The 1,153,433-nt window shown below is 46.8% G+C and overlaps 1 protein-coding gene across 3 annotated transcripts; it reads right to left on the reverse strand.

Annotated features, from left to right (window-relative positions):
• Positions 1–13,265: 13,265 nt before the first annotated feature.
• On the reverse strand, positions 13,266–871,593 carry DAAM2 (dishevelled associated activator of morphogenesis 2). 3 transcript variants are annotated; one of them, XM_069608748.1, is made up of 26 exons: positions 870,071–871,593; positions 698,940–699,142; positions 579,084–579,173; positions 466,503–466,577; positions 422,816–422,910; positions 338,337–338,670; positions 299,834–299,944; positions 289,721–289,824; positions 288,602–288,668; positions 278,630–278,747; positions 262,452–262,590; positions 258,738–258,796; positions 256,397–256,581; positions 252,338–252,658; positions 203,804–203,911; positions 193,970–193,999; positions 181,632–181,738; positions 147,852–147,936; positions 134,235–134,341; positions 133,518–133,606; positions 132,906–133,074; positions 119,314–119,421; positions 116,849–116,909; positions 89,448–89,579; positions 57,962–58,132; positions 13,266–26,147 (listed from the first exon to the last, which is right to left on the reverse strand). In XM_069608748.1, the coding sequence occupies exons 2-26, from the start codon at positions 699,114–699,116 to the stop codon at positions 25,932–25,934; spliced, it is 3,258 nt and encodes a 1,085-aa protein (XP_069464849.1). In that variant the 5' UTR covers positions 699,117–699,142; positions 870,071–871,593; the 3' UTR covers positions 13,266–25,931. The 3 variants fall into 3 exon arrangements, with proteins under 3 accessions (XP_069464849.1, XP_069464850.1, XP_069464851.1); XM_069608749.1 differs by lacking the exon at positions 193,970–193,999; XM_069608750.1 differs by lacking the exons at positions 698,940–699,142; positions 870,071–871,593 and adding an exon at positions 650,949–650,968.
• Between the last annotated feature and the right edge of the window lie 281,840 nt (positions 871,594–1,153,433).

Raw genomic sequence — 1,153,433 nt, forward strand, 5'->3', positions numbered from 1 at the left:
GGAGGGGTTGCCCGTCCAAGTTAGAAAAAGTGTGGGGTAAATGGGAGGGGCGGCCTGATGGAAATGTGTGGTGGTATCTGATGTTCCATGTAATTGTATACTGTTCTTATATGATGTACGCTCCTGATGTCTTCTTCTGTACTGCGGATGACTTCCTCTGGATCTGAAAGTCAAGCAATGGTATTTGTTGGGTTGCCATGTTTATTGTAAAAACCAATAGAAAGAGTTATAAAAAAAAAAGAAGCCCTTTGAAGTAAGAGTGATGGCAGGGGAATATAGGTCAGGATAGCGTCACCTGAGCGTGAAAGACTGTACCTTCCATACGATGACAATATAATTTATATGAGCCATTGACTGTCATTAGATGTCATTACTGGAGCATTGGAGGCTACTCTTGGTATATGGTGGCAGCACAGTGACATGTAAGGCTGTACCTCACACATGGTGACTCTGTCCTGTTTATGAAAAACGAACCATAGAACACTGGTGGGCAGCGTGCAGTGCCAACACGCTCACAATAAATGACCAGGTCAATTGCTTATGATAGCTTATGATGAACATGTTTTATGTGACAGCTACTAATACTAAAATAATGACAACAAAAAAAAAGGTTGTACTTAGCGTTCATAGATCTAAAACAGGCTTTCGATTGCATAAACCGGAACCTGTTGTGGCACAAACTGAAAAAATGGGGATGCCCAAACGAACTACTAGCCCCACTAGTGGCACTACATACAAAAACCAGTATCCGTGTGCGTCTAAATGCAGAAGGCGAACTAACCGATGAAATAACAACTACACAGGGTGTGAAGCAAGGATGCCCACTAGCAGCCACTCTGTTCAAACTTTTCATCTCAGATCTACCCGAAGCGTTTGCTCAAACGAGGTGCTTTCCTCCAAAAATCAATGGCACACATGTAACACACATAATCTATGCAGACGACATAGTGTTGCTTGATTGCACCGAAATAGGTCTACAACGATCACTAACAGCTTTGCAAACTTACCTAACAGAAAACCATCTAAGGATAAACGCAAACAAAACGCAAGTGATGGTTGTTGGATCAGAAAATAACCTAAAAAAAACGAGATTTAACTGGCACATCGAAAAAGAAATATTAGCAAGAATAGAAGCCATCAGATACCTGGGTGTTTCATTCAATAGATCAATCAGAGAGTGGAGCTGGACAAACGACATCACCCAGCGAATGAAAATGTTTGCTTTACAAGGTCGCAAACTACATTTAAACTACGGGAAATTTTCACTCCAACCCGTAATGACCTTTTACTTACAGAAAGTGATCCCAGCAATATGTTTTGGAAGTGAAACAGGGTGGAATATCAGAGCAAGCCTATGGGCACAAGTTGAAGGTTGTTTTTGGCGTAAAGTTCTTCAATTACCACAATGTGTCTCAATGGTGGCTGTGAGACACGAACTTGGCCTTGACTCCTTGCACTCTACCCTACAATGGAAATCCATACTACTGCTGAGAAAAATCAGAATGGTGCCGGTAGAAACTGCTTACACAATCTTGGCTAACAAAAAAATTGACGCACCTGCATCTATGCTAAAAAGCTGGGAAGAAAATCTATTAAGCATCCTGGAAGAAGCAAACATAAAAATGCCTTTGGTACTACGGATACCAAAACAGGCAAAAACAAAATTCATGCAATACAAGTGGATAAAAAATGCGGAAAGGCGTGTAGCACTATCCTCTGGACTAGATTTTGGACCGAGTGAACAGGAAAGAGGTAACCTATCGCAATATCTGTCCAAGTTTCCCTCGCAATACCATCGGAATCAATTTCTAAGGCTTCGTCTCAACTTGTCCAACACCAAGCTATATAAAAGAAGAATAAAAGATCCCATGACGTTCGACACAAACTGTCGCTTCTGTAAGCAGGAACCTGAATCAATCAAACATCTCATAATCGAATGCACACAAATTTCTGTACAGCGTACCCTCCATCTCGAACGCTTTTCCCCTAAAAACGGCAATATGGAAGAATGGTGGTCGTATCTGATAACGGGAAGAAATGCACAACTAACCTGTAACGTGATTAACTTTATGGACATGATACTGACATAAACTATTGTAAATCACTAGCTCGCTAAAAAAAAAAAAAACAGGGTTTAACCTTAGATGATCCACCATGCCCACGCTTGCCTAATCCAAGGGAAAACAGAATAACGGCATGACGTGGGCTGGGGAGTGCAAATGAATTGAATGTGACAAAAAAGTTTGTTTTTCTTTACAAAACTAAAGTCAATAATAAAAAAAAAAAAAAATAAATAAAAAAAAAATAATGACATGAATGTTTTAGGAGTTTTTAATGCCACAGTGAATTGATACATTGATGGATTTAGGCCTAAAATGTAAATAGCCAGGAAATCCAATGTGGCATTAACTGTCCTCGTTGTGGTCACATCAGTAGTGTGTTGTATTTGGTTTCTGTGCTCAATAATAATGAAATTAAAGGCTTCTATGAGCAAATGGGTGTGAATAAATTAAATATGTCCATTAATCAGTTCCTGGTGTTGCGTGTTGCAATGTCACCCTATGTGCCACTGACAGGCACAGATGCGAGTCTCGAACTTCTTTTTCGGAACATAATTGGGATTGCTGGGGTTTCAGGCAGAAGGGCTATGACCTAGAGATTCAGGACAGACCGACCCTTTTGGAGATGGGTCAATGCATAGTTGCATGCTTTATTTCCTCTCTGTAATGGTGCATCGGGCTATAAAAAGGGTAAAGGAAAGGTCATCCAGAACAATTGGCAATAGTATGGTTAACCACATCCTTTCTGTCCATCACTTGTTCATGCCGTAGGTATTCAATCTCCATCAATACCAATGGAGGAGTTTCCATCAAGTAAGATTGGCATATTTCTGTACTCATCTTTATCAAGCAATATCTTACATTCCAAGTTCAAGTTATGACAATGATGAGGGGTTGCTTAGAAAATATCCTGAGCTGATCCACGGCAAGGTCCATCTCAGAATATACTTGCATGATGTTCTTACTACTGTGAAGGAAGTTTAGGTTTGGACCTTGAAAGTGTTTTGAGAATGGTTTCGTGGAAACCATTGACTTCGGTGGAAAACTGTCATTCTCCACTTGAGCTTTCAGCATCACCATTCTGAGGTGGGTGGAGGGATGGCAGGGGAGCTGGTGTACTTTCTAGCTGAAAAAGTTCATAAATACTCTCCAAACTCCCTTCTATACTCATCCTTTGGGATCTCACTGCTGCTTTTAAACACCGTCGACCACTCCTCTCATCTCCTCACTCTCGAAGGCCTTAGGTTTTGCAAATCTACTCTCACATGGATTGTCTCCTACCTGGAAGGTCGCTGCTTTAAAACCTCCTGGAACTCTCAAACCACTGACTACACCCCTCTTCCTATCAGCCTCCCCCGAGGATCAGTACTTGTACCTCTGCTCTTTGTCATTTACACCACTGCCCTTTGAAGACGTTTCTCGCTGCTTGGCTTCCACCATCACCTCTTTAGTGATGGCACTCTATCATTCCCTTCTTTACAGCTTTTAACCCAGCCATCTCTGAAAGGATTGTCACCTGTGTCACTGCAATCCATCACTAGATGGCTCTCTGCTACCTCATGCTGAACTCTTAAAAGATGATTGTCATCTTCCTCACACATTTCAATGCCATCCCTGCCCTATCTCCTTCCTGCCTGGGCTTCTTGCTTCCTTGCCCAAGGCTTGCAATCGTGGTGTCCTCTTTCATAGCAACCTCCAACTAAAACCACCTATACTGCTTGTATTCACCATCTCAAAATTCAGAAAGATTGTCAATTTCTTACTCACCAATCTACAAAAACATGTTTGTGCTCAGCAAATCGTTTATGCTACTCTGGCTTCCCCTCTACTCCTTTCACCAGTCTAGGCAAAGTTCTCAACTTTGCTATGCACACTCTCTACACCTACCAGCTCCTCCCTCACTTCTACCTACTGAAACCATACTGGTTGGCTCTCCATGCACAAACACCCCCTTTTCAAGTTTCCTCTCCTTATCCACAGAGCTAGCAAAGGTGCTGCTCCTCAGCACCTGTCTGATTGTATTTCTGTATATTCACCAATTGGTTTTATGTTCTTTGATCGCTTTTTTTCTGAGTTTTGTGCTGCACATTTTTCAGCCAAAAAAAACTCATTGCGTTTTTTCTTTTATTTGTGGGGTTCCCCTCCCAAGCCCTCTTCCCTATTATCTAGCCTCCGTTCCCCACACCTGCCTATCCCTTATATCCTCTTACCCATCCACCCCACATATTTTCCGATGAGGTTTTTTTTCGCCCAAAAATGTTTAGCAAAAACTCGGTGGGAAAAAAAAGCATGGCGATGTAATATCGTCTTACCCACCGACTCATTCCCTCTGCTCCTCCTCTGACATCAGCTTCACTATCCCATGCCATGCCTCCTCTCGCTTCCGTTCTATCTTCCTTCTTGCCCTGCTCCATTTGAACCCACTGCCCATCACAATCAAAGACAGCGTGACTGTGGAAGCTCGGCTTAAACTTCACTTACATCCTGAACCCCACATCTCCCTTCATTGCTGCATAATAATATAATTTTTTTGGATAGGTACAGTACTTCTCTTTAGTTTGAAGCACTTGTTAATGTTATATTTGTATGTCACCTGTTTCTTGTATTTGCATTGTTTGTTTTGTTTTGGTCCCTGGTCTATGTCCTGTTTTGCTCACACTCTCAAACGGGCTAACCACTTCTTCTCATCTATGTGCTATTGTACTGGCACCCTTCTTGGAAATGCTTCTGCCATTATTAAATGTTTTCTTGTAAGCCATTGCTGATAAAACATACCATCATTGTTCTTCTAATGAATATAAATACTTTGTGTTTATTGCTTCTGCTTTGGAATGGTGGTCTCCTGCTGAAGATCATTTCTGATAGAGATTCTCAATACAGTTTGAAGTGCTATCTAAAAAACCTTGGAGCCTATTTTAAATGTACACATTATGGAATGCTACTGTCTAAAGCTTTTAAGCACTAGATTCCCATCAAGGCTCGGTTTCATTCATTCGTCTGGCGCAGGGCGGTGGGGGGGTGGGCGGGCGGATCGTAACTAAGGATTCCACTGGTCCTTCCTCTCCACCATACAATTACTACAGCATTTGTGCCGGCATGGATTTTCATGCCTGAGCAACTGCTACGGACTCCTATGCGTCCACCCGCTTTTTTTTATTTTTAATTGTTTATGGTTTTAAAAAAACCTTTACAAAAATATGGTAAACATAATTCAACATTTCCATAGTATTTTTCCATAATACACAGTTTGCATTTCACTATAAATATAACGAATGTTACATAATTTTCAAACATTGAATTAACTGACACTTGTAGAAAAAATATATAAAAACCAAGTATTATCAACAGCCATACAATTCACTTTCAATTGTTTAAAATATAGAGGTAGTGTTATTGACGATAAAAACAACCTAACATCTTATTTCATACGGTTAAAAGATTACAGTTCTGATGTTGAAAACTCATTTTCCATATGTATCAACAATCTCACCAGTGCGACTATTAACGGCCTGTGATTTCCCAACATCATTTTGTCCCAAAGGACAATAAAACAATCTTTGCAGTTGATGTTAACAAATTTCATAATTAAGCTTGGGCGTATTATTTTGAAATGAGGACACTCCAATACGAGATGTTTAAGCGTTTCTATCTTTTGATTACAAGAGGGGAATCGACATTTCAACTCCTTAAACGAATTGGGTGCCTGGTGCCAGTGAAATGTTCTTGTGTGATACTGGTTTAATTTAAACCTCATATAATGCCTACGATATATAGTATTAGGGAAAACCTCTAAGGAGTTACAACAAGGAGAACGTTTCCTTGCATAGTTAGCGTATTCGGTATACGAGGAATAGTACTTCAGTTCTGAGACAGTCTTCATCCAATCGTATTCAAACAATTTCTTTTTGATATAGGCAAATCAATTAGTTAGGTCAGATTCATTTAAGTCCAAAGTTGCCAGTGTTCTTAATAACCCCTCCAGAAATATTTTCCTAGATCACAGACAATTTTGTGATAGCGTGTCGTGGAACCCAGAGTACAAGGAATTCATTGGAGGGGCTAACATCTTAGCGTAATTAGAAAGATCCCGCCATTGTTTTTGCGACACGAGAGAGAGATAAACCCAAACTCGTGGCGGATTATGCAATTTGGAATTACCAGTGAGAGCTGTAACACAGATTTCAAGAAACACCCCTTTTTTCTATCCAAGATGTTATTCATGTTAAGAAGACATACATCGATAGTATATAAAATGACACTTTCAACCTTCAGGCTCACGAAGTCAAGAACTGGTATTAAAGAAAATGTACTATATTTAGCGCAAATTATCTTTGCTTAAGACAGAAGAGGTCTAAGTTTCTTGTTTGGTTTTTTTGGACCACATTTTGACAGAGGAGTTATTTGTAATACAGTAGCCAAGATAGGTGGTTTCTTGCAAGAGTGGAATGGGAGTGGCAACGATGGTCCATCTATAAGATTTACATTTCGCTTTCCTAGGAAATGTCATTATGCATGTTTTAGTAGCATTAGGTTGTGGATTTTAGCAAATAGTTCGAACAGGTTGAGCTTTAGTTGCAGGCCTGCTGGCGTGAGGTTGAACAAAATGACATCATCAGCAAAGGCTAACCATTGGATACGCATAGTGCCCAATTTTATAGAAAAAAGACTTTTATCATGCCACGACTTGTTCAAGTCCCTCATATACAGATTAAATAAGCAAGCTGCAAGATTGCAGCCTTGTTTCAATCCCATTTCAGTGTTAATGGCGTCAGTGGTATCTCCCTCACCATTAACCCTGCAAAAGCAGGGAGACTCTATAGGAATCCATTGTAAACACTACCTGCCTTGCGTACATGGCAGGCAGAATTGAATTAATGGTGGAGTGCAAAAGGGCAGCATACACGTTTGCCACCTTTTTACACTCCCCTTTTGTGCTTCGTTATACACTTGAGGAAAATTGCACTGTAGAGACCTTTCTGTGCTAAAGTGCAAGCCTAATTGTTCCTCACGTGTAATTATGGGGGCTTACAAAATGAGCCTCCTTGAGTTTGGAACTGTCCATCTTCTTGGGTTTTTATCCTTGAACTAATGGCCAGATGGAGAGGAATAATCAGTTATTTGAAATTGTGTTTGTTTGCCACACAGAGGCATTCTTCTCCAACAGAAACGGCTTTAAATGCCTTTTTGCATTCTGCTACAAGGCTGTCACCTTTGTTTCTGCATTTAATGCACTTTCATGTTTTTCTGGATGTAGTTCAACCACAACAGATGGCTCCCGCTTCCAGTTTTTTTTATATGAGTTACAGCACAATCATATTTTGGCAGTGGAAAACTTTAGAGAATCAAAGGAAGTTATAAAGAAAAACGCTAACATTTGTAGAAGTACTCTTCCAAATGATTCTGTGGGAGACAAGCTTTGGATGTGTTAATGTTTTCTCCCTGCTAATTCTTACCTCTAAAATTGTTTCCAAGTACTTCAGGGGCAGGATTATCCGTGCAGCGCGCCCAGGCTTGCTTAGAATCATGCAAAGCTTTTGTGCTCCATTAACTTAGAAAGATGTTGCAGCATTCAGGAAAAATACAAGACATCTGTGAGCAAGAAGGACGCGCCCCACGCTCTAACAAACAGACTGCAGCTGTACAGAAGTGCCTATTCTGAAGGAACATCTCCTGCCTGCTAAATGAGATTTAGTAAGAGTCAATAACACTGATACCCTCCCCCTTCTTCTGTGACAATCTGCAACTGCTCCCAGTTATGAGATATCCTCTGGAGGACCAAGTAAGTCCCTCTTCTAATTCCAAAGCAAACAGTGGGTGTGGGTGCTCTATGTGTTCCACTTTCCAGGTGGTGCAAATGCACAGGGCCTAATAGGTTGTGTAGGTGCTTTTATTTATTTATTTATTTATTTATTTATTTATTTATTTATTTATTTATTTCGCGCACCGAACCCATAGGTATCTAGGCACATTGTGATGCAAAGCATGGTATGGGAAATAGAAATTCCTTATTCACATGGTGCATGCCCCCAGCCAGGAGAGTGCACGCCCACAAAGTTAGGAGGTGTACATTTGGTGTAACCGAAAGGTGCCCTTTCAGTAATACCAGTAGGTGCCCCCTGCAGGGTAATTGCATTAAATTGCAGGCCGAGCAGAGGATGCATGTGAATGCGGCAGGAGGTGTTTCATGTGTCAAGTGATTTTTCAGTCGCAATCCCTCGGGCCACCTTCAACTTCTCTATACTCGACTTGAATTCCAAAAAAACCCTTAAAACCCATGTTTTGTCCTCTTGCTATCCTTTAACGTTCTGATCATTTCCTTGCTGTTCCCAATCCATTGTTTCCTTGATTTCATGAATACTCCCCGTTCTTCCATGGTTGCTTATGTGTTTATCATAATTGTATCCATCCGGTCTTCTTTGTTAATAATAGTATTGATTGTACGCTTTAAATGTGTATGGGCTTCCTTCCGCTGTTTTCAGTAACAAAAAGCAGGCGAATTCCATGGGAAATCATTGTAAACGCTGCCTGCCTTGCATAGAAGGAAGGCAGCGTTGACTCTATTTTCTCTGCTTCTGCCGTCTCTTTACACTTCTCATTGGCACTCCGCAGAGCAAATGACGAGAATTGCAGCGGAGGGGGCCTGTTTGCATGTAGGTGCACACGTATACTGTCCCCTATAGGCACTTCACTAACAGATGTTTCATTGTGCATTACTTGATTACTTGGGGTCATGATGCAGTTTCGAAGTTTCATAAAAACAAAAATAGAAACCCCTTGATCATGGCCCACTCTTCTGATCAGTGCCTGCGGACGGTCATGATGGGTTTAAGATTTTGGAAATGTCTGTTTCTCAAAGTTGTTTGGGTCATTTGCATATCCTGTTGGTAGTGGGCGTTGGGAAGCTGCTTTTGATTTCCAGTGTATTGTCTTCCCCGCCTAGATCATTGTCGATGTGGCAGTAAGCTAGGGGCTCAAGGTGAGAGGAGGCTGTATGTTCACATGGCAAAGTGTTGGTTACCGCGTGGTGATCCAATTCATAGGGATTGTTATGGTGATGCAGGGTGCCAGTATGAACATGGTGGCTTGCGGCATTGGGACTAGCCTGGCTGGTGGCATCTGGATCAGCGCATTGCCCCAGCGGCACGGTTCCTTTCTGCCTCCATTGGTTTGTATTGGTGAGCTTTAACTGGCCTGGGGGCTCAGTCAGGACTACAGCTTGTGGATTGTGGTAAAACAGGAAAGAAGACACTTTGTCCTTACATTTAAATATGTCTGCCGCAAACCATACTTTGAGATTATTTCAATATGGCTACCAGTGTACCATTTAGTATCCTTTTCCTATATCAACATGGTCGATCATTGTAGACACAATCTCTTATGATCACATAATTTGAGAGGAGTATATATTCTGCATGTACCATGATTGAGGCAAGTTGCAACATATTTGTTGCTGATTGTTGCAGCCTTACGTTCCATTTCTGTTGACTCCTGACCCTCAGTTGCACAGATTTCCAATCAGAATAATTTCAAAATTCAGCTATTAGCTCTCACTTTGGCTTACTCGCCACTGAGTAGCTGTGTTGCTCTCTGTCCCTTTCTCTGGACAACAAACTAGAAGGCGACCTCTGTGTGCCCAGGCCTTGATATGTTTGTAAACCATTTGTGAGTATATGAGAGAATGACTTAAGGAAAATCCGATTACCGTTTATGAACAATATTGATTTTTATTTGAAAAATATTGTAGTTATTGAGAAAATGATGTATTGGCTCATAGCTAGTGAGGTTCATAGGCTATGTGTATATGTACATTTGGGGTTAAATGACAGCCTCACATGACACGAACTGAAATGCCAAGTAGGCCTCTCCTGTGAGACATTACATCTAATGGCCAGGCACACTACATAAAATGACAGGCCTAAAACAAAAACGTAACACAGTGAAAGACCCTGCTGCATGAACCTATGTATCTTGCTGAAGATGACATAAGGAGCAGTGTGTGCCATTCTGCAGTTGAAATCAAGAGAATGCTTCAAAGCTTAATCAGAGTGCAGATAGGAAAGGCACATAACATTGCTGGCTGAGCGATAAAGGCAGCATTTTCACTGAAAGTGCCACACATTTAAAAGTGCCATACATTGGAAAGAAAGGGAAACTGGGCCTCGCATGTGAGAGTTAAAGCCAAGCAACATTTTCATTTAAAGAGACATAAGCCCCACCTTCCAATACAGAAGCCCCTCATTAACGTTTGCAACATTAATACAAATTGCTGTGTGTAAATCAAGGGACTGAAACGGAAATGTTCTGAAGTGTGTGTATTTTGCAAGTGGAAATGTACACGTGGAGAAAAGTGTTCAGCTACCAAATGAATATATTATAAGGAAGGCTTCATGCTTAAAGAAAGATATTGTGACAAGCAAAGCAGAGCATTCTGGTCAGTGGGGACTTCTACATGGGTATTCAAAACAAACGTCCCCTTATTTATTTATTTATTTATTTATTTATTTTTTAACATTTATTAAGCGCCCAAAGCGGCCCTGGGGCATCGTGGCGCTGTTTTACAAGGACAATAGACAAGAGCGCCTGTCTGTGGTTCTTGGTTACATTGAACCTAATGCTAGACAGGTGAAAGTTACATTGACACAGAAAACAGAAGAGTATGCAGAGTTACATGCTCAGAGGTTTAGGTAAAAACAGGACGTCCTTCAGATGTAAGAATACCTACCCCGTTAGGGAGGAGTGAGAGGGCAGTACGTACTGGGGTGAGCTAATTGAAGAGCTCAGTTTTGAGCGATTTCCGGAATGCTGGGTGAGCAGTTTCATTCCAAAGGGTTTTGAGGAGGACTTTCCAATGTTTGGGAGCAATGTAAGTGAAGCTGGCACCTCCTGTGTCAGCCCTTTTGAAGGTGGGGACTTTGAGCTGATTGGATTGATGTGACCTCCAGGGTCTAGAGGAGGTAGCTCTAATTACCTTTTCAGCAAGATATGGGGGGGGCTGTGAGTGAGAGGCATTTATGCGTTATGGCTAGTGTCTTGAAGAGTACCCATTCTTTGACCAGGAGCCAGTGAGCATCTTGTCTGGCGCAGGAGATGTGCTCTCGTTTGGGAATGCTGAGGGCCGCCCTAAGAGCATTATTCTTATTATTTGGCTCCAATGGTAGCTCTGACAATTGAGAGGCAGTTAGGCATGGAAAGGTAAGGTTTGACCGCATTGATTAGTTTGGTTGTGAATGCAGCTGATGAAGCAATGGCGCTAACTTGGCGTGTCACTGAGAGAGTGGAGTTAATGTACACCCCAAGTGTTCTGACAGCTGTTGAGGCAGGGAGTTGGGTGTTGTCTATGACAAATAAAAAGTTGTACAGTTTCTCGAGCCTGTTAAGTGTTTCCTTGGGACCTACAATGAGGATTTCAGTTTTATCTCTGTTGAGGCATGGACCATTAGCTGCCATCCAGGCTTGGATGGTGGCGTATGTTTTACATAATATTTCTGCATCGCTTTCATATGCGGCAGTGATAGGAAGGAGTACTTGTGTATCATCAGCATAGTTTGTGTAGGCTATGCTGAGATTGTCCAATTTATTGAGTCGGGTGAAGAGATTGTACAAAGTGGGAGAGGTGCAGTAACCCTGTGGTACTACTCAATGAATGGTGGTCGGAGCTGCGCAAGCCTGCTCTGAGAATACCTTCATGGCTCTCCCTTCAAGGAAGGAGGTAACCCAGGCAGTGGCTTCCGGGGAGAATTGGACTGAGTTAATGAGTTGTCTGCAGAGGGTCCTGTGGTCCACAAGATCAAAGGCGGCAGACAAGTCAAGAAGGAGGAGCAGCGCTGGCTTGCTTTCATCCATTATTTCACCTGGTTGGGTCTTTAGGTCCAGTAAGGCAGTTTCAGTCCTGTGCCCATGGAGGAAACCTAATTGCCTTTTTCCTAGGATGCTGTTTGTTTCCAGGAATTGTTTGATTTGGATGTATGCAGCTTTGTCTAGGATTTGTTACGGGGAGGGCATGGTGGTGATGGGTCTGTAGTTGTTTGGCAAAGGAGATTCTAAGGATGCTTTTTTCAGAGGTGGGCACACTCATGACTCCTTCAGGCAAGGTGGGACAATTCTGGAGGTGAAAGAAGCATTTATGAATGCTGTCAGGAATAAATGAATCACACAGGCCCGACGCAGGCCTTTAAGTGAAGGGGGGTCTGAAAACACTAAATTCCTAAATCATCCCCATTTTACTGTCCAACTTTGCCAACACTTGCCTTCAAGGGAGGGGGTCTGAAACACACACTTCTAAACTGTCCCCACTCCCTAGACCTGGCCTTTAAATAGAAGGGTGCTGCATGTCATTGATGCATGGGTTTTGGGCCTGGGTGGAGAAGTGCTTTGACAAAGTGAGACCTCATGTATCCATCATTGATCATGTGATGTATGTCTTGCTTTAAAATCACCCTATATTTATTTCGAAACAAAAGTTAGGGTGAAATAATAATTGCCATATGCATTTGTACACATCTGTAAACCAAACTGCTAGCCTTTTTAAGCGTGCAGGAAAATCGAAATTGCACAGCACTGCATATGTAAATTGATTGTGTTCATTAACCAATGTTAATTATTCTTTAAAAACTGAAATCTGCATGAAGTATTGTGATTTGTGTTCTCCAAACCACCTTGTGTGATTCATTTATGTCAAAAAAAAGTTTCATTGAGACCCAGAGAGAAGGTGGCTTGTGTAGTTTCGTTGTGATCTCCATTACCTATAGCTCAAATAAATATAAATATATTATGAGTACCCCGGCCTGGTTCTTGGCTTATTGTTGGCACAGGAGGAGGGATCCATGTGGCATGATATGAGTCTGAAATTGGGCTGAACAAAGAATCCATCAAACATTCTGTTGTGTGACACCTTATGAACTCCCCGTGTTGTGGGTCGCCTCTCAATAAATCGTTACATACATGATTGGCCTGTATGCCACTTCTGGATGTTAGCTCATGGTGAACATGAAAGCTTGGGAGTGGGTTTGACATGCTGAAGCACCAGATATCTGCCAATTGTTCCCTACACTGCCTAGTTGCCTGGATGCCAAAAGTGCTTTAAGGTGTACATATTATAAATCTTGGTCAACTTTTTCTTCATTCTCCAATTCATCTGAAGACACATATACAAAAAGGAGAAGAAAACACTGTCTGAATTTCAAACATAAAACTGAAGACAAACAGTTGGGTCAATATATATATTTTAATTTTTATTTTAGTATTACAGTATATTCTTATAAAAAAAAGGTGCAAAAAAGTAAACTACGTGTTTTGTACATTTAGTTCAATTTATAATTTTAAACTGACCAACAAATGAGGACATACCAAGGCATTGCACCACATCAGGGCTCCCAGCACAGACAACTGCGTGAAAGAGGGGAAGCGGCTAAAGCTGGGAGCCGACCAGGAGCAAGCGGAGTGAATGCAGTGATATGTGTTGCCGGCGTACCCCACTGCAGCACTCTGAAGAGCTACGCTGTGTGTCATTCTTTCCCTCCCGGTATGATTCGGGCTGCAAAGATTGTGATGCTGCATCATCGACAATAACCTGTTGGTACCCGGATGACCTTTCAATGCCCAGCTTCCCTGAGTCTGGGTAATAGTGCAGGGGTAATGGAGGGAGCCATTTTGTAGATCACAATCTTTTTCCCGAGCTGTGTACTCACTCCTGCCCTGTTCACAATAACACACCTCCTGCCCACCACCAAGGGAACTTGAAGTCTATGCTTTTGTCAGTTGTAGGGCCTTTGTGGGGCAAATATTTGTAACACATCATATTAGACGGAAATAATACTTACATGTGCTATATACACCAAGTCTCAAATAAAACGTGGGTACGTCTACTTGCACTAGAAGCCTATAACACCCACTATGTTATTTTCTTTTAGCATAGTAGTGCAAAAATGTATTTGTTTTGTCAATCACATGGGAAAAATACTAAGTGCACATCCAAAGGAGAACAGTGGCTAAGGGGCCCAGGGCAAAGCTATTTTCATTCCACCTATTCAACTGTGAAGAACTCAATAGAGAATGGAAGAAAGGTAACAAGTTGAGAACAGGGCTGCACCGGGGTCCGCCTTGTGGAACGCAAAATGACCAATAGCAGGGCAGTATCCTAGCCTTGACTGTTGCATGTGGTAGAGCGCATGATGTGCGGGAGACAGCAGTGAAGACAAGCGGGGCTGGCGTTCCAGCGGGCACACTGGAGGTGTTGCCAAGGATGGCAGTTGTACCTATTATCAGAATATGTCCTAGCTTCCATGCCCTCCCTCCTGCCAACAGCTAGGGAACGTGAGGCGAGCAGGCACTGGGGAACTCAAGCTTTTATGCCAGCTGTGCAAAGTCCTGAGTTGCTGAGTACCTGCCCACCCGGTGCACTCAGCCAGGCTCGTATTGAACACACATGCAGTCATGACTGGTTTGGGAAGGCATTGTGGCGCATGGGAGTTGGGCAAGGACAGTGCTAGGCACGCCAGCACTTTGAGAACTATGGCCACAAGGCTTTTGGGCCCCTCTTCCACGCAGACTTCTTCTTTAAGGCCCAGGGTTAATGCCCTGGCAGAGTCTCAATAGTCATTGCTTGCGATGCAGTGTATACCGTACGTAGCAAACTAAAATTAGGCAAAATAAATAAACTTATCGATTTACAGATTGCTTAGACATTACTAAAACTTAATTATTAAGACATTTCATTTTAAAAAACATGTTTAAAAACACAATTGCATACAACTTGTACATAACTGTACAATTTTTATAAGCGCCCCTTCCTCCCAGGTCATTCATGGGATGCATGTTAGGCTCTGTAAAGGAGGGGAAGCTTTCTGGGGTGAAAAAGGCGAAGGAGGGGGGCTCTCTCAACAAGGAGAGAAAAATCATGAACTCAGAATCTAGCAGGCTCCTTCTGGGGAGGGAATGATTTTTTTCAAATACTTTTTGTGCAGAGACGGTGGTCTTTATTGGTAGGCTCAGTGGTCTGTTAAGCTCTGTCAAAGCCAATAGATGTGGCTCTTATGCTGGCATTCCACAAGCATTTACAGTCCGCTTGCGCTGACTGCAGTACACTGGGAGCCAGTGCACTCTCAGATTTTATGAATCTTGGTCTGTCCTCTTTCTTTTTCTAGCAGCTCCATGACAACACTCGGGGTGCTCCACCCCTCACCTGCATCTTTCAGCGATAGATGGGCATGGCAACCAATCTCTACGCCTGCATGGCAACCATTCTCTCGCCCCACCCCATAGAGCGCACACTCGCAACTTTCCGTGCTCTGTGCGCTCTTTTGTATTTGACTAATTTGCACAAGAGAAATACACGCAGCAAGGATGGTTTGCAATGCAGCACTTGGTCCAGTCGATCACCCCAACCCTTTATCAAGTGCATGGCAACAATTGGCAAACGGATGGCTCTGCCACCTATCAGCTAAGTCTAAAAAACAATGGGGGCGTGGCTGGTTACTGACATCATAGCCATGCTTTCTCCTTCATAAAGAGTCTTTCTGTGCAAGGGCTCAACAGATAAAGGCTGCATCAGGGCCAACGTTGTCAATGATCAAAGGGGCCCTTGCCCCTGGCCCTCAGGCATCTCCAAACTAGAGGAGTGGGCCAGCAGGTGGAAGGAAGTCAGTCCTTGAGACATTGACAACATCCTAAGTAGGGACCAGAGAGCATTCCAGAAGGAAGGAGCGGAAGTTCCTGGTCTGATATACCAGGAATACCATCTAAGCTGCTTCCCAGGACTCCAGAAGAACAGCCAAAGCAACACAGGGGCACCTGCCTAGCCACCTAGGGGGCGGCTTCTAAAGTCTGTCGACGTGCATGTCTGAACGGAGCTGCTTATATCTCACAGTAAGTGGCCGCTCCCCAAGTCTTTGTGTGTAGGGTTGCTTGAGGAATATGGGATGGAGGGTGGAAGACCATTGAAAAAGCTAACATGCAAGTAACCTGGGGGTGGAGGGAGGGAAGGCTCTGCTCTGGGGACCAGGCCTTCCCTTGCTGTGAAAACGCAGGTTCCTCCCCTGCAACAGTCGGCATCCACTGGTTTCACCATGAGATTTTAAAAAGTGCTAAGTTTCTTTGAGTCGACCCTATGCATGTATATATAATTCATTATAATTGTTCTTTTATAACGTGCTGAATACCAACGAGTGGTTTCTAAGTGCGGCATGGGGATTCGAACCTGTGTTGCGCTGCATTGTCTTGCTTCCAAGACAAACGTGTTGCCTCAGAGCTATCCTTCCTCCCCATATGTTTATATATGGGGGATGGGGGTATGCAGAGGTGGCGTAAGAGGGGGCTGGGAGCAGGGTGCAGGAGAGGAGAGCATAGGGGCACATTTTCATAGCAATTTAAATATTTGAAAATGCCACAATACACCTGGCTCTACAAAACTTACCACGTTTAAACACATTGTGGTGAAAGCACGTAGAACTGTAGCAGTCACTGCTTATTGCATAACCGCATACAATGGGGCTTGACTTGTGAAGTTTATGCAAGAGCCCGCCATGTGATCATTGAAAATTTGGCACAAGCAATTAAGAGATCAAGCTTAGAGTGGGTCATTTAGGTAGGTTCCCTCCCAGTGCATTCTGGTTCCTGGTATTCACGTTAAATGTATTTTATTTATTTATTGGGTATTTATAATGCACCTATACACAAAGTGTTTAAGATTATGAGTACGTCAGAGGCCGGCCCTTAACTTCTCTTTCCAATATCAACCCATCTTAAAGACCATAGTTTCAGATTACGATGAAGTTTGCAACTCATAGTGATAGAGCTATCCAAGCATGTGGTTTCCGGGTGGATAGCTCTTGGGATAAGCACTCACCTCTGACATGGGGCAAGCCTGTACTTCGTAAGTTTGAATCCCAGCAGAACCGACTCAGCCCACTACCTGCCGAGGTAATGATATCAGGTATTTTTAGGGTGAAGTGAGGTGGGGGGGGTTCCGGCAGTAGCGTACATGTAGTCCAGCAATCACATCCGTCCCTCCAAACACACTTTCTGGTATCTGTTCAGAATGATTTCCTGCCTGGAACAAAAGAACCACCTCCCAAGGAGCCAGAACACGGGGCACCACGCTTCAAAACCAAGCGGGCACCTGAGCTTCTTTCTCTGCCGTCATACCTTACTGTGGTGCTACGGGACAGTCTGTTCCCTTTCCACATGACACATTGAGTGTACCGTTCATCCAGCCCACACAGCACCACAATTTGCATATTGCACACGAGTGCAATGATGCCCCGGCTCAACAAAAGTATGCAAGTCCCAGAGATGCATGGCAGTGACTCACAGCTCAGGAGGGAAATTAGTGATTTCCTCAACAAATAGACAACACACTCCAATGCCAACACTTGGCAGCCTCATGCTAAAAATATAGGACTCATGGTGTCCCGGTGCCATACCGTGCGGCTTAGCAAGAGTTCCATTCAGATGACAGCTTGGAAGGCATGCAATGTCTAAGGACTTTCCGTTTATGCAAAACTTGACATGCCCCGGGCCAAAGTAGAAGAAGCAACAAACAGATACATTATTTCAGCAACAATTAGGGATATGTAGGAAAAAGGATAGCGGTTGTATGCACCGCCCCGGCCTACATGCCTTGCTCTGACTTTCCAGATTGGCGTGTCTCATGCCTTGTCAAGACAAATACCTTGTCAGCATTTGGAGTCATGCTGCGAATTCCTCCCAGAGTTCTCTGTGTTGGCACACTATGCACACAAGCAGGATAGACTTTGAAAGTGCTGGATGACTTCAGCTTGCTCACAGTCCCAGGCTCTGCTGAAGCTGGCGGGGGTGGCAACATAATACTGCACGCCCACGGGCAACCTGCTGCTCCATGGAAGTCACACTGCGAATCTGCTCCTGACCCGGAAATGAATTGCCACTGTTCATTGAATTTAGTGGGCCGTTTTCAGCTCAAGTTCCTGAAAGTACGCAAAGTACAGTCAGTGTGTATCCAGGTATGCATGACGAAAATAACATGAAAGAGTATCCAGAACACGAGATATGCGCATGCGTGACTGCACATGCGCACTAAGTGCGAGCCGCTCGAAGACACTTCCTCCTGTAGAAGAGGACTGGTCTGGTGCTTCAAGGAGCGTGAGGGGCCTTTCTAAGGAGCAGCACCAGGAGGAGGCTCACCCTTTTCTTATTGTCCTAATATTTGTGAGAGTTGACAGGATGGGAGGTTTAGCAGACAAGCCCAAGAAATTACCCAAAAAATTAACTCGAGCGTAACAGCACTATTTTCGGGAAAGCACACAGACATGTGGTTTATACATGGGTTAACAATATACATTGATGTCTCATGGGGGTTATTGTGCATTTTAAAGCATTTTGGAAAAGATTGCAAAGGTGGTTCTCCTACTAGATTCCACATTGCTCTGTTGCATCTTCTAGATTCCACAGGTGCGTGTAGTAGATTGAACCTAGCAGATTGCATGGGTGTGTCCACTTTCAAACTGCACCGGTGCCTCTTCTTCTAGATTGCACAGGTGCCCCTTCTTCTAGACTGCACAGGTGCCTCTTCTTCTAGACTGCACAGGTGCCCCTTCTTCTAGACTGCACAGGTGCCTCTTCTAGATTGCACAGGTGCCTCTTCTTCTAGATTGCACAGGTGCCCCTTCTTCTAGACTGCACAGGTGCCTCTTCTTCTAGACTGCATAGGTGCCCCTTCTTCTAGACTGCACAGGTGCCTCTTCTAGATTGCACAGGTGCCTCTTCTTCTAGATTGCACAGGTGACCCTTCTTCTAGACTGCACAGGTGCCTCTTCTTCTAGACTGCACAGGTGCCCCTTCTTCTAGACTGCACAGGTGCCTCTTCTTCTAGACTGCACAGGTGCCTCTTCTAGATTGCACAGGTGCCTCTTCTTCTAGACTGCACAGGTGCCTCTTCTTCTAGACTGCACAGGTGCCTCTTCTTCTAGATTGCACAGGTGCATGTACTATTAGACTGCAGAGGTGGGTCTACTTCTACATTGTACAGGTGCCTCTTCTCCTATATTGCACAGAGGCATCGTCTTCTAGATTGCACAGGTGTGTTTAACACTAGATTCCACAGATTAATCAACTAGATTGCACAGGTGGGTCCGATTCTACATTGTGCAATCTTCTTCTAGATTGCACAGCTGTGTCTACTAGATTGCACAGGTGTGTCTTCATAAACATTGCCTCTTCTTGTAGATTGCAAGGGTGCACCATCTCCCAAATTGCACATGTGTGTCTTCTACTAAATTGCACAGGTGTGTCCACTAGATTGCACAGGTGTGTCGATTTCTAGACTGCATGTGTGACTTCTCCTCTAGTTTGCACAGGTGCATCTTCTAGATTGCATGTGTGCTCTTATACGGGTATTAAGGATATTCTGCATCAACTATGTTACTTCAAGCAGAGCAGTGGTCTCAGTAACATTGCAAAGCAGCGAAGAAGGCATGGATGCAGCGTTTAGAAATAATCATAACCACTGGATGCTGCTTTCCGATGCCTTTGCTTCGATCATTTTTAGCCAGTCTGTGACAATGCAGAAGTGGAAACGCCATAAGTACAGCAAACAAGGCTTTGCCTCAAAACACAAAGGGCAGTCCAGCCCCAACAACTAGATGCCACTTCTTCTACCTGTGACCAGAGTCCCCCCCAGAGATGTGTCTTTTTAAAGTAATGCTCATGTTTGTGTAGGTGTTCATACCAAACGGTTGAACACTATCACACTTTCTCTTCACCAGTTCACATTTCAGCAGCTGATTCTCAGTGATCACACTCCTGTCTATCACAAGACCTCATCAGCACACGACAACTGATGGACACATTCATGTGACCATTAGAAGAAGCGTCAACGTGTCTGTACCGACTCTCTCACCGAAGAGTCTTAGCAAGCGGACCAGGTTCACGTGAGAAGTCCAAGACCATGGGATCACTTGCCTGCAGACAGTGACTTGCCCAATGAGATGCTTCAGTGAGGTTATCAACCTCACACCCCACCTTCAAATGTGCAGGGCTGCAAAGCTCAAGCAGGCATCTTTCAGAATTTCTCAGGAGCAAATTACTAGTAGCATGAGTAACCACATTCCCCGGCCAAAGACACTAAGCTGGACTGCAAAGCTCAAGCAGGCATCTTTCAGAATCTATCAGGAGGATATGGCTAGTGGCATTAGTAACCACATTCCCAGCCAAAAGCAGTAAGCTGGACTGCAAAGCTCAAGGGGGCAGCTTTCTGAATTTCCCATGAGCAAATGACTAGTAGCATTAGTAACCTGTTGCTGGCCAAAGACACTAAGCTGGACTGCAAAGCTCAAGGGGGCATCTTTCAGAATTTCTCAGGGGAAAATGTCAAGTGGCATTAGTAACCACATTCCTGGCCAAAGACACTAAGCTGGGCTGCAAAGCTCAAGCAGGCATCTTTCAGAATCTATCAGGAGGATATGGCTAGTGGCATTAGTAACCTGTTGCTGGCCAAAGACACTAAGCTGGACTGCAAAGCTCAAGGGGGCATCTTTCAGAATTTCTCAGGGGAAAATGTCAAGTGGCATTAGTAACCACATTCCTGGCCAAAGACACTAAGCTGGGCTGCAAAGCTCAAGCAGGCATCTTTCACAATTTCTCAGGAGCAAATGTCAAGGGGCATTAGTAACCACATTCCTGGCCAAAGACACTAAGCTGGGCTGCAAAGCTCAAGCAGGCATCTTTCAGAATTTCTCAGGAGGATATGGCTAGTGGCATTAGTAACCACATTCCCTGCCAAAGACAGTAAGCTGCACTGCAAAGCTCAAGGGGGCATTTTTCAGAATTGCTCAGGAGAAAATGGCTAGTGGCATTAGTAACCACATTCCTGGCCAAAGACACTAAGCTGAACTGCAAAGCTCAAGGGGGCACCTTTCAGAATTTCTCAGGAGGAAATATCAAGTGGCATTAGTAACCACATTCCTGGCCAAAGACACTAAGCTAGTAGCCCAGCAAGAGAATATGCATCATCAGAGTCTATCAATACACAACTATATATTGGGCATTGACCATAGCATCAGAAATAACAGGAACAACATTTTTAGGATTGTTTCTGCGTTTGGAAAATTGAGATGTATGGATTAAACTTTGCCCTCTGATATATCAGGTGTGTTTCCTACGGCATAAGCCACTTTTCTTTTTATTTATGAGGTACACGCGATATGAGCTCCAATGAGCCCTCTCCTCTTCTAATGGTCTGGTCTGCGTGTTTCCTGTGCGGGGGTGAGATTCCTATGTGTGGAAACTGTTCCTGTCAGTTGAACCCCCCTTTCAATTTCACAGGCTCCACCACACAATGCCGGAATTGCTAAGTGAACATGAGCAAACTGCATGCGCCTAGATGTGTAGACATGGCCAACAATGTGGACGTTCACTTCCTTATATTGTCTACAAAAACATCCCACCTGAAGCAGCCAATAAGGTTAGCTCCATAACGACACTGGTATGGTCAGCGATCCTCACAGCTGTCAGGCTCTCTGCCGTCACTCTAGGTGCCTTGTGCTTCCCTCCTAGGTCTTCTTACTTACCTGGTTCCTCTACTCTCCCTCGTCTGCCTAAGCCTTCTTCAACTCTTTCGATATCCACTGGCCTCCCACGCCACAGAAACAAGAAAAGGACTAGGTACACATGGCAGCCAATCGCCACTTACTCGGCGGACATCTTAGAGTGTCTTTTTTTCCACCTTTCTATCCATAGCTCACCCACCTGTCCTGGAAGTACAGATAAGCAAGGTGACATCTAAGCATCGTGCCCAACAGCACGTTGCTAATAATATGATAGCTTTCCACCACTTGGGCAATACCAGAGGTTATGAGCCCTGAACCTCCCATTATGTGCTTTTTCCTTCTTGTTTGGGGCCTTAAGTCAGGCTTCTGGGCCAATAAGCCCCAGTATTAACTACAGTGAAAGCCAATAGCGCTAACGCGAAAGAGTCAAACACTGTGGAGTGGAAAAAAATACATATAGTGGGCTCGAATGTAATCAGCAGGGAGGAGTAGCATGGAGTGGAATAGGATGGCATAGAATAAAATAGAATTGCATTGAATTGGAGTTGACAATAGAATGAAATGAGAGTAGGACAGGATAGAATGTAATTAGACTAGAATAGAAAGAAATTAGCATATGATATATGGAATTAACATAGAGCAAAGTATAAGAGAATAGAACAAAACAGAGCAGAAGAGAATAGAACTTTGTTCCAGTTTAGATTTTTTGGAAAGACTAAATGAACGCAGGTGTGAGAGGCCTTTCTCTTTCTGGGGAATCAGCACATATGGAAGGCAGGCTTTCGTCCCCTCCCCATTCTTTCCCCTCCCCCCCCCGCCTCCCTTTATTCATCTCTCACTGGTGTTGATGCCTTCTATCCTTAAATAGATGGACAGGCTGCAAACCGCGCATGTGCATATTTACAACATGGACCCCACTGTTGGGGGTACACTAGCACTGTAAACATACACTACATTGGCCACACCCCAGTAGCACTTACTGTACAAGAACTCCTCAAAAGCAGTACATTTTCATGTCAGTTTAATGCAACAGGCTGCCTGGAATGCAGAGAGAGTTATGTTAAAAGCCCAGAGATGCATGATAGTATTGTGTACAATGGAATTATCACGAGAGAGAAGGAAGACATGCTCCATTGCTATTTGCAGCCACTGACCTAGATGTGGAATTTGAGCGTAGTGTCTGCAGTTTGCGGGAAGGGGTCACACATGAAACATTGGCATTTTGGGCAAGTAGCCAGATCCTCATCCAGATCCTTTCACTGCTGGACACAGTCACAGAATATCTTTACATGACTTAGTTATTGTTTCTACTAAAAGTGTGGCTCAGATGGCCCCTGTGAAATGCCAATGTGTCTAGCATTTATGCACAGAAAGGTCTTGGAGCCCCTCTACCGAGAACAAACACGGCCAAATAACCTGCTCTATGGGACTGTGCCCACTCGGGAGGGTCTTCAACCACGTTTAAGCTCACTGTCCCTTTCACAGAGGAGAAATATCCATTTTCAAAGCATTCTTTGTCCCACCCACAAGGGCAGTCCAGCACTGAAATGCTAGGTAATTCTCCTCTGAACAAGAGTACCAACAGCAACCCCAGACGTGTTTCGGCCTAGTCGGGCCTCATCAGGGAGGTCACAAAGACTGATATGCAAATGGATATTTCTCCTCTGTGACAGGTGCAATGAGATAAAATGTGGTTGTAGACCCTCCCGGGTGGGCACCTTCCCATAGAACTGGTTATTTGGCCGTGTTAGTTCTTGGTAGAGGGGCTCCTAGACCTTTTTGTGAAGTGTCTAGCATTAATGTTGTCTGACAGCTACGGAATCAACCAGGATGACTGACAGTACCAAATGACATCCCAACATACCACAGTGCCGCAGTGCTGAGTCGCTGACTCCAACACCCGTTCACTTTACACAGCAACAATCCACTGAGAAAATCAAAAAGTGAGAGAGACAATGTTTCAGCCAACACCTAGGTTTTACCCAGTGGGCATTCATCTGGCTAATATTCCATTTCCACATTTTTAGTTTGACTGTAACTTTACAGAGGTGAGCCTACATATCTAATAGGTCCTGCTGCCTACTCTCAGTTGAGTAGTCTCGATCAAACTGCTAGGTCATGTCTCGGCTGCCTAGCAACGCCAGATGCAAATCGGCCTTAGCGGGACTCGTTTGTCAGACGGAGGTTAAGTCTATAAGCACGGCTAATATATTGACCAACCTACTGCCTCTAAATAGAAATATTTCTTGCATTCCCATCACCCCCACATAAAAACAGATTTTTTAGGTAAGAGATGTACGTGGTTATGTTTTTTAAATGTTAATAACGTTTCAGTCTTAGAGAACCAACGGCACTGCGCTCATTGCGAGATGGGTTTTTGATTCAGTGAGAAACCGGCTAGAACACATCCCGTTGGGTCAATGACACCCACATGTTGTGCACATTGCAATGGGCTGGAGTAGTGCTGTATGACCTCTGGCATAATGTACCATGCTCCCATCTTCCAAATGTAAGTAACATTGTTTGCATAGGTCTCCATTTAACATCAAAAATATAATGGGAAGTCGGTGGGTAATGGCACAGCCCAACACTGACATTTATGGAGCTAGCATAGAAAGGTGATGAGCACAAGGTTGGCTTAAGGCAACCCTGCCAGAGCCAATTACAATAAAGGCCTAGAAAATTGTAGTTATTATATGTTCGAAAGTGCATAGTTGAGCAATTCATAGCCACCTTACCAAATACACCAACAAGCTACACAAAGGAGCAATCGCTGGTAAACCTTCTATGGTTCAGTCCTGGCCTCCTTGCCCTCATTGTCTACTTGTTCCCTGGTCCCATTTTTTCCTCCTTTGTCTTTTCCTGCGGCCGCCCTCCCCTGGTACGGTTTATTTTAAAAAGCAAGACTTGCTGCACGGTCCTGAACGTGCATAGATTTTTACAAAAATAAAGTAAGTTCTTTTTGGAACATGTTTTCTTGTTATTGAATAGTATCCCAAACGAAATATTTGCCTTGTCTGCAAAGATCTTTCCATTCTTCGGCTAACCTTCAGACCTAGAATATCCAAACAAGATACAAGAACCAGACTTTGAATAGATCAGCCTGATAGATTATAGACCATTCCCCCCCACCTGCCCAAGCAGCGGTCAACAGCGAACGAGCTCTGTGTCATTCGAGGCATAGCGAAACTGTTGCGCAACATAGCCACGCCGCGCTACAAGTAGCTACAAGTAGCATCCTATCCCCCACGGCTTCGAAGGTTGGCAGTCTGCCAATTATGCCATGAGCTAGTTGGGAAAGTGTCCTTCATCTCATTTTGGGGTTTATGCATGTCCGCTAGCATGTCAGTCAGCACACCCTCCTCGGGATCATTTGGTATACCTTCTTGCAATCACAAGTACTGTAGAAGTGAAACTGTGCATGTACATTTCATTTCATAGAAACCCATTGCCTCCTACAAAGAGAATGGTACAAATATGAATCCTGGCTACACCTCTAACAGTACATTTACTTTAGTTGTAAAAATAGAAGGCGAGAGGTGAACTCCATGAACCCCCAATATCTATGAATCCCCGATATCCTTTTAAAGGCCCCCGGCGGGAGTGCTTGTGTTAAAAATGATAATTGTCAGGAAAGTGCTTTGATATCAAGATCTTGTCAGCGGCTCCATGTCATTCAGAGGCAGTGATTCCTTTCAGGAATGAGTATCCAACGTCTCTCTAAACAGTGCTCAAGTTCTAGAATCCCTAAAGCAGTCCATGAGGCTTTGGGAGGTTCCCCCAAACAGCACGGGGGGAGCACACTGTGCTGGGGTCTCTCTTTGGTCTGGGATTGTCAAGATCTCAGGCCTCCAAGTCTTCATTTGCTGTCACAAGGGAATTTCTCCAGATACCAGTTTAAAAGGGAAACCAGGTGAAAAGCCTTTTCATTGATAATCCCAGCTCCAGCCTTTTGCATTTAAAGTCTAGCCTTAGAAGGCAACTGATGACCGAGTGGACTGCTGGGATCTCTACATTTGGGATTAGAGTCAAGGCCTACATATTCCTGCATGGTTTCCATGGCGGTTGGAAACATTTGGCACACACAAACACTGATTTCTCTGCAAACCCTCTTCCGAGGTTCACCAGTTTCACACCACGGCAAATGTCGTCCGAGTCAGTTTCGTTAGAAACAGGCGGGTGCCGTCCCATACAAATAGCCAAAGTTGCAATTTAGAAATGGCACTTGAGGAGGCACTTGTGCTTGGGTGAAACCAATCCATGGAAAAGGCGGGGCCTGAAATCCTTCCCGATGGAGCAGTCTCGGCGGCAAAATCTTCAGGTTCCGGTGATTTCACCTCATCTGCATTTTTTAATAATTTAGTTTAGTCACTGCCCGTTCTCTGCTTGTGTCCAACATTTGGTTTCCTGAGCGCTTGCGGTTGCGCTTGAGTTTGGATAAGTCCTTGTCAAAGACCTCGCCGGACCTCAGTGCCGAAACCAGGTCGTCAAACTCGCCGCTTTCTTCTGAGATGCTTCCTGGTTGGGATTTCTTGAGGTGCCTCTCTTTCTCACGCTGTTCTTTTAGCTGTTGAAAAAAAAACAGAACATAGACAATGAGACTCCAACCTTAAGTTCCAGAATCATTAAAGATATTGGTTAAACTGTGCAGATTTTAAGGTTTACACTTAAATAATATGTTTTCTTTTATGACCACAAGTGGGGCCTTGGAATCTCCTCAGGTGGATGAAAGTGGGAAATTTCATTGCCTTTTTAAAATTAAGCAAACGGGTTACATGCTGTAGCAACCCTTCCAATGAAATATTGTGACCCTCCGCCTCCGCCCTCCTCGGGTGTTTATCTGACCATATGGCTCTGGCACCGCCTTTGCTCAAATGTATACTATTATACAGTCCCCGAATGGTCTAACCAATCCATGGCCTTCACAGGAATGCCCCTCTTTCTGTACCTAGAGTATGTCCTATCTCAATATAAATCACGTTTTCCAAAATATGCCCCCTCCCCCTGTTGCCTGGGCTGCCCCCACCCCTTACTCTCTGACTGCACCAGCTATGGTGCTCTCTGTCTCCCCTATCTTCTCTAATTGCTATTCTATCGACTATCCTATCCCTCTCACTAGGTCTGGTCAGAAGAAGCTCAAAAAGGACATCCCGGTATCCAACCCAGGCCTCCCTATTGCTGATACCTACACCAGTGCTTCCTCCAATCAGACCCTCACTGACATCCTCTTTGTTGTTCCCTCTCCAAACCTATGGATCCCCATATGGTCTCTGTTCTGTCTCCTTTTTCCTCCTCTCCCATTAATGTTGGCACCCGGTGGGAGGCCCTTCTGGTCCACTTCCACTCCTCCAAGACCATCATTAATGGCTACTAAAATGACACCATCTTGGTCCAGGGCCCTCAGGCCAATCTCCTCCTTTTCAGTAGATGCTTCCTGCATTTTATCAACTTCCTTCCTTCTCCTACTCCCCCTACGTACCCCTCTCACGCCCCTCCGCCATCTCCCTCCTACATCACCTTTCTGGCACCCTCCTCTGCTTCTCTGGCCACTATGCCTTCTCCTTCCTCTTCCATCCTTTTCTTCACCTCTGACTACTCTGCCATCTCCTCCTTCCTCCTCTGCCCATTCTCAGGCACCTTTTACACTTCTGCAAGGAATATTTCATGCCTGTACCCCTCCACGGATGTCTTGCAAAGGTGCCAAACTACTCCACGTTGCTACTCTTAACTGTCGCTCCGCTGTAAAGCACTACTCAGACATCTGCTGTCTTCTCGAAGAGCTTATCTGGATGTTCTCGTTCTTTCTGAGACATGGTTCACAGCCAGCTCTGTCACAAGTTTTGCCACTCTCCTTCTTGATGGCTACAATATCCTTTCCGAACCCAGAACCAACCGTCCTCGAGGGGGAGTGGCCCTGATCTTCCCGCAGTGGATCTCTGCTTCTGTCATTCCTACGCAGGCCTACTCCTCCTTTGAATGCCTGGTTTGCAGGCTCTCTATCTCTCCTGGCTCTCACTGTAGCCACCATCGACCGGTCACCGGGCCAGGTTGCCCTCTTCCTATCTGAGTGGGCTGACCTCTCCTCCTCCCTCCTTGTCTCTATCTCTCAACTACTCCTCCTCAGAGACCTCAAAATCCACTTGGATGCTTCTTGCCCCTCTTCTGGGCTCTTTCGCACACTATGCGACTCTCTCTCTCTCTCTATTCTTCCCTCGGGCCCAACTCACTCTGCAGGACACACCTTGGATGTTCTGATCTCTTCAGACAAACCCATCTCCAACCCGCTGACCACTCCTCTCTCTTGGATTGACCACTTTCTTCTCTCCTCTTACCTGTCACTCTCTGCCCCTCAGGTTAAGCCGATCTCAGTACTGTCATCTGGCCCATGAATAGTGTCTCAGAAGAGGCTTTCGCCGCTACTTTCTCTCCTCCTCTTACACTTTCGGCTGACTCACACTCTGACACTGATCTTTCCAACCTTCATTTCTCAATCTCTAATACTCTGGATGTCCTTGCACCTGTCATGAGAATCCGTTTGAAACCCACATCCAAGTGCAACTCTTGGTACGCTTCCAACCTCGCCACCCTTAAGTGCAAGTGTGAGTGGTAAAGAGGAAATGGAGGGCATGAGGCTCATTCTCTGACAAACTGGCCTGCCGCCAGCTCCAAAGGCAATACAGACTCTCTACTCTTTCTAAGAACAGAGCCTACATCCAGGCACACCTCTCTGCGGCCTCTAACAACTTGTCCGAACTTTTCAAAATCTGCAAGTAGCTGGCCAATCCTGCTCTGGTCTCCACCTCTCATGTTTCCTTCCAGGCCCTTTGCACTGCTCTGACATCTCATTTCACCACTAAAACTCAGGACATCCTGTCTACTATCGCCTCTTCCTCTACCTCCTCTTCCTCTCTCCCTACCACTTCAGGCCCCTCTGCGGCCGTATCTCCTCTTTCTTTATCCTCCTTCTACCTGTTAACTCCCGTTTCTAGTTTCTAGACAAGTCCGGTCTATGAAAGTCTCGTCAAAGCAGGCGCTCCCCTGCTCCTCCAGAACTATTAATGACCAGATCGATATCCTTGCTCCAGCCTTGGCTGATTTCAGCAATCACTCTTTTGCCACTGGAACCTTCCCTACCCGCCTTAAGCACTCTCTTGTGCACACCCACCTAAAAAAGCCCTCTGCTGATCATTACTCTCTGGTAAACTACCACCCGATCTCCATCACTTCTTTCCTGGACAACTTCCTGGAAACGCTGTCCATATCGCAGCTTATTCTAAATACTGGATCTGTTGGTTATCTCCATGACCACCAGTCTGGCTTCAGAGTAACCAGAAGCACAGAAACTGTTCTCCTGAACACCCATGAAGACTTGCTCTATAATCTTGACTCTAACATTCCTTCTGTCGTCATTCTCTTTGATATATCCTCTGCTTTCGACACGGTCCACCACGCCATCCTGCTTAATCGTCTCTGTGACAACCTGGGTATCTCTGGTCAGGCCCTAGCCTGGTTGACCTCCTTTCTCTCAGATCGACCCAGGTCAAACTTAGGTGCTTCTTCTCTGCTATCCCTCTCTCTACATGTGGTGTTCCCCAGGGGACTAACCTCTTTCCTTGGCTTTTTACGCTCTTAAACCACTACCTGGCCCCTCTGGCCCACCGCATCTCTACCTTCTGTTCTAACTTCCAGTGTTATGCTCCACTCAGCCTCTTCTGCTCCTTCTCTCATACTTCACAGTTTGTCTGCAATTCATAAATGGTGTGCCTCCAACGTTCTCTGCCTTAATGCCAGTAAGACTGAGATCCTCCTCATTGGGGCACCTGCTCCTGTCTTCTCTCTCTCACTCTGGCCGCCCACCCTGGTCCCTCTACCGGCACACTCCTGAGAGGCTAAGAACCTTGGTGTCATCTTCGACTCCACCCTCTCCTCTTCCTCTCCTCACATCTCTGACGTCTCTAAAAAGTCACACTATGAGCTGCACCTCCTCAGAGGTATTCTTCCTTTTCTCACTTTCCCCCAGATGCTCACTCTCTCCATAGCCCTGGTTCTCTCTAGGCTGGACTGCTGCAACAGCCTCTTTCTAAATCTGCCTGCCTCTACTCTTCGCCCTCTAAAACTAATCCAGAACAGGACTGCAAGACTTGTCCTTGGCCTCAAGCCCAGAAATCGTATCTCTCCAGCCCTGAAATCTCTCCACTGGCTCCCAGTGACTGCAACGATCAAGTTCAAGACCCTCTGCATCACCCACAAGGCTTTCTGGGACCACTCTTCATCCAACTTTCTCTTCCTACCCATCTTTTTTCTCTAGCCCTCTGCTCATCAACCTCCAACTCTCTGAGGGTCAGATGCTTCTCCAGTCAGAGAGTGGGAAGTAGATCTCTGTCTTCGGCTAGGGCCAACCCCTGGAACAATCTCCTGCCTCTCTCAAACTTGAGCAGAACCACCTAAGGTTCCGGACGAAACTCAAGACCTTCCTTTTTCCACTTTCTCTCACCCTCTCCCTTGCTGATGCCCCTGTCTGCAGCGCATGCTGGTTACCTCGCCACCCACTGAACTTACGGGACTAGGCTCCTGCACAACCAGTTGCCCTTGCACTGCCCCCGGGCCTGCAACCACTTAGGGGCTGTAGCTGCAACCCTACAGTCCCCTGACTCCTTGCACTTATGAGCCACTTCCTCGCAGCACTTATGCATTCCTTTGCACTCTCCCCTCCCTCCCTGCCCCCCTGGCACTTCTCCCCCCCCCCACTTGCGTGATCTGAATGACACAAGCCCTAGTAAGATTGTTGTTTTGTCCTCCTTCGGTCTACCCTTCCTTTTCTTGTCGCACCTAGAAACAGTTCTGTACAGGAGCGCTATAAATGACTTATATCAAATCATATCATATATGCCGAATGCGCAGAAAATGTGCATTCAGCATTTTATTCCTGTTATTTTGGGGCAATACCGTTTTGAACTATGTATGCTGTGATCCATGACCATTGACTAGGCTGCCTAGAGCTGAGGAGTGTTGTGGTCTAAAACATCTGGAGAGCCACAGGCTGCGTAGCTGGTGTATAAGCATGGGGAGACTACTCAATACAGTGCCCAGCAGTGAGTACTCATTTCCTGTAACTAGGTGTGATCCCTTCTGCAAAGGGTCCCTGAATGCATCATGTGTAAGCCGCTTTGTTAGGCTTCTCGATGATAATGAATTATAAAATTTGTTGTGAATTTATTGGGCAATCAGGAAGTCATTTCTCTTAGAAATGGCCTAAATAGGAAGCAATACAGAATCACCAGAGGCACTCAGTGTTAAGGAGCTTTAACAAAAGGGGTGAATGAATTATTATTGAACATTGGACATATTCCAGGGACAAGGAGAACAGTCATAAATGAGGTATACAGTTTTTATAAATATGTACCATAGTAGTGGGGAGTCATGGCTTGGCTTTCAGAGATGGGCTCAGAACAGTTTGCGGTCTCTGCTTCAGAATGTTTGGGGGGCTTCTTCGTTGGCTAACAGCTGGCGTTTAAGTCTCATCTTAAATACTTCCACTGTTGGGCAAGCTTCTATAATGGTGGTATGAAATTCCAATGAAGAGCAGCAAGTACAGAGAATGAAGGCCATAGACGTTGTGGAGAGAGGAGGAACTGGGAGAATGAGAGAGTGTGTAGCGAGAGATGTAGTTAGTGAGAGAGGGAGTGTCTAAATTGTGGATAGATTTGTAGAAGAGGGGTATAAATTTGAAGCAAGAGCAGTTTTTCTTCGATAGACACCTTGCTCGGTGACCGTGTGGTATACAGAGGGAGGCTCTCGGTAGATTGTACAGGATGTAGGTAGCAAAGATGAGAACTTAAGATTAGAACAGGAGCAGAGGGGTGAGACCAAGAAATATGCTTGAGGACGAGGGAATAGATGAGGGCTTTGGCTGAGTGGTGGATAAAGTAGGGGCAGATTTTCCTTATATTAAGTAAGTTCATTTTGGTGCCTGTGGCAGTCGTTATAATGAATTGTTGCCATCTTAGATCGCTATCAAAGAGGACTCCAAGGTTCCGAGGCTTGGCTGATGGAGTGAGGAGGTCAGATGGGTGGGAGATGTGGGAAGTGAGAGTTGTGTTGACATAGGAGGCTAGTCGAAACATAATTTCCGGCCTGCGATAGATTAGAAATAGTAGTGGTGAAGGATGGAAAGGAGAAAAAGATTTGAGCATCAGCACTGAAAGCGTGTCAGTGAAAGCCAAAGGATAATTTGAGGAGTACTGGAGTACAATTTGGCGATCTGGTGTCTGGTTAGGTACTTGCTGGGATCCTCCCTATGACGGCTCTTACAGAAGCACAGACTGCTTTGGAAGCAACATGTGGGGTTTGTACGGTAGCCCAACTAACAGAGGTATCCCCAATTATAAGGGTACTCCTAATCACACTCACACCAGAGTAAATGCATACCTCTATGAAAGCAAGGTCAATAGTCTTATCTTGCAGGGAAAACAAGTTTATTCTTTACATAAATGAGGATGGAGGCAAATAACTCTTCTCCCTGAATGTTCTTCTGTCCCTCTTCCATTCCAAGCTCCTTCAGACTGATGCCAGGCAGGAGCTTTTATACTCATAACTTGCTGTAGTGGCATCTCTGGATATATGTATAGCTTTATTCCAACCTGTCCTGCTTCCATACAAAGGGATGCTCCAGTCTTCCTTACTTCATGGCTGGCGATGTCTGTTTTAGGGCATGCTACTTTACATTTTGCTAGCCTATGCAAAAACAGAGTACCGGAGTACAGTTTGGCAGTCTGCGGTCTGGTTGGGCGGCTGCTGGGATCCTTCCTTGTAATGGTTTTGGCAGATGCACAGACTGCTTTGGAAGCAACAGGTGGTCTTCTTTCAAAAACCCTATCTGGGTGCAAAGTGGCATGGAGTACTGTAGTATGATATGATATGATATGATATATGATATGATATGATATGATATGACATTTATAACACGCCTATACACAAGTGTTTCAAGGCGCGACGAGGCAGGGGGGGGAACAAGGGGAGACAGACAACGATCCTACTAGGCCAGGTGTCATTCAGATCACGCAAGTGCAGGGTGGGGGGAAGGGAAAAGTGCAAGGGGGAAAGGGAGAGGAGAAGTGCAGTACAGGTATAGTAGAAAAACTAAATAATAAGGGCCAGCTGGTGGCAAGTGCAAGATAAGTGCAGACAAGTGCTGGGAGGAGGGGCTGTAGGGATACAGAGACAGTCCCACAGTGCAGGGGTTGCCAGGTAGGCAGTGCAGGGGAGAGTGGCAGGGCCACAGACCAGCGTAGGTGAGTGGCCCTGATGCAGATTCAGTGCAGTTTCAGTAATATTAACAGGGGAGAGGGGGAGAGAAAGCGGAGGCAAAGAGGAAGGTTTTGAGGTGCTTCCGGAACCGGAGATGGTTCTCTTCAAGTTTCAGGGAGGCAGGAAGGCTGTTCCAGAGGGAGGCCCCTGCAGCGGAGAGAGATCTACCCCCAACTCGTTGCTTGGAGAAGCGGCTGACCCTGAGGGAGTTGGAGGTGGATGAGCGAAGAGCTCGAGAAGGAAGATATTTAGGAAGAGAGAGTTGAAGGTTTTTTGGCCCGAGGCCCCAGAAGGCCTTGTGGACAATGCAGAGGGTTTTGAACTTAATCCTCGCAGCCACTGGGAGCCAGTGTAGCGATTTCAGTCCTGGAGAGATACGGTCCCTGGGCTTGAGGCCAAGGACAATTCTTGCAGTCCTCTTCTGGATGAGTTGCAAAGGGCGGAGAGTAAAGGCAGGCAGATTGAGATAGAGGCTGTTACAGTAGTCCAGCTTTGAGAGAACCAGGGCTCTAGAGACAGTGAGCTTCTGGGGGAAAGAGAGGAAAGGAAGGATACCTCTGAGGAGGTGAAGCTGGTAGTGTGACTTCTTAGAGACGTCAGATATGTGATGAGAGAAAGAGAGCGTGGAGTCAAAGATGACCCCAAGGTTTTTAGCCTTGCAGGTAGGAGCAGGAAGAGGGCCAAGAGAGGCCAGCCAGAGAGCTGCAGGGAAGGAGGGATTGGGTGTGCCGATGAGTAGAATCTCAGTCTTACTGGCATTAAGGCAGAGGTCATTGGGGGCACACAATTCCTGGATAGCAAAAAGATAGTCAGAGATGAAGGAAGGAGGCGAGGAAACCGAGGGTAGCCTGAAAATGTGCTGGGTATCATCCGCATAGCACTGAAAATTGGGGCAGAGAGCGGCGATGCAGTGGGCAAGAAGTGCCAAATACTGGTTGAACAGCCAGGGAGAGAGGTTACATCCCTGGGGGACACCACAGGTAGAGAAAAAGATGTCAGAGAGGAAGGACCCCAGTTGGACCTGGGAGGGTCGATTCGAGAGGAAAGAGGGCAGCCACGCCAGAGCCTGACCAGTGATACCCAGGTTATCACGGAGACAGATCAGCAGGATGGTATGGTTGACAGTATCAAAGGCAGAAGAGAGATCGAGCAAAATGAGAACACAAGGAGTGTTTGAGTCAAGGTTCGAGAGCAGGTCCTCACGGATGTTCAGGAGAGCAGTTTCCGTGCTTCTGGCAGCTCTGAAGCCAGACTGATGTTCGTGCAGACTACCAACAGATTCAGCATGGAGATTAAGCTGGGAGATGGCCAGTTTCTGTAGGAGCTTGCCGAGGAAGGGAGTGATAGAGATTGGGCGATAGTTAGCCGGGCAGGAGGGGTCGGAGGAGGGTTTCTTAAGAAGGGGGTCACAAGGGAGTGCTTGAGGGGGGATGGGAAGACTCCAGAGGCAAAGGAGTGATTGCAGAAGTCAGCCAGGGCAGGAGCCAAGGAGTCAATGTGGTCCTTGATGGTTTTGGAGGAGCATGGGTGGACCTGTTTTGACGAGACTTTCATAGATCGGACTTGTCTCGAAAACTCGTCAGCAGAAAAAAGGGGAAAGGCAGAGAAGGACGGAGGAGGGGTGGCTGCAGAAGGGCCAGAGGAAGAGCAGGGAATAGAGGGTGGGAGGTGATAGGAGGAGAGTGAGGACAGGATGTCCTGAGTTTTTTAAATGAAGTGAGAGGCCAGTGCCGTGCAGAGGGCCTGGTATGGGACAGGAGCGTTAGAGACTGCAGCAGGGTTGGCCAGCTCCTTGCAGATTTTAAAGAGTTTGGCAGTTTAGCCAAGCAGGACGATTTGTTCACCATGCTGTTCAGACCCAAGTCGTCGAGACGGTTGAAGCAAGTGCTGGAGTCTGCAGAAAGCTGAGCTCAGAACATTCACAAGGGAAAGAGTACCACATGTATCTTCCCGCAACATCGGGTTCAACTGCCATTAAGCCTGCATAAACAATTAGACTAGACCATATACTGATTCTCTGATGGCTTATTTGACTACTTCCTTGGCACGGGTGGGTAAGCAATTGATCAGCTGAGATAAAACAGTGAAGTTCCATGAGGAGAATAGCAGTCCACTCCTAAATCTGAACGGGAAGAATGAAGGGGTCCAAGACCGTGTATAATCTCAGAAGAAGTTAGGAATAATGGTAAAGAGTCTTCACTTCTGCAAAAGGAATCACCAAATAAAAATCACTGCCTGCCCCCTTCTCCCCCCCCCCCAGAGAAACACTGTTGTATAGTGGAAGAGGGAGACCAACGGAACGGGACCTAGACGAGGAAGATCAGTCCGGCCGGCTAGTAAGCGCTTAACAACTGACATATCAGTCATTCACCTCTTGTCCATGACAAATACTACACTGATGGATGCCTTCATATGCCTTGAGAAAGAAATATCAATTTTTAAAATACTGTTAACAAAGTGAAGTGCCTCTCCTTGTTTGTTCATTTCAGACAACTTGCCGGATGAGCCTGAGACTATCTCCATTGAAAGGTACATTGGGAGTGAATCTGAAGGACCAGACTGATCACTGTGATTCCTCAGATTTTTCTACCTTCCCAGACGGCTCAACATTATGCATTACACGCGTATCTGCGTTAAACCTGGTCCTCCAAGCCCTAGTGTGCGTATATGGCAACATATGTGGGGAAGTAAAATCACATTCGGCACAGCTGACTGAGATTGTGTGTGGTATAAAAGCTCTGGAGCAGCAGTTCGAATCACAATCTTCAGTTAATATCAATCGGTATTCTGGCTCTCACCATATGGGCTGTGATCTTCTAGACTTGCCTGATCTTAACAGTCCTTCCATTCCTATCTACGCAGTTACTCAAACAGTAGACACAAGTTGGAGTAAGTTAAAGGAACAAAGGTCGTTCAAGCAAAAGATAAGATTGCTCCAGCTAAACAAAATCAACAAAATATGAAAAAATCAAAGAACCTAAAGAATTTTCTTCTCTGCCAGACAAACGGGATCAAGAAAATTCTTGCACAAAATTATGCAAATGACTCAGCCCGCTCCAAAGCAAGAATCGAGTTCTATGGAATGAACCCTCGACGTTTCAAGAACAGATTATAACTAGCAGACCAAGGGAAAAGTGTCCATCCCACAAGTTGTGCTATGCGACCCGGTGCCACTTAGCAAAAAGTGGAGGTACTCGAGGTGAGTGGTGACGTGTCGGCACAGATCACGTCTGAAAATAAGAAATCTAAGAAAAAGAAAACATCCAAACAAAGCCAAGATATAAGAGAGCTCTTTGCAACTAGTTTGGATAATAAGGGTGTAGAGGGAGAGGTTGAGGGTTCAAACTGTCAAGTTTTGAATGTACTTCCAACAATGGTGGTAGCAGGATGTGCCTCCAGTGATCACGTTTAGGAACCAACAGTTCATTCACTTAGGTTTGATCTTCCCGTAGCACTCTCCTCGATGACAGTCTATGTTCTAGCTCCTTGACGGGTCATTGTAACGGAGCAGGGTTGCCAGGACAAGAAGGCAATTCAGCCTTAAGGATAATGTTTGAGTCTCTCTTCAAGGATGATTGGGATATTCCATTGAACATATCTAGACTCCACACAATCTTCAGAGGCATTCCTGCACTCTCTGCTTTGTCCTTGGAGGATCTGAAATGGAGTGAATTGGACAAATGGGATTTGCCAAACAAAGCAATGGTGCATTTGTATTCCAAGTTGGCTTTCGATGTAATAAGAGATACCAGAGAGGACTTCTTTTAACGGGGTTATGATGTAAACATACCTAAGAATTTGGGGGATTTCAAACAAAGAAATATGCCTGGGGCGAACCAGTGGCTTAGAAACTAAGGATCGGTCTACAAAATGCCATGCCATAGGATGGTTGTTTCCTCTAGTGACAATGCTGATCCAAATATAAATTGGGCATGGCTTGCCACAATGATGCCCGTCCAACCAACTTTGCACCCAAGCTATCAACAATGCTGAATTAACCTTTTTAAGATGGAACTCCAGAGAATTCATAGTTTTTAAATGAGAATGTAAAGGATATTTTTCATCATTAGGATATTATTTTTTTGGAGGAACCTTGGTTACTAGGGGCTGTAATAATAAATGGGTTCAACAAAATTGTTCAGAGCGCAAAAAAAGGGTGTAAGGGGAGACCTTTTGGAGGTCTAATAATTGGTGTAAAGTTGGACCTAGGTGCCTCTTTGAAACTGCTACACTGCAAGACCCCTCAATGCTTGTATGTAGGTTGGGGAATGAGGCGGGAGGTACAAATAGGAACATGCTATTATTGAACCTGTATTGCAATCCGAAGGTTGAGGCGGCCATATTCGAGACGAGATAAGATAGTATTCTTCTTGAGTGGGCAACAAAAGGCAATTCTCCTTATGCACTTTTTACAAGGGATTTCAACTATAACTGGCCAGATTTGCAGATAAACTAGAGGGACAAGACCTCTACTCTATTATCCTCCCAGTTGAAATCGAGAGGGTAGTCTGGTCGGAATTTATGGAGAGGTGGAACATGATTCGGACTAATGGGGATTTATACGGGAATTGCCCAACTAGACCAGCCTGGGCTAGGCTATCCTCGTTCTAAACCGTTGATTTTGCCTGTCATCCTCAATGTTAGATCATGCTAGGTTATTGGAAGCGAAAAGTCCATTAAAAGTGATCAGGCAAAATGTGTTTTAAAAGTTAAACATAGCTTTAAAAATGTGAAACTTCAAAGCGATATGTGTTAATGTTGTAGTGAATGGCTCTGGTAATAGGCTGACCTGGACCTTTGGAAATAACTTTAAGATTAATGAACTTGTGGAATATCTATTGGGGAAGGGGGACAAGGATATTAGGAGGGAAAATTGCGTCCCAGGATTTTTCTAGCGACTAGCTCCTCCAGGCTGAAAAAGGGGGTTGCACCACGGAATGAAACCGCATTTAATTGGATAACAAGGGTTTGAAAAAGGGAGCTGCAACGATAGATAAGATGGGTGAAGGGCAACGGTTCTCCTGACTTCGAGGGAAGAGTTGCAAAAATCAGAAAATTTAAGTAGAACAATGAAAATTGGCTTAAAAGGTATATATTACATACAAAACTAATCTCTAGCTGGAACATGCTGGACTCTGTCTTCCAAAGGGATATAATAGGCTCATGGGCACTCTTAAATAATGATGGGGCATGCCAACTATTTAAGCAAGTAAATTGTATATCAGAATTGGCATGGTGTGATCACATTCAGAAGCTATATTTTACGTCCACGAATGAAGCTCCCTTTGCCTCACCTTATGGCTCATATTACTGGGAATTCTATTTATCTGGAAAACTTCCAGCAAGCCATACTAAAACTGAAAAATGTGATGGCCTCTGGTCTAGACGGGGTACCTAATACGGTATTAAAAGCCAATTTGGTTCTGTGGTCTGAAATATTGATGTCTCTATTCTCTCAGCTGACTCTTGAGGATGAGGTCCTGCAGTCATGGCAGAGCGCCATCATTGCACCAATCTATACAAGGGAAACAGAGACTCTCGGTTGAACTACAGACTGATTTCCTTGATAGACTTTGAGTAGGGTCCTAATGGCTTTCGCTGTTAAAGATCTTGCTCATTGGATTGAACAAACAGAAAGGCTAAGCACAGTTCAGACAGGCTTTCAAAAAAATATGCAGACATTGATAAATGGTCTGATCTATATCCTATGCCAGGCGAAGTCGCAAATGTTTCAAGAGAAAATCCTCTATTCAGCCAGCCTCGACATGGCAGCGGCTTTTGACAAGGTGGATTGGGATAGACTTTGGAGGAAATTGGTGTCTTGGAAGATTCCATTAGGATTGTTACACATTCTACTGCTTTTCTACACAGACAACAGCCTCCAAATACGGATTGACTCTGAATGTGCCCTTTCTAAAATGATACCAGAAAATTCAGGACTAAGACAGGGTGTGTTTTGGCCCCCTGCCGTTTTAATTTATATATGTCTGATATACAAGCAGTGCTCTCAAAATCCAACCTATTTCCTCCCACAATTGGTCTTCTAACCGTGGGATGGTTGGCCTACGTCGATGACGTAATGTTGTTGGATTCCACCCCAATTGGTCTGCAACGTAGTCTAGATTATTTAGGAGACTATTCCAGGGCCAATAACTTTGAAATCAACCCCTTAAAAACAAAGAATCATGAATTCCAAAACGGGGTAGGTGGGACAATACAAGTACTTTAAGTGGTACCTGTATGGAAGAATGATCGAGGTAGCTGATCAAATAATGTATTTAGGGTTGTGGTGGCCAATTGAAACGAGATGGGTCTTCTGAATGAAAGGTTAGGGGTAAAGATTGATGCCTTCCCCACACAAATGAAAATCATTATGTCCAAATGCTGCTGCTTCTCATTCCAACTTATTCTCAGACTCTAGCTCTATCAAACTAAGGTTACTCCCAGTGTGAGATATCTGAAAGTATCAAATGATCTTGGCTAGATATTTTGCAGGGTAGGTTATGGTGTTTGGTATTACGTCTGCCTCCCTCTGTGCCAATGGCAATGGTTCGCCTAGAGCTGGGTTTACGATCCTTGAGGTACACCATCAAATGGAATAAGATAAATGTGTTCTTAAAGCTGAAAGAGAATAATGATAAGAACATATGCTCAGCTATGGGGAAGGTTATCAACGAAGGCCAGAATCAAGATCTATTGGAATTCGCATTTAGTTGTGAGGAGATTTTGCTCGAACTGAACATCTCCCTAAGCACAGTGTAATTATTAAACCAGGAAACAATGAAAAAGAAACTTAAGGAATTGGTCAATATACAAGATAGGAAGCATCACACAAGGTTGACATTTTATAAGGAATAGATCATCTGCCTAAAGGGCCGAAGGTCACCCATCCCCAAGGCCTACATTCACAAAGTTCCTTCCTTTTCTTCTAGGTATTGGTTTTTAGAATTCAAATTCAACATCTTACACACCCTTGAAATAATTGGCCATCTATTAAAATTAGATAATATTCGATGTACCTGCATTTTTTGTAGGGATAATACCGTAGACACGCGCCTACACCGAGTGCTGCATTGGACGTCAGATGAATATTTTTCTTTGAAACATTTATTTATTCGGCAGAGCGGGCGCTGAATGGCATGCTTTGTCTTAGACTCGTGAATGAAATGCCACTGTCCCTGAACATTGCGTTAGTTGCCTTCCTAAAGAAACATTTTTGCTGCTGGAAGAAAAGCCAAAAGTAAATCAGAAAACTCCTAACAAAAATACAACAGCACTCGTCAGTTGAGATAATCACCAAAGTACAGGAAATTAAGGAATTCTCTGGAGTCTTCCTGTGCTGTTTATTTGTGGGTTTTATTGGCTTCGGCCTTTTATTGTTAGGCTGGGAAAAGTATCTTGTTTTATGTTAGAACTGGCATTTTAGGGTTGTCTGCTTGTTCTATGTTTTATGGTAGTTTGAGTTTTAATCATTGTAAATTAATTGCATGTGTAATGAGAATTGTGTTTAACTTCTGAGATATTTATGTACGGTTTTAATGTATATAAACCATATCACAATACATAAATACTAAGTTGAGGATGTTTAGAGGAGGGGGCTATTGGGTGAAGAGGAACAGGCCAATGTCTGGGCGTCGGGGGACCCCCACTGGGAGGGGTGTGGGTGAAAAGTGTCTGGTATTTTAGGGGATGGCTTAGTAACGTTTAGAGAGATAGGAGGCCACGCAGAGTGTGTGTGCCTCAAGATAATTAACCATATGGTTAAAGATGACTGCTCTAGGGTTTTTGAGTGGTGGAGAGGGGAGAGCGAGAGACCGGTTAACAGACAGGGGTTGTTAGGGTCTGCCGTGGGTTTCTTGATTACTGGAATGATGGCAGCCATTTATTTTGTAGCAGGCAAGGGAAAAGCTATGGGAGATGGAGTAACTGAAGAGGGATCAGAGCTAGGAGGGGGTGATTGGTGCGAGATGCTTAATAGTTTTTCCGAGCAAATGGATGGTTGCTGGCACAGGAAGGGTTGAGGAGGATGGGCAGAAGTTCAGCCTGGGAGGTGTGAGAGAAATGGGGGCATGAAAGAGGCTTGGGGTATTGGGTGGTGGAGAGAAAGCAAGGGGAAGGGAAAAGATGGAAGGATTAGGTGTCTTGTATGTTTTGTAATTTGGGAGGTAAAGTAGGATGCAACGTCATCTGCCCAGAGCGAGGAGAATGGAGAGTAATTTCCTGGGCACGTGATCATCCTTTAGGGTCATGTAGAGCTTGCAATATTGGGAGCAAAGAGAGAACAAAAGAGCAGTGGTGCAGGCTGAATTGGTGAGGACAATGAGAGAGTCTTCATAGGCAGCGAGAAGAGTTGGATGGCAATACCTGTGCCAGCGGCACAGGCGGGGATGCATGGCGGCTTTTAGTTGTTGGATTGCCGGCGAGAGCCAGGGTTGAGGGCGAAGGAGCAGAAGGCGCTGAACGCGCAAGCAGGATAGTGGCCGCTGAGAGAGTAGGCTGGAGAGGTGCTGAACGTTTTGCAGGCAAGCTCGATGGAGTCGGTTAGTGGAGGGTAGAGGGACCTGAATGGAGAATTAAACCTGGGGCAGGTATAAGCCGATAGACTCATGTTTGAATTTGCTTTCAGTGATGGGTGAAGATGGGGGCGTTGGAAGGGGTAGGGTGGCAGGGCTGCTGAAGAGGATGCTTGAGTGGGTAGAGGGAGAAGTGTCGATAGGGAGAGTAGATGAGGTCAGAGAGGAGGCTAGGGAATTGACCTGAGTGTCGGTAGGATGGTGGTATAGGTTGAGTAGTGAGTGGCGAGAGGGAGTGGCGCCAAGCTTTAGTTGGTCAGACTTGGTGAGGTTAGAGAGGTTAAAGTCATCCAAAATGACCAAGGGGGTTGTTGGCCGAGATGGATTCGGGTAACAGGTTATGCTCACAGAGGAAGAGAGGGTAGATCTCGAGAATGAAGAGTGGGGTTGGGTGGAAGCGACGAGATGGATTGAGATGTGTACAACGTATGAGGCGGTGACATCCGGGGTGACGAGGGGCCGCTGGTGTTTCTTTACTGATCAACAGACCAATCCCCATACCCTTTTCTCAGAGTCAAGGGGATAGGGAGAATTTAGTAAAGTCTGTGTGAAGGGCAGCTAGAGTGGACTTGACAAAGACTTTAGGGCTGGTGGGAGTCAAAGTGGTCGGTGGTGAATGAGGTCTTACTGTAGAGAACTTGGGGGTTCCAGAGGCCGAGAAAGAGGTCAGGGATTGGGGGTGTGTGACTGGGGGTAGGAGAGGAGGTAGTATAGGGACTGTGGGTGGGTAAATAAGGTTTAAATTGTTCATGGACAGTGGAGCAGTGTTGCTGGGTTGCCTTTTGGAGGAAGAGTGGAGAATTAGATGGCAGTGGTGGAAGAGAGCAAGGAGGTTAGTGGACACTATAGGCAACAGAGTGAGAAAGACAATGATTAGGGGAGGAGTAGGATGTGGAGGGAAGAGAGGAGAAAGATGTGGGTATGTGGTCAAGGGATGCCAGGAGAGGAGGGGACTCTGGTGTTCAATTTAAGTGGCATTGGCCGGTTGCGACCAGAGCGAAATTAACAGTTAGATGCAACAGGCCGGTAATGTCAGGCTATACATAGCGTGGAATGGTATTGAGCCCATAGATAGCTCAGGGGCGTTAGTGCTGTGGTGGGGGACAGGGGATAAGAGACCTGGGACCACCCAGGCCCAACCATCATCTGCCTTGCATCTCAGCAGCCCTCTGCTGAGACGCCCGGTGTGGAGACAACTAAGAGGTAGAACTTAAGTCAGTGGTCACGTGATGGGCGGGGCCATTCGAAGCCCGGCCTAGTCGTATACCATGCCGCAGTGAGCGGCAATCGGTCAGACAGCTGCTGGGAAATTCTTCCTGTTCCAGCCCCTGGGGGCAGGGGCAAACGCACAAGAGTAGGCAGAGACAAGATTAGCAGAAAGGGGGTACAGAGCAAACAGCAGTCCCCGGCTTTCCCTAAAACAAAGGTGAGTGGTCACGTGATGAAGGGGATCGATCGTGGTGCGGCCCGGTCCCAAGATTGGGACGTGAGTGACAAGAGCCTTGTAATGTTTGGAGGGGAGTTACACAAAGTGCTCAAACAAAATGCTATATCGCTCCGGTTTGTATTGGGGGTACAGAGGTTGTTTTAGTCCAGGGCACCTCAAATGAGCCTGCCGCTCGGCGCCAAAGAAAACCTTTTCCTCTATTAGGGTGCGGAGCAAGGCCACTGCTTCCTGCACGCTGGGCTTGTCTTCCTTGTCATTTTTCAATACATTCTGCAATTCCAAATGAATCGGGGCGATTAGTATGTTTTTGGATTTTGCCTTTTATTTTACCACATCGGGCACTAGGGGGCAATATTGAGCTTTGCTGGTGTTATCTGCACGGTGGCGGGAAGGACATTTTATTTCTCTGGCCTGTGCTATGTATGAGATGATTTCTTCATTTTTTGTTTGAATTAAGAGGAGAGGTTTTTGCGGATGTTGAGTGTGCAGATCCAGGAGGCTGAGTCTGAGAAGGCGGCCTTCACTACTTTGAACATGTTGCGTTTTTTTTCAATGCGTCACGTACTTAAGAAGAGTAGAATTCCTAACATGGCTTTGTGGTATAATGGCGCACGCTTATCCTGGGCCCTGCTGTCACAGGACTTTTTCTGAACCAATGTTTGGAGTTTGGAGTCGCAGGTGTGTACATGTGTCTTTTGGAGAAGCATACATATTTATAATAAAAATTAGTTATTGATAACGCACTTAATACCCAGAGGTTTCTAAGCGTGGACCTGCGGATCGAACCTGTGTTGCGCCGTGTGGTCTTGTTTTCAAGGCGAACCTGTTGCCCCTGAGCTATCCCCCCGAGAGCATGCTAACGTTATCCATTAAATTCGGGAGACGCTGGTCCAGTCCTGGTTTCAACGTTGTATTCGGGGACTTGTAGTCCTAGATTTCCTCCTTATAAATCCCGGATTACAAGTCACAGAATGCAAAGTTAAAACCAGGACAGGACTAGAGTCTCCCGGATAGAATGGACAATATTGGAATGTATGGAGAAAGGCACATGCCTCGAGGGGTCTGGTGATGGAGAAGGAGCTCTCAAGTCAGGGTCGGGCTGGGACAAGAGATAGGCCAGGTCACCCAAAAAAAGGTGGCCCACCCCTCACCTCAAAAAAGTGGCCCACCCCTCACCTCACGACCCTTGACCACTGATGACATCACCGGAAGTGATGTCATTTGAACCCACCCCAAAGAGACATCCTGGGAAGCGATGAAACACGACCTTTCACCCCTTGACAAAACAGGAAGTGGCATCAAATAGCATTGTTCCAAAGTACACTAAATTACTGTGAATCCAAGCAGACGTCCAATGCCAAATGATAATATGTTATTGTATAGCACTTATACTTAAGCTCTTTTTTATAAAACAAATATGCATACAATATCACCCTTCCTGTGTTGGTAACTCATTTATAGACCTAAGAAGGACGAATGGCGTTTTGAAGAAAAAAAAAATAATTAGAAAAAAAATATATATTTTGTTTTCAATTTTTTTTTTCATACCGGCCCAGACATGGCCAGAAACCGGCCTCCACTCCCCAGGGACGATTTTGGCCCGGCCGCGGGCCGAAAGGCAGAGGGGCCAATCCAGCTCTGTCTTCAGTTTCCGATGGCCGGACGTGAGAAGTCCACCCATTACTGTTTTTTTTTCCCATTGAATTCAGGGACTTGTCTTTTTTCATCCCAATTAGAAATTTAAGAAAACTACAATTGCCAGAATTCCAAGCAGAAACAGGACTGGGTAGCCTTCCCACAAATGACCATGGGAAACAGGAGAGCTCCGTGGCACGCAAGGGAAAGTCTGATATATGTAAGGCAACTATGAGGGGCAGAGAGGGCCAGTGCCAGGTGCTTTAGCCACGGTTATCTCTTTGGAGGAGCTGTAAGGGTTGGAATTGGGGGAGAGCTTGTGGGGGCTGGGGAGTCGCAAGGCGCATAGTAGTAGGTGGTTCCCGGACAAGATGACAGGGGGAGGTGGTTGAAGCCAAAGTGTTGGTAAGACTATCGCTGAAAAACACCAGGGTTCTTGCCCTATGCAGGTGCCTGGAAGTGCATTCTCTAGGGTCCTTGTAATGTATGTTTGCCTTACAGAGCCCTTGGGTGTATCGGCCATAGGGTGTTTCCAATGCAGGTACCATTATAGAGCTGGGTTTCCACCGTGTTAAGTTATGTTTATTTATACCGAGCACCACTAACACCACGGGGCAGTCTCCAGGCGCTCACGTGACTCTGCAAGAAGGAGGGTGGGGTGTGTTAGTGAGGTAGTTTGATGGGATAGGTCCAGAACCAGGAGGAACTGGTGTCTATGTGCCTTGTCTTGCGTGTGGGAGTAGGTTGAAAGGCTCCGCTTGTTGTAACTGTAAGGGCAGGACTCAGTGCTTAAATGGGTGTGTTCCCTCTAAGGTTATTTCCAGAGTCTCAGAGAGTTCGTTGAGTGCGAGAGTTAGATTAATTCGAGGTGTGTCTATGTGTAGTGTGGCTAGACCCTAGCTGTGTATAGTGGAGTTGGTTATGTTGGAGCAGCAGGAAGATGAGGACTTGGTTTGTATATCGGTTAGATTTCGACAGTGCCTCCGAAGAGTGTCTTCTGTTGCCGCTCAGTGTTACCTTCCAGTGTTCTTGATTGTGGCACGTCGGCCAGCCCCGCCTTAGCATGGAGGCTAATTTCCCCCACGGTTTTCCGAGGGTAGAGGGTTGGTTGTACCTAGTTTGTTCCTAATCACTTAGAGCAGTGGGGTTTTCGTCTGTTGTGCGGTTGGCTACTAAATGGATGCACGGCTAGTATTGCAAATACATTTGAGGAAGCGGTGCGCCACCGTGCTACCCTAGCTACGTAGGTGAGTCATGGTTAGTCTGATACTTTGATTTAATGCGTTACTTTGCTGGGCTTTCCTGAGAGCATAAACTGCGCGTGGGGTGCTTTTCCCTGAGTGTGTCTGCTGTTGGGAGTGCGACTCTTCGCCGATCTCTCTGATTGTGACGTCTGACTGGGGAGGGGGAATGTGGGCAGTGGTATATTCTGGCCCGCCTTGATTTCCCAGTCATCTGGGACTACTTCCCTTAGTGTGTTTCTTTTGCCCCTCAATGTTTTGCTGCCGTTGTCCTTTGTGCCTGTCATTATCTGTTGAAAAACCAGGCTTTTAGTTGTTTCCTGAAGGTGAGGGGGTCTGTGGTCCTAATTTCTTTGGGCATGGTGTTCCATAGGTAAGGCTTCCAGTTTTCCATTTATACTGATTTATACACACAAATACAGACGGAAATTAATCTTCTTTCTGTGTGTATTTATTTATAAAAATACAAAAACAGGTCTTTCTGGTTTTCTATGTATGTCACTCATACATCGCAGGCCAATCGCATTGCAGATTGGCAGCATGGAGAGTGTAAAAGTAGTATAAAAATAGCATTAACCTCAAATTGCTGACAGCATATTTCTTAATGCTGCAGCAGCCACAGGAGCAACCGTTTGTTGTTATGGAAAAATTGAGCTAGCATTTCTTTCCTATATGGCTGCATGTCTGCTTTAATAAATGTATTTTATTAGAATAACTGCATATAAATACTGGCTGGGAATTATCTTTTTATATGACAAAAAATAAATGTGGATAAATACAGAGAAAAAGGCCAAACAATAAATATGGATAGATACAGATGGAAATGGCAGAAAAATAAATACCATAAAACCGAGATACTTATCCATACGTTAGCAATTAGGCGTGAGAATGCTGTTCCTCTGGATGTCCTCTTTTCGTATTTATTTTGCCTCTATTTGTAGGTTGTGGCTTGATCGTAGGTCCCTTCTTGGCTGGTAGCTGCTGATCTTGGCTTGGAGGTATTTGGCTCCTTGTCTGTGTAGGGATTTCTGGGCAATGCGGAGGGCTTTGAATTTGATGCGTTTTTTCACTGGTAACGAATGGAGGCTTCTTTGAGCTGCAGTCATGTGGTCTCTTCTGTTCTCAGGAGAAGCCTGGCTGCAGTGTTTTGAACCCGTTGGAGTTTCCTGGTGAGTCTTTCTGGCATTCCTAGGTAGAGGCTATTTGCGTAGTCAATTCTTGTTAGTATCAGGGATATGATTGTAAGGGTTCCGTGCAGAAAGGGGAGGCATGGGAGCAACTCTCCAAGGAGTCTTATGAGATAAAAGCTCTTTCTGGTGATCGCGTTGATTCGTGGTTCCAGGGATAGTCTGTTGTCCATAAACATTCCTAGGTTATTTACCACGTTGAAAGTCTCTGGTTGTTTTCCCATGCCTGTCGGCCAGTTCAGTTCTGGATTGGTAGCGTTGCTTTCTGGGGGTGAGACCATTATTTCTGTTTTGGTTGGGTTCAATTGGAGGTTGTTCGTTGTCATTCAATTGTTGTTTGTTTCCTGGGTTGTGATCATCTTCACAATCAGTTGTGTGTCCATCTGCGAAGTTATAGGCGATCAGTCCGTGGGCTCGAAGATTTTCATCAGAGAGCACGTGTAGATACTGTAAATACAGTTACTTTGCGCAGTGAATTCCATGAATACACAGGGCGTTTATTTTTGAGTCTGCGCACAGGCTTACGCAGTGTGGTTATCGGGATGCGGCCCTTGTGGGATTTCTGCACACATTTTCATGAATCAGGCCCAAAAAACTCCAACTCAGGCCCAATTTTCACATTTGAAAAGTGGTGCAAACGGTGTGAGCTTGTTCGTGCACTACTTAAACAGCCTAGATAGTGAACAATCAGTCATTGTGCTCGATATTCCCCACCCCCTCTCCTCTCGGATGCATAACTTTATGTGAAAAGGACCATGCTAACATTAGAGCAAAATCCGTTTACAACATTTCCTTGTCACACAAGTATAACGGGTTGTGCAAAAAATATCTTTGCTCCCATTTTCCTCCAGTGCAAAATTTGCTCCGTAATATGCACTTTTTCTATCATGAATGCAGCAGAAAGGGTGCAAAACGCATTTGCTCCATACGTGATAGCGTCTTGTCATGTTTGTGCAGGAAGGGGCAGAAGAGATCTCTGACCCTATCTTCTCCCTGGTGGTGGGGACTAATGAAAACGTGGCTGTCCTCAGTCGCAAATTGCTTTTCAGTACACTTTGCCATAAACTATTTGAGAAGTAGCCAAAAGGACATTTGTGTTGGCAGTTATTTTAATACATATTGTGTCACCAATTGTGGCCAAGACCAAAAGCTGCACAGTCATTACCTGGAGGATAGCTCAGCGGCAACGTGCTCGCCTTGGAAACAAGACGACACGAAGCAACACAGGTTCAATCCCTGGGTCCGCGCTTAGAAACCTCTGGGTATTAAGCGCGTTAAAATGCGCAACTAAGAGACATATTTCTGTAACAGCGCCTTGATGCCCCTGGGTTGTGTGAGAGCTTTAAAAATGCAACTAAATGTAAAACGTAGCCCATACTGCCAGATTGGCTGGTCCTTGGTGTGTGTTTTGTGTTTCACTCCCTTGTTCCCTCCCCTCACCCTGTGGGCGCTTTGAAACACTATTTCACTTGCTGTATAAGCGCCTAGCAAGCAAACAATAAATAACCTTTTTGCCCTTTCAGGCTAGTCCGAGCCTGGTGGTTTCAGACTTCTGAGAGTGTCTGCCTGTACCAGCTAATGGTATTGGATGGGGTTATACTTTTACAGCACGATACATCCATCACAAGACACAGAAAATGGCCTTGTGGTTTCAACATCTAGAGACCGCGGGACAGAATGAGTGTGCTTCGGTGGAGGGAGTGACAAAGGTTGGGCCCTGGAGTCTTGGGAAAGTATGAAGCCAGTGCCGGGAGATTGGTTCCCATGAACCCCGGGCGATTCTTCAGGGAATTCAAGTAGCAGCAACTGTAACAACAGAAGCTGGTCGGCCTCAGCCCGTCTGCGCCTGCGCGGGCCTCAGGCGAGGCCACCCGGAAATGCACCGGACCCAGCAAACAGGTCAGTGAGCAGCAAAAGGGTGTGGGCGGACATGCGACATTCCGTGCAACGGGAGAATATAAATGATAAGAGCGAGAATAAGGGGGGAGCAAGAGAGAGAATAAAGATTAATTAGCAAGAGACAAAGACAGAATGAGTGAGAAGCGGAAGAGAGAAACGAGTCAGAGATTTAGAAGGGGGAGAGTACAGAGATAATCATAGATGCAGAGAGAGAATGAGAAACAGAAAAAAGAGCAAAAGAGGGATTGAAAGAGAGAGGCATCATTCTGAAAGGGGAGGTAATGCTTTGACTGACAGAAGATGACAAATGCAGCCAGTGCTTGCCAGTGCTTTAAGTGGGGTAAGAAATGGGACAGGGGCCCCTCATTTAGGGGTGTGGTTTGCACGATAGGCGTGGTCTAAGACTTGAGGGGCGTAGCCTAAAGACGAACATGTAAAAATGGCCTGGCCTATATAACTAAGTGCATATCACAACATAGTCTGCTTGGTACAAACTAAATAGATAAATCAGCATGTGGACCCGGCACACACTGCATAAATAAATAAACCGGGTCGTGAATGCAGGTGAGGCCTTAGGACCCAAGAACTGTTCCCGCTCAGTGCACTACCAGGTTTATTTATTTATGCATTGTTTGTCGGAGATACCTGCAAACACCTCCAACAATTCTTGCAAGTAGTTGCTCAGGTAGCCCAGCAAGAGCAATTATGTAGAACCTTGGAAGTGGGCCTCACTTACTGTATCAAAGGACCACAGTGGAGGTAAACTGGAGCCGGAGGCCATGGGGGGTGGCAGCATGGGCTTGATGACTGAGAATGGCTATGCTGTGTAACAACTCTCAATGTGTTGCTAGCAATCCCCCTGCCTGGGTGTTGCTCTGTGTCATGAATGCTATGCGCATCGGAAGAGAGCAATTGAGATGATAGGCTGTAGAGGAAATGTGTGGGACAAAACACTTCAGCCTATCAAAATACTAACAAGGTTTCAGGGACAATCAATATTCAAGGAAAACCAAAAAGAAACCGGCATGTATTAGTTTAGTGCCTGTGCAATGAGTCTGCCTGTGCGTGTATGAGGCCAGACTGCTGTTAGGTCATTTTACATTATTTCAATAAGTGTATTACGATGAGCATTTTGTCAGTTAAGTCTTCTCCAGGCTCCCTGTCATCCCTTTCTTCTTCCCTTTCCTTTTTCCTTGCTCTCATTGCGTCACTCCTCTGCTCCATTCTCATGTCTTTCCTCCCTTTTCAATCCTTCGCCCCTCTTCACCAGCCTCACCCCTTTATTTCCTCTTCCTTCTCTTCCATTCCTTCAATCCTGTCGTTCCTTTCCTCTCCTCTTTTCAATCCTTCGCCCCTCTTCACCAGTCTCATCCCTATATTTCCTCTCCTTCCATCTCTCCTTTCCACCTTCTCTTCCCCTTTTTCTCTATTCGCCCCATCTTTTCTTTCCTCTCCTCCTCTGCTCTCATTCCTTCACCCCTCTTCTCCATTCTAACCTTCGACTTTCCTCTCCTCCTTTTCTCTCACCGAATTTCTCTCATTCATTCTTCTGTAACATCATTTTCTGTCACTTTCTTGTGTTTCTTTCCTCCTTTCCATTCTCTTTCCATAGTTTTCTCCCCAATGTATGCACCCCTCGACTCTGTTGTGCCCCTATCCCCCCCTTATTTTCTCTCTCATGTAACCTTTTCTCTATTTCATTTGAATATTTTACCACTTTTATTTCTCACTCTCTTGTCCTCTTCTAGTTTTCCCTTCAGTCACTTAATTTCTCGCCCGCCCCCTCACATTACTTCATCCCCTTGTACCTTTCTCTGTTCTCGCACCTTTGGTTTCACTCCTTGAAAAGACCTGGTTTATTTATTTATTTATGCATTGTTTGTCGGATACACGTATCCGGCAAACAATACATAAATAGATAAATTAACTACGCCGTGCGCAGATCAGTAACAGACCACTACTGGGTTTATTTATTTATGCATTGTTTGTCGGATACACATATGTTCAATTGTGGGCTTGGTTCTCGAATCTACAATGCACAGCCACCAGGTTTGCCAAGAGTCAAAGATGCCTCAGTGACCTGGGGAGCGGGTCCAGGCATGATTCTGCCCACAGGCAACAAAGGAACTGTAACTTCGTATCCTGACCCCTCATGAGGGGTCAGGAGAGGAAGTTACAGGTTGGAGACGCTGCAGTGTGTTTCCTGCAGCCAGCTGTGACTGACAGAAGTGTCAGCCAGCCACAGCTGCCTGACTCAATCATGGTGGCGTGCTCATCTCCCGTGGCGGCTGCGGCTGTGTCGGTGTAATGACCACCCCCGCAAGCTTGCTGGTGCTTTATTGCCAGCTTTAGACACATTACCACAAGCACCCCCTAACACTGGGGAATAGAGCTAGTCTTGACCTGTGTCATACTCTTAAGAAACACCACAAAGTGAGAGTTATGTGATGTCCTGTAACTCTCATGTAATCCCAGAAAATAGTGTTTTACTCCATTGACCCACCCACCTTCTGCACCTTACAATTGTTATTACCAGTGGCATTTCTTAGCACCATTGATTTGTATGTCAGTACAGGAGATTCAGTACCGTATGCAGAAAATGTGGTGCATTATGAGGAAGATGCAGTACAGTATGTAGAAGATGCGGTACAACATGAGGAAGATACCATACAGTATGCAGAAGATGCAGTTCAGTATGCAGAAGATGCAGTACAGTATGCAGTAGATGTGGGGCAATATGAGGAAGATACATTTCAGTATGCAGAAGATGCAATTCAGTATTCAGAAGATGCGGTACAACATGAGGAAAATGCAGTACAGTGTTCAGAAGATGCAGTGCAGTATGCAGAAGATGTAGTACAGTATGAGGAACATGTAGTACAGTATGCAGTAGATGCGGTGCAATATGAGGAAGATGCAGCTCATTATACAGAAGATACAATACAGTGTGAAGAAGATGCGGTACAACATGAGGAAGATGCAGTACAGTATGCAGAAGATGCAGTACAGTATGCAGAAGATGATATACGATATGGCATTTATAACGCGCCTATACACAAGTGTTTCAAGGCGCGACGAGGCAAGGGAGGGGAAACAGTGTGAAGACAGACAACGATCCTACTAGGCCAGCTGTCATTCAGATCGCGCAAGTGCATGGGTAGGGAGAAACGGGAAAGTGCCTGGGGGAAGGTAGAGGGGAAAGTGCTGTCCATGGGATAGAAGAAAAAATAAGATAAATAAAAGCGGCCAGATGGTGGCAAGTGCAAGGTAAGAGCAAACATAAGTGCTGGTAGGGGAACTGTAGGGATACAGAAAACAGTCCCCAGGTGCGGGGTTGCCAGAGAGGCAGTGCAGGTGTGCAAAAGGCAGGGCCTGGGCCCGAGATCAGAAAGGGTGTCCAGGTAACCAGTGCAGTTTCAGCCAGGAATTTCAGCAGGGGAGAGAGGGAGAGAAAGCAGAAGCAAAGAGGAAGGTTTTGAAGTGTTTCGGGAACCGGAGATGGTTCTCCTCAGGTTTCAGGGAGGCAGGAAGGCTGTTCTAGAGGGATGCCCCTGCAGAAGAGAGAGATCGACCACCAACTCATTGCTTGGAGAAGCGTCTGACCCTCAGAGAGTTGGAGGTGGATGAGGAGAGAGCCCGAGAAGGAAGGTATTTGGGAAGAGAGAGTTGAAGGTATTGCGGCCCCAGAAGGGCTTGTGGAGAATGCAGAGGGTTTTGAACTTAATCCTTGCAGCCACTGGGAACCAGATGCAAGATGCAATACAGTGTGCAGAAGATGCAGCTCTCATTCACAGTTCTTGCATCTTGCATTCACAGAGCAGCTTGTAGGGCACATAGTTCTGCATGGCGTACACATTCAATGTTCCACAAGCCCCACACATTCACAGTTAAGCACGTGTATTTGCAGTTAGGCATTGCCACACATTTGCAGGCCAGCCGGCAAAACACATTCACAGTGCAACATGAAGCTCATATCCATAGTTCTAAATAATGCTCACACTCACTGTTTTGCAATCAGCAGTTTTTTTAGTTCAGCACACAGTGAAACATGCATTCACACGACAGGCGGCAATACACTTTCACAGACCAGCTTGCACCACACATTCACAGCTAAGCATTCAGCAGACAAAATTAGTTACACACTCATCACACATTAATTGATTAGCAAATAGCACACATTCATAGTTATACATGCTGCACACACTGCCAGTCCAGCATGCAGTGCAGATTCACAGTTTAGCATGCAGCATGCCTGCACAGTTCTGCTTGCACTGCTCATTGATTGTTCAGTGTGGAGGGCGTATTGAAGCTTCTGAAAGCATCATTTGTTCACAGTTAAACATGCATCTGATAGTCAGAGTTTAGAGTTCAACATTGAGCTCACAATCGCAGTTCAAGATGTAGCTCACATTCAAAGAAAGACATGCAGCTCACATTCACAATTCTGCATGCAGAACACATTTACAGTTCTGCATGCTTCTCATATTCATTCTGCAGTACACATTCACTGCTTGGCATGCAACCGTGATTTGCAGTTCAGCATGCACCACACCTTCACAGCGTAGCTTACAATGCGCATTTACAGTTCACCATGCAACCCACACTTACCGTTCACCATGTAGCAAACATTTACAGTTCACATGCACAGACCACCATGGCATGGTTCTACATGGAGCACTCATGCATAGTTCAGCATGAGAAGATCACATTGAATGCAAGTGTTATTAACAGCTGTGAGTATGAGTACATGCTCAAGAGTCACATACAGTTCAGCAAGCAGTTCACATTCACATTTCATCAAGCAGTGCACATGCACGGGCTAGAATATAGCCCACATTCTGAGCTACACAGAAATTGCACGTTCTATGTTTGCCATTCAGCTGCATTTCAGAGTGTGACATCCACCACACATACACGGCCTGCCATGCAACTCATATTCACAGATCCGCATTTTATTTGCATTCTCAGTTCAGCACCCAGCACGGATGCAGCTCACATTCACAGCCCGGCAACTTAAATTCACACTTCAACACCAGCTCAGATTCATAGTTCATCGGTCAGCGCACGCAACCAGTTCTGTATGCATTGATTAGTCCAAGTTTTGGAATGCAGTGTGCACATTCAAAGTTTGACATGCAGTGCACTTTCACAGTTCAGCATTCAGTGCACACACACAAACGCACTCCACACACTCACTTTAGCATGCAGCTCCCATTCATAGCTAAATATGTGTCACCCATTCAAAGTCTAGCATGGATGACATGTTTATGCATGCAGCACTCTTTTAGCATGGAGCTCACTTTCAAAGTTCTGTATGAAGTCCAAATTCACAGTTCAGCATGCAGCTCACATTCACACATTGGAATCTAAATTACACTGGCGGGGCTGCATGCTTTGCCCACTTACTGTTTGGTGTGCCACTCGTGTCGACATTTCTGCATGCAGCTCACATTGACGTTTCTTCACACAGTTCACAGTCACTGTTTGACATGCAGCTAGCATTCACATTTTTGCATGCAGCTCCGAGTCTCAGTTCTGTGTGCAGTGCATATTTACAGTTAGGTATGCAGTGCAAAATTACAGATATGCATGCCGTCTAAATTCACAGCTCCACATGCACCTCCCTGTGCAAAGTTCAGTATGCAGTTCATGTTTGCATTACACCATGCAGTGCTCATCCACAGTTCAACATGGACCACACACCCATTCACACATTTACAGTTCAGCATGCAATACACATCCACTGTTGGGCATGCGCTACACATTCATAGTTCTGCATGTGGCACACATTCAAAGTCTGGGATTCTGCTCACATAAACGGTGGGTGTGCAGGTCATGTTCACAGTTCTGCATGCAGCTAACCTTCATTTCTCACCAAGCAGCACAAGTTACCAGTTCTTCTCACATTTCGGATTCACTATTTGGCATTTAGCTCACAGAGTATGATGTACAGATCATGTTGACAGTCTGGTATGAAGCTCACATTCACAGTTATAGGTACTGCTTGCATTCAGTGTTCATCATGCAGCTAACAGTTTATCAGACAGTAACAGTACAGCAGAGAACTCACATTCACAGGGCAGCATGCAAATCTGAGCCACATCTGAGCAGACATCTTGCATGTTTAGCTTTGGACGATGTGCACATTCACAGCTAAACATGCATCTTGCATTCACATGTCTGCGTGCAGTGCACGTTTGCAGGTAAAATGCAGTGTAACTGTACAATTCACAGTTGTGCATGCAGCTCCCATTTTGAGGTAAACAGTGCATCATCGCAGTTCAACAGCCAGCAGACATGCACAGTTCAACCTGCAGCCTTCGTTCATAGCTAAACGTGAATGACTTACTCACAGTTCAGCACTGAGGTCCTTTGCATAGCTGTGCATGCAACCCTCTTTCACAGGGCATGCAGCTGACAATCACAGTTGGGCATGAAGTGCACATTCATAGCTTGGCAAGCAGCTCACATTCACTGTTTACATCCGGCTCACATGCAGGGTGCAGCATGCAGCTTGCATTTACAGATAAGCATGCATCCGACATTGAGAGTTCTCCATTCCCTTCATTTTAGTATGCACATATATAGAGTTCGGCATGCCGTGCACATCACATCAACAGTTTGGCATGTAGCTCATCTTCACAACTCTCCATGCATCTAACACGAACAGTTCCATTTGCAGCTCCTAGCCACACTTGTGGATGAAATTCACATTACCACATCCAGTGCAGATTGACAGTCCAACATGAACCACATACTCCCAGTTCAGCCTCCACCACATATTCCCAGTTGACCGTCCACCGCACATCTGCAGCTGAGCAAGCTCCACACATTCGCAGTTACGCTTGACAGACACATACGCATTTCCACTCCACTGCAGGCTCACTGTTTTGGCATGCAGCTCATATTCCCACTTCACTATGCATTGCGCATCCACAGTTGAGCATGCTGCTCACATTTAGAGTTCAGTATGTATTTCATCCTGGCAAAACACATGCCAATGTCGAGTGCAGTTTTAGACAGTACATTAACAACTACAGGCTTCCTACGTGTAAAGTGCAAATGCTCAGGATACAGTGCGGGCATCCCTTTTCCCTTGCCAATCAAATGCAAATCTAAAATGAAATGTTATACAATACTTCATAGGTTTAAAGTGCAAATGCTTAGGATAAAGTGCGATCATAGGTCTAGACTCTAGACCCACAGCCCCTACCACTTTCATTTTACTACATGGGCCCTCATTACGAGGTTGCCACCAACCCGTAACACCAAATCCAGCGCCTGACTTCCTGGTACCACCGGGACATTACAAGTCCCGGTGGTGTGGGAAGTAAGGCACCGGATTTTGTAACTCCACATTCCCACAGTGTCCCCTAGGACTCTGGGGGTGGGGAGATGGAAGCACTGGCACCGTTGCTTCCGTGACAAGTCTGTCTACCGGTGCCGCTGCACCCGGCAGGTCATTCCTGCCGGGCGCAACGGCTTCTGCAGGGAGACTCGTAGCGTGGTGGTTCGGAAACAAGGGTGCCAGTGTGCTTACCGGCACCTTTGTTTCCGGACCGCCACACTCGTAATGAAGCCCTATAGTTACAGAACTAAAGTGCATATTTACACAGTACTTAAAAACCAAGTCCTTCACAAATTTAAAGTGCAAATGCTATTTGGAATTCAGTGCACATTCACAGGTCAGCATGCAGCAACATTAACAGTCCGGCATGTAGCGGTCATTCACACCTAAGCATGCAGCTCACATTCACAGCTCTGCATGCAGTTAGCATTCAGAGACTAGCACGCAGGAGTGCATTTTAAGAAGGAGTTGCAGTGGAGAATTACAGCTCCCCACTATATGACCTTAGGTGAGACTTTTCACCTTACAGTACCTCAGGGTCTGTCCATGATCTTAGGTGAGACATGTCACCTTACAGTACCTCAGAGCCTGTCCATGACCTTAGGTGAGGCATTTCAACTTACAGTACCTAAGGGCCTGTCCATGACCTTAGGTGAGACCTTTCACCTTACAGTACCTAAGGGCCTGTCCATGACCTTAGGTGAGACCTTTCACCTTACAGTACCTAAGGGCCTGTCCATGACCTTAGGTGAGACCTTTCACCGTACAGTAGCTAAAGCCATCGCTAGTAGCCATCGCTTTCACCTTAAAGTACCTAAGGGCCTGTCCATTACCTTAGGTGAGACATTTCACCTTACAGTACCTCAGGGCCTGTCCATGACCTTAGGTGAGACCTTTCACCTTACAGTACCCAAGGGCCTGTCCAGGACCTTAGGTGAGACCTTTCACCGTACAGTACCTAAAGGCTTGTCCATGACCTTAGGTGAGACATTTCACCTTACAGTACCCAACGGCTGTCCATGACCTTAGGCGAGACCTTTCACCGTACAGTACCCAAGGGCCTGTCCATGACCTTAGGTGAGACCTTTCACCTTACAGTACCCAAGGGCCTGTCCATGACCTTAGGTGAGACCTTTCACCTTACAGTACCTCAGAGCCTGTCCATGACCTTAGGTGAGACCTGTCACCTTACAGTACCTCAGAGCCTGTCCATGACCTTAGGTGAGACATGTCACCTTACAGTACCTCAGGGCGTGTCCATTACCTTAGGTGAGACCTTTCACCTTACAAAACCTCAGGGCCTGTCCATGACCTTAGGTGAGACCTTTCACCTTACAGTACCTAAGGGCCTGTCCATGACCTTAGGTGAGACCTTTCACCTTACAGTACCTCAGGGCCTGTCCATGACCTTAGGTGAGACCTTTCACCTTACAGTACCTCAGGGCCTGTCCATGACCTTAGGTGAGACCTTTCGCCTTACAGTACCTCGGGGCCTTTCCATAGCTAGTACTTCTAGTAAGGAGGTGAGTGAACACTTTAAGGTGCATATTGCAATATAACCTCATACTTTTGAGTTTCCGTCACACCCCCTTCCTTGAGTTGTAAATCAAGAGCTTAGCTGCCATTAAATGCGAAGCATTTGTCCCCAAGGTAGGCACAGAAACCAGGACGGATAACCCTGAGTGTGATGGTGTGCCAGAGCCATTGCCCGCTACCCCTCCCTTATCGCCCACTCTCCACTTACCATCGCTTCCATGCGTGCCCGGCGCTCCTCCTCTTCCTTCCTTTTCCTCATGGCTTCCAAATCCAGCTTGGCCTCCGAGAAGGACTGCAGGAAGGTGTCGAAGATGCCAAAGAATTCATCCGGCTGCATCTTGCCCTCACTCTCGCCGAAGTGCTTGAGCGCCTTGGCAAACTATCCAAGGGAGCGGCAAGAGAAAGCACAAGAAAAGCGAGTCATGGCCAGGCTGACAACACCAATCCGACAACAAAACACGCACACAGAAAACAAGCGGCACAAAAAGAACTGGTGATAAAAACACACAAGGAACTGTTAACAAAATGTGACTCAGAATGGCCACAAATAGTCGTTCCTTCTACTGCCAGTGGAAACTTGCCTTGATGTACCTCTGGCAACTGAATATGTGCATTGTACAAAGAGCTCTGAACTATTGCTTCTTGCAATCCATCTGAATGTCCTCTGCTCCACAGCCCTCCCTTGTCTTGTGTGCCTCCCACTCGGAAACCGTCTTTAGAAGCTGCTATAGAACACGACTCCTACCAAACTTGCAGAACTATTGGGAGAGAGTCTGCCTGAAGCACTGAGTTATCGATGGACCAACAACGATTGTATGAGCCTCTTCCAGAGGCTATAGCTCGTATGCTATGGGCTATCTTCCCAGTGATGGGAGCTGTTTGAGTGACAGCAGGAAACACATTCTTTCTTGCATTGTGCAAGTCCTTTAAGTGAAAAGACGGAAGTGGAGGGAGACAAGCTAACAGCTCGTGCTTCCTTCAGGGCTGTGACCTTTCTGTTTGATGAGGATTATGGGCTGCAAAGGAGAACACATTACTTACCTTCCATAAAGGTCTTTCTGGTGAATCACTGCCTCCTATAGTTTCCTCATCTTTTAAGATGTGTACAGATGAAGGCTGGGATCCGGGGATCTTTGCACAGTCTACAGTGGGCATGGATGTGCCACCGTGGCCACCTCTGTAACAGGTGGGGGGCATGGATGTGCCACCGTGGCCAGCTCTGTAACAGGGGGTCGGGGGGCATTGATGTACCACCATGGCTAGTTCTGTAACAGGTGGGGGGCATGGATGTGCCACCATGACCAGCTCTGTAACAGGGGACGGGGGGCCTGGATGTGCCACCGTGGCCAGCTCTGTAATGGGTGGAGGAGGGGGTGTGGATGTGCCACGGTGGCCAGCTCTGTAACGGGGGCATGGATGTGCCACTGTGGCCAGCACTGTGACTGAGGGGTGGGACAGGGATGTGCCACCATGGTCAGCTCTGTAACGGGAGGGCACGGATGTGCCACTATGGCCAGCTCTGTAACAGGTGGGGGGCATGGATGTGCCACCATTGCGAGCTCTGTAACAGGCAGCAGGGGCCATGGATATGCCACTGTCGCCAGCTCTGTAACAGGTGGGAGGCATGGATGTGCCACTGTGACCAGCTCAGTAACAGGGGGCGGGGGTCATGGATGTGACCCCGTGGCCAGCTATGTAATGGGTGGAGGGGGGCCTGGATGTGCCACTGTGGCCAGCTCTGTAATGGGTGGAGGGGGGGCGTGGATGTGCCACTGTGGCCAGCTCTGTAATGGGTGGAGGGGGGGGAGTGGATGTGCCACTGTGGCCAGCACTGTAACAGGGGGGCATGGATGTGCCACTGTGGCCAGCTCTGTAACGGGGGGCATGGATGTGCCACCGTGGCCAGCTCTGTAACAGGGGGGCATGGATGTGCCACCGTGGCCAGCTCTGTAACTGGGGGGACATGGATGTGCCACCGTGGCCAGCTCTGTAACGGGTGGAGGGGGAGTGTGGATGTGCCACAGAGGCCAACTCTGTAACGGCACGAGGGGGCATGGATGTGCCACAGTGGCCAACTCTGTAACGGGTGGCTGAACATGACTGGTTCAAAGAGGCTTGAAAAATAAAACCCATTCAGCTGAAATGTGAAATGGATTATTCCAATTGAGACAAGTCACACATGCCACAGTGCCACCTAGCAGCCATCGCTGGAAGTTCGCGTCCAGTTCAGGGCTACGTCAGCAAGGCATTGTGGGTATGCAAACTAGCTCAAATGCAAGTATTCTGCTCCAGAAAATTGCCTTTGTCTTACAGGGTCTTGCTACTTTATATATAGCTTACTCAACCCCAAAGAGACATTACTCAAGACTGCTGACAACCGGGTTTCACCCTCTTTGGGGATCATCCATGTGGAGTAGGATCAGACGGTCTTGTGGGTGGAGCGTTGGGGCATGTTTAACAAACTCCAGCAAAGTGATGGTGGGTTAAAACAAGCTTGAAAAAGCCCTTTCACCTGAAATGTGAAATGGAATACATATATATAAGGGCTGAGTTACTAAGCTCAAATAATAGCTTTAGCAAGATTAAAATTACTAAACACAATTAAATTTCGTAAGTAGAATGTATGCCAACAAATTACAAGTTCTACTTATGGTATAGTGTAAGTTTTACTTACTCTATTTTTTAAGTCACTGAATCATCCCCATATATAAAAATATATATGGGGCTGATTTACTAAGATCTAAAAAGTAGTGTAAGTAAAACTAAAATTACTAAGCACAAAAATATCGCATAAGTAAAACATACGCAAAAAAATGACATACGTTCTACTTATGCTATGCTTTTGTATTTAGTCGTTTTAGTCTTACATGTGGCTCAACAGATACAAGCCACTATGCTATTACCAATTTACACAAAGATCAAAACCAACAGCAGAACTGCCATGAAAAAAGCACAACACAGGGTGTGAGTCATTAAAATATTTCTAATTGATGAGGGTCAGTGGGCAGGATGATGGCACATCCCTGAGATGACAGTCATAAGAATCAATAAGGATGATACCAATTGTAAGACATGACTTTTCTTAAAGGATACCTCCCTCCCACAGAATCTTCATCTTTTCAAAGACTTCATTGATCGCATCCAAAATCAGTACCAACATACAAGCTGTTGGGCAACAGATCATGAGTTACCGGACCCCCCAAAGCAAGTTTCCTCCACCGCCAAAGATTCCAGGTAGTAATGAGTCCTCCTTTTTCCCACCTGCATCTTTTGCATTCTTTTGTGCTCTCACAATGAAGGATCAAGTGAAGCCTGGTAATGGTCTTGGAAACTGGGGTGTGCTTCTAGGAATACACTACATAAACATTCCTGTGTCTTCATCATGAGGAGAACCATCTCTGGTTCTGGAAGCACCTCAGGACCTTCCCCTTCGCCTCTGCTTTTGCCCCTCTTCTCCCCTGCTGACCTGTTTTTCTCTCTCAGCACCGTGCACCTGGCCCCCCACTGTCCTTCGGACCCAGGTACCTGTTCACCCTGCCTCCCTCCTGCACTGCCTCCGGGCCACCCTTTGCTACTTGGATTTGTATCTGCATCCATACAGTCCCCCATTTTTCTCTGCACTTATCAGATATACCCTATCTGACTAATCATGCACTTGCCACTTGCTGGATGCACTACCACTTTTCACTGCCTTTTTTATTTATTTATTGCACTTATTATTATCTGTTTCTCTTCTTTGTTCCGCACTTTCCACCTCTCCACCTTCCACGCACTCTCCCCTTTTCCCTTTTTCCATGCACGTGCGCGTTCTTAATGTCACTGGGCCCAGTAAGATTGTTGTTTTTGTTTCTCCCATGTTCCTCTCCCTTTGCCTGGTTGCGCACTGAAACACTTGTGTATGAGCACAATAAAATAAAATATCATATCATATATCATATCTATGTTTGGGTTACAAGAGGGGCACAATTATTGTTGTGTTCTATAGCAGCAGTTGTTCTTGCAGAAGACCCCACTCATGACCACCATCCTTGCCTGGTATGAATTCAGTTCTGAGGCGGCCTAAGGATTGAATGTGTGTGGGTACTCTTTGTCCTCATGGGCAGCTTGTTCATGACTCTGCTATTTTGCTGCAGATGTGTGGAGGACTTTGAGGCCAACTTCAAGACTGCTGTCACCAGTCTCCACCAAATGACTGCCTGCAAGTATGCGTAAAAATATCAGGCTATAACTGGTAGATTCAGAGGAGATAGTGGCTCCCAGTATGGCCATGGCATTACATGGGATTGCATCTGGATGTTCCCATGACAAAACCCAAACTGGAATTATGGTTCCTTTGAGGGAACCTCAGTTAGAGGAAAGCACTTATGGCGTGGCTGTTCACATCTGCACTTGTTCTTTTCAACATGAGCAGCCTCTGAGGATCTCAGTATTTTCTCTCTCAAGTGTTCATTGCTGAGATCTCCAAGTGCTCAGAGGGACTATAAAGAAAATAAAAGGAATATTTTCCTTATTTAAAAGACCATTGGGGCCAGTGCTTGGGTTCCTAGTGAGCGGTGGTAAGTAACGCTTGCGTGCTCTGTGTGCTCCTCAGTAATTCAGTTGAGTGCACGAGGAGTCCAGTGTATGATTCGTCAGGCAGTGCTGGTTATGTTGGAAGTTTGGCATGTGACACCGACAAGCGGAATAAGACACGGATTCTGACCCCTTGCGTATGCGGGTTAGTGGCGGTGAAGGGCAAGAACAGTATTGTGGTGGTGTATTTATAGCATCAGTTTTTCTATCAGATTTTCTTCTTTGGGTTCCACTTACATAACATCTGTATTCCACTATGTGAAATGTGTCAGCAACCTTAGACAGCTGGCGAACCATCCATTCTCTGGGAACACTGGTTACACCCCGCAGCAATCCTACTTACGGGTGGGTGGAGGGAACAGATTGGGTGATGACCAACATGAAGCAGCTTGATTGCATTCCTTGGGGTATGACGGCTTGCGCATATACAGGTACCTGCCCTATGCTGGTACTGACAGTGGATCAGCTGATAAGGGTTCTGGGGGAGCACATTCTGAGAAAGCATTAAGGGGATCACAAGCATATTTTGAAAAGATGACAAATGACATCTTAGGAAGTTTCCAGGTGTTATCCAGGTGTCAACTTAAGGGAGAGCGCATTGACAATTATATTGCTGCGCCGCAAGGCCTCCTTGCAACATGCAAGCTTACTGGGGTTCCGGATGAGTACTTGAGGGACCAGCTAATGATCACACTTTCCCCACTTAGCTTCTGGATGCAAAAAACCCCACATTGCAGGAGGCCATGAACATTGACACATCCATGGAGTTATCCCGCTATGCTATGGAGACAAAGTTAATTGCAGAGGGTGTACATGCTGTAACCAGAAGTGACATCAGCAAAGGATCAAGGGTATCCAGGGACAGGGAAGGGCAAGATGTATAGAGCCAACACACACACATCTGGTAATGGGAACACAGTGGGTGAAGTGGGTTCAGGATGACACTGATGTAGATGTATGGGGCAGAGCAACAGCACCAAATAATACCTTGTCTTGCTCTCTAGCTGAGTGTGACTAATGTGGTGTGAAGACATGGTTTGCTTACACATGTAGAGAAGGTACAGGGGCGATGCTGAGTTTTGTAAAAGAGGCAAGTGACAGACTAGCTACCAAGGCATTGTGCTAGCTGCGAAGGATAACGTGAAGCCTAGGTCGTAGCCTGAAAATGGTGTTAATGTGTTTGAGATCAGCATGGTTCTAGATTCTGTCTCATCTCATCGAATAGTCCCCAAAGAAACATATCTTGTAAATCCCAAAGGCCATTTAATGGATCTCAACTAATACGACATGAGGCCAAAGGTATCGAAAAGAGTATTATTACTATGATCTGGTAAAGGTTTGTTCCAGTTAGGACATGGCTACCTAAAATGTCATCCCCTTCATCCACGGAACAAACATGAAAAGGGACCCCCAAACACCCATCGGCCGATAATTGGTGGGCAGGATATTATGTATGAAGTTCTCAGGAAGAGTTTGGCCCCTCTCTGGTGTTGGAGAGTGAAAAACGGAGAGAGAAGCTTAGAACTGAAGGCAGCAACTGAAGTGAGCTAGGCCGGAACAAGGTGAGAAAGCACAGTGGGCTTTGGAGACCGGACCCGTACAGAGTGACGAGGGAGGTAACGCAGGGTGCCTCAAAGAGGAATAGTAGTGGTGAGTGGGGATTGATTGGTGCGGTCTTGATTGGCGGGGGACCCTTTGAAGCTGTTAGGTAGACTCGTGGTGCTTATGGGGCCCGATCCCTTGGACTTGGTACCTCAGAGGCCCTGCCTGAGTAGGCACCCACCTACCCTGAGAACAAGGTCCAGAACCAGAAGAGGGGACAGAAAGGCCTCCTTGTAAACCGAGCGGAGACCGGGGTGTACTGAGAGTCACAACCGTACTGGCGGGGCCCGCCCCTACAGTTTCTGGCCCATTCCTGAGCCATATCCACAAACCTGAAAGTTGCAGGTCCCCAAAGCAAGAGGAGTGAAATCAACATAAAAAGAAGGTTGTGACAATGTGGGCCTAAGTGAGAGCCTCCCCCATCTGAGGTTTCCAGTCACACACAAAGGAAGAGACCAGGCCCCAAGCAATATTGGAAAGCACAGATCCCCCTCCTACCATAGGGGTAAATCACTGGTTTGGAATTTACTTACCCCAGGACTTGAAATCGAAATCAACTGGTAGTAGGAACGCCAGGAAGTGCAGTATATTGAACGAGGAATGCCGGTGGAGGAGAGCTTACACAGATAAAGTGTGCAAGCTTTTGACCGGACATTCAACCTTTCCTTCCCACCACCACACGCACAGGTGTTCAAGCATAAGTGTCCAGTAGCAAGACTGGCTGAACGTGAATTGCACCCAACCACACTGAATCACCTGTACGCTTTTGCCAGGTCTCACACAATAACGGAAGTGCCACAAAGTGACCCAAGCCAGAAAACAATGGGAGGAATGGACAAGGGTCTACCAAGGCGGACATCCAGCTGCTGCTCGGTGAGACTAAATTAATGAGGAGTGAGTTACAGATGTTGGTGGAAGAATGGGTATGCTCAAAGACAAAATGAGGGGCTTCAAATTCACCAGCTCTCAATGGAATTGGTAGTGTAGAGGACCAACCGGATGCATTCCCCATAGTCCACGCCTCTCACCCCCACCCTAGTGGAGTAACAGATGAGGAGCTACAATTGGGAGCCCATATACAAATGTATGCGACATGTCCATACCACGTCGACTGTATGAAAAAAGATATGTGCTCAGGCAGCCATTCAGAAGATACCCTCACATTGAAACAGTGTAAAAAACCTACCAAGAAGGATGTCCCTTGCTGAGTTGTCGAATAGCAGTCATGAATAAAATGGCGCGTGACATGGATGCACGTTAAACAAAGTCTTATAACAGTAAAAGAATGTCTGAAAGAAGATATATGTCCCTATGCTGAAACAATATGAAAATACTTAAGAATAACGATGTAACTGAAACAGTAAGAGAAACATGTACTCCATTATGCAGTATTTGCAAATACAAAGAAGAATGAAGTGACCCCCTGGTCAATAACTGTAAATACGCTGAAATGCAAAGAAGAAAGAATACATAGAAGCTTGCTTATGAGAGGTATATATTCAACCTTTAGGACTATCATCAGAACAAGATGGACGACAGCTCATGTCAATCAACCCAGTTACCTCAAAAACACGAGCCCAGGATCTTAAACCTGGAGAGACGATGCAGAAGTTGTTTTCCTTGCATAATAGGGAGTACATAGGGTTTGAACCAAGGATGCTATTTTGAGAGAGGAAGAAAAAGCACAAAGGGAGTCTACGAGCAGACCATGCAGAAGTACATATTTTCTAAAGATTAGGAGAAACATGAACATTTACTGATGCCAAATATTGGATGATTAAAAGGCCTAACCATTTAGAATAGCCTGCCAAGGACTTTTTCATACAATGTTGCAGATTATTAGTCCGCTGTCATATTTTCTGCTGTGACGATTGCCTTATACCATGTGACTAGAAGTAGCTCACTTTGTGTCTCACTGAGAAGAGACTACCAATGAGGCACCAACATGCATATTTTCTATATATACTGATGATCCCCTAATCCAATCCCACCCCTCGATAGGTGTTTGAAGTTTGCCACGTAGGATGACGCCGTAGATGATGCATCTAGCATTATATATACTATGCAAGACTGAAAAAACTGTGTGATCCTGCATGATTCGAATTGATGAGTGTGCATTCGCCTTGCTCTACTTCTTTAGATTAAAGCTGTATTTTACCATCTCCTTTGAGTCTGTCCAGTTATTGGGTCTGATGTATTTGTCATGGTAATTCCAGCTAGCACAACAAATGCTTCAAGGTGCTAAAGCACAGTAGGTAGGACAAGTGAGGTGAGATTTCAAGACTTGGAACCCAGGAAATCAGACCTAGCCATAAAAATTGATGACTTGGAGAACAGAGAAAGAATGTGCAGTCTGAGGATTATGGGATTAAATGAACCACAAGGTGAGCCAGCGATATCCCCAAAACAATCAGTCACGAAACTAATAACATCTTTATTTGAAGGGTCAGAACCTCCTGACATTACCTCTGATAGGATACATAGAGGTGGGGGTCCACCGCGTGGGCCACGCTCACTTCTGGCCAAATATCACTTTTTCAGACAGAAGATGGCGATTCTAACCAAGGTAACAATGAATGGTCCAATTGACCATGAAAGGATCGAAAATACATATATATCAAGACATTTTGGCTCTTAGGTTGACTAAATGAAAAGAGTGCCGTCAATTAACACAATGGGCCTCATTACGAGCTTGCCAGTCCGGATACAACGGGACCAGTAAGGTTGCCGGTACCGTTGTATCCGGACCGGCAAACTCCGAGTTGTGCTCGCGGGTGCCTTTCATTCTGCCAAGTCTGACCAGGCGGAATGAAAGGCACCCGTGAGCACACCATGCCTGGAGCACAGGCACCGCCATTAATTGTGCCGGTGGTACAGGCTTCCCCATTCCCATTGAGCCCTATGGGGCACAAATGGGAATGGGGTTCACCTGATTCTGCCACCCACGAAAGGGCAATTACCGAGTCCGGCGGGGTCAGAATACCCCAGTAATTGCCCATTTGCGGGTGCTGGACTTTCTTGCAAGGCTACCTCCAACTTCGTAATGAGGCCCAATTTCTCCAAGATCGTGAGATTCGCAGTAGAAGAGGGTTCACGTTCTCACCCAACTTTGAACACCAAAAAAAGAACTACCGCATAATGATGGCGTAGCAGAGGAGCGCTGGAAAACTTAAAGAACGGGATACAAGAAACGAGACCCACCAGAGAAGCAACATGGTCACAGCTAATAACGAGAGATCATCCATGTCAGCCGCAACAGAGATGGCGACAGGGGCCCAGAGAGTTCCTTAAGCTCAACACTCCTTGAGGGTAGTTGCTTGACACCGATATTGCCTTGGAATGTGAACCCAGAGTGCACCAGTCGCACACTGTGAGAACGAAACGGAGCAGGGTCACACGCAGCTGCTACACATAAGTCCCGACTGGAATGGATGATAATACATTTTACTGATACATTTTAACCAGGCCCAACACATTTGGGGGGGCCCATATTAGAGTTGTGTTCATAGTATTGTTGTTCCATGTGGGATAAAGGGGGCTGTGCAGGTTGCCGTAGTTCAATAGGGTTGTCTCCTATATGGCAAAGGGGAGTAAATCACAGGGAACAAGAGCAATCTGCAGCTGCAATTACATATAAAATTGACTTTGCCAACAAGTTTACCAGGATAACACGCCAATTGCCGCAAAAGGAGAGAAGGTTGTATGCAGGTGTGTATACTGAAACAAGTGACAAGCGAAAACATTTTTCAAGTGGGGTCCCTGAATGTTAAGGGACTAATTTCACCCCACAAACCGTCTATGCTAGGGAGGGAATTTCTACAATCATGGATGGACATATTATTTATTCAAGAAACCAAATAAAACGGAGAGGAATCCTCCATAAAGGGCAACAGGATAGGGACAACTGTGAAGTCGTCCAGACCGGATAGAAAAGCAGGAGAGGGTATCCTGATTAAGAAAGCGTTCTGTCTGCAAGATCTGCAGACCAAGGAGGATGAAGATGGGCGATTCCTAACGATTAAGGGAAAATTAATGGAACCAGAAGTGACACTTTGTACGCTGTAAGCGGCTAACCAGCGGCAGAACCAGTTTTGTGAAGAATCATTTAGTAAGATAGAAATATGGAAGAGAAGGCTATTGATCTGTGGAGGAAATTTTAATTCATTGGCAGACCCATCAAAAGACTGGCACTCATTGAGGGAGGAAGTGACACGGCCCACATGCGGACAAGGTGACACCCTTACAGCACTCTTGTGCAAATACCACATGACAGACACATTCAGGACGAGCCACCCAGACCATAGGGCATACACATTCTCCTGCAACACATGACCTAGACGAGACTATATTAGCTACCCCTAGAGTCAGAAAGAACATATGAGATAGCAGGCTAGGACGTTAGGGTAGTGGCCAGGTCTGACCACGACATGGCAACCACCGCTATTGACCTAGACCAACAGACCGAAACAGACGATGGACCTGTAATGATGCCCTATTCAGGGACAAGTTATTTTGAGAAACAGTCCAAGGGGAATTAAGAAACTTCTTTAAGACCAATGACACATGGGAAGTTTGGAGACGCGTGGTCTGGTAGCCGGAAAAAATGTGACTCTCCGAGGTGTCCTAATTTCAGAGGGAGCAGGGAAAAAAAAGGGTTAGAGTGCTAAGAGATAAGGAACTGCAACAACTAATAAGAACCTAAGAGGAATCCCTAAGGGAGATTCAAACCGACCAAGATGTAGAAAGGAAGGTAGTTGGAGAATTGAGGAAGGAATTGAAGGCCCTTTGGCGGGGAGCAGCCCTGTATCACCTTTGCTGCTTAAAACAAAGGTTCTTTGAAAAAAAGGACAATGCCCACACCCTGTTAGAGCTGGAGTTGGGAAACAGAGTGCTGTGAGATCAGTTAGCAAGGCCAGGAACCTATGGGACCTACGAACAGTCAGACTAACAACCCCAGAAGGTATATCGAAGACATTCTGTCAATGTTACGCTACCCAGTACACCAGTGAATCAAACACTGAATCTCCAAAGATAGCGACATTCATCCCCAGAAAACCTGCAGAAGACGTAGTACAAATGAATGCTTTGATTGAACCACAGGAAGTTCTCCAAGAAATCGCTAAACTAAAACCGCGCTCTGCTCCAGGCCCAGATGGCTATACAACAGCCTTTAAGATACATAGCCATAATGGGTCCATTCTTCAGTTCACTTATCTACGATATGAAGGATGGGAACCCGGACCCAGAATCCTTCACTCAGGCAAGACAAGTTGTCATCCCAAAGGAGGGAAAGGACACACTTGAGTGTGGGCCCTTTCACCCCATTTCCCTCCTAAATGTGGATGCAAAAATGTATGCCAGTGTCCTGGCTGAAAGGTTCGGCAGGTTATGCCCACCCTAGTACGTCAGGGCCAGGTGGGTTTCATTAGAGGGCGACAAGGATCAGACAATATACAGAAGACCCTAGATCTTATAGCCACCATTACACCCGCATAAAAAGACCCGCTATTGGTCTCATTGGATGCAGAAAAGGCCTTTCAAGGGGTCGAATGGTCTTTTCTCAAAGTGGTCCTCAGAAGGGTAAGTCTGGACTCTCGTTGGTATGAGGGAGTCAGGGCAGTGCATAAGAACCCTAATGCCCAGGTGACAGTAAATTTACTTTCCTCCGATCTGTTCCCTCTGCAAAGAGGCACCATGCAGGGCTGCCCACTCGCACCCCCTACGCTTTGCCCACACCCTGGACCCACTGCCAGAATGCATTCGCAAGAACGAGACAATTATAGGAATGACGCGACGTTGGAGGGACTACAATTAGGCCCTTTTTTTCCGATGACATATTAGCATACATCACATCCCAAGACACCTCTCTACCCAAACTAGTCACAACGGCAAAGGAATACGGCACCTACTCGGAGTTTAAATAAACTTTACAAAATTAGAAATACTCCCTCTGACAGAGCACAGAACAGACTTGATCAGATGAATAACTGAGGACGTTTTTCATACACAGACTGAGTGTTTCCCTGCAGAGAAACATGACAACATTATTTGACGTCAACTACTCTACCTTGTGGTCTGCCATCAAGTCAGAATTAACATAATGGCCAGGACTCATACATTCATGGACAGGCCGCTTAACGGCCCCAAAATCTAACACTCTCCCACACATATTTATTTGTATTCCAAGAACTGCCTGTTGCACCCCCCGAGACGTTTTTTGGTGAAATAAATAAATCCCTCTTAAGCTTTCTCTTGGACGAATAAAAGACTTGGGTGTCCTCTAGCACCTTGATACTACCAAGGGGTAAGGTGGGGGTGGGATTCCCAGATCTAGGGACTGTCACAGGGCAGCCCAGTGAAAAGTCCTCCTAGATCACTTTAGGGGTATCAAAGAAAAGCAGTGGGTTGATTGAGAAAATGACTTGATGTCTTCAGGTTACCATTGGAGAATGGATCTGGGTACCTAATAAACAACTCCCAATAGAGTTAGTAAAGCCCCTGTATTGGCCACATTGTGGGCCTTTTGGAGAAAAACCAGGACGCCAAAGAAAATAACCACCTGGCCGTCCCCGCTTAGCTGTTTATGGACTCCCCCATTAGAAACAAAATACATAAACCCCTCTGATTCCAATCTCATTATGAGAGAGGACGGATACGAGTTGGGCACCTATGAAGAGACGGAATGTTCACCCCCCAAAATGACTCTAGATGAGGAACTGGGTGGTGAACCGATGTCCAACTTCATGTATCTTCAAGCGAAGGGACTCTTAACAGACCACTCCTGGGCAGAATGCCTGAATCACCCATTGACGGCATTTTGGACAAATCCTGAACACACACACACACACACACATAAAGCTCTACTTGGTGTTAGTGGAAGCAAGTAATAAAATGCTGTGAGGTACCAAAAGTAAGGCTTGGACACAAATCTGGAATGGTTTTGGGTATAGACTTTTATTGATCAAACAAGATTGGGAAAAAGGCCCTCACTCCATAAACTAACAAAATGGTGCAAGGATGATCTCAGAAAATAAAACATAAATGTTCTCAGCAAGTAGGGCTTCCACAGCAGAGGTGTTGCTGCGGGGGAGGGGAGGTTGAAGAGTCTATAGCCCTTGGTCTCTTGGTTGTAGCCCCCGATAGAAGATACAACCAAAAGGCTAGCTAGCTCCGAGTCCTGACAGTGCCGACATTAGCATAGGCCCAGATCTTTTCCAGACCTAGCAACACCCCTGTTCCAAAGGATTCAAAAAAACAAAGTGCAAGAAATAATGTTCCAATATTTGGGGGCTGCTCCTTTCCCCTAGGCTTCAAAAAGGACTAATGTCTTTTCAGTCTCTCCTCATCAAACACAAAGTGGTCTTCCAAATAATACTACAAGATGTTTCTGAGTCTTAAGGTTGTTTAACTCCTTTGGTTCCAGCTTGCTATTTGGGTGTGAATACAAGACTTGTAATACTTGTGGGGTCTTGGGATACTCTCCTGCCAAGACCCAGTTATTTCATATATTCTCCTTCTTTCTCGTGTAGGTCTCCAGCCCCTTTTATTTCTGATTATATTTTGGGGCCCCAGACCCTTTAGTCTCTCTTTTGGGTGCGGGTCCCAGACTTGCAATGCAACTTTGGGCTTGTTTGATTTACTGTCCTGCCAAACGCAGCATTCCTTCTTTATATAACGTATTTACATGCAGAGTCCCTGACTCCCTTATGTGCTCTACTTCAATTGGTTGCGGGTCCCAGACTCACAATTGCAGTCCACAATACCCTAGTTTAATCTCCTGCCAAACTAACCTTCTGTTTATCTTGCGTTGACTTGCTATGCATTCATTTGCCCTATATAATCATTATTGGTTGGGGCAGCTACTCACCTGGTTTTCCGTATCTCTCTCATTGTATTATACCAAAATGTTCTCTAACCCTTATTCGGTCTGTTCTGTGCTTTTCTCAGCTTCCCTGGACCTCGTCATACTTCCCAACAGCCCACGTACCTTTGTTCTCGATTTGCATCCTCTGGGCTGTGGGATTCTGTCCTGAAGCTCTGGTGGCTTGACCTTGATTCGGTTTCTCGTTCCCGGCCTCCTGCGTCCTTCTTGTGGTCGGACCTCACCTCAGCATTGCTGTGGACACGGTAAGATGTTCTCGTGTCTATACGGTAATTGAGCTTCACTTTAGGTGGCTTCCAGGCTATGTTTCGGTCTCTTTCATTCCCCTGCAGACTGCGTCTTGTCTCTGTGTCAGTCTCACTTCCCAGTGCTCTGCTCTCCAGCTGACAGCTTCGTTTCTCCGGTCACAGCTACCGGAAGGATCTCTCTCTGCCTCTCAGCTGTAGCACATTTAAACTCCCGCTTTGGGAAAAGGAGTTCTTGTGAACCAATGATATTCTCAAAAGATCAAGACCGTTCACTTCGGTTTACCGGAGTGATCCTCATCCTCATAGTCCCCTTCCTCGTCTCAATACATGGTTTAAGAAATAATAAGTCAAAACCTGTTGGATTACAATAACACATATCAGTCACATCAGGGCAGATGGGAGGGGAACTTAATTACTGAAAAGTTAGTTAAAGGACTTTCAGCGGGGTTATACTGTGTCTTCTCAGGTGATCCTTCCACTGCGTACCACCCGAGGGGGATTATTGTACTGTGGATGCACTGCTCTAGCCCACTAGGAAAGGTCTCCCTCTGGAGGAGAAGGGCCGATACCCTCAGATGAGGGACATTTCCCCCTCCGACGATAGGGACGCCTGGCCGGCTATACACCGACAGCTAGCCAAAGTGGTGCCTTTATCTAAATGTTGGCCGCAGAGGCCCACAGCTGTGCTTCTGCCTAGTTACATGGAGCCTCTGATTTGGAGTGCCCCGGTCGCTTAGCAACCTGGGCTGGCTACACTGACCCTCCTTGAGCGCTATGACACCATCACGCTTCACGTGCCAGCACCCAAGCCAACGAGACAGGGAACCACCAAGCACCCAGCCCCGTTCCCATGGTTACCCCACGGCTTCCAGTCTATATCAGACTGCCGCTTCGAGTGCTTCGTTCCCCGATGCTGTATCTCAAGCCCTCCGGACCGCAGAGTTAGACTGCACCAGCTCAGTCCTCCGACGCACAATGTTACACCTTCTTCCTTAACACGACCCGTGCATGTTAATCTTTACCAGTGTCTATGTGCTCAGGAAGCCTCATGTACCCGACCTCAGTCTTGTGGGTGTTCTTCCCCCCTTTTTATTTTTTGTCTACCTGTCATGCATAGGTGACACAAGACATGCCAAACGCACTGAACGGATAGGATTCTGTCTTCAGTTTTGCATCCTAAACAATGACCTATTCAGGCTACCCTAAACTAGTGGGTGCCTTTCCTGCTAAATACACCATACAAGGTAAGAAATACATGCCGAAACAGGTCGAGACCAGCAGCCTGCTTTCCCACATGTTTTTCCACATAAACCTCATATTTCTATGTGTGCATTCATTGCTTCTGTCTCTTAAGTAGCCTGCACACATGCGTTTATTCCCACTGAATTATGATAATATTCCTGTCGTTTCCCCAATCATGGGTTGGTGGGAGGGGGGAGGGGACCAGGTGGGAGTGGGCGGAAAAAACATGGGTAGCGCGTTGAATTTTTCTTTGATAAATGTCATGAGGGTGCTTCGATGGCGGGAAAGCGAAAAAAGGAGCAACAGTTTGAATGTATTGCTTTTCCTGCTACGGACAGCGATAATGTACAAACAGCTATTACTCTTGTTACTCCTTAGCAAACTCAATAAAAAGACAAATGAAAGAAAGAAAAGATCACTTATTATTGGGCAGGAGCGGAAGCACGACTCTCTTTTCTTCCACTACTCTGAAGGGCTCCATGAAAGTATTTACAGATTGGCTTTTGTCAAACTGGTAAGTGTACTTGTTAAGATGTTGGAACATCAGCAGGCTGGTTTATAGAGCACGAGGATGATTCTTAAGAAATAGCAGCACTTGATACAGACTCGAGGCTGTACACGTAAAATGAACTTGATTTCATAAAGCCGGATTAATTGGTTTAAAGGTTTATCTATTATGTTGTGATTGGGTAGTTTGATTGAGGTCAACCTCTTAGGCCTTGCGCCCCAGGTAATGTGAAAATTGATCGTGTCGCGTCTCTGTGAAAGAGTTTTTCAGAGGAACCACTACCCCTCCTCCGAGGTTTTATACAAGTAGCTTTTTCTTTTGACACCTGTTTCGGCTCATTCTAGCCGACGCGCGGGATAAGGCAGTCGCTGCATTTTGCAGGTGGGATTCGAACCCAGGGACGAACGTACAGGATTATCATTTTCGTTCTACACTTGAACAATCATAGTGATATGATTCATGTACAAAAATATATGCCCTGTTTTCAGAAAGGCTCGGACTGAACCAAAACACATGTCAAAATAAAAAGGGCCTCCTACGGGAGACATGTGACATGCAATTGGTGTTAGCACATTATTTCAGTGGTTCAAACTTTTCAACATTTCTATAATATGGTGTGGCGCAGCCACAGTGTGAAGTTTTCAACAATTTATCTATTCTATAACCCTAAAATTGCCAATAATATTTTTTATTTTTTTTACAGATTGTAAAATTAGAGCACTCTATAGTATCAATAGTTAGCAACCCGAAGCTGCACATCGACAGAAAGCTTTGAAAGAGGAGCTGAGCTGTTGCAGACCTCAATGGGTGTGCGGCTGGCATTATTAACCCCGTTGAGTTTGAAGACATGTGGTGATATGATCGGTTATTTATAACACGCTTAATACCCAGAGGTTTCTAAGTGCGGACCCGGGGACGAGCACGTTGCCCCTGAGCTATCCTCCCAAGACCCTGAGATATCATCCTGAGACAATGCAAGGGCAATAGAAAAGAATGCGTGTTTGTCCAGTTGCATAACCTCATTGTCAGCATTTGAATAGACCGACATCCATTGCCAAAAGCAGTGGTGATGCTAAATACTGTGAAGCCCAACAGGTGTCTCACTATGTTAGACTTGTCCCGGCATACCACAAGATCAGCTTCAATGAGTCTTCTAGGCACCTTACATTTTTGGTAAAGGCGTGGGAGGTTTTAGCTATTGCTGTAGGCTCTCTTGTCTGGCCTCTATGCCTGCAGTTTTTGGAGACTCATGCAAGAATTGTTTAGTGGTAGGCCATGTGTTTATTACACCCAATATTAAATGTTAATGTTAAAGGATATTTGTACCGCGCACTATCACCACCGGAGTGGTCCCCTGGCGCACCCAAGATGACGCCAAGGTCACGGCAGCTCAGAAGAAGAACATGACGCTTGGTGTCATGGAGGGTTATTGTTAATCAAGAGCAAAGAGATGGTTTGTGTTGGGTCCTAGACATGGGGGACCTGCAAGAGTGGGCTATGTCATTGTATTGGGAGCCCGCTACTATATTGCCTGGACTTCCTTCTAGTTACAATGATGGTTAGGTCTGCATTTGTACGTATTTGAAAAATACAAACAGAATTAACACAAAAAAAAGAGCAAAGAGATGGCCATCTAGATACATATCAAATCACGGTGAACAGCATACATGATGTTGGCACACAATATGAGAGGGGGGAACTAAGCCTGAGAAGGGGTTAGTAGATGTTAGCCTCAGAGAACATGCACCCAAGCCCCGGCTGACTCTAAATCCATCTCTGGTAGCTTGGTGGTACCCGGTACCCTTGATTACTCCTGTGCACAGTACTGATGGCGGCCCCAGGGCTAGATTTATAAGGCGCCGCTATCACTTATCCAAGAGGGGATTTGACTTGCTCTGCTGATGTGACTATAGCAGTAAAGTTGTCTCAGTGGCAGTCGGGCCGGGCGATTGACGGTGTTTTGTACAGTAAACTTTGAAGGAAGCCTATTTCCGCACATCTTGGTCCAAGACACTACAAAAAAAACAGGAGCATTGTATGCATGTATGTAGATAAATAAATTCACCAAACAAATATTTTATTTATTTTATTTGGTCATTTATATAGCGGACCAAGCCTGGAGGCCTCTAGGCGCTTTTTCTTAAGATGATGGTTACAAAGGTTGTTTGCAGTGGTGATAGATTACGAACGTTGCATATATGCAAATATGGAAACGTGTTTTTTTAATGAAATTTATGAAAAGGCTATCTATATTGTGAGCCTTATTCTGGAGGCGTGGCGTGGACGAAACTCACAGAATGAACCCTCTGTGCTTTTTTCAACATCAACGCCTTTGCAGTGAAGAAACTTTGAGCCAACACTTTCCCGTGGGGTTTACCTTGCAGAAGATCTGCAAGCCCCTGTGCGGGATCAGTCGAGAGGGTGGGCTCCTCTGGACAGTGCCGGCGATGTTTGGCTTAAAAGCAGGTGCGATTTGTCAGGATCCACTGTAATGATAGCCGGCATGTTTTCCAGGGCGGTCACCATTGGTGATCCTCACAGTGGAGATCCATAAGGATTCCCTGCATCGCGCATTGATAGGCATGGGAACCCATTATCCACGTGGATTACCATGGCTACCGCCCCTAGATGCAGTGTGCAATGAGAATCCAACCAAGGCGGCCCGAACTACAGAAACAGTCAGGCTCTCTCTGCCCGAGTCACAGATTCCATTAGAAAGAGCCTCTCAGAAGGAACCACTGGGAGATCTCAGGTGACCCACCAGTGCACAGACAAAATCCGGATATGTCAGAAGGTCCCAGGCCTCCTTCCACTGCCTGAGGAGCAGCCTCACAGCCAGCAAAGACCCAATGCCCCCCCTTCTTTACAACTTATTTCCATCCAACTAGACTTTGTCATTTTTCCTCTTCACTTACTGGACAGAACTAAGGCCTCCTTATGAGGATGGCGGTGCGGGAAAAGTAGTGCCAGTAAGAGAATTACCGCCACTTTTGTCACTCCACCATACTACGAGGTTGGCCCTGGAGTGGGGTATTTACCTGCAGCATCACGTGGGAAAAAAACTGCAAAATTGCCGGAGTTACCGACCGGCAGTAATTCTGCTGAAATCCCCAATGGAGTCCTATGGACGCCAAATTAACGGGGACTAACACCGCCACCACCAATTGTAATCCAGCAGTAAATCAGCCAGACCAAGTGGCGGTAACAGTATTCCACAGGAGCGTATTCCAGTGGGTTTACTGCCAGAATACCACCCAACTCGTAAAGAGGCCCTTTACCTTTTCTCTAGTTCCACTGGTAAAATCCCCTGTGGTCGCATCTGGCTCTCCTTTTTCTTTCAAACACGTTTTTCTTTAAATCTTTAATTGTTCCCAATCTTCGTTCCAGTCAACATTTGTGTTGATGCCCTTGGGATTTTGCCCCCCCTCCCACCCCCATCAGTAGACATGCTCCATTGGTTGGAACTGCTTCCTTCATGACGCTCTCATGAAGACGACCCTGAGTTCTCAAACCCCTCTGGTAAATGGGGCGTTAGAATGGATGTTACCCTCTCCCCCATTGCGCCTGAACGCCACATGGAGTTGAAGGTGAGATGCGTCGACTTCATTTAATAGTAACAAACCTATTGGGCATTTAAACTATTATCCGGATTAACGATTTTCTCCTTGTCTTTTTTTAGACAGTGGATATAACGCTGATCCATCTCCAAGAAGCAGCTGAGTATTTTTAAGGGAACGCCATTTTTCTTTCCCGAATCACACGGCTTGTTCAGCCCAAGCCATGATTAGATTCCGGGTCCAGCTCCAAGGCCGGCCACCAGACCACACATCATTTCCTCCACGGAAGCCCAAAGAGTCTTGAAAAAAAGAAGAACGGTAGAAAGGAGTATATAGTCCAGCCCAGACCTTAAATGCCAGCGATGAACTAGTAAAATGTTTGTGAATGCTGTCAGAAAGAAGAGTCCTCACAGAGATCTTTAGAGACTTGAGTTCTATAAGAGCCGCCTAGACGCGGATTTCCAGAGAAGCCATTACACAAGGCGACGGAGAATCCAAAATCATACTGCACCGTCTCACGCCCCTTGCACTACCATTGAAAGCCCTACACTGACTCACCTTAAAGGAAAAGTCTCAATTCAAGAGTTTATGCCTGGTTCCTAAGTCCCACTACGGTCACATCCCGGCCCAACTCTCCAAACTGTTTCCCGAGGACCAACTGCCCAGGCACCGGGGACCTAGAAACTAGAACCTTCTAAGCATCCAGCCATGCAAGAGGCAGAATTTAGCAAGTGCTATGCTCCACCCTCTGGAACACACTCACATTACACCTTCAAGATAAGTCAAACTTCCTCAAATTCTGGCGGGTGAGCAGACTATACTATTTGACTCAGCATTTGGGGGCACCACCTCATTTGTGCCTTTTCCGTGTGTCTCAACATAAGACAGTTCCCACCTCATTACTGCCACCATCGTGTGAGGTGCATAAGGGCGGTTTCCACGCCAAGTTTTGACTTTACGTGGCATCCTTAGGGCTGTACTACAAATTGAGATGTACACTTTGAGGATACTCTTGGACCGTATACTGTCAACACAGATGTGCCGCAGGTCGTTGTCCTCCTCCCATGAGTACCCACTCCCAGTTAGCACGAAGAGGCTGCCTCAAGGTGGCAGGAAGGGTACTACAAATACCTAAATACCTAAAGAAAAGACTAATTCCCAAATTCTGATGGGCTAAATTACTATCTTTAATACTCCAATTATGTAAGTCCTTTCCCTCACTAAATCGGCTTTTACTACATATTGCACCTTTACATGACACAACTGCAGGAGCACTGGGCAACTGCAGGAGCACTGGGCAACTGCAGGAGCACTGGGCAACTGCAGGAGCAATGAGCAACTGCAGGAGCACTGGGCAAGCTGGGAGAAGAAGGCTGTAGGTTAATTGTGCAAATCACAAGTCCCACAATCCAAAGCGCTGTTGACTAAAGAGCTAGAACTGGCTGGAGGCGACTCTGTTGATATGGGCGCACCTGGCAGCCATACTTCTCTTCGACAGCTCTTAAGACCTATCTGTATTGAAATGACATTTCCAAACTGTTGTCATTCATCGACCTGTACTGTAGTCATGTTTTATGCCGTTAAGATGGCTCAGGGGGTTAAACGCTCATTGCTGTGATCTGTTATTGATCTGTAATTCCCGGCAGGGTCAACTAAACCTTTCATCCTTCTGAGGTCGATAAAGTGAGTACCAATTTTAATGGGGTAATAATATGTCCTATGTAGAGTGCTTTGGATAAAAGCGCTATAAAAAATAATTATTATTATATTTTCCTCAATATCTCTGTTCCATTCACACTCACTGAGATGTGTATATAGTTATTTAGTCATTTCCATAGGCCTGAACTTGATAGAACCATGCTTTGTCAATCTTTTGAGTAAATAAAAACAATAAATAAGGTAGCCTAGCAAGTCTATGCTCGGACACTTTGTGTAGGTATCATTTTCAGGAGTAGTGAGGCTCTCAGCTAGCTAACCCCTCATTGCCTGCACACACTGGTTGTTTCCCTGCAGCGTCACTGGTCGCTGACACTCTGCGGAGGGCAGGTGTCCTGCTCAAGCGCGTCACTTCCGAACAGCAGCTCTGCTTGGCCTGTGTTTTCCTTTCTTTGAAACTGAAATGGCATTCGGACTTCACCCCCACAGAACCTCACTCCCTTGTTCTTCCTATGCTCCTGGTAATCTACTGGTCCCATTGCCTACCACAGGGCAGAATTGCTTTTTCAGGCAGTCTTTTGGCAGGATCTAGATTGGTAAACTGTTGCAAGGCAGTTTCATTTTAGCCACCAGGGTTACTCGTTATGTGGTACGGCGTTGTTACATTGCCAGGATTTTTTTCGTTAAGTTTTTTGCCTAAAATGTTCAGACGAAAAAAACTCATTGAAAATATGGAGGAAGGGGCGGGTAAGGGGACATAACGGGTAGGGGGCGTTGGAATTTGTGACTAGATAATACGGAGGCCAGGTTGTGTACTGCAAAAATGACTATGCACTCACTTTGCCCTGCAAAAATACACTTTGCACAGTTCCATGAATCAGGGTTTGTGTCGGCAGTGCAATGTCACTTTTCAGCAGTGCAAAGTCACTTTGATCCGTGCATAAAATGCCATGAATCGGGCCCAAGGCACGCACACATGTACTTCTGTTGCATGTAACGTAAGACGTTTTGTATAGAGTGCCTTCTCCATTTTGGTGGGCGTGTTGCATGTGACTCTGGGGGTGTTTTTTACCCGTAGGGTAGATCTGAAGATCTATTAGATGGCCGTGCATGGACCCCAAGACACCTTCTGGGCCGGGGCGGGGGGCGAGTGTGTTAATAGAGCTTGCATGTACACCTTCAGAGGGACTGGCTTTTGCCACTGTCTGCTGGTGTCCTTCCCCCACATCTGCACACAGTGCCTTTTTGATGCACATAAAATGGTTCTTAGAAACATAAATATATATATAACCCCAATTACCGGTTGGCTCTGACACATACTGTGTGCCGCCAGGCCCTGGTGACCACCCAGGAATCTTTAAATAGGTCCCTCTTAATGGGACCCCCGGCGAGGTAATGGTTAAAACAGATAGGGAAGGAACGCTAAAGCAAATAATACACTTGCCACATTGCAGGGATAGAACATCATTCATAAAGGGGTGCAGGGGGGGCCCCAAGAACATTCTTCCAGAAGCAATATCCATCTCACATGTATCTATAGTGTACGGGCAGCACGAGCCTGCATAACACCGGCGGTTTCCATGGCAGAGGCCAAGCCCGTGCTCTCCAGGCAGGGGGCTCCTTCAGAAAGGAAGCTGTCTGACACTCTATGAACATCTGTTTTGCGTGAATGTTCAATTTTGAGGGAGCAAAAAGCAGAACATGAGGTATAGCTTTAATCTTGAGGGAAACAATCTTTTCCTCCAAATCTACAACAGAAGCTGGCACCCGTTTTTTTTGTTTTTTTTGTTAGATCATTCGGAAACTTTAAGGCCTGAGAATGACTATTGTATCCCCTTGGTCCCCTCCCGCCTTGAAGCGCTTTGAAGCACTTTACTTGTGTATAAGCGCTGTACAAATAAACAATTACAATTACAAGGACGTATGAAAGTCTCAGTTCCAGTTTGAAGGCACCATGTCTGTATAACCACAGCTCCTAGGAGTTCAAGGATGAGGAGGACCAAGCAATGACTTAAGAAGGAGAGGCCTCGTCTAGTCGATATAACAGTGGGCTTCAAGGAGCACAACAGATACGGTAGATTTGAGGGCGAACAGTTCAATCAGATTAATGAAGGAGATACGGTTCTCGCAGCTAGCCCCGAATCCCACCAGTCCCGACATTAGCTTAGCCCCTGATCTTTTCCAGACCTAGCAACACCCCTACAGTTCTGTGTCTTTGCATCAATGTTACTGACTGCGTGGATCTCTCATCGATGCCATCCATTATCTGCACCTTCCTCACCGACCCAGTTACTCAAAGTCAACCCCACTTTGACTCCCACCCCATCCCTGACACCCAGGAAGGGGGGTAGCCGCCCTTCATACCCCAACTCAACGTAAACCTCCCTAACCCGTAGCTTCCTTTGCTCCATACATATAGCGGTGCGTCCTCTTCTACTGGATGTTTGACGTCTCTGGACCCGCCCCCTGAAATGCCACTTTCCCTTCCAACTACCTTTTAATAATAATAATTCGTTTTTTATATAGCGCATATTTACATACATTATTATTATCTAAATTACTATTATTACCCAATTGAAATTGGTACTCATTTATCGACCTCGGAAGGATAAACGGCTGAGTTGGTTGTGCCGGAATTTGAACCTGCAGCCTGCAGATGAAACACAGATCACAGGAATAAGCCTTTAAACTGCTGAGCCATTTTACCGGCTTTAACTAGCCTGCACCTGACAAACACTCTCATCACACGTCACACGTCCCCCCTGGTGCGCGGCAATGGCATGCCTTTAGAAATACTTTAGTTTTAAAGGGTTACTAAAGGTTTTCCCTGCAAATGATTTGTTTACCTTTCCTTTGGACAATATCAATGCTGGATATATGATAGGTTATTTATAACGCGCTTAATACCCAGAGGTTTCTAAGCACGACCCGGGGATCGAACCTGTGTTGTTCTGTGTGGTCTTGCTGAGCTATCCTCCCGAGACCTAAGGCAGCAACAGTCTGTTGAAAGTAGCTGGTACGCTCCAAAGAGCCCACCAGACCCACATATAGTGACCAACCATTCCCATAGGTGTTCATACATACATACTGTGTTTACAAAACACTGCGCATGAACTGTGGTATGACTGTTAACTTTCCCAAACCTCACTTCTCACGAGGAAAGAAAAAGCACAAAGGTCCATAATTTATGTCCGGCTTTGTAGATTTTACTTTCTTCTATTAGAAAGTGAGTATAAATGTGTTTTGTAACATTAGTGACACTTCCTCAGGTCCATGAAATCATTCACCATTGTGCGTGGCTGTGTTTGGGCTCAGTTCTTTCGAGTGCCTCCATTTTATCTATCCACACTGGGCAGGACCAGCCTAACAGCCCTACAACTCCCTGACGCCAACAGGCAACTCCCCTCTTGAGACTCACCCCATAAATGGTAGCAGTCCGTACCTTGCGCTCAACACACCCATTTCCAAAATGGTGGCCAGCTCATAATTTTCAGCATCAGCAAAAACAACACAAGAAGCATGAGTGCAAATACTGAACACTAACTGGTCTTATTATTTTTCAGTTAGGAGCACAATGTCAGGAGGCTTAAAATACAAGTAAAGGAAAATCAGCATTCTATGTGTGCACTTACACAATTGTAACTCAAGGCCTTATGTACCAATATGCAACTTTAAAAATACTGCATATTCAATTTCTCCATCATATATTCTATTTGTCATCAATTTCAAAGCTTTGTATGACCGAAACACACTCTCAATTTTGTTCTCAGGTCCCCATCACCTTCATTTCCCTAAAGCACATTTATTGGCCACAGTAAAACATTGCTTTTAGTTGTTCTGTTGTTCAGAACGACGTTTTGGGAAACCATTGATTATTCATGGATCACTTAACCTCGTAAGTGCCAAGGACGAGTATGCTCGTCCTTTTTGCACAGACTTGCATAATAGCCTGGCACATTTTTGCAGTCAGACATGCCGGGATAGACATACTGAGAGTTTTAATCAACTTTGAAATGATTATAACAGAGCATCTGAATAATTTCCTTCACAGCCAATAAGGGGGTTATGATCTGCTTTGGAACAAAATGATAGGTTTCAGGCCAAGAAGAGACACAGGACTCTTTGAAATCACAATCCAAAAGCAAGTCTGACTTTCTGCCAATCAATCCCCAGAGATCTGCAGAAAGACAAGCCAAGTGGGCTCAGCTAACATGTGCAATATGCTGGCCTTCATTAGGCGCTGGACGAAATTTCCTCGAATTTGGCGCAATTTCCTCTGGTAATCCCCCAATCTCTTTTACTGTTACTCTGTTTTGGCTGCATTTCCACCATGTAATGAGCGGCAGGGAGTAAGTGTTTTTTCCCATTTAACTCCACAGGTGTGTGGGGAATTACAGCTGGTGGCAAATGGCACAGTGATCATTTCTGCCTCCATTTTATGGGAGAAAAATGTTCCTCCAAATTCCCAGCCAAGTTGGAATTTGATGGTACGGTACAAATGGTCAAATTCTGTTGCTACCTTTTTATCGCCGAATATATAAAAAGGGCCACTGGACCTGGGAGCACCCCTTGAATAGATTGAAATTATCTCGCCTGACACAGTCCTTTCATCTGCAGACATCAACACCATGTTAGCCCCAAAATCTCTCTGCCACGTGGCCAATACATGTGTGTGTGCGCTGTGTTTCGTTTACCAACTAGAGGTCGCTGTGTCATGCCTTGTCCCCAACCTGTGTAGGAGCACATACGTGCTCAGTTGCATGTCACAGATACAGCATTTGCACGCTTGCCGGAGGGAGCTGCCATGAGTGCTGTGTTTGAGCCACATCACTAATGCTCTGCTTTAACCTTTTACTTCAAGTATAGCCATTTACCAGATATAGAGCAAAGGTTCCTTTCTGTACACATTATTCACAACATTGGCAGTCCCAGGGACATGCTTGAGGTTATAGAATATTTGCACAATCGAATGGGATCAGCCGTGTTCAACACAGTACCTGGGTATTTGAAAGCTGAGGTGTTGATTCACCCGCAATGTTCAAAGTCTGGGGGAACTATCGAAAGCATTGGAAATAGTCATGCCCCCTTTCAAAGGATGGGCCCCATTATTTATTTATTTATTTATTTTAGCAGTTGTGTAGCGTACCGAACCCGGAGGCATCTGGGCACTTAAACATATGAAGGTTGGTTACATGTGTTACTTAGATAGGAGGTAGGTTACAGACTTTGGTTACATCGGTTGTTACCTATACAATAGGTTGCAGTGGTTACACATTGTATTCGGTTACAGTTGAGCCTATAGGCTAGTACCTAGTTATTACAGTTTGCCGGAGGTCAAGGTAGGAGGTAAGGACCTGGAGCAGGTAAGTATGATGTTGAGGAGTTTCTAATCCTCTTGGGAGAATAGACAGGTCTTGAGGCCTTTGCGGAAGGACCAAAGGGAGGGTTCTTGGATAAGATCAGATAAGGAAAGTTCTTGAACCCCTGTCAAACATTCTAATAGAAAAAGTCATTTCAACAAATATGGACTATATGGCATGTGCATAGCCAATTTTTGGAAAATACACCAGCAATCACCAGTATGCAGCGAGAATGCTCTGACAACCATCAGTGGCAGGGTGTTGATGAAACAGAAGTTAGAGTACTCACCTGGGAAGAGAGCATCTATGCGTGCTGTGGGTTTAATCCTCTTCACCAATGATCTCCTATTGTTAATATTAATGTTCCCTCAACCATTCATATAAATGTTTTTGTTTCTAATATAAAGGGTTCAGTGTTATACCCCATCCGTTTGAGGGTGCTCCTAGCAAAAATAGCCCCCTTTTGAGTGCCTCCTGGCAGTCTCAAATGGGCAGGATTATGTGTCAATCAGGGGGTTTCACCCCTCTCCGCCCTGAACCATTCATGCAATGCACCTTGGCATGTCTTATAAAGCTCTCCTTTTCACCCCACAACTGAACCCTTCATGTTACAGCCCCTATTCCAGGCCAATCCCTCTACTCTGATCACCCCTTGCCCCACAAACCACTTATCTCTTCCAGTCCCGCGGTGCACTCGGTGGCCCACTGGCCTTCCTCTTCCATTGCGGTTTTGTGTAGGGGGCGTTTTCTGGGTGGCCTCTTTTCAGGGCAACCCAGGAAATGCCATCCATGATCCAGAAGAGAGAGATCTTCACAAACAATAGCTTAATTTACAGCAGCCATCGCCTACCCTTCAGCACCCACGCCCATACTGTGTTCTTTGAACAATATCAATAATGAAGATTTTCTTTTTTAATAAGCCAAAATATATTTTTGGGACATAACTGGGCACGATCTTTCTTTACATTTTGGGGCTTGTAGTCCTGGATTTATAATGGGCAAATCATAAGTACTATCTATTGCTGGACAAGCATTTCCAAAATAGAATGTGGAGTGTTGGCATGTAAGTGACTGTGAGCTCAGCTGAAGCCTGATGGGGTGTTGTTTCTACTGGATCCAGTTCAGTAACTGCCAATCTCTTAATTAAGTTTCCTACCTTGCCTCACCATCTGCTCTGAATGGCTGCCTGACAGTGGTGTGACCAAACGCAGGTCTTGTGTGTCTCTGCCACATAACAACTATAACGGGTGCTTTGTGCTTGCGTTGCAGCCCAAGTTGACAGGAATATTTTAATCTTTGCCTTCACTGCTTTTTATCTTTGCATCCTTAACATTGCATTCACTGTAAAAGAAAATTAATTGCATTGTGGGTATTGCAGTCAATCAGAGGCCTGACCTATGGTGTAACGGGTGAAAAATCACGTGAGCTGGGTTTGATCCTCCCCCTGAATGTGCTTATGTCACGATAATAATAGCATTTTTTTACTACACCCATTAAGAGCGCTGGACACCATGCATACTGCAGCGGTGTGCAGTATACATCTGAGTAAAGTAACATAACATTCATTCGATCTTTTAAATTCTTTTGGTTTATAATTTTTAATGTTCGGTCTCTCTTTTCCTATTGATGCAGGAGACACACAGCAAGATCAGGGATATAAAACCTGAGGTGGTTGCTGGGGTACGATTTTAGTATCCTAGTGGAACTATCACAAGAAGTCCAAGTGTCCAACAACACCAAGCTCAGCCCCCAAAGATCAGCTTCTGCTTTTTTGAAATTGATTCGTTAATTTTGGGAAGGTCAGCCAATGGGTTGCGAGCCATGGACAAACAACTTCACTAACCTGTCTTCTGGGGCACACATCACCCGCAGATATAGAAATCTTGGACAATGACTGCCACTTGTCCACCAATGCATTCCTGTTTTGGATTTAATCTTCGTCAAAGTCACCATGATCCCCCGCTCTCTCTCATAGCAGAGGCACGCCCAGCAGGGGCGTTGCTAGAGGGGGGCTAAGGAGGCTATAGCCCCTGATCTTTTGGTTGTAGCCCCGGATAGACTCTCAGGAGCTACAGCCAAAAGACTAGCTAGCCCCCAGTCCCAACAGTTCCGACATCAGCATAGCCCCGGGTCTTTTCCAGACCTAGCAACTCCCCTGACGCCCAGCATTCAGCTGTGAAGCGATGAGCAAAGAACCCCACTTTACACACGACATCCTGGAGTCTGTGGGTCAGTCTGGAAGGTGCCATTCCACCTTCCACTGCGCCCTATTGTGTTAACCTCAAAGTGTTGCCATGCCTTTTGTAGGAGGCTATCGCATGACTCCATACCATTGGTGGGAGAGAGATCCAGGATATAATAGGAATATCAAGAGAACGTAAGAAAGACATCACCATAAAACCACACACTCCCGAGAGAACATTACACTGACCTAGCACACATGAAATGGTGTCTGGTCTTTTAAAAGCATGTTGAGGACCGGTGAAGAGGTTCAGCGCCAGTTGTGGTACCACTGCGACCCCCCCCAATGCAATATTTCATTCATGAAACATATTTACGGTCGACCATTTTCACGCTGCCCACCGCAGGGACAAAAATAAGTATAAATATAAGTTAATGGCCCAAAATGTCGCCCTCACAATTAGGGCGGCCGAAAATGCCGACTTTTATTTTTTTTGGACCCCCCGCTTTGCACCACATATATATGTGGGGGGTATATTATATAATATCAATATGGGGGACTGTATGAGGTCTCCCCCTGCATATATATGTGGTGTAAAGGGGGTTAAAAAAAAGTCGGCCTTTTTCTGCTGTCGTAATTATGACGGTCGCAGTGATCACATAGATAAAAGGTAGCCCCGGCAGACAAGTTTCAAACCCAGCTGAGAAGGCTGCTCTACTTTTAAAAAGTTGTGAGTCCAATCCTCTACACTATGAATGCTCTGGCTATGAAGAGCTATATATAAGCAGGTCCCTAGGCGCCAGGCAAGGCAGTAGACAATGTGACATTTTGGGCATGGCTAAAGCTTCCACATAGGCACTGCAGTTTTTGGGCAGCGCCACAATGTGGAGAGAATGGTGATATGCAGCACATTATGTTATGGAAAAAAATAAACAAATGTGTGGAATGTGGCACGGGATCACAAATATCCAGTACTTGTTACACAGCTTACAAAAGGAAACTTTAAGCTAATCAGAAGAAAAATGCAAACACATTGGGCCCGATTCATGCATTTCTTCCGCATTTGCTGCGCGCCGAGAACGAAATTGCGTGAGCCTGCGCGCAGAATAAAAAATCAGCGCAACACATATTCATGGAATTTACTGTGCAAAGTAACTGTATTCTCAAGTTGCGTCTGAACGCCCCTGAGACGCCCCCACGCAAATCCTAAACAGCCAGAACAGCAACATTAGCACGCTCATCATGGTGCGAATATACAAACCCTTCAAACAGTGTGTGGGGTCCCCCGCAAGCAGGCCTCCATCCCGGGGAACCTGCGCAGGGTCCACCATAACTGTTGCTGATACACCGACAACATGCGTATGACACTTCGTAACTCAGGTATAACGTGGAATATCTGGTGCGAACCCACGTAAACAGGCCCTGCAACCCATTACACTGTGTACGCGCACCCCAAGTCCAATCGGAACCCCGTCTGCATACACGCACCTCTAAATCCGACATGCAGACTCACCTCTGCGCTGCGAATCCTATGCGCAAGTGTACTTACGTCTGCCTTAGGGTGGTGGAGACGTCGAGGGATTTGTATGGGCATTTCACTAGCGAGAGGTTGCGCGTGTGACCCGTCACTCGTCCCTCTTTTTCCCTTGTTCTTCCTCATTTTCCGAATACTGCCCCCTACTGCGCCCTCTGCGCAGGCCTCGCCCGCACGCTGCGTGGAGTCTCGCGCAAGGCACTCGGACGCTCGCAGAGACTTGCCAAGCCTGCGTGAAATCCACGCAAGTCCTAGTAATACCTTGCGCATTTGATTCCCTGAATCGACTAATGGGATTTCATACACATTTTGGTGCACAAGTACACTATTTTTCGTGCAAATATTTCCATGAATCGGGTCCATAGTGTTGTCATTTTCATAAATGTGCTGATATAAGGTTCTTTTCTCTGAGGAATCTATGCGTGAAAAATACAGTAAGACCTGACATGAATAAAATAAAAAAGAAGAAAGGAGTGTATTTATGTTGAGCAGCTGTAAACAGCTCCAGCTGAAAGAAGGAAATTACCTTGTGGAAGGTTATAAATATGATCAATTGTTTTATTTTCTTCATTAAAGCTTAACCAAATGAAGGCATCTGAAAATGTACTGCCGCTGTGCAAAATTGGTAAAGTATGAAAGGTTGCAATTGAAGATTTATATAATTTAGAATGATTAGCGTTGTTTGTTTCTAAATGTTTTAAGCATGACTAATTATTTCAATGATTTATTTTGTGGGTGTTTAATTCTTTAAATTCAGATTCATGGAAACTGGGCCAAGGAACGTCCAAATGGCAGGCGCTGCAATGGATAAGCGTCCTTCTCCTATCGGTAGTGGGAGGAGCCCTAGCACGGTCTGCAGCGCAGCAGCGCAACGCTGAATGGTATCTAAGCCGATGGGCCCGCAGCTCCATCAGAGGTGGAACAGCGTAGCCTCAGCGTGGTGTGCCCGACATGCGTGGTTGACATCCTCTCTGCTCCGGAAGACACCGATATATATGATAACAAGCCATAGAGGGCAAGTCCATCCAGGGCGCACCTGTGATCATTTCTTGCAAATAAGGCAGATCAAAATAAGTTCATCTACTTTATTCGTATTCAGTAGCAGAGTTATTTTTTATACTCTTAATCTTGTCTCTTGCTTGTTTTAATTTACTCTGATTTGTCGCGTCACCTGCACTATCCATCACACAATTATTCCTCGGTTTGGCCAACCATGCATGAACATCCAGGCTCATGGCTAAATACAGTAGTACTTAAACTAGAAGACTCATCATAGGCCAGGAATTATTGGGGGTTGTGAGAAAAGCCTTCTAACAGAGAAATATGTGCCAGGCAGACCAACGTGCCCTACCTTGTCCTTGGCTTCGTTGAGCAGGTCCTCCAACTCTGAGAAGCTGAAGCTGGCGACTGTGATGAAATCGCTCATGACCGGGACAAACCGGTCGCCGCTTTCTCGCATCCGCCTTTTCTGGTAGTCCAGCTCCTAAAGAAAGACACAGAATGATGAGATATGATATGATATGGCATTTATAATGCACCTATACACAAGTGTTTCAAGAGAGTGAAAGAGAATATGTGTAGGTGAGAGAAGAACTTTGTGAAAATCAAATAGCATACCCCGTTTGGCTTAATGAGCACCTGGTGAGTGCCTGTTTTGACCATGCATGCTGGTGAACAAATTACAAAAATGAGTAGCCCTTGTAGGCAATACCAGCGATCGCTAAGGTACATTGATCATGCTACATCGTTCTAATCCTGAGATATCAATTTGTAATATCATTGTTGAAAAACGAGACGTTACCTGCACTAGAGAACTACTTCACTTAGCAAGCTCAAGTTGGCAGAGGATTTTCAGGCATAGAGTCTGAAAGCGCCAGCCAGGAGAACCTCCTCCATGGTGTCAACATAAGAAAAGTGCCCCCGAGTCATACATGTGGAGTGACATTCCTGCAACCTGTACGGTCCCTGATCTCAGTAACCGGACACACAAACTAACCATCAGGAGGAAGTTGTACAATGCAACGCATGATCCTCAAAGGAAGACCACTCTCTCAATCCACGTGAGAGTACTCCATACTGGCCAGAAGCTGTCCACAGCCTCAGACCCTTCTGCACAGGTGGCAAAGAACATGTCTTTAATGGAACCCAAAGACGCTCTTTTCAGATCTGTTCTGCCTGGACCTTCTCGCAAAGTCTCACCACCTCCCTAGCAGAGCCCATCAGTGCTTCATCCCAGATTACTGTGAGGCTATCCACTCACCTGCCCACTTCCTTTGACACAGTGTTCATGGACCTACCGCACAGAGCATGCGTGGAGGCTAATCTAGGGATGATGCGACAAACAGGGACAAGTGGATTGCCAGAAAAAAGGCAAATACGTATTTGTTGGCAGGGCCTGCCACTGACTAACACAGCAGTGAACACCAGGTCATGTAGGCACATGGCAGTGCACCGAGGCACATGGCCATGGTTCTATGTCATTGATATGATATGGTATGGCATTTAGTGTTTCATGGACCACCATTATTTCGAAATCCTCTGTTGACACTCCCGCTTTACTGACACCTATTTGTTAAATCATTCCATGTACTACTCTGACCACTTTTGTATAGTTACCCTGCATGTGCATCTATTTGGAACCCCCACCACCACCACCACCGCAGCACTGTCCCCACCTTCTTGGCCTCGCTTTTGATATCCCTTACCCATTGCGGCATCCTCCTGCACCATGCCTATCCACCATCCCTCCTGCACACCTTAGCTTGTCCCCCTTGCGTTATGCTTTGTATATGCCACTGTGCCGCAGATCCGCACTGCGTTGGCACTGCCCCTGCTGAGTTCCCGCCTCCCATTCTCTCGACCATGCCTTTGTGGCAGACTATTGCCATCCACACACGCCTGTACCCTGCCCCTGTCTGGAATGGCAGGATGCATCGGTCCCTTTGTTGGAGGGGAGACGTAAAACAAATGGCCACCTGTAGCAGGTGAACCCCCACAGTATGTGCTGGTGCAATGGTAGCCACCAAGGACCTTGCAGCGGCTGCACAATATGAAGCTGCAAAGTAATGTACACCAAAGACACCATTATTATTACTTTTGTATATTACACTTCATGCCAAAGTCCAGCTCCTAAGCAGGGGACTGGCTATCAAACCCATGCTACTCAGTGTTGTCTTGTTTCCAAGACAAGTTGTGTCCTCTAAGATATCCTCCCGGACGTATTAACTGGCAGTCACTGGAGAGGTGTTCCACTTTCCGGACCACCAGCTGGAGCTCTGCATGCAGTGGAAAGAGTAATAGGTACAAATAAGGGCAGTAGTCCATGATGCCTGTTGAGTGTTAGATGCCTGAGGTCATCTGATAATTGTCTAGGCCGGGTGGCAAAAAGGAGGAAGGCATAGCAGAGGATGCTGAAAAGATTGTGCTGCTGGATGGAAGGCGGTATGTTGGCATGAGTGGGATATTTGTAGACTGAGAGAGGGTAAAATTGTGTTTGGATGGTGGAGGATACGGCGTGGGATAATGGCACAGTTTTGGTATCAACAAGAAAGGATAGGTTGCTGTCAAAAGTGCAGTGTAGGGATTGGTGCGAGAAGTGCCATGTTCCTTTCAGTGGTACATGCAGCAAAGGCGTGACTTACACAAACACCCACACCTACACACACATATGGATTTCTGTTTGCATATTACTTGCAACAGCTGCTGAGCTTTGACAGCTAACTATTAGCGTGTAGCATGCCTGGATTGTCTAATGGCACCTGGGGCTGCAAGATGCCTATAGTTTGTTTTCTGGCACATATTCCAGGTGTGGTTGTTTGTAATTGTTCCTAGAATGTCCCTGCCCTTCTGCACGTGCTCCTCCATTTCATCAGAAACGTCTGGAAATGAAATCCAGAGTCAAGATTTCATTAACACTTGCCTGTACTATGTCACTGTGGCGGTCATGCCCAGTTCCAGGGGCTGGAACAGGGGATAATGGCCCGGTAGCCCAAGTTATCGGCCCTTGTTCCAGCAACTGGAACGGGGATGAAGGCCATTAGCTCCCCATGTGGCCAAAGTGGAAACACAGGGTGCTAAAAAAATATATTTTTACTCCTACAGTGGGACACGCGCTAAAGGACAGCGTCCCACTGTAGGAAGGAAAATCTTTTCACAAGATGGCCTTCATGGAAAGGGAAGAGGGGCTCCATACGGACCCCCTCTTCCCATTCCATAGCAGCCTTCGGGAGGCGAAGAGAAGGAGGAAGGTGGTGGCGGCACTCGCCGCCACCAAAAGAAGGTAAGTAAGGAGGTGAAAAGAAATGGGACGGAGGGTGGGGGAAGAAAAGCGACAGGGAGAGCCGGCCGTCAGCTGTCTTGGAACGCAGGCTTGTACCGGGGGTTCCAGCCTGCGTTCCTCGCCACCTGATTGGCTGGCAGCCTCGCCCAGGGTGCTAATGATGGTTGTTGTGTTTCCAGCGCAGCTATGTCTTCTGGCCGGATTCACTTTTGCTCTCTTAGGTGCAGTCAGGTCTAGCAGTGCCTGTCTTGCCTCACTGGTGCCGCTCTGCTAGTCGTGCCGATGATGTCACCTAGAACTGCCCAGCTGTGGGATAAGCGCAGGCCCCTCTGCTCCTTACTCCCCTAATCTGCTGCTCCATTTGGAATCCTGGAAAAATATGCTGCATATGTTTGCCTGCTGTTTTTGCAGATGTGTGGCAGGTGGTCGGTCTGGCCCCTATATCTGCAGTGACTCTGACAGCGGTTCAATCGTATTCATGTCCGTTTTTGGACCCGCCGGTAACTTTCCAAATCTATACAGTGACGAACGCAGCGCTGAGGTGCAAGGTGGCTGCACACCTTTTTTAGATTAAAAGATATAAGTTTAGATTTTAATTATAAACTTACAATAGTATCTGATGTAAGTTTATAATTAGAAAGTTACACTTAAATCTTTACCATCTGGTATTAACTGTGAAGCGTCTCCCTCTAGGCACTTTTTTCCTTCTTTCCATGAACACAGGGCCTGAGGTTGGACCCATAAAGCGTTACAACCACTGTTGAGAAGCCGGGGCAAAGAAAGTGTGTGGTTCTAAGGCACGAAAAGTGGTTACATGTGATTTTAACAAATCACAAAACAACAAATTAATTTTGAATGAACCAAAAATATCTATTAAAAAATTGTATAGTTTTTCTTTGTTTTTGGAGGGGGTCCTCACTCCCACCAAACCCCTTTTTATTCATACTTTTCCCCAACCCCCAAAACGACTGTTCCCATGGTATTTGTTACACGCATTAAGGGCAATGTCAACGGTAAGCACATATTTTCTTACTGTGGCATGGCATTTTGATGGTGTTAAGGGCAAAGCCAAAATGATAAGTGTTCTTGCATGGGGAGGTATTTGTGCAGCCAGCAAGAACATGTTTTCTTACTCTGGCATGGCATTTGTTTTACTGGCATTAAGGGCAAAGCCAATAGGGGAATACAGTTTCTTACGTGGGGCTACTGGCATATATTGTCATGTTTTCTTATAGTGGGAAAAAGAAAATTCTATGGGAAAAATGTGTACACCTTAATTGTATACAATTAATTAATATGTTTTCCAAAAGGAACTGTAATATAATATAATATGGTACAATGAAGAGACCACATTCATTCAATATTTTATTTATACTAACAATTGAGAAAGACAAGCAACGAGACCAAAAATTGCTACAAGCGAGCCAACGCGCATAACATATTTAAATGCTTACATATTGTACAAAATGTGTATCAAATATTCAAATAGAACGAATGGCGGGGATGTATAAGAAACAATAATGTATGGCGCAGCCTAGTATCGCCACTCACACGTCGACTAGCTGAGAATAACAGTTATATGCCTTCCAATGAGTCTGCCAGCTAATACATATTTTGAAGACTACTTTCGACAAATTTGGCTTAATCTATTTCCTGTTATTAATCTCACTATCCCCATCCACCTTGCACTGCCTCTCGCTCCTTCACCCTCCTTGCCCCCTTCCACTGCAACTCCCCCCGGTGTCAAGAAACTCAGCAACATTCCCTCATTTAAATTTGGCCTCAAACAGCATCTCCTCAACCTTGAATGTACACGTCCACTGACAGCTCTTTTTATAGCTGCTGCCAGTCGTCTTTCATCTCTCATCCTCCCTGTGCCCAACTGCACATAATTGATAATTTTACACATTTTTATCATTTTGTACCATCTGTCAATGTTGTAAATATATGTATTATCAGTATTCTAATTCCCTCTTTTTGTGTTCCAACTTGCGCCTCATCAACAGCTTGATGGTCCAACCACATTCAACTATTATTGTAAAGCACCTGGACACAGGAAGGCTTGGCTCACTGATGCTCCTTTTGTAAGCACTTTTGGCCCAAGAAAATGAAATATAAATTAAATAAATAAATACAACCCTGAGTTATTTTTGTATCCCTGGTCCTATTTATCACCTATTTCTGCTGCAGGGATGTTGGTCTTTCTGTAATAAGGAATATTGGTATTGAATGAGCGAGGAATGCCGGTATTAAATGGGAGAGGACTGCGGGAATTGAATGAGCAAGGAATGCTGGAATTAAATGAGCATGGAATGTGGTATTGAATGAGCAAGGAATGCTGGAACTGAATGAGCGAGGAATGCTGGAATTGAATGAGCGCAGAATGTCAGTATTGAATGAGCGAGGAATCTGGAATTGAATGAGCAAGGAATGCCAATATTGAATGAGCGATGAATGTTGTTATTGAATGAGCAAGGAATGCCGCCATTGAATGAGCGAGGAATGTTGGAACTGAATGACCGAGGAATGCCGGTATTGAATGAGCAAAGAATGCTGGAATTGAATGAGCGGGGAATGTCGGTATTGAATGAGCGAGGAATGCTGGAATTGAATGAGCAAGGAATGCCAATATTGAATGAGCGATGAATGTTGGTATTGAATGAGCAAGGGATGCCGCCATTGAATGAGCGAGGAATGTTGGAACTGAATGACCGAGGAATGCCGGTATTGAATGAGCAAAGAATGCTGAAATTGAATGAGTGAGGAATGTTGGTGTTGAATGAGCGAGGAAAGTCAGTATTGAATCAGCGAGGAATGCTGCAATTGAATGAGCGAGGAATGCTGGTATTGAATGAGCGAGTTGTCAGTATTGAATGAGTGAGGAATGTCGGTATTGAATGAGTGAGGAATGTCGGTGTTGAATGAGCGAGGAATGCCACCAATGAATGAGCGAGGAATGCTGGAATTGAATGAGCGAGGAATGTTGGTATTGAATGAGCGAGTTGTCAGTATTGAATGAATGAGGAATGCTGGAATTGAATGAGCAAGGAATTGTTGGTATCGAATGAGCAACGAATGCCACCATTGAATGAGCGAGGAATGATGGTATTGAATGAGCGAGGAATGTTGGTATTGAATGAGCGAGGAATGTTGGTATTGAATGAGCGAGGAATGCTGGAATTGAATGAGCAAGGCATGTTGGTATTGAATGAGCAAAGAATGCCACCATTGAATGAGCGAGGAATGCTGGTATTGAATGAGCGAAGAATGCCGGTATTGAATGAGCGAGGAATGATGGTATTGAATGAGCGAGGAATGTTGGTATTGAATGAGCGAGGAATGCTGGAACTGAATGAGTGAGGAATACTGGAATTGAATAAGCAAGGAATATCGGTATTGAATGAGCAACAAATGCCGGTATTGAATGAGCGTGGAATGTCGGTATTGAATGAGTGAGGAATGCTGCAATTGAATGAGCACGGAATGCTGGTATCAAATAAGAGAGGAATGTCGGTATTGAATGAGTGGGGAATGCTGGAATTGAATGAGTGAAGAATGCTGGTATCGAATGAGCGAGGAATGCTGGTATTGAATGAGCGAGGAATGCCGGTATTGAATGGGAGAGGAATGCGGGTATTGAATGGGAGAGGAATGTGGGAATTGAATGAGCAAGGAATGCTGGAAATAAATGAGCATGGAATGTGTTATTGAATGAGCGAGGAATGCTGGAACTGAATGAGCGAGGAATGCTGGAATTGAATGAGCGCAGAATGTCAGTATTGAATGAGCGAGGAATGCTGGAATTGAATGAGCAAAGAATGCCGATATTGAATGAGCGATGAATGTTGGTATTGAATGAGCGAGGAATGCCGCCATTGAATGAGTGAGGAATGTTGGAACTGAATGAGTGAGGAATGCCGGTATTGAATGAGCAAAGAATGCTGGAATTGAATGAGCGGGGAATATCGGTATTGAATGAGCGAGGAATGCCGGTATCGAATGAGTGAGGAATGCTGGAATTGAATGAGCAAGGAATGCCGATATTGAATGAGCGATGAATGTTTGTATTGAATGTGCGATGAACGCCAGTATTGAATAAGCGAGGAATGTTGGTATTGAATAAGCGATGAATGCCGCAATTGAATGAGCGAGGAATACCGGAATTGAATGAGCGAGGAAAGTCGGTATTGAATGAGCAAGGGATGCCGGTATTGAATGAGCGAAGAATGCTGGAATTGAATGAGCGAGGAAAGTCGGTTTTGAATGAGCGAGGAATGCTGCAATTGAATGAGCGAGGGATGTTGGTATTGAATGAGCGATGAATGCTGGTATTGACTGAGTGAGGAATGTTGGAAGTGAATGAGCGAGGAATGTCGGTATTGAATGAGTGAGGAATGTCAGTGTTGAATGAGCGAGGAATGCCACCAATGAATGAGCGAGGAATGCTGGAATTGAATGAGCGAGGAATGTTGGTATTGAATGAGCGAGGGATGCCGGTATTGAATGAGTGAGGAATGTCGGTATTGAATGAGTGAGGAATGTCGGTGTTGAATAAGCGAGGAATGCCACCAATGAATGAGCGAGGAATGCTGGAATTGAATGAGCAAGGCATGTTGGTATTGAATGAGCTAAGAATGCCACCATTGAATGAGCGAGGAATGCTGGTATTGAATGAGCGAAGAATGCCGGTATTGAATGAGCGAGGAATGCCGGTTTTGAATGAGCTTGGAATGTTGGTATTGAATGAGCAAGGAATGCCTGTAATGAATGAGCGAGGAATGCCACCATTGAATGAGCGAGGAATGCTGGAACTGAATGAGTGAGGAATACTGGAATTGAATAAGCAAAGAATATCGGTATTGAATGAGCAACGAATGCCGGTATTGAATGAGCATGGAATGTCGGTATTGAATGAGTGAGGAATGCTGCAATTGAATGAGCACGGAATGCTGGTATCGAATAAGAGAGGAATGTCGGTATTGAATGAGTGGGGAATGCTGGAATTGAATGAGTGAAGAATGTTGGTATCGAATGAGCGAGGAATGCTGGTATTGAATGAGCGAGGAATGCCGGTATTGAATGGGAGAGGAATGCGGGTATTGAATGGGAGAGGAATGCAGGAATTGAATGAGCAAGGAATGCTGGAATTAAATGAGCATGGAATGTGGTATTGAATGAGCGAGGAATGCTGGAACTGAATGAGCGAGGAATGCTGGAATTGAATGAGCGCAGAATGTCAGTATTGAATGAGCGAGGAATGCTGGAATTGAATGAGCAAAGAATGCCGATATTGAATAAGCGATGAATGTTGGTATTGAATGAGCGAGGAATGCCGCTATTGAATGAGTGAGGAATGTTGGAACTGAATGAGCGAGGAATGCCGGTATTGAATGAGCAAAGAATGCTGGAATTGAATGAGCGGGGAATATCGGTATTGAATGAGCGAGGAATGCCGGTATCGAATGAGTGAGGAATGCTGGAATTGAATGAGCAAGGAATGCCGATATTGAATGAGCGATGAATGTTTGTATTGAATGTGCGATGAACGCCAGTATTGAATAAGCGAGGAATGTTGGTATTGAATAAGCGATGAATGCCGCAATTGAATGAGCGAGGAATACCGGAATTGAATGAGCGAGGAAAGTCGGTATTGAATGAGCAAAGGATACCGGTATTGAATGAGCGAAGAATGCTGGAATTGAATGAGCGAGGAATACCAGAATTGAATGAGCGAGGAAAGTCGGTATTGAATGAGCAAGGGATACCGGTATTGAATGAGTGAAGAATGCTGGAATTGAATGAGCGAGGAAAGTCGGTATTGAATGAGCGAGGAATGCTGCAATTGAATGAGCGAGGGATGTTGGTATTGAATGAGTGATGAATGCTGGTATTGACTGAGCGAGGAATGTCGGTATTGAATGAGTGAGGAATGTTGGTGTTGAATGAGCGAGGAAAGTCGGTATTGAATGAGCGAGGAATGCTGCAATTGAATGAGCGAGGAATGTTGGTATTGAATGAGCGAGTTGTCAGTATTGAATGAGTGAGGAATGTCGGTATTGAATGAGTGAGGAATGTTGGTGTTGAATGAGGGAGGAATGCCACCATTGAATGAGATAGGAATGCTGGAATTGAATGAGCGAGCTGTCAGTATTGAATGAGTGAGGAATGCTGGAATTGAATGAGCAAGGCATGTTGGTATAGAATGAGCAACGAATGCCACCATTGAATGAGCGAGGAATGCTGGTATTGAATGAGCGAGGAATGTTGGTATTGAATGAGTGAGGAATGTTGGTATTGAATGAGCGAGGCATGTCGAAATTGAATGAGCAAGGCATGTCGGTATTGAATGAGCAAAGAATGCCACCATTGAATGAGCGAGGAATGCTGGTATTGAATGAGCGAAGAATGCCGGTATTGAATGAGCAAGGAATGCCGGTTTTGAATGAGCTTGGAATGTCGGTATTGAATGAGCGAGGAATGCCTGTAATTAATGGAATGAGCGAGGAATGCCACCATTGAATGAGCGAGGAATGCTGGAACTGAATGAGCGAGGAATACTGGAATTAAATAAGCAAGGAATATGGGTATTGAATGAGCAAAGAATGCCGGTATTGAATGAGCGAGGAATGTCGGTATTGAATGAGCGAGGAATGCTGCAATTGAATGAGCGAGGGATGTTGGTATTGAATGAGCGATGAATGCTGGTATTGACTGAGTGAGGAATGTTGGAAGTGAATGAGCGAGGAATGTTGGTATTGAATGAGTGAGGAATGTTGGTGTTGAATGAGCGAGGAAAGTCGGTATTGAATGAGCGAGGAATGCTGCAATTGAATGAGCGAGGAATGTTGGTGTTGAATGAGTGAGGAATGCCACCATTGAATGAGCAAGGAATGCTGGAATTGAATGAGCGAGGAGTGTTGGTATTGAACGAGCGAGTTGTCAGTATTGAATGAGTGAGGAATGTTGGAATTGAATGAGCAAGGCATGTTGGTATCGAATGAGCAACGAATGCCACCATTGAATGAGCGAGGAATGCTGGTATTGAATGAGCGAGGAATGTTGGTATTGAATGAGCGAGGAATGCTGGAATTGAATGAGCAAGGCATGTCGGTATTAAATGAGCAAAGAATGCCACCATTGAATGAGCGAGGAATGCTGGTATTGAATGAGTGAAGAATGCCGGTATTGAATGAGCGAGGAATGTCGGTATTGAATGAGCGAGGAATGCTGCAATTGAATGAGCAAGGGATGTTGGTATTGAATGAGCGATGAATGCTGGTATTGACTGAGTGAGGAATGTTGGAAGTGAATGAGCGAGGAATGTCGGTATTGAATGAGTGAGGAATGTTGGTGTTGAATGAGCGAGGAAAGTCGGTATTGAATGAGCGAGGAATGATGCAATTGAATGAGCGAGGAATGTTGGTATTGAATGAGCGAGTTGTCAGTATTGAATGAGTGAGGAATGTCGGTATTGAATGAGTGAGGAATGTTGGTGTTGAATGAGCGAGGAATGTTGGTGTTGAATGAGCGAGGAATGCCACCACTGAATGAGCGAGGAATGTTGGTATTGAATGAGCGAGTTGTCAGTATTGAATGAGCGAGGAATGCTGGAATAGAATGAGCAAGGCATGTCGGTATTGAATGAGCAAAGAATGCCACCATTGAATGAGCGAGGAATGCTGGTATTGAATGAGCGAAGAATGCCGGTATTGAATGAGCGAGGAATGCCGGTTTTGAATGAGCTTGGAATGTTGGTATTGAATGAGCGAGGAATGCTGGAACTGAATGAGTGAGGAATACTGGAATTGAATAAGCAAGGAATATCGGTATTGAATGAGCAAAGAATGCCAGTATTGAATGAGCGAGGAATGTCCGTATTGAATGAGTGAGGAGTGCTGCAATTGAATGAGCACGGAATGCTGGTATCGAATAAGAGAGGAATGTCGGTATTGAATGAGTGGGGAATGCTGGAATTGAATGAGTGAAGAATGCTGGTATCGAATGAGCGAGGAATGCTGGAATTGAATGAGCGAGGGATGTTGGTATTGAATGAGCGATGAATGCCGGTATTGAGTACCTGAGGAATGTTGGAACTGAATGAGCGAGGAATGTTGGTTTTGAATGAGCAAGGAATGTTGGTATTGAATTAGCAAAGAATGCCGGCATTGAATGAGCGAGGAATGTCTGTATTGAATGAGCATTGAATGCTACCATTGATTTAGCGAGGAATGCTGGTATTGAATGAGCAAGGAATGCCAGTAAGGAATGAGCGAGGAATGTCGGTATTGCATGAGCAAAGAACGCCACCATTGACTGAGCGAGGAATGCTGGTATTGAATGAGCAAGGAATGCCGGTAATGAATGAGCGAGGAATGTCGGTATTGCATGAGCAAAGAACGCCACCATTGACTGAGCGAGGAATGCCGGTATTGAATGAATGAGGAATGCCGGTATTGAATACCAGGTTCTTGGAATGCTTTAAAAGTTTCCATTTGAGGATGGGGTTGTTGTTACCACAATCTGCAGAGCAGAACCCCACTAACCCCAGAAATGAAATGACAAAGTGTATATGAAGGCTGATGTCACAACCAACAACTTCCAATATTGAGACCCAGATTTTATGCTAATTGTTTGATTACATTATTAGTGAAAAAATCATGGAAGTCGGGCAGATAGGTCTTCTACGTCATCATAAAGTCAAAGCTGGGGAAGCGGGCAGAGAACAGCAGGTCAGAGGCAGCAGAAACCATGCTGTTGGGTCAGTGGTAATGTGGCACTAGGCAGCAGGATTGTGGGACGTCAGCGCAGTACCAAATTTACTTCTGCAGGGGTCACTGTAGCTGGGGGCTCGTTGAAGTGAAAAACATAATTTTCATGCATGCGGGGGCCCATTATGAGTATGGTGCTTAAGAGAAAAAACAATCATTGATATGCCGTCTCCTTCAACCATCAAACTCAGTAGGAGTATTCAGGTATTTCCCCAATGCCATATTTTTCAATAACGCGCGTGGCAAGTTCTGCATGGCTACGCATTGACTCCATGAAAAGCAGAGCTTTCATCCTCACCCAAAAGATGGGACTATAGTAAGAGCTTGATCAACCGGAACAAATGAGAACACAATGATGCCGGAAAAACAAGGATGCCGGATAGGTTAATTTTGGTTGTCTGGGTTGAAGAGAGAATGAAAACAGAGCAAAAAAGACCAGTTAACAAGTCTTCCTGGCCTTTTGCTCTGTTTACCACCACTCTGCCATCTGGAACCTTCGTTATCCTTTCCTTAACTAGAACGGTCTTATTACTCGCAACGCAGGTGCTGGCTAATTGAGCTTTCTGGGTAATGTGGTGTTGGATAGATCCAAATCATTACCAAATATGGCTGGTGGAAGTAAGGTGCGGGCCTGCATCGCCTTTCCTGGCTTTGAGTAGCAAGCCGGCTCCCACCAGTGTAGTTATGTATCATTCGATGTATGTATCATTCCATCATAAAGCAAAAGGAATATCTGCTGGAATATGTTGTCGTACGAGGTCTCTTACACATATTCCCATATTTCCATGCATACACCGCAAACCAGTTTTGCATCTTCTTCCATGGTCCAAAGAAATCACTGAATTTATAAACAGGCCGCACCTGTACGACCAACAGTTGGCTCCTCCCACAGTGTACAGCAGCCTGCTCCGTGACTGCACCCGCTTCCTCTCGCTACCCCTGCTTGTGCAGTGCATTCATTGCGTCGCATGAAGCGCCAATGCAGCCTGAACAAAATGTCTACCCATTGTAACTTCCTTTGCCCCCTCTACTCGCAAATGGATGAGCGGGATACAAATAGTACCCCCATGAATTGGCTTAAACAAGTGGGGCCAAAACTAAAGCAATATGGTCAACATCGGAAAGTTCTCGAATCAAAGGTCATCACTCCAACAGGAATCAAGTCCTATGTTCAAGCACTGGCCATTGGTTCAATAGGTTTCCATGGCAAAATAAAACAGTTGTTTGAAACTATCTAGTAACTTAAGGTCCCCAACAGTTTGCATCGAAAACAGGGGATTTTCAAACCCACAGAAAAACATGTTTTTCAGATTTCTCATTTGATCACAATATAATAAAAGCACCTGAAATGAAAACACTTAAACCATCCATTGCTGGAAAGTAGAGCGTCTCATGCTCTTAGCCAAGCCAACTACCCAGAATCCTCTTCTGATTTGGGTGCACACTTTATTAAGGTTGCAACTAGCAAAAGGAGTGGGAAGGAACCCAGCAGAAGGTGCATGTGGTATGCAGATGTGGAACAAGGCTGTCAGCAACTTGTGCAATTAGCCAGCCCTGGCTGAGCCTGCCTGGCGGAACCGCCTAAGTTCTCTGCAGCTGTGATGTCACCAGTAGACAGAAGCAAGCGCTCCTACATTCTGCTTGGCTGCAGCGTGGCCTTACAAGACCACAGGGAGATGCTTATGGTTGGAAGTCTTGTTTAATTCTCTTAAAACGTACATTCCCCTCTGTGGGCCTTTGACACGGTAGCGCCGCCCAAGGCAAGGACCCGCGCCACCGCCATGGTCACCCGCTCCTACACGCACAGATGAAAAGCGAACAGCCTGTAAGTTTATTGTTCCATGTCATCCCGCCCCTGGCGATGGTTTTTGAGGCATGTTGAGCAATATTCACACTGGGACTCGCCTGCCCGCAGCGAAGGCCATAAAGCGGCTTCTCCAGGAACAAGGCTAGTATTTTTGCGTATTTCTCAAGTTTTAAAATATTTGGTTTCACACATTTGAAGAGCAGGTCTGCGGTCTCTTAGGAGGGAATTGGGGGGATCAAGAGGGCCCTTAGAAGGAAAAAAAGCCAAAAAGCCTTAGAAAATAATGGATAACCAGCCCAACCGGGGAAACCATGGGCCAAGCAGTCCGCCAAGGAGAGTGGAGGCACTGCACACGGATCAAAAAACAATCTTTAGGCTGAGCCTGACTTTCAGTATTGATATCTAAGGAACAGCACATTCACACCCTGCAAATCACACATTCACACTGCTCAGGTAATCCAGGTCACACGACTACCGCATGCATAGAAGTGTGGTTGCTTCCTCAGGGCGGCGAGGTGTGGAATAGTGTAATTATCGGATCTAGAAGGCAGCCCTATTGCTGGTTCAATCGGCAAGATAAATTGGGTAGGGCGAGCAACCTGATTCACTATTGCAGGTCCAACAGGTGAGATAGATTGTTCAAAGTGAGGGATCTTCCGCATTATAGTGGGTGCAATACATGAGATCGATTGGGTAGGGCGAGCAACCTGCTTCACTATTGCCGGTCCAATAGGTGCGATATATTGGGCAAAGTGAGGGATCTTCTGCATTATAGTGGGTGCAATACATGAGATCGATTGGGTAGGGCGAGCAACCTGCTTCACTATTGCCAGTCCAATAGGTGAGATAGATTGGTTAAAGTGAGGGATCTTCTGCATTATAGCGGGTGCAGTACATGAGATCGATTGGGTAGGGCGAGCAACCTGATTCACTATTGCCGGTCCAATAGGTGAGATAGATTGGTTAAAGTGAGGGATCTTCTGCATTATAGCGGGTGCAGTACATGAGATCGATTGGGTAGGGCGAGCAACCTGATTCACTATTGCTGGTCCAATAGGTGAGATAAATTGGGTAGGGCGAGCAACCTGATTCACTATCGACGGACCAATAGTTGAGAAAGATTGGTCAAGGTAAGGGATCTTCTGCATTATAGTGGGTGCAATACATGAGATCGATTGTGTAGGGTGAGCAGCCCTGCTTCATCAAAGCTAGTACAATACGCAACAATAGACTGAGTAGGATGAGGGACCGGCTGCACTACTGCTGGTCTAACGGGTGGATACATTGAGTTGGGTGGGTGACCTTGTGCACTATATTGGGTATAATATATGAGAAAGATTAAGATCAGTGAGCTGCAGTTCTATTGCTGGTCAAAAAAGCGTAAACTTAGCCTGCAGAGTGGCTAAGGTAAGGCACCTGCTGCACTATTGCTGGTCGAAAAGGCGAGGTAGGTCAGGTAAGGTGAGGGGTCTTACACACTATAGCTGGTGCAATACTTGAGATACATTGGGTAAGGTGAGGCGCCTGCTGCACTATTGCTGGTCGAAAAGGCGAGGTAGGTCAGGTAAGGTGAGGGGTCTTACACACTATAGCTGGTGCAATACATGAGATACATTGGGTAAGGTGAGGCGCCTGCTGCACTATTGCTGGTTGAAAAGGCGAGGTAGGTTAGGTAAGTGGCGTGATATGGCACACTATAAATCGTGCAATACAGGAGATAGATTGGGTAAAATGAGGCACCAGCTGCACCATTTCTGGTCAAAAAAAGACGTTGTAGGTCAGGTACGGTGAGGGTTCTGACTCACTATAGCTGGTGCAATACAGGAGATAGATTGGGCAAGATGAGGCACCAGCTGCACCATTTCTGGTAAAAAAAGACGTTGTAGGTCAGGTACGGTGAGGGATCTGACTCACTATAGCTGGTGGAATACATTAGATACATTGGGTAAGGTGAGGCGCCTGCTGCACTATTGCCTGTCCACTAGGTGTGATGGAGTGGGTTGGATATAGGACCCGCTGCATTATAGTTGGTTTAATAGGCGAGATGGGGCGGGCACGGCGAGTGACGGCCAGCACTGATGCCCATTGTCTGTTTGCTGAGCACGCTACATGTGCTCGGGTGGGGCTGAGCACAATGGGGAGAGCAGGGCAGCTTGGCGGGGATGATAGCTAGCCATGGTAGGAAGAAGCCAGGCGTTAATGAATGAGTTGGCCCGCTGGGATGGGACCTGATCGCAGATCTTCCTCTCATTTCCCTGTGAACCCCCAATTCCATCTGCCTGCTCCCAAGTTCTGCATTTCGAGGTCAGGGCCCACACATAACACTACCCCCTGAAAGGCTGGAGCAGGTGGGCCGCCTACAGGCAACACAGTGGATGCCTTTAACATGTGCTCTGGAGCTGCCACCCCTTTCCTTTTTCCATGTGAGAGTGATGTCTGAGTGCCTTCCACATTGCCAAATCAAACTGCAGTTTAGGTGTCAAGCAGTTCGTAATCCTTACACTTTTCCTCTGGGCTTTTCCCTTCAGTAAGCAGTCTTGAGCACATTTCATGTTGGAAGCTGAAATGTATCCATCTTTTATTTTCTCCAGTTTCCTTGACAGTTGAAACGTGTATATTTTGCCGGATCATTAACTTGCAATTAGTGGCAAGGCCTGGCCTGTCTGTCTCTGTTAGCGATGAGATGACTAGAACAGGCCTCCGCCATTTCCCCTCTCTGGCTGCAGCATGTGCGGGTCTGTTCAATCCATCTCTGTGCTAGCAGCCTTCCTGCAACAGATGTGCAGCAACAGCCAATCCAGCATTGCTTCTGGAGGAGCCCCGAGATGCAGAGGGAGGGGGCCTGCAACCAGGCTGAGACATGCGATTGGCTGATTGAGCAAAAGCCATTGACGTATCAACGTCAAGCTTTAAGGGGGAGGATAGAAAGATGAACTGAACATCACCTATCCAGTGCTTAATTTGTGGGGGTGCAGTAGTTTGTTCTTGGCTGCTCCCATTGGTGGCAAAACCAAAACTGCCTTGCATGTGATCAGTCCCATTCTGTAATAGAGCTAAAACATGGCGGCATGGAAGCTGCCCAAAACAATCCCTAATTGCTAAGATTAATTCAAAGCTGTCAATACATTACTTTTAAGGACTTGAGAGATGCTAAGCAAGCATTTCTCTATGTCTAGGGTGTGAACGGCTATACATAAAACCACAGAAGTACAAGAGCCATTATCACCCTAACATGTAGGCCTCAAACTACATATATTCATCCCGAGGCCAGAGGCCTTGTCTGCCTCCACCTCTCTTTCATGCAGAAGCCAGTGCTTTGTTTGTGGGGGTGTTTGCCGGGGCTGAGCCCTGGCACTTATTTCTGAGCCCCGGCACTTATTGTCTCAGAGTCTGATTGACTGTGAAGTGGTGATAGTCAGACCATCCATCAACGCCAATGAGCAGGTGTGAGCTGTAGTTTAACCCCAAATGTGCCGACACTGTGTGGAGCAACTGTGGGTGGTGGCAGCAATGGTGGGGCACTGCCCACCCGCATTCTCACAAGCGTGCGAGAAAATATTTGGGTCCTGCTCACGGAGTAGCACTTCTAGCATTAACAAGTACCGGTAAAGCCCAAAGGTCTGTGGTTTCAAATAGAGTCAGATGCTCCCGTGTAGCCCCTAGATTTGCAAAGCCACACATGTTGTTCTTGCCAATGTTTATTATAGTAGGTTTGCCCTTGGAGAGCATTCCCAATGCTTCCACTCCATAATGTCTGCCAGACTGCAGGCCTCCTTTGCATGCTCATGAATCTCTGTTTGGATCAGGCACTGTTGCTTGCCTCCTGCAAACCATGTTACATTGTCACTCTAGATCAGGGTTGTCCAACTCCAGGCCTCCAGGGCTGGAAACCTGGTGGGTTTTCAGGATATGCCTCATCAATATTCATGAGCAAAAATGTGCATACATTTAGAATCATTGTATGCAAATCTATATCAGGAATATTAATGAGGGATATCCAGAAAATCCGACATGGATCCGGCTCTAGAAGCCTGGTGATGGACAACGCTGCTTTAGGTGGACTTGGAAGGGTTAAGTGGAGGGATCTGAGTGACTGAAACATGTTGTGAGAATGAAAATGGTCACCCTATTTTGGCCATTTTTCAGAAATAGTGCTCTATATGCACATCAATTTGGTCAATTTACAAAAGATTCTTAGTACAATACACTGCCAAGAAATCTCACAAGTTTCTTTAGCAAATGCAGCGCACACCTCATTAGAATTCACATTTGGTATGTAGTTATCTGCAAGTTCAAAGTCTGCTTTTGCCAGTTTACAAAAAGCATGAGTGGTGGCACTGATGGGTGCTGGTGTGGGCCATTTTATGTTAAAGTCTGAGGGCAGCCCCTGGGCAAATTATATCAACCTGCCTCAGTGCAAGCCCTGATTCCTGAGCCTGTCCCCCTAGTAACAATTCTTTCAAGGCTGAGGGGATAGGAACATTTTTAAGAATAGTGTGTAAGGTGGAGAAGGACCTATACACAGGGTAGGCCCCTGCACTGTGTTCAGTGTCATTTTGGTAATGAAAATAAGAGCTCAGAATATGCTGTCTGCAGAAGATCACAGGGCTGTCTGCAATAATGCATTCACATTCCAGTGCTGATAGCTTCTATTCCAACATTTTATTGCCATAGAAAATCTCCAGACATGCTGCTTGTCTAGGATCCCAGGATCACATGGCTGCAATTTAATTATTCCTTCCAACCACAAAAACGACTGATCCACTGATTGCTTTCTTCCCCATCGCTTGTACACAATATCTGGGCATATACTGTTCGCCAAAGATCACAAGATCGCACTGCATTGAATACTTTCACTTTCATGCACTTTTCCATTTTAGTTCCTTCTCATGGAAAACATTACCTCTCAGTATTTTCTTTGCCCATGATCACACAGCTATACTGCAGTTAGTCTCCCAGTGTGCTATTTTTCCTTCCCACTGATGACAAAAGCTCTGAAAATACTTGTTGCCAAAAATCACACAAATGAACTGCAATAAGTATCTCTATCTCCCAGTACTGAATGATTTGCTTTCCTCCAACACACAAGCTAAATATCCACGGTGTATGCAAAGATTTCCTCTCCCTACATCTCCAAATTCAAGTGAGGATTGGTCTCTTTCCTCCCCATTTCCACAGAGGCTCTGAATACGTGATCTGCCCAAGGTCACAAGGCACAAATTGCTACACTTAAGAAGAACCCAACCTCTCTGACACCATCATATTGTAACGATTATCATAATATGCTTGAATGAAAATACCAAATTACACTTTCCGTGGTACAAGTACGTTTGTAGAATCTTAAGAGTAGTTTATCCTGTATAATGTACCCATTACTTGATCTGATTGTTTACATTTTTGGCTGGGGTTATTTGGGAGCAATTGTTCTGGGGCGCAATGGCTGAATGCAACAGTGCTTGTTCGTGAGCTGCTCTGGGCTGTCCTATATTCGGCAGGGAAATTTTCCATGGCAGGGGGCTGCCCTGATCTAGAGGCTGGGAGCAGTCTGGTGTTGCCACCTTCAACAAGGAACTGGCTTCAAATGGATCCCATGGCGTGTTCCGTGCAGAGAGCTGCGACGCCATTTTGAGAAGCTTGCTGCCCATCACATGCGTTGTGGCGCGTTATTGATTGATTGATATTTTATTTCTATCGTGCTCGTACACAAGCGTTTCAGAGCGCAACAAGGCAAGGGAGGGGAACAGGGGAGAACAAAACAGTGATCTTACTAGGCCCAATGACATTGAGAACGCACAAGTGCATAGGCGAGGGGGGGGTGGAAAGTGCATGGAAGGGGAGAGAAGTGGAAAGTGCAAAGCAGAGGGGAAACAGATAAATAACAATAAATAAATAATAAAGGCAACAAACAGTGGTAATGCAGCCAGCAATTTGCAAGTGCTAGGTTTAAGGCAGCAGACAGGGTAGGTCTGATAAGTGCAGGAAGAAAAGGGGGGGCTGTATGGGTACAGATACAGACCCCAGTGCAAGGGGTGACCCAGAGGCAGTGCGGAGGGTGGCAGGGTGAGCAGGTACCTGGGCCTGAAGGACAGAGGGTGGCCAGGTGCACAGTGTCAAGAGAGAACAGAGCTGCAGGGGAAAGGGGGAGCGTAGGCAGATGAAAAGAGGAAGGTCTTGGGGTGCTTCCGGAACCTGAGATGGTTCTCCTCAAGTTTTAGAGTGGCAGGGAGGCTGTTCCAGAGGGAGGCCCCAGCAGAAGACAGAGATCTTCCTCCAGCTTCTTTCTTTGAAAACGACTAACCCTGAGGGAGTTGGAGGTAGAGGAGCGAAGAGCTCGAGAGGGGAGGTATTTGCAGAGGGATAGCTGAAGGTATTTTGGACCCAGGCCCCAGAAATCCTTGTGGACAATGCAGAGGGTTTTGAATTTAATCCTTGCATCCACTGGGGGCCAGTGGAGAGATTTCAGAGCTGGAGAGATACGATCTCTCCATGAGTGTGGAATGTCATAACTCGGGGATCTGGGGTGCAATTTTAAAATACATTTGCATAGTTTTAAATTAGTTTTTATTTTATGAATGTTATTTTTGAAAGGCTGATTTTTTTCAGCTACATCAAAAGATTTTTTTTTTTAAATGAGTGATTTTTTTCAAGTGTGATGACACTGTGACAGACGTGAGTGAAATCAACAATAGGATGACACGTAAGTTACTTATTCAGTTGTTAGAGCCCAGATATTAATTCAATCATTGTTTGCTTGAGCCATTAAAAGCATTTACAGTTGCAGTGATGCTTGTTTGTGCCATTAAGCATCTACGGTTGCAGTGATGCTTTCTTGAGCCATTAAGCATCTACGGTTGCAGTGATTCTTGCTTGAGCCAATAAGCATCTACGGTTGCAGTGATGCTTGCTTGAGCCATTAAGCATCTACGGTTGCAGTGATTCTTGCTTGAGCCATTAAGCATCTACGGTTGCAGTGATGCATGCTTGCATCATTAAGCATCTATGATTGCAGTGATGCTTGCTTAAGCCATTAAGCATTTACTGTTGAAGTGAGGCTTGCTTGAGCTATTAAGCCTCTATGGTTGCAGTGATGCTTGCATGAGCCATTAACCATCTACGGTTGCAGTGATGCTTGCTTCAGTCAGCAAGCATCTACGGTTGCATTGATGCTTCCTTGAGCCATTAAGCATCGATATTGGCAGTGTTGCAGTGATGCTTGCTTGAGCCATTAAGCATCTACTGTCGCAGTGATGCTTGCTTGAGCCATTACGCATCTACAGTTGAAGTGATGCTTGTTTGAGCCATTACACATCTGCGGTTGCAGTGATGGTAGCTTGAGTCATTAAGCACATATGCTTGCTTGAGTCATTTGGCAATGGGACAGCGAGGGGGAACTCAGTAACCTGCCAAAGAAGGTCCTTTGGCATCTTAGGTTGATGTGTTGCTTGGTGGTCCTGCTAGTTTGATTGCTTCTGGTGGGGGTGACATGGGGAAGGGTTGACATGGTGGACTTTCAGCATGGAATGAATGGCGTGGTCGATTTGGGTTAGCGTAGACCTGGGAATGCCCGTATGGGTCTCTAATGGCGACCTTTCTATATGCCATTCCCTGCGAGTGGATGGCATTTCTTGTAATTGCACTGCATGCCAGCTTCGCCAGCCACAGGGTGCACAGTATGCCAAACACCTTGGGTTTCCAGAATAGCTGATGCGGTGCAAATATTCAGCAGCAACAGGAATTCTCTAGGAAACCTTCCTCTACGTATTCAGGGCGGATATCTCGAACGCTTGGCGGTATTGCTCTCTTCGGAGGGTAAACATGCGCGTGCCTTCCACGAAACCCCTCTTACAAAATGGACCCTGAACTTTGTTGACAAGCACAATGGCTTTACTTTTTAAATCATGCCAGGACTAGGCTTTTCCTGAGGTGATCATTTCTTTTTTATCTGCCTCCTGTTTAGACCCCATCCTTTAAATCCAAAAATCATTCACCACCACCAGTCCCAAGCCAGGGCCCAGACCTCATCTGCCCGCCCCCCCCCACCTCCGCGTCTGCCTTCCTCGTCACAGTCCTTACACAAAAAGGAGAATCATTTATCAAGGCAGGCTTATCGTGCCACCTTTTCCAGAATAAATTCCAAAACTTAATAAAAGCAAGCATTGGCAATGCCAAAAGTTTTAGATTCTGTGCAGACATGGGATGGGTAATTGCCATGCCCTGATGCAATGATACTAACTGGTCATTAATGGTCGCAGCTGCCCAAGGTTGCGAGTGCCTGGGCATATAATAGCAGTTCCTGGTAAATGCCTCTCTAATACCAAAAGGGTGGGCTTTGCCAATGCTTGTTTTTAAGACGAATTCGGTGAAGGACATGCTCACGGCTTAGAAATCTATGGCTCAAGGCCCACTTGGTTAAGACATTTGTATTACAGCAGATTCACACTTAGAGCTTCAATTAAGGCATTGGGCCTCATTACGACAGTGGTGGCCACAGTATGAAAGGTGCCGGTAAGGGACCGGCACCATTCATACCGGGCCGCCACATTACGCGTTCTGCAGCGGGTCCCACTCTGTACGCCTGGCCAGACCAGACGTGCAGAGCGGCACCCGCTAGCAGAACAGGATGCTAACAACGGACCCGTGATTAACGGGTCCGTTGTTAGCATCCTCCCCATTCCCATTGAGCCCTAGGGGGGCTCAAATGGTAATGTGGACGTAGCAGGTCTGGGTCCCGAAAATGGGATTTACAGGGCCCACAAATGTTGGAATGGCCCGGTAAATCCCATTTTTCGGGACCCGGACCCGCGTTTGGGGGCAGCCATGCCGCTGAAAACGGCATGGCTACCTCCAAACTCGTAATGAGGCCCATTGACTCTCAGAGGACTGCTTTAAAATAAATTGCAGGCACTTTGACCACGCAGTTTGATGATAATGCTTGATAAAGCAAGCTCAAAGAGATCCTAAGAGGATGTGTTTTGGGTAGGGCGGGGCAGGAGGTGAATGGGAATGGCTATCGCGATTAGCAGCACCATGGGCAGTCAATGGGTCGGCAAATAACCAAACAATACCTACATGCTTTGTGTACCTCCTTCGAAGTTACTCACTTCTAGATGTGATTGGCGGGGGTGGGGTACGAGGAGGGTTGCAGTAGTTACAGCATAGAAATGGCGCTTTTTCACTCCCTCTCTCCCGAGAATAACATATGATCTACTGCAACCACTTTGCGTGATCATATTTAAATGAAACAAACAACACCGACTTGTGGAATGGAATTTTTCGACTGTGACGAGGAAGACTACTCACCAGTAATCTGTTTAACTCCTTAATGAGCCGTAGGGAAATGAACTGTACATTTGAAACCGGATGTAAACCCGCCCCAGGTCACACGGCCAGGTTGTCTCCAGTCCAGGACATTGGGAAACACGGATTCGGTGAAATAAATGCGTGGGTCCAGCTTTTCACACGAGAAAATCAAGCGCATCTCCTCAAACAGGCGGTGAGTTGTCAGACTAGAAAAATCAGACAGAACGGCCCGTTCTGGGGACGTGCTCCTAGTCTGTGGTCACCCTCTGTAAACAGGGCGATTATTCTAATAGCACCGTGGCGCAGACCCGTCCACAGGCGCGTGCCAAGAACAGCGCCTGGTCCCAGGGTGCCACGAGCCAGGCTTTAGATTGTCAAAAGCCCGTGCCAGGCGCAGGAAAAACATTTACCTTGTACTCATGTCAAAGGCAACCTCGGGGCATTAGAAAGCTCCCGTGATGGCATCTGAGGTCAGACTTTATAGCAGAGGGACCCTTCCTTCTCCCAGCTGCTGGCAACATGACTTTTTCCTTTTCGTGGCGGTGAAGTGATTTTTACGGAATCCCAAGTTGTTGGGTGGAAAAAAATGGCGTTGGTAGCAACATTCGAAGAGGTCTGCTTCCTTGTTTTATGTGTACTGCAAACTATTTTTTATAATTGCTCACACACCAGCGAAGCATCGCCGATATTAAGCGTTTTCAGCAACGTGCCAAGCTGTTGCCACCCTACAATCTGGTAGTCATAAATTAGCAGGTGCAGCAGGGACGTCCTTTAGGGGTTAGCAAGGGTCGCAACTGCGACCAGTGGTGGACTGGCCTATAGGGAACTCTGGAGATTTCCCGGTGGGCCTAAGCACCCTGGGCCTCTTTTGTGTGGTATTTCCAAATTTTCTCAAAGAAAAAGCATTAAGCTTCTTGAAAATGTGTCATATGGGGCCACTTTGAACATTATTTCCAGGGCCTCTTTTGGTCCCCAGTAATTATTTCCAGGGCCTCTTTTAGTTCCCAGTCCACCCCTAACTGCGACCCCTGACGTCTCCCTTGCTACTCCTGTGGTCTCCCTTACTACCCCTAAAAAATGGAGGCTCCTGGGCTGTGTCCAGTAGCATGTGGCTTTGTTTTTGGAGTGGCTGCTTTTCTGGTAGCTATGGCCGGTACGATAGCTTGGTGGGTAGAGCGCTAACTGCTGCAATGTGTGTGTGATCTGCAGGTTCGACTCCCGGCAAGGCCAACTCAGCCTTTCTTCCTGCTGAGGTTGATAAATGAGTACCAACACAGGTTGAGTGATACTGTATGTATTTGTTCTATATGACACGCTTAAGCGTAAGTGCTATATAATAACACATCAGTAACGTTTTGCCTTGGACGTCTGCTTGCATTCATAGTAATTTGGTAATATGGGCCTATATGCACTGATTTTAACGATACATATGGTATTTACAGTGATACCGTAACCATATGTTTCATCGTGTACTTCGAAACAATGCCACTTCCTATTTTGGTGAAATGACGTCTCTGAGGTTCAGGGGTGCAGATGTTCGCTGATGATCGGCGGCCATTTTGTTGGTCGGGCTGAATGGCGTCTCTGAGGTGCAGGGATGCAGATGTTCGCTGAGGATCAGCGACCATTTTGTTGGTCGGGCTGAATGATGTCCCTGAGGTGCAGGGGTGCAGATGTTCGCTGTGGATCAGCAACCATTTTGTTGGTCAGGCTGAATGACGTCCCTGAGGTGCAGGGGTGCAGATGTTCGCTGAGGATCGGCGACCATTTTGTTGGTCAGGCTGAATGATGTCCTTGAGGTGCAGGGGTGCAGGTGTTCGCTGTGGATCAGCAGCCATTTTGTTGGTCAGGCTGAATGACGTCCCTGAGGTGCAGGGGTGCAGATGTTCGCTGTGGATCGGCAGCCATTTTGTTGGTCGGGCTGAATGGCGTCTCTGAGGTGCAGGGATGCAGATGTTCGCTGAGGATCGGCGACCATTTTGTTGGTCGGGCTGAATGATGTCCCTGAGGTGCAGGGATGCAGATGTTCGCTGTGGATCAGCAACCATTTTGTTGGTCAGGCTGAATGACGTCTCTGAGGTGCAGGGGTGCAGATGTTCGCTGTGGATCGGCACCCATTTTGTTGGTCAGGCTGATCTTCAGGGCATTGCAGTTAGTTAGGGCACCATACCGTTAAATCTGTGTTTTACACCAGAGAAGGGCACCGCACTCAAGCCACCTTCAATGTCATCTGCTTGGGACTCCTCAGTGCCGCGTGATTGGCGTGATCATGATGACGCAACAAGGTGGCCCTGATTCTGACTGGGGCTTTAGGCCACTGCACGTACCGAGCTAAACTGTCCGATCACATCACAGAGAAGCCATTATCATCTATGAGCAACCAGGGCAGCACATGCATAAGGGATAAACATGACTAGCCAGGAACCATATACATGGTTAACAGAAAACATGCATCGTGAAGCACGGGTCAACACCCGTGGAGAGGGTAGGAGGAGACAGAGGAATCACACACTGTTTCATAAGAAAGTAAACACTTTACTATTCAACACATAGGTGTAACTCTTACAGCCTACTATCTATGCTTGAATATGACTATCTTTGATGTAAAGGAACCTTACTGTTCCTAACCTTCTTGTGATGCACGATGTACTGTCTTCTTTGGGCCGTGATACCTCCGGGTCTAGGAGCTACCAACTAATACAATAAATACAATAAATACATTAAATAAATAAACACTGCAGCATGGGTGGTGGACGTCCCCGCAGTGTATCAAGGTTTTGCGCCCAGTCAACAAAGAAAATACCTTTTCCAGAGCACGGCTGCTCTGGGCCGCAACTTCTGCCCCGCTCCCAAAGTTGCACCAGATGGATTGCCTCTGATTTTTAAGGCGGGGCAGTATGTCATTGCACAGCCCATAGAGGGGCCTGAGAAGCTTCCAATTGACTCACTATTCCATCTTTTAAACAGCACCCTGGAGGTGTGTTGTGCATGCGCTATAATGCAAGTGTGCACCAGCAATAGCAGCCCCTGATTTGCATGCAATTTAGGGTAGGCAATCATTAGGAAGTGAAACAGACCACACCAACTAACTAGGGTCAAAAAAGTTTGGAAAGTTGCTGAAAAAGCAACATTTATTTATTTATTGTTTGCTTGTTAGATGCTTATACAATAAGAAAATACTGTTTCAACGTGCCCACAGGGCACGGAGGGAGGAAGGGTGGGAAAAGAAATTCAAAACACAATATTTAAGAGCAGTGGGGGGTAAAAGGTAGAAGGGACGCACCTGCTATGCCTTGTGAGTATTCAGAATGTGCAAGTGAAGCAAGACAGAGGGAAGAGGGGGTAAGTGCTGGGGAGTCCGAGCTCATGTGTGAGCCACAGATGAAGCGCTAGGAATGTTGAGTGCTACACGGATGGGGCCTCGGGAGGTGTAAGTACAAAACCTCCAGGGAGGAGGGTGTGTAGATGCAAGTGCTGTGGATAGACAGGAGCTGGGCAGAATTGGTGAGGGAGGTCAGGGCCATGAGGATGCATAAGGGCCGAGGACACCAATCACAGCAACTGTGAGATTAGCAGAGGAAAGAAGAAGCGAAGGAGGAGGTCAAGAGGAAGGTCTTGAAGAGCTTCTGGAATTTGACGAGATCCTGCTCAAGGCGCAGAGGGACGGGGAGGCTATTCCATAGGAGGGAGACCACTGAGGAAAGTGAACGACCACCTACTCTCTGTTTAGCAAAGCGCTTTACACACAGGGAGTTGGTGCCAGAGGAATGTGGTGGTCTAGTGGGAGAGTATCTAGTGAGATAAAGTTGAAGATAGTGAGGTTCCTGGGCCCAGACAGCCTTCTGGATGATGCAGAGGGATTTGAATTTAATCTGTGTAGCAACCGGGAGCCAGTGAAGACTTCTAGGGCAGGAGGGATGCGGTCCCCGGGCTTAGGGCCAAGAATAAGTCTCGCTGCCCTACTCTTGATTAGCTGGAGGAGTCGCAGAGTGGAAGATGGTAGATTCAGGAGGAAGCTATTGGAGTAGTCAAGCCTAGAGAGAACTAGGGCTTTTTAGCCCCTAAAATTTGCAGCAATGCTTCACTGGTGTGTGAGCAATTGTAAAGAAGTAGTGGTCACCCATTTCATATGACAGAAGAGGCCTATTGGAAGCTTGTGGCTCCTTCTGTCATTGCAAATGGGGCAGATGGCAAAATATATTGCGTGTGCAGGAAGAAAGCCATATAGGAATGAGGCCCCGGGTGACAACCCTACACCCTACAGAAGAGAACGAATAGCCAAGAGTAGTTGAGGCCGACATTGTGTGTTTCAAGCAGTGGGCTATCTCTCAAGTACTCCCACCCCTTTTCTAGCAGTCAAAATAAGAAGTGTATGGTAGTAAAAAAACACAGACCCTAACACCTGCTGATTGGGTGCCCACAATACCTGTACCGCAGCCGAGCGGCTTCCAAAACGCACCATACTTCGCCTTTGCCAGAGAGTGACCGCAGGTAAAATGAAAGCATGCATCTACACATCAGCAAATCACTTTCAATCTAGGAGGCATGATATATGATACGATGGCATGTCGAACAATAGGATTTGGTGAAATACTTACAGCTTCCACGGCCTTCAACCCGTTCTTTATGTTGTGGACTTCTTTCTCCAGCTCCACCAGGCTGCAAGGGACAAGCACAGGCAAGGCGGTTAGTACCAGGTAATGACGCTGTGCTACATATCTATTAGCTCTCCATCTTTCTAGCCCACATGAGAGTGGATTTGTGCTGCTTCTCCGTAGAAAGTCAGGCCAGAAAAGGAGTTAGAACCATTGGAACCCCATTGAGAAACCACAGAAGACTGTGACCTCATCTTGATGGCATGGCGATGGCAAACCACCAGACTTCAGGAGCTCCTCATGAAGGCACAGTTGGCCTGATTCATGGAAGCGTTTTATAATGGCACATCCCATAGGAAAACGTTATGTGAATCAGGCCCAGAGTGTTGGCGCGCCGTAACACAAAGTAAGGTTAGTAACAAGGTTAGTAACACAAGGGGGTTACTTAAAAAAAGAAACCACAAAACAGTATGAGCACCCCATTGAGAAAAAATGCAAAATTAGGAATACAAAAAAAACCTACAAAACATCATGACATGAAGTATGGTTAGAAACACAAAGCAAAATGAACAAAACAGAAACCAGAAAACAGTATGACCACGCCATGATGACATTGGACCTCATTACGGTGCGGTATTAACTTGTTGGTAATTAAGTATACTGGCATGGTACTGCACCAGTCAACTACGAGTTTGCCGGTGGCGTGTAGGAATTACCTCCAGCTAAGAGTTGGAGGCAATTCCTCCACCCGACCTGCAGAAATCGCCAGTATTACCGGCGTCAGTAATATCGGCACCTGTAATACCAACAAATGCCTCAAGGAGTCCAAGTGCCAGGGTTAACACGTCACCCTGGCACTTGGAATCCAACAGCGGTAATGGTATTACCATTTGCCGGTATCTCGGCAGATTTACCGTCAGGATAGCGGCAATGTTGTAACAAGGCCCATAGTTTAGCCTTAGAAACACAACGCAGAAACACAAAAGGGCCCTGGGTAGTCGATGAAAGGGTAAATAACCAAATAACACCCTGTAAACCTTGTGCCCTTCCTCATATCCCATCTCCCTACTAGCTCTGCTCTGATGTAATAATTTCAGCTTTTGGGTGGTGCTAAAGCATCACCTAATAGACAAAATTTAAAAACAGAACACTATGACCACCTCACCTTAAGTGCCAGACTATTATGCAAGTCTATACTCGTCCTTGGCACTTAGAAACACAATGAAAGAATAACAAAATAACATGGACTCATAATGCCGCTATAAAAGGCTAGTCATGCATTTAAAAGATGCTCTTAAATAATGAACCGCTCTAAAATTGTGTTTTCTAAATTGCAGATATGTGTATTTATTTATTTATTTATTTTCAGGTGCGATGATTCAATGTCAAAAGCTGCCTGAGTTATCGCTGCCGGGAGTCTTTCTTTCATCTCTGCAGTCAGCTAATGCACAAGGAAGTGGGCTGGGGTCTTAGATCTGGAGCGAACAAGCTTTGCTGGCCATGCAGGTTACTCGAGGTGTGGTCTTGAGAACCCTGTCCTGCTTTATGCGTCTGATGTAGACTGGATGTGATGGGTGTCCGTGACTGAGGCCACGCACAATGAGGAAGAGAAGCAAGCCGCATCCAAAATCAGGAAGACAAGATGAATACTAACAGACATGGAGAAGTGGAGAAGGAGTTACTCTTTGAAAGCCAAGGCAGAGACTCCTTGAACCATCACTCATCTCTGAGGAGCCCAAAGAATTAGTGAAGCAAGAGTCGACAAACTGGTGAGGTTCCCATGATGTCCATGGATGTACAACCCCGTCCAGGTAAGGAAGAGCGAGAAATGCCGAGTTGGGGAGGAAGAGGGATGGATGCCAATGAGTAAAGGTACAAGTTGCATTCAGAGAGAAAGACCCGGCGGACCAGGAATCTGGGTGCCGGAAAATGTTAGTCCCCATTCCCGTGTGGGTTCACAGAAGCACCAGCACCGTTGCTAACAGTGCCGTTGCTTTCGTCACAACTCTGCCTGTCAAAGCCAATGAACCTGGCAGGTCAGACCTGCCAGGTGCAGCAGCCCTGGCAGTCAGACTTGCAATGTGGTGGTTCGGAAACAAGTGTGCCGTAAGCTTACCGGCACCCTTGCTTCCAGACCACCACACTTGTATCAAGGCCCGCAAACTTCAAGTTGCTGATACTACTGATGTTTTTGGAGTAATGCGTTTACATTACACTGTAGTCATGGTGCAAATAGCGGCATGACTGCCACCATACTCGGAATGAGGCCCAATGGGTCCTTTTACAAACTTAGCTATACCAAAATTCGTTTGATAACTTGTAGGCAGCATTTGGAGCACCCATTTTGCGTAAAATATACTGCTGGTGTGACCAACGTTTGATAACAGGAGGTGCCCTGTTTGCGTAAGGGATTACTGTGCGGTGCTCACACATACGTACATACAGAACGTTTTGGCGCAAGGACTTACTTGACTTTGGCTGCATCCGGCAGGTGCTCCAGTTCAGTCTGAATGTTGAGGATGTCTGGGTACGTCTTCTCGAACAGCATAATCAAGTAGTGCAAAAGTGTGATGTTCCTGCAATCAGAGGGCAGCATGAGTAAGATGTGGTTCTATACAGCCTCAACAAAACCAATCACCCGGACATGCCAGTACCCGCAGCGCTATCAATCGAGTTTGCTCTGATTGTCAAAGATTAGATGTTTGGCTCAGGCTTAGGTTTAATTTTAGGAGAAGTTCACATTCTACTAAATGTAGACTGGAAAAACATATGGAAACTCTCTTATTGGCAGAAAAAAAAAGTAAATAAATGGCGATTTTTTCGACCGTTATGATCATAATTGGTTATTTATAATCCGCTTAATACCCAGTGGTTTCTAAGCGTGGAGCCTGGGTACAAGCCTGTGTTGCTCCGCGTCATCTTGTTTCCAAGGCGACCGCGTTGCCCCTGAGCTTTCCTCCTGAGTCCATGCAAAAGGAAATATACATAGGAAGCAGCACTGTAAAGGTTATGCTATTGAGAATATATCCTTATTTACACTTTTCAAAGCAGGTACACAACACTTACGGAAAATCCAACATCAAACAACATCCCCCAAAATATTGCAGCTGGCAGAATACAATGCTTACCCAAGCTCAGCTCTCTTTAAGAGGGGTCTGGGAAATGCTGGCGAGAGCAGAAAACCCAAAATGCAACATACGAGTGTCCTTCAGAAGTTATAACCACCCAGAAGGTAGTGCCCAAAAAACCTTAAATGAAGACACTTTCAAATATAATAGCCGCCACACATTGCGTCCAAGCCCAGGACCTCTAAGGACAACATGTCTCAAGCCCAGTTAGTAGATCTTGCACTTGTGCCCAACCCTCAGTCAATCGCCAGTGAAGGCCGAACATGTAGAGGTTGAGAGGCAGAGTGTCCTCAACACTGTCCTTAATGGCCAGCCTCCAAAGTACCAAGCAGCTGTTTTGCTCTCTCCAGGGTAAAAAAAAACCCCTAAGTATCTGTATTCTTCACCACCTTAACCTTTTCAGAGAGGAGGATCTTCCTTAATTCTACTAATCCAACCAAACATTCTCTTCTGTTGATTAGTCGCCTCCTCCACATCAGGGAAAATGAAAATGTTATTATCATGCAAGCACAACCTCTCTTTTCACACCCTCATCCTTTCAAAGATCTTACCTCTCGTCAGCCGACCTCTGAGATGAGCTATAATCAGAGGTGCGCCACATCCCACCCTTCCTCCACCCTTTACTGAAAAGCAGAAGCACCTAGTGATCCATTCTGGTAGGGTGCTCCCAGACAAGTCCTGGTCTTCCTGTAACCAGATTTAAAAAAAACCTTGAGGTCGGCCCCTTCAACTCCTTCTGGGAATCCTACAAAGTGCATCAATGATTCTCTTTGGCAATTCTCCACTCACTCAGCCATCATGTTAAGCATCATGTCTATCTTTGATAGTGTGGTAGTGAGGGTTGTTACCTGGGATGCTCCACTCTGTTCACCTTATGTTCCAGTTTCAGAACTTTTTTGTTGAGTTGTTGAGTATGATCCTCTCCTCTTTTATTCCTTGGACTAAAGAAATCTGACTTTTTGTTATCCTTGTAAGTGTGTCTGAGCAACATCTTATAGGAGGCGTAATGTCGCAAACCAGAACACATAAATCATCTCCGCAGAGAGATCCCACCCTCTAGAAACCTTGGACATTCAGGAAGCTCTCCAAGCCAGAGAAGCAACAACCACCAGATTCTTAAATCAGGTGAACAATGAGCCTGAGACCTTGTGGTCCTCGTCCATGTGTGGAGTCACAATCGAGGTCACCTTTTACGAAGGACAACATACTCCTCTCAGACCCCTTATAGCAGAGATTTTTCACCAGTCTCATTTCTGTTCATTACTGCAGGGGGCGAGTGCAGCAAAACAAAAGAGATGATGGCTGGAAGGTTTAGAATTAATCTTAACCTCTGGGATTGCTCTGGGCAACCCTCCCAGCCATCGTTCTTCACCCGCCAAGCCATTACAAAAGGTGAAAGCTCATATGCAAATCAGGCTTGGCCCCACCCCAAAAGGGGAAGTCCAGCTCAAACTGCTAGGTAATATCCCTTCTGCACAAGACCACAAGCATCTCCAAACGTGTTTCAGCCTTATTGGGCCTCATTGGTGAGGAGAAGCTGGGTCTGTTGGTCCAGCAGGCACGGGGGCCCACATCTGGGCATACCCGTCCTACTCGGGGTGACTCTAGCAAAACAAAAGAGGTGATGGCTGGAAGATTTAGAATTAATCTTAACCCCTGGCATTGCTCTGGGCATTGCACTGCAGGGGGTTCCTCTGCTCACTGTGTACACTGCTGTATTAAGCCTGATACTATACTGCTGCTGGGATCAAGTATATCGGGTTTACCCGAGGCCTGCTGGCTCACCACCAGCTGCCCACACTTCATTCCAGGACGTAGGCTCCCATGCTGAAAGACGCTCATGGCAATCTGCATCAAGCGCCACGTAGGGAGTCCCACACCAGAGTTTGAAAGTCAGCTGCTGCCCAGCAGCCAGCTCCACCACCCAGAGTTCCATTCCCAGTGGCAGCCAAGAACAATCAACCTCCGGTGAGCTCTGCAGGGAGCGCTATCTACAGAACAGGAGAGAGGGTAAGTGAAGGGACTCAGGCCTCCCATTCGTGGCAGTGGAGCACAGCAAGGGAATCCAAAGCAAATACATTGCAGCACCCGATGTTCTGACAACCAGGCCTGTGACGAATCATCTTCTGGGGCACCGGTGGTCCAGGGATGAATATGGGGTTCTAAACCATCAATCAACTCCACCCCTCTAGTACACCAGAAGGGATCCAAACAGATTGGAACACAAGTGAACTATAAGACCTCCTTCTCCAATTTTTGTGGACGGAACAGCAGGCTTATCTCCACAAGGTCATGGATCATTGGTTAGTTGCAACATAGCGAACATAAAATTATTACCCAATGATAAAAGGGACTGTCCAGTTAAGGTTGTTACAAAATATCTACTTTATTATTACTACAACAGACAGTTCTAGCACACTACAAATACAACCACCCTGTAAAGGAACACTGAGGACAGACAGTTTCATGAAGGAAAGGGATGCACTATGGATAGTGACAGGAGGGTAGTTAGTAAAGTAATCAGTCTTACTGTTCAAGGTTATTCAGTTCCAGCACCATTGGGGCAAAGGGTCGCAACCGTCTCTAGGGGCCTTCGGAGAAGGACCAGGGGAGCAGAACCACAATGTACCTGGAGCTGAGGAGGTTCTTGGTACTCAACTGCGATGAGGCGGTTCCAGGGTGCTTTGCAGCACTTGAGACAGAGTTAGTGGGGGGAGACAGCTGCAGGTACCAGGTGGCAGGTAGTTTGGCAAGCAAGGCTGGACGGACATCTGCAAGCTCTCTGGCGCGGGGCCAAGAATCGTTGTCTCTGTGCTGGTTGGCAAATCTGAAATGCTGGTCAAGGCGGCTCAGATGGCGCCTCTTGTGACTGCGGTGTGACAACAGTCAGCAGTGCGGCCGGATGCAGTTCGAGTACTCGACTGTCTCGAAAATGTCCTTAAAAGATGGAATGCTGGTTGATGCTTGTGTGGAGTTCCTAGCTTCTTCACTGGGGTCCAGGCCAAAGCCCAGGAGAGTGATTGCAGGCAATGGTCTTGTCCTTTGTCCAGAGACTCTCTGGCACTTCCTACCTAGGGAGCTTGCTGACAGAACCTAGCAGGGCACGCTATGTGCTGGCTGGATACTGGTTCTGGAGCTGCTGGATGGGTCCTCCGAGCCCAGTATCTCCCTCTGTTGCCTGAGAGATGTTTAGGGGAGGGATCTTGCTTCCCTCTTGGAGCACCTGGCCTTCCTTCACTGGCGCAAGATGTAAGGTAGACTGTACCTTCAGCCCTAAATGAGTCCTTCCTCTTACTACTTTTGAAGTCGTTGGATGACCTGTCAAGTAAGGGGTTCATCCCACTCTTAAAGCCAAATGGGCCCCAGTGATTGGTGCAGGCTAAGACTACCTTAATTAATGAATCTTGGGCACCCACCAACACTCTGAGGTCAGGACCAGAGTGCTCTGCAAGAGTTAAGACAAGGGGTGACAACACATACCTAAGTCCCACCCATCTTCCTGTCTGTTGTAGATCAAAATTTCTCTCTGGTTAACTGAGCACTCTGTGACTCTTGATTAAAGCGCAGGTCTCCCATGAAGTTTGTGATGGGAGCAGACTTCCTGTCTCTCCCACATCACATCCTTCGTCCCTCTACAGGGACACCTGTGGTAAATGCTGAACCCAGACAGGCCAGTCACTGCCTTTCATACAGAGAGGTTGGAACTAGCTTCAAGTTGACACAATGCATACCAAAGGGGCGTTAGTCACGCCTTTCCAGTTGTCTGTCCTGCAACCAAGCCCCTTCAAGCTTGCCTCAATTATCTTGTTAGTATGCACTGCCACCAGCCGGATTAGACAAACGGAAAGCAGATCCCTGGAGCCTTTGATATTTAAATTAGGCTGCTCATGGGTGGAGGAAAGCGTGCCTTCCCCCTTCTTGGGATGCTTTGATGTACCTGTGGCTGTCACATTCCAGCTGAATATGACCTGTAGGCTGTGTCTTCCCACAGTACACGTGACTATGCGTTTCGTGCAGGCAGCAGATGAAATGTGTGCGGAATGGCCATACACATTTCTCGGAGGCTGATCTCCCATCATTCATTTTTATTTATCAAAAAGCTTAGGGGAGTGCTCTCTCCCTGTGCGGATTGTCGAATTCCTCACAAGGTCTCAGAACATCTGATCATTAAGACCGTCAATGGACCTCTTGAGTGGGGCCTAATGCTTCGATAGATAAGAGATCTCAGGAGAAGCCACCGGTGTGATAGTTTTTTTGCCCTACCACTGTAGATTTTTCTAAATTTCCTGCAGATTTTAGAAATCACGCTCCAATTTTGAAGATGGTGGACATTTCCCACACATTTTCTCTTTACCTATGAAACGTCCTGCTATGCCTGAATTTCCCGAAAGAGAGAAATCCCCAGAATGAGAAAGGAAAATTGAATGGGTAGATTCTGAGAGGCGGGCCAGCAGCAAAGAAGGCACTCATTTAGACGGTTAAAAAAAATGAACACAGTGAGTGCAGTTTTTTTGTTATGTTAAGCAACACATTGACGAATAATCGCTTACATGTTTAGTATTGCTGCCTCGGATTTTCAAGAGTACCCACACATTTTACCTTTTGTCCCCACAGAAATGTAAAAAATGTGTCTGCATATTTACACATAGTTTTGTTCTGCACATTTCAGAAACTCCCTTGACGGTGCGCTCTGGACAACTTACATGTCCTTCTAGCCTTAAAAATAGACTGGCTGGTGGGCTGAAACGTCCACAACGCAAATGCAACAGATGTGCTAGGGGACACGAGCAGGATCACAGATACACTGCATTGCAAGAATGGTGGCAAGCCTGATAAAGGGCACGACTCCAGATCTTCACTGCTCACTAGATCATAGCGTGCCTTAAATCCTAATATGGAAAAACATCACAGAGCTGTAGAAATGTTTTCATAATTGTTTGTTTAAATATAGGTGGTGTTGTGGCCATGCAGACTTATTGAAGAAGTGTAATATGGAAGTAAGGAGATATTGGCCCTCATGATAGCCGGTAAGATAGCTCAGCGAGTTGAGCATTTGCTGTTGTGATCTGAGCGTGATCTGCAGGTCGTAGGTTTGAATGCCAGCAAGGCCAACTCAGCCTTTCATCCTTCCGAGGTCGATAAATGAGTACCAATTTCGGTTGGGTGATATTGTATGTAAATATGTACTCTTTAAAGTGCTTTGGATTAAGGCGCTATACAAATAACACATCATGATCATTATAAGGTTGCCGGTCTGGTAACAACGGTACCGGTAAGCTTGCTGCTACTGTTGTTACCTGACCAGCAAACTACGAGGTCTGCTCGCGGGTGCCTTTTAGTCCGCCAGGTCAGACCTGGCGGGCGGAACGGCACCCGCGAGCAGACCATGTCGGATGCACCAGCACCATTCACGAATGGTGCCGGTGCATCCGACCTCCCGATTCCCAATTGAGCCCTATGGGGCTCAAAAGGGAATGGGGAGTAATTAATACCGGCACCTGGCAATGGGCAATTACTGGGTCCGGTGGGGCTGGAATGCCCCGGTAATTGCCCATTGCCGGGTGCCGGTAAATTCATGACTCCAGCAGCAGCCATGCTGGTATTTACAGGCATGGCTACCGCCAGAGTCGGAATGAGGCCCATTTTGAGGGGGTGGTGGTGTGAGGGAGGAGGCAGCAAGCAAGGAAATGGTAAAGGAAGATGATGCAGGAGGAGGAAGAGGAGGAGCCTCGAGAGGAAGAGGAAGTTAGTTAAATAAAGTGAGAGTTTGAAAGAAGAGGTATCCTGTCCTCCTTTCTATTCATGAACGGTAAATCCTTCCTTATGATAGGTGGAGAATTATGAGGCCTACGGCTCCCCACAGCAGCAGCTTTAACATTTCTGTAGGGAACAAAGATAGACCCCAAGGCACGGGCAGTGTAGCACAGTGGCAACACACTCGTCTTGGAAGCAAAACGATGCAGAGCAACACAGGTTCGAATCCAGGGTTGCACTTAGGAACCTCTTAGGTATTAAGCGTATAATAAAATACATATAATAATAATTTCATTATGGATGCTCACGGGCTATCTGTCCAGCTTCAGTCTAAGGGGGGGGGGTGTATATTTATATATGTAGGATTCATTTTCCAATCTATTTATCAAGAGGTTTTTAAATTTCAGCAGTTCCTGCAAATTTGTACTCTGCAAATCGTGTACAGAACTTCAAGTCCACTATCCAAAAGCAATGTTCTCATGAAAGTGGAGGATGATTGCTGGGGCCTGAGCCCTCGTGATCTTATCAGGAGGTATTGGTCTTAAGCTGAAGGGTGGGGGCGGGGGTGTGTGATCGTATACGGTTAGTGCAATGATAGTTTACTGGCGTACAGGAACAACTAAGCATCTGTCATTAGGCAATTCTCCAATTCCATTGTGATTCTGCAGTTTCAATCCCCGCTCTTCCACAAAGATGCAGTCTTTCTTCCATTCCAATCTGTTTACTCCCGGCACGCTGCCGTAACTGAAGAGGAAGTACAGGAACAGCGACGCGCTACCACAGCAATCGAGGGAAATTCCTGAGTGACACCGGCGGACTGACCATGCTCGACACTCTCAATTCTTGAGATGGGGCTTTGATGTCTCAAGCTCCATCCACTCAATATTGCAGTTGAGCATAAGCCGAGCAAGCTATGTTAGGACACCCTTCCCAAATGAGAACAACCATCACCAGACCATCTAAGTGGGCAGATGAACTGGTAGCCATAGTGGGGCACCAAGCAATACACGTACTGTACAGTAGAGGCTACTTACGACCCGTGGTGACAATCTCTTGATGGATGATGCCAGCAGGTTTAAAGGTGCAGGCCTTCTTGGGCCATTGGGGTCCTGGGGATCTCTGGGCATCAGAGCCTGCAGAGGTCCCACTGAAGTCAAGAAAGCTTCAGGGTTCCACAATTCTGAAAGCAGCTAAAATGCTGAACTCTTTGCGCCTTCCAATGGGGAGGGCAGTGTGCCGGATCTCTTGAAAATGGGGCACTAGAAAACAACTAACAGTAACTGTACCATCTAGTAATGTAGGCATTCATTTAAAACCCAAGCAGATCCCAAGAATATATGGCCCTCAGTACGAGTATGGGTCAGAATTGGCGGTAATTCAACCTCTGCAGAAATACCAGTGCCGCTGTGGTGTGTAGTGGAATTTCCACTGCATCAAAACATGGCGGGCGCACACACACCATTGGCGGTAAGAGTAATTGCATCGGAATTACTGTCGAAAACCGAGCAAGCGTTGGTAATTCTGCCAATAATCAGAGAAATTAATGTTACTGTAGCTTAATCAGCAGCATTTCCATCAGCGGAAATTCCATCCATGGAATTTCCGCTGGCAGAATTAACGCCAATTTTCTGTGAGTCATTATTTGACGTTGTGGTAAAGTTGGTGGGAACGGAATTACCTCCAATTGTGCCACTTACCGCCATACCTGCAATGAGGGCCAACGTCTTTTTAAAATAAACCCAGAAACGCAAGCTAATTTTTCTATACCTCTCTTTCGTGGGATCATCACTCTTCAAGGGTTTCTTGTGGGCACTAGATCTGAGTTTTAATGGGCACGAATTTGATTATTCTAAATCTATGAATTCTAGCAGATCAAACTTCAAGATACCAGTTATATAGACCTGGTAGAGGCTGTCAGATCAGGGATGACCTACATACTTTGCAGGTTGAAAATGGAAGCAGAAAAGTGGATTAAGCACACACAGAATGTATGAGCTGCAGAGGTGTGAGCTTAAATGAATTGTAGCTCAAATTTACTGTGCTAGGCCCTTTGTTTTCTCTGGCCTTGACTTATTATCTCTCGGTAGCTCACTGCCAACTGAAACGCTGAAAGATCTTTCAGCACAAATGGCTGCTAAGCCAACCATAGCAAATACAGAGCGAGCGCTCAGAGTGAGGGATTAGGATTCGAACCCCGTAGAACAAGCAATTATCGGCACACAGGGGATACAGTTACCAAGCTCCTTTCCACTACCGCCCAACCACCTTCCTCTCAGGGTCAACGCTGATGCTGGTTCCAGAGGCCGAAATTGCTAGGAAGACATCATAAACGTGTAGGAAACACTAGTGTTCACTTGGCACTATGGGGGTAGCAGTCCGCTCCAATCCTCTGCCGGTTCCCGGTTCCACGCTCCCGCCAATGATTCATCTTTCAGGATCCGTCCGGCAAAGATTTCCGCTGCGCACGGAACAGCAGAAATCTTAACCTGAACATGGCGCTTATTTCTTGCAATCTCTTTCCAGCCCACTACGGTTCTAACCTCGGGAGGACCGCCTAAACCAACATTGACATCAATTTGAGGGTAGCTCCCAATCTGCGCTAGTCATCCTTGCATGTCAAGAGTTGGGCCAGCTCCGGCTTGTGAACTCACACCCATACTGTATTTTATCCTGCGGCTCTCAATAGTCTCAGAAATAGAGTCAAGGTCCCTGTGTTGGGGCCTGTGAGCCCATAATCACAGAGGATGCCAGAGGCTCAACTAGGAAATCCCAGTATTGCTTTTCATAAGCATCCCAAGCGACGGACATTTCGGTTTTCATGAACGTCCTATTAATAAAGGGAGCATTAGTGGCGACTCCTACTTGATTCAGTTATATTTTTATTTATTTGAAGATCAGGGAATCTGAAATGACTTACAGGTGGCACACGTTTTCCCAGGAAGGCTGTCTGTACAATGGCACAAAGATGAGAATAAGTGGTGAGCCAGTTTATGTGGGCATGCAAAAGCACAACATATACCACTGACAAAGCAAGTATACAAAAATAGAACAGCTTGTGGCTGATGATGTCTTGACTTCGGCTTCTGCACTCAGCTTCACACTGTTCATTCATTGGCTGCAAAACCTTTTGCAAAATGCTCATTTCCATTCAATAATGTCTGTGTTCTTTCTACAGGCCTTTAGCTTGTTATGACTCTCGCTTTCCATTTGTTGCCATTTTGCCTTTTTCCTTCTGCAATTGTGTCAATTTTTCTTTTGCTATTTGACATCAGGGACAAGATTATCAAAGATTTGCACTGGTGCAAAAAAGTGGAGCAAATTAATTTAGCACCAATTTTGCTGCTCTGATAATAGAGAATGGGGCAAACAGGTTTGGCCCCAATCGGTATCATCTAGAAATGTTTTCACTGCCGTAAATTGGAGCAGGCTGTTTTATTTGCCATGTTTGCTGTCTAACATGACAAGACATATAGTAGACGTCTTTTGATGCATTCTATGCAGCAAATAAAGGGCAAACAACAGCCTGATTAATTTTTGCCCATGTGAAAACTGTTATAGATCATATGGATTGGGACAAAATGTGTTGGCTCCATTTTGCATTTTCACTTTTTCGCACCAGGGCAAATCTTTGATAATCTTGCCCCTGGCACAATTCACCTAACCTGCTTGTGCCATTTTGCTACCTGGATGGCTCTGCATTACTCAAAAGTTTATCGGATGTATTGCTCCATCCGAACAGAAACTGGGGAAACGCTGAACATGAGCCAAACAGAATATAGGATGTACATAATGTTGAATTCTTTTTTATTTTTTTTTAAGTAGCATTTGTCCCGGGAGGATAGCTCAGTGGCAACGTGCGCGCCTTGGAAACAAGATGACACGGAGCAACACAGGTTCGATCCCTGGGTCCGCGCTTAGAAACCTCTGGGTGTTTAAGCGCGATATAAATGCTCAACTAAGAGAAAAACAAAAAAACAATTATGAACTAAAAAACAAACAATTCTGTAACAGCGCCTCCATGCCCGTGGGCTGTGTGAACACATTAAAAATGCAAAAATAAAATAAAAAATTTGCTTTAAAAAGCAAACCTTAAGCTTTTTAAGAAATTTTATAACAGAACAATCCTATTCAGAAACATTAAATAACAGAAAACAAAAAATTAATAAAATGAAAAAACAAGATATTGACATTTCAGTAGTTAATTAATTAAGTCCTTAAGTCATTAAGCTGTGGCACGAAAAAAAAACAGGAAAAAGAAAATGGGCTCAACTACTGCTTTTCTGATAGTAATTCAAATACTTCTTTTTAAAAAGCCAGCAGGGCGAGAGTCAAGGAGATTTGGGGGGACGACATAAGCCGCCCCCACCAGTCCTCCGGTCACAAAGTTATACATTTGCTGAGAAATGTTCCCAACTATTTAGTTCTGAAAGCAATGGCAAGTTAAGGTGAGGTGAAATAAAGTCTCTATTTTGTGGCCACAGAGCCTGCGTTGAAAGCTTTGTAGAGCAACTGACTTGCGCACCTCTGTGACTTTCTTTGTTGGACAAACATTCAGCCTAATGTGCACGCTTATATCTGCATGGAAATGTAACTGAGTATGGTGGCCGTGAGCCCCTTGCTCTAACGTCATTGAAGTTGTTTCCATAGAGTTTTGCTTTTGACCTCTGTTCCAATGCTTGGATCAAGTCTAGATCATCCAGTTTTCTCTTCACTCTCAGGGTTTGCGAGAAGCGTCTCATTGGTTTCTCCCAAATCCGTCAGAATTTCTTTACAGATTGTACCCCAAGATATTAGAAGCCCCTCCAATGGCTTTGTCATTGCTGACCCAATTGTGGCAAGACCTCCTCCCCCCTCCATCGCACAACATTTTCTGTAAAACGAGAGAGATTTCAACACTGTGGTTGAATATAAGGAGGCAAGACCCAATTCAGCCCTAATTACCTGAATTGGGACACAGTTCGGCAGATTCAGAACCTTCCTCCAGAACAGACCTTCGAGTTTTCCCTATATCATGGCTGATCGGGAGAAGGAAGCTGCCGCCCCATATGTCAGAATGGGTGCCACTTTTAAACGAAAGAACTCGATCACCGGCAGCAGGGAAAATGTACAATACCGCTTCTGGATTATACCAGCCTGGGCTGCTAAATTCTTGGTTTTACTCCTCAGATTTGCTTCTCTTTGCGAGTCCGACACACTCTCATTTAGACAGAATCCCAGGTAAGTAAGCGTTGACACTTCCATCATTTTTCCCCCTTTGATGTGCCATGCCCTACATGTGGAAATGTTCTTCTTTCTCGTTCGACCAAAGATTAAAATTCTCAATTTCTTGACGTTAATCTTTAGGCCATTTGACTCTACACATTTGTCCAAGGCGTCCAGCTGCCTCTGGAGGCCGACCTGGGTTTGGTCGAGGAGAATTAAATCATCCGCATAGAGTAATCTCTCAATTGGCACACCCGCCAGAGTCGGTGGAAGACTGCATTGAAGGCAGATTCAACATCTGAGATAAACAGATTGAAGACAGCGGGTGCCAGGGGGCATTCTTGCTTTGGGCCATTAAATGTTAAGATTGAGTCGCTCATAAACCCCTTTCTGTCCAGTCTCACTCGGAGAGATGTTTTATCATGTAACAGTTTTAAGATGTCTATAATATCCCAAGGACATCCCCAGGCCTCCAGTTTTGACCACAGACGTTGGCGGTCCATGGTGTCGAAGGCCTGTGCCAAGTCTATTGACGCTACATAGAGTTTGTGACCGTTCTTGGCCTTTGCCTTCATTTTGAAAACATTGATAATAAAGAGATTCACTGCTGCCCCCACTCCCCTTTGGATATAGAACAAGGAAAGCCAGAAGCCTGAAATAACCTTTTCAGTATTGTCCATTACCTTAGGTTTTCACCAAATTTGAAATTGTGGAACACGTCTGATAACAGTGTAGGGGAGGTGATACAGGCATTGGCAAATTATGTTTTTGTTTTAAAAAATAGAAACAGGATCCTGTGACCGTTTCCTTTAAAGAAGTTGTGGCAGAAAAGGAAGGAATGAGGGTTGGAGGAGAGGTGAAGAGGGTTCTTACTCTCTTTATAATTCAGGTTTCTGGACATTTTATGCATTTAATTAAATTTAGATTTACACTTTTTTGATTTTGTATTATTTCTAATGTACTGTAGAGTCTACATTTTCATATTCAACATTTGCTGCATTTTCCATTTTGCATTTCAATAATTTCAAATTCTGAATTGAGCATGTTCACAGAGAGTGGTCTCAACAGCCCAGTCTGTCAGCAGGAGACCCTAGTTCCATCTGTCGCGCTCCAGCCGGTTGATTCTACAAATCGCCATTTTCCCATTGCTGTGACATTGACATGCTTATAGCCCAACTAGGCAGCCTCTCATGAAACTTGAACGACACACACTGAATCAGTGCTTCTTTGAAGTGACTAGTAATGTAAACTCCAGGTGGCGGGTCATCTTACCACGACATTCATTTCATGGTTAGAATGCCACGATTATAAAAACAAAGTGGGTGGAGAGAAGGGCCTCCCCCATTTAGCAAGTGCTGAGGAATGAAATAGCAGGCAGAGGGGTAAGTTGCAAAAACAATTTTGTGTTAAAATGACCTTGATCCAATCAGGGCTCAAGTCGAACGGGAACATGTGGGTGGACTTTTTTCAGGAGTCTCCCATGTTTTTCAGAGGGCACCTTGATATGCTAATTTATGCTGACGCCTCATTCAATTGGTTTGTTAATGAGTCCCCCCCACTTTGTTTTTAGGACTTGAACCCTGGATCCACTGCAAGTATGTTTTGTAAATTACTCAGTGACTTGATGGCAAGAAGGTTAGAATGGGCACCTAGTGAAGATGTGAACGCTGTTTAAGCATAAAGTGGCACACTAGCGTGTGCATAGCTTATCTATTAATTGATGCAGGTCTGTATAGTGAGCCAAGCACATGTGAGCGGCAGGAAACAGTTCACAAATTGTCGAGGTCATCAAGTAAAAATACAAATTTACAAAAACAAACTGTGTAGGCTAGCAGGTAGAAATTGGTTGAAACACAATATACTCTCTTGTGTTCAGCAGGACATACTATAAAGGGTGTATAACCACAGTGTGATGCGTGTTGACCTTCAATCGTCAGTGCTATAGGTTGGTTCATGGTTGAGTTTACACAACATACCTGTCTATGCTGGATTTGGTGTCCGCAATTTTATTCAAGCTGGAGACCTTGAATCCAAAGGCGTTGCCCCGTTGCCCCTTGTTCATGTAATTTCCAAAGGCCAGGACAATCTCCAGCAGCTGCTTGAGCCGTTTACTCCGCGTCAACTCTCTGCAGGCCAGAAGAAGAGCTGAAACCAAGGAACCAAGGCGTTAAGAAGATAAGAATATGAACCTTCAGCCACAATTGTGGGACATCCAGTGCAGCATGCTGAGGAACATGGTACAAACATCCCTTCCAAGGTCATTGTATCATGTCCAGTGATTAAAGGAAGCACTGGGTAGGTTACCACAGGTTGGACGGAGGGAACTTAACCTTGCACATAGATGACTCAATATGAAGCTCTTTGATGTTTGAGTTTCTGCTTCTTGACGGGACGCTGGTCCTGCCCCGGCTGTCTGTGGTTGGAAACTGTCTGCATGTAGTATGTACACATATGCTTTGTGGCTTCTGAGACGCTTTGGACAGGGAGCAGAAATGGGAGAATGCCTGGAAGGTGACCACAAGGGCTTGGTCTCCACCCTGTCGAACCCGAGTAGCATTCGCCTCACTGACACTGTCTGAGAGACTTACCTTCCACTTTAGGCTTGGACTCGGCCAGGCGCTCGGGGAACTTCTTTTTGAAGAACAAGGCCTGCAGTCGATGTTGGTAGTGGTCTATCCTGAAAAGAAAACCATAAAGAGTGGTGAGGAGTGGTCATTCTTCTAACTGTCCTACTCAGACATGGGTGGAGGAAAATTTAAAACTGTACGATGTCCTGCTCCACATCAGTTCTCTGCATGCTGACGTCTGTGGTGGCGAACTTAGACAAATTACCTCTTTTCAACACGCCCTGCCACCACAGGCAGCACAATACACGTCATGCGATATCTGGGGGAGAAATGACCTCTTTCGCATTCTTCTTCTGTTCAACTCTCTTTCTCAACACACGCAACACATAAACACAGTTTTCACAGTTAAACACACTCATATTTCTTTTTAATGTTAATAGTGGGATTTATTGAACCTTCTGAGATACACCACTTATTCCAGCTTGAATGGATCCCAGCTAGATTGACAGCTGGGAACGGCCATTATTTAGACGATTGTCGCAACACCATACTCCTCGTTTACACTTTTTAGAGCTCAGGTTTTCCAGGAACTGGATCATATTGATATCATTCAATCTTTTAGAAAGTTTCTCACTCCTTCACATACGCCCACTAAGTTCCTTCAACGATCCCTCGATACAGCAGACGCTAGGCACATCCTTGGCGTGATAGGTATCGTTGGCATGCAGTCTATCCTACCTGCTCATTTCGTAGAGGAAGCGGTCCGCCCGTGCCATGCGGTCAATCTCATGCTTGTGCTCCTCTAGAAGGTCAATGTCGCTCTTCTCAGGAACAAACTTCAGAAGCTAAAAACACAGAAAAAGAGTCATAGTGAAAATCCCACACGTTGCAAATAGGGCTCAACAGTAAGTCAGCGAGTGGTGGATGCACAAGCACCACCAGATAGATGCAGCCATTCTTCCATTACCCGGTCACCATGACATCATTAAAACGCTAGGTAAGGAGGTCTCAACTGGAAGTCAGTGAGTGGCAGATCCATAGGCACCACGATTCCCCAGTCGCCATGACATCATTAACGTAGTAAATAGGAGGGCTCAACTGGAAACCAGGCAGAGGAGACGCACAGGCCCCACCAGATAGAACTGGTCTTCCCATTCCGCTGTCCGAGTGACACCATTCACATGCTAGGTAGGGAGGTTTCAACTATAAACCAGTGAGTAACGGCTGCACAGACGCCACCCAATGAAGCCCTCGTCCATTCCCCGGTCAACCATAGCAACATTAACGTACTAGGCAAGGAGAGCTCAGCTGGAAGCCACTGATTGGAAGATGCACAGGCAACCACCCGATGAAGCCCTCGTCTATTCCCCTGTCACCACAGCTTCATTAACATGGTTGGGAAGGAGGGCTGCGATGCAAGCCAGTGAGTGAGGGATGCAGAGGTACCACTAGATCCAGCTCGTCTTCCCATTCCCTAGAGCCATGGCATCATTAATGTTCTAGGTAAGGACGTCTCAACTGAGAGCTAGTCAGTCTGGAAGCACAAGCACAACCAGATGCAACCGTTCATCCCATTCTACTGTCTCTGTGGCATAAATAGCATGCTAGGTAAGGACGGCGCCACAGCAAGCCAGCGAGTGGAGATGCACACCCACCACCATATGCAAGCATTCCTCCCACTCCTCCATCCCCAGGACATCATTAACTTGCAAAATAAGTAGGGCTAAACTGCAAGTCAGTGAGTGGAGGGTGGAATGGAGACACCACCCGATCCAAGTCTTCTCCCTATTCCACTCTCCCTGTGACATCATTAACATGCTAGACAAGGTGGCCTAAACCAAAAGCCAATGAGTGGAGGACGCACAGACCCCACCTGATGCAAACATGATAGATAAGGAGGCCTAAACCAAAATCCATTGAGTGGAGGTTGCACAGACCCCACCTGATGCAAACATGCTAGATAAGGTGGCCTAAACCAAAATCCATTGAGTGGAGGTTGCACAGACCCCACCTGATGCAAACATGATAGATAAGGTGGCCTATACCAAAATCCATTGAGTGGAGATTGCACAGACACCACCTGGTGCAAGTCTCCTTATTCAGCTCTGCCTGTGACATCATTAGCATGCTAGATAAGGCGGCTCACCGCCAAGCCATTGAGTGGAGGACGCACAGACCCCACCTGATTCAAGTCTTCTCCCTATTCCTCTGCATCTCTGACATCATTGATATGCTAGATAAGGCAGGCTCAACAGTAAGCCTCCAAGTGGAGGACGCACAGACCCCACCTGATGCAAGTCTTCTTCCTATTCTGCTCTCCCTGTGACATTATTGACATGCTAGATAAGAGGGGCTCAACCAAAAGCCATTGAGTAGAGGACCCACAGACCCCACCTGATGCAAGTCTTCTTCCTATTCTGCTCTCCCTGTGACATCATTGACATGCTAGATAAGAGGTGCTCAACCAAAGGCCATTGAGTAGAAGACCCACAGACCCCACCTGATGCAAGTCTTCTTTCTATTCTGCTCTCCCTGTGATATCAGAACATGCTAGGTCTATTGTCGACTCCAGCTCCGCTCAGTCTTTCCACTGTGTTTGCTCTTGCCCCAGGCTCATCTATATTCAGTGAATAAACCAAGTCAAGGCCACTCCTTTTCATCGTGCGCAAGAGTCTTACGCGTCAATACTACCTGGGAACCTAATCGGAGGTTAGATTATGTTGATATTTATTCTAGGATGTAGCAAACCTTGTTTAAATAGTAATGCAGCACGTGCTAGCGACTTAACCCTAGGTACGCGGAAATTCATCATGTGACTTCTTACATAATGCCGACTCGCTCTTTTCTACCGCTGTACACAACAGTTGTGGCTAGTGCCCAATGTATTGGCATTCAATCTACTGACCTCGGAATGATGACATTCTAAGTTGGCACGGGTGGGATTTGAACTTTTCACCGCAGGATGGACACAGATCTCATGACAAGGGAATACACCACCCATCTATGTGACCGACTGGGTCGTGCAAGGTTCATTTCGCAGGTTTGTGCTGCAGTAGGTAGAGAATGAATATCGCCACCAAACAGAAATAATCCCATCGGGAGCAGTATGTCTATAAAAGGCGAATTTGGAGAGTGGTGAGAGCACCAGGAACATTTGATTACCGCGCTGAGCCCATCCTTGGATATCAGTGTTTGGTAACGGCAGCTGGTTGCAGAAATCCTTAGAATCGTGCTCTTGTGCCCCAAATGAGAATTGTGTGTGTTTGCGTAGAAGTCCAATACAAACACACACATGTCTATAAAAGGCAGATGCCACCTACAGGCGCTCTATACATGTGCCAAATGACATAGTGAAAGGACAGCCAATGAAAGGCCAGCAGAAAGAGAAGACAGCAAGCAGAAGAATCGGAAAAAGTTCCTGATTCACAGGAATCAGGAGGTGATATGATGGGTTATTTTTAACGCGCTTAATAACCAGACGATTATAAGTGCAGATCCGGGGATTGAACCTGTGTTGCTCTGTGTTGTCTTGTTTCCAAGCCGAGCAGGTTGCCCCTGAGCTATCCTACCGAGCCCGCAAGCAGGCGAAAGCCTGGAGCTGGCAGGATCATCTCGGAGATGCCCTTGAGCAAATCTTTGTGAATTGCATTTACACTTGAGCCTTTCAAAGATGCTCCAGGTTTAGATTCCAGGTGGAAGGAAGCAGGTGCAAATCACGGTCATCTCCTGACATGCTCCTTTGTAAATATTTGTAAATCATGCCCAGGTCCATTCTTGTTTGCTGCTTTTGGGAATGTTAGAATTTTTTATGTATTGCTTATAGCGCGAACCTTGATCAAGGCCAAGCGAGCCCTGCACAACAGGATAATGCAAGCGTTGGGCATGCCAATTTATACAGTAGCCAATACTGTAGGAGAGTGGGAATTTTGTTGAACGAGTCACATTTCGAGTGTTTTGCAGAACTGGAAGATGGTGGGGCCGTTTTGAGCCCCTGCTGGGACTGCGTTCCAGATGGTCGGGGTGTGGCAGGTGAAGGACTGCTTGTGAGTCTTTTCTTTGCGGGCTATCTTAGTCCCCAAACTTTTCATAGATTTGCTACGTGTTTAGCCGCCAAGTATGTCAGTGTTCCGTTTGAGACTGCTTTGTAGGTGATACCTGCCCTGTGGGTCAGCTTTGTGTGTGATATGAGAAGAGGGATTGCAGCGTGGCCGCTCCAGTTGAAGGGGAGGGGCTTAATCATGATACAAGCGGGAAGGAGGAGTAGACACTGTGGAGCGTGTGGCCTTGCTTATTTTGTATATTTTATATCGCACAGTAAATACACTGCTCTCACAGAGGAGATACGCCAACGGGAGACACGGCAACGGGAGATACGCCAACGTGTTGCTGTAATATTGAGCTGTAATGAGCCGACAATTGATTCGTCACACCTCCAGCTTTTTCGAATGCACGCCACCTTATAAGCAGACAGTATGAGGCTTATCCAATCATTTCAATCTTATCATTATATACGACGGTGGCATTATTTTTTCAGTCTGTCCCTGGAAGATCTTTGTCTTCCTGACACTGGTTGGTTTTGATGTCCCCACGCGTGCCTCTATTGTTTTGGCCATGTTGGGGGTTTCCCTGGGATCTGGGTTACTAAGGCCCGATTGATCTGGTCCTCATTGATTGGAAGAGAATGAGTCACATGTCCCTGGACCTCTGATCCTTTAAACCTGAGGCAACATGTTCACAATTTACATGGTGTTGCCAAACAAGGCAAATGTACTGTTTGCGGTTCCTTATGCTATCTGGTGCATCCATTGAAGGATACAAATCTCACTCAACATGGCTGAACTCATGCTCGCACCCTTCGATTCCCTCCAGAATCTACAGGCAGTGGATTAACCATCACGTCACCTGTTGCATATTGGGCGTTGTGGCATCACTGCTGATTGAACACCCACCCGGGCTTAACCCTTTACCTCAAAGGATAGCTCAGGGGTAACATGCTCACCTTGGAAGCAAGATGACACGGAACACAGGTTCGATCTCAGGGTCCGTGCTTAGAAACCTCTGGGTATTAAGTGCCTTATAAATTACCTATCATATCATATCCTATCAGATGACGTAGGAGGAGCCCGTGGCTGGCTGAGGCAAGGCCTTACAGTGCGGCATCGGCACCCTCCCAATTTGATATCTAAATAGCACAAAAAGGGCATCGATGGTGCAACAGTGTGTGCCCAGCTCACCCTTAAGACGGAAATTGATACCCTGAAAACAAGGCAGTCTACTGTTGAGACAGTCAGCGGCTTACCTCTGACTTGTACTGCAGTGTTTAAGAATACATAGGAAATGTTTGGCAATTGCGCACTGTGTGAGATTTGTGAAGGTTGTGTCTCTCATGGCTCGGCACCAGTCTGCTTCCACTAGTGGAGATAGGGGACAAATGAAACACAACACAACTCAACCAAGGTTAAGAAATGAATGGGCGCTACCCTTAGAAAGCTGAGCAATGACTTCTGCCCGCCCACTGCAAAGCTAACAAAAGCACATATTTGGCTGGCATCTAGTAGACCAGAGGTGCCATCCACTAAGCAAAGTAGCGTGAGGGTAAAACCCTAATGATGCACCTCAAATTCAATCTATACCTTACCAAGCCAGGCTTCAACACTACTTCCAGCAGTGAGGAAGCGACAGAGCTATGATACCCCCTTACTATGTTCAAAATACTTCCAAACTGTACCTCTGGACTCGCCGAGAGGCGGTATCGGGCAACTACAGGTCAACCTGGACAAATGTGTCTAAGCTGTTGACTGTTTCCTGGTTTTGGGATGGTGTGATCCCCTCAACCCCCATCTTCCCTGATTTTCATTCACCCCCATTTCAGAAGACCTTAAGATGAACCTGAGGTGCTAGCGATGATGTTCTGATCCATTTACACATGGAGCACTTCATATCAGAGAGACTCAATTTCTAACATCTACCATCCAGAAGCTATCATTCAAAACCTCTGACCACATAACAGAGTGGCCTTGCCATTTCCACTGAACAATAGAGCCACGTGACCCTTCTGCCATCACTGGCTGATTGCAGGGTCTCCGGCCTCCTGATGTAATGTAACTGGCTGGCCAGTTCTTCAAGCATTCTCGGCCTAAACCTCTCTTCTTAGGTGGATCCCACTTCTAGGACTGATGTATGCACATGTTCCCCCACTTCTGAACACACGTCCTGTCTATGCCACATCTAGGACTGATGTATGCACATGCTCCCCCACTTCTGAACACACGTCCTGTCTATGCCACATCTAGGACTGATGTATGCACATGCTCCCCCACTTCTGAACACTCGCCCTGCCTAGGACACAGCTCGGACTGATGTATGCACACGCTCCCCCACTTCCGGCCACACACCTCTCCTATGCCGCAGCTATGACTGATGTATGCACATGCTCCCACTTCGGAACACATGCCCTGCCTATGCCACTGCTAGGACTGTTGTATGCACACGCTCCCACTTCGGAACACATGCCCTGCCTATGCCACATCTCTGACTGATGTATGCACATTCTCCCCCACTTCTGAACACACATCTTGCCTATGCCGCAGCTATGACTGATGTATGCACATGCTCCCCCACTTCTGAACACACATCTTGCCTATGCCACAGCTATGACTGATGTATGCACATGCTCCCCCACTTCTGAACACACGCCCTGCCTATGCCACATCTCGGACTGATGTATACACATGTTCCCCCACTTCTGAACACACTCCCTGCCTAAGTCACAGCACGGACTGATGTATGCACATGTGCCCCCACTTCTGACCACACTCCCTTCCTATGTCAGTGCTATGACTGATGTATGCACATGTGCCCCCTATTCTGAAAACACGCCCTGCTTATGGCACTGCGAGGACTGATGTATGCACATATTGCCCGCTTCTGAACACACCTCTCCTATGCCACTTCTAGGACTGATGTGTGCACATGTTCCCCACTTCTGAACACACACCATGCCTATGCCACAGCTAGGACTGATATATGTACATGTTCCTGCACTTCAGATCACACACCTCTCTAATGCCACCGCTAGAACTGATGTATGCATACGTTCCCCCACTTCTGAACACACTCCCTCCCTATGCCACAGCTAGGACTGATGTATGCACATGTTCCCCACTTCTAACCACACTCCCTTCCTTTGCCACATTTAGCACTGATGCATTCACATGCACCCACTATTCTGAACACACGCCCTGCTTATGCCACATCTAGGACTGATGTATGCACATGCGCCCCCACTTCTGACCACACTCCCTTCCTATGCCACAGCTCGGACTGATGTATGCACATGTTCCACCACTTCTGACCACACTGCCTTCCTATGCCACAGCTGGGACTAATGCATTCACATGCGCCCACTATTCTGAACACACGCCCTGCTTATGCCACATCTAGGACTGATGTATGAACATGTGCCCCCACTTCTGACCACACTCCCTTCCTATGCCACAGCTAGGACTGATGCATTCACATGCGTCCACTATTCTGAACACACGCCCTGCTTATGCCACAGCTAGGACTGATGTATGTATATGCTCCACCACTTCTGACCACACTCCCTTCCTATGCCACAGCTAGGACTGATGTATGCACATGTGCCCCCACTTCTGACCACACTCCCTTCCTATGCCACAGCTAGGACTGATGCATTCACATGCGCCCACTATTCTGAACACACACCCTGCTTATGCCACATCTAGGACTGATGTATGCACATGTTCCCTCACTTCAGATCACACACCTCTCCTATGCCACATCTAGGACTGATGTATGCACATGCTCCCCCACTTCTGACCACACTCCCTTCCTATGCCACAGCTAGGACTGATGTATGCACATGCTCCCCCACTTTTGAACACACACCCTGCTTATGCCACAGCTAGGACTGATGCATTCAAATGCGCCCACTATTCGGAACACACGCTCTGCTTATGCCACATCTAGGACTGATGCATGCACTTGTTCCCCCACTTCAGATCACACACCTCTCCTATGCCACATCTAGGACTGATGTATGCACATGCTCCCCCACTTCAGATCACACACCTCTCCTATGCCACATCTAGGACTGATGTATGCACATGCTCCCCCACTTCTGACCACACTCCCTTCCTATGACACAGCTAGGACTGATGTATGCACATGCTCCCCCACTTTTGAACACACACCCTGCTTATGCCACAGCTAGGACTGATGCATTCAAATGCGCCCACTATTCGGAACACACGCTCTGCTTATGCCACATCTAGGACTGATGCATGCACTTGTTCCCCCACTTCAGATCACACACCTCTCCTATGCCACATCTAGGACTGATGTATGCACATGCTCCCCCACTTCAGATCACACACCTCTCCTATGCCACATCTAGGACTGATGTATGCACATGCTCCCCCACTTCTGACCACACTCCCTTCCTATGCCACATCTAGGACTGATGCATTCACATGCACCCACTGTTCTGAACACACACCCTGCCACATCTAGGACTGATGTATGCACATGTTCCCTCACTTCAGATCACACACCTCTCCTATGCCACATCTAGGACTGATGTATGCACATGCTCCCCCACTTCTGACCACACTCCCTTCCTATGCCACAGCTAGGACTGATGTATGCACATGCTCCCCCACTTTTGAACACACACCCTGCTTATGCCACAGCTAGGACTGATGCATTCACATGCGCCCACTATTCTGAACACACGCTCTGCTTATGCCACATCTAGGACTGATGCATGCACATGTTCCCCCACTTCAGATCACACACCTCTCCTATGCCACATCTAGGACTGATGTATGCACATGCTCCCCCACTTCAGATCACACACCTCTCCTATGCCACATCTAGGACTGATGCATTCACATGTTCCACCACTTCTGACCACACTCCCTTCCTATGCCACATCTAGGACTGATGCATTCACATGCGCCCACTGTTCTGAACACACGCCCTGCTTATGCCACATCTAGGACTGAAGCATGCACATGTTCCCCCAATTTGATCACACACCTCTCCTATGCCACATCTAGGACTGATGTATGCACATTCTCCCCCACTTTTGAACACACGCCCTGCTTATGCCACTGCTAGGACTGATGCATTCACATGCCCCCCCCCCACTTCTGATCACACACCTCTCCTATGCCACATCTAGGACTCATTTATGCACATTCACCCCACTTTTGAACACACGCCCTGCTTATGCCACATCTAGGACTGATGTATTCACATGCTCCCCCACTTCAGATCACACACCTCTCCTATGCCACATCTAGGACTGATGCATTCACATGTTCCACCACTTCTGACCACACTCCCTTCCTATGCCACATCTAGGACTGATGCATTCACATGCGCCCACTGTTCTGAACACACGCCCTGCTTATGCCACATCTAGGACTGAAGCATGCACATGTTCCCCCACTTCAGATCATACACCTCTCCTATGCCACATCTAGGACTGATGTATGCACATGATACACCACTTCAGATCACACACCTCTCCTATGGCACTGCTAGAACTGATGTATGCATACGTTCCCCCACTTCTGAACACACGCCCTCCCTATGCCACAGCTAGGACTGATGTATGCACGTGTTCCACCACTTCTGACCACACTCCCTTCCTATGCCACAGCTAGGACTGATGTATGCACGTGTTCCACCACTTCTGACCACACTCCCTTCCTATGCCACAGCTAGGACTGATGCATTCACATGCGCCCACTATTCTGAACACACGCCCTGCTTATGCCACAGCTAGGACTGATGTATGTATATGCTCCACCACTTCTGACCACACTCCCTTCCTATGCCACAGCTACGACTGATGTATGCACATGTGCCCCCACTTCTGACCACACTCCCTTCCTATGCCACAGCTAGGACTGATGTATGCACATGCTCCCCCACTTTTGAACACACACCCTGCTTATGCCACAGCTAGGACTGATGCATTCACATGCGCCCACTATTCTGAACACACGCCCTGCTTATGCCACATCTAGGAATGATGTATGCACATGCTCCCCCACTTCAGTACACACACCTCTCCTATGCCACATCTAGGACTGATGCATTCACATGTTCCACCACTTCTGACCACACTCCCTTCCTATGCCACATCTAGGACTGATGTATTCACATGCGCCCACTGTTCTGAACACACGCCCTGCTTATGCCACATCTAGGACTGAAGCATGCACATGTTCCCCCACTTCAGATCATACACCTCTCCTATGCCACATCTAGGACTGATGTATGCACATTCTCCCCCACTTTTGAACACACGCCCTGCTTATGCCACTGCTAGGACTGATGCATTCACATGCCCCCCCCCGCCCACTTCTGATCACACACCTCTCCTATGCCACATCTAGGACTGATGTATGCACATTCACCCCACTTTTGAACACACGCCCTGCTTATGCCACATCTAGGACTGATGTATGCACATGCTCCCCCTATTTTGAACACACGCCCTGCGCTTGTTTCTGTGCTAAGAACACTGACCCATAAGGGCTACTTCAGGCGACTCTTGGGGATCAGAGAAATAAATACTTGTGTCCTTGTGACCCGTCTTGAAAGGGTTAAACTCCAATTACTACTTGCACAACATTGACCAATAAATTACAGAATGGCACAAGACCACTGGCCTGTGTCCAGGGTCTGCTGAGCGGCCGCAGCCCCCCCGCTGAACATGTACCAAGTCCCTGCTTGCCCAAGTTTCACCCTGCCCACTAAACCATGGCCTACCCTTGGCAGGTGCCAGCATGGGCAGCACGTCCTGCCTCGCTTCTCTGCTGCAGCCCGGCCGGCGTGCATGGCAGTAGACGGGCATCTGTTGTGGGATGACTCGCCGATGGCATAACGGCTTCTTTGTCCAGGGAAGACATCATCCCGTTTATAGTACCGTTACTGTCCCGAAGTAGCCCTTCTTGACGTATCAAGCCCTTTGTGTGTGTGTGTGTTTGTGTCATTTTACTGAGAAACAATGGAAACAATGAAGGCCTTTGTATTCAGTGGAGAGACACACACACAGGCTGCTATTCACACTGGCCTCAGCCGCCTGCGCTGCCGCCGACACAGACCTTGGGCAGAAGGCGTGCTTTCGGGTGGGTGCACGTGACACCCTTCCTCTGCTGCAGAACTCCTACAGCCAGCCTGGGGTCCACGGTGCTGATTGGCTGGACAACATCTGGGAAGGCCTAGTGTTATGGCAAAGAAAACTTTGCAGCAAAAAGGTTGATGCTTAGTCGGTAGGTGCTCCCCTCAACCTAGGCCATTATGTCTTCTTGAAACATTAGTTTAAACTAAAGTAGCCTGCCTGTTGATTATAGAGCCGGGTGTTGTGTTTTTACCTATCCTGACTATGTGGCTATTCCCTGTATGTTTGTGTGCCTGAGTCTGGAATGTTTGGTATGGAGTGTTCTGGTTGGAATGTTTGGATGGGAGTCCCTGTGTTCCTTTATTGCCAATTGGAAACTTAAGCTTGGCACAGGGGGACCGGTGGGTGCTTCTACCCCATGAACTTATCCTGTGTTATTCCTAATGTACTTACCTTTGTTCCCACGAACCCACTAAAGTTATCTAAACTAAACAAGGCTCCGGAGTGCTTATTTAACGCCCTCACCCAATTTTAACATAACATAACCTGCTTGCTCAGACAATCATTTTAAAAAGCTGCCCAGGCCTCTTTCGGAAGATGGAAAACTCGATTCTATGTGATGTTACCCAAGTTATTTTTACCAAATCAACTATTACCGAAAAAAAAGAAATATCAATTTTTTTTATTGGGACCGCCACGTCCCAAAACGTTTCCCTACATTTCTAACCCCAATAGAACCCCCTTCTCAGTTTAACCCTCCCACCCCTTATATATTTATTTTTCGGTATTTTTTCAGTAAAAGTTATTTCAGTATTTATTTTTCGGTAACATCACTGGATACCGGGAAACTCTGATCCCAACACGCTAATGAAGCACGAGGCACGGTGCGAAGCTTCACTAACACACACACACACACACCAGAGATAATATACTCAAAGCCGAGAGGAAGTGGTGTGAGGGTAATCACACAGTGTGCAGGCAGGATTGATGGCAGAAGCCACTGGGGCACACCCCTCTCATCACATGCCCAGTGGCTCACTGGAAGTGCCAAGCAGACAACGAGAAACACTGATGAGATTTGCGTTAATGCTGTGCTGTGACTGAGTCCTGCAGGCTGCTCGTACCCATTTCCAGCTAGCTAGACCTAGACCCCATACCCTCCCTGTTGCTACAGTACTGAGTATGAGTTGCACAGGCAGCCCTGCCCTTGAACCCAACCATTCAGGAATTCTTTACTAATGGACTGCCAACCTGTTGGTGGCTTCATGGTTTTTCCTGGGCATCCCTGTTATTTCTCCATCTAACGTGACCGAGATTCCAGGTGAAAAAAGCAGTGGCACATTTAGCTGCATTTACAACCTCCTTTTTCAGGCACAGCACAGATATCTGCTCTTGGCACTGCCTCTTTTTCCAGTTGCCTAGGGGTAGCAAGGACAGGTCTAAGGACAGGTCTAGGGGTAGAAGAGGGGGGACAGGGTTTCGCAACTGCTACCCCTGGCTACCTTCAAATGACGTCCCTGCTTCCTGCCACTCTTTTTACTTCTCGTTTCCACTAACCAACTGCTGATAAGGTTTCTGATTCAATTTCACACTTCTTTGGTTTTGGAATTGTGGGTTAAAGTCCTTCTCCCTTAGGACCTCCCTTTCATGTGGGCAATAGCGTTTATTAACTTTGAAAACAGCAACTTTCTTCTTTTGACTTTGGTAATTATGGTTCTTTCTTAATTGCTTTGGTTTCTTTTGGCTTTGACCATGAGTGTTTGGGGCTGATTCATGGAATTTGTGCGCCGAAAAATTGGGATTTGTGCGCCAATCTGCCTGGAAATCCGCATTTGTTAAACAGGGATTTGCGGGCAGAATGGCACACGAATCCCTGTTTTTTCGGTGCAGAAATTCCATGAATCAGCCCCTTCATCTTCTCTAGCACAGATATTGCCCCCTTTTGCTGCTTGCTCTTTGTAGGCCCCACAAAGTCACAATCACAGACTTCTGATATGGCAATCAGATTCTTATGTTGCTATTTGGCCCCTTTTAAATCAGCTTGGTTGTTAATATAAGTTTCTCAGGATTTAAATTGGAAACAATTAAATACTCTTTTTCCTTATTTCCCTGGAATTCATAGGGGCTTTTATGTTTATAAATGTCAGTGATTTTAAGAGTTTTTTTCTGACTTTCAGAACATAACTATATGTGGTATCTTCATCTATATCCCGACAGTCAGTTTGGCAACGTAAAAACTCTCTCTGACAACAAGCCATTGTATATTCCAGCATTATACATATTCTCTTCCTTGAGAAAGACAAATACTGCGTCTCATCTCAGAAGTGCCCTCTTTTCCATGGGGCCCTTCTCTGGGGTCCTTCTCCTCCCAGGTGATCCTCCGGGTTAACACCACCCCCAGGGTTAGAATCAAGGTTGGGGTTGGGATCAAGAAGCATCTGCCTTTCTTTGGCCACCAGGGGGTTCTGTGTGTTAATATCCCCAGTTTAATATCGCCATACAAAAATATTGCCATATTTTTGCTGCAATATTAAGCCATGGAACCTCCAGGGGGCACCCCTGCAATCCCCAGATTCTGTTAAAGGGAGCAGTGGTCACCCCCACAACCCCAGTCTCGTTTACCCCATAAATGATCCCCAACAATAATATTGCCTATGGCCTTACCCCATGACCATATATATGGCGATATTATTGGTCGGGATAATATTACCTGATACCCACCAGGGGGGGTACACTAGGTAGGGCTTTTGTGAAGACTCTGTAGGATTCATCAGAGAACACAAACAGGAAAGTAAAGGAGACTGACATGGCGAAATAGAGAGTGAGGAGACAAACTGGAAACCGAAGGGGACCAGCACGGCAAAATAGAGAGTGATAACACAAACAGGAAACTGTTACCTCGGTCCGTTCCAGGTTTTTATAAATTGCATTAATTTAGATATGAGAAAAGAACCGGAGATGAGGGATAATTTGAGAAGAACAACACATATCATTAGAAAGCTAAAGAGGAGAGTCGACAAAAGTAAGCTGGCTGTTCAATTCCACATGCAAATAAGAAGAGAAAAGGAGTGGTCAGAGAGGCCCAACCTGCAGTGGTTGGCCAATCCAGAAATGTGTCAGTCCTAACCCAGCCCGAGGGCCACTGAGCCCACATGCAGCCCTATGCCGGCAGCCACCGTGGCGGCAGCTCTTACCTGCTCCAGCATGTCCTTGGCCAGGTCTTCTTGTTCATCCATTTCCAGGATTGCGTGCCTAATCTCTTCGTTGGACAGTTTTAACCTTTGGAAAGAGGATGTCAAGAGTTAAGATCAAGGCAATGATTCTTGAAAACAAAACATCAAATCAGAATTCAAGACAGGAGACCATTTGTTGTAGTGTATGAACATAGTTATCAGCTGAAGGAGTGTGTCAGATGATCCGGGCACTGCGCACATTTATTAATTTATTTATTTATTTTAGCATGTATAGCAGTGCACCAAGCCCTCGGGCAACTAGGTGCTAGTTACATAGGTAGGTACATATGCATAGGTAGGTAAAGTTCAAGCCAGTGCGAGAGGTTAATTAGTTAAACAAGTCAGTCTTTCGTTTTTTTCTGAAGTGTTGGTAGGACGTCTCAGAGCGTAAGTGTAGTGGGAGATTTTTAGCTATGACAATGGGGAAACTTGACATTAGATCAAAACACTGCACGTTCGTATTCATGGGATCCTCTGAAACTCTGGTTCTAATCATATTTTATTTTTCATACTGGGAGATGAGCGCGTTTCTCATGTGCTGTAGTTCATTCTGCATAGATAGTCCTGAGCCCTGGTATGTGCGCAGGCAGAGGGATGACTGCCAGGTAACAGTGCGACCTGTGACAAAGCTTCCAAAGTGGGAGGCCAAGAATGAATGGGGTTGATAGCTCAGGGGCAATGCGCTCGAATTGGGCACATGGGTTCAATCCCCAGACTGGTGCCTTGCAGCTGGAGGAGTCCAGCAGTGATCATGATATAAATCACCATCAACAATAACAGGACTGAGTCTAAGACTCTCCTCTGCATTGATACCCCCACCCCCATTCTTCTTTACCAACAGGGTAGATGGCATCACTGCAAGGCCAGAACTCTATGACAGGAAGGACAGGTGATGGTGGAAGAAGGAGGGCGATCTTTATATTAAAACCAGCGGGTATGTCTTATCAAACTGTGCTGCCTCGCTTGGGATTGAGAATCTTGGTCAGGATGACACATGTGAATTTCTGAAGAGTCCACTAGAGGGCGTGAACTTCCCGATCATGCATATCCACGAGACTCAGGGGTCTGCTGTGGATACCCAGAAGCTCTGGACTACAACGCCCATCAGCCCTAGCCAGCAGAGTCCACGGCAAGGGATCATGGGCCTCGCGGTTCAAAACATCTGGGGACCCGAAGGCTGCTGAACCACTAGTTTAGAGGGTGGGGATCCCACCTTCTATTTTGAGGTTGTTTTGCAAAACCATTTCAGGACAGGAAATACAATGCTGCACTGTACTGTAAACACAAAAGAAGGACTCGGGGTAAAAAATGCTATGACTGCAACTTGTGAACAGAAAAATACATAGTCTGAAATGGTTGCTTATTGTACACTAAATGCTTTTTGGAGGTTTTGTCTGCATTGTAAATTTGAGGTGTTCAAGAACAGACTAAATCAGTGACGCACCCCCTGCAGTGTGCCTGAAATAAACCTTTAATGAGTCTACCAATTATTGTATAGAATTCCAGAAAGACAAATTACTTATTATTCCTATTCTCTCTTATTTAGGGTCACTGCGTAAACTGTTACACTTGTAGAACCCCCTGTTTTTTTTAAGAGGCCTGAACATCAAAGCGAGCCACTCCAGAAATAAAGAGCCACATGGCCCTGGCCACATCCCAGAAGCTTCATTTTGTTTAGGAGCCGCAAAGGAGACCCCAGGGGTAGCAAGGGAGAACTCAGGGGTTGCAGGTGTGACCCCTTGCAACCCCAAATGACGCCCCTGGTGAGTGCAGTGGAATTTAATGAGTGCATTGTGGTGAGCAGGTACTGATGTTACGTTGAGTAGCTACTGCTGTAAAGTGCTAGCTTTAACTGGAAGCTAGGCCCACACCCCCTTCACCCCTTCACTCACCACCTGACCTGAGACTGGGTGATCTGCCCACCCCTGACCCCCACCCCATTCCTCCCCTGGCTGCTTGTAGCTCCCTTGGTGCCAAATTGCCCCGTCCCTTTCCCAATTGTTTGCACCCTGCTCTCTAGTATTTATCCCTTGCCATATCCTTCACTGGCCGGCTACTACTTCATCCTGTGATTGGTAAAGAGGTGAGTGCTTCCTGGAGCTAGAGCTACACTCAATTAACCTTAATAGTAATAATAATACTTTGAATGTGATGGGGTTATGATATGATAGGTTATTCATAACAGGCTACCCAGAGGTTTCTAAGCGTGGACCGGGGGATCGAGCCTGTGGTGCTTTGTGACGCCTTGCTTCCAAGGCGAGCACGTTGCCCCTGAGCTATCCTCCCGAGACTACTAGGTTCTGTGTAAGAGTACTGTAAACCCAGACAGGTACTCTGAAATCTGGTGGGCCATGGGTCACTAGAGGTGGGTGAAGAGTGAGTACCTTAGGCTACGGTACGAGTGCAGGGCGTTGCAGGGTGCATGTGACGTGGTGCAGTGTGAGTGTGGTCGGCTATCTACTTGCAGCCTGAGTGCTGTATGAATGCAATGCGGTAGTGCTCTAGGCTGAAGTGGGGATGCAGTATTAGTGCAGGAGGCATTATTGGTACTGAGAGTGTTATGGTGTGAATGCACTATGGTGCAGTATGGGTGCAGTGGCGCACATTTCATAAAGAGTGCAAGCAAAACGGGTAAGCAAAAAAGTAGTGGGGGCGCAATAGCCTGCTTTGTGAAAGAAGAAGAGGGCAGTGTTATTGATCTAGGGTCCAGTGTGAGTGCTGTTCGCTACAGTGTGGGTGAGTCCAGGGGAGTTCCATGGTCCACAAGGAGTTCTGCGAGGTTAGCGCTCGGTGTGATCAAACTGTACAACTGCCTGCATTTTGCCTTATTGACACTTCTAACTTCGAAGCCAAGAAGCAGAGGACGGAGCGCGCTGACCTCAACAGCAAAGACAGCATGCACAGCAATGCACACCTAAATACACATGCACAAAGTAACTGCTGGCAGATAAATGGTGTACCAGTAGGGTGGAAATCCCAAGCTTGGGCTCCATGGACTCAGCTAGAGAATAATAATATCTTGTTTTATATAGCGCCACAGACCCCACAGGTTTCTAAGCACTGAAATAACAGTTGATATTAGTATGGTACTGTGTGGTACTCTATTTACCAAGCACAGAAGGATGAAAGGATGAGCTGGCCCTGCTGGGATTGGATCCTGCATCAGCAGGCTGCGCACAGATGTCAGCACGAGCGCTCAGCTCGCTGTGCTATCTGACCAGCTAATGCTGTTTTTCAGGCCCTCAGCCCCCGCGAGTGATGGCTCCACCACGAGCCTGCCTCATTGTAACTCGTCTGACCTGCTGGCCATTTCTATCTGTCAGGGGCTCCCACTATGAAATAAAAGAGGCTTTTAATGACTTTCTGACCAAAGATCTATCCGTCTAGTCGAGCACCTGGGAGGAGAGCCGGGCCTTTATGGGAGTGTGGAAGGATTCCCTGCTGACCCCATCTCAGCTTTGATGTGTAGGGTCCATGCAAAGACGTGTGAATACCCTTCCGCTCCCCCTACCTGCGAAGTGCTATTTTGGGCCCTTCCTCCTTCAGAATGGGCTGAGATTTGACATCTTGAAGATTCATTTGGGGCCCCCATTCGGTCCCCTTGCTGGTGACGCCCTAGGCCGCTGCCTAGGGTTGCCTTTTCGTAGTACCGGCCCTGGTGACACATTCATTTAGTTTTACGGAAGTAAAACCTGCTCTGCGCGCTGCACTACTTTCTATTTGCACAGAGCACGCGGGAAGACGAGTCTCCCACAGAGGTCACCGATTGGGAATGATCAAAATGGCTTTTTTTCCTCCAATAGTCTAGCTCCAAGATATGCTCGGGTCAAAGTTGCGCTTTACAAATTCGGAAATAAAAAATAAATTAATAAAGTTGCTCCTGGGTGTATGTTCAACTTACGCCAGGAAAAAAAAGTTTTAACTTAGTCCAGCGTAACTGACACCTTATTCAGGAAGCGGCATGATATGATATGGCATTTATAACACGCCTATACACAAGTGTTGTGTGCATGCGCCACAGACTTTATTTTGTTTGTTTGTTTTGTTTGTTTATTATATTTCTATAGCGCTCCAGACCCGGGAGTATAGGGGCGCTTAGTACAAGTTACAAGGCACAGTAGATGGTAATAATCAGTAATAGTAGTGGAGCAACAAGTATACATGATATGTGTACATATATATATGCAGAATATACAGACAGTAGAGGTAATAGCAACCAATAATGACAGAAATGAGCCATGTGCAATATATACAGTTTATAGCTGAGGTCTAACGTGGAGGTTGACTTTTTGTCAGAAGCCACCCAATGGCCAGCTTCCTGAACGATTGGAAGGATTTGGACACCTTAATATTCAGAGGCAGGGTGTTCCAGAGTTGGGAGGCGAGGACAGTGAAGCTCGAATCTCCGGCTCTTTTAGAGATATATCTAGGTACTGTGAGACATAGGGTGTTGGAAGATCTCGTAGTTCTAGGGGAAGATTTCAGAGTAAATTTGTTAGTAAGGTAGGGAGGGGCTAGCTGGTTGAGTGATTTGTAGGTGAGGCAGGGGGTTTTTAGATCGATTTTATGTTGGATGGTGAGCCATTTGCATGATGTTCTGGTGGCAGAGATGTGCTCACGCCTGGGAATGTTTAGTGCTGCCCGTAGCGCATTATTTTGAAGGACTTGGAGTTTACTAATTATGGCTTGATTGGCACCTAGGTAGAGGCTATTACAGTAGTCTAACTTAGATTGTATAAGAGCTCTAGCTAGTGTGAGGCAACTGTTAGAGGAAAGAAATGGTCTACAAGCTCTAATTAATTTTCCTGTATAGGCCGTGGCTGAGGCGGTCAAGTTGACTTGTTTGGCGAGGTTGGTATTAGCATCGAGGTAAAAGCCAAGTGTTTTTACGTTTTTGGCAACCGGGATAGTGTTACCGTCGATTATGATGTTGGAATAGTTGGGACTTAGTTTTTGTAAGTTGTTGGGTGAACCAACAATGAGCAGTTCAGTCTTCTCGTCATTCAGGCAGAGGCCATGTGTGGCCATCCATGCCTGAATGACGGAGAAGATTTCATTGATCCTGGTTACATCAGATTTGTAGTTGCCCGAGATAGTGAGGAGTATCTGGGTGTCATCCGCGTAGTTTGTGTAGGTGACACCCAGACGGTCCAGTTTATGAAAGAGGGGCTTTGTGAAAATATTGTATAAGGTCGGTGAAACACATGAACCTTGAGGGACACCGCAAGTAATGGGGATAGGGTCTGCTGCTGCCACCGGAGAGAAGACTCTCATGGTTCTATTGGCCAGGAAGGACTGTATCCATGCAACAGCAGAGGGGGAGAAGTGGGCGGCAGAGGAGAGGTGATTACAGAGAATCTTATGGTCAACCAGGTCGAAGGTGGCTGAGAGATCTAAAAGGAGTAGGATGGCCGCCTTGCCCTTGTCTTTGATTTCGTCAATCTGGCTTTTAAGATCAACAAGGGCCGTTTCTGTTCCATGCTGAGGCCGGAAGCCAGACTGATGCAAACCGAGTAATTGGTTAGACTCTAGGTAGTGCTGAATTTGCAAGTAAGCAACTCTGTCAAGAATTTTTAACAGGAAGGGGACGGTTGTGATAGGCCTGTAATTAGTAGGGATGGCTGGGTCCAAGGTCTGTTTTTTTAGTAGCGGGAGGACCCATGACTGTTTCAAGTTATTGGGTACCGAGTTGGTGGAGAAAGACATGTTTATAAGCTTTGAAATAAAGGGGGCGAGATCTTTTCTGTCCCTACAAGAGCACATGGAGCGCCTGCCTCAGCGAATGATCTGCTACGTGCAGAATTTTACACCTGTGGATGTTAACTGGGGTGGGCGTGCCCATGACTCAAGGGTTTAGCCAGTTGAAAGGAAATGATGTGTAACTGGCATGATGTTAGATACAGTACTAGTAGCATAATTGCCAAGATGACCCGTTCCAATCTGTAGGTGCTTATCCAGTTCTGTTTCTTTCTTTGCATTCTGGGACTTGTAGTCAGAGTTTTACAATGAGAAAGGTGGAACTACAAGTCCCAGAAGGCAAACAAAAAAAAAACAGGACTGGATGCAGATTGGAATGGGTCATGTTGGAAAATATAGTCATAAAATGTATTGTCTGCAGTGTTAGTGACTCTGCAGCACGTCCCCCTGTCCTCGGGACGGGTAGGAGTGACATGTGGAGTCTCTGCCATCTATTGCTATTGTTCTATTCCTCTGTAAAGCGCTCGTTTGTGTATCTGTATTGGTGTGTACCTCTGTAAAGCGCTCTTTTGTGTATCTGTATTGGTGTATACCTCTGTAAAGCGCTCTTTTGTGTATCTGTATTGGTGTATACCTCTGTAAAGCGCTCTTTTGTGTATCTGTACTGGTGTATACCTCTGTAATGCGCTCTTTTGTGTATCTGTACTGGTGTATACCTCTGTAAAGCGCTCTTTTGTGCATCTGTATTGTTGTATACCTCTGTAAAGTGCTCTGTTATGCATCTGTACTGTTGTTTACCTCTGTAAAGCGCTCTGTTTTGCTTCTGTACTGTTGTATACCTCTGTAAAGTGTTCTGTTATGCATCTGTACTGTTGTTTACCTCTGTAAAGTGCTCTGTTTTGCTTCTGTACTGTTGTATACCTCTGTAAAGTGCTCTGTTATGCATCTGTACTGTTGTTTACCTCTGTAAAGCGCTCTGTTATGCATCTGTACTGTTGTTTACCTCTGTAAAGTGCTCTGTTATGTATCTGTACTGTTGTTTACCTCTGTAAAGTGCTCTGTTTTGCTTCTGTACTGTTGTATACCTCTGTAAAGTGCTCTGTTATGCATCTGTACTGTTGTTTACCTCTGTAAAGTGCTCTGTTTTGCTTCTGTACTGTTGTATACCTCTGTAAAGTGCTCTGTTATGCATCTGTACTGTTGTTTACCTCTGTAAAGCGCTCTTTTGTGTATCTGTATTGGTGTATACCTCTGTAAAGCGCTCTTTTGTGTATCTGTACTGGTGTATACCTCTGTAAAGCGCTCTGTTTTGCTTCTGTACTGTTGTATACCTCTGTAAAGTGCTCTGTTATGCATCTGTACTGTTGTTTACCTCTGTAAAGTGCTCTGTTTTGCTTCTGTACTGTTGTATACCTCTGTAAAGTGCTCTGTTATGCATCTGTACTGTTGTTTACCTCTGTAAAGCGCTCTGTTATGCATCTGTACTGTTGTTTACCTCTGTAAAGTGCTCTGTTATGCATCCGTACTGTTGTTTACCTCTGTAAAGTGCTCTGTTTTGCTTCTGTGCTGTTGTAGACCTCTGTAAAGTGCTCTGTTATGCATCTGTACTGTTGTTTACCTCTGTAAAGCGCTCTGTTATGCATCTGTACTGTTGTTTACCTCTGTAAAGTGCTCTGTTATGCATCCGTACTGTTGTTTACCTCTGTAAAGTGCTCTGTTATGCATCTGTACTGTTGTTTACCTCTGTAAAGTGCTCTGTTATGCATCTGTACTGTTGTTTACCTCTGTAAAGTGCTCTGTTTTGCTTCTGTACTGTTGTTTACCTCTGTAAGGTGCTCTGTTATGCATCTGTACTGTTGTTTACCTCTGTAAAGTGCTCTGTTATGCATCTGTACTGTTGTTTACCTCTGTAAAGTGCTCTGGTGGTTCTCGAAACTAAGTCTGCGCTCAATGAACACCATAATAATAATAATAACCTACAGGCTTGCTGACTCCACACTTACAAAAAACCTACACTAGGCATAACGTAGCATAACGTGACACCTGAAAATCGTGTTCTTAGTGAACGGGGGCTGCCCGTTTATGCAGTACCCTTTCGTAGACTTCCCCCAATATTCCTGACTGAACCCTAAAACTGAGCCATACGCCACGCCTGTACATTCCAACATTTTCACACAGCTCATATTCATGAATGAAACACACAAACATGACGAAGAAACAAGGAGAATTTCCAAAATAGCCCTGTCGTTACATGCTCCGGGTGGCAGACTTACATACATGTCCTAGCCACCAGGTTACCGCATGTGCAGATGGCATTCCTACATAGAGGTTTTCACACCCATTGCCTAGGGGTAGAGGTGGGGGGGATGCACTCATCATAGGGGCCACTTCCTAGAGACTACTGCTACTTCAAGGAAAGATCTTTTACTTATGTACTCTAAAGTCCAGGGGCATTACTATTAGGCGCTAATGGCCCACCCACGAAGGGCTTATTGCCATTAGTATTCTGTGATTTATAGCCCCAGGATACTAATGGTGTTGTTAAATTTTTCATTCAGCATTTGTTTTGCCATTTACTTTAACTTTACTTTATTAGATTTATATAGCGCAGCCATTGACCCTTGGGCCTAAGGGCGCAAAAAGAACAAGCACAACGAGTAACAAATAAGGATACAGAAGCCATTACGAGTGCGAGGCCCTAGAATTGCTGATGTCTTAAACTAGGCAAAGTTTGAAAAGGCAGCCGCTGCAGTACGCGTTAGTTCTAGAGAGACTAGAACGCGCGTACTGCTTTATTATTACGGATCAACAGGGCGCCATTTTGGGCCAAGTTGATCCATAGTAATGAATGGTGAGGTGAGTGAGGAGGCTTTGAGACCTGGCACGAGATGCTCGCCGATACGTACATCGGAGTATACTGTGGTAAGTCTCTCAATTGAGCCAATCCACGTTCAGTGTTTCCTGTACCATCAGTGCGCCGGGTACTAATGATTCATAGCTCTTTCATTGACTGGCCAGGAGCCTGCATTTAAGGAAGTAGCGTGAAGTTGGGAGAGGCAAGAACTAGATCCTGGTTGCAGGTGAGCATTGACAGGTCCGTATTAATGCACGGTGAACCAAAACACACCAGTGCATGGACATTAAAAGGGTCACTTAATTAAGGCGACCAGAGGAACCCATGCCTTCAGGAACAACAGGCTTCTGTCCTGTGCTTTTCTTTCTCCATGATTTCCTTTCTGGGATATGTAACACTTGTCTACATGAGCGTTATAAATGACTTATCTTATCATATCATATCATATAATGTAGTCTTGGGTCACATAAATTTAATACAATGAACTAAAAGCCAAAGTAAGACCAAGGCCCAGGACTGGAGTTGGGTGTTCACTGACACAGAGCCATCGGGTAATCTACATTTAAAGTGTTTTAAGTGAAACGGTTTCGATGACGACACATAAATTGCCACCGAATTAAGGAGCATTCTCTATTTGCAGATATTTTGATTGGGGAAAAGCAACAATACTTTGACTTCATTGGAAAAATACAACACATTTGGGTGCAGGACTGACATTAAAAGAATGCATAGATTTTCTAATTATGTTATGCTAATATGCTTTTATACTGAGCCAAATAACCACATAGTGGTATCAGAGAGCCAAGGGTTGTCCATGGAGTGGAGTATCGCGCCCCGGCCCATGGTATCCAGACCTTAGTCTGCTGGTAGAAAGAACATGAACACGGGAAGATAAGAGGATGGGAAAGCGGGAAATAGATGCAACAAACAGAGAGATACAGCAGCGGAAGAATGCTTTATAATTATAAATGGTTATTTATAACGCACTTAATACCCAGAGGTTTACAAGTGCAGACCCATGGATCGAACCTGTGTTGCTGTCATCTTGCTTCCAAGACGAATGCGTTGCCCCTTGAGCTATCATCCTGAGCTAACAGCATGGGTGCGTGTCACTCCTGTTAGGTGGAACATGGTTCTGCAAAAGGGAGGACAGGGATGTGTCCTAACGTGCTGTGATGATTGAGGCAGATTTGGAGAATGTTTGATGCGTGCACAATGTATGCAAGAGGGGCTTTAGAGAATGCACAGCCAGCCCTGGGTGTTTGGTACCTTATTTGCCCAGGTATCCCCCCTCCACTTTGCACCCCAGGTCATACACAAGAATGCTAATTCTGTGACTGCCAAGCCTGAGCCGCGGGTGGCAGTCATGAGTAGTATGTGTGTGAAGGTGAATGTCTTTGGTAACCGAAGGTAAGGGGAAGGAGCCTGTGAAATTAAAAAGGCCTGGCACCTTAATGCCACAGATTTTTTTTTGAAAGAGTGTTCCATGCCATCTGCTGCTAGACTTTATTTGAGCTCTCAGTGAGAAAGGTTGGGGCCATGCTTGCAAGTAGGCTATCAAAGTATAGTATTGCTTAGCCCTCTATAGGGAGAACATTTAGCCTGAGCGCTCTATTGAGGTTGCCTTGCAATAGGTTCAAGAGATGGGAAATGAAAATGATGTAAGTCATTCCAACGTTTGATTGCTCATTTTTTCAAATCAAACAGGCAGACTTGTTAACCTAACTGGGATGCAATATGGCAGATCAATATGAATGGATATGGTCAGTAATGATTTCCCAGAACAGCAGCAAAACACCTATAACATATGGAGCAATTATTATTTGTAATGCTCCGTGTACACTTAATATATTATTCTAGGAAATAACAGATATCCCAGAATTAGTTTACCCATTCATTATATAATGTATGTCCGCGATCAATAATTATTTATAGGAAATAACAGCAATACTCCTATTTGCAGTAGTGCAGGTTACTCTGCAATGCAGATACGCATTTGGTATATACGTCTGGGTAATAAAAGAAATACTGCCGTCACTGAACGTGCTGTTTGTTGAAGAATGCACATGGCCACTCAGTAAACTCATTTAGGAAGATGTCCTAACAAACCTCCAGTGGATACATGCATTACAGGCTGCACGTGCCACTCAGTAAAACATTCTAGAAGGTTTCCCCGATAGCCTTAAGATGAGGCAATGTATTATATAATGCACGTGTGCGCTCAGTAAATCATTCTAGGATGTTCCCCTAATATCCCACCAGTAGAACAATTCATTATATAATGTGCCTGGGTGCTCAGTAATAGGAGGTTCCCCTAATAGCCCACCCGTACAGCAACTCATTATTGAATGTACATGGGGGCTCAGTAATATGACATACCCTAATAGCCCTCCAGTAAAGCAAATCCTTATATAATATGCCTGGGTGCTCAGTACTAGGAAGTTCCCCTAATAGACTTCCAGTAGAGCAACTCATTATATGATGTGCCTGGGTGCTCAGTACTAGGAAGTTCCCCTAATAGACTTCCAGTAGAGCTACTCATTATATGATGTGCCTGGGTGCTCAGTACTAGGAAGTTCCCCTAATAGACTTCCAGTAGAGCAACTCATTATATGATGTGCCTGGGTGCTCAGTAGTAGGAAGTTCGCCTAATAGACTTCCAGTAGAGCAACTCATTATATGATGTGCCTGGGTGCTCAGTACTAGGAAGTTCCCCTAATAGACTTCCAGTAGAGCTACTCATTATATGATGTGCCTGGGTGCTCAGTACTAGGAAGTTCCCCTAATAGACTTCCAGTAGAGCAACTCATTATATGATGTGCCTGGGTGCTCAGTAGTAGGAAGTTCCCCTAATAGACTTCCAGTAGAGCAACTCATTATATGATGTGCCTGGGTGCTCAGTAGTAGGAAGTTCCCCTAATAGACTTCCAGTAGAGCAACTCATTATATGATGTGCCTGGGTGCTCAGTAGTAGGAAGTTCCCCTAATAGACTTCCAGTAGAGCAACTCATTATATGATGTGCCTGGGTGCTCAGTAGTAGGAAGTTCCCCTAATAGACTTCCAGTAGAGCAACTCATTATATGATGTGCCTGGGTGCTCAGTAGTAGGAAGTTCCCCTAATAGACTTCCAGTAGAGCAACTCATTATATGATGTGCCTGGGTGCTCAGTAGTAGGAAGTTCCCCTAATAGACTTCCAGTAGAGCAACTCATTATATGATGTGCCTGGGTGCTCAGTAGTAGGAAGTTCCCCTAGTAGACTTCCAGTAGAGCAACTCATTATATGATGTGCATGGGTGCTCAGTAGTAGGAAGTTCCCCTAGTAGACTTCCAGTAGAGCAACTCATTATATGATGTGCATGGGTGCTCAGTAGTAGGAAGTTCCCCTAGTAGACTTCCAGTAGAGCAACTCATTATATGATGTGCATGGGTGCTCAGTAGTAGGAAGTTCCCCTAATAGACTTCCAGTAGAGCAACTCATTATATGATGTGCATGGGTGCTCAGTAATAGGAAGTTCCCCTAATAGACTTCCAGTAGAGCAACTCATTATATGATGTGCATGGGTGCTCAGTAGTAGGGGGTTCCCCTAATAGACTTCCAGTAGAGCAACTCATTATATGATGTGCATGGGTGCTCAGTAGTAGGAAGTTCCCCTAATAGACTTCCAGTAGAGCAACTCATTATATGATGTGCATGGGTGCTCAGTTGTAGGAAGTTCCCCTAATAGACTTCCAGTAGACCAACTCATTATATGATGTGCATGGGTGCTCAGTAGTAGGAAGTTCCCCTAATAGACTTCCAGTAGACCAACTCATTATATGATGTGCATGGGTGCTCAGTAGTAGGAAGTTCCCCTAGTAGACTTCCAGTAGAGCAACTCATTATATGATGTGCATGGGTGCTCAGTAGTAGGTAGTTCCCCTAGTAGACTTCCAGTAGAGCAACTCATTATATGATGTGCATGGGTGCTCAGTAGTAGAAAGTTCCCCTAGTAGACTTCCAGTAGAGCAACTCATTATATGATGTGCATGGGTGCTCAGTAATAGGAAGTTCCCCTAGTAGACTTCCAGTAGAGCAACTCGTTATATGATGTGCCTGGGTGCTCAGTAGTAGGAAGTTCCCCTAATAGACTTCCAGTAGAGCAACTCGTTATATGATGTGCCTGGGTGCTCAGTAGTAGGAAGTTCCCCTAATAGACTTCCAGTAGAGCAACTCGTTATATGATGTGCCTGGGTGCTCAGTAGTAGGAAGTTCCCCTAGTAGACTTCCAGTAGAGCTACTCGTTATATGATGTGCCTGGGTGCTCAGTAGTAGGAAGTTCCCCTAGTAGACTTCCAGTAGAGCTACTCATTATATGATGTGCCTGGGTGCTCAGTAGTAGGAGGTTCCCCTAGTAGACTTCCAGTAGAGCAACTCATTATATGATGTGCCTGGGTGCTCAGTAGTAGGAAGTTCCCCTAGTAGACTTCCAGTAGAGCAACTCATTATATGATGTGCCTGGGTGCTCAGTAGTAGGAAGTTCCCCTAATAGACTTCCAGTAGAGCAACTCATTATATGATGTGCATGGGTGCTCAGTAGTAGGAAGTTCCCCTAATAGACTTCCAGTAGAGCAACTCATTATATGATGTGCATGGGTGCTCAGTAGTAGGAAGTTCCCCTAATAGACTTCCAGTAGAGCAACTCATTATATGATGTGCATGGGTGCTCAGTAGTAGGAAGTTCCCCTAATAGACTTCCAGTAGAGCAACTCATTATATGATGTGCATGGGTGCTCAGTAGTAGGATGTTTCCCTAATAGACTTCCAGTAGAGCAACTCATTATATGATGTGCATGGGTGCTCAGTAGTAGGGTGTTTCCCTAATAGACTTCAAGTAGAGCAACTCATTATATGATGTGCATGGGTGCTCAGTAGTAGGAAGTTCCCCTAATAGACTTCCAGTAGAGCAACTCATTATATGATGTGCATGGGTGCTCAGTAGTAGGATGTTTCCCTAATAGACTTCCAGTAGAGCAACTCATTATATGATGTGCATGGGTGCTCAGTAGTAGGATGTTTCCCTAATAGACTTCCAGTAGAGCAACTCATTATATGATGTGCATGGGTGCTCAGTAATAGGATCTTTCCCTAATAGCCCTCCAGTAGAGCAACTCATTATATGATGTGCATGGGTGCTCAGTAGTAGGAAGTTCCCCTAATAGACTTCCAGTAGAGCAACTCATTATATGATGTGCATGGGTGCTCAGTAGTAGGAAGTTCCCCTAATAGACTTCCAGTAGAGCAACTCATTATATGATGTGCATGGGTGCTCAGTAGTAGGAGGTTCCCCTAATAGACTTCCAGTAGAGCAACTCATTATATGATGTGCCTGGGTGCTCAGTAGTAGGAAGTTCCCCTAATAGACTTCCAGTAGAGCAACTCATTATATGATGTGCATGGGTGCTCAGTAGTAGGAAGTTCCCCTAATAGGCTTCCAGTAGAGCAACTCATTATATGATGTGCATGGGTGCTCAGTAGTAGGAGGTTCCCCTAATAGACTTCCAGTAGAGCAACTTATTATATGATGTGCCTGGGTGCTCAGTAGTAGGAAGTTCCCCTAATAGACTTCCAGTAGAGCAACTCATTATATGATGTGCATGGGTGCTCAGTAGTAGGATGTTTCCCTAATAGACTTCCAGTAGAGCAACTCATTATATGATGTGCATGGGTGCTCAGTAGTAGGATGTTTCCCTAATAGACTTCCAGTAGAGCAACTCATTATATGATGTGCATGGGTGCTCAGTAGTAGGAAGTTCCCCTAATAGACTTCCAGTAGAGCAACTCATTATATGATGTGCATGGGTGCTCAGTAGTAGGATGTTTCCCTAATAGACTTCCAGTAGAGCAACTCATTATATGATGTGCATGGGTGCTCAGTAGTAGGATGTTTCCCTAATAGACTTCCAGTAGAGCAACTCATTATATGATGTGCCTGGGTGCTCAGTAGTAGGAAGTTCCCCTAATAGACTTCCAGTAGAGCAACTCATTATATGATGTGCCTGGGTGCTCAGTAGTAGGAAGTTCCCCTAATAGACTTCCAGTAGAGCAACTCATTATATGATGCTCAGTAGTAGGAAGTTCCCCTAATAGACTTCCAGTAGAGCAACTCATTATATGATGTGCATGGGTGCTCAGTAGTAGGAGGTTCCCCTAATAGACTTCCAGTAGAGCAACTCATTATATGATGTGCCTGGGTGCTCAGTAGTAGGAAGTTCCCCTAATAGACTTCCAGTAGAGCAACTCATTATATGATGTGCATGGGTGCTCAGTAGTAGGAAGTTCCCCTAATAGACTTCCAGTAGAGCAACTCATTATATGATGTGCCTGGGTGCTCAGTAGTAGGATGTTTCCCTAATAGACTTCCAGTAGAGCAACTCATTATATGATGTGCATGGGTGCTCAGTAGTAGGATGTTTCCCTAATAGACTTCCAGTAGAGCAACCCATTATATGATGTGCATGGGTGCTCAGTAGTAGGAAGTTCCCCTAATAGACTTCCAGTAGAGCAACTCATTATATGATGTGCATGGGTGCTCAGTAGTAGGAAGTTCCCCTAATAGTCTTCCAGTAGAGCAACTCATTATATGATGTGCCTGGGTGCTCAGTAACAGGATGTTTCCCTAATAGACTTCCAGTAGAGCAACTCATTATATGATGTGCATGGGTGCTCAGTAGTAGGAAGTTCCCCTAGTAGACTTCCAATAGAGCAACTCATTATATGATGTGCATGGGTGCTCAGTAGAAGGAAGTTCCCCTAGTAGACTTCCAGTAGAGCAACTCATTATATGATGTGCATGGGTGCTCAGTAGTAGGAAGTTCCCCTAATAGACTTCCAGTAGAGCAGCTCATTATATGATGTGCATGGGTGCTCAGTAGTAGGAAGTTCCCCTTGTAGACTTCCAGTAGAGCAACTCATTATATGATGTGCATGGGTGCTCAGTAGTAGGAAGTTCCCCTAGTAGACTTCCAGTAGAGCAACTCAATATATGATGTGCATGGGTGCTCAGTTGTAGGAAGTTCCCCTAGTAGACTTCCAGTAGAGCAACTCATTATATGATGTGCATGGGTGCTCAGTAGTAGGAAGTTCCCCTAATAGACTTCCAGTAGAGCAACTCATTATATGATGTGCATGGGTGCTCAGTAGTAGGATGTTTCCCTAATAGACTTCCAGTAGAGCAACTCATTATATGATGTGCATGGGTGCTCAGTAGTAGGATCTTTCCCTAATAGCCCTCCAGTAGAGCAACTCATTATATGATGTGCATGGGTGCTCAGTAGTAGGAAGTTCCCCTAATAGACTTCCAGTAGAGCAACTCATTATATGATGTGCCTGGGTGCTCAGTAGTAGGAGGTTCCCCTAATAGACTTCCAGTAGAGCAACTCATTATATGATGTGCCTGGGTGCTCAGTAGTAGGAAGTTCCCCTAATAGACTTCCAGTAGAGCAACTCATTATATGATGTGCATGGGTGCTCAGTAGTAGGAAGTTCCCCTAATAGACTTCCAGTAGAGCAACTCATTATATGATGTGCATGGGTGCTCAGTAGTAGGAAGTTCCCCTAATAGACTTCCAGTAGAGCAACTCATTATATGATGTGCATGGGTGCTCAGTAGTAGGATGTTTCCCTAATAGACTTCCAGTAGAGCAACTCATTATATGATGTGCCTGGGTGCTCAGTAGTAGGATGTTTCCCTAATAGACTTCCAGTAGAGCAACTCATTATATGATGTGCATGGGTGCTCAGTAGTAGGATGTTTCCCTAATAGACTTCCAGTAGAGCAACTCGTTATATGATAATGGGTGCTCAGTAATAGGATCTTTCCCTAATAGCCCTCCAGTGGAGCAACTCATTATATGCTGTGCCTGGGTGCTCAGTAGTAGGAAGTTCCCCTAATAGACTTCCAGTAGAGCAACTCATTATATGATGTGCCTGGGTGCTCAGTAGTAGGAAGTTCCCCTAATAGACTTCCAGTAGAGCAACTCATTATATGATGCTCAGTAGTAGGAAGTTCCCCTAATAGACTTCCAGTAGAGCAACTCATTATATGATGTGCATGGGTGCTCAGTTGTAGGAAGTTCCCCTAATAGACTTCCAGTAGAGCAACTCATTATATGATGTGCATGGGTGCTCAGTAATAGGATGTTTCCCTAATAGACTTCCAGTAGAGCAACTCATTATATGATGTGCATGGGTGTAATAGGATGTTTCCCATCGGTGCTCAGTAATAGGATGTTTCCCTAATAGTCCTCCAGTGCAGCAACTGAATATGTAATGCCCATGGGAGCTTAGTAAACAATTCTAGGAAGTGTCCCTAATAGCCCTAAGGAAGATCTCTTCATTATATAATGCCCATGGGTACTCAGTAAACTGTTCTAGTGAATTACCCCAATAGCCTTCAGCTTGAGAAATTGTTTATGTAATGCACATTTGCGCTCAGTAAACCATTCAAGGATGTTTCCTTTATAGCCCCAAAGTACAGCAATTCATTATGGAATGCACATGGGTGCTCAGTAAACAATTCCAGGAAGTTCCCCAAATTATCCTCCGGTAGAGAAATCCATCATAGAATGCACATAGTCCCCTAGTAAACCATTCTAGGAAGTTACCCTGATAGCCCTCAGGGAGTGCAATTCATTATACGATGCTCAGTAAACCATTCTAGGGAGCTACTGCACTGGCCCTTAGGTTGAGCAATTGTTTGTATAATGCACCTGTGCGCTCAGTAAATCATTGTAGGAGGTTACCCGAATAGCCCTACAGTAGAGCAAGTCATTATGGACTGCACATGGGTGCTAAATAGACCATTCCAGCAAGTTCCCATAATTGCCCTCCAGTAGAGCAGTTCATTATGCAATCCATAAGGGTGCTCAGTAAACCATTCCAGGAAGTTCCCCTAATTGCCCTCGAGTAGACCTATCCATTATATATATATTGCATTTATGTGCCCAGTAAATCATTCCAGGAAGTTAGCCTGATAGCCCACCAGTAGAGCAATTCATTATATATTGCTCCCTAATGAACTCACAACCATATCTTGAGTTCACTATTGAATGTGCATAGGCACTCATAATTCTAGGAAGTAGCAGCAATGACTGCCACTATTTCACCCCACCCCAAAGTGACATTATGGGATGCGATCAAACACGACCTTTCACCCCTTGACAAAACAGGAAGTGGCATCTCATAGCATTGTTCCTAAGTACACTATGAAAAATATGGTTACACTATCACTAATATACATTTCATACAAGAATGGATCGCCATATGTATCATTAATATCAGTGTGTTTAGGCCCATATTACCAAATTACTGTCAATGCAAGCAGACGTCCAAAGCCAAATGATAGTGATGTGTTATTGTATAGCTCTTATGCTTACACATGCTTTATATAGAACAAATATACATACAATATCATCCAACCTGTGTTGGTACTCATTTATTAAGCTCAGAGGAATGAAAGGCTAAGTTGGCCTTGCCGGGATTCAAACCAGCAACCTGCAGATCACACACGAATTGCAGCAGCGAACCCACTGAGATATCTTACTGGCTATAGTAAAATGAGCAATTACATGTCTGAATGTTCCCAAAGTCAGAAAGCAAATTACGCTCTGTAGTGGATGGCATTAAACTGGTAACTGATATTTAACAGCAGGCCCATTCATCTGCAGGTTTGGTACAAAGTTGGTCACATGCCAAGCCTGCGTGGATCTACTTTTCAGGCTTCTGAGGTTGGCAAAATACATACCATTGGGAGGGTTCATAACTGTGTATTAATGAATTTAGAGTAGCGCAGGGAAAGCAGTGCACTCACACGGCATCCCGTACTCTGGGCACTTGTTACCTCATACATGCAAACAAACATCCTAAACCGCATGCCATGGAGATAGGAAAGATAGACACATAACAACAAAGCATTCATTGTGATACAATTAAATCAACGGCCACTTTATCTGCTATGCTCAAACATTTCTACTCTGTACACAAGGTTTTAGGCACAAGGATTTCGTCATGTGACCGAGGACACAGAGAAGGAACCTCTTGTGATGATCGTAACAGAGACAACATCAGAAAAAAACATGCTATAACTGCAACGTGTGAAAAGCTAAATACATAGTCCAAAATGGATGCCTATTCTACTCTAAATGCTTTTTGGACGTTTTTGTTTGCATTGTGAATTTTAGGTGTTTAAGAACAGACTGAATCAGTGACTCACTCCCTGCAGTGTGCCTGAAATAAACTTTTAATGAGTTTAGCAATTATTGTATAGAATTCCAGAAAGACACATTATTTGTTATTCCTATTCTTTCTTACTTAGTGTCACTGCTCAAAGTGTTACACTTGTGGAGCACCATATATTTTTAAGAGGTCTGAACAAGAAAGCCAGCTGCTCCAGAAACAAAGAGCCGCATGGAACTGGCCACACCCCAGGACCTTCCATTTCAAAAATAAAATAAAAGGTTTTCATTTTTTATTTAGGGGTAGCAAGGGAGACCACAGGAGTAGCAAGGGGGACCAAAGGGCTCGCAGGTACGACCCCTGGTGACCTCTAAATGACATCCCTGATCATCTTGCGATATTAGAGCTGGCAGAGGCACAGGCGAACTTAACGTAATGACGACTACCAGTAATTAATTGAACCAATCGCCACCAGAGCAGCTTGTTATGGAACGAGCATACACATTCAGTGAATAATTCTTGCAACTAACCGCATTAACTCTATTATTGGAGCTTTTGCTTTCAGGATACACATTCATATGTAGTAAGGAATTACATGAAAAACAGCAATAACATTGTCATCATTAATGCTGTTACCAAGGATTCAATGAAGAGTGTCGGCCGCCATCTTGTTCACCGTGAGAGTCACAATATATTGCTGCTGCTCCCAATACACAGGACCATAGCACAGCTCTTCCGCGGCTCGGCTCCAAGAGGAACCATCTGAACTCAACTCAGTGCGGTGTTGGTGCAACGAAAACATTAGAACAGCAAGAAACAGCTCATCTAGCGATTTCATTTCACCGGCGTGACTGCTTCACATAAACAAAGCAGGGATCAACCGCAAGGATCCATGCAAAGCTTCCATCAATTAGAAACAGCTGGTGAAAGCTAGGAAGGTAACCCGACCACTGGCATGTGAAGGCCCAATGGGATGATTATAGCGTTGACGCTGCCCCGATTGCTTTATTGCTAATGGCAGAGTTAAAGACATGTGTGTCCCTTGACGTTGTCAGGGGTTGCAGAAACAGTGGAAAAGGGATTATGATGGAAGGGAGCCCAAGGTGACCATTCATGGGAGCTGGATGTGAACTTGCTGGAGGGATATAGACGTATTTAATACAAAGCTTTTGGCTTTTGTATAGGAATGGGGTAGCCATTTTCTAGGCAATGATTACATGGAACTCTAGACATAAGATGGCAACAGCTGGCAAATGGTGTTAATACCAGGGCACATTGTGGCAGTGCCTATCAAATGCTCTTATAATACCTATACAAGAGCCTGCCAATTGTTTCAGCTTATGGGCAGCACTCAGAATGCCACCTAATAGCCAAAACTAATGGTAGTTGGTGGGGTAGAGTACATTGTTCCACAAGCAAGAAGAAATTCCCAGGAGTTCTGGCAAAGTCATTGTGATGCCTCTGCTTAAAGGAGAGGACCCGGAAGACACACTTAGAGCATCATTGAATTTAGTGCTGTGACATGTGGGGCAAGGCAGACTAGTCCTGATAGTGAAGCTGCACAGTCCTGTTTACGCTAGAGCTAACCACCAGGCCAGACACATAAGGAAATGGGCAATGGTGATACTGGAAAAAGTAGGGCGATGTGCCCTATCATGTGGATGGCCAGCATTTTTGGAACATCAGTTGACATCTGGCTACTTCACACGGAACCCTGTAGATTACTGGAGGATTTAGTCATTTGTACGTGGGCCCACCAGGTGTTCTGGACCATGACACCTATGATCTCTCACCATTGACTATGCTTGTTAGGACTGATTAGTTAGTTTAGTTAGTTTATTTATAGAGCGCGACCGAACCCTCGGGTAGCTGGGCGCATAATCATATGGACAACATAGTTACATATCGTTGCGCACAGAAGGAAAAAGTACATACATTCAATGGTGCAGACAGATGGTGAAATAAAAAATAAACAAAGAATACAATAGAAAATAGCGGATCGGGTTACATGGTGATCCGGTTCACGGTATAGTTAAGACCTAGGGTGCGTGAGTAAGTAGCACAGTGTTTAGGCAGAGAGCCATGATTTCACCATGGCTCTGAATGGCCATAATGAAGCTTCCGATCTGATTTAAAGAGGGAGGGTGTTCCAACATTGAGCTGCAAGAACCGGGAAACTGGAACCTCCTGCTGTTTTTAGATTGAATTTAGGGACCTTGAGTTGGTGCAAGTAGGGAGTTCTGGTGGGTCTAGAAGTGCTGTGTCTAGCGAATTTGTCGGATAGGTATCGCGGGGCAGTCAGTGAGAGAAACTTGTGTGTAATGACAAGAGTTCTTAGCTTGATTCTGTTTCGAATTGGGAGCCAGTGGACATCTTTGCTAGCCTTGGAGATGTGTGCCTTGCACGGGAGGTTAAGAGCGCATCTTAAGGCATTGTTTTGGAGGATCTGGAGTCTATCTAGATTTTTGGTGGTAGTACCTAGGAAGAGTGTGTTACAATAGTCTAATTTAGACAAAATCAATGCTCTGGATGAGGAGAGGCAGCTGGAGGATGATAGAAAAGGTCTACAGGCATTGATAAATTTGTTGGTGTATGTGGTAGATGAGATGGTGCCATTTATTTGTTTTTTCAATGATAGGGTGGAGTTGAGGTGCATGCCTAATGTTTTGACCTCTTTGGAGACTTTTATGATGTTGCCATCAATGGTGAAGGATTTGTACCTAGAATCTAGTTTATTGAGGCGAGGCTGGGAGCCTACGATGAGCAGTTCCGTCTTATCGGCATTAAGGCATAGACTGTGTGTGGCCATCCAGGCTTGGATTTCTAGGTAGATTTCGTTAAGCTTTGCAACATCTTCTTCATAACAGCCAGTGAGTGTGATGAGGACCTGTGTGTCATCTGCATAATTAGTGTAGCTGACACCCAGTTCGTCAAGATGGTCGAAGAGAAGCTTCGTGAAGATGTTGTAAAGTGTGGGGGAGATGCAGGAGCCTTGGGGAACTCCGTATTGATTGAGATAGGGTCAGCAGCCGCTGAAGGGGCGAAGACCCTAGTCGATTTGTCAGACAGAAATTACTGAATCCAATTGGTGGCATTCTGTGAGAATGCGGCAGCCGAGGAAAGGTGTTGTGTAAGGATCTGGTGGTCAACCAGGTCAAAGGCTGCAGAGAGATCCAAAGGGAGCAGGATGGTCAAGTTGCCCTTGTCTTTGGCTTCATCCATTTGGATTTTTAGATCCAGGCAGGCAGTTTCGGTCCCGTGCCTGGGTCTACAGCCAGATTGTCGCAGGCCTAAGAGGTTATTGTCTTCCAAATGTTGTTGTATTTGGAGGTACGCAAATCTGTCTAGTATTTTGAGGATGAAAGGGACCGTGGTGATGGGTCTGTAATTCGTAGGGGTGTTAGGGTCTACGTTGGGCTTTTTGAGGAGGGGGAGGACCCACGCTTCTTTGAGGTTATTAGGGACTACTGAGTTCTTGAAGGAAGAATTGATCAGTAAGGTGATGAGGGGAGCTAGATCTTTGGCTCCATCTTTGATGACAGAGGCGGGACATAAGTCACCTTTACAATTGGATGGTTTAAGGCTAGTGATTATCTTAACTACTTCCTCTTGAGTGACTGAGGAGAAATGGAAAGGGGGGCAGTTGGGAGTTGTGTGGTCATTTTTGCTATTGAGGGTATCTTTGGTGACCAAGTTGGCTTTTTTAGCTTCTATCTTTGCTTGAAGCAAGGCAATTTTGTTAGAGAGAGCTAGTTGGATATTATTGCACCATGCCTTGTCCTTAGTGCAGTCCTCTGAGGGTGGCAGTGGCGATTCAACTTCTCTTAGTATGGAGAATAATTCTTTCGTGCCAGATTTGGCGTTGTGTATTCTTGTGTTATAGATCTCTTTTTTGGCGTTGAAGATAGCAGATTTGTAGGTAGAGGCAGCTGTAGTGAGGTTGTCTTTAGTGGATGGAGAAGGGGCTTTTCTCCATCTGGCTTCCGCAGTTCTTTTAAGGTTGCAGAGATCTTTTAGTACTGCTGAGAACCATTTGTTAGTGTGGGCAATAGGTTTGGGTTTACGTTGTTTGAGTGGAGCTATCTGGTTGAGTGCTAGTTCCAATGTATTGTTGTAGAGATCTACCAGAGTGGACGGGTTGTCATTCTGAGTGGGAAGGTTGGCTTTAGAGATGGGCATGAGAAATGGTCTAAGGTTTTCCATAGTGATGTTATAGTTGTTTCTGGAGATGCTTTGAGACGTCCTGGGAGGTGGTGTTGTATAGGGTGTAGTCCTAGGTAGAGAGAAGGTGATGAGGTGATGGTCTGTCCAAGCACAGGGTGTGATGGATGTCAGTGATAGATTGCAGTTGGCATCTGCTAGCCAGTCTAAGGATCTTCCTTTAGTGTGAGTAGGTTTGTTAATGTGTTGGGTGAGGCCCAAGTGGGTGATGGTGTCATTAAGGGAAGTGGCATGATTGTCGTTGGGGTCATTGAGTCCCAAGTTGAAATCCCCCATGATGATGATTTGTGATTTGGGTTTGGTGAGTAAAAGAGAGATATCCTCTTCAAAGGTGGATAGGGCGCCTGGGGTCTGTATATAATGTGAAGGAGGATGGTTTGGGTGTCCAATAGTGGAAGTTTGATGGACAGCTGAGGGTAAGGTAGTGTTGGTTGCTTCTCTGATGTTGAGGTTAGATTTGGCAATAATTGCCACACCTCCTCCTATTCCGTTTTTTCTGTCAGCGCGGAAGATGTTGTAATTCTCAGGGATGGCTAAGGAGAGAGCAGGGCCAGCTGCTAGGTGGAGCCACGTCTCAGTGATAGCGATAAAGTCGAGGTGGTTAGCAGAGATGATGTCTGAAAACATCGGTGGTGTGCGATACCAAGGAGCGGGCGTTGATGAGAGCGCCTTTAATGGGTATGGGAGTAGGGTTGATTTTCATAAGTGGCGGTGTGTGAAGTGTTGTGGGTTTTTGGCTCACTATGGAGTCGCTATGCGGTGTCTGATGCATCTGGTTCTTAGTCAGGTGCTTTTTGTTCGGATGGATTTGTGACTAAGGGTGGTGCGGAAGCTAAGTCTAGCGTTTCTATGCATGATGGATGGAGCTGTATTCAGGATGGTGCTAGTGGGTGGAGAGAGGCGAGAGCCTAGTCATGTGTTTCTGAGGGGTGTAGGGCATGGTGTGAAGGTTGTGGGTGGGCAAGCAAATCTGTTGATCCATTCCATCGGGGATAGGAGGTCTGAGTAGAGTGGAGTGGTTGTACTGGTACTGTTCTGAGGTGCAACATTGTGGAGGAACGGGAGGAGCGTTGCCATAGTCAGGATGGCGCCTCTTATAGTGGCCATCATGGGAAGTTAGGCTCCCAGTAATAGTGGCAGAAGGTTGAGACAGCGGATTTGTGGGTTGACAGAGTGTGGGGCGTAAGCATTGGGTATATATTTTAGCACAGGCAACACTGGGCCGCTAAGGGCAGAGGCAAAAAAAGCAGTGTGGGCAAATAAATGACTAACACAGGCAGTGTGGGCAAATAAATGACTAACACAGGCAACACTGGGCTGCTAAGAGCAGAGGCAAAAAAGCAGTGTGGGCAAATAAATAACTAACACAGGCAACACTGGGCCGCTAAGGGCAGAGGCAAAAAGCAGTGTGGGCATTCAATAAATGACTAACGCAGGCAACACTGGGCCGCTAAGGGCAGAGGCAAAAAAGCAGTGTGGGCATTCAATAAATGACTAACACAGACAACACAGGGCCGCTAAGGGCAGAGGCAAAAAAAGCAGTGTGGGCAAATAAATGACTAACACAGGCAGTGTGGGCAAATAAATGACTAACACAGGCAACACTGGGCTGCTAAGGGCAGAGGCAAAAAAGCAGTGTGGGCAAATAAATAACTAACACAGGCAACACTGGGCCGCTAAGGGCAGAGGCAAAAAGCAGTGTGGGCATTCAATAAATGACTAACGCAGGCAACACTGGGCCGCTAAGGAATAGGCAAAAAGCAGTGTGGGCATTCAATAAATGACTAACACAGGCAGTGTGGGCAAATAAATGACTAACACAGGCAACACTGATGGGAGTTGTAGTCTAAAACATCCGGATAGCCAAATGTTGCAAATCCCTGAATGGGTGTAAAATATCACTGGGGGTGTGTGTGCCCTCAACGAGCCCTCATCCAACTCAGCCTTTCATTCTTCCAAGGTCGATAAATGAGTAGTCGATGAATGAGCTCGACCGGTTGGGTGATATTGTATGTTAGTATGCTCTATGTAAAGTGCTTTGGTAAAAGCGCTTTATAAATAACACATGATTATCATTATCTTGAACCCGATAAAGGATGCCAGGTGTAATGTTTTGATGCTTCCTGATTGGTCGCAATTCCTGGAAGCACTTGCACCTTGCTGCTGCTGCTTTGGTGACATTGTCTGATATAAAGAGCTTTTGAGATTTCCATGAGAGGTTGCTCTAAGAGTCTGATTTCTATCCATTTATAGGATACATTATCATGCCTTGTGGCTTAGTTTGGCGAGCTCTTAATGGCCCCAGAGAATTCTGATGGGACTTTTTGGGTCAATCCAGTGAGTTATTTGGATATTTAGTTTCATGTAAGGATCAAAATCCAAACATTAGCGTAGGAACCTTTGTAGAAATTTACATGGATCATGTTTCTGAATCCCTTCTGGGAGGCCGCACAGTCAGAAGTTATTTATCCTGCCTCTATTTTCACTGTCTTCACTGAATCTCTGTAATTTCTGATTTTTGATTTGCTTGATCATCTTCTCCATCACAGAATCTTTGGACTCCTGTAAAGAGATTTTTTGCTGAATGGCATCTAGCTTCCCTGTGGCTGTCCAATAGCAAATCTCCCAGCGACATGTGGTGTGGTAAGGCGTTGCCTTTTGGTTTTTTTGAGCTTGAGGAAATCGGATCCTATTCATGTACCTTTTCAGTCTTCTCTTGGATGCGAGGGTGCTGTGAGCCTTGAGATTATGTGAGGCTCAGTACTGGTTAGTTTGTGGAGCTAGTAGAGTTGTATGAGACCATCCAGGCCTCAAAGGGCGGCATATCTCAACTGCTGGGTGGTGCTCAGTAGTCACAAGCATGAGAGGCTGCAAGCAGATCCACAGAAGGATGTAGTTTATCTTTAGTATTTGATTTGATACATGTATATATAAGACTTTGTTTTTATTCTTACATGGTAACTCATCGCTGAAGTTCGCTGAATTCAAGATTATTGTTAAAAAGATTACCTAAGGGACACTTGTAGAGTTGGAAGCCTAAACCTCCTTTCTTGTGTTAAAAGCTGAGCGGCTGCTAACTAGAAAGAATAGGATTTTGTACATTGCGCTCACAATCACATCTGGTTCCTGGCCTTCTGTATAAATGTGTCGACTGTTTTGAAAGGCATTTGTCAGGTCAGCACGCAGAAGGAGGCACACTTAAGAGCTGTTGACAGCAAACCATGCTGGGCAGCATGATAAGGTGGCTGGCCTCCTGGCGAGTGTCCATCGTGGCTGTCCTGTAAAATGGTGCATTCCTCCCAAGGCACATACTGGATGCACCAACAGCTTAACAGCTCCTTCTATCCAAGGAGTGCTCCAATTTGCGCCAAACCACTCCAGATGAGCTGGTATGAGAGCAAAGGTCCTGTGGCAACAGACCTGAATGCGCCGGGTTGGCCTTTTCAGACCTTCGGCAGCTCAGTGCGGTAAGAGTATGTGGCCAACACTTGCAATGAATGAAAGATAGGGATGGATCCACCCCGGACAAGTTCTTTCTCTGCATGAGAGGGCCAATTGCTACAATGGGTGGAGAACAGCTACCCTCACTAATGCCGGTACTCTTTAGGGTTTTGTTCTTGCATCAGCTAGTCGGCCCACACACCTCATGGCCTCCACGGGAATACCTAGGTCTCCGAGGTGCCTCCAACGTTTCTTCCTTTTCAACTGTGAATACCTCGGATCAATGCATATCAAAGGTTTATGTTGGTAGTCGTCTTCTAACAGCCACAAGTATACAAGCCTAAAATTACATGAGATGTGAAAATTAACATTATAGTTAAAAGCAGAGCTTCAGCTCACGCCACCGTCTTCCTCTGTGTCTAAGCCACACATCTTCCAAGCAATAACCTAATTTCGATTGTAAGTGGCTCACAGGTTTCCTAACCCACATGCTAACATCTTAACACTAAACCAAGTAACTTCCAGCATTTAAATCACTGGCCACGGAGCAGTGTCATCAGGTGAATTTGTGAAATGGAGGGGTGTAACTATTTCTGCCAAATCTGAGAGAGTGTCCAAACATAGCGAGGGAGCCCTAACGAACCAAGTAGAGTTCGGTTGTTCTCCCACAGAGGACATTTCTTGAATGATGGCTTAAAATGGTGCATTATACAACAAACTATCTGTGAAAAATTGGATGAAAAATGCCAGGCAGCTTGCCATACCAGTTTTGTAGGGTAACTCATGAACGAATTCAACAGATGCAAGTCACCAATAGTGCATGGAAGCATTTCCTAATGCATTTTCTTGATACCTTCCCCACAATATATTCCAGTATAAAGCACATTTTCACACATAAGAGCATACGCATGTTTGCAGTATCCCCTCGTAAGAACATACTCCTGTTGCCTTTAGCATCAGAAATTCCATGGCAAAAGAAATAAGAAAATCACATTGGCTTCACCAATGTAGGCCAGTTTAGGTATGTTATAACTTCCCATGCATGCTTTATCATAAATGCCTAGAAGAAAGCTAGACTGGCTGCAGCAAAATATTCCAGCCTAGACACGTGATAACACTTAGATTCCAGAAAAGAATTCCATGCCCTAGTAAGAAAAGAGGTTGTTGCTGACTAGGTGAACTGCCTGCATTCAGCAAGAACACATTATCTTACCTTGGTATTGTCCTGCACCAATGCCCCTTTGAAGCAGCCTTCCACCACACACAGCTTCTCTGAACCATTCACACGGCACCCACCAGAACACTTACTCACATGCACAGGGAGTCAAACACCAACACAACTCCACTCAATAATTCACATAGCACCCACCAGAACACATACTCACGCAGATACACACATTGATAAACACATAAGCAGTCATGCACGCATACAACTTCTCTCAGTCATTCACACGGCACCCAACAGAACGCCTCACTCCTGCAGATACACTCTGGGCCCGATTCTCATCATGGCGCAGTGAACGTGCTAAATAGCACGATTCACTGCGCCATTTCGTGACGCCCAGGCACCACTGCTATTCTCATGTGGGCCTGGGCATCATCGCAAAGCACGACAGTGCTTTCGCTGTAATCCGCCTGTTTCGGATTGCAGAATCTCGGCAGCATTTTCGTTAAATAACGGAGGAATCGTTATTTAACGAAAATGCTGCCGATCCTATACACCAAAGTGAGCAGCTTCAACATTGCAGGATGTTGAAGCTGCTCGCTTTGGTGTTCATGAAAGTGTTCATATACAACACGGGTGTATATGAACACTTTGATTTACTTACACTGGTGGCACTCCTCAAGTTTAACGGCACCAAAAGGGTACAGTAAATGTGCGCTAGTTTAGCGCCCATATTAAACTGGAGGAGTGCCACAAGAATAGGCTCCCAAAAAGCCACTTTATGAATGTGGCGGTTGCTAGGTTGGTTTCCAACCCATCCTAGCAACCGCCACATGCACTTCGGAAGAATGTGCCACCTTCAGAATAGGTCTTAAGTACCGAAAAGGTTGTTAAGCATTTTGACGTCCTTTTCGGTTCTTAACACCTACATACGAATCGGGCCCTCTGTCACTTGCATGCGCACTTTAAAAATAAAATCTCTCTCTCACACACACACATACACTCACACAATTTCCTTTTTTATTTTTCAAAAAACGTACCTGGGCGGGGCTGCAGCGGTTATCTCTCTCATCACCCCAACTTCCTGCCTCTTGCTCTAGATGTCATCACATTGTAGCAAAAGGGTTGGGTTTCAGGACACGCCCCACATCCCTACTCCTGCCTATTCTTGGTTCAGACAGAAGGCCAGGCCTGAAACAGACCAGAAGAAGGAGGGTTGAAGCCGGCTTCAGTGTGCTTCACGCACAGGTTTTCCCAGTGCCCCCAAAGCAACCTGAATGGTGTGACGTCATCTGTGGTCTCCCCAATGCCTTGGCATGGGCCTTTTATTCGCTGGCCTTCAGCCATGTAAAGTGCTGTGCGGAAGGGACACGGCCAGTCTTTGCATTTGCAAAGAACGTAAATGTTTATAAATTCTTTGAAAATGCAGATACTTCATTCGCATTATTATGGATCACTCGCTCCATAATTCAAATGCATTTTATTTCATGTGAGGTTGGTTCTTCAGGGGATGAGGATGGCCCCAAAAATGAGGGGTCGGGCGGGGGTGGGGCACTGCCCTAGCGCCTCTTATGAGCAAGCCCCACTTCCCAGGAGCAACATTGGCCCTTTCCGGAATGGGCCCCAAATTAAGACCCAGCTCGCCACACCCACTTTGTGACGTTAGCATGGGCCCAATCAAGTACCCCAAAATATGGCCAGAAGACTCCCCCATACCCCTTTGATGATTATTGTTTGAATCTCTTTTCAACAAAACTATCGTTGTCACGCTCCACTGCCCTCCAATTAGTTCCGTATTAGATCACTCACGCACGCGCAGCTACAGCTGCGGCAGTGGAACCTTGAAAGGGGTTGCGCAATCGGACTCCGCCCACAGAGGCAAGCGGTTCCAGCCAGAGAGCGCCAGTTGTCAGCAGCTGCACGCATTCCAGAGGCGTAATTTACGTCTCTACTCCACACCAAACGGCGACGTCAAAACGGTTCCTCGACTTTTGTCTTGTTCACACAGCACTTAATGTGCTTTTTCCTCAAAGACCCACATGCATTTCATCAAGGAAATGCGTCCCCTCAGCTGGGCCGTAAATCTGAGCGCCCGAGGTCTGGTCATCCCTAAAACAACAAACGGGCTGAACGTCCAGTCCCCTGGTAAACTGCAGCGCAAGCGAGCTTATCTCCTACTCAGAAGTATGTGAACTGGCTGTCGAATGTCAGAAAAAGCCTTTTGCTCCTTGGCCTGGAACCACTCAAGTCAGTATGCAACTCGTTAACCTCTCAGACGTTTTTGGCGGGGGTTGTTTTAATGGGCAGCAAATCCTCCAGTATACTCACATAACCTCTAGTGCGCGTGCATAACCTCCAGTACACTTGTGCAACTTGTGGGTATCAATAGGAACTGGCATACCACTACCTATCAAATGAAGTGACAAAACTTTGGGCCTCATCAAGAGTTGGGCGGTATTCCCGCTGAGATACCGCCCCGTTAATAGCATTACCGCCAACGGGTCCGGTGCTATTAGCGTCAGATCACAGGTTTGGCGGAACGGGAATTCCCCATTCCCCATTGGGCCCATTCGGGAATTCTCCATTCCCCAATGGGCCCAAAGGAGAATTTTCAACATGACTACCGTCGGCAGTATTACTGCGTGGTAATTATGTCAAAAATCATTGAATTCGTGGCAGATTCACCCTCAGCACAGAGGTAAATCCTGCCAAACCCGTGATTTGGCGGACCATTAAATGCCATCTATGATAGATGTCCAGTAAAAAAATACCATCCCTGTCCTCTGGGCTCACAGCACCTCAGACGGAGAGCAGATTTTGGTAGGTGGGTAGGGGGATTGTGCAACAAAGGCATCTTTAAAATTTGATTGTTGTACAACCCCCCCACTCGCCAAAATCAGCTCCACAAACCAACACAAAACACACGCACACACACACCAATCATTCTAACATTCGCACGAGAACCCATCACCAAACACTGATTTATAACAGAAATAAAAAATCTTTTTATTTTGGTATTTTTTAAATTTCAGTCTGGGCTCTCGTGCCCCCCTCTGGAACAGTTTGAAGGCCACTGCATTAGATCTACCCACGACCCTTTCCTCAAGTGCCGCATTCAGTCTTTCCAGCAGAGAAGAACGGTGGCCTGTAACAGCCGTTCCCTCTCCTTATGTGAGTTTTTCAAACATAGTGGCGATAGAGGAAGGCAGGTGAAGGAGTAGGACCCCGCCCCACTCCACCACACCCTCACCCACCCAAGATTAAACTCAGGACCATCAACTCAACTTCCTGTCACGTGATCGGCCATGATCACCTGATGTCTGTATTGTCCGGAGCAGAGCGACAGACAATACAAGATCGCAACATGCAAAATACAACTCTATAAGGCGGAAATGCACCGAATCTGCCTCAACACAAGGCCAATGCAGAGAATGTAACAGAACATAAAATGACAATTCACAAGCTCCAAATCAACACAAGGGAGTTCATTTTGAATGAGCTCGCAATTTGGAGTCGGCGGCCTGTTACGTTAACACCTCAATGTAAACGTGTCACCGTCGCCAAACATTTATCATTTTCATGGCGTAGTGCACAAGGGGAGGGCAAAAGGAATTGTACAAGCATGTTCGCTGCCTTTTTCCCTTCGCCATGCAAGTAGAGTAAACACCACTTGCCATGTACGCATTGGCAGGCAGCATTTACAATAGATCCCTATGGAGCCCGCCGGCTTGTTGCTGGTGCAAAAAGCCGGCGGACTCCATAGAGTTCCCCAACATTTGTGACGGCCTGAAAATGCATGCTGGTGAAAATGCTGGAGTATTTGCGGAGGGGAAGAGTGCGGCGTAAACACAATTTGCGTTTCGTCTAGCGTCCCCGACATACAAATTAATGAAGATGAGCTGTAACGTGAATGGATGGCGTAAAAGTCCTTTTATGCCATCCATTTTTGTTACGCTCAAGAAAAACGATCTCCAAGATGCCCAGAAACATTATGCAATGCAGCAAAAGATATTAATAGGTGACAAGGCTATAAAAACACGTGAAATGCAACAAAGCACAGGGTAGAAAAGGAACAGCTAGATACAAGGTGAACAGCTCGTCAAGTGATGTAATGGTGAATACAATACTGCTGTTTCCATGGTCTCCTGGCACCTTTGCAACTTCTTAGCAAATGGGTTAGTTTTGGTTAGCAGACGCAGTGAAAGATTGCTTTGCTGTCGGGTTTATGTACACCAATTGTAAGTAAGCAGGCTCTGAGAGAGGCTACGCTTCTCTGGAGCTCATGTTCCAGAGAGGAGTAACGTAAATGGAAGGCGTAAAAGCCTTACGCAAGGCTTATATGCCACAGCTCATTTTGAATCATTTGCATGGAGAAGAGGGGCGGAACTTGTGTTTCTGCCGCCTCCCTTCGCTTCTGCCAAACATGGATTTTCATGGCAGGCGCAAATGCTGGAGATCACTATGGGATCCGCCAGCTTTATGCAACAGCATGGATCTGCCTAGCCACAAAGTGGGGACACAAGAAATAAAACTCAAAATGCGCCGCAATGCATGGAGCACAAATTGGTAAGAGATGGAACTGCAACTCCTCCCTGCAATATAATGCATGGAATGCCACTCATCAGAAGATGAAGAAGCATTGAATGCAACTGATCACAAAATGGTGAAATGTGGATTGCAACTCATCTCTGCATTGCAATGCATGCAATGCCACTCACAAAAAGATGAAGAATGGAATGCCACCGATCAATATACGGTGAATGGCGGATTGTAACTCATCTCTGCATTGCAATGCATGCAATGCCACTCACAACAGGATGAAGCATGGAATGCCACCGATCAATATACGGTGAATGGCGGATTGCAACTCATCTCTGCATTGCAATGCATGCAATGCCACTCACAACAAGATGAAGCATGGAATGCCACCGATCAATATACGGTGAATGGCGGATTGCAACTCATCTCCGCATTGCAATGCATGCAATGCCACTCACTACAAGATGAAGCATGGAATGCCACCGATCAATATACGGTGAATGGCGTATTGCAACTCATCTCCGTATTGCAATGCATGCAATGCCACTCACAACAGGATGAAGAATGGAATGCCGCCGATCAATATACGGTGAATGGCGGATTGCAACTCATCTCTGCATTGCAATGCATGCAATGCCACTCACAACAGGATGAAGCATGGAATGCCGCCGATCAATATACGGTGAATGGCGGATTGCAACTCATCTCTGCATTGCAATGCATGCAATGCCACTCACAATAGGATGAAGCATGGAATGCCGCCGATCAATATACGGTGAATGGCGGATTGCAACTCATCTCTGCATTGCAATGCATGCAATACCACTCACAACAAGATGGAGCATGGAATGCCGCCGATCAATATACGGTGAATGGCGGATTGCAACTCATCTCTGCATTGGAATGCATGCAATGCCACTCACAACAAGATGGAGCATGGAATGCCGCCGATCAATACACGGTAAATGGCAGATTGCAACTCATCACTGCATTGCAATGCATGCAATGCCACTCACAACAAGATGAAGCATGGAATGCCGCCGATCAATATATGGTGAATGCCACTCATCAAAAAAAGACAAAGGCCCTCATTCCAAGTATGGTGGTAGTCATGGTGCTATTTGCGCCATGACTGCCTCCCATACCGGTACCGACTCCGGTTTGGCTCAATGGGGATTTACCGGTCCATTCCGACCTTGGAGGGACCGGTAAATCCCCATTTGCCAAGCCATTCCCCATTCCCATTTGAGCCCCCATAGGGCTCAATGGGAATGGGGAGGGCGCAAATAATGGGCCAGCGTATGCCAAGCCCGTTATTTGCGCCCAGGTCCCTTAATGGGTCCCGTCCTTAACACCTGGCCAGACCAGGTGTTAAGGAAGGGACCCGCTAAGGGACCTCGTTGTAGGGCAGTAAGGGATTACTGGCACTGGTCTCCTTACCGGTGCCCGGTATCCCTTACCACCCTTACCACCCCACTCAGAATGACCCCCAAAGTATGGAATGGGCGACACATGGAACACAACAATGGCACCACATGAAATGCTACTCACGCGTGATTGTCCTGACATGTATGCCATACATCAGCGGACACCAAATACAGTCACTTACTTAGAGAGCAGGATGACGCAGTTCTGCGCTCGGCGCCCATCGATCACAGAGAGCTCTTTGACTTTCCGCGTGGACAGGTACAAGTCCTCCATCGATCCCATTTCTTTCTACAATAAACCCAAGAAGAGAATTATAGAACAAGATGCCTCACTTAAGAATATCAAAGCTTCACACTCCTCTGCAAAACTGCACCAACCATGCACCAATCAAAAGAGTCGCCACAGAAACTCCTATTTCTACTATTTGTGAGGCCTACATATGCCTGGCCTTGTCGCTTCGCCGAAAAGCAGAATCCAACCAGACTTTAGGGATATCCCACTTTAAAATATATGATAACAGTTAGCATATAATGAGTGTCTTTTGAGATTATTATCCGCATACGTTTTAGGTCGCTCTGAAAACCCGGCTGGATTGTCCATTCCGTGGGTGGATGGGATCAGCCTTCAATCTATAAACATGGCCCATATCCTTGCCCAAAACAGTCCCGGCATTTCCAGTTTGCCTCAACCCCAAAGAGAAACACAGATACAAGTGTGCATGTCAGGAGCAGGGTTGGGAGATTAAGATGTACATCAAACATTTGCAACTTTGATATTTAAAGGATTAGTTGCGTGTGCACTGCAAATTCTGACGAAATCCAAACAAAAGGACCATTCATGTCTGTGAGGGTGTGGCCTTTCCAGACCCTCAATCTTTAGTTGGTTCTAGCTGGGTCAAAAAGTCAATTTCAAAATGTTTGCAAGTGCAGGCCTGCTGGATGATAACATGTGTGTCATCCAGCCTAGGAGTGCAGGACCGAGGGCGGTAGTGCTAGCTCGTTGCCAAAGGGAGCCTATTCCAGGCACGATGGACAACACAGCCCACCAGGGTCGAGCGCTTTCACACTCAGTGATGGAGAGATGAGAGCTTGCACCACACAGCTTTGTACTTCTTCGCAGATGAGAGCACACTAGCATGGGAAGACTAGAAAAGCTCAGAAGCATGTCCGAAAGCATGGACTTTCCAAGCTTCCCAGATGCAGGGGAGGATGAAGGAAGATGGGGCGTGGCGCTGCACCGGTAGTTGGTGGTAACTAGAGGATTTGTTCCACCAGTCAGGGCGCCCTTGGCCCCACAGAGTCCTTTGCTTTGATGCCTTCAAACATGTGCCCACCAGCATGACTGATCAGGATTCATAGACAACAGGGACCATTGAGACCAAACACTCATTGTAATGCACAGAGCAGACATCAAAGTGCAAATCATGGACCTCAAGTATAGGGTAATTTGGGGTAAGATAGAAGATGAATAGCCCCCTCCCACTATGTCTGACTTGACAACCCCAGCGATTGCCCCTGTAACTCATGATTGTTTGGGAAGTTCTGAAATAACTATTTTTATTTCCAAAATGTTCCCTTGACAAGAGATGTCTTCCCCTTGAACATGTGTCCTCCAGTTACTTACAATACATCTTCCAACCCCCATAGCATTGTCCACTCACTATAGGGTTCTTATAGGGTTTTCTCAAGGCAGATATGGACAGGACGGATAGGTGAGCGTGGAGAACAAACTCGGTACAGTTTTATTGGGGTCCTACTCTTGGATCCAGCAGCCATTTTCCTCCCCAGCTGTGATGGCATGGAAGATAATGAGAGCTGGAGGCCACCCCCTAGAGGCCTCGAGGTATGCTCTATGCCGGTGCTACCATCGCCCCTTTATTGACTGGCTCCTCCCACAGGAGACTGACACGTAAGACCTTGCATCCTGATTCCCCATCACCATTGCTTCCGCCAGAAGTGGGTGAAGCAGAAATGCAAAGCATGTGCGGTCACTGCTTTTAGGTTCATATTTCTAATGCTATGTAAGCGATGCACATCTTAAGACATGTTCACACAGGCCAGAACATTTGGCTTCCAGCTAATGCTTTCCTGTGGTTTCCCTGGCATTAGTCTAAGTAAAGGCTCCAGCGATGGCAGAGGAAGAAATCCCAGGAGATCTTCACCCGAAACCAAAGTGAGATCGCTCTTATGAATGGGGGCAGGGGGAGGAATGAGAGCAGGGGTGGACTCCACTTCAAAATACATGCCATTGACCAAAGTGGCTGTCTAAGTATGATATGATATGATAGTCTATTTATATAGCGCCTTTACACAATGTGTTTCAAAGCCATGAACAGTAAGGATGTGAAATTATGTATCATACTCGGCCTGAGACATTTCAGATAGTGCAAGAGCTAAGACAAAGATAAGGATGGGAGGGGGAGAGTGGGAGGGAAATGGAAACAGACAGGTGACTACCGTACCAGGCCTGACAACATTTCTGGTAGAGCTAGGGAAAAAGTAAAGGTGAGGGAGAGGGGTGGCGACATTTCTGGTAGAGCCGGGGAAAAACAAAAGGTGAGGGAGAGGGGTGCAGAAAGGGAGGGCAAATGAATGAACAGCTTGGTAGCAGAGACTAGATCTTCTGGAGCGGCCATTGAAATTGTGGGTATGCTGTGAAGAATCCTCCAGACCCGTAGACAAAAACTAAAAGATAGAATCAGATTCTGCTGTAACAAATTTGCCGTGATCAAGAATGGCCAAGCTACTGCGCATGCCAGCGTTTGGAAAGTATGCGTTACTCTTGTCCGTCAGGAGCAGCAGAAGGCTTGGTCATCAGCAACTGCACGGATCAGAGGAACATACCTAGATCTCCAAGTTGGCCAATCGCCATGAAAATTATGATCTGAGGACAGTACGCCAGGTCATCGCGCAGTCACGACACGTAGACACACTTGCTGATCAGACTGACTTATGGGCTCGCGAGATGACGTTGTTACGAGGAACCCCATCTTATATATCCACCATGCGCGTTGACCAATGCAAATCAGTGGGATCAAGAATTCTAGTGAAACTGTGAAAACGGAACCAATGAAGGTCACCAACTAGATCCAATTAAAACAAAAGATTACTTGACATCAACCTTGAATGGAAGGTCATGTTATGAAAGAGCAAAGAGCCCAGATCCTCCTACACAAGATGCAGCAGCCAATCCAATGCAGCGCTGGCATGCCTGTGCCACTGAACTCCTGTGGATTGTGGAAGAATGCTTAGAGTTCAGTGGGCACCGTTAATTTCTATTGGATGTGGCATGCACTCCAAACTTGAAACAAGTCTCACATATTTCTTAGTCTACAACTCAGCATGGCCAAGTCTTTTGCTGATCTGGAGCCTCCTTCTCTCCGAGGGCATTGGCTAAAATGCGTTCTCTGGGATTTAGTCATTCCGGTTGGGCCCCTTTCCATCTGTTTCCCTTCCCCAGTTTTCCTTTTCAGCCATCGGACTTGTGGCGTTCCCCAGGGCTCTTCTCTTTCTCCTATTATTTTTAATGTCTATGTGAAACCCCTTGCTGCCTTCATTACTTCTCTTGGGATCACTTTCTACATGTCTCCGGATGACACCTAGCTCCTTGCCCGCATTGACAGGGTGCTGGGTGCCACCACCTGCCCCCACCTGTTTCAGTCTTGCATATTGGCCCCCTCACTTTGGATGGGCTTAAATTACTTAATGCTCAACTCAGGTAAAACTGAGGTAATCAAATACAATGCCCCCTCCCAGCCTGTGCTCCCTCCTAGCCTGTGCTCCCTCCTAGCCTGTGCTCCCTCCTAGCCTGTGCTCCCTCCCAGCCTGTGCTCCCTCCTAGCCGGTGGAGGCCAATGTTCCCCTCTTTGTATGGTCAAACACACCACACAAGTCACTGGTCAGCTTGGATACATCTTCCTCCTTTACTCCCCATATTAACCAGCTCTCTTCTTCCCTTTGGTACTTGTGTCATGGTCTCCTGGTCTCCTGGCGACTCGCTCACCCTTCCGGCGACGCGCTCAATGAAGACGCGGACGTCAGCCAGTTGACATACAACCTTCTTTATTAACATACACCATCCAACTGCCTGGTTCCCTGTGTCTCCAGTACCTCAATTCCCACCCCGCTCCCAAAGTCCCGCCCCTGCCCACAACTACAATGCTGCTACAATACTGGCTGAGCCTCTTGCATCAGATAGTTGCCTATCACCTGTCTCGAGCCACTGAAATTTTTGCCTCTTCGGCTCTCATCCAGTCCCAACTGGACTACCCTAATCCTGGGTCTCCCTGTCGTCTTTCTGAGATGCTTACAGATTGTGCCGAATGCACCACACACCTTATGTTAAAATGCACGCTCGTGTCTTCTTATCTACTCAACATTTATCATGGTGTGCAATTTCAGACCGCTTACGTTGGCTTCTGAGGCATCTCTGACACAGTCGTCCCTTACTCTCTTCCTAGAATCCTTTGCTCCTCGGGCCTTACGCGACACCTTTTAACATGGGAAAGGCCGGGCATTCTCCACGGTGGCCCGAGTTCTATGGAACTCTCTCCCTCTGGATATCCGTCACATTAGCCTTTATCGCAGTTTTAGATGTAAACTCAAAGCCTGGCTCTTCTTCAAGGCTACCACGTGCTAATTCCACACATCCTTCTTTTTTCTCCTAGACTCAACTCCAGGAAACCACTCTGTGCTACGCGTGAACTTTCCAAAACGAAATACTTTAAAAAAGAATCGGAAAATATCTTCTACTCGCAAACAATGGTTGCAGAACATAGAGGCCAGACACTACAAAACAAGGGATAACACGCCCAGGGCAAATGCCTTTTGAAGGAAAAGGGACAATGCAACTCTTGGCCACATGAGGGAGCCATAGAGCCCTCTCTGTATTCTCATGCTCTTCCACCAGGCAACCTGTGCTTTAAAGGCAGTACAATCCAATGATCTAAGTGAGCGGGAACGGTCGGGAGCGGTGTTCCACTACTCTTATTTCTTTCTGTTTACCATTCCTCTATTTTTTACGACCATATTCACCATTCCATATAGAGGTTTGTCCATTCATGTCCCTGTGCAAGGGTAAAATTGTAATAGGAGCCTTAGTTACTAGTCACTTAGACTATTGGACTGCCCCGGCTGCGACACTTGTCACATGGTCTGCTGTGCTTCCGCCTACCCTCTCCCCTGCCGAGACCACAGTTGCACTACTTTTTTCGGTACACCTCTACGACTGGCATAATCTCTACGGGAATACCGTCTCTTGAGCTGCACCGCTAAGGGCTACACTATTGAGAGGGTGGCAGCTCTGTTGCGTTTGCAAGCTAGTAGCACAATAGACTTGACCTGCGACTCCATTCGGAAAGCGCGATAGCCATTTGCCCACCTCCCGACATGGGTGGGATGGGCAGCCATAGCTCTAGTTCAGCCCATTGGGAATGCAGACATTGAAATCCAGCCCAACCAACCAGGCAGTCAGCAGTTGTTGGCCTGGCCTGGGAGGATTGATTCAGAGGACAGGGACAAAATACCCTCTATTGGACACTGATATTTGAAAATGGGCCGAACTTATAGCCATTGAAAGGTAATTACCGGCTCAGCGACTAGTTTCTATACTGCAGCCTTATTGGGTGTATCTCAGCATTTCCCACCGTCAATACACTCATCCATACGTGTACCCACAAGCTGACATAGTGGAGGAAAGTTACCAAGAATTATGCACTTTGTCAAGCTGTCGAAATGCAGCCATGAACAGAATGGATGTGCATTGAAACAAAGTCTGACGACAGCAAAATAATGTCATAAAGAAGATATAAGAACCTATGCTGAAACGATATGAAAGTACTTAAGAATGTAACTGAAGCACTAAGAAAAAGATGTAATGCATGACGCAGTACTTACGAACACAAAGAAGAATGAAGTGACCCACTGGTCAATAACTGTACATACGCAGAAATGCAAGGTAGAAAGAATATGCAGAAGGTTGCTTATAAGAAGTATATGTTCAAGGTTTAGGACGACCATTGAAAGACGATGGACGGTGGCTTATGACAATAAACCCAGCTACCTCAAAATATGAGCCCATGATCTTAAAGTGGAAAGATGATGAAGAACCTGTTTCCTCTTGCAAAATAGAGGAATATATTGGCTTGGAACCAAAGATGCTATTTCGAGAGGTGAAGGAAAAGCACAAGGGGAGTGTAACGAGCAGACCATGTGCATGGACATATTTCCCAAAGAATAGGAGGAACAAGAACATTTATGGATGCCAAATATTGGACAATTAAAAAGGCACAACGTTTATATGGGATAGAGTGAGCAAGTTTCTAAAGGCCAAGAGGAGCAAATGCACCCAGCATATTCGAATCAAATAGTGTTGAATTCAGTGTCGAAATTGACAATTTCGTGGCCTTGTAATGCATGATGAAGAGCTCGCAAACAAAGGCTATTCATTTGGGTTGAAGCTAAGATAATGGTGTGCTTACTCTCCCTCGAATGTCCTGAGTCAGTGCAGACTGGCAAGGTCAGCCTTCAAACAAAAGACCCTGGCATGAGGCCTACTGATGAGAAAGGGTAGACTAATCGGGAAAACAAAGGGAGAGCTGACGTATCTCCAAGCACCTGTGTTTCGTTTCAATGTATGTGCTGCTAGCAAGCCGAATGTCCAAGGTTGGATTTGGGTTGCCAACCAATGAGAAAAGCTTCCCTTGCACTTGTACATACAATGTTGCAAAGTATTATTCCAGTGCCATATTCTCTGCTATGCCAAGTATATTACACCGCGTGTATAGAAGTAGTTCAGGGTGTGTTTCACAGATAAGAGAGCTAACTAACACGGACATTTTCTATATGTATACATGTTCCCCTAATCCAATCTAACCCCTCAATAGGTTTTACAGTTTGCCACGTAGGGTGACGTCACAGATGATGCATCTAGCATTATATAAACTAAGTATAATCGAAAAGACATTGTGATCCTGCAATAATCGATTTGGTGAGTGTCATTCACCCTGCTTTACTTCTCTGAGATTAAAGCTGTATTTTACCATCTCCTTTGAGTCTGTCCGGTTATTTGGTTTGAGAGATTTTATTGGCAATTCCAGCTAGCACAAGAGATGCTTCAAGGTGCTAGAGCACAATGTGTAAGAGCCATGACCATATAACACGTGTACGAGGTAAGCCCATGTGTATGAGGTGGGCCACGTGAATGAGACGTGATACTGTGTATGAGCCATGACCATTTGTATGACCCATGGCCATGGAGAAGACCCAAGGTCATGTGAAGCAGCTGTACTCATATGTCTGAGACATGACTATGTGTAAGACATATACCCACGTGAAAGAGCTATAATTATGTGTAAGGGCCATGCCCATGTGTAGGAGGTAAGGCCATGTGAATGAGACATGATGAGGTGTATGAGCCATGACCATGTGTGAGAGCCGTGACCATGTGAAAGAGCTATGCCCATGTTTATGAGGTAAGACTAGATGTGTTTGAGCCATGACCATGTGTAAGAGCCATGACCTTATGAATGAGCCATGCCAATGTGGACAATGTATGAACATGAGCAAGAGGCATGACCATGTGTATGAGGTAAGGCCATGTGAATGAGACATGACCTTGTGTATGAGGTAAGGCCATGTGAATGAGACATGACCCTGTGTATGAGGTAAGGCCATGTGAATGAGCCATGACCCTGTGTATGAGGTTAGGCCATGTGAATGAGCCATGACCATGTGTATGAGGTAAGGCCATGTGAATGAGCCATGACCATGTGTATGAGGTAAGGCCATGTGAATGAGCCATGACCATGTGTATGAGGTAAGGCCATGTGAATGAGACATGACCCTGTGCATGAGCCATGAGCCATGTATAAGAGACATAACCTTATGAAAGAGCCATGCCCATGTGTACGAAACCTGACCTTTTCTAAGTGTCATGCCCATCCGTATGCGGTAAGGCAATGTGCATGAAACATGACCAAGTGTGTGAGGCATGACAATGTGGGAGAGCCATGACCATGTGATAGGGCTATGCCCATATGTCTCAGGTAAGTCCCCATGTGAATGAGACATGACCGTGTGTATGAGACATGACCGTGTGTATGAGACATGACCGTGTGTATGAGACATGTGAATGAGGAATGACTGTATGAATGCACCATGACAATGTGAAAGAGACAATGCCCAAATGTACGAGGCAAGGCCCTGGGAAGGAGACATGACCGTGCGTACATGCTATGACCATGTGAAAGAGCCATGCCCATGTGCAACAGCCATGCTCATGGGTACAAGATAAGGACATGTGAATGAGACATGACTGTATGAATGCACCATGACAATGTGAAAGAGACAATGCCCAAATGTGCGAGGCAAGGCCCTGGGAAGGAGACATGACCGTGCGTACATGCTATGACCAAGTGAAAGAGCCATGCCCATGTGCAACAGCCATGCTCATGGGTACAAGATAAGGACATGTGAATGAGACATGACTGTGCATATGAGCCATGCCCATGTGATATGAGTGTGTGTATAATCACTGACCCTGTGTATGGGTCTACGTGTAATGACCATACCCATATGGACGAGCCATGCCAGAGAGGCATGCCCACGTATGAACCACCATCTCTTTAGTATAATAGATTCTGAACTTAGCAAGATCGATGCTGTCTTCCAGCACAGCCAAGACACATCCAAAGGAAAAGACGGCAATCAGGCCACAAGAAAACATCTGCCCTAATTGCCAGGGCCGTTGACGTTGTTCCAATGGCCCGAGGCGCTGCGGCCCTTAAATGCAGCCATATTAAATAAGACTCACTGTTTGAAGTAAGGGCATGTTTAAGGAGAAGCACATGCGCCGTTCCAAGAAGAAGAGGCTGGATTTCTGTGGGACAGATGTGCAGTCCATAAAAGTGTTCAGCAGAGGAAATGTTCCACTAAGTGTTTACAGACACCTTTGCAACAGTAAAGCACCAGTCCAGTTCCCACGTCTCGCCAGTGGGAGATAGCTGGCCCTGGGCCCTCGCCGGAGCAGGCCATTGACCAGGCCTGCAACAAACACGCATTGGCAAAGCCAACAACTTGGGCTTTTGTGTAGGTATGGGATAGGCATTTGCTAGGCCCTGATAGGCCCTGACATAGTGTACTCCTTAGCCATGAGATTGCAACACCTGGAAAATGGAGCGATTACCTGGGCATATAATGTCAGTACCTTGCAAATGCGTCTGTAAAAGCGTTGGCTTTGTCATAGCTTGTTTTTAACAGGATTTCAGTGCATGGAAGTGATATAAATGAAATGGCTGAAGGCACACTCAGTTAATCAGGCAGATCACAAAACATGATCATAGATTGATCATGACACACACACAGCTAGTGAACCCTCTAGTAATAGATATCTTGACTAAAATGTATGACTAGTTATTGAGTACACTTTAGAGTAACAATTGGATGTGCTCTTGTCCACTATCATTTTAATTGCACCTGTTAATATATTTTCTCTTTGTTTCTTTGGTATTTATTGCGCAATGTAACAATTTCTTTGAATTGGTCCTTTATGTCAAAAGAATGTATTTTCTTTCTGTTTGAACAATTCATTGTTAAAACTTGTTTGTCCTACTTTTTGAATAGTTTCTTTTATCACTAATAAATGGCCACACTTTTCTTCAGCCATATCCTTGGTATTTCTTACCTGTGACTCTGCATATGAGCACAGAATATTTTTTGTTGAAGAAAAGCAAAATAAGGACAGTAAATTAGACTGATCTCAGTGTGGACCCCCCCCCTATTTGTGTTTATCTTAGGTACACTCAGTTATGACATTTTTACTATGCAAGTAGCCATTTACAGCTGTAATTAAGACATAGATTCATGGAATTATTTGCGCCGAAAAACAGGGATTTGTGCGCCATTCTGCCAGCAAATCCCTGTTTAACAAATGGGGATTTGCAGGCAGAATGGCGCACAAATCCCCGTTTTTCAGCCCAAATAATTCCATGAATCAGCCCCATTACCTCTCAGAAGACTGCTTAGAAAAAACACTGTCAGGCTAAAGTTTGATATTAATGCTTGAAAGAGCGAGCTCAAAGAGATCCCAGGATGATGGAAGAGTGACCCAGTGTAAGAGTGAGGGGGACTTAAATATGGCATAAACACTTGTACTGCCCTGGATCCACAGGCCCAGGATTGTCTCCCCCTACTGTGAAGGCTAAGCGGCTGCCACACGTCTGTACACTATGCATGTCCGTGTTTATCAGTGGTTGACGCGCACTGAGATGGCGCGCTCAGCAATTCCTTCAAGAATCTTTTTCTGTGAAATACGTTTTCTAAGCACAACATCAATGGTTGGCTTTACTTTATTTTTCTTGAATCACTTCCCCAAAAAATAAGCGTGTTGATGTAAGGATTCAGTCCTGCCGTTGGCCACAGAAGCAGAAGCCAACAGAACAGATCGGCCCTCCTGTTACGGTGTGGCTTGTGCCAAATAGAAGTGGTCAACTCAAAAGCAAAAGAAAACGGCCGATTTCTTTAGGTACAGGGCATCATTACTAATGGTTAGTGGACTTTTACAAAAAATATGGTTAAACAGAAAGAATTACTATGTGCAATGAAACATGCTTCCCCACCATGTCTCACAATAGACATAAAAACGTGTCTGCCCTTAGATTGGATTGGACCTCAAAACTTCTGCCTTCTTCGATTGCGATTACGGGTACCTAATCAGTGCTTAATTTGTGGGGGTGTTCGCCAGGGCAGAGCCCTGGCACTTATCTCTGATCCCCGGCACTTATTGTTTCAGAAATATTGATTACAAAGTGATGCTAGCCGAGAGCATCCATCAACACCAATGAGCAGATGCGAGCTGTAGTTTAACCCCAGATGTGCCGACACTGTGGGGAGCAGATGTGAGTGGTGGCAGCAACGGTGGGGCACTGCCCGCCCGCAGTGTCACAAGCGTGCTAGAAAATATCTGGCCTTGGGGCTTATTTTCTTAAAAATTAAGCATTGCACTTAATGACATGGGACTAAGAAGAACAAATCCCTCTGGGGAAGGCAGAGCAGTACTGAGCTTTGAGGGAACATTGGTTTCATTTGCTGAACACTCTCCCCCACCTCCCCCTCTTGGCAATGTCCCACAAAAAACAAGAACAAAAATAGATTCCAGGCCTTACATTATAAAGTATCATCCCCTGCGTAAGCCGGGTCTCGACTCCGGATAGAGGAATGACGCACTTGCCTCCTATTGGCCGGCTTCTTTTTTCTGATGAAGGCAGCCACAGACAAGTAGCCGGCAGACTTGGCAAAACATCATTAAACATTCATTCAACGGTGTGGGCTCCATACGCAATATCCAATGGTACCCAGATATTTACAAGAACCACGGAGCAGTAAACATGACGACGCGGCTTCACTCTAACAGTCAGATCTACGGAGCGAGTCGACGGACTAAAGCCAATGCTCTAGCGGTCAACCAGGAACGGATACGGGGCGGAGATGGGGTGAAGTAGATCAGTAACCCATCAGATTGAGAGGCGAACAAGCAGGATATCAAATCACAAAGGGGGTGTTTAGGGTTCCATCAAAAGAGAACATCCAGTAGGGTTTGACCCAGTGAGTGACCGGCCGAGGTTAGAGGAAACCCTGCCAATGGCATGAAGACCAATTTTGCTTCTAGGTCAGGAATCTACAACCTGTGGCTCTCCAGATGTTTTGATGTAGGACTCCCATTGTCCCTTACTAATAAAACAACTGGCTGGCACTGATCAGAGTTGCAGTCCAAAATATCTGGAGAACCAAAGTTTGCAGACCCCTGTTCAAGACATACTTTTTTTCTGGAAATCACAACATTGACACTTTTAAATGTATTTGACCTGCATGTCAGATGGAGCAGAGGAGTACCTTTTAGAAACCGATAACTATGTGTGGGTGCCATTCGCAGAACCAAGAACATTTATTTATTTATTTGAATTCTTGTATCTTGCGCCACATGCCCGCAGGCCTCAGGGCGCACAAAGAACAATACAAAACAAGCCAGAAAAGGGTAGAAACGGGTTAGTGGTCAGAGTCAGATGGGTCACTGAAGTCAAGAGGGTAATAATGGAAAACATTTAGTCAGATAAACTGATAAACTGTGTGATGAGCTAGAACTTCTAAGGTCAGCCTAGTGAGGGACTAGACACTGCAGAGTGATGACAGCACAGCAGGGACTGTACCTACAACATCTAAAAGACAGGCTTCTGCTAACAAATAGTGGCATGGTCTTATTGTACCTGTAAACATCTTGAGTCCTGCTTGCAAGCTGATTTGAAACTGCGATTCGAGTTACACGTTTCGATTACTGCTCACTTAGTGATTGTTAACTCTTACAATAGGTTTTTGAGGAAAAAACATGAATAAAGCAAAATAACAAATAGAGGTGTTTGTATAGCTAAAAAAGGCGAAAGGCGACCTTGCTTATCCCAAAGCGGAGGCCAACAAACATTTGTAAGCAAGTTGTGTACAGGATTCACACAAAGCCATGGCCACTTACCTGCTTCTGGGAAGTGTTAGTGAGCAGGTCCTATGCAGAGGCAGCCGCAGGTCAGAGAGAAGGAAACACGCCAGACATTAGACACAGAGATAAGGCACCAGAATCGCACAAGCAGCAGTCTGCAGCCATTCCCATTGAAGCGCTACACACCAGCTAGACTTTAGCTAGACATTAGCTAGACATTAGCTAGACATTAGCGGGCAGCGCAAGATCTCCTAGCACAAGTTCAGCACCCACGGCTGAGAACAGAGCATAGCAATTAGGGGGAAATACAACTGCACCCTGGTTAGTAGTACCTCGATAAGGCTCATGGCTCAAGGCGCATGTTACAAGTCTGTTGTAACATGTATGCAACATTTCTGACCTCATGATCCTTTCACTCTAAAATCCTACAACAGCGAGATTCAATTTGAGGCATACTCACCCTCTGTTCTGTATATTGCATAATTTTCAATTAGGATCTGGACGGCCTATAGGGAATGGTGGCTTGGGCTGCGAGCTTGGAACTGCCCGAGCCCTGGCAACCTTTGGATGCACTGCTCCCATTTCCCAATAGCCCAATTCTGGCTCTGTCCCCTTGCAAACTCCCACAACACATGTTCAGGGCTGGTTCCAGCAAAACAAAATGGTGATGACTGGAAGAGTTAGAATGAATCTTAACCTCTGGCATTGCGCTACGCAACCCGCCAGACCATCGTTCTTCACCGGCCAAGCCATTACAAAAGGGGAAAGACCATATGCAAATCAGGCTTGGTCCCACCCTAAAAAGGGGCAGTCCAGCCCGAACCGCTTGGTTGCATCCTTTCTGCACAATATTGCTGGGGGCTCTAGGCCCAGCAGGCACGAGACCCGAGACGGGGCATGCCCGTCCCACTAGGGGCGACTACAGCAAAACAAAAGAGGTCTTGGGGAAGGTTTAGAATTAATGATTCCAGAGCAAGACTATACTGGGCAGCTGTCTAGGGTGCGAACAGGAAGCCATAGCTAAATGACCCTACAATTTGCCTACTAGCAGCAAACATGCCCCAAATGGCAGGTAAACAAGATGGCAAACTATACCTACTCACAGGGCAGCAAATACCCTAGACCTGTTCCAACACATGCCAGTTCTTCGTCTTGGTAAAATGTTTTGGTGGGAGAAGCTAGTAAGAAAGTAATACATATAGTTGGTTAAATAATGTAATGTATGACAAGAGCTATGGAGTAACCTGGCCTGACATAGCACTGTGCCAGAGATGCCTCTTCTTTTACATATCTGTGCTTTACGAGACATGTCTTACTCGAGATGACCCAAAGTGGCATCTCCTTATGAGATTCAATGACGAAAAAGGAGAAGAACCTCTAGCGCATGACTACCATTAGCGCAGGACTGCCAGTAGCGTATGGCCACCAGTAGATCATGGCTGACAGTAGAGCACGACTGCCAGTAGCTTATGGCCACCAGTAGTGCACAGCTGCCATTAGTGCATGGCCACCAGTAGGGCATGGCTGCCAGAAGCGCATGACTGCCAGTAGCTTATGGCCGCCAGTAGTCGACAGCTGTCAGTAGTGCATGGCCGCCAGTAGGGCATGGATGCCAGTAGCGCATGATTGCCAGTAGCTTATGGCCACCAGCAGTGGACAGCTTTCAGTAGTGCATGGCCGCCAGTAGGGCATGGCTGACAGTAGCGCATGGCCACCAGTGCCTGCATTTGTGTGGCATTTGGCTCCATAAAACTGTCACACAAACATACATCCTTACCAATGATACATCTCAGCCATTTAATTGGGCACTCTTCTGTCTTGCTTGAGTCTCTACGAACGGGACATGTTTGCCCAGGAGTGGGTTCTGAGCATGCTGTGCTAAGAGACCCAAGTTACTTCACACTGATGATGCCCAATGAGGCTGAAACATGCCTACAAATTGCCTGTCTAGCCCATAGTCTCTTTTTTTTGTTTTTTTTGTTGTTGTTGTTACAAATTGCCTGTCGTCTTGTTAGGAGGGGATGTGATCTAGCAGTTCAGGTTGGACTGCCCCTTTTGGAGATGCACCAAGCCTGATTGCAATATGGTCTTTCCCCTTCTATAATATATTTATTCATAGCATTTTTGTAACACCCAAACCTTGAGGTATCACAGCGTTTGTACAGGAAAGCTATAGGGGGAAACAGTATAGTGTGTAAGTATACATTACTGAGAAGTCAGTGGCCAACATATGCAGTCTGATGCAATGGTATGCATCCGTTAGTGGGATCTGAGCAACAGTGCAGCTCGGCTGAGGTGGTTAGTTGTATCTGTCCAACAGCCACGTTTTTAGCAGATTCTTGGATGTTGCATAAGTTCCTGATGGTCGGTGGTAATGATCTCCAAAGGAAGGGTGCAGTGACATGGAAGCTCGCCCCACCTGCTCTGGCACATGTGGAGCATGGAGTAGACAAAGAAATGCTGTTAGAGGATCGAAGGAGTCACTTCTGTTGTTTCCTTGTAGTGGTGTCAATCAGGTAGAATGGGTCTTCGTTGTAGATACACCGGTGGGGGAACAAGAGGGTCTTAAAGTCAATCCAAGATTTGATGGGGAGCCAATGGGAGTCGTGGTGTGCTGCTGTGATGTGGTCTGAACGTCAGAGTCTCAGGGCTGCGGGCAGCGCTTTAGTTTGTAGGAGTTGGAGCTTGCATAGGTTGGATGTTGACGTACCTTTCAGGAGCACATTGCGGCAGTCGAGTTTACTGAGTATAAGGGTTCTTGACAGGGTGAGGCAATTGTTTGTGGAGAGAAACTTCCTGCTCAGAGATATGAGCTTGGATGTGTAGACTATTGAGGAGGCAGGGGCATTGATGTGCATTGTCATGGTGAACTCAGCGTCAAGGTAATACCTAAGGGATTTAACTTGTTTGTGGACCGGGATCGTGACCCATCAATGTGGAACAGAGAGTAGGAGGCGTCCAGGGACTGAATATACTTTGCTGAGCCAACAATTAGTAGCTCTGTTTTCTCATCATTGAGACAGAGGTTGTGTGTGGCCATCAAGTTTTGTATAACACTGTATACGTTGTTTATAGTGGTAGTGTCGGCCATTTAGTTGGCTGAGATGGGGATGAGGACTTCAGTATCATCAGCGAAGTTAGTGTATGTGATGCCAAGGGAAACAAGGATTTGAAAGCGTGGTTTGCTATAGGTATTGTACAGAGTGGGGGGAGAGACAGGTGCCTTGTGGGATGCCAAGGGGGACTGGGATGGTGTTGGCAGAAGCACTGTCAATAGAAACTCTTGAGGTGCGATCACTGAGAAAGGATATGATCCAAGTGACATCTACAGGGGATAAGTGGAAATGGGACCCGAGGTGCAGGCAGGGTGTGTTGTAATCAACCAAATCGAAGGCAGCCGAGAGGTCAAGGAGGAGGAGAAGAGCTAGCTTACCAGTATCTCGAATCCTGTCCAGCTGTATTTTAAGGTCAATTAGTGGAGTTTCAGTGCTGTGCTTACGTCGGAAGCCAGACCGTCTAACTCTGAGTAGGAGGTGATGCTCTAGGCATTGTTGTACTTGTGCATAAGCAATGCAGTCTAGTATCTTGAGTAGGAAGGGTACTGTAGTGATAGGAAAGCAGTTTGTGGGCAAGGACGGGTCCAGAGAAGGTTTTTTAGGAGTGGCGTGACCCAGACTAATTTGATACTTCTGGGGACAGTGCATGATTTGAAGGAGGCATTTACAAGGTCCGTGATGATAGGGGTCACAGGCAAGGCGTGGATTTTGATGATATGCGCGAGGCAACATCTCCCTTACAATTCGAGATTTTAGGGTTAGGATAGTCTCCAATATTGTGTTTTGGGTCACTGGGAAGTAGGAGAAGGGTGGCAAAGTGACTCTCATAATCGGGATAGCTGGGGCTGAACCTCCTTGGGTGGGTAGGGTGGTGGGCTTGGCTGCAATTTGAATTCTCTTTAGGTTGATTTTTTTGCATAGCAAGTCAATCTTATTGGCTAGAGCATCTTGAATGGAGGTGCACCAATGTTTGTACACTCTAGTGTGGGTACTGGGAAGAACAGGTGTCTCCAATTCTCTTAAAATGACAAAGAGTTCTTTAGTATTGGAGCTCGCGTCTGATATTCTGTTGTCATAGGAGGTGGCTTTGTTGGAGATAACTGCTTTCTTGTATGCTCTGGTGGCATTGCCAGGGTTTTGCAGACTCGCCCGGAGACAGGTGTCTCTTAGTGCGATGCTCTAGTGATCACTTGGTTCTCCGGAGGCAGATGAGCTCATCGGAGAACCAGATGTTAGTGGGTTTATGAGATTTGGGAGTTTTAAGTTTAAGTGGAGCATGAAGGTCGATGGTAAGGCATAGGCCCTGGTGGTTAGCTATGTCTTCTGTTCCACTGGGGCAGGGCAGGGTGTGGGTGAGTGTGGACAGTAACATGGGTTTAAGGATCTTGTGCGTTAGTTTCATAGTGTTTCTGGCCGTGATCTGGTAGTGCAGGGCTTTTGTTCAGTGGGACGTTTAGTGTGCAGGAGCTTGAATTCTATTAGGTGATGATCAGAATGGGGCAGAGGGTTAATAGCAGAGATTTTAATATTGAAATTGGTGGTGAGTATCCAATCAAGGATGCGGCCCTTGACATGCGTGGAGGCTGATACTAGGTGAGAGAAGCTCATGTCTTCAAGTGCCCATTCTAGTGCTGTGGCTTTAGGGTCGGTGGGGTCGCTGTAGCCCAGCTTGATGTCGCCTAATATTATACTTTGGTTAGGAGATTGAGTGAGGGGGTGATGAGCAGGGGAATGTTGGATTCCGGTAAATAAGGCGAGTTGGGTTGGGGGTAGGCTAGCGTAGGAGTGCATTGGCCTGGCAGCATGAAAACGAGTAGTCTGGAGATTTCCCCAGAGCAATAAAAAGATTGAGATTAATTCTAACACTTCTAGCCATCACTCTACTATTTTTCTTAAGTGTAGCAATGCCTTGTGGTCGTTCAGGCCATATTCATGTGTTACGATCATCGCTATAGAGACGGTGGTCTTTAAAGTCCATTCGTGTGTCGGCAAGTGATGCAAGACCCACTTGAACTCATTGTGGTCAAAGCGAAATGTGGCATCTAAGGAATCCAAATACACCCCACAGTAGCAACAGCGTGGTGGCAAGGGCAAGACTACCACCGCATGGGGGAAACCCACGCAAAATCCTTTGCATACTGTGGGAAGCAGAAATGTGACATCCCAACTCTAGGTGGCAGGCACAACATTTCCCAATGACCCACAAGCATTTTTGCTGAATACCAGAAGCTGTGTGAAATCAAACGTGCAAATATTGCTTAAGCAAGGAGAGTGCCCGGCTGAGCGAGGTTACAAAACACTTTTCCCGCCAAAAAGCAGAGAATTTGTCAACAATTGCGAAATTAGAAGAAATGTGTTATTTGCATCTATGCTTGGAGCTGGAAACCTTGGGTGAGTTAATCTGGGCACACCGGTGGTGCCGGCAATAAATGAGCATTTTAGTGGAGTGTGGCCCTTCTCTTGCCAAGCCTTTAACTACTGACAAAAGGTATCCAGGCATGCTAAAAGACTGCTTACAAGTTTGCTGTGTTGCAAACATGTTATTGAATGCAGTTGACATATATAAGCGTTTACATGAATGAAGCTAACTAGATCCTTTGTAAAGCCTTCAGTTGCATGATTTTGACGGGGTCCTCCTTACCGCTCAGCCGAATCACTTGGCGGGATTGGTGTCAGCCTGCTTGTTCTGGAGACTTGATGACGCTGGATGGATATTCAGCCATTGGTGTGTTGTTCTACTGGGTATATATATGTTGTCTCCCTCCTAGGCTCACAGTGGATTGTAAACAGTGTCTCAATGGGCCATTCGATTCATATATGCTTGGGCATCAGAGGCTGTGTTTGCACTGCTTAATGACACTTATGAACACTCATCTGGAAGCACATCCATTAGTTTACATGGTTCTATGTTCAATATTAGATTAGTCAAACATCTATACTGAGAGATTACTTTTCCCAACCAAAAGAGTGCTCACTGTGACTTAAGTATCCTTGACATTAAGTCACTTTGGAGAGCGCAGAAGACTGATTTGGTTTTATGTGATCTTTTTTTCTGTCCACAACGCTCAAGAAGAAGGGGTCTTTACCTCGAAACGCGTCAGCCAAAAGCGGACCTGAATACTGTATCTGTGAAATGTATTGTTATTAAATCTTATTTTTCTTGTGAAAATTGAATAGATGCTCTCCTGATTTACTACTGTTTGGATTGAATTGTGTAAGCATTGAATTGAGATAATGACTGTTTTTTACAGTACTTTAGAGTGTGCAGGGGACGGGGGGTTCCTAATATTGGATCTTTGTTGCTTTCTATGTTCATTCATCCCCAGATTTTTTGGAAAAAAATGTTTGCTGAAAATTTGTGGCCGAAAAATCTCATTGACTTTTTCTTTATATTTGGGTGGTATCCCCCAAAGCCCATTTACCTATTATTTATTCCATATTCCCCACCTTCTAGTATTATATGCCCTAACCCACCCACCCCAAATTTCTTTATTAGTATTTTTCAGCCAACATTTTGGCAAAAAACTAATTTAAAATATCCTAGCGATGAATGAACGTCATACCAGTTGATATTGCGCTGGTAGCTTCCTCCGTTAGCTCTGTAAATGCAAACTGCTTCTCATTAGAACTTTTTCCTTAGAGAAGAGTCTTGCAAATAAGACGGCAGCTCCTTTTCATCTGATCCGCACTAGATTCCTTGCATTTTAAAGACCCCTACTCATGGCGGGGGAAAGGCATATCCCATACTAAGGGCGTGGGACATTTAGGATCAGACTGCTCATACGGGATCCCTCTGGAATTCATTGCTATAGTTCCAAACACACCTCAATCGGTAATGGGTCTTCTAAAGCTCGCGCCTGCCTCTTCCTTAGGGATAAGCATGGATCATTACCCACCCCCCGCCCCTCCCCCCACGCAAGACTATGGAACCTCTTCCCTGTCAGCATCACACTCGCCCCCATGCTCCATAACTCAAGACCCACCACTTCAAGGAGTCTTTCTTCCTGAACACCTAGGCTGTCACGTTTCCCCCCAGGCCTCCTGACTCACTAGATGCCGTCAACCCTTCTGCCCCCTGTCACCAAGCACAGCTGTACCCCCTCCTCTGTACCCCCCGCTGTATATCTGTTCTGTTATTACCTCTGTAAAGTGTTCCGTTGAGCATCTGTAATGCTGTATACTCATTGCTTCTAGGAGCTTGGTCTGCACTCAATATATACAACAATAATAATAATAATAATAATAATAATAATAATAATAATAATATGACTAATAATATGAATAATAACAATAATCATATTATCATATAGGTTCTGATTTTCCAGCTTTTTTACATAGGTTCCTGCTTTGAAGGGCTGTAGCTGGAATAAAGCTGGGTGGTGAGCCTGGCATCTTGTCTAGTGGTTAAATTTGGTTCTAATAATAATAATAATAATAATAAGAAAATATTAATAATAATTAGTCTAGTTAAGGGGAGAGGCCCTAGATGTTCTGCTTAACCGAGCCTATCACCAGTTGTTTATCTACATGATTGGACAGTTCCTTTCTGAGTCCACTGAAGGCCGCAACTTCTTTGGTGATGGAGTAGGGGGTCTTGTGTTGAGGTGCACCTGAAGGATGTTAGATTTTCTGGCAATTGGCATGGCTTCGTGTCTCTACCGGGCACAAAAGGCCTAAAAAATCTCAAGGGCTGGATCTTTCCTGCACCAGTGGATACACCACCTAGCCAAAGTGAAGCCAGGCATAAGCTTGGCCGTGCAGACGGAGACTCCGTGCCATGAAGTCTGACCCAAGGGATGCGGGCGGAGAGTGTGTGGGGGAATCAGACTGACGCAAGTGGACCCCTGAATCGTGTTTGTGGCAGCCACTATGCACAATCATGCCAGCGATTTTCAGACTCCTGCCCGTGATAGAAATGTTCAGGATCTATACATGTTACAAGTTTCTACCTCCAGACTGGGGCAGGAAGGAAACAATGCCATTTGCCCTGGCCCATCACTGCAAATGTGCTTACTGGGCTCCATCGGGTAGGAGACTAAGCCAGCCACGCCCACATGGGACCATCGTGCCAATACATACTTAGGTGTTGTGATGTTCCCAACATTTGGGTATGCTTGAAGTGGCGATTATGGACCCCTTGCACAGCCCATCTTACACCTCGCAAACCCATGCTGTGAACCAGGGACTTGTGAGCAGAGAGATGTGAGGGGCAGCGTACTCCCCTTGCACTCGGTACACCAGCTCCTTTGTAAATTGGGAGCAACCCATAGGCACACGCCAGCTGGCAGTGAAGTAAGTCAGGACAACGTCATAGGCCCCTGCACACAGAATCTTTTTCAAAAAACAAAACGCAGGAGGTCTAGAAATTCGCTCACAGAGATGTTGCTCGCGCCAAATGAACAGATGACTGCTGTGTCGCCGACGCATCTGTGTGCGAGTGACGCACATTTAAATCGCCGATTTCCCCCAATGGAAATGATCCATGTGTAATAAGCAGTGTTACTGAAGTTAATCAGGCTCGATGCCCAAGTGCTGTTTGTGCGCTATACAAATGTAAAAATAACTAAGTCTCCCTTCATGTATGCATGTTGCAACACATACATAGCACTGCATCCTAGGGGTAGAAACATGGCTGCACATGCATGTTAAGAAAGGGTAACCTCATCACATTTTCGCTAAACATTATGAGTACAAAACAACTTTACATATGTACCATGTATGCGAAGAAATGATAAACACGCCTAGGAATAATAGTCAGTCCTATTTTCAGTGAGTCAGCAAGCAGTCTTGCTCAGATAGGACAGAGTGAAGTGCATTCCAATGTCTTTATGATCTAAAACAGGAGTCTTCAACCTTTGCCTCCCCTGTTGTTTTGGACTACAATCTCCATGCGCCCTGGCCAGCATTGCCAATGGTGAAGGACCATGGGGGCTGTAGTGAACAACCTCTGGAGAGCCACAGGTCTGGGTTTACTTAGAGGGCCCATCAATAGTCTAGACTTTGTAGCCTGCTTTAGGGCTTGGAGGTGTTGTTAGGCTTTCTTAAACGAGGCTCAATGGACCTTGCCCAGGGATCGAGACCCAATGTCCGAGCACTATAACCAAAGATCGCGATTGTCCCGGCCTCTCACCAGGTTGTTATGGGGTAATATTGGTTCAGGAAGGTGTCATGGGCCAAATCTGTTACCTCTTTCTGCCCCTGGGCGGAATGCAGGTCGATTCTGCGTTGGCGTTTACTGGTGGAAGGTTGGGTTTACTGCCCATACCATTACTGCCCGGCCGAAAATGTTGCATAGATCAAAGCAAATCTATGTGAAAATATAGAGGGTGCTAGGTTACGGTATTTATTAAAGTGGGGGAAGTGCGGGCACTGCGGGGCATCCCCAAAATTCACAGATTTGTTGTAACGGATGCAACATTTTCGGCTAAGCAGTAATGTATGCGGATTATTCACACAGATCAGTAGGTTGACAAGCTTCAAAGAGGATCAATGTTACCCTTACCATATCTTTATTTAGCGATACATGTTGCCGGTGAGATGCACGCTGCTTGGGCTGCCTGGTGTGCCAGCAGCATGGTACCTATCGCTAGTAGATCCTTTGGTGGTACGCAACAGCAAAGTCATAAGCAAGTGTAAAGTATGGGGCCGGTGACACAGGGCTCAGTGTTTATTTTGCCGCTAATACGGCCAATGGGATTTCACTGCTGAGCCCCACTACACACAAGATAGGAAGAAATCCCCTGATTGTTTTGGTTTTGGCCATTATGATAACGGGCAATCTATCGACTGGTAGGCTTCAAGTCATGCAACGTACCTGATGTCGCTGATAGGCTGAGAACATCTTCTCAAAATCGTCCAAGTCCAGCACCTTGAAGGCCCTGACATCGTCAATTTCGTTCCAGATCGTGCCATCGATCCTGTCCTAAAACCCAAGAAAACACACATCAACGGGGCGCAATGGCAGTTCAGACCTTTCCTTCACACACATTGACAGCTGTGCATTGTGGTACCAGCAGGACGCCTTGCTGTCCTCCGAGCAGCCAAAATACTCAAAACAATAAAGCAAACTACAAAGCAACCACAGCCATCGCGAATAACAGTGCTGCCACCCGGGATCAAAATGGCAGCCAACCACGGCTCGCCGACATTATCTGCACCGGTTATCGAAAAGTTGAAGAGCATGGAGGACCCTTTCTTTCATAACACATCATTCATAAGAAGTATCTTTGAAGGGGAAAACAGAGGAAGAGAGAGCACAAATTTTTAGGCAGACGATTAAAGGTGGCAAATGACTAAAGGTAGGTTAGTGGAATGTTTCCTGGTCCTTTTTAACTTCTGTTTCACATTTTAGCAATTTGCTAAGATAGCAATCCTTCAAACAGTGAGATTTGGGCTACTGTCACACAGTAACATGCCCAGATTCTTTTGACCGGGGTGGCCCAAGTGGAGCCCTGACTTATGCAGGTGTGGTATGAAGTGAAGTAGGAGCGCGGACACACACACACGCACGCACACGCTCTCTATCTCTCTATCTTAGAATAATGGGGTGGCAGCTGGGGTGACCAATCCGATTCCAGGGCTAGCACGTGCCATCCCAGGGCACTCCCTGGACATGCCTCTGCGCAGGGGAGTTGCTAGGTCTGGAAAAGACCCGGGGCTAAGCTGATGTCGGAACTGTTGGGACCGGGGGCTAGCTGGTTTTTTGGCTGTAGCTCCTGAGATTCTATCCGGGGCTACAACCAAAAGATCAGGGGCTATAGCCCCCTTAGCCCCCCCTAGCAACGCCCCTGCCTCTGCGGCTTCACAGACTTTGTGTGGGTAGGGCAGACTTACTGCCATGGAGCCCCTTACCATACCCCACATGGAACTAGTGTCAAATTAGCCACACATGGTGCAATTTAAAACCCATTGGGCCAGAGACATTGCCCAAAAACCTGGTATGATTTAAAACAAAACGCACATTTGTAATGCTACCTGCCTGCATCACAATGCTGTGGTTGTGATGTGATGTGTGGTTGGCTTTGTCAGTTGCTAAGTCAGTCTGAATACCCAGCTGCATTGGACCATAATCCCATTTAAGGCTTGGCGGGCATTACAATTGCAGTGCCTTCTTGGTGTCAGTGGGCTGTCAGAAGAGAGGTCCCGGGCAACTGACTGGAAACTATGGGCCCCTGAATGTGTGCCATGCCATAGTGTTACCTGATGTTGAATCACTGAGCCTAACATATCATACTATGGCATAACGAGGCATGAACGCTGGAGAAATAATGTTTTGCATGGATACACACAAATAACTGTGACCAAGTGCAATGCTTCCAAAGCGAAACACGTTGCCTACAGTTGTTATTGGGCAGTCTGTTCGGCAAGGTGTGGTAACAACAACCACCTCAAGTTGACAGCACATCTCGACACACACCTTCAACAGCAAAGCAGCACAGGTTGGAACATACACCAGCTGAAGACACATGTCTGCAGCACATTTCCCTCAATTAGACTTCCACGCAATTCTTCACACACCTTACACACCACCCCGAGAGACGCTGCAGACAACCCCACAAACACTTTGCATTAGTAACCTTTGAGTGCACATTAACCACTGCTCCAGACATCTGACTCAATATCTAAAGCTCACACACCACAGAGAATCCGATGTTTTCAGATGTGCACACATCATCGTTGCAGCAAAGCAAGCAGGCCCTGCTTCTAGGTTACTCCTCAACACCCCCTCTTGCAGATTCTGAAGCACCAACAATGCATGCAAATGGCAGAAGGCATGATATACACGGCTCAATAACCAAAAACAAAATACTTACTAAAATCTCTGGTAGACAGACTGGTTGGTGAGAATATGCGTATATGTTATGATATGTTATGTTATTTGGCATTTGTATAGCACCTTATGTATCATTGGTATGATCTCAAAGCGCTGGTACGTTGAACACCCTCGGGAACCGTAGTTCAAGTCAGTTGAGAGAGAGAGTCGTAAAGTACGTGGGCGCACCAGGTATGTGTGCAGCCGGTGTGCTTGTTGCATGATAGCTGCTTCTTAGCGGTAGGTGTGGTGCTGAGGAGATCAGTTGAATGTGTTCAGTCTGGAGGGTGGACACCCAGACTGAGTTCTGGCTGCGTTATGGCCTGAGGAGATGCCTAAGATAGCCGGTATGTGCTAGCTAGCTGTGTTTTATTAGGATGATGGGTAGTTTGATGGGTCATGTTAGCATGAGAACAGCTTTACCGAATGTGTCATAGTACTGCTGTGTTCTAATTGAATGGTGGTGTATAGGCGAGAGTAAGCGTAGTAGTGTGATATTGTGGTAATCAGTAAAGTGTATGCGACCAGGTACACTCAATGATGTTGGGAATACCTTCTAAATTCAACTTTTAACACAGTGACGCTATTATTATATATATTGGCATGTGATCAAGCAACGTATACGTTGCGAAACACGTTATACATCCGCTTCTATCATATTGTAATTGGTTATTCATAACACGCTTAATACCCAGAGGTTTCTAACCGCGGACCCGGGCATCGAACCTGTGTTGCTCCGCGTCGTCTTCGGCGAGCGCATTGCCCCTGAGCTATCCTCCCGAGTCAGTCCTCCGCATGGGTATCTTGTAATAAAGTACTCTGGTACCCACGAACCTGGATGTGTTTGCTCCTTCCATTGTGTAGGAAGTTGTGCAGTGCATTTGCAAGGTGCTCGGGTAGCTTTTTTGGAAATGGTCTATCTACATGGATATGTTAAAGTTAAATAGATGAGTCCTTCTAATACAAATATGGCCAATAATTAACTTTCTACTGAAAAGCACTAAGAAGAAAAGGTTTCCAAGACGGGCACATGTAATAAGTCTGGCAATACCTGGTGCATCGTATGCCGATCTAGGTCTCTCTTGCTCTCTCTGAGGTTATTTTCACCAGTCTCTTTCTGTTACACTATATAGTCCTAATTATAAGTTTGCTGGTATCCTGCTGGTATGACCGGCCAGATTTATTTATTTATTTACATTTTTAGTTTTGCACCAGATCGCCCTGAGGCCTCAGGGTGCACAGAAAACAAGACAGGACAGACAACCAAGAAGAGGATCAGAATGAGGGCAGCAACGGATCAAGGCTTAGAGAGGAGGACAGTGGGACAGTATCTGTGGGATACCGGCAAACTGCCCTTACCGTCTCTGCTGCCCGATATCCCGGTATTACCGTGGTATTACGGCGGTGGAATGCTAGTAAGTTCCCATTTCCCATGGATTCCAATAGGACTCCATGGGATGGGATTGCCTGAATCACTGGCACAGGTATTACCAGTGCTGGTGATTCAGGCATTTATTTGCTGTTAGGGGCCTGATCTACTGGAAGGCCAGTCCTGCTGGGCGATCCGTGGCCCCCATCAGCAAACTTGAAGTGTGCCGGTCCAGAACAAATGCCAGAGTCAGAATTACCGGCATTTTTTCCAGACCGGCACACTTGTAAGGAGGCCATGAGTCTGTCCCTCTCTCTGTCTCTCCTTCTCTGTGGGTGAGAGTTACTTTGTCAGGTGTGCATTTGCTAGAGCCACCCCAGCTGTTGTGGACGGCAAAGTGACCAGAGAAATACACAGATATCTTAAAGGGAGAGGGTTGCTTTTTATGGTACAAAGCAGAGTGTGAACAGCAGCAACAGAGGCATCCCCTGAGGTGGGAAACTACTTTTCATTTGAAGACCTGTACTGTTTTCCTGTGTGTAATACAGGGAAGTTGTCATCAAACTCAGGTCACATTGTCCATATGAAGGGGAGGCGATGGGGATGTGGATAGGCTCTGCTTGGAGGGTGCTGGTATTGTGACAGACCTTATGAAGGACCAGAGGCCCTGCCTGCAGGGTCAACAACTATGTTTGTTATTCTCTATTTTGTGTTCATTACTAGTGTTTATGCATACTGTAACAAAAGTACAAGTTAAGCAGGACTACAAACCAACCAGTGGTGAGCAAGAAAAATTAAACATTGCCCTAGCACTCAGAAAAATAAACAGATTACTGGATCCCATCTGAGCATGTCCCTTTCTAAGAAGGAAGGAAATTGCTCTTGGCAAAAGGAGCTATTAAAAGGTAAATTATGTTTTTATGCTAACATTGTATACTGCCTCTTTTTTCATTTCACAATGTTTATTTATAATAATAGCCCCTGTATATATTGCAGTAATAATACAATTATACATGAGTTAAAACCCTAGAATAACCATCTAAACCTTTTTTTTCTGATATAAAGTTATCATTCAAAAATAGACAGTGTGGGGACTTCAAGTGTACTTTTTTAACTAAACATTAAAGAAAAGGTAAGGGGACAAATAGCACTAATGAGGGTTTCTGGCTTCTTTGCATAAAGTTAGCATTTTGGTAACATAAGAATGACCTCCAATATATATATATATTTGACAAATATGCCTATGATAAAAGGATTGTATGCTTGAATCACCAAATGATGAACACTTGGCTTGAGCACATTCTATTTTTCACAAGAGTCGCTCTAAGATTGAAGATTTTTAAACTATGAACTATATATACTCCTTTGGCCAGCTTCATGACATGGAGCCAGGAATCATGGGATCTTTGGCTATTTCCCACATGCAAAGGAAGGTGAGGATTTATATAACTTGGCGAACTCCCAGTATGTAATATGCTTTGAGAAGCGTGCAGAATTGTGCCAACGTTTTCCAATGTTTCACCCATCCATGTACTCATTTGTAATCATGTTTGTGTTCCAGGGGTCATAAGCAGTACTGGCCCAGGTCAAGAATAAGGCAAGAAGGAAGGCTGCAGAAGAAAGTCATGCGCGGGAAACCAGTGAGCTTTGCACCAGGTAGAACCACACGTCTTGGGGGGAAGAGCTCTGGAGAAGGCACTCCAAGGCATGACTGCATGCCTCACCCGATGATACTCAGGGAAGGGGTTGCAGAAGAAACTGTGTTGAATTCTACGGACGGCAGCTCCAGTCTTGAGGACGCGTGGGGGTATTTCTGGTAGGAACACCCTTTCTGCCCATTGCTGTTACCGCATAGTAACCATTAGGACTTTACCACTAGTTGGGCAGGAAGGCCATGCCGAAAATGTGCTATTTCCAAAATATCACATGCAGTAATTCAGAAAAATACCAAATGTTCACTTTTATCAAAGAATGGATTCCCATGCCTGTATGAGGGACCACTAATGCATATGGCAGCACAGTGGTTCACATCGCCGCAGTCCAATGGAGAGCAAATGCACAGAAGGGCCAATAATGACCCCTCTGCACAAGGCACACCTCCAAGGACAAATGCAACGATCATTGTCTCGGGAGAATAGCTCAGGGCCAACGTGCTCACCTTGGAAGCAAGATGCCACGTAGCAACACAGGTTCCATCCCCGGCTCATATCATTGAGAGTCAGAGTTACTCGCCTTCTCATTGCACAGCATGTGTTTGCTCTGCAAATGGAGCAGATGTCATAGCGCATTGCTAGAGTAATGGAACAAAACGATTGGCCAGCAGGGTGCAAAAACATTATTTTACCTCCATCTTTTTGGCAGAGGTAAAATTTGGGGAAAATACCTTGGATTTTCAGGAGGTATTTCAACTCATAATCATGAGGTATCGACCTCACGTAGTGACTTAAAAATACAGCTTGAAGAAATAGCACATTATTCGTAATGTGCACGGTCAATACAAATAGTCGGGCATTGACATACTCCCTGAATGTATCCTTACCATGATAGTCATAATGAGTCATGTGTCTCCCATCTTTCATTCAAAAGGAGTTTAATGAAAACAGTTGCGAATTTGGTGGAAATACCTAGGCCCAAAGTCAGCAGGTGGACGACTCTAGATTTGAGCGCGCGGTCGGGCGGAGTGACCGATCCAATCCCAAAAGTAAGCGATTATTTCTCAATTTGATATCAAAGCACTCTTCCACTGTGGGGGGAGGGAGGTTCTGTGGGGGAAGGTCCATTTGCATGAAACATGAAGTACTGTAGGAACCCTAACAAACACATCATGGGGAACATGATCTCCAACTCTACGGCCTGCGCGTGTACGCGCCGTTGCCCTTTATAGCGTTCCTGGCTTTTTGGGCAAAGCCTGCTAGTAGTGCTCATTTACTGCAGGCTGGGGGTCCATTGCCAGGAATCTGGGAAGGCGGCAGGTGGCTAGCAGGCAGGGGGGTGCACGTACTGTTCCAGCGATCCACGATGAATCTGTAACAAGGCTCTAATGCAACTTTTCCCTTCTGAAAGTCACCCCGAGTCGGGAGTCTGTAATTTAGGCACCTGCTGCCTTCCTTAGATGTTTCTGCCATTTCTCAGGCTCCCTCTCTTGAATCAAACCCTGATTCCCCATTACCCGGACAGGTGTTGTGCACGTACTGTACCAACGACCCATGAGGAATCTGCAATAAGGCTCTAATGCAATTTTTCCCTACAGAAAGTTACGAAAACAGCAGAAAGTTGGAATTGATTGATAACGTTTATATGACTAACAAAATTATTTTTCGGATCCGCTTTCGGAATTCTGCTTCCTGCTCCAGTCACTGGAAAGGGAGCTCAAAATTGTACAGTGAGCAAAGGTTCCCTTCCGACTAACATTTAGGAAGAGGTCATCTCTGCGAAAGTGCTGCAAGGAAAAACAAATAGCACAAGAGAGAAGTATCATTTTCCACGCATGCTTCATCAAAATGTGTCTTCGCGGACTTCTGTTTTTTTTGTGCAGTGGCCATAATAGAGAAACATATGTATGGGAAGGCTTCAGACACCACTTCTAAGCCAATGGGAGCACATTCGCCTTGGGTAGCGTGTCCCTCATTAGTTTTGGCACAGAGGTGGTGATATTCCATAAAGTAGGTTCCCCTTCTGGTCTCAGTGAATGTCAAAAATGTAACAGCAGGGCCGTCTCAGGCACTCTGTGGGCTCAGATGTCCATAAAATCATTTTTCAAATTCTTGATTCCAACACTGGCTTTGTTGCAAGTTGGGTGGCGTGGTATAAATGTGGCGGTAATTCCGTTATCACCACTTCTTTTGCAGTTAAATAATAACTGATACTTTTACCGCATTGCCAAATTGCCAAATTCCAAAATTGGCGATGAAGTGGAGGGGAGGGGCAGGGAGGCCGTTCCAGAGGGAGGTTCCTGCTGACGAAAGAGATCTAACCACCACTATCTGTTTAGAGAAACGTCTGATCTGCAGAGAGTTTGAGCTAGATGACCGAAGGATTCTAGCAGGGAGGTATTTAGGGAGAGAAAGTTGGATGTAGCAGAGTCCCAGACCTTAGAAAGCCTTGCAGTTCATGCAGGCTCTAGGTGATTTCATCAAGGAGATTTGGTCGTATCCAAATCCAAATCCATTTTATTTTTTCTTTTAAGCCATTTGACTGAAAATATATGCATGGGAGACCTACCTATAGCACCTCCTTCCCGCACCTTCATTATTACCCTTACCCACATATATTTGTGGCCAAATTCAGCCAGAAGAATCAGATGGATTTGGATTTGACCGAATCTCCTATGATGAAACCTCCCTATCCCGATGTCCAAGCTGGGGTTATGGATTGGTCTAGACCTATCCCAGTACCTGTGAATGCTGTATATAGGACTGTGAACAGTCATAAGCAGGAGTGCCACAGGCAGGAATTGTTCCCATTATGATTAGGGGTGTACCAAAGTTCAGCTTCGAGTAAGTATTCGGACGAATTCCGGATGCAAATTAGATATTCGACTTCGGCAGAATACCTAATGGAATGCTTACTCGAAGCCCTCCTTGAAAGGCTCGAGATGTTTTCCATGAGTCTATCACAATGGGGCCTGAGGTAACTGACAGATTAAAAAACAAGGCCCCTTCCCAGATGCTGGGGACCCTGCCCTTCACAGCCCCCCGTTTTCTCTCGTCAGCTTGTGGGACTGAGAAACGAAAGCGCTGACATTGCGGGACAACTTCGTGGGTTAGAAAGGTGGGTAGGGGTGGGCGGTGAGGGGTCAAATGTAGTTGGGCAGCTTGTGAAATATACTTGTTTTGGGTTAAATGAAAATACAACCATGCACACAACAAACAAGCATGGGTGAGAAGTGCACAGCGGCAAGGTATGTGCCTTTCTCCCATGATGGAATCCTTGTATTTTTCGATCAACTGGAGCGTATATCTAGAATTCCAGCCACAGCATGGTGCCAAACATGACGGCCAGTGCTGTTTTTAGAGGTGTTTAACGTGTTCACATGTGTAATGGTTTAGAGAGTTTCTATTGTGAAGTAGTCGGTAGCATCCTTCGTACAATGTGCCTCCTGTGTGAAACGTGGTTTGGGGATATTCTGCACCCCGTTGTCCCCGCTGTGAAGGCAAGCAAGGACTTAAGATAAAAACAACCCATGTGATGTCTTTCGGTTGCCTGCCTATCTTCTTCAATGTACTTATTTAGAAATTATAGTGGAAAGCTTTATGCCTTCACCCTCATCTCTCCTCAATACAATGTGATTGTCCATAATGCATAGGTTTCTGGGCTGTTCGATTATGTGAAGTGGCTTCTAGACGTTTCCACATAAAGGTGGCATTGCTGCGTTTTTCTACACAGGCGGACATTTCTGTACAGTACACATAGCACAAGATGTCTCCACCTTTCTTAAGGAAGGGGCAGTGCTTAAAAGACTTGTCGCAGAGGTTTCTCGACGTTTTCTAAAACTGTCTTCTAGACTTGCCGGTGCTGAAAATACCAGCAAACCCCCTCAGGGAGTCATATGGGACCCCATGGAATGGGGATTTACAGCCGTTTCCGCCACCTGTAATATCCTGGTAAAACCAGGATCTCAGACGTTTGCCTGTAACCTGGCAGATTTTCCGCCAGGATATCGGCAAACCTATAATGAGGTCCAATGGCCTGAAATACCACTCATTTTCTACCCTGACTTTTTGACGTTAGTTGTCACAATATGTATTTTCAGGACTGCAACGGGAGACAAGACAAACGCGATAAATGTCTTGCATTTCATTTGCTTCCAAGAGTCTGAATTGCCATACCCAGGAGTGGGTTTGTTCACAGAAGGGGCTACAGACAAGGGTGGGCTGGCAATGGAAAGTGGCACCATGATGTTTTCAGACGGGGCCCCATATTACACTGTGCGAGAGAATGTAGTGAGAAAGACCATCCAAAGTAGAGTTTGAGGGGTTCTCCCCAGTGGCGTCGCTAGGGGGGCTTAGTGGGGCCAGTGCTGACCCCTCTGAAATCCTGTGCCCCCCCTTGTGCACGCCCTACATAAGGGCAGTGACTGTGGTCTCTGTTCGTGGTGTTATTTGTGACACTCACTGAGGCACATGTCTGCAAATCACATGGCAAATACTCTCCTTTTGTCTCAAAGCAAGTAGTGATCGAGCAGCTCGCAGCCCCTCCCATCAGAATGTAGCCATGAAAGTGCTAATGATGGGCCATTAGTCACTGAATGGTTTCATGCCTGCATTCTGATGGGAGTGGAGGTAGAGTGGGGTGTGGGTAGTTGGTGCGCACAAAATCCTCTCTGCAAGAGTGCTTGTGACGTCACACATTACCTTTTATAGCTGCCACCCCCCACTTTTGTCTGAGCCCCCCCTACTTTTGTCTTTGGCCCCCTCTGTGCCCCTCCTAAATTTGATTCCTGGCGACGCCACTGGTTCTCCCCCAAGAACATTTGGAAAAATTATTTGAATGTTGAATTTTAAAGAACATTTGTTCTTGTATGTATTTGGTTTCAAACTTAGTTAAAACTAGCAAACACAAAAACTATGACACATCACGTGTGAGGAATAACATGCCGAATGCTTGATAACAAATTATTTACTTCAGAGGGAAGTAGCGGGGGAGGGAGTGGATGGAAGGGGGGTTGAATCTGCGAGAGGGTCAAGGAGCAGAAAATCACACAAAGTGCTCTACTCTGAACCAACACAAAAGTGACACAAGGTGCAGAGGTCCTCTGGGACCAGAGGAGGAGTAAAGTTGCTGAAAACGTCAGGGAAGGAGGGGGCATGACATGACATCTAAAGGAAAGCCCTCCCTACCAAAAGAAGGGCCTGCTCATGGACGAGGAAATGGCCGAAGTTCGAGGTTGTTTTTGTATGGGTCTGGAGAGGTGCATGTTGCCAAGGACATGAAAGGGAGGGACGAGGAAGAGGGGAGCGAGTGGAGCTCGGCGTTGCGTACATGTACGTGAAAAGGAAGCTTAAAAATGAAGACCGTAACATGCTGTCCTGGTTGTTGCTGGGCCGGTCTTCCCTGCTCTCTCCCTGCCTCCCTCCTTCCCTCCTCTCCCTCCTTCGCCCCTCTCCTCCCGTTCTCTCGCTCCCCCTCCCTCCACCCCTGCTCTCTCCCTGTGTATAGACAGAATGTGTCTGTGTTGGCGTTGGGCGGCTGCCCAGAAATCCACGTTCTTGGGGATAAAGCTTGCACGGGGGCCCGCTCAAGCTTCTCGAAATGAGCGCCCTGGGAGCGTCGGAATGCGGCAAGAATTCGTCTCCTTTTTGTTGTAATTATTATTATTATTTGAAGAGAGTGAAAGTGAACTGTCTTGGCCGCGGGACAGCGGGGGCGGGCGCAGGCAGCCGCGTGGAGGTGACGAGGGAAGGGTGAGGCAGGCGGCCATATTGAATTTCCCTGCCCACACGGGAGCAGCAGGCTCTGAGGCACGGTAGCTCAGCTGATATCCAAACAGCCTCCCATTTCAAAGGGGAAGGAACGTCCCCGCATTAGCATTGCAATTTAATTTTCTAACTGACCTCGTGTCATCAGGAGCACGTTTATCCAGCCTTGACCTTTTAGTCGGCATCACTGTGTGTGTTGGGGCTTGTAGTTTCTATCATTACATCCCAGGCATTGCCCTACAACCCGGGCCGCCTTAGGGTAAGGGCAGGGCGGGTTGGGCAACCGCTCATGCGCCATTAGCCCCCGCCATGCCAGCTCGGGGGTATTTCAAGGGCACCCCCGAGCTGGTTTAGTGGGAGAAGGCACGGCAGGCACCCTATTGTTGGTAAATGCGGCCGCGGCCGCTTTTAATAAAAATAGGGAGCTAATGCAAAAGCATCAGCACCCTATTGCGAGGATTACCGCTACGCTCCGACATGGGAGCAAGGTGGTTTTCATTAGAATAGGGCGCTCATGCATTAGCATAAGCGCCCTATTCCAGTGATTAACTCCCTGCACAGGCGCCGGAGTGGGCAGTTAAAACAAAAATTGGGCACATTTTTCTTAAACCGCCTGGGGCGCTGCTGCTGTCTCAGAAGGATAGCTCAGGGGCAACATGCTCGCCTTGGAAACAAGACTACACGGAGCACCACAGGTTCGATCCCCGGGTACGCGCTTAGAACCCTCTGGGTATTAAGCACGTTATAAATAACCTATCATATCACTGCCTACAAGTCCCAGCGTGCAAATGTGCTGTTCACTACAAAGCCAGGGCTGCATGAATGCGCGCCTTGTGGACTGAGCTGGTTGGGAAACCCCTGTGTAACAGTCATCATTGCATCCCTGTCCTGGAAGTAAGGGGAGCAGGTAGTGGTCGACGTCATTTCGGCTGCTTGTACAGACAAACTGGAAGAGGTACGCCCAAAGACCATCCCCACTCTCTGGCGTGGGCTACCTATCGACCAAAATGACGGTATTAGAAAAGTAAAAATGATGGCAGCATGCCTTAGGCCTCGAGACTGCCTCCAGGTAGCATTCCATTCCACTGCTTTCTATTTCATCTGAGTCACGGCAGAGGACGACCAACCACATGCAATTCCCTCCTGAAGGTGGTTTTGGCCTTCCTACATTGAAGGTCTGAGGAAGAAGCTCTATCCGCACAGATTGGCCCCCCCAAGAAATGTCTCTCTGGATTCTCCCCGTTTTTGAACTTGGTTGCGAGGGCGGATAGATCAAGTGCAACACACTCACCTTGGGACTAGAATGGCGCCGTGAGTGTGCAACCTGGGTTCGAAACCCCGAATGAGCTGGCACAGCCCTTCTTCCTCCTGCAGTCGATAAATTGGGATCATACCAAAATACCTCAGCCCATAACTGAGAAGCCCAAAATACCTCAGCCCATAACTGAGAAGCCCAAAATACCTCAGCCCATAACTGAGAAGCCCAAAGTACCTCAGCCCATAACCGAGAAGCCCAAAGTACCTCAGCCCATAACTGAGAAGCCCAAAGTACCTCAGCCCATAACTGAGAAGCCCAAAGTACCTCAGCCCATAACCGAGAAGCCCAAAATACCTCAGCCCATAACTGAGAAGCCCAAAGTACCTCAGCCCATAACCGAGAAGCCCAAAATACCTCAGCCCATAACTGAGAAGCCCAAAGTACCTCAGCCCATAACCGAGAAGCCCAAAGTACCTCAGCCCATAACTGAGAAGCCCAAAATACCGTATTTCGAGATCTCCATTTCAGCGTGTATATATATATATATATATATATATATCTATATATATATATATATATGGGTGGGTGGTGGGGTAAGTTAATAAATAAGGTGGAGAGGTATTTGGGGAGAGTGCAGGGGTCTCCACCGCATATATATTTGGTAAAACGGTACAAAAAAAACAACAGTGTTTTGGGCCTCGAATTTTCTTTTTTTTCGAAATGTTCACATAGATCCGTGAATTTGAGTACCACGAGTAAGTAATAATGGAGACCCCCGCTTATTACAGCGCTTAGAAACTGGGAGAATTTGGTATGAAGCGCTATGTAAATCCTCAAAGTGTTGGTATAATTGTTATTGATGGCTTTTCCCCCCATACTGGTGTTCAGAGGGCAAGAAAGCCAATACGAGTAGCCTCTTCACGATCTCATTGGGCAGAGCTGCTGCCCAGTCCTGGCTGGGAGCGGGTCTTGCCATGCTATGGCACGGCTATTCTGTACTCCGGAGCATTAACCTTAGCTCATGGTGGCAGCTTAAATAAAGAGTCGGACTGTTAACAATATGGCCCGTGCCATTTTGCAACCCTCACACGGTGGAGTGAAACGTGCACCGGCATTTCGATGTAGACCACGTGTCGGTTGCGGCGTATCCATGTTATGTCAGTAGAAAAGTGACACCTGAATATTTTCAGGTCACCTTTGGGGGACAAACCAGCCACAGCAAACACCTCCAAGCACCCCAATACCCCCCTCTCATCATCACTGTACCCAACTGCATGTTACAACGTTCAGCACAAGAGCACAGGGAACATGAAGAACATGAGATTTGTCCCTCACTACAAGGGACTTCCAGGCATTATTGGTCAAGGGTTCCATGTGATAAGGATCTCGCTCACAGCACCCTCATTTTTTACCACTGGGTGAACCTCAAACCTTTCCAGATGACGCTCCACAAAACGATGACATTTTGCAGATCTCAAACCACCCAAAATGGTGGTAGTTCCAGTTATCCCCCAGCAAGCAGTCTGTTACATTCATTAAACATATTCAATGGCAATTATATATATATATATATATAAGTGGATCCAAACATGAACATATCCGTTCCGGGAATGGTGTCATGCGTAAAGTGCGATGGGCTGAAATGGGTTGTGCACCCACCATTCTGACGCAATTTTGCATTGAGATAGTGATGGGCGCCAACGTCACACCTGGCCCATGGAACTACCCCTCTAAAATGCATGGGTTTTGAGGCAATGGAAGAGGCTGCTTTTTTCCTCCCGAGCAACAGCAAACCCAAGCCACGGGCAGCGGCGAGGGCTCCTGCATTATTCTGGCCATACCTACTAATGGGCGCTAGTGGGGCATCTCATTTACTGAAGACACTCTTACTAACAGGCACCTGTGGGGCAGCGATGGAACACTTAGGAAATGTTGAAGGCCGGCTGACCCTCATCTGCTTTTTCTAACACATCTGGGCTCTTATTGGCTGATGAATAATTATTAGTATGGTATTTATTGAGCGCGGACCTGGCTTTGAGAAGCAACGGAGCGCTTTACAGAGGTATACAACCGTACGGAAGCATACAGGAGCGCTTACAGAGTTATATAACAATACAGATCCACAACGGAGCACTTTACAGAGGTATACAACCGTACGGAAGCATACAGGAGCGCTTACAGAGTTATACAACAATACAGATAGACAACGGAGCGCTTTACAGAGGTATACAACCGTACGGAAGCATACAGGAGCGCTTACAGAGTTATACAACAATACAGATCCACAACGGAGCGCTTTACAGAGGTATACAACCGTACGGAAGCATACAGGAGCGCTTACAGAGTTATACAACAATACAGATAGACAACGGAGCGCTTTACAGAGGTATACAACCGTACGGAAGCATACAGCAGCACTTACAGAGTTATACAACAATACAGATAGACAACGGAGCGCTTTACAGAGGTATACAACCGTACGGAAGCATACAGGAGCACTTACAGAGTTATACAACAATACAGATACACAACAGAGCGCTTTATAGAAGTATACAAAAGTACAGATGCGTAACAAAGCACTTTACGGAGGTATACAACAGTACAGATGCGTAACAGACCACTTTTCAGAACAGATATACAGCAGGGGTACGATACAGAGGGGCACAGAGGAGGGGTACAGCTATATAGGGTGGAGGGGAGGAGAGCGGCGGGCGGTGTCGAGTGAGTCAGGGGGTGCGGGCGGGGTGACATGAACACTCCCATTTCTCATTACCTGCATTTATCATACACCTGTTTCCTGCCCAGTCCGCCTGCCAGTTCTAACCCCACAGCTCAGTGGACTGGTGTCCCTGCAGAGGCTCTGTGCCCTCCTCGCTGCCTTATTTCAGGGAGCTGGGAGCCATGCAATTCAGCTATTCAGCTAGTCATTTTATCTTTGCGGTCCTTCTCACATGTGAGTGTAGGGAGCCCCATGAACTTCCTCAATGGAGCCCCCACTCTGGGACATCCTCAGATCCTCCAATCTCTGAAACTCATACTGCTTTGTACGGTCTCCAGGCACCTTCTCCTCAGAAGGGCAACGGTCAGTCCCAACTGTCAAAATCTGTCATTCTCTACTTTTAGTCATTGGTCCGGTCTCCTGTCACTCACGGTCTCCTAGCAAATAGATTCACTTCCCACCCCCTGTTACAGAATGAACTGGACATCCCACGGCGGGCCCCTATCGCAGAGACTATTGTGACATTCCAAAATGGCTGCCCGATATGATAGGCTATTTATAATGCGCTTAATACCCAGAGGGTTCTAAGCACGGACCCAGGGATCGAACCTGTGATGCTCTGTGTCGTCTTGCTTCCAAGGCGAGCACGTTGCCCTTCAGCTATCCTCCCGAGACTAAAAATCCTCCTGGGATGATGAAATTCCGATGTCATACTTAGACCCTGAAAGTCAGAAAAGTTATCTCACTCTTTTCCAGTACACAGCCACTCAAGGACGAAAACGGATAAAGGATGCAATAAGAACAAGCATTGGAAGGCCCCAAAATTAAAATGCGGTATAGATACAAATCTATACTTTTATTCCAGCCCCCAACATTGAATATGAATTGGGCTGTCTGGAAAGAGCAGCCATGTTTCTCTGTATTAACAATTCCTAAAAGCCAGAGTTTGGTTGTTTGTACCTTATGGACAAGACAGAGTTGGCTATCGTGCGAGCGGAAATAAATGGGGGTTGGGGGGTTTCGACATGTCTACTGGCAGGGAGAACGTAGCATTCCAGGGTCCCAGTCTTTGGTTCTGTCAAAAGACGTCTGGGGAACCAAATTCTTTACAGGGACAGAAAATGGGGTTTCAGATCCGGGGTGTCACCCTATAACTCCTCCTACAGGTCTTGGGGACCACCCTACTTATTATGCATTTATATTTCCATTTATAGAAGCACACAAAGCCCTTGGACATCAAGGCGCTGGTTACAGAAAGATGAGGCGGCAAGTAGATATAGCAGGAAAACACATGTCTAGGGTTAGTTGAACAGGTGTGTCTTTAGGCTTTTTCTGAAAAGGGTAGCTGGACTCCAAGGCTAAGCAATACTCTGATGTCTGGAAAACTTCTTAAAAGGCAAGTTAGAGTCTCCTATTTTAATTCAAGCTAGAGGGCTACACCTTCACACACCTGGTAGGCTGGTGCCTTTAGAAGCGCGTTGAGGCTACCTGTTGCCTTATTCCAAAATGGTCTCTTGCTTGTGGCACTACAGATTTCTTTCCAGGTCTTTTGAATGCAAGACATGTGTCAAGAAAGATCGGAAGCCCAAGGTCAAGCCTGAAGCCCCACAGAGTACACCCTGGCATCATCTGCTCCGGTGCCCAGGATTCAGACACACCAATGACTGCGTGCCTTGGAAACCAGGAAGACCACTCCCAGAACCGGAGAGGCATGTATACAAGCCACAGTGTTTGGAACAAAGTGGGTAGGGGGCAGCTGCACCGCTGTGTAGGTTCTCATCACGGCTTTTACCCCGTCTCTGCTTCCTGGCATCAAGAGTCTGAGTATTTCCTGAGTACTAAGCATTGCCTAATCCCAGACCCTCGAAGCCCGAATTTACGGGAATTCGATACGCTGCATTTCAAGGGATCCAATTAGGCCTGCTCAATGAGCAGATGCCGAGCATGCAAAATCTTCACTCCTTCAACTCTCGAGATGTTTTGGACTACAATTCCCATCAGCCCTACATGACACACTCAATGGAGAGGGATCATGGGAGTCTGAGTCTAAAATATGTGAAGAGGTGCAGCTTTCAGTCTACATTAGGACGTATTGATCGCCACAAGGATACCAGAGCGCTACTACTCACTGTGCATTCTTTACCTGCTGCCACCTGGGGCCACCGCCTGGTGAGCACTGCCACGCTCCTGAATCCATGCCAGCATAGAACCCGCTAGAAGACCACATCGTAGAATTAGAGTATAAAGAAAAGAACAACTTCGAGTACAAAATCCAAAAAATACAAAGACTCGAAATCCGGCACATCAACTCGAACTGAGACCAAACCAAAGGACTCAGAAACAACTCAGTTCTACTTAAATGACCAAATCCAAATAACTGTTGAAGGCCTGAATAAAAACATCAGAACAACTCAAAAGAATGACGTAGAAAATGGAAACTGGGCATGGTTAGCTGCAAACCTAAATAACAAAAACCATGATTAACGCTCAAGTCGGAGCTCACCTCAGTGCTTTAATTTTGGATCTTGGAACACACGGGGTTTTGTTCACCTATTCAACTCCCCTTGGATGTACAACTTAGACCTGATTTGTCTACAAGAAACTTGGCTGACAACCTGTCCGCTGTCGCCTGCCTTCGAGATAGTGGCAAATCCAGCCATTAAGCCACCCAAAGGTAGGCCAATGTCTGGCCTTTTGATAGCGGTCAAAATTGATCGCGGACTCAGAATAATCGAGACAGAAAATGTTTCATCGTATATACAAATTGCTAAAGTGGGTATTACCTCCCTCGACAAATCAGAGGCCATGTACATAATTAATCTCTATTGGAATCATACTACAACTGGTGCTGTCAAGTTTATAGACCAGGTGACCGCTATATTGGACAACCTAATGGAAAATTCAAGCAGAACATCGATTCTTCTATGCGGTGACCTCAACGTAGACTGCCTGAATTTGAATACTGCGTCAAAAATAAACTCCATGAATCACAAGGTCAACGAAAAAACGGGACAGCTTTGGATGAACGAAATGAACTTGAGAAACCTTACACTTTTGAATGGGAACACACCGGGTGACATCCCGGCACAGCCCACATGGAGACGAGAAAATCAATCTTCAATAATAGACTATCTCTTTGTGTCTGAAGACCTTGCAGCCAAAGTACATCGGCTCGAGATCACCAAAATGAAACACAGGGATCACGACATGCTAAAGATGTCGTTCAATGCCTATAGCCAGACATCCCAACAATTATGGCTCCATGACACCATGTACCGATCCGGAAGAATTCGCCTTAACTTTAAAACCAAAGATATAAACTCGGTAACATCTGCTTTGGAAGACACTCCAAGCGTGATTGAATTTCAACACCTGTTGATCCAATTTGTGGAACGCAAACAAGGCCTTACACAACAAAAAACACTGCACAAACATAAGTTTGATCTACAAGTATTGCAACAAAAACGAATTCTAAGTAAAGAAATAAGGATGTTACCTAGAAGTAACAAAGAATTATACGACGCGGCCAAAAAACGTATAACGCAAAAATACAGAAATTGGAGAAATAATTACTACGCTATAATCCTGCAGAATGACTCCGAAGAGATGATGCGCAAGCTCAAAAATAAAAACTCAGCTGAATTTTGGCGTGTAATAAACAATCTTGCCGCCCCACAAATAGCACTACAAGTATCTCCAATTTGGCAAGAAACTTGGGTTAAACACTATACGAACTTGTTTAACACACTTGAAGTGGAAAATAAAAGCACAACCGAGCATAAAATCCCGTGGACACTGGAGTTCGACATAAATGACATCACAAACTCAATTAAGAACTCCAACGCATCAAGAGCTCCAGGGCCGGATGGCCTCACGAACCACACAATGAAACAAAACCCGAAAGAATGGGCAAAGCTCTGTTTACTCCTCTTCGAAAGAATAAAAATAAAACGAGCTACCCCAAGATCTTGGAAAAATGCTATAATTGTGCCAATCTTCAAAAAGGGGAACAGACTGGACCCGAGAGACTATCGACCTATCGTCTTGCTAGATGTAATAGGAAAAATCTACGCAACTCAACTTCAACAAACCTTAAAATCGTGGGCACTTAAAAATCATCGTAATGACCCACGACAAGCGGGTTTTGTTAAAGGCGTTGGTTGCGGTCTTAACACCCTTTTGCTGAATCTCTTAAAAATGGAGTCAATACGAACTAACACTTCCATCTACGTCGCATCTATCGACTTTTCACACGCTTTCGATAGTGTTCACTGCCACATTCTGTGGGAAAAACCCAAAGCTTGGAAGTGTCCAGCGGATCTTATAGACGCAATAAAAGAGCTCCATTCTAACACCACTGTGCAAGTCAGACTCGACCAAGGAGGTTCCTTATCTCCTTTGATTCCAACTTATAAAGGAGTGAAACAAGGATGCCCCTTGGCTGCAATTGTGTTCAACCTCTTTATTTCCGACATCGGGGGCGCATTAAACGAGGTAACAGCTTTTCCACCTAAAATTCACGGCTCGCAGTTGGGTCACTTGTTGTATGCTGATGATCTATTAATCCTGGATGTCACACCGGTCGGCCTACAGCGAAAACTAGATGCCTTAGAAAGATACGTAATGGAAAACAAGCTCTGTCTAAATAAGAAGAAATGTGAAATCTTGATATTGCGCAACCTGTCAGCCTATAAAAAGAGATCAACCCAATTTGTGTGGTACCTGGAAAAAATACCGCTCAGGATCTCCACTCACATAAAATACTTGGGATCCATAATAAGTGCACACATAAATGACAATCCTTGGGTTGAGGCCACCAAAAGGAAATGTCAACAACTGGCGTGTCAGGCCGCGATCATAAACAAAAAATTTGGGAAATTTTCTATAAAACCGGTGATCAATTTCTACAGACAAAAAGCAATACCGGCCCTGATCTATGGTGCTGAAAATATGTTCGGTTGCTCATACGAGTTACGGAACACACTTGAAAACAACTTTTGGACCAGAGCATTACACATCTCTAAAGGATGTCCGACTAGCAACATAAGATTTGAACTGGACTGACCTCCATACAAGCGAGAGTTTGTTGGAATGCTTTAACTCTACACAGGAAGTCACAGCTCGCCAATGCAGCCCCTCCATTCAACATAATACATAAGCCGGACTCAGAGCCCGAATACACAATGCTTGCTAAATGGAATCGGCAATGCACTGAAATTCTGGACGCAAATGACATTACCATTACTACCTTACTTGAAAATCCTGAGAAGGCCAAACGTAAACTATGGAGCGCGGATTGGCATCAAACCTGTACTGACAGTTCTAGCTCTCGTCTCTTAAGAGAAGTTCCACCAGAAGCCAGAGAGCTAGACAAACTACAACCGTATCTGACGCAATTTCCTGATCAGAACTCAAGATTACTATATCTGCACTTCCGGCTCAATCTGTTTATGACAAAAGACCGTACAGGTACTTGGCTACGTAAGGAACCTGTCGACTTAATCTGTCGCTTTTGTAAACATTCGACAGAGACACTAAAACACTTGACGTTGTTCTGCCCTGAATTTCGCTCCTTGCGAACAAAGTTATTCGGACCGCTCTTTGAGGCACGAAGTACCTACACAGCTGATGATTGGTGGAAGGTTATGTTTGAAGGTGCTGACCGAAAAATTATGTTTGGTCTAGTTCAACTGTTGAAGGACTTGAAAATCTGGCTAAAAGAGCCGATCTAGATAGTAGGAGGAGCCGACTGACAAAGCGTCTAAACAACATATGATTGGTGAAAGAAGTAGGAAGAAGTGTATCTTGCTATCTGTTTTAAAGGTTTTTCTTGTAAACCATATAAAACTAATAAATAAAAAAAAAAAAAAAAAAGAATTAGAGTAAGCTGCAAATCTTCCAGAAACACACCTACTGCCTAAAACTGTCTTACCTGCTGCAGCTATTCCCATTTCGGACAGCCCACCACCGGTGTGTGAAATCCTGCCCTAACACCCCCTGCATGTGAGCTCCTGCAGCTCTTCTAAGACCCCTGGCATCTATGTCTATTGCACTCAGCCTTCGAGAAGCACACAAGCGACACCCTGTTTTCCCGCTTTTCCCTCACCTCCCATAGACATGAATGGGGACTGGCTGAGACACTGCTACACCGCAAATCCCATTAACATGGTTCCACGTGTTAATGTCCCCACCAAAATGACACCGTTTTTTACAGAGACATTATTACATTGAACATGCAGGGGACACCGCCGTAACCCGTCCCCATACATAATGTCACTATATATAATATCGCCAATGGCTTTTACCAGCGACATTAATTATGAATGGGGACATTAGGCATGGGGACATTATGCATGGGAACATTATATATGGGGACATTATGCATGGGAACATTATGCATGGGAACATTATGTATGGGGACATTATGTATGGGGACATTATGCATGGGAACATTATGCATGGGGACATTATGCATGGGAACATTATGCATGGGGACATTATTACCTGATATCCATAAACATTAGGTAGAAATTATAGAGCTATGGTTGTATCGGTACGCCGTTCATTCATCGCCCGTTTCATTTCTGCTGCATTTTCTGCCGAAAAATGTTTGCCCGAAAAAAAGAATAGAAAAATATTGGAGGGTAAGGGCATATGAGGGGTGGAGTGACGAATAGGGAATAAATAATAATGAAGGGGGACACCCCCCCAAATAAAATAAAATAAAATATTCAATGAATTTTTTCGGGCAAAAATGTGATGCCAGCAAATTATGAAGAAAGAAACTGGGGATGAATTAACGTAGAACCGGTTGTATCCACCTTCTCACATTCCTACTGCTTAATGAATGCCTATCTATTTTTTTTATATTTTTTAATACTCTGGTTTGCACCTCACTTTTTAATTAACCATATGTCGCAAGTGTGCCTCACGCCAGAATAGGAAATGTGCATTTTGTTCAGTGCAGCTTCTTTTGCTCTTACTTTAAAATCAAGCTGCTCGAATATATTTAAACATTTGTAATGCAATTGTATTAGAAATAGAAGAGGTTTTAAAGGTAACCCCGCTCAAAGAACATGTCGAACTATTTTCTTATGCAGATGGGTGCAAGGGCGGTTGCAGATTCAAGCAGCCGACACCCCACTCCCCACAGTGTGTTCATTTAGCTACTCACTGGGGAATTGTGGGATCTGTAGTCCATAAGTGTCGGGCGCCCATCGAGGGGCCTGGAAGCTGATCCAACTTGCGGGAAACCACAGCTCCCTTGCGGTACTCTAATCCACATATTCATGGCGGAAAAAAGAATATATTGAGGATGAAATGGCCCGGTGAGAGCTGAAGATGGAATGCGCTCCCCCTTTTTGGCTGTTATTGAATCACAAGGCACCATTTATCAGGCTTGCGTTGCGGCTTGCTGTAATTCCATCAGTCTTATAAATATCGGGGGCCCCCTCGCTCGATGACAGGGCAGGCCCAGCCAACTCATCCATAGCCAGAGACCATAAGAGGAAGGAGGGACTGCGCTGACAACAGCGGCAGAGTGCCAAAAGCAAGAGGGTCCCCCCGTCGCGCCAGGTCCTGCCGTCACCCAGAGATTTGGGTACTGCATAATCCTGGCTCCCCAAAAATGCCATGAGAGCCACATTGGACGTAATAAAGTGGAGTGTAAAACATGTCCCAGAAGTCTTGCCTCTATTATTGTCTCGGGAGGAAAGCTCAGCGGCAACGTGCTGACCTTAGAAGCAAGACGATGCAGAGCACCACAGGTTCGATCCCTGGGTCCGCGGTTAGAAACCTCTGGGTATTAAGCGCGCTATAAATAACCTATCATGTTATGAAGATGTAATATAATACACTTGGAGTTCATTGTCAACAGAAGTGCTTTATTTCTTCTATATGAGGACCGGTCAAATGGTGCGAAAATCCTTGCTTATGTTATAAACCGCACCTCGAGGCAAAATGGCAGCGGTGTGTGGTATGAATCAAATTAACAATACACTTCCGGCTGCTCTACGTACCATAAATGACCTCCTGAAATTTATGAAACAACAACTGCCTTGTTTGAATGATAATTCCTGGTTCTGGCTATGGCCTCTTCTCTTGCTGCGCCCTGATGCCTGCGGGCTCCGGCGCCATATATACCAGCGTTTTCATACTGTACCATTTACCACCGTAGTGGTTTTCCAGTGGCAATACCATGTCTAAGAAAGTGGCCCACTGTGCCACCACCTGGGGAAAAATACAGGCAGGGAGAAGCAGGAATAGGATGGGGAAACACAAAATTGGGATTGTGTTGGAGGGGATATGATTGTATAATTAGGGGTGCGGGTGAAATTGTAGGCAGTGGATCAGACAGAATGCTGATTTGGGAAAGTAAGAAAACTTGTGGTAACAAACATTTTCCAATGATGGCGTTTACTGGTACCATGTAAGAAGTCCTAGAATGATTGGAAGCGCGGGTGTGGGATCGACCCGTGATGTGCCCAGGACGGACTTCAAGTTGGCGGTCAGAACTGCCACATAGGAATTTTTAGGCGCCTTTTATAAATCTGAGGTATAGAATCTCGGAATGTCACGACAACCGTCTGAAGAAACGGAGCCAAGGATAGGTTGTGTAAATAAGTGAATGCAGGGACCCACAACTAGTGAAAGGGAACGGGGAAGAAAGAAATAAGGGCCACCCTACAGGATCCACACGTGCTTGGCCTACCCATGAGGGCGAATTCACTGACGCAAGCTCTGGGAGGTGTGGCGCTGATGAATTGGGATAACGTAACCACTGTGTAAACGCAACTCCACTACGTAGGTCGAATGCACGATGCAAACGAGTGCGCCACATAGAAATGATACTATCACAGCGGATATCCCAGGAGAAAGACGCGCCCCTGAGCCCAGACTATAAATAACGCATGAAAGACCACTGAGCGATGACGTCACACAGGTGATACATAATCAATGTTTGCGTCCACTTTGAATAACTATAGGCATATGGTAGGCTCAAGCGTGACATTCCATGGGAGCGCAGCCCACACCCAATAGACAAAGAAATGTCCATTTTGTGTACAGCAGGTGCATATCTTGACAGCAGGTATTCTGGGCAATTCCCAGCAGCTCCTTGGCTGGGTGCTAGGTCTTCTACCACACCTGACACGAGGTGAGTTTTTGAAGAATTTATTTCATATAAAATAAGAGGCCCTCCTGCTCCAAGAGCTCCACTAACGGCCACTCACATAGCATAGAGCCCTTCCATAGCCATGCACAGAACCTAGAATGTGAACAGGTTGCCCTGGAGACAGGATAAACAATCCATTACAAACCCAGCACAAGAGCCCTGAACCATCTGGACTGAATGTAAGCAGACTATGCTATGCATAACTATAAATACACCCACATCAGTTACATCCATGTTAAAATGTCAACAGCTAACCATCGGCTTCAGGGACACTGATGGCTATGACCTTTCATGGGGGCCAAGGATTTGAAACATGTTGCTGCCTCCACTGGCCTTCATTCCAGGTGTTTTGTTAATGGACATAATATGATAAAAGTGCCCTGACCCATGCAGAGGTCTGGCTGCAGCATGTTATGCCCGTTGGATGGGGAAGCCACAATTGTGTGAGGAATACCCACCCGCAACTGTTCTCCACTGACTAATGTGGATTCTGGCAGCACCTGTAGAACACTTTCTAAAGCACAGGGTATTTATTAGCATCCAGCTCAACAAGGAAGGCAGAACCTGATCTCACCAGGCGATTGCCATCCCTGCCCGAGAGCATCCCATGGTCCATTCGGAAATGTAGGGGCTAAATCCCAGACTCAAAAGCAAACTAGCAGGAGGCTCTAGCTTGTGCCTTTGGATTCCACTCCCTGCTACCATCAAAAATGAGCCTTCCTACCGTATGTTCAGAAAACGTGCGAGAACCTGGTTGGTTGACAAATGCAATTAGATTTGCCATCCTTTAATCATGTTTTCATACCTAATCCGTCTGGGCGCTGCACCAATGCAATAAATAACTAGGAATGCATATCATTGATCATTGCATTTAGACAGTCGCTATTATGGTTGAGTTTCAAGGTGCATCGATCACAAGAATGGTTTCTTATAATTAGATTCAAACTCCACCTTTACGCTTCCGGGCACTCAGGGCACCTCTCTGCAAGGCACTTCCTTAAAATTGTACCCACAAGTCTCTAGGAGATGCATAGACATTCCAGTACCCATTCCAGTACCCTCAAACAACCTAGTTGTCTATATATGTCATGAAGAACAAATAGGCTCTAGGTTCGGACCTAACTTGAAAGTGTCTTCAGGCTCACCGACTAATCTCTACTAGAGAATGGATCTTCTGTGCAGACCGTTGGGCACATGGGTGTTTACACTGTGGACTTGCGGCCTCAAGGATTCCCTCCCCTCCCGGTTCCTCAACGTCAGTGCTGTGTGGTCCTCAAACCGTGGCATATAGCCCTAGACAAGTAACACGCTTGTCATAAACCTATGAGGGTACCTATCCAGAGACCCTGAGCTGTGCAGTGAAAGCACTTTGAAACAGTATATTATCAAACTATTACACTGTTCCTTCCCACCGCGTCCGTCCCTCAATATGTGGCATTCTGAGGGACGACTCACAAACCTGACTTCTCTTCCCCTGTGTGTACACCTCATCTGCCTGTCTGTGCCCTGCCATGTCTATCAGTTGGCTGGACAATCCCAGACTTGTCTGTCAGGGGTCTGTCAGGTGCCATTAACACCTAACTGCCAAACAGGCCTCCACACTTCACCGGTCTGCTTGAGCATATCTCAAGCCAGCACAAAACCAAGCAATAACTTCAATCCTGCCCCATTAAGTACTAGAAGCTGCCTACATGTGTATATTTCCGTTCACAAGGGCAGTGAGTATGCGACTTCTCTCTGGTAAGAGCTGCGCTTTGATCTCGCTACGCTCACTCTACAGGCAAGCAAACGATTGCAATTACCAGGCACCCCCCTCATTCCCTTTCTCCCTTGTACACATCTTTCATGTGCATTATAACTTTCTTCCCTTTTACCCTCCTCTGATGCCATTTTTTATTCTCCCACAGACCAAGGTCTGGAGACCTCTGGTGGTGCGACGGGCGCAATACGTGGCTTTCAGTACAACCCTCTGCACTGTTAGACAACCCATGGTGGTGACTGATGAAGTATAGAAACTGTTCATATAACACTTATGTCCTAGTTGCAGCCAAATCCAACTCACAACTCCAACAGGAAACCGTTCAATGTGCTGCTTATCCTGCAAGGAAGAGTCCTTCCAGCGTGCCGGTCAGCCATTGACTTATGCTTAGAGGAGGCAGATGGTGTACAAGGCTAGGAGATCATCCAGTTGCAGATGGAACTGGAACAGCAAAAGGCCCCACTTGTCGTGGACTCCTCAATGTGGTGTTTAGTTTGCGATGTTCTTCAGTGCATGTGGTGGTGGTGAGAACTAGGAGGCATCCACCACAGGATTCTGCCAGGCACCTCATGTCAAGAAGAAGAAGAGACTTCAGGGGTGCACAGAGGTTGACTCTAGGCAAAAGGCACCAAGGATTCAGTTACTGCAGTCTGGCCAGTGTGGAACTGGGAGTTGACCGTGTAGGTGGTGTGCAGTAGCACCTTGGAGCGTATCTCATGCACAGAATGGAATTACCATATTAAATGACCTCAGACCCAAATACCCGGACAGACTCAAAGAATATAGCAAAGTACTACTTTATTGCCAGATCAAATAAAGTAGGGAAATCTGGTGACTACACGAAATGCAGCTCACTTACTCTCATCTAAGTTTTGATTACACAAGGGCTTTATACTTCGATGTACGTCAGCTATGACATCATCCTAAGTGGCAAACAGCAAAACCTATCGAGAGGAGGGATTGGTTAGGGGAACATATATACCTTTTGTATGTACAAGTGTTAATAACATAATTGGCTGCCCCTTATCTTGTAGGCGCACCTAGAACTATCTCCAAATAAGTATAATACTGATTATAGAAAAATAACAGCGGACTGGCATCTGTAACAGTGTAAAGCATGCCGCTACATGGCCACTCATGATTGCTTGGCATACTCTCCCAACCTTGGGCATTCGGCTCACTAGCAGCATGTGAACAGAACGAAACCCAGATGCAGAGAACGTCAGACCACTGCCCACTTTGGTCAATTAGCCTACCATCTCTCATCAGTCAGACCATGAGCCAAGGCTTCTCCTTTGTAGTGGACCTTGCTGACTGTTTTCTTCTCTGGGATTTCTAAGGGAGTCACGGTACACCACTATCTTCATCTGAAGCTTAATGAATAGACCTTGTTTCCGAGCCTTATGCCACGTGTCAGCAGACCACAAACTTTCCTATTTCAACCTGTTATTTACAGCTATTTGATTTAATTATGCTGGGTACTATCACTCCTCTTGGCCTCTGGAGACTTGGTTGCTCTGTCTTACATGTTAATGTTAAAGGGCACTTGTGCCGTGCACTATCACCACCGGAGTGGTCCCCTGGCGCTCTGGCGGATCTGAAAGGAGTGTGCAGGGTTAGTGGGATACAGCGGGAATAGGTAGAGTGAGAGTTGTGATGTCCTGTTGACAGCTTCAGTTTGGTTTGCACCATTCGCTGAGCTTGCATGCGATTTACGGGTCGGTACAATTCCCATGTGCTGTTGTGCATGGCTATGTGTTGTTTGTTGGTTGTTGCAGTGTGGTGAAGTGCATGTGGATTGCTATGCAGAGATGTGGTTGTGTATGTTTGCATTACAGTAGTGTATGCAGAAATTGAAGTTTTAGAGTTGGGTTAGTGGGGGTTTTCTTACTTCGTTGCTTTGGACTTCTGTGCTCATCATATCTGTCAGTCCAGTGTGTTGAACATTATGTAGCAGATTAATCGACAGGCAGTGCGCAGGGTGGTGGCTTTCCTTTGTAGTTTTCTAGCGGTTTGTGGGTATTGAGAAGTTGTGACAGTTTCCCCCCGGCCTGGGCTGGAAATGATTAAGTTAGGGGTTTATGGTGCCTCCCTGGGTTTCTTGTGCGGGGTCCCTACCCACAGGTGATTGTGTGCCCTAATGCCCCTTGGGTTGCCAGTGTTGGTTAATGCTCCCGCGTCAGTGCGGGGGTTCCCTTTTCCAGGGTATTGATTACAGAAGGGTAGTGTAGGGAGTGTTTCTTTCTTTGGCTTTCTCCCTGACTGGTTATTTCAATCCAGGTTTCTTTAGTTGTGCTCTGTTGTCCAGCAGAGTCTTTGTTTTTCCTAGTCGTTCCCTTCTGATTCTGATGTGAAGAGCTAAGTTTTAAGTAGTTTTCTGAATTTCAGGTAATCCTTTGTATTGCGTATGTTTTTTGGAAGGCAATTCCAAGTTTCTGCCACCAGGTGGGCAAATAACGACCCTCCGAGTTTTCTTTTATTGTATGGTTTTGGTTCTAGGTGAACACTGTAACTTCATCCCAGTGGACCTGTCGGAAGGTAAATGGTTATATTCTTCTGTAGGAATTCTGCTTCTTGGTCGTGGGTTGCTCTGTGTGTTATGCACATTGTTTTGAACCTAATTCGTTTTTGATTGGTAGCCAATGTACAATTTTTAATGCTGAGGTGATGTGAACCCTTCCTGGTAGTCTGGGCAGGAGTCTGACTGCTGCATTTTGCATACGTTGTAGTTTCTTTAGTAGGCGTCCCGGCATTCCAAGGTATGGGCTATTGGCATAGTCTATTTTGGACATGACGAGGGAGATGATGATGATTGTTTTATCGGTGAAGAAAAGGAACAGTAGGATCCTTTTTACTGTGTGCAAGAGGAAGACTTTTATTTGATTATTGTGTTTACTTGTTGGTCTAGTGTTAGTTTGTTGTCCATCAGAACTCCAATATTTTTTACTGTTGTCGCGGGCGTTGGTGCTGTACCTAGTTCTCTCAGTCATGGGATGTAGTGGTTGTTTTCCTTGTTTTTTGGTATAACCATAATTTCTGTTTTGCCAGGGATGAGTTTGAGGCTGTTTGTGTTCATCCAACTGTAGAGTTCTTGTAGACAGTCTTCCATCGGTGTGTTTTCTTCATGTGTGTCTTGTATTTTGTTGATGATGTGTGCGTCATCAGTGTAGTTGTAACTTGTAAAGCTGTGTGTTTTAATGAGCTTGTTAGTGGAGTCAGGTAGATGTTGAAGAGCAGTGGGGATAAGGATGATCCTTGTGGTACTCTACAAGTGTTTTCCCTGGGAGTGGAGTTAAATTGTTTAATCCAGATGGTTTCTGTTCTATCTGTTAGGATTGATTTAATCCAGAGTAGGGCTAGGTTGGTGATTCCTATTTCTTCCAGTCTCTTGATGAGGATGTCATGATTGATTGTGTCGAATGCTGCAGAGAGGTCCAGAAGTATAAGAGCTGAGCTTGTGTTGGAATCTGAATTTGTCTTTAGATTGTCCCAGATTGTGAGGTGTGCCGTTTCCGTTCCTCTCATCGGTCTGAAGACAACTTGTGCCTGGTCCAGCAGTTGGTGTTTTTCTATGTGTTCTTGTGCTACTCCATAGATGTAGGTTTCAAGTAGTTTTGCTGGTATGGGGATGTTGAGATGGGTCTGTAGTTTAAGAGGTCTTCTACGTTGCCGGCTATGTCCTTGAGGAGTGGTTTGTTGCAGCTCAATTAGAAAGAATGCAGTAGTTTCCCTGTTGAGAGTAATAAATAGAAGAGGTTTCTGTAGTATTCCATGTGCTTTCTCCAGCCGTTAATTCTCCAATACTTGGCACTTGCAGATGTTTTCACTTCTGCTTAATTTAAGAGAAATGTACCCTTCGTTCACAGCCTATCTTGCTTTACTACCTCTGTACTTTCCAATTATGTCTTGCTCTGTCATCCTTAGTCGCAGCAAAACATATATTCTTTGTTTCTTGAATGAAGCTGTGTTCTGCAGCGTTTCTGTTCTGCTGCCCTGGTTTGTCTATGAGGTAGTTTTGACACGATCCGACGTTCATCTTTCCATCATGGCCGCTTTCATCACGTTATAGTTTCTACTGCCGTTATAGTTTCTACTGCAGCAAGCTTCTTTTATCTCATATAACTTGTGTTTCTGCCGACTGATTACTTATCCTCTCTTTATATATGTGTTCTTCGTCTCTGCATACATGTTTCTCATGTTACTTCAGGTACATTATCCTTCTTTAATCATTCGCATATCGTTTCAGTACGTCTTAATATCTTCTCATCATGGTGTCACTTTATACTCTGGTCTGACTTCATTTACAGCTCTTCTATGTGCAATGGTATATGCCGATATCCTTCCACCACATCAGTGCAAGGGTACGTTCGATACGGTTGTCTGAGTACATAACGTCTCTCATATCTTCAGTGCAATATTGTGAAGATACCTGGTTTACTGCACAGAGTCTAACTGTTTTACTTATAGTATGACAGAGGTGAGGGGACTGGATCCTCAAATGAGGTCATCTACTCCTCTACAGTGGTGGTGTTGTGTGGAATAAGGGCTCTACATTTAAATGGTGCACAGTGGTTGAAGTGCGGATCAGAGGGTCTGCTGTGCAGGTAGTGCAGCATGGGGCAAGGTGTCCACCCTGCAGAATGAGCTTGAGTTTGCCATATGGTGTGATATGGAGCTCTTTGACTGCCATGCAGGTTGTGAAGTATAGAACTGGGAGTGTGCCATCCAAGAATGGGGAGCAGGGACTCGGCTATTCATGAGGCCCACTGGAACTGGTAGTCTATCAGGCAGGTGGAAATGGGGGAACTGTGAGTCTGTCATAGAGGTGGTGAAGTGTCAATCAGACCGTCTGCTGTGCAAGCAGTGCAGTGTGAGGCAGGGTGTCTACCATGCAGAATACTCAGTGTGAAGCTGGGGGTCGCGCGGGTGATGCAATGCGGAGCTCGTATACTGCCATGCAGGTTGTGAAGTGTGGAATTGAGAGTTTGCTATCCAATAATGTGGAGCCGGAAGCCTACAATTCCTGTTCCTCAATGGAAATGGCAGTCTATCGTGCAGGTGGAACTGGTAGTCTGCCATGCAGGTGGTACACAGTGTGAACCAAGGAGTCTTCAATGCAGGAGGTGCAGCACAGAGCTGAAAGTCTGGCATTTGGGGAGCATCATTGAACATGGATTTTGCTGTGCTGGTTGCTTGCTGTAAAGCCGGCTGTCCGTCAGATAGGATGTGTTCAGCTGGGAGTGTGCCCTGCAGGTGGTACCGTGTTGATCAGGCATAATGAAATGTGAGTTTTTGCAATGTGGAACTGGGAGGTAAGCATGCAGTTGTAGTAGCAATATGAAGTCTGACATACAGGTGGTCTGTTGTGGAACTGGTAGTGTGGAGCAGGGAGTCTGCCATGCTTCATGCCAGACCTCGACAGCATCTAATCTTGGATATGCAGTGTGCCACGCAGGTTTTGAAGGTGGCACAGGGAGTCTGCCATTCAGATGGTGCAGGTTGAGCTTGGAGTCTGCAATGCAGGTAGTACTGTGTCATGAAGGAATCATGCAATGCATGTTTCGCAGCATGAACTCGATGTGTGCTATGCACATAGAGCAGCAATATGAATCAGTGCACATGGTCCAGTCTGGACGTCTGTTATGCCGGGGATACAGTGTGAAGCAGGAAGTCTGACATGCAGGTGGCCATATGGTCAAGTCCCTAGTGTGTAGGGATGTCCTAATGATGCACAGTCCTCCTCCATGCCATATATTCAAGTCGCCGGTGTGTGGAATGATGCACAGTCCTTCTCCATGTCATATATTGAAGTCGCCGGTGTGGAATGATACACAGTCCTTCCCCATGTCATATAATCAAGTGGCCGGTGTGTGGAATGATGCACAGTCCTTCCCTGTGTCATATCTTCAAGTCGCCCGTGTGTGGAATGAGGCACAGTCCTGCCCCGTGTCATATATTCAAGTCGCTGGTGTGTGGAATGATGCACAGTACTTACCCGTGTCATATATTCAAGTAGCTGGTGTGTGGAACGATGCACAGTCCTTTCCCATTTCATATATTCAAGTCACTGGTGTGCGGAACGATGCACAGTTCTCCCCCATGTCATATATTCAAGTCCCTGGTGTGTGGAATGATTCACAGTTCTTCCCCGTGTCACGTATTCAAGTCGCTGGTGTGCGGAATGAGGCACAGTCCTACCGCGTGTCATATATTCAAGTCGCTGGTGTGTGGAACGAGGCACAGTCCTTCCTCGTGTTATATATTCAAGTCGCCGGTGTGTGGAACGATGCACAGTCCTTCCCTGTGTCATATATTCAAGTCGCTGGCGTGTAGAATGATGCACAGTCCTTCCACATGTCATATCTTCAAGTCACTGGTGTGTGGAGCGATGCACAGTCCTTCCCCATGTCATATCTTCAAGTCACTGGTGTGTGGAACGATGCACAGTCCTTCCCCATGTCATATGTTAGGGAGAATTCTTCAGAATGGCTAATTTCCCTTTCCTACTTAGTCCCTCAGCAGCTTTGCTGGATTTCTAGGATTTATTCTTTTCACCTGGTAAGAGTGTGAGCCTTTTTTTCCCGCTCTTACATGTGTTTTGCTGTGTGTGTTTAACATTCTTGTGTTCATGGACTGTGGAGCCTCACCTACTCCATAGGCATCATCTTTTTACTATGTGTTACACAGCACCTTCAGTGCAGTGACACAGGGTTGTCTTTTAGACTTCCCAAATCAGACTCCATTTTTTGGGACTGACTACTGTCTCCCAGAACATGACTTTATTAGTCTCTTTAAAAATCCACAGACCCAGTACAACCTATCTTACATAGAGTAATAGAAAGAGTTACTACTTATCCCTTTTTGTCTGTTCTCTTGGAGCATTGTCTCACTCCCTTTTCATCAAGACTTGGCTGGTGGCAGTGGTAACTACCCTATTTATCTGACCGTGGTTATCTTAAATAAATTTGATATTGTTTTAGGCTATCTTGGTAGCCTCAAACTTAAACCCGCTGGACCATATACATTTTTATATGGTTCTGGCTGGGTCTATTTGCCATTTCTTTTTGAAAATGTCTTTCTCCAGTTTGGTTCCTTTGTTCACCATCTTTTCGCTGGCTTCTCCACAGAAGCCCTCCTTGGGCGCCTGAAAGTCTGAGTAGGCAGGATGTGAGCGAGGGGTTTTAGGACCGCTGCCATGGGTTCACTTGGTAACCCAAGTCGCACTCCTGTTTGATTGGCTAGGTGACTGTCCTGCCAGAACAGCCACCCTGCTGTGTGATTGACAGCCAGGCTGTGTGAATGGGGAAAACTGCATAAAAAGCAGGTCTTTGGGTCTGGAAAGGCAGAGTCACCACTGGAACGAAAACCGACAAGGAGCTGACAGAAGTGGACCCCTACAACGACTGCACCACCCAGTGAAGCCCTGCTGCAGGTCCGAATCTTCAGACTCCAACGACAGAGAGCATCTACCAGGAATCTTCTTCCCCTGAGCTGGTGGGACCAACCAGTAGGCCCAAGCTGCAAGCCAGGACTCCCTCCTCTGGTCGAATTTGCTGTAAAGAGCTACAGTGAACCGGATAGCCAGGAAGGTCGGACCCTGCTTGGGTTTTAAGGAGCGCACCTTTTATTTGTTGCTTTGCTCTGCTGCTGGTTTCTTCCCTGGGCAGTGCAGGACCCTCCAGTCTTCCTACTTCGTGTCAGTCCGACAGTCGCATCAGGAACCGTGAGCCTGCAGGACCTGCCAGGAACGTCCGCCTCAGCTACAGCTTCTTCTCCATTTAAAGGTACTGTGCAAATCCGGTTGTTAGTTTCGTCCAGCCGCGGTGAAGGTGTGTGAAACCTTTCGACAAGCCGAGGGCTTGTCCTTCTCTACTCTTTAAACTAACTTTTCTGCCGACCAACTTCGTCCGGAACTCTGTGTGATCTTGAGCAAAAGACTTTTGTCCTATTGACTTTGCCCCAAAGCCTTTTTTGATTTGATTCCATCACTGTAGTTCCTATTTCTAGATTGCACGGCTTACTTACCTGTTCGTGCTGCTCAATTTTTGTATCTAACTTTGTCTTTCCCTCCCTTTTAAATTGTTGGAGTGCCATTTTGCTCACACTGCATTTTTTAGTTTAACTTGTTCAGAATCTATTGGGAGTGGTGTGGTGTATTAAGAGTGTGATTTTTCAACTGCTTTACTTTAGTGAGATGTTATACAACTGATGTGTAAATTAATGTATGTTCTTTTACTCAGAAACCTTGAGTCAGTGTTTGTTTGAACCATAGTAATTACTGTCCTTTGTGTAACTATTGATACTGCTCACTTGCTCTTGAGATAGGTCTGGCTGCTCAGCCATCACTACCACTTTACTGTGTAGTACAGGCTTGTACCAAAGGTGAATGTGTACTGTTACTTGTAGTCTTAATTGTGTGTGGTGTTCCCAAAGGGTACTGCATATAATTCTGCCTAACACCATATATTCAAGTCGCTGGTGTGTGGAATGATGCACAGTCCTTCCCCATGTCATATATTCAAGTCGCCGGTGTGTGGAATGATGCACAGTCCTTCCCCATGTCATATGTTCAAGTCGCCGGTGTGCGGAATGATGCACAGTCCTTCCCCATGTCATATATTCAAGTCGCCGGTGTGTGGAATGATGCACAGACCTTCCCCATGTCATATCTTCAAGTCGCCGGTGTGTGGAATGATGCACAGTCCTTCCCCATGTCATATATTCAAGTCGCCGGTGTGTGGAATGATGCACAGTCCTTCCCCATGTCATATCTTCAAGTCGCTGGTGTGTGGAATGATGCACAGTCCTTCCCCATGTCATATATTCACAGTCCTTCCCCATGTCATATATTCAAGTCGCCGGTGTGTGGAATATATTCAAATCTCCGGTGTGTAGAACGATGCATTGCCCTTCCCCATGCATTGGCCCATTAACTCTAAATGGGGACTCTAGGTCTATTTCAGAGTATTACAGACAGTGGTGACAGAGCCAAAGGGGTGCAGCATTTTGTATCTGACCCTTAGGGATAAAGGGATAAAGTTGCTTGAATAACCTTCCCGTCCTCATTTCGTGAACAGGGGGAGCCTTGGAAGGGCCTGCCCGCCAGTGGACCCACAAGTCATGCATGCTAATGTTCCAGGTCACTACTCACATGCCCTTGATCAGGATCACATGTCATGTTCTCTCTGTGCAAATGTACAGTTCAGAGGTTCGATACATTGAGCATCATTCAGCTGGTTAATATAACATGCATTATCACAGTGCTTATAAGAAGCTGGTAATTGATGCTATATCTAGAAAAGGATTTATTATTAATACCAGTTAGACCATGCTGAATTGTAAAAAGAATAATAAATAGACTAGTCAAAGGTGGATAGCTACACGAGTAAAGTGTTGGTCTCCGACAACAAGGCAACCCGCAATTTGCAAGTTCGAACCATGTGACAGGCCAGACTTACGATTTAATCCTTCTGAGGTCGTTAATGAAGTACCGTTCCAACAAATCGCACCTGTTGTTACATTTCTAATGCCGGTCAGATAGCACAATCCTGGTGCGGCCAACTCAGCCTTTCATCCTTCTGAAGTTGATAAATTGAGTATCACGCGGTGGGTAAGGATATCAACTGTTAATACAGCGCTATGATGCCCTAGGTTGAGCAAGCACTATACTACAACTGGTATTATTATGTTTAGAAGCTGGGGGAGCATGGCATGAAGCACTATATAAGAATAGAAAGCTGGGCAGCGTGCTAATTCTAGCTAAGCGGAGAGGATGGTGTGCTGGTCAACCTTCCCCGAAAGTGGTGTATGCACCCTGAAAGAATGTGATTGGTCCGTGCCAGAGAGCCAATCTTATTATGTCTCTATTTTTAATGTTGGCATGCTTTTTCACTTGGAGATCAGCCATCTTTGTTTTGCGTGCGTATATCCATAGGGTAGCATGCTGAGCAGGAAGCCTTTGTTTCCACTCTGCCCAGTCCACGTGCTGGTCCTGTGACTCCCACCCATAGCACCAGATTAGAGCAAAGTCCTGTTTTTGAGCTGATAGACCATGGGAACCTGCCTGAGCATGTCGAGCTTTGCCGCGGCCAGGCCTTCTTTCATTCAAAGGGCGATCATGGCAGCGCTGGACAGCAGGACAAGCTCTTTCAGCTTAGAAACAGCGGCACGCAGTGTGACTTGAACATTCTGAGACGCAGGAAAAGTGGGCCCACGGGCAATAGAAACTGCTAAACGCGAGTTCTGCTGTGTGTTCGGATATTACTGCTGCCATTAGGCCTACCGACAATAACGAAGCATATATTTTACTTATTTTCATATAGCTTGTACCTTTCAGTAAGTGAGGGCACAGATGAAATGTGTAACAATTAACTAATACTTTATAACACACTTAACAATGGAGACCAGTCTCTAAGCGCGGGACCGGGATTCAAACCTATGTTGCTCTGCGTTGTCTTGATTGCAACAAAAACGCTGTTGCCCTGAGCTATCCTCTGGCCCAGGAACAAAGGCATTGAAAGCTGCCTAGGTTCCACCCCAGTCATTATTGGTTCAATGTTTTTCATCCATCAGTCTTCAGTGTTTATAACGAGCCTCCTTAATTGGGAGGAGGCATATCCAGACGTGGGTCCCTTGCCCATTGTGCCTCGAGAATCAAGCTGCACCTCACTGATGACGCCAATGAGGGCTAAACATGTCTGGGGATGCTTGTGCCCCTGTGACGAGGTGATACGGTTTAGAGGTCTTCACGTGTTACACCCCCTGCGGAGCCATCCAGTTACTCTGCTGAAATGGGATATATCGCTTGCATCCCGCTGATGGGTTTAAATGCATCCATCTGGGATTGACTCCGGCCATGCTTACATAGTAGTCCGAAACACTGCCTGGGCCAGGCGTTTATGAAGCTATTAACCATTACCACGTCGCCCCTCGTCCATTTCACAATCCATATCATGTGGGGGTGAGTCATGTCTAGGAAAAAGGTAACCCCGCTAGCCCTAAAAATTCAACACACAAGCATGTTTGATCTCTTCCTTCTCTCCTGGGTATAACACGCCTGATCGATCTCACCTAATGCGGGTGGGTGCTGCTCCGTATGTGGTGTCTGCACGTATAGGATTTATAAAGCACAGCCCTCGCTGGGAAGCAACTGAACACTGTACATAGGGGACACAAGCATGAGGTTACAGGTGTGGGGCAGAGGTAACTGAAATAGGGAGGTGGTCGCTGGAGAGGGAGGGGACTGTGGGGGGTAGTAGGGTTAAGTGGAGCGAATGGCGAGATGTTCTTTGAAGAGTATGGTCTTTGCAGAAAGCTCCTTTTCTTAGCTTTGTCTTGAGTTAAAACAAAATGTGTTTGATACTTTATGGAGATTGCAGCCCCCTTCCCCACCAGAAGCCATGTCATTGTTCTATCTTGGAGGCCCAGACTACCATTACCTGTTCTGAATCAGTTAATGGTGTACCCAAGCAGTTTGCACCCAAAACCGTCCTAATTCTTCAGATCCATTCTGAAAAATGTATGACAAATCCGACAGAAATTGCTTGACAATATTAATGTATATTTTCCTTTGCAGCCAACATGTATTTCGGTCACTTCGAGGCCTTCTTCAGAGCTTTCAAAGTTTCAAATTGACTCCTTCACTCAAAGGTATTCAATTTTTCTCACACCCGAATTCAACTACCTTCATTCACAGACATCTTTCTCCTGATTAATGTCACCATGTGAACGTATGCTTCCAGGTGGTTTTCAATATTGATATTTGACACAGTTGCCTCAACTGGTGCCGCTATTAAAGATGATTTTGCTTTTGCAGAGGTTCATTAGTTCCCAGCTCCCCTTTTGGGTTTCTGGCAGCGTCCCGCGTGTTCTGACTCAGTCCTGTCTAGGGGCATTCCCCACTTGCGAAATATTAATGAACAAGGGCTGCCAATTTATGGCAATGGCGGAAGTAGGGTTTGGTGTCAGAGGAAAAGGACTGCTCATGTGGCACTGGCCAACATATCTCACTACTTTCCGTCCTTCCCCAACTGCAGCCCCTCAATTCCATTCTTGCCTTCTAATTGCCCACAAACAGCATCCTGGTCGGCAATCGTGCTACTGCCTCATCTATCCCCCTCGCGGACACTCCTAAACTCTTCCATTTGCCTCATACTCTTCCTCCATTCTACTATTGAGGTATGATGCAACGTCCAATCCCATTGCAAAGACCATTCTACCTCTCTGGCCTCTTGGACTGTTATAACCTCCAACGAGCAGTCATGGGCATGACAGAAACCCAGATTGCTCCCCTAGACAACGCCCTAATCAACCATTCTTTTACCTCTAACAGACCAGGACACAAAGTGGGCTTGCCATAGTGATCAACAAGCCAATTTACCCCCTGCCCCCTTCTGTCATCTGACAATCTCCCACCCTCGTTTCACCACACTCCTTGCGCATCCCCCCTCACTGTCCCCCTGAGCTGCAAGATGCCGTGACCTGCTTAGCTCTTCCTTCCCTGTCCTCGATATCATTTTCAACTCCCTCCCCACTTATGCCGCCATTGCTCTCATAGACAACTCCATCCTCCTGAAAATACCTTGCTCCCAACAACTTGAGCTTGAGTTTCTCCTGTTCCACCACTCTCTGGCCTCCCACTGCAATCTGCCTGCTCACGTGCAAGGCAGCTCCATGTGTCCTTCTTTCTTTACTATTGACCCTTCCCCATCTGACCACTCTCTCCTCCACTTCCTCACCTCGTTTCCTCCTCCTCTCGCTCTTTCCCTCACCTGCTCAGTGTCCAAAGAGAGCTTAAAATGGATTCCTCCTAAAGCTTCCTTATTGATCAGACCTTTAATGGCTTAAACCTGGCTCTCCCTGCCCATATCATGCCACCTTCTCCCTTTGCCAATATCCATTCCTCCTCACACCACACACACAAGCACGCGCGTGCCGTGCGCGCGCGCATACACACACACACACACACACACACACACACACAGCTCAATCAATAGCACTTGAACATCTCAATCCCCCACATTACTAGGTAACCTTACTCTAAGCAATTTTAGCCTTACATGTTGGATTTTCACATATGGATAACATATTCCCAAGGGTTTATAGTCATAATGTCGAAACCAATAATGTCGAAAGTCATTTTTTCGAGAAAAAAAATTTCGAGAAAAAAATGTCCATTTTTTTTTTAATGCATTTTTTTTCGAAATGGGGGGGTTCCCCCCAACCCCCCTTTTTGAATTTTTTTTTGTTTTACCCATTTTTTTAAATCCAGAACCCCAAAATAAATATATAATTTTAAAAAACGGAATTCGACATTTTTTTTTCGACATTTTTTTTTCGAAAAAAAATTGTCATTCGACATTATTTTTTCGAAAAAATGACCGACCACGATTCCCAAGTGCCTCTGCCAAACCCATAGAACCTTACCAGCACATGGGAGCCGGGCATTTCCGACTTGCTCCCATCAACACGCCAGGTTTCGCAGCTGCCTCTCTCGCTATCCCACTAATAAACCCCACCCCTATTTCCTTGCAGGTCCACATGTAGCGAGGCCATCATCATGCTGGAAGAGGGGCACTTTAAAAGACCACCTTACCACAGCTCATCTCAGCGGCATTTGTCAATAGCATCCACCACGATATTAGCTTGGTAGATAAAAATAATATTTCCACAAATTTCAGTTTTTGTCTCTGAAAAAGTAGCAGTCGTTTCAAGACTAGATCAGATGTGAGGTGGACAAGGAAGATCAGCCAATGCACAAGACATGTAATGCTGCTGGGTCTTGCATGGTGCTCGGGGCTGCAAGAGAGAGGCGGTGGGGTCAGTGTGGAGCAAGGGTAAAGGCTGGCTGTGAATCCTGGCCCCTGGGTGCATGCAGTCCAGACCTACTTGCTGTCTGTGTGCCAGTGGGAGTCTGGATATGTGGTAGTAGGTTGGGGTTAGGTTTACGTATATATTAAGCTGGGGAGATGCAGGGGGTCTCACCCTGTTCTTTCTGTGGTGAAATGTGTAAAAACAAAACGAGTAAATGGGCCTCGTACAAATATTCTCGCGCAAACACTGTAGAAGCAGGTATGCTTGGTTGAGACGCATGGGGTGTGTGTTGATTTATGGACCTCAGGTGCTGTGCTCTGTTGCATATTAAAGAGATGCACTGCATAGTTGTGGGTGTATTGTGGTGGAAGGATAGTGCACATGAAGAGTTGGGAGTGTGCTTCAGGGGGCTCTATCCTCTTCTGGATGGAGTATATAATGTGTAAGAGGGAGGTGCGGTGTGGCGAGGAGGGATTGGTCAGCGAGTGCAAAAAGTGGGTTATTTTGGCCCATGTCTGTGGTGGTTGATTCCTTGAGTCTGTTTAAAGTTCAGGAGCTTTCCAGTCCATCCCTATGGCTTGAAGTTACCATGAATTGATCTATCCGCTTAACACAGAGGCGGCTGTGCATTACACATTACTGTTGGTCCAGTTGAAGAGGCGGCACGAAGGCATTTGTGAAAGTTTACTGGAGTCCTTGGTTTTCCAGAGAGTCTTTTTGGTAAGTGGGTCATGGCACATGAGATGTCCAAAATTGGCTGCTATCCAAGGCACACAATGGTGAGTCTTGCTTCCCATTCTGGTAAATGGGCGGTGCCAATGTATGCAATACCTATTGTTCCTTTATGGCTCTCTGAATTTCCTCTTTTCATGACAGATGGGTGGTCCGTACCAGTGTCGTGGGGTTCATGTGTAATTTGATGGGTGGTATCCTAGTTACATCGTGGTGTGCATTGTTACCTAATCACTTGCAAATGCAGTAACCAAAATACATTCATGCTGGTCTATTTTGCATTTGAGGTTTGTTCTCACTGGGAAATAAACAAACATCTGGTTTGTGACTGGTTTAGGTGGGCTGTGTGGTGGAGCTATGGTTCAGTGTCTAGGTGTTTTCTTACTGATACATGTATTTTACAAGAGTTATTAATTGATTAATAAATGGAGTGTAAGCAGTATTGTGTCTGGGCGGGTATTTTTGCTGGAAATCTTCAATCAGAAGCCTTTTGTGACCCAGTAGGTGTGTTACAGAGATGTCGAGGAGTTTTGCATTGTGTGTAGACATGTTATCAAGGGTACGCGATGATGCTCGTCAGTTGCCATTTGCTCTGTCCACGCCGGGAGGGCGTGTCTGAGATTTCCGTCACTCTTAGTTTTCTTTAGTGCGGTTCTCGTCGTGTTATATTCCATATTATTGTTGAGAGAGGAACAGCGTGTTCAGCAGGACCTGAAAGGTCACGTGGTCCTCCTGCAGGCAAAGCCGCCTGGGCCTGGCGTTCTTCCGGCCAGTGACCATCACAGAGAAGGCAGCCCCTCCTTGCCAGTTCCTGCTGTGCCCAGGGACCACCACTAAGGCAGCCGCACTGGACTGCGTTGTCCTGCCCTGGACATAAGGAGCAATTGCTTTGATTATGGGCATCTGCAGTGGGCAACGCTAAACCATATATTCCTACACGCCCAGAACACCTAAAAAGTGACCATGGACTGCTTATCAGGTTAGTAGTAGAACCAGATGTCACCCCTACTTCTGAGTAGAGGCCCACGTCACAGGCGAAGAGCAGTAGGGCTGGGGCAGTTCACCTGAGTGTGGTAGGTGTCCCGAAGGGAACATGTGGGCACCATACAAGTTTGCATCATACATCCCCCAGGAGGAAAAGGGAGGCATTCACGTGTCAGGCCCATTCAGTCTTTGGCATCCCTGTTCAGACAGCCAGCAAGCACCAGTAAAGTGACATTAAAATCATGGAAGCCCAGCTTAGAAGTGTTGCTACTGTCTAGATACAAAGATGCACATTGTGGTTTCTAATATGAGTCTCAGAATCAATTGCCTAAAGCTACAGAATACTATAAAAAGAACTTGGAAGCCACCTAACACCTTTGGGGCCAATTCATGTGAGACACAGGCAAGTGGAAGAAACTCCTGCATTCTGTGGGTATTGTGATTCACAGAAGTTAGTCTGCACACACACATGGATTCAATATAGTGAAGCAGTGCAGCAGCAGATCGCGGGTATGGCTATGTAACAGTGGGGCGGCTTCCAGAAGTGTCTACCTGACTCCCAGAAGGACAGGCAGGCAAATTCACAGTGGCAGCGTTCATTCCCCTATGCCTGACCTCCCTTCCAGTGAACCAGGAGCAAGGGGATGTGCAATGCCCAAATATCTCTTGGCGGGCCTAATCAAGATCTAGGTCCCTTTGGGTTAGGGATCTCTGTCAAAACAGAAGAGACAATTACTGCCACTTTGAATTATAGAGTAGGACGCACTTGAAGGTTTGATGGGGTTTAGCGTACCCAATGAGAAAGTAAAACCCTACGCTACAGTTCATAGTTGCAGTAGGTGCCTCTTCTTCCCTACCTAAGCTGCCCATTGAGGAATCAATTGAGTGCTGCTTCCACTAACACGCTCAAATTCCACACACAATACACACGGCAACTGTTAAGATGGATTTCTAAGCTCTGACCTGGTGGGCAGAGGTTTAGGAGGCCACCCTGGTTTAGAGGAACAGGGGAACCTTCTGGACAAACCAGACCAATCACGGTAGCTTGACAGGCGGTCAAGACTGTCTCAGGAGGGGTGAGAGTGATCAGAAGCCCACAATGAGCACACACAGTAAAACGCCACAGAATACGCTTAGACAAGTGTATATAAAAAATACATATGCATTTTTTATAAGCCTTAATAATTAAACACGAATAAACCACGGCAATATAAAACAGTTAACACACACGCCTTTCACTATTTAACATATATACAGTTATGGTTTGCCTAATACGGTAAAGGGGGAAACACAGCCACAACCTGTAACAGAATGGTAGGTTAACACAAATATAGCATTAGGCAGTTTTTCAGCATCAATCCCTAACTTAAGCAGTCCAGCCCTACAAAGTGGGGAGCCTTATGCTCAAAAGTACACTGGTGCGTTGAAAACACTTGGTGTGCGTAATGAGAGAAAGCGGGTCCTCTTCCGGGAGGTGTATTAGTTCGGAAAGGGGCTTGAGGTGATGAAGAACAGTGTCCTACTATTTGAGGAGGGTTTACCCTTGCCAGTAGAGTGACATTCGGGTTTCAGGAATAGCTAGGGAGCGCAGGCTAGCCCAACTAAGGTGAGTATCTTTTAAGGATTCTCGGGCGTAAAGAACAATGGATGTGCCAGATGGCCACCAGTAAGTGATGCAAGTACTCACTGACCCTCGACACAGTCTGGGCCAAACTTTGCCAGTCTAGGCCTGGTCGCTTGTAGGTTTAAACCCTGCAGTTGCATGTCGCTCCTTTGGCGCTCCGCGGCTGCGGGATGGGACGATCGTCGGTGGCGGGACAGTAGCTCGTGGCATGGCGCACTCTCTTAAATCGCGACCCAGAGGAACTAGGACTCCGAAATTTAGCAGGATATTTCCCAGAACCACAAGCTGGCGATTGCTAAAGTCTCAAGTGTCAACTTGAGACTGCAGCGCTCCTAGGTAATACCCCGGGTTGGAGCTGGTCAGTTTGCTGTTTGGCCCAGGAACACTTCCAATGAGGCTCTTTGGGAGGGTAATCAGGAGGTGCCAAGAGTAGTTGTTCCCACTACTCCAAAGGGTCGAAGCATCCTTGCAGGCCTTCAGTCATTGATGCAAAAATAGGGGTCCGAGGGGACAACAGCAGGCTCAGGGTGCCAAACCTTCCAGAATGTCTCTGATGGTTCCACGGGTCTGCTTTAGTGCTTCAGGATACTTGGCTCCTTCTATAGTTCGCTGTGAACTTCAAGTGATCAACCTGGAATGGATGAAGAGCCCAATCTCTTATCCAAGATTCTTTTCGTGCTCAAATCTGGGATAACCAATTGAAGATCTGCTCTCCTGCATGCACACCAGACGTAGACCAATCACGGTCCACGGTGGTCCCCGTCATTCAGGCATATCAGACATACTGGCACCAGTAGTATGGATAGGGACCAGACAGACCCAGTCCTTTTCCTGGGCACTAGCATACGTGACATGGAGGAGCCCAGCGAAAGTTGCAGTTTCGGGGGAGGCTGCATGCCCAAATAAGGAATTCCCGGGTCGGCTCGACCTGGGGGAAGGCAAAGGGACAAAATGGCCAAAGGACAGAACAAAAGACTTTGTGGAATGGCCATTTTGTACAAACACCAACAAATCCTTAGAGTGTGTCTAGGGCCATAAAACAAGAGACCCCTTTGCGCGCTACTGTAAGGTACTTGGCACATAGATAAAAAGTTATCAAGAAATGGCAAAATCAAACAAAGAGTTAGGGAAACATAGTTTCCCAGTACTGACAGTCTGAAGGGCCTGTCAGTTCCCCATAACAGATAAGCAAAAGCCCAGAGGAGCACAGCTGAAGGTGGTGCTCCACTGGAAAAAGTCAGGTTAGGTTAGCCAAACAAAAGAAAAAGGTTTGGGGGGACTATAAATGGAGGGACAATTGCACCTAAGGGAAATCTTTCCTAACAGCAACTAAGTCACCCACGACTGGCAACTGAACATGCATCCTAGCTTACATCAAAGAGCAGAGCACTACATTTCTGAAGCCAACTTACAGAGCTCAGCATCAGCCAGTGCACCCTAGCTCCAAGGAGACATTCCAGTTGCTAAATCAACCAGAAAAGGGGGATTCTCTTTCTCCGTCCAAGCTCCCACAATGTGGAGCTCGATCCCGATTAGCATCCGCCACATAGAGGATCACCTTGCCTTCCTAAAGGCACTCAAGACCTGGCTCTTGCCCTCTGTATATTGACTGACATAGTCCACCTCCTGCTTAAACTATCGCGCCTAGAAAGGTAGGTGGGGGCCTCGACGAGCCACTTGAGGAGACAAGACGGCATCTAGCACACAGAAATGATTCCAGTCGATCTGTATGATATGATCTGCATAGTCTCTTCACACTAGATATCAGCTATGACTCTATGGTACGTTTGGCACTCCATCTCAATAGAACATAGCCATATTCCTCCCGGGGCATGGTCACCCACCCGCGAACATTTGCAATAATTCATTACTTGACCTCATAATACACATCACATCTGCCACTAGAATACAGCGGAGTCCCATGAAAAGATTTGGTCTAGCTGGGCACATAATCAGTCTACTAGACTCGCATACTCGCCCGACAGCCTATCACAGCACCCAACCACTAGTCAGATCTCTATGGGTCGCTAGTAGGGAGTGAGCAGTCCCTACCTACCTTTGTACTGGCTAAAATGCACACACGCATTCTTAAATCCTCTTCACAATTCTCATACCTCAGACTTTGGTCCTCCAATGGCATTCACCCACAGCGCTTTGAGGTCATACAAATGCAATATAACATACATATAATATAACACACAAGGCTTGCCTCCAGACATGAATGCCTCCATGCTCCCGATAACAACAGTTAGAAGGAGACCGGCATGCAGGGTTCAGGGGCTTCCGGTCTGTGAAAATCAATGCACCAGCAACGCTAGCTTGCATTTGCCATTTCTTCCTACTGACCTTCCCCACCCCCTGATCTTTCACATCTACCAGAGTACGAGTAGACAATGCAAATCCCAGTGAAGTGTGGTTTAAATGCCATTGACATAACATCTGTAATGTAATGCTGCTATGGATTTTCAGATCCCTTGCAGCATTTATGAGCCCTACATAGAAACACTAATAATTTGTGTGGGTGTTTGTTCATTGTTTACATTTGTACTTCTGAAATGGAAATACAAATTTAAAACGTGTCTTTGTAATGAAAGGCTCTTTAATATCCTTCACGGTAAATGCATGTACTGGTCACACACTGTGCAGTGGGGTCAGGGACGCCATTTGACCAAAATGCCAGGGGTAGCAGAAGTGACGCCACACAACCCTTGACCTCTGATGACATCACAGGAAGTGATGTTATTTGACCCCACAACCACGTGATATCATGGGAAGTGATGGCACACAACCTTTCACCCCGTGACAAAACAGGAAGTGGCATCACATAGCATTGTTCCTCAGTATGGTTACGATATCACTGTAATATGATATACATTTAATACAAGAATGGATCACCATATGTAGCGTTAATATCAGTGCATATAGGCCCACATTACCGAATTACTGTGAATGTGAGAAGACGTCCAACACAACAACCTGGACTATATTACATCACTCAGGCTAAGCTGTTAACAGGCAGAGCATCTCGAAGAGGCCTAAACCCCAAAGTACAGCCTTCCAGTGCGTTTCAACTATCTGGCCACAGACTAAAACAGCAACTGACCAACAGAGGTCCAACCAGAAGACAATCAGAGACTGTACCATTTCATGCTTTTACACTTGGACAATGCGCACAGGGATTTACCTGTCAATAGTGCACTTTGAACCATTGCAAAGCAACCCACTCCCGCCCGTCATTCAGGGCCTGAATATCCCCCAACAATATTCACCACGGGCACCCCACCATCCACTGCAAGTCGCTAGGGGCCCTCCCTCAACAGCTTTAAATGAGCGGTACCCACTCCTGCCTTCCAACTCCTTACACCCCCAATGCCTTGCTCCAACACCTTCATGTTTACACAGTGCCACCCTCCAGCAGCGTAAGTCTCCAGCATTCTCCAGCACCATCACCCTCAAGCAAACTAGCAACTCAAGTCTCCAGTACCCTCAATCAAAACGCCAACTACCCTCCTCCAACATTTTATATCTGCATTCAATGCATTTCAACTCTCTTTCAACACATTACTTCGCAAACACTCACCCCCAACATCTGTAAATCACCAGTACAACATTTTACATCTCCTGTACGAGCTTCTATAACAGTGAGTGAATGATTTGAAACCTTCCAGCCATAACCTTTCTGTTTTGCTTATTTGGTAAGTAACCCACCCTTTTCTTTGTTAGATGGGAGATAAAGGGGAAGGATGTGTTGCAGGTCACAGAAATTGCAGGTGTTATTTTTATTTTTACATTTAAACAGCATCAGCGGCTCTGTGACATCACCCCTAGAAAAGGCCAATTTTATTATTTCTTTGGTCTTTTATGCGTTGCTTAATGCCAACCTCTTCTAGCTTCTGAGCAATGGAACAGGAACTGAACCCATGTTGCACTGCATCCTTCTGTCCCCAAAGCAGGTGCAATGCCGCTGAGCTGTCCTTCCAAATATATATATATATGTTTTGCTTGAGGAAGTAACCCAGGGTTTGCTTCAAAGGCGGAGGGCAACTTCATGTACATTAATTATCTCACGTGGCATCTATCTACAGTGTACCAGTGATGCAGGTCTGGCAGACTTGGGTCAGGTCACACAGTGTCCTGGCAGGATTGATGGCAGAAGCCACTGTGGCACACCCCTCTCACCACAGGTCCAGTGGCTCAATGGATGTGCAAAGCAGTCAATGCAAAACACTGATGAGATGTGTGTTCATGGTGTGCTGTCACTGAGTATGCAGGCTGTTCTTACCCATTCCATACCTACACCCCATGCCCTTCTGTTGGTAGAGTACTGGGTATGAGCTGCACAGACAGCCTGCCTATGAACCCAACCATTAAGGCATTCTTCACTAATGGACTGCCAATCTGTTAGTGATGGTGCCTTTGTGGATTTTCCTGCATCCCTGTTATTTCTCCAGCTAACAGGATCTAGATTCCAGGTGAAAAAAACAGTGGCACATTTAGCTGCATTTACTACCGCCTTGTTCAGGTGCAACACAGATATCTACTGTTGGCACTGTCTCATTGGCCAGTGGGCCAGGGGTCGCACGGACAGGTCTAGGGGTAGCAGAGGGCGAGCCAGGGGTAGCAACTGCTACCCCTGGCAACCCCCAAATGACATCCCTGCGTGGGGTCAATCTGACAGTGCATGTATAGGTGTAGGGTGTGGCGAAGGTCTTCTGAACATGCAGCCAGCCCCTTCTACACCTCACAAGTTCCTATTCCAAATCTGGCCCTTATAAGGTGAGGTCTGTGACAGCAGAGATCTGAGGGTCAAAGTGCTGCGTTTCTTTGCAAATGTCCTCATTGCACTTTTACTGCAATCACATCCACCCCACCACACTCCTTAATGAAAATCAGGGGTAAAGGTGCATCTCCTTCACCTGTGCTCACTGCAGGCAGGGATGGCTGACGTATTTTTACACCGTGGGTTAGTGAGTACAAGGAGTGGACTGGCCTATAGGGAACTCTGGAGATTTCCTGCGGGGCCTCTGAACCCTGGGCCTCTTTTGCGTGATAACATATGTTATTTCCAAATGTTCTCATAGGAAAATGGTTGGCCTTGCTGAGCTTGTGTAATATGGGGGCCAGTTTGAAAATTATTTGAACAGCCTCTTTTGGTTCCCAGTGCACCCCCGGTGGGTAAAATGCAGTTCAGAGAAAGAGCATAAGAGAGGAAGGGTAGTATGAGAAGGGGGCAGTGGGGAGAAGCGGAGGCGGCCAGAGAAGCTCACAGAGGGATTTAGGTGGGACATTTTCTGGATGAATTGTTGAATAAACAGGCCCTTAAGCATAGTTGCCAACATGACCCCTTCCAATCTGTAGGTGATTATCCAGTCCTGGGTTATTGCTTTGCATTCTGGGACTTGTATTTCCACTTTGTGCATCATAAAACCTGGACTACAAGTCCCAGAATGCAAAGAAAACACCAGTACTGGATAGGCACCTACAGATTGGAATGGGTCATGTTAACAACTATGCTTAAGTGCCCCTCTATTTGAATGAACAGATAAAGTTCTACCAAACACACTATTCCCTTTAGATGTCAATCAGCATAGTATTTCCTCTATAATATCAGTGTAACCATCATTTATAAATTCTCTTTGATAACAATGTAAATGGCTAGACAGCCCCCAAAGACCCCCGAAGCACTTACCTCATTGAGTTTGGACCAGTTGAAGGACTTCAGTGGATGAGAGGGCTGGGGGATGGACTTCTTCCGCAAACTGGTGCCGCTGCTGAACGTAGCCAGGGTGGGCGGAGCAGGCGTGCCCATGCTGAAGAAAGGAGGTGCGCCTGGCGGTGGCGGGGGGGCTCCCGGCGGTGGGGGCGGTGGTGGCGGAGGGGGTGGGTAGCAGGTGAATGGAAGTGGAGGGGGTGGCGGAGGCATGAGGTCAGACATCAGGGAGGGCAAAGGGAAGGGGCCCCCAGGGGGCGGTGGGGGAGGTAGTTGAGCGTAGGAGATACTGTCCCCATTCTGAAAACAAATGAAGACACTATTAGTTTAATAGGCATGTGGTGAAGATAAAAGCATTACTAGATGGCAGTCCTCGCTGCCATCAGGGCATGCCAAGCCAACTATTGCACCTGGCCACGCATCTATTTCCAGCCCATCAGTCTCCTCGTGGCTGTTTACATTCCAGAGGTGTGCCTTGCCTATGTGTTCATTGAGTGGTAACCATTGCAAATATTCACTACAAAATAAAGACCACACAACTACAGAAGTAGAAATATCGAACAACACAAACGTTGAGGCAGGGCTCTCATTGGGTCCTAAGGGTGATTTGGTCACAATCATTTCATTTGCACACTCACATTTGCACACTCTAACATTAGCATCTTATATTGGCTGCTGCCTCACTCTATGAGTTGTTTGCCTGTGTTTAGTTGCTGCCCACATGTGGGAACTGTGCACCCTAAATTGGTGTTTCCACTATTGTATGTGTTGTCTGCCTTGGTTGATTTGTTGTCCCTGGTCTAGCTGGTGCCCACTGTATTTTGCTGTGTGGCATTCTGCATTGGCTAGTACCCCACTGTGTGAACTGAATGCCCGGCTTTGACTGTTGCCCCACTGTGTTTTGCTCCCAAGTACTGTGTGCGGTTGTTTGCTCCGGTTGAATTGTTTAACCTTAGTTTGGTTGTGTTTTGCTCCTTGTAATCCTAGTTGAGTCTTTGACCGTGGCATGAATTGTGTGCCTCAACACTATGTGCCCACCATCTATGCCACACACACACAAAGCAATTTGAAATCCTTCCCTACAGACATCAAATAACAGAAATCTACACCTCTACAAGCAACCTACATACCACCATCCCAGCCAACGGGACCTAGCACATTGGGCCTGCACATTGTACCTGGATCCATCCGCACCACACGTGTCAACACACCATGAAAGCTGTCTTGCATTCCCCCCCACCCTCCCCACTAACCAGGCCCACTCCCCTCTTTCAGAGCAGCGTTGGCAGTGCTACTATCATACAGTATACGGATGGTAACTTCTGACAAAGTGCTTCTAACTTTCATTGTGAGCTAAAGGACCTACACCTGTTTCACCCTTGTGGCGGCAATCATCAGAGCCTTTCATTTGCTTGCCAGGGTGTGGCAAAAGGAAGTGGTGTGCTTGTTGTAAGAAGGCGTGCTCTTCCATGTTTCAACAGCCAGGTCTCCTTGGCAATAAGGAAGGCCACGCCCACCCGAATAAAGCGGCAGCCCCCACATACCAGGCCCCCACAGCGGTTCCATTTTACCATAATCTAGTCTGAAAATCAAGCCGTGAAAATTAAGAGGTAAAAATAACGAAGTAAACAATAAAGACATTTATAATGAGGAATTTAACATTTTTTAAAATAACTATATGTATTATTTTACTTAATTTAAAAAACAATTCTGGTCAAACATGTATTTGTTTTAGAAATGTGTTTTTGACTTCTTAATCATTTAGCAGTACTATAGGAACCCCAGCTAAACCCATCCCCCAGTATTTGTACTTAACTATTTTGCAGTCTTGAAGTTAGGCTTTCGAAATGAGGGGGCGCGGGTGGGGGGCGGTGCCCTATGTCCCTCAAGCTCCATTCCAACCCTCGCCACGTGCTCTGAACCACGGTGATCCCAGCTGAGTTTGCGGGGCATTCTTTTGTTTTGATGTATTTCACGATTGTTTTTATTCAATATTTATTTATTTCTTTGGACATTTATATAGCGCACCGAACCCTGGGGTATCTTAGCGCTTTAAGCTTAAAAAGATTACATTCATGTTATTTTTTCTTTCTACATTTTTACCTTAGTTATTTTCAGTAAAAGTTGTTTTCACCTCTTCATTTTCCGTACTTTTCATTTATCCAGGGGCAACTCTTTGCTGGCTAGGATGGACCCAAAGCTATGGCAGATTCTCCACATTTGGATCTGGATTTATTTGGCATTTATTGAGCGCTTCACTCCAAGGCGCTTTACTCCAAAGCGCTATACATAAAAATGACAGTACAATCAAATGAACGCAAGGCGGCCACGCTGGCCTTCAGTTCTTTCCGCTGATCATTTAGGTGGGCCCTGAACCTAGACCCTGGTCCGACTCGACACAAAACCCCTTTCTCTGCGATTTCCATTTCTTGTGCACCCACCCAGACACTGCAAACCATCCATTCAACTCAATTACTGACAAACTAGTGACAAAAGTAGGTTGTCACTTGTCTTGAGGTGCATGGATTAGGGACCATTGTCAAAGGAAAGGCCACCACAGGCGTTAATTGCTGGTGGCGTTACTATCCATTACAGCCCTGCCTGAGACGCATACTGTTTGTACCCATTAGGGCTGGGGCACATGCGGTGGGCATAAAGTGGCCTCTGGTGTGTGGGCAAAACGTGTGCAACGTGTGAAAATGTCATTCAATTCCCTCATTTCTCCAGGCTGGGCGCAAATAAAATACTGGCAAAACTCAGGACCGGCGGGACTTTTTGGGACCAATCAGAGCAGCACGTGAAGAGGACGCAAACAAAAAATATCTAGTGTCTAAATAAATCATGATTTAAAAAAATGTTTTATAAATCATTCATACATATGTCGTTTTAAAATAATTATGAAGGATAAAAACATGCACAGTAACATATGCAGGTCATAACAATTCACTAATTCATTTTGCATGAAAAGGTCAAGTAATAACAGTTTTATTAAAAATAATATTCACTTCACATGATGGTAGTTCATATCAAGTGAGGTGATGAAAGGGAGTTTAGGCGATGGGTAAGTAGAGGCATGGGGTGGGTCACGCACCATTTTGAGGTTCTGTGGTATTGCGGTTTAAAGTGGTAGTTAGAAAAGGGGAGGCGAGGGATACCACTTTCATGAGGGGCTCGGGGTTTAGAACAAGGTTTAAAGGGGAAAATCGCAAAGGTGGTCATGTAAAAATACGAAATGGTTACCTTATGTTCGATGCAGGCCAACATTTGGACTCCATATACATTTATTTATGGTTCTTTTGGAAGAGTCACCCGTGGGCACAGTCGCTTCGTGGTGCCCTTTTCCTACCCGCATCTTTTCCTCTATTTTGCCGTAGGACTCTTTCAAGTTGAAGCCCTCTTACCCCAAGAGACTGATGAGTCAGGCTAGACACTCCTTGTCTGCAGTATGTTTTCTAGTTTCATTTATTTTGTAATGTGAGCATCCATTCAGTACTAAATGATCATGGGAGTTGTAGTCCAAAGCATCTGGAGGGCCACATAAAGAGTAACCAGGCCCAGGCTTCGGAAGGTGCTGGCGGGAGCCGAGGCACTGGAAATACTCAAGTAATTGGACACCCAATTTTTAGGCTGGAGATGTGGGGTAGTTAATAATATATTTACTGCGAACACAGGTGATCTGAGTGCCAATCCTGGTATTCTCACCTAACCGGGTTCTGTCATACTGGATAATGGGTCTATCTACTTGGGGGTTGACCCTTGAATCCCTAGAACGTGGTGTGGTCTGGCTGAAAGTCCTTGTGCCTTGCAATGCTCAAGCACCTGACTGTTACTGCATCCTTACAGGGACTCTACCACAGGTCATGACAGCAGATATGGGAACGGCTCCTTTATATAAAGGAACTGTGGACAATGCTTCGGCGTAAGCGACCAGCGACAGAGTGAATAACAGCATCTAGTCTTTTTCAACCATCCTGGTTCTGAGTGACGTACATACACATGTGCACGTGAATAGAGGAGGTAAAAAGGAAGACGCCCTACCGGCAGGTCATTCAGTTGGGCCATGAGTTCCGCCATCTGGTCACGGGCCTGGCGCAGCTCCAGGGACTCTCTCTGCAGTTTGTCCTTCATCTTGTTCAGCGCCTTCATCATGTCATCCTTCTCCTGCGTCTTCGTCTCACACTCCCGCTCCTTCCTCTCCAGTCGGGTGCTTAGTTCGGCATGCTCTATTGAGGCGAGGACACAGAGTCATTCCTGTTTAGCTGGGGGGCCATTTCCTCCCTGCTTATTCATTAAGAGATAGTGATGGAACTTAATGCAGAAACATCCCACAATCCCTTAAAACCCAAACAAGTCTAGATGTAAAGTTCTAGAACCTAAATTGGCTGCCAGGAAGAGAACTTCATGAGGGCATCAAACAGACGAGAGAACACTTTGAGGTGGATAGACACAAGGCTCCAAAGAAGCACCTGCCTTCAGATCTGGAACCACATGTAACAAGACCATAAATTCATAAAATGGTGGTTTAAATGGCTTTCAATTCTGTGCAGGCACTCAGTTTTCGAAGAAGGGATGTACTACTACAAGTCTTTCATGAAATCACATAATAAATGTTTATGCAAAGAATGATCGGGCAGGTGTAATCCCAGAATACCTTTCGTTGCTTCTCACTAGACACCGGGCCTCATTACGAGGACAGCGGTAATCCGCCGGTGGTACCGGCGAGTTTCTGCCGTCCTCATAACACTAAATCCGCTGCCTGACTTCCCGGTGCCACCGGGACATTACAAGTCCTCATTAACGGACTCCACGGGAATGGGTTCACGAAAGGCAACGGAGCCGGTGCTTTCGGGACAACGCTGCGGACGGGTGCCGTTGCGCCTGGCAGGTCAGACCTTCCGGGCCTAAACACCCCCGCTCGCAAAGTCGGAGTGTGGCGGTCTAGAAATAAGGGTGCCGGTAGCAACATACCGGCCCCCTTATTTCTAGACCGCCACACTCATAATGAGGCCCACTGATATGGTATCCAGTGGCACATGTTGCACAAGGTCATTCTACCTTTATCAAGCGTTGGACTTCAAACTAAAAACATCCACTTAGAACAAGGTTTCCACCTGCTTGCTCATCTGATGCAACATGTAAAAATAAAAGGCAATTATGAAATATTTTTAAAAAACACAGATACCTTGTGAGAAAGAGAATTCATTACTTTGTAGCCTTTTTAAAAGTGGCATGTCTTATTAAAATGCCTGACAAATTTCAGCCCAACAATTGGTAGCACCCATGATTCCAATTATTTCTTGAAATATGTGTTTTTGAGGATCTAGGGAAAACAGTGGGCTGTGTGATCCTAGCCCTGATTTACAAAACAAGTGGAGAAAACACCCTCCCAAAAAGCCCAGCTGTGCCAGAGGAGTGGCTGCCACAGGGCAAGGTGTACCCAGAGTAATGTTACGTTATTAATCATCTATACGGCACCAAAACCACACCACTGTAGTGGTCTTACAGTGCCAGTAACCTTGACCGAGAAATGGTGCATTGTGCGCTTCTGCCAGGCGAGACTATAACTGAGTCTGTGGGGAGGAAAAGGAAAAGGCACAGAGAGTGAGGGGGTGCAGGATTCCGAAAGGTGTGAGCAACACAAGCAAGTTGAATGGATTCGTGGAGGAGTGCTTACCCCAAGATGTGCTCAGGCAACACTTTGATTGTGGAGGCGCGAGATATATATTGGTGTGGTTTTTGGGAACCCCTGCATTTTCCCCGAGATATAATTTGGGACTGCCAGGCCAAATTGTCAGAAGTGGCAAAGCCACGGAGTGGCCGTCTAAAGAGAGAGGAACAGGCGAAAGAGAGTGCAATCCACCCTCTGAGAGCCACGCCAGCAAGGCCTCTCCATGATGGAACATTCACGATGTGTGTGTGTATGTGTGTATGTGTGTGTAGACTGCAGCAGCTCTTTTCCAATTCCCACCCTTGATCAGCAGGAGGACGGAAGCTGGTGCCGGTCTTCGAAGCGCAGTCAGAATGGTAGCAGAGAGACTGAAGATGTATGCCCACTTGTCCACAGGATGCATTTATTTCACATCGGTTTTTAGATCGAAATGTACCAATATTAGATGTTAACCAGTGAATTAGGAACTTAAAATTCAGAATTGTAATGGTCACCATTAAGATTTGACCAACAAAGGAAGACCCTGTTTTCTGCAAAATGTTTGTTTTCTTTCACATCATGAACCCACCCACATTTTTTTAAAATGTGAAATCCAGGTGTTTTACTCGGATAGAAAAATAAACAAAATACCCTGAGGATAGCAATGAGATCTCTGTGTATCTGCTGGTTGGAAACGCAGCGCGCGCGACACAGAACATAACTTATACCCACCTCTTCTAAACTTCTCCGCTTGTTCCCGCCACTGTTTCACTTCATTCTCGTTCACCAACCTGAAAACAGAAAATGGTTACCCATTAAAGTAATAGAACAGTGAACACGTGTTCTACTGAAGAGTAACAACTGTTCCTGTTCCAACATAGCTTCCATTCTGGTGCAACATTGCATTATTAACCACCCCTCCCCCCACTCCCCAAGTGGGCTTATCAGAATTGAGGCTCATCAGTTATTTGGAGGGCCAGGCAGACCAGAAAAGCACACAATGGAGGTGGGGGGTGGGAAGAGGGTTGACTATGGAGGAACCAAGCTAGCATAGGGGTAAGCATTAGCTGCCAGATCAGAGGTGAGGGCAGAGAGAGCTTCCCTTTGGTACGAAACGGCCACTGTTGTGGTGGAAGATTAAACTCACCTGCGGGTTATGTGTATTTTTTGGCTTCGAATGAGAATTTTATGCAGAGATCTCTAAATCCAGTCCCAAATATCCCCAAACACCAGGTTTTCAGGATGAACACTTCCCATGTAAAGAACTCCCATTTAGATCGACTGTATTCAAATATATTTTGGTGGCTATGCTGAAAACATGAGGTGGATTTTGCTTGCGGGATCTGGATTTGGAGACCACTGATTTAATGCAAATTTAGTGTGGCAGGCAGACTAGGGCAAATGTGGGTTTATTTTCATAAGATTCTGATGTTTTAAGAAGTGGGGAACACCTGTTGGTGTGATACTGGACTGGTGGTTCAGAGGTGAGCTGAAGACCTCCTAGCATGCACCCTGCCCTGGGAATGTCACCATGGGCGAGCTGCGCCTGGGTGGGAGGAGTTCAGGATACTCCTCTCACCCGCATATGGCCCATTAGGGTTTGCACGACTGCAATATCCTGTTTAGTGGTGTCCACAGAGAAAAGGCACAAGTGGATGCCTCATTTATGAAAAAGTATGTGCAGATGGTTTAAGCACAACCTATTTACAGTTACAGAAACATGGGTTCAGAGGGTACAGGAAATGATATCACACTGACCCATGTGATGCACCCCGTGAAACAGCTTCCACACCCACATATGGGTCTCCTTGTTTCCAAAACAATAACCTAAACACAAGATACAAAAACGTGGCCCCGGCCCCTATACATTCCATACCAGCCAGTTGCCTTTCCTCTTAATGAGGAATTGCATCATTAATCCCTTTCTTCTGATGCTGGCGTGCCTGTTTTCACGACATTAGACCTACGCAATGCAAAACCTGTGGTGGCCTGTTATGCGTCTCCACAGGTGGCAGGAGAGATCTACAGGGCTCCACCAAACAGCTGTCCCTGCTAGCACAACCAGTACCACCAGTAAAAAGACCAGCAAAATCCGGCATCTTTGCATAATATAGCACTGGGAGATATTACTGGGGCTGGCCCCGTGCGAGATCTAAACCCATGCCATTGGTAGCGGGAGACTGACGCGTCATGTACGAGAGCAGCAGCGGGGCGCTCCCTATTCCTTGCCCTTCCACCATGTGTATGGGACAGCGCAATAGACAAGAATTAGTACGCAACCACTGGCGATCCAACGCGACTCTCTAAGAAATCAGACCCCCATGTTATGAAACTGTATGCAAGACTTTATTTATTTCCAAAACGAACACATTTTTCATCACAGGACACAGGTGTGTCATGAAACACGGAAAACCTCACCCGGCCAGATTCTGTGGGTGGTGGTGCATGGCCGTTTTGAGTTGGTGGAGCGATTTGTCTGGTTAATTCCAATAGCGAACAAGACTCCTCCATGCTAACTAGTTACGCGAACCCCAGCAAAAAAATAAAAAACAATTTGTTGTATACTCTATTTACTTTTTCTTTTCTTTTTTTCGATTTTGGCATCATTGAGACCCTGAATCCTCACAGGGCTTATGTTACAATATATATACAGTTAACATAGATCTGTAAAAATATGTGATTAAATCCCCACTTAAGACAACATCTAAATAGCATAAGTTGTACTTACAATTTCGTACAAGGAACACCTTTTTGTGTACTCTGACATGAAAAGCCTCCATCTTTAAATCTCAATTGTACATATTTGTTATACTTTGATGAGCGTTTTCTTTAGTTAATTACTCACTGCTTCACCGCTGTATCAAATATTTCTTTGGTATTGCAAACATTCTCTATACATTTGAGGACATAGACATCTCAAATCCCAAACGTCTAGCAATATGAAACACATTGGGGCTCATAATGAGTTCCCCAGTATCTCGCTGGTAATTCCAGCGGGATACCGGGGTACTACCGTACCGTCTCCGCCACCCGATATCCCAGTGTTACTGGGATATTACAGGCATCAGAGACACCGGTAACTCCCTATTCTATGGAGTGTAATCGTAAGTAACAGTACTGGTGATTCGGGCATGTATCTGCCTTTTGCAGCCAAAAACTCTGAATGGCTGTGTACTAAAGGGCTCTGAAATATGCTACCCCTACTGTGAGGCCAAACATCGCCATTGCAACCCATTGTGTTCCAAACGTGAGCAGAGGTGCAGGGAACTTAGTGGAAAGTCACTGTGCGTGTCCTCATGGCAATGTCCTTTCTAGGCCACGGCCCGGCATACTAGCCGCAATGATGACTGCTACCCACCTCCATTTTCCTGTGACCACCATGCAGGACACCTTGAACCACATAGTCCTCTGGCCGCGTCCAGTGAAGTCCCCATCCCTGGACTGAAGCAAGTGGGCATCTTGAGCAGTCTTGTGCAAACAGCATGGCCTGGCTTATTATATTCACTACTGACACACACACTGTACCGTGTTGCCATGCTGTGCCACATTGTACGGCATGTGTGGAGACACTTGGGTAAGTCTCAGCACCACACAGCCCTGCTGCCTAAGGAGATAGACCCGACTATTGATTTCAGCTTAAACCCACTTCAGGACTTTAGTGAACAGGCAGACCGCCCTGAACTTAGCATAATATAGATGTCCCTGATACTTTGAGATAGCACTTTGACTGGTAGCCACCTTCACCCCTTTAATTCATCATGGCCACCTTGAGCTAGGGAGACCAGGCGTCCCGGTTTTCCCGGGACAGTCCGGGGAAATCACCCGCCGTCCCAGGAGTTTTTTAATATTATAAACGTCGTCCAGAGTTTTCAAATGTGGGTGGCTACGGTCCGGGTCCTGATTTCGAAATCCCGAAATCGGGTCCCGGCACAGATCTTCCTGTGCAAATGGGGGCGTGAAATGCTTTTCACGCCCCCATTTCCTCCCCATTGCCCTCCCCTGTGCTCTCCACCAATGAAATGAGTGTGCCTGTGAGCACACACTCTCCCCGCCCACCGAAACAGGTCAGCGACATAGAAGTAGGACTACAGTTGTATGTGAATTTACTGTAGTCCGGCTTCTATTTTTATGGCCTGTCCCGTTTTTTTAAACATTTTCTATATATGGTCACCCTACCTTGAGCCTCAAACTTGAGGAATTGGGGACTGTTTGCACCCAAGCAATTTAGCATTAGACTAGACATAGGAAAGCCAGCACCCATGCCAGATGAAACTGTCCCATTGGAGGACGATGCTTACATTCAGTGGTAGAGCAAGGGTGGGGGCAGAGGAGGTGGACGCCCCCCACCCGGGCACTCTCCTGGTGCCCATTGTGACTCCCAGCCACCCGCTGGCACCCTATGATCCGTGCCCCCTGGCAACCAAAACTGCCTCCGCCACAGCTTACATCTTGATGATGTTCTTGACGTTGAAGTTGTCCAGTGGCGCCACATCGGGGTCCTCCCCTCGCTCATCCTGCAGGACGATCTGTTGGAGTATCCGGTCAAAGAGTTGCCACTGCTGGAAGTTGCCCCCATTTCTCTTATCTGTATGGGATTAAAAAAAAATAGGTTCCACATATCACATCAATGTGCGCCATACAGGACGTTTTACATGGCAACACCTTAACATGCCCCGCTGCCTGTTCGACAGGCCATGCCATGAACATCACTGCCACCAATAGTCATGACTCATTGAATCTGTCCATTCCCTAGCCTGTCCTCACAAATATGTGGTTTGGTTTAACTACAGTCGATGATTGTGGTTTGATGTAATAGGGGTCGTGTCCATGGGCAGCCCACATTGATTTCATAGCCCTTTGATTACTAAACTCAAGACAGAGGCAGGAGGTGATAGGATTTTGTATTTATAAATAGTAGCAGATAGGTGCCTGTCTCCTGGCTAGGGTCACCCTAATAGTTGGAGGACTGAGATCAGTGAATAAAGTGAGCGGGAATGGTCAGGAACGGCATTCCACTACTTTTAATTTTTTTCTGTTTACCATTCCTCTCTATTTTACAACCATATTCACCATTCTATATAGAGGATTTGTCCATGAATGTCCCTATGCAAGTGTTAAGTGGTAATAGGGACCATAGTTACTAGTCACTTAGACTACTGGAATGCCATGACTGGGACTCCTAGTTACATGTTGCACTAGGCTTCCACCTAGCCTCTCCCCTGCAGAGACCACAGTAATGGTAAACCTTATCACCTCTACACAGGAAGCATGGGTCGATACTCTTCCCAGGTGTGATTCAGCGGCCTATGCCTCCAAACAACAATTGTAGGGTAGCGATGAAAATAAAAGAAGTGCCCAAGCAAGGGTCTATAAATTATGTACTTCACTTAAACACATACCACATAAAACCAAAAAACACCCCTCTTAGGTAACCACACAGATAATGCAGGCTAGATATATATATAGAGACTGTACACTCTGGATATTGTAACTCAAGAGGGGAAAAGGCAGGCATGAATAAATCAGTGAAAACACAACATTAAATTGGTCATATCAAAATGTTTTGGGGCAACTCTCTGGGGCCCCAGGTAAAGGTCAGGTGATCAGGTTACCCAAGATTACTAGGGAGAGAGGCCACCTAGTCCACAGGTCCACTGCCTTAGTCTCTTCAACAGAGTAACTGCCTCACACAGGCTTGTTGGTGCTTCTCTCTGCAGCACAAGCATGGGGCACGGATGGCAAAATAATCATTCATATATATTCATCACAATTAACACAATCAAAAGTGGAAACTAAAAACATATAAGCTCGTGCTTCACCTAAACAGTTAATAACACATGTCTGCATCCTTAAATAACATTAGTGCTTGTTAACTCATCATCGTCAATACTAACATTTACAGATATATAATTAAATTGTGTATATAGCCAGCTAATCATTCATTTTTAAACAAGGTTAACTGCAAATACAATTGTCTTAAAAAACAAGCATTTATCAATAGGTCTATATCAACAACCGAATTCTCAGACAAAACGCTAATAACAATCGGCATTCATACACCTTTTGAGTTCCTCCAACTATTTAACAATTACAAGTATCTTTCTACACAGAGCACCCGGTTAGAACTTTTAAGGTTTTCCGTGTCATTACTATTATTCCAACTATGCGCTTAGTTGTAAGTCTGACAGGAATCTTATTGTTGCAAGTCTCACCGATAAAAATGCTTACCCATAATTTGTCTGGGTCCATGATTTTAAAATCCATAAAATATTTTGCTCAGTAACTATTACGTTATGATACGTTATCAGATTATTATCATTGCAGAGTAGAGTGAAATCCAACCAGAAGATGCCCCTTTCATCTGACCAGCCAATGAGTGGAAAGCAAATTGCTTAGATAATATTTTGACAGAGCAAAATTCAAATTGGCTATAACTTCACTTCTCTTCATATTGCTCTGGCCATCTTTGTTAGGATAGTATTTTCTCTAAAGCTTGTCTCCAGTGTATAGTATCCCAGGATGCTGGCACCATACATGAGACATTTGAAAACATTATTGTGTTTTAAGATGAAAAACCGCTACCGGTTTTTCATCTTCATATTCAAAAAAGGTCAAAGTAATATTGGTCATAACTTTATTTCTGTGCATACTACAGGTTCATCCTTTTACGGCATATGACTAGCTCCATCCGTACTAGGTCACTTGGAACATTAGGGAATCTGGGTTCTTGGTCCTGAAGAAGGCAGTATTTTTATTTCCGCCGAAACGCAGTGTTGTGCATCGATCGTGTACTATTTTACAAATAAGCTGTGTTGATTTTAGAACACTTCAGGTAGACTGTCCTGTTAATATTAGAGTTCATTTGTGTGTCACTTTTGTCCTGTTTCTCTTCACATATGATTGTCCCTTGTTGTGTTAACACATTTTGTTTGATATTGTTAAAAACAATGTGATCGTGTTTTGTATAAAATAATATATATTAAAAAACTACTGAATTAAACATTATCAAAATGTTAAGTGTGTACTCAAAATAATGTGTGCGCTGTTTAAACCTCAAATAATAAGATTTGATTCAATATTTCAAAACAGATCCGGACAAAATAATTAAAATAATGTGGTATTTGTTATTTTGTGCCAGACAAAACGTGATGTGTAAGCTATTATGCTCTGCACATCATACCTTCCCTTATTTGATATTAGTACCCAGCGAGGGCGCAATCAGAAAGAGAGAGCAATTCTGATTGGCCCTCGCTGGGTACTAATTACCTGGCCGGGAATCCCTCGGCTGGGATTCCACTGGCATTTTTCCTGGTAGGTGGCGTGGCAGCCCCTCAGCCAATGAGGAGGCTCGAAGCGGGGCCATCCCTGCTCCGAGCCTCCACGGCTGAGAAACTGCCTTCGCTCCCCGCCAGGGACTCAGGTACGTTTTTTTTTTCTCCAAACCTTTCCCCCTCCCCACCCACTTACCTTTAGCCTGCTTTGTCACTGGTGGGTGACGATGGCAGCCTCCAGCCATGTGGAGACTCCGGAGTGGGGCCATCACCACTCCGAGCCTCCACACGGCTGGAGGATTACATCGTCCCCACAGGTACTTTTTTCTTTTTTTTCCCATTCCCCCACCCTCCCTTCCGCCCTCCCAACCCCAACGCCACTTACCTTGTCTTTTTTTTCAGGAGTGGACGCACTGGGAACAGAAGTATACCCAGTGCGTCCACTCCCGATGGCCGCTCCCGGCGACCATTTTCTTGGTCGATTTTTTTGTTTCTGTCCTGAAATGTTTTGGGACAGAAAAAAATGCTTTTAGTGCCCCGGTCATGCAGATCTTTCGGGCCATGTTTCTTAAATATTAGATTCAGATAGTAAGAGTTGTTGATAGATGTCTGTATGATATCAAGTTGTTCCCTTAGTGCCAAATGAGCTGACAAAATGAAACCTAACATGAAAAATATGTACATAGTGCACATTTAAAGAAACCTGATATGTGTGTGTTTCAAGTGGCAAATAGTGTGTTTGTAGAAAGTGCACCGTAGTGCTGCACCTGAACCCCCCATGAATTTCAGTTTCTATGTTCACTCTTCGACGGTTTTTTTTTCTGAACTTTTTGACGAAATTATTTTCCGAAAGAAATCATTGCATTTTTCATTTTATTTGAGGGTGTTCCCCCACCCCTCACCCCTATTATGTATCACTCTACACCACCCCACGCTACCCCTTATATGTCCTCTCCCCACAGGCCGCATATTTTTCGATGTTTTTTTATTAAAAGATATTCGGCAAAAAGTGCAGCGAAGAAAACACGGGGGTTGAATGAACGTCCTAACGAATTTCACTGACTATGTTACCTATTTACAGAGCTTAAAATCTGGTGTAATCGCTGCCACTCCTTTTTAGCAACAGAGAACACGTGGAAAGTGTGTCTGTTCAGCTGAGCAGAACATAATTTCCTGCGGAGAAACCACCTTTAACTTGCATAGAAAAAACAAAAAAGCTCAGTACAGAATAGCCTCACAGATGGCATTCTGTCACAGAAAGTGAGATAGAAAGGAGACAGGGATAGAGAGAGATGAAGGAAGAGTGAGAGGGGGCAGGCTCGGAGAAAGTGTAACGAGAAGAGGGAAATGGTTCAGATGAAGGACCAGTGTATGTGTGTAAGAGAGGAAAAAAGCAGGCAAGGGAGTGTGGATAGAAATTGAGAGACTGAAAGAAAAAAAGGGAGGCAGAGGAAACAGAAGACAGAACGGTGGAGATAGAACACGAGAATGCGCGAAAAGGAAGAGAAGAGGAAAAAGGAACTATGGGAGATGTAGAGAGGGAGATACTTTCAGACAAAGAAGGGGAGATGGAGCGAGAGCATGAGAGAAAGACAGAGAGAGAGCGATATTGCGAGCTAGTATAAGTATAATTAAGGAAAGGCGAAAAGGAAAGAGGGGAGAGAGAGAGAGAGAGAGAGAGAGAGAGAGAGAGAGAGAGAGAGAGAGAGAAAGAGAGAGAGAGAGAGCGAGAGAGAGCGAGAGAGAGAGAGAAAGATACTTGGCTCCAGGCAGAATACAGTGCAATTCTAACTGTGTATTTACTGAGAGGCTGGTTACCTCATGTCCACCAGTCATGTGTACTGGGAAGAAGAGGCTTACTTTGCAATTCTGACCCCTATTTCCTTTTCCTGCAATTGAGACATGGAGCTAGAAAAAGCCATTTCCCAGTGGAGAGGGCAAGAGAAACACTGAGATGCTTCGTGAGCGAGGCTGTGGATTCCCCGGATTACCATGCTTGCTCAAGGCCCTCTCGAGAATGAATCTGAAGACACATCCAAGGACACAAGCTTAAAGACTGCTCAGCCAATTATAGTGTAACCCAGATCCCCCACCCCCACAAAGCTGAGCAAACCCTGAGCTCCTTAAATGGCTACACGCCCACTTCTAGAGGTTTGTGTTTTCATCACCCAAAACCTATGCATTAAATAAAAAAGCCAAAAGTGTTCTAGAGCCTCTTTAGTAACTCGTCAATTTCTTACATTTGGACCAAAGCGTGAGTGAATGAGTGAGTGGTAACGCACACTCAAGGTGGAGAAAACCTTCTCAACCGTGCCTGATTTGCAGATGTCTGTCCAGTTTGGGATTCGTTACCACCAGATTTCGCAACTGAAGGACAACAGGATGGTGGTTGAAGCATGGGGTCAAGCAAGGCTTCAACGAAACCCAGTGGAAAGTGCGACCCGGCCAAAAACATCCATTCTCGTCAATGCTGAAATCCAGCAGCTTTTCCAATAGAATGGACAGTGGCCAAAATTACTACTGCGACTAGTCCATGAGCTGCAATGCTCTAGGAAACCCACAAATGAAGCTTTCATTCCCAGTGCATTGGTCATAAAGCATTCACTCATTGGCTTCTTCTTGATCACACAGCTGCGAGGAATGCCTAAAGCTATCCAGAGCTCGTGATTGCCCAAGGACCTGGATCCGATCCAGAGCGGGGATCTCGGCCAACAAGATTCATGGAGCTCCCGGTCCAGCCTGTGCATTATGTAAGAGTCCTGTTAACATCAAGATGATGGGAGCTGATCACTGAAGAGCATGGCTTCTCTCTTGGAAAGAAGAGTGGAAGCAAGAGAGATTGATTTATGCGGCTGTCAGACACAATGCTCAGCAGACACTGAGGAAAAGCTCCCATGACCACTACCTCATTACGGAAGAGCGCGTTAGCACAGGAAGTGGATGCATCATGTCATTACCTGCGCCCTTTTAGTTGAGGCAAACAGACAGCCTTCACAAAGGAATAATTGAGCCCAGCAACATTAAAATCACAGGGTGGTTGGTGCTAAAGGAAGCTTGGCAAGAGGGAGCTGGCCCTGAAGTCCAACCGAGAGGAACGAACCCTCGCAACAGTAGAAGCTATAGAAATGCAATGGATAATACGCTTCTTCCAAGAAAGATTTCTCTGGACAGTTCTAACACGCGCGTGGGCCTTGGATAAACCAGCGTGGGTGAGTCCTAGAAGAATGCTTCCCAGGGTAGTTGCATCCGCAACCCTGGAAGCCTATCCCCTTCTTAGGTTGACAACCTAATTTCTTAGGAAGTGTTCTTCCACGGTCAAGCACCAGATGCAGAAGTGGAGCTCCTAGCCCTTGCTCTGAGGCACGCCACCTGGTGAGAAAGACATTGCGAGGCTCTTGAAGACTGACAGTGGATGAACATATGAGGTCTGATTGGGCCCCCAAAGTCGGGGGAGATGAGCCAGTGAAAGACTGAATGACAATGAATGAAGGACACCAGCAATCAGTGGACCATTGCATCCCAGCAAATAACCCAGGAGAAAGAAACAGGCTGGCATCCTCCTCCCTGTACCTCGTCCACTGTAGGAGGTAAACAAAGTGCCCTTGGTGTGCCCTCTGGTCTATATAATCACCGTTGCATGTAAGTAGCCCCTAAGTAATTGAGTCCACACATGCGTGGTGTATTGCGGCGGCACAGTATAATGTCACTATTTCCTTTCCCATCTGAACGGACGGAATTACCCAATCTGATTGTTTGCATTTGGTCGTTAGGTCATTTTGACCTAATTATATGTGTTACTTTTGACCTATCATTTTGACCTATTTACCTGAACAGGAGGTGCACGGGCTGGGGGGTATCCCCCGCTCCTCAAGTACAGGTAAGTAGGTCAAAAGAGGGTTGCAGGGGTTCCCCCCGCATCCCTAACAATGGAGGCAGGGGACACAAATTGCCCGGGCCCACGTTTTCAATGAACGGTCAAAACAGGGACCTGAGCAGTTTTCATGCGGGCAGTTTGCCCGCAAACAAAACGTTTGCAGGCAGATCGTACACATCCGAACGGACAAGGCAGAGGGCACACCCTGGAGACACTGCTGGACTTAGAGACCTGCTCAGAAGTCGGAGGGGGGGTGGGGAGGGGTGGGGTGAGTCTCGGGGTGGGGTGTGGGTGGGGGCGTGTGGGTGGGTGTTTGTTTGTTTTTTTTTTTTTTTGAGGGTGGCAGGACTGAAGAAAACTGGAAAACAACCCGCTGGCTGCGCTAACTGGTGCCTCTCCCCAACCCCCCAAGTCACTGAGATGTCACACCAAATGACTGCTCGTCAAGATCAGGGAAACACTTACACGACGACTGTTGCAATGCTGTGGAGTGGAATTTCAAAAATGCTTTTCAATATTGAATTGAATTGTGCTTCTATGCTTGAGAATGCCTGCGTGCGGTCGCTCGAGTGCAGGGATAACACCGCGAGGCTGCTCGCGTGGCCCCTCGAGGCGGCGGGAAGTGGTGAGCTGGGCTTTTTGCCACAGCCGGGTTCAAGTTGCCCTCTGCGCTCCACTCACACTGGTGTGACGCCCCCTGCTCCATCGGTGGAGCGCTTAATGCTGTCCTCCTCAATTTAAGCACAACACTGCAGAGAGAAGCCATTGTGCTGTGTACGGGCGTCTTTAGGGGGTGGGGGGCGTTTCCACTGCTGATCAGTCTCTTGGAAGGGCGCGGCGTGAAAGGGGGAGGGGGGCAGTCTGCTTCATGGTCTCGTGGTTAAGTTGTCAGACTGTGAAACCAGGGAAAGTAGGCTCTTCGCCCCACCAACCCCCCCCTAACCTCCCCCCCCCGCTCTCCCACTTGACACTTGATCTTGGGTGTAAGCAAGTTATCGCCCTGTGGAATTATGGTGCCCAGGGCGGGTCATTTTACCGCAGCATTCGTTTTGTGGTTATTTTACCACAGGGAGAAGGGGGAACAGGGCCCAGGCAGCCCCCTCCCAGTGAAGGAAAAAACCCTCCAGACAATGGCAGAACAGCACACATGCAGGGGTGGGAGGAGGGGGTAAGGAGCAGAGGGAACAGCAGGGCAATGGGCAACCGAGGGTTAGAAGTAAGTTCCCCCGTTAATGTACTACACCTACTAGGGCAAGCTGATCACGTGGCCCTGACCTCACCCTGCAGGTCCCAGGGTTCAATCCCAGCAGGGCCAACGCAGCCATTCACTTTGATTCCTTATATACCCCCGAGTTAGGCAACACGTGTACCTATTATCAGTGTGACTAGAAGCTGGAGTATCTCAGTGTGAAGCGCTGTATTTAAACTTAACATTGTACATTTCACCCGTCTCTTCACTTTTGAGTGTAGTCCATGACATCGGTCGCTAAAGCTTTTCCTCTCATGCAGCAGGACAGAAGCCTCGTCATAAGGTCCCTTGCAGACGCTGTGTAGCGCTGCATTCTATGTTCTCCCCTCGGCGTCAAGGGGCGCAGGATCTGCAGGTAAGCAGCGAGGCACATCCTCATTTATAATGCAGAAGTACAAGCCCAGGAAAGGGGCGTCCAAGTCTGTGATTGTTAAGCAACTCCGGCCGATGTGGCCAGTGATACGGGATTTCTAGAGGGCAGTTCCTTGCCTACGGGGCAATGAGTAATCGCTTGGCGTAATGTGGGCGGGCATCCCGGAGGAACCCGCTACAAATCCATTGATGCAAGTCCTGCTTGCGCAGGGGGGTGTGGGAGGGTTCCAGGATTGCCCGAATCTATCAGGAGCAGCACGGGCCGTTTCCCTTGCAAGAGGGAAAGGGACGTGGGGGGCCGGATTTTGGAGGCGGACTAGGGGGGCAATGTGGGAACAGGTCCGAAAGGGCTCAAGGAATGGCAGATTTCAATTGATACAGTTCAATGTCCTGCACAAGGTGTATGTAACTCCTGTGAAATGACACGCAATGAATAACACTTTGAGTATCGACTGTCCGAGATGTGGGACTGGACCGGGGTTCGGAATGATTACCAGCTTCTGGCAACAGTAGTGTCGAGGATCAACAGGCTACTGTATTCCAGTTTTGAATGGAGCCCGAGAGTGTGTTTATGGGGATTGTTGCTGAGTGGGAAACGCCACAGAGTGCAGAAGCAATTAGCCCAATTCATGGCCATAGTAGCGAAAAGAAGGGGGGCCATAGCATGGAAGAAGCCCCAGGGCCTGTCCTTGGTGCAATGGTTGGAAGATATCCGTAGATGGGGGGATGGCAGAGTTAGATATCCTGCAACAAACCTCGGACCCGATGGTGGAAGATGGGGTGGTGGTGAATTGGAGCCAACTGTTAAACGAACTACACTCCTCAGAAGAGTTGAAGCCCCCTTAAACATTGAAGGTGGTGTTCATACGGTTCTAGGGGGGAGGCGTTGAAAGGGAGGGGTGGTGGAATGTTGATGGGTGAATGGGATATGACCAGGAAAGTCACGGAACCAAGGTATTGCTATAACCTGGCTGAATTGGTTTGAATTTTAAGTGCAGACTCCATGGAGAAATAGGCTGGCTGGTGTGTCGGGCATACATAACATGCGGGACACAGCAACCTATTGAGCGTGCACTTAGAGTGCAGCTCCATGTCCTGAGCTTCTACTGTTTGCTTATATACTGTCAACCAAAGCATTTTTATGTGCTTTGGTTGGCAATATATTTAAGTAAAACATAACTATCTCGACGCGCAAGTCCCTGCGTCCTGCTGCCTGCGGCCAACAGGGTGCGCCTAAAAGGAAACTGCGCCAAAATCTCGGTGCCGAAACGGCACGCGCCCAATGTGCTGCACCGGAACGCTCGGCTTCGCTCTGGAGCATCTTTATAATCAAGCTGCGATTTACAAAATTCAAAATAAAAACACGTAAACGATATAATCGTGATCTAGTGGTTGGGTTTTGAATCGCCTTGTGTTGTTAGCAAACGTTCTGGTGGTCGACTTTGTACATATCTGGCATAACTCACTATCATTTTGACATAAAGGGACTCTGTCGAGGACTGTGATCTTATACTGAACTCTTGCTTGGAAAAAAGAGTGCACCTCGGCTAAAAGTCCAATGCTCACCTTTTTGTGGCAGAACAGTGAAAATAAGCAGTATTTGAAAATACCACTTGTTTTTACCTCCAGCCTGATTATGGGCCTGATGGAATTGGTGCATAAGTGAGGCGATGCCTCATAAGGCAATTTCCGCCAGTAATTGTTGTTCCCCATCAATAAATCAAAAGAGGTTTTTCTAAGGGGACGTTCAAAGGGGGTACAGAAGTGGACACCTGGGATGTGATGTTATGATGATATACACCGCTCACATGGCTCTGTAAGGAAGTGGGTGGGGTTGGTTAGTGAGTGAAGAGGGATAGAATAGAGGTTGTGCTCTTCTGTTGATGCATGCAGAACCAGGAGGAACTGGCATCTGTGCGTATCAGCTTTCTGGGTCTGCTTTGTTATGATATGATATGATATGATGTGGCATTTATAACACGCCTGTACACACGTTTCTAGTTGCGACAAAACAAGGGCGGGGAAACAAGGGAGGACAAAATAACGATCTTACTATTCAGAGCGAGCAAGTGCAGGGAAGTGCACTGGGCTAGTTGTGTCCGGAGGGGTAGGGTCCAGTGTTTGGTTGGTTTGTTGTTTGCAACTGTTTTGTTCTGTGGTTCGGTTAGCCATGGGTGTGGGTTTGCATGTTTAATTGTGTGCAGTTTTGGGCATGTGTAGTACGTGGGAGGTATGTTGGTGTGGAGAAAATGAGTGGGGTATTCAGTTGGTTTGTGTTTGGCTTTGGGTGTGTGGTGGTTTCATTGATGGTTCTTCAAGCCATATTGTCCCCTGTTTGCTTTGGTCCTAGAGTATGGTTTGTGGGGGTATGCGTTTTTATGCTTGTCTCGGTGAGTTGAATAGCCAGGTTTTCAGTCGTTTTCTGAAAGTTAGCTGGTCTTCTGGCGTTCCTATTTCCTTTTGTACCCAGTTCCATCGTTTGGCTATCTATCAAGAGCGGATCCGCCGAATTTCCTTTCTCTCGGAGTGTTCCTTTTCTATTTGGATGCTGTTGTTCGATCGTAGGTTTCTTCCTGATTGGTAGCGGTTGATTTTTAGCTTGCAGAAATTCAGCTCCTTCTCCACGTAGTGATTTGTGGGCAAGCAGAGGGCTTTAAAGTTCATGCATTTTCTTACTGGTAGCCAGTGCAGGCTTCTCAGGGCGATGTGGTCCCTTCTATCAGGAGTATTCTTGTTGCTGTATTTTGGAGACGTTTTGACATTCCAGGGTAGAGTGTAGAGGCTGTTTGATTAGTCTTGTCTTGATAGTACCAAGGAGATGATTGTTTGTTTGTTTGTTTGTTTGTTTGTTTGTTTGTTTGTTTTTATTATTTATATTGTGCACCAGACCCAAGGGTATTCGGGCGCGATTGCATAAGAGGGTTGTTAATCTTAGGTTACAAATGTACAAGCTTAGGTTACAACGCTGTATAGATGACACGACAGACATCATAGACAGGCAAAAGGAGTGTGTGTGACATACATAAAAATGTTAGGCAGTTACAAGTGTACAAGGATAGATACAGCTGTGTTACAGTGCTGTGTAGCTGCCACAATGGGCAGGCAGAAAGAAAGTGTACAGTGTACAGAGTGTGGCATAGAGACACACCTAAATATAGTAAGGCAGTATGGTTACTTATATACAATGGGTGCAGGATGGATACATGTATAGTCTGGTCAGACGTCCTGTTCCTTTAGCCAGTGGATCAGGCTAGTTCAGAATTGTAGGTAGGGTTGATCTTCCCTTAATGCAGGGGGGAGGGAGTTCCAGTATTGAGCTGCTTTAACAGGGAAGCTGCTCCCACCGGACTTGGTTAGCCTAAATCTAGGTACTAGTAGGAGGTTGGAATTGACCTTTCTTAGTGGGCGGGAGGCTGTTTGTCTATTAAATCTGTCTGAGAGGTATTGTGGGGCTGTGCGGTTGAGGCATTTGTGTGTCAGGGATGCAGTTTTGGGGAGGATTTTGTCTTTAGTAGACAGCCAGTTGACTGATCACCTAAGGTCAGATATAGGGGCCTTTTAGGAAGACGTAGGGCCGCTCTTAAGGCATTGTTTTGGAGAGTTTGAATTTTGGAGATGATGTGACTATTGCTGCCAATATATAAGGCCTTGCAATAATCCAATTTAGATAATATTAAGGCTTGCGTTAGTGTGATACAGTTATTGGGCTTGCAAGTATAGGAGGTGGCTGAGGCCAAAGTAGTAACTTGTTTGCCAAAGGAAAGCGTGGAGTCTTGGTGGAAACCAAGTGTTTTGACTACCTTGGCCACAGTGATATTGTTGTTGTCAATTGCAAATAAGGCGTAGTTAGGGCCTAGTTTTTTAATGTTGGATGGTGTACCTACGATGAGGAGTTTTGTCATCATTCAGGCATAGACCGTGGGAGGCCATCCATGCCTGGATGATGAGGTAGACTCTGTTTACAAAGGCCAAATCCTTGTAATTATCTCCCGTCAAAGGGATGAGGATCTGTGTATCATCAGCATAATTAGTGTAGGTGATACCTAGATCATCTAGATAATCGAAAAGGGGCTTTGTGAAGATATTGTACAAAGTAGGGGAAACGCAGGAGCCTGGGGGTACACCGCATGAGATAGGTGTGGGATCAGCCGCTGCTATGGGCGAAAAGCCTCGCATTGTCCTGTTATCTAGGAAGGACTGGAGCCATGCGACTACTTCCTGGGAGAAGCAGGCTACGGAGACTAGATGGTTGCAAAGTATTGTATGGTCTACCAAGTCGAAAGCGACCGAAAGGTCTAGGAGTAGGTCAAGGAGTAGTAGAAGTGCTGTGCTGCCTTTGTCTCTTAGTGTATCTATTTGTGCCTTGAGGTCTAAGAGAGCAGTCTCAGTGCCATGCTGGGGTCTGAATCCAGACTGGCGAACACCTAGGAGGTGATTTTGTTCCAGGTGGTGCTGAATTTGTAAGTAGGCTACTTTATCCAGAATTTTGAGGAGGAATGGCACTGTGGTTATGGGACGGTAGTTACTAGGGATATTGGGGTCAAGAGTTTGTTTTTTGAGGAGGGGGAGGACCCAGGAGTGTTTAAAGTTGCAGGGTATGGTGCCTGAGGTGAATTAGGCATTTATGAGTTTGGTAATGAACGGGGAGAGTTCACGGGCAGCGTCTTTTATGAGTTGGGCTGGACATGGGTCACCATGGCAGTTGGATTGTTTGATGGAGAGAATAACTTTCTCCACTTCTTTGGTGGATTCTTTGCGAAAGTGAAAGCTGGAGGTAAGTAGAGTCGGTGGGGTGGGGGTGGGTTGCAGTGGAGATGTGGGGTTAGTGTCAGTCTTGGTAGTATTCGCATGGATGTTGGTCTTCGTAGTAGTAATGGTGTCTTTTTTATTATTAATTTTCACCTGGAGCATTTATATCTTGTTGGCCAGAGCATTCTGTATACTCGTGCACCAGTTTTTATCCTTCAAGCAGGAGTCAGGAGCTTGAATAGGGGATTCTACTTCTTTTAGGATGGCAAATAATTCTTTGGCGTTGGATTTGGCTTGGGAGATGCGGGTGTTGTAGGGGGTTTGTTTGACTAGGATAATTTCCTTCTTGAATAGGGTGGAGAGTTAGGTCAGGTTATTTTTGTTAAGGTCTGAAGGGTCTGATCGTCAGATTTTCTCAGTTAGGCGTTTTTCTTGTTTTATGGCTATCAGGTGGGGTGTGAACCACGAGTTTAGGTGTTGTCAAGGTTTGCTCTTTCTGACCTTCAATGGTGCAATGGTGTCAAGTGATGCAAGCATCACTTCATTGTACACTTGTACCATAGTAGCTGGGTCAGTCAGGTCTGGGATAGAATTTAGAGTAGGGAGGATAGGAGGATGGGGTTTTCTGGAGTAATATTTCTTTTCTTTCTAGTGGGTGCAGCTGGAGCTGTTTTACCAGTAATCGTGGGGAGTCTAGCTTCTAAGGTGAAGGAGATCAGGTAGTGGTCCGACTCGGGTCTTATGGAAGTGATGGATGTGTGGCAGTTGTGTTCAGCAAAAAAAGAGCGTTTTGTGTGGAAGATGAGGATCCTTCTGATTAGTAACAGGAGGTAGAAGATGTTTCTTCCTATTGCCTTGACTTGTTGTTCTAGAGAAAGTCTGTTGTCCATGAGGATTCCCAGGTTTGTTATCACTGTTTCTGGTTGGGTTCCCATGAAGGGTGGCCAGCTCAGGTGTTTCTGTGTTGCATTGTTTTCTGGTGGAGAGACCGTTATTTTTGTTTTGGTCAGATTCAGCTTGAGGTTGTTGCTTGTCATCCAGGTGCATAATGGCGGTGAGGCATTTGTTGAGGGTGTTGGAGGATATTTTGAAGATGAGTAGGTTGTCATCTGCGTATCATCTGCGTAGTTGTGGGCTGTCAAGCGTGGGTTTGAATCCAATTGGGAGCAGGACATGTAGATGTTGAAGAGGAGCAGGGAGAGGTTTGATGCTCGTGGCACGCCGAAGGTGATGTGTTCAGTGTTAGATGTAAATGGCAGGTGTTCCCTTCTGTTCGGTGAGGAAAGATTTCAGCCATTGTAGCGCAGAGTTTTTATGCCGCATTCTTCCAGTCTCTTTATTAGTGTTGTGTGTCTGATTGTGTAGAAGGCAGCGGATATTTCTAGTAGTAAGAGGGCTGACTGGGTGCTGTTGTCTGCATTTATTTTTAGGTCATCCCATGTGGAGCGAAGTGCTGATTCAGTTCCTTTCATTGGTGTGAAGTCGACATGAGATTGTTGAATTATCCGTTGCTTTCTCCGTGGTTGAGTTGTTCTCAAGGATTTTTGCTGGGTAGGGTAGATTCGATATTGGTCTGTAGCTGGCAGGGTCTTCCACAATTCCTGTTTTTTTTTTAGGAGGGGCTTGAAGTATTTATAACACGCTTAATACTGGGGACCAGCCTCTAAGCGCGAGACCGGGATTCAAACCTGTGTTACTGTGTGTTTTCTTGTGTCCTAGACAAGCACGTTGCTACTGGGCTATCCTTCTAGGCCATGTTTGCTGATTTGAAAGTTTTAGGTACGTTTATGTAAGTTTTAGGTAGATGCCCAGTGTCTCGCCACTTTTTGTAGATAATGTACATAATGATCAAAATTTAGCCTTTGTGCATTTAACAAAATTGTACATTCGAGTTATGGCCCGCTACAGTACACAATCACATTCCAGCCTTACAAAAAGGGTGTAAACTGATACAAAAATAACAAAATATTGCATACTGATTTCCAGAAATATGGCATGCAGTATTTCTGAAAATGATCATTGGTTCCTACCAACACAGCAGATTGTTCATAATCAGGTGGGTTGCCAGAAATACCACATGGGGTAACGTTATTTACCTCATGGGCTATTTCCATTGCGAAATCTGCCAAGCTCAAAATGAGGGCATTATGGGGAATGTGTGTTTACTGTAAAAAACACACAGTGCCGGTTTCTTTCTTATCTTGAATAGAGTTTGAGTAAAAACTTTGAATTAATCATAACAACTGAGAATTCCTTGAGGCAGCTCCCCTTCCAAAGTTGTTCAGCTCTTCTTGGCCCTTGGAGAAGGAGACCAATCATTTGCAAATTCAATCTTGGTCCTTCTACCAATGGGAGCAGTCCAGACTGACCTACTACGCCATGCCGCACCTCTCTGCATATTATTGGGCCTCATCATTGAGGCGCCTCTTCATTACAACAAATTAGCAGGAAGGGGACCTATTAGGTACGTAGACTTTAGGTCTGGACTGCTCCCATTGGTGACAAAACCAAAACTGCCTTGCTTGTGATTAGTCCCATTCTGCAATAGAGCAAAAACATGGTGGAAAGGAAGCTGCCCAAAGCAATCCTCAATTGCTAGGATTAATTCAAAGCTGTCAATACATTACTTTTAAGGACTTGAGAGATGTTAAGCAAGCATGTGTCTATGTCTAGGGTGCCAACGGCTACACATAAAACCACAGAAAGACAAGCGACATTATCACCCTAACATGTAGGCCTCAAACTACATATATTCATCACTCGTCCCAAGGCCTTGTCTGCCGCCAAAGTCTCTTTCAAGCAGAAGCCAGTGCTTTATTTGTAGGCGTGTTTGCCCTGCACTTATTGTCTCACACTTTGATTATGACCAACCCCAATGAGAAGGTGCAAGCTGTAGTTTAACCCCAAATGTGTTGACACTTTGTGGAACAGATGTGGGTGGTGGCAGCAATAGTGGGGAACTGCCCTCCTGCAGTGACACAAGCATGCTAGAAAATATTTGGACCATGGCACTTATTTTCTTACAAATTAAGCACCGAGAAGATTCTTCCCATAGTAGATTTTACGTGGAACGCAGGCCGGTGAAACAGCCGCGGGTGGTCGTACTCACACGGGATCTCCAAGCAGTGCTGCAGCACCGACAGCAGGTACGGGTAGGCTTCCGTGTGCTTCAGCTTCCTCTTGATGACCTCAAACATCTGCGACGCGCTCTTGGTGTCAATATGAACCTGCCATGAGGAAACCAGAGGGGAGCACAGTCAGTCCAGATCAGCAAGTTTCTGAGCAGTCGGCACGTACTTCCATATGTATATCAACTCTCGCCACACATATGCCACAAATGCACGCATACATGAGCCCTAGTGTACCCTTTTCAGATTGATGCCTGATGCTCTCTAATTAGCACCAAATACATTTAAAAATGTGTGGAATCATAATTTTAGTGGTATGTTTGGACGTATGTGATAACAAAACAAAAGCATCAAAGGCACACAACACCCACCTCTTAAATGTGCACTACTGAACGTACGCTCCCTGCCTGCACATGACCTCGAGATAAATGATCTACTATTCACACTTAATCTGGGTTTACTTTGCATCACCGAATCCTGGCTCAATGATGCCTCCTGCCCAGCCATCGCACTAGCCCTAACCACAGGCTACACCATCCTTAGGCAAGATAGATGTGATAAGATTGGAGGGGGAGTCGGTCTTATCCACAAAGACTCACTATCCATCAGATTAGCAGACCATAGTACATGGGGTGGTAATGCTGATATCCTATCAGCCAAGCTTACGCTCTCCCCCAATAATCTAATCAACATCCACATCCTATACAGACCTCCCGGACTCCCAGCTGACTTCCAAGAGCACCCCTCCCATCGACTCAGCAACAACATTAAAAAGTCCTCCAAAATCCTTCTATTAGGGGACTTAAATTTAGGATACAATGATCCTAAGGATAAATCCGCTGTAACCCTAACTAAAGAACTCGCAGACTTAGGTTTCTCCCAAAGAGTCCTCACCCCTACTCACTCGAAAGGCCGCACACACTTGGCTGGGTCATGGATCACAACTGTGCATCCAACATTACCTCAAACACTGCCCTTCCTTGGACGGACCACACATGCATCGAATTCCTCATCCCTACCAACCCTAAAGCTAACACTCTCACCCACGCACCACCTGCCACAATAAGACGTTCTAAAAAACTCAACGCAGACAACTTGGGTCCCCACCTTAAAAGCCCCTGCCTAGCACCACCTTTCGCTTAGGACCCAAATATACTATCAGCTATCTTCAATGATACTCTCACCAATGCCATAAACTCTATAGCCCCACTTGAAAGCAAGAAGGAAAAAAAAATAATTTCCCTGTAATTCTTGGTTCTCGGAAGAACTCCATACCCTCCGAGCTCAAAAGCGCCAGTCGGTAAAAAGTGGCAAACGGATCCGAGTGATCTAAATAAGAGCCTCTTCAAACAAATAGCCCTCCAATATAAAAAAAACATTTAAGCAGCACAATACAACTCCTTCAATGATAGGATCTCAAAGGCCAACTCCCAAGCTAAAGAACTATTCGCAATCTTTAATGAATTCGTCACTCCTCCGGTACGGCTGACAAGATAATTAAAGACAAAGCCTGGTGTGCCAGCATTCAGTCCGCCATGCTCAAAAAAATAAAATTCCTCCAGAACAAAATCCAAAACCACTGCAAAGCCCTCCCAAACCAAAAAGCCAACCGCCCTACACAAGACAAGCGTAGTAATCTCAATCGCGCTCAATTCTCCTTCAGAAACGTCACTGAACCTGAGGGCCTTAATCTCATCAAAAACCTCAAACCATCCCTCTGCAAAGCAGACATTTGCCCTCCCAAAATCATCAAGGAATGCACCAATGACCTAGCACCCCTGATTACTGCCTTCATTAACTCATCTTTCCAAACAGGCACTGTCCCAAAGAATCTCAAGGAAGCCTGGGTGCGGCCACTTCTAAAAAAGGCCACACTTGACCCAGCGCAACCCAACAACTACAGACCGATAACGACAGTCCCTTTCCTCCTAAAAATCCTGGACAAAGCAGCTCACATCCAGATCCAATCATACATAGAAGCTAACTCCATACTAGGCAAAAGACAATCTGGCTTCCGTGCCGGGCATGGAACAGAATCCGCCTTATTAGACCTAAAAAATCAAATCTCACAGATCATGGACAAAGGCAAATCTGCCTTGCTCCTCCTCCTCAATCTTCGAGCTGCTTTTGACCTGGTAGATCACCAAACACTCACCACCCACCTCACCCATGCAGCCCATTTCTCTAATCAAGCAGCATCCTGGATAATTTCCTTCCTTGAAGGAAGAGCATGAAGGTCTACTCCGACACAGCTAACGCAGATCCTACCGCTATAATCTGCGGTGTCCCCCAAGGATCTTGTACAGCCCCCACCCTCTATAACCTCTTCACAAAACCCCTCTTCGACCTACTTGACTCCATGGGTGTTGCATATACAAACTATGCAGACGACACTCAAGTACTTTTACCCCTATCTGGACTCTATCACCAAGACGCCATGGCCCTTCACAACATCTATGCCACTATCCAAGCTTGGATGGCAATCAATGGCCTCTGTCTTAACGGGGAGAAGACTGAAATTCTCATCCTGGGCCAGTCAAATACATTATCGAAACTAAGCACCCAATACAACAACTTCAACATAGGCAACTCAACCATCTCCGTATCATCCTCTGTCAAGACGCTAGGTGTTCACATTGATGCAAATCTATCAATGACCAAACAAGTCAGCGCCATAGCCTCTGAATCAGCGTTCAGCACCAAACTCATCAATGCCATTAAACCCTACTTATCCACCCCCAACCGCTTGGCCATAGCTAGAGCAACTATAGGAGCCAAACTCGATTATTGCAACGCCCTTCTAGCTGGCACCTCCGCCAAAAACATTCACAGACTGCAAACCACACAAAACAATGACCTCAGAGCCGCCATGAGCATCCCTAGAAGAGACCATATATCCCACGCCAGACGTGAAGCACGGTGACTCCAGGTCAAAGACCGTATTACTATGAAAATCCTCACCATCACTCACAGGTACATCAACAAAACCGCTCCAGCAATATCAAGGACCACATCCACTCGCCCCACCAGAGCTCAGTACACCAACCAGCTACACATACCACGCAAAAGAGAGCCACAGCGGCAGGTCTAGGCTTCTCCTATATTGCACCGAAACTCTGGAACTCACTCCCTGCCACCCTTAGAGCTGAAACTTCCATCTCTGTCTTCTGCAACAATCTCAAGACCACTCTCCTCAACTAGCAAGTGGAGGACTGCCTCCTCCACTTCTGCCATGTATATTGTAATATAACACAAATGTGATATAACTATATTGTAACCTGTGTATATACTGCTAATGACTATGTAACTATATTGCAACCTGTATATATACTGCTAATGACCATGTAACTAAGTAACTAAGCTTTGTACTGTAACAAGTGCCACGATGTCCTCGGGCTGTTGTGCGCTAGATAAATACGAATAGAACAAAACAAATAAAACAAACATTTGCTGTAACTGTTATAACGCTATGCAACCACCGCCGGAATGCTGCACCCGCAATCCTAGTGACTGCGGCGAGGAAGTGGCTGTCCATGTCCTTGGCATCAGAGAGTGCTTGCCAGGAGTACACAGGTGAACATTAATCATATACAGAGACACTGCCCTATGCCTCCTAGTGCAGAGCACGCGCTATATCTTTGGGACTTTTGCCACTGTGCACATTCCTTGCGGTGTCCTGGTCCGCGTGTCATTGACCCTGTTCTTGGGCATTAGTTAGACATTCGCACTCTGTAGCTGGGGAATCACTTGACACTGTCTACTTGCTGACTAGCAAAGTCAGTCCCGGGCTGCTGGCACGTGGCTGTTGACTTCTGCCCAATCAAGAGACAAGACACCTGGTTGACGCAGGCTTCCTTCTCAAGCTGCCCAGCTGCTCTGATACCCGACCAGCATGGGAGACGCGGCCGATTTCAGTAACACGGCGGGACTGAGTACACGGGTGACCCCGAGCCTGGGCCTCTTCCAGAAAAACAGGTCTGGGGCATGCCTCAGAGGCAGAGGTTTTCCCGATATTCACTTCCCAAAGCGTTTCCTCACCCTTTCGCTCATGCCTCATTTAATTAGCACAAACTACGGGGCAGGCCGTCTCTAGGGACTGGGGTGATATTCTTACCCCTGATATACTTATTGTCTGGACACCCCATGCACCATTGTGGACTTCCCCTCTCCCGTGCCAGAGGCCCCGGTATGCAGTGCGCCGGGGCCCGGTTGCCCCCCACACTCCATGAAAAGCCAATTGCGTGAAAGTCCCTTTATGTTGCAATGGGACTTTTTGCCGTCTGCCTTTACCAGCCCACACCAGGAAACCCAAAAGTCAATGCCCCTGTCACCTGCACCAATGCTATTCAGTCCTAAAGTACAGGCACCCACCCATGATATGATATGGTATTTCTAACGCACCTGTACACAAGTGAAATCAAAGTTGGCCACACTGGTGGTACAAGGGTTGGACTGGGAACCAAAAGAAGTCCTGGAATTTATTTTAAAAGTGTCCCCATATTACACATTTTCAGGAAGCCCAAGACTTTTCCTATGGGAACATTTGGAAATACCACACAAAAGAGGCCCAGGGTGCAGAGGCCTACCATGGAATCTCCAGAGTTCCCCATAGGCCAGTCCACCCCCGACTCTAGACGTGTGACCTGCAATCTTTTGAAGAGACAGAGAATGCTTGAGAAGCTTACTGTGTATATTAAATTAAATTGGTCTTTTATTTCGCGCTTCATGCTGGAGTCCAGCCTCTGCGCACGGGACCGGGTCTCGAACCCATGCTGCTCAGTGTTGTCTTGTTTTCTAGCCAAGCTCATTTTTGTATATCTGCAAAGGAAGGGTCGAGAGGGTGGTCGCCCTAGGAAAGGATGTGTGGGTTAAGGCAGCAAATATGTTAGTATGATACTAGGGCGGGAGTCTGTGAAGGAAGCAAGCCAGGCTTGCGTTTGTTTGTGAGCGTAGACCTGTCACATTAAATCAACCTTTTCCACATAGTAAATCCCGCCTGTGGTAATTGAGCCATGTCGCCCAACGGTCCCTTTAACCCAAAGCCAAAGGTCGATTACTGGAGCAAATGGTTTACACAGCCACGTGGGCAACACGCGGCATGGCTTTGGAAAGAGCCCTGCCTCTTTTCCGTCCAGCAACTCAATGAACCGGGCTCGTGCAAGGAGGCTGCTGCATCACTCTGTGCTGACTTCTCTTGGGGAGAGCTGCTATATTCGACCAGTGTTTCTGATTATAGGTTGGAGCAAAAGTGATGGAAGATATTTGGCAAGCGCCATTCACAAGATCCATGTCTTCCCTGTTGACTGCATCATGCGTTAAGCTGCTCGAATCAGAAACAGACCAAAGCATCACAAAACTGGGGCCATCCCCAAAAGCCCGTTGGTGGAGGAAGAGAGTTAACATTGTGTCCCAGGCGGGAAGCTCCGGCGCCATGCTTCAGCTGCGGCGGAGCGTACAGCCAAGATGATGAGGAAAATCAAATGCCATTGACAATCTATTAAGGATACTTATTTATTTCCGCATGCCTTCAGCCCATCTATATTTCGACAGTGAACCGCAATGCTGCGCCTTTATTCACTTTTCCATCACATCCACCCATGCACACCTACTCGACTGCCACAAGATGGGCCTCAGCCTTGGCTTAGGATCTAGTCCTCAATAAACTGTCCCGTCAGAACTGCTTATCCCCGGTTTTCACCAGTAACTGTTTCCAGGCCATGATTCTGCCGTTGCCGCGCTCGGGCGCGTGCTGCATAACCTAACCGGCACCTGATATGCCCAACTCCTGAAGGTGAACTCTCCTTCTCACCACTGAACTCCAACACTGACTTCAAATGATTGCTCAGGGCGCGCTGCTGCACCTTCGAGCGCCTCATTCTACATCCCCCGCCCACACCCTAACTTCCTTCTTTCTCTAATACAGTACTGTAAAAGTCCTTGCTTGCTGTATAATGCAACCATTAGCTCTTTGCTTCTACATCGACACCTATCCTTCAAGGAGGAAATAGCAAGGAAAAGGTTGGGTGCCAAATTTCCCTCCTGTAGACAACCAAGCCCTTCATCCGAGCAAACAACTTCCGATCTGCTGTACGAGCCTTGGTCCTCTCCTACCTGGATGGTGGCAATGCCTTTCTGGACGGCCTTCTGGCGACCACCCTGGCACCCCAGAGATGAGTCCTACATGTTGCAGCAGGACTGAAAGGTCACCCTGACCCTCATCGAGCTGAACTGGCTTCCTTGTTTCTCTTCTTTCCTCACTGTTGCCTTCCCCCAATGACTTGTAAAGGACTCCATTGCTTCAGCTAGGCCTGCACTCAATAAATATAAATATAATAATAATAATAATAATAATAATAATAATAATAATAATAATAATAATAATAATAATAATTTCCATTGGACACTTTATACCAAATATGTAATTACAAGTACATGGAAACCACCTTGATTATCCAGCGCCAGTATGTACCCAGATCATCTTACTAGGCCATCCATCTAAACAGGAGGTTATCCAAGGGTGGCAGAATGACATGAGCCTAGATGGAGTCCCACCCCCGTTGAGCCAATGTGCCATATCACTTGCGTTCATTATGGACAGCATCCTCTCTGTCAGGCGGCCTATCATCAAAAAAGAGCAACCCGCCTGCGATCCACGAGCACTCCTCTGGAAGATAAAACCCTTCCTCCAATCTGAGCCTTTCAGAATCATGGCCCAGGACCTGTCCATCTTTCGCCTAAATGGTTGGAACGCCCTCTTCACTGGCATCCCAGCCACACACCGGTCCTGTTTAGGGCCTTCCAGCATGCTGCTATATGCCTCATAACGAACAGAGGAATTTGACCACATCATCGCCCTTCTAAGAGAATTACACTGGCTACTCATCTCAGCCAGGACACTCTAAACAATTGCTTGCATCACATATGAGGCTAATACTGTCTCAACATCAGCCTACCTAACCACAAAGCCTGCGGGCGCATAAGGACACCGTCACCTACAAGCCAGACCATTGTGAGGCTCAAGACTAACCTGGCACGCAAAGAAAATAACAAGAAACAGGCCATCTCGTACTATGACCCAGCCTACTGCAACAGGATCATGGTCGCAGTCAGGACCACTCCAATACTCTCCCGCAGTTCAGCGAGAGCTCAAGACCCTACTCCTCATGGAATACCTACGGGTCACTTATTACCCGCTATCCCCAGGTATATGTCATCCCTTTAGTATGGGATTACCAAGATACTATAATCAGTAACTTACCATTACATTGACCTCGGTTAAACTTAAAGTACTTGTAAAGTGCTTTGGTGCTTCCTAGTTAAGTTCATGTTACACAAACCCATATCAAAATACAAATGGTGCCGGATAATCAAATATGCCAGATGTTGGAATGTCTGTATTCTGGAAGGCAGTTAGCCAGAAAACAGAGCAAAATTACAGATACAAGAGTTACCTGGCCTTAAATTCTGTTTTCCAACTCTCTTCTATCTGGTTACTTGATTAACTGGCCTCATGATATTGTTACCAGACATTTTATTAACCCAATGGGTATTATGACCAGCAATGAGAAGTGCCAGATAAGAGAGTGGACCTGTGAATAGTGACAGATATGATAGGATAAGTCATTTATAATGCACCTGTACACATGTGTTTCTAGGAACGACAAGACATGGGGGGTACGGAGGGAAGACAAGACAAACGAGCTTACTAGGCCTTGTGTCATTTAGATCATGCAAGTGCCGTAGCTCAAGGAGCAGGGAAATGGGTTGGGAGAAGTGCAAGGGAGACGGAAAGGGAAAGTGTGATCAGGGCACTTTGCTCTGAGTAAGTGCAGCCCGGGTAGCGCGGCTCTGAGTAAGTGCAAGAAGGTGGGGGACTGGTGAGGTTACAGTTACAGCCCTTAGCATGTGACAGGCCTGGAGGCAGTGCAGTGGAGACTGGTCAGAGGAGCCTGGTACCCAGTGGGACTCTGAGGCTATCCAAGCAACCAGTCAGCACAGCAGGCAGAAAGGTCAGCTGGGAAGGCAGAGAGAGAAAAGAGAGCAGAAAAGAAAAGTCTTGAGCTGCTTCCGGAACTTCAGGTGGTCTGGTTCAAGTTTGAGATGGGCAGGGAGGAAGTTCCAGAGACAGGTACCTGCAGAAGAAAGTGATCTGCCCCTACTCATTGCCTGGAGAAGCGTCTGACCCTCAGAGAGTTGGAGGCAGCAGGAAGGTATTTAGGAAGCAAGTGTTGGGTGTAATGCATGTCCTGGCTCCAGAAAGCCTTGTGGACGATGCAGAGGGTCTTGAACTTGATCCTTGCAGCCACTGGGAGCCAGTGGCGAGATTTCAGGGCTGGAGAGATATGGTCCCTGGCCTGGACTTGAGGCCGAGGATAAGTCTCACAGTCCTGTGGATGTTGGAGCCCTCGGGAACACCACATGTAGAGCGAGGTGGTAGAGAGAAAGGATCCAAGTTGGACTTGGGAGGGTCGGTCCAGGAGGGAAGAGGTCAGCCACTCCAGGGCCTGATACATGATGCCCAGGTTCTCACAGAGTTGTTTGATCAGCATGTTGTGCTTGACTTTGCCAAAAGCAGAGGAAAGTTCAAGGAGGAAGAGGACAGAAGGGATGCTGGAGTCGAGATTGGAGAGAAAAGCATCACCGATGTGCAGGAGAGCAGTTTCCATGCCTCTGGCTTCTCTGAAGCCAGACTGATGATCATGGAGACAACCAACAGTTTCAGTGTGAAGAGTACTATTGGCCAGTTTTTCCAGAAGATTGCCCAGGGAAGGAGTGCTAGAGATCGAGCGATAGTTAGCCATACAGGTAGGATCGGCAGAAGGCTTTTTTAGAACAGAGTGCACAAGGGAGCACTTGAGGAGAGAGGGGAGGTTGTCCTTGATGGTTCTATAGGAGCAAGGGAGCACCTGTTTGGACTACACTTTCATAGATCAGACTTATCTCGAAACATCGTCAGGTGTTATCAGAGAGAAAGAGGAGAAAGGAGGAGGAGAGGGAGAGGTGGCCAGAGGGGGGGCCGAGAGAGGTAGCGGGAGAGGAAGGGCATAACAAGGACAGGATGTCCGGAGATTTAGTAGTGAAGTGAGAAGCCAGGGGCGTACAGAGAGCCCGGGAGGGAACAGGAGAGGTGCAGAATGCAGAAGGATTGGCCAGCTCCTTGCAGATTTTAAAGAGTTTGGCTGTGTTGTTAGCGGCCGCAGAGACTAGGGCTTGGATGTGGACTCTCTTCTTGGACAGGACAGAGAGTCTGTATTGCCTTTGGAGCAGGCGGCAAGCCAGTCTGTCAGAGGATGCACCCAAAGCCCTCCACTTCCTCTCAGCCACCCTACATTTCCGTTTCAAGGCAAGGTCGGTGTCATACCAAGAGTTGCACTTGGAGGTAGACTTCAGATGGATTCTTATGGTGGGGCAAGATGTCCAGAGTGTTAGAAATAGCAAGATGCAGGTCAGAAAGGGCTGTGTTATGGTGTGAGTCAGCTGCAGGAGTAGGAGCAGAGAAAGTAGAGGCAAAGGCATCCACAGACACATACTTCAGGGGCCGAATGACCAAGAATGCAGGCAGTGGTGCCGAGGTGGGCTTTGCCTGGGGACAGAGAGTATCAGTTGAGAGGAAAGAAGAAAGTGGTCAGTCCAAGAGAGGGGAGTAGTGAGAGGGTTAGAGAGAGGGATGTCTGAGGAGATGAGAACATCCAGTGGTGTCTGGCAGTGTGTGTCGGACCAGAGGGTAGGAGAGAGAGATAGATAGTCTCTGAGGTTGCGTAAGAGCCCAGAGGAGGGATAGGAAGCATCCAGGTGGATGTTGAGGTCTCCGAGGAGAAGTTGAGAGGTAGAGAAAAGGGGAGATGTGGAGAGATGTGGAGAGATAACAAAGCTACTCTGTAAATGCAATTCAAGAAGAATAATTGCCTTGAGGTTTATTCACACTTACTTGTGCCAATGTAACCCCCACTTACCATATCAAACCGCTTGGCAAGTTCTAAGTCATCTTCATTTCTCACCATTTCAAAGAATTCTAAGTGCCTGGAAACAAAACAAATCCAGTGCTCGATTATTAACAGCTCAAAAAACCTAATTCATCAAACAATATAGGTTACGACAGTGAAATGGAATAGCCTATCAGAATCTCCAGAGAAGAAACCATAAACATATTACCCTCCAACCTAATTTGGATATCCCCGTCCTCCAAAAAGGGCAAATGTAATTAAGGAGTGCACCCTTAAAATATTGAGGTCTAATGCACTGTTATCCAGACCAGAGTGATTTTGTGCCAGCTTTGGTATGGCATGGACAGTCGTTCACGGGAATCACAGCACTGGTGCAAAGCAGGGGTCAGAGAAAGGGGTGAAAGGATACATTTCTTTTGGAATAGCCAAATCTTCAAGCCTTGTGGAAGGGGTGATGGTGAGAAATAGATTGGATGTAACAGGGAGGGTGTAACAAAGCCTTGGGGACCAGACATCAATTTAACACTGAAAAATGAATTGATGGCAAAAAGGCGGGAACATAGCAAAGGTGAGGAGGGGATGAGTGCATGGCCATAGAGGGGAGGGAAGGCACCAGGTTGTCCTTGAATAAGGGAGGACCACATCCGTGAGGTGCAGTATGTAGAGGAAGCGAGACACATGATCAAATCTCCGGGCTGAGGCGGGGAGACTCCCTAGGACGCCAATGCACATAATCGGGCAGGCAAATGGCTTGGAAACCAATGTGTTGCTATAGGAGGCGGGATAAGGGAACGGTACGAATGTTGATGAACACACGTAAGTTGCTTACTACCTAAGTGTTGATGACAGGATTGTTTACAAATGTGCAGCCCCGGTGGGCGGAAGGTCAAGTACGATGCTATCGCTGATAGGCAAATGAATATTCCCATTGGCTTGTGGACTTCCATTGGCTGAAGATTTCTATGTTAACACCCAACTACTCTAAACTCCAGTCCATGTCAACATGTTTAGCGAGCCACACGCCTTGCAAATCCGATCAAGAAGGGCCTGAGTGTCCCCATGTTAGATGGCCTAGCGGAGCAGTCATGAACACGGCAGAGGGCCACGCGACCGTCTTGCACGGCTCACCTGTCCAGTGTTGCGTTTTCATGCCCCCGCAGCTTGTCAATCACCGGCTGGATTCCCAACATCAGGAACTCGTACCGAAGGTGCAACCGGAACTCAAGGTTATCCTTAAAAGACAGACAAGGTCAAAAGGTCAGAGCGGTACCATAGCTTAGCGCCATGAACGAAGATGGGTAGACTGCACACAGCCAAGCTATCTTGAAGGTACGATACAAGTGGGGGGCCCTGCACTACCAACTTTGCAGCTTGATATCTGCCAGGGACTCATATGGTTTAGGTTATTCTGCAAGCTACTGTATGGGTCAGACATGTGTACTAAAAGTTTAAATCGTCAGTTTCCAGCACAGGCTTGTCTGTAATGACATATCCCTCTGACGTTGACTCGGAAGACACACTGGAGGCACCATCTACTTTTCTTGCCTGTTTACCACCTCTCCTCCCTCTTCCCTTTTCAGTGCCTCCTGTGTACCTGAGAGCATTTTACAGAACATTTGGGACTCAACACTACACGGATCCTTCCAGCAGCCCTTCCTTTCAGTGTCTCCATCCCAGCTACACAATGCCCATCCTCTGGGTCTGGCAACACAGGGGGAGGTCGGGGTGTTCTGCAGTGCCCAAGTCTTGAATGCAAAAACAAACTCGTAGACATTCTTAAATGTCCTGCAAAGATACTATTTACTACAAAATGCAACCGGTATTGTTTTATTTTGTTCTTAAAGTGAGGGAGGATGTATGATGCTTGGAAAGTTCTTCATCTTCAGGGCGCTCTCTTGTTTATTAAAAAGCAAGAAGAAAAACATTTAGAAAAAAGAAGACAATGGAAAAGTACCAAGGAAAAGGCAAGAATAGAGTGGCCCATATCATTCCACCCTTAATCAATACAGTGGGCAGGCAGGCAGAGTCTAGTGAGCATTGCACTTCTATAATTCAGGAGTCAAAGAGTACTTTCTAAGGGGCGACTGTTGTTTAGCCTCTTTGCAGCAAGCACTGTAAATGGCCATGCGGTCCAAGCACCCATTACCATGATGGGAATATAAAGAGTCGCAGCTCAAAGGAGAATGTATAGTAGGTCCCGTGCGACTCTGCCAAACACTCTCCCTAAATAGCATGCATTCAGTCTGCCAAACTGGCTCCAAACCCTATGGGAGGAACATGGAGTAAGTGCAGTGGCTTGGTCTGGCTAGCTGTAGCCCCCACAAAGATAGCCCACACTGGCCTGGCTCTTCAACCCCCCTCCCCAATGCATTATGGGGCTTTTAGTCTTGGGACTACAGGTGCATAACGTCCGGAATATCAGCCACAAAAGTGCAGGCCACTAGAAGGCTGGCTATTAACAATAACTATATCGTAATATGCGGTATTACAAATGTTCTTTCCCAAGACAAAAAGCCTACACCGATTTCACATTACTGTAAATATCCTTGAATTCAATGGCATAGAGTGCTCCGTTGCATTCAATGGCATAGAGTGATCCGTTGCATTCAATGGCATAGAGTGCTCCCTTGCATTCAATGGCAGAGTGCTCCGTTGCATTCAATGGCATAGAGTGATCTGTTGCATTCAATGGCATAGAGTGCTCCCTTGCATTCAATGGCAGAGTGCTCCATTGCATTCAATGGCATAGAGTGCTGCGTTGCATTCAATGGCATAGAGTGCTCCATTGCATTCAATGGCATAGAGTGATCAGTTGCATTCAATGGCAAAGTGCTCCATTGCATTCAATGGCATAGAGTGCTTGTTGCATTCAATGGCATAGAGTGCTCCGTTGCATTCAATGGCATAGAGTGATCTGTTGCGTTCAATGGCAGAGTGCTCAGTTGCATTCAATGACATGGAGGGCTCTGTTGCATTCAATGGCATAGAGTGCTCCGTTGCATTCAATGGCAGAGAGGCCTTCATTGCATTCAATGGCATAGTGTGCTACGTTGCATTCAATGGCATAGAGTGATCTGTTGCATTCAATGACAGCAGAGTGCTCCATTGCACTCAATGGCATGGAGTGCGCTGTTGCTTTCAATGGCATAGAGTGCTCCATTGCATTCAATGGCATAGAGGGCTTCGTTGCATTCAATGGCATAGAGTGCTCCGTTGCATTCAATGGCATAGAGTGCTCCATTGCATTCAATGGCAAAGAGGGCTTCGCTGCATTCAATGGCATAGAGTGCTCCGTTACATTCAATGGCATAGAGTGCTCCATTGCATTTAATGGCATAGAGGGCTTCGTTGCATTCAATTGCATAGAGTGCTCCATTGCATTCAATGGCGGGGTTCCCCATTGCATTCAATGGCATGGAGTGCTCCATTGCATTCAAAGGCATAGAGTGTGGCGTTGCTTCACAGCTTGGTTTGCACGAGAAAAAACCTGTACATACACAGACTCCATTACATGGTGACTTTATTTCATGGCTGAATCACTCCCTAAACATTAACGAAGTATAAACACTCCCCTAAAACATGTGACCGGCTGCTACTCATCTGTCCCCTCCTCCACACTATGTCCCCCCTTATTGACTTTTAAGGAGGGGGGCAGTGTTGAACAGCAGCCTCAGTGGCCTCAGTACAAGCTGCCGCTCTCCAGCCACGAAGGTCTCTTTGCATTTCAAGTTGCGGAGCGGCAAGTCATAGGCCCTCACGCATGCGCCCGTGCTACATTTGTGTTTGTGTTTGTATTTATTTCAAGAACAGGTATGTCAATTTCAATCAGAACTGGCTAACAAATACACATTTACGGGTGGCTGAGACCTTCCCCTGACCAATAGCACACATTGGAGAGCAGGTTTATGCGGGTGAGAACAAAGTGGGACATAGAGAACGGACAACAAATGATAACAGGCACATGTCACTTACAAAGGTAACATTAACCCAGCCCAGCAACTGCTGGTGGCCCGGAAGCTAGAACTCTTGGCAAAAGCCCCAAGAGCTCTGGGTTCGATCCTTACCAACACTGGTCTCATATTATTTACATATTTACCCACGCCTATGGCCCATGGTCATAGAGGCGCACATAAAACAATAAATATTAAAGACACAACCAATACAGCTAGATCTCGAACAACAAAAGCATGGCAGCAAACCCCAGCCATTATCACACCCCTGATACTATTTATGAAAGCGCTTTTAAATTAGTTTTAAATCCTAATTCCATGCCCTAAAATGTTTTTTACAAGCAAAGCCCAGATGCTTGTCATAGGGTGAACTGTATTTGTCATATGCATTGTTATGTTATTTTGTACACCCCAGCCCCTGAGCACCTACTATTTCACAACATGACTGTTATATTTTTGCTACAAACCACATATTTCATAACATCACTCACAATATGGTAATGTGGCATTGGTAGGCTATCAGAATCTGCCACAAAGAATGCTGCAGAGTGCCCTTCCATCGGTTCTGGTGAGTTGTTGTGGAGGAGGAGAGTGTGGCCTAACCAAAGCATCAAGGGGGAGGGGCCAGTACCACAGAGACAAATCGGTTCTGAAGGTGCTCAATAATGGCCCTGCATAATCAGCGCAACCGAACACAACTTAGGACGTAGTAACCTTGCACTGAAGAAAATAAAATAAAAAAGTAGAGCCCTGGTGCAGAGGTTCGAACCCAGCTCAACTGGCTGCTCCCCTTGTATTCAAAGTCTGTGTCGTCTTTCCATGGTCAAGATGTACAATGCTATTTTGTGCACGTGTTCATGTTATTTTTATTTTGTTTTAGTTGTAGGCAATTCATAGGCCAGTTGATGTCATAATAGTTCACATTTAAATTAAAAGAAGGTGAAGCGCTGTCTGAGAAGTTCAAACCCAGCTTACAAAGCTGAATCATTTTTCTAAGCAGTGTCCAATGTTCTACACTACTTCTGCTCTGGACAATAAACATATACAAATGTATATAAGCTTAAGCACAATACAGTACATCAGTATGTGTGAGCCGCACCTTGGGGGTGGCTTTGAGCATCTGCACTGCAGGAAAGCAGATAAATCATTGTTTGGAGAATAGCTCAAATCTGGCACATGTGTAAGGGGGTTTATATCTAGCACCACCATGTGGAAAGAGAGAAGTGGTGCAGTTACTTTATTTTTAGGCAGTTCAGTGATGTGGAAACAGAAATGCGGGGAAGGCGGCCTGCTTATGTGCGGTGTATCACATCCCTTTAAAGGGTACTTTGCACTAAAATGAGTCATTTTCGCCTTTTTATTTAAGTGCTGGCCATTATTCCTGGGATACTATCACTTACAGCCCAGTTTCCCTGGGTCCACAGTCGACAAAAGCATTTCCTAAACCACACCAGCTTCCGGAATACCCGGTCACTGCCAGATTGCTTCTCAAAGAGGTGGGGGCTTTGGAGAATGCTTTAATGACTGATAAATAAAGTCATTTAGGAACCTATTTATCAACTTGATTTAATTATTTTGTATTTTTCCTAAGTTTACCTGTTTTGTATTTAGCCAAACACCACGCTTTCCCCCACTTCAGAACACTGTGTGCAAATAAAGTGGCTGCACATCATTACATGTGATGCAGGTGGAGAGCAGACACATACAGAATGAATAAGATCACATTGATATATATAGCATTTACGGGTGAAAGTGCTTCAATAAAAGCCTCCCTCCAGCTTCTAAGCCCTTGAATAACAGGTGTTATTGTTACCCAATTTTATAGTACTCAGGGGGGCTTGCTGTCTGAGCTTCAAACCAGAGTGTTCGTTCGGACATGTGACAACAGCCTACCAATAAACTTCAAGATGGCGACATTTACAGGCACAACGTGCGGAATATACGTTTGGAGTTTTAGTTACTTAATTTAACTGTTTTTTTTTTATTTAGTGTTCCCCCTCCTGATGCCTGCTCCATAAAGATCACAAAAAACGGGGTGGGAAGAAGGGACTAACAGGAAATTGTAGCAGAATAGTAGAGTGCAAGAATCCCTGAGGAAGTTAGCCTCAAGTTAGTAAGTTACTAAAAACACTGTGATTGTAGAGAGACATTTTCAGGCCTTTGTTGTACTTTACAATGCAATCTATTAGGGGGACCATAGTGGGATATCCATTGTCGTACCATTGGAGTACCTTAAATATGAAGGGGTCTTCCCCAAAAATGTTTAGATCATACCAGCCGAATCATCTAGAAAATATTCGAGGATGGTCCTCTGTCGTTGTGTCGGGTGGACTTTGGACATTTGTCCACACAGACACCAGGAACTGGAATATTAAAAGTTTAACATCAGTGTTAACATATCTGTGTTTTATCAGCTGTAGTGGTATCCCAAATTCCTAAATAATGTATTTTACTGCTTATAGAGTGAACCTAGCTCAAGAGCCACAGAGCGTTTTACAACAGGATTGTGCCGGAATTGGACTTGGCATTTTATACAGTAGCACAGTACTGTTGGTGGAGGGAGAGCAGAATTTTAATTCCTCCGGCAGGTATTGTTGAAAGAGCCATGTTTTTAGCGTTTTGAGAAACTGAAGGATCTTTGAGGCATTTCGCGCCTCAACCGGGATTGAGGTGCTGATGGTCGCGGTGTGGCAAGGGAATGACTGCATGCACGTCTCATCTTTGCGGGCTAGCTTTGACTTCAACCTTTTGATCATTTTGCCACGTGAGGTGTGAGAGCCTCCAGAAGTGTGACATTTAGCCGCCGAGTATATTGGGGTTCCATTTGAGACTGCTTTGTAAGTGATGCATGCAGTTTTGAATATGATTCTGACGGGGAGGGTAAGCCAGTGAGGCGTGCGCAGTGTTGGGGAGATACGGTCGAATTTCATTTTTGTGGAGGTTCCTTTTTTTGATCAGGAGCCCCGTTTTATGCTCCGAATCATTTTTGGTCTGCTAAGAAATTAGCTACAAAGGCCACTAGAAGGCTGGTGTCGGAAATTGGAAGTCTAATCAATATTAGGGATAGCAAAAACTCCATGACACCGGGTGTACCATATTTCCAAGCCTGGCATTTCCTTCCACAAGCTACAGTAATCTGCCCCTTCCAGAACCAGGGGCAGGGGCTGGCAATGAAAAATGGCGCTTGAAATATTTTTCTAAGTGGCCCCACATTACACCGTGTGAGGAAATGTAGAGCGCAAGAACAAGCCGTGTAGGGTGAAAGGGGATCTCCCCCCAAGACAACTTTGAGAAATGGGTCCAAATGTGGAAGTTTGAAGAACATTTGCCCACATATGAAGATTAAAAATGATTTCAACTTAGAAAAGAATTGACATTGATGTGTAAAGTGTGATGAATAACATGCTTGCTGCTTTATTAAAAAATGATTTACTTCAAAGGGATGTGGTATGTGGGGAGGAGAAGGGTGGATGGATGGAAGGCAGGTTTGGATGGGGGTGAGAGGGTAAAACGAGCAGAAAAACACTCAAAGGTGGCCCACACTGACAGGAAAAAACACAAAAGTGGTCCATGGGGTAGAGGTGCACCAGAAAATCTCCAGAGTTCCCTATAGGTCAGTCCACTGCCGCCTTGCATATATTAGGGTGTTGAATGAAAGCCCAAGACAGTAATTTGTCCAGATAGTGATTTAAGTGGGATCAGAAAAGTGAGGGGAATTCCCAACGTGTCATAGAAGGAGTGTGGCCTAAGGAAGGAGGGAGCATGGCCATGTGTGGATATGCAGCATATTCTTAGTACATATCCCTGGTCATTCGACGGTGTGGCCTACGGAAGAAGGGAGTGTGGCCATGCGTGGATCCAGCTATGTGGCATATTCTTAGTCCATAACCCTGGTCATTCGACGGTATGTCCTAATGAAGGAGGGATCGTGGCTATGAGTGGATCCAGCAATGCGGCAAAGTCTTAGTACATAACCTTGGTCATTCAGCGGTGTACACTAAGGAAGGAGGGAGTGTGGCTATGAGTGGATACAGCTATGCAGCATAGTCTTAGTACATAACCTTGGTCATTCGATGGTGTACACTAAGGAAGGAGGGAGTGTGGCTATGAGTGGATACAGCTATGCGGCATAGTCTTAGTACATAACCTTGGTCATTCGATGGTGTGTCCTAAGGAAGGAAAGAGCATGGCTATGAGTGGATCCAGCTATGCGCCATAGTCTTAGTACATAACCTTGGTCATTCGATGGTGTATCCTAAGGAAGGAGGAAACGCGTGGCTATGAGTGGATCCAACTATGCAGCATATTCTTAGTACATAACCTTGGTCATTCGTTGGTGTGTCCTCCTAAGGAAGGAGAGAGCGTGGCTATGAGTGGATCCAGCTATGCGTCATAGTCTTAGTACATAACCTTGGTCATTCGATGGTGTGTCCTAAGGAAGGAGGGAGCGTGGCTATGAGTGAATCCAACTATGCAGCATATTCTGAGGACTTAACTATGGTCCTTCGATGGTGTCTACTAAGGAAGGAGGGAGAGTGGCTATGAGTGGATTCAGCTATGCGGCATAGTCTTAGTACATAACCTTGGTCATTCGACGGTGTACACTAAGGAAGGTGGGAGTGTGGCTATGAGTGGATACAGCTATGCGGCATAGTCTTAGTACATAACCTTGGTCATTCGATGGTGTGTCCTAAGGAAGGAAAGAGCGTGGCTATGAGTGGATCCAGCTATGCGGCATAGTCTTAGTACATAACCTTGGTCATTCGATGGTGTGTCCTAAGGAAGGAGAGCATGGCTATGAGTGGATCCAGCTATGCGGCATAGACTTAGTACATAACCTTGGTCATTCGATGGTGTGTCCTAAGGAAGGAGAGAGCGTGGCTATGAGTGGATCCAGCTATGCAGCATAGTCTTAGCACATAACCTTGGTCATTCGATGGTGTGTCCTAAGGAAGGAGGGAGCGTGGCTATGAGTGAATCCTACTATGCAGCATATTCTGAGTACGTAACCATGGTCCTTCGATGGTGTCTACTAAGGAAGGAGAGAGCGTGGCTATGAGTGGATCCAACTATGCGGCATAGTCTTAGCACATAACCTTGGTCATTCGATGGTGTGTCCTAAGGAAGGAGGGAGCGTGGCTATGGGTGGATCCAACTATGCAGCATATTCTGAGTACGTAACCATGGTCCTTCGCCATTCAGTATCCACAAATATTCTGGTACCAAACCTCATTCTGTGTAAGCAAGCCTGCAAGAAAGTGAGGCAGCTTTTGCTTTGCTCACCAGCTCAAACTCACTTGCTAAACATGTACAAGCAGAAGAACTACACCACGGTTTTATAGCAGTCACTGATTCACGCACTCCCACTTTTGCCAGCAAAATGGACAGAGGCGCAGAGAGGAAATTCACCAATGATCACGCAATTTTGGTGAGACAGGGAAGCCGGGATATACATTGAGACCTCTAGGTTCCAAACAAATCATACATCTTCTTCTACAAAGTCAGGTGGGAGAGGCAGATAGGTTGGCATGAGAGCGCAGCGGGGGAGGGGGCTGCTTGCCAATTGCTGCAAACCGAACTAAAGTGGGTACCGACCAGCTGATTTCAGTGCAGTTACAGTGGTAGCACTCAGATGAGCCATTTTTCATGATCATAGTTGTGTTCGCGTAGAGGGAGAGGGCGTAAATGTCGATTCCCAAAACTGCGAGCCCGAACATGGGTTTTTCCCCTGTTCATTTGCACCTTTTTTCGCACAGATAGAGGCTAAGTCCGGTAGGAATATTAATTAGGGGTGAGTGGGTTGCGGGGGTCTACACCGAATTTGACATAATTCTTGCGCAGTGATCCAAGAGATCCGATGTGGACCCCTCACCGCTAGATGGACTCTATTCCCGCCGATGCCAGCGGGCAGACAGCAGAAAGATCAGGGAACTGCTAAGAAGGCTTGAAAGGGGGAGGTCTGGGCTGAGCTTCGCCGCCATAGAACAGAGCACCCCCCATCATCTTTACTGGGACTAAGACCAGGAGGACCCGTCCCACTTATAACACTGAGACCGCATCACCAGAAAACAGTGTCCAAGAAAGATGGAATGTTCGAGAATCCCACTTACTACGATGCATGTAGACACATGTGCGTATACAGATGTGACCAAGGAATTCATGCAGGTTTTTCCCTACGTCATTCTATACTGAAGGCCACATGCGATACAATGGACGTTAATTCTGAGTCTAAATATTTGGGCTTATCGCCAACTGAGAATGTTCATATTTGCAAACTGGAGGGATTCAGAATATCTGGTAAGTGTCATTGTTTTTTGCTTGTTTTGCTACAGGCAGCCTTTTTCAACGGAGACTTGCGGCAGTGTGGCCGCAAGTACACAGTCGTGGAAATACCTTGGAGACAGGAGGAAGGTTGCATTCTGGAATAGCGCCTGGCAGGGGTAGGCCAGTCAGAGAGGCCCTGTGGCTTTACACAATACTCAGCAGAGCCGGCTTCCATTTTAAGGGCATTTTGTCTATTCCTGTTAGTGGCATATGCGATATCTCTCAGTGAGTGGACCGCATACTCCCTGTTCTGGAACCAGTCAAAGATGGCTGGCAAGAGGCCGGAGAAAATCAGCGACTCCACAAGCTCAGCTCTGCGAAACCGCAGAAGGTCCATGTGCACTCCTTCCTGCGGTCCGCTGCTTAATCCAGAGCTTTGTCGCGTCATGGCTCTTCAGCCTGAGAACTGCCAGGCCTGTAAGGAAACCCCACTCTTTCCTAAAGCAATCAGCTTTGGGCCAGTCATTTGCCAGATTCACGTTAAAATCTATTAGTCGCTTTCCTCATCAAACCGTTATTACATAGGAGGCGATTGGGCCCAAAGCCCTCATCAAGCAACGCACCTCATCCGTGCCGCAGTCAAATATCGCATTGATGAAGGATTGGCAGCCATTTTGGACAAAAGCGCTGGGGTAGAGAATCACCTCACCTGTACCATCATTGAGTGCAGCATGGATAAAAGACATTATTTATATTTTGGGCAGATGATCTTGACTAGGGACACTGACATTGAGGATTGCATTGATGAAGGACATGGCATCCATTTTGGTCAAATGCTCTTCCCCAGTGGCTCAACTCCCCAGGACCGGCATTGAGGAATTGAGGATTGCAGTGATGAAGGACATGGCAGCTATTTTGGACAAAAACTCTTCCCTAGTGACTCACCTCTCTGGCACCGGCATTGAGGATTGCATTGATGAAGGACATGGCAGCGATTTTGGACAAATGCTCTTCCCTAGTGACTCACCTCTCCAGCACCGGCATTGAGGATTGCATTGATGAAGGACATGATGGCCGTTTTGAGATTCACCTCATCCCGGTATTTTCCCAAACTTCGGTCCAACTCGTTCAGCAACGTCTACAATACAAATAGAGCATTGGGAATATGGTTAACATTGGTCGTGGTAGTTAATATTGTCAAAAGACAACAACAAGTAACATCACTGGAGGCCTACATGTGCCACAAGAAACACCGTGCGATCCCTGTTTTCTTCTATGTATATCGAGGGAGGTCACCAAACTTACAAGTAGCTACTACCAACATCAATAGACCTGCCTGAAAGGTAGGAGAGGCGATTGAGCAGCCTGAAAGCTGAGCTAGCACTAAAAAGTTGAGAAAGGCAAAGCAGATACCCCTTGACATGTGGAAACATTGAAATATCACTGGACCTCATTACGAGTTTGGAGGTAGCCATGCCCTTATTAAGGTCCGGGTTCCCTGAATGAGGAAATACCGGGCCATTCCGACCTTGGAGGGCCCAGTATTTCCCCATTCTGGGAACCCGGACCCGGTCCATTCCCATTCCCATTTGAGCCCCCATAGGGCTCAATGGGAATAGGGAGCATGCTAACAACGGGCCCGTTAATGACGGGCCTGTTGTTAGCATGCTGGGCCACTCACGGGACCCGGCGTCCTGAGCGGGGCCCGCGAGCGGACCTCGTGATGTGGAGGTAAGGGGTTAATGGCTTCGGCACCTTTACAGGCGCCGTTAACCCCTTACCGCCCTCCTCGTAATGAGGCCCACTGCCTCTCCAACTGCATCCAAATGTCCTGATTTCCAAGGCACCTGATCACCTTTTTGGTTCACTGATTACAGAAATCCGACTCAACAAGTCAACCGGGTAGGCAACACGTGCTTTTGGGAAGTGGTTGAGTTTGGAACATGTATGGAAGTTCACAGTCACAAGGGGCAATGGCCGGACTCATTGCCCGGACTCATCGCTGGACGTCCTATTGTCAGCAAAGGCTCTGAGTTGCAGTTCATCGAATTCCCCACATCTAGAAACATTTTACTGTGCTATTTTCCTGTTGCTCCAGTGGGTCTTTCCCATTCCACCATCCTGGCCATGCCATACCTTTGCCTCCTCATTGCCCACCCACTGAGGTGTCCTTTTAGCTCAAGACCATCGGATGCATGTACTGCTTTCCTAAACAAATGTTCACACTTCCGGGAAGGGCAATGGGGTCATGTGAACTGATTTTATTATGTTACAGCATGATAGCTTTTCACTGCAGTGTCCAAGTAGCCTCTTTGCTCCACAGCATGCCGTACTCTCAACAAATACTTAATGTGCATCTCAGGGCACCAACTGGGCACGACACTCCATTTGCGCAATTCACTTTACACTGCCCCCTGACCCTGCTGACTGGTATCCCTTCATTCCCCCAGAGGAACAAGGAGACAGAGATCCAGAGTAAGTTCTAATGCAGTCGATGCCAAATTTCAGGTTTGTAGTGTTGGGACAAACTCCCAGGTATGCCAGCGGGCCACTAGGAGTTTGTGGACTCTCGGAAGGCTCAACACCTTCCAGAGGACGACTCAGTCTACGGCAAGTTCAAACTACGGTTTACCACAAGCGAACCAACAGGGATCAGCACAGGGACAGAGGAAATCCCTGGACGTCTCAATTTATTCTGGCTCGATGGCCAGTTATGATACAAAATTACATCACTGATCCGCCACTACTTAGGCCTCTCTCCAAAAAACCTATCGATGTGTGGGATTTGGCCGTCAGGAGCCTAATAACCTATATGGTCACCTATATGTGTTATTCTACTGGCTCTCCCATGTCAGGTGGCTGGCCTGGTCCATCCCAAGTCACTATCTATAACAATGTTGCAGTGTGAGGGTCTTTCCATTGGTTCTTGTCCATTGCTACCCACCCCTGAGATACTGAACTGTGGTTGGCTAGAGCTGACTTCCCCAGTCCTGGGATCTGCAAAGGTTCTCAGCTCTTGGTGTACCTTTTCAAGGTAATAAGAAGGACCATGTCTCTGCATTGTAACTTGTGTGTACCTCCTTAGTCTATGAGAGTGCTCTTTCGATTGGTGCAACACTTGTCTCACGTTGTAGCGTCGTTGTTGCCGTCTTCGGTCTGATAGCTTGAGATCGGCTTCCTTTCTCAGCGCTGGTCACTGTCCATTGCCTGCGTCGGCCGAGTCACGTGTTCGGAGACCATGATTTTGAGCTGTGTAGCTCTGAATTATGAGGCATTATTAGTATTTACTGCAGCTGGGGCTTTTGTCATTCAGGGAATGGAATGTCATCCATATTTTATGGCCTTGTGTAAGGGATTTCAATCAAGCACACACCCAAGTCTCGCCTAGCATGTAGTGTGCAAATGAAACCCTTATTTTAATTTTTGTCTATAAGTTCAATATTCTGAATGATATACCACTCATATCACACACTTCTCAAAATACCCCCCAGGCCACACTGAACCGGGAACCAGGCTAGTTTGTTAAGGTAAATATTTATTTATTTATTTTAATATTCACTCACACATAGTCACCCAAAGGGTGACAATACAATTCAGAAAGATAAGCAAAGCAATTGAATTCACTTATAAGGAGGCAAAATAGAAAACGCTGGGAAAAAGAACAGTCTTGTTGTGCACACAGATAGCGTTTAGATTAATGTTCCCCCTGCAAAGTTTTGTTTAAATACGAAGGAGCAATCCTACACCAATGTGAGTAGTCAGCAGGTTTTCAGGAATGAAATACAATTTGGGCCTCATTACGACCCTGGCACTAATGGGTTAACGGCGCTGTAAAAGGCTGTGGCGCCGTTAACCCATTAGCGCCTTACTACGAGGTCCCTTTGCGGGACCCGACCTGAACGGCTGGTCTACACCAGCCGTTAAAGTAGGGACCCGCAAAGGGACCTTGGTGCTAAGTACGGTACCGCAATTTGCGGTACCGTACTTAGCACCTTCCCCAGTCCCATTGAGCCCTATGGGGCAAGAATGGGAATGGGGAAGGGCCAATGTTCAATGGGGAATTAAGGCCCAGCCAACCTTGGAATGGGGTGGTAATTCCCCATTGAACATTGGCGGACTCGTTACGATACCAGCACCAACCATGGTGCTAATAGCGCCATTGTTTAGCGGCAGTATCGTAATGAGGGCCAATGTCTAGAGTTATAGGCAATCCTCCCTCCCAAACCAGAGAGAAAACCTTATTTTTGGAAATGACACTTTGAAAATGACAGATGAAAAATGACTTTGTGAAATACTTCAAAAAGGTGCAAAAATGCTTAAATGGATAGAAATTCTAATAAAAGCAACACTAATCAGGTCCTAAAATACATGGGCTATAATATAAACAACAATACACAGTTGAGATTAGGATGGGATGGAAAAAGCACTTTGAAATGGGGAAATGAAACGTGTAAACTTGCGAATTTTGGAAATTCACCGCAAACTTTTATTATGCGATATTGAAGAAAAAGGGGTCAAATACACTGTTAGTTGTGGATGTAGCTAATTATGTTAGGCATCAATGAGAGTTGAAATTTCGTTTCTATCTTTAAAACTGAAGGAGTTATAGAGGTTTTAGTGAGAGGCGTTTTTGCAAAATAGGCACGAAAATGAAAACAGAAATGCGCTTTTGGAAATGACAGATGGGTTTGATTACACTATATTATGACTATGAAAAAGAGAATGCCACAAATGGATCTTACAGTCACGTGATCAGCGTAACCCATCCTGTTTTGGATACTCCACTTCTTCCTGGGATTTACGTTAGTTGTTCAAAATCACTAGGGAGTTATGGTTTTGGAACACAGGTGAATTAATCAGCGCAAGAAGGATTCTAATAATACTGAAGTTCTGAATTAAAGATGGGATGGGTTTGAGATATGGATAATACAATGTAGATATACTAAGGGTCACTGTTCTTTCTGTTAATACTTACAGAAGAAGTTATTAAATTGGACCGTCAGCTCTGCTCAATGAATTGGATCTGGTCTACCGGCAGCAAGACACATCTAGCAGCATTAGATCAGCAAGGCGGTTCTGGTCAACTGGACTGCACCTCAGCCTGGATTTGGAAGGACCCCTTCTGGTTACTGGACACGGTAGATAGCAGGATGCAAGTTTTCAGCAGGCCAGCCTTAATGGTAGCAGGCCAAGCTGAATCAGAATTAAATCCCTTCAGGTTTGGGATGTTTGCAATTGGGTCAGGCTGGCAATAATTTTGCTATGCTAGAGTCTGGATTCTGCAAAGAAATCTGGATCTTCCAAAGAATTCTGGAGTCAGCTACAAGTTGAAAGGTTCTGCAATAAGGTGCTGCACGGACATCTGGATGGGTTCTGGAATCAGTGTGTTCTGGAAGCAGTGCGTTTTTGTGTAGTGAAACTTCTATATTTATACATTACAAATGCCAACCCCCAGTTTATGGTGTGGGCAGAACTTCAAAACACACCCCCATGTCTGTGAGTGGCTACTGGCATGTGCTTTGTCCTGGTTGGCAGTCTAAACAGGATTTAGGAACACCCACCTGGATTTTTACCCAAAACATACTTTTTGCACAAATGTACATTTCTACCATTATGTACCCTCATAAAATTATACACATACTTTTTACTCGATTTTCTACATTTACATTCATTTCCCATCTTTGTGAGAGCTGTATTGGTCATTCTATGGGTTTTTATCAATTTTACCCATAACACTTTGGATTAATCATTTCTAATTTGATACATTCTGGCTGCTGATCAGGGATCATATACATACAATTTTAAGCTTGCAACATTTATAGTTTTGCCACAATCAGTGTTTTAGTGTATCTTTGGTTCCTTATGTAGTAAGAACTCCTACCACATCTTCAACTGTCTAGCATGAGTTCAGATTTATAAGTTTATATTTTTCACTTGTCAACTTATTTTGGCTGTCATGTTAAATGTCATAAAGTTCGGCGGCAAAAACAAGTAATTTCCATTCAAAATCCAGTCTGTTTTTTTTTCTTACTTCCAAAGTGAGCAAATGGCCAGTCCTTTGAAGTTCACTGAGAAACCTCCTCCACATCCAGCCCCTCCTTTCGGAAGATGGGTGTCCAAGCCTTCCTTTGTCCTTGGAGCCAGGAAACAAAGGTCTGAGGCTTCCTTTGTTTTCATTATGCGGGAACAATTAACATCACTGAAGCCTTCCTGTAGCAACCGAGTGTTAATGTAGCTGTCAGTCAGTAAGGCCTGGATTCCTCTGACTGCCTGGAGAATCCATGATTTCAGCACACTTTCCTTTCAATAATTCACTGGGAAAAATGACTGAATTTAGCGTCAAAACAGCACTTTGAAGATTGCCATTGATGAGAAAACTGTATTTAATGGCATTTTCGGTTAGCCCTTCTGTGGCCTTCTTTCAAGTGACAGTGACAGATGACAGATGACAGCAGCGATTTCTGTTTTTACACAAACTTTGCCTGTGTGTGTGTGGCAGGGTGTGCAGCTCTTTGGTGGTTTATGAACTCTGCACAATTTTGCAAATTTAGTGCGCACAGGGGTTATTGCCTCCATTTCTGACAGTTTTCTTTCCCCATTGGCAAAGGGATGCAGTGTGGCGCAGGGGCATGGATAAAAATACTCCACACTTGGTGGGGGTACTGTCTCACAAGTTTTGCTCTTTGTCCAGCCTGAATTCAGCTCAGCGCGGCTTTCGTTGAGAGGCCTGTGGCCTGCTGTAATTTTCCCAAACCTTTATAATGCAGCTTCTCCAGTGTTCGTGCTATACTATATTCTCCATAAGTTAGTTACACTTGTTTCTGTCAGGTCCCATAAGTGCTCTTGCAGTTCCATAAGGTTATTTGCATGAAAGCACATGCAAGCTTTGCTCAGGATCTCTTGCTCCTTGCGGTTTCTGCGTTGCTGAGTCTGGCTAATGGCAAACATAATAAAAGCAATGAAAGTATGTATATGTGTCTGTCCTCTAACTATAGAATGGTACGCTCATGTTCTTCATGTATTCGAGTGTGTGTTTGTGTCCCAGAGTGCGGATGGCACGTGTGCTTCATGTCTGATGCTGCTAAGTCGTAGTGTCTCTAGCGACGTCAGCAACATGGCTGCTTGGCGCTTTAATCAAGACTGTCGAATGCAGTGTCTTTAGTTGCAGCCTGGGGCTCCTCGTCCACTCTGGGTATGTTTGAATCACGCCTGGTCTGTAGAGCTGGCTGAGGGGGTACCTCTCGACATACTTGTCAACCATCGGTTCATTGGGAATTAGTCTGAAATAGAAATTGCGATGTCTCCTGGCCTTCTTCCGGGTCATGAATTTCAATAGAGGGGGAGGTGGGGGATAGACCTCCCCACCCCTCTTTCATAGCATGTTGTTAAGTATGCTGAATATTTCAAACAGACACACACACACATTGCACACCGCTTCAAAAAAGAAAACAACATTAGAAACATATATATTTCATACTTTTTACATTGTCTACATTATGGAACCTACCCACGTGCCAAATTTCAGGTGTGTAGCATGTTAGGAAGCATGTTGGACATTTCGAACAGACACACACATATCCACATATGCCCCCCAAAGGTATATTTATATTTATTTTTTTTACATTGCCTAGACCATGGAACCTACCCACATGCCAAATTTCACGTTTGTAGCATGTTGGGAATTATGCTGAACATTTCGCACAGACACACACACATATCCACAAATTTGAATTTTATATATTGCCGCCCTATAGTTAATGTGAGTAGGTCTCCTATAGGAACCCCTTAAAATTCTATTGTTAATAACTTTTGATTCGAGTAACAGATTTGACCGAAATTGTGAAAGTGATTAGGGACTCTTGGCCACCCCAGACTGCAAAGTTTCGTAAATACGAAAGCTATTAAGAAGAAAAAACATTTTTTTCCCAAAGTTGCGGCCTTCTTCCAATTCATTTTCACAAAGACAAACAAGGTACATTATAGCCAAAGTGCACAGCTCAACCACCGGACAGATTTGGACCAGGTCTGAAACTTGGGCACGAAGCGTTGACTCGCGATGCATGCATGTTTTGGGGTTATTCAGTGCAGTATTTATTTAAATTTTTGACAAAGAAGGGGGTGCCCCCTTCTCAACATAGATAGCTACATTTCTGGGATTTACCCAAAACTGGTGTTTGTAGAAATGAAACAGCTGCCATCTTGTTTTTTTCGCAATGCGAGCATTAACCGTGGATATGGGAAAATGAAACACAGGAAAAAAGCCATTTGCAGATCAAAAAACATCCAAATGCCATCATACTAGAGGTATGGGGGTGGCTAGAGGGCACAAAGTGAAATTTGGGAGTTGGAGGGGGTCTAGGGCCTGAGTTTGCAACACAAAGTTTTCTGTAGTCTCGTCTACAGCCGCAAATAGCCGTCATCTCAAAGCAGACTGTGTCACAGAAACAGCGTGTGTTGTGGGGGAAAGGGAGAGGGCAGGGGAGGTGAGGAGGCCATCTGGGGAGTGGGGGAAACTGGCACAGATGAGGGGGGCTCTTGGTGATGGCCTGGGGGAGCAGGAAAGCATTTTATTTTGTGGCTGTTTTTCTGATATTAGTGGCTCTATTCGGTGCTACAAAGTACTACGAATAGCCGCAGGTAAGAGTAGTTCCATGCCCGCAACTATACATTTTGGGGTGTCTGTGTTTTATTTATTTTTTAAACATATTTTTACAGGTATAGTGACAATGGGGGTGAAAAATAATTTGCTATGGCGGTCAGTGACAGGGTAGGTATTTGGGAGTCATATCTATTTTGGCTGTGTGTTTTCAGACTCTTACATGTGAGACTGTAGAGAAAGAAAGAACATTGTTTACAAAAATCAATACAAAATGGAGCCACCCTAGTCTAGTTTTAATTGCCCCATCCACTGGACTTTAGCCTGTGTATTCTCGCCCATGCTATTATATCTTGTGTAATTGTACCCATTACATATATCCATATATCCCCACCTAGTTAACTGTCATGTATAGTCTGCTTTCTTTATCATCATCTACCGTACATGAGCAGTCATTTACTATATTGCGCCCAGATGCCTGAGGGTTAGACACGCACTACAAATGTAAAAATAAATAAATAGATAAATATTGATCTTTTAACTTCCTTTGTATTACTAATGTCTCTTTCGTCATTCATATTCCATACTCAGATCTTTTCAAATGTTATAGCCACGGCTATAGAAAAGGGGAGCAATTGGTGTGTTGAGGATTGCGCATAGCAACAGCAAGGGCTGGTGTGTTTACCCGTGGCTACCCAGCACCCACCTGGTGCAGGGCATTGCTACCCGCGGATAAAAGTGTCACACTGTGCAGCCGTGGCTATCTACCGACACAATTTACATCGAGTGTTTGTGGACGTGTGATAGCAGCGGCTATGAGAGGTTTTAAAAACAATCTTAAACCGCGGCTGTACAAAAAAGGGAGTGATTGATATATTGATGAACGCGCCTAGCCACATCAGCGGCTGTCGTGTTTACCTGTGTCTGCCCAGCATCCAACTAGTGAGTGGCTTTGCTACCCGCGGGTTATAGTGGCCACCCTGTGCAGCCGCAGCTACACACTAGAAAATGGCATGACTAGTGTTTGTGGACGTGTCTTAGCCACAGGTATTAACAGTCGAACAGGCAAAGTTTCTCTATATCCACAGCAATAACAAGAACGTGCGTGGGCACATCAACACTTTTCACCATTTCATTGGTTGTTGTAGTAGGTGCGGCTATTATTATAGTAGTGTCTATTGTAGCTTAAATTGTCTGTGCAATAATCATATTTTTATGTGGATGATACAGCTCAGAATTGTATCTGTGTTTATTATTTTATGTGCTTGGGCAGTCTCTTGTCTTATTTGAAGTTTTGGAGGTTGGCTTAGTTTGATTATGAGTTTGTTGAAAATGTATGTGTAGCCGCAGCTACATAGCAAGATTTATAGCCGCATCGAATAGCTGTGATACTACGAGAGATCCTGGGCAGGGTTTTGTATGTGTTTCGGTGTTTATCATTGGCTGGTGTGAATGTTGTAAATGTGTACTTCATTTTTGATGAATTGCAGTAAATATGTGTTGGCCATTTTATTAGTTTCCTTACAATATAGTGCTCTTTTATTGCTTTTGATTTTGGAAAGTATAAAACCCACCATGTTGCCTACTTTTTTCATTTTGACTGCAGAACTCACATTGTCCTCATGGTGCAGTTCATGTTACCTGTGACAAAATAATATGTTTTAATTGTTTGTCTTTGTTGAAGGTTTTATTTGATAATATGTTGATAATGGGTCTTTGTGATTTTTTTGTATCTTACAGTATTTGTTAACAATTAAGTGGTACTGCTGTATATGTAGACAATGGGTGGGAACAATTGTTGGATGTTGTTTATTAGGAAAGAAAATGTATTTCAGTGAGATGCATGATATAGAATCACTAAGTATACTTCCTGTGCTCAAAAGAAAAGAATGATCACAGAGCAGTAGAAATTTGATTTTATTTACAATGCTTTAATAATCTGCATTAAAGAGTTTTTTGGGGTGATCTGAAAATGTGTCTGCTTTAAAATGATTGTTTTGTGCTGGAGTGTGCTACTGTGTGGTTATCTATAAGAGAAAGTAGATTTGTTTTTTGCTGTTTTGCGAACCTAGTGTTGGACTTCATAAATTATATGTTTGATTGGTTCTATTTTTAGAGATACACTCATGAAGAATATAGGAATGGTATTAGTTGTGCAAACTCCTATTATGTAAAAAAAGAAATAGACTGTTTATTCTGGTGCAAATTCCCCCAAGAAACACAGGCACACTATGGGCTTCAGCAATGCAATTTCAGTCCACAAATAGTATTTGAAGTATGGGTTTGTTATGCTTACTCTTTTCATGAGTTTTTTTTTTATTTTAATTTTTTTTAAAATAAGGGGATACAGAAAATTGACACTGAATAAAAATGATATACATTTGTAGTGGCAGCAATTGCTTTGGTGTTCTAAAATAGCTCTTCTGTAACCATGTAGGGTGCAATCTCACACCATGATGCAGTTATCATATTTCAAACATATTACTTTGCAGTCGTGCAGATTGGGTATAGGTAGGATGGGAAGAGGTTGGGTGGAAGTGGCTGGAACGGAGGAAATAACAGAAGTGGAAGAGAGTGAGACAGGCGTGCTTTTCTACAGCAGATACCTGTGCACAGATTATAGGCCATGGGTTTGTAAATTTTGATGGAAATTAGCCTTCCTATAGAGTTCCTCCACACTGTCGTAATGGAACCGGATGAGGTGCTGAATCCAATTAGAGGTTGCAGATGTTTGGGATGGTTTATTGGAAGCTTCCATCTGCAACAGCTTACAATAGAAAATACACTGAACTTCGGTAATGGCCTTTTTACTCCATTGCCACCTGACACAGTAATACTGCCAGCTGGAGTTAAGGCGAATATTTAGCATGCCCATGCACATCTTTATAACTTTCTTTCATTGCTTTTTCTTCTCTGTGCTGAGCAGGTTTCCTGTAAGGTCTGAGCAAGTGATTCACACATTCCCCAGGAAAGTGACAATGTCCAATGCAAGCTGTTTTGGGAAGATACTGTGACAGGGTTTTAAAATAAATTCTGAAGGCTATGGCCCGTGGTGACATCACTAATACTTGACAGAAACAACTGCAGCGTATCCGACGCGAAAGGTGGAAAGCGGAACTGAAGTAACAGGCACAGGGCATGCTGTCCTCTTGGCGTCAGCTGTTTCCTCTGTAGGTCCTTTGATTGCTTCTGCAGCTGGCTAAGCGGCCTCTGCCTATGCTAGTCATGGCAAACACCTGAGGGGCGAATAATCTTTTCAGTGAAGAGTGAGTCTTATGTAGGGAGGTGAAGGTATTCAGAAACTTAGATATATCCTTGGTGTTTATTTTATTCATATCTTGAAATATGTCAGCAGGATATGTAGTAGAAGCTTTTTAAGCTAGTGATTTATATAAAAGCGAAACAAAACAGAACATGTAACACATGTTTATTTGTTGCCACTGGTGTTTCTTAAACAGGGGACGGGCAAAGTCTGAAAGAATGAATAAAAATTAACATTTCTTTTAGGGGTTTCCTCGATGAAGGTGTTGCCAAATAATTTGCCCCTGGATGCTGCTGCCTCTGATGTTGCTAGCTCGCTCAGTTTAAGATATATTTTTAGTAGGATGGACCTTTTCCTTTCCACTGTGATTGAACTGTTGGCATTATACAGTAGGCATATGGCTTTCGGGGCCCACCTCCTCAAAACTGTAAGGTCTATGTTCCTCCCTTTCTCTTTCGCTTTCTCAGCCAGGTGGAGTATCTTTGTGATTGGTCCCAGCACATCCAGTTATTTATCTTGGCATGATTTCCAAGTTCCATCAAGCTGTGTCTGGAAAGCAGTCACAAAGCCTTGGAACATCAGTCATGATAAATCCTCCGGTGCTACTTCACTGGGTTGATGTGGATGATGCATGGATGAAATCACACGAGCACCAAAAATGAAAATGCATGCGCCGAAAATGAGCTCCACCATCTACCAGTGGGATTCCATCAACAGTCAATGAACCCTCAACTTCTCCGGCATTGTCAATTCCACCTGTTGCTATATTACCGGCTCCCAATTTAGCCCGTGGTGCAGACACGCGTTTTGGGAGGGTGGTGCTTCAAAATCTATTACTGTGATCTTTCAGCCAACTTCCATTGTTCCACTGCTTGGGGAGTTACTTACCGTAATGTTCTTTTTATTTATTCATTTTATTTGCAGTTTTAGTTTATCAATTAAACTTTTAGCAATAAACATCTGAATTCCCATTATTGTCCGTTTGCCATGGTGAGGCCATTTCATGAAGGCCAAACCATCTCATAGGAGTGGTTTCAAACAGTTCTAGAAATTGACCAAAATACAGAGTCCTGTCCTGGGTTAGGCAGGTGCAGCTAGGATAGAGGTGAGGTAGATTTTCCACTGCGCCTTAGTTTTGGCTAAATCTACAATTTCAGCTTTCCAGGCTCTGTCCCTCTCGGATTGATAGCACTTCCTTTGTGCTACACAGGTTCCGTTTTCTTCTCATGAATTGTGATCTGAAACAGGGGTCTGGGCATTTTTTCAAGTATTCCGGGATCTTGACATGGCTTCTCGTCTCATGTGCCAGGCTTTGGTACAGCTTATATTTGCTCGCTTCATCGCTGGTGGTGATCCAGTCTATTGTCCATAGCCTTTTCTTCACCTTATCTGGGTTGGTCACCAATACAGCGAGAACGACAAGCCCATCCCTGTTAGCATAGATCTACAATCGGCGTCCAATTTTACCAGGGCGTTGTTATACCCTCTTTCGAATTCTGTTTTTATAAGGGCCACTATTGCAAAAGCCTCTTCCCAAATACATTTCCCAAAAAAGGTCAGGGATTTCCACTCTTTCATATGCTTTCAGAGATGTTAAACCCAGTTATTTTGTAATAATTTGAATCGGGACTGATCTTGGGAGGCCAAGCATTTCTTTCCAGAATTGACCTTCCAACCTCACCGAGTTCTTTTGGGGCATCTTAAGTAGTTTATCTGCTCCATAGGTCAGTGAAGGCACCACCTTGGTTTTATAGAACTCGATTATAGGTAAAATCAAGTATTTGCAGAACTTTCCTTTTTTAGCTGGCAAAGGTAGAATTTTCAACTGTGCTTTTTGATATCTGTATCCCCAGGTACCTGAAAGCGCCAACTGAAGCAATTTCCAAAGTTCCCAATCACCATTTGAATACCTTTTTCCTTGGATTAGACCCTCTTTTTCAGTGTCATGATCTTCGTGTTGCACATTGCTTTCGTTGGCGTATTCAGCCTATCTATTCAACAGTCTTTGCAGTCAGGTTTGGTCTGCAATGATCATGTTTCGGTGTTGATCTTGATCAAAACGATCACCTTGTCCTCATTAAGGTCGAGCTACTCTTCTTGGATCCGTAATGGAGTGTAAGCCTCTCCCTGAGATTTACATGCCATACGGGACAAAGGACACAAACATACATGCTCTTTCCAACTTCAAAGTCATTTTCAATTTTTCAAAGCCAACCAGCCTACACCTTAATGAGAACATTGTAGATCTTTCCGATCAAGACCATATACACGTACTAATTAGAGACCAAATGGGAATACTGTGATCCCAGGAGATTTAAGGTACCTGACATCACTGGCTTAACATACATTGACTGTACTTACTCTTTTTTTAAATGCCAAATATAATTAATTTTGTTTTAAAAATGACCTGTTGCTATCAGGTTAAGCAGGGTCCTCTCTACCCCCTGGCGGAATACATGCTAGGCCTCTGCACGCACATTGTGAGCCATTGATGGACTGTGGTCCCAAATGTCTGAAGACACATCACTGAAACACAGTAGGCCATTGCCAGGTGCGTGCAGCCTAGCTTTCTCCTGGCTAATGTTAATCATTTAATTATTCGTCATTCTGAATGACAGCCACCTGACAGCAAGTGCTTCCCATGGCTTCCGGGTGCTATTCTCACTACTCACGTTTTGGAGGTTCCCTTGGCCTCATCATTTCAGTGAAGGTCCATCCGGAGAATAGGACAGATGGAGACGAGGCAGTTCTTCCTCTCGTCTTCTTCTTGCTGATAGATTTTTATCCATCAGCTGTGATTTTTGGATACCGAGGCTTGAGCCTCATTACTCCATCTTCTCGGGTTGAGTATGTAGTCGTGGGTTAGGATTTCTTCTTGGTCTGTGTGGTCTTGTCACAGTAGGGCTGGTTTCACAGGGTCTTTGCCGTGATGGGCCGCGGATAGCAGTGGTGGCAGTGACTCTTCTGATGAGAGGGTTCGGGTTCTGATCCAGTCCTTGGCAGATGTTCTTACTCAGCTTCGCTAGATGTTCGTCCAACATCTCGATGTCCAGGTCCCTGTGAAGGTCAGCTGTCCTTGTGAAGACTGGCGCTCCAGATGATATCTCCTGGTGCTGGGGCAGGAATATGTACCTCCCTTTCCATTAGGGAAGACTGATTCCATATATCTCTCTGGCAAAGGAGGATACCCGGCAGACCTTGGTATATTCTTATATTGGCATTTTGATCCGCATGACTTCATAAGGCATGGGTCACTGGAATGAGGCATAGTCCTTACAACAGCAGGGCTACCCAGGTAGGGTTGATGGACAGCGTTGTTACATTGCCAGGATTTGTTTTTGCAGAGGTTTTTCCCAAAAATGTTTGGCTGAAAAAAACTAATCAGGAAATATGGGGTGGGGGCGGGTATGGGGATATAAGGGGTAGAGTGTTTGCGGAATAACGACTAGATAATAGGGAAGTGGGGCTTTGAGGGGGCAACCCCCACATTTAAAGAAATTAATTTGATGAGTTTTTTCAGCCGATAAAAATCTGCAGATATGATCAGGCTGTACATACCCCATGCCCCAAACACACATCTTCACTCTTGCATCTACCTGGAAAAATCCATGGAATGCAAAGTACCCATCCATATGGAGTGGGAACTCTTTACTGTCATCCATGAAAGACTCCCACTGAAGGCCACGGAATCTCAAGCAATGACTCTAGTTCATGCATTATTTTGAACCTCACACACACTCTTTTATCTCATAACCCCATACAGTCACCTTTCCATGGAAGTTCTCGGAGCAGAGAGTTTGCAAGCACCTTCTTCACAGCACGGATCCCCATAGCTGGTACAGCAACCTCTGACCCCTTGAGACTCTTGGTTTACAGGTGAAGCATCTTCTGGGTATGCCGCACCCATGTGATCGGAGGAGATGTGGACGCTTTTGTGGACTGCCTCTTCTGATATATGCAAGAACACTGATAACGGATCTGTTTATTCGTGTTCTTTAATGGGGCATGACACAGCCACGCCTCTTGCTTCCTTCTTACCTTCGTCCACTGTAGTGTGACCTCACTTCCTGTCTCAAAGGCACTTCCACAAAGGAAGTAACCACACTATTTCCACCAATTACTTAGCTCAAAACATATATTGGAGTCCTTATTTTCTACTGGTCTATTTGGGCGATTGGTCATCCAGCGAGCCCTCCAATGGGGTATTTTCTATCAGTCTGTCTGGGCGATTGGTCATCCAGCAAGGCTGTGCTGGTGGACTGCCCCCCATGATATGATATGACATATTAGGTCATTTACAACGCGCTTAATACCCAGAGGTTTATAAGTGCGGACCCAGGGATCGAACCTGTGTTGCTCCGTGTCGTCTTACTTCCAAGGCGAGCATGTTGCCCCTGAGCTATCCTCCCGAGACTGGGGTATTTTCTATCAGTATGTCTGGACGATTGGTCATCGAGCGATGCTGGTGGGCGCCCTCCCAGAGGGTTAATAGCCCTTTCTATTTTAGTCTCACCTGGGATAAATACTGTTTGCCTGCATCCAATCCTACATTTTCTTCGGACCCCAACCCTGACGTATCCCTGCTATCTGGAAAACAGTGCAGGATTCTGAAATGTGATGCATTCCTTGCCAGGTCTGCGAGCAGTGGCCATGTTGCCTTTGACGTGTGTGAATTTGAATGGAATTGGATCAAATGATGTATCCTGCTCGTTGGCGTGTATTTGTTGCATCAACACTACGTCATCTACCCGAAGTGGGATACCCGTTCCCGTACTTCTACCATCCTGTCAAGATCAGTTTGTTTGACACTTGTAGGGGATGTCCCCCATTGTGGCCTTGGCAACACATTTCAAACTCACTGGTCCAGTCCTTGCATGAAGAATCACGGAATGGATGCATTCAGAGTCAATGGATACCGGTTAGATGGTGTGCGATAAAGGGTTCTGTGAGGAGCAGTCGTATGGATTATGCACCTTACTCGGCCTGTGAACATTTTTGAACTTGTAACCCCTTGAAAATGCAACGCTCACCTCTCCATTCTTGGTGGCAATTTTTGCTTTTGGATTCCCGTAGATCCGTGTCTTGCAACCTGGCTCTCCAGATGTTGTGGACTACAACTCTCACGATCTTGTACCATTGACTATGACGGTTGGGGCTGATGGGAGTTGTAGTCCAAAACATCTGGGAGAGCCAAAGGTTGCATACCCCTGCAGTAGATGATCACCAGAGCCTGCCAGTCTTTCACTATAATGAACTCCATCCCAAATGTAAATTGATAATGTCCTCCTACCCAAACCGTGGCCAGACTCTCTTTCTCAGTCTTTCGGGACGAGTCACAACTGTTTTCATGCTGACCAAAATCCCAACTGAACCCACTGGACTGGCGTGCACTGTGAGTTTCGCAGTTAGTGATCGGTCAAAATATTTCATGTGATCTGCCCTACCAAAGCAGTCTTTAATCGCTTCCAAGGCCCACGGGCAGTCCTCAGTCTACATGAGCGCCTGTCCTTGCTGTCCTTGCGGTACCAGAGGGGAGCACTGAGTGCCGTATAACCTGGAATGTTCCTTGCTCATTAGGAAGCCATTCCTAGGAATGTCTTAAGCGAGGAATCAGGATATTCATACAGAAGTCATTGTCAATACAAGAAAGTACAAACATACTAACATAAAACTACTACTCTAAAATTTTATGGAACAAGAACTCCAAAGGTATGTGTGTACTTTGGTGTGTTGACAATGATTTGTGCATGATTTGAATTGTCATTTATTTATGGTTACTCTGCAAATAGGCCCTGATCCTTGCCATTGCATTGTTTTCATTATGTAATTGATGTATTTCTTTGCACATGCACGAAATTAAAGTGCAACCATTTAATTGTTCAATATTGTGATTCATTCTGTGAATTGTTTTAACCAGGAATGGTACTTTAGAGGCTGTGGTAAATTTATATGTGATGTAAAACATGATTTTATTTGATCAATTTTGGTCTGCCTTATATATGGCAGAAACTATGGTTTACATTTGTGCTGCTTTTTATATCTGCAAAAGAGCAATATTAAACGACTAAATGCAGGGACATGATGATGCCGTGTATGGAAGAGGTTGATCTGGATTTTATATATGCTATGATAATGTAACATTTTTAATTGTAATTATAATATGAAATAACATGGAGATATTTTACACATATAGAATGAGTTTGTTATTTTTATTTATGCCATGTATTTTATGTTTATGTATTTTAATTCTATTGTAATATGATGTTATATAGTGTATAAGGTTTTAATTAACCAATTTGCACTTTAAATAAATATAAAATAAAAACAATTGTTCAATATTGTGATTCATTCTGTGAATTGGTTGTTCTTTGACACAGGGTTGCAGCCGTGTAACCTCTTGCAGGTGCACTTTGCTTTTAAGAATTGCTGTGCACATTTAATCACTGACAAATACATAATAATTCCCAGTGGCAGCAATGTTTGTGTTTCTGTTATATTTACTCCCCAGTTCCCAGTGGAGTTGGGGCTGCCCTCTAAGTGATGTGGTTGAAGGAGGACAGTGGCATGGCTTTCCTTTGATGAATTTTCAGCTTTGCGCATTTAAATCCGTGCATTTGCAGCTGTGCATTTCCGTCGATTTTGCTCATTTTTCAGGGAACCTACAGTAAGAGGATATAGAAAAAATGAAATGGGATGTGTGCTCGGGAGTCTGGCACCCATGGAAGACATACAGACATTAATCATCAAGGACATGTCTGGGGGTGCGGTCATCATCAGGACCATTGCTTTATCTGTGAACCATATCGTATATATTTGGGGCGACGATCCTTGTTGTCGGATAGACGCATTTTGACACAATCAAATAGCAGAGGTCTCCACCTGACCCTATGTTCCATAAGATTCATGGAACCAGCTCGCATTTCACACTGATTGTGCTAAAAAAAGATTTTGGGTAACTAGAATTTTAGGGGGTGGAGGAAAAGGGGTATCACTGAGGAGTGGTTTTGGACTAGGGAGCTTCTTTGAAGAAGTGCTAAAAAACAGTAACTACAATGGGCCTCATTACGAGTAGGGCGTTAAGGGATAATGGGCACCGGTAAGGAGATCGGTGCCGGTAATCCCTTACCGCCCTACTACGAGTTCCCCTTAGCGGGTCCCTCCTTCAATGCCTGGTCTGACCAGGCGTTATGGACGGGACCCGTTAAGGGAATTCAGAGCCAATAATGGTACCACAATTTGCGGTACCGTAATTAGCGCCTTCCCCATTTCCATTGAGCCCTATAGGGGCTCAAATGGGAATGGGGAATGGCTTTTTCAATGGGGACTTACCGGTCCCGCAAAGGTCGGACTACACTGGTAAGTCCCCATTGAACGAGACCGGTGCCGGACACGTTATTGGTGGCAGTCATGGCGCAAATAGCGCCATGACTACCACCAATCTCGTAATGAGGCCCTATATGTGTTTTCCTCCCAATCCTTAACACCCCTACATTTAATTATTATCCATGAAAAGGAAATGAGCAAAATCATGGACCAAAGGCTGTGGATCATGGACACTCCATGGTCACATGAAATCAAACACAATCAAGGCTGACTATGCATGACAATGGCAAGCTGTGGTTGCCTGTCCATGCATGCCTCTGTTACATGGACAGAGACCATGGACGCAGCGACCGTCATTCGTGGGCAGATCATTTGCAAAACTAAGCGACATGATTCATCGGCGGAAAAGAGAGGACCCACTTTATACATCAACATCTTTATTTATTCACGATATCATGGACAGGCATAGAGAGAATTGCCTTACAACCACTAACTTTCCCCCGGCGCCACCAGCCAATCACATTGAGCCTCATTACAAGGATGGCAATGTGGGATAAAAATGGGCGGTAACAGAATTACTGCCCCTTTTCCCGCACTGCCATACTATGAATATGGCCCTGGAGTGGGGGAATTACTTTCCGCCACAAATCAGCAATATCAGTGGAATTACTGCAGCGGTAATTCCAAGTACGGTAATTCTGGCAAAAATTCCCCATAGAGTCGAATGGACTCTATATAAATGCAGATTAACTCCTCCACCGCCACTTGTAATCCGGCGGTAATTCCTCTGGACCAAGTGGTGGTAAAGGTAATTCCGTTGGGCGGTATACTGGCAGTTTTACTGCTGGAAAACCAGCCAATTTGTAATGAGGCCATAGCGTCTATGAATTTTTAACAGAAGGAGAGGAGAAGTCAGGCAGCTGCTGTTGCTAAAGAAACTGGTGTTCCAGTGACCACGTATAAAGGTCAATATAGAGTTAATAAGTTGCTTCTGTCATACTCTGAAGCGCTCACGAGCTAAGCGCTCGCTTTGCTCAGAGGCGCCAACCTGCACTTTGTAACTTTGAATCCCGCGGCAAGCGCAGACTTAGCGTTTCACCCTTTCCAGGTTGATACATTCAGTATCAGTGCTTTGGGTAATAACACTTTATTAGAGCGCTTAGAAGCTGGAGGAATTTAGCAGGAGGCGCAATATAAGAATGCAAATTATGATGTGCAGATTTCATAAAGCATACAGAAAAGCTCAGAAAGTTGAAGGGAGTGTTAAAAAAATTACTTTTGTTACATTTTCCCAAATCTAGTCGGGCTGTCTTAAGCCAGTTTACCGCAGCTGTTCAGACATGGCATTCCGTTAATCCTCGCCAAGTAAGAGAGCCCAGCCAGCATAGGCCAAGCGCTCTTTAATTATTATTAAAACTAATACCGTTCAGCGTGAAACATTCTCTGTAGCCTTTGGCCAAGACGCTTATCTCTGGGGTGTTAATAAGTGCCGGATTAAAGGGCGGGATAGGGTTTCCATTCACCTGCCCTGGGCTCAGGGCCCGCTCCCCTCCCCGGTGCCAGCTGGGAGGATTTGCCCGACCCCATGGCCCTCCACCGAGCGCAATGGTTTCGCTTCCCGGTGCTCCCGTCTGCAGCTGTCACCTGACACCCGCCGCCTTGGTTCAAATTGGAAACAAGTGCAGGAGAGAGAGAGAGAGAGAGAGAAAGAGAGAGAGAGAGAGGGAGAGACGCCATGAACAGGCTGACTCAGCAATATGGGAGGGAAGTAATCACATCGAAGGGAACTGGCTCTTTCATGCATGTTTTGGAGATAATGAAATCAAACCATGTCTCAAAACCTTCCAGCCATCAACTTTTGGTTTTGTTTTAGTCACCTGAGTGGGATGGGTATGCCCAGACGTGGGTCCCGAGCTTGCTAGGCTTAGAGCAGGGCTTTAAGTGGGCTAAGGCCGGCCGGGGACTGCTCCAAAAACTCGTTTTGAGGCGGGGCCCTGCCGGGGACCACTAATCTCCCCAGGCAGCCCGGGCCCCTACACGAAAAGGCTTTTCTCGTGTGCGAGAGCTTCAGGCTTCAGAAAAAAATGCCTTTCAGTCATAACGGTGGCGCCGCACCTCTAAGGCATCCCTTTAAGCAAGAGATGCCCGTGTGCTGGCGCCACCATTATGGAGAGAAACATGAGGCTGGAGTTTCAGGATTTAGAAAACAAGGCCTCAGCTTCCAGCAGCTTCACCCATTCAGCCTTAATGGTGACACTGTCCGTCCCCAGCTGGCGAGGGGCAGAGCCACCATTAAGGCTGAACAGGCGAGGTGCTGTCCCCGGCCAGGCAAGCCTATAGAGGGTGCTGATCTCTACAAAAGGCTTCCTGGCAGGGGTGCCTGTAGCCATTTAGCTGAGGCTCGTCAAGCGGTGTGGCCTAATGAGCCAGCAGGTGACCCCCACATTAGGCCCCACCCCCTTGATGAGCCCCGGCTCATTTTGTAGTGCCACTTAAGGCACTGGCCTAGAGACACAAGCTACGCCTCACTAATGACACCCAACAAGGCTGAAACATGTCTGGGGATGCTTTTGGTCACATGCAGAAAAGATGTGACGTAGCAGTTTGGACTGGGCTTCCCTTTTTGGAGTGGGACCAAGCCTGATTTGCATATGGTCTTTCTCCTTTTGTAATGACTTGGCAGGATGAAGAACAATGGTCTGGAGGGTTGCCCAGAACCGTGCTGGTGGTTATGATTTATCCAGCCATCAACTTTTGGTTTTGTTCTAGACTGATATCAACCAAATTAAATTAAATGGGGCATGCTGGGATGTACGCCACCGACCTTTCAAAGGTTTTGTCCTGTTGTGAAATTTCCACAGGGGGCCCAAACTGCCATTGAGTCCTGATGTTTCTTTGCATTCTGGGGACTTGTAGTTCTACGTTTATAATGGGAAAGAAATACATCCAAGGCCAGAATTCAAATATTAAAACCAGTCTCAGATGAGCTACTCACATCTGACAGCTTGACTCGACCATCTCCACCTGCACAGAGATAAAGGTTGCGACCCTAACTTGTCTACATCAGTGAGTCATGTTCTACTCTGTTTAGTAATTAGAACAATTTCTGTGGCAGATCAAAGCATGTGACCCTCTGCTGGGTGATGCCACATAGAATACCTGGCTAAGCTCCAAGTTCACCAGTTACACATGATTTCTCCTAGATCCACTTGCAGGCATGCAGGGTTTATGGCACTTGTGTACAAGCGTGATAGAAATAAAATATCAATATACAATAAAATATCAATGCAGTGATTTGCCACAGTTTGCAGAGACGCAGGGAGGGAGGGAGAGGCTGAATATTATCAAAGGGCACGGTTATAGGCCTCTGCACGGCAGAACAAACACAGGACAGCCAGCGGGATAGCTTAGACCCTATATGACCACTTAAGGAAAGTTATTAAGATTGACACGACTCCCCCCAAGCTATGGAAGTCCATTGCTATTGAATAAAATGAAAGACCCCAATTCACAGATAAACCCCCTCCAGATGTTGTCGCAGAAAGGAACACTGCGTGACAGGTAAACCCCTGGGTTCTGCGTGTTTTTACTGCTGACATTTCACTGCTGTCATTTCCTGACACTTTAATTTCTTTTTGAGCTGCAAAATGCTGGTCAAGACTCCTGCCCTCCCACCCCCCACGAACCCTCTACCCAGCCTCAACCACCCTCCCCCGCAACACCCCAGTAGTTTGCAGCAAAACTTCAGTAAAATAAAATTAGGGCAAAAAAGAAATGTGTGGTTCAATTTCTTCGGTAAAATACTGGATTCCGTGACCCTGATGATATCACATGAAATGACATCACTGCCCCTCCCACAAGTTGCTGTGCCACAAAGTGCCTTGTCATCTTCTTTGGACTTGCGGGGGTGAGGGATCTGGTAAACAAAACTGCTGCATCTGAACTGTCGCAGGTGTTAGAGACCCAGGACACGACTTGTGTGTACGTTGCGAGTCATACGAGTGCAATGGTCGAAATTACCACCATTGGAACCACTTAAAGGTCAGCGGTCAAAGCTAGATGTGCACCTGAAGTAGGTCTCACGACAGGGATATGCAACTTTTGGCTCACCAGATCCAAAACGCTTATCAGCCTGATTCAGTAGAGTCAATGGTGAGGGATCATGGGAGTCGTAGTTCAAAACATCTAGAGAGCTGCATGTCCGCAACCCCTGGGGAGTCAGCTGAGTAAGGGGCTACTTCTCGTATCCCGAATATCACCATCTTCCCAAACTCTCACAGACTTCAAGGAGCAGCGACTCCTTGACATAGGCAGAGCCCCTGTCTAAGCTCATCTAGACCAGGCGAGAGCAGGTTTGTGGACACAGCTCTGTGCAGGCCATCATGTGTTTCCCGGCTCGCCTTGCACCACGCATGGCATGAAACACGAGAAACACGACGTTGGCTTCGTCTCCGTAAACATGACAATCAGCATACCAAAATTTCATGGAAAAGGCAAGACCTACTGAGAATTCTCATCCGGAACACACGATGTGTGCGTGCATGTGTGCGAATGTGTGTGTGTAGCGTGCCTACCTCGCCATCTGGACGAAAGAGTCCATATGGATCCATTGGATAAGCAACACGCAAACTGTGTCGCAACCCATAATCAGGGAGAAGTGGGAGAGCAATCCATCTCCTTTGTTCTTGGCCCAGGACTTTCTGGGCCAGAGCGTTTGGTGGGTAATTATTTTACATTCCACTCCTCTGTGGATAAGAGATTGAGTAGGACATTAAAACTGGAAGGACATCTGTTATGCCGCATACTTGACTCAACGGAAGGATCAGCACAGGAGCGGCTGTGCTAGAAAACAAACCCATTCATCATCGCGCGGCAAACAACCGGGGTCCCCCGTAGGCCACCACGTGCCCCGACCTACGCTAACAGTCGTTATAGACGGAATGAACGAGAGAGAAAGAGAGAGAGAGAAAGAGAGAGAGAGGACTCCTGTCCACAGCCCCAATTGGTGTGATGTGCAAGCCTCGAGGGCCGGGATCCTGATGGGTTTTCGGGATATCCCTCATTAATATTCATGAGGAACATTTTGCATACATTTAGAATCACTGCATGCACATTTATTTCATGAATATTAATCAGGGGTATCCTGAAAACCTGCCACGGATCCGCCCTCTCGAGACCTGGAGTTGGACAACCCTGCTAGCCAATTGAAATCTGCCTCTGAGAGCTTCTGCTGTGGAGTGGTCTTCACAACCCACCGTGAAAAGGAACAGTGCATAGGAAGAACATTAGGCAACAACAATTCATTTAATTGAGCTTATTGTAAAGTAAGGGGAGCAGTGGGAATTTGCTGCTGCCACTGCCCATAGTTAACAGCATCAGTGACCAGTCTAGCATGCGTACAGGAACCTCGTCGCCTCCGTAACAAAACAGGAGCAGATGAAGGAACTGATATTCACAGGCTTTGGAACCATTCAGATCAGTGTTTGATAAGCAATTAGTTGACCACCCCTCTCAACTACTCGATTCTCTCCCACCAGATCACCACCTCATCGTCATTGGTGACTTTAACCTCCCCTCTGTCTCACTCTCTCTGCTGCTACATCCACAGAATTTAGCATGTACCCTACCACCGGTGCCCGTCTAGTCGCATGTGTTATATAAATACATCAGCATCAGCCGCCGATGCACGGACCCACCTTGCGCCATTCTTAAGGTCAGTACCTTGACTGATCATGCTGAGGGATAAACTGACCATGCAAATCCCAAGGGCTCCCTACACTTTCCACAATACAACTTTGCGATCTGTACGACACTAATACCGTTTGCATGCCACGGTACGATCTGTACGAATAAATACAGATCGGCACAAAAAGCAAGGGGTGACGTAACTGGATTTTTCTGGCCTCAACAGCAAGCTTTCTAAATCATCCGTTATCGACTTATTTATCGACAGCAATGAGTGTGCGCAGGTCAGTCTACTTTGAACCGGGTCAGTTCTCCAGTTCTAGTGGTTGCCTTAGACCAATGCAGGCAACCTTCAACCCACTGAGGCGCAGCAATACCTTAAGCTGCAAAGAACCTGCCACCAACCTTCAAGCACAGAATTGAGAGTCTAGATAGGAGCTGTGGTCGGATAATGAAATGTGTTGTGTAGGGTCCCAGAGAGGATATAGCTCCTCAGTGACGGAGAGAAACCAAGTCTCTAGAGCTCTGACGGGCCAAAGACTAGACGAGAGGAATATCAGACATCCTGCCGTGGGAGGGGTCGCTAGGTGTGGATGATGCAGACATTATATAAGACTTCAGTTGATCTAAGGACTGTGGAACAGAGGGCCAGAAACTGTCAGAGACGTGGTTGTATGTAGGAGGCTCAGGAAACCAGACCCAGGGAATGGCGGTGAACGTCTTCCAGAAGAAGCTCTTTCTGGGCACAACCCCAGAAAGAGACCAGCACTGAGCTGATGAACATTGCCTGCAGCTTTTCAGTTCGCCTCGCCATCCCATTCCATAAAGGGGTCTGGTCCATTTTTTGTTTCTCCTTTCTGCAACCACAAACACTTAATTCACAATAAACCTTGCTTGTCTGACACTGTGGGTCTCATTACGAGGGTGGTGGTCTGCAAACAAGGGTGCCAGTAAGCTTTCCGGCACCCTTGTTTCTGGACCGCCACACTACGCATCTGCCTGCAGGGGCCGTTGCACCCAGCAGGTCTGCCCGTGCCGGGTGCAATGGCCCCTGCAGACAGACTCGTCACGGAAGCACTGGCACCGTCAGTGGCAGTCCTATGGGAATCCACGGGAATGGGGACTTACAAAATCTGCTGCCTGACTTCCTGCTCTGCCGGGACTTGTAGAGTCTTGGTGGCACCGGGAAGTCAGGAGGCGGATTCAGTTTTACGTGGTTGGCGGCAACTTGGCGGTGCTTACCGCCAACCTCGAAATGAGGCCTTGCATCTAATTTCAAGATCTTGGACTGACCCCCAAGAGTGTGATAGTCAGTGGAGCAACAGATGAGGCAGGCTCCTCGAACAAGGGATGCGTAGGAGCATAAGGAGCATAAGGAATGCAGGCATCAAGCAGGTGAAAGCATCCAAACGTTATGCAGATATTTGTTTACACTGCGCCAAATCGCAACGGTAGAGGTATCAGAGCTCCTAGCCATGCCTGTGGAGTGGCACTCTGTGCCGCCACCGTCAGGGGTATCAAGACTTTAGTCTGCTGGAAGAAAGCACATGGATGGAGAGGGACAGAACATCAACATGGGTAAAATAACAGAGGAGACATATTGCTGGACGGGCATAAATATTGAACGTTGCTGACCTGTGGTGACCAACAGTATGAAAAATGGTGGAAGTCATGATGTTAAGCAGGACATTAAAGCACTATAATCTCAGGCTACAATAACTCCGAACATGTATGTACATCTCATGATATGGAGAGACTTTCAAACCAACGCTTAAGTTCACATAGATGCGTCAGACGAGAAATGTGAACTTAGAATCATGCTATAAAGCGTTTAAGATACACACATGTAACGCAATGTAAGTGGCCTTCTGTAGCGCCAGCTGCCACTAGTGGTGGCCTCGCTGTGGGTGGCTCGGTAAGAAGAAAAGCGAGGGCCATTAGTGGGCAGTTAGAGAGGCAGATGCGAAAGCTTTGTAGATAATGTTTGATGGTCAGAAGTACTCGCGGTGTCCTGCATGCCAATTTGCTTTCTATGGGTTTGGGGGAGAAACATGGGAGTATGTTATCCATAGGGAAGAGCCCAAGATTAGATAGGCTACAGCGCTTTGGGTCTGGTCTGATGTGGAAGAGTGTGAGAGTCACGGTTTGGATATGTGATAGGTCTGTGGTGTCTGTCTGCGGGGGATTTGTGTGTGTAGTTTAAGGTAGTAGAACTTAGTGGTTGGTCGGGGGAAGAGGTAAGAAGGCATTATAAGGCAAACCAAGCTGCAACCCAGCACTCCTCCCATTTCTCTAGCTCACAATACCACTTGTAAATACCCTCTGTCTCTTGCTCTCACTCTCTCACGCCCTCTCTCTCTCTCTGTCTCTCTAATAGATACGTTGTATCCCACGAGGAACAAAAAAACAAGGATCTGTGAGTTGGCAGATGATGGAAAGCAACGACTGAAGATGGTATGCATTAAAAGAATATTACGACCTACTTATCGTCATAGCGTTAAAACTTATCACAGCCAATTGGAAGCTCTTTCGGTCCCTATCTTTTAGGGGATGGTGGAAAAACATCTGTAACATACAAAGAATGGAACTATGCATGGCAAAAAATCTAAACTCTATTTCTAATTACAATGCTAAATGGTGTTTTTGTATTCGCTATCTGGATTGTTTTAATGCATCTATGCGTGGCACATGAACTTCCACATGTATATTCTAATTTTCTTTTCCTGATGTATTGATGTATTTACTTATTTATATATTATGCCGGCTACCACACATATTGCATTCATGAAACTTTGATGATTTTATTACCTTCACATAACCTACCTCCCCTTCCCCTTTACCCCCTTTGTTTTCGTGTATGTCTCCTAGTTCGTCTCCATGTCTGTTTCCCCCATAGGCCAAATACCTTTGCATATTCCTTGGTTACAATTCTTTTCCTAGTTATGCAGTTCCATTTTTTCTTAGCTATGACCACATAGTCCATCAATCATATATTATGGATGTAATTTGGTCATGAAGAGCATCTCGATGTTCTTTCTTTAGTTTCGTTCTTTTCTCTGTAAATTCTCATGAACATCTGCATTGTGATATACGTTGTATTTTTGCTCAACAAACTCTAATAAAATGTATTAAAAAAAGAATATTATGGTTTCAGAATCTATTAAAACATGTCAAAAATGCAGCATTCTTTAATGAGTAATAAAACACAAGTCCAAATCCTCCCCCTATGTCCTCTGCTCCCCTTACCCATTCCAGCTCCACTGCTGCTCCTGGCCCCTACTTGCAACCCCCGGGGTGCTTCCCCTAACTGCAGCCCTCAATATCCTCCCAGTTAGGTTTGCGCTTTTTAACTCCCATACACACACATCCATCGCATACACCATTCGGCACAATCATGTTGTACATAAACCGTGACAGAGGCATATAGATAGTGAGAAAAGACTGATTTGATTTGATTAGGGATTTGTAATGCGCATATCCTTCCGGAACCAAGCAGTGACCTGCATCTAGGCGCAGATGTTAAAATCCTTTACTCACATCAGGGCACAACCACAGAACCTGTTGATCCTTGAAACAGATATGTTATCAGTTTCTTCCAAAAAAGAGCAATATATGATATATTCTGCAGTCCTGTTGGAAGCGCGTTCCTTAGGTAGGGACCTCTGATGGAAAAGCAGCGAGCCCCCCGATAGAGATAATGGGATGGGGGACATCCACCAGGTTTTTGCCAGAAGAAAGCAGAGTTTGAGATGGCTGATAGCTCTTTATTTTTAAAGTCAGGTAACTGGGTGCGGTGGCTTGAAAATACTTGTGAATCAGACATATCTGTCTAAAATCAATTATTTTCCAAACTGGCAGCCAGTGCCGTTTTCGTAGATACCTGGGGATGGGGGGGGGATCTTTTTGGTAGATTTACACCAATCTGACGGCAGCGTTCTGAGCTACGTGGAGTAATTGCAATTGACAATCTAGGGCTCAAAGAAGCAACGTGCTGCAGTAATCCAATCTGGAATTTACCATAGTTCCCACAACTACAGCACGCGCGGTCTGATTCAGAGACAAATGGCAGAAAGGATTCCAGAAGCCTAAATTGGAAATAGACAGATTTACCCACCTCTGAAACATGGGCATTACTGCACAGCGATGCTTGCCACATGCAGCCTGGGTTTTTAACCTTTCAAGAGAAAGATGTGGCTGCGTCAGACATGGCAGGCCAGACTCACCTGCACAGTTGAGTGAACACTGGGTGATGAAGTCTTACTTTGCTGTTCATTGAGCAAAAGATTAGAAAGGTCAGATTTAGGAACAGCGAATGCTTGATGTCAGTGTCAAGGAAAATGCCACCAAAAGAGTACCTAGTTTAGAGGATTCTTAAAAAAGGAATCCTGATACAGGGTGTAAGTCAATGGTAGGCCCATTGAAGTTCATGAATTCTAATTGGTAATGACTAAATATCGCCTCCTGGATGGAGCTTGCAGCTAGAGCCAGCAAATTCACGCCTTTACCAAGATGACGCAAAATGTGCAAAGAGCAGCAGCAATAGGTAGAATAGGGTGAAGGTTATAAAGAAAAATGTATTGGTTTCTTATATCGGGCTTCATGCCAAGAGACCAGCCTCTAAGCGCAGACCGGGTATGGAACCGGTACTGCTCAGCCTAGTCTTTGTTCCAAGACGAAGGTGTTGCCCCTGAGCTATCCTACTGGTTACAGAAGCTTTAATTAGCATGCTGGAACACAGGAATCACAGCGTTATCCACTGGCAGGGACTTCCGGGTAGTGCCTCCTTGTGCCTGTGCAGTTCTTTCCCATTGATTGTGGCGCGTCATCGCGACTGCGCAAAGGCGTTTATCGGATGCTGTTTGCATGCGGAAGGTGTCATGTTTTCTCCCAAACCCCAGCTCTATCGAAACTGGACTCAAAGCTTCCATGAGGACGGCAGCTGCATCACGTCAGAGAGCACATGAACCCATTTTCAGGTGGGGCGGAGCCTATTTTCACGTCACAGTATTGTGATCCTGACACTGGTGCACAGGTGCAGAGGAGGGTAAGTGATGTCAGGTGTAAGCGGAAGGTAGAAGGGGGTTGGAGAAATGGTTGTATGTACATAAAAAGAGGGATAGGTGAGGTACAGGATGTGGGTGGAAAACAGAAGAAAAGAAGGGGGCAATAAGGGGCCCACTCCCTGCAAAAAATAAAACTGGGTGAGAAGACATGATACAGATGGGTCACTGCGTAAAAAGCCAGGTGCAAACTGCATATGAAATGAGTCCACACAATTGTTATTCTCTGCGAAATGTGTCGGATATTTATGAACCAAACTCCAAGGGACAGAAAACAGGCTGACCCTGACAAGAGCCTAATGGGGCCTTTCAGTTACTGCCAGGCTATTATGCAAGTCTACGCAAAAAGGACCAGCAAACTCGTCCTTGGTACCTAAGGGGTTAAGGCTGGGAACTATCTGGGAACTTAGCCCATGTCACTTTTGCTTTGGGGGCCCGGAGATCATCTAAAACGCTTCTTACATGACTCAAGGCATGGAAACCCGGAGTCAAAAAAGGCTGGGTTCTCTTCGAAATAAGGGCTTTTCAAAACCTTGTGCTGGTCCTCTGGCTGCTATGAAAAGCGCTCCACCATCGCAGGCTACTCACCTGGCATTGTCAACAGGAAGTCAAGTGTGGTTACGAGCTCAGAAAGTGGTTGAGTTTTATGATCTGTTCTGCTGGGTTCAGACAGTCAACAAGTGGATTCAATGATGGAACCCGCAGTGCCCAGTGATCGGCTGTCACTCCATCGGTCTCCCCGTGAGTAACTTATCTTATTTATTTATTTATTTGGATATTTATTCAAGCGCACCTAACCCAGAGGCATCTAGGCGCTGGTTACATAAGATTGGCGGTTTTGTCTTCGGTTGCAGTCATTACACGTTATCAAACACAGCAGGTGTAGTTACCACAGAGGGTATGCGCAGAGGGTGGACCTGTAATAGCCACACAAGCACAGGTATTTAGACAAAGCTGTTTTTAAAAATTGGGTATACAGCATAAGATAGGCCCTTTAGTGAAAGACATCTCTGACTGCCCGCATAAGGCCGACATCTCCTCGTGCCTCAAAGGCCATCAGTGTAAGACAAGATCCACCTTGTAAGGTGACCCTTAAAAGCGGCGGTAATAGCGTTGCTGCCGCATTTAAAGGCTACCGCCCAACTCGTGATGAGTGTCCTAAGCTGTGCAAGTGGCAGCCCAAGGCTACAAACCAGCTGCTACAGACGTGGAGGCAATGGAGAGCTCTTCAGCTAACACAGTAACCTTCGGAAATGCACCGAATTTGCGAGAAAGTGACATGACCTCTCCGTTTTCCTAAAAGATACTGCATATCTGCGCGCATCTATAAATAGGTCTGTCTTTGTAGCGCTTCGGTTAAGAATTTTTTTAACGACTTCACCAACGAAAAAGCTCGACAATTACCAAGCATTGGCACCAGAGAATCAAAGATGTCCATAGTTTGAAGATTGTTTCAAATGTTAGTTTAGGTTGTGAAACTCCAAAGAATTATAAAACTTGCTGGTGATACGCTTATTTTCCTTCACCTTCCCAAACCGCACGCCTCCCCTCCTGCCCCCCTCTAACCTCCCCTCCTCCTCACTCTCTGTGGCCGAATGGGACTTTTACAAGATACTTTGGACCTTGTTATGTGTTTAAAAGTATTACCCGTGGTAATCCCTTCAAATCCGATTACTGTTACCACCAGTGGTAAATACTGATTACTGCATGATTTAGAGTTAGGGTACTCCCCATTTTTGCAGTCCTCTCAAACTCCAGTGGGGAGGTGCAGCATTACTGCATGTGGTAATGCCGCCGCCCGTTAACACCACAGTTACTGCCACAATTACCTCCACTACGAAGCAGACAATTTTACTAGGTTTGGGTTGTGAAATGCCAAATCAGGTTAAGCGTTAAGACAGGCGGTATTGCTAAATGCCACCTGTTTTGCCACTACTGGCGACTTTTAATGGGGCCCTCTGTCTAAGGTTTTCTTCTCAGACTTAAACAAACAGAGGGCAGAAGCACCAATCATATGACCTAACGATTGACCTTGGTTTCTTTGTCATAAAAGTAATTTACTCCCAAAGTATTAAGCTTGGATCTATTCGGACTACCAAAAGAAATGAAATGACCTCCATATTTTTAGGAATTGTGACTTCCTCACCCAAAGAGTTAACTGAAGCTCTGGTCTTGTAGCAACATGCCTATGTTTATGCAGAGACTAACTTCTGGCATTCAATCAAAACAGAAGGGAAATGCCATATGAAAAACCGAATACTGTTATTACAATTATTTGTCATGTTCATTGTATCTCTTATTCTTTGCACCATTGCTGCCTTCTAAACTGCTGCATTCTAAACTAGTTAATTAAGCAATAATCAACCGTTCCAAGGTTGATAATGCCCTGGGCCAGCGGTAAAGGCCTGAGCATAGCAAGGGCCTTTAACAAGGGTCCCTGGTGCCGCTATCACCCGTTCCAGCCCAAGGGTGACTGATTATTGCTAGTAGCACCCCGGATTTCAAATCCAGAAACCTGGGGTGCTAAGAACAAAGTATTTTCTTTCAATGAACGGGACACCTCACGTGGTGGGTGTGCGCTCGCCCAGGCTTTTTTGAATGTCTAAATAAAATTGAATAATGATAGATCAACCTCTGGAAAATATGTGGGGCTAATCCTGGCACATTTTCCAATGCTCACCGCACAACATACATATAGACCTGTGTGCTCTGGGTGGACACATTCCAGAGGCGCCACCCCCCCTGCCAAATTTAGTGGAAATATGACAGCCAAGAGTACATCAAGGCATCTCAGAAGGGGGAAGGCAAAACCTTCCTCCTGCCATGGCCAGCCTAATTAACCTGGATCCACCCTGCCCTTTGGTAGCTGCTGTGGCAGCTTTGCATACTGATCAGAATTAATTCAAGCACGCCCACAGGAGGCCTGGTCAAGGATTTACAAAAGACAGGAAAATCCCAACAAGCTTTGATATGCACTGTGTCAACCTGAAGCCAGCTCCTGCCTCTCAGTATCAAGGGCAGTGACCTGTCATGTCTGGGACAGGAGTCATCCCAGCAGGAGGACCCCATTCAGAAGGTACGAGTATGTGGTTTGGCGCAGACAAAAAGTCTGGTCTCGCCACAGCTTCAAGGTAGACCTGTCGCTTCAATCCAGAACCACATAGAGCTCAATTAACCAGAGATACCCCTTGATCCACAACAGATGGGAAGATGGGTGGGATTTAATATTACATGCTTTCACCCCTTTACCTTTTCTGCTGCAGAGCACTCTGGTTATGACCTCACAAATACAGGAGATTGTTGGTGGGGAGCCAGGATTTGTTCATTAAGGTAGACTTAGCCTACACCAATTACTTTGGTCCATTTGGCTTTAAAAGATGGCACAGCCCCTCTTTTGGCAAATCATCTGAAGACTTTGCATGGAGTAGCAAGAAGAACTCAGCATTGGCCCTGGCTGAAGGTACCATCTGCCTTACATCTTCGCCAGTGAAGGAAGGCCAGGACATCCAAGAGGGAAGCAAGACCCCTCCACGAAACATCTCCCAGGGAACAGAGGGAGATACTGAATCCAGAAGACCATCCAGCCGCTCCAGACCCAGTATCCAGCAGCACACAGCGTGCCCTGCTAAGCTCTGCAGCAAGCTTCCTAGGTTGGAAGTGCCAGAGAGTCTCTAAACTAAACCAAGGACAAGGCCGTTGCCTGCAACACTCCTCTCAGCTTTGGGCTTTTACGCCTTAAAGGATGACAGAAGCCCAGTGAAGAGGCTAGGAGGAGTGCATCGACAAGCATCAACCAGCATCCACCTTAAAGGACATTTTCGAGCCAGTCCAGCCCCTCGAGCTGCAACCGACTGCACTGCTGACTGTTTTTACACTGCCGCCGCTCACACCGTCCGAGGCACCTCGACCAGTGCTTCAGACCCACCGACAAGCACTGAGACAATAATTCCTGACCCTGAGTCGCCGTGTAGGGCAGCCTGCAGGCGTCCAGCCTCACTTGCTGAACTGCCTGCTGCCTGATACACGCAGCTTGAATTCTGTTGCAGAAGCTGAAAAGCATCATAAAACTGACTCTACACTGTCGAGCACAAAGAACTTCTACAAGCACAAGGTACATTGTGGTTCTGTCCCACTGGTCCTTCTACGAAGGCCCCTAGTGACACTTTATGACCCATTGCTCCCTTTGTGTTGAAACCCAGTATCCTTGAACTATTGCAATTAATTACTTTACCGACTACCCTCCAGTCAGTATCCAGAGTGCATCCCTTTTCCTTCTTGAAACTATATGTCCTCTGCATTCCTTTACAGGGTGGGTTGTATTTTGTAGTGTGCTAGAACTGTCTGTTGTGATAATAAGAAAGTAGATATTGGTATACTACCTTCACTGGACAGTCCCTTTTATCATTGGGTAATAATTGTATTTTCGTTATGTTGCAACTGATCAACGATCCACGACCTTGCAGAAATAAGCCTGCCGTTCCATCGGCATTACCAATATTGGACAAGGAGGTTTATAATTTACTTGTGTTTCCAATCTGTTTGGATCCCTTCTGGTGTCCTAGAGGTGCGGGGCTGATTGATGTTTAGAAACTGACACTAGGACCCTCAGTACCACAGGCCGGGATCGATATGCGATTTTGTTCTGACCACTAATTCCATGTATATAGCACCTGATAGGTATATTTGCATCACACCCGACGTGTATATCTGTATCTCGGTATGTAGTGAATATATGTATTATTGCAACTGTAACTGTATTGATGAAGTACACAATCTGTAACCAATCGCTTAAGTTCTAGCCCCTATATGCCTATGGGCTACGCGTGCTTTATAAATGTTCAAATAAATAAGATATGCATCCCTGGACCACTGGTGTCCCGGAAGTGCATTTGTCACAGCGGCCATTGAGCTGGAAGGCGGGGCTCCATATGGAGCCCCTCTTCCATTTCTATGGTGGACAGAAGCAGGGAGACAGCAAAGCTGCGGCAGTGGGCATCTCTGCAGTAAGCAGGTAAGTGGGTCTGGGGGGGAGGATTGGGGCCAAATTAGTATTAAAGAGAAGGGAGGATGGGGGTGGGAGGTGATGGGCGGGGGTGCAGCTGACAGGTTGCTTGGAACACGGGCTTGGATCGTGGGATTCAGCACACGATCCAAGCAACCTAATTGGTTGCAATCCCCTCCCCCGGGTACTCATGATATATAACATGCTGAAGAAATGCAAGGAACTGGTGCTATCTGAACATTGACAACGCAATGGGATCAGCCCAAAGACATCATGTATCTGCCCCCTAAGTGGTGGCAACCACACATTATTTCCGTTTTAGTTTTGCCCATAAGGTGGCGCTGAAATTGCTGCCTGGAAGCCGAAACTATTGTCATGGGAAGTTAAGATCAAAGAGAGAATAGATGTGAGGAAGGGCACACAGCATGTACGTGTGGTTTGGTTATTGACCCACCCACTGACTGCCAATGGCCATACTAGATCCTATAGACATTCCCACCCACTACCCACCCCACTCCATCCAAAACACATCCCTCTGGGATGTCTTTGACTCTTTTATTTCTAAGCACGGTTCTGCAAGGTAATGGCCTGATTGCAGCTATAGACCAGCGAAACCAGCTTCTGGTGTGATAAAACTGCCTTAACCAATTCTGTCTTCAGCCACTTGATATATAAGGAGTATGTGCATTCTTGCATCTGTTCCTTACACTGATTTCCTGTTAAAAACAAGCATTGGCAAAGCCAACAGTTTTAGATATGTTATAAACATTTGCTAGGCACTGTCATAATAATCCCATGTACTAGTGCCATTTTCCAGCTGTTGCCCTCTTGCGGCGAGACCGCACCATTATGTTCGTGCCTGAAAAGTACAGATCCCAAGTCTTCACAAAATATCAAAACTGTTGGCTTTGACAGTGCTCGTTTCCTGTCGAGTTTGAGTCTGCCCTCGAGTGAAGCAGGCCATACTTCACATGTGCACGCGTTCCCTTAATGAGCTCCTTTTCCCTGACCTCTCTCGGTGGTGCGGGTCCAGAACCCCTGCAGGTAACGCTCTTGGGCCTGTTTGTTGAAGGAGCGCACGAACAGAAGCCTCCCCTGTCCCTTGCCTGTCAGTCAGCAAGGCGAGCGCTCCCACGTCCACTGCGTGTAGCTGGCGGGGGACCGCGTGGGCCAGGAAAGAAATGCACGCGCGCTGACACCCACTGTGCGGGCAGCGGGTGGCCGGGCCGGGCCTAAACGATGGCAATTAGAAGCCGCTTCCAAGGTCACCCACCAGTAAGGAGGCACCGGATTAGCCACGAGTGCAGAACATGAGGGGTTACTGTCACAAGAGGTTAGGGGAAGGCCGTGGCAAAGAGAACTTCATCTGGAAGGGCATCGAACATTCTAGCACTGGCCCTGCTGATGAAGTCCACCATCTATCTACGTTTCATCCTGTGGTGCCCAGGATTGAGCTTTGTAGTGCTGCGAGTCTTTCTCCAAGCGCTTCAGGCAGCGGGCCTCCAGAAGCGTGGCGGAACCTCGGTGACCCCGCACAGGAGTTCTTCGTGAGGAGCTCTGGCCGTACACACAAAGGGAAGCGGTTTTAAACAAACAGCAATGAGGAGGGGGTGGGGGTGGGCATGTGAGCCCTGTGCAAAACATGTCTTTTTATTAATTTCCAGAAGTGGGCCAGATGTGCCGATGACCTGCAGCTGTTCGCTTTCTAGGCGCGTACGAAGCACGCTGAGAACAGCAACAGCCTTACCGAGTCACCACAATATTTTGAGAGGGATTCTGGCAAGCTCCCAGAAGTCCTATCTACTCGCTTTCCCGTCAGTCAAACTCCACTGACCAGCCGAAATATGTGGGCGGGGTCAGGCCGCAAGTATTTGCAACAAAACAGCTGCAGACTTAAAGGCCATTAGTATAGCGATTCAACTCCACGGACTACAAGACCCTACACCATGACTCTCTGGATGGCCCCCATCTATGTCTGTACAGTAGCACTGGTTTACGGTTGATTCAAAATCAGCATCGCCTATGGGGGCTAATCCCCGCTTCCCCCACCAAGCCTTTGAGCTTTGCTTTGCTATGTAATTCTCCGAACTCTATTTTCAATCTACACATTTTTCCATCGAATATTTTCTAACGAAAAAATGTTCATCTGATGCATTTTAGTTTTGTTTTTGGGGGGGGGGTGCCCCCTAACCCCCTGTTTAGGACTCTTAAAAACCCACCCCAAACATTTTGCAAACAAAATTAACCATTTACCCCACACAAAAATGCATTAGATGAACATTTTTTTCGTTAGAAAATATTTGATGGAAAATGTTTGGATGAAACATTTTTCAATTAAAAAACTGGATACCGTTTTCTTCTCTTTAGGCAATTAGAAAGTGTGGACTCCAGGCTCCGGCCATATTGGACTCTGTATTCTCAAAGCTACCAACTCTCTGGCCGATCAACAAGCTTGGAGTGAAGCCCCTGCCTATAAAAGCAGCATTCCAAGCACCCCTTTCTAATATGTACACACTGGCCACTGGTCAAGGAGACACGGACAAGCAATGCCACAGAAAACACCAGGTCAGGCGGCCATTTTTCCCCCTCCACAACCTCTAATACCGTTAGAGTCCTTAATGTAGGGAACAATTGTGTTCTAGGCGCCCGTCAAACTTGTAAGAGGCCTGTACCTTCGGCTCGGGACAACTAACTTGGGTGGCGGTCACTTACCCCACAAAAGAGTCCCTAATGCAGCATTTGTAACACTCTCTTGCAGAGACGACGTACTGTCAGAGTCCGCGTGGAACAAGGACAAAGCATTGAGGGAAGAGGACGCAGCGGCACAGCGGGGAAGGAAGAGGAACTGGGAGCAGGTATTCGGTAACCAAGACGGACAGGTGAGATACTAAGTTTCCTTTTAAACAGAAGTGGTTTGCTTCCTTTCAGAGATTCCCAAAGAACTGGAGCGTGAGCTGAAAAACGGCGCCTGCAAAGGGGGAGGATCAAGAAATCTTGGAACATCAAGACATGAAGATCTACCGGACCTTTGTGTGGGCACAATTTGAGGACCACCTGTTTGTTTAGGGGCAGGGTTCTTTGCTTTGTTTTAAACCTAAACGGTCACAGATATTTCATGAGACACGATTGGGAGTAAATGGCGGACGACTGAAGGCCTATGTTATTGGTCTAATGGTTGAGGATACCTCTGGAAGCCAAAGAACCTTCTTCCACCCCCACAAAAACACACTGTAGTCTGCTGTGGAGGTGGAAAAAATTCTAAATAAAGGCCTCAACCGCCACACACATGTCTAAGGACAACGGAAACCAAGAGAGAGATGGTACACCTTGCACACCTTGCTCAGGCACGCCACCTCAACATCTGAAGAGCGGGCCCTTCAAAATATTAAGATAAAGGCAACGTGAAAAAAAGTAGTACCACCTGGAGCTTGGCAATGGGGAAAAAAATTCTGATTACTGGTCAACAATAGCATAATTCCAACCTCGAGCCTTACAATACCACATATCAGAATCCACATAGGGGGCGATAAAAATGGCAAGCAGAGAATCCTTCTCTCGCCAACTCAATGAAGCATCCAGGAAATCACGGGGCGACTTCTAAGCCTTCTACCAAATAATAACCATCGAAATCTTGAAAAACGTTTAGAGCGGCACCTAACAAACTTGCCAAGATCCCCATAACATGTTTAGAATAATGAATCATGAAATTAGCTCTGCCTGTCAAACATGAGTCCCTCACCTACTTCAAGCCCATGGAAATGGAGGAGTTGGGGAAAAGAGCAAGTAAAATAAGCCAGCAGAAGGCGTCAGAGCCATAACCAGCATCATGCCCTAAGGATCTTCTCCTCAGACTGGCCCCACAAGCATGGCTACCTAAACATATCTCTCGTCAGGAGGAGGGTGCCCGCAAACATGAACAATGCAGCATGTCATTCTGCACCTGAAGAAGACATGAGCCACCCTCAAAATTCTAGTCAATTACAGTTTGATCCCACAACGAATGGAAACACTGCAGAGCGGCGTCACAGGACGACTTTAGGAATGTGTGGCGCAACACAACCTACTACTCCCTTAATACCAGTCGGATTCTGCTTCGAGCCTCTGAAGTTCAGGCACCGCATCGTGGGAAGATCATTCTTATATCTAGCACCCTACTGAGAGAAGAAACTCCCTGGTAGCATTAGGGACATTATGGACCATTTCCCATTCCACCCAGATCAAAACACCTAGTAAATTCAACTATAGCTTTCTGGTATGTTGTGTAAGGGCTTCAGGGCCAATTTGCCCGAAGCAGCAGACGTTGTTAAACATAGCAACATAGCCTAACAGTGACAGCAGCAAGTCGCACTGACCATAGCGCATCCGACAGAATGTTAGGACCGCTAGGGGCGAGGGGCTCTTCAGTAGATGTATGGTCACCTCTAATTTCAGGACTCTGCATGCCTTCAGGCTGGATCTCAGTGTAGTGTAGGGAACACAAATAATTTAGTCTTTATCGTGATCAAAGAGCTCATTGTGAATAAAAAAGGAAGAAAGACTATGATTCTTGTTCTTTACACTAGTCAGATGCTATGCTTTCCAAAACATTTCCGCAAGTCTTACCTGAAACCTCGTTCTTTCCGCTGCAAACACCTGATAGTGGAGCATGGCCTGAAGCACTTTCTTGTGCCCATCGGGCACGAGGCAGACGGCCCCCAGGATCTCCAGCACAGCGATCTTAGTCTTGATGTTCTCAGTGCGTAGGCTTTGGGAGATGATGTTGATGCTCTCGGGGTGAGCCAGGACATGCGCCCGCCCTTGGGAGTTGTTCATCAGGGCCTTGATGCACCCTATAACGGATGTGTGTATGCGGCTCTCTGACGTCTCGTAGTCCATGCTCTTCAGGAAGTTCAGCAGGCAGGTGAGGCCGTCGAGCTCGATGAACCTGGTCACAAACCTGGGGGAAGGCAAATGGGAAACGAGGTGATTAGCCACATGGAAACATTGAACACTGAAGGGCATTCAGCAGAATCTTATGCCAGTCTTGTGCACCCTGTTGACTTTATTGATTATATCTCACTGTGCCTTGTTGCACATTTGTGAACTGAAGAGACACACTTAATGATAGCTTCGAGGCTGCTACCGATAAGCACTAAGCTTAGTGCAACCTCCGCATATCATTATAACACCTTATCATCATACTAAGCCTTTTGTCTCTCACTTGTGTGGCCATGTGACAATGGTAGTCATTATGCAGCACGGGGATGCCCAGCTTGTTATTCTACTGAGAAAAGAGAGACCAGGAACTGTATTATAAGTATAACTGTTTCGAAAGGTCAGAAATAATTAATAAATGTATCAGCATTAGAGGAATGCAATGAGCCCATCAACACTAGCCACTTTAGGCTGGGGTCTTCAGAGCGGATATGATATAATATGGCATTAATAACGCACCTATACACAAGTGTTTCATATGTTAATAACTCCTTGCTTCTTCTTGGCAAAGCTACTAAGAAATGGTTATTAATAACCATGGAAAGTTCTAACTTTTGTTTGTGAATTATTTTAATGGGCACAGGTTGTTGAGAAAGAAGGACAGTTGGACGATATCAGAAGATGAGGGAGAGAAGAAAGCAGGAGAAACAGGACGTCATGAGTAGATGATGGAGAGAAGAATGCAGGAGAAGCAAGATGACATCAGAAGTTGATGGAGAGAAGAACGAAGGAGAAGCAGGAAGAGATCAGAAGATGATGCAGAGAAGAATGTAGAAGAAGCAGGAGGACATCAGAAGATGATGGAGAGAAGAACACAGAAGAAGCAGGATGACATCAGAAGATGAGGGAGAGAAGGACACAGGAGAAGTGAGGGATATCAGAAGATGATGTAGAGAAGTACACAGGAGAAGCAGGATGACATCAGAAGATGATGGAGAGAAGGACACAGGACAAGTGAGGGATATCAGAAGATGATGTAAAGAAGTACACAGGAGAAGCGAGTAACATCAGAAGATGGGGAGAGAATGACACAGGAGAAGTGGGACCACATCAGAAGATGAGGGAGAAAAGGACACAGGAGAAGCAAGTGGCATTAGAAGATGAGGGAGAGAAGGACACGGGAGGAGCAGGATGACAGAAGATGATGGAGAGAAGAATGCAGGAGAAGCAGGACCACATCAGAAGATGAGGGAGAAAAGGACACAGGAGAAGCGAGTGGCATCAGAAGATGAGGGAGAGAAGGACACAGGAGAAGCAGGATGACAGAAGATGATGGAGAGAAGAATGCAGGAGAAGCAGGACAACATCAGAAGATGATGGTTTGAAGAATGCAGGAGAAGCAGGACGACATCAGAAGATGATGGAGAGAAGGACAAAGGAGAAGCGAGTAACATCAGAAGATGGGGAGAGAATGACACACGAGAAGCAGGATGACATCAGAAAATGATGGAGAGAAGAACGCAGGAGAAGTGGGGCCACATGAGAAGATGATGGAGAGAAGAACGCAGGAGAAGCGGGACATCAGAAGATGATGGTGAGAAGAACGCAGGAGAAGTGGGACCACATCAGAAGATGAGGGAGAGAAGGACCCAGGAGAAGCGACACGACATCAGAGGATGAGGGAGAGAAGGACACAGGAGAATCAGGACATCAGAAGATGATGGATTGAAGTGCACAGGATAAGCAGGACCACATCGCAAGATGAGGGAGAGAAGGACACTGGAGAAGCAGGACATCAGAAGATGATGGACAGAAGAATGCAGGAGAAGCAGGACAGCATCAGAGGATGACTGAAAGAAGAACGCAGGAGAAGCAGGACGACATCATAAGATGATGAAGAGAAGAATGCAGGCGAAGCAGGACGACATCAGAAGATGAGGGAGAAAAGGACAGAGGAGAAGCGAGTAGCATCAGAAGATGATGTAGAGAAGTACACAGGAGAAGCAGGATGACATCAGAAGATGATGGAGAGAAGAATGCAGGAAAAGCAGGACGACATCAGAAGATGATGGAGAGAAGAACACAGGAGAAGCTGGACATCATAAGATGAGGGAGAGAAGGAAACAGGAGAAGCAGGACATCAGAAGATGATGGAGAGAAGTGCACAGGAGAAGGAGGACCCCATCGCAAGATGAGGGAGAGAAGGACACAGGAGACACAGGTGACATCAGAAGATAAGGGAGAGAAGGACACCGGAGAATCAGGACATCAGAAGATGATGGACAGAAGAATGCAGGAGAAGCAGGAGAACATCAGAGGATGATTGAAAGAAGAACGCAGGAGAAGCAGGACGACATCAGAAGATGATGGAGAGAATAATGCAGGTGAAGCAGAACAACATCAGAAGATGAGGGAGAAAAAGACACAGGAGAAGCGAGTGGCATCAGAAGATGAGGGAGAGAAGGACACTGGAGAAGCAGGATGACAGAAGGTGATGGAGAGAGGAATGCAGGAGAAGCAGGACAACATCAGAAGATGATGGATAGAAGAATGCATGAGAAGCTGGACGACATGAGAAGATGAGGGAGAAATGGACAAAGGAGAAGCGAGTAACATCAGAAGATGGGGAGAGAATCACACAGGAGAAGCAGGATAACATCAGAAAATGATGGAGAGAAGAACGCAGGAGAAGCGGGACCACATCAGAAGATGATGGAGAGAAGAACACAGGAGAAGCGGGACGACATCAGGAGATGATGGTGAGAAGAACGCAGGAGAAGCAGGATAACATCAGAAGATGAGGGAGAGCAGAACCCAGGAAAAGCAGGACAACATCAGAATATGAGGGAGAGACAGATACAGGAGAAGCAGGACGACATAACAAGATGATGGAGAGAAGAACGCACGAGAAGCGAGTGGCATCAGAAGGTGAGGGAGAGAAGAACACAGGAGAAGCAGGACATCATAAGATGAGGGAGAGAAGGACACAGGAGAAGCAGGACATCAGAAAATGATGGAGAGAAGTGCACAGGAGAAGCAGCACCACATCGCAAGATGAGGGAGAGTAGGACACAGGAGACGTGGGTGACATCAGAAGATGAGGGAGAGAAGGACACAGGAGAAGCAGGACATCAGAAGATGATGGACAGAAGAATGCAGGAGAAGCAGGACAACATCAGATGGGGATTGAAAGAAGAAAGCAGGAGAAGCGGGACGACATCAGAAGATGATGGAGAGAAGAATGCAGGCGATGCAGGACTGTCAAACTAGAAATTATATCGTGCCTCCTATTGCTATGAATATATGTATATTGGCCTACGCCAAGCTGCTAACAAGCTGCTTATAAACTACATGTGAATAAACTTGCATTGCAAGGTCCTGACCTTAGAAACCATGTAAACTGTCATTTTGGGTCAAGCCGCCATTTTAGGTTTTCTTGCTCTATAAAGTCACCATGTGAGCTAAAATGGTAGCCTATGTTATTCAGAACAGAACTTGATTGTCATGACCTCTGTACAGCTAATGTATAACTTGCCTGCAGCCCACTTGTTAGGGTCATGAGCTGAGACCTTGTCCTTCTGCTGACCTGTGTGCAATGGATTACCTGTATCACCGAAACTGATCTATAATTGAATGAGAACACCTGCTTAACTACATTGTATAAATTAAGTCCCGCATTGTAATGTTAGGCCTAGAGCATATATTATTACCATTTCTTCTTGTTAATGCATAAGCCTAAGATGAACTAGATTTGACCTGGCAAGGGACCCTAGAGCAGTAACTTATTTATGGAATGGTTAACCTGAAGAAAGGCTGGACAACAGGCTGGAGAAATGTATAAAAGCCTGACTGTTTCAATGAATATTTGCACTCACTGAGCACACCGAACCACGCCGGAGTTCGCTGTGTTGTACTGAGGGTCGATAGCTATCTGAATTTTGTTCTGTTCTTTTGTAACTGGATTAAAATAAAGTACTTTGTATGTTCCTTTGTAACCTGTGTTTGGTGTGTTTCCTTTTTGGTTACCCTGCCTCATATTATTTCCTTGTTTTCACAGTTGGCGCCCGAATAGGACCCTCAAGATTGATGCCGGATTATTGAAGGTTGACGCACGCTATCGGACCGGGATCGGACGGTGTGACATTACGGGCCCGACTGAACGAGACGCGACACCTCAACAGCGCTGCACGATCCGTTCCCTGGACGACAGGCGTGTGGTCTGAGACGGCATCTTGACGAGGGTCCATTTTGTGAGGCGGGCAGATTTGCCGAAATCACCATACACAAGGTAAAATTCGTTAGGTAAGTCCTTTGTAAACCGATCGGTCCTCCTTAGGTTTGGTCAGGTGAGTCGTTACCCGACTCTTAATTCAACCCTGACAATTTGAATTTGGCGCATTGTATCTGCAGACACAATTATTGACCAGGTAACACCGAGTATTTGAGAAATGCCTGGGAAATTGTCTAGCTGCTTTAGGGCATTATTCCGCAGCGATAGACAATCTTTGGAATTTAGCCATCCGGCACCACAGGAGGGGTCACCGGAATGTACTATGTACTGTAAGCATGGCATTGGAAGTGTAGTATTTAATAAAATTTGGCACAGACAAACCAGACATGCCTCCGAACTTCAGTGGCCAGTCAATGGTAGTTTTGAGATCCCTCGTATTGAATATTTAAAGTCATTCTTGTTAAAAAAGAAGACCAGACCTGCAGCATTTGATGTTTTGCAAAATTGGAAAAGAGAAGCGTTGCAGCAGCTTAAAAGTAGGGAAAAACACGTGTGCCGTCATAAAACAAATGCTGAAAAGGCGTTGTTATATGATCAGGACAAACAGTCTGAGTCGGTTAGGAATATGGACAGGGCTTTCTCACTCGGTATTCAGAAAATCTATCCTTCTAAAGATCTTCATGTTTCTGATGAGTTTATCGACAAATTGTTAAATGAACGAAGGCCTGGTGCCTCTGCAACACCTCCGTATGTTCCTCTTCCTCCTGCTGTACCTCTTCCTGCTGTTATTCCTGCTCTTCCTGCTCAACCTGTTGTTCCTATTCCTCCGGTTGTTGTTCCTCCACCTGCTCCTCTGCCTCTTCCCATTGCACCAGTAATAGTACCTCCATTGAATTTGCCTGCACCCTCACTCCCAAGTAGTTCTGTACCGCTTGTAGTTGATCAGAGTGCGGGGTCGAGGATTGTTACTCGTAATACTGTTCCTACAGAAAAGAAACAGGATTTGTTTGCATGGGCTAAGCATTGTATGGAGAGAGATGATCGAGCTAATGTTCTTGCCACACTTTCTAATATGGATAATTTTCCTGAGAAAAATGTATTCATTGAAGGTTTAGGGATTCATTTCTGTGTAATGTGGGGTAAATTGAATAATGCAGACCTCCCACAAGGGTTGAGGGACCTGAATACTTTAGTGTTTTCAAGAGACACTGTGGAGAAGGTACATGAGCATGTTGAGAGGATATTTGAGTATAGAAAGGAGTTGGAAAGGTTACGAAATGAGGATGACGAAGAAGAAAGTATGTATGTACAGAAACGATTTCTTCCGTGTCGTAAATCGACATCTGAGGAGGCGCGGATTTGTACAAAAGATGCGATTAGATGGATTTCAGACATATCGATAACTCCAGTTGAGGTATATGACACATACAGTCAATATACGCTAGAAATGTAGAGGAAAGTGATACAGGTAATGGTAGAGTACCTGCAGGATGAATGTTTAAAGAGAAAGGTTAGTTGTCCCACAGAGTTATTGAGCATTTATAAGAGAGCTTTTTCACTTGACACTTCTTCAACTGCTTTAGCGCTCGACTTAGCTCTGTTGCTTAGTAAGCGTTCGGAGTTGCCTACATCTCAGTTGCCTATGAGAGAGGTTCCTCCGACATTTGTCCCAAAAGTTGAGATTCCTGCTAATGCTGCAGCAGGTACACCTGCTGTGGACATTCCTGCACATTATGTATTGCAGTTTGTTCACGTCCCGTTTTCACGACAGGAAGTGAATACTATTAGACAAACTATTCCTGACATTAGGAAAAATCCGACAGGGTTCTATAAAGAGATAGAGTCCGTTTTGCAGTCCTCAGTGTTTACCCTAGGCGACATTGATTTGCTATTCCCTGTACTCCTGCCTGTAGATTTGTGGAAACAAGTTAGAACTATAGACGATGTACCAGGGTTGGGAGATACATGGGCTACCATAGTTAGGCTTGATGGGGAAAGTCCAGCTGGTGAGAGACCACCTCAGGTGATACTAACTTTGCCTGACAGAATCATTGCAAAACTGAAAACTATAATCCCTGAAAAGAGAATTATTTGGGACAAGCTTACGGCCTGTGTCCAAGGAAAATCTGAGGGTGCTACCGAGTTCTTTAATCGGTTCGAAACAGGTATTCTCGGATTTCAGTGGACAAGACTTAGGCACAGAGTCTGGGAAAAGATTATTTGTGGACAAATTTGTACGTGGATTGCTGCCTGACATCCAGTCACAAATTATGTTTTCTGAGAGACGCTTGGCAGGCTAAATCCCAATCAGAAATACTGCACATGGCTCAGTACTACGAGAACGGTGTCAATAATGAAAAAGATAGAGTCGAGAAGAGAAAAGGTGATTTGAAGACTAAAGTATTGTTACAGAAAATTGTTAGAGGCCACAGAGGGGGTAGTTCGCAGATTAGAGGTCAGTATGTTCCACAAGGGAATGTGCCCTTGGGTCCTGTGAATATTAACCAGTGTGCCTATTGTCGCCAGGAGGGTCATTGGCGTGCACAATGCCCCGTCCTTCGACAGAGGTCGAATAACACATTTGGAAATATGGGTAGACGATCCAAAGGTGCCCGGGTGTAGGGGGCCCTGGTAGAGGCCAGCTTTTGCAGGATCCCCAACAACCTTTTTCACAGGATAATCAGACTTCGTGTGTGGATACTAGAAACATATTTGATCATCCTTCTGCTGCATATCTATCTGAAGAGCTTCCTTTTGATGATATTTTTTTTTGTTAGGATTGCCCGAAGCAGGGTTTGGAACCTACACCTATTCCCGTTAACCAGAAAGGTCCCTACGTTGAAATGGTAGTGGGAAATAGGAAACATCAATTTTTGATAGACACTGGAGAACAGACGTGCTCCATTGATCATTCTCGGGTTCCAAACATTCCACTGTCAGGGCAAACCAATGTTTCTGTAGGGTTTTCTGGCACACCAGTTGTTTGTCCGGTTTCTTCACCGGTACCTATTTCTTTGGGTCCCTTTACGGACCGCTGTCCATTTCTCTTGACTTCGAATTGTGGAGAGAATTTACTGGGGTTGAATCTGTTGAAGGAATTAAATGCGGTAATTCATTGTTCTTCTGATGGAGTGTGTTTGATGATTTCACCACAGCAATGTTCTGTTTCGCAATTCTTGACTAGACCTTTGCCGCCAGAATTCAGTAATGTACCAGAGTGTTTGTGGGCAGTTGATGACAATGATGTCGGTGTTTTGCAAATTGAGCCTGTTAAAATAGTTTTGAAACATGGAATTAAGCTGCCCCGTATTCCACAGTATAAGATCTCAGTTGAAGGCGAGCGAGCTTTGAAGAGCATTGTTTCCGATTTTGTGCATCGTGGGGTGATTGAGGAGATTGCAGGAAGTTTGTGCAATAGTCCGATTTTACCTGTGTACAAAAAAGGTGATAATGCAATTCCATTTTGTTTTATAATTGATTTACGTGCCATTAATAAAGTTGTCGCTCCGCAATTTCCAATTGTGCCTGATGTGACGACAATATTAACCATGATTCCAGCTACGGCTACTCACTTCAGTGTTGTGGACCTAAAGAATGCTTTCTTCAGTATTCCTATACATGAGGATAGTTACTTTCAATGCGTACAACCCCTCAAACTAAGACTGGGCTCTCTCCATTTGAGGTGGTAATGGGGAGACCTGCCAATATCTGGGGTCTTCCGAAGCCTAGGGCATTGAGGAATGTAGAAAATGTATTGCTTACAGACTATTGTAGCCAGTTGACTAAAAACCTGTATTTCATTTATCACCAGGTACGAGACGCTTTACCCGTGCGATACGAGGGCCCAGGCCACAGTATACAACCTGGAAGTTGGGTTTTGGTCAAATCCTTTGACCAATCTTCCTGCCTTGCACCTCGGTGGCGGGGCCCGTTCCAGGTCCTCCTGGTCACCCAAACAGCGGTGCGTGTCGCAGGCCGGAAGCATTGGATCCACGCGACGCATGTCAAGAAACTTCCTCACCCAGTGCCACACGTTACAGAAGAAACAGAACCCCTCGCTAACACTGCAACCAATGATCCCAAAGCAGTGAGTAGCACTGAGAGTGCGTCGGAGAATCTTTCTGAGCCCGTGAGGCTTGGGGAAGCTGCCATTTTGTCTCCGCACTCTCCGAAAATTTTGCTCCCGGAAATTGCTGTTCCAACTTTACTTGCCTCTGATACGTTGCTTCCAACGGGAAGTGACGAAATCTTGTTCTCGGATCAAACAATACCAGGCACAACAAGACACAACTTACGGCCACGAAGATAGACATACGGCACGGTTTTGCTGTGCATCTGATAGACATACGGCACGGTTCGGCTGTGCAGTCAAGGAAGGAAAGGATCATCAAGGGCTTGCTTTTGCCCAAAAAGTTGAGGAAGGGGATTCTGTTGGCTAGGGGTTGTGGAAGGACTAAGAAGCCGCGCGACCGTAGTGTCGCCAGCAACGAAGATTGGGGTCGTCAATTGAAAATCTACAATGCCTGCTACCACCACCGCTGCTGCTCGTATTGGACTTATAAATAAGGGGGTGACCAACTCGGACAATGAACAATGTGCCTGGGCCCCGAAAACGTATTGCTGTGTTTTTATGATAATATTTGGTTTTATAATAGTCACTGTCTTAGGCCTTTGGTATTTCGAAGAAACTCATCATTTAGAGTCTTTGCTGCCGACTGAAATTGTACCCACTGTTCCTACAGCTTTTGTACATTTGCATACTCTGTCACCTAGGGACTCACAGCATAGACAGAAGTATCACAATAATACCTTGTTGCTTATAATGAATGCAACACATGCCATTTTTAATAAGACTAATTGTTGGATCTGCTCGCATTTACCGCAACATGGGGATAAGGGGCTAGGTTGGTATATTCACCCTTTACCTTTGACAACTGCTTGTTATGCTTCACTTAGAGCACTGTTCTTTGGCCAATGGAACGATAGCATCTCGGGGACCTTTGATGGCACTTATTTGAATAGTTTTGAGAAACGTGTTCTGACTCCCCTGGGATGCTCGCTTTTCGAAAATTGGAGTAAGCTCAATATTGCTTCTATTAGGCCTTCTGATAGACTGTCTCGTCCTTTCCAATCTTTCATTTCCTTTAAAATGGCTCCGATAGGCAATAAGGATGCTGTGCCTCCTTCTTATACTGTTAACCATAGCCCCAATTCAGTTTCTTTCTGCATCCAGAGGAATGGCACCCGGTCAATGGGAGATTTTAAAGGTTGTGCCAATGTTGCAAATTTGACTGGGGAAGACAGACCTTTGTATGTAGGCGAACCTATCTATTTGTTTGCGGTAATGTAGCATTTCCATGGTTGCCCAGGGATTGGCAGGGAACTTGTTATCTAGGAATCCTGTTACCTGGGGTGTTTATAGCAAGTACTGTAGAGGTTTCGAAGGCTCGTCCACGACGGGACGAGAATGGCGACACTCCAGCACAGGTTTTAGGATACGTAGCGAAATCATTCCTTCCATTCTTTGGGCAGATAGCGAATTCCGAGGATATCAGGAAGCTAGCGAGAGTACTGGAGAGAACCATCAACCGGACCACAGATATACTCTATAATATGACTTTAGAGCAGAAAGCAATCAGATTGGTAGCGCTTCAGAACCGGATGGCATTAGATGTCATTCTGGCTGAACGTGGTGGAGTATGTAAACTAGTGGGGTCCGCTTGCTGTGTTTTCGTACCGGATTCCTCCCTAACTATTTTTAAGGCAATGCAGAATCTGCACATTCTTAGTTCAGAAGTGCATGTTCCCGAGGGAATTTGGGATTTTAGCGCTTGGTTCTGGGACTTCTTGCGGCCTTGGGGTTGGAAAGTGCTTTCAGTCTTGCTGATTATTTTGGGAATCCTGCTATTTCTTTGTTGTTGTATCCAATGTCTACCAAGTATATGTTCAATGCTAGGGGGATGTTGCGCTCAGGCGATAGGTACAATAGGACATAAAGTGTATGCCCCGGATAAAACCTCTAAGGAGTATGTACTGAAAGAGATCTTAGGAAAAGATCTAATGGCGATAGATATTTCTGACTGCTATTCAGGGTGTATGGACGATGACACATGGAGTTATTTGCAGGGAGATGAGAAGTAGTTTAGCACTTGGCATAGGCCAAAAGGAGGGTTTGTCAAACTAGAAATTATATTGTGCCTCCTATTGCTATTAATATATGTATATTGGCCTACGCCAAGCTGCTAACAAGCTGCTTATAAACAACATGTGAATAAACTCGCATTGCAAGGTCCTGACCTTAGAAACCATGTAAACTGTCATTTTGGGTCAAGCCGCCATTTTAGGTTTTCTTGCTCTATAAAGTCACCATGTGAGCTAAAATGGTAGCCTATGTTATTCAGAACAGAACTTGATTGTCATTACCTCTGTACAGCTAATGTATAACTTGCCTGCAGGCCACTTGTTAGGGTCATGAGCTGAGACCTTGTCCTTCTGCTAACCTGTGTGCAATGGATTACCTGTATCACCGAAACTGATCTATAATTGAATGAGAACACCTGCTTAACTACATTGTATAACTTAAGACCCACATTGTAATGTTAGGCCTAGAGCATACATTATTACCATTTCTTCTTGTTAATGTATAAACCTAAGATGAACTAGATTTGACCTGGCAAGGGACCCTAGAGCAGTAACTTATTTATGGAATGGTTAACCTGAAGAAAGGCTGGACAACAGGCTGGAGAAATGTATATTTGCACTCACTGAGCACACCGAACCACGCCGGAGTTCGCTGTGTTGTACTGAGGGTCGATAGCTATCTGAATTTTGTTCTGTTCTTTTGTAACTGGATTCAGTATAAAATAAAGTACTTTGTATGTTCCTTTGTAACCTGTGTTTGGTGTGTTCCCTTTTTGGTTACCCTGCCTCATATTATTTCCTTGTTTTCACAGGACGACATCAGAAGATGAGGGAGAAAAGGACACAGGAGAAGCGAGTGGCATTAGAAGATGAGGGAGAGAAGGACACGGGAGGAGCAGGATGACAGAAGATGATGGAGAGAAGAATGCAGGAGAAGCAGGACAACATCAGAAGATGATGGATAGAAGAATGCAGGAGAGGCGGGACGACATCAGAAGATGAGGGAGAGAAGGACAAAGGAGAAGCGAGTAACATCTGAAGATGGGGAGAGAATGACACAGGAGAAGCAGGATATCATCAGAAAATGATGGAGAGAAGAACGCAGGAGAAGCGGGACCACATCAGAAGATGAGGGAGAAAAGGACACAGGAGAAGCGAGTGGCATTAGAAGATGAGGGAGAGAAGGACACGGGAGGAGCAGGATGACAGAAGATGATGGAGAGAAGAATGCAGGAGAAGCAGGACAACATCAGAAGATGATGGATAGAAGAATGCAGGAGAGGCGGGACAACATCAGAAGATGAGGGAGAGAAGGACAAAGGAGAAGCGAGTAACATCAGAATATGGGGAGAGAATGACACAGGAGAAGCAGGATGACGTCAGAAGATGATGGCGAGAAGGACACCGGAGAAGCAGGATGACATCAGAAGATGATGGCGAGAAGGACACAGGAGAAGCAGGATGACATCAGAAGATGATGGTGAGAAGGACACAGGAGAAGCAGGATGACATCAGAAAATGATGTCGAGAAGAACGCAGGAGAAGTGGGACCACATCAGAAGATGAGGGAGAGAAGGACCCAGGAAAACCAGGACGACATCCGAATATGAGGGAGAGAAGGATACAGGAGAAGCAACACGACATAAGAAGATGATGGAGAGAAGAACGCACGAGAAGCGGGGCAACAGCAGAAGCTGAGGGAGAGAAGGACACAGGAGAAGCAGGGCAACATCAGAAGATGATGAAGAGAAGAATGCAGGAGAAGATGGACGAGAAGGAGGAGAACGGAGATCAGAGGAGGTTGTAAAGGTGGTGTAGGTAAACTTAACAATGCAGGGGGACAAAAGGCGCATATCTAAGGAAGATGAGAGGAAAGAAAGGGATGCCAAGGGGGTCAGGCTGTGGAAGGTGGAGTGGGAGGAGAAAGCCGAGGAGGGGATGGCTGAGGAACAGACAGAGACGAGTGCAGCGTGGCAGCCAACAGAATGTGACTGCGGACCGTTTGGACACTAACATGCGTAATGAACCCAGTACCTGTCCATGTTTATGGATGTCTTTTACCCCTAAAACTATTTGCATTTATTGGCGGGAAGCACGTGCTACCTGCAACAGCAAAGGGGATGGAATGGTGGACGAGCCATCAGAATACGTGTTGTGGGAGGAGGAAGTAATTCACCAGGGAATGACCTCTGGTCGCTCCATTCCGCCCGTTCGGGAGTAGGAATGTCTTGTTGACAAACTCTGGTGTACATTTAGCAATCCCCCAAAGAGCCCCTTAGTGTGGGTGTTTCAGTGGGTTAAGTGCCCCACGTGCAGATGCGTTGCAGGGGGGGCTAAGGGGACTATAGCCCCTGATCTTTTGGTTGTAGCCCCGGATAGAATCTCAGGAGTTACAACCAAAAGGCTAGCCAGCCCTGAGTCCCGACAGGTCTGACATCAACGGAGCCCCGGGTCTTTTCCAGGCCTAGCAACACCCCTGCCCACGTGCCTGATATGCCCGGACCTGCATTGCCTTTGGTCCCCCACCAGCGAGCGCCTTGGTGAGTACAAGGTCAGTGCACCGCACGGGTGAGATGAATGGGTTAAAGTGGACCTTATATAATGCCATAAATTGCAAGGGCATGGGGGGTGCCGCCGCATTGTTGATGTGGCAACTGCTGTGCTCTGTTTAAAATATGTGTTCTGCACGGTATACTCGGGGCATTACCATACAGGCCAACCTTATAAGTTCCATTCCAAAGCCACTCTTCCAGTCCTGGTTTTAACTTTGCATATTTGGACTTGTAGCCCTGGGTTTATGATGGGGAAATCCAGAAGGACAAGACTCAGAATGAAAGTTAAAACCAGGACTGGATCAATGTCTCCCAAATGGTTGATGTTGTCAGCGAAAGTGCACAGCACTTTCTGAAATAAAACTTCGGCTCACAACAGAGTTTGCCCCACCCAAAATATCTCTGGCTGTGACCTCTGGTTAGTATTCTTTTCTCGCTAGAAGAGCTTCCAGGCCTTGCGGCCTACAATTTCGCCATATCGCGATTACGCGATACGAGGAGTCTACTCGAGCGGGAAATGTACTCCTCCTGGCAGCATGGATAGGGTGTTGGCAATGGCAAAACAAGAGTGCGTGCCAGGGCACACCTAACAGCCTGTACACACCCACCCACATGTGCCAGGTTTTAGGAGGCATCATGGTTTGTGAAAACAGTCCTTTTGCATGGCATGGTTAATCGAAGGGAAGCAGGGGTCTCTTACAGGTGGCATGGCCTAAAGGGGTGTGACCAGTCGTGGTAATGGAAAAAGAAAATGGAAGAGGGACCTCACAAGGGCCGGAGGCAGAGTTTGGAGGAGGGTGTGGATTTCCGAGGAGGCGGAGTTCAGAGGGGGGCGGGGCTGGCCGTTGAACTCTGATGAAAGGAAATGTTCGATATAATAGTTTTAAAATGGCGTAATTTCTTTCATGGCTTGACAAGTACTCAAACCACAGTAAGATACGCACACAAATATATAAATAGAAGGATTTATATATTTGTGTGCCTACCTTACTGTGGTTTGTGTAGTTTTCAAGCTGAGCAGAGCATGTACCATCCGTGTCAAAATGTATTTTGACATCCCCAAAACTACAAATACCAGAATTCATTCGGGAAAGGCAATGTTCATCGAGCCTGCGAAGCTGGGGGCTCGGTGATCATTGTGTTTTCCAAATGGATTCTGCTCTCTGCACACAGTGCGCTTTTAGATCTGTCACAGGGTCTTAGACCCTCGGCCAACTTGGGGGCTCACCTCGCTATTCTAATCTCCTCTTTGTGAGCGCACTATTGTAACTGTGCACTGGGCGTCCGGGTTCGCCGAGGGTCTGCCTTGGCTCCTACTGTGATATAGGCAGGGGGGCGGAGCCAGAAGAGTGCTCATGGCGCCAATGTGTGGTCTGCAGCTCCGTCCCCCACTCCATACCGTAGCTCGGCAAGCGCTTTTGGTTGTATGCCGGGGCTAAGGAAGAGGCAAGCCGTATCCCGAGATCCGGCTAGAAAGCCGATGTCGGATCTCGGATCCAGCGAGAGCCATCCCATTGGCCAGCGCTGGGCGTGACATAAGAGGCAGCATGTGGCCTAGGTAAGTGCTGCCTCCCGCCTCCCCTCTAGCTCCTTAATTGTGGTGCTGACCCCTGCCAGCCCTCCCTTCCTAGCGATTATATGATATGATACTTTATTTATATAGCGCCTATACACGATGTGTTTCAAAGCGCTTCAAGGCAAGGGAGGGAACAAGGGAAAAACACAATGACATTCTTACAGGCCCTGAACAACAAGAATGTGAAATAACTACCGTACTCGGCCTGGCGACATTTCAGATGGTGCAAGAGCTAAGACATAGATAGGAAGGAATGGGAACAGACAGCCTCTCACGCGGGGTACAAGGGTGATGATCCCTGTATCTCTCAGTTAAATGGATGCTTGGCAGTGGTAGGTGCCACAATTAAGGAAGAAAAGGCAAGGCCACTAGAAGCAAAGCCCTTTTGTACTAAAGCTTGAAGCTCGCGCTTATGTGGGCTAGGGCTAGTAGGGGATTTTAGGGAGCTCTGGCAGCGCCCCGCCTCAGAAACCCTTTTTCGAAGACTCCCTATTAGCCCAATCCCAGGATGTCCCCCCACAGTTGCCATTCAGCCTCTCTGGTCCACTGTCAGCGTTCTGGGAGGACCTGACAGCGGTGAAAAGGCTATAGAGCTAGCAACATAGCATACCACAACATCTATTGTAAGATATCTATCCAGATACAGCACAGCGTAACATATAGCACAGCAAAACATAGTTTAGAATTACATATCTCGGGAGGATAGCTCAGAGGCAACGTGCTCGCCTTGGAATCAAGACGATGCGGAGCAACACAGGTCCGATCCCCGGGTCTGCGCTTAGAAACCTCTGGGTATTAAGCACGTTATAAATAACCTATTATAATTATATAAAACGGCATAGCATAACGCAGCACGATATATACCATGAAAGATCACATGATAATAAATAACATAGCAGAACACATCAAAGAATACGATAATGCATAGCATTCGAAATATCATAGCATAGCAATTAACACAAAATAGCACATGTAACATAGCATGGATAACAAGCATATCAGCACTCTGAAAGAGCATATTGTAGCATAACATATAATATCACAGCATAAAATAACATAAAGCGTAACGCATAGCATTACATAAAACAAAACGCATATCATTGTATAACATGAGATTGCATCACATAGCATATGAAAGCATAGAAAAGCATAACATAGCACTGCGAAAACATAACCTATAATGTAACTTAGGATAAGATAACATATAACACAACATAAGAAAGTGTACAGAGAGAGCCAAAGAGCAGAGGCTGCCCTCTCACTAAGAGATTGGGCATTAATGCCTTGGCATCGAAGGCATGTATGCGAGGAGCCCCCGCTGGCATCACACACGTCCCAGACAGCACATGTTAAAATGTATAACACACCACATTACAGAAACATACAACATACGGGGCAATAGGGGGACTTTGAATTATCACCCTCGTTACTTCATGTTCAAAACAGGCATTAAACCGGCTGCTGATCGAGGTGGCAGCATGCCCCAGTAATGGGGGCCCGGAAGGCACTTGAGGTGCAGCGGGAACATTGAAATCACAGTGCCTGTGCTCTACCAAATGCGAAGGAAGGCCCACTTCCGTATATCTAGCGCCTAACACTGCTGCTTGCCAGTTTCTAAGCTCCTCTCGCAATTGTGGCGACATAACATGGGGCCACAGGCTGCTAGAATGAGCTGTCCCAGATCATGCAGTAGGGTCACGTGGGGGAGCGCGTGCAGCCTCCAGGTCTCACGCTTTCACGTATGTATCCACTGGGGGACCATTCTAAATTATACATTCCTAGGCCCCCAGAGGAGAAGTCCTTACCAGGGCCGGATAAAGAATTGCCGGAGCACGTGGGGGCCCATTTTGAAAGTATGTTTGGGGGTTCCCTTGCCTACCACTTTGAAAAACAGTCTGCGGCACCCTCGGGGTGCTTAGGTTATAATGGAGAGATAAAGAGACCACCTCGGTTAGAGGCTTTCATGCTGCCTTTAGTCAGAAACAACAGGAAAGCCGGACCCCCAGTCCTACTCCTGTTTCTGAATGCAGAGTCATCACGCAGCAGACAGACCTTTCACTCAAGGAGCCTGTGGTTTTTAAAGGGTTGCCTGCTGCGTCTGAGAGCTGGGGCGCACTGGTGTCACACATTTAGTGTGAACCAGCCCCACCTTTTCTTTGAAAGGGCCACAGCAAAGGTAATACAGCTCCCCTGCTTTCACCAGCCCCCCTTAGGCAGGGGGAGGGGCTGTCATTAGGGGCGTGTCCTAATTACACACGTACTTAGGCCACGCCACCTAACGAGAGTACCCTCACCCCGATTTAGCATCCTACTTAAAGCACTGGATTTATTGCACCCCAGAAGATGGTTCATTTTGCCCCCCTCCCCGCCTCACCTTCTCACAATGCGGCCAGATTGCATATTTTAAGGAGCAAAATGTTGCCTCCAGGTGTCCCGCTACTGGCGGCGCCCCCTCGTTTTTTGCAGCGTCAGTCCTGTAAGGAGCCAATGTGCATTTGCGCAACAGTGTGGAGCACAGCAGGTGACCATGAAGACTGCACCTGTATCTGCAGTGCATCTGCTTTGTTTCAGTGTGGAGCACAGCAGGAGACCATGAAGACTGCATCTGAATCTGCAGTGCATCTGCCTTGTTTCAGTGTGGAGCACAGCAGGAGACCATGAGGACTGCATCTGAATCTGCAGTGCATCTGCCTTGTTTCAGTGTGGAGCACAGCAGGAGACCATGAAGACTGCATCTGAATCTGCAGTGTATCTGCCTTGTTTCAGTGTGGAGCACAGCAGGAGACCATGGAAACTGCATCTGAATCTGCAGTGTATCTGCCTTGTTTCAGTGTGGAGCACAGCAGGAGACCATGAAGACTGCACCTGTATCGTGTGGAGCACAGCAGGAGACCATGGAGACTGCATCTGAATCTGCAGTGCATCTGCCTTGTTTCAGTGTGGAGCACAGCAGGAGACCATGAAGACTGCATCTGAATCTGCAGTGTATCTGCCTTGGTTTCAGTGTGGAGCACAGAAGGAGACCAAGGAGACTGCATCTGAATGTGCAGTGTATCTGCCTTGTTTCAGTGTGGAGCACAGCAGGAGACCATGGAGACTGCATCTGAATCTGCAGTGTATCTGCCTTGTTTCAGTGTGGAGCACAGGAGGAGACCACGAAGACTGCACCTGAATCTGCAGTGTATCTGCCTTGTTTCAGTGTGGAGCACAGCAGGAGACCACGAAGACTGCATCTGAATCTGCAGTGTATCTGCCTTGTTTCAGTGTGGAGCACAGCAGGAGACCACGGAGACTGCATCTGAATCTGCAGTGTATTTGCCTTGTTTCAGTGTGGAGCACAGCAGGAGACCACGGAGACTGCATCTGAATCTGCAGTGTATCTGCCTTGTTTCAGTGTGGAGCACAGCAGGAGACCATGAAGACTGACCATGAAGACTGCACCTTTATCTGCAGTGTATCTCCCTTGTTTATTTAAGGGATACAATTGATCTGTTGAGTCCTTGCGGGGGCGGGCGGTGGGGGAGGTCAATGAATAACAGCACTTGGAAAGATGTCTAGAGGAATGGCCACCTTAATCAAAGTTCATCTAATTCCATCTGGAGTCTTAGAACAGGGCCACTAGTGTGGTGAACGTGAAGACTCTGCAGCATCCCATGTGTAGTAACATTCAGCTTCCCAAAGTGAATAAACACACATATCGAAACCTCCCCTTAGAACTGAAGCAGGTGTATCACAGGGCAGAGGCCAAAGATGAAATATACATGGAAATGAAAGAATCCTGTTCTCGGCAAAATAGCTCCATGAGGACGGTAGTTGCACCGCAACCCGGCTCTCACACGCTTACAAATCAAAACTCTACTTGATCCTTCTAATTCGGTAACCACAGAGACTCGACTCCTCAAGTCCAACCCAGCCCCAGCTGCAATCACTCAACAATCATAAAAAGGGAAGAAAGACTAAACCCTGCCGTCCCTAAAAATGTTAACAGTGCAAGATTGTCTCCTCTTCCTCTACCAGCAGACTGTAACACTCGTAGTTTGGTGAACAAAGCCAACTTCAGATATCATGGCTCCTCCAATCTACATCTCCTCTCTCTCAACTAACCTACTCACCCTTCAACCTCTTTTCACTAGACGCATGAACGTGATGCCCTCTGCCTTCTGGCCCCACCTACCCACATCAGCCACAGGAGCCCTATTGTGCACTCTGCATGGCCTCCAACATCCTTGGCCCTACCCACACCACCACACACCTTCTCAAAGAACAGTGTCATCCTGGATTTCACAGGATTGGCCGCCTGCTAATCATTCTTGGGCTATCCCCGCTGGATAACTAGATCCCCCGAGTCAATGCCACAAACCACCTAGTATCATTGGGCACAGAGAGCTTGGCCTGCTCCACCCTGCACCCATCAACACCCCAGGTTCCCTCCCTGCCTCTCCCTCTCCCGCCACTTGCCTGCCTCTAGCCCAGAACCATGTACCAATCGCTGCCAAAATAGCACCAGTGCACTGCACAAGACCGCTCTACATTACACATATGGAACCTGTCCTGTACCTTTAAACTAGAGCATTGTGCTAGGACAGAACTGGACGATGTGCATGTCACCTGTCAGCAACTATGATTGGCTCTGGACTATGCCTGAGATGTCTGCTGCATCGGGCTAGGCCCCAGACCCCAACATTTACCCTAGGGGGTATCATACTCCCCAAATGTCATTATGGTTTGTAACGGAGCACGACTTGCCTCCTGTCCAATAGCACTCTACATCCAAAGGAACATTCTAGTTACCTTGCCTGGATATAAGGTCTGCACAGTCGCAGGAAGTTCTGACCTAATGATGAAGAAATCCTGAGTTTTGTGGCCGCTCTTACTGCCGTCGGACACCCCACTTCCACTACCTTCTTTCTGATGCTCCCTGACACAGGGGATTTCACTAATCCGCTCCAGGGAACACAACTGGTGAGGTGTCCGACTAGAACTGTGGTGTCACCTGTTAGGCTGCATAACCTTTCTGGTATTAGCAGGTTGCTTCACTCAGAGCTTCCCAAGAACCTCAGAAACTTCTGGGCCTTGCTATGGTGGCTCTGGATGGAGGCAGAGTGTGGCTAAACCGCTGCATGTGTGTATGTTTCCTCATTACCACATTGTAATATAAGGTAATGCAAGAATAAACATATGCCAGCTTTCTACCTATGCACTTATGGGCATATGCATGAAATGAATGTTATGGCGTGTAAACCTAGATGGGAAGCAATGAAGAACTTGACAACAAGGGGGTTCAGTAACAGGCCAAAACAACATGGAGGCGATTAGAAGGCCAGACTATTGGGGATATGGAGAGAGGGGACACAGAGGGCTAGAGTCAGGGGATGGAGGCTAAGGGGGAAAGGCAGACACAGCCTGAGTCAGGGAGGTTCTGAAGATTCCTAACCCATGTGCTGTTCATTAAAGACCCCTCACCAGAAAATGAAATGTTGTCCATGTAGATGTTCTAGGCGTTTCTCAGGCTTATGTGTCCTTAGTACAGGACTATGCATGCACTATAAATCTCAAACTGAGAGCAGATAATGAGTAATCCAGAGAATTGACTCAATGCATTTTGCCAGACATTACGGTTTATTTCTCTACTTGCGGGTTGGGGTACAGGAAAACCTACGTACGAGCAGTCTGGGATATAATCAATCGATAAGGCCAAAAAAGTAAACAGTGAAAGTCCGGCCAGTAAAGAGAGGTAGACAAAAACAGACAGACACCATGAAAGTGGCACACAGTGACAGAAAGATTAAGGGAGATGGACAATAATAGACAAACATGGACACAACAACAGACCGTTACAATTACTGACAAACATAAAAATAGGTATACTAAGACAGTCACACAATGGCAGACACAAAAAATGACGCATAGACAGATTAAGACAGATGGACAAATACATAAAGGCACAAGGAGAGACAGAAACCAGCAGACCAAATGGCAGACAGTTACAGGGTCGCAGGGTGGACAAAGGAGGATTAAGGAGGCAGCTTTTGCACTAGTCTAGCCTGGAGAGAACCAGAGCACGGGTAACATTTAGTCTCTAGGGGAAGATGAGGAAAGGTAGAGGTCCTTTGAGAAGGAAGAGCTGAAAGTGGGACTTCTTGACAATGTCCTGAATATGAGGGATGAAGGAAATGGATGAATCAAAGATGACTCTGAGATTCCTGGCTTCAGAGGAGGGGACAGGGGGGAGCCGATGGAGGAAGGTGAGAGTGAAGGGAAGAGGTAGGGTGCGGGGGACCCAATAGGGAGAATCTTGGTTTTGCTGGCATTGAGGCAGAGGTCATTAGCAGTGCACAAGGCCTAGATGGCACCGAGGCAGTCTGGGATGAAGGAAGGTGCAAGGGCATCAGTAGGAAGTTTGAAGAAGAGTTGTGTGTCATCAGCGTGGGATGAGAAAAGGACAATACGGGATGGGTTGCCTTATCATGCAGGCAGATTATATTTACCTATTCACTCACTAAGGGAAAAGGCGTTGCTCGGGTGTCGGCCAGGAATGAATATTGATGTTCAGACTTATGTCAAACAGTGTGACACATGTATGAGATCTAAGGCGGATCCCTTAGGCGTGCAGTGTTATTGCAACCTCTCCCTACCCCAAAGGAACCTTGGACTAATATATCCATGGACTTTGTAACAGATCTCCCTACGAATGGGAGATATGACACCATAATGGTGGTGGTGGATAACTTTTCTAAGCAGGCACATTTTATTCCTTGTGTGGGGGTAACTAATGAAGGGGTGTTGGCCAGATTGTTCCTTCAGCATGTAATGAGGTTGCATGGTCTGCCACGATCCATAGTATCGGACCAAGGATCACAGTTTACATCTAAGTTTTGGCGATCTTTTGTGCTATGTTGGGAATCTCTTGCGCTCCTTCCACCATTTACCACCGCCAGACGGATGGATAAACTGAAAGAGTTAACCAAACTAGGGAACAATTCTTGCACTGTTTTATTGCAGACAGATTAAGATCCTGGGTGCAGGCATTATGGTTAGCAGAATTCTGCTATAACAACCAATATGTGTTTATATGGCCAGGAGTTAAACATGTTACCTGAGGTGCTGTCTTAAAATAACACTATTCCTGCTGTGACAGAGTATACGCAAGAGCTTGTCAAAATCAGACAAAAGGCCGGCAACAGTTGGCTAAGGCGAAAGCATCATATAAGGAATATGTGGACGAAAAGAGGCGTGAGGGACCTAAGTATACTCAGTGGTCGAAGTGTACGAAAAGAAGTAGTGGAACTATGTTCCCTGCCGGCCTGCCCCCGCTCCACACAAACCCCATGACCCCATCACCACGCCCCCTCCCATGCACAATCCAAACCCCCAACAAAAACACCTGCTATTTAAGGGAATGTTCAGTGCAGTGCACTGAAGTACAAGCTTGAACTTCTTCCAACACTTTTATTTTAAAACTAAACCATTCCAGAATGGTTTCTTTTTAAACTAAAGGTATAGGAACAGTGAAACGTAAACATAAAAAGTATAGGAGCACCGCTCCCGACCACTCCCGCCCACTTCGATCTCTGAGTATGCAGTGAGAGACAAGGTGTGGTTGTCTATGCAACACATTCGTTTTGCAGGTTCTCAAAAGTTTCTGCCTCGATATAGTGGTCCCTATTTTGCTGTGAAATGTGTCTCTCGAACTGCAGTGAGATTAAGGCTTCCAGCAACTATGAAAATACATCCTGTTTTTCATGTCTATTTAGTGAAACCAGCATTGTTTACTGCCTGGATTCAGAAACCACTGGTGTTGCTAGAGGATAGTCAAGAAGAGTATGAGGTGCACCAAAATTTGGATTCTAGGAGGAGACACACACTTATGGTCTTGAGGGCAGTTTGTGGGAACTTACTGATGCGGAGCATGCCCCTAGATTGGTATAATTGTTTCATCATTTGCATCCAAATAAACCAAGATGCTTTGGGTGCTTTGAAACACAAATGACTTGATGTGTAAGTGCCTTACAAATGCATAATAAATAAATAAATAAATAAATACAGACCTGGAGGGGCCCTGAGGAAGAGGATAATGTAAGGATTGTTGGCCGTTGGACTACAAGTCCCATGGGAAAGTAGTCTGGGGCCGGTCACGCTACGTTGAATGTGCATGTGATGTTGATGGAGTTCTTCTTAAGCACCACCTCGGCCCGTGCCACTTGCTGGTGATTTTCAGAGGATGCAAGATGGGCCAAGGCTACTACAGGCAGTTCTACACACCTGGTGTGAGGCGTATATGGAGAGAAGATGTGGGTGAGGCAGCGTTGAGTGGAAGAAGCTTTGCGCTCCATTCTGCCCATAAGCGGGGACTTGCTAAGGCTATGTGTTGTTAGGAAGGTGGTAGGAACAGGTGGGCAGTTGGTAGCGACCATATGGCTTGGAATTCATATGTCCTTGATTAAAAAGGGCATTCTGAGTCAAGGTGTTTCAGAAAGACGCCATAGCATAATTGGAGGAACAAGGCTTGGGTCTGTCTATATATGTTCATATATTCAAGTTGGTATTATATACTATGTATTTTCCCTAAACTCCCCCTACCTATACATTCAAGTTCCATAACCCTCTTTCCTGTGTACCTAACTCCCCCTCCCTATCCACTTCTCCCTAACCCTCTTTCCCCACTGGCTGTCACGTGGTGACCTATTATTCTCAATCAGGAACCCGTGCCAACCAAGTTGGGAGGGTTGACATCCATTTGGCTTCTGTGGTCGGGAAGACGTTGTGTTACATTCCCAGTGGGCATGACAATGTGGGATGTAAATTACATGTTCCTAACTATTATGCTTTTTGTTAAAATGGCAGAAAATTGCCAAACGCCCGTGCTACATGGTGCGGATGTGGCTGTCATTTTATTGAATTCCCATGATCAGCTGATTTGGAAAATACATACATTATAGCAGTTACTAGTAAATCACAAAGTTTTCGACATATAACTACATTTTTGCCAAAAGGTGACATGAAAACGAATGGAATTGCCATACGTCTGCTCCAGACTCCTAAACCAATCCTTAGAGAGAGGCAGGACTTGCGGGTAGAGAAAAGGGCAACTCCCCACTCCTGGTTGAGAGAATTCTTCCAGGGCATCACCCAGTATTGAAATATTAATGGTGTCATCACTGGTATATAAAAGACGCACTATGAGAAAAGGGGAGAGCTGATGAAAATGACCATCTGAGGGATGCCTAAAATCTGATAGGTCCTAAGGTGAAGAGGACCTGGGGACCATCCTTGAGAGTGGAGTGACCAGACCCCTGCCCTGTTCTCCAAGAGTCAATTGAAACCAAATGTGGGGGAGTCTGCTTGCCTTAAATCCTTTCCCTTTACAGTGGGCGGGGAGGGGGGCAAAACTGTGTAGATCCTTAGCCTATTTAACTAAAATGATTAATTTAACTAATTCCCCTTGGCAGGACACCACAGAGTTATTTTGTTAAAATTCGAAATTAACAAAGCTCATTCCCAGTGTGCCGCTGAAGACTATAGACTGTAATTCAATTGGGAAATCCTGTGGGTCCAATTTCCCCAAAACGGCATTTAAGTGGAGGGGGGCTGAAAATCCCATATTCCTAAATCATCCCAATTTTTACTCTCCAACTTCCCCAACACAGACCTTTCAGTGAGGGGGGACTGAAAATAAAAACACTAAATGACCCTGTGTTTATTTTAAACCAAAAGTGTGGGTGAAATCATAATTGTCATATGCATTTGTATCAATATATAAATAAGGCTTCCATTCATCCACTTTTACTTATGTTTAAACATAAATACAGATGGAAATCAATCTGCTTTCTGTCTGCATTTATTTATAAAAATGGAAAAAACAGAAAAAGTCTTTCTGTCTGGTGATGTCACTGATACGTAGCAGGCCAATCACATTGCAGATTGGCAGCATGGAGAGCGTAAAAGTTGTATGAAAATAGCATTAAAGTTCTTCAAATTGCTAACAGCATATATCTTAAGGCTGCAGCAGTCACAGGAGCAACAGTTTGTTGTTATGTAAAAAATTGAGATAGCATTTATTTTCTATATGGCTGCATGTATGATTTAATAAATGCATGTTTTTATTAGAATAAATGCAGAAAAATACTGGCTGCAAATTATCTTTTCATACGACAGAAAATAAATGTGGGTGAATACAAAAAAAGGCCAAACAATAAATATGGATAAAAACAGGCGGAAATGGCAGAAAAATAAATATCATAAAACCGGAAGCCATATGGCATTTGAAACACAAGTGTTTCAAGGCGTGACGAGGCAAGGAAGGGGGAACAGAGGGAAGACAGAGACAACGATCTCGCTAGGCCAAGTGAAATTGAGATTGTGTAAGTGCAGGGGATGAGGGGAGGGAAAAGTGCCAGGGGAAAGGGGAGTGCGCAATGCTGTACATGGGAACAAAACAATAACAAGAAGTGTGGCCAGCAGGTGGCAGGTGCAAGGGTAAGTGCAGACAGCAGGTGTCCAAAAGTGCAGTTAAGGGGTCTGTGGGACTACAGATACAGACCCAAGTGCAAGGGTTGCCGGGAGGCAGGGCGGGTGTGCAACTGGGTGGGCAGGAACATGGGCCCGAAATCAGACCAGTTCAGTATCAGACAGGAAATCAGCAGGGGAGAGGACGAGAGAAGCCAGAAGCAAAGAGGAAGGTCTTGAGGTGCTTCCGGAACTGGAGATGATTCTGCTCAAATGTCAAAGACGCAGAGAGGCTGTTCCAAAAGGAGGCCCCAGCCAAAGAAAGAGATCTGCCACCAACTCGTTTCTTGTAGAAGTGACTGACCCTGAGGGAGTGGGAGGTGGAGGAGCAAAGAGCTCGAGTAGGAAGGTATTTATGAAGAGAGAGAGGTATTGAGGACCCAGGCCCCAGAAGACCTTGCGGACAATGCAGAGGGTCTTGAACTTAATCCATGCAGCCACTGGGAGCCAAAGCAGAGATTTCAGTGCTGGAGAAATACAATCCCTGGGCTTAAGGCCAAGGACAAGTCTCGCAGTCCTGTTCTGGATGAGTTGCAGAGGGCAGAGGATGGAGAGTAGAATCAGGCAGATTTATAAAGGGGCTGTTGCAGTAGTCCAGCCTAGAGAGAACCAGAGCTCTAGAGACAGTGAGCTACTGGGTGAAGTAGAGGAAAGGAGGTGCAGTTGGTAGTTTGACTTCTTAGAGACGTCAGAGATTTGAGGAGAAAAGGGCAGTGTGGAGTCGAAGATGATCCAAGGGTTCTTAGCTTCACAGGTGGGAGCAGGTAGACGGCCAAGGGAGGCCGGCCAGAGAGTGACAGGAAAGGATGGTGCAGGTGTGCCGATGAGGAGAATCTCAGTCTTACTGGCATTAAGGTAGAGATCGCTGGTGGCACACCACTCCTGGATAGCAGATAGACAGTCAGAGATGAGAGAAGGAGAAGAGGTGGCAGAGGGTAGCCTGAAAACGAGCTGAGTGTCATCCACATAGCACTGAAAGTTGTAGCACAGAGCGGCAATACGGTGGCCGAGAGGTGCCAGGTTTTGGTTGAACAGCCAGGGAGAGAGGTTAGACCCCTAGGGAACACCACAGGTAGAGAGTGAGCTAGAAAAAGGGAAGTTGGACCTAGGAGGGTCGATCACAGAGGAACAAGGTCAGCCAGGCCAGGGCCTAATCGGTGATACCCAGGTTATCACGGAGACGATTGAGCAGGGTGGCATGGTTGACCATGTCAAAGGCAGAAGAGAGATTGAGTAAGCTGAGGACAGAGGGGAGATTAGAATCAAGGTTAAAGAGTAGGTCTTCACGGATGTTCAGGAGAGCAGTTTCCATGCTTCTGGCTGCTCTGAAGCCAGACTGATGGTCATGGAGACACAACAGATTCAGTTGGTTGTCTATAAACCAAATTGCTAGCCTTTTAAGTGCACAGGGAAATCGAAATTTCACAGCACTACATATGTAAATAACTTTTATTCATTGACCAGTTTGATTATTTCTCAAAGTGAAATATGTATAAAGTAAATTATTGTGATTTGTGTTTTTCCCAACCAAGGTGCTTGATGTATTTGTGTAACCAGAAGTTTAATTGTGAGCCACAAAGAAGGTGGCATGTATCGTTTTAGTGTGATCTCTATTACCTATCTTCCAAATAAATATGAATATATTTCCTATACCTCGGGCCTGGTTCTTGGCTCTCTATGGGCACAGGGGGGGAGGGATTTGTGTGACTGTATATGAGTCTTCATTAAGGCTACTGCTAGAAACATAAGCACGTATTGCAGGGCTCCTTGATTGGGGTGGGAAGGAACTCCCCAAGTTAAGGGTGGTCCCAATAAAATGCAACAACCTTCCCATGTGGTGCAGGAGCAAGAGGGCTTTTGAGGTGTTCCCTGGGTGGGGATGCGCAGTATGGAGTTGACCAGACCGTGGCTGCATGCAAGAAAGATGTATTTTTTTATGCGTGAACAAATGAGTGAGTGTATGATGCATGTGTGGGTTCAGGGGGCGTGTCGAATGAGCATGTGTATGGGTGCATGAGTGAACGCTGTGTGAATGAGCAACTGAATGCTGTGTGAATGTGTATGGTGTGCACTTGTGTGTTTGTGCCAGTCTGGGCCTCTGATTTTGGGGGCTGGAGGGCTAAGGGAGGATACAATATCATGGCCATCTCATAAATTGCAGCATGATAAGTGTTGTTACATGGCTAGATTGGCATTTCTTACTGTGGCATGACATTGTTTAATGGGCTTCTTTGATAAAGCAAGCATGATAAGTGTTACTACTTGGCTAGACTGGTAATTTGGTGCAGTGAGACTGTCTATTTCCTTAGTATGGTCTTTTTACTATGTATGTATAATATAGCAAACATGATGTGTTATTATGTGTCTACACTGGCCTTTTGGTGCAGCCTTTTTGAGATGTTTTCATATTGTGACATGGAATTTCTAATGGAAAAGCAAACAGGAGTATGTTCTTCCGTGGGGATACTGCTGAATATTGGCAGAACCAGTGTGGACATTACTTATAGTATCATTACTGGCATTATGTATAAATCCAACCGAAGCATGTTCTTATTTTGGAGTACCAGCATATATTGGTGCAGCCAGCATGGAAATTTATGAGCACAGGCAGCGTGAATTTTTTTAATGCCAGCATTTATTTTGGTTAAATGCATCATGGAAATGCTCAGTGTTGGTGATTTGCACCTATTGAGTTACCCTACAAAATCAACTGCAAACAATCTGGCTTTTTACAAAATGTTTCACTTACAGTGTGCTGTCAAATGCACCATTTGAGCACATTATTCCGAAACATTTTCTATGGGGAAGAACCCTCAATAGGCCTTGTGTAGCATAAATCCTTTCTTGGCTATGCTTGTGCCTTGGGGGTCATGACCTGCAGTCTCGTCCCAACAGCCTTAGTCCTGCAAAGCCATGGGCGATACTTTGAGTGGGCAGGAGCCGTGTATTGGTCTCACTGTGCTCGAGACATCTGCCGAATAGGAGTGAAACCATCTTTGTGGAACTGTCTCCATTGTGGCACTGTCTCCAAACCGACAAATGGGGACCGCAGGATAGTCTAAAACGGCCCCACTAACAGAGACTGGCACGATGACCAACTGCCTCATCACAGCGCATGTCCCCCTCAAGGCCTGAAAATGCCCTCTGACCCACGCAGACAAACACACCCTCAGTGCCCAGAAGTGCAGAGCGCCATTTTACAAGAATAAATCAGGGCTCTAATTGCCGACTTTTCTCAATTAGAATTTGTTAAGGAAAATAGACTACGGCGGCAAGGAGAAGAAAATGGAGGCAATTATTTGGCCAAGTCAGACATGATTTCAGACTGACAGGATGGCATGGCCCGCAGGCAGGAAGCTGGCGTTCTCATAGACCGTCCCTTGACAGTGGCAGTGAAATATGCTTTCCTTAGCAGTGTGTTGATGAAAGGGCCTTTATTCAGGATAAAACACTATGTAGACTGCTCCGCACAAAATCCGAGTGTTCCTGCATCCCCGTGACCCCTGCAGGGGTGGACTGGCCTATAGGGAACTCTGGAGAGTTCCCAGTAGGCCTCTGCACCCTGGGCCTCTTTTGTGTGTTAAGGTATTTTATTTCCAAATGTTCTCAAAGGAAAAGAGTTAAGTTTGCTGAAAATGTGTAATGTGGAGGCACTGTGAAAAACATTTTGAGGGCCTCTTTTGGTCCCCAGTCCACCTCCGCCCACCCGTTATGATGACTGTGTCCGCTAGGACTAACGCCAGAGAAAGAGCACACGGGAACAGCGCTGCTGGGATTCCCAAACAGTGCTCGTCGGCAGATGTACATCCGGTTCCAGGAATTATGGGATTAACAGTGGCACAGCATGTTAACCAGAAAACAAATGAAACACTTTGGGATTTGCTGAACTGGATGGAAGTCAATAGTTTGAAGCTGCGGTTAACTGTAGGCTGAAGCAGCCTCGCCAAGAAAAGAAATTCAACAATTATTTTCAAACGTGTATTACTCTTTCCATGCCTTGCACGCAAAAAACGAGTTTGCAGACTACACACACTCTGGGCGAGGAAAGGGAGTGGGGGGTAAGGGAGCCTTCGCGTTCTTCTCAAATGTAAGGGAGCAAAATGCACACCTAAAAGTATTGCTAGCTGATCCCCTGCCATAACTAGCAGACCTCAACAGGTGAATATTCAGTGCGCACCCCAAGAACAGGCTTGGAATGGTCTATAGGGCAATAGGCCCATGGCCGAACCAAAAACACAAACTGTTGGTGTGGGCCAGTTTTGTTGGTCAAAGGGAGCCTCTTTGTATGCGGCTGGTAGTTTAGACCAGTGTTGCTGAATAAATATTCTTTAAAATGCGCAATTTGCATCACACTTTATACAAAATTCCACCTTGGGCTTGGGAAGCATTCAAACGGTGTCACAAAAGGAATGAATTGCCATTTGCGTCTGTGGGCCACGTTTTAATTGGTGCCCGAGACAGTTTTATGGCCCAGTCCGACCCTGCCCAAGAATCTCTTTCTCTTTGTGCGTGGTTTGGCAATACCAAGGTCCCCTAATTTGCAGGAAGTCATGTGTCCATGAACACGGGGAAACACCCACATTTCCACGAGGAAATAATATCCAGAATAACAACAGCTGGTTCCTCGGCCCAGGTAACTTAATCATTATCAATAATGCTCTTTTAAAAGTTAGTAGCCTGTAGCTTAAACTCGTTTAAGTCTCTGCTGGTCGAGTCTGGTTTTCTATCGCTGGTCATTAGCAAGCTGCAGGCCGGCGTTTGTGTGATGTCACGTCCGGTGATGTCACCTGGGTCAAATGGTGTGTGAAGGCACTTCTGCTACCTTTAGGATTTTGATGAAATGACACCACTTGCAACGGCATTTGTAGAGGTGTCTGCAAAATAACGTTGGGCACTAAAGCTTGAAAATGGCAGTGAGAGCGGAGTCCTGGGGTGCAACCTTTGACGGTGTGATGGTGAGTGATGGCTGGGCTGTTAGCAGAGCATTTCAGTGGTCTTGTGCAGTGACCATCGGTGGGAGTTCTACTCGGGCTGGGCTAATCGCAGAGTTTACACTTGCACTGATCTTTTATAGTCTCTTCTTCAGGAAAAGAATGACCAGTTTGACATCTGCTGTCACAGTTGTGTATTTATCAATGTCACTTACATATGGCATTGTGCACATTCTCCCAAAGGCCTGACATGCCCTCTTGAAGATGTTGGTCTGAACCTGTTTTTATGAGCATTGACTAATCAGGGTTGATCATAGTTTCTCCATCATCGACCAACCAGATGTCCATGACATCCACCAAGGTTTATCTGAGAAGGTCCACGCAGCACACAAGAAGCAAGGTTTACCAACCATGCTGCAAAGCCTCTTGGCGGCAGTAATGACTGCCACCCTTGGCTTTCTAACACATCTCACAGAGGCCAGGGTAACATGAAGTCTGCCAGAATCAAATGCATCGCTCCACCTGGGAAGTGCTGATGGACCTGGGTGGCACTTGTTCACTGAAAGGGCCTGTTGAAGGCCTGTAGGACTAGAGTGGTTGAATGCTCCCTCGGAATGTGCAAGACACTTCTTCCACATGACTTTCCTTTACTTGCTTGAATCAGTCTGACACTTGACTATACTATGACCTTACTGAATCAAACAATTTGTATGGTGCTATGTTTTTGTGCCTTGATGTAATGCCCCCTATACTTTGGTTTGCTATATTATGGAAAGTATTCCACACACGCCATGTACCATCTGCCCTTTCTACCAGACACAGAACATATAGCAGGAAGACAAGTTATAAATTATGGAATGGAAAGTACTTTGTTGAAGGATGGCAAGAAAGGGCCATTTTGGATGTGTGAGAGGAGGTGAAACATGTGTCGCCACAAACAATAGGGATGAAACAAAACTGGAGGTGGGCAGATCCGAAGGTCCATGGAGAGCGTAGGAGGTGGTCATCATACATAGCTACGTGTACAAAAGGCAGAGCTTTATACATTTATTTCACCCTGGTCCAAAATAGGAGCCAGTGAAGGATTCTCGGAAGGGAGCGGACCAGTTAAATTCTTATTCGGGCTCCAGTTGGCCAAACAATGACGTCATGGACTTTATGGAGCTGGTCCAGGGGGTCCCAGTATCGAGAGTAAAGGGGGCTTGCGTGATCAAGAGGATGAAGGCTCCCATCACAGTCGATCGTATGTCCGAAGGGATATAGGCAAGCAATGCATGAAAAGGTATGACCTGTAAGCAAAGTCAACCAGTCCCAAGTCATTTACCCGGGATTTATCCTTCGGTTGTGGATTTAATGCTTGAAGAAGCATGAATAGGAGTGGACTTTGCATGTCCAGATGCTGCTGTAAGACGAGTGTGTAGCAGTCAATGGAGTATCTTAAGCAAAGGGCGAGAGCATTTTACACATCGTCTTCTATGCATATGTTATTAGGAGACTGGCCTTATTCCATAGGCAATGGCTGTAAATGACAGTGCCTTATTCCTGTGGCTGATGCACTTGTTGGGCTCTTGGATTTTTCCTATGTCTGTAGAAGAATACGCTGGAAAGCAGGGCAGAATAACATTATTTGCCTGCCGTTAAGGTCGAGTTTTAATGGAAATGGAAGAGAGACTCCTCATAGGAAAAGATATGAATACCTGAACTAGCTGCAAATAGAGGAATGTTTCACCCTCTTACTTGTGTGCAGGTTCATGTTAATTTCCAAACTTTTACTAGCCATTTCAATTCTAAAGATGTACGTCCAGGCACATGTTGCCCCCGTATCTGCTTCGCAGGCCTTCTGCGGCAAGTATGAAATAGAAATTAACATTTTGTATACTTTTTCCAGTTGCCCATATTCAGGAGTGGACTGGCCTATAGGGTACTCAAGAGATTTCCCGGTAAGCCTCAGCACCCTGGACAGAGTGGACTGGCCTATAGGGAAATCTGGAGATTTCACAGTAGGCCTCAGCACCCTGGGAATGGAGGGACTGGCCTATCGGGAACTCTGAAGATTTCCCGGTAGGCCTCTGCACCCTGGGAAGGGATGGACTGGCCTATAGGGAACTCTGGAGATTTCCCGGCAGGCCTCAGCACCCTGGACAGAGTGGACTGGCCTATCGGGAACTCTGGACATTTCCCGGTAGGCCTCAGCACCCTGGACAAAGTGGACTGGCCTATCGGGAAATCTGGAGATTTCATGGTAGGCCCCAGCACCCTGGGAATGGAGGGACTGGCCTATCGAGAACTCTGAAGATTTCCCAGTAGGCCTCTGCACCCTGGGAAGGGGTGGACTGGCCTATAGGGAACTCTGGAGATTTCCCGGCAGGCCTCAGCACCCTGGACAGAGTGGACTGGCCTATCGGGAACTTGGGAGATTTCCTGGTAGGCCTCAGCACCCTGGGAAGGGGTGGACTGGCCTATAGGGAACTCTGGAGATTTCCCGGCAGGCCTCAGCACCCTGGACAGAGTGGACTGGCCTATCGGGAACTTGGGAGATTTCCTGGTAGGCCTCAGCACCCTGGGAAGGGGTGGACTGGCCTATAGGGAACTCTGGAGATTTCCCGGCAGGCCTCAGCACCCTGGACAGAGTTGACTGGCCTATCGGGAACTTGGGAGATTTCCTGGTAGGCCTCAGCACCCTGGGAAGGAGTGGACTGGCCTATAGGGAATTCTAGGGATTTCCTGGTAGGCCTCTGCACCCTGAGCAGGAGTGGACTGGCCTATAAGGAACTCTGGAGATTTCCTGGTAGGCCTCAGCGCCCTGGGCCTCTTTTGTGTGGTAACCTATTTAATGTCCACATTTGTTCATAGGAAAAGGGTGGGGCTTGCTGAAAATGTCTAATATGTGGTCAGTTTGAACATCATTTCAAGGGCCTCTTTTGGTCCTCAGTGCCCCTGTGTATATAATACAAATGCTGTAGGGCAATGCAGTGCATAAGGGAGATGAAACATGGCTACTATGCCTTTTTAATGGTTCTAAACGGTGTAGACTTCAGCCCCAAACTGTCCCTAGTTACGGCCCCTAATTAGCACTATGCTGCCCTGCCTAGGGATCTTAAAGATGAGAGCGCTCCTTCCAATTACCAACCACCCCATCGCGTGGCTTCCATTTCTGAAGCAGGGAATCGCCAGCGTCAAGGAATCCCTTCCGAGTCCGCATAGAAACCGCTATTCTATCTGTCATACGTGCTTGCTCACTTCAACATGGAAAAACAAGCTTTAGGGGTCCTTCTATCTAGCGACTGTTTGGGGCTAATAAAAAGTGGCGCTCTTCAATAGGAACATGCTTCGTGGTATGGTAAGGTAAAGTCTGCACAGATCACTTTGGGTCCCTGCTCATAACTCCGATTCAGAAATTCATTGGAGTGTTCAGAGCAAGCACAGCCAAAAAGTTTCCCGAAGATGCAGTCTGTAACTGCTGTTAACGGCCCCCTCTGTAATCTCTCTTCCCAACAGCACTCGCGCTTAGCCTTGGCAATCGGGGACGTCAATTCAACACAATACCAGGGGGAGTGGAAGTGACATGATACACCTGATGTAATCACAGGGAACATCACATGACCCGTGGCCTTAATATCATCACAGAGAGTGATGCTGAAAGGACCGTGGCACGTATTTTATCATAGGAATCGACATTACATGTGTTGAAAAAACACAACATTATTACTAATAAAAAGCATAGAAATAAAATGGGCACAGTCTGTGGCAGTTACCAGCCAGATACTCATTACAATGTTACCTCAATAAGCCGTGAGTACAGATATGTCAGGCGAATATCAAGCAGAACCAATATAGTCCAGGAACACCCCCTTCACATGTCAATACATTCTAAATTAATCAAAAAATAAGAAAGAACTTTGTATCAAAATGTGTTGGGTAAATTGAGTATGGTTTAATTTAATTTTTCAATACAGTGCTTGCTAACATTTCTTCCCACTTTGTAGCACTGTAAAGAATAAATATTCATGATATCCTTAATTCTTCTCAGTTTCTCAACATCAGTAGGATTAAGGCTAAGTCTGCACATCTGGGATTCAAAGTTGTGCAAGGCTGCAGGATGAATTCAGGTGCTGGAATCAAGCACTTAACTCACTGAGCCATCTCCACTCCTTAATCCACACACACTGTGAATCGCGCCCTAAGACAGTACACTCGAGTGTCAAAATCAGAGTGATTTATTTCAGGTGAACAGAGTTCTTTCAGCGAGCAATACATAACGTTATGAACTCCAATGTGGGAGGGCCAATGGGTAAGGGGTAGCTGAGCCAGTGCTAGGAATGCCAAGGGGATTGGCAGGTGTAGGTCTTGCCATGCCTGGTTACCCCTAAATCACGCACATGCTGGAAATGATCAGGCAAGTAACTGTTGACATGTGACAGGAGGAATAGAGCGCCTAGGAGGGAAAGGCGCCGCCTGCGTGGAGAGCGCTGTGCGAGCCTGTCAATAACGCCATTGTCACTTATTCTTGTATATGGCCTGTTCTGCGTCTCAAGCCCATACATCCAGTGAGGGACAATAACCAGAGTTATTGACCACCAAGTCTGTCAATAATGCTATATTCTACATGCCAATGCAATCCATATAAGGGTGTTTAATTAATAATTAAAGCAGCAGTATAGAACAGGGCTGCCGCGAGGCGTGGCCTGCCTAGGGCCCCACTCTTAAGTGGGCCCCACTCACCTCCAGGACTACCGGACCCCGGCACCTTGCTTTGAGGCCTTACAAATACCCTATCGCATTTTACAGTGCAGCTATTTACCAGCTGTGAATTGCAGCAAGTCTGATAACTGCTGAAGACACGTTTGCATCTGAAAGTCTCCACGCAGCTCCATTTGTCTACCAAAATCTGCTTCTTGCCTCCAAGTGATTAAGCACACGCGCAAAATAGCCCCTAGCCCCTTTTCATTCTGCCTAGTGCTATTTGGTTGTGTATTTGGTTACTTGCCTACTTCCGTTCAGCACAGGGAATAGGATTTACACATGTATCAGGTTGGTTTCCTACATATTTTTTTTTTTACCAACCAGAGATCAAAAGATCCAAGGTCAGTCAAGGGCATACATTGCCAATTGGGCTCAAATCCCAGCTTCTCCACCTAACTAAAGCTGTGTGGACGCGAGCAACGTACTTTTTCTTACTGTGCCTTGCCTGGCAAAACTTTGAGTCTGCCGAGATTTTTCGGTTTTTAGTGTACATTTTAAGAAAAGAAGGTAAAATCCTAGTTTGAATATATAGTGCTGCCCAATTTATAATAATAGCAACCATTCATTAACACATCATCAAGTTATTTATCTCGTTATTATAATGTGATTATGTGTTATTTACATAACGCCTTAATCCAAAGAGGATGAAAGGCTGGCCTTGCCAAGATTCGTACCTGCAACCTGCAGATCACCCTCATATCGCAGCAGCAAGTGCTGAACCCGCTGAGCTATCTGATTAATTTATCTTATTAAATTATTTTACCGCAAATTACCACGATGAAGTAGAATATCATGTCACTCCTTGTGATGCCATTTTTCGTTTTGTCAATGAAGACAATCTGAAAGAAATGTAGAAGAAGGGGCCGCAGTCTTTTGACCCACAGGGCTTCGTAAATCTTAAAAACCGGCCCTGCTGTGGAAAACCTTCACTCTGATTAATGTCCGTGCGGGCTCGGATTGCCAGCCATGCCTGTTCTCCAGCAAAGCTGTGGCAAGTCACCCTTGCTGACCCTTTCCTTGCCTCGCAGGCGGCTGCAGCGGGACTGTGGGAACGGCGTGTCACGTGAGGCGGCGGCGAGCCGGACGTTCCCACCCGCCACACGGCACGGGCAGCCTTTCCCAGGCCGCCAGCAGCAGCAAGCCCCGCACCCTCGCGGCACATGCTGCACAGGCCCAGCAAACGTTGGGCCTGGGCCCAGCTTTTAAGCACACAGCAGGATGCACTTATGCACTTAAACCGGAGCACCGCCCCGGGGCACAGGGCGAGGAGGTACGTATAGACCATGCCAATTTTCACTTCAACAGTACCACATTAATGGGCTAACGAGATGGGGTTGTTTGTAATTAAATGTGATTAACCCAGGCTCACAGGATTAACCCCTTATTGGGCCCTCTTGCATCCCGAAAACAAAATCAACAGTGTAGTCTGTGTGCAGCATTGAATGAATTATGCAAACCGAAAAGCTCCAAGGTGCTTCCTGATCGGATGAGCGAGTGTGTATCCAGAAAATGTTTTTACTAAAAAGCAGGGTGGTTGGTTTTGATGGAGGATGACCAAAGAGGGTGCGCTTCTCTAGCCATGGTCCTCTGACTCCCAGAAGCCACCCTCCTCTTGACCTGTATCACCACTGCAGGTTCTGAATAGAGCAGCGCCATGGCGTGCAGTGCAGACATTTGTCGCTCTAGTATATTTTGGCCTTCCAATGGATGTATTTGTGAGTGAGGCAGAGGGCCTTGAAGGTGATTCTGGTTCTGACAAAGGAAAAAAACTGAATTGCAAGCCAGAGAAAAACAAAAAGAACAGCAAGCGATTCTGGTAGCCATCGTGAAGGGCTGACCATTTACAATAACCCTCACAGAGGTATGGTGGACACTCCATGTTATGTTATCATGTCTTGTAAAGCGCACGGTCGCCCAAAGGCATCATGGCGCTGGGGAGAGCAAGAACAGAGGCTGTGAGGAATTTGACCATCCGCTCGTCTGAGTTTTTTTGAATTAAATTGAATGATGGTAGATCAACCTCCGGAAAATGTGTAGGGCTAATCTGCACCTATTTTCCTATGTTCACCGCACAACATATGCATAGACCTATCTACTCTGGGTGGATACAGCCTACAGGCGCAGTCCCCCCTGTCATATTTAGTTGTTGGGAAATGACAGGAGGAGTACACAATGCATCATCATAAGGGCATGACCATACCTTTCCCCTTTGCCATGGCCAGCCTAATTAACTAACAAAGGCTCCATGGATGGACTTGTCCTTTTGTTGGACCCGACAGCTGGTGACAGAGATTTGCATACCATTCACAGGGTAATTCAAACAGGTCCACATGGGGTCGGGCTGCAAAGGCTAACAAAGGAGAACGGAAACCCCAACAACCTTTCATATGCAACTGTGTCAACTTGAAGCCAGCACCCACCCTCAGTGTCAATTGACAGTGAACTGTCATGTCTGGGGTTGCTTGTTTACAGTAGTCCTACCCGCAGGGGGACCCCATTAATAAGGTACGAGAGTGTGGTTGGCCGGAGCCGTAAAGTCTGGTCTCGCTGCAGCTTCAAGAGAGACCTGCCGCTTTAATCAGGAACCACAGAGAGCTCCATAAATCAGAGAGACCCTTTGATCCACAACAGACTGGGTGGGATTTAGTATTGCATGTTTTCAACACTTTACCTTGTCTGTTGCAAAGCTCTCTGGTTATGACCTCACATATACAGGAGATGGTTGGTGGGGAGCCAGGATTTGTTCATTAAGGTAGACTTAGTCTACACCAATTCCTGTGGTCCATTTGGCTTTAATGAAGGCCAAGGCCCTCTTTTAGCAGATCATCTGAAGGCTTCACCAGAAGCAGAAAGTAGAACCTATCATTGGACTCTGGCTGAAAGGACGGTCTGCCTTATGATATGATATTTTATTTGTATCACGCTCATACACACATGTTTCAGAGAACGTGCCTTACATCGTCCATCAGTGAAAGAAGGCCAGGACCGCCAAGAGAGAAGCAAGATCCCTCTCCTAAACATCTCCCAGGGAACAGAGGGCGATGCTGAATCCAGAGGATCCTCCAGCAGCTCCAGAGCTGGTACCCAGCCAGCACACAGTGTACCATGCTGGGCTCTGCAGCAAGCTTCCTAGGTGAGAAGTGCCAGACAGTCGCTAAACCCTAAACTAAGAACAAGGCAGCAGCCTGCAAAACACTCCTTAGCTTTGGGTCGTCTGCCTTAAAGGACGACAGAAGCTCAGTGAAGAAGCTAATAGAAGTGCCTCGATGATCATTTACTGACATTCGCCTTAAAGGGCATTTTCGAGCCAGTCGAGTCCCTCGAGCTGCAACCGACTGCAACGCTGACCGTTGTTATGCCCCAGTCGCTTAAAGACTTCCAAGACACCTCGCCCAGTGCTTCAGAACCACCAACCAGCATTGAGACAATGATGCTTAACCCTGAGCACCATGCAGGCATCTAGAGACAGTTCATAACCCATTGCTCCCTTTGTGCTGAAACTAAGTATCCTTGAACTGTTGTGATTATTTAGTATACTGACTACCCTCCGGTCAGTATCCAGAGTGCATCCCTTTCCTTCGTGAAACTGTCTGTCCTCTGTGCTCCTTTACAGAGTGGTCATATTTGTTGAGTGCTAAAACTGTCTCTTGTAGCAATAATAAAGTAGATATTTTTATACAACCTTGACTGGACCGTCTGGTTTATCATTGGGTAATAATTGTATTTTCGCTGTGTTGCAACTAACCAACGATCCACGACCTTTCGGAGATAAGCCTGCGGTTCTGTCCACCTTACCAAAACTGGACAAGGAGGTTTATAATTTGCTTCCGTTTCCGATCTATTCGGATCCCTTCTGGTGTACTGGAGGGTGGGGTTGATTGATGGTTTAGAAATCGATATTCATCCCTGGACCACTAGTGCCCCGGGAGATGATTTGCCATAGGGCCTGTTCACATGGCCACGGCACACATTTGTGTCACCCTCCACTATGAGCTCATAGGTCCTGACTATAGCACTCTGTCCCCCAAAGGTGTCCTCACCTCTTCACATGGACGTCCTGCCCACGACTTTCGCAAGCAGCCATTTCACCATCAGTCACAGCACAGGCAGCAGTGCTCAAATCTCCTCAAACTACTGACTTGTCTCACAAATACAGCACATAGACGTTTTCCTCACAGTAGTCAGGTTAGGCTTGCGACCCCCGGCACATTAAGTCCAGGGTGAAAGTCTGGGCCCACCCTTCCGAATTCTCAAATAGAAAAGCAAAACAAGATGGCTGCCAACGCTTTTGCTACGAGCCATAGGTAATGTCGATAGGAAGCCTTCCCTTCCATATGATGTGCCCTCATCGATCTCATAAAAAAAGAGCACCTAGTACATATGAATCTTGATCCCATGGCCAGGTTGAAACATGTATTGGGTTGCTTGTATTTCCCCAAATGAAGACTCAAGTAGTGGGGCTTGCACCCGATATTCTTTTTTCCACCACACCGGTGTCATTCTCCCACTAGGGCCACTGGACCCTCACTCCACAGCTGGGGGCAGCATGGGGTACCCGCGCAATCATCCCTGTTGTGTCACATGGAGATACTATGTTCTTCATGGCAATCGCCAAATTGCAGCTACCCATGGGCGAGGTGTAGATGGGGGGGGGTAAGTAAAATGAGGCAGAGCTACCACAATATAGCCTGGTAGCTGGAAGGCGGTGGAGAGGTCAATGCTGTTAATGTTACCTGGAGAAGTGGAGGGTGCTAAGAAATCATCTTTATTTTCACGCGCGGCCTATATTTATTTATTTATTAACATTTTTTATATACTGCGTCACTTACCCGCAGGCCTCAGAGCGCGGACAGAGAGAACAAACAGGACTAACAGGACAGTGAAGGAGATCCAGAGTCAGAGGGCAGAAAAAAAGAACGGAGGCAGAAAATCAATCAGGTGGTAGGTTGAAGAGATACGTCTTAAATTCTGCGGTTGTTGGACTGGCTCTGAGGCTGTACGGAAGTGAGTTCCAGGCAGTTGGACTCTGCCCATCAAAGCTACGTCAGCCCGCTTTGACGAGTTTAAATCTAGTCTGAACAATATTGAATTGATTTTTAGACCTGAGAGTGCGCCAAGGAGTGGAATGCGAGAGTTGAACCGCAAGATATTTTGGAGCCAAGTTAAGAAGACATTTGTAGGTCAGCGTAAGTAGTTTGTGAGTAATTCTGAGCTTCACGGGCAACCAGTGAAGATCCCGCCTAGACACGGTTATAGGAGCTTGCCTAGAAAGACCAGATACAGCCTGAACTTCTCCATTCTGAGATACCTGGAGAGATGACAAATTGAGCTGAGAGCAACCACTCAGAAGGCTGTTGCAGCAGTCTAGGCAAGAATGAATATTCAGCACCCTGTCATTCTGAGCAGTAGTTCAAACCGATAGACCCCCAGGCGTGGAGTCTCACAGCCGACATAGGCTCAGGAATCAACTGCGCAAAGTGGCTAGCAAATCGTCTTGCCCACCAGACATATCTGCGGAAAAGGCGGATCGGGACTATCTGTCCGGTGCCTTAGCCTCTGGAATGCCTCTTATTTACCATTCGATGGGAGGATAGCTGTCCGGTGCCTTAGCCTCTGGAATGCCTCTTATTTACCATTCGATGGGAGGATAGCTGTCCGGTGCCTTAGCCTCTGGAATGCCTCTTATTTACCATTCGATGGGAGGATAGCTGTCCGGTGCCTTAGCCTCTGGAATGCCTCTTATTTACCATTCGATGGGAGGATAGCTGTCCGGTGCCTTAGCCTCTGGAATGCCTCTTATTTACCATTCGATGGGAGGATAGCTGTCCGGTGCCTTAGCCTCTGGAATGCCTCTTATTTACCATTCGATGGGAGGATAGCTGTCCGGTGCCTTAGCCTCTGGAATGCCTCTTATTTACCATTCGATGGGAGGATAGCTGTCCGGTGCCTTAGCCTCTGGAATGCCTCTTATTTACCATTCGATGGGAGGATAGCTGTCCGGTGCCTTAGCCTCTGGAATGCCTCTTATTTACCATTCGATGGGAGGATAGCTGTCCGGTGCCTTAGCCTCTGGAATGCCTCTTATTTACCATTCGATGGGAGGATAGCTGTCCGGTGCCTTAGCCTCTGGAATGCCTCTTATTTACCATTCGATGGGAGGATAGCTGTCCAGTGCGTTAGCCTCTGGAATGCCTCTTATTTACCATTCGATGGGAGGATAGCTGTCCGGTGCCTTAGCCTCTGGAATGCCTCTTATTTACCATTCGATGGGAGGATAGCTGTCCGGTGCCTTAGCCTCTGGAATGCCTCTTATTTACCATTCGATGGGAGGATAGCTGTCCGGTGCCTTAGCCTCTGGAATGCCTCTTATTTACCATTCGATGGGAGGATAGCTGTCCGGTGCCTTAGCCTCTGGAATGCCTCTTATTTACCATTCGATGGGAGGATAGCTGTCCGGTGCCTTAGCCTCTGGAATGCCTCTTATTTACCATTCGATGGGAGGATAGCTGTCCGGTGCCTTAGCCTCTGGAATGCCTCTTATTTACCATTCGATGGGAGGATAGCTGTCCGGTGCCTTAGCCTCTGGAATGCCTCTTATTTACCATTCGATGGGAGGATAGCTGTCCGGTGCCTTGGCCTCTGGAATGCCTCTTATTTACCATTCGATGGGAGGATAGCTGTCCGGTGCCTTGGCCTCTGGAATGCCTCTTATTTACCATTCGATGGGAGGATAGCTGGCTGGTGCCTTGGCCTCTGGAATGCCTCTTATTTACCATTCGATGGGAGGATAGCTGGCTGGTGCCTTGGCCTCTGGAATGCCTCTTATTTACCATTCGATGGGAGGATAGCTGGCCGGTGCCTTGGCCTCTGGAATGCCTCTTATTTACCATTCGATGGGAGGATAGCTGGCCGGTGCCTTAGCCTCTGGAATGCCTCTTATTTACCGTTCGATGGGAGGATAGCTGTCCGGTGCCTTAGCCTCTGGAATGCCTCTTATTTACCGTTCGATGGGAGGATAGCTGTCCGGTGCCTTAGCCTCTGGAATGCCTCTTATTTACCGTTCGATGGGAGGATAGCTGTCCGGTGCCTTAGCCTCTGGAATGCCTCTTATTTACCGTTCGATGGGAGGATAGCTGTCCGGTGCCTTAGCCTCTGGAATGCCTCTTATTTACCGTTCGATGGGAGGATAGCTGTCCGGTGCCTTAGCCTCTGGAATGCCTCTTATTTACCGTTCGATGGGAGGATAGCTGTCCGGTGCCTTAGCCTCTGGAATGCCTCTTATTTACCGTTCGATGGGAGGATAGCTGTCCGGTGCCTTAGCCTCTGGAATGCCTCTTATTTACCGTTCGATGGGAGGATAGCTGTCCGGTGCCTTAGCCTCTGGAATGCCTCTTATTTACCGTTCGATGGGAGGATAGCTGTCCGGTGCCTTAGCCTCTGGAATGCCTCTTATTTACCATTCGATGGGAGGATAGCTGTCCGGTGCCTTAGCCTCTGGAATGCCTCTTATTTACCATTCGATGGGAGGATAGCTGTCCGGTGCCTTAGCCTCTGGAATGCCTCTTATTTACCATTCGATGGGAGGATAGCTGTCCGGTGCCTTAGCCTCTGGAATGCCTCTTATTTACCATTCGATGGGAGGATAGCTGTCCGGTGCCTTAGCCTCTGGAATGCCTCTTATTTACCATTCGATGGGAGGATAGCTGGCTGGTGCCTTGGCCTCTGGAATGCCTCTTATTTACCATTCGATGGGAGGATAGCTGGCTGGTGCCTTGGCCTCTGGAATGCCTCTTATTTACCATTCGATGGGAGGATAGCTGGCCGGTGCCTTGGCCTCTGGAATGCCTCTTATTTACCATTCGATGGGAGGATAGCTGGCCGGTGCCTTGGCCTCTGGAATGCCTCTTATTTACCATTCGATGGGAGGATAGCTGGCCGGTGCCTTGGCCTCTGGAATGCCTCTTATTTACCATTCGATGGGAGGATAGCTGGCCGGTGCCTTGGCCTCTGGAATGCCTCTTATTTACCATTCGATGGGAGGATAGCTGGCTGGTGCCTTGGCCTCTGGAATGCCTCTTATTTACCATTCGATGGGAGGATAGCTGGCTGGTGCCTTGGCCTCTGGAATGCCTCTTATTTACCATTCGATGGGAGGATAGCTGGCTGGTGCCTTGGCCTCTGGAATGCCTCTTATTTACCATTCGATGGGAGGATAGCTGGCTGGTGCCTTGGCCTCTGGAATGCCTCTCCTTTACCATTCGATGGGAGGATAGCTGGCTGGTGCCTTGGCCTCTGGAATGCCTCTCATTTACCATTCGATGGGAGGATAGCTGGCTGGTGCCTTGGCCTCTGGAATGCCTCTCATTTACCATTCGATGGGAGGATAGCTGGCTGGTGCCTTGGCCTCTGGAATGCCTCTTATTTACCATTCGAGGGGAGGATAGCTGGCTGGTGCCTTGGCCTCTGGAATGCCTCTTATTTACCATTCGAGGGGAGGATAGCTGGCTGGTGCCTTGGCCTCTGGAATGCCTCTTATTTACCATTCGATGGGAGGATAGCTGGCCGGTGCCTTGGCCTCTGGAATGCCTCTTATTTACCATTCGATGGGAGGATAGCTGGCCGGTGCCTTGGCCTCTGGAATGCCTCTTATTTACCATTCGATGGGAGGATAGCTGGCCGGTGCCTTGGCCTCTGGAATGCCTCTTATTTACCATTCGATGGGAGGATAGCTGGCCGGTGCCTTGGCCTCTGGAATGCCTCTTATTTACCATTCGATGGGAGGATAGCTGGCCGGTGCCTTGGCCTCTGGAATGCCTCTTATTTACCATTCGATGGAAGGATAGCTGGCCGGTGCCTTGGCCTCTGGAATGCCTCTTATTTACCATTCGATGGGAGGATAGCTGGCCGGTGCCTTGGCCTCTGGAATGGCTCTTATTTACCATTCGATGGGAGGATAGCTGGCTGGTGCTTTAGCCTCTGGAATGCCTCTTATTTACCATTCGATGGGAGGATAGCTGGCTGGTGCCTTAGCCTCTGGAATGCCTCTTATTTACCATTCGATGGGAGGATAGCTGGCCGGTGCCTTAGCCTCTGGAATGCCTCTTATTTACCATTCGATGGGAGGATAGCTGGCCGGTGCCTTAGCCTCTGGAATGCCTCTTATTTACCATTCGATGGGAGGATAGCTGGCCGGTGCCTTAGCCTCTGGAATGCCTCTTATTTACCATTCGATGGGAGGATAGCTGGCCGGTGCCTTAGCCTCTGGAATGCCTCTTATTTACCATTCGATGGGAGGATAGCTGGCCGGTGCCTTAGCCTCTGGAATGCCTCTTATTTACCATTCGATGGGAGGATAGCTGGCCGGTGCCTTAGCCTCTGGAATGCCTCTTATTTACCATTCGATGGGAGGATAGCTGGCCGGTGCCTTAGCCTCTGGAATGCCTCTTCTTTACCATTCGATGGGAGGATAGCTGGCCGGTGCCTTAGCCTCTGGAATGCCTCTTCTTTACCATTCGATGGGAGGATAGCTGGCCGGTGCCTTAGCCTCTGGAATGCCTCTTCTTTACCATTCGATGGGAGGATAGCTGGCCGGTGCCTTAGCCTCTGGAATGCCTCTTATTTACCATTCGATGGGAGGATAGCTGTCCGGTGCCTTAGCCTCTGGAATGCCTCTTATTTACCATTCGATGGGAGGATAGCTGTCCGGTGCCTTAGCCTCTGGAATGCCTCTTATTTACCATTCGATGGGAGGATAGCTGTCCGGTGCCTTAGCCTCTGGAATGCCTCTTATTTACCATTCGATGGGAGGATAGCTGTCCGGTGCCTTAGCCTCTGGAATGCCTCTTATTTACCATTCGATGGGAGGATAGCTGTCCGGTGCCTTAGCCTCTGGAATGCCTCTTATTTACCATTCGATGGGAGGATAGCTGTCCGGTGCCTTAGCCTCTGGAATGCCTCTTATTTACCATTCGATGGGAGGATAGCTGTCCGGTGCCTTAGCCTCTGGAATGCCTCTTATTTACCATTCGATGGGAGGATAGCTGTCCGGTGCCTTAGCCTCTGGAATGCCTCTTATTTACCATTCGATGGGAGGATAGCTGTCCGGTGCCTTAGCCTCTGGAATGCCTCTTATTTACCATTCGATGGGAGGATAGCTGTCCGGTGCCTTAGCCTCTGGAATGCCTCTTATTTACCATTCGATGGGAGGATAGCTGTCCGGTGCCTTAGCCTCTGGAATGCCTCTTATTTACCATTCGATGGGAGGATAGCTGTCCGGTGCCTTAGCCTCTGGAATGCCTCTTATTTACCATTCGATGGGAGGATAGCTGTCCGGTGCCTTAGCCTCTGGAATGCCTCTTATTTACCATTCGATGGGAGGATAGCTGTCCGGTGCCTTAGCCTCTGGAATGCCTCTTATTTACCATTCGATGGGAGGATAGCTGTCCGGTGCCTTAGCCTCTGGAATGCCTCTTATTTACCATTCGATGGGAGGATAGCTGTCCGGTGCCTTAGCCTCTGGAATGCCTCTTATTTACCATTCGATGGGAGGATAGCTGTCCGGTGCCTTAGCCTCTGGAATGCCTCTTATTTACCATTCGATGGGAGGATAGCTGTCCGGTGCCTTAGCCTCTGGAATGCCTCTTATTTACCATTCGATGGGAGGATAGCTGTCCGGTGCCTTAGCCTCTGGAATGCCTCTTATTTACCATTCGATGGGAGGATAGCTGTCCGGTGCCTTAGCCTCTGGAATGCCTCTTATTTACCATTCGATGGGAGGATAGCTGTCCGGTGCCTTAGCCTCTGGAATGCCTCTTATTTACCATTCGATGGGAGGATAGCTGTCCGGTGCCTTAGCCTCTGGAATGCCTCTTATTTACCATTCGATGGGAGGATAGCTGTCCGGTGCCTTAGCCTCTGGAATGCCTCTTATTTACCATTCGATGGGAGGATAGCTGGCTGGTGCCTTAGCCTCTGGAATGCCTCTTATTTACCATTCGATGGGAGGATAGCTGGCTGGTGCCTTAGCCTCTGGAATGCCTCTTATTTACCATTCGATGGGAGGATAGCTGGCCGGTGCCTTAGCCTCTGGAATGCCTCTTATTTACCATTCGATGGGAGGATAGCTGGCCGGTGCCTTAGCCTCTGGAATGCCTCTTATTTACCATTCGATGGGAGGATAGCTGGCCGGTGCCTTAGCCTCTGGAATGCCTCTTATTTACCATTCGATGGGAGGATAGCTGTCCGGTGCCTTAGCCTCTGGAATGCCTCTTATTTACCATTCGATGGGAGGATAGCTGTCCGGTGCCTTAGCCTCTGGAATGCCTCTTATTTACCATTCGATGGGAGGATAGCTGTCCGGTGCCTTAGCCTCTGGAATGCCTCTTATTTACCATTCGATGGGAGGATAGCTGTCCGGTGCCTTAGCCTCTGGAATGCCTCTTATTTACCATTCGATGGGAGGATAGCTGTCCGGTGCCTTAGCCTCTGGAATGCCTCTTATTTACCATTCGATGGGAGGATAGCTGTCCGGTGCCTTAGCCTCTGGAATGCCTCTTATTTACCATTCGATGGGAGGATAGCTGTCCGGTGCCTTAGCCTCTGGAATGCCTCTTATTTACCATTCGATGGGAGGATAGCTGTCCGGTGCCTTAGCCTCTGGAATGCCTCTTATTTACCATTCGATGGGAGGATAGCTGTCCGGTGCCTTAGCCTCTGGAATGCCTCTTATTTACCATTCGATGGGAGGATAGCTGTCCGGTGCCTTAGCCTCTGGAATGCCTCTTATTTACCATTCGATGGGAGGATAGCTGTCCGGTGCCTTAGCCTCTGGAATGCCTCTTATTTACCATTCGATGGGAGGATAGCTGTCCGGTGCCTTAGCCTCTGGAATGCCTCTTATTTACCATTCGATGGGAGGATAGCTGTCCGGTGCCTTAGCCTCTGGAATGCCTCTTATTTACCATTCGATGGGAGGATAGCTGTCCGGTGCCTTAGCCTCTGGAATGCCTCTTATTTACCATTCGATGGGAGGATAGCTGTCCGGTGCCTTAGCCTCTGGAATGCCTCTTATTTACCATTCGATGGGAGGATAGCTGTCCGGTGCCTTAGCCTCTGGAATGCCTCTTATTTACCATTCGATGGGAGGATAGCTGTCCGGTGCCTTAGCCTCTGGAATGCCTCTTATTTACCATTCGATGGGAGGATAGCTGTCCGGTGCCTTAGCCTCTGGAATGCCTCTTATTTACCATTCGATGGGAGGATAGCTGTCCGGTGCCTTGGCCTCTGGAATGCCTCTTATTTACCATTCGATGGGAGGATAGCTGTCCGTTGCCTTGGCCTCTGGAATGCCTCTTATTTACCATTCGATGGGAGGATAGCTGTCCGGTGCCTTGGCCTCTGGAATGCCTCTTATTTACCATTCGATGGGAGGATAGCTGGCCGGTGCCTTGGCCTCTGGAATGCCTCTTATTTACCATTCGATGGGAGGATAGCTGGCCGGTGCCTTGGCCTCTGGAATGCCTCTTATTTACCATTCGATGGGAGGATAGCTGGCCGGTGCCTTGGCCTCTGGAATGCCTCTTATTTACCATTCGATGGGAGGATAGCTGGCCGGTGCCTTGGCCTCTGGAATGCCTCTTATTTACCATTCGATGGGAGGATAGCTGGCCGGTGCCTTGGCCTCTGGAATGCCTCTTATTTACCATTCGATGGGAGGATAGCTGGCTGGGCCTTGGCCTCTGGAATGCCTCTTATTTACCATTCGATGGGAGGATAGCTGGCTGGTGCCTTGGCCTCTGGAATGCCTCTTATTTACCATTCGATGGGAGGATAGCTGGCTGGTGCCTTGGCCTCTGGAATGCCTCTTATTTACCATTCGATGGGAGGATAGCTGGCTGGTGCCTTGGCCTCTGGAATGCCTCTCATTTACCATTCGATGGGAGGATAGCTGGCTGGTGCCTTAGCCTCTGGAATGCCTCTTATTTACCATTCGATGGGAGGATAGCTGGCCGGTGCCTTGGCCTCTGGAATGCCTCTTATTTACCATTCGATGGGAGGATAGCTGGCCGGTGCCTTGGCCTCTGGAATGCCTCTTGTTTACCATTCGATGGGAGGATAGCTGGCCGGTGCCTTGGCCTCTGGAATGCCTCTTGTTTACCATTCGATGGGAGGATAGCTGGCCGGTGCCTTGGCCTCTGGAATGCCTCTTGTTTACCATTCGATGGGAGGATAGCTGGCCGGTGCCTTGGCCTCTGGAATGCCTCTTGTTTACCATTCGATGGGAGGATAGCTGGCCGGTGCCTTGGCCTCTGGAATGCCTCTTGTTTACCATTCGATGGGAGGATAGCTGGCCGGTGCCTTGGCCTCTGGAATGGCTCTTATTTACCATTCGATGGGAGGATAGCTGGCCGGTGCCTTAGCCTCTGGAATGCCTCTTATTTACCATTCGATGGGAGGATAGCTGGCTGGTGCCTTAGCCTCTGGAATGCCTCTTATTTACCATTCGATGGGAGGATAGCTGGCCGGTGCCTTAGCCTCTGGAATGCCTCTTATTTACCATTCGATGGGAGGATAGCTGGCCGGTGCCTTAGCCTCTGGAATGCCTCTTATTTACCATTCGATGGGAGGATAGCTGGCCGGTGCCTTAGCCTCTGGAATGCCTCTTATTTACCATTCGATGGGAGGATAGCTGGCCGGTGCCTTAGCCTCTGGAATGCCTCTTATTTACCATTCGATGGGAGGATAGCTGGCCGGTGCCTTAGCCTCTGGAATGCCTCTTATTTACCATTCGATGGGAGGATAGCTGGCCGGTGCCTTAGCCTCTGGAATGCCTCTTATTTACCATTCGATGGGAGGATAGCTGGCCGGTGCCTTAGCCTCTGGAATGCCTCTTATTTACCATTCGATGGGAGGATAGCTGGCTGGTGCCTTAGCCTCTGGAATGCCTCTTATTTACCATTCGATGGGAGGATAGCTGGCTGGTGCCTTAGCCTCTGGAATGCCTCTTCTTTACCATTCGATGGGAGGATAGCTGGCTGGTGCCTTAGCCTCTGGAATGCCTCTTCTTTACCATTCGATGGGAGGATAGCTGGCTGGTGCCTTAGCCTCTGGAATGCCTCTTCTTTACCATTCGATGGGAGGATAGCTGGCCGGTGCCTTAGCCTCTGGAATGCCTCTTCTTTACCATTCGATGGGAGGATAGCTGGCCGGTGCCTTAGCCTCTGGAATGCCTCTTATTTACCATTCGATGGGAGGATAGCTGTCCGGTGCCTTGGCCTCTGGAATGCCTCTTATTTACCATTCGATGGGAGGATAGCTGGCCGGTGTCTTGGCCTCTGGAATGCCTCTTATTTACCATTCGATGGGAGGATAGCTGTCCGGTGCCTTAGCCTCTGGAATGCCTCTTATTTACCATTCGATGGGAGGATAGCTGGCTGGTGCCTTGGCCTCTGGAATGCCTCTTATTTACCATTCGATGGGAGGATAGCTGTCCGGTGCCTTGGCCTCTGGAATGCCTCTTATTTACCATTCGATGGGAGGATAGCTGGCCGGTGTCTTGGCCTCTGGAATGCCTCTTATTTACCATTCGATGGGAGGATAGCTGTCCGGTGCCTTAGCCTCTGGAATGCCTCTTATTTACCATTCGATGGGAGGATAGCTGGCTGGTGCCTTAGCCTCTGGAATGCCTCTTATTTACCATTCGATGGGAGGATAGCTGGCTGGTGCCTTAGCCTCTGGAATGCCTCTTATTTACCATTCGATGGGAGGATAGCTGGCTGGTGCCTTAGCCTCTGGAATGCCTCTTATTTACCATTCGATGGGAGGATAGCTGGCCGGTGCCTTAGCCGCTGGAATGCCTCTTATTTACCATTCGATGGGAGGATAGCTGTCCGGTGCCTTAGCCTCTGGAATGCCTCTTATTTACCATTCGATGGGAGGATAGCTGGCTGGTGCCTTAGCCTCTGGAATGCCTCTTATTTACCATTCGATGGGAGGATAGCTGGCTGGTGCCTTAGCCTCTGGAATGCCTCTTATTTACCATTCGATGGGAGGATAGCTGTCCGGTGCCTTAGCCTCTGGAATGCCTCTTATTTACCATTCGATGGGAGGATAGCTGTCCGGTGCCTTAGCCTCTGGAATGCCTCTTATTTACCATTCGATGGGAGGATAGCTGTCCGGTGCCTTAGCCTCTGGAATGCCTCTTATTTACCATTCGATGGGAGGATAGCTGTCCGGTGCCTTAGCCTCTGGAATGCCTCTTATTTACCATTCGATGGGAGGATAGCTGTCCGGTGCCTTAGCCTCTGGAATGCCTCTTATTTACCATTCGATGGGAGGATAGCTGGCTGGTGCCTTAGCCTCTGGAATGCCTCTTATTTACCATTCGATGGGAGGATAGCTGGCTGGTGCCTTAGCCTCTGGAATGCCTCTTATTTACCATTCGATGGGAGGATAGCTGGCCGGTGCCTTAGCCTCTGGAATGCCTCTTATTTACCATTCGATGGGAGGATAGCTGGCCGGTGCCTTAGCCTCTGGAATGCCTCTTATTTACCATTCGATGGGAGGATAGCTGGCCGGTGCCTTAGCCTCTGGAATGCCTCTTATTTACCATTCGATGGGAGGATAGCTGTCCGGTGCCTTAGCCTCTGGAATGCCTCTTATTTACCATTCGATGGGAGGATAGCTGTCCGGTGCCTTAGCCTCTGGAATGCCTCTTATTTACCATTCGATGGGAGGATAGCTGTCCGGTGCCTTAGCCTCTGGAATGCCTCTTATTTACCATTCGATGGGAGGATAGCTGTCCGGTGCCTTAGCCTCTGGAATGCCTCTTATTTACCATTCGATGGGAGGATAGCTGTCCGGTGCCTTAGCCTCTGGAATGCCTCTTATTTACCATTCGATGGGAGGATAGCTGTCCGGTGCCTTAGCCTCTGGAATGCCTCTTATTTACCATTCGATGGGAGGATAGCTGTCCGGTGCCTTAGCCTCTGGAATGCCGCTTATTTACCATTCGATGGGAGGATAGCTGTCCGGTGCCTTAGCCTCTGGAATGCCTCTTATTTACCATTCGATGGGAGGATAGCTGTCCGGTGCCTTAGCCTCTGGAATGCCTCTTATTTACCATTCGATGGGAGGATAGCTGTCCGGTGCCTTAGCCTCTGGAATGCCTCTTATTTACCATTCGATGGGAGGATAGCTGTCCGGTGCCTTAGCCTCTGGAATGCCTCTTATTTACCATTCGATGGGAGGATAGCTGTCCGGTGCCTTAGCCTCTGGAATGCCTCTTATTTACCATTCGATGGGAGGATAGCTGTCCGGTGCCTTAGCCTCTGGAATGCCTCTTATTTACCATTCGATGGGAGGATAGCTGTCCGGTGCCTTAGCCTCTGGAATGCCTCTTATTTACCATTCGATGGGAGGATAGCTGTCCGGTGCCTTAGCCTCTGGAATGCCTCTTATTTACCATTCGATGGGAGGATAGCTGTCCGGTGCCTTAGCCTCTGGAATGCCTCTTATTTACCATTCGATGGGAGGATAGCTGTCCAGTGCCTTAGCCTCTGGAATGCCTCTTATTTACCATTCGATGGGAGGATAGCTGTCCGGTGCCTTGGCCTCTGGAATGCCTCTTATTTACCATTCGATGGGAGGATAGCTGTCCGGTGCCTTGGCCTCTGGAATGCCTCTTATTTACCATTCGATGGGAGGATAGCTGGCTGGTGCCTTGGCCTCTGGAATGCCTCTCATTTACCATTCGATGGGAGGATAGCTGGCTGGTGCCTTGGCCTCTGGAATGCCTCTCATTTACCATTCGATGGGAGGATAGCTGGCTGGTGCCTTGGCCTCTGGAATGCCTCTCATTTACCATTCGATGGGAGGATAGCTGGCTGGTGCCTTGGCCTCTGGAATGCCTCTTATTTACCATTCGATGGGAGGATAGCTGGCTGGTGCCTTGGCCTCTGGAATGCCTCTTATTTACCATTCGATGGGAGGATAGCTGGCTGGTGCCTTGGCCTCTGGAATGCCGCTTATTTACCATTCGATGGGAGGATAGCTGGCCGGTGCCTTGGCCTCTGGAATGCCTCTTATTTACCATTCGATGGGAGGATAGCTGGCCGGTGCCTTGGCCTCTGGAATGCCTCTTATTTACCATTCGATGGGAGGATAGCTGGCCGGTGCCTTGGCCTCTGGAATGCCTCTTATTTACCATTCGATGGGAGGATAGCTGGCCGGTGCCTTGGCCTCTGGAATGCCTCTTATTTACCATTCGATGGGAGGATAGCTGGCCGGTGCCTTGGCCTCTGGAATGCCTCTTATTTACCATTCGATGGGAGGATAGCTGGCTGGTGCCTTGGCCTCTGGAATGCCTCTTATTTACCATTCGATGGGAGGATAGCTGGCTGGTGCCTTGGCCTCTGGAATGCCTCTTATTTACCATTCGATGGGAGGATAGCTGGCTGGTGCCTTAGCCTCTGGAATGCCTCTTATTTACCATTCGATGGGAGGATAGCTGGCTGGTGCCTTAGCCTCTGGAATGCCTCTTATTTACCATTCGATGGGAGGATAGCTGGCTGGTGCCTTAGCCTCTGGAATGCCTCTTATTTACCATTCGATGGGAGGATAGCTGGCCGGTGCCTTAGCCTCTGGAATGCCTCTTATTTACCATTCGATGGGAGGATAGCTGGCCGGTGCCTTAGCCTCTGGAATGCCTCTTATTTACCATTCGATGGGAGGATAGCTGGCCGGTGCCTTGGCCTCTGGAATGCCTCTTATTTACCATTCGATGGGAGGATAGCTGGCCGGTGCCTTGGCCTCTGGAATGCCTCTTATTTACCATTCGATGGGAGGATAGCTGGCCGGTGCCTTGGCCTCTGGAATGCCTCTTATTTACCATTCGATGGGAGGATAGCTGGCCGGTGCCTTGGCCTCTGGAATGCCTCTTATTTACCATTCGATGGGAGGATAGCTGGCCGGTGCCTTGGCCTCTGGAATGCCTCTTATTTACCATTCGATGGGAGGATAGCTGGCCGGTGCCTTGGCCTCTGGAATGCCTCTTATTTACCATTCGATGGGAGGATAGCTGGCCGGTGCCTTGGCCTCTGGAATGCCTCTTATTTACCATTCGATGGGAGGATAGCTGGCCGGTGCCTTGGCCTCTGGAATGCCTCTTATTTACCATTCGATGGGAGGATAGCTGGCCGGTGCCTTAGCCTCTGGAATGCCTCTTATTTACCATTCGATGGGAGGATAGCTGGCTGGTGCCTTAGCCTCTGGAATGCCTCTTATTTACCATTCTGGCTGGTTTACGAGTGATCCCAAAATCATGGTTTATCTTTTTATTTTTTTATTTTTGAAATATATTTTTATTGTGACCAAGAGTTACATCGGCTAACCTGCCTGCGAAAAAGAGCCAAGCAACAATCTTTACATGTCGACCAATGCGGTCACATGAAGAACATTTTCTGTTTTTCATATCTTTTTGATCGGAAATCAGTTCATTATGGGCTCTCTTCTATGGGTCGTTCATCATTCTGCATCTCTTCTGTTTAGTGCCTTGTAGGCAACATGATGGCATGCTGGCACTTTAAAAAAAATGTCTCTAGACGTTTTCTCACGTACTGATTGGCAAGGTCTATGTAAAGTTCCTCCTTGCTGAGGTGGCCGATGGCTCCACATCACCCAGAGACGGAGACCACCTTTCCAGTCCTGTCCTTTGCTTTTCGAAATCAGGTGTCCCCACTTCATTTAATTGCAGTGACTGACCCAGGACACCACACAGGAAAGCACCGGACAGGAAACAGTGTGCCATGGACAAGGCATCCTCTGGCCCCTATATTCCATGGCCAGTGACCTCAACAGACTGCAGTTTGTTCTGGTGGTCAGATGGCTCAGTGGGTTTAGTGCTAGCGGCTGAGATATGGGTTCAACATGTTTGTACATGGTCAAATCCTGTGAGGGCTGACTCAGTCGCACTTTATTTAATTGCCTAATAATAGCGTCTGCTATTGTACAGTGCTAAAAAACGGCAACACCTGCAATGTGATGTGTTATATAAGAAAAGAAGCTTGTTTTTATTAAATCTTGACTTACTGTAGCTGCGTGGCAGCCAGCTCTCTTCTCAAGAACCGTCTCATGCCAAATTACCCCAGATTCTATTAAATACTCCCCCGACAAACCTCATATCCTGGCAAACTCTACCCATCTAGCAGACAGGTTATGTTATGTTGATTTGGTTCTATGTCATATCATCGACAGGCATTTTTACGACGGGTGTTTTTTACAAATTCATTTTACCCAAAAAAGTCATTGAATATTTTTATTTCTGGGGGGTTCCCCCCAAGCTTCCCTCCTCCTCCTATTTTTAACTGTTTCCGGCCCCCCTTATCCCTTATCTGCCCCTTCCCACCCCATTTTTTTTGACAAAGTGTTTTCGTAAAAACACCTGCTGAAAAAAACGACTGTCGATGAAACAACGTCATACCATTGATTTATATCGTGCACCGCCACCACCCCAGGGCAGTCCCCGGGCATTGTGTTCAATGTCATGGAAGCTTACAAAGACACACCTCAAAAAAATACACATAACGCACGTCAAATGATAAAACAGACAACTAGTAATATACACACGTCAAATGATAAAACAGACAACTAGTAATATACACACGTCAAATGATAAAACGGACAACTAGTAATATACACACGTCAAATGATAAAACGGACAACTAGTAATATACACACGTCAAATGATAAAACAGACAACTAGTAATATACACACGTCAAATGATAAAACGGACAACTAGTAATATACACACGTCAAATGATAAAACGGACAACTAGTAATATACCATTTCTACATCGTCCTTCATACCTGTGTCCGATCACTTTTAAGCCATTTAATAGCGGGTGTGATTATAATCCAATGTAATGATGCTCTGCTTACCAGCCTCTGAAGGAGTCAGTCCTGCTAGGAGTCGGACCTGTGTCCTCCAGGGTAAGCGCAGACACTTGAGGTGAGCACTTAGCACGCTACGGTACTCTTCCCGAAATATATAAATATATAGCGTATAATGTAAAGACACAGTGCACACCCGACAAACCGACTGCCCTCTAAGATGTCCTACCACCTTGCACTACTCATACAAGCCCCCCACAGAAGGCCACCGCAGGCCTAGCTGTTAGCACTAACCAAGCCACGACTAAGCTCTCCTCTTTAGCCCGGATGCAATTTTCCACATCAGCGGCTAACCAGACCCAAGGCACTAGAGTCGATCACATCTTGGGCTCTTTCTGATGAATAACGTCATGATAATGATGTGTTTTTTATATAGCTCTTTTGCTAAAGCACTTTACTTTGACCATATTTACATACAATATCACCCAAACGAAGTTGGTGCTCATTTATTGACCTCAAAAGGATGAAAGGCTGAGTTGACCTTCCCAGGATTTGAACCTGGTCGCTGCAGCGAGTGCACAAACCGCTGAGCTATTTTACCGGCATACTCCCAAATCTCTCCACAAAACCAATAGAAAGCAGATTGGCAGCCAGAAACCAGGTATTTCCGACATTAGCCCATCGAAACTATAGATTTCACATCTAACTTTGTCAATGTTCCAGCAATGAATCGCACCTACCCCTTTTTTCTTACAGCGCCAAGTGCAGCGAGACCATCAATAGTGACAGATGGGCGCTATACAAGACCGCTTACATTATGTCACATAATAAACACGCAAAATCTAGAAAGTTTGCCTTTGTTGCTTGTTTTAACAGGACTTAAGTGCAAGGAGCTGATGCAAGAGCACACAACCCCCTTTTGCGCCGCAACCCATTGAATACAGCTGAGTCCCACGAAAAAGTCAGCCCAGTTGTCACATAGTGACTGACATAGCTGTTCTCTCTGTGCATGAATACAATGCTTGGCATGGCTTGTATGGTTCTATGGTGTTTTACTGACATGAGTTTTAAAAAAATGTTTTTTGCTGAATTTATTTTTTAAAAACTCATCTAATTATTTTGTTTTTATTTGAGGGTCCCCCCATGGTCCCTTCCCTATATTAATAATCCTAGCCCAACCCCCTCCCCACTACTACCCTATTCCCTCCCCCAAATATTTTGATTGTTTTTTTTCAAAGTAATTTTGTCGGAAAAAATTACTTTGATGCTGTCTTTTATAATGTCTTTAAACTTGTCATCTCTGCTAGCATCTCTCCTACGGTTTATAGTGATTGCATCGAATGCCTTAGCATCTAAAAAAAAGCAACAAAAAAAGCATTGAATGAATTTAAAAAAATATATATTTTATGGGGGGTTCCCCCCAACCCCTATTCTTTACCCCATTATAATTAAAAGAAAACCTTTACCTTTGAAAAAATGCATTCGATGCATTTTTTTGATGCTTTTGGCATTCAATGTTTGGTATTCGACGCAATGACTGGATACCGTCACCTAAATTCTAATTATTACTGTTAACAAGCAGTGTAATGCTCTTTATTTACGTGTTTCACAGATTATGGTCTTCCTCTGGGCCTTCCACTCCACAGCTCTTCAAAGCCATAACAATTGCAGTAGGCGCTATACAAATATCAAATAACAGAACATATAAGTGAGGACCTGGAATATATAAAGGTCTTCATTCACAGAAGCATTTTATAATGGCACAACCCCATAGGAATACGCTCTGTGAATTAGGCCCTGAATGGGGAAACTCTGGTATGGGGGACCATCGAGTAATATTGGCTGCTGATCACGGTGGCAAATTCAACAGCAAAAAATAGAAGTTGCCATCTCTTGGGCTTCATCAGGTCCTGTGCCAATGGCAGTGCCCAGACAGCAGCCACCCTTTGAATTACGTCCACTCAAAACGCACGCAATTGAATTATGTTTTAAAACCGAAAGACTGAGCGATCTCATGTCCTTCGCTGCATCCCCGGCTCGCAAAGTGCCTTTCCTAGTCAGAAGTGATAAAAGCGTTGGCATGCCAACCAAAGAACTATCATGCCGTCCTTCAGTGCCAGTCGAGAGCCCTCAGCGCTGGCTCTAATGTTCTTGGACATTGACCAACTCGAGACATCAACCCAGACAAAGGCCCGGATGAAAAAGGCGGCTCCTCTGAGCTATTAAAAGATGCCAGGCCTGGAACAGAGACATTGGCGCTGCCTGCCAGAGAATCAGCCTTTGCCAGGACTGTAACGGCAGGCGGCGAGAGGGGGGGGGGGCACCAACAGTAACATTAGCTGCAGCTTGATTCACTAGCAATACTGATTGGCCAGGCCAAATGACTCCTCAGGGCTCTACAATATTTATAGCAGCCCTGGTGGCAGGAACGAGGAAAGCCTTGCTGCCCTTGGCACTACTCATACATGCATGCCAAGGAATGACAGAGAATTATCACAATGCATGCCTGCTTTACCCTATACCACACCTAGTGTAGCGCCTACTTAGTCTCCAGCTTTCCACCGCTTGTCCTAAATCTCTTACCACTTTCGTGAATTATCGGCTTTTAGAATTTCGTTTTTATGTTTGTTGACTGCCAACCAGGTTTCCATATTCTGCATCTTAACAATTTGAATTGGTACAAAACCAGGAGGCATGCTGGGATCTCGTGATACTTGGAAACTTTCCACGTATCATGAGATCCCTGCATGCCCCAATACCCCCCACCCGATTGCTCAAAAAACAAGGACAAATGCCTATGGGGCAAGATATCACTTGACACCGGCCCATGGGACAAATGTTAACCATATGCCACGTGCCAACGAAGAGTCTGTTTCTATCTTCCTTACTTACAGCCACACGGTCTGCTCTAGGATGCACAGGCCAGGGGAGTCAAAAGATATGCCCGTAATTTGCATATGTATTGACATCACAGAAAGTTACATCTCAGAGACTGACATGAGTATCTGACACTCGAAGGGATCGTAACAATAAAAGAAATTGCCATGATTAAACCTAGAGACAAATAAAAGTTGTATCTTGGCCATTGTTGTTTTTATTATTTTTATTAATATTATTATATTATAAACATATCATGATTTTTGGGAGTAGCAGAGAGCGTGAACAGAATAACTTCTAGGGACTTCTAATTTTGGTACAAAAGGCACAGTGAAATAAAATGATTTGCTCAGGATCACACAGTTCAGTTAAGTGGTGAAGCTGGGAATTAAAAGCTGTCTGCAACTCAGGCCTATATCCTTCCAGCTGTAGTTGGTAGAAATAAGTGTTTGACTTTGAGCAAAACTCTTTTTCATAGAAGTTACTTAAAAAGGACACACATCATAATAAACCAGAATTAAATTCACTGGGAGGCTGAAATATGTGCTTTGTAAATTAACCTTAATGACGTGAAAACTAACAACAAAAGAAAAATGTTGCCAGGTTGCTTTTACTGTTTGACAAAAGCATGCTCCATATTTGATGCCAACAAAATGTGTCATTCCACACACACAATAATGCTTCTCGTGTGTCAAATAAGCAAATAAGGGAACACGTTTACATTTTTTTTTTGAGTGGCACATTTGAACTTTCATGAAATAAAGCACAGCTGTTAGTAGCTAACTGGTGCTCTGTATCGGCTTTCAGAAGACAAATGTCTCTATTGCATTTCTTATTTCTGCAACCTAAGGTCTTGGCTAAAACAATGGTTACTCAAACAAACCATCACTTAAAGACAAACATTTGTTATCCATGAAACGTCTTTTTGGAGCTTGCATCTGTTTAGAATTAAATACAATTCATATTCCACCATCTGATGGTTGGTCCAGAGTATTGCAAGTAGCGTACTTTAAAAGCAAAAATATGTTTTGACAAATGTGGCCCTGTCATACCTGCCCTATATACTACATGTGCACATACTCACTGTGCTTCCCATTTCAATGCTCTATCATAACAAATAAAGTGTTACGTGGTAAAGTGTTAGCAAGGTTCTAGTAGAACCTTCTGCGTCATGTCTGCTGAGGAACTGGGGAGGAAGGGTGATAGGAGTTGCATGTAGGTCCTTACAGAAAAGTGGGAAGTTGGAAGCATGGCCTCACCAGGGACAGGCAGGAAAAAGGGTGTCATGCATAGAAGCAATGGGGTGCAGGAGGGCAATGGAAGAGACTGCATGTCATGGGGTGCAACCTTGACAGCCCACAACCATTCACCTGTCTGAAAAAACTTTTCTCACTCAGTACTGGGCAAACAGCTGAACCCCGGGACCTGGGGCCCTTTAAGACGAGGTAGCAATACTTAAAGATGGATGGGGATGCAGAACGTACTCATAAATCAATAATCAAACCGACTTAGGAAGTTGGCAAAACTCAGTACCGTTTTATTAACAATTATCTAAAACAGGGAATTACAACAGACATCAACGGACGTTCGCTAGATTTCTCTCATAGCATCATATGAAAGAACATTCTTATACTAAAAATGTGTCACTACTGACACCATCCTACGTGGCAAACTAAGAAAACCCAGTAGGGGATGTGATAGGCTTAAAGGGAACATCTGGTATACGTTCCATACTGACAGGGGTTGTGATTGGGTCTCTAAGATCTGGTGGACAACTAAGCCCATCCCAAGTGCAAGTCATCTTCTGTGTCATACTAATACTCGACACGCTATTGGTTACACAAGCTATAGGGCTCTTTAATACGTGGCCCTCTATAATTGGTTGGCATGCTTGTACACTTCTGGAATATTCCACTTATTAGCAGCACGCAAGCTGGTTACCCCAGTTGCTGGGAGGGTTGGCCTGGTCATGCCTCCCCACCCAATTAGCCCAACATCTATCATCACTCCTGCAACTGTCATTCAATTATGCTTTTAACCTGGCCTTGTAGAGGCCCACTGTGCCTGAGAATAAAAGGGAGTATGGCATGGTCTTATCTTCTGGTTTTGGTGCAGCTCGACCCACAGTCTATTTCTATCTGACCATGTGACTGGAGACCACGTTTTCGAGCTTTTTGTTGCATAGAATACTACTAAATGATGAACTCTTGGCACCTTCAGTGTTTTTCCACTCCTCCTCAAACAGAAGTTTGTTTCTTTCTCATGTTCATGTAGCTTCTTTGACAGACAACCAGGCTCACGGTGGCCTCGACTCTTGGTGCTGGGCCAGCATGCCTTTCTTGAATTCTCCTTCCCCATCACCTATTTTCAACTGCGCCACACTTAAATCCCTTTCCATTCACGGGGTTCAAGTTTGCTAAAGTGCATTGTGGAACATACAGAGTCTATATATTCCTATGTATATACATTGGTGCTTCGCCGCACTCTATTCACTACGTAGCCAACCTCAGGATTACTTTGTCTACTTGCGTTACAGCATCTGTACTCTTGTAAAATGTCTTTGCATTTTCCTCAGTGTTTCTACACATGGGCAATCTTCATTTCAATCCAGAAATGTTGCTTTTCTTCGATACCTCATCCTCGGATCCTATAGAATGTCTTTATTCCTTCTTCCTTTGTGTCTTTTCTGGGTGCGTCAGTTCTGCTTCATGAGACGTCACCAGTCTTCTTTCTCATTCATTTTCTTACTTCTTCCAGGACTTTTTTCCAGAAGACCATTACTTCTTCGTGAATGTATATAGGGTTTTCTCAATGGATACCTTGTTTCAAGAATTCTTTTCGGTTTAGGCATCCTCGCTGGTACTGCACATGTCGCAAGTTCCGGTTCCCAACCTATAGTCAACATGGGGAGGAGCTTCTGGTAGGGGTATTTGTCTCTTCCTCTATACAATGATGTAGACAATGTAAAAAGTATAAGATACACATTTGTCTATTTTTTCTATATTTAAACGGTCTACAATGCTTACCATTGTCATGTAGATATGTGGTGTGCCTGTTCAAAATGTTTAGTATACTTCCCAACATGCTACAATCCTAAAATATGGCATGTGGGTAGGTTCCATGCTACAGGCAATGTATAAAGTATAAAGGATAAGCGCTCTACAAGGCTTACCCCTGCCATATGTTGATATGTGCGTCTGTGTGTGTGTGTCTGTTTGAAATGTTTAGCATACCTCTCAACACGCTACAAACCTGAAATGTGGAATGTGGGTAGGTTTCATGGTGTAAACAATGTAAAAAGTATAAAACCGAAAATCAATGTAAGTGTTCTGCAATGCTTACCCCAGCCATATGTGGATATGTGTGTGTGTGTCTGTTCGAAATGTTCAGCATATTTCCCAACATGCTACAAACCTGAAATATGGCAAGTGGGTAGGTTCCATTGAACCCCGGGACCTGGGGCCTTTTAAGACGAGGTAGCAATACTAAAAGATGCATGAGGATGCAGAACTTACTCATACATAAATAATCAAACCGACTCAGGAAGTTGGCAAAACTCAATACGGTTTTATTAACAATGATCTAAAACAGGGAGTTACAATGGACATCAACGGATGTTCGCTCGATTTCTTGCCCTCAAAGCATTTAATGAAAAATCAACATTATTATACTAAAAATGTGTCACTTCTGACGTCATCCTATGTGGCAAATAAGAAAAACCTACTAGTGAATGTGATAGGCATAAAGGGAACATCTAGGTATACATTCCATACTGACGGGGGTTGTGATTGGGTCTCTAAGATCAGATGGACAACTAAGCCCATCTTAAGAGCAAGTTATCTTCCGTGTCATAATAATAATCAACGCCTTATTGGTTACACAAACTATAGGGCTCTTTGGTATGTGGCCCTCCATAATTGGTTGGCATGCTTGTAACCTTCTGGAATATTCCACTTGTAAGCAGCACGCAAGCTGGTTACCCCAGGTGCTGGGAGGGATGGCCAGGTCATGCGTCCCCACCCAACTGGCCCAACATCTATCATCACTCCTGCTGTCTGTCATTCACTTAGCCTTTGAACCTGGCCTTGTAGACACTCACTGTGCCTGAGAATAAAAGGGAGTGTGTCATGGTCTTATCTTCTGGTTTCGGTGTAGCTCGACCCACAGTCTATTTCCATCTGACCATGTGACTGGAGACCACGTTTTCGAGTTTTTCGTTACATAAAATTCTATTAAATGAGGAACCTTTGGCACGTTCAGTGTATTTCCATTTCACCTCAAACAGAAGTTTGTTTCTTTCTCACATCCATGTAACTTCTTTGACAGACAACCAGGCTCACGGTGGCCTCGACTCTTGGTGCTGGGTCAGCCAGCCTTTCTTGAATTCTCCTTCCCCATCACCTATTTTCAACTGCGCCACACTTGTAGCCCTTTCCATTCATGGGGTTCAAGTTCGCTAAAGTGCATTGTGGAACATCCAGAGTCTATATATTCCTATGTATATACATTGGTGCATCGCCGCACTCTATTCCCTACGTAGCCAGCCTTAGGATTACTTTGTCTACTTGCGTTACAGCATCTGTACATTTTGTCTGCATTTTCTTCAGTGTTTCTTTGCATGAGCAATCTTCATTTCGATCCCGAAATGTTGCTTTTCTTCGATGCCTCATCCTCAGATCCTATCGAATGTCTATATTCCTTCTTCGTTTGTGTCTTTTCTGGGTGTGTCAATTCTGCTTCATGTGACGTCACCAGTCTTCTTTCCCATTCATTTTCATACTTCTTCCGGGACTTTTTCCAGAAGACCATTACTTCTTTGTGAATGCATGTAGGGTTTTCTCAATGGATAACTTGTCTCAAGAATTCTTTGCGGTATAGGCATCCTGACTGGTACTGGGCATTTCGCAATTTCCGGTTCCCAACATATAGGTAACATGGGGCGGGCCTTCTGATAGAGGTTTTTGGCTCCTCCTCTACACAGCTTCCAATTAAGGATGGGGGGGATGCAACATCCACATGAGTTTATTTGAATGAGCAATTGCAGATACTGCCAATCTCCAACAATGCTAGAAGTAGAGCTATTTCCCATGGGTGTCCACCTCTGGTGTGGGCATGCTGAGTGTGATGAGGGTAAGGCTTGGCAGGTGCCTAGCCAGGGCCGGAGTCATGCCTGTCATGGGCGAGGCTAATCAGGGGCATGCAGATGTATCTTGTAGAAAAATGGACCAAGATTTTGCCACGGTTTTGTGGCACCTCTTGCCATTTTACAATTGCTCACCAAAATGACAACGGTTGGCTTAAGCCCCAAACGTAAAAAAGTGTTAAACAATATTTGCAATTGTTTAAGGCTGCGCTTCCCTGCAATCGCGGGGTGCATGTGCAGGCGCTCTTTAAGTTATGCCTCCAGGTTCAGCAAATGTATAAGTTGTGGTGCTTCAAGTACTGGAATAAGTCTGTGTAAGGCAGGCCTATGAGGAAATAGGGAGAATTCCTGGCAGGTCTGTAGCTCTGATAGGCCAGTGTGGCTGTAAGCAGAAAAGGAGCGAGAACCTGCAAACAACCCTGGAAGCCCTCTGGGGAAGGCCCTGTGTCCCAAACCCCTCCATCACTGCCCACAATCTGAATACTCGCGCCCACCTTACCGACTCGTGATAGCAACATGGAAAGACCACAGAGAAGATTGTATTCCTTCCCCTCAAGAAAACCCATCATAGCCTCCTACCAACCCCATCCATCGCCTGCCAACCGCCCTGCCTCCAAATCAAGACCATGAGGATTGCTTGGCCAAGGAATCCCCACGCAAGGCACACAGCTGTCGGCCGCGTATCACCTCATCACCCCGTGCACTTAGCAAGACCTGTGGTGTGTTTTACTGACCTTGCAGTGTTCTGCAGGTAAGATTCTATATAAACCCATTCTATGTACACAATTCCTGGGCCCCACAAGAGCCAAGATCCAACACTGCAGGACTGGCAAACCCCTAATCAAGACTCTGAATTGGCCAAGGCAAGAACATGGAAATCTGCAGGACTACCCTGCAATTCCAACCCCCAGGTAAGATTCTGTCTTTCTCACACCCATGATTAAGCGAATATGCAAATGCATAGTTCTCCTCAGGCACAGTGGCAAAACCTGGTGAGAGCCCCATGTCTGGGCACATTCCCCCAGAGCAGGCCACGTTCATCATCAGTAGAGGGTGTCCCACATTTCGGGCACATTTTAACAGTTAATGTGGACATGCACCTCTTACTCTTTATTTTATTTATTTGCATTTTTAAAGCGCTCACACAGCCCAGGGGCATCGAGGCACTGTTACAGAATGTTTTTTTGTTGTCTTAGTTGCATATTTATAACGCGCTTAAAAACCCAGAGGTTTCTAAGCACGGACCCGGGGATCGAACCTGTGTTGCTTCGTGTCGTCTTGCTTCCAAGGCGAGCACGTTGCCACTGAGCTATCCCCCCAGGACAACTGTGCCTAGCGAGACAAAGCTTCACCTCACTAATAATGGCCAACAAGGTAGAGCCATTTGTCTGGGGTTGCTGTTGGTACTCTTGTTCCGAGGAGAATTGCCTGGCATTTCAGTTCTGGGCTGCCCTTGTTGGTGAGGTGAGGCTGATATATAAGTGGTTATTTCTCCTCTGGTAAGGCACAGTGGGCTGAAGCATGATTGTAGACCCTCTTACCTTGGAATGTTCCCATGGAACAGGCTATTCAAGCTGTGGTCATTCTCAGTGGGTGGAATCCCAAATTAAGGAGCCAACAACACTGATCCAAAGCCAGCTCTAATGATCACACAACCAACACCATTAAAGAAGCAGCCAAGCCCACTGGCCGTGCAGTCAGGTAACACAAGGTAGCCAATAGCCAGCACCATTTATCACACAGCCAGCATGTTTGATGGAACACTCTTCCTGGATAGACTGGATTTGGCAGTGAGCACGGGACAGTGTACTGTCAGGGACATAACCCTTTGCACTGCCCCACGAAGGAAAGGTCTACCATTCTGAGGCACCGGTTGGCTCTTCTTCGTAATAAATTACATACAGTCTCTATATGCGACCCAAAGCTGAAGACATCCACTACCAACAGAAACCCTAAGATCACCAGGCTTTATGCACCGGTGTCTTCCTCCTGTGGCTTTCCTAAGCTTGCAAAGGCCTCACCAGGGCTACAGGGAAAGAACTGCTGAGCGATAGCAAGTGTGAGGTCACCCTCCCTTTTGAGAAGTCATGACATACTCAGATAATGATTTGTGGTGGTTCACACTCAGTTTTGTGGCATTATTCTGGCACTCTGTTTGGGTAGGAGTAGACATGGCTTTCAGTGGACCAGGGCCAGCCCAGGCTTAGCGCTGGCAGGGTCGAAAAACTGCCCTTGAGCCGGGGTTCTGCAGGGGCTCCCCAATCTGATTTCCTTATACTAAAATAAACATGCATAACCTCACGCCTCGGCTAAGCCCTCAGGCCCCACGCAAGGGTATACTCATGCATTAGCTAATACTCCCCTACACATGGGTACCTTCACGCATCTACTGATCCTCACATATGCATTGAGTATCCTCAAACAACCACTAAAACTCGCCTACAGATGGGTATCCTCACGCATCTACTTATTCTCACATATGCATTGAATATCCTCACACACCCACTAATACTCACCTACACATGGGTATACTCACGCATCTACTCATCCTCACATATGCATTGAGTATCCTCACACACCCACTAATACTCACCTACACATGGGTATCCTCACGCATCTACTGATTCTCACATATGCATTGAGTATCCTCACACACCCACTAATACTCACCTACACATGGGTATACTCACGCATCTACTCATCCTCACATATGCATTGAGTATCCTCACACACCCGCTAATACTGCCCTACACATGGGTATCCTCACGCATCTACTCATCCTCACATATGCATTGAGTATCCTCACACACCCACTAATACTCATCTACACACGGGTATACTCACGCTTCTACTGATCCTCACATATGTATTACGTATCCTCACACACCCACTAATACTGCCCTACACATGGGTATCCTCACGCATCTACTTATCCTCACATATGCATTGAGTATCCTCACACACTCACTAATAATCACCTACACATGGGTATACTCACGCATCTACTCATCCTCACATATGCATTGAGTATCCTCACACACCCACTAATACTCATCTACACATGGGTATACTCACGCATCTACTCATCCTCACATATGCATTGAGTATCCTCACACACCCACTAATACTCACCTACACATGGGTATACTCACGCATCTACTCATCCTCACATATGCATTGAGTATCCTCACACACCCACTAATACTCACCTACACATGGGTATACTCACGCATCTACTCATCCTCACATATGCATTGAGTATCCTCACACACCCACTAATACTCACCTACACATGGGTATACTCACGCTTCTACTGATCCTCACATATGTATTGAGTATCCTCACACACCCACTAATACTGCCCTACACATGGGTATCCTCACGCATCTACTCATCCTCACATATGCATTGAGTATCCTCACACACCCACTAATACTCATCTACACACGGGTATACTCACGCTTCTACTGATCCTCGCATATGTATTAAGTATCCTCACACACCCACTAACACTGCCCTACACATGGGTATCCTCACGCATCTACTTATCCTCACATATGCATTGAGTATCCTCACACACCCACTAATACTCACCTACACATGGGTATACTCACGCATCTACTCATCCTCACATATGCATTGAGTATCCTCACACACCCACTAATACTCATCTACACATGGGTATACTCACACTTCTACTCATCCTCACATATGCATTGAGTATCCTCACACACCCACTAATACTCACCTACACATGGGTATCCTCACGCATCTACTCATCCTCACATATGCATTGAGTATCCCCACACACCCACTAATACTCACCTACACATGGGTATACTCACGCTTCTACTGATCCTCACATATGTATTAAGTATCCTCACACACCCACTAATACTGCCCTACACATGGGTATCCTCACGCATCTACTCATCCTCACATATGCATTGAGTATCCTCACACACCCACTAATACTCATCTACACACGGGTATACTCATGCCTCGACTGATCCTCCCAGATACATGGGTAGCCCCATGCCTCTACTAATCTTCCACTGCCCTTGGGTATCCTCCCACTTCTACAAAGAGGATGCCCTATATGCTAGCTTTGCAGGGGTTGGATAGATCACAACTCAATTGAAAAGATTATGTTCCAGTGCACAATTAAAACCTAGACAATTGATCACTTCCCGGCCAAACCAAATATCCAATTGACTCAAGCCCACAATTCACTCTGCCTTATTGATTGAACAGTGATGAGAAGCCTATGTCCAAAGCAGAAACTACAACAGCATATTCCAGCCAGAATTAAGCCTTCAAGTGGCTCTGAGAGCATAATGCTATTACTCAGTTATTGGCATCTGCAGGTGTCAGGGCTTATTCAGAGGTGATATGTCTTATGGAACTTCATACCAAAGCAATAATGCCAGACTCTGAAGGGGATTACCACGTGGTAATGGCCCTTGGTGCAAGTTAACCAGGGCCAAAGGACATCACTGCCTGCTAACGGCCCGTGCGGGTGGGCATTGTTACTATTAAACATTTTACCCAATGATAAAGGAGAAACTTTGGAACGTTGGGACGGAAGACTTATACCAGCTATTAGGACCCAGAGAGAGTCAATGAGCTTGCTACAAGCAAGCTCATTTTTCCTCACCCGGGCCTTACCTCGTCTAGAAGTCTCAGAGCACCACCGGTCCGGAGTTCTTTCTGTGAGTGGCCGCCATGGAAAGGGAGAAGGGACTACGTGTAGTCCCTTCGCCCCTTTCATGGTGGCCATTTTCTTTCTTTATTTTTTTTTTTTTACATTGATTCAGGCTTCTAACTACGGGCCAAGGGCATTACCCGACGGTAATGCCCCCATCCTCAGGTTATATTGCCTAAATATTGCCCTCTGCTACTGCGTTGTCTGTAACGGAAGGACCAGCATGTCAATGTAACCTGAAATGACCACGAAAAAAAGGACACCTCTAGAGGCGGAGGAGACTTCTTGTCCGTCTGCTCTCTCAATGGATGGGTCCTCCCAGAGTGATGGTATGCACGCAAATAAATATCCTCATTATTGAGGTCATTTTAGAGATTTGAGTGTTCTGCTAGGGGCAGAATAGGAGGGGAAAATCTGATTGATTAATTAATAATAATCATCTTTACCATGTACATGGCACACCCCACGTACTGAAGTATCACTTGCAACATGATCATCAGTACTATCATCACACACCTAATTGGTACTCAATTTATCAATCTCACAGAGATGAGTCAGCGCTTTAAAGAAAATATTTATGGAACCGGGAATAATCATTAAATATTTCTATTGAGTATTTTAGAGGTGAATCACAATTTCCATTGCAGCGGGAGAGCACCAGGAGAGTGGTGCAGAGTGACCTAGGGCTGTAGCCATTAACCACCGTCATATGGAGTCACTGGCACTCCCATGTAGGAGAGCACTGGGAGAGAGGTGCAGAGTGATCTAGGGCTGTAGCCATTAACCACTGTCATATGGAGTCACTGGCACTTCCATGTAGGAGAGCACCAGGAGAGAGGTGCAGGATGATCTAGGGCTGTTGCCATTATGCATTTATATGGAGGCATTGTCACTTTCATGTAGGAGAGCACCGGGAGAGGGGTGCAGAGTGATCTAGGGCTGTATCCATTATGCCATCATATGGAGTCACTGGCACTTCCATGTAGGAGAGCACCGGGAGAGAGGTGCAGAGTGATCTAGGGCTGTATCCATTATGCCATCATATGGAGTCACTGGCACTTCCATGTAGGAGAGCACCGGGAGAGGGGTGCAGAGTGATCTAGGGCTGTATCCATTATGCCATCATATGGAGTCACTGGCACTTCCATGTAGGAGAGCACCGGGAGAGAGGTGCAGAGTGATCTAGGGCTGTATCCATTATGCCATCATATGGAGTCACTGGCAATTCCATGTAGGAGAGCACCGGGAGAGAGGTGCAGAGTGATCTAGGGCTGTAGCCATTAACCACCGTCATATGGAGTCACTGGCACTTCCATGTAGGAGAGCACTGGGAGAGCAGTTCAGAGTGAACTAGGGCTGTAGCCATTAACCACCATCATATGAAGGCACTGGCACTCCCATGTAGGAGAGCACTGGGAGAGAGGTGCAGAGTGATCTAGGGCTGTAGCCATTATGCCATCATATGGAGGCACTGGTACTTCCATGTAGGGGAGCACTGGGAGAGCAGTGCAGAGTGAACTAGGGCTGTAGCCATTAACCACCATCATATGGAGGCACTGGCACTCCCATGTAGGAGAGCACTGGGAGAGAGGTGAAGAGTGATCTAGGGCTGTAGCCATTATGCCATCATATGGAGGCACTGGCACTTCCATGTAGGAGAGCACCGGCAGAAAGGTGCAGAGTGTAGCCATTAACCACAATCACATGGAGGCACTGTTAGTTCCATGTAGGAGAGCACTGGGAGAGGGGTGCAGAGTCATCTAGGGCTGTAACCATTAACCACCATCACATGGAGGCACTGGCACTCCCATGTAGGAGAGCACTGGGAGAGGGGTGCAGAGTGATCTAGGGCTGTAGCCATTAACCACCATCACATGGAGGCACTGGCACTCCCATGTAGGAGAGCACCGGGAGAGAGGTGCAGAGTGATCTAGGGCTGTATCTATTATGCCATCATATGGAGTCACTGGCACTTTCATGTAGGAGAGCGCCGGGAGAGAGGTGCAGAGTGATCTAGGGCTGTATCCATTATGCCATCATATGGAGTCACTGGCAATTCCATGTAGGAGAGCAACGGGAGAGAGGTGCAGAGTGATCTAGGGCTGTAGCCATTAACCACCGTCATATGGAGTCACTAGCACTTCCATGTAGGAGAGCACCGGGAGAGAGGTGCAGAGTGATCTAGGGCTGTATCCATTATGCCATCATATGGAGGCACTGGCACTCCCATGTAGGAGAGCACTGGGAGAGAGGTGCAGAGTGATCTAGGGCTGTAGCCATTATGCCATCATATGGAGGCACTGGCACTTCCATGTAGAAGAGCACCGGGAGAGAGGTGCAGAGTGTAGCCATTAACCACAATCACATGGAGGCACTGTTAGTTCCATGTAGCAGAGCACTGGGAGAGGGGTGCAGAGTGATCTAGGGCTGTAGCCATTAACCACCATCACATGGAGGCACTGGCACTCCCATGTAGGAGAGCACTGGGAGAGAGGTGCAGAGTGACCTAGGGCTATAGCCGTTAAGCCATTATATGGAGTCAATGGCACTTCTATTTGGGACAGCACCGGGAGAGAGGTGCCGAGCGATCTAGGGCTGTAGCCATCATGCCATCATATGGAGTCACTGGCACTTCCATGTAGGACAGCACCGGGAGATAGGTGCAGAGTGATCTAGGGCTGTAGCCATTAACCACCGTCATATGGAGTCACTGGCACTCCCATATAGGAGAGCACTGGGAGAGAGGTGCAGAGTGACCTAGGGCTGCAGCCATTAACCACCGTCATATGGAGTCACTGGCACTTCCACGAAGGACAGCCCCGGGAGAGGGGTGCAGAGTGATCTAGGGCTGTAGCCATTATGCCATCATATGGAGGCACTGGCACTTCCATGTAGGAGAGCACCGGCAGAGAGGTGCAGAGTGTAGCCATTAACCACCATCACATGGAGGCACTGTCAGTTCCAGGTAGGAGAGCACCGGGAGAAGGGTGCAGAGTGATCTAGGACTGTAGCCTTTAAGCCATTATATGGAGTAAATGGCACTTCTATTTAGGACAGCACCGGGAGAGAGGTGCCGAGCGATCTAGGGCTGTAGCCATCATGCCATCATTTGGAGTCACTGGCACTTCCACGTAGGACAGCACCGGGAGAGAGGTGCAGAGTGATGTGGGCTGTAGCCATTAACCACCGTCATATGGAGTCACTGGCACTCCCATATAGGCGAGCACTGGGAGAGAGGTGCAGAGTGACCTAGGGCTGTAGCCATTAACCACCGTCATATGGAGTCACTGGCACTTCCACGTAGGACTGCCCCGGGAGAGGGGTGCAGGGTGATCTAGGGCTGTAGCCATTATGCCATTATATGGAGGCACTGTCACTTTCATGTAGGAGAGCACTGGGAGAAAGGTGCAGAGTGATCTAGGGCTGTAGCCATTAACCACCGTCATATGGAGTCACTGGCACTCCCATGTAGGAGAGCATCGGGAGAGAGGTGCAGAGTGACCTAGGGCTGTAGTCATTAACCACCGTCATATGGAGTCACTGGCACTTCCATGTAGGAGAGCACCGGGAGAGAGATGCAGAGCGATCTAGGGCTGTAGCCATTAACCACCGTCATATGGAGTCACTGGCACTTCCATGTAGGAGAGCACTGAGAGAGAGGTGCAGAGTGATCTAGGGCTGTATGCATTATGCCATCATATGGAGTCACTGGCACTTCCATGTAGGAGAGCACCGGGAGAGCAGTGCAGAGTGAACTAGGGCTGTAGCCATTAACCACCATCATATGGAGACACTGGCACTCCCATGTTGAGAGCACTGGGAGAGAGGTGCAGAGTGATCTAGGGCTGTAGCCATTATGCCATCATATGGAAGCACTGGCACTTCCATGTAGGAGAGCGCCGGCAGAGAGGTGCAGAGTGTAGCCATTAACCACCATCACATGGAGGCACTGTCAGTTACATGTAGGAGAGCACCGGGAGAGGGGTGCAGAGTGATCTAGGGCTGTAGCCATTAAGCCATTATATGGAGTCACTGGCACTTCTATTTAGGACAGCACCGGGAGAGAGGTGCCGAGCGATCTAGGGCTGTAGCCATCATTTGGAGTCACTGGCACTTCCACGTAGGACAGCACCGGGAGAGAGGTGCAGTGTGACCTAGGGCTGTAGCCATTAACCACCATCACATGGAGTCACTGGCACTCCCACGTAGGAGAGCACTGGGAGAGCGGTGCAGAGTGATCTAGGGCTGTAGCCATTATGCCATCACATGGAGTCACTGGCACTCCCATGTAGGAGAGCACTGGGTGAGAGGTGCAGAGTGATCTAGGGCTGTAGCCATTATGCCATCATATGGAGGCACTGGCACTTCCACGTAGGACAGCACCGGGAGAGGGGTGCAGAGTGATCTGTGGCTGTAGCCATTATGCTATTATATGGAGGCACTGGCAGTTCCATGTAGGAGAGCACCGGGAGAGGGGTGCAGAGCGATCTGTGGCTGTAGCCATTATGCTATTATATGGAGGCACTGGCAGTTCCATGTAGGAGAGCACCGGGAGAGGGGTGCAGGGCGATCTAGGGCTGTAGCCATTATGCTATTATATGGAGGCACTGGCAGTTCCATGTAGGAGAGCACCGGGAGAGGGGTGCAGAGTGATCTTGGGCTGTAGCCATTAACCACCATCATATGGAGGCACTGGCATTTCCATGTAGGAGAGCACCGGGAGAGGGGTGCAGAGCGATCTAGGGCTGTAGCCATTATGCTATTATATGGAGGCACTGGCAGTTCCATGTAGGAGAGCACCGGGAGAGGGGTGCAGAGCGATCTAGGGCTGTAGCCATTATGCTATTATATGGAGGCACTGGCAGTTCCATGTAGGAGAGCACCGGGAGAGGGGTGCAGAGCGATCTAGGGCTGTAGCCATTATGCTATTATATGGAGGCACTGGCAGTTCCATGTAGGAGAGCACCGGGAGAGGAGTGCAGAGCGATCTAGGGCTGTAGCCATTATGCTATTATATGGAGGCACTGGCAGTTCCATGTAGGAGAGCACCGGGAGAGGGGTGCAGAGCGATCTAGGGCTGTAACCATTATGCTATTATATGGAGGCACTGGCAGTTCCATGTAGGAGAGCACCGGGAGAGGGGTGCAGAGCGATCTAGGGCTGTAGCCATTATGCTATTATATGGAGGCACTGGCAGTTCCATGTAGGAGAGCACCGGGAGAGGGGTGCAGAGCGATCTAGGGCTGTAGCCATTATGCTATTATATGGAGGCACTGGCAGTTCCATGTAGGAGAGCACCGGGAGAGGGGTGCAGATCGATCTAGGGCTGTAGCCATTATGCAGACCCTCCAGCTTATTGCGATTTTGCGATCCCGCAAAATGCCGCGAAAACGGCCGTTTTGCGCAAAATGCCGCAAAAATGGCCGTTTTGTGCAAAAACAGCATCTTTTAAAAAAAAAAACTTTTTTTTTTTTTTTTTTTTTTAAGTAATCTGCAAAAATTACTGTTTTGAAAAAAAGAATCCTCAGGGTGCCAGGTGCTCAACTTTTTTTTTTTGTTTTTATTTACACAAGAAATGAAATCACTTGCGCCCCAAAAATTGCAGCCCAATCCACAAGGGACACATGAATGGGCACATTTTATATGCGCGCCCATTCAGATGGCTTTTTCACCTCCTTGATCAAATAAAGTGGCGTTTCTGTCAATTTAAAAGCACATCCCGCATTTCCAAGCAAGATGCACTTTTAAATGTGCAGAAATTGTAGGCAACCCTACGCGCACGGGATGTGGGGCTGCCACTGCATGACAGGGTCTTTCCTGACCCTGTCATGCATTTCTTTTAAGGTATGAACCGCTGCTGAGTCGCTTGCATTTCTGTTACTCAAACAGGATAAAAATGCATTTTTTGGGTCACATTTTACAGCGGCAGGCACCTAGAGTGCCTGTCCCTGTGAAAGGCGCTGGGAGCTTGCAGAACACTGTCGGGAGAGCGATTCTATTCAAAGTACTCCCCATTTTGATGACAAAAATCTATCGAATGTTACAATTTGACCAATTACGTGCAGTTCTATTCGATCGATTTTTATAAATACTGAACATGTGTTGCGGGGGTGTCACCCGCTCCCCTTGTTTAGTATTTTTGGTCTAGGGTGGTTGCAGAAGTGTTTTCCCCTTTTTCCTCAAAATTGGAGGCGGGGACAGAAAAAAAAGGAAAATAACGAAAAAAGGACCCTGCAGAGTCGGATCCGACCCGCGTTAGAGGGACGGATCCGACCCGCGTTAGAGGGACGGATCTGGCACCGCAGGGTTGCAGGGGAAGCTGCAGCGACCAAGCGGTTAAGTAGGGGAGGGGGTCGGGTGGTGGTGAAAGGTACATTTTGGGTTGTTTGGCTGAAGTGCAAATCAATTTGCATCAAAATTGACTACGGTCAATTCCGCCGCAAATAATTACACTTCGTTCAAACAACCCAGAACACCATTCAAGGCAGCTGCCAGCGCACAATTTGCGCTACAGCTCAAGCCTGTGGAAATGCGCCGGTCACCTTTGAGAATAAGGTGACCTGCTCATTTCCAAAAATGGGTTGTCTAAAAATAGCATATCCTCCGTTCTTTTTTTAAATGCCCCCTCATTTGAGGAACTGGGACAAAATCTACATTTAAAAAAAAATAATAAAAATGGTTACACTATGAGAGAGAGGGAGAGTGATGGGTGAGATGTGAAGTGATGGGCAAGAAAGCAGAGGAAGAGCAGTGGGTCAGAGAAGGAAGTGCTGCACAAGAGAGCAGAGGAAGCAGTGATGCGGTGGGCAGGAAATCTGAGAGCGAGCAGAGGTACAGAAAGTAGAGGAAGAGGTTGGCCAGAAAGAGGCAGTGAGCTGCAGATTGGGAAAAAGGATGAGGGAAGAATGTGATAGAATGGGAGAAAAGATGCAAGATGCAGAAGCAGCACAAAAGAATGAAGGACTGTATATTGAGGGAGGAATTGTAGAGTGTAAGGTGTGAGTTGGGAGTATGATTTGGAGTGTGGCAGGGGCTGGGCAGTGCAGATTGTGACTTGTCAGTGTGACATAGCACGTGAGTATTTGTATGACAGAGTGAGAGGTTAAGGAATGTAAGTTATGATGGAGAGTTGGTGAGATGTTTGTGGGTGTTTGGGGGATTGGAGAACATAGAAGGGGAATATTTTCAGCATTACAATTGATAATGATCAATTTAGTTAATACTATTAAATAGGCATGAACATTAAACCAGAAATGTAGCCAAATCAAACACTGTTCTGCCAAGCCAGAGACATCTGGGACTCTTCCTATTAAATTAATACAAAAGACACATAATAATGATACCCTGGCTCTCTTCTAGCCTTGCACTCTACCTATTTCCTGCAATGTGGCAATCTTACACCCTCCAGTTAATACAAAATGTCCCGCAAAAATGCCGCAATAAATAAAGGTTTGTGCCGCAAAATTTGCCATTTCATGCCGCAAAATTTGCCATTTCATGCCGCAAAATCCTGGAAGGTCTGATTATGCTATTATATGGAGGCACTGGCAGTTCCATGTAGGAGAGCACCGGGAGAGGGGTGCAGAGTGATCTTGGGCTGTAGCCATTAACCACCATCATATGGAGGCACTGGCATTTCCATGTAGGAGAGCACCGGGAGAGGGGTGCAGAGCGATCTAGGGCTGTAGCCATTATGCTATTATATGGAGGCACTGGCAGTTCCATGTAGGAGAGCACCGGGAGAGGGGTGCAGAGCGATCTAGGGCTGTAGCCATTATGCTATTATATGGAGGCACTGGCAGTTCCATGTAGGAGAGCACCGGGAGAGGGGTGCAGAGCGATCTAGGGCTGTAGCCATTATGCTATTATAAGGAGGCACTGGCAGTTCCATGTAGGAGAGCACCGGGAGAGGGGTGCAGAGCGATCTAGGGCTGTAGCCATTATGCTATTATATGGAGGCACTGGCAGTTCCATGTAGGAGAGCACCGGGAGAGGGGTGCAGAGCGATCTTGGGCTGTAGCCATTATGCTATTATATGGAGGCACTGGCAGTTCCATGTAGGAGAGCACCGGGAGAGAGGTGCAGAGCGATCTAGGGCTGTAGCCATTATGCTATTATATGGAGGCACTGGCAGTTCCATGTAGGAGAGCACCGGGAGAGGGGTGCAGAGCGATCTAGGGCTGTAGCCATTATGCTACTATATGGAGGCACTGGCAGTTCCATGTAGGAGAGCACCGGGAGAGGGGTGCAGAGCGATCTAGGGCTGTAGCCATTATGCTACTATATGGAGGCACTGGCAGTTCCATGTAGGAGAGCACCGGGAGAGGGGTGCAGAGCGATCTAGGGCTGTAGCCATTATGCTACTATATGGAGGCACTGGCAGTTCCATGTAGGAGAGCACCGGGAGAGGGGTGCAGAGCGATCTAGGGCTGTAGCCATTATGCTATTATATGGAGGGACTGGCAGTTCCATGTAGGAGAGCACCGGGAGAGGGGTGCAGAGCGATCTAGGGCTGTAGCCATTATGCTATTATATGGAGGCACTGGCAGTTCCATGTAGGAGAGCACCGGGAGAGGGGTGCAGAGCGATCTAGGGCTGTAGCCATTATGCTATTATATGGAGGCACTGGCAGTTCCATGTAGGAGAGCACCGGGAGAGGGGTGCAGAGCGATCTAGGGCTGTAGCCATTATGCTATTATATGGAGGCACTGGCAGTTCCATGTAGGAGAGCACCGGGAGAGGGGTGCAGAGCGATCTAGGGCTGTAGCCATTATGCTATTATATGGAGGCACTGGCAGTTCCATGTAGGAGAGCACCGGGAGAGGGGTGCAGAGTGATCTTGGGCTGTAGCCATTAACCACCATCATATGGAGGCACTGGCATTTCCATGTAGGAGAGCACCGGGAGAGGGGTGCAGAGCGATCTAGGGCTGTAGCCATTATGCTATTATATGGAGTCACTGGCACTCCCATGTAGGAGAGCACCGGGAGAGGAGTGCAGAGCGATCTTGGGCTGTAGCCATTATGCTATTATATGGAGGCACTGGCAGTTCCATGTAGGAGAGCACCGGGAGAGCACCGGGAGAGGGAAGTAGAGCGATCTAGGGCTGTAGCCATTAACCACCATCATATGGAGGCACTGGCACTGCCATGTAGGAGAGCACTAAGAGAGAGGTGCAGAGTGATCTAGGGCTGTATCCATTATGCCATCATATGGAGGCACTGACACTTCCATGTAGTACAGCACCGGGAGAGGGGTGCAGAGTGAACTAGGGCTGTAGCCATTAACCACCATCATATGGAGGCACTGGCACTGCCATGTAGGAGAGCACTGAGAGAGAGGTGCAGAGTGATCTAGGGCTGTATCCATTATGCCATCATATGGAGGCACTGACACTTCCATGTAGGAGAGCACCGGCAGAGAGGTGCAGAGTGTAGCCATTAACCACCATCATATGGAGGCACTGGCACTGCCATGTAGGAGAGCACTGAGAGAGAGGTGCAGAGTGATCTAGGGCTGTATCCATTATGCCATCATATGGAGGCACTGACACTTCCATGTAGGACAGCACCGGGAGAGGGGTGCAGAGAGAACTAGGGCTGTAGCCATTAACCACCATCATATGGAGGCACTGGCACTGCCATGTAGGAGAGCACTGAGAGAGAGGTGCAGAGTGATCTAGGGCTGTATCCATTATGCCATCATATGGAGGCACTGACACTTCCATGTAGGAGAGCACCGGCAGAGAGGTGCAGAGTGTAGCCATTAACCACCATCATATGGAGGCACTGGCACTGCCATGTAGGAGAGCACTGAGAGAGAGGTGCAGAGTGATCTAGGGCTGTATCCATTATGCCATCATATGGAGGCACTGACACTTCCATGTAGGAGAGCACCGGCAGAGAGGTGCAGAGTGTAGCCATTAACCACCATCATATGGAGGCACTGGCACTGCCATGTAGGAGAGCACTGAGAGAGAGGTGCAGAGTGATCTAGGGCTGTATCCATTATGCCATCATATGGAGGCACTGACACTTCCATGTAGGACAGCACCGGGAGAGGGGTGCAGAGAGAACTAGGGCTGTAGCCATTAACCACCATCATATGGAGGCACTGGCACTGCCATGTAGGAGAGCACTGAGAGAGAGGTGCAGGGTGATCTAGGGCTGTATCCATTATGCCATCATATGGAGGCACTGACACTTCCATGTAGGATTGCGCAAAATGTTACTAACATGAAGCAGGGGATGACCTCCTGCAGCCCTCTTCTTGTGTGCACAGCAGTTCCCTGGTCCTTGCAATTTCTTGCAGTTTGAACACTTCCAAATGTTCCCGTCATTTCATCTAAAGAAGTGGAAATTCCTCGATGAGAACATTTGCTGAAAATACTCTCCGGAATCTTTGCATTCCTGAACTGGCCGATCCCAAGCCCAATTTAGCGTTAAGTTATTCACAGCTGGGATGCGTTACGGCATTTCCTGCGAACCGCACACATTTGGGAGGTCACTTGTGAGAATTCGGCATTGCCTGTGTAACACTGCAGGGCCTGCACTTCACAACAAGGAGGCCGTATACTGTTCAGATCACAGGCATAGCTCTCAAGGTTCCCCATTCCATGCATGAGAAAGTTACCCAGACCTGTTTTTCAATGAATTCTGGGAATTGTAGTTTTGTCTATTCCTTTTAAAATGCAGGACCACAAATCCCAGATAAACGGATCAGATTGGACCATACTTATTTGTCGACAACGGGCAGGTAGCAGACTGAAACCATCAGCAGCGCACTATACAATCACGATTTAATGTATTAATTATGTTTTGTCATAAGCATCTTTAAGGGATGACAAAAGGAATATATGCCCTGGCCCCCCACTTTGGGAGAGGCCCCCAAGTGGCTGACTGATTTAAAACAAGTCAGTGCCCATTTTTCTATAAAACATAAATTATTATAAAGTCTTGATATTGCGCTTTGAAATCATACGAATGTCAAAAGGCGCTTTACAAATGCCCCATAACATAACATATTGTATGATGCACTGCTGGCAGTCTGGGTCTGGTGCCCAGCTGTTGTTGACAAGTACGTTCTGTTCCGATCAATTAATCCTGTAATTACTGTTGTGTCATTATAGTGCATACAGTTTGTGCATGCACTACAGCACAAGTGTGGTGAATATATTGATCATGTACAAACATGAAAGTTGAAATGCATATTAAAAAATGAGAGTGCCACTGTGCTTCAGAAGATAGCTCAGCGTGTTAGGCACTTGTTGTGGAGATCAGTTTTCATATGCCCAATCACTGTACCGAATTCCAAATAGGCCGACTCAGCTCTGTCTGAGGTTGATCAACTTGACTTTATATACATACTTATGTGATAATAACACCTATTGTGCTATAAAATAACTGACCTGAAGGAGACAGCACTAGTCATAAAGACAAAATTGTCACCAGAATGGTACAGGCCAAGAGTTCGGTTACTCCAGTTGATGGTTGTAAAAACTGACAGCCTCCCCCAATGAAGAGCATAACGTGTTATTAGTTAGGCAACTGAATTCGGGACTGTGGATAAACCATCTTATTTAGTACTGTGCTGCCTTCTGTGAAAAGCTCTGCCCACCCCTATTTTTGTAATGGTTTAGCCCATTCCCTGGTCTTTCTTTCATGTTGATCATTTGTGCTCAAGGGCAGAGATGACCAGATGTGGCGAGCCTCCGATTAGCTCATTTTTAGGGCTGCTTATTTGGCACAAAAATAGTTTCCTTTTTTGTATGATTTGAAATGCTCTTCTGCACATCATGAATAACAATCAACAAGTGTGTGTGTGTTGGGTGAATTTAAGTCTTGAAAATACAGTCGTGAAAGCAGATGTGCTTTTTTAGGCCCACACCACACTTCTACCTGAATACCTCCCTGCATGATGGAGACGATGAAGAAAGAGTCATTCTCCTTATGCATAATTTCTTTGTTTACAGTATTTGTTTTATATCGTCTTGGTGGGATACTACGGGATTTAAGTCCTTTTCAATTCAAGTATATAAAACAGAGTCTAATTGTAGGTCATAAATGTCAAACATTCAAAATGAATTGCACCTAGCTGTAAGGCACGAATTAGAAAACAATGAGGTCCAGTGCACAGACATTGCCGACTGACCTCAAATCCTCCCTTCACCTGTTAATCAAAGTGTGTGATCCTGGGCAACTCATTTAATCTTGTGATGCCCAACCTGTCAACATTGAAGGTCCCTAAATATTTCAATATGTGCAGCCCCTAAGAGTGATTTAGTTCTCATGGTATTCTCTTCACAAAAGCCTCACTCACAGTCAACTGTCTATGGATATGCTGCATGTATAATAATTCTGGTCATTCATATATTGCACACCAGAAAGTAATTTTTCCATTGCTTCCTAATGGCAAAAGCACTTGAACACCATGGCCTTCTGCTGATCTCAGCCAATGTTCTGATACGAGCACCGGGTAGCTTTTAATCCGTAACCACTATCTACGCTATTTTATATGAACTTTTCTCATTGCTTTCAATCTGTCTCGTGTGTGAAAGCTTGAGAACTTTTTCATTCTATGAAGCTGTCAATATGAGTTCTGTTGTAATGCTGGGATCTGAGTGCCTTTTTCATACAGCTACTGATCTTTGCCCTAAATTTATACTACAAACCAAAAAACTGCTGTACGCTTGATTCTTTCATCCTGTTGAAAATCTGTATGTTTCCTTCTCATGCTCTGCTTGGTGCCTGGAGGGTAAAACAGTGGCACATAGTACTTAGCCTTCAATGTGCAATCGCCAACTCAACTTAATGACGCATGTTTCGGCATTATAATCAGCTACTTAGTAGAGGCCTTCATCAGCACGCTAACTTTGAAACCTACCAGAAACTGAAATGTCCTTTTTATGAACAGAGGTCAAAGGATAATTTAATAACTCTTTCTTTTTTCGCTTTGGAGCCATGATATAATCCTTTCTTTCTGTTAATGCTCAGGTTCCCAGAATGGACTGCATGAAGGGAACACTGCCCTCTTTTTCTCAGATTAACATGCTTCTCACGTCTGAGATTCCTCCTGAAATTACAGGGTATTAGCTGCACTCGGAAAATTGTACTGCTGAACGCAGTTTGCAGGGATTATTGGAGAAGTGAGAAGAAGGTCAGGGTGGGGGTTCCTCCTCGGACCCACATTGAATCGCAGAAGGAAAAAGTGTTCGACTTGAAGCACTTTGCATCACCCTGAACATTTGGTAAAGGGAACCTTTGCCACTCCACCCATACCACGTGTACAGTTTGTGCCGCTATCCTTCTGAGAATAAGATAACTGTTTTTACGTAATTATGTGTAATTGCCAAGGTGTGACAAGCTACACATTCTGGAGGTATTAGTGTGTAAGCACAGAATCCCATAGTTGAGCCGGCCATTAAAGGTGCCGGGTGGTGATTACCCGCCTTTAAGAACAAAATAGACTGTATACAACCGAGGACTAAGGGAGAACAGAGAGCCTTTGTAATTGTAAGTGGTTATTTATAACGCACTTAATACCCAGAGGTATCTAAGCATGGACCCGGGGATCAAACCTGTGTTGCTCCACGTCATTTTGCTTCCAAGGAGAGCACGTTGCCACTGAGCTATCCTCCCAAGACTTTAATGAATATAGAAGCCTGTAAAGAGTTCCAAGCCTGCTGAGTCATTTTCAAATGAATATTTCAGAATAGTAAAAAAGTTACTAAAATGCAGAATAAAGCAGGTATTGTGTGTCACACAGACTGTATAAATAGCAAAGAAATGTCATTCAGTATAGGGGCAGCGTACAAACTACACCATCGCACCAAAGTTAAGTGTGTCTTCTCGCATGTACTGCAAGAGCAGGGGCAGTCAACCTCTGACCTTCCACGTGTTTTGACCTCATCTCCCATCCGTCCTAGTCAGCATAGTCAGTGGTGAGGAATCATGGGAAGTGTAGGCCAAATATTTGGAATGTTATATAGGTTGGCTACCCTTGCTTACAGCATGGTGCGACAGTCACAGATGCCATGTCAAAGAAGCTACATCATAGCACTACAATCGTGGGATCGACACACACACAATCACCAGAGCACCATAACACATTATTTATAGATGTCCTCTGGCCCCTGGAACCAAACAGCGCACATCACACAGCAATCATATGTCTACTAAAATAAAAACTAGAGAATAACAATGATGTGATAGATACACACATTACATCACAGCAAAACTTTCATGGGATAACATTTAGAAATATCGGTGTAATATGTAACTGGAGAAAAGTGCATACGTTATCTTTTTTGATTTAAAAAAGTTATTAGACAGAGGAACAAAATAATAGAATCAGGGATAATGCATTCAAAAAAGATTAAAGGTGTTGACAACCAATAAAAGGTAAGTAGTAGGAAAGTAATTAGAAGGGTCGTTTCATCCATGAAGATAATGGTGAAAATTGCACTAATAAAAGAGCGGTACAAGGAACCCACCGTCCCCCAAAGATTTCACAGAAATAAATGCATTGTGATAGACATAAAATACCCAAACCCTGTTCCTTTTTTACAACAATGTTGTTGCAACTGAAAAGCATGCACTGAATGAGCCACAGGCGTCACGTGATTATAATTACGCACACTACACCAGAGCACTACATTTATAGCACAACAGCCACAGGTGTCAATACAGGCCCCAAAGTGTGCGCTCACCGCTAGCTTTTGGCTAGTGATTATTGACTCTTGGCGAGTAAGAAGTTGTAAGTGTCTACCCCTGCTTGACTACACGGTAGTAGAACCGTTCTAGGTGTCTCCGCGCACTCACTACAACATGGTGTCCAGTCAACTGGTCGACAACAAACTGGTCGACTGCAATTTGGTCGACACCATTTGGTCGAATGCCAAATGGTCGAATTTTTTTTTTTTTATATATATATATGTGTTTTGTGGGTTTTCGTGTGGGGAAAAAAAATAAAAAAGAAAAAAAAAGGGGGTTGGGGGGGATCCCCCCCAAAAAAAACAAAAAATGGGTTAAAAAAAAAAAAAAAATTCGACCATTTGGCATTCGACCAAATGGTGTCGACCAAATTGTCTGTCGACCAAATGTTTTCGACCATTTGACTGGTAACCCTACAACATAGTGCCACAGCCATAGGAATCCAGACAACAAACCACACCACAGCCCTACAACCACAGCCATCGGAATGCAGACAACAAACCACACCACAGCCCTACAACCACAGCCATCGGAATCCAGACAAAAAACCACACCACAGCCCTACAACCACAGCCATCGGAATCCAGACAACAAACCACACCACAGCCCTACAATTAGAGGTGTCCCTACACACAACATCCATAGTCACAGGGCTGCATGCACACTATCACACTACATTCAGTGTATCCACTCACACAACCTGCAGAATGGGCCAACAGATATGTGTGCTTCCACAGAGCACACCCTGCACAATTACTCAACAGCAACCAGTCACTGCACATTGCACGCACCAAAAGGCTTCAGTTTCGCTAGACACAAATAACAGCCAAACACAACCTTCGTAGGTTTCATTGCTCACAAACTGCACCGTAGTCACAGATATCGTTTGACATGCACACACACGCGCAAGCCAAAACACAACATTCATTAGTGTCATTGCATATTACAAAACAAAACAGCCATTGATGTCACAACATAACATTACACAAGCATAATTGGTATCAATGCACTCACATGAACTATTGCAACAAAATCCACATAGGTAGCCCCAGACAGGGCGTATAAAGGCTACAAAGTGAGCAGGATGGGGCGTCCCAATTGTGCCTTAAGTAGAAGAGGCATAGCCTGGCCTGACAGCACTTCATTGGGGCTCTGGCACTGGGCGAGACTAGTGCAGGAATATACACCCACTCTCTCCTCTGCACCAACAAAGAACCTAAGGGTCAGACATTCCATGACAATCTGGCAGTGAGATTTCAGATCTATATAACATGAGGTCACCCGCCCTCCCCCGTGACCCCCATACTGCAGATTCCTCTCCTCTAGAACTTTTGCACCCACTTCAGGATACTCCTGCAAAAGGCCTTCAATAGCCACTAAATTGCAACGTGCTCAAGCATTGGCCGACAATGGGCAGTGTGTTTCACTCTTCAAAGCTCTTCTCCAGTGATTTATAGTAATGGATGGTGAAGAAGCTGTTTGGGAGTCAAACGCTCTGCAGTGACTCCCAAAGCATTCTTTGATATTAGGGGAGCAGGTGACAAATCACATGTGTACATATGTTATCATGACTCGAAGAAACAGCAGATACCATCATATTGGCTTGCTTCCCGGGAGCAGCAGCAACTATGGTGCTTGTTTTGAGGAAAGGACCTTGTAGTGTATCTAGTGTGATGGACGGATGAACTGGGGCATGTTGAACCAGATGTATAAAGATCATCCCGCCCCTCAAGTCCAGCAAGGGCTCGGACCCAAGACTAACGACAAGTCAAAGGGCTTCAACTTTCAAGCATGAGCACAGAGATGTTAGACGTATACAGATTATCGTTCCAACACCACAGTGAGCCTCCATGGGGAAGTGGGGCTGCCATAGGTTCGTCGGAGTGTTGTCATCAATGTATATTTTGGCTGAACTCTTGGAGAGGAGTCATTATGCTCAAATATTGCCTCATTTTACTTTTCATGTTTACCTGTTGTATGTTTTGAGCTTAACGATGTCCGGTAAAGTAGACATCCAATAGAGTTCTGCATGCGCTCTGTCCTACCCTGGATCATGTTCTCATTGGAACCCAGGTGGGGCAGCGTATTCTGCGCTTTTAGCAAGCTTTAAATACATTATAGCAAAAACAGCTCTTTGCATCGATTGGGAACTGAAGGCCTTACCTCATAGGCTGAGTCCGCAGAGCGGTCTTCAAGTCTTCAACGACTTTATTCCTCATCTCTGTGTCTTCCTCATCAAAAGCATAAAGCGTCTGCATCTGTGGAGAAAGGCAGCGGAAACAACATGAGCCGAATGCAGCCGGTGGTTACTCCAAAGACACAAGTTGCCTAATTTCTAATGAAAAAACAATAATTTTTTAATGTTATGGTGTGTAAAGTGAAAAGAGAGATAACCAATCCACAAAAGAGTGCATGAAACAATCTATCTTGAAATGCATGCAAACCAGCCTTCACTGTGGGATTTCATCCCAATATCATAGCATACGAGGTCAACCATTGCCATAACAGAACCCCACTAAGTTATTGCTCCACCAAGTTTGGTTTGCCCTTCAGGAAGGGGCTATGTGTCAAAAGATCTCATATCAAAACGAAGAGTAGCAAAACATCCACCAAATAATGATGCCTGCACAAACATCGACCTCCAATCCAATGCAAGTACAGGAAACATATTAAGGTCTAATTAATACATACAAAACATATACAGATAAATAACGTTGCACATTTCCTACAAAGAATCCTAGGAATACACTGTAGATGTGGCATGAATGGGAGAAGGAATGACCCACCACACTCCCACTCCAGATATCCCTCTCTCAACCCCTAGATCCCTAAGAACTCAAATATTTTTTCAAGGGTGCAATTTTGTTATATGGCTCTCTTTGTTTGGACCTTGTTTAAATTGCACTCATTATTATAGTTCTAGCATTGATCAAGCCGCAGTGCCACCACCTTATTTCTGCGGCAAATGCTAGTCCATCCTTCACCAAGTCACAATTGGCACAACTGTGTTCTAACTGACCCCCGCAAGGACCTTTAACCATTAAGGGCTATTTACCTTATAATCATGGCACAGTCGCAGACGTTCTCCACCTGTACCTGTTTCTTTTTGTTTTTTACATTTTTATTCATGGTCCATGCCAATTTTGTTCACACCCTTGACCACCGGCTCGCCGCTTCTTCTCATCTTTCTGCTATTCGCGGGAGAGCTTGCATCATCTGTAAATGTGTTACTGCAAGTCATTTCTGACTGAAATTGACATCCCTGTTCTTCAAATAAATGCAAATAGAAATACCTCACTGATATATTTTAATATTAAGGGCAATTCCCTCCCTAGCCCAGTCACAAGCAGTGCACTGATCTTTAATCAGGACCCCATTAAGAGGCGATGAACCTCTTCAACCAACGTGACCAGTCATGGTGACGGAATAATTACCCGTCCAAGACCTGCCTCTTGGGGCTTTCACTTATGCACTCCGATAGGCCTATGTTCATGAAATGACATCAAAGCCGGTCTTCTTTGTTAAGCTTAGATGAAGATGGCCATTGGCCACCTGACCTTGTCACACGATGGCATGACAGCAGAGCTCACTCTTAGACTAACACGCGTGGTACTATTCTCTACACTGACACGGAAGTTCATCAGATGCAAAGCAAGGGTGCTTCTGCTGCTCACTGCCCACACAAGACTTGCCCTTGAAGTTGAATAAAATGCAATGATTCATCTTCGGGAAAGTCTTCTTTGTATGTTGCCAGGCAACAATGTAAACAAAGCAAAAGTACAGACGCATAGCCAGAAGATAACAAGGAACTTAACAGGCTGGTTGCCAGGAGAAGGATCTTTTCTTCCAAGTGCTCTAAAATGAAAGAAGCATATACGGAACTTTCATAGTTTTCATCATTTTCCAAAAACCGAATCAATTTCCATTTCGTTTAAATTCGGTATAAAACCATAAAGTAATCAATTTCCGAATAAATGGCTACTAAACCAATGACTCTCAAAGAGTTATATTGTGACGTCCGAGTATGTGTCTGTGCGTGTGGCGTTCGATACTCTGCCCGTGGACATAGTATGGGCCCGATTCATGGAATTATCTGCGTGGAAAATAGGAAACATGCGCGTGCAACTGCGCACAAATCTGCCTTCGTCGATTCATGGAATCAAATGTGCAGTACTTTTCCTGGACTTGCGTGGAGTTTGCGCAGGCTTGGCACGTCTGTGCGAGCCATCGAGGGCCTTGCGCAAGACTCCAGGCAGAGCGAGGGCGTGTCTTGCACAGAGGGCTGGGAAGGGTGCGGAAAACCAAAAATGGGGAAGAACTTACGAAAAAGTGGGTGTTCCGAGGTACGGCCTGCAGCCAGTCCCTCGCACGCCCACAATTGCGCGGCACAAGCCATATTCATGGATTCAATCGCACAACCTCTCTGTCGGGAAATGGCCACGCAAGTCCTTCATACCATCCGCCACCCAAAGGCAGGCATAAGTACACTTGCACGTAGGATTTGCAGCGCGGGGGTTGCATGTCAGATTTCGGGGTGCATGAACTCAATCGGAGTTCTGATGTAATTTAGGGGTGTACATAAACAGTGCAGCAGGGTGCAGGAACGGTTGACAGGGGTTTGCACACAGATTTTCCGAGTTTAAACCGAGTTACGATTTTTCAAACGCAGGTTGTCGGGGTGTCGGGAACAGTTCCGGGGAACCCTGCGCAGGGTCCCCAAGATGCAGGTCTGCTTGCGCAGGACCTCATGTACTGTTTGGAGGGTGCGCGTATTTGCATCCAGGGGAGCGCTCAAAGGTAGCTGATCTAGCTGTTTATCCTTTGCGTGTGGGCGTATTGCAGGCTTTCTGGGCACGATTTGCCAATACGGTTACTTTGTCAAACCATTACATGAATACCCGGGAATGCATTTTTTATTCTGCGCGCAGACTCGCACAGTGTCCTTCTAGGGGTGCTGCCCTTGCAGGTTTTCTGCGCAAATTTCCATGAATTGGGCTCTATGTGTGTATATTATGCTACTATGCATTTATACTGTGCCAAATCATCACTGTAACAGTGTCAGAGCCCCTAGGTTTGTCCGTGCAGTGGCACTCTGTGCCCCGTGTGTGTCTGGGTGTGCATAGGTGCAATATATGCGGGTGTGTGCATGAGATTCTGTGTGCAGTGCTCAGAGCTGGGTTTTTATTTTGTGATTTTGTTTTCAGCTGTGTGTGTAGAACTCTTTGATATTATTTTACCAGTGTGTGTGTGTGTGTGTGTTTTATATATCTTTCTGTGCAGTGTGTGTATGCAGAACTCTAGAATATTTTGTAAGCAGCGTCTGTGTGCATGTATGTAGTATGTGCTGTGTGCATTGGGTGTGCAAGGCTATGTGCCATTTTCTGAGTTTTGTGCGTGTACAATTTATTTAAATTCTGAGTCCAGTGTGTCTGTGTGCAGGGTGTGGGGGTGGTGGGGTTACGGTGGGTTTTCTGCGCGCAGTGTAGTGTGTGCACAGAGATGCAGAACATTCTGTGGGCAATCTCTGTGGTCTATGTGCATTTGTGTAGTACATGCTATATGCAGTGTGTGTGTGTGCGTGTGTTTGTGTGCGTGTGTGCTCAGCAGCGTTTAGTGACTTTTCCTAAACTTTACCAGAGTTTGGGGACAGTTTGCAGAAAAATAATTAATAAAAAAATTGCAAACATTTGCCAAAGAGAAAATTCTGCTCATCTTGCTTACTTTGTCATTATTTTGAAGTATTTAACAGGCTTTGCTTCCATTTCTATGCACCAATGGTGCATTTACAATTAGTGTAAGTTTTCAGTTCAGGAACTCCATTAGGTATCTGAAATATAAGTGATTGGAGCAGTTTTCACCTTTATGCCTTTTAAATACATTTCCCAGATTTTCTAAAGAGCGGTAAATGGGTGATACCTTCTCTTGTTCTCCTATTGGAGCTTTCTTGGGGTTCTAATCCTGGTGACCTGTGTCAGGTATACCTCTTATTAGAGTTTATCTATTTGAAGACCTTTGTCTAACATTGCTTGAAGTATTTCAAATACTCTTACCTCCATAGTATTCTTGAAGCGTTTCCATGGGACACCAGGACCGCAGTGATGAGGTTACCTGTGTTCCCTGTTCCGCTTTTATTTGGAAAATGGCGCTTGCAATTGGTGCCTGATGATGTCATCGACGAGATGATGTCATTGTGCGCCAGCTGCCATTTTTAAAGTAGTTCTGATAGCGAATGTGTCGTAGCAGGTAAAATTACTTATGGCAGACAGTACTGTGCCAAGATTTCTATCTTATGATGAGCGGTGTGTGTTTCGCTCATTGATACTTCTTGTATCCATCAATATTAACATTATTCTTTATGTTGCCATTTTCTCGAGCAAGTGTGTTTCATTGATAACAAATACATTTTCAGTCTGAAAACAGTACAAAAACAAAGTTTCACAGTTTCTGATGTACAGTAACTTCCCATATTGATATATTCTAAAACCATCGATATTCACATTATTAGTCATACAGTCTTTTATCATTGACCAGTACTAGCGTCATCATGTTGGCGACAATTTTTGCCAGTGGTCACTAATGCTATCATTTTTCAGGTGTATCAAAGTACTACATTGTACACATTTTCATGGGAATATTGTTGATACATGCATTACACTGCTTGAAATTATTCAAGTTACATGAGTTTCTTTCAATGTGTGCATATTGTGGTACGTCCGTACTGTTTTTCATTCACAGCATATTAGTGACATATTATTGTCGCTTATTAGTAAATGGATGGCATTACTAACATCTGTTTACCTTCGTGCCAGGTGTTAGTTACCCTTACATTTCTTTACTCATATTTACACAGAATTTACATTAGTATGCAGATGAGGGTCCCCATTTTGATGTCCCCTCAATGTTAGTTAATGGGGGGGGGATGTTGTGTTTTGTGGTAGAACGCATGCATGCTAAGTTCATTCTTGGTTGCTGATGAGTGGGTAGGACAGGGTACCTTATTCTGTAGTAGGGAGTCGTCTAGAGGAAACAAGCAAAATGACATTCCTCGTTCATACCTCCTAGACATAGCAAGTTAAATTTTTCTATCCAGAATGTTTCTTTTTGGTCTAGCAGTATTACATCCACTGTCTCTTTTCTCAATTGTCTCTAATATTTGAAATCTCATTTGTGAGATTTGGTGTTTTGCTTCCGTGAAGTGGCATGCTGCTGGAGATTTCTGGTTTCCTGTGCGGATGTTGGAGCGATGTTCATTCCACCGAAGCTTCGCTTTCCTGGATGATTGGGTGAGGAGGGACTGGTAGTGGGTGGGAAAGGCTATAGGGATTATTAAGGCCATGGGAAGTCAAGAAGTAAATAGCCAAACAACACCTCAGACTGTGTGCCACTCCTCCCATCCCATCTGCCTCCTGCTGGGGCCAATTTGGTCTTACATTAGGCTAGCTGGCATGGGGCAACCTTGTACTGGGGAGGTAATCAAGTCATGACCTATATCAACCGGGTCAGGTTATAGTTTGGAACACGTGGAACTAGAGAGCCAGGGGAGGCAACTAGATTGTGAGTACATTTCCTGGAGTAGGCAGTAATATTGACTTCTGCCATTTCTTGTACTGGGGAGGTAATCAAGTCATGACCTATATCAACCGGGTCAGGTTATAAATAGTTTGGAACACGTGGAACTAGAGAGCCAGGGGAGGCAACTAGATTGTGAGTACATTTCCTGGAGTAGGCAGTAATATTGACTTCTGCCATTTCTTGTACTGGGGAAGTAATCAAGTCATGACCTATATCAACCGGGTCAGGTTATAAATAGTTTGGAACACGTGGAACTAGAGAGCCAGGGGAGGCAACTAGATTGTGAGTACATTTCCTGGAGTAGGCAGTAATATTGACTTCTGCCATTTCTTTTGAGGAATAAGATTATATTATCTGCAAGTTGTTGGCACATAGAGAAATCAGATGCAAATTGAATTAAGAAAATCAGCTCGAATTGATTATACAGCGCTTCAAGCTGTGTAACAAAACATAATGCACATCTAATGTATGCATAGCTTAACAGGGTAACTTTAGCTAGGATCTTATAGGCCAGACCCAGCCCACAGCACATACGCTGGGTCACCCATCACACATGGCACAGCCATAAAATGTTTCTAGGCCCTGAGGGCCGCTCCAGCCACTGACCCACCAGGAAGTGGCTTTTTGTGTTTCGCCCCCCTCTCTTTCCTCCTCCCTCTAGCGGTTCTTTCTTTCTTCCAATTTCTTTTGCCCACTGGAATCTTTGCCCCGGCCCAGACCATTCTTGGGTAGGGGAGTTTGTTTTTTTACCTTTCTTTTTCTGAACATTCCATCCAGCCCCACGCGTTCAATACTCTTAAACACACACACACACACACTACATTAAGTAAAGTATTACATTTACAAACCCTGTGTCTTATTTCTAGGTTTCCCTTAGGGGACAAGCATGTAGCCGTATATAGCTGGGCCCTATTTGGGCCACATATATATAATGTATATCTTATGGAAAACAATTGCTGGCTGGTGGGCGCTCATTTGAAAGACAAGATCCTGCGACTCGTTGGCCCGACACAGGTGCTGGCTGTAAGCCGCGGTCGGTACATGTTGAAAAAATAAAAACAAAGACTGTCTAGCAGTCAAAATAACAGCTGCTCTCAGACAATACTTCCCATCGGTCTTCAATTTTTGGGAAGTACTGTTTGAGGGCGGCTGTTATCTCGACTGCTTGACAGTCTTTGTTTTTATTTAATGCATATTATATATGCATCTATATATCTTAAATAAAGAAGAGAGTTTGTTTGGGGTTGAAAAAGCTATGTATAAAGTAGCACTGTCCTATAAGACAAAGTACGAACTTTCTGGAGTGAAAGGCTTGCATTTGAGCTAAATTGTACACCCACAATGGCGCATTTAGCTTTGAACTGGAGCTGACCTTCCAGTGATGGCTGCTAGGCGGTGGGTGCTGTGGTACTGCGGCATGTGTGATTCAGCTGAAATGGCTTATTCTACTTTCACATTTAGGGTGGAAGGGTTTTTTCAAACTTTTATAAACCCACCATAACTTTGACAGTGTTTGCAAAACATACTCCAATGCTCCAACGACAGGGCAGTCCGCCTATCCCGCACAAGGGGGAAATGAGAATGGAGTTGTCTGCAGCCTTGCAAGCTGTCTGTCTTGGTTAGAAAAACACATGCATGAAATAGAACTGCCCTATCGGACAAAGGTTATTTTCTGAAGTAAAAGCTTGAATACCCACAATGCATTGCGCACGTGGCTCTGAATTAGAGGCAAACTTGCAGTGATGGCTACTGGCAGGGGTCAAGTCCTAAAAATTAAAGTGGGGGGACTCATCAACAAACACAATGGAATGTGACATCACCAGAAATTAACATATCAAGGTGAAATATGCACATTTCATTAAACTGACTTTGCATAACCACCCAAATTGCACACGACGAATGGCATTTGCCTTTCATAAAATCAACACACACACAAAACCAAGAGAGGATATTTTCTTCTAATAGTGCTTTTGAAATTGTTAAAAGTTGTGCATGTTTTAAACTCCAAGAACCAAAACAAATGTTTTTCCTGGGGCTTGCAGTACCGAAATGGGACATTTCACCTTTAGTTATTTGTTATTTTTCATCAGGTTACATGGTGCAGTGGAGAAGTGTCCGTCCTGCAAACCTGACAACTGTGTTTCGATCCCTGAGGTTGGCTTGAATTCATAAATTCAAATAGGACATTCAATGTTTTTCATTTTAGCTGGGGGGGACTCCGTCCCCCCGCGTGTACCCTCGACTTGAGTCCTGGCTACTGGGTGCTGCTGTGGCACGCAGGATTTAGCTGAAATGGCTTGTTCTACTTCAAGTGGACATTTTTTTTTTCTTCAGGTTTTTATAAACCTACCATAGGTTTTCTGGTTAAAGGTCATGGTGGGGTTAAAAAAGTAAGTAAAAACACTCACGCCTCCTAATTACAGTTGATTGCCAGCAGCATGGACCTCGCACATTTTCTTAGGCCCCAGGCAGTGGAAAGGTGAACTGTTGTTTTAGCATCTTCAGAAGACCCAGAATTTGCGTTCAGAATGGACATGAGTTTAGCCTGTCAAGGCAAAAAGCCGACCATGCGGTAGCAGGTCCAATATGGAGACAGAAGCTGCCCTGTTCCTGCCCGCAGCAGGGGGTACTGGCTGGCGGGCCGCACCCAATGCTGGTCCTCCTTCAGTTGGAATGGCGGTCAGATCTCATGTTCCAGCCACATAATGGCGCCCTGTTTCCCACAGCTGGGATGGGAGCGGGAGCTCGCTCCAGGGAGGGAGCAGGCCTCAAATATTCCCAGTTGAAGCAAAACTCGCTCCCGCCCGGCGCATGCGCGTTGCTGCCGATGGCTTTGGCTTGACACAGAGTGCAAGTGTTGGGAGGAAACACGACGTTTCATCGTTGGCCAAGACGTCCCCGTGCCAGCACGATAAACAGAGACGCGGAGAGCAGCCATTTCTGATGTTCTTTGAAGGAAGCACAAGTACACAACGAGAAACGCAAATAGTGAAACCAATAAATGGCCGAAAGCCCCACGGAGGACGTTGTGTGACAGATAAGATTCCTGCGGTGGTCGGCGCTTCCTGAGGGGAGGAGGGTCCGCCATGATGAACCCTGGGAACGTAGCATCTTTGCTTTCTCCTTAAAAGTGACTTCCTGGAGTGTTATTTTAGTCTGAACTGTTGAAAATCGCTTGCAAGTTGCAAAGACATTCTGTGGCTAAAATGTGTGCAGAGGGGCGAAACTGGACCAAAATTTCGTACAGAGCTAACTGGTGAGGGAGGAGCAAACTTTCTGGGGTTTGGGGGACATTCCCCACCAAAGAATGAGTGTCAACTTAGCAGCAAATGGTACAATCAAAAGCAAACTGGGCCACGGACACTGCCTGTAAACATGATAGGGCTATGATATGATATTTTATTTGTATCGCGCCTGTACACAAGTGTTTCAGAGCGTGACTAGGCAAGGGAGGGAAACAGGGGAGACACAAAAAAAAAGACAACAACTATCTTACTAGGCCCAGTGACATTGAGAACACGCAAGTGCATGGGAAGGGGAAAAAGGGAAAAGTGCAGGGAAGGGGGAGAGTGGAAAGTGCGGAGGAGGGGAGAGCAGATAATAAATTATAAATAAAAATAAATAAAAAATAGAGGCAATACACAGTGGTAGTGCAGCCAGCAAGGGGCAAGTGCTATGTTTATGGCAGCAGACTTGGTAAGTCTGATAAGTGCAGAAAAAAAAGAAAAAAAAGAAAAGGAGGGGCTGTATGGGTACAGATACAGTCCCCCAGTGCAAGGGGTGGTCATGAGGCAGAGCAGGTGGGCAGCAGGGTGAGCAGGTTCCTGGGCCCAGGGGAAAGTGGGTGGCCAGGTGCACAGTGCCAAGAGAGCCGGTCAGCAGGGTAGAGGGGGTGAGAAAGCAGAAGCAAAGAGGAAGGTCTTGAGGTGCTTCCGGAACCGGAGATGGTTCTCCTCAAATTTTAGAGTGGCAGGGAGGCTGTTCCAGAGGGAGGCCCCAGCTGAAGATAGAGATCTACCCCCAGCTTGTTTCTTTGAGAAACGATTGACCCGGAGGAAGTTAGAGGTAGAGGAGCTAGGGTTGAGGGAGAACATTCACATTTCTCTTGGTACTTGCTGGCCTGGTAATCCTGTGATTGGGATGTCGTGTGTGGTTGGCTTGGTCAGCTGCTAGTCATTTGTGCATGTTTCTCTTGGTACTTGCCGGCCTGGTAATGGTGTGGTAGGGATGTGGTGTGTGCTTGGCTTTGCCAGCTTTTAGTTCAATGTGCATGTTTGTATTGGTACTTGCCGGCCTGGTACTGTTGTCGTTGTGATGTGGTGTGTGTTTGGCTTTGTCAGATTTTAGTTCATCGTGCATGTTTCTCTTGGTTCTTGCCACCATTGCAATGCTGTGGTTGGGTTGGGATGTGGTGTGTGTTTGGCTTTGTCAGCTTCTAGTTCAATGTGCATGCTTCTCTTGGAACCTGCCGGCCTGTGGTTGTGATGTGATGTGTGGTTGGCTTGGTCAGCTGCTAGTTCATTGTGCATGTTTCCCATGGTACTTGCCAACATGGTAATGCTGTGTTTGGGATGTGGTGCCTGGTTGGTTTGGTCAGCTGATAGCTTATTGTGCATGTCTCTCTTGGTACTTGCTGACATGGTAATCCTAAGGTTGGGATGTGGTGTGTTTGGTTTGGTCAGATGCTAGTCAATTTTGCATGTTTCTCTTGGCACTTGTCAGCCTGGTAATGCTGTGGTTGTGATGTGGTGTGTATTTGGCTTTGTCAGCTGCTAGTTCATTGTGCATGTTTCTCTTGGTACTTGCCGGCCTGATAATCCTGGTATTGGGATGTGGTGCGTGGTTGGCTTGGTCAGCTGCTAATCAATTTTGCATGTTTCTCTTGGTACTTGCCAGCCTGGTAATCCTAGGGTTGGGATATGGTGTGTTTGGTTTGGTCAGATGCTAGTCAATTTTGCATGTTTCTCTTGGTACTTGTCAGCCTGGTAATGCTGTGGTTGTGATGTGGTGTGTGTTTGGCTTTGTCAGCTGCTAGTTCATTATGCATGTTTCTCTTGCTACTTGCCGGCCTGGTAATCCTGGGGTTGGGATGTGGTGTGTGTTTGGCTTTGTCAGCTGCTAGTTCATTGTGCATGTTTCTATTGATACTTGCCGGTCTGGTAATGCTGTGGTTGGGATGTGGTGACTGGTTGTCTTGGTCAGCTTCTAGTTAATTGTGCATGTTTCTCTTGGTACTTGCTGGCCTGTTAATGGTGTGGAAGGGATGTGGTGTGAGCTTGGCTTTGCCAGTTTCTATTTCAATGTGCATGTTTCTCTTGGTTCTTGCTGGCATGGCAATGCTGTGGTTGCGATGTGGTGTGTGTTTGGCTTTGTCAGCTTCTAGTTCAATATGCATGCTTCTCTTAGAACTTGCCGGACTGTGGTTGTGATGTAGTGCCTGGTTGTCTTAGTCAGCTGCTAGTTCATTGTGCATGTTTCTATTGGTACTTGCTGACATGCTAATGCTGTAGTTGGGATGTGGTGCCTGGTTGGCTTGGTCAGCTGCTAATCAATTTTGCATGTTTCTCTTGGTACTTGCCAGCCTGGTAATGCTGTGGTTGTGATGCGGTGTGTGTTTGGCTTTGTCAGCTGCTAGTTCATTGTGCATGTTTCTCTTGCTACTTGCCGGCCTGGTAATCCTGGGGTTGGGATGTGGTGTGTGTTTGGCTTTGTCAGCTGCTAGTTCATTGTGCATGTTTCTATTGATACTTTCCGGTCTGGTAATGCTGTGGTTGGGATGTGGTGACTGGTTGTCTTGGTCAGCTTCTAGTTAATTGTGCATGTTTCTCTTGGTAATTGCCGGCCTGGTAATGTGGTTGTGATGTGGTGTGTGTTTGGCATTGTCAGATTTTAGTTTATCGTGTATGTTGCTCTTGGTTCTTGCCGGCATGGCAATGCTTTGGTTGGGATGTGGTGTGTGTTTGGCTTTGTCAGCTTCTAGTTCAATGTGCATGCTTCTCTTGGAACTTGCCGGCCTATGGTTGTGATGTGATGTGTGGTTGGCTTGGTCAGCTGCTAGTTCATTGTGCATGTTTCCCTTGGTACTTGCAAACATGGTAATGCTGTGTTTGGGATGTGGTGCCTGGTTGGCTTGGTCAGCTGATAGTTTATTGTGCATGTCTCTCTTGGTATCTGCTGACATGATAATGCTGTGCTTTGGATGTGGTGCCTGGTTGGCTTGGTCAGCTTCTAGTTCATTGTACATGTTTCTCTTGGTACATGCTGGCGTGGTAATAATCTGTTTGGGATGTAGTGCCTGGTTGTCTTAGTCAGCTCCTAGTTCATTGTGCATGTTTCTCTTGGTACTTGCCGGCCTGGTAATGATGTGGTTGGGATGTGGTGCCTGCTTGTCTTGGTCAGCTGCTAATCAATTTTGCATGTTTCTCTTGGTACTTGCCAGCCTGGTAATGCTGTGGTTGTGATGTGGTGTGTGTTTGGCTTTGTCAGCTGCTAGTTCATTGTGCATGTTTCTCTTGGTACTTGCCAGTCTGGTAATCCTGTGGTTGTGATGTAGTGTGTGTTTGGCTTTGTCAGCTGCTAGTTCATTGTGCATGTTTCTCTTGATACTTGCCGGCCTGCTAATCCTGTGGTTGTGATGTAGTGTGTGTTTGGCTTTGCCAACTTCTAGTTCAATGTGCATGTTTCTCTTGGTACTTGCCGGCCTGGTAATGTTGTGGTTGTGATGTGGTGTGTGTTTGGCATTGTCAGAGTTTAGTTTATCGTGTATGTTTCTCTTGGTTCTTGCCGGCATGGCAATGCTTTGGTTGGGATGTGGTGTTTGTTTAGCTTTGTCAGCTTCTAGTTCAATGTGCAATTTTCTCTTGGTACTTGCCGGCCTGGTAATGTTGTGGTTGTGATGTGGTGTGTGTTTGGCGTTGTCAGATTTTAGTTCATCGTGCATGTTTCTCTTGGTTCTTGCCGGCATGGCAATGCTGTGGTTGGGATGTGGTGTATTTTTGGCTTTGTCAGCTTCTAGTTCAATGTGCATGCTTCTCTTGGAAATTGCCGGCCTGTGGTTGTGATGTGATGTGTGGTTGGCTTGGTCAGCTGGTAGTTCATTGTGCAAGTTTCCCTTGGTACTTGCCAACATGGTAATGCTGTGTTTGGAATGTGGTGCCTGGTTGGCTTGGTCAGCTTCTAGTTCATTGTACATGTTTCTCTTGGTACATGCTGGCGTGGTAATAATCTGTTCGGGATGTAGTGCCTGGTTGTCTTGGTCATCTTCTAGTTCATTGGGCATGTTTCCCTTGGTATTTGCTGGCATAGTAATGCTGTGGTTGGGATGTGGTGCCTGGATGGCGTGGTCAGCTGCTAGTTCATTGGGCATGTTTCTCTTGATACTTGCCGGCCAGCTAATCCTGTGGTTGTAATGTAGTGTGTATTTGGCTTTGTCAGCTGCTAGTTAATTGTGCATGTTACTCTTGCTACTTTCCGGCATGGCAATGCTGTGCTTGGGATGTGGTGACAGGTTGTATTGGTCAGCTGCTAGTTCATTGTGCATGTTTCTCTTGGTACTTGCCGGCCTGGCAATGGTGTGGTAGGGATGTGGTGTGTGCTTGGCTTTGCCAGCTTCTAGTTCAATGTGCAATTTTCTCTTGGTACTTGCCGGCCTGGTAATGTTGTGGTTGGGATGTGGTGTGTGTTTGGCTTTGTCAGCTTCTAGTTCAATGTGCATGCTTCTCTTGGAAATTGCAGGCCTGTGATTGTGATGTGATGTGTGGTTGGCTTGGTCAGCTGGTAGTTCATTGTGCATGTTTCCCTTGGTACATGCCAGCCTGGTAATGGTGTGGAAGGGATGTGGTGTGTGCTTGGCTTTGCCAGATTCTAGTTCAATGTGAATGTTTCTCTTGGTACTTGCAGGCCTGGTAATGTTGTGGTTGTGATGTGGTGTGTGTTTGGCATTGTCAGATTTTAGTGTATCATGTATGTTGCTCTTGGTTCTTGCTGGCATGGCAATGCTTTGGTTGGGATGTAGTGTGTGTTTGGCTTTGTCAGCTTCTAGTTCAATGTGCATGCTTCTCTTGGCACTTGCCGGCCTATGGTTGTGATGTGATGTGTGGTTGGCTTGGTCAGCTGCTAGTTCATTGTGCATGTTTCCCTTGGTACTTGCAAACATGGTAATGCTGTGTTTGGGATGTGGTGCCTGGTTGGCTTGGTCAGCTGATAGTTTATTGTGCATGTCTCTCTTGGTATCTGCTGACATGATAATGCTGTGCTTTGGATGTGGTGCCTGGTTGGCTTGGTCAGCTTCTAGTTCATTGTACATGTTTCTCTTGGTACATGCCGGCGTGGTAATAATCTGTTTGGGATGTAGTGCCTCGTTGTCTTAGTCAGCTCGTAGTTCATTGTGCATGTTTCTCTTGGTACTTGCCGGCCTGGTAATGATGTGGTTGGGATGTGGTGCCTGCTTGGCTTGGTCAGCTGCTAATCAATTTTGCATGTTTCTCTTGGTACTTGCCAGACTGGTAATGCTGTGGTTGTGATGTGGTGTGTGTTTGGCTTTGTCAGCTGCTATTTCATTGTGCATGTTTTACTTGGTACTTGCCAGTCTGGTAATCCTGTGGTTGTGATGTAGTGTGTGTTTGGCTTTGTCAGCTGCTAGTTCATTGTGCATGTTTCTCTTGATACTTGCCGGCCTGCTAATCCTGTGGTTGTGATGTAGTGTGTGTTTGGCTTTGCCAACTTCTAGTTCAATGTGCATGTTTCTCTTGGTACTTGCCGGCCTGGTAATGTTGTGGTTGTGATGTGGTGTGTGTTTGGCATTGTCAGATTTTAGTTTATCGTGTATGTTGCTCTTGGTTCTTGCCGGCATGGCAATGCTTTGGTTGGGATGTGGTGTGTGTTTGGCTTTGTCAGCTTCTAGTTCAATTTCCATTTTTTTCTAGGTACTTGCCGGCCTGGTAATGTTGTGGTTGTGATGTGGTGTGTGTTTGGCGTTGTCAGATTTTAGTTCATCGTTCATGTTTCTCTTGGTTCTTGCCGGCAAGGCAATGCTGTGGTTGGGATGTGGTGTATGTTTGGCTTTGTCAGCTTCTAGTTCAATGTGCATGCTTCTCTTGGAAATTGCCGGCCTGTGGTTGTGATGTGATGTGTGGTTGGCTTGGTCAGCTGGTAGTTCATTGTGCATGTTTCCCTTGGTACTTGCCAACATGGTAATGCTGTGTTTGGAATGTGGTGCCTGGTTGGCTTGGTCAGCTTCTAGTTCATTGTACATGTTTCTCTTGGTACATGCCGGCGTGGTAATAATCTGTTCGGGATGTAGTGCCTGGTTGTCTTGGTCATCTTCTAGTTCATTGGGCATGTTTCCCTTGGTATTTGCTGGCATAGTAATGCTGTGGTTGGGATGTGGTGCCTGGATGGCGTGGTCAGCTGCTAGTTCATTGGGCATGTTTCTCTTGATACTTGCCGGCCAGCTAATCCTGTGGTTGTGATGTGGTGTGTATTTGGCTTTGTCAGCTGCTAGCTAATTGTGCATTTTACTCTTGCTACTTTCCGGCATGGCAATGCTGTGCTTGGGATGTGGTGACTGGTTGTCTTGGTCAGCTGCTAGTTCATTGTGCATGTTTCTCTTGCTACTTGCCGGCCTGGTAATGGTGTGGTAGGGATGTGGTGTGTGCTTGGCTTTGCCAGCTTCTAGTTCAATGTGCAATTTTCTCTTGGTACTTGCCGGCCTGGTAATGTTGTGGTTGGGATGTGGTGTGTGTTTGGCTTTGTCAGCTTCTAGTTCAATGTGCATGCTTCTCTTGGAAATTGCTGGCCTGTGATTGTGATGTGATGTGTGGTTGGCTTGCTCAGCTGGTAGTTCATTGTGCATGTTTCCCTTGGTACTTGACAACATGGTAATGCTGTATTTGGAATGTGGTGCCTGGTTGGCTTGGTCAGCTGATAGTTTATTGGGCATGTCTCTCTTGGTACTTGCTGACATGGTAATGCTGTGGTTTGGATGTGGTGCCTGGTTGGCTTGGTCAGCTTCTAGTTAATTGTACATGTTTCTCTCGGTACATGCCAGCGTGGTAATAATCTGTTCGGGATGTAGTGCCTGGTTGTCTTAGTCATCTTCTAGTTCATTGGGCATGTTTCCCTTGGTATTTGCTGGCATAGTAATGCTGTGGTTGGGATTTGGTGCCTGGATGGCTTGATCAGCTGCTAGTTCATTGGGCATGTTTCTCCTGGTACTTGTCGGCCTGGAAATGGTGTGGTAGGAATGTGGTGTGTGGTTGGCTTTGCCAGCTTCTAGTTCAATGTGCATGTTTCTCTTACTACTTTCCAGCCTGGTAATGTTGTGGTTGTGATGTGGTGTGTGTTTGACTTTGTCAGCTTTTAGTTTATTGTGCATGTTTCTCTTGGTGCTTGCCGGCACGGCAATGCTTTAGTTGGGATATGGTGTCTGATTGGCTTGGTCAGCTACTAGTTCAATTTGAATGCTTCTCTTGGTACTTGCCAGCCTGTGGTTGTGATGTGGTGTGTGGTTGCCATTGTCTGATGCTAGTTCATGGTGTATGTTCCTCTTGGTACTTGCTGACATGGTAATGCTGCGGTTTGGATATGGTTGCTGGTTGGCTTGGTCAGTGTCTAGTTCATTGTGCATTTTTCTCTTGGTACTTGCCAGCCTAGTAATGCTATGTTTGGGAAGTAGTGCCGGGTTGTCTTGGTCTTCTGCTAGTTCATTGTGTACGATTCCCTTGGTATTTGCTGGCATGGTAGTGCTGTGGCTGGGATGTGGTGCCTGGTTGGCTTGGTCAGCTATTAGTTCATTGTGCATGTTTCTCTTGGTATTTGCCGGCCTGCAAATGTTGTGGTAGGTATGTGTTGTGTGCTTGGCTTTACCAGCTCCTAGTTCATTGTGCATGTCTCTCTTGGTACTTGCCGGTCTGGTAATGGTGTGGTGGGGATGTGGTGTGTGCTTGGCTTTCCTTTGTCAGCTTTTAGTTCACTGTGCATGTTTCTCTTGGGACTTGCCGGCCTGGTAATAATGTGGTTGTGATGTAGTGTGTGGTTGGCTTGGTCAGCTGCTAGTTTACTGTGCATGTCTCTTTTGGCACTTGCTGACATGGTAATGCTGTGTTTGGGATGCGGTGCCCGGTTGGCTTGGTCAGCTTCAAGTTCATTGTGCATATTTCTCTTGGCACTTGCCAACATGGTAATGCTGTGTTTGGGATGCGGTGCCCGGTTGGCTTGGTAAGCTTCAAGTTCAATGTGCATGTTTCTCTTGGTACTTGCCGTCCTAGTAATTCTGTGGTTGTGATGTGGTTTGTGCTTGGCTTTGCCATATCTTAGTTCATTGTGCATGTTTCTCTTGGTACTTGCCGGCACAGCAATGCTGTGGTTGGGATGTGGTGTGTGCTTGGCTTTCCCAGCTGTTAGTTCATTGTGCATGTTTCTCTTGGTACGTACCGGCACGGCAATGCTGTAGTTGGGTTGTGGTGTCCGAATGGCTTGGTCAGCTTCTAGTTCAGTGTGCATGTTTCTCTTGGTACTTGCCAGCCTGCCAATGCTGTGATTGTGATGTGGAGTGTGCTTGGCTTTGCCAGCTATTAGTTCATTGTGCATGTTTCTCTTGGTACTTGCCGGCACGACAATGCTGTGGTTGCGATGTGGTGTGTGCATGGCTTTGTCAGCTGCTAGTTCATTGTGCATGTTTCTCTTGGTACTTGCTGTGGTTGTGATGTGGTGTGTGGTTGGCTTTGTCAGCTGCTAGTTCATTGTCCATGTTTCTCTTGGTACTTTCTGGCCTGGTAATGCTATTGTTGTGATGTGGTGTGTGGTTGGCATTTGTCAGCTACTATTTCTTTGTGTACGTACAGTTGCATTGTAACATAACCCCATTTCATCTGGAGTCTCGCTATGGTTGGAGTGTCTTTCAGGTGTCAGAATCGCGTTCCCAGGCAACAGACTACAAATTGTAGGCCTTTCAGTTTTGCCACAACATACTGTAACTTGAAATGGCATGAGTTAGCCAAACATCACATAATATAGCATAACAAGGCCTAAAGACTGGAGAAATAATTTTTTGAATGTATATAAACACATGAATGCGACAAACTACAAGTCCAAGAATGCAAACTAAGAACTCCTCTGACATACAGGTGCTCCCATTCTGACTTCATGCTGTCAATAACACATTATATGGCTGTATCTGCTTCACGACTAAGGTGTGTTCCCTTTTGTTTAAAAATAGACTACCTGTGACGCACTTTGGTTGTCTTGCAAGCAAGCACTTTTTTCAGGTAATTGCAGCGGTGGGGGTTTCTTTCAGTTGGAAATGTCCCAGCAAGGTTTCAATTGACTGGCATATGAAGGCTTAAAGAAAACATTGCTACAAACAATACAATTGCAGATGTAACTGCCAAGCCTTTGTTGACAGGGTGTGCAGCCCAAGGTACCGTTTATCATGGGCGTCCTATCCTGCCCAGGACAGTTCTATGTGTGAACGAGGTCCAGACAGGAATTACAGGCAGTCAAAAGCCCCATTAGCCCAATTGGCGTTGTACTCCAGCATCTGCAGGACTTACTGATCATAGACTCATAGGTTATTGATAACAAATTGTCCATATGCTTACATGTCTTATACATTGGATTTGGCTATTGCTTACATTCCAAATGGTATGGCGTCATAGCGCTGTGCCCTACTGTGCATGGCTGCATGGATTTGAGTTTCTGTTAAGGGATGGCCAATTCACAGTATAATAACCAACACTGTATAACAAATACCAGTGCATACGTTTCCGAGATTCAGGAACAGCATTTAGAAAACCTTATATGTAATTATTGATTAACGTTGCATCAAGGCCTATCCAGTACATAGTAATGCTGCGGATATCAATGTTCAGGGTCACAGAGTGGAGTGGAGTGGTGACTATGGGCCTCATCACGAGTTGGACGATAGCCCTTAAATGCGGCAGTAACGCTATTACCGCCGTATTTAAGGGCTGGCCCTATTTGCGACAGATCCTGAGTAGCGGTAAGGCAGTAAGTTCCCATTTCCCATTGGATCCATTGGACCCAATGGGGATGGGGGGAGTTATTAGAGGCGGCTCAATTAGCATGGCGGAAAGCAGGATTTCTTCCTCCAGCAAAAAGCTTTGTGACAGTTAAAACAAAGTCTTGTGGTTATACCATTCATCATGTTTCTAGGCACCCTCAGGGCTTTAGTGCCCTTTGTGGGGTAAAAAAACAGCCCCTGAGTGACGGAGATGGAGAGGCCATGCTAGGCCCATATTGTGAGAGTGAAGCTGGCTAAGTGTGGAGTTCTATTTGAAATATAAAAGCCAGTACAAAACTATGATTTCAACACAAGGCCTAGTGAATGAGCGAGAATGGGCCTCCCTCCACTCTGTTAGAATATACAGGCACTCAACGGAAGAAAGTGCAACTTAGAGTTGGAATATTGTTAACTGTGTCAAATGGGTTCCAAAAGACACGGAGCACTTCAAATGCTGACTTTGTGTAAATGCCCACTTTGACAGATTCAAAACTGCAACAGTGCACATGGAAAGAAAAATACATTTGACATACTATGCATTTGCAAGCTAAAAAGTAGGAATGATGCCTTACATTTGAAAAGTAAAGTCGAATGACAAATTGCCTTCATGAGGAATAAAGAGACTTCATTTCAGCACATGAAATGACAACATTTATAAGGAAAGGCCTATTCCGTTTTTGCATAAATGAACAGTGGTTTCTTATGTAACTGTGTCATATTTTGTGACGAATAGCAAGAGTGAACTTATTTCTGTTTATACAGTATAAAAAGAAAGATTATATTGTGAACAACAGGCCCTGGTGCAGTATTGAAAGTTACATGTAAAGAGTGGGTAAATGTAATATGCTAGACTTTCAGAATTGTGAACCGCATCTTGTTTTTCTCTTTGAGCTGAAACTTTGACCCCAAGACCTTTGGGGCTGGGCCCACCTTTGGAAACAGGTTTGGTTGTCAATTTAAATGCTATGATGTCCAAAGAAGTAGATTGAAATTGTGGGATTTACAGAGAACATGACATACAGAAATGACCTTTAAGGTCAGGTTTCACATAAAATGTGCATTACCTCGGAAAAAAGACCCTTTGACGCTCAGCAGAAGAGGGTGGAATAAACATTCGTCCAAGCAGGTGGTTGGTCACATGCTTAAGGAGAAATAGAAACTTGGAGGAGAAATGAAACTACTTCTCATAGCATGCAAAGCCATTGTTTAAACATTGGACACATTTCCCTACATGAAAAGAGCATTGTGTTTCCTATCGAGCCCACTGGGATAAAAAGCCAGTTGGGGCCATGGAAATACAATATTTTTGTGGTGTACATAACTTAAGTTATGATCAATATTATGATTCTGGCATTTTCATAAATCTGAGGAATTGGAAATATTGATAGATTAATAGACGGTGAAAATAACATTGGAAGTATGTAGTGTCAGAGTTGTAACTATTTCTGCACAGTAGCAAACCGTAAAAAATGGTGGCTCTGCCCAGGAAGGGCGTGCCAAAATAAAATTAGTATTTTCCAACTCACAATAAAGTGTAGAATCCAAAACTATATATTTATGTAGTTGTCTGAATAATTAGCATAGCTGTCATGTTATGAGCTTTTCAGAACACAAAAAGGTTAAACCCACTTGTCATTTTGAGATGATTAATCTTTCTACTCCCTCATCCCATATCATACATATCTCTCAACTTCTGGTCCTATCAGCAGCCAGTGGGCGTCTTGGTGGGAGGTAAAGGGATTGTGCTAGCCAATCCATACCATGAGAATTATGACAGAGTTGGAGTATCATCAGCCCTATAATAGGTCATTGTTGCATCAGAACAGGGATTTTTTACTTTATTCCGAGAAATAGCCTGCTGACGGACGCTTGCTAGGAACATTTTATTTATTTATTTATTTACATAGCGGCAACCGCCCGCAGGTTTCGGGGCGCTTACAATTAGACATATACAAAGCTCAAGAAGGAGCCTGAGTGAGGCGACGGGACGGAGACATATATATACCAGATAAGTGAATCAGAGAGGCCAAGAATGGAGTTACTTGAAGAGCTCTGTCTTGAGTTTTTTGCGGAAGACCAGAAGATTGGGCTCCAATCTAAGGTGCTTTGGCAACTTGTTCTAATTGGAGGCTGCTCGGTTGGGGAAAGCTCTGCCCAAACCGAGTTCTTTCTTGAATTTCAGGGGTGTTATGAGTCCATTTGCTTCTTAATGCCCTGCGTGGGTGGTAAATCATAAGTTTGGAATTCAAGTAGGCTGGTGCCTTGCCATATAAGCACTTGTGAGTTAGGCACATACACTTCAATTGTATATGGTCTTCTATTCTCAGCCAATGAAGGTCTCGTCTAGCTTCACTAACGTGTTCACTTCTTGCTTTCTTTTTGACCATTCTGATTGCGTTGTTTTGGCCAGTTGGAATTTTTGGATGCTTTGCTTACTAGCTCCTACCAGGAGAGCGTTACCGTAGTCCAGGCGTAACATGACGGTCGTTCTTGCTATTGTGGCACAGTTTTTCTCACTCAATAGTGGTCTGATGGCTTTAAGTAACAGAATTGAGGGATGCTTCCAGCATCATTCCTAATGTTTTAACCTTGTCTGTCACTGGAATAAGGGTTTCTTTGATTTGGAAGGCCTGATATTCCGCGGAGAGTTTGGCACGGGCCTGGGTGGAGCCAAATACCATTAATTCGGTTTTGTTTCCGTTCAGGCACATCCAGTTATTGTCCATCCAGTCTTCGATGTTTTCGTAAAGTGTATTTAGAGTCATACTATCTTTAGCGTAATTCCCACTCAGTTCCAGGACCAGCTGCGCATCGTCAGCATAGTTGGTAAAGAATATCTGGAGTTGTTGTAGTAGCTTTCATAGGAACCGGATGTACAGATTGAAGAGCAAAGGGGAAAGACTAGCTCCCTGTGGTACCCCGCATAAGATATTAAATTCAGAGGAGAATTTGTCGTCCCAGTGTACTCTGGATATTCTGTTTTCTAAGAAGGATGCTAACCAGCTTATGGATTCCTTGGAACAATTAGCGACCTTCTCCAGTGCTTGTTGCAAGAGCTGGTGGTCAAGCAGGTCGAAGGCGGCGCTCAGATCTAACAAGATGAGTAAGCCAGCCTTTCCCTGGTCCATAATTTCCAGCATTTTGGACTGTAAGTCCAGCATGGCGGTTTCAGTGCTGTTGGCTGCTCTAAAGCCAGATTGTTGAGGATGTAAGATCTCATGGCTTTCCACATATTCTTGGAGTTGGGCTGTTGCTATTTTGTCTAGTACTTTGTAAAATTACAGTTTGTGATGGGTCTTAAGCTGTTGGGGTCGCGAGGGTCAAGGGTAGGTTTTTTTACCAGTGGTGTGACAGTAACCTTTTTATATTGTTAGGCACTACTTGGTCCCGAAATGAGGTGTTGACAATTTTAGTAAAGAGTGGCACGAAAATTTCTGGATATTGTAGGATGATCTTCGGAGGGAGTAAGATTTCAGCGCAGGAGGATGGTTTCATAGCTGCCAATGTTTTCACATAGTTTCTGAAAAAATGGATTGAAATTGAAACTTTTCCTTGCCCATTATTATTGGTTGTTCTGCAGGGAGGCTACGTTGAGGTTTATTAGCTTGTGCTAGTGCAATTCGTTCTCTATCTTTAGATATTTTGTTCGCAAATGCAGCCTGAGTATTTTCACATTCTGTTTGTGATGGAGTAAATTCCGTAGCCAACGCCTTAGGTTTATCTAAGGATTTAAAAATGTCGAATAGCTCACTGGCTGAATTAGATGATGCTTCGATTTGGCTGTTGAAATAGTTCTTTTTTGCCTCGTTGATCTTTGTTTTGTAGGATTTTTCTATTGACTTCCATCTTGTTTTGTGGTCCTCTGTTTGGTTATTAAGCCATTCAACTTCCCTATGTTTTTTTTCTTTCTTAAGAGAGATGAGCTCAGGTGTAAACATATTGTTGATGGTTAAGATTGGGCCTTACAGTTTTTTTCTCGATTGGGTGCTTTCTGATTGATTAACATGAGCATCTGCTGATCATATTTTTTGATAATGGTGTCACATGAATCTTTTTCATTAATGTTAGCTAAGACGCTATCGATGCAAAGTTGTAAATCTGCTCTTTCAATATTTTTAAAGTTTCTGGAAAAAACTTTACTTGCCTTATTAGCCGGTTTTACTGGGGAAGGTATGTGCATGGTAACATCTAGCAGAGAGGCCTCAATCCTTGCATTGGAGAAAGTGACAGGGAAATATAGAAGCTAGCTGGGACCCAATCAGAGGGGCAGAAGGAGTCTGGGAGCAGGAGAAAAACCTTGACTGAAAGCACTTGACCAGATCTGCCCTCAGAAGAGCCCTGCTGTTTTCCCTGACCAAAGCCTCCCATGTAAGTAGACCAATCCAAAATCCATCAATTTTGTGGGGAGCTACCTGACTTATCCCTTTCCATTAGTGGGTGGGGGGGGTGAAACTGGGTAGTCCCTTGGCACATTGTATTAAATCAGATTCAAATTAATTCCCCTATAGAAAATCACCATATCCATTTAAATTGTATTGTGTTGGGAACAGCCCGCCTTAATCCTTTCCAATAAATTGTGGGGTGGGGGGAGCTGTGTAGATCCTTAGCGCATTGAATTGAAGTTAAATAAATCAATTCCTATATAGAAAAGCACGAGATGAGTGTTGTTAGAATTCAAAACTAACGAAGTTCATGCCCAGTGTGTTAGAGCCAGCATATGCCATAAAGACTTGGGCGACAGTCCTTCTGAAACCCCTGGCTCCTGTCCCAAATGGAGGTGTCCATAATCCCAAAATAGGTAATCCTGAATGCTACCTTTCAAGGGAATGTAGAAGGTAAAAAACAAAACATCCCATTTATTCCCAGTGATTCCAAAGAGAGAATTACAAAGCCTTACATCTCATTTGTTTGTGTGCTGCAAACCAAAATTTGCAATGTATTCCCTTGTATCCCAAACCAGAATTACCAAGCATTGCTTCTCATTTGAATGTGTGTTGCAAATCGATGTTTCCATTGTATTGTGAATGTCTTCTATTGGTTAAATTGAAATTAAATCTGTTGTAAATTGTGACTGCATGTTTCACAATTTTACCTGTGTTGTTTTAATAAAGGAAAGTAATTTGGAGTTGTGATATTGGGTGTTGCCACAGCATTGGTGGTTGATGCTAGTCTTCTTTGTCAAGCCTTAAATAAATAAATAAATAAATAAATAAATAAATAAATAAATATTCTTACTATACACCAGCCTGGTTCTTAGTCCATTGGTGACACAGGGTATTTGTTGGGGTGGGCGGGAGACGGGTTGGAGGCATCACCAAGTGAATCTGTAATAGCGCTTTGGGGGTGCGTCACCTTGCTTGAGAGGTCAAACAAACTCACTGAGTTGAGTGTGACCACCTAATAAACTACAACACTATCACACTATTCCTTTAGGGATATCGGGCCCTGCTCACTTTCTCACTCTTTCACAGTCTCAGGGGTACAGTGCCCCACTCAATCTTTGGGGACAAAGAACCTGCTCAATTTCTCACTCTTTCACAGTCTCAGGGGAATAGTGCCCAACTCACTCTTTGGGGATATAGGGCACAGCTCACTTTCACACTCTTACACAGTCTCACGGGAGTAGTGCCCAACTCACTCTTTGGGGATAGAGGGCCCTGCTCACTTTCTCACTCTTTCAAAGGCTCAGGGGAATAGTGCCCAGCTCCCTGTTTGGGGATATAGGGCACAGCAGACTTCCAGGGTTAACGCTCCCATCTCTTTCCTTGACAGTCTCATGGATATATTGCTTGTCTATGTCTGTGACAGTTCCAGGGGTATATTGACCAGCTCAGTCTTTAGGGATAGGGCACCCAGCACACTACCAGAAATAAAATGCCCAGCTCTCTCCTTGGCAATCTCAGGGATATAGTGCCCAGAGGACTATGCCTTCAGGGATATAGCACCCTGTTTTCTGAGGATTCTCATGATCCTCCAGGTGAATTGTTTGGCTTCTTGCTGAGGTTTTTGTGTGGACATGGAGATCTCTCAGACATCTGGGAGGTCTCAAGTTTTCTACTGCAGCTTCCCTCTTTCTGCCTCCTCTGACCTCTGCTCTTGCAGGTAAATCAGCCGGCGCAGTTTGCAAGGATCAGTCCATGGGGTCAAGTGCTTTCTGTTCTTGTGCTTCTTGCTGAGGTTTTTCTTCTGGAAATTGATGTCCCTGGGTTTCCTGTGGACGTGGAGATCTCTGCGGCCTATGGTAGGTCTCAAGTTTTTTTCAGCAATTTCCCTCTTTCTGCCTCCTCTGACCTCTGTTCTTGTAGGTAAATCAGCCAGCGCAGTTTGCAAGGATCAGCCCACGAGGGTCAAGAGGTTTGTGGTCTTGTGCTTCTTGCTGAGATTTTTCCTCTGGAAACCCATGTCTCTGGGTTTCCTGTGGACAACTCTCAGACCTCTGGGAGGTCTCTAGGATTCTCTCGCAGTTTCCCTCTTTCCGGGCCTCCTTTGACCTTTGCTCTTGCAGGCAGATCAGCTGGTGCAGGTTGCAAGGATCAGCCCACGGGGTCAAGCGGATTCTGTTCTTATGCTTCTTGCTTGAAGTCTTTCCTCTGGAAACCCATGTCTCTGGGTTTCCTGTGGACATCTCTCAGGCCTCTGGGAGGTCTCTAGGTTTCTCCCGCAGTTTCTCTCTTTCCGTATCCTCTGACCTCTGCTCTTGCAGGTGGATCAGCCGGTGTAGGTTCCTAGGAACAGCCCGCGGGGTCCAGCAGTTTCCGTTCTTGTTCTTCTTTCTTTTCCTCTTCCTGGCTTCTTGCTCTCTTTGCTGACCTACCGAAACTAACAGCAATGGTCCTGTTTCATTGAGGCTTAATTGTAATCCATGTGTTCACAGTTCAATAACATTCACCCCATTCCAGTAAAGCATTATGAAAGTAGTCGAATTGGGTGACAATCTTTCATCTGTGAAGAGGTACATCGTGGCCAAGTTCACCTCTGTTTTCTCACTGATGGAAATATATTTGTGCTCAGAGCATGCAATATTTAGAAATCCATCAGCTGCCTACCATTGAAATAAAAGCATCGAGGTAAATGGCTGGGGTGCAAATACGCTTTTTGCCAGCCGTGGCAGGCCATGCTGGCCACTGAAGCCTTGAGACCAAGTTAAAGGCCAGAGCAAAAGTCAACATGATAAAACTTCCCCTACTGAAACACTTGTGTACGAGCGCGATAGAAATAAAATATGAATATCAATACTTGGTTGCGCAATCTGTTTTGTATTTCCTCAACTCGTTCTCTTCCCGGTGGCAGGCACGATCGTCAGACCCGACATTATTGATGACGCTGGGCCAAAGTTTGAAGCTGTGCTTCTCTCCAGCCAGATATCAACCCTCAAGGATAACTCATTGCTGGAATCCTGAAACAAGACCCCAGAGCAGAGTTTTTCAACTCTTGGACTAGAGGGCCAGAATCCTGACACATTTTCAGGATATCCCTCATTGATATTCATAAGAAGAAATGTGAGCACATTTAGAACCATTGTATGTAAATGTATCTCATGAATATTAATGAGGGGCATCCTGAAAATCCAACAAGTATCCAGCCCTTGAGGTCTAGAGTTGAACAACCCTGCCTGAGAGCACTCAAAGTCAATGGCAGTCTCTTCTTCCCTGTGACCTTTAACCTGTACCCAGATCCAGTGGTACAATAAGGCAACTCTAGGCAACTGCCGAGGCAGCCACCTGCAAAGGTTCGTCAAGGGCATCATTTTGACCCTGAACACATCATATCTGGCCAACCTGAAGGGAGGGTCGGGGTAATATAAATCCTTCCAGCTTGCCCATCTAGTGCCTGGAAAACATATTTCACATTATATCATGCCATACCATACATATCCATACCGAAATTAATGGCTTGACACAGGTTCTGCATAGTTTATACCCTCAATAACAAACATAACTATTGCTAAGAGCCAGATGATCCTTACCATACATGATGCAGATTCTATAAAGATATTTCTCACATTTTATCTTAAATGCTCTGCGCTTCCATGTATGGATGGATGTATGCATTATAAAGTGTAAGCCTAGCTGGGAGGAACGGAGCACTGATCAGACGGGACGCACTTAGGGGATTAAAAGTAAGCGTGCAGGGGTAGCAGAGTCAAACACTGTACACTGTTACTGCATTGCAGAGCTGCCATCCTCGGGGGCTGCACCGCCACCTCCCATACAGATACATTCTCAGCTGGACAAAAGAGCAATTGTCCTGCTCTGGACACTGAGCCCCATTCATAGGCACTGTCCTTGGTGCCAGGGTCTCCACCACCAGGACCCTCTGCTTCAGAGGTGTCACTAGTGGGTGGGGGGTCGAGGGGCTATAGGTTTGGTTGTAGCCCGTATAGAAGTGCAGGGATACAACCAAAAGGCTAGCTAGCCCTGATTCCCAACAGTGCCAACATTAGCTTTGCACCAGATTTTTTCCACACCTAGCAATACCTCCGCTGTGCTCAGTCATAACTGGCCTGCAACCCGTCTGTACACTTCAGATCCTTGATCCTGGTCCAACCATATAGAATCTTATCTTAAGCCTAGACTGAATACTATTCACAAAACAGTCTGTAACCGTTCCGGCATTAAAAATGCTTGCAGACTCTATATATCCATAGGGAAGCGTGTGAGTCAAACTCACACCTATCCTTCCCTCTCCGCTAGACGGGGCTCAGCAAGGGGCAGACATCCTTCAAAAGGCAGGTGCAATGGGCTAGTGACTGCAAGGTGTATTGCGTCCTCATGCTATGTTTGGGCTGCAAGCACTCAAAGATGTGGGCGGATAGCTCACAGGTTAAGCATTCACCTCTGGCATGGGGCCAACCTGCACTTCACCATATCGAATCCTGACTGGATCGTTTCAACTCTTCAGCCTTTTGTGGTTGATAAATTGAATATACTTAATTTGGATAGTAATAAAAGCTACTATTACAGCATCTTAATGCAGGAGGAATACATCATGAAATACAATATATGAATGTGATATTCTTGTTACGCGAGCCGAAGGTGAACAGGCTCAAGGATTTAACCTTCTCGAAATAGCTCCCTCCATTCTAGTTGGCGTGCTCCCTCCAATCATTATCCAGCTGCTGCCCATCCCAACAGCATTTCCCTGCATCCATCCTGCATCTTGCCTAGACTTCCCATCCATCCATCTTTACGTGGTGAAGTGGTTTCCCCTGCACGGGCCACGTAGGTGGTAGGGTAGGGTATGCTGAAAAGGTGTAGGTGTCTCTAGATACAGATAAGTGGCGTCCCAGCCACTTTTACTCCCTAAAAACAGGTACATGCTCCCAACGTAAAAAGGAAAGAGTAAATATACTCCAAACAAAAATTAGGTAACAAGGGACACAGAGAATGCAGCCCCCCGCTTTCACCCACACAGATCAGTGGCACCAGCAGAGGAGTGGCAACTGCTGCCTGATAGGAAGAACTTTAAGGTGAAAATGCATCTTTTAACGTACATGACCAGTCAGTTCAAAGAAGCCTAGACTACAAAAATAATTGTACACTGCTGTTTCATAGAGGTTGTAGGCGTGGACCTTAATTGTAGGTGTGGACCTTTAGCTCTGCCTCTTTACCCAAATTAGGCCCACCTCTAGAATTAGTAAGTGCGTCTTTTGTTCATAAAGCAAGTTTATTGTACAAACGGCCGGGAGAGGGCTTAGATAACAGTCACACTAACCCTGGTCTCTCAGAAACCACGCAAAGAACACATATCATATACAGTTTGCAACAGTTAATACACTGCCCCATATACCGTTACAAAGACATCCTCCCAACCATGATTGGTTGCCCTGTACAGCGCAATCTAAAACCCCTGCAGTTCACTGGACACAGCCATTCTAACACAATACCCTAAAAACCTATAATTACAAGGTTTACATTTTCAACACACCCCTTACCAAAAACCTCTCCATATTTGGTGGCAGCCTTTCCTCTTAGTTACATAATACTAGAATTCCTATTAATGACGCAAATGGACCTGCCCTAAAAATACCTAAGCACATGAAGATGAGACAAAGACACGTAGATTCCCTTTTGACCTATTCGTGTTTGCTAACCTCATTGCCCAAACCTGTCCAGTGTCCGATTTGTATGACCTTTTGACCTTTCCTGTTCACATGAGTTCCGCCCACTCTCTTACAACACAATAGCTGTCCTGAAATATATGATATGATAGGTTATTTATAACGTGCTTAATACCCAGAGGTTTCTAAGCGCGTACCCGAGGATCGAACCTTTGTTGCTGTGTGTCGACTTGCTTCCAAGGCAACACGTTGCCCCTGAGCTATCCTCAAGAGACTAAATGTATTAGTACTGATCTCCATAAGTGCCCTGGGAGAAGCCACCTTTCCCAAAAAAAACAGCGAGGTCACAAGATGCCTATCCCTTACAACAATGATCTCACCTGTTTACCAGAGATCATATCATCCCTTCGCCCTCCAGCACTTGAGCCATCTGCAAAATGACTGTAACCAGACCATTGGCCAACTTACGAAACATGTTCCCTGATTGCTGTCGTACCTTTACCATGCGCAAACACCCTTCTAATGAATCCACAATACAGAGACCCCTGATATACAGGGCAACCACACCTCACATAGTTAATATATTTTACTAAATTTGAAAACTACTTGCCATGCACGTATACCATTATGTGTGAATTCTATACCTCTTACGATCGCCTCTCTTGACCACCATTCATACAGCTAAACTCCACGAGCACATATTAATCGCCTGCTTCACCTAAGTGGGGAGGGGCCCACCGTGTGCCATTGTTTCATTGTTATGTTCTGTGCACATGCAAATCTACAAATATATCGCCTCTATACAAAATAACACAAAGTAACCTAAATGTAACACTTAGCCCATTTACCATAAATACTCTAATATGTGTAGCAATTTGCCAAAGTGGCAGAAATGACGATGATGACATGTCTACCTCCCAGTCAGTGGTATGGCGTGCAAAGTTCGAACGTTTCCAATTTCCCAGCAAGATAAATTACTTTGTGGTAATTTACTTCACTGGAAATTCCTTGCTGGCTGCGATAAAATATGTTAGTGTATGTTGAGGGACACAGGAATAGGGGCACAGGGGTGTGAAGAGGAAGGTAGGGGAGGGTGTGGGTACAGAGGCTATGGGGGCAACTCCGGAACCAAAAGGAAAAAAGATAATGCAGCAAGGTAATTCTAGCTAAGTCAATTACCAGTAAGTACTTTACTTAGATGAAACTACAACAAACCCAGAAAGGTACCTGTATAAAGTTCAAATGTAAACTCACCTTAAAAATACCCTTTTTGTCAATGGAAAGTATTTTACACCCTAAAAATCATTTAGAACCCAAAGTCATCTTTGGAATGCCCGGGATCTCCTTACCCAGCGTTTCCTGATGACACCAGTCTATTGTTACACTACATGTTCTATTATGAGGGTCCTGACTCCCTAAATAGATTGAGACTACTGGCCCTGCTAAACGAAATCCCTGCTCTGAGAATTATTACCTCGAAAGATATCATGTTCGTGGACTTCATGCACGCACATAGGTATGACTATATGAGTCTGGTCATACCGTCACGTTTGGTATATGATGCCCTTCTAAACAAAGTCAAAAATGTCCATAAATTGGGATATGAGCTTTTATCTTTTGACCTGGTGATCACTTATGGTAACAATAGCCAGGGATCGCAGAGGGTAGAGCTAGATCCTATTAAAAGAGACATTTCTTCTTGAGGGGACTCTGGTTCAGATACGACTCCTATTGAGAAGGGCAAACCTTAATGGCGATGGTTAGCCTTTTCCTCAACTTTAGCAATGTTAATGACTTATCTGTGATTTCTTAGAACACCAGGGTTTTTTTCTAATCTGTCTACTAGCCTGGACCTTTGTCGTTATCTGGGCTACTTTGCAATCATACTTTTACAAGAAACTTGGCTGATTGACTCCCCTGTTCAAGATGGGTATGATATACAGGTGGAAATAACCACGCAAGGTCAAAGGGGACGCCTGGTAGGAGGCCTTCTTACTTCTAATTTGAATTGTTGGGGATTAAGGGTGATAGAGCATTGAAATGTGACCAGGCAAATCTTCCCTGTGACTATTGAGGTGGAATCAATGTGACATCTTCGACGCATCTTATTAATAACATTTATTGGAATCCCTGGGATAATCTGGCAAACACAGTGAAAGATCTCAATTTGGTGTTGGAAGACTGGTTTGTCACGACCCCTGGTGGCCAGGTGATTATGGCTGGGGATTTATCTTGGATCTTCATTATCTCCAATATTGTCATTCTAGTCCTTTGGTCCCTTATGGTGTGGTACCTGCATCATGGAGGAAAAGGATCCATGGTCAAATATGGTATGAGTCACTTGTGAGTTGGGGTCTGTACCTGGTGAATTACTTTTATAAAGAGCAGACAGAAAACACCCCAACTTGGTACAATGGGAACTCTTTCTCTACAATCGACTACATTTTTGTATCAAAGAGGTTGTCTGATCTTGTAATTAACTTCAATGTATTGCCAACTGGTTTTAGCGATCATGTAATGCTAGGCATGGTATTTAGTTTGAGCGAAACTCATCAGGTTAGAAAAGTCTACCCTGTGCCTTTGATTGTTAATACCAAACATTCCCGCCTAGCATGGCATGACGGGAACATTTCAAAGCTCAACATAGTTTTGTGAAGAAATTTGACAATCTCCCCTTGGCGTCTAAACTAGCTAATTATGCACACAGCTTATTTGGTCCCTATTTGCAATCAGCGATATGTAATTTAGCTAAAGAGGCTGGGAAGCCTCGAATGAAGTATTCACACATACATAAGTATGACCCATTGGTGAAAGATATGAACTCGCAGACAGATTCACTTTTTTTAAATAAGATGCCATGGAGTAGGGGCTCAAAGCTAAGGGCTAGAGACTAATCAAACAATGGCCCAAACTAACCCCATCACCGAAGCGACTTGGCATCAACACTTTTCAGAGCTGTGTGTGCCGTAGGGGGCCACCTTTAGTGCTTTGGAAGGCCTCTGGTCACACACACGGGCTTCAAAATTCTCAATTGAGGATATTGCAAGGCTAATTACTAAGGCCAGCTCTTCTAGGGCCGGAGGTACTAACCAACTCACAAATGCGACCCTGAAAAACAACATTGACCTATGGTCTAAAGTTCAAGGGATAATGTTTGAGGATATTGTGATCTTTGTGTCCTTCCCAATCTCGTGGAAAACGTATGTCCTTCCCATTTATAAGAAAGGAGACAAGTTATCCCCTCTGAACTATCGACCTATTGCCTTGTTAGACGCGGACTCCAAAGTGTTTGCTTTCGTGATTCCTTGAGCATCTTGAAGAATGGTGGGCTGTGGCTGTATTTTATCTCCACTGCAGCTGGGCCTCAGAAAACACAGGGGCACAGATTGTGGTGGTCCTTTGCTGAGCTCATTGCAAATGTGTGCCTGATTAGATAATTCCCCCTCAATATACATTGCCTCAATGGATTCATCACTGGCATTTCATCTAGAGGATAGGAATATGTTATGGTCTAAACTGGACAAATTAGGTTTACCCCATGGATTATTGACCATACTGATACATCTCCATGATGGTTCCAAAATGAACGTCAGGCTGAATAATGATGGGTTATCGACCAAATCCTTTAATATCTGTAATGGCTTGCATCAAGGCTGCATATTAGTGCCCTGTTTAATCTGTATCTTTCAGATGTGGGCAACATTCTCTCCAAAGCTTCATTTGCTCCGCCAATTCCGCCAATATTGGGTGTGTACATACATCTTGGGTAGCCTTTGCCAGATGATTTTATATTGATTGATCACACACCCATCGGCCTACAAAGATTAATTGTGGGTTTTACCCAAGACATAAATGAAAATCACCTGAGGGTTAACCCACGTTATTTTAAGGCGGAGTACGCGGAAAATACCGATCAATTTTACGTGGTTTTTTCATCAAACAAAATTGATACTGAAATCCGGCATGAACTATTTGGGTTTTCCAATTATTTCTCCTACCAGGAAACATTTTCTCATGAGGAGGGGTTTGCATCTAATCTCCATTCTGAATGCAGAGGGAACTTCTCTGGAAACCCTTCTGCAAAATCCTCTTTAAGTCAAAAAGTTGAACCAAAGTTACGACTGGGCTCAAACGAATGATATCGTTTCAAGCCTGCATTTACACTCACAGATGATCTCCTCTCAAGAAGAACTAGGGCCTATTGAGCCTTACCTGAAACGATATCCGGATAAGAAGATGCGAAACAATTCTATCCGCTTCAGGTTGAATGCTTTGCCTACGAAGGAAATACTTGCCTACAAAAGGGGGTCGGCCTGATGCTTCACCCCACTGTCGATTTTGTCACCAATTCAAAATAAACCCTCCCACATTTGCTTTTAACTTGCCCTGTTCTTAGACCGGAGAGGATTGATTACTTTATGAAATTTGGGCTCACTTCCAATTGGATTTCTTTGAAGCATTCGTGGTGGGACATTCTGCACCGTAAATCTGTTCCTCAGAACATGGCAGTTTTAAGATTCTTAACTGATGTATGCAAACTTTTTAGCTGAATGCTTTGATAGTTTTTTCACTTGAAAGTGTTTTAGGAAACTTATGAATTATTTTATGTATTATTATCTCACTTTTGAATGCTGTATTTGATATATTGCTTTAATGTAGTTTTCTACTGTGTTTGTTTATATGAACTACTATGTACAAGAGTTTGTAATAAATATGTATTGCGTATTATAAAGGTTTGGAAAAACCAGCGCAAATAAGTAAATAAACAAAATACTTTCACTCCAAAATATTGTGCTATGGGCATCTTAACTCTCCTTTCGTGTCGTGGCCTCTCCGAGATCTTTCGTCCTGCTTGAAGCTATGCCGGGTTTCGTCTTTGGTTAAGCTTCATCTGCGTCCAGAATTGTGCCTAGATGCAGGTCTCCAGCAGGGTGGGCGCTGCAACCCTTTTTCATAATTGCCCCATAACTGCTCCGTTTTCTCATGATCTAATGGACTCTGCTTTGTGGACCAGACCCTGTACACTATGATCCATTCCTCTGCCTACTGCTTGCATACCGTGCCTTGGTTGTGCACAGTACTCTCGGCTCATGATTCAAGTCACATATCACAGGTATGTTTGCTGATTTTCTGGCTTCACAGCAGGTGTCAGCATTCCTCCCGTATATTTATTTATTTATTTATTTATTGTGCATTTGTTAGGCGCTTCTACAGCAAGTAAATTGTGTTTCAAAGCATTTGGAAAGTGATCTTAATTTTAGTGCAAATTAGTACTACATTTTGAGTGGTAGTTACTTTGAAGAAAATGTGGGTGGCGCCAATGTGCATTGCATTAGCAAAGAGAGTGTGTGTGTGCACGCGCATGAGCGAGCTGCACTAAATTGTTGAAGTGCAGATGCTTTCTGCACGCTTTTCTGTCTCTCTTTCTCTGTTGGTTTGTTCGGTTATATCTGTGGAACATCGCCTGGTCCATCTCCATATTCTACCCTTTGTCTTGTATTTTATTGGGACATCAGATTCGTGTTTCTTAAAGGCGGACCTTACGATAACAAGAACAAAGAATTTTTGCAGGGGATCCCTTTTTTGTGAGAAAACCCCCTCTTTAAATCTAGAATACCTGGTAACAATGTTATTTCATGTAGGGGGCACTACTCTTTCTTTTTATATTATGGGAATGCAAACTAGATTTAAGCTAGAAAAAGAGTCAATGGGCAGTCACTGGGTTCAGTGGCATTGACCAAAGACATGTGACATCTCAACCCTTTCCAGGTATCTGGGTGACCATGATGGACACTGTGAGTGTGCGGTGTCAGGTGTGCAGTGTTGAGGTCCTCGGGATGTTCCATTTGAAGGATAACGCAGTCACAGAGACAGAGTAACTCTGTCCACTCTCCACTTGCACTGATGCCTTGGAACCCCTCTGCACTGCGGGACTGTCTCTTTATCCCTACAGCCCCCCCCCCCTTTCCCAGCACTTTTTCTGCACCTACCTTGCACTTGCCACCAGCTGCCCCTATTTATTTATTACTTTACGCCACTTACCTTGTACTGCACTTCCCCCCCTCCCCTTCCCCTTGCACTTTTTCCCCCTCCCCCACCCCTGCACTTGCGCGATCTGAATGACACCTGGCCTAGTAGGATCGTTGTCTGTCTCCCCTTGTTCCTCCCCTCCCTGCCTCGTCGCGCCTTGAAACACCTGTGTATAGGCGCGTTACAAATGCCATATCATATCATATCATATCAGAGTGAGGCTCAGGCAGAATCCATAATGGACACCTGAGTATGACGGGTGTGTGGTGTCAAGCGAGCTGCTTTGTGGCCCTTTGGATGGCTAATTTAAATGATCACTCTTAGAGGTCCGGGTGAGGCCTGGACAGGAACCTCATTGGAGTCCGGAGACTCAATGTCAAGTGCATCCACATACCGTGTTCAGAACTTAGACCCTCAAACTCTTATTTTGGGTCAAGATGAAGTCTATTTCCTTTCGTAACCCAACCCCACTTTTGGTTATCCTCGAAAAAACGTTTTGTGGTGTATAAATGTATGGCCACACACCGTAGCAGGTGTAACCAGATGTATGGGTCCCACACGCTAAAAAGATGTCAAGAATGGCTCATTTGCAGAAAACCGTGTCCACAAATGAAGCGTGCAACTATGACACAAATATCAGCGACTGCAAATTTTTAATCCGGGGAGAAAATGTAGTAATCCAGTGGGGAAAGGCTACCCAAAGCAACACACAGTCAGACACAATACTGACATGCACATCCAAATCTCTATGGTTACAAGGAAAGCATGAACTGACGCGGAGGCACGAAGCTGCAGTTTGTGTAAGGCAGTAGGTAGGGTCCGTTCTACCGCAAGGCAGGGGTGGACTGGCCTATAGGGAACTCTAGAGATTTCCCAGTGGGCCTCTGCACCCTGGGCCTCTTTTCTGTGTTATTTCCAAATTTTCTCATAGGAAAAGCATTGGGCTTGCTGAAAATGTGTCATATGGGGCCTCTTTGAACTTTATTTCCAGGGCCTCTTTTGGTCCCCAGTAATTATTTCCAGGGCCTTTTTTAGTTCCCATTCCAGCCCTGCCGCAAGGGAATGCAAGGAGGCCATTTGGGGTGCCACCAGCACAGGCACAACTGATTGACCCTACGGGCATTATAAAATGCCCACTTATCTGCAAAGGCTATGATTGGATACAGCAAAATGTTGCTTTACCCTAAAGAAGTTCACCGACCTGGAAGAGCAAGACTGAGGGACTGCACATGCAGGGGCGTAGACTTTTGGGTTTCCAGTCCCATTGTAAGTACATGGACTTCCACGCATGTTTGACAATTTTCTAATAATCACCCTCCAGTGTCTTAAGGATAACGCCATTGCCTTACCATACATTGTTGCCAGGCACTCAAGGGTTAAGGAGTGCGGCCCCCGCCGTTGGGAAGGCGGAGCTATGTTATGGGGAGTGGGAGGAAGAAAGGGGAGTTCTGGGTAAGGCGCGAGAGCGCCAGTTTTTCCTGTTGTTACGAAGATTAAAGGTTGTGTTTGTCCTCCACTCCCTCCGTGTGCGCGTCCTCCTTTCGGACCCCCGTAAGGCACGCACCTGTGAGGGAGATTTCGTCAGGGAAATCGGAAGACCTATATTTTGCCATAGAAATGCATGGGGGCTAAATCGGGAGGTATGGGGTGTGTGCCTTACTGCTCCTGCACCAGTCACTGCGCGCCGCCAGCCTCCAGCTACACTGTTCAGAAATAGCCTGTGATCTATCTTACATTTTCCTTAACAGTCAACCAACACTAAGAAAATAAGTATATTTCTGTGAAATGGTCCCTTTGGAACCATGAGCTAATCGCTCTTTAATTCTCATTACTGGTGTATGCAGAGCAGCGTTCACCAAATTAATCTGCCGTAGAAAGGCTGTCTTTCCACACGTGCATAAAGCTCTGACGCCCCGCAGTCGCCTTCACAGATCTGGGCTCTGCTGCCTACTGTAAACGCCTCCATTTCCGGGACTCCCGGCATCCCTGGCTGCTACTCGTCATGCGCGTCGCCATGTTTCTGTCTTCGCGGTTCTGCTGCCAAACGTGGTGCCTGTGCGTGATCAGACACCGACGCTGCTTTTCTCTGCAACAAAGGGCCCATTTTTCGGTTGTATTTGGAAACACCTTTTTGAAAAACGTCGTTGTCATTAACACCTTCTGAATTTGGTAATTTATTTCTTCTATTTTTTTTACCCTTTCTTATTAATTTTGGCGGGTGGGGGTACCCCTGTACCCCCCCTGGCTTTTTCCTCTTACTTCCGAACCTTCCTTAATTTGTTTGAACCCTTTACTCTTTCTCAGCTTGTTTTTGGGTTCAGCATCATTAAGCTTTTACTGACAAAAGTGCTTTAGCGTCATTTTTTGTACTCGGTTAATTTTCTCTCTCTGGTTCTCTTCTTTGACTGCCATACCAAAAGTTGTCATTTGCCTTAGGCCTCTTCGTACTCAAGATATGGCAGAGGTGCTTTTGAAGGTCACTAAGGCAGCAACGCCACCCTTCTCCCGCTGGCCTGATCACGTCTAATGGGGTACTCCGTCCACCATGCTACGGGGATGGGGTCCAGTCTATGCCCACTGGGGCATCACTGGTGCTCTATGAGTCCTTCCAGTTGGAAGAGGTGTCGGACATTTCCCCTGCTGTACTGGTGCCACGGGCCATCTGGTACTAACACTGGCAAAGCACATCACTCCACCAGCCTCGGCCGGATAGTTTAGGGGCAACGTGCTCACCTTGGAAGCAAGACGACACAGAACAACAGAGGTTCGATCCCCGGGTCTGCGCTTAGAAACCTCTGGGTATTAAGCGTGTTATAAATAACCAATCATATCACATATATATCAGCCTCTCTGGGGTCTCTCCTACAGGATATGTGCACCTGGGAGAAAGAGCACCCTGGTGCCATCTCGTGCTCATATGCAGCCCGGCACCCAGTTCCAGCGTTTCCCCAGCAGGAGCCACGCGTCACAAGACATCCAGGCAAATGCGCCACAGCTGCTCCATCGTCTGCCAATTATGCATGGTGGAAGCTGAAGGACACTGAGCAAATCCGGCAGTGCCCACCCCAACCCTCCTTGCCTCACCGTGGTTCCCTTCACATAAACTAGAATCTGCTCGGTCAGGGCCTCACTCCTACGCCTCTCCACAGAGGAACTCTTCCTCCCTCAACCATCAAATGGAAAACAAGAAGGTTCCCAATTAAGAAATTGGCCTCAGTGGTGACTCCTGCAATTACTCCTGTGGTACTTCATCTTCCAGGAGTGGTACATTTACCACCTGCAGTGTGCATTATACCTTAGTGAGTAATTTCCCTTTGATGGTAATTGATCAGTAGCAATACCTATCAATCGAGAATCCGATCCGATTGAGGTTCACCGTCTCAGTAGCCAACAGGCAACCAGCATATGAGGATTTGCCACAAATTAGTCATATGACGGTGTTGGCATTTAGTAGAGAGTCACCCAAGTGTGGTCCAGATTACGAGAAAACATTTACACCACGACAGAGGGCATCATTATGAGTTTGGCGGTATCCCCTACAGGAACACCAAATGATTTGACGCAAAAGTATTTTGAGCAGTACGGCAGGATTATTTCTTTACTGCCGCTGGGCTCCAATCTTCCTATAATGCCTGATGTAGCCAAATCTGTACCAAAGAGTCCCAAATGTCTCAGACTGGCCATGCCAGCAGAGATTTTAATATCTGTTGTGCTGGATACAATTTGCCTGGCATGTCACCAACTCGAGCAATCGACATGCAGGATGCAGGCACTAGGCAGGACTGTGATTGCGTGCTTGGATACCTGACTTCATCCTTCCTGAGCAAACACAAGGAAGCTGTTTCAGAAGGGATTGCTACAGCGGTCCAGAGGTTTAGTGGTGCAGAAGCATGATGCAGTCACAGGAGTGGGGTCTTGCGCGGAGACCTGCGTGTTCTTGGGCGCTATGGTACTGTCATTGTTAAACAGGTGAGTCTTAAGTAGGGCCCTCAATTTGTAGAAGCGAGGCCTGTCTGATATAGAAGAGGACTCTGTTCCACCATCTTGGGCTAAAGGCCAAGAAGGCACATCTCCATTATCTTTTCCTTTTTATAGTTTTGAAGTTGTAATCCAGCGAGCAAAGCATGCTGAAATTAGGGGTATTCCCCCATGAAAAAGTAAGCAGTAAAAGTAAGGCCTAGCAAAATTGTACTTTTAGGAATAATATACATGTTTAATATTGGCTTCTTCTGAGCATATTTACATTATTTTATGTTATTATTATTATCAGGGTATTCATTGAGCGCGGACCGCGCTTTGGGAAGCAACAGAGCGCTTTACAAGTTCACCCAGAGACTGTGATGCACCCCTCTGCAATAACATTTTTATGAAACAGAGATAACATGGGGGTCATTCCGAGGTTGGAGGTAAGGGATTACCGGCGCCTGTAAGGGCACCGATGGCGGTAATCCCTTACTTCCGTATTCCGAGTTCCCTTTGTGGGTCCCTCTTTACCGCTTGCTTTTAGCAGGAGTAAATTACGGGACCCGCAAAGTGACCTTGGAGTAAATTACGGCACCGTAATTTACGGTGCCGTAATTACCTCCTTCCCCACTCCCATTGAGCCCTATGTGGGCAGAAATGGGGATGGGGAAGGGGAAGGGCTATGGTGAATGGGGAATTACCGGTCCATCCAACCTTGGAATGGACCGGAAATTACTCCATTCACCATGCCGGTATTCCATGGAGTAAATAGCTCCATGGTTGCCAACCATGGAGCTATTTACTCCATGGTGTAGTCCTAACTCGGAATGAGGGCCCATGTCTTGAAAAGTGTGACAAGACCGAAACACATGTCGGCTGTTGCAAAAATAACCAGATAATTGGAAAACTGGACAACATAATCAAAATAAACCTGTGTCGCCTAACACTTGTGGGAACTCAAGTTTACTATTTGAGTTAGGGTCCAATGCTCTGCAACTAATACTTTGTTACTGTGCTGAATTTCAGAAACACCTAAAGACATTTCTGTTTGACAGGGATATTCAGGTTGTTTTTCTTCTGTTTGCCTGCCTCGTGAACGCCCTGAGGTCTTTGGACGAGTGGCGCAATACAGAAATGTAAGTGTACTTTGATAAGAGATTGGCTACCGGTATTGAGATTGCAAAGGCGTATGTGCTTCTCGCAGAGTGGCTCCCAAACCCACAGGTCTTTACTGCCTCTCTTCCTAGCCGTAATATCTATGACAAATATATATATCTCTTTTCCAACTCTTTTTAACCACAAAAGCACAAGTTCTTTGGGCATAGAAGTGGTACGCCTGCTGGCAGCCTCGGCAAGGAGGCCACGGAGGATAAATGAAAGGCAGACATGTGGCTTAAAGAAGAGCCGACTATAACCAAACTTCTATGGCATTGATTCATTAGTTCCTGTTTTCCCCTCACTAGCCAATCAGGAAGTTTGGTTTGTGGGCACTAACCCCCAATAGAGGCCTGAACGCAATGCTGCTCTTTGGTGCTTTACAGGGCCATGGTACTTCTGTAAATGTTTACCTCGTGAACTTTTCTCGCTGTCTAGCCTGTATATCGTCGCTAGCCGTTTTGCTGCTTTCTTTTTTATTTACACTTTAACAAAAAGTCTCAAAACTAGACTGGCCTTGTGCTAATGTTGGCCTCAGTAGTGGCAGGTCGGCTCTATTTGGTAACCATCTAAAGTTGGTGTTAGGTTAGGGGTATATTTCTGCCGGAGGAGAACGGCCTAAGTCTGCCCTATTTTGTGTCCATTTTGTGTCTCACTTCGCCTGATTTTCCACTATTCCCAAGGGGTTGGATGAGGCACGGACCGGGGGCGCAGAGCACGGATGCCCAAATGTGGCACAGACTTTAGGTCCGGTGCTTCTCTTCCCGTTCTGGCAAGGAGAGGAAGAGGGGGAGGAAATGTGTGCCAGACCCCGTCACCTGATCTGGGTGACATTCTATTGTATATTTAATTAATTCTGATGGGCAACATTGAATGTTAGCCGTGGCTGAGCGCCCCTGCCACGGGCATGAAATGTCAGTCCTTTTTCTATAGTAAAAACTTGTGGCATCTCGTGACTCACCGGGGGCTGCGAAGAAGACAGAAGAGGGTGGGGGCGGGGGAGCGGGCATTGTCACGAATGAAATAGGAAGTAAGCCGTTCTCTTGAAATTAAATACATGTGAAAATAGTCAGACTATTTTGCTTGCCCCAAATACAACATGGCCCCACAGAGCTACATTTCCGCCACCCTATTTCATTTGGAGGGGGAATCTTTCTCTCAATTCTGATGCTTTTTTTCTGTTGTTTTTATTCCTGTAATGCTCGCACATGACCCCACCCCCACTCTCCAACGTTTGCCATCCTTAGTTGTGCACATTTGCAGATCACGGTGTGTTTCTCTCTCTCTCTCTCTCTCTCTGTTTCTCTCTCTCTCTCACTCACTAAGGGCCTAGTTCATAGACGCGTTTTATAATGGTAAAACCACATTGGAAAACGTTCTGTGAATTAGGCCCTAAATTGGTTCTGTCAGGAAATATGTAGTACAAAAAACTTTTCTGCCTTCTGCAACACCATGTATCATACTTAAGCCTTATCTGTGCGCCCTTGCATTATAAATAAGGCTCCCGGTTTTATGTTATTTTTTTTGCACCAATTCCGTCTGTTTTCCTTCATATTTATTTTTTTGGTCATTTATCTGTATTATACACATTTAGATTTTCTATGGAAAAATATAAGTTGTAATTAGCCTTTGTCCTCATTTATTTACATTAAAAAAACACATTAGCTCTTGGATGCCTATAATGGGAATTTCATAGATCTGTGTCGTTACACCGACCCCGCCCGTCCCACTAGCCATCCCAGCTTCTCTGTTACCCCTTCACCCTTTCTTGTAACCCTCTGGGTGCATCCAGTACGTACAGCCGGCCATTGCTCCGCAGTTAGGTATGGGAATTGTAAATCCCATACACACATACATAAATACTGCACATCCTCCAAATAATCCTTGTTGTCCCTATGACTGCCACAAATGACTTACAGTGTAACAGTTGTATGGAAGTGTGTCAGTGTACCAAACCAAAATGTACATTTTATCCCGGTTCTATCTTTGCACCCAGCAATAGGTGTCTATTGGGTTACGTGCACGAGGCGCTGATAAAAGATGGTTCTAAACCGGAGGAAGCTCAAGGTGTCTTTACCTGGTGAAGAACATAAAGAATTGGAAAGATTGTGCAACAAGGGCAGAATGGGTGCCTCCCTTAATGGTGGCCTGCAAGTCAAGTGGAGAAATCTGTGTATGCGAGGACCTTAGACAACTCGTGTAGTGGCTTGTGTGGCTTGTGTACTGTAGTTTCAAGATAACACCTTGATAACGGGTTCATTTCTGAAGGATCATCAACTAAGGGAAGCAGGGATGCTATTTAAGGGTCACCAAAGATACAGTTTGCTACCACTTCCAATCCCCTTGGTAGTCCAGGCTCTGCCTTTGAGACCCCTGGATCAGGAAGGACAGGGCCAGTGACAAACAAAAAGTAAGAGTGCTTACTTTCAGTAGTTCCCCGCCTGATCCCTCACCGATCACCTGAGAAGCTTTGTAACGGATGCTGAAGAGCTAGAGAAGGAAGAAGGGGTGGGAACCCCTTTTTCCGATCTTCGTGCATCAGCAGGACTTTTTGTACGCAGATCTCGCAGTAAATAAAAAATAATAGAGAAATGTAGTAGAGGCAAGGGTGCCATTGAAGCTGGAAGCCAAATCCAGTGACAAAGGCTTCTATACAGGTAAGTGCAGGGATGAGGTCGTTTTTTTTTTAGCAGCAGATGACAAGCTGTACCTTATGTACGGTGAAGGTGGGCGACGAGTAGATCCAGTTCCTATAAAACATTTCTTGTTATCGTTAAGAGTATTCAGATAATGCACTAAAGGACAATGGACTCAATTATCTAGTTGAGGAATGGAAATGGAATTAAATAAGTGTGGCGTGAAACATAAAGTAACCTCAATACACAATCCAGAGGCTACCAGTGCCATACAGCATGTGACTGGAGTTCTGGACAAGAAACACTTGTGTACAGGCGCATTATAAATGACCTATATCATATCATAATGGATCCCACGTTTGCAGCAAGACAATCCGGAGTGGAGCGTTCCCCCAGCTTCATCCACACTCAATAAACACCTTAATAAAAATAATTGTGAGGAAGTAATGCTGGAAAGGGGGGGGCGCTATCAGATTCCACTCACATAGCACTGCAGGATAAATTCGTTCTCCAGTCTTATTCAGGAAGAAACCGAACACATGGGTCTGTCCCACCTGGTTTCAAATGGCAAGGTCTGCTACATATGATGACCCAAAACATAGGCTCAGAGTCCCATGAAGCCGAAACGAAATACATGTCCTAGTACTCTTGAATACACCCATCTTTAAGTGAATTAGGACTCTTATTCATTGTAGCCCACTTTTAGCCCCGGTTTCCCTTCTTTTTTCTCCACATTCTGGCTACCCCGGGTGGGAGCAATATACAACGTTTTTTTCTGACAACCTATCAGTGCAGTAAGATCACTGCAGTGGTGACCGGCATCATGCAAGCTACATACAATAACATAGCAGAAATCAGAATCACAGCAATATCATGCATCATATCCCTTTTTCGGGAGGTGAACTGGGACAAAGTATCTACTTCGGCAAAAGCACCTGACCTCCATGATCACAGTTCAGGATTTTTTTATGGAATCTGCTTTGCACCTGGAAAAGTACTTTTGAGACAATGTACGGCAAATGGTGCCTTGAAAGCAAAAGTTGTCAAGAAATTGATCGAGCCTACCAGTTGCACAGTACACCAAGTCACCAAACTGGCCCACAAAACCGCCCTTTGTTTCCCTGTTGGGCAAGACCTTCGGGTATTTCTCTATCACCTGGTAGGTTGCGCTAAGTGGTATGAAGTCACTTGGTGCCTGGATCCAACTGCATATCGATGGAAACAGGGGTCAAATCCAAACCACAGTCACACTCCCTACAGTGGTAACATCTCTGGCCCCTTACAGCGAGCCTTGCGGGTAAAATCAACCTACACTTATATCAGTACGATAAAAAGGGAGATATCTGGCCGCGTCTCTTGCGATTGCCACCTCTACGGTGGACTGGGGTTCATAGTGTGCTGCAGAGTACTCACCGCAGCCATGGAGTTGATGCGGTCGATGTAATAGTCCGGCCAGCTGGTGGCAAGCCTGTTCGGGTCTTCTTGTTCCTAAAATTAAAAAAAGAAAAAGCTGTGTTTAATGCACTATGCTCAGTTAAAATTTGAAATGGCAGCGATGCATTGGCGACTGGGGCCCAGGGACACCCAAGAGCTATGTTTTTCCTGCTCTTTCGGGCATTGCTATGCAATTAAGGGTGGTTGTCCTTTGACAGTTTCTTGTTACTGATGGTGGGTGACGGACATTACCATTGATTCCAACCACTCAAGGCTTGGGTTCCATCTTATATCGCACTGTCGACCTTTTCATGTAAGTCTGTACTAAGCAAGTATTCTGTAACAGTGCCACAATGCCCCAGGGCCGGTCTGCGCTATATAAAATTAAACAAGTAAATAAAATAAATAAATATTTGCAAACAATGCATTTATGTTTTGTGGAAAATTACAGTATCTCTTTCCATAACATAACTTTTTCAAAAATTGTTAAATAATTGCAAGACATTATTTCCACATAATTTCACCAAGGAGAGATGCTGTTTGTATCTTTCGGCCCCTACAATTAGCCTTTCAAGACTGTGGAGCCATCGGCCATCCTTATTTGTGTGTGGGTTTCTTGACCCTGCAAATGCGCATGGCTTATGCATCAAGGACTCTGCTCTTGTTGGACCTCTGACCACAACTGCTTTAGGTAGCTGTGTTCCCCCTGGCAGAATGCCCAGACGCTGTTCAGTATGTGCACCGACTGTGAGAGCCATTTTTAGTATTTTCTGGAACCACTATAAAGGATCATGGCCTTTATTGACATACCTGAATCCTGTTCTAACTCTGCCGATCACACACATATGCTTTAGGAGTTGTTAACACTACAGCGTACTTTTATGTTATGTTTGACTGCATTGAAGTGTTCAACCAATGTGATTTAAGCTTTATTTATGTTTGTTTCACATTCAATTCACCATTACAGATTGTCTATGATTTTTTTGCATATTTTCTTGCAATTTTTACATTATATGAAGAAGAATTCTACAAAAATTGTCATAAAAAATTTAATAAAGAACGGTTACAGATTGAACCACAACCGAAAAGAAAACATGTGGATTGTAATATATGTGTGACACTTTGAGGGGAATACCAACACCTTTGGATTCCCTGTGTGTTGACCAGGTATTTCCAGGACTTTTTTTAAGGGTTCCTTGGAGGGGGATTTACTTTGGCCACGTCTTATTGAACTCAATACATACTGGACTAAGAGTATGTCATAAATGGATTAGTAGAAAGACTACACCCCACTGTTTCCTAGCTATACTCAGCCCTCATTCGTCTTTCCACGTAAGGGGGCTTCCGTTGTGTTGTCGGCCTTTATTGAGAGCCACCGAGGACAGGATGCAGATTGCTCGAGCAAAGCAATGCATTTGATTGGATCATTGTTCTCAAAAAGAGCACTCTATCAATCGCTTTGCTCAGGGGCACTCTTTTGCAACACTTAGATTCAACACCCAACTGCCCGCCTCTCCTTGAATCAATGCCTGTGCAGGTCATTCTTAGTCGGTTCCCTTTGCCCTTCGCACGAGTGTCAGTGCGTCTGTGTGAGTGTGTGTGTGGGCAGGGCCGGCGCTAGGCGTGTGCAGCATGTGCAGCTGCACTTGGCCCCGCGTTCATAGGGCCCCGCTCAGAGGGTGCCGTTGACTCCCTCTTCTTGCCGGCTGCAGCATGGGCCGTGTGCTCAGAGTCCCTCAGCTTGCTGCAGTCCACGCTGAGCGTGCGGGCGGCACACGCTGCAACATGCATGACAAAGGCGAAGCTTATCTTTTTCAAAAGCGGCTGTTATCCCTCGAGGTTTGGCTCCCTTTTGTTTCTTCTGGTGAGGCACCTTGCTGCCTGTCAACCTCCTGAGACAAATGCCCCCCCCCCCAGCGGCCCAATAGGCGCTGCTGGCCTCGTAAGCACTGCTGATCACTTACTTTCTTAAAGCAGAGCGTTTAAAGTGGGTGCGATTTACTAGTGATGGCCTATTTAAGAGACCATTCTCGGGGACAAAGCGTTCGTGACGTGTTCAGAACTGCAAAGGGGATTTTTTTTTATTTTGAAATCACATGCAAAGCAGCAGTTCGCTGCCTACAATCTGTGCCTTCCTACAGCACAATAAAACATATCGCACAAAACCGTTTTAGCTATTAACCTTGTTGCCACATGTTTATATTTAGCAAGCCAAAAAGCGTTTAAGTACAATGTAACATTTTCCTCACATTGTACATGATGCATGCAAATGGGCCATGAACATTTACCAAGGATGTGACAAGAGAGGATGTCATCCTGGAGACTGGAGGGGATATTTTCTCTGGTTCTGGCCCTTAACTGATTTTCAGGGCCCACGTCGATACATGAGGGTAGACAGCGTCCACCCACTTCTTTCAACGGATGGACGCAGCCCGTGTTGTGTGTTTTTGAGGCTAGCATTAAAAAAAAGTTTGCTTGCTCAAGTGTTCAGCTACTAGGATTTTACACCAGGTTTTCATGTTTCCAAAGCAGATGCTTGCCCACAAGAACACATAAAAGTCCCATTAAAGCGCACGTCTCATGTTTGGATTTTGTTTTCTTTGGAATATTTAATCATAAATTGTTGGGCTCCTTTTAAACTTTGCTAGTGTAGTTATTGGAAATTTTCCTCTCAGATTATATAAATATATTTTAAATTATACATTGTCTGAACACGATTTGTACATAACCTCAAAGACTAAATAAATCTGGCACAAGTTTAACAACTAAACAAGTGCCTACATGAAAGAAGCTAAGGAATAATTGTATTCTAAATAGATTAGAGACAGTTGCAAAACAAGAATGGCTTTATTTTATTTTATTTTATTCATATAAAATTAAGTGTGCGAGAAATGAAACTACACATTTTATCTCTCCTTTATGCACTAAGCACTTTATATACATTTTTTATAAAAGTGATCAAGTAGTTTCTCTGTTATATTTATTTATTCCTGAAAACACATGGAATATATGAAAAACTACGTAAATATGAATCGCACACAAAAGGTGATTTTGAAACTAGTGGTGAAATGAATATAAAACCTATTACAAAATGGGCGAATGCATTCACCAAAGGGAGCTATAGAACCTCATTTGGGTAGAAAGTGAAAATGGACAAACAAAACTTACAGAACCATAGAGTTTTGCATGTATCTGTATTTAAGGGCGTGGTGTAACAGTTGTCTACAAAAAGTGAATGCCATCATTAAGTGGAATTGGCACATTTTAGACTCTGGGGAGTGTCCGATCACCAGACCACTATGCGCGTTTAAGAGAGGTCCGAATATAAAAGATCTGGTTACTAGAAACGATATTTCGGTACAATTACCCCAGATGACCCTGACTGAGTCCTGGGGCATGCCAAAACCAACTGGACATACACCATGTGGCCATTGTAGTTGTTGTTCTAGCATCAAGCGCACAAAGGAAGTAGATTTGGGCCTAAAAAAACCTTGGCAGCAAAAACAGTTTACCGACTGTAACTCACAGATGGTAGTATATGTGATTTGGTGTCCTTGTCAAAAAATATACATTGGAATGACAGAAAGGAAAATAAGAAAAGGGATCACAGAACATAAAAGCTGCATTAGAAATAAGAACATAACAGCTCCCCTTGTGGGCCATTTTTTGGCCATGGATCATACACCGGAATCCCTAACATGGAGTGTCCTGTCACAAGTGGATCGAAAAGAAGACACAGCAATAAAAGATTATTTGATAAAGAACAAAGATTAATCTACCTTTGCAACTCTGTAGAGACAGGTTCAACGAACTTATCGATTGGAATAGATTGTGAAAGGAATCAGCCCCATTTCAAGGATGCATTCGAGTTTAGCAGTAAGTTTTCCTTGATATTTCCCTATATAAGTTACAATCCATGTGTAGAAGTCATACGAAATATAAGAGGTTATGTTCACCAATTAAGAGATTAGTGCATTTTTGCTTCACAAAGACAGCGAGTCTCAGCAGAACAAAGGTGTGTTAAGGATATATGCAATCAACACACCGTTGGTATAGGGTTCAGAGGACGGGTCATTCTGCTTCATTAACAATGCTGTAGGTAGAGTACAGTTGATATTGGACCCTATCCAAGATGGCCCCCACCAATACACGGACAATGAAGTTGTTTAGCATCATCAGTTTCTACACCCCGACTGCACGCTTCCGCATATACAACCTGACGCGATGTAACGTCAAACAGTTACGTGTTACTGATGCAGACGCGCGACTGAGAAGAGACCGAGATGAGTTCAGAAATGCGGCGATAAAAGCTAACATCGTAAGTACAGAAGCAACACACACGAGTGTTACTGTACGTTTGAATATACTGGATGCACTAAGATCTTGAGTCTGCCCAGGGCATTTTACTTTTTGTAAGAGCCAGCCTCTCTCCCAATTTTTGTTTTACCAGGCACAGCCAAGTACTTGCGAGGGAATAGCACGGCGGCAAAGAACCGACTCCGAACGCCCCGATATGGACATGGCTGCATGAGTATCCTACACTCGAGCCGCCAGTCAAACAAAGGGACCCTAACAAGAGGTCAGACTTTTTTAACATTAAATACAACCTGTTGACACAGTATAAACAACTTGTGTTGTTCACCTAGATAAGCTATTCAGCTCAAAGAACCGCTAGCAATTGACCTCGACGAGTCTGGGCCCACTTTTTGTCTCAAGATGTGCATATTTATATATTTTTTTACATAAAGAGTAGGGCTTTAGAGAGCCTGCATAGAAGCGAGATAGTGCAATATTTAAAGTTCAATGCACTTTTTACAGTTTGCCGCGAAAACAAGCAGAAAATAGGAGCTTGGCCTTCGCTGCTGCTGTTAACAACATTTTGACTCAAGCCCTAAAGTGTTACTGCATTCAAGAAAAAATATACCCTGTTATCTTCCAACAGTCACTGACTAGGTTTTTGCTACCTCACTTTTTTCCAGAGATCAGACCTTCCACACATGAAGCCTCTACCATTACCCCTGCTACTATTCATAAATTGGCAGTGAGCTAAGCCTTCAATTTGTTAATAGTTGAGAAGGTCAACAAATTACTATATTTAGTGTTTGTTCCTAAGATATCCAACTGATTCGTCTGGTTGTCTTTCTCCCCTTTGCTTAGGTTGGTACTCCACAATAAAAGAAGCCATCCTAAAAGAGCTACCCTCTCTCTTTTGCATCAAGTTGCACAGAATGTATACGTAATATCTCTAGTAATCGACATGCCAATTGTTGTTTACAAAATATCCCCTTGATGAATTTCTCGTTACCAACCCTTTTCAAGGATAATGGGAATGAAACATGTCGGGTTAATGTGTCTGTGAGAATGGTGCCACAGTTTCATTAAGGAATTAATAGCTGTTACGTACCAAGAACTATTGAAAGAATCTCAGTACTAACATAGGAGATTCCAGATTAGACATCAAACTTGTGGTTTTACCAAAGATGCTAATGATACATATCTTTTATGTCATGTGTTTTGTTCAGTGTACAATTGGATGTTTTGTTTTGTAATGTTGAAAGAAACCACAAAGCTAAACACTTTTTGCTTTTAGTGATTGTTTTTTTTTGTTTATTAATGGTGCAGGTTTCTAATTCACAAGTATATAGAACTTTTCAGGTCCTATCTTAGGACCCTCTTTTGTACCTGTTGTTTATTTTTTCCTATTTCAGTTTCTTTTTGTTCAGCATATTAGGATTTGATGTGGTTGAAATGTTGATTTTTATAAAAAATGTTTTATAATATATAAAAAAGAATTTTGTAATAAAACATAGAGATATATATATTTTTCCAATCAGAGTTGTGAGTGTCATTTGTTGCAATTGAGGATGTTAGTTCGTAAGGTTTCCAAACAGATCTGTTTGTATCCTTAAGGGTGAGTTTTTGAGAGGAGTTAGGACCCTTTTTGGAGACAATACGTGTTGCATCGGGCACCGTCCTAAGCCTCTGACTTTTAAAAAAAACCCAGTCCTCTGTAAGTTTTGTGGTGTAACAGTTGTTCATTTGTACGTGATCAAGCAGCGGAAGCGCTACAAAACGCGTTGTACCGTGGTTAATCTGTCTCATTGATGCCAAAATAAAACTGGATACTTGAATAAACTTGCCGTTATGTGATGGGCTGATTTCAACAAAATTGGAACTGGCATATGACTGCATCTTGGAGAGTGCCGTCCCTCTTTGGAAGAAGTGAAACTACTCCTTCTTAATTATGAAATATATATATATATATATATATATATATATATTCAGTTAAAAAATGTTGCTAAAAGGACGTTATGGTTACAAGCAAAATCAAAAAATAAAATGTAATTCGACAGTTATGGTAAGCTAAGCAACCATAACTCGCGCCACCTCCTTGCACTGCTAAGACTAACACCCAGGACATCAAAGTTGACATCACAAATATCATTGATATTCCCACCAATCTTTAGAAAACCATTTATATCCAAAATCCTTTTGCCAAATGTTGTGCAGATTCTTCAAATGACACCACATTTATATGCCGTTACAATATTTTGGGACCCCCCCTCTAATTTTGCCCCCTCTTGACAGAATCCCACAAAACTTTGTAAAACCATTCAGGATTAGGTCTAGAATAAAATTGCAAAATTGCATGCAGTTTCATTGAGTGGCGCAAAGCTCATAAGCCATCCAAAAACAGCTTTTCCCCAACCCTGTAATTCAGAAATAGGTACAGATGTCCTAACAGATGTCTTAGGACATCTGATGTGTCCACGAACACCACAGGACTGCCGTAGGACTTCTGGAGTGTTCGCGGACTTTCGGGGGTGAAACAACCCGTTTTTTGGTTCTTATAGCCATATCCAATCCAATCCTCACCCCCCCCACATCCTGAGAGATTGTTTGTTGAGTTTGGCAAGTGAAATGCTGTTTTTTTTTTATGTTTTCACCGCGCTGTTCACGGACCCCAAAAAAGTCAGTGAATACAAGATGGCGGGTGTTTCAGGAAAACAGACGCATTTCACATTTTTCCACCACCCAACCAGCAGCCGCGTCCCAATGTCCGCAGACCACACAAAAGTCAGTGAATTATTTGGCCAATCAGAGGCCAGTCTGCGGACAGTACAGCCAATCAGAGGCCAGTCCACGGACCGAACAGGGAAGTGAGTCCGCGGAACGGACATAGATATCACTAATTTTTTTGCCTTACGTTTTGGTCGTTAAAAAAAAAGTACTGGACGGATTTACACCAAATGAACAAAAGCAAGCTTTCAGGACCAAGCCGCCGCTTCTGCCGCAAATTTGGTGAAAATCCGTCCAGCAGTTTGGGCTGTAGGCGTGAGCAAAGTTTTTTCCCATTATGTCTATGGGAAAAAATAAATTTTGGGACCCCCCTATAACTTTGTCCCCCCCCTTGACCAAACCTCACCAAACTCAGAGTGGGCCATATACTTTTTTTGCAAAGTTTGGTGAGGATTCGTCCAGGGGGAGCAAAGTTATAAATGGCCCAAAAAGAGCTCTTCCTATGAGATGAGCAACTTATCCATAACTACATGGCCGCTACCGCAGGCCATGTAATATGTATATATATGTAGGAAAGTTCATTTGAGATATATATTTACTATGTTTTCGTTCATGCCTACACAGGTAGGGGTCATTATCTTGTGATGACACTTCCTGTGATGTCACTTCCTGTGATGTCATCAAATGCACATTAAGGGGCCCACACTTAATTTGCCGCACTTGGCCCCACAAATCCTAGGGCCAGCCCTGTGTGTGGGCATGGTTTGGGGGCAGGTTAGCAGGTTAATGAAAGCAAGTAAGAATTAATGTGTTTGTGTAAATGTTGGGGAATGGGTCAGGTGCATAAATGAATGTGATTGTTGGGAGGGAAGGATTCAGGTTCCCCATGATAAGAACAGCCAGTGATGGACCTGCAGAGGTGGTGGGGATGTGGAGCACACTAAACTGGTATGGCATTACCAGAAAAGCCAAATAGAGTATTTAACATGGGATACAGGCCTACTAGAATGAACACATGTTCTTACAGCAGCATGGCATTATTTACTGGCACTATGGCAAGGCCATCATGATTAATTTTCTTAAGTTGACCTATTGGTCTAAATTGGCATACCCAGTGTGGATATGTTTTCTTACAGTGGCATGAATACTAGCATTATGAGCTAAGCCAACATGACTGGTGTTCTTATGTGGGTATACTAGCCTACATAGCTGCCGCCGGTATGGACATGTTCTCTCACAGTGGAATGGCTTTTTTTTTACTGGCGAAAAGGCAAAGCCAATGTGAGTGCTCTTATGCTTGGTATCTTTTAGATTATTTCACAAATTACCCTACACAACCAATTGTAAACTGTGTGTCTTTTTACCAATGCTTTTACAGAAAGTATACTGTAAATTGTACTATTTTAACTCATCATTTAAAACAATTTCTCGGGCATATTTATGGGAAATGGTTACACCTCTCCAATTAAAGCGGGTTCTCTCGTATGAGCCACCAAGGTCTGCTTCCATCTACTGCAGTTTCTCCCTCGACGCTTACATGGTGTACAGGCTACAGAATTCCTCTTGGATCAGTAGCCTTTTCTAGTTGTTGCGGGTGTTGCCCACTACCACTCATCCCTGGCTGCCCAGCTGCATCCTTCGGGCACCATGGATGTGTGCATGACTAGTGGTAGACATATTGGTCCTTGCCAGTGTGGAGGTTGGTTTTCTGCAGACCCTCTGGTTGTTGTGGGTCATCTGGCATAGAATGGACAGAGCCTAGGGGCATGTATCTGAGGGTGATAAGAGAGATCTCCTAGGTGTGCATTCAGCGATCAATCAAATGCTGGTGGTGACTTAGGGACAGTGGCTGTGCTCTCCTTCGTGGGACGCTGCTTGCCATTAGCTGCACAGGTGGGGGTTATGGCATTGCATTATTAGTGGATTTAGGAGCAAAACCCAAGTGAGTCTTCTTATGTGGGACTACTGTCATTGGCACAGTCAGCATGGACATTTTGCTTTATGTGTCCTGGCATTATTAGTGTCATTAAGATCTAAGCCAAATGAGTGTTCTTACAGAGGGTTAATGGCCTACATGTGTACAGCCTGCACGCATGGCATTGAGGTTTTACTGGCACTGTGAGTAAAGCCATATTGAGTTTTCTTAAATGGGGATACTGGTATAATTGGCACAGCCGCCACAACCTGGACATGTTTTCTTGAGATAGCACAGCATTATTACTGTCATTATGAGCAAAGCCAATTCGAATGTTCGTATGTGATGATAGTGTCAGGGGTACAGCCATGATGGACATATTTTCTTGATCTGGCATGACATTATCCGTGGCATTAAGAGCACAGCTAAAACGAGTAAGGGCATAGCCAGCGTGGGGATGTTTTCTTGATGTGGCGTAGTGTTATTAGTGAAAAAAACACAACAATAACCCCATTCCACTCTACAGAACTTCCTGGCATATGATAACAAAATTCCAAAAGGTAAAATAATTCCTAGCAATAGTTTTTTCATTGCCATCATTCCATAATTGTTACATTTAATCAGACATCTTCTATATATATCTTAACTAATCACCATCTTGTCCTAGCCACTGTACGCTCATTACAAAGCTTCTTAGAAACAACTACATGCGACAAATCAATTCCCTACAATACATAAACAATAAGCAGTATATACAATAACACAAATCTAACCAGGTATCCTTAAAGTTAAAATAGAAATGGAAGGTGTCCTTGTGTTTCTTCCAGCAGAGACTACAATTCTGACGACATGTTTCCGGTCCAATTATTATAAACCTTCTTCAGGGGGATTAGAGTAACATGAAGGACAGTGACGCCGTGCCATCTGCATTCAGGAGTTTAAGTCAACAAATTGTGAAGAGAAGACTTTTGTCTTGTTGAGAACTCTTGGGGGGCTGTTGCTGGATCAATTTGGGCTCCTCTTCTCATGCACACATTTCATATGAATATTTATACTACATGATGAAGCTTGTTTCTCTAGAAATGTCACAGTGCTTATGGTTACCAATGTCACTGACTATATTGCATGTAGTTCTTTTTCCCGGATTGGCAAACTAAAGGCGCTCAGACGTCACTGAGACGCGACTTCCCTCCGACTCTCCGTCCCTAGGAAGCTGTACATTTCCTCGTGATCCTGGAAACACAAGTGTCGTACTTAGCAGTAGAAAAGGACTGGACGGAATGTGGCTGGCTGATAACCAATGAAAGGCCCATTTAATGGCGGGCTCTGTTGCGTGGTACAGTGCTGGAGAGAGTAAGAGTGGCAGAGGCAGTACTGACCAGTACCGACTTGTGGGCGAATGATACCCGATCAATGAAGCTAGAAACAGGGAGCGAAGGGGCTGATGTTGCACATGCTGCGCTGTGGCGTGCACCCGTGGCAGGGGCGATAAACCTGCACCACTAATGCATTTTCTTTCATTATCTAACATTTGTATTGCGCGCCAAACCCTGAGGCATCGGGACGCTAGTTACATGAATAGTACGTAGAAATGTATGGTGCTGCTCCACCTGCGAAAGGGACAGGCTGGCCACAGAAAGGTCATAGGGCCTCATTAAGGGCACCAGTGCCGGTAAACCCTTACCGCCTTACTACGATGTCCCTTTGCGGGACCCGACCTCAACGGCTGGTGTAGACCAGCCGTTAAAGTTGGGACACGCAAAGAGACCTTGGTGCTAATTACAGTACCGCAATTTGCGGTACCGTAATTAGCTCCTTCCCCATTCCCATTGAGCCCTATGGGGCAAAAATGAATATGGGGAAGGCCATGGACAAAGGGAAAATTACCGCCCCGCCAACCTTGGAATGGGGTGGTAATTCCCCTTTTCTCTATGGTGGTACCGGTATGGTACCGGCGGCAACCATGGTGCTAATAGCACCATGGTTTACCATGAGGCCCATAGAGTGCCTAGAAGCTGGATATCTATCTTGGTTCAAAATCTAGATCCTTGGAAAGGGGGACTCACCTAGAAAACATATACTTTTTGAGTAGCCAAACTGTTGGAATGACCCAGGCATCTGTAAAGAAAGTAAGACAACCAGAGGGAATTTACTGTGCAGATCTCTCCTTTTCACCACAGATCACCACTGTTCTCACGATCAGAGAGGTACCAATAACGACGCCCAGGAAAGTACATGGAGCATCTTCCAAAAATAATAAAGGTCACTCATCTGGTGTGTGCCTCATTGTCTGGGTGGGGTCAACGAGAAGAGGGAATTGACTCAGGATTAAGAATTCTGAACTGCACAGCCATGGGATTGAAATCCCTCCCCTAGCTTCAAGTGGAGCACCAGGGGTGCCAGCACCCCACTACAACCCAAACTGGCCCCTCGGGCCAAGTTCAACCTAAGCCATACGTTGATTAAGAACAAACCGAATACAGAGGGAAGTCAAGAAAAGCTTGAGGCGGATGGCTGTGGAACTCACTGGACTCCAAACCGGGCAGTAATGAACAGTAGCATTCCCCAAGAAGACTAAAGAGGGGCTTATACACGGAAACATTTCTAGTGAATAGGCTACTTATGGCCCAAATTATCCCCTAACAATGCTCCACACATGAGCTACATTTTCAGCATTGGATGGACCAGACGGCCTCAATGCTGCCGAACGGGGCCTGATATAGACCGTGTGGCTTGAGTCAATGGCACCATTTGTGGACCAATGAGGATCTAGCTACTCCATGGAACTTCTCCCATGTCATTAACAGGAACAATTAATCCCCTCTGCTCCTGCACTAGATGGGCCTAGTATTTCTAAGCTGGCATAAGGTGGCATGGTAGCATTGAACATCACATAAAATATAGCTAATTTTATGTGGCAGTTTTATTGTTCTCCAGTGCCACTGGTATGGCCTCAAAGCACTTTATAGAAATAATGTTGACTGCCACTGGTGTTGTGATTAGTGTGGCCCCGGAAGATGAGGTGAATGGCCCTCAAAGGAGAGTACTTAGATGACCATTTCAAAAGGTCCAGTGGCCAGTCTCTGAAACCCAACATAGGGCTGGAATATGAGGCCCCCGGGGACAGAAGGTCTGTCGATTGGAGGGGGATGGGCAGCAATGCCTACTGCTGAAGCAGTTATGAATACCCCTCTAGACCTGGCCTCATTTCAAGGTCTGCAGTGATCTAGGGCATACCAATATTGACTAACTCTGCCCACTCTACCTGAGACTGGATGATCTTACCCCCACGGTTTCCTCCCCTGGTTGCTTGCAGATCCATTGCTGACACATTGCCTGCCCTCCCCCTCCCCTGTTGTTAGCTCCCCACTCCCTTGTTTCTCTGATCCCCCGACCATGTTCTTCCCTCTATGACTATAAAGCACTCCGTTGATTCCGTAGCTAAATCCACACTCAATAAATTCCCTAAATATAATTAGAAGAACTCTCATTGGCAGCCATTTGCATGTAGATTACAGGGTAGCTGAGACACACGTATGCACTGGACTGCGATTCCAAGGCAGGGATGTTAATCCCTTACTTTCACCAAAGCTGATCTCAGAAAAGCGAGTAGGTCTTTGTGAAGGATCTCCATAACGATACCCGTGGATCTTATGCAATGGAACCTCTTGGTTCCTATAACTATTTTGCTCTAGTCGCATTTCCATAGAGTGTTTGTCCGCTGGTATTGATTGACATGTTATTCTAAAAGGGCATTTTAAATGTGCATGAATGATCAATTATGGCATCTAGTACTCTAATGAATAATATTTATAATCAAATATATTTCAAAACAAACTTTTTAGCCTGATCTCCTCTATGAGGAAGAGGCATGAGGGGGTTATGGTAGGATCAGGAATATTGAGGTTGGCAGAACAGGGTGGGGGAGGTGGCATGAAGGTCCCTCCCCCATTTTAAGGCCTGTGGTATATTGGGGCGAGCAATAGATTTGAGGGGGTGGGTTCCTCTCCTTAAAACATAATTAAGTGTTTTTTTGATTGATTGATTGATATTTTATTTCTATCGCGCTCGTACACATGTGTTTCAGAGTGCTTCAAGGCAAGGGAGGGGAATAGGGGAGAACAAAACAGCGATCTTACTAGGCCCAGTGACATTGAGAACGTGCAAGTGCATGAAAGAGGGGGGAGGGGAAAAGTGCATGGAAGGGGGGAGAAGTGGAAAGTGTGAAGCAGAGGAGAAAACAGATTAATAACAATAAATACATAATAAAGGCAACAAACAGTGGTAATGCAGCCAGCAATTTGCAAGTGCTAGGGGTGGCCCGGAGGCAGTGCGGGAAGGTGGCAGGGTGAGCAGGTACCTGGGCCCGAAGGACAGAGGGTGACCAGGTGCACGGTGCCAAGAGAGAACAGATCAGCAGGGGGCAGGGGGAGCGAAGGCAGAAGAAAAGAGGAAGGTCTGGAGGTGCTTCCGGAACCGGAGATGGTTCTCCTCAAGGTTTAGAGTGGCAGGGAGTCTGTTCCCGAGGGAGGCCCCAGCAGAAGACAGAGATCTACCCCCAGCTCGTTTCTTTGAAAAACGACTGACCCTGATGTGTGGTGTGAGAGCTTAGAAAAAATGGGTAACATATTGAAAATAAACAAAGAAAAACTTGGGACTCAGTTTTGCCAGAGGTATGGAGTCATTTTGTGATGCTAGAGCTCAGACTATCTCTAGTATCACAAAAGGTGAGGACTTCAGAGGTTTTTCTGAACTCTAGATATTTGCTCCACCTCTTTTCAAGATGGAGGTGCACTTGTGGTGCGACGGAGCAGGACTGATGTATGTTATACTTTTCTTGATGTCGGACTAAGATAATACCTGTTGAAAAGGGGAGTTGCACTGTCAGTCTGATGCCCTTTTATTTTCATTTTTCTTTCTTTCAATGTTACTGTTTATTACTAAAGAGTCTTTTTTCCTTGTCCATGTCTGCGCTCTTCACATTGGTGTAGTGCATTGTAGTTCATTAATCCATTTTCAATGCCTACACCAGTGCTTTAAATGGGACCGCCCTGCACTTCTTATTTTTGAGCATTTGAGTACCTGAACTTGTCAATGCCTGAAAGAGAGTACCAGTACTCAACTATGTTGCAAGATGAAAATTAAAGCTTTTCATTTCACTTTATCACAACTTAAAGGACTAAGCTTCTGCAGCCTTTGCTGGGTAAACCAGCGCCCTCTCCCTGCTCCTCTCCCCACCACCCATAGTGCCCATAATGTCTCCTTCAGGGCCCACCCTGCAGAACAAAAGGAGAGACAATCGTGCATCTACTGTGCTCTCAGCACACTGGGCGAGGACTGCTGAGTCACTAAGTGGGCTTCGCCTGTTACCATTGGTGTCCTATGATGGAGCCGGGATTGATTTGGAAAGTCTGGGAAATTACTTTTTTAAGATGTTTCTTTGTTATTCACAGTGCCTATTCTAATGTATAGATGTTTAAAACATTGTTGTGATGGAACGTTTCGACTGAAAACTTGGACATAGCTCCAGTTACCTACCAAATTGCTTATTAGGCAGGGAATCGAGCAATAATAACACTCCCCTTCTAAAGCCTAGTTTACAGCTGTGATATCTGCTAGCTCGATACGCAAAGAAAGTCTCACTGGGTATAGATATTCAAACTTTCTTAGCACAATGCATAACAACAAACTGGAAGTCTGTGTGAAAGGATCTCAGATACACTGCCTTACCAAAGTGTGTGATCCTTGGCACATAATCTCACTGGCCATTGCCTGCAAACAACAGGGTGTGCCTAAAAGGGACCTATGTCAAAGGTGCCATGCCGAAATGGTTGTCGACAAAAGTGCTATGCCAGAATGTCTGGCTTTGTAGCTTGGTGAGTACCTGCACTTCTTTTTTTCCATTTAATGCACTGGCTTATATAAACAGGTGTCTTTTCATTGTATCTTGCCTTGAGAAAGCACAGTGGAGGGCAAAACACCTTCCCTAACAACAACGCTCTTGGAGCATGGATCTGTGTGCACTCTCTGCATTCTTATTTACTAAGAAAATACCTGTTCCTATACAGGCAGACAAAGAAAACACCTGCTTCACCGCTTGGGCAGACAGCGCAGAAAGATTGCTTGTCCAAATATATACAAACAGAATGAAACAATATAATCCCCATATTATTACAGACCGCACAGAGAACCATTTCCTAAATATACCGGGCAAGAAATGGAAAACCTATTTTCCATTTTTACAACCATGACAGAAAAATAAAAAAAAATCACTTCTCAAGAAAAGGCACACAGTAAAGAAATCATTTTTCTAGACATAGGCAGACAGGACAGAGTACCCCGCGGACACATTTATTCCGCTTTGACATAAAAAGCCATTTTTCAAAATGTTTGCAGGACGAGGGTGAAGGGGAATTATTTTCCAGATTTGTATAGGACAGAGGAAGCCCCTGTGAGCAAAAGTGCTTCAGCAGGACTCAGAAAACCCTTTTCCAAACATTTGCAGGCTGGCCCGGAAAATCCTGTTTCCACATCCATGGAGACAGTACAGGGAGCCCTGGTGAACATCCCCAAAGATCCCAGATAATCAAAGATGCCAGATAACTGAAGGCCAGTTATCCAGGGGCCAGATAACCAGGAACCAGTGAGAGCACAATGGGCTGCATAGCTAAGCATCCTGGACTTTTTGTTCTGTGTTTGTATATTCTAGAATCTGGGGTTCCATGTAATAATGTCGCCACAAAAATATCTCCATGCAAAAATATCGCCGAAAAATGGTCGTTTTTTGTGGCGACATTATTGCATGGAACATGCGGGGGACACCCCTGCAACCCCCAATTTCTTTTTTGTTTTTTAATGTTTTTTTGCCCCTGTTGCCATATATATGGTCACCCAAATAATATCGCCACAACATTTTCCCGCCGATATTATTTACGGCGACCATATATGTGGCGATATTAATACCTGATACCGAATCTGGGCATGCGATTATCCGGCATGGAAACAATATTTTCTGGCATTTTTAAAAATAGATAGATGTTCACTGGAAACAAAAGATCTTGGATAACAAAATGGACGGTGTCCAGTGAAAATCACGTCAAGCAAAATGTTGTCAGGGGGCGACATTTCCCCAAATGTGCACCCTGATGAAAATTAAATACTTTCCCCAATTATTCTAGCACTGGAATTTAGAATAGTAAATGACACCCCTCCTAAAATATTTGGGAAAAGTCGTTTAGGGCTCAGGAAAAAAGAATCATCTCCCTGACGACATTTTGCAGGCGGGATATTCACACGGAACCAATGTACCCGTTAATTAAGTGCCAGATAACAGTCTTATGTCCCTGTAAGACTGTTGCGGGTTTTTGCGCTTATCGTGACAGTCTGGAAACGTATTGCTGCACTTCTTCCCACCGCTGCTTTTTCCCCATTTTAACTGCTGAGTTTGGCTCCTAAGTTCTGACACTTGTCTGTCCAGTTGGACACACCCCCCAAGGTGAAGTCCCAGCGCTGCTTTCACTCTCTGCTGCGTTTAAGGCAGGGTTGTCCAACTCCAGGCCTCGAGAGCCAGGATCCTGACAGGTTTTCAGGATATCCCTCATTAATATTCACAAAGAAAATGTGCATCCATTTAGAATCATTGTATGCACATGTATCTCATGAATATTAATGAGGGGTATCTGGAAAACTGAACATGGATCCGGTCCTCAAGACCTGGAGTTGGAGAACCCTGGTTTAAGGTAATGTAAACAGTTTTTTTATACTGCCACAGTATGCCCTACTAGTCTGCCAGCACCCAGGCTTGATCACAGGCTGCCAGATTGTGCCCCCGCCTGGGGCATGCAGAACAGAGCCTGAGGAGGAGAGGAAGAGGAAGGCTCAGGTTTGATGGCAAAGTGGACACGTCCATGGAAAATCTAAACGTGAATTATTTACCAGGCATATGGTCGGCAGAAAGGCTGGCACAACAGGTTCATAATGAAACTTCAAGGCACCCTTTCTTAGACACAGGTTAGACCAGGTTAGTACTGAGAACATATCTCTATGAAACATAGGACTTGGGGTATATGTTTGCTATTGATTTCTTTTATTCAAATTTGAGTTCAGTGCTGGCCCTACCCAAAAGGCCTCGGAGCGCCTTACAAGGTTCAAAGGTTAAATGTTTGTTGGTTAGATACTGATGAATTCTGGGAAAGGTTATCATCCAGATCAGAGACATTTCTGACAACCGAGGTGGTTCGGATTCTAAAAGACTTACATCTGGATGAGTAATAAGAAATGTGAAACCTGAACGATTGTAATTGATCATGTGTAATTTATGTTTTAACATGTTTTTACTTGTGTTAAAAGTCAATGTTTTGGCTAATGCTCAATAAAAACATTTTTTTTTAAAAAAGTTAAAAAGTTGGGCGGTGAAACAGAAGTAACAACATGTTTTCAGCATAGGATAGAAAGATTCGGATAGGCAAGTGGTAGCGTAGGAGATGAAGGGGCAGGGTTATATGTTGGGAAGCCGGTATGTTTTGAGGCTCTTCCTGAAAGTGGCGATGGATGGTGCAGTGCAGATGTGAAGGGGCAGGTGTGCCATGCCCTTGGTGCCCGTTGGGTAAAGGCTTGCTTTTGTGTGTATCTTACTTGGTCGGAGAAGTGTATGTATTATTTGTCTTTTAACTTTTTTAATAGATGAGGTTGAAAACAAACACATGAAAACATTATTTTCATGAGGATGTAAGGATGAATAGCTATCATTTGGGAATGCGTTTGCTGTATATTTCTGCTACGGGATACTGGATTTCTGGTCCATTGATACATTTCTGGAAGTCCCGGCCAGGTGACAAGTGGAGGACAATAGCTGTTTAAGAGGCAAAAGCCCCGGGAGGTCTCCCTCCGCAGGGTTCCAGATAAGATTTGTAATTGGGAGGATTATGCGGCCTATTTTTAGAAGTTGGGAGTACAATGATTCGTTAGGGAGTTAGAAAGACATTTGCATTCCCAAAGGCTGTTGTTATTTTTCAAATAAAATATATATTTAATTCTAAAAAGTATATCTTTTTTTGTAATCCGAACTTCTTTGCAAATTAAAGATGCATTTCCTGTCGGTCTGCTCATATACGGACCTAGCAGTAGAGCGTCTTTGCATGGAAGCAGTGAGCAGGTGTTTATATGTCTGGCCCCTGTGATGTTGCTGGCCTTATTTGCCAATTCTTAGGGAGTAAAAGTGTCTGGCAGGCATATTATCTGCAGGGCGGCCTCCGACTTTTGCAGAGTTCTCCATAGGTATAAAACGAGTCGAGTCTGTGTATAAGATTGGATGGTGTGTGTGTGCATGCGCGTCTGTGTGGGTGCGCATGTGTGTGGGTGCGTGTGTGTGTGGGTGCGCATGTGCGTGTGTGTGGACCGTGACGTGGGGCCCTTGAGGAGGAAGGTGGCAGGCTTTCCTTTTTTCTCCACCACAGAGCAAGCAAACAAAGTGAATGTCCGGCACTTGTTGATTGGTCATTAAGGCCAAACACATGTGGACACGTCATGCGCAGTTATTAGAAGCATTCCAAGCTTTTTTGGCTTCTCTGTGAGGGCCACCCGTCATCTCCTTAGGTCAGAAATTGTAGCGGTGCAGGGGAGACAGCGTGCTAGTTGGCAAGGTATATACATGAATACCTGTGTGATGTGGGATCGTATATGGAATGTGCGCTAGTGACCTGAGTATGTGATTGAGTGGCTTCACATTTTCTGGTACATTTCAAATCATTGTGTGATCATATTATTACATAAGAAAATTAGACTTCGATAGTCTAAGGTATAAATGAATACTTTTACAGGGTTTGTTATAACCATAATCACTTATCATATATGTATAATTTGTCTTCCCCTCCACCCCGAGCCCACCCGTTTCATCTTGTTTCGATGGTGTGACTCAAATATGGTATGTTTTTTAACCTTTTCTTATGTCCATCCAACCTTCGATTCATATTTGATACATGTACTTATGAATAATTCATATACGCTCTTTAATTTTTGGAACCAATGTATTGAAAACAAAATATTCTATTACTATGAAAAACAGCCTTGAAAACGACCAGGGATCGAAACACGTGTCGGCTGTACAGCATATTAAAAAGAATTTCTGGAACTTTTGGATTTTTTTCTCTTGAATGATTTTGGCAACATTGCCTTTTCCTTTGGACTTTGTTACTTATAGGGTTTGAGCGCGGGACTTGATAACCCTCCTATTCTTTCAACAAATTATATACATGAATAATACAACATTGGAGTATGAAAGGATGGGGTAATCAATCGTCGGCGTGTGCGACCAATAGATCACCAGTGCGGCCTTGCCCCAGAGCAGGTCTGCTGGCCTATGAACAGGTTACGCTCCAAACTAGGAAGTTAGGGAGGTCCAGAAGAGCTCATGGTGCCCTAGAGGCCTACTGAAGACCAGAAAGCTGGACAGGAATTCTCAGGGTTGGTGTCAGGGGGGAGGTTTGTCATTTCATGAGACGCTGTTTAGGGGCTGAGGAGGAACCCTTGCCGTTTCTATCCCTTAACTAATCTAGTCGTTTGACTTTTGGGAGTGGGCTAGAGGGAGACAAGGGATGCAGGTGAGCTTGCGCTGGTTGTGGTCGCCTTTTCACCGGATGTTGGTGTTCAGCACGCCTGAGCCCTTGCTGTGTCTGCATGTGTGTGATGGAAGGATGTGCGCATGATGTCATCACATTGTCATTAGGGGCCAGTGTGCAGCAGGCCATGGTGTGGCAGCTCGATCAGGTGGTAAAACGTTGGTGGCAAGTGCTGAGAGATGTACTAGGTGGGCGAGTGCGTGATTTGTGTGATGATAGTGAAATAGGTGATGTCATGGGGGGGTTGTGTAGGTGTTTGTTGGTGTACGAGGTTGAGAGTTAGATGTTATTCAATAAAGTTGGACACTCTGTACAATAGGGAATGTCTTGCTAGCATCACACCAAGCACCGCTCTAGGGCGAGTGGCCATGGACAGACGGCACGGTGGGAATTAGTGTTTGCGGTATAAACTGATGAGATCAAAAATGCTTTATTTTTGTATGAAAGTACTAGCTTCAAAATAAAGCCGCCTTTTCATAGAACACTGGTACGGCTGTGGGTCCTTTGGTGCCACTTGTTGCAATTGGGGCGAAGGTGGGAGGCTGACAAAGTGCTGGGCCCCGAGCCACCCTGCTGACAGCCCAGCACCTCTTCACTCCAACACCTTGCAATGTGTGCGGCTCCTGCAGGCTCAGCCCCAGAGCTACACTCCTTCCTGATAGCCATGACAGCTGTACTTTACGCCTGCTAATGTGATGACAAGGCTCTCTCCCCGACCCCTCCACGCGGGCAGCGTGCTCCACGTGACACAGAGCCACATGGACATCACAGCGCCAGGCCTCATAGGTGCTGAGACATTAGCTCACTACAGGGTTTGGGACAAGGGAGACTGGTAGATATATCACAGCTGTAAATTCCTATTTCTGGACTGAACACCAAGGTGGGAATTGTGGTTATGGCATAGGCACTGGTGGCCGGCTCTTCATCTTCTGTTTCTCCTTCTCTTCACACTTCTGAGTTCTGACCTCCTGCTCTGGGTCCTCTACCTACACAAGTTACTACTATGAAAAACGTGGGCTTTAAAATGTCTTCCCCTCTTTCTACCGAGGCTCAAGTTAGTTCCGTCTGCCAAGCTGGTCCCCTTCAAATGAAGATTCTTCGGAAAGTTTGCCGTTTCCGCCTTCCTCTCTCCGTGCCCCAAGCCGGTCACTTTCAATTGAAGATTCTTCGGAAGGTTTGCAGTTTCCGCCTCCTTCTCTCCATACCCCAAGCCGGTCACTTTCAATTGAAGATTCTTCGGAAGGTTTGCCGTTTCCGCCTTCCTCTCTCCGTGTCCCATTCATGGCTTCTTTAGTACTTAGCAAGATGACACGGAGCAACACAGGTTTGATCCCCGGGTCTGCGCTTAGAAACCGCTGGGTGTTAAGCGTGTTATAAATAACCTATCATATCGGCTGTGCCGCGCTTACGCGCTTACGGCTAAAAAGGACTGGTGGTCTGTCTTTTTCCACCGCAGCGTGGAAACTCTGGAACTCTTTACCAATTTCTCTTAGAGCTACGGAAGATCATTTCCCTTTTAGACGCTCTTTGAAGACCTTCCCCTTTTAGATATTCTGGTGCAGTTTTTCGCTGTAGCTGTTATGTTCTTAGCGCCAAGATGCCTCTGGGGGGATGCGTGCTTCATTAATACAGTCTCGGGTGGATAGCTCAGGGGCAACACGCCCGTCTTACAAGCAAGACGACACGAGCAACACAGGTCCGATCCCCGGGTCAGCGATTAGAAACCTCGGGTATTAAGCGCGTTATAAATAACCTATCATGACATAAGACATTGCCCATTTTATTTACGTCCTGCATAACAAGATGCATGCCGGTGTGAAATGACTGAGCTGCTTCCGCTGTTGCCTCACGTGCGATTTGCAATAATCGGCCAATCCTGGCTTTGAGGCTTGCATCATATTGCATTCTGATAGGCACCACTTTATAATGTGGCGCACTACAAATGTACCCGAATGCAAAACCACTGGCACCGGATATGGACCTACAGAACAGTACTTAAGAGCTTTGTTTCTGCATATTTTCTTTTGAATAAACACTGAGACCGAAATAAGTGACGGGGAAGAACATTGCGCAAGAGTTCATCTGCATTTCTAGAATTTGTTAAAAGGCTGATGGAAAGGGGCTCTCTGCGAATGTTTGTTTGGCTGCAGTAGCTCTTGGCCACAGCCTGTGGCACAGAGACAGAGCGAGAGCAGGCCAGGGAGACATGGCACACATGTTACTTTCCGATTAAAGGGATCACAGAAGGAAACCTGTATGTCTTTTCCTGAAACCAAACCTTTCATAAGACAGAAGGCCGCATCTTGGAGACTAAGTGGAGAGACTATGGGCCTGATTCACAGAGTGTTTTCCAGTGGGATTGCGCCATTATAAAATGCTTCTGTGAATCAGGCCCTATGCATTTTCAACCATATAGTGGTGTGTTCGACATTTCACGGATTCCTAGGCTGTGCTTATGAAGGGGAAAGGGTCAAATGAATGCCAGAAACACTGCGAGGGGATGCTTTACAAAAATTAGGACTGACATGGGTGCTTTAGTCTGAGAGTGGCACACTCGCTTGAAAACCGAGATCCCACCTCTCGCATGGTGGCAAGACAGTGCTCCGGGTAGTTTTCACTCACACCCTTTTCATGTTCAGTGCTGTAGTTTTCCCTTCCCTGTTATGGTCTTGCGCACATGCCAACAATTTGAGGTAAAGAGAGTCCGGGCCTTTTTTAACTATGCATTCTGGGACTCGTAGTGTTGTAGTTCTAACGGGGAAAGGCCAGGGGTATAGTCACAGAATCAACTTAAAGAGGTTGGAAGGCCGTCTCCGAATGGAATGGTTTGCGGGTGCGCATTTGAAAAAAATGCTTGGAGGTACCCTTACCCGCAGCTGAGAAGACCCGCCGTCACATGTTAGCGAAAATGCCTTTATCTGGACTAGTGTAAGGTTTCCAAACGCAAAAGGGCACATGTACAAGTAGTACATGCGTTTTTTGAGGTCACAGCAGTTTTGTGCACAGAGGATCACACAATCAATATAGTTGACCTTTTTGACATGTGGGCGGGGCATGTGGACAAAGCCTTGTGCAATTGGGCGGAGTCTTGTGCGGCTGTGGGCGGGGCATACATCTCAAGGTTTTTGATTTTCAAATGTAGGCAGGTATGCTGGTGGATCTTTTGAGGGTATGCGTTGTATTTAAACCTCATACCCAATTCCAGCTGCGTTTAAGACCTGATTTCAGTATATCTTAGCAAGAGGACATTGCTGGGAGCAAATGAGGAGGAGGAGCGGTGCTTATATTTCACAATGCTTTACAGCACACAGGTCTTGGCATCACGTAAAAGTAACCATTGGCAAAGGGAATGTGTCAAGCTTTGCAAAGGTAGAGGGTAACAGTTTTTTGTTGGGGACTTTCTTGGGAGGACGCCTCATTGTTTCCGGGTCTATGGTTAGCGGAAGGGACCAGAGTTGCATCCGGGTCAGGGCGGGTCAAGTTCCTCTGTGCCCTGCCACTGACCTGCCGTGCCCCGCGCGCTGTCAGTGACCGCGAGACTTGCCAGGCCTCTCGCCTCTGTAAGGGTGTAATCAGGACGAGAGCGAGCACGCGCCCGCCCCTCGTGACCTTGCAGTTCAAGCGTGCCGCAGATGAAGGGCCGTTATTCTTAGGCGCGGGCCTTATCTCAGCTGAGTGCTGGACTAGAGAGCCAGAGGGGCAGGCTGGGAGATAGTGGCAGGCCACTTAGCGCTATTTGGAGCCGATAACGCGTTCCCAGGATGGCTCGCGTGTTTGCACCATCAGCGCATCACCTTACAGCTGGGAGAAGGCGATGGGGGGGGGGATCAAGGGAGGCGTGCAACCTCACCCAGCACTTCTGCCAAGGCTGTGTCTCACGTAAGATGAACGGCATTCGTTTTATGATGCACCGTCGCGTTTGTGTTCTCAAACTTAAAAGTATGTGAAAGGTGAAATGTAGTAAAAAAAGGTAGAGGAGCACTGCTCCCGCTCACATCGACCCCCGCACGGCGATAATGACACAATATATTGATGTCACATGTAAAGATCCATATTTACAGATCATTCTCCTCACTTAAGGATTCAAGACGTTGTGAAGTGGACATATTTCTTAACAAATAAAAAGACATGCCTGGTAGCATGTATTATGGTCCAACAAGGCCCGATGGAGGTTCGGGTGACATTTACAAACCACTCGGTCTTTCATGCCCTTATTTATAAGGTTATCGAAACCACTCTGGGGCATTCTTCAGGCAATATTGGGACGGGAGGATAGCTCTGTGGCAACGCGTGGGTCTTGAAAGCAACACCATACTGAGCGAACGCAGGTTCGAATCCCAGACCCGCGCTTGAAATAAAAAGTGCGCTTAAAAAAAAAAACGTGCGCATTATAAATAACCTTCCCCAATGAAACTAGTGCCTAGAAACCTACAGGATTTGTTCATTGCAAATAAATGCTACAAATATTAACCAAGGCAACGGGACCTGCTTTCCTTATCAGAATGGACTGCTCCACCATCATAAAAGAAGAATTTTTTTGTACAATCAAATAAATGGCTTATAATATTATAATAAAATATTCTCATCAGTTAATCAAGCAATGCCAACAGTTTGGGCTTTTTTGTGGGCATGGGAAAGGCACTCTCCGGGCACGCCCGCAGTGATATTAACTAGCCATTGATAGTAGCAGGTGCAAAATGGTGTGAGTGCTTAATAGCAGTGCCTGGAAAATGCCTAGCACTCATACACAAGTGAAAACTGTCGGCTTTGCCCATGCTTGTTTTCGACAGGGCTTCATGATGGGCATGAGTAGTGCTTATACATCGAGTGGATGAAGGCAGACCTAATTTAGACATTTGTATTACACCATTACCTGTGTTCACAGGTAAAAATATGTCAATGACTCTCAGGAGGCGGCTTTGAAAAAACCCTGGCAGGACCTTGGAGTGCAAAGTTTGATGGCAATGCTTGATTAAAGCGAGCTGAAAGAGTGCCCAGGGCCAAGTGTTTTGGGCAGGGGAGAGACAGAAACTGGGTAGGAATGACCATAGAGATTAGCATGGCTATGGGAAGTCAATGGGTGGGAAAATAACAAACTACACCATCAAGCTTTGTTGTCCTCCTCCTATGCCATTGCTCCCTATTTGTACTCTAATGCAGTAGATTTGGCTTATAGGTGCCGCTAAAGCTCCCCTGAAAAGCCAAAACTTATGATGTTATTTGGTAAGAGAAAACAGAAACTAATTTGTTGATGGACTACCGTAGAACGGGGAACAGAGAGTAGCAGAAGAAATGTAACACGGAGCAGACAACCTAAAATGTCAGGCGTGAAAGCTCATTGAGGCAGGGAGGAGTGGGAACAGGAGTAACGGGGGTGAGGGCCAAGGGGCAATAACACCTTTTTGAGTACATGTACACTATCTACTGATGTGACCCAGAAAGCCTTTCCATACCACTGACAGGGATGGACATTGTTTTTTCTCTTTGTTTACGTTTCCACAGGCCATCATTGTAAAATGCGCTCCCCGTTCCGTGTGCATGCTATTAGTCGGAGCTTTAAGTGGGATTAGAAATGGAGGGGGATGCCTAATGTGAGCCCCCCCCGTACCTACAGATTAAGGGCGGGGTGGGTGGGCTGGTAAAAGAAGTGGAGCTGGCGTAGTGGGAGAATGCAGCACATTTATTAACAATGGGGTGCTGTTGTCGGCACCCTGCGGGTGCTCTTAATAGCAAAAGGCGCCATTAGCCCCCCACCACGCCAGCTCGGTGGAGTCTTTCAAGGGCTCCACCGAGCTGGCTTAGTGGCAGAAGACGTGGCGGTCGCCTCATTGTTATTAAATGCGCCTGCAGAGCGCATTTAATAACAATAGGGGGCTGATGCACCATATTCATATCCTTACCACCTCGCCGGAGCTAGGAGGTTAAAAAAAATAAAAATAAAAGTGGCACAGCTTGGACCTTCCCCCTCCGCCCCGCCCCTTGTTGACCAGGGGCGCACAGAGGAGAGTGTGCGGGCGGGGGACCAATTCGCCCATGGCGATGCTGCCCCTAAGGCAGTCCCTGGGAGCTGGGGCACACTGGCATTATTGCCTTTGATGCACCCAGCCCCTCCTTTTAAACAAAAGAAGGGGCTGGGGGCACCAAAGGGGTGACACCAGTGGGCCGCACGTCACACCGAGCATGCAGCCCTTTCATTATAGGAGCCGCATGGTAGTCAACGCTTTAACCTCGGGCTCCTTGAATGAAAGGTCTGCCTGCTGCTGGTGTCTCTGTACTCAGAAACAGGAGGAGGGCTGGACTGGCCAGCTCTCCTTTTGTCTCTGAGTGAATAGTCATCACCCAGCATGAAGCAAAGGGGCTTCCTGCTGGATGATGACTTTTTACTCGGAAACAAAAGGAGAGCTGGGCAGTCCAGTCCTCCTCTTGTTTGAGTACATAGACATCAGGCAGCCCACACTGCACGGTTACACGGGCTGCTTGCAGGCGTCAATACTTTGGTTTAGAAAAAATAAAAGGCTGTGCCTTTTTTGTTCTTCAAATCTGAAGTGCTGATGCCTGCAGGCAGCTCGTGTAACCTTGCAGCCTCTACATGGTCTGCCTGAGGTGTCAGCTGGCTGGGGCCAGTCGGGGGTGTGCTCCTGCATGGCCCTCGCTCGGTAGCCCTTTCTGGAGACTGCCGGGACACGGGCCTAGCTGGCCCCAGCCCACTTAAAGCCCTGCTAGCAGTCTATCATGCTTAGGGTTCAGTGAGAGCATGTGTGTCCTTTGCGCTGGTAGCGGCCGCTAAGCAATGCATATTTGTGTGGATAGAGGTTTAGTTGCATATAATTGAGGTGTAATAGTCATCCTATTTAGGGTGGTTCCTCTGGACTTGAATGTTCCTGTAAAAATAACCAGTTCACTCTGTCTTTTACTGCAAATTACTGGTGTTCACTTTATCTTTAACAGTTTACTCAGTGGACCCTCCCGGGGAGACATGGGGCAGACGCCAGAGCCGTGTTGGGATACTTAAGAAGGATTTCCAGTCATGTTTAAATCCTCCAAACCCATCAATCCCTTTCTACTTCTGACCATAGAAACAGATGCCAGCAGATAAAGATGGCTGCACACTTGGAAGAGGCCTACGTCGTTGGTCAATCATGGAATCAATGCTGGTCTCTGATTGGCGGAAAGCTACCTAGACATATCACCCCCTCGAGATAAGATGACCTATGGGTTCTTCTGGTCCTGCAGATGGGTTTACCCTGCGATTAGTAATGTCTTCTCTCAGAACTCAGTGTGAAGTAGTAAGACATTTCACAGCATGTGCCTGTATCCAAATTGTGCGATCCTGGGCAAATCGTCAGTGTTCTTTTTTCTTTTATGAAAAATGAGGAACATCTAGAAGTGAACATTACAGCGCCTAGAAGCGATTTATCTGGCAGTGTGGGATTTAAAACGGTGTTGCACTATATGAAATAAGAACATTTAGTGATTTAATGTGAACCCCCCCACCCACACCCCAAAATGGACACACCATGTTTTGAGGGTATCTTATAGTGTATAGATCACACCCCAAACGGAATTGTCTGACTCGGGTCTTGTAAACAACCACAGGACAAAGGCACAGACCACTCCTCGCTAAAACTGAAACCTGATATACTGGAGCGTGCAGAATAATGACACACTACCAAGAACTTTTGGGGTCAAAAACTGTGTTTGTTAACGTAAGACGGTTTTGTTAAAATTAGAAACATATCAAACAAAGGCAGTATTAGTCGAAGCACCTGGTTACACAGGCCACACATCTTAAACAAGCACTGGCAAAGCCAACAGCTTTTGTTTTTATGTCACCATGGTATAGGCATTTGACTGGCACTGTCATAATGGTAATACTACCTGGATGTAAGATGGCAACAGCTGCAATATGGTGTGAGTACCTAGGCATATGATGTCAGTGTGCTTGGCAAATGCCTATCAAATACATGTGCACAAGTCAAATGTACTGCATTCGACACTGCTTGTTTTTAACATGACTTCAGTGCACGGAACAGATGTGAGGACAGGCATATTACTTATAAATCAAGGGGCTGAGGGCACACTTGGTTAAGATATTGTTACTGCACCATGAGCTCATTTACAGTGGCAAACAATCCATTAACTCTCAGAAGGTTGATTAGAAATAACACTGGCATGTCCTATGCAGCCCGACGTTTGATGTTGCAGCATGTCAGAACTAGCTCAAAAGCATTCCAGCAGGATGTATTTCAGTTGGGAGAGTCAGATAGTGGGTGGGAATGGCCATAGGATTAGCATGGGTGGGTAAATAACCATAGAGAACCCGGAGGCTGCCCCTCCTCACATCCCATCTCTCTCCTATCTGTACTCCTTCAGGCCAAAAGGTGACGCTAAAAGGTCACCTAATAGCCACAACTAAAAAAAAAACTTTATTTAAACTCCTTATGCCATGCCCAGTACCACACAGGCCATGCCCAGTACCACACAGGCCACTCCCACAAACAAATATTGTTTTGTGACTTGTCAGGAATCGCAGCCCCTCTCCACCCAATTTCTCATTCAATTTAGCCATAGACACCCTTACAAACGCAGGTGATGAGAATCATAGTGCAGGGTCTTTACTGTGAGTACACTACACACGCAGGGTTAATAGAATTCCAGCCCTTGGGAACTCGTGAACACACCAGGTTTTCAGGATGACTGACTATGCATTCTGGGAATTGTAGTCTTGTGTCGGTTCAATTGAAATAAATGGTCTAAAGTAAAGGCCAAGCCCAGGACTGGAATAGAGTCCCACAGTGGCATGGAGTTATCTAGTGACCTTAGGTTGAAGGCATCTAATCTCTTGTAACAGAGCATCTGCAAGCACTGGGGTGACCCTGTGAAGGGTCTCGCTGTTGCCAGGGCCCATAAGACTGTCGAGTTGATTGGCCCACTTCTACATTCTGGCAAGTGGACAACTGTGTCCTTCGACCTCACTGCCGTCTGGCCGGAAGGCATCAAGACGCTTTATCACCGAGCTGCATAGAATGTGTCAGTGTGAAATGTCTGGTCTTTGAGGCACTATGAATGGTGAATGGGTGGAGATATAGCCCAGGGCCATGGGGGGGGGGCGGGAAGGGGGCTCTTTGTATGGACACAGCAGACTGCTTTTCTGACATTGAATATTCTGAGAATGACAGAATCCTGGGATAGGGGTCAGGGGCACGAGCCGGTTAGTGTGGCCCACTGTCCTGTATTTTGCAGAACTTTTCAGATTTCCGGGGCGGTGGCCTGCGTCCCACAGACTGCCCGAAAGCCCTGATTTGGCGCCTCTGCAGCCACACCTTGCGTTCTTCCACTCCTGAGGTCTTCCTTGCTGTCAACAAAGCATCAGACTAAAAGACTGCGATGATGCTCCAGACATAGCGTGCATGAAAAGAAAACTTTCCCTTGAAATGTCTGAATGGCGGGTCCTCATGAAACACGAGGGGCGCATAACCCATTCTGACCGGTAGATGGTAATAGGTTTTTTCATTTGTCCTTTTTCCGGAGTGCAATTCATGAGAAGGTCCTGAGGAAGGTGGCTAGACAACAGTGCCACCGAAACGTCGCAATATGAGCAGGCGCTGTATTTTTCCTGCTCATATAAATTAGGGATGATAACATCCCATTTCCATAGTCTCGGGAGGATAGCTCAGGGGAAGGCGCTCACCTGGTACCCGCAGCTGTCTCTCGCCATTAATTCTGTCTCACTGGCTGTGCAGGGCCATTGAACCGCTTTAACACTGTCGAGCACCAAGAACATGTTCAGCACCCGGTACATTGCGGTTCTGCCCCCCTGGCCCTTTTCCAAAGGCCCCTAGAGACAGTTATGACCTTTTGCCCTTTTGGTGTTGAAACCAAATAACCTTGAACTGTAAGACTGATTACTTTACCAACTACCCTCCTTTCAGTATCCAGACTGCATCCATTTCCTTCGTGAAACTGTCTGTCCTCTGTGTTCCTTTACAGGGTGGGTTGTCATTGTAGTGTGCTAGAACGGTTTGTTGTAGTAATAATAAAGTAGATATTTGTATACAACCTTGACTGGACAGTCCCGTTTATCATTGGGTAATAATTGTATTTTCGCTGTGTTAGAACTAATGAACGATCAACAACCTTGCAGGGATAAGCCTGCCGTTCCGTCCACATTACCAAAATTGGACAAGGAGGTCTTATAATTCACTTGTATTCCAATTTGTTCAGATCCCTTCTGGTGCACTAGAGGTGTGGGGATGATTGATGGTTTAGAAACCGATATTCATCCCTGGACTACTGGTGCCCCGGAAGTTGATTTTGTCACAGACCCCTCCTCCTCCAACACCCAACCTCTTCCTCCCAACCAGTCGCCTATCCCTTACCCCATAATTCCTTTCCCAAACACCACCCCTTCGTAAAGGAAGAACTCTTTTTTCTGGGAGTAGATTTGATTCAGGGCGAGTACGTGCACGAAACGTATACCCCCTCCCCCAATGACATGTAAAGTGCTATATTGCTTCCCAAAGCTAGGCTCGCCCTCAATACATAACCTAATAATATAATGAAAACTCTCAAAACCTCTAGTTATTGCCACAAGGATTTCCGTTGCCTCTTTCCTCAAATCTCACGTTGTGAGGACCCTCAAAGCAAGGGGCTCATTCCTTTGGTGGAGGACACCCGGAGAACGGCCCCATCGCTGTTGGGCTATTCCCGGGGGATTCTCCTCAGGAGCTGCTCCTTGGAGCTTCATAGTGAGGAGTTCATTATGGCATCACTTATAGCTTTTCTATAGGCTGGGGCCAAGCATGGGGTGCACATAATTTTTCATTGGAGTAACAGACATACACCTCGATTCTTATGTCAGCAGAATGATCATGTATGTCCAGAGCGCCGGATTCATAGGAAGTGTGGCCCCCGCACTCAGGAGAATCCGCAGACACAGAGGACAATGGGTGATACTCACCAGTGAGAGTGGGGGTGCAAGAATCCAGTCACGTGGCACTTTCTCTTGGGCTACTAGGAATCTTTAATGGGAAGAGCTACCATCCTATATGCACCCAAGGAGCCCTTGGCATGGGACTTGCTTCTGGTCCCAAAGAACACACCAACCGCCGGTGGCAACCATCACCACTCAAAGCCATGGGGCAATGACAAAGCATGCTTTTTTAAACTTCGAAAAACAAGCATTGGCAAAGCAAACAGTTTTGGGTTTTGTGTAGGCACGGGATAGGCATTTACTAGGCACTGCCATAGGGGCACTACCTGGGCATACGATGGCAACAGCTGTAAAATGGCATGATTACTTGGGCATATGGTAGAAGTCCCTCGCAAATGCCTTTCTAATACCTATTCACAAGCCAACACAATTGCCTTTGAAAATGCTGGTTTTTAACAGGACATCAGTGCAAGGAACACATGCGAGGACACAGATACTGTTTATAAAGCAAGCACACTTGGGTAAGGCATTTTTTATTCCACCAGTAGCATATTTAGAGCTGCAATTAAGGCATTAATGCAAGAACAGTGTGGGACGACCTCTTCTTCCCTGAGAAAAGTATCCACAATTGTATCAGGAGTCAAGCAAAAAGACTGAACGAACATTGGCAGGTTCGTGCAGAATGCGGCGTCAGCATCTTCTTCTGCAGAATAAATCCACTCGTCGCTATACCTGCCACAGTGACTGGCATTTCTATAATGCGCCCAGTCTCAGAACTCTATGTCAAGCACCCCACACATGCTGTGCCTGTATCCACCGGATCTCGTGTGGGACTGTTGTTTGGGCACCTGCTCAACAGGACATCCGAATAGAATGCAGATGAAGACCCTGAGACACTGAGTTTGGCCATAAACATCCAAGAATTGCTCACTTTATAAACCAGGGGTTTGTGCTACTTATGGAGACGTAGATTCATAGACAGGTGATTTTTCCCAAAATGTTGCTGTGATGCGGTGGGATCAATCCCATTTTTTTATTGGGTGGAATTTAACTTACAAAAGATGTTGTGGATTAGAAGTAAACTGGCCTGAGTTGCTGTGCAGAGGGCTTGAGCAGTGCAAACGGATAATCAATACATTTCGCTGCTATTTCCACAGCCCGAACCTTGCTGCATTTAGCATCGTTTTAAATCTGCTAGTGGCAGTGGTCGAAGTGGATGGGAACTTCACGCTAATACAAGCCTCTGAATGGTTCACTTAATGTATGTCATCTGAAGCACCGTTCCTGGACAGAAGCAAAGGGCACCTTTGTTGTCTGCATCGCCCCTACTGGGGATTCGAACTTGGGCCCCACCAGGGATGCTTTAGTGAAACATCCTGCAGGCACTGGCTTGCTTTTGCCTGCTTGGGACATAATGACCATTCCGGAGTCGCCACACAGCCCTCCACGCACTGAGCAGCCTTTCTCCTCTTCATTTAAGCACCATGAGCGTGACACTCATGCAGGCACAGCTGTGTGTGCAGGCACTGGGTGGGTGGGGTGGGTTTAGTCTTTGGCATGTCCTTTAAGTAGTGTGAATGGGGGGTGTTTGGAAAGGGGATGGTGTATGAAGCTGCATGCCGTGGGGGACAATGACTGAAAGCAATGGTGGCCATTTAAGATGCTGTTTCTTTCACTGTGTTTCTTTCAGTCTTGGAAGCACAGTTGTGAAACACTGTTTTGGGGGTTGGAGTGTAGGGGGAAGGAGAGTGAGGGAGGGTATGATGTCAGTGGGTGATGGACGGGTGTTGGGGATGGAGTAGATGGGTAGGTAGATAGTTCCACTACTTTATTTTATTAATGTACTAGCTTAAGTACCCGACTTCATCCGGGTTGTCCATTCTCAGATTTTTTTTCATATTCCACCGAAAAAGATGAATATTGTTGTTTGCCACAAAGGAAAACTGTGATACATCTTAATTTCACTAATTAATTGAGCATCAAATTTTCATTTAGCTCCGATTTAAATTCTCACATGAATATCATATGTGTATGCTTACTCTGAATATATGCAGTGTTGTTAGCCGTGTTGGCCATTTTCGCTGCTACACACACGCTGCAGATAATCCGAGTAAGCATACAAATATGATATTCATGTGAGAAATAAAATCAGAGGTAAATAAAAATGTGGTGTTCAATTAATTAGTGTAATTTACATGTATTGGGTTTATTGCAAAACAAAGCAATGAAAAGACACACAAACTCTTCTAAAAAAAAATTGAAAACAAAAAAAACACAAGACCCGTTCAGCACAAATTACATGTAGATGGCGTGCGGAACACCACAAATCAGAATGCTGAAAAAATAAAAAATGTATTATCTCGGGAACGGGATGACCTATCAAGCTAGAAACGATTCTATCAATCAAGGATTAATTAGGCAATGAAATCAAGAATATAACATGCAAACTTCATGATGCCAGACCTCACAGTTCATGAGGAGTTATTCCCCCAAGATCAATGCCACATACAAACCCACAAACAAACACGAATTTGGAATATATATATAGATTTAGCGGTAGAGAGAGGCCCTCAGGCATAATAGCACTAACAAGAAAAAATGACAAATAATATAAACCCAACCAGGTACCAGCAGCAGGGAGAGCAAAATAGGGAAATCAGTGAAACAAACATTTCTTCTACTTTAACCCCTGGCTGACAGGAGACAAAAGGAACACCCAACACGATGGCATGGAGCGTGGCCCACTCCTCCAATGTGTGCTGGCCTATCCGCTCTTATGCAGTGGCCCTTGCAGCTGTTTGTTTGGGACTGGATGTGCACGTTTTGCACTGGGTCTTAGCACCTGTTGCAAATGTGTGCATACATGTCCCTGCTGTGCACTCTTGTATGACTCCAGCAATTTTCAACAAAGAGTAGTTTTGCCAAGTTCGAGTTTGCCAGGGGATAAAATGGGGGAACATTTAAAAAGCCCAAAAAGTATATCACAACTTTAAAAAAGCACACTGTGTGCTTCTGACTGCATCATAAAATACCAATGTCACTGAGAGGCAGTGATCATAAAACTGGGAGTGAGGCCCCCAAAGATGGGCTGATAGAATGACTACTGGGTGGGTTGGTGCAAGGCTCTTTCAAAATGGGGGTTAGGTGGGACCCAGTACTTGGTGGAGCCTGCCAACATTCATTTTACTCAAGGAGGAGCTGGAGGGTCTCAACATTACAATACTTGGAAACCCTTGCTGTGAGGGAATATCTTTGCTTAAAAAAAGACCAGAAACAAGAAACTGTGCCCGGGCTGTGCGTGCTGCCCACCCCCCTCCACTTGCTCCACCGAGTTTTGAGGCTATGCACAATCAATAGCAGGAGGACACACATGTATGAAGGCGAAACCCTTTCCTAATGTTTTTTTTACACTGCCTTTAAACATAATAATAAAAGGTGACAAAAACATTTTTATATAGTGCTTCACGCTGTATTACTCCAACTTCTAAGAGCTTTAATAATAGGTGTGCTTGTAGACCACTGTAATGGTTCACAATTAATCGACCTCTGGAGGATGAAAGACTGAGTCAGACGTGCAGGGATTTGAACGTGTGCCCTGCAGGCTGAACTATCACTGAGGCGGCTGCTGCACTCATTGAGCTATCTTGCCCGGCACGTAGCAGGACTGTGCCCATGACAGCTCTGAATAAGGTTCTCCTGTACATGAGAAGCGAGGAGTGCTGCAACGCCCCCAAGAAAAACCCCAGAGCTCCTCTATTTGAAACGAGCTAGAACCCCCTGGAGGACCCTCAACCTCTCCCGGAGGGAAGCACGCATGCACCCCTGAGGTTTAGTGTTACTTGTGTTAAAAAAGCATATTAATGTCACTCCACAGCGCATGCCAAGGCGACACCCTTGGACGTCTGGCCATGCTGAGTTCCCTCTGCATTCTGGACACAGCTATAGAAGTTCGCTGCAGGCCGGGCCCTTTACCAGTGTTTTCGTCTTCCTCAAAGATGGCTGCTCGCGGCTGAACCACGAGAGCCTTGCGTCCCAGGAGAGCGTTTCCGCGGGATGAACTTTCCATTAAAATACCACAGAGCGTTGGACCCCCTCTACATACCTCCAAGTCACGGTCCCGCTCGCCCTGTGGATGGAAGAATGTCAAGTGTTTACCTAAACATCTTATATTTTTTCACAGTTGGTTGACAAAGAGGATCTCGTGTTGGCTGACGCCTCCAAAGGCGATCCGGGAGGAAGAAGCCGGCCTCTGTTCCGGAACCCAGGGCCCTCCGCGCAGTCACACAGGATCCTGTTCCCAGAACAGACCTGTTTATTTCCACAGAATTGCCACAGACAACTCCCTGTTTTAAACACTTGTATGTGTGGAAAAGAAAATTGCTGTGCTGGTCTATGGCAACATTTGCTGAGGAGGGGCCTTCCCTTTTGGTTGATCGCCTGGGAGGGATTTCTTTTCCACCTCACTGTCACGCAACCACATCAGGAACTCACACAAGACAAGAATACATCAGAGAAGGGGCAGCTCCATTGGTAAGTCCGAAAATCCGTAACACTATTTTGTTAGACATCCCCCTGCATATGCCTCAGTCATACACCCAAATGATTAAACTTGACCATGTAATTGTTGTCCTTCTTTCATGTTTATTGATTAAATACTTTCTACATGTGCAGCTTATTTACTGTTTGGTCAGGAATGGATGCACACAAATCTAACATCGACCTCACCTTGCTTAAAAAAGCCCCTCCTAGATCAAATGGAGCAACGGAGTTACACGCCAGTCTCTACTCACTGGTGGCCATCTTAGAAACGGTGTTACTGAATTCATTACAAGGCAGAGAGGATTTTGAAACCTGCCCAATCTGGCTTTCGTGTGGCCTGGGGCACCAGTACCGGTGGTGTGAATGTATCACACTGTTTGAATTTGACAACAGTGATATAGGGGCCCTGACTCTGTCGTACTTAAATACCTATCACCTATGGAGATCGGCTCTAGAGTACAGGTTGGTCAATGGATTGACTCTTTTTTTAACTGGTTGGTCTTAATCCATTGCTTATTCTATTTCCCAGTCGTAGTGGTGAGCTTCTACAACAACCTATCAGAGAATCCCCTACGTCTACTATGGAGATCGGCTCCAGCGTACAGGTCGGTCATTGGATTGACTCTTTTATTAACTGGTTGGTCTTAATCCATTGCTTATTCTATTTCACAGTCATAGTGGTGAGCTTCTACAACAACCTATCAGAGAATCCCCTACGTCTACTATGGAGATCGGCTCTAGCGTACAGGTCGGTCATTGGATTGACTCTTTTTTTAACTGGTTGGTCTTAATCCATTGATCGTCCTATTTCCCAGGCGCAGTGTTGAGCTTCTGCCCAGTGACATACTCCAGATTTCCCTGCTACCCCCTTTGTTATTTTTTATGTGGTATAATGTTTTATTGTTTTTAAAAACCTTAAACACTGTTCAAAAACAATTTACAAAAAAGAAAAGAAGATTCATAATCATTTAAAAACATCACCAAACATCACGCACGATATACACACGAGAAGAACAAACATACGAATTCACAATAAAAGTCAATAGACATTCATAATCCTAGTAAAACATTGATCGTTTTATCCCAGTAATCTAAAATCATCAATATTAAGTTGTTATGATTCCCTTCCATCACTTTTCTACAGCTTTCATTTAAAGGTCTACCTACTAGGTCACCAAAGCTCTGAGCTCTTCGGCCATCCAATGTTGTGCACTTAGTATATAGGTGTCTTGGAGCCCCAATGTTGGTCCCACCACAGAACCTGTATACTCTACGCACACAGGATATGTGTCTAAAGGCCTCACACTTCATGAGTATGCAGGTGATGCTCACAATTGCTGAGTCTGTCTAGTATAGCTGGCAATTGCTGAGACTGTCTAGTATAACTGGCAATAGCTGAGTCTGTCGAGTATAGCTGGCAATAGCTGAGTCTGTCTAGTATAGCTGGCAACCACTGAGTCTGTCTCACCACTTAGCAAGCCCCGCCCAACTGGTGCCTTCCTGCTTCCCACTCTTTTTCACCACTAAGCAAGTCCCGCACACCTGGTGCCTTCCTGCTTGCCGCTCTGTTTCCCTACTTAAGGAGCCCTCCAGCCTCTTTTCCTTTGCAGATGAGGAGCAGGTGCAAGTGGATCTAGGTCACCTGGCCTAAACCCCGCCCACCTGGTGCCTTCCTGCCTGCTGCTCTTTCTCACCACTCAGCAAGCCCTGCCCAACTGGTGCCTTCCTGCTTGCTGCTCTTTTTCACCACTTAGCAAGCCCCGCCCACCTGGTGCCTTCCTGCTTGCCGCTCATTTCCACCACTTAGCAAGCTCCGCCCACCTGGTGCCTTCCTACTTGCTGCTGTTTTTCACCACTTAGCAAGCCACGCCCACCTGGTACCGTCCTGCTTGCCGTTCTGTTTCCCTACTTAAGGAGCCCTCCAGCTTCTTTTCCTTTCCAGATGGGGAGCAGGTGCAAGTGGATCTAGGTCACCTGGCATAAGCCCTGCCCACCTGGTGCCTTCCTGCCTGCCGCTCTTTTCCACCACTTAGCAAGCCCCGCCCACCTGGTGCCTTCCTGCTTGCTGCTCTTTTCCACCACTTAGCAAGCCACGCCCACCTGGTACCGTCCTGCTTGCCGTTCTGTTTCCCTACTTAAGGAGCCCTCCAGCTTCTTTTCCTTTGCAGATGGGGAGCAGGTGCAAGTGGATCTAGGTCACCTGGCCTTAGCCCCGCCCACCTGGTGCCTTCCTGCCTGCTGCTTTTTTTCACCACTTAGCAAGCCCCGCCCACCTGGTGCCTTCCTTCACCATCACTGTCTTGTGACCAATGCTGGATTCGACTTTTATGGACTTAATTCACGGTGCGTCACTCTTTCTCAACTCTCATGCTGGACTTCCTTTGCATCTTGTACTCATGGTGGCCCTGAAGCATGCTGTTCCCATCTTCATCTTGTATCCTGGCTTGCAACATTATGTGTTACTACTGACTTCTGCAATTGTATTCGCTCTCCACCCTTGCTTCTCCACTCTTTTTGACTGCTTACTCTCTGTTCTCTCCTCCTTTCCCTTCTCCCTTTCCCTATCGCCTCCCCTTACTTTCTTCTATGCACTTACTCTATCAGAATTGTCCCTGGACCTAATATGATAGCAACCTTGTCTGTTTCCTCCACCCTCCCATTACTGTTTTTCTCCTCCCCACCACCCCTCAGGCTCTACCAGAAATGTCGTCAGGCCTAGTACGGTAGTCGCCTGTCTGTTTCCATTTCCTTCCCACTCTCCCCCTCCCTTCCTTATCTATGTTTTAGCTCTTGCACTATCTGAAATGTCGCCAGGCCGAGTAAGATAGTTAATTTCACATCCTTACTGTTCATGGCCTGTAAGAATGTGGTTGTGTTTTCTCTTGTTCCCTCCCTTGCCTTGAAGCGCTTTGAAACACATTGTGTATAGGCGCTAAATAAATAAACGATCATATCATATCATAGCTGGCAATTGCTGAGTCTGTCTAGTATAGCTGGCAATAGCTGAGTCTGTCTAGTATAGCTGGCAACCACCGAGTCTGTTTAGTATAGCTGGCAGTTGCTGAGTCTGCTAGTATAGCTGTAAACTGCTGAGTCTGCCTGGTATAGCTGGCAACCACTGAGTCTGTTCAGGATAGCTGTTAATTGCTGAGTCTGTCTAGTAAAGCTGGAAACTGCTGAGTCTGTCTAGTATAGCTGGCAATTGCTAAATCTGTCTAGTATAGCTGGCAATTGCTGAGTCTGTATAGTATAGCTGGCAATGGCTAAGTCTGTATAGAATATCTGGAAACTGCTGAGTCTGTCTAGTATAGCTGGCAATTGCTGAGTCTGTTTAGTATAGCTGGCAATTGCTAAGTTTGTCTAGTATAGCTGGAAACTTCTGAGTCTGTCTAGTATAGATGGCAATTGCTGAGTCTGTCTAGTATAGCTGGCAATTGCTAAGTCTGTCTAGTATAGCTGGAAACTGTCGAGTCTGTCTAGTATAGCTGGCAACGGCTGAATCTGTCTAGAATAAAGCTGGAAATTGCTAAATCTCTCTAGAATAGCTGGCAACTACTGAGACTGTCTAGAATAAAGCTGGCAATTGCTGAGTCTGTCTAGTATAGCTGGCAACTGCTGAGTCTGTCTAGAATAAAGTTGGCAATTGCTGAGTCCGTCTAGTATAGCTGGCAACGGCTGAGTCTGTGTAGAATAAAGCTGGCAATTGCTAAGTCTGTTTCGTATAGCTGGCAACTGCTGAGTCTGTCTAGAAAAAAGCTGGGAACTGCTGAGTCTGTCTATTATAGCTGGCAACTGCTGAGTCTGTCTATAATAAAGCTGACAATTGCTGAGTCGGTCTAGTATAGCTGGCAACGGCTGAGTCTGTGTAGAATAAAGCTGCCAATTGCTAAGTCTGTTTCGTATAGCTGGCAACTGCTGAGCCTGTCTAGAATAAAGCTGGGAACTGCTGAGTCTGTCTAGTATAGCTGGCAACTGCTGAGTCTGTCTATAATAAAGCTGACAATTGCTGAGTCTGTCTAGTATAGCTGGCAACTGATGAGCCTGTCTAGAATAAAGCTGGGAACTGCTGAGTCTGTTTAGTATAGCTGGTTCACAGTATTCCACATTGGCGAGCTTCCAAAAGGCCGCAGACACCTGGGCATTCACAACCAAATCTGGAGGAAAGCAACTGATGTTTAACCCCATAATCTTTGGCTCACTGCTATTTGGGGGCAGCGGGAAAAGGGGTCTTGTTCCGCCACATGTGCATGGGGCATCACAGAGGGATGGGTTGCTAGAATGCAGCTTTATCACTGATTATGGAGACCGGCGCGACGGAGAAGGCTAGCGTCTACCCCGGGAAACACAGAAGCGGAGCTCCCCTTATGCTGCCCTTTGCCCCATTTTGCTCCACATAGTGATAAAGACTGTGTAACAATCAAGGATTTATTCTATGATCAGGCCCAAACTCTCATGCTAGCGGCCAGCCTACTTCCCTCCATCCATGGGGGATGCAACCTGTTATCTTTGGCAAATTAAGGCACCCTTGGCCCCCATGTCGATGGTTAGGAATGACGCCCGGGACATGCAACACTGGTGCAGGCTATGGTCAATATGAGAATATCTGGGATCCGCAAATACAAGATGCAGAAGATCCGAGACGGTGCCTACGCTGGATTCCATTTGGTGTATCATAGCTTTGTGTATCCTCCCTTGACCACCAAACATGGTGGTTTGCCACCGCATTAGATATTAATGCAAAGACAAATTCAATCCATAGATGGATGAAGCAACTAAGGACAACCCATCTGAGCTAAAATGACCAAAATTCTATGTGTACCTGTTTAATGGCGTGGAGGTCAAAGTCTAGAAATCACAACACTATGCATATGAAGCTTGTTTTGCAATGCACCCGTCGTTAATGCACAGCGATGGAGTGCTGTAACATGTGAAACATATGAGCAGCATAAACGTAAGGTAGAGTTGAGGGCAACATGTGATATGAATACAATTACATGTTGGCTTGTAGTGTTGGCAATGTTGTGATACATGTGATGGATTTGTATGATGGAGTGTGCATAGATAATGTGTTTGAATGAAGGAAGGCTGTGATTGAATGTGTTGTGAGATGCATTCAAATCAGATCATGTATTTTATTATATGATTTGGAAGTGTTTGATCCTGGGTGTAGCCCCTGAAGAAGTTCCAAGAGTTGCTGTGTGTGGAACGAAACATGTAGGACTGATTTTTCAATCTGGGATCATGTCATTTATAGGTCTTGACAAAATGATAGTGTGTTGTGTCTAACGTAATGGGATTAGGATGCAATGTATTTGAATGTTTATGCTGGTGTGGGTCACATTATGCTATCACTAGGTGCATCTTTTCTTGCTACACAAATATATGAGTTTTATTTATTGTAACATGCTGATTAAATTATATTGTGTTGGCAATGAACGGGTTTGAGCACTTATGAGTGAGTTCGGAATTGGTCTCTTCAGGGTGAGGAATGGATGTAAATGTTCCTTTGTTTCCCTTCATGCACACTGACCTCTTAACGAGCAGCCCATACCCAGTGGTTCACTTCAGTGGATAGCCTAATGGGTCAGTAACAACTAGTCTTTGGCTCACCCACGGGCCTGGACCCCCTAGCACTTACCCCCCTCTTCCCGCTTCCTTCTTTACTGCACGTTCTGAATACTCACAAGGCATAGTGGGTTCGTCTCCCTCCCCTTTCCCGCCTCTGCTCTTAAAGTTTGTGCTGTTTTGCTGTAATGTATTTCTCCCCCTTCCTCGGTTCCTGCCCTGTGGGCGCTTTGAAACAGTATATTCTTATTGTATAAGCACCTACCAAGCAAAAAATAAATAAAAAATATAATATGCAAACAATAATATGACGCCCACAATTGTAAAGGGTTAAATGAGGTGTCATAAATGTAAACTTCATTAATTACAAAAGTACTGTTGTGGTGTAAATTCAGGGCAGAAGAGGCCTACAATGAGCCCTGATATCTCACCCATGTGTCTTTTCCTGTACATTGCGCTGGGTAGCTGCACGCTAAACATTTCCGCGCCTTGCTTTTCATGTACCCCGCTCTTGAGTACCTGCAGTGAACCTCAGAGTGCCTGCTTGTTCATCGAGGGTGAAGCGTCAGGGGCTGCTGGTTCTTACCCTATTAATTTGTCAGAGGAAACCCTCTCTGAATGAACAACATTGAGGATCTCCACTGGCTCAGGAGAACAAATCCTACTTGATTATAAAGTAGCAGGAGGGGTTGTGTACAACCTTTCTTTTCTTTGAGCTGTCTCTTTGCCCCCAATGCCTCCAAGCACTTTGTCCCATTTGCTACTGCCCAAATACAAGAGCTGTCTTCTCCACACATTCTTTTCTCTATTTGAATGCCACGACCCACCAGAGGATCACCGCGAGGCAAACTGGCTTTCACCCCTGAGGTAGACGCTAATAGAGCCCAAGTGATCACCTCTCTCCCTGGAGTCTTCTGGGCTCCCCAGGATCTCCATGGGGAACTCCAGATGCAACATTATCAAGCATTATTTTAGCCCTGACTTCAGATGCGCCAAACACATCCAATTAACCCAGGGATGCAATCTGACTACAAAATAGGGATTGGCTCAAGCGCGCAGAGCAACCACAGCAGACCCTGGGGCATGCAGGCAGCTACAAGCCCCTCTTAGCCCGTACTAGCCTTCATCTGGTAAACAAGGTACAAATGGGCAAATGCAGAGCGTGTTGCTACTCATTAGCTTTTAATTGGTACATGTACACTGCAGGGTTCGAAACTGAGATTCGATGAGCAGGAGGTAAAACCAGCTCCTGGCTGTTGGGCATCACCCTGTAGGCAGGATCTACCGCAGCGGAACCAGGAGCTGCCAGAGATACTCCTTTCACTTTTTGTCCATTTTGTATGAACCGTTGTGATTAAATGTGTATTAGATGTGTTCTAATTCTTCTTTATTAACATTCTCAAATACTCAAGGTTAATGTCACGTTTACATGTTTGCAATGGACTAGTTGGCCCTAGGAGCCAGAAGTAGCTCCTGGTAGCTGTTTGTTTCAAGCTAGCCAGGCTCTACTGTGCTAGAATCAGGGCTCAAGTCGAGGGTACACACGGGGGGATGGAGTCCACCCACTTTATTCAGAGGGTGAATTCACCCCCCTCCCCCAGCTAAAAGCGAAAGATTGGATGCCTTCTTTGAATGTATGAATTAAAGCCAACCTCAGGGATCAAACCAAAGTCGTCAGGGTTGTAGGCCGTACACTTCACCACTGCACTATATAACCTGACGATAAATAACAAACAACTAAAGGTGAAATGTCCCATTTCGGTACTGCAAGTTCCAGGGAAAACATTTGTATTGGTTCTTGGAGTTTAAAACAAGGACACCTTTTAACGTTTTCAAAAACATTATTACAAGAATATATCCTGTCTTGGTTTTGTGTTTGGGTTTATTTTCATGAAAGGCAAGTGCCATTCGTCTTTTGCAATTTGGGTGGTTATGCAAAGGGAATTTAACTAAATGTGCATATTTCACCTTCATATGGTCATTTCTGGCGACGTCACATCCCATTGCATTTGTTGATGAGTCCCCCCACTTTAATTTTTAGGACTTGAACCCTGGCTAGAAGCAGAAGATAAATAGCTCCCAGCTCGCCTCAATTTGGAACCCGGATACAGCTGCCCATATCATTTAGCATCATGGGTTAGCCTAACACATTTTGGTCCAAGAAAAACGTTCCTCTACTGAAGATGGCGAGAGGAGGTTCCTCTCTGTGAACATACAGACAACACTTTCAACATTGGTTGTTCAGGTTGAAAATGGCCCTTCAACCCCAAGTGCATTTCTTGATGAAAACGCTTGACACAGCCACTACGTTCAGCCTCAACCTACCAATAGAGTCACACAACTGAAAATCTTCAATTATACATCTCATTCAAAGTCTCACTTCCCATAACACCTTTCCCTGGATCATCTACCCTTTAAACCATAATAGGACGAGCATGCCCCTTGACTTGTGAAGTAGGGTTCCTCCTGGAAAAGCAGGCATTCTGTTGCGATATAAAGGATGAGTATTGAGTGCATGCCTTATTATATAGATAAAGAAGGGGTTATTTAACCTAGCTCTATGCTGGCACAATGCCATGCCTGCTTCCCAAGGACTTCGATCATTCTATGGCTCAAACGAGTGGTAAATTCACTGGGTGTTCCTGTATTGCCAGGTGTGTGAGATTCCTTGCACGTGCCATGCTCTGGGTGGCATTGGCACAGTTGAAGCAGTCAGCATGAACCATGTCTGCATATGTTGCCATAGCGCCAACATATGCCGATCTCGTACATGTCACGGTGAGAGCAGTATGCGTGTCCTCGCAGGTGTACCAGCGTCCACCTTCGCCACTATGAAAGCCATCAACCAGGGCGCATCACAAGGTGAAAGGGAATTTGATCACATCACCAGTGCTCGATTTGTGGGGGTGTTTGCCAGGGCAGAGCCATCGCACTTATTTGTGAGCGCCGGCACTTATTGTCTCTGACTCACTTTAATAATGAAGTGGTGATAGTCAGTGCATTCATCGACCACAGTGAGCAGGTGTGAGCTGCAGTGTAACCCCAAAGATGTCGACACTGAGGGGAGCAGCAGCAGTGGGGCCCACCCGCAGTGTCAAGGGAATGCTACAAAAAATGTGGGTCTTGGCACTTATTTGTTTTAAAAATTAAGCACTTCACTTCACCACCATTCATCATCTTCAAGGTAGGCTGCATCACCAACAAAGTTGTCGGGGGGGATTCTGCCGGGGTCGGCCGGGCCGTCCGCAGACCTCCGGGCAGGGAGGCCCCAACTCCTCCCGTGTATATCTCGGATCGAGACAGAGTATGAGGCACACACAAGGAGCAAGGCAACTTCTGTCGTTTATTATGCAAACGGCAGGGATGGGTCAAGGAGCGCACGCGTTCGTCCTGACACACACACAATAGTGGGGCTCGCAGGCCCTTTTTACTACATTATGACGCGCTACTTGCGTCATTCCAAAAAGTTACCAAAAGAACCTATCGCCACTCTTGATTGGTTGCTCGAGTGGTGGGGTTAGTATAGTACGCCTATAGAGAATGATATTAGTGGTTAAGGTGTAGTCAGGTGGTATATCTGGGTTGTCCCTACAATTAGATACATAAGAATTGTTACATGAAGACCCCTGAGGATTGGCTAACGTTACTGACGTCTGAGATAAGAACCTCATGTTCTGATTGGTGCATCCGTGAGCTCCCCAGCCTGGGACCACCGTTGTTCCCAGCACACGGTGCACCTGTGGTTGCAACAGTGTTTCAGTATGGGTACGTGCAGGCAATGTGAGGATTTATTCATAGGTGGGAGACTGACCGTTCCCACTGTAGCAGGTGTCCATTGAGCCTTTCAAGTATGTCGGCCTGCGTCTCGTAGCGAGGTACCCAGACGCCTTTTCTCTCCTGGGTTTTGGCATCTCGTCAGGTTCGGCTTGGTCACGTGGGGAGGGACCGTGTTTGAGGCATAATTCTGCACAATTAATATTGTTTTTCCACTGTATGTCTGGTTTAATTTGCAGATATGATTTTAACATTGGTACGTGGAGTGCGAGGTTGCAACATCGTGCCTTTGAAGATTTGTTTCTTGACTGTGGGTTTGCAACATTACGACCTTGGCTGGTTGCTCCACTGGGTTCTTTCTGCAGGCTCAGCAACCTGACTTTTGCTTTGTTAATGTCCACGGGAACTCTTGCTTGGGGCCTACTTGGGCCTGGTGCACGAGTAATCCATTTAGTGCATGGATGCTTTAGGTTATAGTGGCATACAGTTTCATGGCCAGTATCGTGTTTCCATTATATCTCTCATGATGGTAACGGGTTTCAAGAGAAGCGTGAGCAAGCGTTATAAATGAGCTCATGGTGCGTCTTGCGTTTCTGCATTCTGAAAGCCTATGTAAAAATAATAAAGATGCACGTCCGTGAATAAGCCTGTCGCCTACGTCAGAGCACTGAGTATGTTCTTCGTGTAGATTGGTGTGGAAATGTTCAGCGTGTATAATAGTTCAGCGGTGCTTCCCGTTATCTAGGTCGTCATGGCATCTCTAACGATGTGTAGATTTCAGTCTAGTTGGTCCGTGCCGCAGGTGTCGGCATGGCCAGTGCGGGCTGTTGGGCAGGCAGATGGACACATCCGTATGTTTCTGTACCAGGGTATTTGGTCATCTGGTAAATGGGCAAACTCTTCTCGTGGCGGGTGTCTGGGCCGCGACCCTCTAGGCCAAGCGCGAGAGGTGAAGGACGGGAGTCTGGTTTTCCATTCTCCCACTTCAGTCCCCCCTCTGGTCGACTTGTCGACCACAAACATATCCTTCTCGTTATCTCCTCTTACTCTCCATATCTTGGTTATCCCTCCGAGATGTCCATAATGGTTTACGTGATCTTCAAATGACCAATACATGTATTCGCATGTTCCTCCAGGAGTACAGTACACCCATCTTCCTATGTAGCTCCTAGGGTTCCTTGGGTTCTCGATCTTCACTGATGGTGGGTCTAGATGATTGGCAATGATTTGGGTGCGCAACTTCTCCCTTTCGTGTATTATCACACCTGTGTGCTGGCCGTCATCCGCTGGCATCAAGGGGTGCATTCCCACCATTTCCAGCAACTCATCAGTTGAGCGCGCCTTCCGGGCTTTCCAAAATCTAATTATTATCAGTGCAGCTCCAGCCAAAATAGCACATCCCACTATTATTTTCAGTCCATCTGACAGCCAAGATGGCATCCATGACCATAATAGTGAAAACCAGCTTTTATCCTTGTTTACGCCGTTACTTTCGTCCATCATTTTGGAGTGCATCTGGGCCAATTGTGAAACTGCTTCTGTTAGTGTACCATTGTCGGCATCGTTGGCAGGTATGAACGTGCAGCATGATTGTCCTATCTTTGCACAAACTCCTCCTTCCATTGCTGTGAGAAGGTCCAATACATATCTGTTCTGTAGTGCTACCATCCTTACAGCTCGCAGCTCCTCTTTAATTGCGTTAAACCCATTTACTGTCGAATTTATGGTCATCATTAGTTCCCATCTGGTTATTTGCAGCCATTTTGCGTTTGCGTATGCCTGCAGTCCCGGATGTATTATTGAGGAGAAGAACATTGCTGCTCTGCTGAATAGTCTGTGTTCTGGCGGTATTGAGGTTAGTTCCGTTTCCGACCTTCCCCACAGATAATTTCCTGTTAATGGCTCTCCTTGTCTTTTTCTCCTGTTTAGGACAGTATCATTGCTGTTGGTCCTGTTTTCTTGCTCCTTCTGGAGTGGTGCAGATCTCTTTCTTCTCCTGTCTCCTTCATCCATTTTCGGAAATTTCGCCACATCGACATGCTTCTTAGGTACCACTAGTGATGGTACATTGACGTGTACCATTGTGCACACACCACTCCACAGGGGAGGCAGTGTATGATATGCCTTTTCTCCGCAGGCCCAATAATGGTCCATTATTACTGCTGTTCCCGCTCCCCCCTCAGGTAACTCCATCACACTTGCACAATTGGTGTTATATCCCACGTCCACCTCTCCTTTATGCTGGTAACATACTTTGGGCGCAGTCAATGGTAATATAGTTATCGGGTCTTCATCTTCTTCTACCCACGTGAGCATTGGTACATACTTGATCCATGTCGTCCAACATCGATGATTGTGTGTCTCGATGGTTGAGATAGTTTCTTTTGTTACCATGTTGCTGCCAACCACTCCTATCTCCCAGCTGGTACCCAGGAACACCTTTCCTGTTATCGTCAGTAATGGCCTCTCCCAGCATCCTTGTTTACCCGGAACTTCCGTGGCGTACCAATCACATGGTAGATACTGCAGTGTTACCTTCTTTGTTTCTCCTTTTTCAGGGCCACTTGTTATGTATCTGAATGCTTCAGCATGTAAACTGGTCTTGTGATAACTCAGATAGGTCTTGAGGAAGTTGTTTTCATATGGGTATGAGTCTCGTGTTTTCCATGTCATGTGCACTACTGTTCCTTGGAATCTTCCTTTCGTTTGGAACAGGGCCAAATATATTATGCACTGTGCTGTTTTTTCATCTATTTCTGTGGCAACAAATGTTCGTGAAGCGCTCATGGCGTATGGTATTAATGAGCAAACGTAACAGCTATCCTCAGTTGTCTGCTTACCAATGCGGGTCATGTGCTGGTACCATATGTTGTTTGTGACGTGTGCTGAATCTTGTACATAATTATCAATACCTTTATTGTCTGAGTATGTGCTGCGTTTAACTTTATTTCGCTTTTGTTCATTGTTACTGTTACCACCTGACGTAACACCTGTTGCAGCAGGGAGGTGGGGTACATTAGGTTTGGGTGCAGCAAAAAAACTCATAGCATAGCTGTACTGCCATACAGAGGCAGCCAAAACTCCGGTGATCATAAAAATCCCTATTATTTTTATTACATATGCTAACCTCACCGACATTTTTGCTCTTACCTTGCTGCAGTCCTGGCAGCGTATTCTTGCGACGTTAAAGTTGCCCGCCTAAAAATTCTCAAAAGGTGCTTGTTATTAAATGTTAGTTTTGTTTCATTAAGCTCTCCCTATCAAATAGTCATTCAGTGCCCAGGTGAAGAGTTGCTCCCACGCTACTCTAAGTGATCGGTCTCTCAAGACCGGCAAGTATGGGCGGAGGTGGGGCATGTAATTTTCTATGGCCAGGAGGAAGGCCGTGTAGTATACACGTACCCTTTTCTTTTTTAAGTATGTTGGCCTTTTTATTTCGTATACAAATTGGTGTGACAATTCTTCTGGGTAACTATCGTCTGGCAGCACCATCTACGCCTGCACACTGAATTTGTTAGATAACTTTTCTTAACAATACAATATTACGCAGCTCCTGTATGTGCGAGAGAAAAAGAGAACATTCACGTGTTTACATGTGTATTGGTGCAAGCGAAGTCCTTAGTTTTTATTACAATTGTATTTAGTAGTCAATGGGGGGGGGGTTTGCTCAGATGGTGGGAGCAGTTTTACTCTTTGAACGTGTGACCATGGGGTGGGCAGTGTGGGGATCACCCCCTTCTTCGTCCGTTATTCTCTCCGAGGGGACAATTGGGTCGTTGTCTGTGGTTGTGTTTTCTTCCGCTGCCGGGGATGTTGTTGGCGTTTTTCCAATGGACCTGTCGTTGGCGCTGGGGCGGGTCTGCAGTTTGTAGATTTTTACATCATGCAGGTGGTTCCACGCACGCTTATCCTTTAGTTTTACTGCTCTTGTTGATACGTCCTCTACTAAATGGGGGCCAGTGAACCTCTGCTGGTTCCACCTTCTATTAAAATTTCGAAGTAGTACGTGGTCACCTTTGGCAAGTTGGCACAAGTTCTCCTTTTCCAATTCTGTATTTTCGTCTATTTCTTGGTTGCTGGTGGACCCGCCCCGTGTGCGCTCGAGCTGTTGAGACACAAACACAACGCTAGTAATCAAAGAAGACACATATTGATACATTTCATCACCTAACACATTCGCAGAACTTTCTTGGTCGGTGAATGCCCTTGACGTTGGTGTTAGGGGAAGGCGCATTTGGCGTCCAGTAACCACCTCGTGTGGGGTGAGGTGGTGGTCGGACCCTGGCCTGTTTCTAAGTTCGAACAGTGCTAACGGAAGGCAATACAACCAACTTTTCTTTGTTGTTTGCTGTATTTTAGCAATTGCCTCCTTCAATAGGCCATTCAGGCGTTCACATACACCATTGGCCTGTGGGTGGTACGCACATGCAAATTTGTGTTTAATGTTCAGTAGGGATGTGATATGCTGGAACATTTCATTTGCGAAATGGGGTCCGTTGTCTGATCTTAACACCTCGCACACTCCCCACCTGGGGAATACCTCCCTTACTATAAATTTGGCTGCTCTAAACGCATCAGGGTGTGAACAGGGCCCTGCTTCGATCCACCTAGAAAATGGGCATACTACTACTATCATGTATCTATTGCCTTGACAAATGTTGATCATATCAACATAGTCAATGTGGAGGTGCCGAAAAGGTCCTTCTGGTCGGGGTATGGTACCTCTTATCACCTTTAAAGTATGACCGGCCGTGAACTGTTGACATGTAAGGCAATTGCTGATAAAATTTGACACATGGGATGTTAACTCGGGACAGAACCAATCTTCTCTAATTCGTGCTGCTATTATTTCTTTGCCTGTATGGGCAGGGTGATGTAATTGGTTCAAGGCGGTATTTAACAATGCCAATGGTATTACAACTTTCCCAGTGCCACCCTGGCGCCATAGTGCGTCGGTTGGTGACATTGTGCATCCTCTTTTCACCCATACTTCTTTTTCGGCCATTGGTGCAGCCGCTTGTAACTCCATAATCTGGGTGGCTGGGAGATGGGTGTACCCTTCTTTTATTAACATCTCCCTCGCTATTCCCCTCCCTCTCCCTCTCTGTGAGTCTGTGGGGTTCCATATCTCACCAAAATATGCAGCATATTTTGCATGTGCGTCTGCTGCTGCATTTCCTTTTGATATATAGTCTTCTCCATTGGTGTGTGCTGTGCATTTTACTAGGGCTAGTTCTTGGGGATCGTTTATTACTTCAATTAGTTCAGCCAACAAGAGGGCATGTTGTACTGGAGTGCCGTCAGCTCTCCTAAACCCTCTTCTTCTCCACTTTGATAGCCCTGAGTGGACAGTGGATGTAACATATGCACTGTCGGAATATATAGTAACTTTTTTATTAAAACTTTCCTTTAGTGCCAATATGAGTGCAACCAGTTCCGCCGCTTGAGCAGAGTAATGCTGTGGTAATTGTACACACTTAATAGCCACACACACTGGCGCTTCCATCATTTGTACTACTGCTGCCCCAGTCCTCCTTATCCCGTCTCCTTGATCAATAGTTGATGACCCATCAATAAACAAAAGCTCACCTCCCTCTAGTGCGTTTTCTTCAACTTTCCTAGTACATGAGTACATCTCAGTTACTTGGGTGCAGTCGTGGGCGTAATCTCCCTCTTCAATTACTTCTGCTAGGAACCTTGCAGGGTTAACCGTGCTACATCTAACAATTGCCAGTTCAGCTTTGGACAAAATAATCTCATAACCTGTTGCCCTCTGTGTCGTCAGTGTGGACTTAGGTTTATTCAATATCGCAAATAGTGCATGTTCTACAAATAGTGTAGTTGGACACCCCATAGTTATTGATGATGCTTTTTCTACTGCAAATGCAGCTGCAGCAAGACCTTGTTCGCAAGAGAATTGTCCTAACATTATTGGATCTAAGTGACCGCTGTAAAATGCTACTGGTTTATAGCCCATGCTAGTCTTTTGGGCCAATACTGCTTTCATTACTGCTGAGTCGCAATGTGAAAATATAAAAAATCGTCGCTCATAGTCTGGGGATGCTAGTACTGGAGCAGTTGATATCGCTTCTTTTAATTCATCAAATGCCTCCTTCATTTCCATAGTCCATCCCAACTTTTTCTCCCCTTTATTTGCTTCCTTCAAACCCTCAAGCAGGGGTCCTATGTAAGAGCTGTAATCAAATACCCATGCTCTACAGTAGTTGCACAGTCCCAGAAATTGCTGCAGTTCTCTTACAGTCTGTGGCACGGGAGTGCCTGATATTGCCTGTGCTCTTTGTGGTGCAATCCTTCTTCCATATTGTGATATCAGTTGGCCAATGTAAAGTACCTGTTCCTGACAGTATTGTATCTTTTCCATGTCTACCTTGTACCCCTTTTCAGCCAATATCGTCAACATTTTTAATGAGTCCTCTCTACATTTATCTTCATTTGTACTGCAAATTATTATGTCATCCACATACTGTAACACTGTGCTTTCCAACTCAACGTTACCCAAATCCATCTGTATTACCCTATTGAAAATTGAAGGTGATTCACAATATCCCTGTGGTAATCTGGTATGTTTCCACTTCCTATTTCGGTAAGTGAAGCTTGTCAAGTCTTGTGAGTCTGGGTGTAATGGTATTGAGAAAAAAGCATTTTTAAGGTCAATCACTGTAAACCGTGATGCTTCTGCTGGAATGCCACACAAAATTGTGGCCGGGTTTGCTGTTACTGGATACTCTGCTTCTACTATGTTGTTCAACGGTCTGAGGTCCTGTATGAACCGCCAAGACCCTCCTTTAGCCTTGCGCACCGGGTACACAGCTGTGTTGCATGGGGATTCTGAGGGGACCAATATGCCATTGTTTATAAGGGCTGTTATGGTTTCGTATATGCCCTCATCTGCCTCTCTTGACAATGGGTATTGTTTCACTCTTGGTAGTATGGCACCCTTTTTTAATTTTATCTTTACACCCCCTATGCTTTTAATGCATCCTACATCATAAGGGCTAATAGTCCATAATGATTTTGGCACCTTTGACATATCTTCTTTAAAAAATGGGACTGGTGTGCCAGCGGGTGCCTCAAGTGCCATTACAATTTTCTGTGCCACTTGTTTGTGAGCCACTGTTAGCCACATTTCTACACTCATCATGAACACCATTTCATTTTCCTCCTTTTCTTCTGAAAACAACTCTTCATCTGACACCTGGGTCAGCCTACATCCTTCTGCTAGTGCTATCACCGCCCTCCATGCTCTCCCTTCTTTATCTTGGGCGTGCACAGCAACATAATCAGCTGTTGCAATAATGCTCTCAATGTCCACTGCAATGACCTTCCCTTCCAGTTCATTAGCTGGTGTTTCTGGTCGGAATAGATAGGCTGCTGGTCTCCTCCATATTTTCCCTCCTATCCCTGGCATCCATGCAAATGCCATGTCTGTTCCGTACTGGAATAGCTCGCCGTCTACCGGCTCCGCCCTGATCGCTATCTGTCCACAGTATGCTTGCAAAATCTGTCGTGCTGCAAGCATGTTAATCCCTGGAGTAGAGCAAATTATGCCATCCTCTGTAAAGGAGATCGTCATATTTAATCTGTTCATTATGTCCCTCCCCAGTATGTTTACTGGTGAGGCACTATAATACAAAAGTGGTACTGACAGATCGTAATCTCCAATAGATAGCGGAACGTTATCAGTAAATGGAACCAACCCTTTAGCCCCAGAAAACCCTTGTGTGTTCATGGCTTCGCCTGACATCTTAAACTTACCTTCCCTTATGCAAGACCGGGTTGCCCCGGTGTCAACAAGGAATGATAATTTTTTGTCACCTATCGTTACCTCTATGCGTGGCTCCTCCGCACTATTAGGTGTTACTGACAGGATGGGACACACCAAGGCCGTCTGTGGGCTGTCCTATTGGGGGTACAATGACTGGCCATTCCCTGTGTAAGGGTTGTGCCCCAACACCGTCACCCCACCCAATTGCGTTCGTTCAGGTTGTGGTGGTGGTTGTATTAACGCTGCACCAGTTACTTGTGGCAGGTATTGTTTTATTTGTTGTTGTGGTAGGGAATAGTGTTGGTCACTCCCTTGTGGTGACATCTGCTGTGGTTGTATGCCCTGCTGTTCTTGTGATGTCCTATGTTGTGCTTGTTCGTTCCATGCTGGTGTTCCTGGCCTGACCCTGCATGTACGTGACATGTGTCCTAATAGTCCGCAGCTCCAACACACGGGTGGTTCCCTGTTTTGCCATGGGAAGTTCCCTGTGTTGTCCTGGTATACTGGTTGCCCTGTCTGGTAGTTATTTCTGAGTCCCCCAGCCTGTTGTTGGGTATTATATCCGTATCCTCTTCCCCTCATAAACCCTCCTCTCCCTCTATTATAATTATAATACCCAGCTCCTTGCATTGGGTACCCTCCTCCCATGTTCTGTGCGTGTGATTGCAGAGGCAGCACTTGCTCTATTACCTCTTGTGGAGGCGCTATTTGAGCTGGATTTTGTGCAGCCACTACTTGCGTTGGGCTTTGGGCCATTGGTGTTGGCGCAGTTATTAGTGCCCCTTCCATGGTATATTTAGTAAGTTTTTTCTGTACTAATTTGGCCTCTTCTGTTTTCCTGTCCTCTTCCTTTTGTTTCATTTTTCCTTGCCATGTTCTACAGTGATGTACTATAGTCAGTTGTATTTCCGGCCATGGTTTTGCTTCCATCCCCACTACTTTCTTTAATTGTCTCTGAACTCCTTCTGGGAGCCCTTGTACTAGTATATGATAAAATATGGCTGGTGTTTTGTCCCATTGTTCTCTAGTTTCCATGCGCCACTTCTCTTGAATATCCTGGATATAATCAACAGGATCCTCGTTCTCACCCATCTTACGGGAAGTAATGGCTCCTATGTCTGATGTGTCTGGGTACTGCACTCTTAGTGCCTGCCATAGCGCATGTCTGCAGTTTGCAAATGGTGCCCCATCATGCGATGTGTTTGTTATTGTTACCCCATGGAATCCCGCTCTTTTCCAAATGTCATCCGCTCTATCCCCTAATATTGATATTAACAGGCCCTTAACATCTCCCACTGCTAGTTTCTGTCCTGCGGTGTGTTTTTCCATTTCATATATCCATTTACCCGCACCTCCACTTAATGATGGGAGCCTACATTTTATGTTTTCCTTATCCGTATGTTTCCAAGGTACATATTGTGGTCTAACCCCTCCTCTCTCCAGCAGTGGCATTACATTCTGTCTTGTGTCATCCTTTATGCTCCATGATGTTAACTCTTCACACCCCTCCTCTTCCCCCATTCCTTTTACTACTTCAAATCCTTCCTTACTACCTCTTCTCCTACCTCCCTCTTCTTCCTTTCCCCTTTTTTCATCCTTTCCTGTGTTCAATATTGGCACGTCTGTTTGCCTGTCTTGCCTGCGACTAGGGAGGTCCCTAAGCCGACATGCATAAGGTGTAACTTCGTCCATGAAGGGTGCGAGCTTTATTCTGTGCAGAGAGCGTGCAGTTGTTGAACATGTGGGGTGTGGCGTTAGAGAGCGTGATGGTGATGTGGGTGGCGTGTGTTGGTTGGTGAGCGTCGGTGGCGTGTGTTCGTTAGTTTGTGTTTCTCCCATTCTTTTCACTTCCTCCTTACTTCTCTCCAGCTCCTCCCATCTTCTACTCACCCATGGCGAATCTATGTTTGTTCTAGTGAGGTATAGCTTATCTAAGCTTTCCCTTTCACTCTTCCTTCCATCCTCACTACAAAAATCATTCATAAATTGCGCCCCCCACTCTGCCTTTTTTCCTTTTATTGTTACAGTTTTTAAGTCTATTAGGTCTCCCTCTTCCTTTCCGTAGTTACCACCTGTTCCCCTTAGTGCTGACGTTGTTGCTACCTCTCTATTTTTATATACTTCTCCCCATCTTTCACTCTCCCTCTTACTCTCTTCTCTCTCCCCTTCACTCCTCTCCTCCATCTCCCTACTATTTTCCTCTCTTTTCCTTTTTAATTCCTCCATTACTTCGTTGCTCATCTCTTCCAATATCCTTTCATCCTCTCTCCTCCTTTCCCATTTCACCCTTTCTCTTTCTACTATACTCTCTATTACCTTCCCCTCTTCATATTTTTTAGCTGTCTCTGATATTATCCTCCTCCTCCATATTTCCATTTCCTTTTCATTTTCTTCTTCTTCCTTCTTCTTCTCCCTCATCACTACTCTTGATACCCTTTCTGCTGCTGCTTTTACCCTTACAGCTTCCCTCTTTCTCTCCTCACTTTGCTCCCTTAATTTTTCCAATTCGTCCTTATCTTCTTTCCTTTTCCTCACTCTCTCTCTTTCCTCCCCCTCAAGTTGTTTTATCAGTTCATTCTGCTCATCCCTTAGTTTAGCTAATCTTTCCTCCAAAATCTCTTCCTTCTGCCGTAACAGCTCCTCTCCCCTCATTTCACTCTCTCTTTCACTATCCTCGTTTGTTCTCTTTACCGCCTCCCTTTCCTCTCCAGTTAGTGATCCTCGTAATTTCAACAATATCTGTGCAGCTACCCACTCATCGTTTCCTATCTCTACAGTCTGCTCTTCTCTCCTCCCGTCCCCCATTGGTATCTTTCCATGAGCCACATATGGTGGAGGGCTGTATGCCGGGTTTGAGTATCCTTCAGCCGCCCTTAACTGTCCTTTTATTTCTCCTAATTCTCTTAAAGGGTACAACCCTCCCCCCTCTGTTTTCACTCCCGGTGTTAAGGGTATCTCATTGCTCGGTTCCTGTTTTATGTCAGCTAATTTATCAACCTTTCCTCCACCCAATTTTTCATTCCCCATATTCTTTGTTCCTTCACTCTCCTTTTCCCCATCCGTTCCTTCTTTCTTAATCTCCTTTTCTTCCGGTGTTTCCCCCATAGTGAACATTCCATTTGGTCCTGGTCTAGACCCCTGGAACATCCTCCATAAGTTAAACACCTCCACATGGTTTGCCAACTTCTTCCCCTTGTATGTATTGTGCAGATGGTTTAATAGTGAATGTTGGGCATATGGGTCAAAGCTACCATTAGGCGGCCATGGTGTCAACATTTTGTTGTCCGTCCCCTGGGTCCACTCTATGCTGTACTTAATTAACTTCTCCCTATGTGGTGGCAGTGTGGTGCATATATGTTGTAGTGGGGTAGTGAGGGTATTCCCCCACCCTCCCAACCCTCTCCCGTATGACATACTAGCGCACCCTTTCTTACCCTTCCCCTTGCTACCAGTTTGCAACATACAACCTTTTATTGCTTACCTTGCCCCGCAAGTGTGGGGACTTACGACAATCCTTTGACAATTTATGCAATGATAATAATCACAAAAAAAAAAAAAAAATTATAAAACAAATATATTTATGATGTTATATTATATTCCTTCCCCTACGGCCCCCTGCGGCCGAAGCGCACGCAGCCCCCTGCAGCTGCGTACCCCTTACGACGATCTTACACAGTCGTCCTTTTTCCCCGTTCTCCTCCCACCTTTACACTTGCCGTGGCCGGCGTTCTCCGTGCGCAGCCACGCCCCCTTCCCCTTCTCCTCTTTGATCCACTCGTTTATCGTTTATCTCCGTGTCCGCTCCTTTATCATGTTTCTCTTCCCCACCAATGTCAAACCCAAAGCTTCTTGTGTTCACGATATCTTACTAAATCCCTACTGGTGACGTCACCTATTTCTTCGAACTACTGGTATATTCGTGTTATGTTCTTTAAATTCAAAATACACTTGCAATCTACCCCGCTAACCCTACAGCTGTCTTCCTGTCTCTCCTGGAACAAGGTAATCTCATCAATACTATAACCGGACTGCGCACGCTGCGTCGCCTCGCGTGTGATACGCCCCTCAACAGGAGGGCTTAACCAGCCAATTATCTTCCGTTTTGGGCAACTACGTAACTAGCCACCGCCCACAGGGAAACGTCATCTACCTATCGAGTTTCTTGCTCGAACAATAGGGAACCTCATCTACCTATCGAGTTTCTTGCTCGAACAATAGGGAACCTCATCTACTCATTGAATGATAAATGTCAAATCGTAGGAAACCACACACACCCACCCTCACACGTAGTCGCGATTTAGGCCAATCAGTGTCTTTCGAGCGGCTGCACGTGATGTTTTCGTGCCCCGCCCCCCTCTTTCGCGTAACGTTAGCTTTTTGTTGCGAGCGTCTGCACGTGTTGTTCTCGTGCCCTGCCCCCCTCTTTCGCGTAACGTTAGCCGCCTTCTCTCGCACTCAATTCACTACCATTCATTCCATTATCATCACTCAATTAAACCTTCACCCCACCTTTTTACAATACCTCCCTCCTCCCTTATTTACTTCCGCCCCCTCCCTCACAATTTCGCATTGCTTGTTGTGCGTGTCATGCTCACCAAGTTCCCTCGATGCAGGGCCGCTCGACTGCGTGCACCCCTCCAAGCGGCTCGCCACCTCCCCTCGTCTGGACCACGTCTGGACACTCGCCGACCGCGGGCGGGATACTTCTCAACCGGCTCCCGAGGGCCAATATCCGGATTGCGCTGTCCGGTCCTCTCGCAGCTCCGCGATGGTCCTGTAGTCCTCAGAAGGGGGCAACGGCAGAGGGGGCCGCGCCGCCGGGCCTCCCCGCAACGGGAGTGCCTGGAAAAATAAAAAATAAAAGTCGATCTTAAACAGATCTCAGCAGTGCCTCCAACTTGTCGGGGGGGATTCTGCCGGGGTCGGCCGGGCCGTCCGCAGACCTCCGGGCAGGGAGGCCCCAACTCCTCCCGTGTATATCTCGGATCGAGACAGAGTATGAGGCACACACAAGGAGCAAGGCAACTTCTGTCGTTTATTATGCAAACGGCAGGGATGGGTCAAGGAGCGCACGCGTTCGTCCTGACACACACACAATAGTGGGGCTCGCAGGCCCTTTTTACTACATTATGACGCGCTACTTGCGTCATTCCAAAAAGTTACCAAAAGAACCTATCGCCACTCTTGATTGGTTGCTCGAGTGGTGGGGTTAGTATAGTACGCCTATAGAGAATGATATTAGTGGTTAAGGTGTAGTCAGGTGGTATATCTGGGTTGTCCCTACAATTAGATACATAAGAATTGTTACATGAAGACCCCTGAGGATTGGCTAACGTTACTGACGTCTGAGATAAGAACCTCATGTTCTGATTGGTGCATCCGTGAGCTCCCCAGCCTGGGACCACCGTTGTTCCCAGCACACGGTGCACCTGTGGTTGCAACAGTGTTTCAGTATGGGTACGTGCAGGCAATGTGAGGATTTATTCATAGGTGGGAGACTGACCGTTCCCACTGTAGCAGGTGTCCATTGAGCCTTTCAAGTATGTCGGCCTGCGTCTCGTAGCGAGGTACCCAGACGCCTTTTCTCTCCTGGGTTTTGGCATCTCGTCAGGTTCGGCTTGGTCACGTGGGGAGGGACCGTGTTTGAGGCATAATTCTGCACAATTAATATTGTTTTTCCACTGTATGTCTGGTTTAATTTGCAGATATGATTTTAACATTGGTACGTGGAGTGCGAGGTTGCAACATCGTGCCTTTGAAGATTTGTTTCTTGACTGTGGGTTTGCAACATTACGACCTTGGCTGGTTGCTCCACTGGGTTCTTTCTGCAGGCTCAGCAACCTGACTTTTGCTTTGTTAATGTCCACGGGAACTCTTGCTTGGGGCCTACTTGGGCCTGGTGCACGAGTAATCCATTTAGTGCATGGATGCTTTAGGTTATAGTGGCATACAGTTTCATGGCCAGTATCGTGTTTCCATTATATCTCTCATGATGGTAACGGGTTTCAAGAGAAGCGTGAGCAAGCGTTATAAATGAGCTCATGGTGCGTCTTGCGTTTCTGCATTCTGAAAGCCTATGTAAAAATAATAAAGATGCACGTCCGTGAATAAGCCTGTCGCCTACGTCAGAGCACTGAGTATGTTCTTCGTGTAGATTGGTGTGGAAATGTTCAGCGTGTATAATAGTTCAGCGGTGCTTCCCGTTATCTAGGTCGTCATGGCATCTCTAACGATGTGTAGATTTCAGTCTAGTTGGTCCGTGCCGCAGGTGTCGGCATGGCCAGTGCGGGCTGTTGGGCAGGCAGATGGACACATCCGTATGTTTCTGTACCAGGGTATTTGGTCATCTGGTAAATGGGCAAACTCTTCTCGTGGCGGGTGTCTGGGCCGCGACCCTCTAGGCCAAGCGCGAGAGGTGAAGGACGGGAGTCTGGTTTTCCATTCTCCCACTTCAAAGTAGTGACACAGAAGGCAACCTCATAAGTGTCCGAAAAAGTCCCCGTCTCAGGAGGTCGATGCAATACAGGAAGCTACATCACCACCAGGAAGGAAACTAGGACATGCCAAGAGGAAAAAGCATGTTTACTCGCCCGACCCACCAATACCCTGCACAATCTGCTAACGCCTAACTCCACATCTCCCTCCCTCATGCATTTCAGGAAGGAAATTAATTCGCTGCCCTTCCAGGAACATCTGACCAGCACAGGTCATGTCTCCGCTTTCCACGTTACTCTACCTGCTTTTTATTGTAGACCCCTCACACTAATGTACAGTGCGTCCAGCTAGGCTTGCACTATATATACCCTCACCCACTCACACGCCTCTGGGGGTGCACAGTAGGATATTGCTATTTCTCATGCCCGAGGGAGGGATGCTCATGCACGGTGCTGCAGGAAGCAGGGAGAATTTGGATAGTATTATTGAATTTCGACTTCACAACTGAAGCAAAGGAGCTTATTGTGCGTTCGCGTTTCCTCACTCTGAAAGAAGTCAACACAGGGTTCTGCGTTGAAGTTTTCTACTTCCCCTAGATCCACACTACCATGTGCCCTCAGCCTGGGATTGGGCCAGGACGTTGGTGTTACACTTAAATCTTCCCACACATTCCATGGTTCCACCCACAATGGGAACAGAAACTCCCCAACCCACTCGGGCTTTGCTGCGCCTGAGTCATTCAATCCCACAGCTAAGCCTGAGATTGCAAATTCTGAAGCATTCAATTCTCCAACCCCACCATATTGTCCTCACACCCCCCCCCCCCCGGCCTGGATCCTCTCTGACTCCGGAGACCTTTCAATTCCTTGACCTATCTGATGCTCTGTAATTCTGGAAGCTACACTACGGACCCTGCCAAACTGCAGCGTGCACGACCAAACTAAAGCCCTGTGCTTGCCGCATAGTGCTGTGATCTGTCTGTTGGGCTTGCTAGGCACAAAGGAGTCACACTCTCAATGGATGGAGATCCAGCATGAGTGTGTCAAATGCGAACCACAGCACACACACAAATCTGAAGCACAAAAACATCTTTCCAGAAACAGGGCATTCCATGCCCAGTTAATAGCTTGCATAAAGTGGTTGGTATGTTTACAGTCACGTCCCACTAGACCAGGGGTGCACAACTGATTTTGACAGAGGGCCGAAAGTACCTTACATGAGGGCTATAGTGGGCCGAAAAGTAAATGTGGGCGGGCGGTAGGCGGGGCGTGGCAGGAGGCTTTTTAAACCCCCAATTTGTACTAAACACATGGAAAAAGAATGTTTTTGAGGGGTAACGATTTTTATTTGCATTTCAAACTTACATTTTGTACTACACATTTTCCATTGTTATAATTTATTTCTATTTAGTTATTGTATCTCGCCTGTTTAATTAACTTATATATATTTTATTGACCCTAGATACACTATGCCCCATGGCCCCCTCACCCCAACCAAACACTATGCCCCATGGCCCCCTCACCCCCAACCAAACACTATGCCCCATGTCCCTCACCCCCAACCAAACACTATGCCCCATGTCCCTCACCCCCAACCAAACACTATGCCCCATGGCCCCCTCACCCCCAACCAAACATTATGCCCCATGTCCCTCACCCCCAACCAAACACTATGCCCCATGGCACCCTCACCCCCAACCAAACACTATGCCCCATGGCCCCCTCACCCCCAACCAAACACTATGCCCCATGGCCCCCTCACCCCCAACCAAACATTATGCCCCATGGCCCCCTCACCCCCAACCAAACACTATGCCCCATGGCCCCCTCACCCCAACCAAACACTATGCCCCATGGCCCCCTCACCCCCAACCAAACACTATGCCCCATGGCCTCCTCACCCCCAACCAAACCCCCCAACTCAGCACACACACAAACATGCACCAATACAGACCCGAACCCCCAACCCCCAACTCAGCACACACACAAACATGCACCCATACAGACCCGAACCCCCCACCCCAGCACACAAACATGCACCCATACAGACCCGAACCCCCTACCCCCCAACTCCAAACCCCCACCCCCAACTCAGCACACACACACTCAAGCATGCACCCATACAGACCCGAACCCCCCACCCCCAACTCAGCACACAAAAAACATTCAAATCAAAACATTCATACACATCCGACACACATCCGACACCCCCCCAACCCCGCATCTCAACATACACACAAAATACATTCAAATACAAACATTCACACACCCCCCACATCTCAACATACACACAAAATACATTCAAATACAAACATTCATACACATCCGACACCCCCCCCCCACCCCCGCATCTGAATTTACACACAAAATACATTCAAACACAAACATTCATACACATCCGACGCACCCCCCCACCCCCGCATCTCAACTTACACACAAAATACATTCAAATACAAACATTCATACACATCCGACACCCCCCCCCACCCCCGCATCTCAACTTACACACAAAATACATTCAAATACAAACATTCATACACATCCGACACCCCCCCCACCCCCGCATCTCAACATACACACAAAATCAAACATTCATACACATCCGACACACCCGACACACACCCCACCCCCGCATCTCAACTTACACACAAAATACATTCAAACACAAACATTCATACACATCCGACACACCCGACACACACCCCACCCCCGCATCTCAACATACACACAAAATACATTCAAATACAAACATTCATACACATCCGACACACCCCCCCACCCCCGCATCTCAACATACACACAAAATACAAACATTCATACACATCCGACACACCCCCCCACCCCCGCATCTCAACATACACACAAAATACAAACATTCATACACATCCGACACACCCCCCCCACCCCTGCATCTCAACATACACACAAAATACAAACATTCATACACATCCGACACACCCCCCCACCCCCGCATCTCAACATACACACAAAATACAAACATTCATACACATCCAACACACCCCCCCACCCCCGGATCTCAACATACACACAAAATACAAGCATTCATACACATCCAACACACCCCCCCACCCACGCATCTCAACATACACACAAAATACAAGCATTCATACACATCCGACACACCCCCCCATCCCCGCATCTCAACATACACACAAAATACATTCAAACACAAACATTCATACACATCCGACACACCTCCCCACCCCCGCATCTCAACATACACACAAAATACAAACATTCATACACATCCGACACACCCGACACACAACCCTCCCCCGCATCTCAACTTACACACAAAATACATTCAAACACAAACATTCATACACATCCGACACACCCCCCCAACATACACACACAAACATAAAGCAAAACAAACCCGACACACAAACACAAACAGACCACTTACCGGAGACGTGCTGGAAGGCAGGCAGGTAAGCGGCAGGTAAGCTGGAACGCTGGAATCGCACTACGACTGGCGTGGCCCAAGGCTGAAATGCCTTCCGGCATCAAGCCTTATGGACCACGCCAGCCGTAGTGCTGGCCCTCCATTGGTGCAGCACACACGCATTACGTGGCTCGTAGGAGCGACGTGATGCGTGTGTGTGCTTAGCCAATGAGGGCCAGTGTTTTCACCGGCCCGGAAGACAACAAAGACTTTCCTAATGGAGGGTGGCCGCGGGCTGCCCTCCATTAGGAAAGTCTTTGTGCCTCGCGGGCCGGTCAAAAGGGCATGGCGGGCCGCAACTGGCCCGCGGGCCGTATGTTGTGCACCCATGCACTAGACGGTGCATGACTACGTCACTGGCCATATCCATCCATATTTTATTGCCTATGCTCCGCATTGCCATCCAAATACACATGCATTATCACCAGCATGCGATTTTCATTGGATTCCTATGGAATCTGCCTGCTTTTTACACCTGCGAAAATCAACCTGATTCCATAGTAATCCCTTGTACATGCTGCCTGCCATGAGTTTATTACAGGCGATATTTATACAATTTGCCCTGCAAAGTATAAGAAAAAAGCTTAAAGGCAATTCCGACTGCTTTTTATTCCTTATTTGTAAACATGAAATTGCAAATGGCAAACATGACATGCAGGGGATCAGTTTGAAAGTAAATGCAAACTTAACAGGCTGTCTCTGCAGTGGGGTAACTTTGCTGAAAATGTTGGTGGGGGGGACATGACATCTGAAGAAAAGGTGCCCCAGCCAAATGAATGGGGACAAAATGGTGTGCCTTGAAAGTTGGGGGGGGAGGGGACAAACACCCCCGAACCCCCTAAAATTACGCCGATGTGTCTCCGTGAAATTTACGAGAATCCGGAAACTGACCCCCTCATAGTGTTTTTGTGTCAGAACAGAACGTCCCACTGTACTTTCCCTAGAGTGAAAGTCCAAATCCTCTGACCTTTCTCAGTGAGGGTACTGCCCTACTTCCCGCCCCCCCACCCACCCCCACACCCTCAATGGCTGGTTGAAACACTTCTAGCAATCAAGGTTTCTGATGCATCTCACTGATATCTGCTTCCAAGCCCCCCATGACCCATGCCCTTTCCAAAATATTGACAAGTCTGTGTGTAGAGCTGGCACACACGGCTGGTAGTGGGAAGGGGGAAAACAAGGGCCAATCACTTCGAAAGGTCACTGTGTGTAAGAAATCATTGTTCTGCTGATGGGAAAAAGTGAGGGCCGTGTGGGGCAGCGTTAGAGTTTTCAACCACGCGGCGGGAATGATGTCAATTTCACACTCCATGGAGACAACTTGCCAAGTGGTACTCCAGGGAAGAATGGGGTCTTCCTTTCCCTCTTGAAGAGACATTAATGGCAGCTGGGGTTCTGCTTTCATCAGCTATGGCCTCAAAGTGCTCTCTCCACTGTGAAGGTCCCTTTACATGCCCTGCTTCATGTATAACACACAGAGCCGACTGGGAAACTGGCTCCCTACATTTGGATGCGACTGCCCCTGCTACCCCACTGCACAGATCTAATCACACATTGACATTGGGAGTTCGCCAAGTCCAGGCAATCTATAGGTTTCCAAGTAGAATCCGAACAAGGAGGCCTGTGTCCACTAGCAAAGTGGCTGCATGTGACGACACAAGTCCCGGTGAGGCCCCTTATGAACACATCGCTAGTTGGATCCTGCATAACAAAATGTAAAATTTTGGGCTGATTCCTTGCCCTAGAATTTTTTTTTCTCGCTTTGTTGCTCTTCGCCTAATCATAAAATACTTGGTATGGATTACCACCTGAAAGGGTATGAAAGACCTAGCTTTTCTGACTTGTATTCAAACAATGATGCAGACAATTCTGTTTATGAAAGGGGTGTCTGCTAATCAGACCCTGCTTTCAAAATGTTCCATGCCAAAATGAAAGCGCCAAAATTAAAGTGCACTCAGGGGCCTGGCTGTAACCAGTCTACTGACATGACAATGCCCGCTCTGTTGGCACACAGCAGGCTCGTAGGTCATCTTGCCATCCCTGACAGCTGCCGGGTCACAAGGTCACTGCAGGCAGAGGTAGAGTATATTTTCTTCATAGAATCTTGATGGGACATTCTTTTATTTTGGGTTATTGTGCTTAGGTTGTTTACATTGCTACTGCTATCGGCTCACACACCTCCTGATGATATAGCCTGCCCTTCACCTGCAGTAGCGCACAAGGCAAAGGAGGTCTACCTTTCGGGCTGTGCCTGTTTCACCTTGGTGATTGGGATCACTGGTGCTTTAGTAGTAGTGTGGGGCTGAGTAGGGAGCAGCAGTCATGTTGTCACAATACTAGCAAGAGTCAGCATTTGATAGAACAATACTTCAGAACGATAATGCAACATTGGTGGAAGGCATTGAAAGTGGTTGCAAGTGCATTAGGAGAGAATGACTTAAAACCTTCTAGAATCTTTTTTGGCAAGATGCATCTTGAGTCAGAAAGGTTCTTTGGTGGTCTGCATTTCATGCGCATTACTCTCGGTAGCTACGCACTAAATCTGACGGAATCTCGTTTGTGATGTGCACCACTCTTACGTGCCTTGGTCAGAGGCACCTTGAGTCAACGAGGCTCTTTGGTAACCGAGCAATACTCCAGAAAGACATGGTAGCAATGGGGGAAGGCATTGATAGTGGCGGTAAGCGTAGAGGGCATTGGCAGATAATGATCCAGAGTCTTTTTTGGCAAGATGCACCTTGAGTTTAAGAGGCCCTTTGGTATTCGATATTTCCGATACAGAAAGCCAGGCACTCGGACCAAGTAGTAGTAGTAGTAGTAGTAGATGTTGTCTTTTCCAATGAACTGCAAGCAGGATAAACTGCTTCTCTAGGAGTGAAATTTCAGGGGGGGGTTTGGGAGGAAGATGTGCGTGCACGCCTGCGCACACAAGGGGTCCTCGGGGTTCCGTTGGGTATCCAATGAAAGTCTCGCCAAGCCAAATGCCTCTGTGTCCTGCTGTGCCATCACCTGCTTTCCAGTGTCTGGTGCAGTGAGGAATTCGACAATCCACACGACAGGTGTGCACTCGACTGGGGTTTTTTGATGTTTTTTAAAGAAATTGAATGATGGGAGATCAACCTCGGAAAATGTGTGGGGCTAAACCGCACACATTTGCCTATGCTCCCTGCACAACAAAAACATAGGTCTGTGTACTCTGGGGGGACACAGCCTACAGGCGCAGTCCTCCCTGTTACATTTAGTTGGAATCTGACAGCCAGGAGTACATGAACGCATGAAGAGGAGAAGGGCAACACCTTCCTCCTGCCATGGACAGCCTAATTACATATCAAAGGCTCCATGGATCCGCCCTACCCATTGTCAGTCTGCTGCCGGCGGTGCATACTGATGAGAGTTAGTTGAAGCAGGCCTGCAGGAGGCCTGGTCGCAGAGCTGATAAAGGGGACAGGAAACCCAACAGCTTTTTGATATGCATCTGTGTCATAGTGAAGTCAACTCCCACCCATTAGTATGAAGGGCAATGAATGTCATGTCTGGGCCAACTGTAGGAGGACCCCCTTTTAAAAGGAAGAAGTATGTGATTTGATGGAGACAGGATGTCTGTTCTCATCACAAACTTCAAGGGAGCCCTGCGTTTTGATCAGGAGCTACAGAGAGCTCAATTAATCAGAGAGACCCTTTGATACACAACAGAAAGGAAGATGGGTAGGACTTCGTAGTACATGTTTTCAACCCTTTACCTTTCCTATTGCAAAGCATTCTGGTTATGACCTCACGCATAACAGAAGATTGTTGGTGAGGACCCATGATTGGTTCATTAAGGTATGCTTAGCCTGCACCAATCACTGGGGCCCATTTGGCTGTAAAAGAGAGCTGAGCCCTTCTCTTACAAGATCATCCAACGACTTCGAAAGGAGTAAGAAGGACTAATTTGGACCCTGGCTGAAGGTATAGTCTTTCTTACAGCTTCCACCAGTGAAGGAAGGCCAGTATTTCCAAGGGTGAAGCAATATCCCTCCCCGAAACTTCTCCCGGGGAACAGAGGGTGATACCGAACTCAAAGGACAATTCCTTCAGCTCCATAACAGGTACCCAGCCAGCACACAGCGTGCCCTGCTAGGTTCTGCCAGAGAGTCCATGAACAAAGGACAAGGCTGTTGCCTGCAAACACTCTCCTCAGCTTTGGACCGTCAGCCTTAAAGGACGACACAAGCCTAGCAAAGAGGCTAGGAGGAGCCTCAAGCATCAAACAGTGTCCACCTTTTATGGACATTTTTCGAGGCAGTCGAGCCCTCGAAAGATGACCGGCTACACAACTGACTGTTGTTACACTGCAGTCACTAAAGCCATCCGAGATGCCTCGACCAGCGTTCCAGATCCGCCAACCAACACAGAGACATAGATTCTTGAGCCTGAGCCACCATGTAGGCCAGCCTGCAGCCGTCCATCCAGCGTCGCTTGCCGAACTGCTTGCCGCCTGATACCCGCAGATGTCTCCCGTCTTAAACTCTGTCGCAGGAGCTGCAAAGCATCCTGGAACCGACTCGAACCTTTCGAGCACCAAGAAGTTCTACAAGCACAAGGTACATTGTGGTTCTGTCCCCCTGGTCCTTCTCCGAAGCCCCCTAGTGACATTGTATAACCCATTGCTCCCTTTGTGCTGAAACCAAGTATCCTTGAACATTGCGATTAATTACTTTACCGACTACCCTCCTGTCAGTATCCAGAGTGCATCCGCTTTCCTTTAAAACTGTCTGTCCTCTGCATTTCTTTATAGGGTGGATTGTATTGTGTAGTGTGCTAGAACTGTCTGTTGTGATAATAATAAAGAAGATATTTGTGTACAACCTTGACTGGACAGTGCCTTTTATCATTGGGTAATAATTGTATTTTTCGCTGTGTTGCAACTAATCAACGATCCACGACCTTGCTGAGATAGGCCTGCCATTCCATCCATGTTACCAAAATTGGACAAGGAGGTTTATAATTGACTTAAAGTCTCTGCAATAGCAATATGGAATTTAGAGTCATCAGCCAATGAAAATGTATCTGACTTCGGTTTACGGTGGCCCTTTGAGCACATAACACAGAAAATCCTCGGCCTTCCCCAGTAGCAATGTGGATTTGATGGTCATCAGTCAAATGGGCCGCCCCTGCTTTTACACTGAGAATCCTAAACTTTCTTTTCTAGCATTGTGGATTTTAGAGTCACTAGCCAATAGATATGTAGCCTACTGTGTCTTGTAATGGCCATTTCATTACACATTATAGAAAATCCTTAGTCTTCTTAAGTAGTAATGTGGATTTTATGGTCATCAGTCGACGACAATGCAGCTGTCCCTGCCTGCTCATGCAAATCTGAGCAGGCACATACCTCACCCTTATCCACACCCATCTCTAGTAGCTATGTGAATTTTAGGGTCATCAGTCAATGAAAATGTGGCTGAACCATAATTTATCAAGCAATACTGAAAATCCTCACCCTGCCCTAGAAGCAGTGCGTTTTAGGGTCATCAGCCAATGGCAATGTCTGCCTTCTCACAGCAATTGTCCTCTATCTTCTTTTGTAGCGATGCAGATTTGTGGGTCACCATCGAGCGGCAATGTGGTTGACGCTGCTTTCATACAGTGATTTCACCATGCAGTACAATTCTCTGGTAGAAATATGTTTTGGGGGCATCAGAATAGGATGGAATATAAATAATTGGCCTCAGTCTGAGTTTGTCGGTAGAGCCACCGGGATACCGGCAAATGTAGATACAATTTCCGGCACTCAATTCGTCATCATTGCTGCCAGATTCTGAGTGCCGAAGTTCCGGTTTAAATCCCCATTCATGGAGTCCCATATGACCGCATCAGATGATTTGCTGAATGCCTGTAATGAGGGCTTTTTTTGACGTAAGGGAGCCTGCCTTTAGCTGGAGGTAACGCAGGCACCGAACCGGCAAACCCATAGTCGGCCGGTCCGGTAAAGTGCTGGTATCCACGAATACTGGCACATTTTTACCGGTACAGCTGACTTATATTGAGGCCGAATGTATTAGGCGCACAAGAGCAAAACAAGTCAGCTTCATGGCACACAACATAAAACAAACAGGACAAATACATAGCACAACATCAGCCCCACACTCATTATCGCACAGCCCAAGTGAAATTCCTGAGTCAGCAAATCATGAAGGTCCTCTCAAAAAGAGGATACACCCATTTCAAATCGATGGGCTTTTTCTTATTTTAGGATCGTTTTGTGCGATGGCACCTGGCTTAACTCCGGCGGTAGAAAATTCCAAGCTGTTACTCCCCAGGTCTGGAGATATTTAGTGCCCCATCTTGCTGTGTGCATCTTAAGGGGTACTAGACTGTTGCTCGCTGTAGAGAAACAAAGTGGTCCTATAGGGAAATAGGATATTGCAGGGTTCCTTAAGCAAATTGGGCCCATAGCCTTAGAAACCTTCCAGAGGGAGTGCCTTAATCTTGAAGTGGTGTGCTACACAAAGCCAGCCTCCTTTGTTTTGTTGTGTTGGACATGTTGGTGCCTCCATAGCCCCATATAAGGCTGATGACTCTGTTTGGGACCATGTGTTGTATGTTGAGACTTTTCCTTGGAATGTAAATTCTGTTGTGCTAGTTTCATTTTAACCTGGACCAGAGTGGCCCAATGGACGGGCGGATCAGAGGGCATGTGTGGAAAATGCAGGAAAGATGATAATGGATGTTCCCAGAATTGGACTCCAGTGCCTCTGGAGGCGTTCGGCCAGTGGCAGTGTTGTACGGGTGACAAAATGAACACAATGAATGAATGATTTTAGCCTCATTGTGTAAGGTAGCCAAACTTTACATTTAGCCTAATTGTTTAAGGTAGCCATATTTTGCATTTAGCCTAATTGTGTAAGGTAGCCATACCTTGTTTTCAGCCCAACTGCTGCGGCTGAGAAATGCGTGGCACTAAGAGGGATTGGTCAAAGGTAAAAACCCATGCTGTACTTCGATTGAATGCCGGGGAGAGGGAATGTATATCCGCGGGATGAATTGCAGGTGGTGGCAAATGCATTGCACTATAATGAACGGTTGGGGAGTGGGAGAGATATCACATTTAAATCGCATGTTCAATGTAGGAAAATGATTGCCAGTAACCATACTAAAATTTCACCTTTCTGCATGCGCACCCGCAAACTCTGAACTAAACACAACCATACCTCTACCGCACCACAAACCACATGCACTTCACAATACCCGACATGAAAACAAACCATACACAATCACACCTCAACACCACATGACGGCTACCAACCGAAAATGTACCAATGCTCAGTGACCGGTTTCTCCAAACAGAACCTGCCAACAGCACATCAAAGCTCTCTTGCTCTTCTCCCTCTCGATCCCACTAACAAACCCTGCAACGCTCATTGCATTGCAGATCTGCCAGAGCGACAGGAGACCACACAAGCAGCGGCAGTGCGCAGTACAAGACACATTAACATTCTTAACAACAGCTCCGACCTGTGCTTCAAATGTGCGGTTGTTATCAAAGGGAACCCCCCAAATTGCAGGTAACTCCCACTGAATGCTGGAGAGGGCCCCCGAGCTCTGGGTTAGATGCAGGGGAGGACATCTGCTTCAGCGCCTTACCATAGCAGGAGACCTACAATATCCTGGCGCTAAGCCAATGTAAGCGGAACCACCCATCCACTCCTGGAACTGCAGCAGGTTCAATGCAATCCTTGTCATATCACCTATGCATGTATCAAGGTTGAATAGCAATATGGTGTCATCAGCGTACATCAGAAACCCTTTGTCATGCCCTGCGATCCGCCCCGCCAACATCTAAATCTAAATCCTTATAGAAAAATGTAAAGCTACAAGAACATCACTGCAGCTTTCTTTTTCACATCTTGGAAGAACATTTCATCATTGACATCATCACTGACATAAATGACACATGTCAGTTCTCTCCTGTCTATCTAGTAGACCTAAGGGGGATACACAAATCCTGAAAAGGGGACTTTATTCTATTCACTTTAACGGATTTGGATATTTGCATATTTTTTCTAGGCAACTTGTGTCGCTTGGAGTCTTTCAGTTGGAGAAGTCCCAGACACAGTGCCGGCTCCAGGTCTCCCAGCACCCTGTGCGTGATTTTTGGGTGCGCCCCCCACCATTCTGGTCCATGCACGCTCACACATTCAGATATATAAATATATGTATTATAGGGCCTGCTGTAGCGGCCCTGTAGTAATGGTTAAGTTGCTGAACTCATAGAAAGAGCACCTTTTGGGCGGTTTATAACTTTCAGACCCCCCTGGCCGAATCCTCACCAAATGTTGCAAGAAAAGTATATGGCCCCTTCGGAATGATTCTGTGAAGTTTGGTGCCATTTCGTCAAGTGGGAGGGGGGTGGCAAAATTTGTGGAAATCCTCATAGATGCAACGGAAAACAAAAATGTGTTCATGCGTACAGCCCAAACCGCTGGATGGATTTTCACCACATTTGTTGCAGGAGTGGCGTCTTGGTCCCGAAAGCGGGCTTTTGTAAATATGGTGTAAATCCATCCAGTAGTTTTTGTTTTAAAATGGCCAAAAGTAGGTAAAGAAAAATGTGTGATGTCTGGGTCCGGCCGCAGATTCACCTCCCTATTTGGTCCGCAGACACCCCTCTGGACCTATCCGGGGGGCGGCGTGATGTCTGCAGGCTTCAGACGCGCCCCCTGATTGGATAGTGAAAAGCATCAGGTGAGTCATATTTTTTTTAAACTTTTGCCATGTTGTATCCGTGGACATCGGCTGGTGTACTTGGTTAGCGCGGTGGGGAAAAAGTATGGAAAACACATTTGTGGTTATTTGGTGGCCAAAAGAGGGTCTGGAAAGGGTGGGTGGTGGAATAAAAATAATATGGAGCTGTTTTTATACGTGAAAAAAGAGCGTGCGCGGCCCAGGCTTTCCACGAACACCATGATGGTCCGCGGACAGCGCTGTGAATGAAGTTTGGAAAACACATTTGGGGTTATTTGATGGCTAAAAGAGGGCATGGTAGGGGAGTAAAATAAAGATGATATGGAGCTGTTTTTATAGGTGACAGAAGGTGTGAAAGTGCCGCCGAGTCCGCAGTCAAATTTGGTGTGCCCGTACATCATATGGGTGGCAGGAGGTTCTGGGTAAGTTTTGTTATTTGAAGGTGTATTGTAAGTACTTGTTACCTGGTTTAATTCTATTGTGGTGGCTGAGGCCTCTGGCAACACATAGGGCCTCATTACAAGTTTGGAGGTAGCCATGCCGCTTTTAGTGGCATAGCTATCCCCAAACCAGGTACCGGGTCCGGGTTCCAGGAATAGGGAATTACCAGGCCATTCTGACCTTGGAGGGCCCGGTAAATCCCTTTCCCGGGACCCGGATCCGGTACATCCCCATTCCCATTTGAGCTCCCATAGGCTCAATGGGAATGGGGAGGATGCTAACAATGGGCCTGTTAATGACGGGCCCGTTGTTAGCATCCTGGTCTGCTAGCGGGTCCCGCTAAGGACGCCTGGTCTGACCAGACCTCGTAATGAGGCGGCCCGAAATGAACGGTGCCGGTCCTTACGCCCCAGGGATTTATCCTATGATTGTGGCTCTTCCATAGCTATTTTGTTACTCTGGCTCTTGCTTTCTGATTTCCAGTGTTATGTTAATTACACACAGCTTTCCTTAAACTTCCCTGAACTAATTCCTTCTCCTCGTTTTATATCCATGATTGTATGACTGCCATCGAGGCATTGTGTGCGGAGACACAATGCTAGTAACAGAGATCTTTCTTATTGTGAAAACGGTGCCTTGTTTTTCTCCTACCCTCTGGTCACTGTCTTTGGGCCCTCTACTCTCACCGTTGTATGAGGCCAAACACCTTGAGGTCATCTTTAAGTCATCTCTCTGTTTTACTCCTTACATTTTCGAGTTTGTAAAGAAAGCCCATGATTTCAGCTTGACCTCCTTACAGGCATTGTACCATTCCTCAGCTTCCATAGAAGCTAAAGGTCTGTAGAGCCCTAGTCCTGTGTAGGCTGGACTACTGCAACAGACTCTTCCTTAACCTCCCCCTTTGTTGTTTATGCTCCTTTTGGCAAATCTAGAATAGCGCTGCAAGACTTATCCTTGGCCTGAAGCCTATGGATCATATAACTGCAGCCCTAAAATGTGTACATTGGCTACTGCTAATTGCATGGATGAAATTCGAGATCCTTTGTATGATTGACAAGGCTGTATGAGGCCTGCCACTACAATATGTCGATCTTTTGTTTCCTTAAATACTGCGCTGCTAGAGCTCTCCGCTGCTGTTAGTCCAATAGTCTGCTTGTCAAATGCTTTTTGAAACAGAGAGCAGGAGGCATGTCTCTCTCTTCGGCCGTTGCCTCTTGTTTGGAAAAGCCTCCCTGCTCCTCTTATACTTGAGCTGGACTTCCTTAGGTTTTGGGAACTTCTGATAACTCTGCTTTTGTGTTCCTGTTTTACTTAATCCCTTCCCTGCTAACCGATACCACTGCCACTAAGACTGGTGGCCTGGTCCCTCATGAACCTCCCAGGTTCCTGACCCTATATCTAGTCAACACCAGTTCACCCTCCCCCTTCAGAACTGCCCTTCCGGGTCTATCACCTGCCGGCTTTGTACCACACCCTTGGGACTCCTCTGCCACAGCAGGTAGCTGGTGTTGTCCCACCTTGGCATTTCTTGGCACTTTCCTTCTGGGCTCCTATCAGCTCTTGGTGATTCCTACTTCTCTTTCCATTCATGCACTTCTTTTACTGCACAATGCATATGTGCATATCTTTGTTATTATCGTATGCACAGTAATGATTGCGTTCCAGCTCTTCTCAACGTAAGTGTACGCCTTTGCCCACATTGCAATTGCTGCCCCTACCGCTGCCTTATATTGTTAGCCACTACCGACTGCCGTAAATGCCTACCGTGAGCTCTCATTTGTGCCCCTCTGTCATGTGATCGCCTTATGGAGTGAATTTATTCACTGGTGCTGTTACAAAAGCAACTGATCTATACCATAACGTGTAGGTTCAATTATCGCACACTAAAACATTGTTGTGTTACGTGCCTCATGATTGGTGAGGTGCAGCTGATGTCCTAGTGCTACATCCTGACCCTTGCCTCAACTATATAGCTGTAAATGCTTCACCTGATGCTCTGTCCCATTTTAAACTACAGGAGTCCCAGCAGTGGTTACCAGGGGCGGACCCAGCGATGCCACCCTTCCCCGAGATACTATGGGAACTGGGTGCCCGGAGTTAGCATCATTGATAGAGGTTACAAAAAAGACAAAAAGGGTATACGAAAGAGCATTTAAGGAATTCAGGGAATTTTGTGGGACTCAGGGTCTATATGGCATATTTCGTAGCGGTGCAATGATTAAATTCCTGGGTCAGCTGCGAGCAGAGGGAGTAACAGTGGGGGTGGTCAGAACAAAGATGGCTGCCATTTGGTTTTTGGAGGGTTGCCATGAAGGCTCCGCCATCAACCGATCTCGCCATAAAGAAGGCCTTAACTGTTTGGAAAAGGGCAGCAGTACCAGGGGAAGATAGTAGGAGGCCCCTAGAGCTGGAAAAACTGGCAGTAATGGTACGGGTGCTGGGGGATTTGCAGAGATGATTGGGAAGTGGCACTGTCATGGGCGGTTTTTGTGACGTCATTCTTTGGTGCATTCAGGATTTGGGAAGTAGTGGATGCATCTGCATTCGACCTGATGGGGTGGTTGTCAAGGGATGACCTTTCATTCGAAGGGAGTGCCCTGGCCCACATATGGTTTGAAAGTCAAAAACGGATCAAGAAGGGAAGGGTATCAGGGTGACAATGGGCCTCATTACGAGTTTGGAGGTAGCCATGGTGCTATTAGTGCCATGGCTGCCTCCATAATCGTGTCCGGGTCCTTGAATGAGGAATTACCGGGTCATTCCAACCTTGGAGGGCCCGGTAATTTCTCATTGAAAAAACCCATCGCCATTCCTAATAACGGGCCCGGGCCAGTTATTAGCTCCCTGGTCCTGCAAGGGAACCTTGTAATAGGGCAAATGGGTTTACCGACACTGGCACCATCACCAGTGCTGCTAAACCCATTCCGCCCACCCAGTAATGAGGCCCAATGACTGTCCATGCTGTGGCAGATATCTGCCAGTAGGGCGGCTTTGGGCATATTTGATGTACAGAGGGGTGCAGGGGGGGCCACTGTTTTTACACAGGGATGAGTCTTGCCTATCTGGGTACCAGTTTTGAAGATCATGGAAACATATCTGGGAAAAGTGGGGTAAGGGGGCCTGGATTCGCCCCACACTCTTTCAGAATTGGGGCAGTCACAATGGCCGCAGGGTATAAGTGCAAGGTAAGACAGATTAAAGCAATTGTCAGATGCCTGCAAGGGCTACACCCGGCCTCATCACCTGTGCTAAATGACAGTCTACTGGGGCAAAAAGGGAGTGGGGAGGGCGTGCGTTTTACACACAATTATAATGGTTCCAAAGTACCATGATATGACTCACAAACTATCCTTTTTTGTCGCTTGGAGCAGGAACATGGCAAAACCGCTGGTGTGGGTCGTCGGACACTTGTTCATAAGAAGGGTGGAACCGAGAGTGCAGGAGCACCCCGGGTTGCTGTCTGACAGAACAGAATTTGACATCCACTGGATTAGTTGTGGGGGTCTTCAAGTGTGCCAAGTGCCTTCATTGGTGGAAGGTCTGCCAAGCCCGGCATTAATGATGTTACACGTAGGGGGAAACAAGATGGTGAAATTGGGCAGGAAGGACCTGATCATACACTTGTTATCTTTGTTTACCTGGTTCGGACGAGCCTGCCTGGGGTGATGCACGCCTGGTCGTAGATCATTCCGAGACTGAACTGGGGGTGTCCTGAGCCGGCACGCCCATTGAACATGTCTGCACGTGAACTGAACAATGAACTGGCCTGGCTGGCTGCATGCCACGGGCGCCTACAATAGTTGGGAACGGCCTGCTGAGGGGCCAAGGGACTTGTCGCATCTATTCCAGCACGGAACTGAGCTATTGCTACAGAGCTATTTGGCTGTGATAGCAACATTGGTGCAGGTGGGGGTGGTACGCGGACCATCAGTCCACACCCCTGTGGCAGGTGGGAGAGGACCATGGGGACACTGAGATCCCTTTCGGGGGGACTCCGGAGGTGGATTGGGGCATGGCTACTGGAGGCTCCTGGCGGGGGTGAGGGGTGGCGGACCAGGGGGGGGGGCAGTTGGGCCCAGTGAAAAGAGGGCTGCCTCCCGGTAATGCCTCCTGATGAGGGCATGGTGGGGAAGGGACAGGGTCTCATCACCATGCGCCGCCCCTGGGGGGCAGGGAGACATGGTCCGGCTGGAGAAGTGTTAAAAAATGCGTAATGGTTGTTATTAATGATTGTGTTTTTAAGGAATGTCACATTTCTGTGTTGATTTATGTTTGCTGTGGTATTAAAAAATGTGCCTGGTATGGCATCCAAATTCAGAGTCACGTGTGCTCACTCTTTCCCTGGGTATGCCCCCCTGCTCAGCCCAATGCCGCCAGGTAAGAAAGACATGCAGTCATGGATCGCAAAAGCAATCTAACCCATATATGTTATTACACACTGGGCCGTCTTTAAGGGGCGATGCGGGGTGCTGATGCGCCCTTTAGTGCGCACCGCTCCATCGCGCCTTAAGCCGGCCCTGTTCGGTCATCAGGCATAAGAAAGGGTTTACAAAGAAAATGTTTTTGCAGGTCCTTAAGAGGTGTGTATCTCAGCCAGGCCATGACTTGGGAAATGGGGAGTACCTCTTTTTGTGACCCTTTAAACTAAAGGTAAGCACTTAAATGATGAACTGGTGTTAGGAGTAACAATGCTCTGTGTTACGCTTTCCAACTTCGCACATAGTATAGTGCAAACTAGCCCAAAATAGCCCAAAGGCCACAACACGCACACTCCTGTAATTTCCTGCACAAATTTGAGTAGCCCAATTGGGCGGAAAAAAAGCAAAATCTGGCAACCACGGCTGGGAGAGTGTAGTGCTTTGGGAAACTCCCCACGTGACATTTAACTTCTCAGAGAAATGCTCTCCTAGCCTTGCACTTTGCACCCTGCCAGCCAGCGATTTGAGAACACAATACCGAAAATCCTCACCCTTTCTAGAAGCAATCTTACTTTTAGGGCCATTTGTAGGGTGAGCGGCCAGCATCAGTGTATCAGGCCTTGCCTTCTTGAAGTGTTTGGGGGCTCATTACGAGTTGGGCGGTATTCCGGCTTTAAATCTGCCAGAATAGCGCCCAACAGAATTACCGTTATCGTCACTTAAGTGACGGAGGCAGAGTTAATCCCCATTTTTTGAGAGTCCATTGCACTCTATGGGGCATTTTTGGCAGAATTACCGCTGCAGTGATTCTGCTGATTTTGCCAATTTTCGGCAGACGGTGGGAGGATTTACCTCCAGCATGATGCTGGAGGAAATCCTCAACTCCAGCTCCATACTTGCATGGCGGAGCGAGAAAAATGGCAGTAATTCCATTACCGCTAATTCTTTCCTGCACTGCCATCCTCTTATGTCTACGGCTATGCTTGAGCACTGTTCGTTCATCCTTAAAGCAGCCTCAATGCAAGTGCTTTTCTTGCCTGTATGGATTCTGACAATTTTATTGATTAGATAAGTTAAGGAACATGTGATATCCTTATACAGTGTTGGACGGCACGTGTGTTGCAACGCTATGTGTCCGCAGGCAAGGAAAGAGGATCTCAGCTTGTGAATGCATCACTAAAAATGAGTGTAAATACAGCAAGAGAAGAGATGGAGGCCCAACCGGCATATATTTTATTTTTAAGGGGGAAAAGTGAGTTCTGCTTTTCCCCATTTAGACACATAGCGGTTAAAAACAGGTCCCGTCAACATTTAATTTAATGGGTTCATTACAGAAATAGAAAGTAGACACATTATAGAAATAGAAAGTGGACAAACTATAAAAATAGAAAGTGCACACATTAAGGCCATGGTCTGATGGTCACAAGTTCTTAACAACAGTGATTTAAGTTTTTCATCGAAGCAGGGTTGAAAAGATATGTTTGAGTTTTCACTTGATGGTGGTAACAAGTCTTCAAGAAATGTGCTAGGTAAATGGATTGGGTACATCAGCGCAGCCATTATTGTTTGCTTGTATCAGCTTGTTATGGGTTAGAGCACAGATATGGCAGAGTTGGGACATAAGACGCGAGAGCTGGAACAGAGAAAGGGAGAGTGGGGGCATAGGGTGGGGGAGCTGAAATGGAAGGTGGGAGAACTGGAACAGGAGCTGGGAGAGTTGGAACAGAGAGAGAGAGAGAGAGAGAGAGGGGGAGAGAGGGGGAACAAAAGGTTGGCCAGCTTGACATGAAGGTGGGAGAGCTAGAAAGGAAGATGGGAAAGTGGAACGGAAAGTGGGAGAGCTGGGATAGACAGCAAGAGAGATGAAACAGAAGGTGAGAGAGCAGGTGCAATTGGTAAAGCTGTGGTTAGGGACAAGGGGTCATGGCTCTCACTTGAAATGTGTTTTATACTAGAGAAAGGGCCATGAGGTTGGCAAGGGGTGGGAAACTGATCTCAGATGCACAATGTACGAGAACAAGTCCAGTGGGCTGTATTAATCATGGTAGAAAACCAAGCCAGCGCAAGACTTTGCGCTGCCCGAAGGAAGCCCTGCCCTTTCTAGTTACTGGGCTACATTTGATTCTTGTGAAGTAAACCTGGTGCCCCCTGCTGGTGGTGCTCTTCACAGCTGCCTAGTAATTCTTTGTCCAGAGAACAGCCGGGGTAGAAAACCTCAGCTGCGGTTATGCATTTGCGCCAGCTGCGGCCGCGCACACCATGTGGCCTATCAGGCACGGGATGAGAGAGCGGTTAAGCAGAGCAGGAGCCCAGAAAATGTACATACAAAGAAAATACATTTGTGAAGGGAATGTTGAAGGGGTCAAGGCTGTCAGCAAGTGCGCTGATTCTTAAACGGTATAATCGAAGATCAGATGTCAGAGGTAGCGGATATCCAATTAAAACAGAACGATTGTTGGCTTGGGTTCCAATGCGCAACTAGACCCAAGAATCTTTCCAGGAGATGGCGTCTGGGTTGGCACAACGACAGACTTGTGGACAACCCTTGTGAACCTTTCAACTCCTGAGAACCCCAGGAATCCAGAACAGGTCCAGGCTGTACATAGCATCCCCTGAGCTGAAGAAACTCCATCTGTACTGGCCAAAGAGCTGAATAGGCTTCTTAGACTTGGAGAGCCGGTGGGGCTCCCTGAGAGGATTCTGAAAAACTAGGACCTGGAGATGCTGGAAGATTGGATCCAAATACAGCACAATCGGCGGTGGCATGGAAAAGCTACTTTACGGAAGGAAGTCAGGCCGGAGAAAGGATGTAAGATCCGCAAACAGTAAATAAATAACTGCACTGAGGAAGGTATGAAAGAGCAACATGTACACACATTGCTACAGATGCTATCATTTCTGTAAATTGATACGAGTTTCATCTTGTATCAAAGTGTGTGTAGGGATAGGGAGACCAGCCATCCTTACAGGAAGGGGCAGATCCACCCTGTACCAAAGGGTGCTGAGGACTGGGGGCCCACGGCTCTCGATGGCGATGCAGCTACAGCACCCAGTCAATTGTGTCGAGAACTAGGAAGCCTAACCATGCTTTAGGGAAAAGCAACTACAACCAGCGATAAAAGTGTGTGAGGGACCAGGGTGTCCACCAATCCTGAGGAAGGACAGTTCCATCCTGATCCAATGGGTATGCAGGACCAGGGATGCCAGCCACCCCTAAGGGAAGAGCAACTCCAAACAGTGTCAAAGTGCGCAGAGGACCAGGAAGCCCAATCACCTTTGAGGGAGAAACACAGCTCCAAAGTGTGTGAGAAAGGAGGGTGTCTGCCAATCACGAGCAAGGACGGCTCCACCCTGATTCAAAGGGTGAAGAGATCTGGGGAGGTCTAACATCATTAAGGCGAAAGCAGGAACACTGTGCATGCATTAAAGCATGTCGTTGATTAGGAAGCATAATATGCTTTCCAGAAAAGCAACTACACCCAGCGCCCAAATGTACGAGGGATGAGGGTGCTCACCAATTATGAGGAAGGAGCGCTCCATCCTGTATCAAAGGTTGTGGGGGACCAGAGAAGTCAACCACCCTTAAGGGAAAAAGCAACTCCAACCAGTGTTAAAGTGTGTGGACGACTAGGAAGCCCAGCCAGCCTTGACGGAAAAGCAACACCCCTTCCAACGGATCCAAAATATGTGAAGTACCTGGGTGTCCACCACTCAAGAGAAAGGGGAGCTCCAGCTTGTTGTCAGGGGGTGTGAAGGACCAGGGAAGTCAACCATCCTTAAGGGGCAAGCAACGCCATACAATGTCAAAGTGTGTGGAGGACTAGGAAGTCCAACTAGCCTTGATGCATTGAAGCGTGATGAGGATCTCAATCCCTGAGGAAATGGCAGCTCCACCCTGCATCTAAGTGTGCATACCAAGGAGGCACAACCTGTCCTGCTGGAAAGGCCGTTCCACACTGCGTTGAAGGATGTGGAGGACTAAGTATCTCTATTGGCCTTGATGGAAACTGCAGCTCCACGCTGCATTGCAGCGTGATGAGGATCTCAATCCCTGAAGAAATGGCAGCTCCACCCTGCATCTAATGGTGTTGACCGAGGTGGCCCAAACTCTCCAGAGGTAAATGCAGCTCACGCTGCACTGAATTATGTGGAAGGCTATGGAGATCACGCAGCATTGAAGTGCTGAGGGACCCAACAACTTAAGAAATATCCTGTAACCCTCATCAAAGGTTGGAGAAGGCTGTGGAGCGCCATCGTCATTGCTGCATTGGAGCAAGTACGTGGGCTGTGTGTGCCACAATGTTTGAAAGAGGCACCTTTTCCCTAGAGATATACAGGCAAGGCTTTAGAGTCTGCAACACGTTTGTGAAAAGGTTTAAAAAAAGTGCATGGCCACCTTCTGGAGAAAGAGACATCTAGAGAACTTATGGGGGTCACCTATATAGGGAGCATTTATATAAAAGTGTTTGCCTTGCTCCTTGGCAGGAAAGATGTGGATTCAAATATTGGCGCTTGTTTTTTTATTTAATTGTAACCTTTTAAGTTGAATTGTTACTGGTGTGAGGGTATCTGTGTAAAACCCTTAGGGTCCAAGGCTTTTAAGTCTGTGCTAGTTGTGACTAGTGCACAGTCAAGTGAGAAAAGGACACACACTTTATTTGTGGGCAAATCAAATCAGAATGGGAAAATGCCTTTGTGTGTGCAGTTCTATGTCACATACAAAATGTGTATGCTAGGGTAGGCAGCGGGAGAGATAGTGTTGAAAAGAAGGAGGGGCCTGATTTTACTAAGAGTTAGGAGGTTGAGGCGTGCTGCTGTTCAGGTTTTGTGGATGAAAGTAGAGAACGTGTGAGGAGGGTCATAGATGTTGCCGAGGTTTCTAGCTGAAGAAGAGGTTCTAAGTGATTTGCCCACGGCTGAAACTACCGCGGCCGAAACGGTCGCATGAGAAAGGTGCGAACTACCAAAAGTGTGCACCTTTCTCATGCGAACACACATACATACTCACACCCACACACACAACACACCCTTAACAGCCCCCCCACCGACACCCTCAGCACACCCCCACCCACACCCACACCCCCAACATAAACAAACCCCACTCACCTTCATCTTCACGCTGGGTTCCTGCAGCACCAGTTCCCTTTCACTGCCATGATCGGGAACCGGCGCCACAGGGTTCTTTTCTTTTCTTTTTTGTTTTTAATGGAAGGCTGTGGGGGTGTGCCCCGCAGCCCCCGCTCACTATAGTGATATACCATATAGTGTAGTGAACGGGGTGATGCAGGGGACACCCCTGCAGCCCCGTTTATTTTTTTTATTTTTTTTCTTTAAACGGAAGGCTGCGGGGGTGTCTCCCGCAACCCCCGCTCACTATACCATGAAGTATATGGAGCGGGGCAATGTGGGGGACACCCCCGCAGCACCCATTTCTTTTTTTACAATGCTTCTACCAAATGTTCAAACTTTTGGTATTCGAACCTTTGGTGGTAGCATTTTTAGAACTTTTGGTCATTGCAACCATTTTATGTCGGTTAAATCGTCCTATACCGAAGAAGAGTAGGGGAGAGTGTCAGGTGGGAAGTGGATAGGCAGAGGAAGAGATGAGAGAGACCTTTTGGCAGGGAAGGAGAGTACCTCTGTTTTGGTAGAGTTTAACATCAGAGAGTGTGAAGCCGTCCAATATTTAATGGCAGAGAGACAGTTTGAAATTTTGATAGAGAGATCAGAAGAGAGTTCAGGAAAAGAGAAGACGATTTGGGTGTCATCTGCAAAGAGATGGTACGAGAACCTAAAGGAGGAGATTAGTTGTCCAAGAGCAGAGGTGTAGTATAAAGAGCAGCAGTCCCACGACAGAGCCTTGTGGAACACCAACCACTAGAGGAGTTGAGAGGTGTTGTTGCTCCAGGAGACAGAGAATTGGCAAGGTGCAAGGTAGGATTCAATCCAGGCAAGAGCTTGATCGCGAATCCCAAGAGGAAAGAGAGTATTAAGGAGATCAGAGTAATAAACTGAGTCAAAGGCCGCAGAAAGGTCACGGAAAATTAGGATAGAGGATAGGTTTGAGTGCTTAGCACAGGCCATGAAGTTGGACAGATCCATGAGAGCAGTTTCTGTGGAGTTACAAGAGCGGAAACCTGCTTGTAGGGGGCCTCGAAAGTTGTGGATGTCTATGAAATTGGTAAGACAGTTGAACACAACCTTTTCAAGCACTTAAGAGTAGCGCGGAAGGAGAGACAGGGGGCAAAGGTGTGAGAGTGGAGTTGATAGTCATACATTTAGGAGGAGTGGGTTTAGGGTGCCCTATAGTCTGCGAGGATCGTAGGAGTGAGTCAATGAGGCTTAGGTAGAGTTCCCCTTTTGCTCTATCAAGAGTGGACTTGAGAGAGTTCATGGCACAGAGGTAGGGTGGCAGGTCCTCATGCGAGTGAGTACGTCTCCATTTGTGCAGCAGCCGATCCAAGTCTGTGAGAGAGAGAGCGTATGAATGGGGTGACCCATGGCTGAGGATGCTGAGACTTAGGGGTGAAAGTAAGCAGTGGGAAGTGTGAGGCGAATGAGTCAGATAGTAGGGATTGGAAGCTGGAGAAGGCAGTGTTGGTGGAATAGGCCTCGGGTGTGAAGGAAGAGAGTGTGAACTGCTGGTCGGAGAGAAAGGACAGCCCCTGAACCCAGACACTTGGTAGCTGACTAGCACATGCTTGCACCAATATATCAGCACACTCACCTCGTCTCTAGCCATTTTCACACCAATTTTGCCAACCTTCAGCTTGCAGGACTCCACCCAAAATCAGAAGCTGTGTTTTACCATTTACATTATATAATATTACCTGTTAATGGGTGTGATGGGCAAGAGCTGTGGCAGTCCATTATCTGACAGCACCACAGCACACTGATGTTGCTCTAGAAAAGTGCCTTTGCACTAGTGGGTCCTCCAGCTGGGAGGGCCACAGAAACGAGGGAGAACACCCCAGGACCCTTACACAAGCAGATGGCCTCTCAGCTGACACTGAAGGTGGAGCTATTCCAATTGGTGCCAATATGTGGTGGCTTACGGCAGCGTGCCGAGGTGGACACCACTCACAGGCACTGGATTGAGACCAACACATGATTTTCACTTTGTCTGCTGGTCACTAATGCCTGTCACTACTGACCCAAAGGTCCTCTGCCACTGGTGACCTAGAGGTGAAATACTTTCTTGAAACCGCTCAAACATTTAAAAGGCATCTTGATAGTTGGGTGCAAAACCCTCATATTTAAGGCTATGCCAAGGCCTTGGCATTGGAGGGTGCCCAGGGCAGTCAAGAAACAATGGATGACAAAATAGACCAACAACAGCAACAAAATCCAGAGAAGCAGAAGTAAACAGACTCGGCCGCCCTCAGTTACATAAAGCACGAAAGGTAAGAGGCATCGCTTTCTGGGACTCTAATATGTATATTTGTTTTTTTTAAACTAATCAGCAACTGATCAAATGAACTATAGGCTTTAGTCCGTGTGTCTATTACTAGCCTGTGGGTCATTGTGTTCTGAACTTCCATAGAACTCGACTGACTGCCAGTCTTGGCATTGGAGTAACTTTGCGGAAAATGTTAGGGAGGGACATGACATCTAAACGAAAGGGGCCCTGGACAAATGAGGGGAACAGTGGTGTGCCACGAACGTTGGTGTGGGGGGACACCCTTGCCCACCCCTAAAATTAGACCCACGAGTCCTAGTGTTAAGACCCATAAGTGTTAAGAGCAGTGTGCTCGTCCTTTTTGCATAGGAATGTATAGATCAGCAGTTAAGGGTACGTGTAAGGTGGGGCAGCTGCTCCTGTCTGCTGCATGCTTGTGGTGGGTGACTTCACTCTTCACCTTCACGCTGTCTATATCTGACGGCTTAAGATGGACGCCCCAGAGAGGGTTCTTGTAGCGCTGGCTGCACTCCTTGGAGGCAGGCCAGGCTCCAGCAGGATGTGAGCCTGGAGATCAGCGATAAGAGACGGATGGCTATAGGCTGTTATGCATAGTTTGAGCTCCTGCTTCAGCTTACCTAGATCCTTGTCTGTAACTGCGCACTTCACACTGGCATGATCCATCCATGCAGGTTGCGGATGTGTTACGCACGGTCCTAGGTCGCCGGCCCTACCGAACATGGGCAAGTAAGCAATACATTTCTACAAGCACGTGTACAATTCATTTGAACCCACTCTCCTTCCCCCAGAAATACTTTAACACAGACATGTCCATGATGGTGAAGCCATGTGTGCCAACATCCACAAGGGCAAGGCAACCAGCTACATTGCCACCAGCAGTTAGCACGCAAGCCCATAGATAAAGGGTGCGCAAGGTCCTGCATAGGAGCATGCAAGGGAACATGTGTCCGACACACAGCCATCAACCACCAGCAAAGAGGGCATAAAGCCCCACCAATATAGCGCCTGGCACGCACCACCACAGATGTGGCTGCCATGATTGTGCCACCTTTGGGCCTGTCCATAAACGATACCCCTTCTGTGCCTTCCTGTGGGTGCACCGCCTTCTTCAACTGCCCATGACAGCACCACTTTCTATGTCTGCATAGTTTAGCACTATCATCTGTTGGTACCCATGGTAATACCACCCCCTGTAGCTTCCATGATAGGACAATCGTCTGTAGCTGCGTGCCGTGGCACCACGCTCTAGGTTTTCGCTTGTCAGTGGCTGCCCACGACAGCACCACTTTCTATGTCTGCATAGTTTAGCACTATCATCTGTTGGTACCCATGGTAATACCACCCCCTGTAGCTTCCATGAAAGGACAATCGTCTGTAGCTGCGTGCCGTGGCACCACGCTCTAGGTTGTCGCTTGTCAGTGGCTGCCCACGACAGCACCACTTTCTATGTCTGCATAGTTTAGCACTATCATCTGTTGGTACCCATGGTAATACCACTCCCTGTAGCTTCCATGATAGGACAGCTTCCATGATAGGACAATCGTCTGTAGCTGCGTGCCATGGCACCACGCTCTAGATTGTCGCTTGTCAGTGGCTGCCCATGACAGCACCACTTTCTATGTCTGCATATGTTGGCACTACCATCTGTTGGTACCCATGATAATACGACACCCTGCAGCTTCCGTGATAGGACAATCGTCTGTAGCTGCGTGTCGTGGCACAGCGCTCCAAGTTATCCTCTGGCTGCTATAATAATGTGTCCTTTTGTGTCTGTTATCCGAGAGCTAGGGTCTGTATATATACAGCGAGAAATCTTTGCAGTTAAGGTGTGGAGCACTACAGACAAAAGGTACCTGGTCCAAGAACCTCAGAAAATATCTTACAAGTCTCCCTAGATACGGCCTGCTCACCAAATCGAAGAAATGGACCTTTCTTATTGAAGTGTTTAATGTCTCACAAATATAACAACAGTAGAATTATTACATTCACAATATTGATGATTCAAAAATGTCTTTAATACATGTCAATAAAAAGAGCGAGGAGGAGGTGATGTGTACGAAGCCAATGCATTTTGGATCAGGATATTGATCCCCCAGAACTCGGCTCCATAGGAGATTGAATTTGTGTATCTAAGAAGACACATTTGAAAAAGGGAATCACAACCCAAAGTCCCTTCAGGCGGATCCCAATCCAAGGAAAGGTAGAGCGGAAACAAGTAGCATATCAATAAAATGAGATGATGCATATCTGTGTCAACTCTCACTGGGAACCAATTAAGAATCATCAAAACCAAAAAAAGAACTGGGACCAAGACCCACTGTATGATAAAAGTATATCATGGAAATATGACATGGAAGGGACATGCACTGGTCTTAGACACTAAAACAAATGCACTGTGTAGCTGTGATCCTTGTTCAAAATCAAGCAGTTGGAACATCTCACTGCTAACTGAACTAAAGAAATGCAAAAATAGAAAAGAATTGTGAAGACCAGTCTCCAAAAACTGTAATATAACCAGGTTGAAAGCACTCCAACCATGCGTGAACAGGAGGCTTAAGACATGTATGTGGCATCCGGAGATCCGGGATCCAGGCGGCGCTCAGCTCCAGATCGGGATTCTGCTCCAGCAATGTAATTCTCACATAGAAATGAAACCATGGAAACTGGGAGGTAAAAGAAGAAAACATAATAATGAAAAATACCAGAAATGCAAAAAAGAAGGTAAAAATAAAATTAAAAATCAAAAACAAAAATAAATAGGAGACCAATAGTGAAATGACGGAGCCAGTGCCTATTGGCATTGGAGTCAGGCAGGGATATCTGCTGGCTCCCCTTTTATTCATGCTATGCATTAATGTTATTGCCTCTGATTAACATGAAGTGGCCAAGGCTTGGGTTCTCCCAAATGGAGCTTAATTCTCTTCGCAGACGATGCTGTTCTTTTGTGTAAAACACTGGTGGGGCTCCAAAGTCAGCTCGATGTCTTTGGGAAATGGTGTGCTGCAAAAGGCCTCTGTATCAATCAGGCAAAAACGGAGACAATGGTTTGTGCCCCCTGTGGGCGTTATGCTCGCTTAGTAACTACATTTTATGTAAATAACCACATATTGGAGTTGGGGAATTCTTTTAATTATCTGGGTCTGCCCTTTTCTCACAAATTAAAATGGGCATCCCAGTCTGTGAGACGCGCGGGCGGACAGCAATGCGGTCTCATCACTAGTATGGTCTCCCGTTTGAGGGAAGAGGTAATTTAGAGAATCCAAAAATGATATTCGATCGAAGCAGTTCTGGCAATCTCCTATGGAGCCGAGTTCTGGGGGTGGGCTGACTGTGCATCCATTCAAGCGACCGAGAATACACATTTAAAAAAGGCTAGTGGGTTTGTCTATTAATGCACTCTGTGTACCAGCTGCCTGAGAAGTAGGGTGAGTCCAGATTAAATACATCATTGTGCTCTTGCCCGTGTTGTACTGGCCTAGGATTTGGGACTCAGAGGCTCTTGCACCATTTAGGGAAGGGCTGGAAGAGTTCTTTTCCATGGCTGGATGTAGAGCGCTGCCGTGGATTACGCACGTGCGAATTATGCTTACTAATATTGGACTTGCAGACCGATGGCCAAATCCCCCAAAACGGGGTCCTGTATATAAAAGCTGTGTTAAGACTTCTATTAATCACTAGGCATGGGGTAGGATGATTTATTTATTTATTTATTTATTCAGATTTGTAGAGCGCACGTCAGCCTAGGGGCATTGTGGCGCTTGTTACAGACAATGGGCCTCATTACGACCGTGGCGGTCCGGAAATAACGGTGGCGGTAAACCCGCCGCCACCGTTGTTTCCGGACCGCCTGATCCCGATCCCTGCAGGCGGGAGGTGATGTTCCCGCCAGGTCTGACCTGGCGGGTTTAACACCGCCCGCCTGCAGGCGGACGAGGAAACACCGGCAGCATTACAAGATGCTGCCGGTGTTTCCATGATCCCGATTCCCATTGAGTCCCATAGGACTCAATGGGAATGGGGATTTACACCATTCCGCCTCCGTGATTCCCGGAAAACCGGGGTTGTGATGCCCCGGTAATTCCGGGAATCACGGAGGCGGAATGGTAATACGAGTCCGGCGTTAACCAGGCGGTTTTACCGCCTCGGTTAACGCCGGACTCGTAATGAGGCCCAATGTCTTAGTTACATAGGTTACAATATTTGCAAACAAATGCAATATTTACAGTAGACATGTACACATTAGCAATGCATTAAATTTACAAGGATTTAAGAGAGTTGCCTATTATTTTGCACGGAATGCGGTTTTCAGTTTCCTGCGAAAAATAGGGAGGGAGTTTTCGGCTCTGATGTCTGCCGGAAGAGCATTCCAGGTCTTGGCTGCAATGTAGGGGAAACTAAGACCTCCGGCTTTGGCTTTTTTGATGCGTGGGATGCAGAGTAGGTTGGTGTATTGCGTCCTGATGGGACGGGAGGAGGATGGTTTGAGGATGGTTTCTGATAGATATGACGGGGCGGAGAGGGAGAGGCATTTGTGAGTGAGTGTGAGGATTTTGAGAGAGATACGATCTTTGACCGGGAGCCAGTGGGCTGAGTGTCTGACATGGGTGATATGGTCTCTTCTTGGGATACTAACAGCAGCCCGGAGAGCATTGTTCTGTGTGACTTGTAGTCTGTTTAGGTTTTTGGCTGATGTGCCTGCTAGGAGTGCATTACAATAGTCCAGTTTGGCTCCAATGGTGGCTCTCGCCATGGAGAGGCAGTTGGGTTTGGAAAGGTAAGGCTTGATGGTGTTTAGGAGTTTGGTGGAGTGCGCAGACGCGGAAGTGATTGCGTTAACTTGTCTGGTCATTGATAGAGAAGAGTCAAGGTATACTCCCAGTGTCTTTACGGCTGTGGATACGGGGATGATGGTGTTGTCAATGGAGAAGTTAGCGTACAGTTTGTCAAGTTTGTCTAGAGTGTTTTGTTGACCTAATATCATGATTTCAGTTTTGTCTCCATTGGGGCAAAGGCCATTAACTGCCATCCATGCCTTGATGATGGAGTAGATTGTATGGAGTGCCTTAGCGTCTTAGTTGTATGAACCTGAGAGGGGAAGAAGTATTTGTGTGTCGTCCGCGTAGTTCGTGTATGTGATGCCATATGAGTCGAGTTTGTCAAAGAGGGGCTTGGTGAACAAGTTCTATAGTTTGGGTGCAGTGCATGATCCTCGGGACCCCGCAGTGGATAGTCGTGGGAGAGGCGTTGGTGATGTCCGAGAAGACTTTCATGGCTCTTCCCTCTAGGAAGGAGGTGATCCAGAGAGCTGATTCTTTAGAGAAGTTGGCTGAGTGTGTGAGGTGTGATGTGAGAGTCTTATGATCAACTAGATCGAAGGTGGCTGAGAGATCTAGAAGGGGCAGAAGAGCAGGCTTGCCTTTGTCCATGATTTGGGTGATCTGACTCTTCAGATCCACTAGGGCTGTTTCTGTGCCATGTCCTTTAAGGAAGCCTGACTGCCTGGTCCCGAGGATGGAGTGAGTCTCCAGAAAATGTTGGATTTGGCAATGTGCGGCTTTGTCCAGTAATTTCAAGAGGAATGGCACTGTTGTTATTGGTCTGTAGTTGTTAGGTTGTAAGGGGTCAAGAGTAGGTTTCTTTAGGAGGGGCCGGACCCAAGCCTCTTTGAGGTTGACTGGGATGATGCCTGTTTTAAAGGACACATTGATGAATGCCGTAAAGAGTGGCGCAAAGCAGTCTGCGCTGTCTTTGATGAGTTTAGGTGGGCATATATCGCCTTTACAGGGGGAGGGTTTGAGATTTTTTAGTAGGTTGATAACTTCTGATTCAGTGACGTCTCTGAAGGAGAAGTCAGGTATGGTGGGCTTGGATGAGGTGGGTGGGGTGTTAGTGGGTTTGGTTCCTGTCTGTTGAGGAAGTGATTTGCAGTGGTCTTTGATTTTCTTTTGGAGAAGGTCAATTTTGTTTAGCATGGCAGGTTGAATGCTGGTACACCAGGCTTCATCTTTGATGATTTCGTCCGGAGTAATGGGGGGGGGAGATGAGCTCATTGATTGACTTTTGCCTAACGAGCAAGCGGGCAGCTAAATATCTTTCGATTAAAAAGATTTGGGGCATTGAGCAGTACTCGGAGCTCCATCTGAATGCAAAAGAGAAGAGTATCATTTCGAATTTTTGATTTGGTATTTTGCCGCTTGTATGCTACACTTGAAAATGGCGGGAGAATAAGTCCTCTGTGTGTCCCTGCTGTCTTGCCTCAGTTGAGGATGAAGAGCACTTTTTTTTGCTTCAGTCCTGCCTATGCAAGGGAGCGATGAAGCCTATCTGGGTGCGCCTAGATACAAGATCCTCTTATGTCGCGCTTGAATCATTGAAATGTGGCACTTCATTAGCAGAAATTAAAGCTACTGTAGCCTTTTATTATCATGTTTTTAGATGGCGGTTTTGTTTGCCCTAACATTTTTAAGCTATTTAATATATTTTGTATTTGTTTTAAGATTGTGTTATTCTTGTGTTTGTTTTGTGTGATCATTTATGGTGTGATAGCACTAAAATACTACTACTCAAAGAAAATAAATAGTGTATAAAAGCCACAGTGAGCGTTGATACAGAAAGATCCAGTCCGAGACGATCAAAGTGTGCCATGTGAAATGAAAAGATACAAATAAGTTAGAAGCACAAGCCAAAGGATTCAAGGTAGAGCATACAAGCAAATGTACCAAAACACAAGTCAAGCGATCATGCACACATAAATAGTAAATGGTTACATTTCAGGAACCAAAAAAAATGATAGATAAATACAAATCAAAAGACAGGCTAACACCAAAAAAGGTTAAATCAGATGGAAGAACCCAGAAGAAACGGGTTAAATGAGAATCTAGATGCTGCAAGAACCGAACATAAAAAGATAAAAATTAAAGATAGCAAGAAAAATTGCAGTCTTCATTCATCCCCCCTGGGGCCAATGATTCCAATTTGTCGATCCAGAAATGTTCTCTGTGATCAAGAATGTTGTGTAAATTGTCATGTAGTTTAGCTGGTATTACTCCACAACTTTCATTCCACTGATATTTAACTGGTCTGCTATATTGTCCTTCTGTTTGTGCCCATTAATAGCACCAACTTCTGCTCCTGGTATCTCCTCTTTCTAGGTCTGCCTCTGGCTGCTATGATAGTATCACCTTCAGTTGGTATCACCATCTTCTGCAGCAGCTCATGGCAGCCCCGCAACCTGCAACTGCCCATTATAGCTCCACCTTGGGCGGGTGGTCATGATAGCGCCACCTCCGTTGGTAGGGCATGATAGCGCCACCTTCTGGCGATGCCCGTAAATCGAACGAGACTGTCACATTCTGGTAAATCTGATCGGAAATAATCGTTTTAAAAAGCAACTCAAAGAGAAGCACCCGCGAGCTAAGATTAAGCGTCCCTGTCTGCTGACCCCAGTACTCAGCAATGTTTGAGGCGACATTTCATAGGGAGTGGGGCTGGAAAGGAAAATAAGGAGAGGTCGAATCAGGCCCATCCATCTCGCCTGCCCCTGTCCCTGCTGATGACGCGTAGGGGCGACAGCGAGGGGCAGGCACAGGTTAATGGATCGTTCTCAGCAGGCAGGAAACAACTAAAACAAATAAACATTTATTTTTAAACCCTAACAACTTTAACTGAACACTTCACTCGCGAGTGCCACCAATGCTTCACCCTGTCAGCCGAGCAGCAATTAAAGGGGAATTTTTTATGTTGTAAAAAGACAAACATGTCACTGCGAACTACAGTGTTTGGTGGTAAAAATAACGTGATATATCACAAGGCAGAAACAGCCAATCTGTTTATGATTTGGGAAGGTTCCAGTGCGCGCTATCTGGTGGAGTGGGGGGGGTGGGCCGGTGGGGGCGTAGTTTCCTGTGCACTGCGTTCTGAAAAAGCTCTGAAGAGATTAGCAATTGGACCACGTGATGATCGATAGACATATGAGGACAAATCAAAAACAGTAAATCACGCCTACAGGTCACGTGACGGTTCCTGGGAAACCTTAATTAGGAAAGAGGCCACTTGATGTTCTAGGACGCGATGGGCTGAACCAAGAACAGCACGTCGTGAGCCAACGCTATGGGAAAGGGCACAGGGCTCCCTAATTGGTAAATGGCTGCCTTGATAATCTAAGCCATGATAGGCACGGGTCAAGAATCTTACACAGCCATGCGCATCACGTGAACGCGCACGGAAAACCTCTGTTATGAAAATGGCCACGTGATACTGTAGGTAACCTGAGGCTGGAAGGAATGCAAATTGTGGGCCACACTAGGTGAAAGTGCGTGGGAATCGCAAATTAGGCAATGGTCCGCTTAATCTATATATATAAAAGTCAAAATGTGTTTGTTTGTGGCCTGATTCGTGGCGAAGCATTCTTCCTTATCTATTTCCACACTGTGTCACCAAAATCTGCACCAGATTTTGCATAATTGCCTATTCAGACCCTGCGGGACATTACTGGCTACATGACATTTGGACACCCCACTCTGTTCCTCCGATTTCAGCACAAGTCAACATTTGTTTGTGGGTTTGTGGCTTGGTAAAGCGCTGTTCCTTATACGATTCCACACTGTTTCACCAATCAGCATCAAATGTTGCATAGTTACCTGTTAGGACCCGTCGGACATTACTGGCTACATAACATTTGGACACCCAAACTCTTTCCCCGGATTTCAGCACAAGTCCAAATTTGCTTGTGACTTGGCGAAGCGTTGTTCCTTATACTCTACCCTCTACCCCCAACTCGTTGCTACTCCAAGCAACGAGTTGGGGGTAGATCTCTCTCCGCAGCAGGGGCCTCCCTCTGGAACAGCCTTCCTGCCTCCCTGAAACTTGAGGAGAACCATCTCCGGTTCCGGAAGCACCTCAAAACCTTCCTCTTTGCTTCTGCTTTCTCTCCCCCTCTCCCCTGCTAATTTACTGAAACTGTACTGAATCAGCAACTGGGCCACTCACCAATCTCGGCCCTTGGCCCAGCCACTCTCCCCTTCACTGCCTCCCTGGCAATCCCTGCACTGTGGAACTGTCTCTGTATCCCTACAGCCCCCCTTCCCAGCACTTGTCTGCACTTACCTTGCACTTTCCACCGGCTGGCCCTTATTATTTTATCTTGTATTCTACTAACCCTGTACTGCACTTCCCCTCTCCCTTCCCCCCTTGCACTTTTCCCTTCCCCCCTCCCCTGCACTTGCGCAATCTGAATGACATCTGGCCTAGTAGGATCGCTGTCTGTCTCCCCTTGTTACCCCCTCCCTGCCTCGTCGCGCCTTGAAACACTTGTGTATAGGCGCCGTTACAAATGCCATATCATATCATATCATACAATTCCACACTGTTTCACCAATCTGCACCAAATTTTACATAGTTACCTGTTAGGACCCTCCATACATTACCAGCTACATGACATTTGGACACCCCACCCCTTTCCCTGAATTTCAGCACACGTTGACATTTTTTTGTGGCTTGGCGAAGCGCTGTTCATTATACAAATCCACACTGTTTCACCAATCTACGTGACATTTGGACACCCCGCCCCTTTTCCTAGATTTCAGCACCTTCACACATGAGACGGTTGCCTGAAATTGCCTAAACATCAATGTCGTTGTAGAAGGACCAGTCCGACAAGAGGAACAATACTCGTGGTCCAGGCCCTAGGATACACGGTTCCCAAAAGTTTTGCACCGTAATGCACCGCAACGAACTGCAGCAGGCCAGGGTGAGGCGACAGGTGGGGAGAGCGCACGGAAGGTCCCCGTATGCAGAAGCACAATCAACTCTCGCCTACCCCCGAAGTCTGCTCCGGGGTATGCCAGCCAGCCACATGCGCCATCTTCAGTTCAGTTTACTTCAGTGTGCAAAGCACATCCAGTGATAAGGGAATCGGAACATCCACCTACAGGATCAGTGTTATCATGTCTGTCTATAGAACCCGTTCGGAGAACGGGTACTTCTGCTAGTAATCTACGAAATGATAGGCCGCATCAAGATCTGCATGTTGTCTGCTCATGTCATGTGACCATGCACAGGAATCCTTAATTAAGACGAGGCCAACATGATGATCTATGAACCGTTCATGAATTAACCACATCATGTGGCAGCTGCCGCTACTTAGGTGGGGTGCTTACTAACTTTGCGTTTCATGCTGTATTGATCTTTCTTACTTCACCGAAAATCATGCAGTTCAAATAACACTCTTGTATGAAAACATCTGTTCTTGAGTAGGTAATCAGTTTTCTAGAAGCGTTGTGGCACATTGTACCCAGTGGTCAAAGTGGGCGGAAGCGGTTGGGAGCTGAACTCCTCTACTTGCTTTTATTACGCTTTACTGTTCTATAATTCTATTTTAGAAAGAATGGTTCCAGAGTGATTTCATTTTTAAATAGAAGTGTAGAAAGAAATTGAAACTTTCACTTTCAGTGCACTGCACTGAACATTCCCTTAAACAGCAGGTGCATGTGTTGGTTTGTATTGTGTGTGGCAGGGGGGTGGTGATGGGGCTTGGTGGGAGAGGGGACTGTCCCGTAGGGAACATAGTTCCACTACTTCTTTTCATACACTTTGACCACTGATCGTGCCATGATCAAAACATCTACAGTGTTGACGATGGCACCCTAGTTGACATTCTCCTTGATAAAGGACTTACCTCCATACCTACGTGTGATGCTGGAAAAGCATCAGAGGGACAGGGCCTCCGAATCCTTGTCTTTTTTGCTTTTTATCATGTGTTCTGTCTTGTTTTCCACGCAGCAGTTCATGTGGGACTCCTGGTGGCGCGGCTCTTCCTGTATTAGGTTTGGTGAAGAGACCCTTGGGATACCCTTATGGCACCCATGGGTGGGAGTACGACCCTGTACTCCTAGTGTATGTTTTTGGGCACCTGTGCGTGGCCCACAGAGCAGGGTACAGGCTGGTGGCAGCTCTGTGCTGAATTGACAGGTGCCATGAGCGTCCTCCATTTTGGGATGCCCAGGCCCTGTCATTGGCATCCGTGGATTCCTCATAGGAAACAAGATGGCCCCTGTGGCCTCTTGCTTTCTATCTCCTGTTACCTTACTTTTCCCGAAGTCCCGGGAAGCCCTGACTCTGTCCCTTCCCCCTGACTGACTGTATGTTGTGGGTACGCCCATGAGGTGGGACCTGGGTGAATGGAGTGCATGACGACCTACCCGAAACTGGTATGATTGCAGTGTGGAGTGTTGAATGGCGCGATACTTGTCCGAATCCACATCCTGTGTTGTGAATGTCTGGATGGAGAAGAATGGCCTGAATGCACTGTGAGTCTGATTGGCTCCCTGGCTGCCTGAACGCCCTTCTGAATGATTGGTTGCCTGAGTGTGACCCAGCAGAGTGAATGGGAGATCAATAGTATGGGCCTCTCACTGCTAGAAATCGTTCAGAAGCTGATGTTGATACTTGATGCTTACTCTCGAAGCCGAGCCATAAGAAGAAGGTGATCCGCTGTTCCCTTTGTTGCAATCTGAAAGCTGCTGTGCCTTCAAGAACTGATCCAAGAGAGGACCTGGCTAGGAGACCTCTTCCGGAGTTACAAGGGACCATCATGCACCAGCTGACCTTTGCCAAAGCTCCCTGGTAGACAGACCTATGAAAGGCTGCCGACCAGAGAAGGGGACCGCCGAGGAGAATGAAGAGAACCACTGGAAAGCCGTCCACCGTTGCCGACCGCCGTCGCCCACCGGAGGCGCAGTGTTCCCTTTGCCTAACAACATTTTGATCCAAGGACTCCCTGGTTCTTCACTGTCGACCGTTTTTTCGTCCTGCCGGAGAAAGTCAAGGCCGCCAACGACCGAGGATAATCCGCTGGTGGGTTTCCCGCTACCCGAAGACCGCAGAGACGCTGATGACTCGACGCCCTTGCTGGGCCAAAGTTCTTCATTGGCTCCTTGCGGCAACAAACAGTCGTCGTCGAGGTGCACCGCATGCCTCAGCTTGCAGGATGTTTTCGACCGATTGTCAACGAGCACTGCAAGAACTGGAGTTGCTGCCGCAACAACAGTGTTCACCCTTTTTCCTCATGAGATCTGATGATCCATGGCTCCTGCCTTAAGGGGAGCCGCTCAAGAAGGATCTGTCGATGACCCGACACCCAACTCTGCTATTCCAGGTACATTGGGGTTGTAGAACTATTTAGAAGGCAATAAGACTCATTGAACAATATATGGACTGGCTTGTATCATATCCTTATTTACAGGTTGCCGAGGTGGGGGGAGTCTCATACAGAACTGTGCCTAGAGGTAGGGGCCCAGTATTCTGCCTATTGTTTTAACCAACCTGCTTTCCTCCTATATCTATTGTTTGTTCAATTCATTAACTGATTTGTGTGCCATTTGACCAAAGTACAGTTGATGCACTTTAATGAAATCTGATAGTAATTGTTATACCACGTAGAACTGTGTATATATTTGCCATTGTAGAGTAACTGAGCACAAAGTGAGTTATTGTGATAGTGTATATAACCTTGAACCTTAATTATATAAAGACTGTGTTTTCACTAATACAGCGTGTGGACATTCCTTTGTAGGTGCTTGGGGACTACACTGTACTTAAGAACCAGCCTGTATCACCTCCTGAGAGCTAAGCCTTGATTGCTCGCCCACGTTTACCAAATAGATAATCTTGGCTGGGGTCCTCTGTGCCTCTCCTCTGCCATATCGAGAGCAGGAGTACAGACACCCCCCTCCAGTCTTTACACTATAGAGGTTGGAGCACATTTTGGTGATGCATAATGTGTTTGTTGTCCATGGGGGGGGGTTGGGTCTCACGGATGATTTGAATAATTCCAGTGGTCGAGGGAAGGGTGCACAGCTCAAGCTCTCTGCCTGGTACCTCCAATGGGGAATGTCACCTCACCCGGAAATCAGAATGAATCGGGTACCTGCAGTAGGATCCAAGCTCCAAGAACCTCCGGGTCTTTCAATGGGGGTTTGGGCCATCATAGTCTAAAAGGATACATTCTCAAGGTAGGGACTACTCCAGACACTCAATGATACACTTGCCAAGGACATTTTTCCACAATGGGGATCAGAAGACGTCCAGAAGATACCTTCAATGACCCAGGATCAAGCCTTTTTTTCGCTCTGGGCCCGTTTGTCCCTACAGTCCAGATGATCTGCTGCCTGTCTTTCATATTCTTCTACGCAGGGGAATTTCCATCAGTACCTCAAAAATTAACTTTTCCACAATTATTTAGGATGGTAACTTCCAGAGTGTAACAGGGAGTTCCGGCCAGGGAGGTAAACACTGTAGCGCTAAACTCCTCTCTGATCATGCTGATTTGTTTGTCTAATTAATCCTCAGTGAGTCATATGCATAAACCTGAATAATCTGTTCATATCAACACAAAGGCCGCCTTGAGGGGCAATGCATGATGCTTGTCTCTATGATGCCCTAAATGCAATTCAACATGGTGCCCACGGTTATATAACATGATCGTTGAAGTAACGGTCAAGCATCCCACCATTCAGGCAGAAGTAAACTTGACTGCCTTTTATTTCCTCCAGCACTGTGAGGAATTGGACCATCTGCACAGTGGGTGTGCGCTTGCCAGGGCTTTTTTGAAATTTTAAATTGAATAAAGGTGGATCAACCTCTGGAAAATGTGTGGGGCTAATCTGCACACATTTTCCTATGCTTACTGCACGACATACACATAGACCTGTGTACTATGGGTGGACACAGCCTACAGACGCAGCCCCCCCCCCCCTTTCTTATTTAGCTTGGATATGACAGCCAGGAGTACACCATGTCATCTCAGAAGGGGATGGGCCAAACCTTCCCCCTGCCATGGCCAGCCTAATTAACTAATAAAAAAATTCCACAGATCTGCCTTGTACTTTTGATGAGCCCTGTAGCTGGTGGCAGCATTTGCATACTAATCAGTGTTTCATTTAAACAGGCCCACATGGGGCCTGGCTACAGAGGATAACAAAGGGCACAGGAAATGTCAACACCCTTTCATATGCACTGTTTCAACCTGAGGCCAGCTCCCGCCCTCGGCCTCAAGCCCAGGGACCGTATCTCTCCAGGACTGAAATCTCTACACTGGCTCCCAGTGGCTGCGAGGATAAAGTTCAAAACCCTCTGCATTGTCCACAAGGCCTTCTGGGGCCTGGGTCCTAAATACCTTCAACTCTCTCTTCCCAAATATCTTCCTTCCCGAGCCCTTCGCTCATCCGCCTCCAATTCCCTCAGGGTTAGCCGCTTCTCGAAGCATCGAGCTGGGGGTAGATCTCTCTCCGCGGCAGGGGCCTCCCTCTGGAACAGCCTTCCTGCCTCCCTGAAACTTGAGGAGAACCATCTCCGGTTCCGGAAGCACCTCAAAACCTTCCTCTTTGCTTCTGCTTTCTCTCTCCCTCTCCCCTGCTGAACAGCTAATTAATTGTTCACTGAAACTGCACTGATCCTGCAACTGGACCACTCTAAACGGCCTCGGTCCTGGGCCCAGCCACTCTCCACTTGCACTGATGCCCTGGAACCCCTTTGCACTGCGGGACTGTCTCTGTATCCCTACAGCCCCCCTTCCCCAGCACTTGCTCTGCACTTACCACCAGCTGGCCCTATTTATTTATTTATTACTTTACGCCACTTACCTTGTACTGCACTTCCCCCCCTCCCCTTCCCCTTGCACTTTTCCCCCTCCCCCACCCCTGCACTTGCGCGATCTGAATGACACCTGGCCTAGTAGGATCATTGTCTGTCTCCCCTTGTCCCTCCCCTCCCTGCCTCGTCGCGCCTTGAAACACCTGTGTATAGGCGCGTTACAAATACCATATCATATCATATCATATCATATCATGTCTTGGACTGCGTGTTTACAGTAGTTTTCCCCGCAGGGAGGACCTATTCAGTAGGTAGAAGTATGTGGATTGACTGAGAAAATAATTCTGGTCTCTTCACAGCTTCAAGGGACACCTGCCTTTTTAATCAGGAACCGCAGAGAGCTCCATTAACCAGAGAGACCCTTTGATCCACAACAGACAGGAAGATGGGTGGGGTTAGTATTACATGTTTTCACCCCTTTACCTTTTCTGTTGCCAAGCACTCTGGTTATAACCTCACACATATAGGAGATTGTTGGTGGGGACCCATGATTGGTTCAATGAGGTAGGCTTAGCCTACACCAATAACTGTGGCCCATTTGGCTTCAAAGGAGGGCTGTGCCCATCTTTTGGCAGATCATCTGAAGGCTTCACCAGAAGCAGAAGGAATAACTCATCATTGGACTCTGGCTGAAGGTGCAGTCTGCCTCACACCTTCTGCCAGTGAAGGAAAACCAGGTCATCCAAGAGGGAAGCAAGATCCACCCCCTAAACATCTCCCAGGAAACAGTGGGAGATATCAAATCCAGAGGACCCTCCAGCAGCTCCAGAACCAGTACCCAGCCAGCACACAGCGTGCCCTGCAGCAAGCTTGCTAGGTTGGAACTGCCAAAGAGTATCTGACCCAAACCAATGACAAGGCAGCCGCCTGCAACACTCTCCTCAACTTTGGGCTGTCCGCCTTAAAGGACGACACAAGCCCAGTGAAGAAGCTAGGAGGAGTGCACCGACAAGCATCTACCGACATCCACCTTAAAGGATATTTTTGAGTCAGTCGAGCTGAAACCGACTGCACCACTGACTGTTGTTGCGCTGCAGTCACTAGAGCCATCTGAGACGCCTTGACCGGTGCTTCAGAACTGCCAATCAGCACTGAGACTACGATTTCTGACCAAAAGACGCTGTGTATGCAAGCCTGCAGCCATCTGCCCAGCTTTCGCCTGCCGATCAGCCTGCCGCCTGATACCCGTAGCTGTCTCCTGTCTTGAACTCTGTTGCATATGCTGTAAAGTGCCCTGAAACTGACTCGACCCTGTCGAGCACCAAGATCTCCTACAGCACAAACTACATTGTGGTTCTTTCCCCTGGTCCATCTCCGAAGGCCCTGGTGAAAATTTTAAACCAATTGCTCACTTTGTGTTGAAACCAAATATCTTTGAACTGTTACAATTAATTACTATACCGACTACCCACATGTCCGTTTCCAGAGTGCATCCCTTTTCCTTCTTTGAAACTGTCTGTCCTCTACATTCCTTTACAGGGTGGGTTGTATTCTGTAGTGTTCTAGAACTATCTGTTGTGATAATAATAAAGTAGTTATTTGTATAAAACCTTGACAGAACAGTCCCTTTTATCATTGGATAATTATTGTATTTTTGCTGTGTTGAAACTAACCAATGATCCATGATCTTTCGGAGATAAGCCTGCCGTTCCATCCATGTTACCAAAAATTGGACAAGGAGGTTTTTAATTTGCTTGTGTTTCCAATCTGTTTTGATCCCTTCTGATGTACTAGAGGTGTGGGGCTGACTGATAGTTTAGAAACCGATATTCATCCCTGGACCACTGGTGCCCCGGAAGTTGATTTGTCACATTGGTGGCAGGCGGTTGGATCGAGATGGAGCCTTGCGCACAGCTTAATAACCCAATGATAAAAGTACTGTTGCAGGCAACGTTTAGACACTGCTAGGTATTGTTAAATAATCATGGATCTTGACATAAATAGGATGAAAGACATGAGCAAGAATGTCCTGCGCGTCTTATGTCAATAGAGGGGACTTCCTCACAGCACTTAGGTTAATAAACTTAAGTTGCTGACCAGCCTCCAAGCTTGGGTAGAAGCGAGTGAGGTTTGGTAGAAGACCCCACGGGACGGGTTAGACCACGTGTACCCCAATGAAAAAGACCCTCCGGGAGGGGTAGTGGAAGAGGACGAGGATGACAGCATGAGCAGCGTTTCTCGCCAACCATCCCACGGGTGGCAATGGTGGTTTCTCAGCACTCTAGAGTATCACAGAGGTCAGGGGCTAGTGCAGCATCACGCAGGTCCCAGGCATCGGCACAGTTTCTAAGTGTCCCAGTAATTTTCCCTCTGTTAATGATGTAGCGCTAGAAAGCTCCTGTTGGAGGAAAGGAGACTAGCGCTGGAGGAACAAATGCAGCGGGACAAGGTCGCAATGGAGCGGGTCAGGGCCGCCATAGAGCTGCGCAGAGTGGCACTTGATGAGGAGGCCAACAGATCCACCTCTAGCAAAGCAGTGGTAGTGACTCAAACCAGGGGGCCCGGGATAAACCCTGGCGCCACATCCCCAAAGACTTAGTGCAAGCCTATGAGGTGGGGAAGGATATTTGTGACTGGTTTGAAGCGCTCAAGCTTGCTTTTCAGCTACAGGAGATGGACGAGGTACTATGGGGTGCAGCCCTGATGAGTCGCTTACCGACACTAGGGACTGATGCAAATCCTCTGTTAACTCCTGAGGCAAGGCCTGTTTATGAGAGCATGAAGGCGGCCCTCCTCAGGTAGTTCGGAGTACAGCTACAATAAGATATCAAGCAATGGGTTGCGTCCAGGATGAGTGATGGGGGGGAGAAGCGACAGAGATTCTTGAATCCCTAATTTCTTTGCTTTTGGCCGCAATCCCAAATGTATCTTTGCTAAGGTCCTCCAGTGCCCATCCTGGAAAGAAGACTACACTGAGCAGCATAGGTTCAATTCCCAGTCCTGGCACCGCGCTTAGAGGCTGCAGTCTGGCATGAAGTTCAATATAAAAAACCCACTTATTTATTTATTTATTTATTTATTAATGATTGGGAATAAATAACTTGCATCAGAATGCATAGACTGTGCTCCTATTCCGGTGTGTACTAGCAACATGGTAAACAATGGCAGCCACAGTGTCCCACCGATTCAAGGTCCCATTATCGCCCAACATTGTATGTTCACAAGACCACACTCCCACCAGTCCGGGGGCCTGCCAATGAGTGAGATGTCTGGCAAGGTAAAATGTCGCTCTTGTCTTTTTTGAAACTGCCACTCAGTGGCCATCATACTGCTCTAGAGCACAGTGAGCCATTCTATCACTACAAAGGCCCATTTGAGAACATTGCAAGACTACGCGCACGCACACACGCCGGCTACAACTAATATCATGCATTGCCTGGTCTAGATATCACCATCGCAGTAAAACATTGGTCCTAAACCTCGCATAGCATTCCTAGTTGTTTCTCTCTTGCTTACTGATAACTAATCCCAGTTAAGAAACAAGCATTCCTACCACCACCACAACCATATTACCACCCAACCATCCCACGAATCCTGGCCCTTCTGTACTGGCTAACCCCACTTTGTTGTCTCCATCCCACCCCTAGCCCTCTTCTTTATTAAGTGCCAAGGACAAGTATGCTCGTCCTTTTTGCATAGACTTGCCTAATAGCCTGGCACTTAAGGGGTTAAAAAGGCTAAGGTCCCACAGTATTCTGCAAGTACACAATACACTTCCTCTTGATGGGTAATGGGTGCAGCATAATTACTCAATAACATAACCAACCATAACATAAATACTTAGCAAGCTTGGCTCTATTGTAGAGAAATTGCCATGGTCAGCACTGGTGGCACCCAGGGACGTCATTTGGGGGTAGCCAGGGGTCGCAACTGCGACCCCTCTGATTTCCCTTGCTACCCATGGGTTCTTCCTTGCAACTCCTAAAAGAAATGTTTACAAACAACGTTTTTGTAATGTAAGCTCCTGGCTCTTTGTTTATGGAGTGGCTGGCGTTCTTGTTTAGGCCTCTAAAAAACATGGTGTTGCACAAGTGTAAAACTTTGAGCAGGGGCCCTAAATAAGGAAGATTAGGAATAACAAACAATTTGTCTTTCTGGAATTCTATACCATAATTGCTAGACTCATTAAAGGTTTATTTCAGACACGCTTCAGGGGGTGAGTCACCGATTTAGTCTGTTCTTAAACACATCAACTCAGCCTTTCATCCTTCTGAGGTCGATAATTGAGTACCAACACAGGTTGGGTGATACTGTATGTATTTGTTCTATATGAAGCGCTTAAGCGTAAGTGCTGTATAATAACACATCATTATCATTTGGCCTTGGACGTCTGCTTGAATTTGCAATAATTTGGTAATAAGGGCCTATACACACTGATGTTAACGATACATATGGTGATCTTTCAATATAGTGATATCGTAACCATTTGCTATGTGATGCCCATTCCTGTTTTGTCAAGGGGTGAAAGGTCGTGTTCCATCGGTCCCTGTGATGTCACTTCAGGGTTTTGTCAAATGATGTCATTTCCTGTGATGTCATCAGAGGTCAAGTGTCGTGTGATGACGTCCCTGGTGGCACTAGCAGCAAAGACTAAACCCTGTCAATGGGAATCAGTGCCATGCTGGGAGGAGCCTTCCAGCACAAAGTTGGCATCCACGCTAAAAAAAACAAAGATACCAGGAAGTAGTGTCCAAACCTGCCAAAAAGCTAAGCCGCTGTGTCCTGAGCTTGGGTGAGACTGGGTGGTTCTCAGTTATCTGCCATCTGTATGCATGTCTATGTTCAATGCAGACCTCAGCAACTTTAACAACAGATGCAAAGATTTCAATTAATCATAGCCATTGGCATTGGTCTGGGCTGCTCCAGTGCCATTGTGTTTACCCCTCCTCCTGTGCAGTGTCTGTCGGTTAGGCCGAGCCGGTTCTCATTGCTGGCGAGAAAGGCTGATTTGCAAACGGTCAGTTGCTTTCTGTAATAGCAGTGGGGAACTAAAAAGCTATGGAATGCAAGTTGCACAGAACTTCCGGTTCTTCTATTATTAATGCTGAGCTCTTCGTCATCTGAACGAGCAATAGGAGTGTGCGTTAATGAGAACTGCTGCCCGTTTGCTTCACCATATTGCACGACATTTAAATCCAGGGACTCGGCTCTTTAAAGCGTCTTTCAGATCCGAAACAGCATTTTCACGTGTTCTGTTAATAGGTTTGCATGCTGCTCCAACCCACCACTTCAGCAGTTCCAGAGCTCCTAGGCCGGTCCGTGGAGAGGCGTCCTGTGCGCCGGCTTGTGATGGGGCCCTGTCCAGTCGCTCTCGAGCTGCAAAGGGCGCTGCGTCCCACGGAATAGTTGCGCCCACGCGCTGCGCAATGAGCGCAATGCGAAGGGCACAGGCACAGGGCTCCCGGGCTGCATATGCAAGAGGATTCATTCATTGCATATGCACATCGGATCTTCTGTTTTTGCCAAGGATAACATGTCTTGCTCGCTCCATCCGATGGCGCGGGACCCCCAGGGACCCAAAGCTCACCACTATCCACTAAACACTTTTGCGCTGCCATCACTAGGATTTATAATGCGCTTAAATTTGAAGATAGGAGTCTGGGTTGTGGAACTTTGTGGCTCATAGACATTACTCACACAAGCTTTAATAATAGCTAAATGGACGTCAAGACGCATATGTGGTTCCAGGAATTCATTTGGCGGGTTTGGGGTCTCATAACACAACGCTCAATACGCTTTTGGAGGCATATAGTATCAGGGGAACCCGGACAATAATTGTTGGATGGAGAAGTTTATTTTTTTTAGAATGGGGTGTTTCAGTGGTTTTGCACTGTACATTTAAAAAAAATTGAGGTGAACTCAAAACAAGTGGTGACAAGTAGATGCGAACATTAGTTGTGATGTGAATGTTAGTGAATAAAACAGCTGTGATAAGGAGAATTTTCTGAAAAGAGAGCGAGCGTTCTGCTTGTTGACTCTGTAGTTATCAGTCTCCTTTTTATGTCGGTGAAAACATGATTAGGGTAGCAGGGCTAGCCTAGTTAATTTAAATGACGGCGTTTTAACGGACTTTGCAGTTTTGGTAAAAATTGATGTTGTATATAGATGACTTTTGATTGTTTTGTAGGTGTGTATTTTTGCAAATTAAAGGGAAAGAAAGGGTTAGTATTTTAAAAAAAATGAAATAAACTAGTTTTAATTTCAAAGACTGATTTGTAGACTATTGATTTGGTATTAGTTACCGCAGGAATGGGATGTAATTATGTTAGATTGTTAAATAATGAATTTGTTCCATTTATCACAAGAGATATTTATATATATCTTTTTTTTTTCCTTGAGACGGTATCCCATGTGTATATCGCGTGATAGGGATTACTTCTTTCATTGGTATATAGAAATGGAATTACCACCACTTTTACCACAGTGCCAAATTTATTGAATCACAAGTGAAATGAGCTAAAAATCACCTGCTTTTTGTTTAAAGATATTTTTCTCCGCAAAATCCATAAAGGCATGCGATATTACTGCATGCACTAATTACTGCATGTGGTAAAATGCAATCCCGAATGGTATTTAATGGGACTCTAGAATTGGGAATAACTGAAGGTTCTGCATGACTGCATCACTTGGACTCCACCCTTACTGCACGCAGTAGCAGTGAAAGCGTTTGTTGGTATAAGCAGATGCAATACCACCAAACTCTTAAATGATGTCTATCATAAATAAAACTGTATGCATTATTTTTGCCTTAGTGAACATATTTGTAGATCATTTGGATGGGGGTAAATTTGTTTCCCCAACTCTGTATTGTATAAGCAGAAACATTGGTGCAGAGCTTTTTTTGGGAACCATTTTTATAATCTGACCTCTAGTTTACTGGATGGATGAAGATAAGAAAAACATACCAGCAGGATTGAAGGACCTTTCAAACAGTCTGGCCTTAAAAGCTCGGCAGGTGGTTAGGCAGAAGTAGTGCCGGTGTCCGGAGATGAGGTACCTCTAACCAAGAAAGAAGTTCCTTTTGTTGAGAATGGGGACTAATCCTGCTGTGGGGAGTAGGCACTAGAAGTGCAAGTAGTGATGACAGAATATAGGGAAAATGGACAAATATTAAACAGAGATTTGTGGACCCTGGTGAAAAGCTTGTTCATCCCTTGTCGGCCAATGGAGATTACTAAGCATGTGAGCGATGGGTTCACACGTGGCAGTGCCGGTAAAGTGGTCAATTGCATCCTTTCAAAGGTTTTGGGGCTAACCGTAACAGATGAAGGAGCTACTGCTGGGTAATTTAGCCACTATGAAGGAACGACAACTGCACAAGGAAGAGATGCCCTTGATTTGCCAGGTAAACACAGTATCAAAGTTCACTTGCTTCTCCTTGTGTCATTAAATAACATTGTGTTCATCTCATCAGAGTGCTGGTGCACTCATGAAAGGCTTTTGCCATTTGGCTGAATACATTATAGACATTATAGAATTTGACGGGACTTGTGATGAAGCCTTACGGACATAGGGCACACGTTCGTCACATGCTACTAGTTCTGTGGCAAAGGAGTGTACAGACAGGAAGCCCTAAACATTTGATGCCATCCCAACAAATGTTCGGTTTGGATCTGCTAGAACGTTGTTGAGATCTCTGTGGGGAACACTGCTTAACTACATGTGCCACATCCTCAAAGTACTCGTTCAAGGGCAATGACATGGCAGTGAGAGCAATTGGGTACATGCTCACCAGCAAGTACAGTGGCAGCGTGCCGGAGGCCGTGCCAATTCACGGGAGCCAGAGTCTCATCAGTGGCCTTCTCTCCCACCACCACAGGTGCTCCTTCATCCTTCTGTATTATGCAGCGCGAAAAGCAGTCAACTCAACTCTGAGGAGGCGGGGACTCGCATTTCACCACCCCACCAAGCAGGCTGTGACCTCAGGTAAGTGATGTGACTAGACCACCTTCAGACTAACTACTGGAAAAGGATAAAGAAGGGAGTGAGAAGTAAGGATCAGGGAGAAAGCTGGTGATCAGTATTATTAGAAATGCCTAGACAGGGCACCCGAAGAAGGCCATTAGGCAGTGCTGGAGACCCCAGGATTATAAGACCTGTGGGGGGCACACTATTTTCGCTCTTGTGCTTGGGCTGCATTTTCACAATATGGGCATGGGGGGATAGAGTTGCTGAAAAATGCCGGGACCAAGATCCAAAGGGGATTGGGGGGACAAAGCTAGAGTACAAGAGAAGAGTAGGTGCTTGAGAACCTCTGGGTACTGAGAAAACCTCATGGACATTATCAGGCAGGATTGAGGTGGTCAGGGAGACATTTAGGGAACATCAGTAAACAGCTGGACATATCTTCCAGAGAACCCGCTGTCAGGCTCCAGCAAGCATTGCATACTTCGCAAACACATTCAGTAGGAAAAGCAGAGGTTAGACAAAAGGATGCAAGATGCAACATATCCTCCAGATCACAGTCGTATCATTTAGTCGTGTGCACATTCTACAGTAAAAATGTTCCAAAGAACAGAGGAAAAGGAGAACGAATGCCCAGAAAGATGGAAGCGGTAGTGCAGTTTGTAAATTAATAAACAATGTGGAGGGAGATCAGGGGATGACCCTCTGCACCCAGGAATAAGGGTTGCCCTCACCTCATGAAAGCCATGAACGAAAATACGTGGGTGGGGGAGAGGTGTGTTCAGTTCTTGAAGCTCCTCCACTTGGATTTCATGTTTAAGGAGGTACTGATGGAGGGGGGAGGAGGCTCAGAAACTGCTAGGAATCACATGGAGATCAGATCTCCTTATGCATGTGGATGTCTCTTGTGAGAAAACGTAAGAGTATGGAAGCTGCAATATAATGTTGGTAGCTTGGCAAGTTGGAACCACAATGTACAGCTCCACGCTAAAAGGTCCAAGGACATCTCTGTAGTGTGGGGAAAATGCATATGAACTCCCAGCTGCGGTGTATTGTTAACTCCCGTCCCCCATGACAGTGGGGGTAGGACCTTCCAAGAAGCTCTCACTGTGGGTTTGGGCCACTTAACTCAACGCTGGCGAGGTGTTTCCATTTTCACTCTTGAATAAAGCATTCTAGTGGTTTTTAGAGGGTAGAACGTGTGTGGGATGGAAGGTTTAGACCACGTGTTAAACCATATTCGTATAATACTGTCTGATTATGAACATTGGCCTAAGCACATTCACATTGTACAGAAAACCGAATCTAAAATGTCCTGAATAGAATTGACTAAAGCCGCCATTTTAGAAACGTCTGCCATTTTGATTAGTTCTTGTTTTCTGTCTCAAACTGTACTGTATATTTTCCTGCCTCAGCAGAGCTAAACGAACTTTGGACTACGTCAACATGCTGAGGATGCCTAAGGCAGAATGTTTGTTCTGTGCAAAGAAACCTTGTAACCAAAATGAACTGCAATCTAAGTGTTGTCTGCACCCACAGCCCCATCCTCATTCAAACAAGGGAACAGAATGCTAATTCACTAAAACCGTGTGCTTTGGCAGAAACTCTTTGTGTTCATTATTGAAAATGGACTTACTCTAAGCTGGAGAACCAACATCGCCATTGAATCTTCATGGACAGGAAAACATGTTAAATGTGTTAAACAATATTGTCATATTTGTCATGTGAACTGGGCATGAACCCTTGTATGTAACTTATTAGTTTGGCGGAGGGCTGGACAATGACCGGGATGGTGTATAAATAGAGCATGCTTTGGGATGTCCAGCACTCACTCCCCTCACAGTGTCTGCTGGTACACACTGCAAGGTGTTGGGAGCCCAGATAGCTATCTGATTTTGCCTTTGAATCTGTACAGAAATAAAGATACTTGTATCTTTGAACCCGTGATTGGCGTATTTCATTTTGTGGTACTAAGCCTCAGTATTTCTTTGGTCTTTCACACGCTGCAGGGGAGAAAGTAGGTTATGCTTGTGAGGATGGCAGAGCAGATCTCAGCGGGGACCCCGTTTTGCGCGTGCGATGCCTCGGGTCATAAGTGACTTAGGAGATAGACATCACAATATAGGTGACAAACCCAGGTTCTGCTGCAAAGATCGATATTGTATCGGGAGGATAGCTCACGGGCAACACGCTTGCCTTGGAAGCAAGACGACACGGAGCACTACAGGTTCGATCCCAGATCCGTGCTTAGAAACCTCTGGGTATTGAGCGCGTTATAAATAACCTATCTTATCAAAAGCATAAAAATACACTTGGCTTAATCTGCCCTAAGGGTGTGCGAGTAGCTCTGGAAGACATTATCGCGCACCTTCCCTGGACCAGATGTTATTTAAGGAATCATGGGCTGACCCACAACATAGGCTAAGAACTTAATTCTCGTGCACCAAGACATTATTACATGGTAGATGAGTTGTGTCGTAATGAACAAATTATATATATTTTTTTAATAAAAATAGGTTCTATGCATTTTGCTCTATTCGTTCAGTCATCAGCTATTGTGTGTTTACAATATGTGCTATCCTCTTTTTTGGTAAGAATCGTAATGCACTCTAAGGGGACTGAATTGCACCATGGCAGGCTAAAAGCTATCGATTCCATATGTGAGGAGTAGAGTGTATCCTTATTAGGGTTTGTATGTAATGTACAACCATTAATGTTATGTTATGTTCTATTGATTTATACTGAGCACCGCTACCACACAGGGGCAGTCACCAGGCTCTCAAGTGGCTATGCAAGAAAGAGGACAGGGTTGGTTAGTAAGCATAGTGTGATAGGATAGATCCAGAACCAGGAGAAACTGCCATCTGTGTGTTCTGGAATGCAGATGGCCGATTGCGTGCACGCGCCTGTTGTATCCGTATGAGTAAGGCCAAAGGTCTACTGAGTTGTTTTTGATGTGATTGTTTTTTTGTTGTTGTTGGGGTTGTTGGGGTGTGTCTTTGTGTTTTATGTGCACATTGCCTGGGTTGTTTTCTATGAGAATGTTTGTTATATTGGGTGTGTGTTTATGTGTTTCTTGTGTAGATTGTCGGGGTATTTAAGGTTGTTGTTGTGCACACTGGATTGTTGTAGCCATATGGGTAAGGTCCAGTGTCAGGGAGTGTTTGTTGTGTGTGAGTCTTACTTATGTTGGGTGTGTGTTTGTGTATAATTTGGCTAGCCCAAGTGGGCTTGCACAGTACTTGCGTGGTGAGTTGGAGGGGAGCAGGAACAGGGTGGTTAGTACCTTGGCTACTCTCCAAGTTCAAATAATGCAAAGATATGTATGCAAAACTGCAAATTCATGTCCGCCCTGCACAAGAATGTAGCACCGCAAATGCACACATTTTGACTACACTGGTGACGTGTGCACAATTCTCATGTGTGTAGAACAGAATGCATGAGTTCTAACATCTTATGTGTGGCGTCCTGGATTGCTGATGAAATGTTCATGCCAAAGGAACACACTTCCCAGGATCGCCTACACACCACACTACATTTGGACTCCTTCGACAAAGTGTTCCCATCTAAGCCAAGCCAGCAGCAGAAAGTGGGGGCATTTGAATTCTCAATGAGTGACAGACACCAGATCTTCCATGATTCCAAGCAGAAGCTGAGAATACTGTCAATCTTAGAACGGTGGAGATTATCATCTTTTACTGGGGGAGGGAAGAGGGCACTACAAGTGAATGCCTACAACTGATTAAAGCTACACTTCCATGTACAGAGCAACTGCCTCGCTGTCTGGTGCCCCTTTCTATAGGCCATTAATCCTTTGAGCCGTCTTCAAACGGGGCTGCTATCAAAGGCCTTCTATTCATGATCTTCTAAATGTAACCAATGAAACACATAAATGGGACTGCCCAGGCCATTATTGTCCGGGATGCCCACAAGAAAACCCTGAAGTGCCGAAAACAGAGGTTGCACTGAACACTAGAAAACATAGGCAGGCTCTGCACATTTTCCACATATCAATATGACAACAGAACAGATGGCTCTAATAGGAAAGGAAGTCTTATACATTCTCCAAAAACTCAAGATCTAAAGCCCTTCAACAGTGAAGAAATTCATCCATTTCACTGTCCTTGGCAACGCTGGTGAAACAAGAACATGCAATGAGCTTGACAAGATCCACTCCGAGTAAAGATACAAAATACAGATGTCTGAATGGGTAGAATATGGTCAAACAGAATGTGACTCTTATATTTCCCAAATAACGCACGGCCTCATATTCCTCATATCCAAGCACTTTCTTCCTCTCCCTTCATTCTTGAAGACCAAGAATACAGGTGTTAGTCTACCTCTCTACATTTTGCAGCACCTAATGCACATTCCCTTTATTTCATTCTAAACCACCTCATACAAACTGCTCTCCTTAGCTCTGTGTCTTTCATTCTCTGTCTGCATTATTCAATACTCTTCAGACACACACAGACACAGACTCACACGCTCCCACACATACACTCCCACACTCTCTTTGTCTCTCTTTCTATTCAACTTTCTCTCTATTCGGCTCTGTCTTAGGTTCCCGTTTCCCTTCTCATTTTCTTTCCTTGCCCCTCAATCTGTATTTTTAATATTACTCATGTTTCACGTCTTCTGAAAGTGGGTTTATGATTGTTTTTCTTCAACATCTTTTATTTTGATATCTTTGACCAGGGGATACCTCTTAAGAGCAACGATACAAAGGCCTTATTTTTCCAGAAGGCCCCTTAAAAGTGGGGATATAAACACCCCAGATCACTGAATTGCTTCTTGTGGTGTGATGTAGTGAGAGGGATGCAGCACTTTAGCCCATAGAGAGGATTAACACCACCATTCAAAACACAGATGAGGCAACTGAGAGGTTTGCCCTATTACGGCCACAATTGAGATGCTTATTTGAAACACACATTTGGACTTGCCCATTAGTAACAACAAAGTAATTTTGGATAGTGCCCAGTCCTAATTCCATCGCTCCAAAGACCTTTTCCAATTAATCATGTTCAATGTATGATGAGAGAACATATGGTGCACTAGCCCAATAAGGCCCAACCTGTGGTTTGCAGAGAGTCCTATTGGCTGCAACATCCTCTCATCCTCTGTATTAGCGGAAGGGAGTCAACCTTTGTTAAAGATCCTAGGGGTGCAGGAAGATTTCCTTTCCTACCATCGCCTACCTCATCACCATGACAGACCCACAAGACTGCTCTGTTGTTAAGTTGGCAAGAGTGGTCCTTTCAGGGGAAAGGCCATCATAATGTAAGCAATCCCCAATGTCGGAATACCCTGTTCCCACCTACCCTGTAGGCATCTGGGCAATTACAGCTCAGACCTACTCCGAGCAGTCTTCATTTGTTCAGACTACTCTTCTTCTCATCTCCTTCCACTCTTTGTCTCAGTTTCTCCCCATTGCTTATAAAAATATGCATGACCAAATAAAAATAAATAATAATAAAAAAGAATCCTCATGCTTCATCCGTAAAGAAGGATGCTAATCAACTTCGATTTTTTTATTTTGAGGGGGTCCTCCCAGCCCCCACCTATTATCTATTCCCTGTACACCACGCCACTCTACCCATTATATGCCCCTTTCCCCCATATTTTTCGAAGATTGTTTTTGGAAAAAAAATGTTCGGCAAAAAGTGCTGCGGACAAAAAACATGCAATGAACGAACGTCGTACCCTAATCAACATCAGAACCTGTGTAATGTTTGGCTTATATCCTTAAATGTAATCAACATGTATGTTCACTATTGTAGTTTGGAACACTGCACACATATTCTAAAGTGACTCCTATTATAAACTCTCTTCAGATAGTCTCAACGCAACACCATTGAAATATGGGTCACCAGGGTGAGACAGAAATTGGCGCGTTCAATGTCTATACTAGTAGATTTCATATTGTTGCTTGACATATTTAGAACAGAAATACTTTATGACCATTCCTTGGTGCCAATTCCTGCCTGGAGGGGGATTAGGATCTGGCAACACTTAACAACCCGCCCACCACAAAGTCGGGTGCCCAGAAGATATTAAGCTTGTTCACCAATTGCTCGCGTTGGTGATCAGTTTGCCCAATACTTTGGTGATAAAAAAGGAAGTTGCAGAGGCCATCTCATTCTCATTTTCCCCAATTAATCTCCCATGGAAGTTCCTCTGAAAAATGTTTTTGGTCCCGGGAAGAAATGGAGCTTGGATGCTGGAAGCGATCTGCTCCAGGCTGCCGCCATGGAGGCCAACCTACAGTCCCGTTTACGGGGGCGGTCGAATGACATTCCTTGGAGCAGTACTCGGCCACATGCCCTCAACTTAACAGTACTCAACAGGGGAAAAATCAGGGTTTAGCGAGCAGTAACAAAATATTGACCCCGATACCAATCCACGCCCCTGCATAGGAACAGAGGGCGCTGCTGAGTTCTGATTGCATTCTTCTGGATCTCCAAGAGGATTGTGGGTGGCACGCGGACAGCAACGGGGTGGCCATCAAGAGCAGTTCAATAAACATTAGTAAAGTTACTTTCTGCTTCCCAGAGTCAAAACAAGTAAGGAAAGGGTACCCTGAAGCCACTTGGAGAAAACACTGAAATATGCTATGGCAAAATAACTATTGATTTATCCCATCTAATGGCACGCTAACGGGATAGGGCGGTTTCACCAATGCGACACAACAGAATCGTCCTTTATTTGTACTACAACACTCATTGTGAACCCCCTTGGAGTGATTGTGTTTGTGAATCTTTTTAAAGTTGGCATGAGAGCCTGGAAGCCCTAACTCTGCCTCCTTTGTGAACTCTTTAGAAGTTTGCAGAAGACGAGTGAGGTAAACGGTGAGAGGACCAGTGCTGCAATAGACCCGTCTCCATTTTGAGAAATGTAATAGTGTACCAGTGGTGCCCTCCCAGACATGCACTACTAACAGGCGGCACGCTACCTTTTTCTTGCTGCAGTAAATCTGCCACTTCTTTTCCAGAGGGAGGGCAAACATGGCATCCCTGTTCTTGTCGGTGAGATCCAGTTCATCCTGCATAGGGTGGGAGACAAGAAAACAAGTCAAAATGGCGGACAAGCAGAGTCCAACAAATGCTGAGCAGATCTCTAACAGACAAACGCAATCTGATTGGACTGTATTGGCCTCTACAGAAGAGCAGTTATGGCGTGCTCTACTGCAGCTACTCAATCATTGGTTGGGTGGATCAGGTGTGTAAAGGGCACTCACCAGTAAATAATCCAAAATATACACGCTATTTCCTTTTGCCGCCTCCACCCGTGCCTTCCTAACACATTTTCTAAAGTTTAGAAAGTGCGGGAACAGGTTTGCAAACATGAAGGGAAGAATAACCAACAGAATTGTGCTAAACAGGGATACCCTCTTTTGTCAAAGTGGGGGGTTCATTTGAGTGGTTAAAGTGGGAATATGAAGGGATTGTCAGACTGAATACACTGGCAAGACTACGGCTTTGTCTGATACCTTTCCAGTCTGGGGGCTTTCCCTTGATGCTGGCAATCACTTTCTAAAGTTTCCATCAGCTCCATCTTAAAAGATTATAGAACTAATGATAATAATATCTATCTAGAGAAGATAAAAGGTTGAGCGGACACTCTAGGGATTAGTTCCTGTGGCATGTGCGTCTCTGGCTGTCCCCTGATTGGCTTTGGTGGAGAAAGGCACTGGCTTCTGGCAAGTACGCAGCCCATTGCCTAGTTTTCATAATGGAAGGAAGGCATTGGTCTCTGGTAGGTGCTCAGCCAAAAGATTTGTTTTTTATGGGGAAGGCACTGGGTTTTGGCAGGTGCTCAGCCCACTGCTTGATTCTCATAACGGAAGGCATTGGTCTCCAGTAGGTGCTCAGTGAACTGCTTTTTATGGGGAAGGGACTGGATTTTGGCAAGTGCTCAGCCTACTGCTTGGATTTTGTGAAAGAAGGTATTTGACTCTAGAAGGTGCTCAGAGGTCGAATAGGGTATTCATGTAAAGACTGGAGGGTGATGTCTGTACTTCTGCTCTCTATATGGCAGAGTGGGAGCACAAAGTACCCCAGCCAAGATTCTTTATTTGGTATATGTGCCAAGCAATTAAGGCTTAAGCTCTCAGGAGGTGATGCAGGCTGGTTCTTAAGTACAGTGTAGTCCCCAAGCACCCACAAAGGAATGTCCACACCCTATGTTAGTGGAAACACAGTTCTTTATATAAATAGGCTCAAGTTATGTACACAATCACAATAAGACACTTTGTGGTCAAGTTAATCTAAAATGGTAAATATATACAGTTTCTATGTGGTACCACACTTTTTCTTTGATTCCATTAAAATGCACCAACTGTACTCAGTTCAAATGTCATACAAATCAGTTAATAGAGTAAACCAACAATAGACATAGGAGGAAAGCAGGTTGGTTAAAACAATAGGCAGAATACTGGCCCTGTTACCTAGACACAGTTCTGTGTGAGGATCCCCCCACCTCGGCAACCTGTAAATATAAATATAATGCAAGTATAGTTCATATATTGTTTCTGTGTGTCTTATTTTCTTCTAAAATAGTTCTACCACCCCAATGTACCTAGAACAGCAGAGTTTGATGTCGGGTCGTCGACGGATCCTTCTTGAGTGGCGCCTTTAAGGCCGGAACCACAGATCATCGAGATCCCTCGAAGAAATGATGAACAAAGGTGTTGAGACAGCAGCTTCGGTCCTGGTGGTGCTCGTCAACAATCAGTCGGGGATGTCCTGCGAAGATGAGGCATGCAGTGCACCTCGACGATGCCAGTTCATTGCCGCAAAGCGTTACTGAAGAACTTTGGCCCAGCAAGGATGTTGAGTCGTCAGCGTCTCTGCGGTCTCTGGGTGGCGGGAAACCCTCCGGCGGATGCTCCTCGGCGCATCAGCGGCCTGGACTTTCTCTGACGGGACAAAGTGGTCGCAATGCTGGAGAGAACGTCCGTGAATTCAAAGTGTCTTAATCAATGGAGCGTTGCGGCTCCGGTCGTCAGTGGCTCAGAGTCAATCAGTTCTCGCTTCTGGGAAACACAACTTCGACGGGCCTCCAGAGATGATAGCAAACCCGTGAACCCTGGTCGAAGACGGAGGACAACTGCCCGGTGCTTCTCTTCGTTCCCCCTCCCCCCCCCGGTCACCGTCTCCGGTTGACAGTCTTTCGAAGGCTAGCTTCCAGGGTGCTCCGGCGAAGGTTAGCTGTGCACGATGGTCCCTCGTAGCTCGGGAAGAGGTCTCCTAGCCAGGTTAGCCAGGTCCTCTCTCGGATCAGTCTCGACGTCACAGCGGCTTTCAGACTGCGGTGAAGGTAACAGCAGTCAACCTTCTTCTTCGGGCTCGACTTTGAGATTAAGCATCAGTTTCGACTTCAGCTTCTGAATGATTTCTAGCAGTGAGAGGCCCCCAGATATACTGTCCTGTCTCTCATTCACTCTGCTGGGTCACACTCGGGCAACCAATCACTCAGAAGGGAATTTGGCAGTCAGGCAGCCAATCAGGCTCACAGTGCATTCAGGCCATCCTCCTCCCTCTCAGACACTCACAACAAGGAATGTGTATTGGGACAAGTTCCCAGCCATTCAGCACTCCACACTGCATTCATAACAGATTCGGGCGGGGCTGTCTCAGTCTTTGTGTCACATACCAGAAACTGGAAACCCATAACAAGGATTGCATATTGGTCATACACTCCATTCACCTAAATCCCACCCCAAGGGCGTACCCACAACATACAGTCACTGGGAAGACTCCAGCTTGTCTGGCCTGGACTTCCCCACAATACCATATATGGCACTTCCACCCAACAGCCAGTCAGGTGGAAGGAACAGAGTCAGGGCTTCACAGGACTTTGGGAAAAACAAGGTAACAGGCAATAGAAAGCAAGAGGCCACAGGGGCCATCTTGTTTCCTACCAGGAATCAACTGATTCCAATGGCAGGGCCTGGGTATCTCAAAATGGAGGACATTCAGAGCACCTGTCAAATACAGCATGGAGCTGCCACCAGCCCATACCCTGCTCTGTGGGCCACACACAGTTGCCCAAAAACATACACTAGGGATACAGGGTTGTACCCCCACGCATGGGTGCCATACGGGTAACCCAGGGGTCTGAACACCAAACCAAAAAGAGGAAGAGCTGCACTGCCAGGAGTTCCACATGGACTCCTGTGCAGAAAATAAAACAGAACATACACGAAAATGGGACTACAGAACAAGGACAGGTGGCCCCAGTCCCTCCAATGCATTTCCAGCATCACAATTAGCCTCTGGCAGGTACTCTGCCCACTGTTTGAGTGTATGGAGGATGGCATTGGCCTCTCACAGGTTATCAGCCCACTGCTTGGTTTTCCTGGAGAAGGGGACTGGTCTCTGTCAGGTGCTCAGCCCACTGCTTGTTCTTGGTCAGGGAAAACACTGGATTTTGGCAGGTATTCCGCCCACTGCTTGGCTTTGGTGGAGGATGGAAATCGCCTCTGGCAGTTGCTCGCCCAACAATTGTATTTCGTGAAAGATGGTACTGCATGTGGCTGGTGCTCAGCCAATGACTTGGTCCAAAGCAGGTTTTGATTTTGGGAAGTCAGGAGAAAGAAGGATGTGGGTTTGTGAGGGTGGCACCCATGCCAGTGCTGAGTGAGAGTTCAAGTGGTCACACATCTGGAAGAGTAGTAGTACTGGGGCTACATGCTAAGGGACCACCGCAGACTCTAGAGGTAGTGAACAGATGTTTTAATCCTTTTGCTGAGGGGGCGGGGAGGGCTGACACAGAAAATGAAATTGTGTTTGGTTGTATTTTGTGCCATGCTGCTGAGGGTAAGGAAGTCCTGTTTAGAAGTCTTCTACACTTTGCTCCCATATCGGGATCAGTCTGTGTGTTAAGTTTATTGTTGATTGTCATCAAATCAACAGATACGTGTCTACTTTTCAGAATTAAGACCTTTTGATGGACGGAGTGCCACTTTTAGTGTTTTCTTTATTGATTTGGGAGCTGCGTCATGAAATGATGCAATAATGATAGTAGTAATAATAATAGTTATTATTACAGTGCTTAGAAGTGGGAGGAATCTGGCATGGAGAGTTATACAAGACATATGCTATTTTAATATATGTGGAGTGCTACATTCATGGTCTATTCATGCAGCTTTTGTACTTAATAGTTGGGAAGAAGGCAAGAGTTGGTTATTAGGAAACGATGTTCGGGATATGGGTGGGATAATCATGTATATTCATGCATTTCTGTGTAGCTTTGATGCTTGCCTTACAATCTTGGCCTTGCTACCCTCCCTTTACAGAGCTCTCTCTCCCTCTTTCACCAAGCCCCGCCTACATTACCATTTCCTGTCTCTCCTTCTGCTGTAACTATCATCGTGGCCACTAGGGGGCAGGCTGAAAGCACGACCATGAAGCCCACTTTAAGATGGCAGTATAGACCACCCTTGCCCCTGTGTCACATAATTATAATTGTTCTTTTATAACGCGCTTAATACCAGCGAGTGGTTGCTAAGCGCGGAATCGGGCTGCGAACCTGTGTTGCCCTGCGTTGTCTTGCTTCCAAGACAAATGTGTTGCTCCTGAGCTATCCTTCCTCACCAGATACTGTTTCCATTACTCCCAAGTAGGAAGCAATAAGAGATTTTTTTTTTTTTTACACAAGCAGAACTTTAGGTGGGCTAAGAAATCAAGGGGGGTGCTAAAAAACATGTATGGGGAGTGGCAGAATTAGTGTCTGGGGCAGTATATGAGTAGCAAGTAGCTAAAGAACGTTAAAGTAGGTGTGGATTATATAGATAAAGCACTGGCCTCAAAGGCACAGGCAAGGTTTTGTACCAATCATAAAAGGTAGCAAAATCTATTTGAAGCAGTGTGTTAAAAAAGATAATGAATAGGCAGCCAGAAAATCAATACAAATAAAAATATTAAAATATTGAAAGGAAACCAACATCAAACGAAGCCAGCGCAGGCTCCAATTCCTCAGTTCTTTTGGAGGAAATCCATGTTCCTCATACATTCATTTGTTATTCAAACACTTTTAAAGGTTTCGATATAATAATCTGCTGCAAACATCAAGTAAAGTATATATTTAACCTTCACAACATTATAAAATACACAAGCTAACTTCAAATATATAAAACTGATGATGGGATTGATATATATGGGGCGATACTGACATCTACTGATTAAGAGCAGTATTGTCACACTACTTCATTTCATTAATTTTTTGCACGTCAGAATACCGGGTCAGGGAGCCATTGCACGCCACAAGCTTGAGTGAAGTTTTTAGACACTGCTGAGGCTGTGTCCCAGTGAGCCCCAGCCCACTTGAAGCCCTGAAAACACATATTCAATTCCCTTAGAGCCGCTGTCTGACAATCGTTTCGTGTACTGTTCCTTGGAGGCCCCACCACCACATGGTACCTTCCTGACTTCTTTTGTCCTGCTCTACTAACCCCCCCCCCCCTCCCCGTGCAGTCCCCTATTCCCACCTGTTAGGCCTGGTTATCTGGAAAACAAGTTCAGCTTACTGGAAAAAGAACCTTCAAAACTCAAGTTTATGAAGATATTTGATGCTGTAACCAGCTAAACTCAATTAAATAGGAGTGCACTTAAGAGCATTTTTAGTATTCGGCTGCATATAAAATAGAAGGCCAAGTATTCAATTGAAGCTGTAACCAAATAATTGCTTTTTAATGAAGTTGCCAACAAGGTCAAACCACTTCAGAAATTAAAAGTAAATCTGTTTTAATAAAAAAAAGGATGACTCTTTTATAACGCGCTTAATACAGGAGACCAGCCTCTAAGCGCGGTACTGGGAAACAAACCTGTGTTGCTCTAACGTGTTGCCCCTCAGCTATCCTATCGGCCCTATCCACTTGCTTTCTTATTCTTCATATTGTCCTCTACAGATTGTGTTTGTTTAACGCACAGGAAGCATGTAAAGTAAAACATAGTTAGAAACAGACCCTTTGATGGCAGTGTAGTTTGCCTTCTTCTGCAACTATCCGTGTAGATAGAATGGGGCTGGTATGAGCTACTCTTGGGGTGGAAAATGATTGGCACTATTATTATTATTATTATTATTAGGTATTTATTCAGTGTGGACCTAGCGTCGAGAAGCAACGGAGTGCTTTAGAGAGGCATACACCAATACAGATACACAACGGAACGCTTTACAGAGGTGTACAACAGCACAGATGCATAACTGAGCACTTTTCAGAGGTCACAAAAGAACAGATCTACAACGGGGAGGGGGTAGGATACAGAGGGGCACAGATGTGCGATACAGCTGTACCAGGTGGTGGGGAGGAGAGGGACGGGCGGCGTATAGCGAGTCAGGTGGCGCTAGGGGCGACGCGATGGCCTATATCTTGAGGAGGAGAGACTCCTTGAAGAGGTGTTTCTTGAGTTCTTTTCTCAATTGTTGGAACGTGGGGGCGAGTCTAATGCCGATTGGGATGAGGTTCCATAGTCTTCGGAGGTAGTTTTCTGGTCCTTTTTCTTGTTGCAGCAGGGGATTTCAAGTCTGCGCATGTCCTGGCATCGGGTGGTGCACTGCCCGCCGGAGATGTTGAGTTTCTCTGCGAGGTAGCTTGGTGACATGAGGGCGACTGCCCTATGGATGATGCAGTAAGACTTGAAGGTGATTTGTAAATGTATTGGGAACCAGTGAAGGTCGATGAGGGCTGGGTGATGTGCTTTTATCTGCATAGACCCCTGATTAGGTGTGCTGCCACGTGTAGGACACTTAAGTGGAGCACGACAGGAAGCCTTTGAGGAGGGCATTGCCCCCATACAGGTGGGATAGGACCAGTGCTTGAAGGGGGGATCTGAAGCTGTCTGGAGGGAGGAAGGGCTTGACTTTCTGCAGAGGGAGAGCTGATCCCAAGCTGTCTAAGTTTTCTGAGCTATGCGTGTCTTGAAGGAGAGGTGTTTGTTTATGTGAACAAGGCATAAAATAAGCAGTATCGCATCGCAATTTGCGATACAATACCGCTGGTTTGCGTTTAAATGTAATATCATGTCACAGAAAATGCGATATGATTTATGGCACGAGCACAAAGTTTAAAAGGCACAGATTACTGTGCCTGTTTATTTAAACTCTGTGCTCGGTGCACTGACAGTGTGCAGGCAGCAGGCAGCAGCTCCAGGGCTGGGCTAAATACATTGTATCAATGTATGAGCCCAGCCCGGTAGTGGCGTCGAAGTCACGCGGAGAAGACTTGCACCCCAGCTCCACTCACAGACCCGGCTTCCATCCAAGGTAAGGAGTCATGCTGGGGTGCTTAGGGGAGGGTGGAAGAGGGGGAGCTCCTTGTTTGCGGGGCTGGGTGTTAGCAAGTGGCCACGAGAAATATTAATTCCAGCCACTTGCTAGTACCCAGCGCCACAGTAAAATGGTATGCTGGCAGACCGCCTTTCAAATATTCTTTCCTTCTCGTGATTCGCGAGAAGGAAGGAATATTTGAAATGCCCTCTACAAGCAGGCTATGTTATTACTGCAGGCCTGGGTGCTTAGAAAGTGGCTGGAAATAATATTTCTCCCGCCCCAACAGATTTTTTAATTAGCAAATTCTGCTAAACAATTTTTGAAAACTAATTTATGCCTTGTGTGAAACCCGAGGTACTAGGCGCAGCAGGTGAGCTTGGGTGTGAAGCCCTCAGAGTTCAAGATTGATAGCCAGGTCTTTATGTCTGGGTGTTCGGTGTTGTTAGTGAGGATTAGGAATTCGGTCTTAGAGGGGTTGAAATTCAGGTATGCACTGGACATCCAAGACTGGATCAGCGAGAGGCAGGGTTTGAGCCCGTGGATGTCCTTGATGGAGTCGATCTTGAGGTATAGCTCTGTGTAGTCGGCATATTGGTGGATCTGGATGTTGTGTGTGGCTAGGAGGGCTCCGAGCAGCTCCATGTATAGATTGAAGATCACTGTATAGAGGATGGAACCCTGCAGGACTCCACAGGTGACGATTAGCATTGGCGATCTAGCGGAGTCCATCTAAACAAACTTCCTGCGGTTGGCAAGGTAGGACTTGAACCAGCATAGGTCAAGGCTGTTGATCCCCCATGCGCCAATGTAGGGTGTCAGTAAGCACCTGGTGGTCTACTGTTTGGAAAGCGACCAAGAGGTCGAGTAGTACCAGGAGGCAGGGTTGGCCATCGTCAAGGATGTTGAGGGCGGCGCCGGCCAGCTGTATGGTTACTGGCTCTGTGCTGCATCTGGGTATGAATCCGGATTTGTAGGTTTGGAGGAGATTGTTGATGTCGATGTGTTGCCGCAGTTGTGGGGCTGCCGCTTTCTCTATGATCTTACCTAGGAAGGGAAGATGGGTGATGGAGCGATAGTTACCTAGGTTGTAGAAATCCAGTGTGAGTTTCTTTAGTAGAGGGAGGAGTTGTCCTCTTTTTAGGGTCTATGGGAAGGTGCTGGGAGGGTCTTGAGGATGGATGCGGGAAGCATGTCATCTGTATACGATGTGGCTTTAAGGGCTGCCAGAGTTTCTACCATGTCCTCTGTCGAGAGTGTCTTGAATGTTGTCCAGGGTGTGGAGATTTCACGAGGAGGGGAGTGAGGTGGGTCTGTGGATCTAGAGCTGATGTCTATGTGCTGGCGAATCTTGCTGATTTTGTTGATGAAGGAGGTGTTGATGGCGGTGGATTTTTCGATGAGTTTGGTATGGCAGGGTTGGGTAGCGGGTTGACGCAGTGCTTAAGAGGGCTCTGCTTTTGTTGTCGGCTTCGGCTATGGTGTTCTGATAGTAGGAGGCCTTGGCTGTGTTGATTAGTTGTCAGCAGGTTGCTCAGAGTTCCTTGAGGAGCAGGAGTCCTGGAGGGGCGCCAGGTTCTCTCTTCTTTCCCGATTTCTCTTTTGCTGAGGTTGAGCTCTTGTGTCTACCAGTGCAATGACCATTTCGGCTCGCATGTGTGTTGTTTTAGAGGCGCGTGTTGGTCGATGGAGGCTGAGGTGATTGGTGCTTCCAGAAGAGTCACAGTTTGTTTGGGGTGGGGGATGTCTCCCCTTGTCCTTTCAAATGTTTCTTTTGGATCTGCCCATATTTTGAGTTCTGGTTGTAGAAGGTCAGGCAAAGGCAGCGGACAGCGCCTCCCGCTGGCCACTGAAGTGCTACAGGCCCTTGCGATGCTAAAGAGTTTTATTGCGTATAGAAAGTTTTGTCTCTGTGTTAATTGATTTTTTTGTTTTCAATCACACAAAATGCAAGTTTTGCAACCTTTTATTGGAGTAACTGAAAATATCATGCAGCGATGGACCAATGCATTAGTTTTCGAAGTCTCATTGCCTTCTTCATCAGAGGGTGCAGAGGGAAATGAGAAAGGAGTTTAGAAACTCCCAAGCATCCTTGTACTCTTGCAGCATCTCACGCAACCTTGATAGGGATCTCTGCAGTAGACATGTTAACCCCCTCATTACCAGCCAGGGATTTGGACCCGTGGGATGCAGCTTACGCACAGCTCTAATAAATTAAAACACAGGATTAAAAGGCCATTCCTGGGGGGTTCCCCATAGGATTCCAACTCGCTTTTCACCCAAACTCTCCCGGCCCTGCAGACAGTCATGGCGACCCTGACAGCCACTATGCTTACTTTCTATAGCCATTTGAAAACAGTCTTTGTTTTTTTGCTTGGTGTGGTTGTGTTCAGCTTTTCCCGGAGGTAAAGTGATTTATTATTCAGGTATCTGGTCATTGCATCGAATGCAATAGCATTGAATGCCATACCAGAGAAACAAAAGCATTGAAACAAAAGCATTGAATGCAATAGCATTGAATGCCATACCAGAGAAACAAAAGCATCGCAACAAAAAGCATCGAATGCAATAGCATTGAATGCCATACCAGAGAAACAAAAGCATCGAAACAAAAAGCATTGAATGCAATAGCATTGAATGCCATACCAGAGAAACAAAAGCATCGAAACAAAAAGCATCGAATGCAATAGCATTGAATGCCATACCAGAGAAACAAAAGCATTGAAACAAAAAGCATCGAATGCAATAGCATTGAATGCCATACCAGAGAAATAAAAGCATCGAGAGAAAAAAGCATTGAATGGTAAAGGGTTTAGTTTAATTAAAATGGGTTTTAAAGGTAAAAAAATAGGGTTTGGGAAGGTGATTCCCAATTTAAAAAAAGAAAAAGAAAATGCATTTGAAGCAATGACTATAAACCATTATTCATCATCCAACGTCCAGCGAATATCCTATTGTTAATGGAATACAGCTGAAGATCTACCCAAAGCCACATTTTGATTCAGCCCCACTATTTAGCAGCTTCAAAAGATGGTCAACAGGTGTTCCTAAAAACACAGGCAGGTGTCCTTAACTTGAATCCTCTAGGCCTTTAATGGTAGGAATGGCGTGAAGGGCGACGTTCACTAATTAAAGGAAATGCGCATGACTAATTCTCACGACGTGAGAAGAGTCTCGGGCGGGAAATAAAGGGTGTCATCGCTCCCTTACTTTGTGACTAGCAGTACCTGTTTCAGGAGGGCGGGCCTTAGCAGCGGCAGCAAAACAAAAATGTGCAACTCCTCCCTCACCCCCGCACGCCCCTGATCATGTGCGGGGGTTCTACATTTTTAGAATCTACATTGATGCAAAAGCATCAGCGCCCTTTTGTTATTAAAAGCGCCCCGCTCCTGAGAGCAGGGCGCATTTAATTTCAATAGTGCGCCTGCTGCGCCTTCTCCCACCATGCCAGCTTGGAGGAGACCTTCATTACATTACACTTCAACCACCCTACCTGTCTAACCTCCGGATTTAGCCCGGAGACTCAGGGTTTTTACTCTCGTCTCCGGGGAAGAGAGTGGAGACTATGTATCTTCCGGCGGATCCTCAGAGTTGCTGCGACTCTTCCTATGCCTCCACCCATTGGCTAAGAAATACTGCTGCTGGTAGCCAATCGGGTGGATGCATGGGCGGGGCCAGTAGTGGCGCGAGGCACTGCTCTTCATCAGCAGTAGCAGAACGGCCAGGTGGAAAGGCACTGCACAGGGGTGTTGCTAGGTCTGGAAAACATCCGCGGCTACGCTAATGTTGGTGCTGTCAGGACTCGGGCTAGCTAGCATTTTGGTTGTTGACCGTGAGCTTCTATCTGGGGCTACAACCAAAAGACCGGGGGCTATAGACCCTTCAGCCTCACCCCTAGCAACACCTCTGGTGCTGCAGCAGCCGCCTGTGACCTGTGGGCTGAAGAGTGGTCTGGGCCCGGCGTGCCCGAGTCTGTTCGTCCCCAAATCTCCACACACCCTTTGTTACTGTTGTGAAGCGCAGGGCTGCCCTCCTGCTGCTTCCGATGACAGGAGCATCGGGCTTCGTGCATAGTGAGGTCGCGCACAGCTTGTACAGCTGAAAAGTGAGCGTTGGGGCAAAACGCGAAAAGGCACAGCATTCGGTCGTCAAGCAGTCTCCATCACATGGCTCAATTTCCCTTTTTGGTGGCCAGCAATCGACTCCTCTGTATGTAGGGTCACCCAGGGTATGTGCATATTGGCGGAGCAGTGTTCTCAAGGTTGTGGTTGTACCTCCTCCCAGTGAAACACGTGATCTCGGGTATGCCAAAGAATAAGCACGTTTTACTGAAAACCCTTTGCACAGGAAATGCCATATTTATGTTTTCTTTGAGACGGTTTGGAGTGATGGAGATGATCTCGTTGAATACTTAAAGACTGCGATGTTGAGTGTTTCCAGTGCTGGAAATGGACAGCATTTACTGTAGAAACCCACGCCGCCTTCACTTCTGTGGGATGGTGGAGAGCGGAGTCTATATCCAGGTCGAATCAAAACCTCTTAAACCTCATTTAGCAGATATTGTAACAAAAAAAATAATAATAAATAAACATAGGATTTATAGGCAGGTCTAAACACATTAATTCTCAGCAGCAGTCGTCAAACCTGCTCAGCTGTCTTTGCAGCGTTCAACTGTAGGCTCCCCTACTTTGACCATACCGTCAAACAGACATGGACTGCCTCCCTCCCTTAACTCCCCCCCACCGTCCCAAACATGGTACTTAGTGATAGAGTTAATAATAATAATATTTTTATGATTATGAATAATGTATTTCTTCTATAACGCTACACACTCATAGGTTTCAGAGCGCTCAAATAACAGAACACATTATAATCCCAGATAGTGGTACTCATTTTATTGACCTCAGAAAGATGAAAGGGTGAGTTGACCCTGCCGGGATTCGAACCTGCCACAGCAGGCTGCATGCAGATATCTGGGGCGAGTGCTTAGCTCCCAGTGCCATCTGACCAGGTCAGTTGCCTTTATTTGCTGTATTTCCCTTGACAGTATTCGCAACTGAGTTGACCTTGTTGACATGTGGGCGGGGCATGTGAGCCGAGTCTTGTGTGACTATGGGCGGAGCATACAGCTCAGGGTTTTTGATTTTGAAATGTAGGCAAGTATGTCAAACCGCTGCATGGGAGCGTGTGTTTTGGGGCAACCTTGTTCCCACAGACACACTGGATTACACATAAATAGCAGTCCCATTCATTCTCTCCGAACTGTCCGCTGAACGGGGAGCACATTCTCTGAAATATGTGGGTCTTGCACCCAGAACAAAGGTAGCCCGCCTCGGCTTCCTATATCACTGTGACACCATGCAGGCCACATGGGGCAGTAGTCCTTTAATCCTCCCCCAGTTCTAGCCCATTCGAGAGAAGTTAGCCTGGGAACTCGTGGAAAGAGTAGGTGCACTGCACTCTGAGGCTGGCAGGGCCGCTGACAGATTTAAAGGCCCGCAGAGTGCCGAGCCCCAGAGACGCACAAAAGAACCGCGGGCTGCCCGCCACAACACTGGGGTCACTGCCAACTGCATATGTGTGGGAGAAGAGGGAAGGCCATGTGGCAGCGTATACAGTTTCCAAACAAGAGAGCGGCCAAGCGAGGCGCTCGGGCCTTTAATCCACGTTACAGACCCCTGCAAGGATGTAGGTCACAGGTCACACGTAGAAGCAGGGCTCGAGCTTCTCTGTGCTCACATGTTTAGTAGAAAAAGAACGATTTCTTCAGCAGCGACCACGCAGAACATGAAATCCTTTAATTCCCCGCCCAGAGGCATCCACAGCAAGAGGCTGCAGAGGGCAGGGCGGGACCTCCCTGGTCCTTTTAGGGTGTGTGGAGGCCTCAGGCCTCCGCTTGCTACCCCAGCCTGACCTACTGAGCTACCCTGACTGTAATCCGGTTCTTTCCACCCGTAACAGACTGGTCTGTTTTCTTTTGATTGCATGTCCCTGGCATAGGTCTACGGCCCTTTAATTACCGGTGCATTTAAAGTTTCTTGTCCATTAATGGCGCACAGGGGTGTTGCTAGGTCTGGAAAAATTCCAGGGCTACACTTATGTTGGGACTGTCGGGACTCGGGGCTAGCTAGCATTTTTTTTCTAGCTCCTGAGCTTCTATCTGGGGCTAGAACCAAAACACCCAGGGCTTTAGCCCCCCCGCCCCCTCAGGCCTACCCCTAGCAACACCCTTGGCATTTTCTTGCGCGTTTTAAGGATATTTCAAGAAATGTATCAGGCTGAAGCACCCAGTATTTATTGCCTGTTAATTGATATTGCATCTGATGTGCATTACAAAAAAAAAATATTATGCCCCCCCCCTACCCCCCCTCCTGTCGCTGTGTTTTTTGCCTGGGCGTTTATATTACATCTGAACTGTGTGTAATCAAACCTAATCTAGCACCTGGGGCCTTGTAATATTGCTGTCATACTTAATTTGCATCCGACGTGCATTTAAATAAATGCATCTAATCTGCATATAATCTACATCTAATCTTCTTTTGGAAACTCAACCCTAACACTCTAGGGAAGAGCAACTCACTGAAATTGACACTAATCACCAGCATAGCCTTAAACAGTGTCATTGCATTAACATCCCTCCTGAAATGACCTCTTAAAAATGGACATGCACATTGTAAAAAGAAATGCCTCGGTTATAGCCCAGACACCGTTTACGCTGGCTGCTGTTGGGGCCACAATAAGAAAATATGGTCGTTTTTACTAATTGCCTACATCTCTGGCAGCTGACCCTAAAAACCTTTTTCCAGGGGAGTTGCTAGATCTGGAAAAGACCCGGGGCTAAGCTGATGTCGGAACTGTTGGGACTGGGGGCTAGCTAGTCTTTTGGCTGTAGCTCCTGAGATTCTATCCGGGGCTACAACCAAAAGATCAGGGGCTATAGCCCCCTTAGCCCCCCCCTAGCAACGCCCCTGCCTTTTTCAATGAGCTTTCTGAAACCGCCATAAATGCAGGACTACGCCGGGACATAACTATCCTACCATGCAAAACAGACAGACCGTCAACACATGTGATGAGGAACACATGACGCTCCAGGCTAAAAAGTGAACCTTAGTTGTGTGTGATGACAGACCACCTACACGTATCAGAACATTCAAGAATAGTAAAGAACTAGAGCTGATTCGTGGTCCAGAAAGCACGTTAGCCCTAAGCAACCTTAAAGTAGTAGGCGAGACAGAGACAGACAATGAATGACCAAAATGTCACTCACCCAATAATACAATCTGACTGTAAAATAATTGTCTCAAATAGAATTAATAAAAGAGATGAATCCCTCGTCTCCCCAGAGGGACTAAAGATATCCCAGACGGACACAACCCACAAAATGAGTGTGCAAATACCACATAAAAATAACACCTGCATGCCAGTAATTGTGGCCTGTCACCTCCCAGGTGCCAACCTCTCTCCTCTTCTTTAATTTTCACAACTACGGGCTAATATACAAGCCATCAGAAATGACAACTTTGTAATCCACATTTCATACTATTCAGCCAAACCAGGAATAGAAATATGAAAAGTGCCAATGGGACTAGATGGCACTGCCTTGGAGTGGATCACGAACGGACTCGATGATGGCACCATGAGGGTTAAATGGGAGACTTCAACGCACCAATTTCCCGATTACAGTGTGGTGTCCCCCAGGGTCCCAGCTCATCCCCATGGCTATTTAATGTTGACATTCAACCCTTAGCAGACATTAAAATCTTTCCAGTTGTACGCAGATGGTTCTCGGGTAACCTGGAGCCTGTTCACAACAATCACCATTAATGTAACTTCTCCAGCGACTCAAGGATTGGACAATAGACAATAGACAATAATCTCTGCGTTAACACCTCTAAAGCACAGATTATCTACTTTGGGGTCCCAACCACGGTAACACTTCCTTCCTTCCAAATGCCCCCCAACTCCCCTATGGTTAAGACACCCACCACGTCAGACGAGGCCAAAAATCTAGGTAGGATTTACAATTTCGAATTCTCACTACAACCACAACCATGCTTACAAGCACAAAAATCCCACTTCCAGCTCCACACCCTTAGGACAATTGCCCCCTACTTTGTAATGGCATCCAACATTAAAGGGCCCAGAGCCCTTGTCCTCTCCTCATTGTTCTGTTGTAATAGTCTCTATCTAGAACTAAACAAAAAAAACCACTCAACCAACTGCAACCTACCCAAAACAAAGCAGCTAGACTTATTTTGGCACTTACAAAACCTCAACTTTCTTCCTGCTACAAAGTTGATAACACACAAAATAAACTGAACTACTTTCCAAATCCCCCATCACATTACTCCCAAATGTCTCAACTCTTACATTAATAAACATTTAGCTACAAGACCGCTAAGATCACCACAGTTTAACACCCTAACAACACCCATGTTCAAAGAACTGAAACATACAGGACGATCCCTTCCAGTATTAGGTCTGAAATTCTGGAATAACCTCCTCACAACCCTGAAAACAGAATATATCTGCAAGAGGGTCATGAGAAATGTGAACATCTGGATCCTTGAACAGAAGATCTAGCTCAGATATGCCTGCATACCTTAACCAAATAATGTTCCCTCCACCAATGACTCCTATACTTGACTCTACCAGAGTTCTACCACATGATGAGAACTTGCGCCTCAAGGCCACATTTAACAATTACCTGATGGCCACAAATTTGACTGCCTGGGCCCTACACAAGGTTACTTGACTTGTTCCTACATCCAATTTGATTTATATTTGTTGTAATATGACTAACCTGTAAGGAACAATATTTCTGTGACCAACGGAGACTTAGCAAAAGCATCAACCACACTATGTAACCCAACTGTCAGCTCACAGATCGAATAACGACTGTATCGAAGCAGTATACTTGGGAGTGCACCCTCCTGGAAATTAAGTCAATACTTAATGCCCAAGTTTTTTCATTCCTTGTCCATTTCCATCCAGCAGTTTTTGCTGTCCACTGTGCATAAATTCAGATGTTTTCTCTATGAGTAAATGAATGGGAGTAGGCTGAAACCACCGTTTTTCCTGATGTCTTAATTTTTTCGTTCGTTAACGAATCATTCATACAATTATCAGTGTGGAGGAGGGGTCTAACAAACGTATCTTCATGCGAGTCAAAAGCCATTATAAATTCAATTTTCAGGTTTCCTATGGAACTTGATACCCAACTATAGTGCAGTTACTGCTGCACTATAATACATAGAATGAGAGCGATAGCGAGAGAGAGGAAGAGAGCGATAGCGAGAGAGAAGAAGAGGCGAGAAAGAGGGCAAGAGAGAGGACGAGAGAGGGACTTGTTTTAAAGTGCTTTCAAAGGCTGTAGGCCTCGACCTTCCCTCCCGACATAATCTCACAGCCGCAAAACGACCCCATTTTCTGCGTGACACGTTCAGCCATTCCTGGTTTTGCACAGTACATGCTGGGACTTGTTGGTCCATGTTTTCAATGGAATAACCTAAACTACAAGCCCCATCATGCAATGTGCTCATGCAGAACTGGCTGAAGGTGTCACAGATGACTTGAGGCCACGTGTCAGCTATGCAAGCTCTGCTCTGTCCTACACAGAACTGCACTCCTAGAACATTAACAGGAATGCTAAAGTCCCCCGCCCTCCCAGACTGCAGGATTAGAGGCTTTGCTTGTTTTAAATAATACATCAAGTTAGTGTGCGGTGCAACCAGCCATAATTTAAAAAAAAAGCACAGGTGCTACCTGTGAACTCCCCATGGTTGTTTATATTTCTTTACCCCTCCCCCACACCCTGTGAGGTTAAAACAACACTTGCACTTGCAATGCACTTCACCCAGGGGTCAAGTCCTGAAAATAAAGGTGTGGGGACTCATCAACATACCAATGGAATGTGACATCCCCATAATTAGCATATCAAGGTGGAATATGCAAATGTAATCAATTGGCTTTGCATAATCATACACACTTTACAGGACGAATGGAATTTGCCTTTCATAAAATAAACTCACACAATAATAGTGTTTTGAAAACGTTAAAAGGTGTGCATGTTTTAAACTCCAAGAACCAATGTCAATGTTTTCCCTGGAACATGCAGTCCCAAAACTTGGCATTTCACCTTTAGTCGTGTGTGGCATTTCGTCAGGTTATGTGGTGAAGTGGTGAAGTGCCTGGCCTGCGAAGTTCGAGTCCCGAGGTCGGTGTAAAAAAAGACAGTCAAAGTTCTCATTTTTCACTCGTCTCTAAAATACCTGGGGGGACTCCGTCCATCCTCTGAAAAAAGGGGGGGGGGGACTCCGTCCACCCACCTGTACTCTCGACTTGAGCCCTGACTTCACCCAAGTGCTTTGTCGCAGCACTTTTTAAACTAATCTAGGATGACACAAATATAAACCGCCCTGGTGAGTTTCCGCAGGCACAGATTTTCAATATTTAAAGAAAGAGTGTTCAGATACCCATTTACCAAAATTCAAGAGTTGCAAACAATAAGAATGCATATTTCCTTATACATGCATGCCACAATAACACATATCATTTGGAGATGATTTTTTTCTGCGCACTCTAGAACGTGTAGTCCTGGATGTATTAAAATAAAAACTGGGGAATAGATTTAAAAAAAAAAAAAAAAAAACTACAACTACCAGAAAGCTAATATACAAACAACCCTTGATGCACATCTTGTCAACAGCATGTTTTCTGTAGTCTTCACAGAATTGCGCCTCACACCTCCAAGTCGCCCTCAGAAACCCTGCTGCTGTGACCCAGGAAGTGGTGATACAGTTCCACGCATTGACGGAGCCCCACTGCAGACAGCCCTTTCCTACTCTGTAACTCATGTAATCCATGCAATGTGCCAAGGCGGCTGTCTATTTAACGGAGCTTGCTCTAGCGCTGATTGTAAAGGGCAAGCCCGGGTGGGAGACGTGGTGCCCTGATGCTTGAGCATCATGTGGTCACCCTATGCATCTTGGTGGACTTTGGAGTCAGGGGTCAGTGCTCTCTACTGTCGTTCCTGATAGCAAATGGAAGGAGATTGTCTCTTGCAGAAACACATTTATGTTTCGACTTTGCCTGCATTCACTTCACCACACATATACGTTGACACGTTTACCATACCTTTAGGTATCCTGTCTTTCACTTTGGCAAGCAGTCACTTTGTCATCACAGGCGGAGACTCGCTGTGCCCCCTTCTCTGATACGCCACCCCCCCCCCCCCCCTGTGACCCATTGACGTCAACCCTAACCATAAGCTAATCTTAACCACATCCATTGCCACCTTTACAATGTGAAGATGTAGACTAGGTAAATGCACGAAGAAGTAAAGGTAAGACACAGTCAATGTCTGGTGAAGTGCATGTAGACAAATTAAGTACAGACAACGTTTTCTGCGTGAATTAAAGCGGAGATCCCATTTCAACTAACTGCTAATAGCCTACTGGGGTACAACTCTAACAAACATAACCTTCTTTTTTTAGAATAAAAAAATTCAATGACAAACCTGATCACAAACTTAATTTTGGCCTGGAGAGGGCTTGACCAACCACCTTTGGTCATTTAAAGCCAAAACTTTAAGTCAACGAAAACAGAAATGATATAACTGGTAAGTTGTCATAAACAGATTTTGTTGAACTATCAGTAAAGTCATTCTCCCTCATTTAATTTGCTACAAAGATCATTTGACACCATGCACACATGCACAGCACTACTCATGTAGCAGTTGCTATTATTTCTTGTAAGAGTCACACAATATATCTATATATATATATATATATATATATATATATATATATATATATATATATATATTACAGGGCCTGCAATAGCACTCCTGTAAGTTATGGTTAAGTTGCTAAACTCAGAGCACAAATGGACCCTCCGAATGGTCGAGATGTTCTCGGACTATTGATTGGGGTTTTAAAAAAGAAATAAGAAATAAGAAATATCAATGGGAGAGTTTGGAATTTCAATAAAGTCATTATCTGGGGAGGACCATCTTTGGTATATGTTTTGTGATATTGATTGGGGTGAGTGCTGCTGGGCAAGGCGGACAGGTACAAGTAGGAGAGTGATAATCAACATTTTGTGATAAAATTATTTTTAACATAATAAGTTCTTTAAAGTTATTGAGACTGTTAATCCAATTTTGAAGACAAGATCATTTTTTCATTCTGTACAGTTGGGATTTGGGACTGTATTTTTGAGTGTTGGGATTCTGTATGATTAATCTGTGGTATAGTTTCTTCATGTAAAATATGTATTAAAAGAAAAGAAGAAATTATTATTTCAATGAGCTCTCCATAAATTATAATATTTGTTTATATTGAAAGAAGTATTGTTTACAATTAGAGATTTGATCTTCACTCATTTCTACTTTGGGAAAGTTTTCTTATAGCCACTGAAGTGTGTTTGCCATTTCTGTCAAAATAATAAATGGTGATATTTGTTTATGAGAAATGTTTATATAATGAATTGGTTGCTGAATTTATAGAAAGAGAACCTTTTTGCAGCTTATAATTTTGGTGTCCTTTGACGAATGGTCACCAAAGTTTGCAGAGAGGCGCATGCTGATTGGATGTTTGAAAATTTAAAGTGCGTCATAATATTAGAAATGGTCACCATATTGGATGGGCTGATCATGGCCTTTGTCCGTGGACAGCGCAGTGAGGAAAAGAAGTCTGGAAAATATATTTGGGGTTATTTTGTGGATGAAGGAGGGCCTGGAAATGGTGGGGCAGTGGAAAAAAGTAAAAGAAACTGTGCAGGTGCTGCCATGTCTGTTATTTATTTGTCCGCAGATGCTATTGGGATTGGGAGGTGGTTTGGGTGAGTCTTGTTATTTGAAGATGTATTGTACATGTTATATGGGGCCGTGCCCCCATGAATCTGACGACTGGCCACATACAGTATAGTAATATGTGTCTAGTTATTATAGGTACTATAAGGAGAGAATACCGTATTTGTAATTTGGTGGAATTATATAATTGAAGTGTATATGGTATTTATGATCATACTACAATTGAGGATAGTGCTCCTACATGTCTCCTCTACTGTTGACACGGTCAACCCTTCTATCCTCATTAAATGGTTACATGATAACTTTGCCATCACCGTACAGGCACTGGAGTTGCTGACCTGTTTTCCTTACTAACTGCCCTTCCCAGCTGCACCTGAGACATTTGTTCTGCATCACCTCAATCTCTACCTGCAGCGTACCCCAGGGTTTTATCCTATCGTTGTGGCTCTTCAATATCTTTCTCGTGCCTCTGGCTCACCTGATCGCCTTCTTCTCATCTAATTTCCATATTATGTTGATGACACACAGCTCTCCTTGAAACTTCCCTCTACTAATTTCTTCTCCCCGTTTTTTTATCCCTGATTGTCTGACTGCCATCCAGGCATTGTGTGCGGCTAACAACCTCTGTCTCAATGTCAGTAAGACAGCGATCCTTCTTATTGGGACACCTGTGGGTTGTTCTCCTCCTACCCTCTGGCCGCCCTCCTTGGGGCCTCTACTCTCACCATCCTGTAAGGCCAAAAATATTGGGGTCATCTTTGATTCCACTCTCTCCTTTACGCCTTACATTTTGGAGCTTGTAAAGAAGGCCCAGTTTCAGCTTTACCTCCTTTACAGGCATTGTACCATTCCTCACCTTCCCACAGAAACTCAACGTCTCTAGAGTCCTGGTCTTCTCTAGACTGGACTATTGCAAAAGCCTCTTCCTTAACCTCTCCCAATGTTGTCTACGCCCCTTCAGCTGATCCAGAAAAGGGCTGCAAGACTTTTCCTTGGCCTCTAGCCCAGGGATCGTATTGCTGCAGCCCTAAAATGTGTACATTGACCCCTGGTCACTGCAAGGATGAAAAACAAGATCATTGACCAGGCTTTCTCGGGCCTGGGACCACGCTATCTACAACTTTGTCTCCCAAAATAATCCCCTGCTCCTTCACTCATCTAACTCCAATTCTCTGCTTCTCAAATGCTTTTTGAAACAGAGAGCAGGAGGCATGTCTCTCTCTTCGGCCGGTGCCTCACTTTGTAAAAGCCTTCCTGCACCTCTCACACTTGAGCTGGACTTCCTTAAATTCTGTAAACTTCTCACAACTCAGATTTCTCTTCCTGTTTCCCGCAATCCTTTCCCTGCTAACTCATACCACTGTCACTGAGACTGGTGGCTTAGTCCCTCGTGAACCTCACAGGTTCCAGGCCCTATTTCTTGTCAACACCAGTACAGCCCCCAGCCCCTTCAGCACTGCCCTTGCGGGTCTACTGCATGGCGGATGTGTACCCCACCTATGCGACTTCTCTTCCCCAGCAGTTGGCCGGTGGCGTCCCACCTTGGCATCGCTTGGCACTTTCCTTCTGGGCTCCTATGAACATTTGGGAATCCCTACTTCCCTTCTGTTCATGTACTTCTCTTACTGCACAATGCATATGTGCATTTATAGCAGCAGTTTGTATAATTTCTTTGTATAAATAAGGGATATGCAGATGCAAAAGATTTCTAGAACATTGTTAAGTGACAGTTGGTGTGTGGCAATGTAACATGTTGATAGAGTTATATGTTGAGTTTTTAGAAGTGATTGTTAGATGGATCTGTGACTGTTCGAAAGCAGGCAATGAGGGAGCGTTACAAACATAAAAGTAAAAAGAATAGACGGGCTGTTCTGTGTGATGGTGTGCACGTGCAATATGGGTCTTTTAATGATGCATGGCCTGGAAAGGGGAGTAAAGAGACCGCGGATAGTCATGAAGGTCCATGGATTATGGTCCTTATTGTATACTAGAGAAAGGTATTTGGGACAGAAAATTGTTTCTGTGCTTTTTTCCTTTTCTCTTGTATATAATTGTCCATTATTCCCATTAGCATAGTACATAATGCTAATGGGAATGTTGGAGAATCTTATTGAGTCTAACTGTGAAAGGTGGTTCCAAAAGGAAGCTTTTTTTGGTGTTTTTTGATTTGTTAATTTTCATTTTTTGCAGGAGAGGCCAGGAAGTAAGGTGGTGGAGGGAAATGAGGGAAGGGACTTTGTTAAAGGGACGTTATGGTTACAAGTAAAACTGAAAACCCCCAGAAATTTGACAGTTATGGTAAGCTAAGCAACCACAACTCGCACCACCACAGTGCACTGCTAAGACTAACACCCAGGACACAAATGTCAATGATGATATCACTGATCACATTACATATCTAGGCCACTTGTATTTTTGCATTGACATGTCTAGGGCAGGTGCTTTTGTGAACTGACAGTCAGAATATGAACATTGAAAATGTGCTATATATGTAGACATAAAACATCTTCTATGTTCTTAAAGTACTTTCCTTAGGGTTTGCTCTCAACTCATGGCGCACATTTACAGGGCAATAAGCAGGCTTCAGACACTCTATACATTTGTATAGATGATGATGAACTTTAAAGTTATTGACATTTTCTAGTGATGTTGTTTCTTTCTCCCTTACTTTAGTTACCCTGTATGTGCCTCTGATTTGTATGCTTTAACATTTTTATTGCATTTGGTTTAATAAACCTTTTAGAAATTACATGCACAAAATCACAATTTAAATAAAATCCATTTCTGACCATGCACTTCACCTGCCTTTTTAACACATATAATTCCATTTAAAATGTTCATATAATATGTGTATGCATTGTGGGTCTTCATATGTATTGTGTGTACTAACACAAGTATGTACTAAATCTTAAATTATTAGGTCTTTATTCCATGCTTAGCATTACTCAAAACTTTGATAAGGTAGCATTAATTATTTTACAAGTCAAAATTACTAGATTGAAACTATTGTACTTCTATGGTGCATGCTGCAGCCATTGCCTATGTGTATGTATGATAAGTTCCAGTATTAACAATAACACTCCAATATAATATGTTGTTTAGATGAATACATTCTTTAATACATTATGTATTTCATGATAGGTCGACTGGTCACACCTGCCATCTTGTTACCACAACTGCTTGTAAGAACTTCTCATCCAAATTAAGTTCTAATGTGTGATGTCATCTTTGATGTCGTGGGTGTTAGTCTTAGCAGTGCACAGTGGTGGTGCGAGTTATGGTTGCTTAGCTTACCATAACTGGCAACTTTCTGGGGTTTTCAGTTTTACTTGTAACCAAAACGTCCCTTCAACAAAGTTTTTTCACTGAATATGCATATCATCAAAACGTGCTAAGAAGGAATTTGGTTATAGGGTGAGTGTTCCACATAAATGTATGAACATAAACATAAATGTCTGGGTACTCACATTATTGCCCAAACTTGATCACACCTCCAACTTTTACAACATAAGGTCACTTTACCATTCATCACGGAGCATGCACTCCACATCATTTGACGCTGCGTGTATGTGCAATACACTACATTCCACATGCAGCACAGAATATTTGCAATGCACTGCTTAGCCCAGCCAGTCGCCTGAGTCTTCTATAAGTAAATGACAAGAGGTGGCAACCGGCGGCTGAGGCACCAATTAGCAAAACTAAAAGCTATGACATGAAAGATAAGGGTTGGAAGGGGGTGGCCCGTTGACACGGAGGAATCAGGTTTGTGGCCACCGTACCTGTGTGGGGAGTGGCAGCTACAAGTGAAGGAATTTTATTGGCTTAAGGCATGGGTGCACAACATACGGCCCGCGGGCCAGTTGCGGCCCGCCATGCCCTTTTGACCGGCCCGCGAGGCACAAACACTTTCCTAATGGAGGGCGGCCCGCGCGGCCGCCCTCCATTAGGAAAGTCTTTGTTGTCTTCCGGGCCGGTGAAAACACTAGCCCTCATTGGCTCAGCACACACACGCATCACGTCGCTCCTACGAGCCACGTAATGCGTGTGTGCTGCACCAATGGAGGGCCAGCACTACGGCTGGCGTGGTCCATAAGGCTTGATGCCGGAAGGCATTTCAGCCTTGGACCATGCCAGCCGTAGTGCAATTCCAGCGACTTCCAGCTTACCTGCCTGCCTTCCAGCACGTCTCCGGTAAGTGGTCTGTTTGTGTTTGTGTGTCGGGTTTGTTTTGCTTTATGTTTGTGTGTATGAATGTTTGTGTTTGAATGTATTTGAGTGTATGTTGAGATGCGGGGGTGGGGGGGTGTGTCGGATGTGTATGAATGTTTGTGTTTGAATGTATTTTGAGTGTTTGAATGTATTTTGAGTGTATGTTGAGATGCGGGGGTGGGGGTGTGTGTCGGATGTGTATGAATGTTTGTGTTTGAATGTATTTTGAGTGTATGTTGAGATGCGGGAGTGGGGGGGTGTGTCGGATGTGTATGAATGTTTGTGTTTGAATGTATTTTGAGTGTATGTTGAAATGCGGGGGTGGGAGGGTGTGTCGGATGTGTATGAATGTTTGTGTTTGAATGTATTTTGTGTATATGTTGAGATGCGGGGGTGAGGGGGTGTGTCGGATGTGTATGAATGTTTGTGTTTGAATGTATTTTGAGTGTATGTTGAGATGCGGGGGTGGGGGGGTGTGTCGGATGTGTATGAATGTTTGTGTTAGAATGTATTTTGAGTGTATGTTGAGATGCGGGGGTGGGGGGGTGTGTCGGATGAGTATGAATGTTTGTGTTTGAATGTATTTTGAGTGTTTGAATTTATTTTGAGTGTATGTTGAGATGGTGGGGTGGGGGGGTGTCGGATGTGTATGAATGTTTGTGTTTGAATGTATTTTGAGTGTATGTTGAGATGCGGGGGTGGGGGGGTGTGTCGGATGAGTATGAATGTTTGTGTTTGAATGTATTTTGAGTGTTTGAATTTATTTTGAGTGTATGTTGAGATGGTGGGGTGGGGGTGTGTCGGATGTGTATGAATGTTTGTGTTTGAATGTATTTTGAGTGTATGTTGAGATGCGGGGGTGGGGGGGTGTGTCGGATGAGTATGAATGTTTGTGTTTGAATGTATTTTGAGTGTTTGAATTTATTTTGAGTGTATGTTGAGATGGTGGGGTGGGGGGGTGTCGGATGTGTATGAATGTTTTGATTTGAATGTTTTTTGTGTGCTGATTTGAGGGGGTGGGGGGTTTGGGACTGTATGGGTGCATGTTTGTGTGTGTGCTGAGTTGGGGGGTGAGGGGTTCGGGTCTGTGTGTGTGCTGAGTTGGGGGTGGGGGGTTCGGGTCTGTATGGGTGCATGTTTGAGAGTTTGCTGAGTTGGTGGGTGGGGGTTCGGGTCTGTATGGGTGCTTGTTTGAGAGCTTGCTGATTTGGGGGGGGTGGCGGGGTTGGGTCTGTATGGGTGCATGTTTGTGTGTGTGCTGAGTTGGGGGGTGGGGGTTCGGGTCTGTATGGGTGCTTGTTTGAGAGCTTGCTGATTTGGGGGGGTGGGGGGGTTGGGTCTGTATGGGTGCATGTTTGTGTGTGTGCTGAGTTGGGGGGTGGGGGTTTGGGTCTGTATGGGTGCATGCTTGAGTGTGTTTGGGGCATAGTGTTTGGTTGGGGGTGAGGGGGCCATGGGGCATAGTGTTTGGTTGGGGGTTAGGGGGGTGAGGGGGCCATGGGGCATAGTGTTTGGTTGGGGGTGAGGGGACCATGGGGCATAGAGTTTGGTTGGGGGTGAGGGACAGGGGGCATAGTGTTTGCTTGGGGGGTGAGGGACAGGGGGCATAGTGTTTGCTTGGGGGTGGGAGCCATGGGGCATAGTGTTTGGTTGGGGGTTAGGGGGGTGAGGGGGCCATGGGGCATAGTGTTTGGTTGGGGGTGAGGGGGCAATGGGGCATAGTGTTTGGTTGACGGTGAGGGACAGGGGGCATAGTGTTTGGTTGGGGGTGAGGGGGCCATGGGGCATAGTGTTTGGTTGTGGGTGACGGGGGCATGGGGCATAGTGTTTGGTTGGGGGTGAGGGGGCCATGGGGCATAGTGTTTGGTTGGGGATGGGAGCCATGGGGCAAAGTGTTTGGTTGGGGGTGAGGGGACCATGGGGCATAGTGTTTGCTTGGTGGGTGAGGGACAGGGGGCATAGTGTTTGCTTGGGGGGGTGAGGGACAGGGGGCATAGTGTTTGGTTGGGGGTGAGGGGGCCATGGGGCATAGTGTTTGGTTGGGGGTGAGGGGGCCATGGGGCATAGTGTTTGGTTGGGGGTGAGGGGGCCATGGGGCATAGTGTTTGTTTGGGGGTGAGGGGGCCATGGGGCATAGTGTTTGGTTGGGGATGGGAGCCATGGGGCATAGTGTTTGGTTGGGGATGGGAGCCATGGGGCATAGTGTTGCACTCCAAGAGTGAACTCAATAATAAAGCTAAAACAGGCACAGTTAGGAGATGTACATCCTTTGCTTTTTTGAGGAAACCTGACTCAACGAAGGCCATACTCCTCTTGGGTAACCCAAACTGCAAACTATAGCAGTCCAAAATAACGGAATGTCCAATCAAGGGTCAATAAAATATATATAATTTAATTAAACAGACGATATACAATAACTAAATCGAAATAAATGATAGCAATGGAAAATGTGTAGTACAAAATGTATGTTTGAAATGCAATAAAAATCGTTACCCCTCAAAAACATATATTTTTCCATGTGTTTAATACAAATTGGGGGTTGAAAAAGCCTCCTGACATGTCCCGCCTACCGCCCCGCCCACTTTTACTTTTCGGCCCACTATAGCCCTCATGTAAGGTACTTTCGGCCCTCTGTCAAAATCAGTTGTGCACCCCTGGCTTAAGGGGACACTTTAGGTCACCGTCTATTATACGGAATTGCTATTGACGGCCCCCCACCAATTGGGCCACCAAAACCTTCACAGGACTTAATTCAGCATGTGGGTCACCTATTCTATCAAATGTTGTTCTTCCAGCCTAACAATAACAATAATAACAATAATATAATAATTTGTTTTCTTGTGTGGAGTTTCATGCATGATTCTTCCCACTTCACCAATTTAATGGTACTCAATTTATCGACCTTAAAATGATTATGGGCTGGGTTTTCCCTTCTGCAGGATTCAAACATGCAAAGTTCATAATGTCCCCAAGCCTACTTGTGAACAGCTCACCTGGGATATCCAAAATGCTCACAGCATGTTTCATAAGGGGTGCGGGTTCTAAGAGCATTCATTTCCTGGGATCATTAGTGCTCTGGATCATTCTCAAGTCTGGTCATTAGGGAGCTTTTGCCTGCTCCTGTCAGTCATGTCCTGGAGTGTTTGCCTGCCGCGGTCATTATGGCCTAGGAGTGTCTGCCTTTTCCAGTCATTAAGTACAGGAGTGCCCGCCTGTGCCAGTCATTTGGGTTCAATTGCATCCACCTGCGCTAGTCATTAGGGCTAAGTCGCATACACCTGCTGTATTCATTAAGGCTCAGTCGCATCCACCTGCTCGAGTCATTAGGGCTCAGTCACATAGAACTACACCAGTCATTAGGGCTTAACCGCATCCACCTGCTCCAGTCATTAGGGCTCAATCGCATTGAAAGGGCCCAATACTGGAACATTGCTGATGGGTGACATAAACAGATGGAAAGGTAACCTTAAAGACAAGGAAGCAATAGCCTTGGAGAAAGAACTTAATTTTATTGGTTTCACCATCTCTAATAACGAGCCTACAACTGCCAAGGTAAATCAGCTTGACTGGGTAATTTCTTATAATATAGACATTACCAAACTAAGGACAATCCCTTTCATATGGTCAGACTATTATAAAATTGAGTTTGCCTTATCACCTAAAGACAATGTTAGGAGATTGGACAATGCACCAAAAATAGTGCAAAGCAGAAACTTTAAAAAGATTAGCCCACACATCCTAGATCAATGTATCACTAAGTTCATGACCATCACCTCAGACATGGATTCATGTGTCGAGATTGTTGCAATTTACAACAACCAAGTCCAACAATTGATTGATATACATGCACCCTTGAAATCCAAACAAGTTAGACCAAACCCTAACCATCAAAAAAAAAAGGAAAGTAACACCCTAAAAATGGAAAAGTGAAAGATGGAACGGAAATGGTTAAATGATCCATCAGAAACTAATAAGGCAAAATGGAGGGAACTGGAATAACAATACAAGGAAAAGATTGCTGAAGCAAAAACAAACTTCTTTAATGAACAAGTTTCCGCTGCCTCCAATTCCTCAGGTAAACTCTTCCAGATATTGAAATCAATTGAGAAACCCAAATCACAATCCCCACCATTCCAACCCTCAAGGGAAGACTGTGTGAAAGTCCAACTAGCATTTCACAACAAAAATCAAAAAGCACGAGAAACTAACAGTAATTGTCCTGTAGTATCCCAACTACCACCGTCCAGGGCAAATCATGACCCCAATATTAGAAGCAGGCATGCATTTAACTTTAAACCACTCTCACTTGAAGACCTGAAGACGCTACTCTCATCTATAAGGCCAACTACCTACCCAGAAAATATCTTGCCTCCTAAACTAATCTTAGACAATACGGACAATTTGCACCCTTTCTTCTTAGAATGGTTAATCCGTCTTTTAGAGACAATAAGGTCCCAGCAGCTATTAAAGCGGTTACTGTCATACCCCTGGTTAAAAAACTTGGACTCGATCAACATGATCCCTCCAATCTTCATCCAATTGCAAATTGCAATTTTCTATTAAAAACCTTAGATAAAGCAGCAACCAGGCAACTGTTTGCGGATGATAACAATCTTCTTCACACCCAACAATCTGGCTTCAGAGGAGCCCACAGTACAGAAATCGCACTGCTCGACCTACAAACCAAAATGCTCAACATCATGGACAAGGGTAAGACAGGTCTGCTGATACTTTTGGACTAATCAGCGGCCTTTGATTTGTTAGACCACCAGAAGCTTCAAGAGGCCTTAGAACACTCAGGTAACTGTTCACAGAATGCTATAGACTGGTTGACCTCGTTTCTCGCAGAGAGGAGCCCTAACATCTATTGGGGAAACCAGTCATCATCACCGTAAGCAGTTCTATGTGGAGTACCCCCGGGCCGAGTTTCTCCCCCCCCTACTGTTCAATCTATACATTCTGTGTCTCTGCATCCTTCTTACTAACCTAGGGGCATTTTTCACCAACTTTACCGACGACACACAACTGGTTGTTGAACTAACGGGGGGTTATATAACAGATAGCCTTAGAATTGCAAACATCTACAATACCATCAAGGCTTTGATGAAGTCAAATTGGCTCTGCCTAAATTGAAGCAAGACCAAACTCATGATCTTTGGCTTGCCTCACAGCTAGGGTTATACCTCCTTCACCATCAGAGATGCTTCAATACCAGTGTCTGACAAGGTCAAACCCATAGGTGTTTATCTTGAAGCCTCACTGGGAGTGGAATCTCACATGGTGTATTTGAAATAAATTATCAATACTATCAGGGACTTCTCAAATGTATTAGACCTGTCCTGAGCAAAAAGAATGGTGCCACAATAGCTAGGGTCGCAATCCTCTCGAGGCTGGATTATGGCAATGCCTTGTTAGCTGGTGCAAACAAAATCTGCATCAGGCAATGCCAAATTATCCAAAAGAACGCTGTGAGAACTATCAAAAAGAAAACAAGGAGGGAGCATATTTCAGAACATAGGAATTCATTCCATTGGCTAGCCCTGGAAGATCGTATTGCTTTCAAAGCCATGACCCTTGTACACCATTGCCTCTATGGCTCAACCCAAGTTTATTTGAAAGAGCAGATAATTCCCTATAAACCAGGCCGATCTCTGAGATCCGAAGCTCCTGGCCTGGTTGGTCGGACATGTGCCAAAAGAGCCAAAGGATTGGGCCAGTCATTCGCAGTTAAAGCTACTGAAAAATGGAACGAGCTGCCATGTTCTCTAAGATTGGAACATTACTATTCAAGTAAATGATCTCCTCTCCCTGTAGGTATTGACAGTCCCGTCTCTTCTGGTGTCCGTGTCTCAATGTACGCCCCCTGATGCCTGCGGGCTCCGGCACGATAGAAATAAACAAATAAAAATGTTTTAAAAATGTCCACCTGCTCCAATCATTGGGGCTCAATCACATCCACCCACTCCTGCATTAGCACTCAATCGCATCCACCTACTCCAGCATTAGGGCTCAGTCACATTCTCAAGCTCCAGTCATTAGGGCTCAGTCGCATCCATCTGCTCCAGTCATTAGGGTCCAGGAGCGTCCACCTGTACCATTTGGCTCAAGGGTGTCCCCCTGCTCCACTTAGGAGCTCAGGAGTGTCTGTCTGCTCCACTCATTGGGGCACAAAAGCGTTCGTCTGTTCTGGTTGGTATGGTATGTTGGAAGGTTCTGCCTCCTCTGTCGTTAGGGCCAAGGAACATTGTGCAGCTTCACTCACTATGACCCGGAAACGTCCACCAAGTCCCAGTTAATAGGGCTAAAAAGCACCTACCTGCTAAGATCATTAGGACCCTGGAGTATTCCGCTGTTACGGTCGTTACAGCCCAGGAGGGTGTTCCTGCTCCAGTCATTAGCCAGCAGGAGCATTCGCCTCCGCAGACCGGTATGTCCTAAGTTTGGCCAAGGCAACAGCGATTCCTGGAAAACAACCCTTGCTTAATGTCTCGAAGATTCCATCCATTGACTTGGAAATGAACATGCTTTAGCGTGCTATTTCTACAGTCATTCTTATTTAGCTCCTGTAAATAAGTTAGTGGTATTTTTCTGTCTGCATCTGTCTTGCTAATGCACATATCAATCTGCTTACTGGGCAATTTTCCCTTATTGTGAATTCAATTTATCTATATAGGATAATGTTAAAATTATATAGATTCCCTGGGGATCTTTAGACATTGTTTAAAGTGTAAGTGCTCCATTATTACCAGTGACACACCGCAAGTGTTTTTTTGCATACTGCAAAAGCATGCTTACGGAAATGCATACAGTGCAATGCGTATATCATTGAACAGAACATTTAAAAATAAGCAAGTCTTTCTTTTCATTTCTCCCATTTGGTGTAATGTGTTTGGTGGAAAGATCCATTGCAGGCAATTCCAGTAAATGAAAGATTAACTAGCCATTAAATAACACAGGTTAAATGAAACCCAACCCGTAAAAACTGTATTAAAAGTGCATTATGACCAATTTAAAAAACAAAAATGTCGGAGCTGACATTAAAACAGGGTTAACGGGTGAAATAATTGACGTAATGAATTCTAGAACGGGTTAGTGTATGAGCTACTGCCAAACGCGCAGCCAGGGTTTCTACAGTATTGTTTAAAGAAGACAATAACATGGTAAACATGGGAACTATCCAAAGCAATTTCATCTGGAGCCCACATGGGATATGTCATCAAACATTTTGGAGGCATTACTAATTTTCTGTCTACAATCTGCGTGGTGAATGATGCGTTCAGTCAGCTTCTGTTCACGTGGCGGACCAGCCCAAGATGACTGAGGTTTAATGATACGTGTTAACATTTGTGGATTTGTATCTGTCTCTGTCAACTATTTCCAGTTTTGCTTTCTAATACCGTAGTATTCAAAATGGCCGCCAAAGAGTTTTCAGGAAGAGTGTGAGTTTTCAGGAAAAAAAAGGTTCTTCGCAGGGCTGATGAGACTGCAGACAGGAAAGGGGCCCTATCCATGGCCTAGGTTCTATCAAAGAGGTACATCCATAGCACCGACTAGGGGTGTTGCTAGGTCAGGAAAAGATCTGGGGATATGTTAATGTCGGGACTGTCGGGACTCGGGGGTACCAAGACTTTGGTTTTAGCTCCTGACTTCATATCCGGGCTACAACCAAAAGATCCAGAGGTAGAGCCCCTATGCCCCCCCCAGTAACGCCTCTGGCATCAGCAGTACAAGTAGCTTTCAGCTCAACTCATTTTTGGGGGATTTGATAGCGGAGGGTGCTGCCAATAGCCAGCACATTGCCTTTTGATTTTTGATTCCCCTGTTTTAGAAACAGATGCGGAGAGTGACAAAAACCAGGATGAAATAGACACCAGAGGGAAGGAGGGAGACAGATACTCTGGGTCAGATGAAGAGAAGGTGCTCTGGTAGTGGTGAAGCAAAGGGGTAAAGGAAATAAGGTAGTAGTTGATGAGCAACGCCTGGGCAAGAAAAGGTTTTTGAAAACAGGTGCTAATAAAGGTCTATTTGATGGATTGAGAGTTTCAAGAGAGCTGTGAGTGTTAGGTATTATGATAGGTTTTGCATAAAAGTGGAAGCAGCAAACAAGGCCCCACACACAAGTGGTTCTCGATGGCAGAGGGCAGGGTGGGCCAGGCGACCGGCTGGAACGGCATGCCCCCCCAGGGTGCCTTTAGCCCCCTGCCACGCCAGCTCAGGGGGGTCTTTCACGGGCTACCCCGAGCTGGCATAGTGGGAGAAGCTGTAGCTGGCACCCTTTTGTTATTAAATGCCCCTGCTGCGGCAGGGCGCATTTAATAACAATAGGGTGCTGATGCACAGCAGAGCATCAGCGCCCTATTCCTATGATTACCTCCCCGCTCTGACACGGGAGCGAGGCAGTTTTAATTGGAATAGGGCGTTCATGCATTAGCATGCGCGTTCAATTCCAGTGATCAACTCCCTACCAAGTGCCGGAACGGGGAGTTAGAAAAAGAAGTGGTGCTTCTGCCCTTCACCCTGTTGACCAGGGGCACGCGCTGAAGGGGAGGGCACCAATTCTTTTTCAATCAGCTCAGGGTGCTGCTGCCGCTAAGGCCGGCCCTGATGGCTGGGGAAAACTGACAAGGTGAGAGGGCGGCAACAGCAGAGCATGGAACAGTCGAGGATGCAGGTGGCATTAACTACCATATAGATATCAGTGAGTGGAAGGAAAGCATCCGTTCTAAGGCAACATATCTTCAATCAGTGGGGGGCGGTCTTCAACGGATCTACGTCTATATAGCGTTAGTGAAAGGCCAGCATTGCGGAAGGCCGCCCTCCGCAAGGTTGTGCTTTCACCCCCCACTATTCGCCTTGAGCGGCCCGCAGTCCCCTCTCACACCATGCTTTTACCTGGTACCTCTACTTAGCTTTTCCAGCCCCCGCTCCATCTTCATTCCACTCTACGGGCTGCTTCGCCGAAGCGCAACATCCTGTGTGCCGGCTAACAACGGGACATCACGTTTTGAACATTGTGCTTTTGGGAAACCATCTGGAGACCACGGGTGGACTCCGACACTACCTGCATGAAATCCCATCAAAGGAGATTCGATGAAGACTTACCTTAATCCACTTACGACAATGGCTAGTTCTGATGGCCATAGGAGCAAGTTTGAAAAGTTGATCACTTTTGCGGCCAATGTGGACGGGTTCCTGATCCTTATCCTATTGGTATTCTTACGTACATTTATGACAGGAGGACAGAGGTGCAGATTTGCTCTTTGTTGCTAGACAGCGGTTTTTACATTGGCCAGATGTTTTAGCTTGCTTAATTAAAGGTAACTCAAGGTCTCCTATTCTTTCATCAAGTATATGTTTGTACATTTAACAAGCACTCTGTTGCTTTGCTTTGCAGCTAGGTGTGCGCCTTATAGATCATATACATAAATATATATGTGATGTCTGTTGTAGATTATAAATACCCTCCAACAAATAAAGAATCGAATCGAAATACACTCACCCACTTGAGCACGACACAGTGGGGCTGAGTTTTCCAAGCTGGTCCACAGATGTCCCCCTTTCAGCTATGAATGGCCATGCAGGGCTGTGCTGTTGGTAACCAGTCATTTCTAGGAAAGGACCATTTTAGCAAAGACCCACACTACAAATAGAATGTACTGGCTCCAGAGGAGGCCATCGCTAAGACGAGGTTCTGCAATGAGTGTTGGCTAGACGATGGTCACTGGGGAGGCTGACCATAGCATGATTCACCAGAGGACAATTATGGGAATCGCTGTAATTAAGATGCTGTTTACCACTAAACATAGCCTCCCAGATGGGGGGCGGGAAACATGTCCACTGGAATACTTTTTATTTTGTCGCACATTTCCCCGGGTCGCTCATCATCTCTTGTCCATCTGCAGACTTAACATACACAGGTTGTAGGTCAGGTTTCACGGTTATTGAGTGTAGATTGGGCTGCATGGAGGTGACCAGGGTATAGGGTTGAACACTGGAGCTGACTTGTAGTAAGGTGACCAGATTTCCAAAATAAAAAACAGTATAGACAATCACATAGAAGTAGGACTACAGTTTCAGGCCCAATAAACACAAAAGAAGGACTACAATACAAATGGGATGCTAATAAAATGGTAGCCCTACTTCTATATCGGTGGCCTGTCCCGGCATATAGGATAGTCCTACTTCTATATCAATAGGTTGTCCCGGCGAATGCGAGGCACAGAGGTGGAAAGAAGACATAGAAGAAGGGAGGAAGACATGGAGGAGGGGGTTCAAAGTGAATGGGGATAGCAGTAGCCGGCCTGATGTTAAGATTTTTCAATCCCTTTCACCAAAAAACGGGATGATATCCCCCCGATCCCCAAATCCCTGATGATATTTTTAAACTTTAAAACTTGTCAGGACACCGGGATGTGGGGTGAATACCAGGACGTCTGGTCACAATAGCCATTGTAAAGAAAGAGAACCCTTTGTAAGATGGGCAATAAGCAATACTGAATGGCTAGGTACAAAGAAAGGAACTTTAGGCAAGGCGCTGGTAGAGAACCGTGCCTGATACTTAAGGGCTGGGAATGTGATGGGTGTGATGGGCAGAGGAAGGATACTGAGCGTTGGCGAAGAGTACAGTGTTTCTGGGAACGCATAATTGAGAATCCGGTCAGTGTTCTGCGGGAGTGGAAAACTGAATGAGGTCCATTCCCGGAAGATGAATGAGGTAGTAGGATCCAGGGGTTGAGTGTCTGATTAAGCAGAAAAGCCATCCGGGTGGCACTTGAGGTCATAAGCCAGACCCCCAAACATATAAATGGAAGGGGTGTAGGTTTTCCAAAGGATCAAGGTCCGCAATGGTATGGGACCTGCAAGCAGACCAAGAGTGGTGCATGCCAAGGCAGGGGGGAAGAGTTTAGCACCTCCAGCTGTTAGGGGAAGCCTCCGGCGCTAGCAGAAGCGAGGCTAGGAGGCTACCAACTCACTCCCCATAAGTTTGAGTCCCATGTTTGGCACACAATTAAAGGTGGGCGCAATGTGCACAGATCTTGGAGTAGGACACAGACTCAGTAGAGAGGTCATTGCCAGTAAGCAGCTAGACGAAGGTAGATCGCTGGAAACCCTGCTGATGAACATGGCCTGAACACAAGTCCTGTTTGTTGACCAAAAACCTTTACTCAGCAGAAATAATGGAAAAAGTTTCTCCGGTCAATAGGCAAGCATGAGTATAGCAGAAAAGCACTCTCGATACTCCATCTTGGATGGGGATGAAAATGGCGGCTCTCATGATAGAAACGTGGTGGAGCAATTGTGTAAATGCCCATTTACTTTAACTAAAAGAGGTCATGAGGTCCATCCGGTTGACCTTCCTTTAAGCTTGTCAAAATACAAGGTCCAGGTTCCCCAAAACTATGTATCCATTTTTGAAATGCACAGTGTACATGTTATGGGCCCGATTGGTTGGGCTTGGATTAAGGTTTAGAGCTGCAGTTGCTGGTTGGTCTAAAAGATAGTCAGCCTCTTTACGAGCTGGGCCGGCCGTCGGCCATGAGTTAGGTGGAAGGTGGAGGAAAAACCTCCAGAAAGAAGCTGAAGGTAATTCCTCCACCTTACCACCACTAAACAGACACATCCACGATATTGCAGTTGGCGGAATTACTGCTGGTGGTAGTTCCAACGAAATCTCCCATGGAGTTCTATAGGCTCTAATGGGGTCTAACACCGCCTACCACCACTTATAATGCAGCTGTAATTCCGCCAGACCAAGTGGAACTAATGGTAATACCGTTTGTTATTATCCTCGCAGATTTGAGGGGGTTGTTTCCCTCCAAAGGCCTGCAAACAGAGGGATATACCATAGAAGCAGCAGGCCTTCAACAACCTAACTATATCAAGAAAGGACAAGTCCCACATGCCAGACACCAGGGAGTGAGGACTGACACAAACCAGCTCTTCCTTAAGAGGAAGATGGAGTGAGGAAGCAACGCCCAGTAGACCCTAAGGTCAATGGCCATGGTTGTGAGATGTTGGGTACACCGAGGATTGTATATGCACCAAGACAGTCTATTTTCACAGGGCTCAGGTTCCCACATTCGGAATACTAAAGTACATGCACACAAAGTAAACTCAGAGCAGGACCACTACCCAATCTGAATGTGCGATCCAGCATGAGTGGTTTATTCTCCACTCTGGGCATTGAGGGCCATGATCCTGGCGGATTTTCAGGATATCCCTCATTAATATTCATGAGGAAAACTGTGCATACATTTAGAATCATTGTATGCAAATTGATCTCATAAATATAAATGAGGGGTATTCTGAAAACCCGGCATGGATCCGGCTCTCCTGGCCTGGAGTTGGACAACCCGGGCCATGGTGTAGCACACCTGCTCCCCGCAACTAGACTTGCCACCTCATCTCTTGTCCAAGATTTCAGAATTATCATTGCATTTGCAGAAAACTGTGAGCGCAGAATTTCGCATACAGACATTTTAAAGGACCGGTCCTAGATACCATTCAAGTTCTGCACAACAGGTGGCATAGACTTGGAAAAAAATCTCTTTCCGCGTGGTGGCACCAGATGACTTGTAGACACACAATTCTGCAGCCAATGTGATTGGAGGGTGGTGAGGCAGGCCATGTGCCTCAGCCAGGATACACTGATGCATTCAGTTCCATTGACTTGTCATATGAGATGTGCCTGGAATACTGGTGTTTACGCTTAAAGATAACCTGCATTATTCAGCTGCTACATCGGCCAGCAGGGGTGCCATTATTCAGGGGAAGCATACATTTCTCTGTGGCATGCTTGGATGCCAGAATGTAGAAAAACAAGGGGTGCCTGGTGAATGCCTTGATCTCCCATGCTTCTATGCAAAAGTAACACAACAAATGATGACAGGGATTACCTTGGAACCAAAAGAGGCCCTGGAAATCATTTTCAAAGTGGCCCCAGATCACACCTTTTAAACAAGCCCAGCCGTCTTCCTATGTTAAACATTTGGAAATAAAATAGGTTATCACACAAAAGAGGCCCAGGGTGCAGAGGCCTAGCAGGAAATCTCCAGAGTTCCCTCTAGGCCAGTCCACCACTGCCCAGGGTGCAGAGGCCTAGCAGGAAATCTCCAGAGTTCCCTATAGGCCAGTCCTCCCCTGCCCAGGGTGCAGAGGCCTAGCAGGAAATCTCCAGAGTTCCCTATAGGCCAGTCCACCCCTGCCCAGGGTGCAGAGGCCTAGCAGGAAATCTCCAGAGTTCCCTATAGGCCAGTCCTCTCCTGCCCAGGGTGCAGAGGCCTAGCAGGAAATCTCCAGAGTTCCCTATAGGCCAGTCCACCCCTGCCCAGGGTGCAGAGGCCTAGCAGGAAATCTCCAGAGTTCCCTATAGGCCAGTCCTCCCCTGCCCAGGGTGCAGAGGCCTACCCAGTCCACTGCTGAATGTTCAGAGTGAAGCTTAGATAGACCCAAACATCTCTCAGCTGTTACAAACCCCACAAATTAAAAACACATACATTTTATTGACCAATGTTCATATGAAAACCACAATGATTTGCATAAAATGAAACTAACTATCACAAACATACAGGACAACTGCATTTTTGGAATATATCTGATTTTCTTCCATAGAGATCACATGAGTCCAAGCAGCATCACACCGGCAGCATCACGCCAGGTCAGACATGACGTCACATCACTAACAGTGCTGATGCAGCGCTAATCTACTCAGATGGCGCAGGCCTTAGGCAAAGCAAGATGTTCTGGGTAGGAGACGGGGGTCTGTCGAGGACACACCCACTTGCTGCCAAGCCCCTCTTGGAATCATGAAGGTAAGTGGGCATCTTGGGAGAAGGTCTGCATGAGACGGGGGCTAAAGTACTGAGGACTAGATACCCAACTGGAAATTGGGAGTGCTTTGAAGTGGGCTTGGCTAGTTCTGTAAATGCCTCGCTTAAGAGTACTGCTGGCGGCTAATGATATCTCTGACCTCTTAGGTTAGGTAAAGGAAACATGATTGTGCAACTGTTGGGGTCAGCATTATATCCAGGCCAGAGGGATTCACCTGATCAGGAGAAACTGCACCATGGATTAAAATGGCTGCCGCATGAGTATTCTAGCCGCTCTCATGTCCTAGTATCCCGGTCGCTTTTGCCCGGTCTCCTTTGTCTGCACTTGGCCTGTATTACTTCAGGCAGTCTACGGGTTTCTCTTCCACTCATCCCAGTCCTCCCCCACGACCCCTATGTGTCAGTCCTCCCCCCACCCCCTGTGTGTCAATGTGATGGTTGAGTTGCACACAGGGCCAACCTTAGAGGCAGCAGCGCCCTGGGCGAATTGGTGCCCGCCCCCTCCCCACGGGCCCCTGGTCAACAGGGGGAAGGACGGTTAGGGCCGGGGTCAGTAGCACCACATGTTTTGTCCCTCCCTGCTCCGGCACCTTGTGCGTCCTATTCCAATGAAAACCTCTTCGCTCCCGCGTTGGAGCAGGGAGGTAAACGTCATGTGAATAGGGTATTAAAAGCGCCCCGTCATTTAATAACATAAAGGCGCCTGCTGCGCCTTCTCCCACTACACCACTTCGGAGGAGCCCTTAAAAGACTCCCCCAAGCTGGCATGGCGGGGAGCTAATAGTGCCCTGGGGGGACAGGGCGGCCCGGGCGGTCGCCCGGCCCACTCTGCCCTAAGGCCGACTCTGGTTGGAAATTCCCTACAGTGGATCCACGTAGCAAAAGATGGTGGAGTGGTGCCTCGGTGCTTGGCGAGAATGGGACGTGACACATGTTTAAGTTTATTTATATTGCGCCATAGGTACATAGGCACAAACACAAACAATACAAACACACAACAGAGACAAAGTAAAAGGCACAGAGATAAAAAAAAACACCAATAAAAACAACATAACGTGCGTAATACAATAAAAACAGAAGATAAAAACAGATTAAAAAAATAAAAAGTTAAAAATAAAAAAGGTTAGAAGCAGATAGAACAAAGATAAAAACAGCGAGATAAAATCCAGCGAGATCTGGGCAGGTCAGAAAGCACCCACAAAATCCATTCAAGTGAAATAAAAGGTCTTAAGGTATTTCTTAAATGATGAAAGAGGAGTCCGATCTTATATGAGGAGACAATTCATTTCAAAGGAAGGGGGCAATGAAATGAAAAGAGCATTTACCCGCCATTTCCAGTTTTATGCATGGCAAGATGAGCAAATTACTCTGGTTAGATCTCAACGAGCGAATGCGTTGTTTGACATAGAGCCTGCGTTTCAGATATGCTGGATTTTTTCCAAATAGACATTTCTCAATAATGGTAAGGACCCTGAAATGTAAGCGCTCTTTAACCGCTAACCACTGCAACGCTGTAGGAGCAGAAGTAATGTGTGCTCTTCGATTAAGACGGGCCACGATCCTCACAGCACTAATCTGCAAAACCTGAAGTTTAGCGGTATTGCTCTGCGACGCGCCGGCGTGACGGCTGCCACAATAATACATTTTTGCACCGATTTATTGTATGGGGACTCAAATGGGGATGGGGTCCTGGAATGGGGAAATACCGGGCCCTCCAAGGTCGGAATGGCCCGGTATTTCCCCATTCCAGGAACCCAGACCCGGTACCCGGAATGTGGGTAGCCATGCCGCAAATAGCGGCATGGCTACCTCCAAGGTCGTAATGACCTCCAATGTATTCGTCCATTGACCATTTTTTGTTCTCCTCAAAAACCTGCCCAACCTGGAAACAGTAGAATAGGTAGAAGCAACTGATCCAATGGCTTCAAAGTCATTCCGTTCAAATGCTTTATGCCGCATGGCGGGATCCTATCAGCTATCCCTCAACGGCATATACTGGTAGTGGCACAACCTATGAACTGCACAAATACAGTGATGCCAGAATTCTGCTAGTCAACCAGCTGCCTGCTGAATAAATATTGCCAGCCTATCTTTCACACTCAAGCTACGGCCAGACAGGCGCTCAGAACCGGCTTGGGCATCACAGGGTTTTGTACAAACAGGTCCTCAGGTGTGATCTGGCCGATCATTAACCGGCACAAATGCAGGTTATGCGTAATGAATAAACATGTTATCATCGCCTATTTCCCCACCTGCCACCACGATGCTTTATCATAAATAGAACTTTATCAGCGAGATAATTCAGCGGCCAGGAAGCAGGAGGGAGGGCGGGGGGAGTTCTGGACGACTGCCAGGAGAACCGCTCTAACTGGTGAGGCCGCGTGCTAAGCATCTGATTGATATGGTGTGACATCTGCATTTTTATCATATTAGCAACAGCACAATGGAGCTGAGCTTATCTGCTTTCACTGGATCAACACTGCCTTGCAGAGCAGGAAGGGGGCTATACTGAGAATGTTCACGCGTGGCTCGTCTTCTGAATATTACTTCTTCATAAATGCACACGCGCTTGCACGCACATAGTGGAATCAAAACCTACCACTGCATGATCATCAATGACAAGTCATTCTGGATCATGGCATGGGTGAATGCCGCCGCTTGGCACGAGTGGAGATCAGCACCTTGTGCAAACTGTGAGGAAGGGATCGGGTTCGGTGGGTCCACCCTGCCAGAGGGTTGTGCCAGGTGCCTTGTATGATATGATATTTTATTTATAGCGCACCTACACACAAGTGCTTAAAGGCTCGACGAGGCAAGGGAGGGATACAAGGGAGGACAAGACAACAATCTTACTAGGCCCAGTGACATTGAGATCGCGCAAGTGCAGGGAAGAGGGATGGGGGAAAAGTGCAAGGGGCGGGGGAGGAGTGGAAAGTGCTGAACACTGGATCAAGACAACAACAAATAGTATAGCCAGCAGGTGGCACGTGCAAGACTTATGCGCAGACAACGGGTCTCTAAAAAGTGCAGGTAAGGGGACTGTAGGGTTGCAGTTACAGACCCCAGTGCAAGAGTTGCCAGGAGGCTGTGCGGGTATGCAGCTGGGTGAGCATGGACCTGGGCCCAGATTCAGAGTGTAGCCCGGTGCCCAGTTGCAGTAGCAGACAAGGTTCAGCAGGGAAGAGGAAGAGAGAAGGCAGAAGCAAAGAGGAAGGTCTTGAGGTGCTTCCCGAAACGAAGATGGTTCTCCTCCTGTTTCATAGAGGCAGGGAGGCTATTCCAGAGGGAGGCCCCAGCTGAAGAAAGAGATCTACCACCAACTCGTAACTTGGAGAAGCGACTGACCCTGAGGGAGTTGGAGATGGAGGAGCGCAGAGCTCAAATAGGAAGGTATTTTTGAAGGAAGAGTTGAAGGTATTGCGGACCCAGGCCCCAGAAGGCCCTGAGGACAATGCAGAGGGTCTTGAATTTAATCCTTGCAGCCTCTGAGAGAAAGTGAAGAGATTTAGGGGTGGAGAGATATGATCCCTTGAGCTAAGGACAAGTCTCACAGTCCTGTTCTGGATGAGTTGCAGAGAGTAGAAGGAGGCAGATTTAGAAAGAGGCTGTTGCAATAGTCCAGCCTAGAGAGAACCAGAGCTCTGGAGACAGTGAGCTTCTGGGGGAAGGAGAGGAAAGGAAGAATACCTCTGAGGAGATGCAGTTGGTAGTTTTATTTCTTAGTGACATCGTAGATGTGAGGAGAAAAGGAAAGTGTGGAGTCGAAGATGACTCCAAGGCTCTTAGCCTCATGGGTGGGAGCAGGAGGAGGGCCAACAGGAGACGAAGGTGCAGGTGTGCCGATGAGGAGGATTTCTGTCTTACTACCATTTAGGCAGAGGTCATTGGTGGCACACCACTCCTGGATTGCAGACAGACAGTCAGAGATGTGAGGGAGAGGACGTGCAGAGGGGAGTCTGAAAACAAGCTGAGTGTCATCCACATAGCACTGAAAGTTGGAACAGAGAGCAGCAATACGGTGGGTGAGGGGTGCCAGGTATTGGTTGAAATGCCAGGGAGAGAGGTTAGACCCCTGGGGAACACCACAGGTAGAGAGTGAGATAGAGGAAAGGAAGGACCCAAGTTGGACCTGGGAGGGTCGGTTGGAGAGGTCAGCCAGGCCAGGGCCTGGTCGGTGATACCCAGGTTATCACAGAGGCGGTTAAGCAGGATGGCATGGTTAACTGTGTCGAAGGCAGAAGAGAGATTGAGTAAGATGAGGACAGAGGGGAGATTAGAATCAAGGTTGGAGAGCAGGTCTTCATGGATGTTCAGGAGAGCAGTTTCTGTGCTCTTGCTGCTCTGAAGCTAGACTGATGATCATGGACACAACCAACAGAGTCAGTGTGGAGATTAAGCTGGGAGATGGCCAACAGCAGAAATACCACAAACCAGCTGAGTTTTAGAGATGAAATGAAGAGCCAGGGATGTGCAGAGGGCCTGGGAGGGGACAGGAGACAGAGACTGCAGAAGGATTGGCCAGCTCCTTGCAGATTTTAAAGAGTTCAGCCGAGTTGTTAGATGCTGCAGAGACATGGGCTTGGATGTGGGCTCTCTTCCTAGTGCGGACAGAGAGCCGACCTTGCCTTTGGAGCAGGACTTGAATCATCCACGATCTGAAAAGCCCATGGTTGTTAAAGAACTCTCTTGGTTCCTATCGCTCCAGTGCTATTCCCCGGGCCTGGGGCAATTAATTTGATGTCTTGAGGTCCCCTGAAGGAGAGACAAACTATTGACGGTGGGAGTAAATAACACTTGGAAGCCATCGTTCAAGAAAAGCGGGACCGCCATTTTGACAGATCTGCCGCGTAAGCACTCCATCAGCTGGACGGCCATACGTCATCATGAGAGGGAGGCAAGGGGTTGCAGCCCAAAACATTTAAACCAAGATATACCACCTGACCTTATGACATTCTCAAGCAACGGCTAAGCTACTATGTATCTCATCCAAGTCCTCAAACACCTGGAGAAGGAAGGTTGCTGGATGGCATGTGAGGGATTAGCAGGGATTTTGCTTTATTATTTTCACATGAGATTTTCACTTTCATAACTCTCTTGTGCATTGGGGCAGGGCTGACACATGACTCCATGTCATGACGAAGACCCTACTCCAATCCCGGGCTTTGCTTTCCTTCTCAGTTTGCCTTTGGTTCATTTTGGTCATTTGAAGGAACCCAACACTACAACACCCAGCAGGCAATTGGTGGCGAAGTGAAAGCCCAGAACTGGATCAGGATGTCTCTCAGGACATGGAGTTAGATGGTAACTTCAACAGGAAGTTATATGTGACGTCACAAGTGCCTGGGCCTGCTGGAGCCTTTGAAATCAAGAGGATGTTGGTGGCTGGCCCGATCTCAGGATATCCTTGAGTGCGGCTGAGTCTCTGGGAGGTACATTACTAGGAGTTCACTTCCTCCCTTGGCACCCTGTAAAACGCGACCCACTGCTTCTAAGGGGCTGGCGCGGGCTCCTTTTCAGTTTTCCTTTCCTGACTAAGGCAATGTTATTTATTTGTGCAGCAGATGTTGCCTAGCAACATTAAGCATACAAAATAAGTCGAGGAACGCGTGGTATGGAGCAAGGTGTGTTTGGTTACATTCACACCCCGAAATATGTCACTCGCTGGGGCTCAACGATCTCATGGTGGCTGCTGTTGCACCCAAAAAGAAAGCCCCTGCTGTTGCAATCTCATTCACTGGAGAGGTGTGAGGCACTGCAAAGTTCAGAGGTCGGCAGCACTGCTAATATAGTCTCGTGCACTTGCACTAGAGAAGCCAGGTCAACCGTACACCCCTTTTGCAGTGGCATGCACTATAAAGGCCAGAGGTCAGCCGCTCTGCTATTGAAGTGTGTGCAGAGCAGATGTCAGAATCTTTTTCTAGTGCAGTCTTGTGCACTGAAGACGTCAGGGATCAGCAGCTCTTCTAACATAATCTCAAGTAATGTCCAGGTGTGGTGGGGGGGTCAGAGGTGGAGGTCAGAGGACAGCAGGCTTGCTGTTGTAGTTACATGCACTGTACGGGTCAGGGAGGAGTCAGAGGAGAGCCGGCCAGTTATTGCAGTCTCATTCACTGTACATGGCAGAGGGGGGGGGGTCAGGAGAGAGAAGGGCTGCTATCAAAGTCTCAGGCACTGTACAGGTCCGAGGGAAGTCAGTGGACAGTAGGCTGGCTATTGCAGTCGCATGTCCTGTGCAGAGCAGAGAGGGGTCAGAGGACAGCAAGCCTACTGTCATAGTCTCAATCAATGTACAGGTCAGAGGAGAGTGGGAGGAGAGCAGGGCTGCTTCATAGTCTCATGCACTGTACAGTTCAGAGGAGAGTCAGAGGAGAGCAGAGCTGCTATCATAGCCTCATGCACTGTACAGGTCAGAGGAGAGTGGGAGGAGAGCAGGGCTGCTTCATAGTCTCCTGCAGTGTACAGGTCAGAGGAGAGTGGGAGGAGAGCAGGGCTGCTTCATAGTCTCATGCACTGTACAGGTCAGAGGAGAGTGGGAGGAGAACCGAGCTGCTATCATAGTCTCATGCACTGTACAGGTCAGAGGAGAGTCGGAGGAGAGCAGAGCTGCTTCATAGTCTCATGCGTTGTACAGGTCAGAGGAGAGTCGGAGGAGAGCTGGGCTGCTTCATAATATCATGCACTGTACAGGTCAGGGGGTAGTCCGAGGAGAGTAGGGCTGCTACATAGTCTCATGCACTGAACAGGTCAGAGGAGAGTCGGAGGAGAGCAGAGCTGCTGTCATAGTCTAATGCACTGTACAGGTCAGAGGAGAGTCAGAGGAGATCAGGGCTGCTATCATGGTCTCATGAACTGTTTAGGTCAGAGGAGAGTCGGGCTGCTTCATAGTCTCATGTGCTGTACAGGTCAGAGGAGAGTCAGAGGAAATCAGGGCTGCTATCATGGTCTCATGAACTGTGCAGGTCAGAGGAGAGTCGGAGGAGAGCAGGGCTGCTTCATAGTCTCATGCGCTGTACAGGTCAGAGGATAGTCAGAGGAGATCAGGGCTGCTATCATGGTCCCATGAACTGTACAGATCAGAGGAGAGTCGGAGGAGAGCAGGGCTGCTTCATAGTCTCATGCGCTGTCCAGGTCAGAGGATAGTCAGAGGAGATCAGGGCTGCTATCATGGTCCCATGAACTGTACAGGTCAGAGGAGAGTCGGAGGAGAGCAGGGCTGCTTCATAGTCTCATGCACTGTACAGGTCACAGGAGAGTCGGAGGAGAGCAGGGCTGCTATCATAGTTTCATGCACTTTACAGGTCAGAGGAGAGTCAGAGGAGATCAGGGCTGCTATCATGGTCTCATGAACTGTACAGGTCAGAGGAGAGTCGGAGGAAAGCAGGTCTGCTTCATAGTCTCATGCGCTGTACAGGTCACAGGAGAGTCGGAGGAGAGCAGGGCTGCTATCATAGTCTCATGCACTGTACAGGTCACAGGAGAGTCGGAGGAGAGCAGAGCTGCTTCATAGTTTCATGCGTTGTACAGGTCAGAGGAGAGTCGGAGGAGAGCTGGGCTGCTTCATAGTATCATGCACTGTACAGGTCAGAGGGTAGTCAGAGGAGACTAGGGCTGCTACATAGTCTCATGCACTGAACAGGTCAGAGGAGAGTCGGAGGACAGCAGAGCTGCTGTCATAGTCTAATGCACTGTACATGTCAGAGGAGAGTCAGAGGAGATCAGGGCTGCTATCATGGTCTCATGAACTGTACAGGTCAGAGGAGAGTCGGAGGAGAGCAGGGCTGCTTCATAGCCTCATGCGCTGTACAGGTCAGAGGATAGTCAGAGGAGATCAGGGCTGCTATCATGGTCCCATGAACTGTACAGGTCAGAGGAGAGTCGAAGGAGAGCACGGCTGCTTCATAGTCTCATGCGCTGTACAGGTCACAGGAGAGTCGGAGGAGAGCAGGTCTTCTATCATAGTTTCATGCACTTTACAGGTCAGAGGAGAGTCAGAGGGGATCAGGGCTGCTATCATGGTCTCAAGAACTGTACTGGTCAGAGGAGAGTCGGAGGAGAGCTGGGCTGCTTCATAGTCTCATGCACTGTACAGGTCAGAGGAGAGTCAGAGGAGAGCAGAGCTGCTGTCATAGTCTAATGCACTGTACAGGTCAGAGGAGAGTCAGAGGAGATCAGGGCTGCTATCATGGTCTCATGCGCTGTACAGGTCAGAGGATAGTCGGAGGAGAGCAGGGCTGCTTCATAGTCTCATGCGTTGTACAGGTCAGAGGAGAGTCGGAGGAGAGCAGGGCTGCTTCATAGTCTCATGCGTTGTACAGGTCAGAGGAGAGTCGGAGGAGAGCAGGGCTGCTTCATAGTCTCATGCGTTGTACAGGTCAGAGGAGAGTCAGAGGAGATCAGGGCTGCTATCATGGTCTCATGAACTGTATAGGTCAGAGGAGAGTCGGGCTGCTTCATAGTCTCATGCGCTGTACAGGTCAGAGGATAGTCAGAGGAGATCAGGGCTGCTATCATGGTCTCATGCACTGTACATGTCAGAGGAGAGTCGGAGGAGAGCAGGGCTGCTTCATAGTCTCATGCGTTGTACAGGTCAGAGGAGAGTCGGAGGAGAGCAGGGCTGCTTCATAGTCTCATGCGTTGTACAGGTCAGAGGAGAGTCAGAGGAGATCAGGGCTGCTATCATGGTCTCATGAACTGTATAGGTCAGAGGAGAGTCGGGCTGCTTCATAGTCTCATGCGCTGTACAGGTCAGAGGATAGTCAGAGGAGATCAGGGCTGCTATCATGGTCCCATGAATTGTATAGGTCAGAGGAGAGTCGGAGGAGAGTAGGGCGGCTTCATAGTCTCCTGCACTGTACCTGGGTAAGGGGAGTCAGTGGACAGCAGGCCTGCTATTGCAGTTGCATAAGCTGTACATGGCAGAGGGTGGTTAGGGTACAACACGCATGCTAGCATTGTCTCATGCACTCTACAGGTCACATGGGAGTCTCGGGACAGCAGGCCTGCTATTTACACATGTCAGGCGATGTTTGCAATGATTTCCTTGTGCAATCTGCCTATGTTTTCCAGCTGTAAGTGCAGAAGCGAGATGGAAGCCCAACTCCTGCTCTGCCCCTGGCTTCTGCCTTCAAAAAGAATGATGCTACTACGCCAGAGCGTGAAGGGGGAGTAAGGACAGGCGTAACACCTGCATTCTGTGTCTGCATTTACAATCCGCAGACCTGCAAACTGAGCTCCTTTGTATGTTGTAGACCTGCTAACCTGTGTAGCTGCTGGTTGATTCGATGTGTCTCAAAGCGATCTTTTTTCTTCTCTCGCTCAACTTGATCTAGTGATCTCATTGCGACTGTTTCTTCCATCCCTGTGTGTGGCAGTGGAAGCCGATTATAATCCCAGACCATTGATTGGATTTATAGCATGGGCCAGCAGAAGATGACACCGGATGGATCCGGATTGCGGCCCTGAAGCGTCGGGCTGTTTCGTCGCCAGCTCCAGAACATTGGTTTTTGGCGATTTTCTGTGAGACTAACTACATTTACAAGACACACCCACAGCAGGTCATCTGCAGCACAATATACTCCTTATTTCTGTATTTATGCTATGAAAAGCGCCAACCAAGAATGTTGCCACTTTGTAGCACCCCAAGCGGAAGGAAGAGGAAAAGGGAAGTGGAGGGGCCAGAGGTGGCTCTGATCATCCACAGCCTCGGAACATTCCAGATCAATTAAGTGCAAGGTCAAGGGCACACAACCAAGTACGGGAGGTGATAGCGGGGGCAAATGTAGGGTGGCAGGACAGGGCAGCGAACATAAAAGTAGGACAAACTCTTGAAATTTGCTGTCAAGGCACTACACTTCAGTAGCGGTTGGAGGAGAAGGAGGTTTAAGTGTCACTGGTGGGATAAACACATATTATAATGAATTTATCACAAACAACCACTATCTTAATGTTTAAAATGCAGCATTTCTTCTGTGTGAGGTGGGGCCCTTATACTGCAAGCCAGTGGCCTGGAGTAGAGCTGCAAGGGGTTTGTGAGTCCCAACAGCCAAACGCCCAGATCAATACTGATGCCCACATGTTGACCAGTAACATTTGCTCATGATGGGGGGGTCGGCTCTTGATTGCCATACTCTTTTTGAAGGGCCTTGACAAAAAGGTGCCATGATTTTAACAAACAAAAAACACCAGCGGAAATAAGAGGCATCTTTCTGTCAAAGCAGGGGGCAAGGTGTGCCCTCACTGGTGGTCGTGCTCTGGCTCTCGGCACAATTCTGGTGGTAAAACCATCTTTCTGGCCTGATTCGAAGGTGGGTATAGCCTGCGAGCCTGATTCCCAGAATAGTTTTATAATGGCGCAATCCCATAGGAAAATGTTCTGTTAATGAGGCCCTAAGTGTTTCCAGCGGCCCGCCTCGCTGGTCTCGTGCCGCCTGGGACACTACCCTGTTCTGTAGGGTTCCAGGGCTGGACGCCACTGTGTGGGAAAGATGAGGGGGGAAATTGCTTTCCCGGCTGCTCCTTTCTCTTTCCTTCTTTCAGACCGTTCTGTTTTTGTGTTGCTGGGGGAAAGCGCGTTTTCTTTGCAAAAGTCATTGACGGCTCGTGCCCTGCCAAAGCACACAGGCACCCGCGCCTCCCATGGCTTCCTGCTCAAACACGACTCCGTGGCGAACGTGTGGGCGGCTGAACCGTCTCTGCTCCGGAGATGCCTGCCTCCCAAGCTCATCACAAAGCCAGGGCCGCACAACACTGCGGGTCGCCTAGACCACCGCGCGCGGGTAAAGCTGCTGCAGGGGCACGCCACGCAGGTGAAAGATGGAATATGTGTTTTAGTCAAACTTGAAATCTTTTACCTAGTGTAGAAACAAAGGCGCTGTGCCTGGCCCAGGGAACCCAATTGGGCCTGCTACTCTGTGCGTGTTGAGTAATGTTATGCTCAGTAATAATCCTGGCTTAAGATAACATGTTCATGATGGCTCTGCCAACATATGCCAGTATCCCCATGCAAGTACAAACTCATGTTAATTGTGTCCTTATTGCTAGTAAAAGGCTCATATCAAAGGAAGAAGACATGTTTTTGCTGGCTGCACAAATGCTTCCCCCCACCACCATGTAAGAACGCTCTTCATGTTGACCTTTCCCTTGACGCCAGTAAAAAAATGCAAAGTCACAGAAAGGAATCAGCATCACCTTGCTGGCAGCACAAAGGCACCAACCCATGTAAGAACACCCATGTTGACTTTGCACTTAAAGCCAGTAAAAAAAGTCAATTGTCAGTAAGTAAACGCCATCTCCTTCCTAGCTACACAAATACCATGTAAGGTAACTCATCATGCCGACTTTTCCCTTGGCACCAGTAAACATGCAATGCCACAGTAAGAAAACACGACCCTGTAAGAACATCATTGAGCGTTCGGGGTGTCACTACTACAGACATGCCTCTTAAGCCACATGGCAACAACAGGAAAAGGGGGGTGACAAGGGAGGGTGCCCTCTCCTGCATGCCAAATCGACAATTTTGAAATCTTTAGGGACTGGCAGGCTTGGCAGTTTAGTACCTATGTGATTAGACGTTGTGCCCAGTGTTATACACTTAGGTGGGTAAGCTGGGATGTGCGCCCAGTCTGCAAACTCAGCATTTAATCAGGTTGTTTCCAAATTCTTGTCAAACAGCAGGGTGCAATTATTTGCGAATGGTTGACTTAAGTGAACTAGAAAGAATAACCTGTTTTGTAGACCTGACTTGGAAAGTACAGAAATCACAGGAGGATAGCTCAGGGACAACGTGCTCGGAGCAACGCAGGTTCGATCCCCGGGTCCGCGCTTAGAAACCTCTGGGTATTAAGTGCGTTAGAAATAACCTATCATATCATATCATGAAAGGAAGTCTACAGCAGACTACTCATTTATGTGAACCTAAAATACATCTTCTGGGGTTTATTACTGTTTAAAGATGTAAATTGATCCAACAAAATAAAGTGTGTTATAAGCCCAAATGCTTAACCCGTTTTTGACACATAGCTCCAAAGTATCATTAATGGTGTGAAGACTATTTGATATTGGAAAAAAAGAGACATTTGTTTTTGGGCCTCATTACGACCCTGGCGTTAACCAATGGCGCTATTAGCGCCGTGGTTAACATCGGTAATTTACCGGATCCGCCATGGTGACATGGGGAATTACCGCCCCATTCCAAGGTTGGCGGGGCGGTAATTCCCCATTTACCATTGGCCCTTCCCCATTCCCATTTTTGCCCCATAGGGCTCAATGGGAATGGGTAAGGTGGTAATTACGGTTCCGCAAAATGCAGTACCATAATCCCCTTCAAGGTCCCTTTGCGGGTCCTTACCTTAACAGCTGGTACAGACCAGCCGTTAAGGTCGGGACCCGCAAAGGGACCTCGTAATCAGGTGTTAAAGGATTACCGGTACCGGTACCCTTAACGGTACCGGTAATCCCTTACCGCCAGGGTCGTAATGAGGCCCTTTGTGTCAAATAAGCAGACCTGAAAATATGCCCGCCAGAGGCCTATAGGTGGTACCTGCTAGTTGTGGTACAGCCCAAGCCTTGCTGTGAAACAGAGCCCTGTACAAGAGGATACTGGAAGAGGGGTACAAGGGGATGCTGTGAGAAGGGTACAAGGGGATGCTGTAGGAAGGGTACAAGGGGATACTGTAAGAGGGGTGTAAGGGGATTCTGTAAGAAGGGTACAAGGGGATGCTGTGAGAAGGGTACACGGGGATGCTGTAAGAAGGGTACAAGGGGATACTGTAAGAGGGGTATAAGGGGATGCTGTAAGAGGGGTACAAGGGGATGCTGTAAGAAGGATACAAGGGGATGCTGTAGGAAGGGTACAAGGGGATACTGTAAGAGGGGTGTAAGGGGATTCTGTAAGAAGGGTACAAGGGGATGCTGTGAGAAGGGTACACGGGGATGCTGTAAGAAGGGTACAAGGGGATACTGTAAGAGGGGTATAAGGGGATGCTGTAAGAGGGGTACAAGGGGATGCTGTAAGAAGGATACAAGGGGATACTGTAAGAAGGGTATGAGGGGATGCTGTAAGAAGGGTACAAGGGGATGCTGTAAGAAGGGTACAAGGGGATACTGTAAGAGGGGTATAAGGGGATGCTGTAAAAAGGGTACAAGGGGATGCTGTAAAAAGGGTACAAGGGGATACTGTAAGAGGGATACAGGGGATGCTGTAAGAAGAGGAAATAATAGGAATATACTTCGAAGAACAGACTATTAAGGGTGCCTGGGAAGTTGAAATATCGAGGGCTACAGGCTGAGGATACAGGCTAGTGAACCAAAGGCCTGTTCTATTTAATCAGCTCTAACCTGCCTAGGCTGCCGCTTGCACCATACGGATGCAAAGTTAGTTTGTATAATTAGGGCATCCTGGCGCATTTACGCTGGCGCCTGGCAACGTAGGTGCTACTATCACCATACTTTATGCACTGAAGGGCATTGACCTTACGGAGAGGAAAGGCGCAATCTACCTTGTCAGCATCTGGAACTGTAATCTGGAATATGAACATAGATCTCTGCAACACGAGCTTGGAACACTGAGCTATCTTCCGAACCAGCGTGGCCCGCAAGATGATAAACATGCATTTCGCCTTTGGCCATTGCATGTGAACTATATCTTCCTCAATGAAAGGATGAATAAACGCCACAAGGGTTCACAAGCTGCATGCACCACAGGGAACACAGGTCGCATTCAAGGGTGGATTTGACAAATCAGACCAGCAGCCAGGTGGCAATCACACAGCCTCAGCAGCACACTATAGGATATCCAGACACGGGCTATATATGTATTCACTCCCTTCTAAGCATCGGGCAGCCAGGAGGAGGCCCTCTCGAGGCAGAGGCCTGGGCGCATCCTCCCATATAAAAGAGTGTTTATGATGAGAACATTGATTTTATACCAACCCATTGAGTGTATATATCCTTTTTAGTTATCTGCACATAATATGGATAACAGTAGCTATTGTTTCCATGGAAGGTAGAGGAGTGGTTTTACACCCATATCGTTTTGATTTTGTAGGGAGCATTTTTAAGTCCACTGAACTGACAATTTGATAGAAGAAATTCTAGGAAAGGATTACCCTGAGAGGAATGAACACAGCTGATTATGGCATTCAGAATCAGGGCAGAGAATAAGAATTATTGTAAGATAAAAGATGGTGATTAATACCAGAGTAACTGAAATTATGATTAATTATTTACTACAGATTGGAATTCAGAAATAAAGAAGTGAGGAGACAACTCCTGAAGAAGGGGCTGACTACACCCCGAAACGCGTAGAGAAACAAAACAAGGATTGAACACACTACAGGATATTGACTTGAATAGTTTAGTCAAGTGCAAGATCGTATCATATTCAATGCTTGAAATTGTCTTCTCGATTATGGTTATATATATATGTTTTGGTGACATTTTTTTTGTTTTGACTCAACCACAAATGAAGAATTCTGTATCAAAAAATGCAATCGATCATCCAATATTTGATGAAGCAAAAACATTTGATCTATTTTACAAAAAACTGCACTACGAATGATATTATTTAAATTCATTTTATTTTACTATTAACTAAACCAATTACTATTGATTGTGTATAGAATACAACACGGGTGTGCAGAGGAGGGGAGAGCTCCACAAGGTTGTGGACATATGTTAGTTTATATGATGGGAACATTGCCAGCTCTAGTGCTTGGTGCAGGAGGAATCCAGTGCTACACTATTGAGGGAGCGTGAGAATGATGGCCATGAAGGCCGCAAGCAAATAACTCAACATGAGAAGGGGGGTGACTCCAATAGTGGCACCCCACGGACACTTCAAGCACAACGTTCACATTTCTAAAAATAACATAAACCGGGTTCAGTGCTGAAAAGGGGTGCAGGAGAATCACTGTACAGTTGCAAAATGACCCCATACCAACAGGGTCACAAGTAGCCTTGTCTGGCCTTTGGCCAAAAAGCACTTTGTATACTGGGACTTGTAGGCCTATGCTTAAAATGGAACTAGCAGAACTACAGGTCCCAGCATGCAGCTGGGAAAATAGCTCAGGACTGGATAATGGTAACATAGGGTGAGTTGGTGAGTCTGAAAGTGAAACCCTACTGGCACTACCGCCAGTCACACAGCACTAACAGCCAAGATGAGTCTGCTGCTATTTTTCGTGACATCATTTCCTGACATCTTGCTAATAGGCTGGCCAACTGTCCCGTTTTTTGTGGCTGTACCGTGCATCCCACGTCCCGCACGCAGCCTCAAATCTCAAGTGATAGTTCAAAGCGTACGGAGGTACAGCTGCACTCCGTGAGGTTCTACTTTGTGTTAAAAAAATATAGAGGTTGATGGCCGAGGCGCCCGGGGAAGGACTTTTGTCCATTGAGCAGTGCAAATGATGGGTAATAACGCATGAGTGATATGATACGTTATTTATAACACGCTTAATAGGCAGAGGTTTCTAAGCGCGGACCCGGGGATCGACCCAGTTTTGCTCCGTATCGTCTTGCTTCCAAGGCGAGCACATTGCCCCTGAGCTATCCTCCCGGAACCATAACACTGCATGCTTTGTGAAATAATGGCTCATGCAGATGACTTCATATTGCAGGGCCTGCATCCTTTGGCTTTCCAGATGTTTTGGACTACAACACCCATCAGCCCTCTAGATACGATACTGAATGTTCCGAATTTCTGGGAGCTGTAGTCCAAAAGATCTGCAGAGCCACAGATTGCTGTCCATTTTTATTGTACTGAATACAGGTTTAAAATCCAAATGAGATGTGTTTATGGTCACATATCTTTACAGGCTGCTACTGTCATTGTCCTTTCAGGATGAGGGACATTATAACCGTACTCTCTTTGCTCAACATGAACTGAAGCTGATAAGATATGTGGTCAAGTGCTGAGTTCCCACACTGGACCCAAATCCCGGTTCCAGCCCTTAACCAAAGTGTGTGATCCTGGGCAAATGTTTTGTCTTGTGCCAAGACTGGGAGACCCTGGATTTGATTCAGTTGGCATCTTGTCTATTTAAAACAAAATCTGCTCACGTGGTTTTCTAGACTATGGAGATGCTAACTGTATAATAGTGACCATTCCTATACTGCACACAACCAAGTTCTTTGGCTCTTGGCTAAGGATGTCAGTGATCATTTCGAAGTCGGGAATTTCGAATTCGAAAAGAATGCATTCCAAATGCCCGACACGAAAGAATCACTAACAGCACCCCCGGCCGCAGCCCCCAACACCCAAAACGTACCTCTGGCGGGGCACTTACTTGATCTCCGTCCCCACAACTCTTCTCCTGCGATGTGAGTTCGTCCTCCCCATTGCGGGGCAGAACGTCTGCCGCAAAGTCCCTATTTTTCTTGTTTTTTTAAAATCTCTCTTCGCCCCACACCCCGCTTTCCTTTTTGTGTAAGCGTGGGACACCCCCGCAACCCCTGAATTCCCATAAGGTCGATCAAGGGGAGCAGGGACACCCACGCAACCCCCACCACCCTGACTTTACTTTTTTTCGTTGACGAATTTGCCATTTTCTCCCTTTCGTTTTTTTCTGATTTTTATTTATTTATATATTTATTATAATTTTTTCTGCAGCTACCTTTGGCTAACACGTGCAAATGTCCTTCAGTTTTACTACCAGTGATGCCCTAGACTAGAGTATGAAAGTCTAATCACCCTTCTTGTAATGTTATATTTTGTGATGTCATTTCTGATGATGTCACTACGTGCGCAAAGTATGGGGCCTGCAAATTTGCTGCACAGGTCCCCGGAAATTCCAAGACAGGCCCCGGAGAAAAATCTAACAGGTCAATGCCCTGTATGCATGACAGTCCTAAAGCCTTGTTAGTTTTCTTTTGTGTATTGTGAGCGTATAAATGCCTTTGCCACTAATGTGACCCTTAATCTAGTCCTCTCCTTCTCCGCTTTCTGACACTCACACTTTGTTGTCTTGTCTTGTTCGTTCTCTCTGCGCCCTGAGGCCTTTGGACGAGTTGGCGCGTTATTAAAAAATAAAATAAATAAATGGGGTGGAAAAGGGGTGCACATGGTGCTGTACAGAACCGTGCACACCAGAAACTGCTTCTAATGCTCCTCCATTCTGAAGTGTTCTGCCAAACCATTTGCAAAGTTGGCTACCTTAGTTGATAAACGAGCATTGGCAAAGCCAATAGTTTTGTCTTTTGTGTAGACATGGGAAAGGTATTTAACAGGCATTGCTGTAATGGTACTAAATGGACATTATTTGTAGCAGCTTGAAAAGCGTGCACGCACCTGGGCATATCATAGTAGTGCCTGGCCAATGCCTATCTAATACCGATGCACAGGCCAACACTGTTGGCCTTGCCAACGCTTGTTCTTAACAGGACTTCAGTGAGGGACACACACACTGCTTATAAACCAAATGGCTGAAGCAGAACTGGTTAAGACATTTCAATTACACCAGTAGCAGCGCGTTTACAGCACCAATTAAACCATTCGCTCTCAGAAGACTTCTTTAAACGTACCCCGGCAGCCACTTCGAGTATAAAGTTTGATTTTAAGGCTTGATAGCGTTAGCTCAAAAGAGATCCCAGGAGGGTGGGGTTTGGGCAGTGAGGGGCAGTAAGTGGGTGGTAGTAGCCACAGAGATTTGCATAGCTACTGACAGTCAATGCAAATGGTTGGGTAAATAACCAAACAACACCTACAAGCTGTGTGTCCCTCCTCGCATGCCCTTCTCCCTAGCTGTAGTCTAATGCAATAGTTTCTACTTATAGGTGGCGCCTTTGCGCCATCTAATAGCTAAAACTAAAAATGTGGATATTTGCTCTGAATAAAGAGTAGCAGTAGGCATTTGTGGTGGGACCAGTCGCCAGCGCCCCATTCTTTCTAGGCAGAGACCTATACAATGGTGAAGGGGTTTCCTACTGACAGCAGACTATACAAGTCCCAGCTATAGCCCAGTTTTTAGGACCTAAAATGAGAGCTGTGCCTCTCGAGTCACTAAATAGAAAAGTTCAGAGAGGTTTTCAGCTTGACCACACAATGTACAAGTCATTTCCACTAAATTAAGTGAATGTATATTTTTCGTAACATATATTGTTATGGCATCCTGAACACCCCCACTGCATTGCGCTACTTCCTGTGTGTTAATGTGTGCGCCCGGATGCCTGTGGGCTAGGGCGCAGTGTAAATAAATAAATAAATAAATAAATATACTTGGTGAGTCAGTGAAACTAGAAATGTAACATTTCTCTCTTATCCACCCCAATGGATTCCAATAAAAATAGAACCTGCCCCACTAAATGAACACTGATGTACAAAAGAAAAAATGTGTATTTACAAAAAATAAGAAATGTCCATTATAGGGCTGCGCGTGGTTTGTAATGTGGTGATCAAGGCGCAAAGCCAAAGGGCCACACTGCTCCAGTGAAGTGTTGGCCCTGACAGGTATGATGGGTATGCTAATGATAATGATGGGTTATTCATCTGGGGCTTTCGCCAGCGTGCTATACATAGAACATTTAGACACAATTATTACCACCCAACCAAAGTTGGTACTCATTTATCAGTCTCATTAAGGATGGAAGGCTGAGTTGGCCCTGCCGGGACTAGAACCTGCGACTTGCTGGTCAAACACAGATCTGCAGCAAGAGCTCAGCTATCTTACCTGCTTATTTAACTTTGAAACAGACTCATCTCTGATTGCTCCCAATCCTTCATGCTAGGGGGAGGATGGCATCTTGGAGCAGGGAGTAGTTTTCAATAACATTGGGCCTCATTACAAGTGTGCATGTCCGGTAACAACGGTGCCAGTAAGCCTACCGGATCAGCACACTACGAGTCACACTATGGGACTCTATGGGAATGGGGAACAACATTTTACCGGCGTATGACTTCCCAGACTGCCGGGGTTGTAATGCCCTGGTGTTTTCGGCAAGCCAGGCACCGGTAAAATTGACAAGTCCGGCGGGAACCTGCCGGTTGTACCTGCACGGTTACCGCTGACCTTCTAATGAGGCCCATTGTATTACTACTGCAGTAAAACACAGAATGACACCCTTTCAGCCCATTACAGCCCAGGCCGGCGTTGGGTCGATATTCCCGCATCCATAAATCCATTTGCACACTTCAATTGGTTTACTATATTCAGACTACATGAAGCAGTGGCGAAGCAGGAGTTCATGCCTCTGCCCCTCTTAGGAGAAGGGCCATGACACTTACCCACAAGACCACTTGAATGTCTCATCATGAGGTCTGTGAAACTGATTGTTAGGGACGGCTTGTAATCTGCAGGAAATATATAAACACAGCTTTTAGGTTTAAAATGTGTGCACCTTTTATACTCAGCCCACTGAGAGGCAAAGGCTTATGGTGGGGTGAGAACACCCTTCCCTAGATTGCCCCCTCACCCTCGTCACTGGTGCGATCCCACAGTAAACAACTTCCATTTCCAGCACTGACTACAGGCAGTCAGGATCTCACCCTGTGTGCTATTTCTAACGGATGGAGTGGGCACCAGGTGCATGGGGCGAACAGCCGGCTGTAGCTGCCCTCATTCAGTGCATTCACTTCCTGCTGCATGAGGAGAGGAGGTCCTGCTTTCGCAAACACAGTGTCCAGATGCTCTGTGACCAGAGACTTCATAAAGGCAAGCTCTTATACTCGATTGTAATAAGGACTCCATGGGAGATTCCAACTTAAAATTATAAAAGTCTTGTCTGCCTCGCCCTTTTACTTCCCCACTACTTGGGGGAAGAAGCAGGGGTGCAATGTAGGTCCATGGCTTAGTGAAGGGGTCTACAGCCTGTGGTTGTCCACTTTTTTTGAACTACAACTCCCATGATCCCTCACCATTGAATGTAATATGTAGTGCTGCTTGGAGTTGGAGTTCAGTGGGGCAAAGCTGGCAGGCTCCTTACTTCATGTTTACCATCCACAGAATGAAGTAGCCCTGGAGCCAGTGTATACCATGAAAAAGACCTATCACGAGTTACTGCTGCAGTGGGAGTTGAAAAGTGGTGAACCAGGGTTCAGGAAAGACAAATGGGAACTAGACCTGGAAGCTTGGCAGCAGAACCTGCACCAAAGTGGGTACCACAAGCTCTTTCACTCCTTAACTAACAGAGCATCTTCGAAATATCCTGCCCCCTTTTCAATGCCAAGGTAAATTGGTAACATGTAATATTAACAAGTAAAGGCATTGGGAACTCACTGCTTGTTTAAGTGAAAGCAGGAAGTGTGGTGAAGAGATTATGAAAATACAGACCCTTTTTTGTCATTGTCCATTCTGAATATCATTCATGATCTGTGTTCAAGATGTGGCCTCTTAGACTTCTTGGTGGCATAATATTTCCATTCCTCATGATACATTTCCCTTGGACTGTTATTTGTTCTGGAACTTTCTGAGACTGCGACAGGCCATGCAGTGGTTGTGAACCATCATATTGTTCTATTCCTCTCCCAGATCTCTAACAGTGGCAACAATGCACTCCTCATCGGGAGCATCTGTAAACTGGTAGAAAGACATACAATCAATCCGCCTGTTGATTCTTACATGCAGGAACATGGGTAACTTCAACAATGTATTCCTGTGATTTAGCTGCTAATCTGGCAAGCCGCAGTGTCCGAGGTTTAGCCCATCCTGATTGCACTATATGTTCAAGTGGTTTACGATCCATTAACAAGTGAACTTGTCTTCCTTATAGGTATTAATGGAAGTGTGGAATTATCCATGCGTAGGCTAGCATTTCATTCTAGCTCACCAAGTAGTTGCATTCAGACTTAGCTAGGGATTTCAATGCATAGCCCCCTACCTAGTCTTGCTGGCGTTCCTTCAGGCTCAGCATGGCTCCAATGCTGTACGTGCTGACATCTACAGTGATGTATGGGTCTATAGAATTATCCCAGTGTCTGATGGGATTCCTCACAGGCCGTGGACCAATTTTAGACAATGCCTTTCTTGAGCAGCTGTGTCATTGGTTTAGTGTAATTTGAGAGTTTGTCTACAAACCTTGAGTAGGATTGGGTTAACCACACAATTTCTCTGGGGTAAGTGCTTGCTCTATTGGCTGAAGCAGATTCTCGTGTGGTTTGATGCCTTCTTGGTTTGCCCTGTATCCCAGGTATCCCACCGCTGACACTCTGGAAGAGCATTTCTCTTGTTGCAGTGTTAGCCCATCCTTTTTCAGGTTCTCCGTCACTGTTTATAGTGCTGTGTTATCCTCTTCCCAGTGCCATCACATGAACCAGTTCATCATCTAAATAAGTAGATGGCATTGCTTACTTTTTGCAGTAACTCGTCCATCATTCGCTGCCAAATTGAGGCTGCTGCTGATAGACCAATGGCATTCTGGTGAATTGATGTACTCCGAGTGGTGTTATGAACGCCGTGAGGTGCCTCCCATTCTTGTGCAGTGGCATTTGGTGAAATGCTTTCCACGTGTCTAACTTGGAGAATATTGTGGTCTGCACCCGTAGCTGCATGAGCTGGTTAGGAGGTGCTTATTATCTGCCACAAACTATCTGTTCAGACTCCTCAAATCGATGCACATGCGCCTCCAGCCTGTTTCATTTTGTTTTGTATGAACCTATGGCTCAACCAAGTCATGGCTCCCACTGCTTTGATGGTTCCATCTTTCGGAACTGGATGTAACGTATGCTTTATGGGGTTTGTTGATTTATGGAGGAGAATGCAGTGGGTGCTTTACACGGCCAGTTTTAGGTTGGAGATTGCTTCATGGTTGTTAATTATATCCTTCATTCCTTGCTCCTGTCTGCAAAGATCTAGTTTTATTTCACCTTTCCTTTGCTCATGCCATCCTAGTATCTGGTCACATGCATGAGTGGCCTACACTCGTACTCGTGTTTGACTTCCTTTAACTTGCAGTTAGCATTTGGTGTACCCCGAGAGGGTGACCTTGTTTCCTCCATGGAATCCAGGTATGACCTCTGAAGGTTTGAGTTTCAGGTCAGTGAACCCTGTGCAGGTTATCAGTGTGTCCATGAGATCCAACTCTACCTTTGCTAGCAGGTGCAGGTTCTCAGCGCGTCTATCAGCAAGTTCATAAGATCCGACTCTACGTTTTCTAGCAAGTGCAGGTTCTCATTGTGTTTACCAGTAAGTTCATATGGTGTGACTCTACATTTGCATTGGGTCTATTACTTGGTAATAGACCCAATGAGGTGCAGGTTCTCATTGGGTCTATTACCAAGTTCATAAGAGTCGACTCTATGTTTGCTAGCAGGTGCAGGTTCTCATTGCGTCTATCAGTAAATTCGTAAGATCCGACTCTATGTTTGCTAGCAGGTGAAGGTTCTCAGCGCGTCTATCAGCAAGTTCATAAGATCCGACTCTACGTTTGCTAGCAGGTGCAGGTTCTCAGTGTGTCTATCAGTAAGTTCATATGGTGTGACTCTACGTTTGCTACCAGGTGCAGGTTCTCATTGGGTCTATTACCAAGTTCATAAGATCCGTCTCTACGTTTGCCAGCAGGTGCAGGTTCTCAGTGCATTTATCAGTAAGTTCATAAAATACGTCTCTACCTTTGCTAGCAGGTGCAGGTTCTCAGTGCATCTATCAGCAAGTTCATAAGATCCGTCTCTACGTTTGCTACCAGGTGCAGGTTCTCAGTGCATCTATCAGTAAGTTCATAAGATCCGTCTCTACGTTTGCTAGCAGGTGTAGGTTCTCAGTGCATCTATCAGTAAGTTCATAAGATCCGTCTCTACGTTTGCTAGCAGGTGCAGGTTCTCAGTGCGTCTATCAGTAAGTTCATAAGATCCGTCTCTACGTTTGCTAGCAGGTGCAGGTTCTCAGTGCGTCTATCAGTAAGTTCATAAGATCCCTCTCTACGTTTGCTAGCAGGTGCAGGTTCTCAGTGCGTCTATCAGCAAGTTCATAAGATCCGACTCTACGTTTGCTAGCAGGTGCTGGTTCTCAGTGTGTCTATCAGTAAGTTCATATGGTGTGACTCTACATTTGCTAACAGGTGCAGGTTCTCATTGGGTCTATTACCAAGTTCATAAGATCCGTCTCTACGTTTGCCAGCAGGTGCAGGTTCTCAGTGCATCTATCAGCAAGTTCATAAGATCCGTCTCTACGTTTGCTAGCAGGTGCAGGTTCTCAGTGCATCTATCAGTAAGTTCATAAGATCCGTCTCTACGTTTGCTAGCAGGTGCAGGTTCTCAGTGCATCTATCAGTAAGTTCATAAGATCCGTCTCTACCTTTGCTAGCAGGTGCAGGTTCTCAGTGCATCTATCAGCAAGTTCATAAAATCCGTCTCTACGTTTGCTAGCAGGTGCAGGTTCTCAGTGCATCTATCAGTAAGTTCATAAGATCCGTCTCTACGTTTGCTAGCAGGTGCAGGTTCTCAGTGCATCTATCAGTAAGTTCATAAGATCCGTCTCTACGTTTGCTAGCAGGTGCAGGTTCTCAGTGCATCTATCAGTAATTTCATATGGTCCGACTCTACGTTTGCTGGCAGGTGCAGGTTCGCAATGCGACTATCAGTAAGTTTATGAGATCCAACTCTACGTTCGCTAGCAGGTGCAGGTTCTCAGTGCATCTATCAGTAATTTCATATGGTCCGACTCTACGTTTGCTGGCAGGTGCAGGTTCTCAATGCGACTATCAGTAAGTTTATGAGATCCAACTCTACGTTCGCTAGCAGGTGCAGGTTCTCAGTGCATCTATCAGTAATTTCATATGGTCCGACTCTACGTTTGCTAGCAGGTGCAGGTTCTCAATACGACTATCAGTAAGTTTATGAGATCCAACTCTACGTTCGCTAGCAGGTGCAGGTTCTCAGTGCATCTATCAGTAAGTTCATAAGATCCGTCTCTATGTTTGCTAGCAGGTGCAGGTTCTCAGTGCATCTATCAGTAAGTTCATAAGATCCATCTCTACGTTTGCTAGCAGGTGTAGGTTCTCAGTGCATCTATCAGTAAGTTCATAAGATCCGTCTCTACGTTTGCTAGCAGGTGCAGGTTCTCAGTGCATCTATCAGTAAGTTCATAAGATCCGTCTCTACGTTTGCTAGCAGGTGCAGGTTCTCAGTGCATCTATCAGTAATTTCATATGGTCCGACTCTACGTTTGCTAGCAGGTGCAGGTTCTCAATGCGACTATCAGCAAGGTTATGAGATCCAACTCTACGTTCGCTAGCAGGTGCAGGTTCTAAGTGCATCTGTCAGTAATTTCATATGGTCCGACTCTACGTTTGCTAGCAGGTGCAGGTTCTCAATGAGACTATCAGCAAGGTTATGAGATCCAACTCTACGTTCGCTAGCAGGTGCAGGTTCTCAGTGCATCTATCAGTAATTTCATATGGTCCGTCTCTACGTTTGCTAGCATGTGCTTGTTCTCAGTGCATCTATCAGTAATTTCATATGGTCCGACTCTACGTTTGCTAGCACGTGCAGGTTCTCAATGCGACTATCAGTAAGTTTATGAGATCCAACTCTACGTTCGCTGGAAGGGTCACTTTTGGCTCATGTATGTTGGTCCTTCAGGGGACTCGGTCTCCATGGAAGACGCCACCACTGCAATCTCTTTGCACCTTTCCCTGAATGTGCAGTTCTTGGTGTGGAGTCCTTGTTCCTTGCCTTTGGAACACGTTGCTTCTCTTGCTGGGCATTTAGGATCATTTGCTAGATGTTGCTTCTCGGCACATCTGTAGCATCTGATGTGCTCACTGTTGTATGCCGGTGTTTCAGGGCAATCGTGTATATGTGTCTCCTCGGAGCTTGCCCCTTTCTCTGTGATAATGCTTACATTTCCACCTGTTCCTTGTCCTCTGTATGGCTGCACCTGGCTGCTCTTGCAGTAACCAGTGCCTCTTCTAGTGTAGGGTTCTTTGGAGTTAGCTTCTGATCCTGGATGTTATGGCCTCTTCAGTCAATTAATTAAATACAAGAGGAACAATGCTCTTTTGCTCGCCAAAGAACGTACAATAGAAACCAGATGTGATGGGAATCAGTGACATTTTTACAATGGGTTGAGTTTGAGGGACATTCTGACCAGGTTGTGGAGGGGAGTCAATGTAACAGTCACTGGGGACAATACATGGGGGACGTGCATAGATTAAGGACAACCAACATTGGACATTTTTAAGGCTCGGCGTGTGACCATGTTGGGTGATGGGCTAGCGTGGAGGCAGAGGAAGTGAGGGACAAAGGCAGGTTAGAGGCGAGGGGAAAATGTCAGCCAGCAGGCAGATGAGAGGTAGGTTAAGAGGGTAAACCCGAGGTGAGGAGGTAGGCTTTTAGTTTGGATTATTATCACGGCTTGAATGCTGCTATCACGGGTTGTTGCACAATCACACGGAATCACCATTTCTCAGAGAGTTCCAGTGTAATCACCCATCAGGTCGGATGTCACTTGTCTTCTGGTGTAAGTGCTTAGTCTCAGTAGCATTATGCTCCCAGGGCCTCTAGACTCCTGTGCATGTGTTGCTTGGCTTCAGTGAGCGATTCATAGCAGTGTCTGCCCATATGAGAGGCTGAAGGGGCAGAATCGGAAACCCCCTGTGCCCTTCCACACCACGATTGTCCAGCAGCATCGCTCTTTTCCTGGCATCTGAGTAACCTGTCCCATCTGGTGCGCCTACGTTGCCTGGAAATGTTGATGATTTCACTGACGTCGTCTCTTTAAGTTGAACCTCAGTGTTCTTTACTTTTGAGTTTGGAATAGGGCCCAGCGTCGTCGTCTTAGTGCTGCACTAGGCATCCCACGCTGCTTCGCCACAAAAGGCACAGATCAATGCACATAGGTGGTGGTTACTAGCAGTGGTGCCTTGGGCTGTGTATGCCTGCCTACAGAGGCTTCATCATTCGTTTTAAAGGTGTTGTTAATAGATGAAATCACGGAGCGGTTTGTGTCTCTCCGTTCTCCTCCCTGCTGGTGTGTAAGGGTGGGCGAAAATCTGAAGCCGTGTTACCGCACAGACTGTGCAACCCGCACTTCACCAAGCAGGCTGTTTTCGGAAGTCTCTGCAGCACTGCCAAGTCTACTAAAAGCCGTCCACTCATTGAAGCATGGGTTGCTCGTGCGTGTGATAGCTCAGCTTTAGGACAGGATACTCCGAGTGAGACCTGTCCTGAAGCCAAGTTTTCAAATGCACAAGCAATCCATGTTTCAACAAGCAGACGTTTTCAGGAGACTGGTCAGCACAGGAAATCGAATACAGAAACTACCAAAGCCTCGCATTTTTGAGGCAGCTGTCCAAACAGGTATATGTGTCCCTCAATGTACAGACATTTTATTCTTAGGGTGAGTAGTGTGAGCAATCAAAAATGTGAAGCCCAACTTCCATTATTTGCTCAAAGGGGTTTCTTACTGAATCACTATAAGACATGTTTAAAATCAAAAACTGGTGGACATTCTTATGCTCCCATAATGCTCTTTGCTTTCAGGCAAATCACCAGGATTGGGTTCTATGAAGAGATGCTGTATTGCTGACCTGGCCTGGTCTCACACCCCATGCCATGCCTCCACCTTCCCATGGCCCCGCCCCACCTCCCCACAGCCTCGCCCCGCCTCCCCACAGCCCCGCCCCCTCCTCCCCACAGCCCCACCCTTGAAAGCTGAAAGGATGAGAGGGTTCCGCCAGTACATTTTTCCATTTCCAGCATTGGGGAGGCGCTCGGTTTACTGACTTAAACATTGCATCCACCGTGGTCTCTTCTTTCAGTTGCCGCAGCCGCATGGTGAGTTTGAACCACAGTCAGTTTGAGGACTTTAGCCAAGCACGTGGGCATGTGGAGGACGCTTTTTATTCGCAGAGACCAAGGAGCTGCATCATGTTGTGTATTATAAGAATAAGCGAGGTGCGAGGGGGCAAGCTAAAATGGTGGTGATGGGTGGGGCGCAGGTTGTCGCCGAGACAGTCCCATTGAGCATGCATTCAAGCCACCAGTCGAGTTCGAGCAAAGATGGCATGTTGGCAAGGTCTGAAAAACATCCTCATAGCGGTTACACTCGGGGGACCTGCAGGGCTGGTCATCCTGGCATTGCGCTCTGAAACAGCATGTACGTGCTGTAAAAGCACCTAACAAGCCAACAATAAATAAATAAATAAATGTGGGAAGGGAGGGTATGGGAACGGGCAGCTTATGGCTATGAGCCCTGAGTCAGTGAGGCCAAGCTATCCTATGTACGCCCAAGATCATGTTCAGTTGAAGTCATTGTTTGCAAATTGGACTCCATGTATGTCTTACTTGTCAGAATTAGTGCCACCTCCGGCATGTCTGCACCCGCCATGGTTTGTAAATAAGGGCGAGGATGATGGCAGCCAATATGAAGGCAGCAGGTTTTAAGATGCTACTGGGGCTGTAGATTTCACCGTAGCAAGAACTGCAGCGAAGACAGAAGCAGAATTATCCACAACATATACTCCTGAACTGTGTCAATCTAAGTTCTTAAAAAATCCCAGGTGAACTTTCCATGTCCAAACATCATTCTGGAGGTACTCTATATTGCTGTGTAAGGTTGGCGGACTCAGTGGCTTGATTGCAAGCGGGTGCCACGCCTCCATTTCACGCAGATCATCCACTCGCTACCAAACTGTTCCAGGCTCAGCTCTAGACTCAACAATCGTGTGTTATTCTTCTTCGAGATCCCTCAGGCTAATGCCGGTGTCTGGAGACATGGAAACCACCACACATGGTGACCCTGTCAAAATGGAGGATTAGCGCTGCCAGATCCACGCTGATGGATATGGATTAACAGGCCAAGCACGAGGAAAGAAATATTGCAGAACATTTGGGGTGAGTCACACCCCAAGGATATTGACACAAATATTATGCTAAGTATCACCACTTCAAGAGTTACAAATATATCCCTGAGACTAAGGTCATGAGCCCCCACCCAGTAAGAACATGAAGCACCATTGGCTCAGGTGGAAAGAAAAGCCAACAAGGCTAAGTGGCTAGCAGCTCTTGCTATCATGAGTGACACCCATTAAATGTCCAAAATGGCCAAAACAACAACAGTCTCAAAGGTGGGTGCAACCTTTAACTTCAACACTTCCAAGATGTCCTCAGAGTGCAACACCAACCGCCCCCAAGAAGTCCTCAAACTTTAACATAAACGGCCTTCAAGATGGCCGCATGGCTTTAATGCTAACAAACGCCAAATGGCAACATGGGTTTAACACCAACAAAAGAGCTGCATGAGTTTTAACGCCAACAGATGGCCGCATGGTTGTAACACAAACAACTTCCAGGACTGCTGTATGGGTGTAAAGCTCTCCTCCCTATAACATATCGATTAGCTCTGCGGTCCTAACATCGACCAAAATATTGTGTCCTCATCTCAAAAGAAACCGGAATGTCTTAAATTTCCCACTTCCCAAAATTATATCAATTATACTTTTCTATTTCGAGTTGATGGAAACTGCAAATTGCTGGTTCAAAGCCTGCTCTGTGCGTGGATCGAGGAGTAAGATGTGCTGACTTGTTCAAAGGAGGGCATTTTCAGAAGGAGGGGGCAGATCGCTTCTAGGGCAATCACAAGTCCCATGGTAGTGAATTCCTCAGGGCAAAGGAGCAGCCTCTCCGGGAGGAGTCTCAGAATTTAGGGGTTGGAGTGTTTAGTTTGCACCTACCTACAGCTACCTCCACCAACAAGCTGCTGGCCATATTTCCATTTGTCTCCAGAGGAGAGTAGACTCCCATAATCCCATCAGCCTTCAAGAGAGCTGCGTGGCTATAGCGGCACAAGTCCTCCAACAGCACCGCAAGGCTAAGACTCCAATATCTTCCTCTATTGCTAACTACAAAGTAAGTTTTGAGTGTGAAGAAAATACATATTTTGCAGCATTCAAATATATTTTTATTTGCTTAAAAATATTCAATTTTGGAATGTGACCTATGTACATTACTTGCTAAAATCCTGTATCTTCTAATTTCCCAAAATAAAGGAGAACAATCATTGTACCTCAACTTCTTGCCTGGAGCCCTGACTATAATTTCACATGTCCCCATTAAGAACTTCCTTGATATTACCCCACAAATCCCCAACAGCGCTGCATGGCTATAAACCCAAACATTCTCCAATAGAGTAGCACGGCTATGGTGGCACACACCCCCTGTGAGAGCAGCATGTCAATGATCTTAAATATTCTCCATTGGATGTGCATGGCTACAACTCTACACAGTCTGAAAGGGAGCTGCATGGCTAAGCCCCAGGGATCCACTTAAACAGGAGAGCTGCATAGCTATAATCCCACAAATCATCTAGGAGATGTGCATGGTTATAACCCTACAAACCTTCAAGAGAGGTGCCTGTCTATGACTGCACATCTGCCAGGAGAGCTGCATAGCTATAATCCCACAAATCATCTAGGAGATCTGCAAACCTTCACGAGAGGTGCTTGTCTATGACTGCACATCCGTCAAGAGAGCTGCATGGCTATAACCCTGCAATGCCTACCATGAATGCTTATAAACCCATGCATTCCCCAGGAGAGCTGTGCAGCTATAACCCCACAAATCATCTAGGAGATCTGCATGGTTATAGCCCTACAAACCTTCAAGAGAGGTGCCTGTCCATGACTGCACATCCGGCAAGAGAGCTGCATGGCTTTAACTCCACCATGCCTCAAAAAGAACAGAATGCTTATACACCCATGCATTCCCCAGGAGAGCAGTGCAGCTATAACCCCACACATCGACACAGAGAACGGTGTGGATTCAACCCTAGCCAGCATTCAAGACCACTATGGCTCATCCTCTCCCATGGCTTCCTAGGTTATTCTTATGCAGATGGCACACACATTATTGTGAGGCTTGACCTTTCTCTGGATGAGACTGTGTCTAGGTTTAGAGACTGCCTGGTGGCCGTGGCTGAATGGATGTGCAATAATTGGCACAAGCTGAATGGCGACAAGACCGTAATGGTAGGCCCTCCCTCGGGCATGGTTCTTTGGACTCCACTTTTCTGGCCTTCATCGCTTGGCCCTTTTCCAATTCCTATACTGGCTGTGAAGGATCTGGGGGTAAGAATATCAGCTTCTCATTGTGCTGAAGACCAGATTAGCGCAGTGTGACAGAAAGGTTACTTCCAGCAAAAATGTCAGCGTAAGGTCCTTCCATTCATACCTGTCCAATGTAGGGCTCGGGTAGACGCTTCTCTTGTTCTGTCTTCACTGGACTATTGTAACTCGCTTTATATGCCTTTCTGATCCAGTGTCTACAGGTGCTGCAGAATTCCGCATTGCTCTGACGTCTAGTCGCTCTCACATTACTTCTGTACTCCGTTATCTGCACTGGCTCCCTGTGGCTAAGCGCATTCACTTTAAATGGCTGTGCCCGGTTCATTGTGCATTTTATGGTACTGGTGCAGAATATTTGCAAGCAAAATTCCACCCTTATATTCCTGATGGGGTTCTCCGCTCTGCTGAGCCCTGTCTGATCCCTATTCCACGCGTTAAATGCTCTCGTACTGGGGACAAGTGTTCTCTATAGCAGCTGCTTAACTTTGGAACCCTCTCCCATTGATACCTTGCACTATGGAGAAACACCTATTATTTAGGCGGTCTCTGAAGTCTTACCTTTTTTTATTTCTTTGGTTCTTCCTCTAGTTGCCATTCCTTCTGCCTGCCGTTAGCACCAAGATGCCGTTGGGCGCATGTTGCACTTTGCACATTTTCTCAACATAACATAATCGTTGCAGCTTCCAAGAGGCCTGCATGGCCATCAACTCATCAATGATAGTGGATAAATGGAGTACACCTGCACCCACCATGCAAGACAGCTGGATGGTGGCAAATCCATCAATCATCTAAGAGACCTGCATGGCCGTAAGTGCATCAATGAGCTAAAATAGCTGCACGACTGTAAATCCATCAATGATCCAAGAGACCTGCAGCAGTACAACTTCACCCATCCTCCAAGAGAGTTGCATGACTGTACACCCTTCACTGATCCAAGAGACCTGCAGGTGTACAACTTCACCCATCCTCCAAGGGAGCTGCATGACTGTACACCTTTCACTGATCCAAGAGACCTGCAGGTGTACAACTTCACCCATCCTCCAAGAGAGCTGCATGACTGTACACCCTTCACTGATCCAAGAGACCTGCATGTGTAGAAATTTACCCATCCTCCAAGAGAGCTGCATGACTGTAAACCCTTCACTGATCCAAGAGACCTGCAGAAGTACAACTTCACCCATCCTCCAAAAGAGGTGCACAACTGTAAACCCTTCAGTGATCCAAGAGACCTGCAGAAGTACAACTTCACCTGGTTATATGTGATTTTACCAATGGACATTACAGAGTGATACATTTCAGTGTGGTCAAAACACCGAAAAACTCTGAATTTTCCAGCCTTATAACGCCACCCCAACCCCATTCAGACCCGTTTTAACCCCTTACCCCACTACCATTTATATATTTATTTAATGTTTTCAGTGTTAATGTCTGCAGTGAAATGTACCACTCTGTAATGTTTTAGATAAATTGACTGGGTACCCTTTAGCCAACCTCCAAGATAGTTTCATGACTGTTAATCCACCACTGTTCTAAGAGACCTGCCTGGCTGTAAACCCATCAATGTGCAGGGGGAGCTGAATGACGGTAAACTCATTAATGATCCAAGAGGTCAACAGGAGGATAACTTCGCCCATCCTTCAAGAGATCTGCATGGCTACAAACACACTTGCCTCCTAGAGAGCTGCCTGGTAGAGCCACTCCCAGCCTCCATGGGCACGGCATGGAAGAACCACACCAAACCTCCATGACATGTGCATGGCGAGAACAGCAACCTGCCTCCATTAGTGCTGCAGAACTACCACCAGCATCCATGCGAGCTACATGGCAGAACCACACCAAGCCATCGACAAGGCGGCATGGCTGGAACCGCACACAGCGTCCAGGACAGTTGCCTGGAAGAACCCCACCCAGCCTTCAAGAGAGCTGCATGGCTAGACCACACCCATCCTCAGAGAGCTGAATGGCAGAACCACATACAGAACTAATGAAAGATGCATGGCTGGAACCATAGCCCGCCTCAATGGGAGCTGCCTAACTAGAACCTGAGCTAGCCGCAACGAGAGCTGCATGGCTAGAACCCTGCCCAGCCACCACGAGAGCTGCATGGCTAGTACCACACCCAGCCTCCAGGAGGTCTGCAGGAAAGTGGCATGGCTAGAACCACACCAAGCTGTCTCCATGACAGCGGCATGGCTAGACTCACAACCATCCTCCATGACAGCCGCATGGCTAGAATCCCACCCAACCTCCATGTGACCCACCCTCTATTTGCCCAATGCAGTAAATAGCCAATGTGGTGTGGGGGGGATAATAGGGTGCTAGCGGGAGGCTTAGGGCGCACTGGGCACTAGGGGAAAACCAGAGGGGGGCGCCCTCCTTGCTCCCTCCCTGGCTCCACCACTGATGCCAACACAATATTAGGTGACATTATAAAGATAGGAGTATTTAAAATACCACATACTTTTCCTAGTTCCACCATGCTCTTCCAGGTCCTAAATGCTGCGCCTTTTATAGCAGCATTTCAAAAATGTTGTGGCCGATTTCAAAATGAGAAATGTTGCATTTTTTATGCAAGCACAACATCGCTATAAACGGGGTGGTCTTTACTGTGCCCCCGGGAACTCCCCCGCCCCCACCTTGCATTTATTTTACAGGGCCCCATTACTCCCCAGTTAGGTTTCCTCTATAGAAAATCACATGCAAAATTCCAAGGTGGGGCTTGGAAAAAAGTGAAGGAGGAAGGGGACATGGTAAGGAAGGAGCGCATGATGGCGACAGAATTGCAAGGAAATGGGACGTGGGAGTGACAAAGTCAGGAGATCTGGGGGTGTCTGAAGAGACTTTGCAAGACTGAGAAGGACACACAGGGAACAGAGCTGAAGGGAGCCCGACTGTATCTGGGCAGCTTGGCTGCTCCACATCCTGAAGTCACTCATGACTGGTAAGACAACAAAGTCGCCTGGCATTAGCTGCTCACAGGACCTGTCGGGGACGTTCCCCCCACTACCAGGGTCAGCACCAGGAGCTGAAGTTCTCAGCGTATTACTGCCAGGGCACACGGTGCTCTCTCTGCATGCCTGGCCACGGAGCGTTCAACCGAGTCACTGCCAATCCCAGCCCAGGCGTCACACACAGGCCACTAGTTCAGTGGGGGAAGCTGGGCACTACACAAGTGCACATATTGAGAACACTGCAGTGTTACATGCTGTCTCATGCCTCTATGTGGTATTATTGTAACATTATTCTGGCTTACATAGTCTTGTCCTATTTATGTATTGACCTGGGGTTGTTTTATTCTTTATAATGCTTAGCGTCCATCGCACTCGTTTCAAGACATCCCCTTGGGCTGTTTTGTGCTGTGTTTTCAGGACTGATGAGAGACCCAAAGTTTTCTGATTCATGAGAGAAGGGAACAGACCAGGACTCTAAGGGGAATAAGAGAGATGGAAACATATTTGAAAAAAAAACTTGGAATGTTTCTTAGAGTTGCATGGCACTAATAAACACTTAGATTTTGCTGTTTTTTATCAAGTATGAATGGACGGAGGGATCATCGAATTTTGGGTCATGAAGGAATACGATGTTACCTTATTTGGACCAAAACCGGCCATTACATTCAGATCACCACTGGGAAACCGCCCACATTCGGATGACTGAATGGTTGAAATTGAAGCCTTTTGTATGTATCGTCAACTGCACTTACCAAGTAAGTTCCTGGTCAAGTCACTTCCTGCCCATCTAGGGTCACGCGTGTGCAAGCACACAGAACTGTTACCGATGTTACAAGCTAACATACACTGTGCCTTTAAGGCAGACCCACGTGGGAGGGAGACACGTGGGCCATAGGAGGAGGAGGAGGAGGAAGGGAGACCCACAGGGTTTCCTTCAGTTGTGTAGAGAATAAAGTTACAAGCAGTGCACCTGTGTCGTTATTCCTGAAGGAGGCGCTACTCCGGAGCAACAACAGGTAACGAGGCAGATGGACCCTAATCACCCCGACCCACTTCCGCCTACGTCCAGACGATGACACGTCCTGTCAGGAGAGCAGCGATCCCACTGTACGTGTGTACTGGAAGACCAGCGATCCCGCTGTCCTCGTGACTCAAGCAATCCCGCTGGATGCAAGTCGTTAGGGCGATTCCGCCTGCCTGCTGCTGTGCCGGCAATCCCCCGCTCCTTAGGCCGATCCCACCCGCCTGCTCCCATTCCGGCTATCCTGCTGCTGCTCTCCTTGCTCCTCGCAGCGCCTGAAGGCAGCGTACTTTTGACTGTTGCTGTGGGCGCGAGCTCTACCTGCGACCCCGCCCGCCTATTTCATACGAGCGATCCTGTCGTGGCAATTCCTCAATGCGCCAGGAGGCATGTGCTTCAGGATAATCAGTCAGCCTGCCCACCTGCTTAACACCGGCGATCCTGCAGTTGAGATTCCTCATTGCGCCAGGAATTGCATACTTTGACCTGCCTACAGTGATCCCGCCCACGCCCACACTGGGGTGACAATTTGAAACAAGTTCCCTGCAACGCCGCCTTCCTGTCTCTGAATGCTCACTCCTCCACAGATAGGGGAACCCAGCTGAAAATGTGGGATATGCCATTTGGGTCGCAAAGCAACCACAAACACAAAGGGAGTTACCCAGCCCAGGTTACGGAGATAGCAACACAAGCAGCAGCCATACACTATGAAGGAGCTGAGCTACCACTGTGTCGCCTATCCATTGCCAAGTAGCCCAGTAAAGACCAAAAGGGAGGGTTTGCCTCCACCACATCCACGGCCAGACCGCTTTTCAACACCAGGATGGATCCGGCGTGCAAGCTACAGAGACCCAACAAGCCATTGTGGTAGCCACGTCCAGAGTGGCCTTCCTATGGATGCCACTCCCTTTCACTCTTATTCTCCCAATCACAAGGGCCTGAGATTGTTGGAATGGTTTGAAGAGTGCCAGGATTTCGTCAACGCTGCAGGGGAAGACAAGTCACCCTCCCTCCCTGACATCTTCACCAACCTCGCAGGGAAAGAGAGCATGGCCATCATAAAAAAAATCCCGAAGGAGAAAGAGACAGATATGAAACCTAATCGGAGCACTGAACAAAAAGCTTGTCATTCATCACAACTGTGACTATGAAAGATATGTTTTCAACCAATGCACGCAGCAAGCACAAGAGACTTTGCCAAAAAGCAGTACACTTCCAATTCTCTCAGTTCTCCATGGATGAGGCAATCAGACGTCATGTAATTGAGGGATGCATCATCCCCAATTTTAGGAAACAATTATTAAAAAAACCTCTTCCCATTGACACGGTCATAGAGATGGCCAGGATCTATCGAAGAGTGGATGCCCACGCGGCGTCCATTGAGAACACCCCTACCAAGAAACAGGACAAAGGAGAACTGGTAGCAGCGCTGCAAACGCAGAAACCGGGTGACCGGACACCGCTCGCATTCCTTCCACCCTCCCGATATCCTAACATGATCCAGAGGCTCTGCTACAGATGCAGGCTAGCCTTCACTCAAATTGCAGCAGGGAGGGCCATTTCCAGATCGTCTGTGAGGCGGGCAGACCATTTACGACCCTGAGGACAGTCCCTGCTAACACATGGAGACAAGGGAACAGGGCACACCCGTACCCAAAAAGCAGGGGAAGGCCACAGCAAGGGTACACTCCAGGCCCTCGAAACTACATGAGGGCAGTCGAGGAGTCACCTGAAGAAGGATACACCGAAGGGCATGACCAACTCCCCCAACACACACGCTATGGAGATGAGTATGACGACCCACCATACCCATTTCACGGTCATGTCACAAATCCAGCAGACCAATACTTTGGATACCACTCCGACTTCGACCAAGAGTACCCGGGTGAGTATGTCAACTTGATATAGGATGGCCAGGAGGCAGAGGAAGCACTGAAGGTGGCTATCAGCATAGGGAAGAAAATACACCTTTTCCTGATCGATACAGGGGCAACTGTAAACATCATGGGGGAACAGGTATTTTTGCAAGTGGCTGACAGGAACACCTTGTCCAAGTCACGTGCACAGATTTTCCAGTGGGGTGCCTCTCACCCACTGCAATCAGTTGGCCAGTTCCAACAAACACTACTCCACTAAGGGCGATCGATGGAGGCCACCATTCGCACCATCCGTAGCCCCACGAAAGGAAGCTGTCTACTCAGTTACAAGAATGCAACATCAAGGTCTTATCAACATCCACTACCAGGACACTAATGTTGTCCAGTCATCCATGGCCCCACAGAACCCCAGAGACTCCAAATGCATGCTCACTACAACACCTCTGTCCAAAGATGCCATCCAGGCCAAGTTTCCACAGTTGTACCAGGGGCTGAGCAGGCTCAAAGGAAAGGTTGTCAAGTTACACAATGACGAAGCAGCTACACCCATGCCGCAACACCCACAGAGATTAGGGTTCCAACTCCAAGAAGCAGTATCCCAGGAACTCACTCAACTACTACAAAATGTCATAATTGAACGGGCCACAGGACCCATACCATGGATCTCCCCACTGGTGGCGATCCCAAAAGACGGCAGCAAGATAAGACTTCATATCGACCCGAGAGTCCCGATCACCGCCATCCAACGTGAGCATCACCCTAGCCCTATTATCGAGGACATGATTGTGCAGCTGAACAAAGCCACCCTGTTCTCCAAACTTGACCTCAACCAGGGGTATCACCAGTTGGAGCTACACCCTGACCCCAGAATCATCACCACCTTTTCAACACATGACGGCCTCTTTAGGTACAAGAGATTACATTTTAGTATCCCCTCCGCTACAGAGATATTTCAAGAGGCCCTTCATCAGGTGATGTTCCCCATCAAGTCAGCATTAAACTACATTGACGACATCCTGGTGTTCGGAACGTCTTAAGAACAGCACGACCAGGCACTGCTGGAAATGTATAAGGCCCTACAAGAGGCTAGTCTGACCCTCAACCTAACAAAATGTAACATCAACACGAGGAAACTCAGATTCTTCGGCCATATTTTCTCTGATGCTGGAATGGCCCCAGACCTGGATAAAGTTAGGACCACCACCAACCTGGCAGCCCCCATCCAGGTAGCAGAGGTCCACTCCTTTCTAGGCATGGCCAGATACTATGCCAGGTATCGTCTGCACTACGTGTCACAAACAAAACCGCTCCGGTGGCTCCTTCAGAAGGACACCAAATTCGATTGGACACAGGAATGCCAGAAAGTGTGTCTCGGCATTGAAACTGCACTGGTGGAAGCAAAGTGCCTGGCCTATTTCAATCCCAATTAGCACAGTGAGATCATTGTTGACGAAAGCCCCGTCGGATTGCGGGACATCCTCGCACAGACCAAAGACAAAGACGCACACCTCAAACACATTGTGGCATATGCAAGCAGGGCTCTGTCCTGCACGGAACAAGCACACTGACAGAGCGAGAAGGAGAGCCTGGCTGCGGTCTGGGCATGCAAACACTTTCACAACTTTGTAATTGGCAAGACATTCACGCTCATCACTGAGAATCAGGCGTTCCTCTTGGTGTTTGGAAACCCTTGCACCAAGATGCCTCTCAGGATTGAATGGTGGGGCATTCGCCTACAAGACTATGACTATACAGTGACCACAGGCCGGGGGGGACCAGAATCCAGCAGATTACATCTTACGCCACCCGGGTGGGGACCAGGCCTCACGGAAAGATGATCTGGAGTACATCAACTATATCACGGCCAATGCGCTACCACCTGCACTCACGCTGGAAATGGTAGCTCAGGAATTAGCAAAGGACCCGTCCATGGCTTTGGCCACCCAACTTACAAACGGAAACAAATGGAGTGATTATCGCCGGCAGCTCACTACGAACCCAGAGGCAAACAAGAATTGGCTGTAGTGAACGACACAATCCTGCTCAGAGGGGTGCCAACTCGTGATATCGCCGGTGTTGAGAAGATCAGTCATACATACAGCTCATGAGGGTCACAGAGGGGCCGAAAACACAAAGGAACAACTAAGACTTCATGTATGTTTTCCGTACATGGACACACTGATAGAGGACCTAGTGCAACAGTGCTTACCATGCCAGTGCACAGCTCGAGTCGATCCACCAATACCATTACAGCCTAGACAGATACCAGAAAGACCAGGGACAGAGTTACAGTTGATTTGTATGGGCCAATGGACACCGAGTAATACCTCTTAGTCTTCATTGGTGAGTTCTCACGGTTTCCCATCTTGAAAAGGACACTGTCAACAGCATTCCCGCAAGTGGCAGCACTCATCGACAAAGTGCTCAGTGAATGGGGGATCCCAAAGACCATCAACTCAGACAGTGGACCCCCGTTTAACAGCCATGACTTTACAACCTTCACCCGCCATCTGGGGTTTGTTCACCAGAAGATAACACTGCGATGGCCCAAGGCAAATGGGATGACTGAAAGATTCATGCCCTCCATCAAAAGGACCATTCAACGAGCATGCATTGAGGGAATATCCCCTCACCAAGCTCTTTGCAGCATTCTGAGAGACTATCGAAACACGCTGCATGAAGCCACGGGGGAAGTCACCATCAGAGATCATGATGGCATATCGAGTGAACACCAGGATCATTAACATACCACCAGATTGAGGCGACAAGGATGTTGAGATAATAAGACGAGACACTGCAGGAAGCAACAAGACAAAGAAGAAACTAATCGCAGGAGAAGGGTGAGGCCAAAGGAGCTGGCAGTAGGGGAAGAGGTCCTTGTGAGACAACAGGAACAAAGGAAAACTGACCCCTGATACCGGCCATGTCCACTCAGTATCACAGCAATAAAGGGGTCAATGATAACTGTGGGGAACGAAGATCAAGAGGTGACGAGAAATGCGTCCTAGTTCAAATGACTGGTTAAGGGCGATGAAAGCACCAGTGAGAGAACGGAATATGAAGTGGAAAGAGCAGAACCCGTAGACGAGCCATGGCAGCCTCCCCCTTCAGATGAAGAAAGCTCCCAAGTTCAGCCACTAGAACATCCACGGGAGACAGGCCATGATGGCGGGGGTCGCCCACTGCGGAGGATCAAGAGACCAAGGCGATTGGTAGAGGAATGCTGAGACCGACCAAATAACATTTGTGGGGGGTGATGTTACCAATGTTACAAGGGAAAATACACAGTGCCTTTAAGGCAGACCTACATGGGAGGTAGACACGTGGGCCGGAGGAGGAAGGGAGACACACAGGGTTTCCTTCAGTTGTGTAGAGAATAAAGTTACAAGCAGTCCACCTGCGTCCTGTGTCGTTATTCCAGAGGGAGGCCTTACAATCAGGCAACAGGTACCTTCCACCCTACAGGATCTGATTGTGCAATAGCCAGTCTGTGTGATAGCCACTGGCTCACACCTAGTAATTCAAACGACTGCTTACTCCAGCCCTTTCCAAACCCTGACTACATCTGGCACTCTGCGTATCACGGATATTAGGAACAGCTATTGCCATGGGGCAGCGGGGAACATTACAATTGTGCACGCCTTTTACAAGGTGGAAGGCCGCCATCTTTCTTTCAATCTACGGTTTAACCGCCTTCGTGCTCAGTGTAGCCAACCCTTGTTTATCGAGAGAGAAACAGGTTGTGTTGCCAGCACACCATTGCCTTAAGGTAGTGGAGTCAGTCTAAGAAAGGAGTGATTGTTCCATTAAAAATAGGCACAGCGATAAAATGGGCAAATTAAATGACCACTTCTTTTTCACATTGGCGGCTGGTGAATTTTTTAATTGGATGGGCGCTAATGTTTCCCACGAATATGCAGGGACGGCCGAGCATAGCAAGGGAACCTGAACAAACCACGAGGGAGTGCTACCCCAATAAAACTTTGAAAATAATGTGTTAAAATGGTGCATTTTACAGCCAACTTTCTGTAAAAAAAATGAGTAAAAAGCAACACAGTTCGCAATCGGTTTTGTGGGGTTACACGTGAAAAGATTCAATTGATACAAGTCCCCAACAGAGTACAGGACCATTTTCCAATGCATTGTCATGATATGTCCTCGATAAATGCCAGCATCACATTTTTTTCATGCTGGCTGTGCCCATACACGTCCATGCAGGCTGCACTAATAAATGCAAGAACATACCTTTGTTGGTTTATATGTCCAGACTGGCTGGACCAATGTTGGCCAGTATGGCCACGTGAGAACACTCATAATTATTACTTTACCTTTAATGCCATGCTACAATATATCCAGGCAAGCTACACCGATGCAGGGCCCTCTAGCAGTACCTCACCCCTGTACCCAAAATTGCTGAGGTCTCCTGTGAAGTGTTGTGCCAAATTAGAGGGCACAACCTGAGAAGAACAAGGATAGACACTGATCCCTCCCAAAGCAAGGCGCAACCAAACCCTTTGAAGTCACCATGTTTGTAGGCACTATGTTTGAACGTGCTCCTCTTAAGACGGAGGCAAACAAAATGTACCCAATGGGTGCAAGGCCAAATATACCAAAAAAGATAGAAACACTCGCATTTCTAAGGGGTAAACAAGTGCAATAGGGGGAATTTACAAGTGGAAGAGGTCATGAAGTGCGACTGTGTTTCATCAGAAGCAGCAAACAAATTCACACGTGCCTGGGTCAGATGGCAAAGAGCCACAGTAGTAAGGAGAATATTGTCGCAGAGTTTAAGACGCCTTAATCCAACGCTGATATACCAATAACACCATCTCCCCTAGAGAAAGTAGCTAATGAAAAGTTATGTCAAACATGTTTTCGGTTGACCGTACATTACAAGGTTTGGTGAATGAGTAACGCCAAACTGGCCAGATTCTAAGCACAGAGAACAAACAGCCAATGACTGGCCCCCCTCCCAGACTATGCTCACCTCTACTCTCACGATCATTTCCTCTGCCTTCCTCTCCTCTGATGGTCCCTTTTCTGTCCTATACTCAATCATAGCAACACATCCTATACTCCTTCCTGTTCCATCCAGTTTCCTGATCGCCATTGTTGTCGGTGCCACTCAGTGGGTTAAGTGGGATACGAAATCGAGAAGGGGCTCTGAAAAGGGAGTGTGGCCAAATTTAACTGAGGATGGCCTAAAGGAGGGTCAGTCGCCTTAGGCAAGGGCTGGCCGCCCGCCCCAAACAATACACCACAAGGCCCTGAAAACATGTATTGTGGCTCAGTATTGATTTTGGTTGTTTTGTTTGCATACTCTAAATTACTGTCTGTAGAGAAATCCTTGTCTCACTCCCTTTATAAGCAATACAATATGTGAGTAGGCCACCCTCATTCTGCAAAGAAATGACCTGTGCCCAATGTGCTTAAAAGCTTTTCTGAAGTGCTTACTCAGGGGTTCAGGACCCTTGCTGTTTGCCTGTCTCGTGATAACCTGTAGCTGTTAACCCTGTGACTCTGTTGGGTTGTATGGGAGGATGAAACAGTTTGAAGCCGCACAGAAGGACTGATAGTATGCACATATTCTCCAAGGAGTCACCAGTCTTCTCAGACTAAAGACTGTGTCACTTTAAATATGCTTGCTTTGCCAATACAGACCTCCTTTAAAAGGTGTTAACTTATCACTGACACGTTTCGCCCAGTTTTGAATTCTTTGGTGTGGGGCAGGGAGAATGCCTGGTGAATAATTAAGGGTAGGTGTTATGCTCCCTCAATGATAAACCCAGGGAAATCACCCATTATAGTTTGCATTAAGAAGCAACTCAATTATAATCTATGCACCACATGGCTGCCTGGGGAAAGGGCTGGGGGTGGCACCAAGAGAAAAAGAACACCCCTGAGCCTTCAGGTGACCCTGAAATCACCCTTCAGAGCACCTGTCTCGGTCTCTGGAGGATAGCTCAGTGACAATGCCTTGGAAGCAAAACAACATAGAGCACCACAAGTTCGATCCCAGGGTCCACGCTTAGAAACCTCTGGGTATTAAGCGCGTTATAAATAACCTATCATATCATATCTGTGTGAAAGCACCAGCATACGCTACATGCTGCTTTACAAAAAAAAACAAAGAGCATTTCCGTAACATAAGAACACACATTTTCAAAGATGGCATATCTATGACAGTGATTCAAGCCTGCAATACTTCTGGGCACATAATGGACACTGCTCTTCCTGCTTATGTCATCTATAGCAGCACCCTAAGAGTAAACTGACTTCACGCCACTGGCCACATATACTAATTTGCACCCACTTAGCCTGTTGGGATGCATGTCCAGATCGCTGCACCTCTCAAGCGATTCACATTGCGGAAAATACACTACAACACGGAGAAGGTGTAGGGGGGAGGAGGGAGCCTCATTGGTAGAAGTAACTGGCTAGGGTGGAGAGGTACATAAGGGACAATTAACCATTTGCTTTGTGTTAAGGTTGTGTAGAATATTTAACAGTAGTTTATGAAATATTGTAGAATCCACGAGTGGGCATGAATCCCCACAAAACATGTTACAAGGCTTCATTATTATGTTCCCAAGCGCAGCAAGAAACACGCACGCAAACCCACACATACATGTATCCAGTTAGGTCTTTGAACAATTAGGCAGGAATGGGCATAGCCAAACAGGTGAAGGGCTGTGGCCCCGGACGAAGGCCATACTCATAGGAGCCGGGGCAGAGGTCATGTGTTGCCAAAACATGAACTAACGATTTATAGCACTCGCACTACAATGGAGGTCACTCCATTTGAACTACCAGATATGTGGGAATACGAATCTTCAATCTGCCATGAGGTGGATCGATTAGTGGAACTCTTGGGAGGGAAACTGGTAAAGGGGGATCGGAGAAAAACATGAGCTGTGATTTGTGCCAGGGAGTGCCAAGAGAGATGCCCATATTTTGGCGCGGGCATGATGGGGGCGCTGACATGTCTGGGATGAGAAGAGGGCTGCTTTGTTCACAAGGACCAGACTGATCTTGAAGTTATCTGCCGAGTTCATGTTGATGACCAGGTGCATACCACGTCGCTAAGATTAAAGGTAGGCTGGTGCCAGTTGAATTTTAACCAATTGTTTTGCAGTGTTTCAAAATCGAAGAGACCGTTGCCCAATTGCGATGAAGACGGAAGAGAAGACAAAGAGACCAATTGGAGAATGGGCTATACGAAACTATTAGCGTATATATAGGTGGCAGCCAATGGGGTGGGGGATTAATACTGTATAGAGAGTGTGTCATGAATGATGATTATTATGATTATCTGAATCCTGTGTGTGGAGAACGAGAGAGTTCTATGGCAGTGGATTCATAATTCCCTATCGACTTTTCCTTTTCGTATAAAAAATAAATCTCTTGTTTGTCTCGAAAAAGGGTGAACCAAGCCTTTGTCCCTAGTGGGTTTTATTTTCCTGGTCTGATTGCCAGTGAGTTACCCTGCAAGCCTTTGAGAGTCAGGTGCTGGCTGTCCTACTTTAGCGAGCACATAGTCTATCCTTACCCAAAGTCAACTATGCAAATTTTCCGGTGCTGGGTGCTTACTCATAGGGTGAGAGCGGTGGTTTAAATGGGGAGGTACTTGCTGTTTCGGACTACATGCACTTCTTTTATTTGTAGGACAGAGTACCGTCTCTTCTCTGCAGGAAGCCAATTTATTTAATAGAGGAGTACCCGCACTTCTGAACAGTGAGCAGGTACTCTGGGATAGTGAGTACCAGCACGTGTGTATTTTCATTTCAAGCACTGACTAAGAGTGCCCTGGCTCACAGGTCGTTTTTGGTGACTGCATGGGCTCTGCTCCAACTTGCCCCATCCCAGTTAAAGCCCTGGTGTCAATTATCTGCTATTGGCCTACCCATTTTCAAATTTTTCCTAAATATCCTTGCTTGTTTTTTTGTATTTTGATGTATTTCATTGCTCTGTGTGCAAAAGTGCACTGACGTGGCCGGAACGCTACACTGAGGTGCTATACAAAATGACAAAATAAATAAGTAAATTGTCACGCAGATTCACCTCCGAAATGGGTTATTGAGCTGGATATCTGGAAAAACACCCTTGAAAGAGGTTCAATGTATTTATAATATAAAACAAATGTCAATGTTTTTTAAAATCAGTGTTTTTTCGTTTACTTAAAACAAAATAGATACACATTATGGGGAGAATCATGAATTCTCACTCTGGGATCACAATTTTGTTCTATTGTGTTTTAAAAAATGTTTTATTTCCGCTGCTCCCATTTTGTATTTGAGCATTCGCCACAAGCGTCGGTCAACATGCCCTGTTTCTGCCCATTCAAACATGAGACTAAAAGACCTGCAATTTCACATATAAAATGCACAAATATTTTCTAATTCCAAACAGGACATGTTTTTGCTGTACTTTCCGTTAGAAAATTAATATGAAACCTGAGACTGACCATATGTTTTGGACTATGCCTCCCATGATGCCTTCTCATTGACATAGCTGGGTAGGGTTGATGGGAATTGTGGTCCTAAACATCTGGCGAGCCAAAGGTTGCAGACCTCTGATGGAGTAATTGATTTAGTGTCAATGAGACAATCCTTGTGCTCTCGATGGACTTAGAGAGAACATATCACATCACATTGGAGGGCAGTCCAGTAGGTTGATGTCAAAAACCATGTTTTAATGGGCTGTCTTACTAGAAGGTGCTTTCCTGGATACTAGCTGGGTGTGTGTTCCAGCGGCGAGTGACTTGTACATAGTAGGATCATCATCCTTGGATTTTACAAAGCGTGACTCCCACTGTAGGTGGGTCATTGCGGAACACCGACATCACAACCGCACAGTCACTATAAGGATCGCCTCTTAGCTTTGTATACAGTACATATGGCTAGTACATATCGCCTTAATCGTCTTGCATTGCTGGCCTGCAAATCAATGCATCGACTCTGTCAGGGTTGAAGGGCTCAAATCTGGTCAGTTTCAAAGAGCATCTGGCGGCTGTCTTTTGTGGTTTTTGCGGTATGCGCACAAGCTATTCAGGGGTGGCTTGTCCATAATGGGCGAGGGGACGTTGACCTACTGGGTCTTGGCCGCCTCTCACCTTTTATGGAGGAGCCAGCCCAGTAAAATACGAGCACTCCCTCAGTTGGTTTTTTCAGCTGAGGGAGCGCTCTTAACTGTGAAAGGGAAACTTACACAGTTAAATTTCCCCAGCCGTGCCAGCTCAATGAGCCATTCAAGCCTGAGTGTGTTAACTTCCCCAGCCTCGCATGGCTCATAGGAAATGCTGGCTGGGGAACTGCACGTCTGTATGTGCAAGCAGGCGCTCCTGTGCCTCCTCGCACATACAGACAGAGCAGGCTGGAATGGGGCATCTACGGACCCACGCTCAAGCCCCTTTCGCGCATGTGCAGAAACCAGGAATCTTCCTGATTCTTGTTCATGCTTGCAGGGGGCTGGAGCATTGGAACCTCTGAACCTGCAGCAGAAGGTAAGTTTGTTTATGTTCCTTTCTTTAAAATGTATATGGTTACGTGCATGCTTGTGTTGTTAGGTGAATGTATAATGATGGATGCTGGTGTTAATGAGAGAGTGCTTTCTGTGTGTATGTTGTGTAAATGTGTGTGTTTGTATGTTCATATATTTAGTATTTTAAAATGTGTATGGATGAGTTTATGCATGTGTTATGATGAGTGAGTGCATGATGGATGCTGGTGTGAATGAAAGAGTGTTTGCAGTCTGTATGTTGTGAAAATGTGTGTGTTTGTATGTATTTAATTATGTGTATGGATGCGTGTATGCTTGTGTTATGAGTGATTGCATGATGGGTGCTCGAGAGAATGAGAGTGCTTGCTGTGTATATGTTGTGTAAATGTGCACGTTTGTATGTTTGTTCTTTAAATATGTGTATGGATGTGTGTATACTTGTGTTTTGTGTGAGTGCATGATGGATGTTCATGTGAATCAAAGAGTTATTGCTGTGTGTATGTTGTGTAAATGTGTGAGTACGTTTATTATTTATACCTGTATGGATGCGTGTATGCTTGTGTTCATAATGGGTGCTCGTGTGAATGAAAGAGTGCTTGCTGTATGTATGTTGTGTGTGTATGTTGTGTAAATATGTGGGTTTGTATGTTTATTATATAAATGTGTATGGATGCATGGATGCTTGTGTGTTGAGCGAGTGCATGATGGATGTTCATGTGAATGAAATAGAGTGCTTACTGTGTTTATGTTGTGTAAGTGTGCGTGTGTTTCTGCTGGTCCAAGATGATTTTGGTGAGTGGGGGTAGGAGGTTTGTACAACAAAGGCATTTAAAAAATACCCTTGTTGCACAACCCCGCAACAGTATGGGGATACTGCCATATATTTGCAGAACAGTATCATTACTGGCATTATGCACAGGCAAACATGAGTATCTTCTTATATGGGAATAATAGGGTATAATGTTGCAGTCAGCACGGAAATGCATGGGCTCAGCCAGTCTGAAAATGTTTTGTACTGGCAGATATTGTGGGAAAAGGCATCACGAAAATGTGTTGGAGAAATGCTCCTGTGAACTGGATTTTTTTCATGAGTTACTCTACAAAAGCCAATTGCAAACTGTTTGGCTTTTTACCCAATTTTTCTAAAACAAAAGTGTGCTCTAAAATGCACCATTTGCCTCCATTATTTAAAAGAAATTCTCGGGGGGCGATCCCCCCAATCCCTCAGACCCCCCTTGTGTGGTGTGGCATCCCTTGCTGCGCTCGGTCGCTCGGCCATATCAGGCACAAATATTTACGCCCTACCAGTTAAAAAATTCACCAGCGACCACTGGCTATTCTGGCATGACCAAGTAAGCAAGGTGCATTAAGAGCAAGCATGGCAAACGAGCAGAGGGAACGAGTCTGGACATCAAATTCTGTGTTTCTATACAGAGATACAAACAACTGGCGAAACAAAAGTGCAAACACTGTATCCCCTCAGGTTCCTGTGTGCAGGTAAGAACTCCAGATACTGTGCCCGGCTCATGCCTTTGACGAGCCGATCGTGTGTGCATGGTGGTACCAGTAAGCAACTGACGATGGTTGTGTTGGACTGGCTTGCCATTTCACTACCATTGCAGATTGGCGAGCTATGAAACCTAACCGGTCTTTGTGGAAACAAAATCCTTTCACTATGTCTTATTAATGTTCCACCTGGCAGGGTGGCCCTGTACGAGAATGGAAAAAAAGGTTCCAAAGCCTGCGGCTGTCACATGAATCTGTCTAATTATTAGTGCTGGTTGGCTTGGGCCTCAACTGTAGTCGGTTAAATTTTATATTAAAGATGCTGTCAACGCGCCCAGCCGCAGCAGCGCAGCGCAACCAACCATGAAACCCGACTGCTTTGGCAATGCGGAGGTGACAGTATATTCATTGGCTGGCAGACAGAAGGGTTTTTAGCATCAGTCAACTTTTTGTACCAGGCAATATTTAAAAACCTTGCCTTCCATACATGAGTTTCCACCCGCAGACCGCTATTATCTGCCGCTGTATCGTCCTTTGTGTGCAACTAGCACTGAATGGCCATCTTGATGGAAAATGGGAGCGCTATATAAATGCTGTAATGCAGTAAATAAAATTCAAGTGCTAAAAAAAATTGAAGTCGAAACATTTTTGGGGGAAATGGAAAAATGTGGGAATAAATCACTTCATTGTCATGACAATAACCGTCAATATCCAATTGGACCTCAATCTCCTTTTTCAAGTCTGAGAACAAAAAGGAAGGTGGAGCAGGCAGTCAGATTTTTTAGAGTGCCAATCTGGACAACTGGAAGGGAGGGTGCTACTCCGAGAGACGTTCAATGGGGGAGAAAACCGTCCAGTGGCTGGTTCCAGAAGACTTCTGGGGCTTCGGCTGGAAGAGATATGTTAAGCATACTCCAATTTATGGAAGCCTTTCCTTTTCTGGCTCTAGATTTGGATTTTGAACCTGTTTTGGGCCTTTTTGTGGTCTTCAAAATATCGAAAAAGTGGTTAACGTAAGCAGTGAGTGCAGGCCTTCCTTAGCCAGGCTGTGAGCGAGCCGTGTGTCACAGGAAGTCCCAAAGCTCTTTGTTTTTACATTAGTACCACTTATGGAAGGTTTGAGCTCGGTGTGTGTTCTACAGCGGAAGTAAAGGCCCGTGGCATAGTGTCATTTGCATTTATTTATTTATTTGATTAATTTATAAAGCGCACAAACAGCACAGGGACATCGAGGCGCTGTTACAAGAAGGTAACTTCGTTTTTCTTATGAGTTACCTGACAAAACCCCATTGCAAACTGTGTGGCTTTTTACCAAATTTTTCTAAAAAGTGTGCTCTAAAGTGCACCATCTTCCCAAATTATATAAAAAAAGATTCTCAGGGGGACAGCCCCCCAGTCCCTCCTTGCGTGGTGTGGGGTCCCTCGCTGTGCATTTCCTTTATAAGCCTGGGTGGAAAGTTTGATTCTGATCCAGTGGAGTTCCCAAACTCCCAGTGTGCTCAGGGTCTCTTTGGATACACATTTCAACCAGTCCACTGCAGAGATCAGTGGCAGGAAAAAATGAGGGTGGGATCTGGGTTGGTTGTCCCCCCCCCACCATGGTTCCTTCACATCCTGATGTGCTTCCACCCCCTGTCACCTACAAAGTAACACAATGGTATTGACATGAGTCCAATCTGGCACCATGGACACTATGTCTTCTCTGGCACCAAGTCTTGCCCCACCAATGAGAGAGACTTTGGGAAAAGATGGCCCTCTCCATAAGCTGCTGCTGGTTTCTTGACATTGTTCTGGGTTCCCCCGGGGTTCAGGCAGAAGCTGGCACATGCTTAGGGACCGCTTTTCCCCACAAAAGACGGTGGCATGACTGTTCAGGGGTTTGTTTTGGCAGTCATTCTTCCCTACAATCCCCATCAATCATGTATAATCCAGTTTTGGAGAGGATGTGGTGAACACCCAGGTTCTCGGGAACATCATCACCTGGCTCAGGTGAATGGCCGCATGGGGGTGCTTATTTTGCTGTATCAGTGGGGGGCGTGGTTGGAGGCGGCTGTGACCCTATTGGGAGCCCTTCTCTACAAGAGGGTGAGATATCAGAGACGATGGGAGTGGGTGTCAGAGGAAGGTGCTGGAGGGGGGACCTATGGACCATGAAAGGCCCAGGATTCTTTGCCCAGTTTAAGGCAGTTTGGCGGACCCATGGCTTCCGGGGACCACATAACCGTTATTTGGATGCTTCCATTTGCCGCTGCAGGCATCGCAGCAAAGGTATCAACAGTTGCATACTATTTTCTGGGACAGAGATGACAGTGTCTGTGTATTCTTGGGCACTACAGCCCTGATAAAGCACTGTGGTAGAAATATAAGTTTGTTCATATAAAAATAATTCTTGTAGAATGATTACAATTACCAGGAATGTACAAATATGAAATCAATACAGATGTAAAAAAAATCAAAATGAAAGATTTAAAAAAAAAAACAAAATGTCCAGTAATTTGTTTTTCATAGAACACAATTAATCCCCATCACAATAGGAACAAGTCCATTATTTCCTCCCTGCAGGCGTGGAGTTTTCCTGCTGGAGGAAGGGCATGGAAGTGATAGGCTGGAGACAGTGTTCTGTATCTAGCAATCGGGCGCTGAGGCCTAAGTGCGTGAGTCACTGGTTTGGGGAAAGACCCATAAGGGCCTATTTAGAATCTCTGAAGAGTAGGAGAAAGGATCTCAACCCTGTACCTTTTTTTAGAATGCCAACCCAGTCCAGTCAGATGAGGGCAGCAGGGCACACCTGGGACGGGAGAGCGTACGGAAGGGGGATACAGGCATGGTGATGCCTCTTAAGGTGGGACTTGCATGACGTTTTACTATTTTTCTAATATTTCTAGGTTCTCTTACCATGTAATCTCTGCCCCCCAAACAATGCAAATTAAATACAGTCCAAAAGGGTTTCATACCTGTGTCCTAAAATGCACCCTAAAATGATATCAAACGGTAGTATCCCAGTTCTGTCCATAGTTTACAGTGCCCCCACCAGAGGTGGAGGCACCCGATCCACGCTATAAGGGGCATACAGTGATGGGCAGTACTTTTGACACTGTGAAGCAAACAGAGTCTCTACTCAGGGGAAGCAACATGGAAGAAGGAGGGGAGAGCTGATGGGCGTTGGGTTTAATGCATTATCCTACCCCACATCGACAGGCACTGGGGTCTAATGTGTCACCCTACCCCACAACGACAGGCACTGGGGTCTAATGCGTCATCCTACCCCATATAGATGGGCACTGAGGTCTAATGCATCATCCTATCCCACATCGACGGGCAATGGGGTCTAATGCGTCATCCTATCCCACAACGACAGGCACTGGGGTCTAATGTGTAATCATACCCCATATAGATGAGCACTGGGGTCTAATGTGTCATCCTACCCCATATAGATGGGCACTGGGGTCTAATGCATCATCCTACCCCACATCATTGGGCACTGGGGTCAAATGTGTAATCATACCCCATATAGATGAGCACCGGGGTCTAATGCATCATCCTACCCCACAGCGACAGGCACTGGGGTCTCCTGTGTCATCCTACGCTTTATAGATGGGAACTGAGGTCTAATGCATCATCCTACCCCACATCGACAGGCACTGGGGTCTAATGCATCATCCTACCCTACAGTGACAGGCACTGGGGTCTAATGTGTCATCCTACCCCATAAAGATGGGCACTGGGGTCTAATGCATCATCCTACCCCACATCGACAGACACTGGGGTCTAATGTGTCATCCTACCCCATATCTACGGGCACTGGGGTCTAATGCATCATCCTACCCCACATCGACAGGCACTGGGGTCTACTGTGTCATCCTACCCTATATAGATGAGCACTGGGGTCTAATGCATCATCCTACCCCACAGCGACAGGCACTGGGGTCTCCTGTGTCATCCTACGCTATATAGATGGGCACTGAGGTTTAATGCATCATCCTACCCCACATCGACAGGCACTGGGGTCTAATGCATCATCCTACCCCACATCGACAGGCACTGGGGTCTAATATGTCATCCTACCCCATAAATATGGGCACTGGGGTCTAATGCATCATCCTACCCCACATCGACAGACACTGGGGTCTAATGTGTCATCCTACCCCATATCTACAGACATTGGGGTCTAATGCATCACCTATCCCACATCAAGGGGCACTGGGGTCTAATGTGTCATCCTATCCCACAACGACAGGCAATGGGGTCTAATGCGTCATCCTATCCCACAACGACAGGCACTGGGGTCTAATGTGTAATCATACCCCATATAGATGAGCACTGAGGTCTAATGTGTCATCCTACCCCATATAGATGGGCACTGGGGTCTAATGCATCATCCTACCCCACATCGACAGGCACTGGGGTCTAATGTGTCATCCTACCCCATATAGATGGCCAGTGGGGTCTAATTCATCATCCTACCCCACATCATTGGGCACTGGGGTCAAATGTGTAATCATACCCCATATAGATGAGCACCGGGGTCTAATGCATCATCCTACCCCACAGCGACAGGCACTGGGGTCTCCTGTGTCATCCTACGCTTTATAGATGGGAACTGAGGTCTAATGCATCATCCTACCCCACATCGACAGGCACTGGGGTCTAATGCATCATCCTACCCCACAGTGACAGGCACTGGGGTCTAATGTGTCATCCTACCCCATAAAGATTGGCACTGGGGTCTAATGCATCATCCTACCCCACATCGACAGACACTGGGGTCTAATGTGTCATCCTACCCCATATCTACGGGCACTGGGGTCTAATGCATCATCCTACCCCACATCGACAGGCACTGGGGTCTACTGTGTCATCCTACCCTATATAGATGAGCACTGGGGTCTAATGTTTCATCCTACCCCACAGCGACAGGCACTGGGGTCTCCTGTGTCATCCTACGCTATATAGATGGGCACTGAGGTTTAATGCATCATCCTACCCCACATCGACAGGCACTGGGGTCTAATGCATCATCCTACCCCACATCGACAGGCACTGGGGTCTAATGTGTCATCCTACCCCATAAAGATGGGCACTGGGGTCTAATGTGTCATCCTAACCCACATCAATGGGCACTGGGGTCTAATGCATCATCCTACCCCACATCGAAAGGCACTGGGGTGTACTGTGTCATCCTACCCTATATAGATGGGCACTGGAGTCTAATGCGTCATCCTACCCCACATCGAGAGGCACTGGGGTCTAATGTGTCATCCTACCCCATAAAGATGGGCACTGGGGTCTAATGCATCATCCTACCCCACATCGACAGGCACTGGGGTCTAATGTGTCATCCTACGCCATATAGATGGGCACTGGGGTCTAATGCATCATCCTACCCCACATTGACGGCACTGGGGTCTAATGCATCATCCTACCCCACATCGACAGCACTGGGGTCTAATGTGTCATCCTACCCCACATCGACGGCACTGGGGTCTAATGCATCATCCTACCCCACATCGACAGCACTGGGGTCTAATGTGTCATCCTACCCCACATCAACAGCACTGGGGTCTAATGTGTCATCCAACCCCACATCGACAGCACTGGGGTCTAATGCATCATCCTAGCCCACATCGACGGCACTGAGGTCTAATGCATCATCCTACCCCACATCGACAGCACTGGGGTCTAATGCATCATCCTACCCCACATCGACAGCACTGGGGTCTAATGCGTTATCCTACCCCATATAGACGGCACTGGGGTCTAATGTGTCATCCTACCCCACATTGACGGCACTGGGGTCTAATGCGTCCTCCTACCCCACAGCGACAGGCACTGGGGTCTAATGCGTCATCCTACTCCACATCGACGGCACTGGGGTCTAAAGCATCATCCTACCCCACAGTGACAGGCACTTGGGTCTAATGGGTCCTCCTACCGCATATAGAAGGGTACTGGGGTCTGATGCATCGTCCTACCCCACAGCGACAGGCACTGGGGTCTAATGCGTCATCCTACTCCACATCGACGGCACTGGGGTCTAAAGCATCATCCTACCCCACAGTGACAGGCACTTGGGTCTAATGGGTCCTCCTACCGCATATAGAAGGGTACTGGGGTCTGATGCATCATCCTACCCCACAGCGACAGGCACTGGGGTCTAATGCATCATCCTACCCCACATCGACAGCACTGGGGTCTAATGCATCATCCTACCCCACATCGACAGCACTGGGGTCTAATGTGTCATCCAACCCCACATCGACGGCACTGGGGTCTAATGCATCATCCTACCCCACATCGACAGCACTGGGGTCTAATGGGTCATCCAACCCCACATCGATGGCACTGGGGTCTAATGCATCATCCTACCCCACATCGACAGCACTGGGGTCTAATGTGTCATCCTACCCCATATAGACGGCACTGGGGTCTAATGCATCATCCTACCCCACATCGACAGCACTGGGGTCTAATGTGTCATCCTACCCCACATTGACGGCACTGGGGTCTAATGCATCATCCTACCCCACATCGACAGCACTGGGGTCTAATGCGTTATCCTACCCCATATAGACGGCACTGGGGTCTAATGCATCATCCTACCCCACATCGACAGCACTGGGGTCTAATGTGTCATCCTACCCCACATTGACGGCACTGGGGTCTAATGCATCATCCTACCCCACATCGACAGCACTGGGGTCTAATGCGGTATCCTACCCCATATAGACGGCACTGGGGTCTAATGCATCATCCTACCCCACATCGACAGCACTGGGGTCTAATGTGTCATCCTACCCCACATCGACGGCACTGGGGTCTAATGTGTCATCCTACCCCACATTGACGGCACTGGGGTCTAATGCGTCATCCTACTCCACATCGACAGGCACTGGGGTCTGATGCATCATCCTACCCCACAGCGACAGGCACTGGGGTCTAATGCGTCATCCTACCCCACATCGACGGCACTGGGGTCTAATGCATCATCCTACCCCACATCGACAGCACTGGGGTCTGATGCGTCATCCAACCCCACATCGACAGCACTGGGGTCTAATGCATCATCCTACCCCACATCGACAGCACTGGGGTCTGATGCGTCATCCAACCCCACATCGACAGCACTGGGGTCTAATGCATCATCCTACCCCACATCGACAGCACTGGGGTCTAATGTGTCATCCAACCCCACATCGACAGCACTGGGGTCTAATGCGTCATCCTACCCCACATCGACAGCACTGGGGTCTAATGCATCATCCTACCCCACATCGACAGCACTGGGGTCTAATGCGTCATCCTACCCCACATCGACGGCACTGGGGTCTAATGCGTCATCCTACCCCATATAGATGGGAACTGAGGTCTAATGCGTCATCCTAGCCCACATCGACGGCACTGGGGTCTAATGCATCATCCTAGCCCACATCGACGGCACTGGGGTTTAATGTGTCATCCTACCCCACATCGACGGCACTGGGGTCTAATGCATCATCCTAGCCCACATCGACGGCACTGGGGTCTAATGCATCATCCTAGCCCACATCTACAGCACTGGGGTTTAATGTGTCATCCTACCGCATATAGAAGGGTACTGGGGTCTGATGCATCATCCTACCCCACATCGACGGCACTGGGGTTTAATGTGTCATCCAACCCCACATCGACGGCACTGGGGTCTAATGCGTCATCCTACCACATATAGAAGGGTACTGGGGTCTGATGCATCATCCTACCCCGCAGCGACAGGCACTGGGGTCTAATGCGTCATCCTACCCCACATCGACGGCACTGGGGTCTAATGCGTTATCCTACCCCACAATGACAGGCACTGGGGTCTAATGCGTCATCCTACCCCACACCAGTTCGGCCCAAGACTGCCAGAATTTTCTAAACATCTTTTGTCTTGTGTTGGTACTCGTTGGAGAGGGGATGGAAATATCAGTCCAAATTGGTAGGTTGAGGCCAACTGTTATGTTAACTTTGGGTTCCCTTACTGGGATGCGCTGCTGACATGGCCATGGTCTCCAGGCCCTCTGGTAGCTCTGGTGGTTGGGTTAGTGGGGAGAGAGGGAAAATGCAACATCGCTATACTGCAGTGTTGACGCGTGCAGTCCGGACGTAGTGGGGTACTGTGTGTGGGTCTCTGCCGATGGCATACTTTCTTTTTACAAAAGGGGTATTAGTGCAATTGGTTTAACAATAAAAACCTTAGCACATATTCATTTAATACATATCTAGTGTCCATTTACAAATACATATCAATCTTGTCACAGCACATATCAGAGATAACATAAATACCATAGGCAAGTGGTAAAGGTTATATTTATCATCACATCACATTGATACAAATTATCAAAAGGATAAAAATACATAAAAACAATAATCAGTAGCGCAGCACCTAAAAGAACCACATATCTGACCAGCTTAATCTTGGCCAACAATTTTAGCAAATTCTTTCCGTATCAGAAAAGCGGCAGCAATTGGAGGGCTTCCAGAAAATGGAGGTCCCTGTAGTGTATGATGGCGGGCTTTCTGGGGCACAATGGCAGGACTTCTCGGGTATGATGGCAGGTGTTCTGACATATGATGGTGGGCCAGCGGGCTTTCTAGAGTACGATGGCAGGCCTTCTAGGTTATGAAGGCAGGTTTGCTGACATATGATGGTGGGCCAGCGGGCTTTCTGAACTACGATGGCCGGCCTTCTAGGGTACGATGGCAGGTTTACTGATATATGATGGTGGGCCTTCTATGGTACGAGGGCAGGCTTTCTGGAGTACGATGGCAGACCTTCTAGGGTATCATGGCAGGGTTGCTGACATATGATGTTGGGCCAGCGGCTTTCTGGAGTACAATGGAAGGCCTTCTAGGGTATGATGGCAGGTTTGCTGATATATGATGGTGGGCCAGCGGGCTTTCTGGACTACGATGGCGGGCCTTCTAGGGTATGATGGCAGGTTTGCTGACCTATGATGGCGGGTCTTCTATGGTACGACAGTGGTCTTTCTGGAGTATGATGGCGGGCCTTCTTATGATGGTAGGTTTGCTGACATATGATGGTGGGCCAGCAGGCTTTCTGGAGTACGATGGCGGGACTTCTAGGGTATGATGGCTGGTTTTCTGACATATGATGGTGGGCCAAGGGGTTTTCTGGAGTACGATGGCAGGCCTTCTAGGGTATGATGGCTGGCCTTCTAGGGTATGATGGCAGGTTTGCTGACATATGATGGCGGGCCTTCTATGGTACGACGGTGGGCTTTCTGGAGTATGATGGCTGGCCTTCTAGGGTATGATGGCAGGTTTGCTGACATATGATGGCGGGCCTTTTATGGTACGACGGAGGGCTTTCTGGAGTACAATGACAGGCCTTCTAGGGTATGATGGCAGGTTTGCTGACATATGATGGTGGGCCTTCTGTGGTACGACCGCATGCTTTCTGGAGTATGATGACGGGCCTTCTAGGGTATCATGGCAGGCTTTATAGGTACTATGGCGGCCTTCTAGGTTATGTTGAGGCCATACCCTAGAATGGCAGACCTTCTGTGGTACGATAGTGGGCTTTCAGGCTTAGGGTACTGATCCCCCATAAAATGGAATCCAAGTCTAACGACAACAAGAGGGAAGCTTACTATCTCTGCTTAGGCAGCAAGAGGGGTGCCTACTATCTCTGCTTAGGCAGCAAGAGGGGCGCCTACTGTCTCTGCTTATCCTGCAAGGGGGGCGCCTACTATCTCTGCTTAGGCAGCAAGGGGGGCACCTACTGTCTCTGCTTATCCTGCAAGAGGGGCGCCTACTGTCTTTGCTTAGGCAGCAAGAGGGGTGCCTACTGTCTCTGTTTATCCTGCAAGAGGGGCGCCTACTGCCTCTGCTTGTCCTGCAAGAGGGGCGCCTACTGTCTCTGCTTAGGCAGCAAGGGGGGTGCATACTGTCTCTGCTTATCCTGCAAGAGGGGCGCCTACTGTATTTGCCTAGGCAGCAAGAGGGGCGCCTACTGTCTCTGCTTATCCTGCAAGAGGGGCGCCTACTGCCTCTGCTTATCCTGCAAGAGGGGCGCCTACTGTCTCTGCTTAGGCAGCAAGGGGGTGCATACTGTCACTGCTTATCCTGCAAGAGGTGCGCCTACTGTCTCTGCTTAGCCAGCAAGAGGGGCGCCTACTGTCTCTGCTTATCCTGCAAGAGGGGCGCCTACTGCCTCTGCTTATCCTGCAAGAGGGGCGCCTACTGCCTCTGCTTATCCTGCAAGAGGGGCGCCTACCGTCTCTGCTTAGGCAGCAAGGGGGGCGCATACTGTCTCTGCTTATCCTGCAAGAGGGGCGCCTACTGTCTTTGCTTAGGCAGCAAGAGGGGCACCTACTGTCTCTGCTCATCCTGCAAGAGGGGCGCCTACTGTCTTTGCTTAGGCAGCAAGAGGGGTGCCTACTGTCTCTGTTTATCCTGCAAGAGGGGCGCCTACTGCCTCTGCTTGTCCTGCAAGAGGGGCGCCTACTGTCTCTGCTTAGGCAGCAAGGGGGGTGCATACTGTCTCTGCTTATCCTGCAAGAGGGGCGCCTACTGTATTTGCCTAGGCAGCAAGAGGGGCGCCTACTGTCTCTGCTTATCCTGCAAGAGGGGCGCCTACTGCCTCTGCTTATCCTGCAAGAGGGGTGCCTACTGTCTCTGCTTAGGCAGCAAGGGGGTGCATACTGTCACTGCTTATCCTGCAAGAGGTGCGCCTACTGTCTCTGCTTAGCCAGCAAGAGGGGCGCCTACTGTCTCTGCTTATCCTGCAAGAGGGGCGCCTACTGCCTCTGCTTATCCTGCAAGAGGGGCGCCTACTGCCTCTGCTTATCCTGCAAGAGGGGCGCCTACCGTCTCTGCTTAGGCAGCAAGGGGGGCGCATACTGTCTCTGCTTATCCTGCAAGAGGGGCGCCTACTGTCTTTGCTTAGGCAGCAAGAGGGGCACCTACTGTCTCTGCTCATCCTGCAAGAGGGGCGCCTACTGGCTATGAGGTGCCCATGTTGGCTTACACCCACCTCGAGTATGATCTACTTCGACTTTCTGCCTCTGTGAAACCTCTCCATGCCCGAGGGGCAGCCGAAAGAACCCGCAAATCGTGGAGATGATGTCATGCTGACAGGTAGCACCCTGGGAGTCTTTTCTAGGAAGCGGAGTGCGGCATCCTTGCTGCTACAATACCTCAAACAATGCCTGTTTCTGTTTTTTGTGAGGTGCCTTGTCTTCATGCGGCCTCTCCCGGATTGTAGTTTGTGCACTGTTCCTGCAGATGTATACACACTCTCTTTATTCTGCCTGGGGCTGTTTGCAAAAAGGAAACATGTGCTCTGAGCTGGCCTTGCCTGCCAGCAGGCACAGGACCAGATTGGCACTCGGCTCGGGACCACCGGCGTACATGCCAGTCTGGAGGTGAAAGAGAGAAGCGGACGAGCGGTGGAGCCATGAGGCGAGCCTGGCATGCATCATAGCCCGTCCAGATGCCCATGGGCAGTTGCTGTTGTGTCTACCACCAGCGCACATGGCGGAGGCAGCTATGGGTATGAACAGCCGGGTACATAATACATCCGCTCACTCCACATTAGGTGACAGGGTGCACAGACTTTCTACCACTGGATGCACGAGGAAGACATTGCACGGTTGTGCCGTCGAACTCATTGTCACTAACTGTGCATGCATAATGTCAGGGCTTTAGGTGGGGCAGGGTCAGACGCGGCCAAGTCCTGGCCGTCTCTAAGATGGACTCCCGAACCGGGGCCCTGCTGGGGCTCACCCCTACTAGCCCCAGCCACAGCAACCTCTCAGGCAGCCATGTAGCTGAGCACTGCCTTTTTTCTAATCCGAAATGCTGACACCTGAAGTCAGCCGTGTAACTTAGCAGTGCTTCGGCTAAACCTGCTCCATGATGTCTCTTTAGTCAGAAACAGGAAGAGGGCTGGGTTGGCCAGTCTCTCCTTTTGTTTCTGGGTAAAGAGCTAACATGCAGCAGGAAGCCCAATAACCGTGCTTGGTTAAAGGGCTTCCACTGCGTGTTAGCTCTTTGCTCAGAAACAAAAGGAGAGACTGGCCGGAATAAAGACACATCACTCTGCACGCAATCCTTTGCATTCAAGGAGCCGTGTGGTTAAAGGGTTGCCTGGGAGGGTTAGTGACACCCGCAGGTATTGTTTTAACCACGGCTCATGCAAGGGCTGGGGGGGGGGCTCTTGTTGAGGGGCATGGCCTAAGCACTCGAACTTAAGCCATGCCTCCCAGCGACAGCCCCCCCCCCCCTCCATTTTCCACCCCACTTAAAGCACCGAGGCATGTCTATGTGAACCAATATTATCTGTATGGGTCACAGTGAGACCCTAGCAAAGCAAAATGCAGTCAGCGGGGTATCCCTAGCATTGCAATGGATGCCGCATTCTCACCAAGCTCTGGCACGGCATGTTGCATGTGATCCGATTCTTACTTCACTTGTGCTTTCTCACCGCCTCCTGATATCCCCACTTTCTTTCATACAAGCACCCACTGACTCCCACTTCCTTTACCACTCTGCATCCTCATGTGCGCCTTTCACAGTGTGATTTGGTATATGAACCTGCCTCCCTTCGCCACAGTTAAGAGTGGGTATCACAGATACGTGCATAAGATGTGTTCATGTCTTGCGCCCTTATGCCTGCGGGCTCGGGTGCTGTAAAATCAAATAATCAAATAAAAGTCAACAACTGGCAAAGGGTGCTAGCAGCTGGGAATAGAAGTGGCAGGGCCTGGCAAATGGCACTATATGCCTATAGAAGAGCCAACAGTGTTGGCTTTGCCAATGCTTATTTTTAACAGAAATTAAGTGCAAGGCACATATGCAAGGATTCACATATTGCTTGTAAAACAAGTGGCTGATGGAACACTTGGTTAAGACAGTTTTATAACATCAAGCACTTGTTTATAGCCTCAATGAAGCCATTACTTTTCAGAAAGCACTGAGCTAGCCTAGAAGAGATCCCAGGGTGGTGGGTTTTGGGGAGGGAGGGCCAGGTATTGGGTGGGAAGGGCAATAAGGACCTGTATGGCAATAGGTGGTCAATTCGTGTGCAAATAGTCAACCGACACCGACAGTCTGTGTGTTCCTTCTCATATCCCATCTCCCCCATTCCTTCACATTCCAAACAATAGTTTTGGCTTATAGGCAGCGCTTTCAGCACCACCTGATAGTCAAAATGATAGACTTTCTGATCAAATGTTAGGTTATGTTATGCTCAGGCTCGGACTGGCTTATAGGGCAATAGGCCCATGACTGAACCAAAAATGCAAAATGCTTGTGTGGCCAGTTTTTTGGGTCAAAGTGGGGCAATTTTGTGGCAAGTGTGGGACATTTTGATGAGTTACTTCACTATGCAGCTAGTAATTTTGACCAGTGTTGCTGAATAAATATTCTCTAAAATGTACAATTTCATCACATTTTATCAGAAACCTCCCTTTTGGGTACTATTCAAACAGCGTCACAAAAGGAATGAATTCCCATTTGCAACTGTGGCCACTTTTTCGTTGGCGCCCGAGACAAGTTGATGCCCCAGCCCGACCGTGGTTATGCTACCCTGCCTTTGTACTGTGCTACCCACCACCTCAGTGGTAGCTTCAAAGTGCAGAATCCTCGTCCAAGGCGTATTGTGCTCTCGCCCAGGGTCACTGGGCTTCAGTCTGCTGGGAAGGATAGCACGAGCAAGGGGCAAGTAACAGGGAGGAAAAGGGGAAAGCAGTTTGCAGGCGCATACACAAGGTAATACTTATTTTGTACATCCATCATTTAAAGAAAGTAATTTCACACTCTCAGCCATCCTGCCTCCCGCTCCTTCACTTTCCCTCCCCCTCACTTTCCCTCCCCCCTCTATATCTCGCCCGCTCTCTATCCTGATCCTCTTATTTTCCCCTTCTGCGCTGTATCTCTCTCTCCCAATCTTTCTACCTCTCCCCCTTCTTTCTCTCTCAGTCTACCTCTCTCCCTTTTCCCTCTATCATTCTTTCTTTCTCCATCCATCCATACCGTCTCCATCTCTCCCTCTCTCTGCCCCTCTCTCTCCTAAAGTCCTGTCTCCCCTTCTACTCCTTCTCCCCTCCTTCTATCACTCCCGTATTCTCCATCTCACCTGCCCCTTTTCTCTCTGCCTCTTTCCAGTGGGTTAGATGTGTGTTTTGGGTGGCATGTTACAAACTTTATAACACTATCTAACCCTGGGTTACAAAACGTTTTTGATTCCTAGCAACCCCGCTTTACCTCCTGAGCCACTGTTCCCTTTCCGTTAAAATTCAAAGTGCTTAAAAAGCAGAACAGCAGAATTAAGCATTATTAAAAAGAGACCATTCTCTCCAGCTTGGAAGCACCTAGAAGTTTGTAGGTCTGGAGTGTTGTACTATACAAGTCTGTTAGTTTGTTCATACGCCAGTCACTTCCGGAGTGAAACAATTCCCTCATTTATGCCGAACGGACACAGCACCTTGCACAATTTAGGACCCCATCCCGGAAAGCCAGGAACATTCTCTAGCCCATGGGTCTGCAGCACGTGCCTCTCCGGATGTTGTGGACTACAACTCCCATGATCCCAAACAACTGACTGTGCTGGTTAGGGCTGAGGGGAATTCTAGTCCAGAACATCTCAGGTGTCAAGAATTGCAGATCTCGGCTCTAGTCTGTGACACACAGCACATAATGCTTCTCCATTTCCAGTATCTTAAGGTGATATAATATGATATGATATTTATAACGCGCCAATACACAAGTGTTTCGGGGCGCGATGAGGCAAGGGAGGGGGAACACAGGGAAGACAGGGACAACGATCTTACTAGGCCAGGTGTCATTCATATCGTGCAAGTGCAGGGGAAGGGGGAAGGGAAAAAAGTGCGGTGGGAGTGGGCGCGGACAGTGCAGCACATGGGATAGAGTAAATACAATAATAAATAAGAAGTACGGCCAGCGGGTGGCAAGTGCAAGGGTAAGTGCAGACATCTAGTGTCGAAAATCACATCTCGGCTCTTTGAATTTTCGACTCAATAATGGAGGCATTGCGGGCTAAATAAAGTAGGGAGACCAGATTTAGAAAAAATAAAAAACCGGGACAGGCCGTTGACATAGAAGAAGGACTACAGCTTCAGCAGTGAAACTGTAGTCCTACTTCTATGTGGTGGCCTGTCCTATGTCATGTTGCAGCGCCCGGGGTCCCGAGGCTATTTAAAGTTTTAAAAACCCGCTTGAGATTTGGGGACCGGTTGGATACCATCCCATTTTTTTGCCAAACTGGTGGAAAAATCATGATATCCGGCCAAAAACATGGATAGTATCCACCAGATCCCGAAATCCCAGGACAGGGCTTTTAAACTTAAAAAAGTCTCGGACCCCGGGACGGAGCTGCAAATACCCGGACCGTTCCAGCCAAACCGGGACGTCTGGTCACCCTAGGCTAAAGGGACTGGCCACTGATATGGCCCTTCAGTGAGGCCTCATAAGCGCTGCTTATGCCCTGCCAAAAAAAGTATTCAATTGCTACACAACTAGGGTAATGAAGCACAGGGGTGGCACAATTAGGCGTTTTTTAAACCCATTATCAATTGCTGCCTCTACCTCAAAAGCAGCGGTTCGGTCGTATAGTGCATTGTCCGTGCACCAATGCTGATCCTGCTGCATTGGTGCATTGTCCCTGCACCAATGCAGATCCTACTGCAGCAACGATGAACTGTCTAAGCGATATCTTCAAAAGCGTGGGTGTGCATGGGGGCAGAACTATCCACACTGAGCGAAGCCAGGGAGCCGAGTCCATCCCAGGGCCGAAAGAAACACATTTTACCGCACATGATTTTTTTTCAATGAATGCAAATAAAAACATTGACAAGGGTGTGTTTTTTTCATTTGTGTTAGTTTTAGAACTATGAAGTTCATTTTATTCTCAAAGGTGACCTGCACATTCCTTGGGAGCTGTTTGGCAGCGCAAAAGATGTGCTGGCCAGCCCCTGTGCATTAACTTGTTTTGGGAGCACGCCCCCGATAATGTATGGCAGGCACCCATCACCCATGCAGGGGCTGGGCATGCATTTCACAGTGACTGGTACTTCATGGGCGCATCAGTGAGAAATGTAAAGAATAAATATATATATAATTGCCATCCATAATTGAGGGATGGAAATGACAGTGTGATAGCTACAGCTGTCACACTTCAAGACAAGCATTGGCAATTCCAAGAGTTTGGGCTTTTGTGTGGGCATTGGAAAGGTGCTTGCCAGGCACTGCCATAGTGGCATTAAACAGCTACTGTTGGTAGCAGGTGCAAAATGGTTCGAATACCCGGGCATCTAATGGCAGTGCCTGGCAAATGCCTAATACTTGTGCACAAACCAAAACTGTTGCCTTTGCCAGTGCTTGTTTTTAACAGGTTTTCAGTGAAAGACATGCAGAGTGCCTATAAATTGAGTGGAGGACGGCAGACCTGGTTGACATTTTTATTACATCAGTAGCGGATTTACAACTCCAATTAGTCATTCACTCTAAGAAGACTGCTTTGAGAAAACACTGGTAGGTACTTTGAGGGCAATGTTAGATGGTAAGGCTTGACTAAATCGAGCTCAAAGAGGTCCCATGAGGAGGTCTTTTGGGCGTGGGGGGCAGGCACTGGGTGAGAATGGCCATAGGGGTTAGCATGGCCATAGCTAGTCCATGGGTGGGCAAATGACCAAACAACACCTACAAGCCGTGTGCCCCTCCTCATATGCCCTTTCTAATGCAACAGTTTCGGTTTATCGCCACCTAATAGCCTAAACTAAAAAAAGCATGTCCAGGTCATCAATGAAACTGTTTGGTTTGCCCCCACGCTCCCCCTGTGCCACATGTTCCCACAGGTGCAGGGGAAGGTGACTCATTTCTCCTCATTTAAAAGAGCACCCCATTTGTGAATTTGGGATGCGATTTTAAATGGACAGAAATGCTTCCTGATTTGCACAAATGAGCAAAAATGTGAAAAAGGGGCACCTGGATATGCACACATCCAGATGCCCTTTGTGAATTGGCTGCTCCTTTTAATGGCACACGTGTGCCAAAAAAGTCTGGAGAATCTGCCCATACAGTTTGCAGTAAGGGCTAAACATAACTTCTCAGCAACAGCCACCTAACCTGCTGAGCTATCTTTGTAGCATTCTGCTTTAGGTTCCCCTACTTCCTTCTACTACTCCCAGGGCTCACCCCATCAACCACCCTGCCTACCAAACAGCTTTGGCCTGCAGACCCCCTCCAATCAACGGTCAGGTGGTCCATTAATGAGACTCCAATTCTGAAGTGAGCAGGACTTGCTAATTTAGCAAGATGTGTGATAATACTTCACCAAGCCTGCACCCAGCAGGAGAAGAGCCAGAAGCCCTGCAGCGGCCAGTGATCTAAAAGAGCACAACACGTAATCAGATTTTTTTTTGTTTGTTTTCGGTTTTGACCTCCACGTGTAAATACTTGCAGAATCTCCACAGGGGCAAAAAGCCACTCCTGCCACCGTTGTGCAAGGGGAACAGGGGCAACGACCCCCTCCTGGAAGCAAGCTAGGTCACGCTTTGTATAGCCGGCGGAGAAACACGGCAGCTGAGGGGAGTGTGCACGGCTGGGTGTGTCATGGCACTGTGCAAGCAGAGGCCCCACCGTTGGCCGGAGATGGGATAGGCTGAGTAGTGTGGGTTCCCCCCCCTGCTCTTGACCCTGTTGTAATGTGCCCTGTCCCATAAATGATGACGCAATAGATCTGTTTGTGTGGAAAATTAAAAATGGCCGTAGGCCTTTATTATATACAAATAATGGCACTGTACACTGGTTATGACCGCTGTACAGTAATCAGCACTTTTTTGGGCACCTCGTGTCCAGGGGTTGGGATGCCCCCATTCCTTTGGCCTCCCTTTCGATGTCCTGTGGCATCCTTTCCTGGACACGTGCCGCCGCCTACGACTTTTTCTTCTTCTACCGTGTACCGTCAGAAGTACTCGGCGTTCCTGTTCCGGTTTTCTTCTTCCCTTTTTTGTAGGGTGGGTTGGGTGGAAAACGAATCCTTTACCGCCTTTAACCAGGGGCTGGGAGCTTACCCGAGTGAGGTGAGCTCCTAACCTGGTTGTGTCTTGCTCCTTCTTCTCTGGGGTATTTATCCCCCTTCCGCCTTTTGTTGTGGTGATTTTGGGCCGCAGTGTCCCTTCCTGTCCCCCCACCCCCCTGATACTTTCACACCTTGCTTTTCCCTCCTTGTGTCTCCTTTTGGTCGCTCCGTGGGTGGGGGCGCCGCTCTGTCTGCCCCTCCCTTCTGCTTTCCCGCCTGTTGGGATCCCCCCCACCCTGCGCCTAACCCCCCAGGCCCTCTATCGTGCCGCACTTCGTGCAGCACGGGGCCTGGGGCATAGGCTGAGTAGTGTGGGTTCCCCCCCCTGCTCTTGACCCTGTTGTAATGTGCCCTGTCCCATAAATGATGACGCAATAGATCTGTTTGTGTGGAAAATTAAAAATGGCCGTAGGCCTTTATTATATACAAATAATGGCACTGTACACTGGTTATGACCGCTGTACAGTAATCAGCACTTTTTTGGGCACCTCGTGTCCAGGGGTTGGGATGCCCCCATTCCTTTGGCCTCCCTTTCGATGTCCTGTGGCATCCTTTCCTGGACACGTGCCGCCACACCTGAGGGGTTGCTTGGCTAAACCGCTCAGGTCCCCCCAAAACAGTGACCCTGCTGCCCTACCTATTTGTAACCCTGTGCCGCTAGCGCTGAAAAAATGTTGTCCGCAAATCTGCCCCAGCCTTGATCTGCCCAACCCTTTGTTGGATAAGTGCACCCCGTCCTGATGGAACCACTCGGGGTCATTTTGAGACAGCCCCTGTTTTATGAAGTGTAACCCCGTGCTCCTACAATATTTCCCTACAGCTATGTTTAGCTTTTCCCGTGCCGTCTCAATGGCCTGCCGTCAGCGTGCCCCATACCAAGTTCTGCGGGTAATTATTTCGGACATGAAAATTTCGGTATTCCACCGACATTGGGCTATTGCCCTTAATGACTCGCCTATGCTGCGCGTCAGCCCGCCCCTATTGGAATCCGAACCTTGCTTTTCGCCTGGCTCTCCCCATCTATCGTGTTACGGGCCATTAGTTCCCCTGCCCTGAAAAAACCCCATGGTATGACTCGGCCCAGCTTTTCTTTCTCCCTTTGGCCAATGCCTCTTCCCAACATTCAACCCCTTTTTGCCGAAATTACGCCCGCCTCCTGTGCTCCTGTTTTCGCCACTGCATTTATTACCTGCTTCTCGTACTGCTTACCTGTTTTGTACATTAGGGCGTTCCTTGCTCGCTTGTTTATGACCCGTCCTGTATCCTCTTTCCCTTTTGAGTTAACCTTTGTAGTCAACCGTACTTTCCTTTCCAGGTTTTTAATGGACTTATTCTCTTTCCTTTTGGCCAATGCCTCTTCCAAACCTTCACACACTTTCTCTGCACTTATTTCCAGAGCTTTTCTTTGACATTTCCACTTTTCCTTTTCCTTTTGGCCAATGCCCTTACCAAGCCTTCACATTTTTTTTTTTTTTTTTTTTTTTTTTTCTTTTTGAGTTAACCTTTACAGTCAACCGTTCTTCCCTTTTCAGGGTTTTTGATGGGACCCATGCCTTCTTTGGCGTGGGCGTTTTTCTCCTTTCTGGTGCCCGGCCTTGGCTCCCTGCACCTCTCGCCACTGAAACTGCGCCAAGGTGACAGCTACAGTCTTACTACAGCTGGGCATGGTGCACCCCCTTTACTCGACCCGTGCACCACTGCCATGTTATCCGACTGCACCGCTATTTCTTTTTTATTCAGCACCCCTCCCGCTGCGCGTAATGCTACCCAGCTAGTGAACCATTCCCGCCGTATTTAGCTTTTCAGCTAATGCTTGCCGTTCTGTCACGGTGGCCTTGTTCCTCCCTTTTTGCAGACTGCCCCTTGCCGGACTGAACCTCCCCTCTATCCATCTGCCGTGGGCTGGCATGCCCCATATGTAGACATATCTCCCTGAAATATTCCTCCTCCTCTTGCATACCTAGCCATTTCTGTGCTTCCTTTTTCCTGATCAACTCTTCTTTTACTATGTTAAATATGTCAGGTTCAAAAAAGTCCTATCCCATATCCGGAAAGCAATCCATTTCTCCTCTAAACTCGTGCTCCTGCTTCATTCCATGCATCCCCCCCGCATGCCTTGTATACTTTTAACGCCCACTGCTGATATGCTACCAATGCTATCCCGCCCTCTGGGAGTTTCTGTAATATAATTGTCGGCTTTTGTCTGAAAGGCAGTCATCCAGCTGTCGAAGCTCTTTACGACTGTTGCCCTCCTCAGTACCCCTTCCTGCCACTGGTACTGCTGTTGCTCCTATGGGTCCTATTGGCTGTGGGTTGGTACCTTGCGGTACCCCTCCTGAGTTTGGCACTATTGGTGCCCCCTGAAGTGTTGGGGCCATGTGCATGTTGCAGTTTTCCTCATTCCAACCTAAATCTGGGAAGCAAACCATTTCTTTCTTAAATTCGTGGTCCTATTTTTCCATGCTTCCCCCCCTAAATGCTTTGTACCTTCAATACTCTCTGCTGGTATTTCCCCAACGGTACCCCGTCCTCTGGGTATTTTTGCAGTATAATAGTGGACATTATTTGAAAAACCGCCATCTATTTTTAAAAAACTCTTTGGTACCTTAATACGCCTTTCTCATCCTCCCCCTATTGATGCATTCTGTCCTCTCTTTTGGCATTCCAGCAGGGCAAGACTGATGTTCTACCGACTGAGCTATCCGGGCCCTTCAAAGAAATATCTATAAACACTTTTCTCCCTATTTTCTCCTTTACCTTCTCCCTAATGTGCCATGACTGTGCCTTCATGGACTGGCCTTGGGTGTCCTTCCCAAACGTGGGCCCACCATACTGGGTCACCCTCCTTTCCTGCTGTGCCAGTGAGTGGCCCTGCTGGGACTATGACTGTCCCTTGTGTTGGTACATGGGTGAACCCTGCGGGTGCCACTGGTAAGCTGGGGTTCACCTCCTAGTGCTGGCTCCGACCTCGCTGTCCCGTTACTCCCTTTACCACCCCCTTGTGCCGTCGGGGATATGTTGCTCTGCCGCCCTCTCTACTCCGAGAATTCTGCTCCCTTGATCTGTCATATGGAGTCTCGTATCTCCTGTTGTACCTATACTCGTTACCGTAATCATTCTGAACATATTGTTTCCTATAATAGCTATACCATGCTTTGTGCCTTTAAGGACCGACCCTGTGCATCCTTGCCTATCGTTGGCCTACTTAGCCATAACTGAGGTAGGCTCTGTTATTTCACTACGGGCGGCTCTGTCGTAGTTACTGCTTCAATGGCAGGTGACCCCTGGGGACCCGTATTTTGTGGAGGCCCTTGTGTTATTGGATCCCCGCTGTCTGTTGGCCCTTGACCTCCTGCCCCCTGACCTACCCCTGCCTTATCCGCTTTCTGTTTTTCTTTACTTATTACCCCTTTTGTTTCCCCCCATGCCTGCAGGTGATCCCTCTCTTCATCTTCGCTACTATTTGCCTCGGATGGCAGCCCCTGCCCTATTTTTGTACTCCTTCCTTCTCCCCTTGTTGGCTCTGGGCGACTTATCCTGAGCCGTGATACCTGCATTTAACACTTTCATCATTTTTGTTAATATTGTTATTCAATTTTACGATACCTTTCGTGGTTCCTTTCTTCCGTTTTATCCTCGGGGTCTTGTGGCTCCCTTGCGATCTCTCTTAACCTCTTTTGGCCTTGTGGTACTGCAGCTTCTTCGTCGCTGCCAGCGGATTCCCCAAGCAGCAGAGGCGACATTGCCCTAGCCCTTTCTTCCGACTGTACCACATTCATTACCCACTGCGCTCCATATTCCTTCTCCGCCTTTTTGGCCCATGCACTGAATTCCTGTGCTCTTCTTGCTCTTTCTTCATGTCGCTCCCTTGAGATCTCTCTTCACCTCTTTTGACCTTGTGGTACTGCAGCTTCTTCGTCGCTGCCAGCGGATTCCTCAAGCAGCCGAGGCGACATTGCCTTAGCCCTTTCTTCCGACCTTACTGCTCCTTTCCTCTGCCATTTTACGTTTCCGCCTTTTGCTTTTCCTTCCAGATTATTGCCTTTGGGTCTCTTCGATATATGTTGAGTTTGATGCTGCCGGGATTCGAACCTGAGCTCGACCGGCTCTGCGCAGGACTCTGTGTTCTGCTCCATGTGCTATCGGCACCAACCGAGAATGACTTGCCCCACGGGTCTCTCAGCTGTGCTTAATACTGTTGCTTAATTTTAAGATACCCTTGTTTTTCTGCTTCTTCCTGGGCCTCTCCGGTTCTTGCAGCTCTTCCCCTGTTCCTTTTGCCCTCTTTTGGCCTTGGGGTACCGCTGCTTCCTCCTCGCTGTCTGTGGAATCCTCCAGCAGCAGGGGCGACATTGCCCTAGCCCTTTCCTCCTTCTGTATCACATCCAAGACCCATTTAGCTCCATAATCTTTCTCTGCCTTTTTGGCCCATGCGCTGAACTCCTGCGCTTTTCTTAGCTTTTCCTCCATTCCTCTCCTTTTCTTGCTTCTGGTGAAAATTTTTGTAATCTTTTTGGAGCTGTATGATTTACTTTCAGGGCCAATCCTGCCACTTACTGCCCGTGTCACAGCAACTGGCTTGGCTAAAACAAATCAATAATGCCGTTGGTTGATGGGTGTTTTTCCTGATCCGGAAGGGTGGCGGGCTGAGATTGCCCCTGCCGGGCTTCGAACCTGTGTTCGCAGGCACTGCCGCTGATGTGCGACTCGCGCCTTCACTCCCTGTGCCACCTGCCCCTCGTTGCTCTTTCGAAATTCCAGGATCCACCCCTGATGGGACTCGAACCCACGATCTCTGGTTTAAGTAGGCCACTGCCTTATCCATCAGGCCACTGGGGCCGCTCTCGCTTGGTGGTGTGCTGCCCCTTTAAGGCCCCCTCCTGTATGCCTTTATGCCCGCCTCCGATGCGTGACGTCGTCCTCCGCACCTTCCGCGGTCGCTTGCTTCCTCCTCTTCGGTGCTCCTGTTCCGCGATGCGCTTTCCCGGCTTCTCCTGCTCCTCGGCTCTTCCGCGGGCACCTAATTCCTCTTTCCTGTCTCTCCTCGCCGGCGATGGCGGGACCGCTTCTCCCGGCTTCGCCTGCTCCCGACCTCCGCCTCCGATGCAGTCTCTCCGAACCGTCGATGGCGGGACCGCTTCTCACGGCTTCTCCTGCTTCCGACCGCCGCCTCTGCTGCAGACTCTCCTAGCCGGCGATGGCGTGACTGCTTCTCCCGGCTTCTCCTGCTTCCGACCGCCGCCTCTGCTGCAGACTCTCCTAGCCGGCGATGGTGTGACTGCTTCTCACGGCTTCTCCTGCTTCCGACCGCCGCCTCTGCTGCAGACTCTCCTAGCCGGCGATGGCGTGACTGCTTCTCCCGGCTTCTCCTGCTTCCGACCGCCGCCTCTGCTGCAGACTCTCCTAGCCGGCGATGGCGTGACTGCTTCTCCCGGCTTCTCCTGCTTCCGACCGCCGCCTCCGATGCACTGGGTTTCCGGTCTTCTTGCTTCGTGGTCCCGTTCTCCGACCCGACGAGGTGAGTCTTCCTTCCTTCTGCTCCACCGGCGGTCTCTTTCTCAATAAAGCCCGTAGAGGCAAAACCAAGAGGAAGAACCGACACCACGCCGCTTAAGCCCGCAGAGGCGAAAGCGACCAAACGAATCCTTTACCGCCTTTAACCAGGGGCTGGGAGCTTACCCGAGTGAGGTGAGCTCCTAACCTGGTTGTGTCTTGCTCCTTCTTCTCTGGGGTATTTATCCCCCTTCCGCCTTTTGTTGTGGTGATTTTGGGCCGCAGTGTCCCTTCCTGTCCCCCCACCCCCCTGATACTTTCACACCTTGCTTTTCCCTCCTTGTGTCTCCTTTTGGTCGCTCCGTGGGTGGGGGCGCCGCTCTGTCTGCCCCTCCCTTCTGCTTTCCCGCCTGTTGGGATCCCCCCCACCCTGCGCCTAACCCCCCAGGCCCTCTATCGTGCCGCACTTCGTGCAGCACGGGGCCTGGGGCATTACTCTTCCACTGTGATAAACGGGATGCCAGGGCGTATTGTTTCGCTTGGCAGAGTGAACTGCTAGCTGGCACCAAACTCCGAGTCAGGGCCCCGTGGCCTGGCTCCAACGTGGCTATAGCGAACGAGCCGCGGGTTTTATTGAAACCGAGTCACCCCTGTGGTCCTCTTCCCTGGCGGGCAGGCCCTACAGCGCGCCCGTGACACAGTTTCCTGGCCACGAGGCCCGGCGCCCTGCGTGGCGGACAGTAACTCGAGGGACGCCGCCATCGATTGCGGTCAGGAAGTTCCGGGTCACTCCTCTACGTTGGCGAATTTACAGAATGGGGAGGGTTTACTGATCCAATTAAAATCCCTGACAAGACTTGATACCATTAGAGCTTTCTGTGAGTGCGCATTGTCCCGCGGCTATAAAGGGTTGGGGAAGGGGGTGCACACCACCCAGTGCCTGCAGCCAAGCGACCCGTTGCCACATTCAAGCTGCAACAAGCCCAGCCTCTAGGGAGGCAGATGAGCCTTTCCTGACCTGCCCTGGACCCACAGGTCTCTGGAAGAGTAAACACGGGAGGGATGCTAGCAAACTCAGCTCATTCGCCTGTGAATCCCGGAATTACATGATGCACGCCCTCGCGTACAGGCAGCAAACGCCTGCTAGGGACGGCCCAGCTGCACCTCTGCCCTCACGCAGGGGCGGACTGGCCTACAGGGAACTGTGAGTTCCCGGTGGACCTCTGCACCAGGCAGTGGTGTCGCCCGGGGGGAAGGAGGTAGGGGGCCCCCCCTGTGCCTCCCCTTGTGCCCCCCTACCTAAAACGAGCAGTGACTATGCTCTCCCCTACATTTGTCTGTGTTCCCCCCTACTTTTGTCTTTGGCCCCCTCTGTGCCCCTCCTAAATTTGATTCCTGGCGACGCCACTGTCACCAGGGTCCTCCTTTTGTGGGTACACTGGTTTTCTGACCATCTTGCCCTGAGCCCTCACTCCCATGGACACGACTACCTTCCTCCCCACACCCCTTTGAAGTCAAGATTGTTTCATAATGCTTCTAGTATGTTCTTCCTCACTTGTAACCTATGTTATAGATCAGTTTTTAAAACACGGTTTCATACTTTTCTTTTTTGAATCCATTTATATAGGCAAGGGAGCTTTAAGATGAACTATTTGGAGTTATGTTTTCCAAATTGTCTTGTGTAAGGATTGGGGTAACCTTATATTGAGGGGTTGGGCTTGAAAATCCTTTCCGGCGCCATTTTTGGTTCCCAGTTCTCTCCGGCTCTGCATCAAGGCAGAGGTAATGAGATGAAATTGCCAAAGCACGGACTCGTGGCGTGTGTACTGCAGAACTCATGAGCGTTTCTAGCGCCTCCAAGTGCTCCACTCTAAAGCTGCTCATGAGTGTGACGGTCTTCCAATGTACGAAGCTCAATGGAAGTCTAAGGCATTATTGAGACTGCAAACAAGCATGACTGCATTCCAATACGTGAGCCTCAATGGAAGTCTCAGACCTCAGAAAGGCTGCACATGAGTGTAACTGCCTTCCAATGCTTGAGGCTGAATGGAAGTTTAAGGCACCATAGAGGCTGCACATGAGTGTGACTGCCTTCCAATGCACGAAACTCAATGGAAGTCTAAGGCACCTGAGAGGATGCGCACGAGTGTAGCTGCGTTCCAATACACGAAGCTTAATGGAAGTCTAAGGCACCATCGAGGCGTCCCATGAGTCTGACTGCCTTCCAATGCACGAGACTCAATGGAAGTCTAAGGCACCATCGAGGCGTCCCATGAGTCTGACTGCCTTCCAATGCACGAGACTCAATGGAAGTCTAAGGAAACATGGAGGCTGATCATGAGTGTGACTGCCTTCCAATGCACGAGACTCAATGGAAGTCTAAGGCACCATCGAGGCGTCCCATGAGTCTGACTGCCTTCCAATGCACGAGACTTCATGGAAGTCTAAGGAAACATGGAGGCTGATCATGAGTGTGACTGCCTTCCAATGCACGAGACTCAATGGAAGTCTAAGGCACCATCGAGGCGTCCCATGAGTCTGACTGCCTTCCAATGCACGAGACTTCATGGAAGTCTAAGGAAACATGGAGGCTGATCATGAGTGTGACTGCCTTCCAATGCACGAGACTCAATGGAAGTCTAAGGCACCATCGAGGCGTCCCATGAGTCTGACTGCCTTCCAATGCACGAGACTCAATGGAAGTCTAAGGAAACATGGAGGCTGATCATGAGTGTGACTGCCTTCCAATGCACGAGACTTCATGGAAGTCTAAGGAAACATGGAGGCTGATCATGAGTGTGACTGCCTTCCAATGCACGAGACTCAATGGAAGTCTAAGGCAACATGGAGGCTGATCATGAGTGTGACTGCCTTCCAATGCACGAGACTCAATGGAAGTCTAAGGAAACATGGAGGCTGATCATGAGTGTGACTGCCTTCCAATGCACGAGACTCAATGGAAGTCTAAGACTCCATTGAGGCTGCACATGAGTGTGACTGCCTTCCAATGCACGAGACTCAATGGAAGTCTAAGGCACCATCGAGGCGTCCCATGAGTCTGACTGCCTTCCAATGCACGAGACTCAATGGAAGTCTAAGGCAACATGGAGGCTGATCATGAGTGTGACTGCCTTCCAATGCACGAGACTCAATGGAAGTCTAAGGCACCATCGAGGCGTCCCATGAGTCTGACTGCCTTCCAATGCACGAGACTTCATGGAAGTCTAAGGAAACATGGAGGCTGATCATGAGTGTGACTGCCTTCCAATGCACGAGACTCAATGGAAGTCTAAGGCAACATGGAGGTTGATCATGAGTGTGACTGCCTTCCAATGCACGAGACTCAATGGAAGTCTAAGGCGCCATTGGGGCTGCACATGAGTGTGACTGCCTTCCAATGCACGAGACTCAATGGAAGTCTAAGGCGCCATTGGGGCTGCACATGAGTGTAACTGCCTTCCAATGCTTGAGGCTCAATGGACGTTTAAGGCACCATAGAGGCTGCACATGAGGGTGACCGACTTCCAATGCATGAGGCTCCACTGAGGCTTCACTTGAGTGCGACTGCCGTCCAATGCATGAGGTTTAATGGAAGTCTGAGCCTGCACATGAGGGTGAGAAGCTTTCGAATGCATGAGGCTCAATGGAATTCTAATGCACCACCGAGGGCGCATATGAGTGACTGCCTTCCAAAATCTGAGACTCAATGGACGTCTAAGAAACCATAGAGGCTGCACATGAGTGTAAATGCCTTCCAATGCATGAGGCTCCATCAAAATCTAAGGCACCATCGAGGATGATCATGAGTAACTGCCTTCAAATGCATGAGGCCCAATGGAAGTCTAAGGCAGCACTGAGGTGACTGCATGTGACTGCATTCCAATACCCGAGGCTCAATGAACATCTAAGACACGATAGTGGCTGCACATGAGTGCAACTGCCTTCCAATGCATGAGCCTCAATGGAAGCCTCAGGTCTCAGAGAGGACGCACATGAGTGTGACTACTTTCCAAAGTACGAGGCTCGATGGAAGTGTAAGGCACTGTGTAGACTGCATAAGAGCGTAACTGCCTTCCAATGGAAGAGGCTCGATGGAAGTGTAAGGCACTGTGTAGACTGCATAAGAGCGTAACTGCCTTCCAATGTACGAGGCTCGATGGAAGTGTAAGGCACTGTGTAGACTGCATAAGAGCGTAACTGCCTTCCAATGTACGAGGCTAAATGGAAGTCTAAGACACGACAGTGGCTGCACACAAGTGTAAGTGTCTTACAATGCCTGAGGCTCAATGAAAGTGTAAGGACCCAAGGAGGCTGCACATGAGTGTAACTGCTCTCCAATGCATGAGGCTCAAAGGAAGTCAAAGGCACCAAAGAGACTGCACATAAGTGTCACGTCCTTCCAATGGAAGAGGCTCTATGGAAATGTAAGGAACACCGAGGCTGCACATGTGTGTGACTTCCTTCTAAGCCATGCTCTTGAAGGAAAGTCTAAGGCGCCATTGACGCTGCACATGAGTGTGACTCCCTTCCAATGTAAGAGACTCAATGGAAGTGTAAGGCACCCGAGAGGACGGGCACTAGGACGGCTGCGTTCCAATGCACGAAGCTTAATGGAAGTCTAAGGCACCATCAAGGCGTCTCATGAGTCTGACTGCCTTCCAATGCATGAGACTCAATGGAAGTCTAAGGCAACCTGGAGGCTGATCATGAGTGTGACTGCCTTCCAATGCACGAGACTCAATGGAAGTCTAAGGCAACCTGGAGGCTGATCATGAGTGTGACTGCCTTCCAATGCACGAGACTCAATGGAAGTCTAAGGCAACCTGGAGGCTGATCATGAGTGTGACTGCCTTCCAATGCATGGGACTCAATGGAAGTCTAAGACTCCATTGAGGCTGCAAATGAGTGTGACTGCCTTCTAATGCATGAGACTCAATGGAAGTCTAAGACACGATTGAGGCTGCACATGAGTGTGACTGCCTTCCGTTGCATGAGGCTCTATGTCATTCTTTCTCACATTTATCCTGCCACGCAGTGTGACTCCATTGCAATGGGCAAAGCTCTATTGAAGTCTTCGGCACATGAACATGGCCCATGTGTGTGGCTGCCTTCAATAGTGCTATGAAAGTCTTCCACACCATTAAAGCTGCGAATCAGTGTGACTGCCATCCAATGGGTGACGTTCTATGAAAGTCTTAGGTACCATGAGGTGGCCCGTCAGTGTGACTACCTTGCACTGCGTGATATTCTGCTGGAGTGATAGGCACGGCGAGTCTGCTAATCAGTCTGACTGCCTTAAATTGCATGACATTGTATGGGAGACTTAGACCATCCAGACCACCCATGGCAGTGTTTCATTCCAGTGAGTGAAGAGCTACGGAAGTCTTAGGTTCTGTCCAGGCGGACATTCATGCGTGACGCTCAACTGAAGTATTAGACACTGCCAAGGCTGCCAGAGTGAGTGCCTTCCAATCGGTGACGCGCTATGGAAGTCCTAAGAAACATGCAGCTGCCAATCAGTGTGGTGGCCTTCCCATCTTCGAAGTTCTATGGAAGACAAAGGTACCATCAAGGTTGTCAATCAGCCCGACTCCTTTCCAATAGGTGATGCTCTATGGAAGTCTTAGGCATCACCAAAGCTGCCAATCAAAGTGACTGCCATCCAATGTGTGATGCTCTATGGAAGTCTGAGGCATCACCAAAGCTGTCAATCAAAGGGACTGCCATCCAATGCGTGATGCTCTATGGAAGTGTGAGGCATCACCAAAGCTGCCAATCAAAGGGACTGCCATCCAAAGCGTGATGCTCTATGGAAGTCTTAGGCATCACCAATGCTGTCAAACAAAGTGACTGCCATCCAATGCTTGATGCTCTATGGAAGTCTTGAGCACCATCGAGGCTGCCAACCAATGGGTAAAGCTATTTTTTTTAAATTAATTTTATTTAAATAGATTGTGTGGTTTCCTTATTTGAAACCTTTAACCTGAGCATGTCCGTTCTTTCATCATGATTCTTCGTTTGGTATACAGTATCTTAGTAGCAGTGCTTGGTAGCATCTTATTAGTCCTGGGTTATGTTGTTGATCTCCTCTGGTTTCTTAAGGATTAAAATCACTAATTTTATGAGTGCTAATGTCGTTTTCATTTTTTCTCCTTCTACAAGAGTCCTCCACCACTCATCGACATTCCTTGTCGTGTAGCTTCTAAGGATGTCCCCCAAGCACTGCTCTCGCTCTTTCCTTAAACCGGTACACTGTAGGGTAAAGCTATAGATGTTTTAGGTACCATTCAGGCAGCCAATAATTGTGACAGCCATTCAATGCACGAAGGTCTATAGAAGTCTTAAATCCCATCAAGACTGTCAATCATTGCGAAGGCCTTTGTTTGTGTAAAGCTCTTGAGTCTTACTAATTTCCAATTCATAAACCTCTATGGAAGTCTTGGGCACCATAGAGGCTGTTAATGAGTCTGACTGCCTCCCATAGTGTGAAGTTCTAGAGAAGTCTTAGGCACCATAGAGGGTCCCAAAGGGTGTGATTGCCTTCCAAGGTGTACCGCTCTATGGATGTCTTAGGCACCTAGAACATGGCCCAAGAGTGTGACTGCCTCCCATTGCGTGAAGTACTATAGAAATCTAAGGCACCATAGAGGGTCTCTAAGGGTGTTATTGCCTTCCAAGGTGTAAAGTTCTATGGAAGTCTTTAACACCTAGAACATGGCCCAAGAGTGTGACTGTCTCCCAATGTGTGAAGTTCTATGGAAGTCTTAGGCACCATAGAGGGTCCCTAAGGGTGTGATTGGCTTCCAAGGTGTAAATGTCTATGGAAGTCTTCGACACCTAGAACATGGCCCAAGAGTGTGACTGCCTCCCATAGTGTGAAGTTCTAGAGAAGTCTTAGGCACCATAGAGGGTCTCAAAGGGTGTGATTGCCTTCCAAGGTGTAATGCTCTATGGAAGTCTTAGGCACCAAGAACATGGCCCAAGAGTGCGACTGCCTCCCATAACGTGAAGTTCAATAGAAGTCTTAGGCACCATAGAGGGTCGGAACCGAGACCGCCCTACTCGACCTTAAAAACCAGATGGATGATGCAAGAGACCTAGGCAAACCCGTCCTGCTCCTTCTCCTCAATTTCTCCGCCGCGTTCGACCTTGTTGAACACGACGTCCTATGCCATCACCTGACCTCCACTGCAAATTTTTCAGCTCATGCTAGTGCCTGTATCACTTCATTCCTACAAGGAAGAACCATCCAGGTTTTCTCTGATCTAGCTACTGCCTCACCCACCATCATGCTATGTGGGGTTCCACAAGGCTCATGCCTCTCTGCCACCCTCTACAATATTTTCACCCGCCCCCTCTTCCTCAACCTTGACGCCATGGGGATCTCCTACACTAACTACGCGGACGACACGCAGATCCTCCTCACTCTGACAGGCAACTATGACACTGACTCCAAGACCCTTAAGTTCATCTACAACACCATCCAAACCTGGATGGCGGCTAACATTGTAGGCTCACCCGACACTCTCAAAAAACTTGACGCCCAGTTTAGTCACTTCATCATTGATTCCATCAAAATCCCAGTGTCTGAGGCAGTAAAAACCTTAGGCGTTTACCTGGATTCAGGTCTGTCCATGACCAGACAAGTGAATTCCATTGCCTCCTCAGCTCCCTACCATGCCAAACTCCTCAACGCAGTCAGACCCTACCTTTCCAATGACACCTGCACCAATATAGCAAGAGCTAATACTGGATCACGGTTGGACTACTGCAATATTCTCTTCCTAGGGACCTCCACAAAAAATCTTGAGAACTTGCAAGTTATTCAAAACAATGCCTTACGTGCAGCACAAGGCATTTCCAAAAGAGATCACATCACCACTGCCAGAAGAGCCTCCCACTGGCTGCCCATAAAACAGAAGAACATCTTCAAAGCCCTGACGCTCACCCACAAATGCATTCACCTCGCCGCACCAGCATACCTATCACAAAGGATCCACCCTGCCTCATCCTCAAGACCAACTAGGACCCCCTATGCTAACCTTCTCACCGTACCCATGGTAAAAAGAGCAAGAGCAGGTGGTGCCAGCTTCCCCTACCTAGTCGCCCTGCACTGGAATGCCTTCCCCACTGCCCTGCGAGCTGAACCCTCACTCACCGCCTTCCGCAAAACCTTGAAAACCACCTCGTTCGCCTGATCACCACACCCCTGCCATGATGGATTTGCTAACCATGCTCGTTTTTATGTATAACATGTGCTACATCTCTGCGCTCCAATGTTGTAATTTATGCATATGTAACTAAGTTTGCTGCAAGTAACAGCGCCATAATGCCCCTTGGCTGCCTGTGCGCTATATATATGTAAAAAATAAATAAAATAAATAGGGTCCTTAAGGGTGTGATTGCCTTCCAAAGTGTAAATGTCTATGGAAGTCTTTAATACCTAGAACATGGCCGAAGAGTGCGACTGTCTCCCAATGCGTGAAGTTCTATGGAAGTCTTAGGCACCCTAGAGGGTCCCTAAGGGTGTGATTGCCTTCCAAGGAGTATATGTCTATGGAAGTCTTCAACACCTAGAACATGGCCCAAGAGTGCGACTGTCTCCCAATGCGTGAAGTTCTATTGAAGTCTTCGACACCTAGAATATGGTCCAAGAGTGCGACTGTCTCCCAATGCGTGAAGTTCTATAGCCGTTTTAGGCACCATAGAGGGTCCCTAAGGGTGTGATTGCCTTCCAAGGTGTAATGCTCTATGGAAGTCTTAAGCACCAAGAACATGGCCCAAGCGTGCGACTGCCTCCCATAGTGTGAAGTTCTAGAGAAGTCTTAGGCACCATAGAGGGTCCCTAAGGGTGTGATTGCCTTCCAAGGTGTAATGCTCTATGGAAGTCTTAGGCACCAAGAACATGGCCCAAGAGTGCGACTGCCTCCCATAACTTGAAGTTCGATAGCCGTTTTAGGCACCATAGAGGGTCCCTAAGGGTGTGATTGCCTTCCAAGGTGTACATGTCTATGGAAGCCTTCGACACCTAGAACATGGCCCAAGAGTGCGACTGTCTCCCAATGCGTGAAGTTCTATTGAAGTCTTTGACACCTAGAATATGGTCCAAGAGTGCGACTGTCTCCCAATGCGTGAAGTTCTATAGCCGTTTTAGGCACCATAGAGGGTCCATAAGGGTATGATTGGCTTCCAAGGTGTAAATGTTTATGGAAGTCTTCCACACCTAGAACATGGCCTAAGAGTGTGACTGCTTCCCATAGTGTGAAGTTCTAGAGAAGTCTTAGGCACCATAGAGGGTCCTTAAGGGTGTGATTGCCTTCCAAAGTGTAAATGTCTATGGAAGTCTTTAATACCTAGAACACGGCCCAAGAGTGCGACTGTCTCCCAATGCGTGAAGTTCTATAGCCGTCTTAGGCACCATAGAGGGTCCCTAAGGGTGTGATTGCCTTCCATGGTGTAATGCTCTATGGAAGTCTTAGGCACCAAGAACATGGCCCAAGAGTGCGACTGCCTCCCATAACGTGAAGTTCTATAGCCGTTTTAGGCACCATAGAGGGTCCCTAAGGGTGTGATTGCCTTCCAAGGTGTACATGTCTATGGAAGTCTTCGACACCTAGAACATGGCCCAAGAGTGCGACTGCCTCCCATAGTGTGAAGTTCTAGAGAAGTCTTAGGCATCATAGAGGGTCCCAAAGGGTGTGATTGCCTTCCAAGGTGTAAATGTCTATGGAAGTCTTTAATACCTAGAACATGGCCGAAGAGTGCGACTGTCTCCCAATGCGTGAAGTTCTATGGAAGTCTTAGGCACCCTGGAGGGTCCCTAAGGGTGTGATTGCCTTCCAAGGTGTACATGTCTATGGAAGTCTTCGACACCTAGAACATGGCCCAAGAGTGTGACTGCCTCCCATAGTGTGAAGTTCTAGAGAAGTCTTAGGCACCATAGAGGGTCCCAAAGGGTGTGATTGCCTTCCACGGTGTAAATGTCTATGGAAGTCTTTAATACCTAGAACATGGCCGAAGAGTGCGACTGTCTCCCAATGCGTGAAGTTCTATGGAAGTCTTAGGCACCCTAGAGGGTCCCTAAGGGTGTGATGGCCTTCTACGGTGTATATGTCTATGGAAGTCTTAGGCACCAAGAACATGGCCCAAGAGTGCGACTGCCTCCCATAGTGTGAAGTTCTAGAGAAGTCTTAGGCACCATAGAGGGTCCCTAAGGGTGTGATTGCCTTCCAAGGTGTACCGCTCTATGAAAGTCTTAGGCACCTAGAACATGGCCCAAGATTGTGACTGTCTCCCAATGCGTGAAGTTCTATGGAAGTCTTAGGCCCCGTCAAGGCGACCGAATGCACCCTTGTGATTTTTCCTCTAATGGAAAAGGAAGATTTGGATTTGGTGTGTGGCTATTACTTATGTCTGAGCCTGTCGCTTATTCCATGGCACTATACGGATGCCAAAAATGTGCTAATTCATTAAACTTAAAATGAGAGGGTATACATAGAGAATATGTGTCCTGCAGGTTGTTCATGCCATCGGCTCTAGTTGGTCTCTGGCTTTACACTTTCTTTCTCCGCCCTTCTAATCTATACCCGAATCTTGTTAGCCCCCAAAATCGCATTTGAACATGGCTATTGTTTCGGTAACATTTCCTTTTAGAAGTTATCAGTAGCGCCCACTCAACAATGCAATTCTGCTGCCTTCTCTAATCCCATGTTGCTGCTAGTGCAAATTAAAAATGTCCCCGACGAAGCGCTGAAGGATAGAAACAGGTACAGACAATTCATATTAAATACAGTTGTTTTGCATGAAGCATGGACCTTTTCGGACACACAATACGATTCTGCATTGTTTTGATTTCCTAAGCACAATTGTTTCTTTCTGTACAAAAGTGACAGAGAGTAATACTCATAGATTCACACAGTAGTAAAATCCTGGAGATTTTCAGGCTATTCAGCTTGAATATTTATGATAAAAAACTGGAATGTAATGACTTCATCTAAATAATTTGCATGCATTTTGGTTATTTTGAAAATCCCAGCTGGAATTCGGCTAGCGGGTGTTTGATGAATTCGCCACTCATTTTAAAGTATAGTGCATGGTAGTATTCACAAAAGAAGCACTGCTTTTTTTGTGGGAAAAGATTATCATCAAATTTACATCAAAGACCTCTTCCAATAGCATCAGAGAACATTGCATTGCATTCATATTCCCTGCCTTCCTTCTCAAAAGTTGGAAAGGAGTTGAGACGCTCTTGAAATGTTCCACTTACCACCAGCTCGGCGAACCTGGCGTTGAGTTCTTCCGTGGGTGGAATGGGCAGCGAGAACTCAAGGAACTGGAGCGGGTTGTTGTCCCTGAGGTTGATCTCGGGGTGTTCACTGCCCCCGAAGCAGCAGAGGAACCCCAAGGCATGGCGACTCCTTTTACGGGGAGCCATGGTCGTCATCTGCCCTGCTACCTATAGACCATGATCTGCAGAGGAAACAGAGGGGGGACACCGTGAGCAAAGGAGACGAGTGACATACATAACACCGCTCATAACAAACCCTTGTCTAAAGGGACCAACCTTCAGCCTACCCACAATATCCAACAATAACCATTCTTTTCTGGTAAGTCACTCTATTGTCTCGGTGCAATTAAATGGCAAGAAACTTTCAAGTTGGACCACGATTTTCAGATCAAAGGCTTCGTGTTACAACGTTCATTAATTGACGGACATGTATCCTCTGGGGGTTGAAGTTCTGTTTACTGCTTTTTAATTTAGCAATTATTGTAAGGTTTGGGTCTGTTATGATATGATAGGTTATTTATACTGTGCTTAATACCAGAGATTTCTAAGCACAGACCCGGGGATCGAACCTGTGTTGCTCTGTGTATCGTTTTGCTTCCAAGGCCAGCACATTTCCCCTGAGCTATCCTCCCTAGACTTATTGATTTTGAGGTTGGTTGTTTCTCACCAGGGTGATATAGCAGAATTGTGTATATGTGTTTTAGAACCAATGTATGTCCACATCTCTTTCATACTGATTGTCTTTGGTATTTTGTGACCAATCACATAAGGGCAGTACCTGAAATGGCATATTTATCCATTTCCCGACATGCTCTCTCCTGGTGGAACACCCACATGGTAGCTTTGAACTTGTTGCATGATAGAAAACGTCATCAAGGGGCTTCCCGTCGGTGTTCACCAGGTTTGCAGAATGTCGCCTTGTTCTATACCTGGTTGGACTTTGAGACTTTGTGTGTCCTCGTTTACTGCATGCCTGTGAGACCGAAGGTTCACTCTTACTCTCCTGGCAACCGCCCTTGAGTATTTTGGAATGTCCCTATCCTGGGTGACAGGGCCCTTCCCGCCCGAAGATCAACACGTACAAATGAATCACCTGAGGTTCCGCAAGTCTCTCAGGGTCAGGCTGACTAAATTCCACACTCTCCTTAGACTGTTCTCCACCGTGTGAGCTCCTCTCAGTGGTGGAAGGCTTTGTATGATTTATGAGGGGTGCAGATAGTTACACCCCATAGGTATCTCAACCCGGAACCCGAGGATACATCCAGTACTAAGTCAAATGGCCAAACACTGTACCGAGATGAAAGTGAGTGGGATATGGATGTTGCCATATATGGTCATGGCTGCTGCCTGCCTTGAAGAGCCTGGCTGCAGCTGCCTCTTTGTGAATGATGCCTGGAGTCGAGCCTGAATCTACCTAAGAAAAAACCCAAGTAGGACCCTGCAGAAGTTGAATGGTGCAGGCTGCAGCCCAGTGTGATAAGGCGACTGCCAAAAGCTTAAATTAATGCAGGCCTTCGATTGAGAGCTGAGTTACCAGCTCAGCATCCAGTCTCTTCTTTAAGCCGAAGGATTGCATCCTTAAATCGCCAAACTCCTAAAGCATGAAAGTAGATGCCTACCAAAGCTCAGCTGCTCCATGCGCTCTTCCAGTAACTCCTGTAGGCCCCGGGCAAAGCTCAGCCTGCTTCCTACAGAAAGCCGATTTATAAGGACCAGAGAGGAGCCGCCTTTCACTCTCAAGGACCCGGCGAGCATAGGCAAGGCACGAGTTACCAAGCCTCTCCTGCTGCCCAGGGAGACTTGCTGTCCAATATGAGCACTAACCCAACACCAAGACGAAGAAGCAATGGAAGGCAAGAGCATTTGGACTACCATTAGCTGTGTCCATTGGAAGGGCGGGGGTCTGTGCACGTTGGCTTGCAATACCCATAACAGTACCAATTGGGTCACGGATTGGCAATGAGATACCCATAGAACGCCCAGGCAAGCACATGCCCTAGAGTGGAAAGGCTACCAGTTTACTCCATGTCACCCTGAGTGTACACCGAGCTTCATTTCTGGCATTTCTGTTGGGCATGATATCACAGGTTCAGGTGGTTTTGATTAAGGGATTCTTTATAATGGTAGAACACTGGGAGTCTGGCCCATTGTTCGTTGCCTGGGCACTTGACAAATCAAGCCGGAGGAAATTGCTGATTGGCTACAAGGGCTGCATCAGATGAGTGGCGGTTGAAGCTGGCGTGCTCTTCTTCTGTAGATATTGCACCAGGTGTATCCTGGGCCATAATGGCCCTCCATAAATGCCCCCCCCCCCCACCGTTGATCATGACACACAAATCCCCCAAGCCATGCCATCAACATGTCACTAATATCTGCAAGCCATTAGTATTAGCCAAACCTCAGACCACACCTCTTTATTCTGGAACAGGGTTAACTTACTAACTCTGGTCCCAGCACATGTGGGAGCACGTGCTTGTTGGTGGGGCTGGACACTTCCTTTCATGTCCATATCAGCCTTGTGTCGATGTTAAGTACATGTCCATATTATTGCTGGGGAGTGTTTTTGGTCGACATGATATGGGCAGATTTTTTTCAGGGATGTGCACCTGATTACTTTACCTTTTGTGATGTCTTATAGAAAATAAATATTTGTGAGTTAACTACAGGAGACTGCTCAATGCTCAATAATATACTGAAATACCCGCAGGTGCTGATGGACAATTAATTCAGCAGGACACTTCATTTTCTTTGGGACTGACAGCGCCTTTCTTTTGTCCCAAGAGCAGCCCTTTGTTGTGTTACATGTAAAAACACCACACTTAACATCGTCCACGAGAAAGCTGTTGTTTCTGCCACCATCCAGCACTCACCCCGCATATCCTAGGCCTGAGGTTTGTCTATAAAAGTATACTAGTGCTGCGATTTGTTGGGAAGGCTGTATAGTGAGAGAAAAAAAAACAGTGGGCCTGATTTTCCTATTGAAAAAAGCTTTTGTAAATCAGGCCAATTGTTGCTTCTGTAACTTGCATTATGTCAAATTCGGCTTTCCTGATAGAAAGTCCTCAAAAACTTCTTTAAAACATGTCTTCTTTAACATGTTGCACCAGACAGCTATCATTACGTTGAAAAATAAAAATAAATGCATATCATATCGTACACAATTGGCGTGTAACGACAGCTATGATAAATCCTCTAATTTAAAGTGTATAGCACACTGTCACCCACGTCTGCTTTGTTATGTTGCATGAAACAATTATTAATAACTGTGACGAATACTCAAAAGAAATTGACCTCGTCAATACAAATGAGCAACGTTGAATTTAAATGTACAACACGTGGCGAGTCTGGCCACTTCAGAAGGCTTGCATCGGAACTGCTGCTACCCAACAGACTTTGCTCTTTTTATATCGACTTTACAAGGGTGAAAAGGGCTGAGTCGGCTTTAGTGGAAACTGGACCCGTTTCTTTGAGGTGACAGAAACAATTCTGCAACAGACTATTCACACTTTGAACTATCTCGCCAGCGCTCATGAGTTTGCAGGGTTGCACAACACACCACCCTATACTCGATCAAATCAGCCTCAGTTGTCTCTTGCTACACTCAAAAGGGGGTAGAGGGGATCCAGAATCAGCGCAACGAGAGGAGATCAGGTGCAGGGCAGACACGGGCAGCGGGCCAATGCACAGGACATGGTCTATGTGTTCGTGTTGCCCAAATGCAAGCAGTGTGTGGAAGGGCCAACTCTGAGGGACCCAAAACACCATCCGCAGACGGCTTTGCACGTGCAGTTTGGTCTCTCAGAAAAAAAAAGCCCAAAGTGTACCCCTCCATGGCTCTTCCCTAGATGTCTGGCCGGGGCTATAGCAGACAGGGTGGTGGAGAGTGGTGAGTGCAGACAGTCCTCTACCTGCACTCTTTTGCCCACAATGGAAACGCTCATGCTCAGCATGAGAGTTTCAATTCTTCATTCACGTTTACTCTCCTAAAATATGGGGGGCAATGCAATAAATGGACTGCAAGTCACACAGGTCCTCAAGGCCCGTTCTTTGCAACCTGCACTGCCGAGAGTGGGCCCCAGCACGGCGCGCGCTCTTTGTTAGGACCTGACAGCACGACACTCAGATCTGCTGCTGGCGCGTCATCGTGAGTGAAATGACAACAATCAAATATGAAACTTTCGGCGATGGATCGATGGAGGGCTGCAGGGAAACGGTTTCCACCTTAACAGTGATAATGGCGAGGGCCGTTCTTAGGCTCTGGAATGACTAATCCGACTTCTTCTGAGAGCTGCCTCTGAGGCCCATTTTCAGGAGGAATTTGAAATTTCTGCCATTACAGTGGGCGGGGCTCATTAGAAGATTGTCGGTCTGGAAACAAGGTGCTGGTAACGTGTTATGCCTTTCCGGACCAGCAAACTCCAAGTCTGTCGTTAGGGACTGATATCTACCGGCAGATAATTACCCCAATAACGAGCTGCGATGGGCCGAGCCAGCCTATGGCTGGGGAGGGCTGAAGCCAGTGCTACAGATACGATTTGGAAGTGGGAGTGTTTTACTCCCTATTTTTAAAGGAGTAAAATGTTATATTAGGCAGTAAAAATGTAAGTCCAATTCCCAGTGAGAGTATTTTATAAGAAATACATATTACAAAAACATTTTGCTTTTTCATTTAAAACACATGTTTACCCATTTTAACTGAAAAACGGAAATGTTTTTGTAATATGTTTTTTCTGCACCCAGTTATTCATGCACATTAAAAGATACAGGTTTACTTCTTCCAATCAGGCACTTGAAATGGTAGTTTCTTCCTGTGGTACTACATGCGCTACTGATCCAAACACATCCAGGGAGCTGTGAGAGTGATAGTAAGGTGCAAGATTCTATATTTCTTTTTCCTGTTTTTGGTTGGGAGTATTTGTACTCCCTATTTTCATTTTTTGGGAGTATTCGCCAATTTTTATGGAGTAAAAGTGGCCGATACACCCCTTATCTGTAGGGCTGCCTTTCACTTTGAGGCAGAGGAAACAGCAAAGCGTTGTGTTTGCTTACGTTTAGACACTCGTTAACGTGCGACAGCCGCATCAAACATGCAGGTCGAAAAAAGGCTGCCCAATGCGATATCAACAGCCCCACTTTGATGAAGCCAAACTCTTAACTTCTGGGCTCAGCATTTCGATGGCCCACACCTCCAATAATTAGCATGGCATTATGAAAGTAAATAGCCTCCGAATCGGGGTGAAAGGTGCAACTAATGGCCAAAAGGAAGGTGAAATAGATATTCAGCCTCCCAGCTTGGCTCAGGGAAGAGGGGGCAGGGCATCTGAAAATGTGTCAGGGCCTATGCGTCCCATTTCTTTTAGATGTTTGGGAGGGGCCCCCCTTGCCTTACAGTCCAGAAAAATAATCCAAGGCACCCGTGGTGAGCTTAAATCCATAATTAAGTCAAAGGAATGCAGTGAGGTAGTTAAAATCTGCAGTTTACCAGTATGTGTCTGTGTCAGAATACTGCCAACATGGAGGCAGCTGCATGGGGGACCATTTCAACTGTAAAAGTTGAAAGGCCCAGACGCAGTCCCTCAGTGGAGAATTCTACAGCGCAACACTCACTAACAGATTTTAAAACTGTCAACCCGCACCCCAAAATGTTGAGCCGGACCCACCCTTGGTTACCGGTGCCGGTGGGCGTGGCATCCCCATGGAGTCCTATGTGACTCCATGCAAATGGGGATTTACCCGGCACCTCTGCCGTCTGTAATATACCTGGAACACCGGGATAGCGGGTGGTGGAGACGGTACGGTAGTCCCCCAGTATCCCACCAGAACGACTGGCGCGATACCGGGGAACTTATAATGAGCCCCATTGACTATCCCATGCTCCCCATTATTACCTCCCACACCCGGCCCATGTTCCCACTCTCATACAGAAGCAGTCACTGCACACTGCCAGAGGCATCAGGACACCTCAGGATGTCTCCTCATGAGCACCTCATTCGTGGGGCACCACAACTAAGGGGTTGCCCATCTAGCAGCCCCACGGAGATATTGTGACAGACTCATCAGATAGGTGGGTGCTCCAAACTGCCATCCACTAACCCACCAGTGCACTAACATTCTCAACTTCTATATGCACTCTAAGCAGACCAGCTAAGCCACATGTGCACGCTGATCTAAGGAACCCTCCCAACATTCATCCAACAACAGAACACTGCGTAAAGCGGGCCGAGCCTGGCAGGGCTCAGGCTGGCCTGGGTCAAAGCCTGGGCTCGGACCTGACCCACATCACTGATCAGTGACTGCCCAGTGCAGGGGCCCGTCACAAGCCCAGCAGGCTGCCCCCCAACCCTGGGAAAAATCTGTTTGAAAAAATCTACGCTCCTGTCTGACTTCCGTAACCAGACAGCTGACTTCCTGTCCGGGCCAAGCCACTCACTCAATGATTGGCTGCGACAGGACAGGAGTGCTTCCCGGCGAGACCGTGCTGCGGCTGGCAGAAAATGCAAAGGTAAGTTAGCACAAAGAGTTGGTAGGCAGTGGCAACTCTTTCTGCTCCTCTTGCGGCCACTCTCCTTCCCAAGCGCTACTCCACCCTTTTCCCTGCCTCAGCACCTGCACCCTCCCCAAAACACCAGTGTTATCCCAACACCCGAGGCCTCAGATCTGTTTCTTGCCCCATAACCTTTTAGCCCCTTTTGTTGCCCCCAGTCCAGTTTAGCCCCTTTTCTTTCACCTGCCCCTTTCTTGCCCGCCAGGGCCCTTTAGCTCCTTTTGTTGTCACCCAGTCCTGTTTTGCCCCATTTCTTGCCCCAGTACTATGTATCCCCTTTTATAACCTTGTGTTGACCCCAGACCCTATTTGCGCCTTTTGTTCCCCCAGCGACTGACACAGGCCCCTCCCCCGTTTTGCACACCCTTTTCCCCGACTTGGCTCATGTTTGGCCCAAAGAGCCAGGCCAGACCCCCAGGCTCCGCCCTGGTACGGCCCTACCCCTGATTCTCCTGGCTCTCTCAGGTCTGTATGCAGGGCTGGCTGGAGATGTGTCCAGGGGCCCATTTCCAAGTTATGTCTGCATGTCGCAGGGCCCCTTACCTATAGCTTTGAAAAACACACCCGGATATGCAGAAACAAAAATCCATTGATGTGATGTAGTTTCAAATTTCCGAATGAGAGGGCAGTGAAAAAAGGTATATAGGTTTTTGTGGCATTTGACAATTCAGTTGGTACAATTTTGTATATTCAGGACACGTATCTGATCACACATTCACAGTATAATAAAGATGTTTACAGTCCCTGGTGTCTAATACTACACACCAGTGTTAACTTCTGCACTACTGGATTACAGGGCTCACAGATCCATTAAATGCTAATCTGGCTTCCTTAGTGAATATGTTCACCACCACAGACTCAGCATGGGCCTGAGCTTGTCTCCAAGATCATCGGGTGAAGATTATGGCAGAATCAGTTGATTGCCAGCTGCAGAGCAGAACAAATAAAGGCAGGCAGCAGTGGGCCCCTTAGTCACCACTTAAGACAAGACATCACGCTTTCTTTATCAGAGTCAGGGTGGACCTATTTCAATTGAAAGACTCGAAAGGCCCCGTCGCTGGGCTTGCTCCTATGCTCTAGACATAGGAGCTCATTATGTTTTTCCGGTCTGCATGCATCAACGCAACAGCAAAGCTATCTTGCATTGTCCCACCCTTCCCTCTAACCTAACCCATCCCCTTGCTTTCAGACCCACCAGAGCATGTGAAGACCCTCCAAATGGCAGTGGTGCACGATGCAAATCATGGTAACTAAGCTGGCATCCTTTGCATATGTCTAATTATTGTTGGTCCATTTTTTAATAAACTCCTTGAAGCTACCGTTCCGGGGCCTGGTTTGCACTGCAAACATGATGAAGACAAAACACACAAACGCATGTGGTTGTTTTAGCCCCAGTCAGTAAGATAGCTCAGCGGTTGTGCGATTGCTGCTGCAATCTGTGCTTGATCTGCAGGTCACAGGTTCGAATCCCGGCAAGGGCAACTCAGCCTTTCATCCTTTCCGAGGTCGATAAATGAGTACCAGTTTCGGTTGGGTGATATTGTATGTAAATATCTGCTCTGTAAAGTGCTTTGGATTAAGGTGCATTATAAATAAACACATCATTATCATTGACACTTAGATATGCAAAGGGGTACCTGCTTCGGAACAAGAACGTGTGTTCCCCTCTGCACGTCCGCGGACCCGCTGGTTGCGGCATGAGACAAGCACTTTGCTTATTGCATCCTGTGACCATTAGGGGCTGGGAACCAGGGCCACCGCATTGAAGAGCATTGAGAAGCAACGCGTATCTGGTGTTTCCCCACGAGTGGCAATGTAGGACCATCATGGGCCTCATTACAAGCTTGGCGGCATTCCGACGGGATACCGTCAAACTGCCCCTACCGTTTCCGCCGCCTCATATCCAAGAATTACTGGGATATTACAGGCGGCGGAGAGGGCAGTAAATGCCCAACCAATCCATGGAATCCCATAGGACTCCAGGGGGGGATTGCCTGAATTGCCGGCACTGGTAATATCGGTGCCGGTAATTCCAGGATTTATTTGCCGGTATCATCCTGATTTACTTCTAGCTCTTGACTGGAGGAAAATCAGTGATCCTAACGGCAAACTTGTGTTTTGCCGGTCTGGTAAAATTTCCGTTGCCGGAATGACCAGCAATTATAATGGCAATTTTACCAGATCGGCAAAACTGTAATGAGGCATGTCTTCTATAAATATAGTGAATTTATGTTTTGGAGGGGAGGGGGATTATAGACCACTCTTCACCCGAAGGCCTCTTGACTCTGTTTCCATGGTGTACATACCAGGCCAAGCAGCTACCAGGCAGCTTCCAAAATCTGGGGGGGGGGGCTTGTTGAAAGGGTGGCAATGATCACCTGTAAAAAATTCCTGCATTTACTTCCTGCAAGGTCCAAAAAAAGTATATATTTCTCCCTGAAACTTGCCTACCAAAATCTTAGACAAACGCAAAGGTTCCATGTAATATTGTCCCCTCAAAAATATAGCAATGCGAAAATATCGCCAAAAATTGGCTGTTTTTTAGGGGACTTTTTTTATGGGGTTCGGGGGATACCCCCGCTCCCTCTGTCCCTATTTATATGGTGCCCTATATAATGTTGCCACAACCTTTTCCCGGCAACATTATATATGGCTACCATATATATAGGGATATTATGTCTTGATACCAACTCAAAAACAACAGGCAAAAAAGAAAATCAGAACTTTCTGAGAAAGGTGTACACTCGAGTCCTTTCAACGTTATAAGGATAGCGGTTACCCATGTGCAGGGCTCAGGCAGGAGGTAACAGCCCCGCCTTGCCTGGGTGCCGCCTCTATCCACACATCGCACCATGGACCATACGCCCCAGACCTAACCGGTCACACCAGTGAATAAAAGCATGTGGCCTGGTGGTACAGTATGTGAAGCCAGTTCTAAAGCCCAGGGGCCTACTTCACAGACAGAAGCATTTTTTAATGGCACGTCTAATTGGAAAACGTTCTGTGAATCAGGCCCTATGTTTCTTCGAAATACACTGTCTATTTTATGGGTCACCAACAGTAGACGCCATATGCAATCATCTCGCGATACAACATCTCTCCTTTAACCAATAGCCTCAGGTCCTGTGCCTTAAATTAATTACACTCACAGCGGGAGGGACTAATCAGCCTCGATGCCTGTAGCGCGTTGGAATTCCAACCCTTTAATTACAGCGGATAGTTAATATTTCAGCTCCTCGTGGAAATCCATATTTAATTAGTTTCAACGAAATAAGTGATTTTATGGCTATGGCTTGGCGGTGGTTGTTAGCTATGTTTAGCTACGTTGTCGGTGAGCAAATCATGTTGTTTCATCCTTATATAGTTTCTCAACCGATCCAGCCATCCCCCAGACACCAATACTGTTCCCCGAACTCTCAGGTCATCATTACACGGAGGGCGGAGAACCATGGCGCTATTAGCGCCATGGTTTATGCCAGTAAAATACCGGCACCGCCTTGGCGGAAAGGGGAATTACCACCCCATTCCAAGGTTGGCGGAGCGGTAAATCCCCCTTCCACCATTGCCTTTCCCCATTCTGATTTTTGCCCCATAGGGCTCAATGGGAATGGGGAATGCGCTAATTACGGTACCGCAAATTGCGGTACCGTAATTAGCTCCCTGGGTCCCTTTGCGGGTTGCTTTTTAATGCCTGCAAATCCCTCAACCCGCAAAGGGACCTCGTAGTAAGGCGGTAAGGATTTACCGGTACCGGTATTTAACTGGTACCGGTAAATCCTTACCGCCATCCGTGTAATGAGGCCCTCAGACTTGAATTGACCTTGTATGACCTCACTCCACCGCTCGCGCCAATATCTGCTCTATTTAACACTGGGTGTTGGCCTAACTGTACCAGCTGCACCTGCTCGCACCACTAACTAGGCCTTACCATCTCATGCATATGATGTGTGTATTATTGGAACTAATGCTTCCAAAGCCGGGCCGTGTGGCACCTTTGCGTACCGCCGAATTAAGCCGGTTTACCCATGACTAACACTACATAATTCCCGGTTACCCTTTCCCAGTACAGTGTGATTGGAGGCCGCTCTCCACATACTGCAAATACGGTACCTGCAACTGCCAGCAGGCAGCTGCTGCAGCTGAGGTACATGTGCGCACACATGCGTGGCCACTTCCGTGATGCGTGATGACGTCACCCATGGCGTATAGACAAATCAATCCATCAATAATGCCGAATTTCTACGCAGGTGGTCGGAAAGGAGAGGTGAGTCCCGTTCAGAGGCGACTGCTCAATAGGGAACTCTGGAGATTTGCACGCTGAGCCTCTTTTGTGGGTCACCTATCGTATTCCCAAATGTTCTCATGAGAAATGGATTGGGCTTGCTGAAAAAGTGTAAATTGGGACCTCCTTGACAATTATTTCAAGGCGCTCTTTTGGTTCCCAGTCCGCCACTGGTCTCCCCTTCGCCCTCCCCCCCAACCCCTCTTCCAGGTCCACTCAGTCCCGTGAGGTCAATAAAATGAGTACTATTGAGTTGGGTAATAATGAACATTAGTTTTCAGCGCCTGGTGAAAATGCACTCTTTAAGTGCACCTGTTTGTATTGTGTGTCCTGACCTGGCCGATTTTTGAGCCCGTGACTGTGTAGCAGAAAGGTTCTCCCAGTTGTGCTCCTACCTGGATGTCAGCCATCTCCAAACTTGTGTTGGGCTGAAATCCGGCTCAGGTTCCATCCTTCATCCTTCCCTGGAGAGGGCGAGCCCAGCCATGGCGCAGCCATTGCCAGAGAGTGGGAAGCAATGTAGGGAAGACTGCAATGAAGGTGGAGGGGCCCGGGCAGCTGGAGCATGCGGAGAAGAGGCCTCGCCCACAGCCTCTAAAGCCTTCTTCCGCCATGTCACTCCCCTTTCTCACTACCCCTTATCATCTCTGCAGCAATCTCTCTTATGCCCCATTCATCTATCTCAACTCCACCTCTGCCCCCTCTCAGCGCCGTCACACCCCCTTGTAGTCTCTAAGCATTTCTCCCCTCACCTCAAATTTTGACATCAAAAGGAAAATGTGCCAAATAGTCTTTGGATATGTTTTGATATATTATATTTTATTTATAGTGCCCACACTGCCGATTGGTGGTTTCAAAGCACTCAATATGTGTAGACAGGCAGGAGAAGGGTAGACTCTTGAGCTAGTCTCTGGCCTGCATGGGGAGCCAAGGATGGAAGGGGCGAGAGCTCTACAGTTTCTGTGCAGCAATTTCCCACTTTTGAAGTCCAAAGATCTGGCCCGTGTGTAGGAAATGGATTACCATGATTTGATCGAAAGTGAAATGTCAGAGCGAGAAAAAACTAAAGTGATTTGACTGAAAATAACTCGGTTTTCCCTCCTGCTGACATTTCTGACAACCCACTGCCTCCACCCCTTTACTTACCTCTTGGCGCCTCACCTCCTTGGGTGCCGCCGTCTCCTGAATCCCTCTGCGACGCCGGTTCCATTCACTTACGTGAAGGGAAGCCGGTGCCATGGGGCCCTCTTTTTTCTGTTTTCAAACTTTATTTAATATGGAGCGGTGAACACCCCTGCAGCCCCCGATGGCATTATAGTGAACAAGGGTGCGATGGATGCCCTGCAGCCCCCGATGGCATTATAGTGAACAAGGGTGCGATGGACACCCCTGCAGCCCCCGATGGCATTATAGTGAACAAGGGTGCGATGGACACCCCTGCAACCCCTGATGACATTATAGTGAACAAGGGTGCGATGGACGCCCCGCAGCCCCCGATGGCATTATAGTGAACAAGGGTGCGATGGACAGCCCAAAGCCCCCGATGACATTATAGTGAACAAGGGTGCGATGGACACCCTGAAAGCCCCCGATGGCATTATAGTGAACAAGGGTGCGATGGATGCCCCGCAGCCCCCGATGGCATTATAGTGAACAAGGGTGCGATGGACACCCCTGCAGCCCCCGATGGCATTATAGTGAACAAGGGTGCGATGGACACCCCTGCAACCCCTGATGACATTATAGTGAACAAGGGTGCGATGGACGCCCCGCAGCCCCCGATGGCATTATAGTGAACAAGGGTGCGATGGACAGCCCAAAGCCCCCGATGACATTATAGTGAACAAGGGTGCGATGGACACCCTGAAAGCCCCCGATGGCATTATAGTGAACAAGGGTGCGATGGACAGCCCAAAGCCCCCGATGGCATTATAGTGAACAAGGGTGCGATGGACACCCCGCAGCCCCTGATGGCATTATAGTGAACAAGGGTGCGATGGACACCCCGCAGCCCCCGATGGCATTATAGTGAACAAGGGTGCGATGGACACCCCGCAGCCCCCGATGGCATTATAGTGAACAAGGGTGCGGTGGACACCCCTGCAGCCCCTGATGACATTATAGTGAACAAGGGTGCGATGGACGCCCCGCAGCCCCCGATGGCATTATAGTGAACAAGGGTGCGATGGACAGCCCAAAGCCCCCGATGACATTATAGTGAACAAGGGTGCGATGGACGCCCTGAAAGCCCCCGATGGCATTATAGTGAACAAGGGTGCGATGGACAGCCCGAAAGCCCCCGATGGCATTATAGTGAACAAGGGTGCGATGGACACCCCGCAGCCCCTGATGGCATTATAGTGAACAAGGGTGCGATGGACACCCCGCAGCCCCCGATGGCATTATAGTGAACAAGGGTGCGATGGACACCCCGCAGCCCCCGATGGCATTATAGTGAACAAGGGTGCGGTGGACACCCCTGCAGCCCCTGATGACATTATAGTGAACAAGGGTGCGGTGGACACCCCGCAGCCCCTGATGGCATTATAGTGAACAAGGGTGCAGTGGACACCCCGCAGCCCCTGATGGCATTATAGTGAACAAGGGTGCGATGGACGCCCCGCAGCCCCCGATGGCATTATAGTGAACAAGGGTGCGATGGACAGCCCAAAGCCCCCGATGACATTATAGTGAACAAGGGTGCGATGGACGCCCTGAAAGCCCCCGATGGCATTATAGTGAACAAGGGTGCGATGGACAGCCCAAAGCCCCCGATGGCATTATAGTGAACAAGGGTGCGATGGACACCCCGCAGCCCCTGATGGCATTATAGTGAACAAGGGTGCGATGGACACCCCGCAGCCCCCGATGGCATTATAGTGAACAAGGGTGCGATGGACACCCCGCAGCCCCCGATGGCATTATAGTGAACAAGGGTGCGGTGGACACCCCTGCAGCCCCTGATGACATTATAGTGAACAAGGGTGCGGTGGACACCCCGCAGCCCCTGATGGCATTATAGTGAACAAGGGTGCGATGGACACCCCGCAGCCCCCGATGGAATTATAGTGAACAAGGGTGCGATGGACAGCCCAAAGCCCCCGATGGCATTATAGTGAACAAGGGTGCGATGGACACCCTGAAAGCCCCCGATGGCATTATAGTGAACAAGGCTGCGATGGACACCCTGAAAGCCCCGATGGCATTATAGTGAACAAGGGTGCGATGGACGCCCCGCAGCCCCCAATGGCATTATAGTGAACAAGGGTGCGATGGACGCCCCGCAGCCCCCGATGGCATTATAGTGAACAAGGGTGCGGTGGACACCCCGCAGCCCTTGATGGCATTATAGTGAACAAGGGTGCGATGGACACCCCGCAGCCCCCGATGGCATTATAGTGAACAAGGGTGCAATGGACACCCTGAAAGCCCCCGATGGCATTATAGTGAACAAGGGTGCGATGGACACCCTGAAAGCCCCCGATGGCATTATAGTGAACAAGGGTGCGATGGATGCCCCGCAGCCCCCGATGGCATTATAGTGAACAAGGGCGCGGTGGACACCCCGCAGCCCCTGATGGCATTATAGTGAACAAGGGTGCGATGGACACCCCTGCAGCCCCCGATGGCATTATAGTGAACAAGGGTGCGATGGACACCCCGCAGCCCCCGATGGCATTATAGTGAACAAGGGTGCGGTGGACACCCCTGCAGCCCCTGATGACATTATAGTGAACAAGGGTGCGATGGACGCCCCGCAGCCCCCGATGGCATTATAGTGAACAAGGGTGCGATGGACACCCCGCAGCCCCCGATGGCATTATAGTGAACAAGGGTGCGGTGGACACCCATGCAGCCCCTGATGACATTATAGTGAACAGGGTGCGATGGACGTCCCGCAGCCCCCGATGGCATTATAGTGAACAAGGGTGCGATGGACACCCCGCAGCCCCCGATGGCATTATAGTGAACAAGGGTGCGATGGACAGCCCAAAGCCCCCGATGGCATTATAGTGAACAAGGGTGCGATGGACACCCTGAAAGCCCCCGATGGCATTATAGTGAACAAGGATGCGATGGACACCCTGAAAGCCCCCGATGGCATTATAGTGAACAAGGGTGCGATGGACGCCCCGCAGCCCCCAATGGCATTATAGTGAACAAGGGTGCGATGGACGCCCCGCAGCCCCCGATGGCATTATAGTGAACAAGGGTGCGATGGACACCCCGCAGCCCCCGATGGCATTATAGTGAACAAGGGTGCGATGGACAGCCCAAAGCCCCCGATGGCATTATAGTGAACAAGGGTGCGATGGACACCCTGAAAGCCCCCGATGGCATTATAGTGAACAAGGGTGCGATGGACACCCTGAAAGCCCCTGATGGCATTATAGTGAACAAGGGTGCGATGGACGCCCCGCAGCCCCCGATGGCATTATAGTGAACAAGGGTGCGGTGGACACCCCGCAGCCCCTGATGACATTATAGTGAACAAGGGTGCGATGGACACCCTGAAAGCCCCCAATGGTGTTACAGTGAACAATATAAAGACACCGGATGTGGAATTTATTTGAAATGTTCAGCTGTAGTAATTTTTGTAGTCGATTTTCGAATAAATCTCCCATTTGTTTTTTTTTCCTGACCAAATAAACGGATTCCATAGGAAATGTCTTGTATGTACTATTTTGTTGGACAACTAACATAAAAAATAGATGCAATATTTGCACGAATGATAACCTGCAAGAAAGAAAGAAACCGAGTTTCAAACTAAAGCCAGCACAGCCAACTTCCACAAGCGCTTTGAAGCCAGTTTGTTGATGTCAATTCAGTGTGTTCTAAAACTCCAGTAAGTGGTTAAATCAAACAAGACCTTTTATTTTTACGCTTGACTTGAAACTGAAGAGAAAAATACAAAGATGAGCAACAACGCTAAAGCACCGCAACATTCTCAGATCTATTCAATTCACGCTCACAACCAACATTAACACCAAACTAAAGGTAAACTGATTACTGTGCATAGCTCAGTGCTTATAATCCCCCAAAATTGGATACATGTCTAAGAATTTAATTCACTGACATCTGACAACACAGATTTTCTCTTAGTAAACAGTGTCTAGCCACAAGACTACAGTTTTAATGGACATAAACACAAAAGATGGACAAAAACAGAAATAGGACTCCAATAAAACTGTAGTCTTACTTCTATGTCAGTGGCCTGTTCGGGCGCAAGGTTCGCTAGGTGTGTTGCAGGCAGAGAATTCTCATGAAAAGCCAGCATAGAGAGTGGCTTTGGGCCTGGTTTTCAGGTTTTGTTAATTGGTTTCCAGCAAAAACCAGGATGGCAGCCACCCATCCCTGAAATCGCGGGACAGGTTTTTAATATTTCTGCTGCAGAGATCATTGTGTCATCATCGGCAGAAAACTCATCACCTGCAGCGAGATCAAAAACATGGTGGACAAACCTGTGCTCTGGCAATTTCCCAGGAGGCAACCTGGACCTCTTTTGTGTGGTAACCTATTTATTTTCCAAATGTTCTCATAGGAAAAAGGTTGGGTTTGCTGAAAATGTGTAACATGGGGCCACTTTGAAAATTATTTCCAGGGCCTCTTTTGGTGTCCAGTCCACCTCTGCTTGTGCAGGCCAGAAACCAGGCTCTGCTCGTCATCAGAAAGGAGGAGATAGAGAAGTCCAAGCAGTAGCTATACAGCCTGCCATTCAGAGGAAATGAATAAGGGGACGAGAGTGTGGGAAATAGAAGTGATGCGATTTCTCCTACGTCATCGTCTCAGTGGCGCCTCACTTTTGATAGAGGTTATAACAAAGGAAGATAATAGACCACCTGTAGAGATAAAAGCACCCCACCAAGTTATGATATGATATGATAACGCACGTAATACCCATAGGTTTCTAAGCGCGGACCCAGGGATAGAGCCTGTGTTGCTCCGTGTCGTCTTGCTTCCAAGGCGAGTGCTTTTCCCCTCAGCTATCCTTCCTCCTCGGGAGACCTATTTGTCAACAGGTCCTGGCCCGGAGCCCAGATGCTGTTGCCAAGCACACCTGTGGCAAAAAAACAAGATGGCTTGGCTTGAGAAAGTGGGACTAATTTTGCACAAGCCCATGAACCGCACCGATCAGAGCGCTTATGTGCATACCTGCATGTAGGCATTCTTCACAATGCACTTTTGATTGCTTTTGTCCATTGGGGTTAATCCAGCATGGAACTCCAAGCAGCTCCTGTGACGAATCAACTTCTGGAGCACCAGTGGTCCGGGATGAATATCTGTTTCTAAACCATCAATCAGCCCCACCCTTCTAGTACACCAGAAGGGATCCGAATAGATTGGAAACACAAGTAAATTACAAACCTCCTTGTCCAGTTTTGGTAACGTGGACAGAATGGCAGGCTTATCTCTGCAAGGTCGTGGACCATTGTTAATTGCGACACAGTGAACATACAATTATTACCCAGTGATAAAAGGGACTGTCCAGTCAAGGTTGGATACACATATCTACTTTATTATTATCACAACAAACAGTTCTAGCACACTACAAAATACAGCCCACCCTGTAAAGAATACAGAGGACAGTTTCACGAAGGAAAGGGGATACACTGTGGATACTGACAGGAGGGTAGCACTGTACCTTCAGCCAGGGTCCAAATGAGTTGTTCTTGTTATTCCTTGATATGTCTTCCGATGATCTGCTAAGAGAGGGGCTCAGCCCTCTTTTAAAACCAAATGGGCCCTAATGATGGGTGCAGGCTAAGCCTATCTTAATGAACCAATCCTGGGTCCTCACTAACAATCTTTTGTTATGTGTGACATCATAACCAGAGAGCTTTGCAACATGAAAGGTAAAGGGGTGAAAACATGCACTACTAAGTCCCACTCATCTTCCTGTCTGTTGTGGATCAAAGGGTCTCTCTGGTTAATTGAGCTCTTTGTGGTCCCTGATCAAATCGCAGGTCTCCCTTAAAGTTATGGCGAGAACAGACTTTCTGTCTCCATCAAATCACATACTCGTATCTTCCTAAATGGGCTCCCCCTGCAGTGATGACACCTGTAAACAGTTGTCCTAGACATGACATTCACTGCCCTTCATACAAAGTGGTGGGAGCTGACTTCAAGTTGAAACAGATGCATATGAAAAGGGTGTTGGGCATTCTGTCCCAACACCCTTTGTCAGTCCTGCAACCAGGCCCCCCGCAGGCCTGCTTCAATTAACTCTCATCAGTATGTGCTGCCAGCAAAGTTGACCACCAAGTCGGACAATGTGAAATCGGTTACAAGAGTTATGAGATAACCGCACACCAATGCAAAGGATGAAATGACACACTATAGGATGGGAAATTACTTTCCCATTGGAATACTTTGCAGTAGAAAAGAAAGGAAGTCTGGCCTTGATGTGCAAGTGGTCATAACTGGAGAACCAACCAAAAAGTTCGCCAAAAAGCTGTTTAAGAATTATCCCAAAGAGTGAATAGGGCCCATTTTGTGTCGCGCAGCATAGATTACAGCATAGCCGCACAAATCTGTCATGATCCACAAAGAAGCATCTCTCTCTATCACATGAGAGCATGCGGCAGGATCGAGAGAAGGTATTGATCCATCAGTTCTCAATGGTGGGGACTTTTCATCAGTATACTATTGTTTTGCCGACAGTAATTATTTCTAAATTTTATTGAAAAAATATAGGTATTTGTGGGTTGGTGGGTAATAAGGGGTGGGGATGGTTTGGGGTAGGGCAGTAATGAAAGGGAAGGGGAGGGAATGCATGGGGACCTCCAAATTAAAAATAAATTAATTAAAAAATCGAGAACACATTTTGAAGTAGTGACTTTGCGGTTAAGTACCACAAAGTAATTACTGTCAGCGAAGTGACATGGAACTCTTTCCATCATGAGGTTTCCTCAGCCTAGAGGCTGTAGGGTGCCTACTCCACTGCTGAGAGGTGCACGCTGGGCACCCGTGCTCAAGCACGCGCAATCGTCGGATAACCAGTTGCAGCTAACGTCATTCCAAGATCACCCAGATTTTCAGTGGGAAATGGGATGTGGACCCTGAAACTCTCAGACTCTGGAGGCAACACTGGGGGCCTCATTACGAGTTGGTAACAATACCGCCAGAGGTATAAACCACAAGGTGTATTCCTGAAAATGTGCCCACTTCTAAGTTAGCAGCAGGCCCAGTGCAAATGCAGTGGTATTCCTTGAATACCATTGGTGGTATTTCAGAAATATAATTGTATTTATTAAAACCTTTCTTACCCATTTCTATCATCAAATTACCATTTCTATCATCAAAATAACAGTGGAAATGGATAATGTACTTTCATGTTCAAACCACTAGAGTATTGTTCTGTTATCACATGAGACAATTCTGACCTTGTTATGCCTTGCATGGGTAAGGTTGCCAGAGATGTCCAGTATTTCACCCTCTTACAAGGGCCCAGTCTAAAAATGTGTTTCACCACCTGCACATATTTTATGCACTGTAAAAAAAAATGTTGCAACACTTTTGGTATTAATCTCTTTATTTTAACTCCAACTCGAGAGGGGGTAGGTAAAACAGTCATACTCATTTCGCAAATGTCGCTTGTCGTACCTCTGGTGGTGGTAGCCTGAGGTAATTTCCAACTTACACCTGAATTGAGAGGGCAGTAAAAATGGTGGTTTTGGCAAATGCCACAGTTTTTATTATTACTGGCCAACTCGCAATGATCCCCTTACCCATCAGGGCGAAAGCAGAGCCCATCTCACAGCTCTGCTGACTGGGCATTTGCAGATTTTGGGTGTGCCTTGCCCGCTCAGGCCCTACCCTTTCTATGCTCTGCCAACAATATTGGCAGAAAACTTGAACATTCTTCCAAGATCACACAATTTGTACAACTGAACAAGTTGAGATTAGAAGCAGGCCTCCTCGTTCCCCAGTAGACAAGGTAACCACTTACATAATATGCCTGGCATCAATGAAGGGGAGTGGAACAATGGCATGCAAGCTGAATTATGATTTTCCAGAAGCGTGTTGGCCTTAGTAGGCAGGGCTGGCCGATCACTGATTGTGGAGCTGAGACTCTAGCGCAACCAGGCTACAAGTAAGGGAGGATACGTTAGGTAAATCACACTAATTAGGGGGCATCAGCTAATCAATTAACCCAATTGCTGCCTTCTTAGGAATGATGTGGGGCTTGTTGATATGTTGGCATGCACCCCTTCCCCGGTCAGTCATCTTCGGTGGCATAGCGTCACCTGAGGGTGTGTGTGATGTCTTTTGCACACACTGGAGCAGACCTCTGGGAGACAGGATTCAGGCCCCTCACTCAAACATCTAACAATGCCAAGATAAGCCAATCTTTGCCCTGGCATTGCCCTGGCAGCCAAATGATGGCCAGGTCCAACTGGGCACAGTACCCGAGAAAGTTCAAGTGATGGTCGATGCGGCTCTCAGCCTGCCAACCAACATATTAAGGAAGGTGAAACGAGAGGCGGGCTTCTTCAGCTCTTGCCTGGGCAGCTCTTGTTCATGCATCCCAGAATGCTTCAAACTTTACTTTGAGACTAGGGTGGAGTCCCCATTTGCCTCCTGATCTAGTTTCCCATGCTTCCATCCTTGTTGGACAAAGTGTGAAATGTACCTATGAGAGGGAAAGGGTGAAGGCGGGAGAGGGAGAGGAAGAGGAAGAGGAAGAGGAAGAGGGAGAGGGACAGGAAGAGGAAGAGGAAGAGGAAGAGGAAGAGGGAGAGGGAGAGGGACAGGGACAGGAAGAGGGACAGGAAGAGGAAGAGGGAGAGGGAGAGGAAGAGGGAGAGGGACAGGAAGAGGAAGAGGAAGAGGAAGAGGAAGAGGAAGAGGGAGAGGAAGAGGAAGAGGAAGAGGAAGAGGGAGAGGGAGAGGGGGAGGGAGAGGGACAGGAAGAGGAAGAGGAAGAGGAAGAGGAAGAGGAAGAGGGAGAGGGACAGGAAGAGGAAGAGGAAGAGGAAGAGGAAGAGGGAGAGGGAGAGGGACAGGAAGAGGAAGAGGAAGAGGAAGAGGGAGAGGGAGAGAGAGAGGGAGAGGGACAGGAAGAGGAAGAGGAAGAGGAAGAGGAAGAGGGAGAGGGAGAGGAAGAGGAAGAGGAAGAGGAAGAGGGAGAGGGACAGGAAGAGGAAGAGGAAGAGGGAGAGGGACAGGAAGAGGAAGAGGAAGAGGAAGAGGGAGAGGAAGAGGGAGAGGGACAGGAAGAGGAAGAGGAAGAGGGAGAGGGAGAAGGAGGGGAAGAGGAAGAGGAAGAGGGAGAGGGAGAGGGAGAGGAAGAGGGAGAGGGACAGGAAGAGGAAGAGGAAGAGGAAGAGGAAGAGGGAGAGGGAGAGGAAGAGGAAGAGGAAGAGGAAGAGGGAGAGGAAGAGGGAGAGGAAGAGGAAGAGGAAGAGGAACAGGGAGAGGAAGAGGAAGAAGAAGAGGAAGAGGAAAAGGAAGAGGAAGAGGGAGAGGGAGAGGAAGAGGAAGAGGAAGAGGGACAGGGAGAGGAAGAGGGAGAGGGAGAGGGTAAGGAAGAGGGAGAGGGACAGGAAGAGGAAGAGGAAGAGGAAGAGGGAGAGGGACAGGAAGAGGAAGAGGAAGAGGAAGAGGAAGAGGAAGAGGAAGAGGGACAGGAAGAGGAAGAGGAAGAGGAAAAGGAAGAGGAAGAGGGAGAGGGAGAGGGAGAGGGACAGGAAGGGGAAGAGGAAGAGGAAGAGGAAGAGGAAGAGGGAGAGGGAGAGGAAGAGGAAGAGGAAGAGGGACAGGAAGAGGAATAGGAAGAGGAAAAGGAAGAGGAAGAGGAAGAGGGAGAGGGACAGGAAGAGGAAGAGGAAGAGGAAGAGGGAGAGGGAGAGGGAGAGGGAGAGGGAGAGGAAGAGGGAATTGACAGTGACAACGTGAGAAACTGACAAGGGAGCCTATCTGTACAGGCAGTGCTGGAAATGGAAAACATTTATTGGGGGAACCGTCGCTTCTTAGGAGGGGCGGGGCTTTGGGAAGGAGAGGGTGGGGCCAAGAGGCATGGCCCCTGACCAGGTTGAATATAGAACCCAACCCTGGCGATTTTCATAAAAGCAAAGAGCATTATGGGAACAACATAATGTCCACAATTTTATATGTTAAACATGTTTAATAGTGATTAATTAAGGAAACCTTTTAAGCGAATAATGGACTGTTCTGTTATGATTGGTCACAATATTCTCCCTAATAAAGTGATGTCTGTATAGTGCAGGACATACATACCAGTTTGAACAGCTGCACAACTGTATGTGAGGCTTCGGCAGTGTCTGTGTGCAGGTCAATGAAGACTGGTTTGTGCAGTAGGAACAACCTGCAATACAGCATGCAGACCAAGCGGTCTGCTGTCTGGGACCCCCTGGATCGGGAGGCTTAGATAAGGCATTTTTTGCCAGAGCACCGCTCCGTCTTGTTTCGGCCCATTTCATGCGCTGTGTACAGGCCAATGCTAGGAATGTGAGGAGGGGGTCACTTTGTGCCTTCCCCGATCTTTTCATGTCTTGCTAGGTCTTTGAATGCTATTGTATGCTTTGCATGTCTTGTCATTCCTTGCTTGTTTGTTTGTTTATTTATTTGTAATGCAAACCTAACCCGGGGGTAACAGGGCGCCAGAGTAAGAAAATGCAAAGCTTACAGGTTACAGGTAATTTACAAAATGACACAAGCATGTATAGATACAGTAATTTACACACAAGGATATTTAAAATGCTCAACTTGCTGTGCCATGTCATGCCTTGCTGTGCCATGTTATGCCTTGCTGTGCCATGTTATGCCTTGCTATATGTGGTTTCACGTTTGCTGCCTTGGTTGTTTTGCTCCTGGTGGATGTGTTGCTCCGTGACTGTTTTTCACCCTGTGTGGGACCCACTAGCCGGGTGGGCCGCTGAACAATCGCACAAGTGAGACTCCGCTAGGACTCCTGGGTACCTGTGCCCTTGTTGTGTTAATCTCTTCAGTTCACACATACCCCACTCCCTACAGCTTTCAGATGTCCCTGAAACAACAAAACCAGCCCTATGACAGCCTTTAATTTGGGGGAAAGGCATAGGCGTGCCCAGGGAGTGGCCTGGGGTGGCACGTGCACCCCCTGGAACCTGACTGGCCACTGCAGGTGCCACCCCATTATCCTAAAATATGAATCATTACAACTTTAAACACAGGCATGTGAGACAGTAAAGTTAGTAACTAAAGTAGATATGGGTAGAGGAGACTATTAGTACATTAATGCTATTCAGAACTCTGCATGTGAGGTCCAAAGTGTCAGAACACAGGGGCAGTTTTTCCCATTTTTCCACATTACGGATTTCTGTGAAAAAGTATCTTTCACTAATACGGAATTTTGGGATCAAAACATGTCAAAGTGATTTATTTTTGTATGATGAAATTGAATGGCGAAGGGTCTGGCGGTCTTGCTTAAATGTCATACAAACAGCATGCAGGCCGCTTGCAGAAAGTGGGGCTGTAAACAGTGGTCGAAGTGTACGAAAAGAAGTAGTGGAAGTATGTTCTCTGCAGGTCTGCCCCACTCCCCACAAACCCCATCGCCATGCCCCCTCCCACACACCGTACAAACCCCTAAACAAACACACCTGCCATTTAAGGGAATGTTCAGGGCAGTGCACTGAAGTGCAAGCTTCAAGTTCTTCCTACACTTTTATTTTAAAACGAAACCATTCCAGAACGGTTTATTTTTAAAAATAAAAGTATAGGAACAGTGAAACTTAAAAATAAAAAGTATAGGAGCACCGCTCCCGACCGCTCGCTCCCGCCCACTTCGACCTCTGGGTGTAAAAAGCCCACACAGGAGCTACTCTGCAGGTTTTTGCTATTGATTTGCTTACTCTGTTCCAATGAGTGGAATGGACAATTGTATGATGCATTTTTGTTGTTGTGATTTTATCATTTGTTCTTTATATAAAGCCTGGGAGAGACTGACTGGAGCTGGCGGTAATACTTTCCAAATGGATCAAATACACTTGCGCAACGAGAACCGCTTTGATACCCGAGGGCCTTAACCACAGAGAAACGTGAGACCTACAGCATCAATGTAAAATGGCCCCAAGACATCGAGCGCCACCGCAGAGGGGCACACGCTGGAGTGGCTTAATTTCCCGCCTTCACTGCTCGTCGCTTTACCCGCCTGCGACCGAATGACACCTGGTGAAGGCAGAACGGCCCCAGCTTTTGTGATTTTTTGTTGTTGTACTAAAATGATGCAGGTAATTCTGTTTCCGAAAAGGAGCTCTGCTAATCCGATCATTTTTTCATGCTTGCTCCATGCCAAAAACTATAGTGCACACATGTGCCTTTGTTGTAACCCATCTCCTGACCTCTAAAGCACCAGCTTTGCAGGGGCAGAGAGCAGATTCAAAGGTCACACATGCATTTCTTACAGCTGATGGGGCACAACGTTCCTGCATGCTGCAGTGACTTTCTAATCTTCTGCACCTCTCCTCCAAACTTAATAATTGTATACCTTAGTCAGTCTGGTGGAAATGACATTTTTACACATAAGCCAGTCCAAATTGTGTCATGATGACTAAGAAAGAACATACAATTATACAGCCACAGCAACATGATACCAAACGAGTTTCAGCTATGTGAGCAGGTTTGTAGCTAAAACAGGACTGATGCATATTAATGCCTGGTCTTCTTGTCTGTCTACAGCCTTGTGGGACAACGGCCAGGGTGCTAGCCTTTTGATTCTCCTGCAGGGAGGGTAACACCTTCGCTCAGGCCAAATTAACTCTGTACAGGAGGTCTCTTTGTAACCGGTGCCTCAAAGACAGCACTGACATAACATAGCCACTCTCACACCAGGGTGCTGCCCCCTAGATCTCTTTGCAGTCAGAAGGCATAGGAAAGGGGAAAAAATAGAGAAGCCAGAAGGGAGAGTTGGGCTGAGAGAAGGGTCCCCCCATATTGGTTTCTATTAGGGCTCCCTTCCTTTTCCTGTCACCTCTATTTCCGGCAGGTAAGGTTCTCAGTGTGTGATGCCATAAGGCAAAGGGAACTTGTTACAGGAACCTGGAATGGACCCCTCACAGCAGGCTTGTCTTTTTTACCAATCCCCTGTGACATTTTACTTTTGAAAGGAGGGGGATCTCCTCATTCTTTAATGCATCTTTGAACTCTTATAAGGATATAAATTATCCACTGGACTGTGGGGAGTAAATTCAGATCCCAGAATGACATGAACTGAAAGGCCAATCAAGGCCTCCACTCTAACCTTAATATATAACCGAGGTCTAGTGAATGCGATAAGTGGGCCTCACTGAACCTTGCCAAAATGGAAAGGCACCCAGGTGAAGGAAAGCGGTTCCTTAAAACATTTAGGTAAAATGGAAAGGCCTTCTCTGTTTAAAAGTCGGCACTGGCTTCATGTTAAACAGAAATGCATTGGTGAATAACTTGGGAACTGTCCTGTTCTTTCAACTGTCGGATTAAAAGAACCAATGTTACAGGGACAAAAGGCCAAGATGCGATGTGATGAAAGAAATCAGATGCTTTACATGCAAAACACATTCTTTTGACTTAAAATGCCATTTCTTTCAGAATTCTAGATGTAGCTGTCTTTTGCAGCTTTCCCCTTTGAACTGCTGGACTGTGTATCTGGATCTCTGACCCCAGTGATATTTGGCTGATGCCTGCCAGGAATGCGGGAGACCAAGTGACCAACATGGGCCTTCATACTCAATTCCGGGTCCAAAATGACGCCAATTGTCTTAACCCTAGGTAGAGGTTTTAAAAGGCAATCCGGTACCTTAAAAGCCTTGAACATTTGATCTAATTTACCAGCTTTTGGCTGGTACCTAGGACCATAATCTCAGTTTTAGAGTTTTTCAATGCCAGCCCATTGTGTAGCATCCAACTGTGAATGAGGGCACAGGTGGTATTGATGGAAAATAAATTAACTGAGTGAGTGCCGTAGAGAAGGAAGAGACAATGAGTGTCATCAGCATAATTTGCATATGTTATTCCTTCTGAATCCAGCCTATCAAACAGAGGCCTAATGTTAAAGAGAGTCTGCGACATATAATAGCCCTGTGACACCCCATAAGGGATCACAAAACCCTCTGCCATCGCCTTCTCACTGTATACCCTAGCTATCCGGTCAGACAGGAATGACAGAACCCAATCAGCAGCTTGCTTAGACAAGGTAGCAGAGTCCTGCAGCCTAGTGTCTAGCGTGGCATGGCCCACCAGGTCAAAAGCGGCTGTAAGGTCCACTAGCATCAGGAGAAAGGATTGGCCCCTATCCATGGATCTCAAAATTCTCGTTCTTAGATCTATCAGGGTAGTCTCACTACTATGGTGGCTTCTGAACCCTGACTGTTTGGGACCCGAGATGTTATTCAATCTCAAGTGATCCTGGATGTGTTGGTGTGCAACCTTATCCAAGACTTTAAGCAAACAAGGTGTCTTTGTTATGGGGCGGTAGTTCCCCGCCACTGAAGGGTCTAAGGATGTTTGTTTCAACAAAGGGGCAATCGAAGTTTGTTTAATAGGTGCAGGGACAAAACTTTCTTGAAAAGAGCAGTTAACAAATTTAGTGATTATAGGGACAAGAATACAGGCATACGATTTGACAACAGTAGTCGGGCAGGGATCGCCCTTGCAGTTAGTTGGTTTCAATTGGCCAATTATGTCTCGTATCACTGTTTCGGTTACTTCAGAAAAGACAAAAAAAAGGAATTTGTCCAAGGCAACTTTGTATGTTGTCACCAGGTAACATTTCGGGCATGAGGGACAACTTGGCTGTGATGTCAGCCTCAATGTCTTCCACTTTGCAGTGCCTGGAGTGCTGAATGTGCTGGCAGCACCATTCGTCTTTATTAATAAGCGAGGGTGGTAGACTGGGATTCTGCCACTCACGTAGGATTTTGGACAGTTCTTTGGAACTAGGAGCTTCATTCATCCGTTTCTCATGGGACCACTTTTTTGCCTCAGAGATAGCATTTTTTGTGTGATTCCTGACCCTCTCCCCACAAGTAGCCTTATTATCAAAAGTGGGATATTTTTGCCAAAGTTAAAAATCTTTGTCTTTTAAGGTTTTTAGTTTGTGAATGTCTGGAGAATACCATGGATTTAACCATTCTCTGCGTGAGAGGTGCCAGGGAATTCACTGCAGACAGCATCATGTCATCATAGGCCATAGCTAGTTTAGCAGCTGTATCCAAGTTATCAAGATGACTAATTACAGGGGCAAAAAAAGGATGAAATGCCTGCAGAGTTAATTTATGTAAATTCCGGCACAGAGACATTTCTGGTATGTTCCTTTATTTAGATACAGGAACAATTCTAGGTATCTGTAATAATTGAATGTATAAATGCCTGTGAACTTTCTAAATTGATATCCAAATCACAATTTGCCCAATTATATGGTCATATCGCAATGCATTGTGTGATTTAATCATTGAGTTTTCGGGACAGGAGATTAAAAGAGTGAACCTGATTTGTATTCTGTCAATTGCAAAACAAAAAGTGTCCCATCTATTTTGTTTAGATTTGGATGCCAGAGAGAAGGTGGCATGTGTATATGAATTGTGTTCTAGATATCTATTTAAACCATTTGTTAATAAAAAAAAGATCTATTATCTCAATACCCAGGCCTGGTTCTTGGCTTAGTGTGGCACAGGGGAGAGCAAGACTTGGTGATATTATATGTTGTTCAGACAGGGCTAAGCAAACTCAATATTACAAGAATAATGGGATTTGGTGTGGCGCCTTAACTGGGGTGAGACGGTTCTTCCCGTGTTGATAGTGGTCCTCAATAGATATCGTTACAGGACCTCTTTTGGAAGTAATGGCTAATTTAAAGTCCTCTGCCATGTAGGTGTAGCCAGATCAGGACCTGTTCACTGAAGGTGAATGACCCCTGCGGGTGGCAGCCACGCTCCCTGAAGTGGAAGGGTAGAACAAAATGATGCACATTGCCCTGGAGCCCTGGCTTGAGACACCCAGCAACCGCAGAACCAAGGAAGTAACCACTGGCTCAATCTGCATCTCCAAAGCACCATCATGCCGGTTTGGGCACATTCAGTGCCATCCAAGCTGCTGCAAGGGAACTCATTGCTGCCCTCGACGCTCAACTACTGAAGCTCCAAAGTCTCTGCATCTGAGACCTGGCAAATCTTCTAGCGTCCAAAACTTAACACAACCACCTGGTCACCAGCTCCTTCTAGCTCCAAGCGGACCCCACTGGAGCGCTCCAACGCTGTGTTGAACCGGCTGAGCACACTGCAGTCGAAGGCCTGCTTTCGCTGCTCCGCACCCGAAGCTGCCGAGTCTTCCAGCATCGCCAACCCGACATCACGTTCGGTCTAGAGAGACTCTGGCTCGCAAGCTGTAGTTGCTGCTGGACAGCACTGCATCGTTGGACCCGGCATCGCCACTTCCCAAGTGCAAACAGGCACCGCACCAAAATAACACAGAATCTTGGTTTGATGCTGAAAAGCGTAGCTTGACACTATCGAGCACCAGAGATAAGAATAAAGGTACTGTGAAGAGGCCACTTCCCCCTGGTTCACTTTTCAGACCACAGCGACTTTTAAACCTCCTTTTCTACTTGTTCTTCCAGTAAATAACCTTTACTAGTGACATCATTGCCAATGGATTGCCTGGGCACCCCAGCTCATCTGCCCAGAGTGCCCTTCCACAAAGTTTGCGTTCTCTCAGTTTTTTTTATTGGGGTGGGTTGTTTCTAGTATCTTCTTAGTTAGTTGTTTGCATTTTTATTGTGTAATTAAAATCGAGACCTTCACCGGACATTCCTTTATTTTGGAGTCATTGTACTATTGCAGTTTGGGTTGCTACTGTTATCAAGTCATTCCCCTCCTGAAGAGCCTAGGCCTGCGCTACCGCGTAAGGTGAAATAGTTATACTCCTCTGTCTGTGCCTGTTTCCCCTCTATGATGGGGTCACTGCTGGTTTAGCAGTATTATCGCCTGAGCCACTAATCATCCCTGTACTTCTGAAGAGCATTTGTCATTTCAGCCCAGTTCCACAGATCTCATTCATTTATATTGGCTTCGCGATCACTTGGGTACGGCCTTGGGTGTCGATCGCTAGAGTTGGGGACATGACTTGGTAACATTCCGGGCTGCTCGATATATAAGAGATATCTTATGTTGGACTAAATCCTCCATTTACTACTTTGCCTCATAAACGTGGCGGTTCTTTGGCGACACCTTACGTTTCACAGATGATCATAAAGCTTTGGCCTTCAACAGGTTTCATGGAGCTGAAAGGGCCAACAGCAGTGCCAATGAGTAAGGATCCAGGCTATGGTATTAATAACAGGAGAGCACTGGGTAGAGGCTACAGACCACTGCTGGGTATTATTAGCCTGTGAAATTGATGTGGGGGTTGGGGTGCAGTCAAGGGAAGTTGAAAATAAGCTATAGAACCATGAAATAACCTTCCTATGCTCCCTTAAAGCAACCGTGTAGCCTCCCCCCCAGCGGTGCTGCCAAGGCTGCCAGAGCTGGACCACGGCCCAGGTGCTAATGAGGACGGGCACTTCCTCCCGGCAGCTCGTGCATCACATATGCACTTGGTTCAGCAACCTAACGCAATTATCCCAATAAAATTCACCCATGCTCCCCTTGATCAGATGATTGCCCACATGTGATCCCTTCCACATGGCCTCAGAGCCAGGCTTCTACTCACAGCGGGTGGGGGGAGAGTTGGGGCTGGGAAGGAAGGGAGGGAGCAAATAAGAGTACACGGTCAGTAATTGACAACATTTGAAAACTGTTATCATAGAGAATTTCACAACATTTTATATTTTCTTAGGTTTTAATAACGCACTCATGGCACTAGCCTCTCCAGAGTGCTAGATTGCTGATAATATAGCGCAGGGAGTTTGGCGCTCGTCTTCGAGAACTGTGCGCAATTTGCAGTCTCAGGCGTGAATCCACACCGAGCTGAGTCTTCACTTCATCCTTCTGGGGTCAATAAAATGAGTACCACCACATAGGGTACTAACCACACACACAAGGCAGAGTCGAGAGAAGTATCAGGGACTTCTTTTACCCTTTCATTTATCTATATTGGAGAGGTTTGTGGTCTCAGCCCACCCGTAAAATATAGCCTTAGTATATTCATTCCTGTTCTATTGTGTAAGTCTCCAGCTTTATGATAAGTGTGACTTTCTTAATGTAAAACTTAAGTAGTGTAAAGTAATGTGAGAGTAAAATAAGGAGCGTGACTATAAGCTTAGCATGGTCTAGTTGTGCCACTCTAACCCCTTTTTAGCGACTAAACACCACCTTGCAGTACGCTCGGCTCTCCGTAAGTAGCACAGGCCGAGCTCAACATATAATTCCACCAGAGATCCCAGGGGATCCAACTGAGTGCATAGGTGAAGTACTTGAAGGGCAAGCAATGCACACATAAACCAGGGGACTGTTTGCAACTGTGAACCACAAACATACCTGGGGTGGAAAGCTCATTAGATGCGTCAGTCCTGAGGTCCACTGAGCGGAAGCCTGGGGTCAACGAGGGATTGAGCACAGATCACAAGAACGCGCCTCCAGGTGCTAGGCCGGTCCCTCAATGCAGACCTTCAAATCAAGTCCAGATTTGCCCTGTGCCCTCAGGATAAAAGGCATTCTAACCTGCGTCCGTCCCTGACCTCAAGCAGGCCCTTCTCCCTTTAACTTACAGTGGGTCTTGTGGCCTTCGCCATAACGTTTTAGGACAGGCGAGAAAAGACAAGGAATGTGTTCTTCAAAATGACATAAGCATGGCTTGGCAACACACATGTGCTGCACAGGTGCCCTTGTTGCACGTGTGTCGGCACGGAGTACAGCAGGTCTGGTGGTGGAGGGTACGCGGGGAGGCGAAGAGGCAGGTAGTCTGTGTTCTGAGCTGCCGCTGGGCTGCAGTTTAAACACGGCTTTGAACACGGCCAGCCTGCAAGGTGGCGTTGTGGTAATCTCTACAAAGGGGGTTTTCAACCTGTAGCTCTCCAGATGATTAGACTACAATGCCCATGATTTCTCAACATTGACTCTGCTGGATATGGCTGATGGGAGTTGTAGTCCAAAACACCTGGGGCAGCGTCCATGTGCGCCATCCGCTCGCTTTCAACTTAACTGTGGAACTTGCGTGGCCCTTGACAGCGAACCAAGATTTATTTTTACATATTTACTTCTTAGACATCGGTAGACACTGAGGTCAAAATGAGCGGGAACTAGCGGGTTCGACGTTCCCTTACTAAATTTGACCTGGAGCACCGTTCTCCCCTATTGGGGATTCAAATCTGGGCCCTGCTGTTGACAATCCAGTCTCACAACAAACTGCACTATCTCGCAGGGGCTGGTTGTATATATACGATATGAAAGGTTATTTATAACGTGCTTCATACCCAGAGGTTTCTAAGCGCAGACCCGGGGTTCGAGCCTATGTCGCTCCACGTCGTCTTGCTTCTCACGTTGCCGCTGAGCTATCCTCCCAAATGATACATGGGACATGGGCAAAGCACCTTATCCCTTGGTCTACTACTGAGCTGTCTTCTGTGAAAAGGTTTGACTTCTCACATTCAGGTGGCATTTTTAGTCCATTGCCTGCTTTTTCTTTTCATGTCGGCCATTTAAGGGAAGGATGTCCTACACTGAAGAGAGACGTCAAATTTCCATACACTTTTGCTGGGTCTATTTTCAGGTTGTCGTATGAAACCCAATGCAAAATGTATTTTTACAGTTTGAAATGCACATCATGAATAACAAGCAACAATTCTGTCTGTTGTGTATATTTAAAGTGTTAAAATACAAAAGGCAAACCAAAATGTGCCTTTTAAGCTCACATCAAGTAGCATTCAGGTACTTGTCTACTCCCCTTGATGATGCTGAAAATGAAGCTAGAATCATTCTTCTTTTACATAACCTTTTCATTTTTTAAGTATACATATTGTTGTGTTGGGTTATTGTGTGATTTGTGCACATTCCAAGGTCAGGTCTACAAAAACATGGTAATATTTTAGTTCATGAAAGTAAACATTCTGAAATATGTGCACCTTGTTGTACAAGAACTGAGAAAACAAGTGGTCAGGTACAGAAAGTGCAGCCTGGGCTCAATTCCCAGTTTCTTGTTTTGTAGATGGTTTATTATAAACCTTTCCAAAATAATCTCAGTTTCACACCGTAATGTGTGTGATCCTGGTATATTCATTTAACATCATAGTGCCTAGCCTGTCGAGGTTGACAGTCCCTAAATGTTTCAACATTGTCAGCCTTTAAGAGTGATTTGATTCTCAGGCTAAGCTCTTAAAAAAAGGCTCACTCATGGTTTACCAGACTATAGTGTTGCTTCGTTTTTAATAAAAGTGATATGGGGTGCACCCCAAAGGCAACGCCACTTCAAAACCATGGCCCTCCCTTAATCAAAATCTGTCTGGATGCATACACCCTCCTGGTAACTTTAATCCATATCCAGTAGCTGAGCTATGGTATGTGTGCCTTTCTCGTTGGTTCCGATTGGTCTCCGTATCCATGATTGGGGCACCTTTACATTGTGTGAGGCTTCTAATCTGAGTTTTGTTTCAATGCTGGGGTGTGTGTATCTCATATATATTCCCGCCCATATACTGTGTTCATGGCTGCTATTGTTAAAAATGCTAGAACACCAGTACCCTCGTTGGGGACTGCTAATATTGTCTTCAAAATGGCACTTGTTTATTACTCTGATTCCAGCAAGGGTAAACTGGGTAAGGGGACTTAAAGGCAGTACCCATGCTTATTGTGATCGCTGCCAGAAGAGTGTACTAAGCGAAGAGTTATGATTGCGTCTGGGACGCGGGAACCTTCGACCACAGATTTCTGGATCTCGTCATTTCTTCAGTTTGGGAGTAGTCGCATTTGTGTTTGCGCCCGGGGTCCCAAAATGCGATGAGATGGTGTGGGACCGGGCCTAAGGAAGCTAGATGGTTAACACAAGAGTTCACTTAAAACGCGGGAAAACTTCAACAACCCGTTGTTCTGGCCGACCCTGCTTCAGACCCAGCTCTTACAGACAGAAGAGAGAACGGGGTATCCGGGTCAGAAGAGCCGGAAGGGGCCGGGTGGGCGGGCAACAGGGAAGTGAAGGAGGGGGCAGCAGACTCGTCAAAGGAAAGCGATGCCTCCAGAAACCATATGGAACACAATGGCATGTTTCTGGGTTTGAGGGGGGGGGGAATTGGAAACACCTGAGCTTGGGTGGGGAGGGCAAAGGATGCAGTTAAAACAGGTGGTGTGGACTCAAGTGCTCTCTCGATATTTTCCATCTAGGAAGCGTGTGAGAGCCAGGAGGAGTGGACCGAGGATGTCTCAGGATTCCGGTGGGCATATTAAGTCTACAAGTGCCCAGTATCGAGGAAGTCCGTATGAGTGACCGAACGGCAAGTGGAGCAGAGTGCACCCAAGGAGCCTGAATTCATCATTTTGAACATTTCCTTTATTTTGTTACGAGTGGGCTAACAGCCAGGCCAGCAGCCACAGGGTTGTTTGCTGGGAGCTTGGTTCCGACTCTCCGAGGAAGCACCACCAAGTAATGCGGGAAAACCCGGAGCTGAAGTCCCTCACTCTCCGATAACCGCAGAGTGGACATCACGGACGACTGGTTGTTTCGTTGCCCAGAGAGAGAAAGGGGAAAGGATCGGCATATGTGATCTGAACGGAATTATTTTGCTTATTTTCCACTGCAAGCCCATTTGGTTTATAAGTTGTTTCCTGAATAAAGGTCATTTCTGTAATCAGATTGCCGCTTCCTGCCTGCTGTTTACAGATGGCCATGTCCTAATAAATATATTCATTCAATGTCCTACTTGCATGTTCTTTTGGTAACTTGAAACAGCAATAAAGTAGTTCCTCTGCAACCCATTGCAGCAGGGATACTAAATCATGTGCATCAGAGATACTAAACCCCTTGCATCAGAGATACTAAAACCTTTGCATCAGAGATACTAACTCCTTTGCATCAGAGATACTAACACCTTTGCCTCAGAGATACTAAAACCTTTGCATCAGAGATACTAAAACCTTTGCATAAGAGATACTAAACCCCTTGCATCAGACATCTAAACCCCTTGCAACAGAAGATACTAAATACTTTGAATCAGGAGATACTGAAACCCCTGCACCAGGAGATACTAAACTCCTTGCATCAGAGATACTAAAACCCTTGCACTAGAGATCTAAACCCTTTGAATCAGAGATACTAAACCCCTTGTATCGGGGATACCAAAATGCTTGCGTCAGAGATGCTAAAACCCTTGCGTAAGAGATGCTAAAACCCTTGCATCAGGAGATACTAAATCCTTTGCATAAGAGATACTAAACCCCTTGCATCAGAGAAACTAAAACCCCGTGTATCAGGGATGCCAAAATGATTGCGTCAAAGATGTTAAAACCTTTGTGTCAGATACTGAACCCCTTGCATCAGAGATACTAAAACCCTAGCATCAGAGATACTAAAACCCCTTGAATCAGAGATATTAACCCCCTTGCATCAGGAGATATTAAAGCCCTTGCATCAGGGATACCAAACCCTTTGCATCAGAGATACTTATACCCTTACAAAAGCTGATTAAGCCAGTCCTAACCGTGACCCATCACCTGTGTCTCTTGGACAGCAAAAGAAATCAAACAAGTGACCCCGACCTGCATCCCCTTGCACCACCTCTGCCTGTTCAGGAAACTGGGTGGAGGGTAAGAATAGACATATCCGCGACACTTAGGAAAGTGGGCAGTTAAGACCAGAATCTGCCTAGTTCCTACACCCATGACCAAGTACCTTTAAAGTAAGGTTACCAGTTGAGTGACACCATGCCGCAGTCCTGGGCTTTCATTTGTCCTTCAACTGAGGGATATCATAAATAAGTTCTGTCTCAAAGTATTAACGTTATCATCAGTAGCAACTTACAGAATTGCAATTGACTATATATAAATATGTAAATTAGGCCCCAAAAGGAGCCCTCAAATCAACTCCTGTGGTGAGCCATGGGCAGCAATTTTAGAATAAATATTTGCCACGCTACATAAACTGTTACAAAATAACAACAACATGTCGATGAGCGGAAGTCTGACAATATTCCACTGAGGCTACTTCCTATCTGTACGTAAATCTAGGGCTCCATTGTATCACTGCACTACACAGTAGACAATTTAACTGAAATTAAATATCTTTCTGGGTCTACCTCTCTTTCTGGAGAGATATTGTCTACTGTGTAGTACAGTGATAAATGTGGCCTTCTGGGGGAAGTGGCCAGTATGGCGGCAGACAGGGAGCATTTATCTTGAGCTCTGTACTTGTTCCACCGCAGCGCCCCATTCTGAAGGCATGCGTCGATCAGCAGAGGTCCATTAGAGAGGTTTCCCCATGTTGACAGTGAGCCTCTTCACCCGTTCATTGTCCTGCGCCAGGCCGGAGAGACAAAGTCGCACCGTGGAGAGGCGCTGATCACTGCGCTGGATAGAGGAGTGGGTGACTGGGGATATTGGTTCCTCCCACTCACGGGCTCGCTCTCTAGGAAGCCTATACACCAAGCAGCAGAGAGGCACTGAATTGCCTAACATTTCAATTAGGTCAACTTTCCCTCTTCCCTCTTCCCTCTTCTCTCCTATAACACCTGATGATTTTTCTAGACAGGTCCAGTCTATGAAAGTTTAATCCAAACAGGTGCTCTCCTGCTACTTCAGAACCATTAAGGTCAACATTGTTTCCCTTGCTCCAGCCGTGGTCGATTTCTGCATTCATTAATTTGCCACTGGATCTTTCCCCTCTCTTCTCAAGCACTCCCCTGTACAGGCACACCTGAAAAAGCCTTCTGCTGATCCTTCCTGCCCAGCCAACTATCGCCTGATCTCTATCACTCCTTTCCTGGGCAAACTCCTGGAGAAACTGGTCATCTCTCAGCTAACCCTCCACACCAAATCTGCTGGTTATCTCCATAACCTTGTTTGGCTTCAAATCGGCCAGAGGCACAGAAACAGTTCTCCTGAACTCCTGTGAAGATTTGTTCTCCCACTTTAACTCCAGTTCCCACTCAGTCCTCATCCTCCTTGACCTCTCTGCTGCCTTTGACATGGTGAATCACGTCACCCTGATCAACTGTCTCAGTGTGAAACTTGGCATCACCGGTCAGGCCCTAGCATGGCTGACCTCCTTTCTCGCTGACCCACCCTCGCAGGACCCACTTGGGTCCTTTCTCTCCACCACCTCTTTCCACATGTGGTGTTCGCCAGGGCTCTATCCTCTTACCCTGGCTCTACAATGTGTTTCTAGTCCCCCTGGCCCACGTGATCTCTACTTTCGCCTCTAACTATCAGTTATGCAGATGACACACAGCTTCCTCTCTCATTCCTGACTGATTAACCGCTTTTCAGGAATGGAACGCCTCACATGAGCTCTGCCATAATGCTTGCTCCCGCCTTTCCTCTCTCCCTCTCTCCCTCTGGCTGACCTCCCTGGGCACCCTTCCTTCACCCTCTTGTGAGATAAAAACCCTTGGCGTCATATTCGATTCCACTCTCTCCTTCTCTCCTCCCATCACTGACATTGCCAAGAAGGCCCACTTCCAGCTGCATCTGCTCAGAGGTATTCTACCTTTTCTCACCGTCCCCTAGAAGCTCACTGTCTCCAGAGCTCTGATTCTCAACAGGTTGGACTACTGCAACAGCCTCTTTCTCAATCTTCCTAACTCTACTCTTCAACCCCTCTTCAACTAATCCAGAACAGGACTGTCAGACTTATGCTTGGTCTCAAGCCAGCAGACCACATCTCTCCAGCTCTGAAATCTCTCGCCTGCTCCTTGTGGCCATGAGGATCAAGTTCAAGACCCTCTGCATCATCCACAAGGTTTTCTGGGGCTGTGGCCCTCTCTATGTCCCGGGAGGATAGCTCAGCAGCAACGTGCTCACCTTGGAACCAAGACAACATGGAGCAACATGGGTTCGATCCCCGGGTCTGCACTTAGAAACCTCTGGGTATTGAGTGCTTTATGAATAACCTATCATATCATCATATCATATATCCAACACCCTCTTTGTAAATACCTTCATTCTAGAGCCCTCCGCTCAGCTACCTCAAACTCTCTGCAGGTTAGATGCTTCTTCAAATAGACAGTAGGGGTAGATCTGGTGCCTCCCTCTGGAGTGGCCTCACTGCCCCTCTCAGACTGAAGCCGGATCACCTGAAGTTCCGGAATATGCTCAAGACCTTCCTCTTCTATTCTTCCTTCTCTCTCCTCTGCTAATCCACCTGTCTGCGCATCCTGACTGGTGGTATGGTTGCCCTCATATTCACACAGGGTGCCATGCCCCCCTCTCCCTTGACCAGTCACCCTGAACTGCCTTCTGGTCTACCCAGCACTTCCGGTCTGGGTCTGCACCAGTGTAGTCCTCTGTCGTCCTCGCACTTACTCAGAGCCTGACTGCATTTCTCCCCTCACCCTCTCGCCTGCACTTTCTCGTTGCACTTGCACAATCTGAATGTCACATGGCCTAGTAAGATCATTGTCTTGTCATGCCTTTGTCTCCCCTCCTTGTCTTGCGGCGCCTAGAAACACTTGTGTAAAGGTGTGTTATAATTACCATATCATATCATTTCATATCCCCAGTGCTCCAAACTGTATATGCAGCTGTTAACCTCACAACTAAGGGACAAAAGAAGGTGTCTGCCCATCCCAGTATTGTGGCCACTTCTCGGTTAGTTGCGTATCCCCCAATATCAGAACCATATTTTAAGGTATTACTACATATTATCCCCACCAAAAATATCACGGTATATATGGTCGTCTGGAACAGCCATAGGCGATATTTTTGGGGGGGATCATTTTTTGTTTTTTTGGGAGCAGGAGTTGCAGGGGTGTCCCTCGCTCCTTTAAAAATAATGCAGGGTTGCAGGGGTGTCCCCCGCAGGTTCCATGCCTTAATATCGGCACAAAAATATGGCAATATTTTTGTATGGTGATATTTTTGCGGGGATATTAACACATGGAACCTATTTTAAGTGCCCCAGGTTGAAGGAAAGGGAGAATGGTACTTGGAAGAAGTAAGAAAAAAGGTAGGGGGATCTGACTTTTTCACACCTCGAAGCAGAGAATCCAGTGTGGCTGAGTCTCGTGCTGCCTCGCCGTCTTGAGATCCGGTGCTTGCCGCATTGAGGCGTATTGAAAAATCAATATCGCGTTTGAATAAGTTCGACAAATTGAATGAAAAAGTGGTACAGCTGGACACAGGAACCCCCGTGCTCGAGGAGCAAACTAACGGGTTGGACCAGCAGTACAACTAAATTCTCCCAATGGTCCAGCAAATGTGCAAAGAAGTATGATTGAATATGATATGATTAGTTATTTATAACGCAGTCCCGGGGATCGAACCTGTGTTGCTCCACGTTGTCTTGCTTTCAAGGCAGGCACGTTGCCACGGAGCTATGCTCCCGAGACTGTAGAAGTAGAAGCAGTCGCTAGTGATAGCCCATCCCCCCAGGTGTGGAGGGAGACAAGCCTGTTACCTTTGTCATCAATGGATCCCGGAATTGCTTGACCTGGAGATGGGGGAAGACCCCATTTATGTGGACAAATGCTATAGAACCAAGATGATTGCCTCCACCAAAACCACAGCATCGATGGGGGGCTCAACGGTAACCATCAAGCTGTCAGATGGTGGGGGCAAGGAAAGGATCTTAAAAAGAGCAGCCGCAAAGGAAGGATTGAGATATCAGCAATGTACGGGTCTCGTTTCCTGACCTGGCACCGGCAACTGAGAGGAAGAGGAGAAAGCTCAGCCCAATTAAGGAATCCTTTCTTGCCCAGGGGGTGAAGGACATGGAATATCTCTTTCGGGGGTTGTTTTGGGATTCTCAGAGGGCCAAAGAACCTTTCAAATCGATAACGGGAAATGCCACGTCGGTTACAGAGAAGGGATGAAGGATGCAACAGGGGTCTTTCTTGCCACTTTGACAGTTTGGGACTCCCGGGTATACTCAATTTGTGGGGGAGATGACTGGCTATGATCCTGGGCATGTTATGGGTTGTGAAGAAAAGGGAGGGCAGTGTGGGAAGGCTGTTGTTGTGAACCTCAGGGATTGGAGGACAGCTCCTATACAAAGTGTTTCTACCATAGTGGGTAGCGCAATATGCCTTGGTTATATCTCTGAGGTCATGGAAGGTGGGGAAATGGGATATATATGACTGTGTTGGTACTGTAGCGGGTAACTGAGCATTCTTGTGATGGCCTGAGATAGGGGCAGTAGATTTTGAATGTGACAGTAGGCAGTAGTAGGATCTCTGGGGACTACTACGCTACGAATCGAGGCCAAGCTGTTATTCTACGCTGCAATATGTTGGAAATATAGTACTGCATTATTTATTTATTTATTGTGTGATACAGTTTCACAAAAGAAAGTCGAAGAACTTTTCACATTATGCAATGTTCTTTCTGGGTATTGTATCATTCCTTAGATGGAAAATGGCGGTGATGGCTCCAACCACCGGGAATTATATGGTTCATTTTCCAGCACCCCACTCCCCATGTTAAAGAGGACTTTCGGGAGGCTCCCGAACGGGCTGTGTGTATTTAGTTTTACTGTTGAGTGGAACCCTCCCATGTTGAGGGCTGGGCTCTTGTTATGTTATGCACCTTAAAATTGCAATCAAAAGGTATTTAAATTTTTTTTTATAATTTTTCTAAATTGATGGGGGAAAGGATATTAATGTTGGGAACAACTGAGGCTTCACACAAGACTGTTGGAGCTCATGCAGAAACCTTCCCATGGCCAGTGCCCATTCATACTCCAGACTGGATGTGAACCCCAGCGTCTAGATTTTAAAAACCAATGGCAAGGTGCCATTGCCTTTGTAATGGTCAATGGGGCAGATGAATCAACAGTGAGAGAGTAGCAGTTCAAGGCAAGTCATTCCACGACACGCGCCGATGCGCTGAAGCGCCGAAGCGCCAAGAGCAGAAGCAAACCATCTTTAATCTTTGCCATGGTGCATCCGTTTCATCTGCCAGAATTCAGACGCGTGCACACTCCTTGCGCGCCCCCTCTCCATTCCACGCAGCAGAAGAAGCCATGACCTCATCCAGCAGCATCTTTGCTACACTTGATTTCAGGCTAGATCATATCCAAGGTCCCGTCACTCCCAGGCCCACCACTTCCCATTCCCAACACCAAAGGTTTCTCTTCTGAATACTTAGGATCGGACCTGGCTTGATTCCTAATCCGCAGCTGATCCCCCATGCCAAGCTGATCCCCATGCCAAGCTGATCCCCATGCCCAGCTAATCCCCATGTCCAGCTGATCCTCATGTCCAGCTAATCCCCCATGCCCAGCTGATCCTCATGTCCAGCTGATCCTCATGTCCAGCTGATCCCCCATGCCCAGCTGATTCCCATGCCTACCTGATGCCCATGCCCAGCTAATCCCCATGCCCAGCTGATCCCCATGCCCAGCTGATCCTCATGTCCAGCTGATCCCCATTCCCAGCTGATTCCCCGTGCCCAGCTGATGCCCATGCCCAGCTGATCTCCATACCCAGCTGATCCCCATGCCCAGCTGATCCCCCATGCCCAGCTGATCCTCATGTCCAGCTGATCCTCATGTCCAGCTGATTCCCCATGCCCAGCTGATGCACATGCCCAGCTGATTCCCATGCCTAGCTGATGCCCATGCCCAGCTAATCCCCATGCCCAGCTGATCCCCATGCCCAGCTGATCCTCATGTCCAGCTGATCCTCATGTCCAGCTGATCCCCATTCCCAGCTGATTCCCCATGCCCAGCTGATGCACATGCCCAGCTGATCTCCATACCCAGCTGATCCTCATGTCCAGCTGATCCTCATGTCCAGCTGATCCCCCATGCCCAGCTGATCCTCATGTCCAGCTGATCCTCATGTCCAGCTGATCCCTCATGCCCAGCTGATTCCCATGCCTAGCTGATGCCCATGCCCAGCTAATCCCCCATGCCTAGCTGATGCCCATGCCCAGCTAATCCCCATGCCCAGCTGATCCCCATGCCCAGCTGATCCCCATGCCCAGCTGATCCTCATGTCCAGCTGATCCCCATTCCCAGCTGATTCCCCATGCCCAGCTGATGCCCATGCCCAGCTGATCTCCATACCCAGCTGATCCCCATGCCCAGCTGATCTCCATACCCTGATCCCCATGCCCAGCTAATCCCCCATGCCCAGCTGATCCTCATTCCCAGCTGATCCCCATGCCTAGCTGATCTCCATACCCAGCTGATCCCCATGCCCAGTTGATCCCCCATGCCCAGTTGATCCCCCATGCCCATCTGATCCTCTTGTCCAGCTGATCCCCATTCCCAGCTGATTCCCCATGCCTAGCTGATCCCCATGCCCTGTTGATCCCCATTCCCAGCTGATGCCCATGCCCAGCTGATCTCCATACCCAGCTGATCCCCATGCCCAGCTAATCCCCCATGCCCAGCTGATCCCCATGCCTAGCTGATCCCCATGCCCTGCTGATCCCCATGCCTAGCTGATCCCTCATGCCCAGTTGATCCCCATGCCCAGCTGATCCCCCATGCCCAGCTGATCCTCATGTCCAGCTGATTCCCCATGCCCAGCTGATTAGGACTTTATCAGGCAGGCCGTGGAGTTTGGTTTTGTGGTTTTGCAGAATGAGGAGAGTAGCTGTGACAGCCATTGTATGCCACTTTATGCCACTGTATGCAAGCAATTTTGGAAGGGGGTTGTATTCTTTACGTCTTTTTTTGGCGACACTGAAGGGAAGCCTTCAAGGAATAATTGGTCCCTGATGTGGGAGAAAACTGGCAAATCAATGTTATAATATTTTTCCCCAACACCCACCACCCTGCCAAACCAACCTCATACGGCCTCACCGCCAACCATACCCCTCCCCGCTACCTGTCTACCCCAACAACCCACACCCATCAACCCCAAAGCACCCCAGCAGCCACCACTCACCCCAGCAACCATCACTCGCTCAACCCAGCAACCCCAAGAACTCACCCCAGAACCCCACTAACTTTGAACTCAAGGTTGAGCTGCTGAGGTGGACTATTTCCTGAGTCGTGCAACAAATCATTTGCTTGTCTGAATTTCTCTGAGATTTAAATGTATTTATTGTCACCTTAATGTATTGTTTTTACAAAACACTTTTCTAGTGTTTTACTTTATAATCTTACTTTTTTATTGGCTTCTGCTGAGGGAGGACTTCAAAATAAAGTTGAAGTTTGACGATGAAAAACAAAAAATAGGTCCCTCTGTATAATAATTAGAACTTGCCCTGTGGGCCGGATTTATCATCCAGAGCAATGCTTTTCCATTTCCAACCCTGTGATTTTGTTAGCCCTGAGTAGGGACCTTTCCATCAAATGTGTGATCTGAGGGCAATCTTATATCCAATGCTTTCCTAGAGTCAGTCAAGAAGGGAATCCCGTGACTTTTGGGACACCCTCCTATCACTGGTCTTCTTGAACCCCAGAAAAATGATAGATGGCACACCTTCAGAGCAAAAAAATGGGGACACAGGCCTTAACCTTGGTTAACTTCTGAGCTGACAATACCTAAGAGGCGGTGTAGACGATTAGAAACTTAATGCAAGAAAAACTCTCTTGGCAACAGTCCATCGCTACCAAGGAAAGCTCTGTGTGCCGACAGAAAAAGCTGTTTTTTGATTTCAAAGAATATATTTGGTGCCTAAAATTAAAATAACAAAAGGTTGAATGTATCTATTTGGTTCCTAGTCAAGCGCTTCTGGATAATGAATGTTGCTTCTAAACACCAACGGCAGAGAAGCTGGGCCCGGGGGAACAGAAAAGGATCTGGATCAGGGAAAAGAAATTTAGGAAAGGATTAAGGTTAAAAAAAGAAAGATCTTGATTTTGTTTCGAGGACCAGATGGCTTCCAGCTGTTCAACCTGAAACCATAAAGACATATCACAGTCATTGTTGCCATCGATACTGGTTTGGTACTTGAGCTTTTATGAGGTGATGGCGCCCAGGAGTAGCACTTTGGCCATAAAGCAAAGAAGATCATCGCTGTCTTCGCTGCATTGAGTATCATTTATTCTCCAGTCTTGGATCCTCTGGAGGAGTTTGGCAATACGTCGATTGGTGTTTTAAGACCCTGAGTTTAGGAGAATCTATGAATCCTATGTGCGTAGTGGAAACGATTTAGCAAAAGGTTTGACGATGTGTGCAAGTGGTTTAACATACACATGAAACAGGATGTCCATGAAAAAATCGAATGGAAAAAGTACTCGGGAGAAAGAAACAACTTCGCTGTGTGCCACCGACTCCCTGTCTCCCTGCGACGCCAGTTCCCTTCACTTACGTGGTCGGTAACCGACGCCACATCGTCCTCCCCTTTTTTTTGTACTTTATTGTATAGGGAGCGGGTGACATCCCCTAAACCCCGGAGCCATTAACGCGAACAAGGATGTGGAGGACGCCTCTGTAGCCCCCGCTCCTCTTGTTCGCCATGATGGCAACGGATGGCATATCTGTTCGAAAATGTTTCAGCTGTTCGAAATTTTCATACAGCCGAAATTCGAATAAATATGCCATATGGTTTTTTATATTAGAACATTTCTACAGATACCCATTAAATAACCAAGGGGATAGGATGGATCCTTGAGGGACCCCTCACATGAAGGGGAAATTGAATGATTTGAAATCTCCTATTTTGCCCATCAAAGTCTGATCCTCAAGAATATTGGTATTCCATGCCAGGGCCGTTCCATCAGTCCCCATGAGTGTTTTTCATCTTTCTATTGGTGTGTTCTGGTTGACAGTATAATGCGAAGCTAATAAGTTGAGGAGTGGAACGGTTGCTGGTAGGTTATTGCCAAGCGAGTCCGGAATTTCTTCTTTCATGAATACTAGACTTTTGTCCATGCTCCTGTGTGGGTGCAAACTTTACTGGTTTTCATGTAATGGCTGTTTCCCTTTGCTGTGTCAAGTGTTCATTATTTTGTCCCGATTTTTCGCAATGAAAGGGATGTTGGAGGTTGGTTTAGGGTTTTCAGAGATATTTGGGTCAGCATTGGGTTTTTTAACAAAGGAGTAACATCAACTGTTGTACGTTGTAAGGGTGGCCTGGGTAATTCCTTCTGTAAATGAGGCATTACACCGTTCTTTGGTTCGGTTAGAGTGACTATGTGACTCTTGAACACATAACAACTCACAGACCCAGCCTGGCCATTACCAAGGGGAAACCATGCCGTGTTGAAAGCAAGTAGACCCAGTGTCCTTCTTGAATACTGCTAGAATTCCACTGGAAGCTTAGCAAGTAGGCGTAATTAGGTCAAAATTATAGCAGGCGCGGTGTAATTCTGTAAATTATATCACAAAGAATAACAGACAAGCACTTCCTCAGCCCCAGAAAGGGGCTCCCAAACATATTTCTAAATCCCTTTTTCCAGGACTTGGCTGATGTCGGGGAAGGCGCGGGCCTGTGAACACTAGCTTGGTTGATTCCAAGTGACGTAATGCCGTTAAATCCGTCCACCGCAATCCAGGGCTCTAAATGGCGGCCATTAATGGCAAATCCCGACCGTGCAGGAGCCCTGAAAGGGAGCTCTGTTGTGGGCACGGTTCACGTCGGTGTTTTGGCGGGGAAGCTGACAGGGCAGAAATTAGGGTGCATTTTATTGCCAGAGAGTTAATTTTAGTAGCCGCTCCAGAGCCATAAAGAATGGGCCAGTTCCAGAATGTGACGGCTTTGGTTTAGCACGTGAAAACACAGGCTCTTGGGCCGCGCAGCAGCGTAATGTAAAGTGGAAGAAAAGTCAAGATTGCAGCCGTGCTACACCCCCCCACTACCCTTTTCTCGTATGTGCCACACAGTTGAGGAACATGCCGTCGTTATCTGGAAGTAGGTACAATTGCGATATTCAGGACACCTATGGGGTATCCAGGCTACTGCACATGTGCACTTCAGTAGTGACCACTTTTCATTACTCTGATTTAGTGTAAAGTGAGAGAACATGTGTTTCGTGCTCTGTTCCGTTCCCATTCCCTCCTGCCGAGATGCAGACATGAATGCAAATGCAAGAACTAAGAGTCTTTTTATAGAGTCCTGATGAAGCACGGTTCACAGGACGAAACACGTATGTCCACTTACTGAATAAGACTCATGTAATTCTGAATAAGCACACTACATACTGGAAGCGGCTCACTCTGTTCGTTACTAAAGTGCACCGGATTCTGGATACTGCGGTGGAGTGTCAATATCTGCTATTGACATTTAAATTGATCAGTGTCCTTGCCAGGTGCTGTCTGTTCAAGTTCCTTGCTCATTAGATGGTGATTCTTTAGTCCCTGGAACTTCAAAGAGCCAGTGTACACAAGGGAGTCTTGTGTGGAGATATATACGTGCCGTGTGGCCAAAATGGAAAGAAATGCCCATATATATTTAAAAAAGGGAAAAAAAACGCAACACCGATGCCGGCTGGGATGCCGCCCCAGAAAAAGGAAAAAAATTAAACGTGGCCACTGGCGAGCCACCATCAAGGCCACGTTGATTTTTTTTTCACATTTGACCATTTCTTTCCATTTTGCCTGCGCCGTGCGGGCAAAATGGAAAGAAATGGCAATTTTATTTTTCTCGTATACGCGTTTCTTATGTTCAAATGTGAAAAAAGAAACGCAGCCCTGAAGTGGCGCGCCAGGGCCACGTTTAATGTGTTTCCTTTTTCTGGGGGAGCCAGGGATTATATGGGCTCGGCCCGTGGTGGGCTCCTAGTGCCAGGCCTGAACCCCAGACTCGGCCCTGGCTCGGCCCTACCCATAAAATCCGTGGCTGCCCGAGCTCTACTTCTCTCCTCCAATGAGAGCTGTGAGCTTTCAATAAACACGACTTTGCGTGCAAAATCCGCTGACAGAAATAAGACTACGGTTTGGAGGCCTATATGTGTTTTAGTCCTTCTTTTGGGTCTATGTCCGCCATGATTGTAGTCCCACTTCTATGTCAGTATCCCGTCCCAGTTTTTTATTTAAAAAATCTGGTCACCCTAATTAGACCAAACAACAAAACTTTTATAGAGCGTTCTTGAAATCCAGTTCAACCAACTTTTAATGCAGTAAATATATCAATGATGAGGCTTGGCTGCAGGATCTGTAGCAGATGGCAACACATATGGAGAGCATGAGATGTGTGTAAGAACTGTACATTCTGTGTGCAGAGCCAGCACATCTGGTGCTTAAAGCACAGCTGAAGTGTGCAAGCCACAGAGGTCTGCACCCACATCAGTGCACTGCCTCTTCCAATTCAGTTCTGCCACAGGACAAGCTGCTCTGCTGGAGGGAAGGCCAGCCTGCAGTGAACCCCAACAGTGCATTCATGAGGCACGACCAGCCAGGCTCAACCGAGTGTTCAGCTTGCGTGTGCAGCGTGGAAGAATGCACACGATTTCCTGCTTCCCTGCAGTGTCTCCGCAGTTTGTGGGCTGCATAGGGTCTCCATAGAAACCTGGCACCGAACGGTGCCAGGAGACAGCGCCAACTTTTCAGCACTGGCAAAGCTCTTCCTCCTCCAAGATAAGCTGCTTACTCTTCTCCAACTAAAGCTTTAGACCGGCCAGTGGCCGAGGTTACCCCACGCACCCTTGACGCTTTGGATACCGGCCTGCAAGCTGGTGTGGACAGTGAGAGTAAACCTGCAGCGCACCCATACCTTTCCACTGAACATGGAAACACCTGCGTGCTCCTATCAATCAACATTGAACCTGCCAGTAGTCACACTGATGCACAGCGCTTCAAAACCATAACCATAGCAGCAGGCGCTATACAAATAACAAATAAGATAACATACAGCACACAGTACGAGCAGAAATGCACTAGGGTGACCAGACATCCCGGTTTTCCCAGGACAGTCCGGGGAAATCACCCTCTGTCCCGGGATTTATTTTATTATGTGGTTATGTGGAACATGCTGTCAACCTACAGGAAAGTCTTGGGAGCAGACGATTTACCACAATATAGAATCCTCCGAAGTGATGATGGATCAACTAAAGCACCTGTTCTGCAAATGTGGAAACAATCTTGCAGGAACACCCTTACCCAGCTCCAAACTGATCAAGCTACACTTCTTCAGAACCCGAATGCTGTTAAAAAAAAAACTGTGGGAGCAAGATTGGTGTGAAAATCAAGACCAAAGAGCAACACACAGGTGTATGAAAGAAAATGCGACGGAAGAACGGGCTTATAACACCTTGCCAAAATACCTTCAAACATTTCCATGCTTCAAAAGAAGATTCTATTATCTTAAATTTCGGATGAACCTGTACAAAACTAAAGCAATTCTAAGGATACAAAGTAAAGCTGAAGACACTTCGGAGGAGTGCAGATTCTGTAAAAAAAAGAAAGAAACGCTGAAACATCTTGTCCTCTTTTGCAAAAATCTAAGAGGTCTAAGAACGGCTTTCTTGGGTCTCGAAATTTAAAAGAGGCCGAACCTAATCGGGGAAGATTGGTGGAATGTGTTTTCTGAAGGCTCAGACTTTAAACTTGTTATTGCCTTAACATTTTTTCTTGAGAAATTAGAACTGTTAATGTTACAGTCACCTGTCACGGAGTATAACTTGGTGACAGAATATCTGGAAAGAATATAGCTTATCCTTGTAGAGTTACTCGTGAAATTGAGCCACTAACTTAAATATGGTATGGGTCGTACAGATTACTATTTTGTGCCAAATGATCTACCGCCTATATGCAGTGTTCTTAATTTGCTGACTCTGTTTGCTTCGTCTTATTTTTTTTATTCTGCTTTGTTTTTCCCTCTGTTTTCATTTAATCAATGTTTAAGGTATGAGTTTGAAATGTAATCTCAAATTCTCTCACTTTCTTTTTAAAGTTCGTAATGAACTATATAAAAATAAAAATAAAAAATAAAAATTGTATTTTTTATTTTAAGAAATCTGTCCGAGGTGTGCAAGGTGTGTGGCTACCGTCCCTGTTTTTGCCGGGACTCTTCCTGCGCAAATGGTGGCATGAAAAGCATTTCGAGCCCCCATTTCCTCCCCCTTCACATCCCCGGCGCTCTCCTCCAATGAGAGGAGTGTGCCTGTGAGCATCCCCCTCCTGCAAACGTCCAATGACATAGAAGTAGGACTACAGTTGTATTTGTATTTACAGTAGTCCTACTTTTATGTCTGGCATGTCCAGGTTTTTTGTTTTTTAAATGTGGTCACCCTAAAATGCACAGACTATCCCCATGTCACACAAAATTGCATTTGTATTTGGTTTAAATGGTGCAATCTTAGCAAGGAAACAATGGCGGGCGGGACAAGCAATTTGGGTTTCCCTGTGGTTAGTGGAAGGTGAGGCTACAGTTTGTAGTAGCCTGGATACCCCATACTATGGGAGGCTGGGGTCCCCTTTGGAACAGCCTCCCTGCCACCTTGAAACTTGAGGAGAACCATTTACGGTTCCGGAAGCACCTTAAAACCTTCCTCTTCACGTCTGCCTTTGCCCCTCTTCTCCCCTGCTGATTTGCTTTCTCTCTCGGCACTGTGCACCTGGCCACCCTCTGTCCTTCGGGCCCAGGTACCTGCTCACCCTGCCACCCTCCGGGCCACCCCTTGCACTGGGACCTGTATCTGTACCCATACAGTCTCCCAACCACTCCTCTTCTGCACTTATCAGATACACCATATCTGACTAACCGAGCACTTTGCCACTTGCCGGCTGCACTACCACTGCTTATCACCTTTATTTATTTATTTTACTCATTATTATTTATTTTGTTCTCTCCTATGTTCCGCACTTTCCAATTTCTCCCCCTCCTATGCACTTTTCCCCTTTTCGCTTCCCCATGCACTTGCGCGTTCTTAATTTCACTGGGCCTAGTAAGATCGTTGTTTTTGTCCTCCCCTGTTCCCCTCCCTTCACCTGGTCGCGCTCTGAGGCACCTGTGTACGAGCACAATATAAATAAAATATCATATCATGTCATACTACAGGGGTGGTTTACACCTAGGAGGAGCCATTCCTATGTGACCTGTATGTATTTCCAAAGGGCAGGTCTCAGTTTCCTTCCGGAACTGCAGGGACATTGGAACGGTCCTAATTGCAACCAAAATGGTGCTCCAGTAGGTTCGGCGTAGCTAAATCAGTTTCCTGGTTTTCTTTTTGAATATACGTTTAGTCTTAAGCCTCACAATAGTCAGGCTCATGGATAAGCAGCTTCCACCCAAGACTGCAGGTTTTCAGGCAATATTGCCATCAATGCTCAGGATATTGCCATGCTGTGCAATGGTGACATAACTGCACAGGATATTGCCATACCATGCAACATTGCCATCAACATACAGAATATTGCCATGCCACACAGTATTGCTATCAATGCTAAGGATATTACCATACGTACATAGGATATTTCCATACCCTGAAATACAGTTCATTACAGGGTCTGTATGCGGTAGTTTGGAAAAAGATTATAGATTCAACTTTGAATGTTTTTGCAAAGTTTAGTCGGATTTCGTCAATGGGAGGGGCCCAACATTTTTAGATGTCTTGCAACTTTGGTGCTGTTTGACGAATCTGGACAAAAATGTGCAAAAAGATTATAGATCCAACTTTCAATGCTTATGCAAAGTTTGAACAGCTTTTGTCAAGTGGGGGCTAAGTTATTTCACTATTTTTCATACCTGTATTTTAACATTTCGATAAATAAAACATGGACGGATTGGCAGCAAACTTGTGCGCGGAGCATTGGCAAAGACCCAAAAGCATGCTTTTGCAAATGTTACTGAGGCATAGCCTGTGGTCGCGGCATGGGCCAGATTATACAGGCCATGCCCCAGACAATCTGGACCCTGACATGGCCACCTGTGAATGGCAATGGGGTGAAAGTGAACATGGCTATGTGGTAAAATGTTCAAAATCAGAAGAAGTATAAATGTGAAAAGAAAATCTGCTTGCGGCTGCAGCCCGAAGTGCTGGGCGGATTTGCAGCAAATGTGCACGAGGAGCGCAGCAAGGACCTGAAAGCACGCTTTTGCAAATCTGTTCTGTGTCTTTATTTTTTCTAAGTGTTAAAATGTATGTACAAAAAATAGTGATATAACTTTGCTGCCTGGCAGGCTCGGACTAGCCTATAGGGCAATAGGCCCATGGCAGAACCAAAAACACAAAATGCTGGTGTGGGCACGTTTTTTTTGGTCAAAGTGGGCCACTTTTTTGGCCAATGTGGGCCAGTTTGATGAGTTACTTCACTATCCGGCTAATAGTGTTGACCAGTGTTGCTGAATAAATATTCTTTAAAATAAAAAAACTTGCCTGTGGGTACTATTCAAACAGTATCACAAAAGGAATGAATATCCATTTGCAACCGTGGGCCCCTTTTATGTTGGTGCCCGAGAAAATGTTATGGCCCAGTCCGACCCTACTGTCTGGGCGGTGGGCCTGGCCCTCTGCAAGGACAAAGGCCTGCTCTGATTTGCTTAATGGGGCCTGCGGCATGGCCAAAGCCCATGCCCCATGGATTGTGGACACTAGCCATGGCTGCATGAGCACTGGCCATTGGTCACATTATGGGGGGTATAGTGGGCACTGGACTTGGATGCAGGGTAGGTCCAGTGGATAACCTGGGGTGATAGTCGAGCCTCATGCTCTAGGCAATTCAACCATGACTTGCATCCCCACTGTGCGCTGCTGAAAACGACACACATAAGTAGGAGCTGCAAAAAAGATGTTTGTTAAAGGAGGTGTATAGTTTTTTCATATATGTTAAAAGAAGAATTATTAATAACTTATATAGAGTGCTCTAATAGCATAAAACCATTGAAAATCAGTGAAAAGACTTTGTTAAAGGAACATTATTTTAAAGTTATTTTTAAGTTGCACTAATAAAAACCTATGAAATGAATTGAAAACACTTTGTTAAAGGGACATTTGTGATGTCATCTTTGATGTCCTGGGTGTTAGTCTTAGCAGTGCATGGCGGTGGCGCGAGTTATGGTTGCATAGTTTATCATAAGTGGAGAATTCCTTTTTTTTCTTCAATTTTACCTTGCAACCACAATGTCCATTTGGCAAAGTTGTTTACAATGAATTTCACAGGTTTTTATTAGTTCAACTTAAACATAACATCCCTTTAACAAAGTTTTTCAGTGACTATTGTTATCATTGCATATGATATGGTTCCATGTGTTAATACCCCTGCAAAAATATCACCATACAAAAATATCCCCATATTTTTGTGGCGATATTAAGCCATGGAACCTGCGGGGGACACCGGCAAACCCCATCATTTTTTAAATGAAGCGGGGACACCCCCGCAACCCCCGGTCCCAATAACCCCATTAATTATCCCCACTAATAATATCGCCTATGGCCATACCCCATGACCATATATATGGCAATATTATTGGTGGGGCTAATATTACCTGATAGCCATGCCAGGCAATACTGTCATCAATACGCTGATTTTTCCATTGTATTCAGTATTGTCATTAATGCAGAGGGCATTGCCAGATTGCATGCCATACAATATTGTCACCAATGCACAGGTTAGGGTCATGCCACAAAACACTGCCCCCAGGCCATAGATACTGCTATGTTGCACCTTTCTGCATGTACTTTTTTAATGCCATTAAGTATTGTCAGTGTGGTGCTTTGAAACACTGTCTTGTTGTATGAGCGCCTTCTAAATATCCAATAAATAAATAAATAAATGAATCAAAGTACAGCCATTGACTAACGTTCACCAAACCCATACAGTTTACATAACATTGCATCGTGCACCAGGTCTTGAACATCCTTGGCCTTCCTTTCATCACCTCCAATTCCAGCACTGCCCCCCCCTGAGAAACCTTTTGTACAATCTTCCCTTGATCCTTCACTTTAACAGCTGTCGTTCCAGAGGTCGGGCCTTCGCTGTTCTTGCTTCCCAGCTCTGGAATTGCCTGCATTGGCAGATTTGGGCCATCCTTGACCACTCTGACTGTCTCCGGGCCTTTAAAACATGTCTCCTGCATCAGTACAGACCCCCCCTTCTACTCCACCTCACATGAGCACAGCATCAAGAGACCCACCCCACCCTGAGGGCAATGCCGCCCTTGCCAGAATGATCACATGCCCCACTGTGTGGACATCATAGACATTGCCATGCTATATGGCATCAGTTTTAGGGCCATGCCATGCACAGGAGAAGTTACATTCCTACTGGAAGCAAGAGATGGGGCTTTCTACTGATGTTGCAATGGGAAGTGGTGCATTACTGGGAGTTCCAAGATGGCTCCCGCCCGCCTGGTCTTGAGTAATCAATACAAATCTGCTCTGAGCGCATTAACTCTAATGTAGGCGCCTTGAGAAGGAATTGCCAGGTCTCCACTCTTCAGAGTGGGCCAGTGCTAGACGCTGTTGCTTGCTATCACTGGCCATCCATTTTACTTCTCAGCACAGAGAGTGGGGATGGATGATGAAGGTAAATAACCCCGCACCATTCCCTGCTACCCACACAGGCACAGTGGTAATCAAATCAATGCCAAGGCACTGGCAACAGCAAGCCAAAGAAGATGGAAAGGGGGTGGTTGACACAGTGATCTCATAGCTGTTCCCCTAAAGGACACAATCACGTGCAAATGTGATGGTGAGAGAAGTGCAGGTGGCACGCGGGAGCCTTGCACCTGCGCACAGAAAGACATTGCAGATGATCAGAGGTCGGCATGCCCTCGTGGGCTTCCCAAGCTGCCACGACAAAGGCTAGGTGAAGACACAGGCGCAATCCGGGCAACTGGCATGCCAAGTGGGCGCATGTGCACAGGCCTGCTGGAAGGAAGCTACTACCATACAATACCAGCATCCACGCATAGAATATTGCATGCCAATCATGATATATATGATATATTGTATGCTATATGATAGGTTATTTATAACGCGCTTAATATCCAGAGGTTTCTAAGCGCGGACCCGGGGATCAAACCTGTGTTGCTCCGTGCCGTCTTGCTTCCAAGGCGAGCGCGTTGCCCCTCAGCTATCCTCCCGGTGATCATTAAAGCAAAGGATATATATGCCACACCCGCCATCAGTGCAGAAAAGAGGGGGATATTGTCACTGCACACACATCAGTGCCATCAATGCAGTGGTTCGGGGAGACTCCACAGTGCAGGGTATCAGGGACACCTGGCCTGCTCTGGCCTTCATGAGATATACGTACACATCCCCATGCCAAGTGGTGCATTGTTATAATGTACCCACAACCTCTTAGAGGTGGATCTTGAAATGAAAAGGTGCACATGCCATAGAAATGATCAGTCGGAATGCTACTTGAATCTGCTGCTGACCAGTGATCAAAGAAGACTAAGTACAACATCCCCTTTTAGTGGCTACTGCCTTCTTCACTGAAATGCTGCCGGGATGGACTATCAGGTGTAAGGTGTGCACCCACGTGGACTGAATGAAGGCAAAGATCATTGATTGTTCATTGTTGTGCTTTCAAGATGTCCACACCTGTAGCTGTTGCTTTTTGCTATTATTTTATGTCCCCCTGTCCTCTCATTGCATACACAGCGCTAGAGTGTGCGTGTTGTTTGGTCGAGCAGGGGTAGCTTGGTACTGGTGATGTTGTCATTTCACAAACTGTGGCTTTCCCCGTTGGCGGGCAAGCCTGGCCAGTCATCTAAACCACAAGCCAGCTCATATGCCATTTGAGCATATTATTCACCACAACCAGCCAACCCGGGCGCCATAATATCAAAACATTTCAACTGAAACAATATGCCCTCATAATTTGGCCATCAAAATATTTCTCAGATCAAAAATAGCTTTATTAATGAATGGACTATTAAGACAATATTGTTTTTTCGTTGTTTTCTTTAAATTTAGTGAAATAGTCCCATCTCTATGTTCATAAGAGTGGGGACTCATTCTCTGGACCTTGTAGTCCCCTCTCTATGACAATTTCAGAGGAGACTCGCCAGGGCAAGTATGAAGATGTGGGCAATGGTGTCGCAGCATGAGGCCCAGCGGGAAGAGAAAAGAGGGTGCCAAACACACTAAAGAAACATGGCAAGGATGCGGTTCCAATGAAAAGGATAGGAAATGAGACAGGTAAAGCAAACACAAAAAAGACGAATGGTTTTTTAACGAACCTATGTTCGAATATTGCGTTTTTGTAACATGTTCATAGAAATTAAATTCGTTAAAATAAACAAAAAGAAAAACAACGCAAGGTCACAGAGTGCATGGGGGAGAAGGTCAAAAACATATGTTTGGGCGCGGGGTCTTCCAAACAAGAAACATCAGAAAAAGGGGTTACATTTGTGAAGATGAGGCGGTTAACCGCATCTTCATGTATCTGAAAGTCGGCAGATCTGGATAGATCACCAATAAAAGGGGAAGCAGGTAGGTGGTGGGACAGGCATGCTGGCTGCAACGGTTAAGGTGGCGGGACACAGGCATTGCTGGGTGCAGCGGATGAGATGGAGGGACACAGCCATTGCTGGGTGCTGCAGCTAGTGTGGTGGGACACATGCATGCTGGGTGCAGCAGATCAGGTGGAAGGGACACAGTCATGCTGTGTGCAATGGCTAGGGAGGTGGGACACGGGCATGCTGGGTGCAGCGGATAAGATGGAGGGACACAGCCATTGCTAAGTGCTGCGGCTAGTATGTTGGGACACAGGCATGCTGTGTGCAGCAGATAAGGTGGAAGGGACACGTGCATTGCTTGGTGCAGCGGCTAGGGTGGTGGCACACAAGCATGCTGGGTGCAGCGGGTAAGGTGGAGGCACACAAGCATGCAGATGGCAGCAGCTAGGGAGGTGGGACATAGGCATGCTGGGTGCAGCGGCCAGGATGGTGACATACAGGCATGCTGAGTGCAGCGGCTGGGGTGATGGGACACAAGCATGCTGGGTGCAGCAGCTGGGGCGATGGGACACAGGCATGCTGAGTGCAGCGGCTGGGGTGATGGGACACAGGCATGCTGGGTGCAGCGGCTGGGGTGATGGGACACAGGCATGCTGGGTGCAGCGGGTGGTGTGCTGGGATACAGTCATGCTGAGTGCAGCAGCTGGGGTGAAGGGACATAGGCATGGTGCAGCGGCCAGGGTGGTGGCATTCAGGCATGCTGAGTGCAGCGGCTGGGGTGATGGGACACAAGCATGCTGGGTGCAGCAGCTGGGGCGATGGGACACAGGCATGCTGGGTGCAGCGGCTGGGGTGGTGGGATACAGGCATGCTGAGTGCAGCGGCTGGGGTGATGGGACGCAGGCATGCTGGGTGCAGCAGCTGGGGTGATGGGACACAAGAATCTGGGTGCAGCGGCTGGGGTGGTGGGATACAGGCATGCTGAGTGCAGTGGCTGGTGTGATGGGACACAGGCATGCTGGCTGCAGCGGGTGGGGTGGTGGGATACAGTCATGCTGAGTGCAGCTGCTGGGGTGATGGGACACAAGAATCTGAGTGCAGCGGGTGGGGTGGTGGGATACAGGCATGCTGGGTGCAGCGGTTGGGGTGGTGGAATACAGGCATGCTGGGTGCAGCAGATCAGGTGGAAGGGACACAGTCATGCTGTGTGCAATGGCTAGGGAGGTGGGACACGGGCATGCTGGGTGCAGCGGATAAGATGGAGGGACACAGCCATTGCTAAGTGCTGCGGCTAGTATGTTGGGACACAGGCATGCTGTGTGCAGCAGATAAGGTGGAAGGGACACATGCATTGCTTGGTGCAGCGGCTAGGGTGGTGGGACACAAGCGTGCTGAGTGCAGCGGGTAAGGTGGAGGGACACAAGCATGCAGATGGCAGCAGCTAGGGTGATGGGATATAGGCATGCTGGGTGCAGCGTCCAGGGTGATGGCATACAGGCATAATGAGTGCAGCAGCTGGGGTGATGAGAAACAGGCATGCTGGGTGCAGCGGCTGGGGTGATGGGACACAGGCATGCTGGGTGCCGCGGCTGGGGTGATGGGACACAGGCATGCTGGGTGCAGCGGCTGGGGTGGTGGGATACAGGCATGCTGGGTGCCGCGGCTGGGGTGATGGGACACAGGCATGCTGGGTGCAGCGGCTGGGTTGATGGGACACAGGCATGCTGGGTGCAGCGGGTGGTGTGCTGGGACACAGGCATGCTGGGTGCAGCGGCTGGGGTGATGGGAGACAGGCATGCTGGGTGCAGCGGCTGGGGTGATGGGGAGACAGGCATGCTGGGTGCAGCGGCTGAGGTGATGGGACACAGGCATGCTGGGTGCAGCGGCTGGGGTGGTGGGATACAGGCATGCTGGGTGCCGCGGCTGGGGTGATGGGACACAGGCATGCTGGATGCAGCGGCTAGGGTGGTGGGCTGTCATGCAGCTCTCCTTTGGTTAATAAGAAAAAACCTTGAGTGACAAGAGAGACTTGGGACAGGGGATGGAAGGACTGGGAACAAGGGAATGCCCCCCCCTGCACTGCTAAGCAAATATATAAAAAGAAGTAAATAAAACATATTATGTTATGTTATGTGGAAATATTCCATTTTAATTTAAATATGGAGTGATGCAGTTATTCATTAAAGTATTTTTCAGGTGAAAATAGTTTGAAAGTAATAATTACAAAATAAATAAATGCACAGATTCCCTGTCATGCATCAACAGTGCTTGAGCCACACCCCTAATCATGCACTACTCATGCATTGTGCATGTACCATTGCCACTCAGGTCACCGATTTTCTGTGTTGGGCCTAATATGACTGTATGCCTGAGCTTCATTGGCTCCATTGGATATAAGAATATGTTTTAAAGTAAATAACATCGTACACAAATGCCTGTATGGAAAAGCTCCTCAATAACGGCAGGAAATATTACCGCTGGAGCGCATTGTCGAAATCACTAGATCAAAGGATTCTATGCGTCTGGGCCATCCAAGTTGTAAAAGATCCCTAGGAAATGGAGGATCTTTTGCCAGGATCGTCTGGGAGGATAGCTCAGCGGCAACGTGCTCTCCTTGGAAGCTAGACGAAACAGCAACACAGGTTCGATCCCCGGGTCCGCGTTTAGAAACCTCTGGGTATTAAGCGCGTTATAAATAACATATCATATCATATCACGCAGGCTGCAGTGATGTGGAATAGACTACCATTGGAAATACGTTGCGAAGTAAATAACTCCATGTTTATGAAAAATCTTAAACCGCTCTTATTTGCTTATGTTATAGGTGCTCCCCTATGTCTGGGTTGCTTGTTGATTCTGTGTATGTGCCCTGATGCCTGTGGGCTCCGGTGCTCTATAAGCAAGTAAACATAAACGTGTGCGCAAACCTGGCTGGGGAGCAACAGAGTGTTTTACATAGGGGACGTACTGAGGAGTTATAGGCTGGGTGCGGAGGCAGCAGAGGGAGCTGGAATGGGGAGTGGGCACACAGAGGAGGAGGGGGCACTCAAGGGGATTGCCAAATTCAATTGGCAACCAGAATTGGACTGGCCTATGGGGAACCCTGGAGATTTCCCGGTAGGCCTCTGCACCCTGGGTTTCTTTTGTGTGGTAACCTATTTTATTTCCACATTTTCTCCTAGAAAAGGGGTTGGGCTTGCTAAAAATGTGTAATATGGGGCCACTTTGAACATTATTTCCAGGGCCTCTTTTGTTTCCCAGCCCACCCCTGCGGCCAATTTATACCTAATAGCTCATTAGTGGCAATGTTTACCACCCATGCACCGCAGTGTGATCCCCCACAAAAGCTCTCAATGCTGGTGCCAGAATGCCCCTAATTCTAGGTGTGCACACTGACTCTGCAAAACGCTTCCAAGGTAGAGTGTGTGTGTTGCTGTTCCCCTGCGCCTTGCCACCCACGATTCTTTTATCCCTGGCCCCTTTTTAAGGCATAGAAATTAGAACGTGTTTGGCAGAGCAAGAAGGGATGACTCCATTTCAGGGGCCAGACTGTCTGGAAGTGCCAGGCTGTTGCTCATTTTTATTTGGTTGCTTGCCAGGCTGATGCTGCCCACAACGAAGCTGTTTGGTGCCAACTTTGCTGCTCTGTTTTTAGATTATTCCTAGTCTCATAGATGCTTAACTCTTACACAGCATTTCACACTGTCACCTGCACAGCTCTTTCTAGATAAAGATCAGAGAAGGGCACTGACAAGTTGTGAGGAATTCGACCATCCGCATGGTGGATGTGCGCTCGGCTGGGCTTTTTTGAAATTTTAAATGAAATTGAATGATGGTAGATCAACCTCCAGAAAAAATGTGGGGCTAATCCGTATACATTTTCTAATGCTCACTGCACGACATTCACATAGACCTGTGTACTCTGGGTGAAAAAAGCCTACAATCACCTTCCCCCTGTCATATTTAGTTGGACTATGACAGCCAAGAGTACATCAAGGCATCTCAGAAGGGGGAAGGCAAAACCTTCCTGCTGCCATGGCCAATCTAATTAACTAACAAAATCTCCATGGAATCGGCCCTTTCCTTTGTTAGATGCTGATGGCAGCCTTGCACACTAATCAGAGTAAATCATACAGACCCACGGAAGGCCTGGTCGCAGGACTAGCAAAGGACAGGAAAACCCCAACAACCTTTGATATACACTGTGTCAACCTGAAGCCAGCTCCCGCCTCTCAGTATCAAGGGCAGTAAACTGACATGTCTGGTACAGCTGTTTACAGTAGTCATCCCCACAAGGGGACGCCATTCAGAAGGTACGAGTATGTGGTTTGGTGGCGACCAAAGTCTAGTCTGGACGCAGCTTCAAAAGAGACCTGCTGCTTTAATCGGGAACTACATAGAGCTCAATTAACCAGAGAGACTCTTTGATCCACAACAGACAGGAAGATGGGTGGGACTTAATATCACATGTTTTCACCCATTTACCTTTTATTTTACAAAACACTCTGGTTATGACCTCGGGCATACAGAGGATTGTTAATGGGGACCCAGGATTGGTTCATTAAGGTAGCCTTAGCCTATACCAATCACTGTGGCCCATTTGGCTTTAAAAGAAGGCTGAGCCCATCTTTTGGGCAGATCATCTGAAGACTTTGCAAGAAGTAACCAGAAGAACTCATTTGGACCCTGGATGAAGATACAGTCTCCCTCCCCTAAACATCTCCCAGGGAACAGAGGGAGATACTGAATCCAGAGGACCCTGCAGCAGCTCCAGAATCGGTACTCAGACAGCACAAAGTGTGCCCTGCTAGGCTCTGCAAACAAGTGTCCTAGTTGGGAAGTGCCAGAGAGTCTCTGAACCAAACCAAGGACAAAGTTGTTGCCTGCAACACTCTCTTTGGGCTGTCCACCTTAAAGGATGACACAAGCCCAGTGAAGAAGCTAGGAGGAGTGCATCGGCAAGGATCAACCGGTGTCTGCCTTAAAGGACATTTTCGAGCCAGTAGAGCCCCTTTTGCTGCAACCGACTGCACCGCTGACACGCCGCAGTCGCTCACACCGTCCGAGATGCCTCGACCAGTGCTTCAGAACCACCAGCCAGCACTGAGACGATTCTCCTGACCCTGAGTCACTGTGTAGGCCAGTCTGCAGCTGTCCATCCAGCCTCACTCTGCGAACTGCCTGGTGCCTGACACCTGCATTTATCTCCCATCTTGAACTCGTGTCGCAGAACCTGCAAAGCGCCCTGAAACTGACTCAAGCATGTCAAGCACCAATACTTTCTACAAGCACAAGGTACATTGTGGTTCTGTCCCCATGGTCCATTTCCGAAGGCCCCTAGTGACATTTTATGACCCATTGCTCCCTTCGGCCAGAACTATTGTGATTAATTGCTTTATCGACTACCCTCCTGTCAGTATCCAGAGTGCATCCCCTTTCCTTCTTGAAACTGTCTGTCCTCTGCATTCCTTTACAGGGTGGGTTGTATTTTGTAGTGTGCTAGAACAGTCGTGATAAAAATAAAGTAGCTATTTGTATACAGCCTTGACTGGACAGTCCCTTTTATCATTGGGTAATAATTTAATTTTCGCTGTGTTCCAACTAACCAAAGATCCACAACCTTGCAGAAATAAGCCTGCTGGTCCGCCTATGTTACCAAACGTGGTGAACCCATGAACAAAATAAAGTAGCCCTTATTTCGCCATCGATCTACGCTAACGCGAATATGAACTTCAGATCGTTGCATTAGGGGCACGAATGAGAGACAGAACATATTTTTAATTTAGGTTAGCATCTTTGTTGCATGTCCCAGTCAGAAAGAGGCCCTATAAAGTTCCACAGAAGAGGAGATCAGCCGATGACAGCAAAAATGTGAAATTGGGAGCCAAGTGGTAGAGTGACTCAATACAGGTGCCACAGAGTGAATGCTATTGAAGTTAGCAAATTATAAATCAACAAAATTTAAACAAATAAATAAAACACATGCAAACAGTAACAGCTGTATAATCAATGTTAAAATGTGCAATGGCACTAAGTATTCAAGGTTCATTTGTGTTTATTTATTTAATTTTATTTGAATTTCAGTTAAGTTCTGGCCCTAACCAAGGTACTTTCGCAGAACCTTACATGGTTCTAAGTTTGAAAAAGTGAGAGGTGAAAAAGAAGTTACAAAATATTTCCTTGATAGGATAGGACGATTAGGATTGACAAGAGGTAGCACGGGAGGAGAGCAGGGTATGTTTTGTGGGTCTTTCTCAAAGTGGTAATCGAGGGTAAAGTGTGGATTTTGCACCTATTAGGTCAGTTGTGCGCAGTGGAGTAATGGGACCATATTACAGACGGTTTGCAATCCGGCAACTGCAATCAGCACCAAGCAAGCATTGCCCTAGTGCAAACAAGCATTCTTTCAGTACATTTCTGCACCATAGCAAAGGGCTAGGACTGCGGAAAAACATTGCGCTGGTACAAATACACTTTGAAACAATGTTTTTTGCACTATGGACAATTTTGCACTAGTGCGAATTGCACTTGCACTAGTGCAATGTTTATTAATACCGCTCTTGAAAAGTTATCTATTGCCAGGAAGCTGCACAGAGTGGTAGCTGGGAGGTCCATGTAGACGGTGTTAGATATTGAGGATGCCAGTGGTGGGAGGTGGGTGAGCTTTGAGGTGGTGCAGCAGGGTTTTCAAGCAGCAATAGAATTGGGATGGGAGGTGAATGTCTAGCGGCATAGGACAGTGAGCTCAGAGGAAGGCAGGGCAGTGTGTTCACATTTGAACACCAGAATGAGAAATATGTATAGATAGGGAAGGGAAGGGAAAGTAGTCTTGTATTGCGGTCTTCTGCCAATGTTGGCCTCTGTGCGTGGCTCTGTAAAAAATGGGTTATGCGGGCTTGCATTAGTCGGTCAGTGGGAACGGTGAGGGGTGCCTAGGCTGTCGTGTTGGCGAGGGCAGGTCGGAAAAGCCTAAGGCTGAAGATGCCAGGAAAAGATAATTCTTTACTGGGGGCGAGACGTTCTTTGGAGGGGGTGCACTAACCTCGAATGCGGCGTCAATGCATGTATTTAGTCAATGGATGTGCTTGAGCAGAGCCCTTGGCTGGATAAGCACATGACACAGCCCCAGACTAGATCCATATGACGAGCCGTAATGGGGCACAGTTAAGTGTGCTTAACAGTGACTGGAAGATGGCTCTGGGAGGATAGGACCCATCAAACAGGCCTGTTCGGCCATTTTAAACGCCCCCATGTTAAAAGTGCCCTGAATGCCCCAACCTGGCTCTCCTCTCATGAATAGCTACCAGAGCTTCTACCAACCATCAAAACTAATCATGGCAAGAGATGCTGTGTGTCTCAATGCATGCAATGTAATGTAACTGGTCTTGTATAGTGCCCGCGCTGCGCTGGGCTCTGTAAGAAAAAAGGAAGTGGGGTTCATTGGTGGGACAGTGGGAGAGGTAGGTGTTGATGGGCTAGGTTCCTGAAGGCCAATCTGCTTTTTGTGGGGATGGCGGAGACACTTGGGAATATGCTATCCATAGGGAACAGCCGAAGTTCGGATAAGCTACAGCGCTTTCGGTCTGGTTAGTCGCCGATGTGAGAGTGTGACAGGAGAGCTTAGTTGTCTCGGTTAGTGTTGATGAGCTAATGGCTAGGCCTCTGGTGGGGTTTGTATGTGTAGTGTAAGGTGCTAGGAGATCTTAGAGGGGAGTCAGATGGTCGCGGGAAGGCGGGGGTAGGTCTTGCAAGACAGAACAACCTGCAACCCTGCATTCCTTTAGCTGGCCATTTGCACACAGGCCCAATTTGTCTTGCTTCCAATGCCACCTCTCTCCGTCTCAAATACATTGTAAACCTTGAGGAAAAAACAAGCATGTCTGAGTTGGCAGCTTAGGGAAAGGGGTGGTGTGGAATATCGGACATTCCCATAACCTGCTAAGGCTTATGGGAGGCACAGAGTTAAGGTTCAGTGTAAGGGCAGCTTGAATTTGAGGACATGCTAAGATGCTGCATTCAATGGCCTGTTGAGACCTTTGGCCATCAAGGCAGGTCAAGACGTTTGTCATGAACTGTTTGTTGCAGAGGCCAGAATCCCTGCTCATTTTGCCCAGAGGTCTACCCTGCCGTCTCCCACACCGCCAAACTCTTCGCACACAATCCAAAATCTTATCCCCCCCCTCCACCGCCACCGCCACCAACAGACACAATTTACCAGGTTTTGATGCAGCACCAGACCTTCGGTATCAGAGTGATGCTGCAACCCTGCAGGGGAGGCTATTGTGCTTGTGCTAGGAAAAAAGAAGAGTCCCTCAGTACTTTTGGTAGGCGACACTGCTTGCTTTGATACATCTCTGAAAGGGGAGCCTCCCATAGCTTGTGGCACGAGGTACCCCATTTTTTCATGGCGGAAACACATCCTTCCGTAGCTAACTGCAGAAAGTGCCAGCGCCTCATCATTGTGGCAGGAGATATTGTTACTTTCACACTTTGCAGCGTGTGGTGCATTACAGGTCAAGAGATTGCCCAAGATAGGTGACCAGCCGATGTGAACCTTTTGTTCACCAATCCATGAACCGGCTGGGGGTGTGAAAAATGTTTGCTTTACATTGCACAAAATAAACTATTTTAGTGGCTAGTAGGCATTCAATAGCTTAGGGCTGCTTAGCACCTACAGAGGTTCTGCATCTTTTTGTTGTGGCATCCAGGCACAAGAGAGATTTGCTCACTCTGTAAGTCTATTATAATGAATGTGTTACTCACTGCTGATTTAATTTGATGCAGGCAAAGATCAATAGCGGTGGCTGTGGTTGGCCGAGATAGGATTGCTATGGTTCCGCATGACACACCACACGTCTGCATCCGGGTGCAGCGTGCACCCTCCAGAACCAAAAAAGTGATGGGTGGAAGGTTTCAAATGAATCTGAACTAATGGCATTGCTCTGGGCAGCCATCCACACCACAGTTTTTTAGCCCGTCGGTGCCATTGCAAAGGTGGTCCAGCCATATGCAAATCAGTCAAGTACTGACACCAATGGGAACAGCCTTGCCCGAACTGCTAATCCAGGTCCCCTCTGCACAGAAACACAAGCAACCCCAGACATGTTTCGGCCTTGTTAGGCCTCCTCAGTGAGGTGCAGCTTGGTTCCCTATGGAGCAGCGAGCAAAGGTGCTGCAGGCACCTTCACTCAGTGGGGGAAGTGTACCACAAAAGTAGTGGAACTGTGACCTGAGCGGGGAGCAACGTGCAACACATTTTTCAAGAGTTGCAGCCATGCTGCTTAAAGTGGAGAAATGTGCTTTAACTTCACAAGGAACAGATCCGGAATGGTGAAAATGGTTGCAAAAAGTAGTGGAACTGTTAACAGTAAAAAATAAAAGCAGTGGAACACTGCCTTCACTCCTCGCAACCTCTCTGGGACGTCTGCCGACAACAGCCCATGACCAATCTCTCTCTTTGGTATCCAGCTGAGCCGGACTGGCCGCCATGTTCACAAAATGCCCACTCGATGGATCCCTGCCAACGGAGCCAGACTGGCCGCTATGTTCACAAAATGTCCACTCGATGTATCCCTGCCAAGGGGGCCAGACTGACTGCCATGATCACAAAATGTCCACTCGATGGATCCCTGCCAACTGAGCCAGACTGGGCGCTATGTTCACAAAATGTCCACTCGATGGATCCCTGCCAACGGAGCCAGACTGACTGCCCTGATCACAAAATGTCCACTCGATGGATCCCTGCCAACTGAGCCAGACTGGGCGCTATGTTCACAAAATGTCCACTCGATGGATCCCTGCCAACGGAACCATACTGGCCACCGTGTTCACAAAATGTCTACTCGATGGATCCCTGTCAATGGACCCAGACAGGCCGCCATGTTCACAAAATGTCCACTCGATGGATACCTGCCAACGGAGCCATACTGGCCGCCGTGTTCACAAAATGTCCACTCGATGGATTCTTGCTCAGTGACCCCCGCACAATGCACCATATCATAGAAAGATGTGGCTGGTAGTCAGGGTGATCAAGACACTAGAGGAGCACAGAGCCGCAGGCCAGAATGGTTCAAATCGAGGAAGTAAGACACGGAGAAGGCAGAAGCCGCTGGACTGATGGAGCAGGAGGCAGGGATTCAAAGCTTTGCATCACCGAGATGTATTGTGAGATGGGCTGTATAGTGGCAGTACCACATGCATGGCCTTGTCTCAGAGCATCACAGTAGCCACAGCCCTGCCATCCTATGCTCTCATCACATGCCAGGTGTAGTCATAAAATGTGACGTGCAGTGGCATATGTCCATCTGAGCCCAGTTCCACGAGCATCCTCAAACTCAGCTGCAGCAGGATTGCTATCATTCGTGGTCTAAAACTCCTTCAAAGTTAAGCCGGCGGGTACCAGAGACTGTCATCACATATGTCACGATACCTGTTCCTAATCACACAGGCTGTGGACATATTTTAACAGAAGATGTCTCAGGCTTGGCTGGCTAGCTGGAGAGTGGATGGGCGGCACCACTGGCGATCATCCAGCTCTCTAGGGTTCTATGTTCTTAGATCAACAGGTTTTTTTCCGCAGTTTTTTTGCTGAATATTTTCAGCTGGAAAAACTCATTGTATTGTTTTCTTTTTTATTTGTGGGGGTTCCCTCCTCCAACCCCTCCTTTCGATATTATATAGTCCCTATTCCCCACACCCACCAGCTCATATATCCCTTTACCCACCCACCCATATTGTTCTATGAGTTTTTTCAGCTGAACATTCTTGGCAAAAAAACTCTGAGAAAAAAAGCTTGGCGATAGAACGACGTTGTACCCTCTCTAGGACTGATTAAGATAGTACTTTGCTTATATTACCTGGATAAAGCCAGTGTGGCAATGCCAATGTATTTCCCTGTGAACGTGTGAGAGAAAAGTTATTCTGGAAGCATCTACGTTTCACAACCCCTTCTTAGTAACCAGGCACAAACAATACCACAGCTTGATGATCTGTCTGTTACATAGAGGTTCATCCTAGGCTCGAGTGTGATAGATGTCGCATCCTGTCTGCTAGTGAAAAGCGATAACCTGCTGTATCCCTTGGAAAGAAAAACAAGCATTGGCAATGCCAACAGTTTAGGCTTTGTGTAGGCATGGGAAAGACATTTGCCAGGCACTGCAATAGTGGTATTAACTTGCCATTGTTGGTACAGTTGAGAAAATGTTGTGAGTATCTGGGCATCTAATAGCAGTGCCTGACACATGCATAATACTTATACACAAGCCAAAACTGTTGGCTTTGCCAATGCTTATTTTTAACAGGACTTCAGTGAAGGACATGCATAGTGCTTATAAATCAGGTGGCTGAAGGGTGACCCAATTAAGGCATTTGTATTACACCAGTAGCGAGTTTACAGCTCCACTTAAGTCCTTAACTCTCAGAAGACTGCTTTGAAAAAACACTGGCAGACACTTCAAGTGCAAAGTTTGATGGGGAGGCTTGATAAAGCAAGATTGATGACTTCCCATGAGGAGGTGTTTTGGGCAGGGAAGGGCAGGAAACGGGTGGGACTGGTGATAGAGATTAGCATGGCCATGGGCAGTCAATGGCTGGTCAAATAACCCAACACCTTGAAGCTTTGTGTCCCTCCTCATATGCCATTTCTCCCTATCTGTACTCCTACTCTAATGCAATTGTTTCGGCTTATAGGTGGCCTAAGCACCACCTAATCGCCCAAACAAAAATGGGGGAGAGGGGGAGGGGGCTACATTCAAGAGCTTCAGTCACAGAGCTTTAGGATTACAGAAGTTGAAGTCAGAATCTGCCTTAGACAGCATTGATATCTCTCAACTAGAAACAGCCCACATGGACATTCATCCACAGGAAACATCTGCCACGTGTGCTGTGGTCTTCTGAAATGTGCATGAACCTATGGCCACGGTGGCAGTGCTTTAAGTGGGCAGGTACCTGCTGGCCCCGAGTACCTGCACTTATTGTATTTGAAAGACATAGTACCGGCACTTCTAAGCAGGAAGATAATACTTTTAAAGATGGAGGACCAGCGCTTCCCCACAGTAAGCAGGTACTCTGTGATAGTGAGCACCTGCACTTCTGTGTTTCCATGTCGAGACGTGTGTGGTGGCGCCTGTAGGGCCTTGGTGTTCTTGCTCAAGGCTACTGTGCCTGCAGCGATGGAGGACGGGGTGTGTGTTGGAAGTTGGCATGATAGCATGGCGCAGGGACGGTGGGATGCTCGTGGTCATTGTCAGATGCAGCAGAGCTTTGCTGTGCCCGCAGTCAGCTAGGATCCTCGGCTGTGCCTTGGCTGATGGTAGTGCATGTCTGATTGCATGAAGTGTGCACGGTGTATGTGTATTTGTGGGTATGTATGTATAAGGTTCAGGTTTGAAATGCCTGTCTTTGCTCTCGGTCAGACCTGTTTAGTCCAACGCCCAGTGGTAATTCTGTGTGCTCTTTGCCATTAGCGTGGTGTTTAGGGGTGTGTTGCGTGCATGCTGTCAATGTGTCTCTTGTGCATGGCTACATTGACGGTGCAGGGAAAGGATACACTTCTTGCTCCATCACATTTTCAGTTATGCCCATAAAATGTGTGCTTATATGTTTATTGCTGCAGCTTAACTTTTATTGGCTAGACTAGTCCATGTTTGCAATGGGTTGGACAATGATTTGACTATACTGGTAAAACATACTACCTCTTACGCAGGGGCGTTGCTAGGGGGGGGGCAAGGGGGCTAACGCCCCTGATCTTTTGGTTGTAGCCCCGGATAGAATCTCAGGAGCTACAGCCAAAAGACTAGCTAGCCCCCAGTCCCAACAGTTCCGACATCAGCTTAGCCCCGGGTCTTTTCCAGACCTAGCAACTCCCCTGCTCTTACGCCTCAAGAGAGGCTATTGTTTTCTGTTCGTGCAGCTTGTGATGTTACATTGTTTAACTGGCAGGATGTTCGCGCAAAAGGTGCTGTGTACTTTTCACAGTAGTGTCAACATGTAGGGTGACCTCACTGCGCTCCCCGACCCGGATGCACAAGGGCTCCATCCGCCTGGCTGCAGTTAGCAACCAAACACTGACACCCCTGTTCCTTTTAGTGGGTATTTATTAATCCCAGAGCAGAGCGGTTAGAAGTAGGATTTGAAGCAGTCTGAGGAGCTGGTTCCGTACAAGCACAGACTGGGTTTGTGAGCAGCAGCAGGTACAAGCAGGGCAAGACTCGGCACACAGCTCTCCTCCGGATCTATGTGATGTAAACACATACAAAAATAAGAATCAACTTTTACCGAAACGTAAATAGTGAAAAACAATACTGGGATGTTGGGATGGGGGTCCCCCCCAATCCACAGGTTCCCCTTTTTTAAAATCCCACTCAACCCCCTGCCCACCAGATTTAGCCCCTTAGCCCACCCCTAAGTATATTTTTTGGTATTTTATTAGTTACAAAATTAATTCACTATTTTGTATTCGCTAAAATCACTGGATACCCTATCGTCCCCATTCCCCGGGATTTGTTGCCATGACCTCACACACTGAAATGAGGCTCCACACACCCTGCCAGCCCCCAATCCACAGGTTCCCCTTTTTTAAAATCCCACTCATCCCCCTGCTCACCAGATTTAGCCCCTTAGCCCACCCCCAAGTATATTTTTTGGTATTTTATTAGTTACAAAATTAATTCACTATTTTGTATTCGCTAAAATCACTGGATACCCTATCGTCCCCATTCCCCGGGATTTGTTGCCATGACCTCACACACTGAAATGAGGCTCCACACACCCTGCCAGCCCTCTACTCGAGGGGGGAGTTGCAGAACTTTGACTCCTCTGCCTCAGCGTCACACCATCCATTCCAGAAGCCTTCTGCTCTAGAACCAGATAGCATTTCCAAATGAACAAGAGCGTGACAGCCCCTCTACTGAGAACGAACATGGTCCTAATAACCTGTTCTATGGAAATTCTTCCACTCAGAAGGGAGAGGCGGACAACCACGTTTAAGCTCACCGGCCCTTCACAGAACAGAAATATTTGCATATCAGTCTGTTACCACCCAAAAGGGCAGTCCAGCTCTGAAATGCTAGGCAATTCGCCTCTGAACATCAGCAATCCCGGGCACGTGTTTCGGCCTTGTTGGGCCTCCTCAGTGTGATGAAGCTGAGAGAAAGTGAACAAGGCTCAACGCCTGGATTACCCCTGGAGACTTAGAGTGAAACCCCAAGTTTGATCAAATTAACAAGATTGTGGGAGCTCTACTGAGTACACACATTGTTGAAATAACCCGTGACCACATGTAATCCAGAATTGGAAACCAAAAAGAGACAGGCCAATGGGGGCAGGCAGGGACTACCAAGGAAAAGCAAGCAGAGGGAATTTCTCTCAGTACAGAACGTACAAAGTGTAACCCAGTGCCTCTTGACAGTGCCCTGTCTGCCTCGCCAATGGAACGGTGCGTTTGATGGTGACAGACTGTCTCGCAAGACACTGGCACAGACCTTGCGATACACTGATGCTCAAACGACTTTCTGTAGCTATCTGAACGAGATGCTGCTGCTTAACCGACAGCATCTTAACAAATTGCATTTTGATGTAACAGTCCCGAAAAAAAACAATTAGTTCAATTAACAAAATTCACATAAAACAAGAATGGGTTGTTGGGTAAAGGTGTACAGTGTGTGGGAGATAGGCAGCAGGAGAAAACCAGATGGTGAGGGGGCCCCCGCATAAAGGTACTGGTGAGAAGGGGTAAAATAATTGGGAAACTGCACGTCGGTGAGTTGGAGGTCGGGTGCCCACCCTAGATACATCCAAAGCTTACCTTTTCCAGACATTGCACCGCGCTACAGTGACGCAATCGTGTGTATCGCCACCTATGATTACCAGAACGAAGCATTATCATAACTCTGAAGTGGTCCTCAGTTGGACGCTCTGACCAGCATTTGACGCCTGTGTTTAGTCAAAAAGTTATCTTTTTCTGCTATGGCTCTCCCAATCATTCCTGCAGTGCTTGGCTGTCCTAGGGAATCCATACTAGGGAATCCATATGAATCCCTACTAGGGAATCCATACTCTGAACTCTCCACCGGAACTGTTCTTCACCAAGGACTACTTGGTACCCACTGCTCCATACTGCCTGTGTCTTCCACTCCTCCCTGTGTGCCGCACACTCGTCTAGGACCAGTTATTTCACATTGCCCATTGCCACATGACTCCTGGGTGCCTTAGGACCTCTCCTCACAAGTACTTTAGCTCAAGGGCACCACTACAGAGACGCAAGGGCAACTCCTACACCCCTACATCAGAAGGATGCTCAAAGTTGCCCATCGGGCCTTCAACTAACCTCCCGCTGATGATATGTTAAACCTCTATTATGCTGAAAAGGGGGCGTGTCTCTACATCAATGCACTTGCACCTTTATTCATTTGCAGCAGTACATTTGCATATGTGCATTTACACTGATTTTGCTCATTTTCAGAAAGCAAGCAAAACAGATGCTAGTAAAAAGTGTGGGGGTATAGAAAAAACTAAAATGGAGGAAAGTGTGGGTGCTTGCCCCAGTTTACAAAAAACAATGCAAATGCACAGTTACAAATCCACAGAAGCAAATGTAATATGACGCAAAATGCACAGACCATATACAAACTAAGTCACTCGCACACAGCAATTGTATAACCCCACCCTCCTGTTAAAATCTCTACACTTCTACAATCAACTTGCATATCACAATCCTTGTAAGTGCATCCTAGCACTTTGGCAATTCGATGATGCCCTCAAGGACCTCTATACTATATAGAAAAAAACCTGAGTAGAGGTCGAAGTGTACCAAAAAGACTAGAGGAACTATGTTCCCTGCTGTCTCACCTCGTCCGTGCCGCTCCCCACCCAACCCCTATCCACTCTATGTGGCAGCGCGGGAATGGGCTTTATGCCCCAAGCAGGCTACTGAAATGAAGACAGCAAGCCAAAATCTGCAAGATGGCTCAGCAGGATGTGACGTTACAAACGATCCGGGAGGGCCAAGGCCGAATCCTGAGTAGCCGGGCAGCGAAGAACATGGACTTGCCATTCATCTGCCGCCCAGGAACAGTTCTCACTGTCAGAAAAAGTAAGGGAACAGTGTTTATTTTTATTTTAAACCAAAAGTGGAGGGACACTGTACCCTTTAGCGCCCACCCACTTCAACCTCTGGACCCGAGTGCAACAAGTTCTTTCCTTCTGCATACATCAACACAACAGCAAATCGCCCTTGCAGGTTCCCTCTCTCCCGATGAACCTGACCCACCCCTTTCTCTTTCTGAGCCGGCAGAGTCCGTGGATACCATGCAAATGTATGAATCTCAGTTAGGTAACAACATTTGAATGAGAAGTTCAAGTTGGACCATCGACGTAATGGTATCCAGTCATTTTACGGAACAAAAATCTGAGTGGTAAGCTTTACCAAAGTAAAAAATACAGAAAAAATACCAAACATTTTAAATAAATATATATATTGTAGTGGGGTAAGGGGTTAACATGGTTTGGGGTGAGGGTTATAAGGTTAGAAAAACAGTGGGTTTGAGGGGACTCCCCCCCGAAATAAAATTAAAAAATAAAATTCTGTGTTTCCTCTGCATTTTGGTTGCGGTGCAATGTACCGCTGTGAAATTTGCATCGGTAATATCACATATAATCCGTTGTAATGTCTGTGGAACTTCAACAAAACTGTGAGAGTTTGAGGGAGCGGTGTTCTTCCAAGCTGGCAGGAGGCCAGGGCGTGTGAGGCCGAGACTGCCCCGAACAAAGGGCCCTCTCAGCTCGCTGGGCTACAACCTGAGCGCCCTGCACGAGTAACACACTCTTCCCCTCCTTAAGCAGAGGGCATTGGAAGAAGGCAGGGCTGCGGTGCCACTGAATGGCATCATTTTAATAAACACCACGCGGCCGGAAGTGGACTAACTGGTTAACAGCTCCCTAATCAGAGAGAGACTTCCTCTGCTGCACACGGCTCTGTTTACCCAGGGCCTTCTGGGTTATTTCAGACCCGCAGGAGCGCACGAGCTAAAAATAGCTGCGTGCTGCCAAGAAAACACAGCAAAAATAGCGGAAGGCGGCCAAGAAAACACTGCTAGTTATGGGACACCAGAAGGCAGTTGTGTTCCCTCGTCAGTAACACAAAAACACTTACACTCTGGGACATGTCGGTTATCTTTTCCCAGTAGAAGGGTAATCCAAAAAAGTCCCAGCCTGCAAAGTGCTGTTTACTTGGCTGAAGGCATCACACATGACATATGTTATGTTATGTTACAGAATATTTATAAAGCGCACTGTCTGTCACCTAAGGCTATCTTGGCGCTATGTCTTCGGGGGAGAAAGAGACGAAGAAACCCAAGAAGGGGGAAAGAAAATAAAATAAAATCCCCTGCTTGCAATATAGCAACAGAAATAACCGATGCACTCATTTCTAGTCCTATCTAAGCAGGGGAGAGAAAGGTCTTGAGGGCTCTCTGGAACTTAACTTAAAGTGGTCTTGAAATGATCTCAAAGATAGAGGGAGAGTGTTCCAAAGGGTAGGATCTGCTACTGAAACGGCCTGACCACCCGCAGTTGCTTTCCGGAAACCTAGGGGCACAGAGAAGTTGGAGATTAGTCCTTGGTTTGCTTATTAGGTATAAACTTCTCTTGAAGATACAGAGCGCTCTGTCCATATAGGGATAGATTGGTCAAGCAGAAAGCGTTAAACCTGACTCTACTCTCACCAGGCAACCAGTGGAGTTTGTGGAGCACCATAGAGACGTGAGCGTACTTAGGTAACCCAGCCACCAACCGGGCCACAGACACTTGCAGGATTTGAAGCCTGCGCAAATGATATTTTTCGTCTGGGCCAACAGGGTGGCATTACACTAGTCTATCATCCCTAATGCTGCCTAAGCTACCGCAGGTCCCTGAAAAACCTGGGGAATGTCGTGAATAAACTGTTTTAGTGTTCTAAGTTTAAAGTGGCCTGTGCTGCATCTGGCGTTGACTTGCAAATCAGGAGAAAGGGAGGCAGACATGTTTGTTTGCCCCCAGATTCTTTACAGAGTGAATGGAAGTAGGTAATGACCCAAGAAAGGAAGGCCAGAATTTGGCAGACCCGAGTGAACGGGCTGCAGGTGGTCCAACCAGCAAAACCCCTATCTTGTCCCCATTCAATTTCAGCCAATTTGTGTCCATATTTTCCCCTATGTCTACCAGGCCACCCCTCAAACGCAAGGTGGCATCCTTTGGATTCGAAATAAGACTGGCAAAGGGCGAACATAAACATTAAAAAGTAGCAGAGAAATTTCCAAAACCTGAGGTATTCCATAAGTAAGGGTGGTTGGAGTAGACCTAAACGGATGAGGAGAAAGTGTCTGCATGCCATTCAGAAGAAAGGTCCTAAACCAACATAGCACAGTTTCAAAAACTCCGACTTCACCAGGGTAAGACAGGGGGTGGAATGTTCGATGGTGTCAAAAGCTGCAGACAAGTCCAGCAGAATCAAAAATCCAACCTCAACCCCATCCAACATCCTGGTGAGGTCATGGATAACCAACACTAGTCCCGATTCCGTGCCCACAGACGAGTGAAAACCCGACTGAAAAGGGTCCAAGATCAAAACATCCTCTAGAAAATGTCTTTGAGAAGTAACTATGGCTGCTAACACTTTCATAAGAAACATGAGAAGTGAAACTGGTCTAAAATTTGCTGGGAGTGCCGGATCCAAGGCAGGCTTTTTTAAAAGAGGGCTTAAGAACTATGGGGATTGAACCCTGACTCAGGGAGTGGGTCAGAGACTTGCTAAGAGTTGGAACTGATTCTCGCCGAATACCCCTTAAGACCTTCAATGGAATAGGATCGAGAGGTAAAGTAGATCTTGGTAGTGATACGATTTTCCAAACGTGGTCCTCAGTAGTTGCGCAGAAAGCTGAAAAAGATGCATCACAATGCGGAGGCGTCTGAGTGGACAGCAGGGTAGCCCTGTCTCTTTCAGAAACAGGAATGTTGTTCCAAATAATAGCAAACTTCTGATTAAAAAAACTAGAAAGAGAGTCACAGAAAACCTGAGAGGAGGGGACGGATGCAGAACGTGAGCTAAGCGATGACATCTCCCTGACCACAGCAGGCAACCCTTTTGGTTGACTAACAGCCCCTGAAATCCGGTTAGTAAAGTACACTGTTTTAGTTTCTTGAATAGCTTTGTGATATTTAAGGCAACAGTCTTTCAAGAAAATGTCATCCGCAGGTGAGTACGCTGAGCGCCAAGCACAGTTGGCTTGTTCACACAAAAGTTAGAGCGGGCAAAGAGAAGCCGTATAACAGGGCTCCGAAAGCTTTCACCTTTTCCCCCCTTATTTCAGTGGTGCCACCTCATCAGCAACCACTGAAAATGGCTCTTGAAGGGAAACCAGAGTATCGGATTCAGTCATCGAAGAAGATTGCACAAAATGGTTTATAATACGTGTACATAGCATAGACAGGTCTACTTGACTCCAGGGACGCGGGGGTACGTGTATCGGTCTATCCACTATCGACATTTGAGAGATAAGGTGAAAGGAATGATCACACGGCCTGATCAGACCACAGGCAGCGCAGGATGATGCACTCGCAGAGGTTTCCTATCGGCAAAAATCAAATCAGGAGTCTGTCTTTCATTGTGGGTAGGGGCGTGAACTTGTTGGTGAAGCTGAAACTCTGCATCTACTGGCTTCTTCCACTGATCTATTCTTTTATCGGGGGACCAGACTCAAATGTGGAATGTTTTAGACAAATATCTATCTGTGGGAGACTGCTTACCCCTCCCTTAGTTTTTGGATATGCACAAACGTTCACACAATCCAAATTGCAAAGCTGTCAGCTGTTACTGGTGCCTTCAGCTCAAGGGAGAATGCGAACCCAACTCGGATCATGTCACTTATTTGTTCTTAAACCAATGTTTATTTATTTCATAGTGTATGTTGAAAAGCCTTGAAACGATGGCTTGTCCAGCCAACATCAAACATTCATTAACAATACTGAAAAATTCCTAAAAAATCTTTAAAAAAACGTTGGTTATTACACTTCACTGCTCATACACACACGTTTTCCAAAACAAGACATGTGTGACTGGGGGTTAGTATGCTTTGATTTACATCATGTTCGTAGACACACAAGACTCGTCTCATTTCTTTATCGTTTTTTACGAGCACAAAGCAAAGAAGAAAACTCATGTTTAATTTCCTTTTCCAAATTGTCTACTCTTTAGTCTAATAGGTTTTTAGGAGCACAAACTAAAGAAAGCCCTCATGTTCAGCTTTCAATTCCAACTTGTAGCTAGAACTCTGCCAGAGTGGTGATTTGTTCGGTTGCATGGGAATCTGAAGGGTCACCAGGCCAAACAGTAAAATCACCAATGATACTCAAACCAGCATGGTTCAATTGTAGATCAGAAACAAAATCAGACGACGCCTCGGAAAATAATGGATCGGAAGGCGGCCGAGAAGGGTAAACAGTCAGAAAATGCACAATGGAAGTGGATGACATCGACAGTGGAATCAAACGGTGTTCAATGCTAACGTTAAGAGAGGCAGGGATCATGGAATATAATGGCAACTCCACCTCCTGGGTGAGCAGTGGTGGGATCCGAAACGTATGATCGCGTAAAACAGTCGGAGGTTGTGTCCTCCCCACCCCTGACTTGTCAGACGGATTGTATGTGCTGTTATGTGTGCACACACCAAAAAAGCTTTGGAAAAAGTTTGGCCAAGAGGCCTGGTGTTTTGTCTGTGAGTGGAAGAGGATTGAGGCGGACTAATGGTGGGCTAGTTTGTCTAGGAAAAGGGGGAGGGATAGAGATCATCCTTTAGTATCTAAAAGGGGGGATTTCCATCAACTAATACATTTTAAAACATACTAGTAATGGCCAGTGGCACCTTGGAGAACGCTAATAGACTTGTAAAATAATGTTAAATAGCCCCAAAAAATGAGCCTTCCAGTTGGTTTCTGGGGGCTGCCATCTGCCCCCCTGCCTTATATGGTTCCATGGATCCTGACACAAAGTATCAATACTACATTTACCTAATTACGGCAGGACACTTTCTACAACCGTCTGACTCAATGGCTACTGTCCCAACATACCAATAATGGACTTCACTAAAGGAAGCATTTATTACCTATGAGGAGCAATGCTACTATTATGAAACTGATACATTCACACAAGTGTACATATAAGGCTATACTGCAAGGATATGTTCACCCTCTTTACTTCTTTCTATCTTTGTTTATTTTCTCTTTTCTTCCATCATTTTATATATGTAGTTCTTATTCACGATTTTCTAATTTTCTTCTTTTCCTTCCTTCGTTTCCATCTTTCCTTGTCTCTTTCCTTTGTTTTTCTTTCTCATTCCATTTTTCCCTTTCATTTATTCTTTTTTCTTTTTTGTCTCTTGTGTAATCCTCCATTACTTCATTCCATCTTATTTCCTTCTTTGCTCCCTTATGTCCTTCTTCTTTCATTTTTCTTGTATTCTTCCTTTCCTTCTTTCTAGCCATCTTGTTTCCTGTAATATTTCTTTTATTTATGTCCTTCATCTATCTTTACATTTCCTTCTTATTGTCTTCCCATCTTTCTTTTCGTCTTCATTCCACTTTTGCTTTCCATTTCCCCCCTTTCCACCTTTCTTTGTCCCTATTTCCTTCTTTCCTAGCTACATATTTTCTTTCCTTCTTTACATCTTTTCTTCTCTGGGAAACATGGCAGCCCTCGGGGGCCAAGTGCAAGGCTCATTATTGGGGCCCTTTAACTCTTAAGTCTGTGAGTGTTCCTCTTGGTTCCACAGGTAAGTAATTCAGTGATTTAAAGTACAATATTTCATGACAGTTTCCCCATAAGAAAAGCAGCCTTTGATCTACTTAATTGTTATGAAGTATATTTAGTGGTAATAAAGCTGGGACTCGAAACACAGACCGGCTGTGGAGTCATGGGGTTTGTTCCAGGTAGCTTTATTTACATAAGTACAAATGTACATCAATCCAGTTTCTCTTGTAGGTATATACAGTGGCACAGTGGGCATGAGACAGGCTATAGTTATAGAGCAGACCCACCGGCCATCCTTCACACTCCAGCTCTGGCCCCCAACTGACACACTCAGAGCATTCACTCACAGATCCACCCAACATTCTCCTGAGCTGCATTCATGCATCAACATTCTGACATCAAGCACTGCAGGCCAGTGACATAACAAGACAAGACTATAGTACAACATCTCCCTTTAATACCCTGACACAACCATCACAACATCTCCCTTTCATACCAGGCTCAACCGCAACACTAAGCACACCCTGCGGTTCTTCTCATGCCCCCCCATACGCAAAGCGTCCTTTGGTGGTTATTTTGAATGTGGCCGCAGCAAATCCCGTGTTGGGGTAGTTGAAATGGACGAAATTCACTCTGCTGGGAAATTGGCGAATTCTAGGAATAGTCTGTCCACCCTTTTTGCCGATTTTGTCCGTGGTGGTCAGTTGGCCATTATGAAAAAAATGTCTACCCTAAATGTCGTGCTTTGCCGAAACTTCTTATTTTTGCCGGAAAGTGCAGGCTGTGACACGTTTTCATACTCTAGTTGGCTGAAAGTTCGCTCAAAAAACGAAATTTGACAACAAGTGCCGAAATGTGGACAAACTCTTTTCAAACGGCAAAGCGGAGGCACATTTCACCAATTCTGCTTTGCCTGCGCTAATTCCACACACCTCTAGTCCTGAGCACCGGCTGTGGCAGGGCATCTCTACACTGAGAGAGAATTCCTGCAGTTTGCATGCAAGGCTAGGACAGGTATAGACGTCGACGGTGCTACGAAATCAATACAACAAACATGGAAGAAAGACATCAAAGGGTCAGATGTGAAATAGACGTGACAGACCCGAAAGACTAACATGATAGGTATATCAGGGTTGTCTTGCGTTTTGGCGTCTCCCTCTCAGTCATTTCAGTTTTATTGCGTCCATTTCAAGAGTATTTTGAACATTTCAAACTTTTTCTAGCAGTACTCGTGGGAACTAAAGGCGATAAATGCGGATGGCGCAAACAGGGAGCACCATTGGCACACTTGGTTTGCATACACACTACCACTCGTACGACTCCTTTGCTTCATTTTTTCACCTTCTAGCACCATTTTCAGAAGATTTGACGTGGCTCGGACAATCTGCTACTAGGAATTCCGGTCACTATTTGTCCCATCCCCCCCATTTCCCCACGCTTCCAACCCAACTCTGAACTACTTCCCACACCTTTTAACCCTTTACCCTAACCCCTTATATATTTCGTTTTTGGTATTTTTTCGGTAACATTTAATTTGTTGTTTTGTATTCGGGAACAACACTGGATACCGTATTCACCTGGTACTGCGGCAGTGCTGCCTGAGGCATTTCCTCTTAACTTCACTCGTATGGCTTCCTTTACCCTTGCACTGTGTGCTAAAGCTTTAGCACCTTCAGGGTGGGCAATGGCCACCATTAGTCACCCTTAGCCTTCCTTGCAGGCCTTTGCTTCCCTCAGGGACATTAAGTTCCGCACTCTGACCTACTGACTGCTATTGCCAGCTAATACTAAATATTCCTTACTCTCTCTGTTATGACTTAAGGCCTCTCCCAGGGCCTGTGCGGTCTCACGTGGAGGTGACACGTGGCATACCATGTGATGGTATCAATAAAAGGGACACACGGCTACCCGTGTGCCAGTCAATACAATCAGACTCCTGCCTCGAGTGTGTTTTTTGGTGCTGTGCCAGAGCCACCTTACAGGTAGAGGGTCTACACCACACGCCCCTGTCCACTGAAGGCTGGTCTCCCCGGCATTCTATATTTGGGATACTGCTGATCCTTGTGCCCCGTTGTGAATTAACGCGGGCTAGGAGCGGATCCTAAACTGGGCTATGCCCAGCCCCGCCACCACCCTTGCCAGTGCCCTGGCAACCCCACAACTGACAACAAGGATGGGATTGGCAGGAGCAGATCCCAATCCCACAAGGCGATTGGGCAGTTCCCCCCCACGCTGCCAGCGTGGTTAAGCTTGCTTCCCCATGGGGGGAGGGAGAGGTTGCACATGTCCGCAGGGGAATGCAGCCATGCCCCGACCTGTTGCCGGCATCCCCGGTGCAGGCTGCGTCGAGCAGCCGCCCCAGATAACTGAAAGAAACTGTCGCCACTGCTGGTGATGGTCAGAACACAAGGTCCCATGAGTGCACAGGCTACCGCTGCCGGAGAGCCCAGAGCGTTTATGCACATAGTTCACTTCCAAGAGGGGGAGCCTGACATGGCGTGGCCCATGACTGCAGCCTGCCCCATTCCTATGAAGCAGAAACTTGACACCTGTGAAAATACAGCCCAGAGTGACAGAGATTGAGAGGCCATGCAAGGCCCCATTATAAGAATAAAGCTGGGTGATGTTGATACCTATTGGAATATGCAGGCCTGTCCAAAACACTTCTTTTCCAACATGAAGTCTAGTGAGGGAACGAAAATGGGCCTCGCTCAACTTTGTCAAAATGGAGAGGCACTCAGCAGAAGGAGAGTGTGCCTCAGACTGTAATATTGCTAACTGCGTCCAATGGATTCCAAAAAGACATGTGGTGCTGTAGATGCTGACTGTCAACTGAGAAAATGCTAATTTTGACAGATTCAAAACTGCAGCAGTACACATGGGAAAAGATACATTGAAATGCAGTGCATTTGAGAAATAAAAGGAGGAATTGTGCCTTATATTTAAAAAGTGAAGCCAAGTGAAATATTTTATTTGACACTGAGAAAGACACTTACTTTCCACAAATAAACTGGCATTTAAATGGAAAGGCCTACTTGTTGTAGAAGTGAACAATAGTTTGCTGTGCTAACTGTGGCCTATGGGTGAATAATACCAAAGGTGAACTTATATCTGTCAAATATTGTATTAAGGGATGATTGTAGTTATGAACAACGGGCCCAGGTGAAATACCAAATGTTGCATGTTAAAACACATCTTTTCAATTTAAAACACTATCATTCTCAAATGTATGCATTTAAGTAGCTGCTGCTTCCCCCCACTGAACTGCCTTGTATCTGGAACTGTGACTGCCAGACCTTTGGCTGAGGCCTATTAGGAAAACCGGCCTTGTTTTCAGTTTAAAATGCAAAGAAATATAAAGAATTAGATCAGAATTGTGGAGGTTGCAGATAAGCCGGCCAACTGAAATAACTGTTAAGGGCTAACACAACCCCAATAAATGGCATCTCAGAGCCTTAATGGATCTTCAAACACAGTGTAGAAACAGGCCTCTACTGATAAACAGATGTTCTGTCACATGTGAATAGGGAGAAATGAAACTCAAGAGGGGCTTTGTTGGGACTATGAAACTAGGACTGTCCATAGGTATGCATTGCTATTGATTAACATTGGGCACCCTTACTTGAATAAAAAGAGAATCATGCATCCCAGGGAGCTCATCCAGGACTCATATTAAAAGGGGCATAAAATGTCTGTCAGTTCCCTGTGAATATTAACCATGTGTGATGTATAGAATTTGAGTTCGGAAGAAAACCATGATCCTGGCCTTCTCATAATTCAGAGGAATACGAAAGTTGGCGAAGTGATAGATTGTGAATTTAATGTTTGAATTGTGAAGTGGCATATTTTACACTATTTTGGCTCAGGAGAAAATCACAAAAAACAATAGCTCCTCCCAGGAAGGTGGTGCCAAAATAAAATTAGTATTCTCCGATTCACCATAAAATGTAGAATTCAAAAATATATATGTTCATGCAGTTATCTGATACATGAAGGTAGCTGCCATGTAGTGAGATTTTGTGTAAAAAAATGCACAAACATGTAATTTTTAAATGAGGCATCTTCCTCCTCCACATTATCCATAATACAGAGCTCTAAACTCTTTGCCCTATCACCTGGCAGTGGGCAGATTAGTGGGAGGGGGCGAAAGAGAGATGTCCAATCCATAGCGAGGGAATATTCATAATATGTGTCATCAGCGCTATATGATATCAGTTTTCAATGTAAAAGGGACAGAAGGGGAAAAAGGGGAAGAGCAGACTGACAACAACATAGAGCTGATGAAAGGAAGGCCGACACCCAGGAGAGCAGATAGACAGGAGACCCTGGGACACTTGCTGTGGCTTTTGCCTGGAAGCTGGGAGTTCATTCTGAGAGCGAGCCCTAAAATCTGGCTAGAGGGACCTTGCTGTGAACAGAGACTAGAGGTGTGAGATGCCTACCTATTCCTGAAAAAGGGTATACAATATGGCTGGCCTCCTCAGCTATGAACAGCGATCTCCCATGCAAGTATATATATATCCTAAAGCTATCAATTGTGTGGGGACCTAAATGCCTTAATCCCTTTCCATTTGTGGGTGGGGGAGTGGCAAAACTGTGCAGACCCTGACCATATTTGACAACAAATATCACTTAATTAATTCCCTTAGAGAAAAAACACCATATCCGTTTTAACCAAAAGTGTGAGGAGAAGCTGTCTGTTTTAACCCATCCCTTTTCATTAGTGGGTGCTCTTTCATTAGTGGGAAGGGGGGTAAAAGCATTATACCCTTAGCTTATTTAACTAAAAATGTAATTTAATTAATTCCCATAGGGTCAGCTACAATGGGTTGTTGTTTTGTGTCAAAATTCGAAATTGACAAAGATTATCCCAGTGTATAATGAATGACTCTAGTCTTTAATGTAATTGGGTAACCCTTCTGCTAAGTTGAATGTGCTAGTGTCCCCAAAATGAAAATCCCAACACCCTGCATTCCCTGTAAAAACGAATTGTCCCAAATTAATTTTCCCATTCATTCCAGATTCCCCAAACCCTGCATTTCATTTGAATGTGTGTTCCCCCAAACAATTTTCCCACTGAGTTCATTTTCCCAAACCTTGTCTTTCAAATAAAAAGCCCAAACAAAATTCCCATTATATTCTCATTCACTATACCTTGCTTTCAAATTAAGGGGTCATATATATCTGATGCTTGGGGGTGGGGGTTGCTGAGAGAAAAGAGCATTGTGATAACCCAAGCCATCACTGTGTGTTTACATTTCCTATCTGTTTATATGCAAAGAAATCCTATGTGTGTTTTGATTTAAAATCTTCAAATTCAACCTGTGTTGGTTGTGGCAACTGAAAGTCTATTAAGAAATACATGTCAGTCAATGGATGCCAGTAATTTGTATTTGTGATTATTGTGTTGTGCCACGGAGTTAGTGGCTGTCCTTGGTATTGGTTTATTCTTCATTGTAGTAAAATGTAAATAAATATATATATATATATATATATATATATATATATATATATATATAATGACTATATCCGACCTGGTTCCTAGCTTATTGGTAGAACAGAGGGTATCTGCTGAGTGGAACTATATAGGTTGGAGGCCTCACTAAAGTTGAATTCTGCTAAGCGCTTTGTTGTGCGCCACCTTCCTTGGGGTGGGGGAAAGGAACTCCCTGGGTTGAGAGTGACCGTTCAATAAACAGTGACAGGGGGGAGACAAGGCACGGGCCCCGCCGCCACATCAAGTTGCTCCCCCGGCAACCCAACACTATCCATCCTACAGGTTCTTCCCTTCTGTTCCACCCCAATCATCCTTTTCAGAAAAATCGCAATATTTCACTATTTTCCAGAAGATTGTCAGGACAAGGGAAATGCGTTGTGAAAACCGCGATTGTTCACCAAAACCAGCATGACTGGCCATTCTGACCTTAATCACAACCCACTTTAGGCCTCCATTTCCCTCTTGGTGGTGGCAAGAGGGCAGAGGACTAGGGTGCAGCAGGTTCCAAAATGGCTGTGCCTTCGTTCTTGAATCAGGAACCACAGGTGTCAGTGCATTCTGAGCGCAGGCGCCGGGTCAAACACTGTGGCAATAGAGGGCCATGGTTGCCCTCCTTCCTCCCGCCAGGTATAATAACAGCACAATGAAGACACGAGCATACTGCAGAGTTTCCATGCCATGGGGGGCATTAATGTACTTCAGTACAACAAGGGACAATTGGTAGAGAGGGCTGTGATGTCAATGTGTACCCCGTCATAATTTCTGTAAAATTACACCAGTGGCATGTGCCAAGGCAGAGTCCAGTGATGTGCTGCTTGGTACCAGTGAAGGCACTGGAACGGTTTGGCACCCTGGGTCAGCCCTATCGAAGTGCAGCTGCTGGACATTAAGCCAATTTATTAGGGAGCCCACTGGTTCGGTGGCTATCTAAAAAGCAACACCCGCTCAAAAGGAGACCTCCTTTCCCCCAACAGAGAAAAAGGCAGAGACCCCTGAAAGCCTTGAGCGCAGATGTGGGCATCACCGGGGAGCTTTGCCAAGCCCATATGGCAAAGACAGAGTAAGCAACTGTTGTGGCACAGTTTTCGTGGTGTAGTGGACATTCAGCAGTCAGGAATGGACACTCCTTTTGACGAAAAATGATCGCCATAGTCATGAAGAGAGGCAGCTGCGAGTTCTACTTGAGACCGGCAACAAAGTCAGTGACAGCCCAATGGTGCACTAACATATTATGAGGGTTCTGTGGAGATGATCATACCCACCAGGCCATAGGAATAAGGAAGTGAACTCTAACCCGGAGAAATAATACCAGGCATGAGCACCTTGAACCGGAACTGATTCAATGTTCTACCACAATACCCAGGAATCCGCCTGTAGGGTCACACCCTTCCGGAAGGGGAAGGAAGGTTTACAAGGAGGAGGAAGTCAAATCATTTGGAAGGTGATTATTTGGAAGTCAATTGGGAGAAGAACACCGTAGGGGCAATGAAGGTTTGCTGGAAGGGAATGCCTTTGAAGTCTATTGAAGGCATTGAATGGCTGGGAGAGTGACATTAGGTGAACGACTCCCTCAAAATGAGGGTGAGTTGACTGGAATTTATGCTAACTCATATTTACACCAAACCTGCAGGCTTTCAAGTTAGGATTGTTTGGCAGTGGGGCATGATCCAACCCGTCAAAAAAATGAATGACACCCTCTCCCCTTCGTCACCACCTACCTCCCCCACTCCCCCGTGCTACACTATCCCTGACCCACACTCTAGTCTAGACGGACACGAGGGCGGTTCTTGTCAGTTAATTTCGCCCTCACGACAGAGCCAGGCTCTCCACAGAAACCTCCCGCGTCTGCACTGTGTTGCTTCAGGCCCAGACGTGGCTCTCAGGAGAGGGCGCTGTCAGCTCACTTCACAAGGGCCATGCTATTTCTTTCTTTTAGTAGCTGAGCTGAGCAGGGTCGGCCTGGGCATAGAAAAAGGTTGGGCGCCCAAGGAAAACAAGTATTGAGAAATCCAACAGGTTTGGCTTTTGTATAGGCATGGGACACACATTTCCCTAATGGTGTGGCCTGGCCATAAGATGGCCAATGGTACCTGGGCATAATTTAGCATTGCCTGGCATATCTATATCTCATGCCTTTACATGAGCCAAAGTTGCTGGCTTTGACAATGCGTGTGTGTAACTGAAATTCGGTGTAAGAAACAGATGTAAGGACACACATAATCCTTATGAATCAAGGAGGCGGGAGGCACACTTGGTTAAGACAGTTATATTACATCAGGCGATGGGATATAGCTGCAATTAAGCCATCCCTTCTCAGAAGGCTGCTCAGAAAGCACAGAGCAAGTTGAACGAGATGTTTTGGGTGGGGGGGGGCAGGGAGCGGGTGGGAATGGCCTTAGAGACTAGTGTGGTTCTGGGTAGTCGATCGATGGGCAAATAGCTAAACAACACTGACAAGAGTGAGATGCGGCCACTTCCCATGTCAATAGTTTGGCCTCAAAGGAAGCACTTTCATCTCTACCTAATGGCCAAAACTAAATGAAGTGATTCAGATATGCGCTGAACTGCGAGAGCAGAACCTCAGGGCACATTTGGAGACAATGTACGACCGATGGTGCATTTTTAATAGTAACATTGAGCCACTAACACGCTGGCTGACAGCATCATGCATTAAGTGATTATATGGGGGGCACACAGGCACAGAAAACAGGCCCACACGGGCACTGTGGAGAGGCCCTTGGAAACTGCCCTATAGCTCATTCGGAACCTGGCTTCGGCGTCGCTCTCTCTCGGGTTCTATGGTTTCTGGGTGGAATGGCTCTGCCCAGCGTGGAGTGGTTCTGGCAGTTGGCCCCCGAACCACACCCTCCCCCAAAAAGAGTCCCGCACTCCACAGATACACCATGCGATTACCCATTGCCTTAGTGGCACTGCAAAAATGAGCCAGGGCTCGACAAGGGGCGTGGCCTAATGGTAGGGGATCACCCGCTGGCTTATTAGTCCACGCCCCTTGGCGGTCCCTGCTCAATGGGCTACTGGCACCCCTGCCAGGTAGCCTTTTGTAGAGATCAGCACCCTCTCCCTCTGGGGGAGAGGGTGCTGATCTCTGCATTGATTTTCTATAGGCTTACCTGGCAGGGGACAGCGCCTGCCTATTCAGCCTTAATGGTGACGCTGCCCCTCGCCAGCTGGGGAGGGGCAGCATCACCATTAAGGCTGAAAGGGTGAAGCCGCTGGAAGCTGAGGCCTTTTTCCTAAAGACAAACTCCTGCGAATGCACTGGAGCCTCTGGATTTAGAAAACAAGGCCTCTGCTTCCGGCGGCCTCACGTTTCTATCCATAATGGTGGCATCTCTTGCCTCACAGGTGCAGCGCCACCATTACGGATGAAAGACATTTTTTTCTGAAGGATGAAGCTCTTGCACAAGAGAGAGAGCTTTACGCTTTAGAAATAAATCCTTGTCATGTAGTGGCTGGGACTGCCGTGGCAGATGGCCCCAGCAGGGCCCCGCCTCAAAACAAGATTTTGGAGCCTGCCGGGGCTTGGCCCCGGCTGGCCCCGGCCCACTTAAAGCACTGCGATTACCCTCCCCCAAGCCATGTCAAACCCAAAAGGTCGACCCTCGTGTTTATAGTGAAAAGCTGTGCGTGTTCGGCGCACCATAACTTTTGTTTAGGTAAGGTTGTCATTGTGTAAGATAAGTATTTTTCAAAAACTCAATTGGTAAAGATGCGCGTGTGTGGCATAGATGAAAGAGAAGAACTTCTCAAATGAACAGTCATGCCAGTAGGCACATCTTAAAGGAATAGTTCACTCAAAAATGTTATTGTCCCAAAAGATGGGTAATAATCAAAAACATACATTAAACATATTTTTAAAGAAAGTTCCTATGTAAAGTTTCCATTATAGCATCTATTTTGACATTTCAGGCAGCCTCCTCAGCTCATGTTAAGCTCTGACCTGGCGGCACTAAACACAGCAAAAGCCCCCTACTGGGAGCTTTTGCTTACTGCAGCCAGAGCACAGCTGTACATGGAGGAGGCTGCCTCCCCTTTCATTTTACGTTTTCGGTGCTCCCCAAGCCCAGGGAAGCACAGAAAACGTAAAATGAAAGGCAAAAAGCAAAGGCACAGCAATTATAAATACACTGTTGTTGTATTTGTGATTGCTGTGGTTGGAAAACCACGGAAATCATAAATACAACAACGTTGTAGCCGCTGCAGTCAGAAATACAACGTCGTTGTATTTGTAAATGCTGCGGTTTTCTTTCTATGTTTCCCGGGCTCCGGGAAACGTAGAAAGAAAACCGCAGCATTTACAAATACAACAACGTTGTATTTCTGACTGCAGCGGCTTTCGCTTATGAGAACGTTGTTGTATTTGTAAATGCTGCAGTATTTACAAACACAACAACGTTGTATTTCTGACTGCTGCGGCTTCAGCTTTGAGTCTCCAGGAGACTCCCAGGAGACTCAAAGCTGAAGCCGCCATAGTCAGAAATACAACGTTGTTGTATTTGTAAATGCTGCGGTTTTCTTTCTACGTTTCTCGTGCTCCACCGGCTCGGAGGATCCCGGGGAAACGTAGAAAGAAAACCGTAGCATTTTTAAATACAACAACGTTGTATTTATAATTGCTGTGGCTTTAGCTTTGAGTCTCCTGGGCTCCCACGGGTTGGGGGAGCCCAGGAGACTCAAAGCTGAAGCCGCCGTAGTCAGAAATACAACGTTGTTGTATTTGTAAATGCTGCAGTTTTCTTTTTACGTTGCTCCATAGGAGCCAGGGAAACATAGAAAGAAAACAGCAGTATATTTAAATACAACAACATTGTATTTATGTTGCTGTGGCTTCAGCTTTGAGCCCCCAGGTCGGGGGAGCCCAGGAGACTCAAAGCTGAAGCCACAGCAAATATTAATACAACCTTATAAATGCTGCGGTTTTCTTTCTAACTTAGAAAGAAAACCGCAGCATCTATTTTGCAGTGCTTTTAAAAAAGAATGAAATTTAAAGCATTTACCAGCAGCAGCTTGTGTTAATCTCTGCTCTCCGGCAATAATGAAGCAAAAGCCACCTGCTGGTAGCTTTTGTTTATTACAGCTGGCTGGCTGTTGCTTGATTAGTGCAGCAAGGGCAGAGATTAACACAAGCACAGGAGGCTCATCCATTTGACAAAATAGATGCCTCCTAGTGCTTGAAATGCGTGACTTTGAGCCTCATTTGCTCAAAAGTTTACATAGGAACTTTCTTAATGAATATTTTTTATATATATTTGATCATGGCCCATCTTTTAAACCAATAACATTTTTGAGTGAACTATTCCTTTAATGATTATAATCACATGATTATTAAAAAGACTTTCACAGCATGTATAATGTAAGAGCAAAGACAGAGCTGGTGAAAAGTAGTGCCTGTGAGGATGCGGCTGGAAGAGCAGTGTTCAGACTACATGCACCAGGCGGTCTGTGTCTGTCAATGTCTGTTCTGCTATGTACTGCAATGTGTTCTGCTTTATCTGTTTTCAATGCTACGTGAGGCTCCCGCCCAGGGCGTCAAACCAGCCTGTGGTCTGTCGGAGGACCTGGGCATGTCTGACCTTTTGTAATGGTCAGACTCTGCCTGTGCTTCAGGGAACATGGGCGGCTGTGTGCTGCTGTGTGGAACTCGCAGGGCAATCGATCCTTCTGGAAGTGACAAAGAAAGCAATATAGACTGGTGCTGACCCGCCACTCACTCGCGCGCTCGCCCTTCCCCAGAGCCAGCTGCTGTCTGGACACTTTCTCTGTCCGCACCTGCATGCTGCACAGTGCCATCACGTGTGGCAGAAGCGCATGTCACACAGCAAGAAGGAACACATGCAAGGGCTCTGGTGGCATACAGCTGGCTCATGAATGGAACTCAAGCCATATGTTCAAAGCACTCCTCCTTCAGAAACAGTGCGGTAGGCGAGCACGTTGACAGCTGTTAAAGTCAACAGAGATGGCAAGCACCATCTTTCTTACTGAAGTTCCCTCTGTTCCAGTCCTGGTCTTTGCTTTTACTTTTAAATTAGTCATGAGGTGATCGAAGACTACAAGTCCCAGAATGCGGTTGATGGAAAATGGAAAGAACTGTATCAGGAGAACTGCACCCCCCTGGGCTGTGGCCATTTGGCAACCTTAGTGAATGGCTCACACTGGGACAATGCATAAGGCAAACTTTACTGCACATGCTTAACTGTGGCTTAAAAGTAGATATTTAGAATGCATGCGCTAAGTAAAGGCAAGATATTGACATTGTATTTTCAAATAATCATTGCATTATATTCATCAAAATGAGTGTTTTCTTAGAATGTATATTGTTCAATATAAAGTTCCGTAGATTGATCAAAGTTTAAGCAAACACCTCTACACGGGTTTCACCACTATATGTGGATCCTCAGGAGATAAGTAGTGTTTGTGTATTTGTTGAATGTTCTGAAAATAAAATAAAACCATATATATAACCAAAAAGTCTGTAAAATTATATAGAGATTGTAAAGTAAGGATCAATGTAATCTGCCAATGTTGACAGACTAACCCTGTTTGAGATGTAGCTTAATTTGTTTATACGTTCCTCAGCACAGATCCTTATTTCAGGGCTTGTATAAGGAGAAATAAACAAAATACTGGAAATGTCTATATCTCGGCTTTCCTTAGCGCATGCATTCTAAGGATCTATCTTTAAGCTGTACTATTACTGTTGGGCAAACACAGCAGTGTATCTTTGGTCAAGCGACAAGGAAACCTACAATTAACTAACAGAAAATTCGCCATGAAACTGAGTGATTGTTTGCCAACACATTCAATACATGCTTAACTGTGACTCGGACGGATGTAGTAAGAAGCTGTTACTCCGGCAAGAATAATATGTCGCACCAGCAACGAAGAACTGGTACAACACAACACAGGACATGGTACTGACTGTGTCAGTGAACGCAAGGGGGTGCTGGGTCAGGCCAGTGCTTTAAATGGAAAGACATACTCTTTCAGAAAAAAGTGGTGTTTTGATGCTTCTTTTTTTTGACGCCCTGTTTCAGTTTTTATATTTTTTTTTAATTATAGATTTGCTGGTGTTGATTTGTTAGGTTATTAATGTAGAAAGTGCAGTATGTATGTTTATTTGTAAAGTCTGAGTTTTTATTCTGATGATATGTCTTATCTTTATAAGTGTTAGCTATGGCACGATAAATAAAAAAGTAAGTAAAATAAAAAAATGAATAAATGGAAAAAACATAAGTGCAGGTACTCACCAAGCTACAAAGCCAGACATTCCGGTGCAGTGCTTTTGGTGCTGGCCGTTTCACCGCAGCACCTTGGGCACAGGTCCCTTTTAGGCAGACCCTGTTGTTTGCAGGCAATGCCCAGTTAGATCAAATTATGTGCCAAGGATCACACACTTTGGTAAAGCAGTGTATCTGGGATCCTTTCACACAAACTTCCAGTTTGTTGTTATGCATTGTGCTAAGTTTGAATATCTATACCCAGTGAGACTTTCTTTTTTTGCAGATCAAACTAGTAGACATCATACCTGTAAACTAGGCTTTAGAAGGGGAGTGTTATTATTGCTCGATTCCTTGCCTAATAAGAAATTGGGTAGGTAACTGGAGCTGCGTGCCAGTCGAAAACGTTCCATCATAAGTCCAATTACATAAACATATTAGAATAGGCACTGCTAATAACAAAGAAATATATTTAAAAAGTAGCTTCCCAGGCTTTCCAACTCAATCCCGGCTCCATCAAAGGACACCAATGGTAACAGGCGAAGCCCACTTAGCGAAACAGCAGTCCATGCCAGTGTGCTCAGAGCACAGTGATGCACGATTGTCTCGCCTTTTGTTCTGCAGGGTGGGCACTGAAGGAGATGTTATGGGCACTGCAGGTGGTGGAGCGAGGAGGAAGTAGAGGGTACTGCTTTCCCAAGGAAAGGCTACAGAAGCTTAGTCCTTTAAGTTGCAATAAAGTGAAATGAAAAGCTTTCATTTTCACCTGCAGCATAGTTGAGTACCAGTACTCTCTATCAGGCGTTGAGAGGTGCAGGTACAAAAATGTTCCAAAAAAAGAAGTGCAGGTACTGAGGGCTGGGTAGGACCGACCCATTTAAAACACTGGTGTAGGTTGGGGGAGAGCACACACGACAAGAGACAGTGGGGGAGCACAGGGAATGCTGCATGTGGACATAGGGCTTTTTTCACCCAGCCTGACGGGATGTGCCTGACATCAGCGGGAGATATACTTGCACACGGGTGATGGTGGACTGGCTGGCGGGTGCCCCTTCGCAGTCAGTGGTCGTGACCATTTGCCAGCTATTTACACCAGTTACTCTACAGGTGCGTTTCTTCTGCATGATGAAAGGTCCAGCTCAGGGTTGCAACAGAAATGCAGCTGTAGTGGTGCGACTGTTGCAGTTACACCAGGGTCATCCGAAGGAGGGCCTCTGCCCCAAGCCTACTCTGCAGGCCTTGACTGGGCTACTCTGTAGGCCTTGACTGGGCTACTCTGTAGGCCCTAACTGGGCTACTCTGCGGGGCCTGACTGGGATACTCTGCAGGCCTACATTGGGCTGCCAGGCTTGACGGCCTGGCTCGACAGGCCAGTCGGCCTTCATTTTCAGACAATTCCTTTTACCATCAAGTGCACTGTCTGGCTGGTTTGAACAGCCATGTTACACGCGCTTTCTATGGGTTGGTGACCACTAAGGAGGGTCCAAGGTCAGCCTTTGACTCTCTGGCCCTCGCCAAAGGAGCAATGCCCAGTTGCACATCAGTCTGGCAAGTGGAGTTGGGGGTCTCTAGGGATGAGTGGCGTCGATAAACGCATGCCTGCGACACGCACACGCGAGTATGTTCCTACGTACACGTGCCAGCATCTGGGGGGTGTGACTGTATCGCATGTGCCTCGTGCATGTGTCAGCATTTGGTGACTGGTGTGTGTACCTGCATCTCACGTGCCTCTATCTGTGTGCGCATATCTTGGTGTGTGTGCAGGGACGTCATTTAGAGTTCACAAGCGGTCGCATTTACGACCCCTGAGGTCTCCCTTGCTACCCCTGAGGTCTCCCTTGCTACCCCTGTGGTCTCCCTTGCTACCCGTGAGGCCTCCCTTGCTACCCCTGTGGTCTCCCTTGCTACCCCTAAAAAAAATCTTTTAAACATTTTTTTTTAATTTCTTTACAATTTGAAGCTTCTGGGCTGTTGCCAATGCCATGTGGCTCTTTATTTCTAGTGCGGCTGGATTTTTGGTTCAGTCTGCTTAAAAAACAGGGGGTCCACAAGTGTAACACTTGAGCAGTGAACCTAAATAAGAAAGAATAGGAATAACAAATAATTTATCTTTCTGGAATTGTATACAATCATTGCTAGACTCATTAAAGGTTTATTTCAGGCACACTTCAGGGGGTGAGTCACTGACTTAGTCTGTTCTTAAACACCTCAAATTCACAATGCAGACAAAATACTCCAAAAAGCATTTGGAGTAGAATAAGCATCCATTTCGGGCTATGTATTTTGCTTTTCACAAGTTGCAGGTATAGCATTTTTTTTTGCAGCTACATATAGTGATCCATTCCTGTATGAAATGTTTATCACATTACAGTAATATTGTAACCATATTTTTCATAGTGTACTTAGGAACAATGCTATGTGATGCCACTTCCTGTTTTGTCAAGCAGTAAAAGGTTGTGGTCCATCACTTCCTGTGATGTCACTTTGAGGTGGGTCAAATGACATCACTTCCTGTGATGTCATGAGAGGTCAAGGGACATGTGATTTAACTTCCGCTACTCCTGGCATTTTGGAGAAATGACGTCCCTGTAGTGTGTGTGTTCTTGCATCTGTGTGCTTCCCTGCCTGTGAGCTCTCCTGTCCCGCTGATTGTGTCTGGTTCTGGATGCGCACCTAACTGCGTGTTCTTTGACCCCCTCTAACTCGCCAGTTCTCGCGCACCCTCTCTATCGCCGTCTTTAACTTTCATTGCCTTTGTCTCTCTCTCTTTCGCCAGTGTCTGTTTTTCTCACACACTCTCCTTCAGTCGCCACTCCTTATCCTTCTCTTTGCCGGTCTCTTTCTATACTCCCTTTCATCCCTGCCCTCTCACTTCTCGCTAAGCCCCTCCTGCCCCACGCCCTGACCACTGGCCAGAGCTGCTCATTGTTCTCAAATGTCACATGAAGAACTTCTAGACTTTTGCTTCATGTCTGTCTCGCACACGGCTCGCCACAGCATCTCTGGTGCTCCAGGTTCGTGTCCCTTTCACCGGTGTGCCAGTGAGATCGCTCACCGGGTTCAGTGTGCGCTTCAGCAACTGGACTAAACTGTTGGTCAATCGCATGGGTGACTCACGTTTCTGATGTCAATGGCATGGGTGAAATTGAGCTGTCTAATGGCAGTGCCTGTTATTTTCAGCATCAAGAGACCATCCATGTGCACTCCACATGGCCAACATGAATACAGATGTACTGCTCCTGCATCTGGGCCCACCGGAAGTCCACTAGAGACGAGATGCATATGAGACGGTGCCTGTGTGCCTTGGCATGCTCACTGCATCCAGGCCACCGAGGTGTCTGTGTGCCTGGGCGTGCTCACTCTATCCAGGCCACCGAGGTGCCTGTGTGCCTTGGCATGCTCACTCTATCCAGGCCATCGAGGTGCCTGTGTGCCTTGGCATGCTCCCTCTATCCAGGCCACCGAGGTGCCTGTGAGCCTTGGCATGCCCTCTCTATCCAGGCCACCGAGGTGCCTGTGGGCCGTGTCATCCTCACTCTATCCAATCCACTGAGGTGCCTGTGTGCCTTGGCATGCTTTACTCTATCCAGGCCACGGAGGTGCCTGTGTGCCTTGGCATGCTCACTCGGTCCAGGCCACCAAGGTACCTGTGTGCCTTGGCATGCTCACTCTATCCAGGCCACGGAGGTGCCTGGGTTCGTTGACATGCTCACTCTATCCAGGCCACCAAGGTGCCTGGGTTCCTTGGCATGCTTACTCTAGCCAGGACACCGAGGTGCCTGGGTTCCTTGGCATGCTCACTCTATCCAGGCCATGAGGTGCCTGGGTTCCTTGGCATGCTCACTTTATCCAGGCCAGGGAGGTGCCTGAGTGCCTTGGCATCCTCACTCTATCCAGGCCAGGGAGGTGCCTGTGTGCCTTGGCATGCTCACTATATCCAGGCCACGGAGGTGCCTGTGTGTCTTGGCATGTTCACTCTATCCAGGTCACGGAGGTGCCTGTGTGCCTTGGCATGCTCACTCTATCCAGGCCGCTGAGGTACCTAGGTGCCTTGGCGTGCTCACTCTAACCAGGCCATGGAGGTGCCTGAGTGTCTTGGCATGCTCACTCTACCCAGGCCGCGGAGGTGCCTAGGTGCCTTGGCCTGCTCACTCTGTCCAGGCCACCGAGGTGCCAGTGTGCCTTGGCATGCCCACTCTATCCAGGCCATGGAGGTGCCTGTGTGCCTTGGCATGCTCACTCTATCCAGGCCACGGAGGTGCCTGTGTGTCTTGGCATGTTCACTCTATCCAGGTCACAGAGGTGCCTGTGTGCCTTGGCATGCTCACTCTATCCAGGCCGCTGAGGTACCTAGGTGCCTTGGCGTGCTCACTCTAACCAGGCCATGGAGGTGCCTGAGTGTCTTGGCATGCTCACTCTACCCAGGCCGCGGAGGTGCCTAGGTGCCTTGGCCTGCTCACTCTGTCCAGGCCACCGAGGTGCCAGTGTGCCTTGGCGTGCTCACTCTAACCAGGCCATGGAGGTTCCTGAGTGTCTTGGCATGCTCACTCTACCCAGGCCGCGGAGGTGCCTAGGTGCCTTGGCCTGCTCACTCTGTCCAGGCCACCGAGGTGCCAGTGTGCCTTGGCCTGCTCACTCTAACCAGGCCATGGAGGTGCCTGAGTGTCTTGGCATGCTCACTCTACCCAGGCCGCGGAGGTGCCTAGGTGCCTTGGCCTGCTCACTCTGTCCAGGCCACCGAGGTGCCAGTGTGCCTTGGCATGCCCACTCTATCCAGGCCATGGAGGTGCCTATGTGCTTTGGCATGCTCACTCTATCCAGGCCACTATGTGCCTTGGCATGCTCACTTTAACAAGGCCACCGAGGTGCCTGAGTGCCTTGACATTCTCACACTATCCAGCCCACTGAGGTGCCTGTGTGCCTTGGCGTACTCACTCTATCCAGGCCACCGAGGTGCCTGTGTGCCTTGGCGTGCTCACTCTATCCAGGCCACTGAGGTGTCTGTGTGCCTTGGTGTGCTAACTCTATCCAGGCCACGGAGGTGCCTGTGTGGCTTGGCATGCTCACTCTATCCAGGCACCGAGGTGCCTGTAAGGCTTGGCATGCTCACTCTATCCAGGCCACCGTGGGCCTGTTTGCCTTGGCATGCTCCCTCTATCCAGGCCATCGAGGTGCCTGTGTGCCTTGGCATGCTCACTCTATCCAGGCCATCGTGGTGCCTGTGTGCCTTGGCATGCTCACTCTATCCAGGCCACCGAGGTGCTAGAGTGCCTTGGTATGTTCACTCTATCCAGGCCAACGTGGTGTCTGTGTGCCTTGGCATGCTCACTCTATCCAGGCCACCGTGGTGCCTGTGTGCCTTGGCATGCCCACTCTATCCAGGCTACCGTGGTGCCTCTGTGCTTTGGCCTGGTCACTCTGCAGGCCATCGAGGTGCCTGTGTGCCTTGGCGTGCTCACTCTATCCAGGCCACCGAGGTGCCCATGTGGCTTGGTATGCTCACTCTATCTAGGCCACCGAGGTGCCTGTGTGCCTTGGCATGCTCACTCTATCCAGGCCACCGAGGTGCCTGTGTGCCTCGGCATGCTCATTCTGCAGGCCACCGATGTGCCTGTGTGCCTTGGCATGCTCACTCTAGCAAGGCCACCGAGGTGCCCATGTGCCTTGGCATGCTCACTCTATCTAGGCCACCGAGGTGCCTGTGTGCCTTGGCATGCTCACTCTATCCAGGCCACCGAGGTGCCTGTGTGCCTTGGCACGCCCACCCTATCCAGGCCACCAAGTTGCCTGTGTGCCTTTGGCATGCTCACTCTATCCAGGCCATCGAGGTGCCTGTGTGCCTTGGCATGCCCACTCTATCCAGGCCCCCGAGGTGCCTGTGTGCCTTGGCATGCTCACTCTATCCAGGCCACCGAGGTGCCTGTGTGCCTTGGCATGCTCACTCTATCCAGGCCACCGAGGTGCCTGTGTGCCTTGGCATGCTCATTCTGCAGGCCACCGATGTGCCTGTGTGCCTTGGCACGCCCACTCTATCCAGGCCACCGAGGTGCCTGTGTGCCTTGGCATGCTCACTCTATCCAGGCCACCGAGGCGCCTGTGTGCCTTGGCATGCCCACTCTATCCAGGCCACCGAGGTGCCAGTGTGCCTTGGCATGCTCACTCGGTTCAGGCCGCGGAGGTGCCTAGGTGCCTTGGCATGCTCACTCTATCCAGGCCACCGAGACATTCTATCCAGGCCACCAAGGTGCCTGTGTGCCTTGGCATGCTCATTCTGCAGACCCACGAGGTGCCTGTGTGCCTTGGCATGCCCACTCTATCCAGGCCACCGAGGTGCCTGTGTGCCTTGGCATGCCAACTCTATCCAGGCCACCGTGGTGCCTGTGTGCTTTGGCCTGCTCACTCTGCAGGCCATCGAGGTGCCTGTGTGCCTTGGCATGCTCACTCTATCTAGGCCACCGAGGTGCCTGTGTGCCTTGGCATGCTCACTCTATCCAGGCCACCGAGGTGCCTGTGTGCCTTGGCACGCCCACCCTATCCAGGCCACCAAGTTGCCTGTGTGCCTTTGGCATGCTCACTCTATCCAGGCCATCGAGGTGCCTGTGTGCCTTGGCATGCCCACTCTATCCAGGCCCCCGAGGTGCCTGTGTGCCTTGGCATGCTCACTCTATCCAGGCCACCGAGGTGCCTGTGTGCCTTGGCATGCTCACTCTATCCAGGCCACCGAGGTGCCTGTGTGCCTTGGCATGCTCATTCTGCAGGCCACCGATGTGCCTGTGTGCCTTGGCACGCCCACTCTATCCAGGCCACCGAGGTGCCTGTGTGCCTTGGCATGCTCACTCTATCCAGGCCACCGAGGCGCCTGTGTGCCTTGGCATGCCCACTCTATCCAGGCCACCGAGGTGCCAGTGTGCCTTGGCATGCTCACTCGGTTCAGGCCGCGGAGGTGCCTAGGTGCCTTGGCATGCTCACTCTATCCAGGCCACCGAGACATTCTATCCAGGCCACCAAGGTGCCTGTGTGCCTTGGCATGCTCATTCTGCAGACCCACGAGGTGCCTGTGTGCCTTGGCATGCCCACTCTATCCAGGCCACCGAGGTGCCTGTGTGCCTTGGCATGCCAACTCTATCCAGGCCACCGTGGTGCCTGTGTGCTTTGGCCTGCTCACTCTGCAGGCCATCGAGGTGCCTGTGTGCCTTGGCATGCTCACTCTATCCAGGCCACGAGATGCCTGTGTGCCTTGCCATTCTCACTATTCAGGCCACGGAGGTGTCTGTGTGCCTTGGCGTGCCCACTCTATCCATGCCACAATGGTGCCTGTGTGCCTTGGCATGCTCACTCAATCGAGGCCACCGAGGTGCCTGTGTGCCTTGGCGTGCTCACTATATCCAGGCCACCGAGGTGCCCATGTGCCTTGGCATGCTCACTCTATCTAGGCCACTGATGTGCCTGTGTGCCTTGGCATGCTCATTCTATCCAGGCCACCGAGGTGCCTGTGTGCCTTGGCATGCTCATTCTGCAGGCCACCGAGGTGCCTGTGTGCCTTGGCATGCTCACTCTATCCAGGCCACCGAGGTGCCTGTGTGCCTTGGCACGCCCACTCTATCCAGGCCACCGAGGTGCCTGTGTGCCTTGGCATGCTCACTCTATCCGTGCCACCGAGGTGCCTGTGTACCTTGGCATGCCCACTCTATCCAGGCCACCAAGGTGCCAGTGTGCCTTGGTATGCTCACTCGGTCCAGCCCGCGGAGGTGTCTAGGTGCCTTGGCATGCCCACTCTATCCAGGCCGCGGTGGTGTCTAGGTGCCTTGGCATGCTCACTCTATCCAGGCCACCGAGTCATTCTATCCAGGCCACCGAGGTGCTTGTGTGCCTTGGCATGCTCATTCTGCAGGCCACGAGGTGCCTGTGTGCCTTGGCATGCCCACTCTATCCAGGCCACCGAGGTGCCTGTGTGCCTTGGCATGCCCACTCTATCCAGGCCACCGTGGTGCCTGTGTGCTTTGGCCTGCTCACTCTATCCAAGCCACCGAGATGCTTGTGTGCCTTGGCATTCTCACTCTATTAGGCCACGGAGGTGTCTGTGTGCCTTGGCGTGCCCACTCTATTCAGGCCACAGTGGTGCATGTGTGCCTTGGCATGCTCACTCAATCCAGGCCACCGAGATGCCTGTGTGCCTTGGCATTCTCACTCTATTCAGGACACGGAGGTGTCTGTGTGCCTTGGCATGCTCACTCAATCCAGGCCACCGAGATGCCTGTGTGCCTTGGCATTCTCACTCTATTCAGGCCACGGAGGTGTCTGCGTGCCTTGGCGTGCCCGCTCGATCCAGGCCACAATGGTGCCTGTGTGCCTTCGCATGCTCACTCTATCCAGGCTACCGAGTCATTCTATCCAGGCCACTGATGTCTCTGAAAGATATATGGGTCCTATCTTCTTAGAGGTAGTGGCTCTGTGCCAGTCAGGGTGTGTGATTAATTTCCTGATTAAATGGCAAGCAGCCAGCCGCCCCTCTGATGTCAGTGCACAGCAGGAAGCATGCACGGGGACTCCCACCTCACCAGAATACAGCCCTGTAACTCTGAACCCTCCACTCAGTGAGAAGGCTGCCGGCGGGTGTTATGGGATATCCCTACGCACTGGGACGTTGAAACATAATTCGGCCTCAAATCAGACTGCCCCCTCTTTCCAGCAGTACAGAAAAAAGCTGGGGATACGGAACCTGTCAGACTGTGGCTGTCTCTCCGGCCCCCACCCACCTGAATCTCCTGCGTGTAAGTAACCCTCTGTATCCTGCACCCTTAATAGTCTGTTCTTCTAGCAGCAGACCTATCATTGTAGCCTTTTCATGCAGCTCCCTGTGTTACAGCCCTTGTCCCTTCAGGTCCATGCTATATAAAACCCAAGTAATGCATACATCCATTCCCTCTGAAATCAATATAGAGGAACATTTATTTAGAAAGTGGTGAAGTTTAGCACCCAGAGACCTCAGGGATTGGTGCGCTCTACAAATAAACAAACAACACTATACCAAACTAAGGCTTCCCTGGAGGGTGCCCATCACACCCACAACTCTAGAGCATGTTGTGATGTCACCTCTGGGTCACATGACTTGTGCGGTGTCACGTGTGTACGCGCATGTGCATGCATGAGCATGTGACCGAGATAAAAAGGTGTCGACCGGGCTTCGCTTGGCAGTTGCAGAAAGACACCCATGGGCGAGTGGTCGTTGCAGACCGTGGCTTCCACCTGCAGAATGGGCCTATCCGGCCACCCTGCCGCCCAGGGCATCGTCAGCACATGGGGGCCGGACATGCCAGCCCCCTAACAAATGGTGACAAGGGTACCCAGGCCCATGTGCTGCTGCTGGCCTCCCCGGTGTGCAGGGGTGTGGGTGATTTGATGCTCTTGGAAAGGGTGAGCCGAATTGTCAGGCAGCATGTGTGCCGGCACCAGAGCATGGTGCTCAGCCCCCTGGTACCCGCATGTGGTGCCGGCCCTCCAAGCCTGAGATGGGAGCCCCACATCACGGAGTACGAAGGGGGGGTGGCTCCAGCCACATCCGGGGATGCAAAGGTCTACTCCTGTCCGGGGGAGGAATGTGGTGTGCACACTGATGTCGATACCGCTGTCCTGCCGGAACAGACTCCCACCTCGGGGAGAGACAAAGGGGTGGGTCCACCTTCGCAGCTGCTTTCATTGGAATCTCCCATGTGGGGGAGGAAAGGAGCAGCACGGGCCCCGGCCCACCATTGCAAGAGGCGCAAAGCCGCAGTACAATGATTAAAGCTCCTACGCAGCGGGTGAAGCAGCGGCCTGTTGCTACAATAAATACATAATTCTCCTTCCCAGGGAGGGAGAGAGGCAAGGCGGCCTAGTACACGTGATCCAAAAAAATGAAATTAAAGTTCAATCTTCCACATTGGGTAGGGAAGAGAAGCGGAGCGTCCTCGCTTCTGCATTATAGCACTGAAGTCTTCCACCTGGGGGAGGGAAAAAGCAGCGCGGCCTCCGTCATTGCTGCGGAAGAAGTGTAGTCAAATTTGAAAAGAAATGTAATTGACTTGGAGGGCGCTCGAGAGACCGAGCAAGATGGCCACCAGGAGGTTGAGCTCCTAATGTCACAAGATTTATTTTTCAAATAATTCCTGCATAGCGGTCTCAGTCTTGGGACAAAATGACCCCAGGGAGTGCCTGATCGTGCGGTGCAGCACCGGTAAATATGTGGGCTTTATATGGATGGCCTGCCCCGGATCGCTAAACCGTTAACGATGGAGCCATTAATCTGAGCGCGGAGGCCAGGTGGCTTCCTGCGCTTGGCTTCAGAAGGTGCTGAAGGCAGAGATACCCACGCTAAGCACACAGAGCGCTGCAGGGAAAGCTGTGCTCTGCAGCTGGACTATGGAAGCGCTGTGTGGGATACATCACCAAGCTGCACTCCAGCAGTTGACAGCAGAATGGCTGTGCTGGCTCCTTTAAGCACCACTGCCCCGCATCAAAACTGCGTTTGCAGCTACAAAAGGATGGCTGCACTGTCTTGCCAAGCACCTATTGGGCAGGATGGAACAAGGGGGCACATGGAAAAAACCTGCCAGGGTGTTTCTTTCATGCACCAAGAAGAAAATTGAGAAGCAGCACTGTTGTGCTGCTTGATCCACATTCCCTCTTGAAAAAGGAAATATTTGGCCTTTATAATGATGGTGCCCTGATGCTCTTTCTCATCTGTTCAACCTTACACAGTTCGGATCCCAGGAGATCTAGCTGTGCCCATCCACATTCAGATTGTGCCAGCAAAAGAGAGCACTGTCACAGAATGGCAGGCTGTGTCAGGCATGGTCTGGGAAGTCACCAGAAACTTTACATTCAGCTGTACGGATAAGCACTTGACTTTTGGCTACAAAGTGTCAAAAATCAATCCTGCAAAAAGAAACCCTAGCTCTCTGTGCATATGACCATTTCAAGGGACCTTTGCCTTGTACAGAATGTTGTGTAAAAGAAACTGGCTAGGGCTACAAACAATATTTAAAATCCAGATGGGAGGTAAACCTGAATTTGAAAGGGAAATCCCAGCAGAATTCACCACGTGTCAAAATGTGTTTTTGCAAAACAAGAAAAATGCCTGTTTTAAAAGTACAATGTTGAATAAAGCTCTTTCCTTGCTTAGAAATGTCAGGGGGGTGTTCTGTGAAAAAGTAGAAGTGATTTTTTGTTTCAACAGACATGATTCTGATGTAGAAAAATAAGGTATTGGCTGCATTGTGGAACTAGCCAAACAGGTTTGCTGCTTTGGGGGTTGCTAGCAAAAGGAGAGGCCTTCCGCCCAAAAGAAGCCACAATAGATTCTGGGACGCTTCTGTGCTAATTGTGCCCTTGGAAACTCGGAATAGGCCAAGAGAAAGATATTTCACACGCTCGTCAGACTTGTGCCTGTGCTCCAGCTTGAGACAATAGATTCTGGGACACCTACGTGTGACTTCTGGAAGTGACAACAATTATCCACTGAAACCAAGGAGCTCCAAAGAAAAACTCCATGACAATCCTGGGCTAAGATGACATTTGCTGGTAGCCTGAACAGAATGGTCCCAGTTGATGGACAAAGGCCAGCCCCATTTGGCTCAAAATACTATTTGATGAATAAACTTTTAAGACAGTTAATTCTATAACCGGACAGCACAGTAATGTCAAAGTTGTACAGTTTAAATGTGATTTTCGTGGCTTCTAAACAAGTTATCGTGGCCGTCCATAGCATGTATGGGACGCAAACGCCAGGAGAATGTGAATCATGGGGAAAGTACATATGATGTAACGTTAAAAATTGATGGGAATATGCCCTATGATAATATGTACACACACCTAAAATTTTGGGATTTTGGGTGAAGCGGTTTTCACTAAAATGACGAAAACTTATTAGACGGACGAAACAAAGTCCTACAAACATGAGAATTGCACTGCCATGCTCTGTGTGAAATATGTGATCTGCTTATGTAGTTTGCTAGAGTACCACAACTGTATAAATGTGTGATTTATGTTAAGACTGAATTTAGCTAAAGTAACTGTGGGATGTTCCTCTGCATTGTAAAGCCCACATCATAAATCTGATGTCATGCCCCTGAAACCCAACCGGCTGACAGCAAGGCGGTAACAATCACCCCTGGCTGATCCAGTTGTCAGAGGCATGCCGAGCCTAAACCTGCCACACCGTACAATCCTATGATGTCACCATGCCTTATATATAAGAGAGGCTGACAGAGGCAGGGACTCTCTCCTGAATTTCCAACGCCTGCGTATCCAGATTTTCCATATCCATCTTTGCAAGATTCCAGACTCTACTGCCAGGCCAAAGCATAGCTGACCCTATCCCAGCAAGGCCCTTGATCCAGAAACCCCACTAAAATCCCAATAACAAGGGGGAAAGCTGTGGTACCCTTTTGGGAGCATCCTGTGAACAGACCGGCTTTTTGTCCACTAACTGCATGCCCGCTGTACCCTTACCATCCAGTGACCATACTTGCCCAGCTGTTTGCTGTGAGGGGTGCCCGCTGTGTTGTGACCAGAGTTTTTGAGTCTAGAACCCGGATGACTGTACCGAATCCCAACTCAAGTGCGGATGGTGAGTAGTTCCCCATCCCATAGCAACAAATAGCCTATCCCATCTTGACCCTTTTTCTTTGTCCTACTCTCTAAGTAATTCTATCCATACCCTGATAACTTGTTTAAAACTGTTAGAATTCTATGTGCACCCTGTCCTTGATCTCCAAGCGTTAGCGCCACTTTTCTCTTCATTTCTGTCTTGCATAGATTTTAAGTCCTTAGCATATTTTGATTAAATACATTAATTTTTCATAAAGAAAAGGGATACAGTGCGTGAAGTGTTACAACTGCAGCGTAACTTTTCTATTCACAGGTGGCGTTCCTCTTTTCTAACCATTAAATCTAGTGTAAGTGAAATTTGTCTTTTCTTTAAAACCGATTTTCTCTCCTTAATTGCTTTATTTTACCGAAACCGAACCTCCTTTCACCTTGAAAATCACAACCAATTATCCAGCTATAGTCACTCCTTCACTTCTATATTGTCCCTGTGATGTGCATCTATCACCCAGCCTAAAAACCACATTACGATTCTATGGATTTCACCCACTTTCTTTAAAAACCGTTTTGACATTTAAAAACTTTTCAACATGTGAATTTGGCTGCACTGTGTTTTCATTTCAAGTTGTTTTTTTAACTGTATGCCTTTTGTGATACCTTACCATATAGTTGCTAGTGATATAACATCCCTGATACTGTGATAAAACATATGTACATCATTATTTAAACACACATATAATTCATTATTTGTCAAAATCCGAGTGTCATTTATGCTATTGCAAAGGGTTTTTGCCTCTTATTTTGTGAGGGAAGGTCAGATTTTGATTCTGTTTGCTGCTTCTTTCTATCCACTCAGAATTTGATTCTTTGTGGTTTGAGGGAACATTGCAGGGGGGAATCTTAGCTCAGGTGCTTTCTATCCTAATTGAAAAAGTGCTCCTATTAATTTGTGCTTTGGATATGTTCTTGTAGAAGGTTATCCAAGTGTATTTCAGTAGTTTTCATTGATATTATCACCCCATTGGTGATTGCTGCCCAATATAAAAATTGTGTGATTTCCTTTGAAATTAAAATAAATAAATCTTGTATTCCCACCAACCGGTCTGGTTCATGGTCCATGGTGACCCGGAGTATTTGTAAAAGGGGGTGTGAGATGGATTGGGTATCGGCTCAATTCGAATTCATAGAAAATAAACAGAAAGTATTCTAATTGAGCGCTACATCCTAGGCTAAGGGCAAGAGTCCTGATCTGGTGTCTGACGCCCGGTTAGAATCCTTCACAGCTGGCCTGCTCGATCTGAACTCCGTGACTGCCAGACCTGACAGGCGTCTTCAGGGAGGGAGACAGAAGCCACCTGCCTACACCAAACAGCAGACAGTGCGGGATGCCTGGAGGTGAATCAGCGTGATCTCTGCTTCGAGGACAGCAGGAGCGGGCGGAGACCATGCCACACCGGATGCTACATGAGGAAGCGACTGGGGGGAGCTGGCCGTGCATGTTGCAGAGCAGGGTAAGAGACTGTCGTAGCTGCCCGCATTGTTTAATCACCCGCCCTGCACTCCAACAAAGCACTTAGCAAGAACGTCAAGATAACGCGGAGCGAGTGGTGGCCAAGGTGCTTGATCATTCGTTTACAACACATTCTGCACACGCTGGGCAAAATATAAGCAGGATTCCATGGGGAACCGGTGCACTTCTGCCTCTATGTGTGCCCGGTGCCTGGGAGGGACCATGCTGTGCATTGTGACCGCTACTGCGCACCAGTCAGTCAACCCTACAGCCCCCACAGTGCTAACTAGAGACTCACCAGAAAGCACTGTGACTTTACTAAATGGGCATGACTGCCAGATGCACTGAGGAGAAGCCTAGAGGGGCCTGGTGCAAAGTAACACCGCACATCATCAACATATGATTGTTGGATATTGGCCAGCACCATTTCTGCTCGGTGACCAATCTGCAGGCCTACAATGATTGTGGATGCCAGACATACTATGCCTGTACCGCCTCCTTGGAGACACCACTAGCTGGATGCCAATATCTCCTCTACACTATGCAAGCAATACATCATTATTGTGGCACACATTCCAGGATCCGCTGCTGCTCTCCCCTTACAAGCAGTTGGCAGGGCAAGCTGAGGCTTAAGAAGAAGCTTTGAACAGCTAACTCTACTGACACAGACATCCATTGAGTCGCCTGCCCGGAACTGGATGACCGCTGGCAGTAGGCCCCCTGACGCATCGTATAGAGTCTTCAGGATGACGCACACAATGAGCACTGTATCTGGAGTCGGTTAAACCCTTTTATCATGCATCCGGTGGGTCACAAATCTGGCCTCTACTCTACTGCTGGCGCAGTGGTAACCAGGGTATGCCACAACACGCTGGGGGTCCCGGATACCAATAGCAAGGAAGACAGCAACCCTGTCAATATCCTGCTCCATCGATTTTCCAGTCGCCCCTTAAAAATGGATGTCCAAATGCAATTACAAGCAAACCTGGGTAAATGAAGCTTATTGGCCAGCAAACGCAACAGACCAACGCCACGGTTTAGGATATCGAGGGGGAGATCCAGGACGTCAACCCACGGAGGAAGGCTCAGGATGACAGAATTGCGGACAATGAACAGTGGATTAGTACGCTCAAAGACAATTGTGTTACGGCAAACTCTGATCTGGACAGGCTCATCCGAGAAGTACAACGTCTGGGGGCCAAGCTGGAAGATATGGAGAACAGGTCTAGATACAACAACTTGCTCCTAGTCTGCCTTCCGGAAAACAGTGAGGGGAGTGACATAAAGAGCTTTCTCTATGGTTTCTGCAGGACAAATTGCATCTTGACAACCCCCGCTCGTACATCATTGAGAGATTTCACAGGTCCCTCATTCCCAAGCCTCAACCCGGCGATCACCCACGTAGCATCATGATGCGCTTGCTGCATTTCCAGCACAAACTGTTCATCCTCAAAACCTACCGGGAGGCTGGGACTATTCAGATGGAGAACAACAAAACACAAATATTCAATGATTACTCTCGAGGTGTCCAAATGCAGGAAGGCCTTAAACCTGCTCTTCGAAGCATTGCAAGGATGCAAATATAAACATGATCTCATATTCCCTGCAGTATGGTTCATCCAATTGGACCACCAATGGCATTCATTCAAAGGTCCTGAGGAAGCATGCCGTTTCATAAAACTTTGAGGCGTAATCACCACCGAATATACCCCTGTGGTGGAACAACCAGCACAACCGGACATGGCACTCACACAGCCCCGCACACAACAGCATTCAAGATCCTGTGAAGGCTGGAAGGTGGGCAGGAAGCTACAAGGTCTGGGACGACGACAAGAAGATCCGGTGAAGTGATACCAATAGGCCGATTGGTAGCAGTATGTGCTCCACGGGGACACCAAGAGCCCCCTCGCATGAATATGACATCCTCCTGGATGTACTGAACGCTATGGCACAACAAGGATACAAGAAGATGCAATGTCGACTCTTGGCCATTAAGAGATGGACAAAATCCCACTGGCATGTCAACTTGATTACTGAACTCCCTGAAACTGGTCCGCTGGGAACTGTCGCTACACTGGGCTTGTCACCCGGGGGAAATCCTGGGGCCTTACCTATGTGTTTCTGTGCTCTGGCCTTTTCCAGACACGATAGCTCTCCCTCTCAACTGGGCAGTGCAGATATGTGGGGATGCGGACAGTGGCAATGAGGTCACCCCTGCTTATTTTATTGCATTGGCTCTACTTTTTTCTAAGAGTTTTATTGGAGTCAATTTCCTCAATTCCAACGTTTTACAGTTTCGTTGGTTAGGGTGGGGGGTGTTTGGGTAACAGGAGGGACACACTTGCTGAGATATGGCAACGCTTTATGATAGCCGAGCTCGCACACACCCATTGGAGGGAGCTGAGCGTGCTGGGGCGCTTGCCCCTTGCTGGGGCTCTGGATGTGTCTGAACAACCACTGTTTTCAGATGACCACACTCACATAAATCACCCTTAATGTGCAGAGGCTGGGGTATCCTATTAAGTGCCGGCGACAGCTAAACCTGCTGCACCATTTGTATGGAGACATCATATTTTTACAGGAAACCCACCTTGATGCTCACGAATCGTCAAAACTGTGAAGGGGATGGGTGGAGGTGGCGGTTCACTCCCCCTTTCATGGGAAGAGGGGTGTATCGATCCTGGTGCACCAAAGAGTCCCTATCAGCATACTCACTATGGAAACTGACAAGGCGGGGCCATTTGTTCCCCTGTACGGCCTGCGCCACAGCCCGCTTATAACCCTCGTAAACATATACGGCCCCATGACTGACACATCTGGGTTCTTAGTGCATGTGTTTGCTACCTGTGCACCGCTTATGGGGTGACTGACAATGGTGGGGGGCGACCTGAATATAGTGATACAGCCCGAGGTTGATCGGGATAACCCCTCGCACTTAGGTAGCGGCCCTACCCCGGAAAAAGTGCAAATGCTCCGGACCCTGATGACGGACCTGCAGTTGGTGGACGTGTGGAGCACACACTAAGATCCCGTAATAAGCCATCACCCTGTTTCGTACACGGATACTACCCACTACTATAGATTCCGGAGGCTGATAACTGGTGCCTTCCTCGCCGCTCGCCCAGTGACTATGCCCAACACTGCATCCATGAACTCATGGTCCATACTTGCACACCCTGTTGAAACTCGCCGCCGACGTGGACGATCTGCCATACTGCAACAGTAAGACTCTGCACTATCTGTGAACATTCCTGCTCACCAACTGTCCAACGGTATGTGTTTTCCCCACACGTTTCGAGCACTTGCTCTTATCAATCTCCCTCTTGTGCATGCCCTAGCACTCCGAAACCGCTCCCTGCTCTTTCAGGCCCAGTCATCCCCCTCCCGTTTCAATCCCGGTACTTCCAGGTCCTGTTATCATCCTGCCCCTCTATCCACGTCGTCTGATGCTTCCGACATGGTTGATGACCCCTCACACTCCTGATACTCAGTTGTTTGCTTTGTTTCTCTCGCCAGCACATCCTCTTTCGCCCATTGTGACGCTATAATATGCATGCACCTACCTAATGTGATGCCACTGCACCTGTGACGCCACTGCACTTGTAAACAGCTACTGCCTGTACTGCCTTGCCCCATATTGTGCTCTTGTGAACAGTTATTGCCCTATACTGCCTTGCCAACCATATTGTGCTCTTTTGAACAGCTATTGCCCTATACTGCCTTGCCACCATATTTTGCATTTGCGAATAGCTTCCGCCCTATTCCGCTTAGCCACTATTGCTGCTCCTCTCTGCTCAGTGCTATCTAGCACCCATGCTAACTTGCCTACTTACACATTGTTACTATGGTCGACCAGCAGGCGTACTTACTCTGCATCTACCGCACTCTGTGCTGCACCCTCTTCCTATCAGCACTGCTAGGGCCTATCCTCAGCAGCTGTAACACTCTATTTGCAGACCTGACCCACTTACACACACACCCTCTCTCCTGCGCGCCCCAACGCCTAACCATTATGTCTACTACCCCTCATGTTCCATGTCTCAGTAGCACCTTGTGCCACACACAACAGCGAAACCAGGCCCCAGCCAATGCCATTGCTGCTTGCCCCTGCAACCCTTACCTTAACTCGCCATCCTTCTGGCTTGAACACTTTGCATCCAAACCTACCCCTAACCAACCATGCATAGGTCATCTGAGGAACCTCAGACTAGGCTCTAGACTACCTCATGCCCACTATCACCGCACTATTATTAACCAGCGGACTAACCTGTCCCACCAAGAACTAATAGCACCTACCTCCCTTCCCACACCCACAGTGGGTGACAACCCTACTGCCAGTAACCGACCTCACACTTCCACAACACCCCTCAAGGCTGCCTTGATCAACACCAGGTCACTTACAGCACACACACTTGACGTGGCTGACATCATCACCACACATGACCTCGATCTCTTAGCTGTGACCGAAACCTGGCTCCATGCAGCCTCAGGTCCCCTCCTATTTCTAGCGATCCCTGGTGGCTATACTATTATAAGAGGTGACCGCAACTCTGGTCAGTCCAAAGGAGGCGGTATTACCTTTATACATAAAAATACCATTAGTCTTTGCCCTTCCCCCGTGCCCCTAATCAACTCCGCTGAATTGCTCACAGTGAAGGTAGCGATCTCCTCTAACCAGACTATCACTCTCCACCTCATCTACAGACCACCTGGTCCTCTATCGACATTTGCCGAAGATCTCTCCCACATCCTTGCTGACAACACTGCGACTAAGTCCCTAAGTCATCGTACTTGGGGACTTTAACCTAGGCTACCAAGACCCTTATGATACCCCTGCACACGACATCAACGACCTGTTACATAACCTAGGCCTCACACAACATATCAATAAGCCAACACACTCCAAGGGCAGGATCCTCGATTGGATTGCTACTCTAAACTGTGACACCTCCATCGCATCTAACCAACCTTGCGCTTGAACTGATCACCACCTCATCACCTTCAGTATCCCCAGCAAAATAATCCACACCACCACTGATATCGCACCTGCCACCGCCAAAAGAAACAAGCGCAACATAACCTGTGCCAAATTACTCCCACTTATCCTCCCTGCTCTCAATAATCTTTCTCATTCATAATCTGACCCCACTGTCCTGGTTGACACTTACAACCAGACCATGCAGAAAGCCCTTGACCTCATCGCCCCCACCAAACTTGGTAAACCTAAACCTTGAGCCCTCCTCAACTCCTGGTTCACACCACAGCTGAGAACTCTTTGCAAAGAAAAAACGAGCCTCGAATCACGTTGGAAAAGTAACCCAACTGAAACTAACAAAGCTAGCGTTATTCTAGCCGCTAGCGTGCAGCACAAAATCCATCCGACCAGTGCTAGCACTAGCCATGATACTTTAAAACCTTTCTCCTTCTCTCCCTTATCCATTACTGAAGTTGAGCACATAATTAATAGCCTCAAACCGTCCGACTGTCAGGGCGATATATGTCCTCCCGCCATCATTAAGGAAGCCTCCCACAGTATAGCTCCTTTCATTACTACACTCATAAACTCCTCATTCAGTTCTGGGATTGTCCCCGACAACCTCACGGATCCCTGGGTCATTCCCCTCCTCATAAAACCCACCTTGGATGCTAACATACCCACCAACTTCAGACCCATTACGACAGTTCCCTTCCTCTTAAAAATTCTTGATCGAGCAGCATACCTGCAGATCCAAGCTTATCTGGAAACTAATAATCTCCTGGGACTAGGACAATCAGGCTTCCGCCCTCGCTATGGCATGGAAACCGCCCTATTAGATCTTAAAGCTCAGATTGAAGACCTAAAAGACAAGGGCAACCTTGCCCTATTACTCCTTTTAGATCTCTCTGCAACCTTCGATTTAGTTAATCACCAAATCCTCTGCCGCCACCTTAAAACCGCCGCCAACTTCTCGGACAAAGCCACGACTTGGATCACCTCCGTCCTGGAAAACAGATCCATGAGAGTCTTTTCCCCGTCTGCCACTGCTGATCCCGCGCCAGTCACCTGCGGGGTTCCACCAGGTTCGTGTGTTTCCCCGACACTCTACAATGTGTTCACGAAACCACTTTTTGATATTTTGGACTATCTGGGTGTCACATATACCAATTACGCCGATGACACCCAGATACTCATCCCCATCACAGGTGACCACAAAACTGACACTCTTGCCATCAATTCCATCTATCAAGTCATCCAGGCCTGGATGGCTCAGCACGAACTGTGCTTGAATGATGAAAAGACGGAGATCCTCATCCTACGATCTCACCAAAGACTCAGCAAGCTAGACCTGTCCTTCAAATCCTTCACAATTGATAGCAATAACATCAGTGGCCAAAGATACAAAAACACTTGGTATCTACCTCGATGCCACCTTATCACTCTCGAGACAAGTCAACACTGTCTCCTCTGCTACATCTTACACATGCAAACTCATTCCTATCGCCAGCCAACAGCACCACATTAGCCAGGACCCTAGTCCTGTCTAAGATCGACTATTGTAACGCCCTCTACCTCGGCACCAACCAATGCAATATCAGCAAACTGCAGATCATCCAAAACAATGCTATCAGAGCGGCCCTTAACATACCTAGAAACCTCCACATCTCAGACACCAGACGAAACCTCCACTGGCTCTCAGTCTCCCAAAGAGTTTCTCTCAAAGCACTTTCGCTAACACACAAAAGCATCTCGCACCAAGCACCTAGCTATCTTGCTAGCAGATTTTAACTACAGACCTCCTCTAGACCACTCAGAAGAGCTCAAACCAACTGCCTTTCTATCCCCTGCTTCAACCTCCAGAGTTCAGGGGGGAGCAGCTTCCCAGTCATGGCTGCGAATCTTTGGAACTCCCTACCCAACCCACTCAAAGCAGAACCATCCTTCCCTGCCTTCGAGAGCAAAACCAAAGCCTGGCTGGTATCCCAAGACCAGCCTGATTACTAGCACCCACTGCACTCTTGCGCAAACCCACCAGTTGCTCTACTTGATTGTTAATATGTATATTACCTGTATACTTTTATATTTTTCTACCTGCATCTTTATTGTAAATTGCCTTTATTGCCCTCCCTTGTTCTCTAATTGTATATTCCCTGTAACACGTCTGTAACCCAAATCATGTGCCCGGATGCCCTTGGGCCTGGTGCACTTTACAAATAAATAAAATACAAATACAAATACTAAAGACTTCACATTCTACTCTAGCCACTATCAGAGCTATTTTAGGCTGGATTATTGGCTACACTCCGGCACTATGCTACAGATGGCAGAATCCTGCTCGATTCTCCCCACGACACTCTCTGATCATGCCCCGGTCCTAATGCGGCGTACCCTCTCAGACACACCTCCCGCTTGGAGGTTGAACCTAATGTTGCTGCAATATCCCGATCTGGTTGAGTTGCAGATGCAGGACCTAGAAAGGTTCTGGCAGGATAATCTAGTAGAAGGATTCAATAGTCTCTGATCCTGGGACCCCTTTAAGGCTTTCTGCAGGGGGTAATTCATCTCGTGCTGGGCAAATAAAAAGAAGTCTTGGCTGAGTGGGAATCTCAACTAATGGCAGAGCTAACAGTGGCTGAACGCAATCATAAAACCAACAGGGACACCCAGACATATATTAGGCTAGTCAAACTCTGATCAGACATCACAACCCATCAGTACGGCTAGGGCCCAGAAGGCCTTCTCCAAGTGGGTGGTGGATCTTCACACAGTGGGGGACAGACCCCTTTGCATGCTTGCTCTAGTCCTTAAGGGGAAACAACAGAGTTAGCTCATTACCTCTATCTAAGTCATTGCTCAATTGGTGTGGTACTCTTGATCGGGAGGGGAATGAACTCCCTGCATTAATTGTTGCCCCATAAATATATCCTACATGAGTTTGCAGTTAGATGAAATGCACATAGCCCAAATGACAAGAGAACCCACAGAACTACGCGCATGCGCCAAAACTTCTTGGCCGGGTAGAGTGCCTCAGAGTCAGGATAGAAATAAGGCTCAGGTGAAGAGCACGATTGTCTCATTTCTATGACCATGGGCCACTGGAAATAGCGCAGACATGAGACAGGGTTTTGAGGGTAGTGTCGCAGTGCATGCTGGGATGCCAGATGTCCTGCAGCCTGCCTGGCCTGGGCCAGCCAGTTTGCCGTACGGTATCGCTGCTCTGCAGGGATGAGATGTTCACCCAGCACTATCCGAAAGAATGCAAGTTTGGGGACAGCGGGGCCTTAAATGGAAGTCTGTCAGTTACTGAACTCTGACAGGCAAGAACTAGTTTTCCATGCAGTGATGCGACCGCACGCCCTCTCTGCGGCTCGAGCCCGCAGCCCTGTCATCTGGAAGATGTAGACCCCTGGGAAGGGACAGACTGGCCCCAGGGTCACGGGTACGACACTGCATCCTCCCGGTCCTAGACCCGACTGTTGACTCTCGATGGAAGGCCTCCGCACAGGCATCCACTCAGGGGTCTATGTGATTACTGCGACCCCCTAAAATGCAGACTTTTATTTTGCCCCCCTTTTCACCCCATAGATATATGCGGGGAAGACCCCCTGCAGCTCCCCCTACATCCATTTTATCCTATACCCCTCCCCCCACATATATGTTAGGATGTAAAAGGGGTTGAGATCAAAATAAAGCTTGACATTTTAGGGGGTTGCAGTAAAATGGTTGCACTAATTGTATAATCCTGCACTCAGCCCCCACTGGCCTAATTAGTCAGAGCCAGAGATTATGCGTTGCCGGAACGCTGCAGTCAGAATTGTTTATTGGTCTCGGAGTTACCCACGCCCGAGAAACTAATCAACCTTTCAAAGACTGTCAGGCTCTGTGCACTTACGCCCTTTTTAGTTGCAGTACATGATGACTACCGGCCGCAAACACCCCAGGCCCAGCCAACAGACCCACTGGGCTGAGGCCGCCAACAGCACATCACTGCTCTCTTGCACTTTTCCAGCTTCCTCCCACTAACTCACCCTCCCTTTCCCCTCTTTGACAGCCGCCAGAGCACCAGGGGACCACTCCGGTGGTGATAATGCGCGGTACAAATATCCTTTAACATTAACATTAACAATCCTAGCTCAGCTAGCTGGGCAATAATTGTATTTTGGGTGGTTAGCATCCATTGAAGTCTATGGACAATAATCGAATATGTGTATGTAGAGTGCTGGCTTTTGTGCAGTCATAGGCTTGCCATTTGCCAGGCATTGCCATCATAAGATTAACTGATCATTGATGGTAGCAGTTGCAAGATGGTGCGAGTGTCTTGGCATAGAAAAGTATTGTCTGGCAAATGCCTATGGAATACCTATACACACGCCAATAGACTACTTTGAAATAACCGTGTCGGGCACCTTGAGCAAACAGTTTAATGTTACTGCTTCAAAAAGCCAGCTCAAAGAGATCTCAGGAGGATGTGTTTTGGGCAGAGAGGGGCAGGGCGTATGTGGGAGTGGCCATAAGCATTATGATATGATGTGATAGGTTCTTTATAACGCGCTTAATACCCAGAGGTTTCTAAGCACAACCCGTGTTGCTCCGTGTCGTCTTGTTTCCAAGACAAGCACGTTGCCACCGAGCTATCCTCCCGAGACCATTATCATGGCAATTGGCTGTCAATGGGTGGGTAAATAACCAAACACGTACACATGTTGTATCCCTCCTCCTATCCCATCTCCATCTGCCTCCCAAGTGTACTCCAATGCTAGGGTGTGGGCTTATTTGTGGTGCTTTAGCGCCACCTAATACCCACAACTAAAAAGGGGGAATCACCTGTTGTGCCCCGCCGTTTGCCTCTTTCTAGGCCTTCCATCTCCTTTAGCACGCCTCAAATTGTTGTGCACAAGGCAGCACTTGTATTATGTTAAAATACCTAATGCATAGAAGTGATCTCTTAGACTAACTTCTGAAACACCACCGTCTACAAGAACACAACATTTATGATTGTAATGATTATTTTAATTTGTTTTAATTTCATTGAGGAAATTGGGTTTGTGACTGGTGCTAGTATTAAAAGTCAATGAAATGACTGTGTAATACCAAATAAATAAATAAATAAATAAAAGAACACTCAGCACCGCTGAAGCCCTGCTGTGACTACAGCTGGAACATAGGCGAAAGATGACAGGACTACAATAAAACATGACGTGAACACTGTTGTAGCATGGCAGGAACATTGGTGAAGGTCATTAGTGATGGACGCTTCAAGCATGACTCCAACACCATGAGACCGCTGCTGAACGCGACGGCAGCACAGCGTATATACTGACCAAACACTGCAAATGCGCAAGGAGCAGTGCTCGCAAAACACAGCCGGAACTCTACCAATGGAACATTGCCTATGCTCAGTTAGAGCACTGCGTGCATTCAGCTAAAGCGCTGCCAATGCACCCTTAAAACACTGCTAATACACAGCTGGAACATTGCTGATGTGCACTGACCGCACAGCTGAAACAGATGTTACACTAAAAAGGGATGGATGAAAAAGATGTGAATTAATCATAACTACTGGCGATTGCAGTGTTCGGCGTTCCATTCCCTGGTTTCTTTAACCTGTCTGCACCCTCACAGGAGGGTAAAAACCATATGCAAATCAATCTTGATCGCACCCTAAAATGGGAACTCCATCTGCTAGTGCTAGATCGCATGACCACAGGCAACCCCCAGATTTGATTCTGCTTCGTGGGGCGTCCTCATTGATTGGGACCCATTTATGCCAGTGTGATTTAGGGTGACTTTGGAACATGAAAAGGTGTTGGAATGTTTTGAATTTAGGCAATAAGCCCTGAGCCGACTGGCCATTACTGCGTCAGGTAATGCCCCTGGGGCCCATAGACTATGTGTAGTCCCATCTCCCTTTCCATGGCGGCAAAACAGGAGAATGCGATCTGCAGAGGACTGGTGTGAGGAACACGCTTCGACGTGAGAGGGATTACTGGCAGGTAAGGCTCGGGAAAGCACCAATTGGTGCATGGATAAGAAGGTAACTATGGTGTACCGGGTACTAATAAGCAATATTACATGGGTGGGGGGCATTACCGGGCCAGGTAAGGCCCCAGGGCTATAGTTACAGGCCAGAGCAAAGCCTCATTGGCTGGGTGGCTGCCACCCCCCTCTCGTCGGGTACTAATTAATCATAATTACTATCAGTTTCTTAGTGCAGGGTGGCCCATTCTATCATTGCAAAGAAACCTATATCACAGGGCTAATGTTAACCCTTGCATTGGATCTAGGTGAACTTCTCGCCGTATTGAGCAGTATTCATATGTTTATTTACTCAAAGACGTGGATCGCCTATGCACCAGTTATTTGGGGCCTGTCCATGTTATGTTAAACCATTTATAAAGTGCAAACTCTCACCACAAGGGGCATCATGGCACTAAGGCAAAACTATACTGAGACATACAGAGAAAAGCTGAACACCAAAATCAGAAATTAGGCTGCCAAAAGCAAAGCTTCCATAGCCCACCTAAAGCTGAGATGATCCTCAGTAGGGCGCAGAGGCGCGGGCAGAGAGTTCCAAAACGGTGCAGCGGCAACAGAAAATGATTCCCCTAAATAGTTTGTTGATATTAGATTTAAGAGCTAACCTATTTCCCCCACAGCCCTGCCTGTGACCCCGTCACTATGATGCTCTTTAAAGCTTGGCTTGCACTCAATTAGTGCCCAAAATATAATACATAGGGCCTCATTTCAGGTTTGTTGGTCTGGAAATAAGGGTACCGGTAGCAACGTACCGACACCTTTTCCGGACCGCCAGAGTACGGGATTGGCTGCAGGTCTGACCTGCCGGGAATACCGGCCCCTGCAGGCATGGTTTTCACGGAAGCACCGGCACTGTTAAAACCCATTAAGGAGAGGTTGGGCCCTGGCTGGCAGCCTCGCTCATTCATTCACAAAAGGCTATACCCAGGCTGGCAGACCCATTCAGGAGAGATTATGCCCTGGCTGCCAGCATCCCTCACTCATTTACAAGAGGTTATGCCCAGGCTGGCAGACCCATTCAGGAGAGATTATGCCCTGGCTGCCAGCATCCCTCACTCATTTACAAGAGGTTATGCCCAGGCTGGCAGACCCATTCAGGAGAGATTATGCCCTGGCTGCCAGCATCCCTCACTCATTTACAAGAGGTTATGCCCAGGCTGGCAGATCCATACAGGAGAGATTATGCCCTGGCTGCCAGCATCCCTCACTCATTTACAAGAGGTTATGCCAGGCTGGCAGACGCATTCAGGAGAGATTATGCCCTGGCTGCCAGCATCCCTCACTCATTTACAAGAGGTTATGCCCAGGCTGGCAGACCCATACAGGAGAGATTATGCCCTGGCTGCCAGCATCCCTCACTCATTTACAAGAGGTTATGCCAGGCTGGCAGACCCATTCAGGAGAGATTATGCCCTGGCTGCCAGCATCCCTCACTCATTTACAAGAGGTTATGCCCAGGCTGGCAGATCCATTCAGGAGAAGATTATGCCACAGCTGCCAGCACCCCTCACTCATTTACATGAGGTTATGCCCATGCTGGCCGACCCATTCGCTGAAAAGGTTATGCTGTGGCTGATAGCCCTGCCCCCACCCTCACTCGTTCCGAAGAGGTTATGCCAGGATGGCAGACCCATTCAAGAGAGGTTGGGGCCTGGCTGGCAGCCTCCCTCATTCATTCACAAAAGGTTATACCCAGGCTGGCAGACCCATTCAGGAGAGATTATGCCCCTGACTGCCAGCATCCCTCACTCATTTACAAGAGGTTATGCCCAGGCTGGCAGACCCATTCAGGAGAAGGTTATGCCACAACTGGCAGCATCCCTCGCTCATTTACAAGAGGTTATACCCAGGCTGGCAGACCCATGCAGGAGAGATTGTGCCCCGGCTGCCAGCATCCCTCACTCATTTACAAGAGGTTATGCCCAGGCTGGCAGACCCATTCAGGAGAAGGTTATGCCACAGCTGGCAGCATTCCTCGCTCATTTACAAGAGGTTATGCACAGGCTGGCAGACCCATTCAGGAGAAGGTTATGCCCCGGCTGGCAGTTTCCCTCATCGACTCCATTCACAAACAGTCAGGCCCAGGCTGGCAGTCTCCCTCAATCACAAGAGGTTACGGCCCGGCTGGCAGGCCATTCAGGAGAGGTTAAGCTCCGGCTGGCAGCTTCCCTTACTCATTCATCAGAGGTTATGGCCAGACTGGCAGCACCCCTCATCGACTTCATTCACAAGAGGCTGGCAGCCTCCTACAGTGACTCATTTGAGTAGTGCTTTGCCTCAGTCTGGCAGTACGGTGCCGTCCCCGCCCCTGTCCTCGTGGCTGTCCTCACTTCTCCCCTCCGGGGCAGCTGCTGCGCTCTTCTCAGTTCCCAATTAGCTCTGAGCCCCGCGGATTCTCCGGAATCCGGGCAATGTTTTCAGTCCGGATTCCACGAGGCATCCCCTGGGCCAGGCTAATTCTGGGCTGCTCGGTTCCCACCAAGTCACCACTTCCAGGGGGGGCGCAGAGACTCTCAGGCGGCCAGGGGGGCTGACTCAGCCAGGCATTTCCCCCAGCAAGATGCTCTCAGTGGAGGAATGATGAAACTCCCACCAGACCATGCCTCACATCAGCACTGATCATACTGCGAGAGCAAAGACGGGGCTGGAGACTATACTCTGGGAGGCGATCCTCAAACCTCAGCTCTTCCCTGTGCGTGCGTGTGTGTGCAAGATGGCACACAATTTAGGCACTTATGCATAACCGGTCAGTCTTTAGCTTTCTTTAATGTACAGAGGAACGTGGAGGCCTCTTGACGGTCCAGCCTCCCGGAAAAACGGGGGGCTGGGATAAAATCGGTCACATGTCAGACTCACGGCATCGGTGCTTTAAATGGGGGGATTGAAGCGGGGTTAAGTGTGACGCATTTACTTACATAACTAGGCTTTAAGTGGGCCGGGGCTCATGCCCAGAAGGGACTTGAGATTGCTCTCACGCCAGGGACCCATTTAAAAGAATCCCTCCCCGTGGTCCCGCTGTTCGTAGCCTCCATGTGTCTCACTCGTCATGCCTTGTTCTCTATCTGTATACATTTCTATGTGTCCCTCCCCGCACTAACACTCCAGACATGTTCTCACACCCTCTCAAGTCTGTATTTGTTTCCTGAGCCTGGGCCTTGGAAGAAGTACGCGCCCTGAAGCCTATCAGTGATTCCAACCAAAGTCTCAGTTGAATGGTTGACTGTTAAGTCATTAACTTAAAATTTGATTCTGGCCGACTAATGCAACCATCTCTCAAAGACGCACCTCAATCACTGACCGACGCCGGCCGGTTTTGATACCAGTACTGTGATATACACGCGCAGGCCGGCGTTGAGAATGCACGTTTGCAGGAAAAGCACCGTGAGATGACATTATTTGCCAAAGATCGCACGGTTTGGCTAAGCAGTGCAGCTGGCATTTTTTCATACACACGTCCAGTTTGGTGTTATGCCCGGTTTTAAGAGCATTCTGATATCCATATCAAATCAGATTTTATTTGCATGAAATCATAGATAAAAGCTAAGCAGGAAAAGGGGAGTTGTATTATTGCTCGCTCTCATTGTCTAGTGATAAGGGGCTTGGTAAATGACTGCCGCTGTATGTGGGCTTGCAGCGGAAGCCTTCCATTGCCTTTCCAATAGGGTGACCAGATTTTCTAAAAAAAAAACCCGGACGGGCTATGGAAATAGAAGTAGGACTAAAGAAAATACACATTCGACTTTAGTCCTACTTCTGTTTCGTTGGCCCGTTGCGGGGGTCATGGAGGGGGTGTGCTAACAGGCACACTCCTCGCATTGGAGGAGAGCGCTGGGGAGGGGAAGGGGGAGGAAATGGGGGCCCATTCTCACAGGAAAAGTTGCGCCGGGACCCGATTTCGGGATTTCGAAATCGGGGCCCGGCAAAAAAAAACGGCAAAAAAGGTCTGTAATCAAAACCCCGGACGGGGTTTATAAACTAAAAAAACTCCCGGGACCCCGGGACGTCAGGTGATTTCCCCGGACTGTCCCGGGAAAACCCGGACGTCTGGTCACCCTACTTTCCAAACACTTACAGATGGGCATAGAAAAGGCACTGCCAATAACAGAGACACGTGTTAAACAAGCAATTGCCCAGGCTTTCTTGAGGTGCTGCCCGCTCAGGTTGTCCTGAACCAATCAATCCATACTCCTCATGGAAACTCGCTAGGGTGATCAGACGTCCCGGTTTTCCCGGGACAGTCTCGGGAAATCGCCCTCCGCCCATGGCGTTTCTTAATTTTATAAAGGGATTTGAAGGGTGGGTGGCTACGGTCCCGGTTTTTGCTGGGACCCGATTTCGAAATCCTGTAATCTGGCCCGCCACAACTCTTCCTACGCCCCCATTTCCTCCGCCTTCAACTCCCCAGCCACTCTCCTCCAATGAGAGCAGTGTGCCGGTGAGCACACACCCAACCCTGCAACAGGCCATTGACATAGAAGTAGGACAACCGTTTTATTTGTGTTTATGTAAGTCCTACTTCTATCTCTATGGTGGGTCCCCCTTTTTTTTTTTTAATCTGGTCACCCTACCCATGGCCAAGAGATAAAGCCGGATTAGCAGAATGGTGTGCCACGCCTGGTGTGTTGGCAGCTCTGGAGCTGCACGTTGGGCCCGCCTTCTTCTCTGCAGGTGGGGGGAAGAGAGACAGTGCGGTTTTCTACAGCAAAGGCCGCAGCAGCTCAGTCCTTCATCGACACACAGTTAAATGAAATGTTATAATGGTCACCTTGCCCCATAGTTTAGTGCTGGGGCACTCCTTCAAGCTTTGAGAAGTGCAGGTACTCATATTGTCAAAGACATGAAGTGCAGGAACTGGGGGTATCGTTAGCACCGGCCCATTTAAAGCACTGCACGGCATACTTTGTAGAGCTGGGAAGGGTTATACCTCAGAGAGTGGTGGGCCCCTGATGTTACAATGCTCGCTCCCACCTCGGAGAGCATGGCGTCCACATGGGAGTGTGACAGCTCAAACACCATACACACTGCACTGGGGTACTGCAGCAGCTGCCACCCAGGGATCTGCCTTCACATCGCATGCCGTGCTTATAGGGGTGCAGGGATAGCTAGACACACTGAAGACGAAGAGGATTTCAAGTATGCGCCATCTTATCCTCCCAATGACTATGCCGCACAGAATCGTCTTGGTTCTTGCAGTTGGCACATAATGACAGGACGATTGCTATACCTATTATACATGGTTCTTATTTATTTACTTATTTATTTATTTATTTATTCGTTTATTTATTGGACATTTGTATGGCGCCTATACACAAGTGTTTCCAGGCGCCACAAGACAATGGAGGCTTGGGGAAATTGGGGGGAGGGGCAGAGAAGAAAAAACAATAACAGTAGAAACGGTCCTACTAGGCCTTGTGACATTCGGTTCGTGCAAGTGCAGTGACAAGTGCAAGGGGGACGGGCAGGTTAGGGCGGAAGGGTTGGGATGAGGGAAGGGGGGAGAAGTGCCGGATGGCAGGGGCCCCAGGTGCTGGGCAAGTGCTAAGGGGGGCAGGAGGGCATGTGCCTGTGGGAGCAAGGGGGTAAGGGTAAAATAGTGCCAGGAAGGGGTGGAGCAGATTCAAGCGAGTCAGGGAAGGGTACTCGAGGGCAAGTGCAGGTTAATGGGTGCGGGGGCAGACTGGATGAGAAGGGCCTGGCCCCATTAAGTCACAAAAGGGACCAGGCGCCAGTCGCAGCAGCAGAGGGACAAATTAGGAAGGAAGGAAGGGGGAGATGGAAGGAGGAGGAGAAAAGGAAAGTCTTGAGAAGTTTCCAGAACTTGAGCCGGATCTTCTTAAGTCTATGAAGGGCAGGAAGGCCGTTCTAGCAGGAGGCTCCTGAGGCCCCTGCTGAAGAAAGAGATCTACCATCAACTCTCTGCTTGGAGAAACGGCTGACCTGCAGAGTTGGAGCTAGAGGACCGTAGGGCTCTAGCAGGGGGTATTTAGGGACAGAATGTTGGATGTAGCAGATCCCAGGCCCCAGACAGCCTTGTGGGTGATGCAGAGGGTCTTGAATTTGATCCTCGCAGCAACCTGGAGCCAGAGGAGAGATCTTAGGGCTGGAGAGATGCGGCCTCTGGGCTTGAGGCCAAGGATAAGTCTTGCAGCCCGATTCTGAATTAGTCAAAGAGGGCGAAGGCAGGAGAGAGGCTGTTGCAGTAGTCCAGTCTAGAGAGAACCAGAACTCTGGAAACACTGAGCTTCTGGGAGAAGGTGCAGGAATGGAAAATGCCTCTGAGGAGGTGGAGAAGAACGTTTAAATTCTTGGCAAGGTCTGTGATGAGTGGGGAGAAGTAGAGAGAAGAGTCTAATATGACCCTGAGGTTTTTTGCCTCACAAGAGGGTGGGTGGAGGGGGCCCAAGGAGGGAACCCAGAGAAGTGGGAGGGAAACAGGGAGCAGACGTCCCAATGGGAAGGATCTCCGTCTTACTGGCAGTAAGCAGAGATCATTAGCAGAGCACCATGCCTGAATAGCAATCAGGTGGTCGGATATGAGAGAGGAAGAAGAGGAGGCAGTGGAGGGAAGCTTAAAGGAGAGCTGTGTGTCATCCACATAACACTGGAAGTGAGGAGAGAAAGGAGACCAAGTGGACGAGAGCAGCAAAGTAAATATTGAAAAGCCACAGCGAGAGGATACATCCCTGAGGAACACTGCAGGTTGAGAGTGTGCGGGAGGAGAGGAAAGGGCCCAGTTGCACTTGGGAAGGTCGGTTAGAAAGGAAGGAGGTCAGCCAGGCCAGTGCCCGGTCCGTGTTGCTTAGGGTATCACATAGACGATTTATGAGGATTGCATGATTGACTGTGTCAAAACAGAAGAAAGCTCGAGAAGGATCAGAACAGTGGGAGAGTTGGAATCAAGACTTGAGAGCAGGTCTAAACAGGTGTTCAGGAGAGCAGTTCCTGTGCCTCTGGATGCTCTGAAGCCAGACTGGTGGTCGTGGAGACAGCCAGTAGATTCGGTGTGGTGGGTAAGTTGGGGGATGACCAACTTCTTCAGGAGTTTGCCCAAGAAAGGGGTGATGGAGATAGGGCGATCATTACCCGGGCATGAAAGGTCAACAGGCTGTTTTATTTAGGAGAGGACACAAGAGAGTGCTTGAGGGGTTGTGGGAAAGAACCAGTGGCAAGAGAGGAGATGTTGTCCTTGATGGTTCTGAAAGAGCAAGGGAGCACCTGTTGGAGGAGACTTTCATAGAGTGGACTACTCTAGAGACCTCATCCGGTGCAATGGGAGGGAAGGAGGAGAGTATGGGGGAGGGCGAGAGGGGAGCCAAGGGAGGCAGGAGCTGAGGTTGGGGGGGGGCAGTGGCAAAGGAATATCTCAAACCTATATAAGACGTTTCAGAAGCATGCAACTCACATCACTCCAAATGGCAGCTGGACACGGTATAACTCCCAGTAACATAACGGTCTAAAGAGACCAGCTGTCATCACCCCAGCCTTAAAGAGCTTTACTTGCCCAATGAGACTGCAATCTCACATAAAGGTACTTTTCCTTGTGGACAAGGCACTCCACGGAAGGACACAAGAGTACGTCTCAGCTCTTGTCAGCATATCTGCCTAGTCCTGTGTTCTCAATGTCACTGGGCCTAGTAAGATCATTGTTTTTGTTTCCCTTTGTTCCTGTCCCTTACCTTGTCGTGCTCTGAAACACTTGTGTATGAGCGGGTTACAAATAAAATATCAATATCCCGGAGACTCTGGGTTTTTACACTGTTCTCTAGGTCTCTGGGCAAGAGCGTGCAGTCTCCGTGATTTTTGGCTCTTCCAGTAACTGTCCACACCTCGATGTGATTGGCTACAAACAGACCGGTAGTAGCCAATCACATTGAGGTATGGGGAGATGAGCGTAAATCTTGCTCAGATTGTTGTCATTTGACAGTGATTTTTGTTTAAAAAATAAAAATTGCTGGCGGAGTTAGGCGGAGTCTCAGGGAAATGGCGGTGTTGTGCCCGGTGAAGTCATCCTCCTGGTTTTTCTTTAGCACATGCAGGCAGGTATGCTTGTCAGCCGACCAAACATAGAGGGTTTTGCTCTCTGAGTGATTCAACCAGCTAGGCATGAATGGACTGGCCGGAGATCTTCCTGCTCACGAGACTCCACCCTCTGGAACTGTTTGTCCATTGGCCTCAGGCTTGAGAATCACTTCCTGTGAATCTGCTGCGGTCTTAAGACTCATCCATCCCTTGGTGCTTTTGCGCTACGGTCGCCCTGGAAACCAACCATCTCAGCTCCTCAATGCGCTTTCCTCCTTGGCGTCTGTCCCGCGGGCGTAGTCAAGACCAGCCAAAGCTGTACAAACTCTCTCCGTCTATACAAGCGTACATTTGCAGACTCTCAGACCTGCGAATGCATGCAGACCATTTGCCTTAAATGAGGGTGCCCCGGCTCAACAGCAGTGTTAGGTAACTGCCAGGGCTCGGCACCGGCTAGCCCCAGCCCACTTAAAGCACTTTCGAACACGGTCGCCGGCAGGACTTTAAGTGGGCCCGTTCACTGTATTATTTATCTTACAATGATTTCTAAAGTTTCCGTGTTTCTCTAATACAGAATCCCCAGGTGCACGGGGGACTCTGCAAATGAGCAAAAATAGGATATTGTAGTTGAAATATCCGATTATAGCTTGAGCCTTGCCAGTACTGCAAGCATGCAATCACTGTTAATCTAGACTGGCTGCACGACAAGAGAACGCTCACCACTCAGAGGACACCTGACCAATAGTAATGAATAATTTGGGAGGTGCCCGGCTTGCTTTCTCAGTACCCCACCGGCCCTGACCACCAGCAGCTCGGAAGATGCCAGAAAAAGACGGCTCCCAGCAGAGGGTCCTGAAACCTTAGCCTCCTGTTTTAGCAGAGGGCACGGTGGCGAGGCTGTGCTGCATAGCGCGCATAGCTATCCCCCCAGACCCTGCAAGTGTCCCATAGCCATCCGACGAAGCCTGAGACCCTCTACGGCTGGACAAACGTGCTTTCCACCATTTGCAGCATGTGTTTTTTGTTAGTCACCGAGCCTCGCATAGCTCATTTTTACAATGCACCATTTTTCTGTGCACATTATGTGCACGCGGGCATCACCCCTCATTGGACAGATGACGACGTCCTGCTGTTTCTTTCTCGGTGCTTTTAAACGGGATGAAAAAATGGGGTCGGGGTGGGGAGGGGGTAAAATGCCACGAAACACTGTTTATTTTGTGGTCTGTTCCAGATAAGTACGCAGGGAACATTTAAAACAGGCAGGGCTTATGTAACTGAAGGAGCATCTTAACAGACGCGGTCAGGGTTTCATTTAGAAAATATACCTGCCATGAGAGGAGGAGCTACACAAATCAGGTGCGTTCAATGAAGTATCATTATTCAGGAGTGAAAGCTATTAATATCACAGTAGTCGAGTGACAATAAAGTCAAATCCGAATAAAGTGAATGAGTGTGCCAATGCATGTCACATAGCACAGAGTGCTAATGCGCCTGCTGCAAGGCTGTGATGGCACACACCATGCCGCAAAATCCCCAATCCCAGTAACCTAGCTCAAGGGCTTGATGCGCCTGCTGCAACACTGTGTGCAACCTGCAGACGGGAACTCTCGCCACCAAAACAGTATAAGTCATGTACCCCTCCCCAAGACACCCCCCGCCCGTTATTCGGGATCATCCCCCCAAAACTGACATACACTCAAACCCGTTGCTATAATAAAAAGCAAGTGGAAATGTGTAAGACAAAGGCGGGAAAGGCCCGCTTTAACACACCCTAAGGTGCTCCTTTTAGCAGCACTCTGCGGTGATCAGAGACGGTGCGGTGTTAATGGACTGCAAGGGGAGCATAGCACATACTAGCCCTGTTAGCAGGACAAGGCCTTAAGATCCAAGGTCGAGCGCTTAGAAGCTGAAGGAGTCCGGCATGAAGCACTATTTAAGAGCCAAATAACCTGTGTGCAATATGTGGTGCGTTTGGCTGTGATTGTTTTCTAGAGAAAGCATGGCGCTGAAGTGGTGTATTTTAAAACAGATGCTGTTTAACTCCTTAAGTGCGCAGGGTATATATTTTCACTATACTTTACATAGGAAACCAGGTAAGTCTTAGCCAGTCGTGCAGCGCCCTGAGAAGGCCTTACTCATATGCTTGTGCTTCATTCCAGGGCCTGCGGCTCTCACAAGGGCCTTGCTCATTGTACACACTAGGACCGCTCCATGCAAACTGGAAGGCCATACTCATAAGCTTGCACTTGATCCCAGATGCTGCTGCTCCCACTATGGCCTTGCTCATTGTACACACTAGGACCGCTCCATGCACACTGGAAGGCCTTACTCATAAGCTTGCGCTTGAACCCAGGGCCTGCTGCTCCCACTATGGCCTTGCTCATTGTACACACTAGGACCGCTCCATGCACACTGGAAGGCCTTACTCATAAGCTCGCGCTTGATCCCAGATGCTGCTGCTCCCACTATGGCCTTGCTCACTGTACACACTCCAGTGGTGGAGGACCGCTCCATGCACACTGGAAGGCCTTACTCATAAGCTTGCGCTTGATCCCAGATGCTGCTGCTCCCACTATGGCCTTGCTCATTGTACACACTAGGACCGCTCCATGCACACTGGAAGGCCTTACTCATAAGCTCGCGCTTGATCCCAGATGCTGCTGCTCTCACTATGGCCTTGCTCACTGTACACACTCCAGTGGTGGAGGACCCCTCCATGCACACTGGAAGGCCTTACTCATAAGCTTGCGCTTGAGCACAGGGCCTGCTGCTCCCACCATGGCCTTGCTCACTGTATACACTCTAGTGGTGGAGGACCGCTCCATGCACACTGAAAGGCCTTACTCATAAGCTTGCGCTTGAGCCCAGGGCCTGCTGCTCCCACTATGGTCTTGCTCATTGAACACACTCTAGTGGCGGAGGACCGCTCCATGCACACTGGAAGGCCTTACACATATGCTTGCGCTTGATCGCAGATGATGCTGCTCCCACTATGGCCTTGCTCATTGTACACACTCTAGTGGCGGAGGACCGCTCCATGCTCACTGGAAGGCATTACTCATAAGCTTGTGCTTGAGCCCAGGGCCTGCTGCTCCCACCATGGCCTTGCTCATTGCACACACTAGGACCGCTCCATGCACACTGGAAGGCCTTACTCATAACCTTGCGTTTGATTCCAGATGCTGCTGCTCCCACTATGGCCTTGCTCACTGTACACACTCTAGTGGCAGAGGACCGCTCCATGCACACTGGAAGGTCTTACTCATAAGCTTGCGCTTGATCCCAGATGCTGCTGCTCCCACTATGGCCTTGCTCATTGTACACACTAGGACCGCTCTGTGCACACTGGAAGGCCTTACTCATAAGCTCGCGCTTGATCCCAGATGCTGCTGCTCCCACCATGGCCTTGCTCACTGTACACACTCTAGTGGTGGAGAACCGCTCCATGCACACTGGAAGGCCTTACTCATAAGCTTGCGCTTGAACCCAGGGCCTGCTGCTCCCACTATGGCCTTGCTCATTGTACACACCAGGACCACTCCATGCACACTGGAAGGCCTTACTCATAAGCTTGCGCTTGAACCCAGGGCCTGCTGCTCCCACTATGGCCTTGCTCATTGTACACACTAGGACCACTCCATGCACACTGGAAGGCCTTACTCATAAGCACATGCGCGGGGTCTACTGAAGTGAATGCGCGAGGAGGACAGGAGTGCATGCATACGGTATACTTGAGAGCATGCATGGGGCTCACTAGAGAATGAAGGATAGACTAGAGCACGCAAGGTCAACCAGAGTGTGTGAGTGTGTAGTGCAATCTTGAACGCCTGAAATGAACAAAAATGCATAGAACTGACCCGACCGCTCAGAACTGCGTGTCGTACATAATATGCCTTAGAATGCAGGGAATTTTTACTTCATATCACACCCCATGCTTACTCTCTCCTTACACCACCACTCAACTAGAACACAGAGATACTATGACACCATTCGGTATAACTGTTCTCCTATCAACATCTGCCGCTCACTCCCCATCACTCTAAGTAAACATTACTGGCTTCACACCCCCAGCTAGGCGTTCCCCTCAGGCCTAACGCTGCCACACTAGGTCTGGATAACTCCAGCCAGAATGAACACATACTCCTGATCTCTCAACCACCACACCTACCGCTAAGAAGCAGCTTCCACATGAATTCCGCACCAGCTGCACACATACCTGGTGCGCACACGCACCTTTTGACTCTCTCTACTGACCTGAACTTCGGTTCCCAAGGGCGTTCAACCTACAGACCATACCAATGGTATAGAAGGCGCTATATAAATGCAAAATAACATAACATAACATAAGCTTGCGCTTGAACCCAGGGCCTGCTGCTCCCACTATGGCTTAGCTCATTGTACACACTCTAGTGGTGCAGGCCTGCTCCATGCACACTGCACACACCCTCCTGCGTATACCTTCCCACGCTGCAGTCTAAGGAGACTGGAGCTTCCCTCCATTGTGTTTAGCTCGGCTACCTTTAGGACGGAAGTGCTGCCTTTGTGGAAGACGATGGCTTGGAGGGCCTCTTTATAGGGTCCAGACATGCACAGGCAACGCACCGGCTGTGCCACTGCCAAGTAGCACCTGCTGGACAAACAAACACATGACAACTAACACAATATAGCTTTATGGACCTGCAGCGAAGGCCCGCAAGGGCCTTTAACAAGGTATGAGGGACCATAACGCCCGGTACGGCCCGAGGTGCAGGGCCGTTCTGTTAAGAAATCATATAAAAAAAACTTTTTGCATTTGATTGGGCGCTCCGTCCTGGATTTCTCTCCATTCTTTTTGACTACTTTTGACGGGTTTCCCGGCTTCCCGTCCGTCCATCCAGTGACCTGTGACCTTGTTTGAATTCATTATTTGAAATTCTAGGAACATCCTGTTCCTCATATTTCTATTTCTTGCAATCAATTGTCAAGACTTGCATAGTCTTTTTGAGTTTTGTGGTCGCCAAGAAGACCAGCTGTACCCATCAGCCTGGGTGTAACTGAAGGCAGTTTTATAAAGCTATTAGAACAACACCCTTAGTCTTTAATTAAACTAGAAAAAATGACAAATGACACAGAAATGCTGCAGAAATTAATTTTTATTGGGAAAAGGGTTAGAGGGTGGAAGATATAGTGTTGTAAAGACAAGCATCTATTTTAGGTTCTATGGCATTGTAGTAGACATGCACAGTGTTGGGGTAGAAAGTAGAGCCTGCCATTACATGCCTTTTTCTGGTTGTGGATTTTTTATAGGGAAGTGGGAGGTAATTAGCATTAGGGTGGGGGTGCAGTATCCAAATGGGGGAAAGTAAATGAAAGTGTGAGTAGCTGTTTTTTGATTTAATCAGGTAGCCAATTAGTTTTGGGGAGTGGAGTTTTTAAATGAGGAAAGTAAATGTAACGTGTATTTATACAAAAATATTAACGAGTGTTTCAATAACATTTAGTAAATGGGCTCTGTTGGGATTAAATGTTTTGTAAGGTGTATTTATTTACCCCTGTTAATGCTTTCTGCTCGTTGGAGTGTAACTTCCCCGTGTGACGCTTGCGATACGGAAGCTTTCCTTCCGCTTCTGTGAGCGGGCGGGGTTGAAGGCCACGTTAGGTACGCACGCACAGCAAGGCAACAAGGTAACTCTTGCCGGTGCAGGTGCAAAATTAACTGCAGCAATTACTTTGCGGGCTATAACGGGCGGCAGAGGTATGCAGCAATGCATGTTTCCGGGCTACATTCAATCTGCAGGCTATACCAGTTCATACAGCCCGCAGATTAGCCAATCAGGTTTGTGGAAACAACACTAGGGTGTTCTTATATGGGATAAAGACCCTTCCAGGCTCCTACTCTTTTCTGTTTTCAGAATTATACTGGGAAGCTGAGGCCAAGGCCCTCACCACTGCGTGGACCTCGCCTCCAGAGCAGCAGTAGCCTCCACTGTCCATTTCCATGCCTGCTGAGAAGCGACAACTCTACTTAGTCTCCAGCTCCATCCATACTGCTACACAACGATGACAAAAGGGTACTTGTGGTATGTTCATATTAAATTTTACTATTGACGACTTGTTCATGTTTTCAATAATATTCCGTGCGTGCATTGCCTTTTCTCATGCATAGCTTCTCAGTAGCTCCAGACACGTGTTATGCTATCCCACGGCTAGTGAGTATCTCCGGGAATGTGTTAGGCTATCCTACGGCTAGTGAGTATCTCCGGGAATGTGTTAGGCTATTCTACGGCTAGTGAGTATCTCCAGGAATGTGTTAGGCTATCCCACGGCTAGTGAGTATCTCCGGGAATGTGTTAGGCTATCCTACGGCTAGTGAGTATCTCCGGGAATGTGTTAGGCTATTCTACGGCTAGTGAGTATCTCCAGGCATGTGTTAGGCTATCCCACGGCTAGTGAGTATCTCCGGGCACGTGTTAGGCTATCCTATGGCTAGTGATTATCTCCAGGCATGTGTTAGGCTATCCCACGGCTAGTGAGTATCTCCGGGAATGTGTTAGGCTATCCTACGGCTAGTGAGTATCTCCGGGAATGTGTTAGGCTATTCTACGGCTAGTGAGTATCTCCAGGCATGTGTTAGGCTATCCCATGGCTAGTGAGTATCTCCGGGGAAGTGTTAGGCTATCCCATGGCTAGTGAGTATCTTCATGCACGCCTTATGCTATCTCACGGCTAGTGAGTATCTCCAGGCACGCATTAGGCTATCCCACGGCTAGTGAGTATCTCCAGGCACGCGTTAGGCTATCCCGCGGCTATTGAGTATCTCCAGGCACGTGTTAGGCTGTCCTACGGCTAGTGAGTATCTCCAGGCATGTGTTAGGCTATCCTACGGCTAGTGAGTATCTCCGGGCAAGTGTTAGGCTATCCCACAGCTAGTGAGTATCTCCATGCACGCCTTAGGCTATCCCGCGGCTAGTGAGTATCTCTGGGCACGTGTTAGGCTATCCTATGGCTAGTGAGTATCTCCAGGCATATGTTAGGCTATCCCACGTCTAGTGAGTATCTCCGGGCAAGTGTTAGGCTATCCCACGGCTAGTGAGTATCTCCAGGCACGCGTTAGGCTATCCCACGGCTAGTGAGTATCTCCGGGCACGTGTTAGGCTATCCTACGGCTAGTGAGTATCTGCAGGCATGTGTTAGGCTATCCCACGACTAGTGAGTATCTCCGGGAAAGTGTTAGGCTATCCCATGGCTAGTGAGTATCTTCATGCACGCCTTAGGCTATCCCACGGCTAGTGAGTATCTGCAGGCACGCGTTAGGCTATCCCATGGCTAGTGAGTATCTCCAGGCACGTGTTAGGCTATTCCACGGCTAGTGAGTATCTCCAGGCACGTGTTAGGCTATCCCACGGCTAGTGTTTATCTCCAGGCACGTGTTAGGCTATCCCACGGCTAGTGAGTATCTCCAGGCAGGTGTTAGGCTATCCCACGGCTAGTGAGTATCTCTGGGCACGTGTTAGGCTATCCCATGGCTAGTGAGTATCTTCATGCACGCCTTATGCTATCTCACGGCTAGTGAGTATCTCCAGGCACGCATTAGGCTATCCCACGGCTAGTGAGTATCTCCAGGCACGCGTTAGGCTATCCCGCGGCTATTGAGTATCTCCAGGCACGTGTTAGGCTGTCCTACGGCTAGTGAGTATCTCCAGGCATGTGTTAGGCTATCCTACGGCTAGTGAGTATCTCCGGGCAAGTGTTAGGCTATCCCACAGCTAGTGAGTATCTCCATGCACGCCTTAGGCTATCCCGCGGCTAGTGAGTATCTCTGGGCACGTGTTAGGCTATCCTATGGCTAGTGAGTATCTCCAGGCATATGTTAGGCTATCCCACGTCTAGTGAGTATCTCCGGGCAAGTGTTAGGCTATCCCACGGCTAGTGAGTATCTCCATGCACGCCTTAGGCTATCCCACGGCTAGTGAGTATCTCCAGGCACGCGTTAGGCTATCCCACGGCTAGTGAGTATCTCCGGGCACGTGTTAGGCTATCCTACGGCTAGTGAGTATCTGCAGGCATGTGTTAGGCTATCCCACGACTAGTGAGTATCTCCGGGAAAGTGTTAGGCTATCCCATGGCTAGTGAGTATCTTCATGCACGCCTTAGGCTATCCCACGGCTAGTGAGTATCTGCAGGCACGCGTTAGGCTATCCCATGGCTAGTGAGTATCTCCAGGCACGTGTTAGGCTATTCCACGGCTAGTGAGTATCTCCAGGCACGTGTTAGGCTATCCCACGGCTAGTGTTTATCTCCGGGCACGTGTTAGGCTATCCCACGGCTAGTGAGTATCTCCAGGCAGGTGTTAGGCTATCCCACGGCTAGTGAGTATCTCTGGGCACGTGTTAGGCTATCCCACGGCTAGTGAGTATCTCCAGGCATGTGTTAGGCTATCCCATGGCGAGTGCTGGGCATAGCTCCGCCTCACCAAACTCACAAGTCGAACCAAACCCATTTTTGGGCTTCAGCGGGCTCACAAGTTCTCACGGGATTCGCTGATGAGTTCACACAAAGGGCCTCATCACGAGTCTGGCGGTAACCCTTAAATGCAGTGGTAGCGCTATTACTGCGGCATTTAAGGGTCTGCAATCATGGTCTTGGCGGATGTCCACCCAGCTCTCAGCTGGGGGGAAATCCGCAGCAAATTTGCCTATTTTCGGCGCTATTACCGCAGGCGGGAAACCCGCCAGCGGTAATAGTGCGAATTTTCCCCATTGGGCCCAATGGGGAATGAGGAATTCCCAAATGGGCCCAATGGGGAATGGGCACTAACCATTCCACCAAACCCGTTATCCGGCGCTAATAGCGCTGGGGGATTTGGCAGTAGGGCTAATAGAGCCAGCCGTAATAGTGCCGGCGTTACCGCCCAACTCGTGATGAGGCCCAAACACTTCAACCACAAAAAGGTGGCACACGTACAGCCACTGAATGGTGATCTCCTCCCTGCCTCCAACCAGCTCTGGGATTTTCTCATTTCTAATGGCTGACGGGAAATGTTTCGTGTCTATACGTCATGCGCGGTGCTCACTGGACTTCTCTGCTCCATACTAAAAGTGCCAGGTGTGTTGCACACCCACTTGCAGTTACTGAATAGTAATCTTCCACCTGCCTCCAAGCAACTCTGGGACTTGAAAACATCTCTTATTTCAATGTTTAACCTTCCAGAACCCCTCGATCCACCTCCTTCCTCTGGCTGCAAGGCGGATCAGAAACTGCACCCACGCATGCCTTGCACAACTTTGGAATCCAAACTCCCCTTGAACAGCTCACCTGAACTCCACGAGGCAGCGCAGGAAAGTGCTAGGAGGCCCAACCTGCAAAGATTCACGTGACTTGGAGTTTACCCGATTAAATGTGCCCTGACTTAACCGAGGCCCTTGTGAACAGTGATAAGAGCTTGCTTTATTTGTTATAGTGCTATCATTAGCAAGGTGTCTGCCGGCCTAAAGGACGGTCCTCTAAGGGTCACCTGACGGGCCAGCGTGGGCCAGATTGTGGGCCAATGTGTACCAGTTTTGTGAGTTGCCGTAGCGCGACCTTCCAACTAATAGTTTTCCACGTGCTTTCAAATGCAAAATTGTCCACCAATGTTCCCCAAAATGTAGCCCCTGGCACCTGAATTTCTTTTTTGTCCCTTTATTTAACCCTGAGAAAGTTAAAATCTCCAGGGCTGATAAGAGGGGGTTCAGGCGATATACTGTCCTGGAGCCCCAAGTTCCCAATAGAGGCATAGCCAGGAAAGGCATCTTTTTAGTGTGTACCACAACGTGTCGCCTAAGCACCACCTACCCGCCTCTATTGCATTGGAGAACACTAGCTAGGAGGGAGATGGCATGTGAGGAGGGACACACAACTTGCTGGTGTTCCTAGCGCCGCCCCCCCCCCCCCTCAACTATTAACTGCCCAGACTGTAAGGCTCAAGTCGAGGGTACACGAGGGTGGACAGAGTCCACCAACTTTTCTCTGAGGGTGGACTCAACCCCCTCCCCCCAGCTAATATGAGAAACATTGAATGTCCTCTTTGAATTTATGAATTAAAGCTACCTCGGGAATCGAACCGCAGGTTTGCCGGCTGGACACTTTACCACTGCACCATATGACCTGATGAAGTATAAAAAACAACTAAAGGTGAAATGTCCCATTTGGGTCCTGCAAGATACACGGAAAACATTTGTATTGATTCTAGGAGTTTAAAAAATGCACACCTTTTAACGTTTTCAAAAACACTATTAGAATAAAATACCCTGTCTTGGTTTTGTGTGTGTGTGGATTTTATGAAAGGCAAATGACATTCGTCCTGTGCAATTTGGGTGGTTATGCAAAGCCCATTTAATGAAATGTGCATATTTCACCTTGATATGCTAATTTCTGGTGCCGTCACACCCCATTCCTTTTGTTGATGAGTCCCCCCACTTTAATTTTTAGGACTTCACCCCTGGCCCAGAGTCATAATAATCTGTATGGCCATCCTCACCCTCTACCCGCCCCTCCCCATCCAATGCACACCCTCCTGGGATCTGTTTGTACTAGCTCTATCAAGCAGTAACATCCAACTTTGCCACTGCCAGTGTTACTTCCATAATAATAAAATCTTAATTGTAGTTGGAAATGTGTTAAATAGTAGAATTAAAATGTCTTCCCCCAGGTGCACCGATTTATAAGCTTTATGTTTGTCATCACATCTGTTACTTGCCCTGAAGTCCTGTTCAAAATAAATAGTGGCAAAGCCCAGCATTCTAGCTTGTGCATAGGTGTTAGAAAGGCGCTCTCCAGTCCCTGCTTCATTTGGTGAAGTACTCACAACATTCTCCAGCTGTTGCTGTCTTATGGCTTGGTAGATTATGGCATTGTCTGGCAAATGCCTATCCCCTGGGTCCTGAGGGGCGCGGAGCAGCAGCGTCGACCCACAGATTTATCCCCACCCATCTCCCTCTCGCACCCTATAAATGCCCCTTTCTCGCCTCTCAACGTAGGGCGAAAATAAGGGCACCTTGGGAGGGCGACGTAACCTTTCCAAAAACCTTTTGCCGTGGGGCCATCCTGGCTATGCCGCCCCGGAGTGGGAGGGTGCACGTGGCTCATTGTACCAGGCTGCCTCGTGCACTCACTCATTATACGGTCCTGGAAAGTATTCGCAACCTCCCATGAGGCATGTTTTTTTTTGGTTTTATCTTTCAGTCTGGTCAGGGAGAGAGAAAAGGACCTCTAATGTATTATTCAGTGGTCAGAGTGTAAAATAAAAATTAGTGGAATGATGTTCCCTCTGCCCCATACCCTTGTCTGCCCTTCGCCCCATTCAAACCCCATACCTGGGTCCTTCCTTTCCTCCACTCCACCCTGCAACATTTTGTTTTACAATTGATCTAGTAAGACTGAAGAAAACACGAAAGAAAAGGCATTGAAATGAGCCCCATTATTGTGTCATTGTCACCCTCAGCATGCATGCACCTTAATGCAGCCTCCTCTTCACCACCCACCATTGGCACCTCTTAAAGAACATGCCCAGCTGCACACTCCCACCCCTCTCATTGCCTGCAAACAAGGCAGCCATTAATACGCAGATTGCTGTAACACAGTGCTCTTTGGCGGCCTGGGAATGGCGTCTGCAGCCCAAGCGGTCTATTGAAATAAATAACGCCAGAACGCAGCACATGTGCACTGGCTTCATATCCGCAGAGCTCAGGTTCGAGGCCCCTGCAAGGATGAAGTTTAAAACAAAAAGTATTTTTTTTTTAAGTTGCCGTCCCGGAACGCCATTCTCGGTGGCATAAAGTAAGAGAACGATGGATGATTGGCCCGGAAAGTAAGGGAACGTCGTCCCCTTTAGCTCCCGCCCACTTTGACCTCTGGTATTATTCACTTCTGTAAAGCGCTACCAGTGGTCTTGGAGCGCGGTGACGTGTTCTGCTTAGGGCGTCTGCCGTGGGCACGCTCTCCTCTCGCAGCTGCTTTGGGGCCTGCATGAGAGGAGTTGACGTCTCAGTTCCATTTGCATTCAATCCAACCTGTTGCCAAGGAGCGGCAGGGCAATTTACAGAGAAGTTACATGCATGCCAACCAGGGGAGTTGCTAGGTCTGGAAAAGACCCGGGGCTAAGCTGATGTTGGAACTGTTGGGACTGGGGGCTAGCTAGTCTTTTTTTTTACAAAGGTAGCGGGCGCCCCTCTCTCGCAAGAACAGACATGATAACCTGTTCAGTGGTTATTAACCACTTGAGAGTTCGCAGCCACTGCTTTTACTCACTGTGCCTTTCACAGATGGGAAATATCCATTTGCATATCAGTCTTTGTCCTGCCCAGGGGCAGTCCAGCACCGAAATACAATGGCAATTCCAATCTGAACGAGAGTACCACCAGCAACCCCATACACGTGTTTCACCCTTGTTGGGGATCATCAGTGAGGTGAAGCTGATGCCTCTCTAAGCACAGTGAGAGGGAGACCACGTCTGGTTGCCCCCAGGAGACCTAGGGTTACCAATCCCAGGTTCCTTAACAAATAGTTTTACAAAGGTAGCGGGCGCCCCTCTCTCGCAAGAACAGACATGATAACCTGTTCAGTGGTTATTAACCACTTGAGAGTTCGCAGCCACTGCTTTTACTCACTGTGCCTTTCACAGATGGGAAATATCCATTTGCATATCAGTCTTTGTCCTGCCCAGGGGCAGTCCAGCACCGAAATACAATGGCAATTCCAATCTGAACGAGAGTACCACCAGCAACCCCATACACGTGTTTCACCCATGTTGGGGATCATCAGTGAGGTGAAGCTGATGCCTCTCTAAGCACAGTGAGAGGGAGACCACGTCTGGTTGCCCCCAGGAGACCTAGGGTTACCAATCCCAGGTTCCTTAACAAATAGTTTTACAAAGGTAGCGGGCGCCCCTCTCTCGCAAGAACAGACATGATAACCTGTTCAGTGGTTATTAACCACTTGAGAGTTCGCAGCCACTGCTTTTACTCACTGTGCCTTTCACAGATGGGAAATATCCATTTGCATATCAGTCTTTGTCCTGCCCAGGGGCAGTCCAGCACCGAAATACAATGGCAATTCCAATCTGAACGAGAGTACCACCAGCAACCCCATACACGTGTTTCACCGTTGTTGGGGATCATCAGTGAGGTGAAGCTGATGCCTCTCTAAGCACAGTGAGAGGGAGACCACGTCTGGTTTCCCCCAGGAGACCTAGGGTTACCAATCCCAGGTTCCTTAACAAATAGTTTTACAAAGGTAGCGGGCGCCCCTCTCTCGCAAGAACAGACATGATAACCTGTTCAGTGGTTATTAACCACTTGAGAGTTCGCAGCCACTGCTTTTACTCACTGTGCCTTTCACAGATGGGAAATATCCATTTGCATATCAGTCTTTGTCCTGCCCAGGGGCAGTCCAGCACCGAAATACAATGGCAATTCCAATCTGAACGAGAGTACCACCAGCAACCCCATACACGTGTTTCACCCTTGTTGGGGATCATCAGTGAGGTGAAGCTGATGCCTCTCTAAGCACAGTGAGAGGGAGACCACGTCTGGTTGCCCCCAGGAGACCTAGGGTTACCAATCCCAGGTTCCTTAACAAATAGTTTTACAAAGGTAGCGGTTCAGGTTGGAATTGCCATTGCATTTCGGTGCTGGACTGCCCCTGGGCAGGACAAAGACTGATATGCAAATGGGTATTTCCCATCTGTGAAAGGCACAGTGAGTAAAAGCAGTGGCTGCGAACTCTCAAGTGGTTAATAACCACTGAACAGGTTATCAAGTCTGTTCTTTCGAGAGAGGGGCGCCCGCTACCTTTGCAAACTAAACTTCAAGGAACCTGGGATTGATAACCCTAGGTCTCCTGGGGGCAACCAGACGTGGTCTCCCTCTCACTGTGCTTAGAGAGGCATCAGCTTCACCTCACTGATGATCCCCAACAAGGGTGAAACACGTGTATGGGGTTGCTGGTGGCACTCTCGTTCAGGTTGGAATTGCCATTGCATTTCGGTGCTGGACTGCCCCTGGGCAGGACAAAGACTGATATGCAAATGGATATTTCCCATCTGTGAAAGGCACAGTGAGTAAAAGCAGTGGCTGCGAACTCTCAAGTGGTTAATAACCACTGAACAGGTTATCAAGTCTGTTCTTTCGAGAGAGGGGCGCCCGCTACCTTTGCAAACTAAACTTCAAGGAACCTGGGATTGGTAACCCTAGGTCTCCTGGGGGCAACCAGACGTGGTCTCCCTCTCACTGTGCTTAGAGAGGCATCAGCTTCACCTCACTGATGATCCCCAACAAGGGTGAAACACGTGTATGGGGTTGCTGGTGGCACTCTCGTTCAGGTTGGAATTGCCATTGCATTTCGGTGCTGGACTGCCCCTGGGCAGGACAAAGACTGATATGCAAATGGATATTTCCCATCTGTGAAAGGCACAGTGAGTAAAAGCAGTGGCTGCGAACTCTCAAGTGGTTAATAACCACTGAACAGGTTATCAAGTCTGTTCTTTCGAGAGAGGGGCGCCCGCTACCTTTGCAAACTAAACTTCAAGGAACCTGGGATTGGTAACCCTAGGTCTCCTGGGGGCAACCAGACGTGGTCTCCCTCTCACTGTGCTTAGAGAGGCATCAGCTTCCCCTCACTGATGATCCCCAACAAGGGTGAAACACGTGTATGGGGTTGCTGGTGGCACTCTCGTTCAGGTTGGAATTGCCATTGCATTTCGGTGCTGGACTGCCCCTGGGCAGGACAAAGACTGATATGCAAATGGATATTTCCCATCTGTGAAAGGCACAGTGAGTAAAAGCAGTGGCTGCGAACTCTCAAGTGGTTAATAACCACTGAACAGGTTATCAAGTCTGTTCTTTCGAGAGAGGGGCGCCCGCTACCTTTGCAAACTAAACTTCAAGGAACCTGGGATTGGTAACCCTAGGTCTCCTGGGGGCAACCAGACGTGGTCTCCCTCTCACTGTGCTTAGAGAGGCATCAGCTTCACCTCACTGATGATCCCCAACAAGGGTGAAACACGTGTATGGGGTTGCTGGTGGCACTCTCGTTCAGGTTGGAATTGCCATTGCATTTCGGTGCTGGACTGCCCCTGGGCAGGACAAAGACTGATATGCAAATGGATATTTCCCATCTGTGAAAGGCACAGTGAGTAAAAGCAGTGGCTGCGAACTCTCAAGTGGTTAATAACCACTGAACAGGTTATCAAGTCTGTTCTTTCGAGAGAGGGGCGCCCGCTACCTTTGCAAACTAAACTTCAAGGAACCTGGGATTGGTAACCCTAGGTCTCCTGGGGGCAACCAGACGTGGTCTCCCTCTCACTGTGCTTAGAGAGGCATCAGCTTCACCTCACTGATGATCCCCAACAAGGGTGAAACACGTGTATGGGGTTGCTGGTGGCACTCTCGTTCAGGTTGGAATTGCCATTGCATTTCGGTGCTGGACTGCCCCTGGGCAGGACAAAGACTGATATGCAAATGGATATTTCCCATCTGTGAAAGGCACAGTGAGTAAAAGCAGTGGCTGCGAACTCTCAAGTGGTTAATAACCACTGAACAGGTTATCAAGTCTGTTCTTTCGAGAGAGGGGCGCCCGCTACCTTTGCAAACTAAACTTCAAGGAACCTGGGATTGGTAACCCTAGGTCTCCTGGGGGCAACCAGACGTGGTCTCCCTCTCACTGTGCTTAGAGAGGCATCAGCTTCACCTCACTGATGATCCCCAACAAGGGTGAAACACGTGTATGGGGTTGCTGGTGGCACTCTCGTTCAGGTTGGAATTGCCATTGCATTTCGGTGCTGGACTGCCCCTGGGCAGGACAAAGACTGATATGCAAATGGGTATTTCCCATCTGTGAAAGGCACAGTGAGTAAAAGCAGTGGCTGCGAACTCTCAAGTGGTTAATAACCACTGAACAGGTTATCAAGTCTGTTCTTTCGAGAGAGGGGCGCCCGCTACCTTTGCAAACTAAACTTCAAGGAACCTGGGATTGGTAACCCTAGGTCTCCTGGGGGCAACCAGACGTGGTCTCCCTCTCACTGTGCTTAGAGAGGCATCAGCTTCACCTCACTGATGCACCCCAACAAGGGTGAAACACGTGTATGGGGTTGCTGGTGGCACTCTCGTTCAGGTTGGAATTGCCATTGCATTTCGGTGCTGGACTGCCCCTGGGCAGGACAAAGACTGATATGCAAATGGATATTTCCCATCTGTGAAAGGCACAGTGAGTAAAAGCAGTGGCTGCGAACTCTCAAGTGGTTAATAACCACTGAACAGGTTATCAAGTCTGTTCTTTCGAGAGAGGGGCGCCCGCTACATTTGCAAACTAGCTAGTCTTTTGGCTGTAGCTCCTGAGATTCTATCCGGGGCTACAACCAAAAGATCAGGGGCTATAGCCCCCTTAGCCCCCCCCCTTGCAACGCCCCTGATGCCAACAGCACCCATTCCATTCAGTAACCAAAGCATGAATGCCAAAACTGTGAATTCCATTTGGTTGGGGCAGGTCCAGTCCTGGTTTTAACTTTGCAGTCTGGAACGTGTAGTCCTGGATGTATGTGGACATCCCAGACTAAAACCAGGACTGGACTAGCATCAACCAAATTGAATTCATAATGTTGGCATATGTGCCATCAGCGGCTTCTCGCACATGAGGTGCTGACCGCAGAACAGTGTGGGGTCTGGGGGGGTCTGGGGGGGGCGGATGATACATCATAATAATAGAGAAAGATGTGATGGGCTGGAGGTGGAGGGCAGTCATTAGATGAGACTCTGCACACTTCAGTATAGTTGTTTGATGTGTATTGGTGTTGTGTCTATTTTGTGTTTTTTGTTGTATATACAAAGCAATTTTGCTGTAAGTATATTAATAAAATTGAAATTGAAGTTCAGCATTTTGGACTTGCTTGGTAACAGTCTGCCTGTGGGCCTTGGCGAATGCTTAGGGCCATTTCCAGCCGCGTGCGCTGCAGAACGTGAGACACAAAGCTATTAGCACCCAGGGCAAACATCTGTGGTGCTAACAGAGGTTTGTTCTTAAGGTAAAATCAGCTGCACCATATACATCATGTGCCGATCTCCCTTAAAAACAAACTACAAACAAAGATGCTCCCTCTACTGCTGCCATGGCCTGCAGGGGGTCCGGGAGGACATGGACCAGAGGGAGGGTAAGTTGAAGATGACAGTAGGTTGGGTTTCCTGGGCAGAGAGGGACAGGAAGCGTTGAATACAGGGCCCAGGAGTACAAACTGGAGACCTGTGGGATGGAGCACAGGCATACACTGGCGAATAGAGCCCACATTCTTGGTCACCTGATTGGCTGGTGCCTCGCCCATAGGTGCTAATTATTTACATAATTTACAACTTCAGGCACAATGCTAGGAAGTGATTTGCACAGATTCACAGTCTTTGGTGAAGTCCAGAGCAGGGAATAGCACTACCCTAGCCCTGTGGGCAGGGGGCAAGCTGCAACCTGGGCCAATGTTGACGAGTTTCCCTGATGGTCTGATCAGCAGATAGGCTGTTTCCTCTGGAGTTTGCAGGCCTGTGACCAGAGTAGTGCCCCGCCTAGCTGAGGATGGAATGGTCCTGCGCTAGGTCTGAAAGCGATGCTTCGGTTTCCCTCCCTGCAAAACCTTGCGGCCTGTAGACATTGATAGTCCAAGGTCAACAACATAGTAACTAAAAACCATCTCTTCGAAGGTTTGAAGCAAGATGGTGGTCTATGTTCGGCTCCGTGGGGGTGGGGTGGATTCAAGCAGGTCACAGCAACTCCAGTATGGCTGGACTGTCTGTCCGCTCAGAAATGGCTGGGGCAACATTTTAGAGGGAGCCCATTTATCGCCCCACTCGGGCGGCATAACCACAACTGCCGTAAATCGCATGCACATGGGGGTCCACTTTGGGAACATTTCACTGCTTTTTGGCCCCCAGGGTAAAGGACCTGCTTCACTTCCACGAGTACCGAGTTCTTCTGCCAATCCAAACATGGTGGAAGTCCCGCTACCCCTTAACATAACTGGTTTGATGAATGGCCTGCGAGTTCTCTGCTTGCGATGCAACCACTTCCAGTTCCTTCTGGGGGGGGGAGCAGAGCAGGACTTCTCGTGCCCCGACTCATACAACACCTTCCTTCTAAGCCAACACCATTTCCGTTTTTTTGCAAAACTTGGCCTGACCCATCGACTGAGGACTTGCTGGGACGGTGTCTGATTGCCGCGCAACTGTTTGGTCTACCGGCCGGAAGATGAAACTGATCCCGCCAAGGCAGCTTCTCAAAGGCCGCTTGCAGCACAATGCCAATAGCTTCTGCTGGAGGCTCCCTTATGGTGCAGCTTTTTTCAATGCAGAAAGAAATTAAGGGGTTGAGTTGATCTGGGGGTGTGGGCAGACATGGGGGTAGGGCCGCAGGGCGGGTGGCTGGGTCATGGGACAGCACGGCATACCACTGCCATCATAGAAATTGACATTTCAATGGCATGGAATGATTGCAACAATTTGTAGCCTACCTTACAGCTGGGTCTGTAAAAGATCTGGGGCTATGCTAATGTCGGGACTCGGGGCTCGCTAGCCTTTTGGTTGTAGCCCCTGAGCTTCTATCTGGGGCAACAACAGAAAGCACTGGGGCTATACACCCTCCTACCCGCACCTCCACAGCGACACTGCAGCACTTCACTCGCCTGTTAAAATTCGGAAGAAAACATTTTGGCAGGAAAGGCGGTCTATCGACTTTTTATAAGCAGTTGGTAGGTATCATTCCACTGTTTGCTATCCTCATTCAAAGACGATGACATTTATTTATTTATTTATTTATTTATTTATTTATTTATAAAGCGCACCTTAACCCAAAGGTATCTGGGAGCATTCTTTACATCAGCAGTTACAGTACAGTAAAGTACATTTTCATGACATGAGCAACACATTTTATTATCCTATAAAATTGCAGGGAGAATGCCTCCCATTGCCTAAGGCCATCCTCTACTAACTACGAACGGCACGTAGATCGAGCAACGACACCCTGATCGAACCCAAATACTATGAGAAAATCAAATATGGGGGCGCAGAGTTCTCCACCCTTACAGCAAAACCCTGGAATTCCATCAAAGAAAGAACTCCGGACAACAGAAGACAGCGTAACGTTCAGAAACTGCTAAACGCTGATAACGAGGAGTCCTAACAACGAGAGACACGTAGGGCCTCATTACGAGAGGGGTGGTAAGGGTTTAACGGCGCCGGTAAAGGTGCCGGCGCCGTTAACCCCTTACCGCCCCATTATGAGGTCCCCTCACGGGACCCGCTCTGGACGTCTGGTTGTACAACGAGGAGGCCGGCATGCTAACAACGGGTCCGTCATTAACGGGACCGTTGTTAGCATGCTCCCCATCCCCATTGAGCCCTATAGGGGCTCAAATGGGAATGATGATGGTCCGGGTCCAGGTTCCCTGAATGGGGAAATACTGGGCCCTCCAAATTCGGAATGGCCCGGTATTTCCCCATTCAGGGACCCCGGACCCGAGTTTGGAGGCAGCCATGCCCTTAGTAAGGGCATGGCTGCCTCCAAACTCATAATGAGGCCCATAGACTAATAAACACCTCCACAAAATGACCACCATCACAAGATCTGGGACTCCTTAAACAAAAAACTCTCCACGGTAAACAGAATGACCAGATACTCCGCAAGTGACAACACAACAAAATACAAGTCGCAGCAGCACAACCGCATTATAGTAGCATGCCATACTTGTGCAGCCTTTCCGACACCACCACCAGAGGATCCGGGAATCACAGACGGAACGAGCAAACAACATGAATTCAGTCTACAAAAACCACAAAAGGTGACAAAAGCCAAAAACAAATTAGAACAGCAAACCCCACAATCCCCAGGATAAAAGACACCTTACAGAAAATAGATAACAAAAAACTACAGCCCTCAGCCATAAGGAACCTAAACCTGTCACCCTGAAAACCTGCCCAACAGAGGCCTTTCAGGAAAAAAACAACGCAGAACAAAGAACGTAAAACACAGCCTGCATTGACTGGAATAATCCCGCAGCAACATCCCATATAGGCAGAACCTTCAAGCGCTTTGAGCGCTTTGAAACAGTTGCCTGTGTATAGGCGCTTTATAAATAAACATGACCATACCATACCAAGCATCACCGCCATCGAACAACATGAAACCGACCCAACAGGAAAACCCCTAGAGCAAGATAACTAGGAACAAAACCTCAAACAGAAACATGCAGGAACGCTCCAATGGAACGGGTCCAAAATAGTTGGTCCAGCACCCTTTCAAGCACAGGCCATTACAACTCAGTGGGCCTCATTTGGAGTTTGGAGGTAGCCATGCCGTTCTTACCTATCGGGGCTCAAATGGGAAAAGGGATGTACCGGGTCTGGGTCCCAAAAATAGGGAATTACCGAGCCATGCCAACTTTAGCAGGCCCGGTAATTCCCATTCTCTGGACCAGGACCCGGTACATCCCTTTTCCCATTTGAGCCCCGATAGGGTTCAATGGGAATAGGGAGGATGCTAACAACGGGCCCGTTAATGACGGGCCCGTTGTTAGCAACCGGGTCGGCTAGCGTGTCCCGCTCTGCACGTCTGGTCTGGCCAGGCGTCCAGAGCGGGACCCGCTGCAGACCTCGTAATGTGGCGGCCCGGAATGAACGGTGCCTGTCCCCTACCGGCACCGTTCATTCGGTGGCTGCCAGCCTCCTACTGAGGCCCAGTATCTTCTATTCTGTGCAAAAAGACCCAACGCCTATCACTCACGACCTTGGAAAATATCTCCATCACCGAAACCAACGGGAAACCAAAACACATCAAACCAACCCATGCGCAGATAATGTACGAAAAAGTTCATCAACAATCTCTTTTTTCACCCGCCTAACTCATCACATGCTCACCAACCTGTCGACACAAACAGCTAAAGAAAACCTTTCACAACACCAATGCAGTAACCACTATACACCTATCCAATGAACTTGCAAACACTTCCACTAACCAAAACACACAGATCCCTCCAAGGCCCCCAGGCTACCTATGTGAAAACAAAATGATTTTGGGGGTGCATATCAGAATCCACATGGAAAAACTCACCCAAAAAGATGCCAGTTGCTCCAAGTTCTGTACGCACCAACAGTAAAACACAGCACGCTGTCTTTTCCCTCTGCTCCCTTAATCCTCCCCCACATCCATTTTGGATCCACGCGAGTGCCTGGAGACCATGAAAATGGCAGCAGCGTGCAGTACAAATCCAAATAACAAGGTTGAATCGTGCCCCCAGTCCTTCGTTCGTCTGTCATACTCCCCTGTCAAGGGATCTATGTGATCACTGCGTGGCTCAAACTGTTGAATATGAAAACCACGCCGCGCAGTGATCACATAGATCACTTTTTTCCGCCTCCCCATACCTGCTACCCCTTTACACCCCCACTTCTTTGTGTGCCGCCTACTCCCCTCTATCCCTGCGACGTCGGTTCCCTTTCACTAACGTGGGTCAGAACTGGCACGGCAGGGTCCTTTTTTCAAATGTATTTTTTCTTTGTACTTCATCGTCCCCAGCTATCCATGTAATGGAAGTGGGGGACACCTGTGCAACCCTTATACCGAACAAGGGGAGGAGGGGACACCCCCGCATCCCTTGTTTGGTTCTAACAGGATTTAGAATTTGGGTCACCGGCGAATGCGCACTAAACGCACATTTTGGCATTTTTTTATCGCAGTAGTGTAGCGATACCCCTACCAAGCCACCCGGTCCCAGCCTTTGAAGCCCAGGCGATGGGACGTGATCCCTTCTATTCTAAAGAGATGAATGTATTTTATATGTCGGCAAGAAGAAGACACTCACAGGCTGCGCAAATACACCATCATAACTCAAAGGTCTACTTTTAGACCCACATCTTTATTACAGAATGATTGTAGTTTTGAGATTCTGAAGATCAATCATTTCTCGATCAACAGTAGGTAATTGGTCTACACGTGTTTCGTGCCATACAAGGGTCCTTCTTCAGGACTGTAACTTTGCTTGTTCGGTAGATCCAGGCAGGTTACTTTCTATCTGTAGGCAAGATGCTTAGTGTGGAGATGTTCTTATTTAGCACTGCTCAGGAATCCCAGCATAATTGTGGCCAATGTTCCAGGCAGTGGGTAATATTTTGGATGTGCTGAGCAATGGCTGCCGCAGTGATGCGCTCTCCCTTCCTTATCTTGTCCCCGCCATGTGTCGCGTTCCCCCCTCTTCTTGCCACTGTCCTCCAAATCTGAGTATGGCCCCCAACTTGTTTTATCTGTGGCCCTTCCTCGCTTCCCCTCCTACCTACTTGGATGCCCTGTCGCAAATGTAAGAATTGATTGCAGGGGAAAACATAGGTTAGTTTGATGCAAATGCAGCCCACATAAAAATATAGACTGCAAGATGTATTTTGATATTCGGTTTTCATAATCGACTACTACGTCAATTGTGATTCGAAAGTAGTCTGAAATAAAATATTTATTTTTAAAAAAAGTACTGATTGTGCACGGCAGCCACATTGAAGCCTTTCTCTGCTTAAAGAGACAGAACGCTGCTGGGGTGCATTACCCCTGCAGAGAGATTGTGTATATTTGCTGCACTGTGAAGTAGTGCGATTCGCCAGACCATGACTGTAAGAAGCGTGCCAATTTGGAACCCTCTTGGTGCCTCCAAAACCAGAGTTCTCACCACCTCAAAGGGTGTGCTCTCTCCTCCGCAGATATTAGGAGCTGGCACTCTATCTCGGGCACCAGTGTGGGAGGAGAGGGGGGAAATACAGAAGACGGAGAAGCAGAGTCCGTCGAACTAGGCACAGAATGTGGGTGAGAAGGGGAGTGTGTCTTCTACTGCACTTCTCCCCCCAGGCCTCACACCTGTTCTTCATCATTGCCTGAGAGTGGTGCGATCATGGTGATGCAGTCACACTCTGTGCCACAGGTGCGGCCATACTCGCCCTCGATACACGCCACATTTATTTATTTATTTATTTATTGTTCGCTTGTTAGGCGCTGCTACAGGAAATACATTCTGTTTTAAAGCGCCCACAGGGCAGCAGGGAGGGAACAAGGGATTGCAGTACAATTAAATACAAAAAATACAGTGGCGGAAGGGACGGCCAAACCTACTATGCCTTGTGAGCCTTCAGAGCGTGCAAGTGCAGCAAGGAAGAGGGCAGTGGGGGTAGGTGCTGGGGTGTCCGTGCTCGAGGGTGAGCCGCAGATGAAGTGCAAGGTATGGTAAGTGCTGTGCGTCCTGGAACCGCGCTGGGTGGAAAGTGCGATTCTCCAGTGTGAGGGTATGCTGAGGGTAAACAGAAGCTGTGGAAATTGGGTGTGAATGGTCAGTGGCCCTGAGGATGCGCAAGTGTCCAAGACACCAATCACAGCATCTGTGAGATTAGCAGAGGAGGGAAGGAGGAGGAAAAGAGGAGAGTCTTGAGATGCTTTCGGAACTTAAGAAGGTCCTATTCAAGACACAGAGGGAGGTGGAGGCTGTTCCATAGGAGGGATCCAGCTGAGGAAAGCGAACAACCTCCTGCCCTCTGTTTAGTGAAACGCCTTACACACAGAGAGTTGCTGCCAGAAGAGCCTAGAGGTCTAGGAGGAGAGTATTTGGTAAGAGATTCACCCAGTCACTAGCTGGATGTGGTTGACCTGCATAGGACCAGGGAGGCCTCCTTCTGTGCGTAGATGGATGCCTCAGTGAGACAAAGGGGTTAGTCCTGCTGCTCCACTTACAATGTTAGCATACCCGCACTTAGGTGAAACTTGAATGTTAGCACGGCCACACCTAAATAGAATTGTGAACATTAGCCCGCATCGCATCTAGATAGGATTGTGAATGTTAGCCTGCCCGCACTTAAATGAAACCTGAATGTTAGCATGTGCCAAACTTAGAATTGTGAACATTAGCCTCATCACATCTCGATAGGATCATGATTGGTAGCATGCTCACACTTAGATAGAATTGTGAACATTAGCCTGTGCAGTGTCTAGATGGGAATGTGAGGGATAGCAAGTACTACACTTGGACAGAACAGTGAATGTCAGCATGTTAAATGTCAGGTAACCCACGAACCAATATAAGCTCAAACTCTGTGCATACTTATCTCACTCAAAAAGCTCACACACCCATCTCTCGCACAACAAGCCGCACGCACTTCACAACACTGCACCAACACATAAGCCGCACCAACAGCACAAGCGGACTGACACCGATCCAATACTCGCACCAAAGCTCAGCACCCGGTGTATACTGAGTTGAAGCTGCCAACAGAACACCACTACTCTCTCCATCCTACTCCCTCTTCACCTACTAACCCACCCCACCTTGTCATTTGCAGATCCGCCAGAGCGCCTGGGGTCCAACTCCGTTGGTGGCGGTGCGCGGTACAAATACCTTTAACATTTAACATTTAACATAGCCCCCCACCCCCTACTTCTCCCATCCACCCCCAGCTGTGCCCCTTCCTGTCGTCTCCGGCTGCCAAGCTTCTGGAACATAGCTGCTCAGTCCCCGAGTCCATCAGCCAATCGGGACCTGCTCGTGGTTCCTCTTCCGTTCAGATATTGGTGCTCGTGTTGCAGCCAGTGGGCAGCACCGGCCCTAGCAGCCAATCAAGGTGATGTTGGCTGCCACTGGATCATGGGAAGAGTTTGGCAGAGAGGGAGGGTCGCTCAGGGCAACAGGATGAGGAAGTGCAATATGGGTTTGATCCCTTGTCGGAGCGGGAGCAGTGCTGATCATTGGGCCGGATTTTCCCGGATCCGAGATCTGGCAAAACACGTCTCCCCGCATCTGAGATCAGGGAAATGTACTTGTTCTCATTAGTGGAATCGCTCTGCTTTTGATACTGACATCGGGGTTTCAATTTGGGCCTTCAGGACATTGCCTCCTTTTAGCACATTTATGTCTGCATTCAGCACTTAGCCTTTTCATTTTTAAAAATGATTTTATTCTGCTTATTAGTTTCAATTTGATGTTCATGTGATTTGATTTATTTCCTTGTAAACTGACGCTACAGTCAGTGCGCGGTTGGCCGGCCTCTTGCCTTCCTCAGGGCTCGTGCCTGATGCGAGTCTGTCTTTATTTACAGACACACACGCACCCTGCTTAGTCTCTCTTCTTCGTCCCCCCGGCCCTGTTGGCTGATTGGCCTATGCTAATATTATGTACTACAATATGTCACCTGGTTATGCTGGAGCGCAGTGGATGGGCGCAGCGGAAGCGCCTTGTCCCATCCGAAGTCCAGCCAAAGTCGCCCCCATCTGCGCTCAGCCGCGCTGCAGACGGGCTATGGGCTAGCACAGGGAAAAAACTGCCGCTTTTCTCACGTAGTGAATTCTTGGAAATGGCTCCTGCAAATACACAGTTCCCGTTGGGCTGGCAGCTGGCTCCAAAGTTGGTAGTGGTTGGGCCTGCACCCCCATAACACCAGGTAATGTGCGTCAGGGACCTCATTTCACCAAAATGCCAGGGGTAGCGGAAGTGACATCACATACCCCTTGACCTCTGATGACATCACAGGAAGTGATGTCATTTGACCCTGCCCTGAAGCGACAGAACACGGCCGTTTACCCCTTGAACCCTTGACAAAACAGGAAGTGGCATCACATAGCATTGTGTCTAAGTACAAATGAAAAATATGGTTACAATATCACTGTAACGTGATATACGTTTCATACAAGAATGGATCCTCATATGTATCGTCAGAAAAAAAACATGCTATAACTGCAACTTGCGAAAAGCACAATACATAGTCCGGCATGGCTTTGGCCACAGCCCAGGAGTTTCAAGATTTTTAAATATATATATGTTTTTGTTTTTTTTTTAGGGGTAGCAAGTCAGACCCCAGGGGTCGCAAGTGCAACCCCTAAATGACGTCCCTGAAGTGCGTGCTATCTAATGCCTGGTCTCTCGTAGCCCATGAGGCCGATTGTTATAGTTTATTGCAGGAGCATTCGCCTGATCTGCAGTTTGTCACAGAAACCTGGCGCAAGGCGACATTCACTTCCATTTTGGTTCACGCCCTGCCCCGTGAGTATTGTATACTCAGGTTGGACCCGGATTCCTCACGGACAGATGGTGGAATTGCACTCATTCACCATTCCAACCTCGTTTATTGTGTAGTGCCTATAGAGCATGATTGCAATATGGAGGCTCTTCTGTTTTGTGTGGTGATTTCCCTCTCTTCTACTCTTCACTGCCTGCTGGTTTCTCGCCCCCCTAATCTGGACCCTAGTTTCTCCCATGCTGCCTCTGAGTTAGTTGCTGATCTTAGATGGTGGTATGGGACTCTGATAGTTCTCGGTGATTTTAATCTGCATACTAATGATCCTAATGGTTCTCAGGCGAACCATCTTATTTCCGCTTTTGTTGAGTTGGGTCGGCCCCAGTTGGAGGCAGGTCCCACTCATTGCCGGGGAAATACTCTGGATTAAATGTTTGTGCCGCCTTTGCTGGTCACACTTTTTACGATGCTTCCGGTAATTTGGTCTGATCATTTTGTTATTCCCTTTTCTGTGAACATCTCAGCGACTTTGCCCCTTCCTGTGCTGCCTCGGCCAACCTTGCGGCATTGGAGTAGAATCAACAATTCGGCTGTCGCCACTGGCATCTTACATCTCCTGCCTACACATGGTCCTTGTGACTTCAAGTCTATTCTGTCTGCGAGGAGAGCTACAGCTAACAAGCTAGCCCCTCTCAAAGCTTCGAAACATTGTGGCCACTCATCTGAGCTACGGTTTTCTGCCGATCTTGATAAGCTACGTCTTAGGCAAGCAGAGCGCAAGTGGCGCATCACTTACTGCCTGACGACTCTCCTAGCTTTACGCAGAGCCGCAGCCACCTACCAACGCGCTATCACAATTGCTAAGTGCGTCTACTTTGCCGCTCGGGTGGAAGCCGCGGTGAACTCCCCCAAATAATTATTCCAACTGGTTCATTCGTTGTCCTCCCCTTCCGCCATTAAGGTGGTGATTCCCTTGCAAACATTGTGTGGCCTTTCAAATTATTTTGATGATGAAATGACTATTATCAGGCAAAAGATTGCAGACACCTGTAGTACCTTGTCCATTTCGGCTGACCCTTCTGCCTTAAGCCTGTTGGTGCCTAGCTGGTACACTTTTCTGGTATTCTCAGAATTCAAAGTTATTGCAGCAGCCCTCAGGATGAAATCAGCTTCACCTGCCACTCCCATTCCGCTTAAGATTCTTAAGGGTATTATTTCTAGTACTGTACCACCTCTTACTTTGGGGGTTAACACATCCTTAACCAATGCGTACATACCTGCTCCCCTTAAACATTATTTTCCTTTTGAAAAAATGTGGACTTTGCTGTTCTTTTGAATTTTTGCCCTATTTCCCTTCTACCGTTTCCTATGAAAATCCTGGAGTCCCTGGCCACCCCCGTCTTCGTTCTTTTCTGGAGGACTCAGGGGCGCTCGATCCTTTTCAATCCGGTTTCGGGCTGGGCAGGGGAGCAGAGTCGGTCCTGGTGTCGGTAGCTAATGATCTGGCTGAGATTGTCGATCAAGGCGGCACAGGGACCTTGATCCTGCTGGACCTTTCTGCGGCATTTCACACCATGGACCACTGCATCCTGGGGGAGAGGCTGCCCTCTGCTGGTATCTCTGGACGGGCTCTTCACTGCTTTGTGTCTTTTCTTTCTGAACGCTGTCAGTCTCTTTCACTCCCTCCTTTCACATCTGTGGCTAAAGCTCTTACGTGTGGTGTCTCCCAGGATTCGGCCCTTTCCCTGCTTCTTTGATATGATATCATATGATATGGCATTTATAATGCGCCTATACACAAGTGTTTCAATCTATATATTCTACCTCTCATTAAACGTATACACTCCTTTCGTTTTTTTGTGTTTTTCTTATGCGGATGGCATACAGATCTTGGTCTGGCTTGATATTTCTGTACCGGCTACTGCGGAACACTGCCGCTCCTGTCTTGCTGCGGTCTATGACTGGATGGGTAGGAACTGGCTCTGCTTGAATGGTGACAAAACCAAGGTGCTTATAGTCGGGGCTTCGTCTGAGCTATCAGTGAGGTCCACAGCTTTCTGGCCAGTGGAACTCCATCCATTACCTCCATCTTCATCCATAATCAAGAACTTAGGCGTGAAGTTTTCAGCCTCACTGTCCATGCAGGAGCAGGTTAGTGCTGTTTGCCAATCTGTCCATTTTAAATTACGAACTCTCTACCTTTAGCTCTTCGTCCTCTGGTGGTATCTTCTCTCACTTCAGGCTCCCAGTAATGCTCCGTCTGCAGGTGGTTGGAGGCCAGGCTGGCCTTGGGGGCGGCTCGCCGGTCGTCGGCCTCTCGAGTTCTGAACACCTTGCATTGGCTTCCAGTGGTGAAACGAGTCAAATTTAAGGCTTTGTCCTGGTTCATCTGGCATCTTATGCCTCAGGGCCTGGGTACCTACACGCCAAATTTAAACACTATATTCCATCTCGCGTTCTCCGCTAGTCCACCTCTCTTCAGATTGTTGTGCCTAGGTTTAAACGTTCTCGCGTGGGTGTGCGCTCATTTTGAGTGGCTGCGGCCCTGCTTTGGAACTCCACTCCGTTGTCCCTGTGTGACATTTTTGATCATCTGTCCTTTAGGTGAGCTCTGAAATCCTTTCTTTTTTCTGCTTAAATCTATTGTTGCTGTTTTGGCGCTGTCCGGTGTTTAGTAATCAGCCTCTAGTGCCATGATGCCCTTGTTGGTGAAGGTGCGCTCTATAAATGTGGACGCACTTTCCCCTTCACCCGCACTTGCGCGATCTAAATGACACCTGGCCTAGTAAGATCGTTGTCTGTCTTCTCTCTGTTCCCCCTCCCTTTCCTCGTCGCGCCTTGAAACACGTGTGTAGGCGCGTTATAAATGCCATTTCATATCATATCATGACAACACTGCCGAGTGCGAGCGAGAGCAGTGGCAGCAGAAAGTGGCAGTCACTTTCTCCTTCCCTGCCCCTGCGCCCTCCTGTCTTTACCCCACATGCCTTGCCTCCTGCCGCCCCACATTGTGAGGTAAAAGTGTCTCGCTTCATAACTGTTATACAATGCCATTTGGGAGTCTCAAGACAGGGCACAGGGGTCCTAATTCCGGGACGGTCCCTGCAAAACCGGAAGTCTGGTCACCCCAACTTGTATACTGGTAAATGTAGGCTTCCCTTAAGGAGCGTGAAAATAAAGCTACAATTATACCGTTTTTTTTTATCAGCATCCTCCTAAGTAGTACTTATACTGCCAGGTTGGTTTATTGTGTGATTGCTCAACGTTTCACGTAGCTTCTATAAAATAGAGTCTTATTGTAGCTGCGATTACTTCGCTTTTTACAAACCTACTATCACTTGCCTGGCATGACTTTACGGCCAACACCTCGTGGACTCCTTTAGTATGCACTGCTCGCAGAGAGGCGCCCCCCTTCCACTCCCCTCCCTCGGTTTGTACTGGTGTTGAAGTGTTCTCAGTCAGCATTGGGGCCTAGGCGTGCCCTCCCCCGCACCCGTCCCTTACCCTTATAAATCTGTACTGAGGACTGGGACCAGACTGGACCGGTGTCCAGGAGAGAAGTTCCCGCAGTCTGTGCATGCTCTCCCCGGCTGCACCGCTGTCGTGCCTGGGCACACGGAGTATGTGTTCTTCACCCCCGCAGTTATTCGCCGCCTCCTGCATGGATGCCCGAGTTCCTTCAGGCTGCGTTTCAGGGGCTAGAGCGCCCTCTAGGAGGCCTCGGCGAGAGCTGCCCATCACTAGCCGTAGCCTAGCGTGATGTCCTGCCCGCTGCCTCCCTGGGACCTGTTTCATTCCTTACACCAGCCCCAGCTCTGAGCCGCGATGCACGAAGAAAAAAAAAGAAGCTACCACCCAAAAAAAAGCCACCCACAGGAACTGCTCTTCAAAGAACCCAAACTCGATGATATGTCTGTGAAAAAGTGTTAGGGGCAGGCGGGGGTGGGAAAGTGTGCTAGGGGGTGAAATTCCCAAGCTCAGTAAAAGTCTTACACCCAGCACACCCCAACAGATTTCATAAATAGCTCATACAGAACAAACCCATACGATGCCTCAATGGAAAATCCATCATTCCCTTCTGCCCATCCTACCTCGCAGAGTGCTTAAAAGAAGCCAGGCAGAAATGTGAACGCTACATACATATCGCAGAATGCCTATCGCTATGCTATATCGACGTATGCTAAGGGCTGTAACCACTAAACACGCTAGGAATGTCTGGTCTGTTAATTGTTATGTTAATAGCCCAATAATAACAACATGTGACAGTAAAAGGGGAAAATAATGCACCCACCCCAAACAAAGTAATTCTGAAGCAAAGCGCATAGAAGCAAAACTCCTTTAGCAGTTAGTGGAGGAACACATCCAGCATTCACCACCCAGCAAATCATATCCAGGAACAGGTTATAATGAGAAAACCCAGAGAATGGAAAACCCATCCCTTCCTGCCCATCCTGCTGCATACAAACAAGCCTCACTGGCATACCACTGAAGGAGAAAAACCGCAGGACCCACCCCAATGACTTTTAAGGAACAGCACATACTGAACAAACTACCCGTCCCTTCCGATCCAACCGCCCTAGGCGCCCTGAAGATGCCAGGTAGTAACGGAAGCACTATGTAAGACAATAACAAAATAAGACAGTGGCAGAAGGAAAAAGTGGACGCAACCTAACGAAACGTATTCTCCAGAACAGCTCATGAAAACATACTATGACGTGCCAGTAACGCGAGGAGCAGAACCAACACTCACCCCAGCGAAAGAAAACTTGAGGGTCAGCACATCCAACAAACATGAAGCTCAGTGACATGCCAGCTCCAACACCCACCCAGAGAAAGCGAACCTGAGGGTCAGCACCTCCAATACAAATGAAACTGAGTGACATGCCAGCTCCAGCACTCACCCCAGAGAAAGACAACTTGAGGGTCAGCACATTCAAAACAAATGAAGCTGAGTGACATGCCTGCTCCAGGGCTCATCCCAGAGAAAGCCAACCCAAGGGACAGCACATCCAACACAAATGAAGCTCAGTGACATGCCAGCTCCAGCACTCACCCCAGAGAAAGCTAACCAAAGGGTCAGCACATCCAACACAAATGAAGCTCAGTGACATGCCAGCTCCAGCACTCACCCCAGAGAAAGCCAACCCAAGGGACAGCACATCCAACACAAATGAAGCTCAGTGACATGCCTACTGCAGCACTCACCCCAGTGAAAGCGAACCTGAGGGTGAGCACCTCCAATACAAATGAAACTGAGTGACATGCCTGCGCCAGCACTCACCCAAGAGAAAGCCAATTTAGGGTCAGAACATCCAACACAAATGAAGCTCAGTGACATGTGAGTAAAGCGAGGAGCAGAACCAGCACTCACTTCAGAGAAAGACAACCTAAGGGACAGCACATCCAACACAAATGAAGCACAGTGATATGCCTGCTCCAGCGCTCACCCCAGAGAGGGCCAACCCAAGGGTCAGCGCATCCAACACAAATGAAACTCAGTGACATGCCTGCTCCAGCACTCACCACAGAGAAAGCCAACCTAAGGGACAGCACCTCCAATACAAATGAAACTGAGTGATATGCCTGCTCCAGCACTCACCCCAGAGAAAGCCAACCTAAGGGACACCACATCCAATACAAATGAAGCTCAGTGGCATGCCTGCTCTAGCACTCACCCCAGAGAAAGCCAACCTAAAGGACAGCACATCCAATACAAATTAAGGCCAGTGACGTGCCTGCTCCAGCACTCACCGCAGAGAAAGCCAACCCAAGGGACAGCACATCCAATACAAATGAAGCGCAGTGACATGCCAGCTCCAGCACTCACCCCAGAGAAAGCGAACCTGAGGGTCAGCACCTCCAATACAAATGAAACTGAGTGACATGCCAGCTCCAGCACTAACCCCAGAGAAAGACAACTTGAGGGTCAGCACATTCAAAACAAATGAAGCTCAGTGACATGCCTGCTCCAGGACTCATCCCAGAGAAAGCCAACCCAAGGGACAGCACATCCAACACAAATGAAGCTCAGTGACATGCCAGCTCCAGCACTCACTCCAGAGAAAGCGAACCTGAGGGTCAGCACCTCCAATACAAATGAAACTGAGTGACATGCCTGCTCCAGCACTCACCCAAGAGAAAGCCAATCTAGGGTCAGAACATCCAACACAAATGAAGCTCAGTGACATGTGAGTAAAGCGAGGAGCAGAACCAGCACTCACTTCAGAGAAAGACAACCTAAGGGACAGCACATCCAACAGAAATGAAGCACAGTGATATGCCTGCTCCAGCACTCACCGCAGAGAAAGCCAACCCAAGGGACAGCACATCCAATAACATACAACTGAAGCACAGTGATATGCCTGCTCCAGCACTCACCCCAGAGAAAGCCAACACAAGGGTCAGCACATCCAGCACAAATGAAGCTCAGTGACGTGCCTGCTCCAGCACTCACCCCAGAGAAAGCCAAACCAAGGGTCAGCACCTTCCAACACAAATGAAGCACAGTGATATGCCTGCTCCAGCACTCACCGCAGAGAAAGCCAACCCAAGGGACAGCACATCCAATAACATACAACTGAAGCACAGTGATATGCCTGCTCCAGCACTCACCCCAGAGAAAGCCAACACAAGGGTCAGCACATCCAGCACAAATGAAGCTCAGTGACGTGCCTGCTCCAGCACTCACCCCAGAGAAAGCCAAACCAAGGGTCAGCACCTTCCAACACAAATGAAGCACAGTGATATGCCTGCTCCAGCACTCACCGCAGAGAAAGCCAACCCAAGGGACAGCACATCCAATAACATACAACTGAAGCACAGTGATATGCCTGCTCCAGCACTCACCCCAGAGAAAGCCAACCTAAGGGACAGCACATCCAACACAAATGAAACTCAGTGACATGCCTGCTCCAGCACTCACCACAGAGAAAGCCAACCTAAGGTACAGCACCTCCAATACAAATGAAACTGAGTGATATGCCTGCTCCAGCACTCACCCCAGAGAAAGCCAACCTAATGGACACCACATCCAATATAAATGAAGTTCAGTGGCATGCCTGCTCTAGCACTCACCCCAGAGAAAGCCAACCTAAAGGACAGCACATCCAATACAAATGAAGGCCAGTCACGTGCCTGCTCCAGCACTCACCGCAGAGAAAGCCAACCCAAGGGACAGCACATCCAATACAAATGAAGCGCAGTGACATGACTGCTACAGCACTCACCGCAGAGAAAGCCAACCCAAGGGTCAGCACATCCAATACAAATGAAACTGGGTGATGTGCCTGCTCTAGCACTCACCCCAGAGAAAGCCAACCTTTGGGACAGCACATCCAACACAAATGAAACTGAGTGATATGCCAGCTCCAGCACTCACCCCAGAGAAAGCTAACCCAAGGGTCAGCACATCCAATACAAATGAAGCGCAGAGACATGCCTGCTACAGCACTCACCGCAGAGAAAGCCAACCCAAGGGACAGCACATCCAATACAAATGAAGCACAGTGATATGCCTGCTCCAGCACTCACCCCAGAGAAAGCCAACCCAAGGGTCAGCACTTCCAATACAAATGTAACTGGGTGATATGCCTGCTCTAGCACTCACCCCAGAGAAAGCCAACCTAAGGGACAGCACATCCAACACAAAAGAAACTCAATGATATGCTCACCCCAGAGAAAGCCAACCTAAGGGACAGCACATCTAATAGAAATGAAACTGAGTGACATGCCTGCTCCAGCACTCACGCCAGAGAAAGGCAACCCAGGGACAGCACATCCAACACAAATGCAGCTCAGTGACATGCCTGCTCCAGCACTCACCCCAGAGAAAGGCATCCCAAGGGACAGCACATCCAACACAAATGAAGCTCAGTGAAATGCCTGCTCCAGCACTCACCCCAGAGAAAGCCAACTCAAGGGACAGCACATCCAACACAAATGAAGCTCAGTGACATGCCTGCTCCAGCGCTCACCCCAGAGAAAGACAACCCGAGGGACAGCACATCCAATACAAATGAAGCTCAGTGATGTGCCTGCTCCAGCACTCACCCCAGAGAAAGCCAACCCAAGGATCAGCACATCCAACACAAATGCAGCTCAGTGGCATGCCTGCTTCAGCACTCACCCCGGAGAAAGCCAACCCAAGGGTCAGCACATCCAACACAAATGAAGCTCAGTAACATGCCTGCTCCAGCACTCACCCCAGAGAAAGCCAACCCAAGGATCAGCACATCCAACACAAATGCAGCTCAGTGGCATGCCTGCTCCAGCACTCACCCCAGAGAATGCCAACCCAAGGATCAGCACATCCAACACAAATGAAGCTCAGTGACATGCCTGCTCCAGCACTCACCCCAGAGAAAGCCCACCCAAGGGACAGTACCTCCAATACAAATGAAACTGAGTGACATGCCGGCTCCAGCACTCACCCCAGAGAAAGCCAACCTAAGGGACAGCACGCGCATTCGGAAGTGCTTGGAAGTGCGGCTGTTGGGCTGTGTTTCGCTTCTGGAATCGAACTTTGGATCAAGAAGCCGACTTTTCTGTGGAGGCGTTGGCAAGCTGAAGTTTAGCAGTTTCCTTATCGCGCAAAACGTGCAACATGGTGGACTTCATTGTGAATTCGAGGCCACGCCTACTGGTTCAGCCCATTGCCGGCCCACCTGCCCTCAGCCACATCCACTTCCTTAAAAGCACAGGTGCACGCGCATCTCGCGCACGCCTCCGGAAGTGCTTGGAAGTGCGGCTATTGGGCTGTGTTTCGCTGCTGGAATCGAACTTTGGATCGAGAAGCCGACTTTTCTGTGGAGGCGTCGGCAAGCTGAAGTTTAGCAGTTTCCTTATCACGCGAAACGTGCAACATTGTGGACTTCATTGTGAATTCGAGGGTATTTATGTTCCCAAATACCGCTCTGAGTTATCTGATTTAACTTGACCGCAGGTCCACAGCAGGTCTTATATGAGGAGAGAGTAACTCATTCTGGTTTTCTCCTTCCTTTAGCCACGCCTACTGGTTCAGCCCATTGCCGGCCTACCTGCCCTCAGCCACTTCCACTTCCTTAAAAGCACAGGTGCACGTGCATCTCACGCGCGCATCCGGAAGTGCTTGGAAGTGCGGCTGTCGGGCTGTTCGGCTGGCAGAGTGTGGAGGGGGTAAGAGTTAACTTGGGCTAGTAGACTTTTGACTAGAGGCTGGTGTGTCTTGCTGAAAAGGGTTTGACTGGACATATAACCGTGCATTGTGTATCTCTGCAGATATAATTTGTAGTCTTGTGAGAAATGGGGAAAGTCAAACTTCCGCCCCGCAAAGATGCGAGGGCTGACTTTTTTATTGCGGTAAGCACCAGAAGGGCGAGTTTGGCCAGGGGTGCAGCGTTACCGCTGCCAGAGGCCAACGAGGACGAGGCAGACTTACTTCAATGTGCACAACAATGTTCTCAGCTAGAAAAACAGTCGGAGGACAACATTGATCCCTCGCAAGAGGCCGAATTCCTAAAGTATGTTCAAGAACGCTTGCTTCTCGAGAAACTGAGTGAGGACATTATTGATCATTCTCAACCGCTCTTTGGGGAGGATGATACAGCGAACACTGTTCAACCTAAAGAGCTGGTAATTAATATAAATAAAGAGCATGAGAATACCCATAAATTGAATGATAATGATGTGCATGAGAACCTGAATTATGATAAACTGCTTGATTTGTCAAATGGCACTACATTTGATAAGGAGAATGCCATTAAGATCAGTTCAGATTCTTCTCCCTCAGAATTCACGGTAATGATGACAATTTTTAATCGTTTAATTCTGTCTGAACTGCGTAAGCAAATGGAGTGTCAGACCAATTTAACCTCTGATTTCAAAGCGTTACCAGATAGATTATCAGACAAACTGTTAAAATCTCTGAAGAAAATAAAGGAGTGGGAAGGGGAGGTAAGGCCGGTTGATCTTACGAAGGATCCTCTCACAGAAGAGATAATTCTGGTAGATGCCTCACAAGAACAGGCACGAGACTCTATTGGGATGGGGGGAAATACCTCGTTGGAGGACACTGACCTAAGTTGTCCGGATGCAAGAACGAGGACAAATGGGTCAGTGGACCAGCTGACTGAATTTAAAATGTCTAAAAGACAGATTAAAAAAATGGCAAAACAAAAAAGAAAAATACAAATAAAAATGGAGCAATTGCCAAAACATCTACGTTTTTTTTGAGAAATCTGATTCAGGGGGAAGAGTTTGAGGAATCTCCAACTAGAGGAAATACACAACAGCAGAACAAAAACATTCTAAAGGAGGATGGTAGGGCCACCAATAAGGTGAAGGACCAAGCGACACAAAGTCTATATGTACAAGGTGATCAACAACTATGTGAAGTAATGAAAAATAAAAACAAAAGGGATGAGGTATATGAAATTTTCAATGCGGCCCCTCTGCAGGACATTACAACTAATATTGGGTGGCTTGCAAAAGCCAAAAAGCTAAACCATTCCACACGAAGGGATGGACCCATGACTAAAAGTATTACGAAGGAGAATTAAATACTTATTGATACGGCCCCGGGAAGGAATATGATCCCTATTGCTGATGATGTGGGCTTGGGGAGCAGGGACTGGAAAATTTCCCAGGGTAATGAACTCAAAATTCATTCAAGTTCGTCCTTGGGCAATACTAATCTTTGTAAGCAAGACCATGGACTGGATAGAGGGGCAAAAAACCTGTGTGAACTGAACTCTGAAGCTATTGGTGGGGTTCAGAGGGGAAACATTTTTCACTAAGATAACCAGAAATCGGCAGGTAAAATACAGGAGAATGTCAATGATGAGACCCTTTACCAAAATATCCTCAGAGTGCTAAGAGATAAACAGCAGCATGAGGTGCCCAAAATTGGGATTGAACTGCGACAGAATAACATGAGGGAGGATACATATGAAGAATATTGCTCCTGAATGAGGGGAGACGTCTATGGAAGGGAAAAGGTGATGAAGGAGAAGGACCAGCTCCAGCTACTTCAGATGCTGGACCTGAAGGATCCAGTGAGACCGGATCTTCCAGCCCTAGTACTGACTACATTATTCCTAGACCAGAATAACATTTCCCTAAATCGACCCTATATTTTGTCTTTACTGGGTCAGATTCCAAACCTAAGCCTAATTGAATCTACTGACATATATCTGGTCGATTATATACACAGGCAGAGGTTGGACTATGTCCGTTTAGTGATACCATCCCCATTGGTCAGAAACCTTATGATGAAAGAAGCCGAAGAACTGTATCGTAGGGGCTTCGATATCTTCGAATATGTTCAGACCCAGTCACATCCAATAGCGACATCTCGAAATACAGGCAGAGAGCAGAAGGAAAATCCTTCAAACAAGGAGGAAGGAGGAAGGAGAAAGGGATGAGGAGAGGGAAAAGGAGGAGTAACAGGACTGGAGATGGCTCGCCTTGACCTTGAGAGAGTCCATTGACGGTCTCAAAAAACTAGAGAAGCCACTTTAGTAAAGGCAAATGGTACTCTGAAATTGTTAACCTGGAATTCGAGAGGCTCGGCTAATCTCTTACATAGTGGAATTTAATGAGGGATCTGGCACAAAATGATCTACTCTTCATCCAAGAAACTTGGTCAAAGGTCCCTTTATGCTGGGAGGGTTTTACGGTGTGTTCTCTATGTGCCCAAGGGGGAGGCAGAGGTCGTCCTAAAGGTGGCCTCTTTATTGCAGCAAAGAACCACCTGAATCCCACAATTATGGGAGAATGGGCCTTTGCCCATCATTTTCTGGCCGTGGGTTTCTTACTGTTGTACAATAACAGGGACACACCTTTTTTGTTAGTCAATATTTACTGAACCCGGCTGAACTCTCGGACAGGCAATTATGGCTTGAATTATGTAATCTAGGGTCCCTATTGCAGAACTGGTTGTTAATAAACACAGGAGGCCAGATAGTGATCGCAGGTGACCTCAATGCAGTTATTCATGGGGATTCTTTTAGTGGGGACGTTCTGATTAGCAAATTGGGGGAACAATCCCAAAGGGTTGATAACCTAAGGTGCAGGGGGAGGATGTGGTCCCACTTTGCTGAGATGTGGGGCTTGGAAATTCTGGTAAATCTTCTACCAACCTGGAAAGCTAGAGGCTATCATTCAACAATTGATTATATCATATGCTCAGGGGACCTGTTCCATCGTTCTGGGAATCTTCAGTACATTGAGAACACCTTTAGTGATCATTGTATCTTGTCTCTGGAAATATGTATCACTGTACTAATTGAGTCTAAAGCTGGGTTTGATTATAATATTAACGTCAATCAAGCAGGGAACCAAATTTCATGGACGGGAAAAAAAAGTAGACAATTTACCACATCCATGGTAGCGGACATTGAGAATTTTTCAGAACAGCAGAGGAAAAAGATTTTACATATCTGCAGCTCTTTGGAAAAACTGGGCAATACTGATAACAGGGTGATCCTACTTAGGAAAGACAGAGCCCATAATTTCGATTTAGAAATCAGAGATAAAAAGCGGGTTATGAGGAAAGAGATCAGATTGATTAAGACATCGGGATTGACCTTAATTAATATGGTGGATAGGATCAAAAAAATCAAACAAAGTTACAAAAATTGGTCCATACAACACAGAATAAACAAAGGTCAGAGTGATGGGGAAAAATGCTGACTTCGTTAAGGGGCCCTAATTCAAGAAACTTTTGGCATCTAATTAATAATTGGGACAAACCCCGGAAAGAGCTACTTGTGAATCCCATTAATGAAGCAATTGAAGCAAGGACGAGGCTGGGGTCCCGTGGAAACATGAAACAAATTGGTTCTTGAATTTTTCCACAATGGAGATAAAAAACTTAATTGTAAAATCTAAAAATTTGGTGGCACCTGGCCCTAATAACTTGTCCAATAAAATCCTTAAGTCTGATCCCGAATTATGGGCTAAAATACTCTCCACTTTGTTGTCCAAAATACTTGTTACCAAGACCTTTCCATTGTCCTGGAGGGTATCTATTATCATACCTATTTTTAAAAAGGGTTCCCGATTATGTCCTAAGAGCTACAGGCCAATTGCCATTGCCGACGCGGAATTCAAACTGTTTTCATCACTTGTTCTAAGAGATATCCAGAAATGGATTGACGACAAGCAGGTTTTGGATATGAGACACTTCGGCTTTAGGAGAAACATGGGGACGGAATGCGGGGGGCTCATCTTGCATTGTTTGAGAGCAGAAGCAATGAAAAAGGCGGAGACCTCGGTCTTTATTGCCTCAATGGACCTGAGTTCCGCGTTCGATTTGGTGGATAGGGATATACTGTGGACTAAATTAAGAACTTTAAATATGCCGGCAATCCTGTTAGATATTGTAAGGGCAATCTATTCTCAGACGGATGTGAGAGTTAGATTGGATTCTGCGGGCACCCTCTCTGATCATTTTACCATTCATAACGGATTGCGCCAAGGCTGTAGACTGACTCCCACAATCTTCAACCTATATGTTAGTGGCGCATATGCGGCTCTATTAAATAGGGGGTTAGTTCCACCTAGAATTTCGAATATACGTATGGCCTGGTTAGCATACGCGGACGATTTTCTCCTCATTAATACCACTAAAGTGGGATTACAACGTATGCTCAGAGCCTTCGAGGGCTTCATTGACTCAATTGCATTAAATGTGAACCCAGACAAAACAGTGATTGTTCGCCTAGGGAGGAAGAACAAGAAATCAAATACGCTAACATGGGTATCCGGGAACATCAGACTTAAAGCAAAAGCAGAGTTTAAATACCTGGGTTTCTCAATAGCAGGTGCACAATCCAGACCTCTACTCCGAACACAATTGAAACTTAAGGCAATATTGCTATTTCTCAAATGCGGGCCCTAGATGCAGAATTTGGGAAATTCTCAATGACCCCTCTTAGAGAATATTACACCAAAAAAGTAATTCCCAGATTAACATATGGGGCTGAATTCCATCCCTTAGCATGTGAAGGAGAATGGGCCTCGATAGAAAGTTACATCTGGAAATCTGTAATGTATCACCTTCCGAAATGTATCCTGTATAATTTAGTCAAGTATGAAATGGGTCTAAACTCGCTTCAGGCACTGGTGACCTGGAGAAGAATGACGTTATGGAGGAAATGCAACTCTTTAGATACCAACACTCTATACTATTATGCAGGTCGAGATACAACCAATCCTTTTAGAGTGGAATTGAATGAGGAAATTATAAAAAGCCTGAAGCTAATGGGGATTTCAGCCACCTCGCTTAGGAATTACCCGGCTAGGGTGCAAGAAAGTGTGTTGGGTTTTGACTGGATCCATACAAAAAATGCGATACTAAGTACAAAACTATATCAACAAGTGTGTGCATTAAATAAATGGCTCCCAGGGATGGAAAGCTACCTAAACAAGTATCCAAACATAACAATCCGAAATGATTTTATGCGTTTTAGATTCAACGTATTGCCTACTAAGCAAATACTTTCAATCAGATCTACTGTTCAATTAACATGGCCGTGGTGCAGGTTCTGTTGGGTAGAAGGTACGGTAGAGGACCTGAAACACATATTGTTGGTATGTCCGGCACTGAAGGAAAAAAGACTCCTATATTTTGCTCAATATGTTCATAACACTGCGGAAGTGGATAGAGAATTTATTTGGTATAAAATGTTAGACAACTGCAAAGGCAATTTGAACATCAGGGTTGCAACATTTCCGAGAAACATTTGTGCTCTGTTTTAAAATAAATAGAGAACTTTTAAAACTGTTAATTTTTCTTTTCTTTTATTTTCTAATTATGGCTTGGTTTTCTTACTATGTAAGAGTTTTGAGAATGAATTTGGATGTTCATTAGGTCATCTCACGAAGCTATAGTATGAAAAATTAATGGTACAAATGAGGTATAAGTATTACTATGTATTGCAAATGAGAATAATGTGGTTTTTCGATAATGTTATTTTGTTTCTGTCTGGAATCTTTGTAATGAAAATGAATTTTGTAAAGGTTTTTCCAAACCAAAACAAATAAATAAATAAAGGGACAGCACATCCAACACAAATGAAACTCAGTGACATGCCTGCTCCAGCACTCACCACAGAGAAAGCCAACCTAAGGGACAGCACCTCCAATACAAATGAAACTGAGTGATATGCCTGCTCCAGCACTCACCCCAGAGAAAGCCAACCTAAGGGACACCACATCCAACACAAATGTAGCTCAGTGACCTGCCTGCTCCAGCAGTCACCCCAGAGAAAGCCAACCCAAGGGTCAGCACATCCAATACAAATGAAACTGGGTGATATGCCTGCTTCAGCACTCACCCCAGAGAAAGCCAACCTAAGGGACAGCACATCCAACACAAATGAAACTCAATGATATGCTCACCCCAGAGAAAGCCAACCTAAGGGACAGCACATCTAATACAAATGAAACTGGGTGATATGCCTGCTTTAGCACTCACCCCAGAGAAAGCCAACCTAAGGGACAGCACATCCAACACAAATGAAACTCAATGATATGCTCACCCCAGAGAAAGCCAACCTAAGGGACAGCACATCTAATACAAATGAAACTGAGTGGCATGCCTGCTCCAGCACTCACCCCAGAGAAAGGCAACCCAAGGGACAGCACATCCAACACAAATGAAGCTCAGTGAAATGCCTGCTCCAGCACTCACCCCAGAGAAAGCCAACCCAAGGGACAGCACATCCAACACAAATGAAGCTCAGTGACATGCCTGCTCCAGCACCCACCCCAGAGAAAGCCAACCCAAGGGACAGCACATCCAACACAAATGAAGCTCAGTGACATGCCTGCTCCAGCACTCACCCCAGAGAAAGCCAACCCAAGGGACAGCACATCTAATACAAATGAAGCTCAGTGACGTGCCTGCTCCAGCGCTCATCCCAGAGAAAGCCAACTCAATGGTCGGCACATCCAACACAAATGAAGCTCATTGACATGCGTGCTCCAGCACTCACCCCAGAGAATGCCAACTCAAGGGTCAGCAAATCCAACACAAATGAAGCTCAGTGACGTGCCTGCTGCAGCACTCACCCCAGAGAAAGCCAACCCAAGGGTCAGCACATCCAAAGCTCGGTGACATGCCTGCTCCAGCACTCACCCCGGAGAAAGCCCACCCGAGGGTCAGCACCTCTAATACAAATGAAACTGAGTGATATGCCTGCTCCAGCACTCACCCCAGAGAAAGCCAACCTAAGGGACACCACATCCAACACAAATGTAGCTCAGTGACATGCCTGCTCCAGCACTCACCCCGGAGAAAGCCCACCCGAGGGTCAGCACATCCAATACAAATGAAACTGAGTGAGATGCCTGCTCTAGCACTCACCCCAGACAAAGCCAACCCAAGGGTCAGCATATCCAACATAAATGAAGCCCAGTGGCATGCCTGCTCCAGCACTCACTCAAGAGAGAAAGGCAACCCAAGGGACAGCACATCCAACACAAATGAAGCCAAAGCCAACCCAAGGGTCAGCATATCCAACATAAATGAAGCCCAGTGACATGCCTGCTCCAGCACTCACTCAAGAGAAAGCCCACCTGAGGGTCAGCACCTCTAATACAAATGAAACTGAGTGACATGCCTGCTCTAGCACTCACCCTAGAGAAAGCCAACCCAAGGGCCAGCACATCCAACACAAATGAAGCTCAGTGACATGCCTGCTCCAGCACTCACCCCAGAGAAAGCCAATCTAGGGTCAGCACATCCAACACAAATGAAGCTCAGTGACATGCCTACTCCAGCACTCACCCCAGAGAAAGTGAACCTGAGGGTAAGCACCTCCAATACAAATGAAACTGAGTGATATGCCTGCTCCAGCACTCACCCCAGAGAAAGCCAACCGTAGGGACAGCACATCCAAAACAAATGAAGCTCAGTGACTGGCCTGCTCCAGCACTCACACCAGAGAAAGCCAACCCAATGGTCAGCACATCCAACACAAATGAAGCTCAGTGACATGCCTGCTCCAGCACTCACCCCAGAGAAAGCCAATCTAGGGTCAGCACATCCAGCACAAATGAAGCTCAGTGACATGCCTACTACAGCACTCACCCCAGAGAAAGCCGACCTGAGGGTCAGCACATCCAACACAAATGAAGCTCAGTGACATGCCTGCTCCAGCAGTCACCCCAGTGAACGCCAACCTGAGGGTCAGCACCTCTAATACAAATGAAATTGAGTGACATGCGTGCTCCAGCACTCACCCCAGAGAAAGCCAACCCAAGGGTCAGCACATCCAACACAAATGAAGCTCAGTGACATGCCTGCTCCAGCACTCACCCCAGAGAATGCCCCAATCTAGGGTCAGCACATCCAACACAAATGAAGCTCAGTGACATGCCTACTCCAGCACTCAACCCAGAGAAAGCGAACCTGAGGGTCAGCACCTCCAATACAAATGAAACTGAGTGATATGCCTGCTCCAGCACTCACCCCAGAGAAAGCCAACCCAAGGGACAGCACATCCAAAACAAATGAAATTCAGTGACATGCCTGCTCCAGCACTCACCCCAGAGAAAGCCAACCTAAGGGACAGCACATCCAACACAAATGAGACTGAGTGACATGCCTGCTCCAGCACTCACCCCAGAGAAAGGCAACCCAAGGGACAGCATATCCAACACGAACGCAGCTCAGTGGCATGCCTGCTCCAGCAGTCACCCCAGAGAAAGCCAACCTAAGGGACAGCACATCCAACACAAATGAAACTCAGTGACATGCCTGCTCCAGCACTCACCCCAGAGAAAGCCAACCTAAGGGACAGAACCTCCAATACAAATGAAGCTCAGTGACATGCCTGCTCCAGCACTCACCCCAGAGAAAGCCAACCTAAGGGACAGCACCTCCAATACAAATGAAACTGAGTGATATGCCTGCTCCAGCACTCACCCCAGAGAAAGCCAACCTAAGGGACAGCACCTCCAATAAAAATGAAACTGAGTGATATGCCTGCTCCAGCACTCACCCCAGAGAAAGCCAACCTAAGGGACACCACATCCAACACAAATGAGACTAAGTGACATGTCTGCTCCAGCACTCACCCCAGAGAAAGCCAACCCAAGGGTCAGCACTTCCATACAAATGAAGCTCAGTGACATGCCTGCTCCAGCACTCACCCAGAGAAAGCCAACCCAAGGGTCAGCACATCCAACACAAATGAAGCTCAGTGACATGCCTGCTCCAGCACTCACCCCACAGAAAGCCAACCTAAGGGACACCACATCCAATACAAATGAGACTGAGTGACATGCCTGCTCCAGCACTCACCCCAGAGAAAGCCAACCCAAGGGTCAGCACTTCCAAAACAAATGAAGCTCAGTGACATTCCTGCTCCAGCACTCACCCCAGAGAAAGCCAACCCAAGGATCAGCACATCCAACACAAATGAAGCTCAGTGATGTGCGTGCTCCAGCACTCACCCCAGAGAAAGCCAACCCAAGGGTCAGCAAATCCAACACAAATGAAGCTCAGTGATTTGCCTGCTCCAGCACTCACCCCAGAGAAAGCCAACCTAAGGGACACCACATCCAACACAAATGAGACTGAGTGACATGCCTGCTCCAGCGCTCACCCCGGAGAAAGCCAACCCAAGGATCAGCACATCCAACACAAATGCAGCTCAGTGGCATGCCTGCTCCAGCACTCACCCAAAGAAAGCCAACCTAAGGGACACCACATCCAACGCAAATGAGACTGAGTGACATGCCTGCTCCAGCACTCACCCCAGAGAAAGCCAACCCAAGGGTCAGCAGATCCAATGCAAATGAAGCTCAGTGACATACCTGCTCCAGCACTCACCCAGAGAAAGACAATCCAAGGGTCAGCACATCCAACACAAATGAAGCTCAGTGACATGCCTGCTCCAGCACTCACCCCAGAGAAAGCCAACCCAAGGGTCAGCCCTTCCAATACAAATGAAGCTCAGTGACATGCCTGCTCCAGCACTCACCCAGAGAAAGCCAACCTAAGGGACAGCACAGTCAACACAAATGAAGCTGAGTGGCATGCCTGCTCCAGCACTCACCCCAGAGAAATCCAACCCAAGGGTCCGCACATCCAATACAAATGAAGCTCAGTGACATGCCTGCTCCAGCACCCACCCCAGAGGAAGCCAACCCAAGGGACAGCACATCCAACACAAATGAAACTCAGTGGCATGCCTGCTCCAGCACTCACCCCAGAGAAAGCCAACCCAAGGGTCAGCACTTCCAATACAAATGAAGCTCAGTGACATGCCTGCTCCAGCACTCACCCAGAGAAAGCCAACCCAAGGGTCAGCACATCCAACGCAAATGAGACTGAGTGACATGCCTGCTCCAGCACTCACCCCAGAGAAAGCCAACCCAAGGGACAGCACATCCAACGCAAATGAAGCTGAGTGGCATGCCTGCCCCAGCACTCACCCCAGAGAAAGCCAACCCAAGGGTCAGCAGATCCAATGCAAATGAAGCTCAGTGACGTGCCTGCTCCAGCACTCACCCAGAGAAATCCAACCCAAGGGTCAGCACATCCAACACAAATGAAGCTCAGTGACGTGCCTGCTCCAGCACTCACCCCAGAGAAAGCCAACCCAAGGATCAGCACATCCAGCACAAATGAAGGCCAGTGACGTGCCTGCTCCAGCAGTCACCCCAGAGAAAGCCGACCCAAGGGACAGCACATCCAATACACATGAAGCTCAGTGACATGATGCTCCAGCACTCACCCCAGAGAAAGCCAACCTAAGGGACAGCACATCCAATACACATGAAGCTCAGTGACATGCCTGCTCCAGCACTCACCCCAGAGAAAGCGAACCTGAGGGTCAGCACATCCAACACAAATGAGACTGAGTGACATGCCTGTTCCAGCACTCACCCCAGAGAAAGCCAACCCAAGGAACAGCACATTCAACACAAATGAAGCTGAGTGGCATGCCTGCTCCAGCACTCACCCCAGAGAAAGCCAACCCAAGGGACAGCACATCCAACACAAATGAAGCTGAGTGGCATGCCTGCTCCAGCACTCACCCCAGAGAAAGCCAACCCAAGGGTCAGCAGATCCAACGCAAATGAAGCTCAGTGACATGCCTGCTCCAGCACTCACCCCAGAGAAAGCCAACCTAAGGGACAGCACATCCAATACACATGAAGCACAGTGACACGCCTGCTCCAGCACTCACCCCAGAGAAAGCCAACCTAAGGGACAGCACATCCAATACACATGAAGCTCAGTGACATGTCTGCTCCAGCACTCACCCCAGAGAAAGCCAACCTAAGGGACAGCACATCCAATACACATGAAGCTCAGTGACATGCCTGCTCCAGCACTCACCCCAGAGAAAGCGAACCCGAGGGTCAGCACATCCAACACAAATGGGACTGAGTGACATGCCTGCTCCAGCACTCACCCCAGAGAAAGCCAACCTAAGGGACAGCACATCCAACACAAATGAGACTGAGTGACATGCCTGCTCCAGCACTCACCCCAGAGAAAGCCAACCTAAGGGACAGCACATCCAACACAAATGAGACTGAATGACATGCCTGCTCCAGCACTCACCCCAGAGAAAGCCAACCTAAGGGACAGCACATCCAACACAAATGAGACTGAGTGACATGTCTGCTCCAGCACTCACCCCAGAGAAAGCCAACGTAAGGGACAGCACATCCAACACAAATGAGACTGAGTGACATGCCTGCTCCAGCACTCACCCCAGAGAAAGCCAACCTAAGGGACAGCACATCCAACGCAAATGAGACTGAGTGACATGCCTGCTCCAGCACTCACCCCAGAGAAAGCCAACCTAAGGGACAGCACATCCAACGCAAATGAGACTGAGTGACATGCCTGCTCCAGCACTCACCCCAGAGAAAGCCAACGTAAGGGACAGCACATCCAACGCAAATGGGACTGAGTGACATGCCTGCTCCAGCACTCACCCCAGAGAAAGCCAACCTAAGGGACAGCACATCCAAAACAAATGAGACTGAGTGACATGCCTGCTCCAGCACTCACCCCAGAGAAAGCCAACCTAAGGGACAGCACATCCAACGCAAATGAGACTGAGTGACATGCCTGCTCCAGCACTCACCCCAGAGAAAGCCAACCTAAGGGACAGCACATCCAACGCAAATGAGACTGAGTGACATGCCTGCTCCAGCACTCACCCCAGAGAAAGCCAACCTAAGGGACATCACATCCAACGCAAATGGGACTGAGTGACATGCCTGCTCCAGCACTCACCCCAGAGAAAGCCAACCTAAGGGACAGCACATCCAACACAAATGAGACTGAATGACATGCCTGCTCCAGCACTCACCCAAGAGAAAGCCAACCTAAGGGACAGCACATCCAACACAAATGAGACTGAGTGACATGCCTGCTCCAGCACTCACCCCAGAGAAAGCCAACCTAAGGGACAGCACATCCAACGCAAATGGGACTGAGTGACATGCCTGCTCCAGCACTCACCACAGAGAAAGCCAACCTAAGGGACAGCACATCCAACACAAATGAGACTGAGTGACATGCCTGCTCCAGCACTCACCCCAGAGAAAGCCAACCTAAGGGACAGCACATCCAACGCAAATGGGACTGAGTGACATGCCTGCTCCAGCACTCACCCAAGAGAAAGCCAACCTAAGGGACAGCACATCCAACACAAATGAGACTGAGTGACATGCCTGCTCCAGCACTCACCCCAGAGAAAGCCAACCTAAGGGACAGCACATCCAACGCAAATGGGACTGAGTGACATGCCTGCTCCAGCACTCACCCCAGAGAAAGCCAACCTAAGGGACAGCACATCCAACGCAAATGGGACTGAGTGAAATGCCTGCTCCAGCACTCACCACAGAGAAAGCCAACCTAAGGGACAGCACATCCAACACAAATGAGACTGAGTGACATGCCTGCTCCAGCACTCACCCCAGAGAAAGCCAACCTAAGGGACAGCACATCCAACACAAATGAGACTGAGTGACATGCCTGCTCCAGCACTCACCCCAGAGAAAGCCAACCTAAGGGAGAGCACATCCAACACAAATGAGACTGAGTGACATGCCTGCTCCAGCACTCACCCCAGAGAAAGCCAACCTAAGGGACAGCACATCCAACACAAATGAGACTGAGTGACATGCCTGCTCCAGCACTCACCCCAGAGAAAGCGAACCTGAGGGACAGCACACCCAACACAAATGAGACTGAGTGACATGCCTGCTCCAGCACTCACCCCAGAGAAAGCGAACTTGAGGGACAGCACATCCAACACAAATGAAGCTCGGTGACATGCCTGCTCCAGCACTCACCCCAGAGAAAGCGAACCCAAGGGACAGCACATCTAACACAAATGAGACTGAGTGACATGCCTGCTCCAACACTCACCCCAGAGAAAGCGAACCCAAGGGTCAGCACATCCAACACAAATTAGACTGAGTGAAATGCCTGCTCCAGCACTCGCCCCAGAGAAAGCGAACCCAAGGGTCAGCACATCCAACACAAATGAGACTGAGTGACATGCCTGCTCCAGCACTCACCCCAGAGAATGCCAACCTAAGGGACAGCACATCCAACACAAATGAGACTGAGTGACATGCCTGCTCCAGCACTCACCCCAGAAAAAGCCAACCCAAGGGACAGCACATCCAACACAAATGAGACTGAGTGGCATGCCTGCTCCAGCACTCATCCCAGAGAAAGCCAACCCAAGGGACAGCACATCCAACACAAATGAGACTGAGTGACATGCCAGGAGCGCTGGGAAAACAAAGGCAGTGCCTCCAGCAGCTGGTAGAGAGCAAACGGAGCAATATGTCATTCAAAGGGAGAACAGCATGCACTGTAACAAGCAGTAGAACTGGAGTTCCCCGTCGCTCCCCACCCCCAACCCAGCCTGGTGGGCGAGCGGAGTGCAGCGAGTCCCAACGCTCAAAACACCGCATTTTATTTAATTAAATTCAAGCAGTTGCGAATGTCAACAAACGAGTTCGCCGAACTCGCAAAGGCTGGCAGAGGAAAGGCTGGCCAGTGTTTTGTGGCAGTCCATATTTTGCCACCAGTGCCCCAGCATGATGACTTTTTCTGAGAAAAAAAGGGGGCGCTTGGAAGTGTGGCCCTCTGGCGAGCGCTTCATGCCAGCTAAGTGTGCCCTGAAACGTGTTCGCAGCCTTCTCCAGGGCAGCAGAGCTCGCCACCCTCTCCCTTCTGACCCCACCGCCCCCTCTGTTTCCTCAGCTGTTCTGCGGAACAGCCCTGGGCATCTGATGGCACAAAATGGCCCATTTGGCAATAAAACGTAGGGCGGGAAGTGACTTACCAGCTGTGCCCAGCTGTGCAGCCTGCCTCTGCTCTGTATGCAGGAGCTGCGCTCAGTCCATGTCCTGACAGGGACGAGGAGGCAGCGGGAGGGCAAGGCTGCTTCTGCTGCCGTCAAGGACCACTAGTCCAAAGGCTTTCCAGGGCAGTGCCGATGCTGAAGTTGAGGGGGTGGCAGGTGCCTGGTGTGCTGCTGTCCAAGCAGGAACCCTTTTAGATATTGAAGTGGAAGGCCAGTCCAGTGGGCTGCATGTCCAAGCAGCCAACGTGGTAGATGTTGAAATGGCAGGCCAGTCCACTTGGCTGCTGTCCAAACAGGAACCCTGGTAGATATTGAAATGGAAGGCCAGTCCTGTCCAAGCAGAAAACCCTTTTTTGATGTTGAAGTGTAAGGCCAGTCCAGTGGGCTGCTGCCCAAGCAGTAACCCTGGTGAATGTTGAAGTGGCAGTCGACTGGGCTGCTGTCCAAGTAGGGACCCTGGCAGATGTTGAAATGGCAGGCCAGTCCACTGTGCTGAAAGGTCAGTCAACTTTGCTGCTGTCCAAGCAGGAATACTGGTGGGTGTTGAAGTTGCAGGCCAGTCCACTGGTCAGCCGTCCAAACACAGACCCTGGGAGATGTTTAAGTGGACCACCAGTCCCCTCTGCTGCTGTCCAAGCAGTAATAGTGGTAGGTGTTGAAGTGGCAGGCCAGTCCACTGGGTAGCCCTCCAAGCACAGACCCTGGGAGATGCTTAAGTGGACGGCCGATCCCCGCTGCTGCTGTCCAAGCAGAAGCACTGGTGGATGTTGAAGGGCCAGCCAGGCCAGTCCAGTGTGCTTCTATCCAATTTGGGACCCTGCTGCTAACATCCGAAGGGAGACGGCAGAGACCCTAAGTCTGTTTTCCACGCAGGGATCCTCCGGCTGCCTCTGCTACTGCAGGGAGGCAGGCAGGTGCCCAGAGTCGCCACCCTCTGTGCTTCTGTGGGTGGCAGAGCCGCAAAGAGCTGTCCCCAGGCGTTGCTCTCCAAGCAAAGACCAACCCCGGAGGCGGTAGGCGAGTAGCCAGCGAAGGACCCAGGGGCTGCTGTGGGTCGATGGGTGGGCGGCATGCAGGTCCTTAGCGCTGCTCGGCAGGCTCAGCCCCCGGTACTGTCCGAGCAGCTTCAGTTGGCTCCATGAAGGGGGCTCCAGAGCGGCCGGTGCGATCCAGGACCCACCCAGCGTCTGTCCGGGCAGAGCCGGTGTGCATAGCCTCTGCCAGCCTGTATGCTGAGTGTTTGACAGTGTGTGGGCGTGTGTGTGTGTGAGGCGGTGTGCCCAAGAGACGGAGCTCGTGTTTGCGGAGCGTGTGGGAGAAAGGCTGACACTGGCTGTGCGTGTGCCACATGGGCAGGGCTCATGCGTGTGTGTGCTGGGTGCGAGTGAGGTGAATGCCGCGTGAGTCTGTATGCAGAGGGCGCCGCTGTGGCGTCTTCCCGCACTAGGACAGTGTGTGGGACTGCTTCCTACTGCCAGAGCTGGGCTCCAGCTCCTCCGAGCTCTGGCGGGCGGGAGGCAGGCCCTCCCAGCTACCGTTCTGCAGCCTCTTAAAGGGGCAGCAGGCTGCCAAAGCGGGTCCCTGGCACTGCTCTCTGCAGCAGTGGAACAGTTTACAACCCACCCCAAAAATGCAGCAAGGGACGTTTTACTGCGGGGGGCTGGGGGGCAGCATTCTTGTTTAGGTGAACATGTCAATATTGTGGCATGTGGCTCGAACTTACTGAGCTAGCTAGTTTCAGTTGGCATGTCACGGCACAATCCCCCGGCTTTCAACTTGCCAACTCTCGCGACCATATCACCAGTCTTGGGTGCTATTACAGTCTCATGATTTTCTCATAATCAGTTTGTGGTTTTATGACCAGTCTCTTTTCTCATTAAGAATCTGATGCTTTAACGAGCTGCATGCTTATACCATCATGTTTACGTCATTGTCACTGTTTACATCAGTCTCCTGATTTAATTGCCAGTCTCATGATTTAATCCATCATCAGTGTCATGATTGTATTGACAGTCTCATGATTTAATCCCATCACCCTGATTAGTTTAGGGCATTACGTGCTGGTGTAAGCACTACCTACAAGCCAAAACTATTGGCAGGAGAAGTGAAGATAGGAGAAAGATGGGATGTGGAGGGACACACTGCTTTTGGTGGTTTGGATTTTTACCCACCCATTGTCACCCATGACCATGCTAGCCCTTATGGTATTTCCTGCCCACTACTTGCCCGTCCTTGCCCTGATCTCTTTGAGCTTGATCTCTGCTTTTCAGGGGATTCCAATGCTATTTATAAACCGTCTTCTGAAAGGTAATGGCTGTATTACAGTTGTATACCAGCTCCTATTGTAATACACATGTCTTAACCAAGTGTGTATCTAGCCACTTGATTTATATTCAATATGTGTGTCCTTGCATATGTTCCTGGCACCAAATCCATGGCAAAGTCACCAGTTTTGGTATTTGTACAAGCATTAGATAGCCATTTGTCTGACACTGCATATTATGCCCAGGCATTAACCCAATTTGCCAGCTGCAGGGCACGAAATTAGGATTGGATAAGCAGGAGCTCCAAGCAGCTCATGGGTCTCCAGCAGTAACCGGTCACCAAGAGCTACCACTAAGGAACAAGGAGCTAGTTCATAGTGTTTCGCTAATCTAACTTCCACATAAAATGCAAACATAATTGCACCCCTTATTTATGACCCCATATGCTTTAAATGTTATATAGATGTGTCCGAATGTTTATTTGTAGATTGTCTGTTATGCGCACAGTTAAATTCATTTAGTTGTGTTGGTTCGGCATTAGTCGGCCTGGAAACTGTTGGTTTTAAGCTCACTCGGCTCTTCTGGGCTATAAGCAGGAGCTAAACAGCTCCCAGCACCCCTTAATTTCCAAGCTTGCAGCTGGTGCAGATGAGTATCGAGCATGGCAGGATTGGGAGCGTTATGGGAGTAGGGTGTGGAAAACTATGGATAAAGTCAGGTTTTTTATAGGGAAACCAAGTTTTCTGTGGTCAAAGAAAAGTGGCAAGACCTAACTAGTCATCTTCATGGGCTTTGATGCCCTGCTTCGAAATCCTGCTACTGTCAACAGATGTTGCAGCTGGTGAATTTGTAAAATAGAGGGGTGTAAAAGTTTTGGCTGAATTTAATCGAGTCATTGCAACTGAACTAATCCAGTATGGTGTAAATATGTTTGTGATAAGTTATAGTTGACAATAAATGAATGTGGTGGGTCAGAACAATGTAAGAAATCAGATTATGTTTCCGATACTCACATATCAAATTACCTTGTTGCATGTATACCACATGTGACAGTGGGAGGCTAAAGGAGAATGCATTTGGATTTTAATTATTGTTGATTATGTACACATATCTGTTGCTCTAAGAGCCATAGATTTGATTAACATTCTATATTTCCTTATACCAAATCTTGTAATTTGTATACCAATTGATTGCTGACTGTTTAATGTATGTTGATAGGATCTTATATCTAACTTCTAACTGAAAATTGACAATGAAATGATAATGCATTAATTCTCAGAACTTTAAGAATTTTGGAAAATCTTTGTATAAAATATTGAAAGGTAGATGTATTTCAGCTAAATCAATAAAAACAAAAATACAATATGTTGAAATTGTGCATTGCACAGCAAAAATTCAGTAACAAGGCAGAATTCACACTCCACTCTGCAGGGCACACATGAAACACCCTAATGGCTGCCAGGTCATCAACACCACACAAGAATATTTTGTGACAACTGTTGATGGTAGCTGTTCTTAAGAGAAAAAATAGAATGCATGTCACAACAATGTGTGCCAGCACTGCCCCACCTTCAAGCAGGATCTGCCTATTGCCTGTGGGATTTAATCAAAGGCCCCAAACCAACCAACAGAAATGAAGGGCTCACTGGGAAAATGACCTGCCAGCTTTCAGAAACATGCACGCTGAAAATGGGCCTATTTAGACAGACTATGTGGGTGTCTTTCTGCAAGTGAACACCAGAGAAAACAGAAGAAAAATGTAATCCGAGTGCAGGTTGGAAAAGCCCCTATCATTGCTGGTTGAGAATTAAATGAAGCATTTTTCACTGAAACTGTCGCCCAATAAAATGTGACAGTTCAGACCCACTTTTCAGCAGAAAAACAAACAGCATATAATTAAAAGTTTATTTTATTAATGACTAAAAGAAAAATCCCTGTACTTTCAGCTATCATCTTGAAAAAAACAATGCTGTGTGAAAAGAAAGACTAAATCCTTTGATGCAAAAGCAAAGTGAACCCTGATCAGCAAAACACACAGTGTGCCTAATTCACAGAAGTGCTTTATAATGGCAAAACTCCATTGGAAAACGCTCTGTGAATCAGGGCCAGTATGTCAAAGAATATAGGTTGATGTTAGAAAATGCAATACATGAGTACCTTTTGGCCAATGACAATCTGGGCACAATTCGCAAATGGCTTCCACCACTGCAAGCCTGGTTAGTGCATCCCAACTATTTACAACTGCAATAAAATGTGGCCTGCCTGAAGGGTGTTGAAAACAAAGTTTCTCCAGACCTGCTGTCTCTGAAGGCTCAGTTCTGTGCAGGCCAAATGTCCTAGCCAGTGCTTGAATGGAATATAGGAGGGGCTGCAACCAAGGGAAGCTGAAACTCTGAAACGAATACAAGAAAATAGAAGATTTTCCGATCAAAATGGTGGACCACTGCAGATAACAGGACAGGATGCCTTTACATGGGAGCATCCATTTTGCCATTTCAGGCAGCCTCCTCAGCTCATGTTAAGCTCTGCCCTGGTGGCACTAAAGAAGCAGCAAAAGCACGCTACTGGGAGCTTTTGCTTACTGCAGCCAGAGCTGTACATGAGCTTGGGAGGCTGCCTTCACTTTCATTTTATGTTTTCGGTGCCCCCTAAGCCCTGGGAAGCACAGAAAACGTAAAATGAAAGGCAAAAAGCAAAGGCACGGCAATTATAAATACAACTTTGTTGTATTTGTGATTGCCGTGCTTGGAAAACCACAGCAATGACAAATACAACAATGTTGTATTTCTGACTGCGGCGGCTTTCGCTTTGAGTCTCTTGGGCTCCTCCGACCCGGGGGAGTCCAGGAGACTCAAAGCAAAAGCCGCCGCAGTCAGAAATACAATGTTGTTGTATTTCTAAATGCTGTGGTTTTCTTGCTATGTTTCCCGGGCTCCGGGAAACGTAGAAAGAAAACCGCAGCATTTTTAAATACAACAACATTGTATTTATGTTTGCTGTGGCTTCAGCTTTGAGTCTCTTGGGCTCCCCTGACCCAGGTCGGGGGAGCCCAAGAGACTCAAAGCTGAGGCCACAGCAAACATAAATACAACCATATAAATGCTGAGGTTTTCTTTCTATATTAGAAAGAAAACCTCAGCATTTATTTTGTAGTGCTTTAAAAAAAGAATTAAATTTAAAGAGTTTACCAGCAGCAGGTTGTGTTAATCTCTGCTCCCGGCAATAATGAAGCAAAAGCCACCTGCTGGTAGCTTTTGTGTATTACAGCTGGCTGGCTTTTGCTTCATTAGTGACACAAGGGCAGACATTAACACAAGCACAGAAGGCTCATCCATTTCACAAAATGTATGCCTCCAAGTGGTTGAAATTTTTGAGTTTGAGCCTCATTTGCTCAAAACTTTACATAGGAACTTTGTTTAAAAATATTTTTTATATATATTTTTGATCATGGGCCATCGTTTTAGTCAATACCATTTTTGAGAGCACTATCCCTTTAATTTCAAGATGATTTGTTGAAGTAATATTTGGGAAATGTAACAGCAATCTAAAATGCTTTCCTGGCTGCTTTTAACATGTCCCAAATTTAAGAGTTGGCAAACTGGTTGAGGGTGAAATTGTGCATTTTGAGAGAAAATCTAATGTACCTAACTATTATGTGTTTTATGTAAATGGTGGAAAAATTGCCAAATGCCCGTGCAACAGGGTGCAGACCCAGCCCAGCTGTCATTTTATTAAATATCCCATTATCAGCTGCAGTGGAATATATGTATATGATGGCCGGTGCTTGTAAAGCATGACGTTTTGACACATAACTAGATTTTTGCCAAAAGTTGACATGAAAACAAAAGGGGATTATGAATGGGGGTTGCCCTGTTTTTGCTGTAGAATCCTAAACAAATCCTGAGAGAGAGAGTGTGGACCGTGTAGCGGGAGAGAAGGGAAACATCCAAAAAAGACCAAATCCATTCGTACGAATGGTACAAAACACTGAAAAAGGCCTGTACCATTCGTACAAATGGGATAATATCGACCATCAGGAACGGGGGTGTCTTCTGCTCCCCATGTTCAGCATTTTCGGATTCAGGGTTTGCGAGGGCGTCCCCCACATAGGGGACAACACCTATGTAAAAAAAAGAAGAAAAAAATTAAAGGTCTCTGCGGCGCCGGTTTCCAAGCGTGTAAGTGAAGGGAACCGGCCTTGCAGAGGGATGTTTGGGACAGCGGAACACATGGATGTGTGCTGCCCACAGGTAAGTAAGGGGGTGCGGGCAAAGTCTGAAATGTTCAGTGGAGTGAAGACCGAAAGTTAATTTCGGAAAAATAACTTCGATCTTTTCTCCCTCAAACATTTCAGCTACGGTCTGGCATCCCCAATCCAGAGAGAAGGGCAACTGTCCAATCCTGATTGCGAGAATTCTTGCAGGTCACCGCCAAATATTGAAATCTTGATGGTGTCATCTTAGTATATAAAGTGGATGCACTAAGAGAGAAAGGGGGAGCAGCTAAAGTGTACCATCTGACAGCCGCAAGGAAACACCAGAGGAGATTGCTGAGATTGTATCTGGGTGGAGCTGTCTATTGCTGGTGAGGTCTAAAAGCTGAATGGGCCCTATGGTGAAGAGTTGGGGATCATCCTTATCAGTGGAGTGACCAGTCCCATGCCCTATCCTCCAAGAGGGTCCTGAAATGCAGCTGGCTTTCCTGAACTTTAAACAGAGGTTATACATGTGAGTAGAATTGAGCCATTTGAAACAAAAAGGTGTGGGAGTCTGCTTGCCTTAAATAATTTCCCTTTATAGTGTTGGGGGCAGGGGGCTAAAACTGTACAGACCCTTAGCCTATTTAACTAAAAATATTAATAAAATTAATTCCTCTTGGCAGAACACCACAGGGTGATTTTTGTCAAAATTCAAAATTAACAAAGCTCATTCCCAGTGTGCGCTGAAAACCATGGACTGTAATCGAATTAGGTTATCTTTCTGTCCAGCTTCCCCAACACAGGCCATTAAGTGGAGGGTGGTCTGACTTCCGAAATTCCTAAACATCATCCCAATCTTTCTGTCCAGCTTCCCCAACACAGGCATTTAAGTGTAGCGGTGGTCTGAAATCCAAAATTCCCGACTTATACTCGTTTTTTTGTCCGACTTCCCCAATCAAGACCAAAGTAGAGGGGGGGATTTGAAAAACAAACAAGTGTGAGGCGAAATCATAATTGCCATATGCATTTGTACCAATCTTTAAACCAAACTGCCAGCCTTTTAAGTGCGCAGGAAAATCGAAATTGCACAGCACTGCATATGTACAATGATTTTGTTCATTAATCAGTGTTGATTATTTCTGGAAATGAAATTCTGATAAAGTGTTGTGATATGCAATTTTCCTAACCAACTGTGTGATTTATTTGTGTAACAAGAAGTTTAATTGTGAGCCACAAAGAAATCGGTGTATGTCGTTTTAGTGTGATCTCCATTATCTATCATTCGAAGAGATACAAATGTATTTCCTGTACACCGGCCTGGTTGTTGGCTCATTTGTAGGTCAGGTGGTATGGTCAGGAGGTAGCTCAGATCCAAGGGGTATGAGATGAATTGGAAATAGGGCTGAATAAAGAACTGGCATTAAACAGTTTATTGTGTGACACCTGGCTTGGGGAGGGAAGGAACTCCCCATGTTGAGCGTAGCCTCTCCATAAACTGTTACATGCCCTATGTAAAAGACATTTTCATGCTAATTGTGGCCAACAAAAGCCCTGTATCAACAATATGCATGCGCTCCCCACTTTACATGCTTCTAGGACCCAAAACAAGTCCTGCATGATGTCTCATGTATATGCAAGTGCTGCCCCCAGTTCTGTATCATGTCGCTCTCAGTGCATACAAACGGAGCCTTTGCCCCAGACACATACACATATGCACAGATAAACACATTAACGTAAACACACATGCAAGCATCCATTTTTAAAACATCATATTTTGCTTTGTTATAAGCCTAAAAGCCAGAAATGGATAATAATTTCACACCTGACATTGGACAACTTGAGATCTCCTTAGACTGTCCAATACACCCTGCTATGTTTAAGAATCAGACACCCACAGAAAAGGCTTTGAGATAAACCCATATGCTTGTAGTCATCATTTGACAAAGGTATGCATCATGTATCCATTTGCACATCAAGCAATCATGTGTAACACTTAAGGAGCGCTGAGATTTGTGAGAGGACCGGGCTACTACTGCATTGTTTCCCATGTCTTCTGCCAGGGGCGCAACTACACTGAAACCTAGGTGTGAGGCTAGACTAACGCTTCAAATGGTGGCTTTGTCAAAAGTTCATGGGGCATGTCCGTCTACTTTTTAACATAATCCCATGTAAGATTGAGTGACACTAAAGTTGGAGTTTGTTGAAGGTGTCAGTGGGCAGTCAGAAGGGAGGTCCCAGATGACAGAATAGAAACTGTGGGCCCGTAATTTGCATCAATGCATAGTGTCACTGGATGCAGCATAACTTAGCCTAATGTCACATAATAAGATGTAACAGAGGGAGAAAGAACTTTTGCAAAGATATGAACAAATACATGTAAACAAATGTGATATTTCCAACATGACAAGGCTTGTCTCCAGTTATTGGGTGGTCTGTTGGGCAAGATATGGTAACAACAGCCACCTCAAAAATCAATCTACCTCCCACCCTAACAGACGACACATCTCGTCACACAACTTCAGCACCAAAACAATTCAGGTGGCACAATGAAACGTACACTACCTGAAGATACGTGTCTACACTAAGTTTCCCTATACACCACACTTACTAAAGATAGACAGACGCAGCTCTCTGCATTCCTTAAACACCACTCTGACAAACACCACAGACAACCACGCAAACAATTTACATTAGCAGCCTGGAGCATACGCCAACCACTGCTCCAGATAAGGTACACAATGTATCTAAAACGTACACACCACAGAAAGCCTTATCTTTTCAGATCAGCATATATCAACATTGCAACAAAGCAACCGTGCCCTTCTCCCCCGTCTTCTGCATTAGTCTGCCCCCATCACTTCTTGCAGATCACGAAGCTGCAAGAAACTATGAAAGCAGCTGACGGTGTGCAATGCACGACTAAACATCATCGCATAACTGCTCATATCAAAGAGTTTCACCCATTCGCCTGTTGAGCAGAACGCTGAACAGCCCCAGAAACCTTGGCGATTGGCAGCAACATGGAAGAAAGTTAATATGGCTTTCACCCCCGCTGTGGGGGGCGGGCCTGGCCTGTAACGGCCCACCAGCCCGAGCCCTGGGAGGCCCGAGCGAAGGGATTTGGTAGGTAATTGGAGGGGTGTAGGCGTCTCAGTGGGAAATGTCCTATCACTGTGCTGACTAAACCTCATACCTAAGAAAGGCACTGCTAACAAAAGAACGGTTTTTCAATGGTCATTGAGAGGCTCTTGTTTAGGTGGCTTTTGCCATCTGCATTTTGTACCTGCTCATGACAGCTGTGAAGGTGAGCCTCTGCAAAGGCTGGCGCTTTGCTAGGTCTGGAAAGGGTCAGGGGCTAAGCTAATGTTGAGACTGTTGGGGACTCGGGGCTAGCTAGCCTTTTGGTTGAAGCCACTGAGCTTCTATCCAGGGCTACAAGCAAAACATCAGGGGCTATAGCCACCTCAGTCCCCCCCCCCAGCAACGGCTCTGGGCAAAGGCCCAAAACAGAAAGGAGGGGACTGCGCCCATTAAATTAAACTGCAGCCTATTAGCGGGGCATTGCTAGAGACAAACGCCAGTGTGAAAACTATGCCTTTCTGGACCAGAGAAGAAGTGGTGGCGGAACACTTTCTGCACCCACCTATCCCCCACCAGAAAAGGCAGCAACTGGCAAAAAAAAATCCAGGACCGCTCTGCTCTGACATGTCCCAGTTTTCTGCACTTTGAGGCCCGGGCAGGGCGGGGGAGACAACTGGCCCCCTTACCCCTGCGCTCAGGATGCTAATGAGCTGTTGCTTCGTCAGATAATTCCATTATTGTAGTGCCTGGAAACCGCCTATCCCACGGCTACACAAAAGCCAAACCTTGGTTTAAGTACCTACGTTCATTCACGAGACATCCGGTGAGGTGCAATCGAGGAAACGCAGACTGCGTCATAACATGCATCCGTGATATTCTGTGCAAAGATGGAGCAGCTTGCGGTAGCCATGGCCAAGCTTTCATCTGTATCTGGAGCTCCTCTTTCTAGTTCCCCCTCTGGTTGCCTCAAAAGCGCCCTCCATTGCCGGGAAACACCTGCCAAGGACAGCAAAGTATCAAAATCCACGCTATACCTGCTTCTTGCATTATAGGTTGGTGCAAGCTACACAACGCCCCCTATTGTCTCTCTAAATTGCAAGGATTCTTTTCAATTGAGGAAGATGTTGCTTTCTGGGGGGCCCATCGGAAGAGGCTGTGGACTGGCATTCAAGAGTTCGAGTCCTGCCCTGTTGACAGTAGTTTTTCAGCCTGTCATTGAGTTGGCGAGGTAGCTCCGTGAGTTAATAGTTTGCCACAAAGGCATGTGTGTTTTTTCCAGGTCCAAAGTACTAGGTGCATACTCTAGTAACTCAACAAATGGGCCCTCTTTGGACAAAAAAGGTGCCAATTTTTACCACCCCCAAAACCCCCCAAAAAAAAGTGCCAATTTTTTACCACCCCCCATGGCTTTTATTACAACTCGCATTCATTTCTTATCGCAACCTTTTTGTGTGCCTACCTCAATCCTTGGCGACAAGAGTGGTGGGGCCTTAGCTGTGGCAGCGCTACGGGCAGCAAAACAAGGGCGGATGCCACATTTTTCAATAGCCGCTAATGCAAAAGCATCAGCACCCTATTGTTATTAAATGTGCCCCGCTCCCGACAGATATGATAGTTTATTTATAATAAGCTTAATACCCAGAGGTTTCTAAGTGCAGGCACAGGGATCTAACCTGTGGTGCTCTGTGTTGTCTTGCTTCCAAGGCGAGAGCGGTGCCCTGAGCTATCCTCCCGAGACCTTGAAAGACTCACCCGAGCTGGCGTGGCAGTGGGATAATGGTGTCCCGGGCGTTCGCCCGACCTGTCCTGCCCTGTGGCCGGCCTTCAGTGGGACAGAAAAAGGTTTTCCGAGACCGTCCCCGGGACTTAGAGGAGGGGGTGCAGAGGGCACACGATTTACTGCCTCAATATAGTCTCACTGAAAAAGGTTCAGGTGAAGGAAGAGATACCCTGTGTTACGCCATGAGGCATGTACGCTAGTACCCACATTATTAGAAACCAAAACTCGAGAGTTTCTGTGTTTTTGATGTTGTGCGCTGCATCCATAATGTCCTTTTAACACATTTTGCTTGTAATTGTTATATATAAGTCAAAATCAATGACTATTTATAACATCAGAATACCAATACAAAAAGGTAATACATTAAAACACAGTATATAAATACAAGATGAATAGAAAAGGAAACGAAACATGACACAATACATTTCCATGTTTCTGTATCCCTACAGCCCCATACCAGCACTTGACACCTGATGCCTGCACTTACCCTTGCACTTGCCACCAGCTGGCTATACTTTTTATTTATTGTCTTTAATTATTTTACTGTTATCGCATGTACTGCACTGCCCCCTCCCCATTACCCCCACACTTTTCCCTTCCCCACTGCCTTGTACTTGCACGAGCTCAATGCCGACTGGCCTAGTACGATCGTTGTCTGTCTTCCCTCTGTTCCCCCTGCCTTGCCTCGTCACGCCTTGAAACACTTGTGTATAAGCGCGTTATAAATGCCATATCATATCCTATCATCAGGTCCGAGCCACAAGCCCTCATCGTCACAAACAGACTCTGCAGGATCAATGATGACGATGAAGAGCCTCCAGATCTTCCTTTATGTTCACCCATAATCGGATGAAATGATAAATGGAAGGGACATCAACCCCTTCCATAAAAAGTCCTCAAATATCATTTTGATTAGAAATGAGTATTACAGGGTTGCCCACCGCCCTGAGTGACCTATACCTCTTCTCTTTAAAGGCATCACATGAGGCCATAAGGTGTTTTGCAGGTACTAAGCCAGAATCCGCAACAGCAATCGTCCCGAGTAAGACCCATTCTAGCACCCAGCACTTCCCAGGTGTTAACAACGTTGTATTTAATCCTGATATATTCATTCCAATTGATGATGTTAGGCTGGCAAGGTATCTACAGGAATTTCCTATCTGGAGAGTGATCCTCCAATGGAAAGTTCGAAGCACATTTTTTTGTAGCCAGATTCACCAGATTCTGCTGTCTGTCAACATAGTTAAATTCTACCCTCAGGATTTCTTTTCAATTTACTCACCAGAATCCTGGTGCTGTCAAACTTCAACCTGCCGCTCCATAATGAAGTCTCTGTCACCATTCAGGAAAGGGCTGAACTGACCGAAAGACCCTTCATCTTGATGGCCTTATCTGCCAGATACTTAATGAGAGATTGATCTTCAGCCTTGACCAGTCTCCAAAAATATCTGAATCTTTTGCCCCTCAGTAGAAAGTCCAAAGAACGAACATGACATTTATACCTGAGGCACTCACTTTGCAGGTTTCAGGGAAAATTGAGCAATGATCTTAGACAATGGGCAGCCATTTTGCCCAATTCTTTCACCCTGGTCTTTGCCCATATTTCCGCACCATACAGCAACTTAGCCATAATTTTGTCTTTAAATACCCTGACGAAAGCCTCCATGTAAAAGCAAGGGTGAAGCTTTTCAAATAATTTAATGCCGCCAGTCAGCTGTTTAGCCAATATTTCCAAGTGATCAAGCTGAGCTCACCATGTTAGGTGTTGATCAACCAGTATCCCTAAGAATTTATATTCAGAGACACGCACCATAATACATCCGTTCAATTTCCAGGCGTACCCAGATACCTTCTTTTTTCCTGGTTTTCTAAAAAACGATATTTTAGAATTTTATATCTAACAATATTAATATTAAGGTCATGGCTGTCAGCAAAGAAGACCAGTTTATTAAGTAGACGCTGCAGTCCAAGAGGTGTTTTGTCTAAGAGCACGATATCGTCCACATAAACCAGCCAGGACATTTTAGCCCTCCCCGCCCCAACTTAGGTGGGCAAACCTCAGCATCTTCAAACTAGTCAATCAGATCTGCTAAGGAAAGATTGAAAAGTGGCCGGGCAAGAATGCACCCTTGTTTCAACCCAACTCTCCTAGAAAATGAATCAGTAAGAGGCCCTTCTCAGTCCAATCTAACTTGTACAGCGGTGTTCTGGTACAAAAGCGTGATCCGATTTAAAAGACCCGCTGGAATGCCTCCCCGCTGATGCAATAGTTTCGGCTAATAGGTGGCGCAAAAGCGGCACTGAATAGCCAAACTAAAAATGAGTGCCTCAGACATTTTTCCAGGTTACCAATGGGTATAACATATTCAGGGTAATGGCATGACTACCTGGGGCTGGCGGCTCGGTGCGGGTGGCCGGTACAGCCCATTACAAAATTTATCACCCAAATATATTAGAACTCTACTGTGGCACAAACCCTTGCCCTGTCCGCAACGCTGACATGGCAGAGGATCTAGTAGCCAGTTGTTTCATAATACTTGCATATACGATTTAAGCCAGATAAAACATTTTCGGGGATTTAGAACAAGTCATGGTCCAGAACATGCAAAATAACTGTCCTTAAATGGGCGCATTATAATTTGAACGATGCAGCATATCTATCATATTTTGGAATCATGTCTACACACTGCTGCTTGTGAATACAGCGGCGGCTGTGATTGCACTGCCCAGACGGGCTGCATTCGCACGTATAGACTGCAAGCCGCAAAGTTTACATGCGATATTTCCGGTGGAGCCCGGAAACCACAAAGCGCTGCTGTGCTCGCAGGGCCTCCTGCGCATGTTTATCTTCTGAGTAGTTTATTTACACTTTGTGGGCCACTGGAACTCCTGGTAATCCAGAGTGCGCACACAGTGCGTGGTGGCGTCGCTCACGTGACTCTGTGCCAGCGTGTGCAGGCACGCGAGGTCATTCTGATCAGCAACAGAAAAGAGAACAAAGTCATAGTCTTTTCATTGTTGAATCAGACTCCCCCGACAGGTCCTGTATTTGTGATTTCTTAAGCGAGAGTCCATCTCGCATACTGCACTTCATGGAAACAGCCTACTACCAGGGTCGGACTGGGACAAGAAATAGGCCCGGACACCCAAAAAAAAGTGGCCCACCCCTTGCCTAAAAAAAGTGGCCCAACCCTTGCGTCACGCCCCTTGACCTCTGATGACATCCCCGGAAGTGATGTCATTTGACCCCACCCCAAAGTGACATCCCTGGAAGCGATGAAACACGACCTTTCACCCCTTGACAAAACAGGAAGTGGCATCAAATAGCATGGTTCCTAAGTACACTATGAAAAATATGGTTATGATTTCACTAATGTGATATACATTTTATACAAGAATGGATCACCATATGGATCATTAATATCTGTGTGTATAGATTCATATTGCACGTTGCAGGTGTTTTATTGTTTTTGTTTTACCTCAATTTGTTTTTCTTTTCTTCAAACCTGCCTAAGGAAGGCCAGAAACTGGCCCCCACGCCCCAGGGACTGGTTTGGCCCGTCCACGGGCGGAAAGGCCGAGGGGCCAATCCGACCCTGCCTTCTACTGCACCCGTTTCTATCTTCACCCACTAGGATACGTCCCTACCTAAAGGCTCGGTTCTCCTCCTCAGATCTGTCTTTATTACATGTTCCTTCATGAGAATAATTTGGATGTTTTATATAGCGTCGTTATCATTGGGAATCCAGTTTCAGAGCACTCATTACCATCATTATTACCCAAAATGTGGTACTCAATTTATCGACATGTCGGGGTCTAGTGGTGAAGGGACGAGTCGGCCTGACCAGGGTATCAAACCCATGGCCCAGGTCATTGTCATGTTGCCAAGACGAGCACGTTTGTTTACCTTAACAGGGCAGCCAAGTAGAATTTTCTCCCATCAGGGGCAAAACTAGACAAAAATTTCAGAGGATGTTAACCCTCGAAATGTTGGTAGTCGGGCTAATTTCGGAGACTGTGGGGGGAGGGACCAATGCACTAGTGTCGGGGCATTTTTCGCCAAGGCATGTTTGTGGGAATTACTGACAATTTAGCAGAAAATTATGAAATTTAAAGTACATTAGGCAACTACCACTGCCATGATAGGATTGAAGGACAACATACATGTTTCTGTTGCTACTTGCCAGAATTCAGCTGCTAGTACATTGTGCATGTCTCTCTTGGTACCTGCCGACATGGTGATGCTGTGGTTTGGATGTGGTGCATGTCGCTCTTGGTCAGCTGCTAGTACATTGTGCATGTCTCTCTTGGCACTTGCCGACATGGTGATGCTGTGTTTCGGATGTGGTGCCTGGTTGGCTTGGTCAGCTGCTAGTTTACTGTGCATGTTTCTCTTGGTACTTGCTGACATGGTGATGCTGTGGTTCGGATGTGGTGCCCCGTTGGCTTGGTCAGCTGTTAGTTCATTGTGCAAGTTTCTCTTGGAACTTGCCGGAGTGGTGATGCTGTGGTTGGTATGTGGTGCCTGGTTGGCTTGGTCAGCTGCTAGTTCATTGTGCAGGTTTCTCTTGGTACTTGCCAGAGTGGTGATGTTGTGGTTGGGATGTGGTGCCTAGTTGGCTTGGTCAGCTGCTAGTTCATTGTGCAAGTTTCTCTTGGTACTTGCCGGACTGGTGATGCTGTGGTTGGGATGTGGTGCCTGGTTGGTTTGGTCAGCTGCTATTTCATTGTGCATGTCTCCCTTGGTACCTGCCAGCATGGTGATGCTGTGCTTGGGGACGTGGCATGTGATTGGCTTTGCAAGTGCATGTCCATCTGCATTGTAGTATAATCCCATGAAGCAGGAGTCTCGCTATGGTTCGAGTTGCCTGCCCTTTCTTCCTAAACTACTCGACCTCATTGATATAAACTCTTCTTTAAAAAGCAGCTTTATTTTGTGAATCACATTCATTCTGTGGGCAATCTTGAGCAAAGGTGGTGATAAGGGCATCTTCTTAACACATTCTAGCGAGACTCTTCTAGTGAAGCTTCAGTTTAAAAGAAGTTAACGCTCCCTTTCACGTCTGAAACCAGACACTTAAGTCCAGCTGTATGTTTGGGTTGTCTCTTGTTCTTCCTACCCTTCCAAGCACTCCCCTGACATGCAAGTGCGAACATCCCATAACGATTTCAATTGCATAAACATGTATGCATACGAAAAGCACAGTTGCTAGCATTGAAATGCTTTTCAGAAGTAATTGCTGGGCATACCGGGGCACCTTTATCATGTGTGTCCTGTCTTGCCCGCAGGTGGCACTGTAGGTGAGCCAGGTCTAGTCAACATAACCCAAAGATTCTGTGGGGGGCGGCTATAGCACTATTAGCCCACTGGTCGCTGCTGGCCTGTCTCCCATCTCTCCTTTGCCCACTCAGCTAATGCCATCCTCAAATCTGGTAAAGAAACAGGCCTTCAGGCGCCTGCTTAGCGCGGGCAGGAGGAATAGTGCTGCCACGCATCATAGCCATGCACAATCTGCAGAGTAGTGCATGCTAACAGATCATGCCCGGTCTACACAGGCAAATTCAGAAGGTTGCCTCATAAATGCCTAAAGCACGCTGGGTTTGGTATGCATTTGCTTGCTCACCCTAACAATAAAGGTTTTTTGAATATCAAGCATATATATGTTAGGCCAGGAAAGACTTTCGCTGTCAGAATGGAATGACTGCTAGCAGCTCAAAAGGACGAACTGCTCAAAATTGCTCGCGAAGTATTGTGGAACAGCCAGAATATATTTAAAAAATGACAACCAGTAAATTGAAAATAAACAGCAATAAAATGCCGCTCCTCTGGCAATCTGCCGCCCTAGGCTTGGGCCTTGTTGTAAATGCGTCTCCGGTCCTTTGCTCAAATGCCCAAACGCAAACAATGAAACCGCCCAAAGCTGCATATAGGTCTTAGCTTTGCGCCCATTTTACTGTCAGGGCGACTATTCTGGCAGAGGAAATGAGCCCCGTACCCAGTGTGCATTGCATGCTCAGAATTAATGGACGTTTGAATTACTCGCACATACATTGATAAATTGGTGTTCATTCTTATGTTCCCAAAATGCTCTTTGTTTTTATGCAAAGCAGCCAGCGTCCTATATTCATGGCACACACATTAGCTCTGCCCTCCAGCCCCATCCGCACTACTGACTATCCCCCTCCCCTGGCATGGCAGGGTTGGTGGGGGGCGGGCAGAGTTCCCCCAGTAAATGTTTTCCATTTCTAGCACTGCCTGACAAAACCAAGAGGCTGGGGAAAGTCTGCCAGGAATGCTTTTCTGACAAATCCATGAGGCTGGTGTAGTCTCTACGGAATCCGGAAGAATGCGCGTACGGGCATCGATGACGTGGACATCGGAATATTCACGCACCGCTCATGTTGTGCCACTGCATGCGTGCCTTGAGTTCATGTTATATGTGAGTTGGCACTCTATACATGTAATGCACAATCACAGGCGTAGGTGCCGAGTACCAAGGGGCAAAGGAAGCAGCTGCCCCCCTCCCTCCGTTTTCCTTGAACAAAGGGGGCAGGGGTGTCATTTGCCCCCATGACGATTATGTAAATACTTGCATCTGGAATCTTTGCAAGTGCGAACGAAAACAAAAATACAAACTATCCGCATCGAGCAAAGACAGTCTGAAAGGGCAAGCACGCTGTGACTGTCTACACCAGTGGAGTAACTTTGCTGGAAATGTTGGGGTGGGGACATGACATCTGAAGAAAGGGTGCCCCAACCAAATGAATGGGGAAGAAATGGTGTGTCAAGAAAGTTGGGGGACAAACACCCATGTGCCCCCCTAAAGTTACACCCATGGTCTACACCCTCACTGGCCGTGGCAGGGCTACTGGACCCTCTCCTGCTGTGCTCCGATTTGGTGAAGTGTTAGCATGCATCCTGCAAAATTATCAAGTGATCCTCCCTTTATTGTGGGAACCCCGCCTCATTAGCACCTCAACCTTGATTGTGGGGACTGTAGACACGCCATGCTCGTTCTCCGTTTGCTAGTTATTACTGTTTTCTCTTTAATTTGTTTATTTTTTCTTGCTTTTTTATTTGTTTTTCACTTCATATCCATCATTTTCTTTCCTGAGTTGCTCTTGATTTCTGAATCTGGTTTCCAGCCATCTCACCTGTCCACTCTCCCTTTTTCTTTGACTCTTTCATCTGCCTCCCATCAACCCTGCACCTCCATGATTTTCCTCTTTTTTCTGTCTTCCTCTCTTAAGTGGTGAGTCAGCCCCCACAGGTCACATGTCCCTGGCTGTTTTAAACTGGAGACTACTTACTAAAACTAAATAAGATAGCTCAGCGTGTTAATGCACCTGCAGTGTAAACAGTGTGCATCCAGACAGTCCAGCAGTGTAAAAGAATGGAGACTGGTGGGGTGGATGGAAGAGAGAGACATATTGATTGGAGAGGAAGAAATGTAAAAGAGGGAGGAAGTTAGGTGAAGACATGGAGAGAAAGAGGAAAGGAGGGTGTCGGGGGGAAATTCTGCCGGGGTCGGCCGGGCCGTCCGCAGACCTCCGGGCAGGGAGGCCCCAACTCCTCCCGTATATCCCAAAAGAGATAGAGTATGAGACACACACAAGAAGCAAGGTGACTCTGCTGTTTATTAAACACAAACGGCAGGGATGGGTCAAGGATCATACGCGTCTGACCTGACACACACACAATCGTGGGGCTCGCAGGCCCTTTTTACTGTAGTATGACGCGCTACTTGCGTCACTTTAGAAAGTTAACAAAAAACCTATCGCCACTCTTAATTGGTTGCTCGAGTGGTAGGGTTAGTATAGCATACGTATAGAGAATAATATGAGTGGACGAGGGTTAGTCAGGTGATATATCTGGGTTGTCCCTACAATTAGATACATGAGAATTGTTACATGAAGACTCCTAATGATTGGTTGATGTTAATGGCGTCAGTGATAAGAACCCCATGTTCTGATTGGTGCGCCCGTGAGCTTCCCAGCCCGGGACCATCGCTGTTCCCAGCTCTCGGTGTACCTGCAATGTGCAACAATGTTTCACTATGGGTGCATGCAGACAATGTGAAGACTTATTCATGAGCTGGACGGCCGACTACTCCCACTGTCGCAGATGTCCATTGATCCTTTCAAGTGTATCTGCCTGTGTCTTGTAACGAGGGATCCAGACGCCTCTTTCCTCCTGTGCTTGGCATCTCGTCAGGTTCGGCTTGGTCACGTGAGGTGGAACCGTGTTTGAGGCAGAATTCTGCACAATTAATATTGTTTTTCCACTGTGCGCCTGGTTTAATTGCAGGTGCGACTTTGATGTTGGTGCACGGCGTGCGAGGTTGCAACATCGTGCCCTTGATGGTCTGCTTTTGGAATGTGGGTTTGCAACATTACGACCTTGGCTGTCTGCTTTCGCCAGGCTCATCCTGCAGGATCAGCAACCTGACTCTTGCTCTGTTAACGTCCACGGGAGCTCTTGCTTGCGGCCTACTTAGGCCTGGTGTATAGGTGGAACCGTTTGGTGCACAGACGCTTTAGGTTATAGTCTCATATTGTCTTATGACCAGTATCGTGTCTTCGTTATAATTCTCATTATGGCACCTAGGTTTAGAAGAAGCGTAAGCAAGCTCTTTAGAAGAGTTCATGGTGCGTCTTGCGTTTCTGCATTTTGAGAGCCTAAGTGAAAAATAATAAAGATGCACGTCTGTGAGTATGTCTGTCGCCTACGTCATAGCACTGAGTATATTCTTCGTGTAGATTGGTGCAGGAGTGCCCAGTGTGTATGTTGGCACAGGTGTGCTATCCGTTGGCTAGGTCGTCATGGCATCTCTAACGACGTATAGTTTTAGTCTAGTTGATCCATGCCGCAGGCATCGGCATGGGCAGGGCGGGCTGCTGGGCAGGCAGATGGACACATCCTTATGTTCCTGTACCAGGGTATCTGGTCGTCTGGTAGATGGGCAAACTCTTCTCGTGGCGGGTGCTTGGGCCGTGAACCTTTAGGCCAGGCGCGAGAGGGGGAAGATGGGAGCCTGTTTTTCCATTTTCCCACTTCAAGGGAAAGGAGAGAAAGGCGGGGAGTGGGCAAGAGATAGAAATGTGGAGAAAAGAGGAGAAAGTGCAGGGTGCAGGGCAGGATAAAGAGTAGGCAACTAGGCTTGGGAAGGGGCAAGCAAGGAAGAAAGAATGAGGGAGGGATTGGGAAGTAATGTGTGGAGAGATGGGAGGGAGACAGAGTGTGAGTTGGAGAGATGGAAGGGAAGCAAAATTAAGCATTTGAAGGATGGAGAGGGAGTGACAGATGGGAAAAGATAGAGGGAGAATGGGTAGGGGGTAGCACTGGGAGGATGGAGGGATATTGGAAGGAGTGAGATGGGGGTAAGGGAACGCAAATGCAGAGTGGTGGTTTCAGGGATTGTAAATAGATAGATATAGACCTGGCTGACCACGACGGGGCCCATGCCGGCCCGAGGCCAAAACCTGTGCTCTGGCCTGACGCACCTCTCGGGTCAATGCCTGCCCAAAGCAAAACAAATGTGCTTAAACAAAACCAAAGCTCCGACTGACTTCCGGTCCAGGACACCGGACATCCCGTCCTGCCCCACCCACTCATTGATTGGCTGGGTCAGGACTGGACTGCTTCCGGGCGCGATCGTGCAGCGAATGGTGGCGATTTCAAAGTTAAGTGATTCGTGAGCACAAACAGTTTGTAGGCAGGGCCTATAAACTCGCTGTGCTTCTCTGGAGCTCTTTCCCCTTTTCAAGCGCTTCCCCATCTCCCCAAAATGCCACTGTCCACTTTTCCTGCCCCAGCCCTGCACCCTCCCCAAAATACCAGCATTGTCCTTACACTCCAGCCCCTTTTTTGCCCTGGCACTCTTTAGACCCCTTTCCCGCCTCAAGACCCTTTAAGCCCCCTTTCTAGCCCCCCCCCCCGTCGTCTGTAGCACTGTTTATTTCGACACAGGCCCTTGTATCCCCTTGTCTTGCTTCCTTTTGCCACTTTTTTACCCCAACACCTTGTATCCCCTTTGGTTGCCCTAATAACGTTTAGCCCCATTTTGTGCCCCCTATAGGCCCTTTTCTAACCCCCTTTATCCCCTGTCTATGATCATTTTCTTGCCTCAGTCCCTTCTATCCCCTTTCCTGCCCCCTTTAACCTCTTTTCTTGCCCCAGTCCTTTTTTGGCCCTTTTACTTGACCAACCCCTTGCAGCCCCTTTTCTACAGCCCTTTCTCCCCATTTCAAGCCCCCTTACCCCCTTTTCTTGTCCCTCTCCCCATTTTCTTGCCCCAGTCCCCTTTAGCCACTTAGCCTGCCCCCTTTAGCCCCTTTCCTTGCCTCACCCCCTTTCAAGCCCCCTCTCACTGCTTTTCTTGCCCCTCCAGACCCTGACACAGGCCTCTCCCCCGTTTTGCACGGCTGTTCACCCGATTCCCCTCCTGTTTCACCCTAAGAGCCAGGCCAGTCCCCAGGCTCAGCCCTGGCTCCGCCCGACCCCTGAATTCCCTGGCTCTCCCAGGTCTATATGTATATATTTGTAAAATGGCCCTTCATGGTGCAGGGACTCTGTCCTCAGACATTTACACACAGACACAAACTCTGAGGGACAAAAGGTATAAACAGAAATGTAATCAATAACCCTCCAGAGGCTGCAAGGAACCAGGAAGGGATCGGCCATCCTCCAAACGTTGCAGCAGAGCCACAAGCCCTCTGAAGAACAAGGCTCCTCTGAGGCCCCCATTCCAACAGGGCTGGGAAAGCACCAACCAATCATTATGATGTTGACCCCACTTGATGGGGAGAGATTCTAGTAAGTTTCCTAGGGACAGCGTCAGGGCCTTTCACATTTCTTGCTGAAATTAGCCCTGAGCCTCCAGAGGGCCCAATTTTGGCAGTCTTATGACATAGCAACATACTTCTTTAATTTGGGAAATTACATGTGTGCTTTGCAGTGTACACATTAGAGGTTGTGTTTGCTAGTGCCTTAGGCCATCACCTCCCTCAGGCCTTTTGCAGTATCCAGCAACATTCGTAGCAACTTGCTGAATTTTTACTCCGGTTTTCTATACATTAGCACCCTAATGTCAAAGAGCGATTTGGAGCTTTTCAATGGCCATTTAGTGTTTCAGCTCCCATCTGGCTACCTGTCCCCAGCTATTAACCCCCATTCTAAATTCTTTTGACTCCTTTATAATTTAAGCACGCCACACAGCTTTGCACTTTTTTTCCCAGCTGTAGAAAAGGGGGCTCCAAAACCTATTTTTGAAATGGACCCTGGCACATTTTCAGATGGCACCGCAGTCTTATGTTGCTTTGTATTCACTTCTCCTAACTCGCAGACCCTTACACCATTGCCGCTGGCTTTCTCTGATTTATGTGGGCATCGATGAAAACTGCGGAATACTTCCATGCGTGATACAAGTTTCCTTTCTAAGTGGGCTGGCCTGTGCCTCATGTCAAATCATTAACGATGACCAGAACCTCATTGTTTGCTGTCGCAGCTGTGAGGCCGTAGCTTGAATGGGCATGCATTATGGCCTACCTCACTCCCCTCTTTTGGGAAGATTTGGGGTCGCTAGCTTTCTTTATTAAAAATTGCCATAGTGATACACTGCACTGTTTGGAGATGGACGCCATTATGGATGAATGTATCAAACGGCAACTGTACGCGAGGACACATTTGCATGCAAAGATTGCCTGTAATTGTGGTCATTTCAATGAACTGTGTTTCACATTCAGAATGATTTGTATTAGCCTCGTGAATTAATTACACGCAAAGCATCATGCCATGTGCTTTTAGACACCTAACATCAGAATGGCATGCTTTAACCAGCGATTTTAAGGTGTTGTGCAAATCGTGCTAAATGTTTCACTATTAGGGTAAGGATTCGACAAGTGCTAAATGAATACAATCTGGCCCCAGTAATGGAAATCAAAGGTTGGCACCCATGCTCACAGCACCTTTCCAGGCAAGTCCTTTCGCTTTTCCCAGGACAGACCGTCAGCCTAAGAAGGACTAGTTTGTGTCGATTTCTCTTGATCAGGAAGGCAGGCAAGGGAAGCAAACCCAACTGAACGCCTGCCAAAATCAGTTTCCCCAGTCTCTTCCCCCTCCCCCACCGCACGCACGCACGCACGCGCACGCACACGCACGCACACGGTCAGATTGCTATGTAATTTAATACCCTATATTCAAACAATTAAAGACACACAACATTATTAAATTAACCGTTCAGTTCAAACAGTTACAAAAATGAAAGTTCACTTTTTAAAGTGCATTTAAATAACAACAAAAGTGCTCCAAGTCGGCTTCGCGCGAACGCGCTATACCTTAAATTTAAAAGCGAGAACAAGTTTTGGAAAAGCGCAGGATGCAGAGCATGGCACCGAACTGAACGTGTTTAGATCACTTCGGGTAATAGTTGCGCTCTATCAAGCTATTTTAACATAACAGATTATCAGCCAATTGGTCGGGTGCCACTCTTTAGAATGTTACATATTTACTGGGACCACCCCTGCGAGTCGTTACCTCCCAAATCGTACACTCGCGGGATGGTGAAGGTGGCGGCCTCACTGTGCTGGATGGGTTCAAGGGCATATAAGGCACAGATGGCAAAGGACACAGAGAGAGAGACTACATCTGGAAACAGCCCTGCTCCTGATGCATTGAAGACGGGCACTGTTGGGTGCTTTCACCCACCCAGTGGGGTTCAGCAAACACTTATGCCCTCATTCCTAAGGGGCCAGACGTGGACAAAAGGTATGGAAAAAATGCCCTTTGTCCCTTTCTTTGTGTCTGCCCCATTCTGATTGATCTGCGAGCATAGTTTAGGAACTCCAAAGGTGGAGGGGGGGAAGGAAACACTTGCCTGGTCAGCCACTCCCCTCCTCTTAGAATGACTCATATATAGGTTCATAAATAGCAAACACACACTCGGAAACTGAAGACAAGAATACAAGTACTCTGAGGTGCTCAAGAGGCTACACTGAGGCAATGGGTAATTAAGGCCGCCATGTTATTGGTAAGTGGACCAACTTACCCATCAGCAAAGTGGTGGCAACTTGCAGAGGTGGCCGGGAGGCTGGGTTCTTCCAGCAAAGTGGTGGCAACTTGCAGTGGTGGCCGGGAGGCTGGGTTCTAGGGATAAGAGATGCATCCCTATTCCAGCAAAGTGGTGGCAACTTGCAGTGGTGGCCGGGAGGCTGGGTTCTAGGGTTGAGCGATGCATCCCTGTTCCATCCTGGCTGACCGAGCCATTAGCCCTCCCGACTGCCAGCCCAGAAAATTCCATCTGACAAGGGCTACCTGTCAGCCGCTGCTCGGTCAGACACTTGTCGCATTGACCTGCCAGACTCCCCCATGTGACAAGTAGACTCCAAACTGGGGTCAGACAAGTTGGTGTAACCAAGTGAACCATCTGGTGCTGGTTGCGGAACTAGTGCCTATATACCGATGAGCAGAGCTCCTCTAGGGATAGGAAGGGGATTCAACTGCTCACCGGGTCAGAGCAGGAATAGAAAGACCTCTCCTACCAGGTCAAGCTTGTTAGGGGTGAGCCTGACATCCCCCACTCTGGTACCTTGGGTCATTGTGCTCGTAAGGAGGGAAGACGGCCCTTGTTGTCAGCCACTACTGTCTAGTAGGAATTGCACATGCACACGTAATTAGCAAACTCAGACTCAGAAACTGGACCCAAGATAAAGTACTCAGAGGAAATAAAGACGCTACACATATGTAAGAGGTTTATCTGCTTGGGGAAAAAACCCTTTGATCTCTCACCTGTTTGCTACTGTAACCAAAATAGAGAGCACTGAAGAGGGAAAATATTAACAGGCCTTCAGCAGGGGCGTTGCTAGGGGTGGGCTAAGGGGGCTATAGCCCCTGATCTTTTGGTTGTAGCCCCGGGTAGAATCTCAGGAGCTACAGCCAAAAGACTAGCTAGCCCCCAGTCCCAACAGTTCAGACATCAGCTTAGCCCCAGGTCATTTCCAGACCTAGCAACTCCCCTGGCCTTCAGTACCGGATGACCCCCCAACCGGAAGAAGCACCAGCAGCAACAATATGGCCGCTGATCCTATGAACTTGTACCAATCCCTACTGCTCCCACCATGGACAACTACTGCGAAAGGTACCCCACCAGCCGACCATACAATCCTGCCGTAATACGAACTCTGCCTAGAGTGGACAAAGAGACACAAGGCAGAGCTGGAAACAACCGCATGGACAGACTTTACTAAAGCACCAAAACACCATGCCTCAAGTCGTTAGAGACATCACAACGACATAGGGCCTCATTACACAGACGGCGGTGGACCAAGGTGCTTTAAGCACCTTGGTCCATGCCGGTAAAATACCGGCACCGCCTTGGAGGAAAGGGGAATTACCGCCCTATTCCAAGGTTGGTGGGGCGGTAATTCCCCTTCCCCCATTTCCCTTCCCCATTCCCATTTTTGCCCCTTAGGGCATAATGGGACTGGGGAAGGTGCTAATTACGGCACCGCAAATTGCAGTACCGTAATTAGCTCCCTGGTCCCTTTGCGGGTTGGTTTTTAACACCTGCAAAAAGCAGGCGTTAAAGTCTCCAACCCACAAAGGGACCTCGTAATCAGGCGGTAAGGGTTAACGGTCACCGGTACCATTAACGGTGACCGTTAACCCTTACCGCCGTCCGTGTAATGAGGCCCATAGTTGCATTAGACAGGAAGCACACGTGCAATCCTCACAATTGGGACACTCAGACACCAATCTACACGAAAAACATGTGTACAGCTCTATGAGGTAGAGGACAGTGACATATACATACTGTCAGCACGTTTATTATTTTGCCACTAGTCTCGCTACAGCAACGTAGCAATGCAAGAAGCAAAGCAGAGCTTGTGCAGATGCTTACGTGCAATGAACCCTACGGAAGGACAGGAGCACTCGAGGGACCTGATCGGACATAAACTCACACTGACCTATGGACACTATGGGAAGTCCATAATAGAAGCCAGAGCAGGCCTTACGAAAATACAGTAGGCCGTGATCGTCTCAGAGAAATCTCAAGCCACAAAACGCTCTGCAAGAAGAACAAGACAAGGCAGAAGCAACTGCTGCCAAGGCCACTATGTTGTGAACGACATTCCACGCACAGATCCAAGGTGTCTCTGCTGCAGCAAAGAATATTCCCTGCAAAATGCAAGCTAATTCGAAGCAATCGAGCCCACAAACATGGTCTCCTAACACGTGACCTGGCCGTACTGATACCATGCCAAGACTCGGAGGATGGGAAAGAGCAGCCATCCCACGGGCAGACAGCAGTTCACAACATACTTGCTACTCTCCCGCCACCCTGTGCGATGGGAATGGAATGCTCTCATAGCATTAGTCGTCTACACACTATTATGTTATGCAGACACATAGTTGCACTTCGCTGACATATAGTATACATGTAGAGCAAACAGGTGCTTTGCGGGCTGGGAACAGAGTTTGCCCCAGGCTTGAGGGCCCACAGACTAACCAGTCAGGTCCCTCGGGTCTAGGGGCAGATGGTGGGGGCTACTGAATCACAGGGCTCACCCAATGTAACATTTTCAGAGTAGCAATTTCTAGGGATGATCCAAGTACATCACCTGACACAGCTGCATCCACTAATATCTCCTCTGTATAGGTTCCTATACTGGAACTACCACTCAGGGACTAATCCTGAGTGGTGTTAGGTTCGGGGGAAAGAGCCCACCCAGTGACGCAGAGTGTGATGTCACATGTCTAAAAAACTGGCCTGCGAGCCAGAATGCGGTGAGATGTGCCTGGATGTCATCCGTGCATATGACCACTGTGTGTTTTGTATAATAAAACCGCAGTAACCCTTTGCCACTTGTGTGGACCTTGACTTCTTTGGGACAGTGGAAGGGGAAGGAGTTAGAGCCTTCCGTGAGATGGGCGTCCGTGGACCCCTGGCACGGCTTTGCTTGCCCAGAAAATCCCCTAACAAGTTGGAGGCCCCAGCGAGAGTTGAATTCGGATCGCTGGATTCAGAGTCCGGACGGGCCCCCAACTTGTTAGGGGAGTCTGCTTGCCTTGAATCCTTTCCCTTTATAGTGGGTGGAGGGGGGAACTGTGTAGATCCTTCGCCTATGTAACCAAACATATTAATTTAATTAATTCCCCATTTGGCAGAATACTACAGGGTTAATTTTGTTAAAATTCGAAATTAACAAAGCTCACTTCCCAGTGTGTGCTGAAAACTATAGCCTATAATTGAATTGGGTAATCCTTGTTGTCCAGCTGACCCTGACTTCTATAAGGGGTGTCTTTGCTCTTAAATCAGTCCAACCCTTTTAATTCAACTTCCCCAACTCAGGCCTTTCAGTAAGGGGGGTCTGAAATCCCAAATTCCCCAAAGCATTCCTGTTTATTTTAAACCAGAAGTGTGGATGAAATTATAATTGCCACATATATTTTTACCAATCTTGAAATCCTACTGCTGGCCTTTTAAGCCTGCAGGAAAATCAAAATCACACAATATTGCCTAAGTGCCTTCTCAATTGATCAATGTAATTATTTTGTGAAGTGAGATTTACAGAAAGGGAAGAATTGTGTCTGTGTTCTTTTTAACTCACTTGTGTGATTTATTTATGCTGAGCAAAGTTGTTTATGTTGTGCCACGGATAAAGTGGTGTTTTTGATATTTTCGTGCCAATTTATATTGCTTTTCATATAAATAAATACCAATATATTTCCCGTACACCGGCCTGGTTCTTGGCTCATTGTTAGCTCAGGTAATATGGATCCAAGGGGCATGATATGTGTCTGAGATAGGGCTTAAAAAAGAATCTGTGAAACAGTTTGTTGAATTACCACTTGAGAGGGGAGGGAAGGGACTCCCTGCGTTGACGGTGGCTTCTCAATAAACCGTTACAAATCTATCAGGCGCTATGTAGTCCAATCCTTGCCAGGGTGCCCTGCCTGATTCCCTGATGTGACGAGTAGACTCCACACTGGGGCCGGATGAGTTGGTGTAACCAGCTGCACCAGCTGGTATTGCTAAAGCAATGGCTCAGGAATTTGCTCCACCCCCCACCAGCACAATCACCCTTGACCAAACCAGTAGTGGTGGCAGCTTTTATCGCTGGGTGGGGTGGATAATAGGGCACCAACAGGAGGCTGGGGGGTGCACTGGGCAAACACTGGGCACCAGGAGAAATTCAGGGTGGCGGCCACACTCGCAGTCCGCACCCTGGCTCTGCCATTGGACCAACCTATACCAAGAGGGGTGTACTCTATCCTACCCCACAACACGTCATCTTGCCTTAAAGGTTGATGGTACTCTGTTTGGCAGTCAGTCTGCTGCCACTGAACCCCTGTTGCAGGATGGGCGTGCTGGCTGTGTCACCTTTTTTACCTTCTGCCACTAAATGCCCACAGGGTGAGAATGGTGGCTGCAGAGTTGCGCTCTTTTTATGTCCCGGTGGCCAAAGCATTCATTTCTAACATTCACAGCCAGGCTCACGTTCCAAAGCATTGGCAGTGGTGATAGACCTGCCCCACCAATGGCGAAAGCCCCTCCCCATGAGGAAGGGGAAAAAGAGTGGAGGTGACCAGAAGCCCAGGCCCAGCCGTGGGGTTCCCTACAGTATATCTCCCAATGGGGTGCTCTCAGCTGTGTGTACACATTTTGATTTCCAATACTCCAACTTCATGATCACCTCATCTGGCAGCCGTGCCGCTGATGTGGCTTATGCTGGACCAATCCTAACCAAACACGTGCCATAGTCTTTGGCATTGAGCCCCACTTCCATCAGACCGCTCCGAATGAGGCAATGAAACTGGTATGAAGCTCCCTTCCTGTCTACCGCTGGCCTGTGGGTAGTTCCCAGTGCCTTGTACTGGATGGACAGTATACTTCCACCCATGCTTTTCCCGGTGCCCACATGTCCCTGGGCCCGGCGTGTCTGTCTTGGAATTTCTAACCTTGAAGCTCGTTCTGTGCTACTCCACACAACCATCCTGCCAATGCACGAGCTTGCCATCTTCACCATTCCCCCCTTTTCCTGACAGCTCACTCACCCTAGTGGCACCATAGAAAGCCAGTAGAACTGCACAACGGGAAAGTAGGTGCGCAAAACCATCCCTACATACCCTCCACAACCAAGCCATAAACTCATGCAACCGTTCCGCCACAATTCCTTTCCTCCTCTTGGCTGATCTGCCCCACCCACGCACATTTTCTTAACCAAAAAAAGAGTATGTGAGTTTCTTTCTCCGCCTCATCCTGGCAATAAAAGAAATGGCTGACTCCCTGATCGCTGCCTACGACTTGCTCCTCCCTGCCTCCAGGCCCACAAAACACATGCCTGCCCTGATTTCCCTGCCACCCAATGTGCCCTTCCCGTCAAAGATGCCCCGTACCATCATCGCATGCCAAACATGCTCTCCTTTGCTTCTTTTGGACAGTGCAACCATCACCAGCCCCTTTAGTCCTCAATGCCAATCCTACGCGAGCTTTGAGTGAATGGTGTTAAGGAACCAGCCTGCAGAAGGGCCCCCACTTCAAACGTGTTAAAGTATCCCCAATTACCTTCTTGGTCCCTTCCACTTTAGCAGAAGATCAGATGTTCAATTCAAGCACTCAGACCGGCCGTCTGACCAGAAAACATCCTCTCTGTTGGCCAGCTCCACTCCCCGATGAGCCCCCCTTCTGGCTCACTGCCTTTTCCTCAAGATTGCCCCCAACCCGATTCTCACTTTGTCACCTCCCCACATGGATAACCCCATTAACATGCGCACAAAAATTGTGACCTCCACCTTGAGGTCCTGTTTAACTGCCAATGGTACCCTGGTAAAAAAAAATATATATCCTTGTGTCTCAGCCGCTGCTGTTGCTCAGGCCAGGGACATCAGGAAGGCCCATTAGTTTACCCTGTTTGCAAATTTCAGCTGCCTGATACCCTGACTGCAGCTGCTCAAATGACACTTTGTTACTAATCAGGCAGTTTCTCTCTGCTTCCTGAAACGCCTTAACTTTGCTCGCCAGCAGACAGGACTCTAATTTCCCTGTGCCCAGTTCTATGCTCAGGAAGGACAGGAACGTGGTTATCCCCCTCTGCAACTGGGACCCCCAATCTCTCATTGAGCAGCATGAAGCAATGCATCATGGTCTGACATTCAGTTGAACCCTTGTGGCCTGTAAACAAACAACTGTCCCAGTACTGCAGGACTCTGTGCAACCCAGCCCGCCCCTTTCATGCAGCACCATTGCAAGATGGAGGCTGCCATCTAATTGCATAAGGATTTGCAAAGTCCCATATTGCCCGATGGCCCATAAATTGTAGTGGCAACCTTCCCTGGTGGTGTCTGCTGTGGTGGAAGTCCCAGCAACATGTGTTGCTGGTGATGTGCCCACTTTGGTGCTGCCCCTTTAAGGGATGTAGCACACAGAGTGACGTGGCACTCCGCCGCATGCACTCTAAATGAAGGGGGCATTCCCAGTCATGTTGTGCGACTGGGGAGCCCGAACACTATAGACGTCTGCAGGCTGAGTCTGTGGGGGGATGTTTGGGGGCTCACGGGCATCGCGAGCGGGGGCACAGACAGACCTCCAACAGTGGCGACGAGTCCGGTATGTCGCCTGGATCCGGCGCTGACAAAGGAAACAATTTTTGGAAACGGAGCGGATGAGGAACTTCGTTCGTTCTATGCCACGGGCTGGGTGTCTACCATGCGGAAGGCGCCCATTTTGGGAATTAGGCAGTGGATGATCACGGTGTTCCGGAGGGGCCCGTGAATGCCATCCAGTCCCAACTTTTGGATATAATGATAGCAGGCAGCTATCTCTTCCCACACATGCCCACATTTTGAAGTTTTTCTCATTTTTGGGTGAATTACATCGAGTGAAGGTGAGGTGCTGGGGAAGACTTCTGATCCCTGCTTTGTCCCTGGACCTCCCTGGCTCAATTTTTGGAACACCTTTGGGGGATTGTGGCCCATTTGCACAGTTCTGCAGCTGGAGGTCTTCGTCTTCATCATCATCATCATCATGACTGGCTGCTGAACTCAGGTCAGACCTTTGTACTGGTGGACCTTGTGGCCTGCAGGGCCTGCTGGAAATCATCATCATCAACAGGTCTGTCTGCTGAGCTCAGGTCAGGTTTCTGGACTGGTGTACTTCAGGGCCTGGGAGGCCTATGCTGGCTGGGTGAGTTGTGACCCCTGCTTCTTCTAGCTTGGGTGCCTGTGCGCTTAACCCATGAGTGCACCTGGTGATCAAGACGGTGGACAACCTGTGGACCAGCAACTATCTCAAGGTCAGCCTCCACCTGTGGCCCAACATGTCATTCAACCTGTGCTCCAAGTCATGGCACAAATGCGGGCCCCTGCGGCACTCGAGCCAATCCCTGAGTTTGATGTCTAGGGCCCTCCATCCAGTCTGGGGCCTAGATGGAAGTGGTGGGTTGACCGCTTCGATGTGTACTTCAGGGCTACCATGGAGACCAATGAGGACAGTAAATTGGCAACGCTGCTATATGCTGCAGGGCCTGGGGTGCAAGAAATATTCGAGCCCCTCCAGACTGCTGACGCCTCTTATGATGCAGCCAAGACAGCTCTCCGAAATCACTTCATCCCCTTGGCCAACGCAGACTATGAGCGCTTTGTGATGTTGTCAGCTCACCAGGAGGAGGATGAGACACTGGACACATTTTATGGTTGTCTCAAAAGCCTGTCCCTGGCGTGAGCGTGGTGTGACCCCAATGACATGATTAGGACCCTCCTGATCCAGGCGTGCTCATCGGGGAAACTGCGACGACAGATGCCGAGGGAACCAGGTACCACCCTCGCTTGCATCCTGGAATTGGGGCATTGCCACAAGGTCTCAGAGGCACGTGCGTCCAGGATGAAGGTGGGCACACGTCCTGTGAAAACAAAGGAAGTGTGTGCAGTGGGGCGTGGCAGCAGAGGTGCCAGGAGACCCAGAGGCAACTTCCGCGACAGGGCTGGAGAAGCATGTCAGAAGTGCAGCTACGACCTGCCCCAACCTGCGGATTGTCCAGTGGTAGGAAGAACCTGTGGGCAGTGCGGCCTGACTGACCACTATGCATGGGTGTGCAAAGCATCTCTGCCAGTAATGGTGCCCAGAGGCCCGGTGCGGTCTGGTTTCCTTCGACAATCTCACCTGCCCAATGTGGCCCAAGTCAACCAAGGGGAGGAAGGTGCACAGGTGGACGAGGAAGAGGAAGAAGAAGAGGAGAACCTCTTCTTTGTGTCGAATGTGGAGGCTCTCAAGTCAAAGAGCAGATGACAACCACGATGCAGTGTTGCACTGAACAGATCTCCCATCCCGGTGCTCGTGGATACGGGTTTGTATGTCAACGTGATGGCCCGAGGACATTCTGATGCTTTGGACAGCCCACCAAAGCTGGTCACCCCCAGAGCTCGCATATTTACATTCGGACGGTCTGAACCAATTCCCCTGGATGGGGTGTTTGTGGCCAAGGTAGAGCATGCTGGGTCAAGGATCACCGCCCGATTCTATGTGACACCAGTCAGCACCAACATGCTGCTGAGCTGCGCAGCGGCAGAGGCCCTGGGCATCATGAGATTCGCTTACTCTGTGCACCTGGAGGACATGCACGACCTGTTAGACAAATACTCTCTCCTGTTCCAGGGGATAGGACAGATGGCTGACTATCTGGTGAGGCTACACATCGATGAGTCAGTGCAGCCCATCGCTCTGAAACGCTGTAGAGTGCCCTTTCACCTGAGAGAACTAGTGGACAAAGAACTGGACAATTTAGTCAACCTGGACATCATCGAAAAAGGTTGATGATCCCACACTGTGGGTGTCCCCTATTGTGGTTGCCAGGAAATCCAAACAACCCAACTCAGTATGGATCTGCGTCGGCTGAGGCTTCCCAACAAGGCCATATGGAGGGAGAGACACTTAACAGCGGCCATCAATGACATTATTACGGAGCTACAAGGAGCTCACTTGTTATCGAAGCTTGACCTCCAGGCCAGATATCACCAGGTCGTCCTGCACTCAGAGTCGAGATACATCACAACCTTCACCACCCACAGAGGTCTGTACAGGTACAAAAGACTCCGTTTTGTGGTGTCATCGTCGGCTGAGGTATTTCAAAATATAATCAGAGGTGCCCTGGCAGATCTTGATGGGGTATCGAACATCAGCGATGACATCCTTGTATTTGCAAAGACTGAGGTAGAGGATCTACGCAAGCTTGCCAAGACGTTTGAGCGTCTGCCGTCTCTGGGCCTTACCCTCCATTGGGAGAAATGTGAATTTCTACAGCCAACCATCAAGTTCTTTGGGTTCATGTTCAAGGAGGGTGTCGTGTCCCGGACCCATGGAAAGTGAAGGACATTAAAGAGGCCCAGCCCCCAGAGAATGTGCCCCAGGTGAGGAGTTTTCTAGGGACCTACTGCGGACGATTTATTAAGAACTTGGCATCCAGGTCAAAGCCCCTGAGGACCCAACCAAGAAAGATACAGTGTGGCCCTCTCGAACAGGCGGAGTTTGAAGACATCAAAGGCACCCTCACACCAGAGGACACAATGGCATTTTTTGACCCTGCACTCCAGTCGGAGATAATTGTGGATGCCAGCCCATTTGGCCTGGGGGCCGTGTTAATGCAGATTGGCCCTGATAGCGTCCGCCCAGTGGCGTATGCGAGCAAGGCGCTGTCGGGCACCAAACAGCTCTACTCCCAGATCGAGCAGGAAGCCCTTGCTGTACTGTGGGGGTGCAAGCACTTCAGGCTGTACGTCCTGGGCAGGCCTGTAACCGTTGTCACTGACCATAAACCACTGCTCCCCATTCTGGCCGGGTCATTGTCAAAACCACCGGCGAGAATTGAACGATGGATGCTCGCACTTCTTGAGTACAGGGTCTCGCTGGCGTACAGACCTGGCTCCAACAAAGCAGTGGACTACTTGTCCTGCCACCCGGGGAGTGGCAGTGGAGACGCACCGGATGCATGTGCAGAGGAAGTGGATGACCACGTGCAGATGGTGTTGGAAGCAGCGACCACAAATGCTTTGCCGCTGGAGGATCTGGAGGCGGCAGCTGCCCAGGATTAATGTTTTTGCATCCTGAAGACCACCATGCAACAGGGTTCATGGAAGAGTGTGCTGGAATCCCTGGCGGGGTGCACGCAAAATGCAAAAGGCAGCTCACGGCATCACGAGCGGGGGCACCGAATGACCCTCAACACCCACCACCAAGAAACCTGTGGCAGCAGCATTGTCTACAACACTGGGAGGGGTCGCACTGGCACTGTGCAGAGGAGCCGCAGGCACCACTTGTTTATCTGCTGCGGAGTGGCCCAGGTCATTCACCCTTTCATGCTCTATCGCCAATAACCCGTTGACTGTCCTGTTTAGCTTCCTCAGGCCTTCATCTTACTTCTAAGCCCATTCTTCTTTCCTACTCTGTATATCCTGTAGCCCCTTTTGAACAGAGGGTATCTCCCCAAACTCTATCATGCACCCAGAAACTGTAAACTCTCCCTATCCGGCCTGACACATTCCTTTCCACATGTACATTTACCAACCCCCTCCTCTCCCCACTTCCTTTACTCCCCTATTCCTCTGTCACATCTTCTTTTAACTTCCTCCTTCCGCTTTATTCTTCCACGCTCGTTCGTCCTCTGCCTTCCTACTCCCCTCCGAACTGCAGCGGCAGCCTTGACCTCTTCTTCCCTCTCCTGCCATCTTCCTCGCCACGCTTTGCTCCCTTTGCCCCACTGTCTAAGATAGAGGTCACCCCGCAAGAGGGGGGACCCTGGTCTGCACTCTCTCCCACCACTCCTCGTTGGGACCCCGGAGGTGGAGGGGTCCCTGGGGGGGTGCCTGGGTCCTCAGTGCTCGTCCCGATACTCCCCATTGACTCCCCTGAGGTAACTGGCTCTTCTGTGTCTCTTCGCTAGCACCAACACTTTCCTAGCCAGCTGGGCTGTCGCCTCTTCAGTCCGCAAGTACTGGTTTGGTATTGTTTATTTATATAGCGCATATCCACGGGCAAGTGTTTCAAAGTGCTCAAGGAGAGTGGGAATACAGGGAAAATACAAAATTGCTCAGAGCCCTTGAAAAACGGAGACGATAATAGTCTAGTGCGTAAAAAATACATTTAGCAGTATGGCATATAGTAAATAGGCCTAACGGTAATTGTGCAAATTTAAAAAAGCGCAATTAGGGGTGAAGACATGCAGACATCTCTTTTAAGAGCAGCACTTTCAAATTCTCCACAGAGAAATCCAATCCTTCTCCTTGGTGGCAGGCGGAGTGGTCTCTTATGTGGCAGGAGACGTTTGCTAAAGAGGATACAGCCAATAAACAATATGCAGCATTTTATTTAGATACATTTTATTTATAAAGTGGTTAGACCTTACATAAAAAGACATTATGTTACAGGAATACAAAAAGAATAATAAAAGAAAGCATTGTAAGATTGTAAACATTTCATCAAAAACACACAATCTGTTAAAAAACGCCATCAAAAACATTAATTATAAAACTTTAGGATTATTGCACAAAACAGTACGCCATGTAAGATAACATATCATATACATTTGTTAATTTCTCTAGTATCTGCACCGCACCCACTTTTCCTAAGAATTGTAATACTGCAATGGTCAGTAATGTCTCATGTTCACTGACCACTCTATACCAATTATTTAGTTCTCAACAGAACGTCATTGTTTACAAAACGAAATAACGAGTGTCTTATTTCGCTTAAAGCTGTACCGCCCCACAGCAAATACCCCCGTATCTGCATGATGTCCACCTCTTTACACGGGTTTCCTGCTCTCACCTAGACTATTTCTCCAGTGGGAAACGTTCAGTCTAAACCAGAGGAACTGCGTCCCCCAGTTGGTGTTCGGAAGCTTTGTCAAGCATTTTGGCAACAGCTCAAATGGCTTATCTACGTTGCTGAGACTTGAGTACAAACTTTAAGATCTAATCTCAGTTATTGTATTAGACCAGCCTACAGCAGGAAATAGGTTCTGTAGATTTTGCTGGATTAGACAGCAATAGATACTAAGTGCAATTGTATTGTGCCATTATTTTTTCAGCAAACATGCAAAAACTGCTCACCGGGTTCACACTTTTCACAGACTTAATATCCCCTCTCAATTCATTAAATGGTGATCTCAAAACAGGCTCCGAAAGTGTCTCATACACAGTTAATACTTTCCAGTAATATCATCTCTGGAGAGAAAGCAAGGCGAGTTCAAAGAGTAATGCTAACATTGGTACACAATTCGGAAGCCCCAGCACTTGCTTCCATATAAGTGACTGGGTTGAACGCTAATTAAAATCAAGTAAAGGATTCACTTCGAGTCCATGCTGGGACACTTTTTGATTTGTAATATTTACCAGAGGGCAAATCGTGTATCTCCAATATATTGTCTTGAGCCATTTTAATTGAGCCGAACTCTGTTTGGCCATTCATTTTGCTTCTTTGGACACTTGTCAGTAATAAGGCCCAAGTCCTTCATATCCGTCCCAGGGCACATTTTACACCAGCTAGCATCCACGTGATGCCGTAAAGTTTCTTATAATCTTGTGTAAGCCACACTGGTTGGTTTTGGCACAATTTATAATCAAATCATTGTCCTCTGCGTATTTAACAGTGTCTTCAATCAATCCCTGGAGTCTTAATTACATTCTATCTAATGGGAAGACATCATCGCATAGGATAACACATACACTGGAACAATCGACATGTGAGTCTGAACTGGTCAAAGATGTAACCAGATTTCCCATACCATTGTTTACTATTAATCTCTAACAAGCCAGGGAAGATGTTTTAGCGGCTCAGTGGTCAAATGACCTAGGGATTCAAATCGATAACAGGAACATTTACTCGTTCTTTACACGAATCAATGAGATTTCATGTAACCTAAGCAACAGGGAAACCCAATGAAAGATGATCCAATGATTTTACTACATCCCAACTAGGCTATATGCGATAAAACTGGAAGGGATGTGGGCAACCTGGAACAATGGGCCATCTGTTTTACGGCACTATCACAAGCTTGGCGTTATCCCGGTGGTAAATCCGCTTGGATACTGCCAACGCAAAAAGCGTTACCGCAACTCAGTAAGGCTGTACGTCCCCATTATTTTTAAGAGTCCATAGGTCTCTATGGGGGTGCTGGGGGCTATTACTGCGGTGCAATTTTTGCAACAGCAATAGCGCCACAAATGGACAGAAAGGGGAGATTTGTACCACCCCACTTTCTGCCCAAATTCGGGATTGGACAGAGCAGAAATGCAGCAGTAATAGCATTACCACCACATTTTTATCACTCAGCCCAACTCCTTATGACCATCTTGCTCTAAGATCCAGCTGTTAGATGTCCCCTCCGGACCATGCTATTTGTGGCGGATGTAGAAGAATGGCATGACAAAGTTCCATTTAGAAAACAACCTCACATTATGTTGTTTACAACCCACAAGGCTATCCTATCCTCGTCTAATGCAAATCAGTAGATCCTCCGAATCAAGAATTATGGGAGGGCCTATTGTCACAGACGTGCTCTTGTGAGTGGCAGGCCTGTAGGAACCATCATAGATCCCCCAGTTCTGATCGCTTATGTTATTTTTTCGAACCTTGAGCATTGACCCACTACCTAACAATCCATTGCGAATAATCTTTAGCACCACTGGTTGGGGTACACTTACAGGTGGATTGTGGAGGGAACACGGGGGTACATGGAGAGAGTGTTTTGGGGATATTGGACTGCTTGCTATGCAGAGTTGCAGGTATGGGATTCGGTTTTGCATGGCCTATGCCCAAAGCCCCAAATGAGTGGTGAAGAGGAAAATAACATTTTTTATGATTGGTATTAAATCACAAAGTTCGAAGGCTAAATTATGTACACTATGCTGGCCCAGGAAATATTTTGATTTTGACAAGATTAATGCTTTGTTGTCTTTGATCTTAGGGTGTTGTGGTGTGGGGGGAGATATCAAAGCAAGGATCCAGACGACTGGATGTCAATGGAGCATTATTTGTAAATGCAGTGGCTTGGTTATCCCTTGCATAATTTTGATTTCAATAAAAAGATTTAAATTGCAAAAAAAGGAAATACATTAGAAGCAATTTTCAACATTACCTACAGCCATATGACATAGCATTAAAAGAAAGAAATGTGTTGCAGCCGTGGGATGGTCCTCTATCAAATGAGCTCAAACATGAGATTTGTAGGATCATTAAAAATTCATAACATGATAACTATTGATAAATAAGTCAAGTTTCATTGCATTAATTCATGCCACATATCCCTGTGTTCGTGGGAACAATGGGAATCACAAAATCCATATTTTATAAATTTGTCATGTTGCTTTGATGACATATGGAAGAAGTATGATTGGGAGCTCACAATTGTTCAGAGTGTGCAGCCCCCACCTTCTCACATGTTCAGAAATTTGATCAACCCATGGAATTTAAGGAGGTTATTGTTGGGGAGCATCTATTAAGCAAGCCAATGCAAAAATGTGACCAATCAAAAAATGTGAGATGACGATGACATAGTCTGAGAGTAATTTTAATCATAAAAGTAGAAACATACAGAGAATGAGTAGAGCGAGGATTTTGAAAGCTGCTCAGAAGGAGAACCCTTGTTCCCAACTGATGAGTGCTGGTCTTGGCTAATACCGGGAGATGAAAGGGCCTTGTCCCCGAGGGTGCCTGAAGATGATTTACTTGAGGCAGACTTGCTTTTCTTAAAGGGAGAAAGAGACCTAAAGGGACGCAGCTGACTAGGAATTCACTGGGAATACATGAGGGTATCTGCTGGTACTGATCCTAAAATAAGTTATTCAAAAGTGAGTATGAACATTCCCAAATGTAATTAGACATAGGTCCTCTAGAACAATTTCTCTGCTAAGTCCCAAGAGAGGGTATACCGGTACATGGCTCCCTCGAGGGAAGCTCATTCCAAATAGAATGCTTGAGCATGTAAAGTGGAAACTGTACTTTGCTTTCCCACTGTATTTAATTCAAGCCAGATTTGTTTTACATGGGAAAACATTGCATTTCTACACAGATAAAGCGCAACTCTTTGTAAATCCAAATCCAGCCAAATGAAACTCTGAAGAATTTCATGGGTTTCTGGAAGGTCAAAGATTTCCACATCTCCAGGATTGATTGATAATTTGTGAACTGTGAAAATGACATATATTTAAAAAGACAGTTTGGGGATGGAAGGGAGTTTAGGTGTGTCACTTCCAGTTCCACACACAATTATGCCATAGTAAATTACATTAAACCCTCATCATAACATCACACAGTATAATGTGGACTCTGCACCATATATGTGATATGTGAAGTAAAGTGGCAGGGAGATGTATTCCTTTATCAGAAAATCATTAAAGTATATTCCTTTGTTGAATGCTTATACCACTAAAGTATATGTTCTAAATTGATCGCACAAAGTCCCTGAACACACATGCCTTTAAATCCTAATGCAACCTAATACATTTGAATTTTATTTCCATGTATATGCTAGAAAGCCACAGTCCCATCCCTACATTGGATTGCATTACTAAGGGGGGGGATACTTACTAAATGGGATTCATATATCATGATGTTGATTTTCCATGTAACCTTTCTCTGATACCAATACTTGTTATTGATATCAGAAAAACTTATATATCTTAAATACAATATCTTAAAAGTGTCATTTAATGAAACGTTAATTGAATTATCTTTAACTAAAGAGAGTTTGAAAACACTGGCTGATAAGTGGCAATGTTGTCATAGAATTAATTGTGCTGCTTAAAGGTGGCATTGTCTTATTTAGAATGAGACATCTTTAGACATGTTATCAATCATTAGCTATATGGAGTGACTGCATGTGTGCAGAGTTTTTGTGTGAATTAATCAGGCATGTCAATTTTTGTTTCTGCACACTAGTTACAAATATGAATGTTTTATTGCAGTGACTTTCCCAGCATACAGTCACCAGTCACCTTTCAAGTGATTGTATTTGAATAAAACGAAATTTTGATTCATAATACAGCCCGTTCCTTATCCCAGAATCGTGGAGATCGTGGGGTCGTAGTGTATATTAGAGGTTGTTAAAATAGTGGTACCTACTTAGTGATGAACAATTACACAACAAATACACAACATATCTTGAGAGTAGAGTAGAATTACGTTCCTCAAAATAAACATGCTTCCAAGATTGAATGATCATTTCCTTTCAATGGCACATAGGAGGATTTATGGAAAACTGGTGCCCCTAGAATCTCAACATTTTTGGCAATGCTGAGAAAAATGTATCTCAGAGAGGGATGGAATCAAGAGGGAGGAGGTTTTGGGTATTGGTAAGAATCTGAATGAAGAGATGAGATTACCAAAATGCGTTGTGTAAAGTGCGAATGAGAGAAGGCCTTCGATGGAATCTTGCGGGACACCAAGAGTGCACCATGATGTTGAATAAGAGTGTTAGGGGGAAAGCCAGGAGAGGGAAGAAATGTCTAATTAAGACTGTGCGGTTAAGGGAATGTTCTGGTCCATATTGTCATGTGCTCCATAGAGAGGAGAAGCGATTGCAAGGGAAGTGAAGTTGCAGAAATGCAGGAGGATCGTTTCAGTGCATATGATTTTATGAAACTTTGGTTAGAGGAGTTTATGTTAGTTGTTGATGGGAACATAGTTGGTGAATAAATTGAAGACGATCCTTTCACATGTGTTGGAGAAGAATGGAAGAAAGCACAGGCAGCAGTTGGGCATACTTGAAAGGTTGGGTTCAGGCTTTTCTGAGTATGGGAACAACTGCTGCATTTTTCAGGCATACCAGCGGGGAGGAACCAGGTGAATAGGGTCAGAATAGGCTGTAAAGAGTGTACGTTTGTCTTCCTGTTTTGGGTCGCAAAGTGGTCAGCTGCTCGGAATAGGAACAGGACATGGGGTCAGGACGTGGCTAAGAAGGAAATGGGGCTTGTTCTTTGGGTAACTTGAGTGTGTAAGATAAGAGAGATGACCTAGTAAGTGGGTGAGTTGGCCTATGTCGACATTGCTCTTTGTCGAAAGACAAAGCTTTGCATTCAAAGTGGGCGATTATGGGCAGATACGCCCATTGGTGGATTCAGAGTCTGACGTAGAGGCATTGCTTGGGGGAGAGCTGGGGGGGCGATAGCCCTGGGTCTTTTGGTTGTAGCCCCGGATAGAATCCCAGGAGATGCAACCAAAAGGCTGGCTAGCCCTGAGTCCCGAAAGGGACTAGCGTAGCCCCGGACCGATTCCTGACCTAGCAACACCCCTGGTGACGTGTCACATGCCGCACAAATATGTTGTAGGCTTTGCATCCCAGTTTTTCTGTGCATGACATGATGACATCAGAACATGAAACCTCTGCTTTGCCAATTAGAACCTTGGGTTCTGTGTGTTTTTGGACAGACAGTGGTCCTCTCAGGAGCTGTGAGGTTAATTGCCTCATGAACTTGATTTCTTAAAGTTTACTAGAAAGACAACCACTTGCCTTATCCAGCTAGCCTCATCCTTGAACTGTGTGACGATGAGCTGGCAGCGTGGGCCGACCAAGTCATATGACATGAGTTGCTGTGTCATTAGGCAGGTGCCCACTATAATGAACCACCGATATCATTTGGTGGTATTCAGTAGTACTCTGACCTATTGGCAGTTGTGGCAAAGGGGGACACAGATTGGCTGACAAATATGTTAAAGCATTAAAGCAACAGAGTCTCCATCCTGAGCCCCGTCTTTACGCTTTGATAGGCAGCATGCAGGTAGTACATGCTGATGGAAAAGGTCTTACCACACAGTGGGCCTCATTACGAGGTTGGAGGTAGCCGTGCCGGTAAAACCGTTTTACCGGCAAGGCTACCTCCAAACTCTTATCCTTGTCTGGCATCCGCGAATGGGCAATTACCGGCTATTCTGGCACAGCCGGACCTGATAATTGCTCTTTTGCGGGTGCCGGGCCTTTTACATCCCCAGTCCCATTTGAGCACCATACGGCTCAATGGGAATGGGGAGGGTGGTAGGACCAATACCGTTAATATTGGTACCGGTGTTACCATCATGTTCTGCTTGCGGGTGCCAGTACGGCCACCAGGTCAGACCTGGTGGCTGCAAGTGCACCTGCAAGCAGAACTCCTAGTATGGCGGCACAGTAGCAACAGTGTATTAAATCTGGCACACGTATCATAGCACAGACACGTGTGCCTCAAATTGGTGTGCTTTTAAATGAACACTACATGAAAAGTGCACTCACGCTACCCCTCATTCCAGACATCAAAGGGCTAGTCCCTAGCATCACTTCCAGTGTCTTTTCCTGATGGGTGCTGGCAGAAACCGGTGGTAGCGTGCAGAAATGATAATGTTATCATTCTCACGTTGACTGCAGATACAGAATAATTCTGTTGTTTGTCTGCAGATGCTGCAGAGCTGGTCTCGTCCTCGTTTATTCGTAAAGGCTTTTTCATTATTGCAGAATGTGGGAGGATAAGTGCCCTGATGTCCTTACATGCAGGACAGATAGGGTAGGGTGACCAGATTTCGAAAATAAAAAACCGGGACAGGCCACTGACGTAGGGTGACCAGACGTCCCGGTTTTCTGGGTAGTTGCACCCGGGTAGTTGCGGGGTCCCGAGACTTTTTTAAGTTTAAAAACCCTGTCCCGGGAAATGGGGATCGGGTGGATACCATTCTGGTTTTTGGCAGGATATCATGATTTTTTTCCACCAGTTTGCCAAAAACCGGAATGGTATCCACACGCTCCCGAAATCCCTGATGGGCTTTTTAAACTTAAAATAGCCTTGGGACCCCATACACTGAAACATGACAAGGAACAGGACACCCCCAAAGAAGTAAGATTACAGTTTCACAGCTGAAGCTGTAGTCCTAATTCTATGTCAGTGCAGGGTGACCAAACGTCCCGGTTTTGCAGGGACTGTTGCAGTATTTGGTGCTCTGTCCCTCTATCTCAAGATTACGCTCCCATTGGAAACTGCAGTGGTCCCCTTTTTTTGTAGTAGGTTTCATGGCTGGCAGGCAGGAATGCACAATCTCACACAGAAGAAACGCTGAATTGTACAACTTAGGATAGTGTTAGTTTCTGATAAATGTATAATAGTATGTGTTTATTTGAACAGTTAAACCCCCTTCTTCTCCAAAAGCTACTGAAGAGTAGTGCCTTGGCAGCCACTTTCAAGAGTTAGTCCTACTTTTATGTTAGTTGCCGTGTCCCGTTTTTTTACTTTTTCAATCTGGTCACCCTAGACAGAGCAGTTGGGTCTCCCAGTCTCCATTTCTCTGTAGTCACACTGTTGACAGGCGTGGTCCTCTTGTTTGAGCTCGGTTTGCCAGACTCTCTTTCCAGATGTGGTCTCTTAGTCTGTGTTGGGTGATTGCCTGTTCTTTATAGGCTGTGTAGTGTGGGCTTCTCCTTGCTCTTGTTTCCTACCTCCTATACTATGGAATGACTTACAGACAGATTTGTTGTGGAAAAATGATTGGCCGTAGGTATTTATTTTCTACAGAAAATAACACAAACAAGAATCATGATAACAACATGTGTCTGTGCTTTTGGGCACACCGTGTCCAGGGTTAGCGATGCCAGCCTTCTCCTTGGTCAGTCTCGGTTACCCTCGGCCATCCGTTCCTGGACACGTGTCGCCTACGACTTTCTTCTACCGTGTACCGAAGAAAGTACTCGGCGTTCCTGCTCCTCTCTCCGCTCGTTTCCTTCTTCCTGAAGTTTTGCAGGGTGGGTTGGGTGGCAAAACGCTTCCTTCTCCTTTGCCCAGGTCCCAAGACGCCTACCCGTACGAGGTGAGCGTCTTGCCTGGTTTGTTTTTCTCCCTTGTCCTTTGGCCATACTTATACCCCCTCTGTCCTTTTGTTATTATCTCTGCAGATTTCCCCTCACACCTTGCCTGTTGTTAGGGGCTGTTGCCTGGCAACGCTGGGGCAGTGGCGCCAACTGGCTGCCCCTCCCCATGTTTCTTCGCACCATCTCGCCCCCACCCCGCGCCTAACCCCCCAGGCCCTCTATCGGGCCGTACTTTGCACGGCCCGGGGGCTGTGGCATTTTGCTAACCAGGGGTAAGTACTCTGCAAGTTGAAGGTTTTGCCACAGTGACCTGTAGGATTCTAGTTTGATGTGTTGTCTTGGTTCTGCTTTCGTTTCCAGTAGGTTGTGTATATGCTTCTTTAGGACCGGTTCGGAATTCCTTGCCCTGTGAGGTGAGTTAGAACGGCGGGTGGGAGGTGATTGGAATTGAGGGTGGGAGGACTGACTTACAATGGAAGTGTGCACGGTTTGGTGAGGTGGGCACTTCATCTCTTTCCCCCGAAGACAGGCCGACATGACAGATAGCCGCATTCTCATATTGTGTGTCGGTGGGGCGCCACGCACTTTGAAACTGAACTGGCAGGCCAGATTAACGTGTGTTTTTTTAGCAGCCCAAAGCTAGAAAGGTCTCCTTGGCCCGCCAGTGTTTGAGTAATGATACAACGAGTCACGTGCTATCTCCTTTCAGAGCTATCCGCGTCTATTTCCAGGGGTCGGCAGGCACGTAAGGTGAAAGGCTACCGCAAGCACATGCACAGGCAAAGTGGCACCACAGACACGTGCAGAGGCTAGGAGGCCACTGCCTACACACGCGCAGGCTGAGAGGCTGCACAAACACATGCTTGTGTTCAGACTCCCTGGGTAGCGCCTGCGCACCATGCACAGATAGATAAGCTCCACAATCCTATGCATAGGGTGTAAGGCATAGGCTGAGAGGGCCTGCAGACACATGTGCAAGCTGGGCGACCAATGCAGACTTCTGCACAGGCTGAGAGGTACCACAGCTACATGCAAAGGATGCAAGGCCGTTGCAGGCACATGCACAGACTGCGGCCTCATCAGAAGGTGGGCGGTGGGACCCATCACGAGTTTGGGGGAAAGTTGGAGGACTCGCCTACAGCTCTGTGCTGGAGGTGAATCGTCATAATAGCTGGAGGTGATTGCGCTGAATCTGCCCATTTCTGCGAAACTACCACAGCGCAATTACTGCCAGAGTAATTGCATCGAAAATGCTGCATTGAGTCCTAATGGGGACTTACACTGCCACCGCCAAGTGGCAGTAACGGTAATTGCGTTGGGCAGTATTCTGGTGGATTTACCGCCGGGATACTTCCCAACTTGTGATGAGGCCCTAAGTGGCTAATGCACATGCAGAGGGTAGAAGGCCACTTCCAAGGCATGCACGGGATCAGCGGCTCTGCAGACACAGACTTGAGAGGTCCCAGAGACATATTCGCATGCCAAAAGACCACTACACAGAGATGCAATGGCTTAGTTACACCAATGAAAAATGAAAAGGTTGAAAGTCCCGGCAGACACATGCAACAGCCGAAAAGCCACTGCAGACACATGCTTTGGCTAGAAGGCCATTTCAGACACTTGCACAGGCTACGAGGCACAGGAGACCATTGCACAGGATGAAAAGCCATTGCCGACTCACCAGGGGTTGTGCGGAGTGGTAGAAATGTGGCGATAATGCTATTAAGGCTGCATTACCTCTCCACCCAATCCCAAGTTTTGGGGATGGTCGAAGCACTCACCTCCAGCTTTGAGCTGGGAGTGAATGCGCCGGCTTTCCACTCGCTGTGCTAAATGCACTGGAAATTCCCCAAAGAGTCCTACAGACTCGGAAAAAATGGGGATTAACAGCATTGCCACAACTTGGGATCCGGCGATAATACCGCCGGACCAAGTGGTGGTAACACTATTTGCATTGGGTGGTATCTCAGTGGATTCACTGCCAGGATACCGCCCACTCATGATGAGGCCCACAGGCATAGGGTGGAAGGCCATTGCAGACATTTGTACAGGCTGGGAAGCTTGGCAGATGCATGCAAAAGCCGAGATCCTCCACAGAGACATGTAGACACTGAAAGGCCACTGTAGACATATGCATACTGAGGCCATTTCAGACACATACCCAGGCTGATAGGCTCCGTAGACACCTGGGAATGCTAGGAGGCATCTGTAGACATATGGACAGGCTGAGAAACTTCAGACACAAGGACAGTCTGGGAGGATACTGCAGACACTTGGACAGACCGAGATGCTCTACAGTCACATGCATAGGGTGTAAGGTCACTGGCAACACATGCACAGTCTGAGAGGCTTTACAGACATGTGCATAGGCTGAGAGGCTTTACAGATTCATTCACATGCTGGAAGGCCACTCTAGACACATCCATTGGCTGGAATGCCCTTGAATGCATAAGTGCAGGGTGAGAGGCTCGGTAGACCCATGTGTGGGATGGGAGTCCACTGCACAGATATACACAAGAAAAGAGGCTCTACCGCCACATGCATATGCTGGAAGGCCACTGTGGACACATGCACAGGCTGAGAGGCTTCACAGAAACCTGAACTGGCTGGGATGTGACAGATAGTCTTGGCCAGGCTGATACACTCTGTAGCTACATAGACAAGTTGGCACATCTCTGTAATCAATTGCACAGACTGAGAGGCTCCACAGAAACATGCACAGTCCAAGAGGCTCCACAAATGCATGCACAGGTTGAGATGACACTGCGGCCACATGCAAAGACTGAGAGGCTCTACAGTCACATGCACAGGGTGCAAGGGGTCAGAGAAACAAAGTTCACATGATATAATTTCCACTGTGTGGGGCAGTATTCTCGATCAGTCCCGCCCCAATCTTTTCGTTGTATGTTATTGACGCAGCTTTCTCCCGCTATATTAATCGCCAGATTCAGACACTTCTATCCTGGGGTCAAGTCCTAAAAATGGAAGTGGGGGACTCATCAACAAAGGCAATGGGCTGTGACGTCGCTAGGAATTAGCATATCAAGGTGAATAATGCACATTTCAGTGAACTGGCTTTGCATAACCACCCAAATTGCACAGTGTTGGGGGATTCCAGGTTGCCAGGCCCCCTTGGTTAGAAGAGCTATGCGGAAGAGGCCCACAGCATAGTGCGCAGTGCCAGCGCACGCCGAAACGCAGACAGCCAGAATTACTGTAGTGATTAGCTGCTGAGCGGAAAGCTGCTCAGCCCTTTTATTAGACTTGTGACACATCACCCTGGAGGGGCTTTGGGCACAACACACAGGACGAATGGCATTTGCCTTTCATAAAATCCACACACACGCAAAACCAAGAGAGGATATTTTCTTCTAATAGTGTTTTTGAAAACGTTAAAAGGTGTGCATGTTTTAAACTCCAAGAACCAATACACATGTTTTCCCTGGGACTTGAAGTACCGAAATGGGACATTTCACCTTTAGTTGTTTGTTATTTTTCAGCAGGTTATATAATACAGTGGTGAAGTGTCCGGCCTACAAACCTGACGACTGTTGGCTCGATCCCCGTGGTGACTTTTAATGCATAAATTCAAAGAGGACATTCAATGTTTCTCATTTTAGCTGGCAGTGCACTGAGTCCACCCTCTAAAAAAAGTGGGTGGACTGTGTCCCCCCGCGTGTACCCTCGACTTGAGCCCTGCTTCAATCTGATGTCAGTCCTAATGGTAACTACGAGCTAGTGCAGTTACAGAGTGTCTTGTTTGCAAGCTTTATATGGGGCAGAAGCTACAACAAAATTCTCCACCTATTGGACTAGCACAGACTTTCCTGCAATCTCTATATTGGCACGACCCTTTTTAGGCTGTTGGGAAAAATATGGCCTGTAACTCAGTGTACCCCCGTGGAAGGCGAGTCCGGGTGTACAGGATCTGCGATAGGAAAAGGCAAAGATAAACCTATTTTCTGGGTGTATTGGGATATAAATGAAAGCCAAATAGAGATCAATTTCAGTGGAACAAGTAGCCATTGGTTCTTTTGGCGTCCGGTTTGTGGAAGAGAGTTCTTGGAATATTGCTGTAAAAGCTACTGCATTGTTGTCAGGGATATCTGAACACTCAGTCCATAGTGCAAGGAATAGTATGCTTCAGTCTCTACCCAACCAGATCATGGGGCTGAAGGGCTTAACAGGAATGCATGCTTGTCTGTGGTGGAACATAGAGTAACTGAAACAGGTTCAGTAACAAGATGTGGAACAGGAGTTTAGGAACTTCCCACTGAATGAATGGTAGTAGATGGCAGCGGGATCTGTGGAATGCAGGCTGATCATATAGCAGATGTACTAGGTCCTGTGTCAAAGAAATGTGATATTTCTTGCCCTTTTACTGTACACTACACATAGGGAACTACTTGGTCTATGGGTATTAAGGGATTCACGATGAGGCTTTCTCTCCAGATGTTTAAGTAATGGTCTCCGTCAGGAGCTGTGAGTGTTATCTGGTTTGGTGTGAACCTGGGCATGTTTTGGAAATTATTGTTGACTGGGGTTTGGGGGCTCAAAACGTCACTGGGATCTGTTGGGGCATTTACCCTTCAGTAACCTTCCTGATTGCAATAATTACATGCTGTGGGACTTAGAAACCCAATCCCACGATAAGCATGGGCCAAATCTCGGCCAGCGCCCCTCACCTAGCAATTTAGGACATTGATGGTTTTGCCGCTGAAGGTTATGTAACTGAAGGACCATAAAACATTTCCCTGTGTTTTCCCCTCTTCTGCTCCTGACAAGTGACACAATGATTTGCTACGGTAATGAGTTCAGACAGGGCTTAGTTTGCCACACAACAGAGATCATCTTGAGCTGTTGTTGTAGCTATGGATGTAGACCCATCACAACATATCAATTAACTGGTTGAATCATTGCATCTACCTTAGAAAAGGTATAATTCTTAATATCTTAATGGGGTTTTGTGAATCGCCTTCAAAGTTGAACCAAATGTTGCTAATACCCTCACTGCCTGGCAGGGGGGCACGTACCTTGTTGGACTTCCTATAAGCTGATGCCCCTCTTTAATTTGACTATAGAGCATAGCCCTCCACCTTTTGTGAACTATGTTACCCCGATGCATAGTGGAGGATGTGGAACTGGATTGACGCTCTCCCTTGAAGATTAACTTCAAAAGCTCTTGAGTTGGTTAATTCATAGTTATTCTTTTTCATATTTCATTCCCATGCTTGACCAACCAAAGCCACCTTTATTACATGTCAATAGTCAATTCAAATCATACTTGAACACTTCACAGGTTAATCTCTTCACAGAAAAACTCCCATTTCATGATCAGTGTTGAGGCCCTTCTGGATGGTGCGGTCTTGGCAGATCATTTTAGCTTCAGCCTGCTGAAGAATCTTCTCTCTATCCCCTCCTCTCACTCTACATCGTACATGTTTCAGTCCCACGAATCGTAGATCCATTTTGTTCCTCATTTGATGCTTCTCCTGCCAGTGTGTTCAGAGTGGGAGTCTTGGATCATCATATCCCAAAGCATTCAAATGTTCTCTAATGCATGTGTGCAGCTTGCTAATAGTTCTTCCAATATGGATAAGACCACATATACAAATAAGTTGATACACAATATATTTTGATCTGTAGTTGATGAAATCCTTAATGGTATATGGTTTTTCAACATTGATTACAACATTTTAGTTTCTCTCACATGTACTACATTTGTACAAACTGATTACAGCTTGGGGGATGTCTTAACCCCACTGGTCCAAGCCCTGCAACATCCCTTGCATTGCTGGCAGTAGAAACCTCAGAAATGGCCGCTGGAAAGCATGCTGCTCGCTAGAAATCACCAGAAAGTGCGCAGTGAAAATATGAAAAATAGGCCACCATTTACTTTTGCCTATGTCAGTGGTAACGCAGGAGAACACTGCCAAAACCCATCATTTGGCTGCCCACAGAGAAAAATCATTGCAAAAGAAACAAGGCTGTTTGAAAAATAGATTTTTATTTGGTGTATAATTTGCAGAAATCATGGCTCAAAAACCACCCAAAAAGATCCAACCTTCTTGTTGGGTGGTCAGCATCATTCCACTTCAAGAATCTACATAAATATAAGGTCCACAGAAGTATGTGTTATATGAACAAAGTCCACTTTTGAGGATTGCTTGCTGGAAGAAATCTGTCAAAAATGGGTGTAATACGGTTACTCACCTCTATCAGAAGCCGGCGATTTAAAACCATTTCGTGTAAAGTTGTACATTGAACCCAAACTATGCCAAAGAAAGACTTGCTATCAGAAACCTAAGAGGTGGAGACAATTCAAAACTATATTCTGAAAAGGCTTGAAGTAAGAAATTGTTTGATGTATGTGTTAAAAATGTGAGTTATATTATAAGACAAGACCATTTTTAGACATTGGGTTAAGAGTTAAAGTTTCCCACACTGTGCTTCAAACAAATTCCACACCTCCTCCCCGAACAAAGCAAACTTCCCCCTGCCCTTGGCTAAGAGATTGACAGGCTGGTGTGTAAAGGAACTAGGAGAGGCACCCTGGCCTGTTGCTCTGAGTGAAAACAATGGAGCCCTTGAGCTGAATAGAAATGCTAATTCGGGTGTGACTGACAACAAACTGTGGGCAGGAAGAAGGACATGTGACCCTCTGAGTCAGCCCAACTCTGGAGGCGGACCAGACTGAAATGTGGATTTAACATTGGAGTAAATATATGTTTTAGAAAAATGCTTATAACAAATTGCGTTGAACTGACAAAAATGTGAAACTTTGAGATTGTTAAAATGAAAAATTTGCACACAGTTTAAGACTAAGCTGGAATCCGTGCGATGTTCTGAGACTAAACCCCGGAATTTATTCATATTGTAGCCACTGTGTTTATGCTAAGAACATGAAAAATTACAGAAATGTGCCCAGGTGGAGTGTGCATGCGGGTATAAAAATTGGTGCAGAACTAATATTGAGAAACCCACCAAAGGCGTGAAAAAGTTGTCATTTCTGAACCAAAGCTCTTAGGAAGTTGAGAGTTGAACAGAAATGTACCTTAATTAATCTGTCATGTAATTTATGTAGTATTAACAAGTTGTGCTATTGTAAATATGTTTTTTATGAAAAATAAGATATACTGTACAGAGAAAAGGGGAGGGGTTTTCCCCTAAGCCATAAACATGACACATGATGACACAGGATGACACGCTGCTCCTTTCTCAAATCAGGGGACAGGGAATCATCTGACCTACCAGATCCTTAGAGGGTTTGGCTAGAGAATTAGCCTCCCCACCAACTTTGGAAATACATAAATAGGGATTGCTGAGGACAGGCAGGACACACACACTTTCCACTTCTCAACTGATTTCGTGGCGAAGCACCCTGCAGGAAGATACAGACATAGATCCAGAAACTAAACTCCAGAACCAAGCTCTAGAACCAAACTCTAGAACCTTGAAGCAGAGAGGCCTAACCCACAAGCTGAACCCTTTTTCAGCTGTCCTTCAGAACCTTTTGCAACCTGATCCTAACCCCTAAACTTCCAAAAGGCATCTCAGAATCCAACAGCCTGGCTGAGCTGTTTTGCTGTTCCAGCTAAGAACCTTGTGCTAGAACCCCGATCCAGACCCAGAGAGCATAGCTGTATCCAGAACCCGTCAGATCTAGTCCAAGAGGCCACGCAGACGCAGTGCCTTGCTGAGAGCAGAACCCAGTTCTGAGACCTGTCCGGTGGCGAGAGAACCCCAGTCAAACCCTTGACCAGATCTTTGACGGGGCCCACTCCATTCCAACGCCATAGGAGTGAGTATCTAATCTAGAACTGTCCATAGTCATCTCTTAATTTAAAGTAACCTAATCCAACCACTCTAACCTATCCATAACTGCATTATTGAATCTCTTTTGTCTATCCTAAGCTCTTCTCTCCTCCACATAATACTTGATAATTGTAGCATCAATCATCTATGCGCTGATATTTTTCTGAAGAGGGACAAGTGTTTTGACGGACAGAGGTCAGAGCGGAGGCGCCACTGTTCTGGTGGCTGCCCGTTGAGTGTCTTGCTTCTTCATAGCGCCTTAGTATAAGTCCATATTGATTCCGAATCTTTAAAGCGCAATCTGTTATTTTGAAATCTTGATTCTGTTTCTGAAAAATCTACCTTCACAAAAACCTCTGTAAATTTTGAACTGCACATCCTAGAACCGAAATGTAATGGAAAAGTTGCCGCAAATTCGCAATTTGGCTTAATTTCACCACATGTCAAAATAGCTGTTTCTTGTTTTCAACTGCTGAAATTCGTTTTCAATCTTATAAGCAGTTGTAATCATTGTTAGTGTTAACCTGAACCAATCCAAAGTAACTCTCACTAATTCTGAATCCCATTTAGCGAATTAAAGTCATCTTTAGCATATTTTCCCATTCATTGCAATCACATTCAAAAGAATTTTGGCCTGTTTTAAATTCATACCTGTTCTCTCTAAGCTTGCTGGGGGAACTGGTATTGAACTGCATTATTGATTGTATTCCTGAAACCTGTGTGCCCTCATTTCCACCTCTTCATTTTGCATAATAGTGGGGGAGCGAGTAATAACAGGAGAAAAAAGTGATTATATTGACTTTGATTGAAGTCATACCAAGTTTTATTTCTGTGTTGCATTCTTTCCTATCTTGCATTTCCTTGAACTCATACAAAGTATTCTCTTCTACCTTATCCTTCCTATTCGTACTCCTAACTGATTAAAGAGATTGTTGATATTGTAATATTACCCATTGTTGATCATTGTTCATATTCATAAGTGTGCTATTCAGATATTATTCTATTCATAAATGTGTGATATATATATTGTTCAATTCTTCAAATAAACCTTTTAATTTGCAAAACAAACCTACTTCTTGGCTCAGTGAGGTCGGGGAGATCCAAAGAGAGGGGCGTTATATAAGGGTTCATCATTCATATGTAAAGAACTTTTGACATAAAAATATATACAGATAGTCACCCTGCAAAGCCACCTGGATAGAGAGAAGGCAGAGAGCAATACATTATTTCTGAAAGACCTGGACACCCAGGAAGAATTTGAGGAAGAGCGCCAGAAAGCTGGTGCCCTTCAAAGACAGAGGGATGACCTGGTGGCGGAGAGGCAGGCTTTTGCTCAGGAAAGGGATACCTTAGGCCAGGAAGTCTGTCACTTAAAAGGTAAGCTGGAAGAAAATCACCTGTCCCTCCAGGGACTGGGTGACCTCCAAAAAGAGCATCAAAACTTGTTAGAGCACTCAAAGGGTGGAAGATGCTCTGGTAATAAAGGAGCAGGCCAGTGGGGATGGGACTCAGGAGGTAACCCTCCTGCAGCAAAGACTGGCCCAGTACTCCAAGACAAACCAGGAGGCGCAGAGAAAAAATGAGGCTCTCTGTCAGCACAATGATAGGCTCCAGTGACAGGAAGCCATGCAAGAGAGACTGATAGAGTCTAGTAAGGCCTTGATTGAGGAACAGAAAACTCAGGCTCTTGCATGGCAACAGGGAGCAGGGGCTGATAGAGATGAGGTTCGCTGGGAAAGGGAAATGCCTGAGCATAACCTCAGGAGCCCTAGTACCAGAGGCCTTCATCTCTCCCAGTCCCTGGACACTGCCACCCCCATGTCCCCTGGCGCACATGAGCCCAAGGCCACGGGAATGGCAGATTACTATCCAGTCAGAAGTATGGGGCTCATAGCCCAGTACCCCCCAGGAATGGATGGGCAGGCATCTGGGTCTGGGCACCCAAGTACTGTGAAGTTTAGTGGGGAACCCCAGGAGAGTAGGCCCACTAAGGACATCCTGAAAACCTCTGCCCAGTTAGGACAGTGGAGAGGCTACCCATCAAATCCTGGGAGCAAGGAGGAATCAGAAGACTCCTCTGAGCATCCAAGGACACAGGAGACCAGGTCCCCACATTTTGCCAGCCATTACCAGGCTCGCAGAATCCGGGAGAACCTAGAAGATCAGACGGGCAACTCTTGGAGCAGTGCCTCTGAGTCAGAGGATGAATGGACCAGGGTTACCCGAACCAAGAAGGCCAATGAGGCAAAACGGGCCTTGCTAAAGGATACCTTAAAACAGATTAAGGCAATAAGGAGTGTCATCACGCCTTATCACAAGAACGCCAAGTATTCTGTGTGGAAACACTTAGAGCTCTTTGAGCAAATGATGGAGACTTTCCATTTGAAAGACAGCAGTAGCTGCATTCAGTATGTAAAATGGACATTCTCCCCAGAATACTCCTGTTTCTTTGCAGGGCTTGAGGACCAAAATCATTCAAGATGGTCCACATATAGGGCGGCCATCTTAAAGCACTTTTCTGTTCACAGAAATCCCCAAGAGGCTCGCAAGGCAGCCTACAATTTACAATGTGGGGAGGATCAGGCCCCACAAGAATTTGTGCAGGAGTTGAAGCGTGCCTTTGCGCAGACTACCAAAAGTGTGCGCACGGACAGCAAAGAATTTGTGAATACGTTTTTCCATGCCTTACCAAAATACATCATGACCCAGCTAGTGAGAGATTTTCATGAGAAAAGGTCACTACAATGGGTCATTGAACAGGCCACCCGAATCTATGAGGTGCAGAAGCCCGTAGAAAATAAAAATAATGCTCATAAAAGCCCCAAACCAACCAGCACCCCTGTCGCTGCTAAGGTGGCAGAGGTAAAGGTTGCCCCCATTTTAGATTTGGAGATGGGGGGGCCCAAGAACCTGCCTGCACATAATAATTCCAAGCCCAGAAGGCCCTCGGGCCAGTCACAGACAGGGAGTCAAGGAGGTAGTCCCACAAATGGGTTCCCTCACTCCCCTGACTATGTAAGTCCCCGCTAAAAGGGAAACAAACCCTTCCTCTGTTATGTGTGGACCCATCCAGCCCAAGGGGGGATCCAACCCAGCACCTAACACAGGGAACTTCCCTCCTAACGTCCCCCAGGAGGGCAGAAATTCCCCAAATCCTGGGCAGAACCTTTTCCCCAGGTACCCACAAAATTTCCAACCCCAGAATAATCCATCCTTCTTTCCTCATTTTCCTGAGCTGAGACAACCTAATCCGGGAGATGGGAGGCCAAGGGAGGAGGGGCATACAAATCTTCCCAACCCGGGGTATTACCAGAGAAGGGATAGCTACCCTTCCCGGGATCAGCCCAGGGGGGAAAACAGAACCCTGTATCAGCCTGGGAGGGTTTCACAGTTAGAGCGCCAGGTCCACAATATGGCACAAGATCTGGGTTGCATGCTGAGGGCTCAACAGAACCCTCAGATGAGCATGTCGGTGCAGAATGCCCCAAACTCTGGACCTGGTGCTCCAGAACAATGATGGGGGCAGCACCCCGACAACCCACCGGTTCCCAGGGAGGAGGCACAAGGGGAAGGGGGGTGTAAAGCCTTGGAGGAAACTTTCTTCCCCACTTGTAAACAGCCCCTGGAAACCCAGGAACCAGAAACAAAATCTCCTGCTCCTAAAAGTCTGCCACCCAAGGAGCAGAGAGGGGGTAGGAGAAACAATGGACCCAGACAGACCCATTTTGAAGAGGAGGTACAGATCTTCCAATTTGAGGGAGAGGGATCCTCAGAGGATGCTGGGAAAAGGATCTTCTCCTTCAGAGATGGGGGAACTCCTCCCAAAGAAAAATGGGTCCCAATGGATTCAAATTCAGACTGGGTAGGTGTGGTGACTGAGCTAGCGCCGCCCATCATCCCATCCCAGAACCAACAACATCAAAATCCCCTGGTTCAAACCCATCCTGGTGACTGCCTCCAAAAAGGGGGGGGGAGCCCAGAACCGGATCCAGGGGAACTCAAAATGTCTCCCATCTCTAGTTGCCACCTTTTTCTCGCAGATTCCCAAGACTCTCCCCAGAATTCTGCCCAAATCTCTTCTCTCTCCATGTCCAAAACTAATAAACTAGCCCACCAGTTGTTCAAAAAATGTGCATTATCTGTGCCCCCTTGCAGAGAAGGAGGGAAGATACTATGCCCCGGTTCAAGTACAGGGGCAGGGTACAATTTCGGCACTGGTGGACACTGGATCCCAAGCTACCCTTCTGTCCAAAAAGGCCTTTGACAAACTGAATTCAGGAAGGGGGGTGAATTATCAAATTCTTCTAATCTCTCTTCCTGGACAACTTCAGAACTTTGACAGGAAGGAAATTCCCGTCGAGGGGACTGCGGATTTGGACATTAAAATTGGGCAACACAAGGTGAAACACCCAGTCATAGTAGTGACTCCAGAGGGCACCCCTTGTTTACTAGGGAATGACCTCCTGAGAAGGTTGTCACCCCTAATAGACTGTGTAAACAAGGTCCTCTGAACCCAGACTAGCCGACCAATAAAATTGAAACAGAGTGTCAACCATGTTAGTTTAAACGGCACATGCCACATGGTTAAACAAAAATCTGACCAAGTAGAATTTCACTTCCAGAACAATCAAATCCCAGACGTGACAGTAATAGCAGTAGGACAACAAACTGGTGATGGGAGGTCCTCTCTATTTCTGAAAAATCAACCTTTTTTGCAGTCTAAGGTGGTATTCCACACTGGAAGGAAACACTCTGAAATTCTATACCAATCCACAATCAGACATTCCCACTCCTATAGTCCAGAAAGATGTGAAATCAGCTCAGAGCCTTGCTGATGTTCAGCAAATTGGAGAGCAGTTGTTCATCCCTGTTCAGTTAAATGAAGGGAAGGACTCTGTTCTCGCCCGAGTGTGTGTGAACAACAGTAAGAGCTTCATCAGCGAAGCCATGTTCCGCCAACTCCCAAAAGATCCAGCCATTCCCACATTTAGACTCATAGACAAATGGGAAATGGATCTGGAAGCACCCAATTCCAAACATCTCCTGCCAAGCAGGTGTATGCTCAAAATCTACATAGGCAACAAGAGCATAGTCCATAATTGTTGGGTCGTGCGAGACTTCACTGCCGCCTTTTACTTAGGCAGTGACATTCTCAATCGCTTTGTCATTAGTTTGGACCTAATACCTAATAAACTTCAAAGCTTGGTCCCGATTAGCGGATAATCCCATGGGCTTTGATGATCCAGAGAAGGCATTTAGGTCAGCTCAACTGCTGCCTTATGCAGTTGAAATTCAGATTGGAGAGGAAGTCACCATCCCGGAAAGGACCCAACAATTCTCCCCGGAAGTGAAAGTTAAAAGAGGACAGAAATTGAAAAACCCTGATGCTTATATTCATCTAAATGCTACTCTCCAACAGCAAGGGTTGGGGGTAAACCCAACATCATAAGTCAATATAGAACATGACACCATTCCAATAGAGGTAGATAACAGCGACTTAAAGAGTATCACTCTAGCCGCAGGCACCATTATTGGAATGGCGGTTGATGACCGACATCTTTCCATTGATTTAGGAAATGAACTGTTAAGATCAATCCCCAAGGACTGTTTTGACAGTGACAGTGATGACAACACAACACCAGACAGGATCTTTACCCGGCATGGGGGAACTTCCTGGTGTACACTTCCTGCCCTTATGATAAGGAAGATGTGACTTGTGACTTCAGGAGGGATGAGGTGATTTTCCAGGTCCATGAGGGCTGCCTTTCCCACCTGAAGCCACCAGTCCAAATCAGCACTCTGACCAGGGACTTCTCCACCCAGATGGAGGAGGCCGCTGAGATAGCAAAACCAGAAGTCTTTCCAGGCTTCAGGCAGAAGGTTGAAGAGAGAGTCAACCTAGCTGATGCCTGTGAGACTCTGGAGCAGAAGCAAAAGTTGAAACAAGTTTTCTTGGATTTTCAAGATCTCTTTGTGGTGGACTCATATGACTGTGGTCACACCGACGTCCACACAACAACAATTCCCACAGACCCTGGTATGACTCCAGTGTTTGTGAAGCAATATTACTTGCCTCTCTCATCAATGGAGTCCCTTACTGAAATAATTAAGAACCTTGAGTCCCGTGGGATAATCCGTCCAGTCCACAGCACCTTCAATAATCCGGTGCTGGGAATATTGAAGCTAAACGGCCAGTGGAGACTCTGCACCGACCTTAGGGAGCTCAACAAAGGGTCCATACTTCCCGATGGCCTCTTCCCTACATTGACCAAGGGCTGGCCCAGATCCAGGGGTCACAGGTATTCACTGCAATAGACCTGACCAATCGATACTGGACTGTACCTGTCAGTAGGGAGGACCAATACAAGCTGGCTTTTACCTTTGGGGGCCAGCAGTACACATGGACCCGGACTCCCTTCGGATACCTCAACTCTGGCAATGAGTTCAACATTTTTCTACATAAGGCAATGCCTGACCTGGGTGAGCGGGGTAACCTGGCTTATGTATATGATGCCCTCATCAAGAGCTCAACTGTTGAGGAACACATAGCGGAGATCCGTTATGTTCTGACACAGTTGAGGGCTGCTGTAGCAAAATTTCCAGAAAGCACAGTGGTATAGCACCCGGGTTAATTTCTTGGGGCATGAGATTACTCCAGAGGGTCTCTGTCCCCAGGAAAAGAAAGTGGAAGCCCTCCAGAAATTGAAAGACCCCACAACTCTGCGGGAACTCAGGAGCCTCCTTGGACTGACTAATTACAGTAGAAAGTTCATTGAGGGCTACGCAGAGATCACAAGACCCCTGATTCATCTTCTGAAGGGGGTGGTCAAGTGGGAATAGGGTCCAGAACAATCCGAGGCAGTAGACAACTCAAAAGAAGCCTCTCACAAGCACCTTGCCTAGCTTACCCTGTCAGAAACAGGAGTTCGTCTTGGAGACAGGGTTTTCTAATACATGCTTGACTGCAGTATTGTACCAAAAGCATGACAAGGTCAATAAAGTAATCTCCTATGCGAGTAAAACTTTATCCTCTGTGGAGGAAAAATTCAACGATTGTGAGAAGGCACTCCTGGCAACGGTGTGGGCATTGAAGAATTACCGCCCATTCATCCAGGGGGAACACATCATAATGGAGACTCCACACCAGCCTCTGCGATATCTCCAAAGTGACAGAATGCAGGCCGGAAATGTAAGTAATTCCCGAATTACTTCCTGGATTCTGTCAATGCAAGGCTTTCCTGTGGAGGTCAGATATGGCAAAAACAAGAAGAGTCCCCTTGCGCAAGGTCTGGCTGACTTGCATGATTGTGCCAGAGAAAACTGTCTCGAGGACGAAAGTCTAATAATCAAGGACAACATGGAGGCATACCTCAATTTCCGCCACAAAGTCTTTGAAGAAGGCAAGTGTGAGGGACTACCCACTGTCTACGTGGATGGATGCTCTTATCATGTTGACAACAACGGTGAAAAAACTTGTGGCCGGCGTAGGGAATGCATCGGTGAATGAGTCCCCAGAACCCTCCGCGGGGTACAAGATTGGTCCCCGAAGTAGTCAAGTGGCAGAGTTGATGGCTGTGCATCAAGCCATCCTCACTGCTGTCCAACATCAACTCCACGAACTGGTCATAATCACAGATTCAGATTATGTACGGACGGGTTCGTGGAGCACCTGGTTAACTGGAAAACCAGAGGCATGTTATGTGCTAATAAGAAACCCTTGAATCTTGGAAAGTTAATTCAAAATATTGATGATCTGGTCACCTCGAATGGGATGACCATCTACTGGAAAAAGATCAAGGGTCATTCCAAAGTAGAGGGACCAGACAAAACTGGAAATGACTTAGCTGATCAGCTGGCCACAACCGGGGCCATCCAAGGGGATATAATAGAGATCGAGTTGCATTTGGGGGAAATCCAGGTCACTGCTATCACTAGGTTCCAGAGAAAATTCTCACAATGATCTCTCAACTGCACAATGGAGTAACGAGACCCCAGATGGTGATTTGATTACGGCTCAAAAAGGGGATCCAATAATTGGTAGGTTTTATCAGAACATTGAGGACCCTGAGAACTTTCCCCTGACAGATACTGATTATATTGGGAAAGAGGACCGCAGAGTGTTGATGAAATGTCCAAAATGTTCTGAATCCAAGATGGTTTGTTGGTGAGGAAATCCCTAGCTGGCCATGATCAGTGGGTGGTTCCTACCTCATTCCGAAGCCTGATGTTAAGTCATGCCCATGATGCGTCCACAGCCGGTCATGGGGGGTTTCATACAACACTTGAAATCTTAAGAAAGGTTGCATACTGGCCACACATGGGCCAGGACCTCGACAAATACTTGAAGGGGTGTCTTGTGTGTGCACAATTTCAGCCAACATCCCTCACACACCATGCGCCTCTCCAAAAGAGGGGGATGACACTGCCATGGTCAGATTTGCAAGTAGATTTCATTGGGCCCGTGATTCGCTCCTCTAGGGGAAATAAGTACATGTTGACCATGACATGCTTATTTACTAAATGGGTGGAATGTCTCCCAGCCCCAAACTGCAAGGCAGAAACAGCAGCTGCCTTGATGATCAACCACATCTTTTTGTGTTTTGGTCTACCCCAAAGGATCGAGTCAGACAGAGGTAGCCATTTCACCAGCGAAGTAATGACAAAGATGTGAGAGATACTTGGGGTTAAAAGGAAGCTACACATTGCTTACCGGCGAGCCTCTAGTGGTGCAGTAGAACGATACAACAAAACCATTGTGAGCATATTAAAAGAAATTGTGGCAGATTCTGGGCCAAGTTGGGATATTCGATTACCTCTTGTCCTAATGGCCATCAGATCTACCCCTTCATCTGCAACTTAAATATCACCGTTTGAGCTGATGACTGGACGCAGGATGGTGCTTCCCCAGCATCTGCTTTACACGAGCCAAGAGCAGACATTGATCAATGCCTCCACAACTCATGAGTATGTTGAAAATTTAAGAAAACACCTTCAACATGCTTTTGCCTATGCTCAGCGAAATCTAGAAAGATCAGCCGATAGCATGAAGACCCACTATGACTTAAAGACTACCAGGAAAGAATACAATGTAGGAGACCGGGTCTATCTATGCAATTTCCAAAGGAACCAGGCCAAACAGCGGAAATATCTGCCTAACTGGAAGGGACCTTTTCAAATTGTAGACAAAATCTCACCAGTCGCCTACAAGATCCGCATCCCCAAAGGCAGTTTGGCAGAAGGGGAAGGTAAGTGGGCCCATATTAATCAGCTAAAGTGTTGCCATCTTAGGCACACTCTGCAGCAACTGGAGGAGTCTTCTGGAACCCGAGAGGGGGCCACTCCAGATCCATAAAATTCCAGCTCTAAAAGATTCCATGTATAGTCTATAAAATACAATAATAAAAATGCAAATGTCTTCTGATTTATCAAATGTATATGTCCGCCCCAATGCATTAATAGTGGCGGGGAAATGTCTACAAATATGTTTTGCTTTGCCATCCTAGGAGACAGAGAGAGAGATAAACCATGGAGACTGACCAAGGAGGATGACCCGGGGACCGGGAGCAAAGATCCGAGGGGCCCAGAGTATCGCTCAATACTCCCATCAGGACTTGCGGGGAGAACCGATCGATCAACTCCTGATGGAGGAAAAGATGCTGAACTTTGCCATTGTGGAATCCGGAGAGATGAGGCTGACATCCCAGTCTTGCGAATTTCCATTGATGGAAGATCAACGCCCATCGCAAGAGGGGGGGCTTGTGTGATGTCTTAACCCACTGGTCCAAGCCCTGCAGTAGAAACCTCAGAAATGGCCACTGGAAAGCATACTGCTCGGTAGAAATCACCAGAAAGTGTGCAGTGAAAATATGAAAAATAGGCCACCATCTACTTTTGCCTATGTCAGTGGTAACACAGCAGACCACTGCCAAAACCCATCCTCTGGCTGCCCACAGAGAAAAATCATTGCAAAAGAAACAGGGCTGTTTGAAAAATATGTTTTTATTTGGGGTCAAGTTTGCAAAAATCATGGCTCAAAAACCACCCAAAAAGATTCAACCTTCTTGATGGGTGGTCAACATCATTCCACTTCAGGAATCTACATAAATATAAGGGCCACATAAGTATGTGTTATCTGAACAAAGTCCACTTTTGAGGATTGCTTGCTGAAAGAAATCTGTCAAAAATGGGTGTAATACCGTTACTCACCTCTATCAGAAGCCGGCAATTTAAAACCATTTTGTGTAAAGTAGTAGTAGTACAAACTATGCCAAAGAAAGACTTGCTATCAGAAACCTAAGAGGTGGAGACAATTCAAAACTATATTCTGAAAAGGCTTGAAGTAAGAAATTGTTTGATGTATGTGTTCAAATGTGAGTTATATTATAAGACAAGACCATTTTTAGACAGTTGGTTAAGAGTTAAAGTTTCCCACACTGTGCTTCAAACAAATTCCACACCTCCTCCCTGAACAAAGGAAACTTCCCCCTGCCCTTGGCTAAGAGATTGACAGGCTGATGTGTAAAGGAACTAGGAGAGGCACCCTGGCCTGTTGCTCTGAGTGAAAACAATGGAGCCCCCGAGCTGAAAAGAAATGCTAATTTGGGTGTGACTGACAGGAAGAAGGACATGTGACCCTCTGAGTCAGCCCAGTTCTGGAGGCGGACCAGACTGAAATGTGGATTTAACATTGGAGTAAATATATGTTTTAGAAAAATGCTTATAACAAATTGCGCTGAACTGACAAAAATGTGAAACTTTGAGATTGTTACAATTAAAAATTTGCTCACAGTTTAGGACTAAGCTGGAATCTGTGTGATGTTCTGAGACGAAACCCCGGAATGTATTCATATTGTAGCCACTGTGATTATTCTAGGAACATCTAAAATTACAGAAATGTCCCCATGTGGAGTGTGCATGTGGGTATAAAAGTTGGTGCAGAACTAATATTGAGAAACCCACCAAAAGCGCGAAAAGGTTGTCGTTCCTGAACCAAAGCTCTTAGGAAGATGAGATTTGAACAGAAATGTACCTTAATTAATCTGTCATGTAATTTCTTGGCGAAGAACCCTGCAGGAATATCCAGACAAAGATCCAGAAACCAAACTCCAGAACCAAGCTCTAGAACCAAACTCTAGAAGCTTGAAGCAGAGAGGCCTAACCCACAAGCTGAACCCTTTTTCAGCTGGCCTTCAGAACCTTTTGCAACCTGATCCTAACCCCTAAACTTCCAAGGGGCATCTCAAAATCCAACAGTCTGGCTGAGCTGTTTTGCTGTTCTAGTGTTACGCTCACCTGGTGTCCACGGGGACGCCACCCAGCTGTGGGGAGTCTGGTATCCTTCTCAGCCGCTCCCAGGTATGATCAGCGGAAAAGTTCTGCCTGGAATACAGGTGGGCAATGTTCAAGACTGGGCAACTGGGGTAAGAGCCTCCCAACACCCCGTATGCCCGCAGCCCCTCCCCGGGCCTTTCCTAACCTTGTTATGGGTTTTGGTGTGCTTTCCGTCCTGCCTTCTTGGCAGGGGCGCGTTGTCCGTTGTGGGCAAGTGCGATCTAGTTACTTCACTGATGCATGCCCTTTAGAGTCTTTCAGGTAGGTCTTATTACTGTTATACTTGTATGCCTTTCTTGGGTTTAAGTAATGTTTTTTCTCTCCCCTTAGGTGCGCGGAAGTTCGCTGTGGAACGTTGGCTGAGTTGGGACTCGCCGGTAGGTGATGGTGCTTTGAGAGTGCCTTGATGTGGTAAGTAGGCGCTATGCGCTGCGCTATGATGCCTTCCATTTGCTAACCTGTTGTCTTTTGTTCCCGTAGGTTGCAGTGCTCACCCGGAGCAAAAAGTCCCAAGGTGATGCTGTCCGATGTGCGACTCATGAGGTAAGCTGCCGGCACAATTGTAAAATGTCTAATGTCCTGTTTCTCTCCTTTTTGCAGATCCGTCGGTCTGGGAGGCTCGCTGTTCCTTGGATGCTGTTTGCAGGAGTGGAGGGCAGCTAGCGGTGGAATCACAGGTAAGCTGCTGCTATTACCGATGTCCTTTTGTTTTTCAGATGCTGTTCTTCCGAGGTTCGCAGTTGCAGCTGAACACGATGAGCGTCACGTTGCAGGATTGCAAAGTAACGCAAAGCGTGTCCTTCAAGTCGGGAGTGGCTTAAATAGCTTCAGAAAAGTATTCCAGGTAAAGTAGTTCCCAGGCTACCACATCCAAAACACTATGCCTCCATGTTGGCTGGCACTGGAAATAAGTAGTCCCAAAACACAAGTCCTCACGAAGTATGAGCCTGGCGCCAACAGCGCCAGGACTGGCCCCAAGATGGCTTCAGCAAAGGATGCCTGAGTTTGTTTGAGACCCGATCCAAGGCCCCTCCTGGCCCATGGGGTGGCCAGGGGGGGTTGTGATATGGGTCATGACATCTAGCTAAGAACCCTGCGCTAGAACCCAGATCCAGTCCCAGAGAGCAGAGCTGTATCCAGAACCCATCAGATCCAGTCCAAGAGGCCGTGCAGACCACAGTGCCTTACTGAGAGCAGAACCCAGTGCTCAGACCTGTCCGGTGGCGAGAGAACCCCGCCAAACCCTTGACCAGATCTTTGACGGGGCCCACTCCATTCCAAAGCCATAGGAGTGAGTATCTAGTCTAGAACTGTCCACAGTCATCTCTTAATTTAAAGTAACCTAATCCAACCACTCTAACCTATGCATAACTGCATTATTGAATCTCTTTTATCTATCCTAAGCTCTTCTCTCCTCCACATAATCCTTGATAATTGTAGCATCAATCATCTATGTGCTGATATTTTTCTGAAGAGGGACAAGTGTTTTGACGGACAGAGGTCAGAGCGGAGGCGCCACTGTTCTGGTGGCTGCCCGTTGAGTGTCTTGCTTCTCCATAGCGCCTTAGTATAAGTCCATATTGATTCCGAATCTTTAAAGCGCAATCTGTTATTTTGAAATCTTGATTCTGTTTCTGAAAAATCTACCTTCACAAAAACCTCTGTAACTTTTGAACTGCACATCCTAGAACCGGAATTTCATGGAAAAGTTGCCGCAAATTTGCAATTTGGCTTAATTTCACCACATGTCAAAATAGCTGTTTCTTGTTTTCAACTTGTGAAACTTGTTTTCAATCTGATAATCAGTCATAAATATTGTTAATGTTGACATGAACCATTCCAAAGTAACTCTCACTAATTCTGAATCCCATTCACACAAATTAAAGTCATTTTTAGCATATTTTCCCGTTCATTGCAATCACATTCAAAAGCATTTTGGCCTGTTTTAAAATCATTCCTGTTCTCTCTAAGCTTGCTGGGGGAACTGGGATTGAACTGCATTATTGATTGTATTCCTGAAACCTGTGTGCCCTCATTTCCACCTCTTCATATTGCATAATAGTGGGGGAGTGAGTAATAACAGGGGGAAAAAGTGATTATATTGACGTTTGATTGAAGTCATATCAAGTTTTATTTCTGTGTTGCATTCTTTCGTATCTTGCATTTCCTTGAACTCATACAAAGTATTCTCTGCTACCTTATCCTTCCTATTCGTACTCCTAACTGATTAAAGAGATTGTTGATATTGTAATATTACCCATTGTTGATCATTGTTCATATTCATAAGTGTGCTATTCAGATATTATTCTATTCATAAATGTGTGATATATATATTGTTCAATTCTTCAAATAAACCTTTTAATTTGCAAAACAAACCTACTTCTTGGCTCAGTGAGGTCAGGAGATCCAAAGAGAGGGGCATTATATAAGGGTTCATCATCCAGATTTAAAGAACCTTTGACAGAAAAATATATAAATTAGGGTTTCCATTGGGCATCCCATACTAGCCATTTCACCAGCGAAGTTGGAATGCTGGATTGAAGTCACTTACAATTTTTGTCTAACCAAGTCCTTTGAGTGCTTATGGGTTTCAAATATGAGGGACTAGGAGTCAAGCTCAACGTTGGCGCTCTAATGTAAACAAAATGAGGACCCTTCTGTATATAATGTTGCAGATCTGCATCCAGTGTCAGGATCTGCCAGTGTTTCTTGAATATTTTGTATAATAGGACACTTCAGAGGAGTACTGAGTAATCATTCACACATTTTTCTGGAAGGTGAACCCTTCCCTCGTTTTAGGTATTAATAAATCACTTTTTTGCGTTGTCAATCCCCTCCTCCTGGCCTGGTCAACAATCTCATGCTTGTAACCCCTTTGTAAAAATCTTTTGGTGACCAATTCACTTTCTGAGCGACAATCTCTAACAGCGGTGCAATTCCTCCTTGCCCTAATAAATTGCCCTGTGGGAATGTTCTTTTTTTAAAAACTGTTTTTATTGACATTTCAACTTTACAACCAGGCAATAGTCAGGAACATACAGGGGCAGCATGTCCCAAATCCCCCCCTTTTTCTAAACCTTCGAAGGGTATTTCGAGTTTAAACAGGTGCATCAAGAGTCCGGTGCACAGGGCCCTTAGACTAATCAGATTGTTTAACATCGGCCCCGCTATTCTAGGCAATCACACATCAGATCGGCGTCCGACCAGTTCACCTGAAATCGACATGGTGTCTCCTAAACTTGCCCAGGCTCAGTGATTCCAGGGTAACAGCAGAAAGGCGGCGAGACATTAACCCCTTGTTTTAATCTTGTGGGGTTGATGGTGTCGTGGCCGCAGTTCTTCCAGCTAAATATGCTTGGAATGGAGACCAGTAGTCCTTAGGTCTGCCACTGGAGGGAAGTGTTTGATTGTACTGCGTCTCTCTCATATCACACCTAGACATAGTATTGAGCCATTCCTGAAAGCTGGGGGCTCTTCTTGCTCCCTTTGTTTTGGTGATAAGCGTTCTCGCCACTATGGAGGCCATTCCCATGAGGCGTTTCTCACTCCGGGTGCCACTCTCTACCATGGCGAGCAGCCAGCGCTCTGGAGATTGCTTTGCTTGGGTACTCAGCATCGTGGATGCAGCCTCAATAACTTTAGACCAAAGGACCTGTATTTGCGGACATGACCAGGCCACATGATAGAAATCTGCCGGGGCCCCTGTGGGAATGTTCTCAGTGATGCTAGATGTGTGACAGCTGATGGCGGCTAAAACAGAGTTAGCTTTCATTGGTTTCCTTACTCAAAATCATCTGATCTCTCACAGAAAAATGTACATCTAAAAAATAAATCTCATGACAATCATTTTTGTAAGTAAATGAAATTCCCAAATTATTATTGTTCTGTTACTTTACACATTCTTGCAACACGACCTCACTGCCATGCCAGACCATAAACACATGTTCTATGTATCTTACCCATAATTTACTGCCTGCTGAGTACTCATTTTCAACTGGGACATATATATCTTCGTACTAATCCATTAAGAGCTTGGCTAGGGACGGGGGATCATTCACACAGGCTTGAATCAGTTCAGCCCCAAACTCTGGATCAGTACATGGCTAGGCCCCCTGATGTATGACCTCAGTCGGCAAAATGACCCTCATTAAGTGGCTCATGTCATTCTAGGAAGGTTTGTAACCTGGATACATTCCTACAACTCTCAGCAAATGTAAGTGACTCCTCTCTGATGTTTGGGAACCCTTTAACTAAGGTTTGTTACTAAATGGGTTTCAGAGATCATGTATGATGACTACATTCCCCCCAGTGTCATTGGGGAGTCCTGGAATCTGTCTTAAAGGGGCATGAGCTGAGTGAGAATTTTCTTTGTCAGTCAACTCCCAGGTACCTGTGGTACTGTGGATGTGGTACTGCCATAGAGTACTGGGCTAGGGCGTATTGAACGCCTGGGTATGGACACTGGGGAGCAGGTGATTGTAGGCTAGTTAGACTGTTGTACAACCAGAGACTGTTGCTCTTGAGAGGCTGGGGTATGGGTCTGTATGGGTAGATCACGTACAGGTCCACTGCAGGGTACCTGTGGCATTGGGCTTGTTATTTGGCTCAGTATTGGTTTGTATGCTAGTGGAAAATTCCATTATACCCGCCTCTGTTTCCTCAACCTGCTTATTGTTTCTTACTTGAGGATAGAGGGATGCAGAATCCGGCTGTGCCCTGTGTCCTCCCTTGGTGTTGATTTTTCACCTCAAATTCTTAATTTGACATCCACCTTTCATTCGATTCTTTCAATCCCCTTAGTTTTGATTCATTTTGTCTCTCTCAGCTTCCTGTGCCACTCCGTTTTTGCTCCTCTTTCCCTATTGTGTGGTCAAAACGATTTTTCAATTGCATTCCTTTTCGTTTGGACATGTGTGGTATAGTCTAAAAAAAGATGTTCTCCTTTTGTGCTGATTAGTATTCCCTAAAAGCTCTGCCTGTCTTTCTAAACATAAGCAAGCACATTCCCTGTTTTTCCATCTCTTTCCCTAGCAGTTGTGAAAAATAATTAAAAAAAACATTCTTCCATTGGTGCCCCAAAAACAGATTTTCCCCTGCTTTGCTGGCTCCCCATATTGTGTCTGTGGTTACCAACCTAAAACCGATTTGTCCCCAGTATTCCTACTCCCTGCCACTGTCTTCCATTCAGAGGAATCAAGTCCAGTTGATGTTTAAGGGTTGAGTGTCGCAGGGGGAGTGCTTAACCTTCATGCAATCATTTTGAGTTGAATTGATTTTGGGCCTCATTCCGAGTTTGGAGGTAGCCATGGCGCTATTTTCACCATGGCTGCCTCCAAACCTGGGTCCGTGCCCGGTCTGGGTGACACCCGACCATTCCCATTTGAGCCCCCATAGGGCTCAATGGGAATGGGGAAGGCGCTAATTACGGGCCTGCCCAGAGCAGGCCCGTAATTAGCGCCCTGGTCCCTTAGCGGGACCCGTAAAGAACGTGTGGTCCGACTACACGTCCTTTGCAGTTCCCGCTAAGGGACCTCGGAATTGGGCGGTAAGGGATTACCGACACCGGTCTCCTTACCGGTGCCCGGTCCCTTACCGGCCAACTCGGAATGAGGCCCTTTGTCTTGCTTTGTCATTAAAAAAGGAGGTTAGTATCACAGTATATCTTAAAATTGTTGCCTTGTAGATGTCTTTGTATTTGTGTTGCCACAACATTGGTGGCTGTAGTAACTGGTTGATGTTCCTTTAACATTAAATAATAAATGAATACATTTTTTATGGATACACATCGGCCTGGTTCCTAGTACATTGTGACACAGGGTTTTTGTGGAGGTTGGGAGCAGGACGGGTTGGAGGCCTACTCAAAAAGAATCCATCGTATAAAAAAAAACCTGTTTGATCGTGCACCACTTTCATTTCAGAGGAAGGAGTTCCCTGGCTTGCACGTGCCTTGTACTAAACCATGAAATGGCCATGGCATCATAAATAATGTTATGTTATGTATATTAGGATTTATGCCCCATAAGGCTGCCCTTTGCATGGTCTCTATGCAAATGGCAATGGAGGCAGCTCTGGAAAAAAGTGGGGGGTTTGGTAAATTGGGATGAAAGGAAAAGTGCAAGAATGATTCTCTCTTGTGCTCTTGAGTTGATGCACACAGACCAGAAATACCCTGAGCTCTGCACAATTGAGTTTCTAGGTGTTTTGTTTTAAGAGCATTGAGGCGACTGTATCCAGAAGAAAGACCTTATATGCCTATGGGCCAGGATGCACATATCGGTTGTAGGGATGTGGTGTTCTGTTGTGATGCCGACTGGGGGAAATGGGTATGAAAAATACCATGTATGAGTAGCTTCGATATTTTCTGTGCGTTATGGTAGGACAAGGAAATGTATTTTCTTAATTGGTTTAGAAGAGACTGAAGTCAGATACAGAGAAAATGTAGATTATTTGGCAGTGTTCCGTAGGTCTCCAGGTGCGAGTGTGGACTATGAGTACATGGTGTGTGATTTTACAGTCATTAAGTCCAATTGATGCCTTAAGAGTCGCTGAGTAGAGCAGCTGTACTAAAAAGCCACACTTTCGCAATGGTGTGTTACTAGTATGAGGACAAGGAAGAGGAAGGAAGACCGCAAGGCTTGTGGTCTTGTGCAGAAGGGATGTGACCTAGCAGTTTGGGCTGGGCTGCCGCTTTTCAGGTGGGATCAAGCCGGATTTGCATATGGTCGTTCCCCTTCTGTAATGGCTGTGCAGGCTGGAGAAGGATGGTCCGGAGGGTTGCCCAGAGCCATGACAGAGGTTAAGATTCATTCTAAACCTTCCAGCCATTACCAATTTGTGTTTGCTTTGACACATACTTGTGCTACAGGTGCTCCTCCCAAGTTATGATACAGTGGTTATCCATTTATTGGCTTATAGAAGAGATAGGTCCGAACTGTCTTTCTCTCAAATACCCGACAACTGTCCCAATTATTACACTGGAAAATAATCCCTATAATAAACATTTTTCATCTTTTACTAAATAGTTTATAAACCTATGGGATAAGGCCCAAGGCAGTACATTAACACTTCAAGTACAGAAATCAGAGTATTGTTGTGCACCTAAGTGGCTCATAATATTCCCAAAAATTATCCTATTCAGTTGAGCCGTCATTCAACTACATAAGTAAGAGCTTTAAATGAAGTATATTGATAATCAGGGGAATGTCCAGTTCTGCGTGTGGTAGGGTGACTGCTCCATGCTGGGAGTGAGCCAACAAGATACCACAAAGACATTTATTTGCCACTTTTCTTTAAAGGAATGTTATAAGATGACCTCATGGAATTAGATTCAATTTGCTTTGACTACCCCCCAGCAGAGGTATTAGCTTGGATAAAATCTTTCATCTTTCTCTTCTGGAGCTGAATGCTCATGGGGCTGGTGTGCTTCTCCGCTGAACTCAAACCACTGTCTACTCGCGAGGCACCTGTATCTAACACACTTGTGGGCCTGCTTTACACCTATAGCCAGGGCCAAAAGCTCCTATGATGTAGGACGCTTTGCTTACCACATTCTCTCCTGAATCTCTTTATAGGCCTTCATCATGACTTGGTCCCAAAGATCATGACACTCCTCCGCTGCACACTGTCCAGATAATGCCAATTTACAGTACTTCTGGATACTCAGAAAGCATGTGTTCCAGCATCAGTATGCATGCACGCATCCACATTTATATGGTACCAGCATCAAAAGTCATCCCAGACTCCATTAAAGAAGACCACCCTCCCACTCTCAATTTTCAGATTGAACCAATGACATTGTGGTTTCATGCATGAAATATCCCATGATGATTGATTGACTAACTTGTAAAAGACAAAAGCAAAAGGGTACCGAGCAAAGTTCACTGCATCTGACAACTATGAATTGATCATTAACCAGAGAGTTAGCATAACAAATGGTACAGACAGAAGAAGATTAGGAGGAAATGGAAGTTATCAGATTTCTCTGAAAAACGAACAGCAACGTCAGGGAGTGAAGTCGGAACGGCAACTTGTTCCAGAGGTGGGGTCCAATCACTGAGAATCACTGAGCTCCTCTTGTATGACAAAGTGAATGGAGGGGACATTAAAAGATGAAGGCGTGATGATTAAAGGGAAAGCGAGGGTTGATCGAGCTGGATTCTCTGCATAGGATATTGGAGTGCCAGCCCAAGGATGCATATAAAGACCAACCAAAGTACTTTAAAAGGGATAGGATTACAAAAAGGTAGCTGGTGCAGGGCGCGTCTGAAGTCAGAAACAAGAGTTAATTTAGGGAGAGAAAGATGAGGCGAATACCTCATTTTGGGCAAGTCGCAAGATGTGGTTGGGATGATACAGGCATGGTCTGTTTGCCTAATCCAAGTGAGAACCAACTAGTGCACCACCCACTTAGGCACAATCTGAATGGTGAAGATAAGGAAGGGTGCATCAAAGCCATCGGAGACTGAAAAAGACTTAACAACCTCATGAATTTGTGCGGTCAGCCTTAATTCAGGCTCCCACATGTTCCAAGGTTTTTAGCATTGCTAGCAAAGATAGTTGCGAGACCGAACAGTGACGGTAATAGAGGGTGGCATTAGGGACTCTTCACTAAGTGTTTGGAACTCAGAAGTATGACTTTGGTCTTTGTGGGATTTAAATGAAGATTGTTAGTTGACCATAGTGTGACCTCAACGAAACAAAGCTTCAGCGGTTCAAATGTCTCCTGGGGGCCAGATACCTTCAAAAACAGTTGGGTATCATCCACATAGGAGTGAAAATGAATGTTAAAGTTCAGAATTAGGGACATTAGAGGAAGAACGTATATATATTAAAAAAGGGGACAGAGAAGATACCTTTGGGACACGGCTGGTTGTGACCAGAGAGGGAGTTGAGGTGAAATGAATGGTTTTCATCATATGAGTTCTTCCAGAAAAGAAGCACCAAACCCCCTGCAGGGCTGGGAGCAAAGCAGTTTCTGTTCCATGTTGTGGCCCCAAGCCGGACTGGAATTTATCCAGGATCGAATTACATTCCCCAAAATAAATGCAATAGCGTTGCTTCTTCCAGAATCTTGTCCAATCATAGAAGAGACAATAACTTTCCGATCATTTGCAAGGGATTAGTTCATTGCACAACGCGGAATGCTGTTCATAAAAACATTTTAGAGGCAGCAGGTTACAAACAATCCTTTCACTCAATTCACTCATGTGGAAGCCTTCCCTCTGTGGTGGATTCCAGCCCCTCCCCACTTAAATACAGTGTGTACACCGACAAAAGAACCCAAAAATATCAGAAATGCGGTACTAAAGATGAGAATAATTCTAGGCTTACATAAATAAAGGTGCACTTTGCCAGACACATTTGCAGGGATCTGAGAGAGAGAGACCATGCTGCACACCCAAGGTCACATATGTGCTTGGAGAGAGAGACCTTTGCAATGAAGTGGGAGACTGCATGCTGCCGCTGAAGAGTGAAATGACCTTCAAAATGATCACCATGGTTTGTAACACTGCCTGTCTTTATCTACGTTGGTGAAATGACTCCAGAAGACCCAAAACACAGCCAGGGACCTAGGTACCTAATTTCACCAAAATGCATGGGGTAGCGTAAGAGACACAACCATTGACCTCTGATGACATCACAGGAAGTGATGCTATTTGACCCCACCCCGAAATGACACCATGGAAGGCGATAGAACACAACCTTTCACCCCTTGACAAAACAGGAAGTGGCATCACATAGCATTGTTTTGAAGTACACTGTGAGTCTAGAAAATAACCTAACATAGCATAGATGTTATATTATGTTGGCCGAAAACCAATCACATCATATGGCCAGCATCGTCAATTACAGAATCGTCAGCATAACCATAGAGCATCCATTTTGTTCCCGCAGGATCCACCATTTGCTTTCTCTTGCTTTTCTGTTCAAATGCTTTGCAAAAATGTATTTAATTTCGTTCTGCTCTTGCACAAAGCAAGGCCACAAGTTACATGTTGAGAGACCAGCCCAGACAGAAATGCCAAAGCAGTACTGAAATACATTGTTTTCCTCCCTCACAAGTCCTTGAAGGCGAGCCAAGAGGCATTTAATCACCAAGCCAGGTGCCAGCTGAACTCGCTGAAGCTGTAGAAACAGGCCGTTAAAGGCATGAATTATACTCTCCTTATGGCCCCCTTTTTTGGGCTCTCTTAGATCAGACTGACCCCTAGTTCATGAATAGAAACTAGAAGATAGCATGTGTTGGAATGTGTGTCTCCTATGAACACGGTTTGTTCACTAAACAAGTGCATTATGTTCTCTGTAACAAAGAATCCTGTCTGTGTCTTGCAAACTGCAACTGTTGCTAAATCAAGTAATATAGATTAACAAAGGAACATCTCAGAAGGTGTCATATTCGTCATAATTGTCAATCACTGAACCCTAGTTCAAGAAGATACATTATGGGTGGTTTTGATGTGTCACAAACTGATAGTATGATTGTCCTTTTGTATATATGACTCTGTTGTAGAATGCTCACTCTCTTGCGTCTCACGAGGTCTGGGTGACACACGTTGCGAGACGTGAGATCCAGTCGGCCGACTGAGACTATTTGCTTAGCAATAAACCCTAGATTTTGGGAATTGAACCTCGTGTCTGTCGTATCAGTTTGTGTATGGTAATTGTGCCTTGTTTCCATGTGCGAGGGTGTTCAGGGCCTAGCAAAAAATGGCACCCGTTTAGGGACCCTCCCCCATTTGCTCCATCGTCTACGTTGAATTTGAAGAAGGCGAGGAAATAAAAAATGAATCAAGGACGAGGCCGTCGAGCCTGGATCGAGAGGTGTTCGGGGCACCCCTGTGAAAGTGATGAGCGACTCCTTTGCAGATCTGTACACAACTTGCCCCTGATCTATGCGTCCGGCCAGAGAGCAAGAAGGTGAGGTTCCCAAAACGAGGCAGATGAGCCAGATATGAAGACATGACGATCCTTTGTTGCATCTGTATACTGGCGAATTGCATCTTGAGAGATGAGCTGATTGATCAGGTGAGTCGTGTCCCGATTCTTAACAGCCCTGATATTGGTTAGGAGTTGCTCTTGCAAGATCAAACGCCCAGGGTAAGGTACGAGTAAGATCAAACACGCCTGGGAAATTGTCTTCCTGTCTAGTGGGATTTTTCCACTGCGGTAGACAAAACTGGCCAGGCTGCACCACCTGTAGGGTCACCAGCGTTCGAGATGTATGTGAAGTATGGGATAGGAGCGACCATGTTTAATGAAAGTTGGCATAGGAAAACCAGACATGTAGAAGATTTGCAATGGCCGGAAGATGGTAGTTTTGAGATGCCTCGAATAGAACATTTGTAATCAGTACTGCTGCAAAAGAAAGCATGCCCTGCGACATTTGACGTCATTAGAGACTAGAGGAAGGAAGCTAACCTTTGTTTAAGAAATAGAAAGAAACATGCGCATAGGCACAAGTCTAATGCAGACAGAGCGCTAGAACTCGAAGAGATACTGAGTTCAATGTATGACTACAAGAAGCTCGGTGAAAAACAGGTACTGTTGGAATGCACGGGAGAGTATATTATGAATAGATGGAAGAAATTAATTGGCATGGTAGCGCCGCAGAAGTTGCGAGATCTGAATGCACTCTCACGTATGAGGGAAAGTGAGGCAGAAATAAAAGAGCACATAGACAGGCTATTTGAGTTTAAAGATGAACTTGATGAATTATATTCAGAGATGTTTTCTGTTCCTGGGTTTCGGCACAGAGAGGTAAAAAGAGGGAGACAAGAGGTGACACCATATGTAGTGCTGTGATTTTTTCCGCTGTCAAAACCTGTTAGTGAAGAAATAAAAATATGTACACGAGAGGCGCTTAGATGGATTAAGGATGCTAGTATTCCTATACTGGAGGTATATGATACGTTTGAACAGTACACAATAGAAATGCAAAGGAAAAAATTGCAAGTAATGATTGAATATTTGCAAGATATATATGTTGAGAGAAATGATTGCTGTCCATCTAAATTAATGGCAGTATACAAGAGAGCGTGTTTAACTGAAACTGGAAAGACTGCTCTATCCCTTGATCTAGCTATAGTGCTTAATAAGAGAGAGAAAGAAGGAAGGGCCGCTGCGATATTTCCCATGAGAGAAGTCCCTCCCACTTTTGTACCGAAAGTAGAAATTCCTGGTATTAATGGACAACCAGCGCAGGTAACAGAAGCACATTATACAGTACAATATGTGCATGTCCCTCTTTCTAGACAAGAGGTGAATAATATAAAACAAACAATCCCTGATTTGAGAAAGAATCCGGCAGGATTCTATAAAGAAATTGAGTTTTATTTGAAGTCGTCCATTTTTACTATGAGTGATATTGACCTATTATTTCCAGTAATTCTCCCAGCAGATATATAGAAGCAAAATAGGAATGTATATGATAGCGAAATGCTGGGTGATACATGGGAACAGTTGATAAAAGAGGATAATGGATAGAAAGGCTGGTGAGAAGCCATCGTCTAATATGTTAGCATTACCAGCGCGAATAGTACAGAAATTGAAGATTTTGGTACCTGAAAGGAGAATTATCTGCGACAAATTAACTGCATGCGTGCAAGGGAAGGATGAATTGGCTACTGACTATTTCGATAGATTTGAAGAAGTGTTTGCAGATTTCAGTGGCCAAGATTTAAGCACTGAACCGGGGAAAATACTATTTGTTGACAAATATTTGAGAGGGTTGCTGCCAAAAATTAAAAATTTAATAATGACGTCCGAGAGTGCGTGGCAAGCAAAGTCAAAGAATGAAGTATTACACATGGCACAATACTATGAGAATAGAGTAAATTCATAGAAAGAGAAAGAGGTGAGGGATAGAGTGAATCTAAAAACAATAGTGTTACTGCAACAGGTAGCAAATAATAATAGGGGCGGAGGTAATACACAGACAAGAGGGAATTACGCTAAAATGCATTGAGGTCCAATCGGACTGAATCAATGTTCATATTGTAAGGAAGAAGGCCATTGGAGAGCACAGTGCCCACATTTACAGAATAGAAATGGGAATGCCCTGAGAAGGCAGAATAGAGGTCGCCCGGGAACACAAGGACAAAATAGAAACACTAGAATGCCACAAAATCCGAATAACTAAGGAAATAACAACCAGAATCAGAACCAAAATCAACATCAGCAGACTGGTGCAAGAGAAGGAAATGTTTTTGATACTCAGTCCAATACATACTATTCTGTTGACTTCACATCGGATGATGTATTGTTCCACTAGCACAGCCCAAGACAGGGGTTGGAACCAGTGTCTATTCCCGTTGATTAGAAAGGACCCTACATAGAAATTAAAATTGGGAATAAGGAGCACACTTTTCTAGTGGACACAGGTGCACAGAAGTGCTCAATAGACCATCACTTGGTTCCAGAGATACCACTGTCAGGGCAAAAAAATATTTCAGTAGGGTTCGCAGGCACCCCAGTAATTAGTCCAGTGTCACAGTCAGTACCCATAACACTAGGTCCATTCACTGAGTCTTGCCAGTTCCTTTTGACACAAAACTGCGGGGAGAATTTATTGGGGTTAAATTTGTTGAAAAAATTAAGTGCGTTATTCATTGTTCTCCTGATGGAGTGTTTTTGACAATTGCACCACAAGAAATGCCAGTATCACAATTTTTGTCTAAGCCATTGCCAAGTGAATTAAGCAAGGTACCGACTTGTATATGGGCAATGAATGACAGCGATGTTGGTTGTTTGAGAATAGAACCAGTGAGAATTGTTTTGAAAGAGGGAGTCACATTGCCACGTATCCCGCAGTATAACATTTCGGTGGAAGGTGAGAAAGCATTAAATGGCATTGTTTCTGATTTGGTTAAAAGAAACGTGATTGAAGAAATTACTGGTAGCACTTGCAATAGTCCGATTCTTCCAGTTTATAAGAAAGGAGGTAATGAAATACTGTATCATTTCATAATGGATTTGCTCGCATTGAATAAAGTAGTTGATCCCCAATTTCCATTGGTCCCAGATGTCACTACCATTTTGACAATGATTCCAGCCTCTGCTTCACATTTTAGTGTCGTAGATCTTAAGAATACATTTTTTAGCATCCCAGTACATTCAGATAGCAGGTATTTATTTGCTTACACGGTAGGAGGGCGTTCTTTCACATTCACACGAATTCCACAAGGTTACACTGAGAGCCCGAGTATTTATAGCAGAGCGTTAAAAGAACAGCTAGATATGTTAGAATTACCAATGGGTTGTGTACTATTGCAGTACATCGATGACCTGCTAATTGCTGCCGACACAGAAGACATTTGCAAAGAGAGTACGATTAAGTTATTGACACATCTGGCATCACATGGACATAAAGCGTCATTAAAAAAAATTCCAGTATCGTCGAAAGGAAGTGGCCTATTTTGGCTACCTCCTTTCGAAAGAGGGAAGGAGACTGACACCAGAAAGAGTAGAAAGTATCTCTGGTATGCATATTCCAAAGACACAGAAAGAAGTCAGAGCCATAATAGGCATGGCTTCATATTGCAGACAGTGGATAGCCAATTTTGCTATGATTGTGAAACCATTGGTGGCATTGACAAAGAAGGATGTTGCTTTGCCTTTACCATGGAGTGAGGAATGTCAGAAAGCATTTGATCTGCTCAAAGTTGCGTTGGGCTCAACTCCAGTTTTGGGCACACCAAATTATGAAAAGGATTTTAAGTTATTTGTGCATGAAAATGATGGTTGTGCGCTGGCTGTTTTGACTCAGGAATAAGGAGGAAGAAATAGACCATGTGTTTTTTTTTCTTCCATGCTGGATCCTGCTGCATGCGATTTGCCGCACTGTTTGCGAGCTGTCGCTGCGGCTGCCACGTCAGTAAAACAAACCGAGGGAATGGTTTTGGGTCACGCCTTAACCTTAATGGTGCCTCACACAGTAGACGTTCTTTTAAATAGAACACAGACACAACATCTTACATCAGCCAGACTGACTAGATACGAAATTGTCCTTTTTGCGCCACATATCCAAATTCAGGGATGTTGCGCTTTGAATCCTGCAGAGTTAATGCCCCCTCCCAATGAAGATACGGGTGAGAAGAAATGCCACCCAATGATTGTATAATGGTTACTGAACAAGAAACGTAAGGGAGAATTGACCTAACAGACACCCCACAGAAAGAGCCAGATGGAGAACTGTTTTGTGACGGTTCCTGTTTTAAATTGCCCAATGGCAAGTCAACAGCTGCCTATGCCATCACGACACTGAAGAGTATTGTAGAAAGCAAAATAATTCCATATAATTCAGCGCAGGCTGCAGGATAATAGCATTGACAAGAGCATGTGAAATTTCAGAAAATTTGAATGTAAACATATATACTGACAGTCAGTACGCATTTGGGGTGGTACACTATTTTGATCGACTCTGGGCTGAGAGGGGTTTTCTAACATCACATGGAACTAAAATTCAACATGGCCCCTTGATGGCACGATTGTTGTCTGCACTCACGTGTCCAAAGGGACTAGCAATAATGAAATGCGAGGCGCATAAGAAAGTAACATGTAACGTTGGAAGAGGAAACGCATTTGCAGACAAAATTGCGAAACAAACTGCCACTGATTTGCACGCAAAAATGTTGATTGAAAGGTCAGAAGAAGTGCCCTGTATGATAGAAAATGGGATTGCCACAGTCAAAGAGTTGCAGGCGGAAGCAACTGCAGATGAAATAAAAGGGTGGGCTGAGGGCTCAGCAGAGTTAGATGTAGAAGGTTGCTGGGTGGAAAAAGAGAGTAGGAAGTGGATGCTGCCCAACTCCTATGTAACTGCAATGGTCACCATGGCCCACAGCCCTACACACATGTGTGCTAAGAAAATGATTCAGCATCTGGCTACAGTATGGCAGAACCCACACATTAGAAAAACTGCTGAGAGGCTAGTCCAGAATTGCAGGACTTGTTTGCAACATAATATTGGAAAAGGAACAGCTACTCCGACAGATAGTTTTGCCACCCCGCTTTATGCCCTTTGAAGTCATCCATTTTGATTTCATAGAAATGGAAAGATGTCAGAACCTAAGATACATCTTGGTGGTAGTATGTGCATTCAGTAAATGGGTGGAAGCATACCCGCTTAAGGACTGCACAGCAATAAGCACAGCAAAAGTGATGCTAAAAGAATATTTCTCTAGATTCGGCCTGCCACGGGTCATATGGTCAGACAACGGGCCGCATTTCGTTGCCGCCATGATATTACAGATTTGTGCAGGCCTCCAGATTGATAAACGATTCCATTCCGCCAGACACCCCATGAGTGGCGGTCTTATTGAGAGCCAGACGGCATCTTAAAGAATAAGATAAGTAAGATCTGTTCAGAGAGTCAATTAAAATGGACAGACGCTCTGCCCTTAGCTTTGTTGTGCATGCGCACATCTGTGCAAGCGAGGACTGGACTCTCCCCATTCGAGATTGTCATGGGGAGACCTGCAAATGTTTGGTGCGCACGACAGCTTAGGCGCCTGAGTGAAGTTGAATACCCTGTGCTTAGTACATATTGTGACGTGTTAACGCAGAAACTCTGTTTGATTCATCAGCAGGTGCAGGAGGCTCTTCCTGTCAGATTTATAGGCCCGGGGCATTGTCTACAGCCAGGCGAGTGGGTCCTCGTGAAGAATTTCAAAATAAAGTCCTCACTCGCACTAAGGTGGCGGGGCCCTTATCAAATTCTCCTGGCAACGCAGTCCGTGTGGATGGTCGTAAGGCGTGGATCCATGCCACCCGCACATAAGGAATTCCATCGCCATTGAAAGAACTATCTGATCCAGACGACAAGAAAGAAATAGCTGCCCTTGACTCGAAAGACACGTTTGCCAGTTGTCTGCCACAAATTCTGCCTGAGCCTGAGAGAAAGCCTGAAAAGATTGCTAAAGAGGAGAAAGGGCTAAATGTGCCCCAACTTTGCCCAGCTGAATCTGCATCATCACAGGCTGATATAAAGCCTGCATCATCACTTTCTGCATCACAGGCTGACACTGAGCCTGCATCTGGAAGTGCATCTGCACTGTTCATTGATCACACAGTAACTGGAGCGATAAGGTACAACCTACATTCTAAAAAATCGAAAGTCATCTGATCTTCATGTTTTGTTTCTGCCTCTATTCCCATCACAGATGAATTGGGAAACGGAGGCCTAGGGAAGTGGAGCATGGGGGCTGCACCAATCTGCATCAATTTGGGAGCTCTGGAACGCGGCTTCCCGGGGCTATCTTTGAAGAGAAAAAAAAAATCCATTTGCTGATCACCCCGTGCTAACGAGCGGGGCGCATATGGTACAAAGGCAATTGATATTTGCTCTGGAGTCTTTTGAGCAATGTGTGGAGGCACGATAATCTTGCCACATGTTTAGCAATCGAGGCTGCCGAGAACTGGCCTAGACACTTTGCTGACCTCTTCGGACATATTGGTGTTTCAACAGGCGCTGCAGTAAGAATTATTCACGATGAACATTGTTGGAGAAGAAGAATCGCACACAATGCCCATACCTTCTTCTGTTCCCTCCTGCACCAACACTGATGATGTAATAGATATAGGCCCTCATTACGACCCAGGCGTTGGACCATGTTGCTAATAGCACCATGGTCCATGCCGGTAACTTACCGACTCTGCCATGGCGGAATGGGGAATTACCGCCCCATTCCGAGGTTGGCGGGGCGGTAATTCCCCATGCCGCCATGGCCCTTCCCCATTCCCATTTTTGCCCCATAGGGCTCAATGGGAATGGGGAAGGCGCTAAGTACGGTGCCGCAAATTGAGGCACCGTACTTAGCGCCAGGTCCCTTTGCGGATTGGTTTTTTAACGCCTGCTAAAAGCAGGCGTTAAAGTGCCACCCGCAAACGGACCTCGTAATCAGGCGCTAAGGGATTACCGGTACGGGTACCCTTACCGGTTCCGGTAATCTCTTAGCGCCAGGGTCGTAATGAGGCCCATAGAGACTATAAAAAATTCTAGAAAGAGTTGCTGTAAGAAATGAATGCTGATGATTACAATACTTTTGTGTATTCTGTGTACCATTATCCCAGTATTATGGTATTTGGAGAGTGTGCATCCATTGAGTTCTCTTTTACCTGCCACGAAAGCACCTGTCACAGAAGGTCCAGTCCATGTACTCTCTTATACTCTCTCTCTAATAGAAGAAAGACACAGAGAAGGTTATGGTAATAACACGTTGCTTTTAATCATGAATATGACTCACTCAATCCTGAACAAAACGAACTGTTGGGTTTGCACCCATTTACACCAGCATGGCGGAAAAGGAATGGGTTGGTATGTACAGCCATTACCTCTTAATACAGCATGCTATGCATCACTAAGGGCACTATTTTATGGGAAATGGAATAAGAGTGAAATGGACCAATTAGACAGGACAAACATCGATGAATTTGAAACAGTGGTAATGGAACCTGTAGGTTGTTCCATATTTAACAGAGCAAGAGTAATAAAACCAGTAGTAACACCAGTAGACAGACTGTATGTGCCTTACAAGTCATCTGTAATCACGTTTCACATGAACCCAGTAGGGAATAAGGATGTAGTGGCCCCCCTCGTATACAATAAATTACAATCCTCGCACTGTTCCATTTTGTTTACGGAAGAAAGGTTCCTATTCAGTAGGGACATTCGATAGATGCATGAATATTGCAGTACTTGAGAGAGAAGAAGAACCAATATATGTAGGTGACCCTGTTTATTTTGTATGTGGAGAAAAAGCTTATCCCTGGTTACCTAGAAATTGGGGTGGGAGGTGTTACTTAGGGATTCTCTTCCCCGGGATATTCCTTTCCCGAACATCAGATATATCGAAATTATCCAGATCAAGGCCCCGGCGGGATGATGAAGCAGGATTTATTGCGGGAGACATAGCAAAATCATTTATACCCCATTGGGGCCAAGCAATAAACTCCTGGAATATAAGAAGATTGTCCAGAATTTTAGAAAAAAACGATAAATGGAATGACCGATATATTGTACAATATGACCCTAGAAGAAAAGGCAATTAGAATAATGACACTTCAGAATAGAATGGCTCTTAATATAGTTTTGGCTGGCCGTGGAGGTGTTTGCAAAATTGTGGGGCAGCGTGCTGCGTATTTGTAAGTGACTCCTCCCCTACGATTTTCAAGGCAACAAAGAAATTACACATTCTGAGTTCTGACCTTCATCCCCCGATAGCTGGTTGGGAACTGAATATAAGTTCCTGGTTTTGGGAGTTACTACGCTCATGGGGATGGAAACTAGTTGCAATTTGAGGAACGGTACTCGGAATCTTCATGACATGTTGCTATTGTATACACTGCCTGCCAATTATTTGCTCTGAAATAACTGATGAATGCATACACATGGTAATAGAGAAAAGAGATCCCAAAGTAGATATGAATGCAAACAACGAAACCCAAACTATGAATGAGTTTATGTCAATTAATATTGACGATGACGATTACAGTAGTATGAATAGTTCAGAATTAGATACATGGTCAGAGGAAGATGCGAAGTATGGTTCATGCTCTTGGCTTACGGCCAAAAGGAGGGTTTGTGAGTGTAGAAAATACCCTACCATAGCATAGATGTTATATTATGTGGGCCGAAAACCAATTGCATCATATGCCAAGCATCGCCAATTACAGAATCGTCAGCATAACCATAGAGCGTCCATTTTCTTCCAGCAGGATCCCCCATTTGCTTTCTCTTGCTTTTCTGTTCAAACGCTTTGCAAAAATGTATTTAATTTCATTCTGCTCTTGCACAAAGCAAGGCCACAAGTTACATGTTGAGAGACCAGCCCAGACAGAAATGCCAAAGCAGTACAGAAATTCATTGTTTTCCTCCCTCACAAATCCTTGGAGGCGAGCCAAGAGGCATTTAATCACCAAGCCAGGTGCCAGCTGGTCTCGTTGAAGCTGTAGAAACAGGCCGTTAAAGGCATGAATTATACTCTCCTTACGCCCCCCTCTTTTTGGGCCCTCTTAGATCAGACTGACCCCTAGTTCACAAATAGAAACTAGAAGATAGCATGCATTGGAATGTGTCTCTCCTAAGAACACGGTTTGTTCACTAAACAAGTGCATTATGTTCTCTGTAACAAAGAATCCTGTCTGTGTCTTGCAAACTGCAACTGTTGCTAAATCAAGTAATATAGATTAACAAAGAAACATCTCAGAAGGTGTCATATTCGTCATAATTGTCAATCACTGAACCCTAGTTCAAGAAGATACATTATGGGCGATTTTGATGTGTTACAAACTGATAGTATGATTGCCCTTTTGTATATATGACTCTGTTGTAGAATGCTCGCTCTCTTGCGTCTCACGAGGTCTGAGTGACACACGTTGCGAGACGTGAGATCCAGTCGGCCGACTGAGACTATTTGCTTAGCAATAAACCCTAGATTTTGGGAATTGAACCTCGTGTCTGTCGTATCAGTTTGTGTATGGTGGTTGTGCCTTGTTTCCATGCATGAGGGTCTTCAGGGCCTAGCAACACTACGAAAAATATGGCTATGCTATCACTGTAAAGTGATATACATTTGTGCACTAGGATCCAAGCCGGCCCATAGAGCTGGGGTTTCCCAATAGCACTTTAAGATGAGCAGCAGCATCTGTGATATGGATGAGGATGCAGATTAATACTCTTGCATCAAATTAATAAAGACAACTGAATGGTTTGGCAAAGGGAGTCCGTTTTATGACAAGTACAAAAAACGGGGAGTTCATGAATATCAGCAATCACTCCATCTTTTTTTTCGCTTCAACTCCAATTAATTTCAGAAAAAAACACATAATTTATACCGAAAACTCGTCATCACTGACATGTCAAGCTTAAAACTTTGGCAATTCTATTCATTCTAGGAAGGTAACTTTAATAAAGGTGCTATATTTGTATATGGTAACGGGGAGTGGGGATTGGATAAACACTTGGTCAGGTGGGGCATCTAAGCCCTTCCTTCAAAATGGCTACTGTGAACGTCACTAAAAGTACGACGTCTCATTGGTTCTACTAACTAGAGGACCCTAGATTACTTGGTCCACTATGATTGGGTGGGCAACAACCCCACTCATACTTTTCCATGTGCTTAGCAGTGTGCAGAATAGCCGGCCAGTTGCAGGGAGCTCCTCTGCACCCCCAGCTTCCCTCCAATTATTGCTACAATCAATCATCACCTTAGTGGTCATGTGTCAATTATTTTTTGCGGTTGGCCTCGACACTGCTTCTTGGTCTGGAAAAGATAAGACATCTGTGCATGGCACAAGTCCATGCGTAGGTGTGAAAGTTTCATCACTTTTCGCTTGTCTGGCCACTTGATTCAGACACCGTGAAATTGTCTTATTCTGCATGCAATTTGTGTATTTGATTTAATTCTGCCAGCCATCTGCCATCTGTGGCTTATCTTGACCTTTCTGAATAGGATACTCTGTTTTTCTTTTCATAAATTGTATCCACTGTTGATCTATTTCAGCCGATGCGACCTTGGCTTCTTGGCATGATTTGCATTCGTCTGAGTTTCTCTCTGTCTTTAATTCTCGATTTGTTCACTGAGAAGCTCTCCTCTTGAGACCTTTAGTAACCTTTGGTTGATTCTGCTCTTGTGCATAGTGTAAGTATACTACTATAAAGTGCTCCTTTTGAGGTAGATATGTATAGGTGGCGCTTGCCGCAATCTTATTACTTATATATCTTATTACTAAGCATAAGCAAGCCTCACAAATTCTTGCTTCTTGCGGTTCCTTGCATATGTACACGTTTAAACTAACTGAATATCTTCATTGCGCATGTGGCATAATTTCTGATATCTTTGACATCAATTATTTCACTTTAGGCTCAGGATGTCACTTATCCATGTTTTTTTGTCTGTTTTCATCATTCTCAGGTCATTATATCTTCTATATGTGAGTCAGTCCGGGTTCTTGTGACGTCACCATTTGTCTTCCTTCAGTATCTTTTTAGCTTCTTCAGGGATTGCATTCTGGCAATCGTCATTCTGTGTCATTTGTCGATATGGTTTTCCCAGTGGGTACCTTACTGTCTTCAGAGCCATTCGCCGCTACTAAGTGAGAAGAATGCTGCCACTATGCCAGGGCCATCATTCTGTCGCGCTTGGACTACGGCAACTCCCTGATGCTGGGTGCTACTGAGAAAGGCATTGAGAGATGTGAAATAATGGAGAATAACGCGGTACGCGTCATTAAGAGAATCAATAGAAGAGACCATGTATCCGAGGGAAATAGAGCACTAAACTGGCTCAGGATTGAGGATAGGATTCTCTTCCAATCCCTGACGCTAGTGCATAGGTGCCTGCACGGTATGGCACCGGCGTACCTCAAGAATAAATTCATAACATACAGGCCCAGCAGGTCACTGAGGTCTGAAGTTCATGGCAGGCTACAAGTGCCCTTGGTCACTGGGTGATGGGTGCAGGGAGAGCTTTTCCAGTGCGGGCTGCAGAGCAGTGGAAGAAGCTGCCACTAGATCTCCGCCTAGAACCAAATTACAGAATCTTTAGCAAGCACCTCAAGACACATCTCTTCAAGTAAACATCACATAGACGAAACAGACACTGAATAATGCTTGTTTAAGTCTGTCCCTGTTTTCGTGTTATATGTTACTGCGCCCTGATGCCCATGGGCTTTCAGCACACTACAAATACACAAAATAAAAACAAATAAATGGCATCACTGCACTAAACACCTTAGAAGGACCTCAACAGGCATTCAGATCACAGATATTCACCTCATCCCATCCATAAAAAGAGAGAAGATGTGTGCAAGCCTAAGAAACTGATGAGTGGGAGATGAGGCTGATTAAAGCATAAGACACACGTAAAACATGTACCTCAGAAAGTGGGTAGGGGCTCATGCATTTTAGATCTCCCAGAGTGGGAGATGAGGCAGTTGTAAGCTTAAGAGACAGGTAAAGAATATGCTTCCTACAGTGAGGGAAGAGGCTGATGCAAACCTAAGAGACTGATAAATCCTAGATGTCCCAGAGTGGGAGACGAGGCAGACGTAAGCCTAAGAGGCAGGTAAAAGCATATGCTTCCTACAGTGAGGGAAGAGGCTGATGCAAGCCTAAGGGACCGATGAATCCTAGATCTCCCAGAGTGGGAGAAGAGGCTGACATAAGCCTAAGAGGCAGGTAAAAGCATATGCTTCCTACAGTGAGGGAAGAGGCTGATGCAAGCCTAAGGGACTGATGATTCCTAGATCTCCCAGAGTGGGAGACGAGGCTGACGTAAGCCTAAGAGGCAGGTAGAAGCATATGCGTCCTACAGTGAGGGAAGCGGCTGATGCAAAACCTAAGGGGCTGATGAATCCTAGATCTCCCAGAGTGGAAGAAGAGGCAGATGTAATCCTAAGAGGCAGGTAAAAGCATATGCTTCCTACAGTGAGGGAAGAGGCTGATGCAAAACCTAAGGGGCTGATGAATCCTAGATCTCCCAGAGTGGAAGAAGAGGCAGATGTAAGCCTAAGAGGCAGGTAAAAGCATATGCTTCCTACAGTGAGGGAAGAGGCTGATGCAAGCCTAAGGGACTGATGAATCCTAGATCTCACAGAGCGGGAGATGAGGCAGACGTAAGCATAAGAGGCAGGTAAAGCATATGCTTCCTACAGTGAGGGAAGAGGCTGATGCAAACCTTAGGGACTGATGAATCCTAGATCTCCCAGAGCGGGAGATGAGGCAGACGTAAGCATAAGAGGCAGGTAAAGCATATGCTTCCTACAGTGAGGGAAGAGGCTGATGCAAACCTTAGGGACTGATGAATCCTAGATCTCCCAGAGCGGGAGATGAGGCAGACGTAAGCATAAGAGGCAGGTAAAGCATATGCTTCCTACAGTGAGGGAAGAGGCTGATGCAAACCTTAGGGACTGATGAATCCTAGATCTCCAAGAGTGGGAGAAGAGGCTGAAGTAAACATTAAAGAAAGGTAAAGCCTGTACCCCCTCATAAGGTGGGTAGAGGCTTATGCAAGTCTAAGAGACTGATGAATTCTATATCTCCCAGAGTGGGAGCAGAGGGAGAACTAAGCCTAAGAGGCAGGTCAGGCAAACACTTAATATAAGGAGGGAGGAGGCTGATGGAAGGGAATCAAAAGACTAAAAACGGAGAGAAATGTCACCTGTTTGATAAACTCATAACAGGGGCGTAGTCAAGAGAGGGGTGGAGGGGATTATCCTCTACACATGTCTTAATGGTCAGGGAAAAATATGATTGGCCCCCTCCTTCTCTGCTGGGAAGATGCTGTCCGGTCCCAAACAGGGTGTTATGTGTTTAAGTTGCCTTTGAAGTAAAAGGCTATCCTTCTGCCGTGCTGGCCCTTTATAAGCACGTATCTGCTTGGAGGGGTCAGGAGCAGTCCTTTTTGGGGTGTCATATTTGCAAGCTGAACTGCCCACCATTCAGGTTTAAAGTGCTGCATGAAATTGACTAAGGTCAGGCGCTCTCCCATTATTTTGAGAGAGTCAAGATTTTCAAAGCAACAGGGCCCATTACAACAGCGCAAAGGTTGCACTTTTGTTAGATGCTCCGTTTTCACAAATGTGCAGCCTTATTAACAAAAGTTGCACGTGCATTTCTAAGGTGGGGTCATGCTGGAATGCAAAAATGCACCGGCCCGCTCTTTGCAGAAAACAGTGTTGAGAGTACGCACCAAAAGACGAATGTATGACGCTCGGCACCCACAATGGGCAGCGAGAAAGCATTTCTTCACATATGCAAAAAGAAAGGAAATAATCATTTTGTGGGGATATCACACGATCGCGGGAGCGTGTTCTCGCAAGATCGCACGTAACGTGAACTCGCGAGCCCACGCTCCGCGGTAAAACGTTTCCCGCTTCAGAGCTGGCAGCCCGCCAGATGAAGCGGTCGCACCACAGCGCTGCTCCTGATGAGGAGCCAAGAAAGTAAGAACTTCCAGCAGCCGTACAGCACAGCTTCTAGGGTGTAGCACCACAGCCACAGGAGGTTACCTGGGGGCCCTAGAAGCTTACAGCGTGCCATCCTAGTGCACCCATTTCCCTCAGTGACTCAACTGGCGAAGTCCTGAACTTAACTGAACTGTAAGTACGTGCTTGATGAGAACTTGGACATATACCAGTCCACACCAGTTGTTATTTAATAAAGTAGAGTAGACTCACTACAGCCTCCTGTCGTCCTTCAAGGCCACAACATAATTGACGACGAGGATACTAAAGACCCCACGGCCTCACCATGCAAGGCGCCACACCGCCCCCTGCCTTTCTCCCGTCACCAGGGACACCAGCAATTCCATGGATGCAGTGGGAGCCCCTGTTCTTCACCTATCTGGAGGCGATAGGCGGCACGCGGTATGCCCCCGTGAGGAAGAAGGTGATGCTGTTAAATGCGTTGGGGGTTGAAGGACAGCGCATTTTTGCTGGGTTGAAGGAGATACCTGCGGCCGATGATGACGACGACGACGACGTCTACAAGGAAGCGACCCGTCGCATTGTGAAGAGGTTCACCAATAAGGAGAACATTGTACTGCACAGGCTGAGGTTCTACACCCGCAAACAAGAAGGGAGCGAACCCGTGGACGACTACATCACCAGGATGAGGGAGCTGGCCTCTCTTTGCGCCTTTGGCGAAAACGCAGAACAGGTCATCTGCGACATGCTCGTCGTTCACACCAACTCTAGGAAAGTGCAGGACAAGTTCATACAAGAAAAGGAGGTCACCCTTGACAAGGCCGTCCAAATTGCCAGGGCGGAGGAGGAAACCTCCAGCAGATGCAAAGAGGCAGGAAGTCACCTGCCCGCGCCCGAACTTGCGGCACTACAATGGAGAGGGCGCAGAGATAAGCAGTCCCGCGACGGCCCCAGAGACAAAGGTCCCAGGCAAAGGGAGGCACCCAAATGCTATAGATGCGCCAGCACCAAGCACATGGCGAATGATCGCGACTGCCCCGCCAGGAATAAAGAGTGCTCTAAGTGCTGACGCATCGGCCATGTGGCTCCGGCATGCACGTGGCGGGAGAAGATGGTTTCCCGTGTCGATGGTGACTGCGTTTCTAGCGATGATGACGACCAGCAGGACAGACCCATGGTTGTCATGGTCAACGCCCCCCAGGCCAGGAGGGAAAAGCCCCACTGCACCATTAAAGTTGACGGAATGGAAACGCGCGTCATGGCAGACTCGGGATCCGACCTCACAATCCTCCCCATCAACACGTATAAGGAGATGATGGGACAAGCACAAGTAGAGATCAGAACGATCAGGCAAAAGCCGACGGTGTTCGGTGGTGCAACTGTCGACCTTTTAGGCTACATCAAAGCCCGGATCGAATTCAAAGGGAGGTCCACCACCACCAAAGTGTATTTATCACCCAAAGGCCCAGCTGTACTGGGATGGGACGATCAACACAAATTCAGCATGAAACTGGATCCCAGCACTCCGGAACAGGTTCTCATGGTCTCCTCAGGAGCAGCGCTGAACTTCAAGGAGATGTTCCCAGACCTGTTCTCCGAGAACCCAGGGAAGGTGAGAAACTATGTCCACAAGATTCGCCTGAAACCCAACGCCATACCGGTGAAACACAAAGTCAGGGCAGTACCTGCCACAGCGAGACCCGTATTGGAGGCCCACCTTCGAAAGATGGTCGAAGAAGGAACCATCGAGACCGTGGAATCTTCAGAGTGGTTGAGTCCAGTAGTCTTGATCAAAAACAAATCCAGCAACAACCTTAGGATCTGCATCGACCTAAGAAGCCTCAAGCTAGAGGTAATCACAGATAGCTTTCCACTCCCCAGTATCAATGAAATCGTCCTCACGATGAAAGAGGCGGCAATCTTCTCTAAGCTGGGCATGCGTGATGCCTATCACCAGATTCCCCTGCACAAAGCCTCTCGCCCCCTTACAGCGTTCATCACGCCCTTCGGCACCTTTCAATATACCCGCATACCATTCGGGTTGTCGTCGGCGGCATCCGCATTTCAGAGAATGATGAACTCCTTACTCAAAGGACTCACAAATGTTTCCTTCTTTCACGATGATATCCTTGTGTATGCCAAAGACAACGAGACCCATAACAAGGCACTCAGGGCTGTTTTGAGCAGGCTTCAAGAGGAGGGCATTCACCTACACCATGAAAAATGCGTCTTCGGAGTGAACAAGGTAGAATACCTTGGGTACTGCATCTCAAGTGACGGCGTCAGTCCCAAGAAGGACCTCATGCAGGCCATAACAGAAGCCCCGGCTCCGTTGTCCAAAGAGGAGCTACGCTCATTCCTGGGCCTAGCGGAGTACTATGCCAAATTCGTCCCCAGATTCTCCGAGACCACGTCTCCCATGAGGGAGCTTCTGAAGAAGGGGGCAGCCTACTCGTGGGGTCCGGAACAGAACGAGGCATTCTGTGAAATCAAAAAGAGAATCCTACACGCGCCGTGCCTGAAACCATACAACCCTGATTGGGACACCTGCATTACCACAGACGCCAGCGCGTATGGCCTGGGGTCACCCTGACCCAGAAGAAGGGAGACGCTGAGAACATTGTGGCGTTTGCATCCAAAGCGTTATCCGCATCGGAGAAGAATTACTCCACGGTCGAGAAGGAAATGTTGGCATGTGCATGGGCCGTCGACTACTTCAGATCGTACGTATGGGGGACGAGATTCAAGCTGATCACCGACCACAAACCCCTCATCCACATGTTGAGCCCGGGCGGCACCAAGACGGCCACCCCGAGGCTGGCCGGGATTGCCGTAAAGCTTCAAGAATACACATACGAAATAGCACACATTGCGGGGTGGAAAAATGCACAAGCGGACTGCATGTCCAGACTCCTGAGCCAAAGAGCCCCCGACACCACGTTCTTGGAGGATGAGTGTGTCGTAGCCTCCATCAGTGACTTAAGGAACGGCGAATACATGGACCTGAGTGAGCGCCACTGGCGGGAGGAGTTCGAACAGGGCGAGGCCCTACGGCACGTCAGCACCTGGGTTCGCGAAGGATGGCCCAACGAGAGAGCGATCCCCGAAGGCCTCCGTCCCTACTGGAAAGTGAACGAGGAAATCTCCACCATGAACGGTCTCATCTTCAGAGGCGATCAAATCATCCCGCCCAGCGGCATCCGCAAAGTGATAATGTGCAGGGCACACTCGGGCCACCTGGGACGCAACATGACCAGACGCAGGATACGCGACGCCTACTGGTGGCCAGGCATGGACCAGGACATAAGACAAATGGTCGAAAGGTGCCACGAGTGCACCAACAGTGACAAGCGCCTAACCGTGAGGCAAGCCCCCATGCTGCCCACCGAAGTCCCCAAAGGGGTGTGGCAAAAACTAGGTTTGGATTTCATTGGGCCCCTGACAACATGCCCCCAGAGCACAGATATGGGATAGTCATGGTTGACTACTTCTCCAAATGGGTGGAAGCTGACTTCATGTCAGACATCACCACAAGCACAGTCATTGAAACACTCACCGCCGTATTCCAGCGGGAAGGTCTACCAGAAGAACTCGTCACAGACAACGGAGTCCAGCTAGTCTCCCGAGAAATGGAGAAGTTTCTCAAGCTCAACAACATTCGACAACGGAGAGCAAGCCTATACCACCCACAGGCCAATGGCCTGGTTGAGCGAGCAAACCGCTTCATCAAAGGGGCACTACAACTGGCTCATGCCTCGGGCTCAGACCCGTACAAGACGGTCAAGGAAGCAGTAGCGGCACACCGCCTCACCCCCAATGCCGTCACTGGCTTCTCCCCATTCCATCTGCTGAGGGGGAGAAGGGCTGCATCCTCACTGGTACCACCCTGGCTCCATCAAGTGAGGGCTGACGAAGACGTGAACATGGACGATGTAGCATTTCGCATGCGGCGCAACAAAGAAGCCATGAAGGCCCAAGGGGACTTGTATCGAGCCGCTCGACACACAGCCATTAACAGAGTTGACCTGGTGAAAATACGCCTCCCCCACAAAGACAATTCGACCGGCTCCAAGTACAGCAGTCCCATAGAAGTAATGGAGAGAGGGTCAAACCACATCTGCACCAGCGACGGAAGGAAATGGAATCTGGAGAGAGTGGCCATGTACCGCAGGAGGGAAGACATGGAACAACCACACTGGGACACCGGAGAAGATCAAGACCGCCAAGGGACATCCGAAAACCCTCGCCGCTCAGAAAGAGGTGTCTTGGAGCCACACCACGGCAACGCGTTCTCAAGCCCCAACTCTCCAACTACACCCAGGGAGTCACAGCGAAGAGCAAGGGAAGAAGAACTTGAATCACCCGCATCTTCTCAAGGGTACTCCAGCAATCCTGCCCCATATATAGATCTAAGCAGACCTCAGAGAGAGAGAAGAAAACCCAGCAAGTTTGCAGACTTCGACATGGAATGACCACCCATCCTTTTTCCCAGCAAAGGAGGTGTGTGGGGATATCACACGATCGCGGGAGCGTGTTCTCGCGAGATCGCACGTAACGTGATCTCGCAAGCCCACGCTCCGCGGGAAAACGTTTCCCGCTTCAGAGCTGGCAGCCCGCCAGATGAAGCGGTCGCACCACAGCCCTGCTCCTGATGAGGAGCCAAGAAAGTAAGAACTTCCAGCAGCCGTACAGCACAGCTTCTAGGGTGTAACACCACAGCCACAGGTGGTTACCTGGGGGCCCTAGAAGCTTACAGCGTGCCATCCTAGTGCACCCATTTCCCTCAGTGACTCAACTGGGGAAGTCCTGAACTTAACTGAACTGTAAGTACGTGCTTGATGAGAACTTGGACATATACCAGTCTACACCAGTTGTTATTTAATAAAGTAGAGTAGACTCACTACAGCGTCCGGTCGTCCTTCAAGGCCACAACACATTTCTATTCCTCTTTGAGGGGCAGAAATACAAGTGTAACAGCAGAGGCTCATACTGCTGCGAACGGGTCAGAAAGAGGGGTGTTGATAGGTCTGGAAAAGATTCAGGGTTACGCTAATGTCTGTCGGAACTGACGGGACTGGGGGCTAGCTCGCCTTTTGGTTGTAGCTCCTGAGATTCTATCCGGGGCTACAACCAAAAGACCAGGGGCTGTAGCCCTCTTAGCCCCCCCCCCTAGCAACGCCTCTGTGCAGCATCCCCAACACGTTCCTAACAAGCGCCGCAATGTTGGTTTCCTCCATTTAAAAGCACGCTGCGTTTGTGAATTTGAGTTGTGCTTTAAACAATGGACTTTTTTAATTCTGTAAAATTTTTGGGGCAAAAGGGAAAGGGATGCACTTGGGCATTTTATCCCCAGCCCCCAAAAAAACGACTGAGAATTGACAATGACAAACCCTGTGGGTAGGGTAGTTGCAAACAATTGACCCTTTAGTAGTTTGTCACTTGGTTTTCTAGAGTGCGGCCTCTTTTCCAAAATACAAATGTAATTTTTTTTAATTGAGCTACAACAGAAAACCAAGATGACACAAAGCAGCACATGTTCGGTCCCCACTTAGAAACCTCTGGGTATTTAAACGCATTATAAATACGCAACTAAGACATACTCCTGTAAAAGCGCCTCGATGACCCTGGGCTGTGTGAGTGCTTATAAAATGTAAAAAAATAAATAAATGGTTTATGACCATGTGACACCGTTCATAAAAGGGGTGAGCTCGTCAGTTGCAGGCAACCTCCCTGTCCGGAGAGTGTTTGTATGTGCTGGGGTGCCGCGTACGACATGGCCCTAAACAGGCGGCCCTGTCTCCCAGGTCACCTCACCACGGTGGGGGCTGGACTGCCCGGCCCCAATAAAAGGATCTAGTAAGCAACATTCAAACAATGGCAAAATACTTGGTCATAGTGTTGAACTAGGCAAAACACGTTTTATATTTTTTTAAATGCAATGAGAATCACATAGTGTGGAAAGGCTATAGTGTGGGGTAGGTAGTAGAAAAAGGCACCGCAGCACACAAAGGGCTTGATTCATGGAATTTGTAGAGTGGTGCAAAATGACTTTGAACTGGTTCAAAGTCACTTTTCACTGCCAAGAAACACCTTGATTCACAGAGCGGTGCAAAGTGTATTTTTGCAGTGCAAAGTCACTTGGCCCTGCAAAAGTCCTCTTTGCACTGTGAATTAGCCCCATTTAGCACGCGGCAAAGAGTACTTTGTCAGTGGAAATCTGGTGCTCCTTCTTGACCGTGATGATAGCTATCTGATGCCTGGTAACTCCCATTTCCAGTAAAAAGGAGAAGGCCATGGACTCTGATGTGGTGAAGGATCCAAGGTCATTTAAGTGAAGAATGTTGACACCCAGCGGTCAGGGTGGAAGATGCGTGAACCAAAGACTCCTTCCCATTGGTGCCCAACTTCACTGCACTCTAGAGAGTTCTGCTCTTCTCTTTTCCTTGCCGCCATTAGAAGCCCAGCACTAGATATTTAACAGGACTTGGTAGAACCGTGAGTTGGTTGTCACCATTATAAACAGCGCCAAGAGCGACTCACCATCAGTTGATTGGTTTGATTTTTAAGAATTGTATTAGTTGTGCAAACTGCTATTATTTATGTTTAAATATATATTCATAAAGAATATATGAATTTTATTAGTTGTGCAAACTGCTATTATGTAAAAAAGAAAAGAAATGGAATTGATTTTTCGGTGCAAATTGTCTGAATAAATTCAGGCACAGTATGCGTGTGGCAATGCTATTTTAGTACATAAATTAAAGGTGGTAAGACTTTGGGATGGTTTATTGGAAGTTTAGATGTGCAACAGTTTAATATAGGAAACACACTGATTTCTTACGTTCTTGTTACTGTGCTGCTAATTGATACAAAAATACTGTTAGTTGTCAATGGGAGTTTACTGGGCATTCTGGTTCTTACATGGAGTTAAGGTGAATATTTAGCGTGCCCATAGTTACAGGTTCTGATTAATGTGAGGGCTTTAATATTGACCTGGGGGCATTTTCTGATGCAGGTATGCCCCCCTGGCTTTGGGCTTATTGCTATGCAAACTCCTATTATGTAAAAAAGAAATTGATTTCTTTTCGGGCGCAAATTCTTGTGTAACCACTTACACACAGCAGCACACTTCTGCACTGAGGCTATAGTGTGGATCCAATCATTCCTTAGCGACCGAACCATGAGGGTCTTCTCACCCACAGCAGCTGCAGACCCCATCCCCATCACCTGCGGCGTGCCACAGGGATCTTGCGTTTCACCAACGCTTTATAACATTTTCACTAAGCCCCTGTTTGATGACTTGGACCACCTGGGTATCGTGTATACTAACTACGCTGACGATACCTAGATCCTCCTCCCACTCACAGGGGACTATGAAAAGGACTCAACACTAGTGAACAAAATTTACAGCATCGTTCAGGCATGGATGGCAACCCAATGCCTATGCCTGAACGATGATAAAACCGAGCTACTTATCCTAGCCACTGCTTCCCTCATTAAAAAACTAAATACAAACTACTCCTCCTTCATCATCAATGAGAACTGCATACAAGTAGCCAAAGAAGTAAAAACGTAAGGTATATATTTTGACTCCACCTTATCATTCTCCAAACAAGTAAATTCCCTAGCCTCATCAACAGCTTACATATGTAAACTAATTAGAGCAGGAAAACAATTCTTATCTCAGCACAGTTGTCTAACACTAGCCAGAGCCCTAATCATCTCCAAACTAGACTACTGCAACGCATTGTACATAGGAGCTACTAAATCCACCATAAACAAAATTCAGATACAGCAAAATAATGCCCTCCGAGTAGCATTGAACATTCCCAAGAGAGAACACATCTCAGAAACAAGAAGGAAACACAAATGGCTCTCCACCCACGAGAAAATCAGACTCAAAACTGCATCCCTCACATACAAATCACTTTATAATAAAGCCCCAAAATACTTAAAGGACAGATTCACCAGAACACACTCCACCAGACAAACTAGACTAGCCAACACCAATCGCCTCCAAGTACCCCGATTCAAACTCACCACCATAGGCGGAGCTAGCTTCCCAGTCAAAGCTGCTCAATTGTGGAATGAACTACCTATCACTGCGAGGCTAGAACAATCTTTCAACAAATTCAGACAATATGTGATCAACTGGTTGACAACAACAAATGATAAATGAATGCATGAATGTGTTCCTACCTGTCTTTTACCACGTTTTACTCGCCTGTAAACCTACAACCTTTGTAACCTGTAACCTGTAACCGTGCTCTAAGCTGTACATCTTCTTACCTTCTGAGCCCTTATACCCCAGGGTCCGGTGCGCATAATAAATACTAAACAAACAAACAAACACATTGCCCCAATAAATGCAGACACAGTATATGTTAAGGAATGCTATTTTAGTACACAAATTAGAGGTTGTTAAATGTCGGTATGGTTTATTTGAAGTTTACATGTGCAAGAGTTTAACATAGGAAACACTTGCTGTTATTTAATACAGAAGTACTGGCAGATGTCAATGGCAATTTACTGGCACACTGGTTCTTCTATGGACTGTAGGCAAATATTTAGCATGTCCATAGTTACAGGTCTGACCAATGTGAGGGCTTTAATAAAGACCCTGGGGCACTATCTGATGCAGGAATGCCCCCTGGCTGTGGTTTTACTGCTATTAGGATTGTGCTGCATTAGAGTGGAGTAGTAATAGTGTCTTTATTTGCTCGGAAGACAGACCAGAATTCTGCAACTGAGAAAGAATTCTGCCATGGAATGGGATAGAAAGATTGTTGACTCTTCAATGGTTGCTATTTAATACGGGAGGATTATGTCTCAAACTAGCACTTAATGCCTGTTTTTTTTATAATGATTTGAATTGTTGCTATGAAAGGGTGGTGGCCATTTTTATTAGCTTTTTTGTTTTGAGTCGAGAAATGGTTGCTGTGCCATTTGTCCACATGTCTATTCATGTGATTAGCAGCAGAAACGATGATATTACCATCTGGGTCCCAGTCCATCAACAGCAGTAGGAGGTCATACAAATAAAAATGTGTGTAGACAGTTGGAGATATTTAAGGTGAATGAATAGTGCTTGAAAATGGAGCCCGAGGATGTCCAGTATACATCATAGAAGAACTCACTAAGAAGTGGCCCTTCTAATGTTCCATTTTAAAGCTTGGGAACATCAATTATGATAAATTATCTGGTGCAAGTTTCCTCGGATGATGTGGATAATGTGTATTGGAAATTGATGAGCACCACAAAATAAAAATGCTTTGGGCTCATGGGTTATGTGTATGGAAATTGGCTGCACGTCGAGTAGGTGATTCCACTACTGCAATCCCACCAATAGTTAATGAACCCTCGACTTTGACAGTAGTGTCAACTCCACGTGTTCTAGTTTTACCGTCTGCCAATGTCTAAATGTTCTGAACAAAAAGAATCCTCTCTTTATAAAATTGGCTGCATGTTTGAAATATATAATCCAAGAACAAACATACCCTAAAAATAACACAATCTCCTAAAACTACCCTCACTCTCATGTAATAAATATGTACTATGTAGAAAAAGACATCTGTGCTCAATGTATGCTATATACAGTAATCAGGTACTAGCCATGGACTTTAGACCAGTTGCAACAACCTTTGGCAGTGCCCACTATATATTCTAACATATAAATGGGCCACTAGCATGGCCTTTGACCTTTAGCAGTGTATACATGTTTTGGCCATGTCCACAGTTTGCTTTAAAATAATAAAATGCAATAAGCAATGACATTCGACCATGCCAAATGTATTTTATGTACACTAACCAGCCACTAGCCATGGTTTTGAACACAATACTAGTCAGTGACTATGGCCTTTGGCTGTGCCGACTGTATATTCTAGCATATTAATGGGCACTAGCTATAATATTTAGCTATGGACACTGACTACATCTTTCAGCTTTTAAAACAGTGATGGGGTACTAGGAATGGCTTTTAATCATGTGCATTGGTATTTTTGAACACTAACCAACCACTAGCTATTACATTCCATGCCGTGACCCCAGCCTTTGGTATGGCCAAGTCTATGGCCTAAATTGTTATTAAGGTAATTCAAGTTTTTATGAGCTTACAATGAGGTGGTCTTGTTGTATATGTAGAAAGTGTGTGGGAATAATTGTTGGACGTTGTTTATTAGGAAATAATCATTCTAGGCGTGAAGTGTGACATTGCAGATTTTTCTTTTTTTTAGTTCATGGTGTTTCCAAAAAAGATAAGAACATTTGGTAACAGTTTAAAGATACTGGAAATGTGAAAACGCATTTGCGTTTCTATTGGAGCACAATTATTTATACAATGGCAGTGTGACAGTACCAGACTTGTGTATGTTTGATGTTGAACTAACAACATGAAGCTATTTATGTTGGTAGCTTCCATTCTGATGAACAGAGATACATGAGTGTGTCTGGGTCCATTTTCCATCTGATAGTATCTTTGTAATTGGTCCCAACACATCTGGTAGCAATGAACTGGCACTATTTCTGGACCGACAAACTAAGAGTTTGCTGGCAGGGGTTTCGGAACTCTTGGCAGGCCTTATCTGCTGGGAGTTCAGGCTCCTACTGGCAGTGCTTTTTTTACTAAAGCACCAGCTCCATTAGCTACAGTGCCAGTGTTACCGTGAGTACATTCCCATGGACTCTTATGCATTCCACAGGAATGGGGATGTAGCATTCCTAACGTCTGCCAAAATATCTTGATGACACCAGGAAGTGTGGAGGTGTAAATGTATTAATGGATTATATCTTCACTGTAGCTGTAAGCAGTGGTTGTGCTTAATCAACCTCCAATGATTGAAGGTGCTGCTAGCAACAGCCAGAGTTTTCAAACACTGGCAGAACTGGAACACTCTATTTGATGAGTCATTAGAAATGCCAGAGAGGTTCCTATAGGAGGTGTCACATTTTGTGGGATTGTCTTGTTGGAGTTGTAATTTTTGGTATTTTATGTTTTGCTCACCAGTTGGACATTTGAACATGTGTAACATTGTGCAAGGAAACAGTAAGATGTTCCTCTTGTAATTTTCCATCAGAAAGTTTAGGAACATAAATTATGATAAACTATTTGCCTCATTTTTCCTGGGATGATTTGGATAATGTGTATTGGGAATTGCATGAGACAGTCTAGACCATACTGGGCTGCAGCATTTTTGGGTTTATATGGGGTGTTATATGTTTACTCTAGCTGTGAGCAGTGGTTGTGCAGAATCAACCTACAGCCATTGAAGGTGTTGCTAGCAACGGGCAGAGTTTTCAAACATTTGCAGAATTGGCACACTCTATTTGAAGAGTTATTAGAAATGCTTGAGAGGTTCAGGGAGGTGGCTTCATTTTTTGTGGCATTGTCTTTTTAGAGTTGTCACTTTTGTTATTTTTTATTTTCGTTGCCAGTTGGACATTTGAATATGTCTAACATTGTGCAAGAAAACACTAAGATGTGGCCGTTCTAATGTTCCATCAGAAATCTTGGGAACATCAATTATGATAAATCATCTGGTGCGATTGACCTGGGATGATGTGGATGATACGTATTGGAAATTGCACGAAATGGTCTGGAAGTTTTCATCCACTTCATCCCGTGGTACTAATAGGGTCTTTATTTGGTTGAAAACACTCCAGCATTTCGCATCTGAAAAAAGAAAACCAAAAGATATGGGATAAGAAGTTTGGGAACATCAATTATGATAAATCATTTGGTGCGAGTCTCCTAGGATGATGTGTATTAGAAATTGCATGTGATAGTTTGGACCATACTGTTATGCTCACCTGGTCTCTGCCGAGGCGTTGGGGCACGGTTGCAGCCCTCCCTGAACTTGAATAACCCCCTTCAGGCCTCTCCCTCAGTGGAAAAGCTGTGAGCAGTTGTATGTGGTGATACTGCTCCTGCATGGAGATAAGAGTGTGTGAGTGCACCAATCTGTGATTGTTGTACCTCTCAAACCCTTCACCCCAAAGTATGCTTTCTGTGAGCATACGCCGGAACATAAAGCTCACCTGTGAATTATGGAAGATAAGCTCTCTGTCCTGCTACTTCTGGCAGGGGTGCGTCACATGGGATCTAGTTCCTTCACTGATCCCTCATAAGGATTAGTCCAGTCCAGCTGCGACTATGCTTCTCCTTATGAATGATCAGTCTATCTTGAGCTCTTGTGATGCTGTTTGTTCTGTTTAATGTCTTTATATGTTGATCCTATTTATACCCACAATAATGTCTCTCTTCTGTTTTCTTCCCTTAGATGGAAATGCAGCCTCAATGCAGCTGTGAGACGAGAGACACGGCCAGATGGAAGATAGATGCTACCGCAATTTTCGACAGCAGGTAAGTGATGGCTTAAGGAAAGCGCAAATTATGGTGAACAGCAACCTTAAAATGACTGTTTTTTTCGATGTCTAACCTTGTCTTCTGTTTTTCCTTGCAGGTGCTGCTGTCGACGATGGAGCGTGTCATGCTGCGGTGCCAAGATGAAGATTTTGGCATTCCAGAAAGTGTAAAGATGAATACTTGTTTCGCCGAAGAGATGTACAGGTAAGAACAGCTTCCCCCAGTTGGTAAGTATGCTGACAGGAAGCAAGATGTCCAGGAAGCAGGATCTTCAAAGGTAAGTCTGACCTCAGGCGACGGTGAGCGTTATGCTGCTTGCAAGTGCAGAATAACACAAAGTGTCTGTCTTGAGGATCAGAGCAGCTTATATAGCTGAGATTGTGGGCACGGCCATTAGGGCCGACCTACCAGCCACACCCTGCCACTCCTAGAGAGTGAGCACGTGTGAAGGCAATCCATTAGCAGCCACACCCAAGAATACACTTGGGGCTGCTTAATGGATGGAATGTTCAAGGTTAGTGCATCCTGCTTAATGGGTGGAATGTTTAAGGTTAATGCATCTGAAGTGCTATGTCCACAATAAAAGCTTTTTGGTGTTAAATGGATGTTCTTGTTTACTTGTGTTCATGAGCCTGGTGCCTAAGGCACCAGGACAGTGTCCACCCAGGTCTCCTGTGCAGTGGTTTTATATCTTCATTGTAGCTCTGAGCAGTTGTTGTGCAGAATCAACCTTCACCTATTAAAGGTGCTGCTAGCAACAACCAGAGTCTTCAAACACAGATAGCACTGGAGCACTCTATGTGAAGAGTTATTAGAAATGGTTGAGACGTTTAGTAAGGGGGCTTTTCATGAAGTGTCTACAGATGTGCTGCTCCTATCTCCAGCAGTACCACTTGGGTGAGCGAGAGTCCTTGGCAGGATATTTTCTTTCTGATGCAATGCATCTGCCAGAAGTCTTCAACCACTTCATTTCGCAGTACTAATAGTGTATTTATTTGGTTGAAGACATTCCAGTATTTCGCAAAAAAAAAAAAAGATGTGGGTTATGAAGCTTAGGTACATCAATTGGTGCGAGTCTCTTAGGATGGTGTGTATTGGAAATTGAATGAGATGGTCTGGACCATAGTGGGCTGCAGTCTTTTTTGGCTTATCATTTTAGCTGTGAGCAGCGGTTGTGCAGAATCAACCTCCACCCATTAAAGGCATTGCTAGAAACAGCCAGAGTCTTTAAATACTGGCAACACTGCAAAACCGTATTTGAAAATTTATTAGAAATGATAGAGGGGTTCAGAGAGGAGGCTTTTCATGAAGTGTCTACAGATGTGCTGCTCCTATATCCAGCAGTACCACTTGGATGAGCGATAGGCCTTCCCAGGATCCTTTCTTTCTGGTGCAATGCATCTGTCGGTAGTCTTCATCCACTTCATCCCGGGGTAGTAATAGAGTATTTATTCAGTTGAAGACACTCCAGCATTTTGCAACTGAAAAAACAAAACAAAAAAAGATGTCTGCCATGGTTTGGTGTATGAAGTCCATTCACCCTTTTGATGACAGCCATTTAAAACAGAAACAAAATTACAAAAAAAAGAAGGTGGCTATCATGGAATGGGAGTTGGGACTACATATAGTCTCTTTTCCCTTTTCATGGTGGCTATTAAAACTTTATATGTATTTGTAGAAGAACGATTTGACACCAATGAGGCATTTTATGTTTGTAGAGACTGTGTTGGGTTTTATAATGAAACAATTATTTCTGCAAGAAGTGTTTTGAACGACATGGTAGTGGTTGATATCTCTGTTGTACTTTAAAAATTGAACATGTTTGAAGTGATTGCATTGCAAACTGTTTATCCCTTTTGAGGCATTGCCTTTTTTTGTGTTGTCATTTTTATTGTTTTACATATTCCTTCCTGGTTGGAAATTGGAACATATCCAACCACGAGAGTACCAAAGTGATGACGTTATCACTTGGGTTCCAAATCCATCGCCACCAAGGGAGAACTGGGATGAAAGCCACTGCTAAGTTAAAGAACACTGTTCTAGAAAAGAGGCAGAGGAGGTGCTTTGCACATTGGGCAACAAGGCTCCACACTGTGGGCCTTCCAATCTTTTACCTCAAAGCCTGTGAACATGTATTATCATTAATCATCTAGTGTGAGTCCACTGGGATAACTTTGATGATGACTATCGGAAAGCGCACAAACATTCCAAAAGAAAAATGCATGGGCCCCATTCTTTGCGTCGACGGACATCAGCACCACATGCAGCTCTTCCATTCACCAGTGCAACAATATTGCAAACTGCAAATGAAGCAGCGGTGTCAACTGCCCAGGCTCCTGTTTTACTGACTCCCGAACTTTCCATGTTGCAAGTCATGTGTAGATGATGTCTTGAATGGGGAGTCAAGGGAGGTACCATATTTGAGGAATGGCCGAAGTTAATCGCTGAATGCCAGATTACTTGTTATCCTTAGTTTTATTTTCAGTGGCAAATTCTTTCACTCTTTTTTCTAAAAAACAAATAAAAACAATAAAATAAATACATTAAATATATGTTGTTTTTTATTTTAATTCCCTTTCTTATATGTTTCATCCTTGTGTGTTTTCCTCCCCTATTCCACCTGCCTCTTTCCTTCCCCCAAAACTGCCCTTTTCAGGGACACCTTTTATGCAAAAATGTATCAAATTGAACGCAGACTGCAAAAATATATTACAATATCTATTGTGATTTATTTTATGCAGTTCCAGTAATTAAAGTCTCTCAATTGTTTATTTGTAGCCACGGTTACACTGTTAACAGGGGCAATAGTTTAGCTGCGAATATAAGCCCTCGCAGTCGTTGCTCCTCTTAGCCGTGCATGCAAAATACTGCAATTCATTGGCTGATGCTGTAGCTGCGGCTACAAATAATAATATACAAAAAATGTCCAACTCTGTGGGCCTCATAATGAGTTGGGCTTTATCACAGATAAGTCACCCATTTGGGCAACTTTTGATTATACTGTGACCTTTGCCATTTAAACCAAATGCAACACCTTTGTTGCATCAATGACTTTTCCAATCAACATCTGGTAAGCGCTCCCTTTTCTTTAAAGCATGTGACCCTTGCCATTACACACACAACGTGCAACGTTTGTTGCATTAATGATATTTCCAATCAACATTTTGTGTACTCACCACTCTTTCTTTCAAAACCGTGGCTTTTAGCGGGGATTCACCTCATGCACCAGTATTTCGAGAGCTTCTTTGTTGAATTTGGCCTTCCTCTTCCTCTCATACTTCTGCAGATGCCGATGTCATTATTATGAAAAACTAATTTTGCACAAAATTGCAGGAGCTGCAAAAGAAGGTTTGGGCAATGAGTTTATCACCTACGTGGCAAGACTATCAATGCGTAGCACATGCGCACATTCAGTGACATTTGGATGAATAGACGGAAGTACAGATAAGTGACACATTGCCAGCGCATATGTTATTTTAAATTTTTTACCAACCAAACTCTGAAATAATGAACGACTGAATACTGACAACAGAAAGCCCACCAAAATTTGACCTTAATATTGAAAATATGCCCGTCGATAAGCAGTGGGTAATTTTAATGTCTGTATAAATGACTTCCCTGTTCTGCGCCGAAACAATTGAAATTGGCATCCTTGGTTTTCAATGATCCGGGCTATTGGCCGTTCAGAATGTGAGGTTTTCTTTCAGGTGCCCTTAGTCCATTAGTAATGCAAAACAACAATGTACCTCCATGTCGCTCTTCCTCATCCCAGCACTTAATTTATGAGACACCTGCCTCTGATAGTGAAACCTTTCTTCCCAAGTTTCTATTTTTAGCTCCCCCCCACCTTGGGAGGTATAACACCCCCAGCTTCCCATCATTCCTCATTTTTTGAATTTGTGGTTCAGGGGCCAAGATGCAATGAGCAGGAGCAAGTGTACAAGAAGAATTACCGGGCATTCTTCCGGTGCCAGGTACGGGGGCACAACAATTAGCCGGCCTCTGGCTGAATGGTCTCCTGCAGGTAAGGGAACTTGGAGGACAGTAGGTAGCCTGGTGCGATGAAGGAGGAAGAGTTTGGCCCAGGGAGGCAGGAGGGCCGGCATGTCCTAACGTCATCTCTACTGAGGCAGAGTATCCAAGCTGAAGGGTATGGAAGCAGCCTGGGAAAGAGGGTGGGTTTGGCATATCCTGATGTCAGCTCTCCAAGGGCACAGTATCTGGACCTGTGCCCAGGAGGTAGATTATGAGGCCTGGCCATGGTGGTAGTGTCTGAGTGGCAGCGTGCACCCACCTGTGCGGGAAGGGGCTTTCAGTGACAGCAGAGAAGCCTGGAGATAATGGCATTAAAATCCTACACCACAAAATATTGCACTGGGCCCGGCAGCCATCTTGGCTTGGTCATAGAGGGCCAGCAAATTGTACATTCATGCAGAAAACCTGAACTACAAAAGCAGTATGAATGATGTTGCTGTGCAACCCACCTAGGTAGATGCTTGCCGTGGTGGTGGCCATTCTAAACATGAGCCATAATAGAAAAGTGAAGAGGAAACATACCAAGGACAGTGAGCTCGTATAGGATACACTCTGCCAAGATATAGAGTTGTTTACTGTACGTTGTCATGAACATTCAGTGACTAGTGTCTAAAATGTTTTCCCTGAAGTCTTCTACACACTGGGAACAGTACCTACATCGGAACTGTGAACAACAGATCTTCTGGCATACAAATGCAACAAGGAAGGGGCAGATTGTTTCTATCTATAGTCTGTATTTTGGTTAAACATGTTCTTAACCATAATAAATGATTAGATTAATATGTCTGATTAGATGTTTTCCAATAGATGTGCTGAAGAATAATTGTGTGTTAATTATAAAACATGCTTGATTCTTTTAACACTTGAGGTAGGCAGTGCATAGACAGGTTCGGTGTATATTAAAGGGTCAAAGTGTGGTTGCATAGATCAGCTAGGGGCAGGTCAGAGGGAAAGCAGAGTAGAAAAGGGCACAAGGAACACCATTCAGGTCACTACTCTTCCAGGAAAGGTAAAGAAAGAAAATGGGTGCCTAGTGAAACAAGCTTTGAACAGGCTGAAGGACGCAAAGACAAAAAGAAAGAAAAAGAAGGTGCCTTACGCGTTATTCTCTTGCTCATTCTCTTCCTCCAGTTCGTCCTCCACATCCTCCTGCCGGAGTTCCTCGTCAGGATCGGATAAAGAGGGAGAGGTAAATACCCATATAGGGAAGAAGTGGAGACAGACTTGGAGCGAGTAGGAGAGTCCATGAGATTCTCAAAGAAGGCATCACCTGAACCCTCACAAGATAAAACAACCCAAGGACAACCCCAAAGAGGGGCTTCCCATGATTTTGGATATTGAAGACAACTCATTGAGGGAATGAACATCGCCTGAGCATATCTCCATGCCTCGATTAATGTCAAGGGTGAAAAGTCAAAAGTGTTGCAAATAAAAGCGATTGATGACATTTTGTCTGGGGGAAAGTCTTCAATGGTGGTAAAAGAGATTCCATCAGAGGCTTCCATCAGAGGCTAAATATACAATAAGTGGAAACCGCTCTGAGGCCGTATGCAAGATCCCACTTGATATTACGGGTCCGCATGTATGGGTCTTACACCCATGAGACTGCCTTGGATGGGTATAAGAAGTTGAAAAAAGCTCTGGATGATGGATAGGATGGTTATCAGACATTAAGTGATACAGAAACAAGAGATTTCATGCCTTTTCTTTGAAGGTAGGAGAGGAACAGTCATGGCAATGTGTGCAACGATCTCAGGACATTGGCATATCCACAACAGGGAATGCTGCTCCGAAACTTCCCAGAAGGCTAGAGCATTGAGGCTACCATTCAAAGGAAACAAGTCGCTTGGAGAGACTCTGAAAGACAAAGTTCACAGAGTATTTAAAACATGCATGATGATGAGTTATTCATATCGCGCACAAAGACAAACCAAATCGGATCGAGGCACAGATGATAACATGAAAGCCGAAGAACTACATAGCATTAAACAAGAGGATCAACTAGTCGGGGCGAGCCTACATTCAGAGAACAAGTGTCTGGTATTCCTATTATTTAAAGAGGAACGTTTTCAGGGCTCTACAGAACTGATGGAGTGATTCCAAAGACCCAATTTCTTGGTGCATGGTGTTCCAGAGCTTGGGACCATGCACAGTAAATCTTCTAACACCCCTGGTGACACAACAAGGATCAGGGGATATTCAGCAGCAATTGGTCCCCTGAGCGTAGCAGCCTACTCGGTTGATATCGACTAAGCTTGTCTGCTAAGTAAGACGGAGCAAGCTCCTTCAAGCTCTTATATATCAAACAGGCAGTCTTAAATTTTATCCTATCTTTGACTGCCAACCAATGTAGGGTTTGGTGTGCAGTCGAGACATGGTCATATCTATTCAGGCTGCCGGTTAATCTAACCGCTGCATTCTGGGCCTTTTGCAGTCTCTGTCATTGTTTTGCAGGAATTCCAGCAAGAAGACTATTACAATAGTCTAAGTGTGAATTTACAAGTGACCCCACTAGAACAGCATGGTCACTGCTTGGCACATATGGCAAGACTTGATGCAGGACATGCAGAGAATAAAAATCTGGCTGGACCTTGGCACCGACCTGACCGTCACTGGGAAGATTATTTCGGCAAATACATCCAAGATGTTTTATCTTAGTGGCAAATTTGAGATCAGCCCTCAAAAAATGGAAATCCTCAGGGCATTTTCCTGCAGTAAGAAAATGTTTTGGCCCAAACAGGGTGACCTCTGTCTTTGCTGGATTCAGTTGCAACCAGTTTGCCATCATCCAATGACTGACTTTCTATAGACGTTGATTGACCATGAAACATATATGTTCGACACCCCCCTATTTTGATTAAAACCTGGGTGTCATCCGCATAAGAATGGAAGTTAATCCGATGACTCCTGAGGATATTGATCAACAGCTGCAAATAAAGATTAAAAAGTAAAGGCGAGAGGGAGAAGCCCATTGGAACTCCAAAGCCAACTCTTCTCTGATAGCATTGAATCCTCTTATCGTTGTGTTGATGGTCTGCAATAACTCCCATCTGGTTATCTGCAACCATTTAGTATTTGCTCCAAGCTGAATTCTTGGCATTAAGAACAAGGTGAATACTGAAGAAGTCTGACTGAACAGTCTGTGTTTATATAGGATAGCATCAAAAGCTTCTATGGATTTTGCAGAGAAATAAAGTTCCCTCTTCGTTCTCTTAATAAGCTCCAAAGATCTCTTCTTCCTCGGGTGAGAATCTGCTTTCGGGAAATTGTAAATGTTCACATCACTTTTTGGAATCACCAACGCTGGAAAATGGCCATTCACCAATGTACATATAACTCCCCAATTATTCGGCAATCTTATGTATGCCTGGGATCTACACATCCAATAGTGATCCATGATTACTGCAGTACCATTCACCATTCCTGGACCATCAAACACTCAACAACAATTGCGATTCTCTGCCATTTTTCTTGTGCCATTTTTTTCTGAAACAGAATTTAGGGCTCTCAAATCATAATATCTGCAAGAGTCCTCCTCTGTTCTCGACCCATGTCATTAGTTTAGCAAGCTTCGGCCATAATGACTTGCATCCATTCTGCACTATGTCAATGGTAGCCTGGTAACAACCGATGACTACCCATGCTCTGCAGATCACTACTCCTTTCTCCCATCCGTCTGGTGAAAGCACTGTTCCCCAGATTTGCATTTGACCTCTGTTCTTCCATCTGCGAGATTCTTCTGAAGTTATTCCTGCAGTCTCCAATTTCTTGTTGACTTCTCATCTGATCTCTGCTCCTTTTACTCCAGGTTTCTCGTATCTGATCACAATATTCTTCGTTTTGGCATTGTTTCTTGTCTTTATGTCTTGAACATAGTCATCTTCATTGGATCTGTTTCTTCAGTTGCCCATTTGAGAGAAGCATCACTTCCCATGAACTTCCCATGAACTGATATCTGGAATTGCACATTGCTATCTGTGACAGACAGTATGCTGTCTGAATATCTATCTCGATAGATACAAACATTTTTGACTTTCCCATGCTGTATGGCAGAAGTGCACATCCAAAGCATTCTTAATCTGACATTTTCCTTCCAATTACCTTCATATGTTGGTAGCATATTTTTTTTCCCAAATGTGCTGTGCTATCCAGGTAATCATTCAATTTGTTATTGTCTTCTTGTGTGCTTCTTCTGGCTCTTATTCTTTTGATATGAGCTTCCACAAGCATGTCACGCAGTACTTCTGTATAGATCCTTCTTGCTGGAGGATTCTCAGGCCTCTCCATCAATGATCCGGGCGTTTCCATTTGTACTGTTCGAGTAGGAGAAAGTGCAATACGCTTCATCCTTTCAATATACCAATGAGGCATGAAAATGTCTCTCAAAAGTTCTGTCTGTGTTCTCCTTCCAGGCACTGCCCTGATATCATGTCTCGCAGGATCAGGTGTGCTTGCAGGTGTTGTCTCTATTTGCTCACTCTCCAAAGCCTTTTGTCTCTTTAAAAGTTCAGCTTTCTCCATTGGTCTCTCAACTTCTCTTGGTGTAAAACTCCTCGTCGCTCTTTGTCCAAACTCCCCCCATTCTCTGGAATGTGATTCTGAAATCATTGATACTAGATCAGGTGCATTTGTACTTATCTGTGTAGGTGTAACTTTCATCACTCCCTTATCGGGTTTACTTTGCCGACCCTGTCTCTGGCGTTTCAACTCATTTGCTAAAAGAAGTGTTGTGTGTGTGTCATTACTTACCACGTCCATTTCAAGCTCAGTCACTATCATTCTTTCTCGAAACAGGAATGACTATATAAGGTCTGGGCGCTCTTGTAGGTATCAGGCGTGCATCCTCAGGTGGGTGCACGGGAATAATACTTTGTGCACTTATAAAAAATGCAGTTCTAATAGTCAATGACAGCAATATGATTATGAATATAATGCAGGCATAGATAATACATCTATATGTCATTTTATAGCATTTGTTTCTTGGGCAATATGGATGACTCTCCTCCTGAGGGAGAACAATGCTACTGCTTAGACTGCCCATCTCGATCATCTTGTACACCCTTACCTTGCCTTTCAGAACAAAGCCAAACTATGGCTCACTAAGCAGGATTTAGCTTCCGCCACTGTCTAATATAAAGTTACCTTAAATCCCTGTAAATACTTGTAAATACTTCTGCAAATTGGGACCCAATGTTATAATCTCTTCTCTACGTTGGCAACTTATTTTTTTGTAAATACTGTACTCTCTAATTTTTTCTCTGTAAACATTACAGACCAATTGTCTGTATAATATATGTATGTTAATATATGAAATTGAAAGGTAAACACAGACCGCGAGGTCGAGTTCCTTTAGAAGTTGCACTCCCTTTAGTAAACGAAATCCATCAATGTTCAGCAACAAGTGCACGCCGAAAAATAAATCACTGCACTGCCAAAAGTTTGTTTTTTAAAAAGTTATAAATTTTAATTCAAAAAATAGTATGCAGTAGAAAAACGGCTTCCCAGTAGCAAAGGGAAGGCTACCTGACGCGTTTCGCCACACTCCTGTGGCTTGTTCACAGTAGCTCCACCCTGTTGTGGGAGCTCTTTTAACCCATGGCATACCACATGAACATAGAAAAGGTGACTAACAAAGATGACGTTTTTACATTCGGCCATCTTGTACAATGCAAAATGCAATTCGAAAACCAAGTCTGCATGTAGACAATGTTACTCAAAACCTGACAAATTATAGATTTTTCCAGATAGTCCCTCTATAAATATACATTCCATCTTAATTTAAAAAATAATTCGGAAAATCTTATCAAGGTTTGGTACACCTAGTCAGATTCAAGCACTCAACATTAAATAAGCATCATAGTGACGTTGTTAATAAAACACATACAGGTATGGTATAGTGTTTCAAGCACTTTTACAAAAAGCTGCATAACAGAAAAATTTGTTATACAGAATAATGGTGTGGCATTATGTATGTTCATATGCATAAAAGACAATTTATAATTAAAGTGCAAGTGCATGGCAGCTTTTTAGTATTAAAGTGCTAGTGCATAGTGCAATCTTTTAGCAGCTTACTTCGATGACCAGACATTGTCTTGTAACCATCAATTAAAGTGCAAGTGCTTTACTTAAAATCAATACTCCTACATAGCACAACATACTCTTAATTCATAAATGCTCGGAAGACCTTGTATGCCTGGAATCTAATCTATTTAATAGTCATGTATGAGCAGGTATTGTGTATCACAAAAAGATGCACCTCTATTTGATATTTCATTATAAACTATGTTCATGGGCGACATGTGAAAAAACATTAATAAAATATAAGTTAAAAAATCTACCCACAAAAAACCTAAGGGGAAGAGAGGCACCTGAACGCAAAAAAGGAAACTAAAGCATGAATACAATATTCAAGAGGAGGAAACCACTTTAGCGCTGACCGAGAGAAATACACAAAATAAAAACAAATAGTCCATGGCCTGTTAGAGTTAGGCTACCTGAACAATATTGTGTACAACTAAAAAGGGAAAGACTAATTAGCACATTTCAGGTTCCCAAGAAAGTGTACAGTTCTTCATCCACATTGTGACCCATCGGGGTTTTGCTCTCGAAGTCTATAATATGTCTGGTCTCCTCTTGTCGTAGCAGTTTCTCATTGTCGCCCCCTCTTGGACCGCAAGTAACTTTATAGACACCAAAAAACCTCAGAGTGCTTGGATCTCCATTGTGGCACTCTGTAAAATGTTTGGCCATGGGATAAGTGTGATCTTTATTGACAATAGCTCGGATATGTTGCAAAATACGTATTTTTAATTTCCACTTAGTGCTGCCAACATACCATTTGGAGCATGGACATTTCAGAACATATACTACCAGTTCCGACTCACAGGTGATTCTACTGGCTATTTGTATTTCAGTCCGCAGGATTGGATGAGTATAGCTTCTACAATTGAAAGCATATTTACATGCTTTGCATTTGCAGCACTTAGAGAAGCCTTTTTGTCCCTCTGTGAGCCAATTAGTTCCTGAGGATACATCTTCGGAGGCCATATAACTTTGAACCACCAGATCTTTAATGGCCAGACTTTTCCGGAAAGTAATATCTGGCCGTGCATTTAGCATACTTCCTAGATCTTTATCCACCTTAAGGACTTTCCAATACTTGGTGATTATATTTCTTATGATAGTATGTTAATATATGTATGCAATCTATGTACCACTTTGCATTCCAATTCCGTATTGTGATCTGTGATATTATCTGCAACTGTGTAAGAAAGGTGCCCAGATGCCTCCGGGCCTGGCGTGCAATATAAATAAACTAAAATACAAATACAAATCTAAGGAAGCAAAAACTGGTTCTTTAATACATTTTCATTATTATCACTTCCTTCTGTGTTCTGCTATCTCTGCTTCACGGATCAATAGTTCTGGACCAGTTGTCCTCCAAATCTGGATAATGGACTGTCTCTTGTCTCTGGAAACAGTTCTGTTTTGCAATGTAATGTTCCAACAATGAACAATGACCTTGGCGAGTCTATAATACGTGTTCCATATAGACCAGTTCCCAGTCTATACCTTGAATCTGCTTTACTCCAGATGACATGTTGCTTCCCTGTAAGCATAAAAAGTGTATTTCTTGTCCACACTTCCACGATCTGTCCCTCAAATGAAAGTCTCTACAGTCTTCTGTGATTTGGCTCAAAATAGATTGAGACTTGGATTATGATCCCATTTAGAAGCATACTTAAGTTTGCAGTGTTCGCTGGATTACGGATGAATGTGAGCACGTCAGTATCAGTGTGTCTCCCAACAAGATCTGGAAAGTCTTCAATTAAGCGAAAGAACACAGCATTGGCCAGTCTATGATTTTCTGGTGATAGGGACATTTGTCTTGTCCTCGCTGTACTCTGGAAGTGAAAGATATTGTTCTGTGATCACTGTGAGTAAGTTTGATATTGTCTTTTCGTTATCAGGATCTTGCAAAAACTCTGTTATGCTTGTAAGTCTCCCCACCAATGATGGGTAGGACCTCAATACCAATTCGAAATAGGTCAGTATGTTCCTGGTGAGGTCACTATTTTGTGACACCATAAGTAAGTCCAAACAAGGACTCTGTATTGAATAACTCAGGATATTGTATTCTCTTCCAGTTTATATAGCCTCGATCAAAATTCGTCATAACATTTCTTATCAAGGCTTTAGTGTGCAATTCTCTTCTTTTACCCTGCAACTAGAATACACAGAGTGTTCGTATTTTTGTCCTTTCTTCCCTTATTTTGCTCAAGGGGAATGTCTTTAACTGGCCCACAACCTTATCAAAAAGGTTCCTTGCATTTTCACTTGACTGGTCATGTGTCCTTCTTCCTCGTCATAGATCTCATCTGCACATACTGTGTTTCTTCCCTGTTGTCTGTAGTCTCTTCAGGTTGGGGTGCGGGCAGATGGGTCTCTCCAATATATGGCTTGATGTCACCAAGGAAGATTCAAGCTCTTCTTTCTTGTAACTTAACTGCAGATGGTGTTATGTCCTCCACAATAAAAGGGCCGTGGAACCTTGGCTCGTCCCACCTTTTCCTTGTGTGATTCCGAACTAAGACGGTATCCCCAGGGTATAGTTGAGGTACACGTAACTCCAGAAACCTGTCTGTTGTTGTATCTCCTTCTGTGTTCTGTACTGCCCTACAACTTCCTCGTCGCTACTGCTAGTTTACATAAAAACTAGTTGTCATGCAGTTCAAGTAGTTTTGCATTTCCAATCCTAACACTTCTGCTGTTGGCTGAGCATCACATCTAGCTCTAGTTCGAGACATTAAAGGCGTCCTCATTTTCTGCCTATCATAATTTCTTGTGGCGTAAAATGATGGTCAGAACCAGGCTGGTCTCTGAGTGCATACAATGCCAGTGGAAGGCAGTGCAACCATCCTTTCTTCAGAGTAAGCCTCAATTTGGCTATCCTTTCCTTTAACAAGGCGTTGAGCTTTTCGCATATGCTATTTCCTTGCCGATGATACGCCTACGAAAACTTTATAACTTTCAAGCTGATCTGTTCAAATACTGCGTTAGCAAAATGAGGACCGTTATCTGACCTCATCACTTCACAAACTCCCCATCTGGGAAACACTTCCCTCACCAAGAATTTGGCTGCACAGGTAGAGTCTGGCTGTGTACATGGACCTGCCTCTATTCCCATTACATAATTGAATCATATCGACATAGTCGATATGTAAGTGCTGAAAAGGACCATTAGGCCTTGGGATGACTCCCATGACCACACATAGTGTATGCCCAGCTGTACATTTCTGACTATGCAACTTATCATAAAAAATATAACATGCTCTGCTAGGTTTGGTACAAACCAGTCTTCGTCAATGGTTGCTGCTAGTTTTTCTTTTGTTACATGCGCTGGATAGTGTAACTGCTCCAGTGCTATTTTCAGTTGGGCTATATGCATTACTGGTTTACCAGTGCTGTCATGTCACCACAAAGCCTCAGAGGGGTTTAAAGAACACCCTCGTCACTTCCAAAGGTTCTTTTCTTCCTGCGGTGCCTCCCCTTGGAGCTCCATTAACTGGGTATTTGACATGTTACTGTAGCCTTCCGGCTCATTCCTCACAACAATCATTTTCTCATGCACATCAGACATTTCCACATCCATCATTATTTCATCTTCCGTATCCACAAGCTTGGCTTCAGTGTCTGCTGCTTGATTTCCACGTGAGATCAAATCTGTCCCTTTCGTGTGGGCTGTGCACTTCACGACTGCTATGCCCACTGGAAGTTGGAGTGCCTTAATAAGCCTGTCCAATAAGGCGGCGTGCTGTACTGGCATGCCATCCGCTTGGAGGTAGCCCCTCCTTTTCCAGCGTGCTAAGCCTGCATGTACTGTCGACGTCACATAGGCAGAGTCACTGTACACCGTTACTTCCTGGTCTGATTCTCGAGCGTGAGTATCAATGCCAATAATTCTGCAGCCTGTGCTGAATAATGCAAGGGTAAACATGCACTAATACGTACTCGAAATTCCCCATTTGTATTTTGTATTTGTATTTATTGATTTATAAAGCACCTTACGCCAAAGCGCTGTACATGAAACAACATAATACATAAAACATAAACGATAGAACAGTTGAAGCAATTACAATATGAATCAATCAAACAGCAAAACAATGAGAAGAGCAATTAACTGAAGGGGAAAGGGAGGAAAAGGGGAGGTGGGACAGAATAGGGGGAGTGGAGGAGAAGAGTAGAAGGAGGAAAGGGGAGGGTGGAAGAGGCAGGAGAGGGGAGAGGAGAAAGTTGGGGAAGAGAGAGAGGGTGGGGAAGCAGAAGGGGGAAGGGATTTCAAGGAGGATAATGGAGAAGGAGAGATTTAAGGGAAGTGCAGAATGAAGTGAAGGTGGAGGAAGAACGGATTGCAAGAGGAAGGGAGTTCCAGTGTAGAGGAGCTAGGAGTTGGAAGGAGCGAAAACGGGAGGAGGCACAGGGGGGTGGGGGTGAAGTGAGAAGGAAATGGTCAGCGGACCGAAGGGAACGGGAGGGGGAGTAGAAGGAGAGAGGGAGGAGAGATAAGGGGGGGCAAGACCATGGAGAGATTTGAAGACAAGGCAGAGAAATTGAAATTTAAGTTGGGAGTGAAAAGGAAGCCAACCAAGGTAGGAGAGAGAGGTAGAAATTGAGTCACGGGAGGTAAGGAGACAGAGAGTGCGAACCGCAGAGTGGTAGATGGATTTAAGAGGGGCAAGGCTAGAAGTAGGAAGTCCAAAGAGTAAGGAAGAGCAGTAAAAGAGGTGGGAGAAGATGAGGTTGGAGATTAAGAGTTTGGTGGCGTGGAAAGTGAGAGAGGGACGGATTTTGCAAATGTTGAAGAGGTGGAAGCGACAGGTGCGAGAAGTGAGGGAGATGTGCTGGGAGAAGGAGAGAGAGGAGTCAAAGAGAACGCCTAGATTACGAGCTTGAAGGGAGATAGGAAGGTTGGAGGGAGGAAAGTGAATGAAAGGGGGAGGAGAGGAAGGGGGAAGAGAGTTAGAGGGAAAGAATACGACTTCCGTCTTGTCGGTGTTGAGAGAGATTAAGCGGGAAGACATCCAGTTGATGTTGAGAAGGAGGAGAAAGAGAGGAAGAGTTGAGTGTCGTCGGCATAGAAATGGTGGAAGATGCCAAACGAGGAGATAACAGGAGCAATGAGAGAGGTGTAAAGAGAGAAGAGGAAAGGGCCGAGAACCGGGCCTTGGGGTACGTCATATTCGAGAGGATAGTTAGGAGAGGACCGGCCACCCCAGGAGACAATAAAGGAGCGGGAAGAGAGGTAAGAGGATAGCCAGTTGAGGACCGAGCCTTTGAAGCCAAAAGAGGAGAGAGTGTGAAGGAGGAGGGTTGATCAACTGTGTCAAAGGCTGCAGAGAGATCAAGAAGAATAAGGATAGAGGATTGTTTGGCATGGCAAGCAGTAAGAAGGGAGTTAAGAATAGAGATGAGAGCAGTTTCAGTGGAGTGTTTAGGACAGAAGCCTGATTGGAAGGGTGGTAAGAGAGAGGAGTTAGTGACAAAGGATGAGAGTTGAGAGTAGGCAAGGCGCTTGAGAAGCTTGGAGAGGAATGGGAGAAGAGAGATAGGTCTGAAATTCGAGGTGAGAAGAGGATCAGCAGAAAGTTTCTTTAGAATAGTGATGATCATAGCATGTTTAAAGGCAGAGGGAAAGGTAGCTGAGGAGAGACAGATGTTGAAGAAGGAGGTGAGGTAGGGGACAAGAAGAGGGTAAATCTTAGGGATGAGAAGGGAAGGGAGAGGGTCAGTTGGGGCAGACGTGGGGTGGGCTTTAGATAGGAGGGTAGAGACTTCAGAGGGGCAGATGGGGGAACAGATGGACATGCTAGAAGAGGGAGGGGGGAGGAGAAGAAGGAAAGTCTGAGGGGGGTGAGTATTTTTTGACAAAGGGTATCAATCTTAGAGGAGAAGAAGTTAGCGACGTCAGAAGGAGAGAGTGAAGAATTGGAGGAGGGATCAGGAGTAGGGGGAGAGAGGAGTCACAAGAGAGTTTGGAAGATACGGCATTGGTGAGTCGCTTGAGATTGGAGTAGGTTAGAGTAGTAGGAGGATTTAGCTGAGGTCAGACAAGAGTCGTAGATAGTGTGGTAAGAGAAGTAAGAGGTTTGGTTAAAAAGTGAGGGAGTTTTGAGCCATAGTCTCTCGAGACATCTGAGAAGGCGCCTCATAGAGAGGAGTTGAGGAGTGAGCCAAGGTTGAGAGGGTTTCCGGGTTGGGCGGAAGAGAGAGAGGGGATAGAGTTGATCAAGGGAGGATGAAATAGCAGAGGAAAGGGAGGAAAGAGCATCATTCGCCGATAATGAGGAGAAGTCATGGAGAGATGGGAGAAGAGAAGAGCAAGTGTCAATAAAGACGGAGGGGTTAAAGTTGCGGAAGTCACGTCGGAAGTAGATTGGAGGGGAGGGGTTAGGAGAGGAGGAGTGAGGGAGAGGAGAAACGGAAAAAGAGAGTAATGCATGATCAGAGAGATAGACAGGAAGGGTTGAGACAGGGGAAAGGGGGTAGGAAGATTTGAAGATGAGGTCAAGGGTGGAGTCAGAGGAGTGAGTTGGAGAGGAGGGGAGAGGGTAAAGGAGGTAGGAATCAAGGATGGAGAAGAGGGGGGAGGATTGAGGGGGAGAAAAGACATGAAGATTAAAATCGCCAAGCACTGACAGAGGAGAGGGGGAGGGAGAGATAAGCGAGAGGAGGTGATCCAAGTCATCATAGAAGGAAGAAAGAGGGCCAGGGGGTTGATAGATGATCAGGAGAGAGATAGGGTGAGGAGAGGAGAAAGATTTGTAAAGGAATTCAAAGGAAGGGAAAGAAGGGAGAGATGGAGAGGAGGTGGAGATGAACTTGGGGCGGTAGAGGTGGCCAACACCTCTGCCACGGCCTGTAGAGTGAGGGGTGTGAGAAAAGGAGGAGGAGGAGGTGGTTAAGGAAGCTGGGACAGAAGTGTTATGGGGGGGAATCCGGGTTTCAGTTAAGCATAGAAAGTGGCGGTTGAGGCGAAAGAAAAGGTCAAGAACTGCTGCGGTTTTGTTGCAGATGGATCTGGCATTCCAGAGTGCCATGTTCATGTGACTGGAGTAGTGGGCGGTAGGGGGGTAAAGAAGATTAGGGTGGTTAGAGAGGGTTGGAGTGGGGCAGGAGGAGTAGAGGGGGAGTAGGGGAGAGGGCAGAGCATTAGGAGGGAAAAGGAGAGAAAGAGGGAGAGGAGAAGGTAGGAGTGGTGAAAGAGGGGGGGAGGTGAGAAAGGGTGGCGAAAAGGAGATTTGGAGGATTGCATAACAGGGCACCCAGAAATAGGACGAGGCAGGAGGGGCCATAGCTGAAGAGTCTTGTGATTGTGAGGACAGAGACCACTGTGGCAGTATCAAGATGGGAGAGTAAACAGAGGACTGGGCAGAGGTGTCAGGAGCAGTGTAGAGGCGTAAAGGAAGGACGGGGGCAATTAAGGAGAATGGGCAGGTGCGGCAATCTTGGACAGCTGATCTTCCTTTGAGAGGGGAGGTTCACAAGAGGTGGGGGCAGGAGTGAAATGGAGGTGCTAGTAGTACGCCAGTTAATGAGATGAATGAGACTGGGTTGCAAACCAGATCGGTTGTACCCACACGAGAGGAGGGAGGTAGTAGTATGAGGAAGCAAGAGGATGGATAGGGGTAATGAGGAGGTAATGGTAGGAGATTAGGAGATCTTAGGCAGCCCGGGTGGTCATATTGGTGGAATGAATCTTATGTAATGGGGGGGAGGATGCAGGTGGAATCAGGAGCGGCAGGAAAGTGCCAGTGGAGGAATTCAGACAGTGAAGTAAATGGTGGAGAGCAGGGATGTAGCATGAATAGATTCACTTTGAGTGGGGAGAGCCACTGGTAATGGGTCTAGGAGTGGGGTGTGGACACCAGGTGAGTAACAAGGACAGTCAAGAAATGTGGACTGGGTCCGCTACGTTCCGCAGGTGCACCGCAGATAGTGGGTTGAATCTGCAAGGTTCTGTGGAAGGTCAGGTGTTGGAGAGGGGAGGGTTGCAGGCTGTGGGCAGGGGCTGCAGCAGGGATCTTGAGCAGGAACACTGGCAGGACTTCAGTCAGCAGAGGCGGTAGGGTTCCAGATGAGAATCCACAGTGAACTGTGAGAGTTCTGGTCTAGAGCAGGGTGGGTTGAAGGGGGTGGAAAGGGGCTGAGGCTGGGGGCTAGAGCAGTCACACTGGCAGGACTACAGGTGGCAGGGGGGGTAGGGCTGGGTTGGGATTCAGAGCGGTCAGCCGGGGGGCTCCGGGCTGGTGAAGACAATCCCACGCTGTTGCGATCAGTCATATGCGGGGTGGTCCGGTGGCAGTGGGACAAGGGCTGCAATGAGGCACTCTGAGCAGCCGTGGCCCTGCCAGAACCCAGAGAGCCAGTGAAGAGAGATGATGGACAGGGATGGAGCGGAGGCAATCCAGGCAATCCACCCCGTAGGGACCGAGAGCAGCCACGGTCGTCTCCAACTGAGGGCTGCAGTCAAGGTATCAAGGCTAGACTCGGAGACAAATATGTGGCAGAACTCACATCAGAGTGAGTGGGGATCACTGACAGTGGGGGGATGGTAAGGCAGGCACCAGAATAGTGCTCAGGCTTTGGGAAGTGCTCACCGCTAATTGGAGGAGCTAGGTAGATTTCGCCCGAAGTCGGCCGGTGACGGCCAAAGTCAAGATGGTGGACCCACAAGCAGACTCAATCCTGTGGCAAGGCAGGCAGCAGGGTAGAATGTGGGCGTCAGGACAAACTCACCACAGGTCCACAGGGCGCTGGAGGAGTCAGGCTGATGCCGGCAAGTGAAGTCTGTTCAATTCGGCTGAGGTCGGCCGAATCCGAGATGGTGGACCCTGCAGTAGACGCGGCCAAAGCCATGATGGTGGACCCTGAAGCAGACGCGGCCGAAGCCGAGATGGTGGACCCTGCAGCAGACGCGGCCAAAGCCGAAATGGTGGACCCTGCAGCAGACGCGGCGAAGCCAAGATGGTGGACCCTGTAGCAGACGCGGCCGAAGACAAGATGGTTCACCCTGAAGCAGACGCGGGTGAAGCCGAGATGGTGGACCCTGCAGCAGACGTGGCCAAAGCCGAGACGGTGGACCTTGCAGCAGATGCGGCTGGAGCCAAGATGGAGGACCATGTGGCAGTTGCGGCCGAATCCGAGATGGTGGACCCTGTAGCAGACGCGGCCGAGGCCGAGATGGTGGACCCTCGAGCAGACGTGGAATAAATCACATTTGCCATGTGATTCACCACAGCGGCACCTGTGTATCTCGGTCCATCATTTTGATCGATCCTAGAAGAACCGTCAATGAAGACGATTTCGCCTTCTGCCAATGTATTTTCTTTTACTCTGGGGATCTCATCATAGAATTCTTCATAGTTCGCGTAATCATATATTGGCTCTCCTTCAGTGACTGGCTCTGCTATAAACATAGCTGAGTTCACTATTGTGCATCAAGCTATTTTAATCACTGGATTTCATATGACCACTTCATAAGCAGAAGCTCTTTGTGATGTCAATGTACCTTTCGGTTTCTCTAAAATGGCAAATAATGCGTGCATAACGAATAACGTCATTGGGCACCCCATTACATTGGTTGTAGCTTTCTCTATGGTGAACGCCGCGGCAAACAAACATTGTTCGCACAGGAAATGACCTCTCATCACTGGGTCTAAAATCTACTGTAGTATGCCAAGGGCTTGCACCCACAACGTGGTTTTCTGTGTAAGTACTGCTGTCATAACAGTACTGTCCATGTGTGAAAACAGGTAGAATTCATCTGCATAATTGGGAATCCCTAAAACTGGTGCCGTGCAAATGGCCTTTTTTAGTTCATCAAACCCTTCCTCCATGGCCTTAGTCCACACGATTTTTTCTTTTGTTGCCTGTGCTTTCTTTAAGGCTTGTAATAAGGGCCTAGTATAAGAGCTGCAGTCAAACACTCATTCCCTGACATAATTGCATAATCCTAGAAAACTCTGCATCTCTTTTATCGTGTGAGGTTTAGCTGTTTTCAAAATAGCTTCAGCTCTTTCAGGGGTACATGCGATTTAGATTGAATTTATTACCAACGGCAGAAATATTGGTAAGAAGGGGTCACTTTCCAAAATACTCAAGTCATTGGGCCTCATTAGGACCCAGGCGGTAAGGGGTTTACGGCGGCGTAAACAGCGCCGACCCTTACCGCCTGATTCCGAGGTCCCTTAGCGCCATGGAGGATTTAACACCTGCTTTTAGCAGGTGTTAAAATCCATGGCGCTAAGGGACCTTGTTGTTAATTACGCCACCGTAATTTACGGTGGCGTAATTAACGCCTTCCCTACTCCCATTATGCCCTATGGGGCAAAAATGGGAATGGGGAAGGGTAAATGGGTTAATGGGGACTTACCGCCCCGCCAACCTCGGAATGGGGCGGTAAGTCCGCCAACCACCATGGCGTAAACATAGTTTACGCCATGGTGGTAAAGGTACGACCCAGGCGGTAACTTACCGCCTGGGTCGTAATGAGGCCCATTGTCGATTTTGTCTTAATGAGAAACATCTAGAAACACTACAGCATCTGGTTGTCATCTGTCCAGCACTAACCTCAATAAGAAAAACCTACTTTCAAGGTCTATTATCTGTCTATATTCCAATGAATGAAGACGAAGTTTGGTTTGCAATCTTTACTATCAGGAAACTGGCAATTAGAATTGCTGTAGTACAATACTTAGAAAACATATTATCGTTGGTCAATATTGAAATTAGTCAGTAATTGGGCTACTGACCACAATGACAAGCATGATACAGAACATATGTTATTTGTTTTGTGTGATAAATCTTGATGAATTTTTAGTTTTAGTGGAGCTTTGACAAAAATGTACCCAAGGCTTATTTTAGTATTTCATATGTATTTTGATCCTTGTTTATTTCGATTTTAATTGTTAATATTTTTTTGTGAACAATGTATGCATTATATATATTATGTGATTGTATTCTTTTCTTTTTTATGAATTATTTGAAAGGTTGCTTCACAACCAACCAAATAATAATAAAAAAAAGAAAGAAATCAGTTGGCCTATGTAGAACACCTCTTGTTGACAATACTGTAACTTCTCTTTGTCAACTTTATATGCTTTCTCAGCAAATATAGTCAATAACTCAATGGAATCGTGTCTGCCCTCTTCCTCTGTTGTGCTGCAAACTAGAATGTCATACACATATTGCAAAACAAAACTCTCTAATGCAATGTTGCTCTAGTCCATCTGCAGGACTCTATTGAAAATCGAAGGAGACTCACAATACCCTTGAGGCAGCCTAATGCTTTTCAGACGAACTTGTCTGAACGTAAAAGATGTCAAATCTTGCGAATCTTTGTGCAATGGGATTGAGAAAAATGCATTTTTCAAATCAATCACTGTGAAATAACGTGCCTCAACAGGTATGCTACACAAAATTGTAGCCGGTTTAGGGACTAGAGGGAACTCGGCCTCTACTATCTGGTTTATCAGGCGAAGATCTTGTTTTAATCTCCAAGACCCTCCCTTTGATTTCTTAATCGGATAAACCGAAGTATTGCATGACGACTCTGACGTCACTAAGATGCCTTGATCCATCATGGCAGAAAATGTCTTAAAAATCCCTTCATCAATCTCCCTAGACATGGGATACTGTCATGCTTTTGGTAAAATTGCTCTTGGTTTCAATGTAATCTTCACTTCTCTGACTCCTTTCAGTAAGCCTACATCATAAGGACCTGTAGTCCAAACTGAGACAGGTACCTTTGCCATGTCGTCATCAAAATATTGAGGACGTTTTTGTGCCAGCATAATTCTTTGGGGCACCTCCCTCTTAATCTTTACCTCAAATGTCATTTCAGCCTCACCTAGTTATTCTTTAAACAGATCGTCATCAGTGACGTCAGTCAATCTGTAACATTCCCCAATGGCGATAACCGCACACCATTTTATGCCCTCGTCATCACAGCCATCAAGCAAAACCATCTCTCCTCGCACTTTGGCTGCTTGTATTACTAAGGGAAACACTTGTCCCTTTTCCTCATGCACAGGTATTCTTGGTCTGAAAGAAACTCGCCAGGAGTTCTCATTATTCTTTCAGCTAGTCCTGGCAACCATGACATCAATATGCACACTCCATATGAGAACATCTCAGGTTCCAGTGGAATAGCTCTCATGACCATTCGTCCTGCATATGCTCTAATCATTTTGCACACATTTAAATAATGCATTCCTGGAGTTGAACACACTATGCTCTCTTCCGTGAAAGAGATTGTCATATTTAACTTCGTCATCAAATCTTGTCCCAATATATTGACAGGTGTTTGCCTCGAATAAAGCAGTGGCACCTTCATGTCACATTCTCCTATGGAAACTGGAAATACTTTTGTAAAAGGAACACGACTTGTAGCTCCTGTAAAACCTTGGGTATTCATGGCATCGCCAGATAAAGAAAACTTGCCCTCACATATACACAAGCGTGTTGCACCCGTGTCCACTAAGAACACATTTTCCTTACCCCCTATAGTAACATCTAACCTTGGTCCCTCATGAGGTTTTGGTGTCACTGATAGAATGGAACACATCAGGTCTCCCAGTGAGCTGTCCTAGTCCATATACAATCTTGTCCCACAGTTAGTGAATGGATTCCCTCCATCACTAGTAGAATTTCCTGCTGCAGAGTTCAATACCTGTCCTGTGCCTGTAGTCTGTTGAAGTTGCATCAGGGGCTGTTGAGGCTGCCCTTGCGGGAAATTGGTCACAGTCTGCTGTGGCTGTAAGCTTTGCTGCACTCTCGGCGCTTGCTGCTGTACAGTTTCATTCTGCACAAATCCATCTGCACCCTGCTTCACCATCCCCCCTCTTGTAAATGGGTCATTTTGCACCATCCCTTGACTTCTGCAGATACGCGCTAGATGCCCTGTCATCCCACACATCCAACACGTTGGCGGTGGTCTGATCATTTGCCCATTTTGCATATTCTGATTTCCGCCTTGCATATTCTGAAAGCCTCCCTGATTATTTCCTCTAAACCCATTATTGCTTTGATCGAACTGCCTTTGGTTATTGACCTGCTGTGTATTGGATCCATCTGTGCTAGTTAACATTGCCCCTTCAATGGCATATTTTGACAATTTTTTGTGCACTAATTTGGCCTCTTCACCTTTCCTTGCATCATTCTTCTTGTGATTCTTCTCTTGCAGCAGCCTGCAGTAATGCGCAATAGTCAGTTGTATTTCTGACCATAGCTTAGCTTCGATTCCTACCAACTTCTTGAGCTGCTTATGCACCTGCTCTGGCAGACCTTGACATAATATATGGTAAAACATGTGTATAGATTTCCCCCAAGATTCCCGAGTTTCCAGTACCCATGCATCTTAAAATGTCTGAATGTAAAGCAACAGATCGTATCCCTCTTTCATTTTACGCGTCATTATAGCTCCCTTGTCAGAAGTGTCCGTCCGGGTATAGCACTCGAAGCACTTTCCATACCGTGGTTCTCCAATTGTTAAACGGCGCTCTGTCATGGGCAGTGTTGACTGTTGTCACACCAGGGTAACCTGCACGTGTCCAAACATCGTCAGCTCTGTCACCGAGTATGGTGAACAAAAGACCCTTGATATCCCCTATAGCTAACGTATTACCTCCTGTCATTTTTTCTAACTCGTGTATCCATTTCCCAGCTCCAGATGTCAACATTGGGAGCTTGTTTTTTAGATTCTCTCTATCCATCTGTGGCCATGGTATATACTGTGGCCTTGTCCCTCCCTTCTCTAATTAGGGAAACTGTGACACACTAAACTCCTTTTCTTCTCTCATCATTTGTCGGTCTACCACAGGGGTAATATTCCCACATCGCCGTCTGACTGGCAATGTCCTTAACCTGCTTACATATGGTGGGGGAAGACACCCCCCTCTGACCGTGTGTCAGTCCTTCATGCCGATCTGACTGTGTCACTGACTCTGGTACTTTAGATGCAGACACGGTTGAATCTGACCATCTTATTCCCTTACCCATAGAAAGATGTCTCTCGCGACCTCGCTCTGTGTCTCTTTCTTCTCTTTCACAGGCTTCCATGTCTTCGTCTGATATTGCCTGTGCCCAACTTGTGCAGCTTCTCTCATCTTCCTCATTTCTATTTAGTGTCAGCCTATCTAACGACAGCTCTCTATGTCTGCTGCTGCGTGAAGCGTCCTCAGTATTGTACAACTGAGTGCTTTCAAGGCGCTCATCCTTTCCCTTTTCTTGGGGTACCTTTTCTAGTCCCATCTCATCATGTATTCTATAGATTGTCTCTCTGATACTTCTGGTGTCAAAGCCATCTTCTAGATTTACTCTAGACCTGCCTGGTACTGAATCATACTCAGTAAATAATTCTTCTATCTCTTCCAATTTTACAACTGGGTCGGGTTTTCTAACCTCCCTTTCCAGATACTCGAGATCACGCGTTCTCTGTATTCGCTTGCGTTCTATGTCGTCATCAAATTCTCTCCGCTTCCTCGCTTCCTCTCTAACCCTGTCTTCCTCTTTTTTCCTCATATCTCTTTGTTCATTTGCCTTTCGTATTTCCTCATCTCTCCGTCTTTTTATTCTCTTCTCTCGTATCTTTTGCTCTTTTTTCTTCTAATCTCCTTTGTTCTATTCTTTCCTGATCATCAGCTGTTCTTTGCTTATTGTCGCATTTCCTTTGTTCTTCCCCCTTTTCCTGTTTTCTGGCCTGTTCTTCATGATATAACTGCTCTCGTTTCTGCCTATACTTTTTTCTCACCCCTTCATCTCTCAATCATCCTTTTTCCTTATCCTTTCTTTCTTGTTCATCTCGTTCTCCCCTTTGTCTTATGTCCTCAATGCCTTTACCATTGAGTTTCAATAAAATCTGACCCCCCATCCATTCGTTCTGTGTGAATGCCATCTCATCAGTTCTATCCTCATTTCCTTTCCATCCTTTTCTTGTACCTAGAGATGTACTTGCTTGCGCTTGATCACCTTTTTCCTTTTCGCGTCTCTCCTTGTCCCTCAGGACTTTGGAGCTAATATTTCTTTCCCTGTCCTTCTCTGGGCTTTCATCACTACTTTGCGTAGGTGACTCATATGATGGGTTGCTATATCCCGTTGCTGCTTTAAGTTCCCTCAGTGGGTACAATCCTTTGTCTTTATTAGCTTTGTTTTTAATTTCAGACAGTGCAGGTGGCACAGAAGGCTCTTCACCCCCCTCTTTGCATATATTCAGTATCCAATCTAACGGCAGCTCCTCCTCCCTTTCTTCCTGGTACATCTTCCAAAGTTCTAAACTAGCCAGGCGCTTGTCTAATCTTTTGCCAGTGTACGTGGCATGTAAATATGTTGTCATGTGCTGCAGGACCGTTTTGGATAGCGATCCGCCTTGGGGCAATGGCATAAACATTTTGTGTGCGGTCCCTTTAACTCATTCAGCACTGTACTGTTTAAGCTTAGGTGCATGTTTCAGAAACTGTTTGCACATGTGTATTATCAGAGTGATGTCTTCCATGCTTGACCCATTTACCCCTTATTCATATAACGCTTGCTTATTTTTTCACTTCACACTTTATTAAAATTGCGTCTCAAAAATCAACAAGGTGAGCAAGCTCCAATCAATTTTTTTCAACAATATGTTTTACTTTAATCTTGCTAAAAAACAACCATCAACCCATGGCATGCAATATAGTTTCCTTCTATAATCGTGAACTTTTCATACCTTTTCTCACATAGAAACTGTTGCCAACTATGATGTCACAATTTGACTCAAACATATAAAACAAACAGACAAACTCTGGCCGGCCACATAAAATCTTATGCTGTCTGCTCTCTCAGACGCATCTTACCCCTAATGTCTGTTCCGACCTGGACCTCAAGCCTATCTCTTTCAGTTTCACTTTAATCAATCCTGTCTCCTACGTCATCCTATTTACAGGACTTTAGATAAGGGCTTCGGCTAGCATTCTTTAAAATCTAGGAACTGGGCGTATACTCTTATTGTGGCCACACTTACGTTAACTCTTTATATTGCTCAGCCACACTCAAGTCAATATCTTTCCCCTCATATATACATTACTCTCTTATTCTGATGTTATATTTTATCCCGCCTCCCTCCGTTACCTTTTCTTACTTGTTTTTTTAAGCATGCATGCTTTGACAAAACATTCAGTCTTTTTTACTCACCGTTCGCATGTTTTTCATCACCGCCTCTCTGTGCCGCTCGTCTGATCCGCTAGTCGTAGATGTGGGAGGGGATTTTGGGAGAAAGCAAGGGACCCGTCACACCTAACCCGCAGGGTTTTTCAATTAATCTATCCACTTTCTACGGGGAGCTTCTCGTTCTATGAGCCGGATGGCAAAAGGCGTGTGATATTGCTGAGGACCTGGAGTTACTTATGTCGATGGTCGATGGGTATCTTTATCCAATCTAACCATCTAACTCTGCTACCAAGTGAACTGGATGATCTCAAAAACAGCCCTTTAAGATGAGGAGCAGTACCCTCGAGATAGATGGGGATGCTGATTCATACTCATGCATCAAATAATCAAGACAACTCAATAGTTTGGCAAAGTGAGTCCGTTTAATGACAAGTTCATAAAACGGGGAGTACAACCAACATCAGCAATCATTCGATCTTCTTGCTCTCTTTACTTTTAGAAAAAACACAATATTTATAGCAAAAACTCGTCATTGCTGACGTAACGTACAACCTGCGCACGTACTAATGTCATTCTACGTGGCAACCTTAAAAACCTAACATGCATTATGATCGGTTATAGGAAGGTAACTTAATATAGGTACTATATCTGTATATGGTAACAGGGAGAGGAGAATTGGATAATCAATGTCAGGTGGGGCAAATAAGCCGTCCGTTCAAAATGGCCACTATGAACGTCACTAAAAGTACTATGTCCCATTGGCTCTAATCACTATAGGACCCTAGAGTACATGGTCCACTATGATTGGGTTGGCATGAGCCCCACTCATACTTTTCCATCTATGTCTAGCAGCATGCAGAAAGAACATCCAGGTGCAGAAAAGCTTGTCTGCACCCTAGCTTCCCACCAATTATGCTACAATCAATCATCACCTCAGTAGTCATGTGTCAATTACTTCTTTGTAGTTTGGCCTTGAGTATGCTCTGTGCTCTGAGAACTTCCAAGGAGTATGGACATGGCGGGGATCCATGCGTAGGTGTGAAAGTATCACTCTTCCAGCCTGTCTTTGTCACGTGACTGGACACTGTGAAATCGGCTTTTCTCCGTGTCTTTTTGTATATTTGATTTAATTCTACCTGTTCTCTGACGTCTGTGGCTTATCCAGACCTTTCTGAACATGATCCTCAGTTCTCTTTTTCTCCTTAATTGTATCCAATGTCTACCCATACCAGCCAGATAAGACCTTGGCTTCTTGGCATGGTCATCCTTAGCTGAGTTTTGCTCTGTCTCGATTCTCGGTTTTCCTGCTGCGACAGACTCCATTTGAGGCCTTTTGTAACCTTTGTAGAATTCTGCTCATATTCGTGGTGGACTTGTATTCATACATAAAGTGCTTCTTGAGGGATATACTTGTAAACGTTGGCACTTGCCGCAATTTATTGACTATTTAAGCATTAGCTAGCTTCACAATTTCTTTGCCTCTTGCAGTTACTTGCATCTGTACACGTTTAAACTAACTAAATATCTTCATCATGTATGTGGTATAAGTTTCTTCATCTTGAGCCCCAGCTGTCACTTATCCATGGTATCTCCTTTATATTTTGTCTCTTTTTAGTATTCTTAGGTCATTATATCTTCTATATGTGCGTTAGTCCGATTTCTTATGACGTCACCATTCATCTTCCTTCATTATCTTCTTTGCTTCTTCAGGTATTTCATTCAAACAACCATCATATTGTCTTGGATGTAGATATGGCTTTCTCAATGGATACCTTACTGTTCAGGGTTTCTTAGGTGTCGGTATATTAATAGGTGCTGTTACACTGATAGGTAATGGTCAGAGCCCATGTGCTGCTCTCTGCTGATTTAACTGTTCTTCATACATCACATACTTTGGTGTGAACTCAATAGGCAATGGGAGGGGGGCAACTGGAGTGGGAGCGATACTCGACACTTCCTCTTCAAGATCATAACAGGGGTCCCGAAAGGGGACTGGTTGGTGTCAGTGGATCTACACAATGCATGCTTCCATGTTCCCTTCAGCAGGACTCATCAGCGATTCCTGATGTTTATGTTGGAGAGGGAACACTTGTGTACAGGTGCCTTATAAATGACCTATCATATCATATCATAACACTATCAGTTCAGGGTACTCCTTTTCACCTAAAATCCTTCAACTGAGTATCAAACTTCTGGCACCTCTGGTCTCCGTTCTGCATCAGAAGGGCTGCAGGTATTCCCATTCCTGGACACCTGGATTACAGCTCTCAGAAAAGCCATTGTCAAGCCATTGCACATGATCTATCCATGTCTAGCCCAGTGGGGGGTTGTGGTGAACATGGCAAGGTCACAATTGGTGCCCTATCAGTCCCTAGAATTCATAGAGGCACAATTCTGTAGAAGGGAAAAGAAGGTTAATCTCCTTTGGGCATCTGCTAGCAGAATCTGTTATCCCGAATCCAGAGGAAGGATGAGACCACTGCCACAGAGATGCTGGCAGTCCAGGGACACCTGGGGTGATTCTTATCCATCATGCAGTGGGCATGACATCACCTGCACAGGTTTGTGGAACCTGCATCCGAGGAATTCGAAGTCAAGATACCAATGAACATCACTGAGAATCAGTCTCCAGTGGTGGGAACAAACAATAAAGGGTGCCTGGTAAAGTCTTGATCATCCAGGCTTCACATATATGTATACAACAAAATATTGATCATATGACTTGTGCAGCCTGAGGTGTTGAAATAAATCGACCAGAGATTTGCCAAATCTCTGTCCTATTTCATGAAAGATGCTGGAAGATCAGCTGATCTCCCTCGAGCTGGGAAATTTCCCGCTGAGCCTGTCAGCCTTTGCATGCTCTATCCCCCTGATCTGAATGGCCTCTGATGTGGTCATATGTCTTTCTGCCCAAAGACCACTGTCCATTTCTAGGGCCCTCAAATATCACTCTCTCGTTCCACCCTGATGATGTATGCATACTAATGCTGTGGAGTCGTCCAGTCTCACAACCACTGCCTGATTCCTTACAGTCTCCTTGAACACTCTCGAGCCCTGCCAAATTCAACAAATTCTCTCCAATTGGATGACTGTGACTGTTCTTCATGGAACTCCCATGGTGGCCCTCCAAACATTTTTTCTGGCATCAGTAGTAAGGGTGATCTACCTGATAGGCTCTAGACCAGGGGAATGCAACCGTTTACTCTCCCTATGTTTTGGACTACAAATCCCATCAGCTCTAGCCGGCACAGCCAATGGTGATGCACCATGGGAGTCAGAGTTCAAAACATCTGCAGAGCCACTGGTTGCAGACCCCTGCTTTAGACTCACAATCCTTCTGACATGGGCCATGGATTCCCACCATTGGATATACACAAAACATTGATCAAGACCTGTTATGTTGGACAGACCAACTCTACATATTCTACAGTCAACCAGTGGTTCTACAAAAATATAGTTTTTTTTGTTCTAGTACTAATGCATAAAAATATGTATGCCATATTCAAAGCAAAAAACATAACCCATTATATACAACCATTCAAAGATTCAATAAAGAGTGCACCAAATAACCTCCTTTCCAATATTACATGAACACAAGACTAAAACAATGCCCATTGAAACAATTCACATACTACATCAAGATAACATGAAATCAAAATCAATATGTTGCCCAATACTGCTAATTAGGGCTTCAAACCACATACAACAATTGGTGTTTAATCACATCTACACCTATTTAACAATGTGTATATTTCTTTGCATCATTTGGTGGACACGTGTTTCAGACCGTTAATGAGCCATTATGGTGCTCCAATTAGATCCAGTCTTCATCTGGACATGAGGGGGGCCCAATACTGCAACATGCCTCTAAGATCTTGTGTTCATGTGTGTCTATGAAAAAGCATATAGTTATGTTTTAGTTGTCAACCATCTGTCACAAAATATTATATCACATAAGAATAAATCATGCTACATTTATTTCTTTTCAATTAATTAAAAAATTGTGTGCCTGTCGCATACACCCTGCCACAATTTCAAATAAATTGTAAAGGATAGCGCGTCTTATCTGCGTGCAGTCCCTGGTGAAAGACACAAGGGGAAGAACTGAATTAATTTAGATGTATAGATAGTGCTACTATGGTCACTATGTACACCATCTCTCCTGCTCACCTTCCTATCCAACATCAGATGTATCATTTTCAAAATACAGCAGAGAAACCTAAATCATCCCTGTTTCAATCTTCACCAGTAAGCATGGAATTGTAATCTATAGATAAAAAAGGTTGCTTGTCACTTTACATGTACTGACTCTGTTCTCAGTCAAAGAGGACATTTGAGAAAAAGAGGCGAGAACTCCATGGAAAATGGTTGTAACAAACAAATATGATTGTAAACGTGGCGCACATGCTGTCTGCCGCCCTCCCGTTACAGTGCCTACAATTAATTCTCACTGAGTCATTTCCTATTGAAGCAGCCTCCACTGCTGTTTAGCTGGGGACGATTGCTCCCTACTCTAATGACAAAACACCCATACCAACTGCATGCAGATCGCGTCGCCCAGACCAGCACATGTTACCCTGTTCGTAGCCCCCATGTGTTTACTTACCATGCAGCTCCGATGTGGCTAATGCTGGAGGTCGGTATTGATGGCCACCTATGTCTCCCTAGTGCAGGTGCCCAGAATCCGCACCCACATCATAGAGTGTGTTTTTATTGCAGCTTGCCCGTAGTCGCAGAAATAAAAGATGGACAACGGCACCGTTTCCAAAATCACTGGCAACCAAGCACAAAGGCCTGAGATGACACAATGTCATAGCCGCATCGCCCCACACGAGGCCCCCGGGCCCTGCTTTGACATGCCTGATTTCCACTTCCACTTGGTTTTCCTTGCGTATACCTCCTCACATAACCCCCATTGCCATGCCCTCCACCCACACCCCCCCTGAAATAACACACCAACTCAGTTGCTTTATTAAACAGGAGGTAGCTTACAGGTGTTCCGTCACTTGACAATGCAGCATCAGGATTCTGCTCTGAGCTGGAAAACCCTTACACTTCCCCACTTGGTGGCGGGCAGCATCCGTCGTGTGGAACTGACGCCTTTCCACTTTATTAACTAACAAACCCCAAACACTCCCCATTTCAGGAAACAGCTTCACATTGCAGCCGATTCCACTTTACTACTTTGCCCAGCTGCAGGATCGTTAAGCAGCTTTTTCCCCCAGTCGCATGCCCCTCCCCCGCTCCCTGTTGGCCAGGTGTAAGTGCTCTAACCGGGTCCTGTAACTTTCTCGCCTCCTCACCCCTCCCCTGGTAGCTAACCTCTGCCTCTTCAACCCGGTCTCCAGGCCTACTACTGGCTCCCCTTTGCTTGTGTGACTTACATTTGCATGCCCCATTTGGTTTCCTGTTCTGCTTTATTCCCCGTTGCTCACCTCACTGCCCTCAGCTGATCAGGAAACATGGCTGTTTTCCTAAATGCTAGTGCTTATAAGCTTATAGCGCCCTTTTGCACCTTAGGGTTCCCTCCCCTACGCCCACTTCCTGAAGCTGGCATCGATTAGCCTGGGGAGGGGTACCCCAGCTGGTCCCTACTGTAGGTGGATGGGGATACGTGGGCCCAGGGAGGCATGCTGGGTAATGCGGCTATGGCAGAGTCTTCCCCAGGACCCCCTTTGCTCGGCGCATCCCCTGGCTGTATAAGCAAAAACATCCCGGCCAGGCAACCTTCAGTGACATATATGGTAAGGATGCTCTGTTTCAACTGAAAATGTGGGCAGGCGTGAATGACTAAACAAATGCAACCGAAGTACCAATGGTCCTTAAAGTAAATTCTAATATACAAAGCTACATCTTTTCGCTGTAGCTAGTGGCGCTGTCACCTAGATGTATGTAGCAAAAGTGCTACTGGTACGGGATAAGCTCCAAACATGCCCGATATGAGGATAGTTTCATGGCAAAACATGCCCACCGATCCGGGCAGCTGAAAGTTCTAATTATGAAGGAAGTTTTTCCATTCCACTGAGATGTTTAGGCTGTGATTTACTGTTTCAAGGTGGTAAATCCACCTTTGCTCGAGTCTATGCAACTGTGTGTCGATGTCGACTCCCTAGGGATGTGGCCTCAGTGTTTGCAAAACAAACCATTGGAGATCCCTGCTAGTATGCCAACACTCTTTTGTGGAGCAAATCTTCAAGAGTTTTGTCACAGATTTTATTGCGGATACAGGATCTGTGTTCTGAGATCCTTTGTTTAATGGGGTGAATGGTCTTCCCCATGTAATTGACATTCAATGATGTCAATTACATTCTTGCTCTGGGAGTTAGTGTGAGTTTTCAGCTCTCAGTTGAAACGTCCATATTAAAATATATGTTTAGTATCTGTGAATTGACACCTGTGACAGGGGGAGTCCCCACATCGATAACAATGTCTGTTCTTCTTTCATGTTCTTGTACGTATGCACTAGTTTTGTCTAGACATTTTCTTAAATGCAAACAAGGGTTTTTTGTCCAATGTGCAATGATTTTTTACAAGATGTCAGTTCTTGTGAACTATCTTTTTTTTAATCAATTTACTGACCGGGCTGTATGTAGTCACACAGATCTGCCTGTCTATTGAAGATTTTGGTTCTGGAGTGAGACATATTTCCCTGCTGGTATTCAAATTGCTTCTCACTATCTTGCGGGTATAGCCTCTAACCAGAAATCTTTGATTGAGGTGGTCTGCATGCGAATTAAAATTGCTTCACTCTGTATAGTTTCCTTAGGAATTGTCCATAAGGTAAGTTGCTTTTGAACACAGCCGTATGGAAACTGTTGTAATGTCGAAGGGCATTGCGGTCGGTGGGCTTCCTGAACAGGGTCGTACACAGCCCCTGTGCACTCTTGTAGATCTTCAAATTCAGTCAATTTAATTCATTTTTGTTCCATTCTATTGAGAACTTGATGTTGTTGTTGCAGTTATTCACATGAAACTGTTCTAGCTGTTCTTCAATACCTGTCCAGATTAGAATAAACATTATCAATATGACTTTTCCATTCTGATAGAGAGATTTAAAAAGGATTGGCAACTAATGAAACATGCTGATGTTCGAAGATGGACATGTATACGTTCGCTACATCTGGAGCGAAGGTCGTTCCCATGCTCACTTCTTTTTACTGTTTGTAAATTTGTTTTTTTAAAGAGAAAGAAATGTTCCAATCTGGCACACTACAAAATGAGCGAGGTGTGAGGTTGTAATGGCAGACTACGTGTGGCTAGGATGATCTTCAATGCCTCTAGGCTGTCATTCTGCGGTATGGAAGTATACAAGGCCTCTACACAGAGGCGCCACCCAGGGACGGCCAAGGGCACCACAGCCTCACCAACCTGCCTGCCAGTTATGTGATTGTTTTGGTGTGCCACCCTAACCTGATGTTGCGAAAAACATTTTTGTAATTCAATTTTGCATGAAAAGGATCTGCTTTGATACATTTTGAACAAATGACAAACCATTTGCTAGGAGGTTAGTTTCCAAGTGATATGATATATTGATGATCGGTAAACTATCATCACTCATTGGTTGGAATACCACTGCCTGGTCTGCATTCATTGATCGAATTGTGGAGGATGGCACCTGTTCCGGCCTTGTTGTCCACCCCTAAGAAAAACCTGTTGTGGTTGGTCCGAGCTTGTGGAAGCACACCCCGTACTACCTCCACCGTTTGGTTCTTAGTTGGTGTCACTTGACAACGAAGCCGACGGGTCTGAGAATGTAACATATCTATTACGATGTCTATTCCTATTATTACTGCTCTGTTCTGTTTAATATCTGTCCATTCAAAATGGGTATGTTGTTTCTTCTTGGTAGATTGCCATATCTTTTTTTAATGTTGTTATTTTCCTTTCCAAAATTAACCGCTTAAACTTTTTCTTCACATCCTGCACGGCCTGATTTTCCAGATACTATATTTATAGGACTGCCAATTGTTCCCCTTGGGTCTTGCACTCTTCCTCTGCTGTCTCAATAATCAGGATAATTCAATCACGGGAGCATTTGTTACCCACTCCACTGAATTTCTTTTTAAACTGCGGGTTATCTATAAAAGCTCTTGGAATATTCCTGACTTGAAACCCTTCCAGGATAATCCCAGCTTTTAAATATTGTAACATAAATGTACTGTGCATCTCAGTCATGACCAGTTTCTTAGTTGATTTGTTCCAATTCATCTTGCGTGCCACTCACTGGGTCGGTGCCCCAGTTAATATTAAAGAGAGGTGGGGGATGTATCCGCCTCTGGTAGTGTTCATCTGGAAATGAGCAAATGTTTACCTTTTCCATATTTCTTTAAATGGGGGCACAAATCTCCCAACTATTTCACAAAAGAAAAGGGTGCCTGGTAACGACTTGATCATACAGCCTTCATATATATATATATATATATATATATATATATATATATATATATATATATATATATATGCCCAAAATATTGATACTATAGTAACTAGTTACTACATCTATCCTGCTCACCTTCATCTCCAACATCAGATGTATAATTTTCAAAATACAGCGGAGAAACCACCACCAGCGGATTAGCCACCCCCAGCCCCCGTGATAACAGCCCATATAAAGGGATATCGGGAGATGTGTAAAGTTTGTTAATGTAAACTGTATGGTAACAGGGAGAGGAATTTTTGCATCAAGTGCATAAATAAATCAGCAAGCCACCAAACTCCTGCTATATGTTGTAATTTAAAAATATCTGCCACACACCCAACCAGTAAGACTTCAGCTGGTGCAGCAACTGTGCTCCATTTTCTTTTTTGAAATGTGTGGTAACCCAACCTACCTAGATCCCACACTTTAGACTCCTCAGTGTAAACATGGAGGTTCCTGAGTGTGAGACCAAAGTGGGAGGAAAGGACAGCAACCATAACACGAGCTCCCAGGCTGAAACAAAAGGACAGGTATTACTAGATTGTAGAAACAGAATACATATGATAAAACATACAATAATATGTACACTTACCTAGGACAATAAGGAATAGGCCCGGAAGTCTAACTGGTAACTGAATACACTTTCCCCCCTAATCACTGAGTCCATAGACCAGAAAGGAAACACGCACGAATGGCACAAGAAACTGGTACGCTGATTGGGCAAAGTGACTGTCAGATGACACAATGCTACATGCCGACATCAGCGCAGAGCACCCTGGGACATGTAGTCCCTCCAAACGCGAAGTCTCCATTGGAGCTTGCCCAAGAACTGCGGTGCAGGGCAGCGCTGTGTACAAGTACTCATGACAATAACAGAAAGTGGGGATCCCAGCCTTTTTTACAGATCTGGCCTCTTTGGAAGAAGGGGTTTGCCACTGCCTTGATGTTGAGCGGGCAGTAGTGTTAGCTCGCCAATCCCCTTTTCTCTGCTTTTCTCACTGTGCTCTTCCCCCATGACTGTAGGTCAGCGCTCAAAAAAGACCACATTAAAAATAATAATAATAATAATAATAATAATAATAATAATAATAATAATAATAATAAGAAGAAGAAGAAGAAGAAGAAGAAGAATAAGAAGAAGAAGAAGAAGAAGAAGAAGAAGAAAGAATCCATTAGAAAACTTACTTATGAAACTGGAAATGCAGGAAGAAAGGCCTTTGGTTATAATGATAAGCTGGTGAATCCACTCTCTCATCACCAAGGGATATAAGATGGCAAGGAAGCAGCTGGTAGGGTCCATTCTGGTCTGACCAGGAGTGCAGAGCGGCCCCCGTGAGCAGAACTCGTAATGTGGCGGCATGGTAACAACGGCTCCGGAAGCGCTACCAGTGCCGTTGTTGCCTTACCGCCACTATTGTAATGAGGCCCAATGTAAACACACACATGAGTGGAGGAAGGACCATAATGGGAGGCACCAAGGCATTGCGCTCAGGGAAACATACAGGGTATCTTTAGCTCAAAGGGTGGTTCTCGTCCCTGCAAAGTAGGGTGGCTTTTAATGGCAACCAGATGTCCTTTGGGCGGTTCCTCTCTGGCTGCACTGTGACCCATTGTTCCTCTGTATCACGCGCCCAGGCAACAGTTCTATGCCATTGGTTAATTGAGGGTAGTGGGTCTAGACCAGTGCAGCAGCAAACAGCACATTGCACGCAACAAACATAAGTTCACCAGTTTTTGCCCTTTCCTTCATGATTTTCATAGACATGAAAAAGGCATTGCATAGGTTTGGCATCTAGCTTAATGCCCGTCATATCCGTGAGTACAGTAAAGACACTCTTCCAATAATCATCTAACATGGGAAAACTCCATATTATGTGAAAATACCCAGCTTCCACCCGCTGACACCTGGGACAACTCCCTGTAGTCGTTTGGGAAAATCGTTTCAGTCTTGCCAGTGATTAATGATATCTGTGGAGGACTTTATTTATTTATTTGTTCATTTCTAAAGCGCCTCTGACCCTGGGGTATCTGGGCACATACAAGAGAGCTTATATTATAGTTACAGGCAGGCAGGTGTGAAACACCTTGCTAGAACAGAGTTACAGGAAGAGGGCATTAATCATCACATTAGACATCACTAAATATTAGTGGACTAAACAATTTTGCAGGTTATATTACAAGTGTATTGTATAAAAGACCAAAGATCAAGTTTGCAAGACCACATATACGTGAACAGCATGAGCAGGGTACTTATGGGAGTTCTTGTGTGAACAGCCAAGTTTTCACTTTTTTCCTGAAACCCCAGAATGGAAGCAAGGTAAAGTTTAAGGGGGCATGTGTGGTGTGTGGAATATCGGTGGTGCGGGAGCAGGAGGGAAGCATGTTAGATGGTATATAGTGCTTGGGAGAATGTATGCGGTAAGGGAGCTGGGGAGAGGTGTGCAGTGTTATTTAAAACATTACTTTTTAATTCATATATGTTTAAAACATGCTTTAAATGCCTCATTTTGACTAATTGTATTCAACATTTTCTTAGGGGATATTCCCAATCCCCTCATAGAAGGGTTGAGCTCACATGCTGTGCTCGCTCATTCAGTGAAATATGGGCCACTTTGGAAAACAAAAACCAGGGCCACTTTTGGTTCCCAGTCCAGCCCTGTGTCGATGCCGTCTATGTTGAAGGATTTAAATTGATTTTCCAGTTTATTCAATTAACTGTGTCTTGTTGTCATGGAAGCATACGCCGTGGATGGCCATCCAGGCTTGAATGGTCAGGTAGATTTCATTGAGCAATTTAGTATCGATGTCGTAGTGACCTGTGATAGGGATGAGAATGTGGGTGACATCTGCATAATTAGTGTAGGTGACGCCCGAATTGTCAAGGTTGTCGACATGAGCTTAGTAAAGATGTTGTATAAAGTAGGGGATACGCATGAACCCTGTGGTACTCCACAGGTGACAGGGGCCAGTTCGGCTGTCGCTGAGGATGAGAATACCCTCATAGTTATGTTGTCCAGGAATTATTGTATCCATGTGGTAGCTTTGATTGAGAAGTGGGCTGCTGATGAAAGGTGTTTACAAAGGAGTTTATGATTGACTAAATCAAAGGCAGCAGAAAGATCAAGTAGCAGGAGGAGGGCTAAATTGCCTTTGTTCTTTAGTTCGTCCATTTGAGTTTTTAAGTCAATCAAGGCTGATTCAGTGCCAGGATCTGGTCTGAAGCCTGATTGTCTCAAGCCAATGAGATTGTTCGATTCGAGATACTTCTGGATTTACAAGTCAGTCACCCTGTCTAGGACTTTTAAGAGGAAGGCACTGTTGTTATAGGTCTGTCATTAGTTGGTATGTTCGGATCAAGCCTGTTTTTTTTAGTAGAGGTAGGACCCAAGCATCTTTCAGATTGGTCACGACCATACTTGTTTCGAATGATGCCATGATTAACGTAGTGATGAAAGGCGCGAGTGTCTCTGCAGCCTCTTTGATGATTGTTGCTGGGCCGATGTCCCCTTGGCATCTCAATGGTTTGAGGCTAGTTATTATTTCCTCTACTTCTCGAGTGGTGACAGGGGTAAACTCAAATAGGCTACAGTAATTTGAGGAGGAGTCCTGTGACTCTACGAATTGTATGTCGTCTGGCAAATTACGTTTTTTAGTTTCGATTTTTGTTTGTAATAGAGAGATTTTGTCAAGAAGTGCCTTTTTGTATATTTGAGCACCAGGTTGCATCTTTAGTGCAAGTTTCTGGTGGGGGTGGAGGGGACTCTAATTCTCTGAGGATGGTAAATAGTTATTTTGTTCCGGAATTAGCTTTCGTGATTCTGTCATTATAGGTGTTCCTTTTTGTCGGGAGTATGGCAGTTTTGTAGCTATTCGAGACATTTGTGAATATTTCTTTGTTCAGATCTGAAGGGAATTTTTTCCAGTTTGCTTCTGCGTTTCTTTTTTCATTGAGTAAGGTTTTGAGGTTGGAGGTGAACCAGGTATTGAGATGGGCAAGTGGCAAAGCTTTGCGCATTTGTAATGGCGCTACTTTGTCGATGGCTTGGTGTAGAGTCTGGTTGTACAGCTCAACTAGCGAGGAGGGTCCATGCTAGTGTGGATAGTGTCTCTGGTGGTAGGTTCTAGAAGAGGCAGAAGTTTCTCTACTGTGATGTTTCCATTATTACTAGTGAGCGCAGGAGGTGCAAGTGGGTTGTTCGAATTGGGTTGAGGATTATCCTGGATAGTGAAGGAAATAAAATTGTGGTCTGACTAGGCGCAAGGTACATTGGATGTGATGTTGATGTCACAGTTGAGGTTGGCAAGCCAGTCTAGTGTTCTCCCTTTGATATGCGTGGGCTTGAGAATACAGTGTAAGAAGCCTAGTTCTGAGATGGTGTTCGCAAGGGCTAGTGCATTATCGTCATTGATGTCGTGCAGGCCTAGATTAAAGTCTCCCATTATCATAATTTGAGAGCCAGGTTTGATATTTATAGTGAAGAGTCGAGTGATGTCTTCCCAGAAGGAAGATAGTGGACCTGGAGGTCTGTACATAAGGTGTATCGTTACGGTGCGAGTGGCCGTGAGAGGTAATTTGATAGCTAGGAGTTCACCTGAAGGGATTTGCTGATTTGGGATTGCCCTCAAGCAAAGCTGAGTTTTGACAATGAAGGCTAATCCACCTACTCTGGAAGTTTCTCGGTCTAGTCTGAGGATGGTATATTTTTCAAGGATGGCTAAGGAGAGTGTGGGGTCTGCTGCAGCGGCTTGAATTGCATCAGCCGGAATCAGGAGTTAAAGGAGGACTCCTGGGTCTGCACACACACGTCCCTCCAAGTGTCATCTGTAAGATTCATGTCCCTGTCCCATTTATCCCATAATTATGTAAGTTGTTGCAGCATTCAGTCCTGTATTAGCTGGTACAGCGAAGAAACTACACCATAGGAGCTGTACGCCTTAATAATATATCCCAGCAAAGGATCGTTCTCAGGCTCAACCGGAACGTGCCTCTAATGGTACCTAAATACTCTACGGACCCCCATGTAGTGCAATCATTGTGTGGATTTGTTTTGTGTGAGTGTAGGGATGTCATTTGCTGATATAACATTCCCATTAAGAAACATATTCCCCAACTCACCAATCCCTCCCTCTATCCACTGTCGCCCCGAGACCGCGTCCACTTTAGGGAGCGCCAGATCACAAATCTACAGTGAAAAGTTAGCATGGTAGGGGTGTGTAACTCTCAACAGACTCCACGCCTTCCACCAAGCAAGAGAGGTGGCGCTAGTAGGGTCAAAGGGGCAAGGGTCAGCCAATGCCGGGGGAAACAATAAGGAATGAATATCTCGCCCACCCACTGAGCGTTTTTCAAGCCTGACATGCAGAATAGTTTTCAATCCTGCAAACCAATAGGCCTCGTATTGTGCTTGCGCTGCAATCCAGTATGGCTGAAAGTCAGGTGCAGCAAACCCCCCCTGAGCATACGGTCTGGTCAAAGTGTCCCATTTGAGTTTGAATTTATCAAAGATAGGGGCCTATAGGTACCACAGAGGTTGGGCGGTTTCTCGGGTTTCAGTAACACTGTAATCACAGCTTCCCTCATGGTACCAGGGAGCGTGCCGGCTTCCAAGGCCTCCAACCACACATCATGCAGATAAGGCACCAGGGCAGTTTTTAAGTGTTAATAGAATTCTGCCGTTAGGCCGTCTGGTCCTGGAGCTTTACCAGCGGGGACTGCGTCGATAGCCCCAGCAAGTTCTTCTTGGGTGATGCAGAGATCTAATTGAGAACGAACTTCAGGCGACACACTTGTGAGCAAAAGCACCTCCAGAAACGTGTCTAAGCCTGCTTCTAAGCCGGTGTCTCTGTTCACATATAGTTTTGAGCAGAATGTTTCAAATACGTTATTTACCTCTGCTAATGTGTGAACCAGGATACCAGAATCGTCCCTGAGGGCTGACCCTCGCCGTATCGCCTCGCCGCCATTGGCGTATTCAGAAACTTAAATTCTCTTGTCGCATTTTCCCTAAATGCATCTATCGCTGCTTTAACCTGTAGGAGTGTAGCAGTGGGAGGGCTTGCCAAGTGCAGCAGTTCTAATAGGTGGAGGGTTTCCTCACTTTCTCAGATGTCATGTCGGATGCATCTAAGGACCCCACACTCAGTAGCCATTGCTATAGCTCGATGTAAGCCTTAAATGCCTCTCACAGTACAGCCGTTGATGGGAGCGACCCTACGTTCGTCTCGAAGTATAGTTTCACATGTTCTGTGAGGTTGGATTCAAAGACCACACCAGTTATTGCGGCATTAGCATACTTGATCGAAATAAAATTGACCTTTTTAAATTTGACCACAGTTTTTTTTATCATTTTTGGGGGAATGTCAGTCAAATTTAATCAAATATATATATTGGTGGGGTAGTGGAATAGGTTAAAGTGGGGGGAAGTGGGGAGTCCGTGGGGGTCTCCCCCCATATTTTAGAGCAAAAAACGACCCAAAAGAATGTGGTCCAATTGGACAAGGTCAAACCTTTTCGATGAAGTAGACCTAAACCGTTAATGCCTGAGATTTAAATCTCCAGTTAGTGCTAATTCTAGGGAGCTCAAACAACCGGATGGCGACTAGGGCGGGAGAGTGATCTGAGTATATCCTAGGTAGTAAAGTTTCTTCAATGACCCCTCCCAGAGGTGCATCAGAGATGAGCCAGAAGTCTATGTGGGAAAAGAGTCATGCACACTGGAATAATATGTATAGTTGCTCTGCCTAGGATTAAGTACCCACCAGACATCTACCCAATTACAGTCATCCATCCACGCTTGTATTGCTTGCGCTGATTTAGACAGCACCCAGTAGGATCAATCTGACCAACCTGACCTATCCCGGTCCACATCTAGGATGGTATTGAACCCCTCAACCCCCGACAATATAGGCACCAGGGGATACAGAGACAGTATATCAGCTAGAGCAGCATAGAACTTCAGCAGAATCACCTCCCGTCCCACCAGCATCCCACAGACCAATGCATATCACTCCGTTGGACCCCGGTGGACTCTCTTGCGCACGAAAGGCAATGACTTGTGGACTAAAATCATCACGCCCCTAGATTTAGATGAATACGCTGTCTAAAACCTATTTTTGCCCAAGTGTTTGTCAAACCCCTCACAGCTCGCAGTCAGTGCACGAGCCTCTTGTAGAAATAGTATTTGACAGGATGGTGCTCCTCATACAGTTGGAGCTTCTGATGCTTCATTGAGTTCCCTACCCCTCTCACATTCCAAATCATGCACATAAATTCACCCAACAAACGTTATTAAGGTGCATAACTTCACAAGTTGAATGTTGAATGTTACTGTGTAGTATCTGTTCCCGTATTGGAACAGGTTCAGCAGATCACTGCGGGACCAGAGACAACGCATGGACCCATCCGGGAACAGGTACTACACAGTACACAAGACACCATCCATTATTTTCACTGCCAACCGGGACCACGCATCCAGTTAACTTTCCTTGAGAAAAACCTTAAGTTTGAAACATGTGTCGGCACTAGTGAAACTCAGGCAATTGCTTTTCTGGTATACTATGGAAGGCTTGACCAACTATAATGTATGTCACAAGAATGACAACCATTGTATGAAGCACATGACAAATAATAAATCAATATTTATTGCAAACACTTACCAAGTGTGGAAATTAGAACTTATTAAACATCAAGTATCACTTGGTCAGAGCCCAAGTATGACTTTTGGATCTCAGTTACCAAAACAAGTATCCATAATCACTGGGACAACAGGAGCTGTGTCCTTGTTAGATCCCCATTCAGGCGGCAGACTAACAACAGAGGAAGTCCATATAAGCAAAAGAGCAATCTAAACAATAGCGCAGAGATCCACAGTTCCCAAAGGCTCCAACCCTTCGTCACTATCGCTACAAAGCCACTCCAAGTATGTAGTGCACAGCACAGATCGTTGATGTGTGGGTGGAGGGTGCTACACGTTACAATGGAGGAGCGTATGGTGAGGACTTATGCTATGAGGTCAGCTAGTAGGTGCCTCTTGGGTATCTTGCATGCAGTCCAGGTACTTAGGAGCTGTCCTCAATATCTCCTATAGGTAGCCACAGGGTAGACAGCAGCCTGGGCCCCCATCACTACAGCCGGGATCAAAAGTAAGACAGGGAGAGGACCTCACATAACTCGTTCCCGGCACCAATATGCAAACTGCCATGTGTTTGGCTGACATTGGCGCCAGGTAAAATTACATGTGCGCACTTACTCGGATTATAAATTCATGTTTCCAGTACCAAGCCCAGTCGGCACAAATGTGTTGATGGTTAATTGGACCCCAAAGTGGTAGTAAGCAGATTTCTCCTCCCCTCAGTATCGAGGGCTCTTGGTCTGCCAGTCTTGTCACTCGCTTCCACTCAGATCAATGGGAGCATCGCTGATGGATGTTGGTCATAGAGACCTTGGATGGTGGCTGGGCTGGAGGTCTCCCACCACATTCCGCAGCCAGTATCAGTGCACAGGGGGCTACGGGCACTTGCAGCTGCAGTAATGCCCTGATGGGGCTGGCGAATCCAGCCCACCATAAGTCTCGCGATTCGGCCGCCATCTTCCCACCGACTCGTCGTTAACCACAGTTGTCACAGCGGATCGGGGAGGCCAGTATGGAGGGCTCAGTTTGGCATATCGGCTATCCGCTGGTTCCCTCCTTAAGTCCCCGCCTCTCTCTTAATCAAAACGCTGGTCAGGAGCACTGAAGTTAGCACCGGGCTATGGGAGTTTAGACACTAAGCAGCCATCTTGGAAATGCGTGCAACAGTGCCCCCAGCTGCACATTTCTACCTCGAACCCTATCAGATCAGTCCCCAATACTTCTGTCAATACAACTGTTGATAGAGTGTGGATCCTGCCCACCGTGGCAATGTAAACCTGCTGTCTTGCTAGACTCAGCATTTTCACTGAATCCGCATGAGTACATGACCTCCTTCTTTGGGCACAATGTGAGTCGGTTGCAGCCATGGCGATGTTGTGGCAAATATCCAAGACGTATATAAGAGGAGGAGCCATCTGGACAGAATTTGGAGTCCATAGGAGTATCAGAAGAGAACTAGACTCTTTGTAGACTACACTTAAAATTTTGCAGCGCTGCTATGTGAGCAACCCCTCACCAGAATTGCAAAAAGAAACTAAGACCACACTAGATGACGTTAGAGATATTGCGCGCAGAGAGTTTATTTATTTAACATTTATAAAGCGCTCACACAGCCCGCAGGCATCGAGGCGCTGTTACAGGAATTGTTTGTTTTTCTTAGTTGCGTAATTGTGTTTTTTGAATTTTTATTTTTTTTATTAGTTACGTATTTATAACGCGCGCAAACACCCAGAGGTTTCTAAGCTGCAGACCCGGGGATCGAATCTGTTGTTGCTTCGTGTCGTCTTGTTTCCAAAACGCGCACGCTGCCGCTAAGCTATCCTCCCGGGACAGAGGATAGAACTCATAGAGTTCAAGTTTATAGATAGACCAATGCTAGCTAGACAGTACAGCAAAGCGGATAGGCCTGGTCGAACACTTGACAGACTCATAAGGCCTGAACAAGGTAATACACATACACCATACATTGAATAATAAGATGGATCAATTGCGCTTACCAAAGAGGATATAAACAGCTTCGTCTATGAGTTCTATTCAGCAGTGTATCGACCAAAGGGGAGTGCCTCAATAGATGTGACAGCACAATATTTAAGTGAAATACTAACTGCCTTACTGTCCAAAGAGGCAAGCGACTCCCTGGTGACGCCCCTGACAATAGAAGAGATTGATACAGTTATAATGGACTTGCCAAAGGGCAAGGCCCTGGACTTAGTGGTTGAAGTGAGCGGACACGGTTAGGAGCGGTGTTCCAATACTTTTATTTTTTTACTGTTAACAGTTCCACTACTTTTTGCAACCATTTTCACCATTCCGGAACTGTTCTTTCTGAAGTTAAAACACACTTGTCCACTTTACCACCCAACAGCAGTTACAGCTAAACTGAAATCTGTTTCAACTCAATTGGCTGTCAGCCAACATGGCTGGAATCCTTGGTAAATGTGTTGTAGGTTTCTCCCTTCCTGCCTGCTCTATCCCCCGCTGGGGTCATAGTTCCACTTCTTTTTCTGGTACACTTCTACCACTGCATGGGCTTGTATGGTTTGGGAGTGGAGTTTTATAAGGAATATTGTGACACGCTGGCTCCCTACTTGTTACAACTATTGGGAGGAGGCTCTATTGAAGCAAGTATTACCAGAAATGGTGTGTGAAGCCATCATAATTTTGTTACTTAAACCAGATAAGGCAGCAGAAGACTGTGGGCCTTACAGATCATTGTCCCTTATAAATATAGATAGCAGAATATTCGCCAAAGTGCTGGCTACTAGGCTGTCCCCATTGACGCCCCACACGATTCACCCTGCTGCCCCCTGTCTCCACTGCTGTTTGCCTTAATAGTTGAACCTCTAGCGGATAAGAGATGTGCCAAACATAGCGGAACTGGCTTCTAGCACGAAGGAAAAGCAGAAGTGATATAATTATACACGCAGCATGATATTTTATTGTACATACCATGGTGGACTTCGACAGATACTCTGGCCTGCATTTGAATAGTAATACATCTGAAATATTCCCCTTAACTGATGATACAATGAAGCCATCCAATAAATTGTGGCTGAAGTGGATTGAACGGTCATTCCGATATCTGGGGATATTAATAACTCGATCCCCCTTCTTGGAAAAAGACTATGGAATATGACAGCCATGACAACTGAACTCAAGAGTTGGGGACACATTCCAATGTCAATTGCAGGGAGGCTCTCTGATTAAAATGATAATATAGCCCAAACTATTATACCTGTTTCATAATATACCACTGTGGCCGGGATGTGCGTTCTTTCTAGAATTGAACAGAACATGCACTTCCTTCCTCTGGCCAAATGGCCATGTCTGCCTGAAGTGGGCACACTTGGCCGGGCCCTATGATTTAGGGGGACTCAACGCCCCTGACCGGGAATTGTATTATCTAGTGGCACAGATACATTATGCAAACTACTGGACAATGGATGATAACAATTTACCACGTATTAGGCTGGAACGGGCACAAGTTAGCCCTGCATCATTTTTGGCATTACTGGTGGGTGACCCACACCAGACTACACATCCGTTGGACCCAGTGGGGGCAATCTGAAATACATGGAGAAAGTTGAACAAGAGACTGAATGCTACGTCCCTTACAACAAACGACTTCCACCACAGACAGGGATATTGAGAGGATCTGCAAGGAGGCTGTTATCTACACTATTAGGAACCTATATACGGCAGTGCGCTTTGCAGACTGGGAGAAGCTGAAATCACACATTGCAGACACTCAACTCTCTCCGAGTGAGAGCCGCATTCAGGTCACACTGGCCGACATTCCGTGAGCAACCCTGAATACACACATGCCTACCTTACATATTACTCGGTTCCCCACTGGTATCTCTGCGCTATTTAAGCTGCCAGGAACCATGGACTTACGGGCAGGGACGAAAGCCAGGGTTTAATGGAGTGCAAACCCCCAGACAGAGTTCACAGACGAGCAGCGGAAGGCCATATGTGGTCTAATGAAAGGGGTGTTATTAAACTCGAAATATCGGCTCATACACTTTAAGGTTCTTCACAGATTCAGAAAAAGGTCTGGGGGCCCCTCTACCGAGAACTAACATGGCCAAATAACCTGTTCTATGGGAAGGAGCCCACTCGGGAGGGTCTGCAACTTTGTTTTAGATCACTGTACCGTTCACAGAGGAAAAATATCCATTTGCATATCCGTCTTTGTTCCACCCACAAGGGCAATCTAGCACCGAAATGCTAGGCAATTCTCCTCTGAACACGAGTACCAACAGCAACCCCAGACACATGTTTCGGCCTAGTCAGGCCTCATCAGTGAGGTGAAGCTGCGCCTCTCTAAGCACAGTGAACAAGGGTTACACGTCTGGATTACCATGGGTAATTTAGGGCGACACCCAAAGTTCCTAAACATGCACAAAGCGGTATGGGAGCCCCTCTACCGAGAACAAACACGGCCAAATAACCTGTTCTATGGGAGGGTGATCACTCAGGAGGGTCTACAATCACGTTTCAACTCACTATACATTTCACAGATTGTATTACCCTCCCTATAGAACAGGCCTATTCCAGACTGACAGTGTGAAAGACTGTCCCAGATGCCACACTGCGAATGCCACCCCTATATGCCCGAAATTGAGTGAGAGCTAGCGTGCAATTAATCACACTTTAACTGATCTACTGGAACAACAGCCGAATCTAACTGTAAGGGATTGCATGTTGGGTATACAGGCAAAATGGAAGTGACCAAGCATAGGTTTCTCAATTTGGGATTGCTTTTGGCTAAAAGATCCATATTGATGAGGTGGTCCTGGAAAGAGCCACCTACATGTGGAATATGGCTATAAGATGTGCTGTGAGCAAATGATAAGGAAGAACTACACGTCACGCTGCTGCCGAGCAGTAGTCGCCCTAAGGATATATGGTCAGAATTTCGAGCACATCTCGCTAACACTGTATCGGCATAAGTTACAGTTTCGCCAATAATATGCTGACAGTTAAATGTTATCCTGATGTTATTTTCTCATTTGATGTACAGCTTTCATTGTTGTTTTGCTACGGCACTGACTTGCCAACAAGTAAACAAGTTGCAAAGTACCCATTACCCAAGGGCTGCATGAATAAAAGGTTAAAAAAAATAATAATGGAGTACTGAGAAGAGGAAGAGGGATGTGGAGGTATGATTGAATAACGTACTGGTAATCTTCATTACTCCTAGTCCTTCCTCGTCACAATACTAACGTACCTCCTCCTTAGGGTCCAAAGATACTGCTTGAAGTAGTAACTGATGGATGGTTTTAAGGTCGGGGAAGGGGTGAGAAAAAACAGATGAGAATGACTCTGTGCTTCAAAAACTTTTGCAAGCAGATAAGGTGAGAGTTGTGGAAAGTCGGGAATGTCTGTGGTGAGGAAGGTCTTAAACTGCCGTCAGTGGAGTTGGCAAGAGCGCAATAGCTGGCAGGCGGGGCGCCGTGACTCGCCAGCACTCTGCATTAGCTACACTGTGTGTCATACATTTTTCGCATTCAGGGGATGTTCCACCTGGTTTGGAATTTTTCTCAACCTGCACTGTTTGTCAGGCACTTTTTTGCAACCCTGATTTCTGTGTTGTTACCCGGCAGAAAAAACAGTCTCAAGATGTGCATCTAGTGCTTTAAATGGGCCGGCGCTATCCGGCCCTCAGTACTTGCACTTCTTATTTTTGGCTGTAATGAGGGCCGGGGCGTCTCCAGACTCGAGGAGAGTACTGGTACTCATAGCCACCATCCATTATTTGCTTGTCCCAGCTGATGGTCACCCTCACTCAAAGTGCATGAAAGCACAGCTGCTCTCCCTGAAATTCGCTCTGTGTCAACAAAGGATTCTAATAAGGACAATTAGGGGTTGATAGCCCAGGCGCAGGGGTGCCTGAAGGGGGACTATTGTCCATTAAGAGGTGTGAATGGGGGATAATACATGGGAGGGAAACATAACATTGCATGCATAGACTTTAACAGGCAACATTACGTTGTGTTGCATTTTTATTAACTGTAAGTGAACTAGGTTGTGGGTTGGTTTGAGGGGTTGCTTGCCCGCCAGATGTCCTATATTCAAAGTGGTTAAGGGCTGGCGCTCAAAGTAATAGTGTGTATAATTTTTTTGACTGTGACTACAATTTAAAAATAATTTTCTTTCCTTGTGAAAACAGTTTAAAAAACGTACACACCTTTGTACACTTTTAGTGTAATCTTCTAATCAGCATGGGTAAAATAATGCTATAATCCTAATTTTGCTCCACATGTTTTTTAAATGATTTATTTAATTTCAAGTTAGTGTTTTATGCCATTTTTGTACTTTTAAATGCATTGCTATTAAAATATTTAATCTTTTCAAACCCAAACCTGAGCACATACTTATATTAACTATAGATGGAAGATATGTAGCCAAGAGCTTAAATCGCAGACTGAGCTCAGATCCTAGTTTTACCACTTAAGCAAAGTGTGTGATCCTGGACAAATCATTTACTCTCACAGTGCCTTTTCTTCAATTTGAAAGTCCTAAGGAAAGTCATGCAGCCCCACTAAAAGATGTTGCAAGCCTGCAGGAATCCCCCATGATTGCAGCTTAGACCACAGTAAGCCGCAGTCACTGCATCAAAGGCCGCTGAGAGGTCAATGGTTGCTTCATACACAGCTTTGGATTCCCCCTCACAGACTTGACTTAGAATTGATTTTAATATAAACCCATTAAGGGATGTACTCAAGGATTCCCTGAATCCTGTTTGCCATTTTTCGATAAGCCCCAACCCTCTTTGCCAATTCTCCCAATTCTCCAGCACCAAGACTGCAAAGACCTCGCTGTCGGCGTTGAGAATGGCAATATGTCGATAGTTCGCAGGGTTGGAGCGCTGGCCTGTCTTGCAAATTGGGACCACGTAGGCCATGGACCATGACTTAGGGAACAAATAGGTCTTTCCCACTTGATTGTACCGAATGGTGGCAATAGAAGGCATTACGGCGAGATTCCACTTAAACAATACAGTGGACAGTTGATTCGGTCCAGAGGCCAGAGAAGAACGGATCTTTGAAATTACCTCCTCCACCCTGTCTGCTTCTACATGGTAGCGCCAACCAGTATCCAAACTGGTTTTCAAAACCACAGGCTGTGACCCTGGCAAGGCAAATACACCTTGCTAATAGGAAACCCACTTCTGAGACTGCATTAACCTGCACAGAGGCTTGAGAAGAGTCCAAGTTATTTATCAATCGCCAGAATATGTGTGTGTTCTTCTTACACAATGCCTGGAGTATCGCCTCAGAATCTCTTTGTAACAACCGTGCATGTTTACAATTGCGATACTTCCCTTTGAGTTCTTTTATCCTGATGCCTTTCTCCAGATTATTTAACTCTTTATCCCTTCTTATTATGTTTAATGCCCTTCTCAGGTCTCTTTTACATTCTGCAACCTCTTTGTCAAAGGCATGTGCCTGCTTCCTCCAACCTCCTTGATGGATTTTTTTCTTATCGACTGAACTGATCTCTTTAAAGTCCACCAGGAAGTCGTTGTACCTTGAGATGGCCAGTGAGCCGAATAGCCAGGACAATGTACCATCCTCTAGGTATTGGTCTAATGTGGTGTTTACCCTTTCAATTGCCATAAAGTACCAGCTAATTCTGTTCCCGGCTTGATTCACCCTACCCTCCTTGGTAATTTCTTGAAGGGAATTGTCCCTACTCATAGCAATTTCCAAGACCAATGAGCGAGCACAGTGATCACTAATGGCCCGTGGTAATATCTCGAGTGAAATGCACATGTTAAACAAGAGATTACCAACGAAAATGTAATCCACTACTGAGGCTACATTTCCATTCGACCAAGTGGTCTTTATCGGACTGTCGCCTTCAGTGGCCCCATTCAACTTTTGTAGACCCAAGCCACACAATGTGTTTTCCCATTTAGCCCCATTTGTTGGCCACATGGTGTATGTTGAGACATGCGGATCCTTCATCTAAGGCACAGGCTGCATTTAGATCGCCCGAGAACAAGACCCCTCCTACTGGGTAGGAGTCATATCATTCGATGATACATTTAGACAGTGTTGTTAGACTAGGCATAAAGTCCCCCGATTTAATATGCCAATAGCTATTCACAACTAATAAATCGCGTATTAAGGAGCGAGTAAGGCGAACATGCAGGGCTAGGATTCCCAAAGAAATATCACTTGAATCCACATTTGAGAAGTATTGGGTAGATTTTATCAGACTCAAAAGGCCGCAATGGGGGCATTTCATCTCTCCTCGTCTGGCCTTCTGTGCACATATCACAAAACCATCCAATATAGGGGGAGAAAGCAACCATGCCTTTTGTATGGATAGAATTTCATATGTTTTTAACTATTTCCCTACTGTGGGATTCCAGACTGGATGATTAGGTCCTTTCGTATTCCAAGACATACATTTTGTCCGCTTTCTCCCTGGATATTCGCTAGGGAGAATGACTTGGTGCATTGCTGTCCACCCGGCAAAGAGAATGTGCTAGCCAGAACCAATCATATGCCTGCTCCCCAGTAGTTGTTTCATTTCTGGCAGCAATAACTTAATAAATGCGTAATTCAAAGAACAGCAGAAACTCTAAAACTATTGGCATTACCAATGCTTGTTTAGATAGGTGGCACACCGCCTCCTGCCAGGGAAAACCTATACCCTGCAGGGACAAGTTAGTACCTTTACTTTGGGGAAATAGCAAGTGATGTACAGCTCCAGTAATTTAAAGTGATTCTTTCTTTCATGTGCTATAATTTACAAATGTGAGTGTTTTTAAAAGAATCAGAAAACTTGAGTGGACTTGCTTGCTTTGATATTCCAATTTATCTGACGAAATGAGTGCCCGGAGGGTGGCTACCCACACGCGAAGATCCTCAGAAGGAGTGCACCGCACTGTTTAAAGGCTTTTTCTAGTGCTTAATTTGTAAAAAAATAAGTGCCCAGGCCCAAATATTTTCTAGAACTGCTGCGGCACCACATGTGGACAGTTCCTCACCACTGCTGCCATCACTCATCATGGCTCTCCACAGTGTCGACATATTTGGCATTACACTACAGCTCACACCTCCTTGTTGTGGTAGATGGATGCACTGGATTAAAGTGAGCCGGAGACAATAAGTACCAGTGTTGGAAAATAAGTCCCAGGGCTGAGCCCTGGCAAGCACCCCCACAAATTAAGCACTGGCAAGCACACCCACAAATTAAGCACTGGCTGTTCCATCCTGTGTTGAGGGTGTGTGCCTTTTCTAGCGGGGCATTTGAGGTTTCAAGTGGCTTTGTCCACTGCACTAAGAACAACTCAAGCATTGGGCCTCATTACGAGTTTGGTGGTAGCCGTGCCAGTAAAACCGGCACGGCTGCCACCAAACACGTGAAAATACTGCCACCCGGCAATGGGCAATTACTGGGGTATTCAGACCCCGCCGGACCGGTAATTACCCATTGCCGGGTGCCGGTAATTGTCAGTCCCCATTCCCATATGAGCCCGGTAGTGCTCAATGGGAATGGGGAGCACGGTAGCACCGGCACCGTTCATAATGGTGCCGGTGCTACCATCAAGTTCTGCTCGTGGCTGCCAGTACGGTCCGCCAGGTCAGAACTGGCGGCCGTAATAGCCCCCGCAAGCAGAACTCGTAGTTTGGTGGTCTGGGAACTACGGTACCGGCAAGTTTACCAGTACCATAGTTCCCGGACTGGCAAACTTGTAATGACCCCCATTGGCCCTCATTACAACTTTGCTGGTTCAGAAACAATGGTGGCGGTAAGCATACAGTCACCGTTGTTTCCGGACCGGCAAAGTACAAGTTTGCGGCCATGTGCCATCCTGCCCGCCAGGTCTGACCTGGCGGGCGGCACGGCACCTAGTGCCAGTATTTCAGTAGTCCCCATTCCCATTGAGTGACTCAAATGGGAATGGGGACTAACAATTGCCCCGTCTGACTTACCAGGCCACCGGGGCTGTAATGACCCAGTGTTTCCGGCAAGTCAGGTGGCAGTAATTCACTACAGGTCCAGAGGCTACCTGCCGGTATTTACCGGCACGGTTACCGCCGGAACTGTAATGAGGCCCATTTGCCTTTTTCCGGGCGTGCTTTAAGATCTTATGTTTCTGTTTGTCTTTCCCCAATTGATGTTTGCATTTGATATCATCTGCTTTTAGAGGTTTAGTCTATTGAAGTATTTTGTTACACAATCACATTTTTTAACACTTTAAGTAAATTTGATTTGATATGAAGCACCATTAACACCACAGGATTTTATTATACTAACCAACATAAGGTTCACTAACGCGCCATACACCGGTTCTTCTCTAATTCAAAACAGAAGAAGGACAAATTAGACAGCTGCCCCTGCTGCAGTCCTGGCCTGGTTTAGGGCAGGGGTCAGCAAGCTGTGGCTTGCCAGATGTTTTGGACTACGACTCCCATGAAGGCTCATCATTGAATTCGCTGTCAAGGGATGATGGGAGTTGAAGTCTAAATCATCAGGGCAAGAGAGCCATATGTTGCAGACGCCTGCAATAGGGCAATGCCAACATGTTGGTGTGGGCACGTTTTTTGTGCCAGTTTGATGAGTAACTGCACTCTGCAGCTGCTAATTCAGGCCGATGTTATTGACCAAATGTGCTTTAAATTGCACTGTTTGCAACACATTTTTCAAACGATGGTAGCACTCAAACATTTAGGCATTTATTATGGGTGCACGGGGCTTATTTTATGTCCCAGTCCGAATCTAACCTGCTGAAATTCAAACCTTGTACCTTTGACTAGAATAGCGATCAAGGACCATGCTATACAGTCTATACGTCTGAAGCCTAAAGACAGCCAACCTGTTTTTTGAAACATCTGGTAACACTGAGACTTCTGGACTCAGAACATCAGCAGCAATAAAAGCTAGATTTATGCAGGATGCAATCAGTTTTTGGCCAGTGATAACGAGATCCCAACCAAACGTCCACAGCATGGTTTTATGGTTTATGTGGAGCAACGTATTTTTATTTTTAGCTTTGATTTTATTTGCGGTATTTATTGAGCACGCGCCAAGCTTCGGGAAGCGCCGCTGAGCTGTGCATCCATCGGGGTTACAGGCAGTATCAATGTATTGCCCTTGAGCGTGATGACGTGAGGAGCGGCCAGCCGCGCGCCTTCTCCGGGAGCACGTGACAGCCGTGGCTCGCGCTCAAACAGATGGCCTAAGGGAGTGCGCCTTCCACAGCAGGCAGACTGGGCCACTGCAGGCCAGGACGAGGCCGTAATTAAAAACAGGGATGCTCGAATCCAATAAGTCATCAGGCCGGCTGGAAGCAGGCCTGCAGTTAGCGCGGGACGAAAGGAGGAACGAGGAGGGGCGCACTTCCTTTCATCTCTGTAGCTTTTACAGTGTCCAGAAGCAGACCATTTCATGATGGACAGAGAAGAAGGACATTGTCTGAGTTTCTTTAGTGCCAGTCCTTACATTGGTACCTTCTGTTTCTATGGCCTCACAAAAGAAAATGATTGGCCTGAAATGTAAATACAATGCATAGCTCTCAACCATTTGTGTCGCAAAGGCGGGTGAAAACACCCGATTTTATTTTTGGCGGGTGAGAGGCCCATTGAAATGAATGGGCGTGCAGGAGGCTTGGCGGGTGAGTCAGCTGTTTACAAGGCGGGTGACACCCGCCAAAAGCGTGTGAGTTGAGAGCTATGACAATGCCCTGTTACGAGTTTGGTGGCATCTGGGCAGTAAATCCGCCAAGGTATCACCAGACTGAATTCAGATTTTCAACACATTCGTTACTGAAAGTCATAATTCTATTAAAGACACGGAGACGAAGGATTATGCTTTCTCTTCATCTTTACTGTCAGCAGCAAAGAAAATACAAATATGCAATAACCATACAAAACCATAAAAAACTACAATAACCATGAAGTTTTTGGATTTTGTAGTCCATCCCCATTGGTCTTCAAACTGACCATGTGATCCAAGTAACCAATCAAACAACAGTCCCCAAATAATAGGTCTTGTCCTCTTTCTATTCTTCCTCTTTCTTTGATCCTGCGAGGATGTGTTCAGTACTTCTTCGAAACTCCATCTACGTCCTGACTCAGATCTTGGCTTGCTTGTTATCTGTCGCCCCTCCTACAGAAAACATAAATTTAAAAAAGGTGACTATAGACCGAAACAAGGGTGGGACAATCATATACATAATCACCAAGAACCATATCTTCAATAAAACTAGTACACATATTTCCTCATAAGCAGTAAGCATAACAGATAAAAAAATTATTATATCAACTAAACATTCATACGATTGATAGGGTGGGATAATCCTTCGCCTCCGTGTCTTTAATAGAATTACGACTTTCAGTAACGAATGTGTTGAAAATCTGAATTCTGTGTCAAGACCGGAGGCTCGGATTATGCTTGTTCAAAGCTTACCTACCACCAACGATGTCGCACTTTCCATGGGTTTAAATTAGAAAGTTTTAAACGTCGATTCATTCGACCAATCTGCAGTTCTCATAATATCCTCTACTCTGGCTCCTATATTATACGCTTTAGTAGCCATCGCTCCTCTAGCGGAATGGGCGCCATACCTCTCAACATTTATGCCCGCTTGAACCATCACCCATCTAAGCCATCTAGCAATGGTGGCCGGTGTAACTGCTTTATAAGGTCTACAAATCGCTATCAACAATTGTGACACTCCCGGGGGTCTAACCTCCCTCGTCATCTCTTCATAAGCCTCTATGCATCTGACTGGACACAACTTTGGTTGAGTCGGGAAAGACTCATAAGAAATAGATCTCAAACCTGTTTTGGTCCTTTTTACTATAAGGAAAGTCACTCCGTTCGCAGATATACTCTTCCTATTAACCTCCAACGCTCTAACATCAGATGATCTCTTGAATGCTAAAAGACATAAAAGCATAGATAACTTGCCTGAAATCGCTTTCCGTGACAATTCCTGATTATCCGGCCAAGATAAAAAAAAATTCAAAATTTTATCTACATCCCACAACTGATTATACTTAACACTGGGTGGTCTTAACATCCTTACTCCCCTCATCAATCTACAGATCAAAGGATGTTCGCCAATCGCTAAACCTTCTACTCTAGGGTGCCCTGCAGATATCGCAGACCTGGCTGTGTTGATAGTCCTGTAAGCCTTGCCCTGTGCTGCCATCTGAGCTAAAGAATTGGCCACATGAACTACATCTGCTCTATCGGGATGAAAATTCCTTTCCAAACACCAGCTATTCCATTTAGCCCAAGCTGATCTATAAGCCTTGTGAGTCCCTGGGGCCCATGCTTCATTAATGATGTTTTCAGCCTCATTTGAAAATCCTGGCCTAGCCCAAGATCTCCTGAAATCGCCCATGCCACTAGCCTGAGTCCTCCTGACCTCACTAGTGGATGACTGCCATCTCTGGGATCTCGAATGATAAATTCTGTGTCGGGTAGAACTACTGGGTTGTGATATGTCAGTTCCAGTAGACTGGGAAACCACGCCTGCCCCTTCCAGTCCGGCGTAATTAGAATTATGGATGCTTTTTGACATCTCACCTGCGCTAGCGTCCTCGCTATCATTGAAAAAGGAGGAAACGTGTAATTCTTCTGGTGTTCCCAGGATTGAAGGAAGGCATATGTCGCCTCTGCTTCCGGGCCCGGTCTCCAGCTGAAGAACCGAGGAAGCTGTTTGTTTAACCTCGATGCAAACAGATACACCTGGCAAGGACCCCATCGTGTCATAAGTTCCTGGAACACTACCTCATCCAGCTTCCAATCGCTGGTGTCTCTGAGGTATCTCGAGTTCCAATCGGCCACTTCGTTCATCTGACCCGGTAGATATTCCGCCGTCACCGAAACTCTCCTCTCTAGACAGAGTTCCCAAAATTCCTTCGCCAGATCCGCCAATAACCTGGACCTCGTCCCCCCCAGTCTGTTGATGTACCTGACTGCGGAGACATTGTCCGTCTTTAACAAAACGCAACAATGTGCTTTCTCTTGGGTCCAGCATCTCACTGCAAACGTCCCCGCCAACAACTCCAGGCAATTTATGTGGAGTCTGGTCTCCTGGTCCGACCACCTGCCTCCTGTGGACAGGTTCCCGCATCGGGCTCCCCAGCCCCATCTGCTGGTGTCTGATTCGATAATAAGGTCCGGGGATGAACCAAATATGGCTCTCCCGTTCCATGCATCCATATGAATGAGCCACCATTCTAACTCCTCTCTCACCTCCTGTGAAATATTCACTTTTGATTCGTAAGAAACGCCCCTCCTGAGGTCAGATATCTTCTACCTCTGGAGTGCCCTGTAATGCAGAGGTCCTAGAAAAATCGCTTGAATTGATGCCGCTAGACGGCCCACCAATCTTGCGATGTCCCTCAACGACATCTCTCCCTTCGCTAGAGTATGTCTCAACTGTTTCTTGATATCGTTGAATGGGTAAACTGAGAGTTCCCTGAATCGAGTCCACTATGAAACCCAGAAATTCTATTGACTGAACAGTTACTATACTGGATTTGTCCCAATTTATCAGGAATCCCAAACTCTCCAACACCTCTATTGTTATCTGAATCTGCTCTATCAACATTTCCTTCTCCTGACACATCAGACATATGTCGTCTAGATAAATTATCAGTCTTATCCCTTGAGCTCTGAGGTGCGATACTACGGGTTTCATCATTTTGGTGAAACACCAAGGTGCCGATGCCAGACCGAAAGGCAGACATCGAAACTCGCAAATCGTTCTCTCCCATCTGGACCTCAGAAATCTGCAGTGCTCCTCTGCTATGGGAATAGTCAGGTATGCATCTTTCAAATCTATTCTGGCTAACTAATCTCCCTGAATGAGGGTATCCCTCAACAGATGTATCCCTTCCATTTTGAAATGTCTGTACACTACATAACTGTTTAGGCCTCTCAGATTTATGATTGGTCTCGTCTTGTGTCTTCCTTTTACTATGAACATATTGCTTATGTAACCTCCTACCTGACCTGTAGCGGGTCGAATAGCTCTTTTGTTTTCCAAACCCTGTAATTCTCTTTCCAGTAAGACCTTGTCTTCTCTGCTCATTTCTAAACATTTTGGCGGTTCTTTCTGATATGGAGTTTCTATAAAATCTATATAAAAACCTTGCGCCGTCTGAAGTACCCAGGGATCCCCTGAAATGTTCAACCAATTTTCCAAAAATTGCGCAGTCCTCCCCCCTACCTCTGGGGTCATAGGGAGTAGGTATGGTAATCTCACCTGTGTTATTCTGCTGATGCTCCCCTCGCCAGATCCTGCCTCTTCCCCTACTCCTCGATGGGAAGAAAGGTGTATGTCTGCGCTCCTCTTGTTCGCGCCAATTCGCTCTGTCTTGGAAGGATCGGTGGTACTGGATCCGGCCAGCTGAGCGACCCCTACCTCTGCTGGCCCGTCCAAAAATTTGCCTCCCGAAAACCCTCTTAAGAGAGGCTTGCGCCTTATCCAAGGCTGCGTAAGAATTCACAAATTTGGTGAGTTCCTTGATAAAGGAATCCCCAAATAACTTTCCCTTCGCCGAAGAGGCTGATTCCGAGGAGGCTAATTCACTCAATTTTGGGTCGATTTTAACCAACAAGGATCTCCTCCTTTCGGTGGTTATGGCATGATTAGCATTGCCCAACATGCATATCGCCCTCTGGGCCCATCCTATAAGAATAGCCAGATCTATCGGCTCCCCTTTCACTTTTGCCTCTTTTCCCATCTGGAGAATCTTTGTGAGGGGTCCCGTCATATCAAGCATCTTATCCTGACATGATCGCCAGGATCTATCAAGGCCTTTCCTTACATCTTTTGTGAATTTACTCATAAAGGTTATCATTTTATCATCTATTACAGGTGTATCGGCCGCACCTTCCGGAAGGAGTGGTCTGGGGCATTCCACCCTCATCTTGCTTCTAGCCTCATTGGCTAGCGGCGCCCTCAGGCGTTTCTTTAAATATGCCGCAATTCTTTTGGGTGGTTCTCATTCTGATGATCTGGGTTGGATCAGTGCTTCTGGATCGAAATCCTCCTCATCTGCACCGTCCTCCTCTGCCTCCTCCTTCTTTCTTTTCTTTAACGCCTCATGGCTTTCCTCCTCTGAAGAGGATATAGATAGGACTTCCTCCTCTTCTGGGTACTCCTCCCACTCATTCTCACTCTCATCTGAGGTATGAGATGATTCTCATCCCCTGCTAGGCACTGCCTTGCCTTTCCTTTTCCTTTTTCCACCTTTCTTTCCTGGTGGCGTGCCCGGGGTGGTGTGGGCTTCCTCCGCCCTGCGGGCTGGTTTACTGCCCCCTTTTGATTTCATACGAGCCTTAAGACCCTTGACCTCCTCCAGGCCCTGAGAAAAACTGAGCCAATCCTCCATCAGCGCTCTTTGCTGAGGATCATGTCCCAGTGAAGCCCCCAGGGCTTTGTGTAAGACATCAGTCATGGCTGTGTGGCTCCTCTTTTGGCTAACACTAGCCTTCCCCTCATCACTGGAGGAACTCATGATTCTCAGTCCCTGGGGAGTTATGAGGAATTGAATGTTATGAATATTTATATATATAAATATATAAATATATATACCAGGGGTCTCCCAACTCTCAGTACAGAGAAAAACCAAATAGTAAAGTATTTCCCCCTGGTTCTGCTTATATCATCGATATAATGACAAATATTAAATCACAGGTTTTACCTGCGACTGTGCCCGTAAAAAGGTGCGGTATCAGCTGACAGCCTGCAGGGGCGCTGTTGACCTCTCGAACAGGACGCTACGTTCGTACGATGCGTGCTGTTTAGGATCGAATGGGCAAATATATATAATCTTTACTGGAGTAACACCACTCGTGTAGACACCTCAAAACACTCGAATATAGAATGAAAAACGAAGGAGAGGGCGCCGGAACTACGCGGTCCCGTCACGCTCTCCCTTCCGTTATGCAGTGCCCTCTGTGACGGATCGGAGGAGCTGCGGCCACCGGTGCACCAGCCCCGTCACGGCCGCAACTCCCTAGAGCCGACTCCCCGTAGCGGATATGCTCCGCCTGAATAGATGAACACTCGCTTGTCAAACGAACGTCCTAAAACTCATCAATTCACACACACAACACTTCACTGAATAAAAGAGAAAAGTACTTAACTCGCTGCCGAGCAGCAAAGAAAGAGGAAGAATAGAAAGAGGACAAGAGCTTTTATTTGAGGACTGTTGTTTGATTGGTTACTTGGATCACATGGTCAGTTTGAAGACCAATGGGGATGGACTACAAAATCCAAAAACTTCATGGTTATTGTAGTTTTTTATGGTTTTGTATGATTATTGTATATTTGTTTTTTGTTTGCTGCTGACAGTAAAGATGAAGAGAAAACATAATCCGAGCCTCCGGTCTTGACATAGAATTACTGTTACCGCCATTTGGTCTGTCAGTATTACAAATTGCTTAGCACGGCCATCGCACGTCACGTGACAGCACAGTGACGGGGTATATCCCCATTTTTGTTTAGTACATAGTGGTCAATGGGGCTTTTTCGGCTGAGAGTTGGAGAATCAACCGCCAGCATGATGCTGGAGGTAAATCCTCCACTCCAGGGTAGGGTGACCAGATTTTTAGAAAAAGAAACCCGGACGGGCCAACAGAATAGAAGTAGGACTAAGGTAAATACACATACAACTTAAGTCCTACTTCTATGTCGCTGGCCTGTTGCGGGGGGGCGCGGAGGGGGTGTGCTAACATGCACACTCCTCTCATTGGCAGAGAGCGCCGGGGAAGGGAAGGGGGAGAAAATGGGGGCGTGAAAATCATTTTACGCCCCCATTCGCGCAAAAAGATTTGTGCCGAGACCCGATTTCAGGATCTCGAAATCGGGTCCCGGCAAAAAAAAGGGACCATATCCAAAACCCCGGACGGGGTTTATAAAAGTAAAAAACTCCCGGGGCCCCCAGACGTCGGTGATTTCCCCAGACTGTCCCGGGAAAACCCAGACGTCTGGTCACCCTACTCCAGGGCCATGCTCGTAGTATAGCGTAGCAGTAATATTGGAGGTAATTCAGCTACCGCCAATATCTTACTGCTCCGCCATACTTGTAATGAGGCCCATATGTATTGCTGTAGCCAGGTACAAATTCAAACAGTTCAGTCCCCCCTCAGCGGCTGGGGAGCCCCTGAGCCCCACCACATTTTCCTGTTCTTTCTGTCCTTCAGCTATTCTGTCCAGCCACACGCAGTCTTTGCCCTCGCACTTGACCATCTGCCCCATGCTGTCTCCCTGCACTTATGCCCACCTGTCTTTAGAAGCTACTACCTGCTCTGTCACCTGTGCAGTGACCTGTGCCTGGCGAATCAGCGCTGTGAGAGCAGTGATCTGAATCTGGTGTGTGTGTGCGTAAGAGTGTGTGTGAGTGTGCGTATGAGTGTGTGTGAGTGTGGGTGGGGTGGTCTCAGAATATCTATTGCCCCGAATATGCATTGAACCACCAGAATTTAACTTGTTTGGAAAGTTGAAGTTATGAAAAGTTCGAACCAAACGTTTGAACCAGCTGGCTACATAGGAGTCCTCTTTAGGTGGTGTAACTGATTTGAGCCAAATTCGAATCTTTAGAAATAATGGAGTTTTGAAACGGTTAGAAGAGTTTTATTTTGGTTTAATTTGGTTTAGAAAGACTGGAAAAAGAAATCAGTCCATGGTTTACTCAGCGACACTATTTAGAGCACATTGCCGCTGTCTCAATCAGCAGAGCTTTTTCCTTGTAAAATATTTGATATTAAAAAAGGGAAAGTCAGAGGATTTATATGAAAGTGGCATCAGTGTAGGGGGCAGGAATCCCTGAGAGTGAGGTCAGCTTGGGGGTCTGGTCTGTTTGGGATACATGCTCAAGAATTTACGATATTTTGTGAGAATTGTTGGGGTATGGAAAAAATAACAGTGCCACTTGGCAGGGTAAAGTGACAGACCTGCAGGGAGGCAAGAGAAACAGAGTCTAGAAGTGAACTAACACACTGCAAACGTGCCCTAGGGTGACCCTGGGGTGCAGACATTCAGGGAGTCACAACAACACAAGATAACATCTCTTGGACTGCAGGGAACTGCATGGAAGAGCTTAGAATCCTGTAGTGCAGCTTGCGCTATTGCATGTTGAGAGAGTGATGTTACACTTGGGGTGGCAGAAAGTTACTGACATCCTGGGAGGCGGGAGATAGCGACCTGTGGCTGTCCTCTTGAGTTGAGTGACCAGCACAGGTGTTCCTGGGTGACATGTGGTGTAGAGAAGAGCATAGTATCCTTAGTGCTGCGTGTGCTATTGTGTTGAGACAGTGAAGTGACACTCGTGGTGGCAGAAAGGTACAGAGACGCAGGAGATAACAATTTAACGTCCATTTCTTGAAGTAAGTGAACAGCGCAGATGCCCCTGGGTGACATTTGGTGTGGAGAAGAGCATAGCATTCTTTAGCGCAGCTTGTGCTATTGTGTGTTGAGAGAGTGATGTTATACTTCGGGAGGCAGAACGTTACCGACATCCTGGGAGGCAGGAGATAATGACGAGTGACTGTCCTTCTCTTGAATTGAGTGACCAGCGCAGGTGTCCCTGGGTGACGTGGTGTGGAGAAGAGCTTAGCATCACTTAGTGCTGCTTGTACTATTGTGTTGAGACAGTGACGCGACAGTCGTGGTGGCAGAAAGGTACAGAGATGCAGGAGATAATGACCAGTGACTGAGAGGCCGCTATCAAGGGCTGATTTGCTGATGAGGGGGAAATGCCATTGTTTTTAGAGCCTGTAAAGTGTTGCAATCCTACCATCGTCCCAACCTTCCAAAAGCATTTACTTCTGCGTCCCCATCATTTATTTCACCCCACACCCATTTTAAACAGTGCAGTGTATTTGTGTGGTTATATCATTTTCATTTCACAAAATAATTTAGTTTTGGTTTAATTTGTTTGGGAAAGGCAGGACACAGACATTAATGCAATTAATACTGTCAGGGCCGCTCTTTTCAGCATCTTCATGCTCACTTATTTAGCCAATTTCTTTCTCCTAAAATGTCTGATGTTATAAAAGGTAAGTCAGAGCATTTGTAAGTCAGTGGGCCTCATTACATTACCGGCAATAGCCGTGCCGGTATAACAAGCACGGCTGCCGCCGGTATAATTATTTTTTCTGGTGCCCAGGAATGGGCAATTACCGGGTCATTACGGCCCCACCGGACCCGATAGTTGCCCATTCTCGGGCGCTGGAAAAAAATGCTCTCCATTCCCATTCGAGCCCCATAGGGCTCAATGGGAAAGGGGAGGCCAGTCCTGGCAGGCGGGAAGGCACCAGCGAGCAGAACTCGTAGTTTGCCGGTACGGTAACAACGGTACAGGCAAGCTTACCGGTACCGTTGTTACTGTACCGGCTAGCTTGGAATGAGGCCCAGTGTGTGGGCTTTTAGCAGGCTGTTTTTTTCAAGGCAAACGTGGTTTGTTGCTAAAAAGATCTAATGATCCACTTTATTTTGTTTTCAGCAGCATTTGGTTTCTGTTGTCAGCAGCATTTTAGGGAGTTGTTTCTGTTTTCAGTGTATTCGTTTTTCAAATATTTCATACAACTTCATAAAAAAAGTTTCATCTTGGATGCCTTTTGATCTGGCCTGTACAAAATTCAAGTGTTTTGGCTGCACATCTTTGTGGTCTCTCAGAAAGAGAATGCACATACATGGTTCCGCCTTTACTTCACTGTGCTGACTGTGCAGTTCCCACATGTCTGGCCTCGCATTTGAGCGGCAAAACTGAAAAAACACCTGCGTGCATGTTTTCTGACCTTTCTTTTGTGGGCTGGATGTACGGTTCCCGAGCGTGAAGTTGTATTGTATTGTATTTATTCTTATATAGCACTTTATACCAAAGCACCTCAAGTGCTCCGGGCCGCACATCTTCACTTTTGCTTCACTGGGCTGAATGTGTGCTTCCCTGCCTGACACAAAATGCAGCTGTTCTGGCTGCACAGCTTTGTGGTCTCTCCGAAAAAGAATGCAAATGCATACTTCCGCCTGAGCTTCACTGCGCTGAATATGTGGTTCCCTAGGTTGATCTGATATGAAAGGTTATGGATAACGCACTTAATAGCCGGAGGTTGCTAAGTGCGGACGCGGGGATCAAACCTGTGTCGCTCCGTGTCGTCTTGCTTCCAAGGCGAGCGTGTTGCCGCTGAGCTATCCTCCTGAGACAAGGCCTGCACATTTCAGCAGTATCTGAGGAGAATTAAAATGTGTTCATGTTTTCTGACCTTTACTTTGTGGGCTTGATGTATGATTCCCTGCAAGGTATTTATAGAAAATATCCACATTGAGTACAGGGAAGAATCATTTAAGGATCTTTAAACAATATACCAACTATATAGTTGGCATCTGGACTGGCACTCAAGAAGATGAATTGATATTTTTTAAAGCATCAATAGTGTACATGATTGGATTAGGTTTACTTGGATTTCTACAAAATACTCAATTTGCGGACCCTTAATTTTTCAAAGAACACTTTCGTACAAGGGATGACCCTTAATTTATCAAGGCACCTCTTTTGTATAAGGGATGACCCTTAAACATTTCTGAAGGAGCGGCTTCTCTACAAGGAATGAGCCCAGACGGTACCAACTGTGTCTTTGGATCTCTAAATTAACAGCCCAGCTGGACCATGGTTTTCTTTATGACCCTCAGTTAATAAGCTGTATGTGTTTCTCACCCAAGCTAGTCACTGGACGTTCTAGGCCTCTTACAAAAAACATACACAGAAAATGAAAACTTTTGAAATGGGTACCAATAATAACAACAGTTTATTACAATATTCAAAGATAGGAACAATGCAGCACAGCGTTCATTTTTGTAAATATTTCTGTGGGTCTTTTCAATTTTGTATTTTGTTTAGTTTGTGTTTTTTTTAGGGGGAAGCATCAAAATTAGGGATTGTAAATTTGGAACAAAAAACAAAGGAGAATTTAGCCTGGCCCAGATGGCTCTGCCATGTAGTAGAATGGTATTTACTGAACTGTGCTACCTTGCAACGCCCCCCTCCTTCACTGTGGACCCCAGATCTACAGCATGGCAAATGTGACAGACCTGCAGCTGGTGGTCCCTGTGGTCATCATGGGGGTGTTTCCCTCCCCAGCTGCTTCTGGCCACTCTGTGTGGGAGGACAATACGGCTGCTAAGGCACCAGAGACATGGATGTTGCGTTTCTCTCCGGAGGTACCTCAACCTGCCAGAGGTGGTTAAATGGGGCCTCTGTCTCTTTGCTACTTAAATGGGGCCTCTGTCTCTTTGCCACCACCGCACCACAAAGGTTGCATACACCCCTGGCAGTCATTTTGGTGGGTGGGGGCGGGGGGCAGCAGTGGTAGAGAAATAGTTCCATGGTCCTGGCCCCTCCTTGCTGACCCACTCTCATGAGAGCCCCCTGCTGCAGAACAGATGTTGCTAGTGGTGGCCGTTGCACCACAGCAGCCTGAGGCAGAGACTGCTGCTGCTGCTGCTCGGTCTGTCCTGGTGTTAGGGGCTGAAGGCAACACTCCACCTTTACTCTGAACTTTCTCTTTCCTCCTTCCCCTCCAGCTCTCCCAGTCCCTTACACTGGGGGTAATTCATAGTATTCAGCGCACAAGTGGCGGATGCGGCTGGCACACAGAGTGCATGTGTGGCAGTCTGCGCCAGCCGCGTGCGCCAAAACCCATTTAGGCGCACAGCAGATTCATGGATTTATACATCCATAAGCAGCCGTGGTGCAGAGTGGTGCAGCGACCCTGCAGCAGCGCCAGTTACACCCGCAACCCCGCCCGTGCGCCAACAACATTGCACAAATCCAGTACATGGCGCAAAGGCCAGTGGACCAGCATACAGCCCCCCAACCGCGAAAACGCATGTAAAACTCCCTGCGCACCCCTCGGAATACATGTACCCTGCTCGTGCCAGCAAAATAATGTGTAAAACTCCCCGTGCACCCCTCGGAATACATGCACCCAACTCGCGCCAGGCCAATCGCGTGTGAAACTCCTGCGCACCCCTTGGAAAAAACGTACCCCACTCGCGCCAGTAAAACCGTGTGTAAAACTCCATGCGCACCCCTCGGAATACACGTACCCCACTCGCACCAGGCCAATCGCGTGTAAAACTCCCCGCGCACCCTTCCGAATACGTGTACCCCGCTCGCGTCAGGTAAAATGCGTGGAAAAAGTCCCCCGTGTGGTGTGGGGTGCCTGTGGGGCATGGGGAGGGTGGGTGGGCTGACTGTGGGGCATGGGGAGTGTGGATGGGCTGCCTGTGGGGCATGGGGAGGTTGGATGGGCTGCCTGTGGGCCATGTGGAGGGTGGATGTGCTGCCTGTGGGGCATGGGGAGGGTGGATGGGCTGCCTGCGAGTATTGCAGGGGGTGTGTGTGCAATTCCACACGTGATAGGCCTGGCGCAAGCGGGGTACGTGTATTCCGGGGGTACGCGTGGAGTTTCACACGCGATTGGCCTGGCGCGAGCAGAATACATGTATTCTGAGGGGTGCGCGGGGAGATTTACACACAATTTCGCTGGTGCGAGTGGGGTACGTGTATTCCGAGGGGTGCGCAGGGAGTTTTACACACGATTTCGCTGGCGCGAGTGGGGTACGTGTATTCCGAGGGGTGCGCAGGGAGTTTTACACACAATTTTGCTGGCGCGAGTGGGGTATGTGTATTCCAAGGGGTGCGTGGGGAGTTTTACATGCGATTTAGCTGGTGCGAGCCGGGTATGTGTATTCCGAGGGTGCGCAGGGAGTTTAACATGCGATTTTGCAGTGTCAGCGCTCCCGGGTGTGCCCTTCCCCCCATGTCCTGCAGGTAGCCCACACCACAGGGGACCACCCTAGACGCCTGGGCAAGCCCCGCAGGCAGCCCATCCACCCTCCCCATGCCCTGCAAGCAGCCCACGCCACAGGGGACCACCCTACACCCCTGGGCAAGCCCTGCAGGCAGCCCATCCACCCTCCCCATGCACCTCAAGCAGCCAATCATCCCTGAACATGACCCGCAGGCAGGCCAAATGGCACCATGCACTTGGGAGCCCTGACTCATGTCCCCACCCCACCCCCAGTAACGGGCACCTGCCAGCAGGCCCCGACTCATGTTCCCACCCCACCCCCAGTGACGGGCACCTGCCAGCAGGCCCCGACTCATGCCCCCCACCCAACACGTCATCACAATCCAGATCCATGGTCCTTATGGCCACCCAAATCCCACCCCACGCCACCCCAGTCCAAACACCCAACCAAGCATTCCATCCACTCCACATTGAAATCTCCATGTCATGATAGATCCCAAATAACCAGTATGCGCATGAGTACAAGTCCTTCAGACCCACACAATGGCGACACATGGCTGAGAAAACCCACATTGTGACATGCACAAAACCAAAGAGAGAAGACCACACAAATGAAGTAAAAATTAAAAATGTATAATATACAAAACTGAATGAATGAAAGGAAATTACACAAGAAAAAAATGATAAATAAAAGGATGTCCGAAATGAAGGAAAACATATTAATGGTGAAATCAATAAAATGCAAAGAAAAATGCCTCCAAAGTGTCTGCCCATAAAACCTAATCCAAAGTCAAAATTAAAACAAAACCATTCCTCCATGGTAAAAATAAATTTGTAAAATCAGGTCCATAACTATATACAATGTAAAAATTAAGGGTCCATGTGCCCAACAATCCAAAGGAAACCTAAGAAAAAAAAAACCTAATAAATAACTATTTACAAAAAGGCAGGGCATAGTCCATGCGCCCCAAAGGAAAAAAATAAATAAAGGAAACCTACAACTACATAACTATTTACAAAGGCGGCAGGCTAGTCCAACGGCTCACTATTTGATGTTCCGGCTCAGGGCATCATCGAACTCCACATCGATGTTCCGGAGGCGGGCCTGTTCCCTGGACTCAAGGTCTCGCAGGGATGCAGCCATGGAATCCCTCAAATCCCTGCGAGTTTCCTCGATGCCCTCTGCCCCCCTCAAAGCCCGGTGCATGGAGTTCTCCGCCCTGACCATCCTGAGCCATGCCATCTCCGCCCGCTGCCTCTCTGCATCTATTTGCCGGCACAACCGCTGCCACACGGAAGACACTCCCAGTCTGGGGTCCTCCTGCCCCTCGGTCGATGCCTGCCCCCGGGGTGTTGATGGCCCCGAGCCATGATGCCTCCCATGCTGAGCCTGCTGCTGCATCTGACGCAACTGCCTCTGCCACCATGACGGCATCCGGGCTGATGGAATCCCCCGGCGCCGTCATGCACGTTCCCTGCCCGATGATGCCGGCGCATCCTCCCTCCGCTGGGGTCCAGTTGGTGGGGTGGCCACCCCTGCTGGACCTCCGACTCCCAACTGCAGCAGGGATGGGATCTCCACCTGGCTGGCTGCGTTGGTTGGGGAAGGTCCACAGAGGGCCCTGGTGGCATCTGGGCCGGAAGACGGCATGGAGAATGACTGGCGTATAGTGTGCACAGAGAAGGAGAGGGCCGCAAGAGTGGCCGACACATGGAGGAAACCCCCGACCACGGTCCCTCCCAACTTGGCCACGTTGGCACACACCTCTTCGTGATGATGTGCGTGGTCCCCCCAGGAAGCACGCAAATCATCAAGAATGTCATGTGTGCACAACGCGACCCCAATCAAGACAGACTCAATCCAGTCACGGGTCCCCTCATCCGCAGGTAGAGGAGTGCCAGATGAGATGGACCTCCCCCCTACCTGTGGGACGGGCCTGGGACAGGGCATACCTGCTGCTGCATGGTGATGCAGTCACAGTGTCAGGGACAGTGACATGCATAGGCCCCTCCGCGGTGACCTGTGCTGCCTCCTGCCCCTGCCCCTGGACTGCACCACTTGCACCAGTGGTACCACCCCCACCAAGCCCCATGTGCGGCTCAGTAGCGGCCTCCTCCTCCTCCGCACACACCACCAACCTGGATGGCTCTGCAACATCTTCCGCCGTCGCAAGCCCCTGTGGGGGCTCACCCGCCCCTTCCGCTGCAGCCGTAGGGGCGGAAGCAGCACCAGTCCCCTCACTCTCAGATGATGGAATTTCCTGGGAGGGTGACTGGGCCTTGCGTCGCCGGCCGGTAGAGGCATCCCTGCCACTTTCCTCCACAGCGCTGTCTCCGCCCTCTTCTTCACTCGCCGCTGTGTAAAGGGAGACATTGAACACAAGCATCAGGGTACTGTACAATAGTCCCCTAGACAGGAAGCAATAGCACATGAGTGGCACTGTCAAACGTCACTTCCATCATGTCCCTCCACAATACATGGGTCAGTGCAGGCAACACACATGCAGAAATAGGCATGACACATGCAACTAACATTTGCATCCATGTTCAAGGCACCATAGTAACATCGGTGGGCTGAAAATCACATGCATCATGGGACATGGTGATCAAATGCACACACATCACCGGAGGGTCATGCCTCTGGCCCTATACACCCCCAGACACAGTGGATACAAGGATGACTAGGCTGTATCAGTGATTCAACACATCGTCACAGACATGTGTCATGCATCCATGGCGCACACACTACTCAGACACACGGACATGTACAACATGCATGTCCATGACACCAGCACACATCTATCACACCACAAGCATGTCAAAGTACAGACGCAGGCATGCATACATGTGTGCATTCCGCATGCTGCTCCGCATGATGCATTGTAACACATACACCATCCATGTGGGTCACGCATGACTGGACTCACATGCAGCACCATCATGTCCCTGCACACACACATCCATTCATGACCCATGTCACACATGCAGCTGAGTAGCTAACTACCACCACACTGCAACATGCACTGTTTTAAACGTGTATGCATGGGCACTTAAGGCTCGACTCCAGACGGGCCTACATCCTGAGGATCTGGTGGTGAAGCACTGGGCTGGAGCGAATGCGCTCCAGGACCCTCATCTACTGGGTAGTAAGCTGGACCCGGCACCCCACTGCATCCTCTGCTTCCAAGAGGCGCCGAGACCTTCTTGAGGGTCCTCGACTTGTAGTCCTCCCAGCGCTTCTGGACGTGTTTGATGTCACGGGTGTCACCTCCTCCACGTTGGTGGCACCCACTATGTCCTTCCAGATCCTCTTCCGTCCTTCCTTGTCGGCACGCGATGGTGTGAAGAGGGCATCATAATGCCCCAGAACTTGCTCCACCAGGATACCAACTTCCTTTTCACTGAAGCTGGTAGCCCTCTGCCTCTGTGCTGGGGGGTTGCCACTGGTGCCGAAAGGTGTTGTGTCGGACATGGCAACCCCCGAGGCAGGTGTGGGTGGGCAACTGGGTCCTGGGGCTGGGCTGTGGAGTGATGGAACACCAGTCGGGAGTCTTCAGTTCCAGCAGGGGTGGCCACAGCAACTGGACCCCTGCAGATGGCAGATGTGCAGGCTCCAAATGGCAGGGCACAGTGGCAGCAGGCAGGCAGGCAGCAGCAGATGGCTCGTGGGAGGCTGCTCGAGGCTCTGGGGGGCAGTAATTCGGCCTTCTGGGCAGGAGCATGGTCTTCCGTGTGTTGTCGTGAGGCCAGCTTGATATGGAGTGATTTGGCACGTGAAAAACAGCACATTTGCGTGAATTCCGAGGAAAGGACCTTGGCGCGTAAGCGCGTAGGTGACATAATGTGTGCACGGGTGTTTCCCTGGCACGGGTTGAAGGTCCCACGTGGGTTTCCATCGCTCTGTATGTGCTTTTCGTGGAAAGTGGTGCGTGTGTTCTCCAGACGTTGGGGTTCACACGCGATTACTTCACAACGGCTACAGTGCGTACTTCTTGTTTTGGCGTGGGTGTTGGCTACGCGTTCTTTTTCTACACGCAAGGCAGAAGGTGAGTCGCACATGCTATTTTTCCTTCTGTGGGTGTCCCTGTTAGTTGTGTACTCCTTTTTTTTCGGACATGCTAGCCTGCGTGTTGATCACGTACGCATTTTTTGTGTTCCTGGCTGCCACAGCATACTGTGTGTGTTTTTTTACATGCACGTGGGCTACAGGGGTCGCGTATCTCTTTTTCTTGCTTTTTTGGGATGCCTGAGCGTTGCGTGAAACGTCATTTCTCCTAAGGAGCTACAGAATGGGACATTCATCGTAGCTGTATATACGTGTTTGTTGTTTGTGCGCCCTTTTATACTGCGCGGGGTCGCTTCCGCCTGACTTCGTGTGGTGGACGTGTTAAGGCCTGTGTGGGTCTTTTGGCATGCGCATGTTTCCCCTATTAGATTCCATGAATACGTGTAGTTTGCTTGCTTGTGGGCGTTCCGTGTATTTCCCAGCAGTACTTCCCCAATTACGCCCTCATTTTCACGCGTTGTTCCCCATTCTGCATGTTTCACACCGTGTTCCGCCCCCTTTTGGTGTGTGCGCTGCATGTTGTGCAGTTTCACTGTGCGCGTCGTGCATGACGTTCGGGATGTTGCAGTGACGTGTGCGCCCATGTGCGCCACCCGCGGATTTGGCGCACATCCTAGGGAAAACACGCACAGGACCTTCCATGAATCGCACGCGTGCGCTTGCTTTTTCACGCTTGCGCCACGATTTTCGGTGCACATTTGTTCCATGAATCGGCCCCACTGTCTCTATTTTTAAATTAGCAGTTTGTTTTAAAGCACACCAAATAGTCAAACACCAAACACACAGCTCATTCTCTCTGGGTCTGCCTGCTGTGCCACTATCTCTCTCTCTCTCTCTCTGTCCGCACCCAAAGGGAACAACAGGAAACAGGAGGTTTGTCATTTTGTTTCACTTTCTCTTACTTGTTTGAACCGGTTCAACACTGTTCGAACAAATAGATTCCTGTGTTTCAACAGAGATAAAGCTAGTTCGTCAATCGGACTACTCAAAAATGCTGTATTCCAATTTGAGCAATAGAGACCAATTGGCTTGAAGTTGATAAAGCTGATTCAAACCATGTACAAGCTGAATCAGTCCACCCACTGTGTGAAGGTGCGAGCCGCACCAGAACCAATTTATTGTGCTATTGATTCAAAGCATTTTGTGTCAGCTTGACATTCGAACTGTGGCTCGATCGCATACAAAAGCCCATGGCTCATGTCTTGAGGTAGTTCAATTCACTGTAAAGTTTTTTGAAAATCTCACAAACCAGTTTACAAAAGAGGTTCAACCAGGCTTAGTGTATGTGTGTTTACCTGCAAGACTGAATGCTGGTGATGTTTGGTTGGGCTGTGGTATATTGTTGAATGGATGAGGAGTGTGTGCCGGTCTGAATGTTCCAGGAGTAACAGTTCGACATGGACTGCTAGAGGATGGATGCACTGGTGAGATTCCTCACCTTGTTATTGACCTATCAAGATAACTACCTACCTGTACCTGTACCTGTTACAGAAGATGATGAAAAAAGATGCTTCTATGGATTTAACTGTGACTGAGGCAAAAATGACAAAAATGTCAACTGTACAAAAATCGCCGTGCTTTGACCAGTTAAAGTTGTACCCCATTACACCATTTAAGGGGAGCGGGGTTTGCAGGGGTGGCCCCTGCTCCCCTTAAATGGTATAATGGGTCCAGGGATTGCAGGGGTGTCTCCCGCATCCTTTACATGGATTGCGGCGGCAAAACCACAGCCTTTTTGCCGCAATATTTTGTGTCCACTGCCATTATTGCCACAAATGTAATACATGGAACCATTTCCATTACCAACAGCCCTCACTGCAGTTACTTAGCTGTTGGAGTGTGACGCTTCTGTGCTCCTCTGATGAAGGAGAAAAGCAAGAGGGGACCATCACTATTTCAAATGTTGTTGTGGGGCTTTAGAGGGAACTTAAATTCCATGCCAAATGGACTTCCAGCCTGGTCTTTATTACCCAGGGTGTGGGAACAAGAGTGTTGTGCGACCCCTGTGTGGAGTATGACTGAGTCCCAGGCTAAGGACGATGCTGTTGGTCTGTGGAGTTGAGCTCCTTGCAGGAGGCATAGTGTATCCAGAGGTTTTAGCAGAGCTACCTTTGTATTGTATTTTATTGTTTTAAAACACGGACCAACCTTAAGAGTTGTGGAGCGCTGTATAAGATTTTGGATAGGCTGCATTTGAGCAGGCATCTTTTAACAGTTGAGCAGTACTGTGTGTTATATTCTGTGCACCCATTAGGATTAGTCCATGGACAGGTGCAGTTCATAAAGACACGTTTTGAGAGATTTGTGAAATATGAGAATTGTGGGGGCAGTCCAAGATGATACCAGGATAGATTTCCAGAGGGTGGGTGCAGGAAAAGAGAAGGATTGTTTGCGGGTCCTCGCTTTGCAGACTAGTTGTGATACAAGCCAGTTAGTTGATTTGCTGCACAATGAGTGTGTGCCACCAGATATGTGGAGCTGCCAAGAATACTAGTGTGTTACTTGTGACTGCTTTGTAGATGATACATGCAGTCTTGAACAGTATCCTGGCCTAGAACATGCTTTCACCAGCCGTTTTGTGCCACCTGCATCAGGAAGCAGCAAGACATTGAGTTGCACTGCTGGCTGGTGACACCGATCAGTCTGTATTATGTGCCCTTTCACTCTCTGATAGATATTATTTGGGTAGCTCTGTCAGTGGGTGAAGGGTTGGTAGTTCCAGTATATTGCTCTGTGTGATACCAATTTTTATCTATGCATCTGGTGCATTGCTCCGTATAACGTTTAGTGGAGGCTACTTAGGATATACTTGTTGCAGCCATTATGCATACTGTTTGTGTTTCCAGTATTGGTTAGGCAGTTTGAGAGTGCTAGGTGGGTCTCCATAGTGGGTTGATAGTGTAAGTTCTTTTAAATGTCTAGTGGTTTGGTTGCTTTACTGCTAGTGCTCAGTTTCATTCTTAGTTTAGCCATTTTAGGGAGTACTGGGTGATTTTTCTATGGGTGTAGAGTGGATATACTTCAGAGAGGTGTTCTGTTGTGTAAGGGTACAGATAAACACTCAAGTACCAACTTCTCCCCCCGTACAAACAAGTACAGAGCACTTGAAAAACAATATAAGCTGAGACAGCCTGGCTCAATTCCCGAACTATAAAAGTGAAGAGAACACAGGCGCTAAAGCAGAATCCATGACTTATACTTAAATAGGCAGTACATGTAAACTGACATAAAGAAATAGTTGGTTTAAATGACATTAGTGTAGGAACTGAAACTAGATTAAAATAGAGCATAGTGTTGACATCAGGATAGGGAGGCGCCAGGTTCTAGCATACAAAAGAGAGGGACTCACTACACTGCTAGGTGGCAGTGCAAGCCTCACCAATAGATACTACAGGACCAGCAGTATGGGAGATAGCAGATTTGCTGAGGCCAAATTTAAGTGTATATCCACCCCTCACATCAGTACTCCCAATAAATGAAGACCATGGATCACCATTCTTATTTCGAGACTTGCCAGAATGCCAGTGAAGCAGTGTAGCTGATACATTGAGAAGGAGGACTTGCGCAACTTCAACCTCATGAAAGAAAGAGCTATCACTTTACTCTTGTGCAAGAAAGGGATATCACAAATCCTATTGCTCCATAAGGGATCAGGGCTGCCACATTATATGCCATGGTACCAGACAGATACAAATTGTTTTATGGATATATTGCCATCACTTACTGCAGGGGCAGGCAAATGGATCTACCAGCTAGAGCGATAAACAGCTCAAATTGCATTAGCTATTGGTGACATGAAAAGCTTAATTACATCCATATTAGGTGAACAGGCAGAGGACATGTGGAAGCGAGCAGGCTATTCTGCAGTGACAGAACAATACACCACTAAATATGATGGTTCACCATTCAATAATTGCAGAGCGAATGTATGAAAAGCATTGAGGATGCTATTTCCAGTCCAGACAGACATGACACCATAAAGACTGGAAAGATGGGACCTAGCGAGGACCCTGCTGCATATATTCAAGACATTAGAAACCAAAGATCATTGGGACAAATATATGCCTGTGTTCTATCATACTTTATGTCAGGGTCTCCGTGAAGAAGTACAGAGGCAGCTAAAAAAGGATTGTGGTGATTGAAATGAGACCGTGGGCAGAGATACAACTGACTATTGTCCACAATTGTAGGTTAAATCAAGAGAAAGACCAAAAGAAAATTGACAAGAGGAAGAAAGAAGAGGGAAACCTGGCACAGAAAGAATGATCTAAAATGGCAGTAGAAGTGGTGGTATTAATAAATACAGGAGAAGGGAACAATGGGCAGGGAGCTGCCATGCTGCAGCGGGGCATGAGTGGCCATCTTGCCGGAAGAGGAGAGAATAACTTTTATCCCAGGGGAGGAAGAGGATTCTCTCCAAAAGGGAGAGGATTTGGATCACCATAGGGAGGGTTTGGTGAGTGACAGCTACTCATCAGAGGTTCTGCATCCCTCGGAGCTGTATGTTGGACATGTGGGAAAGTAGGTCATGTTTCACGAGTATGCAGAAGTAGAGGGGCAATGCAGCCAGGAGGGGTGCTATATGGGCCAAGAGGGGTTATGGCGTATGCATCACCATATGGTGCATCACAGCAAAAATATGCTTATTATGATTACACACAATAGCCAAAAGCCTGAACACAATTACAGCAGATGCAACCAATGCAGCAACCATAATTGCCACAGACACAACCACAGATAGTGCCACCATAGACACAGCAGACACAGATGCCACAGCAACCATACAACATAGTACAACCACAAAAAGCATTGACACAGTGGGATGAAAACCACAGACACAGAAACAGAACCCTCGGATTGGAGGAGTGACAGTGATTGGAGGCAATCCTTTCACGGGGACAGGACTGAATATGTACTCTCAATAGGACAGCCAACAGAGTAAATTGATGTTCCCTATCCTATCAATAACTACAGACCCTGAGCAGGAACTGAGGGTATGAGTAACTATAGGGGGCAGGACACTTTCTTAGTTGACACTGGAGCAAAGAAGTCTTGTGTCAGAGAAGGGACATTTCCAATGTCAGGAATATCTATGCACAAACAAGGATTCTGTGGTGCAACAAGTATGGTTCCATTCACTAAAAGCTTGCCTGTGACAGGTGACAGTAGAACACCTTTTTATTTTCCCAAAAAAACACCTGTTAAAATATTGGGAAGAGATCTTATGAGTAAGTTAAACTTGACAATATCATTCACAGAGGATGGGATAATATGTAAAACCCCCGGCATACATTTTCAGACAGCAAGAGAATACATGCAAGCATTTTATGGGCAGAAAGTACAAAGGGGAGTGCTTGCAGATCCCAAAATATTCCTTTATGGAGTAGAAGTGATGTTAGAATGGCTTCCCCATATCAAAGGACGGCTATTGAGATTACCCACAGAATTGCTGTTTAGAGCAGAGGTACCTGTAGCAGAAGGAAAGATTATCACAATTGAGTTAGAAGTGGCTGTATTGAGAGGGGCGAGGGGAGAGGGTGAATTTACAGGGAACTGATGAAGAGTGGGTGAATGAATTGGAGCACAGTTCTAGCTCTTGATGCTACACACAGGCTGTCTGACTTGACTAATGACAAATTAGTAGAAAACAGTAACTCTGTTGATGAGGTGATTTCTGAAATGTCCATACCTAATCAGTTGAAAATATAGTACAGGGAAGTGACACAAAGGATGATGATGCTAGCAATGACCATTGTTTATGGAGGAAGATTTGGCAAATGTGCCTAGCACAATATGGACAACCAGCCATTATTATGTGGGGTTGTTAAAAGGGATGTGAGGAGTGAAATTAAAACTAAAGAAGGGGGCCATTTTACCCAGAGTGAGGCAGTACCCAATGTCCAAGGAAGCAGACAATGGCATATATGAAACAATAGAATCCCTCACGAAGCAGGGAGTTATCATGCCATCTGAGTCTCCTTGCAATACTGCTGTCTACCAAGTGAAAGGGAGGGTCATGGAGGTTCATACAAGATTTACACCTATTCAATAATATTGTTGAGTCTGAATTTCTGGTAATGCCCAATTCTGCCATGATATTGTGTCACATACCTCACACAGCCACCCATTTCACAGTGATTCATCTGAAGAATGCATTTTTCAGTATACCTCTCTATGAAGAATTGCGATACTTAACAGCGTGTACCCATAGAGGAGTTTGATTAGAGCACACTCCTGTCCCACAAGGGTACAGCTAATCCCCCAGTATGTTCAACAGGGTGCTGCAGATGAACCTGGGAAAAATAGAAACTCCCAATGACATCATACAGTATGTTGATGACTTGCTTTTGTACGTGTGCAGCGATTCCCTGGAAAAGTACAGAAATTACTGTAACATATTAACAGTGCTGGCTGAGACGGGGTAGAAAGTGGACAAAGGAAAGTTGCAATACTGTCAGGAGGAAGTACTTTATTTAGGCCAGATAATATCTTGAGAAGGGAGGAGAGCGACACCTGAAAGAGCAGATGCCATCACTAACTAACCATGGCCGAACACAGTGAAGGATCTACAACAGTTCCTGGGATTGTACAATTATTGTCAAGTATGGTCAAGTATGGATTTTTGAATACAGTTTATACATCCAACCACTGTTAGAAGTGCTAAAAGAAGCACAGACAAACAAAGAGCCTATACAGTGGACAAGAGAAATGACGGTTGCATTTGATGAATTAAAAAAGGCTATAAGCACAGGACCAGTAGATTACAAAGCAGAGTGTTTTCTATTCTCCCACTGTAATGGGGTAGTGATGAAGGCAGCCCTCACACAAAAGACTTCATTGGGACACATGTCTTTGGCATATTAAAGCAGACTCTTAGACCCAGTAAAGAAGGACATTGCCCATGTGAACAGGCTTTAGTCGCACCAGCTTTTGCAATTGAGAAATCATCTGCAGTAACGAGGGGTTTCCCGGTAATAGTATATGTTGAACATGCTCTTTTTGCAATACTTGAGAAACCCAAGAGCTTGTTCACTACACAGAAATACCTCAGGAAATGAGGTCATCTTAACAAATCCATTGATTAAGATTGTCAGATGCCATGTAGTTAATCCTGCAAAATTCATAGCAGACCCTGTACAGGAAGATGATTATTTCCATGACTACCCAACATATTCAGATGATTACGATGACATGATGGTCAAGGAAGTGACTTTAGAGATGGGGACACACGTTTTTGTTGATGGCAGCTCCACAATAGACCAGAGCTCAGGAGTGGGAATGACAGGAGCAGCAATAATAGGAGCAAAACAAAATGGGGAGATGGCCAATAGAGCAGGGTATTTTCCAGATATAGTGAAAGTCCCAGAATCCACAAAGGAACATGTAAACATGAGGGCAGTGACAAAGAGCTACAACACACTGCCAGTAGCACAGCTCATAGAAATACAGGGGCGAGGACCACAAGAGGAACAGGAATTATGGAAAAGGAGTTATTTATGCCCTTCTGATCACCTGTGATGACAAGGGAACACAGGAAAGCCTGTGGGGCCACTTGAATAACAGTAGCTTCAGAACAGCTGCACCACCCGGCACACATTTCCAAAGAGTGCATTGCAGTACATATTTTCAGTAAGTGGTTCGTGGCCAACCGGCATGAACATGTGGCACACTTTGTCATCAACTGTGCAACCTGCCAGAAATATACAGCAGGTCATATGTTGAGGACACTGAGAGGAACAATACCCCACCCAACTGACCCATTCAAACCACTGCATGTAGATTATATTGATAAAGCCCAGACATGCAGGGGATACAAATACGTAATTGTGGTGGTGTGCCACTTATGATCGATAAAAGCAGGACCATGCACCCACCCAGCCATGTCAACCACAGAATTCCTTGTACAATAACTATTCCCCCAATCGGCATTGTGCGAGGTGCTGAAATCCGATAATGGACTTCAATTCGCAAACAAGCTCTTTGCCAAAACTATGTCCATACTGAGCATATGGCATAAGCTCTATTCGGCATATCACCTGCAAGTGAATGATGTTGTGGAGTGCCTCAATGGCCTCCTCAGGACTGCAGAACAAGATTGCGTAAAACGCTGCAAAAGGATTGGCTATACTGCCTTCCTCTGGCTCTTTTTGGCTTACGCAGTCAACCAGTCTCAGACCTGACTCCTCATGAGCTGGTGACCATTTGCAGAATGCACACGCCCATTACCCTACCCAGATGCGTGCAGACAGATGCACAGAGCACTGCAACTGTTCTGGGAAATGAGTTACATGCCTATTTGATGTCCATGACTAAATCTCTCTCTTACATTTTTCGACAGGTAAAGGAAAGATAGGTGGGTATCGCAAAAGGCACAGAAGAAGATGAAACAGAATTCAATACTGCTACAGTTATCCCACCTCTGCCACTTACCCCGGGGACCTTGTGCTATGCCATAACTTTGTACATAAATGGTCTCACCCTGGGTTCACAGATCCCCACATTGTGACGTATTGTACCCCTACATCAGTGAAATTGCGGGATAGGAACGGGTGGGTCCACATCACCAAAGTAAGGCCATACAAGGGTGCTGCCCACCTGCTCAGCAACCAGGAACCAGAGGAAGAAAAGTAATCGAGGACTCACCACACGAGCCAGAGCTGCACAGAACTCGGACAGAGAAGTAACAGAGCCTTGAAGGGATGGTATTCAATGATCACTGAGAGATTCTTTTAATAGAAAACCTCCCTAGATACATTATTTATTTATTTCATTTGTATAGCGCAACACAAGCCTCGGGCATCTGTGTGCTGAACAGTGCTTTGCAGCAGAGAAGTTACTCGAACCATTTATTGAACCCTGACTTAAAATATTGTGTGGTGGCGTCTGAAGAGTACTGTTCTGGGAAAATTAAGTAACTATTTTTGATAGCATATTTTTGTATACATTTTTCTCATTTTAAAATATTGCATCTTTTTATATAAGCATGCATCTCTCCCGACTCACAAAAAATCATTTATATACATATATATTTGTATGTTATTAGTTATTGTGGATCATAACGCAAGGATTATTTTTAGCATACATCCATTAGTTATTGTTGGTATATTGCTCAGTTTGTTTCATCCATTAATTATATACACATACATACATTTAAATGTATATAAATATATCCAGCTTCAAAGCAGACGTTCTCCGAGGTTTCGGGACGCGCTCAGCTGCAAGACGTTCTGCCTGACACCAGGTGCCTGCTTTAGAGCGCCGCCAGCCCGCGTTAAATATATAATAGTAGCAGTGGGATTCCTCCTCTGCTGAAAAGCAGGGGCACTTGCTCCAGATAATAAAAAATGCCCTGACCCCTGCAGAAGTTGAATATCTTCTTTACTGGCTCCATGTGGACAAGCAAACATAACAATACAATTTAACGCATTTCACCCTGCACAGGCTTCATCAGAATAAACACTTTACACCAGCAGAGGCCATACTTTTATGCGGGCTAGAGTCCCTTGTCTGTTTTGTGGACCCTTCTTGGACTTGCCTATCGTTAACAAAGAACACATTGGGCGCCATATTGGTACCTGTTTGTTCTCCATTGCAATACAGGCTTGTTGGTCTGATTTAGTGGGATAATGGTTTCCATAGGTTTAATTCTTAGCGTACCTTATTCATATAGATGTTTAAATGTTATTGCTTTAACACTGCATAGTGCAGTTGCATATTGTGTGATAGTGATAGGGTGCCTTTTGCCTCTATATCATACATCGCACCTGTCTTATACTATTGTCCTACTCTTGCACAGGATTTACCCAATGTGTAGAGCTGCCCTGCTGTTCCTGATGCTGTATAAATTGCATTGAGCAATATGCGTTTCGGTACTGGGCTCCCTCTTACCTTAGAGTATTTACTTCCTACATTTCTCCTACCTAAACACATGAGTCTTTAATATAAAAAATGGCCTCTATGGGTATGATCTTTATTTTAAACCTATACTAAGTTTTGTGATCCCACCCTTTTAGCCCAGCAAAACAAATCAAAACTTGTTCTTGCCTGTACCATTATCTGAAACCTTTCCTCCATAAATTGAATAGTGCAAAAGTTAATGCCTTACTATACATTATACATATATATATATATATATATATATATATATATATATATATATATATATATATATATATATATATATATATATATATAAAGTATAAATATATATATCCTAATCTCTGACAACACTCATTTAGTTGACATTTAAACTTGCACTGTGCTATTTGCAAAATGATGAGAGCACTAACCCATTCGCGTTATATTGTTCACCTGCATGCCAGCTATGAATCCATATACATGTAAAGTGCATAGTGCATGTGGAAAAAATGTGTCCAACCTTATAAAGGTGCAGATTTCTGATTCTGCCAACAGTCTGAATTAGTCTAAAGCCTAATGTATATTATATGACACCTCTTATACAATTAAGAAATTAAAAGACCTCCGAACTTCAAATGTTATGTTATGTTACTTGGCATTTATATAGCACCTTATGTATCATTGGTATGACCTCAAAGCGTTGGTAGGTTGAACGCTCTCGTGAACCACACTTCAAGTCAGTAGAGAGAGATTGTCGTATTGTGCGTGGGTGCATCGGATATGTGTGCAGCTGGTGTGGTGGTGCATGATAGCTGCTTCTTAGCGGTAGGTGTGGGGCTGAGGAAATCAGTTGGATGTGTTCAGTCAGTCTGGAGGGTGGACACCCAGGCTGAGTTCTGGCTGTGTTAGGCCTGAGGAGACGCCTAAGCTAGCCGGTATTTGCACAGCTAGCTGTGTTTTATTAGGATGATGAGGTGCTCATGGGGTCTTGTTAGTATGAGAAGAGCTAGGCCGAATGTGTCATAGCATAGCTGTGTTCTAGTTGAATGATGGTGTATAGGAGAGAGTAAGGGCCTCATTACACTATAGGCGGAGAACCATGGCGCTATTAGCGCCATGGTTCATGCCGGTAAAATACCGGCACCGCCTTGGTGGAAAGGGGAATTACCGCCCCATTCCAAGGTTGGCAGGGTGGTAATTCCCCCTTCCACCATTGCCCTTCCCCATTCCCATTTTTGCCCCATAGGGCTCTATGGGAATGGGGAAAGTGCTAATTACGGTACCGCAATTTGCGGTACCGTAATTAGCTCCAATGGTCCCTTTGCGGGTTGGTTTTTAACGCCTGCAAAAAGCAGCCGTTAAATTCCCCAACCCGCAAAGGGACCTCGTAGTAAGGCGGTAAGGATTTACCGGTACCGCTAAAATACCGGTACCGGTAAACCCTTACCGCCTACCGTGTAATGAGGCCCTAAGCATAGTAGTGTGATATGGTAGTTATAAGTAAAGTGCCTCTGGCCAAGCACAAGAGCAGGACAGGGGGCGTACATAGCGGCATACGTAAAAGAAAGCGACAGGATGGATAGGGTAAAAATGTGATAAAGATAACATGGGGATACAGGTACATAGCATATACATAGCATAAATAGGAGATACAGAGATATATCCACTCCATCCGCTCTGTGCTTTCGTTTCACCCATTCCATCTACTCCATCCGATCCACCCGATCCATCCACTCGATCCATCCACTACAAAAAGCAGTTGACTCATTCTGGTGACAATTAATGTATACCGTTCTGCACAAATGTAATTTTGGCCCTGATTGTGTGTCATGGGTGCACCTGCTGTATTAATCTCCTTCGGCTAGGGTTAGGACAAACTGTAGGCTTTCATGCCCACTGTCGCCTTTTATTCGCCATAATCATTGAACTATTGTCAAATTAGGCAACATCATACAACTGCCTTGTAAGGAGCTTGATATAAACTGATACAACCATACTCCATTCCAGAAATATAAAAGTGAAGACAACACTTGTGCTAAAACAGAATCCATGACTTGCACTTAAATAGGCAGCCCATGTAAACTGACATAAAGAAATAGCTTTAATCACATTAGTGTAGAAACTAAAACTAGATTAAAATAGTGCATAGTGTTCCTATCAGGATAGGGAGGAGCCAGGTTCCAGCATACAAAATAGAGGGAATCACTACACTGCTAGAACAGATAATAATCAATGCAGGGATAGATGAAGCATACATGTACATAGAAATCAACGTATGCTGAACATTCAATAGATCCCAGTAGAGTACAGCAGTCGAATGCCATCATGAAGAGCACACGTGATACAGCCATTGCCAGCTTTAAACACTGCAAACGGACAGCAAGACAGGCTTTAGAAATTGAGCCGAGCTAGGCCTCAAATGGGCCATGGAGCAAATACATTTTAGCAACCTGCAAGAGTCGCACGGCCGCTCACTAGGAATGTCAAGGTTGTATAAGGAAAAAAGGGAGATTTTCACAGAAATGGCAAAGACAGAAAACTGATCACAGGCTGGTGAGTGTTTGGCCATTAACATTAATTAGCTGCATTTCAAGTCAGACAGCCTTTTTATTACCAGGTGCACACACCAGCAAGTAAAATAAACATCCTGCTGACTCAATGATGAATGCCTCAGGTTTTCAGCCAGGCGAGTTGTGCACGTTTAGAGATACCTAAATCCAAATAAAAGCAAATGTTTGAAAATTGAAACACAGTCCGGTAGCACGTGATGTAAAGCAGCTTTTACTTACAAGGGGCCAAGAATGAGTTAATGCACCTACAAGAGGGTGCCTCATAGACACACTTACAAAGACAGACTTGGATCTTTGCAGACATGGCGCTGGGATAATGAGTGCTGTTTAATTGGAAATAACAGTGGCACACTGATCTCTCTACCCCCATTATGAAACTCTGTATTCATCAAAACTTAACAGTGCCCAAGGCTGGCCACACTATCTGCCAACCAATGAGAGCTCATACTTACCCAAGTTTGGTGCCAGCCAATAAAGCATATTAATGGTGATGTAGTACATGTGTTACCTGAAGTGAGTGGCGCCCAGGGTGGAGCGATTACATAGGGGCCCTCCAATCATGATTGGCATACCTATATGAAATATAGGTAGCCTAGTATTGTGAACCAATGAATGTTAGAGATAGGTTTTGCAACTTGTTTGTCATCATGGCATCAACTGTGACACATCAGCACTTCATAAACTGTTGCAATCTATTGAACACCTGGAGAAATTGAGTGAGAGCTTGTCTGTTAATTTTGTTTCCCCCCAGCTGTTTGTGTATTGGGAATTTTGTGAATAAAGGCTGGGTTTACCTTGCATCCAGCATACTCCACCCACTGTCGCCTCTTCTGTTGGCAAATACCAGATCAAGGGCTGTATCACTTTTGGGCTCTGGTGAACAGTTGTTTATTATGAGTGTTAGTTCTTGCATTTCTAGGATGGTGGGTCTGTTTTAGCTTTGTTTAGATTCATTTTTACTTGTTTTATTGCAGTTAAATGTTGTGATGTGTGGTTAAGATTGCAGTGTGTATGCTGTGAATGCTAGTAAGGCACCGGGTGGTGATTGAAACCTAGTTAGGCACTTGAGTGCTTGTGTGATGCTGCATGCTAGTAAGACATGGGTACATTCTATACTCTCGTCCGGTTTCTACATACCTGGAGGTTGTCCACTTTCTGAAGTGACATTTGTTTGTGCATTGTTAGCAAGCCTGTGGGACATTTCAGCACATTATTTTTGCTAATGAGGCACATTTGTGTGAGAGGGTTATAGAGGGCTTGTGAAGTCTGTAGTGTGTGTATCCACAACATCAGGGTGCCTGGTAGGCTTTTATCTTCCAGGATATCACATTTAATCCTATACAAAAAGCGATCAAGGAATCCAATGTCACACAACACCTACCAAATGTGACCTGCATCCAATTAAATTAAACAAGTAGATTTATTAAACGCTGTATCAAAATGTAAACACTATGAACACATGGTATACAAACATAAATGAATGCCCCAGAGCACAGTTCAAACCATATCTAGTAGCAATCATTAATACACACAATTACCTAACTCTAATAAATTATGACAAAAGTACATCAACCCCATATACAAAACATAATCAAAACAAATACTCAATCATTTCTATGTATAAAAGCAAAACATATACATATATAAACCCCCTTTCCGCATAGGGGGAGAACCTCAATCACAATAGTTCTTTGAACATGCTCTTATTTAGCAGTGTCTTGATTTCTTCAAGATGTTGTCAACACGTGTTTCAGCCGATGTAAGAGCGGTTTGGATGCTCCAATTTTACGTTGCCTTCATCAGGACAGAACCAATATTTAAACAACTACCCAATGTGTTCCTGTGTATTGATGTGTCTATGGTAAAAAACATATATAATATATTCATTTTAGAGACCACGAGATGTATGTGTGACATGTAACTTGACAACAGAATATTTGTCATGCAAATACATTAACTTAAACAACTAATGTGCCAATGGGCTACATACCTTCTATGTGCAGCCCCACTGTGGTTGAATGTCTGTTTTCAACTGTAGCGGCGCCAACTTCTTATTAATGGATCCAGCCTGTGAAATTTGAAAATAATGGAGGGCTAAATTATACCCTACCACTTCCCATTGCTGCTTGCATTCAGCTCTATTCACAATAAATGCACTATATCTCTGGAATGCTTACCTCCCCACCGGTGCAGCTGCCCTTGGTAGTATATGTATCCCACTATCAATAGTCTTTCTCTTCAGGAGGTTCCTATATAGATGATAATAATGCAAAGACCTGCAGGGTAATTCATAGAATTTCGCAGAAAAGTGTCGCAAGCGGCTGGCGCAGAGTGTCCGCGTGCGATTGACTGCGCCAGGCACGTGCGCTAAAACCGATTTCCGCGCACAGCGTATTCATGGATTTCAGGCTCCCAAACCAGCCGTGGCGCAGAGTATCGCAGCGACCCTGCAGCAGCGCCAGTAACGCCCCCAAGAACGCCCTCGCGCAAGGAAAAGCCATCAAAATCGCTAAATCATCGCAAAGGGCTGCGCTAACCCTGGACCAGTTTACAGGGCTGCCAAACAAGGAACGCAAAGCGGGTAACGTGCATATCAGGGGTACGCGTGAAGTTATACATGCGATTAGCCAGGGTACGTGTATTACAGGGGTACGCGGGAAGTTTAACACGCGATTGGCCAGGGTACGTGTATTACAGGGGTACGCGGGAAGTTTAACATGCGATTAGCCAGGGTACGTGTATTACAGGGGTACGCGGGAAGTTTAACACGCGATTGGCCAGGGTACGTGTATTACAGGGGTATGCGGGAAGTTTAACACACGATTAGCCAGGGTACGTGTATTACAGGGGTACGTGGGAAGTTTAACACGCGATTGGCCAGGGTACGTGTATTACAGGGGTATGCGGGAAGTTTAACACGCGATTGGCCAGGGTACGTGTATTACAGGGGTACGCGGGAAGTTTAACACGCGATTAGCCAGGGTACGTGTATTACAGGGGTACGCGGGAAGTTTAACACGCGATTAGCCAGGGTACGTGTATTACAGGGGTACGCGGGAAGTTTAACACGCGATTGGCCAGGGTACGTGTATTACAGGGGTATGCGGGAAGTTTAACACGCGATTCGGCTGGGTACGTGTATTACAGGGATGTGATTTGGCCAGGTACGTGTATTACAGGGGTGCGCAGGAATTATCACACGCGATTTGGCTGGGTACGTGTATTACAGGGGTGCGTGGGAATCATCACACGCGATTTGGCTGGGTACGTGTATTACAGGGGTGCGTGGGAAGTCACACGCGATTAGGCTGGGTGGGTCCTCACAGGTGTTCCCTGTACACCCTCCACGGCCCCTGCAGGCAGCCTACAAAACAGGGGACTACCCTGCACACCTGCTCATGTCCCCCTGCACCCCCACCCCCCAGCAGTGCAGGGGCAGCCTCCACCAGGCCCCCACTCATGTCTCCCACCACCCCCACCCTCCCGCCACCAGGGGCAGCCTCCACCAGGCCCCCACTCATGTCCCCCTGCACCCCCACCCCCAGCAGTGCATGGGCACCCTCCACCAGGCCCCCACCCATGTCTCCCACCACCCCCACCCCCACGCCACCAGGGGCACTCTCCACCAAGCCCCCACCCATGTCTCCCACCACCCCCACCAGTGCAGGGGCACCCTCCACCAGGCCCCCACCCATGTCTCCCAACACCCCCACCCACCAGCACTGTGGGGCACGTGGCCAGCAGGCAGTCAGGCAGCAGCAGATGGCAGGTGGGAGCGTGCTCAGGGCTCTGGGGGGCAGTAATTTGGCCTCCTGGCCAGGAGCGTGGTCTCTCGTGTGTGAACGCGTGGACAGCCTGATAGGGAGTGAAATCCCACACGTCAGCAAAGGCCCTTAGCGCGTAAACCCGTCAACAGCATATGCGCGCCTATAGTCACCTGCACGTGCAGGAAATTGTTGCGTGACACGTCCCAGTGTCAAAGCGTGTGATTGGTGAAAATGGATCTACACGCAGAAGTGACAAAGCGTGTGATTGGTGAAAATGGATCTACACGCAGAAGTGACAAAGCGTGTGATTGGTGAAAATGGATCTACACGCAGAAGTGACAAAGCGTGTGATTGGTGAAAATGGATCTACACGCAGGAGTGACAAAGCGTGTGATTGGTGAACGTACACGCCGCGTAAGTGACGCTGTACGTGTGGGCCTGTATATAAGGTACATGTAGAACACCATTTCCTTGTACGTGCTTTTCGTGGAGAGCGAGTGGGTGAATTCTGTACTTCTTGTCGTTTCACACGCGATTTACTTCACGGCGTTTCCAGTTCGTATTCCCTGTTACCTCTGACAGCTTTTACTCTTTTTTCTCTTTTACTGGTTTACCTGGGCCTGTTCCCTCAAACAGTGTCCCCTTCTACTGTTGTCCTGTCTTCTCAGACAGCGTACACATCTTCTTTTGGCGGGGGTTTAGCCAGCCAAACGCGCTCATTTTTCACGCTCTTTTACCTGGCAGACGGTGAGTCACGCACGTATCCAACTTCTGTGCTTGCCCCGTGTGTAGCCTACCCCTTCAGAGGTCATTCTAGGCTGCGTGTGACACGCATACGTTCATTCTTGTGTTACTGGGTGCCACAGCGTAGTGCAGGTTTTTCTTTCTGCACACGTGGTCTAGGAGGGGTTGCGTGCACGTCATCTCCCTTTTTTGGGCCTCCTGTGCGTTGCGTGACCCGTCATCTTTCCCCAGGGGTTACAATCAGCCGTGCTAGAGCACTAGGGTACAATTACCATCTGGTACCCAACCCCTTTGACCCCCAATTGCCCAGGACAATTGTCTACAGCCACTCCCATACGCACATTAATATCAGTGCCATGGCTGGGAGGCGAGGATTCCGTAAGGGTGGCAAAGGTGGAAGAGCCACAAGTGGTGGCCGTGGTGGATCCGGTAGGGGACGTGGTCGTAACTTGCAGGGTGAGCCTGTCCCCCCATGTGTGGAGGACCAGTCAAGGGCACCCATCATCCCCCCCCTGCCCCCCCCCTCCCGTTGAGGCTGAAGTGGCTGACACCATCCATGCTCAGCCCTTGTTGGACCAGCCCATTGTGGCACCAGACCTGGCTGACTCCATGGCTGACTTCCAGGTCAGCAGGGCTACGACACGTGCGCTGGTGCACGTTGATGCCATCATGCCACGTGGATCTGGGGCAGCAAGGTCATCTGCTGCACCAAGGAGGCAGGGCGGAGTGGCTGCAGGGGCAGCTGCGGCTCCATCCACCCCAGCCCTCACACACCCAGCCAGGACAGTGTCAGTCCTAGTCCATGCTGCTGACATTCCCCCTGACACCATCACACTAGAGCCAATGCCTGCACCAACTCCCATGCTGAGTGTGCAATCCCACACTCCTGATACAGAGTCCACCAGGGCTCCTGCCCCTAGTGTCCAGAGCGGCGCAGGACACTCAGGATCACCACCACCTTCCAAGCGGAAGAGGAAGAGTGCTCGTCCGGCACAGGCTGATGCCCCAGACACGGCTACACAGTCCGGCCCGTCCAGGAAGCCCAGCTTCACGGATGACGAATTGAATGCACTTGTCGAGTATGTGTCCGGACATGACAACGAGATGGTCATTGTTGCAGGATCCAAGACCACACCTGCACAACGCCAGGCACACTGGCAGACCGTTGCGGACATCGTAAGTGCCCTTGGAATCGTGAGGCGCACAGCCAATGATTGCTATAAGCGCTGGAATGACCTAAAGCGCAGGGCAAAGAGTAAGCTGGCCTCAAGTCATGCCGCAACTCTAGTGACTGGAGGTGGGTCTCCAGTAGTAGACATGGAACTCACTCCACATGAGTCAGTCGCTGGGACCTACGTCACGGAGGAACAGATCCAAGGCATGGGAGATCTGGCTGATTACGAGGCATTGTCCGGTGAGTGCACATGCATGTGTGTGTCATCCATGTGCATGGTGTGTGTGTGAGGGCTTCTGTTTGGGTGCCAGGTGAGAGTGTGTGCGCCTGAGTCGTATGGGTAAGCCATGTGCTTCATGCAATACTTCCTGCGCAGCTGCATTTGGCTATAGCAGTATCCCTTCTGCCAACAGTAGACATCTAGCACAACTGCATGCCAGTTGCCCTTGAAGTGTCACCTTGACACAACATATTTGCTTATTTTTCACTGTTCATTCAGTCAGTTTGTTTGCATTCCACCACTTTCACTAGGCATGTCGCTGTCCACTAGTCACATGTCTGACATGGGTATGGTAAAGTGGAGTGACTTTGTTACCTGGATATCATTTGTACACACATGTCCCTGTGCAATTTGACCATTTCAGACTGGCAGCTCCAGGTGAAAAATCTGACCTGTTAGAATTAGAAAAGCTATTACATGCGGGAACTGGACTGAATGAATAGGTGCTGCCCTCCTCTCCATCTTCACTCAATAGCAATGGTACATGCCATCTGTGTGATGGCATGTGTGTTTCACCTGCCAATCACAGGCCAATGTGTGATGCCACTGCCAGGCAGCATGCAGAAAATGTGTTCATCTTCCATCTTGGTGTCATCAGTGTGTGCCATTTGCCTGCACTTCATACGCAGTGAGGGTGCATGCATGGGAGGGTTTTAGTCATGTGGGACATGTGTCAATCAAGTACTGGTTCTCTTGCTTCTCAGCCCTCAATGTGTGCCATGGTGCTAATGCCTGTTTCCATTACTTTGTTTTCATGTCTTTGCAGGGGAAGACGCACCTGATACTGCTGGGGTTGTGGAGATGGTGCAGACCCAGGAGGTGTCCCAGGGCCGACCAACCACCAGTGAGGGACGTGGTGTGGTGGTGGGGGAGAACCCACAAGTGCTGCAGGTCGTGCTCTCAAGGGGTGTCTCTGGCTGCACCTCCCCCGAGCTGTACTCAGGTGTTGATTCGGATGAGACCTACGTGCCGTCGCAGGTGAGTGTTCCAGGGAGGGATTCTGTTCTGTCTCACCCACCTGCACCAGGGTCAGTACCCTCCATGGGGATGTCAGTGTTGGCAGCTACGCCTTTGGTGGTTACGGATGCAGGGTCACACTCCGCGACATCTGATCCTGTTCCTGGGCCAGCAGATCAGAGGGGGAATGCAGTCCTGCAGCCTCAGGCAGTGCCGGCACAGCAAGGCGCAGTTCGCCTTGCCCCAGACAGGTGTGGTGCCCGCCGACGTGGTGGCCGTACGCCACCCGGCAATACCGAATGGGAGCAATCCATTTACGGTATGGCTACCCAACAGGCTGCATCATCCGAGATGATGGCTCAGGCCATGGATAGGGTGGCCACTTCCATTGTCCCCCCAGAAAGGCTGATGGAGCGACTAGAGCAGGCAACCGACTCCATCTGCCAGTCACACAGGGAGGACATGTTGGGGTCCAACAGGGACAGGCGGGCGGTACTGGCGACTCTGCAGGAGGCCATCTCCATTGAGTCCCAGGGCCACAGGGAAGCCCTGAGGCAGGAGCTCCTACACCTCAGGACGACTCTTGTTGAGCTTGAGGCTTCAACACACCAAAGGACAGAACAGCAGCTGGAGCGTCTCACCCGTACGCTCTCAGCTGAGATGCAGGCAACGAGGGCGGAGGTCCGGGCATCCCGTGAGTTGTTGCATGGGGACCTCCGCACACTCATCCTCCAGAACCAGACCTACCACACCCGCATGCTTGCAGCCATGGAGGAGCAGACTAGGGCCTTGCGTGGGCTGCCTCCCATAGTGCAACCACCTCCGGATGCAGCTGTACAGGGTGATAATAGCGACAGCAGTGATACTCCCACAATAGGGTAGCCGTGTGGGCCATGAGCCCATGGAGGTGTTTTATCTTCCCAGGATCCACGCAGGTGGGTTCTGGTGTGCATCCTGTCCTCGGACCTCCTAGGTGGCCTCCCCAACCCCCACGGGCCCATCAATGGCCATTTTTGATTGTTTCTTATTTTTATTTTTATTTTGATTTCTTTTATTCCCAATTTTTTTGGGACGATCTGTTGGCTTCGATCTGTTGGCTTCGATGTGTTGGCTTCGATGTGTTGGCTTCGATGTGTTGGCTTCGATCTGTTGGCTTCGATCTGTTGGCTTCGATGTGTTGGCTTCGATCTGTTGGCTTCGATCTGTTGGCTTCCGTGGTTCCTGTGGGCATACGCTGCATTGTGGCTGGGCACATGCAGGCTTGTAATGTATTTGGTTCAGATGCTTGGGTTTGAGTCACACACACCCCTCCTGCTTCCCGTTTCCATGGGCTTGCAAAGGGTGTGCCCAAGTGACAGTGAATTACACAGTGACGTTGGACTCCCATGAGCTGTGTGGCCAGTCTGTAGTCAATACTGTGTATACATTCATAGTGCATATTGCTGTTGTGTTGTACACTGCATGTTGCATTGATGTGTAACTCTTCTTCTGTGTCTACCTCCCAATTTGCAGGTCCCTTCCTCAAGTCCACACAAGGACCTCTAGTCTGGCGATGGGGACCATGTTGGCAGCAGTGCACCTACAACTCTACATGGCGCCAACACTGCACAGTTGGTAGTGGTGGGAGTGCAGGCATTTCCAGGTGGTGAGACTACTAATATGTAACATTTGTGATGTCATGTTAATGGTACTACGTGCTCAAGTATGTTGTTGGTCCGGCATTGCTGTGAGCATTTCAGGTGTCGCAGGTTTCTAATAGTGCCACTGTACATAGTGAGAGTGAAGTCATGTTGTGGGGATTACTTTGTTTACCTGCAATTAGCATGACATGGCACGGTGTGTCGTGTGGCAGTGCTGGGGTTGGGTTGGCTGACATGGCACTGTCCTCTTGTTGCATTTTGCAAGTGGGTATTCATTTTAGCTGCTTCAATGTGTAACTTCACAAAACTGCATTGGTGGTGTCTGTGTGGGTAGGGATGCACACATTGTGACACTTCCAGGTGAACAATCTCAGGCTGACATGGAATTCCCGGTTCATTCTCCAGACATTCAGGATCAGTGTCAGGTTGAGTCATCATTGATTGTCAGATGGAATGTGCCAGGGCAGTGTGCACTCCACAGGGGTGTGATTTCTATGTGAAGTAATTAGCCACTAGCTGTGTACGGGCTGCCTCCCCCCGTGCCCTTTCCCCTCCCATGCGCAGCGGCTGTGCATGTGGTTGGGGATGTGGGGCCACCACCATGTCCACGGCCAGGCCCCGGCGTGTTGCAACGTTGTGCAGGACACATGCTGCCACTATGATCCTGCACACTACTGGGGGAGCGTATAACAGCTGCCCGCCAGAACGGTCAAGGGAGCGAAAGCGTGACTTTAGCACTCCGAATGTGCGCTCCACTATGCCCCTGGTTGTAATGTGGGCTGTGTTAAATCTTACCTGGGGTGGCGTGGTGGGGTTCCGAATTGGCGTCATCATGTGGGGGCTGAGAGGGTAGGCACTGTCCCCTGTGGAGGTGGGGATTGGTATCATTGGTGAGGTTGTGACCTTGCTCAGTATCCAACATGCATGCATGTGCAGTGGCATACATACTCACCAAGCAGCCATGTATCGCCATGCCGCCCAGCTTCTAGGTCCCGGCTTAGGGTGGACATTCGGTAAATGAAGCTGTCGTGGGTGGAGCCGGGATAGTTGGCATATACTGAGGTGATGATTCCCTTGGCATTACATGCTACCTGCACGTTGATGGAATGCCAGTGCTTGCGGTTCCTATAGATGTGCTCAGATGCCCTGGGGGGACGTAGAGCCACATGGGTGCAGTCGATGGCACCTAGCACTTTGGGGAATCGTGCCACTGCGTAAAAATCCAGGGCGGCAGCATGCCTTTCTGCAGGTGTTCTGGGCAGGTATATGTGCCTGCGGACTGATGGGCGTGCAGTCATGATGTTCAAGACCTGGTGTAGGCAGCGTGACTGGGTGGCCTGTGACACCCCACCCACTATGGCACTTGTCCGCTGAAATGATCCAGTGGCTAAGAAGTGCAGTACATTGAGGACCTTCTCCAGGGGGCTGAGTGCTTGGGAGCACAGGGTGGGTGATGTGAGGTCATCCTCCCACTCACTCACCAGGTCCAGTATGATGTGTGGTGGAAACCTGTACCTCCCATACACCTGGTCATCAGGCATCCCGAAAAGGCTGGTTCTGGGTGTGAATATTCTGGCCCTGACTATCCTCCTCCTCCTCCTTTGGTAGCCCACTGCCACTGCTGCTAGGAACGGTATGTTCATCCTGGCGTCTGAGCTTGTTATTGTTAAAGTCCGCAATTTATGCTTAGCGCGTGTTCTAGGCGAACGTGTGACCCGCGCACCCCTGGAATCCAGTTCCCAGTCCAATAGCGTGTGGAAATTCACACGCACCACGGGATACAGCGTGTGACCCGCGCACCCCTGGAATCCAGTTCCCAGTCCAATAGCGTGCGGAAATTCACACGCACCACGGGATACAGGTTCGCTGACGTACTTGCGTGTGTAAGTGGCCGCGCACCCATTAAATACACGTACATAGGCCAATCGCGTGTACGCGCACTTTTGTCCAATTACACGCGATGACACTCTGACGTGCAGTATCTCCACGTGTGCCCCGTCATCACGTGCTGAGTGGGGAACACCCGTGCGGGTCACGTCACAGACGCGCTTACGCGCTGAGGGACTCTGGTCCAATAGAATCGCGTATGCGTGCTGACGCGCTTACACGCTAAGGGCCTTTCCTCGGATTTCACGCTGACGTGCAGGATTTTCACGTGCCAAATCACTCCGTATCAAGCTGGCCACGCGAAAACACACGGAAGCCCACGCTCCTGCCCAGAAGGCCGAGTTACTGCCCCCCAGTGCCCTGAGCAGCCTCCCACGTGCCATCTGCTGCTGCCTGCCTGCCTGCCTGCCTGCTGCCACCGTGCCCTGCCATTTGGTGCCTGCACATCAGCCATCTGCAGGGGTCCAGTTGCTGTGTCCACCCCTGCTGGAACTGAAGACTCCCGACTGGGATTACATCGCTCCACAGCCCAGCCCCAGGACCCAGTTGCCCACCCACACCTGCCTCTGGGGTTGCCATGTCGGGCACTTCCACATCTGGCACCAGTGGCAACCCCAGGCCAGAGGGGCAGAGGGGCACCAGCTTCACTGTCACCGAAGTTGGTGTCCTGGTGGAGCATGTCCTGGGGCAGTATGATGCCCTCTTTGGATCGTCCCGCGCCAGCAAGGAAGGACGGCAGAGGATCTGGGCCGACTGTGTGGTTGCCATCAACGCGGAGGGGGTGGCAACCCGCGACGTCCTGAAGATCAAGAAGCGCTGGGAGGACTTGAGGTCCAGGACCCTTGTGAAGGCCCGGCGCCTCGTGGAGGGGGGCCGGGGCCGCATGAGTTCCATCCAGATGAGGGTCCTGGAACGCGTACGCCCAGCGCTCCACGCCCAGATCCTTGAGAGGGAGGCCCGTCTGGAGTTGAGCGGTAAGTGTCCATGCATTACTGTGTGAGACAGGGCATGTTGCGGTGTGCTGGTTCTATGATACTTGCCTGTATGTGTGCCATAGGCCATGTATGCATGTATGTGTGCAGGGACATCATGGTAATGCATGTGCGACCAGTGATGTGTGATGCACATGGTTGTTGCATGTGTTGAAATGCCGCATGGGGAGCCCTATTCAGATTTTGAACATGAGAGCATGCCAGTCTCTGTACCTGGACATGGGTGGGGGTGAGGGATGGGTGCTGATGCCAGGTACATATATGGTAGCCATGTCTGTGTGCCTGACCTGCGTGTCTGTGACTTGTGCATGCCATGGATGCATGACACATGTGTGTGAAAATGCAGAGATTCAGTAAAGCAGCCAAATTACCCTTGTATCCGCTATGTTTGGTGTGTTTGGGGCCAGATGGATGTGACTGAGGTGAAGTGTGTGCATGTGATGGGCATGAGCCATGATGCATGTGAGTTACATATCATTGAATGTTTCAAGAGTCCATTGGACATGCATGGAAATGTCCATGGCATGCACCATGCCTGTTACTGTGTGTGTTTTGCCTGGACTGACCCATGTGTTGTGGAGGGACATGATGGAAGTGTACTTTGACAGTGGTGCTCATCTGCTATTGCTTCCTGTCTAGGGGACCATTGTACAGTGCCCTGATGCTTGTGTTCTTTGTCTCCCTCTACGCAGCGGCTAGTGAAGAAGAGGGCGGAGACGGCGCTGTGGAGCAAGGCGGCGGGGATGCCCCCATGGCTGCAGCGGAAGGGGTGGGTGAGCCCCCACAGGGGCCTGCTACGGTGGGAGACGGTGAGGAGCCATCCAGGTTGGTGGTTTGCACAGAGGAGGAGGAGGCCGCCACTGGGGCACACATGGGGCCTGGTGGGGGCATCCCTGCTGGTGCAAGTGGTGCAGTCCAGGGCCAGGGGCAGGAGGCAGCACAGGTCACCGTGGAGGGGCCTGTGCATGTCGCTGTCCCTGACCCTGTGAGTGCACCACCATGCACCAGCAGGGATGCCCCGTCCCAGGCCTGTCCGCAGGTAGAGGGGATGTCCATGTCACCTGACTCCCCTCCACCTGCGGACGTGGGAACCCCTGGCCGTGCGGAGAAGGTCCTGATTGGGGTCGCGATGCGCACGGCTGTGATTCGTGATGCCGTGCGTGCTTCCCGGGAGGAGCACGCACGTCATCACGAAGTGCACCGTGCCGACGTGGCCCAATTGGGATCGGCCATGTTCGGGGGTTTCCTGCATGTGTTGGCCAATGTGGCGGCCCTCTCCTCCTCTGTGCAGGCTATCCACCAGTCGTTCTCCTTGCCGTCTTCCAGCCCAGATGCCACCAGGGCCCCCTGTGGACCTGCCCCGACCAATGCAGCCAGCTCGGTGGGGATCCCATCCCTGCCACAGTCGGGAGTCAGAGATCCAGCAGGGGTGGACACCAGAGCAACTGGACCCCAGCAGATGGAGGATGTGACGGCATCATCGGGCAGGGCACGTGCACGACGGCGTCGGTGGTTTCCATCAGCCTAGATGCCGTCGTGCTGGCACAGGCAGTTGCGTCGGAGGCAGCAGCAGGCTCAATTTGGGAGGCATCATGGCTCGGGGCCATCAACATCAGGGGTGCAGGCATCGGCCGGAGGGCAGGAGAACCCTGGAATGGGAGTGGCTTCCGTGTGGGAGAGGTTGTGCCAGCGGATAGGTGCGGAGCGGCAGCGGGCAGAGGAGGAACGGCTCACGATGGTCAGGGCGGAGGAGGGCGCTGAGGCGGGCTGAGTGCCTCGAGGGTCTTCGCAGGGAGTTTGAGCTTGACACTGCGTTATCCCTGCGGGACCTCGGGGCCAGGGAACATGCCCGCCTCCAAGCCATTGACCAGGAGTTCGATGATGCCCTGGCCCATGACAACAACCAGTGAGCCGTCCGAATAGCCCGCTGCCTTTGTATATAGTTGTATAGTTAGGGTTAGGTTTCCTTTGTTTTTTTGATTTTTTTTTGGTTGCGATTGGACAATGCACCACTTTTTTGTATATAGTTCACTTTTTAGTTAGTAGTCAGTTAGGTTTAATTTGGTAGGGCTCATGGACCCAGGATGATCTTCTTCATTGGCTTATTTTAATTTTTCAGATTATTTTCTTGGACATTCATCTTGTTTTGTTTGATTTGCTTTGTGTTTTTTCTTATTTCATTTCCATTCTACTTGCTGTTAAATACATATTATTTTTTTAATCTTCAATGTGTCGTATCATCTCATTGCTTTCAGGCATGTCATGTTGGGTGTTTTGTCATTCACTTGCAGCCATTGTGTGTGACAGACATGTGTTAAATTGCATTATTTAAATTGGGGGTGTAACATGTAATTGCCTTTGATATGTGGGTGGGTGTGATAGTTGGTTGGGCCTTTTGGCAGGGGAGGATGGGCATTACGGACATGATTGGGGAATGTTGGGACCCAGGTGCAGGGGGGCATGGATTGGACATGGGTGGGGGCCTGCTGGCAGGTGCCCCACAGTGCTGGGGGGGTGGGGGTGGTGGTAGACATGAGTGGGGGCCTGGTGGAGGATGACCCTGCACTGCTGGGGTGTGGGGGTGGTGGGTGACATGAGTGGGGGCCTGGTGGAGGGTGCCCCTGGTGGCTGGGGGGTGGGGGTGGTGGTAGACATGAGTGGGGGCCTGGTGGAGGGTGACCCTGCACTGCTGGGGTGTGGGGGTGGTGGGTGACATGAGTGGGGGCCTGGTGGAGGGTGACCCTGCACTGCTGGGGTGTGGGGGTGGTGGGTGACATGAGTGGGGGCCTGGTGGAGGGTGCCCCTGGTGGCTGGGGTTTGGGGGTGGTGGGAGACATGAGTGGGGGCCTGGTGGAGGGTGACCCTGCACTGCTGGGGTGTGGGGGTGGTGGGAGACATGAGTGGGGGCCTGGTGGAGGCTGACCCTGGTGGCTGGGGGGTGGGGGTGGTGGTAGACATGAGTGGGGGCCTGGTGGAGGGTGCCCCTGGTGGCTGGGGGGTGGGGGTGGTGGGAGACATGAGTGGGGGCCTGGTGGAGGCTGACCCTGGTGGCTGGGGGGTGGGGGTGGTGGTAGACATGAGTGGGGGCCTGGTGGAGGGTGCCCCTGGTAGCTGGGGCGTGGGGGTGGTGGGAGACATGAGTGGGGGCCTGGTGGAGGCTGACCCTGGTGGCTGGGGGGTGGGGGTGGTGGGAGACATGAGTTGGACATGGGTGGGGGCCTGCTGGCAGGTGCCCCACAGTGCTGGGGGGTGGGGGGGTGGGGGACATGAGTTGGACATGGGTGGGGGCCTGCTGGCAGGTGCCCCACAGTGCTGGGGGGTGGGGGTGGTGGGGGACATGAGTTGGACATGGGTGGGGGCCTGCTGGCAGGTGCCCCACAGTGCTGGGGGGTGGGGGTGCAAGGGGACATGAGTTGGTGTTCATTAGTTCAAGGAGACATGTGCCTTTTGTGCCTTTGCTGGGGGGCATGCCCATGGTGGGTGGGCTGCCTGCGGGACATGACCAGGGATGCAGGGTAGTCCCCTGTGGTGTGGGCTGCCTGCAGGGGCCGTGGAGGGTGTACAGGGTACACCTGGGAGGACCCACACTGTCAAATCACATGTGGAACTTCACGCGCACCCCTGATATACACGCGCCCAGGCTATTCGCGTGTGGAACTTCCCGCGCACCCCTGGAATACACGCGCCCAGGCTGTTCGCGTGTGGAACTTCCCGCGCACCCCTGAAATACACGCGCCCAGGCTGTTCGCGTGTGGAACTTCCCCCGCACCCCTGAAATACACGCGCCCAGGCTATTCGCGTGTGGAACTTCCCGCGCACCCCTGAAATACACGCGCCCAGGCTATTCGCGTGTGGAACTTCCCGCGCACCCCTGAAATACACGCGCCCAGGCTATTCGCGTGTGGAACTTCCCGCGCACCCCTGAAATACACGCGCCCAGGCTATTCGCGTGTGGAACTTCCCGCGCACCCCTGAAATACACGCGCCCCCAGGCTATTCGCGTGTGGAACTTCCCCCGCACCCCTGAAATACACGCGCCTAGGCTGTTCGCGTGTGGAACTTCCCGCGCACCCCTGAAATACACGCGCCCAGGCTATTCGCGTGTGGAACTTCCCGCGCACCCCTGAAATACACGCGCCCAGGCTGTTCGCGTGTGGAACTTCCCCCGCACCACTGAAATACACGCGCCCAGGCTATTCGCGTGTGGAACTTCCCGCGCACCCCTGAAATACACGCGCCCAGGCTGTTCGCGTGTGGAACTTCACGCGAACCCCTGATATACACGTAGCCCGCTCCCCCAGACCCGATCGCGTGTGAAACTTCACGCGAACCCCTGTGATGCACGTACCCTGCTGAAATCGCGTGTTAGACTTCCCGCGCACCCCGGTATACACGCACATGTATTTTTTGTCAGCGGGTGTCCGTGTTTGTGGGTACCCCTTGGCACGTCATTTTTCCTGGAGGGCCACAGTATGGGACATTCATCATGGCAGTATATAGGTGCGATTTGTTGGCGCACCTTTTGGCGCACATTTCTTACAGCCGCAGAGACGCTACCGCCTGCTTTCTTGTGGCGGTCGTGTTTGTGCCTGTGCGCTGGTTTGAGCGTGCGCTTTTTTCCCCTATTCTATTTCATGAATACGTGTTGTAGGCGAGCGTGTGGGCGTTCCGCGCACTTGTGCCCTGTACTTCCCCCGTGACGCCCACGTTTTGGCAAGTTGTTCCCCATTCCGAGTGTTACGCCCGTGTTCCGCCTACTTTAGTTGCGTGCGCCGCGCTATGTGCGATTTTCGCTGTGGCCTGTGCGATTTTCGCAGTGACCTGGCGCACGCTGTTAGATGGCCTGTGCGCCAACGTGCGCCGCGCACTTTTTATCGCACATCCGCTGGTTTTCTCGCGCACGGCCTTCCATGAATCGACGTGCGCTGCTTTTCGTGCGATTTTCGCAATTGCACTGCGATTTTCGCTATTCCACTGCGATTCGCACGTTTTTGCCCACTTGCGCCGCGCTAATTATTCCATGAATCGGCCTCCTGATGTTTTCCACACTGGTACGTATGCATCACCAGTTTAATGTCTTAGGGTGTATAGGCAGGCCAGAAAAACACTTGACTCCTAAAAGCAGTGTCACTCTTATGCGATTAAGCAGCCAAAATCAGTAAGGAGGAGACAATCCCCGGTTCACTGCGATTCTCTGGGTCTGTAAAGTAAAACATGTAGCCGAGAGTTGATATGTCCACCACTTTCCTTACTAGGACACACCTAAAAAACGCACACACCCGGTGCACAGCTGGAAAGCACAAGCCGGTGTTCACCATCACTGCCTTTTTATGGTGTAGAGCTCCCTGTGACTGTGCTGCTACTTGACGCCCTAAACACTCCCCATGTGTTACACACAAACACTTACCACCACTCAGGATCGATATTTACCATCTCTAGGGCCCTGCAAGCAATCAATGCATTCACAGGTTTCCGCAATGTGGCACTCCTAAATGTGCATGTGCGCAACGCACGGAAAGCAAACACGGACCAGCTGGGCCCGTTCTCTTAGTAATAGACACTGACAGAGGACCAGCCACTATATGCATCCCTACTATCCACGGCCAAAATGTCTATGCAGAGAGCCATGTTTATAACGCTACTTCCCAAATGGATTTTGACCCAACGAGGCACATTTTTGCAGTCTTATATCATGTTGCTCCTAAAGTAATACCATAATCAACGCATTACAGATGTACACAAATCACAAAAATCACGTTATTGATTAAAACGACCGTCCAGAAGAACTGGCACCTTGAAAATAAACAAGGTACTTTAAAAAAAAATACCTTGTTTGCCTATAAGAAGAACTTTAACCTAAGGCAGAGACTAGTTCAGACCTACAAGGTACCCATAGAAGCTCCCACTGAATGATCACTGTGTGGTTTGCCCCTAGTAGTGGGTCACCAGAAATGTGACAGTTGTGTATGTTCCGAACCAGGGGCAGGCGTAGTTTTGTAAGAAGCGTTGGACCATCCGGCGACGGTTGAGACCGATTTGCTGATTATAGATGGGGATTTTAATATGTGGGCAGACCATGGCATGGACAGACATTCGATAAGGGGCGACAGGATAGAGAAGAGGCAACCAGATGGTGAGGAGCTCGCAGCTATCCTAGTGGCCCAGGGTCTGGTCGATGTTTGGATGTTTATGAACCCTCAGAGCAAGAAATACCCACGAGGCACATACTCGAAATAATTATCTGTTCATGGACCGGAAGATGTTGGTAGGGTTCAGGAATGTGGGTTACGTTTGGTGAGCTGGTTGGATCATGATATGGTGGGGATGGATGTGGCCACTAGGGGTATTACTAAAAGGGACTCTAGGTGGAGGTGCTATGACTTGTTGTGGAGAGATGGCACGGAAATAGGGGACTATTTTAAGGTCAATAATACAGGGGAGGTCCACGTCTATATAGTGTCAAAGGCAGCGAAGGGCACTTGGAGAGGGCTGCTGATGAGGGAGGGAGCATGAAAAAAAGAGAAAGAGGTCGTCTGGAGAACTCCTTACGCCAAGATGTTAGATGGATTGGAGGAGAAAATGTACAGGGAGAGTACAGTGGTAAAGGCGATTCTTAAGGTTTGAGATGAGGGTGAGAGCATTAGGAAAGATAGATCACTGTTCTGATCATGGTGTATTCCGGGTGTGGATCCTTCTGCCGGTTGTTGGATTCTTAAGGGACAATGCTCTTATGTCCCTTATTGTAGTGTGAAAAGCGGTTGGTAAGAACCACGTACACTCAGGTGCTGGACCTTGGTAGCGTGACCATTTAGGTTGTGTCTCCGAAGCGAGTAATTGACCAGTCTCTGGGTGATCATTGCCACCCACTTCCCCCAAGTGCCGTCTGTGACAAAATAAACAGACATGCGCAGAGGGTGGCACCTGCACACACTCGAAAAATACAACATAGTGTCAGCTGCTCCAAGCAACTCTTCCACAGCCAGTCAACCGACAAACTACTGTCACCCACCACCATCGTCCACCCGCTCATCAGCTGGTAGACCTCTTCACCCCAGGACATGACCTTTCACTTCTCTTCCCCCGCAGCTTGCTATCCAGCAAAAACCTCACATTGGAAATCTCCATCAAGAACCCAGGCTCAGCACATTACTTACCCGGTAAGATCGAACCCTGGTCCTACAAGCTCATGGATCTTTAACAGGCATCCATTCCTTCCTGTTTGATTCCAAACTAACGCCATGGGCCTCATTACGGGCATGCCGGTCCGGTAACAACGGACCAGCACACTTCGAGTCTGCAGGCGGGTGCTGTCCCGCCCGCCAGGTCTGACCTGCTGCAGACTTTACTGGGAAGCACCAGCACCGTTCTTATCATCCCCATTCTCATTTAGTCCTATGGGACTCAAATGGGAATGAGGATTTACATATTTCCATTGCCTGACTTGCAGGAACACCAGGCCCATAATCCCCCGTTGCTTCCATGGAGCCAGGTGCCGGACAAATGCACGAGTCCGTCGGCAGCCTGCCAGTTTTACTGCCACGGCTACCGCCGGACTCGTAATGAGGCCCCATGTCTCCTTTTCTCTCTCTCTCTCTCTCTCTCTCCCTCTCTCTCTCTCTCTCTCTCTCTCTCTCCCTCTCTCTCTTTCTCTCTTTCTCTCTCTCTCTCTCTCTCTCTCTCTCTCTCTCTCTGTCACTCTCACTCTCACCCCTTGGTGCACCGCTTTTCCACAACCTGTTGTAACCAACCTGTATTCCCTACCTGTGGGCCCCAACCATTATGTACCATGCAATGAATTTTTCGAATGACGCAATGTGTATGACTGTACTCGCCACATCACACACAATTGTCACATGATACACTAGTACATTCATGTCACCTGGTAATGAACACCCCCTCATCTCCATTCGTTGGTGATCATCGCCATTCACAACACCACAATGAAACAATGTACACTACACCTATTGTTTTTAATCACAGCCTTGATAAAGACCTTCATGGTCGAAACACGTGTCAGCACCTTGTATGTGATCAGGCACTCTGTATGCTAATCACCAGGGCACTTTTTATGCCAATATAGCAGCACTCTAAATTAGAAACTGAAGTGACAAGACTTTTTATGTACTCGCTTCGCACACACAGCCTAACTGGTCATGCTACCCAAGGTCCTGCGCCTAAGTTTGCGTGGTTCTTACCAACCCCTTCACGATTCTTAAGGAGCTTCGAATGAAAAAGATGCAGATGAAGTCGTTAGGAATGGGTGAGGTGGTTAGAAAGTTACGGTTTCTAAAGCAAAGGTTTTATGAAAAAGATGACTGGGCAGATTGTTTGTTGGTGGCTAGGTTGCAGGTGCAGAAAGCAGATACGTGGGTTGAAAGCATTCGGGGGTCAGATGGGGAACTGACTGGAGAGCCAGATAGGGTGGTGGGTCATTTTAATGAGTTCTGCTGGACTCTATATGCTTAGAATTGTGAGCCCTCCGCATTCAGGGTCCAAGAATGCCTTGACAGTATGAACATTCTGACCCTTTCAGGGACTGAGGCGTCTGACCAAGATGCTCCATTGACGCTGGAGGAGGTTTTTGCTGTGATACGAAATAGGCCTGCGGGTAGGGCCCCGGCAGAGCATGGGTTTATTATTGGGTTTTATAAGCGGTATGCGCTTCAACTGGTACCCTACTTGACAAAGTTGTTCAACCATATAATTGTCAAGCACCTCCTTTTTTCCATGAAGCCCTTATTTCGGTGATACCAAAAGAAGGGAGGGACCCCATTTTGCGTGCATCATAAAGGCCGATTTCACAGCTAAATGTGGAAGAAAAGGTCTATACTAGGACATTAGCTTTGAGAGTGGAAGGGCTATTGCCAAGTCTGGTGCACACAGATCATTTGGGATTCATTCCGGGTCAGCAAAGGACGATGCACTGTGCAAGATATTGGGCCTCATTACGACCCTGGCGGAAAGTGACTGACCGGACCGCAACAGCGTAAATAGCGTTTCCGCCATTGCACGAAGGAGCAAAGTGCGGCTAATCACGACCCATCGGGCACGAGCATTACGCCATGGCGGAATCCGAAAGGCTGCGATGGCGGAAATGACCCCAAAACGGCCCTTACCGCCGCCGTACGCTGCACCAGGTGCAATACCGCCACCCATCTTAGCGGTCACCGTAATGAGCGGTCACCGTAACGAGCGGGCACCGCAAATTACGGCCACCGTAAATATACGGAAACGGAAGTAAAAGCATGTGGCCGGAACGGGAAACAGCACGCCGCACAACTATAAAATCCGAATCCCAACACAACCATTAAAAATCCGACCCTGACACACATCCCAACCCGTTAGCAACCCCAGTTAAAAAAATAAATATGGGAAAGGTAGCCAAGAAAGCGTGTGACCGCAAGCGGCAGGTACACTTCTCCCGAGAGGAACTGACCGTGCTCACCGAGACCCTCCAGGAAAATGCCGCCGTCGTCTTCTCCAGTCAAATGACCAGGACGGCCCTTGCCAACAAGAAGGCCATATGGGCCCTGGTGGCACAGCGCGTAAGTGCGGTGGGGACAACACCCCGCACGCCACAGCAATGCCGCAAGCGGTGGGACGACCTGCGGATCCGCGTACGCAGCATACTTTCTGCGAACAGGAACATCGCCACAGCTACCGGGGGGGGTTCAGAGTCGCCCATCAAGTTGACCCCCTGGGAGGAAATCTGCGCCTCCACCATAGGAATGGAGAGCATAGAGGGAGTCGGAGGGATGGAGAAAGGAGTGCCGACATCCGGAGAATCAGGTAGGTTGGCCAAGAGAAACAATGCGAAATCCACAAACCACGAACATGTGCAGTACCATGTGACCCCATAGTGCAATACATACTTTGCCCTGACAGCGCCCTCTAAAAGTCAGAATGAACAAACAAATCAATCAAGAAGCCATAAACAACCCCTACATGTGCAGCATGCACCCCCTAACTGCAGGCAGCCAAATGAATGCATCCTCAATCCACACGAAAATGAGACCACCTCCAAGGCCCAGTCCCAAATCAGCCTCATGTACCACCCCAATGCATTTGATACGTTGCCATTCCAAATCCGACAGACCCATAACTAACGCTCGCCCCTCTTTACTCCACCACAGGGTCCGATACCAACGACGAGCTGCAGGACACCCCTACCAGCACGCCTGCAAAGAGGGCCAGGACCAACGTCCCAAGAGCCTCCACCTCAGGTGCAAGGATCAAGACACGGCAGCAGCAGGAATCAAGTGGCAGCACACTGGAGGGGACTGCAACAGGCACCCCAGCAGCCAGCAAGTCCACAACCCCAGCACCACAGGTCCCCCCAAAGAACGTATCTGATGGCACTGCCTCTGGTGGTAGCAGCACCATAGGTGACACAGCTGTCATGCCAGCATGCTCCGACACGGAAAACAGTGCTGGCGACGTAGGTACCATCCATGACCTTTCCCAATCCCCCTGCATGTTCCATCCCCTACACCATGACGAAACCACGCAGGGGCACCCTGAAGACGACGACTGGCCAACCCCCACAAGTCCTGTGCCAAGGCAACATGTGTTGAGCAGCCCCCCTGTCACACCACCGCAAATGTCCATGGCCCAGCAGAGGCAACAGTCCCTCGACCTGCTGATCGAGCAACAGCAGGAAGTGTCCACGCTACTCAAGGACCATGCAAATGAATGCGGGGGTTCCAGGGCAGCCATGGAAACATCCACCGAGACACTCAGGGCACAAATAGAGAAAAGTAGTGAGAGCCTCAGGGGAGAAATGGAGAGAAGCACCGAGAGCCTGAGAGCACAAATGGAGAAAAGCACCGAGAGCCTGAGGGGGGAACTGCATGCGACGTCCAAAGACGTTTGTGCTGAACTTGCTGCTGTGCGCCGTGTGCTCTCGGAGCTCTCACAAACCCTCAGAGACATGCATGGACGCGAGCAGGCAGAGACATCATCCGTGGCAAGTTCCGTCCAGGGCAGCCCCCAACGCAGATCTGGCAGGAACCTGCGCTCCACGGGCAGGGGTGCCCCTGATACCCGTAGAGGGGGCTTGCAATAGCGTCCAACCACGGACAGCATGCATATTTGGACACTGGTGTTGGGGGGTGAGGTAGTAGGGTGGAGGGGGTGTGTTGGGCTTCACTGGGTGGCGGGTCCATAGGGTGTATAAATCAAATCACATTAACAATACAGCATCTCATAATCATCCAATGACATGTGTGGACATTGATATTTGCGTACGAGGCCTTCATAGGCGTACAGTCCACAATGTGCCTGTACTACACACACACAGTGCCACAGGTCCCCTTTCCGTGTAATAGGCACCATGCGTGGTTGCTAGAAGCATGCATCTATGATGCTCTGTCGGATTGCACGTGCATCCTGTGCCTCATGGACTCCTTGAGGTGCCTCCACATCCCCACCCTCATCATCATCATCATCTTCGGGTGCATGCAGTACAGCGTCAGGGGGCATGGGCACATTCCTACGTATGCACATGTTGTGCAGCATGACACATGCCATGACCATCTTAGAAACCTTCTCATGGCTGTACATGAGTGCCCCGCCAGACCTGCTGAGGCTGCGGAAACGAGCCTTCAGTAGGCCGAATGCCTGTTCAATGACCACACGGGTACGTGAGTGGGCATGGTTGTAGTCCTCCTCATGCTCGTTCTGTGGGTTCCGGATTGGTGTAAGGAGCCATCTCTTCAGTGGATACCCGGCATCACCTGTATGAGACGAATAAAGGGTGTCAGTGGAATGATAGTGCTAAGTAGCCCCCCCCCCCCCAGCAAGGTCATTGACGCATCAAATGGGCCACGATGTCATGCATGGAATGAGACTCACCGAGTAGCCAGGATCTGTGCCCTGCGTGTCGCTCCATGTAGCGTGGTATTCTTGTGTTCCTCAGGACCATAGAATCATGGGTAGATCCTGGAAATCTGGCACAACAATGCGTAAATATCTTGTTGGAGTCACACACCATTTGCACATTGATTGAATGAAATTGTTTCCGGTTGCGGTACTGGACCTCCATGGCATGTGGGACAACCAATTCAACATGGGTGCAGTCGATGGCACCAATGCAACCCGGGATGCCGCCAAGTGCATGGAATCCCACTTTAGCGTTGGTAATCTCCTGGTACGTGCGTGGTAGTGTGATGTGGTCGTCGGCGTGCTTCAGGAGGGCATCGTGCACTTGGAAGAGTGTCCGTGAGAACAGTGGCTGTGAAATGCCATGCAACTGTCCCACTGTGTGCTGGTAGGTGCCTGTGGCCAGGAAGTGGAGTGCAGACACCACCTTCAGTAGGGGTGGGATGGCGGTTGGGCTATCTATCATGCTCACGAGGTCAGCATGTGTCATGTCCACAATGGCGATTATGGTGTCCCGGTCCAAACGGTAGAGGGTGTGGATCTGCTCAGCAGTGAGGTTGAACGGATCGGCTCGGAGGCGTGGGATTGCGGGCCGCCTGCGTGGTGGTAGTGGCAGTGCTTGTGGGCCTTGCTGACCCTGCCTTGCCCTCCTCCTCCTCCTTCTCCTCCGTCTCCCCTGTGCGCCCGGTTGTTGTACCTGTTGTTGTTCGTCGTCTTCTTGTAGTTGTAGCACTTGCAGTGCTATCTGGTCCCCCAGGCCCAACATCGCTAGTCCTGCCGGTAGCATTTTGGAGTGGGAGTGGTTGTGGGAGGGGTTTGGGTCTGCAATATATGTGCTGTCGGCCTGTATGGCCTCCACCTGTGCTGATTGAATGAATCTGTGGCAGATGCAATCCCTTCTGGCCGAGCACGTCCCGCACGTAAGGCTGCATTTGGCCGCATGGCATCTTGGGATTGGAATCATGTATCTAATCCCGATGGCAGTGTGATGTACTTTGACTGATCTTCATGCTATGCTCCCATTGTTACACATGCTATGATTGCAGCCGCTTACATACCTGTGAAGAGTCAGTGGTATGTAGGGCTCGATCGATGGCCGACCCTCATGCAGCACAGTAACGTACTTCACCGACGGGCGTGGCGTCCCATTTGTGATTGCAGCCAGTTAGCATCATGACACACAGCCGCACTACATTGATGTAATTGTGAATGCAAGCGTTCACAGAAGCCTTTTCGACGTAATGTTGCAAGTGAGGAATTCGAAGGCCAGCATTTTTGGTTTTGAAGTAGCGGCGAGGATACGCCCACAGGTCTGGCTGGAAATGTAACGTTCTATTGTAGAATGTCCTTGGGACATGGCCCATAACGAGCAGGCAATGAATGATATGAATTGAATGGGATGCGCAATAGCGTAGTGGACGATAAGGCAGGACGTTCCCAAATCCATCTTGCTTCACAACACTACAGATCCGGCCAGGGGCACAGTGGTTTTTGCGGACTGCATTACGCACAGACGCGATGGAAGTTTCACATATTATGTGAGTGAATATTCATGCGTTTTCATTGCGGGATGAGGGAATGATGTATGGATGCATGGACTGATGATTCCGTTTAGGGTCTGCCATGTACATGGGTTTTTTGATTCACTCCCCTTCCCCTGCGTTATGTGATGCAAGGCTGCCATAGTGGGACATACGTCTATCTGCCCTTGTCGGATCCTCCCTGTCTCGACGCGCCTTCATACACTTGTGTCTAGGCACGTTACTAATCCCATGTCATGGGTTCTATCTTGACGGACGCATGCACAGTAACCGACGTTGCCAATGGTGTATTTAGCTCGATTGGTTTCGTTATGATTCGATACTGATTTAGGGGTGTGTATATTCCTTTGGAGTGGGCTAGCATGCATATGGGTGTGGATTTGGTGTGTTGAATGAAGATTGTAATGCATCATGAGTCCCGTAATGCAATCGGTTGATTTGTGTTTCTTTTGGGTGACAGGTATCTCCTGCCCTATTGCAGATGCCATCTCTACGCCACTCCTCCAGATGGTTTTTACTCTCGACTCCTGCAGCTTCGGTTGAATCAGTGGAGCACCATTTCGATCATATGGGACGATCGCCAATGGGCCACATGCCCTTACGCTGTACTGGTGGCTAGGTGCAACATTTCGGCCTTTCAGCTCGACTAGTGCCTGCCTCATGGGACGGACCTGCGGTTCTTGCCGCTTCCATGTTGCCTTTTGGAACGTTGATGTAGGCCCTGTGTGCCATGATGGTACAGGGCGTCACACAAGTGGAAGCCGGTCAATTATTGCAGATGCAGCCCTCGGTGATGATGGTTGTTTTGGTGGTATTTTGCAAATTGCTGTGGGGCCTTTGTCATTTGGATGTGCATTTAAATTGTATTCCGATATTTGTCGTGTTGCGTTGTTCTTTGCAGGTGATGTGGCGATTTTCGCTTTGTGGCGGTATGTATTGCGAGATGATCTGCATTGTGTTCCGCCTTCTGAGTTGAGTTGTGTGGTACAGTACTGGCCGCGTTTGCCTACGTAGCACAGTATGGTCACGGAAAGGGGCTGCCATTGTGTCTGTTTACATGATGTGCTGTTCAGGGGCGGGGGATTGGCTTTTGGCCGACTGGTGCCTGTCAGCCAGGTCGATTGGTGGAATGATGGGTTGTTCAGAATGTGGCTGGTCACAGGTGACTGTGTTTGCGTGCGTTTGTTGGAGGGGGACTGGGGTCATGTCCATTGGAATAGCTTCTGTATTGATGCCATCTGTGCCCTGCAGCTCCCATCGGCCCCTCTTGGGATGAGCCTGGCTGCTCAGTCACTCTGCCGACTTGTGTGGTACATGCTTCTGCTGATGGTTGGTTTGTTTACTGGCATGAGTACAGGGCTGGTGCAATCCCCCTCAGGATGCTGTTTTGGATGTTGCCTTGCGCTGGTGGCAAGCGATGGGGGACTACTGTTGTTTTGTGTCATGTGTTCTTGATTTTCATTTTGATGTATTGTACCTTCACATGCCTGTGCTGCGTCAGTACGGCTATGGTGACATGCCGTACATGGATGCCCACTCACGGGGCGCTTTGAGCCCCTGCATGCTTTTCTACGTTGGCATGCATGGGTGAATTGTGGATTTCACTGGTTGCATAGTGTGAGTACATTGCGCCTGCCAGGAGTTGTGCAATGAGGCCAGGGAGTGGAGTACAGGCACTCAGTGGGCCATTTACGGTTGGTTCACGTTGGCGTATTTCTCGCCATGGCGGAATGGTACTTTACGACGTGCTTGATGGCGTTCAGTACATGTCCGCTAGGGTCAGAATTCGCGTACCGTTGCGCCATGGCGGTGATTCCGGTTTTGCAAGGCGCGCGTGCGCGTACTTGGTGCAGTTAGCGTTGCCGTTCACTGCGGTGTCGCTAATGGCATCGTACTTTACGGTGACGGGTCATGATCGCAACGAGCGGTGTTCGATGGCGGTATTGCATTTCCGCCATCATTTTTCCATTTCCGCAAGGGTCGTAATGAGGCCCATTGACTTTGATGCAGTTGGCCAGAGGGCAGGGAGGTGATCCTGTTCTGGTGCTCTTGGATGCTGAAAAGGCTTTTGACAGAGTGGAGTGGGTGTTTGGGGGTTTCATTTTGCGGTATTGTGAAAATGTGTCTTTTAGGAGAAGTTCCAGAAAGGGATGGAGTCGCTTTACTCTGAACCCAAACTAAGGTAGTGCTGAATGATAGAACGTCACTGTTGTTTAGGCTGGAACGGGGCACGCAACAAGGGTGCCCACTCTCCCTGTTTTTATTCGCTTTGTCGGTAGAGCCGCTTGCAAAGAGCATAAGGATGGCAGATCAGGTTTGAGGGATGAGGCTTGGAGTGAAGGAGTACAAACTAGGGTTGTATGCAGATGACATTCTGTTGCAGTTACGCAACCCAATGTTGTTGTCGGTCATTTAGGAGTATGGGGATCTGTCTGGGTTTAAAAATGAACACAGGGAAGTCAATCCTTTTTCCTTTTGATAGGGATCCAGTAACGTATCCCAGTGATTTAAGGTCTCTCACACTGGAAATTCAGGCAGATGGGATCAAGTATCTACCGGTGGTTGTTACAAGAACGCTTAATGGTATGATGGAGGCTAACTACCCACCTGTACTCTCCACACTCTATTGGGATATGGGACTTGGGAGGGACTGACTCTCACTTGGTTGGGCTGGTTGAATGTGTTAAAAAGGACGATGGTACCAAAGTTGTATTTATTTCAAATGTTGCCGGTAGCAATTCCAATACAGTTACTGAGGGAGGTTAAATGTACGTTTCTTGGGTTCCTGTAGCAGGAGAAGAAATGGAGGATAAGGCATGAGATGCGTATTTTAACTAAAGAAATGGGTGGTTTGGGAGTCCCAGACCTAGAGTGCTACTATAAAGCTTTGCAGATAAGGGCACTGGTACCGCACTTGAGGATGGATAGTGAGAAGCAACGGGTGGGGCTTAAAAAAATTAGCTGAGACCCCAGTTATGGTTGGGGAGTGACTCTGTGCTCATAGGGGGTCTGATTCCAAGAAGAATCGGGAGCAAGGAATTTTGGGTTCACTATGGGGCATTTGGAGACCGGGCAAGAATATGATAGGGGTCACTGCGTTGCCATCTCCTTTGAGCTCCCCCCATAAGAGAGGCTATTCTGGATTCCTGAGGTTTCAGGCATGGTTTGAGGCTGGCTTGGAGAGAATGGGGGAGCTTTGGACTGGGACAAAATGTATAACCATTAAGGAGTTGGAGGAGCGGGAATTGGGGCTCTGTCGGTCTTTATCTACCTACAGTTGAAGGGGGCTGTGATGGATAGCAGATGGAAAGCGGGCTTCAGAGGTGGTTGACCCCCATGGAACGGATATTGGACACAAGCCTCACAACCAGAGGGCTGAAATCCAATATTTATGGGGCGCTGATAATAGCAAGGGGCAAGAAAATGGAGGGCTTGAGATGCATGTGGGACAGAGACCTGGGGTATGAGCTAGAGGATGAGACTTGATTGATGTTATGCAGAAGTGCACACAAAACATCAATTGCCTGTCAATATAAACCTTATGGTATTACTTTTTTGCGTAGATGGCAATATGACCGAGTGCAAATGTCAAAAAATGTTCTGGGGTCAGTCCCTTATGTTGTAGGGGTTGCAGAGAGAGAGTAACATTCTGGCATATAATTATAATTGTTCTTTTATAACACGCTTAATACTGGGGACCAGTTTCGCAGCGCAAGCCCTGCATCGAACCTGTTGCTATGCGTTTCAAAAAAGGTAGCAGGCGCTCCTCTCCAGAAAGAACATGGCATGATAACCTGTTCTGAACATGGCATGATAACCTGTTCTGAGATGAAAGTTTGCAGCACACGCTTTTTGCTCACTGTACCTTTCACAGATGGGAAATATCCATTTGCATATCAGTCTTTGTCCTGCCCACATGGGCAGTCCAGCACTGAAATGCTATGGCAATTCCTCTCTGAACAAGAGTACCACCAGCAACCCCATACACGTGTTTCAGCCTTGTTGGGCCTCATCAGTGAGGTGAAGCTGTGCCTCTCTAAGCACAGTGAGCAGGGATTCCACGTCTGGCTGCCCCCAGGTAACTCCGGGTGACCAACCCCAAGTTCCTTTCAAATATTTCAAAAAAGGTAGCAGGCGCTCTTCTCCAGAAAGAACATGGCATGATAACCTGTTCTGAGATGAGAGTTTGCAGCACACGCTTTTTGCTCACTGTACCTTTCACAGATGGGAAATATCCATTTGCATACCAGTCTTTGTCCTGCCCACATGGGCAGTCCAGCACCGAAATGCTATGGCAATTCCTCTCTGAACAAGAGTACCACCAGCAACCCTATACACGTGTTGCAGCCTTGTTGGGCCTCATCAGTGAGGTGATGCTGTGCCTCTCTGAGCACAGTGAGCAGGGAGTCCACGTCTGGTTGCTCCCAGGTAACTCAGGGTGACCAACCCCAAGTTCCTTTCAAATATTTCAAAAAAGGTAGCAGGCGCTCTTCTCCAGAAAGAACATGGCATGATAACCTTTTCTGAGATGAGAGTTTGCAGCACACGCTTTTTGCTCACTGTACCTTTCACAGATGGGAAATATCCATTTGCATACCAGTCTTTGTCCTGCCCACATGGGCAGTCCAGCACCGAAATGCTATGGCAATTCCTCTCTGAACAAGAGTACCACCAGCAACCCTATACACGTGTTTCAGCCTTGTTGGGCCTCATCAGGGAGGTGAAGCTGTGCCTCTCTGAGCACAGTGAGCAGGGAGACCACGTCTGGTTGCCCTCAGGTAACCTAGGGTGAGCAACCCCAAGATTCTTACTAATATTTCAAAAAAGGTAGCAGGCGCTCCTCTCCAGAAAGAACATGGCATGATAACCTGTTCTGAGATGAGAGTTTGCAGCACACACTTTTTGCTCACTGTACCTTTCACAGATGGGAAATATCCATTTGCATATCAGTCTTTGTCCTGCCCACATGGGCAGTCCAGCACTGAAATGCTATGGCAATTCCTCTCTGAACAAGAGTACCACCAGCAACCCCATACAGGTGTTTCAGCCTTGTTGGGCCTCATCAGTGAGGTGAAGCTGTGCCTCTCTGAGCACAGTGAGCAGGGAGTCCACGTCTGGTTGCCCCCAGGTAACTCCGGGTGACCAACCCCAAGTTCCTTTCAAATATTTCAAAAAACGTAGAAGGCGCACCTCTGCTTCCAAGACAAACGCATTGCCCCTGAGCTATTCTCCCGGCTGCTGTGGTGGTCTTGCACAGGGACCCAGAGGTATTGGAAGGAAGTGCTTGGGGGGATAAGGGATTTGGAAGTTGTGCAAAGGGAAATGCATCCCAGGTTGGTGCTTTTTGGCCTGGAGGAAATAGAGGGGGTTGGGGAGGTATCCCACATATGGTTCATTTCTCCTTGTTGGTGGCTAGAGCATGCTTGACGATAAGGTGGAAATGGAAGGCTCTGCTGAGCGAGAAAGACAGGTCACTCAAGCCGAGAGAACTCTTATGAGATAAAGAGTTTATGGGTATGCTTCCTGACATCACCCCTTCAAGAAAGATGGAGTGGGCCACCTTCCTGAGTAAGTATGGTTTCGGCAGTTGGGCAGCGGACAAGGGTTACAGGACAGTTGAGGTATGATACTATGGGGGTGGTTCTTAAGCAACAGAAGTATGTGGATGCACAGGGCTAGGGCAGGAAGAAGTCAGCCTGCTGATGCCATGTGGGGCAATTGGTCCACAGGGTGATGGCAGGGGTAGATATCCCATCTGTGGATGATGTGCGTAATGATGGAGGGGATCCACACATGGGGTGGGAGGGATGGAGGAGGCATAAATAAGGGGAGTGGTAATTTGAAAATGTAACATAAGTTTAAAATAAAACATTTGTTTTGCATGCATGCCAAAAAAAGGTTTGATTGCCACTAAGATGTGTATCATTGTATGAATTATATTGGATGCCCCTTAAACTGCAATTCCTCTGAGAATTAACTCCCCTCCCAGAAGACCATGAAAGCAGACATCGCCGATGCCCCAGAAAAATCCTTGATCTTTCAATGAATCAGCTTGTAGGCCCGTTACATCATCAATCCATGAAAGTGAGCAAACTCCTCCCACAGAAACAACTCAACCCATATTGTCTTTACCTCTTATTAACTCAAAAGGCACAATCCCTGTCAATGCATGTGGAGAAATCCTCAGAGCACCATTTCTCTCTACCACAGCCTCTCTCTTCCCCATGCCACACACTCCTGCCATCCTCATCCCATCCATAATGTTCCTATTCACTCTCTCCACAGCCCCATTGCTCTCTGGATGATATGAGGCTGTTCTCTTGTGTCGAATTCCATCCCAAGCCAAGTATTCCCTCATCAGCTTCCCCACAAACTGACTGACCTGGAAACCCTTCCCTTCCAATCACTTCTTCCAACCCCCCTTCAACAGTACTTGCACCCGTCTCCCTCTCAGACCTAATCTCAATCCACAGTGAACACAGATCACCCAAAAGCAATATAAATCTTCCCTTTCCAACATACTTGGGGCTTTACGCATCTAAAGCCAGCTCATTCCACACCCCTTTGTTGACATCGGGAATAATTTCCAGGCACACTTGCACCACCACTCCTTTATCCTGCTTATCACAATCAATGCACTCCTTTAACCTCCTCTCCACCGACTTATCAAAATTCGTCGCCAACAGTCTTCCTAAGCATAGGTCCCATTGTGTCCAAAACTAGCGATATTGGTTAATCTGTCAAAAAACTCTTGGCACAACCACTCTCCCCAACCTGTACAACAGCCCTCCCTCCATGCTCAAATCATTGCTCACCAATATGGTCTTGCATTTCCCTCCAGCACACATTTACATGTCCAGGATGACTCCATACCTTGCAAAGCACTTGCTATTTCACCATCCCCTCTCATTGTCATTGTCTCCTCCATCCCACTTGTCCTATCACTCCACTGTGCATTACAAACATGTGTTTGTTGCTAGTTTCTCTTCTTCTTGCCCAGACTTGATAAGTGGTCGGCAAATGCGTTTTCGTGCCCAGACACCACCTCCACCATGAATGAATTCCACTGTAACCTCACTACGCAAACTACCATTCTGCGAGATACTTTAGCTAGTCCCTTGGAATCAAAAATTGCTTGTAATGGTCTCTGATCAATCCTCAAGATGAATTTCTCACCCCATACAAAAGAGCAACATTTCTCTACTGCCCAATATCGCTTGCAGCAATGGTTATCACTGTATTATCAAACGGTCACAAAGCTATCAACATATAAATGTCATACTTTATGCTCCTGATCTCCCTATCACACTTAAAACTTAATTCAAACTCCACTCCTCTTTTCAACAATGACGCATCACACTCACCCTCTCAGCAAAATGTTGCACAAACCTTTAGTAAAATTCAATCATACCCAGTAATTTACTCTTGGTTTTTCTAATCTCCTCCACCAACTTCCCCTTATATCTCATGCCTCATGTATTCTATGGACCAGTCTCTAAAGACACACTTCTACTTTTTTAAAGTCTGGCCCATCACCTCCAATATATTTAAAACCATGCAGAATGTCTCATCATGATCCACTATCATCTCCCGGCATACCAAGATGTCAGCTTGAATACAGTGTACATTCCTCATCCCACCAGACAATTTATGCATTGCCTTCTAAAAAATGGATGATGCCGACATCAATCTAAAAGTCCTCCTATGAAATTGTAACACCCCTTTGTGAGAAATAAATGCCATGAGATGACGTAATTAGGATTCCAGTTCAACCTGATGATACATTCTGTTGGATGTTTTAACCGGGCGATATCTAATTCAGGGGAATTTTCCATCCACCCAAAACCAGGCGTGCACAATTTCCCTTTATTTAATCAAGTTCTTTTTATGAAGCTCGGACCCTCAGTTTAATAGAATTGTTTCCTTACAGCTTCCCTCACCTTTTGGGACAAGAAGCACACAGGGTTGCACAGAAGGTATTTTTACTAACCAAATAGAAATAATTGAAACAGATCACAGATGAACAAAATATTACTTCATAAAAGGCCAATGATAAGAATTAACCATCACAGTCACTTCAGTTTTCAATGCTACAATTATGGAAATAGACAACTTTGTAACACACATTTCACCATCAGTATCTATGCATTTAATTCAACCTGAACACACAGGCACCATGGATTGAATGAATGAGAGTCCAGGAGGAATCTTTCATTTGTGAAATCAACAAATTAGTTAAATATCCCTGCTTGTCCAATTCTCACTACTTCCCCTATAATTATAATATATACCACCCCCTTACTCAATAGACATATTAGAATTTCAATAGCATTTTAGACTCAATTGCAATAGACTAGTTGACCTTCATGTATGTAGGTGGCTTATAGAAAGGAAAGTATGTTCAACATGTATGAATGCTAGATTCCATTCCGTGATGTTTCTATTTAATTATCGTGTAAAAATGTGCGTGTCTCTGTCTCACTTGCAATGGGAAACTTTAAACAGCAAGAGAATGGGTAGCACATGATCACCCTCTCCCTTTGTCTGGAACAACATACCTTTAACAACAATATTCTACTCGATGGTGTATCCACAAAGTGACTTTAATTACTTTATTTGTCTAGGTATGCACACAGTGAGATGTCCTATGCTCTTCTGTGCTTGCGCAATGCACAGAGAAGGAGTCAGGAGATCCTCCTATCTACACACCTGGACCTAGTCTATCAATTATGTATGTTTTTTTGAGAAGCCCATACACTTCTGAAATGTCCCTAACTTCCCGGGATGGACAATCAATGTAGATTTTTTCACCCCTCAGAACTAACAGAGAACAGAGCCAAGATTTTGTTTAATTCTCTTTTTTTTCGTATCTCTCCCTTCAGGATCATTGCCCCTTTATATCATCCTCACATGTATGAATTTCTTTTGGCTTTATCACAGACAGGTGGACACCTCTTAAGGACTGGTTCGATTCTCTCCCTCTATGAACAGGTGGGAATGACCCAGCAAGATGGGATCAGCTTTCCTCCAATGCCTGTCTGCTGTCTCTTCCATCGAAGAAGGCTTGGGGCTTTAACTCCAGGTAGGCCTCAATTTCAATCTCTTCCAATACTCCATAAATGGGTCCAAAAGGAGAGCAATTTATTCCTTCTCCTTCCTGTTGTTATCAATTCTTTTTCTCTCCATCAATCAGTGAGTGAGTGAGTAAGTCTGTCAGTGTCCCCTCGGTGAGTGTGTGTTGAATCTTGCATAGAACAGTAACTCCACCTTTTTGAGGTGTTTATACTTTCCCAATACTAATTGGTCAATGTATATGACTGAACAGGGTTTCAAAAGTGACAAGGGTGCACTCTGTGGCCTATGGGCTTAAAGTGTGCTATAAATAATAAACTAAACTAAACATTACAGTAGACATACCGCTCTGCAGTCATTGGGCATATTAATGAAGGAGGCAGTCTGATGGGGGTAACTTCTAAACCCAGTTTCTCTCCCATTGAATGTGATGTCATCTCAGGGATTGCTTGCATTAAAATGTATCCCATTCTGAAACAGTAAATTCCACCTATGTGACCAGCTAAATAATCGGCTCCCCAGATTTCTCTTTCTGGCACAAATCAATTGATGCAATTTTCATCATAATAGCACAAATACTCATTGAGTTATAGATGTTTACATTTAACTCACTTCTACATTTATATTCAACTTATTTTCCCATCTTATAGTAATGGGCGCATCCCTGCGGATGTCATGATTCGATGTTTCAGTTCCTTTGGTCTACGTGGTCCATAAGACACTGCTACATCCCTTCCAAAGTATATCCAAAATGGCCAACGCTAGATCATCACTACAGCTCTAGTCTTTCGAGTAGTTCGCCAGATCCTTGAAAAGAGATACGCCCCTGCGGTGCTTCGTGTCTCAACGCTAACTTCCCGAACTTCAGCAAGTGTGGTCGTACTTTCCCTTGTGCTTAGTACCTTTCTCTTCCAGGTTTTGTTCAAGCCCCCTCCTCTACCTTAGCTGACTTATTATTGCTCGTCCTTCCTGGGGCCTTGCTGCCCTTAGCTCTTATCCCTTACCGCCTTTGTACATGTCCTGGTTCCTTCCTGGCTTCCCTCCTCCAGAGACTCTGCGAAATCTTGCTCTTCCTTCCTGGAGTTGAACGCATACTCACCTCGGTCGGATTTCACCTGCACGATGGCGACGGAGGATACGCAACTGTGTCTCTACAAGACCCGAGCTGTCTGGAAGAAGGAAAAACCCCAGACCAAGACTTCGAAAGATAAACAGGTGAGATTCCAGGCAAAGTGTGACAGTTTGAGACGCCAAGGATTAAATATTGATTCTACTATGGAAGCAGCCGTTCAGGACCCCATGAGAGGTATGCAAGAACTGACAATTGAAGTAGAGAATTTAAAAGCCGAAAATTCAGCATTAAAACAACTTGTGCTCTCCAGGAATTTGGCGTTCCAGGAAAGTGCCACAGTAGGGGGTATTGTGGACAAATAGGATGGAACCACCAAGGCACTGCGTTCCTTCCTTGACTCATGTTTAGTGCACTTTACCTTCAAACCTTACTCTTTCTCAACACCCAGGGTCAAGGTAGGATTTATAATCTCCCACCTTTTGGGAAACGCATTGGCATGGGCAACACCCTTAGTAAATGCAGGGCACCCACTCCTGGACAACTATGAAGGATTTGTGGATGCCTTTAAAACTATGTTTGATCGACCAGAACAGGTATACAGTGCCCAAGAGAAATTATTGGAGTTCCAACAAGGTCCTCAGGATATGTTGTCATACGTCACCCATTTCAAACAATTGGCCAAGGAGGCTGACTGGGCTCCAGAAGCCTGTTTCACTCTGTTTCGCCGTGGATTGAACGATGAGCTCAAGGACGAACTCGCCCGGGTGGCCCGCCCAAGTTCCTTCCAGGCTTTACTGGATTTGTCTTTGCAAATTGATTTCCGCATCCAGGAAAGGAAGGCTGAAAAGAAAAAAAACACGTTCCTTGCCAGCAAGAGCCCCCTTGTATTATACAAGTCCTAAGGAGACAGTGTCTAATCCCCCGCCTGATCCTGAGCCAGTGCAACTTGGCTCCTTAGGGGACCCATTTCTTCACAAGAAAGGACTCACAGAATCAATACTGGACTTTGCATGTATTGTGCATCTGACAAAGACCTTGTAAGAAATTGCTCTATAGCTCCACCTAGGCGTTCGGGAAACGCCAGCTCCTGATCTTGAACGGAGCACAGCTACGGGACAAAGATAAGTGCTCCAAGTCTACTCCAAGAAAAACCAGTCAACCCACAAATAGCCTGGTGATTCTTCAGGTGTCTCTGTCAATCACCAAAAAAGAAATGTATTCCGTCCTGGCCCTGGTAGACTGCAGAGCAATGGGTATATTCCTTGACCATGATTGGGCTCTGAAACACCATATTCCCCGAAAGGCCAAAGACATCATACAGGCAGTCAAAGCTATCAATGGAATACCATTATCTTCAGGGCCCATAACTCAACAAACCACGGAACTGCTACCAACTATAAACAATCATCAAGAGATGTTGCACGTCGACATTGTAAAAGCTGCTCATTACCCGATGGTGCTAGGCATGCCTTGGCTTCAAAGACACAATCCATATATCAACTGGGCAGCAGGTTCCTTGTTCTTAGGATCAGAATATTGTCTTTCACATTGCCTGTTTCAAGAGGCACAACCCCCTTCCTAGGAAAACATGGCATCTAAGAAGTCGTTCATTTGTGTGTCTAACGTCACCCAGGTACCTGAGTCTTGCCAACAATTCTTGGATGTGTTCTCATCAGATATCGTTCAAGCATTACCTCACCACCGACCTGAAGACTGTGCCATTGAAAACAACAATTCTGCAGTCATACCATTCGGAAGGATGTTCATAGTGTCGGAACCTGAGAAGAGAGCCCTACGTGAATACTTGGACACTAATCTTTCCAACAGCACTATTCACCCATCGAAATTTCCTGCAGGAGCGTCCTTATTCTTTGTGCCAAAGAAAGATACCAAGGAACTTCAACCCTGCCTGGACTACCGGGGGCTCAACCAATGTACACGAAAGGACCGTTACCTATTACCACTCATCTCAGACATCCTGGAAGCAGTCTGCAGAGCTGTTATTTTTACCAAACTTGATCTTTGGGGCGCCTACCATCTGAGCCGCATAAGAGAAGGTGATGAGTGGAAAACTGCCTTCAGGACACCCTTCGCCCATTTCGAGTACTTAGTGATGCCATTCGGTTTATCAAATGCCCCAGCAGTGTTTCAACCCTTCATGGACAGAGTATTCTCAAACATGCTATTCCACTTTGTCATCATCTATCTGGACGACATCCAGGTCTATTCCAAGAATCTCGCAATACATCAAGAACATGTGTCTATGGTCTTACAACATTTACAAGAGAATAACCTACATGCCAAGCCAGATAAATGCATTTTTCATGTTCCTACTGTTCGCTATCTGGGATTTGTCCTAGGTCCTCAAGGAATTTAAATGGATCCTGCCAAAGTCGACTCAATCCTCTCGTGGCCCACTCCCACATCAGTGAAACAAATACAATCCTTCCTGGGACTTGCAAACTTTTATCGGAAATTCATTCCTACCTTTTCTGCTATTGTACAGCCCATAGTTGCATTACTGAAGAAAGACGTTCCTTCGACTGGACAAAAGACCAAGAATCTGCCTTTCACGAGTTAAATCAAAGGTTTACTGAAGGACCCATCCTGGCTCAACCTGACATTAACAAACCCTTCCTGGTGGAAACCGATGCCTCAGATTATGCCATAGGGGCTGCCTTAAAACAAGAATCGGAAGATAAAAAAGAACATCCCATAGCTTATCTGTCTCATACTCTAAATTCCAGTGAAACACATTACTCTGTGTTGGAGAAGGAATTGCTTGCCATCTGTCAGGCTTTTACCGAATGGCGTCAGCTGCTCTTGGGTGCTAAATATCCGATTAAAGTCCGGACTGATCACCGGAATTAGCAAGTTCTTCAGTCGTTGGAGTGCAGAAACAGTCGTCTGGCTCGCTAGGCCTTTTTTTTGCTCAGTATCAGTTTCATATAAACCATGTTCCAGGTGTAACCAACATTATTGCTGACGCTCTGTCCAGATGGCCTGACTATGAACCTGAGGAACCCTATGCCCTTCCAAAGATGTTTCCCGATTCCGTCTTTATTGCCCAGGCAAATTCCTTATTGGATAATATCCGCTCAGAAACTCCTCTATCGGATCTATGGAAGGAACACCTTAAGATAAACAGATGGGTACACTCGGCTAAAGACGGTTACCTTTTTAAAGATAAGAACCTAGTGATACCTACACAAGAACTGCGATCTAAGATAATAACCCTCTGCCAAAATACCTTCCATTCAGGACATCGGGGCATATCAGCAACTCTTAGACTCATTCAGAGGAACCTTTGGTGGCCCAGAATGGCCAAAGATATAAAAATGTACATCCAAGCTTGCGCAGTCTGCAGTCAGAATAAGTGTGACAATAAGAAACCAGCAGGACATCTGTACCAACCTGCCTTACCGGACCAACCTTGGCCAACTATTGCTACTGAATTAATCGTGGAGCTACCTCCATCCAAGGGCTTCACGACTATAATGGTTACCATCGACCTGTTTTCCCATATGGCCCATTTCACTCCCTTGGAAAAGCTACCTTCAGCACAAGAAATGGCAGGGATTTTGTAAGCCATATCTCCAGACTTCATGGCCTCCCTTCTAAAATCATTTCTGACCGGGGCCCTCAGTACATCTCACAATTCTGGAAGTACCTATGCAAAATCTTGGGCATTCAACGTGCCTTATCTTCAGGGTATCATCCTCAAACCAATGGGATTACAGAACGAGTCAGCCAAACACTGAAACAATATCTACAATGTTTCGCCTCCAAAGTACAGGATGATTGGTCTGTCTTAATTCCCGTGGCTGAATTTGCTTACAATAACTCCGACCATGCTGCCATTAAGACCAATCCATTCTTGTGTACCCAAGGATTTCATCCATCTGTCTTACCTACAGTTCTGCCTCACTCCACCCCGGTTCCATCAGTCGATTCCTGGATAGAGCATTTGGTCACAGTACACAAGGATGTGAAAGGACATTTGGAAAAGGCCAGGATGGATGTTAAACGATATTTTGATACCAGAAAAGACCAGGTCCAAAATACGCCATCGGTGATAAGGTCTGGCTTTACTCCAGACTCTTGCCTCAACATTTAAGGCCCAACCAGTTGGCTTCACATTTCTATGGGCCTTTTTCGATAAAAGAAATCATCAACCCTGTAGTCTTCAGACTTCAATTACCCGGCTCCTGGAAAAGGATCCATCCTTTTTTTCATACATCCTTGCTGAAACCTTATTCACAAACCACTAGGACCTCTCCTCGACCTACCCCTGTGCTCAACAATGAACAAGTTGAATTTGAAGTTTCCAGGATTTGTGACTCCAGATATAGAAGGGGTCGTCTACAATATTTGGTGGAATGGAAGGGATATCCACCCAGTGAACGTACTTGGGAACCAATGTCCCATATGAATGCCCCTCGCTTGCTACGACGGTTCCACTTGACCCATCCAGGCAAACCGGGAGGATCGCAGTTTAAGAGAGGGCATGCTGTCATGATTCGACGTTTCAGTCCCTTTTGGACCACATGGTCCATAAGACAATGCTACATCCCTTCCAAAGTATATCCAACATGGCCACCACTAGTGCATCACTACTGCTCTAGTGTTTCCAGGAGTTCGGCAGTTCCTTGAAGCGCTAACTTCCCGAACTTTGGCAAGTGTGGTCGTACTTTCCCTTGTGCTTAGTACCTTTCTCTTCCAGGTTTTGTTCAAGCCCCCTTCTCTACCTTAGCTGACTTATTAGCGCTCATCCTTCCTGGGGCCTTGCCGCCCTTAGCGCTTATCCCTTACCGCCTTTGTGCATGTCCTGGTTCCTTCCTGGCTTCCCTCCTCCCAAGACTCTGTGAAATCTTGCTCTTCCTTACTGGAGTTGAACGCATACTCACCTCGGTCGGATTTCACCTGCACGCTGGCGATAGAGGATACACGACCATGTCTCTACAAGACCTGAGCTGTCCGGAAGAAGGAAAAACCCCAGACCAAGACTTCGAAAGATAAACAGGTTAGGTACCAGGCAAAGTGTGACAGCGGATGCTTGAATATATAATTCCTTTGAGTGTGCCATTTATATGCCTCAAAATATGAATTCACCTAATTTGCATAATTAAAACTCAAATTAGCAGAATCGTTTTGGTGGTTCTAAATAGATCATCTCCAACAGAACATTTCACAAAAGGAATTACGTTTCTATGATGTTCTGTTCAAGAATTATAGGCAAAATATTCAATCCCATGTTGCATTTCATGTTTTGCTTTTCTGCCTGGTATCTGTTTTCCATGGTGTTAATGCAAAGCAACAAGGTATTTATGATGGAGCATGGACATTTAACATCCCTTGTAGTTTGCTGTTCCTAGGACTTTTACGACTTCTGTCCTGACCCCTTGGACAGTTCACAGGTCTGTCAGATTTTCAGATAAACTTAATTTTTCCAGGATTCCTTCTTTCAAGTGAGAACTGGAAGATCAGATAAGGTGCCAAAGATCTGCAGAACCACCATTAGTGCATTATACCCACCAGCCAAAGATGCAACCCATTACCCTGGGATGGATTTCTATTCCTCCCTCTCTGTGACTAAGTGACAGGCCAGTCATTATCTTTATGACACTATCCTCTACACCAGTACATCTCCCTGAGAAAGCATGGGATCTGTTTTCACATCCCATTTTGGGAGAGGTGTCATATGCACACTACAGATGTCAGGAGTTCAGCTCTTGTCTCCTTTGATGTGGTCCTATTCACAATTTCACCTTTTAAAATGTACATTTTCCTGTTTTCCTTGATTTTACATGTTCCCCAAAAACACAGCAACATAAAATATCAAGTTGTCCTTTCTTGAAACTGTGTTTCTCGTTCACCTCAGGTTAAGCAGTTTCCAATTTATCAAAAGTTGCACATTATTTTCTGGTGCTTGAAATGTTAATCTCAGGCTTTGCCAGTTAGAGTTTTGAGTGGCTGCAAAACATTGTACGTTTAATTTGCCCGTGTGTTTCCCAACTGCTTTGCACAGGCTGCAGCTTAAATATTGTTTTTGAAATTACACGTTGCTCTGCATCTTTTCTCATGAATCGGACTTCCCCATCAGGCCTCATTACACGGAAGGCGGTAATCCAGGGAGCTATTAGCACCCTGGACCATGCCGGTAAATTACCGGCACCGCCTTGGTGGAAAGGGGAATTACTGCCCTATTCCAAGGTTGGCGGGGTGGTAATTCCCCCTTCCACCATTGCCCTTCCCCATTCCCATTTTTGCCCCATAGGGCATAATGGGAATGGGGAAGGAGCTAATTACGGCACCGCAATTTTGCGGTGCCGTAATTAGCACCAAGGTCCCTTAGCGGGTTGGTTTTTAACGCCTGCAAAAAGCAGCCGTTAAAGCACCAACCCGCTAAGGGACCGCGTAGTAAGGCAGTAATGGTTAACGGTCACCGCTACCATTAACGGTGGCCGTTAACCATTACCGCCTTCCGTGTAATTAGGCCCTGGTACATACTGTCTCCTTCCCTATTAGACTCAGCACCTTCCCCATGTTGGGCAACAGGAGACTCTCCTCCACCACACATGTAACTGTCGAAGGTTCACACATAATCTGATCGCTCGGTTGTGTTTCATGCTATCACCAAACGAGACGCCCACTCCACTGTATTTGCACTCTAAATTCTTCCCTTCCTATACATCTTGTCCAATTCTTCCTTTACGCTCTCTCTCAAAATTAAGGGAACTGGTTGAAGCTTTCATGCAACTTGGATGGTCCCCTTTTTCAACACTATACATGTAGGAATCCTCTGAGCTTTAATATTTCACCCCGAAATACCTTTGTGTAGCTTTCCACCTCTCTCTTCTCACACTTACTTTTGACATGAAGCACTTATCCTACCGTGTTGGGGTCCAACCTTATATTCAATTCTTTTGTTCTCTCGAACCAACCAGGCAAGCCCCTTTCTTGATTTTATACACTTTTCCTGATTTTGTCTTTGCTTTACATTCCAGTCATACTATGACATACCCCAACAGTTCTATCCCGTCCATGTTATAACCTCCTGGATTAATATCTGGAGTTATAAAATCACATAGATTGCCTTTGAACTGATCTTCAAATACTTTCCTAGATATCAATGTAAGTTTTGCTCCTGAATCTGCCAACATTTGCACTACTTTTCTATTCATACTGACATCCACTACAGGGCTATCACAATTATCATTGTCACGCACATCAAGCACATGCACCATTAACACATATAGATTGCCTTCCACTTTCTCCTCCTAAGGCATGTATTTTGTCCCACTAACAAACTACCGACCTATTCTATTGGTAATGCTTTGCATATGAATGTTCCTACAGTAATTGGCAAAATGCCCCCACTTCTTGCATTAACTAAATGGTTCTTTTCTCCCAGGGCACACACGTTAACCCGCTAGGTGATTCTTGCTCCCACATCGCCACTTGAGCCGGTCCCGGTCTCAGTGTACTCCTCTCTTAACTCCTTTGGTCGGCATTTCCTCCTCCCTGGCATACGCCTCCATTCCAAGTATTCTTCGTTGTCTTGACCTCCACTTCAACTTTTAGTACCTCTCGTGGGACTGTGTTTGCCTTCAGCTTCAGTAAGTTTCACCACGGAATGTTCAACCCGCTTGTCACTTTGCAACACCTCCTCCAACTTTGGGTCATCTTTTAGCCACAACTCCTCATGTATCTGATTGTTACTGAAATGAATCATGAATCGATCCCATATGTGCACATAGGGATAATTATGAAATTGCACATCCAAGCGAGATGTCTGAGGGGCATGACATACTCTTCAAACAATGTGCTGGGCTCCTGTGCCTTGTGCCAATGTTGTAACATTCGGGTATGTTGCCCATTTTCGTATTAAATTCATACCTATCTTGCTTTGGGCCACCTCTAGTTCATTTATGAATCCACTTCCACGTTCTGATCTGGGACATCAGGTAAAGTCTCATTAATTCTCTGCGGCCTCTTGTAGCCAGGAAGCTGCATTAGGAGAGACACATTTTCATCTACGGCAAATCCGTTACAGCACTTCACTTTTTGTTCGTCTCAGGGAGGACATAAAGATCATGGGGCCTGGCATACTTTGTAGTTCCATTTCCCTTTAATCATGTGCTATCTATTTTTCATGCTGTTCCATTTAAAAATAAAATACCTTAACTATGCTTACTGCACAAATGAGGGTGCCTCACACCGTCCCTTAGGCCTTCCTTTGCAAGCGCATGTTCTTCCGTACAATCGTCTCACTGTGGATAACCGCAGTCACTATTGTTGATCTGGTTGTTATGCAATGTTGCAGGTTTGTGTTGTTGTGGCTGCTGTTGTATATCGTTGGGTCCTTTCCTCAAATGTGGACCTCTGCGTTGCTGGTGCTCTACACTGTAGCTCGGTACTTCGGTGCACCTTGCCATCTGATATCGCCCAGCGGCTGCACGCTACTCCGTTCTTCCAGGCGTTACTGACCCTTTTCCCATTAGAAAACAGAGAGGGCACAATAGTAAGACTGCCAGAGTTCTGCTGGGTGAGGGCGTGTAGGTGATGTGTGTCTCTTATGTAATAAAGCATAAGTGAGGAATCTGCAAGTGGAAATAACTCCTTTAATGTTATATTTCAGGTACATTGGATAACAATGCCCTCGCCCTCCCCCCCCCCCCCCCTCGCAACTTCATTCTGGCTCTTTCCAAAGCTGCATTCCAATCGTCCTATAAAGAATCTCACCACCTCATCTTCTATGAAGTCACTGACATTCCGGTATCCAGTGAAAATGTTGTGGTGATAATACTGTGGCAGTGAAAAAGTGACCAAGTAAAACATAGTTAAAAATACAGCTGAAAAGTAGGCCAAAATGTTGTGTTGCTAGCACAAGTGTTTATGTTAAGGAAGGTTTAGTGGGCTTGTGATTGCCTATTTTAGGGGTAGGATAGGGATCAGGGTTAGAATAACGTTTTTGGTTAGAATTGGGGTACGGGTTATGGTCAGGGTGGATGTGGGAGGGCTGGTGATGTAGGGAGTTGGTTAGTGGTCAGGGTAGATTAAGTGTAATGGTAAGTGTTAGTGTAGGGGTTATGATACGGCTAGGGCTAATAGGGTAATAGTGTGGGTAAGTGTGGGTAAGTGTTAAAGAAAGGGATAGGGAGGTTGGAGAGGGCTGGTGATGTTGGCGTAGTGCCTGGGTTAGGGTACAGTAAACATTAGGGTAAGTGTTAGAGTTGCGGATAGGGTAAGGCTAAGGGCTTTGGAATTTGTGGAGAGCTGGTAAGGGAGTTGGATTCACTGTTCATGTTCTATTTATTTGGTGTTTTGTATTGAGCCACATGAAAATGAAATGATTTAGCACGCTGAAGGGTTAGTGTTGGGTAAGGGTACTGGGTAGAATAAGGGTTGTAATTAGGTTTAGGGTAAGGTTCAGGAATGGGGCTGGGGTGACTGTGGAGGTTTTATTAGAGGTTTGGCCCATTGTTAGGGTTACAGCCTTGTACCTTTGTGTATTTTAAAGCAGCTTTTTTGGCGACCTTATTACTGGGAACATCTTCACACTTTGCATTGCTTCTATTGAATGACTGCATTTTTTAAACTACTTTTTACTGAGTACAATTCCCTAATACATTGTCACTTAGACCCACATTCCATCTCACACTGATACTACACATTGGCATGTAAACACGTTCACATGTAACACATAGACAGGTGGTTGCTAGAGAGGTTGAGGGAGTACACTTTAGCTGAGGGAGAGGCAGAAAATGAATAGTCTTTAGTTGAGAAACAGGTAGAAAATTGAAATGGGTTTAATTGAAAGATAGAAAACTGAAATAGGATTTAGTTGAGGGACTGGTTGGTAGCTAACGGAAATAGGACAACCCATCTTTTTATGACTTCTACTGACTATACTGCATCCCAAAGATCAACTTGCATAACATAAATGCACATGACATTTCTTGTCAGTGTTATCAGGAAAACACCAAAAAATCATTTGGAGACTGTCAGGAGATTAGATCACATTCAGTGTCTGTAAGTGGCCATTTTTTAGTGCCAATGCAAAATACTAGCTGCAGAGAAAAAGTCTTACATTTCCTGGTAAGCATGTGTGGGAAAAATATGGCGTTATTACAGTATACTGCTACATTACCGCACCGCCTAACTATGAGTTTCCTCTAAAGTTGATGGAATCACATCCAGCTATGAGCTGGAGGTAATTCCGCCAGCTTTCCTTCACATTTCGGCAGAACTACAGTGGCAGAATTACCACCGTGGTAATTCCGCCAAAAATCCCCTATAAAGTCCTGAGGACTCAGAAAAACTGGGATTTGCACTGCCACCACCACTTGTTATCCGGCACTAACACTGCTGGACCAAGAAGCAGTAACATTAATACAGTTTGGTCGTATCTGGGTGGATTTACTGCTCAGATGCCACCAAACTCGTAATGAGCCCCAAGTGCCTATAACGGAGGGTGTTGACATTTGATCGCCATGACAAATACTAGTTGTGGAGAACATTTATTTTATTTCTTGTTAAGCATGAGGAGATTATATTAAGTGTCTGCAATTTAGTGTGCTGTCTTTTTGTGGTTCTACCAAATATTTGTGGCAGAGAACAAGTCTTATATTGTTTGGTAAGCAAGTCGAGATTGTGATCAATGGTTGTAAGTGCCTGCACCATATTTTAATATACAGGCAAATACTAATAGCCAGTTGCAGAGTAAAGCATCTTTTATTTTGAGGCAGGAAGGCAGCAATTATATTCAGTGGCTGTGTCTGTGCCCTCTTTTAGTGGTGAGACCAATTATTTGTTGCAAGTGGCGTATAGTAAGGGCCTCATTACGAGTTTGGAGGCAGCCTTGCCCTTTGTAAGCCTCCAAACTCGGGTCCGTGGTCCCTGAATGGGGAAATACCGGGCCATTCCGACTTTGGAGGGCCCAGTATTTCCCCATTCAGGGAACCCGGACCCGGACCATCCCCATTCCCATTTGAGCCCCCATAGGGCTCAATGGGAATGGGGAGCATGCTAACAACGGGCCCGTTAATGACGGGCCCGTTGTTAGCATGCTGGTCCCCTCGCAGGACCCGTAAAGGACGTCTGGTCTGACCAGACGTCCAGAGCGGGTCCCGCGAGGGGACCTCGTAATGAGATGGTACAGGGTTAACGGCGCCGGCACCTTTACCGGTGCCGTTAACCCCTTACCGCCTCACTTCTAATGAGGCCCTAAATCTTAGAATTATTTTGAGACAAAAGAGTGCATTCAGTGTAAGCAACTGAGTGTGTTCTCTTTTAGTGACTATGCTAAAAACTAGTTGAAGAGAATCTTTTTATATTTCTTGGTAGATAGAATGGGATATAGTCAGTGCCTCTAACTGAGTGTGTTGTCTTTAAGTGGTCATATCAAATACTAGTTGCAGTGCAAACTCTTGTATTTCTTGGTAGGCATGCAGAAACTATACTCATTGGATGTGACTATGTGGTCTTTTTGTGGCCAGACCAAATACTAATTTCAGAGAAAAAGGCTTGTATTTCTTGGTGTGCAGGAGGAGATTATATTCAGTGGCTGTAACTGAGTGTGTTACCTTTTAGTGGCCATACCAAATATTAGCTGCAGATAATGTCTTATATTTCTTGGGATGCATGAGGACATTATGGGCCCAGTCATAGAATCCAGCGCAGAAACAGCGCAAGCGCCACGCGCTGAGAAGGAGCGTGTGCCATGCATGCGCCAGCCATGGCGCAAATCAGCATTGCGCAGCACGCGCATTCATGGATTTCCCGAGGCATCAGTAGCCGTGGCACAATGAACAGCAAGCAGCGCCAGTAACGCCCCCAACATGCCCCCATTCTCAGGAAAAAGCCCATGAAATGCCCAATACGGCACAAGGCCCTGCACCATCCATGGCCCAGCACACAGCCTCCCCCATCGCAATCGCATAAAAAATCAGAGCGTACCCTGCTTGCACCAGCCAAATCACATGGAAAGGGCTGCGTGTACCCCCGCGAAATCGCATACCCCGCTCGCACCAGCCAAATCATGTGGAAATGGCCGTGCATACCCCTTGTGAAATCGCATACCCTGCTCCCAACAGCCAAATTGCATGGAAAGGGCCACGCATACACCCACAAAATTGCTCACACCGACGAAATTGCATGGAAAGAGCCACGCGTATCCCAGCAAAATCGCATACCCCGCTCCCATCAGCCAAATCGCGTGGAAAGGGCTGCATGTACCCCAGTGAAATCGCATACCCCGCTCGCATCAGCCAAATCATGTGGAAAGGGCCATGCGTACCCCTGCGAAATCGCGTTTCCCGCTCCCAACAGCCAAATCGCGTGGAAAGGGCTGTACGTACCCCTGTGAAATTGCATACCCCGCGCCCAACAGCCAAATTGCATGGAAAGGGACGTGAGCACCCCCACAAAATCACTCACAACGATGAAATCATATGGAAAGGGCCACGCGTACCGCAGCAAAATCGCGTACCCCGCTCCCATCAGCCAAATCGCACGGAAAGGGCCGCATGTACCCTAGTGAAATTGCTTTTCCTGCTCTCAACAGCCAAATCGCGTGTAAAGGGCCGTACGTACCCCAGCAAAAGCGTGTACCCCGCTCGCACCAGCCAAATTGCGTGGAAAGGGCTGTGCGTACCCCTGTGAAATTGCATACCCCGCGCCCAACAGCCAAATTGCATGGAAAGGGACGCGCGCACCCCCACAAAATCACTCACACTGATGAAATCGTATGGAAAGGGCCACACGTACTGCAGCGAAATCGCGCACCCCGCTCCCATCAGCCAAATCGCATGGAAAGGGCCGCATGTACCCCAGTGAAATCGCGTACCCCGCTAGCACCAGCCAAATCACATGTAAAGTGCTGCGCGTACTGCCACGAAATTGCGTACCCCACTCGCGCCAGCCAAATCACATGCAAAAACATGCACGTGCCCCATCTGCACCCCTGCGAAATCGCATACCCCATTCCAGACAGCCAAGGACAGCGCGTACCCCTGTGAAATTGTATACCCGGTGGCACCAGCCAAATCACACGGAAAAGGCCACACATACTGCCATCAGCCAAGAACACACTCCGCAGGCAGCCCACACCGCAAGGGACCACCCCCACCACCTGTGACCATACCCCGCAGGCAGCCCACACCACAAGGGACCCCCCACCACCCATTACCAAATCCTGCAGGCAGCCCACACCACAAGGGGCCCCCCCAGCACCCATGACCATACCTCGCAGGCAGCCCACACCACAAGGAACCCCCTCACCACCCGTGACCACACCACACAGGCAGCCCACACCACAAGGGATACCCCCACCACCCATGACCATACCCCGCAGGCAGCCCACCCGTGACCATACCCCGCAGGCAGCCCACACCACAAAGGTCTCCCCCACCACCCATGACCATACCCTGCAGGCAGGCCCCGATTCATGTCCCCGGTAACCTGCAGGCAGGCCCCAATTCATGTCCTCCCACCCCCAACAGTGACAGCAACCACCAGGCAGGCCCCGACTCATGTCCCCCCACCCCCATCGGTGATGGCAACCTACAGCCAGACCCTGACTCATGTCCCCCCAACCCCACCAGTGACAGCAACCTGCAGGCAGGCCCCACTCATGTCCCCCCACCCCCACCAGTGACGGAAACCAGAAGGCAGGCCCCGACTCATGTCCCCCCACCCCCACCAGTGACAGCAACCTGCAGGCAGGCTCTGACTCATGTCTCCCCACCTCCACTAGTGATGGCAACCTACAGACAGGCCCCGACTACACATGTCCCCCCGCCCCCACCAGTGACAGCAATCTACAGGCAGGCCCCGACTCATGTCGCCCCAGCCCCCACATTTGTACACCATGCAATCATGTAGCATATGTCCACTAAAATTCTGCAACATGCTACACCCACACGGTGCACCTCAACACTCATCCATTGTTCCCGCCCCCCATTACATGCCCCATGGCATTGGAATCCCAAACTCACACATGCATAAATGTTTGCACACACATGAACAACATTACTCAACAGCAGGAACACGTAATACAGACAAGAAAGGTTAAAACATGCACCAAAACAATGAGAGCAGACACCACTTGTACTCCAAGGTATAAAAATGTATTAATAATCCTGAATCCAAATGAAACACATTAAAATAAAACCAGTGAAATCATCATTATATTAAATCCAAATGAAATGCAAATCCAGAAAAAAAAAATATTTTGATGGAGAAATGAAAGACTCAAAATTGTGGTCCATGTCCATTGTACCATATGAAAATGCAAAACAAAATGTGAATAAAACCAATTCTCCATGGTAACAAAAAGTTGGTCCAAAAACGACAAGATCCCAACTATATAAAAAGTTCACGGGTCCATGATCCCCAAAAATACAAGAACACCCTAAAAGTACTATAAAAACAACTATATACAGGATGCGGAGCAAAGCCCAGGAACTCCAAATAAAAAAAACAAACAAATGAAACCTACTCCTAAAGACCTATTTACCAAGACTCACCATTTCCCCCAAGCGTTTCGGCTAGGGCATCATCAAACTCTGCGTCTATTTCCCTGAGGCGGGCCTCTGATCTCCTCTCGAGGGCCCGCAGGGACTCCAACGTGCTCCTCTCAAACTCCCTGCGAGACACATCAAGGAACTCGGCCAGCCTCTCTGCGCTGGTGAGGGTGAGTTGTGCCCCCTGTGCCCGCTGCCGTTCTGCTCGGATATGCTGGCCCATTCGCCTCAACACGGAAGACATCCTCGTGTTAAGGTCCACATTTCCCTCCTGCCTGATGGCCGATACCTGCCCCTCTGATGTTGAGGGCCCGAGTCCTGTTGCCTCCTACGTCGAACCTGCTGCTGCCGAAAAGCCCACTGCCTGCGCCTCTGGGATGATGACAACCCCCAGGGTTGTCATGCACCTGCCCTGCTGCTTGGTGCCTGCACTTCCTACATTGCCATTGGTCCTATTACTGCAGTGACCACCTCTGATGATCCTCCTTCGACTCCTGACTGTGGCAGGGATGTGGGCTCCAACAGACTGGCCACCAGGTTTGGGACAGGTACACAATGGGCCCTGGTAGTATCTGGGCTAGAAGACGACAGGGAGGACGAGTGGCGCACAGCGGAGGAAGAGGAGGAGCGGGTCGCAGAAGTGGCCAGCAAACATAGCACATTCGTGACCATGAACTGTGCTAACCAGTTATGAAGCGACAGACCTCATCGTGATGATGTGGAATCCCCCTATTGGAAGCCTCCACATCACCACGAATGCTGGCTGTATGCCTCACAATACCGGCTAGCATAGGTTCAACCCTGTCATAAATTTCCTCATCCGCAGGTAGTGGAAGATCCATTTCCGTGTATACATCCGCCACCTGCGGATGGGTCTGGCTTGAGGCATGCCTGCAGGTGCACACTGGTGCAGTCGCAGTTACAGGGACAGGTGCAGTCACAGGCCCCTCCACGGTGACCCACACTGCCTCCGGCCCCTGACCATGGACTGCACCAGGAACACCTACCTCATCACCCCCGCCGGGCCCCATGTGCTGGTCTGATGTGGCCTCCTCCTCCTCCACCACCACCACCAACCTGGATGACTCCCCACTGTCTTCCGCATCGGATTGCCCCTGTGTGGTCTCACCTGTCCCTCCCACTGCCGAGGAGCCAACTCCCAACTTCACCCTGTCGGGCCTCCCCTCAGCAGCTGCGGCCGATTACTCTGACGCGACACCAGCGTCCTCGCTCCGGAAAGATGACATAACCTTGGTGGACGACTGGGCCTTGCGTCAGTGCCTGGTGGAGGCATCCCTGCTGCAGTGCTCCACAGCACCAACTCCGCCCTCTTCCTCCATCGTTGCTGTGGATAGGGAGACATTGAACACAAGCATCAGTGTACCGAACAAATATCTGCTTGACATAAAGCAAATGCACATGAGTGGCACTGTCAAACGTCACAACCATCATCACCCTCCCCAACACACAGGTCAGTGCAAGCAGCACACATGCACAAACATGCATGCCATGTGCAACAAACATTCACAGCCATGTACAAGGCACTGCAAGCATATCAGAAGAGGGGCTGAACCTCACATGCATCATGGTACATGCACATCACTTGACAGTCATGCATCAGGCCATGTAGACCTCCCGTAACAGTGCACTTGGGGACAACTAGGCTGCATGAGTCAATCGGTCAATCACTCATTGAGATGCTCATGTGTCATGCATCCATAGGGTTGGCCAGTCACACACTCACTACTCAGACAAACGCACATCTACACCATGCATGTCCATGATGGTGACATGAGCACCCATGTGTCACACCTCTCGCATGCCCCAGTCCAGACACAGGTATGCAAACATGTGCACCTCGTAACATGCTGGTGCACATCATGCATTGCAACACAGACACCATTGATGTGGGACATGCCTAAATGGACTCACATGCAGCACTGTCAGGGACATGCACACAGACATCTGTACAGGAGGCATGCCAGACATAAGGGCAAGATGCACACTCCAGCCACACGTCAACATGAACATGCGCTATGGTGGACAAGAACACATGAACACTTACCAGTCGACTCCAGATGGAGCACCAACTCCAAGACCTGAGGGTACAGTGCTGGGTAGAAGCGCTCCAAGACCATCATCTCGTCGGTGGTCAACCGGCCCCCGGCAACTCGCTCGATCATGAACTGCCTTGAGGAGACACCGGGCCTTGTTGTGGGTCCTGGACTTGACATGTGGGTTGTCGCGTTGATGGCACCCACGATGTCCCTCAAGATCTTCCTCTGTCCTTCCTTGTCGACTTGCGGGTTGCCTCTTGCCTCAGATGGAGATGGGTCAGACAAGGCAACCCCCGAGGCAGGTGTGGGTGGGCTGGTGGTCTTGGGGCTGGGCTGTGGAGTGATGGAATGGCAGTTGGGAGTCTTCAGGATCTGCAGAGGTGGTCACAGCAACAGGATCACTGGCAATGGCTTCAGAGCAGGCACCAAAATTCAGGGCACATGGGCAGCAGGCACACAGAGTGGGCTGGCAGCAGCAGATGGCTCTAGGAGGCAGCTCGGGGCAGTTAGAGGCAGTAAATGGCCTTGTGGGGAGGAGCGTGGGTCTTCCGTGTTCTTCCGCGTGGCCAGCCGGAAACAGAGTGACTCCGCATGTGTGGAAATAGCGCTTTTTCGTGGAATCTGAGGAAAGGCCCTAAACGCATAAGTTACGTAACACGCCCTTACATTGGGCATTTCAGTTCAGTATGGGATAAAGGTGTGCGTAGGAGAACAGTGCACTGTATGTGCTTTTCGTGGTGACGGACACATGAATTTCCTATTTTTGTGGGTTCACACATGATTACTTCACTACTGTGGCAGTGCGTACTTCTTGTTTACTGTGGCAGTGCTTACTTCTTGTTTTGGTGGTGGAGTTGCCTACGCGCACACGCGCTTGTGATTGTTTTCATACTACGAGGCAGACAGTGAGTTGTGGATGCATTTTTCCCACTGTGGTTGCCCCTGTGTGTCGTGTACCCCATTTTCGAGGTCATAGTAGCCTACATGTTCCTCGCATATGCATTTTTTGTGTTGCTGGGTGCCACAGCGTACTGCGGGACGTTTTTCACTCACAAATGGACTACCGAAGGGTCACGTACACGTGGATTTTTGTTTTTGGGGTAGCTCAGCATTGCGCAACCTGTTATTTTTTCCCCAGGGGTCACATAGAGCCTTGCTGGAGCAGTGGTACGTATTCCATCACGTACCCTGCCCCCTCACTCTAATTGCCCAGGACAATTGGTGGCTGCACTTCCTATTGCGCTAGTGCATCAGTGCCATGACTGGGAGGGCAACAAAAGGGAAGGGAGGCAAAGTTGGGTGACCTGCCAGATGTGGGAAAGGTGGCCGATGTGGGCGACGTGGCCAGGGTGGTCAAGCTGACCATGGTGGGCGACGTGACCAGGGTGGTGAAGCAGGCCAAAGTGGGCAACGTGGCCAGGGTGGTCAAGCTGGCCAAGGTGGTCCACGTGGGCAAGTTGTCCAGGCCCATGTAGGAATTAACTTGTCACACCTGAAACAGAAATGAAGATCCGCCTGAAAAAACTAAGAAACTCAGCCTCCCTGAAGATTGATGAAGTCATGAAAACTTGCGTTAGGAGGAGAAGCTAAAGACTGGTAACAGAGCGCCTGCCTTCACATCTTTAAACATTGTTCCAGGAGTCCCGGGATCACAAGGCAGTGCAGCAGGGCCATCATGCCTTACAGAGGAAAGCCACAACCATGGCTTTCCCCCTCCCCCCATCAAGGGGAAGATTTGTGCTATGGAGGGAGTTGTTTCCAGTCACCTGCCAGCAAATTCCAGTGCGAAAAATACAAGTACCAGAATCCTCAGAGCTAATTAACTTGTCACACCTGAAACAGAAATGCAGACCTGCCTGAAAAAACTAAGAAACTCAGCCTCCCTGAAGATTGATGAAGTCATGAAAAAGTGCGTTAGGAGGAGAAGCTAAAGACTGGTAACAGAGCGCCTGCCTTCACATCTTTAAACATTGTTCCAGGAGTCCCGGGCTCACAAGGCAGTGCAGCAGGGCCATCATGCCTTACATTGGAAAGCCACAACCATGGCTTTCCCCCTCCCCCCATCAAGGGGAAGATTTGTGCTATGGAGGGAGTTGTTTCCAGTCACCTGCCAGCAAATTCCAGTGCGAAAAATACAAGTACCAGAATCCTCAGAGCTAATTAACTTGTCACACCTGAAACAGAACTGCAGACCCGCCTGAAAAAACTAAGAAACTCAGCCTCCCTGAAGATTGATGAAGTCATGAAAACGTGCGTTAGGAAGAGAAACTAAAGACTGGTAACAGAGCGCCTGCCTTCACATCTTTAAACATTGTTCCAGGAGTCCCGGGCTCACAAGGCAGTGCAGCAGGGCCATCATGCCTTACATTGGAAAGCCACAACCATGGCTTTCCCCCTCCCCCCATCAAGGGGAAGATTTGTGCTATGGAGGGAGTTGTTTCCAGTCACCTGCCAGCAAATTCCAGTGCGAAAAATACAAGTACCAGAATCCTCAGAGCTAATTAACTTGTCACACCTGAAACAGAAATGCAGACCCGCCTGAAAAAACTAAGAAACTCAGCCTCCCTGAAGATTGATGAAGTCATGAAAACGTGCGTTAGGAGGAGAAACTAAAGACTGGTAACAGAGCGCCTGCCTTCACATCTTTAAACATTGTTCCAGGAGTCCCGGGCTCACAAGGCAGTGCAGCAGGGCCATCATGCCTTACATTGGAAAGCCACAACCATGGCTTTCCCCCTGCCCCCATCAAGGGGAAGATTTGTGCTATGGAGGGAGTTGTTTCCAGTCACCTGCCAGCAAATTCCAGTGCGAAAAATACAAGTACCAGAATCCTCAGAGCTAATTAACTTGTCACACCTGAAACAGAAATGCAGACCCGCCTGAAAAAACTAAGAAACTCAGCCTCCCTGAAGATTGATGAAGTCATGAAAAACGTGCGTTAGGAGGAGAAGCTAAAGACTGGTAACAGAGCGCCTGCCTTCACATCTTTAAACCATGTAGGAATAGCTATGCCCCCAACCCAACCGGGGCAAGGAGATGCAGCTGCTGCGACATCCCCAGCATCCGTGGTCTTGGCCAAGCAGTGTCATCTGATGTCCAGAGCAGCCAGGGTTTGGAAGCTGCAGGGATAGCTGCGGCTACCACCACACAGGCTCAGGGTCAGCCAGCCCGGACTGTAGTGGTCCCAGCACAGGCACAGGATGACTCCATGGCTGATTTCCATGTCCCGAAGGCCAGGTCACGTGCGGTGCAGGGACCTGGCAACAGCACCCAGCTACTGATACCTGTAAGCCGACCTTCTGTACTAACATCAGTGGCTGATTCCATAGGCCAGTCCACCTCTACTCCAGCCCCTACTGACCAGAGCGGTACAAGCCACTCAGGGTCTGCACAACCTCGCAAGAGGCAGAAGCGTGCTCTAGCGGTACAGGCTGTGACCCCAGACATGGCTCAGTAATCCAACACGTTGAGAAAGAGGAGTTTCTGTGAGGAGGAACTGGACACGCTCGTGGCCTACGTATTGGAACACGGCCGTGACATGTTGGTGCAGGAAGGGAGTAAACATGCGCCTACTCAGCGTATGGCCCACTGGCAGTGCCTCACGGACCGTATTAGCGTCTTGAGCCATGAGAGGCGCCCAGCTGGTGATGTCATGAAGCACTGGAATGACCTCAAGCACAGAGCAAAAGACAAGCTGGCTGCCAAGTTTGCCTCTACTCAGGTGACTGGTGGTGGGTCAGCACCAGAGGATGATGAACTCACTGGCCATGAGGAGATTGCTAGTGATTTCATTGCAGTGGAGCAGGTCCAAGGAAGGGAGACCTGCCAATGTATGAGACAATGTCCAGTGATACGTGATGTGTGTGTGTCCAGCCCATGTGTATGTCGCTTGGGTGATGTGTTACAACTCTCTGCCAGTTCAGGCTACATTGACATGACTGCCATGTATGACCCATGTGATGTTGAACTGATACATGCTTGTAGTCATGCAGACTGCATACAAACCATGTGCTGCACACAGAACCAATCATCATCACCACACCTGCTCCCTCCTTCCATGACACTCTGTCAAGCCTCTCTTGGCCCTATTTTTGCTCCAACCTGTGCTCACAGATAGCCTGTGATGATATTCCACTCAACCCTTGCCTTTTATCATTACATGACCGACCTCACTGAGAGGTCTCCCTGCAAGCTTCTCCTCCTCAGGGGCATTCTTACTTTCCTCTCCATCCCCCAGCAGCTCTCTGTCGCCAGATAACTGGTAATTCTTGGTGGACTACTGCAACAGGCTTTATCAGGATTTCTGTGATTCTACACTGTTCCATCTGCAACTCTGCCTGACCTGGACAGTGTGGAAAGTCCTTTAGGCTTGGTGCAAGGTATCTGCCTAGGACTGTGATGATGTCACAGGTTCACAGTGGCTATGAGTGTTCATTCCTGAAACCTGTGCATTCTCAGCAAGTCCCTATGGGTCCTGGGCCAGCAAGTCCTTTAACTCCATCTCCAGTATTTACTTCCTTCTCATGGTCTTTCATCAACCCATTCATGCTCCCTCAGGGTCAGTTGCTCCTCACGGAAATTAGCTTGTGTTTCTGGTGTGTTGAGCAGGGTCCTCACACAGCTACAGCCTCCCTACCTTTATGTGACTGGAGGTGTAGATTCTCTGGGTCTGAAGGCACTTCTGATGCTTCCTCATGTGTTGTGCTTTCTGTCCTCCTCTCCCCTGGTGTAGTCCCAGATGACTGACAGAATTCACTTGCCACCAGACCACACTGTCTGCTACAACACGGTCTGACATGCATTGTACATGGCTCATGGGCAGCAGTTTTCAACTTCCATCTGAGGCTGGTTGAGAGTTCTGGCATGGCTATGCTACAGGCCATTTGTGTATGGGCATCAGTCATCTTTGTGGAAGGACTATGCCAGTGACATGCTTGTGTGTGATGCAGGTGCTATGCGCCATGCAGTACATGTGTATCTTTTGCCCTTTGACACGCATCCATGTCTGCTTTTAGGATCCCCTTCCATTTCATTGACAGTGCATTTGTGCCTGAGTTTGTGTCATGTGTGACATGGCAGGTTAATGTGTTGGCTGACAACATTGTAATGCCTATGTGTGTGGCCTATGGTATTAGCATGTGTATTCTTGTCTCTTTTTTCCATTTTTGCAGGTGTTGATAATCAGCCCCAACCAGGCACCAGTGGAGGACGTGGTGTGGTAGCCCATGAGAATCCATTGCTGCTTCAGACCATCCTGGCCAGGGGTGTCTCTGAGCACACCTCTGAGGACGCCTATGCCTCTGGTGCTGAATCGGACATGGAACCCTCATTGCTTTCGCAGGTGAGTGATTCTACTGTGGATGCTGTTCTGTCCCAAACAACTGCAGGGGGGTAGACCCCTCACGGGGCCAGTCAGTGTTGGCATGTCCATCTGTGGTCCATCTGTGGTAGTTACGGCTGCAGGGTCATTCTCCACAGTATTGGCTGCTGTTCCTGGGGCAGCTGATCAAGGGGTGAATGCAGTCCTTCAGCCACAGGCAGCGCCAGCGCAGCAAGGGACAGGTATCTTTGGGTCCGACGGGTGTGGGGTCCGGTAACGCGGTGGCCATGTGCCACCCGGAAATACTGTGCGGGAGCAATCCATGTATACTATTGCACAGCAACAGGGGCATCATGTGGGATGTTGGCACAGGACATGGATAGGGTGGCCAATTCCATGCTCCCCCCTGAAAGACAGATGGAGCTCCAGCAGCAGGCATTGAAGGCCACATGGCGCTCGCACAGGCTGGACATGTCTGCCAGCGACAGATACCGACTGGCTGAACTGGGGGCTCTGCGCACAGCCATTGCTGCTGAGGCTGAGGCCCAGAGGGCTGCCCTGAGGGAAGAGAATGCCTCCCTCAGATCTATTCTGGCTACACTGGAGTTGGCCCGCAGCAGACGGGCAGAACTCAGATGGAGCAGGTGACGCACAATGTCTCTGTGGAACTCTGTGCAACCCGTGAGGTCTTGCAAGCCGAGATCTTTGCATCCCGTGACATCTTGCAGGCGGAACTCTGTGCATCACGTGAGGTGCTGCATGCGGACCTCCGTGCCATCATGATGCAGAATCAAACTTTCAGGCCAGCATGCTTGCTGTCATAGAGGAGCAGACCAGGGCTATACATGGTCAGGCTCCCTTACCACGCACACCCCTAATGCTACACCAGATGGTGATTTCAACATCGACAGCTCTCATACTCTATGCTAGCTGTGCAGGCCATGAACCCATGGGGTTTTGTTTTTTTTCTCAACATCCACACATGTGGGTGTTGAGGTGCACCCTGCACCTACTTCCTCCTGGTTTCCCCCACCCCCCCGTGGAACACCATGGCCATTTTTGATTTTCTTTATTTTTTGTTTATTGTGCATTCATGTGACAGTGTGTTGCCTTGTGTGGCATCTGAAGGCATCCACTGTGTGTTCCGGCTGGGCCCATACAGGCTTGTCTTGTGTTGGTACACTCCTTGTTTGTGCCTTAGGGTCCAGACACATATGCCTTTCCTGCTTCCCCTTTCCATGGGTTTGCAAGGAGGGCAGCATGTGAAAGTAACTTACACAGAGGCATTGGCCTTCCATCAATTCTGTGGTCGGCCTTAAGTCAAACCTGTGTATACCCCACTAGTGGGTATTCATGATTGTCTGTCCAGTGCATGGTTAGCATACCTCTTTATTTGGACATTGGTTAATGTGCATTTTTCCATGTCTCACTTTCATACCCTAAATACGAACAATACTGAAGTCCTATTCTTCCCTACTAACACACTTCCTCCTCCCTCCCCCCTCCTTCCATTCTCTTTTCCCCTTCCCAACTCCCATTTCCCCCCATGCCCGTAATCTTGGCCTTCACATTGACTCTAATTTCGCCCTCTCTCACCACATCTCTCCCACTGCCGATCCTGCTGCTTCTGCCTCTATAACATCTGTAAAATGTGACCCTTCTTAACCTTCCATGCTACTATACTCCTAATCACCTCCCTCGTCTTCTGTAGATTTTTCCACTGCTCCACTCTCTTCTTCGGACTCCCTTCTACTCACCTAACCCCCTTAAATCAATCTACCACTCTGCGACCCATTACCTCTTTCTTCTTTCACCTCAAGATTCCACCTCCTCTTGTCTCTCCTCTTTAGGTTGGCTCTCCTTACACTCCCAGCTCAAATTCAATTTCCTCTGTCTCATCTTGAAATCCCTCTACAGTCTTGCTCCACCATACCTTTCCTCCCGCCTTACTTTCTACACTCCTTCTCGCCCACTCCACTCTGCCGATCTTTTCCTACTCACTCCTCTTCCTCCACCCTGTGCCCCATCCTGCTTCCGCTCCTTACAACTACTTGCTCCTTTCCACTGGAACCGTCTCCCTCTACCTATCCACTCTACCTCCTCCTACTCCTCCTTCCGTACTTCTCTAAAATCCCATATCCTCCAATCACCACCCTAACACATTGTGCTGCCTCTCTCTTTTCGGTCCTACTCCACATCCTAACACCTTCTTGCTGCTTCTCTCACTATGGTCCTACACCACTCATATTAAACCATATCACTCATGTACATTGTTTCATATACTGTTTTCTGGTACTTGATTCACATGTCGTTTTGTAATGCTTGTTGTATTCTCTTTGTCCCCTTTTAAATCGATTTGGCGTAAAGCGATATATAATAATTCAATAAATACAAAAATTACCTTGACTGTCTCCATTATTGATGCCCTTCCTGCTGAATGCATTTCCCTGCCCCTTTAGCTAGCAGAGACACACTCATGATAGAAGGGGTGCATGTGGTAGCTTTGTCACTTTGATGCACTTGTGCTATTGTGATTGGTCACTGTCTGACATTATTACTGTTGGGTCCTTTGTTTATGATATGTTATGCTGGAAGATGGATGTTCCTGTGTACGATTTCATTTTGATGTGTCAGAGTGAGTTATTTCTGACCTAGTTCCATTTGTCGACCTGCACTTTGTGACAGTAGCGTTATGTGTTGCCCATGTATTTGTCACTTTTGACATTGCATGCCATGGCATGGTGTGGCAACCGGGTGACATGAAGTTTGGGAGGGTTTAGATGACATACCAGGATTTATATGTGCTGTTTTCCATGGGGTTGGTGGTATACTGCATCTTCAATGCTTGCCTTTTGTTCACGTGGCATTGGCTTACTTTAAGTAGCTATGCACACAATGTAGCAATTCCAAGGACACATTCTCAGGGTGGTATGGTTGTGACAGTTTGTTGTCCCTTTGTCATCATCGATTGTCACCTGGAATGTGCCAGGCCTATGTGCACTCCGCATGGGTGGGATTTTAGGTGAAAAATTGTGCCACAAGCTGGGTTGGGCTGCCTCGCCACATGCCCTTTCCCCTCCCATGCGCTATGGGCGTGCATGTAGTTGGGGATGTGGGGGCACAGCCATGTCGACCGGTACACAACGCTGTGTTGAAACGTTGTGCAGGACACATGCTGCCACAATTATCCTGCACACATCTGGTGGTGTATATAGTAGCTGTCCACCGGAGTGGCCAAGGGAGCGGAAGCGTGAATTTAGCACTCAAAATGTGTGCTCCACTATGGCCCTAGTAGCAATATGGGCTGCGTTGTATGTTACCTGGGGTGGTGTGGGGGTTTCCGTATTGGCATCATCATGTAGCTGCTCAGAGGGTAGCCACTGTCCCCTGGGGAGGTGAGAATGGTTATCGTTAGTTGGCTTTGTCTATTTGTCTGTCTAACATGCATGCATGTGAATAGGCATTTATACTCACCAATGAGCCATGTGTTTTGCCATGCCTCCCAGCTTCCAGGTCCCGGTGTAGGGGTTACATTCTGAATATGAAACTATCATGGGTGGACCATGGATAGTTGGCATATACAGAGGTGATGATTCCCTTGGCATCACATACAACCTGCACGTTGATTGAATCCCAGTGCTTGCGATTCCGATAGATGTGCTCTTTGGCCCTGGGAGGACGTAGAGCCACATGGGTGCAATCAATGGCACCGAGCACTTTGGGGAAGTGTGACACCCTGTAGATGTCCTGGACCACGGCCTGCCTTTCTGCGGGTGTTCTGGGCATGTATATGTGCCTGCGGACTGAGGGGCATGCAGTCATGATCACCAACACCTGGTGTAGGCAGTGTGACTGCATGGCTTGTGACACCCCCCCCCGCTATGGCACTTGTCTGCTAAAAAAACCCAGTGGCAAAAAATGCAGTACATTTTGCACTTTTCCAAGGGGCTCAGTGCTTGGGAGCACAGGGTGGGTGATGTGGGATCATCCTCCCACTCAGTGACCAGGTTTAGGATAATATGAGTTGGAAACCTATACCTGCCATAGACCTGGTCATCAGGCATCCCAAAAAGGCTGGTCCTGCGTAAAAAAATACGGGGCCTGGCTATCCTCCTCCTTCTCCTGCGGTGTCCCATGATTACTGCTGCGAGGAATGGTACATCCATCGTAGCTGTATCCGCGCGTTTGTGTTTGCGCGCACTTTTTATGCATTGTTTTTGGTGCGCTGTGACGCTTACACCTGCTTTCGCTTGGCGGACGTGTTTCCGGATTAGCGTGTCTTTTCCCGCATGCAGGAGAGCCCTGTTCAATTCCATGAATATGTGTTGTTAGCACGCATGTGGGCGTTGCAAATATTTTACTGTGGTAATTCCCAGGTAAAGCCCACATTTACGCTTGTTGTTCCCCCTTCCAGATGTTCCACCCCCTTTTTAGGTGTGTGAGCTGGACGGTGTGGCCTTCACTGGGCATCTCGCGCAAGGCGTTCGTGATGTCGCAGTGACGTACTGGACCCACGCAGATTCAACGCAGGTCTCAGGTAAGCCACGTGCAATGCGTTCCATCAATCGGAAAACGGGCACTTGCATGCGTTTTGCACGCATGCGCCTCCTTTTCGGCGCAGATTTATTCCATGAATCGGGCCGTATATGTTAACCTCCATGTTTTTCATTGCTACTGATTCGTATGCATACATTCAGATGAAACTCCATTGGTTTTCTGTCTATATGCATTTATAAAAATTGATAAAAACAGAAGAGCATGTTTTCTGCTTGGTATCCCATGCTGTCAATCATTGCCATTCAAAGGCAGTGCAGAATGGCAGCTTGGAGGTCGAAGAAATGGTGTGAAAAATAATTTCGAAATGATTAAATTGCTGACAAAATATATCGTATGTCAGCAGCAATCGCAGGAGCAACCATTTGTTGTGAATGCTCAAATGTAGCTCAAATTGATATGGAAGAAACCATCTCTATTTGTATGTCTACGTGATGTGTGTTTTTAATTAATATTTTTTTTATTTGAATAAATGCAGAAAAATACTAGCTACTAGGCTGGTGAGATTCTATCAAGGAAATAGGTTTGGTAGATTGATATACTGTTGCACCCATTGGAGGCTCAGAAAGAATATAAGGATAAGATGCTATTGAGGTCGTTTGGGGTCATTACGAGGTAGGAGGTAACCATGCCGCTATTAGCGGCATTGCTACCCCCTTACCGGGTACCGGGTCCGGTTCCTTGAATGAGCAATTACCGGGCCATTCTGACCTTGGAGGGCCCGGTAATTCCTCATTCAAGGAACCCGGACCCAGTACATCCCCTTTCCCATTCGAGTCCCCATAGGGCTCAATGGGAATGGGGAGCATGTTAACAACAGGCCCGTTAATAACGGGCCCGTTGTTAGCATGCTGGACTGCTCGCGGACCCGCTAAGGCCACCTGGTAAAACCAAAATAACTATGGGTAATTACAGAGCTTACATTTGAACAAATACCATAAAAATGGGAGCCTTTATTATATTCAGGGTCTGTAACTGAGGGCATGTTATTTTACTGACCAGACCAAATACTTGTTGTAGAGAAACAGTTTTATATTTTTGGTAATCAGAGGAGCTTGTATTCAGTGCCCATAACAGAGTCAGCAACGTGACTTTTTCTTGTGGCTAAGGAGTAGTGACCATTTTGAGTACCACCATGTCCGGAGCACCTAAAAGACACAGAGGGGGTGGCGGAGGCATGTGGATGCTGTTCAGCAGATTATACCAACCGACTTGCTGGGAGGAGCAAGTGCAAAGGTGCAGGTTGTGGGATGCTCCTGATCGTCTCCACCACCACCCATATTTACTGGTGATGAGACTGAGGATTGATTTTGTTTTTGTCTTTATTCTTCCTAAGGTAAAAACCCTGGGTTTTTTCTTTGACTCCAGGTTGACGTGTCTGTTCACAGTGACAATATTGTGACTATGGGCCTCATTACACGGATGGCAGTAAGGATTTACCGGTACCGGTAAATCCTTACCGCCGTACTACGAGGTCCCTTTGCGGGTTGGGGGATTTAACGCCTGCTTTTTGCAGCCGTTAAAAACCAACCCGCAAAGGGACCCAGGGAGCTAATTACGGTACCGCAATTTGCGGTACCGCAATTAGCGCCTTCCCCATTCCCATTATGCCCTACGGGGCAAAAATGGGAATGGGGAAGGGCAATGGTGGAAGGGGGAATTACCGCCCCGCCAACCTTGGAATGGGGTGGTAATTCCCCTTTCCGCCAAGGCGGTGCCGGTATTTTACCGGCATGAACCATGGCGCTAATAGTGCCATGGTTCTCCGCCATCCGTGTAATGAGGCCCTATGACTACTTACTATGTGAGGCTTTTTAGATGCATTCGCCCTTTTTCGTCTGAAAACCATTTGGCCACTGAATCCAGCACCATGACTGGAGCCACGGTTGATTATAGCAACTTCCTATATCTTGCAGCCGCAGCACAACTCGTCTCCAGACTTCAGGTTTAGGTCTCCAGACTTCAGGTTCAGCCCTGGACACTGGGACGTCACCTGTGCTCCAACGTTTGCCCATGCAACCCCTAGTCTTGGCTCCCTGTTCCAGCTGGAATCTTTTCCAACGCAGCTACTCTGATCCCCTTTGGCAATGGGTATGCCTAAAATCTAGATTCCTCTCCTATTGGCCTGCTAGAATCAGGTGTTCATTGACATATGTATGACATTCGCAAATGGCCAACAAGGGTGCAATGTCACATGCGCGCATGTGTGCAGCACTTGTAGGTGGTTGAATTCCTTACAACTACCCAATGTGAGAGCAGCTGTTTAGTGTTGGATCTGGGGCATTATAATGTGTCATATGTGTGTGTGATATGTTATGTTATTTGGCATTTATATAGCGCTCTATATATCATTGGTATGACCTCAAAGCGCTGGTAGGTTGAATGCCCTTGGGGACTGCAGTCCAGGTCAGTAGAAAGTGTCGTAGGCTGAGTGGGTGCACCAGTTATGTGTGCAGCTGCGGTAATTGCCTGATGGTAGCTGCATCCTAGCGATAGGTGTGGTGGTGATGATATCTGTTGAATGTGTGCAGTCCGGTGGGTGGCCACTCAGACTGGGTTCTGGCTGCGTTAGGCCTGTAGGACGCTTATGTGAGCAGGTAGGCCGGTTTGTCATGGGATATAGCTGCGTTTTATTAGAGTGATGAGGTGAGTTGTGTTGTATGTGTGCGTGATGTGTGTTTGTGTATGATATCTGTGTGTGGTGTGTTAGGTGTGTGATATATGTGTGCGTATGATGTGTGTGTTTATATACACAAACCGTTCTTGGGTTCACTGGGCCCTAAATAACTGGAGAGAGGGCGACGAAGGAACGGTAAGTTCCCAATCCCGTGGAGTCCAATAGGACTACGCGGGAATGGGATCACTGGAGCACCGGCACCGCTAGTAACGGTGCACCTGCTGGTAGTTCACAGCCCCTACCGGCAGACTTGTAGTTTGCCGGCCCGGAAAAGGTGCCAGTAACAGTTGTTACTGGCACTTTATTTCGGACTGGCAAACTTATAATGTGTCTTTCTTTCATGAACTTGGGAGGCTGCTGAAAAGAGCGGCTGCAGACGTAAGTCACTGTGAATGGCAGCCTACTAAACGTCTTGCGACTCTGCTTTACGTCTCTGATGCGCCGATGCCCACATGCTGAGCCTTTAATGACGGCAGACACTTTCCTCTGAGGTATGGTGTGCCCACGACTCTTCAGGGGGGGAGCTAAACTAATGGATCCTATAACAGACCTGTAAAAATAAATGCTGTGTTAATTGCAAGCCGTTCCTGACCCCAGCTAACCCAGGGAATTTCCCACGGCGTCCCATTTCGTGGCTACCGCTATTAAATGGGCTGGGAGTGAGGGCGGAGCGTATTGGGTTGGTCCACAAGAAGGCCAGTTACCACTCTCAAAACATGGCCTTCACATTGCACGTGATTTCCACCAGAGTTGTGTTGAATCTAAGATAACACAATGGGATTTTGCTGGCATTAAAGCATGAATGCGGGCAGGAGACAAACACTTTCAAGCAAATTCCAGCAGCTGGTTACTATGCCCGCTGCAGATCGAGAGCAGGCGGCACAGTATGCTTTCAGTAATGTGGTGCCCTTCCACTGGCACAGACAATGATTTAAATGAAGCTTAAGTCAATCCTCACATGGCCAATTTAAAAACATGGAATGGAGTGGGGTTGGCGGTGTTAAATATTATTTATTTATTGTATCTGGTCCCTTTACAATATCACAAAGTAAATAAGGGCCCGAACAGAGTAAAACAAGTTCATAAGTTATGTATAGTTGTTCCACTTTTGCATTGATCCAAATTGCTATGCTTTTGAATGTTTTGATTTTCGATCTATTTTTGGGTGAGGTGGTCATGGATAGACCCCTTCACCCGCTTGCTCTTGCACACAGCTTCTTGTGCACTTAGGTAGGGTGTAACCCAAATGGCAGATGAACGGGGGGGGCTATTTCAAGAGTTGTCATGTCAGGGTGGAAACCTTGCACATTTGTGTTGTTCTTTTTAGTTTGTGCAGCAGATAATAATAATAGCTATAAGATAGTAGCGAGGTGGGATATGCGGAGGGACACACACACTGTGGGTGTTGTTTTTGGTATCCGCCCATTGACTACTCGTGGCCATGCCAGTCCCTATGGCCATTCCCATTCAGTATCTGCCCATCCTTGCCCAAAACACACAACCCTGGGTTCTCTTTTAGCTATCTCTGTGCTTTTAATGTGATGCCAATGTTATTCCTCAGTAGTCTTCTCATTGATAATGGCGTAATTGCTGTTGTAAACCAGTTCCTAGTGTAATATAAGCTTTTCAACCAGTTGTACCTTCACTTGATTTATAAGCAATATGTCCTCACAACTGTTACTTGTACTGAAGTCCTGTCAAAACAAGCTTTGGTAGCGTCAGCAGTTTGGGATTGTATAAATGTATTACATATGCACTTGCCAGACATTGCTATCATATGCCAAGGTACACCATTTTCCAGAAGTTGCCATTTTATGGCCAAATAAAACCATTATCGCATGCCTACACATAAGCCAAAACAGTTCGTTTTTGCCATTGCTTGTTTAAAAAGTCCAGTTCTCATCTACCAGACACATTGATCTACTTTAATAAAAAGTTGTGGAGGTGTTGTTTTTGGTGGTTTCTGGATGGCAAAGCTACTGACAGAGAAACAGCAGTGTGGGCTTTACTTGACTGGTCAGTCTGATCTCCTTGGCTGACCATCTAAGATGTCAGTGTGCCCTGCTGTGACAAAATGACTACTACTCTGCAGGAGTGCAGCGATGAGTAGTGCCACACTACTACTAAACCAGCAGTGATCCCAATCATAAAGGTGAACTAGGGACAGCCGGACAGGTATACCTCTTTCGGCTCTTTGGGTACTGCAGGCAGAAGGCAAGCTATACATTTCAGGAGGGGTCTGAGCTACCCTAGAAGCAGCCCAAACAATATTCCCAAAATAAAAGAACCTCCAACCAAGTTTCTATAAAAATAGGGCACTTTAACGTAAAAATACAAACACACTAATTAAAATCACTATAACTGTTTTGCACCGGGAACTTAGTTGCAAAATGCCTTTGTAATTACAATGTTGATAGTTTAAATAACCATCCTGGGTGTAAAGGTTTGACCCCATATCTACGAAACCAAGAAACCAGCCAGGAGTCTCTGGAGGATAGCTCAGCTGCAACGCGCTCGCCTTGGAAGCAAGGTGACACGGAGCAGCCAGGTTCTATCCCCGGGTCTGCGCTTAGAATCCTCTGGGTATTAAACGCATTCTAAACCTATCATATCATGTCAGGACACACAGGTAGGTATCACACTTCATGCATATGGAAGATAGCCAAATGCATGGTCACCCGCCTGCAGGCATCTGCTATCATTCACTACTTTAAGACACATTGCACCACACCGCTGCCATAGGAATGCAGCTATCCCCCACAACATACATGCGGTCTAGCTGCACCATAATGAGTCTCCTGCACTCACATACTATCCAGACTTCCTCACAGCACCTATCCACATGCCGGCTTGACATGGGTAGCTGGCAGGGGCTTGGCCACCCCTGTCTACCTTCGTATTGGTTAACATGCACACACGGCTTCTAAATGCCTCTGACACATTCCCATACCTTGTCCTTCGGTCCCCTGAGGAAGCTCACCTACAGCACTTTGAGGCCATACCAATGTGAAAAGGCACTATACAAATTACTACTACATTACATAACGCACCGCTATAAGTGGAAACTCCGAACATTCAGACTTTGGAATAAATGGGCACTCTTTTTGAAGGCGGACTTATTTATTACATTTGTTATACTCCCAGACCTGGAGGTATCACGGCGTAGTTACAGACAATGGGTACATTTATTTAGCATTTTTAAAGCGCTCACATAGCCCGCAGGCATCAAGGCGCTATTACAGGAATTGTTTAGTTGCATAATTGTTCTTTTGTTTGTCTGAATTGCGTATTTATAACGCGCTTAAATACCCAGAGGTTTCTAAGCGCGGACCCGGGGATCGAACCTGTGTAGCTTCGTGTCGTCTTGTTTCCAAGGCGAACACGTTGCCGCTGCGCTATCTTCCCGGGACAATACAATGCAATGCAATCTTAACATTAAAAGAAGCAGTAAAAAATAACAACAGACAGATATAAGGGCATACATTTATATACATTATTATACAGTAGATTGCGGGATCTGGTCTGAGTGGGTAGGGGTCTTAGTTCACATTAGAATTAGCTGAATAGCCAGGTTTTCAGTGATTTTTTTAATTGTGGGAAGGACGTTTCATTCTTGATGTTAATGGGTAGGCATTCCAGTGCCTGGGCGCGAGTACTTTGAAACTGCTGCCCCCCGCTTTTTCTCTTTTATATAGTGGGATTTCAAGGTTTTTGTTATTGTTAGATCTGAGGATTCTAGTGTGGTTTTTCTTAACTACTGTATTGAGGAGGTATTTTGGAGCTTTGTTGGCGATGCATTTATGAGTGATACTTAGGGTTTTGAATATTATCCTAGCTTTGATGGGGATCCAGTGGTTGTCTCTCCTGATGTGGTGATGTGTTCAGATTTTTTTATGCCCAGTACAGCTCGGAGGGCTTTGTTCTGCATAAGGTGGAATTTAGCTATGTTGGTATTACAGGTGCCAAGGAAGAGGATATTGCAGTAAGCGAGCTTGGAAAGTATGAGCGCTCTTACTAATGTAACGCAGTTATCAGCTGTGAGGAATTTGTGACTAAGGGAGGTGGGTTTGGATGTGTAGGAGGTGGAAGAGGCTAGGGTGTTGACTTGTTTAGTCATTGTTAGTGTGGCATCTAGAAAGACTCCAAGTGTCTTGACTTGTTTGAGCACTGGGATTGTGGTGCCATCAATGATGAAGGATGTATAAGCAGGCTGTAGAGAGTCAATTTTAGAGGATGATCCAAGTATGAGTAGCTCTGTTTTGTCATTGTTGAGACATAGCCTGTTGTTAGCCAGCCCATTTTGTATGAGTGAGTAGATTTTGTTGATGAGCAGTGAGTCTTGCTCATGATTGCCTGTTAGAGGGATGAGGATCTGGGTGTCATCTGCAAAGTTGGTGTAGATGACACCCATGGCGTCCAGAGCTGCAAAAAGCAGCGTACAGTAGGCATTGTAGAGTGTGGGGGGGTAGGCATGATCCTTGCGGGATGCCTACTGCGACTGGTATGGGATCTGCTGATTCTTTGCCAATGGACACTCTTGAGGTCCTATCTGCAAGGAAAGATTTGATCCAGTCAGTGGCATTGTTGGACAGGTTGAAGTTGTTGGCTAATGTGGCACAAAGTTTGTCGTGGTCAACCAGGACGAAGGCTGCCAAGAGATCTAGTAGCATTGGTAGGCAGAGTTTGCCTGCTTCTGGTGTCCAGTTAAAGTACCAAATACAAAAGTATCGAATGCCAAAGGGTCGAGTCAATTTGACCTAAAATAAAAGGGTTGAATTTTTTTTTTTTTTATATATAATTTTTTGGGTTTCCGTTTTGGAAAAAAAGTGGTTTTTACCACAAAAAAAGGTGTTTGGCAGGGGACCCCCCCCCCCAAAAAAAGAAATTTAAAAAATAACAAAAAACAAACTCAACCCTTTGGTTTTCGGTCCTTTTGATTCGACCCTTCGGTCATTCGATCCTATGCATTCGCAACTTTGACCTAGAACCCCTGCTTCTCTGGTGGCATCCATTTGGATCTTCATGTCGAGTAGGGCTGTTTCTGTACTGTGGTTAGGGCGAAATCCTGACTGTCGGTCCCCTAGTAGTTGGTGGTGTTCTAGGTGGTTTTTTAAGAGTAAGAGTAAGCTATTTAGTCAATTCTTTTCAGGAGAAATGGGACTGTAGTTATTGGTCGGTAGTTAGTGTGGATTGAGGGATCCAGGGTTGTTTTTTTAGGAGGGGTGTTACCCAAGCTTTTTTGATGCTGGCAGGGACCGTGTTTGAGTTGAATGAGGCGTTGACAAATTCGGTATTAACGGGTGATAGGGTGGGGGCGCAAAGTTTTACTAAGTGGGATGGGAATTGGTCTTCTTTGCAGTTTGAGGCTTTGAGTTTAGCTATGGTGTCTAGCACTCATGGGCAATACTTTCTGCAGCAATCGCAGTGTCTCTCTAGAGGTCTTTAAGATGTCAATAGTAGGGTCTGACATGTCACTAGGGTCTTTAAAACAGGCCACGAGGACAGGACCACTATAAGTACCTTGTTCTTCCTTTGCAGGTTTGTCAGCATCGAATCTGGAGTCTTGGGGCTTTTGGCACCAAGCCAGGGTCAAGTCGAGGAGTAATGTCGAAGAGATCCAACATTGCGGTGCAGTCCGGCAGCGGCGACTGCTTGCAGGTCGAAGACGCAAGTAAATGGCAGGCAGTGTTGGGCTGGCAGCGTAGCAAGACTCATTGGCAGCGGGTGAGTAGAAGCAAAGACTTGCATTTGGTGGCAAGCAGGCTCAAGACAGCGTTGCAGTACTGGAATGATCATGTCTCGGGGCTCAGAGGCTAGCAACCAGCGAGGCGTTATCCAGTTGGGGGAGGTAGAAAACTCAGCAGGACTCAGATGCAGAGACAGCGGGCCACAATGGAAGCACTGAGCCAGAGTAAGCAATCAACAAGAGAAAACAGTGGGGCAGAAAGGGAGTGATGCGTCAGAGAGAGCGCAACTGAGTGGGAAAGAGGGAGTGACGGGGAAGACTAGGTGAACAGTGTTATAAACTGGGAGAGAGGACACGAGATGCAGAAGGAGCAAGAGATTGGGGGAAGAGCGATGCAGGGCAGAGAGATGCTGAAAAAAGAATGCAGGACTGGGATTGCAAGAGGAACTGGAGAGACTACAGTCTGGGTTCGGGGGCCGTTTTTTTAGTGTGGCAGGGACTGGGGAGTGGGAATTTTGATGTGGCAGTATGGCCGTGCTAATGAGTATGTGCCTGAATGGCAGAGTGGGTGGGTTGGGAGTGTAAGTTGAGATGGAGAATTGGTGAGTGTAAGAGATGTGTGCGACAGAGATTGGACAACATAGAAGGGGAAAATTTCAACCACTAAGTGATAACTATGAATAAAGTTAATATAAAACAGGCACACATGTCAAACAACAAAGAAGAGGAAAAGGAGCACTGTTCTGTCAAGCCTGGGACATCTGGGACTGTTTCCATTAAGATGATAGCAGAGACAACATAGGAAAGGACAACTAATGACAACCTGGCATTCCTTCAGCCTTGCACGCCCTGGCTCTCCAACACACAAATGCAGCCACAGAATGTCCCTTTTATGTAGGGGTCGTCTAAGAGTTCCCTTTTTGAGGCACGATCTCTGGAGGCCTGCCCCACTAATGGACGCCTCCCATGCGTCATCCCTGCAGGAACGGAAAGTCCCCTCACCTGACATGCCTTTCCTACAAGCCGTGCACAAGTGACAAAAACACCTCGACGTTCCAGGAGCTGATGACATGTTTACCGGAGCTCCGATTAAATTTAGAAGCAGCGCTGGGACACTCCCCGGCCCCCGCCGCTGGGTGCTTTCTGCGCCCCGGCTCTGGTAACGCGAAAGGTATTCTGCTGGGGAACACAGCACAGGCCTAATGGAAGGAGCGCGATCGAACCCCACACGTTGCTCTGCCAGTGCCACCCGGCCTTCGTTGATTTACTGGCTGGAATGAAGAGGCTGTCGTTTTACAAGCGGCCTACCACTAAAATAGCTGCGCCCTCAGCCTAGCCTGGGATTTATGGCTGAGCCAATAAAGTTTAGCGAAAGTAAACATTTCGTTTTATACCTGACCGTGGTTGAGACTGTGCTTGCCTGCACCCGGGTGATATGCCATGCGTGTAAACGCCGACGATCTGGCCCATAAAGACGGTCGCTACCACCGTAATGCAAAGCAAGGTCTTCTTGCATTGTCCTTCTCCCACCCTCCAACTGACCCCCCTAATTTCCAAGGGGAGGACATCATTCTCAGCTCAGCCTGCACATGCATCACGACACTTGGTGGCTTGAGTGGCAGCTCCAATCTCGGGGGTTACCATCCCATGCCACTCGTTAGCCACACAATGAGGGTTATAGGGTAGCGCCAGCTGTGACCTCGCCAGTGTGCCTTCATTCCAGATTTAGGGAAACTTTTCCTAGATTATCACCTTCGGCTATTGGGTTCTAGGGAAGGGGGCACTGTGAGCTCAAGGAGTCCGATCCTTGGATGAGCGGGCACCAAATAATTTGAAAACTAGAACACTCTGTTCTCACATGCTACATGCCAACCCATGTCTAGGGGGCTCTTATAGCAGGTATGTGAATTGGACTGTGAGCTATGCATGGGATATCTGGTAATGGCCATGTTGGGGATACCAAATGACATGAAGCATGCTCAAGATGGCCACGCGGACACTGGTGAAAAAACTGGGATCTCAGGAGATGTCATCTCGCTGCATCCTTGTCGCGGACTGTTACAGTGCGGCATTCTTGCTTGGGTGCAGCATGGTGCCTGACCAATAATTGCTTTTTGAGAAGTGGAGAACAGGGTGAACTGCAGGAACCGGGAAGAGAGACCACAAACATATGGATTTCAAAATGGCTGCCAAGGTTTTTATGGACTCGGCCAAACCCAGCATGTAATAGGGCAGGAACCGCTGAGAATCCTTGACGGCGGCTCAACATCAAAGCCCCAAAACCCATGAGAATCCAAGAGGAATGCAGGAAAAATCCCAATTAAATCTGAGGCCGAACCAGCATTGTAAAAAGAGAAACATATCACCGTGAGAGAGACTGATCATGAACTTGCAGGACTGCCCCGCTTGGGAAAGCTACCTGCTAAACAGGACCCACTGGCAGTGACCTGGGTGAACCGTTGTCAACCTGTAAAGTCTAGCTGAAAGGCATGCCTGTCCATGCTGTGGCGGCAAAGCACTTCTACTGTTGGGATGACATTACGCAACTCTCTTTACTGCTGTAGATCATGAGGGTAAGAAAGTTCTTGTGCATCCTGAAAAAGTGAAAACGCAGGGGAGGCCTCTGTGAAACATTTATGTATCCTGACAAAGCCAAGAGACAGGAAACTCTTCTAAGAAAGTGCTTCATGACAAAGTCAACATGCTGACAAAGCCAAGAGACAGGAAACACTTCTAAGAAAGTGTTTCAGTAACATGACAAAGTGAACATTGTGACAAAGCCAAAAGACAGGAAACACTTCTAAGAAAGTGCGTCAGTATCATGACAAAGTGAACATTTTGACAAAGCCAAGAGACAAGAAACACTTCTAAGAAAGTGCGTCAGTATCATGACAAAGTGAACATTTTGACAAAGCCAAGAGACAAGAAACACTTCTAAGAAAGTGCGTCAGTATCATGACAAAGTGAGCATGCTGACAAAGCCAACAGACAGGAAACACTTCTAAGAAAGTGCTCCAGCATCACGACAAAGTCAAAATGCAGGAGAGGCCTCTGTGAAACATTTGTGTATCCTGACAAAGCCAAGAGACAGGAAACACTTCTAAAAAAGAGATTCAGTATCATGACAAAGTCAAAATGCAAGAGAGGCCCCAGTGAAACATTTGTGTATCCTGACAGCAGTATTGTGAGAAATTGGACCATCCGTACAGCAGGTGTGCAGCCGAGCGAGTACCGAGTTGAGTAGCGCTTTGCCGCTCCACCCTCTTCACTTGCTCCTGCTCGGACTGCTATTTCTGCTTGCTGCTGCCGGCATCCATCCAGCTAACAGCTGTGAAGTCTTTGAAAACAGGTGACTGCAAACATAGTGCGTTGTGCACTGGCAACAGAACATTTGCCTGAACATTTGCTGATCTGCATTTATCTTCTCTTGCAGATTGAGTGACAGAGGCCGTTGGCCCCCCTCTCCCACACAGTGATTGGCTCTTTCTCCCTCAAGGCCCATTGGTTTTTGCATATGAACGCGGTGCACGCGCATTGCGCGTCCGAGCGAGTACCGAGTTGAGTACCGCTTCGCCGCTTAGCCACGTAGCCGCTGCGCCGGGGGGCAAGCTGCTCTACTCGGCACCTAGTTTGTGTTATCCACAACTGTGAAAGTAAGCATTTGTGAACAATACTCACTCCATGTGCACATTTTGCTGTGTTCATTATTATATTGGTGGCCTTTGATTCTTTTTTATGGAGTAACATAATTTCAATCTATTGACTGTTTGAATTGTTATAGAGGGTTATTTAACAAGTGAGCCTTCGATTTACATATACAATCTTTAAGTCATAAAGATGACCTCCTATACTTCGTATAAGCTCACAATGAATATGCCACCCATTGTACCGTTGACCCTTGTTCCACAGACCCAATCACTCTCCCCGGGGCATCCTGACTCTGCATTGTCACCTCAAACTTTTTTCACAGCTACGTCTGTCACCCCCCGGTCCCCACATAGACAAACTCGCTTTCCGTTTAATGTTCAAAATGATAAAATAAGCATGTCTTCTCCGTTGTCTCCGGCCACCTGTTCACTCAATGAGACACGCACCCCCTCTCCTCTAACAATAGGGAAAATCAGCGCTCCGCACCGAACTCCTTCGAGACATATTAACCATCATCCAATTTCTGATATGACAATGATGGAATCGACTAAAATCTGCCCACCAGTGCGCAATTCGAACATGTCCATCTCACCAATTGCTTTCCCCCAACTGGTATCGGACTCTATTGCCATATATATCCATGCAAGCACATGCAAGTCTGCTCATACTACCAGAGAGCCAGAATATATTACCAGTGTGCCTTCTGTGTCATGTATGCCCAGTGCTGTGCAATCTGGAAATGCTCTTCCAATGCTTAAATCCTTTGCCTTACCGACCCCACGACCTAACAGACCCTATCCCATTGATAATGCTGCTCAAACGTTGTTAATGATCCAACCGGCATTAACTGCAATCAACACTGCCATTTATAGTTTATGTAAATTATTTGAAGCATTGGATACTAAAGTAGCCCGCCAATCCCATCAATTCGAAGATTTAATGAAATGGCTCTCAACGCAACAGCTCACTAAAGTGTCTTTGGATAAAGAACATTTTGAAGAGTCTGTTATTATGTTACCTAGTGACTTGGCGCCCTGCAATGAAAATCCATTTCCTGTACAAGCACCCCCATCATTTGCAAAACAGGTCGCTCCTGCCATTTTGGTACCATGTCCACTCCCTCCAAGCTCGGGTATCATAGGCCTCGAGCCTATTTCCATGGACCCTATTTCCCAGCCACTAATGGAAAATAAAACGAGTGAAGCGATGCCTAGTCGCATTGAAAAATTGCCCAATCCTCAAAATCCATCGAATGTTAATCAAGGTCAGAGTCATTTACAACTGAAAGCTAAAAATCCTAAAGGCAAGAACAACAGCAAGAAAACTCTGATCCCTATAAAAAAGACAAAAAACATGATTGGATCAACAAATCCAAAAAGTACTTTGTCTACTTTTTTTAAAGCTATTGGTAAAATGTCTACCACAACAGACAAACATATTACCAGTGCCATGGCACCCGTAAGGGACGTGCATCCCGTAACGGCAGGAGCTGCCAACCAATCTACACTGCACCCTCCCACTACATGGGACAAAACTGTATCTGCTGTGCCTATCTCGCCATTGACACAATTGGTAAATGCTTTACGTAACCCACAAAAATCCTCTACACTTCCTCCTGTATCAGACAACCTCTATAGGAATGCCAACAGTCAGAACTCTGTGAATACTGGACTCCCACCACAAACCCAAGCACAACCCCAATTGTCCTTTGCTCCTATACCTCATCCCAAATCTGTTTCTTTTGCGTCTATGCCACAAGTGACACCATCCTTGAATGTTGCTACTCAACAAATTCTAACAGATGAACTCAAAAAAGAGTAGATGAATATCTTTCTGCTAAGTTGGTGAAAACATTTGCTCATACACAATGTGAGCCTGCCCGTCCCATTGAAGAGCAAAGGCGAGCCAACCATAAGTTTGACGAACATCAACAGCCCTCTAAAGTAGATTCTAATGACATCATGAAATCAAGACAAGGTTGGTCGTCTGAATTTCCAGGCACTCCCCGTAATGAGAAATGGACACCACGTAAAACTGACAAGCAGTGGCTTTCTCGACATATTCACCCACAAAGAGCAACATTTCACACTTTTATTCTCAAATGTAGAGAAGGTAACCATCCGGTGTATGACCTCAACCGACGCAGTGTACTGAATATCTTTGGGGATATAGACGAATTATGTAATATAACTACAGATGACATTGATCAAACTGAATTTCTAACTGACTCTCCACTTACTATAGTAAGACTTTGGATCCCATCAGGGGTAGTCTTCTGTTGTAATGTGTCTTGCTAGCTGAGTGGATGACATCACGGCTAAATGGAATGTAGTGATGTCAGTGTGAGTGGAGTGTTGGTGTGTTGTTATCTGAAGGGGGAGTCTATGCTTGGCAGTTGGAGGTATGCTGACTTGGAAAGGACATGCCAATGTTTTGTCCCTGACATTGAACTACAATAAATCTACTTAATAACTTACCTGCTGGCTCGGGTGTTCATCAGCTTCCAAGTTATTACACTGGCGACGAAGGTGGGATCCTGTCGAGGAGGGGACAGTCCAGAAACGGGAAAACATTGCCCTCCTGTGAATTCATGTCCATTTGCCAGGTTGACAGCAAGTTGGAGCCCAGGGTGTTTTTATTGGGCTGTCTAAGATTCTTCAGCAGGCCAGGCGGTGCTGAAGGTGGAGCTGGGTCGGCACTCAGGTCGGGGTGCCGTGTTGTTTTACCCTGTTGCTCCAGAAGCTGCCTTGCCCAGTGACCGGGTGGTGCTGGGAGGTGTTGTGGGCAGCTGTTCGGCACACTCTTCGGTGTGCGGGTACAGGTCGGCACACATATCGGTGTGCAGTGCTGGTCAAGTGCTTCACCCCTGGGGGGGGAGTCTCTGATCCCCAGTGGCCGGCTGGTGTCTTGGAGAGCCGGGCGACACACAGGTCAGTGTGCGGTCATGTAAGGAGCACCTGCCGTGATAACCCAGTTTGCTGGGTGGCGCTTTGGGTTGGCTGCGTGTGCTCCGTTAACTGTCCTGTCGCCACCTCTGAATCCTGTGACCTGGCGTAGCTGTGGGAGTCGGCACACTGGTCGGTGTGTGGAGAGTCCAGGCAGTGATTGCCTTAATTTTTTCAGCTGTTGGGGCCCCGTTCTGGGAAGCGCTGCTGGCAGACTCCATGTCGTAGCGGGACCAGGGTTACAGAGAATTGTGCTTATAGTGCACGTAGCTGTTTCAGCCCGCTGATCGCTTGCCCGGGAGGGCATTATGGGCTGCGATGTGTGTCCAAGGGGAGCGTGCCAGGGAGGAGTTGTTCCATGGCCATAGATTACGAAGGATCTGTGACCATCCATGCGCGGCAGAGTTGTTGCCTTGCCGGCAGCTGAAGTTAAATTATGACGTTGGTTGCCATTGGACATGCGTTCCAGCACGGGAGGCTGGAACGTGTACGCTTGGTTGACTGGAGCGCTGAACGCTCGCCAAGTGTGACGTTACCCTGGACTGTGCGTGCGTTCCAGCATGGGCGGCTGGAACGCAAGGAAGTATTTTGTCGAGTCGAGTGTACGCAGCGTGAGGAAAGTGCCTCTGTTATGCCTGATCTTGCCAGAAGAGATGCGCATCGTTGTGAAAACGGCAACAGAGAGAAGTTCAGAGTTGCCATGGCAAGGGTGTGTGCGGACACCCGTGCGGACTGTAAAGTCGTGTCGGAGGGACGCAGTGATGTGGATATGCTCCACTGTAGTTCCATCAGGCTGGGCGCAAGAGAGGATTCGCCTGTAGCCTGCAACCTGAGTTGTTTTGCTGCAAGGACCTTGATGGAGTTAGGTCCGATGGCGCAGCAGCCTGGTGCGAGGAGGAGGACATTGTGTTCATGGAGAGCATTAGTGACTAGTGAGATTAAAATGTTTTAGTTTGCCGGGAGTGCTGGGGTGCAGCGTGTGTGCGTGTTGCATGGGTCCGTGTGAGTGAGAGTGATGCGCGCGCTGCATGTTGTGTATGGGTGTCTGAGGTTAGTTCTTGCGTGATTTCGTATTTAAGTGCAGTGGCTGTGCGGGGGAGATTTTCTTGTGTATGGGTGCATTAATATGCCTGAATTGCAATGTATTTTTATCAATAACAATTTTTCTTTTAGGTGGACTGAACATTTAGGGTTCGGTCTTGTGGGTGGGGGCACTCACATGTTGTTTCAGTAGTCATTGATTGATGTGCTTAAGGCCTAACAATGTTTTCTTTACAGGATGGGTTTCATTTGGCTTTGGATGGACTCGTGGGTGGGGGGTGCCCGCGGGTGTTTATGGTTTATCGGGTAGTCATTTCTATCCAAAGGTGCTTTAAGACATTTATCATCCTAATTGTTCAGTTATGTTATGTCTAATCTTTGGTAGCACGGAATATGCATGTGGAAGTCAGTGAATCTTTAAGCATATATGCATATGGTCTGTGGAGGTGTAAATGGAGAGTGGAGGTGACTCTATCCGTGTTGTGTGTGTATGTGAGCTGTGCTATTGTTACAGTGTGCCTCTGTTTGGGGTTTCCAATAGCAACATGCAAGCTGGGGGCCATTGGGTAGGTCCCATGTTGGTGATGAGTCCTGCTGTTTTGCAGGTGGTTGGACGGGGGGTCCAAGGTGAGTGGAGTGATGTCCTACATTCGCACAGGAGGCTGGACTTGGAGTCCATGGTATGTGGTAGGTGTGCTGCGGGTGCCAGTAGGCTGGACCTGGGGTCCAAGGTATGTACTAGGTGTGCTGCGGTTGGCAGCAGGCTGGGCCTGGGGTCCAAGGTATGGAGTGGTGTGCTGCGGTTGGCAGTAGGCTGGACCTGGGGTCCTAGGTGAGTGGTAGGTGTACTGCGCTCTGCAGTAGGCTGGACCAGGGGTCCGTTTGGTTGGTGTGTGTCTGGTTTAGGTAGTTGGTCCTGGTTGTGTTCTGCATTCTTGCTGGTTGTATTCTCTATGGTTCAGGGTTTTGTGGTGTTGTGGTACCCTTAGGGGTGCTGTGGTGGACTGTTCTACGTTGTTGTGCTTGTTGCTCTAGATGAGTTGTGTGGTTTGTGCCCGGGGGTGGCAGCCTTGGTGTCCTAGGGGGCAGACTAGGACGGAAGGAGGTTTGTGCACTAAGGGATATGGATTGTTAGGTAGTTTTTCATGCGAGGACGCTGGGTCATGGCAGGACCTAGGTTCTATTATATGGACTTGAAACTTTTCCCATAGATTCGACATTTAAATTTACGCAATGGGAAGCAAAATTTTGGCGCACAATACTTCACCTTCCTCAATGCACTCCGATACCGTGGATGAGATATGAACTTGGTCTACTCTCTCTCGAAGCCCAATATAGCTGGCGTATGTGCTCGCTTTTCCGAAAATGTTTGCTGTCCACGAATGATAATACACTACTTAAAACTCTCTCGCAGTATCTCTTTTCAACAAAACAATCTAATTACATTTCTAACTGGTTAGATAAAGTGTATTCGATACTAACGAAAGCAAAAATTACCATTAACTTGCTCTTGTTTAATCCCGACAAAGCCAAGTCTAAAATTTACCAAACTGACTGGATTAACACCTGCGAATTATGTCTAATGTATCCCGATGGTGATGCTGTAGGATTTCCACCGAAAAAACTACGCATCTTACCAATGTATCTGATTCGCTCAACTTCCCCAAAATATCGGTGTGAAATACTCTGTCTTCGCTTTAACCTGTGGATAACACGGGATATAAAAGCAAGACGTGGTGTAGTGAGTCCTCAACAAAATGTAGGCCGTTTTTGTAAAGACAACAATATGCGTGAGACTCTTGTTCACCTGTTTACAGAGTGTAGCCTGCTAAGAACCCAAAGACAAATAGCGTTTACCAGACATTGTCAATATCTGGGAAGTATACCTCAATCTGAATGTTGGGCAGCATTGTTAGGGTGCAATAATATAGCAATTCAAATAGCAGCTGTTCATTTTCTAACTAACCTCGATTTGGAGGAAGAAAAAAAAGAAAACTAGTGTAAATATATCATTAGAATGCACTTTGAATAATGACCAGTAGGACAAAATGTGTATGTTGAAAATATAGGGTTCCCATCAAATGGGCGTAATTGGTTCTTAGCTCAAATTGAGTGATTTTGTTTTGTATATGTTCTTCTTTTTAACTCTGATAACGTGAAATGTGCCTTGAATCGAATGAAATGTAAGTTAATGAGAATCCTTCCTTTTTTTTATTTTTCTTTCTTACCCTGTCAGTGTTTGAAGAGTTTTATAAGTGAGTAATTAAGTAGCAAATATTATATGAAATATGTTGATCTTGTTTTTGCTTACTGTAAATATAAGTGATTTATGTATGTTTTGTATCTATTTTTGAAAGGTTGATTGAATTCAACCATATCAAATAAAAAATAAATTTAAAAAAAAGGTGTGCACTCGCCTGGGCTTTATTGATGATTAAAACAAACTTGAATGATGTTAGATCAACCTTAGAAAATGTGTGGGGCTAATACACACTCATTCCGAGTAGGGCAGTAAGGGATACTGGGCACCGGTAAGGAGACCGGTGCCGGTAATCCCCTACCGCCCTACTACGAGTTCCCTTAGCGGGTCCCTTCTTTAACGACTGGTCAGAACAGACGTTATGGATGGGATCCGTTATGCGAAATTAGAGCCAATAACGGTACCGCAAATTGCGGTACCGTTATTAGCTACTTCCCCATTCCCATTGAGCCCTATCGGGGCTCAATGGGAATGGGGAATGTTTTTTTCAATGGGGACTTACCGGTCCCACAAAGGTCAGACTACACCGGTAAGTCCCCATTGAACGAGACCGGTGCTGGTACCGTTATTGGAGGCAGTCATGGCGCCATGACTACCTCCAGTCTCGGAATGAGGCCCATTTTCTATGCTCACTGCACAGCAAAAACATAGACCCATGTACTCTAGGTGGTCACAGCCTACAGGCACCACCCCTCTCTCATTTAGCTGGAATGTGACATCCAGGAGTAGATGGAAGCACCTCAGTGGGAGGAGGACCAAACCTTCCTCCGCCCATGGCCAGCCTAATTAAATATCAAAGGCTCCATTGATCCGCCTTGTTTATTGTCAGTTCTGTTGGTGGCAACGCATACTGATGAGAGTTCATTGAAGCAGGCCTGTGAGAGGCCTGGCTACAGAACTAACAAAGGACAGGAACACCAACACCCCTTTCAGATGCATCTGTGTCAACCTGAAGCCAACTCTACAGGATCAGTGTCAGTGAGCTGTCATGTCTGGCACATGTGCTTACAGGAGGCAAACCCTCCAGGGAGACCCCCATTCAGAGAGTAGGAGTATGTGATTTGATGGAGACAGAAAGTCTCTTCTAACCACATCTTCAAGGGAAAGCTGCAATTTGATCAGGAACCACAGAGAGCTAAATTAACCATTTGATACACAACAGACAGGAAGATGGGTGGGACTTAGTAGTACATGTTTTCACCCCTTTACCTTTCCTGTTGCAAAGCACTATGGTTATGACCTGACACATAACATAATATTGTTGGTGGGGACCCAGGATTGGTTCATTAAGGTAGGCTCAGCCTGCACCAATCACTGGGGCCCATCTAGCTGAGCTCCTCTTTTGGAAGATCATCTGAAGACTTCGCAAGAAGGACTCATTTGGATCCTGGATGAAGATACAGTCTGCCTTACAGCTTCTGCCGGTGAAGGAAGGCCAGGATTTCCAAAGAGGGAAGCAAGATTCCGCCCCTAAACATCTCCCGGGGAACAGAGTGCTTCAGTATCATGACAAGGTCAAAATGCAGGAGAGGCCGCTGTGAAACATTTGTGTATCCTGACAAAGTCACTACGCAGGGGAGGTCTCTGTGAAACATTTGTGAATCCTGGCAAGGGGCCTCATCACGAGTTTGGCGGTAACCCTTAAAATCGGCGGTAACGCTATCAGCGCCGAATTTAAGAGTTCGTCGGATCACGAGTACCAATACCGCCGGGGCCAGTACATCCGGCTGTAAAAGCGGCAGCTGTAAAAGCGCCAGTATCCATTCGCGCTAAAACATACCAATCACGAGTCTGGCGTAGGCACTATTAGTGCCTGAAAAGCAGCGGATAATCCGCCGAAAAATACCCCGACCAAAATGCTGGAGGTAAAAGAACACAGGGCACAGCAATAAGGGCCCAGGTGAAACCCATGCAAATCAGAGACCTACAAAGGACCCCCCCCATGCACAACACACCCTCCTCAACCCCATTACACCAGCAGGAGCAGGGAGGAGAAAGCAATAAGGGCTCAGGTGAAACCAATGCAAATCAGAGGCCTACAAAAGACCCACCCATACCCATCACACACTTTCAAACACCATGCTGCCATTTGGAGCCGGAAGCCTTGATGTGGACATCTACCTGCTGCACCTCGAGCTACAGAGGCCAGCCAACCAGGCCAGGGCTACGGGAGCGCAGGGGTTGGTGGAGATGAGGAGAAGGAGGAGGAGAGCAGCACAAGCAAGGCGGCCAGCCATCCCCAGGCCCAGGCCAACAACCTGGGCCCTGACTGATGGCCAGTTGGTGACCGAGTATAGGCTGGACAGGGCAACCATCACCCAGTTGCTGGAAACAATCCAGGCTGACATCGGCACAGCAGCACCCCCGCTTGTGAAGCTTGTGTCCGTGCTACAATTCCTCGGGACTGGCAGCTACCAACACACCGTTGCCATGATGCACGGCATGGCCCAGTCCACCTTCAGTGCCATGCTGGGACAGGTGCTGGATGGACTGTTGATCCATGTGAATGAGCACATTGCATTGCCAGCCACACAGGCATAGGTGAACCAGCTGAAGGGTCAATTCCATGCCATTGCCCAAGTTCCGAATGTAATAGCAGCCCTGGACTGCACACATGTAGCACTCGTACCACCCCAGGCACATGATGCAGCCTACAGAAACCGGAACAATTACCATTCCCTGAATGTGCAGATGACATGTAGCCCTGACCTCACCTTCAGCCACTGCTGTGACCGCTCCCCAGGACCACCCACGACTCCAGGGTCCTGTGCAACATTACCCTGCCAGCATACGTAGAAAGGCACTGAGGCCAAAACGCATGGATGCTGGGTGAGTACAAATGTAGTCCGTAATGCATGTTGAATCACATCTGATGAAATCCCTGCATGGCAATAGGTAGCACCATCACTGCAGCATTTCCATGCATGTACCTTGCACGAGAACCCTTGTACATGTCCAACACAGCAGAACACACCCAGTCAGGATGTAAAATACATGTGGCAGCACAATGACATATGGAAGGCCTACTACCACAAAGCCTCCTGTGTCAGTTGCACTATAGCTTCCCACCCTGACACATTACAGACATCCCACCCTGGCCACCCGACAGTCATGGCAATGTTACACAAAAGTCGGCACATCCACAAAAGCACTACACATAAGTAGTCTGATTAACGACAATGTACATCCCTGAAACACTGCCCCCTGATTGGCCAATCACATGCCTGGAGAACAGTACATAATAGTGGCAACCAGCAAATGCAACAGCAGCCAAAGGGAATGCCAATGACACATGGGCTAACCACCTGTCACATGCACAAGCAGATGGAAGGGTCCCCTCCTCCAGTGACAAGGGACAGAGTACTGTTACATTTAGAAACAGAGGCGTAGCAAGTTGTGAGTACTCCATTGATTCAATGCTGCTCCTAGCACAGCACACTCCACAATGTAAGTGATCAAATGATAAGTAGGCCACATGTCATACATGAGTGTGATGCACATAACAACTCACAAATACATAGATACACAGCTGTATGGCAACCTCACATCATGCATATCCTGGAAGTCAAAGGTTGGATGCCAACATTGCAATGAGATAGCATGACCTTCTCGACACAAACTTGATCCTGCTGAAAATGTCACTGATGACTGAGCCTTGTGCACCCACTGAACTTACCTTGTCCCCATACCTGCTTTCTCTCCTCTGCAGGTGATTCTGGATATCCCCAGTACACATGGCTCATGACCCCTGTGCGTCATACACACACTGCAGCTGAGCGGGCATACAACATTGCCCATGGATGTACACGCATCTGCGTGGAGAGGGCATTTGGACTGCTGAAGGCACGCTTCCGGTGCCTAGACCGTAGGGGAGGGGAGGGGAAGGGCATTGATGTATGCACCTGAAAAAGCTGGAAAAATTGTACTGACATGTGCCATGCTGCACAACACTTGCTGTCGCAGAAATGTGCCACTGCCCCCGATGCTCATGTGGAGCCACCTAAGGAAGGGAATGAAGGGAACCAATGCCGGATCCATCCCACACCCCCACAACGCAGCCCAACCAGACCGCTGCAGCACCCACATGGCCGCAGGGTGTCAGCGCCTAGCTCATCCCAAGCCACCATGCAGATCCGATGCAGAGGGAGTCACCTGTGGGTCAGAGCCCGATGTGGGAGTGACACCTCCAGCTGCGCATCAGGCAGGACATTTGCATTCCCCCAGAAGCAGTGATGCTGAAGGGATGGGCACACCACAGGGAACCCCAGGGCCAGTCACACAGGGAGCACAAACCCCACGTGTGCATGTGTGTCATGTCTGCACACCAGAGCCAGATGTAGACACACCATCATATGGCAGCCCTGAAGACCGGCGCTCAGAGCCCGGCAGCCTCATCCAAGCTGCAAACATGTCCCCATGCAGCCCCCCCAACAGCGCACAAGTGGCAGGCAGTACCTGCCACACCAGGGTACCATTCGTCACCGGAGGAGCTGTGATGGGACGTCTGGACATAATTGAGGCCAAGCAGGCAAAAGTGGAATTCATGGCCAAAGTGCACAGCCGGCACATCAAGGCCATCAGTGCATCCATACGGCATGGCTGCAAGTACATTGCCCGAGACAACGCGCGCATACGCAGAGTGGTGGAGCAATGCACCTCAGCCCTGACAGGTTTTGGCCAAAGGGTACAGGAGTTGTGCGAGGCAGTATCTGCACTCGTTGAGCAGACAAGGGAAGCGAACAACCTTCTCCGTCAGCATCTGCAGGCAACTGGGTCAGTCCCATCAACCTCCACTACACCCACAGAGGGATCCCTTGAGCCTTCTCCGAGGCGGCATTCATTGCGCCACCTGAGATCCCGCACACCAGAGGGGCCAGGACATGGAAAGCGCCACAACCATCATAGTTGCACATGGCATTGTTGTGGGTGCCCTGAGAAAATGCACCTACCTGCACTGTTGTGGGGAGTTGACTGGGGGAGGGGGGATTGTGTGCTGGGTGTTCACTGGGGTAGGGGGGATTGTGTGCTGGGTGTTCACTGGGGGGAGCGGGGATAGACATTTTTTTAATAAATAACGTTTAGCGGCGGGAAGGGAGCACCCGGTCAAGCTAATGTAAAGGAAGTCGACAAAAAGAGACCATAACATCTCACAGGCACCTGCTGGAAGTAAAAGGTACGTGGTCGCTCAGGAAAGTCGAGAGGTAGGCAGACTGGCCAAAAGCAAACCTAAGACGACGCAAGAACCAAGTGACCCCAATGCAGGGTGAGAACCAAGCAACCCCAAGGTGGGGTGCGAACCAAGCAAACTTGAGGTGGGGTAAGCCCAACCAGGCCCTGAGGTGGAGCAAAGAGATACAATACCGAAAGAGGGGCGTGAGACCTGAGGCCCCAGAGAGGTGAATCCAACCAGAGGGAACAGAGTGGAAAACATATAACAAGAATTATTTGGATATAAGTCCAGGCTACTACCCGGAAAAGTCTTACGAACCATAGCCTTAAAAAGGGTAGCAAATGCCTGGGACTGTTACAAAGTGTCTGAAAAACAAAGCTAGAAAGCAAGAGAGAAGAAAAGACACAAATATATTTGCAACACAAAAAGGGAGAGGTGAAAGAGACATTTGGGTGGACTTTTAACTGAGCTGTGCAACGGGCCGGAACCCCTTTTGAAAGGAAATGTAACGCTACGGTCAGAAACCAACCAGAACTCCTATATGGGCCAATGGGCCTTTATCTTTAGGTTTTTTTCTCTTTTTGTTTCTAGTGGTGGAGACAAGAATTAGGCGAGAGTAGGTTTCTGGACGATGGACAGAGATTATGTTGTAAGACATCCTGGCACGCTATAGGGCCAAGAAACTTAGGGACAGATCGGTTGTCGAAATAAAGAGATATTTTGTCCAAAATGCCACCTTGTCTGTCTACTGATTCAGGTTTACCACTGCTCCTATTGGGCTCTTTCATAATATCCTTATTAGAATCGGAATCTGGACAAATAGCACCAATAAGCATTGGTTGTCAATTTGCATAAAGTGGAAAAAACATTTTCGGAACTTTAAAAAACAATCACAGACGTTTATATTTGACAATATATATCTATGATAAACTGTTTGTATGCTTGAGTCACTGAGTGCACAATCCACTATGTGCGTGGTACCCATTTTATTTTTCCTGACACTCTCCCTAACATAAAAAGCCATACGGATTCAGACAGCCTCGGAATTTGGACGTGTGAACAAAATGGCTGCAGCATCTGCTACTCCATTGGGGTTTGGGATCCATCTTCATTCTCATTTCCTCCTCGGTTGGGAGTTTTGTTGAATTTCAGAGGAGAAGGGGCTGGCTCTCAGAATAAAGATGGCTGTGCACATGCTCAGTCCCAAATGCACAGACATTATAAGAACATGGTGCATATAGGATGGTGACACAGCCAAGAGACAGGATAACCCTTTGTGAAATGTTGGTGCATTCTGACAAACTCAATATATATTTGAAGACTGCAAAACGTTTGCCTAACCAGACATAGCAAAGAGGAAAGATAAGCCTTTGAAATGTTAATGTTTCCTGACAAGGCCAAGAGGAAGGATTGGAGTATCCTGACAAGGCCAAGAGGAAGGATTTGGTGTACCCTGACAAGGCCAAGAGGAAGGATTGGAGTATCCTGACAAGGCCAAGAGGAAGGATTCCTGACAAGGCCAAGAGGAAGGATTTGGTGTACCCTGACAAGGCCAAGAGGAAGGATTGGAGTATCCTGACAAGGCCAAGAGGAAGGATTCCTGACAAGGCCAAGAGGAAGGATTTGGTGTACGCTGACAAGGCCAAGAGGAAGGATTTGGTGTACCCTGACAAGGCCAAGAGGAAGGATTTGGTGTACCCTGACAAGGCCAAGAGGAAGGATTTGGAGTATCCTGACAAGGCCAAGAAGAAGGATTTGGTGTACCCTGACAAGGACAAGAGGAAGGATTTGGTGTACCCTGACAAGGCCAAGAGGAAGGATTGGAGTATCCTGACAAGGCCAAGAGAAAGGATTTGGTGTATCCTGACATGGCCAAGAGGAAGGATTTGGAGTATCCTGACAAGGCCAAGAGGAAGGATTTGGTGCATCCTGACATGGCCAAGAGGAAGGATTTGGTGTACCCTGACATGGCCAAGAGGAAGGATTTGGTGCATCCTGACATGGCCAAGAGGAAGGATTTGGTGTACCCTGACATGGCCAAGAGGATGGATTTGGTGCATCCTGACATGGCCAAGAGGATGGATCTGGTATAACCTGACAAAGACAAGCGTAAGGATTTGGTATAACCTGACAAAGTCAAGAGGAAGGGTTTGTATGGCCCTGCACAGTCTCTGCTTGAACAATGAGAAAACAGAGCTTCTGCTAGTTGGCACACCAGCCTGCCTAGCAAAACTTGACGCAGCCATCGGCTTCTTCGACATCGATGGCTATAAGATCCCCATCTCCTCTTCGGTAAAAACTCTGGGCGTCCACCTTAATGCTGAGCTCAATCAGCCACATTACCTCCTCAGCAGCCTATGCCACGAAGCTCATCCGAGCCAGTAAACCATTCCTAACCTCAGATAATCACCTCACAGCCACCTGTGCTCTCGTGGTATCTAAGCTGGACTATTGTAATGCCTTGTTGTGTGGCACCTCCGAAAAAGACATAAACACAGTGACCCAGAACAATGCTCTCCGTGCTGCCCTGGACCTGAAGAATCACGACCACCTCTCTGAAGCTAGAAAATCTGTCGGTTGGCTCCCAGTCCGCAAAATAATTAAATTTAAAATCTCTCTATCACACACCCATTTCTGTCAAGCAACTTACTAATATATCTAGCTCAGAGCGTTACCATACCCACGTTCATCTGACCCTTGAGATCCACCTACAACCACTGCCTTGTCATGCAAAGATTCAGACAAAAAAGAGCTGGAGTATCGAGCTTCCTGGTGATGGCAGCCAGCCAATGGAACAACCTAACACTCTTCCTCCAATCCGAATCCCCCCCCACCCACCCGTTGTTCAGGAAAAAACTCAGGACCTACCTGTTCAATAACTACTACTGTTATGAAATGCACCTTGTCTGTAACTAGTGCCTAGATGCCTATGTGCTTTGCGCGCTTCTATAAATGTAAAAATAAATAAATAAGTAAATACATTTGGTGTATACTGACAAAACCAAAAGGAAAGATTTGGTGAACCCTGATAAAGTCACGTGGCAGGAGAAACTGCTGTGAAATGTTTGTGTATCCGGATAAAGTCCAAAGGCATTAGAAACCCCTGATGAAATATATTTTCCATCGGACGCACTGTCTTGCTCATTAGAAACCACTTTCTAAAATTAGAGTTAGTATCCGCGGGTGCGTGCTAGGTATTTGTCCCCTTGGACTAGCTGCTCGAGGGCCAGGGCTTATGTTTCTCTCTCTTCCTAGTTGAGCAGCGACATCCTTTGGTCACCCTGACAGCTCTGGGGTGATCGGCCATCACCACAGAGATCAGTACTCTACTAGGGTGTTTTATAACCAGGGAGGTCCCACCTTTGAGTACCAGAAAAGGAGATAATGATAATGATGTTGTTGACGGATTTTGATAGGTAAGGAGATTCTGCCAGAGAGGAGATGATGGCTGGAAGTTCAGCAAAGGGGGCACAAACTGTATCTATTTACATTTTAAAACTCCTGGGGCTCTCATCACTTAGCTGTGGGATGGATCCCCAACATACAAAGAAAGTATTTCCATATACTGTTATTGTGTGGCTCACTGCAAACAGGTGGGTCTATCGAGAGGGGGAATACCTTGGGGTTCTCCTGCTTACATCTGCTAGCATTGAGTTGACTGACAGACTGACTGATTAGGAGTTAGTTTCCATAGTGACACAATGTTCTAAGAGGTAGGGTCAGAGGAGGTCACAAGCCCCTGAAGCAGACCCTATTGTACTATTTCCTTGACACTTTACAATCAGGCACTTAGCGGATGTAAATTACATCCCTCGCGTCTCCTGGCCGGGTAGCACTCAGCACTCCTAGCACTTCATCTGTGGCTCACCCATGAGCTCAGACTCCACAGCACTGACCCCTGTCTTCTTCCTGTCCGAACTTGCACGTTGTGAATGCTCACAAGACATAGTAGGTTCGTCCTGTTTTCCTCTTCCCCCCACTTGTTCTTATATATTGTGTTTTTAATGCATTTTAATGTATTTCCCGCTCCCGCTCCTTCCCTTGCCCTGTGAGCACTTTCAAACAGTATTTCATATTGTTTAAGTGCCTAAAGCGCTAACAATAAAATAAATAAATAAGCTGTGCTGTCTTTGGGTGCAATGTTCTGGTCTATTCACGGCGTGCACCTACCAGTTATGCCTTTCAGTGCTTGCAAGATGGTTCTCTATCATTCTTCATAATAAACATTTTGGCATCAACGTGCCATGCGTTTTGATTTTACTGTACCAGTTTGAGCACTCCATTCCCTGACCCTTATACACAGTCCATTCCTGACTATGCTATGCTTGGCCAGGTTTGGCAGCCATAAAATTAACCTTCTGGTGTTTGCCCTGGGGTACAAATAAGCCACGCAATGTCCAGGATTGCCAGAGCACAATGTTGAGCTCTTCATGCATCCAACATTACATTGTGTTCTAACTTACAAATCTCCAAATCTCCCTTGGAAACACAGTATTCCCTAAAAGAAATAACGAGGCCGAAAACAGCGAGGTTTTTTGGTCAGATTTTTCAACTTTTGTGCACTTTTTTCCCCAATAAATAGGGACTGGGGGAAGGGAATAAATAAATGAAAGTAGGGGGAATGTGACTGGGGCTGTGGCGGGTCGCCCCCGCAATAAAACAAATTGCAAAAAATAAAAAGGTATTTCATAAATTCAAATTCAAATATCAACCTCGTTATTTTTTATTCGGTATTTCAACATAGAACTGGAAACACAACCTGTTATCCCACAGCATTCTTCCCCAGCTGCATCTTTGCCTCCTTGTGTTTGTAGCATCTATTTCTCACTTTCCCATCCTATCTTCCCTGTGCTCATGTTCTTTCTTCCAGCAGACTGAGTCTGGATACCCTGGCGGGGGCACAGTATGCCGATCCACAAGCAAGCCTAGGTACGCTGGTACTACTAGGGTGGTGATTGAGCAGAGCGTAAAACCATACTAACACAGCATACTGGCGTGCCACACAGAGGGCCTTATCACGAGTTTGATGGTATCCCAACTGTGGTACTGCCCAACTGTATTTGCATTACCACCCACCCGTCCAGCGGTATTACTGCCAGATAACGGGTTGGGTGGTAAACGTAATTCCTCATTGGGTCAGTTGGACCCAATTGGGAATTTCCGGTGCAGTTACCGCCGGCTGTATTACTGCGTGGTAATTCCGCAGAAAATCTGCATTTTTCCAGTGTGTTTACCCCCAGCTCTGAGCTGGTGGTAAATAAGCCATACTCATGTTTGGGCACACCCTTAAATGTGGCGGCAAAAGCGTTACCGCCGCATTTAAGGGCTACTGCCCAACTCGTGATGAGGCCCAGAGCCTCTTTACCGAAAATGTTGCTGCTGCTCGAGCTGCATGCTAGTACCGCTTCATGAGCGCCATCACAGGTGCTATTGTCATAAAGTGGTATTTGTCCACCAATCACTATATTAGACCCACCCTAATGAGTGCCATCACAGGAGTTCCTGTCATACAGTGGCGCTTTTCCCAATCGTGCTATACAAGTGCCTCTTGCATGCCATGGAGGTTTGCTTGTGAAAGAGTTCTGCTAGTGGGCTTCTAAGTGCTACATTAAGTACTTAGCAGAGGGGGGTGTTACATTATGAAGGCCCATTGTTCTATCCATTGTCAGAGTGCAGTCAAGAGGTTTGTGGTGCTCTTTATCACAATGGTACTAGCCAGGTTGATTCTAATTCATGCCTGTGTAGGCCGTTTCCCAAATGGGGCCTGACTAGGGAGGGCTGCATGCTTGTCCCCGAAGGGAAACCTAGAAATAAAGACGAGGACGCCAGGGTCAGACTGGGCCATAAAATTGTCTCGGGCACCAATGAAATAGTGGCCCACATATGCAAATGGAAATTCATTCCTTTGTGACACTGTTTCAATCATGTCCAAAGGGACGTTTTTTGATCAAATGTAATGCAAATTGTGTATTTTAAAGGATATTTATTCAGCAACATTGGCCAAAACCACTAGCTGCAGGGTGACACACTGGCTGACATTAGCCACAGAAAAGGCCCACTTTAACCAAAAATACTGGCCCACACCAGCATTTTGCATTTTGGTTCGGCCATGGTCCTGTTGCCTATAGGCCAGTTAAAGCCTGGAAGACACCAGGGGTTATAAATAAAATTACTTTTTTAATGTGTGTTTAGTTGTAGTGTTTGTGTGTGTTTCTTGTCTGGACTGAGCCATCCAGCCCACCATGGGGTTAAATAGAATGTTAAGAAGGAAAAAGAGAAAGAAAAACCTCCTCTGCCCAAGAATGGGCTCGGCAGGGGAGAATATTCTAGAGATGAAAAGGAAAAATAAAAACAGCTGGAAGAGAAAACAAAACATCAGAAGAAAGGTGAAGCGTGATGCAAATGGAAGCAGTGGAAAAAACAGCCCCCTTGGGCGGAAACTGCCTCAAGCAGCCACCCAAGGATTAGAGATATTTCATAGCCGGGCTGCGTGTGTTGGGTGACCTGACATCAGTAATGTGGGCCTGGGCACCCACAGGGGCATTGCCTCTGTCGGCGTGCCCGGGGACTAGACTGGACAGTCATGGGAAGGGCCTGGACAGCGTACGCGGTGCGGCACAAGGCGAAGAGTCAAGAGTCGCCCAATCTGGGCCACGTGTGGGCAGCTACCTGAACCGGGCAACTCGGCCATGCCCCTTGTTGGCCCATCTCGTGTCTGGCAAGGTGGGCCTTGGAGTAAAGTCCTCCCCGACCGCACATGCTAGGCAACCCAGAAGATGAAGGATCAGGGGAAAGCAAACAGAGGACCAGGAAGCGGTGCAAGAACGTCCTGAGCTGTCTCGTCGAACAACCCAGCCGAAGAGAAGTTAGAGCCTGGAAAGTCCTGAGCTGCTCGTTCGGGCAGTCCATGTGAAGAGAAGCCCTGTCATGCCATGGCGGAGCACCCCCCTGAAGCAGGAATTTCCAGCACGCTAGCCGGAGCTCTACGAAGAAACTGCACGCTCTGATGCAATGAAGAGAGGGCGTGGTCGCAAGACTGGAGGCGGCACCGCAAACGCATTGCTGAGGAGGTGGCATCCCCATAGCAACGGGGACACTGCCTGGAGTCAATATGGCACCTGGATGCTGCAGTGTTTGTTGGCAGTCCCCAGGGCACAGGGGTTTATGATGAAAAGGTTGAAGTGTTTTTATAAATAAAAAGGGGTCCCCAATGAGATCCCTAAATACATTCACCTCGTTGTCTGTGTCTCCTGAACAAGAACCTATTTAACATTCATTTTATTTTGAAGGTACAGCGCTCCTTCCTATTCTGCTGGGGTGCGGGTGGTTGGTTCCCATGGGGACTGGCCCGGGGAAATGGAGACGCTCACCCTTGTCCCTTGATACCCCTGTCTGCTCATGACCCCTCCGATTCATGAACCTTGCGGGCTTTGATATATAAATGAAATATTTGTAAATATTTTATTATGCACATTAGAAGTTTTCATTTGATCAAGACCGCCATTTATAAATGCATGGCTTGATTCTAATTTCGAAGGTGGCGTTGGCTTACTATTGAGGCGGGCACCTATAAACCCCTTTATTTGTACTTGTGGTAGGTGGGGGCGCATTACATAAAAAATATGTCTATAACACCACTGTCTCACAGTCCAGATGCATATTGCTCAACGTCTTTCACTGTGCATGGTTTGACTTCAGGGGATGCTTAGTGTGCTGCTGGCATGAGAGCAGCAGGTTAGCGCTGAGAAGCCTCATGTTTACAGGTAGTTGAATATTCACCTGAAAGTGCTTATATGAGCCAAAGGAAATATGCGGGAGAAACCTCTGCAAAATGTTTGTATGCTCTGACAAAGTCACAGAGGTTGCTAATACATCTCTGAGAGAATGGTAATCCTGAGAAGAAATATAGAGGTTGCTGGCAAGCCTCTGAGAGACTGAAACTCCTGACAACAGATATAAAGGTTGCTTACAATCCTCTCAGTGACTGGTAATACTCAGAAGAAATATAGAGGTTTCTTACAAGACTGTCAGAGACTGGTTATCCTTAAAAGAAATATCGAGGGTGCTGACAAGCCCCTGAGAGACTGGTAATCGTGAGAAGAAATATAAAGGTTGCTGTCAAGCCACCGAGAGACTGGCAATCCTGAGAAAAAATATAGAGATTGCTGACAAGCCTCTGAGAGACTGGCAATCCTGAGAAGAAATATAGTGGTTTCTAACAAGACTCTGAGAAACTGGTAATCCTAAAAAGAAATATAGAGGTTGCTGACAAGCCACTGAGAGACTGGTAGTCTTGTGAAGAAATATAAAGATTGCTGACAAGCCTCTGAGAGACTGGTAATCCTCAGAAGAAATATGGAGGTTTCTAACAGGACTCTGAGAAACTGGTAATCCTAAAAAGAAATACAGAGGTTGCTGACAAGCCACTGATAGACTGGTAGTCTTGTGAAGAAATATAAAGATTGCTGACAAGCCTCTGAGAGACTGGCAATCCTGAGAAGAAATATAGAGGTTTCTAACAGGACTCTGAGAAACTGGTAATCCTGAGAAGAAATATAGAGATTGCTGACAAGCCTCTCATGGACTAGTACTCCTGAGACGAAATACAGAGGGTGCTGGCAAGCCTATGAGAGACTGGATATCCTGAGTAGCAATATAAAGGTTGCTGAAAAGCCTCTCAAAGACTGGTAATCCTCAGAAGAATTATAGAGGTTGCTGAAAAGCCTCAGAGAGACTGGAAATCCCTGGAAGAAATATGGAGGTTGTGATAAATTAAACAATTGGAAAACTACGCCATAACTTTTAACTTGTATTATTTATTGCAATTTGCTGTGGCGTTCATCCGCCATCTTTCTCTAGGCCTACATGCCTGACAGAATGGTGAAAAGGGGCAGTGGGCCTTCAAAGTGCTCTTCATTGATGAACGCGCCATTGCAGCGATATTTCACACTACACATTGCCGACACTGGAAAGAGAAATGCTTGCACTGTTCACTGTTGTGCTCGAGTCTTTCTCTGAGATTCCAAGGAACTCTGCGTTTGTCTAAAATATCTCTTCGACAGCCATTGGAATCATCATGCAGGTGGATGAATGGGTCTTCTTTTAAGTGCTATTTGATCCTAGAACAGGCACATGGTTTCCATTGACATAACATTGCTCGTGTTAAATATAGCAGAGTACTGGAAATACTCCTCTTGCTGATGACATCAACCAGCACGCCCCATAACGTCAGCTGGTTGGAGAGCTCACAAGTAATGTGCTGTCTGTCGGCTGGTTGGAGAGCTCATGAGTAATGTGCTGTCTGTCGGCTGGTTGGAGAGCTCACGAGTAATGTGCTGTCTGTCGGCTGGTTGGAGAGCTCATGAGTAATGTGCTGTCTGTCAGCTCGTTGGGGATCGTATGAGTAATGTGCTGTCTGTCGGCTGGTTGGAGAGCTCATGAGTAATGTGCTGTCTGTCGGCTGGTTGGAGAGCTCATGAGTAATGTGCTGTCTGTCGGCTGGTTGGAGAGCGTATGAGTAATGTGCTGTCTGTCGGCTGGTTGTAGAGCCCATGAGTAATGTGCTGTCTGTCGGCTGGTTGGAGAGCTCATGAGTAATGTGCTGTCTGTCGGCTGGTTGGAGAGCTCATGAGTAATGTGCTGTCTGTCGGCTGGTTGGAGAGCTCATGAATAATGTGCTGTCTGTCAGCTGATTGGAGAGTGTATGAGTAATGTGCTGTCTGTCGGCTGGTTGGAGAGCTCATGAGTAATGTGCTGTCTGTCGGCTGGTTGGAGAGCTCATGAGTAATGTGCTGTCTGTCAGCTGGTTGGAGAGCTCATGAGTAATGTGCTGTCTGTCGGCTGGTTGGAGAGCTGTGCTGTCTGTCGGCTGGTTGGAGAGCTCATGAGTAATGTGCTGTCTGTCAGCTGGTTGGAGATCGTATGAGTAATGTGCTGTCTGTCGGCTGGTTGGAGAGCTCATAAGTAATGTGCTGTCTGTCGGCTGGTTGGAGAGCTCATGAGTAATGTGCTGTCTGTCGGCTGGTTGGAGAGCTCACGAGTAATGTGTTGTCTGTGGGCTGGTGGGGGAGCTCATGAGTAATGTGCTCGCCTGTCAGCTGGTGGGGGAGCTTGCACTTCACAAGTTTGAATACTGTGGCAGCGCTTAGAAGCTGCAGAAACCCAGCAAGAAGAGATATGCAAGAACACAAATGCATTATCCTGTTTTCAGCCCCTTTCCTAAAACCAATGGAAATTCCGGTACAGCCAGTCTCAAATGGCAACAGCTTGTTTACATGAGGCTGTAAAAGGCCCCTCTGTTCAGGAGACTCGCTGCAACCACTACAAACCCTTTTCACCGCTACCCGCGGCCCATCACAGTGAAGCCCCTGTGACACCAGCCTAACTGTGATAAGTCCAAACAGACCATGAAGAAATCCAACCCACGACTACACACTCAACCCAAGAGGATGGAGTAATGAGGCTCATGCGACTACACACTCAACCCGAGAGGATGGAGTAATGAGGCTCATGCCTCGGTATCCAATAATCACTGCTGATGGATAGAATCTGTCAGCAAGAAGCAAGAAGCCTGTGCCAGGCTCTTGTCTTTCACTTTTACTCACTCAGTGGTTGCTCCATGGAACAGCGACAAAAGAAAAAAGGCTGCCGGCTTTCACTGTTGCTCTTACAGCTGCTTATGCGGCCTCAGAGACGTTCTTAGTAGGAGGTCGCACAACCTGCACCCTTATGCTCCTGATTCAGGTGACTCTTAACTCAAGACAGAGCATCTGAATCCCCTTGATAGTGAAGCCTACAGGAAGGGAAGCGCTTTTACAACATTGGGCCTCATTTGCTGGTCCGGAAACTAGGGTGTTTCCGGATCGGCAAACTCTGAGTCTGCCTGCCGTGGCCGTTGTACCTGAAAGATCTGATCCTGCCGGACGCAGCGGCCACGGTATGTAGACTGGTCACAGAACCACCGGCACTCTTGCTAACGTTGCCAGTGCTTGGGTTTCCCTACTCCCATAGAGTCCACTAGGGCTCTATGGGAATGGGGACTTACAATTTGCCGACGCCTGACTTCCCGGGCCGCCAGACTCTTAATGAGCCGGTGGCACCAGGAAGTCAGACGCCGGTAAAATATTACAGGTCCGGCGGCAACCTGCCGGTAGCACCAGCAGCGTTACCGCCAGACCCTTAATGAGGCCCAATGTCTTTAGAAGAAAGACATGTAAGAGAAAAATCAATTGCTAAAACGCAGCGAGAGATACAGACGGGACAGCTGGAAAGAAAATCTTTAAACATAAAGGCTCTTGCTTAAAGACAAAAATTAAGAATGTGGTAACGGAACAATAAACAGAGTCGTTCTGGAGAAAGAAGGCCTCACTTCTAGAAGTCAACTCACAGTGAGCGCTTAGCCCTCTGTTCCATGGTGAATTGCTGTACCCTTGAGACCACAACCCAGGACCCACACTTTCAGTTATCCATCAGCTCGAGGTTGAAACCACAGAGAGCCCAACTCAGTGGACCACCTAAGCCAAAGTCGGACTGCTTCAGCTCGGAGGTAAGGCAACATTCCTAGAGATTCTCTATGTTTGTGTTGGGGGCGGGGGTCAGGTGGCACTGCTAGAACATGCAAAGCTATAGTAAAGGAAAGCCATTGTCTAAAGCCGTTTTTTTAATTCTGCATTTATTGAAGAACTGGGAGTCATGTTGAAAAATGACTCATAGGTTAGCCAATAACAGAGAGCAGTGGCAGTCCTAGGGTGTGGTTCCTTTACATAGGAGCATTGCTTGATTGAGTGTCATATGGGGAAGTGGAAACTGGCTGGGGAGAGCATTCTAATGGAGTGGGACAAGTATAGGAAAGGAGGTACAGGAGTGAAGGGAACTGATAGGTTGTGAATAGATGGGGTTGGGTGTTGGAGAGGGAGGTGTGAGGAACCAGAAATGAGCACCAGACAGAGAGAACTCATGATTGTGGTTATAGACTTTTATGAAATGATAAAGGGGTTGGAAAATGCCTCACTGTCCGTAAACCAGGAGGCATTTACCTACCTCAACCAAAACTAAGGGTCTGCCTTGTGTCAAGATGTCCAAAGCAGACATGGCCTGTGTCGGAAACCTATCCTAGCTGTCACATTCTAAAAGTAACTCTAAGGTGTACTGCCTTTGGCTTGAAAAGTGCACAAATGCTCAATTTCAACAAAAAGTTATAAAAGTTCCAATTGGATAATATTCACAATTCCAGAGAATGGCTCCCCTTGCCAGGTTTCTTTCCACAAAAACAAAAGTTCAAAAGAATAAGCATGTTCTTTATAGCCCAAGAGGATACCCCTCCTCTTGGTGTTGCAACCCACTCCAGGGGAAATGACTCCCTTCCCCAAGTCATTTTCACATTCGACGCAATTCAAAATCCAAAGGGCATGAATCTTCCTTGTGATTCTCTTTTCAAGGTATCACAACTTGGATGGGCTCCCAGACTCCCAAAACACCTGGTATACTGTCCAGCCAGGTTTTCTCAAGTAGCTCCTTTTCACAAACACCTTGTATACCCTCATATATATTCAATGCAAAATCCTAAGGGTATGAGATTTCCTTGGGATTTCTCTTTTCACACAAATTAGGATGAGAGGCTCAGACTAGAAAGATACCTGGTATACACCCCTGCCAGGCTCTTTTCTAAAGATTCTTATGGATGTGAATCCCAGATCTGCAGTTTGCCTGGTATACTCTCCTGCCAGAACTTTTGCATGCAGCTTCTTCACTTTAGGTGCGGGTCCCAGATTCGCACAGTTTGTTAGGACTCAGCCTTTTTCATATTCTTCCCTTGTATTGGGTCCAGGACCCTCTGCTTGTCAGTTTGTTGCTTTCTTTCCGCTTTTGAAAGCCTTTCACTCTCTTAATCAACTCCTTAATTGCTTTCCTGGCTTCGGCCATTCCCTGTGAAGCACCCGGCATCCCACCTCCTAACGCAGTGCTCACCAGTCTGCTGGGGTTGCTTCGGCGTGCTGCTGGCTGCTAATGCTCGCCGACGGATGGGTGAAGTGTCCCGCTCCCTCACCGCTGATTGTCTGATTCCTGGTGTCCTCCGACAGCCTCACGCTGTCTCTTAACTCCTGTTGCCTGACCTCCGGTTCTCCAATGTACAGGGAACAATTGATCCTGCAGTCCTCCTTGTTCGGGTAGCACTTCCCTGGCTTCCTGCTCTCCGTCTGGTCTCTCCTGCAGCACAGCTCTTCCGGGCCTTCGCTCTACCTGATGGGATGTGCCTGCCCCTGTCAGCATCTATCTCTCTTCGTTCAGCTGTCAGGTTTTTCAATATCCTGGCATTGCGCACTTCTCTCCAACGACTATAGCGCAGTGTTGGCTTGCATGCTCTAGGAATCCTCACAACTCATTTCCTCTTCTTCGTCCCAGTATTTTCAAATGCTTCATATATAGGGAATTGATCGTCAGATCTTGTCATTCTATCTGTTATAGAGTTTTGAAGGAGGCCGTCAGCAAGTTTTGCGGGTTGTTGAACGGGGTTATCACATTATGCCATGACGGCATAAGTAATGGGGGGATATCCCTAAAAGGGAAAGGGAAAGGGGAATGCCATGTCTCATCTGATGATGTTGTGTCACCTCCCTAAGGATCTCCTCCCCCATGTGATCCTCCCACAAATTGCAACTCCCAGGGTCAGGATCAGGCAGTGACTGCCGTCCCCTGGCCACATGAGGAGAGGCTATCCAAGGGAAAGGAATGATGACATCATCAGATTTATCACAGAGGGTACAGTGCAATGTATTCAGTGAGGTAGTGGAGAGCAATACTACAGATGGACTTATAGACGAGTAGCAGAAATTTAAAGATGGAGCTATTTCTCATGGGGAAACATCCAGAATGATGATGGTAGATAGAGGTGGAGGAGGATCTGGGAAGGTTGACAAGTGTATATGTTGCATAGTTGAGGACCTTGTCGAGGGGAGCATACAAATAGGGGGTTAGACCCAGAAGTAGACGTGTGCAGTAGTCCAGTTTTCTGGGCACAAGAGTAGCAATAAGTGTTTTAGTTTAGTGGCGTGCCAGGTGTGGGTGGATTCTTTTTACCATTTCGGAGGGTGAGCCTGGCTGCAGAGGCAGTGGCCATGATGAGCTGGAGGATTTTAAGGTCAGTGTCAAACATAACCCCAAGGTCACAACCCATAGTTGAAGGAGGGGAGGTCTGGGGGAAGAGATGGGAAAATGGAGAGTGGGATTGGCATGGGAGGCAAGCAGAAAGAGGACCTCGATCTTGGAGGAGTTGAGCATGAGGCAGCGTAGTGCCATCCAGTGGTGAATGGTGGTTAGGCGGTTGGTAATGCGTTCAGAGATTGCAGGGGTGAAGGAAGGAGAAGGAGAAGAATATATGGTTATCATAAGCAAATAGGTGATAGTTAAAGACAGAGGAGGAAATGAGATTGTCGTGGGAGGAGGAGCATTGGGTGAGGAAGGGAAATGCATGAACACTGCAAAGCACAGCCCTAACTGAAGGCAAAAGTTCTCTTCTGATACACAAGTATTGAAGAACTAATTGCGCCTGAGCCGAGGCTGAATTTTCATTTGTGGATATTACCAATATGGTGGTTTCTATTTGTGTAGTCACGGGACATAGAAAAAAAGCATATGTGGTTAAAACACACTGCACTTTGTTTTCCGCTCAGGTTCATCTGCATTCCCGGCCATGAGAATGAGAGTACTCGTGTATGAGGCTGCTAGTTTATGAGGGTGCAACTGTATGTGGGTGCTGGTGAAAGAGGGTGCGAGTGCAGAAGTGTTCTAGTGAAGGAGGATGCTAGTGTATGCGGGTGCTAGTGCATGAGTGCGCTAGTGAAGGGGGTGCTAATCAAGGAGAGTGCTCGTACATGAAGGTACTAGTCTCCGAGGCTGCTAGTATTCAAGGGTGCTAGTGATGGGGGTGGTGCTAGTAATGGGAAGGTTCTAGTGATTGAGGGGTTGTTAAACAAGGGAGGTGCTAGTGAAGGGGGAGCTAGTGAAGGGGGTGCTAGTGAAGGGAGGGTGCTAGTGTCTGGGGGTGCTAGTGAGGGGTGGTGCTAGTGAAGGTGGTGTGCTAGTGCATGAGCATGCTAGTGTCTGAGGATGCTAGTGTCCGAGGGGGCTAGTGACGAGAGGTGCTTGTGAAGGGAGGTGCTAGTGCATGAGGGTGCTAGTGAAGGTGGTAGCTAGTGAAGGGGGTAGCTAGTGAAGGGGGTAGATAGTGAAGGGGGTAGTTAGTAAAGGGGGTGCTAGTGAAGGTGGTAGCTAGTGAAGGGGGTAGCTAGTGAAGAGGGTGCTA

Source organism: Ambystoma mexicanum, chromosome 4q (assembly GCF_040938575.1).
Source record: "Ambystoma mexicanum isolate Mex_15411 chromosome 4q, UKY_AmexF1_1, whole genome shotgun sequence".
Taxonomy (NCBI): domain Eukaryota; kingdom Metazoa; phylum Chordata; class Amphibia; order Caudata; family Ambystomatidae; genus Ambystoma; species Ambystoma mexicanum.

What these genes read in the sequence shown, in the direction of transcription:
- DAAM2 (XM_069608748.1), bottom strand. Translation starts at nt 699,116, where the DNA reads ATGACGACCATGGCTCCCCGTAAAAGGAGTCGCCATGCCTTGGGGTTC. An exon ending in GGTTGAAGGCCGTGGAAGCT is followed by an intron (nt 89,580 to 116,848) that starts GTAAGTATTTCA and finishes GTCTTTCTTTAG; the next exon opens with GAGCTGGACTACCAGAAAAG. An exon ending in GGGCACGCATGGAAGCGATG is followed by an intron (nt 26,148 to 57,961) that starts GTAAGTGGAGAG and finishes TTTTTTCAACAG; the next exon opens with CTAAAAGAACAGCGTGAGAA.